At 30.9% G+C, this 1,153,433-nt stretch overlaps 62 protein-coding genes, 4 long non-coding RNA genes, 1 other non-coding gene and 1 pseudogene across 110 annotated transcripts; 33 read left to right on the forward strand and 35 right to left on the reverse strand.

Annotated features, from left to right (window-relative positions):
• Positions 1-22,385: 22,385 nt before the first annotated feature.
• LOC109595365 (bone morphogenetic protein 1-like) lies at positions 22,386-27,718 on the reverse strand. Its single transcript, XM_020010707.2, has 11 exons — positions 27,701-27,718; positions 26,720-27,073; positions 25,847-26,126; positions 25,572-25,790; positions 25,334-25,512; positions 25,052-25,282; positions 24,655-24,996; positions 24,131-24,598; positions 23,709-24,065; positions 22,790-23,514; positions 22,386-22,728 (listed from the first exon to the last, which is right to left on the reverse strand). Exons 2-11 carry the CDS (start codon positions 26,886-26,888, stop codon positions 22,579-22,581), a joined length of 3,120 nt encoding a protein of 1,039 aa, XP_019866266.1. The 5' UTR covers positions 26,889-27,073; positions 27,701-27,718; the 3' UTR covers positions 22,386-22,578.
• A 391-nt stretch (positions 27,719-28,109) lies between these two features.
• Positions 28,110-32,331, reverse strand: LOC109595373 (dorsal-ventral patterning protein tolloid). Its single transcript, XM_020010721.2, has 10 exons — positions 32,153-32,331; positions 31,525-31,591; positions 31,228-31,425; positions 30,991-31,169; positions 30,707-30,937; positions 30,311-30,652; positions 29,789-30,256; positions 29,368-29,724; positions 28,602-29,314; positions 28,110-28,549 (listed from the first exon to the last, which is right to left on the reverse strand). The coding sequence occupies exons 1-10, from the start codon at positions 32,325-32,327 to the stop codon at positions 28,424-28,426; spliced, it is 2,856 nt and encodes a 951-aa protein (XP_019866280.2). The 5' UTR covers positions 32,328-32,331; the 3' UTR covers positions 28,110-28,423.
• Positions 32,332-32,850: 519 nt separating this feature from the next.
• LOC109595358 (uncharacterized) lies at positions 32,851-35,098 on the reverse strand. 2 transcript variants are annotated; one of them, XM_049964756.1, is made up of 3 exons: positions 34,918-35,098; positions 33,546-33,904; positions 32,851-33,484 (listed from the first exon to the last, which is right to left on the reverse strand). In XM_049964756.1, exons 2-3 carry the CDS (start codon positions 33,896-33,898, stop codon positions 33,322-33,324), a joined length of 516 nt encoding a protein of 171 aa, XP_049820713.1. In that variant the 5' UTR covers positions 33,899-33,904; positions 34,918-35,098; the 3' UTR covers positions 32,851-33,321. The 2 variants fall into 2 exon arrangements, with proteins under 2 accessions (XP_049820713.1, XP_019866257.2); XM_020010698.2 differs by lacking the exon at positions 34,918-35,098 and adding an exon at positions 33,958-34,027 and having other exon boundaries at positions 32,852-33,484.
• A 796-nt stretch (positions 35,099-35,894) lies between these two features.
• On the reverse strand, positions 35,895-37,972 carry LOC109595397 (leucine-rich melanocyte differentiation-associated protein). 3 transcript variants are annotated; one of them, XM_049964442.1, is made up of 6 exons: positions 37,072-37,474; positions 36,925-37,012; positions 36,609-36,836; positions 36,416-36,555; positions 36,156-36,364; positions 35,895-36,098 (listed from the first exon to the last, which is right to left on the reverse strand). In XM_049964442.1, exons 2-6 carry the CDS (start codon positions 36,961-36,963, stop codon positions 36,019-36,021), a joined length of 696 nt encoding a protein of 231 aa, XP_049820399.1. In that variant the 5' UTR covers positions 36,964-37,012; positions 37,072-37,474; the 3' UTR covers positions 35,895-36,018. The 3 variants fall into 3 exon arrangements, with proteins under 3 accessions (XP_049820399.1, XP_019866304.1, XP_019866303.1); XM_020010745.2 differs by lacking the exons at positions 36,925-37,012; positions 37,072-37,474 and adding an exon at positions 37,797-37,972; XM_020010744.2 differs by having other exon boundaries at positions 36,925-37,474.
• Positions 37,973-39,779: 1,807 nt separating this feature from the next.
• On the reverse strand, positions 39,780-58,266 carry LOC109595419 (tolloid-like protein 1). Its single transcript, XM_020010769.2, has 11 exons — positions 58,146-58,266; positions 51,070-51,527; positions 43,593-44,025; positions 43,201-43,521; positions 42,967-43,145; positions 42,415-42,645; positions 41,984-42,325; positions 41,106-41,930; positions 40,605-41,051; positions 40,281-40,555; positions 39,780-40,221 (listed from the first exon to the last, which is right to left on the reverse strand). Exons 2-11 carry the CDS (start codon positions 51,266-51,268, stop codon positions 40,084-40,086), a joined length of 3,390 nt encoding a protein of 1,129 aa, XP_019866328.2. The 5' UTR covers positions 51,269-51,527; positions 58,146-58,266; the 3' UTR covers positions 39,780-40,083.
• Positions 58,267-59,722: 1,456 nt separating this feature from the next.
• Positions 59,723-61,921, reverse strand: LOC109595382 (myrosinase 1). Its single transcript, XM_020010730.2, has 7 exons — positions 61,547-61,921; positions 60,859-61,434; positions 60,713-60,807; positions 60,416-60,662; positions 60,127-60,305; positions 59,969-60,075; positions 59,723-59,914 (listed from the first exon to the last, which is right to left on the reverse strand). Exons 1-7 carry the CDS (start codon positions 61,707-61,709, stop codon positions 59,797-59,799), a joined length of 1,485 nt encoding a protein of 494 aa, XP_019866289.1. The 5' UTR covers positions 61,710-61,921; the 3' UTR covers positions 59,723-59,796.
• Positions 61,922-63,501: 1,580 nt separating this feature from the next.
• On the forward strand, positions 63,502-65,242 carry LOC109595378 (3-hydroxyisobutyryl-CoA hydrolase, mitochondrial). Its single transcript, XM_020010725.2, has 4 exons — positions 63,502-63,631; positions 63,729-63,852; positions 63,906-64,902; positions 64,999-65,242. The coding sequence occupies exons 2-4, from the start codon at positions 63,850-63,852 to the stop codon at positions 65,133-65,135; spliced, it is 1,137 nt and encodes a 378-aa protein (XP_019866284.1). The 5' UTR covers positions 63,502-63,631; positions 63,729-63,849; the 3' UTR covers positions 65,136-65,242.
• A 3,243-nt stretch (positions 65,243-68,485) lies between these two features.
• LOC109595390 (PHD finger-like domain-containing protein 5A) lies at positions 68,486-69,181 on the forward strand. The gene is made up of 2 exons (XM_020010739.2): positions 68,486-68,573; positions 68,633-69,181. The coding sequence occupies exon 2, from the start codon at positions 68,643-68,645 to the stop codon at positions 68,973-68,975; it is 333 nt and encodes a 110-aa protein (XP_019866298.1). The 5' UTR covers positions 68,486-68,573; positions 68,633-68,642; the 3' UTR covers positions 68,976-69,181.
• A 130-nt stretch (positions 69,182-69,311) lies between these two features.
• On the reverse strand, positions 69,312-72,621 carry LOC109595371 (GTP-binding protein SAR1b). 4 transcript variants are annotated; one of them, XM_020010718.2, is made up of 6 exons: positions 72,483-72,621; positions 72,156-72,202; positions 71,670-71,789; positions 70,303-70,368; positions 70,010-70,245; positions 69,312-69,947 (listed from the first exon to the last, which is right to left on the reverse strand). In XM_020010718.2, exons 2-6 carry the CDS (start codon positions 72,196-72,198, stop codon positions 69,831-69,833), a joined length of 582 nt encoding a protein of 193 aa, XP_019866277.1. In that variant the 5' UTR covers positions 72,199-72,202; positions 72,483-72,621; the 3' UTR covers positions 69,312-69,830. The 4 variants fall into 4 exon arrangements, with proteins under 4 accessions (XP_019866277.1, XP_049821282.1, XP_019866278.1 ...); XM_049965325.1 differs by lacking the exon at positions 71,670-71,789 and adding an exon at positions 71,832-71,969; XM_020010719.2 differs by lacking the exon at positions 72,483-72,621 and adding an exon at positions 72,267-72,365.
• A 107-nt stretch (positions 72,622-72,728) lies between these two features.
• Positions 72,729-74,058, forward strand: LOC109595400 (uncharacterized). Of its 2 annotated transcripts, XM_049965324.1 has the most exons (3): positions 72,729-73,230; positions 73,381-73,563; positions 73,620-73,758. In XM_049965324.1, the coding sequence occupies exons 1-3, from the start codon at positions 72,884-72,886 to the stop codon at positions 73,621-73,623; spliced, it is 534 nt and encodes a 177-aa protein (XP_049821281.1). In that variant the 5' UTR covers positions 72,729-72,883; the 3' UTR covers positions 73,624-73,758. The 2 variants fall into 2 exon arrangements, with proteins under 2 accessions (XP_049821281.1, XP_019866308.2); XM_020010749.2 differs by having other exon boundaries at positions 73,381-74,058.
• A 54-nt stretch (positions 74,059-74,112) lies between these two features.
• On the reverse strand, positions 74,113-128,647 carry LOC109595401 (calcium-activated potassium channel slowpoke-like). 6 transcript variants are annotated; one of them, XM_049965328.1, is made up of 25 exons: positions 128,147-128,647; positions 108,862-108,923; positions 106,637-106,733; positions 103,649-103,760; positions 101,371-101,522; positions 101,064-101,231; positions 99,761-99,852; positions 92,688-92,798; positions 91,801-91,906; positions 89,756-89,908; positions 88,698-88,853; positions 88,256-88,368; positions 85,526-85,681; positions 85,371-85,447; positions 83,871-83,942; positions 81,258-81,320; positions 80,649-80,678; positions 79,933-80,068; positions 79,134-79,199; positions 77,898-78,072; positions 77,613-77,837; positions 77,143-77,559; positions 76,980-77,092; positions 76,670-76,919; positions 74,113-76,617 (listed from the first exon to the last, which is right to left on the reverse strand). In XM_049965328.1, the coding sequence occupies exons 1-25, from the start codon at positions 128,471-128,473 to the stop codon at positions 76,492-76,494; spliced, it is 3,555 nt and encodes a 1,184-aa protein (XP_049821285.1). In that variant the 5' UTR covers positions 128,474-128,647; the 3' UTR covers positions 74,113-76,491. The 6 variants fall into 6 exon arrangements, with proteins under 6 accessions (XP_049821285.1, XP_049821287.1, XP_049821286.1 ...); XM_049965330.1 differs by lacking the exon at positions 83,871-83,942 and adding an exon at positions 84,869-84,904; XM_049965329.1 differs by lacking the exons at positions 83,871-83,942; positions 88,256-88,368 and adding exons at positions 84,869-84,904; positions 86,883-86,995 and having other exon boundaries at positions 128,147-128,646.
• Positions 78,589-79,757, forward strand: LOC109595402 (uncharacterized). Of its 2 annotated transcripts, XR_007547594.1 has the most exons (4): positions 78,589-78,861; positions 78,917-79,108; positions 79,265-79,529; positions 79,580-79,757. It is a non-coding gene; the product is annotated as an uncharacterized LOC109595402 (long non-coding RNA). The 2 variants fall into 2 exon arrangements; XR_002191294.2 differs by having other exon boundaries at positions 79,265-79,757.
• Positions 128,648-131,617: 2,970 nt separating the features above from the next.
• Positions 131,618-134,759, forward strand: LOC109603140 (set1/Ash2 histone methyltransferase complex subunit ASH2). The gene is made up of 9 exons (XM_020019599.2): positions 131,618-131,722; positions 131,785-131,931; positions 131,982-132,160; positions 132,217-132,561; positions 133,484-133,686; positions 133,737-133,914; positions 133,968-134,248; positions 134,316-134,573; positions 134,631-134,759. Exons 1-9 carry the CDS (start codon positions 131,694-131,696, stop codon positions 134,733-134,735), a joined length of 1,725 nt encoding a protein of 574 aa, XP_019875158.1. The 5' UTR covers positions 131,618-131,693; the 3' UTR covers positions 134,736-134,759.
• A 66-nt stretch (positions 134,760-134,825) lies between these two features.
• LOC109603141 (bolA-like protein DDB_G0274169) lies at positions 134,826-136,568 on the reverse strand. Of its 2 annotated transcripts, none has more exons than XM_020019601.2 (3): positions 136,117-136,568; positions 135,048-135,244; positions 134,826-134,993 (listed from the first exon to the last, which is right to left on the reverse strand). In XM_020019601.2, the coding sequence occupies exons 2-3, from the start codon at positions 135,225-135,227 to the stop codon at positions 134,844-134,846; spliced, it is 330 nt and encodes a 109-aa protein (XP_019875160.1). In that variant the 5' UTR covers positions 135,228-135,244; positions 136,117-136,568; the 3' UTR covers positions 134,826-134,843. The 2 variants fall into 2 exon arrangements, with proteins under 2 accessions (XP_019875160.1, XP_019875159.1); XM_020019600.2 differs by lacking the exon at positions 136,117-136,568 and adding an exon at positions 135,376-135,512.
• A 1,719-nt stretch (positions 136,569-138,287) lies between these two features.
• On the forward strand, positions 138,288-142,144 carry LOC109603144 (neutral alpha-glucosidase C-like). Its single transcript, XM_049965027.1, has 13 exons — positions 138,288-138,575; positions 138,795-138,884; positions 138,936-139,163; positions 139,389-139,545; positions 139,600-139,805; positions 139,859-140,040; positions 140,096-140,425; positions 140,485-140,741; positions 140,795-141,055; positions 141,114-141,518; positions 141,579-141,689; positions 141,753-141,871; positions 141,933-142,144. Exons 1-10 carry the CDS (start codon positions 138,556-138,558, stop codon positions 141,309-141,311), a joined length of 1,929 nt encoding a protein of 642 aa, XP_049820984.1. The 5' UTR covers positions 138,288-138,555; the 3' UTR covers positions 141,312-141,518; positions 141,579-141,689; positions 141,753-141,871; positions 141,933-142,144.
• Positions 142,145-146,143: 3,999 nt separating this feature from the next.
• On the forward strand, positions 146,144-148,755 carry LOC109603134 (neutral alpha-glucosidase AB-like; annotated as a pseudogene).
• A 1,335-nt stretch (positions 148,756-150,090) lies between these two features.
• On the forward strand, positions 150,091-153,639 carry LOC109603135 (neutral alpha-glucosidase C-like). Of its 2 annotated transcripts, XM_049964343.1 has the most exons (15): positions 150,091-150,227; positions 150,279-150,365; positions 150,420-150,647; positions 150,700-150,856; positions 150,915-151,126; positions 151,182-151,383; positions 151,441-151,768; positions 151,824-152,080; positions 152,136-152,390; positions 152,444-152,687; positions 152,744-152,895; positions 152,951-153,061; positions 153,115-153,233; positions 153,288-153,439; positions 153,514-153,639. In XM_049964343.1, exons 1-14 carry the CDS (start codon positions 150,208-150,210, stop codon positions 153,433-153,435), a joined length of 2,520 nt encoding a protein of 839 aa, XP_049820300.1. In that variant the 5' UTR covers positions 150,091-150,207; the 3' UTR covers positions 153,436-153,439; positions 153,514-153,639. The 2 variants fall into 2 exon arrangements, with proteins under 2 accessions (XP_049820300.1, XP_049820299.1); XM_049964342.1 differs by having other exon boundaries at positions 153,288-153,639.
• A 1,831-nt stretch (positions 153,640-155,470) lies between these two features.
• On the forward strand, positions 155,471-157,033 carry LOC109603139 (uncharacterized protein C6orf136 homolog). Of its 2 annotated transcripts, none has more exons than XM_020019596.2 (6): positions 155,471-155,686; positions 155,839-155,993; positions 156,039-156,269; positions 156,325-156,546; positions 156,616-156,685; positions 156,773-157,033. In XM_020019596.2, the coding sequence occupies exons 1-6, from the start codon at positions 155,564-155,566 to the stop codon at positions 156,872-156,874; spliced, it is 903 nt and encodes a 300-aa protein (XP_019875155.1). In that variant the 5' UTR covers positions 155,471-155,563; the 3' UTR covers positions 156,875-157,033. The 2 variants fall into 2 exon arrangements, with proteins under 2 accessions (XP_019875155.1, XP_019875156.1); XM_020019597.2 differs by having other exon boundaries at positions 155,473-155,686; positions 156,045-156,269.
• Positions 157,030-164,130, reverse strand: LOC109603136 (nose resistant to fluoxetine protein 6). Its single transcript, XM_049964706.1, has 13 exons — positions 163,708-164,130; positions 161,924-162,127; positions 160,068-160,270; positions 159,808-160,016; positions 158,760-159,072; positions 158,548-158,711; positions 158,327-158,495; positions 158,075-158,268; positions 157,895-158,020; positions 157,626-157,831; positions 157,424-157,566; positions 157,261-157,369; positions 157,030-157,208 (listed from the first exon to the last, which is right to left on the reverse strand). The coding sequence occupies exons 1-13, from the start codon at positions 163,862-163,864 to the stop codon at positions 157,147-157,149; spliced, it is 2,259 nt and encodes a 752-aa protein (XP_049820663.1). The 5' UTR covers positions 163,865-164,130; the 3' UTR covers positions 157,030-157,146.
• Positions 164,131-164,948: 818 nt separating this feature from the next.
• On the reverse strand, positions 164,949-166,660 carry LOC109603145 (tRNA:m(4)X modification enzyme TRM13 homolog). Its single transcript, XM_020019606.2, has 7 exons — positions 166,445-166,660; positions 166,192-166,388; positions 165,950-166,138; positions 165,668-165,901; positions 165,487-165,611; positions 165,198-165,334; positions 164,949-165,146 (listed from the first exon to the last, which is right to left on the reverse strand). The coding sequence occupies exons 1-7, from the start codon at positions 166,630-166,632 to the stop codon at positions 164,963-164,965; spliced, it is 1,254 nt and encodes a 417-aa protein (XP_019875165.2). The 5' UTR covers positions 166,633-166,660; the 3' UTR covers positions 164,949-164,962.
• Positions 166,661-166,684: 24 nt separating this feature from the next.
• On the forward strand, positions 166,685-167,647 carry LOC109603148 (uncharacterized). The gene is made up of 4 exons (XM_020019608.2): positions 166,685-166,891; positions 166,959-167,130; positions 167,183-167,314; positions 167,365-167,647. The coding sequence occupies exons 1-4, from the start codon at positions 166,773-166,775 to the stop codon at positions 167,590-167,592; spliced, it is 651 nt and encodes a 216-aa protein (XP_019875167.1). The 5' UTR covers positions 166,685-166,772; the 3' UTR covers positions 167,593-167,647.
• Positions 167,648-167,800: 153 nt separating this feature from the next.
• On the reverse strand, positions 167,801-172,398 carry LOC109603147 (AMME syndrome candidate gene 1 protein homolog). Its single transcript, XM_020019607.2, has 3 exons — positions 172,079-172,398; positions 171,301-171,617; positions 167,801-170,301 (listed from the first exon to the last, which is right to left on the reverse strand). Exons 1-3 carry the CDS (start codon positions 172,291-172,293, stop codon positions 170,126-170,128), a joined length of 708 nt encoding a protein of 235 aa, XP_019875166.1. The 5' UTR covers positions 172,294-172,398; the 3' UTR covers positions 167,801-170,125.
• A 2,033-nt stretch (positions 172,399-174,431) lies between these two features.
• LOC109604696 (serine/arginine repetitive matrix protein 2) lies at positions 174,432-310,175 on the forward strand. 3 transcript variants are annotated; one of them, XM_049965654.1, is made up of 21 exons: positions 174,432-174,678; positions 179,216-179,284; positions 214,203-214,462; positions 214,929-215,090; positions 221,727-221,929; positions 228,212-229,777; positions 229,832-230,479; positions 279,140-279,245; positions 289,439-289,545; positions 290,862-290,941; positions 300,375-300,612; positions 300,670-300,772; positions 302,904-303,071; positions 306,523-306,829; positions 306,911-307,192; positions 307,250-307,663; positions 307,977-308,332; positions 308,393-308,521; positions 308,575-308,659; positions 308,736-308,975; positions 309,034-310,175. In XM_049965654.1, exons 3-21 carry the CDS (start codon positions 214,274-214,276, stop codon positions 309,186-309,188), a joined length of 5,538 nt encoding a protein of 1,845 aa, XP_049821611.1. In that variant the 5' UTR covers positions 174,432-174,678; positions 179,216-179,284; positions 214,203-214,273; the 3' UTR covers positions 309,189-310,175. The 3 variants fall into 3 exon arrangements, with proteins under 3 accessions (XP_049821611.1, XP_049821610.1, XP_049821612.1); XM_049965653.1 differs by having other exon boundaries at positions 228,212-230,479; XM_049965655.1 differs by lacking the exons at positions 174,432-174,678; positions 179,216-179,284; positions 214,203-214,462; positions 214,929-215,090; positions 221,727-221,929 and adding an exon at positions 222,020-222,104 and having other exon boundaries at positions 228,212-230,479.
• On the forward strand, positions 177,895-177,976 carry Trnas-aga (transfer RNA serine (anticodon AGA)). Its single transcript has one exon. It is a non-coding gene; the product is annotated as a tRNA-Ser (tRNA).
• LOC109603138 (crustapain-like) lies at positions 217,352-218,569 on the reverse strand. Its single transcript, XM_049965656.1, has 3 exons — positions 218,455-218,569; positions 218,055-218,402; positions 217,352-217,996 (listed from the first exon to the last, which is right to left on the reverse strand). Exons 1-3 carry the CDS (start codon positions 218,533-218,535, stop codon positions 217,427-217,429), a joined length of 999 nt encoding a protein of 332 aa, XP_049821613.1. The 5' UTR covers positions 218,536-218,569; the 3' UTR covers positions 217,352-217,426.
• A 35,624-nt stretch (positions 310,176-345,799) lies between the features above and the next one.
• On the forward strand, positions 345,800-346,834 carry LOC126264843 (rhodanese domain-containing protein CG4456-like). 2 transcript variants are annotated; one of them, XM_049964376.1, is made up of 4 exons: positions 345,800-346,144; positions 346,214-346,396; positions 346,449-346,611; positions 346,671-346,834. In XM_049964376.1, the coding sequence occupies exons 1-4, from the start codon at positions 346,063-346,065 to the stop codon at positions 346,720-346,722; spliced, it is 480 nt and encodes a 159-aa protein (XP_049820333.1). In that variant the 5' UTR covers positions 345,800-346,062; the 3' UTR covers positions 346,723-346,834. The 2 variants fall into 2 exon arrangements, with proteins under 2 accessions (XP_049820333.1, XP_049820332.1); XM_049964375.1 differs by having other exon boundaries at positions 345,821-346,162.
• A 215-nt stretch (positions 346,835-347,049) lies between these two features.
• LOC109605497 (rhodanese domain-containing protein CG4456-like) lies at positions 347,050-347,829 on the forward strand. Of its 2 annotated transcripts, XM_049964378.1 has the most exons (4): positions 347,050-347,151; positions 347,282-347,432; positions 347,498-347,660; positions 347,706-347,829. In XM_049964378.1, the coding sequence occupies exons 2-4, from the start codon at positions 347,291-347,293 to the stop codon at positions 347,773-347,775; spliced, it is 375 nt and encodes a 124-aa protein (XP_049820335.1). In that variant the 5' UTR covers positions 347,050-347,151; positions 347,282-347,290; the 3' UTR covers positions 347,776-347,829. The 2 variants fall into 2 exon arrangements, with proteins under 2 accessions (XP_049820335.1, XP_049820334.1); XM_049964377.1 differs by lacking the exon at positions 347,050-347,151 and having other exon boundaries at positions 347,206-347,432.
• A 3,905-nt stretch (positions 347,830-351,734) lies between these two features.
• LOC109605499 (uncharacterized) lies at positions 351,735-352,573 on the reverse strand. Of its 2 annotated transcripts, none has more exons than XR_002191973.2 (5): positions 352,493-352,573; positions 352,338-352,443; positions 352,188-352,286; positions 351,959-352,114; positions 351,735-351,897 (listed from the first exon to the last, which is right to left on the reverse strand). It is a non-coding gene; the product is annotated as an uncharacterized LOC109605499 (long non-coding RNA). The 2 variants fall into 2 exon arrangements; XR_007547527.1 differs by having other exon boundaries at positions 351,959-352,125.
• A 2,459-nt stretch (positions 352,574-355,032) lies between these two features.
• LOC109605501 (protoporphyrinogen oxidase) lies at positions 355,033-356,624 on the forward strand. Its single transcript, XM_020022091.2, has one exon. It carries the CDS (start codon positions 355,119-355,121, stop codon positions 356,520-356,522), a length of 1,404 nt encoding a protein of 467 aa, XP_019877650.1. The 5' UTR covers positions 355,033-355,118; the 3' UTR covers positions 356,523-356,624.
• LOC109605503 (transcription initiation factor TFIID subunit 13) lies at positions 356,527-357,416 on the reverse strand. The gene is made up of 4 exons (XM_020022095.2): positions 357,171-357,416; positions 356,927-357,108; positions 356,715-356,872; positions 356,527-356,664 (listed from the first exon to the last, which is right to left on the reverse strand). The coding sequence occupies exons 1-4, from the start codon at positions 357,198-357,200 to the stop codon at positions 356,642-356,644; spliced, it is 393 nt and encodes a 130-aa protein (XP_019877654.1). The 5' UTR covers positions 357,201-357,416; the 3' UTR covers positions 356,527-356,641.
• Positions 357,417-357,549: 133 nt separating this feature from the next.
• Positions 357,550-358,350, forward strand: LOC109605502 (U1 small nuclear ribonucleoprotein C). The gene is made up of 3 exons (XM_020022093.2): positions 357,550-357,662; positions 357,719-358,032; positions 358,115-358,350. The coding sequence occupies exons 2-3, from the start codon at positions 357,732-357,734 to the stop codon at positions 358,282-358,284; spliced, it is 471 nt and encodes a 156-aa protein (XP_019877652.1). The 5' UTR covers positions 357,550-357,662; positions 357,719-357,731; the 3' UTR covers positions 358,285-358,350.
• A 658-nt stretch (positions 358,351-359,008) lies between these two features.
• LOC109605500 (uncharacterized) lies at positions 359,009-383,174 on the reverse strand. The gene is made up of 6 exons (XM_049964215.1): positions 382,626-383,174; positions 367,386-367,657; positions 367,127-367,329; positions 366,856-367,074; positions 363,290-365,724; positions 359,009-360,530 (listed from the first exon to the last, which is right to left on the reverse strand). The coding sequence occupies exons 1-6, from the start codon at positions 382,912-382,914 to the stop codon at positions 359,143-359,145; spliced, it is 4,806 nt and encodes a 1,601-aa protein (XP_049820172.1). The 5' UTR covers positions 382,915-383,174; the 3' UTR covers positions 359,009-359,142.
• A 2,841-nt stretch (positions 383,175-386,015) lies between these two features.
• Positions 386,016-389,299, forward strand: LOC109605496 (alpha-tocopherol transfer protein-like). The gene is made up of 6 exons (XM_049964222.1): positions 386,016-386,164; positions 386,215-386,368; positions 386,419-386,668; positions 387,100-387,210; positions 388,895-388,997; positions 389,049-389,299. Exons 1-6 carry the CDS (start codon positions 386,023-386,025, stop codon positions 389,195-389,197), a joined length of 909 nt encoding a protein of 302 aa, XP_049820179.1. The 5' UTR covers positions 386,016-386,022; the 3' UTR covers positions 389,198-389,299.
• Positions 389,300-400,749: 11,450 nt separating this feature from the next.
• On the forward strand, positions 400,750-406,436 carry LOC109603278 (uncharacterized). The gene is made up of 2 exons (XM_049964223.1): positions 400,750-400,773; positions 405,259-406,436. The coding sequence occupies exon 2, from the start codon at positions 405,260-405,262 to the stop codon at positions 406,118-406,120; it is 861 nt and encodes a 286-aa protein (XP_049820180.1). The 5' UTR covers positions 400,750-400,773; position 405,259; the 3' UTR covers positions 406,121-406,436.
• Positions 406,437-407,572: 1,136 nt separating this feature from the next.
• Positions 407,573-477,887, reverse strand: LOC109603279 (forkhead box protein O). Its single transcript, XM_020019766.2, has 6 exons — positions 476,911-477,887; positions 417,838-418,133; positions 416,151-416,381; positions 415,932-416,091; positions 414,885-415,310; positions 407,573-409,505 (listed from the first exon to the last, which is right to left on the reverse strand). Exons 1-5 carry the CDS (start codon positions 477,331-477,333, stop codon positions 414,897-414,899), a joined length of 1,524 nt encoding a protein of 507 aa, XP_019875325.2. The 5' UTR covers positions 477,334-477,887; the 3' UTR covers positions 407,573-409,505; positions 414,885-414,896.
• Positions 477,888-483,338: 5,451 nt separating this feature from the next.
• Positions 483,339-619,129, reverse strand: LOC109604107 (uncharacterized). 3 transcript variants are annotated; one of them, XM_049964218.1, is made up of 15 exons: positions 618,575-619,129; positions 499,128-499,382; positions 498,652-498,809; positions 498,213-498,259; positions 497,240-497,382; positions 488,653-488,814; positions 487,915-487,971; positions 487,579-487,648; positions 486,670-487,012; positions 485,534-485,813; positions 485,298-485,478; positions 485,091-485,242; positions 484,676-485,033; positions 483,988-484,504; positions 483,788-483,928 (listed from the first exon to the last, which is right to left on the reverse strand). In XM_049964218.1, the coding sequence occupies exons 1-15, from the start codon at positions 619,088-619,090 to the stop codon at positions 483,925-483,927; spliced, it is 3,243 nt and encodes a 1,080-aa protein (XP_049820175.1). In that variant the 5' UTR covers positions 619,091-619,129; the 3' UTR covers positions 483,788-483,924. The 3 variants fall into 3 exon arrangements, with proteins under 3 accessions (XP_049820173.1, XP_049820174.1, XP_049820175.1); XM_049964216.1 differs by having other exon boundaries at positions 483,339-484,504; XM_049964217.1 differs by lacking the exon at positions 487,915-487,971 and having other exon boundaries at positions 483,339-484,504.
• Positions 619,130-631,559: 12,430 nt separating this feature from the next.
• Positions 631,560-724,923, reverse strand: LOC109594870 (uncharacterized). 3 transcript variants are annotated; one of them, XM_020010120.2, is made up of 6 exons: positions 724,349-724,923; positions 673,203-673,262; positions 668,754-668,783; positions 642,543-642,636; positions 633,791-633,992; positions 631,560-632,605 (listed from the first exon to the last, which is right to left on the reverse strand). In XM_020010120.2, the coding sequence occupies exons 1-6, from the start codon at positions 724,443-724,445 to the stop codon at positions 632,438-632,440; spliced, it is 651 nt and encodes a 216-aa protein (XP_019865679.1). In that variant the 5' UTR covers positions 724,446-724,923; the 3' UTR covers positions 631,560-632,437. The 3 variants fall into 3 exon arrangements, with proteins under 3 accessions (XP_019865679.1, XP_019865681.1, XP_019865680.1); XM_020010122.2 differs by lacking the exon at positions 724,349-724,923 and adding an exon at positions 721,511-721,596; XM_020010121.2 differs by lacking the exon at positions 724,349-724,923 and adding an exon at positions 694,583-694,990.
• A 4,773-nt stretch (positions 724,924-729,696) lies between these two features.
• On the reverse strand, positions 729,697-732,391 carry LOC109594868 (uncharacterized). 4 transcript variants are annotated; one of them, XM_020010116.2, is made up of 6 exons: positions 732,308-732,391; positions 731,662-731,706; positions 731,384-731,604; positions 731,129-731,333; positions 730,447-730,866; positions 729,697-730,242 (listed from the first exon to the last, which is right to left on the reverse strand). In XM_020010116.2, exons 3-6 carry the CDS (start codon positions 731,582-731,584, stop codon positions 729,872-729,874), a joined length of 1,197 nt encoding a protein of 398 aa, XP_019865675.2. In that variant the 5' UTR covers positions 731,585-731,604; positions 731,662-731,706; positions 732,308-732,391; the 3' UTR covers positions 729,697-729,871. The 4 variants fall into 4 exon arrangements, with proteins under 4 accessions (XP_019865675.2, XP_019865678.2, XP_049820178.1 ...); XM_020010119.2 differs by having other exon boundaries at positions 729,697-730,383; XM_049964221.1 differs by having other exon boundaries at positions 729,697-730,860.
• Positions 732,392-732,707: 316 nt separating this feature from the next.
• Positions 732,708-837,375, reverse strand: LOC109594866 (disintegrin and metalloproteinase domain-containing protein 10-like). Of its 2 annotated transcripts, none has more exons than XM_049964219.1 (12): positions 837,045-837,375; positions 814,923-815,061; positions 792,819-792,937; positions 762,993-763,595; positions 760,292-760,420; positions 742,251-742,375; positions 737,914-738,042; positions 736,565-736,733; positions 736,015-736,184; positions 735,792-735,959; positions 735,356-735,733; positions 732,708-735,083 (listed from the first exon to the last, which is right to left on the reverse strand). In XM_049964219.1, exons 1-12 carry the CDS (start codon positions 837,148-837,150, stop codon positions 734,091-734,093), a joined length of 3,228 nt encoding a protein of 1,075 aa, XP_049820176.1. In that variant the 5' UTR covers positions 837,151-837,375; the 3' UTR covers positions 732,708-734,090. The 2 variants fall into 2 exon arrangements, with proteins under 2 accessions (XP_049820176.1, XP_019865672.2); XM_020010113.2 differs by having other exon boundaries at positions 760,292-760,432; positions 837,045-837,374.
• Positions 758,417-760,089, forward strand: LOC109594867 (uncharacterized). 2 transcript variants are annotated; one of them, XM_020010114.2, is made up of 5 exons: positions 758,417-758,512; positions 758,576-758,796; positions 759,009-759,226; positions 759,275-759,537; positions 759,591-760,089. In XM_020010114.2, coding segments are annotated over exons 1-5 (945 nt in total). In that variant the 5' UTR covers positions 758,417-758,510; the 3' UTR covers positions 759,832-760,089. The 2 variants fall into 2 exon arrangements, with proteins under 2 accessions (XP_019865673.1, XP_019865674.1); XM_020010115.2 differs by lacking the exon at positions 758,417-758,512 and having other exon boundaries at positions 758,524-758,796.
• A 777-nt stretch (positions 837,376-838,152) lies between the features above and the next one.
• On the forward strand, positions 838,153-841,503 carry LOC109594852 (abl interactor 2). The gene is made up of 6 exons (XM_049964869.1): positions 838,153-838,327; positions 838,379-838,851; positions 838,903-839,079; positions 839,133-839,426; positions 840,623-840,955; positions 841,015-841,503. Exons 1-6 carry the CDS (start codon positions 838,299-838,301, stop codon positions 841,176-841,178), a joined length of 1,470 nt encoding a protein of 489 aa, XP_049820826.1. The 5' UTR covers positions 838,153-838,298; the 3' UTR covers positions 841,179-841,503.
• Positions 839,513-840,551, forward strand: LOC109594853 (glycerol-3-phosphate phosphatase). Its single transcript, XM_020010097.2, has one exon. It carries the CDS (start codon positions 839,587-839,589, stop codon positions 840,517-840,519), a length of 933 nt encoding a protein of 310 aa, XP_019865656.1. The 5' UTR covers positions 839,513-839,586; the 3' UTR covers positions 840,520-840,551.
• A 545-nt stretch (positions 841,504-842,048) lies between the features above and the next one.
• On the reverse strand, positions 842,049-845,153 carry LOC109594843 (probable cytochrome P450 304a1). The gene is made up of 10 exons (XM_020010077.2): positions 845,063-845,153; positions 844,763-845,011; positions 844,540-844,709; positions 844,220-844,486; positions 844,044-844,161; positions 843,806-843,986; positions 843,634-843,751; positions 843,439-843,580; positions 842,492-843,386; positions 842,049-842,438 (listed from the first exon to the last, which is right to left on the reverse strand). Exons 1-9 carry the CDS (start codon positions 845,151-845,153, stop codon positions 843,205-843,207), a joined length of 1,518 nt encoding a protein of 505 aa, XP_019865636.1. The 3' UTR covers positions 842,049-842,438; positions 842,492-843,204.
• Positions 845,154-845,469: 316 nt separating this feature from the next.
• LOC109594855 (uncharacterized protein CG45076-like) lies at positions 845,470-853,332 on the reverse strand. Of its 3 annotated transcripts, none has more exons than XM_020010103.2 (3): positions 853,199-853,332; positions 846,212-847,574; positions 845,470-845,800 (listed from the first exon to the last, which is right to left on the reverse strand). In XM_020010103.2, the coding sequence occupies exons 1-3, from the start codon at positions 853,205-853,207 to the stop codon at positions 845,751-845,753; spliced, it is 1,422 nt and encodes a 473-aa protein (XP_019865662.1). In that variant the 5' UTR covers positions 853,208-853,332; the 3' UTR covers positions 845,470-845,750. The 3 variants fall into 3 exon arrangements, with proteins under 3 accessions (XP_019865662.1, XP_049820389.1, XP_019865661.1); XM_049964432.1 differs by having other exon boundaries at positions 845,470-845,811; XM_020010102.2 differs by having other exon boundaries at positions 845,470-847,574.
• Positions 853,333-858,160: 4,828 nt separating this feature from the next.
• Positions 858,161-866,512, forward strand: LOC109594842 (uncharacterized). Its single transcript, XM_049964745.1, has 7 exons — positions 858,161-858,730; positions 859,383-859,493; positions 859,992-860,181; positions 861,228-861,301; positions 865,489-865,796; positions 865,858-865,942; positions 866,167-866,512. The coding sequence occupies exons 1-7, from the start codon at positions 858,596-858,598 to the stop codon at positions 866,323-866,325; spliced, it is 1,062 nt and encodes a 353-aa protein (XP_049820702.1). The 5' UTR covers positions 858,161-858,595; the 3' UTR covers positions 866,326-866,512.
• A 132-nt stretch (positions 866,513-866,644) lies between these two features.
• LOC109594872 (all trans-polyprenyl-diphosphate synthase PDSS1) lies at positions 866,645-888,304 on the reverse strand. The gene is made up of 8 exons (XM_020010127.2): positions 888,127-888,304; positions 873,913-874,113; positions 873,067-873,206; positions 870,903-871,041; positions 868,596-868,685; positions 867,922-868,053; positions 867,667-867,861; positions 866,645-867,608 (listed from the first exon to the last, which is right to left on the reverse strand). Exons 1-8 carry the CDS (start codon positions 888,283-888,285, stop codon positions 867,387-867,389), a joined length of 1,278 nt encoding a protein of 425 aa, XP_019865686.1. The 5' UTR covers positions 888,286-888,304; the 3' UTR covers positions 866,645-867,386.
• Positions 888,305-888,403: 99 nt separating this feature from the next.
• Positions 888,404-889,589, forward strand: LOC109594874 (39S ribosomal protein L32, mitochondrial). The gene is made up of 3 exons (XM_020010130.2): positions 888,404-888,539; positions 888,608-888,850; positions 889,284-889,589. Exons 1-3 carry the CDS (start codon positions 888,455-888,457, stop codon positions 889,544-889,546), a joined length of 591 nt encoding a protein of 196 aa, XP_019865689.1. The 5' UTR covers positions 888,404-888,454; the 3' UTR covers positions 889,547-889,589.
• A 58-nt stretch (positions 889,590-889,647) lies between these two features.
• LOC109594873 (protein spindle-F) lies at positions 889,648-891,081 on the reverse strand. The gene is made up of 2 exons (XM_020010129.2): positions 890,277-891,081; positions 889,648-890,172 (listed from the first exon to the last, which is right to left on the reverse strand). Exons 1-2 carry the CDS (start codon positions 890,974-890,976, stop codon positions 889,946-889,948), a joined length of 927 nt encoding a protein of 308 aa, XP_019865688.1. The 5' UTR covers positions 890,977-891,081; the 3' UTR covers positions 889,648-889,945.
• Positions 891,082-891,535: 454 nt separating this feature from the next.
• LOC109594861 (ATP synthase subunit e, mitochondrial) lies at positions 891,536-892,026 on the forward strand. The gene is made up of 2 exons (XM_020010108.2): positions 891,536-891,693; positions 891,780-892,026. The coding sequence occupies exons 1-2, from the start codon at positions 891,649-891,651 to the stop codon at positions 891,969-891,971; spliced, it is 237 nt and encodes a 78-aa protein (XP_019865667.1). The 5' UTR covers positions 891,536-891,648; the 3' UTR covers positions 891,972-892,026.
• Positions 892,027-892,077: 51 nt separating this feature from the next.
• LOC109594859 (putative methyltransferase C9orf114) lies at positions 892,078-893,860 on the reverse strand. The gene is made up of 2 exons (XM_020010107.2): positions 893,145-893,860; positions 892,078-892,848 (listed from the first exon to the last, which is right to left on the reverse strand). The coding sequence occupies exons 1-2, from the start codon at positions 893,687-893,689 to the stop codon at positions 892,173-892,175; spliced, it is 1,221 nt and encodes a 406-aa protein (XP_019865666.2). The 5' UTR covers positions 893,690-893,860; the 3' UTR covers positions 892,078-892,172.
• A 158-nt stretch (positions 893,861-894,018) lies between these two features.
• LOC109594876 (glycerol-3-phosphate acyltransferase 3) lies at positions 894,019-901,046 on the forward strand. Of its 3 annotated transcripts, none has more exons than XM_049964144.1 (8): positions 894,019-894,326; positions 895,214-895,510; positions 896,890-897,132; positions 897,195-897,431; positions 899,021-899,136; positions 899,981-900,163; positions 900,224-900,391; positions 900,468-901,046. In XM_049964144.1, the coding sequence occupies exons 1-8, from the start codon at positions 894,174-894,176 to the stop codon at positions 900,553-900,555; spliced, it is 1,485 nt and encodes a 494-aa protein (XP_049820101.1). In that variant the 5' UTR covers positions 894,019-894,173; the 3' UTR covers positions 900,556-901,046. The 3 variants fall into 3 exon arrangements, with proteins under 3 accessions (XP_049820101.1, XP_019865691.1, XP_049820102.1); XM_020010132.2 differs by lacking the exon at positions 897,195-897,431 and adding an exon at positions 897,575-897,808 and having other exon boundaries at positions 894,021-894,326; XM_049964145.1 differs by lacking the exon at positions 897,195-897,431 and having other exon boundaries at positions 894,021-894,326.
• On the reverse strand, positions 901,044-901,832 carry LOC109594862 (39S ribosomal protein L43, mitochondrial). The gene is made up of 3 exons (XM_020010109.2): positions 901,643-901,832; positions 901,485-901,591; positions 901,044-901,430 (listed from the first exon to the last, which is right to left on the reverse strand). Exons 1-3 carry the CDS (start codon positions 901,774-901,776, stop codon positions 901,138-901,140), a joined length of 534 nt encoding a protein of 177 aa, XP_019865668.1. The 5' UTR covers positions 901,777-901,832; the 3' UTR covers positions 901,044-901,137.
• Positions 901,833-901,948: 116 nt separating this feature from the next.
• Positions 901,949-902,787, forward strand: LOC126264796 (uncharacterized). The gene is made up of 3 exons (XR_007547427.1): positions 901,949-902,364; positions 902,417-902,594; positions 902,684-902,787. It is a non-coding gene; the product is annotated as an uncharacterized LOC126264796 (long non-coding RNA).
• An 8,180-nt stretch (positions 902,788-910,967) lies between these two features.
• On the forward strand, positions 910,968-1,039,022 carry LOC109594871 (U1 small nuclear ribonucleoprotein A). Its single transcript, XM_049964344.1, has 8 exons — positions 910,968-911,100; positions 1,026,234-1,026,311; positions 1,028,877-1,028,930; positions 1,029,023-1,029,085; positions 1,031,597-1,031,738; positions 1,035,453-1,035,595; positions 1,036,904-1,037,115; positions 1,038,621-1,039,022. The coding sequence occupies exons 1-8, from the start codon at positions 911,029-911,031 to the stop codon at positions 1,038,988-1,038,990; spliced, it is 1,134 nt and encodes a 377-aa protein (XP_049820301.1). The 5' UTR covers positions 910,968-911,028; the 3' UTR covers positions 1,038,991-1,039,022.
• An 8,187-nt stretch (positions 1,039,023-1,047,209) lies between these two features.
• Positions 1,047,210-1,047,989, reverse strand: LOC109594864 (uncharacterized). The gene is made up of 3 exons (XM_020010111.2): positions 1,047,693-1,047,989; positions 1,047,436-1,047,616; positions 1,047,210-1,047,374 (listed from the first exon to the last, which is right to left on the reverse strand). The coding sequence occupies exons 1-3, from the start codon at positions 1,047,704-1,047,706 to the stop codon at positions 1,047,288-1,047,290; spliced, it is 282 nt and encodes a 93-aa protein (XP_019865670.1). The 5' UTR covers positions 1,047,707-1,047,989; the 3' UTR covers positions 1,047,210-1,047,287.
• Positions 1,047,990-1,049,040: 1,051 nt separating this feature from the next.
• LOC109594851 (apyrase) lies at positions 1,049,041-1,051,318 on the forward strand. Of its 2 annotated transcripts, none has more exons than XM_020010092.2 (8): positions 1,049,041-1,049,215; positions 1,049,330-1,049,546; positions 1,049,596-1,049,793; positions 1,049,851-1,050,061; positions 1,050,118-1,050,315; positions 1,050,371-1,050,528; positions 1,050,578-1,050,656; positions 1,050,710-1,051,318. In XM_020010092.2, the coding sequence occupies exons 1-8, from the start codon at positions 1,049,106-1,049,108 to the stop codon at positions 1,051,204-1,051,206; spliced, it is 1,668 nt and encodes a 555-aa protein (XP_019865651.2). In that variant the 5' UTR covers positions 1,049,041-1,049,105; the 3' UTR covers positions 1,051,207-1,051,318. The 2 variants fall into 2 exon arrangements, with proteins under 2 accessions (XP_019865651.2, XP_049820296.1); XM_049964339.1 differs by having other exon boundaries at positions 1,050,578-1,050,649; positions 1,050,710-1,050,874.
• A 12-nt stretch (positions 1,051,319-1,051,330) lies between these two features.
• Positions 1,051,331-1,053,552, forward strand: LOC109594841 (apyrase). Its single transcript, XM_020010075.2, has 7 exons — positions 1,051,331-1,051,547; positions 1,051,607-1,051,823; positions 1,051,873-1,052,070; positions 1,052,138-1,052,348; positions 1,052,406-1,052,782; positions 1,052,838-1,052,928; positions 1,052,989-1,053,552. The coding sequence occupies exons 1-7, from the start codon at positions 1,051,435-1,051,437 to the stop codon at positions 1,053,468-1,053,470; spliced, it is 1,689 nt and encodes a 562-aa protein (XP_019865634.1). The 5' UTR covers positions 1,051,331-1,051,434; the 3' UTR covers positions 1,053,471-1,053,552.
• LOC109594847 (uncharacterized) lies at positions 1,053,516-1,058,551 on the reverse strand. Its single transcript, XM_020010084.2, has 13 exons — positions 1,058,488-1,058,551; positions 1,058,280-1,058,438; positions 1,057,909-1,058,111; positions 1,057,597-1,057,855; positions 1,057,343-1,057,542; positions 1,057,110-1,057,270; positions 1,054,714-1,054,882; positions 1,054,464-1,054,657; positions 1,054,280-1,054,409; positions 1,054,042-1,054,231; positions 1,053,850-1,053,992; positions 1,053,695-1,053,797; positions 1,053,516-1,053,636 (listed from the first exon to the last, which is right to left on the reverse strand). Exons 2-13 carry the CDS (start codon positions 1,058,371-1,058,373, stop codon positions 1,053,575-1,053,577), a joined length of 1,908 nt encoding a protein of 635 aa, XP_019865643.2. The 5' UTR covers positions 1,058,374-1,058,438; positions 1,058,488-1,058,551; the 3' UTR covers positions 1,053,516-1,053,574.
• LOC109594846 (RNA polymerase II-associated factor 1 homolog) lies at positions 1,055,131-1,057,044 on the forward strand. Its single transcript, XM_020010083.2, has 4 exons — positions 1,055,131-1,055,281; positions 1,055,337-1,056,002; positions 1,056,056-1,056,546; positions 1,056,604-1,057,044. Exons 1-4 carry the CDS (start codon positions 1,055,214-1,055,216, stop codon positions 1,056,987-1,056,989), a joined length of 1,611 nt encoding a protein of 536 aa, XP_019865642.1. The 5' UTR covers positions 1,055,131-1,055,213; the 3' UTR covers positions 1,056,990-1,057,044.
• Positions 1,058,552-1,058,929: 378 nt separating the features above from the next.
• On the reverse strand, positions 1,058,930-1,063,104 carry LOC109594845 (serine protease inhibitor 42Dd). Of its 5 annotated transcripts, XM_020010081.2 has the most exons (6): positions 1,062,835-1,063,104; positions 1,062,166-1,062,281; positions 1,061,134-1,061,916; positions 1,060,931-1,061,078; positions 1,059,932-1,060,074; positions 1,058,930-1,059,156 (listed from the first exon to the last, which is right to left on the reverse strand). In XM_020010081.2, the coding sequence occupies exons 2-5, from the start codon at positions 1,062,271-1,062,273 to the stop codon at positions 1,059,947-1,059,949; spliced, it is 1,167 nt and encodes a 388-aa protein (XP_019865640.1). In that variant the 5' UTR covers positions 1,062,274-1,062,281; positions 1,062,835-1,063,104; the 3' UTR covers positions 1,058,930-1,059,156; positions 1,059,932-1,059,946. The 5 variants fall into 5 exon arrangements, with proteins under 5 accessions (XP_019865640.1, XP_019865639.1, XP_019865637.1 ...); XM_020010080.2 differs by lacking the exon at positions 1,059,932-1,060,074 and having other exon boundaries at positions 1,062,835-1,063,102; XM_020010078.2 differs by lacking the exons at positions 1,058,930-1,059,156; positions 1,059,932-1,060,074 and adding an exon at positions 1,060,147-1,060,370.
• A 230-nt stretch (positions 1,063,105-1,063,334) lies between these two features.
• On the reverse strand, positions 1,063,335-1,065,732 carry LOC109594858 (GPI mannosyltransferase 3). Its single transcript, XM_049964446.1, has 8 exons — positions 1,065,307-1,065,732; positions 1,065,043-1,065,253; positions 1,064,835-1,064,985; positions 1,064,450-1,064,731; positions 1,064,291-1,064,392; positions 1,064,054-1,064,239; positions 1,063,795-1,064,001; positions 1,063,335-1,063,735 (listed from the first exon to the last, which is right to left on the reverse strand). The coding sequence occupies exons 1-8, from the start codon at positions 1,065,550-1,065,552 to the stop codon at positions 1,063,645-1,063,647; spliced, it is 1,476 nt and encodes a 491-aa protein (XP_049820403.1). The 5' UTR covers positions 1,065,553-1,065,732; the 3' UTR covers positions 1,063,335-1,063,644.
• Positions 1,065,733-1,065,989: 257 nt separating this feature from the next.
• LOC109594848 (integrator complex subunit 10) lies at positions 1,065,990-1,068,903 on the reverse strand. Of its 2 annotated transcripts, XM_049964573.1 has the most exons (11): positions 1,068,882-1,068,903; positions 1,068,272-1,068,362; positions 1,068,154-1,068,221; positions 1,067,971-1,068,104; positions 1,067,802-1,067,917; positions 1,067,231-1,067,750; positions 1,067,001-1,067,177; positions 1,066,764-1,066,951; positions 1,066,389-1,066,709; positions 1,066,241-1,066,332; positions 1,065,990-1,066,185 (listed from the first exon to the last, which is right to left on the reverse strand). In XM_049964573.1, exons 2-11 carry the CDS (start codon positions 1,068,314-1,068,316, stop codon positions 1,066,023-1,066,025), a joined length of 1,824 nt encoding a protein of 607 aa, XP_049820530.1. In that variant the 5' UTR covers positions 1,068,317-1,068,362; positions 1,068,882-1,068,903; the 3' UTR covers positions 1,065,990-1,066,022. The 2 variants fall into 2 exon arrangements, with proteins under 2 accessions (XP_049820530.1, XP_019865648.2); XM_020010089.2 differs by lacking the exon at positions 1,068,882-1,068,903 and having other exon boundaries at positions 1,068,272-1,068,435.
• Positions 1,068,854-1,071,096, forward strand: LOC109594849 (multiple coagulation factor deficiency protein 2 homolog). Of its 2 annotated transcripts, XM_020010090.2 has the most exons (5): positions 1,068,867-1,069,073; positions 1,069,765-1,070,048; positions 1,070,104-1,070,252; positions 1,070,524-1,070,708; positions 1,070,842-1,071,064. In XM_020010090.2, the coding sequence occupies exons 1-4, from the start codon at positions 1,068,984-1,068,986 to the stop codon at positions 1,070,703-1,070,705; spliced, it is 705 nt and encodes a 234-aa protein (XP_019865649.1). In that variant the 5' UTR covers positions 1,068,867-1,068,983; the 3' UTR covers positions 1,070,706-1,070,708; positions 1,070,842-1,071,064. The 2 variants fall into 2 exon arrangements, with proteins under 2 accessions (XP_019865650.1, XP_019865649.1); XM_020010091.2 differs by lacking the exon at positions 1,070,524-1,070,708 and having other exon boundaries at positions 1,068,854-1,069,073; positions 1,070,842-1,071,096.
• Positions 1,071,097-1,071,626: 530 nt separating this feature from the next.
• LOC109594856 (protein farnesyltransferase/geranylgeranyltransferase type-1 subunit alpha) lies at positions 1,071,627-1,073,109 on the forward strand. Its single transcript, XM_020010104.2, has 5 exons — positions 1,071,627-1,071,949; positions 1,072,002-1,072,125; positions 1,072,175-1,072,405; positions 1,072,461-1,072,661; positions 1,072,721-1,073,109. The coding sequence occupies exons 1-5, from the start codon at positions 1,071,811-1,071,813 to the stop codon at positions 1,073,028-1,073,030; spliced, it is 1,005 nt and encodes a 334-aa protein (XP_019865663.2). The 5' UTR covers positions 1,071,627-1,071,810; the 3' UTR covers positions 1,073,031-1,073,109.
• Positions 1,073,110-1,073,282: 173 nt separating this feature from the next.
• LOC126264892 (uncharacterized) lies at positions 1,073,283-1,074,277 on the reverse strand. Its single transcript, XM_049964584.1, has 4 exons — positions 1,074,004-1,074,277; positions 1,073,804-1,073,953; positions 1,073,551-1,073,674; positions 1,073,283-1,073,495 (listed from the first exon to the last, which is right to left on the reverse strand). Exons 1-4 carry the CDS (start codon positions 1,074,076-1,074,078, stop codon positions 1,073,395-1,073,397), a joined length of 450 nt encoding a protein of 149 aa, XP_049820541.1. The 5' UTR covers positions 1,074,079-1,074,277; the 3' UTR covers positions 1,073,283-1,073,394.
• Positions 1,074,278-1,074,336: 59 nt separating this feature from the next.
• LOC109594875 (delta-1-pyrroline-5-carboxylate synthase) lies at positions 1,074,337-1,080,650 on the reverse strand. Its single transcript, XM_020010131.2, has 7 exons — positions 1,080,415-1,080,650; positions 1,077,165-1,077,332; positions 1,076,643-1,076,786; positions 1,075,933-1,076,587; positions 1,075,374-1,075,873; positions 1,074,814-1,075,318; positions 1,074,337-1,074,758 (listed from the first exon to the last, which is right to left on the reverse strand). Exons 1-7 carry the CDS (start codon positions 1,080,571-1,080,573, stop codon positions 1,074,496-1,074,498), a joined length of 2,394 nt encoding a protein of 797 aa, XP_019865690.1. The 5' UTR covers positions 1,080,574-1,080,650; the 3' UTR covers positions 1,074,337-1,074,495.
• Positions 1,080,651-1,084,330: 3,680 nt separating this feature from the next.
• LOC109594840 (Kv channel-interacting protein 1) lies at positions 1,084,331-1,144,680 on the reverse strand. 3 transcript variants are annotated; one of them, XM_049964579.1, is made up of 7 exons: positions 1,144,572-1,144,680; positions 1,142,566-1,142,680; positions 1,142,437-1,142,508; positions 1,106,769-1,106,960; positions 1,099,386-1,099,459; positions 1,086,779-1,086,991; positions 1,084,331-1,085,348 (listed from the first exon to the last, which is right to left on the reverse strand). In XM_049964579.1, the coding sequence occupies exons 1-7, from the start codon at positions 1,144,605-1,144,607 to the stop codon at positions 1,085,238-1,085,240; spliced, it is 813 nt and encodes a 270-aa protein (XP_049820536.1). In that variant the 5' UTR covers positions 1,144,608-1,144,680; the 3' UTR covers positions 1,084,331-1,085,237. The 3 variants fall into 3 exon arrangements, with proteins under 3 accessions (XP_049820536.1, XP_049820535.1, XP_049820537.1); XM_049964578.1 differs by having other exon boundaries at positions 1,144,557-1,144,680; XM_049964580.1 differs by lacking the exons at positions 1,142,437-1,142,508; positions 1,142,566-1,142,680; positions 1,144,572-1,144,680 and adding an exon at positions 1,114,941-1,115,284.
• Positions 1,143,625-1,144,286, forward strand: LOC126264896 (uncharacterized). The gene is made up of 2 exons (XR_007547494.1): positions 1,143,625-1,144,043; positions 1,144,109-1,144,286. It is a non-coding gene; the product is annotated as an uncharacterized LOC126264896 (long non-coding RNA).
• Positions 1,144,681-1,153,433: the final 8,753 nt, after the last annotated feature.

Below are 1,153,433 nucleotides of genomic sequence, written 5' to 3' on the forward strand. Positions count from 1 at the left end.
TCGACACGTTGCTTCAGATAATCTCGCCAACTTATTTGAATATCCGATAACCAATTTAACTTAGGCTAATTAATTAGCCAGATGATGGTTTATGATTACCAAATTGTCGGTATTGATTACGATTAACCTGAAACGGTTCACCGGCAAAAAGTTGGATGATTTGTCGGCGCTATCTTTCACGATTTATTGCTTTGACTTTACATTGAAATACATAAATTATTCGGGTTATCTTCGCTAGACAGTGGTTTTTCGCCATTAATTTTTAAGGCTTAAATCTTTAATATGGCCGAATTAAGATAAAAGCAGACTGTGCATTTTGGGACTTTCTAATATATTAGAAATGAAATTGTTCAATTTATTCATGGTCAGTATACAATGTAACAAATTTTTGAAAGAATTACATCAAATAATAAAAAAGTCAATTAATATTTAATAAATATTCATTAAGGACGTAAAAGATATTTTCAAATTTACATTGTCATAAGTATCTTTAAGTTTTTTTTTGTATAGATAATTGCCATTTTATTAAAACATTATTATTAATTACATTTCAACACAAGATGCAAAAAACAGCCAAACAAATAAACAATTTTCAATAAAACTATTTTCTCCATTGGCACGACTTTCGGCGATTAAACGACTAAGCTGGGCTTGCATAATTGCATCCGACCAACAAGATTTCTACGAATTACCATTGTTATCTACGGATCCTTCACGTCATTTTTCTCTATTTTTATTAATTTTCGATACGACACTTCTCGTAACACAGACAATATTCGCGACATCTCTTTATATAAAGTATTATTGTAACAAAGCAATTATTATTGATCTGTTAAATTAAGATATCGCATTTCTAGGCCGTTGAAACATCAGGAATAAAAGTCGAACAAGTAAAATAATACGTGAAAAAAATATATAAAATATAATAAGCGATACAAATTTAATGTATTATTTTCATTTAAGAAGGGTATAGAATAAATATCAGTTACAGTTTTTAAACGACCAAGAGTATTCCAAACCTTTAAATATGTGTGTATAATTATAGAGAGTGTTTCAAAAGTTAGTTAAACTAATTTAGGGGACGATTCTTGAGTTCGTTTCATACACATACAAATATAAATTAACGTTTTAAATTTAAAAAGTTTTCAAAAAATAGTGAAACAATTTTTATAAAATGTACCACTCTAAATATTTTAATGAAATTTGGAACATTGCTACTATGCATCGAGAGGCATTTTCTGATGACACGACTATATTTTTTATTTGTACTAATAAAAGTATTTGAACTAAATATTTTTAAAGAAAAATTTGGTACGCCACGGCTTTTACTTTTCAATAGTGTAACAATGAAAATCCGCAATTCAAACATATATCTAGAAACAAAATATTTAAAACAGAAAAAACATTTTTGTACACCGATTGGAAAGTCTTTGATAATACTGAATTTTAAGAGATACATAATGCATAACAGAGAAACTAAAATATTCCCAATACGGAGCAAATTTGTAGACTTTTACTGTCTCTGTCATGCATGATATCTCTCTCAAAATGTAGTCGAATCAAACGCTTTTCGACTGGTACAAACTTTGCTCAGAAGTGAATAAGAAAAAAATGATTGTTACGGGAAAAAATAGTGGCACATTTTCATTTAAAAATGTTTAATATAAATCATGTTCGATAACTACTGGAAGAAATCATTGTACATCAGAAAATGCCTCAAAATACATAATAGTTGTTTACCAAATTATATTAAAGTATATAGATATTATAAAATACGAATATTTTAAGGACTTTACTATCCTGTATCTTAAAAAAGACTTTTAAGAAATGCATTTATATGAACTTAAATGAGCCCAAAAATCAGTCCCTTAAATTGAAATCAATCAATCAAATGTTGAAGCAAAACAAAAAGAATAATAGGGGACCAAAAAATAATAAAAGAGTTCCTATATTCTAATGTCCGATCGTTTTATGTTTTCAACTTGCAAGATGTTGAAGTTTTTTATTTATAAATATTAAATATTTAATCAAATAACATTTTCAGAAGATGTTCAAATTGGCGACCTTGTTCTTGATACACATTTCCAATATTCGTGTTAATAACTGACGGCATCTTTGAAATATTTTTAATTTGTCTTTAAAATAATGTAATTTTCTTCAAATCTTATTATGAACAAAACGTTCTACATACAAATCCATATAACGAAATAAATTCTATGTTCTTGGAACTGAGAAAAAATCAATTTTAGTTTCGACTTCCTTTTCAGAATTAAACTATTTATTATGGGAAATTGGGCAATGGCACAAATTAATAATAATCATATGAAGATATATCTGAACTATATGGTGGATGAGATAGCTTTCCATTTAATAGTTTGAAGCTTTGAAACTCGAATAACCGTGTGGTCTTGGGTTGTCATGACAAAACACAATGCCTCTTCTGTTGAGTTAATAATATCATCCTTGAGTAAGTTATGAACATTAAATTGTTAGTTAGTTTGGCTTATGGCAATTGACAGACGTCTAATTTTGTTATCTTCATTTAATTTATATGGCATCCATGTGGACAATTTTTTAATGAAAATCTTTGCATGAAGTATCTTTCTAATCGTTGATTAATCGCAATTTATTAACTGACCTATTTATGTTGTTGGATGTGGATTTTACAGAATATATTGATTAATTTCTTCGTTGGTACAGGTTTCAGGAAGACTTAGATGTTGTCCTCTTTGAATATATTCATAAGGACACAACCATATTTAAGCGACATATTTTCCAACCACCGACACCGTTTCTACTTAAAAACATGTTAAATTCAGTATTGGAGACAAAATAAATAGTTAAATTTTATCTAAAAATATAATCAGGTTACATTCGGAAACACGAGACCGTACAAGACTAATATTAAAAATTCCAGAATTCAGACCGTGAAATATTTTAATAAGAATAAATTTGTCGGAAAATGTCTGCACGACATTTTCGCAGATACCTTACATTGTGAATAGTGTCTATTCGTATAAAGGCATCAGTATAGAACGACATTCGGTAAGTGCCGTCGCATAAACAGCTTTATGAATAAAAACATTTTTGTTTGGCATTATATGACGGTGTATACAACGTTCTACATAGTGTGGAGAACATTGTCTGCAGGGAAATACAGTAAAGATTATGATAATATATTTTTTGTAGCTACATGTTTTTCATACGATACTTTTCCTGTTCCTCTCGTTTTTCCTTACATTGAAAACACAATTTTTATGCTATTTCACTACATACTTATTTTTAATATGTATTGGAATAATCCTGACAAATAACCTAATTAAAAGGAGAAAGAGATAATGATATGGCGTGAACTAAATTCTGTTCTAAAATTTCACTGCGATATAAAAGAATAACCAGATAATGTCGAAAGAAAAGGGAAATGGAACACAATAGAATGCAAATGTCAAAATGCCTCTGAACCAAACAATAAAAGGCTTAATAGTCCAAGTAGTATTAACACTATAAAACACAAAGTCGAACTTCTTTTTCTAAAAATTCAATTTATTATAATGGTCGATTTTCACGCTGCAAAGAGTCAGTATTAAGGTTAAAGGGCTGATGGTTTGGATTGTCCGAGTTTCCTGCAAAAGCGCTTTATAAAATTGTTGAAGTTTTGATTCTATGTCATTCTGCCGAAGTTTGAATTTATGCAGATGGGATTTACAAACGAAATTTTTTATGTATTTCGTAAATTGTAAATTTAATTTTCAGTTTGTTTTCAAACTTGTCAGTTAATAATTAGAAGTAAATTAATATTCGAATATTGCTTGGTTTCATAAAAACTAGGCATTATCCATAAATATCCCCCCAGGAAACGTTTATACTTTAATGAGGGTTACGATATGAAAAAACCCATTCGCCGACATTCAGCAGTTTTATTCTCAATAAAGAATATTAATGAATTTGGTAATTTATCTGGTAAGCACCATAAACTTTTATTACGTGGCCCTTTGTCAGAATCGGATCGATTCCGGGATTATGAGAGAGTAAACTTTTCTGTTTATGAATAGCTCAAAGTCGAACGCAACAAAAAGGCAACCCACTCTATTTTCCTACATTAATAACTGAAATTAATTCTTGCACAGTAAGTAAAGAAGTAAACTTTCCAGACTGGAATAATAAACGTATTAGTTTTGGTAGTTCTGGTTTGGTTATAATCACTTTTTCATTTGACGACTCATTTTCAAATGTTTTAATATAGCTTTCACTTTGATTACCTACCGTTTTTGCGTCAGGAGACATTTCGTAAGTTTAATATTATTTGTTTTGTAAAAAATATTTATGGCGTCACAGGATGATATTAAATTGCTCAATCGACTTATAATGAATTAATCAACATGTTGATTAATTCCTCCTTCTTCATCACATCTTGAGTCGCACGGCAAGTACTTTAAACGACACAAAGTAATTAATCCCTGCAATTTTTTAAGATGTCTTAATTAAAATTAACTCCAGAGAATTTATGTTTTCTATAAAGATTGTACTCTAATAAAGCCGTGTGTCTATTTCTGTTGGACTATATAAATTATCTTCTCAGTTTTCCCAAGAGCCTTTAAGGTATTCCTGCCAGATCCTTTGGGCCGTTACTTCATACTTTTCACTTTTTATGAGGGTGAGTAATGAGTTTGTCGGGAAATTATTAATAGAACTTCAGAGTAAAAAAATCGATTCAATGCAACAACTCCACAATCATTCTACTATCTAATATTTTTTACCAAGATTTCTTTCAAGTTTAGAAAACTTGAATAAAAATATGTATGAATTAATTATTTTTTTTAAGCTTTATTAACATTTCACCTTATCTCCATAAAATACGTGGTTGTCCGAGATGATATGAGCTTTCATGGAAATTTATGATGCTGCCAGGCATTAACGTGTGCGTCGCGTATACCGTGTGTGCAACAATGGCCAAACACTGACCCGACGACCTTATCTAGGTCAATTTAATTGGTTAGAAATAACCGACCGGTGGTCCCATCCTTGGGGGCATTAGATTGATATTTTATAATTAAATTACCGCTTCAGATACCACTGGGGGCCACTTTAAACAACTGTTGCTCAACATCTTATTAGTTTCGGGGCCAAAAATAATTAATTGCTTGGGGGTTTGTCGAGTTTATGTTTGTACAATATTTATTAGAGGGCCCATCATTTGATCACACATCCTTGCGTGAGTCGCTTTTATCACCGTAAACTGATAGGGAAAAAAATTTATGCTATAAATAAACTTTAGGAAATTTATAGGACTTATTCATATATCAATATTTTCAAAATATAAATGACGTGTAAAAGTAATAAAACACTGTAAATTATTATTTTCTATATACATTGTAAATACTATTATTTGGAAACACAAACATGAATATATTAAAATAAAAATATATTGATTAAAAGTAAAATTAAAATTCAAAAACTTACAAATAACACATTGACCATTTTTACATTTCATAGAGTTTTTATAAAAGAGAAATTTTAACAGATTTTATAAAAATATAATAAAATAATAAAAAATATTAGCATATTAATAAAACTTTGGTGTAACTTTACTTTAAGCTGGACCCCACACTGATTTTCAGAGACTGAAGCAATTGAATCCAAAATTTTTACACAGAGGAATTATGGAATCTTTATGGGCTTTATGAATGGACAAAAGAAAAAAAATAGGTCAAAAAATAATGAGTTGTTTTTTAAATTTTAAAGTTTCTGTGTACTGGCAGTTTTCTAATTTCCAAAGCAAAAATTTTGTGTTTCAAAAATTAGCGACCTTTCATTTAATTTTTAAATTAGTATATGCAAGCTATTCATTTATTGAAATTACATGGTTGAATACAATAAATTGAAAATTTTTACAGTATGGGAATCTCGGTCTTCTTATATACTAAATGAAACTCCTAAGTAGAAAATATACTCCAAATATAATTCCTATTTTATAATAAAAATAATTAAAAAATAATCGACATCTCATTTAATTTTTGAGTAAGATTGTGTGTAAACTATTCTCTTACTGAAATTACACAGAATTACTTAATATTAAAAAAACGACTATTTGGAGCTTTGTTTAGTACATATGATAAAACGTCGATTATATTTGAAGCATAAAATTTTTACTTTTGGGCCAAAATTAGCCCATAAAAAGTCAAATTTTTGTAATCAGAACTCTTCAGAATCGATACAATTAACCGTCACACATAGTAATCTTAAAATATAAAAAAGTATCCAGTTTAGTTAGGTATGGTAAATTCCCAGAATCATGATTAATATTAAAAAACAAATAATTTTCAGAATCATAGGATTGTCAACAATTCTATCCAATAACAATTATATGGTACATCATAAAACAAAAATATTTAGATTTAACAGATAGCAGATAGATAGATATCAGCTGTACCTAAAACTTTTAAGAAACTAATTGAATATTTTAAAAGGGTCCAATCTAAATCCAACAACAAATCTTAATTTAGAAATTAAATTTCTTCTATAAACTACTTACGTAGCTTTTAAATTTGTTCATTTTTTCGTTAGAACAGATAAGTTGTCCCTCTTATAGTAGACATATGTTTCACAACTTATCCTCAAAATTTTAACCCCACCCTGTTACATAAGAAGCCCATTAAAAAAAAGTTATAAAGCAACAGGAAACGAGATAAAAAATAATTATATCCATCTATAAAAGTTGTTCGAAATTGTTCCCATTGATTTGAATGCAAGCTTTGGCCGTCGAATCCAATTTTAGCACATCGTTCTTTTTAATCTTCTATACAGTGTGTTTCGCAACTCATCCGACAAATTTTAACCATATACTCACATAAGTAGTCGATTTATCATATAAATCAACTTAGTATGTAATAGTAGTTAAAATTTTTCGGATAAGTTTAGAATCATCTTGTATATACATTTTAAAAAAATATGATAAATCGACTATTTATGCAACAGTGGTTAAAATTAGAGTACAGTAATATTAAATTGTAAAAAGAATTTTTTCATCTACATTTTCATTTCATTTCATCGAAAAAAATCTGAAACTTAATTAGGCAGTGATTAAATCTAGTCAATAAAATAAAAAAACATCAACGCAATCCAGATACATCGACATAAATTTTGCAATGGCGGATGGGGACATTCATAAAAGAATTTTGAGTCTATCGGTGCCGATAATGATCTCAACCTATTGATCGAGCTCTATAAATTGATAATTTTTACTGTGTTCTAAAATAAATTCATGAAATTTTTGTGTAATGTAATTAACATTTTATGCGAATTTTTAAAGCATACTTCGTCTAACTAACTAAATTAACGTGCCCGCCGGATTAATCGAAAGTTCCATTTTAGTTACGATAAATTAAACGCGAAACTATTTAATCGGCTATGTAAATTACACGAATCTGAACAAAAGCTATTTCGCTTAAAATAAATTGCTCAGCATATTTTCGTATTGTGATTCAAATCAATGGTACTCGATGATTTGCTGGCCCTATTTGGTTACATATTGGGGTTGCGAAATTAATTGCGAAATAAGTCAAGCACATGATCGGGTACATGCGTATGTAAACAAGTAACTTCTGCTGTTACTATTCCGACATTATTTATTTATTATTATATTAGCGAATTGAACAAGAATTGCTTTGTCCCATATGTAAACATTAAATACAACTATAATGTAGCAAACATTATTATTGCTAAATTACTGCCATAAGTTTAATCTGTCATGTTCAACCAATTTAAATTTTTCATATATCGTCATAATTGTTATAAAAATCAAATACATTTGTACGATTAATAATAGTGAAATATATTTTTTACTCTAATAATACTACCGAAATAATAAACAACAAATATTGCGTACTAAAATACACAATATGGAAATTATCAAAAGAGCATGTCAATGTTTATTCACCAGCACATTAACTCACCAACCAAGCAGTTAATTTATGCCTCAGTAAATCACATCTTACACACGTATGTTATTTCGTTTAACTTAATTAGTTTTCTAAAACATGATTATATATTTTCAATCGTACGAAACCAAAATTTAAACGTAATTCGCCGTTTTCATGATTCTGAACATAATTTCGTTGCCGTTGTTGTGTCAGTCCTGCCACGTTTCAAAGTCAAATTAATTCAACCAAGCCTACGTTTCAGTTTTTCAAGACGCGAAAGGAAGTTTATTACAAAATGTCAACTTTTTGATGTTGCATATATTATGTAAACAGATTTCATTGTTATAAAGGAAGACTCCCTCATAAATAATATTTAATAAAATAATTTTTATTAATAATTTTGTAATAATGTTTGATGTAGGTATTTAATTTTTCTTTTGGCATTTCTTCTTCTTAAAATTTAACAAGCTTCGAATCTAATAGTATTAATGGCTGGAGGTTTCCAATTCAAACGATTTCGTATTTAAATTACTTAAAAATACCGCTCAAGTAACTACCAATAATTCCTTTAGAATAAACTCCTTTCATATTGCTAATATTTAGATATTACTCATCAATATGGCTTATATACGTCAAAAGAAGTTGCTACATCTACGACCAATAATACCGATGTGAAACAGTATATGCGTACAATAGAACTTACTTTACCTATTTCCTTGTAGCAAAATTGAATGCCTTGTATGGGTTCCTAAATTTCCGAAATTAAAACATTCACAACATTTTTATTATTTAGTATTTTATTACTCTTACGATTATATTATTAAATTACTATTACCACAATTAAATATCTAATATAAAAGGAAGTTAAATTGAATATTGAAAAGAATATATAAACATAATATATAAATTTCTGTTTACTTGCCGATGAAAGCTTTTGACATATTTATTTATAATTATAATGGAATTTAACGGATTCCTTTATGAATTATATTTCACTTATACATACTACATTGTATATTATTTTACTACGATGTATATTGTTTTAGTGTGGATTAAATATTACACACTGTAATATGTCCTTCTACATGACTTTGAATTTATTATTTTCATTTTGATATATTTAATCACCATTTAATCAAATTGAAATATTATTTGAATTGTATCCTGTTAGTCTAAAATATTTGTAAGTGATGATCTTAATACGAACCAGAATACTAATAATAAATTAAAATTGATATTAACCAGAAAATTTTAATATTGACTTAAATTTTTTAAATAAACTAATTTGAGTATGTCAAGGTTTACGGTAATTTTAAAGTAACTTTGAGGTACAATGTAATAAAGTTATCAGTTAAATCACATTTTCGTCAAATTTTAGTTAGAACTAAACTACACACTTGCATACATGTGTACTGTCTGTCAGCATAATAATTATGTTCCTGAAACTTTTAACCACAATGAAATCTGCACAACTTCGTGCATGAACGTATATTTTGTGAAATACTAAGTTATCAGACATTTTTCCTTAATAATACGAATAATAATAAGATTAGAATTAACTGAAAAAGTTTATAACAAAAACTTCCAGCAGTATGTAACATATTTCTTTGATTTCTTGACTACGTTCATGTACTTCGAAAGTAATGGAATTGGGAAACACACAACATTTTTTGCCCGAAAAAAAGGCGAGATTGAAAACATTTCACATGAAAATGGAAGAATGCCTGTCCATGAGTTACGTTCACCTTCGAGATTGTATTTTTTAAGGCTAAGAAAACTTCCCGGTTTTAACATTTCACACGTTCTGTTTAGAGTTGTCTGGTGGACAATTATTAAAAAAGTTTGTCCTGAAACTTTAACATCCACTTTCTGGAAAGTTTTAAATCAACGGGTGCCCATTACGAAGTGACTGAAAAAAGATGTTGGTTAATTTTTGTTTAATCGCCACAATTTCCCAGTTGTTGCGTCGAAAACGGGTTTGAATGATTAATGAGAGGTTTGTGGTGAATTTGTCAAAAATGTTAACACTGAAACTGTTTGTTTTACTTGAACATTTTAAATTTAATCAATGTTGAAGTACAATGTAAACATTCAGAAATTTAATATTAATACAAAATTTTTTTCTCAATTCTTTTCTAAATGTAGCAATCAATCTATATTGATTTTTATTTAGCAGAAATAAAATATATTTGATGGTATTAAAAAAATATTCTCTCGACCATTTTTTATCAAGTTATGTTTTTTGAGGACCACTCAAATAAACAAAGAAAATTGTCATGAAAATAATCTACAGCTCAAAGATATACACTTCAAAGGTACTTCAAACTATTATCGTTAAAAGCTCATAAATTATCAGGAAGTTAAATAAAAAAGTTGTTGATTTATTACAAATATTTTTAATGCTTCTACTGAATTAAATGGATCATAAATCACACTTTTTTTAAATTCGTGAACCACCAAATCCATTGTTTTTATAAATTTAAATCAGAAATAAATTAATTTGTATAGTTATCATTTATTAAATATTCTATATAACACAGTTTTTAGATTATTAAAATTCATTTTGTTATTATTAATATTGGAAATTACTGAATCGTATAATATAATTATTACGCTTCTAATTAATTAATATTATTAAATATTTTCTATAATATAAATTTAATGAAGCATTATTTTACAGATCATTTATTAAAACATGAAATCAGTGAATGTCTTGAAATTTAGATATTTAATGTTATTTACTATTGAGTTGCAGTACATATAGTAATTATTAATATGCGTATAATTGTCATAAAACTTATTAATTTAATGCTTTCATGTTATAATCAAATTATTTTGAAAGGAGTATCATATAAAGTAACAAATTATACAGTTTCATTATTTTCAAAAACTTCAGGCAAAATTTAATTTATCCATAAAATTAAACAAATAATTTAATTAAAATTAATAATAAATGAAAAAAGATATTTTGATAAATATTTAACATTTTAGGGTATAATGTCATTTTTATATAATTGGTAATTGATTAAATATTTAGTTTCATACTGAGATATATTAGGCAAGATTTAAATTATCCATAAATTTAAACAAATAATTTAATTAAAAATTATTGAAATTAATAATAAATGAAAAAAACTTATTAACTTACTAACTAACTAACTAACTATATATATATATTTATGAAAATATTTAACATTTTATTCTTATTTACTAAAAGTAATCTAACTGGATAAATGTTTAGTTTAAAATTGATGTCATTTTTTAAGTATATGACTTATGTAAATAATAAAATATATGCCCTAAAATATATATTTTAAAAAATAATTAATATTTTAGGGCATATTATTCCCAAAAAATATTTATTCGTATTTACTAAAAATTTTTTGTTTTTTCCAAAATATTAATAATAATTATAATATATAAATATTTTCTAATGAATAAAATGTACTATAAATAACTTTATTATTTTATTACCTTTATGATATAAATTTAACAGATAAATTTAACGTATATTACATAAAATAATTTATAAAAACTACAAAATATCTAAATACATATTTTTTTAAATTAAATTTAATAATTTATTTTGCAACTACGCCTGTACTTTTTCCAATTCTATTACAATAGAATTAACAGTAAAAATATATCTTTAAATTTAAAAACGTATTATTTTTTAATAATGCCAAAAAAGTAATATTTATGTAACTACTTACGGAATCAAAACTGGATCTGAAGTGAGCACAAAATGTACAACAATCGTTCAGCAGCCAATTAAGTACCAAAAAAAATGGTACCACCTCAAAAAACAGTTCGAATCAGGCCAAAATCGCATGCGAAAAAGTTTTGAAGCGCGTGTTGGTCGCTTTGTCAGCCGTTGGCGTCGCGACGTCAGCGTTTCCCGAAGGAATCTTGCGACGAGCGGAGCGCGCAAACAACTGAGTCGACCCACGGCAAAAAGCATTCATGCTCTTAAACAAAACGTCACACGCACGCCTATCGGTTGTTCCAATCGCAACCGCCACACCATCCTATCGTTTCAACTTGTTAACATTGTTCAAAATATTTTTTTGATATATATTAAATGGGTCGTTTTTGTTGTGCCAACGCTGATATTATTTGCAAACTTGCACGTCGCATGCGTGGACATGTGCCTTTTATCAATCAACAAGTTACGTGCAATTATACGTGTCACATGACATTCTATAAGGGCTTTTGTAATTAAATTTAATGTAAAATGGTATGTAATTCCTAAATAGTCATCAGTGCTCCAGTTAGTTGCGCAGATTAAAACTAAAAGGCCACAACAAGAACGTTAGTCGATAAATTGTTAAAACAACCCCCAAATAAAAAACTAACGACGGTAAATCACTGCTCTACATCATGTTTTGTTTTAACATTTCGCTAAGTGGAAAATTGTGTTTGGAAAGTTTAATACTATAATACTATAATTGGTTAGTATTATTATAAAATTTTTGTCATTCGTACATATATCAATTATGTAATCAAAAGAAATTCATATCATTGCTACTAATGGTAAATCAAGCACGTCAATCGATTAATATTCAATTTTACTTATCATAAATATTAAGTTGAATTTTTAAAAATTGATTATACAATTTATTTTTTAAGGTAATAAAAATTATAACAGCAGGAATTAATTGAAAATTATTCGCTAATAGTATAATATTCAATAATTTTTAAAGCACAAAATGACAGAACATATTTTATACAAAACAATTAAAAATATTTTAATTGTATTAACTGATTTCAATTATTTGCACCAAATGTACACACGTAAAATCTTTCTTAAATATACAGCAATTTGTAAATCTGTCGTTTCCACTCATGGATTGTTATTAGAAATGAAAGCCCCCAGGCATATGAACTTCGAATTTTAAATTCACCGATACGAATCATAACCAATCAGATAACATCAGTTTTCAGCAACTTGTTTCTGTAACTTTCATCTGATATAATTTAACTTAATCGGACAGTAAGCGCCAACTCGTGCAATCCATTTAATTAGTCGTAAATCTGAATTTAACAGTTTAAACTATATGTTGAAATTAACGTAAAGTAAATTGACCATTTCAATCTTAATCTTAATATAGGAATAAACATAAAAATATACTTAAAACTTTGTATGGGAAGTTACTTTGGGATATATCTTATTTTAATATAAATTATTATTGTAGTAATAAAAGTTGAAATTAATATTTTAGTTATTGTAATATTAATGTGTGAATGTACATATTAATATTGTAAAATATATGAGCATATGAAATTTCTAATTAATAGAAGACTAAAAATTAATAAAATCCAACCCGACATTAAGATAAAATTTTGCTTTAGAATTTAAATGTTTAGTCAATTATTTGACGGTTGATTTTGTGTGTTCCAGTAAATTGTACGATATTTAAATAAAATAACTTTTCTGTATATTTTTTTTAATATATTGTTCTGTAATAGAATTCCTTGAAAAAAAAAAAATATCTAAAAGTTATTACCAACAAATAAAATATTACGAGTAAATTTTAATAATCTTGTATAAAATAAACAAAATTACATGAGTGACCGAACTTTTAAAACAGTAATAAAACTCATATATCCAAATTATTTGGAAAATTAATAAAATATAATTAATTAAAATAAAAAGAAAAAACAGATTATTAACCGCTATATTTTTCCAAACAGTACCTCAATTCTTAATTCACAGATCTCCATTTTTCTCTAAGGGAATTAGTAAGCTTCTCTAAATTTTGAAACTCAATTGAACAGTAGTCTGGTGATAGGGAGGGCCACTCCATCCAAGTAATATCATGATTGTGCAACTCCAAAAGTCATGATTCATAGTTCCCCAGTTTAATATGAGCAACTCCACACCATGTCTAAATACAGTTATCTGGATGATATAATGTGTACCTAGACTGATCTGTGAACAAAAAATAACGCCATTCAGCTGGAGACAACAGGCGGCTTCATCTAACAGAAGTAATAAGAAAACGGTTATGCCTCCTGATTATAGTTCCTTATCGATCACCAATTTGCCAATAGTGATCCAAGTGCGATTTATTACACTTCGTGATATATCCATTTTGAATACTTGTTGTTAACTCAGATTCCCATGTTTTAAAACTGCAATTATATCGGCAAAATCTGTAAGTAAACAGTAGAAAGTCTTCTTTTTAAGATAATTTATGGTGCTAAACAACAGATTAGTCTTCTTTGAGGTATTTTAGGGGCTAAACAAGAAATAACAATGAAATAGGTATTACATCAAAAAGTATTTGTAACTTTTTATTTAAAAATATATCAAAATGAAATCAGAATAATAAATATTACAGAATTTAATCGTAGTTAAGAAGGGGGTAACAAAAATGAAAATATGCATAAATATTCAAATTAACATAACATTATAAAATGTCAAAAATTTAAAGACATCCCTATATTTAATAGAGAGTATGTCCTCCTCTACTTCTTTGAAATTTAGCTCAAGGTTGCGGCATTGATTGTTTCAACCGGCGGATCAAGTCTTGGGGTACAAAATGCGTTTTTTCTTTGTATAAACGGAATGATTATTTTTATGTATTAAATATATAAAAAATAAAAAATATAAAATCAATACCGTCAAAATTTCAAATAAATGATCAAAAAACATTGAAAGTATGTTTAAATTTAAAATTCGAGTTATTTATTTCAAAACATTGCGCAGTCTACACTACACTTAAAAAGAGTAAATTACAAAAAAAACTCACTAAACATTGTAATTTCTTTATTAAGTTTAACTGAAATTTATTCAAGCTAATTTTCTACTTGTAAATGCAAAATAGTCATACTGCACATCCAAGGATATGAAATATTGTATAATTTCCCTTCTCAGTTCTTGTTGACTTGATATTTTCTGAGTTTAATAACTTTTCTAAAATACACAATTGAATTTCAAAGATTACACTGGGAAATAAGTATTTAACTTTCTAAATCTCAATAGTCAAGCGTTTTAATTCCCTTAAATTTAATGATCAACATGAACATAGGGCCTGCTTTTGTTTAGATAATCAATTTTAAACTTCAAAACTGGAATTTAGCACTTGAACTTTACTGTGTACCAATTCTCTTTATAGTTTTACACACTGGGAAAAACTTCGCCTTAAACTTTGAGTATGATAAAATGCAACTTATAGAAAATTTTCACACATTCACGGAATTCTTTATATATTTTTAAAGTATATTGCATCATGCAATATTTATTTAAACAAATGAAACTAATAATATTATAAGACCTTTTATATACGCGTGTTCTTTATTACTTTAATAACCTTCAATTTTCCCGTTCAAAAATACAGCTCCTGAGTTTTCGTGAAAATTCTGTAGTAGTAAAACGTGCGAACAATTTTCGCAAAAGGATATCTGATTTACGGCATAATTTAAAAAACCAACATAATGAAATTTGCGAGGCCTGATTTTCCTTATACCTGTTATCATGGAATTAATGTCAAAGAGAATTTGCTTCTAACATAAACAAGTTTTTAATTTTAAAAATTTACTTTCCTTTGTGGAAACCATTTATTATTCATTTTGTTGTCTGTTCATGAATTTTAGGTTGGATTAAAAGACTAATTTCTAAATATTTGTTTAATTTTAAAATAACTCTTATTCAACAAGATACTCGACATTTATAACAACAATTTTTAAGAATAAAACACAGTTTTGACCTCCTTTTCTCAAAAATAAAAAATGTATTTCATAAAGAATTAAACAATGATTAAAATAAAAAATAGTAACATGAAGAAATATCCAGACTGGTGCGATAAAACTTCTCATTTAACATTTTGTTAAAGTTTTCTCTGAGTCTCTAAGATGACATGTGGTCCTGCATTGTAATGAAGACGCGAAAGGTCTTTTCTATAAACTAAAGAAACGCCGCTTGAGTAAGTTTCCCATGAACTTGATTTTTGTTGGCAGTAAATAGTTGCTTTGATTGATGTATGACTTTATTGCACAGCATTCACAATCCTTTTTGGTTTCATATTTTTTTATAATTACTTTTTTTCCAGGTAAATAAATAATTAGTGTTACATGCAAAGAGAGAATTGACAAACTGCTAATTTCTATTTATCCATTCCTTTTAATGAAATTCATTACATAAAAAGGTTTCAAATAATATATAGTTTGATAAAAAAATTGTAATTTATAATTTACAAAATAAATCATAAACCTAAAATGTTGCTTACGTCTTCAAATTCTTTAAATTATCACAAAGAAACTAAGTAAAAAAGGATTTCATCCATATTAGTCCTTCAGGGGAAATGATAATAAATATTTACCTTTGACAAACTTCGTCTCCTCCTAAAAAAGCACTTTCGTTCTCACATCTGAGCGGAAGTTGGTCTTGAAAACTTCATTCGACCGCTTATTGTTAGAAATATGTAGGCATTTGAAGTTATTATAACAAAACGGCGTCTTATGTATGAACGGGTTCGCTGGTGTGTTTAACAAACGGCGAAACTTAGTTGCTGAAGCAGTAATTTATTTATTTAGCGTTTTCAGGCGTTTGTTTTACAAAACACTTCAGCTTGAAATATTATTTAATAACGGACGAACAAAAAGTCCGATCGTTTCGCTGGCTGTAAAGTTCTTAGTTATTATTACAGTTTTGATACTTTGATACTTCTAAATGTAAAGATGTTGATTTGGATTGTGTTAACAAGGTTCAATAAATTTTGAGTCGTTGGCATTTATAGTTAGTTTTATACAAGTTGAAGGTAGACCAAACCCAGAGGTGAAAAAGGAATCATTTGCATGTGTCACAATGAATTTACTACTGCTTAAGAGAATTCAATTTAGAGGACGATATTGATTAAATTCATTGGTCCTTTTGCAAATTCATTAGTCCAATTTAATATTTAAATACGTTTACTTTCTTCGAAATGGGCCCTTGTGCTATCAATATACCGCCAAGAAGTTATATAATCACAATCAACTTTTTCTGTCAGAAGTAATTTCGTCCCCTGAAAAAAAAAATAATATCGTTGATTTGCATATCAAAAGTGTCGTCGGTTAGCAAGAGAATAGATTTGCATCTCGTTATGATTTACATAAGCATTCGACCTGACGCGTTTATCGATAGAACAAGGTGGGGAATAATGAACGTCTCAGATTTCCTGTTCATGAACCTCATCGTTACGCAATCGACTGGATTTAGCCACAGATCCTTCAAACTTTTCATACCCCGTATAGCTATTTTGATGGGATTTAATAGAACTTTTCGGGCTAAGCTGGCAATCATCTGCTGCTAATATAAAAACAGATGGATCTCTTCAGACATTTTTTATTCCCACCTCGTGGTGGTAATCTTGTTTTCAATTTCACAGGTTTATGTTCAGGAACTTTGAATGTGTTCTTTATAATTTTATCAACATATAAAAATTGAAAATAATCATATTCCAATATTTGTTTTAAATTTGAATTTACGAAAGAGCCGCAGTTTTTTATTAATTTCAATCATATGTTTTTAAAATCTCATAAATATTTATATATACTACCAATGCGAAATTTACAGGGTGATTTATTTAACCTGAAGCTTTCAAAGTTTCAACGAAGTTGGTAGGAGCCTTGTTAATGCTGTCGATATGAACGCTTAGGGTTTTCCGGATAGAGTTCGTTCACATGTTTCAAATTACTGTTCTCTCAAACAATTTACAACTGAGAGAAATGTCCACCGAAAAAAAACATACTAGAAAATAATTAAATTGCTGTTTTAGGAGCAGGAACTGTTTGTTAATCTTCATGTTAATACACGTAAAATAGACCGTGTTTTCGGATTGTTCCAGAGTATTATTTGGAAAATATCATCTGTGACAAGTGTCTTTATACCAAAAATTTCAATGTTTTGACTTCCAAAATCGGACAATTTTTTGTTAATGGACACGCACACAAATGTAATAAAACTCATTTTTTTTTCTTTGCATAGTGTTCTCCAACGTAGCAATTAATGCAATTAATTGCAATTAATTAATGATAACTAATGATAGTGATAGTGATAGTGATAAAATATTTTATTTAATAACTCAGTCTTGATTACTAGGAATTTTTTGTGGCAAATCATTGAAATCAAAGGCTACTAGTTTAAACACTTACTTTATTAGAAACATAATGAGTCGAGGAATCTCATAGAATGGTAAAATAACATAAATATTAAATTCGTATTAAGACTAATTTTGATTTTTACGTATTACAGAGTCTTATGTATATGCTTTCAGTGGGTATATATAAAATATTTTTTCCAATTAGAATGTTATCTATCATGAATCTAAAGAAGAATCTATTTTAATTCATGAAATCTGAACCTGCATTAAAAAATAGGGGTTTCCATTTAAAATTTCTGTAACTCCCACCCCACCTACGCAACGGAGATACCGTAGAATGATTTAATTTTGAATATGGACATTTTTGTTTACAGTGATTTTTACTCCAAATATTTGAAAGTTTCTGGTTAACTCACCCTGTATTTGGTCGTTTAAATGCATCAATTCAGTAAATAAATCAATGTTTAATTTAAGCCTTATCAAATTAAAACTAATTGAGTAATAGATACATTATTCAATAGACGCAGATAATAATTATGATTTTTTTCATACACACTTATAAATAATTATATATAGTACCATTACAGTGCAATTTGAGTAGTATTTCACTCAGATAATGCAAGTAGTATATTCGTAGGGTAATATCCATCTTTATGGCATCGTTTAATAATACTCTCTGTTGATCCTTATTAATAAGTCTGGATGTCATTTGTAGGAAAATTATATTTAGAGTCAGAATCCAATTTAAGTTAATTAGAACGTAATACACTTGTATCCTCGTTAACCCTTGTCAACTGGGATCATCTTTTTCATAAGATATTCCGTCAAGACTCATTTTAAATTAAAATAGTAAATTCATGGTTTAAAGTTATGGTGGATATACACTTCTGCAACAAGTCATATAGATGTCCAAACTTCTAAGTTTAATAGTCCCATATTCATCATAAAATCGGACCGTGTTTAGTCCTCAATCAATTATCTCATTTTCGACGCATTGAGAACATCTCCTGCGACCTACAATTCACGTAACAGCTGCACCGTTGCGCATTCGATTACGAGCTTATCAGCGGTCGTTGCTGAAAAACTGATTATAACCCCCGTCAACTAATCGGTTTTTCCAACGTATCCGAACCAAAAGAGCTTTGTCAGATTTAAGTTGGCCTGCGATTAATGTCACACATGACCGTGTACTGTTTACATTTGCATTTGGGTCACGAGCCAAACTTCCAGACATGATGTGATGCGAGCTGGTTACACACAAGAAGAAGGAATAATAGACATCAAGCACAATTGAAATTGTTCAGTCCAAAAATATGATCTCATGAAATCCGATGAATTATTGTCCAAAGGTTCTTGTTTAGTTTAGATTATATATTCATATTCCTCAAAACTTTATAGTATAAAGTTTATACGTGCTTGAACATTTGGTCCGTTTCGAAAATTATGGTAGACTTTATCATACGACAGTTCATTAAAACAACTGACTCAGTAAAATTAAACTGTAGTAAACTGTAGTAGAAAGTAATTGTACCCTTTGCAATATCGCAAATTTCCTATTAAAACGAGTAATCACATTATGAACTACCCCAAACTAGTGAAAAGCTAAATGAGGTAACACTACAGTTGGCTATAATCATCTTTATTACATTTTTACGGTAGTTTATTTGATACAAAATTGAACAGGAAATTGAACTCTTCACACAACGTCGTTATAAAAGTAACAGCCATTATTTTTTTAATTTTAACATCACCAAATTGTTTTCTTTATTTTAACCATTTGAAGAGAAACTAGAACCTTTATTAATCTACATTTTACAATCTTACTTCATAAAATATTTCACAACAAATCTGATACAAAAAGCAAATATTTGCTTAAAATACATTTTCAAATGCTGTAGGCGTCTTTACTTCGTTGTCCCTCTTTTCATTTTCACTTTTTATTGCCGCCAATTTGTTTTGTAACACAAAAATTGGCTTTCATTTATGGTTTGCTTGTTTTGAAGAGTTAATAAAAAATACCATGTGACACCTTATTAATAAAATATAAATTACATTCATTAAATGATTAAATACATTACAAAATTGAGGGAAAATTCTACTAACCATCAGATACTACAGAAGAGGGAATAAAAATGAACTCGCAATTAATAGATCTCCGATATAAAAAGGCAGCCTTTCATATAGAACATTATTTTTAAGTAACTACTCGATATGAAGGGCGCGTAAAATTCAATTTATGTTTCATCTCTGCATTCTTCTTTTCCAGGGAGTAGTTTGTTCCTTAAAGTATGAAACGAACAAAGAAAATACATTAACTTTTATTAGGACATACATTCTTGTCGTTATTTTGTTTTCACAATACAAAAACAAACAAAAAATGAGAGACATTTTTACGAAATCAACGTCGAATATACCGTATCAAAAATGATGAGCGTGTCTACTCGCATATTGAGACGGAACATCAATACCCCTTTGTAAACAAAAAGGAAAGATATACATGCAATTATGTGGGCGGGCCGAACTGACTGGAGGGGATCATTTGGTTTTGCTGCGTTTAGCATGCGGTTCGTCTCCGCAGACGTTGTTTTTAGTATATTTTATTTAATTTTTGGGATACATTTTTATTTTCAAAAAAGTAGTTTATTTTTAGAATACTTATTTTTGTTTTTGATATACCCTCAAAAAATATTTCATTTTACAGATTGAAAATTATACAAAGTTACGGAATTTAAATGGAGCATCCGAAGAACTCGAACTACATCCCTACGCATACGGAGAGTTACTAAATGCATTCGCAAAGATTAATTTACATTGTGCGCCGGCGCGCACCAGCACAGCGCATTGTCTCTGAGAGTAGGGATTCTTACTACCGGGCAAAACTTTTCTCTCTTTGTCGTGCATCCATCTCTTACAACATCCAGACACGAAGAGCATTTTTCGTACGGTATATATATATATATATATATTAAAGAAATATTTTGTCATGTTAAGAAACATTGAACATTAATAAATCACAATACATGTGATGTTCCCCTTGATTAAAATATAAAAAGGTTGATAAAATAAAGTGCGCACCGAAATTTAAATAAAAACAGGCATCTGGTGACCGCGGAAAGAATACTCTGCCAGAGCCATAAAACAGATGTATCAATTCGTAAGTAAAATAAAGCAGGGATTGCAAAGGGTCACTGATGGCTCGTTATCAGTGAAATATTTCCAGTTTCGCATTTTATTCGAAACGGGGTGATTTTCCGTAGCCCGAGCACGTTTTCCTGAAGCAAAGGCATCACATTATTGAAGGTAATATTCATGAACCTGACCCGAACCATCGGAATTTCCACGACGGAAATGCTGTCTATTCAACTCACTATATTACATAATTTACCTTATCGCCTCAAAATCTTTTTTATTGCGCCATCAACAACTTGATATTTGCCTTTTTGCACGGACTTGATTCCGTGTGGGAAAATGTGCACCGAATTTACGATTTTTCAAGATCACAACAAAATAATTTATGAAAAACTTTATAACTGGAAATGTCTACAAGTGTATGATTATGTAATTTATAAATTTAATTATACTTATGTAATATACTTTTTATTATTAATTTATAAATTTTATAAAAAGTATAAATAATAATAATAATAATAATAATAATAAATTATATCATATTTTTTCATTTTAATATTTATATAAAATTAATTATACATAATTGTATTAATATGTAACTTTTATAATGATTTTTTATTAAACAATTTGTGTTATAAAAAATTACTTTAGCTTTTTTCAAACTTTAAAATTGAAAAATCTCAAAAACGACTGTAATAATTTAAATTAATCATAATTAAATAGTTAAACTAGTATGATATTACTAAAAAATAAAAAATATAGATATGTAGAAAATAGTACGATAAAAATTGGAGAGAACTCCCAAAAAATACGCCACTGTATCATTACAAAAAAAGTATATTATATTGAATTGTACGTAATTAATTTAATTAACACATACCAAATTTGAACACAATTGGAACAAAAATTTCGAAAATATGTAAAAAAACGGTTTTGAAATTGAAATATGAAAGGCTGTATTTACTTCAGAAAAAATTTTTAAAAAAATTAAAAAAGTTTTTGTTAATTATTGAGAGTGTTTTATTTGCTTCCAAACTTTTTTAGAAGTACCTTATATATCTGTAGAAATATTTGTAACGGATGTTACGTATGGCCATCTATTGAAAACAAGTCACAACTACATCTAAAATACAAAAGCAAACTGTAATGAATAATAAAAATAAACTGTAAAGGTTTATTTATTTACGCTATCTAAATTACAGTCTAGAATTAAACAATAAGTACTATTATTGCTTAATAATTATCACAATAAAATGAGAATAATTATACATGAAAATTAGGCCAAAATAGACAAAAACATACTATAACTTATTAGACATATACTAAAAACAAAATTTTGTCTTTTGAACTTATGCATATTAAATTGCATGAATCACAAATACTCACTAAATTATAAAATAAACAAGTAATCCTAAAATTTACTTAGTCTAGATTTATCGATAAATTTACTCTTCAAAACTGTCCTCATCGGGGCTTTCCAAAAAGATATCCTTCACAGCAACATAACTCAAACTGAAACCTTTACTGCCAAGAGTATCATCTGATCTAAACCTGACGAGAAGGCCTTCCTGACTCGATGTAATATTGAACGGCTTCTAAAAAAGAATTTTTAAAAATAAATCTCCAGAAAAAAATACATTCTTATAATTCTCTTACAGTTTTGCCACAGAATCTGCCATAACTAAGTCCACTGGAGTCCAAACCGTTAAATACCTCCAAGTAGTCATAACCGCAATCTTTTTCCTCTTCAATGTCGAACGAAATAAAAGACAAATACACGTTATAACCAGGAGTCGTCTCTATAGTCCAGTCACAATCAGCCCTGTTATCGTAACTTGCACTTCCATATTTCGCGTGAGAATAAATGTACTTTACGGTTGTTGGCACAGCCTGAAGAATACCACCGCACGCTGTAAAATAGTTGGCCTGAAAACCTTTCCTTTGCACAGAACTATCAGACCTAAAGGTCATATACAGTTGATTTCCTGACGTTATCACCAATGGAGGTATTTTCGAGCCGCAAAATCTTCCTAAAGTTGGAGTTTCCGGTGACCCACCGTCATAGAAGTCCACATGGTCATAGGAACACTCTTGGTGCGACTCCAGTTCGAAATGAGTAAAACTTAGTTTTATTCTATGACCCGGAATAGTACTGAAGTGCCATACGCAGTCCTTGCGGCTAGGGTAAAAGTCAGGGTAATTGGGGCTTGTAACGCTCCCTAGGGTGGTTGTAATTTCGTATTTGCAACCCCCTTCCTTGCAGTCTCTACCGTTTTCATGAAGAGTGTAACCGTTGTGGCAGGTACAAATGTACGATCCGAAGGTGTTGACGCAATCATGTTGGCATCCTCCATTGTCGTTTGTCGTACATTCATCCATATCTATAAGAAATTTTGAATCAAATTATTATAATTTCGTGAAATTAGCAGATAATTCGGTGTTAAATAGTTGGAAAGAGATAAGGATATACAAAGAAAAAATAAAGTAAATTTATAATAATGTTTTATTTAATTGCACGAAATTATAAAACAACATACATACTTATCTCTTCAGAATTAAATAATGCATTACGTGCCTGTGAAAAATATGGCAGCAAATCCGGTTTTTTGTACACTTGTATCAGATGTGAAAACCACTCTCATAATATTTCCCTCAGACGTAATTAAATTTGGGGGTCTAGAACCACAAAAAGCACCATGCTCCTTCATTTTTCCGTCACCCAGCCTACTGTACACCTCAATACGATCATAGTCACATTGTTGTGGCTGAGCGTTATTGCCTTCCAAGTCGAAATGAGTAAAATTTAGAGTAATTTTAAATTGAGGTAATGCTCTAATTTCCCATACACAATTCTTATTTAATGGGTACAGTTCTGGAAAACTTGGGGAGGTGATAGTACCGTTGGTTTGAGTAAGCATTCCACCACAAGCATCTGTAATAGAATATACCTCTAAATAATAAATCAAGTTATTAATAGATATTAGAATATGCCTATACCTTCACATTTTTTACCATCAGAGTGTAATTCATATCCAATTTTGCAGCCGCATTCAAAACTTCCAATGGTGTTTATACATTCCTGTTCACATCCGTGCTCTATAACAGCACACTCATCATATTCTTTCATTATCATAGCTGAAAATCCGCCTTTTTGTACCGACCCATCAGAGACAAATTTTACCAATAACTGATTAGACGTTGATGTTATATCTGCAGGTATTTTATAACCACAAAGTACTTTTAAAATTGGGCTCTCAAGTGTTAAACCATCGTGAATTTCAACGTAGTCATATACACACCCATCATGATTTTCTACCTCGAACGACTGAAATTTAAGAGCAACTTGGAAATCGTCAGGCACAGTAATTCGCCAGATGCACTCTTTATTTGGTTGATAGTCGTCTGGAAAGTTGGGGGACTCGAGATGTCCTTCTGTATCTATCATAAGATCTCCGCCACAAATTGCTGAAAGTCGATTTTAACCATTTTGAATAGTTTATTTTTAATAACGACATATTTACCTTCAAAACTGCCTTTAAAACCTTTATGACCTTTAGGATTCTTTGAAACATATGTTATCAACATCCTGCTACCCGTAGACATTATGTTATGAAACTGGCCTGTTCCGCAGAACAAACCGAGAATTTGAGATTTGTGCCAGTAACCATCTCTCACTTCTATGTAGTCAGTTTTGCAGTCCTGAGATTTTTCAATGTCTAATCCAGTAATGTTCAGCAGAATCTTTTCTCCATGTGTAGCTGTAATTCTCCATTCACATTTTATTCCATTTTCTGGTGGGGTTTCGTTTATGTACACTGGGGGTGTGAATGTAGCAGAATTTACTTGATATGTCCGACCACATTCTAAAAAGTAAAACATTTAAAAATTCTGAGTATTTAGATATTCGATGGGTATTACTGGGGCATTTGTACAGGAGGTTTGTTTGAGCAATATCTCCTTGACTCAATCTAACTCTCTGACCAATTTCTGGTCGTTTTCTTCCAGGCATATCAATAGGTTGGATTGTATCTAAATATGTTCCTTTAGAAAAGGTACTTCTAGCGTAATGCATAATAGAGTCGTAATCATATGTTAAACCCAAAGAATTTACTTCTTCATCAGTTAATTTATTAAAATTGTATTCTTGGCCTTAAATTAAAAAAATAGTATTTCAAATTACTAACATTAAATAATATCTACCATTCATAATGTTTTCTCTGATGATATTAACATGATTGTCTCTATCTGGTCTGGTATGTTCATGCCAAAATCCTACCACATGTCCAAGCTCATGCACTACAATTCCAAACTTATCGCAGTTCTTTCCTATACTAATTGCTTGTCCACCATTCCCTCTTTTCCCGACAAAAGAGCAACAACTAAGACAACAAATTTTGAATAAATCAATTCTTTTTTCAATTTTCGGTAAATAACTTACCCACATGGTCTTTCAGTGAATGTAATGTAATTTGGATGCTCATCCCTATTTCTTTCCACAAATTTTACACATGTGAAATTCTCCCAATGTCTCATAGCTTGTTTGAACAATGCCTTGTGCAACCCGCTGAAATTTCCGTCAATTTCATAGGGAATTACACCGTAATCCCAAACTCTTTCTTTTCTAGCAGTTGCGGCTCTCTTTTTAATGCTCTTTGAACTGTCATGAATAAAATATGTTAAAAGATGTGGCCATAATAATAATAATATACATACTGATCTCTCTTTTTTCTATCCAATTTTTGGTTTCTCTTTATGGACAGATTACTGGCGGATTCAGTTACTGACACATCTGAGGGATCGTTGGCACTAGTTGCCAATTTTTGGTCAGTTATATGTTTTGTTTTTCTGCGGAGATAATCTGTCATTCCTTCCTCTTCAACTTGTAGCCCTTCCAAAACATCACGCTTGTACTTTTCGAGTTCCTCTTGTAATAAAACTTGCTCCCTGGTTTGTTTATTTGGTACTGGTAATGCAATGTCGTCCAAAAATTCTCCTGCAAAAATTATTTATTATATTCATTCACCTAAGAAAATTTATTAATTATATATGTCCTATGTAAAAGCAAATATGATTAGGATTATTTTTCTCATGAGCGTGATCCATCTAAATTCTAATTAAATATTTTCTATACTTAATATACGCGTGGGTGATTGAAATTTTACGATCACGTCGCCTAGAAGTTCCTGTAAGCGTAAATCATATAAAATTAACAACAAATATTAAATTAAGTAGGACCCTTCCTCTGTGTAAACCGGCTATAAATTGATTAAGCGCACACATTTACCAGAGGATACGTCGGATACGACGGACTGTGAACTAATCTCAGCTTCCCACTAATATTAATGGTACCCTCAGCCACATCTCTAGGTGTAAATAGTCCGAGAACCTGATTTATACACGTCTCTGATTGTTGACCCGATCTGTTTATGTGAACGGCGTGTTTAGTGCCTTTGTATCTGGCAACAAAACAACACTTAAGTGTTTATTGAATTAAAGTATTTGTCCAATACAATAGGCTATAGATAGAAAGAAATATGCACAAAATTGCGTTAGGTTAGGACAGTAAATATTAATAGTGGATTTTACCTGCTTTGCATGGATCTAAATCTAAATCATCTGAAGTCTTTTTGGGAAACACAGTTGTTAAAAGTTCATCTATTGTGAACTTTTGTTTGTGCCTCGTCCTGTGATCATCACTGTTTAAAGCAACAGTCACCACCAACAAAGCAAATACCAGGAACACACACCGCAACATTTTTTCGATTTTAAATTACAACACCTCCCAGAACTTCAAACAATATCATGTTGTTTATAATTTTTTTATTTTCGAGAATGAGGCTTCTTCCTCGATAATCGTAAATTTACATCCATTATCAGTGTTGTTGGCTTCTTTGACCGAAGATCACCTAACAATGTCGTTCAATGGCATCCTCTGCAATCCTGCAAGTTAATGCAACAATTAAATCTACGGAATTATTCGTTTGTGTCTTCTATTTATAACTTCGTAATCTGGTAATTATTTATTTATGTCGCACTAAATGTATATAATCTTATAACCGAGATTAAGGAATAAATATCTTTTAGTGAAAGAGTTAAGGCTTCAGTCTAGAAATAATTTATAAACCATCATGCAAAATAAAATTAGACATGTATGGGTTCATTTTGCTATTTTCATATCCAATTGGATCTTTCCCATTGTGTATACTACACAATAAACCACTCATTGTGAGAAGCAGTAAAATGTTTACAGCACAACATTAATGCACTTGTTAATTTATATCTTTTAAGGCTCGTAAATAAAATGCATATTGTCTTCTGCATTCAACATTCTTTTCATACATATGTCTATTTATTTAATATTTTACTCAAATTGATATTGCCATATTAAAAATATAAATACAAAGAAGGAATAAACAAGTGATGAAAGTCTAACTCTAAATATTTTATTATGAATAAAATAATTTACACTACCTTCTTTTCTATGGAAACTTTAAAACAAACATAGTAACGTAGATGAGTGATGTGTGCCGCAAGTAATATAATAATGTGATAATGGTCAACACTTACACGTGGTATCACTTTTCATATTAACACCGCCGCATCTTTTAATGTGTGCAAGGCATGGAAGCACTTACCGCGTGCCGTAATTTGTGCGGAGTCGACCCGCATGGACCAAACTGCAGATTCAAACTGGGAGACGTGTCCGAGGTTCTTTGTGTGGGGTACGAAACGAACGGCATCGGAGACATGCTCCGAAGAGGGTGGGATTCGTTTATTTACTTAAGACCTATTTGGATTGTCACTCGAGAATCTCGAGTCGAGACCGAGCTTCTTCACATAAATAAACCACTGTGACAGAAGGTAAACCATGTACGGGGTCTCAAAGCGAAGTCATTATAATTAACACTCGTCAAATTTGACGAGACAATGTTTTATTTTCACTTCTCAAAGTACTAAATAATACGAATTATTTTTTATATTTATATTTATTTGCTTTAGTCATCTATTTCTACGAGATGTTAGTTTTTACAATTTATTTGTACATTCTACTACCTAACATTTTTAATTAATTAAATTTAATATTATCGATATTACGTTAAACACCCTTATTATTATTAATAACTAACTTTTACTTAATAGCGTCACATAGATAATTATGCAAAAACCGACAGTTATGTAGCGTCAGATAAATCCTAAACTGAATCATTAGATATTTCGCAAGTTCCCAAATAGAGTAGAGTACGGAAGTGATAAGCTGGAACATACATAGATTGAAGAATGCACAAACTTTTAATTTGTGTATTCTTCAACCTCCACCGATTTGTAAGTTACGTGGAACCCGGCCCCCCCAGAAATTAAATCACTTCTAAATCTCAGGAACAATTCGTCTTGAGAGGAAATGATTTTCCTTGGACCCTGCAATAAAGAAGTTTATATAAATAATGAACTATATTAATGTATAACGTACCTTTCGACCACAATATCGGCCCAAAGAAGGACTTCCTGAATCGGGGCCATCAAAAATCTCCACGTAATCAAATTCACAGCTGCTTTGTTCCTCCAATTCAAAAGTGACAAAATCCATTTCAATGGAGTGTCCCTTTGCCACGATATTCCAATCGCAAACCTCGTTAACATAATTGCTCTCTCCATATTTTACGTGGGAATAAATGTTTTTAATTTCAAAAGTTGCTTCTAAATATCCGCCACAAATTGAAGCGTGGGTTCCAGCAAATCCTTTCTTCTGAAATGTTTTGTCTGAGACAAATATCATTGACATCTCATTTTCAGAAGAAGTCTGTTCCGGAGGTGTTTTCGGACCACAATACGTCCCCATCGTCCAAGCTCCTACTTTTCCACTATCAAACAGTTCCACGTAATCATAATAGCAACGTGGATGTTGCTCCAAGTGAAAGTCCGAAAATAAAACTCTTATTCTATGTCCTGGCACTGTTTTAAAGTGCCAGACACATTCTTGATTCGGTGGATATGGTTCTGGATAATTAGGGCTTTGAATTTTACCGACAGGTTTTGTTATTTGGTAAGTGCAAATGTTTTCCTTGCAGTCTTTTCCATTTTCGTGTAGAATGTAGCCAATATTGCAGGTGCACTTGTAAGAACCAAACATATTAATACAATTGTGCTGGCATCCTCCGTTATTTATAGCACATTCATTCAAATCTAAAAAACAATTTTATCATCTAGTTCTTTTTACAAACGTGAAGTACACTTACCCATATAAAAAACAGCTGCAAAGCCGCTTTTTTGAATATTGCTGTCAGATTTAAATTTTACATTCAATGTGTTCTCCTCGGAAGTAATTATTTTTGGCAAATTTGTGCCACAAAAGATTCCATGTTTTTTTCTTTTATTATTTCGCAAACTACTATAGACTTCTACTCTGTCATACTCACAATCCTGCATATCGATATTGTTTCCTTCCAAATCGAAGTGAGTAAAATTCAAAAACACAACATAATTAGGTTCCGCCCGAATTTCCCACGTACATGTTTTGTTAATTGGGTATAATTCAGGGAATAATGGACTTGTTAAGGTGCCATTGTGTGATTGGATTAACCCTCCACACGATTCTGAAACGAACACAGATATGTGTTAAACAATACTTTAAACATCAAAATTATTATTTTAATTCACCTTGACACTTCTTGGTAACTGAATTAAATTCAAAGCCCAATCTGCATTTGCACTCGTAATATCCTATGTGGTTGATGCACTCGTGCTCGCAGCCATGATCATTAGAAGCACATTCGTCTCTTTCCTTGATGATCGTAGCTGCAAATCCCCCTCTCGTATTGCTTGCATCTGAGTGAAACTGGACCCAGAGATGATTTGAAGTAGAAACAATATCTGTTGGTATTCTGTATCCACACAATATTTTAATTAAGGGACTAGAGTTCATTGCTCCGTCCCTGATGGTGAGACGGTCGTAGGCACAAGCTTCGTGTTGTTCTAGATCGAATGACTTAAATCGGAGAGCAATTTGATAGTTTTCTGGAACTGATATACGCCATGTGCAAGTTTTATTAATTGGGTATTCTAGTGGGTAGTCCGGAGATTCTATGGTGCCCTCCTTGTCAATAAACAAGTCACCTCCACACAGTACTGAAATGAAAATGTCACATTTATCTTTAAAACATTTTTCTATGATCTATCTACCTTCAAATTTTCCTTTAAAGCCGTGAAATCCCTTCGGGTACTTAGAAATGTATTTGATCAACATCCTACTAGATGTGGAAACAATGTTGATGAACGCGCCTCTGCCGCAGAATTTACCTAACAAGGTAGACTTATGCCAATACCCATCTCGGACTTCTATGTAATCAGTTTGGCAATTCTGTGATTTGTTTATGTCCATGTCCGTTAGATTTAATACAATTCTGTCCCCATGAGTAGCAGTAATTCTCCACTCACAAAATATTCCTTCTGAGGGTGGTTCTCTATCTACAAAAATTTCTGGACGAAAGTCTCCTGTACCAGACTGAAAAGTTTTTCCACAACCTAAAAATAATTTGTTTTTAGATTAGCATAAACATTTGATGAAAGTATACTTACTGGGACATTTATATAAAATGTTGGCTTGAATTATATCGCCTTCGCTTAATTTTACGCGTTGTCCAATCATGGGTGGATTTTCACCCTTGTAATTTATTGGAACTATTGTGTCCAAAAAACTTCCTTTGGCAAATGCGTTGTTGGCGTAGTGCATAATCGAGTTGTAGTCATAAGGTAAGCCTAAGTAGTTTACTTCAGTCTCTGGCAATTTATTAAAGTTATTATCGTATCCTTAAAATGATATGTATAAGTAATATATTTTGAAATATTAAAATAGGATTTACCATCAAAAATGTTGTCATTTAGAATTTGGACATGTTCATTTCGATCTGGTCTTGTGTGTTCGTGCCAAAACCCAATGGCGTGTCCCAATTCGTGAATAATGGTGCCAACTTTTCTGCAGTGTGGTGCTAGACTAACTGATTGAGCCCCTTGTCCTTTTTTACCCACAAATGAGCAACATCTAAAAACATCAAGTATAAGCATTAATAATTATTTGAAATATATTTTAATAAACTCACCCACACTCCCTTTCAGTAAATAAAATATAGTCGTCGTGTTCCTTAGGATTTCGCTCAACAAATCGAATGCAGGTGTAACTTTCCCAATGCCTCATTGCTTGCTTCATCAAAGCTATGTAGGATCCGTCAAATATATTATCGATTTCGTATGGTATAACTCCATATTCCCAAATCCGGGAGTCCAAAGATGTAACAGCTCTAAAATAATAAAATATAGTGCTCATCTGTATGAATAGATGACGGTGTTATATGTTTTCCAGAAAATGTCTGGAGCTTACATCACTGGGTTTTGTTTACCTTTTAACATTGCGTTTCAACTGGTACTTTTCATGATTAATTATGGGGATATCACCAATGAAGTATTCTGTAAAAAAATGTTTACGTAGTTATAACAAATATGTGGTAAGTTGGGAATTTTGCTTGTTATCGGTGAAGTACATGCATTAAACAATTTGTATTTAGAAAACATACATACTTACTTAATATTCATTCAAATTTTTGTTGTTATAAAAATAATTTATCAGAGAGCATTTCATTCATCTTTATTGATTAATAAAAGTTACAGTTATTTCAGATTTAATTAATATTTAATAATTATTTTAAAGAAATAAATGTTTGTCAATTGGCTAATTAATTGAACATGTTACAAACTCACAGACATACTATTAAAAACAAAAAGACCTAACCAAAGTAATAAATATAATTTGATAGATATGGAAATAATTAATACATTATTAAATGTATAATTGTTAAATGCACCCCATTTTAGCCAGCATTAAAAACAAGATTGTTTTCTTCGAAAGAACTTATCAAATACAGACGCAGATTAAATTAATTAAAACAAATGACTCAGCATAACAATTATTAAACCGCTTCCGATATTTCGTATTTCAACTTACAAAAATATAATAGACCTTTTGCTTACCTGCCTTGTCCGGATTAACGTACAAATCTTTCGATATTTTCCTAGGATAAACTGTGTTTAATAACTGTTCAATAGTGACGCGTTGCACTGACTGTGGTGCATTTATCACAACTTTGTATGATTCCACTATCATAAATGAGGCAAATAACAGATATAACGAAAACGCGGACAGCATGGTGCTAAACTTGTGTTTATCTCACGACCAGTCGATGTTTAGAAGGGAATACACCAATAATTTTCGAAACTGAATGATTTATATTAAAGCAGGTACTGTTTGAAATTTTCGCTGTTATTTATGTCAGGCATAATTTTGGTGTAGTTACGAATTAACTCTGTATACGAGTCTTTCTTCGAGAAGGTATTAATCTCATTTACATATATTTTAAACTCAAATCAGTTTAGAACTGTACCTGCAGTTAAAGGGAAAGACAAATATTAAAAATAAAAATTAAATAATATCCTTATGCTTACCCATATACCTGTAACGTATTTTTAAATAACACATGTTTTTCTGATACGCTACTTCAGCTTAATTTGCGATGAAATTGGGGACATTACGGGATTTAAATAAAAACAATTTATTGAATGTGACAAAAAATCTATATATTTGATATTTAAATTTTAATAAATTATCAATTAAAATTCATTCGATTTTAGAGGCATAAACAAATATACGATACCTCTTAAGTTTTACAATATCTATTAGTCTATAAATTAAATTACAAATATTACCTACTACCAATAAATAAATTAAATAAATTATTAAATAAATACATTAATTAAAACACAAAGTTTAATTGTAACATTAATCAATGACTTAAGCGTTCGTTTTATCATAGATAGAGGGATTCTAAGAGAATCATTGTCAAGAGTTTAACGGAAAAAAATCTCTAAACAATAGTATATAGAATCGATATTAGAGGCATAACAAATATGCCATGCCTCTAATATATTACCTGCTACTATCAAATAAATTAAATAAATTATAATAAATAAATAAATTATTAAATAAATAAATAAATTAATTAAATAATTATAACATTAATCAATGACTTAAGCGTTCCTTTGATCACAGATTAGAGAGATTCTAAGAGAATGATTGTCAAGAGTTTAATGCAAAACCCCTTTTACTATTTTATAAGTAGAATCACAATTTATTGGGACTTACATTACTTCCTTTCAAACATGCAAACACAAGTGGTGGGTACCTCGTATTCCGCATATTCAAATTCGTTTTTCTGATTGAAAGCCAACAACCGCACCACTGTGTAGTGTTGAACACACTTTGTCTCGCTATCCGCTATGTCAATCACATTATCAGGTTTTTCAGATCTAAAAATTGATACAAAATGTAAGCCAACGATATTATTTTAAATTACATTTAAATACTTACGCACAAGACTCGTATTGTACGCCTTGTTTGAAACCTTTGACGTTGACAATCCATTTTTTCTCAAGATTGTGTCCTTTTATGTACTGGGGGAAGAACGTTCTCTTTCTGGTCCGGCACACGTTGTTTAAAGACGTGTCCAACGATCTCAACATCCCCTTGTCGGATTCCGGTAGGGCACCAGGTTGTATCACCGTTCCGGCCAATTTTTTGTATTGCAAGGCCTTTCCTTGTCGTATGCTTTTCTGGATTTGGGCTGTGGGGTATTTGTCTGCCCTGTCGCACATGTTAAACTCGCACCTGGCATTGGGAGATTTATTGGTAATTTTGATTGGTTTCGGGCTTGGTGCACACATCACACACTAAAATTCAAATTGTAATTATTAACGAAACACTTTAGTCAACTAGCACTTACATTTGCGGTTGCTAACAAGACTAGTAATTTGCTATACTTCATTCCCTTAAAAATAATAGTTTTGTCTTGTAGTTATGGTATTCGAGTGATACATCATTTTAAGATAAATCTGTTATATACGGCTTTTTGTTTATTATACTTCTGACGTTTCACGTTTTACATACACCGTTTCCTTGAAACTTGTGTTGTAATACGTCAGCCTTTTAGTATGTACTCCGTACACTACTAGAGTGAATGTAGTATTAATTAATAATTTTATACTTATACATTTTTAACACAAAAGGATAGTGGTTCCACTCGGTCACACGAATCTGGAGAAGAAGTATCAAGTACCCAAGGGACTCGGTAGTACCGAGTCGATAATTGACCTCGTCCACATAGGCAATTATTTTCTTTACACATACATAATGATCATAAATATTTTAAGGTTCAGACAATTATTTTGTATTTTTTTTGTAACCAAAATACAAAATTGAAAATGTAGAAAAAAATACTTTGCATCCGATACTCGGATATAAAGTATCAGTATCAACTCGATACTGGAAAAACTAATCATTAAGTAGTTTCTGATTTTCATAAATGTTTTGTATTGTGATTCCCACTAATGTGCAAATATGTATTACTTTTAAGTAAGAAAATGTAACACATATATTTATACACATACATAATTTATATATTTCAAAAACAACACACAGCATGGGTCACCAAAAGCTTTTATATCTATTTATTTTATAATCGATTGAATAATCATATAATATTAATAAATAAACAATAGAAAATATATTAAAGTATACAATAAATTAATAAAATTTTTCCTAGTTAAGGTAATTAATTACATTAGGGTACCTTATACATTGCGCAATATTTTTGACGCATTCAAGTAACTCATAATTAGAAATTAGTCTTCTAGTTCTAAGAATGTGTATGGCTTAAAATAGAATTAAATTAAAAATTACTTACTAAAATAAATATGCTACAAGTGTTTCCACTAGCGCGTCACATGGAATAAATTTTCTGTTTGATGACGTAATCATTATGGGTCAATCCTCCAATATTTTTTTTATGAAATCATATTTTAATCATACTAATTACATAATTCATTGACAATTAAAAATAACTGTAACTGCAATAAAGATTAGTAATGCCAAAGAGATTTTGTAAATAAAGAAGGCAAACAAATCCAAATACAAACAATTTCGCAGAACCATGGATGTATGTTGGCGGATGTACATTTTCTACTAATGAATTTTACGTCATTTACAAAGTGGGTCTGACCACAAAAATCCCAAAAGGAAGATTAAGAAATAAAATTAAAAAAATCAATTATCATTTATTTGCACACATACAATTGTTCTATCTGAATCACTACACCTTTCTACCTAAAACAAATTAAGTGAATCACCTCTTACGTTCAAGTTTTATTATTGACAATAAAGTTTGAGTAACGATTAAACATAAAATTGTTAACCTAATGTAACTCTGTATAACAAGGAACTTATGACTAATGAGTTTTGCATACAATATTTCATATCACCTTTGATATATATATATATGTCAAATATATACCAGATTATCAGTTACCCATTTACTACTTGTCTTAGGTACTGTGCAGTAATAACCACTTATATATTAGAATCTTAAAGATATTTTAAGAAGCAATAATCTAATTATGGAATTATGGGTCTTTCTGCCATAAATAGACACATACAATACGAAAAGAATTTCATCCATCTGAATCTTGAAAGAGACAGCATGAACAATAGAGACAGTAAGTCTCTGTCATGCATGATGTCTCCCTCTAAATTCAGACGGGTCAAACGCTCTTCCTACTGTATACATAAATATACGTTTGAAAGTTATGATCTACTTGCCTCCAATACAGCTTAATTCCTAGTATTTTATTTAAATAACAAAATAAGATTTTTGAACACATAAGACATATTTTAAATGTTTATTAATATGTATACAATAAATAACTAATCAAATTAAGATTACAATAATATCAAAAAATTAAAGCACAATTGCAAACATGAGAATAATAAAAAATAGAAGCAAACTTAATTACAAATCACTATTTGAAATAAATCTGTTGCCTTCTGAGTGCTTCCCACTGTAACGATATTTACATTTGCCATAAGATCCTGAAAATTAAATAATTAGATTTTCCAACATATCATGAGTTATTATTATCCATTTACCTTTGTAATCATCAGGACGTCTGATATTTTTGGGCAAAGGTGTGAACGTGTCGAAAACGTCGCTATTTGAATTTTCATTTTCGTTGTTGAACGTCGGCCTTATAATTTTCATAAATTGACCACTTCGTCTAGCTTCTCTTCTTTCAGAATCCGTCACTTTCGTCGAGTCCAGAAATTTCAAATTAGGCAACTGATACAGCACATAGTACCTTAAAAGATAACGATATTGTTTGTTTTAATTATTGCAAATCAAAGTTTACCTGTATCTTTGGTAATCTTCTTCATCTGTGTCTATATTTGAGAGTTTATTTGGACATGCTTTATTTCCTAAAAGGCTGAGATAGTTTAGCACCGGAAGATTATGTCGAATTTTAATTAAAAGAGATTCTAAATCATAAATCTACAACAGAACATATTAATAAAATCATATTTACACCACCTTGCGTTACTTACGTTATTTTTATTTAAAGATAACGTGTGGAGGTATGGCAAGTAGGGTAATACTAAAGAATCAGAAAGTTGATTGTTGTCTAAAACTAAATCACGAAGCAAGGGAAAACCTTCGAGCCCTTTCAAGGACACTAATTCATTGTAACTCAAATCCAAGCTGTGCACTTTGGTACCATATAGCTTCACTATTGCTTCTGGTATTTTCTGGCACTTTTGTCCGCTGTAACACAACTAATAAAACACGCGTTAGAAATAAAAACTTTTAAAATTAGTGAATGGTTTGGGAAGACAATAAAAAAATAAACTTTCGTGGGGGTACCTTTTCCTGTTTTTGACCATCCACTTTATTCAGGTACATGGTGAAGTTAACATGAGAACGGTCACTTTTACATTTAAATGGATGCTTACTGGAATGCATATATATTGTTCTTGTTTCTAAGAGAATATCGTGATTATAGATTATTACCATCGCTGCTTGTTTTTCACTCATTTAACAATATGTGTTATTGTACGATAATTTTATTATTATTAGGCTTTGTTTTCGTATTATTTCATTAACCCAAGGGTCACACGTAACTCGCACTGTTATTGTGATTGATTTGTTTTTCTCTCATTCAGAAATCTGCAACGTTTCTATATTAAGTTTATCAAGATTTTTTACACACTTTTCATACACACCACCGATATGATGATTGATAATTTCAATATTGGCAACTTCTATATGTTAGACACGTGTATTTAGTGATGCGAAAGGAAAATCGCTTAATATAATTAGTTAAAGAAAAATAACCTTCAGCAAAATTGATTTCTATTTACTTGTATTACAATTTTATAACAAACATTTTTGGCAACCACCTAGTAGTAATAAAAAATAACATAAAAGACGCTCATTATTTTCTACATTATTAATTTAAACTATAACATACTGGTTACCATAGCAACGCATTTGAAAATTATCTAAGATTTAACTGAAGCAACTTCTAACTATTCGATATCAATTATTGTAAATTCCAATTTATTTATAAATTAAATAAACAAGCATTGGCCTTGATTTTGTTTATTAAGTTAAAATATTGCCTTTGACATATAATGGAACTGCTATAATACTACTAGGGTATCTTTAAATAAATCAATAATACTATAATACGAGTATTAATTGTACAAAAATATTTACGTTATTTATATACTTACACGATTATCAAAATAAGTTAACGCACTGGGCAACATGTCGTAATTATCCATAATCAATGAACCGTCTTTCACTTTAAACTGTATAACGAGTGCAAAAACACTGATAGAACAAGACCGATATTCGATACACCATCGAACATTATCCCTTTACTTGAAACCATCACATATTTTGTTACGGTTTCTGTTATTTATGCAACAAGAGCATGGAAATACTCATTCCTTGATAAGTTATAAATATAATTAAGATAACGTATCTACTGTTTGCTTAGGTTTGGTATTTTATATTTTAGATTAGTTTAGGTACACCTCTAGTATCCGTAATATGTAGGTAGGTACCTGCTAGTATTTGTTGAGTGTTGTTATTGCTTGAATTTATTGAAAACTACTTTACAAAATAAAATGTTTTTAATTTTACCTTATATGAATATGGTAAAGTGGATTTGATGCATAATATTTTGAGCTAAATTTAAATTACTGATACAGCGTATCAATAAGGTCGTCCTTTTTTAAAAACTGTAGAAATATATTTTTAAAAAACTAAAATGATATTTATTACACACTGCGGGAGTACCAACGGCATTATATTACAACAAACATATTATCAAAATAAATTTTAATAAACAATGTAATCTCCCGAATGAATTCAACAAAATTGCATCAACAACAACTAAACAAGTAATAAAACAAATATTACCAAATTCCTTGAGAAATTAATAAGATAAAATTAATTAAAAAAAAAAATAAATAAAAATTGGCAGTTATAGAGACTGCCGATGGAAGTGAAAACTTTTAGTATTAAAATTTGAAATTTCATAATGTTTCAATTAAAATTATCAACATCAATCTGGTTTTCACATTTAACATATTGACACTCCGAGCAACAATTATATACATGTTTATATGTTTTTTTATTATTCAAAACGGGCTGTACAAGATCATGGCAAAATATAAATACGATTCAATTGAAATAACAATTAATATACAATCATATTATTTATGTATACTATTTGTATTTACTTAAATTTCACTTATAAGATATACACAGCACTATACGTCAGCTGTATAGCTACAGATATACTGCTATAAGCATGTCTGTGACGCGAACCCATAAGATTCTCCCCTACCAAAAAGTGTCCAACGTGGCTAAAGAAGTTTTCACTTAAAAAAAAAACAGAATATTAATCCCTACATTTTTCGTCTTCGAATATCTTCAACTAAGGTTTTTGTTGCTCACCTTTCTTTTCTAAGACCAATAGTAACCTTATCTAAAATTTGTGGCTGGTTGTTTCGAGTGTGAATTTTTTGATTTTGAATATGGCACCATAGGAGTTCAGTTATGTTATGAATTTGCAACTCTAAATTTATAAATCTTGTACAGTGATGTCGGACATTGTCGTCTACAAAAAAGAAGTATGGTATAAAATTCTTAAGCAAATGGAATACTAATTCATAGTTTAAAATGAGCAACTTCGTGCTTGCATCTAAAGATATTTTACAATACACTGCCACATAATCACCTCCAAAAGCAATAATTGGAGCAACAAGAGAAAATTAAAAATGAACGAATTAAAAATGAAACCGAAGTTTACATAAATGCAAATATAAAAAAATTACAAATAAAAATTATAGAATTAAAAATTAGAAAAAGAATACTGTTTATTTAAATATATAAAAAGGAAAATAAATTTAATATACTGACCGTCTAGAGATAAATAATATTATTGGTCAATAGGTTTAAATCTATTCAATCTAGAAAACACTCACCTCAAAGACGCACACTTTAGTTGTATACTGCCAATATGTATAATGATCTTATCTTTCATAAATGGGTCAGTTGCTGCAAGTTGGTGTAATTTATCAACAAAGTTTATAAGTAATAAACTAATTGTTTGTAAGAGCGATTTATTTCATATTGTTGCTAATAACTGTCAAAATAAAGTTATGAAAAAATAAATTTTAAGGACATCAAATAAAAGAACAAAGAAAATTTGGTTACGAATTTATTCGTTTGTTATTCAATGCAGTATAAGAATCGAGATTCCTTTAAATCTTATCTGTATAAACAAAAATGTTTACATAAACATTACCTTATTAAATACACAAATAAGTACAGTTATTTAAATAAATACTACATGTCTAAACATCGCGAACTACCCTATAGATGTTTTCACCAAAACATACAAACCTCATGGGACTTATTGCTAATTTTCAAAATGAAAAGATAATCTGTGACTTAAAAGTCAAACTTTCACATGTATCAGTTCCGTGTTATTTCGAGATGGATTACTCAGTACGTTTCCTCTTCTTCTTCCGTGAATGTCTCTACGGCTTCGTAAACTATGCTGAAACCTTTGCTCACCAACGTGTCGTCCGAACGGAAACGAACAAGCAATCCTTCTTGGCTCGATGTAATATCATGCGGTTTCTAAAATAAACCCCATTATTACTTAAAGGATATTAACTAAATTGACCGTTATGACTTACATTAGTGCCGCAGAATTTTCCATAAGACAGCACACTAGAGTCTAACCCGTTGAATATCTCGACGAAATCGTAATTGCATTCTTTCTCATCTTCTAAATCGAATGTCAAGAATGAAAGTTGAACACTAAAACCATTTATTGCCTCAATCGTCCAATCGCAATCCGCTTTGTTTTCGTAATTTGCACTTCCAAATTTCGAATGGGAGTATATGTGTTTCTTTTCCAAAGTGGCTTGCAATTTTCCTCCACATACTGTTGCATGAGTCGCCCAAAAACCTAACATCAATCGATATATTTATTGCTTCACTCAAAATTCTTTACTCACCTTTCCTTTGAACAGAATTATCAGACCTAAAAGTCATATACAGCTGGTTCCCAGACGAAACAATCATTGGCGGCACTTTAGCCCCACAAAACCGCCCCAGAGAATTATCCTCCGGGGAACCACCATCGTAGAAGTCCACGTGGTCATAAGAACACTCCTGGTGTGATTCCACTTCAAAATTCAGGAACGCAAGTCTGATCCTGTGACCAGGGGTCGTGGTGAAGTGCCACACGCAATCCTTTCGTCCGGGATAATCCTCAGGATAATTGGGACTTCCAATTGTACCAAACGGGGAGATTATTTCGTGTTTGCAACCTCCTTCTTTACAGCTGCGTCCGTTTTCGTGTAGAGTGTAGCCGTTGTGACACGCACATTGGTAGGAACCCAAAGTGTTACGACACTCATGTTGGCATCCTCCATTGTCGCCAGCCGCACATTCGTCCATATCTAAATTTTAAAACGTATGTAATCAAACATTTAACGTTATAAGGTGAAATTTACCTGTGAAATATACAGCAGCGAAACCAGTCTTTTGTACGCTGTTGTCGGAACTGAATATTATCCTCATAACGTTTCCCTCAGATGTAATAATTGTGGGGATGCGAGAACCGCAGTATGATCCATGCACCTTCATTTTACCATCGGCCAATTTACTTTGAACTTCCACTCTGTCGTAATCACATTGTTGAGGCTGGGCATTGTTGCCTTCCAAATCAAAGTGAGTGAAATTCAAGGTTATGCGGTATTGAGGCGCAGATCTAATCTCCCAAATGCAATTTTTATTTAACGGATACAATTCGGGGAAGCTGGGAGAAGTGATGGTTCCATTGGTGTGGTTGAAGACTCCTCCACAGGCATCTTCGCATTTCTTTCCGTCAGAGTGTAGTTCGTATCCTATTCGGCAAGTACATTCGTAACTGCCCAATGTGTTAACACATTCTTGTTCGCAGCCATGATCAATGGACGAGCATTCATCGAATTCTTTCATAATGAGGGCGGAAAATCCGCCCTTTTGGACGGACCCATCAGATACAAATTTGACTAACAATTGATTGGACGACGAAATTATGTCTGTGGGGACTTTATATCCACAATGGACTTTCAAAATGGGACTTTCCAAGGAAAGACCGTCACGAATTTCCACATAATCGTAAACGCAGCTATCGTGATTTTCAACTTCAAAAGCTTGAAACTTTAGAGCTACTTGATGATATTCCGGCACAGTTATTCTCCAAATGCATTCTACGTTAGGATGGTATTCTTCAGGATAATTTGGTGACTCCAAATGACCTTTGGAGTCTATAAACAGGTCACCTCCACATACAGCTAAAATAATGAAATAATTATATATAATCGTATATGTACATATAATTGTTTACCTTCATAACTGGCAGTGAAGCCTTTGTGTCCTTTGGGATTTTTTGAAACATATGTCACCAACATTCTGCTGCCGGTAGAAGTAATGTGATTAAACTGTCCCGTTCCACAGAATAATCCTAATATTGGAGATTTGTGCCAGTACCCATCTCGAATTTCAATGTAGTCTGTTTTACAATTTGGAGATTTTTTTATGTCCAAGCCGGTGATGTTAAGAACGATTTTTTCTCCATGTGTAGCTGTTATACGCCATTCACAATGGATTCCTTCCGGTGGCGGATCTTTGTCGGTGTCAATGGGCGGAGAAAACACAGCTGAGCTTGTTTGGAATGTTCTCCCGCACTCTGCAACATTTATTATTAGGTTTTGTAACATTTTTAACCAAATTATAGAAAGTAATTGTAAAAAACAAGTAGAACCACCTTATACTTACTGGGACATTTGTAAAGTAGATTTGTTTGTGCAATGTCGCCCTGACTGAGACGAATTCTTTGACCGATTTCCGGCCGTTTTCTATCAGGAACATCGACAGGTTGAATTGTGTCCAAATAAGTTCCTTTAGAAAAAGTATTTCGAGCATAATGCATTATGGAATCATAATCGTAGGTCAAACCCAAAGAATTTACTTCATCCTCGCTCAATTTATTGAAATTGTATTCCTGTCCTGAAATAAATAATGTTGTGTATAATGTTAAGGGTAATGTAGTGGATTGGCTGTGACCTGTATATGAATTGCGTTATTTCCTGATACGAATTGGTCTCAAAACAATATCAATTTACTGCAGTACACTTTGCGGTGCATAATAAGTGGAGCATACGTGACGGTGACTAAACTATTCAGATTATTTCTCAACATAGGAAATGTATAAACACAATAAATTACTATTTAGTTAATTTCTATATCGGAAACCTTATTAAATCATATGACTTGTACAGCAGAAACTTGTAAAAGAATGAAAATACTGGTATATAAAGAAGTTCTTACCATTCATAATATTATCTCTTAAAATATCCACGTGTTTGTCTCTGTCAGGCCTTGTGTGTTCATGCCAGAAGCCCACTACGTGACCCAATTCGTGTACAACTATACCGAATTTATCGCAGTTTTTTCCTATACTAATCGCTTGTCCACCATTGCCTCTCTTCCCAACAAAGGAACAACAACTGCAAAACATTAAACAGATCACAATATAAACTTTTAACCGTACAGTTGCCTTACCCACAGGGTCTTTCCGTGAATGTAATATAGTCGACATGCTCATCTCTGTTCCTCTCCACAAATTTGACACAAGTGTAATTTTCCCAGTGTCTCATCGCTTGCTTAAAGAGCGCCTTGTGAAGGCCACTAAAATTACCATCGATTTCGTAGGGTATAACTCCGTAGTTCCAAATACGTTCCTTTCTGGCGGTGGCCGCTCTGGTTACTCTTCTGTTGAGAGGCTGGTTCAAGACGGGTATTTGAGATTTTTTCCTTTTTTGATCAAAGTTTGGCTCGAAGTCATGGACTGGCACCTCCTGTTCTTCGGATGTGTGTTTTTCTCTTGAACAAATAAAAAAAATTAAAATTTATAGATTTAGAATAACAGTTTTTAAATGATGGAATGTATATACCTGCGTCGACGGTTCCTCCTCTGATGCCTTTTTCTTCTGTTATAACTTTTCTTTTCCAAATTCTGTTTATGTCTCACTTTAACTTCTTCAGTTGTTCCTTCCATTATCTCACTTTCTGGTACAGTTATTGCCACATTTGACTGAGGTGATTGTAAGACATTTTGATGCTTAAAATTATCAATCTTGTTCAATGGTACAATGGTGGACAGTCCATCGATTGGATCATTGGGACTTCTGGAAGTTACCATGTGTAATCCGGAATGAGATTGTTTTGTCTTTTTTCTAAAGTAATCCGTTAGGCCCTCTTCTTCCACCTGCAGACCCTCTAGAACCTCCTGCTTGTATTTTTCAACCTCCTCTTGTAGATCAGTGTTCTTGTCTTTTGGTTTGGAGTATTGGACATCAGGCAAAGCTATATCACCCATGAATCCTCCTAGAACATTTTGGAAAAATTATTATTTTATTTATTATGATTATATGTTTTTAAATTAAAGTCCTATGATACAATAAATTATTAGGATCGTAGTAATTTTTTTATTTGTTAATATTTAATCAGATTAATTATATAATTTACATGATATTAAATTAAAAATTTCTGTTATGGAAATATAATTGTCGGTTGTGAACTAATACTATTGATATAATTATATCCAACAGGGAAATGAACCCTATATAATCTGATTTAGTTCAAACAAAGTGTTGAGCCTTTATAATGGAACATTAATTGTTATTATTCGATTACATTTAAACAATACACATGGATTTAACAAAATACATTTTGTGTCAGAATTTTGTTACATTATTGATAGTTTATTATAATATATGAAGTAATAAATTTAATCAACTACGATGAAATATGTGTTATAAAATTATTAAGTATTTTGTTCATTTAAATTAAATTCAAATTTTCGTCAGTTGTTTAAATTGAATTATTTATTGTTAAACCAACATATTATAATATATCATTTTAAATGAAAATAACCTTGTGCCTTATTTAAATTTTGACACAAGATTTGAATTAATTCAAACTACAACAAGAAATCATTCTTAAGATTTTTTATAATCTTAAAAAAAATCATGCAATTAAACATGGAAAATAATAGAAGTTAAAGTGATTACTGAAAAATAATTATAATAAAGATTTCAGTGTGAATCACCTCTGGAGGGTTGAATATTCTGGATGAGTCAAGTGGATATCAGTGCAGTAAGTCGACAAGTGCGGGATGAGTATCTCCCCGATGGCATTTCTAAGGTTATTGATTACAAAAAGCCCGCAGTTAACGAAGCCACCAGTTATTATCTGACAAGATGACAGAAACTTGTCTAAAACACTTTAACAAGGGTTTGATGCCCGGTCAATATGTTAATTAAACGCTACGTAGAACTTTCTGACACATTTCGTTCCACTGAAATTAATTAGACGGTCCATATGAAAATAATGCTGTAAATTGGTGTAGACGCATATCGCGTCAGAACTTTTGCTCCAAAGCCCTTTATATTGGTTTATTAATTAGGACAGCTTTAAGGTGGGTAAAATAATTAAATTGTTCGTTACTATACTTTTAAATGAGGTAATTGTTGACATATTACAGTTGAATTCTGTTTTAAATACAATGGACAAGCCCTGCTCTAATTAAAGTAATTAGAGCCTAACCCCCACAAATTAATCGATGAAACACTTGGATTAAATATCGTTGTTACGTATCAGAGCGAAAGACTGATGCATCATTATAATTAGGTCCTTAGGCAAGGTTCTTGTTTTTCGTGCGTATGTGGAACACATGCGGATCTGCGTGTTTAGAATGTTGCGGTAACGTCATCTTTCCCGATTGCTATACCCTTTGTGCTCCGAGGTATTTGACGTTCATTACTCGATTTAAAATATTTGTTTGAGTAATAATGGATTTTGTGTGCCTCCAGACATCGAATGCCAAACAATATAACAAAATCTGACTCACAAAAACAACAAGAGATTAAAACAAATAATAAAAGAAATGTTTACGTAAATAAACAGTCGTTAATTATAAGAGGATCGTTTCGTATCCATTAAAATTTAATTGTCGTATAAATGACGGTGATAGTCTGTAAAAAAGCCTAATTGAAAGCGACAACAATTTGTAGAGCTTAAAGCTACGTCATTCTGCATCAGCACTAATTCTACAAGTTTAATGACATGGTCCCGGTTAATGCGCCACTATAAGTCAACAGCTGAAAGGATTACAACCCTCCTTGAAAATTAAAAGAAAAAACCGTCTTCTCCCTGAATTATCACGTGTCGCCTATTTACTCTACTTCGCTTAAAGGTAAAACACCCTCATTTCTTGAACACTTGAATCATTTTACTATAAGCCAGACACGATTTTATTTTACAAAATGTAAAATGATTTTCTCAGGAATATAGAACGATCCAGTGATCTAACTTTGTTATCCACACTTGTACAGATGAGGACAAGAAGTGATTAGATTTTGAAGTGGATAATTTGAATTTCCTAAAATAAATAAATTTAAATATATTTTCAATATGTTTTATTTTGACCAGTAACATTATTAATTTTTTTGAAGTCATAGACAGTCACTATTTAATTTACTTTTTATATATTTAATAGAAAAAATCAAATAACATTCATTTTCTGGCAAAAGGTTTATTTTCCAAAAACGCATTTTCTGAATTTGAATACATTTTATTCGTTCATTTTTAATTCACTTATTGTTTAGCACTGTAAAATGTCACAAAGAAGACTTTTTTCTGAATAGCAGCTAAAATTGCAATTTTCTAACAGGGCAACCTGAGTCAACAAGAAGAAACCCAATTAAATAATACCAACATACGACATGGTGTGGGTTGAGATCGAGCTGTGAACAGAGGACCATTTTCTGATTATGAAATCTCACATTCTCTAAATCCAGTCTTCGTACAAACTTTAGAATCGCTGTCTATCTATCATCACATAAAGGTTGTATAAAGCTGGTGTTACAACCAAAGAATTTTCGACTCTCTTCGGGTTTGCACTTCTCTTAGAGAAAAATAGCGAGACATGGATCAAGAATTTATTCACTAATTTTAAGTGTACCAAGTAGAGTGAAAGCTGTTCGTAGAACAAGGGAACCGACAAAATATTAATTGGAAAAATGTAGGGATTAATTTTCTGTTTTTCTTTTAATTTTAATTAATTTAAATTTATTAATTTACCAATGATTATCGCGATATTAGTTTTATTACTAGTTTGAAAATTTTGTTCTTAATGTAATTATATTTAATTTATACAGGAGACAATTATGACATTACTCAGTTGCCCCTATGTTCTCCAGGCTGCAACCCAATTGAACACGTATGGAACCACCTTTAAAAACAAATTTGCACTCAAAGCCACCAGTCTCAAAATTTCTAATTCTCTTAATTTCTTCTAGAATTTATTCACTAATTTTTGAGTTGAATTTTGAGATAATTTAAATGTATTAACTTACCAATGAATATGATGAAATTTGTTTATTTCTAGTTTAAAAATTTTGTTCTTAATGTAATTTTGTTTAATTTATACAGGAGATTACATAGTTTAATGAAGCTTCTTTTAATAATAACTTTGTACCAATATAATGTCATTGGTGATGATTTACATAAGAAGGAAGGCTTCTTTCCCATCATTCGGAGTCTTTACTGAAGAATCCGGTCTTATGGACTTTTTTCTTATCGTCATAAGATTAGCTGAGGATTGGACTGTTTCGTGTCAGTGACTTAGTTGTGAATGATGAATAAATATATTGACAAGTATGATTGTTCGATACGTGTCAGATTGCACTGTGAAGAAAAACAATTTTTTTTTTGTAAAGTGATCTGTAATTAGAGGTAATTTTATATCTGATACAGGGAACCGTATATGCTTATTTGCTTTGAAATCCACGAGTTAAAGCTCGTTATAAATTTATTGCCATATCCAACAAAGTTTCCAGACTTAATACCAATTGAACACCTGTGAGACATCATAGATGAATCTTCCAAAAATTTTTTTGATGCACCTTCAGCATCAATAAAAGGTGGCATAGAATGAGATTGACCATTTCATTATATCAATGCCAAGGTAAGTCCAACTAATTATTATTTTAAAAAATTATACTGATCAATTTACACTGTTCCAAAAAATTAACATCCTCGTACATTACTTTTAAAAAGTATATAAACGTTTTAACAAGATGTTTGTTATTTGAAATATACCGATCATAGTAAATTAATACAATAGATTTAACTATCACCGCAACGTACCGTTTCGTTAGAACTCATTTATCATCTCCATTTCCTTCTTTAAGTTTCACATATTGTCAATATGTAACGCCATTCTAGAAATTTAACTCGCGATGAGTGTGACTAAGCAGTTTTTTTAGTGGAAGAATAAACGAAAGGTTTGGTGTATCCCATACAACCGTTTCCTGTATGTCACAAAGGTACTATAACATATATCAAAATTTTGAAATGAAATCTTACCACTAGATATATTCTGTCAGTGAGTATATTTTCATTTCAAAAATAAAAACATCGCAAATGCCTAAATTAACATCGTCCAATTAAAACGAAATAAAACAGTCGCCCAATAAAAAATTTAACACAACAATCCGCCCTTTTTAAGTCCGTCACTCGATACATTTACGGTATCAGGGTAACAAATGTGGCGATTTTAGTTTGACAAGCGACGCTGTGAATGAGATTTCGCCAGATATAAACATGGCATCGGTCGGATTTATTTTCTATTGAAACAATTTCAGTTTATGGGGTAATTTATTACTTTGTTACACTCGCTCGAATGTCGTCCGTTTCATTGGTTTTGTTTGAGGACTTTCGAATTTATGTATCGCATAACTTTAGCAAAGCACCGAGTTTTCAACGGAACGCGATGTCGACTCCTTGTTTATCATCGATAATTTTGTCATAACTCGACTGGTGTTATTGAATTGAAATTTTCCGGCGCATCCGCCAAAATCTTAATTCGCAGACTCCGAATGGAACATAACTCGATTCCGGTCTGTTTATTTCTCGCAATGGGGTTTGTAGGTGAAGGTATTTTTAGCTTCCAGACACATGAAAGGATCGTCGGAAAAAGGTGGCGAAGCGTATCGCAACCGTTCAGATTTTAAAAGCGCTGAAACGCGACAAGCCAAAGTATGAGGCAAAACAGAACAGACAAGTTGTCTGATGCGAACAACAGCTGTTATCTCCTCAAGTGCCATTCTTCCATACGGTGTGACGTCGCCGGTATCAGTGGAAGGTCTCACGGGTCACCAATCACAGATAAACTCAGATCAAGGACGGCCATTCATTTTATTACACCTATACAAACCTAATGTCGTCAAAATAGCAAAAATCAACTTGATAAATTATTTTTTTTATTTCACATGCAGAAACTTTGTCATAATACAAATATTGCTTAAAAAATTATAATAATAAATATATTTTCTCGTTTTAGGTTTTTAATCTGACTAAACAATATTATAATGCAAAATATTGTGAACATAAAATCTGAAATTACTTAATTTTCTTATATAATTCTTTATTTTTTAGATATATTTTTAAATAGTTTCAAAATTTTTAATATCTAGTTAATTATTTAGTTTTTTAGTCTTTTTAGATTTTTATTTAGATTTTCAAAATTTACTTAGATATTTTAATTATAAATTTGCATTTTCTTTAATTTTATGCCTCTCTTTGTTGATCGACTTTAAATCCTGTTTGTGACTTTTTTTATATTTTTTAGTTGTTTCTGATTATATTAATGAAATGTAATTTTATTAAATTCAATTAATTATTGTTAATTTTATAATTACATCAATATATACAAATTTGTATTATTATTTATTTTCAACAACATATAAAATATTATATATTTTTATATACATAATTATATAATTGCTTCTTCTTTAGTTTGTTGTTGATATTTCAAACTATTATTTCTAATTATCTTAATTGTTTAGACAGTCTTATTAAACAAAAAGTTTAAATTTGTCTTTAAAAATAAAGTTAATATAAACTTTGGATTATATTTTATCTACGAAATTAAAAATGTTTTATTGTTTCTAAAATTCTTATTGATTTTATAATTATATAAATATGTATATACAATTTTTTAAATTTTAATCATATATTTGTTATGTCTATTTACTACTTGTTGTTAATATTTCAAATTATTATTTTTAATTATCTTAATTGTTTAGACAGACTCATTAAATAAAAAGTTTAAGTTTGTCTTTAAAAAGAAAGTTAATATAAACTTTGGATTATATTTTATCTATGAAATTAAAAATGAACATTAATTTTAATAATGACAAATTATAATTTGACAAAAAATCTAATCTAATAACTACACATTGATGGACTAAAAAACTAAAAACCTTTATCAAAATTAGATATTAACTTTAAATAACTCATAAAAAACTTTATATTAAGTTGTTATAATAGTTTTTTAAATTATGGTATAATTAATATAACATATTAATTATTTTGATTGATTATTACTTTATTTGAACTGTGTCAAGGAACAGATATGCTGTTGATATCTGTCGATTAAAAGTTTAAATCGTAATTCAATATTAACAATGTTATATCCAGTTTATACAAACTGATAAATATAACTATTTTTCCATTGCATATTTTTAGAATATTCTCTACCAATAGCGGTTTACATAAATCTTTGTTTGCATATTTGATATAATTCGCTACAAAATCAACCGAATGTAAACACAGATTAATTATAACATCAAAATTACTCGTTGCCGGCAAAATAATAACAGCAAATATAATAATTATCTCTCTCTCTTCTTATTAACAGACTTTTATCTTTACATCATATTTGTGTTTTTTGTATGTTTAGCTGTTTTTATTGTATTGTGTTTATTATTGTAATTTAAATTATGAATAAAATTTAATTTCAATATTTTCTGGTACATAATTTTTAATATATATGGACAATTTTTGTTCACAATTTCAATTTTAGTTGTTTTCAAGTGTCCTATCGATATATTCAAAATGATGAAGGTAACGACCATGGTAGACGCCCAAACTAAAATATATGTGAGTTTGTGTAGTTTGAAAAAGAATGCGCGCCACCCCTTGTCGTCTAGACACCCGACTGTTGCTAATTTATCATTTTCGTTCGAAAATGGAAACTAATTTTAATGAGCATTTCAGATCATTAAACGCCGTACTCCTGCTGACAGTTAACAAAATATGAGATTTATTTCATTTTTTTTGTTGAACATACACAAACATTAATTACGTTTTAATGAAAACTTTATCTGACAAATTTATGTTTGACTGGACACGCTTATCGGTTACAGTTTACATTTCATCCGCTTAATGAATTGTCAATTGTGTTTACGGGGTCGTGAATTTGGAATTCGTATTTAACCCGCCCGAAAACGGTTTTCATTAATTGTAACATGTACAAAAATGCGGAAGAGTAAAATAATCCTTTTTTAATAATCAATCATTTACCTGCTTTACAGGGATCCATATCGATGTCATTGGAGACATTGTAGGGAAAAACGGTGTTGAGCAGCTCATCAACGGTGTATTTGTTATAGCGTTTTGTCCTTGTGCCGTCACCATCACCAGACACAAAACCATTCACCACGATCACCACGACAAAAACGAACAGTAGGCCGAGATTCGGGAGCGTTTTTAGGTGCCGCATGCTGGACCTGTACCCGTCTCCGCTATCACTGGACTCGCCGCTCAAAACCGCACAAATTACTTTGATACTGGCCCCGTTATCGATATTTTACATAGTTTTTTTCTTAGTTCGAAAACAGAAGACACCGCACGCGTTTCTAAACTGTGCCCGATAGAGTGAATGACTATGTTTACAAAGGCACTATCAGTAATGTTTATTAGTTTGGGCAAAGATCAGTTCGAAGAAGCGTGGTTGAAGCATTTCCTCTGCAATCGGTTTCCTGAAAATTTACAATCGTAAACTTAGTCATTATTTTGTAATTACAATGGGATACAATTGTATCAATAATTGGTAAGATTTCATATTACTGAGATGTTCCTCTATACTCCTGGTATTTTTTGTGGTTTCTCTATCTACTGTATTTATGTTTCTATGTTTACTTTCTTATCTTCTAACTTCTGGAACTGTTATTAATATTATATTCTTTTATGTTGTAAGTAATATAAATTCCTATTATTATTCATTTTTCAAAGATTATAAATGCATTAGGACTACAGTCAATATTTTGCTGTGTTTTTAATTCATTAATTATAATAATTATTTAGGGATTACATTTAAAATTAGATATAATAAATAATATATGTAATCAAAAGTGAAAATTCAGAAATATTTCATATGAATATTCATATTACCTTAATTTATATTTTGGGACAGTTGTAATCAATTTATTTGAAAGAAGTTTAATTAACTAAAAATATCTATACCTACCAATATGTTTCATTTTGACTTCAGAAATGTATATATTCTTCGGTTAATATTGTGAAACCATTAAACAAATATTTATAAATAATACGATTATTTGAAGAATGATATAACTAAATTTCAATTTATATTTTATAATATTCATTAGTTAATTTAAGTTAATATTTAAATATTTAATTATCAGAATTAGAAATATTTGTTTAATATTTTTACAATACTAAACGAAAAAAATATATACATAGATTATTATATACTGTGTGGCCCATTTGATAGCAGGTCGCTCTCATAAAATTTGTATTTTTTGTTCCATTTTCACAAACTTTTTTCAGAAATGAATATGTTCTTTGGTTAATATTGTGAAATCATTAATCAAATATTTATAAATAATTCAATGATTATAAGAATAATAAAATTAAATCTCAATTTATATTTTATAATATTTTGTAATTAATTTAAGTTAATATTTAAATATTTAATTATCAAAATTATAAATTAATAATTAATATTTTCACAATACTAAACGAAAAAAATATATACATAGATTATTATATACAGTGTGGCCCATTTCAAACCAGGACACAAAATTTTTTTCAGAAATGTATATGTTCTTCAATTAATATTGTGAAACCATTATACAAATACCATTATTATAAGAATAATAAAATTAAATTTCAATTTATATTTTATAATATTCATTAATTAATTTAAGTTAATATTTAAATTTTTAATTATCTAAATTATAAATATTTGTTTAATATTGGCCCAATATTGGTGTGGCCCATTTGAAAGCAGGACATTCTCATAAAATTTATATTCTTTTTGTCCTATTTTCATAAACTTATTTTTCTATTGTAAAGCATTAAAAAATACCACGTTTTTTAGACCAAAACCAAAATCTATCGGGTAATTTTTAGGAATGGAAATTGAAAAAATCATATTAGCAAATTTTTATAGTAAATCTAACTACGCCATTGGATTAAGCCCTAAAATAAGTATGTACTAAATTTCACAAAAAATATCATAATTCTATGAAAAAATAAAATCGTATTTTTCTTAAGAATTTATTTTTTTTAATTAAGTAGTTCATGGGATAAACTCAAAAACAGCACAAATTATTTTTAAGAAATATTGAAATATTAACAAATTATACTAACTTAAACTAAAAATAAATTATGTGCAGAATTACCCCAAAAGAATTGAGAAACGAAAAAGATAATAATAAATAACAAATATATTGAATTGAACAATGGTTTGATGTAAAGTATAGTATTATTATAATAATAAAATTTGTGCAATTTTTGCAGTTTATCCCATAAACTCCTTGATTAGAACATAAATTCACAAGACACAAGAATTTTTTAATTTTTTCACAGGCATGCATAATTTTTTTTTTTTAAATTTGATATATAGCTATTTTTCCATGTAAGTGTTGATTTTGTAAAAAAAAACATAGTACATTTACATGCTTTACAATTGAAAAAATTTTGTCAAAATCGGACATACAAATTGTAAGGGGGAGTCACGCTTTGAAATGGACCACACTGTATGTATATACATAGAAAAAATATTAATTACTAAATCATAAATCGAGGTCAAATCAATTTTATTATTTGTTTATTGTTTTCACAATATTAACAGAAAAAAATACATACATAAAGAACATATAAAATATTATTAATTACTAAATCATAATTTAAAATGAAACCACAAATTCTAAATTATTATTTAAAATTAAAATATAATTAATATATAATTAAATATATAAAAATTGATTGAGCTGATAAAAGCTGATTGAGCTTAAGTTGGGAGTAAAACTGAGTCAATCGAATACTTCCAAAATGATTCAATTTTTTCATATTGTAATAAATACACTATTTGGTATAATTTTGAATATTAATAGAATAATGTTTAAGTCCATTTATATAATATTAAATGATATTAATATCATTTTTTATTTTATTTTTAAAGTGTACCATAAAAATTATAAAATCAAAGTAAACTATTTCAAATAAATAACAAAAATCATTAATTAATGATAATTATTATATTTTATCAAAATATTAATTAGTTACGATTACAAATTTACAATTAATTTCATTATTTTTACATATTTGTTTAATGTTTTATGGGCATTAATTGGTAAAATACGTACATGAATTATTATATCCTTAAAAAAATATATTGATATAAAAATTAACTAAAAATTCTCACCTACATTATTTTATTGTAGTATTCTATGCATTAATTAAAATATTAACGATACGAGGATTTAATTAAAGAATGATCGATCGGTATAAATCAAAATAATTCAGTGGATGTCTCGAACCTGGTTTATTATTGCTCATTAAAATTCCTTTAAGCCTTTGTCTTCCACAAGTTTCCAATACGCATTGTTTAGGCGCCGTTTAAAAAAAGCGAGGCCTTTTAAGTCGATCGAATCCAGTGTACACAACGCTCCTATAGATAATGTTTGAAAGCCAGACTGACATACCTTCCATGCTGAAAATTCATTACATGCAGATTCCTTTGCGTAATAATGAACGTAATGAAGCTAGCCTTTTTAACGGGGCAAAAGGCAAGAAGCCCGATGGATTTCTAAAATGTTTTCCTTTGCTATGCAACGATTCGAATTGGAATCTTTCGACCCAGATCGTCGTTGCATACATATGTTTTGCTAGTTTGGTCGCTATCGTCGTGGAACTGCGATGACAACAATTGCAGTAATCGAACGAAGTGATTTGCTGAAAAGATGCACTCGCGATAATTTAAAAGACCACTTAACCTTAACGGGGTATCAGTGGGGTTTATCAGCACACACATGTTGTTTGGAATGATTAATGCATACGTAATTGCAAATTAATTAGCCGAATATGCGTTTGATGTTTCGGTTGAATTCGAAATCAATGATCTGTTTTATCGAAATTTGTTTTATGCCCGAAACAGACTAAAGAGAAAACCGCCGATTATTTTCATCCATGAGTTAATTGCACATTGATTATGTATATGTCGAATCAGAATTTCGTTTATAATTGACGATTTGTTACCAAACAAGTTTAAAAATGATTATACAGTCAATGGAATTGTGAAGTTTTCTTATTGTTTTGCTTCTTTCTTTCTTTGTTTTGTCACGATCGATTCGTGATTGTCGGTGCACCTGCAGGCAGGGTTCTTTGGTGTGGTACTACAATTAGAACCCATGTAATGACGACGCTAAATTTCTCACGTGCTTTTAATAACTTAATTACAAACTAGTGGTGTTGATGAAATTTTAATGTTATTTCACACTTCGATACATAACCGGTCGAGATTCAATTACTTATGAACAAATCAACATCAAAATATTTCAGACATCTCCTACGTTATATATATATATATATATATATATATATATATATTTGTATATATATATGGTGGATTCAAATAAAATTTGGGCATATCTAATATTCTTAAAAAATAGGATAATTTGTGCTATTTTTTACAATTTGTCCCACTACTACTTGATTAAAACATAAATTCACAAAAATACAATTTTTAATTCTTTCACAGAATTAACAATAAGCATATTTTTTATGAAATTTGATATTTACCTATTTCAGGGGTGTTTAACCCATAATATATTTTCAATTTTATTATTATAAAAGTTTAATTTATGATTTATTGCTCAGTTTTAACATAATATCTAAGTAAGTAGTATCATTCAGTAGGAATATATAAATAAATTATTTAAATAACATATTATTTATTAATATATTAATACATGTTTCTGAAATTTATTAGAAAAAGAATGCTAGTATAGTTTAAACTCAGAAATACATAAATATAATCAAAAGTATTCCTCATTATTATAATTTATATGTTGAATATTAACTAATTATAAATAATTATTTTAATAAAAATATAATTTTTACGGTACATACATTTTTATAGTACATTATATCATTTAATATTATAGATATCGACTTAAAAATTATTATACTACTATTCAAAATTTTACCAAATAGGGTATTAAACAATTTGAAAAAATTAAATAATTTTGAAAGTATTCGACTGACTCAATTGGGAGTAATTAAGCTCAATCAGCTTTTACTAATATATAATTTTAATTAATTTTATTCCAAAATTTTAAAAATAATGTTTCTCTATATATTTGACGGTTTGGTAATAAAATAATTTTGAAATGAATTTCTTATATTATTGTATTATATACATTTATCTATTATATCATTTTTCTTTTAAGCTTTTTGCAAATGATTATTATTATGTCAAAAGACAAAGGAAACAAAAGAAATAAATCAAATAGACATTTTATATATTTAATTATTAAAACTAACTAATTAATATTTTAATTATAAACAATAATTTAGAATTTCTTGTTTCATTGTAAATTATGAATAATAAAATAATTAATAATAAATCTTTCTCAGTTAATATTGTGAAAACAGTAAACAAATAATAAAATTAGTTTAATTAATTAATTATTTAATATAATTAATTAATTCAAGTATACAATAATTGTTAGAACCAAAACTTAACTAATTATTATAATTTTGTATTATTTAAAGTAGTTCACCTTGATTAATGATTAAGTAATTAATAATATTTTTTATATATACATACAGTGTGGCCCATTTGAAAGCGTATACCAATTATGTATATACAATTTGTATATCCGATTTTGACCAACTTTTTTTTGCTCAAAATCAAAACGTACATAGAAAATTTGTATGTATAAAAATTGAAGAAATCATACTACCAACTTTTTTATAATAAATGTAACTTCATTACTGGATTAGACACCCTTGAAATAGGTTTACATAAAAATTTATGCATATTGTTAATTCTATGAAAGAATTAAAAATTGTATTCTTGTGAATTTATGTTTTAATCAAGTAGTTTAAGGTATAAATTGCAAAAAATGGTACAACTTATATTTTTTAAGAATATTGGAATATTATAATACTATACTTATACTAAGACTTTTAATACCACGAACATACCAAAATTTGTTTAAGTTTAAGAGTATTATTTTAAGTTTAGTTTAAGTTAGTATAATTTGTTAATATTTCAATATTGTTTAAAAATAATTTGTCCTATTTTTGAATTTATTCCGTAAACTATTTAATTAAAAAAATAAATTCTTAAGAAGAATACGATTTTATTTTTCCATAGAATTATGATAATCCTACATATTTTTTTTTTATAAAATTTAGTACATACTCATTTTAGGGCTTAATCCAATGGCGTAGTTAAATTTACTATAAAAATTTGCTAGTATGGTTTCTTTAATTTCCATGCCTAAAAATTACCCGGTGGGTTTTGGTTTTGGGCTAAAAAAACGTGGTATTTTTTCTCTAAGTACATATTTTGATGCTTTACAATTGAAAAATAAGTTTGGTAAAATAGGACAAAAAATATAAATTTTATGAGAGTGTCTTGCTTTCAAATGGGCCGAGCTGTATGTAATAATCTATGTATATATTTTTTCGATTAGTATTGTGAAAATAGTAAGTAAATATTTATAATTTTGATAATTAAATATATACAATATAAATTATTACCTATAAAAATAACAACAAATTATAAAAAAGAATAAAAAAATATTTTCTTTACTTATTTCATAAAAATACCAAATTATTATAAAATATTTTATTTAAATATTTTTACAACTGTTAAAATATTTATTAGTTTTGCTTTTTATTTAAATTTATATATTGTTATAATAACATAGTGTATACTAGACACTAAAAATAAAATATTGAAAATATACAAAAATTACAAAAAATTATAAGCATGAGCAAGAAGTTTTAATATATTAATCAAATATTTAATACAGTATTTATTAGTTATGCTTTCTAATTAACTTTTTATACTAAATTTATTCGTAAAATACTGTGGTATTCATACCAAATATGATAAATAAATAAAATATTAAAATATAACTATGTGCATTCACCTTTTTTTAGAAAAAAGAAACGCATGCATCAAATTTTAAAAAATATCAAATTTGAACAAAAAAGGAAGCACAAATTGATACGTGTAAAACAACGTGCATGATAAAAAAATAAACAAAGAAGACGTTGAGCGAACGTAACAGATAGTCGAAGTCACTCTTAAATAACATGAAGGGAGGACTTACACGTGTGTGCACTGTTCGCGTAAACGTTCCAGAGAGACCGCGTGTCCACAGTGAACTGTGCGGTGTCGCACCACGCTCTACGCTCGCCGATTTCGGACTGGCTGGTGCATGGTGGCTGATAGCGGGCAGGACCCTCTTCTCCTATTGGGGATGGGCGTCTATTTGTCAACAATTCCAGACTGGGGCTGGTGCGAATCCCGACAGGTATCTCTATGGGGGAGATGCCGAGATTACTACTTAATTAGGGATTAACTGCACTCGCGACTTGTCAGCCAGCAAGGGGAAACCGGGATTTTAATTAATCCTACCTGAACGATCCGATGTGAAGTCGACCGAAAGATTATACGTTACATCTAATGATTTATTTATTTTTTTATTACTGGAACCTTCAAATTCTTACGAGATTTGCTTATAATGTCGACTGAATTAAAATATTTAAAGCTTCTTGACTTATTAGGATGATTATTTCCAAATTGTATAAGCAAAGTAATGGTACAGTTTAACATATGAGGGTATATTTGTCAATAAATCCTAGCTCATTGAACAAAGCAGAGTGGATATGAGGGAATGACTAAGATTACTATGTAAGAAGAGATTAACTGCACTCGCAACTTGCGAGGGTTAGCACTTTCGATTTTAATTAATGTCACGGTGGTATTACCACCTGAATAATTTAGGCTGAAACTAATTGAAATTAGCATCATATTACACAGTGATAACTGGAAACTTCTTTTGCAATGTTTTGTTGAGTACGAAACATACAGTACAAGGGTTAGGGGTTATCTGAAAAGAGTTTAATAATTATAAAACAAAATTTAAATATTCGTAATAAGTACTAAATATCTAAAAGTAATTAATGTTTTAATTATTCAATAATATTTATTTAAATATATTAATGATTGAATTAGTATGATAAATATTAAAATATTTATCTCGTAATATTTTAATATTTATTATATGCAACCAAAACTACAAATATATATTAATATATAACTAAATAAAAATTTAAAATATTTCGCGGTATTTAAATAACATGTGGATTTATTTTTATGTCAACGGAACAATAAAATAATTGTGGGAATTTATAAAAATCACACGCATAGGTTTAATGAATATGGCGAAAACGTGTTTCAATATTTTACAACCTCATATGAATAGTTAAAATCCGTGCAACGCCAACATATAGAGAAATATTTGCATTAATAGATTGAATATTCTTTTGTATAAGCAATTAATTTTCATGTATAATTTTATAATTATGCTAAAAGCAATAGATCAATATTTAAATAGCATTTTCATGCTTCATAGAGTATAGGAACTTATACTGCAGTACCAATATATTCAGTGAATACAATCTCGGGATATTTCAACACAAATTCCATGACATGTACGGTATCGAATATGTGCACAACAAACTTTACAATTCTGCTTATTTACTAAAATATATTTATCAAATGCTCCATTTCAGTTAGCGACTGAAACAATTTTGTACAAACTAGGTAAATCAATATTACCTCAGAGACGGAGAGTATATACTTTTTAATTAATTTGTTTAACTCGTTTTTCGTAATAAAAAGTTGTTTCAAATAAATTTATTTATATTATATTGTCAAACAAAAATTATTGAAATTTATTAGTTTAAATATCAATATTAGTTATCTGGAATGCTCCTTCTTTTAATAATATCTGTATATGTTTTTGCCGATAGCTTCGCAGTCCTAGTCCTATTTGGACTATTAAAATCAACATGATATATTCCAAATTTAACTCTGAAATAAAATTTAAATAAACAATTTAAACTAAATATAATCAAAATAAATTACGTATAGCCTGCACGCCACTCCATATTGTCCATTATACTCCAAACAGTAAAACCTTTAACATTACAACCATCAATTGTTACAGCTTGAACAGCTGCCGCTGCGTAAGTCTAAAACGCAAAAATATAAAAATAATCAATTTATTAATGTTGAAAATGTACTTTAATATAAGTAGCCCTGTCAACATCATTCATGTTGCCACCATCTGGATAACCTGTTTCAGTGATGTAAACCAAAGGATTGTCATATTCCTTCTTAACCCAATTAAGTAACTTTCTCAAACCCCACGGAACAATGGTCGGAGAGGGTTTCCAGTTAGGATCCTTCTCCATTGCTGTGCCTAAAATATATCACACTTTTAAAGTTTTATATTATATTAAAGAAATGATGTGATTATGTCACTAATTTATTTTGTTTGTAAATTTTGTATTGAACAATAATTCTTGATACCTTTGTCTTTATTATAAGATGTTGGTGCATCAACTGGATATTCATGATTGCTGACTAACCAGGTGTGGTAGTGATTCAAACCCAAAAAATCGGCAGTTCCTCTAATAAACTTGATATCCTTTTTATACAAAGGTACTAGTCTTGATTCGGAAAAATTTTCAACCTTGCTTATACTACCAATTCTAGATTTCATCACTAATGGATAATCTCCATTTTTTGTAAATATGGGATTCATCCACCAGCCCAACTAAAACTTACTCAGTTAACTATTGACATATCCATTAAAAACATACTCACTCCCATTTGCATTTCTCTTTCGGCTGCAGCAATATCAACACTTGAGTTTGTTTTAGGTTCAGCCCAAATAGAATCTATAGTTATACCAACTTTGCCTAAAAACACAACATAACATTACCTACTCTAACATGTCGTCCGCAAAATACCTTTTTGTTCTGATCTGTATTTACTATTGTACAAATGATAGATACGGGCGTGGGCCAACAAAATACTTTTTCCACATAAATAATCCCCAATTCCAGGCGACTTTACATCTGGAGCACCGTCGGAATTTCCATAAACCCCTTCACAAATGCTCGCAGGCTCGTTTATGGTAATCCACTTCTTGACTCTGTCTCCGAAATTATCGAAAACCACTCTAGCGAAGTCTTCTAAGTAAACAGCCGTTTGCGCATTCGTCCATCCGCCCAGATCTTGAATGGGTTGAGGTAAATCCCAGTGATAAATCGTCACCATTGGTTCGATGTTGTTTTTGAGAAGTTCGTTAATAAGATCATTGTAGTAACGAAGGCCATCAGGGTTGATTTTGTTAGTAAAACCTGTTGGTAGGATTCTAGACCAAGATAAGGAGAAACGATAGAAGTCGACGCCTACTTTTTTCAGTATTTGAACGTCTTCTTTCCATTTGTTGTAGGAGTCGCAAGATATATCGCCGGTGGAATGATCTGTGATTAGTTCGGGGTGCGTGTGAGTTAGACGGTCCCAAATGTTTTCACCTTTACCTAAAAAGTTCCATACATACATATAAGGCGATATTAAGCATTTACTATAGTTTTTTATTTTATTGTTACCAATGACTCAACAAACGTCTAAAAAATGAAAAACATTTCTTACCACTTGCATTCCAACCGCCTTCGACCTGATAAGAGGCAGTCGCAGTTCCAAATTTAAAATCAACCGGCACTTTTATACCCTCGACAAGTACAACACCCCACATCAGTAATACTACATGCAAATATTTTTGCGACATCTCTATTAAATCTCCTTTGGCGACCATTAATTTTACCAGCTACTGGAGGAAGTTGTTCTCTGTTATCAGAAGAAGGATGAACACTAACAGGTTCGGCCTCGAGTATTTATTTAAATCGTTTAAGCGTTCTGGAAATTGTAGTTCATCTGTCACTTCTACCAATATATAAATAAATATGCTATTCAATTTTAGGGGATTCCCTAGTTTCAACAGTTAATAAAATTAGGATTTTTTAAGTTCTATACCATTAAATCGACTTTTAATCACGTGTATATTAAAATTATAATCTTGCCATGGATAACCCTTTACCCCGAACAAATCGAAAACAACGCAAACGATTAAAGATTAAATCTGTCAGTATTAAATGCAAAAAGGTCAGTATGGGGTTAGTTCAGTAACCTGGACGTAATATATTTATTGTCCAAACTTTATCTTTTTCATAAATCACCGAGCTCACACTCCATACACCGGCCATTTGAGCCGGTAAATTATTTTATACTGCATGCTCTATCGGCGATAGTGCAGCTGTATCTAATAACTAGAGACATGGCTACACATCAACATATTGTTTTTGTTCAAAACATTAAATAATACAATTAGTTAACAGCAATAAAAGATTTGATACTATTTAAAAACAATTTATTATTGGTAATCTTGCAGAATTCGCAACTTTAAGGAATATTTTCTGGCGCGTGTGTCGTGAGATTCTTGAACAGTGCAGTGTTGTCGCTTTGTAACGATTAAAATATTCGCATTGTTCTTTGTAAAAGTTTTGTGTTCTTTGTGACTTAATTATTGTTAAAATAGTATATTAATTTTTTTTAGTAAGTATATTCTTTCTTCTAATTTGATGATTACTGCTCATTAATTAAAATATTTTACAGTACACGTTATATTCTCGTGGTGTTTCTAAAAACAATGTATTATTTTATTCTTCTGGTAATTACATTCTTAATGATCATTTAATATATACTTTATACATTATTTTCATTTTTAAAACATTATATTTTCATGTCTTTGGTAAGATTAAGTTATTTTACTTTATAGATTATTTGGATGGTTTATTTCTAAAAAATTACATTTTTTTATTACCACTATTTTTTGATACAATCTTAATTTATTTTACTATATAGATAATCTAATAGTATTGTATTTATTTAAAAATGTATTTTTATTCTTTTTTAACTTACTATTTTAACATACCATATATTCGACTTATTTTTTAAAAAAATATTCCCCTTTATAAATGTACCAAATTATTAAATATTTTCTAAATTTATTTGAAAATGAAATTTTAATTAAATATTAACTAACAAAGAAATATAGAGTAATTAAAAAATCAATTAATAAAGTAGAATTAGCCACATTTTACTTTTTTTTAGAATACAACCACCCAAGTGACAAAATTCATACATGAAAAAACAAAATAAACTACACATAGATTTTTTTATAACATTTTTCTCTACATATTTCACTAAAACTGAAACCTGATAACTATGCGGTATAAAATCTCCTAAAGAGATGATTTCAAATCAAGTTGACGCATGCGCTAAAAATATTCCTTATAGTCGCGGATTCTGCAATATTACAAAAAACAATTTATTATTTGATTCTTTAAAATAAGGCCATTTATAAAAAATATATAAAATAAATTAAATATATGTAAGTAGTTTAACAAAATTTAATAAAATTGGCTTGTAAGGTTATTTTTTTAAAATAATTTTAACATTTTTATAATTATTTATTAAAATTAATTAATTAATAATTATTATTATGTAATGAATTTCTTTTGCTGTTACATCTGTGTAATTTATTTTTAGCAAAGAGTTGACATAGATTTTAACTTCATTAGTTATCCACCAACTTGATTATGTAATTTGACAAAAAATTTGACGGCAGATTTCTAAATTACACGAAATTAATATAAAACTGTAGCACAGAGCCATATGGTAAGGATTTAATTTTTTAAATATATTATTTAAAATTAACACCACATATCTACAAAACACAATGTTAGATTATTAATGTTATCTATGAATTTCAAAGGTCGCGGATCACGTCAACATGACACAAAATTCAAACAGAAAACTGTAAACCATCATGTAAATATTTCGTTGTCATTTCGTTGAACTTTGATATTCCATCCAATTTAAAAAACACACACACAATGGTAAGATATGAAATATTTGCATAAAATTGATTAGCACGTAATTGTTTTTCTAGCTGACCAGAACTTTGAACTTAACCTCACTACCGGAAAAAAGGGCTTTATTAAATAAATTTTCTCTTGCAATAAGAAGAATGAGCAGTTCAGAATCAGATGTGATAATTGAAGACATCGGCCATGTCGGTGTAATAACCCTGAACAGGCCCAAGGCACTTAACTCCCTCGATTTGTCCATGGTCAGAAAAATTCACCCAGCATTAATTAGATGGGAGAAAGAGAAGTCGCTGGTAATCGTAAAAGCTGCAGGTGACAAAGCATTTTGCGCCGGGGGCGATGTAAAAGCTGTTGTCCAATCTGCCATGAAAGGTGGTGATTTGGGTTTTAACTTTTTCCGTGAGGAATATTTACTTAATGGGCTAATTGGGTCCTATAAGATTCCATATATTGCACTTATTAATGGTATTTGCATGGGTGGTGGTGTTGGATTGTCTGTACATGGCAAATATAGGGTGGCAACTGAGACTACATTGTTTGCAATGCCTGAGACGCAAATTGGATTGTTTCCAGATGTGGGAGGCACATATTTCTTGCCTCGTTTGGGCGGACGATTGGGATATTATTTAGCCCTTACAGGCCACAGGTTGAAGGGTAAAGATGTTGTCAAAGCAGGTATTGCCACACATCTTATCAACAGTGATGAAATTAATACTGTGTATCAAGAGTTGCTCAAATGTAAAACAGATAAAGATATTGCTTTTGTGTTAAAAAAGAATAATGTTAATGACAATAGTGAATTTAGCTTAGCTAAAGATATGGATATGATTAATAATGTGTTTTCATGCAGTACTATAGAAGGAATGTTTACCAAGCTGAAAGATTTTGATACTTGCTGGTCAATAAAAGTTTTGGATACTCTTAAAAAAATGTCACCAACCAGCCTGAAAGTTACCCTAAAAGCCTTAGATTTGGGTAAGCAAATGTCATTGAATGATTGTCTGCAGATGGAATTTAGACTTGCAGTTAGTTCTCTGGTTGGCAAAGATTTTATTGAAGGTATAATTATATTATAATATAATTTAATTTACATTACCTTATAGTAAAATAACAAATTCTTTGTAATATATACAATATTTATTTATGTCTTTTTAGGGGTAAGAGCTCTTTTGATTGACAAAGATCAGAAACCCAAATGGTCTCCAGCAACTGTAGAGGATGTAACTGATGATATTGTTAATAGTTTCTTCATAAAACTACCAGATGACCAAGAACTTCGACACAAACTGTGATAGATCTATGCAAATAACTAAATACTCTGTTTGATATTTTTACTGAATACATTGTTTAATAAAATAATTTGTTATTTTTTATTATTAGATAAAATAAATGTTCAAGGAAAGGTTTAAAAATTAATTGTTCAAATACAAAATTCAATGTTAAGTTACCTATTAAAATGTTAAATATCAAAATATTTCCATTCTCTAAGACTCTATTGATTGCATTAAATATTATTAACGTACATTTGAAAAAATGTATCGCAGCAGTAAATACATGAACCACCCGCTAGAAAACAAGCGGCGCTGATGGCAATCAGCGTCAGTGTGGCCATTCAGCAAACCGTACCCCTCTGAACTTGATATTTTTGTGAGACACGTTCGGCACCTTTGGACTCGGCACGGTTCGGTTTCTGAATCGGAACGGAACTGCTTGGACCCACATGTTTATAATACATTAGCAGCGAAGTAAACAAGATTTTGTCTGTTTCTTATAGCGTTACACAAACTTGAATATATGGAACTCGATGCGAATCTTCAACATTGTTGTTGATATATAATTTAACGAATTGTTTGAATTGTTCTTAATAAAAACTATGTTTTAAGAAAGTAAAAACCATAAAACATTCGTTAATTTATACATAAATTATCTATTATACGTTACTAAAGATTAATTTACTTCAATCATAAAATGGTATATAAAGATTGAAATTATATTTTTATTCTTGAGTAAAATTTAAGTACATTATAATAATTATTGTTTATTACTAACAATATTAATTAAAAGTAAAGTAAAACACAATAATATTACTATGTACAGTCGGCTGCAGAATGACATTACCACTTTCCAAACAAAATCCTTTGCGACCCTCTCTCGTTAAGCCTCGCCCAGAACCCTAAAAAAATGTAGGCCGTAAAACCCAGATATACGTAACAAAGGGTTAATTGCGGATCAAAAAATTTACTCCTGTCGATTATATAATAAGTATTTCATATTTTTGGAAACACTTCTTGAGAAAATTAGAGATTGACTAAATTAAAGAAACTTAGTTTTTGTAAATTATTATCACAGTTAGTCATAAATTAAATATAATAGCCCTATTTATAAAAACTAATAAAAATGTATAAAATTAGAAAAAAAATTCTTTATTTTTCTCTCATCTGTTTGAACTAAAATTAATCCTATTGACATAAACTAAGATATTTATGATTTTATTAATATATAGCAGAGGTGGCCAACCTGAGGCTCTTTGAAGGAATATTTGTGGCTCTCGATAAATGTACCCCTTTTCCCTTTTCATTCCAGAATTATCAAGAGAAGTAAAATAAATGGTCAATTTTTAATATTTAAATTCAATACACATATTTTGTACTTTTCAATAAGTATATTTTTTGTGAACAAATTTTTTTAATACATTGGGGTGGAGCTGGCCACCCCTGATATACAACATTACTTTTCCGTTAAACTATTTGAAAATATCAGTGTAATATATTATGTAACTTGTATAAAATATGTTGTGTATTTCGCTTGTTTGAGAATTCATTAACTAAATGCTTTTTAGTATTTATTATAGATGTGTTAAAAAATAGTCATACTTTTTAGTTGTAAGCAATTGGGATAATAAATTATTATGTAATCATTGGTCACGATTTCACTCTAAGCATATATCGTGTATTAATTAAAAACCGCTTATTCAGTGAACGACTAAAGATCTACACAAATGTATCATAGTCTAGAATTTTCTTTAACACGAGCTTCATCACAAATCAGAGCAATTACTTAAATTAAAAAATATCTAAAACTTTAAGGTAATTAAGGTACCTTAATATTAGGATTAAAACTAAGTCTTACATGATATTTAATTTAATAATAAAACTATCTTAGACCTAAATAACACAACAAATGTAAAATTAAATATTTATTATAAGTTTGTACACAAATGTAGTATTCGGAATATTTATATTACAAATACATCAAACAAAGTGCAAATACTGTTAAATTATTGGACAAATATGATAGTTAAGACTGCCAGAAGTTAAATTTGGATGTTCGATCAGTTTCGAGATACACGTATATGAACAAAATTTAATTGTTTCTTGTTTTTCAAAATATTCTCCATGAAGACTGACACAATTTTTTTTATGTGAACCAATTTTCAAAGCACTTTGCCATCTTATCCCAACATAGTACTTTCAAAACAAGTGTTTAAAAACTTACTAAATTAAGGACTATACGGAGAATATTCCATCAGCAAAAAATAAAATATTATAAATATTATAATTGTATCGTTATGTATTCCATTTCCACTATAATAAAAGTAAATTATTTCAAGTTATAAAATGTCAGTTATTTCAAGTTATTAAAAAAGTCAAATAATTATATTTAATTATATTGTATGGTTCAAATTAATTTAAAGTTTTCGTTTAATATTTAAATTAAATACAACATTTATTTTTAATCAACATACTTTTTTAATATTAACATTTGTAATCAGTTCAATTAGACAAATTTAATAATTCAGTAAATAATTTGAAGTTCTTCAAATATAAAAGAAAATTTCTCTTTTGGTTTTCATTAATCTGAACTAAATTGTTATTATGATTATTATTGAACGAGTCGTGCTGTGTAATTAATAAAATCTATACCAAATTTATTCTAAAAAGTACCAATGTTTAAGATTTATCAGTAATTTTATAATTGAATATTATTTTCCACACTTTAGATATAAAATAAATGTTTGTCCTTTTTTATAGTCCTAAAACCGAATAATATGATATCTGCAATAATGTTCCTACTATATAATTATTTTTAATAGTTATATTAAATATACATTTGTATTAAATAATTTAGAATTTAATGAACAATTTGTACGGTGAACAATATTAATATTAACAAAACGAGTAGTTAATTAACACATTTGTGTTTGAAATCAAAATCATAGTATTTCTCTCAGAATTATTTTATTGTATAAGTTTATTTTAATAATTATATAATATATTTTTACAATTAAATTAACCATAAATAAATATTGATTGTTTATTACATTATTATCATTGTTTATTTTATAATTGTAGTTATATTATTAATTTCATAATTATATTGAAACAAAAATGTACTATATTCACACCGACTTCAAAATTTTATTCTAATAATGCAAGATCGTCAATTAATGCCGACCGCAAATCTTATTAAAAACGCTTTGCAGGTAAATATAAAATTGGAAAAAACTAATACTAAAAACGGCATGCGTATCCACGGCAGTCGCGTTTCGATTCGGAAACCGAACATGATGAACGAAAACGAGCACTCCAAAATCGTCTTAGACCCGAGAAACCCGGTTTGCTGAATGGCCACACTGATCAGCGTCTCGCAAACTAACCTTAGTTTATCAAATTGTGTTTGTTATTATTTGAAGAAACCAGATCACGTTTTAGTTCAACCTTTTTATATGTGTAAGTGCTCAAAACTTCTACTTATAGTATATGTGATAAATATAAATCCTATTTTGTAGAATATTAAAAATGGCAAAGCATCATCCTGATTTAATATTCTGTCGTAAACAACCTGGCGTAGCTATTGGAAGACTATGTGAAAAGGATGACGGAAAATGTGTCATTTGCGATTCATATGTGCGACCCTGCACGTTAGTCAGGATCTGTGATGAATGCAACTATGGGTCTTATCAGGGACGGTGTGTTATATGTGGAGGGCCTGGAGTTTCTGATGCTTACTATTGCAAAGAGTGCACCATACAAGAAAAAGACAGAGATGGTTGTCCCAAAATTGTCAATTTAGGTAGTTCAAAGACTGATTTGTTCTATGAAAGGAAGAAGTATGGATTTAAAAAAAGATAGACATGACTATTTATTTTTATTTTAAACATTTTATACTATAATTTTATGCAGAGATAGTGCATATCAATTTACTTCTTTCTAAGATGTGTGTGAATGTATGGAGTGATGGGTGAACTTCAAGAGGTTTTAGTTGATTGTTCCAAAAATCCTGATTGTACTTGATCTCGCCCATCTCTATGTGTTTGTAATATAAAACTTTTCTATGATATGTTGCTTTATTTACCTATAAATTATATTTTTCATATATATATATATATATATATATATATATATATATATATATATAAATTCAATTGAAATCTTAGTGAATACTAAAAAAAAGAAATAAAACACAAGTTGTATATAAAGCAATTTTATTAACAAAACGGATTTTTTACTTTATGACAATTTACACTAAACCGTTAGAGTAATAGGCGACATTGTGTATTCACTGAAATTTTATTGAAAACGAACCTTTTGTTTGCAACTACAAAGTAAAATGCAACAAAGACTATGGAAAGATAAAAAAAACTATAAAACCAACGTTCAGTCCCACATAAAAAGTTACACAACACCTGTTTTGAAAGCTTTATTATAAATTAAAAGTTTATGTTTACATTTATGAAACATTATAGATAATTCTTGAGTGGTGTATGAAAATAACTTAGAGCAGTATATTACAGATTTCACTTTTTAAATTATACAAATACTTAAAAAAATAACTTTTTAGACACTTGACACTAAAATAAATATAACAAAAACATTACCTATAAGGTTTCATTAACTATTTTGTTTATACACAAGTTTGTAACACAACAGTCCTGATAAACAAGTTGTATTGTTTTGGATATTTATTCATTGAGTTTTGGTGGCTCTTCAATCAATATACTGCGCCAACCAACGGAAACCCTCTCCATAACCTTGTCTTTTGAGAATGGAGCACATAAACAGTTCGAGGGGACGGCCGGCCAAATCTGATCTAGGTACTTTACCCTGAAAAATAGCAATAAGCACTGTTAATAAAAATTTCAATTTAAAACAAACGAAAAATTTACTTTTCCGGTGGTCTGTCCGAAGAGGGCATAAAAGTTTCTAAGTTCGTCTTCGGATGCAGCGCCGGGGAGATCAATTTTGTTACCAAGAATTAGAACTGGACAATTGGATAAAGTCTCATCAGTAAGCAGAGAGTCTAATTCCTGTTTGCTTTCGACGAAGCGTGATCTGTCATTGGCGTCTATCAGGAAAACGATGGCATCCACTGCTGGGAAATAGTCCTTCCACACTCTACGAGCTAATTTTTAATGTAGGGTGTTGAAATGCTCATTAATCATATTATTATGAATATTACCTTGCGAGTGACCACCTAAATCAAATGTGGTGAATCTCATGTTTCCTATGGACAACTCCTCAGAAGCTGTAATATAATGAATAAATTAATTTCAATGGCTTTAATACTAATTTTAATGTTACAAAATGTAGCATATTATTAAATACGTATGTACGTATTTTCTAAACATACTGTGTACGTATTATTCTATACTTTATTATGTTGGATGTAATAAACTCATTAAAACAACTGAAAATTTCTTTAAACTTAATTTAAAACAATTTTTTATAAGTACATATTGATATAAAGCGAATCAGAATATAATCGATAGTTCTTTTTATTAATTAAAAGCATTAGAGGAACAAAAGGTTTGATTCCAAAAACAAATAAAACCTTTGTTTCTTCAAAATATAAAAATTTTGTTATTTCTATCAATCTTTGGTCTTATCTAATTTGATAAAAGAAAAATCGAGAATTTTATATCCAATAGCTACACATTATAACAGGCAAACAATGTTATTTTCAAAAACATAATGCAAAATTTATTGTTATTTTTTATATTTTGACTTTAATTATCAAATATTACTATTTGTTGTATATAAATACTAGGTTTTAGCAAGATTCTGTAAGTTATACTTAATGAATAAGCAAAAGAAAAATATTTTGTATTAATATTATATGTAGTAGCAAATAATGTTTCTCCTTATAACAATAATATCAATAATTATAGTTATTATAAACTGTCCTTGAAGGTCAATCATTGACAATGATTACAAACTATAAACAAACTACAACTGTACTTTTAATATTTATCCATTACAAAATATTATAATGCATTTTTAGCCAAAATCGGTTTCATGGTATTAATCATGAATACAAATTTAGTTATGTAATTCGCCATATCTCATCACAAGTAAGATTTATTTGAGAACATTCATGACAGTTAAGTTTGAAGGTTGAACACACAAGGTTACTATAAGTACCATATATGAGATAAACTATGTGTTTACACAGAGACATCCATATTATTTTTATAAAAACCATTGATTATTGTTTAAACAACTAAGCACTTAATATTGTCCAATCATGATATACTGCTTGAAATATGAATCTGCAAGTATACACAATCAAAATTCACACAATCATTGTGTGGAGTCATGTATACATAAATTTGTAAATAATCACATTCACATATGCTAATCACCTTGTAAATAGTGTGCAATTTCTGTTTACCACAAACTTGAGGTCACCAAGTGTTCCTCCACATGTTTCTTTTTATGATTTAGAAATACAAATGAAGAACAATACATATAAAGCTAAGATATAGAATAAGTAGATACAAATATTTGAAACATCAGATAGTTTAGTATGAAATTATTAATGCTTACTGGGATGTAATGTGGGAAGATGCTGTGCGAGCCTGTCATCCTTGAGCATGTGCAACAGAGTCGTTTTGCCCGCATTGTCGAGCCCCAGGAAGAGCAGCTTGCCAGATTTCTTCCATAAGCCTGCACAAACATGCATTCATTAGTAACAGTACACTCACTCACCCTCTGACTGTGGGAGCAGTCTGTCTGCGTAGGGCAAATGATCTATTATCCCATCTTCATACAATAGCTTGATCAGGGATGCTTTGCCTGATCCAGGTGCCCCCAGGAACACATATCTGCCCTTGCGTTTTGATAAACCTATTTGTTTACATTTTTAAATTACAAAGATTGATGTTTTTATTAATGCTTTAATTATGAAAATGGGAATTAGATTTTAATGGGAGACACAATTAATTGTTGATCTTTCAGGGAAAGTTTCAAATAAGAACAATGGTAGTTTGTTCTAAAATGTGTGTAACTAGTAAACTATGGTTTAAAACTTACCTAGATATCCTAAAACACCAGTAAACCAGTCCCAAATAAACATTTTTCTGAAAAAATATCTATAATTAATAAAATTTTCCAATAACCTTGATTTTTGCACCTAAGTACTACCTAATGATATTCACGTGAAAATTTTCGGAAAACAAAGAGGAGATATTTATAAATATGCGCTCTGAGCAGTTGAAATACAAAATAACATAAAATCGCAGTTAGAACTTGAACACTGACGTATGAATGACAACATGACATTTTTACAAAACAGCCTGAATTTGTTATAATCTTAAAGTATATGTATAAAGTGATACACAGTAGTGTTAGAAAACTCACCTAGCAACTTATTTGACTCAGTTATGCACACACTTTACACACAAATAATGAATTTGGCTAATAAATTTTGCTAGAGACTGGTTTAGTGTTGGCACTTCGTAATTGAAGGGTGATGTGACACTTCCGGACTCGCAACATACCAACCTGCACAAATAAAAGTCACCATACATTCAAAATATCACCATTTGATTAACGATTTATGCTCAATTTTTACAACATTCTCTTTGTTTACTATTTCTTATCGTTTATCATAATAAAATTTTACTCGATACAATTATGATTTGTTATTCAAATCTTGTTTTATTAGTTTAAAAAATATTGATTAATTTGAAACCAAAACAAATCAATAGTGAAATAGGTAAAATGTAGTGTAAGAAAATGAAGTAACTGTAAGTGAAAACATGTCAAAATTTCGAAATCGCAGTATAAGAACACTGCCGAAACATGTGATTAAGGATTGCAAAACAGCCAGAGGAGAACATTCACATGAACACTATTTTGGCGAAAATGTGGACGACGACAGTTCAGAATACGTTTCCACTATTTCCAGCAGTAAAGATAACCAAGATTTTAAAGACCTGAGTTCCTCCAGCCAAATGAGTTTTAATGATTTTTACGAAGATCGAACCGCAAAAGTAAACGAAGAATTAAGAAGACTTGATAGGATTTTAAAGGGACTTGAACCTGTGCCTTCTTACTATAGCCAAGACGAATTTGACCAATGGATGACTACTTTCCCTGGTTTATGGTTTGTATTAAACATTTATTTTTATTTTTTTTCTAACTGAATCTTGACCATCTGGTAATTTATTCACTATCCGATGTAGACTGTGTTGCCTATCGTTAGATTGTTTTAAATTATTTTTATTTATTTAAAATATAAAAATTTCATTTACAGTATATTTGATGACACGGAAGAGTTTAATCAAACCGCCAAGAGTAAACAAGAAGATACTAAGAAAATTCAAAGCCCCAAAAGTGGGAAAAAGTTACCTATCTGTGATAGCACAAATACTTCTCCCATAAAACGATTGGGGGAAGATGCTGTGATAAAATCGAGGAATGATTTCCGAATTAAAGAGTATGGTTCCAAAAGAAACGATTTTCGACTAAGTATTACTAAAAATGTATTTACAGTTAGTCATACACCTGATAGACTCAGTGTCAATCAATTTTTAAAAGTATCACCGATAAAAGGCAGACAAGAGAGACGATCTAATAAATCTTTGCCATTTTTAAAAGATTATACTAATGATGACACCAACAAATTTCTCTCCTTGCCATTTCTGTTTGAAGAAAGTAGAAATATTTCATCTAGTCTTTCACGAATGAAACCTAAGCAAGAAGACAAAAAGAAAAAGCAGGACTTAATTTTACCTCCAATCAACAACAGTCAGTTTAGATCAATCTCTGCCACACCCAGCAAGCCTATATCTAATTATTCTGAAAGAGGTAGAGATACTGACCTAAAGAAAATGTCCAAATACTTAATAAACAATCCATTTGGTACAAAATCACATTTGTTGCTGTAAGTTGTATTTGTGTAAGGTTAAACATAAATAAATTGTAACCGTTATTACGTTTTGTTTTATTTCTTTATTTAATCTTTTATTAAATGAAACAAACAGAGTACTTCAAATAGAGCTTGTTTATTTTCGATTATCGCACATTTTATGTACAATTTGCATCTTTATTTAACAATTATATAACATCAACAACAGCTGCGTTTTTAAATTGCCGAGTGCGCAATATTTTTAAATATATCATCCACTCAAACATATATTAATTGTAAGTCATCAGCTAAAACATGTTTCACAAAAGTCAAAATGTGTATTTAAATAAAATACATTACTATAGTATAAATCTAAATAAACTTACACGGTTACGTCACAAAAACCTATTTACATGTATTAAATATTGGTTGGTTTCAGCAGATGACAACTTCAATTTTATCAATTTTAGGTAAAAAATTGTTTATTAATTTATCTAAAAAAAGCTATAGTATATAAGAGCAGTCATTTATGTATTGGTTGGTTATGAACTGCTCGTTTGATATTAAAAATGATTACGTGGAAAACATTTAATGTGAATGATGTTTACATGTCTTATTAAAATGTAAATTAGTGTTCTATGAAAAGTACAAATTGTTAATTAATAATTACACAATTTGCAGTTATTTCACCGCTTTATTAAGACGCATGAAAACTTATTTTAGCACTTCTTATAATTCAGTCTTATTTTGTTAATGTTTTGAATTTATTATTGAATGAATTATTAGAAAAATGGAATAACTAAAAATTTATTGAGACTTTTCATTTACATTTAAATGTGCATTTGCGTTTGCACATAAATAAATATGTGTGTAATACAAATACTATATTAAATGTTGAAATGATTCATTTAGAAAAGCTCAATCAACAAGTTGTACTTTTCCATGTGATTGTTCATAAAATGCATTTTATATTTAACAAGACACACATGTGAAAAATTATTTTATAAAAAAGTAAAACATTAAATTCGTCGAAACCAGAGATGGGTGACTACCTTACCAAAAGTAATATTGACAAATTCTAAATTAAGCATATTATAACTATTTCAAATTTTTTGGTGTAAATCGGTTGTTCAAATGTATTGCTAAATAAGATAAAATTGTACCTAATCTAAAACGATAAGGCAAATGAATATGAATAAGTACCAGTATCTAAAATATAATGCCCTTTTATAATTTGCAAGATTCTTTAAACAAATCTCATTATTTATGTGTTATGTAATATTATATACAACTTAAGAGATTAAGTGTAATATAAAAAGTGTGCAAATATGTATTGAAATTCAAGATAGGTTTTAATTTTATACATAAACTTTATTGATTAAAATCAGATAATTAAATGTGTGCACATATTCATTTGCCTAAATAACAAACTTTACACAAACAGATCGTGTAGAAATCAACTATAACTATGTATTTACAATATCACAATTTAAATATTTGTAATGTACATATACATATCTTACAATTCCTTATTAAATATATATTATTTAAATAACAATTAATTAACTATTTATAAAAAACAAATTCCATTTAACAATTAGGTCAATAATATACCCACCTCTGTCTAACATTTATCTACATCATTTATACAACCTATAAAAAGCTCTTTTTCACTCAGTCTATGTATATACATGGCACGATAGCTTTTTATATTATTTAAAAAAATTGCGGTTGATACTATGTACAAAATTTTATTAAAATGTCCTTATCGATGTATTAGCATTAATAGATTTCTTCACATCATAATTCTTATATAAAGCACTGGTAGTTTTTAAGTGAATTTTATAAGTTCGGGATTTGGTTAATATGTAGCGCCTCACGTTGGTTAATATGTAGCATTAAACACCCACTTAAAAAAAAAAAATACGCGAGATTATTGCATTTTATTACTTGATAATTAAAATGTTAGTGTCGGTCATTTTGAGTCGATCCTCCACAATTTCTATGTTAGAATTGTTTACAGGTCTCATGCTGATTAGCAATTATTCGATCGGAACTGAATTAAATTGATCCTGCAATCATGGAGGATTAAATTTTTGTTAATAATATACGAAGAAACAAATATAAAAAGTCGTCCGAAGTTAACATTTACTTATTTTATAACCTTATGTAAAAATAATTAAAATCTGGAACAAAGGGTAATGGAATGGTGGGTAGTTGGTATTTTGAACGAAGGGACTCACTAGAGAAAAAATAGGCACCATGTTGCGTATTCAGTCATGGAAATCATAATCGTCGTAACTATAGCTCAGGAAGAAGTAATATTATAAAATTACTAGTTTTGTGTATTGTTGTTTGTTGGATATTTTCTTCTATTTTCATGATCAAGTGATCATTCGACCAAATTTGACTCTAGTGATGCCCTTGTCTTGGCAGCGAGACCCTATTTAGGGTCGCAGCTAGGCCCCCTCAGATGTAGGAGTAGGGTCCGTCCGTGAGGGCGCTACATAGCAGCAGTCAGGAGTTTTCATCCTTGTTGGTTCCGCCGCCACCTGTACCGCTGCCCTGACCTTGACCGGTCCGTCCGCCACCTCTGCACTGCTTATATTCGAGTCCCGGATCAAACTGCATTAACACGAAAACCTAAAAGAGGGATTTTATTAACGCACTAACAAGAGAGAATTGAAAGACATACTTGGTCGGTGGGCAGCAATTGAAAATCATCCGGCGGATTCGTGATGACATATCGTTTACTGCTGGCATCGCAGGAGGAGCTTGTATCCCGAAATCTGTACAATCCTATGCACAGCATGCCAAATTGTTTGAGCGCGGCGACGAACAGGTCGCCATACTTGCCAGTCTCGCCGAATTGTGCCAAAGGTCCGTCATATAATGAGATCTGACCGACGCGACATCGATCTCTGTTCGATAAACTGTCAGGAGTGCTGCAACAAAATAATTAAGTTAGACATAAATACTCTTGAAACTCGAAGACTCTTTAATACCTGTAACCACCACGAAGACCAGCACCTTCAGCAAGTATTAATTCTAGTTCTGGCGTAGCACCTCCAGTAATTAATGATCGAATGAGTGTTAAGGCATTTTGATTGAAATACGTCTACAAAAAAATTACATAATAAACAAAATCTCAAATTATCAATTTCTTACCGTAGACATTAACGAGTCTAACACACTGACAGCAAAGGCGGTACCGCAGGCGAAAGGTTGCGTCAGATACAGTTCAGTGTCTGGATCATCGTCGTCGTCTTGATCTAAGAACTGCACGTTGCTGTCATTTACTAACTCCGTGATCATGGGCACATTAGCTCCATAAACGGATCCACGGCGTTGCAAGATAATGGGGCTTCCGACAGGAGTACCCGCTTCATCTGCACCGTTAGTTTGGCTTAAAACACCTATTGTATCATCGAATGTCATTGCTTTGATGTTAAGTGATGCTAGAATTGCCTCTTTGTCAGCTAATGTAGGATCATCGTTGCTCGGTACTTTTGCCGAAAGAATGCAACACATGTCGCATAAATTGACGTTCACTGCTCTTAGATCTGCCCGACTTAATGGCGATCCCTAATATAATATTATATTAAGTTATGTGATATTTGAATGTTAGTCTTACTTACGTTGAGAACAGATATTTTGGGTAGATTCTGCAGCATTTTCCACTCTCGCCTAATATAATCCACAGATCCCACTATAACTACATGTTTCAGTTCGTGATAGTGGAAATTGCTGGCTCTCAAAGGCATGACCAAATTCCGAAGTCCTATAAGAGGTGAATCCGGATCTGCGAACAGGCACACTACCACATGTCCATTTAGTACCGTCATTGCTGCCTGATTTCGATCCTACAGAAAAAATGTTTTAAAATGTAAAATTCAATTTTAGTATAGAATAATAGTAAGTACCAAAAGACATTCTTCAAGGTTTCTTGCAGGTCCCCAATGAAACATGCCAGTACTGTCGTACTTCATTTCAGTCTTTTCAAAATCGAAGTCTTTGGCCTGGTCATCGGCCAGACCAACGGGCAGTGCGACTCCGTTATTGTTTTGGTTGGTGCCGCCGCTGCTCCGGCTCGTCGGCCTGTAAAACATATGTAAACATGTTAATGTTTATAAATCTTTAGTGGTTAGACAATCGCACTACTGTCTAGCTCATTCCTAAATGCACACTTGGTTTAGTAAAATTAGACTCTGTTAGGAGCTAGTAGAGTTTAGCTAACACAATATTCACTCATGCACTTTTTTGGAAAAAAGTTCTAGGTTTTCAAAAGGGAACTAAACTACCTTGGAAATTTGTTGCTAGAAAAAAGTTTGGAAAGGTCATGCACGTTCTGTATAATACACAGTGAACAAAATATATATAATTACATATCAAAAATTTAAAAACGCAAGAGTTTTTACTGTTTTGAAAAAAATAGTTTTAATTTAATTTGATAAAAATAGTCATACAACTTAAATTGATTAATACAGTTTTTAAACGTAAAAACTCTTTGAAACATCTGAAAATTTCTATAACTATAACAACCATAAGGAAAGTGTCAAGTATGGCACACATTATCAAAATATCAAATTCCATTGGTAAGACTATCAGCAGAAATCGAAATAGAGTAAATTGTTAACAAGTTTTGCTAATAACTAAAATTGTAAAAATAAGCTGAAATAATAAAAAGTATGTTAAAGCATTCACAAATTTGAAAAAGAATTATGTTAATATGTAACATTGTTTAATTTACATCTACATAGATTTTCTAGATATATTAATTATTTTTAAAATTTATGTATAAAATGCAAAAGTACGGCTTTGACAGAGACTGGGTACCATACTAAAATAGTTAAAACCTATTAATATCTATAATTTCAATCAGCAAGCGTAAGTATACTTTAAGAACTAGTTAAAAGTTATCTAATTCTTAAATATTTAACAGGAAGAAGAGGAACAAACAATTCAAAAAGCAAAGAAAACAAAACATTAAAAACCACATAGGACTTTTATCTCGAATCACTATCAGTATTAAGGACACTAAGGACAGTAATAAACATTTAAATTTGTCCTTTGTGATTGTAAAGCTCAAAAACAAAGCACCGCAAGCAGCAACACATATAAGTAAGTGAAGAGTGTAAGTATCAATAGCTTAAGCGTACATGAGTTTTTTGACTTCATAGGCAAGATGATAGCCGGCATAAGTTGTTGAGTCCTGTTCCGGCGGTCTGAAAACATCACACTGCTGATAGCACACCACATTAACTGCATTAACTTTATTTTTTTGTTTTAGATTAACTCGGTGGTTTATTTGCTTTTTGCTATTCATTTTGTGACGATTCTAAACAAAGTTTCTGAAAGAATACTACAGATTTTTTCAATAGAAAATTAATAAGTTGAAAATTGGAAGGAAAATAGGTCAAAGTAGAGAAATATAATGGGGAAAAGAACTAAAGAGTCAAAAAACAGAAAAAATGTAAGTGCTCGACATCAAAAGAAGGTAATGACAAAATAACTTGAGCAGCTCTTATCTAATTGGAGATTAAAATTTAAAAGAAGTAAGCTTTGTTTAAAATCCTCTAGAAAATTCATCATCAAATTATTTCAGTTATTCTGGTTAGATATGTTATAGCATATTTAATTTATACGGTGCTATAGATCCGTTTTGTGGAAAGCACCATAGTGCCTGCAGGCATAAATGAAATCGGAAGCAAAGATTTTATTTTTTTTTCATCATGTAATTAAAATATTATAATAAATTGTGTCTAAAGTGTGTGAATACTCAAGTAGGTCTTTAGTGGAGTGAGGGAATGTGTCATGCAGTGCTTGAGTGACACATAAAAATCGCCATTTAATTATAACACGCGATTTAAATGTGCTAAAGTATTGTGTATGGTAGTATGTAATGTAGAGCTGTAGTGGTTAAGTATAAAAATAGACATAATTAAGTTCGTATCATACCTTGAATTGTATCCTGGTGAAACCATATTATCTGTAGCCGACCTGGTTATGTTGGGCTTAACTTTGTTGACTTGTTTGGTGGAATTCACCATGTTTGCAGTTGGTACAGTACTATTCCTGTGATTCCTGTGTGCCACTGTTGAAACAATAATGATTAGATTCAGTTTTTGTGTAATGTGTGCTAAATGTAATTGGAAAATTGCGTAATAATCTGGATTTCCATCGCTGTTGTGAAAATTCTAGTTACTAATTATAGACCCTAATGTACATAGTAAGTTGTGCTGACAGAGTGGCAACAACAAATTTTGTTGTAAAAAATACCCTTTTGTACATTATAAGATGTTTACTTAATACTACATAATTATTGTATTTTTACAGTGCTAACTATATTCTAACAAGATTTTTATAGGCGGGATTATTATTAAAATAATACACTCAAATAGTAAGTATTCAATTTGTTTACTAAAAGTACATTAATGTTGAACTACTCCAAAATACTCCTGCAACGGTGTTACTATGACCAGTTCTAGCTAATCTAATCGTTCAATAAAGTACTACTCTTCAAACGTAAAATTGAGTAAATAGTTAGAGTTCGACTTCGAAAAGTAGCAGTTTAAAACGGTGTACATGATCAAATCCTTATTCAGGATTCTTGTAAGTAAACATCTTATATTATAAATACTTTTTATCTCTATATATTTTTTGTGTGAACTTACGGTGCACATCATCATGTCGATTCATGTCACCTGCAAATAAAAAGCAGTCCATTAAATCATCCTGCGAATGCGCAAATTAGGTCAATGTCAATCATTATTTCATGTGTTAGCTCGGCTAGGCTAGTTTACAATATTTTCGCTAAAGATTTATTTACCCTAATCTAACTAATTCACTAAATCTAATATATAAAATTACGGGACAAGCCGGGACTGTAGACGTAGGACGTGGGAATTTAACAGATACGGCAGAGTTTTTCAAGAAGCTGAAATTTTTGAATATTCGGGGTAGGGACGTTTTAAAACAAGCTGCAGTGTAAAAAACATTAACATGTTAATGATAACTGGTAATTAAGTCAATTTTTAAATTATCTAAGTAACTATTTGTAGTTAATATCAGGGGAATTGGTAGAATATTCACACATTTATAAAACATTATACCAGGATTATAAACCAAGACATTGTCTTGCAGTTTTATATATGTGTAAAAATGGATCTTTTTAAACCAGTTCAAGTGGCTGCAAAATATAATTAAATTTGTGCAGTTGGGGTAACAAGGGGGAGGTAAAATAAACGGTGTGATTAAAGTAAAACATAACTGTAGTAAAGTACCTCGGACATGAACCTTCTTGGGCAACTCTGGTGGTGTAAAAGTGGGAGGAGGATGATGGTCATCTGTAAACCATAAACCACGTCTCGCACATTCGACTATATTTACTTTATCGACTACAAGTCTATATTTTTACGTCTATACTAATGACTAATTTGTTTTCTGAGATGTTTTTATCACTTTTTTTAATTTAAATTTGATTTGATTTATGCGTTTGTTTTCAACATAAACCAACTTGTCATCTCAGAATACACTACTGTAATATTTTGTTTTACAAGTATAAGTCAAAAAATTAATTAATACAAGGCATCATGCATGCGAACATGCATCACAAACAGTCATTCAGGTAAAGCTAAAAACATGCCCGTTACAGTAATAAGAAGTGAAACTAAGACAAAAAGTAAAGTGTGTAAGAGAAAAATAGAAAAAGAGTAACAAAGAATTAGAGAGACAGTGAAAAAGTGGTGTCAAAGCCAAATAGGAGCTCATCATGAGATAGAACTGTTGTGATTTTTACATCCCGGTGATACCGTCTTGGAGTTGTTGAGTTTATTTTTTTTTTGGATTTTTTTGTTGGCTGTAACTTACTTGGAAATGTGAAGTCCTCGTCTGCACGCCAAATTAAAATGGTAACAGTAGTGATATGTTAAAGTGTGTTCAGGTGAGGATGGAAAAATAGTTGCGAACATGGATTCACTGACATTATTATCCATTTTTATTAAGTTTTAACAATATATTAACTAAAAGAGGAAGGAGGAGTGGGACAAAGACCCTTGTAGATGTTTAAAATTGTGAGTCAATGTTCACATAATAATGAGGAAAATGAAAAATGAATGAAATAACACTTCCTATAAAACCTTACTAAAAACACACCACTATACCGTATGTCACATCAAAACTAACATTTATAATAAAAAAAACAGGATTACAATATACTCAAGCTAATCATTAAAAGTACAAAATGTCTTTCATTTGATCAAGTTTCGGTAAAAAAAATACAGACACATATATCTCATGACAGATTGCTTGACTTTAATAAATAAAGACACAAGTGCTTTAGACAAAGAATACCTAGATTTAAAAGTACAGTCACACAAATTTCTCAATATATATACATAGATTGTATAGTGTGTCACTGTTACAGATTCAATTATTATGTGATGTGTTGAGTGAAGGTACATTTTCTGAGACTTAGTGTGAAACACTGTTGCTCCATCTGAAAACCTTCAATTTAGGACACAATTACATAATTGAGATTCTGAGTTATTAGTATAATTGAAATTGAAGGTTGCAGTGAAGTTTTTGGACAAGTTCCAGAAAACGTGTAAACGTGAGAAATGATAGAGGGGTACGTACTTGCTCTGCCGACCAATTGTATTGCTCTGACGCCTTTCCTGAATGTCGCCACTGTATAACCAACCAGACAAAAACGTATCGTTAGTCGATGACTTGTTTGAATGCATTCAAACACAACCTGTCTACTTCCTAGCTTACGCATTTCTTTTTGGTCAAGAAATAATCGATATTCAAATATATTGAGCATAATCTCAGGCACCAGTAAGACATAAATTCGTTTACTGGTTTAATGAGATCCTGACTTTTACCATCGTTAGAGGAAATTGAGAAACATCTTTGATTTTATTAAAAGATAACCTTCCACGTTCCCTATTAAAGTCGAATCTTTTTATGATGCAATTTACATATTTTACGTATATTATACTTTTTTCTTGACAATTTGATTATATTGTATTTGAATAAAGTTATTCTTTGACCAATCCATCGTAGATGTGTTAACACATTTCAGAGATCAGTTAACCCTGGGCGATTCATTAGGTGGGGTCCTTTATCCTTTTTATTGACAATTAATTGGCAATTTTTGGGATGAAATGGGCGACAAAAATAAAACAAAAACAAATCAACGGTACTAAACTAACTGGAACGGTTTGTTTAAACGGTAACAGATGGTGACGGGCTGCATTTTTTAAGCGAATTTGCATTGTAACTAGCAATAAAATTTGCTGGAAATTTCATACTTAACCTGCAAGCAGACAAGTGCCAGGATATGGTTTTTACTATTTTTAATAAATTTTGATTGAACTGATTCCTTTTAAAGTGTTATTTTTTGAGATAGGTAAAGTACAAACAAATTAAACTTATTAGGGACGTTATTATACAAATATACAAGAATTTATCATAGATATCAACAATTAATTCATTAATAATTTTTAATTAAATTAATATTAAGTAATTTTATGACTTTATGTTATGTATATTTATGTTTTAAGATATTGATTGTATTTATTACCACATAATATAATTTAAACACCATGGCGTTTAATTAAATTAATTTATTATAATAAAAAATGCAAAAATTATTTATTTAATTAAAGTTCAGTCTATTTTTATTCTTTTAATCATTCCATGATTATTTTGGAAATTAAATTTGTGTGTGAAAAATCTTGTGTATAATGTATATTTTGAAATTAACCATACCGAGTGTTAGCTTAGCGATTATCTCAAAAAATAATTGGTGTAGGGCGCTAGCCAATTCGAATAAATAAAATACATCGATGTACAGTAAGCATCTAAGCTTAGTACCAATAAGGATGGCATACCATCCAGATATCTTTGATAGGAGCTAAGGCCCTGTTTGACCATGCCTGTCTGCATCATGATCATGCCGACATCTGGAAAAAAAGCCAAAAACAAAAACATCTCGTCAACCTTTGAATTTATCTTGGAGTTTGATGAGGCGCAGGAAAAATCGACGCTTTGTGAACTTATTATGCCACTTGAACCATCAACCTTTTTAAACATTGAGCAAAAAATCAAACTTCTTACCAGCCAAAGCAGATTCAGCGATTTTATTATATGCTTAAGTGTGATTCAAGTAACCAATTTCCTTCACCAATCTTGACAATATCTTAAAACGAAGTTAATAAAAAATGAAAAAAATAATAATAAAAAAAGTTAGGTAATTTTTGAAGCCCAGGGTAAAAAACATTGTTAGCACTGTTTTAAAAACTCGATACTTACTATAACAATTGTTCATATATTTAAATATATATATCATAGATTTATTTTTGAAATGATAATGAACCTAACCATGCAAAGAATGTGCAAAAGGGTACAGAATGTGTGTCAATTTACATTCCGTTACACAGGCAAAATTTTAGCAATTGGTATTTATATAAAAAGAATCTACTTATATCGTTAAAAATTTCACTTATCTACACATACCAATGGCAATCCTAAATCAATAAATAAGTGAAAGAAATATTAGTACGAAAGATTGACTCAAATGTGCCTATTTCCAAAAGGCCACCGATAAAGAAATTGAAATTTAAAAAAATAATATATATTTACACTATTATTTAAGTTTAAACATGTCCTAAAGTATTTCAAATCTCCTTTGGTTCAGCGACCAATTGGAAAGTTTTATCTAATATAGGCACATCTGAATCGAACCCTCGGACTATTGGGATGTGTAATCATTGAATGCATAGTAACAAAACCACGTTAGCAAACAGAACTATATAGAAGGAAAAAACGAGCTGATCCGCCAGGCAAGATCTAGACAGATCTAGAGTCTCAATTATAGATCATCAATTACCTAGATCATGGGACCAGTTACGTTGTTGTACTGCCACTAAAAGCCACCACAAACATTTTATTAAAGTGTTTTTAATACAGTTTCGATATTCAATTTGAATACTTGTGGTATACTATATGAGCCTTGCCGCACAAACATTTACACCTCCCTAAATTCTTTTTCTATTTTGATATTTTTATTGTTTGTGCTGTTAGCATTGCAACGCCTAAATGTAAACGTTTGTGTCGGCTATGTTTAATAAAATCTTGAAATATTCAAACAACAAATAAGACATGGTACAACGTGAAATAAAATGTAAAAATTAATCAATCAAACTTCACCGACAATCAATCAAACATATAGTTATTTACAATATGGAGTCCAGAGTGTATATGAAATCAAAACATAAAATCATGAGGATAATTAACGAGTCCTTTCGTAAAAAGAACTCGGAATAGTCCTGATTGCAATTGCACATTACATTAAGATATACGTAACAATAAATAATAAATAGGAAACTCACAGTTTTTGCATTTGCACTTCTTTATTAACGTCTCGTCTTTGATTTCATCGTGACACGCTTTACAGTAGAACCACGCCCTGAAAAAACACAAAGGGTGTGTTAGGTAAAAGTTAAAAATTCCCCGTGTTTCAATGATAATACTTATCACGAATTACCTTTTAACTTCATCTGCTGATTGTGCTATGAAAAATCCTTGTGTGCTTGCTACGATTTTAGCACCTCTAGGATTTATGGAGATTTTAGTGTCCGCACCTTCGGATCCTTTTACTTCAATAGCTAACAATAGCAACTTCAGTTTGGTGAAACACAACCTAAACGTATGGGAATAATCAATTTTAATGTTGAATACTTTTATAAAGTTACAATAAAAGCATTTGAATCACATGCCAAAAAGTTAATGTCAAGTTAAACACAATCTAATCAAACTCCAAATTATACACGATTTAGAGTTTGAATTAAATTGTGGTATGCAAGTCCTACGAAAAGCAACACCCATGCACAAGCTCTAATAGTTTAGAAAAGCGCCACTCAAGCGTATGGAAGATATCTTTATACCAGAATTTTTTTTAAGAGAAAATTTTGGGAAGCTCCATCCCCCTAAACACTTAGAAAAACAATCACAATTGGGATCGTTAATAAAAGTGAAGAAAAGGACAGCTTAAGCAAAAATTAAATATTAATTAGATGATCAAAGTTACAGTAAGGTTTTGTTTAAACTTTCCTTGTAGATTAGAAAACGTTGGCTGACGTCAGTAATAAAGTCGTGAACACTAATCTAAAATTAATTACTGGCCTACACATAAACAACCTAAGGTTTAGTTAATAATTTAGTAACACAAAATGCTGCATTGTGTCGTGTTAATTAACGGATTGGGAATGGATATTGCGCACTAAAAGGACAAAGGAGCGACTCTACGACATTTAAACAAACACGGGAAAAATGTATAATTTAGAATTTGAACAGTTAATCAATATTTGGAGTCGTATGGATGTGTAATATGTTTTACCAGATAATTTAATACTTTTTATATGTACAATTTTGAAATGAATGTTCTTGATAAAAATAGAATTTTAAAGGGGAACAACCCCTATTTCAGATGCGTGAGCTCAAATGCGGATAAACCAGACTTTGATCAAATTTATTGGGAATAAATATTTTTATGTAACTTAAATTTAATATAGTACATCCTAAAATCAAATGGTCTGGTTATCAATTTTATTCGTTCAGTTTTATTAACCACAGACATCAGTTTGTAAAATTAAATGGACTATCAAATCAATATTTTTATAATAGATATTAAAAACGTTTTTAGGAGTCAGATTGTGAGTAGGATATCTAAGTGTACTCACTATTTCTACAGTTTGCTGTTAGTAGTGATGTTAATATAAATAGATACACGGATACTAATTGTAAGTGTTATCAACTAATGGTTCAATTAACTCTTGAGTATTTGTATAAAAATGAGTCGTGTTGAGTGTGGTAAGAGAGAGATTGTGTGGAGGAGAGCTTACTCGCTGGCCTGGGGGAATGTCATGCCCGTGAACGAGGGGGATAGAGTCTCAGTGTACATCTCGCATCCTGTGCCTTGCAGGTAATCGTTCTGCCAAACTTGCGTGTCGGGCGACTGAAATCAGTACCACAACATCGTTTTCGACCTGCCCTGCTCTTCTACCGTTTGCTACTATACACTCGAGTACAACGGTACTAATTATTTGAATCACACCAAAATGTATTTTGCAAAAATTGTCACAATTTTTACAAACATTGTTACTTGATACAAACATCTTAAATTCCAACAAAAATTGTGACAACTTTTTATAAAATGACTTTTAGCATCATTCAAATAATCTGATATCAATTTTGTTAGCACAACTTTCAATTAATGGTTCTAAAGCATTACAAAAACATTTGGAAATGTTCCATAATTATAATATATTTAAAGAGTGTATTGTGTAGACCACAATAAACTATCTTTAAAATTTGGCATGTCACGTACCACAGCCAGCATTTAAATAAAAAGAAAAAGTATATCGCTAACAATGCAGGTCCTGCCAGGAAATCGTCCTTTACAATGGCATTTGTACCTCGTTTCCTAAACAAGAATGAATCATAAACTTATTTCTTGTCGTCGGCACGCATATTTCATATTAATTCGACAAAAACTACGTTTATGTTTCAGAGGTACCTCAAACTGAAACAAATCAGATAAAAGGAACTAAAAGTAGACGGAAACATCAACAGCAGATGTTACACAAAAGCTTGCAGAAAGTAACACAATAATAATTGGCATCATTGATAACGTTTCAGTAAACAGAGCATTGGTGTACAGCAGCATGGTGAAATGTGGATATCTTTTTCCTCGCATATTATTATAATTTGGAAAACGCTTCAATGTACGGATATTAGTCTACGGTATTAGACACATTTTTAAATTACGTATGTACAAAAGAATTACGTTCACAGGTAATGTTAGAAAGTTACGGGGTACCGTTTTTTGTGGGTTCATTTTAGCCTCCTTTATTTAAATTATTATCAAGGACGTGGAGAATTTAATCAAAATATTTTTGGACTTCTGACAGAATATGATTATTATTTAAACACCCTAAACATAAAATATTTATATGATAGAAGAAGAGGAAGACAAAGATTTAGTTAATAATGCAATGTTTCAACAGTCAGTCAACAGAAAATAACCATCATATAATGAAGGTGATAATGAAATACAATCTCTTAGCATTAAATGAACCCACTGTTTAAACGGCGATTGAACATCGATAGTGACCGGTGAAACTGATAAAGAGGATTCGGCATGAACACAGGATACATATGTGCAAAAGTTCTTTTCTCGCATCGGAACCGGCTCGTTCTCATCCGAGAGACTTACTCTGTGGCCTGAGCAAATGGCATGCCAATAAACGAGGGGCTGAGTGTCTCTGTGTACATTTCCATTCCGGTGCCACGTAAATAGTCATTGGTCCACACCTGCATGTCCGGAGACTGCAACCATTCAACACTTAATACATAACTGAAACGCTGGCTCGGGTCCGAAACTCCGCGACCAAATTTCGAAAACGGCCACCGTCAATATTTTACACGCATTTTACAAATTCTTGACAATCCTTCAATTGAGTGTTGTGTAATGTGGTACAATATTGACGGAACTGTTCCTTGAACAACATAATATTTTGTAGCGTTTGCCTGCTCTGAAATCTCAGAGCGAAACATCAGTTTTCTGCTGTTGATCACATTAAAAATAATCGACCTCGATAATGAAAACAAAATAAAATGTAAGAAAATACCTAAACATAGAGTTTTACGTTACTCACCGTCTTGAAGGATCGCATGGCGAACAAGTTGGCCATCATGGTGGAGAATCCTGGTGCCAGACACGATTGAGCGATGAAGCCGAGCTTCAGCTCGGCCAGGCAGATCACGTCGTCGCCCTGTTTCCAGTCCCAAGACGGAATGTTGAGTAGGTAAGCCTGCAACCGAAACGGAAGTAGATCAAGAGCGAATTTTATACCAGTTACTTTGTTCTGTTGAATGTTTTACGAAGTTAAATGTGGGGTGTCCGCTGTGAATGTCAATAAGAGGGAAACTGGATAAAACTTGTTATGCTTGTTTACATAATACTCGTACTGGAGACAATTATTCTTAAAAAGAACACAAAGAAAAAAAGAAAATTTGTTGTTTTGGATTGTAAGGAAAGAACAAATACATTAATCATATGTCACATATAAATCATTTCTCTTGATCAAGGACGTTAGTAACCTTGCCAAATCTTTTTGTAAAACTAGAAGGTTTTAGTGTCGACCTGGATGACATACATAAAATATGATCCTCTGTAAACAACAGGATTACAGTAAATCATTTATAACCCAGATACTATCAAAGTGGTGTTTCGAAAACAAGGAAATGTTGCCAAGAGGAAATCGACTTTAATGTACCTTTTACTCAGGAACATAAAACAACAACGAACAATTGAAAATCCAGTAATGTAGAAAATGTATAATCCTCAAAATAAATAATGAAAAATGAAATACTCGTGATTATGATCGAATTTTAGTCGCATAAAATACAGATCACGTCCGGTATGTGTTTCCAGGCAATTCGAAAAAGTGGATTAAATTCTACGTAGCGTGGCTATTTGGCTGAATCCAGATAAATGGCACGGCAAGTTTGCCGCATGCGGAATGAGCTGGGAGAATGAACCATTTAAAAATGCATATAGGAAAGCGAAATAATTCAATTAGGGAAGTAGGGCGGTATTATCTGGGGATTTCTACGTAATGTTCACACCTTTGTTCCGGCACACAAACCTCGATAGGATTTCTCTCTCTCTCTCGACGTTAATTTACGAAAACCATGAATTGAAGTTACTCACTTTATTATGGTACTGCATAAGTTGAATGATGACTCTAATGTCATCACTGTAGTTCTTGATTGAGATCACTCTCATGATGTTGGCTGCATCTTCGGCGTCCGGATCCTGGCAGTATTTGTTTGCAAGCACTAGACAAGCGTCTGCTTCATGTACCTATAAAACACACAGTGTTAATAAGTCTCCCTAAAATTACCACTATAACTAAGATTTACGCAAGAGTAAAATTTAAGCAAAACAACTACTGGATATTGTAGATTTTTCTATAAAATTCAGCGATAAAATGTGTCTTCAATATCCAATGTCAATTTCTATGAAGCTCAATACTAACTTTAATATGTAAATACATTTTAAGTTTCTGTGTAGAACTAAATTCGTAGACTGCCTTTTAAATTCATTTTTTACTTTACTTGAGTCACTAAAGGCAGTCTATATTTAAAATGATTATGTAATGTATTTTATATTATTGATTGGGTTATTCATTGTATCGGCAAGTTTTAATGAAATCCTTGTACAGTCTACGTATGTGTAATCGAAAAAGTTCGTGAATTTTTCATAATCTAACTAGTGTTTGATAACCACTATGTTACAGCTACATTTTTAGTGAAAAAAACATGCAATTGTCCAAAAATAAATAAAAAAAAACACTACCATTCCACAAACCGTTCGTTAAACATAAGGAAAAATACAAACTTCCCATACAAACTGTATCGGTCGTAAGTGCGCTTTTCCACTTTTTGTGACAACTGTTAAAATTTCTAACAACATGCACTTGGTTAGTTAGAGAGCGGTTAGTGAGGGTTGGCAATATTTTCGCTTCGGTACTGGTTAAAGCTGTAGACAAACGTTAACATTTGGGATTGGGCTGGAGGGTGATTATATGTAATGTCAGATTTAACCATTATATAAAATCGACGTTGAACTTGCCAACCCTGTATTTTGAAATGAATAACCAATATGAGCGTATTTTTTTAGGCTGTTACCAATTTTTTAGAGCCAACTTACCGAAATTTGGCCCTGGATTCAATGGGGATAAGAACTGATATTTTTTCCTATAAACTATCCGAGATGTTACTTACTAAAATAACTATATCCAGTTTCAATTTTATACTATTTTGCTTAATGTGAACATTGTGAATTTAGGTCAGTGCTACTCTCTAATTAATTTTACTACTGAATTATAGGATTATGTGAAAAATACAGAGTGAAAGTGAATGTTGGAAAGGAAGTGGCTCAAATTGTAATGTTGAGTGTTAAATTAAAAAAAAAAAAACAAGGAATATTCGTCTGTATGTTTCACTTCATGTCCCAAAACAAAATTAGTGAATAACATTAAATAATTCTAATATGTAACTTCAGTAAATAAATACTATACGTCAAAATGTTTATTGAACTATGTGATGATTTTCTATTTCTAAAAAATCAAATATTTTGGAGACTTTTCTATTAACCTTCTAACCTTTAAAACTGGACATAGTATATTCTAATTGCAGCAATTTACTAAAAATCACCAAATTATACATTAGTCTTGTTAATCAGTTTCTCAATCTTTAGCTAATCTTGAAAATAAGTTTAACACAAGATTGATAGAGTTAAAAGTTAATATTAATATTAATAAGTAATTTAGTAGTATTTGGTGATTTAAAATAGAATTACTAATTTTTAAGGCATATCTCGATCTAAAATTTATGTTAAACTTTCAATTTTATCGGCCAACAAAAACCACGAATGGAACGGAAAAGGGGGTAAAAAATTAATTAGATCCAGAGACAGTACAATGGAACCAAAAACAGTTAACAAAAATTCCCACAAATAAAATGTTCAGTCACAACGAGATTTATTAGAAACCTGCAGGGTTAAGATCGACTGATACCAAAAAGGATTAGTCAATTATAAATAGATCTTTACTTTGTTCGTTATCATGTGTCTCCATAAATCTGTTCGCTCTGACCTCGCAAGAAACAAAAACATATATTCACGTAAAAAACAACATAAACGGAAATTAACACCCACCACCGAGGCCGTACAAGTTTTTATTTTTAACTTACCTTGACCCTTTGCAGGTCAATAGGGTTCATAATGGTTCCCTGGAAGAACTCTACAGTTGTGAAGTGTCTCTTGAAGAGACCTTCCAGTTCAAGATCTGGCGGTTTCCTACACATCCCAATAGTTAACCACAAAAACAACACAGTAGTAGACAAAATTAAAAAAAGTAAAAAGTTAAAAGGCCCTAGAACTCCACCACACGAAACATAAAATGAGTCCTTCTCATATTAGGTGTATCATTTGGCAGTGTCGTATGGAAGAGCCCTCTAATTGTTTACAAAATTATTGATTTAATCTACATAGACTTTTATTGTTCGTCGGCATTCAGCACACATGCAGCAGTAAGGCTTCGTGACTAGTTTTCCACTACTCTGCAATTAGATCCTCCAACGTGAGAGGCGCCACAGCCCTTCGAATCCGGCGCCATTCATGTTGAAGGATCGTCAAAAAAAGAGAAAGATAAAGTGATGCGAGGATAATAAGCAATTTTTATTAACACACGGTCCAATATTATATCCAAAAATTGCTTTTTTTGATCGTAAAACCCTTCATGGTAGGTACCTTGACTCGTTCAAGGTCAACAGCGTTCATCATGGTTCCCTGAAAAAACTCCACAGTCGTGTAGTGCCGTTTCAGGAGGCCCTCCAATTCCAGATCTGGTTCTTTTCTAAAAATCAACGTCAGGAAGACATACATACATACAGGGCAGAAAAGAGTTTGTGTCAAGAGAATGGATTAAGCGGTGAAATTTGTTTGGAAGTATTGGTTATAGTAGATGAGAAATTGTCAAGGTGGTTATAATTTACATTGCTGGATTATTTAATAATTTTGAAGTTAAATAACAATTTCCCACATATTTAAACGACTAAAGTTATTGCTAGGTTCGTACCTGTGTAGAAATACAACTTCCACGTCGACGTCTTCTCTGTCTTCGTGTAGGAAATCCTTAAGAAAGTGCGACACAGACTCATAGGTAATATGTCCGCAAACCACAATATGCCTAGGACATAAAAATATTAAAATGTTTGTCATAATCATAAACCGCTCAATTTCTCAATTCAAATTTTCAGATCGTGAAACTGCACGGTTATTACCTACAAGTTTCTAAACCACTACTACTAAAATCTACATCTTGTCATAAAAATATTGGAAATATCACTCTTTTGTGTTAAATTGATTAATTGCAAAATTAGTTGAAAAACTTATGGTGTCAATTTTGCAGGACATGCAGAATTTCTACTTTCGAAAGAAAATAATAATGGAAAGTAAAATTATAAAAGAAAAACTAAATTTTAGAGATATGTGCATTTCTGTAAGGCAAAATATTAAAAATAGATCATTTTACTGTCCCATTATAATTTTTAATAATCTACCAAATCTACAATTTAATCATGAATTCTATAAATTTATATATTCTCGTAGTATCCAATATTAACAAATGCAGCAACAAATTTTTAAGAATATACGAGACCTATGAAGTTACTCCAATCAAATTAATATTTTCAGGTAATCGGAATTGTTTATATAGCTTATTATGAGTTAGATACAGATATTTCATATGAAAATATTGATGACAATCTCTAATCGATATTTGAATTATATCTACATGCTGTGAAGATGTTTATTATTGTTGACAAAATTCTAAAAGTATACTAGAAAAAGAAAATGAAATCAGGTCAGATTAACTTACCTTGATCATCATTATATGGACACGCTGCTAAGTTAAAAATAAACAGTATGTTGTTGCTGTTTAATAAATTAAATATTAATTGAGATTGGAGTAACCGATAGAATCTCTTTCAAGTTCAGTCAAATTAAGGGTAAATATCATTAAACTGTTTTCATGTACATGTACAGCTGCACGATGTCAAGTGTGAAATTGAAGAAGAGATGTACGATTTGCACGAATGAATACATCTCCTTAAAATTTGACCGAACCGATCTATTACTGATGTGTGAATGAATAAAAATTATTTTAATCGAAAAGAATTCGGTCTAAAATCTAGTTTCTAACATGTACAAAGGTGAACGCCCACAGCCTGGCCACGCACAATATTCGGGTGGCACGAAAACATGCCATCATGCATCCACTCGCTAACAACAACAGCATGGACGCGAAAAAGGAGCAACAGCTCCTCGGTACACGTCCATAATTTTATTTTAGAAAAAACATCTAGGTACACCGGCGGAATAAACCATGAACATTTTCAACTTCATTTGGTCGTCTAAAGAACGTTAACAGGCACAAGTTGTTGGTTGTTGGTGCAAAATGTGTTCGTCCTTTATAAAGTACGTATAAAGTAAAAAATGTTTGTTTGTTGTTTCCGCTGGTGCACGTGTTCCCGGGATAGGTCCGGAAGGGAGAGAAACATCGACACAACACTGACACTGGACTGATATCGGGGAATAGTGGGGGACAAGAAGCGTGCAGGAGAGTAGGTGAACAGCAAAAGTAGCACTGAAAACCTGTACTAAGTCCTCAACATCTAAACCAGTAAAAACGCGTACCACGTTACCGACCCAGTGCAAAAAACAGAGTACCTTTTTAATAGTTTAAATGGTTTTTTCTCACCTTCTGCCTCTTTCGTTCTTCAACGTGCCGCCGTACTTTGGCCTAGTGCCGATCAAGTCTATAATCTCGGGGATACAACTCGCAAATATCGCCTATATCGCCAGCAAAGACAGAGACAACAGTTCGCATCAATCTTAGCAGAACAGAGGCATAGATACATCTGTCGCATTACGCTTCCTGCTAACCCTTGATTTATTTATCTAAAGTGCTTCTTTACTCCATTCATCAAACCATCCGCTTCATAATTGAAAACAATGTTTTACGTAGCTTCAACCCTGAATCCCCTTACAGAATATGGGTTTAAAGCACTTTAGACCGTTTCAGAATGATCATCAGCTGATGTTATGAGATCGGGTCTTGAGTAACATACTTATATTAGTTTCTGACTGAAACGTTATGCGACAGTTGCTAAAATGGTATCTTGAAAATGCTCTAAGCACAAAAGGGACAAGGGTTCTTGTTGGGGGAATAGACAACCGGATAATCGGGATCTGGGATTCATCACAATCTCAATAAACATCAAATTCACAACATTTAGTCCAATTAGAGGAGCCTTACAGGTCGATAGTTGTTTATGTCTCTTAATTCAAGTGACTGTAAAAATGTTTGGTGGTTTATTTTTTTATTTATTCATATTTTTATTTTGATGTTGCTCGACGGTTTACGGTTAAGGATAGAGTCGATTAGTTTTTCTAGCAGATGTCCAAATTTCAAAGAAAATTTCATTGGTTGAAAATATTCTTGGATAATTGAACATTTGCACGTAACTCCCTTAAACTCTGCCCTTGTTTCGGAACATTATTGAATTTTCAATCATCCTGCACTCACTTTTGTCGCGCCGTGCGTGGCTCTAGCAGGCTGTGTAGGCTTTTTAGGTGCTACTATGACTACAGGGCCAGCTATTCCTTTATATTCTAACTAGGCTTTCAGATAGTAGTGTCCCAAATCATCTGTAAGTTGGCAATTCTCTCGACGAGCAGATTATGTGGAAAATTTTACTAAGCAATATGGGTCTTTGATAACCATTTAGTGCCGCTAAAACCGATTCATTAATTAGGTAGTTTAAGAGTTTTATAAACGCTTCTTAGAATTTACTGGAGAATGAAAGGGAAAAGGAACTGGAAAAGGATAACCATTATCAATAACCCCAATAAGTTTGAGGAAAACTATAACGAAACTAAGTAAAAATAGTATGAAATGCAAAATAAAGACAAATTATTGTTATTTTAGTACTAATTTAAAAAATAGCTATTTAAGGGACAATTCTTAGTAAAATAGTTTTTTACTTATGGAACTAAGTAAAATCCCTTAACATTTTATAAAATAATTTTAAAAATATATTAATAAAAAAGTAACTTACCATAGAATGAGTAAATATAGGTTCTATTAATTAATATTAATCGATCATTGTAATTTTATTTTATATTTGTTGTTCAGAAATTTTAAATTTTTTCGATTTGTTCCTAACTACAATGTTTTAATGTAAGTTTTTAAATAATTATTTTTTTATACTAAATAATATTAGATTAATAATATTACTTTCCATTTTTATACTGGAAATATAGCAAAAAACGAAGCTAAATAATTAGTGCCATAGTCTACTGAACTTATAAAAAACACACACTTGTGCAAAAATTTTAAATGTGTTTGAGTCATTAATTTAAGTAACGTGGCACATAATTCTACATTTGATAACTAGCTTTTATAAACTTACAGGGGAACGAAAACTAAAACACCATAAGCTTAGTATATTGTGATTTCTCGCATAATCTGCCGAGAGGAAAAACGTGAAAATCAACTTTGACTTGGACATCTACCATTATCCCATTCTGTATGCTCTGTCCAAAATTATTAGAAGTACAATACATCTAACAATCGACTATTGAAAATCTTTGAAGAGATACGTACAAAGAGTATCTGTCCAAGAGTATTTTCAATATAGTGTTCAACATAATTTAGTATAACGAACGTTTTAATTTGGAAGCTAGAGGGATTTGGTAAATTATACAGACCACAGATGCAAAATTGACATGCACCTTATAAAAATCCTGCTCTTCTAAAGCGCTGACGTTCCAGTCATTCAACATGCATATATACTTTGTATCTGTGATCAATACGGGGTACGATTAAATAGGTACTACTACTAAAACTTAGTAAGTTAGTGGATTAAGCATACAGAATGCCATTTGAATTCGGCAGCTAGCTCAGCATGCCAAAAGAGTCAACTCTAAAATTGTGATCTGCTCTATTGATTGCAGTGTTTCTCAACTGCTTTTATAGACATTCGCGAACCAGTAATTCGAATCGTTTCAGTATTCTTTATGTTTTAGATATTTTACGATCAGATAATTGGGGTGTTGATATTTTTTTATTTTTAAATTGATTCGATGCAAGCAAAATTACAGCTTATTGTCAAAGTGTATGTTTAACGTGGTGGTGAGTGTTTTGTGACGTATGTACCACTAGTGAGAACAATTCTATAAACATAAAGAAATACTAATAGCTTCTAAATAGGAACTGAGCGTTCTTACCAGTTCGCAGAAGTTGTTGAGAAACACTGTGTTTTCATAAATTTATGGCAAAAATATTACCCGTGGGCAAATACGGCAAATTGCATCAACGCACCAAGTATTTTCCCGGTTTGTTTCTCGCACAACTATGTCTATTCAATGCTTGTACTTGGGGTGAGGGTAATATTTCTGAGTTGCAAAAAGTTACCGAGTAGCGAAATCATAACCCAAGTGCTACAAAACTCAGTAAAATACAGCATCATTCCGAGTGGTTATAAGGGACACTTTACTCAAAATCTTTCACTTGACTCTTTAATTTCATTGAATCTAAATGTAAAACTAAGTTATGCAACTTCCTTGTCTATTTTTAGTATTGTTTTTATTAGTGAATCAATACAGTGTAAGTATAAAACAATTAAAAAGTCAAGCAACGGATTTCTTTTTATCCAATCACCTACAATGATGACCAGAATAAAAAACCTTGTTAATGGAACTCAAAAATTGTTACAAAATAATGTTTTAGCCCTATAAATTTTTTTAAACTTTTTTATTTGTTATTAATTTTGTGAAATCTGTTAAAAGTTAATTTCTGCCAATGCTGGTTTAGTCAATGTAGTATTATTGTTAAAATTTGGAAAACAATTACGAAAAATTTTGTGAATATTGGTCGATTCTGATCATTGGTGTAGGTGCAGGAGATTTAGCGGTAGCCTTGGTTCATCATCACCGTGGTTCATAATACCTGCGTCGCACGTCTTTGCTGTACTTTCCGCCGTACTTGGGACGATTGGCGGCCAGTTCCGTGATCTCAGGTATCCAGCTGGCAAACACCGCCTAACAAACCCACACACAGCCCATCAGGCTCCTCTCGGACACGCCACTTACTTACTTATTATTAATTACTAATATCATTAATAATTATGCTTTTTAGCTAATGCATATGTAATTTACGAATATTATCGTCGTTTTGTTAGGGTACGTATACGTCAATTTCTACTCTCTACTGCGTCTCAATACAATTTTGATTCCTTCTGAATGGAAAACATCACCTGTTTTTGTGATTTTGGAAAAGAACTAATTTAATTCGATGATGTTTCCATTCAGAACATTTCGTCCTACAACGTCAAGCATATGATGGGTAGGTTCTAAACACTAAACATTCGACATGAAATATCCCACATAAATAAATCCATTTCCAGATGAAAGAAAACATTCAAAGTAAGAGAAGAAAACTTTAAACAAAACATTTCATCGAGTCCTTTCATTAAACGTCAACTAAACTGCGGATCATGAAAGTTAATAAGATGAGCCGACTTCATTCAATATACACATCTAACAAATTTAAGATCTTGAGAACTAATAGGAAAGCGTAATAAGAAACGACACGTGAAACTTAAAACAAGTTAAAAAGTTGAAAACAAAGTTTATGTCAAGAATGAACCGACTAAATGGGTAACGCATGGGTCGAAACAATTTCAATTGTAAGTGAGTGCTGATGCTAAGAAACATCTTTTAAAAGTTCTTATTGAGTGTCATTGTTTTATTACATTTTCACAATCTCAAAATCCATTTGTTCGAAGTGCAACACGCAATTTAGTCACATTTGAGTCACATTTTGCGCCGGATCATTGTGTAAATGTGTGTTGAGAGTACAGTATGTATATTAGGGGGACGGGAAAAGAGGCTGAGTAGTTCGATTAAAAAAATGAATCCAAAAAACTGGTACGGTGCACTCAACAAGACTGTAGAAGATCGTTCAAAAAAGTCCAAACAATAAAGTACTATTGAGGTGCACTAATTTTAAAATCAGTATGCACTACATACTAGGGTTAGTGCTAGTAAAACTGGGTGCTAGATTAGGGTGTGGTGCGGGTTCAACGAGTTTCCGTGGCACATTCCAAAAATATGAGGGAAATTTTGATTAAATTTAATAAGAATATAACGACAGAATAAGTGTAATTTAAAGTTAAAGTTAGCATGACAAAATCTTTACTTATTTTGTTAATACATTCGTTATAAAACTCATTTAATTCAGCTGTTTAAAAAACACCTAAGTGAGAAAATCTCATATTGAAGGGATGTTTGAGTGCCATATATAAATCAATAATAAAAATTGTGTGCGGGGCTGGCTGTGTCTATAAAATATGTTGTTAGAGTTGGTAAACACCTGTTAGCATGCATTATAGTCACAGTCGGCTGTACAAGTGTATCAATTTTTTTATCATCGAAAGATGAGATATTATTTTGCCTTATTGTTGTTTATGAATATCATTGTACATTTATCTAATTTTATATTTAAAGAAATATGGTTACTTTAAAAATCAAATAAAAAGCAAACATCTGAAGGACACTTGTACAATATGAAAATAATGTAGGTATCTAATATTAATTTTTTACAGATTCGGCAGTCTATTTATTGAGATTATGTAGATCATCGATTGTCCTTTTATGATTTCATAAAACGTTAAAAAGTGAGGCAAACATCAAAATTTCAATGCAAATATCTACATAATCCAAAAAAGCTTAATTTGAGTTTCTTAGACGAATTTACGAATCAGTTTGAAGTGTAACAATTAATATAATTTATGCTTTGAGTAATCACAAAAATAAAAAAAGCTAAGCTAAAAGTTATCTTTCTCTCTAAGCAAAAAGATGCAATACTAAGTTTGTTATTATTATATTTTTATATCATATGCAATTGATTTATGATTTATCTAAAAAAATATTAAATATTGTGATACTCCAATGTATGAAAAACAACTTCAACAGGATTCGAAAAATTCAAAATCATAATGCTCAAAGCATAGTTGTGGACGTCTTTCCAACGTTTAAATAAGAATTATATTAACCATATTTCAGTATTTAGACAGCGGACAGTACCTCTTTCCATGTTCTCTCTTGTACTCGCCACAGTACTTGGACCTAGTGCCTACTAGATCTATGATTTCGGGAATGCTACTAGCAAATATTGCCTGGAAACAAACATTCTCAATGCCTATAAAAATCTGTGTTATTCGGGTTAAAAGGTAGCAACTACTACCAGGAAAATGTGACAACAAAACATTAAAGTTATATTCCACTTGGTTAATGTACAATACACAATTTTTTCAACCAAATTAAGAATTCCTTTAGTATTTTGTTGTGCAGGAGGAAGTGCATGTAAATGTGAAGTTACACATTTCAAAAGCGTATCTTGCGGAATGCGAACTAAAATGGAAAGCATAAAAGAAACCATTTACAGAAAAAAGCCACATAAGAGCTGTGCTAGTGTTCATGCAAAAGTGTGTTCGGTCAAATCAGCACGGAACAACGGGAACATTCGGGACCCCAAAAAACGTTCGCGGAACCGAATGTACAGTTGCCCGTCCTGTATCGACCTCATAAGATAGAAAACGAACCACTGAACATTTACACAAGACACAATTTTACAATAGATCAAAAAACAATCACAACATTAAAAAAATACCTATAGATATCCCAAAAAGGTAAGATGGAAAGTTAAGGTGTGATTTTATCGGGACAAGATTTTTGGGTTGGTATTTTTTTGTAAGGATGTTAAACATTATAAAGCTAGTTAAGTCTGAAGAGAAGTATAGCTAGAACATCAAATTTAATCATTAAGATTTATTAATCGGTTTCTCGAGTTTTACATTTAGTATATACATTTACCCAAAGCATTTCTCCAATGTGGTTTCATTAAAATCAAAATTTTCACGTTGTTTATTGTTCAATTTTATAGGAGAGATACTTTTTCAGTGCACAGTAAAATCTGTATTTTATGGACACATTAGAAAAAATTAAAAATAAAAAATTAATGTATCTTGATAAACTTAAGAGGATAAGGATTAACTGATGATTATTATTATCATATTAAACTTAATAGTATTATTTGAGAGCAGCAAATAGTAATAAAGTAGTTTGCCCAGTAAACAGATTATCTGTGCACTTGGTAATTAATAGCTCCGATACACGAACATCTTTTTATGTCGTAGAAGCGGCAAGCCTGACACCGCAACACAGCGTTACTCGATCGATGTATTTTACAGAGAGTCAGCAGAATGGGAAGTGTACCATTTAACATTGAAATAAATAGAGAGTCAACGAGAAAATGAGAGGACACATAGGTCGCATGTATGCGGGGGCGTTTTCTTTTAACAGGACAATCTGGCAATGAGTCACTCACCAAGCCGACAAGCAGGAAGAAGACGAGGAACGTTCTTCCAAGGACGGTGTGGCAATAAACGTCGCCGTAGCCTACTGTTGACATGGTCACGATCAGGAAGTAGACACACGTCCAGTAGGGCAACGGATGCGGGTTGTCGAAGTCCAAAGGATCACCCGAGTTCTCCAGCTGAAAACAAAGTTATCTCCTCAATTTTTTCCATGCCTTGAATGATTTCATTATAAAATAAACAGAAAGTGATAATCTTTTATCAGTATATAAGGAAGGTGATTGAAGGTGATTACAACCTTAAAATGTTTTTACTTACTAAATGAATGATACCAGCTGCAGTCAACCATACTGATATGAAAATAGACACCAGTTGAGCAAGTCGTATGGAACTGGAAGTCTTCAGTATGTTGAGGTATTGTAATATGTCCGGCACTGTCATTAAACGTAACGCACGTAGAAATCGAAGGCCTGTAACAAGTAAATAATTTTCACTTCAGTAATAATCTTTCCACAATCGCAATTTTGTAAATTGCGCTTATTCATAAATTTTTCTAATTAATTCTTATCGCATAACATGGTATTTATAAAGATAAGATAAAAATTTAACTGCCTGAATATCTTAGTTAGTACGTTTTCGCACGTGGTACAAAGATGTCGAGTAAGAAAATTGTTGTGGTGGGTGACGGAGCTTGTGGTAAAACCTGTCTTTTGGTAACGTTCACAAAAGGCAAATTTCCTGAAGAATACGTGCCGACCGTTATGGACAATTTTTACCGTGACATAAAGGTGAATAATGAGACTATATCTCTGATAATTTCTGACACAGCCGGTCAAGAGGAGTACGACAGATTAAGAGTGTTGTCCTATGTGGAGTCAGATTTGGTGGTGATATGTTTTTCAATAGAACGGCCAGACACATTGCAGAATGTCGTGTCAGTTTGGGCACCGGAAGTTAGGAAAAATTTGGGATCCGTTCCTATTGTTTTGGTTGGAAACAAACACGATCTGAGACATGACCCAGAGACAATTGCTTATTTAGCCAAACATAATCAAGAGCCCGTAAGTTATCAGACGGCACGCAAAATTGCTAAATCAATTAAGGCTGTTGAGTACATCGAATGTTCATCGAAAAAAAAGTACAATGTGGATGAAGTGTTTACAACGGCAGCAAGAATTTTGATGACAAAAAATATTAAAAAATGTATAATTCTTTAAGTTTTAAGCTTAGTTGAAAGTTGAGTATTTATTTATTTTATTAGAATACATTTTTTTATTTAATTTATTATTAATGTTAATTATGTTAAACAAATATAGATAAATAGTTACTTATTTTTTTGTTACACTACCTATAATAATAATACTTCTTAGTATGTTTTCGCATTTGGCACAAAGATGTCCAGTAAGAAATTTCTTTTGGTGGTTCTCCAGATACGATTACCACAAGAACATAAACCAACCCTTATGGACAGCTTTTTCAGTAGCGTAAAGGTGAATGATGAAATTGTACATATGACATTTTGGTGAAGAAGATTGGGACAATATAAGGATAAAAAATCAGATTTAATGGTCACATATTTTTCAATAGAAGAACCGTAAACGTTGGAGAAGGTTGTGTCATTTTGGGCACCGGAATTAGGAAATATTTAGAATCTATTCTATATTGTTTATTGTTTGTATTCTGTTTACATTGGCATTTCAATCAAGACCCACAATTTCTGAGGAAGGATGTAAGGTTGTTAAACCAATTAAAGGTGTGAAGATCATTAGGTGTTTGTCGAAGAAAAAGTGCACTGTGGACGAAGTTTTTACTAACGGTAGCAAGAATTTTAATAACTAAAAACTTTAAAAAGTTTGTAATTTCTTAATTTTGAAGCATTGAAGTATAAATTTTCCTAGAATTATATAGTTTTATCTAATAAAATTTCCTTTAATTATTAATTATGACTATTTCTTACGAATGTAATCGTTGATGGACTAGAATATTTTGATAACTACTCATAAATGACAACTTCAGTTGTATTTTATGGCGACATTAAATTGAAATTTAAGGTTGAAGGGCATTTAAGTCATAAACCAACCCATCAACTTGACCGGATAATATTAAAATTTAATGCAATCCATTATATTGGGATGAATTGAAACATATCCATGTCAATCACTGTGTAATATTCATTTCGTTGCACGAGTTTCCTAGAATGTATGGTTCCACATACTAGGACCCTTGACTTATACTAATCTATTATTTTTTTGTCTGTGTTATTTTATTTGTAAGATTAGATAGACATTTATTAATACCTCTTCCATTATTTACTTAAGTAAATAACCGAAGATTCCCAAATCTATAAGTTTAATGTCAATACCTAAAACTTATTTATTTATCTGATCGTATTGATTTCTATTATGTTCTCAAGAACATTCTTCCATCCACAATTTCTTACCCCAAACTTTTAATAAGGGGAATCGCTTATTAGTAGTTCAAGGCTTTCGAGTTCGAACGTTGAATATTTAATAGGGTTTTGCGGGTGGTGGCACGAACCGATCAATAGACAAATAGTCGAGTGCGCGGACTGTAATTGAAAAACAAAACTACTCACCTATCCACGTGCGGTCTAAATAGATGGACACGAAGGACGGGGGTATCGTGAAGTAATCAACGAACGAGTACATTTCTAGCATGAACCATAACTTATCGCTAGCAGCTATAAACTGAAAACAAATCAGACGCATTAATACATTTTTATCAATTTTAATTTAACTTGATGTGAGGGAAAGTGTGCTGAAACGAGCATTTACCGAATTGGAGTGCTCGAAACAATTGCGATCGTTTTCAAAATTTAATTACGCTCGACAGTCTGCCTTCAATAGAATCTGCTACATTCGTAATGAACGTTTAAGTAATTATCTGAAATCTCGACGATATCCATTGTATTGCTCAGCAATTCAATCTGCAACTACGTGCAAGCACATTCAATCTTTATAAAACTGACAAATGCAAGAAAATCAATAGTTCCATATCTTTGTAGAACACACATATCCAGTGGTCATATTTCGCTGATTCTTGGTCTGCAGGGTGTAATAAAAAGTAATAAATGAAACAGAAGACAAAAATATTAAATACTGTATCATTTCTTAAACTAATTAATATTTGGACCGTCACAATTATCCTCGTCTTGGCATTGATGTAATGTGGTGATTAGTTTCCTGAAGCACTTCATTTTTTATCACCTCTACTGAAGTCTGTGGAGAGAGGACTGAATTTTGAAATCCTCTCTCTGTAATGTATGACACTAGTTCAACCCGTAATAAATCCAAAGATATTGATGATATACTGATTGATGTGATGGTAATTCACATCGGAATTGGAACTCCTTCAATATGAGATTGGATATTTTCCTAACAGAAAACTGAATTTGAAGTCGTATTAAGATCGGGTAGCAAATGAGATTCCACAATTTCTTGGAGAGTGGTGGTCAAATTATCTTTAATAAAAATTAAAGGTGACCGTAATATTACATAATGGCACCTCAAACATAAGAAATAATGTGAATTTTAGCTTTCACTCGCCTTCTGACATGTGTTCGACCATTACAAGTGATCAAATAAAATCTGGACTCTTTGTGAATTGATGTAACGAGGTGATTAGTTTCCTGAAGCACCTCATTTTCTATCACCTCTACTTGACGCAGAAGGTCCGCCAAAGTCTGTGGAGAGAGGACTGAATTTTGAAATCTTCTCTCTGTTATGTCTGACACTAGTTCAATCGGAAATAAATCCAGAGATATTGAAGGCAATGGTAATTCACATCGGAATTGGAACTCCTTCAATATGAGGTCGGATATTTTCCTAATATAAAACTGAATTTGAAAGAGTATTAAGATCAGGTAGCAAATGAGATTCCACAATTTCTTGGAGAGTGATGGTCAAATTAACTATAATGAAAATTAAAGGTGGCCGTGACATTACATAATGGCACATCAAACATAAGAAATAATGTGGATTTCACCTTTCACTCGCCTTCTGACATGTGTTCGACCATTACAAGTAATTAAATAAATTCTGGACTCTTTGTGAAAAGGACTACAATCTGAGGAACGCCTGAATTTACGGCAAACAATTGTTAAGAAAATTTCCTTTTTTTAAAAAAACACTGGTTGGTAATTTCATGAGAGGTTAAAAAACAATTTCATAAAATTCAAGTTTTAAAGTCGTGGCATTCGTTTATACTTCAACGTCATCCAGAATCTCCTCCACGTTTTTTTAAGATAATAATTCATTATCTAAAAAATTACACATAGATAACTAAAATTTGCATGTCTTTGTATGAATTGAATTTGAAATGAATGAATAATTCTTTAGACAAAACAATATGTAAACGAATACTGAATTTTGTTCGTATTAATATATTGTAAATTTTGATAAAATTCGACCACTGGAACTATTTGAAGTACAGTAATGATATAAAACTTGGCGAATGCGCCGGTTTTACGACGAAATACGAGGCCTCCTGGAAACCGCATCATTGTAGAATTATGTAAGAGCAATAAACCAACCGTGAAATTTTTATCGTCTTGTGGCGTTTCCAGGAGCAAAGAAAGCAGTTTGTCCTGCAAACATTGACGTGCCATTTTGCGGCAGATATGCTGCACGCAACTCCTTCCACACCTATTACAAATTACAACCGCAGCGCCTTAACATATTTATAAGCTTTTTCCTGTTGTTACAAATACAGTGTGTTACTTAATAAAGCGACCATTACCAGGAAATTTTAATTGGCACCTGTTAAACTGGCAACCTTGACTTTAACAATGTGAAATAAATAGGTGACGTTTAGTGTTTAAATCGTCTCAATTTTGCCAACCGTTTATAAATGGATAAAATATATTTAATATGTTGGCTGAAATTATTTTTTAATATAGTACTAACAAAAGAGAAAAACAGGAATTGAGTTAGGAATTGAAATAAATCTAATCTAAGAAAACTTATATTTTTCCTTTGAATCCCCCCAACTGTACACGCAAGTTTGAAAACTTTCAAGTTGATACTTCACAATTCATATTGGGAAACGTTACCGAAATGAATGGCAGTTAAAGTATACGTGGGTTCTAAAATTTAATATCCGCCAGTTTGGAGCCGAAGTGCTTTCAGTTTTAGTGCGGTTTTCTTTTATTTACTTTTCTGCGAAGGTCTTTAAAATTATTGGTGATTACCTATTAACATTAATATTAATTTCCCCATAACAATATGTAAAATATTTTTTCTTCTCAGATCACTTATCTCTATAATATAATTTTTATTACCTGATTAGTATAGTAGTTCAGTTCCGAATCGATGTTCTGATAACAGATGAGGCTTATCGTTGCCTGATGCAATAAAAGTGTTTACCAACTGATAATTTAGTAGTTTAACTTTAAATATTGATATTATGTATTATTATTTTCCTTTTTACTCAAAGACTCACATCAAGTTATAATACTTGTATATTGGTTTTTAATATGTTCATATACAATAATGGAACCCTAAATTATATTAACATTTTGTCTTCGAATAGATGACAGATTCGGGATATGGTTGTGCATACTCACTCTTATAAAAAAATAGACCATAAAAAATATGTTAAAGGCAAGGTCGATTTGTTGAGTGATATTGTTGCTCCACTCCTGGCAGCGCTCCACGCCGTCACTGAAAACAATACAACACGTCATCAATTTTTATTTTCGTATGCACCAGTACAATTGTACGATACCCTTCAGCAACTACGTCTCTGAAGCTGTGTCATAACAATCAACATAAGTACTGAGCACTCCGAATGAACAGAATCATTTTTTGAACTCAATTAACGTAAGTCGAAACTGAATTTTATTTCCGTCATGTGAAGTGACTCGTAATAAAAAATAAAAACATCATAATAACTTAAACAACGTAAGCAAATGGACAGGAAAATGTATTCATTTGTGCTTTACGAACCCATAGTCATAAGTAATAATGTCACGGTCACGAGAATGTACCATTTCAAACATTATTACCATAAAACTACTTGTTAGTGGTGGATTACAAAAAATACTTATCTTAAAGATGAAATAGTATTTAAAAAATTGTATTTACCCAGCAGTGTAACTAAAACATAAAGATATGTAGAATTATCATTGAACCACAAAACTGTTATTCAGCACGGGAAATTGTCTTTGAAAATAATGGTAATCAAATTGACAACTTCGCGGACTTAAACAGTTTTATACCAAGTCAGTCGTATTACTTTCCTTTAATTCAAAACTAATGCCAATACCAGTTAGATTTTAATAAATGTTTAATGAAGTGTTATTCCAATTAGTTTTAATTTGATCTATTTGATACTTATCTTTGTAACTGATATTAATATGTATGTGTATTTACCCAGCTGTGTAACTAAAAAAATAATAATATATATCAAAAAAAAATATTAGTATAAAAAAATAATAAAGAAAAGTACTAAGTCTACTAAAGATCTATTTAAAGCCTTAATTGTCACAAAAATTAAAGCTTTCAATGTCTAATAACATTTTCAAATTACAAAACACCCAACAATCAAATCCAATCAATTAAATTAAACTATATAAACTCATGTTCAAAAGTTAGGGATATTAAATTTTTATAAATTAATTGTACTTGAAAGAATGGTAAATAAAGGAAACCTCTACCTCAAATGGTCAGTAAGAAAACTCTATATGAACTCGTACCGCTTCAGTTACGATACGGATACTCTTTGCAAATGCAGGTTTTCGTCCACGAAGACCATTCCGAAACTTACATTTGAACCACGAACATAGGCAACAATAATTGGAATAGTCAAGGTCTCATGTTCATTGGCGGAAGAATGGAAATCTGTACTTTTCACATATGAGTAAATTGTGTTTGCGGTCTAAGGCCATGGAAAATTGGTATTGTCACAGAAAAAGTTTATTATACCCTTTGGACAATACGCAGTTGCTCTACGTAACCAGTTGCTATGCAGTTATCTGATTATAATCAAAATTATGGCTAGATTAATTATTGTTTATTGAAAAGTACTTAATTTTTAAATTCGTTTTTATAAATATAGAAAATATATTAAATAATATAGATATCTTTAATTATGAACGTTTTTTCCATTTTAAATTTATTGTCCATGTTTAGCATAAACATCATGTTCATGGACAGAAGAATGGAAATCTGTACTTTTCACATATAGGTAAATTGGGCTGTACAATGATGATCATGATGGGATATGCTAAAACGGCCATCAACCCTGCCCTAATCCTATTCCTATTCCTAGAAAAATTGAATAACCTTATAGAAAGCATGTGGAAGAGGTGTCAAAGAGACATCGAAGTCTTTGGAAAACATACGATGTTCTAAAATTTACATACGTATAAATATGATCAAAAATAAAAATTGCTAATATATGTTAAATTTATTAAATCATGCATATTTTTACAAAATATGAACTGTTACTTTCAAAAAGTTTTTAAAGACAAAAATTTAATGACAACAATTACATACTTTAACATCTCTTCACTTTTGAATATGAGTTTATTTTGCGACTGTACTTAGAGTATACAATAAAACATGTGTGACATTTTGTAATCTCATCCAAAATTTATGGTCCCGCATCACAACTTTTATTGGTAAAGTTTGCTCATCCACAACTCAAATGTGTCCCACTTTAATATGGCACACTTCACCAACACACGAATGATTTATTTGTACGGGAAAACGTTTATTGCATTTCGGTGTTTGTACTTTGAAGCTGTTCTGTACTTTGTTCAAAACAATTCGTCGCTCTTGTACTTACTTTGAGGCATCTATGAAGTAAATTACAAGTGATGCTATACTTAATATGAACACCAGAACGACCTGAAACAATACAAAATACATTATAAACAACGTTTATGAACAAACTTTGGATAAAAATCCAAAGCTCGATTACAAGTCGGCTTTTTATATTGCTTTTACTTTTAATGGGCCCAATGTTGTCTTCGTAATTACGTGCTGAACGACTTTTATTGAGCCATTGAACGTTGGGTGTAAACACTTAAGGCTGAATAGGACAACATAGCTTAGAATAGCTTGTACTTTGCAGAATAAATATTGTTCAATCAATTATTGACCTACTATATTCATAATGACTAAATGAGACAACTTTTCATCAAAAACGAGATATTAATATATTTAATATAGTAGATAAAAATAATTACTGAGATACATTTTTATGGTGGTTAATCTTACGAAGGTCATGCAGTAAATAAATCTTATCGATTCATTTAATTGATTTTAATGATGAAATTAAAATTCGATATTTCAATGATACAAAGAAATCTTAAATATTATGGGCATTTAATGAAATAAATAGTTCTAGTCAATTAAATGAAAATAATACTTCCATTATATCAATATAATTAAAAAATAAAACATCTTTCACTTCACACTCAATTTTTTCTACTTAGAAGCAATATATAGTATGATGGATCTCAATTTAAATTTATTTATTCTTATTCCTTTCGTAGCATGGCGAATCCCCCCCTAAAGTAAAATTGAAATCGTAATAGTGCAGTAAAATTGGCGAAAAATAGCGTGACTCGAAGTGGAGGGTCACAGGCCGTGGTTATTATTCCCGACGATAAAACCGTTTATATTTACAGCTTAATGGCGCATAAATCTTTGTCCAAATCTACATCCGTTTTGTAAAGGAAATATTTTCGAAATTATTTCAGCACCGTACAAACCCCGCACAACAAACAGATGGTATCTTTATTCGAGTTTGTACTCGAATGTATTTTACAAATTATATTGGTACGAATGTGTTTGCTTTTGTATTTCTGTTGAAGAGATAGAATAGATCACCTTATTTTTATGTTAGCGTCGTACGAATATCTCGAAAGGAATACCAGACAAGTCGTCGTCTGCAAACAATGCAAAACAAACATTTCCGACAGACGGATTGCCACCCATAAAACCTGCAGACTACGAGGAGCCAATAAAAAGTACGTCTGGTTACAATGGCCAATATGCACTGCACTTTTACACCATCGCCCTTCATTTGATATCACTTACCCTAATTAGGTTTTTACTATTGCAGTTTCCAATGTAATATGATAGACATGGGACTGCTTAATCATGGTTAGTGGTGTAAGTGTAATTGTGCATTTTCATTTTAATTACTGTCATCAATTACATAGACTTATAATTAGTGTAAAAGTTATTACTATGTTGTAATGCATCAAAATTAATACACACTACTTTATTAATTATTGTTTATTAGATAATTTAATTGCGTTTGCGGACTAAGGCCATGGAAAATTGGTACTGTCACAGAAAAAGTTTATTATACCCTTTGGACAATACGCAGTTGCTCTACGTAACCAGTTGCTATGCAGTTATCTGATTATAATCAAAATTATGGCTAGATTAATTATTGTTTATTGAAAAATACTTAGTTTTTAAATGCGTGTTTATAAATATAGGAAGTATATTAAATAATATAGTTAGATGACTTCTAATATATTTAATTATGAACGTTTTTTCCATTTTAAATTTATTGTCCATGTTTAGTGAGTAATCTAGCATAAACATCATGATCATTTTCAACTGTGGTGTTAATTTTATATATTTAATCATAATCTTCTGTTCAATAAATAAAAAATATTTACTATTAAAAGAAAAAAAGTTTAAAGTCCTGTGAGTTTATTTTATACCCTAATTAAATGTTTTAAAATTAATTAACAAGATTAGAATTTGTGGACGTCTTAAATACCATTAATCAAATTGAACAAAAGGAATTTCAAAATCCAAATATTTGGAAGAAAATATTTGCATCTATTAAATTAAATAAAAATTAGGATTTTGCTTATGTAAGATCAGTCACCTAATTTCTGAGAATGTCTGTGTATTTCATTATTCACTTGAAAACATTTTTAGAATATTTAAAAAATGATTAATAAACATAAACCACAACAATTAAAATCTATAAGCATATATTTTTTCCCAATTAATTGTTTCAAAATTAATTAATAATAGAAAAACAATCTGTGGGTGTCATAAATGTCAATTCCCACGGAAATCAGTGTCCAATCTGTAGTTTAAACCCTAAGCATAATTAATTTTAGGTTTAAGCTAGGTTCATCATCTTCAAATTTAAATATAAATAATGTTAAACCCGAATCGATTACCTCTCAAATTAATCGACCACATAAAATAACACAAAATGCCGCAAAACCTTACGTTAATTTATACATGAAACCCGGACGTTAATTATTCTTGGTTACGGGCACAATGGGTGTGAAAATGGTGCGCGTTTAATTTGAAATGAAAATTACGAAACAGGTATCCGACGCCGTCGGTGGATGTGCAAACCGGGGGCGCCGCGACGTCCCAACCTGGGTGGAAGAAGGGCGAAAGGAAATTTCGCGACCGGCTTCCATCCCATTTGCATGACAATTACGCCTGGAGACAGGACATTAGTCGTTTGACATGGTGGCCCGTTGCAGACGCACGGGGACGCTTTGAAAAATATATGATTTCAATTAAGCCGCGCCGGCCATTGCCACCTTCCGGCTTTTGTGTAAGCTCACCGGAATCCGTCCCCGCTATTAAAAATTCTGCTGAAGTTATTTACAAGTATAATAAATTCATTTTGCCGGTATTTGGCGACAATTGAAATGAATTTTAATCGACTGTTCTTTTGTTAATGGTAGTCCAAATTTTAAAAATGGATTTTTATATGATTGTTGAATCAGGAATATATATTTTCTTGACATTTCATGAGTTAAATTACAAAAAGAAATCAATTTTTGAGCAAAAAATCGACTTTTAATTTTTTTCAATGTGACGAACCGTTTTAAAAAATTCTCGGAGCTCATAATTTCATCGAAAATTAAATGAGGAATTCAAAAAAAGAATAGTTTCATATTTTTATCATTATTGTAACGTGATTAAAAATCAAAATTAAGAAAATAACCTCGTTTTTTTAAGGTTCTTATGAACAAATATATCTCTTATTATTTTTCCTAGAAGTTACCATCATGCCTCAAAACATATCCGGTATTTAGATCAATCGATTCAGAAGTTGGTGAGAATAACAAATTTTACTAAAAGATCAGAAACTTGCAGCATCGAAGTATCTTATGAGTATCATAAGTACATATTGTATATATTTATTATATGTTAGGTAATGTAAGTACTTACGAACAGGATAAATACATATTTTCTTAATAATTCGGTTTTTGTGACAAATCATTAATCTCCAAATAAAATAATTATAATTCTAAAACTACATATAATTGTAAACACATGTTTATATAGTTTGTCATATTCATAATATTACTGTTTTAGCATGCAAATATATTGATAAACTGAAACTAATATGTGTTTAAGCACTACACAAACTTACAAACACAATTGAAATATGATACTTTGTTTACTGATTATGTTAAAATAATATTTGTTTAGGTATACACCAGGTGTACTTAAATCCTGCAATATGTATCTAATCTATCATAGGAAAAACACGGTAGTGATATTAAAATCTCGGTAAAATAATTATTTAAGTCAAACTATGTAAAAATACTTTTTATTACAATATTGAAAATATTTTATAATAGTCACCTATTACATTTTTGGCAAGTAAATGTTTACTATTATAATAATATATCGCAAGGAACATTTTAATAAAAATCAAGTTAATACGATATTCAAAATATTTTAGTTGCCTGATTTTTGGTAAAATATATATTTTTAATTGATATGTTACAAGTAAAAAGTATTTTAGTTATCTATAATATAATATTTTTGATAAACATGTTTATCATATATAAGGAAAACGTAAGTTGATATGAAATTAGTACCATATTGAAAATATTTTAGTTATTTAACATATTGTTGATATATTTTTTTTTTAATTTTGAAATATTACAAATAAATCGTAAGCAGAAATGAAATTAATATTACATCTAATATATTTTTACTAAAAATTAGTTTTTCATTGATACATTCTAAATAAAACCTAATTAAAAATGTACTTGTTTAGAAAATAGTTTAGTTATCTAGTATATTTGTTAATCAGTAATAATATATTATATATAACAAAAACTATTTGAATGTATCAACATATTTTAATTAATATATTTTTGGTAAATATTTTTTTATCATTGATATTGTCCATGTTTAGTGGACATCACGGTCATTTTCAACTATGGGGTTAATTTTATATACTTAACGATAATCTTGTGTTCAATAAATAAAAAATATTTACTCTGTGGTATTAAAAGAAAAAAAATTAGAAAAAGTTATACTGCAATTTTAATATTATAAAAATTTTTTATAACTGAATTTAAAATTACCTAAATTTAAAGAATTTTTTATTAAAAACATTTTTATAATATTTTAAACAGAAATAATATGTAATATCTGTAAATCTATTTTATTTTCCAATTAAATATTTTAAAATTAACTAATGAAGATACAAGCAAAGGTGAGCATCTTAAATGTGATTAATGAAAACAAAATTTAAAAATATTTGAAGGGAAATATTTAAAAACAATATTTACAATCTTAATCAGAAGAATATATCTCACATTTTTATTATATTTTATAATAATGAATCATCAATGAAGAAATATAATAATATTTAAAGTCCTGTGAGTCTATTTTAAGTAGTAATTAAATATTTTAAAATTAAGACTAGAAACAATTTGTGGATGTCATTAATTAAATTGAACAAAAGGAATTTCAAAATCCAAATATTTGGAAGAAAATAATTGAATATTTGTGAAACTATTTTAATATGAAGAATATATTCCACTGTTCATTTAATAATTAATAAACAAAGACATTAATATTAAAAATCTTAACGTCTATTTTGTTTTAATTAAATAAAAAAGAGCTCCAAATTCAAATATTTAGAAGAATATATTTAGCTTTTAATCTAAATACATTTTTACGATATTTTAAAATAATTCATTAACAAATATAAATAATATTTAAAGTCTATATAAATACAATATTTAACATATTGTAGATATAATTTTTTGAAACATTACAAGTAAATCGAAATGAGATTAATACTACACAGAAAATGTTTTAGTTACCTAATATATTATGTTTTTCATTGATACATTATAAATAAAACGTAAATAAAAATAGGAATAACACTATATTAAAAATATTGTATTTTTGGTAAATATTGCAAAACAGTGGTAATGAGATTAATACTATATTTAAATATTTTAATTATTTAGTACACCATTAATATTTAGTTTTTTTAATAACTTGAATTTATATGTCTATTTTGAATTTAAATTTAAAAACATCAATTCAGAACTAAGTTGCTGAGTGAAATGAGATTTCAAGTAAGACAGAAGAAAGTCGTTTTGTAGGATAAATCCATCTCTTCGTTTTTAATTCACAGTATCCACAATGGACGGATTTGCCCGTTCGACGACTAAACCTAAAAGAACGACATGACTGTCGGATCGCGAACGTCCCATAAATCTCGGATAAGCGGAATAATCAACCAATCCATGTAATCCATGTAAAATAAAGAGCGGTAGAATCGAGGAATAGGAAAGGATGTTACAATGGATGTTCATGTTGGTGGAAAATTTGGGTTAAGAGGAAACGTTCGCTTTATACAGAACGGTTTGAATGCGACATTTTTGAGCCCTTTGATGAGTCGAAAAGGTTAGTTTTTATTTTATTTAATCGGTTTTTCGAAAGTGCAAGATATGTTACAAGTTCGTTACCGTAGATAAAATGTAGCAACGGTGTTGGAATGAATGAATTAGCATAAATTGCCAGGTATTCAAATCAGATAACAGGCCGGGACAACTGGAAGCGTAAAATTGATATGATTTCCGCCAGCAGGAGGAAGCGATTAGCATTTTGTCAAATTGTTTACAATGTCCCGACCGTATGCAAATGTCTGCCAATATAGCGAACGCCTTGGGAATGAGGAGTTTTACTGCCAAGTATGCTCTAAGGTGCGCAACTAAAATTAAAATGGCTTTTGTCAATACGTATAAATCATTCATGGGTATTAGTCATTAATGATTTATGCGGTTGGCGTGATCAGCTGCAATACTTCAAATGGACAGTTGTGTAAGACAAGTTTGTTTTGGAATTGGGGCCGCTGCCCAACACAAATGACCCCTATTGATTTTTCTTCAAAAATTGATATGAATCAAATAACGGCCTTGGAGGTGAACTTTTAACGTGAACACATATTCTTTAACAGACAATTGGCAGTTATCCACGGAACAGCGGAATATTCATCTAATATCACTCGAATGTTTACAGCATGAAAAAAAAAAACTGTCCCAGACCACGTCGCCCGTTTCATCACTGGCACACAGTTTTGTCATACTTTCTTTATAACAAATGACATTAATTCGCGAGCCAGAAAGTGATTTTTTTGCCTAAATTTACATCATTGGCTCTGCGACTATGAAACCTACGTAGAACCGTGGAGTATTTTCGTTAGAGAAAAAACCGTGTGACGGGATAATTCGGCAGACAGAAAAGTTTTTCACCTTATCTTTTGGCATAAACATGCTTTATACGGGTTTGCATTTCTCTACGCGCTCTAGCTGAAAATGAGCCAACAATTTATTAGTGATGGTTCATTAACAAAAATGCGACAAATTTAAATTTTCTATTTGAGATCTAAGAACTAGGTATTAATCAAACGAAATTTGTTCGGCAGAAAAGGCGGACTAGTTGTACAAGAATTTTCTTTGAAATGTATCCAATGTGGAATAACCAGAGTTCACTTTAGTTGAATGGCGTAAGGAAGTTTATGGATAAACTCGAGTTTCACGAAATTCGAAGAGAGAGTTACAGATTTATCGGAATAATTAATTTCTTACCCTAGTTATGCTCAAACATTCGTCGGAAAGCTTAAAATACTTTGAACATGTTTCTCTTAATATTTTGTATGATTTTATCTGTTATATTTATTAAACGTTAATGTGTACATTGGAGATAAAATATTAATAAAAAACTAGGTCATCAAATTGCTGTAATTTATACATTATAAAAGACTCCATGTACTAAAATTCATTAAATAGTTGAACAAATGAATTGTACATAAATTATGTGAGGATAACAAAATTAGGCGTTTGACAAATAACAATTCCCTCATTGCACGCAACACCAATGAGCCTTTTATTGATCGTGTTGTTATAAGCGACTGAAAAATTAATTATGGCAATAAGAATTGCCTCTAGGTCTAGATAATGGCTTGAAACTAGTAAATTCGAAATAAATTTGTATGTATTTTATTAAAATGCATATCTACATTTCAGTTTTTTATATTGTTTGCACAAAAAAGATACTCTTGATTAATTTTGAATATCATAGAGATTTTTGAAATATTGAGAGATTTAATCGTGGAAAAAAATTAAAACGATTTAAGCTGTTGTAAGTCTGTAAGCAGAAAAATATTCTAGAAAAATTTTACCTACTTAGAAAGTTCCCTTCCACTGAGCGACAGTTACGTGAATCAGACATATTGAGAACTGAAACTACAGATAGAAAAAGAACAAGAACAGTTACAAATAAAGAAAATATTATGCATTTAATTGACGTAAATTCTACTATTAATACATGACGTTTCTCACAAGTGTGAATAAAATTTATATTGATTAATTTAATAAAGAAATATAGAAAATGTTTAATTTATTCTTTAATTATTAAAACGTTAAATATCTTATCATACCCACTTGATTTTGTATTGTATAAAGATTATTTTATCTTTCTTCAAACATTAAGACAAAAATATCTAAATAACAGATTTTATAATTGAAATTAATGAAGAATACATTTTTTCTAAATTGTGCAAAAATATTAAAAGCGTAATAATTTTAAAAAAATATTCAGTGGCGACAAGAGAAAAAGGAGAAACCCCTAGAAAATAGACTTCTGAGTCCGCAAACTTTTTTGCTTAGCTTGGGTTAACTGCGTTGAGTTTTAATAAAAATGGTAGTCTGATGAAAAGAACTAACCGTAGTAAAATATTAATTAAATCGCTGCGACTAAAACTTTCAGTAATTAAAAATGTTATGCTCTTACGAAAAATCTTAATTAAAAACCCGTTTTCAAAGTAAAGTGGACAGAACAGCATTATAAAACATTTTATTTTATTAACATATTTCGTTCTTCAGTCAATTTCCTGCGATGACCTATTTCGCATGCCCGATAAGAATCCCCCGCTTAGAAACGTCAACAGCAGCAAAATGCCGTGAAAACCGATCCGCCACCGTACCATTCACCATCGACAATACATTCAAGGGGGGGCATAGGTTCTCCGTACAGTCGACAGGAAATCGGCCGTGTCCTGCCGAACGCTCGAGTTGTAGTGGCAGGAATCGGCCGCCACGGGATCAATACGTTCCTCACCCCGACCCAGTGCAGGAGTTTGTGTATTGTCGACGGTGGGCGCCATTATGCGCTTCTTATTCACTGACGTTTGCTTACCTCATTTTCTCGCCACCGTTGTTATTTTAATAAGTTGTTAAATTAATAAGCCTTCTGAGATTCGAGCCTTACGTAGTTCGATACGGTATGCAACTGTAATTCTGAATATTTGCCATGCAATTCAAAGTTTGGAAGCTATATATAAATTTCATTGGTTTACTAATTTCAATTTTTGAAATTCTTTTATATTATTTAGTGCTCTGAACTCGAAAATAATATTTTTTATGACATTCATTGTCTATATACTTAAGCGACTTTCAGAATTGAAATAACTTCGTTAGGAAGAATTATGAACTATAGAAAGTTTAAATTTTAGACTTTATATTTTTAATTGATAACTATGGATTATGGGGAAAACGCTTAACTGGAAATTACTGTTATTTCAATTGTATTGGTAGTATATTCACATAATATGTACTTCCTGAAAAGCCAAAACTATGTAGAATGACATAAAACAAACTCTAGCACCGCATGATAGAGGATCAAAAAATAATAAAAAATATCCCATACACTAATATCCTATCGCTTTTTGTTTTCAACTTTTTTAAAGAGAATCACCAGTATAGGTTTTCTATTAATGTGTGGTATAATCGACAATTATCTTATTGGTCAATTTCGATTACCCAGTCGGTTGAAAGGCGAACTCTATCGAATTTTTTAGAAAACTAACTGCACACTTTATTAGAGGATGTCACATTGATTATTGTTAAAAAAAGAGACAAAAGAATTTTTTCATATATTCATACCAAAATATTCATTTCGATTTTCACGTTGAAATAAGTCAACTTAATATTCATTTTCTCTTCAGTCGTTTAATTTTCTCCTCAGAAAACCTAGACGGTGAAATCGATGAACAAAGTGAAATATCTCCACAAAAACGTATCTGATCTATCTTCATGGATAAGCAAATGGTGAGTAACTGTCGGTTGTGTCTGATACGAGAAGATTCGTCCTATAGAAAACGTAAAACTTCAAATCAAAATTCTTTACATAGTTACATATAACAGTTATTTTAAATTTTCTTTTCGTCATTAAATTTTCATCTCTTATCTGATACTGGTCAACCTGTTCTTAAGAAGATGCTTATATAAATAAAATAACGATTATGTTATGTAATTAATAATATATAATGTGAAACATGGGATAATGGAATTATTTGTTGTTGTAAACGTTATTTAAACTTTTTACAACAGTAACACAATTTTTTTTTGTTGAATTTGTAGTATAATTTTGAATTATTACAATATGATTGTCTAACGATCCAGACGAAAACAACATTAGTCCTTTCCCAGTAAAAAATACGAATTTCACATACGCTTGCACAAACACAAAAAACGGTAAAATGGACATTTGTCCTTCGTTGTGCTCCTATTGAATATTTTGCTGATATGGATTCACGTCATATGGTAATAATAAACATACTCACATAACATGAACAAGTGAGCTTTCCAGACACTGACATGATTAGAACCTATCAATTTTAAATAAGAAGTGGCGTCTTTTTGTTGTTCCGTGACTCTGGTTTAATGCGAAATGTGAGTCACCACGATTGACGAAGCTGATAATAACTGAACTAGATATTGGAAAGAAACGTGAGTTGTTTTATGTGAAATCAATAAGCCCGGTTGACATCACTGTACAGAAAATATTAAAATGTCTGCGGTTGTTGCAATATTTAAATTCATGGGATCGCCTTTGGAAAAATGTAATTTGACTAAAATATATTTACCGAAACCGAGGGAAAAACTCCAATATCGTTGGAAACCTATTGAATATTTTTATGGCGAACGCGTCGCTTAGAAGGAGAGGAATCGGAATAATAATGAGTTTACTCATACATCATGAATAAGCGAGCTTTCAACATTGACATAGCTGTAGCCCCTCAATTTCGGTATTCTCAGGCGATAAGCGATGCATTTTTATTGAACTTGACGGTGGTAATTTGTTTTAAAAAATCGAGAATCATTTTAGTGATTGTTTTCAAAAATGGCGAATGCTCTTAACATATATGAAAGCAATAATTCACTAATAAAGACATCGGTTAACTTAGTTATCAAGAAAAAATAAATTAAATTACCAGCACGAAAGTGGAACGTTCCATTTGTTAAGCTAATCCGTTATGGAAACTTGATCATTTGTTATTCCATTCGCGTGTAACTAACTAATGGAGCTTATTCGGCGACTTTAATGTTTGACTGCCGTTTATCCCGTTTCCTGAACGATTTCTTTTACGTCGACTCCATTTATGTTAATAGGCATGATTTGCTTTCATATCGATTTGAAAATTATAAAACGTTCTGCTGATAGCGTCTACAATAATCGCTTTGTATGCTGTTAAAGTTTATATGGAAAAATATATTATCAACTTGGAAAAAGTTTTTCCAGTCAGACAACATTTATATTTCATATTACGACATGCAGAAGAATAATTCAACTATGTTTATTGAGGACGTTTTTATTATAATTACTAAATCAATATTATGGTTCAAAAAAAAAAAAATATTTCTTTTATATATAAAAAATATATTGACATCATGGTGTCACAGAATATGTGAGAATTCGGGAAGTTCCTATTAATTTTTTTCCTACGGCCTTCTTCACGGAGGTACGAGCCCATAATGGACGTCCCCGGAAATCGTTTGTTTTTAAATAACTTTTAAAGTACTAGATCTAATACAATGCTATTTTTTGTCACATTCTGCATTATAAAGATACAAAAGTAATATTTTTGAAGTGTATAAACCTTAAACTAAAAAAGGTACTCTTGATCGACATCGATAAAATGAACCGTTTGCAAAAAGTCTTTGTTCAATATGATTTTTATTGAATTATTTTATATGTCGTTTCAATATGATTTCCTTTAACTTTTAATCTAAGAATTGAACATTGTTAGAAAGAAGATATTTTGTTGATGTTTAACATCAACTTGTTTCATATTTATGGATTCACCATTATCGAAAACAGCCAATATTTTCATGAAGTGCTGATTTAGATATGTAGCCGATACTTTCAATCAGAAATAAACAGTTGGAATTCCTTGCATATATAAATGGTAAACATTCAAGTATTAGATTCGCAGTAAAAATAGAAGAGAATGGACATTTTTTGATGTCCCATTGATCGATTGAGCTTTTGTTATCTGATGAGGAATGTCTAGAAACCGAATTAAAAGATGTAACACATAAATGGTGCTAGTTTTATTACATCCACCTCCTTTTCAGTTAGTACTCATCTTCAAAGGACAGCTGTTAAAATTTCATGATATTCTATTAATTAGTTTGTGAGTTATTGTGCTAAGAGTGATGCTACTTTTGTTATTTTCAAAACAATGGATCAAACACAACTTCGTGTTTAAATTTTACATTACTTTTTGATGGGAATAAATACCGATCAAGTGGAACAATGACTTGAAAAGTGTTATGATGACTCCGCTCCATCAGAAACAACAATAAAACGTTGTATTGCTGACTTCAAACATGGTCGTAGAGACACCGATGATGCAGAACGCAGTGGACGTACAAATGAAGCGGTAACACCAGAAAGCATCAACAAACATCCACAAAATCGCCGGTAAGAAATTTCGCATGAATGAAGAGGTTATCGCTGAGGCAAAAGATAAATCGTTCTACAAAAGTGGTATTGAGAAGTTAGAACGGCGCTGTAATGATTGCGTTGCTCTTGATGGAGATTACGTTGATGAATAAAGCTAATTTTGAACAAAAAATTCTTTGTTAGACTCAGGACTTTTCAGCCCATCACAAATAGTACGGTGGTGTTATTGCTTGACTTACAAGATAATATTCCTACCACAAAATAAAATACATAACATCACGACAAATGAACAAGTTGCAAGAGGTCAACCCAGGAATACACAGAATACCTTGTGGAGATTGTCACAAATCCTATTATGGTGAAACCCGACGTACGGTGAACACCCGATTAAAAGATCACAAGAGGGCAATACATTTAAAACAGGTTACACAATTGGCATTGGCAGAAAACTCAAAACGAGATTGAAAAATTTAACAGATCACAAAACTCAAATTTGTTAGATTTGTCGTTATCTCAGTGAATTCGTCAAACAAAAACAAATTATATGATTTTCGGTTTCAGAAATCCCGAATTATCCTATTATGTAAAGAATGTTTTTATTATATAATTTTGTTGTAAACTAGGATAATGTAAAATATAATATAAATATAAAAACTGTGTACAATGAATATTTATTTTATTATTAAATAAAAAAAAATTATTATTTTTATAAGATGAACGTAATCTTGAACTAAAAAGAAATGCGACCAATTCATTTTTAAGAAATTTATTCGTAGGTAACTTACTATTAATGAAACAAATGAGGCGTTACCAGATAAATAATAACAAAAATAAAAATAAAACAAATAAGTGTATTACAAAAAATTGCAGTTTTCATTGAAGCAACATCATAAACATAAAACATGTTATACTATAACAAAGTTCCATTAAACAAACGCGACAGGTGGTTGAAACTTCTGCACGGTATCATTCAACAGTTTATATCTAGGAAAAGCAACGACAATAAACAATTGAAAATTTAATTCGTATCTCGCCGCACTTGATCAAAGCGAATAATGAATGCGAACGAAACGATACACTTCTTCGGTGTATTTTCGTCCGCGGTTTACATATAAATATGCCTTGCGGCTAAAATTAAATGCCACTCTATTTATACAGTCACTAGGGATGTCAACGTAAGAAACACAAAATAAAATTTCGTCCGATTATTCTGACACAATATCGAAATACACTCCACTCACGTTTTACCAGTTTTTGATGCGACAGAAATCGCAAAATTATGATTTAATTTAGTTATTAGATGTAAATTGGTGGGTGAAATATTAAAAACCAATAATGGCAAACATCTGTAAAATATTACGATATTAGTTACCAATAAATAGTCGATAAATACAAACGTAATTAGTAATTAACCGAGAATATGAGCTTTAGGTATTTTACGACGGTAATAAAATTTTGTTTGCGTTAAACATGCCGTTAATGTTCTACAGGTTTACACTTTCGAAGATTTAATAAGTTCGTTTTACTTAATTAACATATTTAAACTGTATTAAAAAATTATAGTTTAAATTTCATTTAACTTACTGATTATTAAATAAAATTAAGGATAACTTAAATAATTTACATAAATTATTTTGTGTGTGAAGCATTCATATTAAATAACATTTGAATAAATACTGTTGATTCGATAGTATTTAGCAACATAATGTCCATTCATAAGGAAATTTTGAACATTTAAATATGTAAGAAGAAGCCCTGTAGCACAATTTTATTGAATGATTGTTAAAAAGACTAAAATATTCAGATAATGAGTAGTGTAAATAAATGAAAACAAATTTTATTTTAAATTTTATTTATAGAAATAAGTAAATTAAGTCATAAATAAAAGAAAATAATATACAAATAATGACACTGATTTCTATTCTTGTAAAGTCAATAATATATTGTCTCATTATTTTTATGTCTTAGGATAGTCACTAAACTGTCACTAAAATTGATTTAATATATTCAAACTTACAGATTTATTTCTAAATTTTAGTAACTGTTGCTTAATTATCTAATGACCTAATGAACATATTATGATAGTAAGTATTCATTACAAATAATTAATTACTGATAATTTACCAAACAAACATCATTAATAGTTATTTTTTCGAAATATGGAAATATTTTGAAATAAATCAGATATAAACTTAAATGTTACATTTAAAACTCCTTTGAATAAATAATAAAACATTAACCAACAAAAAAAAACTAAAAAAAGTCTGAATTAATGCATTTGCGTGTTGCACGTTAATTAAAACAGTGTGATATCGTTTCAGACCAGACGTAGTGGCATGTACGCGAAAAATAGATTCTAAAATTGGGTTTTTATCGTTTTTATTCGCTGCGAAAATGACAATATTAAACTAATATTTATACTATCTTGTATCATTTCATTGGTTTTAATGCTAAATCTATTTTAAATTTACTACAGTTCTCGGACGATTTTATGAATATTTTACACTGCAAGCATGATTTACGGTTTTTACAAATATACAATTGTTGAGGAACACATTTATGTACAATATGAAAAATATCGACGCCTCCAGTTCTAGATTTCTATAACTGTTGTTCCCTATTCAAAAATGGGTGGGTTGAAACTGCAATTATCGTTTTATTTTGTTTTTGGTCGGTACCAATTAAAACAATTAATCATTAAAATTTATCAGTTTCCTGTACATAACAAAAACCACAGAATTACCCCACACAAAAATTTATTACCGTCGATCAAATTTTGATAATTCGAATCAGTGAAAAATAAGCCAGAAGGAAACAGACGTAACGAGATGGAAACCAATATTTGTGATAAATCGGTCCGTTTCAATCCTAACTGGCGGAAATAAATATGTGTCGTGATAGACTGAACGATGTTGGCAATAAACTTCATCACGATTATTAATTCAACACCGTTGGAAACTTATTGATTTATTAAAATTCAAATTATGCTCAAATTAAATATCAATAGAATGCGCGGTATAAATATATAATTTACAGCGTGCTCTGGCAAGTAGCCAAACGGTGTCAAATTTTATCAATACGTTTTATAGATCGAACAAATAAAAGAGTTGGAAAAAGTTATGGCATTGTTGTGGACGTTCCCAATATCGGAATTTCATGAATAACTCGTAAATTTTTTTTAATCAATGGATTAATTAAAATTTTGGAACAAAGAATGTATCGAAGTGGCGTTCAGACGTAGTTTATAAGGCTGAAAAAACTTGAATAACGCTATTACTTATTATAGTTAGGTTATTTTCAAAAAAATATTTTTCTTATTGGCGTTTTTTTGTTCTAAAATAGAGTTTTAAAATATCATTCTGTTATAATTGAAACAAACGAAACTAATTAATTTAATTGTGCCTGAAATGATGCCAGTACAAACAACACGAACAAAATAACAATCTAATAGTTTACTCTTTCATCATAAAGTTTCAATTTTTTGTAATCAATAAAACAATTTACTAGTTAAATATTGAATATTGTTATTTTACCTTAAAATATAAGAATTTTTTTATCTTATAACATGGAAAAAACTCTTAATTTCAAAAGAATTTCAAATTATCTAATTAATTAATTAATTATTTAAATTAATATAAATAATAGCTTGACAAAAGCACCTTCAGTATTTTGTTGTTGAAAAGGAGCACCAATGCTTGAATGTGTCTGTTCAAATATACTATAAATCAAAAAGTACTTAACCCAATTCTCAACATAAACGTTTTGGAGTGTTTTATTATTTTTATACAATATTTTAGTATTTGCATTCAAGTTCTAAATTCGTGAAATTTTGTATATTAATTCAAAAATAAACTAAAACAACAAGACTAACACATCGCATTCGCAATACGATTGGAGAACATGCTAATTATGATTTCATTGGTTTCAACGTCGCCAAGAATGAACTGAAGAGAAAAACATGTACATTTTGTCCTGAACCCTGACAACTAACTCTGATGAATCAATCAATCATAAGGAAGAGGCTTCCTGCAATAAATATCTTCAAAAAGTTAAAAAAATAATTTCTAATTGTGCTTTTACATACAGTGTACCCATTCATATTTAAACCTAGTGGGACAGTATTTAAAAAAATTCTTAATCTAAGAGAGATTCAAATGAACCTATAGTGGAAGGTGTGTGTGGAGTTTTACATTTTGACTACCTACTAAGAAGCCAAATGATCAATGCATCTGTAAATTCTTAAACATTGAAGTTCAAGAAAGACTTACTCAGAGACGAATTAGACAAATCCAGTAGTCCAGTCATTATAGGTTGATTATAATCGAGATACCCAGCTCTAAATTCGTATAAAGTTATATTTTGAGAAAAGTTTTGGAATGTCAAAATATAAGTTTATATGAGTTTGTAGCTGGATGTGTCGATTTCCAAGATATTCACCTAATTTTGACTAAGATAGACCTAGATAAATTATTTTTTCTCATTGATGCACGGCTAATTAATATTTTTTAAGGGGTGATTTATGGTTGTTCAGAGATTAAATACTTCCAAAACTACGGCAAATATTAGCGAAAGAAACGCAGTGAAAGTCATATTGATTTCCTTTTAGCAGAACGTTCGTGTCGTTCAAAGGAAATCAACTCGCGAACTTCGCATTTCACCAAATTTATAGATCGCATAAACCGTCGCGATTTCATGAAGAAACGAGGCCAGTTTTCGTTAAATATTATAGCCATTAGGATTTATGATAATTCAATTTTTTGTGTTTAAAGAACACGTTAAGGCCAAAGGTGTTATTAAAGTGTCGAAGTGTAACACAAAAATTAATCGATAAATTGCTATTTTTTTTACTATTTTTTTAGTTTACAAACATAATTTAATCAATTTCCAATGATTAATTAGTTAATTGACAATTTTCCTTATAAATTACTAATTGCACGAAATGAAAAACCCATTACTTGATCATTTATTTTTTTTATTCCTTTTTCCATTATAAATATTGAATGGGTTGACGTGGGTGTGGTGGTAATCCATGCGACGCGACTAATATGGGAGAGACAAACTCATTTAGTTTAGACCTTCGTGTTTGATGTCAAATACAACGTATTCAATTTTAATTAAAAATAAAATAATATAATTTATTAGGAAAATTATTTAGTTGTCAAGCAATATTTTAAATTTTTATTTAATTAAATTACTTACTAATTTAATTTTACATGTAGTTAATTTGATTTTAATATGTTGTTATTACATGATTAATCATCCTTGGCTTTTTGTATTTTGTAATTGCCTTAAGTTCAACTTTAATCTTTAAAAAACAGATAATAATAATTCCGGATTAGGCCAATTGCAATCCATTTATCAGAGACACGAAACCGCCGCATCAGCTTCAATTTGAGCAAAAACGAAAAAGGTCAAAACTCGAAATATTCTTCTATAATTAGTTTTAGTGTCACGGTTTTGTGGGCATCCGTTGCTCTGTTAATTATAATTAATACGAACTAGTAAATAGTTGTTATTTTTATAAGTTGGCAAGAAGTTCGAACGAGATTTTTAATAAATTATTTTCCAAAGATATATATAGAGTGGGCCCGAAAGTCATGTGATCGATACATCACTATCGTACACACCTGTGTATTGTAAATTAAATCATTGAATATGTATCGAATCATTTCTTCTTTTACACAAATATTACAAATACATCAGGAATTTATTAAATTCCAGTTACCACTTACGAGTAAGTGACGTTATTCTTTCCATGAATCATTCAGTACATGTTAATTTTACACGATGATCTCCGTAGTCAAAATATGGAAACCAACAATAAAATAACAGTATAACCATTTTCTCAAAGTCCCTCGACCACTGTAAATCGTTCAATCAAAATAACAATAGAAAAAGCAAAATTGGGAAAAATCATGGAAAGCTACGCACGGTAAATCAATAGTAAAGTTGGTCGACCTTTGCTTTAAAAGATGCGGGGTATTTTTAAATGTTGACTCGGACAGTCCTTTTTTCTCAGATCGCTGATATTAATAAACTCGTGCGCTTGTCACTACTTAATGCGTTAAGTGGAGCACACTTGCCAGTGCATGTAATCATATGGCAATTAGCGTTTACCTTTATTTTTTATTTCGAACGTTTAAAAAGACATGTATTTGGGTGTAACTTTATATTTTGTAATATATTTAGTCCCATACAAATAGCAAAAGTAAAATAGATCATTTATTTATAATTTATATAATAATTACATTTACATATATATATATATATATATATATATATATATATATATATATATATATATATATATATATAATTTTTTGTTAGGACTGAAATATTTTGATAAATGTATTATTCAATCTTACAATTAATATTTTTTTTAAATTGCTTAATTACTTAATTACAGAGTAATTATTGTACCACAATTAATATTGGCAAAGAGATTGTCATAAGTATTTTTGTATTTAATTTCAAAGGAAATAGTAAATTACTAATTACCAAATATAATAAACCTGCAAGGATTGGTGATTTCTGAATAAAAAAAAAAAATAAAATAAAATTATATGTTTTGAAACTTTTGGTACAATTTTCCACAAATGACCGTTAATTCGTTAAGTAGAGAACATGTGCCAAATATCTAGGTAAGTAATAAACATTCTATGGAAAATCTATCCTAATCTACATTTAGGTTTGGGCAAACAAATGTAGGTCATGTTTGCTGGAATGAAAGATGTGAAGCTCGAATCTTAAAGCCATTGTTTGGAGGTTCTTTGTGTTGCCGATGGGGAGGATGTTTTTTGTAATTTGTCCTCGTATGGTAATTTCGTGTTTGAAAATAGGCATATTATTGATCATGCTTAACATAACGTCCATCGAACACGAAACACCGTCCATTAGAAAAGCAGACTTTGTTGTGTGGTTGTTTGCTTCATTGTTGGAGAGGTTTGATACGAGCGGTAAACGAATATTGATGCGATTTGGGGGGCGAGTTTAACCTATATTAGCATGTATGTAGGTCATGTCTGTGTGGGGGAGAAGAAGCAGCAGCGCTTAATTACCAGGATGCGACCGGTGGTGGTCTGTCCGGATATGAGTTCTCCCGCCCAGTCCTTGGCCTCTGTCATGAACGTGCCCTCGAACTCCTGCTTGCCCTGTCGGGCAGCCTTCTGCTCCTTCTGCTTGGGATCGTTCGGCCCATACTCGGCTTCCTTGCTGCAGCACAGGAACGCGAACAGGCGCCACACGAGCACTATCAGCAGGCCTGCGAGGAACGTGCATATGCTGGACAGCAAAAAGCACCAGTACTTCCGCACCTCGAGACACGGGTCCGAGGTGACGTTGAGGGCGGTAGACGGCGGCTCGCCAGCCGCCTCATCGCAGGTCATCGTGTGTTTGGAGTCATCCGCGCCGCCTCCGGGGTGGCCGATCGGGCACTGGCACTACGGACACTGCCACTGTGTGAGCGGGTGAATGAGTGGTGTGTTTGGGGCTCCGAGGAGACGGAGACGGGCAGCGATGGAGCGTTCGCAGCGCACTAACACCGGCGGCACACCGACCGCGCCACGCACGCACACGCCAGACTTGGGACGGACACGGGCAGAGGCAGCGGCGTCGCCCGCTGCGGCAATCAATACTGTGCGCACCGACGGCTCGACCGCCCAAGAGGCGCGCGTCGTCTCCACCACCACCGCCGCCGCCATTCCACTGGCCGGTCACGGTTTCGATCGTGCAGGCTCTCTTGCTCCTGTCATTGCTTCTGCTGGTGACGCCTGCACCTGTTGTCGTCGTTGACCTTTCCACGACGACGACTCGTTCAATGTACATTATTTTCTCGAAATACAAAAGAACTTCTTAATAATTATAGTTTCCTGCATATGATTTTGAAAAGGTTGCAGATCAAATTATTTTAATAAATCGTATAATATATTAAAAAACTGAATGTTAAAAAATCAAGGTAACATTGAACGAATCCACTTGCTGTGACTCCCATGAGAAAGTTCTCTTGTGATAAAAGTTCAAACTAGTAAACTACTGACTTCTGTGAATAAATTGTCTAACTCCCTAGTGAACGAACCATTCTATATCTCTGAAATATTTCTGATACATTCATTAAAAATTTGAAACGTTTCACCAAAGTACACAAGCTTGTGTTTGTAACTCTAGAAACATGTGATGTCCGCCCCCAAATAGGTCTCAAATATATATTATCTGTGTTGTAGATAAATGCCTAATTGAATTGTTAATATAATACGTACTAACGTATACGGTGATTCGCCTAATTTATACGTTAGTAGTATGAAAAACATAGAGAATATTGATTTGAAATTTTTATAGCAGTTATAACTTGACTTGACCTACATTCTAATTTATTTTATATAATATTTCATTTTCTGTTTCATCTAAATCCAACATTTTTTGATTTTTTTAAATTTAGACATACAAACTTACTAAAATGTCTGTAGAGCCACCAATTTTGAAGTTGGTAAGTTCAGGCCTGTGGCGGCTCATAAGGTTTGAATATAAAGAGTAACTTCAACAATTTTTGATTTTTTTTCCATAAATTTAGGGACATCATGAATGACAGATACAGTGGAAGTGTCCCACTACAGGGCAAACTTACACATTTTTACTGCCTCTGTCGTGACGTGATGACTCTCTAGAAATTCAGTCGAATCAAACGCTTTTCGACTAGTATATAGACCAAAAAGAAAAAAAAATATTTTATTTTTATTTTCGCATAATTAACAACATACAATTCGAATGATATGAATAAAAAACTCTTTTATAGCAAACATTTTGAAAATAAAAGAAATGACCAACAAAATAATTTGTTTATTATTGTACTTCTGATTACCTATCTCTATCAAGTCAACCGCTAATTTACGTTAATAAATCTTTCGTGTTACCACTCACGACAGTATATCGTAATGAAAAAAATAGAATCCACCGGACTCGAGCAAACAGTTTTTGAAACTGAAGAGTCGGAATGAATGAAAACCTTGTTTGTGTCAGAGTTGACTAAAGGCTCGCAATAGAAAACCTCAGCACTCCTACCGTTGAAACAATAGCTCGACCTTGAAGCGCATGAGCGAATGAAAGGAACCAAATAGAATCATTCAAGATTTACTTATAATACGAATTGGCGCGAAGCCTATTAAATTGAATATTATACAATTGGTGTATTCATTCCCTATACATGAAATATACAGTACAAAAAGAGTTTGTTCCATCTGAATCTTGAAAGAGACATCATGTGCAATAAAAACAGTAAGCCTCCCACTTTGGGACTCTCCTGTCTCTGTCATACATGATGACTCTCTAAATTCAGACGGGTCAAACGCTTTTCCTACTGTATATGGCACTAACAGATATTTTACCAAAAAAATAATGTAATGTCAGATACAAAATAAATATTACAGCTTTGATAAAATCTCTATTAATATTCAGTTTATTTATTGAAAATAACAAAATATACAAAATTAAACGTAAATAACGCTCTCTCTGTAAAAAAATGAGTATTCTAGTGATGTCAAAAATGAAGTTTCCAAAGTTAAAAGTGCTATCTTTACAGACACTTATTTATTAGATCATCAAACTGTCAAAAATCATGGAAAAAAATTAAATACTAATTACTAAAATTATTAAACAAATACTATAAGGTTTAAAATCCATTCTATTCCATTGAAAATAACATTGTTACATCCTAACCGGAAATGATATTTTGTTAAAAATAAATTAGAAAAATCAAGTCAAGTTATATTTACTATAAAAATTTTACATTAACACGTTTTCTGTTTTCCGTTCTAACGAATAAGTATGTGAATCACCCAGGACAATATAAACACATTTTCATATTTAAACAGTTTTCAAAGATGATCTCTTTCATTGTTGCAATTAGTATATTCGATATGACTCAGAAAGATTATCATCTTCAATCAATCATTATTAAAGAAACATATGATGAAGGAATGATTTATTTTCTGTATCATTACAAAAGTACTTTTGTTACTAAAGTTTTTTATAAAATCATAGAAAACCTATATATATATATATATATATATATATATGTGTGTGTATAAAAATCTATATACTACAAATATATGTATATATATATATATAAATTATTTACCTATTTATTAGTTTTGCATTTAAAAATATTACTTTTAATTGTGAAATCCATTGGGCTAGTCAAGTATGGCGGAGGTTTCTTTAAGGTGGAGCACGTTATCTTTCCGTTTATTTCGTTTAGAAGGGCTCTACAAACATTATTTATATTAATGTTGTTGAGCATAAGATATTAACAGTTACATCCTGACCTGTTGTTTTTTCTCGTAACTTCACCACCATAAAATGTTCATTTTTCATTTTTTTGCATAGATAAAAATGTCAATAGTAAAGCCAATGAAAACCACATATTCTATTCAAAGATTTAGATGTGCTTATCTATATGGAAATTAACTGAAAATGTTATGCAACCCAGATTGCACAAACGCATTATTTACCTGCCATCTCTAAATGAGCGTTTGTACAAAAGTCGCATCTATTGGTTCTCGACTTGGCTAAGAGCGCTAAATTAACCTTAAACTACATTTTTTTGATAATTCAATGTTTATGGCCGAAGACACCGATTCCAGGTGCGCAAATGAATTAAACTCATCGTTAAATCTAACGATTAATGTGTTTATTTTTCCGGCAGCAAAACTGGAAGTCCGCCTTCTGATAAAACACCACCTGACACATTAGAAGACAAACAAATGACTGTCTCAAATGAGGCGGACAAAACAAATGAAGCGGATAAAAATGACAAGAAAACAATTGAACAACAAAGCACCAACTGCTATTGGTAAGTTGTTTAAATGTGATAAAACATGTGATTAGTAATGAATTTTGCAGTGGTAAGGAACGAAACCTCAACATTGTGGAATTGTTGTGTGCTAATTGCAATAGGTGGTTCCATGAATCCTGCATTGGTTACCAACTCGGAAAACTGGTACAATTCTTGACAAATTACATATTCCTTTGCAAAAATTGTTCACCAACTGGTTTGGAGAGCTTCAAAAAAAGTCAAGCACGTATGTAAATAACAAGTACCAAACAAAATTGAAACTTACTGTTGTTAACTTTACAGAGATTTCACAAATGTGTGTAACAGCAATAGCAAACTTACAACAGGCCAGTTTAAAAGATGGCACAGTGAAAACCATGTTCAACAGGGAAAAAGAAATTGTGCCGTACATAGACTATCATTGGGAAGCACTCACAACAACTTCTAGAAGAGTGACGCAATCATGGCATGTGACGGTGACTAAGGCCTTAATAAAGGATATACACTTGTTGTTTGTGTTTGAGGATCATCCTACTGAAGGGCAACTTTATGGATTAATCAACACAGATTTGACTCAGATCAAGCCAAATTATGAGGCTATGATCAGAAGTGGAACATTGAAAATGACTGATATGGGCATTCAACATGGTAAGAAGTCTAGTAGTAACTTGATATTGTAGACAAAAGAACAGATAATTGTTGTTTACCTATTATGATTAATGTAAAATGCATGTGCAAATGTATTGTCAAGTCAGTTTTACACTGATTGTTGAAACTAGTAATTTTCTGATTATTACTAAGTGTACATTTATAGTGCATTCTTGTGAATTTAAAACATGGAAACAATTGAAATTGAGATGTTTGATGAAGATGATGGTAGGTAATATGTGAAATTTAATCAAAAGTTTCTTAAAAAATAATCTAATGAGAATTTAACAAATAGTGACATCTCTTAAATTTTTTGTTATCTTCAACATTAATGTTTTATATGAGATATATTGGTTATTTATATTAGCCATCTTGTATTTTTTAAGGATGTAATTTTTTGAATATTGTATATTCACTAGAATATGTTGTACTCAAAAATTACAAATTAGATACTAATATTTTATTGTGTTAACCTTTATAGAGCATTTTTATGTCATCAGAGGCAATCCTTTTATTTTTAATAAATGTATAAAAAATTTTTTGCCTACACGCCTACTTATGCATTAAGCACTATTGTTTAAAATGCAGAAAATGTCTTTTTAATAATACTATTTATATTTTCATATCATTAGCTTATAATTAGACATTAAACAATACAAAATGAAATTCACAGTTCTATATTTCAGAATGCAGTAATTTTTCAAAAATAGAATTCAAATCAATTCTAGTAAGTGATTAACTTTTATTGTTGTCATTAAACTGAAAACAATCACAATTACATGTCCAACAATCACGTTGCTCAGATTGAAAAGTCAAATGACATAAAAATGCCAGGTGCACCAATAATAAAACCTTTTCGGGGTACGCAGATAACCGACGCCGAGATAAGATAATTATATTAAAAATGTGTTTGTCATGTCAGTTCCAGTGGCTGGAGGAGTTAAGTCCAGGAATGCGAAAAGGAAATTTCCAGGCGATTTGGGTGGTCAGGGCAAGAAGGGCAGAGGTGTAGACCTTGGCGTTCCTAAACTACCCTCCCACGGCTACCCGCTCGACCATCCGTTTAACAAAGATGGGTACCGATATCTACTGGCGGAACCTGATCCTCATGCACCTTTCCGTCAGGTTCGTATGTTTGATTCACGTTTTCCCCAATATTTATGTTGGTTTTGCAGGAATTCGATGAAAGTTCCGACTGGGCGGGTAAACCGATACCGGGATGGTTGTATCGCACTTCCGTCCCCGGTACTTGTTTGTTAGCATTGCATGACAGGGCGCCTCAGTTGAAAGTGTCAGAGGATCGGTTAGCGGTGACTGGGGAAAAAGGATACTCGACAGTTAGAGCCACACATGGTAAAACATTTTAGATAGATAGTTTGTACTTGGTGTAATTGGAAACGTTTTAGCGGTGGCTAAGGGATGTTGGTATTGGGAGGCCACGATCGAAGAGATGCCTGAAGGCTCCGCCACACGTTTGGGTTGGGGACAGGATTACGCAAATCTGCAGGCGCCACTGGGCTATGACAAGTTTGGATATTCGTGGCGGTCCCGCAAGGGCACCAGGTTCCACGAGTCAGCTGGTAAACATTATGGTTCTGGTTATGGCGAGGGCGACACGCTTGGATTTATGATTATGCTACCGCAAGACACCAACACGCGTCTTGTGCCAAACACTTACAAAGACCGGGTAAGGATTTATTAATCTTTTGCTTATTTAATGCTTTTATTAAAACAAAATGTTTATTTGGTTTTAGCCTCTTGTCAAATTTAAGAGTCATTTGTATTATGAAGACAAGGACAATGTTCAAGAACGTCTAAAGTCGTTGAAGTCTTTACCAGAAAGTAAAATACTATTTTTCAAAAATGGAGAATGTCAGGGTGTTGCTTTTGAGGGCGTGTACCAGGGTGTTTATTATCCGGCCTTATCCATACATAAAAGTGCAACAGTCTCAGTTAATTTTGGACCCAATTTCAAATTTCCACCTTCTTTAACTGAATACAATTATAAGCCAGTTAGTATTAATATTGTAATAATAACTGTATTATAAATTAATTTTGGTATTTTTCAGATGTCAGAGAAAGCAGAAGAGGCAATCTGTGAACAAACGATGGCAGACTTAATTTATTTGACAGAGAATGAAGGGAAACTTCGATTAGATAGTTTTGTATCATGACAGTAATAAATGCTTTTTCTTTTATTGTGTGTTATACTATTACTTCAATAATATTGTGTCAATTTGAAGTTATTAAATGAGAAGTGACTATTAAAATAAAGCTTGTATTTATTTTCCAAATCCACCTCTACAGTTAGGGCTTGGTTCCACATTTTTATCACATTCATTCCATTGGTCAGGAGTTTTTGCCAATATAGACAAGGCATGTACTCCATTCTGCAATTCTTCTTTAAGCACATCATTCACTAAACGGTGTCTCTATAATAACATGAAATTGTATTAATTATGTAAAAGTTATGTGATTATTTTTACCTTAATCAGGGGAAGGTTGTTAAATTTTTCTGACACAACTACGACTTTGAAATGTGTCTCGGATCCTTTAGGCACATTATGCATGTATGATTCATTTATGACGTCTACATAGGATGTGTTAAGTTCCTTTATAAGTTTCGTCTTAATTGCGTTTTCCACAGGATTTTCAACAGTTGACATATTCAAGCCCAAGAATTCTGAAAGTGTAAATTTTTAAGTAATAAATATAAATTACATAACCTATAAAATAATTCCGATAATAATTATTATAATGTTGAACATGATAATATCTATTATCATGTTCAACTCAACTTAATAATTTTACTACCTTTTCTAATTAGGTAATTTGAAAATGCCTTCCTAAATATTTTATCCATCAAATTTGTTTATAATGTGTTGTACTTATAAACTACTTTATTGAAACGTATATTTGAACTATTATCTATTGAGAAGACAAAATGAATAAAGTTGTTTAATTTATAGTAGTATGCAATAAACTAATATTTTTTAAGTTTAAATACCTGATTTACATATATAAAGGAAATCTTTTTAATTTTTACTTTATTTTTAGTACAAAAATAATTATACTTTCTTGTAGTATAAAGAATAGCACCAGAACGTATGAGAAACCCAAGTTTGTAATTAAACATGCATAGATAAGGTATGATTGTTTGAATGAGTAATTTAACTTTTGCAATTAGTGCCTAGCACAGGAAAACGTAAAAGAAAATAAATCTATTGAGATGTCACGTATTCATATATACAACATTGACCATAATGCTTGGAATTTTTGAAAAATATTGAATATTGAAATTTTTAATAATTTTAGTATTACACCTATGTATGTGCAAAACCCGATGGTTTACCACATATACATGTATAGGTGTATAATATAAATATATATAGCTATTCTTGGAATATTTTAATAATATTATTTAACAAATAAAAGATTTATTTTATTGTTATATCATGTTAATATTTTGTGTGGTACCCTTTGGCTTTTACAACTGCCTCACAACTCTCGGATCAATCAATTTATCAATTTACCACAGTTCTATTAAATACCAACCCTCATACAATTTTTCAAACAAATCGGCCTTGTTTCGTATATTAGTACCGCTGATTTTTCGTTCAAGTATTTACTACAGATCCACAATCCTTCATTACTTCGGCCTTTTCTCTTAAAAACCAATCTTTAACCAATTTTGAGGTGTATTTTGGATCGTTTTTGTGTTGAAATATATGTATATAGCCCCAAAATATTACTAAGGACACTCTATAAACGAACCAATCCATTATGTCTTTTATATGGCGATTTGGACCAACGCAGTACGAAGAAAAACACCCCCATACAATACAGAACTTCTTCCATGTTTAACAGTTGGCTTTATGTATTTTTTATTTATTCGTTCACATTTCGGAAGTCGAACATAAACAGTACCACCACTGTTAAACAGGTTAAACTTGGATTCGTCACTCCACACAATTTATTTCCGTCGTTCACTGTCCAGCCAATGTGCTCTTGGGCAAATTTTACTCTGGCTGCGATGTTCCTCTTTCGTACAAGTGGTTTCTTTGCTGGCCTACAACTTTATAACCCAGAATTATCAAGTCTTCAACGTATAGGACATATACATCGAAAATATGGGCCGATAATAAAAATGGAAAGACCTCAGCAATACGCACAATTTTTTATCCTGTAGTTGGGTGGTTTTTCGTAGTCTGCCTGAAGATTTATCAGTTTCTAATATGCCACTTACTCTATATTTCTGAATTATTCATGAAATAGTGACGTTTTTAACACATTCAGGCGTAAAAATGAGTGTTTAAATCACTTATTTCGGTTTAAATACTAGTTTTTAAAAACAAATCAAAGGTTTTTGTGCAACCAAAAAATTTAAATTTCATACAATTTTTGGTTTGCTATACGGAGTGGGTAAAATCATTATAGAATATAATCTGTTTATTAAATTTTAGATTATTAATAATTTTGATATTTTTTGAAATTTTCAAAAAATAGATATTATAGCCAATATTATATAAGTATACATTTATGTGATTACCTAATTACGTATAATTCGTATTTCGTACTATTTTATCTGTACGTCAGTTTTGCAAGTGAAATTATTTATTTCAGCCGAAGATGTAAACATAAAAACATTTATTGTATATATTATATTGCATATAAAAATGTCATATTTTAAGTTATAAAATTGTAATATTAAATGAACTTATTAAGCTTGATTTTATAAAAGTAATATTTTAAGAAATTAAAAATATTAGAACAGTGTTAAATCTCCTACTCATATCTATATTTTAATTTATTTTATGAACTTGAAATCATTTTTGTCAAATTCAATTTATTAAATAATCTAAGATTATTTGTCATTATTAAATCAATTAAAATAAACAAAACAGATAAATATTTGTTTCCAATATTATTGTACATATATAATTTCATAACCGTATTTTAAAAATTATTCCAAATAAGCTACTACAAATGTACAAAAATAATTTAGTAATTCGATATCTTTTCAATAACTTCGTAAATTTTAACAAGATTATTTAAATATCCTTTTAATTTAAGAATAATATTTATTATTTTCAAATTACTTAAAACAAACAAAACGGATATCTATATGTTTGCTTCAAATGTTATTGTACCTATAAGTATTATTTCATAATATGAATTGTTTATTTAAGGGTATTGAAAATAAGCTTCTATAAATTTACGGAAATGATACCTTTAATTTAACTAATTAGATAAATCTATACCTTGACATCAATTAGTAAATTTTAACAAGAATAACATTTTAATTTAATTTTCTAATAAATTAAAAAAAAATCTAGTATATATTTTTTTAATACTAAGAGGTACGTGCGGAATTCGCATTTAATAGTGGTTCATTTAACACCCTGAATTGCTCCCCTTGAAGCGCAAAAAATCAAGATTTACTGATTGTAAGTCATTTTTAACATTATTACCTCATTGGTTGGGCACAAATTTATAAAAAGCAATTATTTATTCAACAGTTTTTAATGAAAAAATAATTTCGAAATTAGGTCTTCATTTTTGTGCAGAATTTCAAATTTTAATAAAAAAAGTCTCAATATCGGATGATCAACATAAATTTTAGGGGATTTTCCCACTTTCAAGTGGCCACACTGTATAAATGCATATTTAAATTATTTACTTATCATGTTTTTATATAGTGGAACATTCTCAACCGTAATCTGATACAGTTGTTAAAATCGAATCAAAGCAAATTTTAACAATCATATTTAATAATGAATTATCACTAATAATGATATTTGCAGTGTAAATAAAACTGAGTGGAATAGTGGGTCGGAATGGCGTAAATTTCCTACAGTCATCGAAATCATGATTTCATTCGTCAACAATCTGCGTACTTAAATCTCTCAAAGATACATGTATATCATATTACTTAATATTAATTTAGATAAATATAAACTATAAATATTAGACACTTGATAATTCACATACAGTATGTTCAAGATGTTGGGGAGGTAAGTCTCTATAGAAACTAGAATAAAACGTAATAATAAATATGATTTAAAATCAGTTATTTTAATTTATTAAAAAAAGTTTAACTTTAAATCTCATTATCTATTTTTATTATATATTGTTTACCTTTCAATTCGTTTTATTATAAAAGAAATCTATGTATTTTTAATTTAGTACATAAACATTAAATAAATTTGTTGTGCTTTTCTATGATTTTTTAGGGCATTCATCTTGGTTGCCTTCTTGGCAATAAACGTTCAATCTGCTGACCATAACACCTTTAAAAATTGCTCAAGGGTAGAGTTTTGCAAGTAAGTAAACATAAAACTACTATATGATTATATTTAACGATTATGTTTTAGTGATTTACGGTACCGAACCCTTACTGAAAAACAAGTGTATTCAGCCATTTTGGATAATGTAACAATAGAGGACGGAGTTGCTAATATTCCTCTAAAAAACGAAAATGAAGAACTTACTTTAACTGTGACAGCTCTTGAGGGTGAGAAGTACAGAATAATAATTAAAGAAAGCGGTTCTCAAAGATATCAATTATCGGATGTTTTAAAAGAGGAGCCTAAGGCACTAAAGTGAGTTGTTAAATTAAAAATTATATTAAGGTGGTCCTTAGCTTAAATATTATTTTATAAATTTTATATTTGGTAATATTGATAATTATAAAAAAAAATAAACTTTGAGCTTGAATTACTTTTGAACCATTCAACTTCAAAATCATAAGAGACTCTTGTTAAGCGTAGAGCGTTAAATTCTTTATAAAAAATTCTATATATATACATGTATATAAATTTTTTTAGGTTGGAATCAAGTCAGGACGATAGTCCCGCATTAATTTTAAGTGTAGCAGATGCCAAAAGTAAAGTTGTAGTCAGCAACTCTCCATTATCCATAAAATTTTATCTCGATGATGTTGAAAGTCTAAGCATAAGTGGGTCTAAACTTATCATGTATAATGTAAGTAAGTTGAACATAAATCCAAGTCATCTAAATGACATTAATTTTTCGTAGAATGAATCTACAGAATCATTCGCATTTTCAACGGAGTTTCCCCAAGCAAAACAATTATACGGTATACACGAACATGCGGATATCTTGGCGCTTAGGAATACTAAAAACGGAGATCCGTACCGTTTAAGAAATTTGGATGTATCCGGTTACGAAATCAATTCTACGATGTCTCTCTACGGCGCTATTCCAGTTTTGTATGGACATGGGTAAATTCAGTTTATTGAATCCTTGCGAACAACTTCACAAAATTTAATTTTAGTGTTACTCATACTTCGGGAATATTTTTGCACAACGCCGCCGAACAATGGTATGAAATAGAAGACAATCAAGCGTATATAATGGTCGAGAGTGCATTGATGGATATTTTCGTTCTTTTGGGTCCAAAACCCAAAGACGTTGTTCGACAATACACCAGTCTGACGGGAGTTCATCATTTACCTCAGATAAATTTACAACTGATTTATCGTGTACTTCAATCTAACACGGTGTTCGTTTTAGTTATGGACTTTGGGATACCATCAGTGTCGATGGAATTATGATAATCAGTCTGATGTGATGGATGTTATAGCTAATATGGACAAAAATGATTTTCCCATGGACGCAATGTGGCTTGATATTGAATATAGTAATGGCAAAAGATACTTCACATGGAATCCAGAAAACTTTACTAACCCTGCAGCAATGTTAAAAAATATATCGTCTACTAATAGGAAATTGGTGACAATTATTGACCCTCATATTTTCGCTGACAATTCTTATGAGGTCTACGAGGGAGCAAAGAATAAAAGACTTTTTGTCAGAAATGATGATGATTCTGATTTTATAGGTATGTATTTTTCTTTTCTAAGGTAATTATAAAAATAAACAAACCAAATTATATCTTAGGGGAATGTTGGCCCGGTAATAGTAGTTACATGGACTTTTTAAATCCTGAGGCAAGGGCTTACTACGCAAAAAGTTATTCAAATGATAGTTTTTGGTTTAATGACGACACTTTAGCTGGAATTTGGAATGACATGAATGAACCGTCAGTTTTTGATAATAGTCTAGAAAAAACCATGCCTGGAAACGCAATACATTACGATAAAAACGGAACATTGGTTAAGCATAGAGATATACATAATATTTATGGTTTATTGCACGTAAGTCATCATTTAATAAATTGTCGAAAATAATAATAATATTTATATTACAGACAATGTCAACTCACGATGGCTTAATGAAGAGAGATAATAATACGAAACGTCCGTTCATTTTAACAAGATCACATTTTGCTGGAACTCAGAGATACGCGGCTATATGGACAGGCGATAACCAGATCGGATGGGATTACCTTAGGGTCAGTTACTCAGAATGTTTGAATGCTAATATTTTGGGTATTGCCTTCTGTGGTGCTGATATAGGTGGATTTGAAGGGAATAACCTTACTAAGGAGCTGTTAAGAAGATGGTATCAAGTACGTTTGTTTTTTGTAAAGTAACCTTCTCACAGTAAAATTAATTTGTTTCAATTAGGCTGCTGCTTGGACTCCATTTTTCAGAGAACACTCTACATTGGGTTCAGCTCGTCGTGAACCTTACCTGTGGGATGAAACTACACAGAGCATAATCAGAGATGCAATGAAATTAAGATATAAACATCTGCCTGTTTGGTATACACTATTTTATGAACATACTCGCAATGGAGATCCAGTCCTACGGCCCCTTTTCTAACATTACCCAGAGGACGACAAAGTGTTTTCAATTGATGATCAACTACTTGTGGGTAACGATATATTGGTAAGAGCAATTTATGAACCAGGGGTTAAAGAAGTAAACGTTTACTTCCCTGGAGGGGAAGATCAAGTATGGTATTCAATAAATAGTAATGCGTTTTACAAAGGCACTGGAAGTCAGACCATTAAAGTGGATGACTACTCTGTAAGTTTCATATTATTAATTTATATTAATAAATTTATTGTTAATGTTGATTTATTTAAGATACCCATCTATTATAGAGGAGGCAGTATAATAGCTAGAAAAGATATGGAAAGAAGATCATCAGCCGAAATGGTTGACGACTGCTACACCATATACATCAATTTGGACAAAGTATGACCATTAGTTAGTTATTTCATTGAATTATAATATAATATTTTTACTGTTCTATTTTAGAATGGCCAAGCAAGTGGAAACATTTATGTTGATGATTATACAAGTTTCGAATACGAGAATAAAAACTACACATACAAAGAAATTTCATATAATAAGGCAGATGATTTTATTTCCGTCAAGTAAGTAAATTTATAACATAAACAATATCAATTATTAATTGTTCCATTATTATAATTCCAGAGCTATCGATGATGATGCCACCCAAGCATTTGACATATTCATATGTAGAGTTGTTGTTAATGATGCTTATTCTAATTCGGCAGGAAAATATACTACTAAAGTACGGGGGCTTACGGTTGGAGAAACGAAAAGTTCATAGTCAAGTTAAAATAGATTTAAAATTTAAAATAAAATATATTTATAATTCAATGTTTTAATTAAATAATAATAAAATATTAATAATAATAAACATTTTTTACATTGAATAATTAATTATTAATTTTTTCAAAAATTTATTAAAAAGTAAATTTTCCTTTAATTACGAAATACATTTACAAATATTCTTAATATGAAATAATAGTCTATTTTAAGTGAACTTCGTAATTATGGGAAAATTTCATACACAATTTGTGTTCAAAATGATCGTCAATAATAATTGTAAAAGGAAATAAAATGGCTCCAACATGCGAATGTAAAATATCATTTTTTGCTCACGTGATAGTATAATTAAAAATAAAATAAATTACATGATCATCATAATCGTAATAATTCTCCATCCCTGTGATAATTATCAATTGTTGTGGTTATTAATTTTTAAACAAAGGTAAAAGGGTAAAATGTTTTATAACCAACAATTAAACAAGCAGTTATAGTTTTATTGTCAATTTCAATAAATAATTTGTGCGCAAGTTCTCTAGAGGCACCTTTAGATGTGCCTCTTCGCGCCAATTAAATATTTCTGTTTGGTACACAATCACGCATGCGCTTTAAGTTCGGGCTATTGTTTCAATGGTAGGGGAGGTGAGGTGTATCTTTAACCAATGAGGTAACACCAAAAACCGTGTTGCCGAACACTGACAATTCCTCAGTTTGAAAAACTACTTGGTAGTAGTGTACAATATGGCATCAACTAGTAATAATATATATAACATATATATATATATATATATATATATATATATGTCGCAGCGCGGTCAGGATTATCGGCCATTTCGAATATTAAATAACACGCAAATAGTCCTTACAATGTAATTGAACTAACAGGCACAGGATTATAACTAATAGTCAAACAATTAGGAGTCGTATGAAACGTGGTAATCCCGACGGTTATGCCAAGCCAAGCCAAAACTTCTACACAGCTTCCCTGACGGAGCTTAACTGTCCGCCCTCGCAGGTCTCCTCTACCGTCACCCTCGGTTCTTGCGGCTACTTGCGTTTCACATGAACCCTCCGACATATATATATATATATATATATATATATATATATATATATATATATATATATATATATGATAGATTAGCGACTGTTAATCTGTCTTTTTAGTTTGATTAAAACACTAAATTCACAATAATACGCTTTATTACAACAAACGTAGTTTAACCCTCGACATCTAAAGCTTGACTGCCTGGTTCTTTCTTAAGAACTGCCCCGATTATTAAATGTCGGTGACGTGAACACCAGAAATTTCACCCATCCAAAAAGTGTCTAAGGCGCACAGCACACTGCGCGTGCGCCTCTCATGAGCATATTGGTGATGCGAACCCATAAGATTTTCCCCTTCCAAAAAGTGCCCAAAAATAACAATAATTAAGAAAACTAAAATAAAATGTGAAAATTTTCAAAAATACATAGTAATAAATAAATTATTTTGCTGACCGTGCTTTTTATTTTCAAAGGGTAGTAAAGATGTTCGGTATAAAAGGGGTTTTGAAAAACTTCTCTTGAAAATTATGATCATTCGAATTGTAACATATATGTTGTTAAATATTTGTAAATATTTTTTTTTATTCTACCTGTAATAGGTCTTATCAATCTCACAAGTCACCACTGGACATATTTTAATATATGTATTATGAACATTATTTTTTCAGTTTTGGGTTTCGTCTAAAGTTGTGAGACCATTTAAACATATACCTGTATGGGTTTTCTTTCCAAAAACTGTTTTAAAAGCTACCATCTAATTTTTTAGTTACCAAAACTTATAGTATATACTTAGATAGTTTATCACACCACCATCCAAAACTATCAGTAATAGAGAGGTATTAAGCTCTAACATTTACAATATTAAATATTTCCAAAGAACGATAAGATGAGAAGGTAAAAAAGAGAAAGTAGTGCAATGGAATTTTTAATTTACATACAAAATTGTACAAATTATTATCAAAACAACGACAAGTCAATATTCCAACCACAAAATAAAATATAGCAGTACAAACTCGATAAAGTCGACATTAGGAGATCGTGTATTTAAAACTAAATATAAGAATAACTTTCCAAACGTAAGATTACGTAAAGTTTATAAAAATCAACCATAACTGAAAAAACACAAATAACAATCCTAAGCCTAAGTTTAATAGTACAAATAAAAATGGTCGCGAAAACTTTTTAATAAATATTTTTTTTTTTATTTTATGTATGTTTCCGAAGAGTTTTTCGAAAAAGGATCAGCTGGAAAATTTGATACGGGGCTACTAGGTCACAGATAGTATAATTTTAAAAATTATAAGTATATAAGATATTGAGTAATTATTTGCTTTAAATGCCGCACTTGAAATAAACACTTGAAATAAACAGATAAAATATTAACTTATGACTATGAATCATCATTTAATATGCATAATAATGCATAAGAGGCAAAATAAAGACACACCTTCTAAAAGGACCTTTATTAGTTATATTAATTATTTCACTAGTATTAATAAATATTATTTAAATACACTCATCATAAAAAGTATCGCATATTGCTTTAAAACCGTTAAGAATGTATTAAGTGAATTTGGAGTCAGACCTGAATGCTTGTTACTGCACCGTTGTTAACTAGGGAACCGTTGTAGGCGATAATTTTGTTCTTATACACGACAACACTCGCTCACACGTAGCCAGAATAACTTGCGAGAGGCTGGAATTCTAGTTTTAGGTTGGCCAGGAAATAGTCCAGATCTAAATCCAATCGAACATGTCTAGAGCCACCCATAGAGATGCATAAAAACCCGTAATATCGCTCTAGACAGTCTTAATAAGCTGGGAGATGTTTTAAATGCAGAATGGGAAATTTTGGATATGGAGCCTCCACATAGAATGAGGGATGTCATTAGAGCCAGATGATTCAACTGGCGTTAGAAATGTTTTTTTCTGTCATCCTGATTTTTCTCATTTTAGGTGATTTTTTGTTATTTTTATTATTTTGCTGGTTTTTCTTTAATTTTTGAATTTTATGCGATAAACCTTTATTAACCATTCCTAAGTTGTATTACTTGTCGCTTCCGAACTGTTTTAGAAATTAAAATTAATAATATAATCAATTATACGATACTTTTTATGACGAGTATATATCGACAAAATATTTCTGAATATACGTATTTCTGCTGAAAATTATTGTGTTAATTTTAATACCACTAACATTAATATTAAATAATTTGAAGAATAAGGAAATTTTATAAGAAAATGTAATTAAATTTCTGTATAATTGATTTATGACTGTAATGAGCCCTCAAGCGATTTATTTAATGATTAAATGACGTTAATACATATTTGTTCCTTTCTTTCTATAATAAAATTGTAAGTGAAATCAAAATAAAAATCTCTAGGAAATATAATAATTTATATAATATAATTTTGACATAATTGTCAAATTGGCCTAAAAACTAGACCAAAATAATATTTTTTCAGTTTTATTTTGTCATAAAATTTATTTATTTAGATTACTTATTATTACTTATTTATTATAGTATTAATATTTTTTATCAATCATCGATATTAGATAATCAACTTGGTAGCGGATTATTTATCCACGTGAGTTAGTACACGAACAAACACTTAAAGTAAGTAAATACAGATTAAATCAATGATATAGTAATGGAAATATCTTTTAACTTAACTATAAAATCTCAATCGATTTATTTGTATTTTAATATGTGTAACAATGTTGAGAAAGTGAGTATCGATTTAAAAGGGGTCAATATCAATAAATAACAATAACATTACATTTACATTATTTTAATTAGTTATTTATATATGTGATAATAACTATTACTTTTTCTTAACATTATTATTAAATTTAAGCATGTTCGATATTTTCAGCTTGTCGATATTTATTGCGACTTTGGCATTAAGTATACAAAACATAGAGGCAGCGTTTAAAGATTGCTCTGAAGTCGATTTCTGCAAGTAAATGATTCGTTACTACAAAAAAACAAATATTAATAACTTTTACATTCAGTGACCTGCGTCATAGAATTCCCGAAAATGGACAAGCTTACACCGCAGATTTAAAAAACTACAGGTTTCAGGAGAGCAATGTAATAATTCCACTAATCAATAGAGATGGTTCTCAACTAAGTTTAACGATAAGTGCCCTTGAAGGAGAAAAATATAGATTTAAAATTGAAGAACCGGGTTCCCACAGGTACCAATTGTTGGAAGTCTTAAAAGAAGAACCTAAAAAATTGGATTTAGTAATTTTAGAGTAAAAAGTTCAATCATTTTTATATTTCTTTATTTAATTATTATGTTTAGATCTGGATTAACATATGATAACAACTCTATAACTTTGGAGCCGGAGAGTGGTTCTGTTAGTCAGGTGGAAGTTACCGGTTCTCCATTCTCTATTAACATTTACTACAACTACATATTGAGTGTTTCTTTTGACGGAAAAAGACTCATTATGGAAGAGAAGGAAAACTCCTCTCCCTTTGCTTTTGCTGTGGAATTTCCCCAAGCTAAACAATTATATGGAATTCACGAACATGCCGACATCTTGGCACTGAGAAACACTATTGGTGTATCTGACCCGTATCGATTAAAAAATTTGGATGCTGCCGGATATAAAGTAAACTCTCCAATGTCCAATTACGGTGCTATACCGGTACTCTATGGACACGGGTAAGTTCATTGTGTCGTTAAAACATATAAAATAATTGTAAATTTGATTCACAGAACCTCACATACGTCCGGAATATTCCTACAAAATGCTGCTGAACAGTGGTACGACATTGACGATAATAAGGCTTATGTTATGGTTCAAAGTGCTTTGATGGATATTTTCGTGCTTTTGGGCCCGACTCCTACGGAAGTTGTTCGACAATATACAAGTTTGACAGGAGTCCATCATTTACCTCAAGTATATTTAACGACTGATACATAAAACATGTTATATTTTAATGGATTTTAGTTGTGGACGTTGGGATATCATCAATGCCGCTGGAATTATGAAAACCAAGAGGATGTTGAAAATGTCATAGCAAACATGGACAGTCACAACTTCCCAATGGACGCAATATGGCTTGATATTGATTATACAAATGGTAGAAGATATTTCACTTGGGATCCAGTCAATTTTAATGATCCACCAGACATGCTACAAAAAATTGCAGCAACCAACCGAAAATTAGTTACAATTATTGATCCGCATATTAAAATAGAAGACAACTATTCAGTATATAAAGGGGCTAAGGAAGCTGATCTGTTCATTAAGCTTAATGATGGTGTGACTGATTTTGTTGGTTAGTGAGACATGTCCCTGTTATTTTGCTAAACTACTTAAAATTTATTCGTAGGAGAATGTTGGCCAGGAAATAGCAGTTACATAGATTTCATGAATCCAAAGGCGAGAGAATATTATGGTAACTGCTATTCACTTCCAGACTTTTGGTATAATGATGATACACTTGCTGGAATCTGGAATGATATGAATGAGCCTTCCGTTTTTGGAGATATTGAGGAGAATACAATGCTAGGAGACGCTATTCACACAGACAAAAATGGAGTTAAAGTTGCTCATAGAGATGTACATAATATATATGGCTTCACTCATGTAAATTACTAGTTCTATTAATTAGCAACATTGTAGTAAAACTAATAATAATTTTAGACTATGGCCACACATCAGGGTTTGATGGCAAGAGACAACAACAGCAAACGTCCATTTATTTTGACCAGATCCCATTTCGCTGGTTCACAAAGATATGCTGCCATTTGGACTGGTGACAATCAAGTTGGTTGGGAATACCTTAAAATTTCTTACCCCCAATGTCTGAATGCCAATATTTTGGGCATTGCATTTTGTGGAGCTGATGTTGGAGGATTTGACGGTGGTACACCTTCCAAAGAACTTTTAATGAGATGGTACCAAGTATGCATTTTCTTTTACAATACTACTTACAATTTAAAGCTATATGTGGTACATATATTTCAATTAGGCCGCTGCTTGGACTCCGTTTTATCGAGAACATTCTATTCTGGGTTCAGATCGTCGTGAACCATATGTATGGGATAATGATACACAGCAAATAATTAGAGGCGCAATGAAATTAAGATATAAACATTTGCCAGTTTGGTATACACTATTTTATGAACACACTCGTAACGGAGATCCTGTTTTGAAACCTTTATTCTACCAGTATCCATTTGATGAAGCAGTATTTTCTATTGATGATCAACTTCTTGTGGGTACGTTGAAAAAAGCATAAGTGACTTCTTGTTTTATTATAGGTAATTTTTAGGAAGTGATATTTTAATAAAATCTATTTACGAACCAAATATCGAAAAAGTGGGCATGTATTTCCCTGGTGGTGAAGATCAAGCATGGTATTCCTTAACGAGTGATTCAGTTATCTTAGGGACAGGACTGCACAGTATTGGCGTTGATATTAGTTTTGTATGATTTATTTGATTAATCATATACAAGTATTAATTAAATAATACTTATGTTTAGATTCCCATGTATTACAGAGGAGGTAGCGTAATTGCTAGAAAAGACATTGAAAGATCATCTTCAACTGGTATGATTAATGATCCTTATACCATTTACATAAACCTGGACAAAGTATATTTATTCAAGTAATATTTATATTTGAAATTAATCACATTGTATATTTTAGGATGGTAATGCTTATATATCTTGATGATTATACAAGTTTTAATTACGAAAATAACGATTATACTTATGTAAACCTGACATACCACAAAGATGAAAAGAATTTTATTGTTGGGTAATAAATTATAACATAAAATATTTCGCTAACTATAATCTCAATTTTTAGAACTATTGATTCAAATTCGACACAAGCATTCGAAATTGTTATTACGGAAATTATTTTGAATGATGCTTATTCTGAAGGGTTAAATGGAAAATACATTACTAAAAAATTAAACCAGACTTCTGAAGGAACCAAATTGGATAAAATACGAATTATTAGCAACACAGAATTGAAATTCTAAATTTTATTTTAATATAATATATTAAACTTTAAATTTATTTATAATACAAAAAATATTGAAAAATATGTACTTCAATGCACTTACTGATAACATAAATAGTTAATCGATTTATCAACTTATATAAAGTATTTATTAATTAAAATTAACAACCGTATATTCGTAAAAATGTTGTTGTATAAATATATTTAATATCATTCATTTGTTATAGTTGCTTTAGGTATAATAATTATTGTATTGCATGTTTAATATATGAATTGTTAAATATCTAAAATATTTAGATGGTTATTTTCGAAAACAATGTTTTAAGATGTAGTTTCAAATTTAATTTCAACAACTCATTTTAATTCTTATATATCTAATTGTGATAGATGTATTAACTATACATATGTATATGTAGTATTAAATATTATTGTATTTATATACAAATTATTTTCGTTGATACTACACAGGAAACAAGTTCCTCCATAAAAATAGTAATAATCAAATTACAAATGTAATCAATAGTACTCGTGTATTAAATTGATATACAGCATTGTGAAATGTAATAAGAACATTTAAATAAATAACAGTAATAAGCTAATTATCTTTTTGTAAGATGAATTTTTATTGAAATAAAAGAGTCTTAAAATTATTTTTAAGAACATTTATTAAAATGAATTACCAGATAAGTTTATTTTATACTTATACTCTTCTCGTAATTCATTATTAGATAAATTATACAATACTAAGATAGTAACAAATTATTTGCTCTTCTAATTGATCCTGAAAAAAATCTTTTTAATTCCATCAACTTATATTTTTAGAACTGAATTTGTGTGGGAGATTACAAACTAGTTGTCATTCGACAAGGTCAATAAGCAATAATATTTTTATGTGTACATATGAAAAAAAAATGTGATTTTTTTACCATAATTATATCAAAGTTATAATCAACATCATAAAAGGTTTATATAACGTATGTTAAGTGGTCAAATATAGATTGATGTATATCTATCTAATCTATTTCATCACAAGTAGTTCAGATGGATATATTTTGCTACTTACAGTAAAAATATATTAGTCAACGAAACTTAATATGTTGGAAGATAACTTCTGGTAACTTATAATAGTTTTTGTATAATTTAAAATAATCTATTTGTATTTAAGGATATTTATATTCTCGTTGTGTTTGGTGAACGCATTTTGTGCGGACACTGTCCATTTTCGATCTTGTGACAAAGTCGATTTTTGCAAGTAAGTTTGTGAATTTAACACTCGATAACACGTAATAATTTTTTAATCCATCAGACGTTTGAGATCACGTACTACAAAAAATGTCATTACTGCAAAGTTGGATTCTTTCAAAATTAACTCACAATCAAATCAAGGTGTCATTGATTTGGAAAGCGACGATTTCACTGCAAAGCTTTCAGTTCAATCCATAGAAGGAGGATTATTTAGAATAAGAATAGAAGAAGAAAACTCTGAACGCTATCGAATCACAGACGTTTTAGATCCTGAACCAACTGTGACAAGGTAAAACTTATTTTCTTTGTGTTCAAACAGTCTAAATCGTAGCCTTATTTAGCCTCAAACAAATCAGCAAAGATGAAAATAACATTAAACTGGGAGAAACGGAGACCAGTTCATCAACTCTTGTGATTAATTCAAATCCCTTTTCCCTCGAACTACGGAACAATGACGAAATATTGTTATCCATTGGGGACAGGCTATTTCTGGAAAACGTAAGTAAAAATTGTCAATATTATTAGCATATGTTCACTTGAATCACAATTTTTTAAGAACGTCACAAGTAAAGCTTTTACTATTGACGTATCGTTCCCCAACTCGTCTCATATCTATGGTGCTCATCAACACGCTTCGAACATTGCACTAAAAACTACACAAGTGAACGGAGCAGATCCTTACAGGTTCAGAAACTCAGATAACGGCGGTTATGATGTCGATTCGCCCATGGCTTTGTATGGAGCTATTCCAGCTTTATACGGAACAGGGTGAACACTTCAGTAATATTAAGTTTATGTTCATTTTCTAAATTTGATGTTACAGACCTGCTACAACCTCTGGAGTGTTTTTGTTAAATGCTGGTGAAATTTGGGTAGAAATTTCTCGGTCTTCGGATACCAACGTTCCAAATGGTTATTTTATAGCAGAAAGTGGCTCTTTGGACTTGTTTCTCTTGCCTGGTACTGATTTACAAAAAATTGTTAGACAATATACACAACTTACTGGTACCGCTCATTTGCCACAGGTAAAATATCGCAAATCACTAATAAAAAACTACAAAACTGATTTGATTAAATTTAAGCTTTGGACATTGGGATTCCACCAAAGTCGATACTCTTACAATGACCAAGAAGATGTAAAAACGGTCATTAAATTAATGGATGATAATGATTTTCCTGTTGATGCCATTTGGCTCGATATAGATTATACTGATGATAAAAAATATTTCACATGGAATCCTGATACCTTCTCTGATCCCGTTGAAATGCAAGCTAATCTTTCATCTACTAACAGAAAATTGGTCGTTATTATAGACCCACATTACAAAGTCGACGACGAGTATTCAGTTTACGCCAATGCAAAGAATAAAAAATATTTTATTAATAAGCCAGATGGAACACAATTCGAAGGTAAATTAATTATACTATAATTATAGTAAATAATTATTAATATTTTTGTTGCTAGCATCCTGTTGGCCTGGCAACAGTGTTTGGTTGGACTATTTGAACCCAGAAGTAAGACAATACTATGCTGATTTGTATTCCTATGAAAACTTCGTTAAAACTACCCCAACATTAGCAGGAATTTGGAATGATATGAATGAACCAGCAGTTTTTACTGCAGATAATGATTATGTAAACGAAAAAACAGTTCCTTTTGATAGCGTGCATTTTGGTAATGTACAACATAAGGACATTCATAATATGTATGGATTTTTGCAAGTAAAAATTTAACATTAAACATTAAAATTATAACTAAGGTATATTTTTGCCCTAGACAATGGCAACTCATAAAGGATTAATGCAGAGAGATCCGGACAAAAGGCCTTTCATCCTTACTAGATCCCATTTCGCTGGTTCTCAACGATTTGCTGCCATTTGGACTGGCGACAACGTAGCCGATTGGCAATGGCTAAAAATCTCATTTCCCATGTGTCTTAATTCAAATCTTTTCGGAATCGTCTTCTGTGGTGCCGATGTCGGTGGGTTCAACAACAATCCTACTGATGAACTTTTACAAAGGTGGTTCCAGGTAGACTGAAAAACGTATTTTACATAAACAATGTTATTAATTTATATTCATAGGCTGGAGCTTGGTTGCCTTTCTTTAGGTCCCACACTTCATCGAACAGACGAGAACCATACTTATACAGTACGGATATTCAAAATGTATTAAGAGAGGCACTTAATATTAGATACAAGCATCTTCCTGTTTGGTATACTTTATTCTTTGAACACACTCGAAATGGTGATCCTATAATCCGACCTTTAAGTTATCATTATCCCGCAGAGTCTATTGTTTATGAAATCGATGATCAACTATTGGTTGGTACGTTTACGTTCATTAATTTTGTTTTTGGTTCAACCGAGAAATTTAATTTTCAGGAAAAGATATATTAGTTAAGGGTATTTTTGAGGCTGGTGTTGATAAAGTCCAAGTGTACCTACCTGGAGAGAATGAAATTTGGTACTATTTAAACGATTATACAGTTTTGAATGGTGGGCAGAGTGAGACATTTGATATAGATATCACAACGGTAAGATTCTATGTAAATGATTTAATTCATATATTGAAATATTTATATTTCGTAGATTCCAGTATTCTACAGAGGAGGAAGTATAATTACCAGACAAGATTTAGTAAAAGGTTCCGCAAGTGATATGGTTAACGGTTGTTATAGTATATACATTAATTTAAATAAAGTATAGTCGTTAAAAATTTAAAATATGAGTTGTTACGATATATCAAATTTTAGGATGATTATGCGGAAGGTACAGTTTATAAGGACGATTTCTCAAGCTTTGAATACAAAAATGGCAACTACAGTTATGTAAAAATTTCATATTCGGCTAAAGATGACAATATTATAGTAGAGTAAGTCAATTTTCAATATTAGTACTTTATATTGTGTAATTTTATTATTTTCAGGCCAATTGATAGTGAAGCAAATGGTCATTTTGATATATTTATATGTAAAGTAATTGTTAATTCACCAATATCTAAAAATGTACTTAATCATAACAAAACATTAAATGTGAATGCAAAGTCGAAATTTAAAGTGACAAATATTAGTTGAATAGGTATGTATGTCTATCAGTATTAGTATTAATTAGTTTGTCCAATGTTTGCATTTAAACTTTGTATCTTTTTTTAGCACTAATATTCTTGTGAACTAAATTAAAATTGTACTCCTTACCTATACACAAGTTGTTTACAGAATGAACATGTTTATTTTGTGAAAATTACATGTTAGTACATTTGTTTGATGATTATATATATATAATTTTAACTTTATAAAACTGTATTCAAATAAAAAGTCGTTGAATTTTCATGTAAATAAATATTTTATATATCTATATATAATATATTTAATTTCATATAAGGATGTAATTAAAAATATATAATTGTAGTGTAAATATTTCAACATTCTATACGTTTCTTTGTTGTTTTTTTGTTACACTCCTTATAAAACACCGTCCACCAGTCAAAATGAAATGAAAAATCAAGGTATAAATATTGTTGACGACGCTAGAACTTAAGATGGCGTACAGTGTTATTATTAAATATATTTTCTCAACACACACAAATGAAAATTTAATTAATTGAATCATAGAATATCAGTAGGGCTAGTAGAACAATCATACGTCGTCCGAATGAGTAAAACTAACAAGAATGTCTTTCACTTAAGTTTAAACAAAAATATATTATTTATCCTCCAGAATTTTAGCGAAGAACACTCTGGAGTGGTAAATCCAAGTTCAATAGAATAGATGCAGGTGGTAAACAACACGTTCGTCGTCCACTAAATAAATGTTTGGACTTTAGATATACTACCAAAAATTTGAAACGCGGAGGAAACCTTATGGTTTGGCATTACTTTTCCTGGCATGAGAAATATCATGAGAAATGTAACAGAACCATTTGCCAACAATGATTTACTAGTTACATAGATTCAAAAATGTGTCTGAATTGTTTAAAATTGGTTAAAAGATAATCATGTTGAAGATGTCGATTGGCCAGGGTAAAGTTGGGATCTAAATCCAATTTAGAATTTAGGGAGTGACATCAAGTCTCCATTAAATCACCAAAAACCACCAAATTTAGTCAACGACTTTAATTAATTTTAAATGACCGTTTCCGATATCTCGTTGAATCTATGACTCGCCGTTTACAATATATAACAAAAAATAAACAATTTTTATGTATGAATTGTTTAATAAATACATTAATATATGTACATTGTATATTTGTTGTATTTAAGATTTTATTTAATATAAATATTCAATATTTTGATTTAGGTGCAAAATGAATATATATGTATTATATGAAGAATATTGTGTAACTATTTTAAATAAAATATAAAATATTCTGATTGTATTTCAAAATTAACATATACCAATCGAAAACAGTGACAGCAAAAGTCTTCAAATTCGTTTCGTAGTGAGAATATTTTACTGTCTCTGTCATGCATGTTGACTCTCAAAATTCAGTAGGATAAAAGGCTTTCCAATCGGTATATAATAATATGTGTTATTTCTGGACCACCACTCTATATAACAAATATTTTTATAAATTTTTAAGTTACTTTTTGAGGTAACATAAAAGAATAATTCCACATTAAATATATATTATTATATAACAATTCCAATTAAATAACTAAAATTAAATCAATTTATTTTTGAAGTACTTATTTCACGGAACGTAATCATCAGATGATTATCACTTGTTTAAATTATTTACAGCGTTGCCAGAACTAAACTGCAAAATTGTGTCAAATTTGATTTGAGGCTCATTTTTTTTGTTAAAAATTTGTTTTTTAAAGACCAAAAATATGTTTTGACTTTGATAGTCCACATATCTATACCAATAAGATTTATTACAACTTCATTACACTCACATAAGTGGTATTTTAAATCAAAATTAATTGATTAATATTAGGGATTAAATATACATTTTTTCCTCTAGTTTTATTTAAAGTAATTATCCTTCACTGAAAATAAATAAATTATTACTCAAAAGCCAGTTATAATTCATTCATTCATTCATTATAAAATTACGTAAAATCAGTAGGCAACGCCGCGTTATTCTATTTTCTTCGTCCTCTATTATATTTTCCGTCCTCTTCTAGCACGAAAAGTCAGCCGGAATGTTTGTGGTTAATAAAAATCGTTAATTTTCATCATAAAATTGGCAAAACAATTAAAATGGCCCACGGTTTTCGGCACATTACAAACAAATTAGCCAATATAAATAATATACTTACACCTCGAAACCATGTCATCGGGACTGAGACAAGTTCCAAGACGTTTCTAACCATATTTGTCCAGGTAAATAAACAAATTTAGTTTATTGATATCATATAATGCTTTTGTTTAAAATATTGTTCATATATGTATTTTTTACGCATAAAAGTGAATAAGTAAAGTTTATCCCGGAAACCTAACCTCAAATTTTGTCAACAAAGTTGTATAATTTTCAGTATTCCACTCGTGTTAATCCAGTATGGTATTATAGTAACGAAAAGAACGACATAGAGCAACAACACATACAGTTTGACAACCGAGAGAACATTAATGATATTGTTATCAAAGAAAATATCAGTAGAGTAGATCCAATTGAATACAGACATCTGAAGTAAGTCATTGGTATTAATAACAATAGACTGTTAGTTAACAATAGTATCAGTTTTAGAACTAATGGGATTATAAATTTCAAAAAGTCAGACAGTGTGTGCAATATGCCTGTAGAAAATCAGGATCCATACAAAACAAAACCCAGTCCTGAACAACTAGAGCATGTGTATAATACTTTGGCAGAAACATTACCTAAATTATTCATACAACCCATGGATTACAGCATCTACCATCCAGAAGTTGTGTTTGAGGATCATATCAGGGGGATTTCCACTACGTATGATAGTTTTTTGACTAAATGTGAATTGAGTTTTGATTGAATATTTCCGTAGGGGTCTATATAACTATGTTAAACAAGTTGCCCTTTTGAGGACAGTGGGTCATCTTAAGTTTGCATATGTCAAGTTTGAAATTATCAAGATCACCATGCATCCTGAAGATTCCACTGTTAAAATTAGATGGAGGATAAGGGGGATTTCTGCTTTAAAGGTGATGTTCCAATTTTGGAGGTTCAAACTATGGAAATACAGGGAAATGTTTGAACAATGTGACTCGTAAGTCTTTTGAGATAATAAATTCAAACAATATTTGTCCAATTATATCTATGATCATTTATTTTTCAGATGGTATGATGGATTTTCAACATTTTATGTAAATGCAGATGGACAAGTTGTCAAACATGTTGCTGATAAGGTTAGTGTTTTCTTGAATATTAAAATTATATCATATAATAAATTTTATTAATTTTGAAATCAATCTATCACATATATTTTGTTGCAGATGATGCCTGATTCTGATACAACACCTGCCCAAAATAATGTGGCAATAGAGGGTTCTAAATTAGCACTAATTGTAGGAGTAATTCCTAAATTTTCGTTATAAGTCCCAAATCAAATGAGCATTTTACATTAAATGAAGTACTATTTATATCTGCTGTAAATAAGTTAAAACTCGTAGTGCAACACAGATTTTACATGTTTTATTCAAGTTTTCCATTATTTATTTACATATTTGTTAAAATATAATAATACACAATGTTAATAGTTTCTTTTTATTCATAATTATCTATTAGATAATATATTACCTAGTTAATCAATAATTTATCTAAAAACTATTTTACATTTTCTATATACAAAATAAAAATCAGTTCATTGTTATCTCTCTTCCATGTGCCTTACATTCGTGCTACGAGTCTGATGCTGTGCCTCAAATTTATCTGAAACCAGTGTTTAATTACAATGACGTAAAGACATTATTTTGATACATACTTTTACTTAATAGAATTTTCTCAAGTCCATGAATAGGTGACTCAAATAAGATACAAATGATAAAAGCTAGGAAGAATGTTATTATTAAGTGTGCTAAAACTGTACAAGCCTGCAAAAACATATTATATTAAAAATGTTAAAAAAATATATTCGTTTAACTTACAAGTTGATATACGTTCATGTATGTGTTTTGTCTGATAGTACCAACATGGTAGATCTCAACAAAACCATTAATGAGATATGCGCAATAAGTCAGTCTGCTCAATGGAATAAAGCATTTCCACGACAAAAATTTATTTATAGTCCCTGTATAACGATTATGTTTTATACGTTAATTGTTTTACTGTGAATGGAATTCTACCAACCTGCATTTTCTGTAATACAAACAACAAGTATCCATCCTATTGCGACACACCATGCGACTCTATGTAGAGGAGCGTAAATGGAATTTTCAATAACATCTTTCTCATGAGCAGGCATAAAAAATATTGTAACTGAGTACATGGACAACACAGCCGCAATTCCAGCAATAGTTGAACCTATCCAAATTACATAAGAAGGAATTTTGGTGCTAAAATATACAAACAGTTAGTTTTGTCACGATAGTTTATAATAACCAGATAGTTTATAATACCCAGAACTTTGAAGTCTGTGGATGATGTAACCAAACAAAATACCTATGAAATAAGAACTAGTCCTCATGTGAGTTTTTATGTAATAGTTTGCAAAGTACGTATTTGTTGACAAGTCACTTACTTCACTAAAATGTTTCTGTTAATTTATATATTAACGAATTATCCATAATGCTACTTACGGAGGAAACGCAAGAAGTGTGGGATCTAATTTGTTTTGATACGTTAACCAAAATGGTAATATTAAAGATGGTATTATACAAAATGCTAAAATAGTTTCACCAATTTTTGACCATTTCCATAGAGGATAGATTATGAATGGTGCAACAATAAATAAATGGTAATCTACTGCTAAATACCACGACTGGAACATACACTAAAAATTGGAATCATTAAATTAAGCTAATATAAAGGTATTAATTGTAAACTCGTACTAAATATTCAGTATTGATATAATTATTGATGTACAATAAATTCGTCCACCAGGAGTTCAAACAACGTTCTTTTTCTAATCCAATCCTTGAATCCCAAAACGGTCCCGAGCCAATATATATTAAATATGTACAATAAAATCCAATAACTACAAGGTAAGAAGGTGTCAATCTAAAAAATAATATGTACATACATTTTATTGCTTTTAAATATCTCAAATTACCTAATGTATCTGGCAACATAAAGGATAACAAAATTAATCTTTCCCCGTCTTTTATCCAATTCAATTAACAGCAACCGGCACATTAAAAATCCACTAATAATCAAAAACGTGTCTACCAATAAGGCACTATTGAAGAATATGGCGTTTTGGGCTTTTGGTGCTTCCTAAAAATCTAGTTATTTTATCTGAATCCGGTGTATCAAAGCTCCTACCTCTTTGATGAAATTCACGTTATCCATAGGTCCGCCAACTACAAAAATCAACGTGTGCCCGGCAATGATGAAAACCATAGAGATAAATTTTATGCCATAGATGCATTCGAGATTCAAATCAGATGGAGTATTGTGTAAAAGTTTTTGAACAGTTTTGATCAAGGAAAAGCTTAGCACTACTTCTTTCAGGGTACTTGTGTTTTCTCGTACAGAATCCACACTATATGCTACATAATTTTGTCGACGTCTCAGTGACCAACAGTGAAATATTGTTGCAAAGATTATGAACATCACAAATACGCCAATGGCACACCTGAAAAATTTGCGTTCTAATTTCTTGAACAAAACATGAAACCTATTTCATTTAATTTAAATAAAATATGTATTTATTTATATATCTATTCTCTATTTAGAACAACCGAATGTTAATTATAAAATATCACATTTTAATATAACAAAAAGACGGTAAAACTGTATTTATTATTCGATTAATTAAATTAATTTTGAATATTTACTATATGCAAATGACTAATCTGCAACATTAAAGTATTTTGTTAATTTGTGGTCTGGTAATTAAAAAATCCATGAAAATATTACCTAAGCCTACTTCTAGGAATTATAATTATATATTATGCTGGGTGTGGAATTTACTTTACTCAAAACAAATAAAATACGTAAATTATAATAATTATATAATTACTTTTTTTTTAATTACTCAAGAGATGGATTTTTATTTGAATTATGTATATTAAAGTCGTACACGTGTGATTAGATGTATTAAAGATTTTTTAGAAAATTTTGACAATATAAACCTTCCCAACATTATATTTATATAATATAATATATAGACCAATTTATACAGTAATTTAACAATTAATATAATATATTTTTTACTATTAAAACATATAATTATAATTTATTCAATTGCACATCGCAAGATGTTTTGACGTAACATTCAACAAATAAAACATTTAACATAAAAAGTATAATTAGAAAAATAATAATAATATTTTAGCGAACAACTTTAATTAACATCAAAGGTTCTTACCCATAAACAATTTCCAATTTGTTCAGTGAAATTGCTCTGCTTACTGTGCATTTATTTTCCCCAATGCTTACTTCAACAATTTCAACATTTTGCATTACCGATTTAAAAATTTCTTCGACGAATATAATCGAATCGTTTTTGGTGCAGGATTGCGGCACGCAGATGCCCCAATGTACAATGGAATTGTTGAAGCTGTATCTGGAATTTGTCTAAAACAATTTTTTTAAAAAATTCACAATCAATTAATTTGTTATAATCACCTTTTCCATCGCGTGGATCATGTTATAAGTGTGAGTTCTTCCATTATTAAAATAAATGTCTGTCAGGCAATACTGACCACGAATTCTTCTGGAGTCATCGTCCGTAGCTGGTTGATGTACTTTAATACATTCATCGAAGTTCCCTAATTGATAGTGATTACCAGATAGAATTCCGACTGGAAATTTTGGAAACGAATCGAACACTAAAATAATAATACGTTTTTTAATTTAATTTAATTCTCTAAATCTCAAAAATGAGCAATGGTGTGACCCAGAATTAGGATCGATAACAAGACCATTTCAGTAATAAATTATTGGTGAAAAAATAAAACTCGATTTCATCTTCAGATCAAATAGATAATTTAATGTGCTATTTCTGTTATGTAATGCCAATCTTCTATTTCATCTTCCCAATTTTATCGCTATTAATCATTATTAAATATTATTTTAAATCCGGAACTAGTTATATCAACTATCTATCTTTCTCCTGTAAACTGTTAGTGTCTGGACGTGTTTCAGAAAATATAAAAAACTTGCAGATGTTAATAATTTTGACTGAATAAAATAATTCAAAGCTAGTTTACTCTTTCAATATATAAATAATTCAGTTACTTCAGGTTACCTTTACCTTTACCTTGCACTTGTTTCGATCAAAATGGAAACGTCATTGTAAAGAAACGCACCATTTTTTAACCTAATTGATTCAATGGAACACATTTTATATTTTTGTTTATGATATTTTGCTTGTTATTTCTAATTTATATCGGATTAATTAAAGTTTCAAGTATTAAAATTAACTTTTTTATATTAAGGTCAATGTTATCTTAATTAGTAGCACTATTTCATTGCGAGAGAAATTAACCGTGGTTTAGATTTAGATAGTCTCATAATTTTCATAATAAAATTAGGTATATTTAATTAAATGTAAAGGTCTGTTGCAGGTCATGTTTTTAAATTAATATGTCTTATTGCAAAAAATGTTTATTCTAATTATTCTAAAAACTCGTCGTTATTAATAAAAATAAATTGCAAATTGTTGATATAAGTAATAATAAATTTGTAAATATTGGTGTCGGTAATAGTAATAAAGAATTTTAATATTCACCAGCCGTTAAAACTACTACTAAGTTTCAAGAACAAATTCAATTGAGTCCAATTTGCATAAAAAACGTATTACAGATTTAAAAACAATCATAAATTTTAAACACTGAAACATCTTCCGCAAACCAAGAAGCTTTTAAATACATTTATTTAAATATATTATGTTAGTTGTTTTTTATTTCTTTATGTGTATATATGTAAATAGTTGTAAACGGAAACGACGTTTTCCTTTTGTTTCTAGAAAATTTAATTTTTGACAATAACTATTTGGATAAATTTATTTAAGCTTTAGGGTTAATGCTACCTCATACGATAAACTTCTTATCAGTTCAGTTATTGATTAACATTTAGATTTATTTTAGTTAATTAGTATTGAACTTAGTCAATGATTATCTCAAGGATTTAAAAAGGCTAAATATAAATACGGATATAGTTATATCATGCATATTAAACGGACCACAGTTTAATACCATCAAAGTATGATGTTTGTAAACATTTCAAGAATGTGTAATTTAGTTTATTCAGTACTCATGTCACAGTTTCTAAATATTGATGGTTTTAAAAATAGTTACATATATTGTAATTTTTAACAATTAACAACCATTAAAAATAATAATTGTTGAAAATGTTGTCATAAATTTCCAATTTTTAATTATTATTCATTTATTCCCCAATAATAATTTGCAACTAATATTTTTTTTTTAATGTTAAATACATATAAATAGTCAAGTAAAAATATTGGAAAAAATTATTACTTTCCAAGGTCCATCTTTCACGTCGAGTCATTGCCTCAAGTGCAATCGTGGTATCTCTAACGCAATCTTCATTTTGTATTTTCAACAAAATATCCGGAATGACCTCCAATGATCTTGGGAAGGTGATTTCCCTGTTGTAAGATTCAGCTTCTGAAACGTTATACATTTCTTTGTCGTCCACTTGCATTTGTTTCTTCCCTTTTTCTAAAAATGAAAATAAAACAAATTAAATATGCAATTGTGCGTCAAACGAGCAAAATATGTATCAGCACCAGTTAATTGTTTTAATTTTATATCGTCAATTTGCCTTAAAAAGACGCTCAGATTACTATTCTACAACCCGTCGACCCTGAACTGTTCTGTAAAAATCTATTATGCGACTTTTCAAAAATTTCATCCGGGAATTCTTTCCGTGTTTTAACAAGTCTATGACATTTTTATGATTTTAAGAAAATATTTTTAAGCTGAGCAAGTTTAATGATTTCTATTCAGTATCTTTTATCTAAACTCAGATCAGTTAAGTAATTAGATAAATATATGTATTTAAAAGAGTAAAGGTTAAATTGGTAACTTAGGTACAAGGATTCTGTTATATATAAAACATTTGTACTGTTCTAAAAACGATCAAATAAATTTTAGTAATACATGCAGTACACAAAAGAAATTTTATAAACAAAAATTTAGTTTTGTAATTTTAATAATTGGAACTTTAAAATATAATTTAATCAATGTTAGAATATATTTAACAAATTTTACAAAGTAAAACATGGATATATTGTATTGATGACCTTGCATAATCTAAATCGGAAAAAAAATTTCTATTCCAAAAAATATGTCTGAGAATTTGTATTAAGACAAACAATAAACAAACTAAGCAAAACGAAGGCACCAATGAATAGTCTATGGGCCGGATAATCGAATCCTCTTAAAAAAGTGTGTAAGTGAAGAAATAATCGCTCCCGGAACCACCTCGACAGGTACAAGAGACCTTCGCTCTTGGCTGTCTAAGTGGTTCCTGAATTTTCCTCCCGGGTTATGGTTATCTTGAGCCGATCTCGCAGGAGAGGGGTTTTAAGTCGGGACACATTTTCGTTTTGTCGATATCATTATTGTTAATTAGTAAGACAGAATTAAATAGTGTATCATCTCGAGTAAAATGTAAATAAACGTTATAAATAAACAATATGGAATCTCAAAATCCTGACCCTTTCCCGACAAGCACATATATTATTTACACTTTTTTATGGATAAAGCTGAACGCAAAATTTTACCATACTATAAAACATTTAAAAGTAACTATTTACTAAAATTTAGTTAGTACTAAATAATTTAATTGGAAATATTTATATAGTTACAATTGTATATTAATTAAAAAGAAAAAAATAGATGTAAACCAAAATAAAAAAAAATCTTGTCTATATTTCTCCTAGACAAACACTTATTAAAAAAAATATGTATTAATACATATAATATGTAATTAATTTAAAAGTAAAAACTGTTGGACAAAGTTCATGTATATCTAAACATCGGAAAAATAAGAAGAAGACTTGTTTATTTCAGCACAAACAATTTATATGTATTTCTAAATTTTATTTTGTAACATTTAATTGTTATTATTATTTAATTATTTATTGTTATAAATAACTAAATTAATAATGATAATAATAAAAGAACAAAATTAAATACAATAAAATAAACAACAGAATAAAAATATTATTGAATAAAAATATCTATATATACAAATGTGATATTTGAAAAAATAATATTTAATAAAATTTCTTTACCTTTTCTGTCCTGATTGTAATTACTAAGCAAAATCCTGGGATCCACCCTGACTCCGTCCTCCGGCCTGACAATTTTCATCACCACAGTGCCATTTGTGGTATTACTCGCGCACCAACACGAACACACAAGAACAAAAATCAGAAGACCGCGGTACATCTTCTGATAACAATCGTTGTCCTAGAGGTCTATTTTCGAAATTCTAACGCGGCGAGTATAACAATATAAACGAAAGACGCGCAGTGTTCGACACCTTACAAACGAATTGTCCGAGTCGGCTGACTTGCCACCTACTGATACGTTTCTGCTGCTTTGGCAAAATAGTGGAAGTCAACCGAATGCGATTTGTTTATTTGTTAGCAGTACTTTTTAACTATAAGTTTACAATTACTTTATATATATTTATTTATATTTTATATATGTATGAACGCACATTTAAATTAGTTATAGGCAATATTATAAAATAAAATTATAGTATTTAAAAATATAAGTATTTTTTGTATTCATGTTAACATGATATTTGTATTTTAAAATATTATTTTATATAAATACAATAATTGTTATTTTAGCTGGATAACAGACATTATTTTTAATTATTAATTTTACAGACTTTCCGTCGTAATTTTTTAATAAATAAAATAATTGACCTTGTGAAAATTTCTTCCTTCCGAGTTATTTATTTAAACTTTTTTGTGACTTGCATTAATTGAGATTTTTGTGAATTAAATATTCATACAATTCAATAATAACCTTGATTATTTTAAAATAATATTCTAATTAGATTTACACACAATTATGTAAAAAGTTGTTTTTGGAATTCCTAGTCAAAATATCAACGTTAATAATAATACAGTTCTGCAAGATTTTTATGTGTAAATTATTTAAACAGGGAAACATCTTCCACGAGCCAAGAAGCTTTTAAATACATTTATTTAATTGTATTTATTATGTTAAGTGTTTTTTATTTCTTTATGTGTACGTATGTAAATAATTGTAAACGGAAACGACGTTTTCCTTTCTTAGTCAATATCAGACATCAATGTTAATAATGATACAGTATTGTATGAGATGTAGTATTTTTTCCACACAATTTAGTAATTCTAGTTAAAACAACTTTATTATAATAGTACAATTAATAACTAGATTATTCCGACATATTTTATTTTTTCATTTTGCTAAGTAATATATTTAAGAATTTCAAAAATGTTCACACCATTTTACAACACAGAAAAAATACTTATGATAAAAGATTTAAAATCATTTATTTGTATACGCAACTATACAAACATTTTCCAAAGACACATTTTTATCTGTGTAATAATGTAAATAGCATTGAAATCCCATTTTTTGCAAATAAAGTAGTCTTCCCCAATTTATCAAGTTTTTACTTCTCCTGCCTATTTCTTCTTTTTGTTCTCTACTAAGTCCCAATTCATCATCCCTAAAAATAAAACATTAACATTTAATCTTTGAAAGGAATTATATTTATTACTTTGCAACTGTAGATTGTTTTAAATCTGTTTCTTTTTCTATATTGTTTCTTCTCTCCCTGCTAAAACCTGTCCCGCAAGTTGCCCAACTAACAATACCGCATAAAATTTCAAAATCTTTTTTTGTAAAATCATTTTCCTGTTATAAAAAAACGTTTGATTAGTTCAATGGATTAAATTATATATTATTTAATACTTTTATGGGACAATACAATTTTATATCCAAGAGCATCTTCATATTTATTTCATTTAAGGGATTAATTGCAATTTATAATAATAGTAACTAAACACCTGGAAAAATTCTTTTCCAACAAATGGAGTCCATGTACATCTATGATGACAACAAAAAGTCATAATAGCACCCAATACTTTGTGTTTGTTCTCTTTGACATTGGTTAGACATCTGATAGCCAAGTCTAAAAAGACAATTAATTAAATATAAATTGATAAAATTTTTCAATTTATAATTAACCTGTAGCCCCACCACATAAATGTTTGGTAACCCCAACAATGTGTTGTGTTTTTGATATTACATCAAGCTTGTCTAAAACCAGATCTGATATATCTGCTCTTATCCTTTGGACTTTATCTGTTGTTTTTGCTAATTTATTATCTTTTTTATGCTTAGGAGACGCCTTTTCAACTAAAAGAAGTGAAATTCCATCTTGTTGTTCTGTTGACTTACAAATCCAATAAGTCAATTGACCTAAAAATACAGTTTTACATTCAAAATTAACAAATTAGGATTACTCACCCCTGCCTGCACCAAATTCAATGTAACAAGTATCTGGTTTGACCAAATTATACTCATACAATAAACCAAGTATGGATGAAGCCTGCTTAAGGTGTTTCTTAGTTTTATCTCCATACTCAGGTTTAGACATTTCTTCTTCAAGTAAAACATGAGTAAGTATTTTTTCAGAAATGTTTCCTTTGATTTGTTCTACAAATTTTAAGTTTTAGGTAAAATGAGTAATGAAAAGTTCCTACCGCAACCTTCATAAACTTTGTTGACTTTTTTAATTGTCTCCAAAATATCAGAATTAGAAAATGTTGACAACAATTTATAAGAGTCATCACAGATTTTCCCATTGCTACCAGAATTAATACCTCTAACAATATATATTTCATCTTTTGTGTTCCTAGCATTGCATATTTTCAGATGTTTTTGTAGCTTATGAGCATAACATGTACTGTAATCAAACAGAGAAGTTTTTAAAAGATAAAACAATACGTAAAAATTACAAACTGTGTTCTATCTAAAGGACAAACTATCCTGCTTTTTGTGTCTTCTTCTTTAACATCCTCAACATCTTTTGGCTTTAAATGTTCCGCACAAAATTCATCTCCTTCTTTCACATGCATACGACAATTTCGTTTTTTTCGCACAACATAAAATTTGCATTGCTTTTTTGGCTCTTCTAAAGACATATTCATGTAAATAAATATTATCAGTAACGTGTCAAAAAAGGTTATTTCATGAAACATTCAGGTTATGTCATAAAATTAATGAGGTTAACTTGCTTCAGAAAATAGAGAATAACAAATATTAATTAATGTTCCGTTAATACAAAATTATGGCATTAATACAAGGGAAATTGGGTGACATACCACAAGATGCGGTTATTCTATCCGAAAAAGAAGCATTAGATTACCAAACGAAAATTTTGAGTAAATGGAAGAATTCATCTGATACGTAAGACTACATAAATTCAGAATTTAATTTATTTCATTTACGTTTAATAGGCCGGAAATATTTTCAGTTTTGGCTTCAAGTACGGATCTTCTGTTCTAGTTGGTAGTACAGTTTTGACTGGATTGTACCTAAATAATTTTCTTCGAGGAAAGCTGAAGTTATTGCACTATGGTAGAGCATCATCATATTTACCTATTTGTGTGATTCCCAGTGCTGTGGGTTTTCTGCTTCACACAGAAGTAATAAATTTTAGTCCATAATAACATGTTAATACATATTGGGCTTTTTTAGATGGTTTTAAAGGATGTGATCCTTCAAAAAACAGGTACCTGTCCTATTTGTTTGGAGTTAAGATCAGCAGCAATTCAAGCTGGGTGTGGTTTCATTTTTCCCTTCATTTCTGCGTCATTATCTAATTTATTGGTAAGATTTACTGGAAAATTATTAATATGCAATTAATGGCATTTTTTTAGTTGGCAAATAAATATGTAACAGCAAGACTACCATCTTTAATCAATGAACCAGGAGCAGTCTTCAAGTTTATGGTTACAAAAATGAAGCCTATACAGAATATCTTATTTGCAATGTTTGTTGGTCAGGCACTTTTGGGGTCTGCAGTAACATACTTTGAGGCTAAATCTGTTTACACAGTAAATGAAAAATTGGCAAAACTAGAGTATGATTTGGAACATAAACATTAACAGTTTTAAGTAGAATGACAAATGATTTAGTCATAATAGAAATTTTCGTTATAAATAGTAGTTTTACTTAGTAACATGGGCGGCAAGAGCCATTTAGTGGCTAAGTGAAGTAAAGGTGGGCCATACTTGTTCATAATTTTGATAATTAATCCCTGTGTCCTTTATAATACTTATCCTTATTGAGAATTTGGTTAAGTTAAATGAGAAATTCATGTTAAAAAAGTAATTTTTATTAAACATTTTTCAATGAAACCCCACTACAATACATCCAAATATTAAATACTAATTTTAACAGCTAAATTTATTAGAGAATATCAGAACTTGTGTCTCCTAGATGGCGTTACTGGATACGTACCAGTTTATTCACGTTTAGGCACATTTTTCCGATGTTAATGATAAATTTGTTCAAACAATTCGAATCTATCGATCGTGTTGCCAGTTATTTTATATATGCAGTGGAATTACTATATTAATCTTAATAGCCTGAGACACTTGAAAGCAATTTGGAATACTGGAATTGTCCTGTTTTATACTCGTAAGTTTGTATTGAGCAATTTTTAACACGAACATTTTTCGTAACGTCAAAAGAAATCAATAAAATTCGCGTATTCCAAATTGTATTTTTTTATACTAGTATTGGCGTGGTTGCTAGTTACATCTAAATCACAGATGATTATAGACAACAAGGTTTGAAAAAATGGTATCCTACAGAACATATTAAAAAAATTAAACTATCCCTACCATAACTTTCAGTTCAGATGTAATAGCAACGAGATCACAATACAATGATGTCCATAGCAGTTATTATTAAATAAAGTTTAATGATTTTGTTTCTATTTCTAAACTATTTTTGTAATTAAATTAGTTAATGCTTTTGTTTAACAATATCATAACTTTATTTTATAATAAGTAAGATTTTCTTTGGCTGATAGAACATCACTATGAAATGATTGTAATAATTAATTCAAGATGACTAAATGGCAGTGATGTTTAAGTTTATAATCCCTGTGGATCCTTGTTTAGTCTTTAGTGAACGTCAACAACTTTCACATAAGATATTGGTAGTCACTAAATCCACAAATGTATTCTTCGATATTCCCAGATGTTCTTTAATTGTAATCTAAATTATCCTCAAGTATAGAATAATATGCTATAATTAATATATTAGTTATAAAGGTTCTTTCACACAAGGTTATCTTACATTTATTGTTAGTTTTGTGTAGCTTTTAAAAGCTTTGGTTCAAAATAATGTTATTGGACAAAAATGTTTACACTTAGTCACATATACCAATAGTGCCTATAATAATACAGATATAATAAATGAAGCTAAAATGAGATATTCATTTACAATTTAACTCCAGGAATATCTTGACTCCTTATATATTACGTAAAAAAATAAAAACTTATTGAAACTCTTGCTTTCTAAATGTTACTTTTTTACGCAAAATTAAATTGTAGAATTAACATAAAGCTTCTATAGTATTGAACGTGTTTAAATTATTTGCACTCAGTTATGCAATGCTATAGAAGCGATATAAGAGGGAACGAAAAACTTAAAAACTATATAGAAATAATTACATATATTTTTATATAAAATTAATAGATCTGTTTATAAATCTTATATAATATAAAATCAATATTTAAAACCTTGCACTCAGTTTTCTAAGCAGTTTTTAACATCAGGGTGGTGTGTATTTAATGGATCAAGAAAAAATAAGTATTTAAAACCTAAAACAATAAAAAATACCCTACCAATTGCATTTCCTTTTGTTAAAAAGGTACATAACAAAATTGCAAAAAATTCAATGCGACAATAAAATATTTGTTTAGGAAAGGTCCTCAATTAACTGGTATAAACTTAAAACCTACAGGTACATTCAAATGCTGGTTTGTACTAAAATATCCGAACAAAACTATTTTTGTGGTAAGACATTATACCAAGGTCGTATGTAAAATAAGCTCAAGCATTTTCCGTGCAGGTTCAGGCACAATTAAACCGATAAATTTTTATATATCACTGACAAAAATTGGACAGAACATCCCCAAGAAATCCAAATATTGAAGTGATGTCAAATTTTTGTCAATTCGTACTACTAAAATTTTATATGAATACGTTTGGTGATCTCATAGTTCCCCGAGATGCTCGGCTATGCCCCCGCAAGACACCGACATAACAATCATGTCGACGGACTGGTAAAACAATATCGGTGTCACAAAGCGTCAGGGGAGGTGCCGAAGCAGCACCTTATTACTTTCGCTTTCGAAAAAAAGACGGATGGTAACCGTTGAAATGATGGGCGTGATGATGTCCGGGCGGAGGAGCTGCGAATACCGGTCCGCAATCCGGCGGTTGTTGGTATGACGGTCCCGGATACCAGAGTGGCTGCAGGACGCAGGGCGGCGGCGCATATCGGGGTACTGGCGCCATCATAGCGGCCACGACGAAGGGATGTGGTGGTGGAACTGCATCGCGGTACTGTTGGTGATGGGGAAGTGGTGGAGACACCGGTGTCGGGTGCCTCCACATCGTCTGCTAGCACCTTTGGTTGTTGGCGTTGTTCCAGTGGTTCATGTACTCTTGGTAACTGATGGTTATCTTCTCACTTTGGTAGCGCGTCAGTTTAATGTTACGCCGCACCTCGCTCGAGATTGCCGATTTGTAACCACCCTTGCGTAGCAGACTATCAATCGTCTGTAGCTGGTCCCATCCTGAAACACGCAGCCGTGCAATGTGGGCTCACCACAGAATTCACGAAATTTATTTGTGTACGGTTTTAAGTGATATATAAGTTGACGAACTTTACTTGAGTAGTTTCAATTATCTAGCTTCTATAGCAGTAAGAAATACACCATAAGATAACTAAAAATAAAATGGTTAAAATAATTGAAAAGTAATAATAATAGAGGAGTCAGATAAATGAATTTTGTTTATTACCATTTTTGAAAATTATAAAAGGATAATGAAATTGTTATTAAAACACCTTACAGATTATAATAATGTGTAATTTGTAAAAAATTAATATTATACTATGACTGACTTAATCTTTTTAAATTAATATTTTTAATAGAAATGAATATTTATAATTCGACATTTCTCCTATTTATTAGAAAACAATGGTTATAGTAATGTCATCACATTTTGTATAGAAAAACAAAATATGGAAGCTAATCATTGCATTCCAGTTTTTTTCTTTAGCTTTTTTTTTCTAGGAACTTTTTTGAATTTGCTTTAAGCACGTTTTTATGTTCTATGGCCATTTTTTACTGTTATGGAAGTTGGATTATTAGAAACTTTTTAATGTTGAGAATATTTATTTGTTGGTACAAATAACAGTTTTGGAGAATTAAGTAAAACAGCATAAACATAAATTTACGATTTTTAACATGTGTCAATAGTAGATATTTAAAATACCTCTAAATGTTTATTCTAAAAATATTTTTAATTACTATTTGTAGTGAATATTATTTTGACCTCTATATCTTCATTTAATCATTTAAAATTAAAACAGTTTACATGTGTAATTTATATTGCATATAATAAAAGTAAAATACATTCCTGTTGTCATTATTATTTAAACATATAATTACCACTTTATCATAAATAAATCCTTTGTTTGTTTCAAATAATACAGTGAAAACAAATGTGTCATGTACAGTGCTAATAATAGATATTCAATCATCCTCAATCCAAAAAGCAAATAAAATTACCTTGCTCAGAAGCCACCTCTGGCAAGTAAGTAGCAGTCCTTTTATTGCCTTTTTCATTGATAAACTCAATTCTGATACCATGCACACCTACTTCCCAGTCCAAGTAATCATCACCATCCTCAAAATGTCTTAAAATGGACACAGATACACTTAACTTTGGGAATTCATCTCGGGTTATGGGACTGAATCTGGAGTCCTTGAATGCACTAGTTATTGCATACTCCCTGAGACCAGATTGCAGATTCATGGCATTAAATGTTCCAATGCAACCACGAAGTCTCTTGTCTTTTCCAATCTTCCATGTTACAAACAATGGACTAAAAATAAATAAATTATTTTAATATTATTGTGACAGTTGGTAAAAATGTAGCGTTTTTAATGGCCTTTGGAACATGATTTTTATGTCGTGACAATTGAATGTGCAGAAAGTTGAACGTTCATCTAGTGACATATTTTGTATTTTCCGTCCGAAATATAAACGTTTTTATGTAGAAACGTGTTTGAATGCAGTTTTTTTTAAACGTCATGCATCCAATTAGACGAAAATTTCTAGGTTATATAAATAGCATTGGACCATATTTAATATTGCAGGCTCCATGTATATTTTGGTATCAACGTAAAATCAAGCATTCTATAGTGACCAAACAAAGGAAAGTGAAGAACCAGTTGAATGACCTTTGTCAGTCGACTTGTATTTCGAATTTCACGAATGACAGCCATAAAAACATGAAAATGCTCAAACGAAAGCAAACTAGCACGTGGAAATGAACAAACTTACTATGCATCATTGCTGAACGAGGGTGTTTTCGGTGGCGCGAGGTTATACAAATGGCAATAGAGCACGTCAAAACAAAAGAAGCACATCTCGGGTAAAGCGACCATGGCCATTCCGTTGCTGATCCCGTTCGCCACTGACGAAACGCCGTTCGATGACGGGACTCCGGAGGAATTGTTCAATTTTTGTTTTTTGGTACCACAGCAGCCAGAAGCCATCGTCCGTTTTCGCACCACCGTCGAACAGCTGACTGAGCCAGCCAGATGGCCGCGAGACGCAAACAAGGACGGTCGTCGTCTCTATCTCACTTCTTGTACCGCAACACCTACGTCATCGGGTTCCCTGAATGGAGATCTGGTTAATAGATGTCACGAAAGATTGAACCGGAGACGGTGCTATGTTGGTTGCCTAACTTATTTAAATTAAATATGTAACCGGAATATTGCGTATTGGTAGTTGCCTACCTCGACCCAAAACGTGGTCGGAGATCCATCCCGGAAATGTACGGAAAAGAGTTCAGCGTTGAATGTGTGGTCAACCTTATTCAGGTATACACGTGCTATATTTTCTCAAATAAACGCCAGTTATTGAACAATTGTATTCCTCTACAATGCCCTGCCCTTACAACATATTGTAGGAGTCCACCAAACTCTGATAATAATAATAAAAAATGATAATTATATATTTAGCAATAATTTATAAGTTTTATACTACGTAATTTCGATCGGGACTACCAGTTGACCTCAAATGATACTGTAGCCGCTCTCTGCCTCTCTTTGCCCTCTATCTCCACAACGGTTCGACTTATGAAAGAATGTTTAAAACAAAAGTTGTAGAGAATTTAATTCTATTCTAGTAGCGTAAAACCTATAGGAAACGAGATATTTACAAAAAATGTGCTCTTGTGTCTTTTGACATCTGATTCGTTAAGATGCAGCCATCCAATCATGTGTAAACTTTGAGACAAGTTTTGGGATGTCAAAATATAAGTTTATACGAGTTTATAGCTGGGTATCTGGATTTCCAAGATATTCACCTAATTTAGACTAAGATACTGGTTTTAGATGAGTTATCTTGTATATTCAAAAGTAAGGTATAAATTTTAAAAATTTTATGCTTACAATGAATATGTCATTTTATTTTTCATTTATTTAACGGTATAATAAAATTACATAAAAGTGTAAGATTTGTATACTATTTTTTGACTGTAAATCTATCGTTCTATTTTAACAAATAAAAGTCTGCTTTAGAATTTTTCAAATATGAGAATTCATATTTATATCATATTATTTTTTAATGTAAAATCACCTGATTGAAAATAGCACAGTTAAAATAAACATAACTTTATTTAATGAGAAAAAAATAGGCATTCAAGTAATAAAATAAAACAAATCAGCATTTATTACTTCATAATATATTTATATGTAATTATAAGTTTATTATTATCAAATTAATATCAACACAAGATTATTAATCATGTGACAAAAATAATTTGTATAAAAAATTAAATACGCATTTATACTTTATTAATTAATATTTCGTGCTTCAATAATATGTTTTAATTAATTCATATTTTCCAATATATTTCCAAGTTTTGCATATTTTAAAATTTTTAATTGCATTTGTTTTATTATAAATACTTTATGTCTTGATATTACTTTTTAACAATTTGTATTTATAAAGATTTTCTTATTTTTTTTGACTGTATAACTATTTTTAACTTAATTATGGATTTTATTTAAAATAAAATTAATATATTTAGTCCATATGCTGCATTTTTAAACTCTTTATTTTATAACTTCATATTAAAAAATTTTGACTACAAAATTATTTTCAACTGAAATATGTTTTTTTTTTTAAATAAAAAATTAATTAATACTTTCTGATTTAAAAATATATATTTTTTTTAATTCGTATTCTCTAATATTTTTCCATTTTTTTGGAAGTTTAGTGTATATTTTTTTAAAATTGAAGGACACGGTGAAGATTAAAAAGTGAACGGTGAACGATGCATTTTAAGAATCACTAATGGAGACTAAGTTTTATATGGCTTGAAACTCTTTTTTTAATTACATTATTTACTTAAATATCATAAATTCATATACATTCATATATATTTTTAATTCCATTTTGTTATAAAAATTTATAACATTTTAATAAAGTCTGTACTGACTGTATCAAATATTTAAAAAGCCAAAGCGAAATAAATCCGAAAATCCACCCTTGAGCAAATCGCACGTTAGAAAGCACGACCGGGCCTCAACCTTCGGATTATTCAAATCGCAAACTTGCGGCAACGGACGCCGACACAGGAACCGCAACGCGATGGAGGCGAGCTTCGTTCCCGATTGTGCAAGCGAATAACACCGTGGAAAATAAATAACACTTTGCGTACGGTGTGTTTAATTGGCCGTCGCACGGATGACCGACTGCAATTTCTGTCTTCCACCGGTGCAGGTGTAAAATCCGCGGTCCCTCGCTCAGCTGTCCACGGCCGTGTCAGTTTGGAATTGACCGCGAATTGTGTTCGAGCGTCGCGACGCCACCACCAAGTGGCCGTACGTGTTACTCTACAGAAGGAATTTTCGTTCGACTTCCAGAAAGTAAGTCTGTTCAAATTTTATATAAATTTTATGTATGTACTGAAAATTAATGAATCACATGCACCTGACTAATAGTTCAACGTGAGGTTATGTTTACGCGTGACAACTAGTCATTTAACTAATTCCGACTTTTAAAGTCTTTTAATTGACCACCTGTGATGAATAAATAACATATTTTAACATCCGGATATATAAAACTGAAGAATTTTACTGGCATACTGCGGAATAGATGTTTCTCTAGTCTATTCTATTTTTATTCCCAACAGTTTATGTTATGGATAATAATTAGTAGAAAAAAATATAGCGAAAGTTAATGAACAGTCAATGACGTTCGACATGTCGATAATTATCACAATAATAATAAGGACGGTAACACCCTAGAATAGAAACATGTATTTACACAGTTATGTAAATACCAGATTACATCATTTTATTAACGTGCAAGTATTTTAATTTGCATAATTATTGCAGTTCTGGTAAATAACAAACAATTAACTAGTGTGGTTCATTTGATGATGAACTTCATCGTGCTTGTTGTGAATCAGTCTGGATTAATGTGCTTGTTCACAAACAAGTTTCATCAATCACAATTACTTTGATTTAAAAACGCAATCTATCTAACATAGTTGAAAAATATGAAATTTATTGATTCTCAGATTTTAATTGCATTGTGTAGTGTCAAGTTAACGCGAACAACTCTGGCTTACTTGTTTTTATACGAAATTACACTGATTACTGTAATAAATCTGTGTAATTCATTAATTTATTTGGAGTAAATCTTGGACTTACTAACGGTAGGCCAATTGATAGGTGAAATCATTGACTATAATTATACCGCTACTTTACCTACATATGTTTGCACTTAAACAAATTTAGGGCAATTGTAATTCAACATTTACATGTTTACAGAAGTTTCAAACTTGGTCTCAATTTTAAAGGGCTTTCTATCAAAAAACTCTCGAATTAACTGACACAAATTGTTCGACACAGACCTCAAAACTTTCAAATACTGGTTCAATTCATGCATAAATTCCAAATTGTTTTGTGTGGTACAATTAAACCAAGAGTGTTACGTAAAGTATAATAATTTAAAAATTAAAGTTGTCTTCGAGAGTTAAGAGACGTCAGCAATTTGTTTGATGCAATTATGAAAGTTACAATTGTAACGTTTATGTCTAGAGCAAAACGGCAGCGGTAAGTAATTTCCACTAAGGAGTAAATTGGTTCATAATTGAATTAAGAGCTCTGAAACTACATTTTAAACTTTGAACTTTTACTTAGCAACTTTATTTTCAGATTGTGACCATAGAGCTGCTCTTGTACTAAATTAAATACTTCACGTTAATTTAAATTTTAATTATATTAAATACAAGTTCATATTTTTTATAGATGCTCCTAAACATTTTAAGTGGTCTGGCTTAAATCTTGATAGTGATTCCATATTTAGCTTCTGTAGTATACTTTAATTTAAAGGTTACGTTTTTATGTTTAACTTTAAAATAACATGACTTTCTTTGAAATAATATTTATCCAAAATAATTATCTTTTTATTCAGCAATGTTTTACCAACCTTTACCTTTAATCTGAATAATAACCTCATGGATAAATATGTATATTTTCCTGGATGAAATAAAACATCTCAATTAAAATTTTAAATCGTCCTTTGAGCCTCCAACGGGGCATTTGGTCTTTCTTTATCACGAAGAAGCACTTCAAGGCAAAAGTGTTAAAATATAAATATAAAAAATTATTCAGAAAATATAAATTTAATAAAAATAATAAATAGGAATTTTGATTCTGTATTATATAAGTATTGTTGACAGATTATTTTATTGTTTAAATATATCAGAAATAGAGTCTTTTGATTTTTGATCAAATTTAACTTTTATTCCTTTCGTTATTTTGCAATCAATGTCATTGTACCATAAGTGTACAACTTTTATCCTGATGTTAGGGGCTTTTCATGGTATGCCCTAAGATCTGCCACGTGCTAATATGCCATTGACATTGAATTTTTCGCAAAAGAGTGTTGGGCCTTAACTCCCAACGCTTCAAAGTTTTCACTTGCTCAACACCTCTTGTATAGAAATCTAATATTTTGTTACGCAACTTCAAACCAACAAATTTGCCATTTCCAATTTTGATGAGGTTATTAACACATTCAGACGAATAAATGAAGGTTATTATACTTATTTGCCATACAAAGTGAGTAATATACAATATGTCTATTATATTTTAGAACATTTAGTAATCACTGCACAAATTTTGAAAATATAAAAAATTAAGAAATTCCACGTATTAAGGTCAATATTAAATATATTAATAATAAATTCCTTGATTACTTTAAACCAACAGAGTTGTTATACAAGGATGTGAAAAACTGCGTTATCGGAGAAGTTGAAAAATGTTGGTCAGACAGAGACATGCTTTTTTAATTTTTGTTGAATCGCTAAAGATGTAGGTGTTCTGGCGTTTTTTTGTATTGGAGTACGATGCCTTTCTTTTACAAATCTTGCTTTAATCTGATCTGTTGTTAATAACAGAGAGTAAAACATCCCCTTGCATTCCCACGAAACTCGCAGTGACACCTTTCTTGGTGCAATTCTGGCTTTACCACCATTGGGGGGACCTTCATTTTAACACCCCATTGTCTTATGTAGTTTATTTTTCATTGCCCGTCTTCAAACCTACTGAGAAAAGTGTTGAGTTCATTCCGTTTCAGTAGGGAAATTTGGTCTATAGAAATTTTTCTTCTTCGTTAATTTAGAGCTGCTTTTTATATCCGGTCTTATGCAGATGATTCATTACTGTTTTTGATCAATTTTTTAGTTCAGGTGTGACATCATAAATGTAATGGCCTTGCTCAACCATTTTTATAATTTCTTCCACTTTTTTTGTAGTAAAATTTCAAGCAAGTTTTTTCAGTCACCTTTATACTAATGTCACTTTTGATATGATGTGACGAAATACGAAACTGTCTTGTGGACTGAAATGTCACCTTTCAAAGGTGCCAAACTGATTAGATGGCTGTTGCCCGATATATGATAGTAAATTCCATCTAGTGACAAACATCGCTCACAACTTTTTCTTTGATTCATTGTGTATGTATATTTAGTAAGAAGATAACTTAAAATATATAAAATTTAAATTATAAAATGAATAAAATTTTAAAATTGAGGATTTTTTAAACATAATTTAAAATAGCTTTTTTATGTAGCAGTCGTGGCCGAGCGGTTAAGGCGTCTGACTAGAAATCAGATTCCCTCTGGGAGCGTAGGTTCGAATCCTACCGACTGCGTCACCTTTTTTTATTTTATTTTTATTATTTTATTTATTTATTCATTTCATAAAATAGTTCAGCAAAGTATACATGTAAAATTATGTAATACTGCAAATGAATCCAGTTAGTTGGTTAGTTCAATTGACCTCCTTATTTTAATTAGTAGAAGCTGCAGATACTAATAATTAGCATTAAAAAAATGTAATCATAATTATTTAATATAAGATGAAGATCGACATACTGAGCAAATAAAACAAAAAAGTTCGTAAATTTATAAAAATATTGAAGATTCAAATAAACAGGATTATCTCTTTAGAAATTCCTTTTGAGGCGTCTCTTTTTGTGATATTAATTAGTGCAATTTCCTACTCACTGCTATTTATACATTCGCATAAGGAGCGTTCTAGTAGGTATACGTTTTCAATGTTGTTTCGAATGGTTTGGGGCGTTTAACATTAAACGTCAAATGCACTAATGTAAAGTCTTCAAACAAACTGAGGCGAAATTCTCAGTAGATCGCGCCAATTCAGACTATGCAAACATGACACTGTACCAGGTAAGCTGCTGCGAATGTAATTTATGAAAACCATCGTAAATTGCATTAACGAAAACTTGTAGCATAAATCTGTCATTAGGAATTCGCGAGCCCCAATCGTTTCGATATTTCATTAGCGAATGTAAATCTTCCAATGCAAATTGGATTTGTCGCAACGGATAAGTAAAAATATGTGTGATTAGGGCGACAAACTGTTTTTTCCTCACGAAACTGTAAATTATTGATTTGCATGAAATTCGCTTTACGGATAAAATAGAACCAAATTTTTCGGGGTCTATTAGGTCGTGTTTTGTTCTTGCGTCTAAATTTCCATAATTTGTTATATTCGAAAACACGGAAAGTGCATTACACGATCTTTTTCCGGCACATCATCTTATTGTACGGAGACATCGGAAATCTTTTATCTCCACTTCGGAATAACAAAACGAGGAATCGACTTCGTTTCATTTATTAGAAGATTTCATTATCGATGTGCCAAATAAAATTGTACGGGCGTATCGTACGGGAAATGTACCAGTGCGGGTAATTTCTATTTTAAAATACTGAAGTAAATACATATTAATAGTTAGCTTAGAACAGGGTTACTTAATCTGGGGTATGCGACATTTACATACACATTTTTCTTCTGGATTTTAACATTTTTCATAAATTGAAATTGAAAGTCTCAATTTTTTAACTGTTAATTTATTATTGTTTTTAAGGTTCTATTGGTAAAATGGGACTTATTGCTGTTCAGGTTCATCGAAAGTGGTTTAAATGCAGATGCTCAGGTAAGTATTTTTGTTACACTTATATAAACTCAAATATATAATATTTCAGAAGATATTGTTACTTTTGTGGGACAAGTAAAAGCGGTATTATAGTAATCGCATAATCATTGAATAGGATTTAAAGCTGTGATACGCCTGGTAGATTAAAATTACCTTTAGCTCCACCTTCTGAAAATACTACTTTACATCCTCTGCTTCCTATGTGATTTAGGCTATAAAGCTAGAAAGGGAATGAACCTTTTGAGGTTATACCTATGCAAATGGCCCACATTATGTAACTGCTTTCATTTTGGTCGCAAAATATTCGTAAGCCTTTTAGCCGAAAATAAATTATTCAATGACTTTAATATTTCATACGGAATAAATATGGTGTCACTGGCAATATGAACAATAGAGGATTCATTATTAAAAGTTATTTTAGAGTTAAATGTTAAATGAATCATAACTATGCTGTAAATATGAATGTGACACATATAATTGTTATTTTAAAATAAGTTTTAGTGATTCACACGTATCTCTGTATTAATAATTAATTGTTAATAAATTAATTGTTAATAAACTTTTAATAACTGAATTTTAAAAATGATAACTTTTCCAATAAAGCTTATACGCGTATTAATTTGATTATTAATAAGTTTTTTAATTATTCGTTGTACGAAGCAAAATCATTTCCATGTCCATTATTTTCCACATCTCTCTGAACAACGTAAATTTATGACATAAATCAAACTCACCAATTTATTTTGACCTCAATAGATGTCCATTTCAGTCACAAACTTTAAACCCTACTTGTTAAATATGTTACCATTACACTGGGAGGATTGACCCGCGTCAAAGTTGATTTAGTAATTTTGCTGAATATGATGTATGTGTAATGCATGGTGTTTGATGGGAAAATTTACATATTTTAAGATTTAACTTTTATGCACAGTTGGGAAAATTCCATTTATGTTGTTGATATACGAGTAATAAAAACTTTTACACACAAAAGTGGAAGGAACAATCGAAATAAAATATGATAGCGAGGTTAATGTTTTGTGGAACTCCGTCCATTCGCAGACTATTTTCAGGATGTGGACAATCCGTATGGTCCACTTCGTTTATATATATTCTAATACCTTTACCACACCGAGCTTTAAAACTTTCTTTATAATTATTCGACGAATTAGTTAAATCATGCTCAGTTCTTTTTTTAGTTTTTGTTTTGTTTTATCAAAATAATATTTTAAACTAATAACAAAACTATAACCAAATTCCTTGGAAAATTAATCACACTATTAAAATATTAACTGCTACATTTTTCCAATCAGTACTTGTTAGGTCTCCTCCTTGCTCTGGGAACACCAACGGATAAATTCTTGATTCATACATAACTCATCATTCTTGTCTAAGTATATTAGCAAGCTCTTCCAAATGTTGAGGGTGGAAGTTTCGAATATAAATTTGTCTTCTTCTATAAGAGTAGTGGCCCAAACTTATGCTCCACACGGTGGGACATCTACAAAAACGAAATTTGGTACAAATTCTTGAGTAAATGGAATAATAATTGATTGAATAATCAAGTTGTGGTATTGTCCAGCATTTATAGTTTCTGGCATTAAGATCAAGTAATAAAGAATGTACCGAATTAAATATTTTTAAATCCGCAAAAAGCGTTTTTTGGAAATAAAAATTTTTCAAGAAATCTAATGGTTTTTATTTTCATATCTATTATTTAAAAATTTTTACATGCAGGAATTTTTGGCTTTTTATGGGCTGTTTTTCAAATTTTAAGTTTTAAACGTTTAAATCTGTCGATTCCGTAGTGTTCTTAGAACTAAAATTTCGGGTTATTTATAGGCTAATTTCGGACCAAAAGCAAAAACCTAACTTAATGTTTCAATGTCTGTTTTGATCTCGTCTACAGCTTTAAACTATTAAACTAACGCAGAAAATTAGATAATGACATATTGCATGCATATTGCGGGTGAGGTAGAAATCACAAAGTTTAAGTTTACCTTAACTCAACATAAATTTGTTTAAAACAATTTTTAGTTCTACAAGAAAATTGATGTTACGAGGACTGAAAAAAAGATCAACCGCAGTTCTAAACTTCTCTTCAGAAGTAAGTCTAATACATAAAAATAAATAATAGTCATATGGAAACATATCTATACTATATCGTGTATGAGGTAAAACTTCCCATTTAACATTTTGAAGATTCCTTTGAAACTCTAGTGCGTCATTTGATCCTGCGTTGTCATGAAGAAACTGTTGATTTAATAAGGTAATCTTATTATGTTGTGTCTTATGTTTTTTATTATCGTGATCAATTTGCCATCTGTAGATAGTTGCAATAATCTGTTTGACCTCTTGAAATAGAGACAATATGTCAAATTCTACGCTTAATTCACCTTACAATCATAAACATTTTTCTTGGATTACGATTATTATTAAGTACGGTATTTCTTCATCAGGTTTACCAATTTGTCTAGACAGGCGTGAATTGTCGTTAACAACCCATTTTTGGTACTCTCACTTAATTTATGTGAAATCCATTTGTTCAACTTTTTGAAGGAATTTGTTGCATCAATTCTCTAATAGTTGATTCATCACAGTTTAATGACTGGCCTGTTTAATATTTCATGTTCCACGAGGATTTAGTACGACATATTGTTTCGATGGTACCGATTTTATGAAAACTTTGACGTTGCCACTTGTAATCTAACGAAACCATTGCGGATGCAACATGCCATTTTTGTTGATTTAATTTACACGAATTATAGCATATGAATAAACCAAAAAATTGTTTTAAATGCAATTTAATGTAATTAGCAGTTAGAAAAGCATTCTTTTACAATACGTTCTTTGGAAGCATTTCAAATTGTGTATGCAAGTGTTGCGAAGTAAGTTTTAAATTAAATCCTTTCGGGTACATTTTTGTTGTTGATCGGGCATAGTGCGCCGCCGCCCCCGACGTCTAGCCGACACTTGGGAGGAACGAAAGAAGCGCGGAAGAGGAAAACGGACTCGTCGGGTCAATAAAATATGAATGGCACAAAGGATGCTGCGATCGGACCATAGAGTACTAAACTGGACCGATCTCTTCTTGAGTATCGGGATGTTGCGGAAGGCATTTAGACATGATTTACGTCCACCGCACAACTAACCGTAGGGGTATTGGATAAGGAATGTAATTCGCTTGGGGATTATCTCTAAATAAAACGGCAATCCGATCTAATTTGGCTGCAAATGCTTGTTTGTTTTACAGATTCATGATAATAAAGAGGATGTACGTTTTGTTTGAGATACATCGTTAGTTATGTGAGTGAAAAGACATTGAATTTCAAAAACAAATTACAGATTTGCGTCGTAGCTTCGACTGAAGGGTTGTTGTGGGAGTTTGTCTTGAGAAAGGGAGTGAAATGTGTGACACGCATTTCTGAATTTGCGTCAACAACAACGACTAATTCCATAAAATAAAATTCGCCACGTAATACTACAGTTTCAACTTCCTATCGATTCTGTTCTGTTATTGAAGTATTTTTTAAATAGTCTATATTTGTATATTAAGCATTATGGTTATATTAAAATCAGTTTGGGGGAATTTTAAAGTTAAAAGAAACACAATAGTGGCATTCTAAAGCGGTAGCAATTTTCTTTGAAATGCTTTTTCACTAGTTCACGAGTAAATGGAGAAAGTGGAGAATAAAATGGTATTTTTGCTTTTTTAGATACCTCTCATTTAATGGTATATTTCTAAGTTATTAACGATATTAATACATCTATTATATTTTATTATTATCATCATTAGTATTTAAATAAACAAAGAATTTTAAATCTTCTGTTAATTACTCTTTTTATTTAGAATGATTTGATAAAAACCAATAAAATTTAAAATATTTTACTTTAATTAGTTTAAGTTTTTTAAAAACTATATTTTACAAGCAAATAATTCTGGCTCACTCATAGTAGTCACCAAATTTTTTAGGCACTGAAACACATCTAATAGTTGACTCCCCACCAATGAAATAGATAAGTTGAGCACTGTTAGTCTTGCATGTATATCACAAAGAGAATTCCTTTGACAAGGACATGGACCGGGATGGAGACGGGGCAGTTCCTCTGCGCGGTAGGCTAGAAACGGTACCGGAGAACGGAAGGACGGCGGCACGTCGGAGGGACGGCAGTGGGTTGGCGGCAGCAGACTGTGTGACGTCCTCGCCCGCACGCTGCCGCCTCACGTGTCTCTTTCACTGTTGTTCAATTCGATTAATTAAATTAAAAAAAAATAATAAATTAATAAATATATTTTGGAACTTTTCAATCATATTAGTTATATTGTGAATTACGCGTGTGGAACGAAGGTGAGCGGTTGTGGTTTTGTGTAAGACAAATTCAGACGTGTGTTATTTTAGTGGGGGAGATGCAGAATTAATCTTTCGTTGCTTTGAGGTAAGATGCAGGATTTGCTTGAAAATGATTGCAATCAGAATATTGGATTGGGGACCGGTTGTTTCATATTTTATTTCTTAATGACGTCCGTATTAATTATGATTGCTTCATGCTGTACCAATTTTTATAAAATATCCTGGATATTACAAAATGTCTTGGAAAAAATTTTAATTTACATTTTAATGATATGTTTAACCATGTATTACTTAGTAAATTTAAATTCATAAAATTGTATACTTTGTATTTCAATAAAAATATTATTGTTTATTATTAACTATCTCTCTTTTTTAACATGCATTTAATGCATATTTAGATTATTATTTATTTTACTATATTTATTATTTATATAACGAAAATTAATATTTTATTCATTAAAATTTAATAGTAATCAACTTTAAAACTATTGAGATTTTTAAATAAACTTCCAAAATTTTATTTTATAAGTAGTAATAAAAAAATGTAAAATTAACAGAATATTAATAATATAATACCCCAATATGTTATTTAAACATTTTACTTAAGGTGTTGCAAATTTATTGAAATAATTATTTACCCACAACATTTTTAATTGTGTCCTATTCTTTGTTCTCATTTAAATTAAATCGTAGTACGTGTTCATTAAACTGTTTTAAAAACTTTAACAATGTTATTGGGGTTTGCTTTTGCTGTTCACTGAAAATAATATAACTTTAATGTAATATGAAAACAATTTCATATTTAAATTAATTGTTCTGTAAATTTAGATTCATTTAATATAATAAATTTTTTAATATTTAATGCAATTTGTGTTTACTTAATATGATTAAATTAAAACAATAATCCATGTTATTTTTAGGAATAGATGTAATGTAATTTAATATCCATATTTTATCTTCGTTTGAATTAAATGATTTTTGTTGCGTCACCTTGTCAATATTTGTCCACCTACTTAGAAATCACAAATTGATTTCAAAGGAAAGTTTTGATATAAATACTGGAACCTTTGTTAATATAATACAATGGACTTCTAATACAATAAATGTTATTTATTTGAAATTGAATAATGTGGGATAAACTAATTTTATTTTACATCCAAACAAAAACTATCGAATTGCATTTTAAACCATTCACTTGTGAGTATTCATCTTAAAGAGAATTCACTTAATAATCAGTAAGGAGGCACAGAAATATTTTTTTACAAAAAAAAAAACCATTTTTGTATCGGCTCCGCCGATTAATTCGACCCAGTTCTGTATTAAAGCCACTCGAAGTTTTGGGGTATTACGGTAAATGAAACGAGATTTATTTTTCCTCCAGTGGCCCAACGCTGGTCCAACACAAATCCCATTATTTCTGTACGAAAGAACGCATTTCCTGCGACGTAAATCAGTGACGATATTGAATGGGAACGTTATCAGGTTAATATAAATTTCTTTTGGACGGTTCGAAACGTCTTACGCTAATGTCGTAATTTGTCCTCTACAACATCGTACTTTGACTGGCTCTAATTCGAATTTATTCCAGCTTTTTTCATGCGGGAGTTAAACAAGCGTGTAATAAATAAATGGAGCCAGTGACTTTTAGTAAATCCGGATGATTCGCAAAGGGGTTTTAATATTTCAACCCTTTTCCTTTTTGATCCAAAAGTTTAACCTAAATACCAGGGACTTGATCTATTTTCACTTAGTTTGTTGGCTCATTCACTAAGCACAAGCCTAAGGAGATCTCTACCTCGTTGTCCCTAGTGGTAATTGATTTATCTGTTTAGAACTTGAAATTTATTATGACGGTTCAAGAATTTATTTTATAGAATAATGTGAATTTTGGTAATTAAAAAAAATACTAAAAACTGAACACCATCATAAAAGACAATTATACAATGACATTATATAGCAATAATTATATTAACATAAAGGGTTGTATTCAGTGTTTAAGATACTAAAATGGACATTAATCGATGTGACTTAATTATGTTAATTGGTACTGTTTTATATACTAGCAATCCATAAAATTGGTGTCGTACTAGACTGGCACATGTCCTTTGTCTGGCGTGATTCTGCAAGTCTCCCTTAGGATTGAGCGTCTTAATTTTCTGCATAAATTAAACCAAATTGCATCATCAGCAGGAGTGTTAAATTAGTACTAAATCTAATGTCACCGAAAACCTTGGGAAATAGGAAACAAAATTAAAAATAAAAGTAGGCAGTTGTGGAGACTGCAATTTCAATTGAAATAATAATTAATATACAATCATATTATTTATGGAAAGTATTTGTATTTACTTAAATTTCACTTATAAAATATACACAGCACTATAGTACAGCTGTATAGCTATAGATACACTGCTATAAGCATGTCGGTGACGCGAACGCTCGAGATTACACTCATCCAAAAATTGTCTAAGGCATACTGCGCATGCGCCAGTCATGAGCATGTCTGTGACGGAAACCCATAAGATCTCCTACTAAAAACTGCTCAACGCGGCTAAAGAAGTTTTCACTTCAATAAAGTAAAATAAAATGTAAATATTAACAACTACATTTTTCCAATCGTTCCAATTGGTCCCCTCTTGCTTACGGTTCCTGCCATTTTGATTGTTGATAGTAGACAAACAATGATGACAACGTTTGCACGAAATGTGAATATAGGTCCTCTCTTCTGGTTGTAGCTCATTTTTAACCACCACCATTTCGTTTATTAGCATTACGATTTGAAACGCTTTATACTTTATGAAACATTAAAAATTTGGGCTACTTGTTGTTAACTGAGATTGCCTTGTTCCAAAATTGCAATTATAGCAACAATATCTTTATAAGTAGGTCTTCGAGGCATTTTACGATGCAATAGATAAATTAAAAATGAAAATCGATAATTTAACCCCCTTTTTTAATGACGTTACACCATAATATTCTGAACATAATCCACTTTTATTCTGTTCTCTGATATCGTTTTCGCTCATTTACTAAGCTTAAGATTATGAGAATTCAGTCTAATGCATAATTTAATGCTCTTAATAATAATTGGTATTTGTCCTGAGTATCCTGAGCGTACCATATTACATTGTCGGTCATGTTATATTTCGTGTGTCTAAAGTTTACTCCGAAAAGTTGTGTACGTGGAATGTTACTCGGATGGCATATTATTAGTGGAAAATTCTTCAATATGTTTTACGTGATACGTACTCGAATTGAATTTGTAAAAATGGCGAATGCGCTACATTTCCTTGGAATCTTTCAAGGTTTATTCCTCATAATTGAGTTCAATATCACACTTATTTGCGGACGTGAAATCGGATTAAAACAAGAAAAGCTTATTAGGTCCTTCCACACACATCAATCAATCGTCCTCGCCATTTCTACAAACGTAACTTTATCGGCCGTGCCACGTAAAGGCATTAACTCGATGGAAACTTTAAACAAGCTCTTGTTTCCATTCGTTCCACAACAAATCCCAACTGCAATATGTAGTTTCATTATCATATTTCCCGGCGTTCACTGTTCTCGTGCGTTGGCTCCGGATTATTAAGATGTTTCCAGCAATAATCTCGGATTTTTATGTGTCTGCAATAGAGTTGTTGAACTTGCAATAAATAAATTCACCACTATAAAAATGCAGATTAAATGCTGTGCAATATCGTTGAGTAAATGTTTACGCTACAATCTCACACGAGCCACCAACGAAATTGCCCCGGAAATAATTCGTTTCGTAAAAAATCATAGTCAAAGTGGATTCTCTAGAATTACTGTTTGATCAACGACTCTAACAAATCGGTACGGTAAGTACCCAAACAATTCTCAGTAATCGCATCCAATATCCCTTTTGTAATCTACAAAAAAACTAGATAAGAACGCGGACTGCAGAAACTCGTGTGCGGCGGTGAAGTTTTCACCACGTGAACGGCGTACGGATTTAACGATTTTCCTCCCGTGAAAATTCGACGTGTCCACTGCCGCGATCCGGAGCACCATTTCGGCTCCCCGTTCCCGTGTAAATTTCGTCCTAAACGTGACCGAAGCGAGGGTTTTGTTCCGGTTAAACATCAGAAAATGCCCGTAAGTTGGCCTTTTATTATGTTCCCACCATCGGCGACTTACTCAGGTCGTTTTGCGACCTCGCTAAACTTTCGTGTCTAATACGTAAACGGGTTAATGGATTTGTGCTGTTTACTGCTTATTTATTTATTGTGATAATACATACAACTGTAATTGTCTAAACATTATAAATGTGTTGAAAATTCTCTTTTCGCTACACTTAATTTAAAATTAGTTGGCATTGGTTTGAGGTAATATTAATTTTGTTCATTTAAACAACGTACTTTAATTGAATAAATATTTAATGGTGTAAATAACTAGAAGAGCTGAAATTTGAAGTAACATTTCAGTTAAAGTAACAACTTTTAGCAGTAGAATTGGATCCATTAAATTAGTTTTATAGTTTTGTCTTTTAACTAGCGTCCGAGGTAGAAACGTTTTATGACAAATTGTGATCGTTTTATTTAGAAAGTTTGTAGGAACTCTTCTGGTGTAATAAAAATTTCAAAATATCCCGCTAAATTAAACTAAAAATAGTTCCAAATACATACTTCAAGTTAAAATAAATGATAAATTAAAATTACATGATGTGTTTTCACCATCAACAAATAAAAATAATTGTATATTTTTCTATATTTTATTTTTTATTTTCTTTTTTTGACAATTTTTATAATAAGATGAAAAAAAATCCAAATATGTTACTTTCACATAAAAGATGAATGAATTTTCATTAGATCAATGTCAAAACGAGTTTCTACTCACTATTACATCAAACTGTACAGCAAAAATTAATGATCAGACAACTGCTTCTGTGACAACTGTAGTATTTTCTATGTTATTGTAAACAAATAAATAAATTAAAAGTACATGAAATTAGTATTTATATTATATTAAGAAACTTGACACAAACAACAACAAATAAAAGTAACTTCTTTATAAAATATTAACATATATTAATATTTTTTATATATTTTGTTGGTTAATTTCTTATAAACAAACTGTAAAAAGAAAATAACATTTGCATTACGTTTAAATGTATAGTTGTTTTTTCATTCTGTCTAAAATAAAATGAAAAAATAATTAAAAAACAATGAACGTTCAACTCAAAAGTTTGTTTTTGATCAGTTCAATATTTTTGCTTGAATATTTGAATATTTACAAAAATCGGTGACATTGAAGTAACATTTCAATCAAAGTAACAACTTTTAGCCGTAGAATTGGATCTATTAAAGTAGTTTTATAGTTTTGTCTTTTAACTAGCGTCCGAGGTAGAAATTTTTTATGTCAAATTGTAACAGTTTTATTTAGAAAGTTTGTAGGAACTCTTCTGGTGTAATAAAATATCTAAAACATCCCACTAAATTAAATAAAAATAGCCCTAAATATATATTTAAATTAAAAAAAGATGATAAATTAAAACTATATGACGTGTTTATTTATTTTATAACAAGGAACTGGACCCACGAACAACAAATAAAAGTAATTTTTGTATATTTTATTTTTTTCACTTTTTTTTTAATTGTAAGATGAAAAAAAAATCCTAAAAATTTAGTTTCACATAAAAAATATGAATGAATTTTCATTAGATCAATGTCAAGATGAGTTAATGAGTATCTATATCATCATGAGGATACAAATCATATTTAAAGAAAATTTTAAACTTTCTTCTCACTATTATCTGAAGCAAAAGTTAATGATCTGACAACTTATTCTCTCCCATAACAAATAAAAGTAACTTCCTTATAAAACATATATTAATATTTTTTATATATATTATTGTTTAATTTCCTATAAACAAACTGAGAAAAAGAAAAAAAAACATTGGCATTACTTTAGAACGTATAATAAAGTATAAAATGAAATAAATTAATTAATTATTAAAATTAATGGCATGACCACTGATTCTTTGTGTTGTATTTTCTTTGTCACTAAAAATAAATTAATAAATTAGTGTACATGAAGTGTTTGGTTTAAAGATACTCTCGGTTACAATTTGATTAACTTGTCCATTATTCAAACATATTTCAGGCGCTAAAGCAGTTTAAAATATCAAATAATTAATGAATATCAATTAAGAAATGAGCCTAGCTTTTTACTAAATTATTCATTTATAATTAGTTTCAAAATGTAAGTGTGTTAAACAATTATAAATTAATCAAACTTAGTCCTGTTTGACGTTTTGCTTCCGATCTTAAATCAGTGACAACTTTTGATGAGATAAACTTTAATTGGATTAAACTAATCAAAAATCACTTTAAACTTTATTAATCCAATAGCTGTTGTCCTTTTTAAATAAAATACAAAGTATAACTATAAATAAATTTTCTCAGTTTTGGAAACGAAAAAAGAGAAATACGTGGCATAATTTTTATTGTGTAACAGTTTTTAAAATAGGATAAAGACACTTACAAGAACAAATTACGCCCATTTGTTTCGAATTTATCTGCCGCACTAAAATACGAACTTTTACAAACAAGAATTTGTTACCGTAAAATACTATCACATTAAAATCGAACGGAAATATTTCATGCCCACAATAAAGAGCAGCAAATTGAATTTACAAAGATTTATTATAATGAAATTAACAATACGATATAAATTTGCACAATTGTATTTTAACTACAATGCAATTCTCCGAGTGTCAAATAATTGGAGGTACTCGATTATTCAACGCCACTCGACTGAAAATTGAATTTCAAACAGCTTACAGAGTTTTTCAATTATGTTTTCTTATCGAGGACCCTGCGTTAGGAACTTTGGTGGTTTAAGGGTTTTCCACTCATCGTAATTGAACTCCTCTATCGGTTGGAGATTCATTAGTTACATACTAGAAACATGGTGGAAGTGGCTGAAAAATAGCAAGATACGAAAACACTCTACATATATTCAGACTTACTAAATGCTTCTCCAATATCATGATAATTAAATTTCTGATTTCATTTGGTTTAACATCTTCCACCGACTTAAATAAATATCAGTATTATTGGAGTGAACTTTGTTGGGAGATCTTTGAAGTTGGTGCTGTAGTTCGTGCAAGTCTCTTTCTTAATGCGCATTATTTATTTTAAGTGCTGAAACGTTTTCTATTATTTAGCACTGTGTGTAGTTCATCAAGAGAATTGCAGAGTTAGTTAGAAGTTTGTCTTTCTGTAGAAAATAAATTGTGCCCTCGGGTAGTGCATAATCCATCGACTTTAGTTGTATTTATACACGTTTGAGTTTCAAGTTTTCAGTTAGTGAATTTAATGTGATTTGTTTGTATCTAAGTGTATACCTAATAAGGTAAGATTTATTGAATAAAACTACAAATTATTTTATTAATGAAATTCTATTTAAATTTGGATATGTATATTAGGTTAATTCATATTGTGATTTTGAATACATAATAATTAAAAATTAAATTAACGCTTTGTTTATATTAATTAGTATTATCAAATACCAAATTTATTTGTAAATATATCCGACATAAATTATCTCTGGCTTTGGAATGGAACACGATCAACAAAGTCCGGCAAATTGTCAGCAGAAAGTGCAACATCCTTTAAAGCCGTACTGAAACGGAACAATTTGAACCGAACGACATCGTGAAAACATATAAAAGGCCAAAACACGCGAAGCAAAACAGCGTGACAAAGACCGTCTGAGTTTAATAAGTCTCTTGAACTTCGCAAAATGCGCCTGCATTTCGGTAATTTCAACATACGCGGTCTGCGATTCCCTGGCCGCCGTTCCCGGTCGATAAGTGTCGCTGAAACCAGAGCTGCCCGAAGGGTGAAAGCGGCCGCGAAACAAAGAACAAACTTCCAAAATGGAGAGCGAATTTTTTGTTACGTTCACCCGCCAACTCGATTTATGATCGCGCTTATTGTAGTTTTCTATGGTTCCCGGTTCCGGCCGATCGTTTATAACAGACGTATGAAATATTCAACGACCCACCGGTGGATTATGATAATTTCTTTTTTGTTTGACAACAGATCAACAAAAGTGTGTGTTGCAGAAGAGATTTGGGGTCAAAATTTAAATTTTTTCTATTTACGGGTTGTTATATACATTAAGTACTAAACGGAAAATATGTATATTTCTAGTAACAGTCCTTAACAAATATAACACTTTAACTCTACTTTAAGGGTATTAAGAAATGTTGTAAAAAATATATAATAATAAAAATTCAAAAAAGTCTGAAACTCACAATATTTTAAATTGAATTATTTCATTGTCTTGGTTAACATAATGAATACTCAGTATACGTATTTACAGACGAGTATCGATAATTGTTTTGATAACTAACGGAATTGGTTGACAATAATGTCAAAGGTGAGAATTACTATAATTTTTTCTTGTTAATCGAGCTTCGATAATTTGAAAAGAATACTTGCCATTATTACTACTTTTATTACTATCTAATTCCGTTGTTAACCATTGGATAGAATTTTTTCAGACACTAAATTAATTGGTAATTTAGGTTAATTTATGAGTGTAGTTGACAAAAATAATAATAATAAACAATTTTCATAACAAAATTTGTTAAGTCAGTTGCGAGAGCCTCCCATATTAACAATCTTATTGACTCTTATTTTTGTCTATTCTTAGATACATAAATTCTAAGTTTGTTGATTTCTGTTCAGTTTTATTAATGTTATATTATTTCTGTATAACCTGTTACCACCTTTTTTTTAATACGATAATACTTTATCGATTGTCTGATCTTTTTATTATTAATATCTTAATTTTATTAACCAAATAAAATTTATCGAATTTTCTATTTTTCAATGTTTAACCTGTTACCACCATTCTATTCTTTAAAATACATCACAAAGATAATAATAAAAAATATTTAAATTATCTCCAAGAAAAAATAGAAAAAAAACTTGATTTTTCTGTTAAGTCAGTGGTCAAGTTAATTTTTTAATTTTTTTAATAAAGTGAAAAAATTCCACAAATGTTAGTTACCACATAAACAATAATTGTGAAACTTGTATTACAGTTTTCATTTTATATATTAGTATCTTGAATAAATTCTCGCTGTTTTTTTACAGAATAAAAGCTTTATTTAAATTTAATATAGGGAACAAAAATATTTCACTCAAAATATTGGCCATCATTGGTCATTACTTTCTTCCATCTTTCTGGCAACATATAAATTCTTTGTCTGGAAAACCATATGGCTTTTGGAGCTCTCCATTCTTTTTTCGTGAAAGAGTTGTTAGGACAATTCTATTATTAAAAATATATCAGAAAGTTGATTTTTCTGTCAGTGGTGTGGGGCCTCTGAGTGACAATCATAAAAACTTAAAAATATGTTCCACACTTATATTTTTTTTTTATATACGTTACCCTTTAACTGATGTAAGGAAGGTATAAAAAAGACACACGAAAGTTTCTTTTGATTAGAAAGAAAACTTGACTTCTCTGTGGTCTTAAATATATAATTTATCATTTGTTTATATCAAAGAAAATAATGTATTAATATTTTTCAAAAATGTACAGAATGTTTCCGAAAGGTCTGTTCAGAATTCTACCATCAATTCTCGAGGAGAAAGTAGAAAGTTGATAGTTACAAAGATACAGAGCGTCAAGCTAATAATTCATTTTCAATTTTTTTAATTTTTTATTGAAAAGAACATGTTAATGTCATAAAGGTTGGTGGTATTCAGGGGTTTTTAGAGCAAAAAATTTAAATTTGTTAATATATTTGATATATGATGAATATGGAACTACATATAGTGTATGGAGCATTTGCAAACTCTTTTGCCATTCACAGCAAGTGAATATTTCTGGGATGGCAATATTTATTCGTCTACTTGTTACGTTTAAAACAGGTATATTTTATTAATGTCGCCAGGAGCAATCGTTTGACAGACACGCAATAAAATAAAACTGAAAAAATGTGATTTTTATTATCCAGTGTTTTTGAATAAGTTCTCGCTGTTTTTTTCTACAAACTAAAATTTTTATTTATAATATAAGTCATTAAATTCTCCCATCTTTCTGGCAGCATATAAATTATTCGTCCGGAAAATCATGTTTTTTGGGGCTATCCATTCTTTCTTCGTAAGAATGAAAGAGTTGCTTAGCCAGGCCATATTTCACCGAACGGAATAGGTGAAAATCAGAAGAGGTGTCAGGTGGAGTAATATTTGAAGCGAGTAGGTTGATGCATATCTGGCTTATCCTACGATTTTCTACGCATTGGACTGTCGTAGTGTATCCATTTTTCATCGCTAGACGCCATACCGTGCAAAAACCTTTTCTTTTCGGCAGTTGAAGCAGTAGTTCAAACGTGATAAAACGTCGTTCGACGTCTCTCATCTTCAAATCATAGGGCATCCAATGTTCTTGCTTCACTCCTAGCACTTTTAAAGGTTTTGAAATAGTTGGCTCACCCACTTGTAATGTTTTCCAAATTTTGCTAGCGTATGACGTCGGTCTTTAATCAAGTAATCCCTCCAATTAATTGTCTTATATTTTTTTCAGTGCTCTAGAACGTTCTTTATCCTCAAGTTTAAAATCATTATAGTGTCGAAACCAGTATTTGCATGTGGTATCCGACAGTACATTGTCACAAAATTTCTAATCAAGATTAGGAAAATTAAGAAAAATATTTCTTATGTAAAAATTATTATACAAAAATGAGTTAAAAAAGTTAAATATCAGGTTATTACATTTGATGAACTACACTTTTCAAGAATAATCAACTGGTTGTTCCACCTTTTTTTATTTTCACTAGCCAAGAGATAGAGCATTATTGCGCAAATACAAATCCGTACTGTAACCGGATATAATTTCAATCCCTATTTAATCCTGATTTTTAACACGTACAATTGTTAATCAACTCTAGAATTTTAAAAACAACCCAGCGGGAGATGTCGAAACACATTTCCTAGAATGGAATTTTAAAGCAAAACAATCTAAATTTTTATGACATTTCCTTTTGCAGTGTCGTGAACAAGACAAATAATTTCCAGGAGGCAATTTAACCAGGCCATTTGTTAGTGCGGGAAATGTGCACACAAATGAATTTAAGGACGCCTCTCACTTCGTATTCAAAACGACATTGCGGGCCAATTATTCAGCGGCGGCGGTAATTAGTGCTGCACATGGCAGACGGATGCCGGATAGGATTTGGCGACGATGTCGAACGTGTAAACACGTAAAAACAATCCGGCGAACTTATATTAAATCTCGACATTGAGCAGAATGTGATGGATGGCATTCCCGGTGTTATTAACTGGCGTCGGGATTACGTTTCGCTTCGAAGTTAGCTGAATCGCTTCGGGGCTCGCCACGCGACTAATAAACCGCCAAGTCAATTTTACATCATTAAGTGGATATACGTGGTTGTCTTGATCTCTATTTATACTAATGAGCTGCAATTAACACACATGTATTACACTCGGATGCCGTTGATGTCCTATTTATTTGCAACGTATGAGCAAACAAATTTGCCAAATGTAGGGGGTACAATTATCGATTACATTTCGTGCTATGAATCGTAAATTTTGCTGAAATCCGATTAAATTTGTTACACATTTTGCAGATTGAACTGTTTTTGTCACAATTTATAAAAAACACCAAATAAAGCCTAAATATAATTCAATTACATTTTTTTAACGTTCACAAAATATTTTTTGATTGTGCAGGGTAATTAATTTTGATAATCAATATATAATCAAAAAGTTTTAAAAACAATTCATGAAAAATTTATTTCATAAAAGAAAAAAAATTAGAAAACATCAAGTATAAAAAATTGATTTGGTATTTCAACAAAAAAAGAAAAACATGTGTTAATGATGATAAAATATCAATATGTCGTTTTTTCAGGGAAAAATCTTCAGTAACAGTGACTGTTATGGTGGCTATTAGACGATGAAATTCATTCAACTTTGAATGATTTTTAAATTATTTTGCTATATTTGTATGATTCATGATCTCAGGTACCAAATGCTTAATTAATTGATTGATTATTTTGTTATGTTAAAACTGACTACTCTATGATCCTACTATAAAAAGATCTACTTTTTTTTAATATTTAATTATGTTCTTAGTTACGGTAACACCTGCCATCTTATTTCCAATCGAAAAGCTTTTGGTCAGACTGCATTTTGAGAGACGCCATGTACGATAGAGAGTAAAATTCTGCAAATTTCAAAAGCTTTCCTATCTATATATTACATTAAATATGTGTAAAAAATTCATTTATAAAATATAATATATTAAATATTTTTAAGAATATAATACAATATAAAAAATTTGAATTTTTATTTATAATTTACATTCATATATACAATTTTTACTATAAACTTAGATAAATTTTAAAAGTTTTATACATATTCATGTGACTGTTTCTTCTCGTAACAAATGTGGGTAAATTAAATTATTTTACAAATCACAACACCAATGGCATTATCAAAATAAGTTTTAATAAACAATGTAATGTCCTGCAAATTGTATCAACAACAGGAAATTAATAAACAGAATATTAATGACAACCTTTTTCCAATCAGTACTTGGTCGATACTCCCTTGCTCTACGAATAGGTACCATCTTTCTTAGTATAGTCAACATTGGTGGATCAATAAATTCTTGATCCACATCTTGCCATTCTTCTCTAAGAGCATTAGCAGGCTTAATGTAAAGGTTAAGGTTTTCGTGACCATTGTTTGAGTGTCCATATTTGTTCGGGTTTATAGATTGATGTTTGTTGGAATTATTTCCTGACGTTCCGCTATCACGAGTGGGTACCATCTTCAGAGGTCTGATCTGGTTCGTGTCTCTTTGACATCTGATTGATTACTGAATGACGACTTAGTTCTTATCAGCTTAGCGATTTTTGTGTTTCTGAGCCCTGGTGTCCATATTTTATTGTTTCTTCTTTTCTATTGAAATTTTTTCGGCATCACAGAAAATCACAGATAATTTTTAGAAAATTTCACAACCCTATATCTTAAAATTTAAGACGAATAGAGTATATGTTCATACTGTTATATGTTCATATTTTTTTATAATGATCCCAATATCCGCTGCCTTAAATTTTTACCTTTTAAAACATTATTAATAACATTAATTAACATATTAGTTTTATTTGGCGTATGAAGTATATTTATAATTTATAGTATAGAAGTAATTATAAACGTTAAATAACGTTTTCTATTTACTTTTTAATGCAATTAATATTACTTTTCCTTCATGATTCCTGCCATAAATCCTTACCGTATAAAAACAGTCGCTTATTAAAAAGTTTCCATTTATAAATTAAATACAAAATTCCTCTTGTCATTGCGGATTTGTGTTTAATATCTATTGCTTTTATAAAAGAATTAATATCTCATAAAACATGTCCATGTTTTATTGTACTTCGAATATTTTATCCACAATTTAAATCTTAATTAAAAAATAAAAAACTTCTGCCATTAACATTATTAAATCCCATAAAATTAAAACGGTCATAGAAACAAAACAGTAAAAAAATGAAAGGATCCATAAGAACACTTCTTTCCCCTTCGACTGACAAAAGAAATGATAATGGTCATGCCGTAAAATAATAATCTTAACGTGTTGTGTTACCACGTCACATTGGCATTCTCAATTTATTTGTGAGAAATATTTATATCAGTGGGAATTCTTCAAACCACGAAACGAAGGAAAAAGTGTTAGAAACAAAAGGGGCAAGTCGTCGATGTGTTTTCCGTATTATTTTACTGACGGATACGATTTATTTTCGGCTGCCGGTAAAATACTCGTAAAGTGCTGACATAAAAATTGGAATTTGCTTGCCTGAAAACACTTAAATATTTACCTTGGACTGAAAGTTCCAGGTGTCTACCCCACCTGTGTTTTGTCGCGACATTATTTATGCACATGGCTGTATTGGTTTTATCTGATATGGACAAAATAAATAAATAAATATTTATTTGCTTGTAAAGTGAAGTTTGATTTAAGCATTTATTCGCAGTTTGTGATTATGAAATTTATAGACAAATGATTTTCCTACATACACCGTCAGAGCAAATTGGTAGTCGTTCATCTTACTTATACCAACGACTTTTGTTTCTGCAGAAACATCCATTTATCTTTATTAAACGAATTGCGAGTTTCCATAAAATATATACTCATAAAAATTAGAGTGCCTTATTTTGTGTCTAAGAAAAGTTTTAGTACTGACTTAATAAATTATTAAATGCTTCTGAAATGTCAGTTACACCTTTGTCATTCGATTGAAGTCTAAAAGCTTTCAATTGGTGCTTTCACCGATTCCTTTTAATTCCACTTGCGGTGATTTGTCCCGAATTTATCGCCGGCGATTGAGCTATACAAAGTTTAATATCCATCGTTAAATCTAATTGACAACGCGTCCTGTCGCAAACGAGAAAATGTGAAAAACCACGGGATCCTGTCACATGGTGAATTTAAGATCCTAGCCAAGAATAATTGCTTTCATTAGAGGGATTTATCCTGTTCCCCCGTTTCACACTCGAAACATGCGAGGTTTTAATGCTCAGGAAAAATATCTGAAATTTTCAATTACACATTTATATGAATCTCAATGAAGTTGATTTATTATTGTGACGACCATTATTTTGAAGGGAAACTGGATAAAATTAAACCATCATTTTTACCGAATAATTATTTCAGTTCCCAATGTGTGTTTGTTTTTCAATTTACTATTACTTCAGAACAGAAAAAATTCATTACCATTGGAGTTTATCGAATATTCGAACATATAACCGAAATTGCGATTCAAAAAATAAACCTAGGGATAAAAATAACACGATACCCAACAAAAAAAGGTTAAATTTATTAACAGTAGAGTTTCATGGCGAAAAAAATATAGTATTGTAAAAGTATTTGAGGCTGCATAAAACAATTTGCTCCAAGACGCAGCATCTTGTCCCCAATTTGATAAACCCATAATATAATTCAAGCCAAACAAGATTTTCCGCCACAATCGAATTATGAAGAATTGTGTTAGTGACTCCGGCCTAAATTTTGCTTGTAAGCACTTCTCGAGGACACTCCACTATTACTTTGTTCCGCATAGCCGTCTTTGTAATAGATACCAGCTGACAAACCACATTTATATACTTAAACAAGGGTGCGGACCCTTTGTTAAGTTGAGACTTCATAATTAGCGAAGTGGATAGTTTAATTATTAAAAATTGCATGTCTTAGAGAAGGAAATAAGCCGGAAGTAACGCCATATGTTTGTAGACCTTTCACATATTCGGCATCCGATTCAGTAACGTTAAAGTGCATTTCCGTAATAATCCCCTTCATATTAAATCCTACGCTTTAACATAACCTTATATTCTTCTTTCATATCCCCACAATGCACAAGAAACGATTTCAATAAAGAAGGTTAATTCTGGTTGAGGTTTTCTGAACAATGAAAATTCCTCCACTGCGATATTATATGGGTTCAAGAGACCATTGTAAACATGATTTATGAGCAAAGATCGGTGCTGATAACCAAATATTTGTATTACGGATGAGAATTTTGCTCATAACAGCAAAACGGTGCAAGGTAAATTATGAATTTTGTGTATGTGTTGAAATAGCTTATAAACTACCACTCTAAAACCGTGATAAGCTTTTATGTCTAGTCATTCTTATGTATTCAGATTTAATTGAATAAATGCGCAGGAAATTAAATTTAGGCATTTTGGGTTTCAAGTTAATCAATTTAGTCACAGAATAATGTATAATATGTATTATATATTATACTCTGGGCTTTCATTTAGATACATTTTTAATTTTAACTGACGCCGAATAAATTTATAAGCACTTAAGGTGTCGATTGTTATACATATTAAATAAAACATTCTTCCCAGAGCTTAAATTTGATCTAATTTGTTCGTAACAGAATACAATAACCAACAAAACTTTCGTAATTATTTTCACTGGTTATGTGAGAAACTCTGATGATGATTTATTACCCTTTCGTTTCCGGTGTTAATTAAAAAAGACAAAATTGCTGGTATCAATAGTTTCGTCTCAATCAATCTTTGTGCTTCCCCGGGTTGGCAGCTGCACATTCACTCAAGATAATCCGGTCTAACTTGTGATTGATAGACTGAACGGTTTCAATGTGATGAGGGGAAAATGTTATTCAGAAGTTAAGGACGATGAAAATAAAACATCCGGTACATTATCGTCTTAGTGCGAGTACCTAAAATCTAGCGGCTCTGTTTGCATTTCGTTAATGTTCAGGTCGACCAGATTATCTCTTCCATTTAAATCCTTCCTTTCGGTCATGTCATAATTGGGGAGAATACTGAAAATTGTAAATACTGTAAATTGTCAATTTTCGAATGGTTGTAGTCTACTTATTTCCGAAAATTACAAAATGTACTCTCTTACGTTAAATTGAGGGTTAGTGCTTTTGGAACTTTCATAATAACACCAAATAAAAGTTTTGAGTTTTTATTGAAAAATAAAAAGTATTTAGAAAGTGTAACTTTCAATTAATTTTATGTTAACATGTAATAATTAAATATTATTCATCCCAATAGTCAAATATTAATTTAATGATTATTGTTTTAGTATATGTGTATGCCAATAGAAGCTTAAAATACTGAGTACAACAATATAATCACAGTACTAATTAAAGATAAAATGATTGTTCATTAATACATTATCGTTTTTACTGACCATGAATTACCATATATCAATATTACGTATTTGATAATAACAATTAAAAAATAGTATAATTTATTTATATTTTAGCATTTTCAACTTTCATATGTAATATTAATTATATTTTGACATGTGATAATTAAATATTAGTTTAATTTTATCCATTCTAAAAATATTACAGTTATATAAATAGTTTATTATATTAACATTTATTTTATATGTTAATTATATTTTTGTTTGTAATACAATTGAAAAAAAGTAAATTTAAATTGATTTTCAAAATCTTAGTAAACTTTGTTTTAATGAAATTGTAAAGAAGAAACTTTTGGGTTCAATTTTAAGAAGCTTTTTTGAATAAGTAATTATTTAATTTTTAACTAGGCACGAACTTTTGTAATTATATTATGAATAAATCAGTATGTGACCACTGAAGGGAACTCATTGCTGAATTGATAATAATTTCCAAATATTTAAAAGGTTTTCTGACTTTAAAAGTACATGGTTTAACAATAACTAAAGTCATTTTAATTCATTGTATTAAATTGTAAAGCACAAACTTTTAGATTTATCTTTAATTTTAAATGACGCCCATTATACAAGTTTTGTAGCACGGATCTTTTTAAATATTTCACGAAGCGTTTTACGAAGTTTTGCAATTATTTCTTTAATAAATCAGTTGTTGTTCTTGACTATTTAATAAAGTTAATTGCTAAAATGCTTTTTTCTTAAATATCTCATTATGAAAATTCTCTACCAGATTTATGTGATGACATTTTTTTACATGCAAGAAGATATTGTTTCCCTAATAAGTTATCTACTATAAAGCATAATTATTAAATAGCAGGCAAGCCATTATAAGGATATATTAATTTACCCCATGTGCCCAGATATCACGATTCATCATCTAAAATCTGTTTGTCTAGTTTGCTCTTTATTAATTAAAGTAATACATTATGATATGCAAAAGATGCATATGATTTACCACATAATTTTTTACATAAGGTAAGCAATTAGTACAATTAAAATTACTAATCAAATTTGTAAGTTTTCCGTAAATTATATTAAATACATATTAGTAAGTAATGTAAGATTATAATAAAGAGTAGTTATATTATCTTTTATTTAAAGGCGTGCCTTAATGTTCTTTTATAGTGTTTCATAAAACGGCCACTTTATGTAGTCCTAGAGTTAAAAAGCACACGCCGACACATATAGCCACTGCCAGAATTTAATAATGATTAAAAAACAGAAAGCACACATTGTAAAACATTGTCAACATGTTTATTGATTGAACATAAAATTTAAATTATAATGTAGAGGACTACTTCAACAATTATTCGGGTGATGAAATTTTAACAAGCTGAAAATAGGCAAGCGTTATAAACTCTGGGTAACTGTTAAATTTCACGCACCATGTACGAAATTCCATTATGCTTATTATGCTTTCTTTATATTTCCAGTTATTATAAAATTTAAATAAGTTTGCAAAAACATTTATAATTATATAAAAAATATTATGTTGTATGCGGAAACACTATTAAAGTATTTTTGTTAATGAACAAGAAGATAATTTTATCGTGATTTTGTGTCGAAAATATTCCAACATTTTATGGTATATTTAAAACAATGGCCTTTTGTTCTTTGGTAATAAAAAATGTTCAATTTTATAGTTTGTAGTTTGCAACTATATATATTAATAAATTTTATTATTTTTTTCTATTATATTGTAACATATTATTTGTAATAAAATTGAAAGACAATAAATTAAATAAATGTCTAAACACACTTATATTCTGATAAACATATATTAATTGAAAATTAATTTCTATCTAAGTCTTCAAACATCACAATATTATTGTATATTATATAAAATAATGTTCATCCGAGGCGGCCTTTAAACCTCAACCGGCGGTTCATATCTAATTTTGTTTCGTCGTTATCGGAAGATTTTCAACCCTTAATCCACACTTTCCATTCCGTAAATTGACGTGTAAAATAAATAACGCAAATTAACTTTATAAAAATTTACTGAATATTAGATGGGTTGTGTAAAAATCACGTTGTTTTATACATCGCCCTTTATTAAAAGTAATATGATTTTAATTTTAATATGAATAATAAATTACGTTTGTTTTCCATTGAATATCTAATTTTTGGTATTTTATACATACACTGTCAAAACTCTTGGAAATAAATAGAATAATGTATTAAAATTAATTGTAGATAATTTGTTGTTTTATTACAAAGTTTTTTTAGCATATTTTTTTTTTTTTTTGGTTTGGTGTAACACTGGTAGAAAGAAAAATAAAATTAAATTTATAATTAATATCTAATTTTTGGTATTTTATACATACACCGTCAAAACTCTTGGGAATAAAAAAATAACGTGTTAAAATTAATTGTAGATAATTTATTGCTTTATTACAAAGTTTTTTGGCATATTTGTATGTTTGGTTTGAAGTAAAACTGGTAGAAATAAAAATAAAAAAAAAACACTAGAACCAAAAAAGTGATTTACTGAAATTTATAAATTTACAATATAATGTATTTTAAAGAAACACATAGTATTGAAGCAGACTTATCTCATGGGTTGAATAATTGGTGTGATAACATTTTGAAGGTAGACATTTCCTGTTAATGTATGTAGTATATAAATTAGTGGAGTCCGACGACCATGTATAATAGTACCACAAAACATTTCAGTGTCTCCCTGAAATGGGACTACTTATCTGGGAAAAGCCAGTCATACGGTACGTCCTGGTTCAAACCAAACTTAGATTCGTCATTTCTCCACTGCAGAAAAATCCAATGTATTAGACGGGTGACAATATACTGTCTGGTAAGCTAAACACTCATAATAATCGTTTGGATTTTAAATTAGCATCAGCAAGTCATCGTTGGATTGTAGGTGCAGAAATCAGTCTACCGTAGGTCCTTCTAATCTGTGTTCTTACAGCTGGGGCGGTAACGTTACTGTTGCGTCGTACAAAATTGACTATGTAACGATTCTCTCTTACATTTGTTACTCTTGGTCGTCCACCACCTGGTCTTCTATGTACATTTTCACTCTCTTCATCACACTTTTCTGATCACTAAATATGGCATGTGACATTGTAATTCGGTGATTTGACTAACTCTGTTGATGTAAGGTATTTCCATTTTCGACAAATAAATACATATTATTTGAGTCGTTATTTACGCCAGATTGAGAAACTGTAATGTCAAAAAACTTCAGTTTGCATGTGCCCATTTCTATAAAATCGTTATATTGATATTAGTTTTTGTTCCTATTTTACGAGGGGGGTCCAAGAGTTTTGACACTGAGTGTATTTATTAACTTTCTTAGGACACTAATAGTATATAATCAATGAATAATTCTGAAATTCCTAGTGCCATATTGTATCAGGATGAGGGTAATATAAACCTGTACAATATAATTCAGCAAGTTTAGCCATAAACTTTGTCGTATTTTATGTTGCCTAACGTATTACGTTGCGCTTTTATATTCAATTTTATAGATTCAGGAATAATTTCATTTAAATTAAAAATATAAACTTTACTGCTGCATTTGCCGGTAAGTGGTTTTGAACATGCATAATTTAATTAAACAATCGAATTGCAGGAATAAATAAATCGGTATCGTATTCGAATTTCGACGATAAACTGAATTATTGCCAATTAATGTCTAGCTGACAATGAAACAAAGAGATTTACATGTTTTACTATTTATAATTCTTCATCAAAATAAAATTAACAATTAAAATTTATTGCGTGGTTAAAGTTTATTTTAATATAAAACTACATTATTAATGTCTATTTAATTGAAATTAAAATTGAAATTTAACAATTAACCCGTTTATATTAATTATGGTGAATGCGCGAGTTTAATGTTTATTAAAATGGTGGATTATAGTAGTAAAATCCAGCTATTAACTCCTTTCATAAACCAAATCACAATTGATGAAATATATATTTTAATGCCGCAATAAAATTTCCGACGCAGTTTTAAATTTACCGTACGTCGCAACCGTAAAATATTAAATTCATCAACAAACCGCAAAACTCGAGCAATTCGAAAACTTATTTAAATAAACACGTTACCGATACAGAATGCAACACTAACTCATCAACGATTTATATTGTTCAAATGCCAATTCGGGATTATATTTGAACGTGAACTGAAATAAAGTGTTTCGGGAACTAACCTTTTAGTTGATTTCAAAGTGAATGTGTTTTATTATTCTATTCCTTGACCCTATGTTTCGCTGCAAATGTCTCAATTTATATTTGCTTTTCTTTGAGTCCGCACACACGGCAATTTCGACGGGAATTACATTAGGCTTTTTTATAACGTTTGGTAGGAGTATGGTAGTGACTTCCAACTTTGTAATTTATTATCTAATTTCGACATCAACCAGAAACTACAGTGATTAATTCAATTACAAATTCTGTTTTAAAATGGACAAATACGTTTATTTTAATCAAGGCATTCGATTAATATGGCTTATTATGAATTAAATTTCCGGTCTTTGATATCCACATATTAAATAAATATTGATTTATCAGATAAACTAAACAATGCAATCTTTTTTATTTTATTACACTAAAACAGAGAATAACCTAAATTATTCACTGGTATATTTTTATGAATGTCAGTGAGCAAATAAATCTGGGTAATAAATAAAAGTTTATTCCGGTTATCAGGTTAGTATTATTGGCAAATGAGATGAAAACAATACTAAAATATCTCGTAAATGTGATAATTTATGATTTAATATAACTAATGACTAGTTTGTTAGTCAAAAATTTAGTTTCATTAAAAAAATTAATTTAGAGTTATGTGTCTAAGTATCTTTTCCCAAAACGTTAATTGCTCCTAACCATAAACAGTGATTAAGCAAATTTGGAAAAAGGTCAACAAATCTAACTTATTTAAGGTATTAATTCTAAATATTCCATCAAATTTAATTCTCATAAAAGACATAAGCATAGGAATAGAAATCTCTTTTAAGATTAAAATAGAAATTTACCCAAAATTTAAAAGTCAATTAGCCCAGATATGTCTGGAATTGTCCATGACTAACAGCCTTCTTGTTTATTCTTCCTCTTTATGTCCATATTAGCTTTTATCCAATTCAGTCTTACCTGATTTGTAAATGAGTGCATTTTTGTATTTTCGTGATTATTTTGTATAGACCTTTGAGGTTAATTATTGTAAAATCACTGAACTAATACCATAACATACACAAACTGACGGACCTGAGTAAATCATCCAAACGTTTTTGTATGTGTATGTGGCGAATGTACTTTGAAAGAAAGCTTTGGGTGGTATATTTTGGTATTCATTTGGGAGGAATGCCACTGTGGACCATGAAAAAGACAAAAAAGATTACCAATGATTTTGAGGACACCATTGTGACTATTATTTTTGTGTGATAAATCTCAAATGTATTAATAGGAGTGATGTACAAAATTGATTTATCCTAATCTAGATTCAGCAATAAGATCTGTACCGCATTTTGAAGAAACAGCCATTCCATCCTTCAGCAGTTTTTCTGAATCGGAGAAAGAAAATTCAGACACATCAAGAGACCAGATTCTGTAAACTTACTATGTAATATATAAATTATATACTGTTTAAATATGTAATACTAGTTATTAAAATATTTAATATATTTATACATCAAAAAATATAAATTACTATTATTATTACTTGTTAAATTAATATTAATATTAATTTCTTTATAATAGAATGTACCCTATTAATAAAACAATGCCTTTTTGTCTTGTATTTTGTCAAACATTAAATGATAATGCGTTCAGTTTTCTATTTCGGCCAATAGTGACTTTCAATTATTATTAATTGAACGTAATGGTGCTATAAACAGGATTTGTTGAATATCAAACATATACTGGCCGATAAATATAATTAAATAATACAATTTGCATTTAATTAAAACCAATTAATTTATGTGTCTATAATTATGTTCTGTGTATGGAAGATTTTGCAACAACACAATCACCCTTATGGTAATTAGATTGGAATAAATTCCATTCGATACATAACTTTATTTAATTAACAATACTGCTGTTCAGTTTTAATCAATATTATAATTGTTTAAATATTAATATATTTAAAGGACTGTTTCCATAGATAGAAAAGGTCAGTTCTATACCATGAGACGTGGTAGAACCTTCTGAAATCTTTCACAAGAAGTCGTCTTCTAGAAAGGTGTATAACAGCAGGTGATGATTGTCGAAGAGGTTAGAGACGTAGTAGTTATGAGGAGATGAACTAAACATCGTAAATGCTGTTTTTTTACTAGTTATTTATTCACCTTAAAACAAAAGACACACAAAAGATATATCCTAAAAGACTTAATATTAAGACCTGTGTCGTATTCTGAAGAAATATCCAGAGAGAATTACAGACTTTATGTGTTGCAGACGATGCTGTTAAGAAAATGTCAACGATTCTGAAGCAGATTCTTCAATATTTTAATCAGTAAGAACTAAACTTCTCAAACAAGACTTGCATCCTGATTAAACGAAAATAATCTACTAGTAAAAGTGAAAAATAATGAATGTATTTAATAAGTTTTATTAAAGTCATAACTCTGTATAGTTTATTTGAATTTTGTATGTATTTTCTTTCTTTCTTTTTATTAGCACAAAGGTAGAATAAGATCGAAAAAGTCCAAGTAAAACATGTAAAATTTGTATATTATTTAGTGGTACATCAAATTAAGTAGTTACAATTATCAAACAATATAATTTGTAAATTGCCAACTGCGACTTTGTTATTAACCGTTCATCAACACCACACACACTGCGTATAATTTCGCACACCGTCATTGTTGTAAACGTTCGCCTAAATAAATATGTGGCCGAATATTATAAATTCAAATTTATTCGGTACAGTGGTGAAATTATTCATAAAGTCAGTTTCCATTGTCATTCGGTTATCTAGCGAGAAAATGCTGCTGGCGGTTTCACGAAATAAATCGATAACAAAGTTCACTTACCTTTCGGTTTATGCACATTTGATAACGATTGCAACTGGAGCAAACGTGCCATATGAACTAACACGTCCCTCCATTCAACAAAAATTACATGTATTCATCGGAATTGTCGCATAAAAATGAAGCTTACATATTGTTTATGTACTTTTTGTATTGGTGAATCGAACTGTGCTTTTTTTGGTTGGAAAAATAGTTTACAACCGTTCTGTCCATTGTCTGTCTAATCCCGCATGTAGTTTATTTCGTTTTAATAGTGTTAAAATAGAACGTTACGTGGATTGATGCAAAATCAATGTTCATAGGGTCAATTAACGTCGAAATGCATTGTTTGTCATGTACATGTATACTATTGAATTTCAATACCAGTATACTATACCATATTGACTGATACATCGTCAAAAGTTTTATGCATGTATAAGTTTAAAGTTGTTACAGTAAATAACAATTCTACGGTGGAATAATTATCCGACTAGTGTCCTCAAACCGTTGAACGTTCTAGACAAATCAAAAGCAAGTCAACGGGTCCGGTCCTGAGAGAGTCGCGTCTAGTTACACTAACGATTTCTTTTCCCAGTTTCGGCAAATTCCATTTTCCTCACAGCACTACTAACAGGCCGCCGTGGGACTAAGCCTGGTGCAGATTTTAACCCCAGTCTACTGCAAACTATTACTAACTAACTCGCGTTTTGTTTTTCTTGTGTTTTGATCCTCGAGGTTTTTAATGATTTATTATTGAAATAGAATATATCCAACATTTACTTATCACATAATTAAATCTTCAATTAAACAAAATGCATTTTTTGTTATTTGTTTGATTGGTTAGAGTTGATGAGATTTTAATTCGATTTATAGAGATTCGTCATCACATGTAGCGAAAACTCTGTCGATCAATATGTTGATTGTTAATTGTTTCTGTTTTGAATGTTGGTGCGACATGCCAATTACATCTGTGTAGGTTTTCTTTCCATATATAGGGTGCTCTAAGCCATTATTTGGTTTACTAGTTTCCAACACATCAACAAACATTATCTTGTATTTCAACTTTAAATAAGAAACGGTTAGTAATCAATCAAGTCATCAATGTGATGAAGAATCCCCAGAAGACCAAGCCAATAAACTTTAACAATTATGTTAGAGATATCAAAGAGACATGAGACGCAAACGCAGCGGGAACATAAGAAAATTGTACAGATAAAGTATCGAAATTATCAGAACATCAAGACAATATTCAAACTACAAAATAAAATATGTAATTAACAAATACGTCAAAAGCTGAAACGCCAACCTGGGATTGTATAGAATATCTTGTGGAGATTGTCGTAAATCCTATTATGGTGAAACCCAACGTACGGTGAATACCCGATTAAAGGAGCAGGAGATAGCAATACGTTTAAAGCAAATTACACAATCGGCATGGCAGAACATACATAAGATTGACTTCCTAAAGATAAGAACCTTAGATAGTTTGCTATAATATCATAAAGGTAAGAATACGGAAAGTTTAAAAATCTACAGAGACAAAAATAACTTGAACACACAAGAAGGACAATCAATCTACACTACTTACCTATCTGTCTTTTAAACAGAACAAAAAAGTGATTAATAATATGTTGGCATGCATTAAATAAGTTATTAATTAATATCAAAAAACAAACCTAAACCGTGTATAATGATCTTGAAAGGAAGATTAAAATGTCTACATTAATTAGCCTAAACTCTTTAGTAAAATACATTTTGGTCAAAAATTTGATAGATTGTTTATTGACAATAATAATTTGATAATAAACTTGAATTAAAAATTTGCAGTTATAGAGACTGTCGATAGAAGTGAAAACTTTTAGTATTAAAATTTGAAATTTCTTAATGTTTAAATTAAAATTATCAAAATCAATCTGGTTTTCGTATCTATTGACACTCCGAGCAACAATTATATGCATTTTTATGTGGTCTTTTATTATTCAAATATATTATGGGCTGTAATATGTACAAGATCATGATAAAATATAAAGACAATACTTAAATTTTACTTATACACAGCACTATACGTCAGCTGTATAGCTACAGATATACTGCTACAAGTATGTCGGTGATGCGAACGCGCGAGATTTCACCCATCCAAAAAGTGTCTAAGGCGCACAGCACACTGCGCGTGCGCCAGTCATGAGTACCTAAAGAAGTTTTCACTTCAAAAATAATAATTATTTTCAATGTAAATATTAGAAAAATTGCTATTGATAGATATTTTTATTGAAAAGAAAAAGTGTCACAAAATATATTTTAATGAAAGGGTACGAATATATATTAAATGCTACTTTGTCTGACTTATTATCAGTGAAGTTCTTCCCACCACCGACGATCTTGGGGAATTGCTCCGAGGATTACGTCCCCCAGGATAATCCGTCGAAATTAATAACTGCTTCAGTTTACCAACGCGTCTCACATAATATTATATTCATTAGAATGCTACGCAATTTCCATTTAGTGTTTCGCATATCCCAATTTATGATTTCTGCACGGATTAGGTATTGTTAGTACAAATCGGATTGCCTATTTTGCAGAGGGGATTCGGTGAGTTTGGTTGAATTGAACAATTTCCATAATATTATTTAATCGTGAACAAATAGCTATTGTAGTAATGTTAATAAAATAAATAAAAAATAATTTGTTTGTGTTTTGGTCATCAAAATAATAAAATCCTTTAAAAATTTAAATAATTATTGTATTGAATAACATAAAACTGAACAGTACCTAAAGTATAGTAGTTAATTTAATAAAATTATGCGTCGATTGGAATTTACTCTATTTACCATAAGAGTGATTGTTTCGTTGCAAAATCTTGCATACACAAAATAACTATAATTATAGATGCAAACATAATCCATCATTTTTTAATCAATTAAATATATATAAATGTAAGTTGCGTTTATTACTTTTATTAATATCTTTGATATTGAAACCCCACGCACCACCCCGTAAATGCTGAATTTTTTTGTTTAAATTTAATTCAAGTTTTATCTGTATGTACCTGTCACAAAGGCAAATTGCTCAATGAGTGAAGTGTGAATTTATGACAGTATGGTTACGAGAACCATTCAACGGCGCAATAAAACGGGTTCCGTTGAAATTAGGTCTCAAAGCGTATGTCCAAGGATGCCAGACAAGCCAGGTACGCAGTCCAAATAGTTATGTGAAATAGATGAATAACTATTAGCAGCCCCTGGAATCATCATTAGGCTACATATCACCAACACATGTCAAATACAAACATCCAAACCTAATTTAGACACAACAAAATTTGACTTTTGAGTCAAATGTACTTTGTTCGGACTAAAAGAAGCTAGGGTTACTGTGTGATAATCACTGAATTCAAATTCGAGTATGGAGGGTAAGATATGCACAACATTGAATCGTTTTTACCAGTGAAGTGGTTCCATATTTAGGCGGAATTGTTATGTTTTGGAGTGGAATTCAGTATGGAAGAACTGTTCTAGTAAATGTTTTTGTTACAATGACTAGACAAATTTACATACATCTTATAGTTCGACCTAGTATACAACCAATATGAGAAGAGATGATAAAAGTATTTTACTGCCTTTTTTAATTTAATTATTTTCTGTTTGCTAAATGTTAAAATGCTTTATAGATAGTATATTAGATATAGTATAATAATATTTTTTTTTTTGCTAATTTTAAATAAAAACATAGCTTTGTACTTAGTGTAGTAGTCATTGTAATGATTCCGTCGACCTAAATCATTATTGGTATGCCAATCTTTAGGTACTGTCTCTTTCCCATGGTTCATTGTCGTAATTGTTTAACATATGTTTTACATACAAAACGTGGAGACCAAGATTTATCTTTGTCTTTAAAATGAATGCTAAAGTATAGTAAGTCTGTTTCACAAAGACAATACAGGTTTTCTACTTTCTTCCAAAGTGTATTCGCCATATATACATCAAAAAGCATATGGATGATTTATAAAGCTACGTCTGCTTGGGGGTGTCATAGCTTTAATTCAGTGTTTTAATACTAATACTACTTAGCTGCTCCAAATATGTTTGGCTAACAGGATTTCAATTTTAAATATTAAATTTCCACTTTGACTACAGTAGATGTTTTTAATTTATTTATTTAAATAAATTGAGAGGCATTAAATTATAATCAGAAAATAAATTTGACATTATTTACTTTTTAAATTAAATACATATTATAGTAATTTATAAAAAAAAACATTATTTACCCCTAAATATTATGTAAAAAATAAAATATTTCTATACAAAAAAATATGTCGTATGTCCATCGTTGGGATCAATTATTGCTCGTCATCTTGACCTATTTCTTCTCATAATTGTGGTAACAATACCCGTAGTTGCTGAAGAGTCTTTTCTTGTAGCATGTCCTAAGCATGCTGGATGGGATTGATGTCTGGAAAGCATGGTAACTCCGAATGAAATATACCATGGAAATTTTAACTCTCTTCGACAATTCTATTGATTTATGTGGTCGATCATTATTGTCGATACAAAAAAACTGGTTCCCAATGCTGGCATATAAATTAACAATTATTTGCTCAATAATGTTCACCTATAGATATCATACTGCCCCGACAAATGTAGATTTCTGTTCCTTCCTCAAAACAGATTCTAGCCAAAACCATAACACCTCCACCTCCAAATGGGTGAAACCCGGGTCATGTTCATATACGTATAGACTATCTGAAATTCGACAAAATATCGACTCCTCTGACAACAGTACTAAACGGCATTCGTCCCACCAATTAAGCATGTTCTCTAGCTCATGCTAATCTTTCACCAAAAGTTTCAGTGGTAACTCTATGCTGACTTGTCCTTTCTCGTTTAGCAACATTTTCCGTGTTCTGAAACCTAGACGCAAGTCTTTGTGAAACATCAAAAATGTTAACAACTTAGGTCTGTAGAAAATATGGTACAATATTATTGTATTATTATTTATTTAATTTTAAACCATATCCCTAACTTATGCCGTGCAGTTTATATTCCAAGCAAGTTCTTTGTTTTGTGACATAAAAAAAAATATGTTTTGTTGATCTGTGTTTTTATTGTTAAATATTATAGTTATTAATTAAATAGATTTTATTTTATCTTTGATATTTTTGCACCCTTTCTTGTCTCATTCACAATTTTATAAAACTCCTCTGAGGAACTTTCAGAATTTGTTCACTTTTGTCCTCGTCATTGTTATTTTAATAAAATAAAGCCTTTATTTAACATTTAAAATTGCATAACAAAATAAATATCAAAGCAACCTTGAGTCTATTCCTTACTTCGTACAAACATTGACCTTTTTCCATAAACAGATTCACCATCCAGGAAAATGTCCAACTTTATGTTTATTGATGCCCGTCCATTTGTCTATGAATAGTGATATCTATGACGTCATATATTCAAAGCGTTGACGTCCTATGCAAAGTTAAACGGCGCCTTTTGTGGGTCTAATCAACAGGGCAGTATATCTCGCTGACAAAATCATCCGTCAGCAGCAAATCTACGACAGACCGTACAATTTATTGTCGAGAGCAATACAATCGCTCCGACCACCGCCTAATATATCATTGCTAATAATATACGGCCGCCCTTTTTCCTGCACGCCGAGCAATAAATTTAAGACGGTTTTTGCATTGTTTCAGTGTAATTTGTGGCTTGTTTAAACGGGAACTGTAAATTTTTCACCGCACGTGCAATTAATTTGTAATTATCCGCCGTTTGTTATCGCACTGGCTGCGCATACACAAAAATTAGACGTCTCGGCCACCAGTAATGGTCCAGTAATTGAAGTAGGAAGCACTTTTCTACTTGGTACTTAGCGTTTTTGCGGTCTTAAATAAATACAGTGGTAGAGAAGTGTTAAATGGTTCGTGTATGCATTTTATTACAACACGTTTTCGAAATGCTACGCCATGTGTATGTGTATTTGGCCAGTTTCAGAAATAGAAAACTGAAAACGACATCTAGATTAAATTACTTCAATTTTTTATTTTACATGATAAAATTTAAAACTCTGTTTGAATATGTATGACACACTGGTTGAGCGAGTCACATACTAATTTCTTAGATTTTATCTTGTTTATTTAGAAATATTGTTCGAAAGTTTATTTATGGTAATGAGCTTTGAAACGTGAACACTTTACAAGGTAACTACTTTGAGGACATTATTTCACAAAACCCTACTTAAAAACTTTTGGACATAAAATAGCCAGGGCTTGGAAACTCAATTGTGTAATTTTATGATAAAGTAAAGTTGTAAACTGGAGATATACGAAGGGTTATCACAAATAATTCGAATGCCTTTTCACGTCGTTCTTTGTTCATACTCCAATTGTTTTCGCATAACTCAGCACGTTTCACGGTTTCCGCCCAACCATTATATAATAATATATTTCACTGTCGTGCCTTAATTAACCGTGGAACTGAACCATCATCCATTTGTCCCGGATAATTGAGAGCACGTTCCAGGTATTCCTTTGGACGTTTATGTTAAAGGTGACGGTGCAAAATCCAGCGATCGTGGCATGAATACGCCGGCAAAACTGTTGAGCATCGGCATAATAACGTGCGTTTAGGGTGCGTTCACCCCACGTCGAATGACGCCATTCTGCATCATCTTCGAATAGAACCTCTAACTGATTTTAAAATTTAACGGACACCAAACGTTGAAGACGTAAAATTAAACGGAAACGGTTTATCCACCCTCCCGATTTTACGTCTGAATATATTAAATCTGTTGCCGTAATAAGGAATTAAATAACTTACTTTTTTAACTCTTAACTTATTCTGCTTTCAGATGAGTGAAGAAGCAGAACCGGATAAATAGTGGAAGAGGAGTGAGTCTGGTGTGGGTGCAGGAGTGATAGGATGAGCCGGGACGAGGTCCATCTGCGAGACAGACTCCTGATGTTGGCGGAATGTTCGAACCCGCACCGGCCGTTCAACATCAAGCGCAAGTCGCTTCTGGCCAAGCACTCCTCCAAAACTGCACCGAAGCTAAGCGTCCAGGATTTCGTACGCATGGATCCTGGGTACACTCCAGACATCGAACATCTTGTGAGTCGATATTTTTCGTTATGAAACATGTACGACCGAAAAGTGGGACATGCAAATCTTTTTGCGAATTTACAATCAGTGCACGCGTCCACTTGTAACATTGACACAATTCTGGAGAACGCTTTAAAAATGAAGTTTATGAATAAAACACAAACTTGAGACATGATGTGCAATCTCAAATCAAATAGATAATAAGATGTAGCGGATGTGAACTACTTGATTTTACTCGTAAATTTGGGCTTTCTTTTATTTTCATCTTGTTAGTCTAGTATATGAAATCATTTTGCCATAGAAATTTTAAAATTTATTTGGAAGAAACAGTCATTCTAAAGGTTAAAACTAACTTCATGTTATTAAAATTTTACTGTTAATCTTAAACACCCTTTCAAATTAAATTTAAATTTTAATACATATAAAACCAACCCCCTCTAAACAAGTTGCATCTCATATTTTATATTAATTACAGGTATTTCCGACAAGGAAAAGAAATCCACAGCAGGTGGCTCCGATAAATCCACCAACTCCTGCCAAAACCAGATCCAGATTGGTCGAAATGTTTGCCTTGAGTCGACACCTACAACAACGATCGGCCGATAGGGAGACGAAGACCCGAAATCCAGCAATCAACGTGAGTTCATGAAATTAATTTTAATATTGCATGATGTGTTTTAGCGTGAATAGCAAATTAATCTGCGCCTCAGTTTAAAAGTTTCTCTCTGAACATTGTTAAATAAAATGTTAGATTGCATAGATAGATTGTCTACTTTAAAATTACTTTTTGAGTTTTCATAAACAGGTTTTGTGGCAAATTTCATATTCTATCTTCTGGGAACTCATTAAAGTTCTTTTAGTCTGCGCACCCTGTTCCTTGATTATATTTTTATGAATACGAGTTGATTTGTATCAATATACAAAAATCTTCGGTTGAGATGGAACAAGTTTTAAATTAAAAAGATTCTGTGCGATTCGACAAACTAGCTGAGATGAACGTATTCATTTAATTAATAATTATCTTTTCTGTAATCTCATGTATGACACATCGTATTATCTGCGTTCGCATAAGACGTAGCGTTACATAAGATTTCTGTTGAGTACTCAACCATCCCGTTTTCCTTTTTTTGTAGATTGCACCTCTGCAAACGGAACGTGTAGCTTACGCCACCGAGATAAACAATTCTATTATGGAAATTCAAGCGAGTGATGAAGCAGACGTAACTTTACTATGTAAATAAAAATGTGATAAATGCGGGACTGAAACGAGTGTACGTTCTTCGAAAATGTTCTGTATGCAAATTAACAGTGGCCTGTGGCGTTCGACATACACGGTACATTACAAATTCGAATTAAATTTCGGCGACTGGAGGTCGTTACATGGATTATTCAATCTCTAAATATTGGATGCAGCGACACAAGTAAAAATTTAATAATTGAGGATGTGCGAAAAAAATCTGCCAGATTGATCCGTTCTCCCTTCATGCGTCTGTTGTTTCAGCGTTTGTTTGAATATTCGTTTTATGTCGCCCTTTTATATCCATGATATATTTATTATTCGACGAATGTTGACCGAACTTCATACCACTTTTGTTATACCGATGGTACGTGACAGATTTTAGATGAAAGTTCCCTTTGAGTTGAACATCACTTCAAATACTCCTCTCGTAAGTTATTTTCAATTCGAAGCTTTTTAGATACACAGAATACAGTACCTTGGTCAGTAAATATTTGTATCTGTATACCGAGTAAAATTAGAAAAACAAATATTTAAAATATTTTTAATTGACAAATAAAAAGTATTTTTAAATTCAATGAGACATGATGTGCAATCTCAAATCAAAGAGATAATAAGATGTAGCGGATGTGATCTACTTGGTTTTACTCGTAAATTTGGGTTTTCTTTTATTTTCATCTTGTCACTCGAGTATATGAAATCATTTTGCCATAGAATCTTATCAGAACTTTTAAAATTTATTTGGAAGAATTGGTTATTCTAAAGGTCAAAACTATATACTATAATTAGTATAATATACTTTTGTTATATCGATGGTACGTGACAGATTTTAGATGAAAGTTCTCCTCTCGTAAGTTATTTTCAATTTGAAGCTTTTTAGAAATACAGAATACAGTACATTAATCATTAAATATTTGTATCTGTATACCGAATATTTTTAATTTACAAATAAAAAGTATTTTTAAATTCAATAAGCAAGAATAGCACCAAAAAAATGTATCAAATATCTATTTGTAATTACCTGATTATATTTTGCTTTAATTCACATAGATTTGAGTTAATTTGAGTCCTCGTGAATTGTACAGTTAAAGAAGTTCATAAGATCAATGTATAAAGTTGGAGTTAATCAGGCGATTAGAATTAATTATATTCATTATTCCCTAAATATATAGTAGGAGTAGCTAATATGTCTAGAGATAGATGATCTAGAAGAACGACCAGGAATATCAACAAAAAATGGATAATATTAGTATATGGACATCTTCAGTAATATAATGTTACCGCATGCAGAAGAAATCATAGCAATTATATGGCGTACTCACTATGATAATAATCCCAAACATACGACAAATGTTGTAAAGCAATGGTTCTAGAGAACCTGTGGAAGATGGCTTATTTAAAATTATTGTATCATGGAATTCAGTTCCAAAACTATTCATAAACTGTTTTTAATTTTGTACGCCATTTTTATATGAAGTTTCTTTAAAATTTATATTAGTATAAATGAAATAATAATAATGTTTAATTTTGATTTTTATGATAAAAGAAAATTATTTATTTTAATTGTAACAAATAATTATAAAATAAAATTATTTCCCAAATTTTGTTCGGTACATTACAAAATAAAGGTAAAATTCTAAGAAATTATAAAATTCATTCACAATTTTATTTTTATTTTTTAATTATATAAAATGCAATATAAAAACTCAATTACACATATCAGTCATGTTAAGCGTTTATCCCTCAAGTTGTGGAGAGAAGCAAGTCATAGCAATACCGCATTGCCCGTCCTTCTTCCTGGCCATTTTGATGTAGCCACCTTCGCCCCATCCGGGGCCCCAGGAATTTTTGACCGCCCAGAAGTCCTGGTCATTCTCCCTTCCGTAGCCGACGACGGTCACGCAGTGATTCCTGTCGTACTTGTTGCAAGTGGGATCGTCAAAAAGTCCACCGCCGTAATGCATAAAATTATCGGTAGCATGAATACCGACGTTCATGGCACCTTGTATATAAGTGGCGTACCTCAAACTCTCTTCATCGTCTTCGGGAATGGTGACAATTCCGGTAAGGTGAACGTTGACGTTCTTTCCGCCATCAGCTCTGCAGTTTTGGTCGACACCTGCGTATGGATAATCTTCCAACCTGTTGATGTCATTTTGTGCAATGTAGTTGTACGCGTTAGGAGGGTAGCCACCGTTGCAACCGTTGTTGTTGTAATTCCTTGAGCAATCAATCAATTGTTGCTCGCTTAGAGAAATCTTGGTTTGACTGTGGACGATGAAGTAACGATTCTCCAACGAACAAATCTGGTTTTCACAACAAAAATCGTTAGACATTGTAATCAAGCAAATCAATATAACTTACAGCACAGAAGGCCCAACAACTTCCACAGCCACCTTGGTCCCTCACTTCAGTGATACCACCGCGGTCCCTCCAATCGAAAATTCCGGGAATCTCGTCTTTGATATTGTCGGCCCTTAAGGTAGTTATGTTTAGTCCCTCAAACGTTGGCGTTTTGTAATTCTTCCAACCGTTGTACTCGGCTATTTCCTCCGACGTCATGTCAGCGAACTTGGTTACTTTCATGAACCATGTCACTTCTCCGGCTTCGTACCTTTTGTTATGTTCCTCGAATTTTTTCAAGTTAGCTTGGAAGGTTTTGAAGTGTTGTTCTTCATCGGCTACGCTTCTGTAGAGCTTGTTGTGGTCTTTCTGTTTGGAAATAATTGGTTAAAATCGTTTTATTTTTGAAAATTCAATTTACCTTGAATTGCATCCATTGTTCGTCAATTGCTAAGGAATTGACAGCCAAAATGGCCATTAATAATACTAAGACGGTTTTCATGGTTAGTTGCTTAAAGTAGCTACTATTAATCTTTCATAAAATTTACTCAATTTATAGCAAGCCTGAAGGGCGTTCCATCAAGATAAACAATTGTTGATAATATTTATCTTTGAAGTAAAATAATAATATACGATGATTTTGAGGTGCCAAAATAAACAACAAAAACATATTTAATCTTGATTTAGCACTCCAGGGAGGACATGATGTTATCTTGCCCAGTAACATTTACACTTAATCCGTCTTTATATTAATATTTAATGACGCAAGTTGTTTTGATTAATTGTTAGATTAATTCGTTTATTTTTATTAAATTAATTAATTTTTCATTTGAATGTATAAACATTCCGACATTTTAAATTTTCAATTTTGATATGCGCAAATGATATCTAATAAAATTTTCGGAGAGGAAATTTCGATATCCATAAATTTGCATATGCCATAAGGTAAATGGAGAAGAGGATTACATTAAAACATATAATCAAACTCACATAACTATTTGAAATCTGGAATCCCATAGTAAAACGTTAGTTTACGATTTGATTATGAATCAAAATCCCTTCGGCCTGCTCAATAATGGAAAACTTTTCATATTCCATTTGAACTGCTATCGAACTTATAAACGAAGTCATTGAGATCCGTGTTACATTACGACCACCTGCATATTTGCCTCGAGTGTTGACAAAAAGAAGTCATAAAAGTTTCGCGAAAATGTCGATGTTAAAATGGTATCGTGACATGCTGAAATTGAATTCAGGATATCGATATATAGAAGATATGTATGCATATATGAAGTGGAATGAATTGATCAATTTTTCGGGTGTATTTCCTTCACCTTTTAAATTATATGACTGGATATAAAATTTGTCGGATAAGTTGTGAAACACCCTGTATAGAAGGTTAAAAAGAACGGTGTGCTAAAATTAGATTGGAACAGCTTTTATTTATTTTTTTTTTATCTCGTTTCTCGTTTCTCGTTGCTCTATTACATTTTTTTTAATGAACTTATGTAACAGGATAAGTTGTGAAACACCTTGTAATAATTGTAAAACTTGTGAAATAAATTTATATATTAGGATCTTCAATAAGTTTTCGTTGTTTTTTACAAAATAAAAGCTTTATTAAAATTTATAAGGAACAAAAATATATAACTAGAAACTGATATATATATGATGAGACATTTTTTAGTGCGTAGTGTTGTGCATGTCACCCTGTATAGATATATGGCTATAATAACGGTATTTTTTTGAAAACGAATAGAACAAAATGAAAATTCATGAAGTTGTACACAATAAAGTACTTGATTTTTTAACTATTAATTATTATTAATCATAACAAAATTAAACATTCAATGTCACCCTGTAAACATATATGGCTATAATAACAGTATTTTTTGAAAACAAATAAAACAAAATAAAAATAATATAAAGTTGTATACAATAAAGTACTTGATTTTTTAACTTGTAGTTATTATTAGTCATAACAAAATTAAACACTAATAAATATAATTAATTCATCATTATCAATGTATTTTTAAACATTTGTTACTAAGAGATATTGATACATAATATTATTGATTGTGATAAGAATGTAAATAAAATAAATAATATTGTACCCACCAGGTAACTAGACTACAGTTTTAGATAAGGTTTTATTTACTTATTATTATATAATTTAAAATTAGGTATTAATAAATTAATAAAATTTCCTGATAGACTTGAGTATGTTAAAAATTTACTTTCAAATTCCTTGAAATTACGGTAGGTGTTTCCGTCAAGGTTACAGAAATATAAGTTCACTGTCAATTAATAATTCCAATTTGAATATTGAAGGTTCATTTGAAATTTAGCATTATCTAATACATATAATATGTACAAATATGTATGAGTATTAGTTAAAATTGAAACTACATCAAATAAATTAATTCATATAATAATCTAAAATAAATAAACAGTTTGACTGTAATAATATAAATAAATTTAATGCTTTAATTTTTACGTGTTCTGGAACACCCGTTTAAATTCAAATCGATTTTGTCGGGCAGTTTTTTTAAATAAAACTTCAAACACCTAAAGCTTTATTACTGTTCACTGAAGTCTCTAGAACTTTATTACATAGTTTGGGAATTACAAGTGGAATTAGCAACTTTGGCACAGAGAACGTAATTTGCCTTCCTCTTATGATTTTAATTAATTTGACTACGTACATTGTTAAATAAGTTTTTTAAATAATTTTAAAGGATTTTTATAGCAATTTATTTGATGAACATTAAAACAGGTTCATTTGAATAGTTATGAAAATTAAGTTACTGTTAATTATGTGTATGTTATTATTTGGGAAGTTGAGATGTAGATGTAACTTGAATGTTTATCCAAAGTTTTCGATAAACATAAATCTTCTCATAAATTTCCGTTGAAGTTTAACACATCATTATTTCCAGGAAAATTGTTTTTAGTTTTGCTTCCCCTAAATGTCGTAAACTTAATTATGGCTTACACAACTCCTAGTAATTTCATTAAACAGTAAGGAGTCAGAAACTCTTGCACTCGTGACACAGATGCTCCGCAATATTCTAGCAATACTAATTTGATACCAGAGCAGTTACATATTTATCCGTATATATAAATCCTAATTTTTTGCTAACAAAAGCTAATAACAATAAATAAATGATCACAATATTAAACACACTTCAAAAATAAGCCGATTTTGGTGATTATATAAAGATCAAAGCTTATTTTATCTGCTTACATTGGGGTAAAGTCAAATCAAAATTCACTTAGAAGTTGCTTTGAGGATTTTATATGTTGTGTATTTCAATAGAAAACAAATAGAATTTTACTGATTCAATTTGGATTTATATCGGCGCCCCATTTCATTTATTTATTACATTAATAAACGCTTCAGAAACAACATTTTAGGTTGCGAAACTCGTGCCCAAGAAAGTTATAATTACAAGCCGCAAAATAATGGCGGTTTGCAATCTACGGTTCACGGTGTCATTATTAAACCCCTACTCCGTGTAATTAATTATATTTACCTTCCTTCCGTCCGTGTTCAAGGTTGTCAGGGCAATTTTCCAGATTCCCAACAATCCACCAAGCATAATTCATCTTGGGTTTTTGCTAATTTGACTATATTTTCGCCTAATAATGTTTATACAGTAAACACCGTTTCAATTTCCGTTTATTTTCCAGAGGAGCGTGGACAGCGTGCTGGAAGGCTCCCCGGTGGTATCGCAACGCGGAGCCTCTCTCGAATCCAGTGGCCGCCGATGGGTGTCCGCCGCCGAAGAACCGCTGATCCGCCAGAACAGCACGACCGTCTCCTCCACCTCGGCGGCCACGAGGCTTAGCCCCAACAAGCAGGAGGCTGAAGCCGGACCGCAACAGTCGTCCAGGTGAGTTCTTTCGCGACCGCGGTCAATAGAACACGTATGCGGCGACGAAGGTGACCGGTTTATGAGTTTATGCGTGCGTTCTTTGTTGTTGTTGTTGTTGTTGATGGTGTTCTGATTGTTGAGTGAAAGTGATTTTGTCTGTGTCTTCGGTTGGGATACCTGTGCAGATGTACAAGTAATTGACTTTATTTACACGTAAAATATTGTTTTAATATAATTAACAGCACATTTGATTAATTACATACAAAATATTAATAAACCATTGGAAACTGTTAATTTTAACGGAGGAAATATATAACCAAAGAATTTATTGATTAAAAATACCTGTAGAATACGTTTAATTAAAACTTTTAAAATAAAAATATTTTACAAAATAGTTTAAAACATATTTACGATAATAAAAATAACGTTGTGTTGTTAAAGAGTTTTAAAATGTTAACTCTAATAATAAAATTTTAAAATTTTTATTATGAATTTTATCTATCCAAAAATTCCCCAAATAAAAGTTAAAAAAATGTTAAAACCCAATCAAATATTCAAACATGCTCAACAAAATATTGTTAAAAATAGTCAGTTAAAAAATCATTTATTAAAGTTAAGAAAATTCTAAATAGTAATTGTGAAAAATGTCAATAACCATTGTGAGGGTGTGAATATATTAAAAGTTGAAGACGTATTAGATCAAAGACGTATTGTACAGAGATTTTAATGTTGCTTCATAATCGTATAAGTGTTTCCTAATGCATTTAACGGCGTACGAGCTTTTGACGACAAATTGGTTTGTAAATTAAAACACCCCTTTGATCCCAACAAACACGACGACTATATACGTCGTCTATATTAATTAGTAAACATTTAATACACATGATCTAGCTAAATGACTCCCCTATTTTATCCGTAGATTAATAACATTTAAAAAGAAAGTTAAGTACATTGTGTTGATTTTATTAAATGGAAATATGATCTACAATTCACACAATAATGCCGAGTTAATGAAAGATGAAATCGAGAAAAACTTTCCACCTACAAATAAGGCCAATAATCATCATACTATATCCAATGTGGCATTAAAAGTAAGCACAATACGATTGAATTCTTCACCTTGCACTCTCAACATTGAAACGACTTTCACTCAAGTGCATCTCATTATTATCGATGATAATCCTCGGATGGTACTGTTATTTTACAATTAAACATTAATATTTAAATATGTATTTAATAAATAGAATAATCTGACATTTTACGTCAAAATTAACAGGATTCCTATGTAAATTCGTTACCTTGGAAAGTTTTCACATAAGAGTATTTGCAGCCCCTTTAGTTAATAGTTACATATGTATTTAATAAATGGAACATTCTGACATTTTACATCAAAATTAACAGGATTCCTATGTAAATTCGAAACCTTGGAAAGTTTTCACTTAAGAGTATTTGCAGGCCCTTTAGCCTTCCTATAATATTTTGCAATTTAATATAACATATTATTACGTTATCAGATTTTTAATAATTAAATATACAATTATGAGTGCATTTAATTAAGGTTGGTATTTGTCTTGTGTAAGATTGTTTTATCTTTGCAATTCCTAAATTTAGAAATCTTGAAGGTTGTTGTTTATGAAGTTGGTAAAGTAATAAATCATTTAACTTAGTTTATTGCAGTGTTCCGTTTCACATCGCTCCAAATTTGTCAAATTTAATGTTCTCTGATAATATTATAGTAAACATTATATATTAAATTGGATCCTGTTCAAAGGTCAAAATTAACGAGATTGACATCTAGAGAAAATCAGAATACTAAATTACTAAATAGCATAAATTAATTTTAAAATTAAATATGTATCATATGAGATGTTATACTAGAAACTATTTTTAATTTGAAATTGTGAAGAAGTTATGATGATGAAACTTTCCTTCACGTTTTATGTGGCAATACATATTTATTTAGAAATGACAAACTTAGAAAAGTCGAGTTAAAGTATGCTGACACCCACTAATAAATAATTTAACAGCATCACATTTGATTAAAATGTAAAAATTTGCATATCTACTTTAATTTAAACTAGTTGCAACTTACTGCTTAATTTTCTACATATTTTCGCCGCTTAATCGGTAAAATAATTCGACTGCACCTTGAACGCATCATATAAATTTCGTCAGTAATGTATCCGACGAGGGGGTCGGCTACGTGGCCAATCTGCAAGACGCCGAGTGGCTGGAAATGGTAACCGAGACGTCGAGAACTGGTATATAAAATGAAAAACGGTTACTTAGTCCCCCACTGGCGCTATTAAGGAAGATGTTAATGGCTCGCTTCCCAAGTGTCGAGATGAATAATAGTTTGAATTTTGAATGCTGCTTGTGCATCCCCGGCATTCGTATCGTCGCGTTAACTTGTGTGTAAAATTATTGATTATGATTTTAATTTTTACCATGAGATTGTACCTGTAGTGTACTAGGAATTGCTAATTTCAGTGGTTTTCTTTTTGATGTTGAGCCGTTTGGAGAAATCATTATACAACTAACGCACATGGAAATAAATACTGCGGGAAAATGTCGAAGGAATTGGTAAATAAAATGAAAGTTGAGAAAATTAAATGGGCACTTTCCCATTCATGTAACTTGGTATTCCTCTGAAAAATTTCAATAAAACCGAAAGGTTGTGCTAAGAATTCCGCGATTCTGCTTTATACGGAATGCAAGATATGCCATGAATTAAAAATGTCAAAACATTGAGAAAATACGCACCATATTGATATTAGCTCACGTTTCGCTGGAAATTTTAATATGAAATAAAGTTGATACGTTTTTGTGCCTCGCAAAATTTAAATTAGCTGTACGACATACCAGCTCAACGTGGGCGTTTTTGTTAAAGAAACATTCCATTATTATAATTATACTCGTAATTTATTTATGTCAATTAATTCGTGTACAAATTTCATTAGAACTGTGTACTTGTCTCAGATTGTCTCAAAAGATATAAAGAATTATATTCATCAGCAGCTTTAATTGGTCATAGCCATAAAATATAAAAATACAGTTATTTTATTAATGTTTATAAGTTGTTAAATACTGTTATTTTCTGAAAATTTAATTGTCTTAACTCCCAAAAAAGGGAACGCTTAAAAATTACATTTTGTATAATTGATTCGCCGGATTATTTTACCCACTTTTTAATAATAATAATTATTTTGTCTTCAAAATATTTGTCTTCGTTTTTTGTACACCCATATATAAACTGAAAAAGACAGTTGTCATTCACTAATTAATTTAGTAACAACAAAATATAATTGGAAGAACCCACTAACGCCACCAATTATGTATTAATTTTAATGCGGACATGCTAACCCATCAATAAATAATGCGCAAATTAACATGCTGTGGTCACAATCACCATATGATAATTAACGGACACTTTAATATTTGCACTTCTAATAACGCCCACCCCACTGGGCGACGCCGTGCAATGAACCCGCCCGAAATGTGGGTAGTTGATACCATTTTGGTTTGCCAACCTTGGAATTTCATGGGCCCACACTAAAATTCTTAATCCGAATCATTAGAAACACGAACTGTTTAAACAATATTATTCATTAAATTTTTTGAGTACTTGGAACAAAACAAAATTGTGATTAGAGGTGAACCATTAGAAAAAATCAATAGATTCATTTTATGAAATTTGTCTACAATAGGTGTAATTTCTATCCAAATGATAATAGATAAGTGGTAAACAATTTTAATATTTTTCCTGTTTCTAATTGATTTAATCGGAAGCACTTGTATTTTTAATGTGTATTCGAAAACGATGAATAATAATTTGATATTTTCATAATTTGTTCATATGAATATTGAGTATAGTATTAGAAAAATAGATTTACTTTAGAAACGTTTAATTTTCTAATGGGGGATTATCCCAGATCAATAGTTTCATACATGTTAAATGAGATTATCTTTTTGGTTTTTGAACTCATATACAAGCTTGTACAAATTCAAATGCTAACTTAAATATATGTACCATTTTTAATTGAAAAAGAAAGGTTTTAAATATAATGTAAGAAAAAATAATTAGAAAGAACATCAAAATATACCTAGTGGTTGTTAACAATATCTTGTTCCTTTGTTATCGTTCGATTTCTGGAGAATTCTGTTATTTAGAGATGGTTCACATATAACGCCAAGTTTATTCTGTATTGACTGAGTGTTGTAAATCAACACCACTAATCATTAATCAGTTATTTAACAGTACAATTCGTAAATATAATTAACATTTTGTCATTATTATTAATTTTAAAATATGAAATTCTGTATACCAATCGAAAACCGTTTGATCCGACTGAATTTTGAGAGAGACATCATGCACAACAGGGACAATAAAAGACTTCAAATTTGTTAAGTAGTGGAATCTTTTACTGTCTCTGTCATGCAGGATGCCTCTCTCAAAATTTAGTAGTATAAAACGCTCTCCAATCGATATATTTCGAAAATATAAACACAACCTGAATTGTTAAAAGTAACATTAACTATGGTGTAGAGGTATTTTCTGATATGAAGTTGCATATAATAGTATAGAATATATAAAGCTAACGAAACATCTTTATTATGATCAATCTTTAAACAATTCAATATATTCAATTTAGAATTTTATCTATATTTAATATTGTATTTTAAATTAAAAATGAGTATAAAGGTAACACAACAGAAGCTTGGGGATAAAAGTAAACAAACAGAGGAAAATTGGATTTGTTAAACTTATATTTAAATATAGATTGTGAATAAACTATTTAGTGTTTTTGGGGTTTTTATGATTGTATATCTGATATGAAGTTGGATATAGTAATATGGAATATATAAAGCATGGGAAACATCTTTATCATCATCAATCTTTAATCTCTCCGTATTCAATTTAGTATAAAAATATTAAAATATAATAAAAAATTTATTCAAATAAATTATAAATCCAAAATGTAAATTTTCCGGTACCTAAAACTTAAAGGATTATCTATGTGTTTTGTCTATGGGAATAATAACATTATTCTGTTAGTTTAAGTTGTGTTTTATTTAATCTTTCTACGAGAATGTTTGATATAAATATATGTAGGACTTATTCCCACAAAAGATTTATGAATATTGTAGTTTAAATTAAAAATAAGTATGAAGATAATACAACAGAAGCTTGGGGATAAAAGTAAACAAAAAGAGGAAAATTGGATTTGTTAAACATGCATTTAAATATAAATTGTGAATAAATTATTTAGTGTTTTTGGGGTTTGTTTGTATATTAGTAGATTTTATTCTTTGTGTATGGTTGGTATCTACACGTTCGGCTATATCAAGGGCAGAATGTAATACAAATGCAAACACGAATATATTATTTAGAGTTTTTGGACTATTGAAACATGTTTACTCAGTGTTGTGAATTGAAGTCTTTACATCAATATCCCAATTGTTCGGTTGAAAGTGTTTTCATTATACTGACATAATTTTTTTAAATTCTGCGACATAATACCATGGAAATTATATTGATAGTTTTAATTTTACAGAACATCAAAATTTTTCATTTTTGTATATGAATATAAGCCCTATAATAAATAACTTTAGCAGGTGGAGTTTTCATATTTATTTAACGTGAAGTCAGGAGTGGAAATACGCGGAGACTCTCGAGACGATGTCAGTATATCTAAGAATTATTCCATTCCTTTATTTGCACTTTGAATTATTCTGGGTATTGCTCTCTGACATTCTCGCCTTTTCTTATTTTCAAACCACTTCCTTCGAGCACTTCCCAGTTCTCCTGGTATCTTGTTCGGTGCAACTTTTTTCACCCAGTACCACAGTAAACAGTTTCTTTTCTTGTCGGAATCTTTTTATGAATTCACTTTGTGCTTTTTTCTCTTTCGCCTTAGTTTTTTAACAGCTGTCAGTAACACGTCAACCCATATAAAATATATCCATAGAGAAACAGCAAATAAATTTATTCGTTTCCTGTTATGTCTACGAATACAATTATTGTTACTCCTTTTAAAACGTAACTGCAGTATTAAAGTAGGTATCGTTGATCTAAAATATTACAAAACTAAAACATAAAGTCGTTGCTGTTATTTGTTAACTTTTGTATAGACGGATTTAGACCCTTGAATACAACAATAGGGTTGTGAACCTTCCAATACAAATAAGATATGAATTAACAGGATAGAAATGAGTCTCCTCATTACGAGGCAATTTGTTTAAATTATAATTATAAAGGAAAAAATAATTATATTAAAAGTATCTCATTTTTATTTTTAGGGGCCCAAATGTGTCGGTGCTGCACCTGCGCAGCACATCCGAACCATGGGAAACAAGTCCGACATCCGCTTTCACTTCCTCCACCGGAAGCTCTTCCCGATCGTACTTCGCCAATCGCAGCACAGGCTCCAGTAATCCACCCCCTTTAACCAAACACCAAAGCCTCGGCGGGCCCGTCAACACGATTTACAACAACAGCAAATGGCAAAACTCGCCCAGTTTCCATTCTGGCGGCGAGGTCAACTCTCCCGACATCTTCACATCCGGAAACCAATGCAACAGAGAATTGTCTCCGGTGAGATGGTGCGACCGTGAAGTGGACGGAGTATATCTGGGAAGATCTGGGTGGGTTCAGGTGCAACAGAGATCGTTGGACGAAAGTCGCAGGTACTCGGGGAAAGCCGCCGCCAATTCCCTGCAATCTAGTCGCAGAACCGGAATGAAGCTGGCCGATTATCATTGCAACAGCGAACCGGGAAATTGTCCGGAAGTTACCAGACCCAACGATTCACAACGGCCGGTTTACCTTTCACTACAAACCAAAGATTTCGAACGGAAAACTGTCACTCCGTCACCTCGCAACATTCCGGAAACGTATTCGCCGCCTTCATTAACTCCTATTATATCTCCTCCGCCGGCATTTCAAGACAAAAATAAGTCATCTCCAAAATCAAGAACCTTTTTTGGAAAAACTCCGTTTCTGCCCCGTTCCAATGCTATTGAAGACAGTGATGCTAGTCCTCCTACATCTCCCACACCTATGCAATGGAAATCTTTGGCTCCTAATCTTCCACAAAGCATAGGTAGGAAAACCAAGACTGTAGTTTCACCAGTTAAGGAGCAGCCTCCTTTAAGACGAATTCCTCAAACAAAATCCTTGGAGGATACGACAGCAGTACGCCGTTCAAAATTTGTCCAACGTTATGGAGAGTCTTCCTCATCTTCATCTTCCTCCATGGGATTTAGAAGTTTAGATAGTACCGTTAATAGAAACATAATGCCAAGATTATCAGAAAACACAGATTCATCAGTTGATGTATATGAAGACGCTGACGATGAAGACAACAATAGTTCTTCTATAAATATTAGCATGACAGTAAATGTTCAGAATGACTTTACAAGGCCAAGAGAAAAAATATCTCCATCGAGTCGACCTTCAAGTCGAATACCTCATCATCGTCAACAAACTAGAAGATCACCGGCTGGATCAGATTCTAATAAACAGCCAACATCTCCAAGTTCTACTTCGTCTTCGGACAGTATGGAGTTTTTGTCTAGATCTCCTCCTCAACCTATTAGAAGAAGTGCTCCTACAAGACCGTATCAACATCCCGTTCAACCACAAGAAGATATATCCAGAGTTCGGAGATCTAGAAGTTTACAACTGCCGGAGAAGAAGCCACCTGCTGTTCAATCTAGAATATCACCGCAGCATCCAGATTCACATCGAGTGGTGGTAAAGATTGGTAATGCACCAGAAAGGCAAAAACGAATAAACAAACCGCAAAGTCTTGAAGTAGATGCTCTAAATGAGGAATTGTTAAGAGAAGCTGAAGTAGTCACTGGGTATTTATACGGAAATAGATCTAGAGCTGCCGCTCAGGCTTTACTGATGCACAGATACAACAACAACAATGTGAGCAAAGAGGACAAGAACAAAGAACCCCCGAAACTACAGAACAACGGTTTGACCGTTTACTACGTGGGCAATTCGAAGAAGGACAAGCAAAAGGTGTTGGTGAGAGGTTCGACGACACCGAACCTGCAGCCGTCCAAAACCGTGGAGGCAAAGAACCCCTGCAACTCGGACACGTGCGATTTCTGGCCTCACTGTGCCAGTCGGGATTCCCTAAACCGCGAGGCCCAGTACATAATGCGCTCCTCACAGAGTTATCCCACCCACCAAAGATCCCTGGACTCGAGCACCGCAGAGAACGGACGCAAACCGAAACGCCGTCTCACCCCGGAGACGCACCGCATCGAACGTCAGCACCGTGTCAGCCCCAGTCGCGCGTCCTTGGACGAGAAGAAGCCGCAGAAATCCGCCAGCGGTTCGTCGTCCGGCAGCGAACGTTTCGTGGTCAGCGGGGCCAAAACGGGAAGAAAGGTGAAGAGCGCTTCACCTCCGGAGGACAAACCGCGTGAAATGATCCTCACGCGACCGGGAAGTGCACCTGCTGAACAGAGGAGGGCTGATGGTGCCGTGGAGAATCAGCAGAGGTCCATGTCTTTGCCCAAATCATTTCTCTCCGCCAGTTATCAACAAGGGTGAGTACTTTCATTGTTGACTTAAGTTGAGCAATGTTAGAGCTATTTAATATGAATATGAACTCTGATTATGTGATGTATTATTTATAAAACAGGAACGCTTAAGATTTAAGTGACACCGGAATAAATTGCATGAAATATTAAAACTGAAGGATCGTTTTTACTAGTTTACATTCTCATATTATCAATTATTATATATTTACGAGTACGGCACCAAGTTTTGACGTGCAAAAACAGAAATTATTATTAATCGAAGTGAACGTTAGGCGCGATGGAAACTCGTTAGTCTTGGCCTACAAGGGTTAAGTGGCTGGTGCCTGTTCTATATTTCCGAACCGTATATGGAAATGCGACCTTCCTGTTGCTCGAGAGTCGCACAAACAACGCCATAAACAAAACCCTCCAAAGTCAGGTATATTCGTTCATTGCCTGTGTTGGTGAAGAATTAATTTTGTAATCAATTAACAAAGTAAAAATTTCAGTATAGACACACGGAAACATTTATGCGACCTGGTTCAAATAATTTGATGTGTAATTAAAAGTTTAATTAAAAATGTGCTCGCATTCACAACATAAATCAGTGTTTTGCAAAACGTTTATTACAAAACTTGACAATCAGCGATATAAAGGTGAGCCTCTCCACTAAAGTCTATAATGCTTCTTTTTAATGTAAGTGATAATTTCCCAAGAGATTTTCATCGTTAGGGTTAAAATCCGGAATGGTTAATAATTCCGGGATGATGAACAGAAGAACTAACAACAAGAGAAAAATATGTGTTAATTGGCTTTAATAAATGGTTGTTTATACAAAGCTTGTTCATAATTACTAAAATAAAATGTTAAACAGATTATCCCTTAACATAGTTAACAGTGTTAAAATTGATTATAATTGTGTTACAAAAGAAATCGTGAATAAGGGTGTATTTATTTTTCCTTCCGAGATGAAATAATATAATTTGACACAAAATATGTATTGCTTTTTTGAAATTAAATATTAAAATTAGCCAAATATATTATAAAATTAAAAATTAAATTACACTTTAAAAATTATAAAAATAATTTAAAAAATTTAATTTCTTAGTGATCATTTTGAATTATGGCTTTTGGATTTCGACAATTATTTTTTACACTAAAACAAATAAGATTTTAATTTATTATTGATGATTGCTCCCTACAAATTTTAAAATGTAAGTCAAAATCAATAATTAAAAATATTTCCCCTAAATCTGACCTAAGTTTAATATTTTGATCAAGGTAAAAAGCTTCAAATTTTATTATCAACATCGAATCTTGAAAAAATTTTAAATAATTTTTATCCAGAATTGTTCTGGAAAAGCAGGATCAGTAATTTTTATGAGCAAAATGATAAAATTGTATGAGCTCTATTGAAATATATATATATATATATATATATATATATATATTTCATAACTACATTTTTACCTACTTGCACATAAAAGAAAGTGTGTATAAGAGCTCTTCAAAACCTAATGCCTGAGTATTTCAAAAAATATATTTTTTTTCATTTCTATATTTGTTGTTGTTATTCCATTGTATGTTTGTTCTCCAATTTTTGGCACCATTTTTATTAAGTCGTTATGTTGAAGTGTTTAGGAGTATTGTCATACACGTTTACATTTGTGTATACTTCATAAATTTGTCCATGTCCCACACTTGAACTTACATAAAGACCCACGTGATTAAAGCATAGTAAAAAGAATGTCCACACCCACGCCCTGAGCTGGTATTGACATTCACGGTAATATTCCGATTACAGTTACGTGTATTATGTCTTATACAATAATCGTACGTATGTTTATTTATTCTTCATACTCGGAAAACTGAGTACATGCCCAATAATTTATACTGTTTAACGTCTTACGCTGCGTCGTTTTGCCAACATTCCTTTATAATGCCTAACCATGTAGATTACATCATAGACTCGACACATTCCTTTTCTAACATTTACGACCAGAAACTTTCATTCGAGAGATTTACTGGAAATCTAAAGGAAGTCGGTGTATCGATACAAACGGTTCAATTTATTCGGATATCCATATTACATTTTACTTTGCCGAAAGCCGTTGATAATGTTGCACTAAAGGCAAAATACATTTATCAATTATTCGTTTGATCCCTCAACTTTCGTAATTTAACTAATGATTTGTTTTGTGTAGATCGCAGTTTAAATTTTCCTCCAGGGCTTATATTTAAATCTGGTTCAGTGGAATGTGAAATAGTATATCCAGTGATTTTAATCGTTTGTTGTTCGTTCAGTGACTACGTATTTGCCAATTGACTGTCAACTTTGACGCTTAGCTCCATTTATTAATTCATTTTTTATACGATTTTCGAATGTTTTGACGTCAATTCGGTTGACGGTAGATAATGAATAAACGCATTTTCTCTCTTTTTATTTAATTATTTTTGCCAGTTGAGTTGTGTTTTGTTTTTTTTGTTACGAATTATTTCAATTAAATTTTACTGGAAATTATATATCTATTTTCTATCTATGGAATACATTTTAATTAAGTTTAAGTGCTTATTATATATTTAGTAATTTAACGAATAACGAAAAATATATAAATTATGTTTTTCACAGTTCAGACACAACGTTGTAAAATATTTATTGCTTTTTAAGTTCCCTGAACTTGCAGAAAATGGGAGAAACATAAAATATAACGAAGCATTATAAGTTATTTCTTATGAAAGAGGTTTTAAATTACTTTTATAACAGCTCTTTTTTTCTATAGAAATAAATGAGAATATTAAGATTATAAAAAACTATGAGTGGCGTTAGACACGATGTAAGAAAAAGTCACCAAATAACAAGCTTATTCTTTATTTAATTTTAATTAAATACATAATATATAATTAAAATTATGTATTAAGAATTGGTATTAAACAATATAATATAACATAATTATTTTATAAAAGTAATGATACTTTGTTCAACAATTTCTACATTTTCAAATGTTTAAATTTTTCCTTATATTTTTAAGGGAATTTGGCTCAATTATAGAAATCTGGTTTTGTAAAAATAGGTTACGCGTACCATTTGGGGTATGCCAACTAATTGTAGATAAACCGCTATTAAAGGACACTAACCCAAAATTTAGATTTGAACTTAAAGGCTGACATCAATGTGAGTATGTCACACTATTTTTGTTATCTTAATGAGACGAATGCTTCTATGCAAGGTTATGTACACTGTACAGGTGAAAATATTAAACTGAGTTTCGGAAAACTGGCATGAGATCAAACGTTGTTGACCATTTTCCCCTTTTACATGAATTTTTAATTTTATTTTAATACCGAAATTAATTTTAACATTGTGCAGCTTCCATGATAAATTGAAAAGGTACTTTTCCGATATTCGAAATATTGGATTGGTTTGAGCATTAAGAAACATGAACAATGGCTGGAAATGTACTCAGATTAAACTCTTAAACTGATTATACAAAGATAACTTTGATTGATTTGGAGATAAGACAAGAAAAAGTGGTTAAATTCTTTTTTCCTTTCTTATGTGAGAGGAGATATTCACAATATCACATTACTATCATGTGTATTATTACTCTTTCTTGTTTCTTTTTTAATAAAATGTCTTATTTGTTCTATTCGCATTTTGAGACATTTTCTCTTTTGCAGCAATTTTTTTCATTGATTAACAAGAATTACATTTCAAACATTTCAAGCCCTACTAGACCAAAATCTGTTAAAAAATAAAATGTGATAAAAAGAACAGGAATATACATGATACCCAGAGAAATTGTACATTACTATTTAATGTTATTTAGGAAATGCACACCTCTAATTAAATAATATTAATTTTATCATTAGTAGTTTTATTCATTCAATCGACGTCTGAATGCTCTACTAAATGCACTGATATTTTATGTAGAATTTCATTTATTGAATTTCCAATTTGTCTATTTATAAAAGGTTTTTTGTTAGGATATTTTCTTAGTTTATTTACAAATGTTTCAACTTTGTTGATTACATTCTACATCATTTTTTGGGAGCATTTTGATATATTGACTCTGATTTTTCATGTTAATTATTTTTTCTCATTTTTTTGGAATGTATTGTTCCTTTCTAAGCAAAAAAGTGAGTGAAAATAAAATAATATAAATCCTAATAAGAATAAATAAATAAATTATTACTATTGTTAAATAGTGACTTGAAACGTAAATATATTTGAATTTATGGTGTTATTTATTCACCCAGCCAAACCATACGAATATTTGTTTAATTTTTAAAATATGTGATAAAAAAACAAAAAAAGAAAAAAAACGTACACTAAATAAAAATACATTTTATATATTTATGACCCAAATATTTTTGTGAAATATCTTAGAAAATGTTTAATTTTATATTTTGTGCTATTTTGAAAACTGATAATTTCTAATTGAAATTTGCTGAATTTATTAAATTGCAAATATTTTTGAACAGAGTTCAATTAGATGCATTACTGATAGTCGTTATCAAATTTTCAGAACATTTTCAGAACCGAATGTCCCAATTATGTACGAGTCGCAGTTATATACAAGTCATAATGATTCATAAAACCTACTTGATTAAAGTAATGAACAAGATGAATGATGACTAAAACAGAAAACTTCAAGAACCATTAAATGATGTTCCACTATCATTAGTTTCTTATATGAAAAGATTCGGCTGATATATATATATATATATACAGGCGTTTCATAACTTATCCGACAAATTTTAACCACATCCTCACCGTTGCATAAGTAGTCGATGTATTGTATTTTTATATAAGTCGATTTCTATAAAAAAATTCTAGTAAAAGTGCAACAGAAAACGAGATAAAAATATTAACATTTGTAACAACCAAAAACGAGATAATAATTGTTTGGGTTACAATAATTGAAAATATTAAAAATTAAACACTGCATAAAAAAGTTGTGGAGTAAAGTTTGTTACAAACTTTAGCATTTTTTATCTTGTTTTCTGTTGGACTTTTATTAGAATTTTATTTAAGAAATCGCCTTATTATTCAGAAGTGCATATTTGGTTAAAAAATTTCGTTATGAACAGCCTGTATATATAATACTTTTGTTATATATTAAGATATTTTATAAATTTATAGTAATGCTATTAAACACAAAATTGAAAGGAATATAGCCTGTTAATGTTGAAATTCCGTGTCCTAAGCAATTTCCACAAAGTAATTTATAAAATGAAACAACTTAAGAATACTATTGGATCCTAACAGTCATTATACAAATAAATAATTATGTCATTTATTATCTACACAGTCATTGACGTCTTTTTCATATTTTTTATTAAACTATTTTTGTTATGAGATAATATTATGTCGTTAATAAATATCCAAAACTCGTTGAAACTCCTTCAACATGAAACATTTAAAATGCCATTTTAATATACCATCACTGTTTAGCATTGTAATCTACATATTATATTTGACCAACTGCACATCCGATTTCTACCTTCAGCCATTCCGTGCCAGACCTTATTGGAAAATCGAACATCTATAGAAGACCCGATAACTTAGTAAATGCAACGGAAGCTGTAACGCGGATTGGAAGAGCGTTATTTAAATGAAATAACCCCCCTTCATTTCCTCGTACGTCCATGATCTCGCGCAAAACATACCGCCCATCCACAAAGGATGACTGGTTACCGGAGCCGCATTGTTTCGGAGTTCATGTCAGATCTCCACACGCGCGTCGCTTTTTATTTATTCGACATTGCGGTATCAGTTATTTCGTAGCCGGGCATTATAACTTATTCGACAACGGCGTATCGGCGCACATGCAAAATGTCATGTGGAATTTATATTGGCTTTATGCGGGGATTTGTTCGCGAAAAAAATATAAACGTGTGCCGTCCGAAAATGACGTTAATTTCCGTGTGCACATGTCAAGCTGAAACACAAGGGAATGCCTACATTAATTTCTTCGGTTTTTATTTTTCTGTTTCGGGGGCAGCAACAAGTCGATTATGCACACGTTTCCAATGCCGGAAACTCCTAAAAACTTCCAACAGAGGTAAACGGGTGTAGAACGAAAGTTTTACAAGGACCCTCCGGCTTTCGATCAAGTGTGAAACGGTCTGAACGAGTTATGCAAATATTCTTTGTGCAGCCCAAGCGTTTCCGATAAATTCCAGTTGTCAGGAGATACGTGTTGTATCTACTAACATTATTTCCTCGAAAGGATCGAATTCGTAAATTTTTTGGCCCTCTTCAACGGCTGAATTAAATTGAAAAACAAATTTTACTTAACAGTTTCAACGATTTAACTGTTTATTTAGGTAATCCTTAATTGCGATGTTTATATTCAAATTTTATTTCATTTAATTAGTTATCCATATTTATTATTAATGCGAGACGACTGGCATAAGTTGTAAATAAATAGAAAGTCAGTCAGGTCTCAAAACATCAGCTTTTTATTCGACGTGCTTGAATTTTAATTTATTAATTGGACATGTACTGCAAAAAAAAATAAATTAGATTATGAAATCATTTTTTATGATCAGCTGAGGAAGGTAATATTTAATTTAATTAAAATCTATCTTCGGATATTAATTGAATTGCTTTTAGAGTCTGCCGAATGCAATTTGTAAAAGTTTCCAAATCACGTTTTTAATCATTGAAGTAATAAAACGGTGCATTCAGACAATTTCATTTGGAATGGATAACATTTTAAAATTTCAGCTCGTAAAAGTAAGCAATAAAGGTAGAAATTAAGTTCAGGAGCAACGTCATTAAAATAGTCATAACCTGATTTTTATCACACACTTTAAATTTTTACCAAAATCCATTTTTACCAGAACTAGAGATTATGGCATAAATTTACAGAATAATGTAGCATTGAAAATGCATTTAAATTCGATAATATTCCGTTGTTAATGGTTTATTGACTTAAAATGGAAAAATAAGAAGTTGAATTATGAAAAATTTCAATTACATTTTTATAATTCCTTTAAACTGCTTTTATTGAACGACTGTAATTTCTTTTTATTTAATTTGATAAATGAACTAAATAAAAAATTCAAATAAATTCAAAAAGATGTATTAAAGTCATAATGTAAGAAGATGAATGGTAATTAGAAAAATCTTAGAAAGTCAAAAGAATATTTTGTAGTAATTTGTATTATTTGTAAGATTTTTTATCTTGTCCATGTTTAATTGCTTTTTGGTCCTTACTAGACATTACAACAAGTAGATGACGTGAAAGCAAACGTTATAAAGAACCCATTTGCCCACTGTACGTCATTCGTCCTCACTTGCTTCCTTATTTGGAATCCAGAGAGAGTTTATTATTGACCGGCATCCCGACCATATGCCACGAGTTTTGTTGCGAAGTGGCCCAAGGTGATGTTTTTGGGATAAAGAAAAAATGAATTTCGCCAAACAGTCCAGACAACGTTTAATTGGAAATGCTTTAAGTTTTTGTGGCATTGGACTAGTTTGGAAGATTAATCTAACATATTGAAACTGTGTAGACCCTCGTTTTGGACGCCGTCTTACTTCTATGGGCAAGTGAAGGTCTTCGTGCACCCAGAGTTGTAACGATGATAGTGGGTATGCTAATGTGTAGTGCAATCAACTACCGCATATTGGAAACTGGTTCCTTGAATTATTCACTGTTGACTTTTTATGATCTGATATGAAACACTGTTGTAAAGATAATTTACATTGAATCACGTTTATAATGCCAATAAAATCGATACGTTCACATCACATTTTTGTAAGACTGATTATATTAACTGCACATTGCATCGATTTGTGCAATCTCACACTACTGTGCCAAAGTTATTATTAAAAGTATTTGAATAAGTTATTTAATGCATAAATCATGTAAATGAGGTCTGTAAAATGTTCTGGCTTGGAATATGACAGTATTGAATTTATGGAACGCTCTAAAGCGAGGAAATACATATTCGTATTCTGCTTATCATCGTATGCCTTTTTGTTTTCCGTCTGTATTTTGTAACCAATACGTATCCAAAAACAACTCTTGTTCATTGAAGTAAATTATAAAAATAAAATCGAGACATATTATTTTGTTGAAAATATTTTTGCATAATTATAAAGGCTAAAAAACATCTGTTGAAAGCCGAATTTACATAAAAATTTACTTGTATAACAACATATAAAAATTATAATATTAACATTTTACTATATGACAAGCATTAACTTTAATGTTGATAATAAAAGAAATAAACATTTATGAAACAAACCATTTTTGACAGACAACTTTATTGACAATCAGGAAGCACAGTGAAACAAAAATAAATAAAGGGAACTTTCATGCACCACATTATTTTTGATGTTGAGTTTCATAAAAAACTTCATATCCAAACTGGAGCCAAGATTTGTTTGCATTAAAGTGCATAGACCGGTCATCAATCTCTGTCACTCAGTAAATACTCGACATACGTTTCTAATGCAATTTCTGTTTTATTTACGGGGAACCTGATGTATGTGAAACAAATTGAAATTTTCTAAAGAAGATTGGATACATTAGGACGATCTAGTCTTGATGATATTTTATTTGTATCCTCATTGTAAACAACGTGGTAGAAATGTTATAATGAAATGTATCTTTTTAAAATTTCTTATTTTCCTCAAACGATTATTGTAACAAACGATCGGCCGAGTAGAACAAAGTACAAAAGAAAATCCAATTAAGCGGCCGTTATTAGAAGTTGTGTGACCAGTTAAACGATTTACATAGGAATTGTCTGCTTTGGCATGAAACAAAGACCGATAAACCGAGATTGAAAATGGCATGTGGTATGGAAACGACTTTATAATAACCTTCGCCATAAAACCAGAACAATAATAGGTTATTTTTATGGTAGCCAGATTGCGCGAGTGGCATTCTTTCAACTGGGGTGGTGCCATTAAGAGGCCGTTTACGCAAAAACGGACGGCGACTCAGGAATTCTGCCTGCAATTTTCTCGGGGATTACTCGTTTTTATGCAATAACTTGTAAACCTGTCTTCGGCGGGTTTGATCATATCGGTTACGTTTCGGACCTCCTCCACCACTACAATTAACGTTGTAGAATGAACAATGTTTTTAAATTGATTACGGGAGTTACCTATCATAAAAACAAATTAATATTTAATTCCACATGTTCTCTCAACGCCTTAATAGACATTTATATTTTATTATAATAAATTTTATAAAATGATGTTATTTGTAATTATCAATGTACCATATGTACACACATATGGAATATTAAACTATTTCTAGCCATTTTTAGACGACTAGAATGAAATTCAAATAACAACCAATATATCATTATCATTTCAATTCCAAGTCCAAGTGTTAGTGTACGTATGGATACCTTATGTAAGTTTTTTCTTATCCTTTAAAAAACTATATACATTCCTTTGAACATTACATTAAACAAAACTATAGCAACTTTTCGTTTAGAAGTATCTTTTCTCTTTGTGCGTAAAAAGGTGATCACTTAATATTGTTATTGTTTTCTAAAATTAATAAAATTGAAGAAATTCGCTTCATTATAGCGAAGAAAAAATATTATTATGGGATAATCACTAAAATAACACAACTATTACTCAAAACAGAGATAAAAAAGAAAATATTGAAAAGATAATAGGTTAATAAAATTAATTTTAATGATTCTCAATTATTATGACTTTTTATTGTATAGAGTAGTACCGAAGTAATATTTTGTTGCACATTTTTTATATGGTGTAGAAAACTATTTTTATGGCTAGTGTTTGTTTATTTTCACTTCCATTTGGACCAAACAAATGAAAATCAGAAATTCCATGTCCTAAGTAAAATGAATAACCTGGGCTAACGCCCTTTTTAGTATCAATTATTTTTCATCTTTTTGAGGGTAATTTTTAGATGTAGAATGGATAATAGCTACTAGATTTCGTCTATCAAATTTAATTTTTGAAATAGCTTAATTTTTAACTTATTTTCTATCCTAAGTTTTACACGTCCACCAAATTAACACCAAAATATTCTAAATAAGCCTTTTCACAACGTCAGAAGTAGGTTTTCTACTGTTATTCAGTGTATTCGCCTCATACATAGAAAAAAAAATGTGTGGATGGTTTATACCGCTACGTCCACTTTTGGATCTTTTGTTGTAGTTCATTTTTTAATACTAAATAACGGCAAAAATGTAGATCCAGGAGGAGGATTAACTGGGTATAAAAAAGTCACAGGCAATTTAATGCACTAGCTAATTGGAATTTTACGTATTAAATTTCTATTCTGACCCCAAAAGATAACTTTATTTTTTTATTTGTGCCTCTTATTGGAACTATTTTTAACTAGTTTGTATCTCAAAATGTGTGGTATGTATGTACGAAAAACTTTAAAGTTTTACTAGGTGGATAAAACATATGTATTTATCCATATATATCCATTCATATACATGAGTAGTAAGTATAATAATTATTAAATAATATATATTGAAATCCTTTATCTCTAAATTATTTTGAATTGCTTACCTTTATGGTTAATATTAATTAAATTTAAATTTCGTAAAAATAACATTTATTGGAATATGAAATTTTAAATCTAAATTATTTGCATCATTTAAATTTGGCCATCAGCAGATCGCCAAATTAAAATTTTCGCCCGCAGCATTCATAAAACTCGATAAAATTTCGTTATATCAGTTTGAACTATACAAAGAGTATCATAACTAACGAGAAAAATAGACTAAAAATCCTTGTTTTAGGAAATATAAAATATAAAGCCACTTGCAAACCCAAATTATACCCTTTTGCATTTCCGCAACGAATTTTCCCCCGATTTAATGAACCGAAGTTTATGTTAATTAAATTTTTACTTTGTTGAGAGCTTTATCAACGCAATACGTTACTGGTACTGTGGACGCGTAATTAAATTCCAAATTGACTTTATTTGCATTCGAGAGCGGGTTATCAACGGTTATTTGATTTTGGCTATACACCGAAAATAATATATCCTTTTTTTATTTCGTATCGCGTTATTGTTTCCTATTTACCCGGACGAAATCCAACCGATGCGGAATCCATGCAGTAAGATATCTCGTTGGAAATTCGCATGGTTGCGCTTACCACTCGATTTGCCACTAAATATTCGTATTCGTGTGACACATAAAACCAATACATAAGTTAAAACTGCGAACTTTATACTCAGTGAACTAGACAGAAACCACGAAAAAATGTGGTGATATGTTTGTGCAACTGCCAATCAACTTTTTAGGTCTATAATCTAATGTTGGCGCATCCGCCAACTTTGTAAAAAGTGATGCTCGTAACATTTTTTATAGTTTGAGTTGCAAAAAATGAAGCTGTGACAATGGAAGCACCTTCATACCACTAGCTATTTATGTATGTAATAAATGTATAGTTGAATAAGTTTGTGTTATGCTAGATTAATCTTGCGAACTATATTTATAAATAAACAGTTTACTCAAATTCTCTCTTACAACATAATGCTTTAGCTAGTGATTTTAAAAGAACATTTTCTCCATCTTTAAAAATTGATTGATATAGGAACTTTAATGGCTTTTTATTTGAAAAAGTATTGAGGCGAAATTTTTTAGCAATCAATTTAATGCTACTTTGCACAATAAACCTTTTAAATCCCAATTTGATACACCTTTCCAAATGTATTTCCTTAATTAATTATAAATCAATCAAAATTAAGTACACGTGCACCATTAATATAAATGAAAATAATACGGTTTAAACTCATGTTTTACATGTCCACATTTTCCGGTAAATATTTTTAAGCTTAAGCCTCAACTGGAATCAACATTTTTTCTGTTTTTAATGAATAAATTCCGTTTCGGAATTTTCATGTATGAGAAAAAATCAATTTGGTTCAAATTCTCACAAACAGCAATAACTAAATGCGGATTACAATTGTATTTTTTATTTCTAAAATTATCTTTAAAATTGTATATTAAATTCTCTCAATTTCAAATACTTTTTTCAATCTATTCATTTTAAAATATCCTCTTAGTATCATATCTGTCACATCTATAACTTTTTATAAAAATTTCCCTTCTTGTATTTTTGTTGTGCTATCTAATACAAGTTTGTAACTTAATATAAGCTAGCTTTTAACGAAATAAGTTTTCAAACACAGAAGTTGTTAGTATTTTTTCTTAGAAGTAATATTAAAAGTTGATTGATGTTGGAATTGTAACAAAATCGAATTTTTCATCCATCAGCGTACTTTGTGCCTTCACAGTTTCCATCATGATACATTGTGAAATCGATTAAGAAACTCTCTTACTGATGTGTCAAATTAATAATAATACTTCAGACTAAATTGATTAATAGTTAGTTAATTATGCATCAAGGGAATATGTGATATTATCCCTTAATTGAGATGCATCCGTTATTTCTAATTGGAAACTCAATTTAATATCATAACTGTGTCAAGTCGCATGCAATCAGTTAAGTTGACTGATTATTCCGCAAACTTTTATTGGACTGCCATGCCATTCATTATGTACCCCATTCAGGAGTTTAAAACATTTTTGGAAATGGGATACATCTGTTTGCTGAAAATATCGAGTTACACCGTCGACATTAACAATTCCGACATTAATCCTTAATCCCAGTGCCCTATTGATTACTTCGTCCCAACGGCACATATACTGCCGAGGACGAGGTCTAAAAATTTTTCAATTAAATCGTTTTAATCCGTTTATTTGAAGGCGGCCGAGTGACTCTCATTTTCGAATGGAGAATGTAAACACTGAACATTTTATGGACGGCAGCCAATTAAAATCTTCCATTTTATTTGTTTTTCTAAAGAAGAATGCCGTTATGAAATTTTGTTGATACTGACAATTAGCATTATTACTGGATGTGCAGATATTAATTGTAAAACATATATTTAAACAATCCAGAGACTACGACCAAAAAACCCGAACAAATATACATTTTTTTCAAACAATAGTGATAAAAACCTTTAAACAAATATGATTTTTATTGAAATCTAATAAACTTTTACATTTGTTTGAGAAAAATTTAAACACTTTTGAAAATATATTATTTGTTTAACTTTTACAAGAATACATGGTATTTGATAGATAAAAGTTTTGTTTATTTTTTCATAGATTTATGACTGACCGTAAAACTAACATAAATTTTTATTGGAAAATGAAATGTTCGTGTACTGTACAAATGCTATATTTATACTATCATTTAACTGCAGCATTAAAAATTTTCTTTGTTTATTTATTTTTGTTTTCTTTTTCAAATAAACCGCAGAAATTCACTTCGATATTTTATTACTTTATGTGATACTAAAATATTTGATAAAAAAGATAATGAGAATTTAATACTTTTTTATAAATATCGTATAATAACTGTAATTACTTACATAAATTTTGCATTAAATATTTTAAATATTTATTAAATATAATATTTAAAATAAGTAAAATATTAGTTGCAAATCAATAATATTAAATTGTTATAATCATATAATTATTAATTTGATAGTTTTTATTTAAGAGGTTTATTAATGTATAATTTTGTGAAAAATTTCGTATAAATACTGTCAAATAAAAATATTTTTAGTATGTAATTTGATTTAAAATTATTCGAAATTGATTCCGTAAGGTATCACATAAAGTATCCTCTCCTGATATCTTTTGAATGGAACAGCATTTCGACCTCGAATAAAACTCATGTAAAAATTTAATTAAATCTATAATAATAACTTGCTATATAAACTTTATTAAAAGTTATAAAGCCTGAAGTCACTTTTTTAACCTGTTAAAACAATTTTTTGTGTCAAAACAATAAAATCCAGAGTCGTGCATCATCGAAAAACCTTTACACGTTATCGTACAATTAATGAACCAGTCAACATCGACAATGCTGCACATCTTATTGTTCGCTTTTTAATAAAACGGCATTGTGATGGTTCGACTGCTCTTTCCAACTGATTACAAAGACACACGAATGTTGTTTTTTTCCTCCTCGACAAAAGTGTTGAGAACACTCCAGACACTGGGGGTGGCAAATCCATTGTGTTCTCCACCATCCAGACATTCGTTCATTTCATTTTCAATTTGCTTAGTGTTTTAAGCAAATACATTATCCCGCTTCTTAAGTTTTTTCTTTATTGAATAACACTCGTCGGAAATGCAAATGTTCGATAGACGTTTGTTGAGCAGGTTTAGAATAAATGTAAAGTTTAAGGGGTATTTAAGGTTTTCTGTTTTAAAGGAGCGGATATAATCGAGGTGATTTATACTCACCCAGAATTTGTAAACAAAATCCAGACTACTTACTTTTGCTCATAAATCTCTATAAACGTAAAGGGGCGTAATAGGAAAAGTAAAACGTAATGTCTGTAAGGCGTTGGAGCTTTCTAAATTTATGAGTCCTCACTATTACACCAATCAGTTTTGAAATTATGTTTCCAATCATATTTCAACAAATGGTTCCGTGTTCAGAATTGATTCGACCCTAATTTTGTACGTGGATATTTTCGACACCCAACCCATATAGTGGAAGGTATTCGGTCTTCTACCAATTTCAAATGAAATTTCAATTAAAACAAAGTGGCTTTTGTGTGTTAATAAATGGTATATAAATATAAATTTAGATACGTATCTACAATTCCAATATAAATCAACCCTTAACGTGTCCCTAAAAAGAAATATTAACAGGTTCTGTTCCTTCAAAGTCTGCTGAGTGAGAGTGAATTTCGAAGTCTTCTGTCTAAAGAGTCGAACACGTCTTCAATTAGTGACAATTTCTTAGTAATCAATTTACATCAGAATGCTAAAAACATACTAAAGTAGCCTTCGTATTTATTAGACAGGACATTATCCTATTAGAAAATTGGATTTTGAAGGATCCTAAACTCATCCCAGAGCTCAGGTTTACACCTCTTCAATTTTTCAAACGGAGAACTATATGCAAAAAACCATATTAATCATGGTAAACATGGTAACAAGTCTTCCGTCTTCTGTAAACTACTAGTTAGCACAAGTGGTCACAAAGCGATTTCGTAAAAAAGTTCTAAGGCAGTGACTTCAATTCATCGAATTAACAATATCCACGAACGAAACTTTGTTGCTGTTGACTCTTGTAAAACAATAATTTGCCGTCTATGAAACTCTCTTGGAAAGTAACAAAAATTGTACCGAAAAAAGTGTAGCATAAAAACTTCCATTTTTTGTCCCCAAATGGATGAGTATGCACGCCTAATTTTGTTAATATTTGATGACTAGATCTCTATAAACTGTTGTCACTGAGTATATGTTATGTTTCCTATTATATTTTAACAAACGATTCCGTATTCGAAAGTGAAACTAATTTTGTACATTGAGATTTTCGATAGTCGAGAATATACTGGGAGAAAATAGGTCGACTTACAATTGGTATATCAATCAAAACAAAAGGTTTTCATGTCTTAAATATTATGTCAATACAAATGTAATAATGCTCAAACTATATCTGGTTGTTTATTTGCGGTTTCCTACAATAGGTGATTGTTTCCAGATAGTTACAAAGCGGTTTTAGATAGATAATTAAACAAAGTGAAAGTTTATTTATTCTGCAATATAATGCTTGGGAGTCAACATTTCCTCGCGATTGTTGCTCTTGAATTAAATCTCCCTGTATTTTCGAATTTAAATTAATAATAATAATAACAACAACAATAATGAGTAAGTAAGTCATATGTGAAATTCTTGGTGTAAAACAACAACTTTCTGCTAATTAAATCACGGCAAATACCAGCTACTAGCGATAAATAATGACCGAGGTCACACCGCAAAAAAAGTGACCTCACCGTACGATATTAACGAATACTGGCGCAGCACACCTAAACTGTCATTATAAAGAGTGAAACTGACTTATTATTTCCTTTATACGGCTTTAATAAGTTCAAGGGTTCGACGTGATGTCGGAGAATCGTGCGAAATGTGCCGTTTTACTTTCGGTTTGTCTGTAAATTATTGCGCCGCCGATTGAAATATTACACCTGCGAGGGAGTTATGTTCTTCGGATTGAGTAAAATTGAAAATTGCTTAATGTATTCGGAATTCAATTTCGCCCCACTTGGGCTTATCCTCCTACATTCCCAAGTCTCAATTTTAAATAAACGACAAACATTTGAACGATATTTCAAATATATAATAGTATTCATGTATTTTACATTAATCACTTGGATTAAAGTCATTAGGCATATATTTATTTAATATTCGTACAGAAAGTCGCGTCGAATAATTTTTGAATAATTTATTTTAATACAAATGAGTACATAAAGTGCTTAAGAGCACAATGAAGAATGTATAATGAGTGATTTGCATGATGAATGTAGTATATATAATAGAATGAAGCGTGTAAAAGGCCGTTCATAACAAGAAATGTAAATGCAAATTGAATATTCGGCGAATGAATAAATTGAATTAGGATGGCCACTTTGAAATGGTGTTGGACATACAAAAAATTTTCCGGCAGTGATTGACAATTAAATCAAACAAACACATCACTGGAACTGGTGTTAAAGTCCAAATTGTATTCCAGTATTTTGAAATTTAATTTGAGAATGCTGAAAGAACAGGTTTAAATGAATAAATAAAAGTAAAGAGAAGATAATTTCTTACTTAATATATTTATAATACTATTACGTTGGTATGATGAGTCGTTATTAAAATTAATCTTTTCATTTATTAATTTTAATATAACACCAAAATATTGGAAATACTTTAAATAATATAACTACAACAATATAATTTTTTAGTGAATATTTTTGCAATAGTAACATCTAGTTTGGAGATTTTTTTATTAATTCTTTCAGAATTTAGAATTTTAAAATAACATTCCTGTATTGAAATTTTTATATATTAAATATTATAATTAACAAGATATTCTTATCTTATCTATTATTATCTATATCTTATTTAATATTTTTATAATACTGATATGATGGTATGATGCATTATTACTCAATATGAGTTGTTTCCTTATTCTTGTAGAATTTTGAATGTTGAAATAAATCCAAAATTTCAAAAATACTTCAAATATTATAACTAGCAACAAGAATATTTCGTACATAATATTTTTATGAAACTAATTTCTTAGTTTAATTATCTCGCATATTTTTTTTATATTTTAGAGATTTGAATTTTAAAATGATACAAAATATTAGAAATATTTTTAATAATATAATTTTATATGATCCTCTATAACTGTCACTAACTTATGAGTATTATTATAATTTTTTTGTAGCTTATTTTATTATTAAATAGAAATTTTGAATAAATTTTGAGTGTGTGATTCCTTTTATACATTTCATTTGGTGGTATATGAATATTCCAACATATTTTATATATATACTTATATATATATATATATATATATATATATATATATATATATATATATTTAAAAACTATAGTTTTATGACAAATTAATTGTACCACAAATTTACACACTTCCTTAAATAATAAATTGACTTAGTCCTTTCACTAACTTCTAAATAAATTCTCAAACCCAGCTACAAAAGGAAAGTTGATACGGAGGTAGTTTCAAAGAGAATCCACGTATACTATCGCAATTAAACATCGTGCAAACCGACTCGAGAAAATTTTAGATCCGCTCTATGGCCCTCGAAAATGCGGATCTATACGTGTGTGGGCGCAGAGGCATTATCACCAGATCCTTTTGCAGTAACCGCTCCTAAATACACATCACCGGCACGAATAAACACGAAAGGCCTACCAATATTCTGTCGGTGAATTAGTCGCAAAACTAACAGCTAATTTGATGTTTAACTCACTTATACATTTCAGATGACACTGCGCAATTTGTTATGTACGTTGTAATTAGAATATTGATGATTATTGGCAGTTTAATTTGTTGCTCACGAATTGTTGTATTGTTCCCTGTATTCAAGGGTTGTCGCTGTTGACTTGGGGGGTGGAATAAGTGTTGTGGCACCGTTGAGTTTGTGAGTTTATCGTATGTTTACCCAGATAAATTGGAATAGGGATCGAGAATAAGGAATTTGATCCCAAAGTATGATACAATAAAGTTTCATCGAAATTATTCTTAGGTGTTTGTGAAATTTTCCTGGTATACTTTGTCTCGATACAAAATTTAAGACATTTATTTTACTTTTTGGCGTTACTCTTTTAATTAAAGAATTTAAGAGGCAGACTTTTGAGGCTTGAAAGTTTGTAGAACATTGCAAAAAAGTGTAATATGTTTTTAATGAACGTGGTAATTATTCTTGCCTCCTTACATTATTTAATCTTTCTTAACTAAAAATTTAAAACTCTTAATTGTTCGTATTAAATTATTACTTTCAAATTTGTTTTGGATTATTTTACTTATAATTATTGCTACTACAACTATTTTTAAAAATGATATTAGGTAAATACAGAAATGCAGAATTTGCCTTCAAATTGTTTCTTGCGATTTACGAACACATTGACAGCAATTATTTATAAAATAAATATTCTAAAAATAAGGTTTACACGCGGTATTCATGAAATTCACGTGTGTCACGCCATCATTGAAAGTTACTATGGTCTATAATAGTATATTTTTAGAAAACTGGAAAGTACTGTAAAAATTAATGAATGGCAGCTCGTATTATTTACAAATTTTACAATTCAAATATTATTTATAATATGGATTTGATAAATTTCTTTTAGATATCAGTTTTTTGATATGTATAGAACCTTTACTCCAATTTTTATATTACATTCGTTCTTCATTTTGTACGTTTTCAATATATACGATGAAATATCCGCGTATGTGGCACTTCACACATCATATAGATTGTGCTATTTCAATTTTTATTGGATCACATTTATGTTGAATGAGAAAATATAACATAAATGCCGATATATTATTATTTATTCTGCTCAAAATGATATTTTATAAATTCTATGTGTGAAATATTTTTGATGTTTAAAAGCTGTAAGTGTGGTGTATGAATGACTTAAAATTTGAAAACTAAAAACATTTTTTAAATTAAAATTTCAATTTTTAGGTGATTATGAACTTCTTTTTTAAATAGGAAATTTGTGTAATAAAATATTGTACACATTATTATTTATTACAGTTTTCTTAGAGTTCTTTAAAAATAGAAAATTTTATGGTTTGCATAATCAAAAAAGATAAAAGAATATATTAAATAAACTCGTTTATAATATTATGTTGTTTCATTTTCATTAAACAGTGAGGTTAGAAAAAGTTTCCCATTCTTGAAAACAATTGGACAAACAATGGAATAAGACATCGAACTTTAACAAAACCAACTGAATGTTGTCAATCTATTTTAATTTTTATTGGATCACATTTGTCGAATAAGAAAATGTAACAAATTCTATGTTTTTCTGTATTGTTTAAAACATCTAAATTTTGTTTTTGAATGAGAAATTTTAAATTTTCAGTATCTTTTGGTTTAATTTATATTTTCTTTCATATTAGAGTAGTTTAATTTGAGTTACATAAAAAAAGAAAATTTTGTGTTTGTATATCTGAAAACCATAAAAGACGTAAAATATTTTTATCAAAATAATATAAATAGACCCGTTTATGAGATTATATTACTTCGTTATAAATTTTTGTTTCCGTTTTCAATATACTGTTAATCTCTCCAATTACTCTTTTAATGTTATCCCATAAGATTTGAATGGGATTAAGATACGACGAGCAAGAAGGCCACTCAAATTCGGCCACATCTTCTATTTCTAAATAATTTTTGAAACTCTACTGGTATGTGGAGGAGAAGTACCCTGCATAAATAGGAAAGAATTCTCGAAAACACTTCTACAAAGGTTTACTACAGATTGTTGCAATAAATCCACATACCTTTGACCAGTTAGTGATTGTATAGTAAGAATCAAAGGAGTCTTTTCACCAATCATAGTGCCACCTCAAAACATTATACTTCCTCCTTAATATTGGATCCCTGGGCCGTTCAGTTCTCACGACTTCCTGAAGTTGTTGCCTCTAATAAAGACTAAAGGTGACTTCCATGATAAACATTACCCCATACCATAAGGCCCATTGTTCGGTGTACATGTCGCTCAACAACAAATTGAGGTTGACGTGTTTCTTCCCGACGTCGTCTGACTCTTTTTCGCCAGTCATGTCCACCCAAACAGAATCGGGATTCATCAGAGACTGGACACCACTGTAGTCGTTGTCTTCGACATTCAGCGGTCAGAGGTAGCAAAAGATGGGGCCGTTAATGTTAGAGTCCAAATCAGCTCATACAGCGATAAACCATTCGAGCACTTACAACACGCCCTTGTTCTCCTAATCACTAATCAGCCAAAGATCTCGAAAATTTGAACCACATACGTGTCCTTGATGTTCCTTTGATGTCCGGTATCTACTTTTCTCCGGTTTTGGGTAGTATGAAACCACACTTGAGAACATTTCAGTAATTGAATTACTGAAATACCGATTTGTTAAAATGAAAAATCCGCCTCCAGTAGACCAATAATTCGGCCTCTCAAAGTAACTTAACTGCCAATAAATTTTACGTACTCTTGCTCCTGGCATTTTATCATTATTAAACATTGATATTGGATCCATCCAAACAGTTTATTTTTTTAAATAACAAAAAAAAAAAAAAAAACGAATAACAATTATTTGAGTTGTGATAAAAAATAAGTTTACCAATTTTTAATCGTTACTCGTTTGTGGTTTACTAAATATCCATGAAACTGTAACTATATAATTTAAAGAATACATTCGATGGTTCTCATAACATGGTAATTCCTTTGTCTTACCCACGGTGCGTTCAGAACAACAGGTGCGCCACACGAGACCCGACCCAGTGTCCAGGTCGCTTACGGTCGTCTCCGGAGCGGCTGCGGCCGCGTGTGGGGGTAAAACGTGGCCGTCGAGCGCGTCGTCCGGCTGCACTTCTTTTGTTGTTACCGCGTGCTCATTGCGAATGCAACGGCGACGCGGGTGCATGTGTATTTGTGCGAACGTGTTTCCGTTTCCGAGTTGTGCTGCATTTGGCGTCGCGACGACGCAGGTGATGACAGTGGTGCGGGATGTGTTCGCTTAAGGACCGACGCACATGGCACTTCTATTCGGTCGACTGTCTGCCGTCGAGGATATGCAAGTCTAAGTCCTGGGACTCGACGTCCGCCACCACGAAAAGGAATTCGCGCAGAGCCACACTGTAAGGATTCTTCTTTGATTGTGTTGTTGTTTTATCGTTTAATCGGATTGTAAATTGTCTCCAGAGTAATACAAATAGTGTACAGGGAGTTACAAAATTTTTGTATGAGGTTTTTCTACGTCAATATTATAAAATATTGTTTCAATAAATGAAATGACCCATTCACTATGCTTGTACAAAATATTTAACCCTTTAAAAAGAATGAAAATGTTTCTATAAACAAAAAGTAATAATAGTAGTAGTAGTAATAATTACTAGTTATAATAATACTCTTGAATATTTCCAATGTTTGAAAACAATATACGTGAGTCTCTGACATTTAAATTTTTAAATTATGTTGTGTTTATATTATATGAAATACAAAAAATAAGGAAGTTATGAAAATAAACTAACCTAACATTTAATTAAGATGAACTGTTTTCATAATTAATAGAAAATTGTTGGTTATTGTATTTTCCTACATCTGATATTTTAAAATATAATTTAAATAAATGAAATGAATAATACATTTTTTATTACACTATTATTCTTTTATCATTTTACTTTACCCAATTAGAATGAATTGATACTTATAAATGAAGTACTTGTGTATTATTAAAAAAAAAAACATTTGAAAGTTAATACTAGTCTCCAAAAAATGCACGGAATCATGTTATTAAATAAAAATTCTTATTTATTCTTCCATATGTAACTCATCGTGTTTCGATGCACTATAACTTATTCTAATGTTTTTCCCAATCTTCGAAGCACTCCAAATAGTCATTTTCCAAAATGGTCTTCAACAACTTCGATTATGTTTTTCTTTCCTAATCGACTCAAAACCATTTCCTCGGGACGGTATTTTGAGTTTATCGAATAGACAGAAATCACACGGAGCTAAATCAGGCGAATATGGTGTTTGTGGAACGATATTTATCGCAATTTTGATGAAAAACCTACGTAAAATCAATGCAATCTGAAAGTGTGTGGTCCAACAACCAAGAGTTGTCTTTCCACAATTCTGGCCACATTTGGCGAATAGGTTCACACAAATGACACATATGCTCCAGTATATTCCTTGTAGACAGTTTGACCCGGCTGAAATAATTTATAATAAACCACACAATGGTAATCAAAGAAAACAAATTCCAGATATTTTTTTGACACAGTAGTATTTAAAATAAATTGAATTTGTGTCAAATGGAATATAAAAATTAAAGGATAGAAAATTAAAAAAATAACCTTAATGTTTAATTAAGTTATTGTTTTCATAATTAATAGGAAAATGAGATTGTAAAAGTCACCACTGAAAATACGCAAATAATGTATAGAATCCCAAAATTCATATACAAATTACTTTTCTGCCTTTGATGTTTTAAAGTATTAAATAAACATATTTACTTATTTTAAGAAATCTTTTATTATACAATAAAATACGTTTTTCCATTTTAAATTTACCTAATTTTAGATTAGTATTTGTGAATTCTCAAGATTTTAAACTTGAGGAGGGCTTCTTTCTAAACAAAATTGTTTTTTTATTTAATTTACTGAATTATATCCTCTAAATATTATTTAAACTTGTTTTAAGTACTTTACATCACAAAGAGACTGAAAGTGTTGTTTCTGTAAACAAAAAGCCAAAAGTGGTTGGTTACTCATAAATGAACGTAGGAATATTTCCTACCATTTTTGTGAGTCTTTAAATTTGTGTTCTAATTGTATTAATTTTACATTAAAATGTACACAATTAATGTACGAGTTATTTTTTACATATTATGTTTTATAATATTGATTAAACAAACAAATGAACGGTTGTACTGTGTAGCATCCCAAAATTCATGTACAAATTATTTTTCTGCATCTGATGTTTTAAATTTATTTAAATAAATGAGATAATTCTCTGGCTGCATAATTGTATAAAAATATTTACTTATTTTAATAAATCTTTTATTATTCAATAAAATATATTTTTCCATTTTAAATTTACCTAATTTTATGCAGGACTCTAATTATAGTTGAGTTTTTGTGAATTCTTTCTAAACAAATTTGTGTTTACTATTTTATTTATTTAATTATTCCTTAGTATTATTTATACTTTAAATAACAAAGAAAATGAAAGAGTTGCTTCTATAAAGAAAAAATAAAAATGGTTTGTTACTTACATATATATCAAATTAAAAAATAAGTAAACAAAACTTAAAAAATAAACTAAAGTTCAGTGGAATAGTAAAAATGTTCAGTGAAAAAAAAAGTACAAGTTTTTTTTTACATATTATGTTTTATAATATTATTTAAACAAATAAAATGAACGGTTGACTGCATAATTAGGTAACAAATATTTATTTACTTACTATTCAAGTAGAAATAATCTTTCCATTTTAAGTTAACTAAATCTTTTAGTGGTATTTTCACATAAAAAAGATACACAAAATAATGTTCCTGTATAAAATTTTTGTTCATCTAATGTTTTAAAATATCGTTTAAACAAATAAAATGACTCATTGACTTCATAATTGAATAACAAATATATACTTGTTACGGAAAAGTAATTCTTTTATTATTCAACTAGAAGTATTTTTTTCCTTTTAAAAACAATGGACTAACTAATTTCGTAGGTGGACTATAATTGGAACATATTCTTAGTTGTTCCATTTCTTTTGCTCTACACCTCAAGGAGAATGGACCTGTTATTTCAAAAAACAAAAATGATTATTTAGAAATAAACGACTTGAATGTTTACGAATATTCCAATTAAAATCAATTTACCTGAGTCTTTGAAAGTTGAAATGAAATTTAATTATTCAATTATCTTAACGTAAATTAATTTATTTAAAATTATATAGTTTTTACATCAGTCGAAATACTAAAAAATCCGAAAGTTTAAATTAAAAAATGAGTGAGGATTTCGTGTGAATCACATATTTAGGTGATATGTATTTAAGGTTTTTCTATCTGTAAATTAGTAAATTTCGTTTATAGAAGACTGATATTTATCAATTAACAATGTACTGTAACATTTTACATTCTCTAGACTTCGAACAAATTATAATTCAATTATGTGAAATACGTATGTTAACTGAAATTATTACTCTCAAACAACTTCTACGAATCCGAACATACACGCATTTGTAAAATTAGTTATACATTTTAATAGCAGCAATGCAGAGTGGACTCTTGATGTTCTGATGTAAAAAGAACCAGCTAATGTTTCATGGATTTGTTGTTCGAATAACTTAGATGTGCCTAAAAATTGTTTGATTTTTATTTAGGTAAGAATCGCGATTCCGCGAAATATTTTAATGATATAATTAGTCTATAATTATAATTTAATTAAAGAATTAATTCAAATATATAAAACGGAGAAACCTGTTGTTTCATTATGTTACCTCGGTTGCAATCATTCAACCTTAAAGTACACATAAAAAAAAAATTAAATTAGCATATTTTTCTTTTGAGTCCATAAACATTCTGTGTTGCAAATATTAACATTTCAAAACAAATGGTGAACGTACTTCAACATGTGATTTATTTAGTAATTTCATTAACGGTGGAACACATGCTGCAAAGAATAATAAATTCAGCTACAAAATCAAACATTTGCACATCAAAAAAATTATCGTCCGTCACCACCAATTTTGATGGTTTGTCATGAAAGCATGTTTTTTTCACATTAGACCAGATCCTCCGCTAGGAATAATCTGCCATAAATATCTCAATTTGTTTTTGATCATCTGGTTCAGAGGATTATTTTATACATTGATAATGATTATAGAGATATCTCTAACTCATGGTTGTTTGTTAATGAATTGCTTCATTCAGCCTGCGGCTTGTTCATTTTCACTGTTTACATTATCGATTGTTTTGCGTCGAATTACTAATTGATTAAATTTATAGCACATATATAGGCTAAGGTATTTGGGTATACAAAATTAAAATTTATAAACAAATCCTCAATAATATACTAATTGCTTATGGCCATCAAATTATGTATGGCGAAAAAGGCTATTATGTCCTCGAATTTATTCAAAATTAAATTATTAATATCTGCATTATACATTTCCTGCAATTATTCACCAATTTAAGCCGTGCCATTACGTAAATCAAGTAAATTTTACATCGCGCCGTTGATAACCGACTGTCGGAAGATAATTGTAGGAGACCGGCCACAAGATGCAAGCAACATTAACTGTGACGTTCGGACACGATACGTTTGATTGATTAACAATTCACGACAAGCCGTGTCATTATGAGTTATTATCAGCTACGCATACGATATGAAACCTAGGGATTTTTTAGTGGCAGTTCCGTGTGAGCTTCCAAAGGTTATTAACAGCATTCTTGCTGCGGTAACGTATAATTAGTTTCTCGGTGAATGCGCCGAAGTGGCTCAGATCTTCGGTCCCTTTTTAACTGGTGTTTATTGTAATTAGACTTTTAATCGAAACAATAGAACGTTCTAAATGTGTGTGTCACGTTTGTAAGGTCTAATATGGTGTTGCGAAAAGGCCGCATTTAAATTGGTTTACAAAATATGAGAAGTCATAAAAAATGATGGTATGATTTGGAAACGGAGTTGTTAAATAAATAACACAACTTGCACAATGAATTTACGTTTCTGCACATTTCGTCTCATTCGGATTCAATGCCAAATTTTTTACGGTACGTGTTGCATGACCACGTCGGTCGTGAATACTAAACTAAACACGTAAGCGTGGTTCCTTTTCGTCAATCCATAAATTTAATTATGGAACTAAACTACGACATTGTAGTGTTTTAGTTGTCTCATTGTTGGCGTTAATAATCCGGCCAATATTCCTGTACGTTGAATTAGACTCTGGTGTTTGGTTGAGCTTATCTTCAAATTATTTCATAAAGTTTGAATTAATAATCGCAGATACCAATGTCTGTTTGATCGAATTGTTCCATTTACAGCGAGAGGTGAGACAGCCCAATTTCCTTGTAAAAGCTGACCCATTTTCGAATCAATGCCGTCGAGAAAATGGGTCACGTCATAGGTGTGATAATAAACCTGACAAATTGTTTAATAAATCTATAAAATAAAAATGGATCGATATAAGAGGAGGTGGATTTATCAACTTCCCAATTACTTAGAAAAATACATCTCCATCAATACCTATTTTAACAATTTAAATCCTGTGGTTACAGATTTGAAGATTTTGTATTTAAAACCGCCATAATATAATGTGTCTCGAAATTTAATGTGACCCACTCCTATTAAAATTTATATTTAAAAGCGTCTCTTTGGTCTTCCAAAGTAATCCAAGTTTGTGAAAGCACATCGCAACCATCAATATTCCCCGGTGACACAAAATGCGATACCCGAACCATACTAATTAGTTTTTGATGTATTCCTGTTTAAAACACTTGAAATTAGCTTGATTTAAAACGCCTTCTCTAAAGTTTTGTAAGGGTTATAATACATATTGAAGCATCACATTACTTTAAATTTATTTATTTATAAATATTTACTTTTGCATTTATCATTTTGTGAAAGATATTTTTCCACATCAACATTATATTTAGAGTTCAACCATTCATCTAAATCAGAATCACATACACCGGTCCGTTCCACGATGCATGAAGGTAGGTCACCATTGAAAAACATCTCGTCACACACCACAACGACTTTTCGTTGCTTCAGTACATTTAACAGAATGTCAAGACATTTGCAACCCCACGGATTTCCACCCACGCTCGTCAGTCGTAAATTCGGTGCTTTATCGAAAAAATCCGATGACAAGAATGTTAATCGGTTGAAATTGATGTAAAGCTCGCCGAGTCGTTTTAAACCATCGCCCGGAAATTCGTTAGTGTGTGAGTCGCCGTAGTTTGTTGTATGACAGAAATAGTCCGACAACATTCGGTATTTTTTGAAACGTCCTCGCTTCGATGGTGCTTATCGAATTGTAGACCACATCCAGAAGTCTCAATGATGTCATCCCTCCGAACATGTTCTTTGATAACAACGATAATGAATTGTTTTGCAACCACAATGTTTCTAAATTATTCGGCTGACTAAGAATATGGCTTGTGAACGTTATGAGCTTGTTATGTCCCAGATGAAGAAATTTGAGGCGTGGCAGTGTCCCAAAATTGTCATTTTCAATGTTTTCTAACAAATTGTAAGATAAATCCAACTTTTCTAGATTCAAATTGTCGAACGTTTTTAATTCCAAAATCTGGATTTTGTTCCTGCTTAAGTCTAATTCTTTTAACAACGTGTCATTGATGAAGGCTCCAGATTGAATCCTTTTAATACCATTATCCTTCAAGTTTAGTATACTTATTTTCAAATTATCAAATCTTCCTCTAAATACAATTTCAATTTCGTTTTTGTTCATCAAAATATATTGTAAATTACTCATAGAACTAAAAGCATGTTCTTGTACTTCATTAACGGACTTCACAACATCTAGCCTTTTAAGGTTATTTCCATTTTCAATCACTGGAAGCTTTTGCAGATTCGACGTGGTAATTTTGACGGTGTAAACATGTTCCAATTTGACGTCACTAAATGTATCGCATTCAAACAGTCCGGTAATTCGTGACGTGCAACTTTGTCGGCTTATATTAACAAGGGTAAGAATCACTGCAAAATACAAACATACGCACTGTTCCATTTTAATTGGCGTACTGAACTCAAATGTAAACTCAATTAAGATAAACTCTTTGACCTTTCCTGACTACATATCACGATGGTAATAACCAGAAACATTGTATATGTATGTATTTACGTGAACCACAGTGCATTAGTAATATACAGGGAATAAATTTTGTAACCGTTTAACAATTGAAATGGAAAGTTTATTATAACTTAGGGGATACTCGTACCGCTTATCAAATTCAGTTTCAAAAGATAAATGGCTGTCAGCTTTATTGTGTATTGATTATTGTGCGTTAACGTCGCTTTAGTCTCATTTAGTGATGACAATGTGGAAAGGTACAATACACCCTCTTATCAGTGACATGTGCCTCTGACAAGCGTATACTTATAATACGAAACAAAGTTCTATTTGTATTTATTACATTATGTGGAATAATATAAAATTTGGAAAAGTAGCTTTATCCAAAAGTCACCCGTTATTACCCTTTATCCAAAATCACCAAAAAGCGTTCTTAAATATATTTTAAAAATTTTTTGTATGTTTTGTAGAGCATGGGAGTTTTGTTGCTTCGTTATAATGCTTAAATGGCACATCCCAAAACAAGTATTTTGTGGTCAAATATTTTCAATATTCCGTCACATAATATACTTATCTTATAAATTTAATTAAAGTGAAGTACTAAAAAAAAGCAAAAACATGTCCGTAGACATACAGAATTGGGAATAGTATCATTTATAAATCCATTATTTAAATTAATTTCCCATCAAACAAGAGACCAACATAGCCAGACTACAACTAAATCCAATCCTCCCCCCATTACCGAATTATGCATCGAACACCCCGACGTCTGCACATCCAATTTCCCCTGATGGCGCCTAACACTGGATCCTTATCCTGCGGAAGCGCTGCCTTGTAATTGACACATTTCGTCGTCTGGAGCGCATCCGAGGGAGTAGTAGTCTGCAGACCGACGTCTTCCTATCAGCGGATTGCACGGCTTCAGCTTTCCTCCATTGTGCCGCAACGGGGTTAACGTTCATCCCGTCGATATTGATGTCGGGTAGCTGTTACGTCCTTGGGACGATAAGGACGATGGCCTCTTGTCTGTGTAATCGATATTATAATAGATAAAATTTCACACAAATTCTGAACTTTTGGTTGAAAGTTGTTTGAAGCTTTTGATGTCCAATAATTAGGAAGAAAATTAACGAACATTGTGTGTTATACAATTCAGGCTCAGCCACTGAAATACTACTACCAAATAAATTGATTATGACTCGTGATGATCAAGAAAATTCGATAAAATATCAAAACGTTAAAGATATACGATAAAATAAATGGCCCGTTCACAGATTTGTACAATGTGAACGATCGGTCATCGGCCAATTGCAGTCTGAAATTCAGACTCTGAATAGTGGCGGCCATCGATTATTTAATGGAATAATCCGGCGCACAAAAGTTACTTTTGCAGATCGCCGTACTAATCGCACACACTCAAAAACATGTTCACCACTAGTGACCGAGCATTTAGGCACAACTAATTTTGGCAACGGTTAGTTTGCCATAAATACCAACACATGTTTAGCCATAAATTGATAAGATGTATAATCGCAACTAACAAATAAAATTGTTACGATATTAATATTGTTGATAATACACCTAAGTAACTCTAAATATATTATTACCAAGTTGTTAGAAAATCCTTAAATGATGTGACAATTTCAATTTTAATGCATATTGTTAAAAATTGTTGAAATTTCTCTGGCCTCTGAAATAGACATATAGAGAGATTTATGAAAACTCATTTACAATTTTCTGAATAACAAATCTTTTAGATTCAAGATCAAAGGTTCTGTGGTAATGTGTCTACACAGTAAAACAATCAAGGTAACCCATCTAAAATGTACAGTAATGTGCTATAGGCTGTGAAAGAACTTTTCGACAATATCCAAATGCCTTTAATTCCCTATAAACTGCTGCTTCTATCGATCTCCTCGATTAGAAAATTACAGGACTTCGAAATACCAACAATACTTTTGACAAAAAAATTAAAAAATCTTTTGCTTTTCATGTGCTTTTTGGACGAGTGTACTTTTTTCATAAATAGTTTAATGGATAGCTATAATTGTTATCACAATCCAAGGATTTTCCATGAGACATACAGACAATATTCTTGAAGGATCAATAAATGGGCTGGTATTTATGGAAATTCTATTGTATGTACTTTCTTCCAGGAAATACTACGAACACAAACGAATTTTCCAACAAGATGGGGCTTCTCCATATTGCTCACAAAATGTATGTGACTATTTAAATGACACGTATGCAGGACTTAAGTCCTTTAGTTTTTAGGTGGTGGTAAGTACTACATTTGAAGATCGTTGATCGTTGACGAACTATTGACGCATCTTGCGAAGTGACACTCCCAACTGCTCCAGAATGTGTTTGAAGATGACCTATTTGTATTAATGTATGTACGTTAGCAGACAACATTCTTTACTTGACAGTAAGGTTTTAAGTAAAATTAAACGGTTTCTTTCCCAAACTGTAATGCAACCCACTTTGTGGCAAATACGCCTACACTTCAAATTGCCAACTATACGTATGATGCAAGTTTCCTTACCAGATATTGAAATTTGAAAAATTCCAGAAGAACGGAATTTTTCTAAAAAGGAAATAACTGTTCCAAATATCGGTGACTATCCAAGACTTGTTTGGCATCAAAAATGGGTTAAGATCAGAATAAAAGCCGAAATTATTCTCTTTACTTTGCAGAAATAAGTCTCATCGAGGTCATTTAAAGGAGTTGCAAAACGCAACTATTTAAGCATGAAAGTTTCAATTTTGCTGAACTATATTATGATTACTTAATGGGAAACTTAGGAATCCAGTCAATTACAAGAGAGAGGAGAAATAGTAGGAATAAGCCTAGGGACCTGTTCTATGACTGGGAAAGTTAAAAAAGAATTGCAGGAATTATGTACACACACACTTTACACTCTATAGAGTCTAACACAGTACTCATTCTTATTTCGCTTTCCTTTATACGTCCTCATTTCCACTTCTGATTTTTCCCTGACTCTTTATGCACCTAAATATTGAGTATCATCTCCCTTCGGCACCAGCATATGGCTATATCAGTAAAAATTTCTGCTCAAATTCGTTTTAATCTATGATTTTAGAAGAGTAAAGCCGATAATTTTATCTAGGGTTCGCCTAATTAATACGACTAATCTTAGAATATTCCTAAATTCTTAAAAAATAGGGTACTCTTATAAATATAAACAAATAAACGCAATACGCCATAACATTTAAATTCGTTGGAAATGCTATACGAATATGTAATCTGTTGTGGAGTAAGTAAATCAGAAACAAACAACAATTTTTAATTCCAATTTTATTACGCACACAAATACCCCGTTTCGCCATTTATGTAAAATACATATTTTAACCGCTTTTCCGTTCATGTCCACGATTTAATTCGTGAATGCATATTCAATTTTGTTTGTTTAGTAAATGAATAAACCTTGTACTTGCACAAAATAATTTGCATTTTGATATATAATATTAATTTCACTAATTGAGCTGGTCACTTATTCAATGTATTTTTTTGTTTCAGGTAAGTCTTGTTTCAAAGCATAATAATTGCCGGGGGTGAGTAAAAACATTTATGAAAACATCCTCAACGAATTGTTTGATATTGAAATTCCCAGTTACGTTCGATCGGACTAATTCCAACGTCGTAATCAAACTACCGACAGATTGACAACTGGAAGCGACGTAAGCTGCTTCAGATTGGATCCGAGGTAGTTTTTAAATTGAAACAAAGTAATCCCTAAAACGACGCTTATTGGGTTCCATCGGATTGCATTTTAATTGTCGGATGGTGTTTTAATTCGGATTTAAATTATGTCTGGTCTGATTATCTTCACCCTTGCAAAAATAACATTTAATATATTAATGAGAAGTCTGAAGATGTTAAGCACACATTTTAAGACTTGTCCTTACTGGAGCTTAATTTATCAATAATAATACTATTCTTATCGATATAGCAACGTTTCACTTTTGTACCTTTGATTAGACATGTAAGAAATATCTTTTTATTGTGGGACCAGGCCGGTGCAAGTGTTGTAATGCATGATTGATCAGTGGGCCTGTTTTGTAAGAAGTTTCCGTGAGAAATTTACACGTAAGGCTTCTCGAATCAGTAAATTATCGTGTAATTTACATTCTCATGTCGGTCGTGCCGATCGGGGTTTACATAATGAAAATATCGAGCGAGAAACTAGTCTGTTAAAAATAGACAAAGGCCAGAACGTGAATAACATTTATTGATATATTCTTATAATTTCATGTTATTATCATCACAAACAATTATTAGGGACTTTGAAAAAGAAATATATATATTTAACATAATATATAACAATAATAATGAAATAAAAAATAATAAAAATAACTTGAAGCTGGACGATAAATTAAAGTTATTGTATAACATAATATTTCAGGGGTTTTCCGAGCAAACTTATATTCTAATGGCGGCGGTTTCTGCATTTATTATATGAAAAATATGTTAAAAGATTTATCATCATATGTCATATTTATTGCGAGGCGAAAAAGGTCAAAATGTTAATATATGTTTCATGAATATGTATGTATTCAGGAAGTTGTTATTTGAATTTCCTGAATACTCGAGGTAATTAATTAAGGTATTTTTTATCTTATTTAACGTACAGTTCTTGAAAATTCAAACACTGTATTCAAATATTCTATTTGTAAAATATAAACGTAATTAAACTTGCTGCGGCATTTCAAGCCGCTTTAGTGACTAAATTCTTTTTGTTTTCTAGCTTATCCGATCTTAATTAAAGGACAATATTTTCGTCTTTAATTGATTTTCTGGCGAAGCTTAATTTTAAGTGCTTAGAGCTTTGAAAATAAACAAAATTTAGTCACGTAGATTGATTAATATTGAGCAATTTACTCATTCTGTTTAACCTATAATAAGTAATTAAAATTTAGTTAATTTTGTTGGTTATATAACAAAAGAAAATATTGTAAATATAAATAAATAAATAAATAAATAAATATAGATTGCTTCAGAACAATTTTGCGTGTTTCCAACTTTTGCTGCAGCAAAGAAAGGAATTGTGTCAATTAGGTTAGCACCCGAAAATAGAGCCAACAAAACATATATCCTAGACTTAACTTGACACGTAAACACAATTAAAACGGCCTCGCACAATACCCGGCTGAAAGTTTGCTGGTGCATTTGTCGCACAACCGTATCGACGGAATTTGAATACTTTTCCTGGCTGTCCGTATATAAAACGAAACCCATCCCCGTTGGCGTAACAGTGGAACAAGTCCCCAGAGGCTCTTCAAAACCTTTCAAAGGGTTTTTCTTCCCCCTTTCGCCTTCTTACGCCACCTAGAATTCAGCGTTCGTTCGTCCGCCGCTCACCCGGATTATTTATTAGACGAGCTTCGAACCCGGACGCGAATTATCGACTTGCGTTAACAGCCCGGAAGGATTCGAGAAACAAGGGACCCGGTTATTTTGAAATTTGTCATCGCCTCATAAAAAATAACTGCAGTTTTTACGTACAATTTCAACAATAAAAGTATGATCAAGCATATTTTTTTATGGAACTAAATGCGTGACAATTGTTACAATGAAATGTATATAAATTTAAATAACTCAAGCTTCGATTGTTGTTGTCTTTAAACTTAATTATTTAAAAATGGGAATACCAATGCCATTATATTGCAACACATATATTATCAAAATAAGTTTTAATAAATAATTAATCTCCTGCAGAAATTAAACAATATTGCATCTACTACAAAACTTTTAAACCAGTAACTAGTGTCACTAACTTTCTTGGGAAATAAATAAAATGAATCTAATTAAAATTAGAAAAAAAAATTATCATAAATTGCCACATTTTTGCTTCCTCAAATTTTAAGAATGGTGGCTTTGATATGGTCTAGACTTTTGAGCATAAGGAATCATAATTGGTTGAATAACCAAGTATTGATATCCTCGAGCATTCATGGTTTCTATAGTCCAGTCATCTTAGTCAAAATTAGGTGAATATCTTCAAAGACAAGATATCTAGCTGTAAACTCGTATAAACTTATATTTTGACATCCCAAAACTTACAAAATTTTAATGTCCGATCGCTTTTTGTTTTCAAATATTTATCAAATATTTAATTAAACAACATTTCTACAGAAAATGTTCAAATTGATGATTCTTTCTTGAATGCACATTTCCAATCCTCCTTCATAGATCTCTAAATATGTCCCATAATTGCCCTTCATTATAGAAGTTAATCCCAATTTTAATATCAGTGTAAAAGTTAATCCTAATTTTAATATACATGTCTCGCAAGAACTGTAAACATCTGGTTCATATAAATCAGACATAATTTCACAAATCCTAATTTGGAATTTGACAAGGGTTTATACGGGACATTATATGTGGCACTAAAGTTACAACCATCAGACACAGATATTGTTCTAGCCAATAATAATTTTTTTCTTAAAGAAAATTGACTATCCAGGGAACAGATCCATCTGTTCAGTAAAAAAGCACATCTCAGATCTATATAATGTATAGAGATATATGAAAGTAATCTAATTTTTTCAATTCTAGTTTTATTTAAAAAAGAGTTTGTCAGAATAGCATGACCTTTACCTTAAATGTCTCATGCTGCAGAAACATTGTTATAGTACCATCAGAATCCTTGAATATCTGAGATAGTAAATTACCATAATTGTAGATTAAACGCGAAATATGTTTAACTGGCCTTGACCTATGATAAAATAACGCCAACAGCGTCGTCATATTACGTGCAGCAAAGTTAAATAAAAACATTGAACGGCTGTCGTGATTTTAGTGACCTGAACAAAAAACCTAGGAAACCCCTTCTATTAATTAAACATGGCCCTTTCCAACAAATGGAATCGTAATTGCCCCAGAGGCGGCAACGAATACGTTCAGAAGTAAAATTCCGCGTGTCCTGGCATTTGGACGTTGAGCCGTAAATAGGCGGACGCTAGTTCCCATTTTGAAACGGGTTGAGCGGACAGAAGCCTGGCAGGTGCAAAACTCGGCTGGCACATTTCCATCCAGTCGTAACGAAACTCTTTTTATTTTGTTATATGAACGGGACTCAGGCAATAACCTTGGTAAATGTCTGTAGGTGATAATTCAGTTTCGAATGTGCTGACGGCGAAGCTAAGCGCCGCTTGACGCCTCTGTATGATTGGCCGTCGTCCCAGGGAATTCGATCCTGCTATTTGAATTCACTCGATATGAGCCCAATAACTGTGCATTTTAAGGTCAATAATCTTGATTGGCGTTTTCATGGTTGTGTGTCGCTGAAAATTTATATCTGATAATAAATTTCATGCAAATGAATCTAATTTTTCAGTAACAAAGACACATTATAAAACTTACATATATATTTTATGACTGAATTTTATTTTTATGTACAACAACACAAAGAGAATATTTTACAATATTGATATTCTATTCAGATTATTGCTTTTTGCGGTCATAGTTGAGTGAAAGGCACTTCGAATTCATAACGACAGTTGAAATTACTTGAATTTCCTGAATTAATCTTTTAAAATGCATTAAAAATCCATTATTTTGAAAGACAGCGTAGTTCAATTTAATAAATTAGACCCAGACTAACTAAAAACTCTTAGTTTTATGTGGGTAATAATACTTAGCTCGAACTGAATTGTAGTAATGTATTACATTTCTGTATGGAAGTGCCTGAGGCATTCAACAATGATATTAAAACCAGACAGTTTGTGCTGGAAGGGAGGATTAACTACAATACATACTTTCAAAAAGTTTCGTTCAACTGGTACGAATTTCATAAATTGTTGTTTTGGCTAATTGTAACTCATCAACTACACTTAATGATTTACCGAGGAAGATTTAATTACCATTTTTAGCTTAACGATAAACAATGGCAAAATATAATTCCTCCACTGACGAAATAAACACTTTCTTGCCTTAATTGATTTTAAATTTAATTTATCAATATTGACAGTCCTATTAATTTAGTTATGCATTGAGGTTTTCTGTTATATGGGCTACAAATTATGACTTGTGTATAAATTCAGTGATGTAATAATTTTATTACCCTTTGTTGCGTTCGTGAATTAATAGACAGAAATCTGGCTTGATCGCGATTTATGTCAATTTTAAGGAAGTTGAATTGTCGGAAATAACAAAGCCTGTGATTTTCATTCCGTTTGGAACATTGCTATAATCTTTGTCGTGAATAAATTATAAATGAGTAAACACATTAATTTAAAGCAATTTATCCCAAGAGTAATTAACGAAATTCAACGGAAGGCTTCAGAATACATATTTAGTAAGTATTATTTATTTAATTATCAAAATCGTGTCTCTGCAAAATTATTTCTCCATTTCAGAGTTAAATATGAAAATTAATACTAGTAATCACTTTGATTTTCATCTTTAATAAGACAAATAAAAATATAAAAATATTGTGGAATTCTCAGTTATGTTGATTAAATTCAGTAACATGAGTTGGAACGGGGAAAATGTAATTTAGCGCCGTAGAATGCAATTTGTTCAAATTCACGTCGGCGAAATATTCGCATATTGTCTATGTTAGGACATGACATTTCATTTAGTAAAATATCTAAAACTTCTCTCCTCCCGATCACAATCTGGCAGCCGTTAAACTTAACCCCTTATCAGTATTGTTTCATGGAAAGTCTCTGTCAGTGCAATGTTGCTTTTCGCAAGAAGTACGTTCTATTTTAACATTGTTCATACAACCACTAAAAATCCGCTTAAATATAATAGCACCTCCTCATCAAATTCGAAATTGTGTTTTCAAACTACTTTTTAACTATCCTTTTTCTCCAATTATCCTCTGCCACTCAAAATCTACTTGGCTCACATAATTATGTTAGTGGGCAATTTAGGTGGATGTCCATGTACATCGTACATTTGTAACAGAGACAAAATTCATCCCAAGGGAGAAATCTGCGTTTTCCAATGTCGTGTGGTTTTGAACACAAAATGTACAACGGCCAGGGATTCATTTGTCTCCCATACTTTTCCATCACTACGAATTTACATCTGTGAAATGTTGTTTGTTTAAAATATTAACTAGCAAATTCGTTTGATTTATATCCGCAGTAAACGTGAACATAAAAGTTTGTTTGATACATTTGTTGTACAATTTATATGTAATATAGGACTTGAAAATGTTTCTGAGGTGAACAATTCGAATATTTTAATGACAATTAGAGCAATAGCTCTAATAATGTTCGCAATAATGTATCGTAATGACAATTACACAGAGATATGTTACATTGTATAATATTGATTATTATCATCCGCTTATTAAATTGAGATACATAAATGATACATTTACATGTAATATTGCTTTCACTAAATTACTTTAAAGTTGTAAAAACTTCTGGTATTAAATTCAATTTAATCTGAACAACGCAATCCTGTTTTCTAGTAGATTCAATGTGAATCTAAAAATAATTAATAATTTTACAATGCATAATTTAATGCAATTTATCAATTGTATTTCCTGTAGTTTATTTATATTTTATTACATTTATGACAGCTGTATGTGTGTATTATAATTTCCATTTGTTTTATTTTATTTTGTATTACTGTTATTGTACTCTTGTTCCATTATTCAATATTTTTTATTATCTTTACTTATATACTTAAGTTTTCACAAAATTAATTGAAATGAAGAAAGCAACATCATTATAGCGAAGAGAAAATATTATTATCGAATAATCATTAAAATAACATAACCATTACTCAAAACAGAGAAAAAATGAACTATTGGTAAAAGAGAAAAGGCAAATAAAATTTAATTTTATGGACTTTTGAAATGTAACTATTAGAGACAAGATTATATGCAACATAAAACTCCTGAAATATGCAAATATTCGTGGAAGTGCTTAAAATATACACGAAATAAGCAACAAAAAATGTCATGTTAAGTAATAAAAAATAGCAATTTTTAATATTATTATTTTAATTAACAATACTTGTCTTAAATAATCAACAATTATTTAATATTTTTTAATCTTGTAAACTTAAACAGTGTTACAAATGTCACTATAAGATAGTAATTTCAATCACTAAAAATATTTTTATAAGCAGAAAATATGTTAAGTCTTTTTTGAACTGACAAACCGTCATAGGCTCTTCGATTTGGTACATATTTATTTTGTTTGTTTTTTTCTTTGATCAAAATTTCGAAATACTATAATTTCTGGCAAATAAAATATCTATAGCCAATTACTATAAATTTCCAAATTTCCTCCTTGAATATGAACAACGTTATTTAAACAAATATAAAAACTTATTATATAACTAAAACTCTTTTTTTAAATTGAATTAATATAATACACTTTTTCTGATAAAGAAGTAAAAACTACTTAGTAATAATTATTTGGATAGACATATTTAAAAATAAACATTCTAGTAACTTGTAGTTTTTGAGTTTACCACGATGTAACTAACATTCTAGGACTGTTTGTAGATGCCATGATTTTAGTTTACTATTTTAAAATTAAGGCAGAGGTATCTTGCACAATTCCAAATATATCAGACTAATTAGATTTTAAACTTAAGTTTTTATTTTCATCACATAGAACATTTTTATTTCTCTATTCAGAACTAAATTTAATTAGCTTGTATCTCAACAACTAGAGCTAATCGACACATAAAAATTATCTGAAATCAGTTAGTTCTTCGTCTTGTGGTAATAGGAAATTAATTTGTTGTCTTGTATAGGTAATTAAAATTAAGGGAAATAAGTCCTTGTTTATGTAACGCACTGTAATTGATAACAAGTAAACTAGTGTGCAGAAAGAAAAGAAAGATCGTTATATAAATAACCTCGGGTATTCCGCCAAGACACAATATCTTTAATTGGTTCTCAAAAAAACTAATTAAAACAATTGAGTGTATACATTTGCGTTTATTTTTATACGAGAACGAACAACACGATGAATTAATTAGTTGTTCGTGAACAACATTCTATGTAATTACACAACAATTAGTACATGTTAATTTGAGCAAGGAAATCACGGACGTTTCAGAATGAGATTTGCATGGCAGGAAAATGGTAGGAAGGTAAAGATCTAACATATGAACCTTACCAGTTTTATTGTTACACACATAAACCACTGTTACAAATGAGCAGTAAATCCCCGGGATCCTCCACCAACTAATACTCACATTCGTGCTTATTGTTTAACTAACAATAAGAAAATTAGCGTTGCTAGCCGAAACCAGATGTTCAACGCTATACCTTCTACCTTCATGCTGCAGCTAGTTAGCGGTTTTGGTGTTTTCTTTGGAGAGCTTTAAGTTTGCTAGCGACTCGACCCGGAAATTAAAGTGTTATTTATCGCGGTTGGTGCACAATTTTCCATTACTTTTTTTGGTAGATTTACAAGACTATTAGACAGACAATTTTAGCAGTTATTTACAAACTACTTTTATGTGTTCTTCGTTTTATACTGATGTCGTGACATTTCTTACATCTAGATTATTTATTTCCAGGACAAAGGTGCAATTTATATCTAATGAATGGGTGTCCTACGTTGTGGTTTCATTGTTCCTATCAGATTGCAAACTATGCACTTCTGACTCGTAACGTTTAAAAACACATGAAACGTAGATGTGCGGATTCAAAGAGATTTCTAGAACGAGTCGGTTAGATTAGACGATTATTTAATTAGCGCCGAACATCTAACGTAATTATGCAACAATTAGTGTCATATGTAAGTTGTGTAAAGAAAACCAGACGTTTAAGATCCAATTTCAACACAGTTTCCTGGGTAAAACGTCATTTTGTGTTAATTGTTTAACTAACTCAATTAGTGCATTCTAATGTTACACGCAAGTGATAAATCTTGAAGATGTTAGACTGATCACTATTTACATTTGTGTTCTGTTCATTGTTTAACAACTAAGTAAATTAGGGTTCTTGGTGGAACTCAGATGTTCAATGATTTAGTTTAAACCAGTAGTCAGACAAGTTATATATATGTGGCCTTTTAGGGGGCTTAAAGTTTACCACTATGTTCTCAACCGTACCTGAAAATTAATTATTTATGGTCAATCTTTTATATTCATCTCCATTAAATCTTTTTGGTAGAAAATAAGTGAATATATAAATATTCTACAGTTATTTTCAACTTCTAAGCAGTTACCAAGCGGTTTTTGTCCTTTCTTGAGAGAACTTTGTAATTTTACCACTAGCATTTAGCTCAACTTCGAAATTAAAAGCTTATTTATTGCGCTTCTTAGTCTACAGTTTTTCATTAGCTTTCCTCGAGTATATTTACTAGACTGTTAGATGAACAATTTCAGTATGATTCAGTCTCTCTTAAGATATTTCATTTAAACACGACATTTAGTGACATTTTCTACTTATAATCTTTGTCCCAGGTATACCATTCTTAAATTGTATAAGGTGGTCAAAATGTGGATAGAACACGTCCAATAATGAAATTTAATAATAATAATTCATAGATTATTTTTTCGCATATTTCCATGTTCAAATTTAGTATGTATTATACTAAATACATATCTACAGTTCAATGTAATACACTTTTTCCAAAATATCACAGTAGCTTAGATTCTTCTTCTTTTCTCGCCCTATACCACTACACTATTAAGCTTTTCATATTTTTAGTTAATTTTGATTGTGCCTAATTCTTAATTTCGAAAAATAATAAAAATTTTACAATCAAAAACTACTGAAAAATTAAAAAATCTTAAAGACTGTAAATAAAAAAAAAAATTAACAATGAATAAAACTTTTAAATTATAAACAAAAAAATGTAGAAAATCGCAAAAATAATTTATAGACATAAAAATAATTTTTTTTTTGTTCAAATTGTAAAATATTAGAAAAATATTTTTAAAAATTTTACCTTAATTAATAATTAAAAAAATTCATAAACATTGAGAAATTGTATAAATTATTAAAATTTTTACTTTTTTAATTATATAAATTTTATTTTGATTTTATTCCAATTAAATTAGGATATTTTGCATTAAAAGCATATTTATCTCAATTTTAAAATTCTTAAATATCTTATATTTAGTAATATTTACAATTTTTCAATTTTCAGTATTTTTTCAATTGATTATTTTATGGAATTTATTTAATCAAATTAATTAATATTAAAAAATTATAAAAACTGTCAATTATTTTTAATTTATATTTTATACATATATTCTATAATTAATTAATTTTAAGACATTTTAATTTCAAAAAATATATTTAAAAATATCTAAATGTTTGAGTTTTGGAATTTTTTATCAAATTATAAATTTAATTTTATTTACTCATATATAATATTACTATATAATATTTTTAGGTAACTGCCATTTTTTTAATTTTAACTTCGTAGTATTATAGTAATTTTGTGGAATTTAATTAATTTAATTAATTAATATTAAGTAAATGCTGAAAAAAATTTAAGTTTTATATATTTTTTATATAACTGTAAAAATATGTAACAATTATGGCTGCCGTTCTTGAAATATTTCAGTTTTAATGTTTGACGAGTTAGTTAATTACAAATAACAAATGGACATACCAACAAAAATGCACTCTGAGACTAGCATACGTGCTTAATTTTGTAAATCATTTCAACTTCAAACATTAAAACTGAAATATCTATAAAACGGCTGTGATGATCAAAATTAATCAAGAGTACCTTTTTGCTTCTAATCTATACAAAAATATGAAAAACTTAATAGTTTTAAAAATATTCAGTGGCGTAGAAAATAAGACGAGAAAAAGAAGAAAAAACACCAGAATCTACGCTACTTTATCAATACTGAGTTAACTAAGTTGTTACGTTAAAATGTAGAATTTCATTTTAGGATACATTAAAAATTTAAACACGATTGTGCCAAAGTTGGGAACTAATTGCTTCAGGAAAAAATTGTCTACTCTAACTACAAGATTTTGTTAATGGAGCTTCACAAAGTCTATCTACTTTTGTTACAAAACATTGAATTTACTTAAAATAAGAGAACAACATCCTACGTAATAATTATAGAACAATTAGTCTCTTGATGTTAATTGATGCAAAAAGGTCACGTTACTATTACCGCTAACGAAATACCCCAACTGAAACCGAGAGTGGTTTACTCTTTACATGCGTGTTCTACTTTTTAGTTTAATTGAGAAAATTAGAAATGTTGGTCAGTCGATGTTTTAATCTGCCACGTTTGCGGGTTTCCTTTAGGAAGCTTCGAGTTCGTGGCTTAGCTCACGAATGGGGCCTAAATTAAGATATTGTTTATTACGTTCGCCTCGTGATTTTTCATTACTTTCCTTCCTAGAGATTTACAACAACGTTATTCGGATTTACTTCCGCGATAGAACTGTCTTTCACACGGGGGTTTTTATTGTGACGGTTTCTTTTAAGAAAATCTTACGTTTATATAAACGGTCCATTTATGAAAATTAATGTAATTTCTGAACGAGTGACTGGCAGACTTACGGATCTTGCTTTCTTGAATGTAAAGATAACTGACGACACTCCTTATGTTGTAAGTTAAGAGGCACCGATTCAAAGAGATTTCGTAGGGGAGTCGGCGAGATAAAACGATGGTTTAATTAATAGTGAGCGAACAGCATCTGCCGTAATTATGCACCAATTAACGTCGTGTATACGTTTAAGTTAGACTAAAAATCGAGCGTTAATCTGTAAAATTAATTTACCGACCTTTTGCGATTTAAAAATTTTAAATTGTTAAAATGGCAAGTGACCCCATTGTGTCAAAAGGACCGTAATATTGAACGCTTTGTTTAAAACCCACAACAAGTAGTCAGTTCAAGGTTTTTCTCTTCGCTTTATGGAGTTTTAAATTAACCGCTTCGTTCTCGACACGACCTGGAAATTAAAGGGTTATTTATTGCGCCGTTCTGCGGTTTTTCATCGGTTTTTCTTAGGAAGATTTACAATGCTGCTAGAGAAACGATGCCACTTGATTGAACGCCTTTGAAAGACCCCGTCTCTTACGCGAGACGGTTTATTTAGCAATACCTTTGTCGCTTGTTCAGTGGATTTTGATCCTTCAATTTTTGCTTAACTAAATACATTGGAAAAATCATAAAACAATTTTGAATAATGGGTCCAAACTTGTACGAAACAGAGGAAGTAAAGGTAAATAATTGCAGCACGTGCGAAGTTCGTATGACATGGCGCAATCTGGCAAGACGATGTGTCATTCGAATTAAGCGAACACGATTTCATAATACGAACACTACTGCGACAAATTTATTTCCATAAATCATCGAAAACGATCATTCCAATGCATATTCCATCGGGCTAATATCAGTCCCACGTGCCGGCATGATTCGTTATCCACCGTGGAACGGCTAAGGTGGAGGTCGCCACTCTCCGAGTTCGATTCCTTGCACAAATAAGAAACTTTTCCCCGAGGCCCGGGATTATACCAATCTGCTGCTTTACATTCTGCACAAATCCTCAACCATTCCACTTCCTGTTCTTCACAAATAACATAATAAATTCCAATTTAAGAGTTTGTTTTTACGGGGCGTCGTGTGCTCGCAGAGTATAATGATTTCTGTGGGGCACGCGGGATACGCAAGTGTATCATGGTTAAGGGTCGTTGTGTTTTAGTGTCGTTTTTTGTGTAACTTTAAAGAGAATAGAGGAGTTTTACAATTGTGTGGCAGCCAGAGTACATAACCAGAGTTTGTGTAACAGTTAGTTAACCTAGTTAGCTTCATATCATTTTGGATAATTGTATCTTTAACTTTGGCAAAGAATTTCAATAATTCACTAGTGTATTAAACATTTAACTGCTTAGTTACCACCATTAGTTACAATAACAATTTGGCCCGGGACCTAATGGATCGATGTTAAATAATTAATCCTGTACGTATTCTGTTATTACTATTATAGCCGGACAGTAATGAGCAATGCAGAAAGCCGTACGGCTTGCTGCTATCAAACGTGTAGTACTAATGCATCAGCGTTAATTAATTTAATTGATCAGCGCTCAAATTTTGACAACTTAAGCCTTGAAATATTGAGTTATTTTGTATTTTATCACAAAAATTTAAATGAGGACATTTTTCTTCTTTCAGTGCCCCCGGGATCCCGTTTCGATAAATAAATCTCGACTTGATTAATGTTCTCTGCTATTAAAATCGAACAGGAAACTTACTTTATTCATGTTTCAGCGGTCTTCGAAATGAATTACACAAGTTATATACAAACTCGAGTATGTTTAGCATAATGCATATAATATTAATTGTCTGCAAAACAGGGAAAATGATTAATTATAGTTTTAAACATACAAAATTTGTATAAATTGATGTTTGTACTTTATATAAAAGAAGTAGACAGCTTCGCATGGGTAGCTTGAAAAATAAGAATCGAAATATTTATAAATTATGTATAGGAACCTTTCTCCCGAGTTGCTGAAAACAGGCAAAAATGGGTCTGAGAAGATTAATTTTTAATATGCAAGGATAATTTAAGATTCATCAAAAACCGACAATTAAATGAGGATTTCCATAATTTCAAATATGGTAAATTATAACGTTGAACGACTTTTGTTTTTATACGTCTATGAAATCTTAAATGTCGTCTAATTGGCCTTGACTGTAGATTTGATTTTCCAAATTGAATTAAACCCTTTAAATAGATTTAAGCAATTCCAGCGATTGCGAAGAACGACTAGGCAAGATAAATGGACAACTGTAAAATATTAAAAATTTTATAGCAGTAATTTCTAATAATGTTAAGTTCATTTTAAGAAAAGGATTTTCTAAATTACATTTGACGACAGACAATGTAAAAAAGTAATGAATGTCATCTCACAACTTAGATACTGAATTAATATGATAATTAATTATAAACTTTCAACATTGTCTTCTGTATCATCATGGAACAAGTTGGCAGCTGTCTAACAAGAAGTGTTAAGTTTTATCTCGTTTATTTCATAAAATACAGCTCAAAGACATCTGCTTCCTTTCCAAATAAATATTATCAATAAAAGTGTATGTATGTATATCTTGATCTCAATGATTAATTACACTATGTTTTTGTTATATCTATGTAAAAAGTTGTGACAGATTTCTGATTAATATATAGAAGTAAGAGGTGTTTATATAAAGTGATTAATGGCTTTTAATTCAAAATTACAAACAAACTTACTCCAAAAGTGGTGCAAATTGTCGGCGAACTGGTAAATATCGCGTTTGATAGTTGCTAACATAAATGTGATCTCACTGGAATGGATCAATTTAAACTTTGCCAGTCTTTAATGGAGAATTAACATAAATAATTTATATTTCAGTAAACTATGTACCAATTTTAATTTCCCTGTTACTTTGTCTAACGTATTAATAAACACATGCCCTAATGGTTTAATTAATCCTCAGAATCATCCAACCACCAAATTATTCAGGTTTATAACTGTGCATTGATGTAATATTCACTGATGTACCTGGAGGATCGTGTGTCAGGAAAACCGACGTATTTCATAGAAATGTTTGAGATGGTGGCAATAGGAATTAGATTACGAGCTATCATGAATAATTACGCTATTAACTCCGGCAGTCAAATACCTCTTGCTGTCGAACTAAATGCCCCCGAAACTTGCGCATAATTTCTTGTCCATTTGTAACTGAGTTTGGAAATCAAATTATTTTCTACCTTCCAACGTTCTAATACAACCACAATAACTAAAAACAACTAACATAAAGTTGTCTTGTAATAGTTTCTAATTATTCGATTCATACTCACAATACAAATTATCTCAAATCAGGACTTTTCCAATAATTTTCAATAAGGAAAAAATGTTTTGTGTATTTTTCATTTCAATTCATTGCACCAAAAATATTATCTCCGTCAATTAATTCCCGCTTAATGAGTCAATTAAATCGTTGAAAATGTGAAAAATGAGAATAATTAACTTTTTTTCCCATGGCAACCTTAAATATTGCTAATTGCTAAAATAAAAAAGGACTCCAGTGGGAAGTAACAAAAACTTCAGAATTTCCTTCAATTTTATTTCAACTAAATTGAAAACCTTTATAATTGCTTATAAGAAATTAAAATCCACATTTAATTATTCAGTTACAGATAATTTTAAAGACGACGTTCATTAAGTTTGAAGTAGTTTGAATAATTGAAAACTAAAGCGTGGGATACTCAAATAAACTATTTAATTAAAAACTTAAATACCATATATTTTTAATATATACGCGTACACTGCTCATTCTTTGAAGTAGATAATTTGAATTTCCTTGATTAAACAGATTTAAAAATATTTTCAATATATTTTTTTTGACAAGTAATATTATTTGAATATTTGCATGTCTAGGACAACATATTCAGTGTATTTTACTTTTTTATTATTTATTTAATAGATATAAAATCATTCCTTTTCTTGTAAAATTTTGAACTCCAAAAATCGCATTTTGTTGATACAAACACATTTTATTCTGTTATTTTGTGTGTTATTATTGTAATTTTGGAACATGGCAATCAGAATCAATAACTATATAATAATATAGAAATCTCGCAAAATATAGCACAAGTAATGGTTATCGGCAAACTCGCAGACATTAGAATCACTGAAAATCAGAACGTGGTCTTAGTGTCAGAGAGCATCTGGTTGCTCGCAGAGGACCAAAAACGTTCACCGCCTATGGACCTAAGCCAAATAATAATGTAATTGTTTGTTAGGTACACATTATATCACCTGGAGAACCGTATTTGAACATTACGTGAACATGTTGAGAGATAGCAAGAACCGAGAAATAATGAATGCTGGACAATACATAATTTGGTTATTCAACCAATTATTATTCTTTTTTCTCAATTATTTGGTATATGGTCTTCAAATACAAATTTACACTCAAAACCACCGACCTCAACGTTTAAAAGAGGTTACTAGTGCGTTTAGAGAACAATGTCGAGCCATGAATAAAGAATTTATTAGTTCATTAATTTTGAGTATGGTGGAAACTGTTCGCAGAGGAAGAAGAGACCCACTAACTACTTATTGCAAAAATGTAGTGGTGAATATTCTTTTTTTTTAATTTTAATTAATTTTGTTTTTTAATTTTCAAAAGAATTTGATGGTTTAGTTTTATTATTGGTTTAAAAGTTCTATTATTGATGCAAAAGAGGTGCTGTGTATACTATACTATATGTACATTTAATTTAAAATTGAACTGAATTTCCTTCGACTACACGAAAACTCAATTGAATCGCTCTAAAATATAAAGAATCAAGAGTTATTGTTATACAAAAGAAAAGCAAACTGTGCGAGATAAATTAAAAGGGGCGCCGTTTATCTTAAGTCGAACAAGGTTTGGACATTTTTTAAATCATACCCTTGAATGCATCGTTTATTTAGTTACGGGAAAATTGAATTTAATTCCGCTTTGAATCTCGAGAGGAAAGCGTAGTGTTAGGCTCCCTGGAAGTCTTCGAATTGTTCCACTCGATGGGGAACAAAGTTGTTAGGGAGAAAAACTTTGTATACACGTCAATTTTTACATATTTAACAAACTTATCAGTTTAGTATCTACTATTGTGTACTAATGGTGTTTGTTCAATAAATAGTGCTTGTATTTATGGGCGACTTTAATTATTAGCTTTAAATTCGAATCTAAAATTAACCGCTGAAATTAATTTGAGACTAACTAAATATACCTACATACAACATTTATATCGCGGCGCCAAACAAACATGATAAAATACGTGATGGTAACAAGATCCAGTCAATTCCGTTTTGAAAACGGTTAGAACGTGTCACTCATTTTCCCTGCCACTTGATACAATCAATTTTCTTAGAGTGGTGAGCTTTTGGGTGTCGATATATTGTGTTGCTTCTTGTCTTTTATCTAACCTTAATTTAACTTGAGAAACATTGCTTTTAGGAAAATTGCTTTTTAATATTTTATTTCGCTACGTTAAAAATATTACTGAGATCCAAAATGTAGAATATTCAGTCGTGGTGTAAATTCAATTTTTGATTGAATAAATATAAAATAATGGAATTAAAGTACATCAATTTCTCATCGAGATACTCTGATTGAATTATAAAATTTTAATCAAGCTGGTGGTTTAAAGAAACATTTCATTTAAATTTTATACGACCAACTTTGTCAAATACCAAATTCAAATTTTTCGTTTTAACCTAAATTGAAATTTGATTTTGCATAATACATTTCTCGTCATTAATTTCTCGTTTGCCATTTTTCTTTTGGAATAAATAACTTTACCGAACTAAATTGCATGTTTGCATTTGAACGAACGCTTTTATGAGTGGGCTCATACATTTTCACGTCATTTGTGTAAATTCAATTTGTAATTTTCGACCATATGCAATAAACTTAACTTTTCAATGAAATTTCTATAAGTTGACTAATAAAGTTCATGTTTTCATCAATCCTTTACATTTACCACATTATATGTTTCGTTAATGGATACAAAATTTATAATTGTGTTGTAACATTATTAATAAGTGATTATTAGTGAGCCACACAATGATTTATTGTACTAAACCAGACAATGAAAATCAATATGTTTGTTTGTTTTTAATTAGTTTTAATAAATGATGAAGTTATGCTTTTTAATGCGCCACAGTGATCGCTTCAACATGGATATAATCTGTATTGATTTTTCCCACGTTGTAATGTTTAAATTATTTTAATTTTATGTAACTTTTTATTATTTCAAAGTATCGTTTACGGAAATCGGTTATTTCATACTCAATTTCGAACGGACATGATTTCAAAATGAATTTCTTTTCGCAGATCCCAGACTCCACTAAGAAGACGAGGAACCGAAAGTCTTGGATCGTCGCCAGGATGTCAACGTAAAGTACCCACTCCGGAAGTTTCACATACTGCACCAGTCACAGTGAGTAGCCATATTTATTTTTATACGTGTTCTTATGACTTCTATGTGGTTATCAATAATTCATACATTTCTCAACAGTTCTAGGAGTTTGTTGGATGAGTTAAATTGCATTAATAATGTTAATATAAAGTTTTTAAATGAACGATTACTTATAAATTTAAAATAATAATAAATGTAAAATAATCATGAATTATTTTAAGACAAAATATTAATACTTAAATATAAGATTCTGTCTAATTATAATTGTTTTACAAATTTTAACTTTTGGGATAATTCACGCAAGTTGAACTCGGCCAATGTATTTATATTCTTCGTTTATTAATTTACATAAAGCAACGTCCAATTGGTTAATACCTTACTGATTTCGATCGAAGAAAAATAATTGAGTTACATCTGTAGAAAGTTCAAATTTGATCAATATTTTATCACTTTAACAATTTAAATTCGTAATTTGATGTTGACATTCAATTTTCCACTACTTAAGTCAAGAAATTTCTTTATTTGATGAAATGAAAATAAATTAAAAATGTAATTCCCTTCAAAAGGTTGAAGTTTATAAGTCATATTTGAATGAAAAAAAAATTATTATTATGTTGATAACACGTGATTTGAAACTTCTACTTAGAGAGGTTTGTTTCTTCTTCGCGTGAACTTTAACTTCAAATGTCAAAAGACAATAAAAAAAAAGAAAATATTATGATTGAACTCAGTTTAGTATTAATCTCAATATTTTTCATTCATATAAACCGATGAAAAACTGTAATTCTCTGTAACTTCAATGGTAGACGTGGTATATTTAAATAGGCTTCTTGAAAATATGATATTTACAAGCAGTCCAGAGAATTGTTAAGATTACTTCAAAAGTACAACTCAATTGGTATACAAATTATACTGTCCAGATTCAGAAACCATTAAAAACTATTGTGTTTTAACAATTTTTACAAAGTTCTCAATTACACATAAGTTCAACAATGATACACAAAATACGATACCCAGTGGATAGCTGAGCTTAATTTTCTATTCAAATATTTGTTTTTTTCCACATAAAAGAGGTTAAAGAGGTAAAAGGTTTCACCTAACAACAAGAAGCATATTCAAATTCACTGCTATATATCTATATTTATAGAACTTCGACTTTTATCAGTCCCTGAAGCTGTGATATCTCTTTCTGTTCTTATATCTTATCACATCTGATCACAATTTGAATTCAGCACCTTCTTAAATTGTGACAATTTCAAATTCGATAGATTTAACGTATAATTGCAACGAGTAACTTACCACAAACTTACTTAAAATTGAAATAAAATATCTATTAATTTTGGAGTATAAAATGTTAGCTTTTGGGTCAAAATTGTCCCATAAAAAGCTCAAAATATACACTTTTGAATTTTCTGCAATTGTAACTCAGCTTTCTAACGAAACATTACTCAATTCGGACGTCGAACTTACATTTACTCTGGATGACGCATTGAATAAACCTAAAAACACAAATTTTTCATTACCTTAGTGAAGGTCCCAAATGAAACAAAAAAAGATATGATTTTCCTATCCGGCTTCCCTAAATTATCATAAAAATAAGTGAAAATATATGTATATATTAAACTTTTTTATATTAAATTACCAATTCATATGATTAAATTTAATCAATCAATACAAAATATAGATTTGATTTAATTAGCCATTTTGAATTTATCCCTAACTTTATTTACTTTTGTGCAAAATTGTATCAAACAAAATCTGCTTTAAATCAATGTAACGAGTTCAGCGATTTAGCAATATGATATCGAACTAACCTAATTAGCTAGCTGGAACATTTCTATCACAAAAATACTCCCATTGGCCATTTACATAATTCCCTTAATGGTTTGCCCATGTAAAAGGTCATTAAACACTTTAACAAATTAGCCGCAAAACGAATTTATATTAATAACCGTGCACGCGAATAGTAATTAGCATGGCAGGACCTGAAACACTGAAACATGTCCGACGTAGCATACGAGCGCATATATTTGATCGTCGTGTCAGGAAAATGTGACCGGCTGTGTCAGACGCAGGACACAATTCACTCGAACCGACTCTAGAAATGGCCGGCTGCAATCCGTGTTTCGGTTGTTCCATCGGACGGCAATTGATCCGTTTCATTATTCAACTGCCGTCGTGACTTGCAGACGTTACGAAATATGTAATAAACAAAGGCCGGAACGTTTTGCAGCTTCGATTTTCAATAAAGGCGCATTGTCCTTTAATAGTCAAGACTAGAGTTAAATTTTATATTGGTGGGTAAACAGAATTTTAGCAATTTCTACTTTTAAATAGATATTCATAAATGTTTAATTATGAATCTAATTAATTACCTTCTGTAATAATAAAACACTTACTAAATGACACAATAAAACTTGTTAAAGGCAAGTTAAATGTCGTTAATTAATAAGTTTATAAACTGCTTTTGAGCAATTATCGCATAAGTACACGTAAATTAATTTAGCGTCTCGTTACCTGATTAAATTCGTTGCACCAATTTGTGTTAAAACAAATAAAAGGCTCTTCAAACGCGAGCCTCTTTAATTGGCCTCTTAGACAGTCTCTACACCATTAAATTTACCATTGCAGACACGTAATTCACTACTTACCCAAATACATAAGGAGTTGAGCATGCATGGTGTAAGACCGTGTCGACGTAGTTCGTCACTGTCAGTTGTTCTGTACCGGACGTACTATGTTACTTTGTCTCAATGAAGTCTTTGGTTTATCTTAGTTCGTGTGAAAATGTGACTGTTCTGTTACCTAAGGGATTTTAATACGATGGTCTTATATTTTCATTGTGTAAGTTAATATGTTAATGTTTTTATTTTCTCATTAATTAATTATTTTCATTTCAATTAAGTCTTCATAATTGACTGAACTACAAACTTTATTAGAATTTTAAAAATAATTATTATATACTATTAAAATATATATTTTCATGCCTAAAAAATTACCCTGTAGGTTTTGGTTTTGAGCCAAAAAACTAGACATTTTGTCTATAAGTACATATTTTCATTCTTTACAATTTAAATGTGCCAACACTTACAAGTAATTTTTTAGGCAAGATCAATTCAGTGGTGAATTAAGTATCCAATGAAAGAAAAAAATAATATCTAAAATTATGCGTATTCATATTATATTATATATTTATTTTTATGATTAAGTAGTCTAAGAAATATACTGTCAAAAATATTACAAATTATCTTATTTTTCAATACAGGAATTTTATATTAATAATACTATACTTATATTATTATTATACTAATACTCTTAACAATTAACAATACTCTAATTAACAAAGATAACCACAAACTATCAAGATTATTATAAACAAGATTTTATGAGTAAGTTACTAAAAATATTTTTATATTAAGTGAAATAAAATTATTATAAATTTTATTTAAAAATAAATGAGGAACATGAACATATTTTTCAATTTGAGATTTTTTCTAATTCTAACTTTAAAACTTGAATATTTAGAGTTATAATTTTTTGAGAACTTAATTAAATTGAAGTAAATATGGGATGAAGATTAATTCAACATATATTGAAACAGGGAAAGAAACATAAAAATATTAAAAAAAAAAGAACAAATATATTTGTTTTCCAAATTATTTCATAAGTTTAATTATTAAATAATTTCATATTAATAAATTTTAATTTATTCATTAATTATATTAATTGGATACATATCAATTATTATATCATTGTAATAATATTAGCTGAATGACAATCCTTTTAAATAAACAAAATTAGTTCTTAATTTAATAAATATTTTATAATAATTATATTATTTTAATATTACTGAGATATTAAAATATAATTATTTAGATTTAACACGTCAAACTATACGTTAATAGAGGGAAATGAGTTTTAAACTATAATACATTGGTTGCAATTAAGCGCTCATATTTGTACACCAATTAACAATAATGTGTATAACTTAATCTGCAGCCGAGAGTCCCGAAATTGTATAATATGATGGTCGTTAAAAACTTAGTATATTAAGTTCATTTCGGTTGAACTTTAATTACAAAGTATGTACGAACACACGATTTAGGTGTGTTCCTCAGTTATCTAGGTCAGGACGTGGCGAAACGTACAAAATGTGTTAGCTCCATCTCAGTTTCTTATCTAAGGTTCACGTAATGCATTTACATTTAATATGGCACAGTAAAAACTTTATCCGAACAAATTACATTTTAACGATGCTTTACCTTTTACCGCCCACTTTCCGAATAGATTTGTCTTTCCATTTATTTTTTACCACTAGATATGGTCTTCCCAAATGACAATATCTCGGACCAAATTTCTCTTTTCATTGTCTGTAATTAGTTTGGTATGTAAATAATGTTTGTCTAAAATAAATTGTAAATCGCGACGTACACAATAAAAGGACTACGCGGTGTCCATTATAATGAACCCGGGATCGTATTTAAGAACGAAAGCCACTTGTCAATCATCGACCTCCATTCAACTGCTGGAATCTCCTGAATAATTCACGTACGTTTCAAGGCATTTTCTTCTAGATATAACAAACTTCGTTACATTTACCGTGTAGAACTTTTTATCAAGTTCCAAGCCATTTATAACAAATAATACAGTTTGTATGCCCACCCAAAAGAATTTAGGTTAAAACAATAGTACAAAAGTGTTGGAAACAATAACTGCTATATATTTTTAGAAAGTGTGTCTTAATATATTATTAACCAGAGTTCATTTTACATAATTAATACAGATAAATAAAGTTATTTGGTCTCATAATATAACTAAATATTTTAAAGTTGTTTGACTGTTTACTTATTGTCAAGTATGTTATTACAAATTAAAAAAAATAATCTTTTAATACAAAAATTAGTTCTTTTACAATATCATTACTTTCATAAACATAATATGGTAATATATAAGTTTAAATTTATAGAGGATGTTCCGATACACCGATAATCAACAGTAGATTCGTGTAACTAATTAGGACGATTAATCAAAAAAAAGTTTATCAACTTTGAAATTTTGTATGTGGTAAATGGGTATTTCCCAAGTCCAATATTTACTAAATTTTTTACTACCTTACTGTAATGACATCGGTCACTTGTAATGATTTTGCACCCAAAGTTTGCTCAAGTTACTCTTTAGTCAGTTATGAAGTTGTGAACACATTTGCGTTGCCGGCAAGTGTTAAATTTTGCGGTCTGATGACAGCGAAAACATCGTTAACCAGTGCATTAGGGCGTGCGAGTAATTAATTAATTTAAATTTGATTCTGTTGGCATGTTGAGTAGCCATTGTTGCCCATTATGTACATTGTTATCAATAAACAACAAACACACATTGATTTATTGGAACAATTGAACTAATATTGCTCTAATTATGAAAATTGTAACTATTCTATAAATTATTGCCCTATCAAATTAAATAAATAATTACACTTGAAATAGGTGATAAAATATTTTATAATATTCGACCAATTTATCGTGCACGTCTAGTAAAATTAGTTCTGTCAAATTCCACGAAATATCGAGGCAATCTATCTTTTTAAATTAAATTCGAAAAGTGGAAAAATCGCAGACAGATATGTTCCATCTTCTGCATCCATTATTTACATAAATTAATATTCTCTGTGCATAGATTTGTTGATCATCTAATTAATAACTAAAACATGCACGTCGGTTGCATGTATGTAAGTATCACACACGCAATTAACACTACATGTTGGAAATTATATCGAGAGTTTGAAGATAGTTCGCTCCGATGTACACGTACTACGTAGCATAATGTTTAATGTGGCCTGGTTCATTCAATATTGAACGACGTGTCAGACAATGTCTATATTCTGCAAACCGGGTGTATTATTCAAAAGCTTTAAGTAACTCGGTTAGTTTTGTATGCTAGCCCGGCAATAATTAATGGGGCAGTTTCGGCCCCCGCCATGGTCTAAACCAGACACCTAAAACGCAATATTAACATAGATAGATGCATTCTTCTAGTTTATAATGGAAGCATTCACGATTATAAATAATTTATTATAAAGTAAACAAATTATCCTCATTTAAGCATTTTAATTTGATTATACTGACCATTTCAAATTATGGTGAATGCGGTGCATTCGCCATTTTTTTAAATATTCATGCAAGTTATTACGGTGCGATCTAAAAAATTGTAAATATACAAATCTATCAATAAAAATAAATCAAACAACAATATTTAAATATGAATGGATATTTATATACTATATTTAATAATTCTGGACCATCTTCATGGAACCTTCTTCTGATAGTAGACAGATTTACCGTGATTCCAGTTGCAATTATAGTAGTAAATAATTGAGAAGAAAATCTTCTTTTGGTCATTTTATAGTGCGAAACAACAGAATGTATTTAAATTCACAAAATAGAGTTTATACATTTAGTTTCCACTTGTTTGAAACCTAATGAAACTCACAAAAAATTATTCTTATTAATACTTGAATTGGACATCTCACAAATTCCAATAAATTTTACAAAATTAATAAAAACTTTTACCTACATAAAACTTTTAATTAATTTCCTTATAAATCTTGATTAATGTATTAAATTTTAAATATTCAAATTCTTTCATGGCCTCTCTCGTTTGGACAAACCCGAGACTCGACGAGTCATCATCACAGGAAAATGATTATAAGCGTGTTATTTTTTCAAGCTGTGGGACTTCATAGAAAAAATGTCATTATAAACTAGTGGTTCATACCTCCCACGCATTTTATAAAAAAGTCAATCAACCAATCTTAAAATTTTAACTAAATCTTTTTTTGTATCTCATAATAAATTAAATAATAATTTAATTATAATATAACCAATAACACTAAATCGAATGCGGATTTGTATTTAGTTCATTATAATTTTCACTTTAATATCATTAGAATTGTCATTTACTTACTCTTCAATTTATCTGAAGTATTGAAGAACTGTGTGAGCGGATCATACAGTCATGTGATTTGGATTCGAGCTTGCATTCAAACCAACGGCAACAATTTCAGACATGTTAACGATTTTTTACAGAAATTGAATTGAACATTATTTTCACATAGATGAATGATGTCAAATAAACCATATTGAATTAAAATTAAAAATAAATTAATTTGACATAAACGTTTCACATGGCATTATGCATGTTGTAAAGCACTTGAAACATTAATATATAATGTAATAGTTTCACGATTTTATGATATCCCCAGAATTTTGTTATCGATTCGATCGAGCATCAAACAGTCTCTTCTTCGGGAATTGTTACAATATAGTCATATTTAGAAATATTTGGTAAAAATTCAGTTTATTTAATAAATTATATTATTGACTTGATTTTGTGGATTGTGACATTAAAACAGATTAGATGAGGTTATTATATGAGTAATAAACATTTTATTTATGTCGGCTGATATAATAAAATTGCTCATAAAAATATATTTTATGAGTGTAGTTATTTTAATTTATGTAAAATTTTATTTAAAAAATTAATTATCAATTATTTTGTTAAGTTTGCATTAAAATTTTTACATATAACAATTAAATTTTAAATTATTATTTACATCATTTTTATTTTATACATTTTTAAGTCCATGAATTTAATTACAACACTTTATTTATTAGTTACTAAATCATATTTTCAATAAAAACAAATTTAGTTTTATAAACCCAATATTAAATTTAATATTTACGCATACGTAAAATAAATATTGTCGATTTTTAATGAAGGTTTATTTTTCCATGTACATAGTGTTTCTAACAGATTATTTTGCCTATTACCATTTCCAAATCAGATTAACAAAAACTTACTGAAATGTTCAGAATTCACATCATACTCTTAATTTAACTTTAACTAAGATATAGTGTAATTTCATAAAAATTTCGGTATATTTAATATTGATCAATTGTTTAGGAAATTAGTATGTGATTATTATCTTCGCAAGTGTGGTTTTAATTTAAAAATTAATAAATTCGAATTTTTAAATATAAATCAAGAAGAAAGTTTTTACTGTTTGTCAAAACAGAGATTAAACAAATAACATTTTATTTTTAATTAATAATAATACAAGTCTATTTTAGAAGATGTCTCCGAAGTGGTGGGAGATATCAAAATGTTGTTTGAGTATTGAACATTTTTAAAAACTAAACTCTAAACACTTAAGTCAGTTCTTCTTTACCTGATCTGAAAATAATGGTAACTATATATGTGGAAAGTATAATTATTATATAACAAAGTTATTTTATTGAACTTAATGTCAACAAAAAAATGTAGTAAAATGTGTATGATCCATAGTTGTTATTCTTTATCTTAAGTTTGTGGTGAAAAACGCATTTTTTATAATAATTCAATTATTCAAACCGCCCCAAATTTCTTCCTCGACCTTTTTTTAATTGAAACCGACCCAACACACAGACTTCGATGAGATCGAATTCGTGTTCAAATAACGATCGGAACATCGAACCCGGCAAATAAATTGAATTCGCGTTAGGCGATCGTCCGTAATTGAATTAAACATAAACGAAGAATTAAGTTGACGTCATATGGACCCCGGGGGAGTTTCGTTTTTATCTGGTCGGGTGGTGCCCGTTAAAAAAATGTCAATTTCACGGACGGAATTCTAATGAAAATATTAAATTATCCGTTACAGACCGGCGTAATGGACTTTTCAGTTTATAGAAAGAATAACAAATGGACACGGTTTTTGTTTTAAATTGGCAGTGCAGTTAATATTTTAAACAAACGATTCTCGTGTAAATTTGTAATTGCTTTTAAATTGAAATTGTAATTTACTACAATGTTTAGCTTTTTTGGTATGACACAGTACGAAGGAAATGTAACTTGACAGCATTAAAAAATAGATGGTGCCACATACTTGTCACTGTAAATAAGCAACACTGTTCACTCTAGTTGTTTTAAATTTCGAAATTTTTCAAATTTATATTTTATTTTTAAATAATGAAGTTAATAGAATCGTATATCGGATTATAATTAAAAAGAGGATGCAAAATAACAGTGAACATTTCAAAGCTACAGTATAAATAGTAAAAAGTTGCAGATTACACACCTAATCCTACCATTTCAATTTCACTCTGGCATTTTAATCATGAAATTTTAAATAGGCTTTTATACCTGATGTATTACGATTATCCACAATTTCATATATCTGTGTTAATATAATGGAAATAATACCACTATTTTATTTTAAATTTAATTTTAACTGTTTTATTATTTTAATTGAGTTAATCAACATCACATGCACTACTATAAAATACAGTCAAACTTCGATAACTCGAATCATAAAGAAAATTAGAAAAATTAAATAAAATACATACAAAGTATTATCGTATAAATATGATTTAAGCTAGATATTACAAAAGATGCTGCCAAAGTATACTACTTATCAAAAATAGCATTTCGTAACATATAAAATATGTAATACATAATACAGTAAATATTATTGATTATATTATTAATATTTGACGAAAGGATTTTTATTTTCATTTTCAAAAAAGCTACGTTTAAACCATTCCAGAATATCCTTATGAATATTTTCATATACCAATCGAAAAGGGTTTGATTCGACTGCATTTTGAGAGAGACATTATGCACGACAAAGACAGTAAAAGTGTGCAATTTTGCTCAGTAGTAGGAATCTTTTACTGTCTCTGTCATGCATGATGTCTCTCACAAAATTCAATAGGATCAAAGGCTTTCCAGTCGGTATAGGATTTCTCACACGAAGTCTAGTAGGAAAATATAAGCATTATCGTTGTAGGAGTTGTGTTTAAGATATTTAATCGGAAACCACTTAGTATGTACTTTTTTTTAGAATTTAAAATGTTGTAACCATGTAAACACCATAAAGTAAAGGGTTTTCTGGCTTTATTCTAATTAATCGATAATTGGTCTTGGAATTGTTCCCAATAGGGAATGCCATTAGGACATAAGACAGAGAACATCAGAAAATAGTTTATATTTTGTATATTTATACTTATCGCAAGTTGTGCCATATATTTAGTTCAAGTTATCAAGATATTCGAGTAATCGACGTTGGAATTACCAAATAAAAATTACATATAATTATTACCCTGGTTCAATTTATAGAAATAATAATAATAATAAACATAAATATTTACATTAAATTATAATTGTCCTCATTATTGTTACAGCCTTTACACGAAAATAACCGCCGCCGATCGCCCATATCGGGCGCCGCCCGCAAAGCCAAAGCGTCCTCAACGCCACAGCTCCTGGAAGAACCCATCTCTGATTCTAGGTGCGTATCCTTGACATCTCCATTAATTGCTAATTGCTGGACTTCACACATCACCAGTCAGTCTAATTGTAGTTTGACTGAATCGCTTTGTACACGACAATTAAAGATACTGTGAGGGAGTGTCCGTGTAATATTTGCTCATCCATCTCGTGAAAAATCAGCTGTAAATGTTTTAATTAACTGATGGAAAAATTTTTTTATATATTATTTTTATAACTTAAATTTGTTGCATACCTAATTATTCAATATTAATTTATCCTTGACGTATGACCAGTTACACATAATTGCATTCCTGTAGAGCACCCGAGGAGTAATTAAACCCTCTCCTGACTTATTCTCCTAGCAACACAACAGAACAATGACGCAAGTTCTGCAAGCTGCAAAAGCAATTCAACTTCAGGTCCCATAGATTGTCTGAACAAAAGCTGTGCACACACAATTACTATAATAAATAAAGATGTTCGGGGCCGGATTGAAACGTTCTTTCCATTGTTTGCGGCCATAATTAGCCGCAAATTGAGGACTCCTATGTAAACATTTTGAGACCGACGAATGCCCTTACGGAAATGGACCACGGGGCGGGGTGACGCTATGATTTTTTAATTGTTTAGTCGGTGCTTAAACGACGACAAAAATAAAAATGCACACAGAGTAACGAGTAACGAATCACACGACACCGTTAACGATACATTATACATAACGCATAATATTTCCGGAAGTTTGTCGGTATATTTTGGTAAAGACGCTAACCTTCTGACTAAACTACCTTCCTACTATTTAGATAATTTTGACAAAATTATAACTTATTTTCATATAATGTACGTGAGTGAAAATTCTGAAAACATCACTATTAGAAACTGGCACGAAGCCCAATCGATGGTGGTTCTTTAACGTTTTGCAACAATTTAGTGAATTCTCATTCACTGGACGCGGCTAAGTGCAGCACAATTTATGGAGGCCACTCGGGCTTTAATTAACTTAATGAACTTTTGGCCAATCGACGAATACTCGGCTTACAGTTAAGATCTGCCGCAAAGTTAATTCGCAAGTTTTCGTTTTGCTTTGTAACCTTGTTGCGGTTTATGAATAGCCGCAAAGTACATTGTCATAAATAAATAGCTTAAAATTATGTAAAATAAAAAACTATATTTTTGTAAATGGAAGACCAAAAATCACGTCAAGGAGAACAACTGTGAAAGACGTTTTTCCACTGGAACTGGTAAACCCGAAAGAGTGAAACTGGTTTTGTACTTGTAATATTAAGTAATAATTAAATGCACGTAACAATAATTATTGTGTGTTTAATTGTTTTTCAGAAAATGGGCGGAGAAAATAGAGAACCCCAACATAAGCCCAGTGGCCGGAAAAGACTTCGGCTCCCGCAGGAATTTAAACGGTGAGTACGAAAATTCGAATTCAGTTCATTCACCGCAACAAATAAACTCGAAATGTCTCGAGTTCACTAAACAAGATGTACTCTTTTTATTGTGTTGTTAAGAAGTTCCTCTCACACCGCCCGAATCGCCGTATAAAATGCTGGAGCATCCCGGTAGATTTTTTATTTACCAATCGCTGCCGTTTCTTGTCAATTTATTCTCCCACACCTTTCAAACGTTCAACACGATCGTGCAATTGCTTAATTAGCTATTTTTAATTAATTAGTGACTAGTCGCTTAAACAAGTGACGACATTTACAACAGAAAAGAAATCCAAGACAGAAACATTGGTGAAAATATTACTAGTTTATCCTTTGTTGAACTTTTCGTGTATTACAGTTACACTGTTTGTAATCGCCTTTTCTGCTTATCCACTATTTTTCAATTTCAAGAGCGTCTGCTTTGTACTTTGTACAACTCTTTAGCTTTGTATAGTTTGAACAACGTTGTACAACAGATAATTAATTGTGTTTGTTTCACTTCTACATTCTTATTTTGTAATTACATACAATAATTATTTAAAACGACAAAAAATATTACTTGTTCAACAGCAAACCATTAATATATTGTGTGAAATGTGTTAAAATAATGAACAGTTTTTAAATATTACAAAGAACAAGTGTTGGCAATACAATCATGTTTATAAATATTCATATGATTATTTACCTTACATAATTCGGGAGAAAATGACTGTTACAAATTTGATTTAATATATTTCTATGTGTAAGATTTGTGCTCAAATTGAACTAATAATTTACAAAAATGAACACTTGCAGATTCACTACCTTTTTCAATATAATTATGAAATCTTAAAATCATGCACCTGAACTTAACTAACGAGACATCCCAGCTTTATTGCCTGTTTTTAAGGAAACAGCTGCCTTCATGAAGCAGATGTTGCTACACCAGATGAGATCCTTAAATTTTGTTTCCTAGTTTTCGAAGTAATTACTGGTTTTGCGTGATAAAATCGATTCAGTTTACTCGGACGGCGCTGCACAGTAATTTTGGTATTAGAAATCAATTTCCTGAATAGTAACTAATTAAGATGCCAATAGTGTGGTGTTGATAATGGGATGTAATAAACGGTCGATTATGATTAATCTGTTATTTAATAAACTAGTTTGCTGCAAATTACTCGTTAAACATTCTTTTATTTCTTTTTTCTTGAAACGAACTTGGTAACTTTTTACACAGTGACAATAGCATAATTTATAACTTCTAAGAAGTCCGGAACAAAGAATGGGGTTGTAAAATCTGTGAAAGTTTTATCGCCTTTAATGATTCCGAGAACATAGTTGAAAATCATCTGAATACTCTGCATATTTCAAAGGACCTTAATTTGATATCGAATCAGCTACTCTTTAAATTAACGGACTGACAATTATAATGATGTGATTCTTTTACACGGATTTGAAACAATTTAGACGTACTTAATTAAGAGAACTTTTTGCTTGCGGTTCCGTCACACATGTGCGCCCCCGAAACGGATGTCTCACTCGAAAAGATTAGTTTTATCTCGGATGCACCTTAAAAGCGTGGGGGCTTAAAGGAAATCTGGTCGCGCCACATGTTCACCGGCACGTGGCCCGTCAGCCCTTTTCTACCTACACGTCGGTGTTCCTATGCTTCATGTATTCAAAATCCTCCATCCGCCGCGTGTTTTATTTAGTTTGTTTTTGTCTATGGATACGGCAAACGAGATGACAAATAGGGATTTCAAAAAGGGTCTCTAACCGGTTTTCTCTGGGCTGCTCCACGATATCTTATGAATATAGGATCTAGTGGGGCAAAAGGTTCGTACAGCTGAAAATTCGATTTCTGAAAAACAATTTTGCCCTTTCGCCTTACAATTGTACCTGCCGACAATAATTGCCTTTAAATTTACTAAAAATATTTGGAAAAACCTTAAGTAAGTTCGCCGTTTAGTAGCCATTTAGAACTGAATAATATATTCTTAATACATATAACTTTTCCTAAACGTCAGAATTATGATAGTAAGATTAAGGATAATTTGAACGACTTATTCAATTTAGTTCGAGATTAACCCTTGTAATAGCTAAGTCTTAAATTTAATATTAAACTGTACTGATCAATAGTTGAAAGTTGTATTAAACGTTCAGCAGTTTATATTTGAGCTTAAAGTTTTGAGAGATGTCGAACTTGTTAATCTGTTTACATGTACTCGATGTTTATAAAAATTTAAATGTTATACTACCCCTCTGAGCCATGAAAGTTCTCCTAACATGTAACTAATTCTACAGAAAACATTACTTAAAATTTATTCCATAAAATTACTGACACTTTTTCATAACACATGTGGTGCCGACTCCTGATTTATGAATACCTTTTTTAAATCGACCACAATTAGATTTTTTTTCGGTCTGTCTGAGAAAATTTATTAGAAGTGAGATAACATTTTCACAGGTCTGAAATAAGGACATAAATTTATTAAAGGAGCCTCATGATTTTACTCGTTGCTACGATAAAAAAGCCTATTTCTGTTTCAAGTTATTTTTCTGCCTGATTTTCGGAACAAAATACCAATTTAAAAATCTCTAAGTTAGTAAATATGGGGAATTAAATAAGCAATAAAATTAATTATTATAATTAAAGTGGTTAATGCGAAGTTGTTTATATACATTTTAACAATGTGACTAACTTTCCACTTGTTCAAAATAATATTTCTACATATTATTACATATGTTTCCAAATTACTTGTTTGTGGGTAGTACATGTATTACCACAGGATTTCCCTGTACTTAACATAATATAAATGCATATCTATTAAAACCATAATAAAAACGATCGTACCGCAAAACGATAATTACTTTAAGCCAGCGTCTGCCGTAATAATTTTCTATCCGAACGACGTCGACCACACAATGGGACCGGGCCGCTTTCACGGCAGGTAACTGCGCTGGGATTATAATTGTTCGCCGGTACCATAGGTCATTCAAATGATGCACGTGCTTCGAAAAAATATCGGGTTCGTGAAAAGCGTTTTTATACTCTCAAGAATTACGGGGTGCCCGGGCACATTTCGAGGGTAGGTAGTCCAGATGACAGCAAAAGGCAGTCTTCAGTCAAATCGTTACCGAAAATGCGGTGCAGTCACGTAAACACATTATAAAATTGTCTAAATGGCCTTGTTATAGTGCCCAGTTGGTCATTTTCGTCATAACTAGGGTCAATTTACTTCTCGAGAAAATCACTGTCACTGTTTTTTGACGTTAATTGGATTTTGAGCACACCTCAAACGATTTGAATTCTAAAATTCATAAAATAATATTAGGTACTGGGAAGTGTGATTTGATTTAGTATTTATTCAAACACATTTTATTTTAAATTTTAACATTTTAAAATAAAATGTTTATTAAAGTGCATTCATTATATGAAAGCTTTATTATCAACTATAGCCCATTTACACGAGGTAAAGAGTAATATAAACAAATTTAGATGCGTGATAAGCACATGAACTCAGAGTAACAGATGCACCCCCATTGTGAAATAGAAACAAAATAAAACAGCAAATTATATTATTTAAGTTCTAATGAATGCACTGAAGATGAACAACGTCAAGATCGTCCCGAAACCTGTACCAAAGATGGAATTAATGTAATGTAATGCAAAATCCTTGTGCAACATGTTTGGAAAACAGTCATTAAACTGAGTTGGACTCATAATTGAAAAGAAGTTTCATGTAATTTCATCAAATCGTTGAACAAATGGACACCATATAAATTAAAAGAGGACAAAAAAATTCAACGTATAACAATTGAAAAAATCCTTACATGCACTCAACGCAAATTATTTGATTACGACAATTGTCACTTGCCAGTTTAGTCGATGGATTGAAGAATAATTAAAAGTTTTTACCCAATAGAGATTTAACGTTTGTATGATGAAATATTACATACAGACAACCTACCAAGGGACAATTAATCAATATAATTGACTCCTACTCTCAAATTCTCCCAAGTTCATCAGTAACTTACTCAAAGATGAATTTAGTGTGTGTTCAAAACTATTGTTAATTGTTGAACATTGACTGAAAATTATTAATTATAACGGTGATTATTTTGTACTACAAAAGATACTCCTTTAAAGAAAATATGTTATTTCAAAATTGAATATTAAAATTACCCAACATGAGAATTTCTTAATTAAGAAACACAAATAATATTTCTGGTTCGATTTTTAGTTTTCAAAAGATGCATCTAATGTAAAAATGACCGAAGGGAGTTCTCCCTTAAAATTTATTTCAATTTAATGTGGCATGATCTTCGGACATGATAAAGATCTACGGTTGTATTTCTAAGCCCTTCTGTCACTCTTATATTAATTTACCTTTTGTAAATACACTGTTTTATTTAGCAGGTAGTTTTTGGGCGTGTCGAAATGGACTTTTTACCATAAATTATAAATTGGAAGGATAAATTGACAAACGCCTACAATAATGTTTAATTAAAACTACTGCTGCACAAAATACTTCCACATACGTAACACGGATTCCTAATTTTACCAGCACTATAAATAGAAAACATAAATCACATAAATTGTGATTGATGAGATGTTCATTTCTTCATCTGTGATTAACAAATTCCCATAATAGAAAGTTTTCTTTATATTAATTTCGATTATAGTATAGTTTCAGGAAATAAAGAGATGTGTCCGGTAATAATTAAACCCGTACGTTATTAAGATGTGTTTCATTAATTATACCATTATAATTCCGTAACGTTACGCAATTTTTTATGCGGCAAATTCGACTGCAGACATTTTTATATTATAATATTTGCACAAACTGAGACGAATAATAATTCAGTTTATATTAATTCATGTTTAATATTAAAAAATATATTGTTATGTTTTCGGGGGTACCGATGCGTTTGTTTATATATGGTATCAACGCTACAGTAATTACAGTTGTTTAAGCACTAAACAATTGGATAAATTTTGTATGCACACATAATATTATGGCAGCGCGGTTTATCAAATAAATTTGTTGTTTAATATAATAACAATGCTTTAGAATATAATATTTTAGGAACGAAGCCGCCCTTTATTTCAATAAACTTTAAAAATTATTTATAATATGATACTAATTATGTTTTATCTAAAAACATATTTGATAACAGAATAATGGGTACCACCAAGTGAGATCTAGTACACTGAACCTGTGAAGCACTTGCTTAATTCAATTTGGAAACCATTAAGGAATTTTTAATAGTTCATGGTGAGGAAAGAAAGCGGATAATAACCACGATTAACGGTAAAACACCCTAATATTTTATACTGAACTTTTTGAATATGTAAACACATAAAACTGAACGAGTTTTTCATAAGCCTCTATATTGTGACTTTTCAGTTAAGTTAATTTTTTATAATTAAATTCTAATTACATATAAAATAAACAAGTCGTCTTGTAAACGTTCCCATTTCATTATACTGCATTGTGCAAATATTAATTAAGACAATATAAGCAAAATGTAATTAGATATTGCAATGTCTTGCACAGTGGGTCAGTTTGAACTTTTCAACAGACATTGTGTGAAATATCTAGGCTAGAGACATAAAACTGCATGAAAATTTATTATTCTCATAAGTATATAATTAAATTTTGAATTTTCAAACATACATCCAATAAATCACATAAATGTTAGAAAACCTATTAAATTTATTTATACTGCTGAGAATTGTAATTAAATGTCTATCGTAAAACAAATCAACATTGACTTTGTCAAATGTTAGTGTATAATAATGAAAAAGAAATTAAATTTAATAAAGTGAAAGATTAAATATTTTATTTTTAGACTAATTATGAAATAAGATTAATTTTCTTGACTAATCATAATTATTATTGTTGTTAATTAACCAACCAACCTAAAAACAAATATTTAATTTTCACAATTGTCATCGTAAAGGAACAATAGAAACAAATCTCGTTGCAAACTATCAATAAAACACCCACGTAGGTCCAGATCGTAACGATCAAATAATCATAAACAATCTATTGTTATGCCCAACACAACCCAATCAATTAATATGTACAGTACGACGTTCCTCCACTGTGCGGAGGATCCGTTCAACCCGCATGGCATCGAAAACCACCTAAACCGGCTGTTATCTTGCAGTCAGACGTTGGAATTGGAAGGTACCGCGTCCAGTTTCACACAGTACCATGGCCGACGCGATCGTGTAGTGATTGTTTCCCAAGCCCAAGCCGGTCGTACCGTCGCATTTTTTTTTCTTTTGTACTTTCGACTGTTTGAACAGAACTGGTATTTCAGTGGTTACATATATGATGTGCAATATTATGGTGGAATGTGAGGATAAAGTTTGTGTGCCCCGTTGTGGATGCGCGTGTTTCAGAAGAAAACGTAGGTACCCCGACAAAACTTGACGTTAACCTTCGTCTTATTGGCTCAAGACATTTTTTGAATTCCTTCCATTTTTATGCGGTGGTTTATACAAAAATAAATATTCGTACTGTCGACATTTTGTTGTTAGTCTTTTTTCTGGGTGGTCTTCTCGGAACTCATCAATTTACACGTCTGAAAACCAATTTTTTTGTCTAGACGTAAACTAAAATGTTTCTAAATTCTGATTATTAAGAATATTACTATGCAAATATCATATTTCTACTTAACGTCTTTTTACCGGTCACTTAATCAAGAAGATAAAACGAAATAGTTTATCTAGGCAATGCTTGACTAAATTCTAAAGTTACTTATCAGGTCAGGTGTTTGTAATTTCTAGGATCCCATAAACGCATAAATTAATTAACATTGACTGACCTACACTGTTTTCAATCATTTAAAACTTGATTAAACACGATGTGTTTGACTTTGTATAATACTTGGTAATCGACTGGAAACTGTGTCGCAGTCCAATTTTATGGATTTACCTGCGTCCATTTTCAATTAACATAAAACAATGTGATTTCGTGCACCGCTGCGTAAATAAATGTGTCTGAAAGCCGACATCAAAAATGAACAAGGCTCCATACTGTGAGAATCTGTGCCATTCCAGGAACAGCTGTAACGTTCTCCGACCGTTCGACAGCTGTTCCTTGAAATGGGAGCCCTTTGTGATAACGATTCAGTTTTACCTACAAAGATTTTTTTTTCACTGTGCTATAAAATGTGGATAAAATAAACATAGCGCGAAAAGCTATAAGATGCCGACAGGTAAACATTTTAAACTGTAAGATTACATCTTTTAAGTGCTGAAAGAGTATATGGTACTCTCGAAAGATTAGCCCCATTTTTAAAACTTTAAACAATGGTAAACGACACCTTACCATTCTACCGTCCGACTTCTGGCTACAATTATTTATTAATTTGTTATTATATAAGATAACCTGTTTCTAATCTGAACCGCAGACATAACTGAACGAACACAAATAGTCTTGTATTTGAATTTTTGATATAAATCACAACTAACGATCGAACTTTCAAGGCTGAGAAAACAACGTGCAGCTATATTTGTTGTAACGGAAATAGATTTTAATTTATCTTGCTTCAAAATTGTACATATTGTAATTTATTGTAATCTTAAACTATATATTTACAACGAGGATTCCTGAATTCTTAAGAAAATACGATATTCAAAACAAACTTCGATAACGTTCTAACGAGAATTCCCAATAATAAAAAAAACAAAATATTTCAAAATGTGCTAGTAGTTTATTCAGTACATTGTAACATAATATATTAAATAAAATCACATCTGTGAATCATAAATAGAGTTTAAAATATAACCGTCAAAAAAGTTGAAGCAAAATAATTTAAAATAACGTTTATATAAGTACGTTGTTGTGAGTTGATGAAAACAAATAAAAAATCGAATCCCGAGAGGGATGTGGTCCATTTCCGTTTTACACCCCAATAAAGTATTGCGGAACTTAATATTTTTCTTGAGGAAAACAATTTCCTGTGCGTTTTCCTTATTAAATTACTAATGATGTTGTCTATTATGATTTCCGTCGTTATATTTGTTTTGGGACAAGAACAAACGGAAATTAACACCCCTTTATAATGACCACATTGACATTATTAACAGACAAAACCTGAAAATTCTTATCTGTTGCAAGAGTTATCTTTAACCACAATAAAAATTGTTGGAAAATATTACTTATTCTTATGGTGACGTTAGTTAAGGGAATATTTCTTAACGGCAGGAATTACTGTCACACCCCTTTAAATAAAATAATGACTATATTGACATTATTAACAGACAAAAACTGGTAATTCTTATCTGTTGCAAGAGTTATCTTTAAAAGTTATTCATTAACCACAATAAAAATTGTTGGAAAATATTACTTATTCTTATGGTGACGTTAGTTAAGGGAATATTTCTTAATGGCAAGAATTACTGTTTACATTATTTTATAAATAAATTGTTGCGAGAAAATTGCATTACTTTGTTATCAATATTTTAAATGTCGAATGAAGATAAAATCTGCCATTTGGTTGATTAAATTTGTAAAATTTACGCCACATATTTGTTCATACATTGTTTTAGAGAAGGGGAAGAAAGAATTTAACATCATATTTAAACTCGAGTTGTGAAATTCCAACTGATATAAAACTTTTATTAACCACACACTACAAGGTGAAATTCCTATTTGTAAAACATAAAATATTTCTCACTCAAAAACGCTTACAAACTGAAAGATTTCTTTACATCATATAAATATTTTGGAACAAACCAGATACTCCTGTTTATTATTATTTTGGTTACTACAATAAACATGAAATTAACTGCAAATTGAACGTATAGAGCGGAGTTTCTTAAATAACAAATGGACTAGCACATTGTGTATTTATAAATAAATTTATTACATACTCATAACTTAAAATAACGAGCGGAGTAATGTTCTTTAAATTACACTCATATTCTAAATATCTGTGAACTTCGATATTTAGCGATGTAAGGATCATTTCCTGAGTTGCCCTAATAATCTATTAAAGTAATTTTGCTGGAAAACGACATTTAAATTGCCCCGAGGTATATTCCTCACCCTCACAAATGGCGGAAATTAAAAAAAAAGAGAGACCGGTTTGAAAAATCTCTACAATATGTACGCATTTGTTCCGTTCCGAGATTCGAAATGCCTATAGACATGTAGACTAAATAAGCAGATGTTATTCTAGTCCCTTTTGTGCCTCGAATTCTAAAAAGAACCAGGAATTTCAACTGAACCATTCAGAAAATAATCGGAATGTACAATTCAATGCAAGGCTATCTGTTTTATGTTTTACAACAATATGTACAAAGTGTGTTTGGTTAATGTTTTTGATCGAACACATGTTCGAAAACTTACTCTTGTCTCGTTAAACATAGATTTTTACATTAATTCTGAACCACGTTTCGGTTTGGTTTCAGCGAGCACCACCGAGAGTGTGCTCCAGAAATTCCGCAAGACGTTCTCGTTGAAATTCCAACAAAAGAAACAGGGAGGAAGCAAGGAGAGCTGTGGCTCGGACGTGGGCGACAATCTCTCCGAGATCCTCGCCGAACCGTCCGAAGAAGAATCGCCGCAACACGTACCCTCCCTTCCCTTATCGCCCTCATCGAATTGCCCTAACGACTCGAAAGACGAGAATACCGAACAGAAATACAGGTAGGTTTTGAAAAAAAAACGTACATTCGGAATTTTAATTTTCGGTGTGTTCGTTAGGTTTGGTCCGCTCATTTGGCGTACAAGTAAAGAACGAAAGAAGCTGAACAAGGCCGCCCGCAGTGCGAAATGCAACAGTGGAGACAGCGGCATTCAGATCGAGGTGAGATGTTTGCACACTATGGCATCCTAATATGCACCCGTCTTCGGTATGAGGCACTAAAATTAAACAAGCAGTGAAACACATAAAATATTTATTTTTAAATGTATTCACAATTCCCTGATAGTTTTTGGGTAATTTTGTGTGTTTCATTTTGTAAAACTAACAATTAATTAATTAATGGTAGGTAGACACAAAATATATTAATTTTTGTTTAACAGCACACTAATATTTCTCAAATTTTTTCTAGTCTGCAGCTAGATTAGCTTGGTAAGATATTATCTGTCTATAACACCTAATTTGTAAGGTATTTTTTGAATAGTGGCAAACCTCAAGGATCTTATATAATCCTTGTGGTGGACAGTATTCAATTTGAGAATTGGTATAAGATAATAATCAGTCGTTGAGCTAATTTTAGGATCGCCTTTTAAAAACGGGCTTTCCATTGTATTTTCAAATTTTACGTTCAAAATTTATTAATTATTTTATATAACACCCTAAAAATATTTTTTTAGTATTCGTACAAATTTAATGTAACCATTAACGAAATTAATTTTTGTTCTTGTGGGATTACAAACTATTTGCTAAACAAATAATTCATTTTATGCAGTCATATAAAGAATTAATATTTCCACATCAATTTTAGTAATTGCTAGTCTTTTGATGCTTACGTAAATATCAGTGACCCATTTTATTATTTTGTTTGTTATTTATGATTTCATTTTATTAAATTGCAAAATACAATGTTTGCACATGGTGACACATTTTAGTAAAAAGTTATAAATACAAATTATGTCCCTAATACGGTAAATCTCAAGTTTTCGACAACTTTCTAATTGGAAAGTTCTAAATATGTAATAATTCACTTTAATTTTGCATAGATACAGAGTCACATGAATTTATAATAACCAACTCAATTTTTGTCTGACCAAATTTAAATCTATAGGGTTAATAGTTATTAAAGGGAACATTAAAAATTAAACGATTATCTGAAGTGAAACGGTTAGACCATTATTAATATGTTAATAATGTCTGGAAATGACGGCGTTTTATAAAGGCAATCCCGTTTTAATTTAGTTTAGTCCACGCTTTGGCCAGAATCATTTTAATTGCTTGCCGACCGAACTCAGTCCGACACAATAAATCACACTAATTACCGACACCCCAAAAAACGCCAAAAAGTTTAAAATAATTCGATAATAATTACACGCAATTACTGAGGATCTTTTTTTCGGACAACGAGTAATCTTTCTGGTCGAGAAAATGACTTAAAGATAACCCTCCTTAATCGGTTTTTGTGGTGCCAGTCTGCTTAATTATCACCGGCTTTGTTTTCGGCCACCTAAGTAAATAAAATGATACTACACCGGCCGATGTACTCGTATTTGTTTGTAGTCTTGTTTATGTTATAATCTGTACCACCTGTATTGTTCTTGTTAAACGTTGGAGACGACGTTAAGGGGATTTCTTTACAGTCAAGATATTAAAAATAAATTAACAACTATTATATTATAGTTGCAATTTAATATCTCTGATTGTTAATGTAATTCCACCACAAAAGATTTAAGGGATGTTGGGTAATTATATTGTATTTGTCTAAAAATGTGATTGTTGTTAAAAATAGGTCAATGACTGAGGAAACGGTTCGTAATTTTTTGAAATTTAACACAATTAAACTCATAAAACCTGCCTTAAAATTGCATAGCCAAATGTGCTTGTGTCTAATTCAGGTATAATTTATGTGCTAAGAAAAATCTTGTATTAAGGTTTATTTGTTGTTATTTTAACCATAATTTTAAAATTTTTCTAATTGGTATACATTGACTTCATAATGTATCGAGACAGCTCAATATTAGTAACTTATTATTAGAGATATTTCACAGCTAAAATAATAATTATTTCAAATTATGAAATTAATTAATTTTTGTTCAATAAAAACGAATAAACCTGTCTACCTTATTTAAGATATGTAAATATGATAAGGAGAAAGATTGATATGTAACTAACTAACTGTAACATACTTTAATTTATGGTCACACAAGATATACATTTGGGCTACGCCTGCCTCTTGCACAATTTTACTTTTTTCCTACAAATTGAAAGCACAACAGAGTCTACAAGAGTTGTTTTGCAGATGGTGCCCAGTTGTGGGGGCGCTGGTGACAGTTCTGAGTCCCACGACACCGATCCACCAGGCGACGAACTGGACAGTCCCCCGACTGTTCGACGACGACCCCCACACGGCAAACTATCCCGACCCCATTCCGATCTGCTCAACCAAATTCTCATTGACAAATTTAAAGTAAGTCAACGATTAATATTTGTGAAAGTCGGTTTTTGTTTTAATTACAAGTGAACATATATAATCTTCCAATGGGTTAACGACTTCCCAGTAAATCAACACGGTAATTGTTGACAATATCTGATGACAAACATTCTAAATTGCTGATTAATTAACAACAATTCATGAAATGCATAATCAAAAAAAGTATAATGTGAGAACAATATGGTTCCCAAAATTTTGATGTTAGGAAAAGTGTTCTCTTATTTTCGTATTGATCAGTTAATATCGTAAATTTATCACTGTATTTTTGCTTGACCCAGAAATTGTAAATGAAGTTTTAGTTAGCCACTGATACAACACGCTTATCTGGCTAAAAGTTAGTTCCGGTTTTTATCGCCAAACAGTTGTTAATTAATTATAGATGCGCATTTCATAATGTCCCCACAAAATTCCCATTATAATCCCTCACACATTACACATTTTATTAAAACGAAATACCTCATGTTGGTGATATTTTAAGTGTGTGATTCATATTCAAATTACTGATAAAAATTAACAACTTTTATTTTATTTAGCGCATAATTTGAAATAAACAAAATGTCACGTAATTGCAACATAGCCTATAATTTCCCACCTCAAACCGTAAATTGGAAGTGAGTCACTTGGGCAAATGCTACAGTAAAGAGTAAATGCAACAATGGTCATTGAATTCACACCGCATACTCCTTGCGCACAGTGGCCAAATGATATCACTAAAAGGAATTCTCGACTTGACGTCGGTAAATACTAAATTTTTTCGCCACTCTTTAAAAACAAATATTTTTATTGGTATAGCAGTGTGTTTAATCTCGTTATGTATTTACCAAAAAATTTATTAATTTATTATAAATATAATTTATTTATTTATTATGAAGTCTTAATTACTCTCAATTCAATTTAGGCATTGTTTCATTCTTCCAATTGTTATTATTTTACCAGTTTCATATTCTGAAAATTAATTAAATTGTTCATTATAATAATTTTCTTTCATTTAAATTAAAAATAGATATAATCCAAATTTTCTACTATGATCTCTGAAATTTTTATTAATACAATATCAAAAACATTATTAATGTATTAACATTCTTGGATATTTGTAATATTTATTTAATTTTAATAATTAATCTTTTTCATTTAAGTTTAAGAAAATTTTGTTCTAAATATCAATATTTATCAATAAATTATCAGAAAAAAAGTCAAATTAATGCAGTGGTAAAACTGCTGGATATTTGATTTTCGAAATTAATTAAATTGTTCATTTTGATAATTAAATTTTTATCTAAATTTAATAAATATAAATATAAATATCAATATTGATTTTTCAGTAATACTTATTATTAAATATAAAAAACATATAAAATTATAATTAAATAATAAGATAAAAACATTTCTAAATATATGTCCACATATGTTCTCGAAATTAATTAAATTGCCATTTTGATAATTAAATTTTTACCTAAATTTAATAAGTATAAATATCGATATTTAATTTTTTAGTGATATTTATTAATAAATACAAATATCAGTAATAAATAACAATATAAAAACATTTCTAAATATTTATATTATTTCTCCAGTTTGTTCTTACCTATAGACCTATAGTATTTGACCCCACTAAATTTTGAGAGACAGTAAAGGTCTCTCACTACGTGGCAAGCTTGCAGACTTGCAGACTGTCTTTGTCGTGCTTGATGTCTCTCTTAAATTGCAGTCAGATCAAACGCTTTTCGTTCGGTATGGTATATATTATACGTCCCATTCTATTTCCACGATCCCCTCGATCCGGCTCAGCATGCCCATAGTGTCTCTTTCCCTCTCGTCTCGTGATAACGGCGACTTCCTACAGTCCCGCGGTCTCGCATGCACTCGCACTCACGTTGCGAGCGACCAGACGGAAGTTTAGAGGAGAGCGGCGCGCCAAAGGCGCCAGACGTCCACCAGAACGCTCGAAGGCACCAACGGCAGGTGCGACCCGCTCCGATCGAATCCACCTCAGTCGGAACATCTGCGCGACCCCGCTACCTGTATCCGCCGGTATATCGGTATATTGTGTGTACACTGTACACTGTACAGTTGTGTTCCCTTGCGGTTGCTGCCTTCGGAAAAAATATGCAGCCCGAAGTGCATGTGGCGTATCGATCGTCGCGACGCCGGGGCCCCGTTGTTATTGTTGCCGTCGGTTTTCCGGGAATGTGTCGCGGCGTTTGAGGACGTGAGGTGATCGAGCGTCGCCGGTGGCTATGCAAATTTCGCGCAATTACATTTGATTCGAATGGAAACGTGCTTAGGCGTGTGGGTTTGCATTATCTGGCTGCGAGGTCCGTTACTCTTACTATTATCACGCACTGATTCGACGGTTGCATGTTTATTTTGTGTATTAATGTTGTTGTTGAAGTGTTGAAAATCATAAGAATTATATTGAATTCATATTGAATAGACACTTTCATTGGCCAATACTTTGACCAATTAAACGTGAGTATTTTTTGGAGGTTACGTCAAATTTACCCCAATTAGACAACCCTTATGTCACCCTTAAAATTCCAGCCAAATATGTCATTCATCATACGTTAATTCAGTCAATAATTACTTACGACGTCATTATACCGTGATTCATTCGATAAGGTTAATTGTACTCACTACACACAATAAAAATGTTTGTTTAAGTTAGTGCCTTATGTGTTCAAAGGTAAAATATTTACTGTTGCCTTCGCACAATATTGATCTTGCAGTTTTCCCCTATGAATAATTGAATACAAGAAGAGGCTAAGATAGAGTCGATTCGTATATTTTCTGAATTCTCTTTTAACCGCAACATTACATAATCACGGTTACAAAATAAATTTATATACAATAAAATAATATTTGACATTAATTATACAATATATTAAAAATTGTGTTTTCTAATACACTATTCCACACATTTTCCATATTACATTTTTAAATTAATATTTTAAAATCATTTAATAAATAATAACATTTTAAATATTATGAAATTTATAACTGGTCCTTAGTTATAATATTAACAATTAATAATCTATCAAATTTAATTTGAAAATTGGTTCGCATTTTAAAATCACATTTCACACATTATTTGTTTTGGTGTTTATCAGAATCACTTCAGTTACACTGTAGTGAAATTTAAAGCGATGAGATTAGTTTACCCAATGATGTAACTTATAAATAGAATGTATATTTATACTTGCACTCAGGTATTCCAGACTTTAAAAATAAGCGCGTTTATAATTTAAATCAAATGTACACCAAATAAGTGTAGGACATAAATTGTTTCAAAGTATTTTTAGCTCATCTTTGTTCCAACATTCAAATTCCATTAAATCTAATATTTCTACCTGGCCTTTTAGAAACTAAAAAAATACTCTGTTCCTTGTTACTATTTTCTCCAAAATACTAAGTATTATTATTTTTTTAGGCTGATTTGAAGCAACGTGCTCACAGAAACCAACAAGTTCGTCGCACCAGGTCTGACCTGGGCGGGCAACGTCTTCTGAATTGGGATCCACGCTCCTCCTACCGCCGACTGATGTCGTCGCCAGCCCATCATCTGAGACCGGGAAGTGGCGGCTCGGCCCGTCTCCAGAGCCCCAACAAAAAGCCGCCCGACGCCCCCGGTGGTGTTCAACTGCGAAGTGGACGCCGCAGAGGCCAGCTCCGACGTTCACTCAGCCAACCACTTGATATCGACAAGCTGTCGCCACTCATGAGAACTAAAACAGCAGGTAATTAACGACGCTAGTGTATTAGTTTAGTTACATATTCAAAAATAAAGAGCTTCTCTAAAATAATATATATTATTTAAGGATTGAGGGTTGGTGGCTCCAATATACTAAGTGAGGATGAACAAGATGCAAGACTGGGTACATCAGACGACGAAGCCATGTCGGATTCGGAATCATCGATTGCGTCGCTGAACGAGAGAAAGAAGTCCCTAGAACTAGCTATGGATGAAGAAATGGTGATATTGGCCGAAGCAGTATTCGACCACGTGGCCATCGAAGCTGAAGAGCTAGCATTTCGAGCAGGTGACGTTATCGAAGTATTGGAAACGGCCAATCGAGATTGGTGGTGGGGCTCCACCAAAGGTAAGTTTATTCCAAATTATGCTTTCAGTCGTGCTCTAATTTCTCCAATTGATATAGGAAAGTCAGGATGGTTCCCCGCCCAATTCGTTCGCCTCCGAGTCAGTCAGGAGGATACCGTAGAAGACTGTTTAGCCGCAATGGCGTCAGGCCGTCCGGTAACTGCATCAATTCGTCGTCGTACCAGCATATCCTTGCTGAGCAACGACCAGGTGCGAACTAGTGTGGTGCGTGAACTAGTGCACACTGAAAGAGACTTTGTGAAGGTGTTGCGCGACGTTGCTGAAGGTTATGTGAGCGAGTGCCGCAAACGCAAGGACATGTTTAACCAGGAACAGATTGCAACAATTTTTATCAATCTGGAACAAATTCTACAGTTTCAGTCGGCTTTCCTAAAGGATCTGGAAGCCTGCATCGACTGGGACTCGCCCTACAAAAGCTGTGTTGGCGGCTGTTTCTTAAAACACAAAGATGGTATGTTTATTATTAATATTTTACTTAATATTTTTATTCTTAACGAATGATCGAAATTATTAAATATATTTAACATAAATAAATAAGAATTTTACTATTGAACTACAGAAAACTTCAAACTTGTGATATAAATAAAGCAAGTAGAATATAGGCCAACTGTCTTTTATTTCAGCAGACAAAGGGATTTCCTTTGGTACTTTAAATGAAGTTGTTCTTTGTTCTTTAGAATTTTACAGCATTGTAATTGTAACTTTACCAATGAATGAAAAAAATATTTTATTTAATATGTTATAATTTATTTCATTGTTTCTAGGTTTTAAAATGTACTCTGATTACTGCAACAGTCATCCACTTGCTACAGCTGCCCTCCAAGAGCTCTACCAGTACAACAATTACAGCAAATTCTTCGAAGCTTGTAGACTCATGCGCGGTCTCATCGAAATACCCTTAGATGGATACCTTCTAACACCTGTTCAAAGGATATGCAAATATCCGCTGCAGCTGGCTGAACTTCTCAAATATACCAAGACTGACCATCAGGATTACAAGAGCATCAAAGACGCACTCGAGGTGATGCGTGACGTAGCTACACTCATCAACGAAAGGAAACGACGGATGGAGAGTCTTGAGAAATTATGTGCGTGGCAGCAAAGGGTTGAAGGTTGGGAGGTAACATATTAAGAAACCCTATCTAAAAGTATATTGTATTATGTCACAAATTTGTTATAGGGTGAAGATCTCATAGAACACAGCTCGCAGTTAATTCACCAAGGTGAAGTTGTGAAAGTTACGTCGGGTATGTGGACGAACAACATAACGCTATTTCTTTTTGATCACCAAATTGTCTACTGCAAAAAGGTTAGATAAATTTAATTGTTTCTTTCTGCATATATTAATCTTTGACGTTGCAGGATATTTTGAAAAGGAATACTTTTGTCTATAAAGGAAGAATATGCCTTGATACCTGCGAAGTCATAGACGTTCCCGATGGAAAAGGTAAAAAATTCACTATTTACTTACAATACTAATTAAAAAAATTGTAGCTCTATTCTTAATATTTTATTATTTTTAGATTTGCACTCCGGTGTAAATGTACGACATGGAATCAAACTGTACAGCTGCGTGAGAGACAAGTGGCTGATGTTCTGTTGCCGTTCGGCGAATGATAAGCAACGGTGGTTGCGACTGTTCTCCGAAGAACGGCGGATAGTCGGACAAGACAAAGACAGTGGTCTCGATTTACCTGCTGCTGCAAGGCAACTTGCCAGACTTGCTGCCAGGTCACAGAGGCGACCGCCCCGAAAACCGAGAAGTGAGTTGAACATAAGAAATTTTTTTAAACAATTTATTTATTTTTGAATTTCTTATAGGTGGTAAAAACTTCAAACACGATTCTGGCTATATGGGATCGACGTTGCAACTAAACACTTCTAACTCGAATTCATTGGGAAGGAAGATGGGCACGTGGTTTACATTTGGCACGAATAAAAAGTCGAGGCATCAACAGCAGCAGGACATCTCCTGAGACAAGACCACTTTACTGTAACAAGATTCTTCCATGACCAGTCAAAACCCCCAGTGTATTTATTCATTATGAAGATCGACCGAAAATACTCGAATAAAAATTGCATTTTATAATTAGAATTATTGAAGAAATGACAATTTTGTGGTACAAGATGTTCCATTTGTCATGAAAATTCTATACTCTCTGAGAATTAACATAGTCTGTTAATCTTTCTTCTCTCTTGTAGAGTGAACAATTAGAAATTGTTTACCGTTCAAATATTTCCTAAAATCCCAGCATCTAATAAGTGTAAATATGAACTGTACATATCTTAAACATGTATAAACATATTCAGTATTATGAAATATTTGAACGTATTATATATAATTCAACATTTTTCCGAAATATAGAGCATTTTTTGTCGATTTTCACCTTTGCAAGTCATAGTCATAGTGCCAAATAGACTAGGTCGCGGATTTGTCTGTTGCGGTAAATATATATTGTTGATGTATTATTGTTGTTAACCAATTTTGCAATACTGTTGAACTATCAGTGATATAAGGCTACTGCCGAATGTGCTGTGCTAAACGAATGGAAAACAAGGCCTAACTGTACATACAATAAATACAGGTCTTTGTTTCTATCTGATTCTTTGTATTTTATAAATATTATCTATAACTGACTGATACTTACTCTTTGTAACTCTAATGCTGTCTGATCTTACATATTCAAAGAATTCAAAAAATGACGCACAATCTGTGTTGAATCGCAACAAGAAAACTAAATGCATTGCACAGGGTAATAGATTTTTTGAGGTGGCAAATTTTAAAGAATGCCATTTTTTACTTTATTATATGGATATTTGTTATTAATATATCTGTTATGGACCAAACTTGTATTATTGAATATAAAACGGAAACAAGTCACATGTTGTTATATATATATTTTTTGTTTTTAACTTTATTCTAGCATGTGTAGTATTTTTTATTAAATAATTTAATTTTATCATTTGGTTTGTTTTATTTTGTTTGTCCTTTTTAACCATCAAACAAAATGATCTCATTTTATTTTATAAATTTTGTTGTGTATAATTTTATCATAGTTAAAAGTTAATTTAAAAAAATCAAATTTTAAGTACTCAATTTATCAATTAAGTTAAAAATGTTAAAACTTAATTTTAACAATTTTGAAGTCTAATCCATATTGAGGTCAATTTGTTCGATGGAGTAATGGGGTTTTACTGTAATAGTACCTCAATTACTTCAAATGAATTGATCGCGAGCGTTTTAAAAACTGTTGACAAAGCCTATTCCCTACAATGTGTATTAAAGTTGTAATGGTATGTATTAATTTCTTATAGGGAATTACTATTATTATGGAAGTGAAACGGTATTCATATTGCACCGTATATGTAAAACCCCATTTAATCACCATGGACCATTACCATCTTTGTATATAAAAATAAAATATATACTGTAGACAATTAGTTTTATATGTATTTTCCACGATTGGATATTGGAGAAAAAAATTAGATCAGACATTAACCACCATTTTAGAGTCGCATCTACAACATTATCTTCCTTCTTCTTATCGAACTTTTTGTATTTTTCTAGCGGTCATTAATCAACCTGGTTTTCTGTTGCGTGTTGTAGACATCTTTTGGTATTGTTCAATACAATGGAGAGAAGCATGTTAATAATTCAAATATATCAAATTCTACCATGTTGTTCGAAAATATAATAAAGTTTTCAGTTATTAAACTATTGCATTATAAAATTTAATTCAAAATAATGTTTATTTATATGCGTTTTCCAGTGTGTATTGAAGCAATACCACAAGATTAGCTAGAGTTAGACTGATAGAATTGTAGTGATATTTGTTATTTTTTATAGATACCCAGCACATTGTGCATTGTTAAATACGTTAGAAATTTGTAAGGTTATTGTTACACGACTTTTTAATTCTACATGTTTAAATCGATGTAATAAAATATTTTATACCAGATGTTTTTTTATTTATAATTTTATGTTGTTGTATCCGTATAAACAAATTTTTTACCTGTTTGAATTATTTATGTATTTTGTTCTATGGTGGGCGATTCAAACACTTAAATGGGTACAATTATAGATTTAATATCTCTTTAAAAATCAACCAAAATGCAGGACGCAATGCAATGTAAGTAATAAATGTTTTTTTGTCAAATGCAAAAAAATCCTGAAACATAATTTTAATAATATAATTAATTAATTGATTAATTATATAAAACATAGATTTAAAACATTGAAATTACTAAATCTCACGCAAAAGCACTGCCACTAGCACTTTAACTTTAAGTAGTGGGGCCATTCAGCAAATCACGTTCGACACCTTTGGAACATTGTTGTTGATATATAATTTGAAATTAATATATAAATCGGGATATTCACAGTCGTTAATATTTTTATAATTTTATAATGTAACCTTTTTATTAGTCAGACCTATTTTCAAACTCTGAATGACTTATTTGAATTGTTCTTAATAAAAATTTTGTTTAAGAAACTAATATCCATAAAACGTTTGTTAATTTACATATATAAAAAAGGTTTAAAGTTATTTAAGAAAAAGAAGAAATTATACTAAGTAGTTTATTACTAATAATATTAAACAAAAGTAAAATAAAACACAATAGTACCACTAGATGCCTGAATACTAGGATTAAAACTAACTCTGTATATATGTGTCGGAGGGTTCATGTGAAACGCAAGTAGTACTATGGGTTGCATACTTATAGTACTTGGGTGGAATCAGCGGAAGTGCTAAGCAGGGGATGGTACTCGAACCGAGGGTGACGGTAGAGGAGACCTGCGAGGGCGGACAGTTAAGCTCCGTCAGGGAAGCTGCATAGAAGTCTTGGCTTGGCATAACCGTCGGGATCACCGCGTTTCATACGACTCCTACCTAATTGTTTGACTATTAGTTATAATCCTGTGCCTGTTAGTTCAATTACATTGTAAGGACTACTTGCGTGTTATTTAATATTCGAAATGGCCGATAATCCTGACCGCGCTGCGACATATGTAATAATCAGAATATTCTTATTGTAAAAACATCATTTAAAATGATATCAAACAATTGTACAAATATGATAACAAGACTGGCAGGATGGCCCGAAATAATCGACTATTTTTGTTTAACTTCCGACACTGAAAATTTGGTTCCTACGCACCTTTAAAAATGCTCTTCAAAGATGAGCTCTTAATTTTATATGTAAAAATCCATATCTGGACATTGCTTGATCGTACAGAAAATTTCTGTTTACATTTCTTGTAGGAAATTGAGTGCTCTACAAAAAGGGTATCTTACAATTTTTTTGTAACTCTTACCCTTTAAAAGATATTGAATGTTAAAGTTTGAAGGAATTAACATCAACAAATGAATTTCTTTTAAAATATAAATTTTGATAATGTAAATAAATTAAACAATAATTCATACCTTGATGTATCTGTAATTATATTGGTCGACGGTGAATGAAGGTATTTTTGATTTTGGTTAGAATAAGACGCGTCCCCTGCCCCGTGTCTTCACTTAGATTTTCGACATTTTTCCAATTTGCATTTGTCCCCGCAAAAGTGAAAGAAAAATAAATACATAATCACGAGTGTAGGCGAAAGATAAAAGTAGCGATCGGCGGATACGCCGTCAAGTAAGCCGTGCAAATTTGTGTTGCTGGCACTTTCAATTGTTTATTTCTAAGAATCCCACTTTTAGAGAGGAGAAGGGGAAAAATTGGATTTTTGTTGTTTGAGAATGATTTCAATTACATTTGAACTGACGATTATTTTGTTCCGTTTTTAAATTTCTTTAACATATTCAAGTATATATTACTATTGTTTTTATTAATTTTAAGTACTTAAGTGCAATTTCGTATTTTAAAATTTCAACCCAGGATTTTATCATTTATACAAAAATTTTAAATTAATGTTGCCCTAAGTTTATATGTTAAATTATAATTTTTACTAATATAATTCTAATTAAATATAAACAAATACATAATACTACAACACTACTTAGCTATTATTTAAAAGATTCTGCAAATGTATTCAATAAAATGCTAATTACCATTTTTCAAATTTCATTTTATAATAAAATATTCAACGAAAAATTTTAAATTAATTTGACCTAATGAAAACACACCTAAATTTTCACTGAGAAGCATTTAAATAAGATTCTAGTGACAATTAATATTTTTTTAACTTGAACGAGGTGTTTGATAAGTTAAGGAGGAAGGTAAGCAAACTTGTAACTAGTCATTAATAACTCTAATAAATAAAAATATACATATTAATAATTGTTTTAAATATATAATATTGTAAAATACCCAAAAATTATATTCCCGCTTGTTTCTGCATTTCGTGCGTCATCAGATAGGACACAATTCAAAATTGTATCACTGCAGTAAAAGTACAATTTTGAAAATCCTATGACAAGCTTACAATTTAAAAACACAATTTTGGGTTAGTAGTTTGTAGGTGAGCTTGTCGCTGCATTTACGGCAAAAATACTATTCCTCGCTGAGTAAATGCAGCCTTATACTAAGTTACAATTTACTAAAATCTAAATAGTCTATTTCTGTAAATAACTTAAAATTATTAATTATTATAAATTCCTGCAAAAAAAAATAATTAAAAAATGAACAAAAAGGATTTTTGTTAACCAATAACTTGACGAACAAGAAGGGAATTTGTTGGTCAATAATCTAACCTACAAAAAGGGGGAAACTAAATTTTCTTTTATTTATTTAAGCTGAAAGAGAGAGCCTTATTACTATTATTATTTAAAAGGCATATACATGAATACAATACTCCTGAAAATCATACCAAACAAACATTTAACACAACTGTATCATTAATTTATTTGAGCTGAAAAGAATAACTGATTAGATTAGACAAAAAATAAAAATAAACCATTCCTGAAAATCATAAAAGATATCTTTTTTACATTTTTCAAAAACTTCAATCAAAAGATCATGATGCAAGACGATTTGGAATTAAAATCAATATATTCAAAAACTTACTTTGCGTTGCCAGTTGCCAGGTTAACTAGTCTCGTTCTGGACCTACCTGAAATTAATCAAAAACCTTCAAGTAATATAGTTTCATGAATAATACAAATTATGAATAATTACCTTTAATGCCCTTTCCTCGTTGCCTTATCATCTTTCCAATAGTTGGTTGGGTCATCATGGTCCAAGTGTGAGCAGGTTTTGACGATCAACGAAGAAAAGAACAAAAAATCTTCTTTCAATGTTTTAACCAGAGAAAGAACTATTTCAAAACCCAAATATGACAATGCAAATACGATACCATGCATTTATTCTTATTAACTAATCGATGCTACACTTATCCATTCAAAGTTTTATACATGCATTTATTTTTAATTGATCAATACTTTACTTAATCCAAGTAGAGTCGATTTATTCCGAAATTTTCTCATTTAATGCATGCACTTACTTTTAATTGATTGATTAAACAAGTAAAATTTAATTATTGTCATGATTTTATCATTTAAAGCATGCATTTAGTCTTATGAACTAATCCATGCAAAATTTTATGCATGCATTTATTCTCAACTCAAGGATATTCCCTCTACTTAATCCAAGTAAAGTTGATTTATTGATGATTTTATCATTTAAAGCATGCATTTATTCTCACCTGATGTATATTCACTCTACTTAATCTAAGTAAAGTTGAATTATTGTTATGATTATATCATTTAAACCATGCATTTATTCTCAACTGATGTATATTCACTCTACTTAATCCAAGTAAAGTTGAAAAATTGTCATGATTTTATCATTTAAAGCATGCATTTATTCTTATGAACTAATCCATGCAAAGTTTTATGCATGCATTTATTCTCAACTGATGTATATTCACTTCACTTAATCCAAGTAAAGTTGAATTATTGCGATGATTTTATCATTTAAAGCATGCATTTATTCACAACTGATGTATTTTCACTATACTTAATCCAAGTAAAGTTGAATTATTGTCATGATTTTATCATTTAAAGCATGCATTTATTCTTATGAACTAATCCATGCAAAGTTTTATACATGCATTTATTCTCAACTCATGTATCTTCACTTCACTTAATCCAAGTAAAGTTGAATTATTGTGATGATTTTATCATTTAAAGCATGCATTTATTCACAACTGATGTATTTTCACTATACTTAATCCAAGTAAAGTTGAATTATTGTCATGATTTTATCATTTAAAGGAGGCATTTATTCTTATGAACTAATCCATGCAAAGTTTTATACATGCACTTATTCTGAACTGATATATATATATATATATATATATATATATATATATATATTCACTTCACTTAATCCAAGTAAAGTTTAATTATTGTCATGATTTTATCATTTAAAGCATGCATTTATTCTTATAAACTAATTCATGCAAATATTTATGAATGTATTTATTATTTTAACTGTTATTAATCATACAATTGTTTTTTCAATAGTTAAAACATTGAGTACTGATTATTTATTTATATTATTAGCGACTTATGTAATTATAAAAACATACCATTAAGTAGTTACTCTGTATCTTATTCTTAATTATGGTGTGGATCTGTTTGAATTATTTTCTTAATTGTTAAGCGTCTATTTCACAATAATTTTAATTAAAATTAATATAAATTATTTTCATATTTTTATTATTACTTATATAACCCACATTATAAAGAAAATTTATATTGATTATTGTATTTAAGTTTCAGTAGAATTAACTAAATTTATCTTTCTAGGTAAGAATTGGTATAAAATAATTTCAAAATATAATTGAAATAAAAAAGAACAACATTAATGCGCCGTTCAAATAAAATAATTGAATAACTCCCTAAACAATTGATTAGTAACAAAAAGGCACCTACCTTGCAATCCATGGTCGTATCCAGTATATCCAATAGGGCACTAATCACAACACTAATTGAACACACGAGTCACAACACTAAACCGAACTGCACTACCGAATTAACTTGGAGGGTATGGTAGCGCGGACCACCACCACCACCCACCCAACCGTTCGATACGGAAGTCGATAACAGACTGACTTGTCTGACTCACGCGGCGTCTATCATTAGATTCTAATGGCGGCTACTGGCGGCGACTCATCCCTTGCGTCTGATTGGTCGACGTCGAGGTTATGTTAAATCATGCGTATCGAGAACTTTCACAACCGAAATGAAAATTTTCCTGTACAATATTTGAATATTTCTTTGATAGTTTAATATCTAATTAAAATTTCATATTTAATTAAATTTAGAAAATATTCATTAATTGGGTAAATATAAAAAAGGGAATAATTTTTATAAAAAATAAAAGTCGAATAAGTATATAAAAATAATACATTAAAATAACATTGACAAAAAAATATATTTATATATTTTATAATAAAAAACAAAAACAAATATATTCCAGTTAATTAAGTTAAAAAAGACTAAAAATACAATTTTAATTAAATACATTACGATTATATATACGGTAAAATAAATTAAGATTGAAATTATCAAATATTAATGGTAATAATAAAAATGTTTTAGAAATAAAGCTTTATAAAGTAAAATGACTAGCAATAAATAAAAAATGGTCTTACCTTAGGAATAAAAATATAATGTTTTAAAAATGAAAATTATTTGTAAAGGAAAATACCAATAAATTAAAAATGTAATTACCAGAAGAATAATTTATTGTTTATAAATAATCAATTATAAAATTAACTTAACTTTAACAATATGTTATATTAATTATATTGATTATCATACCTTATTATAACAATTAATTATTATATAAAAATAGGTGATATTTGTTTAAAATTCAAATATTGTGTAGGAAAATTTTCAATTCGGTTGAAAACGTTCTCGATACGCATGACTTAACAAACACTCGACGTCGACCAATCAGACACAAGGGATGAGTAACCGCCATTGGCCGCCATATATAAGACGCCGGGTGAGTCAGACCAGTCAGTCTGTTATCGACCTTCGTATTGACCGGCTGGGTGGGCTGGGGTTTACGGAGCTATTCAATTATTTTATTTGAACGGTACATTAATGTTGTTCTTTTTTATTTCTATTATATTTTGAAATTATTTTATATCAATTCCTACCTACCTTTTATATGCAATTCCTTTGCATAGATTAGTTCATAAGAATAAATGCATGCTTTAAATTTTAAATTCATGACAATAATTCAACTTTACTTGGATTAAGTGGAGTGAATATATCAGTTGAGAATAAGTGCATGTATAAAACTTTGCATGGTTTAGTTCATAAGATTAAATGCATGCTTTAAATGATAAAAACATGACAATAATTCAACTTTACTTGGATTAAGTGGAGTGAATATATATCAGTTTAGAATAAGTGCATGGATTAGTATATAAGAATAAATGCATGCTTTAAATGATTGAATCATGACAATAATTCAACTTTACTTGGATTAAGTGGAGTGAATATATATCAGTTGAGAATAAGTGCATGTATAAAACTTTGCATGGATTAGTTCATAAGAATAAATGCATGCTTTAAATGATAAAATCATGACAATAATTCAACTTTACTTGGATTAAGTGGAGTGAATATATATCAGTTTAGAATAAGTGCATGGATTAGTTCATAAGAATAAATGCATGCTTTAAATGATTGAATCATGACAATAATTCAACTTTACTTGGATTAGGTGGAGTGAATATATATCAGTTGAGAATAAGTGCATGTATAAAACTTTGCATGGATTAGTTCATAAGAATAAATGCATGCTTTAAATGATAAAATCATGACAATAATTCAATTTTACTTGGATTAAGTGGAGTGAATATATATCAGTTGAGAATAAGTGCATGTATAAAACTTTGCATGGATTAGTTCATAAGAATAAATGCATGCTTTAAATGAGAAAATCATGACAATAATTCAACTTTACTTGGATTAAGTGGAGTGAATATATATCAGTTTAGAATAAGTGCATGGATTAGTTTATAAGAATAAATGCATGCTTTAAATGATTGAATCATGACAATAATACAACTTTACTTGGATTAAGTGGAGTGAATTTATATCAGTTGAGAATAAGTGCATGTATAAAACTTTGCATGTATTAGTTTATAAGAATAAATGCATGCTTTAAATGATTGAATCATGACAATAATACAACTTTACTTGGATTAAGTGGAGTGAATTTATATCAGTTGAGAATAAGTGCATGTATAAAACTTTGCATGGATTAGTTCATAAGAATAAATGCATGCGTTAAATGAGAAAATCATGACAATAATTCAACTTTACTTGGATTAAGTGGAGTGAATATATATCAGTTTAGAATAAGTGCATGTATAAAACTTTGCATGGATTAGTTCATAAGAATAAATGCATGCTTTAAATGATTGAATCATGACAATAATTCAACTTTACTTGGATTAAGTGGAGTGAATATATATCAGTTGAGAATAAGTGCATGTATAAAACTTTGCATGGATTAGTTCATAAGAATAAATGCATGCGTTAAATGAGAAAATCATGACAATAATTCAACTTTACTTGGATTAAGTGGAGTGAATTTATATCAGTTGAGAATAAGTGCATGTATAAAACTTTGCATGGATTAGTTCATAAGAATAAATGCATGCGTTAAATGAGAAAATCATGACAATAATTCAACTTTACTTGGATTAAGTGGAGTGAATATATATCAGTTTAGAATAAGTGCATGGATTAGTTCATAAGAATAAATGCATGCTTTAAATGATTGAATCATGACAATAATTCAACTTTACTTGGATTAAGTGGAGTGAATATATATCAGTTCAGAATAAGTGCATGTATAAAACTTTGCATGGATTAGTTCATAAGAATAAATGCATGCTTTAAATGATTAAATCATGACAATAATTCAACTTTACTTGGATTAAGTGGAGTGAATATATCAGTTGAGAATAAGTGCATGTATAAAACTTTGCATGGATTAGTTCATAAGAATAAATGCATGCTTTAAATGATAAAAACATGACAATAATTCAACTTTACTTGGATTAAGTGGAGTGAATATATATCAGTTTAGAATAAGTGCATGGATTAGTTTATAAGAATAAATGCATGCTTTAAATGATTGAATCATGACAATAATTCAACTTTACTTGGATTAAGTGGAGTGAATATATTTCAGTTGAGAATAAGTGCATGTATAAAACTTTGCATGGATTAGTTCATAAGAATAAATGCATGCTTTAAATGATAAAATCATGACAATAATTCAACTTTACTTGGATTAAGTGGAGTGAATATATATCAGTTTAGAATAAGTGCATGGATTAGTTCATAAGAATAAATGCATGCTTTAAATGATTGAATCATGACAATAATTCAACTTTACTTGGATTAAGTGGAGTGAATATATATCAGTTGAGAATAAGTGCATGTATAAAACTTTGCATGGATTAGTTCATAAGAATAAATGCATGCTTTAAATGATTGAATCATGACAATAATACAACTTTACTTGGATTAAGTGGAGTGAATTTATATCAGTTGAGAATAAGTGCATGTATAAAACTTTGCATGGATTAGTTCATAAGAATAAATGCATGCTTTAAATGAGAAAATCATGACAATAATTCAACTTTACTTGGATTAAGTGGAGTGAATATATATATATCAGTTTAGAATAAGTGCATGGATTAGTTCATAAGAATAAATGCATGCTTTAAATGATTGAATCATGACAATAATTCAACTTTACTTGGATTAAGTGGAGTGAATATATATCAGTTCAGAATAAGTGCATGTATAAAACTTTGCATGGATTAGTTCATAAGAATAAATGCATGCTTTAAATGATTAAATCATGACAATAATTCAACTTTACTTGGATTAAGTGGAGTGAATATATCAGTTGAGAATAAGTGCATGTATAAAACTTTGCATGGTTTAGTTCATAAGATTAAATGCATGCTTTAAATGATAAAAACATGACAATAATTCAACTTTACTTGGATTAAGTGGAGTGAATATATATCAGTTTAGAATAAGTGCATGGATTAGTTTATAAGAATAAATGCATGCTTTAAATGATTGAATTATGACAATAATTCAACTTTACTTGGATTAAGTGGAGTGAATATATATCAGTTGCGAATAAGTGCATGTATAAAACTTTGCATGGATTAGTTCAAAAGAATAAATGCATGCTTTAAATGATAAAATCATGACAATAATTCAACTTTACTTGGATTAAGTGGAGTGAATATATATCAGTTTAGAATAAGTGCATGGATTAGTTTATAAGAATAAATGCATGCTTTAAATGATTGAATCATGACAATAATTCAACTTTACTTGGATTAAGTGGAGTGAATATATATCAGTTGAGAATAAGTGCATGTATAAAACTTTGCATGGATTAGTTCATAAGAATAAATGCATGCTTTAAATGATAAAATCATGACAATAATTCAACTTTACTTGGATTAAGTGGAGTGAATATATATCAGTTTAGAATAAGTGCATGGATTAGTTCATAAGAATAAATGCATGCTTTAAATGATTGAATAATGACAATAATTCAACTTTACTTGGATTAAGTGGAGTGAATATATATCAGTTCAGAATAAGTGCATGTATAAAACTTTGCATGGATTAGTTCATAAGAATAAATGCATGCTTTAAATGATAAATTCATGACAATAATTCAACTTTACTTGGATTAAGTGGAGTGAATATATATCAGTTGAGAATAAGTGCATGTATAAAACTTTGCATGGTTTAGTTCATAAGATTAAATGCATGCTTTAAATGATAAAAACATGACAATAATTCAACTTTACTTGGATTAAGTGGAGTGAATATATATCAGTTTAGAATAAGTGCATGGATTAGTATATAAGAATAAATGCATGCTTTAAATGATTGAATCATGACAATAATTCAACTTTACTTGGATTAAGTGGAGTGAATATATATCAGTTGAGAATAAGTGCATGTATAAAACTTTGCATGGATTAGTTCATAAGAATAAATGCATGCTTTAAATGATAAAATCATGACAATAATTCAACTCTACTTGGATTAAGTGGAGTGAATATATATCAGTTTAGAATAAGTGCATGGATTAGTTCATAAGAATAAATGCATGCTTTAAATGATTGAATCATGACAATAATTCAACTTTACTTGGATTAGGTGGAGTGAATATATATCAGTTGAGAATAAGTGCATGTATAAAACTTTGCATGGATTAGTTCATAAGAATAAATGCATGCTTTAAATGATAAAATCATGACAATAATTCAATTTTACTTGGATTAAGTGGAGTGAATATATATCAGTTGAGAATAAGTGCATGTATAAAACTTTGCATGGATTAGTTCATAAGAATAAATGCATGCTTTAAATGAGAAAATCATGACAATAATTCAACTTTACTTGGATTAAGTGGAGTGAATATATATCAGTTTAGAATAAGTGCATGGATTAGTTTATAAGAATAAATGCATGCTTTAAATGATTGAATCATGACAATAATACAACTTTACTTGGATTAAGTGGAGTGAATTTATATCAGTTGAGAATAAGTGCATGTATAAAACTTTGCATGTATTAGTTCATAAGAATAAATGCATGCTTTAAATGATTGAATCATGACAATAATACAACTTTACTTGGATTAAGTGGAGTGAATTTATATCAGTTGAGAATAAGTGCATGTATAAAACTTTGCATGGATTAGTTCATAAGAATAAATGCATGCGTTAAATGAGAAAATCATGACAATAATTCAACTTTACTTGGATTAAGTGGAGTGAATATATATCAGTTTGGATTAAGTGCATGGATTAGTTCATAAGAATAAATGCATGCTTTAAATGATTGAATCATGACAATAATTCAACTTTACTTGGATTAAGTGGAGTGAATATATCAGTTGAGAATAAGTGCATGTATAAAACTTTGCATGGATTAGTTCATAAGAATAAATGCATGCTTTAAATGATAAAAACATGACAATAATTCAACTTTACTTGGATTAAGTGGAGTGAATATATATCAGTTTAGAATAAGTGCATGGATTAGTTTATAAGAATAAATGCATGCTTTAAATGATTGAATCATGACAATAATTCAACTTTACTTGGATTAAGTGGAGTGAATATATTTCAGTTGAGAATAAGTGCATGTATAAAACTTTGCATGGATTAGTTCATAAGAATAAATGCATGCTTTAAATGATAAAATCATGACAATAATTCAACTTTACTTGGATTAAGTGGAGTGAATATATATATATCAGTTTAGAATAAGTGCATGGATTAGTTCATAAGAATAAATGCATGCTTTAAATGATTGAATAATGACAATAATTCAACTTTACTTGGATTAAGTGGAGTGAATATATATCAGTTCAGAATAAGTGCATGTATAAAACTTTGCATGGATTAGTTCATAAGAATAAATGCATGCTTTAAATGATAAATTCATGACAATAATTCAACTTTACTTGGATTAAGTGGAGTGAATATATATCAGTTGAGAATAAGTGCATGTATAAAACTTTGCATGGATTAGTTCATAAGAATAAATGCATGCTTTAAATGAGAAAATCATGACAATAATTCAACTTTACTTGGATTAAGTGGAGTGAATATATATCAGTTTAGAATAAGTGCATGGATTAGTTTATAAGAATAAATGCATGCTTTAAATGATTGAATCATGACAATAATACAACTTTACTTGGATTAAGTGGAGTGAATTTATATCAGTTGAGAATAAGTGCATGTATAAAACTTTGCATGTATTAGTTCATAAGAATAAATGCATGCTTTAAATGATTGAATCATGACAATAATACAACTTTACTTGGATTAAGTGGAGTGAATTTATATCAGTTGAGAATAAGTGCATGTATAAAACTTTGCATGGATTAGTTCATAAGAATAAATGCATGCGTTAAATGAGAAAATCATGACAATAATTCAACTTTACTTGGATTAAGTGGAGTGAATATATATCAGTTTAGAATAAGTGCATGGATTAGTTCATAAGAATAAATGCATGCTTTAAATGATTGAATCATGACAATAATTCAACTTTACTTGGATTAAGTGGAGTGAATATATATCAGTTGAGAATAAGTGCATGTATAAAACTTTGCATGGATTAGTTCATAAGAATAAATGCATGCTTTAAATGATTGAATCATGACAATAATACAACTTTACTTGGATTAAGTGGAGTGAATTTATATCAGTTGAGAATAAGTGCATGTATAAAACTTTGCATGGATTAGTTCATAAGAATAAATGCATGCTTTAAATGAGAAAATCATGACAATAATTCAACTTTACTTGGATTAAGTGGAGTGAATATATATATATCAGTTTAGAATAAGTGCATGGATTAGTTCATAAGAATAAATGCATGCTTTAAATGATTGAATCATGACAATAATTCAACTTTACTTGGATTAAGTGGAGTGAATATATATCAGTTCAGAATAAGTGCATGTATAAAACTTTGCATGGATTAGTTCATAAGAATAAATGCATGCTTTAAATGATTAAATCATGACAATAATTCAACTTTACTTGGATTAAGTGGAGTGAATATATCAGTTGAGAATAAGTGCATGTATAAAACTTTGCATGGATTAGTTCATAAGAATAAATGCATGCTTTAAATGATAAAAACATGACAATAATTCAACTTTACTTGGATTAAGTGGAGTGAATATATATCAGTTTAGAATAAGTGCATGGATTAGTTTATAAGAATAAATGCATGCTTTAAATGATTGAATTATGACAATAATTCAACTTTACTTGGATTAAGTGGAGTGAATATATATCAGTTGCGAATAAGTGCATGTATAAAACTTTGCATGGATTAGTTCAAAAGAATAAATGCATGCTTTAAATGATAAAATCATGACAATAATTCAACTTTACTTGGATTAAGTGGAGTGAATATATATCAGTTTAGAATAAGTGCATGGATTAGTTTATAAGAATAAATGCATGCTTTAAATGATTGAATCATGACAATAATTCAACTTTACTTGGATTAAGTGGAGTGAATATATATCAGTTGAGAATAAGTGCATGTATAAAACTTTGCATGGATTAGTTCATAAGAATAAATGCATGCTTTAAATGATAAAATCATGACAATAATTCAACTTTACTTGGATTAAGTGGAGTGAATATATATCAGTTTAGAATAAGTGCATGGATTAGTTCATAAGAATAAATGCATGCTTTAAATGATTGAATAATGACAATAATTCAACTTTACTTGGATTAAGTGGAGTGAATATATATCAGTTCAGAATAAGTGCATGTATAAAACTTTGCATGGATTAGTTCATAAGATTAAATGCATGCTTTAAATGATAAATTCATGACAATAATTCAACTTTACTTGGATTAAGTGGAGTGAATATATATCAGTTGAGAATAAGTGCATGTATAAAACTTTGCATGGTTTAGTTCATAAGATTAAATGCATGCTTTAAATGATAAAAACATGACAATAATTCAACTTTACTTGGATTAAGTGGAGTGAATATATATCAGTTTAGAATAAGTGCATGGATTAGTATATAAGAATAAATGCATGCTTTAAATGATTGAATCATGACAATAATTCAACTTTACTTGGATTAAGTGGAGTGAATATATATCAGTTGAGAATAAGTGCATGTATAAAACTTTGCATGGATTAGTTCATAAGAATAAATGCATGCTTTAAATGATAAAATCATGACAATAATTCAACTTTACTTGGATTAAGTGGAGTGAATATATATCAGTTTAGAATAAGTGCATGGATTAGTTCATAAGAATAAATGCATGCTTTAAATGATTGAATCATGACAATAATTCAACTTTACTTGGATTAGGTGGAGTGAATATATATCAGTTGAGAATAAGTGCATGTATAAAACTTTGCATGGATTAGTTCATAAGAATAAATGCATGCTTTAAATGATAAAATCATGACAATAATTCAATTTTACTTGGATTAAGTGGTGTGAATATATATCAGTTTAGATCATGACAATAATTCAACTTTACTTGGATTAAGTGGAGTGAATATATATCAGTTGAGAATAAGTGCATGTATAAAACTTTGCATGGATTAGTTCATAAGAATAAATGCATGCTTTAAATGATAAAATCATGACAATAATTCAACTTTACTTGGATTAAGTGGAGTGAATATATATCAGTTTAGAATAAGTGCATGGATTAGTTCATAAGAATAAATGCATGCTTTAAATGATTGAATCATGACAATAATTCAACTTTACTTGGATTAGGTGGAGTGAATATATATCAGTTGAGAATAAGTGCATGTATAAAACTTTGCGTGGATTAGTTCATAAGAATAAATGCATGCTTTAAATGATAAAATCATGACAATAATTCAATTTTACTTGGATTAAGTGGAGTGAATATATATCAGTTGAGAATAAGTGCATGTATAAAACTTTGCATGGATTAGTTCATAAGAATAAATGCATGCTTTAAATGAGAAAATCATGACAATAATTCAACTTTACTTGGATTAAGTGGAGTGAATATATATCAGTTTAGAATAAGTGCATGGATTAGTTTATAAGAATAAATGCATGCTTTAAATGATTGAATCATGACAATAATACAACTTTACTTGGATTAAGTGGAGTGAATTTATATCAGTTGAGAATAAGTGCATGTATAAAACTTTGCATGTATTAGTTCATAAGAATAAATGCATGCTTTAAATGATTGAATCATGACAATAATACAACTTTACTTGGATTAAGTGGAGTGAATTTATATCAGTTGAGAATAAGTGCATGTATAAAACTTTGCATGGATTAGTTCATAAGAATAAATGCATGCGTTAAATGAGAAAATCATGACAATAATTCAACTTTACTTGGATTAAGTGGAGTGAATATATATCAGTTTAGAATAAGTGCATGTATAAAACTTTGCATGGATTAGTTCATAAGAATAAATGCATGCTTTAAATGATTGAATCATGACAATAATTCAACTTTACTTGGATTAAGTGGAGTGAATATATATCAGTTGAGAATAAGTGCATGTATAAAACTTTGCATGGATTAGTTCATAAGAATAAATGCATGCTTTAAATGATAAAATCATGACAATAATTCAACTTTACTTGGATTAAGTGGAGTGAATATATATCAGTTTAGAATAAGTGCATGGATTAGTTCATAAGAATAAATGCATGCTTTAAATGATTGAATCATGACAATAATTCAACTTTACTTGGATTAAGTGGAGTGAATATATATCAGTTGAGAATAAGTGCATGTATAAAACTTTGCATGGATTAGTTCATAAGAATAAATGCATGCTTTAAATGATTGAATCATGACAATAATACAACTTTACTTGGATTAAGTGGAGTGAATTTATATCAGTTGAGAATAAGTGCATGTATAAAACTTTGCATGGATTAGTTCATAAGAATAAATGCATGCTTTAAATGATAAAAACATGACAATAATTCAACTTTACTTGGATTAAGTGGAGTGAATATATATATATCAGTTTAGAATAAGTGCATGGATTAGTTCATAAGAATAAATGCATGCTTTAAATGATTGAATCATGACAATAATTCAACTTTACTTGGATTAAGTGGAGTGAATATATATCAGTTCAGAATAAGTGCATGTATAAAACTTTGCATGGATTAGTTCATAAGAATAAATGCATGCTTTAAATGATTAAATCATGACAATAATTCAACTTTACTTGGATTAAGTGGAGTGAATATATCAGTTGAGAATAAGTGCATGTATAAAACTTTGCATGGATTAGTTCATAAGAATAAATGCATGCTTTAAATGATAAAAACATGACAATAATTCAACTTTACTTGGATTAAGTGGAGTGAATATATATCAGTTTAGAATAAGTGCATGGATTAGTTTATAAGAATAAATGCATGCTTTAAATGATTGAATTATGACAATAATTCAACTTTACTTGGATTAAGTGGAGTGAATATATATCAGTTGCGAATAAGTGCATGTATAAAACTTTGCATGGATTAGTTCAAAAGAATAAATGCATGCTTTAAATGATAAAATCATGACAATAATTCAACTTTACTTGGATTAAGTGGAGTGAATATATATCAGTTTAGAATAAGTGCATGGATTAGTTTATAAGAATAAATGCATGCTTTAAATGATTGAATCATGACAATAATTCAACTTTACTTGGATTAAGTGGAGTGAATATATATCAGTTGAGAATAAGTGCATGTATAAAACTTTGCATGGATTAGTTCATAAGAATAAATGCATGCTTTAAATGATAAAATCATGACAATAATTCAACTTTACTTGGATTAAGTGGAGTGAATATATATCAGTTTAGAATAAGTGCATGGATTAGTTCATAAGAATAAATGCATGCTTTAAATGATTGAATAATGACAATAATTCAACTTTACTTGGATTAAGTGGAGTGAATATATATCAGTTCAGAATAAGTGCATGTATAAAACTTTGCATGGATTAGTTCATAAGAATAAATGCATGCTTTAAATGATAAATTCATGACAATAATTCAACTTTACTTGGATTAAGTGGAGTGAATATATATCAGTTGAGAATAAGTGCATGTATAAAACTTTGCATGGTTTAGTTCATAAGATTAAATGCATGCTTTAAATGATAAAAACATGACAATAATTCAACTTCACTTGGATTAAGTGGAGTGAATATATATCAGTTTAGAATAAGTGCATGGATTAGTATATAAGAATAAATGCATGCTTTAAATGATTGAATCATGACAATAATTCAACTTTACTTGGATTAAGTGGAGTGAATATATATCAGTTGAGAATAAGTGCATGTATAAAACTTTGCATGGATTAGTTCATAAGAATAAATGCATGCTTTAAATGATAAAATCATGACAATAATTCAACTTTACTTGGATTAAGTGGAGTGAATATATATCAGTTTAGAATAAGTGCATGGATTAGTTCATAAGAATAAATGCATGCTTTAAATGATTGAATCATGACAATAATTCAACTTTACTTGGATTAGGTGGAGTGAATATATATCAGTTGAGAATAAGTGCATGTATAAAACTTTGCATGGATTAGTTCATAAGAATAAATGCATGCTTTAAATGATAAAATCATGACAATAATTCAATTTTACTTGGATTAAGTGGAGTGAATATATATCAGTTGAGAATAAGTGCATGTATAAAACTTTGCATGGATTAGTTCATAAGAATAAATGCATGCTTTAAATGAGAAAATCATGACAATAATTCAACTTTACTTGGATTAAGTGGAGTGAATATATATCAGTTTAGAATAAGTGCATGGATTAGTTTATAAGAATAAATGCATGCTTTAAATGATTGAATCATGACAATAATACAACTTTACTTGGATTAAGTGGAGTGAATTTATATCAGTTGAGAATAAGTGCATGTATAAAACTTTGCATGTATTAGTTCATAAGAATAAATGCATGCTTTAAATGATTGAATCATGACAATAATACAACTTTACTTGGATTAAGTGGAGTGAATTTATATCAGTTGAGAATAAGTGCATGTATAAAACTTTGCATGGATTAGTTCATAAGAATAAATGCATGCGTTAAATGAGAAAATCATGACAATAATTCAACTTTACTTGGATTAAGTGGAGTGAATATATATCAGTTTAGATTAAGTGCATGGATTAGTTCATAAGAATAAATGCATGCTTTAAATGATTGAATCATGACAATAATTCAACTTTACTTGGATTAAGTGGAGTGAATATATCAGTTGAGAATAAGTGCATGTATAAAACTTTGCATGGATTAGTTCATAAGAATAAATGCATGCTTTAAATGATAAAAACATGACAATAATTCAACTTTACTTGGATTAAGTGGAGTGAATATATATCAGTTTAGAATAAGTGCATGGATTAGTTTATAAGAATAAATGCATGCTTTAAATGATTGAATCATGACAATAATTCAACTTTACTTGGATTAAGTGGAGTGAATATATTTCAGTTGAGAATAAGTGCATGTATAAAACTTTGCATGGATTAGTTCATAAGAATAAATGCATGCTTTAAATGATAAAATCATGACAATAATTCAACTTTACTTGGATTAAGTGGAGTGAATATATATATATCAGTTTAGAATAAGTGCATGGATTAGTTCATAAGAATAAATGCATGCTTTAAATGATTGAATAATGACAATAATTCAACTTTACTTGGATTAAGTGGAGTGAATATATATCAGTTCAGAATAAGTGCATGTATAAAACTTTGCATGGATTAGTTCATAAGAATAAATGCATGCTTTAAATGATAAATTCATGACAATAATTCAACTTTACTTGGATTAAGTGGAGTGAATATATATCAGTTGAGAATAAGTGCATGTATAAAACTTTGCATGGATTAGTATATAAGAATAAATGCATGCTTTAAATGATTTAATCATGACAATAATTCAACTTTACTTGGATTAAGTGGAGTGTATATATATCAGTTGAGAATAAGTGCATGTTTAAAACTTTGCATGGATTAGTTCATAAGAATAAATGCATGCTTTAAATGATAAAATCATGACAATAATTCAACTTTACTTGGATTAAGTGGAGTGAATATATATCAGTTTAGAATAAGTGCATGGATTAGTTCATAAGAATAAATGCATGCTTTAAATGATTGAATCATGACAATAATTCAACTTTACTTGGATTAGGTGGAGTGAATATATATCAGTTGAGAATAAGTGCATGTATAAAACTTTGCATGGATTAGTTCATAAGAATAAATGCATGCTTTAAATGATAAAATCATGACAATAATTCAATTTTACTTGGATTAAGTGGAGTGAATATATATCAGTTGAGAATAAGTGCATGTATAAAACTTTGCATGGATTAGTTCATAAGAATAAATGCATGCTTTAAATGAGAAAATCATGACAATAATTCAACTTTACTTGGATTAAGTGGAGTGAATATATATCAGTTTAGAATAAGTGCATGGATTAGTTTATAAGAATAAATGCATGCTTTAAATGATTGAATCATGACAATAATACAACTTTACTTGGATTAAGTGGAGTGAATTTATATCAGTTGAGAATAAGTGCATGTATAAAACTTTGCATGTATTAGTTCATAAGAATAAATGCATGCTTTAAATGATTGAATCATGACAATAATACAACTTTACTTGGATTAAGTGGAGTGAATTTATATCAGTTGAGAATAAGTGCATGTATAAAACTTTGCATGGATTAGTTCATAAGAATAAATGCATGCGTTAAATGAGAAAATCATGACAATAATTCAACTTTACTTGGATTAAGTGGAGTGAATATATATCAGTTGAGAATAAGTGCATGTATAAAACTTTGCATGGATTAGTTCATAAGAATAAATGCATGCTTTAAATGATTGAATCATGACAATAATACAACTTTACTTGGATTAAGTGGAGTGAATTTATATCAGTTGAGAATAAGTGCATGTATAAAACTTTGCATGGATTAGTTCATAAGAATAAATGCATGCTTTAAATGAGAAAATCATGACAATAATTCAACTTTACTTGGATTAAGTGGAGTGAATATATATATATCAGTTTAGAATAAGTGCATGGATTAGTTCATAAGAATAAATGCATGCTTTAAATGATTGAATCATGACAATAATTCAACTTTACTTGGATTAAGTGGAGTGAATATATATCAGTTCAGAATAAGTGCATGTATAAAACTTTGCATGGATTAGTTCATAAGAATAAATGCATGCTTTAAATGATTAAATCATGACAATAATTCAACTTTACTTGGATTAAGTGGAGTGAATATATCAGTTGAGAATAAGTGCATGTATAAAACTTTGCATGGATTAGTTCATAAGAATAAATGCATGCTTTAAATGATAAAAACATGACAATAATTCAACTTTACTTGGATTAAGTGGAGTGAATATATATCAGTTTAGAATAAGTGCATGGATTAGTTTATAAGAATAAATGCATGCTTTAAATGATTGAATTATGACAATAATTCAACTTTACTTGGATTAAGTGGAGTGAATATATATCAGTTGCGAATAAGTGCATGTATAAAACTTTGCATGGATTAGTTCAAAAGAATAAATGCATGCTTTAAATGATAAAATCATGACAATAATTCAACTTTACTTGGATTAAGTGGAGTGAATATATATCAGTTTAGAATAAGTGCATGGATTAGTTTATAAGAATAAATGCATGCTTTAAATGATTGAATCATGACAATAATTCAACTTTACTTGGATTAAGTGGAGTGAATATATATCAGTTGAGAATAAGTGCATGTATAAAACTTTGCATGGATTAGTTCATAAGAATAAATGCATGCTTTAAATGATAAAATCATGACAATAATTCAACTTTACTTGGATTAAGTGGAGTGAATATATATCAGTTTAGAATAAGTGCATGGATTAGTTCATAAGAATAAATGCATGCTTTAAATGATTGAATAATGACAATAATTCAACTTTACTTGGATTAAGTGGAGTGAATATATATCAGTTCAGAATAAGTGCATGTATAAAACTTTGCATGGATTAGTTCATAAGAATAAATGCATGCTTTAAATGATAAATTCATGACAATAATTCAACTTTACTTGGATTAAGTGGAGTGAATATATATCAGTTGAGAATAAGTGCATGTATAAAACTTTGCATGGTTTAGTTCATAAGATTAAATGCATGCTTTAAATGATAAAAACATGACAATAATTCAACTTTACTTGGATTAAGTGGAGTGAATATATATCAGTTTAGAATAAGTGCATGGATTAGTATATAAGAATAAATGCATGCTTTAAATGATTGAATCATGACAATAATTCAACTTTACTTGGATTAAGTGGAGTGAATATATATCAGTTGAGAATAAGTGCATGTATAAAACTTTGCATGGATTAGTTCATAAGAATAAATGCATGCTTTAAATGATAAAATCATGACAATAATTCAACTTTACTTGGATTAAGTGGAGTGAATATATATCAGTTTAGAATAAGTGCATGGATTAGTTCATAAGAATAAATGCATGCTTTAAATGATTGAATCATGACAATAATTCAACTTTACTTGGATTAGGTGGAGTGAATATATATCAGTTGAGAATAAGTGCATGTATAAAACTTTGCATGGATTAGTTCATAAGAATAAATGCATGCTTTAAATGAGAAAATCATGACAATAATTCAACTTTACTTGGATTAAGTGGAGTGAATATATATCAGTTTAGAATAAGTGCATGGATTAGTTTATAAGAATAAATGCATGCTTTAAATGATTGAATCATGACAATAATACAACTTTACTTGGATTAAGTGGAGTGAATTTATATCAGTTGAGAATAAGTGCATGTATAAAACTTTGCATGTATTAGTTCATAAGAATAAATGCATGCTTTAAATGATTGAATCATGACAATAATACAACTTTACTTGGATTAAGTGGAGTGAATTTATATCAGTTGAGAATAAGTGCATGTATAAAACTTTGCATGGATTAGTTCATAAGAATAAATGCATGCTTTAAATGATAAAATCATGACAATAATTCAACTTTACTTGGATTAAGTGGAGTGAATATATATATATCAGTTTAGAATAAGTGCATGGATTAGTTCATAAGAATAAATGCATGCTTTAAATGATTGAATAATGACAATAATTCAACTTTACTTGGATTAAGTGGAGTGAATATATATCAGTTCAGAATAAGTGCATGTATAAAACTTTGCATGGATTAGTTCATAAGAATAAATGCATGCTTTAAATGATAAATTCATGACAATAATTCAACTTTACTTGGATTAAGTGGAGTGAATATATATCAGTTGAGAATAAGTGCATGTATAAAACTTTGCATGGATTAGTATATAAGAATAAATGCATGCTTTAAATGATTTAATCATGACAATAATTCAACTTTACTTGGATTAAGTGGAGTGAATATATATCAGTTGAGAATAAGTGCATGTTTAAAACTTTGCATGGATTAGTTCATAAGAATAAATGCATGCTTTAAATGATAAAATCATGACAATAATTCAACTTTACTTGGATTAAGTGGAGTGAATATATATCAGTTTAGAATAAGTGCATGGATTAGTTCATAAGAATAAATGCATGCTTTAAATGATTGAATCATGACAATAATTCAACTTTACTTGGATTAGGTGGAGTGAATATATATCAGTTGAGAATAAGTGCATGTATAAAACTTTGCATGGATTAGTTCATAAGAATAAATGCATGCTTTAAATGATAAAATCATGACAATAATTCAATTTTACTTGGATTAAGTGGAGTGAATATATATCAGTTGAGAATAAGTGCATGTATAAAACTTTGCATGGATTAGTTCATAAGAATAAATGCATGCTTTAAATGAGAAAATCATGACAATAATTCAACTTTACTTGGATTAAGTGGAGTGAATATATATCAGTTTAGAATAAGTGCATGGATTAGTTTATAAGAATAAATGCATGCTTTAAATGATTGAATCATGACAATAATACAACTTTACTTGGATTAAGTGGAGTGAATTTATATCAGTTGAGAATAAGTGCATGTATAAAACTTTGCATGGATTAGTTCATAAGAATAAATGCATGCGTTAAATGAGAAAATCATGACAATAATTCAACTTTACTTGGATTAAGTGGAGTGAATATATATCAGTTTAGAATAAGTGCATGGATTAGTTCATAAGAATAAATGCATGCTTTAAATGATTGAATCATGACAATAATTCAACTTTACTTGGATTAAGTGGAGTGAATATATCAGTTGAGAATAAGTGCATGTATAAAACTTTGCATGGATTAGTTCATAAGAATAAATGCATGCTTTAAATGATAAAAACATGACAATAATTCAACTTTACTTGGATTAAGTGGAGTGAATATATATCAGTTTAGAATAAGTGCATGGATTAGTTTATAAGAATAAATGCATGCTTTAAATGATTGAATCATGACAATAATTCAACTTTACTTGGATTAAGTGGAGTGAATATATTTCAGTTGAGAATAAGTGCATGTATAAAACTTTACATGGATTAGTTCATAAGAATAAATGCATGCTTTAAATGATAAAATCATGACAATAATTCAACTTTACTTGGATTAAGTGGAGTGAATATATATCAGTTTAGAATAAGTGCATGTATAAAACTTTGCATGGATTAGTTCATAAGAATAAATGCATGCTTTATATGATTGAATCATGACAATAATACAACTTTACTTGGATTAAGTGGAGTGAATTTATATCAGTTGAGAATAAGTGCATGTATAAAACTTTGCATGGATTAGTTCATAAGAATAAATGCATGCTTTAAATGAGAAAATCATGACAATAATTCAACTTTACTTGGATTAAGTGGAGTGAATATATATCAGTTTAGAATAAGTGCATGGATTAGTTCATAAGAATAAATGCATGCTTTAAATGATTGAATCATGACAATAATTCAACTTTACTTGGATTAAGTGGAGTGAATATATATCAGTTCAGAATAAGTGCATGTATAAAACTTTGCATGGATTAGTTCATAAGAATAAATGCATGCTTTATATGATTGAATCATGACAATAATACAACTTTACTTGGATTAAGTGGAGTGAATTTATATCAGTTGAGAATAAGTGCATGTATAAAACTTTGCATGGATTAGTTCATAAGAATAAATGCATGCTTTAAATGAGAAAATCATGACAATAATTCAACTTTACTTGGATTAAGTGGAGTGAATATATATCAGTTTAGAATAAGTGCATGGATTAGTTCATAAGAATAAATGCATGCTTTAAATGATTGAATCATGACAATAATTCAACTTTACTTGGATTAAGTGGAGTGAATATATATCAGTTCAGAATAAGTGCATGTATAAAACTTTGCATGGATTAGTTCATAAGAATAAATGCATGCTTTAAATGATAAAAACATGACAATAATTCAACTTTACTTGGATTAAGTGGAGTGAATATATATCAGTTTAGAATAAGTGCATGGATTAGTTTATAAGAATAAATGCATGCTTTAAATGATTGAATTATGACAATAATTCAACTTTACTTGGATTAAGTGGAGTGAATATATATCAGTTGCGAATAAGTGCATGTATAAAACTTTGTATGGATTAGTTCAAAAGAATAAATGCATGCTTTAAATGATAAAATCATGACAATAATTCAACTTTACTTGGATTAAGTGGAGTGAATATATATCAGTTTAGAATAAGTGCATGGATTAGTTTATAAGAATAAATGCATGCTTTAAATGATTGAATCATGACAATAATTCAACTTTACTTGGATTAAGTGGAGTGAATATATATCAGTTGAGAATAAGTGCATGTATAAAACTTTGCATGGATTAGTTCATAAGAATAAATGCATGCTTTAAATGATTGAATCATGGCAATAATTCAACTTTACTTGGATTAAGTGGAGTGAATATATATCAGTTGAGAATAAGTGCATGTATAAAACTTTGCATGGATTAGTTCATAAGAATAAATGCATGCTTTAAATGATAAAATCATGACAATAATTCAACTTTACTTGGATTAAGTGGAGTGAATATATATCAGTTTAGAATAAGTGCATGGATTAGTTTATAAGAATAAATGCATGCTTTAAATGATTGATTCATGACAATAATTCAACTTTACTTGGATTAAGTGGAGTGAATATATATCAGTTGAGAATAAGTGCATGTATAAAACTTTGCATGGATTAGTTCATAAGAATAAATGCATGCTTTAAATGATAAAATCATGACAATAATTCAACTTTACTTGGATTAAGTGGAGTGAATATATATCAGTTTAGAATAAGTGCATGGATTAGTTCATAAGAATAAATGCATGCTTTAAATGATTGAATAATGACAATAATTCAACTTTACTTGGATTAAGTGGAGTGAATATATATCAGTTCAGAATAAGTGCATGTATAAAACTTTGCATGGATTAGTTCATAAGAATAAATGCATGCTTTAAATGATAAATTCATGACAATAATTCAACTTTACTTGGATTAAGTGGAGTGAATATATATCAGTTTAGAATAAGTGCATGGATTAGTTTATAAGAATAAATGCATGCTTTAAATGATTGATTCATGACAATAATTCAACTTTACTTGGATTAAGTGGAGTGAATATATATCAGTTGAGAATAAGTGCATGTATAAAACTTTGCATGGATTAGTTCATAAGAATAAATGCATGCTTTAAATGATAAAATCATGACAATAATTCAACTTTACTTGGATTAAGTGGAGTGAATATATATCAGTTTAGAATAAGTGCATGGATTAGTTCATAAGAATAAATGCATGCTTTAAATGATTGAATAATGACAATAATTCAACTTTACTTGGATTAAGTGGAGTGAATATATATCAGTTCAGAATAAGTGCATGTATAAAACTTTGCATGGATTAGTTCATAAGAATAAATGCATGCTTTAAATGATAAATTCATGACAATAATTCAACTTTACTTGGATTAAGTGGAGTGAATATATATCAGTTGAGAATAAGTGCATGTATAAAACTTTGCATGGATTAGTTCATAAGAATAAATGCATGCTTTAAATGATTGAATCATGACAATAATTCAACTTTACTTGGGTTAAGTGGAGTGAATATATATCAGTTTAGAATAAGTGCATGGATTAGTTCATTAGAATAAATGCATGCTTTAAATGATAATAATTCAACTTTACTTGGATTAAGTGGAGTAAATATATATCAGTTCAGAATAAGTGCATGTATAAAACTTTGCATGGATTAGTTCATAAGAATAAATGCATGCTTTAAATGATAAATTCATGACAATAATTCAACTTTACTTGGATTAAGTGGAGTGAATATATATCAGTTTAGAATAAGTGCATGGATTAGTTCATAAGAATAAATGCATGCTTTAAATGATTGAATCATGACAATAATTCAACTTTACTTGGATTAAGTGGAGTAAATATATATCAGTTGAGAATAAGTGCATGTATAAAACTTTGCATGGATTAGTTCATAAGAATAAATGCATGCTTTAAATGATTGAATCATGACAATAATACAACTTTACTTGGATTAAGTGGAGTGAATTTATATCAGTTGAGAATAAGTGCATGTATAAAACTTTGCATGGATTAGTTCATAAGAATAAATGCATGCGTTAAATGAGAAAATCATGACAATAATTCAACTTTACTTGGATTAAGTGGAGTGAATATATATCAGTTTAGAATAAGTGCATGGATTAGTTCATAAGAATAAATGCATGCTTTAAATGATTGAATCATGACAATAATTCAACTTTACTTGGATTAAGTGGAGTGAATATATATCAGTTCAGAATAAGTGCATGTATAAAACTTTGCATGTATTAGTTCATAAGAATAAATGCATGCTTTAAATGATTAAATCATGACAATAATTCAACTTTACTTGGATTAAGTGGAGTGAATATATCAGTTGAGAATAAGTGCATGTATAAAACTTTGCATGGATTAGTTCATAAGAATAAATGCATGCTTTAAATGATAAAAACATGACAATAATTCAACTTTACTTGGATTAAGTGGAGTGAATATATATCAGTTTAGAATAAGTGCATGGATTATTTTATAAGAATAAATGCATGCTTTAAATGATTGAATCATGACAATAATTCAACTTTACTTGGATTAAGTGGAGTGAATATATTTCAGTTGAGAATAAGTGCATGTATAAAACTTTGCATGGATTAGTTCATAAGAATAAATGCATGCTTTAAATGATAAAATCATGACAATAATTCAACTTTACTTGGATTAAGTGGAGTGAATATATATCAGTTCAGAATAAGTGCATGTATAAAACTTTGCATGAATTAGTTCATAAGAATAAATGCATGCTTTAAATGATAAATTCATGACAATAATTCAACTTTACTTGGATTAAGTGGAGTGAATATATATCAGTTGAGAATAAGTGCATGTATAAAACTTTGCATGGATTAGTTCATAAGAATAAATGCATGCTTTAAATGATTGAATCATGACAATAATTCAACTTTACTTGGATTAAGTGGAGTGAATATATATCAGTTTAGAATAAGTGCATGGATTAGTTCATTAGAATAAATGCATGCTTTAAATGATAATAATTCAACTTTACTTGGATTAAGTGGAGGAAATATATATCAGTTCAGAATAAGTGCATGTATAAAACTTTGCATGGATTAGTTCATAAGAATAAATGCATGCTTTAAATGATTGAATCATGACAATAATACAACTTTACTTGGATTAAGTGGAGTGAATTTATATCAGTTGAGAATAAGTGCATGTATAAAACTTTGCATGGATTAGTTCATAAGAATAAATGCATGCGTTAAATGAGAAAATCATGACAATAATTCAACTTTACTTGGATTAAGTGGAGTGAATATATATCAGTTTAGAATAAGTGCATGGATTAGTTCATAAGAATAAATGCATGCTTTAAATGATTGAATCATGACAATAATTCAACTTTACTTGGATTAAGTGGAGTGAATATATATCAGTTGAGAATAAGTGCATGTATAAAACTTTGCATGGATTAGTTCATAAGAATAAATGCATGCTTTAAATGATTGAATCATGACAATAATACAACTTTACTTGGATTAAGTGGAGTGAATTTATATCAGTTGAGAATAAGTGCATGTATAAAACTTTGCATGGATTAGTTCATAAGAATAAATGCATGCTTTAAATGAGAAAATCATGACAATAATTCAACTTTACTTGGATTAAGTGGAGTGAATATATATCAGTTTAGAATAAATGCATGGATTAGTTCATAAGAATAAATGCATGCTTTAAATGATTGAATCATGACAATAATTCAACTTTACTTGGATTAAGTGGAGTGAATATATATCAGTTCAGAATAAGTGCATGTATAAAACTTTGCATGGATTAGTTCATAAGAATAAATGCATGCTTTAAATGATTAAATCATGACAATAATTCAACTTTACTTGGATTAAGTGGAGTGAATATATATCAGTTGTGAATAAGGGCATATATAAAACTTTGCATGTATTAGTTCATAAGAATAAATGCATGCTTTAAATGATTGAATCATGACAATAATACAACTTTACTTGGATTAAGTGGAGTGAAAATATATCAGTTGAGAATAAGTGCATGTATAAAACTTTGCATGGATTAGTTAATAAGAATAAAAACGTGGTATCATATTTGTATTGTCATATTTGGGTTTTGAAATTGTTCTTTCTCTGGTTAAAACATTGAAAGAAGAGTTTTTGTTCTTTTCTTCGTTGATCGTCAAAACCTGCTCACACTTGGACCATGATGACCCAACCAACTATTGGAAAGATGATAAGGCAACGAGGAAAGGACATTAAAGGTAATAATTTGTATTATTCATGAAACTATATTACTTGAAGGTTTTTGATTAATTTCAGGTAGGTCCAGAACGAGACTAGTTAACCTGGCAACTGGCAACGCAAAGTAAGTTTTTGAATATATTGATTTTAATTCCAAATCGTCTTGCATCATGATCTTTTGATTGAAGTTTTTGAAAAATGTAAAAAAGATATCTTTTATGATTTTCAGGAATGGTTTATTTTTATTTTTTGTCTAATCTAATCAGTTATTCTTTTCAGCTCAAATAAATTAATGATACAGTTGTGTTAAATGTTTGTTTGGTATGATTTTCAGGAGTATTGTATTCATGTATATGCCTTTTAAATAATAATAGTAATAAGGCTCTCTCTTTCAGCTTAAATAAATAAAAGAAAATTTAGTTTCCCCCTTTTTGTTGTTCAGATTATTGATTATTTTTTTTTTGCAGGAATTTATAATAATTAATAATTTTAATTTATTTATAGAAATAGAGTATTTTGATTTTAGTAAATTGTAACTTAGTATAAGGCTGCATTTACTCAGCGAGGGATAGTATTTTCGCCGTAAATGCAGCGACAAGCTCACCTACAAACTACTAACCCAAAATTGTGTTTTTAAATTGTAAAGCTTGTCATAGGATTTTCAAAATTGTACTTTTACTGCAGTGATACAATTTTGAATTATGTCCTATCTGATGACGCACGAAATGCAGAAACAAGCGGGAATATAATTTTGGGTATTTTACAATATTATATATTTAAAACAATTATTAATATGTATATTTTTAATTATTAGAATTATTAATGACTAGTTACAAGTTTGCTTACCTTCCACCTTAACTTATCAAACACCTCGTATCAAAATATTAATTGTCACTGCGAATCTTATTTAAATGGTCAGGCATAAAAAATCGCAAAATCCCAAAATTGCAAATTTTTCCCTTCTCCTATCCGAAGTTGCAATTATAAGAGAAGCAATTGAATGGCGGCGACCACAGAAAATTACACGACTTACTTGACCGGCGAGATTTGGCCCCGTCTTCTTTCCTCCTTCTCTAACTCGCCTTAATATCTGCCTCTTGCACCTTTACAAATTAATTAATTAAAAAACAATTTTGCTTAAATATTTTATTATTAAATTAAATAATTTCTGTTGGGCCGTAACAAATTGACAACCACCTATAAAATTAAGTTGTCCATTTTATTCAGATCATATTTAGGCAATCGGTTTAAAAAATAAATACTCTTTAGTGTTTTAAGAAAATTGTCTTAATATCGAATAAAAATAGAGGTTTGTCTTACTCTTTCCAAAATTAAAGATTTAAGTAATTTTTTATATGCGATTGAAAAAAGAAGGATGTTTGTTTTAAAAGTTGAAACAATGATTTTTCATAAAAAAAATATTAGAATTGAGTTAATACGAATATTAAATATTTGTTTTGTTGTAGATTATAAAAATTTACTTTATAAATTACTTTATTTCGTATTATACTAAAATTTATACTATATTGTTTTAAAAAATATATGATAGATTAGCGACTGTTAATCTGTCTTTTTAGTTTGATTAAAACACTAAATTCACAATAATACGCTTTATTACAACAAACGTAGTTTAACCCTCGACATCTAAAGCTTGACTGCCTGGTTCTTTCTTAAGAACTGCCCCGATTATTAAATGTAAACAAATACTTCAGATTTGCTTATGAAACAAAACTAGTCTAAATAGATGTGAGCACGTCGCATCGGTCCATCGGTGAAGGTGATGACGTAAGCTAACACGGCCTTCCTGACATGTGGGGCGTCCTCGACCCTTCCACAGTTTTGCAAAGATTCACCTGACACCGGTAATCTGTAAACATTATAACAGCAGCAGTACAAGCTCAAAATATATTCGAAGAACTAAGTCTAAACCTTATTTCATTTAACAAAATAGACTGTTATGTGGCACAGTTAACAACCACTAGAAGCTCAGAGGCGACTCAACCATCAACAGGTCTGTTACACCCATGACTCTCAAGTGCTATCAAAAGATACCATATTCTAGCCAGGAGCTCAGAGGCGGTTCAACCACTACCAGGTCTATTACCCGCTTGTCTCACAGACCCAGAACACAACAATCTAAGCCTGCAGAGCAGGGACCTTAAAAATAGCCTGCCGAGCAGGGACCTTTAAACATAGCCTGCAAAGTAGGGACCTTAAACATAGCCTGCAAAGTAGGGACCTCAAACATAGCCTGCGACGCAGGGACCTTAAAAATAGCCTGATACACAGGGACCTTAAACAGCCTACTAAGCAGGGACCTTTACACACATTCACACATCAATCTTATTAAATAAAACTATATCCATCATACCTTATAGAATTTCTGTATCTGGCCAGGTTCGTAACTGTTCATGCGCTGCTATTGTAGTTCTACCTCGGCTGCCAATCCTTCGGAGTGCGTACCTCTCATTAGGTAAACAATGCGTTACCTCAAAGGGTCCGTGATACTTTGGTTTCAACTTTCCTCTATTCGACAGCTAATAGCGACATCTAATCCTAACGAACTTGCTTCTGTATGTAGTTCGGTTGACAATTCCAGATCAAAAATGTTGAAAATCGGATAAGATGTCAATCGTACATTTTCACATTTACATGTCCATTCAAAAGATTTTCCCTCACGTAACAGTGCAGATATCGGTGCTGTTAAAGTTGCAAAGTTTTTCACAAGATGTATAAAATATCCAGCCAGTCCTTTTTCGATCACACCTAAATATTTCACAGATGTTTGGAAAAAGTTACATTTTTGTATATTTAAGGGCGTCAGTGTCCTTTCTTAAGTTCTTAAGACATTCTTGAATGGGTCGAGCAGGGCACATCACATCATCAAGAGATCAAACGGCATTCGGTTGTTCTTTTATTTCTTTCGTAACCCACTCGTCCATTCCTGACAAATTCAAGTCATATTCCTCAAATGCAATTTCTAAATCTTACAAGTCGAAACTGCGCTGCAGCCACACTTAAACCTTCTGCGCAGCCATCTTCAATATTGCTTAAGTAGTTTGGGCGTTGTCCATTGTCGATAAAATTTTCATGTTTTGTTTTTGGAATCTGTTGTTACTTTCTTGCTGCATTTTGAATAATAACGCCATATTATTGTCTTTCTCAGATGCCTTTCTGTTCACAACGTTCGGACTCACTACGCGTTTGCATTTTTCACTATTGTTTTTCGTTCACAAAGAAACACAAAAAAAAATTATTTTTTTAGATCCTTTCTTCCGGAAATAATTCACGAGAAGATATCCCACTTCTGATGATAGATTAGCGACTGTTAATCTGTCTTTTTAGTTTGATTAAAACACTAAATTCACAATAATACGCTTTATTACAACAAACGTAGTTTAACCCTCGACATCTAAAGCTTGACTGCCTGGTTCTTTCTTAAGAACTGCCCCGATTATTAAATGTAAACAAATACTTCAGATTTGCTTATGAAACAAAACTAGTCTAAATAGATGTGAGCACGTCGCATCGGTCCATCGGTGAAGGTGATGACGTAAGCTAACATATATAATATATACGTATATGTTTTAATTACTTTATTGATAACAAAATTTTTAAATTTTTTAGTATTTTTGGTGGGTTTGAAACATTTTTTCTAATTACACCGCATTCGCTAAGGAAGAGGTAATAACAAATTCAAGTTATTCAAAAATATATATTTATAACTATAAACACAATAAGTTATATATAGTAAAAATTGTCTAAAATATATATAAAATATATGATTACAAATTTCCATTTTTATTTTATTCATTGTAATCGTATTTAGATATATTTAAATGATTAAAAAATATATATAGAACAAATGTAATTATATCGATGTATCCCAAAATGTAATTAATTTCTATTCTAATCTAAAAATTTGCAATAAAACACACAAAAATATAATCAAAATATCCTTCATTAAAAACACAAAAACCAGTTTTAAGGAACATGGAATACCACGACATACATTTACAAAGTTACCTTGACGAACAATTTGTGAAAAATATTGAAAACTTGCGTCTGATTCTTATCAAAATCTAAAATCATTTAAATAGCAAACATTTTTTTGTGCGCCGACGACCAACAGAAATGCACATAAAAACACTTGTTGCGATTTTTGAAAAATATACGTGCACCTATTATTTTGAACTATATTAGTAAAAAATACAATTTAAAATATAAAAGAAAATTTAAGTATGTTTTCATTAGGTCAAATTAATTTAAAATTTTTATTTGAATATTTTATTATAAAATGAAATTTGTCTACAATAAAAAGTTCCTAGTCAAATTGTAGAATATTTAATTAAAGATGGTAATTAGCATTTTATTGAATACATTTGCAAAATCTTTTAAATAATAGCTAAGTAGAATTGTAGTAGTATGTATTTGTTTATATTCAATTAAAATTATATTAGTAAAAATTATAATTTAACATATAAATTTAGGGCAATAATAATTTAAAATCTTTGTATAATTCATAAAATCCTTGGTTGAAATTTTAAAATACCAAATTACACTTAAGTACATTAATTAGTATAATTAACTATTTTATGTTAAAATTTAATATTAATAAAAACAATACTAATATATACTTGAATATGTTAAAGAAGTTCAAATGTTATTGAAATCATTCTCAAGCAACAAAAATACAATTTTTCCCCTTCTCCTCTCTAAAAGTGGCATTCTTAGAAATAAACAATTGAAAGTGCCGGCAACACAAATTTGCACGGCTTACTTGACGGCGTATCCGCCGATCGCTACTTTTATCTTTCGCCTATACTCGAGATTATGTATTTATTTTTCTTTCACTTTTGCGGGGACAAATGCAAATTGGAAAAATGTCGAAAATCTAAGTGAAGACACGGGACAAGGGACGCGTCTTATTCTAACCAAAATTAGAAATTCCTTTGTCCACCGTCGACCAATATAATTGCAAATACATCAAGGTATGAATTATTATTCAACTTATTTACATTGTAAAAAATTATATTTTAAAACAAATTCATTCGTTGATGTTAATTCCTTCAAACTTTGACATCCAATATCTTTTAAAGGGTAAAAGGTACAAAAAAATTGTAAGATACCCTTTTTGTAGAGCACTCAATTTCCTTCAAGAAATGTAAACAGAAATTTTCTGTACGATCAAGCAATGTCCAGATATGGATTTTTCCATATAAAATTAAGAGCATTTTTAAAGGTGGGTAGGACTAAATTTTCAGTGTCGGAAGTTAAACAAATATAGTCGTCGATTATTTTGGTCCACCCTAATATATATAGAAACTATTAAAATTATTTATTTTTATATAGCTTATTTATCTTCTGCGGCTCTTGTCCAATTCTTTGACATCATTTTTGCACTGTTTATATTAATTGATTTTTTTGCAATAAGAATATTCTGAATATTACATATACGCAGAGTTAGTTTTAATCCTAGTATTCAAGCATCTAGTGGTACTATTGTATTTTATTTTACTTTTGTTTAATATTATTAGTAATAAACTACTTAGTATAATTTCTCCTTTTTCTTAAATAACTTTAAACCTTTGTGATATATGTAAATTAACAAACGTTTTATGGATATTAGTTTTTTTAAAAAAAATTTATTATTAAGAACATTCCAAATAATTCATTCAGAGTTTGAAAATTGACTAATAGGAAGATAACATTATAAAATCATTTTTAATGACAAATATATCAGCGACTGTGAATTTCGCCATTTATATGTTTATATATTAATTTCAAATTATATATCAACAGCTACGTTGGGGATTTGCACCAAGTTTCATATTCCCAAGTTTTTGTGGTGCTATAACATTTGATTACTTCGCGGATGATATAAACATGTCTACGGTCCACTACAGTTGCGTTCCGAATGAGAAACCGAACCGTGTCGAGCCCAAACGTGTCGAAAGTGTCTAACTAAAATAACTAGTTCACAGAAAAGTCGGTTTGCCGAATGACCACACTGTTTTCTCAGAAAACTTTTCTGTCAGTCCGCATGTAGTCCACTATCGCACATTGTGGTGCCATCCAACCTCAAAATATTGAAATATCGCTAGTTTGTAAATTTCTCGCCAAGGGCGATGTCGTCGTGCTAAGCATTCTCTGATTCCAGAATGATGACAAGGATATCGTTAAAATTTTATATTATATTTATAATAACATAATTTTGTGACATATTTGTTTACATATAAACAACCAGTCGTTATAATGCCAATATTGAATATCCACATTGTATTGTATGTTTTCTGTGGTTGGTGGTGGTGTTCTTTTGACATCTGTCAATTTACAAGAAAAATTTGAAAAATGTTTAATGGAAAATTATTATTTTCCGTGTTCAATACAGCTTTAAAAAGTTACTCGTCCAAGATTGTCAGTGTGGGAAATAGTAAATATTATTTAAACTGTTTGTCACGTGTAATACTATTAGACAATAAACTAACCCCAATTATTCTAGGTATTAATCTGCCAAACATATCGAATCCTTCGTTAATCTCATGTTATTCGACATCTTCTGACGTCGTCACATACGAGGACATAAAACAAATAAAAAGAGATGATAACGTAACATTGATTGATGTTAGAGAACCCCTGGAATTGATAGAAACAGGGACAATACCAGGCAGCATAAATATTCCATGTAATATAAACATACATTTGAAACTTTTTCTAATTAAAATGTCTCATTACAGTAGGTGAAATTGAAGCTGCATTTACACAAACACCCAATGAATTGTTTTTAAAGAAATATGGAAGACCAAAACCTAATTCGAAAGACCCCATCATATTTTCATGTAAAAGTGGAAAGAGAAGTGCAATAGCCCAAAATATAGTACAGAACATTGGATATTCAAAGTTTGTTACATAATATACATATATCTTATTTGTTGACTATCATTTAATTTATTTTTTAGTGTAAGGAATTATTTAGGAGGTTGGACCGATTGGGAAACCAAGCAAAAGTGAATTTTAATAGAGGATCTTAGAATTGAGTCTGTTGAATTTTTATGAATTTTATGCTGTTGCAAATAAAAAGATTTTGGCTGTTCATTTGTTGGAATAAAAAGTACATCATCTACCTCATTATTGCTTATTTTCCCTGCACATTGAAACCTACTTATTTATTATTATGTTCACATTTTATAATAAATTTTTATGCGTGAATAAATTATTTGTAAAATTAGTATCTGCTAAAGAAAATTTTTGATAAAACATAATTGTTTTGAGACCACTTAGAAACAAGTTGTTATCTCAAAACAAACATGATATTAATTAATATTATAAACATCTATTATTCCAAAAATATGTGTCTACTTGTCTACCACTCTGTATTTAATTTATCTGCATTTAAATAATTGAAATTTTTACTTAAGTGGAATCAATACAATATTCAAGGTTATTCTCTAAATATACCGTTACTTATTACAATCGCATTTCATATTTTATCTCATATCCATTTTGATTATACCGACGAACAGTAACAAAAATGTTTCTAAAGGTGTGTTTGTTCTTGATGTATTTACAGTTATCCACAATGGCATTTACGTTGCCTCCAGTTGTTACATTTGATGATGTATTCAAATTAAAGGATGACCCAAACGTATTGATAATCGACGTGCGTGAGCCAAGTGAATTACAGGAGACTGGATCAATACCAAGATCTATTAATATACCGCGTAAGTGATTTTTTATAATAAAAATTAATTCAATAATAAGTAGAATTCACAAAAACATATTTTAGTCAACGATGTTGAGTCAGTATTAAAAGATTTACCAAACAATGAATTCGAGGAGAAATACGGAAGAACAAAACCTGACTTCAATTTCCCGATAATCTTCTCCTGTAGAAGTGGAAAAAGGGCTGGACAGGCGCTTGAAATTGCTAAAAACTTGGGATATAAAAAGTAATTAATTTTAATGTTTCTATGAAATAATTTAATAATTTTTAGTTTAAGCAACTACAAAGGCAGTTGGTTGGATTGGGCACAACATATCAAGGAAATGGAGAGGAAGGAATAAACAACTGTTTATTAATAGAATTATTACTATTATTAATAAATGATAATAAATTCATATTATTTGAATTGCAAATTAAAATAATGTTAAATTTGTAAAATTTGTTAAAAGAGTGTTTTTAAATTCAAATATGTGTTTTTGGGTTTTTTTTGTCAATCAAACAACCGTAGCAAGGTTTTAATTTCAAGCATTGAGTAATTTAAATTAGTTTACATCCAAACAAAGCAATGATTTAAAATTGTCATTTGTATAATAATATAAAAATATACCAATACTAAACCCATTAATTAATAATTAATCAACGATGATTCATCATTGATCAAACTTTTTTACAAACTTATAATTGACTATAACGAATTTATAGTCGGGTATGGAAAGTTATCAAATCCATCCGCGGCCGTCGCTCAAACCCGCCCCCCCAATCTTAGACAACGGTTCCCAAAAAATCTTAGATTCATAAAAAACCGAAGCCTCTCCCATTTTATCGCCGAACATCGCAATATATCTATCATCCAGTTACCGTCCAAACAAAGTTAGTAAGTACGTTTCTGTACATGAGGCTGGTGCGGTTTGCCTTAAATATACCTTATTATATTCGAAACAGACAAATCCGTTTCATATATGATATCCCGACCTTTCTCGAAACCCCACAGAAATTCGCACAAAATCTCCGGAATTCTCTCCTCAGTCACCCCAATCCGGAAGTCTCCCGCCTTCACAACATCCTTCTCCGGGCAACCGACTGATATAAAAGGCCATGCCTTTTAACTGTCGACCTTAATCCATGACCGTCCAGCGTAACACCTCTCTAAATAGTACTTAGAAAAATAATTAAAATACTCTTCGTATTCGTATGCCTTTGAATTCCATCAGGAGAGCCTCTTTTAAAGAGTTTCCCCCTCTAGTCCAAAAAAAAAACATGTAAAATAAATTCTATACACAGAATATCGAATAGATTTGCATACTTAAATATCTTAAAACACCACATGCTTCCATTTGTTGAAGATGATATGCCCGTAAAGTGGATATTTCAGCACGACCATTATCCTAAGCATACAGCAAAAATGGTTTGAGACGGAAAAAGTAAATGTTATGAAATGGCCGACCCAGAGTTCCGATCTTAATCCGATTGAAAGGAAACCTTTGGGATCATGAAGACCGCAAAATCGCGATGAACACCCCGAAAATCACGATAAAAAGGAGGATTTGATAACAGCAGTTCATGTCAAGACAATTAAAAATAACGATTACGCAATTCGCTATTAATTTTTTGTTTGTTTAATATAGAAAATTTGTTTTGTAGCAAACTAAATGTTTTTATCATAGACAAAATGGAAATATTATTATTGTTCTTTACTTTTGGCCGATAGTATATATTCATTTTATTTTATCTATTATTGAGTTTTAATTTAAAAATGTTTACCTACCTTTTATGTTAGTTTTTATCGTCTGATTTATCCTTATTACAAACGAAATTCGTAAACTACATCTAATATATATAGAATTTGCTCTAATAAAACTTTAACTTAAGATAGAGTTTAATCAGATTTTAATTAATATTTAAGTAAAAGACTATTTATACTAATTTATTAAGGCACGCAATTTGCTTCAACTGAATAAAAGTCTATAAATTCGTTATAGTCAATTATAAGTTTGTAAAAAAGTTTGATCAATGATGAATCATCGTTGACGATTAATTATTAATTAATGGGTTTAGTATTGGTATATTTTTATATTATTGTACAAGTGATAATTTTAAACCATTGCCTTGTTTGGATGTAAACTAATTTGACTTACTTAATTTAGTTATATTAAAAAAAAAACATATTTTTTAATTATAAATTGATCATTTTAAGTAACATCAATGTTTTGTTTATATTTTCATTAATTAATGTTGAATAATGTGTTAGATTCGTTTCTATTAATAATTTATTAGCGTTATAAGTTAAATACATACATGATAGGTACAGAAGTGTGTAATTATCTTCGTTAAAATGATAATTATTTTATTATATTTTAATATAATATTAAATATAATAATATATATGTTAGCTTACGTCATCACCTTCACCGATGGACCGATGCGACGTGCTCACATCTATTTAGACTAGTTTTGTTTCATAAGCAAATCTGAAGTATTTGTTTACATTTAATAATCGGGGCAGTTCTTAAGAAAGAACCGAGCAGTCAAGCTTTAGATGTCGAGGGTTAAACTACGTTTGTTGTAATAAAGCGTATTATTGTGAATTTAGTGTTTTAATCAAACTAAAAAGACAGATTAACAGTCGCTAATCTATCATCAGAAGTGGGATATCTTCTCGTGAATTATTTCCGGAAGAAAGGACCTAAAAAAATATTTTTTTTTTTTTTTTGTGTTTCTTTGTGAACGAACAATGGCAGACAATAGTGAAAAACGCGACCGCGCAGTAAGTCCGAACGTTGTGAACATTACCGAAAGTGCATCGGAGAGAGACTAGCAGCAAGAAAGTAACAACAGATTCCAAAAACAAAACATGGAAATTTTATCGACAATGGCCAACGCCCAAACTACTCAAGCAACATTGAAGATGACTGCGCAGAAGGTTTAAGTGTGGCTGCAGCGCAGTTTCGACTTGTAAGATTTAGAAATTGCATTTGAGGAATATAACTTGAATTTGTCAGGAATGGACGAGTGGGTTACGAAAGAAATAAAAGAACAACCGAATGGATATTTTAGACATCTTGTGAAAAACTTTGCAACTTTAACAGCACCGATATCTGCACTGTTACGTGAGGGAAAATCTTTTGAATGGACATTTAAATGTGAAAATGTACGATTGATTTCTTATCCGATTTTCAACATTTTTGATCTGGAATTGTCAACCGAACTACATACAGAAGCAAGTTCGTTAGGATTAGATGTCGTTGTTAGCTGTCGAATAGAGAAAAGTTGAAACCAAAGTATCACGGACCCTTTGAGGTAACGCATTGTTTACCTAATGAGAGGTACGCACTCCGAAGGATTGGCAGCCGAGGTAGAACTACAATAGCAGCGCATGAACAGTTACGAACCTGGCCAGATACAGAAATTCTATAAGGTATGATGGATATAGATTTATTTAATAAGATTGATGTGTGAATGTGTGTAAAGATCCCTGCTTAGTAGGCTGTTTAAGGTCCCTGTGTATCAGGCTATATGTGAAGGTCCCTGCTTAGTAGGCTATGATTAAGGTCCCTGCTCGGCAGGCTATTTTTAAGGTCCCTGCGTCGCAGGCTATGTTTGAGGTCCCTACTTTGCAGGCTATGTTTAAGGTCCCTACTTTGCAGGCTATGTTTAAAGGTCCCTGCTCGGCAGGCTATGTTTAAGGTCCCTGCTCTGCAGGCTTAGATTGTTGTGTTCTGGGTCTGTGAGACAAGCGGGTAGTAGACCTGGTAGTGGTTGAACCGCCTCTGAGCTCCTGGCTAGAATATGGTATCTTTTGATAGCACTTGGGAGACATGGGTGTAACAGACCTGTTGATGGTTGAGCCGCCTCTGTGCTTCTAGTGGTTGTTAACTGTGCCACATAACAGTCTATTTTGTTAAATGAAATAAGGTTTAGACTTAGTTCTTCGAATATATTTTGAGCTTGTACTGCTGTTATAATGTTTACAGATTACCGGTGTCAGGTGAATCTTTGCAAAACTGCGGAAGGTGCGAGGACGCCCCACATGTCAGGAAGGCCGTGTTAGCTTACGTCATCACCTTCACCGATGGACCGATGCGACGTGCTCACATCTATTTAGACTAGTTTTGTTTCATAAGCAAATCTGAAGTATTTGTTTACATTTAATAATCGGGGCAGTTCTTAAGAAAGAACCGAGCAGTCAAGCTTTAGATGTCGAGGGTTAAACTACGTTTGTTGTAATAAAGCGTATTATTGTGAATTTAGTGTTTTAATCAAACTAAAAAGACAGATTAACAGTCGCTAATCTATCATATATATTAAATAGTGCATGTGTTAAATATCAACCTTTAGTGTTGTTACAACATCCTTTAAAAGTAATAATTTAAATTATTCTCAACGTCGTAAAACTAAATATAATATAACTAATTCCTTCTTATATTCACCATTAAGGCGATTACGGAGTATATAGATTGTCCAATCTAAAAAATTTGAGAACATATTTTAACATAACTCTAATTTTCCATTTCTAGTACATCTCACCTTCATTAATAATATGTGATTGACTGGCAATTTTTTTGTAAAATAAAAAGTAATGGGTTTGGAAGTATTTGTTATCAACATCAATAATAATTTTCTATTACTTATATTAAAGTAATACCACGGCGTATGTGATACGTAGTTAAATATTTTTTCAGTCTAAATAAAGCCTTGGTTAATTTAATTTAATTAGCTTAAATATTATTATTATATATTAAATTTGTCAACTTACCACATCTTCTATAATTTGTCCACCAACCAAATAAAACATCACAGTATGTGAAAGCATCAAAATGAGTATAAATTTATCGTATAAGCTAACTCTATCAACCTAAACTCGAAAATTGTTATTTCAAATTAATTTATGTATAAAGTTACTTACATTTGGATATAAAAAAGATACACATAATGATGTACCGGTAAGAGCTGCAGATATGGCATAAGGAATGACTGCAAAATTTAATACTTGTTGAATTCTCCCTGTCAATCTATAATAAATGTTGTCAGTTTATAAGTTTAAAAAATTATCTAACTTACATTTTTATCTCAGTATGAAATTTTATTAATTTAATTAATTTGTTCTTTATCGTTCTCTGACAAATTGATTCTTCATTTACTACAAAACTATTGCACATGCGTTTAATATAATATACATCGCGAGTCAAATATGTTGAAAGTGTGAAAAAACATAATGCATCACAAATACATACGGAGGGAATCAATAGAAAGCTAATTTTATGTAAATAGTACAATACAACTAAAATATAATTATTTGAATTACATAATAGTGCAATTGGATAATATAAGTTCTCCATATCCATATTAACAGCCGCAATTGTAGTAAAAAATGCTAATGTGTAAAAATATAACGTCAAATACAATCTTTCTTTTATTAACATTAATAGCTTAGGGGAGAGTGTTATGTAATCTTTGCGAGATAAAATTGACATAAACTCAAACAGTATTGGTCTTATTAAGTTAAAACTGTAATAACTAAATAAGGCACAACCGGATACCTATAATTATAATATGATTGTTATTTGTATTATTAACTATTATTAATTATTAAAATGTATTACCTGCACATGAAAACTAAATAATATGGCATTTTCAATGATGAATTCTAAATTCCAATTAAAAACCATACAAACAATATGGACAAAAATTGTCGGCACCAGACATATTGCAATGAATTGTGCAAAATGTTTATATATTTTGTATGGTCTAATATATAAGCCTATTACCCAGTATATTCGGTAGTCGGTAACATAATATTTAATTAAACGTTTAAAGTCATTCCAGTATTCAAGTTTAAGAACCATATTTTCTTATAAATAATTAGAATCTTGATATCTAAAAATAAATAAATTATTGTCAAATTAAGCTCTATAAGTTTCACTTGTATCCCATATATTTATCGGGAGAAATAAATAAGGGTAGAAGTACTTATAAGGAAATAACTTAGGCTTTCAAAATGCCAAATTTCAATTAATAATAACCATTATAAACTATTTTAAACTTATATAATTATACATTCTATATAAGAAGCTTTCTACAAAAATTAACAAAAAATATTGAATAACTTTGAGAACTATAAATCACATTTTTTCTAATGAACCATTTTTTGTTTAACTATATTTAGTTAACATAGTTATCAAGGAATAAAACCTGGAAAATTACACTTGTTGAATTAGCGCATTAGTTTTCACATTTAAAATAATTCTCACTAAATGTGAATTTTTCTCATTCCCAGCAGGTCCATGGCCTTGGAATATTGTTGTGTTGAGCAGTGTACGTTACAAATAAAAATAATATCAGATTCCTTGGCCTTTTATGTGTTTTAACGAGTATTGAGGTATTTAAGTGACGACGAGTATTTTAATCCTAAAATGTCGGATTATTTAAGAGCATGTAAAACACTTTAGTGGCATTTGGAAAGTTGTAATAATTTTGAATTATTATAAAAAGTTTAAATTAGTTTTGAAATAATTCTTTTCCATATGGTTGTATTAATTTTCAGAGAATTGGGCTAATATCAGTAAAATATTAGAAACAATGTATATACAGAGTATTTCATAACTCATCCGAATTTTTTTATCTCGTTTTTTGTTGAATTTTTATTAGATTATTTTTTTTTAATAAATCGGCTTATTATTTGGGCTCAATGTGATCCTGAAGAAAACACGTCGTGGCAATGTTATCGGCGATTAAGTTCTTCTATCAATAATATGGCAGAGATTCCCCTCCTTCAAAGCATGTCCATGATGTCGCTGCCTTCATTGAGTATTTAATCTATGGTGGTATTCGTTGAAAAACAACCTCTCTCACTCAAACAAACTTCATTCTGAGTCTCCTATGTTGTTTTATGAATAGAGATTTTAATAAATATTTTATCCATTAAAATAGAATTATAAGGAACTTTTTATTTTATTTTCCAAAATATCCTTTAAATTTTTACTATTTAGATACTATGACACTTACCTTTTTTGTTTTATATATAGTATATATTTGTTTTATATATAGTATATATTAAGAAAAACGACACTGATTTTAAATATTTCTCAATACTAATCAATGTGACACTGAATAAGTAACGTCGTTTCTAATAATTATTCCTGATGCAAATAATTCTTATACGAATTATAAATATTTAATTAAGATTAATTTTATTTAACTACAATAATTATTATTATTATATCTATAATATATATAATATATAATTATATATAATCTATAATGTATTGATTATATCTTATATATAATAATATTTACGTGTTTTATTTTTATATGTATATATTTTGAGTGAAAAAAAATCAAATTTAGAAAAACATTTATAAACAATAATTATTTTAATAATTAAAATATATAATATTTTACTAAGAACATTTTTTTTGACAAATAACCCTTTCAGCATAAAAATGAAGTAGATAAATTTTACTCTGACTACTCTTGATTGAATTTATTTTTGAGGAATAAATATTGATAAGGCAAAGTGTTTCTTTCACATGCTTATATATAAGGTATACAAGTAATCAATGCAATTAAATTAACAATTGGTTGCCTAAATTGTTGCAAACAATATTGACACTTTCCACATAACCTAATTTCTAAGATAACCCTATTTTCAGACAGAAGTATATACAATTTTCTTCGAAAACTAAAAATGACACGTGTAATACTTGGTGGAGGTTTGTCTGGTTTATCGGCAGCCTTCTATCTCCTTAAACGACTTCCAAAACAACCAATTTTTTTAATTGAAGGCTCCAACCGTCTTGGAGGTTGGATTAAATCTGATCCTGTTCAGGACAACATTATACTTGAACAAGCGGCTAGAACGTTACGGCCTCGAGGGGAATTAGGAGAAAACACATTGGCTTTAATTGAAGAACTTGGTTTAAGCAATGCAGTTATTCCTATACCTATGAATAGTCCACCAGCTAAAAATCGCATGATTTATGTTAAAGGGAACTTGATTTCATTACCTTCAAGTATTAGTGATTTGTTTGTAGTTAAACCACCACTTACTAAGCCTTTAATTAACCATTTATTGAATGATATTAAAATACCTGCGAAATTTGTTAAAGATGAGTCCATATATGATTTTGTGCAAAGGAGGTTTGGAACAGAAATTGCAGATTACTTCATCAGTCCTATGATTTGTGGAATTTGTGCGGGAAATGCCAAGGAAATCAGTGTTAACTTTTTGTTCAAAACACTTTTTGATTATGAACAAAATCATGGTGGTGTTATAAAAGGCTTTATTAAATCCATATTTGCAAAGAAAGAGAAGACTACGATCACCAGTGATTTGGCAACAAAAGCTAAACAGGAGATGTGGTCAATTTATTCTTTAAGTGGAGGCTTAGAAACTCTTACAAAATCTTTGTCTGACCATATAAGTGCCAAAAATGTGAATACTATGTTAAATTCAACTTGCCAAGAACTGAAACTATACAGTAAAGGTGTTGATGTAATATTGAATGATGGCAATCATATTAACACACCCCATGTAATTAGTGCACTTCCATCATACAACTTGGCCAAATTAGTTAAAAATCAACATCCAGAATTAGCTTCATTATTAAATGAAATCAAATTTGTGACTGTCTGTGTGGTGAACTTGGTGTATAACAAAAAATGGATTAAAAAAGATGGTTTTGGGTTCTTAGTACCACCTATAGAAAATCTGCCCATTTTGGGAGTGATATATGATAGTTGCTGTTTCCCCTATGGTAATGACAAAACTGTGTTAACAGTAATGATGGGAGGGCACTGGTTCAACAAATATTTTGGAAAAAGTGCAACAGAAGAAGAGTTGCTTGCTGTGGCTACAGAACAATTAAAAAACATTATGGGTATTGATGAAGAACCAACATTAAGTAAAGTAAATATTCTTAAAAATTGTATTCCCCAATATGTAGTTGGTCACAATGAGACAGTTGCAAAAATTAATGATTATATTAGTTCAAAATTTTTACCAATATCACTTTGTGGTTCCTCATATGAAGGTGTTGGAGTCAATGATGTAATTTTATCAGCTAAAAAAGCTGTTGATCATGTTAAATAATTTGTTATTAAGTTTGTAATTACATATCTGTGATATATGTATTTGTTATGTTAATGTCAATCTTTATAACAAGGAAATAAAAGCAATTTCTTATATTTAAAATTGTCTTTATTTTACACCTAATTGAGCACTGCATCTTTACCTGAAACAAAATTATTAAAAAATGTATATTAGTTATATATGATATATTACCAGCAAATTTGATTTCATCAAAAGCTTTACGAGCTCTTTTTAATTCTTCGTTCATAGTTAACAGATCTTTAACTCTGGCATACTTTCTTGGGTCTTTTCTCACAAGAAAAACAATGTCTTCTACTTGGACTCTACCTGTTCTGCCTATTTCCATTGCCCTAAAAGATATTTTTATTATTATTATTAATAAGCACAATGTATAGTAAACATACTTATGAGTCATTTCAGTAATAAATTCAATCACTAAATCTTCAATTATATCGACACTTTCAGTATAAGGATTTTGATCATCACCAAATCCATACATCATACATCTTAATTCTTTGCTAAAAAGCCTTTTTCTGCCAGCGCTACAAAGCGCTAAAGTTGCATCACCTCCTTCTTCTTCATCAAACTGTAACCATTCATAATATACTTAGTGAAACAAAAAAAGATTAAAACAAATGATATTTTTACCTGTTCAAATGTTTCTTCGGTAGCAGCCATCTTTCTTATTATATAATTTTTTAATAAGTGCAATAGTTTGTTTTTTTTTTTGGTATTTTACTATTTTGTTGTTTTGTTTAATCTAACCTTACATAGCAATACTCGAAACTCGGATATAACTTCTAGAAACCTGTAATCGTTCTTTCTATAGTGCCCCTCTTATAACACCCTACTATTTTTAAAATCAATTTGGATAAAAAAGAATTTGTGAAATTTATTCAAGTCTTACATTAATAAAATGAATAAATTATATTTGTATAATTAATTAGTTTCATATTAAAATTACTCTTTGAAAGTTCTAGATTTCTCAAGAGTGTTCAATTTCAGAAGAAGAAGATTGATTGTGACAGTTGACATTAGCATTATAAACACAAACTAAAGAGAGCTGTATTTGTTTGACCCCAAATTAATATTAATATAAGACTTTGTGTAAAAATAATTTTCTTAATTTAATTCACTTAGGTATATAAAAAGAAATCCACAGTTTTAACAATAAACTTAACTTAACGAATTTTTAGGATACCAATCAAGATGCCAAAATATTATTGCGACTATTGTGATACATACTTGACCCACGATTCGCCCAGCGTACGGAAAACACATTGTACAGGACGTAAGCATAAAGATAACGTAAAATTTTTTTACCAAAAATGGATGGAGGAGCAGGCACAACATTTGATCGATGCTACTACTGCAGCCTTCAAAGCAGGCAAAATTGCCAATAATCCATTTGCACAGCCAGGAAAAGGTGTTGCTATACCACCACCAGCCCAATTGACAATGGGTCAAAGGCCTGGTGGGCCTGGAGCACCACCTGGTATGATGCCACCAAGTAAGTATAATTCAGGAAAAAAATAAATATTTTATGCTATTAAAATTAGATCTCTTTGTAAATGTAAATATGTAATTTTCAGCTATGGGACCTGGAGGCCCAATGCCACCAATGATGATGGGCCCACATGGACCAATGCCTCCAATGATGGGAATGAGACCTCCAATGATGGGTATGGTACCTATGGGTCCCATGGGACCCATGGGCCCTGTCAGACCTCCCATGGTAAATCCTCAACAAATGAAAAATTAGATGTGTTTAGTTTAATTAATAATTATCATTTCTTACTGAAAAGTAAAATAACTTTTATATTTTAAAGATTGTTTTACTTGTATCCCAGAATTTAGTTTTAATAGTGACTCAATTTATAGGAGGTGTTTCTAAAATAAGTTGTCACAATTTGGAAGCAGGTAGGACATGTCCAATAATGAAGAAAATCTAAATATTTTTTTCTTATTCTTATTATAAATCATTTTAACTGTCTTCATTCATTAAAACCGAAATGGGCTGTTATGCGGTAAAATTAATCAAGAGTACCAGGGCCAGAAAAAGTGGATAATTCCCCAGTATATACACCTCTGTATCATTCTAGAAAAAGTTTATTTATTACATTGAATTGTAGATATATTTTTTAGAATACACAAAAAATTAAACACAGTTGGATCAAAAGTTCCGAAAATATGAAAAAAAAAAAATAAATTTAAGAGGCGTATTTTCCTCTAGAAAAAACTTGAGGCAAAATATTTATATTTTTGTCACGTATTTTACATGCTCCCAAATTTTGACCACCTATTTTAGAAAACTGTATGTTTAAACTGTTATTACATATTTGCTAAGTGTATAATTATGTATTTTAAATTATGAATGAAAATAAATTTTTGATCATTTTCTATTGTTGAGTGCAATTACTACATACATTTTATTTATTAGAGACTTGCTTAAGCTGTACTATATTTTAGGGTAAAATCAAACAACATTTATTTGCAAATCCAATATATTAATAGAATAACTTAAGACATTTTAAAAATTCTCAACAAAAAGCTCAATTTATATACAATAGTTTAAATAAAAAACTAATGGCTCACAGACTAGATATAATACAAACCCTAATTAAAAAGACGTTTCTAATGTGGGAGGAATTGTACTTTTGTCTTCATTTACACTATAATTACTTGGATCATTGACAGTTTTACTATTACTCTTGTTGTCAACATCGAAGAATTTCGCTCTTTGAGCTCTTAACCTATCAGTGACGGACGCGTACCGTTTTTTATCTACTTGACTGTTTTCTTTATCGGCTTCACTTTTTTGAACAATTGGATATGTTTTAGTTTCTTCATTTTTAAGCGACTCACTAGAATTATTTGAGTTCTCATCTTCCCTACAATCTTCCAGTATTGTAGAAGAGAGCACATCACTTCTAGGATTTGCGAACCGCCATTGAGACCTAGGTGACATTACTTTTAACTGTGGTTTTGGTTTTTCTGGCATGTGTCTTGGTGATTTAGGCGAGTTAAACTTCCGATTAACATAAGTCCTAGGCGATCCACTTAAATCTAAAATATTCATTTCGGGGTTGTTTGATTTGGGAGGAGTTTTAATTAATTCTTTTGAAATTTTTAATTGTTCCACTGCCGATATCTTCTTAGAATTACCCAACAAAACATTGCTCTTTTGTAGTAATAACCGTTTAAAATCTAAACGAGATGTTTGCTGGTTACCCTTTCTGTCTTCGCAGGTGTTACTTGTTTTTATTGAATCTTTTTGAGATTGCTTATTTAATACAATAGGTTCGAGTTTATCAGACTCGGGGTTTTTAATTTTTAGATCTTCTGATTGATCGTCATCAATGTTTAATTTCTTTTTACTTTTATGAATAATGGCATACAATTCATCGTTTGACATAGTACTTTTCTTAGGCGAGAACATCTGATTCTCTAAATTTACTGCCGCCTTTAACCCTTGACTGCTTTTACCGCTTGGTGTGGACGTTTTAAATTCGCCAGAATTTCTAGGATCTATAGGTGAAATTTTCAATTGATCACTTCTAAATTCTAGCACCCTGTGTGGATTAATTTCAGGTACACCAGGTTGTTCACAATAATAATTATGGTGTTTTTGATAATTAACTTGAGGAATTTCCACTGGAATTCCCATCCTTCTATTCATTTGCACAGGATCGTGACTAGTAAACGTGGAATATGGCAAAGGCTGCTGAACATTCTTTGAAAGGAACATATTCCTTCCATCAGGCCTATCTAATCCTCTCGTTATGTCAGGAGTTATCGATCTCTCCGGACTGAGATCCGCTCGTCTGTATTGTACTTCTTGCGGGAGTATCGTGTGGTATAACGGCGAATAGTAACTGGAATTTATCATATGCCTTCTGTTCAGGTCCTCCTCTCTTATTCTTTCGGCGTACATTTCATTTATATCCTGTGACTCCGTTCCTGGACTGAATTGCTTCCGTTGAACGGAAGGTGGTGAGGATACACGGCCTGAAAAAAATTAAATTGGTTGATCTTCAAAGAAAATTTTGTTTTCAAAAATGCTTGTTTTGTTTCTGTATCATTAAAAATGTAAAGAACTGTAGGACAACTTAAAAAGTGGATATGTACTTCACGTCCCTGAATGAGAAAGTGTCAGGATAATTGGAGATTTTTATAACGACGTGTGAAGTGTCCTCGAAAAATTACTAAAGACGGATTTGTGCAAGTGCAAGGACAAAAATTTATTGTGTATCAACAACCATGCAAAAAACAATTCAGTCTAATTCTCACTCCAACTTAAATTATGCAGAAAAGTGTTTTATTACAATACTTACCATTATGTATTCGTTTATATGTAATAGAATAATACACATTATTGGTTTAGTGACACAAAATGGAACATTATCATTTGAATAGTAAAGCGTTTTACTCTTGTTATTCCTACATATTGAAGAGCTATTTATGTTCTGGTATTTGCTGCCGTGGTTACAAAGTATTTTAAGAGCGGTTGGAAACTCTATATTACATATCTACATACAAACATCATATATATTCAATATTCAGTAATTAAATATTGTATGATTTAGTTCAACCATCATAAATAAAATGTTTGTTTTTGCTTTAAATTGTGCTGTACTTACCTTAGTTATTATATCTTGGATATTTGTGTTTGTAAGCGTATTATTATTAGTGAATTGTCCAAGATCGATTGTGCCTTCGAAAAGCAGACATGTGAAAAAGATGTGGGAAGTATTTTAATGAACTTAGTGATGTTAATGTGTGTGTGGTATTAGCAAAAATTAGCACAAAGAGGGAGAAACGTTAAAAATATTTATTACATATACAGTGTACAATAAAATCACAAATAAAACAGTGCATTATTTACAAAAATTCGCATGCGTTATTTACTATACAGTCAAAATGTACATGAAATTATTTACATACATGAACACACAGAAGCATACCAAATTTCATGCAAAGTTTTATCACACATGTTTTAGAATTTCACACACCCATGAAATTTATTATGCTGCATTAAAAAACACCATATTGCAAAAGTGAGATCTAATACAAATAAAAAATATAAATAATTATAGATGTTTATTAATGCCTCGTTAAGAAAATAGATTATTATAATATAGCGGAACTTTTTTGGGTAAAGTCGTATCGATATCATGCACTGAGTTAAACATGTTTTATCTTATTTTAGAACTTAGTAATTCTTACCCTGAAAACAAAATGTTGCAGCAAGAATTTAAGTTTTTGTTTGAAAGCAACATCGGTACTTTTGTTTACTTCTGCTATCTATACATAGTATAGACTAGGAAGTTAGCTCACTGCGAATACTTATATATACAATATTATCAGTATAAAAATAAATTTGGTATTACTTTATCTTGAGATTAAAGGTGAAGTGAGTTACAAGTTATATGCAATTAAAAATAATATATTTCACACACACAGTTAAAAAACGATTAATAAATTATCACAATCTATGAAGTCACAGAAATTTCCCCATAAAAATAATTTTTTAATGTCATTCAAAAACAATTAAATAAATTGATTGATGAAATATATTGAAATGTTATTGTTATAATTGAGTAATCCAAATATTTTATTCCTGACAATATCGTAAACGCATGATTTTAATGATAAATCTCAGTGTTGTAAGTGCTGACTTACCCAATGATCGTGTGCCGCTATATTATTTCTTGAGCATGGCCAACCACCAAAGCGTTTGGCGCGCGAATGCTTCGACCACTGCCGAAAATCATCTTACGATGCCCCTCTTAGGGTGAACGTTCCATCGATTTTCCGACTAGCGGGTGGAAATGCGGACACGTGGCGCACCGCCGAAAATTTTCCGCGTCGGTCGCGGATGCAAGCTGATACTGATGCTGTGTCGCGGACTCTGGGGGGAAAATGGGAAATGTTTACGCGTGACGTAGATGCCGTAGTGCGCCTGTAAGTTCACTCGTAAATCGCACGGTATCGTAGCATTGACTGAATTCGGTCGGTTATGCGGGGGTTGCATCCGCGGGGGAGGCAATGACAACAATGACTGATGATGACTTGGATTGGTGCTCCAGTTAAAAGGTTTTCTAAGAATTTCAGAGCTGTTCTGACTCTACTCGATATTAATGAACTGAGGAAACTAAGGAATGTGTCACATAAAATTTCATACTTAATCATGAAAATTATATATTAATTAGGTAATCTTCGTTTTATGGGTTTCGAAAAATTCCATATTAAATTCAACTTCAACTACTTGTCTTAAAACTATCGACGATCATGCTGTTTAAATTTGAGTGTGATATATTTTGAAAACTATAGAGTCGCGAATGCTACATTTTACTTGTATAAATACGAACAATCACAAGCAACAAACATCTAAGTCTACCAAATCTCAGTGTCAGCAACCGACGCAGAAAGAACTCTAGCCTTATGTTCTAAGGGACTTTTAATGCGAGCAGGTGATGCCAATAGCATTTTCTGAGCATGCTCCTGACTGTAAATATAACACTGACGCTTGCACATCTTGGGGGAAACACTAGGAGGATAATCTATGGTCTCTATTAACAAATCATTCGGAAAATCTTTTTCAAGCGAATTATTTAAAATAGTCTTGTTTAACTTAATACTAGTTTGGACGGGCTCTGGTTTTTCGTTCTCGCATTCGGTGTTTGCGATTCTGTAACTCTGCGTGCGCTTCAGACACCGTGTGCTCTTACTATCGTCTACCTTGTGCGGGGGTTCTTGGGTCTTACCTTTGTCTTGAGCAGGCGTCCGCGTCTGACCGGAATCCTGGATATAAACATAAGCACCTCTAGAATTGGATTTTGGGGACATGGGACGCGTGGTGGGTGCCACTATTGTCGCAGGGGGCATTCTGACAATCTCTGATGTTGGAGATGTGGCTCCATGTACCGCTTTGATTACAAATTTGCCAGGCTGGGGAGAAAGTGGACGGTTAAATTCAGTTACGGGCACGTTGGAAGTGATGCGTTGCTTCTGTGTCTGTTGTATCGGACGAACTGAAGTTTGATTTCTGCGGGCGGGACCGGGGCTTTGTGGTGAAGTTACAGTTTTAACGAACGGTCCTGGTTCGAAGGTCGAGTGAGCAGTCTTCCTTCGACTTAAACTGTCCGAACTATAAACCACTTTACCCTCTGCATCTAACGTTACTCTGGCACCTTGTCTTTTTTTGCGTTCTAGGGAATCCATTGCGGCAAGTTTGGACTCATTTGCAGGTAACTCGTTCAAAGAGACATACTGAACTTCCTTCTTGTCTTCTGGAAGAGGGGTTGGAATAGCCTTCACAGGTTTGGAATATATATCATTGGACTTATTAAGTCCATTGTTGTTGTTCTTAATATCTGTTATGGTGACATATTCACCAAAATCATCATGACATTCATAGGTCTTGTTAGGACTTTTACTATCCCTTCTAGCATAATTCATTACATTCGACTTGATTTTACCCAACATTGAATTTAATGGCAAAAGAGAAGATTTGATAATAGGTTGGCTTAAACTTGTTTTTACAGGCTCAGTTTCCTTGACTATTAGTGTACCACCACTCGGAGATGAAGACCTTATAGACTTGTTGCTTGTGGAAATTATTTTGTCATCAACGTTTTTGTGGTTATTATTTGGCTCGGGACTTGCCTGGTCCATATTCTCCACAGTGGCGTATCCCGTTTGAAGGTTAACGTTAACCAATGACAATTGGTTGTTGTTACTAATTATTCTGGTGCTAGTTAAGCAGTCTTCCACCCTTTGTTTTAAATCTAAGTCTAACTTATCACGGTCAGCATTTTTTGAACCTAAGGCGATCTGATTTACATTATTTAATTCTATTATTCTTTTATCTGATGTTTGTGAGGCACATTCGTCATCACTGTGGGGTGGTGTTATAACACACATGGACGGAATTCTACTAGAATTAATCGTTGTTTTAACTCTGATTCGTTCCGAACCTTCTTGGTCTGACGATTCAGAATATTCACACTCTGAGCTACTTCTTATTCCAGTAGGACTGTTAATAGATTCAATTGGTGAACTAGATGTATTGTGCCCACTGTCAGGTGAAATGTCTCCTTCAGTCTTTTTGTGTATTAAAGCGACAACAATGGGTTTAGTGCTAGTTGCTGGACTTCGTTTAATTGTACCAGTTTTACTGCTAAAATCTTTTTCTATAGTGTTATCTGGCGAAGAATTTTTGTTAGATAGAGAACTCTTTCTCTCAGGAACTGTAGGACCGATTATTAAAGATTTGCTGCTGTCAGCGGCAAGTAATGTTGTGCACACTGTACCTGCGGAGCTGGTAGTAGTCGACGTTGAACCTTTTCCGAACAGTTCGTATTCGTTTTCGGCTGATAATACTGTGTTGTTCGAACCGGAATTGCAAAAAGCTGATGTAAAATGAAGAGGAGTACATGGTAATTCTTCTTCTTTAAGCGTTTTAAGACCACTATCCATGTGGAAGGATGTGTAATACCCTTCAGTGTCACAAGAGTAGACTGAGCTGGTTTCTCCATCTTCATGAAGATCGTGTATTATATCAGGTGTTAGTGTACCCTCACTAGTTACACTTTCGGAGGTTGAGCTATGAACTACATTGAATTTTCTCCTGCTGCTTACAGAACTTGGCAAGTTTAAGGAATTGTCGGAAGTAGTAACCGAAGTAGACTTCGGTTGGGGTGTGGTAGTGATTTCAGATCCAATCGAAGCTCTACCGCTCTCAGAACTAGCACTCCAGTTACCACTTGAAGAATGTGGTTCATCTTTGTTGTCGCCGTTTCTTCGCCTTCGTCTTTGAGATGCCGATTCCCTTAACTTCACAGTGGCAATGTTTGAAGTAGTCATGGCAAGAGGAATGGTAAAGCTAGATTTCTCAGAGGAAGATATCGAAGGGTTTCTATCATGCGTCCGTTTTTTATCCACGTCTCTTGTTCGTTTAGACGAGACCATTTCGTACATGTTTGTATCTGTCGGGGAATCATCTTTAGAATCCCTTTTCGATTCACCGGATTTGTTCATGAATCGATCGTAACGGCTTTTGCCCCATTGCTTCAACGTGTTGAAGTGGGATTTCTTTTCTGGTGAGTCCTTCTTGGAAGAACGCAAAATATCACTGCTTCTACTTCTGCAGACACTTGGTGTTTCTTCAGTCTTTTCATTTTGTTCGGCCGGTTCATCCCTAATAAAGTATTAAAATCGGATTATAGATACTGTATATCATATTCTGACAGTACACTTTGACACTGGAAAAAATTATTACCGAGTAGTGAGCGTTTATACACTTCATTTATGGGACGGTAATTTCAAACAACAATTAATGAATCCGACATGATGACAAAGTTAAGTTTTGTATTTAAAGAAAGAAGTTACATACATATGTAAAGATATGTAATAATGTATGTTGTATATGTAATGGAAGCGTAGAATAAAAATAAAATAAACGTTTAAATTATTTTAAAGTAAAACAAATTTAATATTATAAGCCTATCTAACTATATTTATATTACAGAGTTTATATATATACATTTAAGATGTTAGTACATTCAAATTTATAAAATGACTTAAAATTATGTAGGCAATTTAATTTTTTGAATAACCAGTATTTGTTTTTTTCATTTAAATAGATACTTACTTTTTGAATTTTGCAGACGTAAATTTTGGAACTGTACTTAGTTTGTTATATAAGCCAATCAAAAAAAAAAATGTCCAAACCAATTCTGCCATTAATTTGTAAAGTTGATTATTTCAATTTTTTATATAAAGCCAAAACAATTGTATAATTTTTAAAAGTAATATTTTTGTTGAACATATACGCCGCATGCAAAAAATTAGTAGACTTAAAGTTATCACACTTCAACATGCTCTGAAGGACGGAATTTACATATGTTTGAATATTTGTACAAGTCGTATCTGACTAATTAATTTTACGTGTAATTATGTGACAAGAGCCAAACGAACTGTAGAAAAACCTCATTGAATTTTTTAGAGTTTTGAAGTGCATAATGTGCTGTGTTTTAGTTCATGAACACTCTGGTAATATTTAATCCAGTACATAAGTGAGTTGTTAGTAAACATAAGTTAAATTTATAGATTTAATATAAATTTGACTTAACAAAAATATTGATAGAAACCTTACAGCTTCCTGTGCAATTAATTGATTTCTAATATTAGCAAAAGTAATCTTCTGCCACCAACAAATATTTCGAGGAAAGCTATAAAATTTACCATCATAAACTTAAATAGGTTAATTGCTTTCGATTTTAATGCACTCTTCAAATCACACTTATGTGTCTGTGTACGGTATACATACCCAGCAGTTAAAGCATTCTCAATTTCCTTGTGATCTGTACCAGCTAAGGTATTTCGTCGTCTGTTTCGTGGTCTCCTGCTCTTCGTTCGTCTTTTGATAGTACTATGATCTACATCATTACTGGAAATAATATCACCGTGTAGAAAGGATCTCCTGGATACCGACATCCTATCGAAACTCTTTCCTGAGATGTCCACAGCGACTACCTCTGCAGGGAACCTACAAAAATATTTATTTTTAAAAATAATTTAATCACAAGGAAATTTCATACTTCAAAGCCACAACTTTAAGTTGTTCTTCAGGTGATGGAAGCTTATGGTCGATGCCTTCTGAATCTGATAAATTGGCATCAACTTCTTCACCTTCGATTGCGGTACAATTGGAAGTGATTCTACTAATACCGTCTGGTGTTACTGTTATGTCACCAAGAGCTTCATTGGATGTCCAACGTCTTAATTCTTCCACAGCGGATGGCTAAATAATACAAACAATGATTGTCATCATAGTTTTATCATTTTTATATATCTTACCATATGAGTTTCTATGTCAATATCCACGTTTTTAATCTTCCTTCTTTTAGCACCCAAAACGGGTGTACAAAGGAAAAACCTAGATGAACGGTGACCGTCGCGACGCCATCTGTCTAACTGTCGCATGACGTGCACCGGCGTCTTTGTAGCTGATTCATAGAGAGTTTTCAGTGCCGTTGGTCGAGTTTCCACTGAGAATAGGTTGGAATCTATCGTGTGAGTGGCTTTGTAGTGGTCCTTCAGCAAGGCGAACGTGCTAATATCACTTTCAGCTGTAAAAATAATATAAGACTCAAGTATTACTTCATCCTTCACCACTAAGATGTGCAATTATAAAGTTAATATTGTGTTAAATGAAGTGTGGTTGTTTTATTATAATAATATTAATCTTTAATCATTCTAAATCATTTTTTAACAAATTTTAAATTATTTTGATAATATTAACGTACACAAATATTTTAACCTGTTAAAACATTATTATAAAAATCATCATCCAGTTAATTCATATATTTACATTAACAATCAAAAAACTCTTATATAATTGATTTGTTCTCAGAAACTCAAATGCATATAAATACATTAATCCCACCCCAGAGTACTTTCCCGCTTAACATACGGGCAATGAACACATGTATTTACCTGAACCACCCTGTGACAGTATCAATGCACTCGTTTTATAAATATAAAACAGGATCTGTTTTCTATCAGGCTCGCCAGATTTTCAACGAGCCATCCGAAACAACAATTGGACACATGAGGGTTACTTTTTTAAATGCTTGAAAAGCACATCTGCTTAATTTGAAAAGGGCAGGAGATAGGAATGATTTGGGGTTTCGGTTTCAGATGATGAACTTGACATTGCACAACGAAGATTAATTTAATTCGAGTGTTCTTGAGTCAATTAAAATAATAAAAAAGCGATTGGTAGTCTATTCATGTGGGGGCACACTACCGACATAATAAGTTACAATGTGAGATATTGTCGCGGTACTTAGTTTTTAAAAATTCTTCGTACACACAGTGCCTTTAGTGTTGAATTATTAACCAGTTTAAAAAGCCTTGACTTACATTCGTAATAAATAGAAAACACATGTTTCTTACTAACGAAAAAAGAATATAACGTCTTGACGTAAATGCGATGGGGTGTTGATATAATCAATGACTGCGTGGCTTCCTGTTGGATGGCTGGGGTGATTAAGATCGAAAGGAAATGATGAATCACCTGCGTTCGGTATGGAACTGTAGAAATAATCCATGCAGGGATTAAAGACATAGGAAACACATGCTGTCATCGTTTACCAGTTGACAGAGTTTCTATGAATGCATTTAGTTCAGCAATTTAAATGTTACTTGCAACCGGATGAGTAAATTACCGCTTATGACTCATAACTGTTTTACCTAAAAAGTCACTTAATGCTCAGACGATCAATTTTATAATGACAAACAAATAAAATTTCAATTCAAAGTTCGATTCTAAAAAAGATTCAGTAACCATCTAAGAGAACCACATCAATCCCGTTCAAACTCTCTCAAACATCCTTATGTATATATTAAATTGGATTACAATCCGGATAAAAATAAGCAGCGACGTATTTGTATAAATTACGAATCCAAAAATAATTTCCACTGGAACAAAGTGTGTGTTCTTTTCAAACAGGTGACGTCCTTGAACCCATGCGTCCAGCGGAATGGGCCGTTGCATGCCTGCATCCAAGAAGTATATGGTTTCAAGTGGGCATTTCTTTCTAGGTATTTCAAAACATCGATATTTATCTCAGTTTACACAGTTAATGGTCATATTTTGTTTTGAACGCAAATAGTTGCACTTTTGCAGCCATTATCATCGCAGAACATGTTTGTACTTTACGGGTAACGCTTTTATATCGGCTACGACGAATTTTTTAGTTTTTTTGACGTTGTTGATATGGAATGAGTATCTCAAATTACGTGCAATTTGTTTATCGGAGGAAATGTTTATGGCGTGGCTTTAATTATAGTGGTGCACTAAACGCTTCAAATGAAAAATATTTTATATTTTATTTTTCATATTTCATATTATTTCATATATTCCATATATTTCATATATTCTATATATTCCATATATTCCATATATTTCATATGTTTCATAAATTCCATATATTCCATATACTTCTTATTTCGTATTTCTATTTTAAATTTATTTCATAATTCATATTTCATATTTAATATTTCATATTTCATATTTCATATTTCATATTTCATATTTCGTATTTCATATTTCATATTTCATATTTCGTATTTCATATTTCATATTTATTTTCTATTTTTTGCATGAGTTTTCCACAAAAGTTGAGGTTGTTTCGTTATGGTTTATTTTTTGTAAGAATGACTCAGTTAAAAACACTGGTTGCCAAAATCTTTTTTATAAAATTCAGTTTAGTGATAAAAATTGGATAAACAAAAAGAAACACTGAATGGAAAGTAACAACGAAGAAATAAATTTCCATAGTTTTTCAATATGTCAACAGTATTTACATTGAGCTTGTGGTATAAAGAGAAATCTGTTGGTTTAACTGCTTTCATCTCTAATTAGTATAAATTACATGGAAATGACTAGGCAAAAGCACCAAACTGAAAGCTGACTCCCCTGACTTTTTCAATAACGAAAATCCGTTACTACATATTCATAATTGCATTAAACTATCATAGCCATGACATTCGATAGACTTCATGTGTGTTTTATTATACCAGAAACCTGAAACCGATTACATAGTTTATCACACGATATGTGCAAGATAGTTCCGAGAGGCTTCCTCTTTACGCCTTTAATGGTTTCTTAAGTTGCTGCTGGATCATTCTTATATTCCCATGAAGCCCCAATTTTAATTAAAACGGATGTCTGTCACACTAGTTCTTCGGTTACGCACGTTCTCACAGAACAATATGTAGCCCAATAAAAGCAGACTAATTGTCATGTTTTGGCACGTTATTATTACTCATATGTTTGCTCCGGTTCAAACATTACATTAGATTTGTTCAGTGAATTCATACTCTACCATAGTATAGGTAGGTAGATATACAATTCCAACCTTGGGCCACCCCTTATTGTACGAGACTAAAACTGTGGTAGAGTTTGTGTAACGCACTACAAGGATAATTATCGGATACTTCGTATAATCCTGTTTTGAATGCAAGGGCGGCAAAAACAAGGATTTTTCCACGAACAAATCAGTTGATGAACCGCACGAGGGGTGAGCGCAGTATTCGCCATGCTTTATTTAGAATTATCGTGAACAGCTGCCGGGTTTTAAAAATTATTTGGGTGTGCGCCGCGGCACAACGGCTTTCTTCCTACGGCCCCAACATGAATGAGGACTAATGAATGGAACGAAACGTTTATTTCACTAAAGCGCCAATTGATTTCCACGTACGTTAATATGTGTGTATGTCACGGTGGATTTCTGTGTATTAAAAATCTATTGTGGGCAGATGATTGATAAATGATTTGTGAATTACGGCGCCATGACTCACACAACATGTGATTATTATTAACTTAAAAGACACCACTGCATGGTCAGTTTTAATTCACTGATAAGGGTGTCATATGGCAATGATTAATATATTTTTATTGGTCACCTTTTATCAATTATGTCATTTTTACTTTTGGAACGGTTGCTGTTTTATTAATAAATACTCGTTGGTGAACCTTTAAAAAACTGGTATGAGAATACGGAGACGCCGCTCAGAAACATCATAGGTAAAAATGCAAGAAACAACAGGCCAATGATGATCATGATGATACAGTTATCGTTGATCCATCGTGGTCATTATGCGGAACCACTTTTTTCGAGCAGTTCGCAAGCCGTAAAGGAATGCATAAAAGTGCATTCAAAATTTACTACTGTTCGTAATAAGCTGGTAGCAATTTTCCGATATGCAGATATGAATAATTCAGAGAGCCCATTGTGGGGTCTTCGACCTCTATCATAGATGTCAGCATCTCAGGTTGTGTTAGTGTGGTTACAAGAAACTATACGTGAACCTCCTAATATGGCAGCAACCACTAAAACATACCATTAAAAACTGACAATGCACTTCTTTGTGGAACTCGTTCTGTCTTTGAGTACGTTCCACAAGACGAATTAACAATCATTGCCTGGATGCTGTAAGTGATTTTTACTTTTCCCAGGAACATATTATTTTTTTCGCCCCGTCGTAAAATGATACCGATGCATGGAGGTATTTTATAACAGCCTGTAGTTTCCTTCAATTCGTGATCTCGTATTTTATAAATAATTGGTCATTGTGCTTGTTAGTTGTTATTCATATCGTGCGGATTGTGCGAGTTGCACATCTCTTTGAAATGCAATCGATTCTTGGAAATATGCAAGTCAGTTTACCAGTAAGTGATATTCAAAATAAGCAAGTACTCAGGCGGGGTGGCAGAAAGATTTTGTTACATTGTTCTTCATGAGCACGTACCAACATTCCTTTCGATTAAAAATGATGGAACAACTTATGCACATAAATTATTGCAGTTAAATAAATGAAATTCTTCTTACTACGACAGTGAGTAAGTAATCTTGTAAATTAAACCGTTGATCAATGAATATTGCTAAAGGTTGATGATCTCCCAGATTTTTTCTCAACACGTTTATTTGTTTATTTATTTATGTAGATGAGTACACTATTCCTTCTGTTGTTTATCTTTATGATGCCAATAAATTTGGGTCACGATCTGACATAACTCTGATTTACAAATGGAGGAGTATTTCCTAATGTTTTCAGAACAGGTCAATTGATATCTGCTTATTTAGGATATGTTTCGAAAGAACTATTTATTCTATTAAGTTATCGAAATCGTTATAACACATTAATTAATAAAATTAAATATTAATGGAGAATTTTTAAAATGATAATAAAATTTAGAACATAAACAGTCAAATATAATTTTCCAGCAATTACACTCTCGTTTTACAAGATAATTGTTTTAAAATGCCTCCATTGGTATTAACTCTTAGAAAGTTTATATGAAATACTAGGTGGGGTGAAAAATAAGCCACCATGACCACCAAAATGCGCTTCTATCGCCAAAAAGGTTATGATGCTTTATAGTCCATTCATATTTAGGCCCCAGACCTTAATTTTGTTTTGATAGCCGATTTTTGGTTACGTGTTTGTCATCATGATTTTCGTTCTTTCATAAAACATTATTTTTTGGCAGAAAGCAAAACGGCGAAGGAAGCAAAAGAAAAGTTGAATAAACATTATGGAGTTAACGCTCCTTGAGATTACACTGTGAAATATTGGTTTCGAGAGTTTCATGATGGCCGAAACTCCACTGCCGATAAAGTCCGTAGCGGCGGCTCCTCCGATGAGATAATCATGGATACTCTTCGTGGACTAGCTCGAAAAAGGAAAAACCATCAACAGGGAGTATTACTGCGCATTATTGGAACGATTGAAGGCCGAAATCGCTGCGAAACGGCCTCACATGAAGCGAAAAAACAATTTGTTTTTGCAAGAGAATGCGCCGCCAAACAAGAGCATCAATTAAAGGCTCCAATTGCTTCCTCATCCATTTTATTTGCCAGACTTAGCTCCATCGGACTATTTTCTCTTCGCAAACCTCAAAAGACGGCTCATCAATAAAAAATTCAGCTCGCGGAAGAGTATTTTGTAGACTTCCCGGAAAATTACTTTTCAGACGGGATCAGACAGTTGGAAAATCACTGGAATAAGTGTATCGATCTGAAAGGGGATTACATTGAATAAAATGAAAAAAAAAAAAATAAATAAATAAATAAATAAAAAACACTTGTTTCATTCCCAAGGTGATTACTTTTCACCCTATCTAGTATTTACTCACAAATATCTTTATAAATTTATAAAATGTTAAAATGTTAGTTCTGTAGTTTAATCTAGTATATTGGTCGATGGGGTATACAACATAATGTCAATGTTTGCATAAAGAAAATTTTCTCCGTAATAAAGGAAAATTTCCAAGGAATCCCAATTCATGTAATATTCAAATAAAATATTTCCAATAATTCTAAATATAACGGAACATCGATTTATTTCGTCACTTTCTCTGGCAATCTCCGACTAGGCACGTACTTTCTGGTCTCCTGTACCATTTACGACACTTTTCTAAAATTCAGGAAATGTTCAGTAGTTTCTGTAACAATGTCCTTGAACTTCTAATTTCAGTGTTCGTTGAACTTGATTTTGAAAGAATACGCATGTTGGCAGTGGTAGTGTAGGTTTGTCCAATATTTCAAGACATCGTGGGCGTAGGTGTGTGTGAGCATTTCAATTTCTAATCTGGTTTTACCGTATTCATAATTTACTGGTTGCACACACTGGAAATTTACGGGGTGCTTCGAAATATTACGGCTCGTAAAAATTGTCAATAATGTGGAATAAAATGGGAACAGAAATAATTTAATGCTTTCATAAACGGAGGCGGCATCATTGAAAGCATGAGACTGTTCATTAGGAATTTACATCGGGTTTCATTTAAGAAACGAAGAACCATAAATGTTGCCGGTTTACTGCTTTAAGCTCGATGTTTCTTTATGCAAAGCCGTATTACTCGTAATAAGTAAAGATGCATGTTTTGTGGGATTTCAATTACTAGCAATATCTCGTAAATTACAAAAATATGAACACTAAAGCGATTTTAATTAAGGTTATGATGCAACTATAATATTGTTTTTATTGGTTAATGAATGTCTGGAAATGAGGCTGCATCTGTATTTTTTCATTACTTGTTATGCATTTATGTATTTGAAAGGATTTCTGTTTTTCGAGAAGATCCACCCAAGAAAATATCATATAGTGCACCTTTTAAAAGCTACTATTTTCAAGGGAGACTCATAATTTACATAGCTGGTATACCTACGTCTTCTGGTTTGAACTGTGAGTTATATTCTTAGCTTACTGTACCGAAGAGTGTTATAAATAGACACGTTAACTGCAAATATACTTCATTTATTTGAACGTCTTAAATTAGAGAATAATTATTGTGGTCGTAAAAGAGGGCCTCAACTTGGTTGAAATTCCTTCTAGGCGAGACACAAAACACTACAGATATTTATGGTGTTTATCTAGATGATGTATTTTATATTTTGTCATTCTAAAAATTTTGAAAAATATATGTAAGTATAATAGACAATTATTTTAGTGTAATGCCATCTGGGAAATCTGACATCCAATTGCTTGACAATGTTTTCCTTACGTGAACAATAAATTCTATAAACTCAAAATACCAAATATGTTATAGTAGTTGCTGATGATTACTCCCCATGTAAATTGTTGACCATTAGCATAATTGACATTAGATAATCTAACGTGTTCCGATGACAATAACAAGAACCTGCCCAGAAAATCAGATATTCCAACATCACCCGGCCTTCAGACGTGAACTTGAAGATAGACAGAACCATGGCAACGTAGCAGACACGTAGTATGGTAGTATCTGGTGGGCAGAATGCCTGAGGTGGGTACGACCGGCTCCAACAACCCATAAATCCAGGACCGCATTCACCAAAACCACATGTGTGAATCATGCCATGTTATATAATGTGCGCTTCCTTTTTACCACCGAACGAATTTTTTCCCGTCCGCGGATTCTCGAATGGGGTTCAGCGACATTGCCTTTCATTATGTCGGTTCATTGTTTGTTTAATGGACGCAGTCGTAAAACATTTCATTGAATTTCATGGTGTGGTGTTTTATGGGATTTTGAGGTTTGCGAAAAACCGTGACCTCAGAGTTAATAACCCCCCCAGTTAATTGGCGATGGCATTTTAATTAAAACTGGACGATCGAAGTGACGGACCAAATAGGATTTGACTTGATAAAAACCGAACTTCAGAAGAGCAAATGAACATAAATGTGTTATTAAGATAAGAGAGGTGTCGATGATAAGAACTGACGGTGGAATCAAAATTGCCGCCGACAGTTTTTAATGGGTGGTCCTCAAGACCTAATCGCTGAATCATTCGTTATCTTTAATGAAAGCCGAGACTTTTTACGTGGATGTTTAAAAGAAAACAACTGCAGTCGTGCATTAGTTGGATTAATCACATTACAGATCTCTCAGTGAAGAAATTACGTACCTGCATCTTCCTTTTATTTTATCCTTTACTTTAACTGGTGATGCACGTAATTGAAAACGTGAAGCGATGGTAATATCAATAACGATTAATTCAATGGTAATGAAAGGAAAATGTATAATCTTCCTTTTCAGTTTCCTTTCATCGAGAATGCAACTCATGCGAAATAACAAGATTATTAATTAGATTAATTCATGTAGGTGCACCAAATTTAAGTCCGTTTGTTTTATTTTAGTCAATGATTTCATCTCGGTTTTTTATATTTGAGAAAGTACAGTTTAAATTGCAAAATCTGCCGGAAAGGTCCAAGTTTAAAACGATAGTTAGCGACGACAAAGCGGCGACGTTGTCCAATTAAATTTCCGCGAATCCAGATCATTTGCGTTGGAAGTCCTATTAAAATTTTTTCATCTTTCTAACTGCCTGTGAATGGTGTTTGCGTAACTTGTTTCGTTGCTGTTACAAAATGCATCCATTGCAACATACCGCTAAAAGTACCGCTCCTCGACTTACCATATTTGGTACGGGTTTAAGACCAAATACGAGGATGAGGCTGACCATATGGTACCCCGGAATATTATCATTCCTTCATTGTTTTTTAATCGCGGCTGAGTTTGGCGACCCTTCAGCTTCTGACAAATACACTTTTTGTACGCGTCTCGTTGATTGGGCGTCAATGTACGAATACTGGCTGATAACTGGCCAGGCCTTTCATAAAATATGTACGTTTTGTTTGTGTTTATGTGTGTTTTATAGGATATACACGTTTTATTTATGTTCGGCCGGAATAACTACAGATTGTAGTTCGAACATGTTTGTTTTTGATTAAATTTCTAACAAATAAGGCGTGGGCCTTCCTGAATATCATGTTATAGAGATCTGGTAGATAAACCACCAACACCTACCTTAGATTGTTTGTTTTACAATATTTCAGATACGAGTAAAATAATATTTTAGTTCCCCATGCCAATACAAGGTTAAATCGATGTTGCATTAAAACTTTAATTGTGGGAAAACGACTAGTGTAATTTTACTTTGTTTTGGCACATTAACACGTAAAATCCATTATGTAGTGTACTAATAAAATTTTGTAAAACCATCAACCCTTTAATTTATGACCGCAATTAAATTCGTGGAATGTGATCAAAATCAGAAATTTGGAACTCAGCTGGTCAATTTACAGTTGACAGGTGTACCAAATTATACTAGTGAAGGGCTGTTCACCTGATACAATTAATAAAGGAATTAGGTAATTGGGGTCCAGACGAAATGAATGTACACAAAAATGTAAATAAGCATCAAGCCAGACATTATGGAATTTTGATTAAAAAAAGAGTAAAAAAGTGTGTCAACAATTTTATCGACAAAAATTGAGTTAGTAAGTGCGTCTCTTCATAAATATGTTAAACTGCAAAAAAATGAACGAAGCAATGAATAAATTGTTGCAGAACATGACATAAATATGCAGTCAAATTTGCCGAAGGAATGCTGGACTGGTTTTTAAATAAGGTAGCGGTTTAATTTTGGGATTTTACAGCTTTCACACAGTATTTTCCGGATCATTCATGACAAAGTGACATTTTTATAAGAGTTCTATTTTTATACGTATTAATTTTGTAACATATGACCCAACACGTATTTTCACATTTCCGTCGTAACTTACCGAAATAGTAAACTGTAACGTGACATTTACAAGTAACTTTCCATATTTGATTATCCGCACATGAACATGTTTTGTACAATTTCCCAATTGGAGATGTGAATTTTATGTGGGTCTTATGTAACATGTTCTTGATTATATTTTGAAAAGGCGAAAGCGTGTAATCCAAAACTACACGCATGACCATTTGCGTTCTATTTGTTATTTGTTTAAAAACCTGTTCAAATACAAGGATATACGCTAATAGTTCTTGTGAAAATATTTGGCTAAAGAGAAACATAGTTTCAGAACCATCAAACCATTCCAAATTAAAAATTTCACCGTTACTGTTATATTATTCTTATTCCACAATTAATTATTATAATTTGGTTTTTACAGTTTAGTGTTAATTGCTTTGAAGCAGAGGAAGTAACACTTTATTCTTAGTGTTATCTTTAACTACTTAAGATTCCACAAGTTGCTTCTGGTAATGTTATCAGCTAATATATTCCATGAACTGGTTATTGTATCCACACGTTTTGATTGCAAGTTAATTAAAACAATCTGTAAAAACTATTTTGCATTACCCACGTAGGTTACACACCTTTAAAATGGTATAGAATTAGGAAGTAACAGAAAAGAAAAAGTTCATTGTCCTTATATCTATTTTGAGGTAGTACCCCAATCCCATTACTTCCGTACCGACTCAAAAGAGAAACTCATGGGTTCAAAGAATTGGCAATCGTGTGATAAAACCATCGACAACAGACCAATTGTATTCGGCCGATGGAAGTGTGAATCGGATGAAAAAGGTTCGTGGATACCTGAAAGGCTGCAGGTCCAACTGTGCCTGTGTGAAACCAGACTGGGCGTGAATTTCAGAGTCCTCGACCAAGTTGCCGGGAAAGAATGCGCCTCGAAACGGGCGTAAAAGCTTATTAGGGGACTTTAATGGTTGTTTCAAGGAACGAGCTCTTCAGGTATTTTAAGCGGCGTGAAGGAACTGGAACTCACTTGTAGTATCTTACTATTTGTGTATGCACGTACAGAAGATTTTCGGATTACTTAACAGGTAGAAATGAGACAAGTTGTAAAGTTGATTGAAATAGGTATAAAAATGTATTACCTCAATTCTAGAATAATAAACTTTTAGAACTTTTAATTAAAGAATAAAATTGTATTTTCTACTTCTGACGAATTTAAATTTCTACATCTGTATTTCCATGCCAAAATGAATGACTAAAATGTAAAAAATAAATATCTTTCAATTAAGTCTCCGTTACCATTAAATATTTAAATAATTCGTCATCAGAATTTCCGTATTTAATATGTTAAAGCATATAATCGTATCCGTGGCAAGGGACAAGTGTTTCACCGTCGACTATTACAATATGTGTCCCCTAATGTGCGTTAATCCAAAACGTAAATGGCATGCACATGTCCGTCCATCTGACCATTCGGCTCTTTGTTGGTAGAATGGAGGGTTTCTACGACCGTTGCTGGCTTACCTTATGCCCTTTTTTCCTGTGTAACGGTCGTGTGCACTTGCGTAATTTTTTGTATACAGAACAAACGGAAAACATAATGAATATGACTATTAAATATGTAAATTTTTCATTTGTTTTTATTAATATTTTTTGTTGTTGGAAATTAATAACACAAGAAAATAGATATTAAAAAAATATTGAATGTAATAATTTTAAAAGATTTAAAAGTGTAAAATGGAATTTCATAAAATAGCTAGCTTAATTGGGTACACGGTAAATATTTATTTATGTATAAATATTTAAAATACTTATATTTGTATATTTATGGCAAGATAATATATTGATATTACTATCTCCTTTCCGTGTATTCAACTTTTTTAATACGGTTTTTTAAAATAAAACATGCTAGTATGTTATTTGTATTAAAATAAATATTTAAACTGAATTGAAGTAAATATATTATTTACTTTTAATTACAGTTTACATTATACAAAAAAATATGCCAATAATTTTATCAAATATAAGCAGGCACAATTTGACATAAATTAAAATTTGTTAATCTTTTTAATTTTTGGGAAATAATTTTATATTTATTTGCCAAATATTTACGTGCATTTATTTTTTACGGTTTTGATTTTTAAATAAATATTTGCATTTATCGAATAGAAATATTTTTTTTATGGAAATATTTGTATTTTTTGAGAATTCCATAGAAAATAGATAATTCTATTATTCCTTTAAATTACATAAACATAATAAACTCACCAATATTTTTGTTAATTTTAATTTGTATTTACTAGTATATTAATCATTCTAATGCGTATAGATAAAAATAAAAGATTCTGGTTTATATTTATACATTATATCTTGTCAATAAGAAAACAACTTTCAATCGAGAAAGGGATAGTAAAATCCAAATTAACTATTAAACTATGCCAATAAAGATACAGAAATATATCAGTGACATTTATTAGAAATAAACCTAACTAAGCTTCAGTAGTTGGATAATATTTTACCATGTAACTTTCTACGCAATCAAAACAAAGTTGGTATCGTTCTCTAGGTATCTCTTCATAGTTTATTGTTATCGTATAAGCCCTTCGAGCGATGCAACGACTCGTTGATAAACTATCGAGAAACAATAAATATCTCACTCAACCGCCACCATTCCGGATCGCAGTCTTTTCCTCCACCATTCTTCTTTTGTATCGGCAACATCTAAAACCCTGAAGTGTCGACCGTAACAATAACTATTAAGTGCGGAAGGACAAACTCGTCTGACAAAAGAAAAACAAAAAGAAACGTTCATAATCAATATAATGCAGTAACACACTTAAATTTCAATTCAAGCAACGTATCGATTGTTGTGGTGGATTCGTTATGGACTCAGCCCACCCACGATTCATATTCACCGAAACGGTTTCCAATAAAAGTCGTAAAAGTTTGATGCATTCGGTTTCTCCACGGGCGTTTTCCTCTGGGAAATGCGTTTGGTGTAGAAATTACCCGATGTTTTATAAAATCGAAGCCGGAGGCGAATGCAAAATCTGACATATTGTAAAACCATCAAAATGTAACCGAATGGAATTTATACGACTTACTTTTGGAAGAAAGTACTATAAAGTAAAATAAAGAACAAGTGACATTGCTCCAAAGTGGTTCTTTGTAGAAGTAAATGGTTAACGAGGGTAAAACAAATGGTTTTAATAGTGATTGACACTTGTGATAAACAGATGTAAGAATCCATTTGCCCTAATCCTATTCAGTTCCCATTGTACTGCTCTTTTATAAAAAGCCAACTGTAAATATTTACCATCCGATTTATCGATTTGTTCCATGATCCATTACAAATAACGCACTTCTTATTCTATTTTAATGTCACAATTACAAAAAATCAACTCGTACCCGTTATTTTTGACCGTCAATTAATTTAAATGCATTTAAATAGACCGGAAACCGTCTGTACATCCGACATCGGTAATCTGGGATGCGTAAAGCTATTTTAAGTTGTGCCATCGTACGACAATACAAAATTGATCGTTTGAATTTGAATTGACTTTGCATAGTAAATTGCATTGTGTTTGTGCCGCTGTCCACAAATGGAACCTCAACAGCCATACAATGTACAATAAAAATATCGCACGTATTTGCAACAGTTCATTCATTTGTAATACTGGCGTCTTGCTTGCTTTTATGGGTGTTATGCCAGGTAAATATCTAAAATTTACTGTTCAGTCGGTGTCGGAAAACCTTTTTTGGACACGCAACTGTACCTGTAATAATTAAATTTGTGTAGTGGTTTTTGATTGAGGAAACATTTGTGTTTACCTTGTCCCACTTCGAATAATTATCTGAATGGTATCTATTTCAATAGGTTACAATTTTATAAATCGTTTTAATTTCTTACAATAATGTAATATCAAATTATTGAATCGTACAATACAATAATAGCAATCAAAACACTTCCAACCGATACAGAGAAACGGCAATTAATTAATTGCAGAACGATTACACACAAATAAATATTTGCGCAAAATAGATAATCATCATTTCTATTTACCAAGACTGTTCAGCATGGAAATCAATTACGAGGAAGATATACAGATAAGGTGCAAGTAATACACCACATTCATCATTCATCCATATTCTCAATTTAAGTTAAGTTCTCTCGTTAAGATTAATTGAGGTCACGGGATGTAGAGGCAGTTATGAGTAATGTTAATTAAAATTACGAAACTAGGAAAAACGTCTGTCAGGCTTTTAACAAGGTGAATAAATATTAATAACACAGAGCTCCATCAACTTCATTCCCAGGCATCTCCAATATTTTTAAGAGGCACACATACGAACTATTTATTACTGTTGTGTTTGTCGATTTACTTAGTACCCTATTGGGTCTAATGGAACTTCTGGTAAAGCCTCCTATTCATACTGATCGGAACCAATCCACGAAACAAAAAACATTAATCTCGTCGAATAGAATCCGTTGTTTATCTTTGGTCGGCTGTTACCGACCCCAAGGTACCAGTTTACCTGTACAGCCTCGCAGCCTTGGTTCTCAATCCTCAATTGTTGTCTTACAGTTAACACCGCGTTCTTTATTCTCTACACTTTTAACTTTAGGCGACCTTCAAAGTATCACTTCCTTTTTTACGTGCGTCGAATTAGCTTGAAAACCGTAATAATACGACATCCGAGTGTTTGGTAAATTTAGACCGCCTGCAGTTTCCAGTCTGCTCTTTGTTGGGTATTATTATACTAATATTTGCTGAGAAAAAATGAAAGAACTTCTTGTAGTACCAGGTTTTCAAACAGGAAACGGTATAGGTATTTTATTGTTAAGCAATCACAACTATCAGGTCTGAAAGTTTCTATAATTATAAAAAATTAATTTTGTATTATTTATGAAAGACGTTTTATTATCTGGTTGGTGTACAATTTGGCCTTGTACTTCAATAAACACGCAAGTTATCTGGAAAGTTAAAAATAGTTGTAGTAAAAGTCTTAAATTAACAAATATTTTACATATACAAATATTTTTATATATCATTATAAAAATGTCTATAAATCAGTGAGATGTATTTAAATTTGTTTACCAAGATTTTAGTCGTTATTTGGCTTAAATTATATAAATTAAACAATTAATTAATCCTGAAATCTAGAATAAATTTAATGTGGTAGATATTCATTCCATCTGAAATTTGTTTAGGTATTATGATTCCGTAACATTTATAAAATATTATATGATCATTTATAGTCGGTCTGGTATACATTTGGAATAGTTGGATAAAGAGGAATATTTTTAAGAAATTGAAACGTTATTTGATAGGATAACATAATAAATTGATGTCGTTCCATTTTTTGAACACTTTGATCTTGATGTCTGCGGCTTGAAAGAGTTGTTTGATGAAGGTACAAAAGAAACGATTCAAGGTCGGCGTACAATAAAAGAAAGTCGGACAATTGGATTTACATGAGGGCTGTGGGAATGCGCTTGAGGTAAATCGACACTTACGAACTGCAACTTTCTTCGGATCGTATCGTGCGACCTTCTCTTCCAGGACAGTAATTTTCTTCTTGATCTCCTCCGATCGTTTGTTGATGTCTTTGAATTGGTCACCCAATTCCGTGAAGATGTCATTGGCGACCAAGACCAGGGAGGCGAGTTGTCGTAGTGCATTGCTAAGGGTGTTGTTAGTAACGGCGATCAATTCATTATCGTTGACCAGCGGTGTACCATCCTCGTCGAATAAACTGGTTCTGCTCAGGTATTTGGGCTCGATTATGCGCTGCACAAACGGCATTTTTCACGTCACACCATTTCACTAAAAATTTTTTCGGAAATTTTTCGCGCCACTCCACTTCGAAAAACGACGCGGTCCGATATTGTTATTGTTCAGCACATTTTCGTTTGTGCGCGCCACTACGGTGCGCGGGGCCTCTTTGCTCGATCAGTTACCGGTAACAAATACTGGCGGAGCATTTGATGGTACACCGGGCGGCTATCCTTCGTGGGAACGGACTTCCCGCTGGTGGTTTTAAATTCACGAGTCTGCGCACTTCACTGGCTGAAAGGTTTATTCATGTTTTACCTGGAGCACAGAGTCTGAACGGATTTCATTCCAGTGACATCTGTCAGACGGAGACAAAAGTTTTCATTGGTCGCCTAAAGTTCTATGTTTCAAAGCCACCATATGTTTCTGTGTATGGATGAAGATGGCAACACTGATTTTACACAAATCACTAAACTGAATTTAAAATTTATTTTTTATTTAAATATTTATTTAATATAATTAACTAATAAGTCAAATTAATATCTGACTATTTGTAAAAATATAAGATATTATTTAAGTGAATTTTTTTAAAAATATGTATACCAACTGCACAATAATCCAAAAAATACGAGGGTGGCCTGAAAAGTTTTTTTTTTATTTATTTTTCTTCATAGTCTCTTTGTAACTCCAAACACTTCTCACAGCGATGCTCCCACCTCTCCAACCCATCCAAAAAGTACTCGGCGTTTTTTTCTGAAAAATAATTGATTACAAACGTGAGGCCTCCACATTTGACAAAAATCTTCGTTCTCCGAGCGCAATTTTTAGATGAGGGAACAAAAAGAAGTTGTTTTGGTCTAGATTTGGCGAATGGTCAAGCAGTTCAAACCGTAATTCGTGGATTTTTGCCATGGCAATCACCGAGGTGTGAGACGGTACTTTCAACTTGTCAAGTAATGATGCGTAGTATATTCCTGTAATGGTTTTTCCTTTTTGAAGATAATCAAGTTTTTGCTTTTTGGAGCCGGTTCCTTCTTTGCAGTCCACTATTTTTGTTTATGGCGTATAATGGTGTATCCAAATTTCATCTACAGTAATTAATCGGCACCAAAACTCGGACTTATTGCGCCTAAACTGCGTCAACAGAGCATTGGAAATTTTCATTCGAACACGTGAGCAAATTCGGCACCCAACACACGGACAGCTTTCTTATGTCTAAATCTTGATTTGATATGCGACAGACACGTTCTTTGGGCATTTTCATTACCTCTGCTATCTCTCTCACTTTAATTCGGCGGTCATTTAACTCTATTTGGTGAACTTTATCAATGTTATTGTCAGTAGTTGCAGTTTTTGGACGTTCCGATCGTTTATTGTCGCCCAAGCTCTCACGGTCACATTTAAATTCAGCTGCCCAAAATTTCACTGTGATAAGTGATGGTGCAGAATCCCCATACACAGAGTCGAACTCATTTTTGATTTGCGTAGGCGTATTGCCTTTCAAAAACTAAAATTTAATAACAGCTCGAAACTCTATAACCAAAACTTTGGTGAGTAACTGTCAAAAGATGCACAACTACGTTCACTAGTCTTTATTGACGATTGCCGTCTTCTGTGGGTTGAGGTCGGAAACTTTTCAGGCCACCCTCGTATGATATCAAAGTTTTAATAAACAATACAATACAATTAATAAAACAAAATGAATTAAAATTAAAAATAAACAAAATATTAACCACTACATTCTTCCAATCAGTACTTGGTCGGTCCATTCCTTGATCTATGAACCCTCCTTGAAATACTCAAAATAAATCAACCAATTAATTCTTAATTCTTAGCTCGCATTCTTCTCTTAGGTAAATTGGTCTCTGAAGACAAATGTGTTCAATTGGATTGCAGTCTGGTGAGCGCGAGGGCCACCGCATCAGAGTAATATCATGTTTTTACAATGCCAAATGTATAGTATATTGCACTGTTACAAAAATGAAATCTGGTCTAAATTCTTGAGCAAATGGAATAATAATTGGTTGAGTAACCAATTCGTAATGTTGTCGAGCGTTCATACTTTCTGAGTTTAATATGAGCAACTGCTTGTAATTCCATCTAAACTGTTACAGTTCAAGTACGGTTATCCGAATGATATAATGTGTACCTAGACTCATCTCTTAACAAACAATTATGCCATTGAGGTGCAATCCATAGTCGGTTATCGTTGACCTATTCTCTACCATTTTACCAGAAATAATCAGAAAACGATCATAGACTTATAGATAAAGATTGTAAGCGCGAGTTAGTAAGAATAAACCGAATAATATGTGTTCAAATCCATAAAATGCCGTATTTATAATTATAAAAAAATAAAATAAATTTAAAAATATTAACCGCCTTGAATAGCAAATATTCAAATAACATTTCTGATCAAAATAAAATGTATTGAAACTATTTTTAGATCTATTCTAGGAACATCAAATTATCCACTTCAAAAGACATGTCTATGTATTTTATTCAAGAAATGGTTTTACTCTATTGTGGAATATAGTATACTTATAGTTTTGTTTTATTATTGATAATATTCAGATTATCACATATCACAATTTACATTTCACATAATACTTGAAAAACTATTTTTGATTAATTTGAATAAAATAAACATTTTCTAACATAATTAAAACAAAGCAAAAAATATATAAAAATTAAATGTATCAAGTTATTTTATTCTAATTAATTGATATTGAAATCTATTGTGGCAGATTTTTATATTAGTTTTAGGAAGACATCAATTTTCAATTTGTTCATAGTTTAATAAGATTCCCTAACAATAAGTGACATTTTAAATTATATTACTAAGGCGTTGTTCAGGGATCGATTTGCACGACTTAAATCTATTGTTCCCTCTTTTATTAAAATCGGTAAAATTATTCACAGCAACTTCATATAAAGTCAAGGACTTTAAACATTTTAATATAGAAATAAAAAGTATGAATTTCAATTTCCAAGTGCTTTCGAATATAAATTTATTACATATCATAAATAATTCATAATTTTAATTGAGACATGTGACCTATTAACAGTACAATAAAATTAAATCCATATTGTAGTTTACAATCTATTGAACTGTGTACGACTTTGCAAATTTGAAATATGTCGTCTGTGTTTGTGGTCAGTGAAGAGTCCAAACGATATATCAAAAATTTTCTTGGCACAAACGACAAAAACGTCAAACGAGATATTGAGATAATCAAAATTTGGATTCGGCAGCAAAGCCACTTGCCAGAAATCGAAGGTAAGATTCATTTTTAAATATACATATACGATAAAATTCGTTTTTTATAGTTTTTCCAGATGAATTTTTGGAAAGAGTTCTACTGCAATGTAAATTTAGAATCGAGGAATCAAAATCGAAAATTGAAAATTATTGCACGTTAAGGGCAGCTTTTCCTGAATTGTATCAGAACTATGAAAATGTAGTTTCTTCGAACATGTCTATGTATGTTGTTTCTCTCTGACAACGTACATTTATAATAAATATGTTTTTAGAAGTTGGATCCATATGCCAAATATGTTACCAAATTACGAAAGGTTGCTTATAATGAGAATGGAGAATCCGAATCCAGAACAGTTCGTTTATTTGGATTCGAATAAGTGTGCACTTGTAACGCAAGAACTTTTTCTCCGATACGATTATAATATTGGAATCAGAGCTATTTTAGATTTAGGTGGATTCACTATGAATCACGTTAAAAGAATCAATATCAATGACTTTATTAAAGCCGTCAAATTGTATATGGTATGTTGTTTATTTTAATAACATGATTTGCATAAATAAAAAACAGATAAAATAATCTGTTATTGTATGGATTTCCAAATATACGTAGTTAATAATATTAATAAGCATTGAATAATTTGCAATACGGTAATTATTTATAGGAACTGCTTAGTTTCGATGAATACTTATTGACACTGTCGACGTATATTTCTGAAACATTGTTTTATGTCCATTCAAAATTTCCAGATTTGGTTTTTACTTGAATTGATTTGGAAACAGACACGGGCAAAAACAATTAAATATTTAATGGCTTGCCATTACGTTTTCTACTTAGAATTCAGGTGTTTTATATGAATGTACTTTCACTAGTGTGTAAATAAACACCACAATAAAAATGTATTTTTTATTGTTTTACGTATTTACATATATTATATCTGCTGTCGTGATTTTAGGGAGCATATTCAGGAAGAGTTCGAGGAATTCATGTGGTTAACTATCCAGTATATTTTGGGATTTTACTAAAAACATTCAAGGCGTTGATAAAACCAGATGAGAGAGAAAAGGTACGTACACCATCGCTCATATGTAGAGCAACTTTGGACATTTTCATTTGTCTTGATAAAAGTGTATGTTTAAATATTCATATTATTGTCAGTTATGCAGTATGTTTGATAAAAACAGTACAGCAATATAATTGTTTATTAGTTGGTTTAATATGTATTTATTAATATATGAAAAATATTCGAGAGTTAAAAGTAGAACAACCATAAAATAAAACAACCTACATACATTTAGCCTTCTTTTATTTAGTATCTAGTAGTATGTATATCTATTATTTTTAATAACTTCTAAACACCTTTTCTTCAATGATTTAGTAGCTTTTCAATATAATCATTCAAAATTTCTTTTGAGTGTAACGTGAAAGTAAAGTTCATTCAAATTTGAGAGCATTTTTGCATTGCGATCAATTTCTTCTCAAAGGTTTTCCATTGGATTAAAGTCTGGATTTTGTGCTGGCCAAGGCATTACACTCTTTGAGAAACGAACAATTCTTAAAGTAACTTAGACGTATGTTTTGGATTGTTGTCGCGATGAAGGTTCACCTTAAACTCATGTTATCTTCGGCAAATGGTGCTTCCATTATGATTCTATAGAGCGTCACGATAAATAAAACGATCCATTATCCCGTCTAACTTAACCACTGGAACCATGCCGAACCCAAAAAGACATGCCCAAACCATAACGCCTCCTCCACCTTCTCAGTGGGTTTAGTGTACTTGAGATTATACCTACGAATACAGAAATAAATTATAAAATCAATTGTATTGAATATAGAGTTTGGTTGCTTTACTTGTAAACCCTGTCTGAAATAAAATGTTGTATAAAAACTATGTAAATAAAGATATCCGTACATAAATTGAGGTACGAAAGGTTTAGACAATTAATAATTATAAAATTAATATAAATTTAAAATAATTGTTGTTTTAAAAAAATGATAATGTTTTTTAATTTGTAGCTCCTTATCCTTAACATCATATTTAATAATGATACAATACTTTCAACCTACGTTTCGCTAAAATCTTGATATGCATACTGTTAGTCAGTGTACTGCCTCATCACATCCGTTGAACCTAATTTTTTACTTCTTAATTTAAATCATCAACCGAATGATTCAATACATTTTTTCGGCTCTTTTGATGTCTTCATGTGGATCAAAAATAGGATGATTCAATTCGTTTATCCCAGATTTTCCTAACAAATCGTCTGCGGTTAGCTTCAAGTTATCCTTGTATAAGGATTTAAGATTTTCTAGATTCATTTAAGATAAGGTGACCATCGCGGTAAAGGTGCCTAAATTCGTTAACCTAGTTACAATACAACACAATGTGATTTCTCATAGTTTCTTACGTGTCGCCCAAGCCGAACCCATCAAGGATGTCCATTCAATTACACCTGTTAAAAAACAATGCGTATTATAAAATTGTAGAGGAAAAATAAATAATCCTTTTGCATAGCTTCATCATTATATGTTAATGGACCTTTCAAAGTTTACAGTCTATTAATAAATTTTGTTTGTAATAGTGGTCAATTATCTGCAATGATTAACGTGTGGTATCTTTGGTTTAAATTTTTGCATGACTCTCGAACAATAACCAGCCAAAAGACAACAACAGACGGATGTGAGGAGTCTAAACACACACACTCATGTCACTCGATTACAATTACTAATAATATTATCTGTTATAGATATCCTTCCACGATACTATTGAGGACATCTTCAAATTAGTGCCTCAAAAGTATTGGCCAAAGGAATATGGTGGTGAAGTTGGAACTATTGCAGAATTGAGGAGTAATAATAATAAATTACATTTTTTTTAATCATTAATAAAATAAATTTCAGAAAACATGGATAATGACATAAGAAACAACATTGATTATTTACAAATGTGTGGTAAGAGAATTTGTAAAGAGCAAAAGCGCATTGTGGAGGTGCGGAAAAGTGAAATGTTCGGCGAATACGGTACATTCAAAAACTTGAACCTAGACTAAATAATAGATATAATATATAGATAATGAATTGTAAGTAACAAATACAGTAATTGTTTTAAACTTGTAATCTGGTGTATAAATTAGAAATAAATTTGAATATGAACTTGGTGAACCTTTAAGTCATCCTTAACACTTATTTATAACGCGTGGTCTTAAGAAAAGACTTTGACATTCGAATTAGTGGCCTTTTTGTGTTTTAACAATGTTATTAGAAAGTCACAGCATCTTTAGTCCTTTGTTAAATATAATTAACTCTACCATGAAGATACAAAACAATTATTTTTTATTGTTATAAACGTAAATTGTAGTGGATCTACAAGTAAGTATGAGACATCTTTACGTGCAGATATGTTTTCTTAAAAAGATTAATTAATTAGTAATTTGTGTTTTATGTTGTGTAATTCCTAATTTGGCAGGGACAAGCTGTTTATATGATTTCCAAAGGAAGCAAATAATTGTAGATGATCGTTATGCGAATAATAGTTGTATTGTGCATTAATTTCTTACCATATTATGCGTTAAATTTAGAAATTTATATCAATGATAGTTTAACCAAGATCCGTGAAATGTTTAATTACCGAGTTACGTCGGTATTTTTAATATTTTGGATTTAAACGTTTTGCGTCATGGAGAAAACTATTTCCTTTTTGTTCGATAAATAATCTAGATAACTTAAACGTATACCAAAGTATACGACAGAATATGTGGTCAGGCGATAATTGTGGGTAAATTATGTACAACATTAGTTAGTCATAAAAGTATAAAAAGTCAATTAGTATAATATTTTTTAATCTCGAAATTGTGACAATAAATCTAATTTATTATTGGTAATTATTCCGGTTTTTCTATTAAATTGATTAAGTCATGTTTAATTTACCATCACATATTTTTCCAATTTCATAACTGATCAATTTTAATTGTCAATATTGGAATTACATGTCATTATTTTTATATAAACTTTGTAAACACGTCAAAATTTGCAATGTCACTTAACCAAATACTTGGAGAGGAATTACCAAAACTAATTCATTTAATGTGTCTTCAATGTTATACTTACGTCGACGAAAATTAAATACGGTTCATGACCTTTTTAAACAATTTACGGAAGCACTTTTTTTTCAGTCGAATTTATTGTATCAGTTTACAAAGAAATTTCCTTTTCCGATTCATTTTTTTCAGAATATCTGACCGCACCATTCATTTTTTACTCTCCATCACGTAGCAATCATCCTTAAGATGTCATTATTTAATTTACAACTTCAAACCAAAGTTTCTTGAAATAAAACGTCATAGAATAAAAGTCACTGAAAATGAGATTAATAATAAGAAAAACCCACCTAATTTGACCTCAGGTCTTCTCTTCCTGATCCTCAGGTTAAAATGAAAGTATTTCAACTCAACCTTTTGAAATAAAATCTTCTTAATAAATCACATTTTTATATTTAACACTGACCAAAAAATTCACAAAATTGTCACCACAATAATCGGATGCAAATCATAAAAAACACCTTGAAGCCAGTATTAATATTTATGCTCTGTGACAGAAACATTTACAAGATGAATGTAGAATTTCAATTAGTACTAATGTATTTGCTATTTGGCACTCGATAAAAAATCAATTAAGTTACAAAATAAACCACATGGCTAATCCATCTTCCATAAGGGTCTTAAGTGGACGGGTATTTTTTTCAATCTCTTTAAAAAACTGTTCGTGATTTGTAGTTTAAAGTCAAGGCAAAGGGGTCTCAAATCGATGACATTTGTACTTTATTACAATCAAATGTACAATAATTTTAATTACTCTTTGTAAACTACAAATCCTGCTAAATGATCTATTGTGTAACTTTGTTGAATATTTTAATAATTATGAGATGTTTCTTTTATATTGGACATATTGCAATAACAACAAACAGTTCTCGAAGGCCGCAATCTCTAGAAACTATGATGGATGAAGACCTAAAAGCTCATCGTTCTGGACAATTTTATATAGTTTCAGGAGGAACAAAATTTTACTGAAAGATGAAGGTGAATAAAATAAATATAATATCATCTCTTTAAGAAGTGTTCTAATTAAGTTTTTTGTTGGGACTGTAGGTGTCTGTCTGCTTTTAAATTTTCAAAACCTGTTTTATAAAGTAACAAATCTTTTGATTTAATTTTAATTAACTCGACTTGACTGAAATAGATCGATTATCGATTTTGGTGATATACCAGAACAGACCAGTGTGACATCCACCATATCCCAGTATGTCGAAGTCAAGGTAAAAAAGATTCCCCACCATGCTTTGTTTACAAACCATGCTGTCCATGTACACCAGTTCCATAGTAAACCACGAATGAACGTAGTTGTAGTGTCTTATTGCGCTGCGGCATCGAAAACAGTGCAAGTCTAATGACTGTAATTTATTTTTAATTGTTATTAGTGCAATTGGTCTAACATGTAAGTAGCAACATATGTCTATGTCTAGTGCGTTAAGTTCAATAATTCGCGCCAAGGCTCGTTGATAATTAATGTGTTTACTGTTGACACAAATTGTTATGTCGTGATAGATAAGTAGTTTTTGGGAAACTTCAAATTTAGTTTTAAACACTGTTTGTATTTATTTAAACAAAATACGACACTTTTTATCTATACATAATTATGCTAATTCTAATTGTTGTTTAACTATCTATCCACATAATCTTACAAGTAATTCATCCACGTATGATTTGTGTATGAAATTTGAAAAAATTCTCTAATCAGAAAGACACTTTAATAACTAACAAGTTGTCAATCCACATTTTTTAAAACCAGTTTGATAGTGATATTGATATGATGATAAGACACCACAAAAAATTTAAATTTCTATTTATTAATTTAAATTAAAACATGTAATATGTAATTTATAAAAAATTCCAAAAATGGGAGTTTCTAAGAATTTACTTTACGGCATATTTTGTTTATTTTTAATATATTTATTTATTATTATTATTATTTAATATTATTTTTTATTTTAAATATAACATTTACAAATAAATGAATTTATAAATAAATATTTAATAAATATAATTCAATTTTCAAATTAACAAATTACAAATTAATGTAACATGTTTTCAGGAAAAAATCTTATAGTAAAATGTACAATTTGTAACACATGTTAAAATACAATAGACGCATTTAAATCCGTCATTTATTTATTAATTTAAATTCAAATGAGTTTCTAAGCATTTAAATTACAGCATATTTTGTTTATTTATTATTATTAGTTAATATTATTTTTAAAATAAATATTTACAAATAAATGAATTTTTAATAAATATAATTTTATTTATTTAGAATAAAATTACTAAATTACAAATTAATATAACATATTTTCAGAAAAAATCTTTCAGGGAAAAATGTACAATTTGTAACACATGTTGAAATACAATTATTTAATAATTTAAGTTCAAATATGTAATTAAATTATTAAAAAGTTCAAAAATGAGAGTTTCTAAGAATTTAATTTACGGCATATTTTGTTTATCTTTCATTTATTATTATTACTTAATTTTATTTTTTATATTAAATATAATATTATAATAAATGAATTTATAAATAAATATATACGTTTATTTTAATTAATATAATTTTATTTTTTACAATCAAATTAAAAAATTACAAATTAATGTAACGTTTTCAGGAAAGAAATCTTTTAGGGAAAAATGTACAATTTGTAATACATGTTAAAATATATATAAATGTACCACACTTATGTAACAATATATTAATAAATTATGTTAATATTTTTTGAAAAATTATTATATTATTATAATACATACATATTTTTAGAATATTAACGAAATACCGTTTGGGTTAAGAACCTGAAGGACCAATAAAAATTTAAGGAAAATGTAAATATATAATAACTGAATGAAAATATAAATGACTTTATGAATATTTAAAAATCTTATAGTTTCGACCTGGCAATAACGAATTGTTTGATGTTTAAATTAACATAAATAAAATGTCATCAAGAACGTCACCAAAGAAATAGTAAAAAAAATATCCACATAAACTCGTGGTGAGAAAGTTGTTTAAGTTTTTCTCATGCGACGTAATGTTTGTGATTAGTGATCCACATTTTAGCTGTTGCTCTTAAAGAAGATGTTTTAAACGTGAGATCTTAAAAAAACAGCGAGAAATAAAAAAATTACAAATGTTTGCAACACCGTTTCTGTGGGTACTTTGCAACACCATTTAATCTGTTAATTCTATGCGATCAAACCAAAAAACTGCACGACGAAACAATTAACTATTGATGTATGGTATTTGTGATCCTCAAAGATGGTAATTGGGAGCTAGATTAATAGCTGTCCTGAAGGTATAAATTATAATTTATTATAGTGGTGATTATGTTATTGTCTCGATCCGTGAAAATACACGCATTCTATCAAATTTGACACATGTATCAAACGGTCGACCTTCTCAAAAAGTGTACAACAATAGCACGATTTTTGAATACGTTTATTACAATTCAGACGTTAACAATTATCGCGAGCTAAATTTAAAATTAATGTGTCGCTATCACATTGAGAAATTACTGTTTTTACGCCGAAGATTAGTTCTCGCATAACAAGGGAGGAAGGAAGTTGTTATGCTCACTGACGATGCAGCACTATTTAGGAAAAATATTGTGAAGATGTGTCATGTACTGTCAAATGATATTCCTATTATTGTCGATGAATACTCATCAATGTACATCATCTCGTTAACGAGGTTAAATGTGCCATCTCGACTGTTTTGGCATTTAATGAAACATATAAGTATACATTAATCAACACGAATGAAAATGTAAGTCTACTAATTGTCTTGATGAAATAGCAATTAAAGCATTAAACAACTAAATTATGATGATTTTTAAGACATATGTATAGGATTATTCTTGACATTATATAAACTGACATATTTTAACAATATAACAACTTTTAAATATTGTCGGAGTAATAGGAAAAATTGCAAATTTTAAATAAATTTAAAAATTATCACTGGTATTATTCAATTTTTATAGGAATTTAGACTTAAATGAAAGGTCATTTTGACTATACAAAATTAAAATGTTAATTCTAGTTGTAAAAAATACTTAGATCATTTACACATGTTAAAATAATTGAAAAACTATTAAAAATGTTATTGGCCTATTGGCGATTGTAAATAATTAAATTATGCAAACATTGTGAGTACGGTTGTCCTTTGGAAGTAAAATTAGACAGCCTTAACATTTAACGGAATTAATTAGTTTTTGAATTAATAGATTAAAATTTTCCTCATACCTTAAACAAATTTTTCTGTAATATGTAAGTTGCTGGTTCATAAATGTAAGTATAAAAATTATCAATTAAAAAAATATAGAATTAATCATTTTACGTTTTTTACTTAGTGAATGAATTTATATAGGACTGACTATTAATGGAACATTAAAATTTCAATGATAATGTTCTAATATGATTTAAATTCAAGTTTTGCTGGTTTATAGTTAATATTTTCCCAATAAATTCTATTAATTTACAATTTGTTTTCACTAAAAGTATGATCAAAAGTCGTCCATGAAAAAAACTATGTAAAAATCGCCTTATCGTTGACTCATCTTTCACAATTTTTTAATTAAAAATTAAAAATTGCTGATTTATTTCAAATTTATTAAGTCGTTTATATAGTTAATAAGTATATTTTTTATTTTTTCACAAAAATATACTTATTAACTATATAAACGACTTAATAAATTTGAAATAAATCAGCAATTTTTATTTTTGAATAAATTTATACAATATAAAATATAGTTTATTGTATACCCTTCGTGGGTATCTATGACTATTTAACAGTTACTCTGCATCCCTTCTATAGCTCGAAGCTCTGAGAAAGTATTCGGGAGAGTTGGTGCTTCGAAAGCCAGTGTTTTATGTTTTTATCTTATGCATGCCCGACAGGATTTAGGTCAGGTGACCTGGGGGGATGTAAAGTCTCAATACTCGACGTTTAGAGCAGTTCGAGCACAATGCCTTCAAAAATTCAAATCAAAAAAGTTTTCAGCTATAACAGCTTGAAAAAAACGTAGTATGTTATTAACAATGTTTCTTACGTAAATCGGACAAGTCATAAATACATGTAGACAGATTTTCAGTTATTTCACACTCATTAATTGAATATTGTTAGCTAAAAACGTTTCGTGATGCAAAGAAGAATCGTCCGCACGATTGTATTTTGTATTGCATCGGAAAGTTCATGTATTTCTTAACAACATTAGCATTTATGTTGCTCCTCATTGTAGTCACCCAGAAAAAGGTTTATAAAATTTTAACAGAATCCAGATCAACTTTATAAATTGTATTAAATCAAAATTACTGAACGCTACCTTTTGATAAAATCTACAAAGTTAAAACGTAATTTTCGCAATTCCGGCACGATTACGTGATAAATCAATTTCAAGTATGGCGAGTCCTTCGTGAAAAAACGGCAAGAACAGAGGAAGAGATTCACCCATTGTCTCACATTTACACTTGGGAAAAATTATAGACTATTACGGTCATTCAGTGATTATTCAAATGTTGACGTAACAAAGGGGCATTGAGTGTCTGCATCTAATTTTGTTCATTTACCATTATGTTTAACACCACATAATTACACTCCAGAGTAATCATAAGGATTATCTGATTTTTTTATAGCTTCTGTTGTTATTCCAGTGTTAATATTGTTGTTGGTTTTTCCTTTCTTAATTTAGAATACGTTAAATATATTTATCCGGAAATATATTGAGTAGCGGGGACTGTATGTGTCGGGTAACCTGTTGCTTTTGCAATTTAATCGTCCAGTGTTAGAAAATTAATATTTTACTAAGAATTGATAATTCATAATTGCATATTGCATTATCATATTTCTTAATGTAATATTTTCAACAAGAATGTGAAAGTGCTTAAAAAATAATATTTTTTGTTGCTTAAGTGGCGTGAAATTATTATAAAATGTTTCAGAATTCGCACACATATCATTCAAAATTTCATTGTAAAATTGTGTTTTTGTTTTAACATTTATTCATGAAAATTTTATGTTCTAATTAACGTTTGCTTTCGGTGATTTGGTAATTTAATTTAAATAACTGTAGAATTAAAATGTACAGATTATTCAAAATTTTGCTTAACTCACAATTTAATACCTTGAACTGTGGCATTTTATAATTTGTTATTGAAACCTGTTGATTAAAGAAAAATAGTACATTTTTATTTTTGTCTGATTTTGATAATAAATCTGAATTCATTTTTTTATTATTAAAATCGACTTACGTAATTGTATATAGTACATATTTAAATGTTTCATGCTGCAATTAAAAGTACCAAATTAATTATCATCTAGATAACTATGTATGTTTTTGCTGATTTTATATAACGCCACCAAAAAAATATATTCGCGTGTCAATCAACAAAGAAAACAGAGGCAAAAAATATACGTTCTATTGAAATTTTAACAAAAGGTATTGTAAATACCTTACAATACATTGTTAAATAATGAATAAGTTCTTTCAAACGCCGTTTTTTATTTTATTGAAATTTATTTTTTATAGAAAAAACAATTTCCTGATTTGTGCAGTGTTTAATATTTGGAAATGACGTTTTACTCTTTATGTCCTGAATTATTCGTACAACTACCAGTTATTTGTAACATTGAAAGTCAAATTTTAAGAGAACAGCTATGAGAGTTAATGATACTACCTAATTGTGAAACTTGCCTCCGCAAAAATAAGTCAGTGACTTCATGTCACAAACATTTATTAAGATCCGACATTGAAAAACGTTTTATATATTCCATAAATTATAACAGAACAGAACCCTAAATGCTTCGGTTATGAGTTTCCGCTAATAAAATCATTTTCCCAAAATTTATAGTCTGTTATAAAGTATAATTGGAAAATAAAAAAATTATAATTAACCACAAACTTTACAAAAAAAACTTGTAAATTAACCACCTACACACTAAAATAAGTCAATGACTTTGTAACGAAAATATCCGTTGTATGTTAGAAAGTAAACAGCACTAAAATTTTCTATTCAGGGTCTCCACATAATCCGCAAATTGCAATTTGCAGTTTTCAATGATTAATTGCTTGATTCATTAATTTAAAGATCAATTCTGATCACACGTTTTTGTGGATTAACGAATTCAATTGATGTTTCTGATGGGAGTTCAAACATTTAAATAATTTCGTTTGCACAAATTTATTAACAACCAAGGTTGGCCACATTATATTTAAATATTTTATTTGATTATAATTATTGGAAATTTGTTGCGTTTCAACATTTCCGTTAACAAACTCACAAAAACAAATATTTACTTGAATTGAATAAATTTTAAATGAGTGCACGAATTAATTAGACTATGTTTATGTTTTTGTGTTATTCGTAACAGATACTCATTAATTAACAAAATATATGGATGACTCTTAATTAAAACTACTCGATTTATAATCCGGTATCGATGTAAATAATTTTATTCTTGTTACCTGATTAAAACTTTAACGATCCGTATATTTATAATTATCGCAAATAAACTAAATAATATAAGGTAAGGTAAATTGATATCCTTCAAAAGATGTGCTCTTAAAAATTTACATTTAAGTTATTAAACGTTAAAAGTTTAGAAAGTGATAAATTGATATTTCATAACCTTGAAAGGGATTTTTTATTTAATATAAATTAAATTATTAATGTTCCTTGAACATTACATATTTTATTGAGAAGAGGATTCACTTTTACATATTTTTTTGCGATTGATTTACAGGATGTTATTTACGTTTATGAATAAGCCCATAAAACACGTAACGAAACGTGATTTTTGATAACAAGGTTACTAAGTAATTAACATACAACATGAATTTTATTTAATTACTGGTTGTATTGTCAAAAATTTACTGTCAAAATATGTAATTTCCTTTTCCGATTAAGAATTGCATAGTCCAGAAATGTAACATTATATAATTTTGTTGGTCATAATTATCTTTTTGCATATAAACTCACTGGTAATGACCTTTGAATATTTATAATTACGGTTTATTAACATAGAGTTAAGGATCTTCTACAATTTCAGTAATGACAATGACCTTATTAACCAAACTTAGGTTTACTGGGAAACTACTAAAAAATTTCATGTATTTTTAGCACCCACGTTACAAGAACAGTATAAGGAAAGAAATTTATAATGTGTCACTAATTATTATTGTTTTTAATTTTGAAATTTTATGTTGTTGTAGGACGCGTAAAACTGCAGCAAGCTTACTGACATTACGGCTTTCTAAAACATTTACTAATTTATGAAAAATCTGCTTCAAGGCAGTAAATTGGTATTTAGAAGTCTGAGAATTAAGCTTGAGCATCAACTTTAAAATCGTCATGTTATATCAATATTTTTTATGGAAGATACTTAATTTAATTAAGAAGCTACGTGTACTTAAATTGATTGCTAATAATTTAATTTATACAATAATGAGATTATAAAATGTAAATTCTTATTTAATACCATCATATATTACATGCGGATGCTGCAAACGCGTTAGTTTAACTAATAAATTAACAATTCAGAAAGCGGTTTCCACTATTAAATTATCTTTAAAGGCATGAATATCCAATAAACCGTCTTAGATGTAATAGCATAAGTAACGACTGCAATAATTATTAAAATTTATCAAATATACTACTAATTACGGAGTACATCAAAAACGTTTAATAAAGACAATTTTAATAATCTGTTCGTACGATGGTTAGTTATGATTCACGACGCATATCTGGAATTCTTCCATGCAACCCGACGAGGTTATGCCTTTGTACACGTGTGAAATTAATTCGAAAAATCTCCTTGCATTTTGCAGACGGAAATTAATGTGATAAAAATTCTTATGCTTGTTTATAGTTCGGTTACATGCAAACACTTCTGGGTGGAGTTAGTTTGTGTCGTATTTTCACTATGACATCCGGGTTCGGTTTCCAAGGCGAAGGGGAACTTTTTGGCTGCAAAAGACATGTCATTTTTTCCATTATAATCTCCCCCATAGTTTAGAACTTCACAATTTGAAGTTAACAAATAAATCGATAAATTAATAGTTAAATTAATTTTGTGTTTTTTAAATTTAACAACGCCAATAAGTAAGACGTAGTACCGCTAATTTTAGTAATCCATTGTTATCCTGGAGTTAAATTAAATTATAAGTGTGAGTACCAATAACCAGAACAAATTGCTGTGGCAATTCTTTGTTTCAATCACGAAATCTCAATAATGACTATTGGACGTTAATTTACAATACTTTTACTAAGAAAATAGGTTAGCACTAATTAGATAAACGTGTTGTACAGACATTTTTAATTATGAGCAATTTAAAAATTATATAATTGGATACTTCTTTTGTATTATTTGTTCATTTATTGACAAACTAATAGTTGTTGTCCTCCACCCCCATAATCATTAAGTTGTAAATATTGTTTTCAAAAATTTTCCTCGATTCGACAAAAATGTATTGATTTGATTGTCACGTTCTTAATTAATATGCAAATAACTTGCGTATCTGGGACCGATAATTTAGATTTAGATTTTTATCAATAAAATTAACGTTGGCTAAGCTCACTCACCCAGACTACAACATTAAAAGTTTGTTTCCAACCTTGTAAAATTCATAAACCATTGTCAAAGCAAATATATTTTGTGGTGTACTAAAAAAACAACTAATATTTGTATATCCTGCCAATCAGACAACATGTGATTTTATGCACTGTACCGTGTATTTTGCGAATTCAAATTTAATTTCAATTACGATGTGCGGATGTGTTCTGATCGGATAATTACTAAGTCAACTGAGTATATTAGTTTGAAGTTAACATTACCAAATATAATACTTTGGGAAATATTATATCAATGATTATTATTAGCGACTGTTAATCTGTCTTTTTAGTTTGATTAAAACACTAAATTCACAATAATATGTTTTATTACAATAAACGTACATTTACCCTCTACATCTAAAACTAAAATTGCCCCGTTTATACTTTCGATGAGTACGTCGCATCGGTCCATCGGTGAAGATGGTCGTAAACTAATATAAACATAATTTGAAACTATATATTAGTGTCAGAAAACGTTAAATTTGTATAATTTGTATTTTATCTGATCTGATATCTTTAATTTTACGGTTACACTTTTTTATTAAACCAATTTTACAATATTATTATAGCCAAGCTAGATAATATTTGTTTTCTGAATTAATTCAGTTAATTTAAGTATTTTTGATAGTTTTGATCTCTAATTACCAATTAATTTATGGTTAATAAATCCAATTGATAAAAAAATGAAAAATAAAATCACTTATTTTAAACGGTTATAAATTATAGCTTATAATGTGTAAAATCCAAACACATTAAACCCGAAAGATTAATAATATTTACATCATTTTGTAAGAAACATTTCCATCTGTATATTAAAAATAGTTTAAGGCGTGAATGTTGATAATTTACAGATTTTTTTACTCAGTTGTGTAGTCTCGTTCAAACTGTCTGCAGTCTGTTTATATTGCATTAAGTATTAGGTATTTAGTATAATAATGTATTCCTAATAATATTTTAGAATTTGTGGTTTTCTCGTATTGTTGTTTTAATTCATGTTAAGTTAATTAATATTTGTAAAAACATGTTCTATTTCTAATCATTGATGTATCCTGAATTAATTATATACATAGAACTTTGTAACATTACCGCATAATGTACTGACGTGTTCCAAATTTAAAATTTATATTTTTTTTACTCACTTGTGTAGTCCATTCAAATTGCCTGTAGTCTGTTAACATTGAATTAACTATTAACTATTTAGTATAATAATATATTCCTAATGATATTTTAGAATTTCAGATTTTGTCTTATTGTTGTTTTAATTCAATCACAGTAAGTTAATTAATATTTATATGAAACATTTTCTATTTTTAATTCATTAATGTATTCTGGATTAACTATAACGTAATATTTATTACTAATACATTACATTTTGGTGTCGTCGATTGAAAAATAGGCTGGAACTGATAAAATTTTAAATTTTCAAATGAAACCACATAGAGTGGATATATAAACTATAAAATATTGATACAGACATTTTTTTTAGAATTTTAAGATTAATATAATATGTGGGATTAAATAGTATATACAATTATGTTCTAATTTAACTTTCATATTTAGACCGTAAACTAAACTAGACCTTAGGCTGGTAATGCTGTTCTGCAGCCGACTGTACATAGTTTCATTATAAAAATATACTACTATTAAATAATATATAATATATTTCATTACATTTTTATAAAAAAGACACGCGTAACAAGATATTTTGTCTGTTTTATGAATTCAGACGAATCTGTTTAAACTTGCTTGTAATATGGACAACAAATAAACATCATTATTACAGATTTATTAAAAAGTAACGATATATATATATATATATATATATATATATAAAATAATTAACTGCAACTAATTACAATATGTAATGTATGTATACTTTGCACAATACTATTACAGTTTATGATAATTTGATCGCAATCAAGATGTTTAACTTTCGTCAAATGCATACGTAATATTTCAAAATATACGGATATTTTACGTTGCTGCAAAAACGTCTTTAGTTATGTGAAATTTAAATTTATGATAATAAAATTTTAATTGCATAAATATGAGTAATACCATTTTCGCCATTTGATTCAGCTATATTTTAATACTATTATAAGAAGAATATGCACAAAACAAAATTATTTTAAATTTACTAATCTACTTATTAATTACCTGTCTAATATTTTGGTCCCAAACAAAATTGGATTAGATAAATTTAGTTTCAAATAATACTTCGATGGTTTCCAATAAAATTAATCTCCATAGGTAAACTACTTGACTCATGTTCAAAGGAAAATCATTTTATGATCTTAATGCTTGTTTGATATTAAAATTTAAGCCCATTTAGTTAATTGTTACCAGTGATAATCTTACCTTTAAACAAACAAATGATAGTAAAGTAAAAATATGCATAATTATCACTTGTTTTTAGTTTGTTTCGTTATTACAAAACTATCTGATTGTGAGTCATGAAAAAGCACTTAAATGATTATAATTTTCACGCGACAAATTTAAAATGCTGATTGGAAATAATTTATTTTAATTGTTTCTACAACTGCTATTGTGAAATATCATTTTTTTATGTTTCTGACAATTCCCATTTAGACTATAATGGAATATTATTGAATGAAAATCAATAAAAATTGTTATGATTGTTTTCAATATTTTTAGTGCACCACAATTATGCGAATGTGACACGATTTTATTGATTTGCTCATAGTATAATTAAAGTCAAATATATATACAGTCAAAATAAAAAAAGTAAGACCAATGCAACTTAAATTTTTATCTTATGACTATAATAACTATATAATATAAATATAATAATCATTTGGCGTGATTTTTCATTCTAAGTCATAATGTTTGTTTTGGAACGATTTAATCTGACTAATGATATCCAATATTTATATAAAATCGGCAGACGATGTGACGCGTGTAAATTTAAACAAACTACCTGTACCTGATCTGGAAATTCCGCGAGAAATTAGGAAAAACCCGAAATTTGTCAGCACCCTTAAAACTAAATTATTTACGTTTAATAGTCAGTTTAATTTTGATAACCGATGATGAAGCAAGTGCAGCGCATATTTCGTTGCCAAAATAAACTAAATAAAATGTATCCGATACATTTTAACGTAGGTGAGTTTAAAATAATTAATAAATTAAACGGTTTGGAGGGTATGTAATTTCTATTTTGTATCATTTGTTTTAAAATGAGTTGTTTTAACATGACTAATACGGTATGGACGTTTAAGTATTGCAATAATGAAACATCATAACCATAAAGTTATCTTTAAATAAATATTTAAATTGTTTTGTTTTACTAACAAAAATATTGTTAGTTATATGTTTAAAAAAAGTTCTAGCTCTAATAAATATTTTACTATTCTCTTTATTCATTGTCAGGTCCTATTAGAATTTGAAATTTCCAAATTAAAAGATGTATAAAATCTCATTCTTCGATTCTGGCTTTAAAAGTGAAAATTTTCAGTAATAATTTACAACTGAATGCGTAAAGTGCTGTTGTATATTTTATACATAAATGATTGTTATGAATAGAATACATTTATTCAATAAACATTTGTTTATGGAGTGGTTTATTAAAACAGAATACTTTAAAATAATTCTCTAATTATTTCAACCACAAACTTGGCCCATATTTATTCAATTGATTGAACTTAATGAAAATAGACGAAATTAATTTACTATTATATTTCATTGACTGTGGTTTCGATGTTCAGACGGTCCATCCTTAAAAGGATCGTCTGTGGTTTACTCATATCTCTTAATCGCTATTCCTCGTTCGTCACAATCGGTTTAATATCCTTGTAATTGATCATCATCAATAATAACTCGCGTGTAATTGATTTGAACCCTGCATCAATGGATTTTCCCACTTTAACATAACCTATTGTCACAATTCATTGGAACCCTTCGTAAAATTTTGATTTTTCGATTAAAGTTCATGTGACTCATTGGTTTGTGGAACTTCATATTGGCAGTACCGCGAATAGTTATAGATTTTATACGGTTTGTTTACAGATGCTATAAAAATAGAATTTACTACGTTTCCCTGTGAGATAATACGAATAAACATGCGCACGTATTTACACCTATTAGTCATGAAACGCCATATAATAAATCAAAGAAATATTATGAAAGATTTTACATTGTCAATTATTGTTGTAAGCTAAAGAAAAGTAACTTTAAATCGAAACGTATTGCGGCATTTTAATTGAAAGAAATTTACTTCGCAGCCTTGTAACCAAAAAATATTTATTAATTAGTTGTGAATTTAAAATGACAATTGCAAGTTTATTTTATTTGTAATTGTAAATAAATAGTTCTGAAATCGAATGTGTGGTTGGAACCAATCTCTCTGAAAAAAGTGATTTTTAAAATAAACAATTTAAATTAATTATTTTAAGACTTAAAAAAAAAAATTTATTATTTATTAAATTTATAAATTTGGTTAAATTATACATACATATACAAAACCATTAAACATCCTGTCTATGTAATTTAAAATAAACAATTTAAAAAGATATTTCCTGTTTGGCGTGTCTCTTATATTTTGTAATTTTTAGAAATACATCATGTCGACCAAAACGTAATTATAAACTTTCCGATTTATCACAATCCAAAAAATATGATTTTTCTTCCTATCTCTAGAATCAATAAACACGTGCAAATCAAATAAACCTTTAATTGATCTTTGGCGTCTGATCCGTCTTATTTTTGGGAAAATCGTCGTGTTGATTTGAACGTAAAAATGTAATCATATCTGCAACTGTTATAAATACCCGACTATATGAATGAATTGCTCAGTTTGTTCTCGAAGCGCAGCACAACAGTCCCTAGTGAAGTCGACCGAGATAACATATAATATACCAATTTTATTTGTTACTCTAAAACATCACACACATTGCAATCAGGTATTTTGTAACTTTTTATTAATCGATTCGACAGTCACAGGCAACTTCCAATATTCGTTTATTTTGTTTTTGTTGGAGTTTGCTGATTGAAACTGAATTTTTAATTTAAATAACACACTTTTGGGAATTTATTTATTTATTTTAGTTTAGTTGTTATTGATTTACTCCGATTTTCAGAAAACAGTTTTTATAAAATTTTTATTTTTATCATTGTATAAATTTAGAATAATTAATAATAAATGCATATGCATATATATCAAAGAATGCACTTTTAATGTTGTTGGTCCAATTTAGGTATAAAATAACCCAAATATTATATTATATTTGACAGGTAACTTCTTTGTTATTATTAATATAAATATAAACTGAAAATGAAATTTATTATATTGCAGTTTTTGCATCAGTTGCACCATTCTGTTAATACTTCATATTAAAACCAAATAATATTTCGCATATATATTAATTGTGTGCTTGTTTTATTTCCAGAATGGCAAATCAAATTAAATGGCTAACCATCTTCGTCTTAGTACAAATTTACAGTTCCGCAATGGCGAACCCTGTAAAAACAGAGCTCAGCCAAAAGGATAAATCACTAGTCAAACAACAACTACAAAACGATGATAGCGATCGAAGAAAAAGAAGTTATTATCCATGGTCAGGACAAATCGCACCTCTTCAATACGAAAGTTTCACACACTGGAAGCCTCCAACATACCAACTAAGTCGACCGTATTACATCCCGATTTTCGGAGCGCCAGGAAGGATACCGGTTTATTATCCACCACAACCTCTTCTGTTAAACCCCGGTACTCCACAGGACAATCCAACGTTCCCAAGGCAAAACATGTACTTGCCTCCATTTACAACTTCACGTCCAGGGGCAGACAGTAACTTCGATGGGCAGTCGTATTTGCCGCCCAAAACTGACAAGCCGGCTATTGAGGATAAATTCGGTATGGACGATGACGCACCAGTATGGGGAGGAAATAATGGTCAAACTGACAAAACAACAACTCAAAGACCCTCAACAATGCGACCCACTCGCCTTCCAAAACCACAATCCGAAACTCTTCCTCCTTTGCTGCACGTCGATACTGACAAGGGAACCAATCAACTTTCTGTGGATCAACCCGAACTTCCTCCTCCTGAAGCACCTCCAAGGCAAGGACCCAGTAATTGTGTTTGGGCTATTGTTAATTGTTGTTCGGTCAGTAATCCGAGAGTTGTGGAAGCTTGTTTCGAACAGAGGGGGTGTCCTGGACCATTCTGGGGTAAAAGTCCTTGTGAAGGTGACTTCGCCCGTGCTGCCTTGGAAAATACTTTGAATTATTACAATCCTGATGCTTGAGAGTTTCTTTTTAATATCATGTGTGTGATATCTTTACTTAAAATATATATTGGTGCCTTTTCCGACCAAATTTTATATATGTAATGCAGATCTGACATATTTATTTTGTTTTCAAAAAAATTTTGTCCGTACTCATGTGACAGTAAAACATTGTTTAAGTTTTGTGATTGAATCAATTATAGCTTTGTTTTCTGTCGCTTTACAATAGCATAGGTAATTATTTATTTATTTAAGAAATTTAGTTTAAATAGTTATTAAAAAGTTGTGATGTACAAGTTACTGGCTTGTAAATCTGCCAAATAAAATATATTAGGAACCACTTTGTTTTATTGAATTGACTATCATAATTGAAAAGTACAGGTATTGAAAGGCAGATTTTAGGAATGGAATACCTAGAAGAATAAAATGTAGTTCTTTTAAAATTCAAATGAGTGACTGAAAATCGTGCCACGCCCAAGTAATGACCATGACTTTCTAGTAGTACACTTGTTCAACAAGTTAAATAATATTTAAAAGATATAAATTCTACAGTTTTCTCATAACAAATCATTATGTTATTTAAAAAGATGTGAATTATATTTAGACACAAAATAAAAATAAAATTTGTATGCGTATGCAAATAAGTTATGTTTAATGTAAAACATTATGGATTCTATATAGTTGGTAATAAATAGAACACTTTTAATTACGCATTTGTTAAGGAAAATGAAACAATTATATTGGCATGTTAGATGGCCGTGTTTACCACACACACGATGGTCAATTTGCAGGGAAACGAAAATTAACGGGCGTAATTTATGTCCAACCCTCTTTAACAAGAAAATTACGATAAATTTTAGAAAACTACTTCTACTAATGGATAACCGCTAAAATACAATTAGCACAAGTTAAAGAAAATTAATTGGATAGGCCGGCTGGAAGCACCGGTTTAAATGGAGATTGACCAGCTGAAACTTCACTTCATTGGTTAAAATTTTAATTTGCATGAAATTGTTGCGAAAATAAGTATGAGAAAAGTTTCACTTGGTTATACTCTTAAAATTATTGTCGCAGAAAACCAATTATCTTGTTCTTGCATGGAAGAATTCTTTAAAGTTCTACATTAATATAATTAATCAGTAAGCTGTATACATTCATTAATTATTTTACATAATTAATGTTCGATGTAAAATTAATGCCACGTGTTTATGATATTATTTATGTATAATTCAAATAAAATGCTGGAATTAAAGAAATAATATGTTGAAAGTTATTCCTGTGATATTTTTAAAATATGGTGAAGGAGCCATCTTTTACAAAAAAGTTTCGAATACATTTATTATTTTATTATATCAGAATTTTAGAATTACTATTTACTGTTCATAAACAGCTTAAATAATTTATACATTAATATTAATTAAGACATTTGGACAGGTAAGTAAACGGGGAATAGGCATAAATAAAATTAGCACATGAATTTTTTGATTTATTTTTGTGAAACAGCAATATGTAAATGTATATTATATATTTTCTTAAAATTAATATTTATAATAATATATTATCAAATTTAAAGAAAAGTGAGGCACCTGACATAGCTTGTATCACTGTAAAAACACACAAGAGTGTGTATGTGAGTGCATATTTAACTGTCGTGTTTTTTGTGAAAAAATAAAACAACAGATATGCACATTGTTGTTTTTGGTTCAAACAAACTTCAAACTGCCGTACTTCAACCATCAAACTGCAACATTTAGAATATGGTAAAGTTAGACGGAAAACAGAAGGAGAATCTGTAAAAACTGTTAATTCAGTTATGACTTGACTATTTAATGATTTTTTATCCAATAAATATCGTTAAGTTTGATAATTGCAGTACGATATAAAATTACATTTTACGTAGGTACGAATTTGCTTTGTAAAATTGACATGTAGCTTCAACATATTGACTATATTATATTGTTTAATAAAATAAAATTTCTTAAATAATAATGATTTAACTAAAATTAAAATGTACATAAATACGCATGTCCACATTATATGACAAGATAACAACAAAAAACAATTCTACATTCTGTATGTTCTTTAAATTATATACATCAATACACTTACAGGCATTCAAAAATAACAAAATACTATTTTCAATATCAAAATAACGAAATTTGTTGAAAATATGTATTTTGGCAATAACTTCCTAAGACAAGCCTAAATATTAATGACTATGAAAGTCACAAGGTAGTTTTAATGTTGGCCAATAGATGACAAACCAATTCATAATTTCTTCACGTGTATATAAATATTAATTAAAATTTATTCGTTGTTTGATTTTAAAAATTTTTGTTTTCAGTTAAGGTAGTAGAAAAATTAAAGGAACCGAATCGTTCTACGTTTGATAGAACTACGATAATATCTTAATAAAGTGGTTTGCCTCTTATTGAAATATAATTCAACGTTCATGTCATTAAAGCATACATAAATGTTATAATAAAAAACATAAATGATAATGATATATTAATGCTAGGCAATAAAATATATATATTTTTATGACCAGTACCAGTATGACGAGAATAAAATGATTCTTTAAGGATAAAAAAATAACAACAAAGGTACACAAGCACCTATAAACTAACACTATATACAACGAAGATTTTTTTCGTAATGCTGCTTTCACATTTACGTCATTTTATCACAATATTCAGTCCGTGGAATCAGTTAAATCGTCTGAGACCAGTTTTTGGAAGTTATTTTTTAAAAATGTGCGCTTAAAGTGAAATTAAGTGTCAATTGTAATTGGACTAATTTTATATAAACATTGACAGTTAATCACACTAAATCAGTTCTTGAATGAATTTTTTCACCGTAAAAGTTCACCGAATGTAACTAATTTGAATTGAGGAAACTAAACTCAACCAATTCCACTGAACCACAGGTCCTGTTATTGTGCATTATGTCTATCTAAAAGTTATATTACACTATGTATATCATTTGACTTACGATTAATTTACAAAATAAAAAAAATTATACACTCGAAAATTACATCTCTTTGAAAAATATTGAGCTGCCAATCCACGTGTCAACTAATAACTTCGTCCTCAACAAATGAAATCCTTAACCCTAATAATTGGCATCTGTATAAACTTAACCGTATTTTAAAAAATGGCACCTGTAACGAGGTTTGCAACACGTCTATTGCGTCGGCTTTACTCGTGTTTTTCCTCCTTTACAAATTTTGCTATAGTAAAATTACATAAAAAGCATTAATTCTGTACAATTAGAAATGAGCTTAACGAGATCATTTTTAACAAGAATAGTCACTGGCTCAACGCTCGCTTCTCTGGCTTTCGGCTGGAGAGTGAGTGTATTTGTTTGTCCTAAATTCACAGAAGTATTCTCCGGATCTTCTCCGAACCTGAAAAATAAAATTTTACAATTAGTTTCCAAATAATCAGAATGGGGGGATTGTTGGTGACCTACGTCATTCTAATGTAATTTAATATGTAAATAAAATCTGCCGTGTAAAATTAATTTTTCTCATCGGAAAATACATCTGGGTGTGCCACAGGGCATAATTTCCATAATGTACATTACTGCACTGTTTGACAAGTTTATAATGCGTGAAGGATACTTCTCCAAGCACTTAGAGAGATTAATGTTACGGTATAAGATAGAAAAGATAAATTGATATGTAGGACTCAATATATAAAATGGATATATATAATATTGACCGTGAAAGGTCGCCGATGGATATTTCTGAAACTAGGATTTATGTTTGTTGTACTGATCGGAGCCGAAATGAGTTATCCGTCCACCGGATTATCAGAAACACATGAAATAATATAAATAGTTATATCGGTTTGAAGGGGTTTGAAAAATATATATTTATATCACTTTTTTAACGTTATAAACAAAATTAATATGTACGAATCTTGTTTGTTCAAACCGAATAAAGAAAAAAAAAAAAAAAAAAAAAATCGATACTACCAGAAATATGTTTGTTAAATTTTGAAATACTAATTAATAGTTTGTATAAAACAACTTCATATTTTTAAATTGAAATATTTGCCGCTTGTTTTTAGGGAATAGAATCCTTGTCCATATTTCAAAATAACTACGTGTGTGATGATTTTTTAATTAAAAATAAAATTTTTATATATATTTAATGTTTGTAAAAACATTTTGCTCTTTATGACTTTATTCATTAGCTAATATTGCATTAATTAATTTTCCCATATTTAATTTCTGAAAGGCCTAGAGCGTTTTAAAGATACCTAATATGTAACATATCAAACTAACTAACTAACTAAAAACATGCATGTTTATTATTTAGCAGACGTGCAACTCATTGTAATAACAAACGAGGGCTTAAACTTGTATAATATTTCGAATTAAAAACACATTCATGCCTTGTGACTTTTATTAAAATCATGATAAACCAAAATTTGCGGATTTTGTTAAAATTAATCAGAACGAATCAATTCTTGGGATTCAAGATAGTGCAGACATGACAAATTGCAGAAAGTTGGAAACTAAAGCATGTGAAACTGTAACAGTACGGTAAGAAATGATAAAAAAGTAAAATCGATAGGAAATGACGAATAAATTTCTTTGATAGTCGTCGGTTGTTCTTATTTGCAAGGTTTGGCAAATCTAAAAGTTCGTTTTAGAAGTGCGTTAGAGAAAACTTTTAAGCATTATATTGGAAAAGTAATAAAACGTCCCGATAGCTGTTTCTATATTGAATTTATTATTTATATAGAGATAAAGTATAGTGTATTGTAAATAAAAGCAATAAAATGATTGCGACAGTTAACATTTCTATCAGTTATTGGTATATAAGATTTTATCATCACTAACTAATTCGGGCTGCACCAATAAATTGATGCGAGCCAATTGTTATTAATGGCCGTCTTACTTTTTAAACGGCAGTTTTATTGTGACTTCTTAAGATAACCGTAGGCAATAATGGGTAGTTTTTCTTTCTTTTGTCGAAGTAAACTGTAGTAAAAAGTGAGGACGGTGGGTCGTCGGTGGTGGTGTGCTATCAGTTGGCGCCAGCGGTGTGGCGCCGCGAGCGTCGATCTACCGGCGGCCAGCGTCGGGACGATTCGCGGGCGAAATGCGGGGCAAGAGTGAAAGCGGCCCTTCTTCTCTCGCCAACCGATCATCCGTCCACAGCGTCCCGACGCACTATAACTCCGTATCACAATTCAAATTACTTGGTTTAGTTAAATAGCAACAAAGCGGAGCATCCTCTCTTCCAAAAGAAACAATAATAATTTTTCTAGTAAATATATAACGGGATTGTAAAAAGTCATACTCTGATAATTTTTGAATGGAACAAAACATTGACAATATAACTAAATTTTTAATCTCTGTTCAATACTACTTTCCTGGCTAAAATCAGAAAAGTGAATTAAGTGATTCACTTAGTGTTCGAGATAAACTTTCGGAAAGATTATTCAATGTTTATTAATAAGAAATTTCATATTCCTATAAAAAATATGTATTATTTATACAGGACAGTTTTATTTTAATATCTCATTTACTTTTACAGTAGTACAATCTTAATGTATATTTATTCATAGCATATTTAAACCGCCACACACCTATATTTAAAAGCATATGGGGGTCGTTAACAACAAAATCGTCATTCACTTATATAATCAACTAATTGGTTACAATAAACCTTCGAACACTTTTAATTTTCGAATTAAGTAATATTTTATATTTGTCAATTTCAGTCATCAGGCAGATTTCCACAGCGATGCACTTTTTGAGAGCAGCGTGCGCCGTTGACGCCGAGAGCAGAGTGAGGGAAAAAAAGACGCCGTCCGCGAACCTAATGGGACGCAGACCGGTCTCTCGCCCGCCCCCGTGCGGTTTAAATGGATTAAAAATTGTACGGCGGTCGACAAAAATCCGACTCGTACATGACCCGCGATTGAGACATCGATATTTTCTCTTCGCAACATTTTGCTTTTGTTTCATCGAAGGTTTTTGCAATGCATGTAAAGTAACCATTTAAATTTATATATTTTTATATTTTAGTGATTTTGTCAGTTTTCAATTTCAAATTGAAGTGTAATAAATAGCGAAATTGTATTTAAAATATTCAGTTTTATTTCAATGATGATGTTTGTAAAACATATTGGACAGATAAATAAAATAATATTTCAATAAAATGTAAATAAAATAGGCATTTTTGTATATAAAAATTTATTCATCGAATATGCTTTATAATGCATATTCTTATAACATATTTATGAAATCCCTATCAAAGCTTCCAGATTAAATTTGTAATTGACTTTCGATAAGAACCAGCTGAAATTAATTCACCCCGTATATGCAAGTCGCCGTGCACTTTGACTTTGACGAATTTCTTTTGGCGCTAACTCGCCGAGAACTGTACTCGCCGTCGTCAAAATTTAAATAATTTATCTTCACCCTCGCCGTTATTTTAATTCGACCGCAAAATTTACTATTCAATTATGCACGATTTCCCAAGGTACTTGTCAGACTGTTCCGAAATTGTCAGCTCTTTAAATTTTATATTCAATTTTCCCTAGATTGAATTTGATTACCATCAGTCTAAGCGGCGACGCAACCTTAAAGACCGATTTAAAAATTGAAACGCTTTATTACTGACTAACTTGCTAGTTATGTGGAATTATAATGAGCACCCTGAATTAAACTCACAGTGTCGTACAAAAAAGCCTCCAACTGAAACACAAAATTAATATCAACAGTAAAAAACCGTTTGACATATATTTTACCTTATTAAATAGCAAGTTAAAAATATTTACGTTCTTTAAAATCGCAATTATTTATTTGTACATTTGCAATCCTTTGAACTGCCAGCATATGAATGATATTTTCCAGCGGGAAATAAAATTTTAATTAGATTAACTGAAAAATATCCGCCGCAGTAATAATATTGAATTAATTAAATAAACACCGCATATAGAATATTGGATTCAAATTAGCGAATAATCATAATATACATATTTCGCGCAAATAAATATGTTTATCTGAACGGCAGGGCACTAACAAGCGAATTCGAACTGAATTCTTCACAAAGCAGGACCAATAAACTTTAACGAAAGGCGATACGAGATCCGACACGGTGATCTATTATATTCCTCTCCACGTCCCTGAAGTATTCGTTAATGTATAACATGATTTTCTTATTATTATTATTATTATTATTATTATTATTATTATTACAAAAGGATACAGAGAATTGACGTGGAAGTAGCTGTAATTTATCCTCATTAATACTTTTTAGTAAATTACGAAATTACTCGCAACATATATTTTAATGTGCAAAAAAGTTTTTTATATGTGAAAAGATCACAAATTTGTTTCAATATAAATGGAAATTTCGCCTATAAACTACACTAATATGCACGAAAGTTGCAGTTTGTACTAGGGCTTAGATCTACTTAAGATTAGAACTTTTCCAATGGATATAATATAAATCTATCAGAAGGATCTTTCTTTAGTGCACTATACAACTATTTGCCGAGGGGAAAGAACCATTACGCATTTTATCGATTACGTTGGTCGGAATGTAACAGAGATGTAATATCTTTAACAATCGGGGATAGTTACATTTTTATATTGATCCGCCTGCGATTTGAATTCAGATTAAATAAAATGGAGATTTTTTTATAAACATGATTTAGCATTATGGCACTGAAGGAAATTTTTGAAACCCACCACTTGTTTTAAAATACACTTAAACTTTGATATTTTGAATGGAATTTGTTGACAATAGCATCAAGAGTGGAGATACTTGAAATGTTCAATTAATAAACTCTTTATAATTCGAACAAAATACTGGAGAATTTTTGGAGGAAATCTCCCCTTATGCAATATATGTCCATTTAAATGATAATTTCGAGGTACTAATATTTTTTCGAACAAAAAATTAACTTTACAAATATTATCAATTTTATTTAGTGATTATATTTGTATCTCCAGTAGATGATGTACAAAAAGGAATAAATAAATTAATTTTTGAGCAAAAAATCAATTCTTAATTTTTTTCAATGTCACGTACCGTTTTAAAAAATTCCCGAAGCTCGTAATTTCATCGAAAATTGAATGAGGAATTCAAAAAAAAATAGTTTCATATTTTTATCGTAACATGGTTAAAAATAAAAATTAAAAAAATAAGGTTCGTATGAACAGATGGGGCTCTTTTCGTAGAAGCTAACATCATGCACCAAAACATATTCGGTATTTAGATTAATCGATTCACAAGGTGCTGAGACTCAATTTTTTTTATTGGTTTTCTGTATTTTTTGAAATACACTGAAACTTGCAGCATCGAACCATCTTATTATGAGTACCAACATTATGAGCCCGATACCTTTCTGGAGGCGATTCGGTATTCTTATCGTCCCATGGCCTTAGTAAGAAAAATTTTTTTATGATGTCAGTGATGCTAGGTCACTAGTGGTTACCTAGAAATTTATAAATAAGTTTCAGGTTTCTTTCAGAAATACATTTATTTTAACATATTTTTTTTTTTCACCACCCGGAATATATATAATTATTTGATCACTTGACAGATTGAATTTTTATCTGGCAAGTCATGGTTCAAATTATTGAAGTTTTGACCGCATTTAAACTATACAAATTTTGAAACGTTGTAGAAATATGTCGTAAATTTATAATTGTGACCCTCACATTTAATTACCACATTAATGGTTGAATTATTCACGACGAACCACTGTTAAAATAAAATACTCATTGATTGTCATTTTTGACTAACAATACTTACAAAAATCTGCCGTTAGTGCACCCACGAAGGACTGGTGACCGCTGCAGGATAGGCAGGCGGCGCCCCCGGCTGACCCGTCGCCTGGTTGTCGGCGGCGGGCGCTCCCACCGTTTGCTGCTGATTGGCGAAGTTGAAGTCCAGACTGCCGTCCATGTTCAGCTCGTGCTTGATCAGTTCCTCGACGTTGCAATCGAAGCCGCCCTGGAACGATTCGACGTTGATGTTGAGATCGTCGAGTATGGAGCTGCTGCTGTTCAAAGCACCCATCAGCTGGCCCATCACCGTGGACGGTTGCTGTTGGTTGATGGGCGGGCTGCCTGACGTCCGCTGCTGGATGGCGGTTGCGTTCAGCATGTACTGGGTGTTGGTGTCCGGCAGCTGCTCCGAACTCGAGTACGAAGGCGACATTCCCGACGGTGACATTCGCTGCAAAATTAAATGAAGCTACAATAAAATGCAAGGAAATATCGGGCGCAAATTGTGTTAATCCAATCTTACTGTTTAGAATCGATGCCATTACCTTAAACGGATTTGATGGAAGGGATAATCCCCAAGGGACTCTTGAGCCTCACACTCAACTGTTACTGAACGTTAACGTTTGATCAAGAATTATCGATAAACATTTAATATTCCTTTCTTTTTATTTCCATTATTATTGGCTTTCATACCTTGGTATACTTATAAATGCTTTTGCTTCTTGCATATTTAATTTGACATTTACAAATAAACGGATCTAATTATTATATGGTTCATTTACTGAAAATAATATTGGATAACATATAGTTGGAACAGAACAAGGTGAGTAAAATACAAATTAAGTAATTTATTCAGTTGCATAAATAATAAATATTTCAGTAACAGGTAAACTGAAAAATCCAACATAATTTCAAGGCGTTCAGTGTCAAGGAATAGAATGCTTGTGTCATTGAACAAGTTTAACGATAAGTCGGAATCAGAAATTAAAACGAATTAATGATTTTATTTAAATTATGAATTATATAAGTGAAATTCAAATGAATTTAGTTATCCAATTGTTTCGTTAATTACCTCGGCTTTAATGTGTGGCAAACAATTCTCGACTTTTATTTGTTGCATGCACCCACAGGTCTGGATCTGATGTCTTGGACAGATGTCGAACGTTGAGTTCTGGAACTCCCCGTAATTCGGATACGGAGGTGGTGGTTGCGTGGTTTGCCCATTCATATAACTGTAAAAATACAAACTATTAATTATAAATATTCCCGAAAGGAACTTATTGTTGCTGACCTCCCCAAATAGGAGTCGGGTTCGAGTTTCATGCGCTGCTGCAGGTTGCCGGCCAGCTGGTCAGGGGAGTAGTTGCCGGCCTGCATTTCGGGGCTGTAGTTGTTCGTCGACGGGAACCAGTCAGGTTCGGGACCGACGACGGCAGGAATGGGGGACAAACGGCCACCGCACGATGACGTGTTCGACGAGGCGCGTGGCCTGAAGTCCGGGCTCAGTTGGAAGCCGCCACCACTAAAATGGACAATAAAATGCAACATGAGTGCTAAATTTTCGTGTTTCGTTGCTTGGTTGGGAACTTTTGGGGTTTGACACTGACATAAAAATTAAAACGAAAGAAAATTTTAGGTTATTTAAGGATTTTTAGTAAGAGGCAACATCTTATAATATTTTAAATAATTTGGAATACAAATTAAGGCCGCACAATATAAATGTAAATATAAAGAAACATTAATAAACGAGTACTTAACAATTTTAACATGAGCAAAAACTGTAAGTGAAAAAGTACATTACATTAATTCTAATTCCTATGTTATAAATAATTGAAAAGGCATTATTTTTCAGGACACTATCTTAGACTGTGAAAAAAAAACATTCCGCCAAGAAAACTTTATATTTTCACTACAGCTATCGTAGCGCAGTATTACTAATTCATCTAAAAATAAACACGTAGAAATAAATAATTAACAATCTATAAGTACTTTTATCGCAAAAAACTGCGACAGAAAAAGTACATTATATTAATTCTCACATTATAAACATGTAATTACAAAGACATTATTTTACAAAATGTCTTATCTAAGAACGCAAAAAAAAATCATCAAGAACAAATTTAAATTTTTAATTTCTGACATTGCAATACGAATTCCTCAACTAGGCATCAAAAAAAATATTGGAATTAGTTCACTAGTTTATTTATAGGTTTGTGGAAACTTTGTATGGGAAGCTTATCTTTTTCTATGCCCGGTACACATTTGTATTTAAATGACGTAATTTATCTGGGCAGTTGCTAATTCATTTATATTGTTTAGGGGAAACCCCATTAATAATTATCTTAATTATAAGCAGTTTCAGTTTCCCATTCACAAACATTATTATTAAGATTTATACATGAATGTATTGACAACTGTGGCTACAATGCAGTTGATATCCCTAATTTTGTTTATTTAAATAGTTAATTAACAAAATCTAAGGTCAAAGTCTACAACTGAATTTCTTAATCGACCTTCGACAACTGGTTACAACATTTCGAAATTATTGTCTAAAATATTCTCCCATAAGTTATTCTACATATGTATTAGAGGAATAATTTTATATACTTTTTAGTATGTTTTCCGGTAACATAATAATACAGCTTCGAGACACAGACTGGAGTCCTATATTTAGAATTTTACAGATTAGCAAACACGCTAATATAGATATTTGTTTAATTATCGGGGGAATAAACCCAGTCTTAACTCCGTACCGCATACATTATTAATGTTTACATTTCTGATATTGATACACTGCGAGACAAAAATAAATGAATTGAAAACTGTACGAGGTTCATGCAACTTATTTTTGTTGCTGCGCAAAAACTCACACGATAAACGTCTCCATTTCACGCGAGTAACCATAAGAAAGAGCCCCCAAAATATATATTAAAGACCGCGTAAAAGTTGAAACAAGATGGTAAAAATGGGTGCCTTACCCGTGCATATTCGGTGGTGAGTCGGGGAAGAGGTCCAGGCTTTCGGACACCGAGGAACTGGGACTAGGCGTGGTGTCCGGAAGGCCGTTCATACCGTTCCTGATGATGTCGACCTTTTTCTTCACACGACCCCGCCGCTTCTCGTACTGTTTCGTTTCCATGGACGCGGCCCTTCGCCTCACCGACTTGCCCGGCTTGGCGTCGGGGTTGATCATCCACCACGACGATTTGCCGGTGCCTTCGTTCTGGACCCTCATGAAACGGTTGTGCAACGAGAGATTGTGTCGTATCGAGTTCTGTAACGAACAAAGGGACATCAGATTTGTCATTGACATTCAGGGGATTAATCGTAATTAATATCTATTTTACATTTTACGCTGTTTGTCAAATTAACAGCGTTGATTTTGCATAATGCGAGATCTATATTCATCAAAATATTGTACGTACTTAATTTGCTCAGATAAAATGTTATTATTAAATGTTTTGTATTCTAATATGACTACTACATTTGTCACAAAATAAATAATTATATGATTTAATCTTAAATATTTTAAATGATGACTCTGATGACTTTTTACTTAAAATTAGAAAATTGCCTTTTCAACTTTTTAAATTCTTTACTGCTTGAATATACAGTAGGAAAAACGTTTGACCCGTCTGAATTTAGAGGGGGACATCATGCATGAGAGAGACAATAGAAGTCTATCCCATAGTGGGACACTTACTGTCTCTATTGTATATTATGTCTCTTTCAGGATTCAGATGGATCAAACTCTTTTCGTACTGTATAAACAGTATATAATTCTGCATGTCCTTTATTATTTAAATAACAATAATTGATTTCGAATAAGAAGTTGTTTGTCGCGTTAAACAAAATTTATGTGAAAAGTTTGTAACAACTAAAGTTTTTAAAATATACGTTTTACATTTCAATTAACATCATAAAATTCATAAAAGGAGTCTTATAAACAAATCAACAAAGTCTTCTTATATTTTATCTGATTTATGAACTTTTTACACAATTTTAAATATTCCTTGTAATAAAAATAACATCTTATACGTACATTTTTAAAAATACCCATTTTACAATCAATTAACTTATCAAAAATTGTGTAATATAAAATTTGATTTAATTTATTTATTGAAATAAAATTTATCTAAATTGCCAATAGCCATAATAAATTCGGTATTTTTTATGGTGAATACACGTTGAAGTATTAAATTACTAATGATAATAAAAAATAATGCACTACTAATGATGATAATAAGCCTTTTATATTAATAGCTCCATACCACTACCTATCAATTTAAATAAATTTGTAATAGTGTAGAAATCGATTCTCACATAAAAAGTTTTTATTTATTATTCGTCAACTAGCACATATTGTATGCAAGAATTCTAATTTACCAACATAAAATTAACGAGTTATGTAAATGGCAACCATTTAAAAAATCGTAAATTAAAAAAAAAAAAAAAAAAAACAATTTGAAACGTTTAACATTTATACATGCTCTCGAGTTTTTATTTCATATTTTCTGTAGACCACATAAATATTAATTGACTAAGGCATGTAATAATCTACTCTTTTAATAACTCGTAATTTTTTAATCATTATGTTTTACATGAATAAATTTTTCATTCAATAACTAAATATAAACGAGTTACGTGTTTAATCAATGATAAACAAAAAAATCTACATAGTATTTATCGATTAGATCATTTAAATTAAATATGTGAATAGTACGCATACGAGTGTGGAGAATTAGAGTTTAAATGTTCACCCAGATAATTAAAAACTGTATGTAAAATCTGTTAATTTGATACATTCATCACTTATACGCGAATTATTTCTGCTATTTGAATTATTAGTCATTTTCTTATGATTTCCTTTGAGGTCGCTATTCAAGGCCTTACGTGATGATTTAAAGTATAATGGGCGACAATATTTAAATAGAAAAAAGATAAAACGAAAGGTGGTAAAATCTGAATTATGAATAAAACGTCATCTGTTATGGTCCATCACAGATTTATGCTTATCCCTCTCACGATTCTAGTTGATTTCTCATACATTCAAATCACCGGGGGATTTTTAAAACGGCCTATCAAGTGAATATTATGAGATGGTTTATGATTTTTTAAGCACAACCATCATGTGGCGCCGTTATAAACAATTTTACATTTAACAGTGCTCTGGAGAATAATTGAAATTATTAATTATAAAAATTAAATTGGTTTAAATAAAGCCAGAAAAAATAAATTTAGTCTTGTTTGTCACTGTTTTCTTTGTAATTATCCGTCGTTACAAAAGTGCAACAAAAATGATTTTTAACAAAGGTCGCTATCTAATAATGTCAATAAATAAGTGTGTTTGTCTGAAGTATAAAAATAGTATTTTTTATCTTAATCCATATTATCTTAAAATAATTCCGTAATACTTATATTGTTTACCACCTCAAAAATGTATTTTTTACTCAATTAAATAATCATCTACTTTTAAATGGAATAAATTTAAGTTAAAAATTAACTTATAAATGCACGATATAATTAATATACATTGTACATATTTATTTAGATATATTTTTAGTGGTATTTTAATTCCATAATGGTTCAATAATAGAATGAAACAAATTTAATTTCATTCCTAGCATGGTGTATTAAAGATCCATATTCCGCATAAATATTAAATAACCTTATTAATAATATACTCGCCACTAATAATCTTTTTAACGCATTAATAATTAAATTAGACGGCAACTATTCAACATTTCTTGATAACTGACCGAAGTACCCAACAAAACCTGTTTTCTAAACATACACATATCTAAATGGGATGAAAAAATAAAATTATGTAATTAAATAAGACAGCATTAATTGTTTCCTGAATAAGGAATGTAGTAATGCATGTGGTTATGGTAATCGATTATACTTTGAACGGTAGTAATAGTTTTCTTTGAGCAGACTGAATATTGAACTACATTACGAAAAACTGAATAAAAGTGGAAAATTTTATATAATGTATGTGGGTTTCCATCGATGCAAGATTTTTTCATAATTTATGTAACCACCTCCGAAAAAAACCGGTCAAGACAGTTGCCCAATAAATGTGCCACAAATTTGTGGCCCACAAAAGCAGCCGTATCGATTAATTTTATATAAATCAGTGAAATTCGTTGAAGAAACGATTTTAATAATTGGTCCGATTTGATACTTCAAAGCGGTTGCGTTCTTTGAATTATTCAAGTTGGTCTTTTGATGTTGGGACGATCACTGATTACTTGTAATGACTACGGGGTTACCGATCATTCGACCAATATGTTACATTAATAATCTTGGGTTTTGTGTCACGTTTTGTATCAACTGCAGAAGACTACAAAAGGTTAAAACATTTTTATAATTATAGAAGAAATTTGTGTCCATCCTTGAATAAATTAGACAATTCGTTAAAGGTATTATGGTAATTTTTATTATTAGGATTGTAATTAATAGTATTATACAAGTACAATGACGTAATTGATCGACAGGAAAAAAATGCAAATTCAATTTGAGTATAAATGTCCTTAGGCGTCTCTAGTTATGAAATATTTGAATATTCATGTCTGTGAAATCGCTGATTGATTGTATTTTTTATGGAATTACTATTAATAAACGAGTAGTTCTATATAGAGTAAATAAATTGTTATATATCTATTTATTTTATATTCCTTTTTTCGGGGCGTTTATTATAATCAAATTAGGTCGTTTCTTGCGCACCACAACTGCGGACAAGATCATCATCTTTCTCGACACCAAGACGGATTTATTTAATTTATACTCCCCATAAAACTTTTTCGCGGAGCCCGCCATACTCCAGCGCCGATCTGTGTGAAGTGGCACACGTTTTTTGCGGGCGATCGCGACGTCGAAACAATTCCGACGCGTCCCCAAAAGCCCCGGCTGACAGTTGCATTCAGCTCGCGCTAATTAATGCTAAAAGTATCGGCGCGCATTGTGTGCACGGGGGAGCCGGCAAGAAATCCAACATATCAGTGAATAATTCATTAAGACTTCAGTCTTATGACGTAGCGTCGACGCAAGCACGAACGACGGAACGTATGAAAGGGTGATTAATTTCGAACGCGTATGTCGGGATTAAAAGATCAGGCAGAGCAGCCAGGGGTAGGCGCCTCGAGTTTCGAGGCGACGCTCAGGCGTCTGTGTTCGCCCACCCTTTCGCCTTATTGCACCTCCTGCCACTGGCTGGCAGCGCTCCTGCCGCCGATCCTTTCGCTCCTTGCGCCCGCCACATTCCGGACGGCTGGCCGGCTTGACTGCTCTCTTACACCTTGACGCCGATACCCCCACAACCCTCCCGACGCCCGATCACTCTTGCGGCTTCCATCCATACACAATATGCACTGCACGCACAGTGCAGACCAGATGTAAATCGAAATAAGTCTCAATTTGTGATTTACGAGTATGGTGAATGCGACGTTTATAGATTTGATGAAATTACGTGTTTTGTAATAAACACATGTGGTATTTATTAATAATTATCTATCAAAAATATATGCAACATTCATCTTTATCTTTAATAAAATTAAATATAACACAATTTCTTAAACTAATTTCAAAGTTTTAACAATAAAATTACAAAATATACAAATATATATAAAATTTCATTATATTTGGATTATATTTAAATATTGTGTTATTATACTTAAACCAAACAATTGATTTCTTTTCGAATTCAACTTATAATTGGATTGCCATTAATAAATTATAATTTATAGTGTGAAAAGTAATATGAATATAATATAATAATATTTATTATAAATAATATTTTTTTGTATATATTTGAACTGCATTTAAATATTGTACTTAAACCAAACCATTGATTTTTTCGTTAGATAAATTATAATTCAATGTAATATTTAATTAAAAAAGAATAATTACAACAAAATAATCGAAGAACTGAATAATATTTATTCCATTAATGAAAACCTCCGTCAATTGTATTCCTTTGTATATTTTACTTAAATAAAACAGATAAAAAATAACCTTGAAACATCACCAATATGAGTCTAACGTGAATCACCAGACTAGACTAAATATAAAAACGACTTTCAATCAATCACAGTTGTTGTAAATAGGTAAGAGTGCTTTATGCACTGTTTCTCGATATTTACCGCGAATTAATTCTATATTTAACATTTCTGAACTGAGTATTTTATAAAATAGAATTTTCTAAATGAATTTTTCAATTAATTGTATAGTAATAAACATATTTTTGTCTGAAAAATCGAAATTTCATATGATGTATTATTTATTTTAATATTTTAAATTGATTCGTTAAACACTTTATATGTGGTTAAAAGTTGCCACTCCATATTATTTTAATCATCCGTAAACGTAAATTAGATAGTCGATAAACAAAAAGATAATAAAACTATTCAGATAAACACTAAATAATTTAATACATTTTAAAATCATATTAACAGATTTTTATGCATATATTAAGTATTATAGTACTTCACAACATGTTGTTAAAAGCTTCTATGGTCGTTTTCTTATTTATCCTTTTACATAAAACAAATTAGGTAATTATGTTATAAAGCGAGCACAAATTACTGGGTTGTTATAAATTAGGAATTGCCAATATAAATAAAAAAAATTATTCATTTTGATTTTCTATACATTCAGTTTTTGTTTTTCCCCACTGTAAATTCAGGCCCTTTTATCCGCCGTTCTATCCGTTTGGCCTTTCAACAGAAACGGTTCCGTGATTTGTGACCCACACGGCTTATTCATTATTCTATTAATCGGGTGCTTTTAGAGGACATAGAGAGGATTTTTTAAACATTTTTTTGTAAACACATCGTCAATTTTCAGTCGGCACAAACAAGGTATCAATTTAATTGATACATTATACATGTCTACTGCAAATATTTTCAATAGATGGTACGTATTCCTTTATGGTACAGATAATTTTGTCCTATTGCAGACGCATATATTTATTCAGTAAGTTAGTTTTCCCTTATTTAAACAAATTGCCGGATAGAGATAAAAATTTTATTCGACGACACCGATAAAATCGATGACAATACAGTAATGCAACGGTCCATTTATAATCGATTTAATCACGTGATGATAAAATAAATATTGAACAAAAACTTTCCTATGCACTGATAAAATTAATCTTTTCATGGAAATACGTATCGGGTGTAAACCTTAAAAAATAGTGGGCTATTGATCGACGAGATCATTTATAACATTGTTAAATATAGTTTTTTTAGATAACTCGCAATCAGTTGTATATTATTTCAACATGTGAAATATGATTTTATATATGTTGTTTTTAGCATGGTAATTTAGTGATAGACTGTACGTCTACAGGAACATTTAATTTTTGTCAACATGTTTGTAGATAACGTTTATAATTATGTAGTATGTAAATCATAAATTTATGATATTCGTCAAAAAATGGATTTGTCGAAAATTTATAAAAAATTAATATTTTTTGATAAATTACGGCCAAATTTTAGGAAATAAAAAAGTAGACAAGTTGAATCATGATTTATTTATATTATTTAAAAATACGATCAAGTGTATTGGCTGTGGAAAATTTCAAAACACCTACCATAATATTAAATTGAAGGTAATGAGTAAAAATAACTAATTAAGATATTTGGGTTATTCAAAGCTTTGAATAACCGCACTAACACTCCCTATTAATTTAACTATTAAAGATTTTCTTATGTATTCTTTTGTTAATCTTTAACGAGCACTTTACATCGAGAAATAGCAAAATTTATAAACAAACAAATAAAAAAATTGTAAGAAATCAATAGTAAAAATGATACAAAATTGTAATATATTCAATTAATTAATATTCATGTGCTGACATCAAACTGAACAAAAAATGTTGTTGAGTTCCTAAAACGGAACAAAAAATTTATATGAATTTAACATTTAAATATAACTACGCAAAAACAAACAATATTAAACAACACAAAACGGGTATTAGCAACAAATTGTACGTCTTCCCGTGAATGGAGTTGAATTTCTTAAACAGGAGCAGCGTTATAAATTTTGTGACGCGGAATAATCGAATCATCTCAGACCCTCTGAGTTTCCGCGTTGGCTTTTAATTTCAAGTTTTGTACGTGAACAATGAGCGGGGATGAAAAATACACACACACAATTGAACCGTGATGAAGTTCATATTTCCTCACAAACCGCAAAATAGCTGTTAACAAATAAATGATTCTGTTACGAAACTCGTTCTCAAGTTCATTCGGTCGATGATTTTCTAAGTTGTTCGGCTCCATAACCACCGTTCCATGTAAAATTTTATTGCATATTTTTAGTAGTATGGAAAAACACTTGAATTTATTTAATATGAATGGAAATTAATTCATGGTTCAATCACTTGGAAACTTAAGACAGTGATCATAATTCTTCGTTAACATTAAACAAATTAAATGCACAATTCATTTAGAGGGGAGGGTGCGTTGATAGTTGACAGTTTTTTTTGGAAATATTATAATAACTCTGGTACAATAAAAAGGGTGATCTCCCCCCGGACAGAACATTTTCTCCTTTTCATCTCTTACGGCTCCCACTATTTCTGCTCGACATGGGTCCACTCGGTCGATTCAACGTCGTAAGTAATTGAGAAAGGGGGGAGTGAGTCCTCAATTATTTTTAATAAACTTAATGTAACACTCGGTTCCGACGAAACTCGTTCGGTCTCGCAGAAGCGCACTTTTTTCAACGAAAATCCAATAACCAATTTGTTCTATGGTTATGTGAATTGAACATGGTCTATAATATGTCAATTAGGTATTCGGTTTGTTCGATGCCAGTTAACCTTATTAATTGATCTCAATTAAATATCCCATGCTGGATATGCACTCAAATGAATAATTTATTTATTATGCGATATGCGGGATTTGTACTAAGGGATATTTAAAATGGGTTAGGCGAAATCGTGTTCACGGTGTCATTCACTTTTCGCTTCGTTCTCGCCCAATTAAACTCCACCAACTTTTTTATTGCTCGCACACAATTGTGAGCGTCATTTGCATTTTTTCACATGCCACTACACTGTTTATATTTTATACGTATCTGTGGTTTCCACTACTTCTGTATTCACCTACTAAATGGGAAATATTATTTATTGGAAGACAAAATAAAATAATCAACTCAATCATATATATTGGTAAAAACACATTATATCGTAATTTAATATTTATAGACATACGTATATATAAATTGACAAAAGGATAAAAACTCATTATGGTAATTTAATATAATTAAAAATATATAATTTTTGATGCTATGAAACAGGTGTAATAAATAAGAAATGTGAAACTTACAGTTTTATATTTTTTCATACAACTTTTTATAATAAACAATTACTAGAATAATGTTTTAAAATTAACATTAAAAACAAATATTCTTTAAATAGTGTCTAGAACAAACGTTACATTAAAACATTTTTTATCATTTCCTGAATATGAGCAAGTTTAACATCATTTAATTTTTCACATACATGTTCTATTATAAAACTTGAAAAATATAATACTGATATTTATTAATACAACAATAATTTAGGAAATATAAATTAACAAAAGTGATACTTTCTAATCACAAATAAAATTCAATTTTAGCACTCGTCGTCTCTAATGAGACGACCGAAAATATGTCAAGGCAATACTATTAGTTATAAAAAACTGAATTTTCTAATAGTAGTAATGTAACTAAATTATGATCAATATTTTTTTATCTTAGTTGTAAGTGATTTCTTATAACTTCGAAAATTTTTCGTCACTAAATTAATAAATAATAATTAATAATTTTAATAATAAAATATATATACATATGCTGATAAAAAAATCATATTTTTTTAACATTCAATTAAAAATATTAGTTTTTGACGTAAATAGATTGGATTAAATTAATTTTTGTACTACTTTGATCTTATTTATATTAAATTTTTTTAGAGAAGCTATAAGTGATTTTTTATAATTTTGAAAGTTAATAAATAACAATTAATTGGTTTTTTAATATTCTATTGAAAGTAATAGTTTTTGGCGTAATTAGATTGGATTAAATTAATTTTTGTTCCTTTGATCTTATATTAAATTATTTTTATATTTATACCTTTTAGACATTCTTACGGAAAGTACTTACACAACAGAGGCAAATATGATAAAATCTTATTATTAATAAATAGTTTTATTAATAACCTTAAAAATCATATTGTTCTTAAAAAGACATTTAGTGAAAAGAAATTTTGTTACTATTTTTTTACATTAAAAGTAATTAATTACTAATATATTTTAAACAAAACACAATAAAATTATATACTTATCAGTTTATTTAAAACATGTAACTAAATTGTAAGTGATTTTTTATAAATCCGAAAATTTTTCGTTAATAAATTAATAAATAATAATTAATATTTTTTTATAATAAAATATATATAAATATATTGATAAAAAATCATATTTTTTTAATATTCAATTAAAAATAATAGTTTCTGACTTAGTTTGGATTAAACTAATTTTTGAACTACTTTGATCTTATATTAAATTATTTTTATTTAAACATTAGAGGCAAAAATAATAAAATCATAATAAATAGTTGATAACCTTAAAAAATAATTAATTAATAATACATTTTAAACAAAACACAATTAAATTATATGCTTACCAGTTTAAAACATTTATTAAATAAAATTCATTTTTGTGATATTTTATAAAAAGGGTCCTATTTTATGCCTGTACACGTAAAACCAACTACTATTAATACTTTTTTAGACAAATATTTACGACATAAATTTAAAAACTAAGAAAAAAATAACATTTCAGATAAATTTTATTGAATACATCAAAATTGTTTTTATTCATTTAGAAATTTAAATAAAATTTTACGTATTCAGTAAAATACTATAAACGATCAGGAAAACAAATAATAAATATTTAATTTTCAGTTTTATTTCTGCAAATAAACGTGGAATTCCCAATAATTTTCATTTGCAAGAGTTTCATTTTTTCCAAAATTAGGTTTCTCTTAATTTTAATAATAAAAATACGGAAATGTATATAAGCACATATATGGTTTTAATAACACATAAAAATATTATTTAACGATGTTTCACTCATAACAATAGGAATGTCAAGTTCACGACATGATAATTACAAAAATCAATACATTTCATTGCTTATTTTCTTAAAATTTTTGCAACAAATGATATAATTCCAGTATCATCACAATTGCAGTCAAAACAACAATTTCCGATTAAAGATGAAACAATTCCGGGTATCTTTTTAAGATAGAATTTATAAGACCCCAGCGTTTATGTCCACACGATTGTAGTGTGTATAATCGATGTGTCGAAATCGTCGAATATATGTCAAGGAACGCTGTCACAATCTCATTCAGAATTTCAGATATGGACGCCTTTGAAGATTCAGATCGATTATCCATGCAAAGATTAATTCACTTTTTCATTTTAGGCGTGAAATTTTCAACATATTTCACCTTGTAAAACCAATGGAGGAACGCGTGTTTCTTGTTGGGAAAAAATTGAAATTCGACCTATTTTAAAATTATTACGTATATTTATTTATGCTCCATATTCAATGGAACGATTTTATACGGACTTCCGTTTGTTTCGTACAAACGATTCCGCTCGAAAAATATAAATTTAACGTATTCACGATGCATGGCAAAACGCAATTTATTTATAGTCATTGTGATACGTCAAACTTGACTATTTATAACAACTTAATTGGCATTGAAATTTTTATAGTATATTAATGTGCGTATAATAATCTAAAAATAATAGTATTCAACGGATAACGCGTTACAGGTGAAAAGGTGGAAATTGTTGAGGTCACCTAGATCAGGTACTTCGTAACTCACATTTCTAAATTTAGGGTAGGTATTTGTCTGGAATGCAGATAAATCAAAATAACAATTGCGTTAACACGGGGAATCTGATTTATTTGAATCGTTTGTCAAAATTTTTGGGTAAACCGTACAGTGAAAATTGATTCTTCGTTACTATCCAAGTTATTTCGGCATTCTGGAATAATGAAATGGTTCCCGTTACACATCTAACAAATATTATTAATATTTAATCAGAAAGGAGAACTAGTAAAACCAGGAACGAATGTAAATATCAGTGGCGCTTGATAACATCTTCTATATTAAACAAGTAACTACTACAAGTTGGAAACAGTGTAAATAAATCGTTGAACAATCGTACATAAATACGCACACACACACACACTCCTGTTGATTATGAAAAGCGCGGCCATGAATATTTATAGATACGCTACGAAAATATTCTTCTCGGTGATAATAGTTTCCTCATAAATGTGTAAATACGATAGGTAGCGACCGCAATTGTTTCGATGTATCGCCAAGGCTACGGTTAATTTATCTTCTGCTGCATCGTACAGCTCGTGGCGCGATGGCCACATCCTTTCCGAAACCCCCAATCGTCTCGTCTGCCCCGTGACCGATGCTATCAACACGGAAATAATACACCACTGATAGGGCAGTTTTTACGCGTCGGGGTGAGAAATTGTAAATATCGAAATTCACATGTGCGGTTTCAACAACGTTATCTGTTTATTCTTAACAGACGATTTGACCCGCGTATACACCTACAAAATAAAAAGTATTTATTAATTTCAATTTTTGTGATATCAGTATCAAGTTCAAATGCATTTACACACGACATGAAAGAAATCTTGTTGATTAAACGACTGAAATAATGCGTAGTTAATTAATTTTAACTTTTGGGACGGACATGTGCAAAGCACATTTGTCAACGTTTTGTTATAAAAAATGGCACGTCTGGTATTGGAACTTTGAAACAATTTTAATTGTGCCTCATGTGTTTATATACAAATAAGAAACATCTTTATGTTTGTATCATTCTTAATGTTAATTTAAGTTAATAAGTAAAATTAGTAAAAGAAAGCTTTTATTAAATTGATAATAGAATATAGGCAATACAAATATTTATAAACAATATAAATTTAACAATATTAATTATTAAAAGTGACCAAATATATGTTAAAAATGTTGATTTGAAATACCAATTATAATTGTAATATATATTGGGATTTACCAGAATTTATCATTAATTTACCATAAAATGTTTTGGATAAATTGTAACAAAATAAAAGCAATACAAATATTAAAAAAATAAATAACTTATTTTAACAGTATTAATATTATTGTGACTTCAGATTTGCCAGAATTTAATATTTCTAAATAAGCAAAACTAGTTAAAGAATACTTTTATTAAATACGTTATAAAACATGTTAAAAAAGTTGGATAAAGAAAAATAATAGATTATTATTGTATATTGAGATTGTTAGAATTTATTATTTCTAAATACGCAAAATCACTAGAAGGTAGCGTTTACTAAATTTGTAATAAAATAAAGACAATTCTATTACTTACGAAAAATGGAATCTTTCAGTTATAACGTTGTTTATTTATAAAAAAATAATAGTAGTAATGTAACTAAATTGTGATCAATAATTTTTTATCGTTTTAGTTTTAATAAATAACAATTAATATTTTTTAATATTCATTTAAAAATAATAGTTTTTGACGTAATTAAATTGGAGTTCAAGGTTGTCAGTTTTTTATTGTCAATATAAATATAAATAAAAATGTTAAATAGTATCATAAATTTTAAGATATAGAAAATAATGTTATTTTTTTCTTTTATTAAATATTTATGATTTATCATATTTTAAAATTTATAATTATTCTGTTTTGTAATAGAGATTTTCGAATTTAATCTTGTGGTTTACATGAGATGTTTTCACAACCCAGATAAAAGTAAAAAAACTGAAATTTGTAAAAATTATCCATCAGAGTGTGGGTTGTCTTATCTTGTTAGGCCACAGTTTCCTACAAATACCCTATATTGTAGGGAAACTGATAACCACCTTGTCACAATAAAGGAAAATAGAAGATTAAAACAGGTTTATCGACCACATTATGAAATCAAGACAAACAAGATCCCCACTTGTCTATACTTGCCATTTATTTATCAAAGTTTTTGAGGTTTAGATCGCAAGAAACGTGTACTTGTTATCAAAAATTTGACCAAGATTGACCAGTTCCAAACCGTAATCTTGTGTGCATTTTATTTTAAGCTTCAACTGATAAATCGATTATTAAAAGTCGATTTATTACCGTTTAATTGAACAGAACAATAGAAATAGTACCTATTGTAATCGTAATTGTAAATGCAAACCATAACAATTGAAACGACCCGAAACACGGCACGAGGGGAAACCCATAAGTTGCATCGCAGCACTAAATCAAACGTAATTGAGTTGCTGGATTTTGGGGGGTTTTTTAGAGCGGGACATCCCCGCCGCAAAATTCGGCGTTTAGCGAGTGTATCTGGCACCGAACGACACCCATCACACACACACACACACACACACACACCGAATATATATATATATGTTTAAGTGTTACACAATAGTTTCTGATATGTTAATGAGGATGTGTCCGTGTCGAAGACGGCAGGCGGGCAGAAGGCAGCGGAGCAGGCAGGCAAGCAGGCAGGCAGGCAGATATGGTGTTATCCTTGAGAAGCGGTGATTAATATAGGTAAAGGGAGAGCCGGGGAGCGAGCTATTAACCGCGGAATATGAGCGGTGTCAAGTCAAGGTGTCGCTTGCATACATAATTTATCATACAAGAGATTGCCGCCGCTGTTCCGACTAATTATTTATAGTGAATGTTCATGTTCAGGACTGTGTTAACAGCTCCTTTGAAAATATACTACGTATCACTAATTACCTATTTTACGCCTACCGGGGGCACTCGACTGAACCGCTCGCATCCGTATCAACGACACCAAATCTACTTCCACCACCTCCAATGCTAATTAATTATTGTTCGTATTAACAATTATTTATCTCATAATCGTACTGTTTTTTCATACATTTTGTTATATTTTTCATGCATGTACCTTCCATAAAAATTTAATTACAGTAATTACTAACTAAAAACTAAATTAAAGTGTCATTATTTCATTAATGGTAAGTTACTTTTCGTTTTAACACGCTTTCAAAATTTATGACGTGTTAAATTTTGTTATCGCATGTTAAAAAATCGGAGTTTTGACATTTGCTAAGATTAGCACTTAGGTAAACATGCACCTATGTAGATATATTATTTAAAAATACAATATGCATTTACAAATGAAATTTTACAAGAGCTATATCTTTAAATTTGGGTAATATATTTTGATACACTAAATATAGGTAACTAAGATATTGTGTGACCTATCGAAGATGGAAAAACTCTACATATTCGATTTGAACGAAAATATAACTCAAAAGAACTGTCAAAAACTAAACATCCCATAGAATTTTATCTTTTAATTCTTAATTTTTTGGGATGTAAATATGAGAAAAAAATCTGTATAATAGTTAATAAGTATACATTTTATATGCAGTTGTAATAATCTAACAATTTGTGTAGTATATTATAGAAGTTAAATATAAATTTAACATTTCAGGATAATGTTAAATATCTACTACGAATATGCGAATAAATATATAAAAACAGGAAATTTCATCAATCTTTACAGTGCATTGACCAATTTACTCAGAACTAATTAAAACAAACATATTTTACATCTGTTTCAAATTAATATTATTGTTCATAATTTGTATTTTTACAGCCACACTTTTCGTCAGTATGAAACGCTTTCAACAATCGTAAACCAGTTAAAAAGAAATTTTCAGATTGTGAAAATAATAATTTCACCTTTAATTCCATTAATCCCACAAACGGTCAGCACGTAAACAAATCAAACAATTAGTACTTGTTCCCCGAAACAACGAGATGCGAATGCGTTTAAGCAAAAAATTAGTATTCCTCGAAATGCAAAGACGATAATTCACTTTATGGTGTGTAAATAAAGTTGTCGATCTGGCCCGAAGGCAGTGTGACGTGAAGAATAATTGTCGTCGGACGAACCTTGCGGAGTTTTTGTGTGCGGACCGACACCGAAGTTCGGTAACACCTATAAAACAGTTAAGGAGCGCGACCTTAACCTGGAAACACCTCCGCGAGGGCGTCCCTTCACCGGCACCGGCACCGGCACCGGCACCGGCACACCGTCCCAAGTTGCTTGGCGCCACCGCCGCACCATTTGTTCAACCCGTCCCCTTCCCGAAACACTTTCAGGCGCCGTAAAGACTTTAAATCTCGAATTAATGCGATGTGCTCCGCGTACGGGATATCGCCCGTCTAACTGTCCACCTTCGCGGGGGCTCAGGAACTTCCGCGACGCGGTTTTCGCTTTATATGACCGTTTTTAGCCGGAGGCTGTTTTGACGTGTTTATTAGGCTTTGTGCCTTTAAAATAGACTGAGCATTTTTAAGTTTCAACTATATTTTTTTAAGATTTTTAACTGAAATCTGCACCTCCCGTGTTAGGGACAAGAGTGAATAAATGAGAATATTAAAATTTAAATTTTTTACAAGTATAAACAAATTGTAAACACATTATCTTGTGGTAAATAAATTGAATTAATATACATTATTATCTTTTTATATGCCATAAAGTGGTTACGTTTTTGTATATCGGATTTTAAACAAGGAAATTGTGGCAAAATTAATGCAAAAAAATGTTATCTCCTGAGAACATGATTGATTGAAATATGTGATGGCTATTTGACTATATTATTGACTTTTGGTATAGAATTTATTATTATTATTCTACATACTCATCATTGAGTTAAATTTTTTACCCTAGCAACTTTTTTATGTTTGAAAAACATTCTTTTAGAGTTTATTATACATGTGTGTCTTTATTGTCAATTCGGAGCTGTCATGGGACTTGTGTGTGGATATTCCCAACCACGTCTGAAAGTGATATCTCCATTTGGTCAAAGTACAAATTTTTTAGATAATAATATAAAGTAACAGTTTTAAATATTAAAATTGAAAACATTAATGCATACAAAGCGAAAATAATTTTTTTCTACTCACTTAGTATTCTTCAACAGACCAAAATACAATTATAATTCCCTTCGATCATTATTTCATTTTGCCGTAAATGTTAATCGAATAAATTTACAAGCTTGATTGTCTGCCTCAGATTCGTAAAAAAAAGCTTCGTTCTCCTCATAAAACTTGCAATAATAAATTTCAATAAGAGCTTCTATTTTAACAGTTTTTATTGATTATTACGTATTAATCAATGATGATGGGTTATTTTTGAACGTGGGTGTTAAGATTTGCAGCTGATTTCTATGTTCGTTGTTTAATATATATTTTAATCTCATTAATAAATATTAATAAAAATACAATTACAAAGAAATATAATTTTAAAATACTAAATATTAAAAATTTTAACAAATAACCTACGAAGAATTCAAATAAAGTTATTTTAAGTTTTCAATCAACAAACACGACGTAATTAAAATAAAACTAAATTTTAGTAAAGATTAAAATAATGAGTAGATTTAGGTAGATTATTGTTGTAAACTAGTTCCTTTCAATGATGTAAAAAATGGTAAAAAAAATTAAATGAATAAATGGTAGAAAATTATGAACCAATATTTTATTTATACTGCTTTTAAAGAAGAGATTAAACCAAATATGTATAAATAATAATATTATCATTTGAAAACAAGTAGAAGAAAATCTTTAAACAATGAATTATTATTTATTTTTAACATTTGATGAATGTTTTGGCAATCTTAACGTTGAAAAATTCATATACCCAAGGTTAACACAAACTGTCTTGAAGGAAAAAATTTAAATATTTTTAAGAAAAATAATACTCTCATTCTAACAACAAATATGTTGTTTTGAATGTAGTTGTTTCTCAAATAATGTTTTCAATTTTATAATAATAAAGTGCATGTCATTTCAAATCTAGGAACATAGAATTTAGCCAATTTGGCAAGTTCTTTGTTATTTTAAAATTGCTTCATAATATGACCTTATGTCAGTTTTCAAATCATTGCAATGAAGTCATTTATATTTTGAAATATTTGCGACAATACCTTGAAGTCTTAGTTTAACACATACAAGACATGAAGCATCCACCATTTTTTTAAAAAAACATGTTAACGAATAATTTGGAGATAAATTTAATAAATTTGCAGTTTGGACAATAAAAGATCGAGAATGGTGAAATATAAAAATTACCCTCACCCCGAATCATCAGTTAGATATTAATATCCGTCGGTTAAGTAACAAATAAAAAGGAGGAGCCCGAATTCAAAGTATAGGTGCAAGTACACCATTAATCATTAGCGATTGTACCGACATCGATTAGACTGCTTCTTTGCCCTGTGATGTTATTAATTATTTTTAGTGAGAGAGGGAAGTGTAAAATCTTTTCATCCCGTTCCGTACATTTCATGAGTAAACATAAAATTACAATGCGCAAATAATCTATTTTCTCCGAGATTTTCTAAAACGAAATTTCTTTTAATAATTCATAATCCTGACTAACAAACGCCAGAGATGGAATGGGGCTGGGAGAGGAGTCGGTGAATGAGAGCTTTGCACCTAAGTGAAGGTACAGTTTAATCAAAGAATCCGTATTAATTTTAAATTGCATTATGTTTCCGTAAGCCCATTAATCAGGGGGCCACGAAAAAACCGATTTACGAGGGCGAACAGAAAATCTCTTCAAAAACGAGATACGAATTTATATCGAACTTGCGGAGTCATTAAATCTTGACGTCTACATTGAAATTATGACAAGGCAAAAATTTAAAGTATTCATAAAACATGACAAAGGTGATTAGTGATAGAAATATTGAAAGTAAAATTATATTCAGTTGCATTTACTAATTGAAAAACTTCATTCAATCGTAGACGCTTGACGACGACAATAAGTAGCCTAAAATAAAAAAACGCCATTAGGAAATACAAGTTAATAACTTTTTCCATAAGTACGTCACGACATTTTTCATCGAACGAAACGTGTAATCACACAATTTAGTGATACCAAGTTAATTTAAAGGAATCCTTGGGACAAAAATTGAATATCCTTGAAATATGCACTTTACTATAATGAAATGTCACCAAACTATTGTAATTTGACTCGTTAGCGTATAAATTAAGCCGTTCAAGGTACTCGGTAACATTTCAATACTATTCATTCGACTGCCTCAACCGCGATGGAACGAGGCGAGAAACAAACATTATCGGGCGGGTTCGAAGAAAATTGGTGCGACCGAGAACGGATCTAAAATAGTTTAAGAAACTGGTCGCTGAGCCAGCTAATAAACAGTATTAGTGTGATGTCACGAAACTATCTGGGTTGGGAGCACTGCTTGGAAACCACGCAATTACAATAAACCAAACTCCAACGACCAATCCAGAATATCAAAACGTACCGTAGGCCGAATAAAAAGTGGCGGGTGTTTTGTAGAAAATTAATCACGACGAATAAATACGTTTTCGAAAAGGTTCAAGCGTCGTACTAGTGGCATTTCTTGGCACCGAACTGAACCAACGCTCCAAATTTAATTTTGAATGAATCATCTGACTCATCACTAACTGCGTGTGTTTTTGACTGATAAAATGTTCGGGTGAAAAACAGCCTAAGAACAACAACAAACGTTTTCTAGCGAACGCTTATCATAACATTAAAATCAGGAATAATTGTGACGTAGTTTTCGAATTGCATAAATCTTATCTAATTAACCTTAAACACAAACTCGTATGTAAATATTGATGGCTGCTTGAAAAATTAACGACGCGAACATATCAACATTTGCTCGTGTGTGGTTTAAATGAAAGAGTAAATAATATATACATATTATGTATTAAGTACTTTTTTTTTAAATGCGCAAAACTGTTGGAGGTCCGGAGAAGTTTTACACAAACAGTTATTATCGAGGAAATTGCTTCCCGAAGTCACACTAAAATTCTTAAACGTATTCGCAGAACAGGAGTGGTACAAATGACAAGTTTTGAATTCCAGATATAATATCTGCTATTGTGTGTCCAATTAAAGTAATTGTTATATTCGTAAGTAGTAACAATATTTTTCAACTTCAACAATTTGCACCTTTGTTTATTTTTAATAGAACAAACAAACGAGACATAATTCAAAGTTTATTATTAGTGCATTACTTACAATTTTTTTGTTGTGTAATGATTATAATTGATATACAAGCGAACTCGAGGGTTACGAGTAATTTTTAAATAGAATCTTTGATATCATGAATATATTAACACACTATGAGCGGGTCGGGTAAAAATACCCGTCTGGAGAACTGTTGATTGTTAGTGGACCGGGTAATTTTTACCTTTTTGAATGTACTTACTTTAAAAGTGGGGTGAGATAATTTTACTCTATTGGTTTACATACGGAACTGAAAGAATTATCTCTTATTTTTTGTTATAATTCAACAACTTAGTTTGGATTATTTTGCTGCCCGCCTATAGTGTGTTAAGATAGTAATTTTTCTGTACATCTCGAAATTTGATCATTGTGTATTTTATTTATTCGCTCAAGTTTGGAAGGCCTTTGATCCTACTGAATTTTGAGATAAACATTATGAATCACAGAGAAAAAAAAGAAATATTAAAAAAATGTATAGACCAGAGATTGAAATATGTTAAATTTTATAGTTAAAATATAATAAATATTTTACATTTAATATATATTATATAACATAAGTTAAATTTTATATTTAATTAATTTTATAAATAAATAATGTTTATATAAAATTTATAAAAATGATACATATTAAGAAAAATGGGATTTCAATAGAAAAATTATAATCAACGCAAATTCAAGATTATATAATTATATTTTATAGGAAAATGATATTCAATTACATTTTCTGGTAAAAGAAACATATTTAAAAAAAAAACTCTTTAATTTTAGTAATAGTCTAATTACTATTAAAGCTGAATGAGGTCAAAGTTTTAATATAAAATGTTATTTATTGAGTGAATGAAATTAATACAAAACATATTAAAAAATTGTACACAACAATAAACAAAGTGACTTGTTTTAAACTTAATGTTATCTAAAATGTTACATATTCAGAATATTCATGGACAGTGGTAAGGAAAGGCCTTTTTCTGTAGTTTTGTATGAATACATATACAAAAGTGTAAATGGATAATAAGAAACGTCACAAGTTTTTAATGTACAAACGGAATAAACTAATAAGATTGAAACAACACAAACACATCGACGTTCTCCCCGACACATGTTTCATCCGAATGAATTTTTCAAGACACAAAATGGTCTAGACTGATTGCCAATCGAAATTTAAATACACAAAAAGAAGATAATGGCAGTTTGAAAATAGGCATGACGCTGGCAGATAACTCTTCCCTCTTATCTAAACAATAACGTTTCGGCATTGGCGGACGGACGCGGATGGACGGCCGGTCTACAGCCCAACCCTGACCAGAATCAACGCTCCGGCTTTCAATGGTACGGAACAAAAAGTAATATTAATAATATTAATAAAAAAAAACAAAGGTGAATCGCGACCATGACCTTGTCGTCGAGTGGCACGGCGTAGGCCCCCGTCAACTATTATTTCTCGTCGACACGACCGACCACGTGACGATCACATTGCTTTTAAAATTCGCCAATTAAGTTTTGCGGATCGCGAATTTCGTTGTCGTAGGTCAGAGCGGTCTAGTCGTGGTTTTGGCAAAGGGTAAAAATAAAGCAACAACTGCCGGCGACCTTGAACGAAAGTGACCGCTCTCCGCGTGGGGCCCCGAATAGGGAGACCCGATTTTAGTCTGCACCGTCGCTTTTTTTTTCGCCGCCGACGAACAGGTACACGAGACGAAATTTCAGACGACCCCGTCAAGGTGCAACCGCGCTACGACCAGAACGTGGTGCGGGAACGGTGACGGCGGCGGTGATGCGGTGCCGGACCAGGTGCACCGGGCCCGGACCACAATTCGACACCCGAACTGCCGGATTCACTCGTAAATTGGTGCCAGCCGACCGTGCTCATTTCTTCTCCCCATGGTTACCAGAATGCAGATGACAATGTGATTACCTCTTATTGGATAATGAAGATATCGCCGCTTTAAAGCATCTTAATACTTTAATGCATTTAAATTACACCTCGTATAATTTTATTTAAAAGTGGTAATACGAAAGTTCAATCAATTATTTCAATCAGAATTTGAAATAAATATTTTAAGAATTTTTTTAATGATATTTCAAAATAATTGTTTAGTTTAATATTGTACTTTAAATTCATAAAAATAGTTGATATTTTATTAAGTAAAAATGAAAACAATTATTTACTACATTAATAAAAATTAATAAAAATATACTGACGTGATTTTATATAAATTAAGAAAAGGGGAAACGATATATTTGACGAAATATGAAGAATTGATTTTCAAAGCAGGTTATTTGGTCAAAAATGTATAATTTATATTAATATTATTTTTAAAACAAAGAAATATAATTTTTTTAAATATTCAAATTTTAATAAATAAACTACGAAGAATTCAAATAGAGCAACAAACATATAATTAAAATAAAATTAAATTTTAGTAAAGTTTAAAATAATGAGTAAATTGAGGTAGGTTATTGATGTAAACTAGTTTCTTTCAATAATGTAAAAAAGTTAAAAAAATTAAATATGGTAGAAAATTTAAAATAAATGAAGAAACTGTGACCAGAATGTTTTTTTACTAAAAAATTACTAAAAATAAATTATTTTTAACTAATTTAACTAATTATGAACCAATATTTTATTTATCAAATCAAATATGTATAAATAATAATATTAATTTTTCAAAACAAATACAACAAAATTTTTAAACAGCGAATTATAAAAAGTAAAGATCTAAAATTTTATCAAATAAACTATTAAGAATGGGGATAAACTAATTTTAAATTTCCTATCAATATATGAGCAATTAAAAAAAAAAAACAAAATATTTAAATTAAATTTATGTAGGTCAATTCTTCTGTAAACTACTTACTTTAAATAATATAAATAATACTGAAATTATTAAATGAAAAAGTGGGATCAAATCAAATAAAAATTTTGCTTTGAAATTATAATAAAATAAAATTATAAAATATAAGAAATAAGTAAATAAAGGATTTATATTTATTATATACCGATTGGAAAACCTTTGGCTCTATTGAATTTTGAGAGAGACGTCATACATGACAGAGACAGTAAAAGATTTTCTGTTCGCAGCAAATTTGCAGTTTTACTGTCTCTGTTGTCTCTCAAAGTTCAGTCAGATCAAATGGTTTTCGATTGGTTAATATAGTCATAATTGAAAAAATGAGATGAATGTTTAAATAATATCAGGAAAAAAATTTCCACAAATATTTATTTTAAAAATATTAAACATTTCTTCATCTCTTATATATTATAATAGACATAATAACAATATAAAAACAAATATTATAAATATATAGTATTTGTTTAATATTAAAATTCTTAAATAAAAAAGTATTATAAAAAATAAATATTCAAAATATTAATCAACGAATTTTATTTAAATTTAGGTAGATTATTACTCACATAATCTTAAATAACCTGAAATATATAACAAAAACAAATAATTTCAAAATATAAAATAAATAAGAAAAATGAAAAAAATTAAAATAAATGGGGAAAATTTATATAAAAATTAATCAGGAAACTTTTTATCAATTGAAGGCTAAATAATAATATGTAACACAAATATTTTATCTAATTATTTTGTTTCAAATCAAAACAAATACCAACATACATTTATCACGTAAAACTTAAATAAGTTACTTTTAAAAATTTTATCAACTTTTAAAGCTCCAAATAAAACACCTACAAAACATTAAATTTAAAAAATAGGAAAAAATTGTATAATCAAACTGAATTCAACATTAAGAAAGTTATTATAATAACTTTATATTACTTTTGAATGGAGTATTTTCAATTTCCATTAATTTATAATTAGATTCAAACACTTTTATCCGAATATAACGCAAAATAAAATTCAAGCATATAAAGACTATTAATTAAATAATTAATAAAAATTTATAAGAATTCACATATTATGAAAGAACAGAAGCATAAATAATGCAACTGACATAAATCCATAATAAAACCATTTACAACTAACCAGATTGGTGTGTGTTTGATTTCCTCGCGTATTCATTATAAATAAATAGTGAAATTATTTCCTATTTATATGTTTAATGTTTTGTTTACAGTTCGTTGTGTTCCAAAACACTTTATTTTTACATGATGAACAATACGAGTGGCGGCCAAAAAGAAACCGATGTGTTTTTTTCTTTCGACTAAATGGATATTTTTGTTTTGAGCGATATTTTAAAATTACTAGCGGACCACGCCCCCTCTAAATTTAAATGCGGATTTATTTATTTGGAGTGTGCTCGCGAAACTTTCAACGTGGACGTTTTCGTGGCATATCTGTTGAAATTTTTTAAAAAGACGGTGCAGTACGTTTAGCCTGCCTGCCTTATCCTGTTCGAAAAGGTTATACGATTTTCGTTTCACCTTACAGTCCTCCGTATGGTATTGGCAGTACTGCATGTTTCGTACGCCCGTTGTATGTAAATGCTCGAATTACCAACAAGAAAAAATGTGTGACGGACATATTAATAACGAAATAATTTGCATTGGGCACCGCGGATTTTTTAAAAAGCCCGTCTCGTGCCAGCTCCCCGGCATTCCGATGGCAAATCGAAACCATCGCATCGCGGTACAATTCCATAAAATTGTAAAAATAGCCCCAAAGAAACTGTTGAGTAAATACACATAAATAAAATGTAATGCAGTCACGACGAACGGCCCGACATGTTTGCTGACTCGTGATAAAATTCTGATAACACAAGATAGCACCGGGATCAAAGTTATAAATAAAGAATTTATATAATTGAACAAAGTAAAATGGAATGATAGGACTTATTTGTTCATTAATGGTCGGAAAGCGAAAAACGTATGCATTAACAATATTTTGTGCGTTAAAATATACTGTTTACCGCTTGAAAAAGAAAATTTTAATGACTTTGATAATACGTTTTTCAAATAAAAAATTGTTTAATGCGTCACACAGTTGCACAAATTTTTTATTTCACCTTATACATATGCATGGTACATTTACTTTTTTGTTGTAAATATACGATGTTAGTTATCTTTACTTCAGTTTTCAATGATTTCTTTCTTTTATTTGTCTTACACAATACGTAATAGCATAAAAATTGTTAATTAGTATTAGTTTTCTCGTCAGACCATGCAAATGATTGAACGATATCGAATATTTTAGGTGATTATGAAACTGTGGCTCTAAGCGCTGTAAACTTCCACGTGGTTCCACTAATCACGGCCCATTCTCACATTATTTATTTAAAAATGTTGTTGAACATTTCCCGCTCTCTGTTAGCTTTAATTAGATACAATTTGACAGTAAAAACAATGATTGATGAGACGGAATAGCGGAAATCTTAAACCATCGCGTCGTTTTTTTCGTTATGAATTAGTAAGAGAAAAATACTAAAATCTGATATTTGAAAACAATTATTTATCGGTTGACAGTTTAACTGCACACAACATCGCAATTACCATTAAAAATTTAAAATATTTCAAACGTGTTACAGGAAACAGTTTGTTCGTTACTAGAAATTATAATTTAAAAAATTGGTTACCTTAACTCATCATATATCATTTATTAATGAGTGAACTTCGATTTACGCTGAACACGGAATATTTTTTTTTAATTAATTGATTAATGACAACAATCGTATAAATAATTAACTGAAATGACTTTATCTGAATATTTGCAATTACAATTCTGTAATTAAAATATCAAACAACGCATTAAACCATTTGCGGATACGTGAGGGTATAAATTAAATTGTACTGTGTGTTTTAAAGAAAACAGAGCAGTAAAACACCTGAAGCAACAACATGTACGAACGATCGATTTCCTAAAGCATTCTTTGATCTTCCATTATAATGTTCTATTTTTTATATAAATTTCAAAAGCATATTAATAACCTACTTCTCCCCGGGGTAATCGCAAGATTAATTAATTGGTAAATTCGAGTGCATTTTGGGTAAGTTTTTTTTTAATGATTTACAACATATTGGCACTGATAATGTGGTATTTATGTTTTTGTTTGTTTATTCAGCATATGATATCAGACTCACAACAAACGATAGATTAAATTGCATATATTTACTAATTGCAGTTTATTTTGTTTATTTTTTTATGCGATTTTTAATTTTATAAGTAAATGGACAAAAGAAAATGTATTAATGAGTTCAGGTTACACAATCTTAGAGGGAATTGAGGAAACAGCCACATTTAATTAAAGATTCGTCGCAAGGATCAATATTATATATAAATTTGTTATGAATATCTTAATTTACAATTCCTGGAACGAATTTTCTTACTAAATCAACATGTTATCATATTACCTAATTTATCTCAAGCAAAGTTCGTATTTATTCGTTGTAATGATAAAACACAAAGGTTCCATTGCAAATTTGCTTTTCATCTAGATTGAGTAAATAGCTGGCAGCTCATACAGGGTCTTAAATTATAAATATTTTATTATTATTTAAATGATCAACATTTAGATGGGGTAATTCGTAAAAAAGTTATAAGGGGAAATTATTTGTACAAAGGTATCTTGAGATGTTAATGCAAATAGCAGTATTTTCTGGCAACTGATAAAAGGAAAATTTAACAACTCAGATAAGCATTGTTAATAGTTTAACTGTGCACAATTAATGTTAGAATTTAAACATTTGATTTATTAACATGAATAATTAATGGTTTAATGCTACCTCTTCGTTAACGATTTTACTGGAAACTCTCATTTAAAAGCTAACATAAAAATGTGAAATTATTACAAGTAATATTTTTTTCAATTTAATGCCAATATATTTAACAACAAATAATTTTTACGACTTCATACACAATCGAATAAACTATGCGGAACTTTTTTTATTTTAATTCCATTTAAATTTCTCAGCACAACTGTTGCCAAGTGAAATTAACTTTGGTGTAAAATATTGTATATATATAAAAGAAAATTTCATCGCATATGAGTTGTAGTTTCAAATTTTCGAGACAAAAAAAATTTCATATTTTTCATGGATTTCAAGCAAAAGTGTACGAGCCGGTTCCGTGGGAAAACCCAAACAGTTCAACAATAGACCCGATGCCAATGTGCAATGTGGGTGGATCAAAGGATTGCGGGACAATCTGCATTATTCGTCACAGCTCGGACCTCTACCTCTTTCGTATTGTCGAACGATTTCTGAAATGCCATGTACATTTTAATTCTTCGGACAGCTGGACGGCTCGATGTATGCAGATTTGCGTGTCGAGTATTGTATAAATCAATTTCTATGATCGATGGAAATGGGCCGATTTCAATGAGTTGAGGCATAAGGCAATCGGCCAAAATACAACAATGAGTCAAAACTAATAGGCTGATTTGCGCAACGTTCACATCTGCCATCGGAATTAAAGGGTAACTTATATGAAGTTGTTGAAGTTCTTTGATGAAGGCAATTATTATTAGATGATATTTCGTGATGCTAATTTACGTAGACGTAGACGAAAGATAAACGAATGAAATCGCCTTACCAATTCGAGGAATGTCTGGTGTCGCAATGTCTTACCTAAAATTGAAAAGTGATTTAGTGATGCCAGTTCTAGGAAACGCGATGGAAGAAAGTGACAGCGAACAAAACGATGCGGGTATAATTAAATATTTCGTAGTAGTCTAGACGAATGTTATACATGAAATAATATTTAATCTTGTAATTTGTTTTATTTGACTTGAATAAAAAATGTAAAAAGCAAATCCAGGAGCTGCGAAGAGAAAGGCAAGTCATGTAACGTCTGAAACTGGAACCTTAAGTTCCAGCTCAACAAAACGTAATGATGAATTGGACCACTAAAAATTTAGGAGCGTTTATGCGATTCAGTGACCTTGCCAGTCGCTATCCGCCAACCGAGCAATTATTTGTTAAATTGTATGTTTTTGGCTGCATGGCTGCATTGTTGACTTCCACTGGATGTGCGGCGCAATATTTGTGACCGTAGCGTAGGTAAGTACCGTACTACATTTATCGGGTGATAAAAAAATTCAAATAAATTGATAAACAACAACGTTTGCACGTAATATTTCAACAAATAAACATAAACCAGACGTGTTTTCGCGAAACGTGATAAAGACGATAGATTGGCGGAACAGGCGAACTTTTTATGTCGTTGCTGGCCTAATGTTTATTCAATTTATCGGGTTCGCCCTACGTAAAGTCTGTCGCAAAAATTTCCTATCAACCTTCTGAATTACGCACTATTTCTAGATGTGGATATTCAGATAAATGAGTTCATGGAATGTCGATATAAACGATCATTTTAAATACAATAGACTGAAATTTCAAGAGCATAAATAATCTAATTGAACGATTGTTCATATACATTACTTCCTAATTAAAAAGAATGAACAAACAAATTTGATTCAATAATCGAAATTTTGAATTTCTAACTAAACTTTGAGATTTTAAGAACACATATCATCGATGTCGATCACTTTAAATACAAGAGACTGAAATTTCAAGTGGTTAAGAGCACAAATACTCTAATTGAACCGATTGTTCATATTCATTACATCCTAATTAAGAAGGATAAACACAAAAGATAATCGAAATTTTAAATTTCGAAGTAAACTTTGGGATTTTAAAAACCTTTACGTATTGACTGGTAATCTATCACTTTTATTTACATATATGTTAAAATGTTAAATTAGATCACTGTATAAAAATAGATTTTATTCGCAGATAATATATTTTGTTTGAACACAACCTACTTATTTTCTTGGTAAATATCAATATTTGTTATGGTATATCTTAAAGAAACTAATTCATTTCAAATTGTTTTTTATTGAAAATTGTGCAACAATTTTAAACATAAATATTTCATATAAACTAAATACTTTAAGTTTATTAGTTAAAAATATTAAATATTTGTTCTTCACACTGTATTTAAATTTAAGACAAAAAAGTAAATCTATAATATTAAAGCTTTAAGATTAAAATTAATGTTTAACTTACTAAGAAGAAAATTGATTAAATGTATATTAATATTGATGATAAAATATATAACTATATTTAATATTGTATTTATTAAAGAATATGACAAATATGTTTATCAGGCATATAATATTATAATGAGATTTTTCTCTGTTCAGTCAACTACACGTTAACGTTACAAAATTACTGATGCAATATTTGAAACCGTTAATTTTATTTGTAAGCTGATATTAAAATTGTAGAATGTATTTAGAAATAGGAAACAATTGTTTGGTGCTAAATCTATATCAGACGAATATGGTGGAAGCCAAAGAATTTAAGCATTCTTTTGAAGTTGACATAGGCGTTTTTTGGTCAATTGTGAGCAAAATAGACAGTCATCTTGAGTCATACCCAAATGAATTGTTAAAATGCTGTTCTGTACCATTTCAACTGAGATGTCTACAGTCTCAATAATTTCATGAACTCTTACTCTCCCATCGTTTATCACGATATCGTGGATTGTTTTAAATATTTTTAAAGTGGTAATCTCAATGGGACGACCTGCACGAATCCTCATCTCTAATGCTTGTACGATTACGTTTGTTTTCGGTTGTCCAGTATTTTATGGTTAATAATGAAAATGAGACACAGTTATGTAGATACTTAAAGACACCTTCCAACTAAATTATATTAAGAGAGTTTGTCACACATAGTGAGTCTCCATTAACTTCTCTTAATTCCATTTTAATCTGAATATTTGTTTTCTTTTTCAAAAACAATCATTTTATCACTGGTCAATATTCAATATTAGTCTAAGGACTTATCATACAGCCCTCGTAAGTAGTACTTATATTAAATTATGAAGTAGCGAATAAAATTTAAATGTTGTATACAAGTTAAACAGTTTGAAATTATGAAGTTTGAAAAATTATGAAATATCATAATTTTTTTTACAGTTAAGAGTTAAATTTTAAATAATTTTGTGTATAGTTTACACAGTTACAAAATCAACAAACACAGTTATGTAGATACTTAGACAGCTTTCAACTAAATTGTATTAATTGAGAGAGTTTGTCAAACCTCACACAATTAAAAAAATAAATTTTTTAAACTTCTCAGTTTTTACTGAATAATAACTAATTTAATCGTAGAACAAAAAATGATTTTAATAAAAATATTGAAAGTAAAATAAAACTGAGCTCAGGGTGGTAGTAGAGCTCCGGCCCCGTTCCGTGCGAGGAATCCGTTAAATCACATCCCGCAAAGTTCGGCTTACCATTTCTGTCAAGGAGTATCTTTTGAACACTTGTTGCTCCTCCGCCAGTCGTCTACTTTGTGTTCCGAGGCCGTCCTATTTACTGTTTACATTAACCGGAGGCACGCGACTAATTACCGCTTTACATGAAAGAGTTGAGGGGCGCTCTTCCGACACGCTCGGAAAGTAGTTCAACTTTTTTTTTTATTAATCAGCGGACCCGATTCGAATTGGACGTAGGGGCGCACGGACTATCGGTACTTGCCCTTTCACTCACGGCAGACGCGCCCCTTCCGCTTTGGGGTTCGCAGTTTTGGTGTAGATATTGAATGAACAATGCATTTTTATACATTGGATATAGTGACGTTTAATTTGCCATGTATATGAAGATAAAATTCAAATACAAAAGAATAATTTCAGTGTTTAATAATTAATAAAATGTAACGGCAACAACAATTTTCTTTTACATATTTGTAAAGTAATTTTCCTTAGTTAAGTTGTAGCGCAGTAATTTCTCTTTAAATCAAAACATTGTAATACGCGACATTTAATTGCCTTTATATCGATATTTAATTTTTAATTTATGTTTATTGTATCAGTTTTTCACACCAATCGCTAATTTAAACAAAATCACAAATCGAAAAACAAATACATCGTTATCCAAATGAATAGCTCAAGGGAGAAAATGTTTTTGATATTCAGCACATTCTAATTGCTCTAAAGAAATGTAAAAGTACAGTTATTTCTATATTTCTATATTTTTAAAATTGAAATTTGTATATGTAATAAATAAATTGTTTAGTAATAATTACAAATTTTTTCTATAATTTGAAGCTTTTGATTCAGGTTTTAATAAAAATGATCTAATCCCGCCCTTTAGATTTAGCAATACATGATTAACAAATAAAAGAGTTAAATGATTTGTCACCTATTTTTAAACTAATGACAACGTCAACTTGTATTAATTATACATACAATTACCAACAGACATACAGATCAAGTACACACAATCATAGATAATACTAATAATTAATTAATTAAACAAATAATTAACGTTACTTAACAAAGTTTATGTATTAATTGCAATAGCAATAAAAACTTAAAAAAGTTTCATTTCGTTCAATTATGGGTTGCTATAACGTGAAATGTTGTTGTAGAAAATAAGAATATTACTTAGCACAACTCTGCAGCTGAACCAAAACAAGAAAAGATACGTTACCAATATATTACGTCCGTAACTAATAAAACTCTACATTCAAGTTACAACAATCTAGAGAAAGGTAATTTAAACGCACAAAGCAATACGATTTAAGTACCCGATTTTTATATGAAAATATGAAAAATACGGTATTTTTCATTTTCTAAGAAAAACGCTCCGACACAAACACCTTGAAATTGCATTGTAGCAAACGTTTATTAAAAATTTCAAACTGCAATATTGTTCTCAGAACTCTCGCATTTAATTCACGTGGAATTTATTAACATTTAAATAATTACCAGCCGCGTCAAAAGTGTGTGTGTAAAAGTGTAAAAGTACAATGGTTCCGTATAAATTTTATGCCGGAATTGCGTTTCAAGGAGATTCACTAAAATACCAAGGATAATTACAAGCAATTAGTCATTTGAGGGATACATTTTTTTATATTCAGGAGTTCCTAAATTTCAAGCCCGACTGAGCCGCCGAACCTCTCTCATTTTGGTAGGCGTGCATTCAACAACTTTGACCTTAACAATCGTTTATTTCGTATCACTTGTCAATTGTTAACACAAACGAAATGATATCTTAATATTTTGCGGACATGGAACCTTGAAATTAATCACGCACATCATCCGAGTTCATCTCGATTTACATCCACGAAGCACGACAACGTCGGACCGAACTGAAAACTTTGTTTATTTCCAATTCGCCGTTGTGACTCTTTATCAAAAGCCATTTGAGAGCTAATAAAACACAACTGATGAACCTCAAGAGCACATCCAGGGCAGTAATAGACCCTAATTTGTTACGTTGGGGGAACACGGGGACGTTTCCACCTGTTGGTCGTTTTCACCTTTAATGCTCGAAAGTTGAGCCGGCACGGAGTTTTGAGAGGGAGCCGTTTATTAATATCATTAAGTCATCATACAGAAAACAGAGAGTATCGATTTTATTCATATCAACATTTGTGAAGCTGCATCCTTCTTAATAGTGATGATGGAATTAATTAATAACCTATTAGTTAGGTTTTTGAAATAACCTGATGAATCGACTGACGATTCGATTAGATAGAAATCAGTCGTATGAAAATTAATTTAAATAAACAATAGTTTTATTGAGAAATGGTGAGTATCTAACTGATTTAAGTCGTTGGTTATTGAAATAAGTCCGTTACTCCTTCTAAACTACATTTATACTCGGTGAGACTACTTGACTAACAATCTATTAGTTGGTTTTTGAAATAAGTTTAATAATTATGTGACTAACGACTAATCACCTTGAGACTGACGATGAAAACCAACTATTCAATTGATGATTTTATTCAATTAGTAATTAGTCGTATGAAAAATACCTTAAATAAACAAGGGTCGTATTAGCTAAGGGCTGTGTAAGGAAGACATTATCCTCAACTCTATTTCGCAATAACCGTTGGACAATGATATAAAAAATCATCTATTAAATAAAAAAATTAAAGTGAAAAAATTAGTTTAATATATTTCGTTGTAAAAAATTATAATATAACAAATCTCAAAGAGATTTAAAGAAATTTTCTATATTTATACGACATTCAATTAACAAGTCGAAACCCAAGTAAATTGTTGAAGATGGGGACCTCCGTAAGCACAAAAATCTGGCGGCACGGAAAATAGGTCACGCGTCTTCGATCACGATCATTAATTAGTTGTCGTGGAAAAATTATCGCAAGCGCCTTTGGAATGCGGGTGGGTGACCGTTTTTGCGGGGGCGGCAGCGCGAATGTGTCGTCGGGTGTACGGGGGTCCGCGTATGATTTACCTTTTCTCAGGTAGGGCCGCTCGTTGCGTTATGAATGGCACCGACGCCGGTTGCCAGGCGACGCTGCCGGCGGTCGACGTCTCCAAGGATACCTGGCGCCACTACCCGGAGCGCCGTCGGAAGCAATTTGCTGCTCTCTCCGGCAGCGGAGTGAGCGGCGGCTGCCAGCTCGCCACCGCCGCGCGGCACACACTCGTCGTCGACGCTGCCGCCGCCGCCGCCGCCGCCGCCACTCATTTCACGCTCATGCTACATTTTTTCGTCTTAATAGATATTTTCGAGTACCATTCATTCATTATCGTAACATGTAGTCCACGTTGATCAATTTCTTGAACCTTTGACTTTTTCGTATTGGCACTCTTAGTAAATAACCATATTGTCATATTGTATTAGATAACATCTCGTAAATATTTTTAATCAAATATTCAATGAAAAAATGTAATAAACATTAGTAAAAGACAATTAATATATCAAAATTAATTTTTTCTATACGAGAAAATCACATTTTAAAATAATGTTTTCAATAAACAAGATATTTTAAATTATATTTAATTAATTAATTTAAAAAAAATGTATTTTCACACTTTTCAAAATTAAGCTCAAATTTTCTTTTTAGTCTTTGCCCATAATAAAACAGTAATTTACATTCAAAACCAAACATACACACTATTTTCTTGATTGTGTGGGTTCTTGTTCGTCTACCTATCCTTGACAATAGTTTACTCTAAATTTAAATGTATTTTATCTGTGTTACACAATGTATATTTGTAAATAAGTTTTTAACCTTGAACGATACAATCTGGTATGTAATTTTTGATAATAGTATTATTTTAAATTTTTCTAGCATAAATTATCAGTTATCAATTCACAATTAATGATTGACAAATATTATCAAAAACAAATTCACTTCCAGATTACAACAAACACCACAGTTAACAATGTCCACAAGTGGAAGGAAAAAAAATCTATTTTTACACACAATTTACTGTGACATTGACAAGAGGAATTATTAAGCAGGTTTACAAGGTGGGTTCATCTCGAATAGTATTGTATGAAATGAAATAATATCTAAGGTCAGTTGCCTTCTAATAAGAAATCTTTCCCCTTCCAAGATTGTTACCACATTCATATATTATAGGCAATATATCGTCGGATTTCCTATTAAAATACTTTTGATATAATCACTTAACATCAGGTTGACATCATATTTATTCTTGATAATGTTACGTTTGCAATGATAAATTAAAAATATGATAGCAATAAAATGAAAGAACACCACCACGATCTAAAATAAATTGTTTATTTAAAATTTTACTTACTGTATCAAACAAAACACATTCGCTCCATTGAATAGTTTAGAACTATCAACGCAAACCCATCCATTATACTCTAAACCAAATAGAAAATTAATCATCAACCGTTCATACTTCAATTCAGAGACTCATCCCACACGCTCATCAAATATGGTTTATTTACATCTAAAAATAAATCAGACAATCGTAATAAAAGTTTTGGAAATGAGCAGCGGATTAAATAGGCATTTAGACGAAATTTCTCGTAACCAAGTTAGACGTTTGATCTTTAATTTAATTTACTACATGTCTCTGGTATGTTGACATTCGTCATTAATTGTTGGCCTATTGCGTTTCTATGACATTGTGCTCGTTTCCTGCTGCTCGAGTCATGGACAAATTTTAACCAACGGACGGAACGCGCGGTTTTCATCGAGCCCATGACATTTCGTTGGTAACATGTGCTTTTAGTTTGCTTTACCATCGCCATGCAAAAAGTCGTTTTCACTTGACTAGGTTAGTTCCCAGACATTAAATAAACATGTTTGGAATTTTTCTCGTCAAATACGGTTCGTACTGAATGGAATTTAATAATTTACGATCAGATACAACGTATATATATATATATATATATATATATATATATATATATATATATATATAAGTTGGCAGGTTGCTTAATGGAAGATTTTGAATTAAATTTATTGTCGTAGTTATATTTAAAAACCGTGTCCATCGAAAAATTATTCTGTAGATTTGTTAATGAGTAGGTAACTAATTAAATCAGTATACTGGCCACCACATTAAACTAATTCAAAACAAAAATTCATAATTATTTGATAAGTAACTGGGATATTAGCATTCCACGAGTCAAGTGTGCAGGTTCACGATATATATCTAAATCAAAATAAATATGAAAGTTCATTAACTATATGAAATTTAAAGTAGTTTACCGTTTTACATCAAATGAAAGGAAATCACATGAGAATATCAGTGGCAAATTTGCTTGCTATAGAAACCGAAAATGAAATGTCCTTGGCAAGTATAACGAGAATAAGGTAGAACGATAAGAAATAATTAATATTTGTAGTACCTCAAGAAATTATTTTTATATTATTAAACTATTTATCTTTCATTTTATTTTTTAACAGATATAAAAAGTTTTTACATTGGTACTTTAGTCTATTTGTTCAGATACATACTAGATGGAGTGAAAAGTAACCTCCTTTTCCAACTGTTTGATCCTGTCTGAAAAGTAATTTTCCGGGAAATCTGTAAAATACTCCTCCGCGAGCTGAATTTTTTATTGATGAGCCATCTTTTGAGGTTTAGGTAGAGATAATAGTCCGATGGAGCTATATCTGGCAAGTAAGATGAATGGGGAAGCAATTGGAGTCTTAAATCGATGCTCTTAACTATTTCACGGTGTAATCGGAAGGAGTATTTTCAACAACTTCTCTTTTGTTTCTTTCATCGAAATCAAAAAAAAAATGTTTTATGAGAGAACGAATATCATGATGCCAAACACGTAACCAAAAATCAGCTGTCAAAATGTCGGCCTAAATATGAATGGGCATCACTTTTACTTACTAGACTAATATATTTTTCAAAAACGAAGAAATTTGATGACATTTACGATATATTAATTAATAAATTTTAAGTCGTTTATTTAAAACATTAGTAAACTAAAAATCATAGTATCAAATATATATTTTATATTATTAATAATTGAGTTTAAATTTTTTTTTCTTGTATTTATTTATAATTATAAAAAATTAACTTGTTTAATATGAATTGCATAGTTGTCCTTCATTTTATATTAATTTATGTGTAATAAAAATGCTAATTCTAGTTAAAATTTAATGTAATAATTAAAATCAATATGAAGTGAAACTGACAGAGGCTTGCAAAAATAGATTCAGTAACTAAAAAAATGCGCTGTGATTTTATAGATATAAACAAATAACAGGAAAAAAAATGGGTGCGATTTTGACACCCAAAAAAGAAACAAAAAGGTTGTGGTGTTCAATCTAACTCATATTCACAAATTGATTCAACGACTAACATAACAGGAAGATTAATAAAACATTTATAATATGATTCATTTTAAATAATCAGCGATGAACAAAGTATCGCGGCTGAACCAAATTAAAAATTGCCCATCCGAAGACTCAAATTACGCGGCCGGCAATTAGCATACAACATTGTTGCCAATTTCCGCTTAATGTGCGCTTACGCAGCGCAAACGGTCCATTACGAGGACGAGGTGCGCATATTCTTCACGCCGACGACCGGCCCCGCAGCAACAATGTGTGCTGGCCTGTTGGAAAAATCGCAATGTAACGGGTGTCGTTCGTTCTTCTTCTTTTTTTATACTTATCCATCTTCGCGGCGACCTTCAGCGCTTACCAGACCGAGAAATTCGACCTCAACGACACACTATCTCCTCTTATCTGGTGCTCCGGTCGCTGGTGCCCCGGCCGCCAAGTAAGTACCGCAGCACCCGAAGCGAGAGCCGAGCCATTTCACTTGTGTGCCGCCGTTCTTCGGCGCAATACGGCACGGTTGTTGGTTGCACGCAGGAGAAACTCGACGTAATTTGCATTGGACATTGCGGCCGATCGTAGATTACGGAATCGGCCATCTTTTCCATCCTCGTTATTATTTTGACGTGATGATCACATTATTGAAGGAACGCTTTATCTTCGTACTGAATATAACGTGATGTTTTTATTTAGGTTATTGGTACTCATTAAAGATAAGGCGGTACGAAGAATTGTGATTCAAGTCACATACTTCCTAAATGAATCTAGAGTCCATATTTTTCCATCAATAACACACTATTACAATTTTTCAATTTACATTATTTTAAGGTAATTTGAGTTGAGAGCATGAGTGAACGAGTCATATCCAAATAAATATTTCTTTAATTGGATGAAAAACTAAGTAATTTAAGTAATAAAAATAATGATTAATACTTAAATTAACTACTAAATCTTTATGTTCCTACCATTTGAACTGTGTGCCTTGATAAATATCAAGATGTCCAAAAAGTCAAATCGATGTTTGATGACACAATAGAGAGAGTTCCATATGTAACGTATTCTTTAAAAAAATCTATAGAAAAATCAATCTATTATATATAGAGAAATATTTGCAAAACATCTATCCTACGATTTATATTTTCAGAATAAAATTTATTCTCTTTTAATATGTTTTATTAATTAGATAATTAATTATTTGAAACAAAAAAAATGTATTTAAAATTCGTAATCTTAAGCTTTCTTTAACTATGCAAGGTCTCTTTAAAATAAGGAAGTAACAATTTTGGAATATACAAAAATTTTATATCTATATTTTGGGTGACTATAGAACGTAATAATGTGTTACTAAATTTGTATCCATAAAAGAATGTATTCTTTTTATTATCAAACTTTGAATTTACTATGACTTTTATCGGTATTATTTTCTTAATTATTTAAACTCATATTTTTTTTTCATTTTTTAAACTATATATTTTTTTATTTATTTTATTTAACAATAAATTAACTGAGGTAATAGTTTTATAATATGACAAAAATTAATAAATATCACTCAAAATTTGATATTTCCATAATTTGGATGGATAGATTTCTTATTAATGATGTGTTATTAAATTTGTTTATTAGCCTTTAAAAAGGCTCGAGGAAGACGATACTTTCATAATTAAACTTTGACTTGTTTCTCATTATTGTTATATACGTTATATTTATTCATTTTTTATTTAAAATACCATATACCAAAAAAGTATATAAATACCAATAAAAATTTGATATATTGCTGTATATAAGTCTGATTTTTAGAAGCATAAAAAAATGTAAATACGGCTGACCTACAACCGTTAATGCAAAAGCCAGTGGTAGTTGCAACGATTTATGCGTCGGGACGCGAGACTCCGGGAGACGGTGGAAGACGCGAATTAGCCAGCCCGTAATGCCATCGCGGAGCTGCGGAACGCAGTATTGGCCATTAGGGGAGACATATTCGAGTCGAGACGATTCGTAAATCGGATTAAGAGGCCGTGATCCGGGGATCGCTCCATTACGTAGAAGCGGTGTGCTGGCGCCAACGTCCGGGAAGGAAATCACCGACGATGAGATAAGCACCGCTACCTGCCTAGCAACTTCCTAAATTCCGATATATATATTTCCCCATCTTTCGTTCTGTTCTTTCGTTCCACGTTTCGGTGTGCAGCCGCGATCGGATGACGCTCGCACGGGGGTCGAAGTGATCGTGATCTGTTTCTTAGCAACTTGCGATATTGGTCAAGGAAATTTTGTTCACCAGTCAAGTGTATAAACTCCCATTTTTGCCATATTATGCTTTGAAATGTTTCGCGACTAACATATACATTGTTTAAAGAGAATCATAAAAATCAAATATATATATATATATATATATATATATATATATATATATATATATCGTACCTAATAAAAGTAGATTTTTATTAACTGAAACAAGCAACATAAACATGCCTACTTTTCGGTCAGTGTTGTGCAAATCTACTACTAATTAACTGGATGCGTTTGCCAATCGTAATTAAAATGTTTTAAAAAAATGCAACATTCTTTTTAATACTAATTGGATCGTAGCTATTGACCTACACGTAAATATAATGTCCCGTCCGGCATCATTTATTTCACTTAGCCACGCTAAACCTGGATAGGATAGAATTCATCATGCGGTTCCATTTGATTAACGGAAATTAATGGATTACCAATATATTTAATAAGCATTTCGTCGAAATTATATGCGCACTGGGCTAGATTTGCTTTATTTCATGTCATTAATTATTTACTCACAGAAACTCATCAATCCGTAATCGAACTAAACTATTTACGTCCCATTAGCAGATCATACGGTTCGTGTTTAGGCGAGCATCAAAGTCATTAATTCATTGTAATTTCAATGGAATTTCAAACGAAAAATTGGTCTGGTTTCGTCCATTGAATAGATACGACTTATCTAGAATTATCTTGGCGCGTAGAAAAACTACAACTGATGCAACAATAAAACAGAATGCCGCACATCTCTTGTGCTTATTAGTTTTAAGGATTCTTCCGGTGTTAAGTAATTGATCAAAAACTTCCTGCTCTACTCCAAGTATACTTCGAATTCTTTATCACACATATTTAAAAAACAACTGCGCAATTTAAAAATATATCATTTTTTATCTAGCTAAGGTTGTTAATCACATTTAATTATTGTAACTTATTTTAATAATATAGGTATTACCCATGATTGGTCAATTTAATTTACATAAAAAATGGCATATTATCATACATAAAAAAAAATAAATTTTAATTTATAAAAAATACATATGTGACCGATTTTAATCTATAAAATATAAGAGAGTATTCCATTGTCTGTATTTAAATCGCCGATTACAATTATCATCTTCAATTATGTATTAAATAAAAAAGTAAATATTGCTTTTCTCCATAGAGTTCCAATGTTTACATTAAATATCGTTATCACTTTAATTTATCGTAGATAATGTAAATCGATCATCTTACTATTGAAACAGACATGTTGAAATTAAATTTTCAGATAACGTTCTTAGTAATATTCCCAGAATCACAAATAAACACGTCTCATACATACATACCATTACGAACAAAGAATATCTTTTGGAATTTCGTTACTAATATTCATTGGATTTGAGCCAGGGGAGATTTAAATGTTCATTACCTGAAACAAAAATAACAATTTTTTATGGAAATCAAAGATTGGCACAATAAACTAATATTTTAAAAAACACATTTGAATGAACAGTCGGTGCTCATTAATAAGGATGGTCAAAGCAAGTTGGAAAAACATCTCTTTGGATCGTCGATGAGTAAAAATCGTCATTACGCAAAAACCCTTTAGGATTCAATTCTTTAGAAGCAATGACATTAAATCGGATGTAAATGCACCGTGCCATTTACATTCAATCGTCAATTTTTTAGTCCACATCAGGGGCTCGATGAAAATGCAAAAACAAGCGTTTGTTCCGGGCGTTCTCGTTATTTACAGATGTTCAGCATTAAAACTATTTGTCCACCATTTAATGAAAGACGAAAAACGTTGCGGTCACATGTGATCTAATCAAACTGTCAATTAAATGAGATTGTGTTTAATTAGATTTCGGATTATTTCCCTACGTGGCTTTCATCTATTACTTGTTAATTACAATGGTGAATGTAAAAGCGAATTTTTCGGTGGCGTTTCGGGACAAGCCGGCCGATTTTAAAGTCGGTGTCGCAACAGGGGGACTATAATTGGATATTAGCTGTCAACATTCAGAGGAAACTATTACTAATGATATACTTTCGATACTAACTAGAAATTTATTGGCATGTCACTTTCATGTATTATAATTGTCAAAACCAAACGATACTAAATTAATTTCAATCAAATGAGCTTATAAAATAGTCAACATAAATCGTTTTAGATAATTGATATTAAATTTTATCGATCAGTTATTTTTAAAAATCATTTAAAACAAAGCATTGTTTACACTACATCAAATAATTGTTATAATCAAACATGCCTAAGTTATTTTTATTATTAGATTTTATCAATGTAATATAGATAATCGAGTTACTCGATAACTAATCGATTATAGACATGTTTCATATTAACGTATCAATATTAGATATTCCATTAATTTATATTATTAAAGAAATGTATGGCCAAAACTAACCATAAAAATGGATGTTAATACTTTGATAAGAAACCGCCAATTAAAACCTTTATCAGTTGGTGAGTGGTTGATAAGATGCAAACTGAAATGCAACGACCAGTTTAAAACGCAAATCTCTGACCTCTCTTTAAACATACTCTTGTTAAAATCATAATTTAAGATTTGGCAAGGGATACGTAGTATGCTTATGCTTAGTCTTATTAATAGATACGAAAATAAACTTAACCACCTTTTTGCCAGATTTCTGATAAATTCGAATGCACGTTCTTTCGTGGTTTACTTTAAACGCATCCAATAACGATATTTATCACATAAAATTAATCACGGCTACGCCGAAAATAGCGTGCTTTAAAAACTGCTGTGGTCAGCATAAAGGCAAGTTAATTTCGACGGAAATTTGTTTAATAAATCAATAAATTTGACAAATTACTCTATTAATAATGATCGGTATATCCCTTTTAATATTTGCTTTGGTGCTACTTGACCTGCTTCAACGAACCGAATTGTCGATATTACGCCTAGCCGTCTTGTATTTCAAATTGTTGAATCATCACGTAAAATAAAAAGCACTCGTCAGGATTGTCCCACTTAAGTGCGACATGAAAATTCAACGTGGGCAAGAAGAAACGCAAAATCAAAAAACGTATCGCGTTTCTAAAACGAAAACCTTACGAACATGCGTCGGAAAATCTAATACAATAATCACTCCTTGACCCAAAAAGTCTCATGGCCATAACTAATCGCACAATATTTCCGATTTAACAGGTTTCCCGCCCATTTTCGCTCATTTTTTATTTGCATGGAATAATAATGTTGGTGAATTAGTTTAAATACTTTTGTAATTATTAAACAATATACATTGAGAGAAAATAACACGTCCTTCGTCCCCATTAATCTGTACTTATCGCAGTTGTTAAAATTGTACACAAACATTAAATTTATCTGGCCGTGTTATACACATATTTTCTTCGAATATTTTGTAAATAATTCGGCGCTCGTTTCGATTTGGTATTATTGAGACCAATGCATACGGAAAACTTGATAGCCTTTTTATATTTCTAATATTATCGCATTCGAGCTCTTTTTAGTTTATCTTATCGGTGTTGAAACCGTCGGGTTATCATTCGATCACATGTTGGCACATAGTTGCCAACTCGCACGATAAATTAAACATCGTACGTATGCTAGAACATAAATTCGTTTTATTTATTTGTAACATGACCGAATCGAATTTATTGACGCTGCTATTTCATTTTTGGCGTTTATAATAACTTAATTGTTACGTTTATTCGGGATTGGGAACAACGTAATATTAACAATAATCAACAGTTTGATGAAATTATGTATATATTAGTCTATTTTATTTAATATTTATGTATAATATATATGGGATGGGTATCGAAACTGAATGAGACCGAATTAAGTCCTAATTGAAACGTTCTGGACAGTAAAACACAAATTCATCGCGGGTCACATTGTTTTCCGATACTTGAATTAATAATGTTCTTTCTACCTTTAACGACCACAATTAATAATACATCTAACAGTAATACATTATGAATATAAATAATTTTCTTTAATTAATGTTGGAAAATATGTACAACACAAAACCTTGGGGAATTTTTCACAGCATCCAAGTAATAAGTACATACATAGTTGTAGTGGTGAGGCAACGAAAGAACAATTCTCCAAGTTGCACGGTGAGTGTTTTTAAATTAACGTCGCTATTTTTAGTATCACTCTTTTATAACTTCTGATTGTCGGGGATTTCAATTATTTAACGTAATAAATGTGTGTCGAGTGAAGCTTTACATGAGCGGTTGCTTGGAAACCTGATTGCTGTCATGCCTGCCATTTACCTTCTAGGGAACTTTTTCTCTTGAATTGCGTATAAATATATCTATATATATATATAAAAACACAGAGAATGTTCGTAGGCAACACAAGGCATAATTTATTGAACGACACGAAGAAAAAAAGGACGGAAGCGAGAAATTCTCTACGATCATTTTCGGACAAAATAAAATATTGTAATTACAACTGACAACTTTTTTTATGTCCTAATTACCATTAGTCGTGAACAATTAGACGAGATCAATAAGTAATTATTTTTTGGTCGTGTTTTTAATAGTGCCACATTATTAATTCAGCGGCCCCTTAAATATTAATAACTATTGATTAAATATAAAAACTAGAAAATCTTAATTAAATAGTTTCTAATATTGTTAATAATTTTATTCTAGTTTTATTGTATAGTATGTAATAATAATATTCAAATTTGTTTGTATATTATAATTTATGTAAACCGTTACACACACATAAGTATCCATGTCCTAAAGACAAATAACCCTTTTGGTTAATGAATTCTGAACTTTCATTTAAATCCTGGCAGAATTCGAAAAGTCTGGGTTGAATGCTTCCAATCTGGTGTTTAAGACCAATAATAAAATTAAAGCAGACCATAACGGTACAAATACATTTAGTGTTTGCACACATGCGGTTTTTGGTCAAAAATCCATAAACATGTAGTTGCAGATCTGAACGTAATTTCGACGAAGATAAAAATATTTTCATTAATTTCCACGGTGCAACGGTGGACAAAGTAATCCGGAATCCATTAAAAAATTAAACAGTATTAATCAGTCGGATCAAAAGACTAAAAATGAATGTTCCCTTTGGAAACTTAAATTAATTAATTAAATGTACAAAATAAATTTATTTTTTTGTATTTGTTACACTTAGAACAAACAAAAAATATTTACCTCAATTTAAAATGTATCCAGGTATCCAATTAATAATTAATGTGTAAGTTTGGTTCGACGAGCTAAATGTACTCACCGTCGTTAGTTGCCATTTAACAATAAGAGAGTAAAGTACCCAAGATAACAATCTAAAGATATTTCAATTCAAACAATGTAAATTTGTATGCTTATTATATTAATAAATGGGTCAAGGAATACCGTACGTAATAACAAATCCGAGCCTATGTGCCTACCCTTCAATATACCGTTTAATTCGCCACATATTTCTTCCACCGCTGGATAATATTCCACATACGTTGCACAGAGCACAAGACGAATATGGATGACATATTGGATTGATTCCGTTTTTTGAGGAATTGTCCATCACGATGTTTGTAAGATGTGTCCTCAGGCCTCGGGAAAAACAAACTTTTTTCTGTTTAAATCAATTTCATGCAAATACGGCAAGAAACTGGGACGGTGTTATTGGTACCGTGCATTGTCACGGACCCTTGTATGTGGCCACTGGTATTTATTATGATTAAATGAATTAGACATACTGGATTCAAGGTGTGCACTTACAAACTGGTTAATATTTCCTCAAATGAAGCACGACGTAAGGCGACACCGCCGTGACGTGACAGACTTTCTTCTGATTAGGTTGATTAGGAATTGAAAATTTCGGTTTTAAATGCTAATATAAGCGTTGCCTAATTTTATAGGTATACATAAATCATTTTATAAATTTCTATGTTTGTGTGAACTGTAATTGGCTTAAGGGAGTTGAGAAAAAGTTACTATTATTGGACTAGAAAAGGAAAGTAAATATTATTTTAATATAGTTAATACAAAATGTACAACAAAACAAGTCTAGTCCAAACGTTTAAAATAACGCACCTAACAAAAATGATATAAAATAAAAGTTACAGATAGAAAATACACATAAATCATTTTATATATTTATGTTCTCTATTAAACTTTTAACACTACTGTCCTAAGAAATAAGGAAACTAAAGATTAATTTAATTTATTACAAATCGTACTACTAATTTTAAAGGTGCTAAACTAATATTATTATATACACTTGATCTTTGATCATACAGCTTTAGTAAATTAGCATTCTTTAGTTAACTCTCCAATAAATAATAATAACTTACACAAAACAATGTTTGTATTGATCATATAGATGTAATTATTTGGCACACTTGAATTAAATAATAGGACTTTGTATTAAAATTAAATTGGGCAACTATGAAAAATTTAGCACTACTGGGCTAATACTTTTTGATGAAAATGTAGTTATAGCATAAGAAATTAATTAGTGCAACTGAAATCATTAATAGCGATGTGTCATTTTATATACTAAATAACAATTAAATATGTTATAATTAAACATATTCGTCTTCAAAACGTAAATACGTGTTTGTAGCCAAACTTCAGAGGTAATTCATAGAAGTAAATACTCTATATTAAAATTTTAATAAACTACGAGCTCCTGAGAATATTTACAATAAAATAAATGAAATATTTTGATGTAATAATAACTTTTAGGAGTTTGCTTTTAAAAACAGTTCACTAATTAGTTGTCAGCAAATCTGTTAATTTTATTTGTGTTCACAAAACTTTTAATTATTATTAATAAATAACAACCGGTAGATCTTCAGATGCAATTTTCGTCGAACAATATTTATTTACTTTGTCGAAATGCAAAATAATTTTGTTTGTCGCTCTTTTACAACTACTTATTTAATGTTTTCGTCATAATAAAAGACCGTTTCAACTTAGTTCCTTCAACTGTAAATAAACAATTCAGTTAATTAAAAGTTGTTCAAATAGATAAAATTAAGATTAATCCGGTGCGCTCGTCATATTTTTAATAAGATGGATTTGTTGATAATATTTGTTTACCTGGTGGCAATTTCGATACGTGGAAGTTAAACTGTAAATAAATAACATTTTCACGAGATGTCAATTAAAACTACAAATTGGCAAGTTGTTTATTCGAATAAAAAAAAACTTTCATTGGAACCACTTACACTTCTAATAATTTCGATGGTTCATAATTATTTTAGCACATCGAAAATAGTAGCGGGCAATAAAATGTCCAGTGGCGGTTTCTGCTATGATTTGTGGATGGCAAAAATGTACGCCACCCAATCGGACACATAAATAAACACGAGCAGAGTTACAGATCGCAAATATAATTATAGACACGCTAATGTATGTGGCATAAAAATCCCGCGGCTCATATTAAAGATCCAAAGAGTACTCAATTTATGGAACGTCCATAAGAGTTGCACTTAAAGCCCGGCTGTAAGGATAATGGAGGGTGCATATTGATTTAGGTAATTTTGTACAACTAAAAGCATCTACGAGGAAAGTATTGGTTATGTTGTAGTTTTGTGTGCCGACCCGAGTTGTCGGATGTCTTCATCTCTCCACATAAATAATTACCAGCAAAGTTACAGATCACGACCATCTAATTACACGCTTACTAATGTATGCGAAATAAAAATCGTATGCTATAGGAAATAGCATTACTAATATTATATAACCGGTTTGTATTAAATACACTGTCTATTATTAAAAGTAAATTTCAATGTCGTTCTCCTTCATACTAGGCGGATCAAGGCATGTTTCAATTCCTGGCTTCTTATCTGCTTCGATCCTTTTGGACATTGCGTCCAACGAACCAATTATTTTTAGCGACAATAGCGGAAACTGAAACATTAAATTTGATAATTTTAAGTTAACCTTCTATTTCGGTGCCACTCGGACAATTTCAGGACCACAAGTTATTAATACACCTTAAACATTAATTATGCAGGGGAACCCGCCAACCGTTACTTAATTTTATTACATAAATTTCATGAAAAAAATAATCCGAGAGGCGTTTTTCAGATGTAAACGAAAGGAACTGAAGCGTTTTGTTGATACAATAACCTTGTGTCACGTTTTGTTTATTATGACTGCTTCAGTGTCAATGTAAATAACCCGAGCTTTACATATTTGAGCTATGAATTGTTTATTTATTATTAATATTGTTGGGCTGTAGGCTTTATCGTTTTTTATGCCACTTATATAATTACACAGGCGTGTACCGACACTTTTCCAATCGTGCCACCAGAACCCAAATAAATAAGCGGCGTTCGATCGATAAAATATTTTTAACTGAATCAAATCATTTTTCTTTCGGTACCATGGACGGAAGGTAGGAATAAAAACGCCGGATCCGTCCCTGGTTCGTCTACACATGCAAATAATTGTACACAAACCGTACGCACTCGGAACGACCGTCCCTGTTGCTCAAGTCATTATGGCGACCTTCTAATGTTACGTTACGTCATTTCTCTACGATAGATACTACGCGTTACTTCAGAAATTATTAACCAGTTTGAAAATCGTATACCTTGAATTCAAGCCGATTTTTACACACGCCGAATAAATACCAAGAGTGCATTCGTTACGGGGGCACGTCGCTTCGACAGAGACCCGTTGGTCGGTCGCAAGTTTTCTTAATTGACGAACGTAAATTGGATGATAAGTTTAATTTAATGCACGTAGAATGGAACCCTTTAATTTGCTTAGATTAATATGGATGATTTTAAGGTCGAATGGGACATGAACAGTACTGTACTTGTAGAATTACGGAAAAAGGTGATCTCTTTCAGGATGTCAAAGCAACTGAAAGTTGATAGTTAATTAGAAACACTTTATCATAAGTTCATTAAAAAAATTATAATAGAGCAACAGGAAACGAGATAAAAAAAAATTCAATCAAGCTATAAAAGCTGTTCAATGTTCAATCAATTTTTGTATTTTTCTTATATAACAGAAAGTATGTGGTTAAAATTTTTCGGATCAGTTGTGAAATACCCTGTATATAAATACTATTACACATTACAAAAATGTCAACTAAAATTAATATTATTATTATTTTATTAATATTTGATATTTCATAAAAAAACACAGCCTAAAGAGTGGCAACACCATGTCGAACTTTCTTTTAATTAGGTTGATTAGTTATTGAAAATTTCGACTACAAATGTTAAAAAAGCGTCACCTAATTTTATACTTAAATCATTCTATAATATTAGGTATCTGTAGTAGATTTAATTGGTTTCAGAAAACTATGAGACATTTAACAACACAGAGTTTAAAAAAATAAAGGAACTGAATATTTTTAATTTTCAAGCTATTACAAATTGTATAACTAATTTTAAAGGTGCGAATAAATTTTATTGGTGATAAAACTTGATCTTTAATCTCATAAATTTATTTAATTAGCATTCAGAGTCTCCAATAAATAATAGAACATATACATTAAAATATTTACACATAATTATAATTATTTTTAGAATTTATATAGAATTATTTAATATTTTTATTAAAACAATAAATGTTTGTATTTTATATGTTAACAATTTCAGCAGTACCTATTTAGCTAAAGAAATTGTTTATACATTTCAAATTTGCATCTAAATGAACTGAAATTTTTATTTTTAATATTACTTATCTCTTTTAAAATATAATTGCGACAGAGAGAAAATAGAGAAAATGTTCTCTACAATATTATTATTAATTGTTTCAGAATTTATATAGAATTCTTCAATATTTGTGATACAATATTGAAAAAAAAATAATTAAATTCAATGTTTGCATTTTATATTTTAAAGTTTCAACAGTATTTTGGTAAAGGAACTGGTTAAGTTCATACTTATAGTATGAAACTAACACTACTAAATATTGTTAAATTTTTTTTTATTGATCAATCTTCGCTGCAATATAAATTATTATTTTTAATATAATTTACTTCATTATTATTATTAGTAGTTTCAGCAGTTTTAAATAATGGAACTGTTTATGAGTTAATGTTTGTAGTGGTTAATCTTAAATTAGTACTTCTTCACTACACTTCTTTTTGAATATTATTAAATGATCTCTAAAATTAATATTTTTCAATAAATATTTTACAGTTTTATTTCCACGAAAAAAATATAAAATTGATAAAATCAAAAAATATTTTTTCGAATAAAAGTTTTGTGATAATTTTTTGTTATTTTTGAAGATCATAAAACTAATTTAAGTGCAAAGTATTAACATAGATAAATTTATATATAACTTACTGAGTTCCAATGGTCGACTTAGTATGGCAAAGTCGATAATAAACTGAACAAAAAGTGAGAATATACGACGTATTCACTTCATTCAATGCTTTGCATTTGTGTAAGTGAATAAGATGCCGATGTCTCTTCTCCTTGTTCATTTTACGACTTCACTATACAAAATCGACTCAACTATACCTGTTTTTTAAAATAATCTAGCAACTTCAAAACCTATTCCTAGAACAATTCACTTGCGTTTATTTTTGCAAGTTAGTATTCCGCATCCAGGAACAATAAACCCGACAATAAAACCGAATACCGAATTTACAAGATAATTAATTGATTGTAAATTCGGTAAATTGATGTAAAAATCATATTGGACGTGGAACGAAAAAGATCCGGCTGTATCGGCCGGTTGGAATGTACTCACCGCGGTAGCTGAAGTTTAAAATTAGGCATGCCGCGGTATTGAGGCCAGCTTGACACGTTTCATTATAACGTTATAATACAGGTTTCTCCGAGAAGTGTTTCTTATTAAAAATATACGCGCCGCGGAATTTTTTATTCAGTGCTGAATATTGCACGTGGAAAAATCTTAAAACGTTGCAATTAATGACTAGTCGTTAGTCATGCAACGATTCTAAGGGAAACGATGCTTTTCTTTGAACTCGCGAGGTCTCTGTTTACCTTGATCTTATGTAATGATAAGTGACGGTTTTATCAGTGATATCGTTATTATTTACATTTAGATCAACTGTTACGGATCAACAGATCAAATTTATGTTGGATAATGATTGGATGACACACGAATTTAGGCAGTTTGTGGTTTATAACAGAATTAAATGGTGATTCTCGTGATGCACAATCTATTTAACAATGCTAAAATTGAATCACTGTCTGATAAAATGTAAATCATACATCTTTAATGAATATGGTTTAATTATCACAAACACTGAAAAATAGCTAAAATTATAGTTAATTACTTCAAAGCCAATTAAAGTATTAAAACATTATTTAGTTATAAATAGAAATACCTAACTCCTAACCGTCCATAAAATAAGTAGACGCCACACTTATAAATTCACGATTGATTTAAAAGTACCTTAGTAATAATTTTTATTTAAATTCCACACCAATTCATAGCATTTTATTGTCCCCATTGTAAATGATCGTACCGTCATTGCAACACGAAAACCACTTACACGCCGTGATTCAATTGACAACACACAATTTTAATAGCTAAAGTTTTCTATTGTATTAAACTTAACATGATGAATCCTTGTCATTCACCGGTTGTACCTACAAATGTACAATAATGAATTAGACACGGTTAAGACATAAATTATTAAAGGCTGTGGCTGTAAAAAGCCGAAAACGTCGAGTCTTTTCTCAGTGACGCATAGTAACGATGTAACCATTATAGTATTGTAACTTTTTATAGGAACCGTTGGTCACATGATGTAAGTGATAATTGCCGCTGAGCGAAGTGCAGTGGGTTCTAATAATTGAATAAAAAAAATAACCACACTTGTGGTTAATTTGCAATTTGATATCGTTTGCATCACACTGTCCTGTGGTTTGAATACACCATGGAAACCCACTGTTTAAAATGTCGAAAAATCGTTTATTCTTCGAAGTTAATAAACTGACCATAAGCTGTAAGATTCAGCAATTCCGGATGATACAATTGTTAAAATTGCCTTTTATCATATCTGTCGTTATTTCAATAAGTCAATATTTTTCAAAGATAATCAACTTCAAGGCTCCGTGTTTTGATTATCGTAATTTGGAGGTCTCAGTCATGTCTAACTAGATCTCATTGTCTTAATATTCATTATACCGACGAGAAATACCACTATTCAAATATTTGTGTAACTCATAGTCAGGCAGTTGAATATTCAATTAAAATTAATAGTAGATTTAATTTACTGAGCAATTACCACTTGTACAGTATGCGACAAAACCGATGCATCAAGGTCTCAAAAATGTTATAAAACCATTACGGAACGTACAACTTCAAAACAAAATTACACGCAATTATATCAGTTTCATGTATAACGATATAGTTAAGTACGGCTGCTTAAAAAAAACTAATAACTGTTATACGTTAAAGGTTACTAATGAAATGGGAAATGAGGATTTGATTACAAACTTGGATCAATCGAGTTTTGATAATAATTATTACAAATAATATTAAACCGTTTAATATTGAGGACATGACAAGTAATTGCTCTACACCGTCCATAAACTCCATACTTGAATTGAATTTGATGTTTACATTTCTAGTGGGAGTTGTTGTCCATGCTTGTAAATTATGTAGGTAATCTATAATTTATGAAATACAGTAGATTAGTATGAAATAAAATAGATTACATATTTCATTAGATACAACGGAGAATTATTTACTTATTTTTTGAAAAATCCCCACAGTAAAAAAATTAAAAAAAGTAACGGCCAATTCAAGCAGCAGTAAAGTTGGCCATCCTATTGTTAAACTGGTATTAAATGTTATCTAAAATGACAAAACGACAAGTGATACAATTATCTTTTTATTAGTTATTAAACTAAAACGAAATTAATTATTGTATATGTCCGACAATTTATTTATAATCGGAATAACCACTAAATAACCAGTAAATAATCGATAAATTAACACTATTTATGTGAATACGATTCAAATTTTATCCATGGCCTGTTGATTAAAATTTATGAAACTGTCCTGCACAACTTCAATGCCACCAAAATACCAACCGACACAAGTGATGAAACTTTTACGCATGTACACGTCGATTTATTAGTTTCGTGAAGGAAAAGAATTTCTGGCAGTGATCATTTATCGAATGTCACGGAAACACATACGCTTTAGGGGCGTGGGTGCGTTAATGAAACCACAGAAGAAACTTATTCCACATGGAAATGATGATATTGATTTTCATATGAAACACGAATGCAGGAAGGAAATCGTACGCATTTAAACATCAACGAACACAAGAGACAACCTGTTGTATGTTTTCGAAATACTAGACTCTAAACACTGCTTAACGAGGAAAACATGTTACGGATTTTAATTCGGATTTCACAAACAAGGATAATTTTCCCGTTCTCGGGGATTTTATTTCAGCTAAGTGAAACATCGGTGCTTATTAGATGAGCTATTCTGGTATGCCATTACTGTATTAATAAATCTTTATTATTTTAAATAAATGATTGGGACTTTTCCTACAAGTCCATTTTATTAGTGAATCAGCTAATCTTACCATTGTTCATAAGATTTAAATAACTTTTTGTTTGGTTTCTTCAAAGTCATAAAAAATAGTTTTTTATTATGTTTTAGTTCTTTATTAAAAAATCATAGAATGGAATTATGAGATAAAAACTCTGAGTGTATTTTAATTAAACTAAATAAAAATGCACTGATTCTAATGATTTAAATTTTAAATGATGATAGAATTAGAAATAGGCCTTTTTGCACGTACCTTTGATTTATTCAACAATTGACATACACATTCTATTTTAATCAACCGAAACGTTTCCATTATCCACATTCCGAAGGACAATAAATCTTAAAATAAAGGAATTTTAAGTTGATGAATCGTGATAATAATCGTTTTTTATGTGGCCTTCTGCCATTCGAATGGAACACCACTTCCCGTAGCGACAGATTCGATGAATTTATTATTCCTCTCTAATTTTTATATGGAATCGGTCAGTTCCTGGTCAATAAAACTCGCTTTATCTAACCTTTAAGATTATCATCCAACCGAAAACATAAAAAAGGAGAATTTTACAGGTTCACATTAATATGATAATACAATCATAAATGATAAATATATATTATTATGTAAATTAGACTTTAAGAATGCACTGTATTAACGCTATTTTTGAGGAGTTTATTATGTTACTATATTATCAGAAAAAGGTATAAAATAAACCTAAAACATCGGTAAGCCGCAAATTTTAGAAAGCGGCAATTTTTATTTATTTATTTATTTCAATTACTTTTATTCAGCCGACAAGGAATTACAATGACACAATCAAGATTGTAATATTTCATCCATTGAATATATCTTGACAAACGGGATCAACATTGATTCTGCATTGATAAAATAGAAATAACTGAAAAGAACTATATCATCTACATCGTGAAATATAAAATAATCATGTGTAACAGAAGGTAAAGTAAAAGTGCACTTTGATTCAGTCTCAATTGACCCACTTGCAACAAGACCCTAAATGCTCTCCATTGAAAATGTTCAATTGAAATCTCGTTTTTGTTACGTCTATGCCGTTCTGGATTTGCTATCCGAATTATTATAATTAATCCAGATGCGAAACGAGTGAGGCAGGTTATTTCGATGTTAAAAAAACTTATTAACAAGTTGAAAACTTGTTGCTGCATCTTGTGACTATATTGCTTTAGATATATATTTTCCAATTATCCAATTATATTCTCCAATAAACTGTATGCCAATAATCGAGGCGATTTGGAGTTATTCGCAGTTTGGATAATAAAGCTTCTACGTTCTGTTAATCCTACATTAATTAGTAACAGGTTCACTTCTCTCAGTTTAAATATTTAATTAATATAATTTGGTAGGTAAATGGGTTAAACATTACGTGTTTAATTAAGAAAAATTTAACAATGTGCCTTCCACACAAACATATTTAAAACAATAATAGATCATAAAAATACAGGTGTTTTAAAAAATCAATATATTTATACTGTTTAAGAAGGAGGGTATATAGGACGTTAAGATTATGACCGTCATAAATAATGGTGAATTTAGTAAAATTTATTGTGAAGGCAATAAAACCAATTTATTGTAAGTATTTTTTTCCGCACGGTACTTGATAAGCTGTAAATCATCACAATATTTTATTGTACTTCAAGAAGGAACGGTTCAAAATAACCACTGTAAAATATCTGTAAACTTTAACAATGAAAATATAACTAAAAAGTAAGAAAGAGGGTTCCTAAATAAATATCGTGATATTTAGGAAAGAAGGGACATAAAAACAAATATCAAAATTTATGAAATATATGAAACAATAATAAATAGAGGCTCAAATTTAATTTTGTTTGGCAACGACGTGAGGATAACTGTGGTAAACTTTTAAGAAATTTGCAAACTGTGTAACTGAAATTGGCCTTCCAGATGAATACGATGATGACTTACTTGCCTCTGGCACGGACTACAAAAACAAAGTAAAGAAAAGAAAAATATATTATTTTTGCTTGTGTTTTATTAACACATTAATTATTAATTATTTAATTTAGAAACAAATTTTATTTTCTATTTTTTTTTTTTTTTTTGATTTTTAAAAAATAAATAAAAGAATTTTAATGTTGGTGTTTGTGTCATTTACTTAGGTAAGTATACAATTATATCAGTTTTATTTATAAGTTAATTCTTTCTCGAATACGGTTAGGTTAATGTAACGAAAATAAAATTTGAAAATCGTTCGTTTTCCTATATAATCAAATTTTATTCTTGTTATCCGATTTTGACGTCTTGACATTAATTGATGATATGGTACCATTTTTGTAGGATATTTTTTTGCAAAATATCCCAGACATTGGGAGTTGAATTTATAAAATGTAAAAATTTCATTTTAAAGAGACTAACTTGAATCAGCTGACTTAAGGGCATCTAAACAGCTAATTAAATAATAATAATTATTTTTGATGTAATTAGTCATTGATATTTATTTCTTCTTTAGACAACAATTTCAATGTTAGTTCCCCTTATCAGAAAAAACCCTTAAAAATGGCACCTTCAAATTCCTTATAGTGTAAGTCATAAAAATGTTTTGATATCTTGAACAGAATATTTGGCACTAAATTTGAAGACGGATTTTGTTGATAATCGTTGATATTTTTCCTGGTTATTATGTTAAAAAAAAATAGAGTTTAATTTTACTGATGATTATTTGTTTTGGACTGTCCAAAAATAGAGCAATTTAAGCTTAAGTTTTACACAAATACACTACTATACTACAAATAATTTTTAATTAGAATTTTAATTAATTAATTCCACACTAATATATTGTAAAATTCTCATTATTATGAATAACTTCTACAAACCTTTTTTTCATGGAAAGCAACAGATGGTCAATAATAGTTGGATCCATATTTTGTCAGGACTTTTGCATAACCATGAATAAATCTTGCTGATTACTATACTCTTTGTGTCTTATTTGGTTATTTACTATCTCCCATAAGTTTTCAATGGAGTTTAGATTAGGAAATTGACATGGCCAGTTCATAACATTATTTTTTTCCCTTAAAAGCCAGTACTTTAAATATTTTGAAGGGTACTTCGGGTCATTATCTTGTTGAAAATAAAGTTTTAGTGGAATATTTTTATCTAAATACGGTACCATGTTGTTCAACATTTCTTATACACAAAATGATCCATGATAACCTCTATTCAAAGGAGGGGACCCATTCTAAATCCTGAAAAGGAGCCCCATACCATTACCGACCTCTCGCCGTGTTTAACAGTGAGTATGGTGTGATTTTATCACTCTAGATCGCTCGTTTCCAATCATTTTAAGATCCAGTGTAAAAGGAAACTGGCAAAATAAACTCTGGCTCGTCTGTTCTTCTCTGATAGTAGTGGTTTTTTAGTCTGGCCTTCTCGCATGAAGACTCCATAGTATTAATCTATCTCTTACGGTTCTTGAAGAAACATTAATTCCAAGTAGTGTCTCAAGTAGACCTTTTATTTTGCTGGAACTCAGGAAAAATCTTTTTTGAAGTAGGTTAAAATTTGTATATCCTGAAACCTATTGGTTTTCCTTGCTCGTCCAGTTTTATTTTTTCCTTTCACATTATCAAATCTTGAAAATTTTTTAAAACAATCGAGCGAATCGGCAAATTCACATAAAAAATTCTGTTTTTACATACTAATATAGCAGTTTACCTCTAAATACTCAAATTTCAAACATGAAGGTTAATTCTTTAAATAGTTTATTTTCAAAGAATTAAATGATTTAAATGTACCATTAATTGGTAAATTAGAAAGAAAATTTGATCTCTCCGTTAAGACCCCCGGTCATTTCAAAAACATTAATTTCTGATAAAGTCCTCCAAATTTCATTTTCATTCCACGGAGGGTTTTCAAAGTATTCCCTATAAAGAAGTCCATGGACAGACGATACGGTATATTATCCGACATTTTGATATTTCCAATGATCATCACGCTATATCGCTGTAAGGTGAGCTTTGAATGGGAAAACGCGTCGACTGTCCCGCCGTCATGGAATTGGGTTCCCGCATATGCAGTCGCCGTTCGCTTGAAATCATTCCGTCAAGAACACCTTGCCGACCTTGACTACTAAGCGCACCCAAAGTTTCATAACACCGCAGGCCTTGTCTTCCACGTGTAATGCGATTTTTTCCCATCGTCGTCCAATCGATTCCGCGGCCGAACGCAATTATTTTGCCCGATTAATACACACATGCGACACAAGCTGAACGTAATGCGGGACGCGCGCAGCTGCGAATCAAGCCAATTGTTTGCGGACCGGCGACGTATCATACGCCGAGTACGTTTACCAAAACGTTGGATTTCACGAACGCGCCATTTCTAGGAACGGGTACCGCGTACGACGTTATGAATAGGACTTGTTTGTTTTGATCGGTGCGGCACGTGCTTATTTACTTTTCTGATATTCGATTGGTGGCAGGAGATTTATTTTATATTGTGATTCACCACACTCATCGTCATAACATCCCAATATTTGGTACAGCGTAAACTGGGTAAAAGGTAAAATGCACGAAAAACTTCATCTTTGTAATATGTTTCGTTCGTCAAGGAGCCTCCTTAGTAATGATGTCACATTTTCATTTTCTATAATTCTCAATGTCACAAAGTTTGAGTATATGGAAGAGAAGGCGAATAAATAATTTAATGTTTACATCCAGTTAGTCATTGCGGTCGCTTAAATTACCTTAATATATTAAAAAAACTTTTTTAGAGATTTTATAAACTAGTAGAGGTATATTATATAAAAAACAATTTAAATAACTTTCTTTATTAATTATTAGAAATCATAATCATAAGTCAAATTTTTAAGGTGAATCCCTAATTGAATTTTTTGAAGTTACAGACTGTTAATTATATTTAAGTTATAAATTTTAATTTTAAAATATAGGGCAAGAAGGCTGTAATAAAAATATTGTGAATTTTCACAAGATAAGTAATCAAATGTCTTAAATTAGAAAGAAAAACTGACTTATAAGATGTGAGTGGTTTTAGGTTTCATACTAGCCATTTTACTCAAAAAAATGATTTTAAACTTAATTACACGTAGTGTTTATTTAAATATTGTCTCAATAAAAAACACTCATAAAAATGCCATTCTTATATACATTGCCTTCATATAGAACTATTTGACTTTTGGTAGTTCAAAAACGAAGGCTAATTAAAAAAACATTATTACATTTTCGAATTCTACTGAAAGATTCACTTTAAAGAAAAATTACTACTATAATAAATTATGTCAAGGGATGATATAAAAAATAAGTTATACAAATTTAAATAAATTTTGTTTATTATAAAAAAATATGTTAATATTAGAAAAAATCATAATATTTGGCACAAAATTCTATAATTCAAATTTTTACAGGGAATCCCTAATTTCATTGCTAATCATTTAACGGGTTTATAAGAGTGTCTGCTTATATTTTTTTATAAAGAATGATAAGATAAAATACAATTTAAACAACTCCCAAAATTTAAATTAATTAAAAATTAAAATTATTAAAAATAAGCTATTATTCAAAAAAATTAACTAAAATATTGTAATTAAAATAATTAAAGCAACATATAGCACAATTAGTTCTAGAGCTTCTTTTAATAAATAAGTTAACACATTCTCAATAGGTTAACATTATCACATAAACTACCAATAAGAAATGTAGAAACCTCTTATAGAAAATAACAATAGATAGGTTCTCCTAGAATTCGTTTAAAATCTTTAAACAACTGAAATAAGAAATTATTTATAATTATTATTAAAAAAATACATAAAATAAATATTTTCAAGAATTGTATAACCCTTGAAGAATATGTTTATTTATGTATTTATGATAAATTATTTTACTTTTTTTGGTTTTTAGAAGAATTCTAGAGAAATACGAAATACAAAAATTCTTAACCAAACGTGGTATAAATATCAAGGCATTAATGTCTTGATAATTACTAGTAATTATAATGATTATAATCAACGAAGTCTCGTAAATTCTACAATTTTATTTTTCATTTCCATTACAAAATCAGTAATTTTATTCTAAAAAATAACAATATTTTTTATATTATATTTTGAAAGTTAGATTAGTTGTTTAATATGTAATATTTTAATACCTTATTACGTTTTATATTAGATTTACGTTACAAGTGCTTTTAAAACTTATCTTTATCAAAAAATTACAAAGTTATTCCAAATCAGACTAGACCAACGTATAATAATAATAATAACAACAACAAACTCTAATGTAATGTTTATAAGGTAACTCACATGTGGCAACAAAGCTTGGTTTAATTAACGTCGAGACAATCTAACAACTTGTTCTCAAATAAACGTTTAATTATAAAATTAATATGATAAAAATCCATAATAAACAACCCGTTACTTTTTAAAAATCATACACGTGCCCGCAGTACCAATATGTTTTGACGATCACGTGTCACCAAAAATAAAAAAGAGAAACAAAACAGTGAAGCCCAGTTATTACGACTTATTCATAGATTACGTATTGAACGGTAAAAATTGCAGGCAAAAATACGTTTTGTTTGTAAACATCATTGTATTGGCTGGTGGTTTGTTTACAATTTGAATGTCTGGGAAACGACAAGTAAACAGGTACTGTCGCAAACACAATAAGAAACTGGGAATACTTGGTCACTTGAATTTTCGTGCTCCACATTCACTTCTCATCAACGCTCAATGATTTTAACCTATAATTGATTGAAAAATGGGAAACATTTTCTCGTTATAAAATTGTTTCAAAACGAAATACTGAGTTGAGATCTAATTTAGAAATAAATTATTTGAAACCAGTAAATTTCGATTTTCCCTCTCAAACACACTTGTTATGGTCTGTTCATAAGATTGAAAAGGAGCTTTGAATAAATGAGGTGCACTTCGTCTTAAATCTTTGTAAACATCTGTGTGATTAAGTGTTGTAAAAGATTTTATAGAAATTAACACGGAAATATAAAAGAATATAGAAGATATTTTAAAATGTTAAATGAATATTAATTAGGGGCAACTTAAGATATATATTATGTTGGATTTGAATATTTAACTCTTGAAAAATTATCCGACAGATAAAATTTTAAGCTTTTATAACAAAATATAATAATTAATAAAAATACAAATTCACATTTCAGTGGATATTTATTTGTGTATATTAAATAAATATTAAAATATACATTTTTGCAATATATTTAATAGTAATAAATATCCATAATATAAATTTAATATTTTAGAAATAAATTTACATTTTTAGATGACAAATAAAAATGGTTTCTAGATAAAGTTTGATGAATATTACTTGAAGGGAGATAGAAAGTACAATTTTAATGTAAATGTGAAATATAATTTAGGCGCCAATTATGCGCCTTTTTACTATTTGATTCTTGTAAGACAATTGCTTCTTACTTCCCTTACTATTCGTTTAATATTATAAATAAATAAATGAATAAATATAAATATATTTTCTAATACACAGTATACATTTATAACATTTCAAATGCTAAGAGGTTTTTACTAGACTAAAAAGGTATTTTCTGTAAAGAGATTGAAAATATTTTGTAATTATTGAAATGATCAAATGGGCGTCCTGAAAATCATGAAAAGAACATCCATCGTACCTTCCATCCTGCTGAGCTGTTGCTGTCGCCTTTATCCTTGAAGTAGGGCACATTCTGCACCATCCACTCGTAGATCTGGCTGAGGGTGAGCCGTTTATCAGGCGACGTGGTGATCGCCTGGGTGATCAAATCGGCGTAGCTCAGATTGCCCCACGCATTCCTCCTGCTCGAATTCTTCTTGGCGGGCACGGCGCTAGAGGGGACCGGCGCGGCCGACGGCAACCCGGAACACTTGTTGCCCGCCGCGGCGGCCGCGTTCTCGTCCGGCTCCACGAAGTTCTCGGGCCGTGGCAGCGGCCACGTGTTGGACCTGGCGCGAGTCTGCGGCTCGAAACCGTCCACCTCGGCCAGCGGCTCCATCACGCCCAGGTTCATCGTCTGCCGTTGCCACTGGTCGGCGCCCGAATACTCATCGGGATTCATCACGGCGATGTCGCTAAATTGCACCCGACCGTCCACACACACAACAACGCACACAACTAACTGCTGCTGCTGCTGCTGTTGCTGCTGCTGCTGCTGCCGCTGCTGCCGCCGCTTCTTACGATTTAACGGTGTCGACGGCGAATCTGTCTGCGTTGATTTGGCCGATCAGAAGTTTTCGGTTCACGCGTCCATAATGCCAAAGTCAGGTTAAGTTATACAACAACGACTGCCGTCAGCTAAATATATTCTGCGGCGCAATATATATCTCGTCACAGAATCACTACTACTGAACACAGTTCAACAAGTCATCGCGGCGAAAATCCTCGAAAAAAATAAACAACTCCAGTGACCACACTCGACGGCACCGCAAACTGAACGAGTCTCGTCCCAAACACCACCAACTATCCCCCCACGATCCTATTCATGTTGTTTATTTACATACGAAACGGAGCGCAAAAAAAAACTATCGACACACCGTTCACCAGTACGTGGAACGACGCAGTAACGTGGTCCGTGTGGCTCGCACTGTGGCGGACAGACAGAGAGTGGTGCGATCGCACGGACGCCAGTGCACAACGTTCTGTTTCTGTGTACGGAGCGTTGGAGGACATGCCCACCGGCGCATGCGCACTCGCTGGCGCCACGCACGCACACTTTGTTGTGTAATTGTGGCACACGCACCATGCTCTACACGTGACTTACCTCGTTAATTAGGTTAATTCGACGGCCTATGCGAATTTCGGCGGATCATTAACGGAAAAAACGGACGAGCCCCCACCCCCCGCGACGAGGCGAAATGCTTCTTGCTTGCCCCTTGGCCAGCGACGCCGACACACTCTGGAGATTTCTCTTCGCCGTGCCGAAATCGCACTTTAACAACACTGACCTATATTCCCAATTAAAAAATCGTTAACTTCGTCGATTCTTGTAATTTGACGCCGACCCGACACGCCGCGATAAATAAATTGCGCACCTCCCCCTTTGATTTGCAAATTTCAATTACGCAGACACTAAATTGAAGGACATAAGTCAAAATTTTTGTACATGATATTCGGATATGCGTCCACCTGAAGGAGCGCATTCTTGATACAAAAGTGGAAATATAATGTGTTATAAAAAGTTGTAACTTCAATGGCAAAAGAGGTAGAAACCACCAAAGTTTGATCAAGTGGAATACGATTTTGGCCAATATCCAGTGAGCAATGATACATCATCATCTCTAACTTAATAGTAATATTGTACTTAGATCAAATTAGATACGGTATAATTAGTATTAATATAAATTATAAAATATTGCTGCAAAGTTTCCGACCTAACAATGATACATTTTTTTTCTTGATTTTTTTTATTTATCTTCTTGTAATTCTATACACTTCTGCCAGCGATGCTTCCATCTCTCTAATCCGTCCAAATAGTACTCAAGGTTTTTCTCTGCAAAATAATTGTTCACAAAAATGATTGTCTCCTCATTTGACGAAAATCTCTGTTCTCCAAGCACAGTTTTTAAGTGAGAGAACAAAAAGAAGTTGCTTTGAGCTAGATTTGGTGAGTAAGGTGCTGAGATGTGAGACGGCGTTTTGTCTTGGTGAAACAGGACATTCTTTTTCTGATGATGCGTAATATGCTCCTGTAATGGTTTTTCCTTTTTGAAGATAATCAATTAACTCCATGACTATCCCAAAAAACAGTCGCCATCACTTTTCCAGCTGAAAAAACAGTTTTTGCTTTTTTTGGAGCCGGTTCCCCCTTTGCAGTTCACTATTCAGGCGTATAATGGTGTATCCAATATTAATATATATAAATAATCGGCGCCAATACTCGGATTTATTGCACCTAAACTGTTCCAACAGAGTGTTGAAAATGTTCATTCAAACACGTTTTTAGTCTTACGTGAGCAAACGCGGCACCCAACGCGCGTACAGCTTTTTCATGTCTAAATTTTAATTTAATATGTGATAGACACGTTCTTTGGACATTTTCATTACCTCTGCTATCTCCTGATTAATTCGGCAGTCTTTTAACACTATTTGGTGAAGTTTAGCAATGTTACCGTCAGTAGTTGCAGTTTATGGACGTCCTGAACATTCAGTTGCCCAAAATTTCACTGTTGTAAATGATGGTGCGGAGTCCCCATACACAGAGTCCAACTCATCTTTGATTTGGGTATTGGCATTCAAAAACAAAAATTTAATAACATCTCAATACTCAATTTTTTCTATTTTCACAAAAACACTCACATCGACTCACTCAAACGACTGTCAACTAAAAACTGCGCGTTCAAAATGGCCGAAACTTTAGAGAGTAAATGTCAAAAGATGCACAACTACGTTCAGTAGCTTTTATTGACGACCCTCGTATTTGAATGATTTCAATGAATTTTATCAATTATTTTAAAAATCATACTCTTCAATATATTATGATCAAAATAGAGAAAAATTGATTATAAAATTAGAAGTACTATTTGTAAAAAAATAATACGCTTTCACATTTTCTTATCGAATTTGAGATTTTTTTAATGATCACGAACCTTTCTACAACGCACGTGTTTACTTTTTTCCAGGAAACAGTAATTAATTGACATCGAACGTGTGCAGAACAGTATTACGATAACTCTGACTGGATTATATTATATTTTGCTAATTGTACGTTTGTAAAAGTTATCTGCATGTATGTGAGTATTGTTCATGTAGACAATCTCAAACATTAATAGATGTTTCCGAGAATCGTAATAGAAAACAGGAAAAATAAAAAAATTATTTTCGTATACAACTATTGATATTTCTAACACAAACAATGGATAATTTTAATAAGTAGATAAATTCACTAATATTGATTTAGTGTTATTAATAGTATCTTTGATAAGCAATCTGTTGAAAATTTAAAAATCGCCAAATTACATTTACAAAATTTAATTTATTTAACAGTCTAACAGCTAAGACAATATCGTCTTTCAAGTCAAGTCAACAAAGTTTTCACCTTTTATAACAAATTCTTAATTATATTACTAGGAAATTAACAATCTAGGTTTTTTATGATAGACAGCAGAACAGTTAAATAATTATTAATATTATTGTTAGTTAATAAATGACTAGACACGATGTCAATATTCCAAGTTATTGTACTTCTCATTTTTGTTGTCACACTACCTCTGTTTTATGCTTATCAAAATATATTAATTTAAAACTTCTTTCATGTTTTTTATTCTTAAATATACCGATCGAAAAACGTCTGATCCTACTGCATTTTGAGAGAGATATCAAGCACGACAGAAACAGTAAAAGTCTGCATATTTGCCACGTAGTTGGAGACTTACTGTCTCTGTCATACAAAATGTTTTTGATTGGTATAATGTTAACTTAAAAATTGTAAGTGAAGAACGAAACTGTTCATTCAATTTATTCATTATAGAGAAAATTACCACAATCAGAGGGTGGGATTCTGTGAGAAAATGAAAAGTATGTTCATTGCTATATACTACTTACTAATCTAATATTCTAATTCTAATTAATAATTTTGTTCTTAAAATAAAATTCAAAATAAAAATATAAACAGACAAAATTTTCTCACATTAATTATGTTAATGCAGTTCATCATGAACCACCCGATTCTCATCACTGAAGATAAATTTAAAAAATGTATTAAAATGTTAATTCTGCACCTGTTTCGTAATAGTGATTGTGGATTTTCAAATGACATTTTGTTTTACAATTGTAAATTGTCATTGAAATTAAACTAGTTGGTGTCTAATTTAAATATTTCATTTCTTTTGATTGATTAGTTAATAGCAATTTTACTAGCAATGAGCAAAAATATACATTTCCAATTAATTCTTAACAAATGATCTAATAAAACACACTTATTATATTAGTATTACTTATTATAGATTATAATCAATATAATGTTCGTTTCAATATTGTATTAGGAAAGTAATGCTATAATTTACTAGTAATTCATATCAATAAAGTATCAACCAACTATGGTTAAACACCAACATTGCTTCTCAAAAATTAATTTAATTATTTAAAATTAATTTGTATCGTAAAATATTTTCATATAAAATTAAATGTGAATTGCGATAAGATTGAATGCAAAAACTTTTATATAAATATTTTAATGAAATGACAGAAATACAATGGCCTACAATATACAAGTAATCATTTTAAAATTAACCTGGATTGATGCCACGTATAATATTAGTTACTATTTTAACATATTTGTGCAACCACCTAACAATATGATCGCTATTTTTGAACCACTTTACAATTAAATAATAACTCTAACAAATTCAAACATTGCAAGTTTAAGTAGTTGAACATTTAGATAATAATTATCTAGATTTTTACCCAGAAATTTAAATGTTTTACAAATTTTTATTAACCTTATCATCAAGCGTGACTACGCCATTTATGATTAAAGTACCTCATCATTTCTAGTTGGACAATAATATGATACAATTTATATTCTTATAATTGGTAAAAATTTTAAAGAGAGTCCGAATTATTCTGTGATATAAAATTATAACTGACGACATAAATGACTAATCCATGTTGTAAACTTACTTGACGGTACAAATGTTGCCATCGAATACAGTTACCATTTTAGTTTGATAATTAAATAAGATAACAACATCAAAAATATTTATATGCACTTAAGGAACTGTAAAATTTTTTTTAAAAAAATGAGCCGTAACATAAAATTTATTTAATTAAGCAATATAATGTTATGGGTAGTTGTCGAATAGCAAGCACTAATAACAATTTTTTATGTAGTATAAAAAATGAATATATTAAAAATGATCTCAACGCATATGTTTTATTTTATTTAATTTATCCATACAAAGATTTTTTTCAATGTTGCTACAGTAAATATAATTTGCTGAAACTTTTCCGGACCATATTTAGAATCGTATTTCACATATAAAAGCACAAATGTGGGGGTGTTGTGGCGTACGAAATCAATTGTGTGTATGTTTACATGTTTTTGCATCAAAGCGTCTCGAGACCGCAAAAACCGCACTAGAACCTAATTTTTCAGTGCATGCTTTCAGCGATTGTGCAGAATGAGGAAAATCGTCTCTTTCTCGCTTTCCCCAATCGCGATGCGACTCGTTCATCACGCCCACTTGGTGAATCACGGACGTCCAACAGGTGAAACAGCTGGCGGTCGTTCATTATCGCCATCTGTGGGTGTCAGAATTAAATATTGCGTATTGCCTTAAATAGATATCTTTCTCTTTTATTGAAATTCGCTTTGTAACTACAAAAACTTTAAATCTAAAAGGCTAGTGATAATTAGGCTAAATCTTTTTATTTTTAAAAATATCATCATCACTGGTAATTGAACTTTATTTAATTTATTACCATCACGTATGCAACCCGGCTTACACAAAGAAATTTCACTTTTCTACGCCTTTAGGTTCTGCAACATACATTATACCACAATTGGGTAATGTTGTGTTTGCGGTTGATAAGTATGGGTATATCCCCAACGTACGTCACCGACAACCGGCGTGAGCTTCATACGCTGTGTTGCCATTCACATTTCATTTCATTATTTTCTTATTAGTTTTTGTTCTTTTATCTGACTAATCTAAGGTTCTACAAATTGGTTTTTTTTTATCGAAAAACGTTTGATCCTACTGAATTTTAAGAGAGATCACATGCACGACAGAGACGGTAAATGTCAGCAAATTTGCTTTGCAGTGGGAATCTTATATCAAGAATAGATTCCCTTAACTGCCTCTGTCATACCTTCTCTATGTCTCTTTCAAAATTCAGTAGGTTCAAAGACTTTCCAATCGGTATATGTGTGTGATAGATTTTAGAAATTTTAATTATATACCATTAAGATGTGTTACCATTCTTTATTTAAAAAACTTTCCAGTTTTCTAACTTTCGTATCAGTTACCCTTTTGCTGTTTTCTTTAAATAAAATTTCTTAGCATTTCAAAAATAAAGAATATTTGTTGAGTAAATATGGGATATATAAATTAAACACCATTTTGAGATTTATTTGATTTATTTAATAAATTAACTAATTTATTGACTTACATGTAACACTTTCTATGAATTATAACATGTACAATAAGTGATATGTGTATGAGGAGATACACATAATGCCAGTCAATAGGTAATTAAAGAAAATATTGCAACTACTACTTAAAGCATATTATATACAAAACAAAACAGGAGACTAGTTGCATCTTCAATAAATATTATGTACATTATATACATTTATTTATTTAAATATTTATACAGTCTAAATACAACAAAGATATATTAAATTTTAAAATTGTTGTTATCACGTTTATAATATAAATATAAAAATGCTTTGTATAAAACAGTCGATATTCATTAACAAATAAAGTATAAATAATAAGAACACAAGTCATAAATTAAATAAAGAATTAATTACTGGAATAGTTTTTCTTTATTGGCAGTTGTGGACGAGCGGTTGGCACTGTTAGAAAAGTTGTTGGGATTGTCTATCATATGTTGCGATAGGACGGTTTGACGAGAGTCTTTGACATTGCCAGAAGACAGAGAACTACTGCTCACTCCAGAATCACTAGATTTTTCACTAAGACAATTTCTACCTAAAATATTTAAAGAATTTGACTCCAAGCCTAACTCAGACCTTTCTCCAACCACATACTTGACTGTGGACAATTTCTGATCAGCTTCACATATATCTTCTGTTTTACGAATAACAGATCGATTTGTGAAGTTTTTTCGGCATGGATCAACCAAGGTGGTTTGGCCGTGAACGCTTACATATGAATCCTTCGTCTTCTTTTGCAAATCGGGACCTCCCGTTGTTATTGCTTTGTTGGGTATATTAGGATGATAAGACAGTTCCTCTTTTAAGTTTTGGGAATTCTTTTGAGCTTGTCGTACCCTAGCTAAGATTTCGTTATTGCATTGTTCGACAATCGAGTCTAAATTATTCTTATTATCACAAAATCCAGTGTTGTTATCACTGTTCGATTCACCTTCTGGCGAGGTCTGATGGGCAACACACGATGACTTTAAGGCTGCATCGTAACAACCGGAATCTCTCGGAAATTGACCTCTTCCAAATGGTGAGCAAGTTCCACCGGTTTGTAAACTGAAGTTTTTCTGGTGGTCGTCGCATTCGCTGCTCGAACCTGCCACATCACCTTCACTTCCAGCTGAAATATAATAAAATCAGCTTTTGAAATACGCCAAAAGATAAAATGAAACATAACTTATAATATAGAAGAAGAAATAAATAATAGAACTTACTTATATCAAGAATAGATTCCCTTAACTGCTTGTGGGAGATCTAATATTTACATTTTTAAACTCGGTTATGTACTCACAATCTAAGTCATGAAGCAGCTGTACAGCGGTGAGAATCTTTGCTCTATGCTCGGAATTAACTACGCCTAAATAATCCAAGTCTGAAGGTTCGATTTCCTTGAACAGTTCCAAATCTTCATAGCCATTAAGAATAAATACACTGATGTATTCTGGCAAATTAATTTTTTGAAGCAAATCTTCAACTGAAGATGGTTTTCCTTTTATATTTCGGTGCCACTTTGGTGCCTTTTTTTGTTTTACTGTTCTTTCTGATAATAGTTCTACGTTTATAAATTTGAAAGTGCCTTTTTTGCCATGGCAGATGCCTCTCCACTGTCCACTTGCATTCATTGATGTAATATCTATTATATCACCAGCCTGTAATCATAATACAATTTTAACTTAAATTGAAATTTGAAAACCACTTTTATTTACCTTAAACTTTAATGCCTCTTTGTCATAGGGACTTGGGTTGCAATCTACTAAAGCTCTAGCTCTTCCAATTATGTGTTCTGTGGGACTTGGTTCTGCGTCTTCAGTTGATATGGAGCTGTGATTACTACCTGCTCTAACCAATGCTTGGGTACCTTAAAATAAAATCATTAAACGAACCTATAGTATTTTAAATATTAATTAAATTACTAGATCCGGATCCACTTGGTAAACTTTCTACAGAACTAGCAGAACAAGGAAAGGCTTGTTCAGATGTTCTCTGATGTTCCGGTTCTCCCTTCAAACGTGATATCTTTCTCTGTACATCATCCCTAAGGTTCCTTACTTTTCCGACAATTCCAGATACTCCGGCACAACGACCATCGCTGGACTATAAAAGAAAACAAATAAAGAACTTACATCGAGCATGTTTAATATGATCTTACCACATGAACCGTTGCAACTTGCTGACTACTATTAAAATCATCTTGATCTTCATAGTCGGAACTTTGATTCGGGGAGAGTCCGTCTTCGCTTCGAGAATAGTTGTTGGGCTTGCGAAATGTCCTGGGCTTGCTTTCTAAATGATAATATTGCGGTGAGATGAGCGGCCCCAAATCTTGTTGTTCCGACCGACTAGTATCTACTGATAAGTTGGACAATCTAGAGCTGACACTTTGGACGTCCGATCCGGCATAGTCACCACTTTCTCTGTCTCTGGACGATCTATACGATAAAAACAAACAAAGTTTTAGACATTGTGCGATTTCCATTAGTCCCATGTATCATCACGGAGGAAAGCTCCTCAGCATAATTGAGGGGAATAAGAGAGAGTGCGAGAGTTTCGCACTCCCCACTTTTCGGGGTGAAAAGTTTTTAATGCCTTAGCATGACCCCATATGAAGTATGTTTAGCTAAGCGGAATAATGGTCGACGGGATGGCCGGCCTGCGGCTGCCTACAAGACGGACCCCGGCCCGGGTCCTCCCCGGGGTGTCGTGATCGTCGCACTGAATCAAATCACGAAATTACGGCCCTCAAACTTGCAAGACAATGCCCGTAAGATACCACCGGACTTTCCGGCTAACTATAAGTGGAAGATACACGTGAGGCCAAATTAGAATTACAATCACTTTACGCAATTAAGAGTAAAGCGTTATTTTAAAATTGGCTGCATTCTATTGGTTTGGAACGATTGATTGCTTAAAAATTCGCAAATGGTTGTGAACGAATATGATTTTTGTTGCGTGTCATATAAGATACATCACAGCAGAGTAACTAAATACAATATAAAATTAGAATAGTCACATAACTTATACATTAAAGTATGTGGATGTAGTGTGCATTAGTAGTGTTTGAAGGCATAAAGGGAATATTTGTTAACAGAGCTATCATAAAACAGAGTACGCCTAATAAACAACCGCTATTAAAGATGCAGTCACATTAATTAAAACAGCCACAGAATAAATCACTCGGGAAATAAAATGGGACTGGTAAAACAAGCGAGAACCAAGCTCGATGATGAACAAACGTGACTATCAGAAGTACGTTAATGGGAAAATTTGCTGAACATATATTATTACCTCAAAGGAATGATAGTTGGTGGATATCCAGCTTGAGGCGGCAAAATGAGCCCTCTTCTGGGTGTCGTAGCCGTTGGCGTATCTCTCGGCAAAGATATGTCGCCTGCACTTCGTAGTGAAATGACTCCCTCGCCTCTGGGTTCTTGCCTGAGGTTGAGGGTGAAGCAAACGCGCCCGTTTTGAATGGTAGCTGTAGGCCCGCCCGGACTGCTGCCCATGAGGAAGTCCTCCGGATCGCTTTCGTACGGTGGCTCGTCGTACCAATGAGGCCGTTCGTGACCATGAGCTCCATGAGCTCCGGGTGCCAGCATGCGTGCGTCTTCGTCGTACATATAGGTGTCGTCTGAATAATACTCTTTGTTAAATTTGGTATTTAATTTTTCAGTGCAGATTGTAACAAGATATATACTTTTTTAATCTGCATCTCACTTATAATTAGTTAATATAATTTAACGCTCTTTCCCTCGTACAAAATATTTTTAGTTCTACGCTTCAATCTTTTTACAAACCCAGAAAGAGAATACTTTAATTAAAGACATTTATAATATACAGCTATGAAAAGTAGATGAGAAATAATATTTATCCATTATTCATTTAAAATATAGGAGAGATATTTTATGGTAGACTAAAGAAAGAATAATATAGGATTTGTTTATTATTACACAATAAATATCTGCTTCCTACATTCACATTCAATTGACAAAGTAACCGCTACTGAATTTAATCTAATAAAATCACATAAAAGATTAAATATAACCAAAGAAAGCAGTTTTTTAAAATTAATTGACATTAATGACTATAGCAAGAATATCTTAGCTTATATGTTAGGAAATTTACTAGTATTTGGTTCTAGGAGAAGCACTTTGAGGGTACGAATGGTTGGAGAATATATCTAGTGCGGTTGATTACCTTGCGATAACGGCGCTCCCATTCCGTCCCTTCCTAAGTGCAGCAGTCCCTGCTTTATGTCCCTCAAAATCTGTAACAGAAATAACCGGGTTATAGCCATATTTCAAATCCTGGATTACTGAAACCCGACAGATATTTACGGGAAAAAAGAAACTGTTACTAAGACTTACTGACATTGCCGAATTTAACAAGACAAAGTCCTTAGTAATATGTGGAAATATATCTTCCAATACAATTTGTTAAACATTGAACGTCTTACACACAGTTACACGAGCATGCTACAGCGACATATTGACACTATACACAAATAAAACAGTACAAAAATAAAAGACTTACCTCCTCGTGATCCTTCGTGAATTTTTCACGTTTTCTTAAAGCTTCCTGAAGTTTTAACTACAAAAGATAAATGCATTTAAATTTCAAATAAATAAAAAAACGTAGAGAGAACGTCTTGTTAAATTGGCACAACAGCCAGTAAGCTAAATGCAAATCTGCGTCACATACAAAAGTTTTACAGCGCAAACCGATTTAAAACTGTTTTACTTGCAGTTTGTCCAAGTGTAAATTGGTACAACGACCAATAAATTTGCATTACACAGGAGTTTTTTACTACGAACCAATATAAAAGGTTTTAGTTGCAGTTGTCAAAGTACAAACTTAATTAAAAAACGCCAATAGCAGTCGATACCTGTTATAAATAAACCACGGACTCACGGGCAACAGTGTTGGAAAAGCCCTAGTAAAAAGGGTAATAAAAGACGAAAAATCTTATCACCCCGTGACCACCGTAAAGTTTGCGTCCATAAAAAGTGCGGTTCGAAGTGCAGTGACATTTTGATATAAGAGGCCATAGTTTTATTCGGCGGTTTACACATGGGAAATAGCAAACTGGATAACTAAAGATCGTCTGAGTCCAAGACATAGAACCTGATAAACTTTATGGCCGCCACTGATAGAATACGATCGCATTGGGAATTTTAAGCGGCTAAATAACACATCGCCAAATATATACTGTTTTCATCTCACTATCAGGGGGTGAATTAATATTTTTTTCTGAATATTCTATTATTGTACCTTGTAGATTGTTTCCTCGAAAGTGTTAGGTGTTCCTCCGTTCAGTTGCAGGTTGCGCAATCGATCGTAGTCCCTCGGATCCACCATGGATCGTAGAACCGCATTTTGACCCAGATCGTTCAGACCAAGTCCGCTTTGCAGTACGCTGTCCGGTGTGTCCACCTAAAAAAATAAATTATGATAAATTCATATTTATAATACTATACAATTACATTAGTTTCATGAATATTTATTCCATTTTTAATATAATAATGTCAGTAGAAAGTCAAATTTACGAGTTTAAAAAACCTCCATTTTTATACAATAATCCAGAAACATCAGCCACAGTATTTAAAGAATGACACATTAACCTCACGTCCGCACAAAAAGTCGTTTATCCCATGTGACACGCATCAAAAATACCCTTGTGAAAATTGGGTCGCACGCTTAACCAGCCAAATCATAATTGTCAATGGTAAAGGGTGATTTTTCTATGTCACGACGGATTGATAGGTACATGTGACTGAATTACAACTCGCCAGACTATTGGAAATTGATGACATGAGAAATGAACGGGACGTTGATATACTCCTTTTCTAACTGTGCTCGTCACCAGACAAAAACGAATTTATTTTCATTTTTAACTGATCGTTAACTGTGGACGATTTAGGCATGTATCACGGAAATCCCGATCCTAAAACGAAATGGATATAAATCTCTAAAGAACTATAGAAAATTGGAAGACAAACCCGTAAATCTCCGGCATTCATTTCGTGTCGCAGGTGTGCGACAAAATGTTACCGAAAATCAAACTTTATTTCAATTACTTGACTTAAAAAAAGCAAACTTAAAGATTAACATAACAACGTAAACAGATAAACTTTCCAGATGGATTACTTATTAAATAAGACTTGTTTCAGATTTTAATTTCAATCGTCTTTTACTTAATATTAACAGGAAGTATTTGTTTCCTTCGTCTTTAATTATCTAAGACAATCAAAAATAAAAAGATTAAATCCTTTTCTCTGTGATGTTGATAAATATTTGCCTTTTAAATCGTCTGTACTGCAATTCTTTTATTATTAAAAACTGGAAAATAACAACAGGCAGGTCACACCGACTGCAAACAGAATATTATAGTTGTCTCAGAAGTTTTCGTGCAGCGGGAGCTTTAATTAATAATGTTTTATTTAAACAAGACATCAAATATACACAACAAAACTTGAAGACATGAGGGTACGGAGGTGAATTAATTTATTTGCATAAGCAGATAATCAAGATGGAAAAAAGCACAATGACTCAAATTAAGAGAATAACTGTTTATTGCATTGCTTTGATGAAAAGCACACTTACCAGCATAATTAGTACAGTCTTGTTGATTTTTTAATGATATAATTTGCTTATTGTGTAAACAAGAGGTAAATTAAAGTTTGTTAGGGTAAGTTTTGGGGTCATGAAAGTTCGTATTTACATTTTCACAATACGCTTCAAGAAAATTGGTGTTAAATTAATATTTAATACGCACACACTTCACCTATGTAAGTTTAGTTATTATGCATAAATAATATTAAGTTTAGTATAGGTATTTATGTGGATTAAGGGGGAATTTATGTTTTTAATATTGATTATAAAGCTGACAGTAACTGGACTGTAATGAAAATATTAATGTATTTATATCTGTATTTAAATGTTAATTATATGGAATTGAAAAGTAATTAGATTTAACGATTTTGTGTTCAATTCATATGTATTTTAACAACTGTCATTGCCATTATATATATATTGCCCGAGAATACATATTATATTTCTAATGCCTATAAACAAATAAATAGTTGAAATAAGTTCTTTTATCGAACAATAATTTATGTCACAAATATTACATTCATCGTTATACTAAAAACTCGAGGTCTCAAATTGTATCCTTGTATCCTGTACTCCCTATGAAGCTACAAGTATTTGAACAAAAGTCATTATAACAGACAAATTGTGTCCTATTTTTGCGTTCTTCTACAATGTCACCATTTACAAATGTACCGACACTTTTTGCAAAATGAACTGTCAGTATTACTTGAAGACTTGAGTAATAATAATGTGTAATACCTGTGATGGTTGTTGAATGGGTAGAGCTGATGCTAGATCACTTACTTCACCGGGATTCTTTACCTAAATTCAAGCAAATCTCAATTGTTTACAGTTTTTTGGGAATGCGAATTAATAAGTGAATTGATGTCGAGAGCTACCATTTCATACATGAAAATATTAAATGAAGGGGACTTGTATTGTAGAATCGTAAAATAAGACAAAAGTTAATTGTAAAAGCCAGTAATTAAAAGTTTGTTTTAGGATTAATTTCGATTCTTTGTGATGAAAATTTATTTTTTTTTTATTATGTGCTGCTAAATCTTGTATATAGGCCTCCGAAAGTACTTATTACTCGAGACATTTGAATGTTTCAGGTTAAATGAATCTCTCTGTATGGATATGTGCATATTATAGTAGATGAATCCTAATTTTCTTTATTATTTTTAACGCTAGAATATGTGAATATAAATTTGAAAATCTACATTTTATTCATGCACCTTCATTTAAGCACTCCACTCTGTGTTCTTTGTTTTTCGTTTTACGTTGCATGCTCTAGATAATTCGCCGAGCTGGTCGTCCGGATAAGGATACTGAAAAAAAAACTACTTCGTCTAAGCGTTGGTGTCCTTGAAGGCAGAAGAAGAAAAAAAAAGGAAGAGCGAAATCGCGGAAGTCGTCCCAAGGACCATTGCCATTATCTGTCGCATTCTGAAAGACCGTCTAGTCCCCGACAATTGAACTAGTCTAGGCAGACTCGTCTCCACATACTCGACGCGTTTACCTTTCAGTACGGTCTAATTGAAGTTGCAGACTAATGCACATAAAGCCTACAGAAACACTTGTTCCACATTGTATTTGAAGATTAAAGCCAGGCACATACTTTTGTTCATTTTTTTATACTATATTTTTTCGCCAAGTCCGTGAATTTTAATAAGTGCACACAAGTGGTGAGCTCGTTTGACTCGTGATATTTCCGAGGCGCGATTTATTCAAACGAGAACTTTCGGATTTTAGATTTATGCCTTATTCTGGTGTTCAGACTTTTCGGTTCACGAAAAAAGGTTTTTAATTTTTTTAATGGACACTTAAAAACGTTCTGGCTTTGTAAAACCGAATTTCCCTACTTAATTTCAGCGATAAGCATGTCGCTTCATTTCACATGTTCAGTCGTAAACTTACTTAAAAGCCTTAACGGAACACGTATTAATCATTTAAAAAGTCAAAAGAAACGTTTCTCTCTAAACAATATTCCGAAGGCGTTTGACTTTGAAACATTGTTGCCAAATTAGATGTACTTTAGAAAATTAATAGGCATTGGTTGATTTAAATAAATTTAGTAACAAAAAAGTCGACCGATGATAGATTGATTTATGACTGGCATAGAGTGTAACCCTCCTGTTAACATATTATATACGTGCGCACTTCAAAGGGAAAAAGAAGAGCATAAAGAGGAAGAGGCTAATAAGTGGTGGGCTCTCGAGACATGCGGAAACAATAAGAGGCCGTGACATTGACAACCCTCTCCATTGTCTAGTCATCCCCATGGCCCGAACTTCAAAACCGATTCCGAACGTTTTTGAAATAAAATCGAGATGTTCCACCTTGTTAGCGGGAGGGGGTGCATATACCATAAATTTAGCTACATTTATATATAGAATTTAAGACTGACACAAGAATCTGAATAAACATCGCATTAAATAATTTTCAGAAAACACTAAATAATTATACAGTCGGTTAACAAAGAGTGGTTGAATGCTTTGATCTTTTGATAGGGGTGAGACTGACCGTGGGTTTAAATAGGGGTTATTTTAAGGCGAAAAGTTCCAACTTTTATGGAGAAGTGAATGACTACAAAAGTTCGAATCTGAACCATTCTTTACAAAAGGATCAAAGGGTAAATAACAAGTTCATAATAAAAAATTACTTCCTGAAGAACACAATCTGTTTTTGGTCTAGTTTATCCATGTACAGATACAACCACCAGGGCTTCCCATTCAGAGATGTATAATAGAAAGCGGTAAACAACATAATGCAAGTGTCAAATACAGAAAATGCTGAAATAATGTGTTCTGTTTATTCAGTATTTCAACACAGTGAATTTTATGAAATATACTATAAAAGTTTCTATAAAAAGGGTCTTATTCTGGTTACTATATAAATTATTTCCTTCGTATTAACTGACTATTACATTGGTTATCCTTGCATTTTATTACCAAACCGATAAACATTATGTTAATGTTATCTTGATCTATATTAATATCTAATTGCACAATTATTCGGATAATTGCAGATGCCAAGTAATATAATGCGAAATCAATTAATTACAATGTGAATTACTAACAATTAATTTATTTATTATTACAAATACAATCTTCATACTCATAGTTTAAGATTACTGAAACACAAACTTTATAGTTTTATTTCTAAAGAACAGTTAGTTATTCGTATCAGAGAAAAACTGAATTTATTGAAACATAAATCGATAAAGCTTTTGAATATTAAACATAAAGCACTGAATATAATAAAATTATGAATACTAAAACATTAAATTTATATTTATTTAATTGTCATTATATGTTTATGCAGATATTATTTCCTTCAAATTTTAATAAAGTTTATTTCAAATAAATTATTCATCAATCAATTGTTCAAATTTTAATTGCTCTAATCACAATTTACTAGTTTAAAGATTCTTATTATCAGAATATACAGATTTTTTCAGTATAAAATAACTAATTAATTAGAATAATAAATGAGGGCATTAAAATTTAAAATATTTTAGTCATTAATTCAAATATAAAATTTAATTAACTGCATATGATACGTGTTGAAATATTCAATTTATATTCATGTTGGAATATGCAAATATGTTTTCTTTTAAATGATACATTAAATTTGATTATTATGAGATAATTTAAATTATTTTGTTGATTTTGTTGTGTTCACACATTTTTTGTTAAATATATCTTAATGTATTAATGGTAATTGACACAATAAACTGTCATCTATATACTTGTATATTCAAAATTTGAAATATAAAAGATATTTATATAATTGGAAAAACGGTACAAGTAGACAATTCAACAAAATGTCCTTTTATCTGTCTTTCAGTAATATCACCGTACCGTCTTATCTTAAACACGATTCCGGACGTTTCAAACGGACTTCGGGATGATAACTCGTGCAAATCCACTCCGGTTACTTTGCCATCCTGTTAAGGGAATTTTTAAAGTCGGGGTCTACAATAAAACGATTTGGGGCGGCGGATGAAAGCAACAGATGTAACATTAAAGCAAAATTTTATATGCACGGTCAATTACAATCGGATTCCTGGAGAGTCGGTCCCCGGGGAGAGGACGCACTGCGATTTCCACAAAATCTTGTCATTCCATTATGCGACGCCACCATGGTCAAAGCCGTTTTTTATTTACAATTCGTGTTTGACTTTTTTTGTTTTGGGATTTACTCTTTTCGCTCTGGCAATTATATTTAATGTTATTAAGGATACAAAGAAAAAATGGTATGGATTAATGTGAGCAGAATGAATATTTTATTATAGTAACTAATCAATTAATTAGATTCATGTCGTTGCAATTATTTACGCAAAAGCGAATTTTCTTAAGATAAAATACAGCAAGCCTCTGAGCGCGTCTAAAAATAGTTTCTTTGGGAAGTTCACACAAAACATGTTTTAATGAAGAACAGACAACGGTTTCAGGCGGCATACATAATTAAATAATAAAGTAATATACACATTTATATTCAAGATTTAACTTTGTAAATGTTGGCGTTTTAATTTAAAAAAGTAACATAAAGTAAAATGAACTAGAATTGAGAATAACTTCTGAATTACATTTAAAAATGAATTAGACGGAGAGCCGACTGTAATTAAGATTATTTCATGTAAATTGCATGCAATTAATCTACGTATTTCAGGGCTGAGCAAATTTTTCAGGAGTTTTTAATCTTTTCACGATAAAATGAAATAATGCCCGGAGGGCCCGAAAGCGGTGACAGAAGAGCGCAAAGGGAAGGAATCACGGGAATAACAATAACTTTAAGAAATTGTCTATGGGGGGACAGAGAAAGACCGCTTCGTCTGCGACGATTCGGCTAGTTATCCGGGGAAAACAGAAAAGACCAAATAGGACATTTGCATATTTTATTACAACGTACCCGTACATGTACGATTGTACGATTGTACGAGTGTACGGTGGTCGCGTCGTTTCTTGACACCCTCGCTGAGTTATTATTCCGGCATCGTCGTCGCAAGTAATGCAATTTTATTTACAGTAGTGCACATGCCCTCATTACACGAGCCGGTTACATTCCCAACCGCGGAATTACGTCACATTCGCTGAATCGCAATTGAAACATATTCCGGGGATTCTTTGTTCTGAAATTTAATAATGCCGCGCCGCGGCGGCTTACTTTCTGATGTTTATGGTCTAATTAGGCAGCGGCGACGGGCTGAATAATAAATTATTGGTTTTATCTTTTCTCCTTCTACTCTTTTAATATTTTGTCACCTTAAGATAAGAAGAAGATAACCACTAAAATATTGTGATGGATTAGGTCTGTTAGGTGTTGGGTTAAGAGTTTTAATAGAGATTTAGTTTAGTTTTGAAAAATTATTTTTTTTGTCTAATATTAATGGTCGCAAAATTTCGTAGGTTAGGTCTATAATAATAATGAAAAAATCTAAATAATCTTATTACGGTAAATATACCACCACAAATTAAAATTTTGAAAATTATTTCTTCCTCATTTTCAATTCTTCATTCATTCCAAGCATTCATTTTAAATAATTGTTGGTATTGGGTGATTTTCTTGCATTAGGGTTTTCATTAGCCCAAACATTTTCGTTGTGCATATTAAAAATATAATTTCTGATAGAAGTTGCCTGTTCAGACCATGTCCATGACCAAAATATTATATTTTGAAAAATACTGCATCAAAATTTAAAACATTTCGGACATACGTTCATATGAACTTTTGTTATTTTATACAGGGTGTTTAACAACTTATCCGAATTTTAATCACATACTCACTGTTACATAAGAAGTCCATTTTAAAAAAATATGATAAATCCACAACTTGTGCAACAGTATGTGGTTAAAATTTGTCGGATAAGTTACAAAACACGCTGTATACTAATTATAGCAAAAAATTTGTCGTGTTTTTATTCTTTTAAATTAAGTCATTGTGAAAAATTCGACTACAAATCTTAATTACCTGCGTTACCCAATTTCTATACATAAATCATTCTATACTATTACGTATCTGTATTAGATTTAATTGGTTTCAGAAAACTATGAGACATTTAACAACGCTGAATTTAAAAAAAAGGAACTAAATATTATTATAATTTTCAAATTATTATAAATTGTGTGCGAAGAAATTTTATTGATGATAAAACTTGACCTTTAATCTCATAAATTTATTTAATTAGTATTCAGAGTCTCCAATAAATAATTATTTTTAGAATTTATATAGAATTATTTAATATTTTTATTAATACAACAATTTCATCAGTATTTAGCTAAATAAACCGTTTATATATTTCAAACTTGTAATTGAATGTTATTTCAAATTATAAATCTATTATTTTAAATTACATATTGTTAAAAGTTATCTAAAGTTAATATATATTTTTTTATTAGTCAATCTTCTTTGCAGTTAAATAAATTTTTATTTTTAATATAATTCACCTCATTATTATTAGTAGTTTCAGCAATTTTAGATAATGGAACTGTTTGATGTTATTGTTTGTCGGATAAGTTGTGAAACACCCTGTATAGAAGGTTAAAAAAAACGGTGTGTTAAAATTGGATTCGGCCAGCCAAAGCTTGCATTCAAATCAATGGGAACGATTTCGAACAGCTTTTATAGATGGATTTAATTTGTTTTTCATCTCATTTTCTTTTAATGAACTTATGTAACAGTGAATATGAAACACCTTGTATATTAAAAATGTACAAAGTTTTATTTTGATTTACTATAAATATATTAAATCAATTATGAAATACTTAGTGTATGAATTGAAAGAAGAGTAAACTATATAATTAAAAAATGACTGCGCATCCACCATTTTTTAAAATCTAACGTACGTTAGTTCCTAACTATAACTGAAATTACTTTATATTTAGATTTTTATCTAAAAATATTTATTGAAAGTTTCTGTAAGTTATAGACTTATAGCACACTATTACACTATTTTTAACAAAAAATGTGGGAAAAAATAAAAAGCTTAGTAATAAAAAGCATAAAAAAGCTTTCAAATAGTATGTACAATTTAATACTAAAATGTTATAATACAACAACTGATTGAAATAAATCATGAATCAAAAGCGTAAAGTACTTTTTCCTGTAACTACTTTATTTATTGTTTATTTTTTAGATTTTAAAAATATTACTAAATATATTTTATTTAAAATAATTTTCGCGGTCATATTAAAAAGGGAAACATTTATTACTCAGAAAATTTTATCTGAAATCAAAATAAAATATAAGAAAATAAACTTACCCTTTGAGGCACTCCCCTGGCGGCCGCCCTGCCGTGCCTTGGCGAACTCGTGCCGTGTTTCTCTTTCCTGTGGGACGTCTTCAATCCGCGAAGAAACCTCGAGAACGTAGTCCTTTTTTTGCTCGTGTTCGTGTAATTTTGATCTGCAAAACGAACCGGATAAACTCAAATCAAATAGGTTTTTATTTCAATCGCATCGAATTTATCGCACATAACACAGAATCGATTTAAATCCGTGTTTAATGCATAAAACGCGCGTGCAGAAATTATACTAAACGTAGACAGTTTATACATAATTAATTAGATGAATATGAAATTTGGTTATAATAAATATTGTGCACGTTTTCAATAACCGACCAACGCGATGTTTATTTATATATTCAAAGTGCGTCAACGTGGTTTTTTGAGCGGTCAAATTCGATATACATGCATGACTTTTTGTTGGGATAAATTATTAACTTTATGACACCAATTGAACGACAAACTCTATAAAATTATAACCACCATCATTAAAACATCATCTGTCTGATCGGATTAAAGTTTTGACGTTTCTAATGAATTATAAAAATTACTAAAGCCCATTTTTATATTAAAACCCTTTATTTAATCGTTTCACATAAATCACCGTCTAAGTTAGATCATATACAGGGTATTGATGAACAAATATATTGAAAAGAGCGTGACAAATGAGTTTATTCGAGTGCGGGGGATTTATTTTACATCCCCCGGCATCGCATGTAATATGTCCTCGGTGAATGTCAATTCATTTCAAACTTATCAATAGAAAACCGTTAAGCAGGATTAAGTCCGGTGTCCGTAAATCACTGCCGTTATCCAACGGTCACAATCCGATTTGTCACGATGCAATCGACGGCCATGTCTGCACACGCTATATTACCGTGTTTGATCGACCGAAATCAAATTTCGAAATATTACGTTGGTACACATATAAATTTGTTTAGGGTACACTTACCGTTAGGGGGGAATTCGTAAAAGTATGCTGATCGCGGCGAAAGACATCTGAAACAACAATAACAATGCGTTCTAAAAGTATTTCAGTTACATAAAGGCATTTTTCGGATTTAATCTATCGTCATTATTAAATTTTAGTGGATGTTTCCACATAAATAACTACGAAAAGGAAAGGCATGTCTTTTTACGCTGAGTCAAGGGGATCTAGAGCTTTCACTGCGCGTCTGCAACGGTTAATTTCTTAATAAATTTCCTAATTAACTCCCCCTTGACGAGGGAGTGTTCTATATAAAAAATATATGTGTCGAAAAAAATCAGTAATGGCTATTAAAGACATTAAAGCCTGCGTTAGGGGCAATTCAACGTCAGGCACCATAAACTGCGATTTTTCATTGACGATGATGATTTTCATGGATCTTCATGCATGTGAAAGAACTTACGTCTGGTAATTGTGCTGCACCAAAAGTGGTTGATGGCTTGTCGGCTGTATTGATCCCATTAACCTTTGTTGTTGCTGTCGTCCGATTTGTGTCGCGAAAACCCCATATCCGAACCCGTATATTTCGTCTTCTTCCTTATCGCTCATGCAACTCGACGGCTGAAAAATAAATAAAAAAATCTCATACACACATAAAAAGCACACTTTCCCATTAAATGTGTGCATCAGTACAGAATATGTTCCTAGTAATGGAGGTTCACCGAAGCTAAAATAATGTTCGGATGTCTGTTTTCAGCAATTTTTTGTGTACCTATATTGCGGGCATCAAAAGAATTGGGCTGTTTTTAATTTCAGAGCTTGTATCATGTTTGTGTTAATATTTGAGAACGATTTCTTTTTTATATAGTTTTTAAGCAGCTTTGGTATAATAATACCGAGTATATGAAGTAGTGTATTTTCATCATTAGTTTGTATTACCGAATATTTTCCTGGCACATAAATGGGTTGGGACTGCGACGACGTGAGTCCTGAAGACGGTGCGGTGCCATTTCCGGGCACCGTGTAGGTTCCAGGCGGAGTTCCCGGCGTAACAACCGCACGTTCCTTGGGCGACATCTCAGCCCATTCAATCCGCCGTAGATCTTCCAAGTGGCCCAGCACGTCGCCGTAGTGGGTGCTGAACAAGTCCGCGTATCTGGACGCGAGACCTTCCAGGTATCCTCTGTCGCCCTCCTGGAACATAGATACGGGTTAGTTCTATCATTTTTGTAAAATTGCCTTTTCCCGCAGGAAGCAGACGTGCACTTTACAGATAGCACACATTACGTTGAATTATTACGGACGTACGTATATGCAACAAGAAACTCTGTTTTGTACATAAAATGGTTTACGAAGATTTATGGCTGCACGTAATTATGAACAGTAAACTTTAAATGAGAAAATAGTGCGAAAACTTGGCCGTATGCAAATTCCATTTCGAAACAGAAATTAGTTTTCCCATCGCCATTTTGTTATGATTAAAGTTAAAGAGTGAGTTTTGGTAAATAGGCGCGTAAAAACGTTGCAACCTCGGTTTATAACCTGAAATAAATTACATAAAAATTTTGCATAATTTAACTATGTTGATTAAAAATTTAGGATTACAACCGGCAGGTTAACCAAGACTAAAGATTAACTTTTTTATTAGTCTGGATTTAAAATGATAAATTAAAAGGTACAAATATGTACATAGTTGTACTGTACAAATAAAATATTATATAAAATATAATATAGTTTTCAGACAACAGTCTAAATTAATTTCACCATATAATTTTTTAAATGAAAGTGTCAGAATCTTTATTTATTTAACATTATAAGAAAATATTCAAATTAATAACACCAAAATGTTTAAATGCATATACGAATGCTTAAACATTTGAATATTCAATTATTCGGTTTATAGCATTAAAATTATCATGTAATGAGAAGATTTTAATTTATTATTCCATTTTAATTATTCGAGTATTTTATTATTTAAATTGCATTCAATATAAAATAATTAAAAAAATCTCAGAGTAGCTGAATAATAATAATTACTAATAATAAAATATAAATTGATTAAAATGTCATAAATACAGTACAATTACAAATATATTAATAAATAATAAGTTTATAAATATAAAATACTATATATTCATATTCAAAGGTATTAGAATATTCATGTTCAGATTAGAGTAATACAATTTTCCTTTTATTTAAAATATATGATGTAAAACACTCATGAAAAGAATTCGTTTATTATTTTAAATAATCTAGTATTTTTTTTTATTGGAACTGTGTTCTGAGCCATATAAAATAATCAAAAGAATCTGAAGATAGTTGAATATTTACAAATAAAACTAATTTACAATATCAGAAACACAGTATAAATAGAAATATATATTAATAAAATAATATACAAAAAAATATTTGAACGTTTATATTTATTTCGTTATTTGTTAAAAATAAATTGCACTTCAAAATTATGGAATATTAACTAAAGTTTGAATATATGTTTTTATCATAAAATTTTAAATTTTAACACTTTAGTCATACGGTATTCTAAAATTTTCACCAAAATAAAATATTTTTTGAACGTAAAACACAAAAAAACTAAACAACGATATTTCTTGTAATTTTACACAATTAGTTTTTCACTTGTAGTAGTATTTTACGGTTTACGATTACTTTTTAAAAACTTTAAAATAAATGACAGTAACATTTCAAAAGAAAATTGTGCGGTGGTCGTTGCTCTTTATGAAAAAGGAAAAAGTCAAAATGAGACATCAAATCTACTAAATGTGACATAATCGTTTTCAAAAGTGATTAAACGATTTTACTAAACGGATACCAATAAAAGAAAACCGGACAGGGGCGAAAAGGATTAAATTCACCATAAGAAGACCGATATTCCAGCGCTTAGACAAAGGTTTGTAACCAGTATTTTACTGCAGCATAGTTTTCATTAACTTATAATGTTAATTGTTACTGTTACTGTTAATTTCATTAACTTATAAGCTAGGACACCATAAGGAGAAGACTAAAGGAAGACACTATAACCTCGTACCGTGTTGTAACAGGTCCTTTATTGACTGCAGCACATCGTAGGGATCGACTGAATTTCACTCGACAGTATCTTCGTTGGGGAGCAGCTGAGTGGAGTCATGTATTGTTTAGTGATGAGTCTAGGCTTTCTTTAAATAACGATGATTGTCGCAGAAGACGACCAGGAGAACGTTACGCTAAATGAAATATAGCTAAAACTCTTACTTTTTTGTGGAGGATCGATAATGGTGATCATTACTTAAGTTTAACGGCTGATAGGTATTATAAGGGAAATCCTCGAATCTCATGTTGTACCCTTTTCTCTATTTATCTACCATGACGCGGTAAATATTCCGCTAATGAACTGACCAGCTAAATTTAATTGAAATTATATAGGATCCTATGGAAAACAAATAAGAGCACTTCAAACATCACCAAATACTTTAAACCAACTAAAGGAATAGATTAGAAATTTGGGATGTCATAAGAACATTAATTCTAAGTATGAGGCGACGTTGTCAGAAGCTCGTTAACGCACGTGGTGGAAACTTAACTTTATATATTTTATATTTATTTATTTCTCTAACAGTATTACTTCTTTTAATTAATTTTATTTAAAAAAAAAAAATAATATAAGAAAAATAACATACTTATATCATTTTTGTTAATATTCCATAATTTTGTGCTACATTACTGCAATACTCCACTTTCCTTTGAAATTCGGCCACAATTAAGTTGATTTAACCATGGTACATATTGTTGTTAAATGAGTGAAGTAAAGTTCCAAAACATATTTGAGATCGTAAAATGTATTTCTATGTAATCAAAACTGATAAATTTACAAACCATCATCATTAAATCAAATTTGGTCCCCAAAATCGTTTATTGAATGAATATTCGATTGTCACACATATTCAAATCACATTCAAATTGCATCCAGGGAAAACTGCAAATACAAAGTAATTTTTTGTAATAGTTTTAACAACGAATAGCCAAAAATAATGAATTGACGAAATTGCAGTGATCGCGCCACTTTGCGTTTGTGTACATATTATCCGTATTGTTTGGGATTGCTTTCGCGTTAGATGAAACTTGTAAATCATGTAAATACGATACACAATAGATTTTGTAGCTCGTGTGTGTGTATGTGCCCGTTTTCAGGGTGTGTTTGGAATCGCATTGAATTCGTAATTTGTAAATCAGACACATCGACGTAAGTAAATATGTAGCAAGCAGCAAATAATAGTAATTTTATTAGTGTTATCAAATCAAACTTTGGGTTTGAGCTGATTCCATGAATACTGATTGCCGGCGTTGTTTACGGCTCGACATAACCATCGACAAGATTGCTTATTATCATTAGGGATGTAAACTGTGTAACATAAACGTCCATTCAGCATCAATATCTGTTTTGTTTCATTTTATAACGTAATTATAATTTAATTCAAATTCAAATTATAATTTACATTCGGTTGAAACAGTGTTGGATTTAACGTCCAACGAAATATGTTGTGTGTTCCGTCCAACAGGTTTTATGAATAAATAATTAATTTTGTAAATCACATCCAGCGTAAATTATCTCCGCGACATGGAAAGGGTTGGAGCAACTCATGCTGGAAGTTTTACGCCACTACAACATAATAACAGAGTTGTTTGCACCAAGCGAATTAGAAAGAAAAGCAGCAAAGTGCCAAATGAAATTAAGACGTATAACATTGTTACACGGAACGCTGCATGAAAATTTGCATATAAAGGAGGATGCTTTCAATAACCTGATACAATGGAACATCTAGTTCAATTAAAGCCAGCTGAATAAGAAAACTCCATACGGGAACAACGAGCCGTCTAATATGAACTCCCGACGCGGATTTTATGATTCCGTGATACAACGGCGGGTATTTAATTAAAGTAATAAGGATAAAGTGATATGCATTCGTATGGTGCACGTAGTTTTATGTTGAAATTCTACTTATTAATAAACGTGTCGCACTCGAATAATAAAAGTTGTTTTTGTACTCCACGTTTTGTGAATGAGATGTAAAATTATTTTTCGGTGATTATTATATTGCACGGATTATTACCACACACAACGTTAGAGGTATGTGACTGTTTGAAGCCATAACAGACAATTAAACCATGGACAATAGCTAAGTAATTCAATGGAGCACAATTTGGGGTGAATCTGTTACATTAAGCTTGAGTTGCTTTGATATAACAATAGTAACTACATAATACATAATATATTCGAGTTTATTAAAATAATTATAACACGTACACAGCAATTTTATGTTCAATAAAAAAATTGAAAGTAGTAGAAAATAAACAGGAGCTTATTTCATGAAAGAATGAATACATCTTATGTGAACAAAACGAAAACAAGGTAAAATATAAAAGCAGACTTATAAAAAAATAAAGAATCTAGCGGGATAGAGGCTGAGCATGTCTGAAGTACCCTATCCACGCCACATTTGACCGTTGTAGTGGCTTTCTAATTTTGTGAATTTTTCATTACACATAGACATCTCCAGATACATTTTTCATTTTGCATTAAAATTCCTTTGAAATTAGTCCCTTAGACCTGGAGAGATCATTACGTTGTGAAGAATTTCTAGCGATTTTTATTTTTAAGGCAACACGAGGACTATGAATGAATAACTTATGTAGGGGATAGTAGAATATGTAGAACTTGAAATTGATGTGCATCCCAATAAATTAGTCAACATTCAGCCTTGTAGTTGTATTTTGTTTCTGTTTAATGCAATTTAAAGTAAACAAGATTAACTTACTATTGGAAGATAATGGTAAATACATTAAGACACCATATTAACATTAAATGCGTTTGTCGATAATCGTTAGCCGCAGCACGAATAATTTTATTAAACAAAGGGCATCCGCCATTCGAAGTTAATTAAAAATATAATTAAGCACCGAACAATGAATAATTCCTTATAAAAATTCTGATAAAAACACTAAAAGCTCATAAACCGGAAAAGTAATTATAATAATGTAAGAAAAACGAAAAGATAATGACAAGGAAAATTATACCAGAAATTACGGAATAAAAAGCAGCGCCGTAAATGAAAAACAAACTTGCGGTTTTCCTTCCTTTGAAATTTGCACAACTAGCTCAAGATTCAATTAAACATAAAAACAGAAGATCTAATAAATTAAACCGCCTTTGAACGTAACAATAATTTTTATTTGAGCGTTTGTTAAAAATGGTTTTCATCTAGACCGAAGTTTATATTTCGAGGCAGAAACTAGTTAATGTAATGCTTTTGTGAAACACATTTTAAATCCAACGGTATTTGTAAATGTATTTAAAGTTACCGTCACAATTTACTGGAGGATGAACATTATCTAAACCAAAAGTGTGAAACCAAGAGGTGATAAAATTAATCTGTTAATTATGAGGTGTTGATTATTATTTGCACCTTTCGAGGGTTGGACGTTTTTAATTAAAATATAAAAATGTTTTATGTTTGTTTTATTGCATAGAAAAAAATTATGTAAATTTAGTCATGTTTTATTTATAATTAAGAACCTCTTTTAAGTTTTAATTAAGTAAACCGTAATTCACTTAAACGGCTTTACAATTCCACATTTTAAGACGCTTTAATGCGAACGGTTTTAAATCGAGCAAAAAAAAAGAAGAAGGAAAAAATCGGCTGGCAATCCTATCTAAATATAAATTTAAATAAGCCGAACTCTTTCAGGATGGCTCGCGGAGCAAATAAGCGACACAAAGAGTCGTCGTGAAGGGAACAGATTAAAAATATGTAAAAGTTCAAAGACACCACTTAAAATTCAAAAAATCTCTTAGGTAAACCTCTAATTTCCACTTCTAAAGGAGCGTATTTCGGACGTATCTGCATTTACGAAATCCGCATCTTTCTCATTTCGTCTAAGTTTCCCTGCGTCAATGCCGGAATAGTTGTTAGCGCTGCGGTTGCACGCTTACAAGATGTCCGGTCGCCGGAACCGCTCTACAGCTTTAATCAGTTTTATTACGAGCAGCGAAAGGTTTGTCTTCCGTCATTCGGTTCAAGTCACAAATTGAATGTTTTAAACAATTAACACTAAGCAATATCACATTAAATATAACCATTTAATTAATAATTATTCAATAACTCATTAAAAAAATCGTGTTACAAAACGGCTGGCATTTTTGTTTTGCACTTGTATGTAAATATTCAAAATTCAGTTGTAAAATATTAGCATATCACATTTTTAGCGAATGACAGTTAAAAAAAATCTTTGATATGCAAATTCCGCATTAAGTGGGGACCGTCCGGTGTCCGTATGTTCACTTTGATGTGTCCATTTGCAATCATGTATATGATAATTAGTAGATGTTGATTTTGCACATGTATAAATAGAATCCTAATTGAAATTATCGATGAAAAATATGTACGCTAAATGGATATTCCGCCAACAGTCAGTCGCTCTGGGAAATTAACAATACGGTCACGCTCTCCCAACTGCCAATATTTATTTGAAAAAATCTGCGCCTACGATTTATTCCAGTAATTCTCTGCTAGTCAGATTCCCCAATTATATTCGAAGCTTATATACTCCTGCAATTGCAATTTTAAAAATTAATTTTGTTTATAGTAATCGCAACATCACGGTCTAAGCAACATAATACACATGTTAACCGTCAGATAAAATCCTCTTTACCGACTATTCCATCCAATTGGTATACGAAATTGCCGCGAGCACAATGGCCGACAAATTGTCCCAAGTACGAAAAAGCATAAAAAAAATAATACAACACGGAGTGAATGGGAAATGGACAAAAGGAAACAGCCGGTTGCCGCGAGTGTGCCATTAAACACACATGTATTGGTTAATAAGAATGTGGTAATGGGGCATGTGAGACAGAACACGAGGGTAAGAACTGGAGGGAAATTAGAGGGGCTAATCAACAACTGCTCTTGATATGAAGTTACCCACTTATGTGCTAATTATTGCCGGATTAATGCGCAGCATCCAGCAGTTGCATTGCTTCCTGCTGCTTAAAGCATAAATTAGTCCGAAATTGAGCACTTCTTAAGTTTTGCCGGAGTTAAATATTATGAAAATACAAAACAAAGCTTTCCTATTCTCAAGAATATTGTGATGACTCCAATCGCTTCAAACCTCAAAACCTCTCCTTCCCCTGTGTTCGTTTGGACTCTTTTAGAGGTCTCTTGACCTCTTCTATATATAATAAACATTCGCTTGGAGCTTGTGGGTGTGGATGTGTGGGTTATATGTATTCCATATCTATAATTATTCGGATTTATCGGTCGACGTTTGTTGGAATTATTTCCTGACGTTTCACTAGCACCTTCAGAGGTCTGATTTGGTTCGTGTCACTTTGATATCTGATTGACAACTAATGACAACTTAGATAACTGATGTTCTAGAAAATTCGTTCTGTTCGTTAGTCGTTATTATCTGCTTAGCAATTTAGGTGTTTTTGATCAGCTTCAATGCTTCTTCTTTTCTATTGAAGTTGTTTTTATAGATTTCAATTGCTTCCCTAATCATTCTGTTGTGATATCCAGTTGTCGAGGCAAGCAATTGTGTATCTTGGAATTTTATCTTATGATTTCCATCTAACAGTTCATGTTCAGCTACAGCAGACTTGTCTGATTGTCCTAGTTTGCAGTTGTTGAATCTTCGTTGTTGGTATAAAAATAGTAGGAGGTATCATTGTATGTCTTATTTCTAAGCGTCTGTATCTATTGGCCTGTAGTGTTTTTTTCAAGTGTTGTTCTTCAACGAGGTAGTGTGTGGCACATATTCGGTTAGTGTTTTGATGACCACCTGTTTTTGACTAGGATGATGGTTATATAGTTTATGAAGATACGGATCGGTGTGTGTAGGTTTTCGGTATACTGTATGGTCTAAATGTTCACTCACTCTTTTTACTAGGATATCCAAAAAAGGTATTTGGTTCTCCTTCTCCAATCCCATTGTGAATTTGATATTATTATGTTGTGAGTTTAGGTGTTTTAGAAACTGATCTAGTTTTTCTAGTCCATGTTTCCAAATCACGAAAGTGAGTCAGTCTGTTCTTAGAATTTGTTGTTCCAAACGAAATAGGTTTTAGTAAGGCACATACGGAAAAGATCCACTATATCTGGAGGGAATATTTCTGATATCATGTTTAAGGATTCATTGACAGGAATTTTTGTGAAAAGGAACACTACCTCGAAACTGACCAGTCAGTCTATCTTCTACATCAAGATGTAATAATCCCTTCAATATCTCAACAAAATGAGTGAAATCTTTGATAAAGGTTGGGATGTTTCCAACATGAGGTTGTAGCAATCTGATAAGATACTTAGATAAGTTATATGTTGATGACTCAGAAAAACTAACGATGGGTTGGAGTGGTACATTATTCTTATATTTTTTTGGACAGACCATATAAGCGAAGTGGAAGTGCTTCTGATTTGACTAATTGTTTTTGGATATCCGCTGGTACGGATTTATTAGGAGGTTGGTGTTTCTTAGCTTTCTCTGTGTTGGATCTTTAGTCAGTTCTAAAAAATGATTTACATTTTTTTTTACCACGATACCTACCATGTATCATGAATATATCTTAGCCAGATTGTTTTCGTTCCGAATAAATTATTTTTTCGAACCATTCCATAGATACTTGCAACAAATCGGTACGTTGATATACAAACCTCCGATGTCGAAACTTTCGAATAATTAATGTAAGACAATGGAATTGTGTAAATTGTTTAGATGCCGATATTTATAAAATATTTGCTGGAATGGTGGTACTAAAAGCTTAATTTGCTGGACCTTAAATTAACATCTTGCTCCGTAAATCGCCGTTCATGTGGCATTGAGCGTCTTAACATGTGTACAGTCGGTTGTAAATAGTGTGTGCACAGCGTTTAATTTCTGCATTGTCCCCAGAGTAAAATTTATGCATTAAGGCTTCACCTGCATTTATGTCGGCATCGGCCAGAAGGGCATTTCAAAGAAGCCGTCCCTCTGTGTTTTCCGAACAGTCGATGTACTCGAACCTGCACACACTTGGAACAATTTTACTCGGGCGCTCTCGTACACTTGCCCCGGTATCCATTATGGTCGCATACAATGCAAGTATTCCTAATTGCCGTGAGTAATGCAGATGGCATTGCTTGAGAGTTTAACAGTAATACATATAATGGAATTTGAAGGAGCCCCATTATTGTTCCGTCCGTGACCCAATTGTCATTTTCCAGATATTCAGCAATTACGCCGATTCTCACTGCTTGCTTGCTTGCTTTAAGCTGAGAAATAAGCGTCCACTTCTGTTTTTATTGGTTGCGCCTTGTAAAACTGTTTTCTATGCTTATATATTCGTGAGTAAATGATCCAAAACTACTGGGCCATACGAGACGGCAACGTTTCAAAGGATAAATAAAACGATAAATTATACAGCTTATGCTTCAAGACAATCTTAGCGTATTCCGTCACTTGGTGAATCAACATATTACCACATTCTGTGGATAACAAAGGACAATGACGATCTGCAAATTTCCTAAATCCACTCGGATTCTGAATCCATCAGTTCGGTATCATGGCGCATTATTTATGTTACAAATTGGCCGAGTAGCGATGTTCGGAGTCGACCGCTGATAAAGTTTGCAGGAGTTGAACATCGGTTGCACGGTCTGGGCAAATGAGAAGATCGAAATAAATAGGTAAAAAAGTACGTTGATCTCCTTAAAACTGGCAATTGAGTTGTTGGGGAAGTTCGAGGTCGAGAGTTTCTGTCCTTAGGCTATGATTGAATTGACTTTGTTTCCGGTTTCAAGTCACGCAACTCCATTTAATGACGCTGTTGGGATTTGGATGATGTCGTGCAATATTTCCGGGAAACCTTAGAAAATAATTTTATTGCTTATATTTTTTTATTTATGTCCCGACATTTGTTACGTGTTATAATACGGTTCGGGCGAGGAATTGTTACTCGCCACAACAATGAAACAACAGCGGTTGCATCCGAGGAGGATATGGCGTTTTAACGTCATTTTTATTTTTCGTCAAAAAATATATGGACGACATCTTCCTGCACTCACGAGACGGTTAAAAATAACTACTCGACAATAAAGTAGATGAACATACGGACCAATAATAAATTTCGCTCTTATTAAAATCTTTTGGGGCTCATACCTAAAGAATATATTACTCTATTATTGTTTGTAATCATCATTACTTTATCTCTGGAGAAATTAGTTAGTTGTACTCTTTTACGTAGTATCATTTTTTGCTAGTTAAAACGATTTCGCTCCGTTCCTTTTGAATAATCTGTTCAGTCTTCCATATAGGCAAAATGTCTAAGAATATCCAGTTCAATAGTCGTGATCACAACTTTGTATAAAATTGTAAAGAAAATATATATTGAGGAATGCTTCTATAAATTTTTACACCGAAATAACTCGGATGACAAAACCAAGTCATATTCAATTTGTCCATTATCCCCGGAGCATCCTATTGCAAAATGGGATTTGGCGAATTCATGTCTAAGTGACGAATAGCAGCCGAGTGGTTTTATTAAAGTGTTCCGTCCTTTATATTCTGAATTTTCATTATCTGTTCGAGCCAGCAAATCTTACAATAAATAGTCGTTCGATATATTTGTTCTGGTGAAAATTATTATATCGCCTCTCGCCAGGAAACCGACGGTAATCCTATCTTTTCTTCGAATCTGAATTGAATCGGGAGTTATGTGAAAGTGTATCGTCGCATCAATTTATTACGTTCGCTGGCACTTTTCCGGTCTCTGAATTCGATTTTTCACGCGTTCACCGTTCTTAATCTGCTATTAATATCCCACAAAAAGTGCCAATGAAAAGCCTTATTTATTGATTTCGATTTCGACACCTCCCTCCATTTTGATTGAAGGTGTAAATAAAAAGAAGTTTCGTCTTGTGTCAGAAATATAGTTTTGGACAACTCAACAACAGTTTCAAGTTGAATTGGTTATTTCAAAGTTTTAAGCGATATTGAGCATAGTTCAAGTCCAAATTAAACATAATTAAAAAGAATTTTGTGCAGTGTAATTTAAAAACCTTACTAAAAACAGTATAAAGGCTGATTACTGCTTTATTAGTTCAGGTTCAAAGCCATAGTAGTGCTGATTAAAACCAGTTTCAAACTACTATTGAAGCCAGCAAATTAAAAACAAGCGCTCAGCTGCAATTAGTCATTTGAGCTAGTAATTTGCCTTTGCATGGACGTTGGACGTTGCATTTATTTAGATCTCTACATTTTGTTGTAAACCTCTTAAATGTGTTTGTTATAAAAAGGCGATTAACCTGTTTCATCATACCATGAAAAAACGCTATTGAATTTCATCTCATAAATGGTGCAGTTACGGCCATCGCGAATCATTAACATTGGCATTCAAACTGTTCTGCAGGTATTCAAATTTAGCATTGTAATAATCGAATTTCACTTGTGTAGTGAATGTAATTCAATTCGCACCATTTTTCCCTCTAACTCGAGTTATCTACTTTTCGTATAGGAACGGCTAGAATGGAATGTACACGGCTCTCGTCCCTTATTACAGAAAACGCTGGGCTGTCAGTTAGGTGCGAAATGGGGAAATTACGGAGTCAGTTCGTGTTTCTAAGCTGATACGTGCCCCAGTGTTTAAGTATTTCTCCCGTTAATACTTAGATTTAAATATTGACTTTTTTGACACAACTAAACGAACCTGAGAAAATACCCTTGCTGAGTTTCTGGCAGGAACGGCTAAAGGAATTACGTTTCATCGATTGCTCAGGGTAGTTTTAGTTTTACTGGCGGATGCAGGAATGCGTTGTGAGAATGAGAAAATTAAGAGTGCGTGTTTCATGTATCTCCTGGGTATCGAACCAGTTGGTGTGAGGTGAATCTCTGAATACAGGTAATTACACTTTTATCGCGACTAATTGAAATTAGTCGTTTTTTGTTCGCTACAAATTAATTTACCCTATGATTTATTGATGTTTAATTATAATGCATACAACTATGTTTTTCTATAAATTTTTAAAAATATTTTACTTTTTTAAATGTAGTTTACTTCACATTTTGGTATTACTTCTTTAAATAAGCGGTCTATAACATTGAATATCAACACTAATATTTTGTTACCTATGACAGTGATCATAGATAAGATTTTTATCTTTTCATTTGAATATTAATAAGAATCGCACACTGATAAAATTTATAATTTTCGACGATTGTTTTAAATAAAGAAACAAGAAGTTAATAATAAAAATATCAATCCATATCTAGCAACGCGTCACAGAGAAAACTAATTTGGAATAATTATTAGTTTGACAAAAATGTTGTTGGAGAGTTCAATTTAACATGTTAATTTTGCATTATAAAAATATTTTGAACATTTTTATCAACATTAATAATTTTTCACTATTTGCAATTTTAAAGGGTAAGATTATTAAATTATTTTTTTATACGTTTAATATGCATAAATTAATATACATAAAAAATTTTATTCTCAAAACCTCATTTAGTGGATTTAAATGCAATTTATTTGGTTAATTCTTAATTTATCTGTTTTAGTTTAAATTGTATCATTTACTTTTTATTTCAGCACATAAATGTTTTCTAGAGAATTTCAAATTTTCCTTGTAATATTTTTAATAACTCAGTATCAATAAATCGATTAAAATAATGCAATTAATTATATTATAATAGACTAGGGCAACTTTGGGGTTAATCAAGATCAGTGATTGAAATTTGTTGATTTGTATATTGTTATTGTAACGACTCTCTTTTTCTTTAACAGTTTAATTAATCTATAAGATATATTTTGGAAAGTTTATTTAGTTTTTGTGTCTGATAATTAGTTTGTCTTGTTAATTCAACTGTTAATATCATTCAACATGTCTCAAAGGAGAGTTTTTTGTTAAGATTTTACCGATATAATTGTAATTTTGGAACATGGTAATCTGAGTTGACACGGAATCCAAATGTACGTCTCACAAAATGTAATAGGTTGCGATTGGAATCGTTATCAGTAAATTGGTAGTGCCAATATACAATACAAATATATACACATACATTATATCAGTTGAAGGTTGGCTGATTCTCTCTCTAGCTGAGAAAAGCAAATCAAAATTTAACCGCCAAGACGATGCGAAGAAGACTGTAAGAAATGTGAGAAACCCCTTATATCAAAGAAAAATAGAAAGAACAGGCTTAGATTTGTAAGAGACGAAAAGTGTGGAATGGTGTTATTTAGCGATGAAAGTAAGTTTAGTTTATTTGGAAATGGTGCTAAGGAGTTTGTAAGGCGACCAGTAGGCAAACGATTCCATAAAAAATACCAATTACCGACACTTAAACACGGAGGGGAATGTTGTGGTGGACTGGGGCTGTTTCAATCGATATGGCGTTGGACCGTTGGCAAAATATATCTCCAGAATTCTTTGAATCCATGAACAAAAGGTGTGCAGTAGTCATACAAGCTGATGGTTATGAAACAGAATATTAAATTATTTAATAAGATTCCAAAACTTATGTCCAGATAAAAAAAGTTTAATTTTTTATAAAATTCTATTTTACTGTGTAATATCTGAATAAAAGTACGTACAATTTCTAGAATTATTTCTATTAATCCCTTATACAGGAGATAGAACCATAAATTTATTTAAATCATTCATTGTTTATCAACTATTCGAATAATGAACATAATTGAATATTTAATAAAAACTTTTGAACAGGAGTCTATAGTAATAAAATTACCTCTAATAACCCGTTACGCAGGCTGAAACTAAATATTAAGGATTTGCTTATCAATTTTGTATTAATGTGAGTCCATTAATTAAATAATTAATGTTTTTTTAAAGCAATAAAATAATATAGAATTAAATTAATTAGTTTGATTATCGTATATGAAAATTAGTTAAATGATTTGAATATTTTTCTAATGGAATTATAAATAATTGGTGATGAGAGATAATCTTGAATTTAAATTAATCCGTTTATATTAATCTGTGAAATCCATAAAGAAGTTGTGGATATAAAATTTATTAAAATATAGTTTTGGGAAAGTACATGAAGTCCTTGCAGCGGTTTGTTTTTATTAAGATATACAGAAAATTTAATTAAAAACACGAACCAGAATGTTTTATATATAAATCTTTCCTAGCAACGCCATTGAATGGTCTTTGTTCCAGTATGTCAAATCCGCAATATACAGTCTTGCATGCCACTTATTCTTTCCACAATTTTCTCATTACGTTGCACGTCGTCTCTGCGCAAATCCCGCATTAGAGCCCGTCGCCACGAGAAAAAACTCCTATTCCAATTATAATTTTTCTGGAAGTCAAACACCTGAATGAGGATCACACTTTGTCATGCACCCTTGACTGAAATCCTTATTTATATGCGCTCATCCTACGTGTACAAATCGCAAACGAGCATTCTGGGTTTAGTCAGCGCCGGAGCCCCGTGTATTTGTTAAACAGAAAGCCAAATTCGCTACTAACAAATTGGGATTCTAGACAATAAGACGTCCTGCATCTCTCTCTGTCGTTCGCGGCGCAGCCTTCCGACACGTCCTTCATGCGCTCGAATTATTCAGATCGAGCTCGCTGCACATGCACGACAAAATTAGATACATTCCTGATGAGGGCCTTATTAAAATCTAAAGCCAAATGAATTTTAAAGAGTTATGAAGCACCAAATTTGACCCACACTCGGGTTTTACATTTCCAAACCGAGTTTATTAAACGAAAACAATTGATTTGTTAAAGAAATAGCCATTTATAAATAGTTTCGGCCGTAAATGTTTGCATTTACTGCGTTTCTCTTTTTCCATTCCTTTTCTATTCCAGCTTGTTTGGAACTTTTCAAAAGTTATTTACAAATTTGTCATTTTATAACAAAATCGGCTCTCCAGAGGGCAAGCGTCCAATCCGTTATCAAAAAGTTCACACCACTGGGGTATACATCGGCTGCAATTATCTTGAAGGTTCGCGTTTCATATCGAACTTGTAATTTCTATTACTTTTTTAAATTGGAAAAGTTATAAAATATTGATTGCTCTAAAAAGCGTACGAGATTAACTATCGGTTCCGTGTACATGTTTATAGGAACACTAGAAAATTGTATTTTAAATCAGCATTCACTTGACTTACGTTCATGCTTCCGTTCAGGAATTTATTTAATTTAAACCGCGGTTTGTAGTCTACCTTAAAAATAAATTATTTCAGCAAAAGCAGAGAGGAAAAATAGTTTAGAACAGTGTTCTTAAATTACTTACTCCGAATAACTTTAATATTCTTTAGCGTATTATAAATTCTTTTTCTGTTTAAGTTAACAAAGAAAAAGGAAATCAGAAAGCACTTTCGGAAGTGCTCAAGCGTTAATTTGTTTCGTTCCTAAACTCTTCACATTCCTTCAAACTTGAATGAATTTTGATTGTTAATTTACGAAGAATGTGTTCTAAATTAAAGCCAAGAGAGGATCAATTAATGCCTTTAACTTGCCTGTAAACAAACCCTAGAAATATTGAATTAAGTTTATCGAAACTTTTCTTTTTATTTCACCAAAGTCTTAAGAAAAGTTGGTGCCCGAATGACTAATGGTGGATAAACTTGTTAAATGTACCAACTTAATTCGACGGTTTTATTAATTGCACCAGCACAAGGAGTTTCTACGTTAACAACAAATGCTCTTTAATCAAACAATGATTTATATCATTTAGTTTGGTAAAACGCAGTGGCTGCATTTAAATCGTTTTTTTTTTTTTCATTCTTCATAAATCCTGCAGTTTAAACGGTGTCGTTATCCAGACTGAAGAGGTTCACATACAAAAGCGAGAGACCGTTGACTTTTAGAGTCGTGGATTCAGTGAAGGAGAAAACCAACACGAAATAAATATATAATTTTAAGACCCAAGAAATCTGCTTTGTTTTTCTTTTATTAAACGCGAGAAACCAAAAAAAAAACTCCAGATACGGAGGTAAGCATAATAATATGCAGGGAAAAGTATGGAAGAGAGACGGCCAGACTATCTATTATGCGCGTTTTAAAGAGCACCAGTGCGAGTTGTTCAACTCTTTCATTTTCCACGCTCTGTGTGCCATTAGTATTGTTGACATTGCAGATAGATGAATTTGTATGAGTAGTCAACAGACTTTTGGAATACGTTTCGGCCTAATGTTCCCGTGTTTTCCATACGTCGCAACGTGGCTGACGGTTTTCCTATTTTAGTCGATTTTCCCTAAAACTTGATGACTGCAAGCGCTTTCCTTTTTTCCGCTTTCGTCCTTTGGCATTTCAACTTCACAAATATCATTCGTCATGCTGCGTCCGCCATGGAAACGGTCAATCAAAATTTTATTTCCAACAGTCGTTTTTTCACGGATGCAATTACTTATGTTACTTACACGTATATGGGAATTCGCAAGAAAAAATCTAAGTTGCGTAATTACAGAGGATATTTACCCTTTGGATTAAATTTGAAGGGGTTAATCGTCGAATTCAAAAGTTACGATCTCAATAAAAACCCGTGTATGAGAAAGATATTAGAAAATAGCACAGAAGAAGGTGATGTTAAGTGCAAGTAAAACGTTTTTAATTGTGCGGAACCGTACGACAAAAGGATCCAGCAATAAAATAACAAGCTATACACAGCGCTTTATTAGCTTTATAAAGATTTTATGCACGACAATAAACTCCATTTAATTATACGTTAAAAGTCGCAATATATATTCAATTAATACGTAATGTCACTAAACGATTAAGTTTAAGGTGACACAGGAAATTTATATTGTAAATTGGCTAATGGTATTACAACAGGTGGCATTTAAGCTTTTGTTTTCTTCTAATTTAAATTATCAGGACATTAAAATAAAATAATTAATTATTTTACCGGTAATTGTAAAAAATGTCTTTATTCAAAAGCCTCTATTGAACATGAAATAAAGTCAAACAGAAAGTGTGGCCCTCCAGTAGTTTGTTAAACAATTTACCTCCTAAATATAAATTAATTAAGACGATAATTTAGAATTTCGAGTTGCACGTAAGAATAATTAAATGCCGCCTCGCGCGTTTGTATACCTTTTCCGCATAATAATTTTAATTAACCTGATAATAAAATACAAACTCCAAAATTAAAAATTCTGCCATGTTTATACACATCGGCAAAGTTCGTAATTGCAGCAAGTAGTGCGGTGGCCTCTTTAACTTGTCTAACAGGTAGGCTACAAATTAGAGGTCTTAAGGAGCCACGTTTTCCTGCCAATTAGCGACTCGGATGTCTCTTATATAATTAATTTGATGAGCAAACTGCTGCCGAAAGTTTTCTTCCGACCGAGTCGCGTCGGCGGTTTGCATTTTATATAATCCCAGAACACGACCAGAATCAACCGGGAACTGAACACTCACACACGAGGAAAAGGAAATGAATATGGACGTGACTGAGCTGTCGATGTAACTTTGTCGAATTGAGGCGTGACTGCCGCGTTATCCTCGCTGAATGTGAGACGCTACGGTCCGGATTTATACTAAACATCTGTCGAACAGAAGAATTGTCATACTTCTCGATGAGTTCCGGATACCATGCACTGGAAATTGCTTGTTGTAATCTTATGGGATTATTGGAATATTCCAAGGCTGATGCATCTAATTACTTTGCAAATCCTCGATAGGAGAAAGGATGTAACATAGCAGAGATTGTCGCAGATGTTTCTATCAATTTAAATATTTCAATCATCATCCAATGCGACACATGTTTCTAAGTCTGTGGTCACTTTTTGAATTTGTTAAGTTTCGTCCCCCGTACGCGTTCCCTCAATCTGCTGATGTCCATTGCTAACACAGTGACTGATGTGTGTGAGTGTGTGTCCGTGTGCTGGAGAGGAGATGCACTTTATGGAAGTGACATGTGGACATGACGTGAATGTAATTACGCACCCTTCAGCTAGGTGCATTACAAAACCCTAATGTGGATGGTACGAACAGAAAAAATCTAATTTCATACAGTGTCCGAACAAACAATTAACAAATGGATGCAACCTGATGGCCAGTAGAAGCCGGTTTTCGTTCAACAATATTATTCACACACATCGCTAAATAAAACTTTTCTGTTTTGGAAGAATCGTTAAAGTGTATTTGAGGCAACCAGTATTTTCTTTTATTATGTATAGTAATATAAATTAAGACTAAAATATGAGAGGCATCAATAAATCGAATACCTTTAATTAAATCGTGTAAATCAATAATACCGTTTTTTCCGTTTGATGCCGCAAATGGTAAAAGTCATTACGATCTTTAATTACCTCATAAACATTTTAGGTGATGCATTAAACATTTTGTTTGAGCAGTGTGTATTAAGTAACCGTCCTTTGTCAGAGTCTGCAATGAATTGTAATTACGTTGGAGCAGAGAAAAAAATGATTGTGAAGAAGCAATCGGCAAATCACGATTATTTTCTGGCAGCACAATAAGTGTCTTAATTTGTATTCAGTGGAACATTTACAGTGAATTTATATGCTCAGACTGCGGAGTAATTAAAAAGATAAGAAATGAACGGGAACAGGCTAGTAGCTCTTTAGAGTTTACATCTAAATATCTACGTTAATTTTCGTTTATATTTTTTATTACTGCGACATTTTCATTATAAAAATGAACCAAAAAGTGACGAATAATATAATAAAAGGCTGTTGAGAATTTTGCTCCGCTTTTCTTCAGTTATTTCGGATTTTATGGCGTCACAAATTTTATGACCATTTTAAAATACATAAATAAATGAGCGTTCTCCTTATTTTGATATAAAATAATAATAAAATAATAATAAAATGAGAAAGAAAAATAAATATCGTCAGTAAAAAAAGGAAAACGTTATATCCAGCAACTTTGCAAGGATTAACATGGGTTCCACATGTTTTATTTCAATAATATTTCAGTCAACATCACATAGCCAATGAATTTCGTTGCCGTCTCCTCGATCTGCATCAAAGAAGGCGCCCTCGCGTCCAGAATAGAAAATTTTCCGTTGTTTGCAGCTGTATATTTGCCACCGAAATTTATTTACACAGCCCCATTCCCCATTTGAAATATTTACAGCAGTTTTAAGCCATAAGGGGATGGCAAGGCAACTATGATAACGAGGGATATCGCATCGCGCGTCTTTAGAATTGCTGACGACCTACTCGTTTCCGTATTTCCCACGGGCCGTCGTTCCATCCGCCAAAAAGAACGAAAACAGAATTTTGCAGGCGAAACAAAAGTGTGACTGTTTGTATTTTTATAGTCTGATTTTTGTTCGAACTAGCTGAACCTCTTATAACAAACACACAAACGGAGAACACGTGTAACTGGAACATTTGTATCAATCCATCTTAACGGGTATGTTTCCGACAGACAATTTATTATGATATTGTTATTGTGTGCCATCTTGATTGAACTGTCCAAATGGATTGGTCAATTAACACCCAGTTTCCAGTTATTATGAAAAAATATCGTCATTCAAAAATTGCGTATGTCATATTTGAACTGTTCTCACAAAAACGTGTCAGTGGCGAGCGAAGTCTTTAAGCTAAAATTGTTTCGAAACGACAAGAATTGATGAACCCACGCATAATTTGGGGTGACCCTGCGACTGGTCGGTCAATGTAAGGTATCTCTAGTGGGCATCGCCCGAAACTTTCTATTTCCGAAACTCCTGCAACGAATCCATTTACAACAGTGTCTGTGCGGATGTCTTGAAGTGCGCCCGCCAAACGTGATGGGAATTCTTTGGGCTCGCACGAGAATAAACGGAATAAGGTCGCCTTTAATACCGCGGCAGATTCTGTAAATTGCGGAGAGGGGAGAGGACGATTAATATAGGACGAGACAGGAGTGCGTTGCGAAGGGGTGCAACTGAAATCGTTTGCACGGTACGGAAAAATTGAGTGACGAAAGATGATGATTAAAATAGCACTTCATTGAAATGTTCGCGTTTTTTACTCTCCACTTAAGCAAATCGATAAGCTGCGTTTTTTAAAATGGATTTCTTTAATTTATAAATGAAACCTGCTGTGGTGGGTGACGGATTTATTTTAATCAAGTACCAACTTGTTGTTACATACGTTTATTTTGGATGATGAGTCGTTGGTTTAGTTGCTTTTTTGGCTTTGTTCAACATCTTGTTGCTGAAATACTCCGTAAATTTTAAGAGTCTCTCCTGTTGTTTTTCTGATAGACTTTCCATTAATTGTAATACATGCATCCTCTGCATTTCAAGAGCTTGTTGCATTTGGTCATACAATTCGTTCATTCGTTTCTGATTTTTTTCTGTAGTTTCTTTATCAGCCTTTGATTTCGTGGTGTCGGAACTCAAAGCAGTGGAACTTGTGCAAGCCAAATCGTGGCCATTGTAAAAGAGTTGGCCTACTGATCTCTTAATTGAAGATGTTGATTTGCTGAGTTGGTACATTAGTATGGTTAATATGAATAGGTGGATGAACTATAAATGAATTTTTATGACAAATGTCAAAAAATGATCAATGAACTATAGATAAAAATATATAATATTTAGAAAATAAATGAATATATATGTTAAGAAAAATTTGGAAATTTGATTTTTTTAATTATATTTTTTAAGTGTGAGGCGAAATTAACTAGTTTCTTTTGCTGTTCTTCGTTTAAGTAATCCAACATTGCGATACTCATTTCCCTTCTTTGTTCTACAATCTTTTGAAATTCATCATATATTGCGGTTAATTCTTCTTTGTGTTTCTTGGTTATTTCAGCTAAATTAGTGCTTTTGGCGAAATCCTCTTTCGTCTTTTGAAAACCCCTGGTGAGTTTAAAGTCGGCTCCGGTTTTAATAAACTGAACTATATATTTTGACATCTTACTAAATATAATGACAATTTTGCTATTTAAAACTTAAGATATTAATCATTATTGTTGCAAATTATGAAAATGGCACCCGTAAAATATGTGGGAGGTTCGTGGAAAATCAATTACGTAATGTTCCGAATCTTTTTAAACCATAGAGGGGTAATAAAAATAAATGGGATTCGAAATAACGAAAAGAAAACTAATAAAAGCTGACAGACTATGTAAATTTATTGAAATCTTTCAGTCTTCGAGTTTTTTTCTCGGCACTCCGCACTCTACCGGTAGCGGATTTACAGATAACTAATGTAAATACAAATTTCGGATTTCAGACCACTTTAGTGGCTCTTGCCCGTCGAATATTCGCGAAATGTATGAATATTAAAGTGTATTATGAAAATGACTTACCGAAATGTTATTGTTCCGCTTTCTTTCCCTAGCAATGCCGGAACTCACTTATTGAAACTTTGTTTTGTGTTCAGACGCATCCATTAATTCTCAATTTGGACCGAACTCATAACTGATTACTTTCAACGAACTGTGAGGGAGTGAAATAGCAGTGCGCCTTCAAATAAATATGGCGTCGGGGTAGCTCGTCAGGTCTTAAGTGTAAGTCTTTGATTAGTCCGGGTAACAGAGGGTGAATCAGGTGGAAATGTCAATACTTGAAGAAAACATTTCGCATCATAGAACTTGAATATGTTCATGTACAAAAGGAGTGAGTATTCCGTCCAAATTTTATAATTAACACGTCAAAATACAAGTTTCTACTTATTCTCACGTCAGTTTTTAAAATATGATTTTATTTATTAATATGAAAATATGTTGTTAGTTAAAGAAACTAATATTTTATTAAAAAGCACATTCGATAGCTTTTAGTTTTATTAACTTATAATTAATGATTTTCTAGTAAATTGTTATTGAATAATTTATAGGTTGGTAATAAACTGAAACTGGAGCAATATAATTACTTAAAACGATATTTTAACTTTTGGATACAAACAAATTGGAATACGTGCACATTTATCGGTTCAGACACGTACATATTTGCCGTGTTAAATACGATAAAATAAACGAAAAAATCCAAATGGTATTACCTGAGTGCGTATTTCACCAGTTAAATTGTTTCGTCCGACTAATAATGCTATTTTATGCTCATAAATATACATTTTTTGACCGTTGTATAAATGTTTAGTATAAATACTTGTGCACTAGAACATGGGTTGTTTATGGAACGCAGAATAGACAATGCTGTGTTTTATGGATATTTTTTTATTCGACTGCTAATTGAAATATATGAAAACATGCAATAACAATAGCGCCATAATCTGAATAAAAAATTACTTAAGCGCTTGAGCCCTTGGAGTTTGTCAATATCGAAGCTTTTATTTATAAAACTGATCGGAAGCATAAAAACCACAAAACAAATCATCGATCGACCAAAAAAAAAACGCTGACAGAAGATTAAAGGGTGTTAAGGCCAAGTAAAAATTAGTAATTGAAATCGGAGTGGCTTAGATTGTCATATTTAAGATGACGAAAGCGGGGGTGGGCTCCTTTTACACCTGACCCCACATCTATTACAATTCATGACTCGTATTCCGCTTGCCTGAACCTTATCTCGCAGAGAAAACCCAATTTAGCATCTTACTGTTGAACTTCCGTTGAGTCACGATTGTGTGCCGAGCTTTCTTGCGGTCCCCTACAATCATTTCATGCTCCTTGCTCCGCCGAAAACCATTCAAATTATATCTGCTCCGGCTACGGGGAAAAGCAGATCAACTCCATTGGCCTGTAATGTAATAATGTCTGTTTGATTACTTATTACGGTGGCCTTTCGCGACGCCGGACACGACCCACTACTTTATTTAAACTTACGGAAAAATCACCACACAAGCACAAACGATAAAACGGATTTTTCAAAGGACCAAAGCCCATCACGAACTTTCCGATGCAACGGATGTTGCGAGATTTCGTTTCGGACTGTCCAATCAAAATTGAAACTAAACGATCGACCACATATTCTTTTATTTATTTTACTGTGGAATGTTATAATAGTGACCTCAAAAGTCAAGCAAATTCGGCGTTTTCCGGCAATCGAAAAAAAGAAAAAAAAATTAAATGGAATGCAAAGTTATACCCAGTAAAATGGAATTTAATGAAGTGTAAATTGATGACTGCATTCAATAAGTGGTGAATTCGTTTAACCGTATTTTTCCATTATACCGCAAATTCTCCGAATCATTAGCAAATATATTTGAAATGCATTTTTCATTTATATCCGATTAATTGGAATACCGACTCTTTCATCGTACAACCGCCACTGTATCTGATAATTTTCATATTTACTTAATAACTGTCGAATGTCCATTCATTCATTATATTTTATTCAGTTTTAAAACTTTCAAGAAAAACATATTACTAACGGAATTATTAATTAATATTTCAATAGCAACAGTCGTTGTTGCTTTAAATTAGAATCTGCCCGTTTATAGATTTTCATTCCCCTTCTTGAACCTGCGCCAGTAATGCCCAAGTTTGTAGGCGATAAAGAACAATTTCCGGCCTTTTTTTTACTGTTTTTGGCAAATGCGTTAAATAGATGTACAATATGTGCGAGCCGGAACATATCCTTCTGGTCATTTTCTTTTAGTGCATCGTTTTGCAGAATGAATGGTTTTATCGGATAACCTTAATGCCGGTATTTTACTGGTTATGCTCGTTGTCCACTTTCACTCCACTGCTCCAAATACCGCTCTTATCGGGCACACCATGTGCCCGCTTGTCTCTTATATCGCATTGTTTTATCGTTTATATGGATTAATATTGTCATATGCGTTTAATTAATATTATACTCGTTTTATTTTAGTAATCTAATCGTGTCGGCTATCTAAGAGCTACCATTAACATAACACTAAAGATTTCCTCATGGAGTTTTCCCAATTTTATTGATACTAAAATATTATGTTACAATTTTTAATAATTGTATTTTACCAAATTACCTCTATCTTCATAAAAGATGTTTTAGACGTAACAAATGAATTGATCTAATTACGTTGGTTTCCAAAGAACTACTCTTACACTAAGTACGGTCAAATTTTGATAATTCAAATTACATCCAAGGTTAAAATTATATGTAATTTTTATTTGATAATTGGAATTTCGATTACTCGAATATCTTGGTAACTCGAACTCAATAAATATCCTTCGATAAGTCGGTTCTCCTGCCTCAGGTTTCTGAATTCTGTTTTGACATATTTTTTCTATGATAAATAAAAGATGCTTATAGTCGCCTTACATGTGGTTGTTTAAAAACTACCCTTATCATTACTCTAAGTACTTCGTTATGGATTATTCCTATCATCACGACGCGACGAAATAAGGATCACGAGTCAATCGCGTTTGTTAGAGAAGTGTTTTCGCTGCGATTTTTTATCGGGACCATTGTCGAACCTAATCTTTTCATTAAACTTTCATTCAGCCGACTCGGCCTTTTGTCGCATTACTCAACACTTAAATTTCGACATAAGGGATTGCCATCTCTATTTACGTAGTCCATTGTTCGAGATGTGTGACAAAAAATAATTCGTGATTTCTTACCGTAACTGTCTAGGCTTAACTCATTTACTCATTTACTCATTATTTATTACGTACCTGAAACAAAAAAGAAATATTAGAGAATGAAAACAACGTAATGGCCGTTATGATGATAAATTCGTCGGGGAACCAACCAAGCCCGATTTTAAAAATCTATGAAACATTTTATGGGTTGTTGCTCGATTAACTCTTCAAAGCTGCGTTGAAAGCATAACTGAGTCGTACATTGAACGTCCATCTGTTTGGAATTGATAACAATGAATAAATAACTCTAAATATAACCTTTATAAATTTTCTATAAATAAACAAATGTGACAAATCAATTTAGTGTATATATGTTATGATTTGTAAGGAAATTAAAAGACATTGGGGGATTTGCATGCCAATGCGTCTGATAAAAACTGCAGTATATAATGCGATTCGCCTTGGGTCAAAATAAATGTGTTTTCGCACAAAGCAATTTTAAACAGCTATGGGGCTTTCGCATGACAAATTTTATGATATATACAAACGCGGTTTGGTAGGTGAGCAGATAACCTCACGTCAAAACCCTAACTCGACATTGCAATTATAATTACAATGTATGGACCGTCAATCATTTTACTTTACCAAACTGGTGACCGTATTAGCATTAAATATAATTTCCGTTGCAATAATGTCAGCCTGAACAGCAACACTGCACTGCATCGGTTATAATTTTCAATCAAAGGTCGTTGCACAAGATCTGTTCAGAAAATCGTTTAAAACCCAAATGGACTTGTTGATAAGAGACTTATTTAAAAGTTGTAAATTGGTAGGTAGCATCACTTCAAATAACGCCTGATACATTAAAAATTATCAATGATATCATTTTTTATGTGAAGAAATTAGTTATCTGTTTTAAATGTTACTATTTTCAAATTACATAAATTGATACCTACATGTATAATATATCGTTTACTGTGCGGCGAAATGGATACATTGTGTTGTCGCATATTAAACAACGATCGATTAAACGTATCTTGAGGGACGCAATTTGCCAAGACCATGCATATTCCGAACATAACTCGCAACCCCATAGACACCTTTTTGCATGGAAATAAATTTAGGGGGCCGCTGCCGCCCCCGAAATTAGAACGCGGCCCCGGGCCGCCCGCAGATATAATTTATAGACAAATTAATGGTATCAAAGGCGACCTTGTTAAATCGTAGATCTGGTCGATGCGAATGGTGTGTATATTAGTTAAATTAAGCCGGAGGCGGCTGCGGCGACCGCAGGCCAGTGACGACGTGGATTCGATGCCCATTAATTCCGGATAAACCTTAACCCCCCACCCTGCAACCCTTCGTCCGAACGTTTTTATGGCGGCGTGAGTTATTGTCGGTATTGTGTTTACGGGGCGTGTGATGTATGCTGAGATTTGACGGCTTCAGCCCGATCCACATGCCAATCAATCGTCAATTGTGCAACGATGTTTTTAAAAAATAAAAAAAATATTAATGAGTTTTATAGTCAAAAAATAAATTTTAATTTATCCATAATTATAAATTACACAAAAATTTTGTTGTGGCAATTTCGACTTGATAAATTAATGAAATTAGAACAATTAAACAAACTGACAATTCTGTTAAATAAAAAGATACCAAAAATGTTCGACGTAAAATGTAATTTTTGACAATTAGTTAATAAAACAAAATTTAACGATGTACAAATCCAACAGTATTGATAATTAAATTTTGCTTTAAAATACGTAGAGCTTTGAGTTTTTACTGAATATAATAAATATTTGACGAAACTTATTTTAATTTTTTGTATAACAAAACTCTGGTAGATATTACAAATTAAAAAGGAAACAGGAAATACAAGAAATTAACGTATCTCCTACATATTTTTAAATTAAAAATCCTAATGTTGTAAACTGTTTCACTCCACACTTTTAAAAAATGTATAACAGTTTTTCAAGAGGTTTGCATTTTTTGTTAAAAATGTTTTATGTCAAAAATATCAATTCTAGTAAATTAGTAAAACCGTAAACTATCGTCGTTTCATTGGTATTGAATTATCAGTCTCAATTTAATTTTAATTTTCGTATATTGTTCGTATGCAACGTTTAATGTAGAAACTTAACTTGTGATGAGTGTGCTCAAGATGTTTTGTTAGTGGAATATATGTGGAGTTGCCGCAGGATAGTCGGAAAGTTACTTAAATTTTCTGAGCATTACAATGATACTTGGAGACTGGTGACCGCACCAAAAAATTAGAAACGGGCATGCGTCGTGCTACAATTCCTGCTCATGATAATTTTTTGAGTCTTTGTTTCATCTTTGAGACAAGGGTTTGTAACTACAGGCATCTTAGTTAGACACAGTTAGAAAACGTAGATGTTCGAATAAATATTGAATCAATTCGATAACCTCTTAGGAAAGATAACTGTGTTCCTGTTCGTCTGACTTTAGCCGTGGTTCAATTGGGTAGAAGCGAATTGGAAATAAGTTCTCTTTAGAAATGAGAGATATGTCTAGAGTAATTTACTAAATATCACTTTATTTGGCGGAGTTGCAACTAAAATATGGAGATGCATCTTGTTAACAGCAGAAGCCTGTAACACAAGCCCTACACAGTGAACATGTACATATCTGTCTCTAATTTGTGGTCAAGTGATTTCGAAAGTTACTATAAAGATCTGGCTGGAAAGGCTAGAAAATATAACATTTTGATGGTATGGTTTGACACCTTCGCAAAAGATATTAATTACTCTGCAGTGATCGGGGAATGATGGTCAGTATCATCATGCCACTTTTAGTGCTGTTAATGTTATAAAATTCGACGAAATAGTGTCATGGCCTCATAATATGTTGGATGTTGTAAAAAGATTTCATGCAATAGACAGTTTTCCTGAAGTATGTATAGTATATAGTAGTAGGTATATATTAATTATATATTCTTAATAATTAATTATTTCAAGAGTAAATTGACTTGCAAACAAATAAAACTTAATTGCAAAATTATTAAGTATTAAACTTAACATTAAATGTCATCATTGCAGTTGAATGTTCCGTTCGGTTAATGCAAAATAACTGTATGTACGTATTTTTCAATGAGCAATGAATTTGCCTAATTGAACTTTATAATGCTGCCGCAATGGTGGCATAAAATCTTAGACGTAGGCATCAAGAAAATTACCGTGATGAGAATTTACGACCCTTGAAGTCGCAAACAAAGCGAATTCCACGGCAGCAATAACTTTCTACTTTGTTATATCATAACCTGGTTCTTATCATGCTAATTGATTGGTCCCAGTTTAAAAATATGCATATTACGGAATGTGATGGGAGTTAAAATAGCAGGCATACGTTTGCATATTTGAATAATACTATGAGTATGTTATGTAAAGGGTCCATATTGGCTAATTTTTGCATGAAACATCTGCAAACCAAATGTTACCGCCGTCCTCACTGAAAGTGCATGTTTAATAAACCGACTAAATATACACCTGATTAAACTATGTTCTTTTTTTAGTATATGACTAGAACATTATTTAAAATTAAAATAATTAAATACTGCTTTCCAGTTAGTTGGTTGTACGAAGTAGATTCTCACCCCTTTGATTTTATTACGTCTCCACATAAATCTTTTGCAGATTAATTTTTGGAAGTTGTAAATTTCCTGTTTCCTTTAGTCGTCCCCCTTCTCAATTTATTTATGAGATCAGTTTTCGTTTCCTTAATTTCTAGCTCATAGTTTAACTGCGTTCATCGCTTCATTCCGACTTGCTCTGGTATAATAAACGTTTTTATCTTTGTAAAATTTCCAAGTAAAATAAAAGATACCCTTGTAACTCCACTGCTAAGGGGCAACTAGGAATTTTAATCAAAACCAAATTTTCCTCATTATTATACAGTCACGGCGAATGTCAAATGTAGTGTCATTTATAAGGAATGATAATCATCTCTGAGACAGTTTTAAATCTAACAGCACTAGTTTCGCATGCATGGAAACCTTTCTTTGGAATTAGACTCATTTATTACGTGTAACTTGCTTCATTCATTAAAAAGATATACACGCAAATGGAAGATATTTTATTGAACAATTTTATTAAAATATTTATTTCTGTGCATTTGCTTATTACAATTGCTGTTATTAATAAATAAATTATTAAACTAAGAAATTATAGGATACTAAGAATAAAATGTAAGGAAAGCAAACAATGAACTTTGCACAACCCTTTGCCGGAGAGCAATTTAATTAAGGCTTCACGTTTTGTAAAGTATCTAAGCCCTTGGTTTGCATCTAATACAAATTGTTGTTGCTCCAGTGGCGCTTCGTCATGAGAAAACTATTCGAACGGCAAACCAGATAACAAAAGCACCGATGTGCATTTAAAATCTGACCACGTTCATTTCGAAGAGGTCGTCTGCATCAATCCCTGAAAAGCGGCGATTCACTATGGTACATAAATAGTCCACAAAAGATGGATTATCGGGCTTTGTGAGTTCAAATTTGCAAGTGAAATTGTTTTCTAACATCCCATTTTAACTAAGATGCTTTTGCTGCAAGACCCTCTTTGATTCGTTTAAATACTTACTTTGCGCTGAAATAAAATTAGCTATTTAAATACGAAGTCTATTTATGCACACAATAAAGTAATTTACCGCTTCTTATTTTTTATTTCCACTTTCCTATTAAAGCGATATTAAGGAACTTGACTGGGAAAATGTGAATTGCATGTCTGGCCACATACCCAGGAGATGTTATATTCGCGTTTTAAAAGAATGCTTCATTTACTATTAAATTCAATTATAAAGCCACTTTTGCATATATTATGGGCAGAATTATACAAACCGTAACGAAGAGAGGCGGGTAACAGGCAAATATGTGTCGACATTAAGTATTCTATTTCCTGGCGATTGCATTATGTATACACGGAAAAATGTTTATAGTAAATTTTGTTCGAATTTAATTGCAAAAAATTTAATGGAATTCTTTTAAACTACCGCTCCGTTTTCAGAATAAACATTTTGTTTGCAAAGTTCCAGTCCAATTCGTTATAAAAACATTTCCCCAGAGTTACTTGGGAATACCAGAAAAGTTATTACTCGTTGTCTGTATAGTTTTGGGATATAAAATCAGATCCAACTAGCCATGTGTGTAATAAGAATGGTCATCCCACAATTCTTAATATCATCTTCATACGACCGGTTTAACAGGAATACTTTTTCTAGCTTTTAAACGAACGAACCAATGTTTTACAATTTTCCAGTCTGCCACACTAACGGACTCGCAAATGACTCACGTACATTGAAACTGCATTGTGTCTCAACGACGTAAAAACCAATAATTTATGGAATTAAGTGGCGGAAAATGAAAATCATTTTTAAAATGACTCACTTTTTAAATTAACGAGACTTCTGACACTTTTTCCGTTTAATATAATAACAAACATTCTTTAATTAAATTTAATTATTAGAATATTTAAATGAATGAATTGTATATTTTTAACATTTAATGTCAAATAACCAAACCCTACATTCAACATACTTGATTTTATAATTTATTTCTATGTCCAACATCATTCCTTAAAGCTAAAAATGCCTAGAGTGACCATTTATCAATACAAATTAAACAACTAATTGTAAAAAAGTGAAAGGAATGGTGAAAAGCAGAGTAAAACTGCAGTAGATTTAAATTTAAACAAATCGATCATTTCGAAGGAGGAATTCCGAAAATTACTAGAAAACGTAAGACTAACAGAGCTTTGGACAGGAAAACAAAAACGCTTGTTGTTCGCGACACTTTTATCAGTGCAACCTGTATAAATCAAAAAATAAACGAACTCATTGTGTTGGTGAGTACCATAAAACGATGACTAAAAAGAGTTGGTCTCTATGGTAGAAAACCAGCAAAGAAGCCCTTCATTTCTGCAAACTATAGAGCAGCGAAACTATTTTTTGCAAGAGAACATGTGAACTGGACAGGGGTACAATGGAAAACAATTTTGTTTTCCGATGAAAGACAGCTCCAATCATTCAAATCTGATGCCATTTCATAGGTGAGATGAGCAATTAATGAAAGGTATAATTCCAAGTACACTAGACCCACTGTGAAGCATCGTGGAGGAGGCGTTATGGTTTGGAAATGCTTTTCTGGGTTTGGCATGGGCCCACTGGTTAAGATAAGTAGGATAATGGATCATTTTGTTTATCATGACAATCTGTAGAATCATATGCTTCCATTTTCTGAAGGTAACATGAGTTTAAGGTGAACCTATCAGCACGACAACGATCCAAAACACACGTTTAAAATCATTCAAAAGAAATTTCGATAGATGATAATATTGAAAAGCTACTAAAATCAATAAAGAAAAGGTGTTTTGAAGTTATTAAAAATAATGGGTATGCTACTAGATAGTATTTTGAATTTTTCAATAATATATGTGTATAGTTCCGATATACATCTGTATGTGACTCTCCGTATTTCATAATTGATTTGTTGAACAATCTCAAAACTACACTAATTACGTTGGAGTTACGCATTCAATTCGTATTGAACTATTAATACTGTTGCGTGTCTCTCGATATTCTCGTCAAAACTAAAATTTATCTATCCCGTGCATGAATTGTGAAAATTTTATGCCATAATTATGTGCAGTTTGCCAGTCGCTACACGTCAAATTAATGGAATTAATTTGTGACGACATGCACTGAGGGTGTTAAATGAAATTAACCCCATTGAGACTTAAAAGCCGTTGCCATGAATGTGCTCGGAAAACATACATACATATCTGATGCAAACGAGAACCAGACGTAAATAAATACAAACTGCACCATTATAATTTTTTAATTGATTTAGAAATCCGTTTTATTTTTCGTTCACAATGAAAGAACGTAACAAGATTCGCATAACTCTCTTTTTGTGTACTTTACATAGTTGTACGTGCAAACCTATTTTCATAACAAAATTACCTTGGGTAAATAGACAAGCAAGCCCAGCTTTGCATTCTTTCATATTCGTGCTAAGCAGCCGTTTAGCGTAGGCCTTATATTTTTATAATGGCCCTCGTTACTATATTACATGCCATAGAAGCTTCCAGTAAAGCGGTAATTCAATATAATTGTTTAATTTAAACAGGATTTTCTGTTAATTGCCCTAATTTATTTCACACTCAGGCGGTTTATGGGGTCATATGTTTCTTAATTAGAGTAATGATGCATATCGGTTGTGTGCACGAGTATTGCCGGTTTTTGGGTAAATAAGGTAAGCGGTGCAAAGGAAAATATATTGCCCTTGTTAAATATGCAACGTTTCACATGCAAATATATCAAAACAAGGACAGTGGGAACAGATTTATATTTTATTTATCGATTCCAACGACACCGGTTCCCGAATTCTTTCAATTATTTATTTAGACATTTTGTCTTGGGGAATATTCATGAACGATGTGAAAAGGCAACTCATAAATTGTACGGTTTTGATTTGTGAATATTCGTCGAAATTTCAATGCATAGATAGAATTGAAGAAGTAAGAAATTGTGTTAATCCAGCGAAAAAGTACATACAACTCGTTATAAATTCAAAAAGATTTCAATAATATTTTTTGTTGGGTTCAATAATAAGTATGGAATATATGAAAAAGCACAAAACTTCTGAAAATGTGGATATATTCACATTAAAATAATCAAATAAATTATTGATGATGTAACAGAAAGATACAAAGACATACTGTATACAAGACATGATATCAAAAGTGACAAATGCAACATAGGATAGAAGTTACGGATATTTAAAAAGGCAATTTTGATAGAGACATATTAAATAAAAGCAGCCGACAATAGAAGAAGCCGTTTGTGGAACGTATAAAACATTAAAGTGTATGTATAAATAGAGACAGCGTGTACCGATAAGGCGAACGATCCGGCGAATACAGCCTGATAAAGGAACTGGGGTCTCCATTCTATAAAATAGGATAATAATAAATTATGTCTTTCAATCGATGTAGATATGAACCTATGGTTGATATTTTATATTTGAAACGGGAATATGTTTCACGTATTTCGATATCTATGTACGTTTTATCTGGAGAGCTTGTTATACGCCGGCAAGGTTCGAGAATATTATCGACTTCAATTTATTTTTGAAGCCTGTTTGAGAGATTATCAAAGGAATATTGTCGACCCAGATTTCAAAAGACATTGTTTAATACTATCCAATATTGTCGTGCATATTTCTGCAATTATTTTCTCAACAGTGACGCTGAAATTATGTTTTCATAATCAATTTCACTCATATTGTTTGTATTAATTAAATAATTTATTAAAAACACAATAATTTTGTGTTCTCTGCGGTTTAATTCAAACAAATAGTTCGACGTGAGATGGGACATTTCCGTAGTTTTGGCGCATCGCAACATAATTTAATAAGTTTTATGAAGTTGGGAATGAGTCAGTAACAATTTAGCAGTGTAGGTTAACCCAGACAATATAAGCAAGTAGATACGTGAGCGGCGGAGACAAAGTTTGTTGGGAAAGTACCCGCGGTCGGTCGGCCAGACTTGCCGGCAAATGGGGGTGTGTGACAGTTTTCAGGGGCGAAGATGACTTGTCTTCGATGTATGTGGTGCACGTACTAGCCCTACGAATGGGTCCAACGCGTCCGGAATGGCCAAAGGGAAACGGATACTCGCCTCCCGGGTTCACGGTGAGATTTCCCAGTTCTGCGATTTTTTCTCGTACAAATTGTATTTGTGCCTTATTTAATTATGTCAAATGCTCAAGAACACACAATTCACTTCGACAGTTTTTTATGGATGCGTCGAGCGGTTCAATCTTGAACGTTTTTACACGTAATCCTCTTGTAAACAAATCGGGAACTTTCCTGATCTTTTAATATCTCTGACTGTGCCTATTGTCATGAAATGAAAAATCTTTTTAAAAGATTACCAGATGAAATATCCTATAAAACTTTGTGCAAGTTTTAATTGTGGCACATTTTACTTCATTAAAGTTTTAATTAGAAGGCGATTTGTTATTTGAATTTAAAGTTATTCGCAAGATTTGCTGCAGCTTCTTCATCATTTTTTATTCCCGATTAGACATACAAAGGTTTAATTAAAATGAAAAAATAAAAAAGAGAAATATCGTACACCCTAAGCACGTTTTAATCCCGGAACACTTTCTTGCGGAATCCGTCGGACATAAAATCGACATCGGAGCGATGGTTGGCTGGAAAGGGAAAAGTTTAAATCGGTCCCAGTGAAAATTTATTTAAAATTAATCCGATACCGCGTAAAAATAAGGCGGCGTAAGTTTACGATGGTGCGCCATTCGGGAAATGGAAAAAGCCTGTCAAGTGCGTAAAAGGCTCATGTGCCCAAAAAATATTGCCTGCTTTCCGACGCACGCTGAAAGAAAGAATACAAGCTCGCAGGAAATGATGCGGCCCAAGTGATGAATGAATTTTCACTTTATACTTTATACGTTCCTTGACGCGGCTTTGTGACGTTTCGTTTCAAGACAATAGTTTCTTGATTTATACAAGAAATTAACATATGTTCCCAAATAAAACTGCGGTGCAGTTGCCACAGGAGAAGACCAACTACGCCATGGGAAATACTGTTATGTAAATATGACTAACGAGAATCGGCTCCCGCACGACATCACCCCCCAAAGGAATGCAGTAGGGGCTCTTTTTCAAGGATACTGGATCCAAATTGGATGTATTTGTGTTGCATACAGTCAACACCAAAAAGTCAAGTTCCTAAATTATTACCGTTTTTCATATGGATACAGAACATCTTCTGTTGCATCTAGTTTGAATTACACAAACTAGATCGGGCATTTTAGTATTTCGATTATTTTTTCTTATTCTTTAAAAATTTAATATCCTGAGTGAGGCAATTGTTTCTAAAATAATCAAACTATATGAAAAGAATATATAAAAAATATAATTTATTTTAAACAGGACAATGAATTAAAGTTTATAGAATTTAGAATATATTGTATAAATTAATAAATTAATAATGTTGATTAACAGAACATAATATTACAAATGAAATGTTTAAATTAATTATTTAAATAAATCTTTGTATGAAAAACGTTTTTACTTCCATTGTAAATAATTTTATGCAAATATTAAATTAAACATACCACGAAATTAATATTAATTTTATTGAACAAATACTACTTTACAAATATGTTTTAAGTAAATAAATTAATGGAATAAATTCTTTTTTTATATATAATTTTTTTGATTCTTCATTTATCATAAAAAGTAAAGACTAAATTTTCTTATTATCTAATTTATATGAAATAGTTTTAATATTTTCTTTTAGTATTACATTAATTTGTTAAAAAGTATTAAGTGTTTTAATTCAACAGTAAATAGTAAATATAGAGAAAAATATAAAGAAGATATTTCATTAAAATTTATTGTATTATAGTCTAGTGCCCATTTGTTTTTATATGCGAAACCAAATTAGCCGGAAGACATTTAATCTTGGTCCACACAAATGAAAATATGTTATAAAACGACAACATTTTGTCTAGCTCGAATAAAACAAGATACGAACATAAATTTCAGTACGGTGCGTAATAGAAATTTCAGTTTTACATTTTCTTTATTGGCTCTGGCGTTTTCCCTACTAACTTATTCACATCTCTATTGACAGAGGCTGACGGCTTGTAAAATGGGAAACACTCTTCTTTCGTCCTCCTCCGATATTATAATCGATTCGTCGTTCGCCCTCACTTGAATTGTTTTCGAGGCGAATCGCATTTTACTTGATTAAAATTCTTTAATTTCGAACGTCACTCACAATCCGGACGACACACTTGTACTCCCCGCACATTAAAAAATTCACCAAACATCTCCAACATTTTCTGCGAACCGTGCCAAATTACGATCAACAGACAATTTCCGCATTTATCCGAAACTGAAGTGTATGTGTAATTGGAATACTCACAGAAGATTATCCCAGATTACTTAAGACTAATAAGATTATCAATGTAAGTATAATTGATTTTATTAATATTCAGTTTATGTCGAGTCGGAAATGGAATGAGTTGTTCGGAGAGCAAACGTGCTGGTAATGGGATTAAGCGAAACACAGTTTGGTGATTTCCATGTAGCTGCACAATAATTCCTACATTGTTTAAATCTGTTTGAATCGTTCGACAGTGTTTGTCTTAGGAACTGTCGACGGGGGTGAAATCGGCTCAAAACGCAGCCTGGCGCGAGCATCACTTCCTTTAATTCTATCATGGAGTGAAATTCGTAAAAAGGTTTTTTATCACTGTTGGAATATCTGGAAGTAGATATTCTGATAACAATAATTAGGGTTTTTAATGGTCGATGTCGTTTACCCGGATTACTAAAATGGAATTTATGGTAGTAAATACACATAAAACCATCCATCACCCGTGTGAAACAGCCGTAATTCATTAAATTTTTACACGAACAATTTTTTAGTAAAACAAACTCGTAAAATGGGCGTTTTTATAATTCAAAATAAACTTGTACGAAAATTTTATGGGTTGTACAGACGCCCCGCCAGAATTCAAAGCTTTCAAAACAATCGTAAAGACAAACCAGTGCTGTGTTAGGACCATAAAACAAATATTATTTTTTATAGATCAATCATACGTGATCAAGTAAAATTTTATAATGGAACGCAATTTTATGGCCTAATAGTCTCTTAAAATGCGTTTTGTTTTATACTTTTTGTACACGTATTTTATTTTACGTTATCCTTTTTACCTGACGGTTATTGGAACTATGGAAAAATTGTCTACTCAAACTGTCATTAAAATACCGTTTAAAACCTTAATAAATTGATTTCGTGTTATCTTCAGGATACGTCATATGATTTAAAATTTATTATAAAACACTGGATTAACTATAATTTTGTCTCCAAAGCTTCCTCAAAATTGGGAAAATAAATTGATATAATTATTTTTTATAAATAAAATATGTATTTTAAAATCTTCTTATAGTATATATTCCTGAAGTATGAAATGTAGCCGTAAATGAACAATTTAAATTGTTTATTTTTATATTTTAGTTTAAGTTTTCACTATTTTTTTTTCTTAATGATATTATTTTAGTGTTGATTTTTTTTCTGTTTTAATAAACAATATAACAACATACAGAGTTTAGTAAAAAATGTTTTTTTTTTTTTTAATAAATCGCATTAAATGTATGTCGATGTTCGAAGTTATTATTAATTATTGATCATTTTTTTGCAGATACACCAAGCATCTTTCATCACTTATTCACGGAATGGATTTTGAATACAGTAACATATCATATTTATGATTTATATTTGATACATATTTGATTAATTCATTCAAAAACATTTTAATTTAAATTTATAAAACTGAATAGAAATTTGATTCAATACTTTTCTGTGTGATTTATATATTTTTTACTTTTTATTATTAAATTTTAATAACCATTAAATTAATTAAATTTTAAATCGAATGTCGAATACAAAAATTAGTTACAATAAAATCTAAAGTCACCATAAAGCCTAGGTAGTATAATATTACTAAAATTAAAACAATTTTACCTTACCTACATTTCGACAGCTCTTTTATAATGTTGCATTATTAATGCACAATTCTAAAGTTGTACCTTACAAATTTAGTATTTTATAACCACCTTGGTTTCGAATACACCAAACTGGTAAACTTTTTTACGACCCTGTGTAAAATATTACAGTCAAGATATGACTGTTTTACAAATAGCATTTTCATCTATAAAACGTCGCTCGTAACGTAGTGTATACACACACAAGTAGCAAATTTTATTCTAAATTACATAAAATCTGAAATTAGGTACCTGGAAGAAGGAAAATTACACGGAATAAGTTAAAAGTTTATTAATTATTTGTTTTCTGTATTAGACAATAAAAAGACTGTACTAACAGAATAAATAAATTATATTTGAATGTTTAATTATCCCTTAAAAACTTTTTTTTAATTTCTTGATGCTTAATGTTCAAGTGACACGACAAGTTATTTATGTTTTAATTAATTTAGCAGAAAATTTAATAATTTGTTGTGTCCTAATTGAAAAATGAGTATCACATAATTTTGAAAATAACCCAGAGAAAAGTGTCAGAGTGTCCATAAATTCGTGGTAATTGTCATCATTAGACTTTCGTCCGGCGCATATTTTTATAATCTCCGGGGGGCACGGCCCCGACAAAAACTTTCGCTCAGGTCAGAAGCACATAAGCCTGTGCCGTAATATAAATCCTTCCAAGGGTAGCCTGGTAAAAATCCAAAGTGGCACCGGCCCTCCGTTTATCCCCCGGCCGGGGTTTCGAAATTCCTGCCGTATATTTTTGGTCGGCCGAATGTGTCTTGTGTCGCGAACTCGGCCACAAATCAACTTGACGTGGAGCGAGAGACACTTGCGCCTGCGGTTGCGGCCACGGAAGCGACGACCATCGCCTATTGTTTATGATCCCGGGAACTGAGCTTTATATGGAAACTTAATAACGTGAGCGCCACAACATACGGTATCGCCCGGGAATTAAATTATACCGTCCGTAAAATATACATTGTCCTTGCGGTCGTCCTGCCCTATTTACTTCCGCTACGGATGTGCACACGTTGGATCCGGGTCAATCGACGACTTTGCATTAAATCAATTTTCAGTATACCGTCTTGTAACAAAGTTAATAAAGAAATTTCATTTCACAACTAAAAAGGAACAGTCAAACTCCTTGCTGCTATTGGTTATATCCCCAAGAAATGTGTATAAGATTCAGTCAGATTATAATTATTTATGTTAATCATGTGGCCAAAACGGTTGTGGGTCAAGCGCTAATTCGGTCTGTTTCCGAAGGCATTAATGATAATATCAGTGGTAACAAACACATCAATAGCAATTTAACCGGAGTCCATTGGCCGTGATGTAGCTTCATCCTGCGTCATTCACCTGCTAAACATGAGATATTTATTAGAGTAATATTTTAAAAATAAGCGCAAGTGGAAATTCATCATTCTGCCTTAGAACCATAGCTTTTAATGCTACGGAAATCTAAAAGAATGGTCTAGATTAAATGAAAATAAGTTGACTCGTTCTGTGCAGACCATGGCTCCTGATAATATCTATATATCACATTTATGATGTTCTTTAAAATAAACTTTAAGATTAATAACCTGCTCTGTGCTTTATTATCGGGAAGTTTTATATGGTCCACAATTCAATTAGGAACGTAATTTTATTAAAATTGAGGCTATACTTCATTCGACTAACTATATAACTAACAACTAGTTAGTTTTATTAAATATACTTCTCAACTCTTGACAATTAATTACTATTCCTAAATTAACAAACAAAAAATTTCTAAAAAACAACCTTGTATTTAGACACGCAATGATATTGATTTATACATTGTGTCGCATTACGGATTATGCTATATTTTCTATTATTGTTCTGTATTTTAGTGTGCCATTCTATATTTCTATTGCAATTTTAGTCAGAATAACATTAGGCAAAGCATTTAAAATCCTCCAAGAGTGACATATTAATCGAACTTTATTAAACTTGAATTTAAATTTGTGGAATATTTACTATTCAGACCTTTTCGCATTTAATTAACGTATGACGTAACATAACAAATGAAATAAAAGCTACCCACATAAAATTATGCTTTGATAATTATTGATACTATACGAGAACAAATAAAAATATAACCAAATTTGTTGAGAAACTACATAATAAAATAATAAAAAAAAATATTAAAAGCTTCATTTCTCCAATCAGTATTTGATCGGTCCACCCTTCTTCTACGAACAATTTCCATTAGTGAACGAATAAATTCTTGATATACAGCAAGTATAGCAAGACAAATTTTAAGACTAGTGGTTTCCAGTATAAATTTGTATTTAAATAGACCCCATATCTATTGTTACAGAAACACCTATAAAAGCAAAAATTATATTCTGTGTATCATGTATATTCAGTGTATCATAAGTTGGAGCCATGTTTTGCTCATGACATCTCTGACCTGTCAGTAAACACATCGTGTCTAAATACGGCTATCCACGTGACATAATGTGTCCTGATCTAATCTGTGAACAAGCAACTACGCCATTCGGTTGTAGTCCTTAAACTTTATCGATGACCTTCCTTCCTGCTTAACAGAAGAAGTCGAAGACGTCTTCTAACTCTAGAATAAGAGAAATGCAATTTTCTTCTGATGGTAGACACACACATTTTCAGAAATTTCAACGTCTATATGCAGTCTGATTTTAAAGAACGTGTGATTTCGTCCGAAGGAAGTACCTAATTAGAAAACGGTCCAGACTTCTGGTCGTAGCTCGTTGTTGACCACCACTTTGTAATATATTGGTATTACCAATATACCGATTATGATTACAAGTATAATTTATTATACTTTGTCACTCACATTGCCATGTTCCAAAATTAACATAATAGTTCAAAATCTTCAGAAGAAAGTCTTCTATGAGGCATTTTACACTTCTAAATGTTCATTTAATGGTCTATTGAATATATAAAAAAAAATAAATTTAAAATACTGTCTCTACAGCTGCAAGTAATTTTAAATCTATCTAATCTAGGAGATTAAATATAATTAATAATGGTTATTTTTTCAGCCAAATAAATTATATTCTCATTGTATTACAATATTTAATTTAATAGAAATTATAACTAATAAACAATTTGTTGAAAATCTATTCTTTTATTTTGGAAATTATAATAATCTTGATTTAGAAGAATTTTATTTATATTATATATAAAAGTTTTATGGTATAGACTATAATACTATACCTTTTATTTTCGTATAATCTTTTGATTTAATATAATATATTCTAAACGTAATTTAATAGTTACATGATTCAAAATATTCAAACAAAACATTCAATACCTAAAAATATATGATAAATATATACTTTTAATTTTTATTAATATGCTACATTTTACAATTTGCAATGTTAACTTATATTATGATATATGTGATGTGAAAATTAAATAAAATTACAGTTCGTTTTTTCTAATAAAAAATCTTTTATTTCAAATTAATTTAGTCTTGTTGAAATGACTGAACCAAATTCAAAAAATCTTTTACATACTATGAGAAACTTTAATGGATTATTGTTTTAATGACTTGTATACAACTACACACTTTCAATTCAAGAATACATTTGAAAGTACGAATGAAGGGGTGTGAAAATGTTTCGTGAAATTATTTGTGTTTTGTATTAACCGTACATTTTTCCCTGAAATAGTCGACAAACGTTGGTTGCGCAGTAATAATACGGACGCTCTTGTCAAATATCCATTAAGTTGAACACGCCACACGTGAATGGGAAACGAGACGGCTATTAATGCCCTCCAATAAAACAAACACCCTATGTATGCGGTATAAATTATTTAATTTCATATAATGTCAAAACAATGATATAATGCAGCATTATAATCCCATCTACTGATTTATATTTCAGGCCGCTGTACTGAACAACAAAATTTAATTTTCCGTAACTAACTGAAATAATACAACGGCGATATTCGTCCAAGTAAATAACGGCTATGTAAATTTCTCGCGAAGGAACGAACATATTTAATATTTACTGACGCTACTGGTAATAACCTGGTCGTTCCAACAGAAAAAAACTTCCACAGGATCTTGACGGATTTAATATGTTTGTTGTGCTACACTTCTGTTCCATGCAAGCCTACAAATAAATTTTACAAACTTATATCCATCATCTTTTTTGTCAGATATGAAACTTCAAGCATTTTTATTAATACAATAACGTAACCTAATCAGTTTTGAAAGGTTATACGTATAATATATTTATTAAAAGCACTGCCAAATATAACATTTACATATAGTTACCCGTACAAATTAGTTTTGTATTAATCAATTACAAATTTAAACAATCCTGTGAATAATTTGATATTTGTTTGATGATTGAACATTTTAATATATTTATTTGCATTGATTAGTTCAATATTACTATATTGGTCGTACTCGTAGGCAATTGAAATAATTATAATATTGGAAACTAATTAATAGGGCCTCATTTAAACAGTATAATTTTGCAACTGATGAAAATCGTATTTTAATTTTATGCACACAAACAGTTTTAATTAAATTAATAAACTTTATCCAGAAACTAACACCAAAAAAGGTTATTTCACTTTCGTTAATTCAAATTTTAGAGTCTACATATATGAATTTATCCGTAAGTATTTTGGGTAAAGTGGGCGGCAGAAAGTTTATAAGTTTATAAGTTGTGTTACTTTAAAAGTCCCAAAATATTTCTGTTTTTGCGTCCTGTAACGAAATTTACACAAGTAAAAAACTAAGACAATTTTATATGATGAACAAGTTCTACTTTTAAATTAATTCTGTACTAAATGGTTTCTTTTAAACTACATAACAGTATTTTCTGCTAATTGCTTATAACATTAAGTGGTGCCTTATTATTAACACGACTGTGTTTATTATACATAAATTATAACTTTTAATACGCTATTGTTTGTATAAGTGCCCTTAAACATGCTAACGAACAACGTAAATGTGTAAAAAACTTGTTAATAAATAAATGGTAATTTCCCCACTTATTAAATACAGTTTAGTGTGTTAACTATTCATTACAATATTTGTTTTAAATGCCCATGTTATTAGTGTCAATTTTAGTACATTTATTTAAGACTTGATGCTTAATACACTCACTTCTTAGTTAATCTTGAAATGTATTCAATATGTAAATGTAGTTTTGGAATGGGTATTCCAAAAAATGTCCGGTCATGCATTTTAACTAGTAAGAGAAGGTTTCCCACCAATACCATAAAACGGTATAGTTTTGGGTAAACGAAATTAGCATGTATGAAACCTGAAGGCCGCTCATTTAGCATAATCCCCAGCGGTAGTTCGCCGTCGGCTCAAAAACAAATCCACTTGCGATCAGATAAGGGAAGTTGAAAACGGAATTCGCGATTGATTTTTCAAGGGATGTAATTTAACTGCAATTTGCGTGGGCACCCAGCTTGATTATATTTCATCTGTCTAATGTTACAGGTTCAATTTTAGACGCGCACCTGCTCTGTTCCTACTTCCACAATTCGAACTTGACATTCGAAATGAAATGCATCCGTTACATTATTTTCGTGGTAATTTATCGGTTTAAAAATGTAATTGGACGAAGTATTCGGTCTAATTTCGATCTGTTTGCGCAACGACCTTAGGTAGTGGATTAATGGGTGGATTCGTCAAGTGATGCTCTAAAATTAGATGTTTAGTAATATAAAGCCACTTCATATACATATGTTATTCTAGTCCCATTAATTTGATCAAAATTTAGGTTAACTGTGAAAATAATATACTAATTTCTCCATTGCAATATTTTAGACGTCGTCCCATGCAATTCCTGAATAACCCCGTGTGTATAATGAAGGAGTTCGTCGAAAGTGCATTGCGGTGGAGTTGAACAAAAGGAACGAGGGAAAGGAGAGGAAGCTGTTTCAACTTAGATTATTCCGATGATAAGAAGCAGGCATTATGCATGTATTATTCTCGTTATTACATCTTGTGACATCGTTCCAAACTCCGGACGGGGTTCGCCACATTAAAATCGCCGTTCTAAATTGCGTCGTTTTGCCAGTCACTTAGTGTCTCGTGTTTGGTGCGCCATTGACCCTTTGTAATTTCGAAATGATATTAAATTTTACTTCATTATATAGAGCCAAGACATCGAGAAATAAGACGGTACTTCATTTAATGTTTTGAACAGGTTATCAGGCTTTTAAGGTGGGGTCCTCAAGAAGTGCGAGGCGAAACTAATTTTGCACTTAAAAATTTTACTCTGTATATTTATTCTTCATTAATGAAAACAAAAATATGTTAAATTTAATTATTTATTAAATACTTGAAAATGTCTGTTTGAAATTACGTATTTAAACCAAGCCTAGAGAAAATAATTTCTTGGAATCTATAATTGATGTTTATTTAAAATGTGAATTATTGACATTTATCAATATACGATTGAAAACCAAATGTATAATCTGCCATTGTAAAAATGAGAGTTAATAGAAATAATTTGTTTATATACTGACTTTTATTTATTAATAATTAATGAAAATTAAATAGATTAAGAGACGTGTATTGATTATTTTTAAATAAACATTTATGCAACGACACAAAAGTTTTATTTGTAGCCTTAAACATTTATTTCTTGTCTATTGAAATTCGTTGCAATTAAAACCAAACACAATTGATTTGATTCGATTTAACATTAATCGAACGTTCTGCCACTGGGTTGATTTTCCCATTTGAGATACTCGGTATTTTGTTTTTATACCTAACAACAATCATTCCATTTTACAACCAACTAAATACAAACGTAAAACAAAAACATTCTGACTTTATTCTCGAAAGCTAAACCTTCTAGTCTTTAACAGCAAACTATTAGAAATCAGTTTTAGTGCGGTAAATATGAATTATGCGACAAAAATTACAGAATTGCCATCAGAAGTCCGACCGGCATTCGAATATACGTTTTGCAGAACATTAGCCGATTAGGACTGCGATTAGGAGTGCAACTTCACGTTCGTCGCCCGCCTGGGTTTTTTCGATTTCATTGTACTTTAAAATTCCGAGTATTCGGGTTCCGGACTCGGGAGGGATGGAGAGAAATGGATGCAGTGTAGGTGCACGACACTAATGCGCCTAATAAAAATTTATAGCTTACCTACGCGACCGCCATTTGTACCATCCCCTTTTCGGGAAGTTTAACAAATAATGAGAAGGATTTGCCAAAACACAAGTTTTATGGACGGACAACGAATGAAATTCAATCAGAAGATTTTGTAATTGATATTTTGAACAAATTTATTTATTCTTGAAAACTTGTGTGCCTGAGCACTCGTGTCCATATTTTATCATGTTTTAATATTTCTTCTTTTTTGTTGAAACTGTTTGTCTCCTTATGGATCTCAATTGCTTCCCTAATCACTCTAGTGATTATATACCGATTGGAAAGCCTTCGATCCTACTGAATTATGAGAGAGACATAATATATGACAGACTTTTACTGTCGTGTTGTTGTGCATGATGTCTCTTTCAAAATTCAGTCGGATCAAAAGGTTTTCGGCTGGTATACTTGTATAAATATTTATTTAAAATTTATCAATACAGATCTCTTAGTCTGTTTAATTTTCATTAATTATTGATTTGTTAGGGTTTAACAAACATAAATACTCAAAAAATGAACATTCCAATTTAATATTTTTTGTCAAGAATCTAGTTTAAATTGGATAAAAAGAATTCATCAATTTAATCGAATACTGAAAACATATTTAAACAAAGTTTGCCCGGTATCAAAGTAAATATAACCCCGTCAAGTCGAGCCAAACTTTATGAAACTTTTATAAATACACATGAGGCTTACACTGTAAAAAGTTTTCTAACCTCATAGATTTCGTATTTTAACATCCCAAAATTACAAACAAAAAGTTATATTTCCAAATGAAGTACATACTACGTACATATATTACACAAGTTTCAAAATCAAAAACGAATTATTAAATTATATTTCTTAAATTAATTTCCAAATAAATTTTTAAGATCACTGAATTTAAGAAATTATATTATAGTGTTAAGTAGATCTTTCCCATTTTATATTAAGCAATCAATCGATAAAACTAAATCATAACTCTGCAATATTCAATATACAACTGTAAAGGAAGAGTCTAAAACAATAACAAAGGACAGTATCAAACTAAACTTTTCTTCGTTTTTGCGATACAAAATTCAACGTTGGTAATCTGAGTTTGAATAACCTGAACGTTCTGCTATGTAATCAAACTTAAACGATTGAATTTTAAAGTACTTTATTCAGTAAACCGTGGTTAATTTTTAATAAACGGCTCGAATTTCAGTCGGTGACTGTTGCGAATGACCCTGTTAAACTCCTCACTCAGGTTCACGTCGTTATCTGGTAGTGCTTAAAATCGGCTTTTATGGCTGGATTGGCGGAGATGAGAGCATCCAAAAAAGTAACCAGTATCATATTTTTGTTCCCAGTCCTTTGTGATATTATTTTAATATCCCATTTATACCTTCCGAATGCCAGGCTCTCTTAAGGGTCCCATTTAGAAATCGTAATGAGACACTCTCAAGGATTACCCATATATTTGACTTGAAACGTGAAACACCTAATTCCTCCGTATTAGAAGCAAATAATGTCCGTTATTATTTATTAAAACATGCAAATTACATCCGATTCTAACGTATGCATATTTCAGGCGCATATTAATAACTCCACAGGGAATATACTAATGTGTCTTTATCTTGGAGGTCCCGGCAAGGCTGATCGGGAACGCAAACGTAAGCCGTAAACCGAATCCGGTCTTGCTTATGCTTGCGGGACCTGTCTAAATACCGCAACATGTACGTTCCGCTTCGGGATAAGACACACTCACGGGGAGGATGCGGGATCCCTCCACAAAGGATAACGGAAATGCTTGATTAACTTACGGATGTCTCGGGAGGCAATTTTTTCCGGTTCCGCCAGGAATTTAATAACGTCATTAAACGTGGCGGAGAGTGATGCGATGATATTGTAGTTGGAACGTTATTATTGTAGCTGGTCACTGCATTAATTTAATTACTTTAGTTCTAATTAAATTTGAGGACGTTTCAATGAAACTACTAACATTCAAGGCTCCGTTAAAAATCAAAGAATAAATTGGATTCGTTAATAACTCTTGAAAGGGGGATGTTGACGACTTAAAGGGAGATTTTTTCCATAGTGGTTATTTAATGACGGCGTTGATGTTGTTCTACTTCTTGTAGTTGCTCTTCGTTGTAAATAATTCAATTTGACCCCGAAAAATAAGCTTCGTTCGAGTATTTTGATCTGCTCCAGTGAAGACTTTTGTTTTAGAATAACAGAAATTGTAAAGTAATTCTTCTAGATGTATTTTCTACTCAGAATGGTTTTCCTGAACGGAAGATTGAAATGATACTAGGTTAATAAGACCCTTACGAAATATACAACTTTACTTTTATTTTTATCTTCTAAATATTTCATATGATAAAATTATTAAATTAATTCGAATATAAAAATAGTACATGAATAATGAATTAATATTAATTTATATTTTCTTCTTAATCTCATTATCTAACTTATATCAAGAATAGATTAAAACTGCAAAGTTTATTTGATTAATTACAGTAAAAAGCTCATTTACTTGGTTACTAGTTTATTATTCGAAATAAACAAGCAATTATTGACAGCAGAGCTCATATTAATTATCCAAACACAAATAAAAGATATAGTTTTCGAATTACTTATCTAGTGCCACAGAAACTAGCAATAATGAACTAATGTTTATCAACTAAATACGAATCGAATGCATACATAGAAGTTCGAAACTAGTTACTTTAACGCCGTATTTTAGGAAATTTTCATCCTCTAATTGTTGCAGGAAAGTTGGTAAATTCGAAACTTATGGAAATGTATTTGGGCATGCGAGAGTATTAGATAAAATAGTAATTATTTGGTCTGACGAGCACAGGGATATTAATAATCCGCAGAAAGTAAATTTAAGTTCTCGATCCTGGTTTAATCACATTATCTTGCTGCTCCTTTATCCTTCGACAATTGTACCTCAGTGGAAGTTCACAAAAAAGAGGTAGAAATAAAGTTATATCCTAATTGGAACACTTAGTTAAACATGGTTCAGAGAAACTTATCGCGGCAATTAGATTGCGAACACTAAACCAATAATAAAAATAAGGAATGCGGTAAAATAACTTGGCTGAAGTCATACACAAGAGTTATTTTTCACACTTTTTTAACAAGAGATGTTCGAAAAATGCCCGCAAACGTTCATGAGCCAAAATATATATATTACTTTTTTAACTAACCGTCATAAACTTTAAATTAAATTTGAATAGTGAATAAGAAACAGCAAATATTCGGGTTAACTGCAAATATTCATTACTTCCTCCCGTTGAAAATAATTCTTTGTTGGTATCTAACCAAAATAGAAATTAATAAAGGTTTAACTTATAAATATTCAAAATGCAAATTAATGTTGTGAGTTTAATTCTCAAGTTCCCCGGTTTAGCTTTTCACCTAGTATTTAATTAAATTTCTATGCATGCGTTTTTGGCTAATGGGTAATTCTAAAATTTAAATAAACCAACATGTAAATATTTGCGTTACCCCTATTATGTAATAGCTAGTTTATTGCTTTATATGTTAACTACCACATATGTGGAGCAGTCGAAAATGGGGCTCCTCTTTTTAGTTGACCGAGTTAAGCAGCGACTTACTCGTGATATTTACACTAGAAAATTTGTTCACTGAAGGTTTTGCCAACGAAACTGTATGTAGAGAGAGTGTTGAACGACAACTTACTTAGTCTGGCGAAGTTATTGATCTTGTAGTTATTCGTCGCTTTTTTTATGAAACATTTAAGCTTCGTTACGACATGCAAGTTGTCTGGAAGTCATTTTTACATTAGTCGTTTTAGAATACACATTTGAATGAATCTAAAGTCAATGTGTATTTCAGTATTGATTCGATAAATTGTCTCTAAAACTGATTTTAACGGGTTGGAAGTGTGTCCGTAGTTATTCAACACGCTCTATTCTCTACATAAAAGCGGAGTACCGGAATCGAAAACGCAAATGGTGCGGGGCCAGGTTGTAAAGACGGGAGAGGCGGAATCTTGAAGAAATTGTCACTATAAACGGAGTCATTAGATTAAGGGTAACAGTAAGTTAGGAGAGATTTGTAATAATATTAAATTAGAGGGCGCATTCAGCAGTTAAAATCGCAAGAACCCTCTAACATGCCCCCTCGAAACTGAAACAACACATCGAGACGCCAGTATATTTGGCGGCGACATCATTTCGCACGCACAAATATGTCACAAACGGCGCCACTTTACACTGGAATGCTCTTATAAAGGGCATTACCGAGTTATATTACAGATGCTGTTTCACACTAGCGACTCGCTCCCTATTAACTGCACTTTTACAGCGGTTATCTAGACAAATAGGCCTTTTTTATCTTCGCCCTAATATCTGTCAAATATATCAATTTGAATCCCTTTGCGGCGCATTATAAACTCCAAATCAAAATATTTGCGAGCGAAAGACAACAAAAGGGAAATGAAATTTAAATATTTAAATAACGAGAGCCTTTAATATGAATTTAAGTTTAATTTACATAATTTCTCCATGATTTCATATTATAAAATTTATATTATATATTAAATAAACATTTATAATTGTCCTGGTTATTACTTATGTTCAAAAAATGTATATTGAAAATTAACTTCTCTTTATAAATTTAACAATTACATACAATACAATAAAAAAAATAATTTAGTTTAATTTTACTGAAGATTATTTGTTTTGGGCTGGCTGGCTAAAAATAATTTGTAAATAGTATTTTAATTAATTCTACACTAATATATTGTAAAATTTCCATTATTATGAAAAATTTCCAAACACTTTTTTTAAATGGGAAGCAACAGATGGTCAATAATATTTGGATCCTTATATTGCCAGGACTCTTGCAGAACTGTGAATTAATCTTGATGACTACTATACACTCTGTGTCTTTTTTGTTGTTCACTATCTATAAGTTTTCAATGGTGTTTAGATCAGGAAATTAAGATGGCCAGTTCATAACATTAATTTTTTCCACTGTTTCAAATATTTTGAAGTGTGCTTCGGGTCATTATCATGTTGAAGATAAAATTTAGTGGCATATTTTTATCTGAATACGGTACCATGTTGTTCCTCAATATTTCTTTATACATAAAACGATCTATGGTACCCTTTATTCAAAGGAGAGGGCCCATTCTAAATCCCGAAAAGCAACCCCATATTACCAACCTGTAGCCGTATTTAACAGTGAGTATGGTAAACTTTGGGTTAAGCTGTATATGAATAAGTCGTTTTTCATATAAAATCCAATCACTGCTAATTAAATTAAAGGTGGTTTCATTACTCCAGATCGCTTATTTCCAATCATTTAAAGTCCAGAGTAAAACGGACCTGGTAAACTAAACTCTGACTCGTCTGTTCTTCTCTGATAGTAGTGTTTTTCAGCCTGGTCTTCTCGCATGAAGACTCCCTTGTAGTAATCTATCTCTTACGGTTCTTGAAGAAACATTAATTCCAAGTTGTGTTTCAAGTAGACCCTTTATTTTGCTGGAATTCAGGAAGGGATCCTTTTTGGAGTAGGATAACTTTGATTATCCTCAAACTTATTGGATTTTCCTGCTCGTCCAGTTTTATTTTTTCCTTCCACGTTACCAAATCTTGAAAATTGTTGTAAAACACACGTTACATCGAGTGATATTGATTTTTCTCTAATCGAATTGAAAGGACGATACAATCCGCGATTTTAATTTGGAAAATAATTGTTTACTATATTATATATCAGGTCACATTTAGTAAAAAGTTGTTCTACTTTTTGCCAGCCGAATATTTAGTTTTTTGATTTGCAGCTAACAGAATTATTTTTAATACAAGAAATATTCACCGATATGTTTGTACACAGTGTGTTCATTATTGGTATAAATTATATTAGATTTCCATATAGGCGATAGCTTAGTTATAATTAAATATATATGAAATACTAATTAAAACTTTCATAATTTTATCTAACTGAAAAATTATAAATCTAACAACATATATGAAAACAATTTCATTTTTTATCCTCTCAGAAAATATTGACGAACTATTTGACAAGTGGTGACATATTGAAAAAGTGTGATTGAATGCTCTCGACATTCTCGTATTTATTTTTTCAACACTGCTTTTACAAGATGATTCTTTTAAAATTTGTGGATTATTTGGGCATTAATCTGAGTAAATATATTTTTTATTTTTGAGGCAATATACGCCATTCACATTCCTTTTACTCGCGTAATTTGTTGCCAATCAAAATATTGGCGGAGTAAAGACTTCAAAAGCTCTCCCTGATATGATGTGATTGAAGGCGTAGCTTCAAAAAAAACCGACGTTTGTCGCGTTATATGACGTGCCACATGTATCAGCTACAATATTGTGATTTATTTACCTATGCGGAAGCTTTTTATATTTACATGCTTCATTTTATAGATACTCGAGTGGAAAACCGTTTATTTATACGTTATATATTTATACGTAAGTATATACAGAATAACATTCGTTTAATATAAATGAAGAATTGTTTTCCCACCGCAAATTGCTATTTATGTCAAATAAATTTTTATTTGACAAATATATGGCGAATTAAATTACATAAAGCATTGCATAAATGCATAAATGCGAATCAGTTGTGAAAACATGCTGGAATGTTGTAAAATCACAGTGAATGTGACAATAAAATAAATAAATTATTGTGGTTTTTGTCAATTGTCTAAGTGATTTACAAATTATATTTTTTATCCCCTGTGTGACAACCGCATACTTCGATTCCGCGAATAGACACTGTATATTCATGGTGTCGTAATTAAAAAGGCTCATATACATAACAACCTCAATATATTGCCCAATAAAACACACCTATGAGGCAATAAATTCGATTCGGGGCATGTTGAGGACGTCGTCAAAAATCCGTTTCCTGTCATAACATAAATGCGTTAACGTTGATTCTAATTAAATTTCGATACTTAAAATTTCAACAAACCAAAAACACGTAATCTCCAACATGAGGAGGGCGTGCAGAAGTCGTAAATTAACGTTTCTTAGTCATGCAAATAATCCTGTCCTTATAAACATTAATTTACTTCCTTAGCTTAATTACGATCCGGATAAGGTCCCCTTATTTACGGAATGAATGAAGAAATTTAAATATCGTCCTGCTGCGATGCAAGCCGTAATTCACGCCACTGACAGGACGACGACTTATTTTCAAAAACGGAAGATGGATGGACTAATTGGGGAGAGCGGAATGTTTTCACGCTAAAAATGTGCACGATATCGAGCAATATATATTAATGTCAAAATAATTAAAACGCAACCAAAATTGTAGCAACAAGAAAAATGTTACTGGATATTTCTAAGCACGTCACACAATCCATTCACCTTCGTGAATGATAAAGTGTTAAGAATGACATTTGTAGCAGCACAAAATAGCAATTCAATGGTCCAGTGTGGAACCGTTGCACATTCATACATTGGATGGTTTCAGTTAAGTCTGAGGTATTTTTTAAATCGCGGCCACATAATGCTATCGAACATAATCCCATGAAATATTCAGTATTATATGCTCAGGTGGTATTTCAAAAATGACCATTTTCCGCAACGTGCCATTTAAGTTTTCCGGGTCATAACAGCCCCACATTTATACTATAAGTCTCTTTATCCGACGTTCTTTGACCAAGAGATATTGTTTTATTTATTTTATGCGATGTTTTAAATTCAGTGCGCCGATTACGTTTCGAAATTAAACGACACATTTTATAGCCCGCATTTCCATAAAGTAATTGCCCCCACGTCAAAACTGCATTCTCTAATCATAATAGCTTTATGCACATTTCTTTGTATAATAACGGACATATAATTTTATGTCTTCATTCCCTTTTGTGCGCATCCGCCATTATTTTACAGTTGGTTACGTTTGACTTAAATCAATATTAAGTTGTGAAAATATAACCGGTGCATGTGTGTACTTACTGTAAACCGGACGGTAAAGGCTTTTTAATCTTACCTGAAACAGAAAATCAGTATAGTGCATGAAAGAGGAAACAATTTAGCAAAGCGGGAAGATTAAACATACAAAGAGGAGCGGACCATGATTCATGGAACAAATGAATTTAATCCTTACGTGATTTTATTTATTTCACGTATTAAAGGAGAGAGCGCAGCAAAGTTTAAATTTTAATCCGCACATATTTTATTCTCCGAGAAGAAGATCCGCCCGATGGCCAGATCCAATTATACGGGGATCGGTCTTAGAGTTCTGTTGCCAATGTCAAATTTTCTATGGGATTGTAGAAATCTAATTTAATTTAACTTTGTGCGTTTGACGCGACGTGAAAGACAATAAATAATTTGATTTTAGTGGGAATTGTACCCGAAATATTAGCATTCAGAACTATTATCAAGTTTAGTTTATATTTGTTCTGTTGATTACTCCACACAAGAAATTTCATATTAGTCCCACGAGAGTTTCGTTCTGGAATTAAAATTGCAACACTCCCAACTCCATTTTAATATACCGGGATTAAATTATGAAATTTAACGCTACTAAATTAAATTGATTTTCTGATATAATATACATTTAATAAATTGTAATATGACAATAATATGATACTCATCGGCGAAGAAAATAAACGGAATTTAAATTTAAATTTTACCTTCAATACATTAATTTTTAAAGGTTTCTGCTTAGTGTGTGTTTTAATCACTTATTCGATGCATAAAAATATTTTAGATGAAGTTTTTTGTACGTATTCGAAACATTTGTACAATATAAATAAATTAATTAATTTTAAATTTATATTGTAACTACAAAAATATACTAATTAAAATTTAAATTTCATCAGTAAATATTGGACATATTACAAAAACTTTACTTTTAGGTCTAATACGAATACGAAATTAGTTTTGAGACTGCATTTAGTCTACTTTGAATAATGGTGAATGAGACTACTTTTACATAATAAGTTGTTCTTGAATATTCTTTAATGAAAAGGGTGAATACGTAATACCTATAAAAGTTTGCGATGTTATGAGACTTCGGTGAGGTTTTCAACCATGAATTGCGCTCCGACCAAATTCTTAATCGTTCCCTTTTTAGTAGCAATGAAAAGAAGGTTAACCAAAAAACTGTTTATAAGATAATCGAAATATACTGTCTCGGATTAACTTTGATGTCTAACGAGATTGTTTCTCTGTAAGAACACAAAAAATAATTAAATTTATTTTTACTTTGAATATCAAAGTTATCCGGTAAAAAATAGGTTAGTTTAGAGATACAAAATCTACTTGTGTGGGAATGTTAAATTTTATATGAGTTTAAGCTTCCAACTTAATTTAACTTTGTATGTTGAAAGTTTGACACAAGGATAATATAGAATTCGTTTTAAGTACGAAATACTCAAAATATTACTATTCAAAACTATTTCTCTGTATAATCCACATTGTTCTGTTAATTACTTTCCAAAGGAATTTAACCCAATCCTATTTCTAAAAAAAGTAATAAAAACCTCTTAATTTTTTGCGAGATTCCTTCATTAGTATTTTACAACAAACCAAATAAAATTCAGAATTTTTTTGGGTATCAGATATGTAATAAAAACTTGGGCTTTACGCCTAATTCGAATACCAAATTACATTTATTATACTTTGAACAACTCCAACATAATAAATTGTTCTCGAATATTCTTTAATGAAAAGGGTGAATACGTAATACCCATAAAAACTTGAGATCTTGAAACTTCGATGTCATTTCCGCCTTCAATTGGATTTCAAACATGACCTTAACCGCTTTCTTGCCAATGAAAATTTTAAAATGACGCAAATCTTTTAAAATTAACCGTGTAATACATAGAAGTGAATTTTAATACGTGGCTATAAGCCATTAAATCACATTAGTAATTTAATCTAGGAAGAGTTAGTGTGCGAACAATCACTTAACATTGTATGTAAATGGAAATTTACATAGGACTTTGAATCAGAAAACCTCTGCACGATAAAGTGCTAGTACAAAGTCGCAGTATCTGTAAATTATCTAAAGAGGGAACAGCTTAAGTGTTAAGCAAACTTTCTACATAGAAAATAGCTTTCACTACTAGAACAAATGATGGAGAGGGTAATCTGTTCACTGTTGACAGACAAATCTGGAACAAAGTTCTTTCATTAGAGCAACGTTGATTGGAAAATGCTATTCCAATTCACTTTCCTGAACTAATCAGATTAATTATATCAAGAGGCGCAGTTTTTTTATTAACGCAATGGGAATTGTTCGCGTCCTAGAATATTGTAGTTTGCATATTTAGCGAAAAATTTGCATCGATTATTGCTTTCCACACTATCCAGACGTAAATTTGAATATTAATCTATCCACACAGTCATACCGTAAACGTAACACACAAAGATCTTCCGCTGGAATTTTAATTTTCCGCGAAGATGATTTTAACATGATTATGCCTCCAGGGATTCGCGATGCGGTTAAGTAAGTTTCGAAGGGGGCGCAGGGTGACGTACGCGACTCTATGCGGCGACACGTGAGGAAAAGATCCATCAGACTATGCCAAGATACCGCTAATATATTCTCGACTCCGTGAATAATGCATGTAGGCATTTAATAAACAATCATTATGCTCGCGACATGTCCCAGGGCTCAGTTCGATAATTTCAACTTGATCACTTCGATCTTATCAAAGCCTGTGTGGGGTTGATGCCGGAGGATGCTCTAGGGCTGTGGGCCAGTGTATTAGTTTGTACGTAGACGTCGATTTTGAGGGCGGATACGCGTTTATAATACTGGAAACTCGATTGAAAACACGGTTTTGTGTTTGTGCTATTGCACGTGTCCCTTTGTATGTTTCACCTGGAGTTATTATCAATATCTATATTGCTCCTCTTGTTTCATATAAACAAATATTGATTCATACTAATTAAAAACAAATTAATAACAATCAACTGATTTATTTTTAAGAACAAAAATTGGTAATTTTATCTCTATTACCAGTTTTATATTCATAACATCGCTTCGGAAGTTCCTGAAAGATAGACTGCAGCTCTTGGTGGGCTCTTGATTTTTTTGCCTGTCCGCATATATAACGCTCGATCCGAGAGACTTAGATAAAAACAGTTTAGTCTGGCACAAAAGAAAACTTGTTCAAGTTTTAACTAAATTCTTGTTGTGTCGACGGCGTAACAGAGACTCTTATGTCAGGACTAGGGGCTGTTCTGGGGGCGGAGCACAGAGATGCGGCGGCTACAAACTCCAGGTGACTCTATACGTACCCCCTTATATGACATACTTAGACATAACTTGAGAGAAACTCTTGGAAATTTAAAGGAGCCCAGACAAAGGAGATGATTATGATAATTTATATAAATTATTCAGTTTATCTTGTTTACAGTTTCTTCATTATTACAAATTAACATTCGTGCTGTAATGAGAGTTTCGGGACCTCGGATGCTACTAAAGCAAAAACCGTTTGATTTCTGGATCTGAAGCTTTCCGCATTGAGTGTACGCTTACCGGTTTCATTTGCCGCAATATTAAGAAACGGTGAGGAATCCACTTAAATTATCAATTCTATTCACGAAACTGTGTATTTTGTAACAAATTAGGAATCAGACATAATTGCAAATGTGTTCTGCATTATACATATGCATTTTATACTATTAGCTATAAAATTATTAAAAATACGATTGTGGGATACTAGATAATATAAGATAATATACTTCGTGGCTAAAAAATATTCTAAAAATAGAACTTAACTAAATAAGCACTTCATTAAAAGTTTGTATAATATATATCAAGTTTTGTCACATGTACATATGTTACACTGGTGGTCAGAGGATTGATTTAATTTGAGTTTTGTCCAGTCAGTATAAAAGTATATTCTTTCATCTCTAATAGTAATAATCTCATTTAATTTAGTTACCCAAAGAAATAGCATCAAGGTATAAATATTGTTGTGCAATGCTATTAGCAAACATACTCGTCTGAAAATACAAGAAGAAGAAAACGTGCTAACAGAAAAAACAACTCCTTTTATAGACAAATTGGAAGTATCAGTAAACGAAATCCTTCCTTGCCTTCTAGATAAATAATAAATATTTTGAATGATGATTGAAATGATTGAAAGCTTATTTGATAATAATACAATAAGATTTACTTTTTCGTAGTACTAGAAAAAATAAGTTTGTTTGTTGTTACTAGCTGTTCATTCAGAATACTGTAATAAATTATTTGAAGTATTTGTATATTGTTTTATTCGTCAGTGCAAAATAAGATTAGGCCTAAGCCGTCTTTTATCAGAATTATTGGTTTTGAAAATGGAATAAATGAAATAAAAAGAAGAAAGATTTTACAGTCTACATTTTGTCCGAAGTAAATAATGCCTGTAAGTTTATTAGGTACGCTGGGGGGTTGCACCGAAGGTAAGTTAGGTCAGTAACTCCCTTGCACATAACTCTCGGGAGCAGAACCCGGCGCCAGTAAATTTTCGGAAATCCATCGGCCCGTGCCAGTTCTCCACCTAATGAGTTTTCGATATCTTACGTCAGGCAAACTGCCAATTGTGTCTTAATATATGGGCAGACTGTTATTGTGTTCATGCGATAATTTTCTTTTATGGCTATTTAATGATACCGTACACACCTTCGCGGCACCGTGTACCGAATTGGCCCACGTTTAACGTGTTCACCGATGCGCACATACGCGGCCAGACACGTCCTGAATGTTACTAAGATTGTTTTTAATGGTCCGATTAGCCACCTCGACAATGAGGTTGTCATTCGGCCGGTTCGTGTGGAAACATGATTTTAGATAGCGGCACGCGATTTAGAGGATTTAAATCTTTCTTATAAATGCACATTCGTGAGCCGTATCAAACCAATAAACTAACCCATGTCATTAGGTCTTAAAAATCTTGTGTTTACCACGATTAAGTATTTTATGGCGATATGATTTATTATTTCCTTAATATAGACGTTTAATTAGAAGCTTTATCTGTTTCTAAAGAATTGAGATGTCAACTGACACAGACACACGTGTGGGAATTAAACCATTGCAATTGCGTAGGAAATAACAATAAATTCAATATGACTGACAAACAATCAGAGTGAATTCATATTCCTCCGCAGAGCAACCCGGTAATTATCAATAATTGACCTAATAAATTAAAGTATGAAACTAATTACAGCAGTAGTGTTGGGAGTTTTGTTGCGATTTAGCCCGAAAACATATCGTGTTCAGTACATTGAACAGTAATCCCAATTATCAGCATCAAACGGAAATTGCTCGGAATGATTTTATGACTTTTAATAACAGAATATACAAACCAATATGTTCGGCAATCAGTTTGAAGTCGTAATGCGCCCCAATCCAAATTTCTCTGCAGCTAAACGCCTCGCACGATCTGATACATGTGTTGAATTTTCGAGGAATACTAGTTAATTGTTCTAGAACTGTATCTATCTATCTAAACTTCAACACTTACTTAATAAACCTGTATTCTCGGGAATTAGCAAGTTTTCGGGTGCCCGACTATCTAACGAAAATTATTTGACACGTTAGACGAAACGATGGAAACTAAGGTAAACGAAACTATGATATTAAGGGATGAATTGTACTTTGCTGAATTTATAATTTGTCCATCATTTTTTCTTCTTAAGCAAATTACTCTTAGTTGAAATTGAACAATTTTTTGGTTGCTAACAAACTTTTACTTTCCAACAACATGATATAATCTAATCTGGTGACTGAAGCAACTTTTAAATCCCGCTTCATAGATTACGCAGAGTTGTAATTGGTCCCCGGTAGTCGAAATACTTACCGAACGATTCACCTGCCGTTTCCGAACTGTGTCATAGAAAGAGCAAACTGTGCAAAATAGGCAAAATATGCTCGACGTGACGCTTGTTAACGCCTTTTATTTTTCGACTCTTATTGCAGATAACCGTGACACAGCACGGCCGTGCAGACGTACAAAACTCGATATTGGAGTTAGCTTTTCCACTGTTGCGACGTCAAAAAATTACAAATACAATGGGAGTATTAGGTGGAAAAATAAGATTTGATGCCGTCGGTACAAAGCCCGGGTTTAGCATTTTTGTTCTAGTGTGTGTTTGGAAACACGGCAACAAAAGGGAAACGTGCACTCTAAAGAAATTGTATAGTGAGTCGCGTTCTTACTTTGTTAGGGAAGACAGGATTTCTTAAATTTATATGGAAAAGAAATTGACTCTGTAGAAGAAGGTCTGATATCAAAAGGACAGATTCTAGACTTGACCTTGTTTTTTATATAGGCTTAAAATGTTGCAGGTATTTTAAACGAAATAATAAAGTTTATTAAAGATGACGTAAGTCGTTGGGCAAGGATGTTGCAAATTGCTGTTAGAGAAAATAGTGGAAAAAATTAATTTAGTAAGAAAGTACAGCTGACGCTTTTTGTTTGTTTTTTATGAACAGGTGATGATTTATTCGAATTTGTCACGAATAATTTGGTTGAAGGTTTAAAGCCGACTCTAAGTTTATGATAATATTCATGGGCCAAGTATTTTATGAAATATTTTATTGCCGGCTGTAAAATCTTACAAGGCATTATAGTACTGCAAAAATATCGATAAAATAATATGTAAGATATTATCGCTGTTTACTGTCATTTAAGACGTCTGCACGTGATTAAAAAAATATTCTATATCAAATATTCAAAACTGTTCATCAAATATGATTAATTTTAAAAAATGAGTAATTTGCTTAAACGTTTGACGTTAAGAAATGAATGGTCAGGAAATGGGTTAAATGTCAGATAATATATCATTTCCATAGTCTCCGAAACGGAAAATTGAAATTTACTATTAATTTATAAAAACGTCATGAGAAAGTATTGATTTATTTGTTCGTCGCCCGTTTTAGGAAAGAAATCTGTTAAAACTAAACGCTCAATACCCAAATGTAAATCTCAATGTTATAATCTAGAAATTTCTAAAATAGTTTCCTAGAATAATTTATGCTTGAGCTAGTTTTAAGAAGTATCTATTACAGTTGAAAAATAATTCTTTCTATTACACTTACAAGGCCGTAACATAAATTTAGATTTACCTGCCAAATAAATATTCTATTCCAACTTCGTTCAACAATATATTATCGTTAGGATCTTTAATCTAAATTTTAAAAGTTGGCGAACATTCTCCGGGGAATATATAAAAAAATGATTTCCCCAATGTCTCATGCAGTAAATTCTATAACGAAATTAAGAAGTTTGAAAAATATTAACTTGGGTAATTGTAAAAAAGTAAACAGTTAAACCGAATTTCATCGACATAATGACCTAATAAATTGCTGTTTCTCCTCACCCATCTGCGAAATTTGCTACTCAATTTCGAAATACTGATTTCATTTGTCAGATTTCCCTTTTGTCCTCCACATCAACTTATAATATAAAGCTTCGCCGCTGTAAACAAACAGTACAAACCGATTTACCCTACTTTATAAACGCGCCTGTACATTGCCAACGCATTATGGAAATGATATAATCCTTATACATTGCGTCCATTCATTCAGAGCCGATCCATTCATTTTACCATACACCATCCCCCATAATCCTTCTGGTTCTCGAACTAAATCAAGAGATTTGTCCTCATTTTAGTTGGTGGGTCATTTATACAAGATATTTCAACATATATAACTTGTTTGCCGTCACTGCGATTATTGGATTTTGGCTCAAGAAATATGACGATGAAAAATCCTATTGGATATCTATTTACTAAGATTCGTTGACGTCGAAATTTTTGAAGAACAAAAGTGTTATATGATGAGAGAATATTCTTGCATTATATTTTAAAAGAAAAACACACATTCATCTTAGGTGGAATAGAAATATTCCCATAAAATAATGTTGTCTGGCCTTTTTTGTCGAAGGATCATTTCCCAGCCCACTTAAAAGTTGATATAACTTTCAGTTTTTTAGTCATGTTACTTTCATGACAGCTTTCGTTCATAAATAAATATATATTGTATTGTTTTATTCTTTTATGCGTTAGGGTCTAAATCGTTCCAGGGAAACCGGATAGATTCACCTAAAGTGGACAAAGGTAATGTTCAAAAATAGATCTTCGTAGACCTAGATGTAACTAGGGCTTTAAACTGATGATTTGCGGTGTCGCGGTCGTTTAAACGGTTGGGCGGCATTAGGCACGGCCAGTTGGAGAGTCCACAGGAAAGGAACGGGAGTCCGAATGCGGGGAGAGACACACAAAACCGATACGACCGACAGAGAGAGGATACTAGTCATTCAGATAACATTAGCCCGCTAACCTCGTGTGTACTCGTATTTATTTCACATGACACTTTCCCAAGGCACACGACGTCTATATTGATCGGGGGGACGTCGCGGCGTCTACAGCTGAGAGAGGAACGGACTCTACGCTCGGGAAACGAGAAAACGTCTGTTCCGGAGGCGAGAGCCGTGGTGCCACTTGCTTTTGTGAGGCCAGTCTGTTCGTTACCGGAATCCTCTGGATTTGTACGAGATCGTTGGAAAGTCAATTGATTAATTGTATACTATTACAATATTATAGATATTTAAATTAAATTTTTTACTTGACATACCGAAAAGCAATTGTAAATTTACAAAAAATAAAAAACATAAATAAAATCATAAATCTGGAATTAACGAGCGAAAAACGAAGGTATTAACTGCAGTGCACGTTTGGCACTCGGAAAAAGTTTTCAGCACCATAAACATTTACATTCACATCTCAATAACAATAGTTTATGTACCAACATAAATATAAATTGCGTGATGTGTTGATGTGTTTATCGCGGTACGCATTTTCCCGACAGGCCATTTTCCGCAACTTGAATACATTTTCATATTTATCCATGTTAGCTCATTTGAAGGCCCCTCATTCGCAATAGGGGATACTGATAACTTCTCTCGAGAATTTATTTGGATGATTTATAAGGTTTATCATTTTGTTAATACGAGTGTTTGTGGTTGAACTTTATTGACTGATATTGATTTTAAGAATTACTCATTTTTATTATTATTTTTTTATACTTACGCGTTATGTGTGTTATTTAAACACTCACCTGAAACAAAAAAAATCATTAGTATCACATTTGTGAGACTTTCTAGCGTTGAATTTAGTTTAAAAATGTTTTTTGGTAAATTATGTCATATTCAAACACTTGTTATTATTATTATTCTGTAATTTTTATTTATCAATAAATATATTCTATAACATTTTCAATTCGTTATAATCGTAATTTGACGTTTGTTGGAATTATTTCTTGACGTTTCACTACTACGAGTGGCTAGCATCTTTAGAGGTCACTTTGACATCTGATTGACAACTAAGTTCCAGATCTGCCAAAGATAGAAGAGACCATCAAACAGCTTCTGGGATATACCGCATACCATACTCTTGCGAGAAAGTATACATCGTACCACAAAACATTCAATAGGTATTAAAGAATACAAATGAAACTGCAAACTAGGACAATCAGCACTGTTAGATGGAAATTACAAGATAAAATTCCAAGACACACAATTGCTTGCCTCGACAACAACAACAAAACTAAATTTCTAGAACATCAGTTGTCTAAGTTGTCATTTAGTTGTCAATCAGATGTCAAAGTGACACACACCAAATCAGAACTCTGAAGATGCCAACCACTCGTGCTAGGGAAACGTCAGGAAATAAATCCAACAAACATCGATCAATAAACCCGAACAACTATAGATAATAAAAGTATAAATATAATTCTAGTGAATATACTCACACATTTAATAATTATGTAAATAGTCATTAAAACAATGTTTAAACTTTAAAAAGTATTCTGAAAAAATAAACGAACGAAATTTTTTAAATTCCATAAAACATGGTAAAAATTTAAGTTCATGCATGATAACTTTTATGCTTGGCCGTTTCGGCCCAAAACGATAAAATTAATTCAACATTATTTTCCATTTCAACAGTTAAAATTTCAGGATAAAACTGCCGGAACAAACTTCGTTAAAACAGACATCACAAAACGTAAAATTTTTTCGTAGTAGAAAGCGAACGAACGAATTCAGTCGGCCACCTGGTTTATGCATTTGATGACTAGTAAACTAAACCTACACTATTTAATGCACTTGTATTACGATGCACGTCTAAATTGGACGCGCCATAAATCTCCCGGCAGCCAGGGTAGTTTTATTGCAGGGGCTGATTCTGGCTTTGGCTCTGCACACAGCCGGGCACACAAGGAGAGCAAATGAGCTCGGTCGTCCGTTACACCGGAACGCATTCAACAATATTTGCAGATACGAATCCGAGAATAAAGATATTAAAACAATACATCATTTTTCGGTTGCTCCCCTAGAAATACATTTCGTGTTTATTAAACGCAAAGTCGTGTGCGCTAAAGTGGCGTGATGAAAAAATTATTTATTGCCCTGTGGCGAATGAATATATTATTTCGGTTACGGATGCATGTTTGACGTAATGAAAGGGTGATGTGTGCAAAAGTTCGACCTTTTTTCTTATTATGTAGCTTATTATGTGGTTAATTTGATGCTCTTTGTTGTTGTTCAACACGATATTCAACTAAAGCATATTTATTTTACCGGAATTAATGAACCCATGGAATTATGATGCAACGGACGTGTAAAATACTAACTGGCATTGTTGATGAAAATTGATAATAAAAAGTAACAACATTTTAAAAATGGACTAATTAAGGTTGTCTATGAAAAGCGGACGCCATTAAAAACTGAAAATATACCAAATTGGAAACATGAAATTTTCTGGGGCACATAAATTAAAATTAATTAAAATTTTAATCAGTTTCGTTTCTACTTTAAAATGTTCATAAAATAACTAATGTTAAAATACAACAGAATAAATATGAAACTTTGACAGTCAATTCAAAGGCAAAACAAATGTAAATTTCTCAATAAAATATCAATTATTTTAGAATATTTTAGGCTTAAATATTACAAAATGTTAATGATATAATATTCTATTCATATTTACTATTCAAGCGATATCCTAATTAATATTAATATTTTTTTCTTTTTGTATGTTCTCTTCTAACCATTAATTTTATATACTTGCTCTATTAATTCAAATTATTAAATTAAATATATTTATGAGTTGTCAAAACAAAATACGACCAGAATGTGGACTAAAGGGTGGAAAAATTGGATGATAAAGAGTACAAAAATAGAATATATGGATTTGCTCTTATCCTACATTTTCCCCAACATTCACAAATTTTCTGAACCGCATTGAAAATGGTTTGGTGAAAATTTGGCTGTTTACCCACGGCACTTCGGTTTTTAAAGTTACAGGGGCAACGGTTAAGGGCGATACAACTCAGAGTTAATCTATTTCCGCGGAAAGAGAAAAGTAAACTTTTTACATTAGGCAAGTTAAATCTCTTCAATAAAAAGGCGTAAGAGCAAAGGCGGCTAGAGAAAACTACACTTATCACTATGCAGTGGCTTTATCGAAGCGGCTATAAATGGAGGTCTGGTGGAACGAGGCATCAATTGCCATGAAACATGACTGCAATTCGTTTTACACTGTCGACCCGTTCCCTCCTCTACGTTCCTAACAAGATCAAATTCACAAAGAAATACGACAACTTCATTCCGCTTTGATTTGTTTGCCATCTACTTCTAATAGGATGACAAAGAGATATTAAACGGGCTACCGATCCAGAAATGAAATCCAAAAGATCCACCATCATCAATTATTATAAAATTGGCCAATTTTTCTAAAAAACCGCTAAACTAAAAGCGAAGACGCTTTGAAGTCGGCATATGTTTTTACTTATCATTTGATATCGTACGTAGCGAAGAATGGAAATATTGCCGACCTCTTTTAGATATTGCCTCCATTCTGGTTGTAAGGGTTCGCTGGGGAAATCGCAACCGAACGCCTACCCTTCCGCAGCTCCGTGAGAGCGTGTGTGTTCGTCATCTTGTTACCTTCAGTTGGAGTAGTTTGTGTTTCTTTCCGACGATGTTTATTGCATCCGAGTGGCGGTCCATTTTTATGCGACAGTATCAGTATTGAATTAAATTTTCTCCGGGCTGATGCGAACAAATATGAGAAATCTCTATTGTATGGAAAAACAGGAAGAAATAAAATTTTATAATTATATCCACAACGTTCAAAACGTATGTTTAATCAAATTAATTAATAGAAACATAGTAAAATATAATTCAATGGATAAAAAGAGTGAATTACGCAAATTACGTTTTAGGGCCAAAGGAGTATTTACACAATAGTAAACATTAAGGAAAAGAAATGTCGTATTCAGCAGTGAAATGTTTGGAAAAATCAGGCACTTAAGATGGTAACGGCGAAGTCTGCGACTGTTTCGCATGGAAATAAATTTCCGTGTGTCGAAGAATAAAAGCTAGTCGTAGGCGATAAACAGACAAATATGATTCGAAAGTGGCAAAAGTGTAATAAATAATAGGGAAAATCTCTGCATAAAATAAAGCGGCCAAAACTTTACCAATGTAGTTATATTGAATGGTTTTTGCTATTTTACAATAGCAATATCCGAGACTCTAGAAACAAACTAATACGAACTTCTGACAATGTAAGAAGTTTGACAATGATAAAAACATCGAATTAAATGCAATCTTTTGTGTTTGAGCTGCGCGGTGTAGCATTAAATAACATTGTATATTCAAGTAATCTTGTTTCGACTTAAATTCAGACTTGATTGTTTCGCACAACGAGCTGCCTAGATTCTTCTAGGAACAAAACCGGAAATTGTACAATTATGGTCTTAACCGAAGCTATAATTGTTGGGCAAAATATATTCGTGTTTAAGTGCTTTTTTTTAATTTACTCGCCCTTTCGTAACTCCTATTTGAATTACATTTTTATACTTTGTAACAAAACAAAACTGTTATTTCCAAGTACCCTTTTATATAAAATTATTTAATTAAAAAGTTAATTCTATTGATACTTTATGTTAAACTTTAAGAGAATAAAATCTCTCCTAATTAACATTGTTCGGTATTGCTTCGAAAACTTCTAAATCGAAATATCTACAAGATATTTCTGTGAACAAACTATGAACTATGTAAGATTATAATTTAAAATATTTAAAATCAATAATTAAGGGTAAAGCCCAACTTCCAAACTAATATGTACTTTATGAATTAATACATAAATTAAACTTGCACCACATAACTCCTAAGCTACTCCAGCACATGACTAATTCTATAAAATTGTTGGTCATAATATTAAAAGTTTGTCTAACTCAGAAATTTAAATGTATATTATTCTTAGTGTTTAACAGTAACCTAGTTTAAGTTTTATGGAGGTATTTTTTCCAAATGTTTCATGGAAGCTTAAGTGGTGCAACATTAATAATCAGGCAGTATTTTTATTTCATTTAAGTTGAACAAAGAGATGTCCTAGTGCACTTGGCGTATACTTACTTTGAAGCGTTAAATACAAGGCAGACACTTCGCAAACAAGACCCTTTAAAATTTACGGAAGAGATGAAAGAACGGTTTCGGTTTGGTAAATAACCGGCGAAAAATCCGATCTACCTGTATAGCGGGGCTGATAGAAGAAGGACAATATTCAAAAGAAAATGTAAACCTCTGTCTGGATTGAAATGTTGCAATCTCCGGTAAGATAGATAACTCTGATAAGCGGGAGTAAAGATTTTAGAAGACGCTGCCTCAGGGACTCTGGTAAACATTCTCATCAGAAACTATTCAAAACCTCTTTCCCATTTTCATTTAAAGCCAAAGGCCACGAAACAAAGATTCCCCTGCCGTGTACACACTCCCCGCCGATTTCCGACATAAACTTGATTCTGGGGGATAATGGCTATTTTCGGAGTTTTTCGCAACTTAACGAACCGGTAATAGACACAAGGAATTCGTTTATTGTGCCGAAAAGAAAAAAAAAACAATTTTATGACGCCATTAAGCTGTACCAGGTGCGCTATAAATTGTTTAATACCAACATACAGAAGTTCCGAACATTTATATGTTTCTCAGCCACATTTTCATCACTGTCCTTAAAATGTTCCAACTGTAGTGTGAACACTTGAAGGAAAAAACTAATTCGTTTTAAAAGCTTAGTCATAAGAAAGGATTTAATAATTGGCTTTTCAAGAGTTTCGTTCATTTTGCCACGTCAACCTAAATTACTGACTAAAATATCCATGTGATGATATGAAATAAACATGGGAAACAAAATCAATCAGCGTTTCAATTCAGTTCCGTCGAAATAATAAATGTGAACCGAATAGAAATTAGTGTGTAATGTTTGTGCACACTATATGAAGTCATTATTTATGTTTTTCACTTAATTCAATATTCCGAAGTTGATATATGTTCTATTTATGATTGGGATTAATGAATTTTATCTACTTTCACACCCAATGGGAATGTTGATTCAACGGTAATTTGCACTGACGGCCGCTTTACAAATTAAAGCTGTCTCGAATCAAATTGAAAACTATTTTACAGCGCTACGTGTTTATATTAAATAGTCCACATATTACCGTAATTGCAGCAATTTTTGTAGGGAAAGGCATAAAACGGACGAATAAAGTTCCCGTAGAGCTTCCTTGGCGGAAAACTCGTTTAGTACACAGAGAAGCAGTCGGGATTCGGCTGAAATTGAAGCCAAATCGATGAGGATTTCCCACGGATTTAAACACTGGCAAAAACACTGCGACCGTTTATTACTGAAGTTTGCTTTGCTTGCAAAAAACACTACGAAATTACTTCGCATTCGATTCAATAACGTTATTTTGGAACGAATACTTATCCAGATTTGCTATGGCAATGGAAAAATCCAATTACTATAATAACATCAAACAAGAGTAATGAGAAACGATGGTTCGTGCGATGGCGGCTCATAATCATTAATATCTGTTAATGAAATTGGCCAAATCGTTCATAAATCTTGTTTAACATGTCAACCGCCACGTCTGTTTTTCGATTTTAACTTAAAATCACATTGTTTTGTTCTTCATTTTAATTCAAAATAAAAACCAACAAAATATTGAGAATTTTAATGTTTATGTTTTAAAAAAGTGGCGTCACAATAATTTTGTGTGGGTACTTTTTCCATTTCACATCCCAAAAATATATATCCAAGTAAATAGCCTGTAATAAGCTGGGTATTTTTCAATAAAATTTGAAAATGCGATCGAGAGATAAATATCAAACACATCAATGTCAGGAACGAATATTGTGCGAAAACCAATATTTACCAGCCCTTACACCAATTTCCACTTGTGCTCAAACTGAAAATACCTATATTATGTTTGTAATCAGTTTACTTTGGGATTTTATTCCAACAACATCGAGTTATTCAGCCTTTAAACGTATAATTTTACAATGCCAATACAGGCGTCTATTACGTTCGTGTTTTCACGCGTTTTCCGAGCTTCCATTAATGTTTTTTTCTCTCTTTCTAATTTCTAGCATTGATTAAATTTGTTTAACGTTCAAGTGTTTTTTAATTACCACATTAACAAATAAATTGTTGCTAGAATTTACATTGTAAAACGATCGTAATAAATTTAAAACTTACTATTAATCTAGTGTGTGTCAGAATGTGTTAACGTTGTAATAAATTAACCCTTGCTTTGCTGTTTTCTTCCCTCACGTCATTATTCATTTTAAAATCTGAACTAATAACTTAAGTTGTTAATTACCATAAATGCAAAAATTATTCAAACAGTAAAACTATTAAAGAGAAATTTTTATGTAATTAACGTTTACACATTGGAACACGTAAAATTAACATTATAATAATAAATGAGAAAGAACAATTTGTCATTATCGTATAAAATATAAATGGTTTTACAGTTTTCAATAACATTCCTACTTTATTTAATTCAAAGATTTAACCGCGATCGAATATTCGATCCAATTTGGTAAAATTTGCATACAAAACATTCACATTTACTTTAAATCGAGGTTGATATTTTCACCGCCGTTGAAAACAGCGCAACACCATAAAACAGTGCAGTTTCAGTTTGATTCGATATTTTCTTTCATACTCGCCATTATTCAAACAACCTCCGAAACGGGTACGTCGATTGTTCAACACTTCGGAGCAAATATAACGGCGATGAAACGACGTGGATTCAAATCTACATACATTTCGCTGGAAAAGTTGCAGTTTGCATGTGTTTTACATGCTAAATGCCAGCCGTAACCCGCGAAAACCGATATGGCGGCAAGGTTGAAAAACCGGGGGATGAACTTCTAAATTATTTAAAAATCAAATGTTAAATAAAAAAATAGGGTGGATTGCAAAAACCGTGCGACTCCATAAATATTTATAACAAACAATTTAATCTCGATCAATCACGCGTAAATGAGAAATAATTTGCATGCATGCAATGTAAATGATGTAGATATTATCCCATTATAATGTGTAGTGGCTGTTTGCGGTGTTAAGTGCGTTACTGAATTTAAAATTTATTGAAGCCGACGCAAGATGTGAATACGTGGCAACGCATATGCAACACAATGCCCAACAGCATTAAATTACTCAATATTTCGTGTCGCAATATACTTTTTTATTGAATCATTTCCTTTACTTTATGTACTGTTGCATTTCAACACCACATGAATTTTAATCATTCTCTATATGGCATTTTGCAGTTCTTATATAGCATACAATTTACAATATATTGCTGTTGTAGTTTCAGAGCGTGTCCTTTTATTATATTATTAATAATTAAATTAAATAATAAACCGGATAAAAAAATATCTAGCGTCCAACAATACAAAACAATTAAACATTATGAACAAGATTAAGGATAAACTGCAGACATTTGGCACTTTTGTCGAAAAACGTATCGATTCAATCTGTCGGATTACATAAATCCGAACGTTCTTCTTGTGCAAGAAATCCTGTATCGACCAGATTCGCACCACCATAAAAGTGGCGTAGGATCGCTCGGCGGTTGAAACAAAGGAGTCTGAAATCGTTTCGCCGATATTCGAACATTCCTGTAATTTAGTCGAATAATCCGAAATATATAATAAAAATCGACTTCTATTCATAAAATAAATTGCGAAACTATAAAAGAGCTCGGCTTTGTTTTATCGCGATATGGCTAAAATCGACTGAAGTGAGATAAATGAGATCAGTTTATTGTATTCTTCCAATTTTAAATTTCTTTCGTTTCCGTGTTTCTCTGTATTTTATAGGTGACGGCCGTAAGCATAATATATTTTAGAGTTTTAAATTACTCAGGAATTTGTGGAAAGAATGGGGGGCATTAATTACTTTCTGCCTGCGATGCGAAGACTATATATCTACGATTCAATTTATGATTATATCCACCGTTCCGTGCTATTTACGAATTTAATTGATATTCTTCGTTTAACATGATATATTTATTATTTTATCTCCTTTTTATAGCCACAAGATGTTATACAACTATCAGGTATCACGATAGATCGTGATAATGAAGGGTACATCCAGTCTGTCTGAATTGCTGCAGCATGCCACGCAGTGAAAATTCAATATCCCCTATTTTTGCCGACAGTGTATAGGTATTAACAACTAAATAATAGAAAAACAAAATAATTAATTTAAATATCAAGTAAAATGGTTATTTATTACGAAAATTTAAACTACAGTCAATAAATAAGTAAGTAGAAAAACTAACGGAACTCTACAAGTAGATAGATAAATTCAAACCAGCGTTTTTATAAATATGATTTCTACGTAGAGATGAGGTAGATAGTTACTTCAGTCCTTATAGGACAGAACGTCTCTGACAACGCTATTACATCCCATTGAAACTATTGAATTAAACTAATGAAAAACATAATCATCACCATCACCATAACATATTCATAACTTTTGCAAACAATTATACTTATACTATAATTTTAAATGTTTAGTCAAATCACGATGGATGTATGATAAAATTAAAAAAATAGTCCAACACAATAAAGAGATGAAAAATGTTAATTTTTGTAACTGATTAAAAAATTTCGGGTAAGTTATGAAACACCCTGTATACGTACGTATGATTTACTGTATGTATATACATACAGTACAGTACTTAAATCAAATTTAAAAAATTGACGGATGATTTTAAGATGTTTAATACATAATAATTAAACTGGGTAGACATAGTGAATAGCTTGATTTCTTTATACCAGATAATATATATGTTGTACATGTTTTGTGGAAACAATGTTCTGTTTAGAAATCTATTTTGGACAAATATGAACCTGAACGACATTCGTAAACATAAACGGGGAACGTGGAATCCTATATATATCAGGTTGTCACTATATCATGTGGTCTCGTCACGAAAAGTCCATTTCATGAACTTTGCCATTGTATATTCTACTACAAAAATACACACACGAGTACTTATAGAAATACATTTACTCTTCAGCCAAAATAATTTTTCAAGTAACCCATACATATAGTAAATGGAGAGTGAAACTATTTGCTAAATTATTTAATCTACTACTTAGTCTATTTAAAATAAAAATACTGACTTTAAAAAATATAAATCGTTTATAAAAATACAAAGTTCCAAAAGCCCTAAATGTCCTAAATTTTGTGCTATATGATGATAAACTTTTTAATTAATTATATTTTTATTTAATATCTATGTTATTTTTAATTGTTCGTAGGGTATATAAATTAAATATTTTTAAAAGAAAATATTCTACACCTCTGTTTTTTATTATAACAAAACCTTTTTATATATATTTGCTATGATGAAAACACTCTCGCAAAAAGTGTTTTAAAAGTAAAAAAATTTGAAGAAACGATTCCTTCTGCGATTTAAAAAAAAAAAATGTTCTCAAATATGTGTCCAAAATTGTGGGAATAAATTATTGAGATTGAGTCAGTTTTCATCACTGCCGTATGCTGAAATAATGCAAATCAGAAAAAGTTTAACATTAACAACTACTATGTGAACGTTTGATAATCTCACTCACTTTCAAGAGTCAAATCTGCATTTAGTATATATTATTATTAAAATTATTATATTTCACTATAAATTATAAAAATTAATTTTGATAAGAGAAAAAATAAAAAAAATACATACACAAAATTCATAATATTACACATATTATTTTATATTATATATTTATGAATTTTATGAAAATTTTTATGTTTTTATCTTCAAATGAACAAAAAATCCCCCCTTAAATATTTTACCTTTTAAAAAACATTATATTATAAGATACAATTATAAGTTATAATCAGCAAAAATACACAAATGCTGTAAATTCACGTGCAAAGCCTGCGGCAATGGTCAAATAAAACGTCGTTTCATTACAATGCCCACCAGATATGAATTAAATCTGCAATTCTCGACCGATCCGCGGAAAAAAGTCAGCTTTGATGATTCACAAAGGGCGGACGAATCACGAAGTGAACCGGCTAATTTTCCGAGCCGTCTTCAAAGAAAACCAGTTAGCAGTCGAATATTTTATGGTCAAACATTAATCTTTTCGAGCAAATGATCAAATAATAAATGATGAATAAATGATCTCGCGCGAAGATCAGCATTTGGATTTGATCGAGTGGAAATGCCGCTAAGGGCATCCGTATTCTAGATTTTACAAATGAAATAAGCCGTTTTTAATAGGAAATTGGAATTAAATAACACGAAATAATTTGAAAAGTTCCCCAGATTAATTGGATTCAGGCGTTCCCCTTAATTGTACCACTTTTATGCCGTATATAATTTTATAAATTTAATTACATATTTGATTAATATAGTTGGTTTGTATAAAATTAAAATTAGTCTATTTTCAGGATTAAGTCCATGTTTACATTTTAAAATTTTTATATAAGAATAAAATATTTTAAAGTAAATCAAAAAATAAAAAATATTTACATGCATTTGTATATTTTAAAACAAATTTTGTTTAGTTGTTTAGTCATGTAAAACAATTTAAATTTAAATAACTTTTAAATTCATCGTTTTACGCTATGAATAAAGGTACTTACATAAATAGTAATCACAAAAATGAAAATATTTGAATATATTTTTTATTTGTTTCATTTATAATTTCACATCAAATAAAATTTAAAATACTACTTTTATTACGACTTTCGAGTACTAAAATATTTTTCATATAAAATTTCAAACATAAGTATTCTCGACGTATATAAAATTTTTTGTTTACTCATAAGAAAGCGCCTCTAAAATTAATAAAACTCAGCAAGTTGAATATTTTCCCCATGTTATTATAGAAATTGTATTTCTCGTATAAATTCCTACTCCCAAAGTATGTGTATGTTGTTAAAGTAAGCTGCATAAACTGCTTATTACAGAATTAATCAACAAAATTGCCAATAATAACTAGCAATTTTAAGTGGGCAAGCATCGAAATACGACAAAAAAGCAACATACAGTGTACATTGTGAGCATAAAAAGAAGAAAGTGTCATACGATATTTTATAAGTTGGTTACACAATTTGGCGGATGAAATGTGATGCGTATAGTATAGCGGCATGCACATCTCATTTGCGAAACAGCTGCACTGTTGACGGGCTGTTGCTTGCAGCAGGTTCTTATCTGCATATGTCTTTCTCGAATGGTGATCGGGTATACGTTTTGCTGTACGAGCGCAACACTCTTTGATATTCGCCAAAGTTCACCGAATGGCAATTGACACAGAAAATGGTGCACATTAACAATAAATATAAACGGGATTTTGGGAACAATTTACGCTCCAAATCCTTGTTACAAATCGTTGTTGTTGGATTAAGCTCAGGTTCCTGGTTTACTTCCTGGGGCAACGGAAATTGGCCGAAGAAAGCCTCTCGACGGGATGTGCACCTTCTTTGCGAAATCCCGGTTAATTTGGCTGTAAACAGTGAGAAAATACGTTCTGCAGGTCATTACAAAAAGAGAGGATCGACGCCGTTATCTAGTTCGCTGTCTTGTCAACAAGTCAGCCGTCTCTATTCGTGTCCTTCAACCGGATGTCGAAGAAACAAACAGAACGAACCACTTAGTGCAATTAGTAAGTTCTGTCTCTTGTCTTGATTGTGAATTCTAATTACGCGGGCAGGCCGAACAATGCTCCGCCGAGCAGGTGCACGTTCCTTTCGACAAAAAGAAGAGGAAGTCAAGTTTTTTATTACCTTTTTGTGGTTTATTTGCTTGCGGACTCCGCGCCGTAGGTTATTTAATAATTATCGGTATGGGACCAGTCTAATTTGGTAATGTGGGGTGGTCTCTTTTCAACGGCACATTGCAAAATGCGGCCGCATACGAACCAACTACCGTGCACAGACGTATGCAATTAGACCTAATAAAATAATTGGGGGTTTTATTAATTAAATTGCCATACGTGCAAAAACACCGGGCGAACACGAGCGGAACGGAAATACGTATTAAAAACTCATGAGCTTATCAGGGGAAAAAAAAAAAACTATCCAAACTAAATTCAAAATAAACTAATTGATCTGAATAAGTCATAAATAGCTTTTGAAATAATTAATTAGTTTAAAGTTTATAAATATTAATATCAACATATTGTTAGCAAGTATTCAAATTAAGTTACATGAATATATGTCTGCAAAGAATTCTGCAAACTGTCATTCTCTATAACTGTAAACAAGGTGTTTATTACCATACTAATACAAATTTAATATACAGTTAAATAATTGATGTTAACAATTTTCAAAATAACAAAATACGACATTTTTTACGGCGTGAAAATGACTGAAAGGCCAATAAATTTCGACTAATAGCCAATAAACAAAAATTAATAAGATTCAATTTGTTTTTGTAATAATTGTCGATCATCATCATAAAATATTATGAATATGAATGTCATAAAAATGTAGTATAACTGTAATGTCTATAATAACCGTATAGGACATGTTTAAATTTAATTAAACGATTGACCATCACTCGTTCTTTATTATTAAATTAATAAATCAAGCATCAAGTAACATACGAACACGAAAATTGATTAAAACCAAGACATATTTCATGCAATTGTTTGGGGGTCCTCAAGAAGACGCCGGTGTTTACGACTTCCTGGCAGATCCAAATGATAAAGCCATGTGCCTCGCAAAACCCAATTTGTTTATACGGCCTCCCCTGACATTTTTTTATTGGGGACAAGACACCTGAATAAAAAGCGGGATCCAAGATGCCGGAGATGCCGGTTACCGTGTACACGGCGACGTCGAGCATGAACTGTAAAATTTATCGCATGAATTCGTAATGCGTGTGTTGCATTTCGCGTCGTGACGGGACGCAAAAACAAAACTATTTCGCCGTATAGTTTATTACGTGAAAGGCGGGGAGCAGACGTCCAGGACCGTGAGGCACCCCCCCGGACCGCACAAAGGACCGATTTTCTTTTATTTGTGAGCCTAATGGGAGCCCTGAATAAATTCCCGAACGCCATTGGTGCCGGGATTGCAATTGTTCCAGCTCCACCTCTCCAACGTCTGACACATTAAACAATATTCGAGTGGCTGCCAACCGTTCAATTTGAATCATACTAAATACTTTAAAACTTCAAAGGCTTTTTCATTAATTTCTTTGAGATTTCCGTCTTTGTTCCATATCTTATGGCGCTTTAAGTGCAGCGCGCTATAATAACGTTGCACGGGAATTTATTAAGTTACTGCTTAAGGACTTTGAAGTAATCGATTTCCACGTTATTTCAATCTAATTTAACCACTCGGAAAGCGTTGCGAATCTTTAATTATTGATCCACTTCTAATTACATTCATACTCCCTTAAATTAATTAATACGAAATTTAGATAATTGCAAAGCTAATTGAGTTTTCAGTTAGCTACAAGCTCAATATGTATAACCGCTCGATATTTCATTCAATTCTCAAATCGCAGACAAAACCACTCATAAAATAATAACTATATAGATTTTATGAAAACCTTCGTTAACACACAACACACTTCCAAATAAAATTCGGGGCTGTTCTGTATGTTACAAGTGGCCAATTCGATATTTTTTACTAAAATATGTTTCGTACAGATACGATTTTATCATAAACCACTGTTGTATTAATAAAAAATGATAATAAATAAGTGATAATGTATATATATTTTATTTTACTTTTTTATATAAACTGATCGCAAAAAGTTATGATTATTTATTTAAATTGCATTAAAAGAAATAAGAAATTTTGCTCTCACATATAAAATGAAAAATACACAATTTTTTTAATATCGAGTCGAGTGTCCGCTTCCTATTACAGCTTGTACTCTACGTGGCATACTTCTTATCAGGTCATCCAGATGATTTTGATCCAAAGCGTCCCATAATTCTGTAAAAAGTTGTCTTAATTCTTTGGGACTATGAGCACGGGGCTGGTGAGCAATTAATGATCTTCCAAGAATATCTCTGTCATGTTTTATGCAATTCAAATCAGGCGACAAGGCTGGTAAGGACAGACGTTTAATTTGGGCATTTTCTAAGTGGTAGAGGACTACCCTAACTCTGTGCGGTTTGTAGTGTTGTCTACAAATCGAAAGTTTAGTTCGAAATTCCGTCACAACTTTATCTATAAACTCTGTTGCTTAAATTTCACCGGTCGTGCTTCAGTTGTAGACGTAGAACTCCGTTTTGCCACCCCATACCATTGTGGGTCCACCTTTGTATGCGTAAACTTTCTGTACATAACGTGGATTTATTCTTTGACTTGGAGGTCCTTGGACTTGTATGACGTCCAGTAGCCAAAATCATGTCCTGTCTCTAAGCCGATCTCGCACATGTCCAGTCTCTAGAAACCGTCGAGTCTGAACACTACCGATTAGTTAATATCAAATAAAGAGGCCACATCAACTTGTCTTGAGCCAGCTTGAAGCATTCCTGCAGCACGATGTCGCTCAGCTTCTGACGAATGACATATCTGCATGACTTTAAGAAAAAGTAGTAGAAATTGGTTTTTAATTCTTGAACAGAATTAAAATCAAACGGATAAATATCGATTGAAATCCATGTGTTTTTTCGACCTCGTTGTTTTTTGTTTAAGGTTTTATTCTTTTCATTTTTATATTTTTATTTACAATTAATCAACATATACATACTTAACTTTTTTCGATCAGTTTATTTTTATATAGTACTAACACTATTCTATTATGATAGCAAATTATAACTTATTTCCTCATTTAGGTGCACTATCTGACCAAAACATGGTTCCTTGATATCATCCTATTTGCATATGTTTTTATTAAAAATATGTTTTTTGCTTTACTTTTGACTGTTACTGTACATAAATTACACTAAAGGAGTCTACGCCAGAAAAAAAAATTATGTAATACTGTCCGTGTAGGATATTAAACATAAACAAAACCATCACTATTTTATAAATTAAAATTAAATTTGTCACTAACAAACTATTTGTCCAGTGAAGCAAATCAAAATTGGACCTTTTTGGACACAGTTTTAGTAAAAACCATGTTTTTTTCCATAGATTAAACGTACGCCCATCAACTAACCACCTCCTCATAGTTCTTGAACCAATTTCAGCAAGTCCCAATCCCTCCAGGTTAGCTTTAATTTTAGTTGACGATAAGAATGAATTGTTTTTGACATTTTGATTATCCAGTTAGGGATTTTCTCTCAAGCTTTTCGAACTCAGACAAATTTCATTGGAGGTACTAAATTGCCAGTTTCTTCTAATTTTTTAATAATGCGGGATCACATTACATTTAGAATGTAAATAAGAAAATAACACCATTATAAAAATATTAATTAAATAATATTTGAAATTCCTAAACTCAATATGGTATCAATCATAAGTAAATGTTTATTTCCATACATTTTACTAAAAAATTAGTTATGATATGATTTCATTATGACACCAATAATTGATTCTACATTTACAATATAAGTAAGAAACAGGATAATAGAACAACAATGGAATCAATAAAACATAAATAAGTATTTATTTCAATACCTTTTACTAAAAATGTTTACTTATGATATTCCTTCAATTTGACACCAAAATTTGAATGGATTGTATTATTTAGAATGAAAAGAAATAATATATAATTATATAAACTCAAACAGAAATATCGTACCAATAAATAAAGTATAAATCAAAATAAATAAGTGATCATTTCTACATATTTTATAAAAAAAAGTTTAATTATGATATGATTTCAATATGACACTAATAATATGAATAGAATGAAGACAAAAGACTAATGTAAAAGCATAATTAAATTATCATAACTACAAATATAGCTCCAATAAAATATAAATGATCCTTTTTTACAAGTAAATTGTGAAAAAAAAGGAAGAAACAGAACGAAAATTGTAATTAAATAAACATAAATACAAATTATCACATAAATAAAACAGAAATAATTAATGCAAGCAAATAAATTGGTATTAACACATAAATGTCGGGACATAAAATTCCATCTGCTTTAAAAAAATGCACCTGTTGGTTGTGTTACACAAATGACCAGTATCAAAATTATTATGTATTTTAATTAAATGATTTATGTGCGAGACCGTAATTTATTTTTCGACGGAATAAATCCCGTAAATGTATTTCCTATCAGTGATAGTACATTTGAAAATTATAAATCTGTACGTTTTATGGCAATGTAATTTGATGATCTCTCTGTGTCGCCATAAATGTGTAATATAATCCGTTTGTTATTTATTTTGATGGAACTGGTTTAGGTGGACAAATTATAGCATTATTTATTATTAAGTTACAAATTGACATTCGGCTAATTATCTTATGTGCTTTAATTCAAATAAACCACTTTTGCATCGGTGTTTCGCTTCGTTAAACGTTCCGGATTTACATCAAAACTACTAAAAATCTATATTCACTAAATTTCAAGTTGAAATTAATGCCAGATCATACATCAAAGGGATTATTAATTTTGGAAAATCAAATTAAATTTGCAAAATACATCCATGGCCATTTACTTGTCAACGTACCCACCAAATGCGAATTCACATGTGTAGCTAGAATTACGTGATGGCGTTTAATTCCTAACAGACCGCTCTCGTCAATATGCGTGGAAAAAGCGAATCAACTGCAGTCATGGTTAAAGGGGGTGAAATTGTGTACCCCTAATTCGCGTGGCCACTACTTAACAGTTCATTTTTACACTAAAAGCTTCGTTCAACTGCCTGTTTGGCCGTAGATAATAATGCAAATTAATTCCGAATGCGCGTTGTATAAATCGTGTGTGATTGACTCATTAAGTCCGTGACAAACAAATTATAAATCTCAATATCTGAGTGTGGAGATCCTAGATTAACTCACCAGATACGAATTTATTAATTTTTTGCATATTTACTGGAATAGCGCTTTAAAATAATTTCCAAAACATTATTTAGAATAATGCGTACGTAAGTAGAATAAAAAAGTAAAGGAATTTTTCCGAGTAGAATTCTCACCGTTGCTATCTTAAAACTTACTCCGTCACATAGGTAGTTTAAGATGAAATGGTTCAGGCACAAAAAACTAGGAAGTTCGCTGGAAACTAGGGCACTTGTAATGGTAATTTGAACTTAACTTGCAAAACAGAGTGACTGCTGCTCCCGGCGACAATGAAAATAAATACGCATAACTAATTTAGGAAGTTAATTTCAATATAACATGGAGAATAAAAGCTCTTAGTATTATAATTTTAATTGAGCAGTCGCTGGATTAATGATTAGAATATGCATGCGACATCCGAATACATAATTTCATAAACATGATACGTGAGAAACAATACGACTATAGCTTTAATTAAGCTTGCCACAGTCGAATAAAGAGAGTTTCGTGTGTTTTAATTAAAAATGATGATGCACCTCAAATAAATATAAGAATGGAGATATAATTGAATGCAACCCAAATGAATAAAGCCACGAAGAAACATCCTGTTTAAAAGAATAATACCCTACCGGAATATTAATGTTTTAACTTACTTAACGTAGTCGAATTTTACCATGCTTTTATTCTACAACTTTTTATATTTATTCGTCGATTTTTCAATCAATTTCATACAATTGGTTTTAAAATAGCATATTTACGTAGTTTAGTGTACCGTGCAAACAATGTGTGCATGTTTGTTCATTTTTCGTGGATTTTTCGATCAATTTCGATTAATTTTACACTAGTAAATTTACTCCCCCAGGCCTTTTTTTTCAACAAATTGTTGATATTACTGGGATAAAATCTTCCCACCGTCATTAATTACTTTATCTAACCTAACCTAAAATAGTGTGGCATGGTGTGTTTTTTCCAAATATTCATTATTACCATTTTGTGCAGAGGGAAAGCCCAAGAGGCAGTTGCGGCATTACATTTAACAACTGTATCGTGTGTCACCGGCGAGATTTTCTCGTTCGATACGGCCAAATCAATTCATTATTATGCCGTTTAATTGGCCAAAGTAGCTTTGCTTGTTCCGCGTTAATAAGGGCGTTTCGCGATCCCGATGAATATTTATTCATAAGTGCGCCGAAGAATTCTGTTTCGAAATTCTTTTGTGGCGGCGGACCGAACACCGGGTAATTTGTGAAGTGGATTTGCATATCACGTGAATGTCTCCATTAGACAAATTATTTTTGTTTGGCAGAACCGCTGCGAGATTAGAATCGCCCGCTGCGAAACGTTTTCGTCGATATTTAATTCTCTTTTATTAGGAAAGCTGTGTGTTAAGTTTATTATTTCATTGTTGGTGGAATAGTTTTTTGTAAAAGTTCCGAAGACGTACACAAAGGGAGCAGTATATTTAAATTACTAATGAATTTGCAACTGACAGCGCAGGTTCAAGCGAATTTTCCCGTTTCTGGTTTACATTGGCGACCGCACTGGTGGTAAAATTTAAATTACGGCAGCTTCTAAAACATAAGTTGTTAATTGTAAACTCTTCTTGTTGAATTTACATCGCTGTGTAGATAATCGCCGGACACTATTTGCTGAATGCAGTTTGCAACTGACAATTTGTGGCAACATAAACAATAGAAGCGAAATTCCCCCACCTCGGCACGTTGAAATGAGGAAAAAGTACCATATACACACAATCGAGAAAAAACGATTGCTAAAACATTTCTGTCCAATAAATGTCGCCCTAACATGAACAAGAACCTAATTACCTACTGCAAACGAAGGAACAGCCATGACTTACAAAAATGTCAATCCTATTTTAACCGGCGCAGTAACAAACTCACTTTAATGGAATCGAATTATCCTTTTCCGCTAAACTTTCAGTCAGAAAATGTATTATGATCGTCAATATCGTCGGTTATCGCTACGGCCGATTATTACGTATTTTATTTATTATACACACCGATTAAATTGAACGCCAACTAGGAAACATGTTATCAGAAAGGCAAAAACGAGATTTAATGCAAGAGATAATTAATAATTCAAAAGCTAAATGGTATGTTATTAAGCGATTAAACGCTATATTAATTTAAACTGTATTACATAAACGTTCCGATTTGTGTCCTTTTATTTTATTAAGTAGTCTATGTTTTATTATAGTTTTACGTATATTTATTTATGGTATTTTAATTACATCATTAGTTTAAGTTAATTAAGAATTTACGTAACTATGACATGTATGCAGAAATAAATGATAGTAAATGTGCAGATCGATTTTAACAATAAAAACCTCTAGGTAAGCTTATCATAAATTAGTTTTGTGATGCGGCTTCTTATAAAAGTGTCAATTCAGTTTTGAGCGACGGAGAAACAAGCTCCCTTCAACGGAATTAAATTATCCTTGTCCGCCGAACTTTCAACGATATAGATAAAACGTATTATTGCCGACATGATGTCTGTTATTGTTTTAACGAATTATTTTCTTGTTTTATTTATTGATATTAACTTTAAAATATGTTATAAAGTAAATTGATTGATATCTGACAAGTTAAAACACAACAGTTGTCTACAAAGAAAGTAATACAGCATATAAATTTCAGGAAATGTTGGTACTCATAAGATACTTCGATGCTGCAAGTTTCAGATCATTATCTGTTACCGTTTCAGAATAAATAAAAAAATACTGAAAATCAATAAAGATTGTTATTCTCAGCACATTGTGAATCGAGTGAACTAAATACAATATAATAATTAGATATTTAATTTTAATAATTTCAAAATTATTTTACTTAAATCTTGAATTATATCTTATATTATTATACTAGATTATACAGATTCAAAAATATTTTCGTATCTGTTTTATTTTGACCATTAATAATATTCGAATCTTTTTATTTTACTTTTTATATATTTAATTGACACTTCTTCTAAAGATTTTGCCACTATAAGTGCAATTTTGGAATATGACGACTTGAACCACAATTAGTCTAAATATATGTTATGCAAAATGCCAATATACGATATGAAAATGAGGACGACTAGAAGACAGGAAGAAATCCCACATTCTCTTCATACCAATCGAAAACCGTTTGATCCGACTGAATTTTGAGAGAGACAGAAACAGTAAAAATCTGCAAATTTATTTCGTAGTGGAAATCTTTTACTGTCTCTGTTATGCAAGATGTCCCTCTCAAAATTTAGTTGACTTCATGTTGAAATCATTGGAAGTATGACAGCTATCACAAGAAGAGGGCTTGAAGCTGGTTTTAGAACCAGAAACGTTTTCGACATCCCCTGTTAAATATTGAGCATCGAGTTGTTCGCGGAGCAAGGATGATTGTTTATTCACAGATGAGTTTAGATACATATATCACTCGGACATCCGTATTTGGACATGGCGTGAATATAGTAACAGATATCATGTGCGAAACATAATTACTACTGTTTGTTTTGAAGGTGGTGCTGTAACAGTATAGAAACTATAGATGCTCGATGACATTACGACTTAACATAGTTATTTCAATTGCTCAAAAATTTGCATATGACTTCGTTTTTGTAGACCACAATGACCGATCTTACCGTGTAAGGTTTTATAAATTTGGCGTTTCTCCAAACTGTAATCCAACTGAACAAGTATGGGTCTGTAATTTGAGGTGTTAGTTAATACTCTTACAGAATGTGGACAAAAAATTTATTCGTTCACAAATTTTGAGTATGTGGTCGAAGCTGTTCGTAGATATATGAGCATATTATTCATTTCAAAGATAGATTAGTGTTTGTTGTTTGTTTTCAGAATCTTAAAACAAACCTATTTGATTAAAAGTTAGACTTTTCAATTACTGATTAAATTTCACTTTACTAATGAACCTTGGTTAAACAGATTAAATCGGTAAGAAATGGACATTCATTGCCATATAGCGAGTGCACCGTAATTACTAATTGAAAAGTTAAACTACACGTTGTACATGTAAACTCGTTCACATCTGAGATTTTTCTTGAAAATCAGGTTGAACAAAATCATAAATTTTCTAGTTTTATCGTTATTCAGGACTTTAAAAATGAACAACAAAGAAACCCCGCCTGAATGCGAAAAGCGTATAGCTTATTTAAATGAATGGCGAATGTGCAACTTTCAGAGCACGTTAAAACACATTTTCCTGTTTTTAGTTTAACATTGCGGCGGCGGTGGTAAAATTTAAATTACAGTGGTTTCTAAAACATAAGTTGTTAATTGTAAACCCTTCCCGTTGAAATTTACATCCTATGTAGGGTAATCGCTGGTCACTATTTACCATCCGCAGTTTTCAGCTGACAATGTGTGGCCAGGTAAACTATTGAACAAAATGCACGTGTCCCGAGGATGAACAAACAACCCAGTAACAGCAATTTATAATTTAAACTTTCTTTAAAACATCATAAACTTTTAGTGACAATTTCCTGTAATAATTCCTGATACAAACACGACGTATAAAAATAGAAACGTATAGAAAAACTCATCATAGGTGAGACTGATGACGCGCCTTCTATGAAAGCGTCAATTCAATTTTGAGTGGCGGAGTAACAAACCCATTCAACGAAATTGAATTATCTTTTTCCGCACAACTTTCAATAAAACATAAATCGTCCACTGCTTCCAATTATTACAAATGTATTTAATAACTTCTTCCAAAAATAATCTAATCTAATCGTGATTAAAACACGTGATAATTAATAATGCTACCCTTCTTGACACGTTAAAATGCGATTAAGTTTGTTATTAATTTATATTAACTACTTAAACGGCATTTCGTGTTGCGTACAGAAAGACTTAATTATTGAAAAATGTGACTAGACTTTCTGAAAAATTACGTTCTGCAATCCTGCGTAAGAATCGGGGTAGATAAGTGTAAAAGCTTGTAAAGCATTAACGAAATATATGTTCTAAGACATACAAAATACGCATGAGTGCGTGTTTTTCCTAATGGTTAGCGGTGAATTTATGTGCGCACGTTTAATGTAAGTGACATTTGGTGTAAATTTTAAGACCTATTTTATAACACAAACAATGCAGAAAATAAATAATTTGTATAGTAATAAAACATAGTTATAAAGACATGAAAATTACTAATGTACTTTAAGGTTAAATCTCAGTAACACAAAACAAGGGATGCAAGTTTTTTAAATGATACCGCGTTGTGTAATTTACAAGATGCAAATTTGTCGTGATGCATCTCTAGAGAAGCAATAATCTGGGGAAACTTAGAGGTAATATTTGAGTCTGAGATGTCGTTTACTTCACTTCTTTATCCAGTTTTATCGGTCGTTTCTTTCTCTCCTCATGTGTTAAAGTTTAATATGTATGCTTGGTGTTGTATTTTATAGATTTATCTCATATAACGCATGTTCAGGGACTTCGTAGCAGATTTATGTGTATGCTTATGCAAAACACAGCACAAAACGGCTTCATCAAGTTACCTACGCAACGGAAGTATTGTTTCCTTTTTATGCCAATTGCATGATGAATAATGACTAATTTATTATTATAATTAATGCGGCGAGTCCTCTTATTAATTAAAGAAGACCGCTTTATGAACACTACTTACTGTCGCGATAAGATCGATCTAATTTTACGAAACAATGGACGATATAAAATCTCAATAAAACCCGACACAGGACCATGTTTTAATTACCTAGCCCTTATAAGACTGTTTTTGCCGCCGTATCTTCAATCTCGTCCACCCTTGATTTGCATAGGGTATGTAATGACAGCATCATAATGGACCCAGGGTAAGGGAACGTGCCCTCCGGTCAGATTAAATAATATTTTTGCAAGTTTTTCGGGTTAGCACTACGCTTTGTTCTAAAGTTCAAGGGCCATGTTTATGGTGGGGTTAGTTGGTTTATCTAAACCGACAAATAAATTGAAAATAAATTTTAGGATGAATCGGGTGATGACGATAAATCCACTTTTAATTTATTTCCTTTTCAAAAATGAACGACAATGTTAAACAGATCCTGCAATTTCCGTATCCGTTCGTAATATATCCGCTTCAAAGTTGCCGCTCACGCTCAAGTTCAACAATAAAACAACTTCAATTAAAGTATTTAAACTAGTAAATTATTTCGGAATTTCGTTTTGTTAAGAAACGGGTTTATCATTCTGAAGGGGAAGATAAGGAAAGCTACGTTTGCCTAACGTTTAATTCTTCCGCCTTCTGCCGTTCACTACTTTTATAAAATTTCAACCGGCTGATAAATTACGAATGACTCAGCGAATTTCTGAGCTCGCGTTTTCAATTCCTGGCGATATTCCGAAGCGGCCCGCCACTTCGGGGGGATTATTACTATTACGGGGTAGATATGCACAAACAGCGACTGTAATTCGGTAACAAACGCCGCCTTTAGTGGAGAAGGTAGCTTCTCGTTTTATTGATGTGAACTTTATACATATTTATATTTGCTTTCAGTCTAGTCATACAAAATATCTAACTGTATTTGTGGGATGCGAAAGGGGAATTATATGCTGACAATATTCGATATTACACATGAATACTTGTGAAAGCCGTATAAAAAATGTTAAACAGAATTCTTAAATTATTGACCAGAAAGTAATTCCATTAACTACACTAAATTAAACATCAATTTAATATTTTTATAATATACATGATATATCATATACATAAGTATATAAATATTTCTACTTTCTTATATTATAATGTTTATATTTTTTATTTGTTGGTCTATTATGAAAAAATTATCGATCAAAAATGTGATGTTTAGAATTATATTATTCACCTAATCGGAAACGAATTGAGTAAGGTTGGTCCAGCAGTTTAATGACATTTTTAACAAAGCATCACCTTGAATACCAGTTTATGTATGTTAAAATCAAAAATCGGTAATGATTTTGTAATATGCATAGATGGTGATTAACCTGACACTTTGGCAAAAAGAAAAAAGAAATGTATTTGTTCACGTGGCCACTGACAAAAACTTACTAGATTTTGAAAGATATTTATGTCAATTTAAAAGTGTCTAAACACTTCTCAGCAGCAATCCGGAAATGAATATTACATATTTTTAACTACAAATAATAGTTAACATTTCAAAACAATGCTGATGAAGGCAAGCGTTTATTACGCAAGATATTTGAAAGACAAAATGAATCACTCTGAAAAACAACGGACATATATAAATATACAAATATGGAATAATTAATTATCTGCGCGTAAATTATATTAATCATTTACCATCACTTACATAACACAGCGCAAACATGACAATAAAATTTTATTTCCGTGAAAGAATTAAATTGCCAACATTATTCAGTGCGCTTCAGTTTCTAGAATATTGAGTAATTCCCCTTAAGGCGGCTAAAGCGACTACCCATATGACAGTCTTGCATTCATTAACTTTAGTAAAAACAAAATCCGTACTTCCCGTCTCAAAAGAAACAAAGACTGGTCAGTGAAAAAATACGTTTAATATAATATAAAAGCACACTCATTAAAATTATGCCGATCTGCTTCACAAACTCGACGCGGAACTCGATCATAATAAGTATTAATTATGAACGAATAAAAAATGGTAAGCCTATCTTAACGGTTGTTGTCACATACTATTTGTATTGTGAGTTGGACTGGATAATTATATAAAACTTTTGTGCCGAGGCAGTTTGATTAAGCTTCACATGCATCGTCAATTAATCTTATCTATTTGTAATATTAAACGTATAATAGGAGTGACAGCTGGTTATCAGCAACTAAGTTATGCAAACAGAACCGACCGTCTTAAGACCACTTTATTAATGTTGTTGGATTTTATTGACTCCACGCTGGATATTATGCAAGAACAAAAAGGAAATCAATCATTAAAGGTATGACGAAAATTGCATTTTAATTTGTCTTACGTTTCATTAGTTGGGGTTCGAATAAGCAACATGTTGGAAATTTTATGGACGGAAACATCAACCTTTTACTGTCGTGGAATTCAATTTATTGACTATAAAAGACAGAAACCGAAAGAATTTAATCAGTGGAATTAATTTTTCAGGGTGGGAGAATTAGTTAAACAACAATTTTCAAATATTCTTTATATGAAAAATACGTAAACTATCTCTTCTAATTGAGTGTTACTTTCCCACAGTCAAAATTAATTGTATTATTAAATAATTTTTATAGGATATTAATTTTACCTAGTGTGAGAATGCTTACCTGAAAACAAAACAATTCATTAGTCATATTCTGTTAAAAAAATCTTGAAAAATTCGAATTATATAAGTACATCTATACCCTGTTTTTTATACAATAAGAATAAAATTGATATATCAAAATCAAGTGACTCTCAAAACTAACTAACTAATCTAACTTGTTTAAAACTGAACATTTTTCATTGTACTAAAAGTTTTGAAAACTAAGATATGCTATTTCAAGATTGTAGGTTTATACAAACAACCTTTCGAAAGTATTATCTATGTTTTCACGTTATTTTACCCATTTATATTTCAAGATTAAAAATAAGTTTCTTACAGAGATTACACATATCTATGAGGTTGATTATAGTGCAGATTCTGTAGAAAAAGATAAATGTAAAGAATTCATTATTAATGTTTGTCCGCATCAATCACAAGTTGTCCCATCATGTAAAATTTAAAAAGTTGTCTCGCTCTGCGTATTTACATTTCCATGCATCAATCCGTTCGCAGGCTATGCGAAAACCGCCGTCTCCCTCGCACGGAAAACAAAAATGCGACATCGGTACCACAAAATACCGCAGGGCAGAAAAATGCAATTTAGTGTCATAAAGCCTCGACATGCCGAAATGCCGAACCTGTAGTGGGACGGTAAAAGAAACTTGAAAGCAGCTGATGCCATTTTTTCAATTAGCGAAATTCCTCGAACGTACACACACAGACCGGGACGCCAATCACATACGATTGAACAAATCGAATAACAAGGAGGGGTGCATGCCGAACTGTCTTGACGCCCGGAGAAACCATATGACTTATTGTCGGGGATTTGACAAACCGAAAGTCTGCTTTATTGCCACGGAGACCGGAAATATTAGTTAATAAAAATATTACGTGTCGTCTATTATGACTATTGCGGACCGATGAGGATTGATTAATAGAGCTGACGTATCAAGTTAATAATATTTTTGACCCAGCTATCAATAAAATACATTAGATTTGCCACCCTAACTTTGATGAACTTTGTGAGTTGCATAACTCATAATTGGAAATTGCTTATTTTTTCACACGTAATAAAGGAGTTAAAACTTCAGGAAACTTGTGCATTGAGATTTATAAAAGTTATAATGAGATCTATAAACTTTGAGTAGGTATGTATAATTGTAATAGAACACAGAGTCCTTTTTAATGCAGCGCTAAACTTTGCAGAAAGCTTCAATAGTGCTAGAGGGACTGGATTACTCGCATTTCTCGCAATCGTTTCTGATATCGCATTCAAATCTTGCTCACATAGAATAAATCTGGATTTATTAGTTTCATGCTCTTAAGCTACAGAAAATGCCAATTAGGTAAAATAATTGTTTGATTTCTCTATAAACCCCAAAAACAATTATTAATATGAATAATTAAATTTAGTTATTAATACATTGAATCTTGATTTTTGTTTGACAAGTCATGTATAGACTAATAATTAAACACCAAAATAATAAAATGTCAGAAGAATAATATTCTTCATGTCCCCAGATAATTCCCTTAAGAAATAAATTTATGAATCTCATTTTTATAATATTTTTATTTTCCTCATATACATCAAAAATGAAAATTCTTTTATTAGTAATAATTCAATATAATAGCACAAATTGTAATCGCGTGACTTACATTTACTTTTGATATGAAGTAATAAAAAAAAACGATAAACTATTAAACGACGCTAAAAACATTATAATATTGTACATGAATAACGAACGAATGACCTTTTCTGACGATTTCTCTTATATCAAATGTCTTTATAGAGTATATATGTATATTATTTATCGTATATTGTCATAACAATAGAAAATTATAACTGTAAATTAACTTGTTGATTTTTAATGAAATATTAATAAACATAATCAAATTAATAGTTATATTTTAACAATCAGAATTCGCCACTTAATTTAAAAATGATTTTTGTAATTTTAGTTTTTCTTTCAAATTTATACTTATAATTATACTGATAATGTTTAATTAAATATGACTAACAATAATAAATTCAATTAGTAACTTAATATAAAAAGTTTTTTGCAATGTTTTCTTAAACAATTAACATTTTATAGGCAGTACTGAAACTTAACAGAATATATAAAGAATAAAAAATATGAATGTTAATGTTTAATAAAAATAGCTAACCATATTTGTTGTTTTTGTACTCTTCAGCTTAGCCACTACCCTGTTTTTCCAGTATTTTCAGTATATACAAGAAATAAAACATTTAATTTAATTTTATTTTATAATTTGATTTATTCTGTATAAAATATTCTTTTAAATTAATTTAAATGAAAAAATTGAGAATATGACTATTCCATCAAACATTATCTGAACTATAAGTTAATTTAAAAAACGCAAAAAAAAAATTAATTTTAGATAATTTTTTTTTATATATATTTATAAAATAATGTTTAAAAATATATTAAAAAATATAGTATTTTCATGTTTCATAATTTTTTCTGTATTACATATAAATAATACGTATGTGCAGTATTGGCAGAAAGGAGAGCAACTTTAAAAATTGCTATATATATATATATATATATATATAAAATTTATACCAATTATGAACACACTGTATACATACATATCGGTGAATATTTTTTATATTAAAATAATTAATAATAATTCTTTTAGCTACAAATCAAAAAGCTATATATTCGACTGGGAAAAAGTAGAGCAACTTTTTACTAAATGTCACTAATCTCTACAAAATCCACAATAATTTTTAGTTTCATGGTATTTTTTAAAAAATATATACTTGAAATAAACTATTATTAAGTTGAATTATTAATTTAATTTCGTAATTCCATATTCCATCAAATATTATCTGAAGTATAAGTTAATTTAAAAAATGGATAAAATAATTTAAAATTAGATAAAATTACACAAAAAATATATTATTTTAATGTTTTATAATTTGAGTTTTTCTGTATTAACAGTTTAGATTTGTCTCGTAAAATGACAGTTACAGAAATGTTTATATATATTTACGTTTGTATAAGTAAATATTTTCGTTCACGATAATATTATGCACATTTGGCCTACCTATAATTCGTGACCTCGTCCTATTATCAACAAAAATTTTCCAGCTTTCTGCTGTTTATTACATCAAATTCTTTATTATGCAAAATAAAATACATATAAAAAGGATATCGCTATCTGTCAAATAAAATCGTAAAATTTATAAACACCAGCCGTGTCGTAATTTCAATAAAATCCGTCATTTCAGCAAATAAACTCCATAAATTGAAAATCCGTCCCACGGTCGTGTGATTTTTGCATGGCGCATCGTCATCGTCATTTTTAGCGTCACATAAACACACAGAGATAGATAGAACAAAACAAAACGACCGCAATCCGACACGTTCATCCGAATACGGCGCCGCGGCATTATTGTCCGGATTCATATAACAATATCATTAACTGCATTCGAAATGATCGATTGGCACGTTTGAGTAAATCTATACGTGTAATTTTATCAGTGGGGTGGCGACAATCAATGACGGCCAACAGAGAGGGCGACGAATTCGTCTTTGTGCGGAGGAAAGCGGAGTGCATTCGGGACCGGTGCACGCGATGACTCAGATTCAGGAACTCTCCCCCGTAACTTTATTATCCTTTAATTTGAATGGTTTTCTTATCGGGCGATTCGTTGATAAACGATTTTTTCGTCAGGTCACCCTTCGCAGTGCGACCGAGATATGGCTCAAATAACGAATGGAGTGCAGCGTCTTGTGTGACTAGAGGGGCTGCAATGTCTAATTAATCTCATAGTTTTTCATCATCCTGTGTAGGATAAACACGGAATTGTTCAGTGATTTAATCGGAGCAATATTTCAGTGAACAATTCTGTGTTATTATGATTATATCCAAATAAGTAAATCAAAACCAAGGGCGTAGTAATGATATAGGTGCCTCCCAGTAATGTGAAACTTGACATGTGAATGGAAAAAATTATTTTTTTTTGTCCTCATTTACTCATTTATCGAAACAAATAAATAAATGTTCATACTATACTTTCATATTAATAAAATACAAACCTCAATAAACACAGTGGCCGGTCAGTAATGGTATGGAGCTACATTTCGGGATTTGGAAGGGATTCCTTTGAATAGAGAGAGTATCATGGATCATTTTATGTATAAAGAAATATTGAGAAGCAACATGGTACTGTATTCAGATAAAAATATGTCACTAAAATTTTATTTTCAACAAGATAATGACCCGAAGCACACTGCAAAATATTTGAAGCAGTAACTTTTAAGGGAAAAAATTAATATTATGTACTGGCCATCTCAATTTCCCGATTTAAACTTCATTGAAAACTTAAGAGAGATAGTAAACAACAAAATAAAGAGTATAGTAATCAAAAAGATTTATTCACGGTTCTGTAAGAGTCCTGGCAAAATATGGATCCAAATAATATTTACCATCTGTTGCTTACCATTTAAAAAAGGTGTTTGGAAGTTATTCATAATAATGAGAATTTTACAATATATTAGTGTAGAATTAATTAAAATTCTAATTACAAATTATTTGTAGTAATAAAACTTTAAATAGCATAACTTTATGCCAGCCCAAAACAAATAATCATCAGTAAAATGAAACTCTTTTTAAATGTTAATTAACTATGTAAATGTTAAATTTATAAAGAGAGGTTAATTTTCAATATACATTTTTTTCAACATAATAACGAGGAAAAAATTATTTGAATTTTAAAAAAGTTGCTCTACTTTCTGCCAATACTGTCTTTATATTTACATTCCATATTAACTATTTTATGTAATAAGAGTTCAATATTTTATCAAAGATTAAATATAATATATACGTTTACAATAAGGAGAAACATCTCTATATTTCACTATAAAAGTAATTAGAATAAAAGTAATTTTAAATAATTAAAAATCAACATTTATATCACACGTGACATCTGAATAATGTTTGTTAAATTAATTCAAAATATACAATGACGTTTGTAAGTATAGTATGAATGAACACGAACGTACTTCACATAACCATTTTACTTATTGTATGTTTACGTTAATATAAACAATCAACAATATTATCTACAACGAAGCTGGCAATTACTTATGGTGGTCCATATAAAAGATAGCATGAGGTATTACAAGGTAGAAAATAACTTTTCGATAAAATCTAAAGGCACGTCAATTTCGTTTGTGAGAACCAGAACTTTTGATTCAAAGATTATGGTAGAACCTTTTTCCTTTTCCGAAAAATTTAACAGGTGATATGTATGTACCTGGAATACCTGGAAAACAAAATACAATCGACTTTCCAACAAGACACTTTACCAGGATGTTGGATAGAGCAATAAGTTGCAGATTTAAGTCGTAGGTTTTTTGTGGAGGTATATATATATATATATAAACGGCACTCCACCTGACACAATAGAAGATCTGCAGTGACGAATCATTGACGCAAGTCACGAAATGACACCGCAAGTGTTCCAGGATGTGCGGCAACAGTTTGAAGATATCTCTCTATCCTCTATCTCTGTATGCACGTGGGCGGACACTAGTTAGTACAGATACGGTACATTCCTAAGTTAAATTAAATAAATTTGTGAATTTTTCATCAAAGGTATTATTGGCATTTAAAATCATTATAATTTTCTACATTAATTGATCGATTTTCCAAAACTAAACACCAATATATAGTAAAATAAAATATAAATAATTAATAATATAAAAAATAATTTGGGGGAAGATTTTGCAATAATTTTTATGTTAAATGTTGACAAACGTTTTTACGTGTTATTAGATTTTCTCGAAAAATTTTTTCTCAACCCGTAATGTTCACGATACATGTTAGATGGATATGACTGTGTAACTTTATACCACAAACAATGGTAAGAATATTGTAGTATTAACAATTGAATGAATTGAAAATATCAAAGATTTACCCTCCTAAATTCCTCTAGCTGAAGATATAAATAATTCAAAAGTGATAATTTTATAAAATTCTTGAAATATGTATTTAATGTTAATGTCCGAAGGAAATTTAAATAAATTACTAATAATGTCATATGACAATGGAAACATTTATATTTTTGATTTATCGTGACATTTTAATAAATCAATAACAAAGTTAATCAAACCATTAACTAAATACTAGTTTATCTTGTAAAAAATATTTACACGAGGTATATAAAATATTGTTATACATGTTTCTTTATGAGAATTGGACACGCAAACTTTGTGGTAATTGCCTACTTGAACACATATTAAAATTACCTATTTTTTATAGTATTATAGATTATTATAAATTTTAAATTAATTAATGAACTCGTTTCGAATCGTAATTTGAACATTTTGTATAATCCACATACAAATATGCATAAGCTTCCACCTAATTCACACTGTTCAAATTACGTTTATATTATTGGTCCTATCATGTTCTACATATGTACTATATGCACCTATACACACATATATGAATTTTATGAATAATTTCAATATTCAAATAATTTTCATTCGTCATTATGGATTCATATCGTTTGTGTTACGTTAATGGAAGACAAGTTAAATATTGTAAAATATGGAATGCGAAACGGGGAATAATTTACATATTTACATAAATGATATACGATAATATAATTTATTTAGTTCATGGTGTTTTTAATTATGCGTATTGTTAACGCTAAAATAATTCCATGTGTATTAAACCTAAATAATAAAATGTAAAGTTTCTGAAATTCATGTGAAATATTTAAATATTGTTTATTGTATATTTCCAAGCTTTAAAATTATAAAGTACACGTATGACTTTGAATGAATTAAAAGTTAAGCGAGACTAATACCGTCATCCCCCAACTTGGTTCCATCGAGACTTAAAATGAAGACGTTAAAATGTAAAACAAGTCTCTTTAACAATGAGCCAAACACTGACGCGCACTGACGGGGTACAATTTAGTGTTAATTTGAGTTGTTACTTTGTTTTAAGTGCGAGTCTGTACGAATAAAACAGAGTGTAATATAAATTTTAATGCGGAAATGCAGCTTGTGTAGTTGAGAGTAATACGTCTTAGGGTTGCATCGTCAATATCAATTACCTACATAGGTTTTTACGAGCGCATTAAAAGTAGGTGGCAGCGAATGCATTTATGGAAATTTCATATCGACGTCGGAAAATATAAAAGTGCGTCGCTTCGCAATAAAACCAATTTCCAAAATATATTACCGACAATATTCATAAAGCGGGCAATGCGAGCAGAAACGGGAGGCGTAAGTGCAGAATTTACATTTAATCGCGTCTCGAACGCGAAATTGTGCAAGGCAAACGTAGTTCCCGGTCCGGAGTTGTTTCTGGGTCCCGGCGAGCCGCCATTGCGACACGATCGGGAATTCGCTGCGAAACGAACATTAAACACGGACGCTGCCACTGTTTCTGCAACAGTCAACTCCGATGGAGCCCCGTTTTAATATTTACAACGGGGAATTGTACCTCATTTATCTGTAACCGTTAACTTAAACCTCGAAACTTTGGTCATTAACTTAAATAAATTATTTTTGCAATTTTTAATATTTGAGGGAACACGGTGGACGGGGAAAAGTTTCCTTATATATTTTTTTGTACTTGTTTTCCCGTACCGAAATGACTAATTTCAAGTTTTCGAAAGCCATAAAACACGAAGAGGCACTCCAAGAAAATATTTCCGTGTAAGTATACTTTAGAGGGAACTTGAGAAGCGTCAAAGTGCCAATTTGATGGGCATTTATTATACCTGGTATCGGCAAGTATGTATTCAAAATACATAGGAAACTACATTTGAGATTTTATTTAATATTAAATATAAATACGACTTAAAGGTTATCTAGATTTGTTGTTGGGACAGATACTTACACACAGTATTTATGGACAGAAATTTTTGAGGGCGACAGAAATTTCCTAAAACTTTTATCGAACTTTTTGTATGACAGAAAGAATATTTCAGTGAGATATACTTAAATATACAGTTGAACTTCTTATAGCTCGAATTTTTGACAACTCGAAGCAAATTGGTTGCCATTGACGTCTAAAGTAAAAATTATATGCAATTTTTACTTGATTACTCGAATATCTTGATAACTCAAATTTCTTCTGCCTTAGGTGAATTCGTCATGTTTGTTTCTTTCCGATAACACATGTCTTAACGAAACGAAATTCCTATCAACAACAATTCCTGGAAACTCCTCCAATTTGCTACTACTATGGTGTTGTATGATTACACATCCTAAATTTTAAATGGATGTATATTTTACAAAGGGTTTTTCCAATTGAATGTCTTAAAGACAATCCCTATAATAATAATCCTTATATTTGGCTACCAGGCTTCGTATGAGGAAACCTATGTATGAAAATATCGAGAAAGGTTTTCTGGAATGATTAAATCGTAGTTTTTTTGAAGTAAAAATACTCAAACATAAATTACTAACTTTAAAGTAAAATAATAATAATAAATATATAATGATAATAATAATAATAATATTGATGATTATGTATTACATATTTGATAGGTTTTAAAATGTTATTTTTGATAAGTAGTGTACTTTAGCCGTTTCTTTTGTAATATCTAGCTCATAGATCATTCTGACAAATGATAAATACAAACATTAAACTTTCTTTGTATGTATTTTATTTAATTGCTGGAAGTCTTGTTAACTCGTTTTTTTTTTGCAAATCATGGTTTATATACAGGGTGTTTCGTAATTTGTCAGAAAAATTTTAACCACAATAAATAATAATTAAATGAACATATTTGACCGCATTTGAAGATGTAAGGTACAGAATTCTGTACGATCAAGCTTAAGTTTTTTAACATTTTGACGTAGCTCGTGGTGATGACTCAACATTGAGACTTGATTTGGGTATTTATATTAAATGTGTAAATTTGAAATAATCTGCGACTTTATAAAAAGGATGCAGAATATACACTTAATCACAAAAGATCTATAAAATGTATATGACGAACTCCCTCAATTTTTAAAAGTGCCATAAAGAGAGGGAAACAAAGAGTTCTTGTCTCTGTTGTCGAGCAGGTTTGTTGCATGTACCGCCCATTTGGTTTACGTTTACACTTTAATAGATTAGAGGGATGGCGAGGGGGTGCAAAGAAGAAGAAGAAGAAGCGAGTGATAAAATCTGTAGTAAAAACATGATTTTTATGAATCAATAAATTTGGCGCAGTATTCAGTTGAAGGAGCGACTGGTAATATTCGTTTGACGGCACTGCGCGAATTACTTGTTCTGGCGTCGGGACATCGTAAATTTACCTCCACTAAAATTTCTTTCTTATTATGAAATATGTACACCGAACCAAAGTTTCACCAACAATTTACCTGTATAAAAACGCCATTCGCTCGACGAACATTTTACGATGCGAATTCATTTGAATTTTTATTATTACTTGAGGAATGGCTTGTTTGTTCGTGAACGCCACCAATATATATATATATGAAATTAAAGCATGTCATACTCCTTACATTTTCTTACGCCACATCAACAACTAAAGTTTGCAGTTACACAGCAGATGGAAAAAATATTATAAGCGGAATTATAAAATTAACAAATTTATCTCAGTGCAAAGCATAGAAAATTAAATTGGCTGCAAAGATGTTATAAAGTTTATCAATGTACCGGCATTATAAACGTAAACGGGAATCTTGGCAACTATCTATAAAATCTACGAATGGTGTTTTGAAACTAAAACGATAAAGCCGGGATATGATGGTATCGAAGCCATCAGCTATTTTCACCGTACCATTGGATTAATGCGGAGATCTCGTCGTGTAATTACTCCCTGAAGAACTCGATACAGACCTGTTAAATTTAACGGTTTAATCAAATCTACATTAGCAAAGTTCAGTATCATTTAAAAAGTTTGGTCATTTTGTATGTCACGTGTATCTAGAATCTAATAACTCGTTAGTGATCAACATATTTGAATGTTGAAAAACGTTGATTTTAACGATGGGATACAAAAAGTTAAAGGCACTTACAGCTTTTGTGGAAATGAATATTTACAAGAATATCCGTGACACACACAATTCGCGAAATCAACACATTCCACGATTAATATGAATTATCGTCTCTGGTAATAAGCCATTGTCTTCTGAACAAACAACTGTGACTAAAGCATACATTGTTAAATTTCACGTTTAAAATTATTGCTGCATCGTTTAAAAATATATACATACGTTGCGGGACGTTGAATTACATTACAAGTTACTTTTATTTTCACACGAAGATACATGAAATATATTCCGATTGTCCTTATCATCATTGTCTCTAATATTATTAGAATTGTGGTTATATATTTACAGTTTCAATAACATATTATGTATTGGTTTCGTTTCATCGGTATTTCATCGGGTCTCAAAATAAAATAAGAATGTCAGTTTATATTAGAGGTATCAACTTCAAATTTCAACAGAAGAACTAAATCAAATAACATGTGGCATTTCTGAATTTATTGCTCTTCGCTACAATGGATGGGTTTGTAAGATTTTTTATTTCTCGTGCATTTTTTAAATTGTTTCAATATATTGAAATAGATCTCCGGGTTTATCTTTATTGCAAATATTAATTTAGTAGTAGCTTTAAATTTTTGACCTTTCAATTTTATGTTTTGCACTAGACTGATATTTTACAACTTTTCGGTATATATTTTATGTTTACTACGTTGAAATTGTAATTTGATAAGATCAACTTCGATAGGATCACATATACAAAGTGTTTCCTGTTCGTCCGTAACATAATACTAAAATTAATTAAACACAATTTGTTTTATTTAACAACTTTATTCTACGATCGAACCCATGGCATAAATAAGTATGAAAACACGTTGTTGTATAGTTATCACAGCATCTTCCAACTAATAAATTCCCGGGACTCCCATTTCCCAATCAATTGAGTCATTTAATTCATTTGTAACAAAGTGCGTTGTAAGGGAATAATGATATCGGCCATGTTACGACAGCTATTATAACCGACAACATTCATCGAAGGAGGAATTGAATTCAGAGATCAAGATTTGATAACAATTTAACGATATCATGAAAGCTTTATGATCCAGTAAAGAATCTTCACAACACAGATTTCTGTGTTTAAATTAAATACATGACTGGATGGTTTACTGCTCTATAAAATCGACTGCCAACACATAATAAAACTGTTCTTATAGGAAGGAAACGTCTTAAGAAAATAAATTGTGTCTAGTAAATAATACATTTAATTAACACGTTGAAAAAGTACGACATAATTTTGTAATTTTGTCTATAATTTTCCGGCGTCATAAATCAAAATGAGCGGACACAAAAATAATAAAAAAATCCCGTCAAACAAACATAATAAACACCGAAGCACGCCACTAGTTGACTTAATTCGTATAATCACTACTCTACATTTTGCAAAAAATTTAACGTTGTACGTGTCACTGCATATTAAACTATTATCAATCACTGAATGATATTAAAATGCTTCGCTGTGTGCGTAGTTTTTTTACAATACGTATTCATTGACAGGCACAATATTGCTGTTCTACATAATTAATAATGCTTGTGGCCTTTTTTAACTTTTATGTTCGTTTATAAAGCTTTTTTTATTTATCAACACACGCGGACTGATATAAAAGCTAAATAATAATTTTATTTGTCAATGAAAAGATTTTTAGTCATATTGATACCGGAAATGAATAAGCGAGTTTTTACAGCAATTCCACGGCTAAAAATTACAAATTTTTCATATTTTGTAAATAAATCATATAATTTAACAGTATACTATAGTGAGTTTTTCACAACTTATCCAACAAATTTTAACCACCTACTCACGGTTACACACGAAGTCGATTCACCTAAAAAATATCCAAAAGATAACGAGATAAAAAATAATAAAATTTTTTTATAGTTCACTTTAATCCATATTCAAAAACTGTTCGAAATTGTTCTCACTAGTTTGAATGCGAGCTTGGGACCGTCAAATCCAATTCCTCCAAAGATCCAAATTATCTCATGCCGTTCTGATCCCACGTCACAGTTGTTCAGTATTTTGAACTTCAATAATATACCTCATTTTTTAAATGTATTTGTAAGACCGTGAGGACCAAGCTATGGTCGACCTAACTTATCCATAGGTAAACCGTTACAAACAAATAAAAAGCAGCCTATATTGTTGACCATTAGTCAAATTTGGCAATATGAATGGCCTAATTAAACGCACAAACATTTAAATAATAACAATGTTGCTAGTGATCTAAAGTTACTAACATAGGAGTTTCAAATGACCGCAACTGCGTATTATTAAGATTGCTTCACCATTACGAGTGAATAATACAGCTCCCTCGGTGAACAACACACCGACGGTGAAACGATCACTTCCACCATGTTTTTGCCACACTCATTCACAAAATATTACTTTTAAGGGATGGTCTTCAGATAACAATGCTAGTACTTTCTGAATATGGTGCAGGTACAGTTGTGCCTCATATAGCCCGCTGTTGAACGTGATACTTTAGGAACCTGACTGACCAACGCGTACTTATTCATAAATTTTCAACTACGGTATCTAATTTTCGATTTCCGCTATTCAAAACCAGAGGGCGAACACTACCCCCGTCTAATCCCTATCCTGGGTGCTAATTTCCAGTGACATACAGTTGAACACACGAGTTTTGCCTTGCTTCTCTGTTTGTTAGTGTAGTGTAGAGTACTAAAGATAGAACTTTATTGTCGCTCTCTTATCAGTATAAATAACAATAACATATGTTCGTTTTTTCCTCACTTTTTTAGTGAATTATTTACCAAACTATTACTTTTTATCTCGTTTCCTATTGGACTTTTTCTTTTTTAGTAAATCGACTTTTAACTTATTTTTAAAATATTTTTTCCAAGACAGTCTTCAAAATGGCAAAAAAAATCAGTTGGCTGAAATATATCAAGAAAACTGAATGAGATTATACTAGGTGGAGTGAAAAATAACCTCCTTGACCATCATAACGAGCTGCTATTGCAAAAAAGATTATGATGCCTTATAGTCCATTCATATTTAGGCCGACATGACAAACTTTAGCACGATACAGCCCTTAGTTTTGTTTTGACAGCTGATTTTTGGTTACGTTTTTAGCATCATGATTTTCGTTTTCTCATAAAATATTATTTTTTGTTGGATAAATATTATGGGGCCAATGCTCCTTCAGATTACATCTTGAAATATTGGTTTCAAGTTTCATGGTGGCCGAAACTCCACTGCCGATTAAGTACGTTGTGGCAGGCCCTCTGATGGGATTGTCATGGCATACTCTTCGTGGACTACCTCGAAAAAGGAAAAACCAGAGTATTATTGCGCATTATTGGAGCGATTAAAGGCCGAAGTCGCTGCGGAACGGCCCCACAAGACAATGCTCCGGCACACAAGAGCATCGATTTAAGGCTCCAATTGCTTCCCCAAACACCTTATTCGCCAGATTTGGCTCCATCGGACTATTATCTCTTCCCAAACCTCAAGCCTCATCAATAAAAAATGAACGCACAAACAAAAAACAACATAGACTATGTTTATTACGTAAATGAATAAATGAAAATTTAGATTGTATCATAAATTTATAAGAAATTTCCCCCATAAATATTTTACCATACTTTTGGAATACCCTGTATATAACATATATTATATTCAAGATGTACCCTTTTTTATTGTTGATATATTAGCTCATATTTCTTTGTCATTTGCAGCAGAGTGCTTGACTGGATGACCCAATTTTTAAAACCTAACTCACCCTCCTAATTTGAAGCCGTCAAAAGGTTGTCAATATAATACTTCTAATTATTAAAAAAAATCTAGGGTCTAAAAAGCAATTTCTAATCCTGTTAATTGAATTCGCACTTGATTTCGTTAAAACAAAAAAATAAAAAATACGATACACGACTTTATTTCACCCCGGAATAAGTTTGCAACAGTCGAAAGTTAAAATTTAGTTAAATTTACCAGCAATATATCTTACGGGAACGACATGAGAAAGTAGCAATAGCACGAACGTATCCTTTGTGAATCTCCTAATCAATTGAAATTTATGGAAAAACTTTCGAGATGCCCTCGCATGTGTAACTGCAACTTAAAAGTTCACTCGGCGAAATTAGACTGATTACGTCCGTACATAACGCTCATTTTAATGCGCTACTTTTCGGGTTCTTCGACGATCTCATTAATTTCGATGTCAGTATTCCTCACCAATCTGTTTTTGGGGCGTTTCATATAAATTAAGGTAACTGAAATTCCAGGAAATTACTTTATTTATCATCGGAGTGTTTTGTGTGTAATTTAAGGGTCTGTCGCTTTCTAGTTGGATATCAACATATATATTATTTATTGAACTAACTACTGATTTCGGTTATTTAATAGTTCTGTAAAAGTTTGAGTTTGATGTACCTGAACACAAGACTGTTTGTTACGCCACAAATTTGATGTAGAGCAATTATGCGAGTTTCGATATTGTGGGGTGATACGAAATAGAAACACCGATTCCAATCATCGCCCGCGGTTGAAGACTGTAAATCCGGAATTGTCAAATCGTCCAACGTGTTGCATCTCGGTGAAATGCATCTGGTGGCTGAACGCTAAACGATCCATCTTTCAGATAGTTGGGCACAATCAAAATTAACTTAAGTGTATTGTATTCTATCGCAATATCCGATGGGTATAATTTGGTCGTCAATATAGACAGGCCCGGCCCATAACCATACAATGAGCAGGTATTTCCATAAATTGTAATAATGACTAGTGCGAGTATTAATGGATTACAAAGGCACAGGTCAGTGGTGTGAGTATCAATTGATAGCTCGTGTACGGGCATGATGGACATGATGCGTTGTACCTGATTAACATGCTAGACGTATCGCCGGTGTCCCATGATTGTCTGTGCCCTTTGGACACGCGGTGCTCCACTCCATACAGCCACCGCCCCGAAGATATTTCAATTACAAATGGACGTACTGTTGCGTCCGACGATACTCCCAACAAACCATGTAAATTTCCGCCGTCTGATCATGGGAAAATTCTAATTAAATCATGTGTTTGATTTTCGTTTGCATCGCAAACTTTATGGTAAACATGTGCGACTGCAACAACCAAAAATCATCAACGCCCTGTCTCGAAGACCCCCTCTATTAGGGATAACTTTTTACGCAAATAGTCGAGGGACATAATTTTGTTACTGTATGGATCTTTCAATGACAAATAATGAATTACACAGTTAAACAATTCAATCTAAACTTGTTATTTATAATTTAATTAAAAAAAATATTTTACTTCATAAGTTTATGAGATATTATATGGTTTTTAAGATATTACTCCTAAATTTATCATCTGCCTGAACACCATCCACATCCACCATTTAAAATCTAATATACCGAAGAAACAGCCCTTTTGTCCATACTTTTTAATATAGTTTCTGTAATGCACATTTAATATCCATTCACCATCTGGCAAAGTTTCCTTCATTCTGGAAAAATCAATCATCGCTCATCCATAGTTTTATAAACTGTCTAAAGTGATTTATGCGTCGAATATAGACGTAATTTAAATTTAAACGTTTGAAAAGAAAATTATGTAAAAAGATTCATAAGTTCTGAAATACTTCGTCGGACATTCAAGTCTAATATTTTTTACTTACGTCACTGAATATTGGAGCAACAGAAATCTTACCTGTAAAATAAAATAAATTGATTATGACTTCCAAATATTCTACGAGCATTATCCGTTGTGGTAGTTTGGAATTATGTAATATTAAATAGTTTCACTACGAATCGATTCGGGGTATTTCACACCAAGCCAGACTAATTAAACAAAGCCGCACGGGCAAACAGGTGTATTTGATTAAATGTAATTTAAAGTTATCCCGCGCGAGTGTTTAGTGCAGCGGTATCAGCGGCAAGATGTTTTTATTGGAGTGTAATGATAAAAGCAGTTAGAACTGATTAGCACGTCCTATCCCGTCCCCTTAATCACCGCCTTTCGATTATATCAGCGTTAGTATTAATGCGTAAATTATATGTCGAACCAGATGTGTTCTCCAGCCGCTGGTCCCGTGCCGAACACCACCACCACACGCAGCAATTTTATGAGGATGTGTTCAACTACTTCAAACAAATCCTCTCGTATGTCTAGCGCAAAGAAAAATTGAAATTATAAATATAGAAGGAGACGTTAATTTGAATTATATTTTTATAAATAAGATACTCGCTTCTCAATGGAACTTTAGAGATATTGAAGGTCTGGCATTTAATGGTAATGTGTTACCATAAGCTTCAAACCACATTACCACAAAATATTTATTGACATTTTCCTGTAATCAGCATCTTTAAATTCAATTCGAAAGTTAGTAACTGTATATAAATACATCCCAATCGTATCCTAATGGTTGTCCTCGTTAATAAAACCACATACACATAACCCAAAACAGTAAAAAACGAGGAAACGGCACAGGTAAACATTTTACCAGAATATATCGATGATAACAAACCGATTGCATTGCGGATATTCGCAAGAAAAATGTTTGTAACTGTTTCCTCAATCCCAATCACAAATGTAATCGATTCGCTTCCTACTGTCTTTCGTAATGATACGTTTTTTATTTTCCCAGAGACTTAGACCTCAGTACGAATGTTGCTTAGTCGACGAAATTTTATTGTAGGTTGCACATTTTGATGATCTCGAGTTTATCTTACGCATATCTCCCTAATGTGCTATTTTGTGTCCCGCAGCAGGATTTTATCTGTCCGAAGTATACTTTTTCTAATTCGACGAATACACATGGTTGTAAATGTATTTTGGTGCCGGTTTTATTATACCGAATTCGTTTATTCATACCAATACGTATAATAATATAAGAAAGACAATAAGACAAAAACGCATATACGCGGGACAATAAGAACTATTCTAAATAGTTGGCGTCGGTTCAAAAATCTGAAAATGATTACCATATTAATGTCTCATCTATTCATTTTCCAATTGAGCTGGTTGCTGTGAATGGGGCAGCGTGCCAGACACAAAAATCGTTAATAGACGTGATTATAAACTTCATCGATACTAACAACATGCATATTTCTCGGTCGTTTAACAAGTTTAGTTTATTGCTTCTGAAGCTGCGGTTGTGCAAGATCGTACCCGCCTATGAATTTAGTCAGCTGGCTGTGAAGACCGCGACCAAGATGGAGAAATATAATCTGGGTGGTCTCGAGATTTGAGCCAGGGCCCTGATTGTTCCTCGCCCCCACATAATTATGTCTATTAAGCACAGTTCTGATCTCAGAGATTTATTCTCTATTTCCTTGTGTTCTTCCAATAAAACAAGGCTGGCATGAATATAAATAAGTTTAGAATGTTATTTAACTGGAACGTCACAGTTTCCCGGTTTCTGTTTTATTGGACGCCCAGAGAACACAAAAGAGTCAGTCTTTTATTATTTTACTTTATTGGTTATTATAAACGTTTCCCACACTGTACATGGATCGAGTAGGTTTTACAATACTTGTAGATCTTACCATGTAACAAATACCGTTGTCTTATATCGATCGACTTTAATTTATAATGTAGTCATAAAAACACAGTAGTTTATTTATTGTACGTCATTACATTTTATCATTATTCTACTACTAAATTGAAAGTGAGTAGTAAGCTAAGCGGTTTGATTACTTCTATATTTATAAGAAATTACAGGTTACAATAAATTTTAAATAATGGCATTTTTAATTATTATTATTAACAACTTTAATTTGTAAACATTGGCCATTGTTGTTAAAGAATCTAAAGATAAATTCATTTATTTGACATTACTGCTGCTTATTTATTTTGTCACGCATTAAACTAATTGCTTTCAACGTTAATACAATACAAACAAGAGTCTTCTATGTATATATATATAATAAAAATACAGAGAAATTAAATAAAAAAAAAATAGTTGTCCCAACAATCATGAACAATACAAAAACTACATCATCGAGATAGAAATGTTTTAGCAATTCATGAAACCATGAAAGCAAATCCCACAACATATTCAAAACGGTTTAAATTATTTAATTAAAATACAAAGTTCTAAACGCCCGCATTGATATGGTGAGTAATTTATATGAATCAGTAATACGTATGTGAACAACTGGCAGTTTACATGAATGCAAACGTGAACGTTCCGATTCGAACATAACAGTTCCGTTTTATTATTAATCCTACTTAAATTTCTGACTGTTTTCGATAACTGGATTCGAATTTCTTATTAATAATATAAATAGTTTTGACCCCCGTTTACCTAAGTTCCCATAAGTGAATATGAACATGGTCCAAATAAGCGATGTTTAAAACTTTTGGGGTGTGTGCTCATTAAACATTTTGCAAACTAAATGTACTCTAATGGCAATCTAATAATAGGTTAAAAGATTACGGCGACCAACGTTTTGCCCGGGACCCGTGTACTTACTGAATTTAATGACTTTTGCTATATAAATTAACGAATTAACTTTCAAATTTATGATTCGCTTAATCTTGAGGACGCGTCTGGACGCACTTTGCTCGCTGAAATTAATCACACAGTAGAAACGGTTCGATACGGGGATCACTAATTTGTATGAGGAAAATAATATCACATGATTACCATCGCTGAAACTATAATTATCGACACAAACTCTTCAGTTTGGAAATTATGTGTAATTGGCCTTACAATTTGTATAATGGCGTAATATGATGTTTAATGTTCCAATTTATGTTAACGATTTTTGGCATCAACTTGTTGATTTATTTATAGAACACAAGAAACAATTTTTGGCCAATTAAAAACTTGGGAAGTAAAAAACATAAATGTTTTTCCTGGCACTTCAAATAAAGTTCTGAGAAAGACATATTCACGTTAATATATAATGTGTATTTTTAGACAGATTTTACACATTGTTTTATTGCTGTTAAACAAGGAGCATCAACTGGGTGGTCTGAAGGTTACCAAATCAACAAACTTGCTAATCTGGCTAATAATTTGCAGCTTTGATTAATGTTTAAAGTTCTCCCAGATTTTGGGGAACAACAATGTTAAATTATTAAACTTGTTTACAATAATTAATTTGGGTAAGACTTAAACAAAATTAAGTATTCTATCTATATTTTCATTCAAATCAATCTTTTCCAATTGTGTTAAATTCTCTTTCAGCTGAATGCGCTGAATAAACTCACTGTAGTTGTATGTAATAATGTTTGTTGTGTTTGTAAACAATAGAGTAGCAAACAGTAAATATTTTCATTTGGTGTCGAAATCAATTATGAATCCTTGAACGAACCGAAATGATTTCAAATAACTGGAACTAATGAAATTCGAGGAAAAGACGAGATCTCTTGGTTACTTATGGTGTTGCGTTTGTTAAAAGCAAACAATTATTACTGAAAATACACAGTAAACAGGAATGTCTAGTTATTTTATTTATAATTATTACTATTTTAAAATTCCTTATGTACATTTGATTTCCAAACTGGTTTTTAGAAACGACATTTAACAAAACTAGTATACAAAAGTTAGTTACAATATTCCGATCATTTATTTCTTCCGTCTACCTTGTAATTTGCAATTTCACTCAAGAGTTGCACAATTTCTCCAAACATATTTAAAGTTCTTTCAGTGTCTAATAAAAAACATAACGTTCAACTGCACACGTCGAAATCTAAATAAACATTCATTGTTTCGGTAATATTTACGTGCGTTCCTAAACGACGACGAGGGGAAACAGTAAACAGATACGCCGGATAAATATTTTCATTTAACGGCGGAAACAATTATGAATTCTCGGAAGATATCCCGAACGTTGAAACAGCTGAAAACGATTTCATGTCTTTGAAATTAGAAGGATTTCACACTATATTTCAGGTGTGTATTGAAAGTTGCTTGTATTTTAAATAAAGAATGAATGTGTAAGTAGTAATCGAAGGAGTTATTTAATACATGTTTCACTGAAAACAATATTCAATGCTTTTTCAATAGAAACTTATTTATACGTTTTCTGTCAGATTCAGTTAATTGAACTGTCCAAAGATTAAATTGTTTTAAGTATTTTGTAGGTATTTATTTTGTGTAGAATAAAAATAGATACAAATGTCGAACAAATATTTTTATTGTGCAATGAAATTATTACCCCTCAGTTTAAATTGTATATCTAGAAAATAAAAAATAAAATAAATAATTCAAGTATCTATTATTTTAAATATTTCATATTCGATAATAATTTTTCTGTCATATACATTTCTTTTTATTGCGTTTACTGTCCTCCATCCCGATTGCAAAGACCACTAGACTCTTTATTACGCTAATTCTCAAACTATTCGATTTATGTCTGCGACTTGTGTCAATACTAAACGAGTTTAGAAAATGAACAGCTAAGAATATGAAATTGAATTTGTGCCAGCCTCATAAAAAAGATAAGTCAATATTTACAGTCGGCTTTTGTCTAAGAATAAGCTATTGAACAACGTCGTCGTCTTTTAAAATTTATTTGCTGATAAACGTAACATAAATAGTTAAATTAAAATAATTCCATCACTTTATTTAATGTTGAATTTTATAGCGAAGTTGCGTATAGTAAATGATTTATCCGCTACAAAAGGAACATCGCCTATTTTGCCGCAATGCAACTCTTGAAAAAGATAAAATTAGTTTCCCCAGTGAAAACGATTAACACGGTCCAACGTAATTTATAACAACAATAAATTACGTATATCGGGACCAATTATCTGAATAAATAGTAAAGGAAATTTATTAGATTTTAGAAAGTTAATCAGCCTCAAACAAGTGTTCGCTCGAATAACAATCCAATTAAAGTGCATTTTAAAGACATGCATGCAAACAAGAAAATAAATAATCGTATTTTTTCACGGGGCTCGGCATGTATAACACTAATTTACACGGTTGCCATATAACATTAGCATTGTATAATACGGGAAATATTGGCTTTGAAAATTAATTAAATCATTTTTTAATGTAAAAAATTGTCTAAAAGTGTAAATACATTTTATCTCACAGATTAACAGCCCATGTTTCATTCATTTCTTTGAAAAAAAATTGCAAATTTATTCGTGATATTTCTATTTACGGGATAGTTATCGATAAAGAACGGTGAATCATAAAAGATACATTGCATTTGTTTAAATAACGTTATACTTTCATTTAGATATGATATTACTTAGAAATAATCAGATATTATGTAGTAGTATACAGCATAGTTTCAAAAATTATTCATGTAAAAAATTTTTTGCAAAACAAAATTGAATACGCATTTAGTATTTCTGTATTCAAATTGGTGTTAATAAGGCAACAATTTTATCCAGTTAAATTTTAACAAAACCTAAGCAAAAATGAGGCGTCCTTTAATTTCTGACCTAAACAGAGCTATAATCATTGCTTTAGTTGAAGAAAGACATTCACAACGATTCGTAGTGGTCAGACTACGTTCCATAATTTAATAATAAAGATGATGTATAATTAATACACAATACTTAATAATTAAAACAGAGTTTTTAACGAAATATATATTCAAATTTTAAAAATAATATAATACAACTCAGCATATTAATAAAATAAAATTATTTAGATATAATTAATTGAATAGATAAAACTCGAATAGTCATCTGATAGAATTTAATATTTAGTAAATTAAATTAACTTAATTTTTATATTACATTATTTCTTCAACTGCAGACGTTATGACAAATTGTGAAAATTGTATTTTTCTTTTGCAATTTCAATAAGACATATTTTGTAATTATAACAAGATATTGTGGATTATTTTTAAACACTCATATCATATTATATTCTTTGTTGTATTTAACATTTTATTTTAATACAAAGAGTACGGTTCAAAGAATTGAAAAAATATAACTAATAGATTTTAATGTTGTTTAATATTGCTTTCAAAAAAGTAAACTGAATCTAAGAATTTAAAAAATTTTCTGATTGAAAATGATTATTTAGGAATGTAACACGTAATAAACTATTTACTCATAATCAGCTGTAGATATTCAAACTCGAGACGAAACAACGATAACAACATTAAAATATCCAAGACCAAATGGATATTGTAAAAATAAAAATGAAACTTCTCCACTTTAAAATTATAAGCTTGATTATTTTAAAATGACAATTGACAAATTAGATTTAAATAAAATGAATGAATAAACCGGTTCGTTAATAAAACTATAATGTGAATACAAAAAGGATAGAAAAAATTAATGTTGTTAAATTAACCTTATGGGAGGTTTTAGTAAATGAGTAAAATATAATGTATAGTATAATGTAATGAAAGTAAAATAAAAAATAACTCGCTCATGATATGTAAACATTGCATAGATCTTTGTTGTAAAAATTTGTAAAATTACGAAGACAATTTCAAAATAAACAATTATATGTCTTTTATCAACGAATGAACCTTTTAAAGCCAATAAAAATTCCTAACAATACTGCAAAAATTTGTACTTTTAATAATACAATGATTACAAAAACTTTTTCTAATATCAAACATTAAGATCACAAAAAATTCTTTGAATCGATTAAAAATATTAATCAAAGATGAGCATCAAATTTGGCCAAAGATGCAAATCACTTTTTAATTATTCTTAAAATTGTTAATTACCGTTTCATTCTTAAGGTACCATGGAGTACGTTACGTGTGACATTTGGCAACGGTGCACCTGTTCTGAGATAGGTGAACGCAATGGGAACGGCGCTCGACGTAAACGAAGCCAATAGCTACTCTCGGTCTCGGATAAACCGGATAGTCGAGAAATGCTAATGTGATATCTCTGAACCTGATTGATCCGCACTGCCAGCGCAACCACAGTTTTATATGGGACGGGAATTTGTCCAGGCAGATTTCGAAATGACTAATAATTATGAAATGTCACAGAAAGACCGTGCCAACAGCGAATGCCATCCGCATTATCCCCGCCGCTGCAACGGAGCAATGCGGTTTTGTGTTTAAATGAAGATCGGAATTATTCTCCTCCGTGGGTTTTAAAGATCTTTATTGTGGTCTATGGTTTTACTAGTAATTGTTCCTGGACAATTTGATCTTGACCAATTATTTTTTAATGGAACTAAACCGAAGCAGAAACACAAATCCACCAAATACGTGCAATGAAGGATTGTAAATTGTCCCCATTAAACTGTAAAGTTTTGGGTATCAAATCGACATTTTCTTTTGGAGACTTATTTTTCCCAAAGGTCCAAGATAAATAATTCATAAAAGACACAAAGTTAACCTTGATAACTTTATTTACAACTTTGAATTTAAAATACTTATGAAATTTTGTAGACAGCTTATTAATAATTAAAGTTAGGCTGTATCATAAAACTTTTATGACCAACCCAATCGATCTTTCTGATATATTAGCTTACTTATCCGAGATTTATAAATAATATCCTAGGATCCATTTCCAAATAGCTATAAAAAGTTGATGGTTCTAAATTCTCTAGAGAATTGTAAAACAGACTTTCCTTTACGAAAATACGACCCAAGTATATAAATTGTTCTGTAAATCATAGCAACATTTTCGTAATAAAACTTTAGTTGCAAATATATCTAGAGATTTTAAAATATAGTGGTTAACTTTCAGAAACAAGTGCAACTATAATTTACTATTTGAACATACTGTTCATAAAATTCTCCTCCTTGAAATTTGGTGCGCAGCAAATTAGACGATAAACCTGCACTTGCAATTAGAGCTAAGACAAAGCCAGTTAATTCACATGATTTACTTGAGACCGCGGCTGCAAATCAATTTATTCCAGCGTCCACGAATTGAAACTCCAGCTGCGGATAACGTATCACTGATAAGTCACGAACCATCATGTGCGACAAATTCCACGTGTAATTTCAGCGATAATTTAGCCGGACTAGCCGGAACACGGTAAGGTTAAGGGCACCTTTGCTGCACCGCCGTTCCCCGCCGTCCGAATATAATTCCACGCCGAAGCCCCGAACAGGTTGGATTCGCCGGAGCATGACGCACGGAAAATAGGATTTGCCGGGGCAGTCGTATTAAGTCGAAATCAATCACGAAGACTATCTGAAACGCTATAGGCCGAACGTACTGACTGCACTTACCGGACCCGTACTCCAAAATTTTGGAAGAGATGCGCCTAAAACTTCTTAAAATTCCGCAATTCATCGCATGATTCATGAAAATTAAATTGAAGGACATATCGTTTTAATTTAAACCTAAGTTCATTATAGGAAATTAATTGGTAGGATTGAAGGATAGAAAAAACATTTAAAAACTTCTGGGTTAAAATTCCAGCCAATTTGTTTTCATAGAAAACAAGGACTTTCCAACTAGATCACTACCAGCAACGTGTTTCAAATAAACACAGTTACCCTAACGAAAAAGAATCGCCGAGAAGCCAAAGCTTTAATTATCTAAATCAACACGGACAAAAATACAACGTTAAACTCAGCATCCCACATCATTAAAGATAAATAAAGGCGCACGAGGTTAATTTGAATAGATTATAATAGGCGTCCGGTTTATTAAAGTTTTCAGTTTAAACAAAAGTCTAATTCGACATTAAATTAAAGTTACTCCAGTCCGGCCACATTTAAATTTATTTTCCATTTCGAAATATGCATGTGCTTTGTTTTCGGAACGTAGTGTTACACAAATTAGTTAATATTTTATGCTATTTATTCAAATCGTTATTATTGACATTAATTGATATTATTTAAAATTAAAATCAATTTCTTGTGTATGAGAAAATTTCACGTCATTAAAAATTGCAAGCAAAAATGTTTTGTGAGAAAAGCTAAATTAACACTGACAGTAATCTGAAAGCTGACAATAGCCCGTTATTATATTATTCGAGGTTTCTTTATTGTCGATTTCTGTATGACGCACAGTGAAAGAAAATTCCATTTTACCAAAGTTCTTAACAAAAGTCTTAAAACGTCCATTTATTATTAAATAATTGCTATTTCCGTGCTTTTAAATAAGACTGAATAGATTTTTAATTTAAAAGTGAAACAAAATCACAACCCTATTGTATATGTTAGCACTTATACCACGTTCCCAAGTTACGTGAAAGCTTGACTAATTTATAGCGATTAGAAAGCCTTTGATCCTACTGAATTTTAAGATATACTTTTACTGCCTCTGTCGTATATGATATATCTCTCAAAATTTAGTCGGATCAAACGCTTTTCGATTAGTATATTATAATTCAGTTACATTAGTAGGATCCTTTTCTACCTTATAAACTAATTGTTAAATTGTTAACTACACTGATAGCCAGTTAATAGAAAAACAAAACAATATGACAAACTGATAGTGTATACATGGGCCGAGCATTTGCACTAATAGAAAATAATTTAAAACGTCATAAAACAGTCAAAATTTTATTCAACTTTAACTCATCTTTAATATAATTAGTTAACTAATTGAAGTATTAGTTCTGATATGAGACTATACTCTAACACTAGCAACAGTTTTAGATAATTTATAAAATATTTAGATACTTTATTGATTTCTTAATAATTTGAGCTATATTAGTAAGATCTTATCTAGTTTATAATCTGATTATTAAAATGGGGAACTATGTTTTCATCATCGTTTTTGTTAATTTATCAAAATACTGCACCTGAAATTTTAAATCATTTTAATTAGATGGATATCTAAAAAATATATATATATTTCCAAATTTTTAATTAAAAAATATGATTTATTCTTTTTTAAGAGAACATGTATAAATGTGATTATTCCAACGGTGCGGCGTCGAGACAGTCTGTGAATAAAGTTAAATTGCGAAGAAATCGCTGCTTAAGAATTGTGCAAGATCGGTGTTTCTTATAATCCATCTATAAACGTAACGTCTTCGTTACAATAGATTACGATTTCAATTTATACTCATGACAAATCCCTAATATAACTTGACGTTTTATTTATTTTTTTAATCCAATCAATGTTCATTGTTTTTTTTTTTATAATAAAATGCTTCTATACACACCGTTTATAATAAAATCCACGTAATTATAGAGAATAAAATAAAAAAAAAAACAAAGAATTTTAACATTATGATGGTAAAAGCAATCAGTCTTTTGTATAATAATAAAAACGGGCAGCAAAATTTTACACTCATCTAAAATTCAACAATGAATTTATTCAACACATTGTTTTGTATGCAAAATAAATCAAAATTTCCACAACAAAAAAATTCGTTTATGAACATGTTATGAAATTTAATTTTTCACGCATCATATAGGCGCAAAAAATTCAATATGTTTTTCTATGTATATCGGATGCAAATTGAATCAAATATCAATGTATAACAAACTTCAATCCCGCATTTAATATCGGCTAGAACTGAATTCATAAATATAAAATATAACACCGGTTATTTTTATAATAATAACGGAGCATTGATGAACTGGAAAAAAACAATTAATAGTTACTTGGTTCATTTAATTGGTCTTTTGATCACTTGTGCAGCGGAAAAATGGCCAACATCACCGTTACTTCCCGCTTTAAATGATGCCGATTAATTTGCAACTATTTTAATTTAATTTCTTTTAATTTAAGGAGTTCTAACGTTTCAGTCGGATTTCGATTTTAATTAAATGGTCGCCCGACTGACTATAAACACTGGCACAATAAAAAAAAATACACATAGTCAGCTCCAACGCTGAAACCGTTCTCGAATTAAAAGGTTGTTGAGCATTTAATGCAGTGTGCTAACTCTTATTGATTATGTGTGAGTAAATGGGCAGATATATTTTCTACATAATTGAAGCCATATTCGACTAAGACGTATTTATTACCCCGTAATAGGATATTGTCCGCCTGGATAAACGAATAAACCACATTAAAGTCTAAGACGGGCATTAAAAAATCACAAGTAGAAAAACATTTTAATACTCCATAACAATCCATCCATCACATAAGTGAGTGTATCGAAGTAACGTTTCGTTAATGGATAAATGATAAACCGTCGACTTCCATCCTTCAACAGTGATATTAAATTTATTGGCAGCAGAAATGACTTAATTGTACACAGCATGATCCAGTTTGCGACATCAAAATATCCATCCTATTCACATGTACTCATCACGTCGGCAGCATCACAAGCAAGTGACATCCTTGTGATAATTTCCCGTCATTGAACACAACGTATGGCAAACCGATTGCTGAAAGTTATGGAATAATTAACTTACTACCACTTGTTAAGGTAGTGGAAGTGCGGTCCGTCCTCCCACATTGTGACCTGATTCTGTCCGGACAGCACTACATATAATATCAAATACACCTCAAATAGAGGTCCTCAATTGAACCGCACTCGGTAATGACATATCTGTTTCAATCAAATTAAAATCGACCCGGAGTGAGATGATTCATTTAATTGCTAGCGTAAATTAAGTTTCCCTCATATTAGAACTCGGTGAAGTCCCGGGGGTACATGCATGTACATTACTGCGAATGCAAAGGGAACACACACCTTATTACATTAACTTAACCTTTTGTGATTCGGGAATACGAAAGATACAGTCCTGCTTGCCCCGTGGGATCGCCTCTATCCATATCGGTGACTTTATTATTTCAAAGAAAACGGACAGATTGGAAATAGCCGCCCTCTTTCAATATATCGAACACTCATGATTTATTTCGTTTTTTCGTCGTTCTGAAGTTTTATTCGTCTAGACTAGTTACCAAGCACGTATCTGAAAGTAATACTTGGATCCTAAATCGCGTTTTGCAACAAAGTGAAATGGTTCTGCACGGCCTTACCTTTGTCTGCATTAGATTAGATAACCTCGGTAAACGATGGGCTGCGATCAATGCAAAGTGACTTACTTGTATTTGTGAACGTGCAATCAAATAATTTAATAGATAATGGCGTTAAACTAATTCTAAAGTTGATTCAATCTTATGACACGAATGCTTTTATAAAGTGAGTAAAGCTCATTTTGTTTAAGGTAAATACAACCATTTAAACCCACTGAGATTAAGTGCTTTTACAAAGATATTTAAAAAGTGAATTAATTTTTAGTTTGGGCTTTTATTCATCATATATAAAAGAATCCCGTAATACTACAGTGAAAATTTTATATCTTCTTATACTCTGAAAATTTTCAATTCATTAGATTCAACAATATAATTTTAATGAGCTTACAATAAACTTAAAATTGTATGTGTACTCCAAATACTTCCGTTTCTATAAGCACAATGAGAAAACCACCTGAATAAAGAAATGTTAATAATAAAAAAATACACATTTTGACATTATTCAACCCAATGACTGTCTGAATTTCATGTAATGTAAAATTCTGAATTCGATAGATCGAGTCCTTAAAACATAATGGAAAATCTAGGTTTCATGGAAAAGCTATACTCCCCTATTAAAAAAATATAGATAAGACGTAGTGGGTGGCGCCCAACTTCCTTTGTAATAACTTCTAACCTTTAACTAGTTTAACTTAATAACATTTCAGAGTTCACAGATATATATATATTTTTTTTTTTTGTTTCTAATTATCAAAAATTTGTGTTACCTCTTTAGCAGCAAAATCTACATGTTAAATCGAAATTTGAATAAAATTTAATTCCTATATACGAAAATCTAAAAATTTCAATTTGTGTATGCTTACTCACTGCTTCGTAGTGAGAATCTTTTATTATCTCTGTCATCCATTAAGCTACATTAGCTACAACCAAATTAATATTTTTACAAAATTTTTATTAAAAATGTTATGAAAAATTGTTCAAACTAAAATAATACTGCAAAAAGGAAATAGATTGGAAGATATTGAATACGAATGATTGAAATTTGCTTTCAATAAGAATCGAATACAATAGTTAGTTGCCTAGAAGCAGCAATACAAAACGACACCAAAGATTTACATGGAATGTTTATTTACTTTGTCTTTTAATGTGCCTGAAAACTTTGACTTGAATTTGCAATTGCGTCGTAGATAAGATTCAGATGCTGATGCTTTGAGCTAAATTGGAGAAACAATTTTAACGTCACGAGAATTTTTTCAAAGTTATCAAAGGAATCACAGCTCGGAAGTAACAGCAGCATGAATAAAACGATCACTAACAATTTAACATCTACAAGCCACAAAACCATAATAAAAAGCCAGAGTCAGTTCTTTAAGTGCTCGAAGTTCCAACGAACAATACAAATTACTGGTTTAACTACTTCAATGGTCATACTTTCGTTCATTTTATATATTCAGGTACCGTTACATCTATTCATTGGGATCTTGTTATAGATCTGCTACAGTTTTATAATTTCTCATTGCTTTACAGGAGTTTGTTTAATCACACCCATATGCGACTAAATCGTAAACCAACATTAAATATAATTGTTGGATTAAACAGATTGCGTCTTCCCCAATTAAACCAAGTACATATTTAATTGTTCATTAAACTAATGAGAGACGCATCTAGATAGTGAATGTGTACATAAGCATTTTTACTGCTCAACCATGTTTATCTGTACATTTGATCGGAATTGAAATCAGAGACAAGTTTAAAATGTTAACAGGAAATCATAAATAATAAATAAGGGTGAATATCTAGGCTCGAATTGGATGTTCGCCTTTAGCAAGTTTTTCTCCAGGGACTATCCTATAATTCAGGTTTCTAATCTAATCGATTGCAGAATCCCGCCGACTAATTTAGCATTCTCTGATAGATCGCCATCATTAACCATAAATTACGCAACATCTCGAAAGGAAGCCATTAGGAAAGAATGCAGCCAAGTGACTAAATCAAATAAATTTTCTAACGCCAAAAGTAATTGTTTTGTACCGAGCAATCTTTGTAGAAGAAATTAGTAGTCGCGGTAATAACATTGTCCGTGGCCTGGTACGCACAACCACACTGGATCATGTGGAAGTAAAACCACAGAGTGACTGACAGGTGGAATGTTGTAGGTGAATCCGGACGCTCAACCATTACTCACGTTACGTCAAATAGTAAATTTCTTGTTTACATTGTTATATTGATACACCCCCAGTGTCAACTGTCGTCTTAATTAATTCTGTCGTTAGTCATGTGCAGAGATTTTTCTATTTTTAGCATGTTCAATTATATGGAAAAATATTCAACCCGAATCACCTTAGTTATTTTACACATTATCTCTATCCCGCGTACCGGATATTTGAGAAGAAATGATAAATGATAAAATTAAATGTATATTTTTAAATAATAATAAATTATGATAAAATTTACCCAACAGTTAATTATAAAAAATTTTTAATCAAACACATGAATTATATATAAATTGAACAACTGACTGATTTCAATGCGAGTTGAATTTATGGTTTTAAACGACTCACAAGTGATTAAATTTTAATTTAATTATTTATTTGGTATAACTATATGAACTTCCCCTAAAACGTATTGTATTTGAATTTCCCAATAAAGTACAATGTTATTTATATCGATAATGAAACGCTACAACTAATATTTCATTATTTCATCAAATAGTTTATTAATATAGGAAATAATTGTAATCTGGAATAAATTTATAATTCGTTCAATTTCACATTATATAAATACTAAATCAATAATTATAATTTTGTGAAATTCTTTCGAAAATATTAGAACATTTGTTAACGATTAACTGTCATAAACTTGGATAATTAATTAAGAAAAGCAATTAGTTTATATATTGGAATGTTATTTCAAAAGAAACAATCAAGATTTTCCTACATTTGCTCTTTCAACCGTTAACTGCTGGTGGAACACCTGGTTCAACCATCAGCAAAAAACATTTTTTACTTTGTAATACAATTTAATACAACAGCTTCGTTTCGGATGAAACATGATGAAATTATTTCCACTATAATCATTAACCGTCTTAACAACGAACTATAATTACCCCAACTTTCATAATTACTTCTCTTTTGAAATATATATTTAAATATTTTTCTGTCCAACGACAATTTGCTTAGAGACGAAACAAATAAATCTTCCCGATTTAATCAATATTTTCACACGAAATTACATTAAATTACAGATCCCATCACTCAATTAGGCTTAATAACCGTATATAATTACATAAATACCCGTTTCTTCTCACAAATTCTTAATGTCGTATTTGAATGGGATGTTCAGGTTCATTGTGGCTTTATAAATTACTTTATTGCAATCCTATTTTAATACTAGTATATAGATATAGCGTTGATTTAAGTAAATTTCTTTTCTGTCATCTGTACATGTTTATTAAAATTGCTTGTGCGGATGTTAAGCGATTGTAAATAAATTTCCCATGCAAAGTTGGAATTTCTCGCTTTTGCCATTCCAAGTGGAACACTATATCAGTGCACCTGGTTTACAAGGTTATGGGACAATCTTGTAGGTGCTATTTATATTCTGAAAAGAAGATAATTCTCCGATACATTTAAAAGTTAAATCAGTCGAAGTAGTCCTACTTGATCGATTTGGCTTCTGAATCAACAAATTCGCTTAATTGGTGGGCTTTTTTATTTAGCTTTCGGTTATGGTATGTTGATTTATTCAAACGAAGATTGACAATGGTTTGAATATTCATTCGAAATAAAATATAGTTGAGATTAAATCACTGGTTAAATAACGATTTGTTTCTAATATTGGTGACCTTGTCGGGAAAAATCAGTTTCTACAGATTAAGAGCAAATAAGGTAGATTAATTGAATCAGATACATAATTGTTCATGTTCATTCATACCGTGGATATTACGCACAACATAATTCAATTTTAAATTTTATCCGATTTAAACCAATTTTTAGACCAAACATTTTTTAAAACCTTTATTTGTCAATGAATTTATTTTTATTTACATTTATAAATGCTACCTACGAATTTAACCAATTTATTATAGTTCAACACTTTATATGATAAAATGGAAAATTTATGTTGATATCATAACATGAATATTTTTAATTAAGTTTACGTTTTCTAAAACTCATGATATATGACTTTTCATGACGATTAGAAATTTTTATTAATTAACTCTTTTGGAATAATACTACATATGCATACTTTATTATAATTTACAAGTATACATACATAAATACATCTAACCCATTTACCAAACTATAATAATTTTTTATTTAAAGTATAATAATTCAATTTATATTATAGTTAGATGTAAAATTTTTATAATGTATTAAGTGATTCGTTAGCAAAATTACATTCGAAATTGCCTTACATTTATTTATAGAATTTGCTTTTTAAAATATTTAAACCGTTAAATTTTACCTCAAATTAAACTTTTATCCTGCTGATGTTACCGGAAAATGCGCTAAAATATTCATACGAATTAAATTACAAATAACGAACAATTTTGCAATCCCTATTATTAAAACGAAATTAAATATTTAGTATTACCTTTATGTAGTTTTGTGGAATATTGCACAAATACAATTTTTCGGAATAAATAATATATTATCTTTATATGTGACTTACAAATCGTTGACCAAATATATGACCAATTTATATTTTGTATGATGTATATCCCGTTCATCACATCAATTAAACAATTTTTTATGTATGTTATGGTGGCAGATAATCATACATGCATGTAGACATTTTGACAAGACAAATACATGTATTTTATAGTCAATTTGGAATGCCCCATAAAATAATTAAAAGCGGAATATTTTATAAATAAAAGGAAGGTGTAAAAACAGTATTTATTATACAAGGGGGGCGTGTGTGTGGTGGGAAAGCACGTGGTCGCAACTCACCGGAGTTGAATAAGGTTGACAACTGAGTCGGACGCCGTCCTGAGTCAGCTTCTCACGCAGCAGGATCTTGAGCTGGATCCTGGGTATCTTGACCAGTTCGGCTTTGCCTTCCTCATATTCGTCCATATATTTGGCCACCTCCTGGTTGCCCTCGATGGACGAGGAAGCACCAGGTGAAGCGTTCAAACGCGCTATGGTAGCAGTATCTTTGTCAGAGCGTCCTGAAGAGGTGCGCGACGATCTGGCACTCACATTGTCACACAAACACTCCTCGTGCACGGCCACGCTCTCCTCTAGGGTGAAGTAGACGGAAGCGGCACCCTCTTCGCGCAATGTCCTCACCGATTGCAGCAGTCTGGCCCTGTGGACCGGGTTCAGGACGCCGATGGCATCTAGGTCGGGATCGCCGACCTGCTTACAGATCTCGAGGTCGTCGTAGCCGTTGTCGATAAAACTCTCGGCGTATTGGCCGAGATGCAGGGAGCGCAACCATTCGGCCACGATGTTGCTCGCCATGGCGTTCGGCGCTCTCCGAATCGGGACACTCGCACACACACCCCGCACCCTGGTCCGTCGACGGCGATCTGACACCGGATTGTTTGTTGTGTGTGTGCTCCCGTCACGGCCGTGCCGACATGATGCGCGAGTCGCGCGACGCGCACGGTCCGGACCGCTACGACGAGCCACGAGGATGCTATCCATACCGCACATTGGGGTCGTGTCTATCTATCCATCCTCACCTTTTTTCTCCTTTTATCTTCGATAAGATATAAGAGCCCAAAGTAAATTATTAGACGCTTTATTTACTACTTGTTCTTGGTCGTAAATTCTAGAATGGCTAACTTCTCTCCAATCCTTAAATAACCCATTCATTGTCGAAACGAAGTGACTATAATGCAATTCTCTATATTCTGATATATTATTTTCTCTACTTTTATTTTAATTGAGTTCTTCTTTCTTTCTCCACTAATTGAGTCAAAAATGGAAAAAAAAGCTCTTTTAATATGCTTCTCTGGTTCATTATTCTTCAGGTTATGGAATGTATGATTTGATGACAAAACAGTGCCTTAATGATATTTTTAAAAAATTCAGAAAAAAAAATTTTTTTATATACTAATTTCAGCTCAAAAGTAAAAAATTTTGAACTCGAAAACTAACAAGTTTTTTATTTTTGTTTCACTGTCGAACTGTAGGAATTTTAGGCTCTATATGGGATAAAGAAAGCACAAAAGAGAAAAAAGAAGCCGGAAATTCTTATATTGTGAAAATTTCCAGTTCGATTGATTCAAACGTATGATTTAATTTAGCACTTAAATAATAAATCACATAAAAAATAGATTATTTTCAAAGTACATAATTTTTGCAATTGCAATTTTGACATTAACTAATAAAGTGTCCGAAATTCCTATACTATTAACACTTCTATAGAATAGATAGAATTAAGGATTAAAACTCAATGAAAATCTGCCTGTACATTAAAATGTTAGAAATTTTTCTTTCGACCTTATTTCAACTTAGAGCCCAAATTTCCTATAAAAATTACACCCTTTTTACCAAAAAAACAAACTGATAAAGAATATGTCGTTTAGACGTAGTAGACGGTGCAGATATACTACTTAAATATAAAAATCTATTATCTATATAAATTATTTTTTCCCAACAATCGATTAACTATCAATAATAATGAGAAGTTTTTTATTTTTTATACACTGAGTCTGTCGAATTTAAAATTTATACACTGCAAGAATTTCAGGCTCTATATGGGATGAAGAAAGCACAAAAAAAGGAAACCGGAAATTCTTATATTGTGAAATTTTCTAATTCGATTGATTCAAACGTATGATTTAAGTTAGTACTTATTTAAATATCATAAAAAATAGATTATTTTCAATGTACAAAATTTTTGCTTTTAGGATAAAATTAACTCATAAAGAGTACGAAATTCCTGTACTATTAACACTTCCATAGAATAGATAGAATTAAGGGTTGAAACTGAATGAAAATCTGCCTGTACATTACAATTTTAACCTTTTTCCAAAATAAAAACGTTCCCTTTTTAAGCCCAAATACTACTTTTGGAATGAAATTAAAGATAAAGAATATGTCATTTTGACGTAGTGGACGGTGCGGAATTACTTATTTTTTTTCCCAAAAATCGATTAACTATCAATAAGAATGAGAAAATTGACCAGTGCATTGATTTGGAATAAAATATATACCGAAAACATATTACGAGGACATTTTGTTCACACAATTATTGGGATTTAACCACCTGCATCCCCTATTATTGTCACTCTCGTCTGTTTTATTTCCTCGGTTCCAAAAATGACACTGACGACCCTATAGATAACAAACACATTGCACATTTGGTTTTAATTAAATTTTATGTACCCCTTTCATATATTCCTTATTTGATATTATTATATTAACAATAAATGCACGTATTTGGAAAATATTTGCTTTCAGTATTATCTGATAAAGGGTGTATTTATGAAAAAATCGAACGTAATAGATAAGATTAAAAAGGGGGAAACTCCATTTAATATTACGATGCATGAATACAGACAGTCAAAATGAAATAACCTCATCAACCATACACATTTTATTATTAGTAATTGAAATGAATGTTTATAATTTTATTTGTATACGTGTATTGGATTAGGATGTTTGAGATTTCTGTTTGAATAAATAAAATATATAAAATGGAATGATTTCAGTACAATACGTGTTATGCTTATTTAAATTATTTAATTTAAAAATCCGAATATTTATTATGTTTTATTTTTTATACATAATATTTTAAGTCTTAAAATATCGATTATTTTAATAAAATTACAATATAATAATAATAATAATAATAATAATTTATGGGTTTAAATTAGTGAAAGATTTAAATATATATATATATATATATATATATATATATATATATATATATATATATATACAAATTTGAAATAAAGACAAGAGACAATAAAATCACATAAATTTACTAAAATTTTATATAAGAGAATAGTTTAAGGTATTATTATTTTGAATGTACCATCGAAAAATTTAATATGTTTTCATAAATCATAGAATTTCTCTTTAACCTTAATATTTTAAAATAAAATAAAATAAAATAAAATAAAACAATGGGATTTTTAACGCCAACCATTGATGCAATTTGTTCTCCCAGTTTTGCTGATCCCACGGTGCGCCGGTCGCATCTTTGTGCCCGTTCTCTTCAGGGCCGCCTCCGCCGTCGTAACCAGCGTCTTCTCTTCACCACTCACTTTGGGCGAATTCCTTCGCTATCGTTCGGCGTAAAAACACAATTAATTAGGAATCGCGAATCGCGATTCCCGATGCGTCCACTAACTTGTGTCCCTATACCAGTCACAGATAGGATCGACGTTAGACGCTCATACGCATCATCGGTATCGCGGCCGATGATCGTGTTCTATTAGGCAATTGCACGGATAACAAAGACAGTTATTGAACAAAGGAATGGACTAAGAAGTACACCTTACAATGTTGCGGTGCGAGTTTGTCGCATTCTCGGTGTCATTGTCCACTTCATCAATGAACTTGCGGGTCTACTAAGTAGGCAAGCATAATATTCAATTTAAACTAGCACCTCTTTCGTTACAGCGACAGAAATATCACAAAATTTACTAATCGAATACGGATGGAAATAAATTATTATTAGTAAAAGAAACTCTGAAAATAATATATATCTAAAAAGGATGGATATAAAGCAATTGACAAGACACTCAAAAAATCACTATTTCTTTCAAATTTATAAGATAAGATGTTTGATTATTTATCTTTAGAATATATCATCTATATCATTTTAGTGTGTCATCACGAAACTTGAAAAATATTGTTTTATTAGAATGTAATTACAATTAATTTATAAATATTTTATAGGTTTTTATATAAGCAGCTAGAGATTAATTTGACCACTAAAAAATAAATAATTAACAACAATTTCAAGTGAAATGACTATCATTCATATTTATTTTAAAAATTATTTTACAGATCTTATTGTTCTTTTTATATATGCAATATTGTCAGAAAGTAGAGCAACTTTAGTGAAAATAGAGCAAATCTAATATAATGTATACCAATTATGAACATACTGTATACAAACATATCGGTGAATATTTCTTGTATTAAAAATAATTCTGTTAGCTACAAATAAAAAACTAAATATTCGGATGGCAAAAAGTAGAACAACTTTTTACTAAATGTCACTAATCTCTACAAAATTCTTCCCGATTTAAAATCACGGATTGTAATTGTATTTTAATCCGATGAGAGAAAAATCAATATAGCTCGATTGTAACGCATGTTTTACAATAATTTTCAAGATTTGGTAATGTGGAAGGAAAAAATAAAAATGGACGAGCAAAAAAACCAATAGGTTTCATGATAAACAAATTTTATCCCACTCCAAAAAAGATCCTTTCCTGAGTTTCAGCAAAATAAAAGGTCAACTTGAGACACAACTTGGAATTAATGTTTCTTCAAGAACCGTAAGAGATAGATTACTGCAAGGGGATCTTCATTCGAGAAGGCCAGACTAAAAAATCACTCCCATCAGAGAAGAACAGACGAACCAGAGTTGAGTTTACCAGGTCCCTTTTGCACTGGACTTTAAGTGATTGGAAACGAGCGATCTGGAGTGATGAAATCGAGTTTAATCTGGTTGGCAGTGATAGGATTTTATAATTAAGGCGTTCTATTCATGAAAAGTTTACCCCAAAGTTTACAATACTCCGTGTTAAACACGGTGACAGATCGGTAATGGGACCTCTTCTTTGAATAGAGGGTATCATGGATCGTTTTATGTATTAAGAATTATTGAGAAACAACATGGTACTGTATTCAGATAAAAATATGCCACTAAAACTTTATTTTTAACAAGATAATGAGGCAGTGGCTCTTAAGGGAAGAAATTAAAACTTATGGGAGATAGTGAACAACAAAATAAGACACAAAAAGTATAGTAATCAGCAAGATTTATTCACGGTTCTGCAAAATATGGATCCAAATATTATTGACCAAATGTTATTATCCAAATATACTGCCTTTAATGAAAAATAGTTATTCATAATAATGGGAATTTTACAACATATTAGTGTAGAATTAATTAAAATACTAATTATAAATTATTTGTAGTAACAAAACTTTAAATAGCATAAGTTGATCTACTTTTTGCCAGCCAAAAATAAATAATCATCAGTAAAATTAAACTTGTTAAATTTATAAAAATAAGTTAGTTTTAATACACATTTTTTTGAACATAATATCCAGGACAAAAATTATTTGAATTTGACTGCCAATACCGTAAGTCATTAGAGATTCTAATTTGACCACTATAAAATGAAAGTTAATACACTTAATATGAATAGGAAGTGTTCTTATTATACAAATAACAGACATTTCTAGATGTACTAATTTGTCCCCTATAAAATGTGTAAATTTTTTCAACGATTTCAAATTGAATTACGGATTATTCTATGGATATATTTTAGTAGCAAAGATATAAAGAAAACCATAAAAAAAACATATTGGAGACTCCCATCTATAAATAACATATAACAAATTATTACGCACCTATGTACACTATATACTATATATAATTTTTATGTATGTGTAACTTTCAGTAATATCCTTAGATCTGATGCTTTTTTTACTTACATACCTTATGAAAATGTATGGCTATACCACTTGAAATTGTTGAATACATTTAAAAATTAGTCAAATTAGTATATTCTATCATTCTTTTGTTATATATACAAAATGCACCTTTAATTGGCTAATTAGAAAAAAAAATTGATGTTTATGATCCGTTAGTCATTTTAAAAATGTCTTCCACATTTGTTTCAGGACACTTTTATCTAACATACCCTTTATTACTATTAATAGTTGTAGTACACCTCCATTATCTGACCACCCAGTACAAGTATTAAAAATTCTAAAGCTTATTGCCTAAAACACTATTATTTTTACATGTCTTATCGTAAAGTTGAAACTAAAAAATCAATTTTGCTATGAAATATTTATGTGTATTTTGCAATATAAATATAATAAAGGGTTTATATTTACCGATATGAATTTTATATTGTGCAAATCCAGTTCGATTATAAAAAATACATAAATTTTGATATTCATGCTTTTCCGTTTTGTGGTCCAATTATTTTTTATGCTCCATTTATATTCAGCGATATCAAATTAGGTGCACATCGGATATTATTTAAAAATAAAAAGCTCGTGAATAAAAAAAGTAAGTTGAAATGCAAAAGCATAAAGTCGGTGCCATTGCAAAATTTCGCGTGTTTTAATTTAAAAATCTTTTAAATGATGTTTGGGGCATAAATTACGCCGCGCCAGACATCTTGTAAATTAAGTCACCGTGTGTGAATTATATTCTGACTGAACAACATGCTCGGCTATATTAATTTGAAAAATCGGAATTGAAAAGAACAGCTTTTTTGTGCCCTATAAAAATAATTTGGCACTAGAATTTTCGGCTGACATCATGAATTTCAAATTTAATTAGAATGGTTTTAATTAAAACAACAATATCGCACAGGAATAAATTATTTGTGAATAAAACATTGACTTGTTTTCATTCCGAGCTAATGAAAAATTTATTTATTATCGGACATATTCTATTGGTGCACAATTCAAATGAAGTAATTAAATTATCGAATGGAAAATAATATTATATCTGTATATGACACTGAAAGTTTGATTCGCATTATTAAAATTGAAATACTTGGAGGCAATATGGTTTATGCAAAATTTTATTAAAAATTATTTGTTTTATCAGCGAAATTCGCTGACAATGATCTGTTTGTAACGAGTGACTTTTGTTGCTTAATTAAAAATGGCATTGTTTAATTAATTAGTGTATAGCCCATTTAAGATGGAGCACTCCTCATTACTTTTGTATATGTAATTAGAATTTAATTAACATATCATAACATTTTTAATCTAATTAAAGTGTTTTAAATCACAATAAGGCATTACAAGCTCATAGCCTAGCGAAAAATAAATTTGTTATAAAATGGATTTATCATAAAATGAGAATAATTCCTAAATAATCTCAATAACAATTATCCGAAACTTCCCCAAACATTCATAAATTATTGCACTAAGATGATACAAATTATAGAACAGCACATTTCCAAAGTTAACACAATAAAAACCAAACAGATTTATACCAGAAACAAGTAATAGTAGCGGATACCTTATAGTAATATTACCAATGTGTATAAGTCAGTACAATAAAACATTAATGAAAATCGACCATAATCCCATTAAAAATGACGAAGGGATCTATAATCGAAAACCAAAAAATACGTAAATAAAAATATATTTTAAATAATAAAACTATATTTATTTTCAATAACAAATCCATACACTACCATACTTTAAAAATACGTTGTCAACGTAGTGTTGTTTAGTACAATATTAATAATGTCTATGTATCTCGAAACGAAATGAAATCACAAACTAACCTAATAAAGAATCCAAATAAAACATACCTTGAATATGTATACATTTTTGTACACCCAAATTAAAAATACACAAATCAGTTAGAGGAAACATAAAACAGCACAGGATGCATTTACATGATAAACACAGCAGAAAATTGAGTGAAAACTAGGGAAAAATTGCAGACGTTTCGAAACACGTTAAAATGCACTTTCAGAATGCAACCCCTTGCAGTAATTTTTGAAGTAAAACACAGTTCACCTGTTTAATTTAAATTCATATAGCATATAAAAATGTGTTTTCAAATTGCTGATACTGTAGCACAATAGTAATAATGTATCAAATTAAATTGTTACCTAATTTAAGCTGACAAACAGTTCAATTTAATTCTTGCATAAAATCTCTTTAATTTTTCTCTCAAATTCTGGGAGAGGAAAGATCACAGAACTCATTGTAAGTATTGTATATTAATTAGTACAAATTAATTAATTTTACTCGTATATATAAAGAAAAAAGTGATGGAATCGTAAATAAACTAAATATGTTAATATGTCTCTATTGTATAATTTGTAAATAAAATTTTCTATTTAAGTAAATAGTACATTGTTTGTATTAACTATAAAACATCTACGTATATGACTTTTACAAAGTATGTAATAAATTTTACAAGATGTTTAAATTTTTTGTTATTTGAAATATACCAATTCTGATAAATTCGTTACAACTCATTTATCACCTCCATTTTTAATTTTAATTTCTGCTAATTGTCAATATTGTAATGGTTCAAACCGGGGTATCATTAGAAATTACAAAAGTTACGAAGAAATGGCCACGTGATTGACTAAAATGAGTAGGAACCCTTGTTGTGTATGAAAAAAAAATAATTACAAAACAAAACGTTGCACCCCTATTCTGAATGCGTAGAACTGTATAATAAAGGAGGTCCACAAAAAATAAACACAAATAAATTTACAAATGGGATTTATTGACAATTTTTGGCAATTATCAATATCCATGTTTATTCAAATATATATCATATACTTGACTTTACAATGAAAATAAATATATCAAAATAATGTGTCTTGTAATAATTATTTGCATAACTAATCAAATTAAATGAATTTAGTTATTGTTCTCGACACATATAATAAGCATAAATAGAATAACAATCCCCTCGGAGTTATCGATACAACGTTTCATGAACAATATCAAAACATACACACCGTATACATACTATACCGATCGCACATAATAACTTTAAAAACAGTGAAATCAAATTATGCAACGATATCATAAAAAATATTAACAAGATATTAGATGTCCGAAAACGCTGCTCTCACTTAGGTCTTCAGAAATCCGTACATGAGAAAAATTATTTTACGAGATCATATTGTTTCTAAATAAACAAGAATAACAATAAAATGATTGCAAATTTAGAAAATATTGGAAACAGCATTTAACAGTGAAGTTTTACTGATTACATCGACAATAATTCGAAGATTCAAAATGAGAAAATATTAACAAGAAATATGTAAAATACCTACCTAAATATTTTAAACAAGTGGCCACACGTCCTACCGCTTCGAACACTTCAACGGAAGAGAGCGAATCATACTACTAGTCTAAATCTTTTTTACAAACTCATTACAGTCTTGCACAAAGATGATTTGGAACACTGACAATCAAAAATAATAGTACATTAATTAATTCGAATCCCTAAACAATATCAATCATCTACCTAAAATATTTAAATATGCATATTTAAATATATCTAACAATAACAATCTTCATTGTTTTTTTTTTATACAATATTTTTTTGAATGGTCACTCCGGCGACTCTCGAATATTTGCCGAATAAAAAAATGACCTCCAAACACGAACCACTACAATATGCAACGGCAATCTAAAAATTTAACTCGCGAAGAGTGTGTCCAAGTGGTTGTTTTAGAGGAAAAAGTTTGGAGTTACCGCAGAATAGCCGAAAGGTTTAGTATATCTCAAACACCCATTTCCCGTATGATATAGTTCAACGATACATAGAGATTGGTAACCATACTAGGAGACTAGGTCAAGGTAGAAATAGTACTACAACTCCTGCTCAAGATCATTTTTTGAGACTTTCAACCTTGAGGCAATGATTTGTGACTACAAGAAGTTTACAATTAAGATATTCTCAATGTAACTCCGTAAATGTCACCTTATTTAGTGGGTGTTCAATTTTGTGGGGAAACATTGCTTTTATAGGAGGTATCGACTTGTTGGTGATAAATAATGGAAACTTTTATGGGTGAGCGTTACATTTTGGACATTCTGGAAGAACATGTCGTGCAATATGCCCCTTTTATGGGTCCAAATTTTTTACTAATGCAGGATAATGCTCAACCACATACAGCCGAAATTATTTTGCTGAGAATTAATGCTATGGACTGGCCAGCACGCAGTCCGGACCTTAACCCAAAAGAACATATCTGTGACATTCTTGGGAGACGTTTAAGGAACAAGAAAAAAACTATATTTACTTATTTATAGAATTTCTTCATTATTATTCTATATGCTCCCTAATATTTTAGACATATTTTCGAAATACTATATAAACAAAGTGTATGAAGTAGCAACTCATCTATAAATAAAAATAATATATCTGACGATATATACGAGAAAATATTTAATGGTAAATTTTTCACCTAGTTTCGGTTTTATTTGTGGAAGATATTTTCCAACTTAATATTCATCATTTTTTTCATTTCTCATAGTTGTCAATAACAATATTTCATAATTATAGTACCTTCTATTGTTAAAGCAAATCATATGGAATAGTCAATTGTTGTAAAAACATGAATTTTCGTTTTCCATCAGTGAAAACATACCATCGTTGATGCGTTTAAAAAGGATCGGATATCGAAATGGAGATATGGACAACATTTTGTGCGAGGGTGAATAGCATTAAATCATCGAATCCATCCAAAATATAATAAATTTGTTGAATTTAGCATTGGACTTAATTGGTTTCAAAAGCAATATCGCAGTTTTCGTTTACTCCCCTTTTGATGTCTTTGAATTTAAAGGTTTCGAAATAATTGCCGACTAGAGTAGTTACATTTTTAATTTTTCTTAACCTAAATAAAAGGTGATTAGTAAAAAAATTATAAAGGTTCTTTTGAGTTTATTTGCGAAAGTAAAATAGCCATAAACATAATTCACGTTACGAAATATCGTAGAAAAATACATCATTTATAAGCTTTGCGGCTACGCCCGAAAAGATTAAAACAGTGCGAGTGCACAAGTCAAGAAACCTTTAGAATTTTGCGCTCAACTTCTCTTTTATCTGTCATATTTTATTTTTCACCTGAACTTCCCTTTACTATCGGCACGTGATCGGAAACTTCATGCGCCCCATGATATCGAAGCTGCGAACGAAAATTTTTATTTTGTTTGAAATTAAGTGCCGCTGTTTGATTTCTGACCAGAACATGCCGCCCAACTTTATTACTTACTTCGGTAAACAAAATTAAGCTTCTCGCGTTGCCAACTTTGTCGTTTTATGCCTGGCTGTTCTTTTTTCCTTTATAAACTGTGTGGTAAAGATTACATCTTTCTCCATTACTATAAACAACATTTATAAATTAAATGTGTTAATGATTAATCGGTGAAACTTTTATTTGAAGTAGCTAAATAAAATAATAACCAGATCAATATAAGGCAAACTACTTATTGATTACCTAAAATAAAACATTACTGACGTTTTGAACAACTGAAGACAAATCATTAGAAATAAATAAATAGTTTATGAACTTTTTTCTATCATTTTCTAAACCACATCAGTTTTTATCATTAATTAGGCTATTACAGAAGCTTGTAATGCTACCAAATTGCTGAAACTGGAAATAAGCATTAAATAAGCACGTCGTCGTCGTCCCCTTTTTTTCCAAAAGTATCCCCATCATTAGTTAAGAACAACCCGTCACGTCCGTCTGCAATTTTTTTCCTTGCTCTCCCAGTGTAAATCAGATTTCTTCTCGATCGTCCTCTCTATTATATCAATAGGATTACGTTACTTTTCTATGTGTCGTTTTTTAAAACTAGTTCCGGGAGAATTCTCAATGATTAAGACTGTCGAGCCAGCTGGAGGGTGCGTCAGGGTGCCACGAAACAGTTGCAGCGCGGTTGATGGAGCATCTTCCAAATTTCCAGAACAAGATTTATGTTTACTTTACGATGATGTTGACAGCACCTCGCTCTTTCAATTTCTATAATTCCGATGAAACTCGAAAGGGACTGTGATAAATGTCAGAATTATTTCGGGAGAAAGCGGAATGCTTTGCATCCGCGTTCTTTTTTACGTGATTTTTTATGAGAATACAATTCAATTGTTCCAGTTTTGTTTTTTCCTCATTTTCAATTAAAGACGATTGCCTTTAATGGCATTGATATATTATTGTATTGATACAGAAAACATTCAAATTACAATTGAGAAGGCGTCTACATTAAAAATAATAGATTGGATATACTTACCAACAAACTGGAATATGAAAGAAAATCGTAAAGTTATTTTTAGAGCAGAAAAGCGTAAACATGTTAATGTTTACTTAGACAAAAAGATTTATTTATGTCAGTGGTCAATCTTACTACCTACAAATACTGAACATCTAGAAATACTAAACCGTAAGCAATTAACTTGAGTATATTTGCTTATTTACTTTGTAAATGCAGAGTTGGAGTATGTATTTGTTTTAGATTTTAGTACTCATTATCTGTAAATATTTCAGAGTGTTCAAATTTCTGTAGGTTTTATTTGAAAAATTATCATTAGTTTCTAGATACTAAAACAAGATGTCAATAACAACAACATACTGTTACAAAATAATATTTATCTTACTTTGTAAGAATATTTTTAGAGAAATATAATAACAATATCTTAATTCACAAAGTATAAGTTTCTAAAATCTAAAAATTATTTTATAAAATAATACATGCAGTGAAATGTTTTGAATTTGTTTTCTATAATTTTTTCCTATATGACATACCGATGTTTCGATCAGTATCAATGGCTTTAAAACGAACTCTGTACAGGGAATTCCAATGCGCCATCTAGTGATTTTTTTCTAAAGTAAACATTTTATAATTTTAAACAAAATAGAAAACTATATGGCTTAATCGTCGCTCAAGCGAATATCAGATGTCTATGTATGTAACTTTTTATATCTTTTACGCGATTCAAAGATGTCGCAGTAAATTATTTAAAAAATTATATGCATTATAATTCAATTGTTGATATTATATTATTGTATATTTTCGTCATATTTATTTTGTAATTAATAACAAGTTTTATTATATTGGATTATATCAAAAAAATATTGATAATTTGAGTGCGTACTTTTTAAATAATTGTAATAACTCACACATAAGTTATTTTATATTTATATTTTTATGTTAATTAAAAACATTGTTCATTTTTATAATTTTGAAGGTCTAGTTGAAAACTAAAACAAATATATTCAAAAAGTAACAATTTTTTATTATACAGATATTTACATTATTGCTTAAAAATTATAAATATGAATGATAATGGCCTGATATGTGGGTAACTAATTTATTTTGCTATCTTGTTGAATTTTGAATGTTTTATCAAATCTATAGTAATCATAATAAATTATAATACTGCATTAATATAATAATTTATTTAATCATTAAACTATTTTTGAATTATTAGCGATATTTGACTAGTAATGAGAAGCGCATCTGGTGCGTCTCATAAGCTACATAATAATAAAAACAGAATTAATTACTGATAGCAAAACCGGGAGATTCGTGAATGTTTGCTTCAAAATTTCATAGTTTAACATCACAACATTCAGAATACAAGGCTCAATATGAGTCAAATAGTTCTAACCAACTATAAATGTAAATTTTTCTACAAAAGCGCTTTGACAATTAAACTAAATAAAATATCAGCACAATAAAGTTCCGTACGAACCGGAAATTATGTGCAGTTATAGCTCTAAAATCACATTTTCCTTGTTTTTAGGGTGCACATCAAAAAGTAAACTGGGAGAAAGAGAGGGTTTACAGTGAGATTGCAACCTAACATGTACTATTTACAATCGTAATCAATCTAAAATCATCTTCATTGTCAAAGATCAATAAGAGTAAATTAAAGTTGTATCAATTAATCAGTCTCATTAAGGAAGGCCGACAAAAGATTCTAAAGGCCACGCCAATGTTGGCGCCGTCCGCGGAAGAAAACCAGACGTCCCATTGTTTCCCAGCTTCGTTGACGGTCTTCATTATGGTCGTCACAATTAAAAAAAAAATGCGAAGCCGCCTGTTGACGAGGCCGCAGCAGTCTTTTGGGGGCACATTTACGCTCCGCTCTTAATATACATAGATCTGCTTTAGTTGCGGCTTCAGCTCTGCGGGAATGGTATACACGTCTGTCTGTGGTTTCTTTTTCACGAGACGCCTCCAACGTCCTCCAAGGTTCTTTCTGAATCCCCTCACGAATCCTGGACGCTCGGCGTTCAGGTTTTGTACAAGATTATCCTGTAAAAAAAATGATAAAATTGTAGACGTTTGTCCATAGAACGAAATTGATTCGACATGAATGACTCAAGTGTTAGGTAAGCGTTTGGGAACGTTTCAATGACCGAATAACTTGTAAGGCGTTATAATGATAATGGAAAATGCAAATGGGTTTTTTACGGACTTCCTCATGACCATAAACCGATTCAGAGGCGCCGCGATCGTTCAGGGACGTGGGGAAGATAAAGCAGACACAGACGAGCGGAGATGTTGAAATTATTTTTGTATAACCGTACACACGGTTCGGTCGAACGTGTCGGTTAGGGTCTTTTCAGATCAATATACCCGGTGTCATTGAACTTGTGCCTTAAATTTGCGATGTAGCTTTTTATGATGAATATTTTCTTTGAAGTCTTTGTAATATAGCCTTTGCTACGGTTTACTTTCTCCGTGGACTTTCGAAGGATGTAATATACATTGAATGTTAATTATTAGATTTAGCATTGCACGAAATGTTGGATAGAAAACCTGTGAAATTCAGAATCGGTCTGGTGAAAGACTGGTTTCCATGATGGCCTGGTCGGACAGACCGCTATGACCTACTGTACTGCTCGCATAGAGGTGAAATTAGCATAAACTTTCGGCCTCGTTACTTTTTATGCCATTTCGTAACGGTTTGTTTATTTTAAGGTTACTTTATAATATGGGACATATGTTTCGTGGTGCGGGCTCTACTTTCGAACCCAGAAAAACGGATTTGTGGCTCCGGAGACCTCGTACATTTTGTTGTTGGGTTGAATGCGAGGCCGTGTTAGAAAACACAAATTACTTGTGATTACCACGAAATTTCATTGTTTGCTGGAGATATAAGTTTCGAAAGCATAGTTCTATGTACCAGACTGTCGGACTTTCATATAGTTAGGTGTCGTCAAGGCGCCTCGAATGGAAAAAATGTGTTTCGCTGTACAAGGCTTTTTATGTCTTCAAACTCGTACCACGCTTGCTTATATGACTTGTATGATCGTTTTAACAAGATTCCGCAACTCGAAAATGTCATGAAACTGCATGGCGTTTCGAGTTGCATGCTCAGTTAAAGCATGATTTATGAATGAAAAGTGTCTGGGACTTGTATTATAGCATCGAACATTTATTATTTGTGGCCATTTGGACCGTTCCCAGGCATACTCGACTGCTGAATCAACGTACCTGGTCGTTATTGTACAGGTACTGTTGGGATGGAGGTGGCGAGTAGTGCCAGAGGATTTGGCCGCGGTAAGCCAACGGATCCGGCTGGAGGGCCTGGGGCGCCGACGGCTGCGTGACCACAGGGTTGGCCGCGGGCGCGGTCTGCAGGACCACGTCGGCGGGATGGACACTGTTGCTGTGCTCCTCGCGCTTACGGAGTTTGCTGCGGACAAGACGGATGGCGATCATTGTGCCGTTGCTGCCCACCATTTTATTTTTGGGGCTCCGTGGTGGTGAGTTGTTGAAGATGGCAATTTTGAGGCCGTGAAATTACCGACCGACCGGACGCACACAAGCACAGCTGCACACGCGGTTTCCTTTTTTTGTGTGGTTGCGTTTGTTCTTTTTAGTTTTCAATGGTTGACGTATTCGATATGCACAGATCACAGTTGTTTCCAAGTTAATCCCGAAGGGTGTTGATAATCCTTTGGTTGTGAATGCACTTCACTTGCTTGATTTTGTTTGACTAGATTCTTTTTTAAGTTGATCGAGGGCCTAGCGTGAATGATATCAGCTAAACGACCTCAGTAGCACAAACTGCGAGAACGGTTTGAGAACGCTTTGTGGCGGGGTACGCGTTTTATATAGGCGAGGTGACGCAGCGTGCGCTGTACGCCGACAGGAGGCGTTCCTTGTGGTGTGGGAACCGCACCGCCGCCTTTCCCCGCGTTTGTTTCACAGCTGACGGACTCTCGAGACTCGAGTCTCGAGTCTCGACGGCTGGGGGCTTCGGCGTAATCGCCTTGCTGCCACACCGCTCCTTGGAAATGTGGAAATACCTTCTGTATTTCCCGTGAAAACATTGTTTTTATCAATTTCGATTACAATTCTGGGACTCCCTGGGTATGACTTCCTGTTTTTAACATAATAAAACCTTTTTTGTTGTTGCTTTCCTGTAACTCTGTAACTATTGGCTGACACTTGTAAGATTATTTAAAATTTATTCTAAACAGAATCAAGAGGGAACTGAACAACATAAAATGAAAAACTTGAATAAAATTATTAATGTGATAGAATTGTTATCGGACTTTTGATAACATAAATAAATATATTTCACACATTAATATATACAGTAAGAATGTATTATCAAATTATTTTTTTGAAAGTAACTATAAAAGAACTTTTATGTAATTTAGAAATTAAAATATGAGATATAAATTGTTGTTATTATTAATTGCGTTTTTACCAGGAAATCCCAACCTAATCTGCTTGTTTTATTCAATTCCGGTAAAACCATCAAAACACAGGATATCTGCATAATCAACGTTGTGATTACCCAAGAACAGATAAACAAATACAAACAGTTTAACAGGAAAAATCGTGTTTGTTTTAAACGTAATACATTATTGTAATTAAATAAACATTATAAAGAACTTTATTATGTCTTTTGAATGTAGGCAGAATTGTCAACTTGCAGTAAATATTAGTTCTGATTATTTTTAATAATGAAAATAATAAAATAAGAAAATTAAATTGCAAATTAATTTTGCCTATATAAACTTTACAATTATATAGTTAAACAATAAAAAATATATATAGATAAATTTGACTGATGATTATTCGTTTTAAGCTGGCAAAAAGTAGAGTAAAATATGCCATTTAAAGTTTTGATACTACAAATAATTTGTGATTAGTAGTTGAATAAATTCTACACAAATATTATGAATAACTTCCAAGCATCTTTTCTTCATGGTCAGGAACAGATAGTTAATAATATTCGAATCCATATTTTGTCAGGAGTCTTGCAGAACCGTGAATAAATCTTGCTGATTACTATACTCTTTGTATTGTTGTTATTCACTATCTCCCATAAGTTTTTTATGGAATTTAGATCGGGAAATTGACATATTAATTTTTTCCCTTAAAAGCCACTGCTTCAAATATTTTGAAGTGTCCTTCGGGTCATTAACTTGTTTAAAATAAAGTTTTAGTGGCATATTTTTATCTGAATACGATACCATGTTGTTCCTCAATATTTCTTTATACATAAAACGATCCATAATACCCTCAATTCAAAGGAGAGGACCCATTTCAAATCCCGAAAAGCAACCCTATACCATTATCGACCTGTAGCCGTGTTAACAGAGACAATGGTAGACTTTGGGTTAAACTTTTCATGAATAAGTTGTTGTTGTTGTAAATTATATTAGATTTGCATGTACAGGGCGGTAGCAATTTATACATTTTTAAAGTTGCTCTACTTTCTGCTAATACTATATCTGCCTACCTAAGAGTATTACTTAAAATTTTCTCAGAAATAATAATAATTTTACAGTTTATATGTTTTGTAATATTAAGATATTTTTATTCTTTATAGTCACACAAAATCTAGACAATTTTTCATAGCATTAAACTTCTGTTAGCAATTAGTTTTTCTTAAAAATTCTTGATCTTGAATTTTAACTAAGAAGAAATAAACAAATACAAACAGTTCAACAGAAAATAACCCTGTTTGTTTTAAACGTAATGCGTTATTGTAATTAAATAAATATTAGGAACCCTATTACGTCTTTAGAATGTAAGCAGATTCGTCATCATGCGGAAAATATTGGTTCCCATTATTTCTACTAAGGAAAACAGTCAAATCAATCACAGTCTTCCCATAGTCACTTTATAATCATGTTGTATTATAATTCCTTCGTTACAAATTCCAGAATAAATTTACACCAACTTAAAAAAATTACTGTCAATTATCCATATCAAATTTTACACAGAAAAGAAAAGTATAAACAGTTTAACAAAAAATGAACGTGTTTATTTTAAATGTATTGCGATATTGTAATGAACAAAATATAAATAAACCTGATTACATCTTTTCTCTCTCTTTTTCTCAATCTTCTGTCAACATCACTTTATAATTATGTTATATTATATTCCTTTTGTTACGTCTTCGAGGCCAAACCTACAACTACTTAAGAGGATTGCTGTCAGTTTTCTCAGAAATAATAATAATTTTACCGTTAATGTGTTTTGTAGTAGTAAGACAATGTTATTGGTTATAATCATAGAAAATCAACAAAATAACTTATAGCACTAAATTTCGGTTAGTAATCACTTTTCTAAAAAATTCTCGGTCCCAAAAATATTATCGAATTATGGAGAAATACGAGTACTATTAATATTAAAACTGATAAACAATATAAACAATTCCGCTAATGTCGTGATTGCCGTAATTTGTGTTGTTTTAACGTAATCAAATAAACATTAAAGAAGAAACCAATTAAAACTGTTAATGGAAGAATAATATCGTCATCATAAATGTTGTAGTTTTTCAAATAATTTATTTTCCGTTCTTTTTTAAAATAGTCTCATTTTTTTATATGCATCATGTATCATATGAATGATAATACATTTCCAGATATCTGCACTTGACTACAGACCTAGAAACAAATGGATGACATTCCCATCAAATTTAATTTATAACTCATTATTTAATTCGATGCAATTTATTAGGCACTCCAGAGCCATGATCACATATCCATATCGTGTATTTATATAACAAGGCTAGACGATCACGGTTTATCATTCCACCATTTTTAAACGGTGAAACTACAAGATTATACGAATTATTATACGAACTGTGACTGAAAGCATTTAGAAATTCATACTTGAAAGTCTGAGGTTACATAAAACTTTCCAAGCTAAAGCCTAACCCTCTTCTGTTCCAAACCATCTAGTTATCAACTTTATCTAAAACGCCTAAATGGGTAGTGATTTCTATTTTATCATATCATAATATTATGTTATCATAATATTTCGCCAATTTATTTTTAACTTCTTTATGAATAATATACGTAGTAGTTTTTTGTATTGTCAATGTTTTGAGTAATTAGCCTCTGTACAATATGGTGGTTTAATTATAAAATAACTGTAACGTAGATAAATCTTAAAATATAACTTGTATCTGCATAAGTAATAGTTAATAATTGTAAGTATTCGTTTTAGTTTTAGTTGTAATTAATACTAAAAAACCTGACAATTCGAATAGAATTTCTCTTCTCAAATTTATGGTCGATAAACTTAATTATTAATTAATTGAATATTTGTTAAATTGTTCATACAAAATATTTTAATTAAAATTTTAAGATGTATTAAAAATTAATTTTAGTACTATTTTAAATATTTTTACATTACATATCTAAGTTACACGACCGATATCCCTAATTAGAATAAATAAATATTCAATCATTTTGGTATATATAAAAATTTGTAATGGGAAAAACGTTCAATGCTATATTTGAAAAGAAAAAGATACAATACAATTTATGTCATTAAACAGTTAAAAAAAACTGATACCTACATTAAACAATATTAAATCTAATTTGCGTTTTTATTATTTGCCTGGCACAATTTAAACATTCTTTGGTCTACGTACATTATTTTGAGATAAAAGTCCAGAGTCCAGATAATTATATTAAGTTTCACAACTTTAGTTAGCAAATATAGTTAATTCTTAAAGCAAAAAGCAATAAAATTTGGTGGCAAATTTGCACAATTTAATAAAATATATAGCCACGTACATTAATATTATGAAGTAGTAATTTAAGACTTATTGCTGTAAAACAAAGATTGTTTTGTACTTCAAGTAGCCAACATTAGAACTGCTGAAACCACGTTTATACAGTGCATGGATGTTTTGTTTTTAGTAATAAAATATTACAGATTTCTGACCTCCATACATCTAAACAGACATCAACACGGGACCTTCTGGTCTTGTAATTTTGGCAAAACTATACTATTATTTTTCTGTTTTAACGATTGTAAACATTAATTACGATTGTAAATCGAAAAGTTTAGTTTGTTAGATATTTTATGGTCGTGCGTTGTTAGATTTTTCTGAAAATTTGACGCACATTTTCATACCGACAACTGGAACTAATCCGCACCAGTTGCAACCAGATTCGCGTTAATTGGCAAAATGCGCCGACAGTGGTGTCAAAAATATACCGAACGAATGTTTTTCCAGAGTCGGTGGAAAACATTGCCAAGGTAAAAAGTGACGACGACTCGATCTAATCGCTGATTATCGCGTACACCAAAGCACCACCTAATTTGATGTGCACTCAAATTAATTGACGAGGAAAATTTGCATGGTTGGTTCTGTTGTTAAAAAAATAAATTTGCTCGCGCATCGCTGGAACTGGCGAAAACATATCGTTAACATAAAAAATATGAGTAATTTTGTTTGCATGCAATATTTTTAAATGGCTGTCGACATATTTTTCCCACTGGTAATGAACCTAGTGTTATTGTTTAAGAAACGAGACTACAACCTTGATTCCATCATGAACTAACTATTCGCGGTACGACGTCTTGATTGCGATTTTTTCACGTCACTATTTGTATTAGGAAGAATTTATGACGCTCAAGGAAGCTGACGATTAAGGAAGAAATGACTGGAAATATTTTTTTGCTGGCGAAAACGGTTATCAATGATATCTATGTATGGTGAACGCTTAAATGTCAGAAACAACGCAAAGATTCAAAATTTATGCTATATTATATTATTCGTTTATGCTTACACTTGAATATGAAGTTAAGGATTTCCTATACACTTTCATCATGAATTGACCTTTCGGTAAAACAAGTTGAAAACAATTATATGCATTATGTGAAAACAATGGAAATGAACAATTGACGAAAAACCAAACAAGTTATATTTTTAATCCGGGACACAGTGAACTGTGGACTTGGTAATTCGAAAACAATGGAAGTGAACCAGGAATGTATAAATTTGTGCCAAGCAGATCAGATAAGGGTAAATCGTTTCTAATTTTAACGTATCCAACAATCTGGATCTTCATGTTCGTTCCAATTTCTGATAAAAAAGTGTTTGTTGCAATTCCGCAACTAACGTGCCAAAACGCATCTCATCTCTAGTTTACCGAGACAGTCCAAATAAAATCTTATGATTTTTGGCGTCGCATTTCCAGACACACTAGACAAACATCAACAAAAGACATCCACGGGCTTCTCCATCCATGTCACCTCGGATCGAGGTTAAGATCAAAGCGTATTTATAGACGGCAATATTATTTAAGTAAATACCAAAGTCTGGCAGTTGCCGTATGGAAAATGACCGTATTAATAATTTTTTGGCGGCTAGTTGAGACGAGACGCGCCACCCAAACACAGTGACATTGCAGAACCAGTTGCAGAAAATAAATTTGGCACAGAATTAGCAACAAGCCTAGACTCCCGTGCCTTACATAACGCCTGTAGTATGCGCAAAAACACAAAACAAAAAAAAAATAAACTCGCGGTGGGGATTTTTAATGTCTGCCACCGATGCCAAATTTAAACATTCTTTGGTTTTTACGCTTTACGAACCGCCGTTTGTGTTCGTCTTTTTTATTGGTTTCTGCGTGTGACACGACCATGATTCGTAGACGTCTAGACGGAAATAGAATTTCAGCGCACACATAGGTCGAATTGTTTTGGTATTTTTTTGTTTGTTTTCTGTTTTTGATGGGGTGTTCCAATTTAAAATGTCAAGACTCATCCTAATCTTAGGTCGAGATCAACAAGAAAGGATCGGAGGGGTTCAGTATCCAAACTTAAGATCCTAAAATCCGATGTTGTTTATAAAGGTGGGAATAACCGACTTCTCAACTAACGACTGATTTGAATAACGGACTAACTATTCAACTAAAATCAACACTGGTCAATGTGACTAATGTTTACTTTTCGTTCGACTGATTTCAATCTTCAATCGAATAGCCAGATTATTTAAACATTTCTATTAATTGTACTACATAATTTTAAAACTGATTAGGTTATATTTTAATCTACTAATCTCATCACTAGATGTTTTCAATTAATTTAAAATGTTACAAAGCAGACAGATGAAACTGGAGATTTTTATAATATTGTAATTTATCAATGTTTGTTTCTAAATAAAACTTTAAATATTTATGTCGAGTATATAGATTAATTCTAACACCTCCTATTGTGTTGACATTAAATAAAAGTACGTAGTCCACTTTTAATCCGTAATGATTTATAACAAATTAATTGTTAAAACTTATTAAATATAAACGTTACATTTTTTAAATTCTAAATATATTGAGGCTTAATATTAACAATCGCTTTTAATCACATTAATCGTATTTTGAAGTAATAATATCTAAACAAAATATTATTTAAAAATATTATTTGAAGCTACACAGTAATTCTGAGAAAAATCTGAGATAATTAGTCCGGTAGATCGATTAACCGATGACTGATTGACTAGTCCTGTTCTATTTTAACTTTTGCCTTTGATCACTTTTAACTATACAAAAAATATTTGTCGAGTTATAGACAGTTTAAAACCTAACAAACATTATCCTAATTATCGTGCAATAAACATCATTGTTGATATACGTAAACCCACTAAAATTTTTAGCAATCGAACTATCAAAATTTCAAAATAAGCTTTTGCACATTACAATGTCGTCTTTACTGTCCAATTACGTCAAACATGTAATCAAAAAATATGCATTGTTTACAAAAACCATGCAGTGATCCGTCGCCAAATAAAATGTAGGTGATAAGTTTTTTAGCGAATATTTGCCGGATTAGTAAATTAGTTTTTATGATGTTTAAGCCGGAATTTCAACACAGGTTCTGCGTGATTATCACCTTTGAAAACATGATTACATTTGTTTTTACTTACAGGTTTGTCAAATATAAAGCAGTGGTAAATGTGGAAAATTTCATCACTGGAAATTTAGCCCACATCGTAAAATTAAGATTTTCTTTCAAACGTACCTGATTTGAGAACCACCTTGAAGGACCTTATTCACGATGCAATGGTAGATAAAAAATATAGGTTCGGTGCTAGAAGAATTAGAAGTTATAAAGTTGACTAATGAGGATTCCCAAGTGAGCACTGATAAAGCACTTGTTTTGTTTTCAAATGAGTGAGTTTTTGAAATAATGCTTTTCATTATTGACACTTAATTCATTTTACACCCGGAAGAATTAATTAATAAATTGGACATTGTATAAAGAGATACTCCAAATGCCTTTTACATCAGCATATATTCCTGCAAGGTAATGCCAGCCTAGCTAAACACCCTATATATTACGTATATGTGTTTCAGGGGGCGTACAAAATATATAATCACCACTATTATTTAGAAGAAATACAACTATTAACATATTTAAAATATTTATAGTTGGAGAAGATTTTCTATCTAAGTTTTCATTTGAATGAGTATTTAGTTATATCCAAGTGTCACCATTAAAGCCAATCTATTTTAGTATCAAATCAATCGGTCGACAATTCATATTTAATACTTGAGTTTACGTCGACATCAGACATAAATACTTACCAATCGCGTAGGCGTGTTAATAACTGGCATGAAATAGTTTTCTAGATGACCTAAAGATCCATAAATGGTTATATAAGTGCTACAAATAGGTTACAGTGTATGAAAGAAACATTAAACAACAGTTATGCAAAACTGTCGTTTAGTGCAAATTATCTCCGTTAATTTTCTAGCAACAATAACCATTCCTCGAATAGCTTTTCATCAGATAACTTTCATTTTCGGCCGCGTTCGAATACGTCAACCAATGCATTAAAACATTTTCGGACTGTGCTTGTGTAACGTTTGTTGTGCAGAAGTGTTTCACGGTCGGTTTTGCAATAATTTCAACAGCATCAAAGCACTATTGAAATTCACCAACGCTGCAATAAAATGGGAAACCAATTTAGCTTTGTTACCTGATTGTGACTGCCAGAAGGATAATGATCACTCCGACCAGGAACATGGCGACGCACACGCCTCCAATCATATACAAACTCTGGTTTGGGGCATCTGGAATTAAAAGAATTTATTATTTCAGACGGAGGCAACGCTACTTAATATTTTTAAATGTCGCACCTACTTATTAATGTAAATATAATGTATTGTTTCCTAAGGAACAATAAACAATTCTTGTTCATTCAGTTTTAGAACATGTCGGAGAGGATTTCGTTTACTTTATGTACAACTGTAAGACTAGAAAGTGTTCTACAAGTCTTCTTAATGTACGTTGCATAAAATAAACAAAAATTTACAGCACAAACAGAAGTGTGTTACTATGACTTGTAACATTTTAAGAGTAAATGACCAACTCAAATTCAGAATAGTGGGACATCGACAAATCACTGGACATTATTAATAACTAAATCACCAATCAGATTCAAAATAAACATAGCTTTATAATGTGTTTTGGGGATATATTTAGGTGACAGTAAATGAATTTAGCAGAAGGAAAACGTATTTCAGGACACGATGTTGCAATGTTTCTAATTCTGACTCATGTATTAATAAACATAGCCGTCTTTATTGTGCGGATGTGTGTTACGCCATCGATCATGTTCCCAATTGGGTTATACGATTCTATGTAAATGGAACACTGCGAAATAATTTTCACCAAGAAAATTTCAAACAAATGAATTAATTCATTCTATTGAACTCATTTATTCCTCCAGCTTTAATCAAATTTAACCATAAATAAACTTTTTAGTTAATCTAAAATATTGTTTGGATTAATATCTGTTGTTAATAGCAAATATTGAATTTACAATTATAGTATGAAGAACATAATCTGTATACTTCATATTGAATGTATCTTTTTACAAACTTACAAAAGTTATATGTTGCCTATATATTATAACATTTCAACCGATATTATTTTAATTTTGGACCAAAATTTATGTGGCAACAGTACCACTGTGATTATTGTCAAAACAATTTACCTGTTAGCATTTTCCCTCTTGAATATTAATAACACCCAAACAGTCATCTGTTGTCTAATTTTTAATCTAAATTTCTTTTGGTTTTGAACCAAAACCTTTAGTGGCAATCAAAACCACTTTACCTACCATCAAAACAATTTTATTTGTTTACGTATTTGTATTTTATATTAAAATAAAAAACGATTCAAATACATTTATGTAATAAAGATCTAACATGGCACTGATTAGTACAGGAAGAAAATATTAAAAAATATCGTCCTTCTGACCATGGACCAGAATCAATTCAGTTAAAATCTTTGAATAAATAAAAAGAAATTTTTATTAATAAAAATTAAACTGTGTACATATTTTCGAAAACAAGGACGCCATAATTTCTAGTACGTATCATAATATTACAAATTCATTCAGTTTCTAATATTACTTAAACTAACCAGGATTTTAAGTCGATAATTAAGTGTTACAATTTAGAAATCGAAATTTCAATTCATTAACATAGACACATATTTACAGACATATTTGTGTCAGTGTTGAATTCCAAAATTTGAATAATCCATTCATAATGTAAAATCCTGGTAATCAATTTTCGTAAAAAGGTAATAATTGAGTAAAAGTAAATTTCCCGTGGAAAGTTGTGTACGGTTCAAGTTCTGAGATGTGATTTGTTAAATTTATCTCGACAATGTCAGGGGTATTTCCTTTTTTATAATTATCAGACAATAAGAACATTATTTTTCACTTTGCATTAATTAACAAGTATTTACAAAATTTCAACATGACTAATAATAATTCATTCATAAGTTGACGGGATTTCATGAGCAGGTATTAATATAAAAAGTAAACCTCTCGACACAACAGCGTGATTGCAATTCCGAGATTTGTTTTGAAAATCTCCAGACAATTAAATACGCAGAAGATCAATTAGACGGTGGGTTTTTTATTCGTTATATTTCTGTCGAAATGAACGGTGTTAACCACAAATGTAAAATAAATATTTGAAATTAATTAGATCATTCATGGTCTTATTTTAGGATTGTGATTCATTTACATGTTTTAATGGTTATTATCAACCTACAGTTTAAATCACATGCTGTTTATTTATACAAATACACACAAATAATCGATTTACTCAATTGATAAATCAATACTACAAACCGAAAAAACAAACTGGATAAATCTATCAATTTATCCTTCTCACGTGTACGAATTCTTATTCTTTTTCATATTTCAAGAAACAGTTTAACAAAATGTTTAGTTGAAGATAACATTAAGTTGTCAGTACAACGTGCCTGGTTTAATATCGTGTGTTTGAAATAATGGCCATTAACGTTAATTTACCAATGTTACTTTGTAAAAAGAATTCGATATGAAATTGTGACTAAACAAAGTAATCCTGTCTAGACCTTAAACTGAGCAAAATAATAAGAGGAAGTTTATAAAATGCGTCAGGACACATTGATTGTGATGAAATAATTTACAGGTTGATTAAAGTAAAGCATCATCGGGTTTTTAATGGTCGTTACTCATCTTGAAAACACCGATTGATGTACAGAACATATAAACTAACTATGTTAAACTAATTTTCAATTAGCGAATCCACTAATAATACTGTGGTCTGAAACAGGATGATCTCATTACCGATTCCAGAATTATCCTAACTTAGTCGGATATAATTATACTAATTTGTTGCAATTTGAGAAACGGAAATATTTCGTCGAATGAAATTAGTCGTTTTTATTTATTTCTGGAAAAATAAAAACAATAATATCGTCGAATTAATGAATGTATGAGTTCATTTATTTAACGGCACAGTTGTAAAAGATAATTATTGTTTTTTATATATAAATGGGAATTTGAAATTATTAATATACACTCATTACAAAAAGTATGGCATAATTTTAAAATAGGAAAAAATATTAAAATTTATTAGACATTATATGAATATAAACCACCATTTTAAATTCTGACGTATAAAGAAAATAAAAAAAAATAAGACAGACAAGATAGAAATACTGGGAACAATTTTATTTTCATTTTAAAATTGTTTGTGTACAGTACATTTGAGTTATTTGCAAATTTCAGTTTATAACGGCCCTAATTGAAGATGGCAGATCGCAGCTAAATGTAGCAGAAACAGCCAATCCAGTGTTTCGAGGGTTGTAAAACGATTTAAAGAAACAGGAGAGAACATTAGAAGATCTGTTCCCGGTCATACAAGGTGTACTATGGCTACAGATCTCTATCTTTATTTACGTCTGCCTTCAAGAGGTTGGGATTCTAGTATTAGATTGGCCAGCTAATAATCCAGATCTAAATCCAATCGAGCATGTTTGAGACCATCTACAGAGATGCATAAGAACCCGTAATATCGCTCCAGACACTCTCGATAAGTTGGGATATGTTTCAAATGAAGAATGGGAAATTTGGATATGGACTACGTTAGATATCTTATAAGGAGCGTCCACATAGAATGGGAGATGTCATTAGAGCCAGAGATGGTAATACTACATTTTAAAATAATTCAACTGAAGTTATAAGTGTTTTTTTTGTCATACTGATAGGCGATACTTTTTGTGACGAGTGTATATTAGTACAAAAAAGAATCGTCCGTGATTCACCCTCACAAGTTTAATCTGAACAAATTTCCTATAATTTGAATAATAATTACTAAATTAAACAAATTAATCACAGTGTCTCATACGAATTCTCCTGAATTTTTCATATATTATCAGAGCATAGAATTCGACTAAAATTACGAGCAGTGAACCAACAGGAAACGTGGACATGTGGAAAACAGATAACGTAGCCTCGTGTAGCATGATGCATAGAACTTTTGTACCTAAGTCATACTGACTAACTATCATAATAAAAAACAATTATATTTAATTAAAATTCGGTTGCAGGTGACTAATGTGAGAAAATCATTGAGTTTGCAAACAATTACACGTAATTTATTGTCAATTGTCGTCCACATGTTAACAATAACCCGTGCCCAGAAAGAATTTTTATTTTAAATCGGTTCTGTGGAGTTGCAAAACAAAAAATTAAACCATTGATTAAATAAAAAGACCAATAAATTCATTGTCACACATCAAGTGCACGTCTAGGAACGTCGATTGTTTATCGCTGAAAATATACTATTTTAGTGTTCTGTGAATTGTATAAATGTACTACAAATGAAATGTTTGCTGTAGTTGCAAATATTGTGTAAAGAATATAAATAGAAACAAAAATGTTGCAGTTTAAAAGAATTAGTTAAAATTAGTTGCATAACGAATGATTTACAAGTTGTTTGGATTGACGAAAGTCCAACCAGACAAACCGACGCAATTTTCTGGTTAATGTTAATGCAAAATTGTAAATTTTACACACCTTCTGTTTATAGAACTATGATGAGGTGCGTCTAATCAAAAAATAATTTGTGTGAGACGCGTATATTTAAAATATTGGTATTAAACATCAAATTTGCTTTTGGTGTATAAACACGTCAAATCAACCGATAAGTGAGATTTCCAGGAACAATTTTCAGGAGAGTATATTATCTATAAATAGATTTGTTGGCAGAGTACCACACAAATTTGATTTATGTTATGTAATTTATTCTTATCTATATAGTAATTTATACTATGTATATCATAAGATAAATATTTCATCAATAAGCTTTCGGAATTGACTCTAGATAAAGAAGACCTCCATATGTCAATTTTGCTAAATATAGGTAAAATTACAATTTGTAATATACGTAGCATGTTATATTATATTATATAACAAATTTTTATTAGGTTTATCATTTTTATAATCAATGTGTAGATTGAATTACTTATAATCTGTGTTGCTTTTACTGGCGGAAGTTCGTCGTGAAAAAACAATCCGAGGTCTTGTAATATTGAGTTAAATAGTTTCATATTGATAAAAATAAATGTTTAATTATATTAAGTTCAATTATAATTAAATTTAGGTTTCTCATTATGTATAAATAGAATTACTGATTAAAAGTCACTTGAACTTGGCAATTCCAAATAATCATGCTAGTTTAAAAATACATTTTTATTAAATTAAAATATCTGATATGTGTGATAAAATTCCAAATAATTTAATAGACAATTATCTCACAATCGGTATTATCCTAAGTTAATTACTTATTGACACCTGTTAAATTAGATTAATTAGTCTAGGTAATTGGACGAAGTCTTAGGTAAACTTGGGTCTGTCCAGTATGACTAATATTTGACATGTTGTCTCGTGATGATCGGTGGTAAATTTGTCAAATGGCGGCGATATCTGCATTTCTTATATCTAACGCATTATAAAAATGAAAATGTGTTTATGGCGCATATATTTTTAGATCAATGTTGACTCATTTAGTAACGAATATAGTAAACATAATGTATTAATAAATTATTGTATTCAGTTTGGGACTTGGGGTTTTTATAAAAAGCTATAAATAGTGTTAAAATAGATTATTATTATTACTGATAAGAAAATAATTTATAATAAACAATAGAAATATCTGGAAATATTCAGTTGGAAATCATTAAAATGAATAGTAGTCTATTATTAAATAAATATTAATTGATTATTCATATAATTTTAACGTTAATTACAATAAAAAGTATTTTTTAATGCGTGAGTGTGCATTAATATTCATTTTTATAATATATTACCAAGTTATTCAAAAAATTAACAAAATTTCAATAAGTAATCATTAAAAAATAATAGTCATTAAATAAGTTGTTAAATTAAAATAATTTACTACAAAAAAAAAATTTGATTCCAGAAATAAATATTTATTTTGGTCAAGGTTTGTTTTAAACTTTATATACAACCGATAGGTAATAATTAAATTGTTAACAGCAATTAGTTTAAAATGTTAATACAATTCAGACTTCTGTTTAACATTTCTGGTAATCAGATAAATAATAATGAATATTAACTAGAAATTTTTCTCTTTACTCGTGTTTGCAGTTGGTGAAAAATGTTTTACTGATTTAAACACTTCATTAACAATAGGGTCGTTCGTAATTGCGTAAATTTAAAGATCTGTTAACTGGGTTGACGGTAATAAATTTAAGTACAAATTTACTGGAACCATACAAGTATTGTGAAACCTTTGACATAGAATACAAGACCAAAATATTTGATAAGAAGTATTATTGTGTAAATAAATTTTAAATTTAATTTATTCATTTTTCAATAATCTTTAGACTTAGAAACAATTTAATATCAATAATATTCATATAAAAAATATGTAGATATTCAATTTGAACAAAAAGTATTAATAATAATATTAAAAACTAGCAGAATTATCAACTTTGGTGAGATAACAGCATGATGTAAGTGTGTATGTACTTAGAACATCCGCATCCAGCAACGGCGGTTATCCGCCGTCCGATGTCGAAAGACTCTGTTCCGTTAACTCTGGAATTTTTTAAACGTTTTTTAAGGCAGCATTAACTTAATTGTGTACTATTTCGGGATACGGCCGCACCTCTCATCCCCAGCGTATATGTTTGCTTATCTATTTAATCAAACTGACGGGAATAATTACTACTCCATATGCTAATTACCCCAGAGAAAACTAAAAATATTATTTTCGTCGGTGAAATCTATAAAAATCTATGCAAAATAAGCATGAACAATTTTAATTAAGATGAAACAAGTTACATGTAAACATACAAGCTTTGTAACAGCAAGTGGGTAAGAAACCAGACCGACTCATTACGGAGCAGTATTATTAGACACAAGAACGTTGTCTGCGAGGTAAACTAAACGGAAAATGATGATTTAAACATACGTTCGATTGGCTTGAGTTCATTTAAAATGCTAGACGAAACAAATAAGTTTTGCTGACGATTGTTCAAACATCGCGAAAACGACCAATGAGGCAACGCTGTCGAAATATTAACAGGAGACATTCAACTTTCCGAACAAGAATGGCGACTTTTCGGAATTATTTGTTAATAGTTAGTAAGGTCAGGATTTGTGTAAAGGTCAAGGTGAATTTAAGGTAGTCCGGGGACTTTTCTCTTTCGAGTTTCACTTAAAACTTGTGAAAAGTGGGAAATACCTTCAAACCGTGTCTGGTTTTAGCTCGTTCTTTTGCATTTGACGTAATAGAAATCTAGTTTTCAATAGGTACAATGTTAAGAATTGTTGAATTAATTAACTGGCTAGACTAGTACGGAACATTACGTCATGCTACAACAATCTTACTTCTGAACATTTTAAGTAATATACCAGAACCAAAATCTGACAATTTACATATCTATTTGACTTGGCTTACTTTAATACAACATTTATGTACTTATGTTTAAATAGTATTTTTAAGTAGGTTATGGAAACCGACAGAACAAACACGTTCAACACGTTGGAGTAACTTTTTTGCTGCGAAATATTATCTTGTGAATTTCCATATTTTAACACAAATTGTTAGTTTCAGATAAAACTGCCTTCTTGAATGGGCAACTATTGTATAGTACATACAGTTTGGAATATTGATGGCTTACCTGCAACAGATAAAATCAACAAATTAATTTACCACAATCATTCCTTGTAGACGACGTCTAATGAACGTAAAAAAATTATAATAATTTCAGTTATTGTAGCTGAGAATTTCCTGTTGTTCCATAAAACAATGGGGGCAAGAAAAAATCTTAAATCTTGTTTTGTATTTGCTGTATTAGAATTCTTCCATGCAATTGCAGTCGAAGCTGAGGCTGTAAAATTATATGGTGCAATTTTAAAAACACTGTTATTACAGCTTATCCGGTTCTATTACAGACTATAATAACCGAAGACTTGGTTTACACCAGACTGGAAACGTAGATTGTTATTAAATGTTACTACATTTTTCAAAATGAAATTAACTCTTGTAGTGTGGTGATAAACACGTTTCCAGCACATTGCACTTATTTGATTACACTTATGTAATCTTTTGTAAAAAAATATTAACGATCACGTTCTTGCAATATTCGATAAATTTAAACGAGTAGGAAATATCATGAGATTTGTAATATGAAGTTACATTTATATTTAGTACATATAACAGAATCATCAAGAACAGTAAAGTCATACAGATAAAATTAGAAATCGTTAAGTGTAAACTCATGTGACACTGGAACATTATTTTACAATAACTCCATATAAACATTTTGGATTGAAGGTTGTCGAATCCATAAACAAAATATTTAAACGGCCTACAAAAGACAGTAAAAGCCCAGATCAAAGCGTTTATTGTCTGCAAAGTCAATGAAATGCATTATCCAATGTTGCCATTAAAATCGGGTGCTTTAGAGGTAGGTTGCAGTTCAGACGTCTGGATTATATTTAACGTATACACATTGGACACAATCCAATAATCTTATAAATTAATACTTGGAAAAGACTGGTAAGTGTATTTTTGTTCTAGACCAAGTGTCGACGGTTTTTAATAATATAGACAGTTTTCTTGGAAAAATGTCAAGTTGTTTTCCGGAAGGTTTAGATTATATTATCACATTAATTATGTAAAAAATATTTTGGTTTTGATTCACTGATTTATTATTTAAATGGAGACTTTCTATATTAATCTCGCCACATAAACGTGGTAATACTTTATTTACGGAAACTACGTCTATCTTTAAAAATTTTCCTTTTCGACAAACGTGGGAAACAAATGTTATAGTATAATCTACAGGATTATGGAGATTTTTCCTTATCTTTATAACGAAAGATTAAAAACAATGGCTTTTGTTTGATGCATCAAAACTGGCGATATTTGTGCAATATATTGAAATTTATAATGAAAAGAATATAAGGGATAATGTAACATTTGTTACAAATCATTCTTTGATGAAAGAATTAGATGTTTGTCCTTAAAATGATCGGGTAATGTCTAAAATTTGTCATAGTGGACAATTTTGATTGAAAATAACATTAAAAATAAAGTTTATAAATACACTTAAAACACAGAACTACAGAAATACACGTTAAAGGAGGAAGAATCTAAGGTCAAAGTTCGAGGCAAGAATAGAATATAATGGCTTGTGACAAGAAAAGAGTGTTTAAAATGACTTGTGACAATGTATTAAAATTTATTTATTATAGTACATTACAAAATTTGTCCTTACATTTCGACATTTTATCGTTGTTATTTGTTAAAAGATCTTAATTTATTTTTAAATTTATAATTATATTTGAAACACTGAATTACAGAAATTCGGAACAGAATAAAGAGGCTTGTGATAAGGAGAGCGGCTAGAATAGCCTGTAACAATGGAAGGAAGTCTGCTGAATCATCCCAAGAAGACAGTCTAGCAGGGTGATGAGAATAATTTTAATAAATAACAATAGTCATAAAAGTAGTTCGTTGTTATAGATATATACTAAAATGTATATCAAAGATGAGGTTAGGAAAGTTAAAGGAAGAAAGCATGTTTATTAAGTGAAGTAAGTGGAAAAGTGAAGAATTATTATTAATGATATTCGTTGTTGAAAGTTGTTTTGTCAAATACAATAAAAATGATTAATACCCATATGCAGCTTCCGTGCACATTACTCATTAGATAAGTAAATAAGTACATATATAACATATCATCTAACCATAACGAGAATCGCAATAAATAGATCATAGAATTTTACCGTAATGAATACAATGAGTCACTATCTCGACTAGACATTTCCCCCAAAGTATTACAAAAAAAAAACACGATAACACCTTCTAATTTGAATATGCCGTGGACACAATGCTGGTGTCTGGCCGCAAAATCCTGTTGGAATCGGTTCAGTGCAGAAATCTGGTGTGATTCAGTGGAAAAATCGTTTTCCCACATTTCCAGGCGATCGCCCACGTGGCAACCGCTTCTAACCCGTAAACACTTGCAATTTGAACCAATCTCAAAATAAAGAGTGTAATTGTAAGCGTACGGGTGAGAAACGTAAGTGCAACTGCAGTTCCGTCACCTTGAAGCCGTCCGGTCTACAAAATAATAGACAAAGACATTATTTTAATCAGCGTGTTGGCACATTCGTTAACGCCTTCCCCGTTTAACGAGGACGCTTAACTAACTTTGAACCTAAATTGAGATCAAATACAGTAAAACTCAACAAAGAAATCGCAAGTATAAATGGAAGCGGTCGGACTGGTGTGTTCGTGACCAGACGGAGACGGAACACGATCGGGAACGTGGTCAAAACGGAGACGGAGAATGTAGAATGAACTGATCACGTGTAAGCGGAGATCGACCTTTAACAACGGACGTTGGAGATATCATATGTTTTACTTGTACACCTTTTGAAACCGCCATTTTTCACAGATAAAAGGTGCATTCGTGGGGACTTTATTTCGTGACATAGCCACCGTTAAACGTGATAACAAAGATCGTTTTTTGGTTGTAAATGTGCTACTTTTAAAGGTTCGGTCAGTTAGGTTTGAGCCTTACCATTCTAATCATTTGAATTCCTACTGGTTGGCTATGTGAGGTTAGAGAGGTGAAGAAGAACGTAGAACTTGAGAAATGTCAGGTAGCACTTCTTCATGTATTATTCACATTGACATTCCTAATAGTAAAAGTTGTAATTCCACCAATTACTGATAGAAAATCTACATTTGAAGATGACCAACTTAATTAAATCGACTAGGCATATATAAAACTAGTAGATAAATTATTTTAATTTAGAGGTTACATTAAATGCAATTTTGTAAACAAGTTACGAAAATGTGAAACTAAACAACTAATTAAAATGTTTTATTTATTATTCATCTAATTTCTCCGTTAGTGAAAAGAGTTCTCACATTACATATTTTAATTCAGTTTCAAAAGAATTAAGTAAAGTTTGACGTAAATGGCAATTTAAATTAATTGTACTGAATGATTTTTGATAAAACCACTATGTGTTAACAGTTTTCTTTATCAAATTAGCTAAAATATGTTCAATTATTTTGTCCAGACACAAAATTATCTAAATAAATGAAACAAAACGGACGTCAGACCAGTTAATGTCTTCTAAGATATGTAGTGTAATGAGCATTTAAAAATTGCGACAGCTAATTAATTAGCAGTAAAATAGCTAGACACTGAGCCATGTCTTAAAATGTTCACTCGAAATGAACGTTAGAGACTAACTTCTGCGTCAGTGCCGCTACAGTGGATGACCTTTTTGAAGATGTTATTTGAGTTTATTGAAGGCAGACCAGATTATTGTAATTTTAACACGCTAAAAATAGCTTCCCCATACTATCCATTTATTGTACTCCATCATCAACAGAACATCATCATTTCATCCCTTAAAATAAACTACTAGCTGCATCACGTGCAGGTAATCCGTGCTCCAACTGATCACCTTCAATAACTCTATCGTTAAATTTAGAGCCGTTTTGCTGAAACCACACTATTAAATCGAGTGGTGTCATGCGGCAATAAAACGTTGTATAATATGCATGATCTCCGACCTCATAGACGATAATAATTTAGTTTAGTGTTTTGTGCGGCAGCAGTCTGATTTGCGAAACCTCTTAAAACTAATTGTCCGACCACGTGTCAGTTTACGGTTTGCAAATGTTAATTAAATAGTTTAGCTTCCTCAATGCGACCCACCCAGAGTGCACACCTGATAATGCAAGCCCTTTACGCCTCTAACTGAAATATCTGGGTCGCAACTCCATTCATTAGTTCCACTAACGTGCAAGCCACTTAAAAACAGTTACTCAACAAATCATTTAAGCAATGAACTGGAGAAATGCATTGCAATAAAGATTTTTTGGATGGGTCTCTTATAAAATCTGAAATGGATTTCTCCTTGTGAATGTCTATCACGCAGCGGTTTAATGTCGGCGACATAACAATGCCACTTGAAGTAATTTAAAAATTGGAAATCACTGAATCACCCATACTAATAAACTTTTAATACGATATTAATTATAATTATCACAATCAATGCCAGTTTCAAAAAAACTACCATGTTAAAATTAGATTTGGTTTTAATCGTAATAAACGCTCGAATAACTATTAGCTAGGCGAATTTACAAGAATTTTATTATTATTAGTTGGGGATTTTGTTGACAAAATATATATGGTGTGACATTGGATCAGTTATAAGGCCTGTATTATATCACAGTACAATGATACGTTAGGTAATTTTAGTTTATGTTAAGATTATAACAATATAATACAAACCTTGAACATTTAATATTCGATGGAGGATAAATTTTAAACACGTCATTGTATGGCGTAGGCGTTATGATTTTTCATATCCAATTAACACATTATTAAGAATTTAATTAATTTTTTATTATAATATTAGATAATATTTTATAATAATTATAAAAATGACTAAAATGGTGTTAGTAAGTAATATTGTGATTGTAATTATTCATTTATTACAACCACAAGATAAATTAGTTATTAAAAGGAAATTTTAAAACATTATTACATATTACAATTAAAACTATTACATGGGTCTGTAAATTTGTCATAAATTACAAATTTAAATAAATAATACATAAAAATAGAGTGATTTCTGTATGTTTAATTAATTTGTAGTAATAATTTTTGATTATAAATCTGCCTTATTAACACAAAATAATATTTTGCCAATATTTGAGATCGAATACATGAGGCCAACGTTCCAAAACGGCTCCTTATTATTCATTATTCGTCCGTGGCCACCCGGCAGACCCGTCCATATTAAAATTCACACAACCGAACATCGGCACAAGGATTTTCCTCGTATTGTACCTGACCGCCTCAGCCATCCACTTCCGACCTAACCGCATTCACCAACTGGTGAAAAAGACTCGAAACCCCGAAAGCAAACACTAAAAATAAAGACAAATAATAAAATAAAAAAAGAAACAGTGCTTGGCATAAAAGCGACCGAGAGCAGTGAACTAGGTGTTCCGACAGCCTCGGAGTGGTAACTGGAGAAGAATTATTTAACGAGGTCGTATACCTTTGCGAGGCTTCGGGGTATACGTGTCTGCGGGGTCCCCCCCGAAAATATGCCGGACCCGCCAACAAAGACCTGCTGTCCAGGTCCACGATCGGGTAGACAGGTGGAAGACCCCCGGGTTCACTAATTGCGATTTATGATGTTATTTTCGTCGACCTGGGGACCGTTCGCCCGACTGATTTCGAATTTTACGGAAATTTTGAATGGGAGATTCGCGGCTTAGACAATGGAAAGAGATATATTTCCCAGGTCAGTATTTTAATTAACATTGAAAGATTTTGTAAACAATTTTAATGCTCAATATACAATAACAATTTACCATAATTTTAATGAGGCAACAAGGAACCAATAAATTATTTATTCAAACAGTACAGTTCGCGTAACTTAAATAGGAATTTAAAGAATTTATTTGACATCCTTGAGTTGTACATAATTAATTACCATCAAAACACAGCAAAACTATCCTATTTCCATGTATGTTCGATTTAACAGTCCAAAAACATGTTTGTACCATACTACTAACTTTATTAAATAGCCTAAGGTAAACATGTTATTCTTGAACACAAAAGGCACGACCAAACAATGTTTATTAATGTTAAAACAATTCACTTCAAAGATTAAAATCCATCGGCTAGACTGTAATATGTTAATAGTAGATGATCGCAAATACGCGGATTTCCTGGTAAAAATTACGCAGTATTTTAATTGAACAATTAACGGAGAAAATATGTAAGCAAATTTCGAATCAAACTGATTAGTTTGAAGTCCATAAATCTAAAATCGTTAGATAATATCCACTTGACCACAATACAACAAAAATCGAATAAACAACGATTTGAATTTTTCACGCACGTTGATAAGAATTGTATAAAGAAAAGTTATTTTTATAAATTAATTGTTAATAAAAATTTATTGTTCTGGAAGGTTTTCCCGCATTTATAACTTTTGTTAATGTCGATGATTATTTACAAAATTTTTGTTTGGATTGAACAACAGAACTAAATAATATAAATCAAAAATTATTATTTACTATTGAAAATGACTTTTTTAATGAGGCTTTGATAATTTATTAATGAAATTCTTATCCAAATAATTATTTATTTTACAACCTTGTTTACAATATTGTTAAGAAAATTGATTAATACCATTTCTATTTTAATATTATAAGATTAAGAAAAATTTACTACATTAAAAACTAGTAAACAGTAATTTAGTTGACGACATCAAAAATAAATTAATAATATAGAGTAAATTAAAATGTAACTTAACTTAAAATATTTTTTAAATTCTGTTAGTTTATAATGAGTTATTAGTCAAGTATTAATTATAGACACTAGCAATTAATTAAAAATTACGCAGTGTTTTGATGTATTGATTAATTGAAACATAATATAATCAAATTTTTGATCAGGCTTATTAGTTAGAAGTCGATAAATCTTGAATCTTTGGATAATAACCACTTGGCTACAATAATAACAATAATCGAATAAACAACAATTGGAAACGTATGTTGATAAGGTTTGTATACCGAAAAATTATTTTAAATTAATTATTGATAAATAATTATTGTTTTAGTTTTCCCAATTTTAGATAATTTATATATAAAATTCATATCAAATAATTATTTACGTTACAACTTTGTTTTGAGTACAGATTCTAAATGAAATTAATTGCAGCTAGTTGGAAGCGTATTCTATATTTTCTATTGTAATATTTTAAAATTCAGAAAAACTTAGATAAATAGAAACATAGTCGAAGACATAAAACAGAAATTAAAGAGTAGATAAAGGTAAATTACTATAGTGTTAATAATTATTTTCTGAACAAACGGTGTTATAAAAATAAACAAAAGATAAAGACTTTATTTTTCAGATGAATACCAATTATAAATTTCAGCAAATAATTGTTTTTCCTGACCTAAGTGACCCACTATTTCATTATTGTATTATCAGAGACTGTTGATGCAATACCAATATCAGTTGCTAGCTTCGGGGAGGGTCTGATTCGTGCTGTTTGTTGAAGATGCAGTTACGAAAAGGTCACATCGTTTAACCTATTGGTTATTTGTCTGGTATTTCGTAAAAGATTGTAGCAAATGGCCCGATAAACCACCCAGAAATCTGCAGTGTCACTTTCGCGACCAATTTGCTTACGCACAATGTGTAAAAATAATTAAATATCACTCTTGACACACTTAATTCAATTCCTTTACTGTTTATTACTAGTAGATGCATCCAACTTTTAATAAAAATTGCCACTCCTACTAATGTACCATGTAAAAATTGTTCCTTGTCGACACTCAAGGATAATTATCAATTACCTTCGACGCATTTTGACGTACAAAATGAATACAAAACGCAATAAAATGGCTATAGCATTTGCTGTTAAATATTGTATGGTCCACGCCATTGACAGCTATTTATAACTTTTCATTGCTATTTATAAGTATTCAAATATCTATATTAATTTTGTAATCCTTAAGGTCGGAGTTTCCAAATAAAAATCAAACGTTACGAAATCACTACCATTGAAATTGGTTCCAAGTACTTCTTGGTTGCTTGTTTACGTACGTAATTGTTCTAGAATTCACCTCCAACAATTAAAAATGTTTATTAAAAGTTCGCAGAACGTCACCATTACACCTAACTTATTGCGTTCATGTTTGGAGAGTTACCAGAACAGACGTCATGTGAAAGCATATTTAAAACATTTTTATTCGCATTGACAAATGTCTTTTATATTCGAACTGTAACGGTTTTCGCTAAACAATCCGCATATTTAGGCGCCAGGATAAAACATTTGGCACACACATTGTTACAATTTTAGACCCATTTGATGTGGTGGTCCTCGCACTATTAACCATTTTATTTTAATGCGTAGTATCCGTTTAAATTTGCTTAATTCATATAAATATCCCATCCATAATTTTGATTAGAAATTCGGAGGAGTGAGTCTGATTTTGCTTGGCACATATTAAAATGAATCCTCATGTTTTGTTTTGCTATATTTGATTAGTGACAAAACACATTTTAACAAAAATCGTACTTTAAACACCTTTACAATGACACGTTGCGTTTAATATATTTATTAAGGATTAATAATATAAGTGCTATGTACACAGTAAACGTATCCTTGCTATCCATGTCCATGTAAGTAGGTGCAATAAGCTAGGTGTTCAGGCGTGGTAAGTGACAATTCCAACAGCTAGTCTATATCACAAATCGCAATTAATATTTCTCCAGCAACCGGAAAATAAATATTTATCCAACCAACTAACAACGTACAAACCGTGTCTAGACAATGTGCAGCAAAATCCTTTTATCAAAAACACAATGGTAGTTTGGACGACAACGTCAATTATATATTTTTTTATATCAAATAGAGTCAGTGCATTCGGATCGTGATTAATATAACATTGCTCATTGCTCTTAATGGATATAACTTTTTAATTCGTGAAATTGGACTTAATTGGACTTATTTACCAACAAACGGGAGCACAACGCTACAATTAGTTCAATGTGGCATATTACGGTATTATTTTAAATTGTGCACGTTATAATTGCGGTACTTAGTTTGCTATCAATAAGTTATTAACTTAAGACCTGAATATGATTGATTTACAAATAGATTACATGCATAAATGTATATTTATAATTCATTATTTATCTTAAAACACCGACTTTATTGATCACTATCAATGATGAATGCCTTGGATTATTTCAAGCAACCTTTTCACCTTTCCAAGCTCACGTCATTGGAGTGACGCCAGAAGCAAATGTAAAATGGGGGTTGGAGTAATTGCGTCACTAAACAATCGATCCCCCAAGGTTTTTTTTTTTTTGTAAATAATCAATACCGTCCGTTTTCAAGGTATTTCTTGACGGGCATTATGTTTTCACTTTGCATTGTTGAAAATAACTGTTTTGACTATCGAATTACTTAATTTATCCATCCGAATTTATTCGAATAATACTCTTACAAAACATTTTAATATGTTGAAAACACGATGTATTTACGTGTTTCTAGAATTATTGTTCGGGTACGTCAAGAACATTACTATTTTTCCTATTAACGTAGTGCGACTGAAAATAACAAATCTGTCAGACAGTTTTTTTTTGGCTGGACTGTTGAACATTTAGATTTGTCCTTAAACCATCTATTTTTCTGGAATGTTGTTTGTTGTAAACAATACAAAAAACTTACACTGGAGGAAATGTTCATTAAACACTGGAACGCAGTGCGATAATAATTGATACTGGTAATAATTATGTGCTTGGTTGTGTCAAGTTGAAAGCATTCAAAAACAAGGAAGGAATTCTCGCTGGTGATTGATTCTTAATAACACGTTAATAAAATAAAACCAGAAACAGTTACTTTGATCAGAAAAAAATAATATTATTTAAAATTCAATTAATTATGTATGGTTGTTGTTGTTGTTGTTGTTGTTGTTGTTTACGTAAAATATATTATTTCGATGATTAAAAGCATATAATGTAAGTAAAGTAAAAAAAAGGAAAAAACACATTTCTTGTATGATATCTAAAATTTTTAAAATTATAATATATAATTGCCTCAAACACAAAAATAAAATATTAGTTAAAGAACGTAAACAGATAAATAACATTTCGACAACGAAAAATTCAAGGAATGCCTGAGTAACCTAAAAGTTTATACTTGAGCTAGTAAGCTCTAATAATTTACGTCCATCACCTACTAGTAAACCTACTTGTCATTAGCACTTTTGTTCACATGGCACATAGTTTGTTATTCAACTTTAAAATAGCATATGCACTCCGACGTACACTAAAAAATCCCTACAAGTCTTCTAATTTGGGAAGTGTGAACGATTGAAAATATTTACATTCGGGCTGCTTTTGTTGACGAAACTGCTGCGATATTTGTAACGTAACAGTAATTTTCCAGATCAAAACGTAACGAACAAAATGATAAAAATTGTGGTGAATCACCGACACAACGGCAAAGGTATATTTTTATCAAGCCAGACTATATTTAGCAAGCCCTATTCCAGACAAACAATCGAAGGAATTTTATTTAAACAAATAAACGGCGGGCCAACGACGAAATCAAATAGGAAAACGTTTTGGCAACAGCCGACAAGACAAACAAATTTACTTGTCGCAAATGAAAAATATTAAAACGCGAAAAACTCGTGACACCTCTCATGCCCGAATTTTATGGGGCGGCTCTTTTGGCAAAGCTTCTTGGCCGGGGAATATTTACGAATATTTCGAGTACGATATTTTCGGATTTATCATGCAATCCTCCGCCATATGACGTCAATGCGATCGTCATGTCTTTTTGGGCGCTGCACAAACACATTTGTGACCTAATTTATTGACGTCTTCCCCAAACCTGCAAATAGAACCATCCCGATTGTGTAATGGATGAGAAAGTGGACAATAATATTTACTTTGTTGCTTGTTTAATTGAGTGAGTCAAGAAACACGCAAACTGATAAATAGGGTATTTGTTTTCTAGCCTGTAAAACTGTAAAAATATTTGTGTCCATTAGAATTTTTTCTAAGAATAGTTGGCTTATTTTGTTGACAAACGCAGGCAGATATTTTTCACATAAACTGGAAACAAAATAAAAATGGGGGAATACAATAACAATTCATACAATGCATACATAAATGCGTAAATATTTACGTACAATGAAAATTTAGCGGTGTTTTAGAAGTGATATGACATTAATAACTTTATTATACTATTTTGACACATTTGAATAATAACATTAATATAAAACAATAAGTAATAAAAAAGAAACGAGAACGAGAAATTTAAATCAACATTTTAAAGTTTATCATTGATTACTTTAATGACCCACTAAAATGTTGTTTGAAAGATTAGCAGTTAAAATCTGTAATATTTAGCATTCAATTAATATTATAAACCAATATTTTAATTATTTTAATATGTTTTATGTGCAATGAAAATTGAATGCAGTTTCTCAAATGAAATATTTAGTTTATTTATTTTATTCACATGGTTTTAATTAAAACTTTGATACACCACTTTATTGTTAATTTTAGTTTAAAATTAACCATAAATCAAATTGAATAATAATATTTCTTGGTAATTAAACTTTCTTAAAAATAAAATTTTCGTAGTTATTAATTTTAATATACATAATTCCAATGATCATTATTTTTCAAATTAATAATTTCTTTAATATTTATATTTTTGAACTTTTATAATATATTATGTATAGTATAATCAGAATTATATCACTGAATTTTTTGTTTATTTAATTAATATTATAAAAATGAAAAATATTTTTATTTGATCTTATTTACAAATAAATTAAGATATTTATTTTATTTGTAAGCCAAAATAAAAATATATTAATACATTTTATGTGCAATGAAACACTGTTCCACAATAAAATATATATTTTATTTATTTTAATCATGTACTTAAATTACTGTAAAATTTAATAATTCAGAATTCGTTCAAATTAATTGTTTGATAAGACTCTTCTCGCTATTATTTATAATTACCAGTCAATTAATATTATAAATATGAAAATATATTTTCATTTAATCTTACAAATAAATAGTCATTGATTTTATTTTTTGAACGGAATAAAATAAATTTATTTACTTTAATCGTCGTAATAAACGAGATGTTCAACATTTTAATACCAATGATCAAAATCTAAAATTAACTATTTTCAGTAATTAGATTTTATTAAAAATATAAATTTTCATAATTATTAATTCAATATCCATAAATCAATATTCATAATTTTCTAAATTTTAAGTAACTTAACACAACTTTATTAATATTTTCCTATTATTTCTAGCATAATTATTAAATTACTGCAACACTTAACAGTTCAGAAATCGTTCAAATTAATTGTATAATCACAATCCTCTCGCTGAATTTATTTCCTTTCTCCTTGTTGCCCCGAGTGGCTGACTAATCAACGTCAAAAGCTCGGTGCCTGGCAAAAAGCAGTGAAAGCCAAGCCAACACGACAAACTGATTAAAACCTTCGCGAAAAAGACTGCGGTCATACATCACCGGCGGTTGAGCGTGTTTTTCAATTACGGTTGAAATATGATGTGTATTTTTAGAAACTAATCGGAAGGAAACTGGAAAGTCGCATTGAAATCGGATCGGCTTCCTCATTTTAATATGAATATTGTTGCGGTCTCGCAAGTTGACGGTTACCTTTTGTCCGTGAGTATTGTTTGAATAGATTTCTATTTGCGTGGTTGGACTCCACTCACACATGTGAGAGATTTCCACTTAGTGGGTATGAAGATTTATTCGAGGCAACTAGGAAGTATAAATAGATTTTTGGACACTGTTACTTGTACAAACGATACAAATTTAAGGCAAAAAAATTAGATAACCTGAATATGGTGAAGTGTTAATAACACTTATTTAACATGACTATTTAATGGCACTTTAATGCTTAATAATAAAAAATTTATCATTATGTATTATTTTATCAGAATAATAATAATAAATGAAAGTTTGATTAAACTGATAAGTAATATTAGATTTGATACATTTTTCAATATTTAGAACAATATATTCAATTTGTTACTTTAAGTTTAAAGATTTATTTTATGATAGTACTTATTTTAAATATTATCATAAATTTCATTAATTTATATTTTTATTTTACCACCTCAATAAAATCTGATAAAATAATACATATTTATATGAAATAGATTAACTATATAATAACAATAATTATTTAAAACTTTCCATTTTTATTTATACTATTGTTATTAATACAAAACGTCATACTAATATGTCTGATCAGAAACTATAAATTTATAATTATTAGAAACAGATTAACTGTATAATAACAATTATTTAAATTTTTATTTTAGTTTTATTTATATTAATTGTATCATTAATACATAGTATCACACTTAAGTCAATAATGAATATGTTTATAAAAGAGGGGAAATTATCTATCCAATTTAATTTTAGATCAATACCTTAATAATGAAAAACTTGTGAAAAGAATATTATCTTGTTTAAGAACATTAATTATTACACAAACACTAATTAAATCCCAACAACTTGCGAATTGACAAAACCAGTAAGTACTAAAATAAATAAATTTTTTTCTTTTGCTATTTGTTATTTACTACAACAATCCCATAATAGATAGTCACATGGTTACTCCAGAAGTATTTTTACTTCAAAAGTATGTTTACAAGGATTTTAACGCTTCATTTATAAGTACGAATTATCTAAAGTGGACGTAAAAACAAAATAATTATTTAAAAATATATGTGGCGTTTTCTAGAGGTAAAAATAAAATTCAGTCTATTTAGCAGAAAAGCGACACGTGTAAGAACTTCACATTCTGGTCATACGTAATGTTAAGGTACCTTACATGTAACATTAAAAATGCCTATGTAATTATTATAAATACAGTCTGTTTATGTTTATGAGTGTAAAGTGTACAGTTACTCCATTTAAACATTTTTGTTGAATTTAATGGCGATGCAGGGATTAATTTAAATACTAGTTTTACGAACAGGATTTGTTGGAAACAGAAAAGTACAAGGCGGCTTATTTATTTCCTATAAATTGGCGTAGTTATTTCTATTTGAAAACCCAATTACAATAATTACAATTACAAAAATAGACAAAATTAATCTAAAAAAATAAATGTTGATACGTCATGTATCAGTTTGTAATTATTACAAGTACAAGCACTACGACGGTTTCATTTGCAGATATCAAATAATCATTTTATTTAAAATAATAGGAACGGAAAAAGACTACCTTTAGCATGTTCGTCAGCTCAAGGTTCTGGTTAATGATGAAATTACATATCTCTCAGAGAGTCTCTGGAAGTAATTCCAACCGTGTCGGTTGCAAAATAATTTGTAGACAGTAAAATGCAGGTCTAAGGTGTACATAATTTTAATTCAATTATTGCGTTCGCACACCAATCTGTGTTTATATATGTTTAGATAATTAGGACAAGGCTTATTGGGATCAGGTAAGATGTCGCCTCACGACATTCCAGTTGTACAATGTCCAATTGTATTTAATCCCCATGATTATAACAATTTAACGGCATATGTTATCTATTTAAATTAGCAGTTTTGAGTAAATGACAGTTATATAATCCATTTCAGTTAATACACTTCAATTCAAGCTTGACAGAAATAATTAGGTATAATTGAAAACAGGATCAATACGAATTTAAATTGTTTAGTCTGCAACGTATTTTTCTAGTCAATTAACTAAGTCGTTCTTCGCAGTATTTAAATGAGGAGTAGTCAATAATATATTGTACAACTACTATTACTATATTATTTCAAACTTTCTTGAGGTCTTCTTATCTATGCTTTTAATTTGTCCTATATTATATTTAGGAGAAGATACTGTACTGATATGAAGACACACATGTTCAGTTTCCTATGGTTAAAAATGGCAATGAATGAATTGAAGATGAAGATGATGACGCACCAACCAATAAATAAGTAATATTTCATCGAAAATCCTAGTGGATGTTTATGAAATTGGCCATGTGATGGAACAACAATAAGAAAGAGGCTTCGTTCACTGAATTTCATCAAAATGCTTGAATAATGGATTTCATATAAATTAAGTGAGGATAAAATTAGGCGTTTGACTATTACAATTTCATACTTGCAGGTAATGCAAATGAGCCCTTAGTGGTATTCTTACATGCGACAAAAAATTGCTTTTAAGTGGTGGACAATGTGCTGAAGCTGGTAAACTTGGTGATGCAGTACTGCGTCTGATATTTTACTATTGAATATCTACCAAGAAGCCAAACAATCTATATAAGTATCTACGTCTCACAAATTGACTAAGTGTTAAAGAAATATTAAAAATGAGCTTGTCTAGTCAATAGAAAAGGCAATACCATAATCCAGGTATTTTTTCATGCGTCTTTTATTTATTTTTGTCATTGTCCTACTTTTTTCCTAGCAAATTCTAAAGAGAAGTTCAAAACTGAGGTGTCTATTTGTTAGTTCCAAGAAACCAAAGAATTTTTCTCCTTACAAAATATTGTCAGTATGTTGACTATACTGGTGACTATTGTGTACCTAAAGTTATTATGATCTATATGCTGTTGATCGATACATCTAACAACGAACAACCAATTCTATCTATACCGAAAAACCGTTTATATTGATGTAACTTTTATCATTTATCAAACAAATGCTTATTGACACCGACCAAACTTAAAGTGTCCGCAAATATTTCAAGATGATGTGTCGCAGGCCTGAAGAATTTTGGCGCCGCGAGTGAAAGGCAATTTAGGAACATAAACCGGCAATCAGAAATTGCAAAAGTTGACACAGGCTCGCCTTGCCCAAAATTTCGTTTCGGCCGCATGTAGGTTAAGGAAATTTCACGGGTATCGATTTTTTGGCCTTTCTATAAACAATCGGAATGATGGTGTGTGGATGGTTTATTTCGGTTGCGAACATCGATTGCATGCACCGTGCACGTGTGGTACTCGTACTTTAGAAAATTTCAAGATTTAATAAGTTTGTTTGTAAATTTTCTGTGGATAACCTTCAATAAAAATGTGTTTAAAATTATCCTTTAAATTAATTACATACTATATGTAAATTAAATTTCGTCTACATCTTTGAAAGGTCAAATGTATGTTTGTATTAGTGCAGACTACTTGTTAATGGCGCCTAAGAAGATTGTCAATGACAATAAATGTCATATTTTAATATTTTTTTGTTGTGATTAAGAATTGGGTATTATGTCACTTATTTCCAGTTCTTCCATTTTAATTAATCTTAATATTAACATTTTTTCTCTTTGAAAGGAATACGGATAATAATTTTAAAACGTAAATTATCGACATCATGGGATACCTATAACGAAATGCATGCAATGACTGTATAGTTTTATCTGTTTTTCCATAAAAATGAGATATGGAAATTTGAATTAATTTAACTCAAATTAACATTTAAATGGTTTTCTAATAACATTACATTAAAAGTATTGACAAATCGTTATTAGTCGGTTATAAAAATTTTAGAATTTATGACTTTTTGTTTTAGAATAATTGCAACAATAATTTTGCAGTGACGTCAATTGGTTATGCGATAAAACTATTGGCTTAACCGCCATTCGAGCGGATCAATTGGCATTTTTAATTGGAAAAATATTTATGACGGTAACTTAATTAATTGAGAAAATAAGCAAAATACAATTCTAAAATAAAAACAGAATATCAATTAAAAATATAAATAAACTAGAATTTATTTATAAATTTTATGAGATGACATTATTTTTTTATTTTAAAGATTTTTAATATCGATTTCCACAAACAAATATTTTTTGGTGAAAACACATATAAATGATAATATTTTAAAGTTGAAACATTAAAATGTCAGAGTCTTGTTTATTTAAAACAGTTTTGTTGGTTTCAAAGTACACGTAGAGAAAGTTCTTTTAACCATACTCTTTTTAAATTTAAAAAATATACTCATTTAATATCAGATTCTAAAATTCCATAGGTTAACTTAACCATTAATAAACATTATCTGTTTTTATACACTTTCTTACGTATAAGAGTCCTTGCATAATTAAAATAAATCCGTTATTTTTATAAAAAAATAATTACCATGAATTATTAACGACATAATTGCGAAAACCTTTACCTCATTATCAAATAAAATAAATAAATAATGTGAAGTATATTAATCCTATATTAAAACCATCGTTTTATTAATTTACTTAGAAGTTAATCGATATTGATTTTAGCACAGGCTTATCTACGTGTCTTTGTTCCAGAAGTTTCCCCCAACCACGCTTCTATTAATATAAAGGTAAACCACGTGACCAGAATAAATTACAACTAAAAAACTTAATAGGATAGACTTAACCTTCTTCTATGTCATTTAAACGCCATTGAAAAGTGTGCCGAATTACGAAAGTAAGTACGTAATGAAGACCGCCTTTTGGTAATTCCCGGTACTGCAATTTAAATAATTGAAAGTAATACTGTGAATACGCTTTAAAATTCCAAGAAGTTGGAAAAAAAACATTCTCATGGCACAGTGATTATAATTAAGGGGGATTTACTGGAGCTCAGACATCAGAAAACGTTATGTAACCGACAGATCAATTTTTTACAATGGATATTGAATCGGCAAGGTGGGGTTAACATTCATAATAGAAACTCTGTGGACTGATTTAGAGCTGGCTGCTACCTGGTCCCTACAAGGTTACGTCGTTCGTATTGTGTTCGACGGAACGAAGATCGTTCCAATCAAAAATATGGGAACGGTAATATTTTCAAAACCAGATCCCACATTTCTAGTTTAAATTGTACACTGCAGATGAAAGTAGACTTAAAGGATCTTATTAAATTAAACGAAATATAAAAAATTGGAATAGATATATGTAATTTGAACAGACAAAATTATTGATTTTATTAGTATTCTGATAAGATAAACAGGATTATAAAAATACAATTTAAAAGTTTTTATCTAATTGCATAGTATATAATATTTTTGATATTATGAATTATAAATTAATTGAATTTCAACACTACAAAAAAATACATACTCATTGTGGATTTTCGCTTAAAATATTTCAATAATTTAGATCTCCCACATGCAATTTTTTCAAAATTGTAAAGAACGCAGTTTAGAAAGCCCAAGTAGGTTATAATTACGAATATAAGTATAAACTGTTTAAAAATATTACATAATTTCATTGTGCAAACTAACAACACCTAGAAAACTGCCACGGTATCTTTATTGTTACTAAGTGAATTGGAGATTTCGATTGCCGGTCCACTTGCATATATTACAAATATTTAATTATTGTTTATTGATGAAGTTTCGTCTGTAACATTGCACAAATAATTAATAAATTAAAATAACAAGGGATTTATGACAGGATGGTATTAAAATTTCAATTTTTTTATTAATATTTATGACACCTTCACCAAATGATCCATGGCAGTATTGACAATGACATTAATAAAACACCAAACAAACTATAAATAAATAATTAGATTGTATAGTACGGTAATATCGATTTAATGCGGAAACATTGGTTTGCCCCTGAACGATTTCACGTGTCCACGTATCGAGTGTTGATGCAGGTTTTATTTTTATTGCTACCAAACTTTGTACGCAAGTAATAAAATAATATTTAATATATTTGTTAGTTCACGTGTAAAAACGACGTTTTGTTACGAAAATTAAAAAAAAAAAAACTTCCATCGATGAGACGATAACTTTAATCACTTACCTAGAGGTGATAGACTCGAAAGCTCCGAATCTGCAACAAATCATTGTTATTAGTTACATTAATAATTTTAAAAGAGAAATAAATAAATAAATGAAATAGGGATTTTGTGATACTGATTGGACAAATCGCTTATTATTTAATCGGCATATATTTCCTTCCTTAAGAGAAACTGTATAGCGGTGTAACTTTCTCAATGATTTTAAATTGGACATCTGACACATTTATAAGTAATCATTTGACAAGACTCTTCCTCCATCCAAGTTTAGTAAAATTTAGACGCCTTTAATTGAGAAAGTCTCCACATTCTAGAAATATGTAAATTGTTACACAAATTATTCAGTTTATATTTAACAATAAAAATAATTCTAAATGTTTAATTTAGCTCTACAATATACTCGAAGGTGTTTGGACTAAACTGTGTAAATTTACATTTCGCTTTTTAAGTGTAAATAATTCCTTCTAATATATCAAATAATTATGTATAAAATATTTTAAAATAGCAATTTGTAATACTGCATAAATATTTCTTATAAATAGCAAGTAATTCATGTGGCCTTGATTTATTTTTACTGATTGCTTAGTTTGTGGCGGTAGAAGGTGCAAATATTTAAGATCGTGGTAAATAATAACGGTGTTAAAAAATAATATTTGGGATAGTTGAATCAGCAGGTGAACTACTTAACTAATTTGTTCTGGAAAAATTTTTTTTTAAAAATATTAGTCATATTGTTTAATGCCGATATTTTTTAAAATAATGGATTAGGGGCGTCTTTATTTTAAATTGTTGATGCTACTTAATATGTGTTGGATTAACATAAATGGTCAGAAGAATCATTAACTCAAATACAAAATCATAGTAAAGTATAGTTTTAGTTTTGTTATTCAACAAATCCCTTCTGGTCACCCAGCACGTAAAAGTAGTAATTTATATAATTTATAATGAATTAATTAACTTCCTGATTGATTAAATCATATATTCGAAACTTGCATGCACGCAATTTTCAATGTATCTATTTTCTATTTCATGCAAATAAATATTCGCCTGAAGAAGTTTTTTACTCCTATATAAATATTTCCGTTAAGTATTTTTTTAATTAAATGTATATTTACTTACATATTTACTAATTGAGAAACGAGGTCTTTTCAAGAAAGAGTACAACAAACGACTAAATCATATAAAAGTCTTTTTTAATATTTTTGTTATCTTAAGTGATCAAAACATATACATTTACATAATTATTTCCTTTTGCGTGTATATTCTAATAAAATTCTTGGTATTTTATAAAATTCTATTTCATAAAATGAAAGATTTAGATTTTATTTAAAATACAATTATTCTGATCAAAAAGCGTTTGATCCTACTGCATTTTGAGAGAGATATTGAGCCCGACAGAGACAGTAAAAGTCTGCATATTTGCACGTAGTTGAACACTTTTACTATCTCTGTCACACAAAATGTTTCTTTCAAAATTCAGTGGGATCAAACGTTTTTCGATGGGTATATAATAAATATATTTGCATATTAAAATAATATTTTTTCATGTTAATTAGAACTATTTATAGTAACTTTTAAATAAGAAAATATTTTATAATAATTCAATTTAAATTAAAGTAAAAAATGAAAATTGCTGGGTTCCCACCTATACCATATAATTCGACCAAAATGATCAATATGTAAATTAATATTGGATAACAGTAGCATGAGAAACACAATCATCTCACTAATAAATTAATTTTAACTCTTATTGTTTTGTGCATTAACAATAGTGACAGACATCGAATCAATTAAATTATCAATGGAGTAGCGATGTAGATGCCAAACGTCGCAGTTTCGAATTGATCATATGAAAATATATCGTTCATGTGATCAATTGAACCTGACTCAATGTTCTTGACCCCGTGCCTAACGATTTGTACAATATATGAGCCCCTATGTTTTAATTGGACACACTGTTTATTTGGCATCGGTGTTTTAATTAATTATATATATATATATATATATATATATATATATATATATATATATATATATATAAACAAAGGATAAAAGCAGGTAAAAAAATTATTTCAGTTATTCATATAATTTAAAATTAAAGCAGTCTTACCATTAGAAATATGCTTAACAAATAACAGTTTGTATTCAAAAAATAATTCGTTTAACAATTTGTAGCTCCATCTATTTAAGTAATTTTTAATTTATTAATGGAAACTGTAGACGAACGCGACGCCCTCTTTACGGCGTTTAACAAACTTATGAGACTTTCACAGATGTCGTAGCTTGAGTTAGTTCATATCTCCACCACATTACTAAATTCAATTATTTATTGTAGATGGCATACATGTCCTATTATTGCAAAAAGTCGTGCTCTAATCGTGATGTTTTAATTAGTCTATTAAACACTAGATGGAGCCACCAGGATTAAATTTAGAAAAATCGAATAACCTGTTCATTTATTATGGGTATTGCTATTTAGCAAATTATATAAACAAACAATAGGAATTGCGGTTTCCATTAAATGTAAATATGAGAAATGTTTTGATATAAGTTAGCAAATAAAATAGTTTCCAACGAATAATACACTAAAAAAATGACATACACACTGGGACATTTTAGGGAGAACATATATAGTGTAATTTTTATCCGTAAGAAATTTATTTTCAAATGCACAAAAATTGATATAATTATGAATTATTTGTTGCTTTCGAATTTACTCACTATTTTTAAACCGTAGATTCGTCGACATTTTTGACACTTAGTTTAAATTTTACACATTCACTAATGCACTTTTTGATGAACTAAAAGCCCCCCCAACACAAAACACTTAACCTAACATATCTGGTTTTGTTATATTTTATTTGCGTTAATACCAAAATTAATAACATCCAGTCTAGCCCAAGGAAAAGTTTGTTGAGATAAGAAGCGATCAAATTCGATTTCCTTTTGTCCGTCATTAATTGTTTAACGTATCGATAGAATGTAACTTGTTTTTAACACGTACCGAAATTGAGTTGGTTAATAAAGAATAAAGAGTCGTCACATTCAATCGACATTTAAAAACCATACACCTTTTCTTTTTTCTTTTATCAATATACAATGATTCATGTCAATCATGTGATAAAATACTAATTTAGGGTTTAAATTTGATTGGTCAGGATAATCTTCGAATTTATTTGGTGGTATAAAACTATAATTTCTTCAGATATTAGTGGGTCCATAGCTGATATTCTCAAATATTGATACTTTTGATTGATAGTTTTTAAGTCATAAAAAGCGGTATTAATTTGTAATTAATTTGAAAAAAAATCTGTCTAACGACTTACTGATTATTAAATAACAAATTTACTAGTCAAAATATCAAAAAGATCATTTAAATATTTATTTTGTTATTGTTATTATACTACAAGAAGCAAATGATACAAACAGGAGACTTCATTCGATGATTAAGGTATAGAGAGTTATAATGGTTTTGATGCTATCTTCAATAAGAAAATTGCTTCAATTAAAGTGCAGATTAACTAAGTGGTTGTTCTTCTTACACAAATCTGAAGGTCAATTTAATAATGTATAACATTAATAAGATATTCTTTTTTTAATTAACTAGGAAGCATCGATGAGAAAAATTATCACCCTGTGTTTTTCCCATGAAACCGTTGGGTTGTAAAGGATTTCTAAGGTTAAAAAGACAATAGTTTCAATAATATTGACATCAAAGATTAAATTACAAGTGTTCAAGTGTTGCATAAAAGAAGGAAGTAATATAAGAAAGTTTATTTTAATGAATAAATGTGAGATTCAATAATTCCACTTTAATTGTTGTTTTATTAATACATAAACCACAAATCGATTTTACAATTCACTTCAACTACAAAAACGTGTAACTAATATGAAACATCTCATGTAAACAAAAATTATTGTGTTATTAAAAATAACATCATTGTAGTAGAATATCATATAATTGTACGAGAATTATATATGTTAATAATTTGTGATAATTAAATAACGATAATAAATAATAAATAAATATAGTAACTAAGAAGATTCTGTAATTTTTAAGGAAGTTCAAAATTAAAACTATAAATAAAAAAATATCTGTGTTTATATTATTTTAAAAAATAACTACCTAATGGAATTTAACAAGTGTAATTAATTAATCACCAAATAAGATATAAAATTATTGTACGTAATCCTATCTGAGTGTTATAGAAACATAAAGCACGTGACGCTCATAAAATTGGGATTAAAAATGTAGATTGCCTACATTTAATCACGAATTCAATTTCTGAAAAAATAGTAGTCATCTTAAATTTTCCAGTAAAAACATATACATCAATCAAATCCCTTAATGGCAAGTTGCTATTAGCAATTACGTGAAATTTATAAAAATGTGTCATTTTTATATGATCTTGTTATCTTGGCAAGCAATTCATTAGTGCTGTGAAAATATTTACCTGTATCGTTAAGAAGCGCCTGTATCGAATCATCCTTAATGTCCGTTTCTGTAGACATAGCTGTAACAATAATAACCAGTTAGAATTGAACATGGGAAGTAAATATTTTAATGGGATTGCTTATCTCTTTAAACAACAGTCTATTAATATCTGCACAACGAGAAAGGTACAAATTATCGGCAATACACATTTATCTGGACTAGTCCGGAATAGTAATCGTAAAAAGGGGCGGGTATATACCCTTGAATAAAAATTTGACATTAACCTTGACCTCAACTTTTAAACATTTAGAGAGATATATTTTAATTATATTGTGTCCCTTGAAGTTTACGATTACGTTAACGAAGTTGCACTTGATTCTATTTTAAAATAAATAATTTATTCAAAATCAATATAAAATATTATAGTCAAGTACATAAAAAAGTAGCACCATAAGACAAAACTTAAATTCTAGGTGAAAAAATCATGTTGATTGGACAGAACTAGTTTTAAATATTACTAGACTGATTACATAACTAGATCAATTTGATCTTGCAGTTGAGACATAGTCGCATAATTTTTTACATATGTCGTATTACAAGGTTGTTAGAATTGTAAAAATTCCGCAACCATTTTAAAATGTAATTGCCACTGCAATTTTATGATAAAATTTATATTTATAAAAAAATGTGCAGTCCCGATTTAGATTCGATTGTTGCATAAGGCATAGTCATTATTTTCTATTTATAAGTACGTAATTGTATCATGTGGAAAAATAATTTATAAACGTGCACATAAAAAACATAGACATCTTATAGTCATTTGTGAAGTTCAAGCTTCAAAGTGCAAAAATATGTATATTTTTATATCAGTGTGTCACAACGCAACAGGTGATTCAACATTTGGAGAATGGTAAAAAGTACAAATTGCAATTGTAATGTTGGAATAAATCTGTACGCATTTAATGTATATATGTAATATCAAAGATGCGGTTTCTTAAATGCGATGGGAGTTAATTAGAACCGTGAGAGGCGTAACAGGATACAAAAGAAATGGAGAGGTGCTGCAAACCTTGACCTTATACCAAGAAATCATTTTTCTTAGATTAATTGAAAAATTGTCGCTCATTATATGCCTGTTACAAATCGATAGTTCAGATAACTAAATACTATCTCGTTTAGAATAAATATACGTTTTTATGTAATGGTTGTGGAAATCAGTTTCCGGAACACTTCTAGTTTTCGGTTCGAAGCTAGATAATGTTGTTATCTGGCCTTCACACTCGCTCGATTTGAAACCAAGGGAACGGATTTGAGGCCATAATGCAGCTTACATTTACGATTGGTGATTGGCGAGTTTTTGTTTCCGTGTGTCTATTTTTTGTATAATAACACCTGTTTTATAGAGATGATATTTTAAATACCTATTACATGGACTTTAATATAATTCAATGTCAAACGACTTTATTAAATTTTAATATTTAATGTAATATAATGTAATTGAAAAACATACAATTCTATATTTATTATTTACTTTTCAACGGACTTTTTTAATAAAAAATATATTAGAGGCCTCAATTAAATAAAATATTGAGTTAAATCATTTATTTAATCGAAAAAGCATGAACGAACGAAAAATAAATTCCTCGTACCAGCCTTCAGAATTAAAATTTAATTTTAATTAAAATGTCGTCTTAATATTACTAACATATGAAAAAATAATTACATCTTAAAAACGGAAATAACATATTTGAAAATAACATTTTAAAAATTAAAATATTATTTTTACTGGTGGTAATTAGGTTTGTTGTTTTTACTATAAATAGAAGGAAAATTGTAATAGGTAACCATAAAACACAAATGCAATTAAAAGTCTAATCATTAAATTGTAATGTATTATTTTTATAACGTAGTAATTGTCTACAAGTTTTATGTAAATAAACAACATTATGACTGCATTGTACCACTCAATCAAACTAAACTAGAATGATTTTTAAGAATTAATCTTGGAGAACCTAATGCTTCTGACAAACCTGTTGTTTCTGTAACATCCATGAATACGTCAAAATACAATATAATTGCACTATTAGAAACTTGCACAAAAACTAAATAATAAATGTATCAATAAAGTCCTATTTAAAGGTGTTAAATTTAGAATCTCTTGACGTATTTTATCGTTACTCATTTGGCAGTTGAACCACATATTTACAAACATTTCGGGTAAACGTATCACCACGAAAATTGAAATGATAAAATTTACCATTAAAAATCACTCCAAAAATCACACTAAACATCGCAGTCGATTTATTTCACGTGCGCCTATTTGGAAATTCGAATTTGAACTGAGAAACACGGACATGTGATCAATGGTGTCAATGAAATGATATGATATCAAAGATTAGATGGCTCGAATCTTGCAAAAAAAAGTGTGTACATGCCGAGATTAAATCTGGGGCTATTGTCAGTTATCACCGATAATCAAAGGCATGCAAAAGTATGTGACATTCGAATATCTATTATACAAAAAAGTAATAATAATTTGTAACACTTGAAACGCACCTGATGGGGGTTAATATGAAAATTTTGCTTTGAATATGTCGTCATAAAACGTCGTATAATTAATTTAATTAAGCAGTGCAGTTTTATTACCGGAGACACGATAATATTTTTAACAGTACACAAAACTAATTTTAGTCCAATTTTCTGGGAGGGATTGATTATATATCGATGTTGTCGTCCTTCATCCGATAAGTTCAAATATTGATTTCATATTCTTAAAGGTGTGACATCAATGTAATTAATTTGGTCTGTGCCATATATAGCGTGCAATAAACCTAATGTATATGGGACGTGGAGAAGCCGAAACGAAAACGAACACGCGAAAACTGAAAAGGCATTGTTTGCCAAATTCTGTTTCGACCAACGAACAATAAACAAACAACAATTTAATCATAATTGAACGCGATTGCGTTAATAAATTTCATTTTCATGGGTCAAAGTCGGCAACATCAATCAATACTTATTATTTTGCTTGATTGAGTGCTCAGCGTCCCATTTATAATTAATTTTAATATTTAACATTGTTTGCACAATAAAACAATTATTTTAAATATGTAAAAACAATGGTTTTAAATTTTATTATACATTGTGATTTACTAATTGTTAGTTACAAAATGAACATTAATCATTCATTTTAGGTGTATTTGATTGCCCATTAATTTAAAAAACAAAAATTAATGCGGTTTCAAGCCGAAATTGATGTTAATGGGCTAATAATGTTAGGACGTGATCGAAGTGTTAGGGACGTGATGGATATGCACAATTAACGAATTTTGTTTTATTAAACTTTTAGATAATGATATTGTTAATTTGATAATGAAATAAAAACACTACATTATTTTCAATTATTTGTGACGTCAAGAAAATGATCTCACACTTAACAATTAATATTTAAATAATATGTTTCAATCAAATTATTTGGGAACCAAGAAGACCAGTTTCGTTTCCAATTAGTTGTAACTTTACAGAGGATTAAGATTTACATTCAGAATGTAAAATTACATATCCCATTAATAAATTAAATGTATATAGAATGATAAATAGTAACACAGGGACTTAATAATAAACCGAATCCTTGGCCTTGTTATTGTCGAGAAGTCATCGGACACTTAACAAATGTTCTCATTGAATCGACTCAAAAAGTCCTGCGATGAATTTTTATTGTGCATTTCCAGGCGATCGGAAATTCGTGCGCCGTAGATGAAATATAAATGATTCCTGTGTATGACAGTGTTGAAATACTACACCTGTTGCGAGTATGCTACCGTTTATTGGTAATTTTATGTTTATTTTATTTCTTATCTATTGACAATTACTTGTTGTGGAACATTGAAAATGCAATTTCAACACAATCAAAATATTTCACTTTTAATAAAATATTATTATAATATTCCTTTGTTAAAGTGACTTAGTGATTTATATAAAACAAATTTTTGAGTATTTTACTCAGTTGCATATGGGAAAATTGATTTGAAGTATTGTTTTTAAGTAATTTAATTTTTATCTCTGTGTTGTTTATTATAATATTTAGGTTGTATGAAAAATTAGGTTTCAATCAACAATGTGTTTAAATATTGATAAGATTTAATATCAACTTTTAGAAATCTAAAATTTTTTACGTGCTAGTAAATTATTTTACTGTATGTTATTGTAAAACACTGAACATTTTAAACACTTTTTAAAAAATACTGTGAAATGTAGTTCAATCATATAGTTGATATTCACAAAATAGAAAAAAAAATATTTAAATCTAGCTAGTTTTTAAACTATTAGATTATTACTGTTAAATCACAGTAGAATGAACAACTTCCAGAGAATGTGGATCTGTCCTAATTAAAAAATGACTTTATTGTAGCCCATTTTTAGACAATTTAACTATTATTGTTAAATCATATTAAATTGATCTTATTGCCAATAAAAACTTACTTAAGACACGAATAGAAAAATAACGTTTAACTCTAGTTAGATTTCATGTGGCATGATGTGATGGACATAAAATGTGCGATTTCTAAAAGAGAACATTAATTTTCACCGCGTATGATCACACAGAGCGATTGGATCGGCATTACACGCACTCACCGTCGAATGGCACCTGTCCGCACCGCCACCAACTGATATCCAAGAAACAATATCTTTAATCTTATAAACGTGCATAATTAAAATGAAAAACGCATTTCACAACAATGCCTTAGACACCGGTTTAATGATCGCAATTTATTAGCGGTCGGTAATTTTAATTTGAAATTATTCCATCTAATTATAACATAGTTCATCTGAAAAACACCAAGGTTATCGGTTGCACTATAAGCGATTTTTTCCAATTTATTCTCTTTACACACAACTGCAAGGCAAACCACCGATATGTAAATAATGGCGAGCGCAACGTTAATCGGGCGCCGCTGAATGGAAATGCTGCATTTATTTATTTATTTATTTTATTTGTGCAAATGAAGATGTTGGGAGATTGGCGACGTTATTTCTCACAGACGCAACGTCGTCAATTTAAGTTGCGACGTTTATGTGCGTTTACTTTGGTTGTCCGCTGAAATCCCCAGGATTTCACATTTATTCAAAAGATGTTGCCGAAGTGTTTTGAAACAAGTGTATGTGCAAGTCGTTCCTGCTAAACAAGTTTTGAATGATGGTTTCCAAGAAAAAATACAAATGTAATAGTTATAATGATTTAATAAATGTTATCAGGGAGGTGATCTATATCTGATAAAGATAAAATAAATTCATTAAGGTATAAATATTATAAATTAATTGAAGTTTTTAATTGTAATTGAGGATCGACCAATCACACATTTTTTCTCATTTTTTTCGATAACTTATAATTTTGAACACTGTTTAGTTTGTATAAACTAAATATACTTATATATAATAAAACTTTAAATAGCATAAGTTGCTCTACTTTTTGCCAGCCCAAAACAAATAATCATCATTAATATTAAACTCATTTTTTTATTGTTAAATTTATAAACAGAAGTTAATTTTCAATATTCATTTTTTTTTTAAATTAATAACGAGGATAAAAATTATTGGAATTTTAAAAAAATCGCTCTACTTTCTGCCAATACTGTATCTATTAGACAAGGTATAATTTCTAGGACACTCGGTATATTAAAATCAGATCTAGGTAAATGGTATGGACAGAGGACTTTTCGCATATACTTCGTCATTTTTATCTCTCTTCTTAGAGATCCAAAAATGTAAAAATATCCAGAAAATTCCATTTAAAAATTCAAAAATGGAACCTTTTCCGAAGAAACCAGAAGAGACCGAAAAGTGAAAAATATGCGCACACACTTTTCTCTCTCCGTACCGTACCGTACCTAACCTATACCAAATCTTATTTTGGTATACCGAGTGTCTCAGAAGTTATGCCTTGTCTAATGGATAAGGAAACAATTTGTTCAGAGTTTGCTGAAACATTGAATAATCGAATTTTTGAAAGAATTTGGCTTTTAAATTTGTATTTCAGTGTACAGAAGAACAATATCGAAATATGGGCATAAATTTTGCCAGACACAAATGACGACGACATATATCGATCGAATTTTAGTATCTACATTATATATTTTAGGTATAACTTTTTTCACCACCCTAATAAATGTATCCGAATAAAGAAATAAATAAAGGTTGTTTTTAAAGAGAAATTCTACATTAATTTAATGGCTTTTCAACAAATAATGTGCGAGATTATATAAGTAACTGCATTTTTTAGATTGTAATTTCAAAACAATAGCATTGGAAATGATTAGATTATCTAGTGTTGTCATTTTGAATTTAATGGTAATTACAAAATTTAATTTTGTAGTGAAGTATTATAATATTATAACAATAATCTTTCTGCCAAAGTACTAATTAAATTATATGTAATAAAATAAAAAAATGTTGCGCATCACCCACATTGTTTTTTAGTCACAGTACAAAAATATGTTGATTTCAATGAGACCGCCATTGAATTTCATGAATGAACATACAAAATGTTTCCGTGCGAAAAATTATACTTGCAAGCGGCCTTTATCAGACCCGATAATATGGTAAAATTGTTTTTCAAGTATTTTTTATACGCCTGCAATAATTTAAACGTTATCGCCAAGAAAAGTAGAAAACTAATCCATTCCAGACATGGGTCTAATTGACCGCCCGCCACGATTGATTAACGAGGGATGCTGCAAGGACAAATTTCAGGACTAAGGACAATGCCAGTATCTGTTTGTCGACACGTTAAACGTGACAGATCGGACTGTCACTTTGCTGTTTTCGCGGCAACAACAATGCAATCTACTGCGTATTATAATGGCGACAAGTGTTTTCGATATTTACCTAACGCAAGGGAAACCATGGGTACATTGAATAGAATATTGAGATGTTATCTTATCCAATGTGAATTTATTTATTAGTCTGTCGCATTTACTTACCGTTAGTCAGTGCAAATTCTTTGGTGCTTTCATTATAATAATGCGAGGCGTATATTTATTATGGGTTATTTGCGAAAGCCTTCGATTAATCCATTTTACGTTACCCCTGCTCATTGTTTGCTAATAGTCTTGATTAGCTAATATAATTCAAATTGCGCTAATTAACTTTATTAGATTAACTAAGACGTTAATTTGTAATTCTTCAGGAAAATTATTTCCAAGGCAAAATAGATAAAATTATTATTTTCTCCACTGTATTTATGACCTTTTTGTCGTCCAAATCGTCACGCCCAATTAGAAAACTGCATTAAGGATGCAATAAACATGGAAAAAATAAAAGTAGATACGGATTGAGTTGTTTACCGTCTCTTCGGGAACAGGTATCGAGAAAACCAGAATCGAAACGACCAGAAAATTCTGCCTCTTAAACGGCGCTTCGGACTTATTGACGTCATTTTCCTGAATCAACCAGTGGAATTTTGTAACATTTATATTTGTATTTTTGAACTCCTCTTGTTGTTCAACGATTTTTATATTTTTAATATTCGGTTCTAATTTATTAATGATTATTTCATAAACGATAATGTTTTTCGACAAAGATTTCAACTCACGATGAATCACAACATTTAAAAACATATTAATCGGAATAATTTTGTAACTCAGGCATAAAATTTGTAGTAAACCCGTAACTCATAATTAGTGGTAAAGTTCAAGGCTCGCACACGTCTTCGTTACACCATCTAAGAACATACATTTTTCCATACCGATTAAAATTACAACTGAAAAATAAATTAACATGTCGACAATATGATGTGCGTCTCCAATGAATACATCAACCATCTTATTATTAACTAATTACAGGAAAAACAATTGTATTTAAAATAAGTCGGATCACATTAAGTCACAATACATCATTACACACCGTAATTTCTTCGATGGGACCTTGGAATTCAAACTTCCGCAGGCGAATATGCATAAACAAATTAAATCGTTCTTTATAAGAGTATCTATCTCTATTGCGGGCGGTCGCTTGCCTATAAATTACCTCTTATTACGGTAATATAATTAATTGCGAACACTCTGCCGGCATATCAGGTCGAAGCCATTGGATTAGTAGGAATGATCCGAAGAGTGCGTCAAGGATTCACCTGTTTATTCTGGTTGCGTAATGTTAAGTTCAATTTAAATACAAATGGATCTTAACATTGGAGAGTTTAAGACATGAATTTCATCACAACAATTTTCATTGCGAACAAACCGAGAGCGTGAAGTCGTAAAAATGCTGATTGATTAGTGATCAAAATGAAGTGGCATTTAAGTAAATTGCAAAAGTTTAAAGTGTCATTAAAATAACTAATTTTTTCATAATATATTATAAATTAATGAGTGATGCAGAACGACTAGAATCTGATAAAACTCTATAAAAACAATATTGAAAATGATGATCCGACAATATAAGTAAACACTTGCCTCCTAATCATCCTGTTTAAAAAATATTTTAGGATAAAAATTTGATATAATCACCGTAATCCAATAATAATGAGTCATGATGAAAATGTTTCCCACAGTACAAAAATCGCATGACAAATATGTCGAAAAATATACAATAGAAATTTTGTCACAAATTGTTTTCCTATTCCTGAACATGACAAAATCCGATTTCTGACGTACATGTAAACTTCATAACCATCAAAGAAACAGCTAATATATTAATTGACCTTACTTAAATAAAACAAAACAAACTTTGTCTATCTGAAGCATCAACAATTTCAACTAAAATTCATAATATGGAAATTGAAATCTAATTAGTCATAATTATGACTAACCACAATATGGAGCAAAAAACTACAAGGACTCGGTTTTAAACTTAATGAACCAGCAAAGAATTTTCATAATTAGTTTACTGCCAATAAAAACTTCGAAATCGTGTGTTGTTAAAATCTTTTTATTTGTATAAATGGTTTATAATTTTCAATTAAAATTCCATTTTTAAACGGAAAACTTTCTCAGGACAAGCCACAAATAATCTTTAAACCAATAAGTGATTAAGTTTAAATATTGGTTATTTCAGTCAATACTGAACAAGACGTGGCACATAATGATTTCCTTTATTTACTTTCACGAAGAATTGCTATTAAATCGTTGACATGTGGACTATAAATTAATGATATTACTGCTAAATAAATAAAAGCAAAAATCAATCAAGATGCGGAAGTTTCAAGTTTTTAGACCTCCTCTATATTGTTAAACTATTAATTAAGCATCACAATTTCCTTTTTTCTAACATATGTTACGTAGTATATAATATTAATTTTTGTTAATTTACGTTTCCTACTCTGTATCTCAAAAGGTATCACCTAGAACGTTACTTCTAGATTAATTTGTCATATTTTAGTGACGTTGTTAAACTTGGTATGATAGTAAAAAGCATTGTAAATGTAAACAATACGTCATTAAATGGTACTAAAAATAATCGTAATATACATATATAATACATTATTTCGAGCAATTAATACAGGACGTGTCGACAATGTTACTAAGAATGTAACACAATGCAATGCAAGCCATACGATCTGGAAATATCTGGTGATGGTTCTAACAAAGATCTGTTCTAATTAAAAATGTCATTTTAATTTGTCATTAGTCCTTACTGATTCCACGTTTTAAACTGTTGTTATCTTTATAAATTGTTATCTAATTTGAAAATTCCCCCAATTATTAAATAAACATCTTACATCAAATATTTATCTCAGGGTGATAATTTGCAAATTAATTTCGTTCAACACGAACGTTTTTACATAAACAGTTACAACAATGAGGTAACAGTAATGCACAAATTTGTGCCGAAAATAGTTTGATGGGCATTTAAACCAAACACGAAAATGATCCGAGTGTAAATTAGATGAGATGGTGCGAGGCTTTACGTGTCTGCGTTAAAACAGGATTTTTGTTTATTTATCGGCGATTTATGGATACGTGTTTTGAATGTAAAATTTTCAAATTTCAAGTTGTGTTTAATTGAATAATTTAGCGGTTTCAACTGGCTTACAAAACTGGTTTGGGAATTAATGATGAACGAATTATCACACAAAGCAAACATAAAAAATTATGTTCTGACCAAAAATAATAATAAATTAAAAATTGTCATATGTAGAGGAAGTTTGAAGTGAAACTTTCTAATTTTCAACATGGTGAACTTTTCAGATTTTAAGGGCACATTCGCCAAAGGTCTGTTCTCTCCCCAAAAACTTTTGAATGGAACAAGGTGTCGTTTTCGAATTAACAACATGTTAAATGTTCACATTATATTCATCATGAACTAACTGACTTGTACTAAATTGCCCATTAGAACTATTTTTTAATGAAAAGGGAGAACTTGCGATATCTCATTTGAAAGGTATTTTTATTCTCTATTCAAAGGTATTTTGTTGGTTATAATCAAGTGAGTAGGTAACATAGACAACCCTAGGTTTATTTAAGGTGTAAAAAATTCAATATTCTTGTAAAAAATATGTTATGCAAGTCATTATTTACAGAATAGGAAGCAGCTTTAGTATTTAGATTATTTCAAGTTCTTCTAGTTAATTTACTCTCTAATTTGTTATAAGTTATACACTTACTACAAAAAAAGTTCATGCTTTAAAACAAAACGTATTTTTCAATTGTTTTTTTTTTTTATTGCACTTTTTTTATTAAAAATTTATATAATTATTTTTGCATAACGAATGTGCACCTCCATATATGGCATATCCGAGAACTGAACTGTATAAACAACTTAAAATATTTTAATTACAATACATAATGTTAACTGGATTATTAAACCTTTTATCAATTCGAATGAGCCTTCTATACTTAAAAGTTGATAGAATATGTTATCACATAAAACAATCAGCAAGTCTTAATCTTTATAAATTGCATTTTCATGACATCTGTGAAAAACGGATTAAGAATTTAATGGTTTCAAATCAAATCAAAACCATAAAAGATGATATAAAAATGTTTGTTTGAAATTGTTACAGGTTTGTCATTAATTTTCTTTTCTGATTAGTTAAGCACAATTAAATTTCGAAAGGTTAACCAGCCACAAAATTAATTAAAGAACATTCAAAAATCCCATTAAATAAGTTAATTTTTTATTCAAATGCATAATGGGAAGATTTTTAACAGGTGTTTGGAGATTATCGCCAATTTTATCAGTAAAATTAATAGATATAGACTGTGGTGAAACCGTCACGAATATTTTCAACTAATACACCACGCAATAAGGATGTTCAGTGTCATTTCATGTAATTATTTGCCAGTGACCCTGACTTTTATTTAGCCGCACTTTTTGTTGTCAAGTTTAAACAATAACTTCCTTAATTTCGCTGTGCTTGAAATCACCTAATACACAATCGAAGGAATTCGACGTGTAAAATACAAAATTGTTGGTTGTATTTGGAATTTTTTAAGTTATTCGCATTTATTATGGGGATCGTTGCCGTTTTTGCTTGTCAATTTTCCCCCATTTATCATATTCTTGGCATAATACGCTTAATAGATAAGGATTGTTCGAAATATCATTAAAATTGACCTTGGACAGGAAAATATAAACATACCGTGCGACATTTATTGTAACAGAGTACACGCTTTACTTGAAAAATCACGTGCACTTAATTCGGTGCTTAGTTTACAACAATGCGCTAATTATGAAATTATTTTAAACGGCTAATAAAATAATTTCACCATTAGATCAATTTTAAACAAGAGGTACAGTTAATTTTTTCAATTAAATAGTGTTGTTGTTTTAATTAAATTAGAGTTGTCATCTTGAGTATTCATAATAAAAATATGAAACAAAGCAAAAATAAGCATTATAATTTATAATATGCATTTCCTGAAAGGAGTTATTTGCAAAGACCTGCGAGTTATTTTAAAAATGTTTCAAGGCGTCCGTGAACCAAGAGTTCTCGAGATCAACAGGTACTTTTCCGATATCAAAATAATTGATCCATGTGATTTATATCATAAAAACAGATGCAAATATGTGCACTTTCTTTCCGGTTTTATATAAAATATTCAAAGGTTTTTCCATAATTATGGCATTATTTCTTTACTTCGTTATAATGCAAATTGACTATTTATTAGACCCATACATTATTCTTGGTGCAATTATATGTGGTTCTGCGGTTTACATTTACAGTCAAAACACATCCGATAAACGATTTAGTTTGAGTATATTTTTAGTACTTTAATCCTTAACTAAGTAATAAAAATAGTAAAAATCGTTAAGCAAAGCTTAACATAATCCACAAATCAGCCACAAATCAGTTGATAAATGGATGTCGAAATTATTTATTACAAAATCATGTAAGATTTAATGACCAGATCGAAAATATAATTATTTTGCTTTGACACTGTAAACAAAGTGTTAAATGGTTGCTAGAGTCGACAGTCCAACAAAGGAAGTAAATTGTTCCACCAATTTGACGACCTTGTGCGAATACACTAGGTATATGACATTGTTTTTAGATACATTTTACGTACATATGTTTATGTACGAGTCGACGAAAAAAATTACGTTAGTTTTCATAACTATTCAGTTATGACCATTCTCCATTTGCCCAAATTTAATGTTATAACTCGACATTTGAAGTGAGATTTTTATTTATACCTATCAGTCAATTATACATAATGATGGCCAAAAAAACATATAGAACTTTCTAAAAGCGTTACGATGGTGCGTTCTATGACACCAGTTTGTCTAGGCTTAAGGCGGTACAAGCCGGCAAAAAATCGCCAAGTTATGTAACTAATTGTGTGATCTGTTTTCAAGACAAATATGTATTTACATTCTTCGCAGACTCATTGCCAAGGTCTTGGTTACCTATCCGTGGCCACAATACTACGTAGTTCAACACCAAACGGGACTTTTGTCATTTGAGAGTTGTTAATTATAGACAGTTTTGACTTGATTACAGTGTTTGTTAGTACATTATTTATATATTATATTATTAATTACACTGTTTGTTACTAAAAGCAATTTACTTTAAACTCCGGAATATATTTTTTTAAAATATGTCTTTAATTTACTTCAGTATTACCAAAATGACAAGTTATATTTTTAGTCCCATCCAATATTGTATTCATAATGCGATTAAAATAGACAATTGACAAAGATTATATAACGGTTAAGTTTAAGAACCATTGTAGACTCATCAAAGTTTTGTTACATAAGTTAATAAATTGAATAATTCATTGTTTTAAGTGTTTTTGTTTATTGTTTATTTAAGATGGAAAAAATTCTGTTTAAGTACTTTTGAAACAATAATAAAAAAAATGATTGAGTTCGACGGATTCATCTAATCTAGAGATGATGACTTCCTGCTTATCTACAGTAAGAATTTATTTGTACTTTGAACTTTTGTTTCGATTTAAAAATGTACAAGTTCCATGGATTGTGGAACATGTTTAATAAGGTATGTAAATGTAGTTTTTAAATTGGAATAATTATGTGCCATAATAAGCATTAATTGCAGGTGTTAGGAAATAACATTTTTGTTAATTGTTTGCATTTTAAATAATTTATATCTTAATAGTTTCGCAAATAAATCAAATAATTCAAGGTAAAGAGCATTATATGCAATCTTATGTTAATGGGCTTTGTGGTTTCATGTAACATAGACCTATATATCTGGAACGAAAGAACGATGAAAGATGTTAACCACAAATATGTTATTTTTCCAATACTAAAAATATATTATTTTTTTTAACCTTAGTATTATTATTTTTCTAAGTATATCTAAGAGTTTCCGGTTTTTGACGACCAAAACATTTTGAAACAGAACGTTATGTGCGTGTGGAGCTTGATTACGAATTTAAACATATAAAAATTTATTTTTAACGCAGCAAAACTTAAAACGTATTTTAGTCATCATCATTAGCTTCATTCATATTCATACCCTCATTTGCAATGATTAAATAATACGCATAAATAAAGTTAACCCACACACGGTTGTTTGAACAAAAAAAATTCAAACGAGCGTCATTGTTCTCAGAGAGGTCAACAAATTGGTGATAATTAAGTTTTATTAAGATTTCTTGAAACTGCACTGTTATCTGAAATAATTACGTTAATTATTATTTCAATTATCCATAATAGATAAGTATTTTCGCATAACTTTTAATTTATCAAAAGTAGATCATTTTTTAAATATTCACACAAAATAGATAAAAACATAAAAATAATGGAAATTATGTGATTAAAATATATTCATATAAAGTTTTCATTTTTATAACTTAAGTCCCATTGAATGTTTTATATTAATAAATAATTTTTATTATAGTGTAAATTTTGAATATAAATAATTCAAGTTTTTACTTTCCTTTTTAAGTTTTAAGTTTTTATTATTTAATTATTTTATGATTTTTGAAGTGAAATCTGATGGGTTCGCGTCACCGAAATGCTCAAGACTGGCGCACGCGCAGTGTGCTGTGGACACTTTTTGGATGGGTGAAATGTCGTGAGTTTCCGTCACCGACATGCTTATAGCTGTGTATCTGTGGCTATACAACTGACGTATAGTGCTGTATATTTCTTATAAGCCTATTTATCTTTTTTAGAACAAAATGAAATAATTGAAAGTACAAAAAGTCTAAGTATCGTTGAAATTAATGATGACAATGATGCAAACAATTAAAATAATATTAAAAATCAAATACATTGAAATTTAAGCAAATATAAATACTATCCATAAATAATATGATTGTAATTAATTGTTATTTCAATTGAATTGTATTTATATTTTATCATGATCTTGTACAGCCTGTAATATGTATGAATAATAAAAAACCATATAAACATGCATATAATTGTTGCTCAGAGTGTCAATAGATGTGAAAACCAGTTTGATGTTGATAATTTTAATTCAAATTTTAATACTAAATGTTCTAAGCTTTCACTTTTATCGGCAGTCTCTATAACTGCCAATTTTAATTTATTTTTACTTTTAAAATATGTATGTACATCTTGCAGGTTAAGATTCAAATTTGGTTAAAATTATTTCTGGTACTTTTAAAGTAAATTTAATTTAATTTTGCAATTCAAAAAACAATAATATTGAAATTAAAATTTAATGACCCCCAAATACCATCGATAAACTATAGATTATTTTGCAACTATATACTGAATACTTTACATTAAATTTTTGATACCTACTTAATTCCCCCAGTCCTTGATAGTCAGAGAACAGGAAAAAAAACTGAACACATTCGACAAATTTCCTTTTGCCGTTGAAACGCAGTTAAATGTGTCTCCTAGTTAAGTATATGACCTCCGTCATACTAGAATAAAGTTGTTATTGAACTGCAAAGATTAATTGAATGGCTCCGAGTAATTACTGTAGCTCTTTCACCATGTAAAATTGATTCAGTAATGTTGAATTTTAATTGGGTCTAGGTTATGTTTACTTTTTTGTTCACAAATATTGCAAAACGTTGATCTTTTCAGTTTTTTATTTCACCTGAGAAGAGTTTTGAAATTTACGTATAATATAGTGTCAATAGTTATTAAAATACTCTGCAGTCATTAAGCTCCGACCGCAGCAGAAGTGTCTGGAAACAGAAGAGATTTAACATAAGTGAATTTATTGACCTCCACTGGTTATTAATGATTATATTGCATTTTTTACTTTGGATAACGCATTTTGTATGCATTTCATAACCAAACCTTAAAGCATTGAGTTTCCAGCCTTGAAATATTTCTATTATAAACCAAATTTAAAATTACAATATACTTGTAGGTATATAAAGCTATAAGTTAAACGAACAAGCAACATTTTGTCGAGATTATTCAGTTCATTAAGTTAGTAATTGCAAAATTTCTATCAATTTTTCCTAAATAGTTACAAATGTATGAGTCATTAATGATAAAATCAATTAATGAAACTTGTCTAACACTGAAATCCTAATATAAATTAATTTATAAAAAGTTAAACACCGAATTTAAAACAATGCAAAGCAGTGATATATTTATAGCTCAATCCAATCAAAACATACGTGCCGTGAATCGCAGTTTAAAAAAATAAAACTTTAAACAAATTTACCCAATATGTTAAACCAAATTATAGTTTATTAATAAGAATTATTGTGACCGCAAATAATTATTTGTCTAATGCGAATTACAAACAATTTTTTGCATGTACTATATAATTAACAGAAAATTACATGGTGTGTCGACCGTCATTGAAACGTCTTATCAGAATATATCTGCACAAAATCGGTGTGACCATAAAAGTGGCAGCCTCTAATTAACATGCGATATGTAAAGTCGTTTATTCTCAGTCGTTTGTTAATGAGGGTAAAACCCCCGTGTAAAATATTGGTTCGAATAAATTAATCTTAAACTGGTGATTGATGAGCATATTTTGCATAGAATACGATGTTCCCTCCCGATTAATTGATGGCATTGCAAAATATCCACTCAATTTGAATACTACCAATAAATAAATTACAGTAAAATATGCAAATCTGTGAATCCATTGCGAAACAAGTGAATTTATTAAACAATCTCGTATCAAATATGCGAATAATCCTCCACAATATGCGGATGTTTGCGACCTTGGAAGGAAAATTTTTCTCACGATTTTGTGGAACTATTAAACAAAGTAAACATCGTTTGTCATATGCATTGGATCTAATTCAGGAAACAATGGCTACAGGAAATACGTAAGTATACTAAATGTGCTTCTTGATTATATCATCTAAACACATAATTGAGGGATCAAGATCTCTATAATTATGGTTACACAAAATTACAGTGAAAAGTATCCTTTGGATGAATAATAAATTTATCAGTTGTTAAAGGAATTGGAAATTGAACCGAATGTTGTTAATCAAATAATTATTACGTCTTAATGTCGGTTGTTTTCAAGCCATATTATAACGCCAATTGAAAATGGATTAAAGCAGACAACGTAACCTATCAGGTGGTTTTACATGTTTATTTATAGTTGTTAGATAAAATAAATTTTTGTTATGAACGGTCGCAATAAAACAAGAATGCTAAATCACAATTTTATTGAGCTGAGGTAAAAATTAAACAAGCAACTCATTAAATGTAATGCCGGTTACCACAAAGAAGAATCTAGCTCGATTTACATGAAGGCAAACTTTTATTATCGATGGTATGACAAATGGTGGAGATAATCGAGGACTTAAGGGCGCAATCGCTGTTGAAATCTCAATTTAGTTAATGGAGTCTCTGAATCGTAGGCCAAAAACTTCCTAGTCTTAGACATTACAATTGCTTCCTTACGATGGAATAATTTCCCACAATGTTTACATTCGTACTCGCTATCAGTATCCTCTTTATCTTTTTCAGTGCTGCTTGATACTTTGGGAGACAGCTTACTTATAAATCTTCTGCTGAAAAACTTTTTAAGCCTTTGACAAAAGGAACTCATGGTGACATTTAACGATATGTCAATGCACAATAATTTTAAATTATTATAAATAAAGACAAGACGCATGTGATAAAACAAAACTTTTATTAGATTTCAAAAACCCATGACAACTCAATACCTAACATTCTCCGTTAATGGAGGACAAAATTTTTAAACATATTCTCTAACAACAATCTTTCGAAATAGGATTTGAATTTATATTGAATATGAATATGAATATGAATATCTAAAAGATTTTCTTCCAAATTTTTATTTGTTGTTACTGTAGTTACATAAAAAACATTTACTACAAACTATAATGAAACGAAGAATTAAGTTCGGTATGCAGGAAGACAGTCTTTTAATTATCGATATTTACGAAGAATCGTTTTCGGGGATCACGCCACCATCGGAGACCGTCACTTCCACTTCTTTCTTCTCCGGTGAATCAAACAAGTTTTCGTCCGACGAGTCGCTAACAAAAAAAGTGGGCGAATGAATGGCCGCATACCGCCGCTTTAATATTTGCAACATATCATTAACTTCTAGCACGCGGGGACTGTCCCTTCTATCAACCGATCTCCGGAGTTTAACTTGACTGATGTCCGAAAGGAAGATAGGAGTGGAGCAGGGTTTGATGGCAAAGTCGTCGTAGTCGTAATCTGGAAACGGTGGAGGTTTCGGAATTGGAGTTGACTGCAAAGAAGCCTCCCGATCGGAATCCAAAGATTTCTCAGACTTCGACTTTTCAAGCTCCTCGTCGTAACGGTATAATCCGTCACAGCATTTGCAGCATTTGTATTCGCTAACAGTTGCGACATCTTTGTCTTTTCCAGGATTATTGATTACTTGGACGTTGAATATTACGCGGTAAGTTGGGAAAAAGCTGCTGGGCAACTTCAGCAAAAGCTTACCGATGCATCTTCTACTGAACATCTCTTTTACTCTTTCATAAAAGGTGGACATGTTGACGTCTCATGAAACGTCAATGTATATTAATGTCAAATTATTATTGGAAACAAAAACGCCTCAAATCATGATACCCAGGTAAAAACTCATCGCTATCAAATTCATAACTAATTCAATTAATAAATACATGATTTATAGAATTCCAAAAAGGTATTTAAATATTCTATCAATGATCATTAGGAGGATCAATATTTTTATAATTGTGATAACACGAATTTACAAAGAAATATTTAGATGAATAATTGATTTAACTGAAGTTAAGGAAATGGAACGTGAATTCAAGCAAATTTTGTAAACCAAATGATGATCCCAGTGTCAAACTTCAATTGAAAATATGCGTGGCTCGTTCCAAATAAATGTTACCAAGTTTGAATATAACTAATTCCATATATTAACTAAAATTTGTTTTTCTTATCAATATATAAAATAAATAAAAAATATTATTTCAAAATTTTATTTAGTTCTGTTTAAAAAGAAACAATTTACAAGATAGACTATAGAATTTCACTCTTCTCCAGTGAATCAAATGAGTACCCTCCCGACGGCTCGCTGAAAAAACTGAACGAATTAATGACCGTATAGCGTCTTTTTAATATTTGCAACATATCATTAATTTCTGGTACTAGGGGACTATTCCTTCTAAGCTGGAATTTGTTCGAAAGGGAGATAGGTGTGGAGGAGGGCTTAATGGCAAAGTCGTCGTAATTGTAATCTGGGAGGGGTGGAGAATTTGATATTGAGGATGACAAGAAGGAAGTCTTCCGATCACTGTCCGAAAACTTCCCTTTACCCTCTTCGTAATAGTACAAGCTGTCACAGAACTTACAGCATTTGTACTCACTGGTTGTATCTTCTTTGTCTTTTTTATGATTATTGATTACTTGAACATTAAATATTATGCGGTAGTTTGGAAAAAAACTGCTTGGTAGTTTGAGCAACATTTTACTTATACATTTTCTACTGAACAATTCTTTTAACCACAGGTAAAATGAATACATGTTGACGGTTTACAGAATGTCAATGTCTATTTGTTTCAAATTATTATTGCAAAAGAAGTACACGAAAAAATAAAACTTCAATTAAGCCTCAAATTGTATTCGGTGGTAAAAACCCATCACAACTCAATACCTAACATATTCCATTAATGGGTCGTAAACAAAGATATTAGCCGAGAAATATGCAAATGCATTCCCGACCGTTGGAATGCCAAAAAAGTCATGGTATTTAAACATTCTAACAACGATCTTTAATGAGTGGCGGCCGATGAAATCGTGTGTACAGTGAGTGAGTGCACTTTGCACTTGGTGGGTGGCAATGACGAGTTGTTGTGCTTTTCATGGCATTATTGTCGGATGCGATGAATTAATTTCAATTGTGAAAATACGGATTCGTTGAAGTCGACGTCAAAAGACGAAAAATCGTGATTATCTTCAATTGCATGAGTTAGCAAAGAAAAGTATGACATTAACATTTAGTCCCTAAATGATTTTTCCTCCACCTTTTTTGTGGTAATGATTAAATCTGAATAAACACCTCCAACAAGGTCTACTTTTTACGTAGTAAAAAAACTGTAACATGTTGAAGTAGTTTTCTGGTTTTCCCCTTTAAAAAAACCTACACAACTTGTTCAAAAGGATAGAGTATAAACCAGCAATGAGCATAGCAACCTTTAATTGGATCACCTCTATTGTATAAAACACAATTATACACATGTGATGTTCTGTGACGAATCTTCTCGTTCAACCGGTCATTTCAAGTTCATCGCCGCATTTTATTCCCGCCCGCAATTCACACCAACAATTAACTTCAACTTCCTACTTCATTAGCCTTAGAAAATTAATTGGAATAATTATTTGGTTGGATTATTGCTAATGCGCATAAATTTTGAGACATGTTTTTGTCCTGTGACCACAGAAAATTTGCCACTTATAGAGGAGGTAAATAACGAGGAAATACACAAGAACTACATATTAAACATAGGCACCGAGATCAGTAAACATGATGGTGGAAAAAACAAAAATATCTCGCGTGTGGGTGCAAAATAAAAATACATTCAAAAATAATTTTTAGAATAAAAATTTTTATTTATACTTTTTACGAATCACCACAATTTTGTAACCTGTTTGGCATGAACCACATGCATGTCGACAGGCGATTAAAATTGGTACGCTACAATATTTTCAGTTTGTTATTGTAAAAATTAATTTGCATAGAAACTTGTTGAGTCTGACTGTTAAATTTGATACCGGCTCTTTGAAGATGTTTGTAGATTCGGTTGAAATATTCAGAATTCGTTATTTAACAATTTAATTGTTTTTCTACTATAAAATAATTATTGAACTGTATAACTGAAAAAAGTTTATATTTATTACAAGATCATTCGTCACGGTCATAATTATTTTATTAACAACCATCAATAAATTTCTTAAAAAATATTTGTTTATCGCATGAACATTTTCCAAGTTAAATATTTAATTAAATTTACATATCATAAGAATATAAAACGTGTAAAAACGAATTTGTTTAGTTAAATGATAAATCAGTTATCTATATTCTTTGTATAAAGATGTGCCTTTGATAAGTCTACTGCGGGTGGTGTATGTATGCAAGTTACGACTAATAATAGAATTGAATTGAAAGCAGAAGTAAAATAGATCGGAAACTTAGCTATTAGTAACTATAGCTAAATACAGACAGATATATTTATAAATAGAATACATTAAAATAAGTAATATTAATTTAATACTTGCTACAATGTGACAGTCAATTTTATTTTGTTTTTTATGATAATGATAATAAGAACACCTACAATGAGAATTGGAGTATATGTTTCAAACTAACTTAATTTTACAAACTAGTGTGACATTCAAACCGTGTGTAAACAATGCAAGGTACGATAAGGTATGCCTCAGTATCAACAACTATTTAATTTAAATTTTCCTTATATAAAATGTTTTACACCAATAACCACTTAAAATTTACATTTTACTTGAAAAGCCCTTAGTATTAATAATTGAATTTCGACTCACCAGGGCTATATTCGTAATATCCCTTCGCACAGTTTGGCGAACACATGTCTACTCACTCCACAAACTACAAAACACTTATGCAATAACCAAAAGTGAATCAAACTTAAAGGAGCCAAAACGAAGAACCTCAAATACAGCCATGTGCACCAAACATACTAAATTCACCCAACAGGCAAAAGGCGCTCGAAAAATCGTCGTCGGTCCTCAATTTAAACTGCCGGAAGATTAATTAATCCCAATTAATCCTGCCGTAGTCACTGGGTACCGGCCAATGGACTAGCTTTTGGTTCGGTGGAGTTGCGTACACTAAAAGCTCGTCGGTGCGGCTTGGCGGCTTTATCCGTTGGTGGTGAGTCGTCCCGCGGTTCGTTTGCGGCGAGATGAAGTTACAAAATAGGTGGTCAGCACCTTCGCGGTGTATAGTCGAATGAGTAGTCGGCGTGCAGGTGACCGGCGCAGCCGCAGGTACCACGTTGTGGTGCCCCGGTGTGTGTCTTCCTCGGGCGTGAGGTCACTATTTACATTATCGTTTGCGTCTTTGACATTGCCGATATTGAATTAGGCGATGCGACGCTGCTACGGTCGCGCCAAATGTATCCGCGACGCCTTCGCTACGTGAAAGCTTCGCGGGATGATGACGAACTAATCGCGTTTAGTTCGTCATCATGATTTGATCACATTTGAGGCAAATTGCTTTGTATCACTGGTGTAAATGATACCATAGTTAAATAACATTCATTCTTGATTTGTATAACTTTTTATGCTTGACTTTGATATTTTTGAACTTTTTAACTGATACAGTTTATACACATCTGTTTTAAAGACAATAAAGAGACAGATATTTTTAAGGAATAATCACTAAAGTAATACAGTCCAAAACCACCAGTACCTGTGTTTCTGGTACTAAATAATATAGTATTTAAATTTTAAGTCAAGTTCAGATTCAAATTCAGATACCAGATTCAAATTTAAATGCAACTTCAAATTCAAATTCAAATTCAAATTCAATTTCAAAATTCAATTTCAAAATTCAAATTCAAATTCAAATTCAAATTCAAATTCAAATTCAAAATCTTTTAAATTTAAGTATAAAACATGGTCCTATTATTACACCAGAAAAAGTACGGAACAATATACCCCTACCGGTAAATATTGAATACGCGTCATAATAAAAACGACATTGTGACCAGCTATTACTAATTACATCGGTTGATAAACGTTAATGAACACAGCTCAAACAACACAATGGATTCAGTGTCATTAAAAAGTCGACCTCTCCACGTTTTGTTTGTCGGCTCAGCCTTAAAAGGGTGTTAATTCACTTAACGTGTCTTAATTTCCGTGTTTTCTTACTGCCGGACTGTTAATCATGATTTTTATACCTGCGATAATGAGACTCGAAGGGTCTTTAGTTAATATACTTTAAGAATACATTTGATTTACATTTAATTGAAACACTCAAATTGTACTTTGAGAATTGTTGTGTTGTGTTCCCCACAATTATGTTAAATTATATTTATTATTGGGCAACAGATATAAGTGTCCAATTATAGGACAAATTTAATCACATACATACTAACTGCAAATATAATTTATATAGAGAAAAGAAGTTTAAATTAAAAAATCTCAAATAAGATTCCTTCACAAAATTATACATATTTTACGTACCATAGTCTTAAATATTTATTTACGACAAAAATAAATGTAAAATGTGTTATTTTTGGATGCACATAATAGACAAAATTTTCTTATTAAAAAAGTAAATATTTGTTACTGCACATCTTAATGCTTTTAGCGCTTGTCTATAATTAATTTGACACACAATTTTTTAAATTAGACTTTAAAAAAATTACTAGCTTGAAACAACAAATTTACATAAGTTTTTTAACAGTTAACAAACAGTCATAAAAATAGTATGTTATCATCTACCAAAGCCATGATCAAAATAATAAATTAGAATGTTATCTTGTTAAATAATCTTGTCGGTGTAAAGTCACAATAAATTAAAAATGTTGTACGATCGTGATAACAATACATTTTTGGTCACAAATGCAGTACCCTTCGCCAAAGATAAATACAACAAACCATGAACTAAATACATCGCTCAGTTTTAGCTTAATTACTCAGCTAAATAATACATCCACCAACGATGACTGTTATGTTTTGTAATATTTATTATATATTATTCATTATATTAATAAATCTAACAGAGTTAACTCCCTTCTAAACAAACACGGACTTTAGACCAATCAAAGATTATGGGTTTTCTGTGGACACTAGAACTAGTTTAGAAGGTGTTCTAACGAAAATATTTATTGACGCACGAGGGAAAGCAATCGTAATTATTAAGATAATAACTCTCGGATTAACGTACGTAAAATGTTTTCTTGTAAACAATTAAATATTTAAATAATATACTTTTAAATACACAATTAGAGTCATACATTTCTACTCATTAAATCATACATATATTTAATCGTTGCTATATTAGACGATGCTCTAGCAAATTTGTATCTAAAAGTCAAATTGCTTTCTTACTAATGAGCACAACCAATATTGAGTTGCTTAATTAAAACCTTCCTAATGAACTTTTATGTTTAATTAAATAAAATTATTTAATTTCTAATTGGAACATTAATAAATAATGATGTTTTCGTATTGGAATGACGAAGCAAGAAAAAATGTATAAAGCGTGACTAAGCTGACAGATTTGTATAATTAAAAAATTATATATATTTATAAGACTTATAAAAATTGTACCAGGCATTTCCAAAAAATCATTTGCTTTGAATAAAGAAAATTAAAAAGATGCTTGTAAATAATTAACTGACAATGATATGTCGTTTCAGATTAGATATATCAAGGAAGTCTACACACCCAAAAGATTGGCAAACGTGAAATTAGCATTTTGCAAAAGCATCGTTAAAAATATCTATTTGCATAGAATAAGCTAGCATAACTCGAACAATTGCTGACATTATAATTTAAGTAATAGGCACACATGCTTGCTGCTAATACTTACTAAACACCTCATGTTAGTTCTTACCTGTAACAAATAAACAATTTTTTACAAAACTTGTACATGCTTATCTCGGAAATACAATCGGACTTTGCACCATGCTTTTAATTCTTATTCAGTGCATATTTATTACCAAATAAACACATCGCCATGTAATTCAGTTCACGTCCACTCATACGTACAATTTCAAAAATGTATGTCAATAAAAATAGGTATTTACAGTAAAGATTCTGAAAATTGAATTATTCCGAATTAACCCCCACGGAAACAAGCACTAAGATATTCAAAGCACATTCAAAGGTAAATTCATCGACCGATTGTTCACATTTGATTTGTATATTATGGTGGGTATGATAGCCATAAATGAACGAAATAAATGGTTTGAAGAATATTAATTCGGATGTATGAACTAGCGTTCTTGGATTTAGAAGGTGTTACGAAGAAAAAATTTCAAGTTAGCACAATGACTTGTTGACGGAAGTGTGTTTTGAGATTAGTCAGAAACGACAGTTGGAATTAGGTAAATTTGTTATAATTGTACATTAATTTTTTGACCAAAGTCCAGAGAATATTTAATAAAAATAATGGAATTAACATTTTTCTGTCCTTATGTACAACTTAAATTGTTCAAGAAGCGATAAATTTTCCTTATTTGTTTAATAATTAACATATGTGTGTCGCCACTTATTATAACCAACTATTTTGTTGGATAAATTATACTATATTTACCATTGTACTCCAGAATCTCAAATAGTCAAGGCATACATAAACATATACATCAATAAATTGTGACACTGAAAAACAAGGAAACAAACCGATAATATTTAAATAAGTAAATCAATGCACAAGTGGAATTTCATAAATTATTATTCAAGGCCCAGAAATTAGTGCTTCGAACCTATATTTACACAAAGGAAACACATATTAGCCAAGGTATTTAAAATCTTCACAATAAAATTACAAGATAAATCTGTGAGACCATTAATCGATTTGCAAAACAAATAAACATACTAGCTTTAACATACTTCAACTTAAATTCTTCAAGTAAATGCATAACGTAGGCAATAAATTACAATAAATCTTTAAGGTTAAATGAATATATGATTCCAAAGGATTTCGACATATGAATGCAACTGTTTTTGGAATAATTGTCTGTAGTGTAAATTAATGAAATCCATGATGATGTTCTGGTAAAATTTATATTAGTTAAAATTAAAAAATCAAAAAAAAAAAATAGCAGTAATAAATAAAAGTGAGTCATCATATTGAATTTAAAATTTCCCAGTTTTTGGAACAAGTGCTAACATGTGTTGAGTTATGTGAAATTAATGTTTAATTAATTAATTCCAAGTATAGAGAATATCGATGTTTTTCTTTAACAAAAAACTTCCATAGGATATCCTGGGTGGAAACCAACTGCGTATTACAGTTATGATCACGATTTAATATCATCAATTATTAACATAAATATTTCATTAAAAATATAATTACACATATAAACATCGTTTAATATTACCCGGTGTTAAGTATTTATTTACACGTTTAAATTAAAACTTCATGCGCACTTAAGCGGGCGCCTTTCAAAACACACTTTTATTTCATTAAAACGTACACGACGAATATAAAATCACGTAAAAGCTAATTACAGTTCAAATAAACCCACAACAGTTTCATTACCCCATTAAATGTATGACAATTATTTACCTGACCGATTATACCGATCCGAAAAATATTTATTTATACGTCACAGTTTTAACACAAATTTAATAATTAAAATGCATATAATAACCATGTGCTTGTAATTAACAAACTGCTGAAACATGTCGGTATGTATGTATTTTTTCGTTAAGACGAGTTTATTAAATGTATATGTAAATTAGCGTATATAAGTAATACAGCACGATTTATTATCGTATTTTTATATTGTTGTTTTATGGTAAGATTGAAAGCCGCATTTTCGTTAGCCCTGCTAAAATTATCAGTGATGTATTATGTGAAAGTAAATATTACAAAAACAAGTCAGGAAGATTTGCCGATACGATCGGTTCGTGAAAGTTAGATTATTTTTATTTTGTTTGCCGCTTATGGCTCGCCAAATTTTGCGAAATATCAGGGCTGTCGAATGCAAATCGCCGCACGGGGGTCAATTTCAAGAACGGCGATCTCGGATTATTTTATCGGATTCATAAATTCAATTGTGACGGCAGCGAAAAATTTAAAAATCATCAGTATTTTTAACAAATCGCCGAACGAGACCTCGACAAATCAGCGAGACCTCTCAAAGTCGTATCTTTACTGGAATAAACAATGAACCGGGTAATTATGGCTGTTGAAAATTTGTGAATTTTCTTTCAGACTGCATACAATGAAACTTAACACCTAGTTAGATCATTTGCAATTTTAATTTATACGCGGAGCACTTAAGCAATTAAGATGCAATTAAGTAAAAGCTGCCATTATGTAAAAAATTTAAATTGAGACTCTTTCCCGGTAACGATACGAATTGCCGATGATTTTGCTAGCGATTTATTCTTATCCGGGTTTATTTCCACACTAAGTTTTCTTATATATTTTTTTATTGTTAATCACATCAACCACTTAAGGGTTATTAGCGAATATGTGTATGTATAAATAGTTTTATATTATATCTTATTATACATTTGAATATTTTTTAGGCAGTGTTTTAGGCTAGTAACTGATAAAATTTCCTGAATAGTGTTGAGAATGTTGTTTTCTGTTCTTTTTCTCGGAATTGTTCACATTCGGTCAGTATATATTTTACAGTTAGTCGACTATGGCAGATCTGGAAAAATGGTGGTTCTTCGGCGCTTAGTGTGTGTTTTGTATGGCCAATTCTAAGACGGGTTATTATAATCCGTTCTTTTCTTGTCATCGGTTCTCTAGAAGTGCTAAGGACGTGACGTTTAATTTCATTCAATTTCGTTGAAGGGTTTCCCAATTTTTTTGCCATAGACGTACAGCTGCATTTTTAATTTTGTTTTTTGTATCTGCCAGTGTTACCTTATTTTCTTGTTGGACTTCTTCTGAGGTAATGGCCTTTTGGCGGCATTATCCACGATTTCGTTACCTACGGTGCCTATGTGCGAAGTTATATGACGTATAACTCTGTGGTGTATATAGAGGTGTCAGGTGAGAGCTTAAAAATATATTGAAAATCTCTACAAATAAATGCGGCGTCTACGTCTTTGATGCATTGGTGTATACATGCATGTAATTACTGTATTTGGCTGTGATAGACTTAGACTCATTTATGACTCCTTTATGTTTGTTTTCATTTTTGTCCCATTTTGTAAGACTTGTTTCGTTTGGAGCGAGGCCGGTTATCCAAGGTGGTTACATATTTGTTAGTGTTTAAAATTTTGTGGTAGTTCTTTCAAGTCTAACTCATCTTTGTTTTTTCCTGTATTCTCTTTCCAAAGGTGGGGCTAAGCCTTGGTTTGTTGGTAAAAGTTTTGTGAAATCTTGTGGTAGTTGCTGTTGTAGAATTTGGGTGGCGTTTCGCTGATGTAATCGTAGTAGCATATTTAAGTAATTGTATTTGTCTTCTTAATTTGAGTGGTGGTTCGTTGGCTTCACTAAGAATACTTTCGATAGGACTTGTATAAGAAGCTCTTGTCACTATACTCAAAGCCTCAGTCTGTATATTTTGTATTATTCGATGTAATTCCTGGCCCTGCCTTGTTCTTATGAGACTCTGATATATGTGTAGTAGACTTTATTTATCAGTACTCCAGTTATTTTTGCTTAACCATCTCAAAACGTTAATTCCTTGTTGAGTCACTTTTCTTAACGATTTACAGTATGTTTCCCATTTGATTTTGTTTTTAAAAACAACTCCAAGGAATTTGATGTTTTTGACTAATTCTATGTTAGATCCATTAGTTACTAGATTTAATTTGTGTTGGGTATTTTTTCTACTGAAAAGAATAGCCTTTGTTTTTTCTGGACGAATAGTAAGTCCTGTTTGTCTTGATCAGTGTTCGAGATGGTGGATGGAAGTTTGTATATGAGTACCTATTGTATGGATGTTGACAGCTCTTGCATATATAACCAGGTCATTTGCGAATAGTCTGACTTGAGTTGGAAATTCTATATTTTTAACTATATCATTTATCAATATTAAGAATAAGGTTACATTTCATGACAGATCCTTTTCTTTGAGATTTGTGTGTCTGTGTCAAAAAATACAGCTACACACATTTGATTGTTTGCGAAGGATTCTTAGATTGTTTACATTAGTACATTAATTATCTCTTATATTATTTATTTATAATTTATTAATCGTTACATTATTTGAAAATATTTTCATACTCTTTCCTTGCACACAACATAAGTGAGTTTTTTACTGATAGTATTGTTACATTAAAGAAAGATATGTTAATTACACACATTTTCGCCTGTTTGAACAATAAGTTGAAGTTTCTTCTGGCAAACAATATTTATAAAAGTCAAGACTGATTTTGAAGGTCATATAAAGAATTGTGCAAGAAATTTTCCATAATAATTACCTATCAAGATAATAAACAACAGCTCACAAATTAATCAAATTCGTGAAAAGTTTACCCAATGACGAGCTTCTTTAGTCAATAGAAAAGGCATTTTGCTTCTTCAAGACAACGAAAGTCCACATATGGTAATAGAGACTCATAGGAACCTTTAAAATGTGATACAGATAGTGTCTTTTATTTAAATTTTGACACCATTCAGTTATTTATGTAATAACGGACTTATTACAGAAGAGAAACTTAAAACTTAAGGAATCTAATTTTATTTTTGATACACGGCAAAAGTTTAAATTACTTTTCCGATATTTAATGGATTCAAAACTACATTTTGTAAATATTAAACTTTTTCAGTAGTTTTCATTATTAATTGAATTAAGTTAATTTAAAATTGGGTTATTTTCTGTACAACAACAATATTACAATTCATTTCTGATGATTTTTTTTCCAATAAATCCAGGTAAAATAACATACCATGACTTGCCCATTCTCCGCATCATTATCCGGTAATCAAATTTTATGCAAGCGGCCATAGCCGCTGGTAAAACACCAACTAGGGGCCAATTACCAATTTTCGTTGCATATTCGTATTCTGTAACAACATTAGCCGTGCATGAGCCAACTTTGTTTTCAATACTGATTGTTTATTATGCAGCTGAAGATAAAAAAGTGAAATTATTGTGCAACACAAATGTAATTAGTTACAAGTGTTGAATTTGAAATTATAAGAAATGGTTTATTTTTAATATGCGTTGTGTCATCGTGTAATAGGTTTGCAAATTAGATGTAATTTGTATAAACATTCGCCTTGGACAAGTCACACTGTTCTGGAACAAGTCGAATGTTTTTTAGCAGCGCAGTCGGGAAATTCTTGGTCATCTGCATAACCTGTTATGTATCGGTTGAAACGATAAAAATTTAATCAGTAACATTTGTTTATTGCTCTGTGGAAATATTAATTAGTGCCCTCGATTATAAATGTGGGGAGTCCCGATATTAACCTTCTGGTTGCGATTTAATTCGGTGACACGAAATGTATTACGAATTAAATGTTAATGAACCTTTTATTTAATTATTGTTTATATCATACTAAGCGAAGAAAAGAGCAGTAATATGTAATAAAAAATAATGCAGTGATGGAATTGTACAACAATAAATAGTCAATGTCAATGTTCAATCAGTTATTACTTTACTGAACTTTGAATACGGAATTTTTTCCTTTAGTAATGGTCTTACAATCATATTTTAGTTGGAATATTTCAATTAATCTATTAAGTAGTGGCAATGAAATTACAAAATTATGTTAATTAAAAACTTGAAAAGTTTCTGAATCACTCAATAATTTTGGTATTAAATGCCAAAGTTTAAAGGTTACAGACCAACAGCCATTTTGATGCTAACTATTTTTTAACTGTTCCTAGGTAATTTTTAGATGTAGAGTCCAAAATAGCCATTAAATTTCATCTATCCGATTTAGTTTTTGATGTTATATTTATTGTTTAATTTTTTTGTATTTGTCACCTTATTACTCTATTTGTTTCAACTACCAGTTATTAAAAATTTCCTTTTAAATGACGTTCTAGCAAAGAATTTTCTTGGGCTGTCCAAGAATAGTTGATCATCATCTCCAGATTATTTTCTTGACAGGAAAATTCAGTAATTTTATCTCTTTTATAATAAAATGTAATATTTGTGTATGGATAAAGTAGTTACTTTTCGTTTATTCTGAATGAAAATAATTTAAGTAAGACTCTTTTGTACGATTCAGGTTTCTTCTAAGATCATTCAATTCATCATCTTGAGGAATCGGATGCTGATGTTTATGAAGCATTTTCTGGTAGCACAGGTATACCGCTGAAGGATAGAGTGAGTATTTCTTACTACTAACTTTACGTGGCAAATATAGTGATGATCCAAGATTTATCCTAACCTTCCAAATGAACGTCGAGTTCTAGAAAAATTATACCAAAAATTTATTTACATATCTATGTCTTATAGATGTCACATATAAATTCAATTGTTTCTTTTCAGACAGAAAAAAAATTAATTAATTAATTAATTTTATTGTATCAATGAAAAATTCAGTTCAGAATGTAGCAATCATACAAAATCATCCTGTCATTTAACACTGTTGTAGTTCCCTTCACAATAAATTCAAACTTATTATTAGACACATTTCAGTTGATTTATGTCGTATGTGACCCTCAGAAGGAAAATAAAAATTCGCATGTCAGGAACTGGATCGTTATAATAAAATCATTCCAGGAAATGTAGTATTAGACGACATTACTTTATTGTCGTGGACACAACATCCGGACAATAGGCGGAAACAATGCGCGAAGAGTGAAACCAGTAGACGCATTTCATGGCGTTAATGAATGACCAAACACTTTCACTCATAACTGTATCGGGTCAATTCTAAGATGCGCCAGATAGACGAATCGTGTTTTCCTAGTTCGCATTTTCCTTTTTTCGTTGCGCAACCGACCGATTGAGGACTGTTACAAAAGTCCAACGCTGAATTGAAGTAAATAAAGCCGCAAATCGGTCTGTTTGTTTTTTCAATGCTTCAGCACTCGTGATATAATCGCAGCATAATTCGGCCTTAGATCTAGGTAACACAAATGGTTACACATTGTCCGGAACAACATTCATTATCATTCTATATTTATAATTTGTTGGTATCATTGAAGTTTATTGTACCTACACGCTGTGCATAGAAATTGGTAGTTATTGGTCCCATTAAACACTGGTTCGTTAATCAATATAAAAGTTTAATGACAGTCTACGCCTACGAGTTTTCTTTCGAATATGCCCTTCCAAAATAAAATAAAAAAAAGAAAACAAATTTATAATGATTATGATTAAAAACAACTTTCTTTCAAATGTTCACTTTCTATTTTCGTTGACGTTTGTTAAAATTTGTGTTAAAGATATACAATTCCGACTTGTATTCGATTTTAATGGGAGATTTTATGGGACTGCAATTTCTTTATTGATGATTAAAACGTTCTACTTTTTATTTTATATAAATTAATCATTTTTAGTACTAAATAAAGTAAAGTAGATCACTGTAGCTTATCAAGAAAGCCATTCAATATTGGAGAATGAAATGAGAGATTCCATTAAGAAAACCATTTCCCATTTTTTTTTCTTAACTATAACTTACCAGAATGCCAGTATGTTTAATAAAAGGAAATTTGTTGTAATAAAATGCGGCATATATTCTTTAAAAACAAAATTAAAAAATTACTTCTATTAATATTTAATATTTAAATAAGCTTTTGGAAAAAATTATAATGTATATGTTTGATGGTTGAATAAAAATAAATCCATAGTACTGTATTTTATTTTTATTTAACAATTTTTATCAGGTACATATATATTAATTTTTATGTATTAATTTATTGGAATTTGTTATAAATAAATATAATCCGGAAGAAATGATAAAAATAATGTTAAATTATAAAGGATTATTGCATAAAAATTAAAAAACACCAATAACCAGCAAAATAATAAAAATAACCATAAATCACCAAAAATGAAAAAAAATCAGGATAACAAAAAATCTGGTATTACTGCCTCCGGCTCTAATGACATCTCTCATTCTATGTGGGAAGCTCCTTCTAAGATTTCTAACGTAGTTCATATGCAAATTTTCACATTCATCATTTGAAAACTCTCTCAGTTCATCAAGACTGTCTGGATCGAATTTACGGGTTCTCATACATCTCTGGTTTAGATCTGGACTATTTCCTGGTTAATCTAAAACTTGAATTCCAAACTCTCGCAGATAGTCTACAATTATTCTGGCAACATGAGGGCGTGCATAAGGACAAAATTGTCGCCTATAACAGGGAACATTTTCTTCAAGAACAATGTTATCACGGTATGCGCAAACATGTACCACCCCATATCATAATAGAGTGACCTCCACGATTTCGGGTTCCTCTAATGTTGCACTGAGCAAATCTTCGGATCTGTACACTGGAATGTGTTTACCAGATCCGAAAAGTGAAAATCTGAACTTATCCGTAAGAATGATATTAACCCAGTTCTGAATATTCCAATTAATGTGTCATCTTCCAAACATTATTCGTGCTACAGGATAACCTATTCCTAACGGAATTAACGGATATTTGAACATTACGGACCCTGGACAAATCGTTTTGCAGTTGCTGAGCTGTAACATAGGCATAGTAAACCTTGGACGACCAGGAACTGGCATTCTAGTGTACTCTCCTGTTTCTCTAAATCGTTTTACAACCCTTGAAACACTGGATTAGTAGATTTCCATCAAATCTGCCACATATTGCTGCCATCAGATGTTAAACTGCTTATTATTTCTTTAAAATGGCGTTGTGAACTTAAATTAACAAATATCAATCAATGTAAATTTACTGTACATTTATTTCAAAATTAAAATAAAATTTTTCACAGTATTTTTATTTTGTTTTTTGTTCGATTTTTTATTTTCTTTATACTCCAGAATTTAAAAGAGTCTTTATCTTAAGAAAATCATACACAAATATAAAAAAGATTTAAGTAAGAATTATAATTAAATTTTAATCTTTTATTTCTATAATATAATGTAGTGTATAATGTAGGAATAATAACAATAATAATAATAAATTATAGGGAAGGAAATTTCCTAATGCCATTAAATGCAAACTTATGCGACTTAAAATAAAATCATCTCTGTATCAATTAAATAAGGGTAAAATGCTGCACATATCATATTATCCTGTAACACATTTATCAACTTTAAACTGTTAATTTAATGAACAAATTGCAATCGAGAAAACATCGTATTGTGACTTACTTTTGTTTAAACAATTTTATCAAATTTACAAATTTTAATTTTTATATACTAGTTTATTGGAATATGTTTTAGATAAACAAATATACTTAAGAATAATGATTAAAAAAATAGCGTTAACATAATAAATTTCCTAATGTCCTAAATGCAAATTAAAATGAAAAATACATATTATTAACATTAACAACAAATTTTTAATGTAATGAAAAAATTACTAGAAGAAAACATCTATTCAATAAATTAATAATTGCGTTTATTTTTTTTTAATGTTTACTATTTTACAAATGTTACACCGTTTCTTTGCCAATAAATAATTTTATGGCAGCTTAAAATTGTTTGCCAAAGACAAACATCAAACATTCGTTCATGTTGAAATAAAAGAAATAACAAATAAAAATAATATTACTCAGATATAACATTCCTCCTCAGACGCGCGTAAAAACTGTTGATTATTTACATAAATTCTGAACAACCACTGGATATTACATAACACTGTAATCACATTAAAGCATAATGTCAGTAAAAGCGAAAGTCCTCTAAACAATTAAAAACTTTCTTTGGTGTAAGTTCCATCCGCACAAATATATGTGTGCCAAAATTAAATTGAAGAAATTAAAACACACTTTTTACGGGTAATTAGACGTCTCCTCACGAAACGATGATTTCTATTTATTTTTATTACAAATTCTTTAATATACACAATTAATTAAAGTACTACGTGTTCTTATTACGGACAATTAACTGGTTTCTACTAAATTACCCGGTTTAGTAAACAAGAGAACGAATAAATATTTTTTTAATTTGGGTATGTCGCATTTTTTGTGCAAAACGTGATGCAATATTATTATTGACGTGACGAAATTGGGGTTTTATTAGGGTAATGTACTTCTTTTTGTTTGTTTGTTTGTTTGTTTGTTTGTTAATTTCTTGATGTTAAATTCGATTTTATTTTTTTTAAGGTAATCACTTAAACAACAAAAGTCTGTCTCCACAGTTCAGTCATAATGAAACAACAGCTTTAATTAAACAGTAAATTCAGTACAATTTCACCCAGTTTATTACGGTCTCAAATAATTTTAAATTAAATCATTGACTGATGATTGTGTTGCGCAAAGTCGGTCGATTTTAATGACATTCAGATCTAGGAATTCCAAAGGATTACAGTTGTAACTGTCGCCATTTTGAGCCCGTCATCAATATTTATCAATTCGAAATGTAATTGGGGCGAGCGTGTTTTTATCCGTGCGTCGCCGTTTCACCTTTAAAATTTTTAAATCGGCACACGTGCAGTCGTTTTATAATCGTAAACGATTGAATCGCTTAATTCACGTGGCTGGAAAATATCTGCATACGATTATGTTATCTCGGGACGACCGAACGGCTCAGTTTATTATATAAAATGACATCATGCGAATGTTTTACGGAAGATATGTGAATAGGAGTGCGTAAAGAAACTGGTTAAAATGAGTAAACCGGCGTTGCAGGCATGTGTTGTTTCCCTGCAATTATCCGTAAATAATTGGTTTCCTGACCTGTAATGATTAATTGGCAGGCAAATCGATAAATGCATAATTACCGTCGAGGAAATAATATTGCTCAATACTTACTATAGAGAGTGCCGAATCGACAAAGCAGGACCTGCCATAACTTTATTTAAATGTCCGTACAATCTATGTTTATGTGTGTTTATTTAGGCTACCATTTTTGTTCGTGCGGTTTCGACTGCATTGTTGTGCATTCACCGAAAGTCCAATTAAAAGTAAACGATGGGAATTTATTACTCATAGCGGTTTGAGCTTATTACACGGTATGTGATTTATTTATGTGAAGAGGATCATGAACTTGTTCGATGTGAACACATGCAAACACCATTTAATTTCTATGGATATTTATTTAATTTACTTTAATTCATTTTTTATTACCCTATTACAATAATCATACAAATAAATAAATCATATTTTAATCATATATAATTTTAAGCAACATATAATTTTCAGTTAATTAAGTCTCTGCAAATTGAATAATTTTCACAGTTAATATAAAAATTACAAATCATTACAATTAAAAAAAGTTTGTTAAAATTGGACAAAAAAATACAAATTTTATAAGGGTATCCCGCTTTCATTTGAGTCACACTGTATATTTTATTTATCACACGTATTTGCATGTATTTTTTGATATTATTATTATATTATATTATTTATTATTATTTAAGTAAGATAAATAAATTATATTTGTGTAAATAAATATTTTGATCAGTCATCCTAATAAATACGAGAGATAAAGTAAAATGAAATAAATATTTATAATCAACGTCAGTTATAAATGAAGTGTAAAAAAAAATCTGTTAAATCTGATTATTAACTGATTATTAAACAGTAGAAAATCTTTTATTTTTCTTCTTTTTAATCTTTTATTTTTCTTCTTTTAATCTTCAAAATTAAATATTTATAGTTTGCAAGAGACATTAAATAATAATTTAAAAAATTTATACATTTATTACACTCATACTGTCTACATTTATTACACTCATAATTAATTTTATAGAAAATAAAAATGTAAAGGAATATTAAGAAAGACAATTTCTAAGTTTTAAAAAACAATATTTGTCTTCAATTGTTATATGTTGTTTATAATAATTTATAATTAAAAGTAAAAGTTAAGTACTACTGTCAATTTCACTTTATACTTTTAATATATATATCGTTTACTTATTCATAATTTATAATAATTAACAGTAAAACATAAATAAAAGTCAGTAACATCGTTTTGTCAACTGATTATTAAATGATATAAAATAATTCTCCTAAGAAAAGAATATTTTCCCTCATATTATATATATATATATATTTTGACATCATTTGTTATCAATGTTATAATCAATAATAATTAAAAGTAAAATGTGAATTAAATGGTATAAGATAGATAAAATTAGTTTTTTCAATTTTTAAAATAAAATAAGAAGTTTGCAAATTGTTTTATGAATTATTTTCACAATAATTGCCTAAATAACTTAACCTGTACTTAAAACATCAAATTTATGTAATTACTTAAAATAAATATTAAGAAACAAATTTTAAACAATGTATTTTGTGGTAAATTTTTCAATTACCTACCAATTAAATGTCGATCTCAAGTATAAGAAGAAGATATACGACTGTTTATTAAGTAAGTATATAGTAACCATAGTATATAGTATATAGTAAAACATAAAAAATATATTCATTATTAAATAAATGTAAAATTGTCTCATAAATTACATAATTTAGTTCTATCTAAACAAGGACTACAGTTTACAGTTGATATTATCCCACTGACCAGGAAAACAGTATACTTAAAAATAAATAACTCATTATAAATTATGCATTTTATGCTTTTTGTTTCCATTATAAACAATTATATTCAAGTTTATCCGGAACAAGGTATTTTGTTTGCACTTTGCATTGGTATGTCCGGAAACAACGTTAATTCGACCGCATTTGTATGCGCCTGTATATTTGCCGAGTTTATTGTTTACGTGTCTACTAGGAAATAATTATTTTAATAAAAATTGAATATATTATGCGCATATCATAAACCAGCAACTGAAAACTGTTCGATTAACACCTACGTGTTTATCTCGATACCGAACAATGCCCAAGATGTAAATATTTTTTTTCCATTAATTTAGATTCACCCTTGAGTTTTCAGGACAAGCAAGACAAGCCTGGAATTGTATATTGTAGAAAAATCCTTGAGTGCCACACATAAATATAATTGTGAGCAACGAGTGAATCATACTGAGTATGGTAATCGTCAAATTAATAATAATTTTCATCCGTGAAGTCAGCGAATCGGCCCGCGAAAAGCGTAGCGTAAATTGACATGTTCCAGCCTACTACACTAAATTATGATTTTTTTCCGAGAGAAAGTAATACGGTTGAGTCGTGGTCACGCCTTAACTGCAAACCTTGACTCCTTTAATATGATGATTTAATATAGGCGACTGCTGCATTTGATAATTGCTTATAAAACTGCTACTCATACATTTCATTAAATTAATTTTCAAGTCAACATTACTGAGAAAACAATTTATTAATTATTTATAACGTGTATAATTGATCGTACAACTTAATCAGTATCTTAAACATGTCCAATAAGATCCACTAAGTTCCTAAAATTAACAAATAACAGTTTCATTAACTAGGCACCTGATAGACGATTATATAATTCGAGACATTGCATAAATTTCTGTTGGTATTTACGGGTGGAAGATGATCAGTCAGTCAATCATCATTATAAAAACACTGTCGACATTTTTAATTAATATTTGTCTTCCAAATTAAGTTTTGCATGGGTTGGCAATTACATAAGTAACCAAAAATTGTATACCTACAAGTTTTATTATCCACACACACGCGAATACTTTCTACAAAATTAAAATGATTTTTTTTGGTCAACTGCAAGGTTAAAAAGGTGAAGTGTCTTCGGTTTATCAAAACGAGTTTTTTATGAACAAGTCTGCTAAGTGTATTTAACTATAAAAACTGCTGATAAATAGCGGGCGAATAAATAAATAAAAAATGATTGTACAAATTCTTCGCATTTCTTTCTTTTATTGCTTAACAATTTAAAGGAATGAACGTAGTCGGTTTTATTTAACACACGGAAATCTCAATGAAATATTTAATCCACTTAACAATTTTTATATTCAATAGAAAATATTTAAAGTTAAGGTCATCCGGTTAAATCGGAAGTAAATTTAATTTGAATTGGAAGTAACGATAACACTTTATGGATATACGGATTACCTAAGGTAAATTGGGAGGGTCTTAATTTAAGGTGACCCAGTATAACATATACATAATAAACTTATATATACAATTTGTAAAGTAAATGTAAAAACAAATTTTTATATTCTTTTTAAGTACGATTCAATTAAACTTTCTTAATTTGTTTAATATTAAATCTTAAATTAAAATTTCTTATTTTTTTGAGAATATACAAAAGAAGCGCATCCACCATTTTTGAAACAAGAAAATTATATACACTTTTATTATCTCCAAAATTTTGGTATCATAGTTTAAGTAAATTATGCCTCTTTATTACTACGTTTAATAAGATCTAAATTTTTGATTTTGTAAAATTATTCAATAAGGTTTTGATAATTTCTATCACAAAAATTACAAAGACAATAGTAAAATAAATCACAAAATGTTCTAGTTAATTAGCTGGAAATATAAATGAAGTGGTGCTTTTTGAATTTTTGTGCTAATGGTTATAAATGATTTACAAAATAAAAACAGCAAGCAAAGTAAAAGTATTACTAATTGCAAATAAAATTTGTCGGCTATAATTTATTTTATTAATATTATGTAAGAAACTAAAAAAGCATTCTCACTTATTTTGTATTGATCTTTTTAGAAAAAAATATTACAGCTTTTATTTATGTTTAGCATTTTCATCGACAAAAAAATATTGTTTTATATTTTATATTTTTTTAAAAATATATTTATCGCACAGTAGTAAATAAAATTGAATAAAATACACATTGACCATTTTCCTTTCTACAATGCAACAAAAATTATTGCGTTCACTTCTATAATATCAATAAAAATATTATGAGCAATAAATTTTTCTGCGTAAATGTGTGCCAAGAAAATTGACCACAACTTATTGACAACAAAAACCTTTATATCATAATATGAAGGCAACATTTAAACCCACAAAACATTGACATAAATATAACATGACCGAAATCCTTGCAAAACGTTCCCGACTGTCGCAGTACATCACACTCACTCCCATTAGACGCTGTTTAATTGTTTTATTTCCATTTAAATTATCCGAACGGTCTAACGTCCATAAATTAAATAATCACAAAAGGCAATTTCTATACGAAATTATATAAACAGTCGCAGGGAATAATCGTCTGAAGGTTAATGATTTAGACAATAAATTGAGTGACAATGAGGATATATTAAATTACGGACAATTGTCGCAACAATCATTCAATGATAACGTGTTGGCAATAAAGAGCGGTGGCAAAATTTCCTGCATACGAAAGAGTGCAAAGCGAATGACGGACGGGACGGAATATGCGAATGTCATATGTGATTGTGCCGATCTGATTCATTGGTTAATGATCTTGTCAAACGTCGCTTAAGGTTGAGACGAATAAACTCTACAATTATTTCGGCAATCTTTATTTAAGCTTTTGCTAAAAGCATGAGGTATCCAATAAATGTCAATTTTGCGATATTTATATATTTTGAGGTCAAGTAAGACTAAAAATGTTGGCTCAAATGGAGTAAAACCTAGCAATTGGTTAAGTCTGGAACTTAATTTGAGTATCCTTGAACAATTGGTTGGTGATAGTTGATATGTGACATGGGGCATTATCTTATTGTAATTTTACTTTCTCCAAGCTTGTGTTACCATACATTTTGATTAAGAGTTATTCACAAATGTTTAACTGACTTAAAATTCCATATTATATTATCTTCTCCATATTTCACACTGGCCACAACTTATTTTAAAAGATACTTCTCACCAATTTGGCGGTGCCTCGTATGATAAGTAAGGTGTTCTAAACACCTAAAGATTTACAAAGTAAATTTATTTTATATTATATAAAAAGTATACATAAGTATACTGTTATTTAAACGAGTAAAATTTTCTTCATGATTTCTTAACGAATTGGCCAATTTAATTATGCAATTTATATATTAGAAACAATAAATAACACGTCGGTGCTTCATACTTTTGGGCATGTGATTATTTGTGATTTCTAAAAGATCAGCAGTTCAATGACCGAATACATGTTTTTAATTTATCATTTGTCATATCTGCACAAAAAAAAAATGAATCCGATCAAACAACCGACAATCACATAATCCACACAACTTGAAATTGTTTATAAGCTTAGAACATGTTTATATTCAACTGGATGATTTTTATTCAATAATGTCAAATTAGAAAATGAAATGCTAATAATCGTGGGATATTGAACTTAAAAAGAGTTTCTAAACGTATGTCGGGTTATCCACGCAAAACGTTTGAGGTTCACTATCATCGTAGTCGCTCACATTTCCGAAACCCATCATCAGTTGAGGTGTGGGTCAATTATCGGGTTCAATTGTTATCAATTTCACTTTTACTTCGACGTCACGGTCATCACTATTAATTACGACGACCAAGTTCACGTTTTGAGTCGTTTCAAATCACCTGATGACATTAGAATGTGCTCAATTATACACGCATACACATGACGTTTTCTTATCGTTATTTTATAGGGTTTTTATGCAAATAGATAAATTAAATCTGAAAAACTGATTGGAATCGGTGCATTATCTGTGTGTCTAATTATTGAGTTTTTTAATAACAGGTATCAATATCGGCACGTTCTGATTTATGAACAATTGATAAACCAGACGAGAAACGATTATGTAGGTATAGTTTGTAAGTGTACCAGTCTGATTTGATAACGGAGGTCAAGCTAGTAAACTGATATAATTAGTACTTTAAAATTTTTGATAAACGACATATTGTGACGCTCGATCGTCGCCGCGAGTTCACGTAAATAACTTTGTTACGAAAAAGTCAAGGCCACATTTAACTGAACACATTAATTTTAAATCAATGTACGAATTATTGAAATTAAATCCTTCAACTCGCATTCATTAAACACGCCGGCTATTTAAATCGATAAAAATGTATTTAATTGTTGATTTTGTAGACCTATAATTTGTTTTCAATTATGAATTTGAAATTTTAATTGAATTAATAATTATTATTTTCATCCATTCCATTGTATTAATGATTAATTAAACACTGAAATTGCTTATGACTCATTTAGATTTAATTTGAAGAGTATTTTATTAAAAATCTGCATAAAAGTGTGTCAACTAAAATGTATGTAAAAAGTAATTATTATAAACTCTCTACCCATGAAAGTTAAGAAGATATCAAGAAATTCAACATCTAATAAATTTAATAGCACAGATACATTTGCATATTTTCACATCAAATAAAAATATCTAAAAATTAATAATTCTCTCCAGTTTTCTACTATCAAAAACATATTTTAGAGAAGCTGTGTAAGCTGTGACTCATTTAAATTGGAGATACCCCGTAACTTTCGTATTTATAACTCGATTTTAATGAATGATACTGATAGACAATAAAAATATTTCAGCATGCCAAGAAAACTGTTTGCTCATCGACAGAACTTTATTATACTACTTTTCAATGTCAAAATTTAAAAAAAAAATTGTTTGTATTATGGCATATTTTATGAAATAAAAAAATAGATCTCTACTGAATTTAGTATCCACAATGGTTAAATACTACATTGCATAAACAAATGGAGCCCATTAATATACATGTTACAGATTTAAAATTAAAATTTGTCTTCTGAGTATAAATAGAGCAGAATAAATATGAAGAATATCTGAAAATAACAAATACTAACTTATGATGATAAACAGTTTTCCAAGTCATCACTAAAGAGTAAAACTGAATGGTGTTAGAAAACATAGTGTAACAGACAAAATTAATCCTTGTGTGTATTTGTTAAATTAGTTATAAGAATTAATGTGTTGTAACATTTAATTTAATATAATAATTGAAAACATTTTTTTTATATTTTATTCCATATATATTAATGTGATACATTTTTATATATATATATCAAATTTTAAAGAAAATTTAATAACTTATTTACTATATATTGTAAATAAGAAAATTATGGAATGGTTCCTTCTCAATTGGGTGGGTATATATATATATATATATATATATATATATATATATATATATATTTATTTATGATTTGTACAATGGGTTTTCCTTATGCAAACAATATCAGAATTGTAATTGTCTTGAAATAATGTATTGTATTTTATTTTGAATTGCAATAAGGTTTTTTAGACCAAGTACATTATTATTTAGATTAGGATCTCTTATAGAAAAACTTAAATTAGTTTGGCAACAATGTTGAGAAAAAGAACATTTGTTTAGTTCATCTGATTGGATGAAGTAGGATCGTTGTTAGAGACATTCTGTTTTTCAAGGGACTTAAGTCACCACCTACTTCACCCTCTTCCTAGGATGCGAGTTTATAAAAACTCTGGGATTCATTTATTTCAGTAGATTTTACCAGAAATTTTCTAGTGTCAAGGTCGAAGTTCTTTTAGTTCTTTCTTGCTTACTGTCTTGTAGATTCTGGAAGATATCTTCTGTTTTTCGTCCTATTTTCTACGCCACTGAATATTTTTTTAAATTTTTGAGATATAAACCGATTTTCATACAATACAAAATCAAGTATGCATGACAAGGTAGTATTAATTTGATTTAATAATTAAAGAATAAAAACATTTGCTGTATGTTTTTATATATCATAGACACTCCCTTTCATTTGATCTCATACATTAATCTATCTAATCCATATATCTCCGAAACGACTGGGATTAATCAAGAGGATTTTTGTTTTAATTGTATAAAGAATATGAAAAACTTAATAGTTAGAAAATAGAATAAGGACAGGAGTATCATTACGGATAAAATTTTAATTTAAATACAATTAATCCATAGGTTGTGAAAATATAAGAATTTTTTATTACATATATTGCACACTAATTACAGCTAATTAATCGCAAAATGATAATTATGTTTTGTTTTTATATATGAATAAAAATGTGGACAAACCACAGTCCTAAAAAATATTCCCTGATTGGTGGTAAAGAGCGGAAGTGCACCACGCCTAATTGCCGATAATTCCACGAGATCATGGAGGTCGGACGCACCAAAATGGGACGTGAAAACGGAAAATTTATATATATATATATATTTATTTGTCGGTTCAAAACGAACAAATCGTGGACCGTGCACTACGTGCCCGGCAATGATTTAAACTCCGGACCTTGAATTTCGGTTTTATGATATTGCTGCTCTCGGATTCAGACCGGAATAAAATTTCTATGGCAGAAGGACGGCGAGTGGACACAACAACGCTACGGCGATTTAATGCGATTTCGATCACATACTCCGGCATATTAGTGTTGCATTACCACCACATATTATACACTGGTCGCAAAAAATTAATAAATTAATAACCGTATTTAAGTTTCGCAACGGCTAGTGGCCATTTCTATTATTCTTAGACAGCCGTGAACGCTCTTGCTTTAAATGTTAACCGACATTTTTACTGTGGAAGGCTCCGGTCAGTTTCATTTGAATTTGTTGGTACGGGAGAATATATTAATATTCACTTTTGTGGCGTGATTAATGAATTATTTATTTAACAATGCAAACCTCTTTGTGTTTTACTTTCAAGAAATCGCACTTCGTCATTGCACTGCAATCTAATTATTTTTATCTAATGCAAATCGGCTTCTGGAATTAATAAATTTCCAACGTGATTCGTTAATTTATTTTTTATTGCTCATTCCATATTACTTAAAAATCAATTTAATGGATAAACGCTTATTCATGTTTCGTTTAATTTTCTCTTTAAGTAGCTATAGAAATTTCACGCCAAGATTTAAAGACAATTTTTCTTTTTTTATTTTATTTTTCATTTCTCATTATAATAGACAATTTTTTTAAAATATTCTTGTATGTAATTTAAAATATAAATTCACATGTTTCTAAATTTTTGCATTTTTAATTGTTCTATAAAATCTTTCTTTAATTTATTTGTTTCTTACATTGTCACATATTAGAGGGTTTTCCTTGAAATAAATTTAATTAAATTTCTATTACATTTCTTATTTATAATCTAGTAAATTTCCTGCTGTTTTCATATTATTTAAATTTATATTTCAATTTTATATAAATTAGTTATTTGTTTAATCATTTAGATTTTTTAACTTGAAATATATATTATTATAATTGAAATTTTCTTACACAAAGTAGTGAATTTTCATTTGAATTACTAAAAGTTATTATTCATAAAATCTCCTAAAATATGTTATTTCTTCAATCGAATCCAATTTTTTTGCATCTATTATTTTGATTAATTTATGAGGAATATTTTTGTCTAAACTAATTTGTAAAGATTAATATCATTTTCCTGAATGTTTTAGTTAAATTTAATAATTTGTTCTTTTTTTATAATATTTGCAGTTCAATATGCATTAATTTTACATAACATACTCAATCTTCCTCAGGACAATTTTTGTCGATATAATTTTCTTTCTCTGTTTTATAAAATCTTATAAACAAATGTATTTAGTATATTTTAAACTACGCAGTAATTATTTGATATCAGTGACATCATTTATGAGGTTAATTAATTTTTAATAGGTTGATAATAAAATCAACAATTAAAATTAAAAAACCATTCGAAAACCTGTGTTATTAATAATGGATATGAGATAACACAAGAAAACATGACCCAAATCGAAATTTTGTTCCTTACACGATCTGCGAAATAAAATATATAATATCTTAATTTTCGATAGAAAATAAACAATTTCTCCATTTACAATTGATGCAGATATGAACTCAACGGCCACAGTATTATCTGGAACAAACAAGAATGTAACGTTCTTACTAATATGGAATATCCAGTCATTATCTCATTTAATAAGATTTTTTGTAGTCATTCAATGTCCTTATGCAAAAGCAGCGCTGAATATTTCTTTGATTCTATATACGGTGGCGGATCGATTAATAATGACGATTTTCTAACGTAAGAAAAAATTGAGAACACAATACTTGTCATTTATTTTATGTAACTATTATATTTTAAGTAATAAAGTTTATGGTGAATTTAATTAATCTTATAAAAAGTATTCAGGCTTAAAAAAGAAGTTACAGATAATAAAAATTTTTAATGAAAATCTGAATATATAACAATATAACAATATTAAATTGTTAATAAAAATTTGATTTATATTACCCTGGACATTTTACTCGATATGCCATGCAGTCAATTAATCCTTAACCCAATTACAAACTTGAAATTAAATTAGAACTTTTTAAAAATAAAAAATATATTGTATCTTGTTGAGGACGAAAAGTCCATTATAGCAAACTATTAAATTTATAAAATTACGTTAGATTTAGTTAAATTATGTAAATAAATATCGAAATGATGATTGAATAATAAAAATTTTACTCATACAAAAATCTATTATTAAATAACCATGATCAAATCATAATAATATCTGAGCCTAAATAGATTGATCCACCATCTAATTACAATAATAAATCGCACAATAACAATTTTTAAACCCCGTTAAAAAATCGAAACACTTTCAATAGTCGAAGGATTTTTCACCAACCAACAATGGTACTAAATTTACATCCGAGTGAACATCGCTAAAATAAGCCTTTCATTTTAATAAATAATTCATTCATTCACGCCGTTCAACCATAAAATTTATTCCCTATCGTGTTATCATCTTCGTTGGTTCACACGTAATTAATAAAAATATAATCGCGTATAATTAATCGCACAGTTTCTGAATGTGCAAATACAATCTTATTTATTAGGATAAATAGCGTGGGGCATGGTTAATGAATGGCCTGCGTGAGAAAGTTACAGTTGTACGATCTTGTTGACCGCAAATTGAATTTGTTATGAATCGACTCCAAAAAAAAAAAAAAAGACAATGAAGTTAATAAAAATGTAATTGATTGATTGATACCTTGTCTATTATGGTGAAAATTATTGATGTAAAAAATAGAAAACAGTCAAATTAAGAGGAACCAATTGATTTCACATGTTCATATGTTCATACCATATGAACAGTGAATATGTTCCCTGATTAAATCCTAATTGACTTTTATTTTGACTTACGCAATAACAAATCGTAATGTAATTTATTGGTCTAAACTATCTACATACGATGAAAGAAATTTTACAAATACCAGTTATTAATCTGCCTGGACTTTCAAAAATAATTGAGCCACGTTCATTCTCCAATTTCACGTAAATGTTATTGCCCCCGGTTACACGTATTTACATGTTCGGTTATTTATTGTCTATCTAGGTGCATTCTTTTGAAATATATTCTTATCAGAATCCAAACATGTTGTACCGTTGTTGAGATATGGGTCCTTAATGTGAACGTGTTTTTAAATCCCCTTGAAATAAATCTAAAACTATCAGATTATTATTTCCGTTGTAGCACAAAAATATTAATAATATATTTTTGATACTTATGTGAAAATGAAAAACAATAAGAATCTTCCACTAAGAAACTTCTACAAAATAATGGTAATTAATCTGTTATCAAAGAATAAATATTGCTAAAAATACGTATTATAATCTTTGTAAATATTACTACAAAATTATGAATTTTTACAATATACATTAAATTTTCTTAGGATTATTAAGTTTTACGATTGATCATTGTTAAAATGTTTTTTGAAACGAAAATTTAATAAATGTTTATGTACACATTACATTAATAAAAAACAATATAATAATTGTGTTTCTGGTTTACTTAATAAGTAAATATTATTTCATATAAATAAATGTATAATCTGTTCAATTTAGAGTTAACTAAAAATATTACATAGTCAGATTTCTCAGAAATTTTGTTAAATCATAGTGATATATTAATATTCATAAAATACAACTATTGCAATATTGCAAAGAATACTGATAAAAGTTCAAAATCTTCCCGTATAAAATTTATGATTTAAATAACGGATAAATATGTAAATATCTTTTCCGTCACACTCTGGAAAATTATTATGTAAATTTGTTTTTGGATTGGATTTAATTTACTGCTTTCTTTAAAAATGCAAACATAACCGTTACTAAAACAAACTAGTTTCAAACTATTACCAATATTTAAAACGTGGTATTATCACGTAGCATTTGAAAACTGCGTGCAAATTATAATAATTTGCAAATAATCACCTTGTAAAAATCATAAATACTATTTAAATCTTGTAAATAATCAAGTTATAAAACAGAAAACACCATTGGCACGATTTTGATGACGTAATCCAGTCAAATATGGGGAAATGACCATGTAACGAAAACACTTTATGCAAATTAAAGGAATCTTCATAATAATGGATTTTGTTTAAAAATCCAGACTTGTTGTAAACCTTATGTTACATAAACACTAGGTACACTGACCGAAATTTGACCCAATGTGACGAAACAACCCCGATTCTTCAGTCCAATTTACAAGGGAGTTTCGAAATATAAATTTATGGAGAAAGTATCCAATATGATTTGACAGGAATTTCCTTAATAATCTCAAATACCTTTCGAATTACCTACTTATGATTATTCAAGGGAATTCATTATGATTATGTGCACTATTCAATTACACAGTTCGGTCAAACGTTGATTTTAATCTAGGAAATAATCTATTCAGCAGGATTCTCATTAGAAACGGATTAACACCTTTTATTGCGTTTCAATTTTCCTCATTAAGAATGGTATATAGGAAACTCTTGATTATATCAGTAAATAATCAAACATTGTAATGTACTGGAAAAATTACTACGTCAATGTTACTTTTATATATATTGTTTACAAAAAAAAATCCCATTATTAATGCTCAACTCCAGAAAAATTATTTCAACATTTGAACATACTTTGAAATTTTACCTACCTCAATCAATTTACTATACACATGTCCCTTTTTTAAAAATAACACAAACGATACAAATTGTAACTTCACTAAAAGTACACAAACACAACATCCTAACCTTTTCAACAAGGAACTGAAATACAAACAAATACACGACGCTTTTTAAGATTACAAAAAACTTATATTTGTTTCTTATTTATTAAATTTGATTTTTCAACTAAACCATTTATTGCACAGCAAAATAAGTATTATATTTGTGTTATACAAATTAGGTAAAGTCAGCCCTCATACCATAACTTTAAACTTAACTGAACCCACCGCTTAACTTTTACAAACTTTAAATAATGATAATAATAATTTGTATTTTCCAAATGTATGCTAGGGGAACACATAATCAGTAATACAGAAAATACAATAAACTAAATAAAATTGATACATCTAGATTAAAAATAGTTGTATAGTAAAGGTCCCTTATAAACCAATTTATAATCCAGAATCCACTTTTCAACCTTATTCTGCACATTAATCTGTGCAGTTGCAGCAAACAGTTGCGTAAATGACGTATTAAAATCCTGGGGAAACACTAAGATGAAAGTGTTGAGAAATTTGTGCATACGACTGACTCTAATTGTAATCAAGTTTTCGGGTTATATTAAATTATGCACGTTATCCTTTCATTTTTTATTTAATTAACAGTAACTTTTACGTGTAACAATTTCGCGAATCAGAGCCGAGTTTCCTTTCAAAACCGTTTTTACGGCCTATTCATTTCGGAACATTCTCACTTTTGTTGATCCGATTTATGATCGACTTATGACGTGGTAGTAAGCCGGAAATATTGGTTTATAATTATGTTATTTCAATATTTAATTAACATTGCTTCCATCCCATTAATCGGTTTTATTGTCTAATGATACCTACAGTTAATTACTTACTTACTATTCAATAGTATCGTTTTGCTTGAAAAATGTTATAGCACAAGGGCAGATTATTCCATTCAAGGGGAAGATCCGTTTTTTTACCTAATTACAAGTAACAAGATAATATTTTGTTTTGTACAATCAGGGTCAAAATGTGTTTACGATTTATGCATATGAGAGTTTTATCCAGAATTATTTTATTACGCTACATAATACTCCAATTTAAATGTGTCGTGTTGTTCAATATCAACACTTAAGGTCAATAGTGTTGTTTTTATTTAATTAAGTGAAAATGTATTCGGAATTACTTTCGAAGCTTATCATTAAATGTAAGTAATTTCATAGAAAAATGTTTATAAACAAATAAACAGTATTAAATTGTCACAGATAAATGTTTGTACATATTCAATATTAGCTGACCAGAATAAATTTTATAGATAGCTCGTTAATATTTAATCTGATACTCGACCTTTTCAAAAACTTGTCTTTCATATTTGAATGGAGACCAGTAATACAGATAAGATTCTTCTTATTACATTTGCAAGATCGTTAGTGTTACTTTTTTGTTATAACAAACAGGTAACATTGCTTAATTAAGAAATGAACAAGTTTTTGATTAAACAAAATATATTAGTATAAGTTATTATTATTCAAATAAACACACAAATTATTTAACTTATACAATCGAAATATATGCTTTGTACTGAATTATTGATTTGAGTTTTTTTATTTAGCTATTTTGGGGAATTATTTACACATTCCACATCCATCAAAATTTAATTTCAGACATTAAATTCTTTCTTATCGTAAATTAATAAATAATAATAATTATTTTTACAACACATTTCGTTATCCTTTCAGGTAGTTGTTGAGCAATAAAACTGGGCAGACGGTACAGTTCACTAACCATTATTTGAAAGTTACCAATGTCTAAAACCCTGTTAATAAATATAATTGCTATTTAATTATTTCTTTTGTTTATTGATCTGTGTTGCTGATACCAATTACTATGTTTATCATCATTAATTAGCAAATTCCCCGAATTGCTTTCTTACCAGGAGAAAGTTTTGATCAATTGTTTATTTATAAAATGTGTATCATTGCAAAAACGATCCTTAACTTAATAAAATTAATTAATGCGGATAACACATAATTCCACTTAATTTTGGAAAACACCTTAATGATTATATAAAATTAATTTCCTATTTATTTATAAAATAATTTCTTAACAAGTGTATACAAAATGGATAATATTTGATAGAAATCCCTTATAGAATTGAGTTATGCAAATATATTCAGTGCCGGTCGTGACTAAATGAAGTCCTTCTAGAAAACTAGCCTGTTCGAGATGAATTACAATGTTTATAACTGAATAACACAGACAACACAAGTGATTTATTGAAAATAAGTAAATAAAATCACATGAAATGTCCTGTTATCGTCCTGAGCTTTCAGAAAAATGATATTAGCATATAAATTTTTAGAGAATCATATTCTCACTTTTCTCATATTTGCTTAAAAAATTCGCAGGTAGTGCCGAAGACTTTCTCCGGTATTTGTATAAAATTATCCTTGTTGATTTTCACCAAATGGACTATGATGTATCGATCGATATTCCTTGGACTTTCTACGACGTGTAAAATGTCAGACTAGATTTTCGTTCTTGGCATTTTTTAATTTTGTCTGATTTGCAAGAGTGTCGATTGGCCGCGCAAATTAATGATAACACGATCCGCAATTTAGAAAGTGGCAAACAGGAAAGTATGTAACTCGAATATTTCGATAAATCAGCATTGTGTTAGCCTAGACATTATGTCTGGTCCGATCCCGCGTTGAGAGTAACTCATTTACCTTCTGTTCAAGGTAAAAAAGTACTGTTAAGTTGCACTTACGCCTATTACCAAGGATCCGAGCTTAATCAGTAATCAGTACGACCTACCTTCTTCTTCGACATGGGTGCCGTGTTTGAGATGATGCAGATGGGCATAGTAGTGATGGTGGTGCAAGATGCACTCGAGATCGGTACAGTTGAGCATCTCGGTACGATCACTTGCAACAGCACACGACAATTATCATCACACACTGGGTGTCACACACTGGGTGTCAACGACGCACTGCGTGTTTCTCACAAAAACCGTCGTCGTCAAGTCGGATTAAACAATAATATTTACTCGGTGCCGAAAGCGGGAGATCGTGTCGGCAGCTCAGACTTGGGCTTCTTGTCAGCTGGTGGCTCGGTGGTACATGCACTGACAGACAGTCCAGGCACTGGCTCGAGAGGAGATTCGGAGAAGGCCAAGGTTCGGCGATAAACAAACGAACGAACGAAAGTACCAGCGACCGTCGCAGTAGTCGTCCGACGTCGTCGTTCACTTGTCCAGTCTTCGGCAAAGCACCGGACACTGCGGCCGACTGTCTAGTGCCTTCATGTCTCCATCAGAGTGGGTCACCGATGGGCTAGGTTAGGTCCGATGAAACGAGTCACTTATCGGCCGTACACGAATCTAATTACCCGTGGGTACAATGCGCGTCCCGGTGAGGATGCAGAAGGTTACAAGACGCGATGGTGGCTGTCGGTGCGACCGTACAGAGCGAACGGTGCTGCTGGCCCGGTACCGGAGGGGGCAACTTTCTATCGCAAGAGTGTCGAGTCCCCTCCTCGAAGCCCGCAGGCTATGCACTTGATAAGATGAACAACCTTTACCGGTTACATGCGATCGGGGTTACAGGACCTAACCTAAAGGGAAGAATTATTTTAAACACTACACAATAAGGAACAAAATAACAAAGGTGTCGGTCGAATAGAGGAGTCACCACATTAACAACTCAAAGGTGTTACAAATTATAAATTAAACTCGCAATGTATTGTTGAAAAGTGCACTTGATTAGACACTCAGAATTCCTACAGTTGCAATCACGTTATGACTAATACTATTATCAAATACCTTATACAAATTTTATATAAGTTTAGGTTGAATATCATAATAATAATAATAATAATCTAACAATTAAACAAAATATTGTTTGATATGTATTAATAGCAAGTACTTATAATACAATAAATAAACATAAAGGAAATTTAAATTTTAAAATAAATATACTCGAGTACAAGAAACTGGGAAAACCCAATAAACTAGTCCGTTGTAATTATGAAAAACCAGAAATATTAAAACAACTTATGTGTAAAATATAAATAATAATAAGACATTTGCTTCATTTTATGTATTTAACTCGCTTCTGGGCAATTAAAATGTTAGAATAAAAAGTATATGTTTGTATCGCTTCTACTAATTTTGAGATAACGCAGGAGATAGTAAAAATAATATAATCGAAATAACATAAAAATTAAATTTTATATTTTTTGTTGTGTTATTGCCATAAATGGTGGAGGTGAAAGAAAGAGCAATGGTATTTTCCAGTGGTTTAAACTTGACATTTACCACACATTTAAATAATAGAAATAAACTTGTCTGTTTTAAAATTAATATCGGACATTCATTTCAGATAATAAAAAATAATAAAAGATATTATTTTATAATACATATTTAAATAAATTTCTTAGAAGTAGACACGTTTGAAAACAACTCTTAGAACAAGTTCATAAATGATTTTTTACCTTAATTTAAATAATATTTCATTTAATAATTTATACTAATTGACACTAACTAGTACTATTTAAAAAAGTAACATGCACTTTTGCTTTTAATTGTACGTCCGATTAATTTTTATTATAAACGTCCTAATGCCATGTGACCGTAAAATACTTGCCATGAAATGCATTAATGGCAATATGAATAACATAAATAAATTTCTTGCGAAATAAACGGTTATTCCCATCGTACATATATAACATACATAAATATAACAATTATTAGAAACATTTACTCAGAACATTTTTCATAATGTATAAATTCTATAAACAATTTTACACTTTCCTATGACATTCGAAGAATTCGTAGTTTTGCTTTGCAAACACGTTTGTTCTAAATTGTTCGCATCGGCTTGTGTAACATTTACACCTAATAATAAATTAACTTTGGTACTTTTATGGCGTACCATCTTTTTTCCAAACAAGACCGGTTAAATGATTTGAACTGAATTAGCTTTTGAATGAGAGACCAAAATGGCAAAGATCAAAATTTAAACATTAAATGTTCTTTGCTTGACATTTGTGTTGAAAATTTTATAATTAATTATTCAGTAGTGACATTAATTATAGCAATTTATAAAATGTATTAAAAATATGAGGTAGTTGAAATTGATGTTTGATTGATTGACGTTATTTCTTTTTCGCTAGATAAAATTATTACAACTTTTTACTTTATAGTATTTCAATATTTCGTGTCGATTCAATAGTAACACATGGACTGAAAAGTCCTGGGCAACGCAATCATTCCAGCACCGCTCTAACATTTCAATACCACTTTTGTAGAACTATTTATTTTTTGGCTCAGCTTTAGCGATAACCTCTTCATTCGTGCAAAATTTATTACCGGCAAGCATTTTTTTAAGGTCTGCAAACAACAAGTCTCCCAATGGCTACTTATTATTTGCAGACCAAATCTGGCGAATACGGTGGATGTGGGAGCAATTCGAAGTTCAATTTATGTAATTTTGCCTTTATTTTGATTGACTTGTGACACGGTGCGTTATCTTAATGAAACAAAATTTTTTTCTTTGCCGTACGCGGTAGTTTCTTTGCAATTTCGGCCCTTGATGGTATTTCCCTTCTCAAGATACACGCACATCCCAAAATACCGAGGCCATAACCTTTCCAGCCGATTGTTGTGCTTTCGGGCGCTGGACGATGTTCACCAGTTGTTGTCTACTTAGATGACGATAGTTTTTATTTCAGAGTGAAGTGATTGATCCATGTTTCATCCATTGTCACATATCGACGCAAAAATTCCAGTTTGTTACGTTGAAACGTGGCCAAACACTGCTCAGAATCATCAAAACGTTGATCCTGTTTTTGATCAACATTAAGCAAACGCCGCACCCGATTTGAACAGAACTGTCTCATAGTCAAATGCTCATGCAATATAAAACCAGCACGTTCTTTTGATATCTTTACGATGTCAGCTAACTAATGCAACTTCACTTTTCCATCATTCAAAACGATTTTGTGGATTTTTGTTGATGTTTTCTGGTGTTACTGCCTCTTTTGGACGTTCACTACGTTCTGCATCATCGGTGTCTCTACGACCACGTTTGAAGTCAGCAAACCAACCTTTTATTGTTGGTTCTGATAGTGCGGAGTCCTTATAACACTATTCAAGCCATTGCTTCGCTTAAACGGTATTTTTTCCCATCAAGAAGCAGTGTAAAATTAAAACACGAAGTAGAATCACTCTTAGCACAATAACTCACAAACTAATTAATAGAATATCATAAAATTTTAACAGATGTCTTTTGAGGGTTAGTACTAACGGAACACGAGGTGAAAATAATAAAACTAGCACCATTTATGTGTTAAATATTAATATTAAATTAAGGGTTACTCATTTAGTTATTAAAAATTTCTTTCACAATTAAAGTTGCTGTATTTATGTCCAGTTTAATTAGGAAAAAAGAAAATAATAGAGTATAAAACATTAGTAAACAGTAAATCAATAATATTTTAACAGTATGCAATAAACAATGTGTTATGGCTATAATATTTAACAATTTAAAAAATTAATCGCTAAGCTTTAATAATGACCACTACCGTATATTATTTATAGTAATATTGATTTATGAAAATTTCAAGGAGGTATTATTAACCTTACCTAAAATATATCTGTAGTGAGAATCTTCAGAAATGCATAATAGCACTGAACACTTTAGAAATTCCTAATTCTAAGTATTATTATAAATACACTTTGTGTTGGACCAGGTAGAAAGGTCTTTGAGGACAAATTTGTCGGAGAGAAACTGCACGCAACATGGGTTAATGCGAAAACACGTCGTGTTGAAAAATTTCTAAAATGATGATAATCGATCGAAAAACACAGCAAATTGCCACGTCTTTCGGACTTGTTTTTTTACTTGTACTTATAGGGGAATCAATCAACAGGAACAACCATATACTTATCGCTCAAAGGTGTACCATACGCATGCATTAATAATGATCTGACACGGATTAATGCCGCGTTTTATAATCGCCTCGCACAACTATAAACATTTAGATAATGTTGTGAATAATGGATGCAATTATCCGTCGCACAAATCTCCCCGAGATTATTGACGGAATCTGGGCCACGGATAAAATAATACACATTATCACCGATCAATTAAAACCGAAGGAAATTTTCGGTCGGCACCTTATGTAGCAGTGATCGTTGCGTAATTACACACATTATGTGCCCGTTCAAAAATTCGTGTCGGATCGGATCCGGCTGGACTGATTTTACACGGACAAGACTTTCGTAAGAAGGCGATCCGTGACACTGTCCAATTTATCGCACTCCGCGGAACAATTTACGAGTTGGCTAATTGCCAAATTTTCGTTTGATTGCGCTTTTTGTGTACCTATATGCATACATGTTCGATGGTATGGTAATTACATGGGGCGTACATGTACATGGAATAAACCACTTTCAACTTATTGAAACACGAACTTGAATATATCAAAACGCATTAATTAATTAAGAAAAAACATATTTGAAAATAACTACTAATTATAAAGTAACTTTTAATAGAATCCATCTATTGAATCACAATGTTGAAAATTGCATTATTAGCAAATATTAGACATGTAATATATTTAATATTTGTTATTAGGTCATTTATTTTAACAACCAAATTAAGAAATTTTGTAACATTGCTATTTCATAAAAAATGTGTAATTGTAGTTTCATTATAATTTTAGATTATCATTAATGTTTGAAAACGAGTGTTTAGTTTTAAAACGTTTAAAACATTAATCGAATCTATTTGAAACTAATACCGCGAAAGCAATTTAATTACAATCACCAGGAGCACGTAGAAATATTTATTTTATGTCACTCATGACCAGCAATTTAAAATTCGTAGCCGGTGCAGTTGAAACCGCATTTGGTTCGAGCCTCAGGCATTTCTTTCCATATCATAACTGTAAAGACAAGCCAGTATGTGCGCGGAGTTTTTAAAACACGCATTGTTAATGAACTGGATACCTATAAAGTTCATTAATTTATATTATGGTCGTGCAAATATTTTTTTAACTTGTACCCAACTCGCTAAATATTATTCAATCGCATCTGATTTGCTTTCAAGCAGATATTGATGGGTGCGAATATGAAATTATCAATTAATGAAAGGCAATAGTTCCATGCAATTACAGAATTTATTAATATATACTTTAATATTTTAAAATATAAATTTAACTTAAAATTAACTTAAATGTACAATTCTAAAACGACCTCAATATCCATGTAACAAAACTTTAACGAATAAAAGCACCTTTAAATGAATTACTCCACATAATTTTATAATCTTAGTACTAACTATTATCAGAAAAAAACATATCGGGAGAAAATGGAACATCATCACTTGAACTGCTGATAAATGTATAATTACTACTATTTTGACTTTCACTGCTTTGGGTATATGTTAAAGTAGGCATATACATATCACTACCTGTTAATTCATAACCTGACTTATCATCACTACCAGTGTTCACCTCAAATTCAGTAGAATTGTGAAGAATAAACTGCGTATTTGGAAAACCAGTACTTGCAAACGTGACATTCCCATCATTGACGTTATCTTCCGTCAAGACCTCAGAATCATCCATAGAATCACTAGTTACAATCTGAAGCGTAGGTGAATCAGGGGTTGCGTCATAATCCAGGTTCAAATCGTGTGAATTTTCTATAAAATTAGAAACTGCAGGACTAGTTTGGCAATTATTTAAAATTTGAACTCGTTGCATATCATCGATTTGATTAGAATTCTCGTCAACAATCTGATAGCTCAAACAGTTTTTAGGAAAATTTTGCAAATTTTTTTTATCTAAAGCCAAAATACTACCATCATTTCTATATAGAAGCTCCAGACTTGAGCGAATATCCTCACCTAGATTTTGTGTGTTTGGCAGTTGCATGATGTTTGTTGGCTTTTTGCCACCAATGTAAGGATCATGGACATACATTGAATTAAAATTACTGTAGTCCATAATCTGTAATTCATTAGGAATGAAATTTTCTACTGTAGTTTCGGTGCAAGTTTCTTCTATTATAAACGAATTGACTAGTGGTGCTGCTTCAATTTCTTTCTGTAGGTGTGCTAACGCCATTCGACTAGCATGAGCTTCTTTGACGCAAGCTTTTTCAGCCTCGTTGTTAATATTTTTCCGTCTTGTTTTATAATCGATTTCATCGGGCTGTGATTTCACCATTAAAAGAGGGGAGGGTAATATTTCACCAATATTGCTTTGTGAGAAGTACTTGACGCGTTTCGTTAAGAACTGCGGTTTCGGAATGTTCACCTCTACCTCTGAAAACGTTTTGAATATATAAATATTTGTAAAGGTATTTGAAAATAATCCTGTTTTTTCGTTGTTGAAGACATAAAGAGGCATGTACTACTATTTAATAAACAAATGTAGGTAACCTGAACATATAATAAAATAATAGAGGTTTTAATGAAAAGCATTACAATTAAAAACTGAAATAGTTTTACACTTAGATACAAATGTGGTGTAGAAATAATTTACCTAAAATACATAGTAAAATAATAAACTAAACATAATGCAAACCTGTTGATCCCCGGTTCCAAATATTGAAAATGCTAGTAAGTTTGTCCATTCTTAAAGTTTTTGCCAGTCCTGCCAAATACCTTAAGTTCTCTGGTGTAACAGTTGTCTCCCCACTGTAGATTATATCAATGATAGCTTGTACCACTGAAAAATCACACCCTTTCACAACCACTTGTTCAATAGATGCATTTCTTTCGAACTCCTCCTACAAAAAGATTATAAAAAAACAGTTGTGGGTGGAGTTTAAACATTTACTCGAAATAATGGACTTGAGGAAGCAAGAATGCTTTTGTGAGCATGCATGGTACTGCTTCCGCAGGTGACAGCAATGTCCACAAGTAATCTCTGTTGTAGTAATGTTCGTAACCCTTTGAACGGATGTCTGTTTCGATATGACGTCTGAATGAAGTAGCATGACTTTGGTTCTAGTTTCACTATTGTATTATTTTTGTCCATTAAAAATCCAGTCGCCTAACCTAAAAAAAATGCCGGTTTTTGAATGTGCCGCCATAGATAACTTGTAATTTACTTACTTCTAATAAATTCCAGAAATTGTTTTTTGCTTTTTGCTTGGATATCTGCAACGTAAAAAGTTTAATCTGTATAAAATTTGAATGATTAAATCACCGTAGATACCATATTATTCCGTGAATATCAAATCTCCATGGATACCAATGTTGTCAACACTGAATGTAATTTTTTTGCGAAATTTATGAAAATACATATTTTCTCATATTATTAATGTGCTTGAAAATTAAAATAATTGATATTATATCTCTCCTTTTAATCATTATAAAAACCGTATCTAAAAAGTTTTCAATTGATTTTGACATTTATTTTGATAACCTTCGTTCTTTACACTATTTACTATTCAAGTACCCACAATAGTAAATAGTGTAAAGAATTCTCATTTTCGGATAAAGAAATATTTTGTAATATATCATTAAGAGAAAACATGTATTTGAATATAACAGTCGTTTTAGATGGGATAGCTTCACTTTAATAATTGCAGAATTTATGGTCTGCTCCGTTACGACTGCAAAATATTTGAATATTTGGGTAGGAAAACAGACAATGTCAGTTTCGGTAGTGTTATTTATCAAAATATAAGTTGGCGCTTTTGAAATAATATGATTATTATATTAATTCATCTAAACTTATGTTGGATAATCAGCTTACCTTGATATAAGTGTCCCGATTTGTTTCACGGATAACTAATAATTCGTTGAAATTCAATGGGATCTGGATGTGACATCAAATTTGAAAGATGATTATTATTCTCAAATGTTGTTACTAATTTGGTAATTTTTTTTGAATATTTTTGAGGGTGGTATGACACATTTTCACACATAGATTTTCTATGCAGTTTCAACATTTATTCAATATTTTCAATGGAAATAAAATTCAGTGACCAAGTATATAACACTTTTTTATGAATACATGTATTTATTAAAATAAAATCACTTGAATAATTGAACTTATTTTACATCGTCGATTTTTAATGGTTTGATAGCACCATCTATCTCTTCAGTATTTAAATAGAAAATATTTCTGGCTTAAATAAGTAAACATCAAAAGGTAAAACATTATAAAAATTTATTAAAGTAAAATTAAGTACAAGTCCTGAATCACTAAAATTAAGAATGAATACATTAATTGCAGTACAAATTGTTTAAAATCGATACAATTTTTGGAAGATCAACAATTAATATCGAAAATATAAAATTGGTAAAATACGGAACTACAAAAGATCTTCTTTGTAAAAGCAATTTGGCACGCAAATTCTTTTGTTGACACAGGTTCTTTTTATAAAAGGTTTGAACAGTTTAAAGTACAACTTACAGTTTATTTAAAAATAATGCTTTATTCTTATTTATCTAATTTTAGACTACCAGATTCACAGTACAAAATGGCACTGCAAAAATACCATCAAAGCAGAAATTATTTACAGTCAAGTAAATAAATATATATTTCTCATTTTGTACAGGACAAAATATAAAATAACATAAGTTTAATTGATCTTGAGTTTTTGTTCATATGGAAAATATCACATAAGTTATACATAATTTTGTCGTCCACTTCAATTGATCTGTCAGCATACAGTGTAAAAATATTTTAATGGCAACACATTAAAGTTATGTTATTTTGTATATCACGCACACTTATTGAATTTATCCTAATAAAATCACTGTTTATTCACTAGTCTCCAGAGAAAATATAAGAAAAACAAGTACTGTTTTTATATTTTTGATTTTTTTATTAAATTTTAATTGTGGTGACTGTTATTCTCTGAGACCAATGCCTATAGTTGACAAACTTTGGTTAAAATTAATCTAGCGTTAATACCCGATCGCTCCCATAGATAAGATGATATTAGCTGCCAGTTAATTTTAATATCTTCCTTCTTTCAAAGGACTGGTCTTAGTTAACGTTCTAATTACTGATAACAATTAAAAAAGTTTCACCCGTATATAAGTCTCCACTCAGACAGACAAACGAACACACACATATAGAAATCATACACATCACTCTAGATTTTTTACTTATTATTGGAGGGGGAACAATTACATACATATTCATCTGTGCTGATAAGAGCCGTCGCAATATTTAACTTTTTTTCTTATACAGACAGGGTGGAAACTCAACAATAATAACTCGATTTATGATAGAATAGATATAATACAATTTGTTAGCAAGTTAAAGGAATAAATTAGCACCCTGTGTATATTTTACTTAACTTGATATACTCAAAGTAGACTTTACAATTAGAGTGAAACACACTTGATTTAGGCCTTCATTAGTTGATTCGTTTTGATGTATAATATAGGCCAAAACACTTTTTGCATATCAAGTTGGAATGTAATGGCAATGGGTTATAAACTTAGATAGTAGGTAAAGCATCTCAAAGAAGTGCGGAATATTTCCACAGCCTTAAATTGCTAATTCGCGAAATTACATCGTGTCAGTCGTCTGGGAATAGAAACTCGCTTTCCGACAACAGAACCTCAAGATCGGACTGGACGGTATGCAGGTTCGAGTCGTCGATGGCGTCGGTCACGTCGACGCTCTGTTGCGGCCGGTCACTTGTCTGCGGTGCCGGCTTCGAGACGGTCTTCCCGTCGGCCAGCTTCAGGGGTTTCGGCTCTTTCGCCTCGCGGACGGTTCGCACCAGAACGCCCGTTCTCGGCACCTTCACCGGTTCGATCACCACGCTAGTCTTTTCCGGTTTGCGCAACTTGACGCTAAACTTGAACGGAGGTTTGTAAACCACTTGTAGGCGTACCTTCTCTTTTTCACTTGGTATGTTGCCTATGCTGTGCGACTTGCTCTTGTCCGTTCGAGGCCTTATGGTTGGTCTTTTATGCGGACTACGCCTTGATTTGTCTGTTAACCCAACCGGAGTGGATTTCGATTTGGGCAAGGCGTATTGCGATTTCATGAGCCAATTTTGTACTTTGCCTACTGGATCGGCTTCTGGAGTTAAAGGATTGTGGACGACTTCGGCGTTGATCAAGCCCTTCTTGCCGTCAGCGTCTGTTTGTGCCCCACTGTAATCGATTATTTCCTTCTTCTTCTTTTTCTTCTTGTTAGCCAGATTGTTGCCTTTCTTAACTTTGCTGTGAGGCACTTCTATTATCGTAGCCTCCGTGGGCTTCTTTCTCGATTCTTCCGCCCCCACCGCTGCAGAAACGCGTTTCTTCTTCTTAGGTGATACCTTACTTTTGTTAGGGCTGTTCAAGTTGTTGTTAATTGATTCCTTAACCTTTTTCTTTCTTCTCACTTTACCGTCTCTGACTTTCCGTTTGAGCGGCAGTTTTGATCTGATGCCAGGATGGACTGTTACTCCATTTTCATCCACTGGCAGTCGAACTGCTTCCGTTGTGGAACTGTGAACTATTGTGACGGACTTCAGTTTGATATTCGGCTTCTTACCAAGATACTTGGTGCTCAATATCTAAAAGAAAAACATAGAAGATAAATATTATAAAATTAATAACGTGGTTTAAAAATAGCATAGTTTACTATGAACAACAAATTGTACGAATCATATGTAATACTGTGAAAGTATATTTATATAATAGTAACCAAGTTAATCTAGCATACACTTCTCTAGCAGTACCTTTACTCACTCTCTTTTCGATAGTGACACTTAATAATGAGAATTTTTATCTGAGAAGTAAATGTTAATAAATTAAACAATCCATAATTAAACTGGTGTGTACTTACCAGTAAAACGATGACAACGGCAATAACTGCGGCCACCACATACCAATAGTCGAGCACCCATCTTTTAAAACTGGCAATACTTTCCTCGCTTAACAACAGTTTTCTCAACGTGGCCAGAGGCCCGGAGGGGTCGACTTCCCTGCACATTTGAAATACGTCGCAGTACCCGTTGTAGTCGTTGCACGGCGTTCCTGGCTTGGAATACATGTCCGGGATGTCGTAAGGCATGTCATTCCAGTTGAATGACGAGATGCAGGGCTGATTGTCGCCGGGCAGTTTACAGCACAGTTCGCAGGCTTTAGTCTTCGGGTCGCTTTTTCCGGGGATGCATTGACAAGATTCCAGGCCGTAGGCCAAACAAATTGATCCTGTGCATTCCTAATATAGGTCGAGTTTCAATTAGACTGTTACACCAACTAGTACACAGTATACTCACTCCCATAAAGCAAACAAACTCCTTATTGCATATAGTCTTATTTGGTTTGTTAACAGATGGAGGGCACTGGGGATTCCGGCCATTGCAAAAACTTTCATCCCGGCAGCCGTTGTCGTCTCTACATTTATCTCCAAATTTAACTCTACACTCCGACGTACAGCATGGACCCTTCAAAGAAAGAAACGTAAATTTTGAAATGATATCGATATACAAAGTGGTGTACCTGAGAGGGGCTGCACTGACTGCGAGGAGTTAATCTACATGGGGGTTCGTCAATTGGTGGGTAACGTCTTTGCGGGAAGCAACACTGGTCTCGACAGTCTTCTTCCCACCCACAATCGCACTCTTCCCCTTCTTCTACCACTCCGTTTCCACACAAAGACGCCTGCGGTTCTGGAAAATAAATTATTATTATCATTGTATTCAAACACCGAAAGTAATAAGTATTCGTCTGTTGCTTTTCGCAATTAATTTCACAGTGGAAGAATTTAGTTAAAGAAAATACATTTACAAGAGCATTATGGTGGGAAATTAGATTAAGATAATTTGTACTCGTAGTGTAAACTTTCTAGACAAATAAAACTTGCCTTAAATACAGTCGGCCGAATTGCGTCTTAGTGGAAAACAAATTCCAACTCGCAATAAATTTAGCATTTAGTACAAAAGTGGCTGACAGTGGCACAGTTTTAAAACGAAAGTTGCCAAATTCCAAAACGTCGCTGAATGTTTCTGGCACGCAGAAAATTCGATTACAAGTCTAAGCTCCAACTTACCGGTAAAACAGCCTTTCGGTGATCTGGCCTTAAAGTTTAGGACGGGATTGATACTTTTTAAACTACAAGGCGAAAATTTATTATTATTCTTCTTATCTCCGGATGTAGCCCTGGCGAACATAATGTAATTCCCATCCTCGCCACCTGGAGTACATTGTTCGGGATCGTGCTGTAAAAGTCACAAAATAAATTTGTTGCTGGCATTAAAAATGTGTGTCTCGTTTCGGGTCAAGATTTATAAAGACAGACGCTTGCTTTTATCTATATTAATTTTACAGTCTTATTTTTAGTTTTACTATTGAAAATACATTGTAGAAAAATAATTTATAAATTGCTAAACATGAAATTCTAATTGCAGAGTAAGAGCATATTATGTTAGAACCACATCATCATATACATTTTTATTAAAACATTTTTTGAATTGATTTGTTTAATGTAATACAATAGAAAGAATTTATAATTTAATATCAGGCTTATATTAAAATTTATCTTGAATTTTTTGAGACGGATCCTTAAATATGATAAGTCCATATTGCGTTCCGCCGATGAATTAAATTTTTGCTTTCCACTAAAAAAAATAATAAATTACAACGTTAAATTGGGTCTGTTTTCGTGGCGGACATAAAAAGATCTCTGAAATTTAAATATACTTGTACGACATTACAAAGGAACAAAATTTAAACTCGTTATTTGTAATTTTTAGGCACATTCTTCCAGGCTGTTTACTTGAGCATACATATAAAGTAGAAATATACTTTAGAACGCCGTTTCAAGGTTAATTTTTCTTTGGTTTCTGTGTAGGTTCTCTGTATAATAATAACGGCAAAGAAACTGTGTGAAAGGGACGCTTTTATGAAGCCGTTATTGGGGTGTTAACGCTTCAGTACGAAGGAAGTCTCAAGTTACACTTAAGTATCATTCGTTTCTTTTATATAAATGTATTCAGTTTGAAAGTAAGGCTTTAAATAACGTTCAGCAGATATTTTAAATAGAAAAAGTGCGCTTATAATTATTTCTTAAAAATGGCGAATGCGTCTAAACAAATTGATGTGAAAATAAAACTGAAATACAAACTTATTTTAATTGAATAAGTAATGCGAGTACAGAACCCTCAAAACATAATTTCCAAAAATAATTTAATTTATATAAGTATCCCCAGAACCAGTATAAAAACACCCCAAACTCATCGCGGAGTTAGCGGAGCTACCGCCCCGTGCACCAATTTGGGCCCATTCATTTTTTCCCCGTGATGTAACGAGAGAAAATTGGGAGGCAGGAAAACGGCGAGGGGATGGATGGTGAACGTGCGGAGGCCGGGAATTTGTTAAAACACTCGAGAACTCACTCACCGGCGATCCAAAATTATGACCAATCTCGTGTGCCAGGGTAACATGAGAGACCGCAGGCGGGACGTGTTTGCCGTAGTTGAGCAGAGTCACTATCCCGGTGTTCAGGGACTTCATGCTGCCGCGGTAGTGCTGGAACAAAAATTATAATACTACACACCGTTGTACACTCGACACCTTAATTATGCACGACTACGTCGAGGGAACGTGTCTATATCTGCACGTGAAATTTAATATACGCCCGGTCGCTTTTCAGCTTTACGTTTATTGTTATTGTGTTAATCGAAAAAATCGTCGAGACACCTGCCCTTCCGATTAAAAGGCAAATTTTCGAATGGATTACCCAAACGAATGGATTAATGGACGGATTATATAAAAGCTTGTGCCTACTGAATGAAGGACAAAACACGCTAAGTTGCCTTTTATACAAGATTTGTAGAACAAGCCATTAGTCGAGTTATAAAATTCAACGAGCGCAAAAAGGGGACTTTTATTCATTATTCGTTTTAACGTCTGCTCACATATTTAAAAATTTTATGAGAGTCCTGCACCACCGTGTCTTTTATTAAAAATTTATTGGAGAACTGAAAATATAAATAAATATAAATTTTTATGGCAACTGCATAAATGAAATTTGGGCACACCTTTCAGTTTTATATCCATTGTTATCGTTTTAATTAAAAAAAAGTTAATATATTAAACAATATCTATGTGTCAGTGGCAGATGTGTGCAGATTTAAATTATAACGCGAAACGGCGAAAGTTGTAATAAATTTTAGCCAAAAATAATGCTTTGTATTACTCATTATTATAAATACTGAATATATAAAGCCATATGTTTCCAACCGTAGCTTTTTCACTAATTAGACATATCAGGTTAATTAAATCCTTTGTTTTTGTGTATTTAACAGACAAATTATTTACTTTATCACAAATTTAACTTTTTGTATGTTATGTTTTAAATAAGAATTTAATTTACTCTTTTAGTTCGTCGTTGTGATGGTAATTCCAACAAATATATTCTGTATTTTAGATTAATGCAACTAAATATTTTGAACATCTGCGTTTTATAAATTTTTTAAAGCCGACTAAACAATTAAAATATTTAGAAGCGATTTGTGTCTTATTTGTTTCTCTTGTGGCTTATTGTGCTGTACATTTTTTTATTCACTGTGAATTTGTGTGTTGCAGAATACTTAATCTTCGGAGATGTGTTAAATTATTGGACAAACTCTTACCTCAATGAATACACAACAATGGTATTAAGCTCAGAAACATCAACTTTTTTTGTTTTGATGATATTTATTTAATAATTTACGAATTCGAGATATTTCAGACATATCGATTGTAATAAAAATTTAATATATTTTCTTAGGGCCTTTGATGTTGATATTTGCAATTTATACTGCATATTGAATCTTTATTATTTATTTAATATATTCCAGAAAATTATACTTGAAAGATATTGGATACATAAATATTGGTTATAAAATAAATTTTAATCTGTGATAATTTATTTTAAGTTGTTATTTAGTTAGTGTATTAAAGCAAATGACATAAAACCTAAAGAAATATTGGCATACTATAAAATTGTAATTCGATTTAAATATGCATTAGACAAGAAATGAAATATTTAAGATATGCTAAATCCCTTTCCATTAAAACAAAATTACTTGGTAAATATGCAAGTCAGTCTTATTATTTATTTTTGTTGTTTAAAGTGTGCCGTTTATAAAAATACAATCGACCTTCGATAACTCGAAGCATGATTTACCACATAAAAAATTCGATTTATGAATCAAGATATTGCTAAAGTTCAATACTCAGCAAAAATAAAATTTTGGAACCTATAAATATGTAATGCATAATACAATCAATATTATTATAATGTATTATATTATGTAAAGTTTAAAAGCTAGATTAAACCATTCTAGAATAGCTTCATCGATATTTTCATATGCAGCGTGGCTTTTCATGCATGGCTATTTTTATTTAAATGAAATCACTCTTAGTAAATTGTACTTTCATTTAGAATGTAGGTTGTAATCATGTAAAGTAAATTGTATGAGTTTCCAGCATTATTCTAATCAATTGATAGTTGGCATTCGGGCCATTCGGGTATAAGGCAGATGTGACTGAACGAAAAACCTCGAAGAGTTTACCTGAAACAATAGATATTCGACTTGGAGGTTGTGTCAAATATTTTTTTCGAGTTATAAAAATATTACACATAATTTTCACCCTGGACGCCATTGCCAGCCAACCAATTTGATTCGAGTTATCGAAGTTCGAGTGTATATATTAAATTTATAATAATATATGTCGAGAAAATGTGATTTGTATTAATTAATTAGAAATGGATGCTGATTACAAACTTTGGCTCTTTAAAATAAATTTTAACATAAAAAATCACAAAGATTTGAAAGATCTGTCTGTTATAAACGGTACAAAGTACAAATAGATACTTTCACCGACTGTTTAATCGGAAACCCAGATATTTTCCGGTTTCTCAAGCCATTATTAGACACCGCGAGGAATATATCGGCATTTCACATAATTTAGATGCAATACGGCACCGTTATTAGAGCCGAGTTTGAACCTTAAAAATTGATTTCAGATCTAGTTCCGCCACTCTTTTTAGTACCTATCTAAACACGTTCAAAAACTAAAATTATTATTAAAGTACTATATTAATAAAAAAGTGTAGTTATTATCTAATTTTTTATGTTTAACAACAAATACTAGATTTATTTTATTTATTAAAATCATCCATTAATGTTTGTATTTTAGGCTTTAGTGGAGTGTTGAGAATATTAGCCAAATCCAAAACACTCTATAACACAAAAAAACAAATTATAAATTTATAAACAATATATAAAAATTTCGTCGTTGTATGTAGGTACATACAATGTTTGTTCAACAAAAACACGAACGCAAAATATCAAACAATAGTATGTGCCAATCTATTGATACCTCCATTATTTATGCAGCACAGATTCGAAAACAAACCTACAATATATGCAACACGTAACAATATTCCGTATAGGGATTTGATCTCGCCTCCGGACGATGCAAAACACAAATAGATGTGTTGAACGCCACTTTAAAAAGAATCCTGGATATTTCCTACAGTCCTACAGATACCATTTACAAGCAGAAGAAACACAACCGCTTCCCTTAATTTAGTTGCATAATGATGCAGTAGGTCGGAAGCACAGATCAAGAACGTAAAAATTGCGGTTGAAGCGGTTTCCATCTTAACGCTTAATTTAAAATATGATTTCGCTGTATTCGTTCGGTTCGTTATAGTTGGGCCCGTTTTGCGGGAAGACGAACGATAATATGATTGCACGTGCATATATATAATAAAACTTTTACGATTGCACTTTACGTGTTATATATATCTCTGCATTAATTATATAAGCGTCTATGTAATAAATATATTTTATGCTAATATTTATTAATGGTAAAATATAGCAATGCATGTTAATATTGACTGTATATTACGTGTAATGACTTTTTAAACTCAATATTTGGTTAGTGGATGTGTTCAATAAATTTATGTATATAAATATTTGATCAGGCGACAGAATTAATACGTAATAAAATTCATGCAGTAAACTCACTATACCTATACTATAGTTATGTTCAGTTAGGGCAGCTCAGAACTGGTGCTATTAAGTGAAATCTGCAAAGTGGCGAACAGGAGGGTAGACATAAAACTCATCTTGGGAAGCATTGGAATACTATTAAATTTTAATTGGATTCAAATATGCGTCAGGTAATAAATGGGAAGTTTACGCCATCCCCAGCCACTTTGCATAAAACCCGACAGGATGTAATAAGATAAACGGAACTGCGCCACTCACGACATATTTTTCTCACTACAAAACGGCACATTGTAAAATTCCCCCTGGTGCATTGTGTATGGAACGAAAGTTTGCGTAAATTAGGTTGGAAAGGCGATAACAATTAACTACCCATCAGATAAAACTTAATAAAAGACCGGTGGAAAATTAGAAATTGTTGCGTGACTTTATTTTATGCAACAAATAGTTCGGCAAATAAATATTACACTCGGAATTTATAACTTGATTACATCTTCGTAAACACGCTGATGATACTCCATCTGATATGTTATGAACCAACTAATCCCATTATGACAAAATTATCTTTGAATAACAGGCTCGTCATATTTTCCATACTATTCAATATCGATTTTACAAAATGTATCACGGACTAAGGCATAATTGAATTATACCCACATTAACCGACATATCGGACACGAGTATATACTATACACATCCAATTTACATCGAACAGGTTGATGGATTATTTACCCCGTTTTTTTCACAAACTCCTCCGGCGTTTTTCAAGTCACCAGTCCACGCTAATCCCAAAGTTCCCATTTCGAAGTCTCTGTACGTGAACATGTATGCCAAACAAAAGGCATCGTAGTCTTCCTCTGCAACAAAAAAAAAAAAAAACAGCATGTTAAATCTAATTTATTTGAATTTGTGTTTATTTGTTTTGTGTGCGAGTTGATCAGCGACGCAATAATTGTGTATGACAGAAACAATTTGCCATTAACGCAATTTCGGAATGAAACGAATATCGACCACGTCCATGATTAAATTACGTTATTCAAAATGAAATATCAATTCCTATTTCACTAAATATGACACTCATTAATACATATTAATTTACATTCAATTATTCATAATATTGACACGTGAAATTCTACCCGTCAACTATTAGGATGGCTCAAAAAACACAACACGTTTCAAGCTTTAAAATTGACTACTTTGAGTGCCCTGTCCCTTAACCCTGTCATTACGTATCATCTTACCAGAGTGTCGAGATTTTGGCAAACTGAACATACACTTGAAACAAAGTAAAACGAATACAGACACAAATTGTCTTTTATGTAACTCCGATGTGTGAAAAGAAAATGGACCTGTGAGTAGGTTGGGACATTTTACAACTTTTTACAACAGAAATTAGCCGCAACTTTCCTACCCCACATCTGAAACGGTTTACACTTAAGTACTACAAAGTTTGAGGTCATTATTACGTATAGTCAGGCAAACAAGGAGTTTTTAGACAAATTAATACAAAGTATCAAATTATTGTTATAGAAGATATATCATGAATCTGAAAATATAAAATATTTTCGAATTATTTATGAAATAGTCAATTTTTTGATGACTTTGGGCTGAAAAGTCTCGGGCCTAACACGTTGATGGCGCTAGTTTAATTGTACTCACCTCTTTTTTTCAGTACTAACTCTCAAAAGACAGCTGTTAAAATTTTATGATATTCTATTAATTAGTTTGTGAGTTATTTTGCTAAGAGTGATGCTACTTTTGTTATTTTCAAACCAATGGATCAAAAAAAAATTTCGTGTTTTAATTTTACACTGCTTCTTGGTGAGAAAAAATACCATTCAAGCGAAACAATGGCTTGAAAAGTGTTATAGGGACTCCGCTCCATCAGAAACAACAATAAAACGTTGGTTTGCTGACTTCAAACGTGATCATAGAGACACCGATGATACAGAACGCTGTAGACGTCCATATGAGGCGGTAACACCGGAAATCATAAAAAAAATCCATAAAATCGATTTGAATGATCGAAAAATGAAGTGGATGCTGCCTTTGCTCACTGTAGACCAAAAACAAGAACGTGTTAATAATTCTGAACAGTGTTTGGTTATGTTTCCGGAATTTTTGCATCGATATGTGACAATGAATGAAACATGGATCCATCTCTTTACTCCGGAATCAAAACGATCGTCATCTGAGTGAACAGCAACTGGTGAACCTCGTGCAAAACGCCCAAAGATTACAAACGGGTTGAAAGCTATTCATTGATTAACTTGAGAAGTGAAATACCATCAACAGTTATTGAAGCATTTGAAGACAAAAAGAAAAAAACGAGTTTTCTTTGTTAGGCCCGGGATTTTTCAGCCCATGTGTTAACATAGTGCTGCATTAAATTAAATATTTCCATTAAAAAACATTTGAATTGATAATTTACGGGTGTGGCCCATTTATATACAAATATTACATAAAAAAACGCATTCTAAATGACAAAAATTGACCACGTTGTGCCTTTGTTATAAATAATTCATTGTTGAGATTATAAAATATAATACTTGAATTGAATACACACTTGAAACAAAGTACACAACGATAATGTGTAAAAAGAGAATGGGACCGTGAGTATGTTGGGACATTTTACAACTTTTCACACTGAAAATTAGCCGCAACATCGCTAGCCCAAATCCTAAATGGTTCGCACTTAAGTACGAGAAAGTTCGAGGTTACAAAATACATATGGTCAGTAGTCGAAATGGAAATAACAGAAATGTGACTAGTATAATGTTACTCGAATAGAAAATTAGACATGAATTGAACAGTATAAAATATTCAATATTATTTTATGTTAATTAAACACTTTTTTAATTTAAATTTTAATAATAAAATCAATGTTAATTCTAAATATATATGATAGATTAGCGACTGTTAATCTGTCTTTTTAGTTTAATTAAACCACTAAATTCACAATAATACGCTTCATTACAACAAACGTACTTTAACCCTCGACATCTAAAGCTTAACTGCCTGGTTCTTTCTTAAGAACTGCCTCGATTATCAAATATAAAGAAATCCTTCAGATTTGTTTACAAAACAAAATAGTCTAAATAGATGTGAGCCCGTCGTATCGGTCCATCGGTGAAAATGATGACGTAAGTTAACATATATTTTTCGCCTATTCACTTTGGGCGGTTGCAGTAACATTGACACTCAAATTCTGAAAAAATTTTATTAAGAAAACAAAACAAGTTATCAATTCCATAGAATGTTTAAATTAATTTAAATTTTTAACTTTTGCGATATTTAACGTGTTCCTAATTGGACCTTAATTAGTAAATTAAAAAAAAAAAAAACAATAATTTTCTTGAAAAGTTAGTAGTATTATACCCACTAGCGGTTATCATAGAAACTTAAACACATTTTTAAAATTTTTTGTGCTCACTTATTTATATCAATAATTTATCCTGGCAAGTCATGATTCGAGTTGTCCAAGTTTAAGTGTATATAAGCATATAGGTGCAATGACATTTACAATGAATATGTTGGAGTAAATTAAATAAACATTTCTCTTTAGAAAATATTCCAATTGATAATTTATATATGATTTCAAACTCAAACAATTCATATCCATAACCAACACCATATCAATGATGAAAATTTATGATAAAATCGATGCGGAATTAATTTCCTGATGAAAGCCGATATGCGTGTATCTGTATCTTTGTAAACTTTATTTATTTAATTTAAAAATTCATTGACGCAAACATGCGGAGAACCTCATAAATTAAAAAAAAAACCGTGTCTCATATTCCAGTGACGAACGACGTACTATAATATAGAAGTGGGAGGCAATCTCCTAATGAATTTCGTTCCGGTTCCAATTTCGCCCCGTTACCGATAAAATATTTCTTATTCGGCTCTTTCGTTTTATATTAAGCAGCTTTCGAGCGATCGTTCGGTTTGTGACTTATTACTCGTCGGCGATAGCTGAAAACTTACAAATTATTTAAATGAATCCTTTTTATATTCACTTCGGGGAACTTTACTCTATTAAGACGTCTTTAAATTACTTTTTATGGATCCTTTCGAAACTTGCAAGTAATTAGAGTAATGAAGGGGTCCGTTTTATAACCGGCCAAACCGAAAATACAATTTTTATGTGAACTAACATCGTAAATCCAATGTACATAATTGGAACGTAAAAAACTTTTTTTTGGGACGTTTAACACGCATCTCTGAAATAGTACGACGTAATATATAGATTCTGTCAGGTATCGAATTGGAGGATTTGTAGGGTCAGAATATAAACAAGTATAAATTTCGTCTTGCATGATCTCTCCGCCCTGTCCCGGCAATGAAATAAAGTTCTCCGGAAAGCGGCATCACCCCGAAGATATTTCGCCCACTTTTACTTTTCTGACGGCGGATGGACGCTGACTGGAATAATAAGTGGCAATATAAATCCGGGAATTACTACGCGGTGGAGTTTCCCTACATATATTGCCGCTTGTAACTCACAGGAACCCACCCGGTCCCGCACGATCCCGTTATTATTTTATGAGAATGTTCCGCGCGTTTTGAGCTTCCTAAAACTTGCCGCAACGAAAACATTTAGTGAACACAATTACACAGGATAAACAGCGCGTTTCATCATCGCTAATTACAACACAAAATAAATACAAAAATACGACTTAGAAGGACTAATTCAAGTACTCATGTATAAAAGCGGGTTACAATAATGTTTTTCCTCTTACCGGAATTATTTTCACGTAAAGGTATATATTTTCGGGGGAGTTTGTCAATTTATTCTAATGACTTTAAATCCGTATCCGGGCAACCGTCCCATCTTCAACTCCTTTATTTCTATACATTCAATATAATAAACTTTCCGCCAAAAAAAAAAAACAGTATTAGATTTTCGCATGACAGAGATGGTTGCAATCGTGAAACTTTATTTCAGTTTTATACGCCTCTTCCATTAAATATCTCCATTGAAATAAACTGAATTGAGTTTTCCTTAAAAACTGCAGATTGATGTGTAAGACTGCCTCCACTCTATCCCATCGTATCTTATTTATGTTCTGATCGAAAGGATGTCAGAAAAATTATTTAAGCAATATATTGTGTGAATCTAAACCGGAACTTAAAAAAAGTCTTTAAAATGCTGGTACTTTATTCTTGTATCGGGCACATATCGAGAATAAATTGAACCGTGAAATTGAAAAAAGACAATGCTTTAATATAATACATTTTTTGTTTTTTAGGTGAATTATCGAGGATATGAATTACACATCTAGTTATCTTATTTTATTGCTGTTTTACAAAAGTTTTTTTTTTCATCAGAACATAAATAAGATACGATGGGATAGAGTGGAGGCAGTCTTACACATCAATCTGCAGTTTTTAAGGAAAACGTAATTCAGTTTATTTCACTGGAGACATAATAATATAATAATTTTAGTATTACAGTATTTCAAGTACTTGCTCAAGTGGTTGTTCAAGAATAATCAGCTTGAAAGTAAAGTTGAACGTAGATCTACTTCTTACAAGTTAGATTAGATGTTTAAGGACGACGTATGCACAAGAAAAAAGTAAGTTGTGATACGTATTATATTCAAGAGATAATCATGTTGGCGTACTTCAAAGTTCCATCATAGGCCTATGTATAATAAACTAGTAACTACATTAATTAATAAAATATTTTTAATTTATGTTTTAATGTGGTTTATTTTTATTGAAAACAAGCTGCTTATTACACTTACACTATAACAAAAAAAAAATTAATTATAAGAATTTCATGTGAAAATTATTGTGAAATAAATGTCTTGTGAAAGCAAAACTGGAAGAAATTTCGGTTCTCTCGAACAATTTAGTTTCGAAGAAAATTTCTCGCATGAGTAGTAACTACTTTCGAAATTTCTAGGGTGCATTATTTGCTACAATTACGAGTGATAGCCTTAAAGAAATATATATACATACAGTATATACAAATATAAACAATGTTACGAAAAACTACTAGAATCTCAAAAATTCATTAAAAACGTGAGAAATTACTAAAAATGTAAAGTGACCTAATTCCATACATTCAAATTCTTACGATCATTTTCCATACGCTTAAAATGCGTACGACCATTTTTCATACGATAAAAATCTGTACGATCAAAATCCATATGATCATTTTCTATACGATCAAAATCCACACGACCATTTTCGATATGATCATTTTCCATACTATAAAATCCATACGATCAATTTCCATACAATTAAAATCTATAGGATTAAAATCCATACGATTAAATTCGTATTGATTGATTACATAGTTTCACTTTAATAACTTTATGGATTTTTATTTTTTTACTAATACTAATTTCTTGAAAAATCATTAAAAAAGTAAAAATAAATAATTCTAATTCTTCCTGGATTCCCAAAAAATTACTAAAAACGTAAGAAATAACTAAAAGACAGCCTAAGTTACTCCTTATTACATCAGCTACCTACCAATAAAAGTCCCGTCAAAATCGGTCCAGCCATTTCATAGATTAGCCGGAACAAACAGACAGACAAAAATTGTAAAAAATGTTATTTTGGTGTATGTACCGTATTCATATGCATGTAGTAGAAAACGGTTATTTCAATATTACAAACAGACACTACAATTTTATTTATATGTACAGATTAAAACTACGTATTGCCTTAATTATTATGGCAATTATCTTATGTAATGTTGTACAATGTAAATTTAATTTTATTAACTATATAAACACGAAATACGTTATATTAATTAACTTTTAATTAATTTTATTCAAAATATACAGTAAATTCTTTAAAATATTTTTCAATATTAAATTAAAAAGAAACATTAATTATTAATTTATTAAAATATATTACGAGGTTTGAGTAATTGGAAGTAAAGATACATTTAGTTTCGTATTTTGTATATTCTTCAATAAGTGATTCATGTTGGATTCACGGGGTAACTAGGCAATGCTGGTATAATTTAGTCCACAGCTCATAACATACGCCCATAACCGGTCTATAACTACACGGTAACTACACAATAAAGATTATTCAGAGCTGTAAGCCGTCACTATTATGCGTGAAACGTTGCCAGGAGGAAGGATCGTGTCGCCAACTTTTGCTCATTTGATATTCAATCATAAAGTGTCGCGAAATCCTTGCAATATTAACGCGGCAGTGGCTTAGGACCATTCAGTGTATCATGGCTTAGGACCATAATTCAGGACGATAGGCGTTTAACGTAGGTTAATCCGATGATAGACGCGGGCGGACATATTACCACGCCACACAGGCCATACCGAAATTTATGTGTCAGAAACTGCAAGATAAATTTTCAATGTTTGCATAGTAAATGTGTTATCTATGTATCGCTGTTTTGTTAGTTTTTGTATTGCTACATCCCGTGTACAAAAACAAATTCTACAATTTTCCTGCAATGAGTGACTTCTTGTTTCCTGTGTCGTTTGTTTGAACAAATCATTGTATTGGTTCCTTAATCTCAGACATCAAATTGAGTAACTCATTGGAACCAACAGTGAACGCCAATTCGATTAAATAAGTGTGGGTTGTGCGCTTCAAACAATTAATGAACGGGGGCTGTAAACAAACATTATTATCCGAGCAGGTACAATTAGAGAGTGAATCAGGAGGGGCAAAACAAACGTTCTAGGTACAAAGAACAAGGAAATAAGTCCGAATGAATTCAACAGGGTCCCATAGGAATTCGCCAATTACACACGAACATACATTGCGAAGAATTAAATGAGTTTGCATGAATGGCTGTAGCTGCGGGAGTGTTTATTTCGGATAATTATGCACGGGTAATAATTAAGGAGCGATCGCTAATGGAATCGGAATTGGGAGGGGCAAAAAAAAAAAACAGAAAATGGCCCCGATAATATTTGAAAAAAACAAATAGAATTAATTGTGCATTACAGTTGATGTATCGATTATCTAAATATTGACAAACGTTTATCCCGTCTTCAGCCGTGACCCCTTTATGACGATGCCGTGTACCAAACGATCACCGTCGAGTTTTGACGACCGGCGTGCAACTGAGATAAATTGCATTGTTTCCCTGAAAATATTAATAATCCGCGCTGAAATGCTCAACTGTGCCATTGAAGCAATATCCTTTGAAATAATGACGGTCATAAATTGGTGCAGCTATCTGTCGGTAGCAGGAAGGCCCACACCTGTCACCTACCGCGTTATAATGTGTCCGTCGCCGTCCGACCCAACCTTGAGTTATGCCCCCAGCAAACCGCCACAGTCACCGGACCAATATACAAGGACTCCCGGACACTTCGCGATTGAATGCTTAATGAGGAAAACTGGACCCAGAGCATTAAATTGATGTCACCGTGCTCATTGAGCATTGGAGTTTTCTGTCATAGGAAAAACCATTAAATTTCATAATTTTGTTTCAAATGTTCATTTTAATAAAAAATGAATATTCAAAGTGCAAATTTTATTATCCACACTTTTGTAGAGTCTTCAGATGTTCTAGAAATTTCGTTTCATTCGTTGCCCGTTCTAATCTGCTTAGTGATTTTGGTGTTTTTAAACACTGGTGTCCATATTTTATCAAGCTTCAATGCTTCTTCTTTTCAATTGAAGTTGTTTCCGTGTTTATGGATTTCAGTTGCTTCCCTAACCATTCCTTCGTGATATCCAGTTGTCTAGGCAAGCAATTGTGTCTCTTGGAATTTTAGCATTTTTTTCATTTAATAGTGTATGTTCAGCTACAGCAGACTTGTCTGATTGTCCTAGGGTGCAGTTTCGTTTGTGTTCCTTAATCATCCTAGTTCCTATTGAACGTTTCCGCAAGAGCATCGGTACCATACAACATTCATAATATATAAATATAAAAAATTAAATTTCATTAAGTGTAGATGAATTTTCTACATTTAAAAGGCAATTTAATTTTTTTTCTTGTAAAATAACTTAATTTCTTTTAAATTAATATATTATAGAATATTTTTTAGGCAAATTAATTTGAAAGTAGGTTAAAAATGAATAAAATGAATCTACTTTGATGAGAAGTGATAAAAAATAATTTAATTTATATTTCGACATATACAGTGGCTCCATAAAAAGCCTCTCCCCAGGTAACTTCAGAAATGGAACAAGATGTAGGCCTTTGTTAAAAATAAATTTGTCAATCTAATTGCCAAATTAGTATATGGCCATTATCAACTATTGCAAGTGGCTTGTGATATCTCATTTTTATTTTATTATTTTATTGTTACATTATTTTTAATTTTGTACGCTTTAAATTATTATAATAATTAGTTTTCTTAATTAGAACTTTAAAATCATTTTTCCATAAAGTTAACATGTGCCAAACTACCTATTACCATACAGACACTGTCAATATTGAAAACCCAGATAAAAGGCTACTTTCTGTATTGTCCTTGTGACGGTGTACTGTACTGTATGTTAGAATATACAATTAAATGTTAAAGTCAAATATGTACTCGTACAATGATTTTAAATAATATTTATTTTATTCAAGTTTATAAAAGGTAAATTTAATTCGTAATTAATTACATTCAAATGTATATATGCCATCGAATTTATATTATTTACTCAATGAATTAAAAATAATTAATAAAATTAATGCATGCGTTTACACAAAGCTTTGTATATACAGCGTGATATTCAATAATATTGAGATTTCATGATCTACAAAAGTTATTACATTTATTAATATTATAATATAATTTTTATTATTAACAACTCTCAAAAACGAAACAAAATGTATGGTAAAATTTAATAAATTAATTACATGTTCGTATATACTTTTTATACGACCCTATATTTTAAAATAACACCGCCCATATTTCACAAAAAAGCTACACACCAAATAGAGCATGGAAGAGCACTAAAAATTTATGGGACACAAAAAACTACATATTCTGAAAATCTTTTATCCGCATATTCAGATTTAACAACTTCGGGTACATTTTTATACACTTCTTTTTATATCCATCATATTTTTTATTCTATGAAATATATATAAATTTGAATAAATGATATTTACTCTTGTCAGTAACAAGGGGTAATTTAAACCATTTAGTTTGGCAGTGAAAAGGAAACACATCTGTAACATTCACACACAAAATAAAAGCCATCAATCACAATTATTGATATTCGGAACATCTATGTTTCGATCCGTAAATACAAACATTTATCACATTAAATACTCTTTTGGGAACTAATGACAAGCTTCGGAACCGTTTCAAGACGTTGCTGTCTTTCCCCTGTCAAATAATAAATACCACATTTCTGAAAATCAAGTCCAAAAGTTATAATGAGCTCCTAAATTCGAGTACGTCATCTATTGTAGACTGTTATTCGAAAAGGCGTGAAATAATTTAGATCAGATGTAAAGTTACTGTTAAGCGGGCATGTTTGGAGCAGTCGTTAGTTGTGTTTTATTGTTGCTAAAGGTAAATATCCTTTAAATGTGTTAAAAATAATGAATCACTGTTTCAAAGTAATTAGCGTAAATGTGGAAGGCTTATTGTGAACCGACATAATCGGCATATTGTATGTCTACCGCATTGATCGGTACAGTTATGGTACGCAATTAGCAGTGATATGAAAATTGCGCTATAATTATAGGAAAACAGTTCTCTTAATAACCTGCGAGATTCTGCATTTTTAATTTATAACATAAAATATATGTTATGTTATATCTCAATCATGACTTTTTAGAATTTTTAAGTACTTGTACAATTAAAATTAAACATTTTACTTTTGTATTTCGACGTTTTTAATTATATTGTAAAAGATAATCCGCAATTAAATTACACTATGATGAGTCCATTTTTTATAAAAAGTGTGCATTATTGAACAAAATAATGGATGGAATTTTGGATTTATGAGCATTTGTTGATAATTAGTAGTCAATGTTTAATATTAGTGATTGCTTTGTTGTGTAAAGTTGAACAACAACAATGCAAATGTATAATAGACAATATAGGTTTAAATTTGCAATGAATATGCAAAAGCTTATCAATTATTACATAATGTATATTGCAAAATTTATTTGTATAATAAAATTGTAGATTACCAACATATGTATATTTAAATAACACAATTTATTATTTATTTCAATTTATTATTTTATTAACTACCTTTTTAGATATATGTACTGAGTGACAGAAAATAGAACACATACCGATTGGAAAGTCTTTGATCCTATTGAATTTTGTGAGAGACATCATGCATGACAAAGACAGTAAAAGATTCCCACTACGAAGCAAATTTGCAGACTATTGCTGTCTCTGTCGTGCATGATGTCTCTCAAAATTCAGTCGGATCAAACGCTTTTCGATTGGTATAAGTCAGACGTCATTGAAATTTAGTAATCTAGTAAACAGTTGAGGTAATATAAAGCAGTAATGGATACAGTAATGGAAAATATTGGTCTGTATAATTTTAAACTAATAATAAGTTACTTAACGGTTAAGGATTGTCTGTAGAGGGAGACTGATTTTGAAGATTTTTTCCTATAATGTCCCACACTTGTTCAATCGATGATAACTCCACTTTCTGGTCACGGCAACTATTAGAAACATTAAGTAACTCTCGTAATATAAAGTCGAATATTGTCCTATTGTAAAACTAGATTTTAAATAATATTTATTTTATTGAAGTTTATAAAAGGCAAATTTATTTCGTAATTATATTCAAATGTATTACCATCGAATTTATTTTATTTACACAATGAATTAAAAATAATTAATATAATTAATGAATTTACACAAAGGTTTATTTTTTAAATGTTATTTATACAGTGTAATATTCAATCAATACCGACTGGCAATTGTGTAAGTGTTCACAAAAAATTTAACCAATATTTTGCTTGGAATTTTATAACAATTTATTTCTGGTTACAGATCATTGATTCAGAGGGAAAATTTAAGGGTTTCTTTAATTTTGGTAAAAGTATTAAGAACATTCAAGAAAATGAGAGTTATTAAACATGAAAGTTAATTATTTAAATTATAATAAAATTAATTGATACTTATTAGTTAAACTGAGTACGACTGTGGCTTTATATTTAACACAAATTTTAAATGTAACTGATTTAGCCTGTGTTAGCTGCCAGACGTCAGACTTTTTAAACAACCCCAACAAATAATGAATTCCATTGATTACTGAGGTAATCAGGCCCCGCTACCCTCAAGCCATATCCTCTGCTCAGTATTAATTAAACTCCAAATACACGATGTCCCTCACAAACAGGAACCGATTTATAATAGGCAATCAGTAGCCACAAAGTTCGAGGAGACAAACAAGCGAAATTTATGTGTCGCAGCTTGTGCGGCCGAGAGCGCCGCTAACAAGTTCGACGGACCAACTTATTTGCTACCATTCACGCTCAATCCCTTTTGATATGTCACCGTTATCCCATTTTTCAGGTGCTAGGGCATTCCGACGCCGCCGCCGGCGGACGAAACAGACATTCGTGGAGCGTCGCGCACCGGAACGTCTTCATCTATCGGAATGACAGTCGGGATTTCACGAACCCATTGAACGTCACCCTCTCACGTTATGGGGGATGGGATTTCAAGGGCTTTGAGGACGACGTCGTCAGAGTCATTGCGGATAACGTGAGATATTTGCGTGGGGTGTTACTTGACAATTTACAAAATGATCTTCTTATCAAACAAATTTACAACTCATTAAATATTTTTACTATTGCTTGTACGAGATGTTTCTATAAAACATATTTGTTTTCGTATTCATATAGTGAACTTCTAGTTGGTAAACAATTAATGAAACTTTTGGGATTCGTTAATTACATTAATAATGCCAACTCTAGTAAATTGCAATTACAAACAGCGGCTTTAACTCTGTGACAGTTACAGTAGTTACATTTCAGTTTGGACTATTTTCGCAGTTTCGCAGGTTTTTCAGTTGAGTTATACTCGTTAGAAAGTTATTCCCGCCGTTTAATTGTGCATCTCATTTTAAATGAAAGCACGAATAATTAAAGAAGATAATATTTCTGAAATTAAGGTTAAAAAAACTGTTTAAAAAAGTCAAACAATTTAACAACAATAAGTAAATCCAATTAATCAGAAAATTAAAGATAAAAACATTAACTTTCTTAAATGTAATTAAGTCTATTCAATGTTGCAGCTGGCTGTTAAGCACTTTGTTATTTACTCTGTTCAATTAGAAACTTGCAGTAGCATCAAATTCTATAGTATTGTTTGAATATAAAACAAAACGTGAACTTTAGTTTAAAGTAAGTTTGAATTTCTTTTTCGGCTTTCTTTATTTCTTATTTTAATGACTCATCCTTTTCTACATTGTATAAAAGATATTTTATAAATCAATAATATATAAATTACAGATTATTGGAATTTGTATTTCAAATATATCAAGAAAATACATAATTACTCATATTAATTTTTACTTTGTTAACGAATAAAAAGCCTCAGAGACCTTCAACATTTATATTTTTCATCAAATTCCATAAGAAATTATACAAACAAATAATTTTTCTACCACATTGATTGGATATTTTTGAAATATAGTTAAATGTCACAAAAATAGTTAATTAAACAAATATATCTTCACCTTGAATAAAACCTTTTAAATCAAATCATTTCCAATAAAAAAGCCATAAAATTCTTTATCATTTATACTTTTTCATAATGAAATAGAAGCTATTATAGACACTTTCAAACAAAGTCATTTTTGGATCCCCTTAAGAAACACCCCGCAATAGGACTTGTCAGCCACTTAGCCAGACCTTTATTTTACAGATGCCGCCCTACATCACGTCCAGTAACCTCTCGGAAGCCCTCGGCGGCTATTTGGGAGACATCTGGAGCATCGTGGAGGACGCCTTTAAGTTCAAGTAAACAATTGTTTCGGTAGATAAGCAAGGGCCCGGGCGCCGTTCCCTTTTACGAGTTATGTCTTAATGACGAACATATGGGGGTGATCTACCCCCGTAACGGTTCCTTACGGCCACTAACCACCTCGTGAATCATGCCGAAAGTTTCAATTTATACGCGAACTGCCTACCTCCGCCATTTACGAAACAACTAATGAGATTTTGTCGGGCACGTTAAAATTGAACGTGTACATGATTAAAGGGGATGCAAGCTATTAATCAATTTTTAGTTTAGATGGAGTTGGGGATTAGTCGGCGACCGTACTAAAATTAAGTTTTGGTTTGTTCGCAGGAAAAAAGTGTCATCCATATATTATGATACTGGTCTGAACATCATCGAGGCCGGGCAAGCGGACGTGATGCTCGCCGCCGCCGTGGCGAATGATAAATTAGTAAACGTTGATTATTCGCAGCCGTACTTCTACAACTGGTAGGTATATATATACACTCGACGCCGTCGCCGCAACGGAGATCGGTCCTCTTTATTTCGCCCATCGTCATGAATAACTTATTCGCACGACGTTTTCTGGGTCACATGTCACCGACGACGTTTCGCGCTTGGTTTCTCTCTGTTCCGTGCAAGATATTGTGCACGTTGGACAATCTTCGCTATCGGATTATATTCCTACAGATCCTGACAGAGATGAACTACCCAGATAATTGTCGACTCAATGTAATAGGTGCAATGACATTTTCCAGTACACGTTTAATTAAGCTGATTAATTTACTATTGTTCCATCTTGGATTCATTTTTATATTCAATATAAAAATATACTAGATGAAAATTAACATTAACTGAGTGTTATAAAAAAATATTATATAAAATAACCTAGAATAAAAACTACGTAAAATATTAATAATTTAACTAAATTTTTGCCTCGCCTCATTTGAAACGTATTTTTATTTTGCTGACTACATTGTGGTGGATAATTATGCAATTAAAAAAGATTTATTTAATATTTTATATAATTTTCCAAAAAACCGATTTACTGCTATTTTAAGCAATATTCCATGCTATTTTACCAGTTAACATCGAGTTCTGAATCAATTATTGTATCTAATGTATTTGATAAACTTCCATAAAATGTTCAATGTTTATTACTAAATAATACGATACTCCTTTAAAAATAAACAATAGAAAACAGTTTCAGTATCTCTTCTTTATTTCTGAGTTTCCAGAGAGGATCCCTTTTCAAGTGAGTTTTCCTGTGTATTGTTTTTATTAAGGTTATAAGGTTAAATAAAACTGTGGTATTTTGTATAAAAATGTGAATAACATTATTCGAAACATATTTTGTGACAAGAAAATATTTTTCTTTCAAAACTTAAAACTTTATTTTTGAGAATTCTCTTAAGTATATTTTTTATTTTGTTTTGTTGTGGGAAAGATTTGTTATTTAATTACTAGATAAAACACAGAAATAAGAAATATATTCTATATTATTTTATATTATTTTACATTATATTATATTATTTAATATTATTTTATAATATTTTATAATATTTTAAATTGTATTATATTATTTTATATTTTATAGAAGTTTTCATTAAACAAGAAGCTCTTGATCATATTCTTTATAAGAAGCATAAAGCTTGTCGCAAGAAAAATAATAATTTACAACGATTAAAATACTACCTACTTTAAGACAATTCATTAAAGTAATTATCTAGAAACGAATACTCAATTAAACAATATCTATCTTTCTTGATTAATGTTACTAGACAAATTTACGTTTTTTAATAATTTCACAAATTATCATAAATGAACTTTTGAATTATTGCTATATAATATTATAATCACCAGGGGTGTGGGGTAATTTTAACCACCACACTGAGTATTATTACCAAGGATTGTTCTTTCAAAGTTTTATTTTTGTCAATAACAGGGGGTTATTCAAGTAAGAATTAATGCTTTGTTTAAAGGATAAACAATTTTATATGAAAACAAATTTTCTGACTGAAAAAGAATATCAAGAAAATATTTTTCTTTCACTGCTTAAAAACATAATTTTATTTGTGCATGACATAATTTTATTATTTTTTTGCTTCTCAAGCAAAATTTTGTTTGGTACAGTATAGTAAAATCAAAAATAAAAAATATAAATATTTTACTACATTAGAATTCCTCAATATATTCTTTGTTAAGTAGCATGATGTTTGTAATATCATAAATAATTTTAATTTTAATAATAATTATATCTATTAATCAGTATATAAGTAAAAAATAATATTAATAAATATGCCAATAACACTTTAGCGTTAACTAATAATTTCCTCATTTACAATAATCATGAATTTTAAACACTGTTTTTATTTAATACTCAGATATTGTACGATATATATCTGTTGAAATTGCACAGTTTATCAACAATTACTCTGGGATATTTTCACTTGAAATTATATCATTAACAAACACTCATACACTAATAGTAGTTTTATTACGCTCCAGATATAAATTTAAAAATGTAAATAACTGGGAAGTGGAACAAGGTCGGTTGTGAAGAAAATCGTATTTTTCTTACGAGTGCATAAAATTATGAACTGACAGAGAATAAAAATATAAAAACTGCCCGGATATACAGTTAAAACGAAGTGCCATAAAAGTCAGGAGCTTTGTGGTTCATATTAAATTTAAAGCTTTATGATTTCGTAAATTGATATGCATATATTTCGACATATTTTAAACATCTAACAATATCATAATATAAAAATTAAAATTATATTGCTTGGTATATTGTATTAAACAACTCTTTTAAATTGTGTAGACACAAAATTTGTTGTGGTTTTGGAACGATTTTAAGACAGGTCTCAGTTTCAGACAATTTTGCGTTACATTTCAGTAGTAATTAATAATTCCCACAAACATGCTGCAACTGACATAAATCCAGATTACTGTCAGATGCTACATTTATTATTATGTAACTAACGAAAAGTTAAACAAATTTTAATAATCTTCAAAATTAATAAATATGGAAGTGAACTAGAAAAAATAAATTGTTGGAAAACATCAAAGATTTGGGTTAACTGAACGAACAAACACAAGCATACCGAATATTTAAATGTGCCGAATCAGTTTCCTATCGGACTTCGTGTAACAAAAAGTTTTACTTTACATATTTTTCAGGTACCATTTGTATATAAAGCAGCCGGAAGCCAGGCCTTCGTCCTCGTCATATCTGAAAACTTTCAATGCGAAACTTTGGTTTCTGACACTGGGAATATTTGTTATTCTAACGATGGCACTTTGGCTAACGATCAACTTTTTAAACAGGATTTGTCACTCAGAACCTTGCATTTCCATACCGTCGTGTTTCCTCGGGATCGTTTCGGGCTTTATAAATCAAGGTAAGTAAAAAATAATGCGACAAATCAAGCCGTAAATTTTGCCGCGCCGACAATGCCTTAATGAACGGGCGAAAATAAATTATTGCGCCGAAAAAATCGCGCACTTCGTTATTTTTTAATTCTGTTTAGATAATTTATTGAGCCTATCTGAAATATACCACCGTTCCAAGATTTAATGTGGATATACCACACTGTTGTTTTTTTTTTTTGAGGTTACGATTTGAAATTGCACAGTTATTCCGGAAGGGTGCTATTAATATTCGCCTTGATGCTGGGTGTTGTTCTGTACTCCGCCATGAACGCCGTTCTGGTAGCACAGTTGGCCATATTCGACATACCTTTTCCCTTCGAATCCCTGGACGACATACCGGTCAAAAGAACGCATTCTTTGTGTCTTCGCACCAATAGCTTCGTTTACAACAACTTTACGGTACTAAAACTTTGTTTACAATGTACTGAGTACAGTAAATAATTTTAGGATGCCTATAAAAATGTACTTCCTCACTGGACAGGTGTATTGAATGGACGAGGCTGTTTGGACATCAACAATCAAACAAATCTAGCAAAAATTCTTTGTAATGATAGCATAATTTTTCTCGAAAACAGAGTGGTTTTGCCCAATGTTATGAAAAACCATAATATAGAATGTAACGTCATAAACTTCAAACAAAGATATTTCAAAAAAGACAATGTTTTCCTAATGGCTAAATCTTTTAGAGGAAAAGTAAAGATAGACAATTTGTGAGTAACTTTTTATTCAAAATACAAACTTACTATTATTAATAATGTTTTAGTGTCAAAAAGATGAGAACTGTGGGAGTACTTCAAAGATTAGAATACAAATGGATAAAAAATGAACAACTGACGGAGATTAAAACTATATCATCACCACAAGTCACGATGAAGCATATAGAAAGTGTTTTGCACATGTACATTATCATGATTGCTTTGAGCCTTGTTTTTCTGGCTTGTGAAATTACACATAACAAATTGTTTAATGTGAAAAGATATCAAAACAATACATTCTATAATTAATTGCAACGTTCTAACTGTAGTACCATATTAATTGTTAGCTGAAGACAAATGTATAGTATTATAGTTGGTTTGAAAAATAAATAAAATAAAGGTGAGTGAAGTTAAATAAAAAATGACGCGACAAATCAAGTCGTAAATTTTGCTGCTCCGACAAAGCCTTAATGAACGAGTGAAACTAAAATATTGCTGAAAATAAATCTTCAGTTCGTAATGTTTAATTCTTTAAAGCTAATTTATTAACTCGTAATTATACAGTGTAAATACCACTGTTTTCACCCTTTTTTACACTGCGGTTATAATTTCTAATTTGTAAAATTGTGCACTATATAAATATAACGAAATAATAACAGTACCTTTTAATTAAATATAATTATAGTATATTTCTTCTATTTAATCATGTTAAACAAAAAATGCATGCTATAATAATGGTTTTAATCGTGGTTATTTAACGTGTACTTACCGGAAAAGAGCTCTAAGAACTTTTCTACACCGTAGTTATTAGGAAATCTGTATAGAGGATCTCTTAATGCTTCGGTTGTATGGACTTTTATTCGCTTCACCATAAAAGTTATGTTATCAGGTTTTCCATCTTGATTAAAATCTGCAAATATAAAAGACAGATCATCAAAATTTTAAAGTGTGTTAATAACTAAAAACAATAAAATTTTATATAGGGTAACTATGAACAGTTGATTTGATGGTAATAAACACGTGAAAACCTGTGAATAATAAAGAAGTTTTTACTGAGCGAAGTTAATTTGGAAAATTACCATATACACTATCGCCCATATGTAGAGCAACAAAATAAAAAACATAATCATTTTATTAAAAAAAAAAAAACAATTCTTTTTAAATTAAATTAATTTTATAATTAATAAGTGCCTAAACATTTCATACCTCAATTTATATACCAATTTTTAGATTTTTGATAGGTTTTCTTAAAACTAATCTTGCATATGTTAATCGTAAAATAGTTGTAAAATCGTACAAAATTTATTTTATTTATTTTATTTTTCGAACACTTTTCCCATTTCAGGGTATGGTTGCAGAGTGGGTTCAGTTTAAATGGTTGAATTTCTACATGTCTTTATGTAGAATTATTTAATAAAATATTCTTAAATTAAACTAAAATTAATTAATTAAAAGATTTAATAAATTACCTCTACGTGAAATCTTAGAGAATTGTAAGTTTGTTCTTTTTATTTATGATTTTCAATATTACTAAATTTAGTTAATGATTTTTACGTTAAAAATATTTGTAAGTACAATGTATTGCAGACAATATCAGAATTGTAATTATATTGAAATAATAAATTTCATTTTGAATTGCATTAAGGTTTTTAGACCAAGTACATTATTATTTACATACAGGGTTTCTTATAGAAAATCTCAAATTAGTTTGGTTGAAAAAAAGAACATTTGTTTAGTTCATCTGATTGGTTGAAGTAGGATCGTTGTTGGAGACATTCAGTTTCTTGAGGGACTTAAGTCACTACCCATACTTTCTAGAACCCGAGTTTATAAAAACTCTGGGATTCACACTATTTCGGTAGATTTTACTAGAATTTTTTCTAGCGTCAACATTGAAGTTCTTTTAGTTCTTTACTTACTGATTGTCCAATCAAGACTTACTGACAAGTCTGTCAAATATTAATGAACTCTACGAAGAAGTTTAAAATCACTCAAAAGAAATTTCGAACGATTATATTGGAGAGCTACCAAAATCAATGAAGAAAAGGTGATTAGAAATTATTAAAAATAATTGGTATGCTACTAGATACTAAATAATAGAAGGCTAAATGTACTTAAGGTTGTTTTATTTTAAAGTTGCTCTACTTTTGACCCTTGAATATTTTTCAAATATTAATAAATATCCAACTAAATCCACTAATAAACCATTATATATTGCTGTATTGTAACATACTGCATAAGTGACAATAATACGGATATTTAAACGTACACTTTTATCAAGGCAAGTGAAAATTTCTAAAGTTGCTCTAACATACATATGAGTGATAGTGTTTCGCATTAAATATGTTTAAAACCAGAGTGTGCACAAATGACAATTTGTGTCTATCGACATTTTTATCAAAACAGCGTACGACAAGTTTCGATAAATAGGAGAATAGGTCTAGGAATAATTCCCAGAAAATCTGACTACGACTTTTGTCCGGGAATTCCGGAAAGCATCTTAAAGATTTTCAAGTGGCGTAGTTTTTCAACTTACTTTTCTTAAGTGTGACCTCATTTATAAAAGGATTTAACAAAGAATCGATTGAGTGCTCTAAAATATTTACACGACGAAAAAACAAATCGGTCTGATTGAGTAAACCACCACATCGACTTTGTCCGTCGGAAAGTCTTTCTAGACAACGAAATTTTTATCGGTGGCATTAAACTAATAATTTTTCCTCCGTCTCTCCCCGTAATCCCGTCGCGGAATTACGTAAATTCCTGGCGTGAAATCTCGGACGAGCAATTGACGCATTAAACCCGTGCACGAGCAAAAGCCTCCCTCCAATAACTTGTAAACTGCGTTTGTGGCGCCGAAATTTCGTGACAGGGAGAATTACAATTATGATTTATAATAATTTGTGGCAGTGACAAGTACGGGGCTTTTTAGCCTAATATAAAATTACGTTGCAGAAAATATATTTTCCGCCGCGCCTTTATCAACGCAAATTTAGATTTACGACCGGCGCGTACATACTGGTTTTACTTACCGTGGACAAATAAATAAACATGTGAACATTTTACATCGCTTGTCTACCATGTGAATTTACAGGACCGCACCATGAATCCCTTAATTGTAATGTATTGTTATAGTTGCATTGATGGAGTGGCGAAAGAATTAATTGCACCTTCATGTCTGTGAGTTTTTAAAGTTCTATTTTAGTGGCAGCTCTTGTTAATGATGATAGAAACATTATTAAGTACAAATGCAAATTTACCTTGCAAACGGACAAACAAATTGAACCGATCAGATCCATATCAGATCCATATCTGATATATTGAACTGTCTGCATTCAAGTTTATTTATCGAGTCTAGTTTTGAAATGAATCGTTATCGCACACCGCAATTAATTTCGTTCGTTACAACTTGAATAGCAGGTTATTTGCTTTTGTTTGCCGAAAAGGAAGCGGTCATTTATTACACTCACCAGTGATTTTGTAGATGGAATTGACGCGTTGCACGTGCCTCGTCATAACTTCGATGCAAGCTTCCTCGGTGCCGTATTTCGAAAAGAAATGATGATCCGCCTGCAAATACAGCATGCACGTGGTCTTCTTCGGATCGACGGTCGCCCTTTTGTTGACGTTTCGGAATATCAAACCGGAAATGTCGACGTTCGTTCTGTTAGTAAGCATGTCCATCTCCTCATCTATGGGTTGGTTCAGGTCGAATGGCGAGGTGAAGTGTATTCTGCTCCTGTTTGGATGCAGATAATTCGAGTCGTCGTAAGGCAGTTTGGCTTCGCCTTCCAGCAACCATCGTTTCCGTCTGTATTTCGAGTAGCTCTTCTGCGAATGGTGGAGGCCGTTCTGGTGGAGTTGGTGCGAGGCACATGGCTGTCCTTTTCTAGGATCCTGGACGTCTGATGTCTTATATACAATTGAGTGGTAGGTGGCAGGCGACTTGGAATCTTTCGAGTTCAAGTAACGACTCAGTGGTTCTATGTGGTATTCGTCCGATGGTGTGGTTATGGTGCCCTCGAACAAACCTTCGCTGGTTATGAGGCCGTGAACCGTTGAAGATTCGTCATCTGTAAAAAATATTAATCTCATTATTAATTATAATAACAATTAATTAATTTCAATGTGGGAAATGTGAAATGGAGAAAGCATAAAAAGTGGGAGCTTTCCTGAAGAAAATATATAATGCTGTATCTGGGCACTTTATTCATATTTCAGGGATAATGTTTCCCTTTTTGCCGGAGTCTTTCTCTCATGTAAAGCCGGCAATGCGTTTTCTGTTTTGCTCATTTGACAAATGGTTGGCATTTTTCTAATATGTCATGCCCAAGAAGGCAGACAGTTTCATAAAATATACGCCTGGTCATGTTTCTTAATACTCGTGTTCCACACATTTCGTTAGCAATATCAATATCAGTTTTAACACCGAACGATATTTTTCAGTGTCAGTTCTCTTTAAGTTTTATGCATTAGTTAGTTGTTTAAAATACGAAATGTGCTTTGTCAATCTACATAAATAATTTATTTTGTGAATGATATTGATAATAATAACACAATATCGTAATTAATCAGAAACAATCGACTTATATTTTAGTTGTTACTATTAATTTATTATTAAATAGTCAAGAAATAGTGAAGAAACTAGCAGATATTTACAAGGGAAACTCTGATGACGACAACTATACTGCAGAGTTTCTCAACATTGAATCTGCCGAAGAAGAAAAATAAACCATAATTACAGTGACTCCATAACAAAATATTCTCGCTAACAGAATTTTAAGATGCCAAAATTACCGGAAAAAACTGATCAATAAAATACTAATGTGGCGAAAGGTACGCTTATAGAAAATATATTAGAGTTATATTAGAAAGTTTTGTTAACGAATTCTTCGCAAGTAATCAAACGTTTGTAGATGTATTCTTTGACATACAAAATGCCTATGACACAGTGTGGAAACATCTATTCATTAAAAAACTACAAAAATGGAACTACAACCTTTTCTCAACCAAAGAACCTTCCGAGTCAAAGTCAACGGACACATCTCAGAGAAAAGAAATCAACAAAACGGGACACCACAAGGATCTATCATAAGTATAACTTTATTCTTAATATTGAAGCCAGACTATTCGCAGTTATATGTGCAAGAGGTGCAACAACCATCCACACCGATGCATCAAAGACTCCAGAAGACGTTGAAGCCGCATTTATTTGTAGAGATTTTCTTTTTAAGATCTCATCTGATGCCTCTATATATAATACATATTAAAAGCAATACAATGTATAAATAATAATGAAACTATGAGCAAAGCATTAATAGTGACAGATTCACTAAGTTCAATTTTGGGTATAAAACAATTGTAAGCAAAGATTCACCTCTACAAGCAATTAAAAACTGTTTGTATGAAATTCAACAAAAAAATAAAATAGTTTGTTTCACCTGGGCCCTTGCTGCCTTTTCTTACTGATATTTGAAAGAAAACGAAAAATAGATGAGTGACCCAAATCCTGTGAAATATTTTATTTAAGCAAGATTATCGAGATTGTTAATAATTCATCATTCAGGCCTGCATGACACTGACAATATTCAAGAGATAAATCCCTTTGGGATTCTCTGGTGATATCTAATTTATTTTAAAAACTAAAAATTTCCCTTCCATAACTAGATAAATATTAGATGATTGTCAAAAGATATTTCCATTTCTAGAAACATATATGCAGATAAATATTTCAATTTTGTATACGTGTAAATAAATATTTGTAAAATATAGTATACTTTTGAAACAAATCTGCATGGGAAAAGACAACAAAAACATTGACCGAATTCCACCCCGTGCATTTTATCTCCACCAGGTATAATCGAATCCGGTAATAATTTAACAGGGACCATCGCAGTTTCATGGGTAGCACACGTCTGCCGTCCACCGGACCCCGATGTTTTATTCAGGCTGTTCGGGCTTTTAAGTTTCGATTAAACAAAATCAATCAACATGTATTTGCGTCACGTCCCGCTACGAAATTGATCCCCGACACGACGAAAAGCCGGACGGCTCCGTGTAATTCGCAATTCGGGTCCGATTTCGCAATCAGATCGACGACTGAGTGTATCGCGAAACAAAAGCGGTCACTTAGACTGATCAACGGGGAATCCCGGCAAAAACGGGGCTTAATGGCGGCATTACGGCAATCCCTTTATGTATTATCGTTTTTAAACAAAAGGCGTTCCTGATGGTGCTGGTGCAGCACAAAAATAATTGGTTTTGAACGGTTCATGTGCACCTTTGTTCTTGATCAGTTTTGATGGTGAATTGTTTCGGTGCCAATCAAATCGTGGAGACACACTAAACTAATATTAAATAATTAATTAATTAATAATCTCTTATGATTAATATAAACTATCTGCAGGAATATAATGTGTATACTCCATCTAAACTATTGCATAGATTAAACATAAATAGTATTAACAATTGCTAATATACATTATATCGAATCCACTCCCAAGTTATCAAGCTAATAACCTTTTTATATGATCCACTTCAAATTCAAAATTATGCATTATTTCCGGGGCGGTAAACGCCATTTAAATAATGAGTTTTACACCCGGAAAAAATATAAAGATCTATATGATGTATTGTTGTGACGTGGGAATGCTAATCTACTTATGGATATTTTCATAACATTTGTATTTGTATGAAAATGAAATAATAATAAATAAATTAAATATATTTATTTAATTATCTTTATGCAATAACTAAATAAAGTTTTTTATATGAAAGTAGATTATTAAATATTAGTAAATGTACTCTATTTTATATTGTATAAAATCAAAAAATATGAAAGCTAAGATTCAAAATATAAAATTGTTATTTTCAATTACTGGAAAATTTTCTATAGAAAACATATACATATTTAATTCACAGTTTCAGCAAGAGTTAATAGTTCTGCATAGTTTTTGTGTTTTGTAAGTTTGATCGATCTGCAAAATTATTAAGCGTATTTTAATTATGGTAAATATGGATTTATCAAATACTATCCTAAACAAATACTACGAATTGATTGAAATTATTGGCAGGATTGTGACTTATCCAATATAAAAGATAATAAAAATAATATTTTATATGAAAACATCAATAAACTCTGAAGTATATGTAAAATTCTGAGAGTTAAAATTTTCAGTCGAACGAATATTCTATATTCTGTATTTACATAAAACATGGAAAAATATAATTTGACTAGATCATTTTTATTGTTGTTTATTTCAGAAGTATTCTTTCATTTTCATATATAAAAATGCATTTTTATGAATTATTATGAAATTCCGTATCCTACAATCCATCTAAAGATAAAGTTGATTTCTACTTTGATTTTTATTTAATAACTTTACTAATATTAAAATATTTTAATAAGACTAAAATTTTATTACAAAGAATAAATAAAATAATTATTTTTTTTGTACAATATATATTAACTCAGAATAATGGCTGGGTCTCTGAAAATTTACCTGACACATAACTATCTGCTTACCCAATTTTAGTTATCAAAATAGCATTGAATAGAAAATAAAAATGCCTTTTAAATGGGGTGACACAATTTTAAAAAATAGTTTCAATATCGCATCGAGCAATTTGACACAAATTAATTCAAACATTGATTCTGTTTCCGATATCTAGTTTTATTCAACTATAAATATTATATTTAAAAGCTAGTCTAGCTTATTTGATTTTTTTTTGTCCGTAGTGACATAATTATAATGGAATAGTGTTTTTCTTTAAAATAAAATATTAAATCATTTAATTTAACTATGTCTGTATTTTTTTTAAAAATGTTGAAGGTTTTATTATTTAAATTAAAAATAATAGCAATTTAAAATTTACATCAAAAGTAATCAGCTTCAACAATATCAATCACTCCAAAAATTAACAAAAGAACACTAACCAAACTTAATATGCCTCCAAGAAACTTATTATCAGGAATCTAACGAATATATGCTAAAAAATCTTAAGATATACAGTAAAAGCAGTACGGGAGCTTTTCATACAAGTCCTATCGAAAGCATTCTTAGTGAAGCCAAGGAACCACCACTCAAATTAAGAAGACAAATACCAGCCTTTAAATATGCTGCTGCTACAGTTACATCAGAGAAAGACCACTCAAATTCTACAACAGCAACTACCACAAGATTCCACAAAACCTTTACAACTTTTCACAGCCAAATATAGTAATTATATCCATATATACACCGAAACATCAAAGACTCTAGAAAACGTAAGCGCCGCATTTGTTTGTAGATATTCTCAACATCTTTTTAAGTTCTCACCTGACGCCTCTATATATACCGCAGGGCTATACGCCATATTAAAGGCAATACTACTTAATAGTGACAGATTCACTAAGTTCAATTTTAGGTATAAAACAACTATATAGTAAAGATCCACTTCTACAAGCAATAAAAATAGTTTCTTTCCTCTGCGCTCCTCAACACATAGGTATCGTCGGTGACGAAATCGCTGACAATGCAGTCAAAAAGACCATTACCTTGGAAGAAGCACAACAAGAAAAAAAGTAACTCTAGCAGATTCAAAAAACATTAATTAAACATGTAGCTCTATTAATATGGCAAACAAATTGGGAAACGTCTTTAGCACTCCTAAAGAACCGATGATAAGAACAGAACAGATTATAATAACTCGTCTTAGAATCGGTCATACAAAACACAGATATGGATATAATCTAAGCGTCGAAGAACCACCATCTTCCATAGTCGACTAACCGTAAAACATATACTGACCGAATGTGGGCAATTCTGAGAAGAGAGAACAGAAAACAACATACTCAACACTATCCAGGAAATCTTTGAGGACAAATTATCAGTTACTAACCTAATACAATACCTAAAAAATATTCATGATGCGTTTAATAATAATAAAAAAAAATAATATCAATATCATTGAACCTCTGAATTTTCATTAAGTTTTTATAATTGTTTTTGATTAAGAATTATAAGAGTAGACGTAGACATTTAATATCATTGTAATATTATCTCTGGGATATTTATAATGAAAAAATAACTGGAGCAGCCTCATGTTGCAGATTTAATTTAAAGAAATAACTCATTTTTCCATTTAATGGCAATTTGAGAAATGAGAAATGAGTTCTAAAATCCCCAATATTTTTACTAAGGAAATCAAAATAAAATACAATTTTTTACTTAGACATCTATAATTTAACATTGCAACAAGCAAATTGATTTGACGAAAAGCTGCTTGTTAAATAGAATAAATGTGTTAAATAATTTAAGTAGTTAAACCGAAATCAGCAAGAACTATAGTAATGGCAAACCGTTTGGGAAACGAACGTCGCATGCAGTTGAACTTTCCCGGTACCGGTTTACCAAAGGAAATAATGTGTTTATTTGCGTGTAACGCAAACCAACGACGTCGGCGAGCCGGCCCCGTTGTATTTGAGTTGGCGGAACAAATACATCCGGGCGGAGAGTTCGACGTAAGTTCGGGTGTCCCGGCGGGACCGTCGCCAAGTGGCCCCCCCGCGGGCCCTTGCAATTGTCGAATCGGGGCGCCGTTAATGCTGAAACATGATCGCGGATCGGGCTCGCTTGGGGGTCCCGCGCCGGGGACTTCGGGGAACCCGAGATGTTCTGTTGTTGCGGCCGTCGGGTACTCTTTCGGGCTGCATTTACATACGACCGGATCTCGAAATTTGGATTTATGTGCGGCGCTTTTCGATTGTCAAGTGCCCACCGAGGAGTGCGATACTGGAATGGGCGCCGGGGGCAACGGTGTTTATCACATGTGGATGGCATGCAAAGTATGCTGCTGCCTCTCATGAATAATTTTTCCTGCGGTTGCAACGGCGGGCTTTTCTGTTTTGTCTCGTGCGGCACTGTTATAGATTACAGTCAAGAAAGCCGTGCTATTTATTATCTGTTACTCGTTTACTTTGTAATTTGCTCTCGAGTGACAAAGCTAACCAAGAAAATACTAAAAACAATGTATATATTTGCTTATTTATTGTATAATAAATAAATGAATTAAAAAAATATTAAAAAGTATTTTTATTTATATCTATAGTTTGTTTGAATTATTTCCTAATGTTTCGCTAGCACGAGTGGTTAGGTCATCTTCAGAGGTCTGATTTGATTCGTGCCTCTTTGACAACTTATTGACAACTAAATGACAACTTAGACAACTGATGTTCTAGAAATTTCATTCTGTTCGTTGGCCGTTCTTATCTGCTGAGCGATTTTGTCGTTTCTGAGCACTGGTGTCCATATATATCTTGGAATTTTATCTTATGACTTCCATCTAACAGTGCATGTTAAGCTACATCAGACTTGTCTGATTGTCTACGATGCAGTTTCGATTGTGTTCCTTATGGTTATCCTAGATTTAAAAGCTTTTCCCTTATATATCTAACTCTAAAAACCTTAAATCTGAATTATTGAAAAAAATCTGCTGAATCCACATATTAAAAAAATATGATAATCTGTTACAGTATTATGTATTCTAAAATTTTCTATAATTAAAGAACTGAATAACGCTGACTCAGACTACAAAATATCTACTGAATCCAAATATTTTAAACAAGTTGAATACATCTACTGGATATTTTTAGAAAAAGTATTTCGTTTTGTCATTTTATTTTTATATAATTCAATATTGTAGTATAATATATATTACTAAGTAATATGTACTATAATCAACAAATATGTCCTCTGAATATTAACATTCATATCAACAGTTAGTTGTCTTTTTATTTAATTTCTTAAAAATCATACAATTTCCTAGAATTACAAGACTGTTCGTCAAGTTCAAGATGTATGTATGTATAAGATCTATTTTTTACTTCTTAAAAGATAGGATTCCTAAAAACTAAATGCTGCATATACTTATTTAAAAAATGCTGTACTTTCTAAATGAAGATTAATATCTATAACTATTGAGATTTTCTGTATTATTTAAGTTTGTGTGTTAAATTGGACGTATGAAATTAAATCTCTTCATTAAATTAATTAATAATTAATATGACTTTAGGTATTTGCTTACATACACATAAATGAAGCGTCAGAAGGAATATTAAAAAAACAAAGTATAAAAAATGAAATTAAACCGAAACATATTGTGACTCCCCGTTGCTCATTGTCCCGTTTGCAAACATTACCGTACATATACTATAAACAGTGGCATTTCCAACGGCGATCCCTTCTTTCATCATTCGAAAATGAGGGAAGGTTTTGTGTGTCGATATGGAGATTTTACTGAAATCTCTAAACATTTTACAGCACTCAGAGCTCTTTATTTTCACGGCAGAGCGGAAAGCTTTGCAACAAAGTTTCCACAATCGTATCAAACACGACAATAGCCTTCCAATATGGCGCTCGACGAGCTGAACTTCCGTGACATGTTGGCTTGATTCGATCGTGTTTCTTTCCGCTATTGTTTTATTATTTATCGACAACCCTGTATAACTTTGTCATTTACATTCATCTGACTGCGTTGCGTACGGAAATATGTGCGCCTGTAAAGTACACAACACATAAAAGGTCTTATCTCAGTGGCGATACTGTCACACAAACATTAAAATATCTACGGAAACCGGTGGAAATGAATACCTTTTAATCAGCGTCTCTCTAAAACGTTATTCAGTTTAAAACTGGCCACGTTGTCACAACGTCGACCGTATGTTTGAATGCGTTCAAAAACTGAAAGAGGAACGACACACTCGATGAATTCTGAATAATGGCCTGTTCTATGTTGTCAATGCATTGGAATGCGAGACCGGCGTTCAATTAAAGGGATACGCTCCGCCAGTTTATTTACTGGAGCAACGTATTTCAGTGGAAAACCGTACATACTAACATCTATTTTTTTTTGTAGTTTATTCCAAAATTAAAAAATATTTTATATATATATATTTTAAACTATAACTGAACAATAAAAATTTGTTCACAGAGTAGATGCAATATACGAGACGTAGAAACCTGGTGTTTCATTAATCAAGCACACGAATAGAGGAAGTCAAATTACAACACGATAAGGGGTCAATTATACTGAAGGAACCACTGAAAAAACCACCTGGTACATCCTTTGATTTCGAACGTTTGAAGCCGAGATGTGCACGGCCCAAGTATGTGTGCAATTTCGTGTGGAATGCCGCTGGTGAACTGTGTAATATATTGATTCCACATGATTGCGAACCGGAGGCGTCTTTCAGGGGCCAAATGAAAATTGCTGCCTCAAAAGTAAATACTTTCAGACGGCGGGGGAGGAAGATTCAAAAATCGAAAAGGGCAGATGCTCTAGCTGTGTCAATGCGAACTATTGTTTTAACTCGATTTCTGTTCATCTCGCATGTTTTTTAATTAATTGCAAAACGGTACACAGACAGATGAATTATAAATGATTTTTATGCACTCCGAGAGATTTTAATTGTAAATGGAATAGAACTTTTTCATTAATGTTAACGCAACACTAAAGTTAAGTTGGAAGTTTCTTCGTAGTCTTTCGAGTTTATTAACAGGAAGACTTTTTAGCATTCTAATGAAATGCAAAAAGTTTAAAGTTTTAATCTAAGTTTTACGTTAGACAGTTTATTGTATGATGCAATTTACTTGTTGATAATGAACTTCCTGTTTTAATAATAGAAAATAATAACACTATAGTGTTTATTATATCGTTTTTATACAAAAAATTAGAAAAACTTTGCACATTATAAGTATAATCAGAAAATCTATTCTTCCGATGAGTTTAGTTATTAAATTATATATCGTAAAGTTAAGTTATCATCTGTAATTTTTTACATTTCATTCCAATGTTGACCTTTATTATTATTATTATTATCATTATTATTTTTATTATCATCATTATTATCTTTATTATCATTATTATCATTATTATCATTATTGTCATTATTATCATTATTATTATTATTAATATTACTATTATTATTATTATTATACATATTATATTATATGTATAGGTCTAGCTAAAATTATAATTATTATAAAGTGAGAGGTTCACTCTACGAAATAAGTGATTTACAGATTAAGAAAGACTCCAGTTCATGCTTTTTCTTTCATCGTTGTTAAAAACCGGATTGGTAGAGAGAACAATACTTTTGAGTTGTGGAATATAGACTTCAGTGACGAACGAATCTCGAGTTTGGTTGGCCATGTATGACGGTGTAGTACATGACAGCTGAAGTGATAGTTTAGAGTATCATTGTGTATGTATGTAGTCCGACACATTTTCATTAGAGGTGATTTGACAGCTATTAATCCAAATAATTCTGGAATCCTATTTGCTACCTTATCTTAAGACTCTTCAAAATAGAGTTTTCCAACAGGATAATTCCAGAGTTCATGTTGTGAAGTGATTGAAGTGTTTTCAACATTCCGATATAAATTTGTTGCCATGAGTAACAAGACATTTGAATGTATAGCTGATTGAACACATATGTGGGTCAACAAAGGGACTTCAGCTCTCCTTCCACAGATTTTGCAGTTCCTTCAGTGGAGGTGACATGGTGAAACGGACTACATCATTATAACAGTGTCAAGTTAATGAGTGTTTGGGTCATCATGTAGATCCAGTCTCTTATTATCTTAAAATAATCTCTATTAGCTGAAAACCGCACGCTAAAATTAAAAATCTAACTGGTATCTAATTGGTAATATGTAATATATGTTGCCTTGAAATTGGCCAAGTACACCTTATATTATGATTATTATTATTATTATATATTATTTGTTGTTTATTCTTTTAGACATAATCTAATAATCTAAGATCATGTTAAAGTATGCCACAGTGTATATGTATGTATTTACAATATAGTTGATCTAACAACAATACGACTGAGGTAAATAATAATTTAGAATCGGAAGCGAAAGACAAACGGTACATAAATCTAGTTTTAAAAAATTGGAGTATTAAAAATGTATTCCTCCAGTCGTGATGCGTGTCATCCGCCGTAGCCATATTCAAAATTAAACGTCAAAAACGCGGGAGAGATAATTCAGGGGTGACTTTTTCATTTCGTTTTATCGAACGTTATAAAACGAGTGTCAAGAAATGAGTGTTCCGAATGGGAGGTGAAAGTTCGGGGTCGAGCGTGTTACCTCCCGTCTTTTTTTTATTCCAGGCTCCGAACAAAGGTAATAACTCATGAGAGGCGAACTGTGCTCTATGCGATTCCTTAGTGGGTCAGATGTTTTTACCGGACCCTTATGTTCCCGTTCGATGATATATTTCTTATTTCGGATATCGTAAAATATCTTGATCAATTCAATATACATACGTATGTTATAGGCCCATGCGAGAGAGGTTTTTCCCATTGTGTTCGGCGTCAATCAATAAATTTTATTACGAAATAAAGTACAGTAAAATATTGTTTCTATGCTCTAAGTAATACCGACTCGATATTACTAGGGAATTCGGTCTGGGACTGGTTTTATTAAATTGACTCAAGGTTGCTATGGAGGAGTCATGTGAACAAATGAAGTTGATAACAATAACATATTGCTGGAGAATGACTCTTGAAAGTATGAGGAACGAAAATAATTTAAATAAGTGTTTCAGGTAATATATTATATAAAAATGGTATACCACATTGTTAAAGAACCAAACAAGCACTATACAATTATTATTTATTTAATAAAATATTAGTTTTATTTTATGAATTAGTATTCTTTAAAAAATATAAAAATGTACCTACACTATCGCTCATATAGAGTAAGTATATTTAATTGATCAACATCAATCATATTATTTATGGATAGTATTTGTATCATTGTTATTATTAATTTCAACAATACTGAGACTTTTTGTACTTTCAGTTATTTCAACAATGCACAGCAATCCATTTTACTTATAAGATATACACAGCACTATACGTCAGCTGTATAGCTACAAATATACTGCTATAAGAATGTCGGTGACGCGAACGCACGTGATTTCAACCATTCAAAAGTGGGAAAAGTAAAAAATAAAGGTTGATTTGAATTTAAAATAACTGAATATTATTAATTCATTTTTTTATCAAAGACCAAACTGGAAAGAAGCTTCCCCTCTATGTTAGATGTTGAAATCAAATATCCATGAATAAATTAAAAATAATTACTATTCATACTTGAATATTAGTATCTAAAAACTGAAGTAAAATCTAATGATTATTTCAAATAAAAAACCGTATAAAATTTAATACTTTCATAATCTTAATGGAAAAAGAAAAATAAACGAAAATATTGATTTGTCTTTAGAATTTTTGATTTCATCTTCCATCGATATGTTAGATGTTGAAAGCCAGTAGATACGAAAAAAATTAAAAAAAATTTACTAAACAAATTTGAATATTAATAACTACAAACTTACTGTCTGGTATTTTAAGTCATTTTTTAAATTATAAAATTTATATACAAAAATTATTGTATAAACCAAAATGAAAAAAGAAAAGGATAAATAAAAAATTTTTAATTTTAGCTGTAACCGATTGACAAACAAATACAAAACTGGATGTTAGATGTTGTAGCCTACCAGCTATAAAGTCTAAAAATATATCGAACTTGAATATCACTAACTACAAACTTACGGTGTAATAAAATCAATTGCGTTGAATAAATTACTGTTAGAACACATTAAGAGCAGTAGAGTGAAGCACTATATTAGAACAATTACTGAAATAGGTTTATGTGTAATACGTGTTTTATCTGGTATTTATTTTTATTGTGTATAATGCTGAAACACAACATTTATTACTTTAAGTCATAACAGATCGACGTGAATGTTATATTTCAGTGCGAATCCAGACTAAATTTTCGTGTATTTTACCTCAACATTTGAAATTATGGTAAACGTTGTGAATTCATAAAATGTGACTTGTAGAACTTTACACTTTGTTACAGGTTTCTCACGTTAGTGGTGCAGGTGTATTAAAAATAAACTACGTTGAAGCATTCCGGTAATGCTAACCTAAAGTTTTACAACTAATATCAAAAGTTGTTAAAGAAGCGTTTCGTTGTTTTATATTATATAGCCCCTACCTACATCACCGGAAATATAACTCCACCGGCGACAAGTAGCTCCCAGTAAAATTTTTAATTAAATCCCCACAACCACTTTTTTATTATCCCCAATAAACCTCGTGGTTATGACAGTGTGTCGAGTGTCACGTGACCACTTCTAGATGCGGTTCACGTGTACAAACACATATGCTTAGCAAATCTGGCAAACAATGAACTTGGTGAGTTTCCCCCTTCGCAACTTCAAACTGCAAACGACGTTAGGCGATGCCGCCGATTTCGGGGCGTAGTTGGAATTGGCGGGTGTGTGTGCGGTTGATCGGCGTTGTCTCGGGACCTCTACGATTTATTGCACGCTACCAGAGGATCTTGATTCGCCGTTAGAAACACTGCTAATTTCAGTTTGGGCCGGCCATTCAGCCACGTGGAACTGAAATTTGTTTTATCGTCAGATTATGCTGGGCACGTTTAAACTTAAGTAATGCACCCTATCTTTGCTCTTCTAAGAGTTTCCACTAAAGAATGGTCCCTTATTTCTTTTACGAAATACAGCTTTGATAACATTTGAATGGATGTCATGAGTATTGGTCTTCAGCTTTGAAAAATCCGTCCGGCATAATTGGGTCATTGATGTTCAAAGGGTTCTCCAGATTTTCCTCTACGGATATTAAATGTAAATGTTCTGGAATTTTCAAATAATTCAAATATCTTGAGGGATTATGAATTTTATTACCAGCTAAAGCATTTTAAAATTTTATTCTAAGCTTTTTTAATAAACCACTATTAATATTAAATTTATTTTCATACAATTATAGGCTTTTAAAAGCAATGGTGACCATTGTAATATGCAATATTAATATTAGTACAATAATGTATTTTGATTGCAATAGCCATAAATTAATACAAAATAATATTTTAATAATACAAGTAATTATCAATTTAGTGAGGCATTTGCTTCGTGCAAATAACTAAACGCAAATGGGAACTAATGCATATTCATATATTATATAGTCGTATAATATAGACATAATTTCCGACATCCATTAAACGTATTTTCATTAAAATTAACCCATAAGCGCATAATATTACCAAACTGACAAATTGTGACGATGTACAATTTGTTAGAAACTTTCAATAGGAAATATTTAGGAAATGTTCATAAGTTGAAACTATGAACATTGTATTAATTTCACCTGACATTAGCTTTTTTGGATTTTTTAACAGAAACTATTTAGGATCTGTAACAAATTTATAAAATTTTTGCATGCAAATGCATGTAATTCGCAAACTCCTTTGAGAGGTGCAGGTTTCCTTTTATACATCTGATGTTGATGTAATTGTACCTGTATTTTCTGATGGTGTCGGAATACTGCTAAAGAATTGAATCTCTTCAAAATGCTCTATGAATACATCCATTCGTATTTCTGAGACAAGAACAGTACTCACTGTGATAGTTTTGTGATTATCTCCAAATCATTGGGTTGTCTTCCAAATGAAGATCATAATATACACATATACACAGCACCAAACATTTAGTCAAAATAATAACATGTTAAGTCGGGTAGAGGTAGAAGATAATAAGGGTTAATTAAGAGTCGCTCGAATTTGAAACAAGTTCACTATATCTGGGTTTTAATTTTGGGTACAAAATTTCAATTTTAACCTTAAAACTTAATTTTATTTCTTTATCTTCCACTAAAATAAATTCAATTAGACTATATCTCAAAATATGGAGCTGCTAGAAAATATCTGACACCATTTTGTGATTCAGCTAGTTATAATTTTTTCGTATTAGTTTAATTTCGACAGTTTTAACACATAATTCAACCCGGAATCTGATGCCGTAAACATATTAATAACGTTTTAAACAGTTTTACCTCTGGAAAATATTTTCGGAATATGCAGGTGAAAAGCGCTACCGGCTCAAAAACTAAAGTGGTTTAAATACATTTTACCGGCGGCAGTTAAATATTTACACGGTACTGTTAACTACATTTAACCGTGCTCGGTTTTCTATTTTCATTTCGGTATAATTTAAGCTGGCGCCGTAAAATAAAAAAGCAATATGAAACACATAAAAGTTAAAGTCCCACTAAAATGACTACGTGGCCGCTAGACTATCTAATTCCTCGTGATATTCTACCCCGGTTTACGTTCAATATTATTGCTGTTGTGCCTTTATCAGTGCACATAAACTATTATGTTTCATTTTGCAGAAAAAGCACGTACCGGACACCATTAAAAGGCGCCTTTTGTTTTTTGGATCCGATATTTTTCTATTTAACTATCATCTAATTGAACTCATTCTCAACGCTCATATTCCCGACACACAAATTAATGCACTACGTATTTCCTCTATTTTCTTTCGGTCTAATTTTATATTGATTTTAATGAATATTCGGCGTATTAACAACATTTAGTCATTTGTGAGTTTGTAAACAGGATACAGCTGCAATAAATTACAGTTCGTTAAGTCTTATAGGCAGTATCATAGATTAAAAAGTTGTCCATGATAAGAAGTACTTTTTATAATATTTTATGCCATAAATTTCGGATGTTATCTTTTATTAAGAACAAATGTATTTTCCATAGCATTTTGTAATCTATATATTTTGGAGTTAAACTCTCTTCTGAAACGTTCCCAAGGCTTTATGAAAATATAAAATTTATTCTTTACTTACTTTATGTAATGCCAGGATAAAACATTATTCATCCTTTGATAGATTAAAATGATGTATGGATTATGAGTTATATTTAGTGATATACCCAAAAATTAAATGGAGGCAAAAGAAAATCACCACTTTCAATTATGGTGGATGCGCCCGTTATGAATTTTATTAAATTAACAACAAAGAAAAAATTGAAACCATACGTTTTAGTTATCAACGTATATGAAATGAATATAGGCGTGTGATGTGCTTTAATAGAACGTAAAAATTGAATATCCAGTATACAGGATATTATACCACTCATAAAATTTTTCATAACATCCCTGGTAGAGAATCAAAGCGAGTTATTTTGTGCCCGTTCAAACCCCACATGCAACACCCATAAAAATATTAACTGCGTTGTTTTACTGTGCGAGAGTGCGAAGTCACATATTGTAAAATTTGGCGAATGCGTTTAAATTCTTTATTGAAATTGCACGTAACGGAGATAGTAATTTAAGGAAGAGACACTTGAAGGTTTTAGATTTCCATTGCGAGTTTCACTTTTCGTCAGATACATTGATACTTGTTGAAACAATATAGCCAGAAAGTTTTGGCGCAAACAACTTTAGGTAACCGAAGTTCATTAAAGTTAACTAAGGGACATATTTTCCTATCTTATAAGTTAAATATCGTGCGCTCTCGAGATTTTCGGAACTTGGCGTACTTTAATGGATAACTTTCGGCTAACAAACGGTAATGTTTTACTTACTGTCGCTTAATTGAGAACGAAATGAGACGCTTTGAAAACCATGAAATTCTCATTATCTTTAGATTCTCCGCGTTTTGTGCCGCGACTATTTATCCATATCTTATCTGTAATTATATTTACTCTTTTGTATTTCGGCTTATTCAATCTCTTAATCTGTTTCTCCCTTTCGAATGAATTGCTTCCACTGATTTATGTGTTCTGATAAATCGGATGTAAATTAAGGTCCCGTAAATAATATGATGCGAATGTTGTAACGGTGTTAGAAAACCTTTATTTAATGGCTTCGTGGGAGAATTTTTAGACCACCACTTTGTTTAGGTTCTCACGAATTTTTTCAGATTTTGATTGGTTTTCTTCAAACTAATCTTAGTATGTTAATCGTAAAATAGTCGTAAAATCGTATAAAATTCATTTTAAAATATACTTAATTTAAATCTCTTTTTCAAGTGTTAGGGTATGGTGGATTCGAACTTTAAATAGTTGGATTTCTTTATGTAGAACTGTTTAATAAAATATTCTTAAATTAAATTAAATTAATTAATAAATTACTCCTACTTGAAATCTTAGAGAATCGTTAAGTCTCTTCTTTTTCTCTGGGACTCATTATTTCGGTAGATTTTACCAGAATTATTTCTAGTGTCAAAATCGAGGTTCTTTAAGTTCTTCCTTGCTTACTTTTTGTCTGTTAGTAAATCATTTGTTTAAATATTCATTAAATCATTCAGTTTTATATTTTTACTTGTTTTATTTTTGTTTTTTCTTATATTTATTTGTCAATATAGTTTTACCAATATCCTATTCTAAATTCACTAATAAAACATACATTATCCTGGTAGAAAAAAAAGATTCCATTCCTGTACCACATTCTGAAGATACGAGTATAACCATTCCATCATTAAACAGTCTTTATGGACTGTTAGACGGTGGTACCGAAACATCAATGTTCGATAAAGGAAAACATTGTTTAACAACTCGTCAATGTTTTAATCATCAAGAACGATTCATAAGAAATCTAAATTTTTCAGAGTCGAATTACTTGCATCCAGATTAAATAAAAAGAATCTACTTTATATAAGAAGCAATATTATGTTAAATGTAAGTAATTAATTACGTTACTTTTTGATATTAATACACTGTAAATTATTATCCGCAAAATTATCCAGGAAAAGTTGAGAAAATTTTGGCACCAGAATGGCTGTTGTCTTTTGTAATCGATGTAGGTGTGACCCCATCTGACCAATCTAATAAGAAAGAAAAAACAATAAAGCCGCCATAAAAACACCACGTTAGTCGAATGAAAGTTTTAATAAAGCAAAACGGCCTTGGGGTCCGACCATGTGCGAAAATTAGCTTTTAGCGGGCCGATTGTGTGTGGCGTTGACGATTATTTGGACGTAAGAAATGGAGAGATATGGAGACAGTTCACTCTTCGACGTCGGCCGTCCGGAAATGAGACCGCCCATAATTTACGGACGCGGGCATCGCCTTCGGCCCGTCACTTCTGCTCCACGGTTGACTTCCGTTTGATTCCGGAACATAAGACAATTATGGCAATCACGTGGTAAATTGTCTTTGGCGCCGACACCGAGATTGCCGCAATGTAAACTGAAAGTTTGTTACGTTGGTCCAGTGTCCGTTGGAATGACTGATTGGATGCGGATTGGCTATAAACTATTTGCTGTGTGGAACTTGAGATTTATTGACGAGTGTATTACGAATCTATGTTAGAAATTACAGAAAAATTTTTGTAATGTAAAATTAGGAAAATGGAGCGTAAAATGCAATTATAGAAATAAGAAGATTCAAAGGACAAAATAATTTTTTCTAAGCTACTTGTTGACCTTATTTCGATGACAAATAATATTATATAATAAAGTAATTCTAATAAAAATAAAGAAATAGAATAAATAAAAATAAAAATAGTAAGTAAGTAAGTCTCCAGTAAAGTGAAAATTTCCAATAAACTTATATAAACAATAATAATAAAATATCTGTTGTATTGGCGTATATATTAACTGAGTAGCCTACAACCCACACGAGTACTAATCCATTTATTTATTTAGTTTTTAATTACTTAATTTTATTGATTTTGTAAAATCAAATAAAAAGGAAATGAAAGATTAATAAAAAAAACATTGTAATGTGAAAGTTCCTAGAAGATAATGAATACAGTGCAGGAGAACAAGAAGTTATCATTAAAAAAAAGATAGAATCAATGTTCAGTAACTTACACCAGGAAAGTTTGGAGATGTTTCCCGTTTTGCTAGACTCAGACTGTGGATGCTTCAAATTGTTATCAAAAGTTTATCTCCTTAGATAAAATATTTTTGATATGAATATGATAATTGAACTGAAGACAAAAAATATAACCTCAACACTAATTATCACATTGTGATAGAGAAATATATAAATATATATATATATATATATATATATATATATATATATATATATAAAGTTGAGATGTTGAGTGTTCAATATTAACATGAAAATGACAATTTATATTAGTGAAACTTTACCTCAGCGTAATAATATAACTTTTTCCATTATCCCTCAAAATAACGGACACATTATCGGGACCGCAACAGCCATTCGGGCGATCCACGTCGTATCCCCGACAAAAATTTTAATTAATTCCCTTAATTAAATTATCTGGGGGCCAACTAACTGTTGTTTTTCCAGGGCAAATCTGCTTTTATTTAATTGCCGATAGTGGTTCGGAGCGGTCGGTCCGGGCCACAGCCGCATTTACTGCCACCGGGAAACTCTTTTCGTTTCGCGTTCCAGTCGGTCTCTTGACGTTAGCAGTTTAGATCTAAATGGGACTATTAGCCGCATAAATCAGCACCCGCACAAAAGAACGCCCTTCGGGTTTGCGAAATTGAACCACTCACTTTCCGGGAATTGAATGAATACTTGTTCTAAATAGACTGTGTGCGATGTTGGGTAGAAGGTTGCCGGAGAGACGGAACATTACTTACTGGGTCACTCTAAAACTGGAGAAGGTACCTAATTAAAATTAATGTCACGCGATAATTTACGACCGTACGGGGAATTTATGATACATGTGTTACATGAGAAATTCATTATATTAACATTCTCACTTCGGATGTCGGCTTTCAATAAAATTGGATTAAACGTTTTAAAAAACATTCATAGTGACTAATTTTATGTTCAACATGATAATCTCGCAAATGTAGATTATTATATTCCTAACATTAACTAAATATCACCTTATTTGAAAACAAGACATCCCTTATAATTTATTTTAAAAATAAAACATTAAATACACGAACATTCAATGTAATATTTTTAAAATATCAAGAAATGAAATTATAATAGTCTAGTAACATTTGACGATTTATATGTTTAGTTTTGGTGTAGAAAATAGACCCTGAATTTAACACCACCCTTAAGATATCATCAAGTGTATTTCTCTAAATTAGCATTTAATTTCGAGTTAAATCTTTCGGTTTGAAATTACGTTGGCAATTTAACAAAGTTTCATAGCTTGATTGGGGGACGAAACGCTAGTTATTTACATTCACAGAAGGAACAACACAATTAGATCCCCCAAATAAATCGCGACACTTATCTGATGGTTTAGTTCTAAAACAAAACGTCATAAACAACTGCCGCGTCACCTCAACCTCTATTTGCAGTAAACGTTTTTGTGTTTTATGCAGCAAGAAAAGACGCTTTATTACCGAGACACTCGCGACATCAAGCCGAGTTTTATATTAAATAAGAAAACTGCCAACATCCGTATGTTTTAAATTTATTTATTATTTAATCCGACCGTAAAATTTAAAACGTCCAATGAATTATTAAAAAACCGGCAAATCAACCATAAGTGTAAAACTTTATTGGACCGTTTCCTACGAAACTTCCAATGTAATTTCCTCATTCCAGAAAGTTTTGTAAAACGTCTGGCAAAATGAAAATAAATTATGCAGGTACAAGTGCCTAAGATGGTAATTTATGCGAGGTTTACATGTGAAAATATAGATCATGTGAACAAGAACGTGTTCCTGTTGATACATCTGGAATAATTTTAGTGCAGTAGGAAACGGAAATTGCGAAATCAAGTTTTTAATTTTTCTGTTGATCTGAACGAACAACTAATAAATGTTGCAAATGTAAGAAAATGTGTTTGAACTGTTGTTGCCTCTTCGTTGTTTACAAGTAAATAAATGTTAAAATTACTATTTTTTATTAGAATAATTAATACCTTTTGCTTTGAGAAAATTAAAAACAAAAGTAACACTTGTTCAAATAAAAATCATTTATGTTATTATAAGGATAAAATTTCAGTTGTAATTTAATCTTATATTTAGTTAAGAGTATGAATATTTAAACTTTTATTTAAACACAAAAATCTTAATTTTGTAATTTCTTAATATAGTTATGGAAACTTTATAGATCTCTAAATGGAACATCAGAACTAGTTAATTGTAGAAATAAAAAGATATTTAATTTTATTTCCGCTTAAATTAAAATTTTAATTATAACATTGATTTACATTTGCAATCTCTGGTTATTTATGCAAATGAATTGTTCAGTTGAAGAATGTTTTAATTCTCAGGAAATTCCAGACACGTATCAAATCTATATTACATTAAGTAAATTCAGACCAATTATTAGTGAGTTTTTTCTGAGTACAAAATGTATGTGAATTGATTTTCTAAGAAATATAAAGTGACTATTGATAATTTATTGCTTGTTTTAAAGGGACTTCAAGCACACATTATCAAAAATTATTTTTTGTGGAATAAACGTGAAAAAATATATACTCACTGACAAAGAAATTGGAACACCAAGGAGTGTTCAAATTAAATATTGTTTTAGTAAAACATAGATGTTTAAGCAATGAGTAAATAATAATGATTCGTATAGTTTTTTTAAGGTAACATGGAAGGCAATGAATACAGTGGTGTAGAGTCGAGAAATAATAGACGCATATGTAGTTGTTCTTTAATCGGTCCAAGGATCCAATATTTCTGCAATATTATACTCTGTCCTATGCTGCCAGGGTTAGTTTAAACTTTTTTGAAGAGACCCATGTGAATCTAACGCCATCGCTAAGTCAGATCCCCCGACCTTCCATCCATAAAACATGTTTGCCTTATGATGAGTAGAATGTTAGAAAATTTGCCCTAACCCCATGGACTTTGGAGATTCTAAGACTAGAAGTACATATAGCTTGTAGTACTATACCTCAAGAGAAAATAGAACACCTCATTGAATCAATGCTAAAATGTGTTGGGAACACTTAGTTAACCTCGATGGACAAATACATTATTAACAAAATTATTTAAAAAAATCTAAAATGATTGATATTTTATTTCCGAATTTAATTTGTTTACTATAACATCTATATTTTATCGAAACAATTTTAAATTTGAACACCCCATTTTGCTGTTACAATTACTTTGTCACTGAGAGTATAAAATTTCCAATTTTTTATTTTATTAATTTGGTAAAGGAAACGTGTAGACCTATAGATCCACTCAATTCTATAGTATAGTCATGAATTTAAATCTCGATAAGAAGATCAAAGAAAATTTTAATATTAAATTTCGCTTAATTTAATAAAATTTTATTATAAAGGTGATTTAATTTTGCAGCTTAATGTTTATACAAACGAACTATTCAGCTGGATGATATTTTAAATAACAGAAAAGAACAGGCGTTTTATAACTCTTCACAATTAGTAAATCGGATGAAGGTATTAGTTTATTATATAAAGTCGATAGTTGTTGAAATACCCGACCCTCATTTAAACGCACTATAAGAAACTATTCTAATTTGTATAATTAACATTGATAAGACTTCTTGTATTAATGTCAATAATTGACCTAGTTTGAATCCCTCTATGTTTTGTACTCTTTACGTTATGTTTGAGCTTTTCAACTGAACATTATTGGGTTTGATTTTATGTGAAAGTCAAGAATGATTATCATTTATTGTTAACTTTATAAATTTGCATTTGCCTTTATAAAAGAATACGTTTAAATATCCATATTATTGTCAGTTATACAGTATGTTTGATAACAACAATACAGCAATATAAATGTTTACTAGTGGATTTAGCCAGATATTTATTAATATTTGAAAAAATCGAATAGTCAAAAGTGGCGCAACTATAAAATAAAACAACCTACTTACATTTAGCTTTCCTTTATTTAGTATTTAGTATTTTTAATAGCTTCTAAACACCTTTTTTCATTGATTTCAGTAACTTTTGAATATAATCGTTCAATATTTCTTTCCACTGATTTTGAACTTCTCTGTAGAGTTCATTCAAATTTGAGTCTTTTTGCATGGAAGGTCTATCTTAAACTCATGTTATCATGATGCACTATTATGTTTATAGTAACTTAACCAGCGGGCCCATGCCAAACCCAGAAAATCTTTCCCAAACCATAACGCCTTCTCCACTATAGTACACAGTAGGGATTATAATTATCGTACAGTGTATAAGAATATGAATCTCGACAAGAATATTAAAGAATGTACATCTGCAGTCGATAGTGGTTGAAATTCCCTCATTTAAACACACTGCAACAATAATTCATTACATAGTAGAAAGTTCATTTTATTTGTGCGATTCACAATGATAGGACTTCTTGTACCAATGTCAATAATAGACTTAGTTCGAATCCCTCTATGTTTTGAACTTTTCACTATGAATTATTCTATTTACCAGCAGTGTTCCGGTCGAAGTTGAACTTGTGGGCGTGCTTGACATCAACAACGGCCCATGATTATCTATCCGAAACATATCCGGTTCGTGTGAAACGTCACCATCCATAATCCAGGGCTTTTACTCATAGTCAGAATCGACACGGAATCTAATTTTAATAGTTCAAAGACAACGAAAAAAGGAACGCTACACTGTGGCGAGATAAAACGCCGTACTATTTGCAATTCCGTTCAGAATTGATAACGCCCGGTAATTCGGATATAAATTGAGATTTGTATTGTAGTCGGTCGTCGGGGCGGGCACTCCCGCTCATACCGTATGCCGGGTTTAATTATGCCCATGCATCTCTCGTATACCCCTTTACCATTAACCGGAGTGTTTGAATTATGCAGAATCGGTAATTAAGCAGATGGAATGTGTAAGTAAATTTATAGAGCGGGCCGACCTCGATATTAGAACGCTAATTGGAGCTTGAGCAAATATTTAAGGAGTCGAGACGGTACTTCTGTGTAAGGATTTACTCGTTCGCATGTCGTATGAAATTTCGTTGAAAATTGCCAATTCCTTTTGACAAAAAACGGTCGCATTGTAAAACATGGTGTGAAAGAAGTTGCGCTCTTGGAGATTACAAAGTCTCCGGGTTGTTTTTAACAAAGGAATTTACGGCGTTGCTTTGCGTTAATAACAATTATCCGCATGTGTCTTTCGGCAATTGTTCCAGGACCGGAAATTAGAATTCGACTCCCACTCGATGTAATGACGTGCCCTCCGCGAAGCCCGCTCTAAATAAAATGATGCCCGCACGGAAACTTTTAATTGCTGGCATTTCGGGTCCTCCAAAGTATTTTACGTCCCGGATAACGGTGAGTCTTGTGGGTCTCACATTATTTGCGATTCCATTTCGCGTGCATAACATTTCTAGGATTCCCATTGAGGTCCTCTTTTCTTTGTTGCCGGTTCCGACCTCGTTTTGTGATGAAGATTTCAGTCGCTTTTGTCGCGGATAACCATAATTAACACGAGTAATTATTTTTATGAACCCGGTCGTAAATTCGACGGTTCATTGAGGTGTTTTAACAATTTTTAACGTCAACAATGAAATTTGCCGAATTAACTTTAATTCAAAGAGCAGCCGGGGGAAAAATAACAAGTTAAAAACACCGAGCGAATACTTATGTGTCTCATTTATTTAAAACGTCAGCGTAACAAATGAATAATGAATTAATTTTCATCAACTTGCTAATGAAACGCTTGTCCCGATGAATAAGACAGTGGCTGCGGAATACGAATTGATGGATGGGATGTAATTCTTATCTGGGCTCTAAAAGGAGATTAAATGACTACCATGCAAATTTCTACACAATCATTTCTGTCTTTGCTTACTTTTTCCTTCGCAGCACTTTTTAACAACCTAAATTTGTGTAAAAATCTCCGAATCAGACGATTTTTTTACATTTCATCCTTGCGGAAAGTGTCTCGAATCTTTAAAGTTTCGAACTTTTCCCCGTACGATCGGCGTATTTTCGACGGTGATATTCAATTTGGGCGGGTTCACAAGATAAGCAATTAAAACGAAGTTAATCACCTCTAAATTGTCTCCGGGTAAGACGATTTGGAGAGTGTTTGCTGGCAATCTCTTAAGTTTGTTAAGTTATCTTTCCCAACGGTTCGATTTTCCCGATATTTATAATGTCACCGTCTAATCGAAAAACTTTCGGTTGGCTCTTTGTTGTATATGTTATAATATTTCGATTATTAAGTTGGGTTTCGTCACAATAATTGTAGCCAGATTAAGATAAATTTTTATTTCAATCAGCATGTTTAATGAGCGACATAATGGAAAAAGTTCCTCGGTTCGAATAAATTCCGTCCCCGGAATTTCCCATCGGCTTTTCACACGTGAAGCTGCATCTCGAATACGACCGCGTATGGAAATCTGATTTTTTTACAATGCGGAATAAATTTAAATGTGGATAACATCCGTGTGGTATAATTTAATTTCATATATCAGAACACAGTACCGAATCGTTTCTTCTCATTTTGTACCGAAGGAAAAAGAGAACACGTCGGAGTTTGTAAGGCATCATTGTTTCACAATTTTTTGTACGATTTCATTGTATTTTTTTGTTGGCTCTTCAGATTTCAACGTTATTTCACCGTGTAATTTGTGTTTGAATAAAACATCAAATTAGTCTCTTCATTATATTTTGTTCTACAATATGCTTAAGGCGTTCTGAGAATTTTAAATTAAAAAAGTGTTTAATTAAAAGGGAATTTGAACTACAACTCCTCTGAAACACAATATTATTCATTATTTTTGTTGCGTAACACAATCTCTCGACTGGTGTTATTAGGTGTGCATTTTCATTACATCTAAGTAATTTTTAAATTCTAGGAGTGAAAGAGGCAAAAAGCTAAGGAATTATTAGATAAAATTCTAGCACAACTTTAACGCAACAAAGTACAAAGGCAGATTCCTATGATAAATTGCATCTGCTACATTAATTAAATCCTTTCAGACCATTTTAATTTAAGAAGTCCCATTTAAATTGTCCTTCTTAAAATATAAAACGCTTCCTACCATCTGTTATAGTTATCAGGATGACGAGTCTCCAGAGATAAATGGTTTTTTCAATGTAAAAAATTAAAAAGACGTCAATGTTTCATAAAGTTAGAAACAGTGATAACACAATGATATGTCAGGTTAATAAAAAAAATTCTCATGGTGCTAGAGAACAAAAAATTATTTGTACTGATACAAAAGATGACATCAGATATACTCTTAAAAGGTCTAGTTTTTAAAATACCAACTAACTTAATCTAGTTGACCTCTTCATACTCCGTTCCTTCACTAGCCCCAACATTAAAAAAAAGTAAAAAACAGGTGGATTTAACTGCATTCAGCACTACGCCAAATTGACACACCAACTATATTGAAATTTTGGACTGTTAATGGGTAAATTTCATCACCAAAGTAAACATTTTGGGCTGTGTAGCTTTACCGTAACCGAAACCACCCACAGAGACTGGATTTATCGAAGCCAAACTTTTTACATTACAAGAATTTTATGCTCTTTATGGGGTAATTAAAGGCCAAAAAAAAATTTAGTTTAAAGAGGCAGAAACTCTTATAATGTGAAAATTTCTATTCACATCCATAATTATATAAAAAAAAAACTATTATTTTTGAACCTTATTTTTTCTTCTCTTCATTTGGATCCGAAATTCCCATATTATTATTATGGTATTTCTTACTTTGAGAAAAGAGTTTATCTAACATATTTTTACCGTTCATTTGAGAGACCAAGATAACACTTGGGCTCTACATTTCAGATGTGATACAAGTCTTGAGTTTAGAAAAGATACAATGACAGTTACCAAAATGACAGTTATTTTTGTAGATACTAATAGGAACAATAGATATAACTGCACAAAACATAATCTATTTTCGCCGTTAAGACCTGTACCACATTCTGATGAAATAATTTGAAACATCATCCGATGAAGAAACTATAGAGACTCTGAAGCAGATTTATCAATTCCAACAGTTCAGTAAATACTTAACTATCTCATAAGAAACATGAACTTTTCAAAGGAGTTTGCGTATCATCTTCATACAAATTAAATGAAGAATCAAATTTTTTAAATGATAAATACATAAATAAAAAATAAAACGATAGTATGGAAATGAGGGAGTTGAAAAATCCACTAGCTGGGCAGTTTCTATTTACTAAATAAATATTTGTAGTATCTTATTAAATTGAAAACCCCACGATTTTCTTTCACCTGAAAAGAACGAAGAACGGCAATAAATGAATTAAATCGGGTGATCTGTTCCAATCACTGAGATGAATTTATAGCGACAATAAAGCCCAAAGAAAATAGATTTTTATATTAAACCGAACAATCCACGGGCAAGTTAAATAAACGATCCTGTGATAAAGGAAAATAGATTTTCTATATTTTCCATGTCGTGCGTTTCGTGGAACTTCTGTCAGGGCCATAAAACAGGGTTTATGGCGAATAAAGAAGGTACTTTTGTAATTTAACTTGCCTGTCGGTAATTGATGTAAGTTGTGGTCCTCTTGAGATTAAAATACATTTACATTTCTCATTCCATTCGTCGATCGATCCTACTGCGGTGTATTTCACTACTTAGTTTCGGGTTATCGGATCAATACTCTATGTAATGATGTGCATATTAAAAAGTACACCCCACACTTTATTAATATATTTTTATACAGCCAGTAAATTAAGAAAAATCTTACGAATATCTCATGCAACTCTTCCGGTTAGGGGAATGAATTCGCTTATCGGATCTGTAAACGCTTAAAGCTCTTTCAATGACACATTATGTAAAGCTGACGCCGCATTTAGATACGATAAAGTCTAAATGAATTCAATTGAATATTACATAACTGAATTGTGCATTTCTGTAGTTCATTACATTGCTCTGACATCATAAATCGTTTGAGAGCGTACGTTCATATTTCTTCCATTAAATGGAAAACAGCATTAACTCATTTGTGTTTTGCCTTTGTGCATTACGCGAACGACATTGCAGATAAAACAATTTCCAATGAACTAGATCGTGAGTTACATGAAACGTCGTATAATAAATAAACAGTTAATAAAAACTTAAAGCACTTAAGTAAAGAAATTATCAACAACATTGTAAAGTACCGAAGAGAATAAAAAAATATTAACTGCCAAGAAAGAAACTATTATGTATGAAAGGAAAAAATAAATTTTAATATATACCGGGGCCATAAATAGAATTTAACACGGTTAAAGCGAAGAACGTGGAAAAGTTTAAAAACTAATTTTTAGTCCCCGGGAAATGCGCCGTACGTTGTAGTTGTTTTGTAATTCAAATTTGAAGTTTCAACATTGTTTGTGTCACGTAAGAGATCTTCTTGTTACGAATTTCGAGAAATCTGCTATTCTAGGCACAGGATTAAATCCCCAAACTCTAAATTACAATTACATTCATACAACTGCGTACTGTTTACGTCTTAATGTATTATTTTCGCTAACAAGATTCGGAACATTCTACCACTTTGTCTATGCGAGAGATGGATTTCATACGCCACACTCTGAGTTCGTTAGAGTTTACGTGATTAACTCGGTTGTCACGTGGGGTGGTTTTAATTTTGGCGTGCCACTTCAACACACGTATTGCAGTTAGGTCGTTATCTAAGTAATATAAACACATATTTACATTAACTGCTAAATATTAACAATCCACTTTATACAAATCGGGTTGGTTGTTTACATTTATTTGTGCAAGTCAATATTTTAATTATGAATCCGTTTTCATATTCACATTTATTGAAACAACTCACACTTGATGATATTTTAATTTTTATGTGATTTTATCATTTTCATGAATTTTATAAATGTTTGGAGATTTTCTGAATTAAAAAATACCGCAGATTGAACAACAAAAATTATTTAATAAATTTTATACAACAATCAACAAAATAAATTTCTCTATAAAGATTTTTCCCACTAAATTTGATCCATCGGTACCGACGGTATATTTATAAAGAAATAATTTGCTCTGGATAATTTATTAGCAATTAATTTCTGTATGTGAGAAATTGTTTGTTCTTCGTTTACAAAATCATCATACTTTTATGTTCAGCTGTACAAATAAATATATAAAATGGTGGTGTGTTTACTTTACCGAGTTCAATCTAAAATACTACTCTTTAAACTAGGAATACACCGTTACGTATTTCATTTTATTTCTTCTTTTAGTAATTACAACTCTGCCATTTTATGTACTCCTACTTCCACGATTGTTGTAAATTTTATATACATTATTTATAACTGAGGTATTATTATTATATGTAGATTAAAACTTTAAATTAAATTCTTAAAGTAAATCCTGTTATACAAATGAAGTTTTAACATATGCACTTTGCAATAAAAAATTATAAACTTATGGACTTCACTGTGAATTTTACTTCTCCGTAATAAAATTGTAAAGTATATTTCGTAAAGCATATTCCCTGCTGGTTTTATTTTAGCTGTAACCGCTGAGATAAAACCAGAAATAGAGAATGAAATAAAAACCCTTACAGGGTTTTCGACTTCTTTCATTTTCTAGTAAAAAGTTTTAAGCTGAAAAATTATACGTCAGATTCATCTCCAGGCTACATATCGTAGTAAAAAGAGTAAAACATTACTTTAAAACACATATGGAGCACAATATTACATATATTATAATTACATTAATTGCCGTCAAATACATTTTAGAATTTATTAACAAACATATTGTGTAAAGCGTATTAAATCTTGTACTTCCGGCAAACATCACAAATACACAAAGTATTGTCAATTGTGCCGGTGGATTTAATTTAATTTAATTCGAATTAATGCTTAAATTCCTCCATTCGCTTCAGTCAATTCCCCAATCGTAGAATGGCATTAGTATTGTCGGTCCCCCATAGAGTTTACGGTAACGGGCAATAGAACAACAGCTAAACAATTATGTAGTTGTGGCCTAAGAGCTTTTAAAACTTTGTAATCACCGTGTTGACCAAACCGAAAACTTTCATTACTAACTTTAGACCGCACTTCGTCCAATGAAATATTAGACCTTTTTCTCTCAGAGTTCGATGAAAGCAAACTAAGAACTCTTTTATTGCATTATTTTTAGTGAATCCTGAAACCGTACATCAGTCTGACAAGAAATTGAACGCGAAATGTGAAAACATTTTTTTCGGCAGGATTCCCTTTACCACTTCCTGACAAAATAATTCAATTAGCAACGAGTACGATCCATGCACGGGGAAAACATACGAAATTAATACCCTTGTGTATGTGTGCGTGTTTCTGTGTGATCTGTCCGAGGTTTACAGATTATCGATTAATCTCTCTAGTTTGCATATAAATCATGATTGGAGTATTATAGTTTGGCCTTAATCGCATTTTGATACTGTTTGCTTGTTAACTTAGTTCTGTAAGATATGTACCAATGTCGACTTTAATTAAAATTAAATATAAACATCATTTCCTAAATGACTTAACATTTTTATTTCGTCCCAGCAGTTTTAAACTGCATCTTAATTTCAACTGATTTGAGGGAAAATGATCCAAGCAAATAAAAAGCGGCATGATGCAATTACCTTCTAAAGTTCCAGTGTACACAACTCCGGGATCGAAATTAATCAGTCCTCTAGTCGATTCGAATAATACGTCGCCGGCAAACACCTCTTTGTCCGGTACCAGTCTCAACTTAAACACCCTGGAAAATAAAGTAAATTATCAGTCTTCCACATAAGCTCCGCGCCGATGGTGTACAAAGTTTGCTTTTAATATCGGACTAGGTGGGTTAAAATATTAATAGACAACGTCTGAAAAATATATAGCTCGGGAAAATGTAAATAGGATATTGGAGAGTGAAACTTAATCCACGGTGTGTGGTAAGTGAAGGAGAGCACATCGTCTAAATTGATCAAATATGGTTTAAGGCAATTATTACACCGGTTTTTTCACGCAAATGCCCCATTAAAAGTTTTATTACTTCGAAACTTCTGAGTAATAAATACAAAAACTTTTTCCATTGTTCTATCATTTATTGTTACAAAGTTATAAAAAGTGACGTATTGATTCCAATTAGTGTTACGGGGCAACGTATTAACCACATATAAATATTTAATGTTCGGTGTAATCCCAATACGAGCAGAGCATCGCAATTTACACAATTCAGTTCTAAATCCACGGACGAAACGGCTTATTAACACACGTGAAGCCAGTAATTCAACAATTAATACCCTCAACCGAATTATTGTTAAATATTAAAGGACCACACCATAAACATATAGTGGGGTTCATCAAGGATATTAACTGCGACCAAGTTTAATTTACTGTACATTTTACTTTCACATCAAATGTAATCTTGTTTAATTTGGAAGGCACACAAACTGAGTATGTACAATGTATAAACAAGTTTTGCACAAATTACAGAGGACTAAGGAATGAATGTTATCCATACACTAAATTTATTGAGGTATATGTATGACTAAATTAAACACATAATTATATAAAAATTTTAAGAAATATAACTTGCTTTAATTGTTAAATAATTTTCACACTACGCGCCTCTTGATGGCTAATTTGAAATATCTGTAAATCAATGGCATTATATGTATTATTTATTAACTGCAACATTTAACAAGTACTTGGTCAGTCCTTCTTTGCTCTATAAACCGCTTTCACCCTAAAAATAAGTATATAAATAAATTCTTCATCCATAGCTTCTTCTCTAAGAGCATTAGCAAGTTCCATATTTTGAGATTACTGGTTTCGAGTGTAATTTTGTCTTTGAGAATGACCCATACATTTTCAATAATAACCTTCAGAATAATATTTTGCAATACCAAATGTATAATAATTGGTTTAATATGAGTAATATAAAGTATACCTAAACATATCTGAGAAACAATGATGAGAGTCTGCTGGAGCTGCTCGGGCAGCTCAATAATTTCTGTTTGATAAAGGGTATCGAAAACGTATTCCGGCTCTAAGACCATGATTCTTCTGATAATATACAGACTTATGATGATTCCACCGTCTGTATGAATTTTGTATGTAGAGAATGTGAGATTTCGTGTAACAATAATAATCAGAAAACCAAGTTGTAGCTCGTTGTCATCCACCGCTACGTCGTATATTGGTATTATCAGTTTGCCAATAACGATACTAAGCACGACTTATTACACTTTGTGGGACATTATACATTTGGATTATTTGTTGTTGATTCAGATTGCTATGATCCAATTCCAGTTATAGCGACAAAATTTTAAAAAGAAAAGCTTATCTGAGATAAGTTACGCCCCTAAACAACTGATAAATTAACAATGAACCGAATAAAAACATTTTCGTCTATCAAATATATAAAAATTAAAATAAATTTAAAATACTGTTTCAAATATTTAAATAATATTAGTCAATATGAAATGATATTCTTAAATCTGTTTAACCAAAGTAATCAAATCATTCAATTTAAAAGATAAAAATGAAGAAATGTTTGAACCTTTATAATTTTTGAAAAATAAATAATATCTTAATATTTGAATCGAAAGCTTCTAAATAATTTAGAAATTAATAATAAAATTAAATTTAAAATTAATTTGATGTGTGTTAAATACTTCTTAAAATTTACTTGATATTCATTTCCAATATTAAAAATCTTGGGAATATTAAAAAATGAAATAAAACTAAAATAGTAAATGAAAGGGGGAAAGAGTAGTGAGTGATGTCACTAGTCACAATATATATTATTGTATATGTATTATTGACACATCAACAATTTAGAGTAAAGTATTTTGTTACAATTTGATTTGAACATATTATTTCATAACGCACAGTGAATACACATCCACTTCCTCACAGTAATGAAATCACACATTTCAATAAATAAACCATTGTGCAAAGTTATAAAACAATTTGGGTCAGGAAACAGCAGTTTGCAAACAAATATTAAATATTACAGTTTGATCTGGTTCCAATAGAAATGAAGCGATGCAATTTAAACTAATTAGCACAAACTCCATTTCAAAACAGCGTATTAACTGACTAGAGCCACTATTTCACCAATTAATCCGCTTACCGAGTTATGGTAAAATATTCAGGAACCAAACACCAATGAATAACATCGTATTAACAGACTCGATGCCACTATTTCGCCAATTAGTTCGATTACAGAGCTGTAGTGAAACAATCAGGCACCAAACACCAATGAATGGCACCGTTGCATTGTCAAAAAATGAACTGCAATTGTGCGTACTCCCGAAGCATTTTACTTTGACATCAAATACAATCAAGAATAATATTGAACGCACACACAAAATACACAATGTGCAGAAGAATTTTAATTAATTTGTATCTGTTTCAATATGCACACAAGGTAAAAGCGACAATAGAACAAAATGTCAGGAGATATTATTTAATCGCATTTCGATTGCACATTTCCAGTACAATGAAAATGTGGAAAAGTTTATAAAAAGCTTTTTCTGAACCAATTTTACCAATCAAAATGTGCAGCGGTTGCACTTTCCAGGCGGCAGGCAAAGGAGCTTGCGAAATATAAAGTTTAGATAAAATTTCGATCAGGAAATGCAACGTTTCCACGAATATTATGTACGATGGATGGTACAAATGCAGACTAAGTGGGTGCTATTTAAAGCAATTAGTTCGAAATTCTCGTCTGAAACAGCTTATTAACACACGTGCTTCTACTATTTCGCCAATTAATCCGCTCAATCGAATTATTGTTAAATATTCAGGAACTGACCCAGCAACAAGCATCGTCGCTCGGGTTTCACCAAGAATATTAACTGTAATTGCGTTCGGTTTACGACCGCCGAGTACATTTTACTTTGACATTAACCTAATACGACTAGGAGTTCATATGTAAATGTTCTCACAAATGGAAGATTTTAATTTATTTAAACCGATTCCTTTCAAAGTGTAAAATTTAATTTCAAACTGAACTAAATAATTTAATGGTGTTTAATCACGTGTACCCGTTTCAAAAAATAATAAATAAATTTCCCTTAATGATGGAATGAACAAATGAAATTTAAAATATTCTCTATTTCAATTGGAACAAACTATAGATGTATCGAAAACCCAAATAGATATACTAAAACAAAAATCAAGAAAATCTGAAAACGATTGAAGTTTATCATGATTTTAAGGTGAGAAAAGCTGCACCTCGCACTTCGATAAAAAGGAAATTGCATGTCTCTGGGCTAATTTCGGCAAAAAAGTAAAACTAACCACCGCTTTTTTTATTTTTAAAGTACGGGGTGTAGCTTGACCGTAAGGCCTGGGGCTATCGAATCAAAAATTTTTACATGCAGGAATTTCTGTCTCTTTATGGGCTCAAAGGAAAAAAATGAAGCTCAATAAACTTTTCTCATTGACATTAAACGGTTAATTCTATCGATTCCGAAGTGTTCTTAGTACTAAATATTCGGTCATTTTATGGATTAATTCGGTCATAAAAATAATAGGTTTTTCTTTATATTTTTAAAATGACGGGGTGTAGTTTTACCATGAAACAAAACCCTTCACTGAATTTCAGGGACTGGGGCTGTAGAATCCAAATTTTGTACATGCCGGAATTTCGGGTTCTTTATGCTTTCATGAACGGCCAAAAGAAAAAAAAATAACGCAAAATATAAAAGATATTTTTTTTAAATTTTATATGTAGAGGTACTTTTCTCATTAACATTAAATGGTTAATTCTATAAATTTCGAAGTGTATTTAGTATTAAGATTTATGGCCCTTTATGGTCTAATTTTGGCCCAAAAGTAAAAATTTTGGGATTGAAAAATTATAATAGAAAACTTAAAATTTAAAAAAACACCAATTATTTTTTGAGCAACAATTTTGTTTTTTTTCACCATTCATGAGCCCATAAAGAGCCCGAAATTCCTGCATGTAAAAATTTTTGATCCAGTAGCCCCAGCCCTTGAAACTCAGTGCGAGATGTAGCTGACAAAGCATTTCATAATATTTACGATAAACATTTAATTTAACAATAATGTTTAGTTCAATACGAACAAGGCATCGCTATTTAAACTAATTACTTATGTATCTAAAACCGAAGCAGCTTATTACCAAACGCCGCGCGACTGGTTCAACAAATAACTAGCTCAAAGGAATTATTGTTGAATGTTCAGAAGCCGCAGGGGTAATTATTATATACTGGGGTTAATTTAGTGACTATGTTCAACTATGACATAGCATGCAACAAAATAAAGTGTGCAACAACCATAAGATGCAATATAGAACTGCCGCTCTGATAATGGGAGAATCTACGAGTAATTCATTGCTCATTTATTTTCTCGCAAATCGATTTAAAAATGAGCAAAACATCTTATTGCTTATTGGCTCGCTGTACCCGTTTCGGTTGCAAGAAAATGATAATATACAAGGCCATAGATAAGTTTCATATTTTTACCCCGCAAGCATCATATATGAGGTAATTTAATTGCAAAAAAATTTCCGATATTTAACAAAATATGTTCCGGTGTATCAATTAAATGCCTTTTCGCATTAGTGCACCATTAAAATAATTAAACATTACATCTGGCCTTGCACAACCATCATAAAAACTCTCCCGCCTTTATAATTAATGACCCATTTTCTACCCGCTAATTATAGACGTCCGCGTTTTTTTTTTTGTTTTTTTTTTTTCATTCGAACACATCCAAACGACTGAAAATTAATTAAAAAATTAATGGCGTGATTGCGGCGAGAGATCGGTAATAAAATCAGAATTAAGTCCGTCAATTGTCCCTGAATAGCGATTTGATTTAAAACAAATCGTCCTCAAATTGAATACGTCCGATTGAAAGTTCGCAGGTTTAATTTAAAGTAATCCGTTTGTTTCGGAAAAAAAATTGTGAGTTGGATCTACAATTAACCGCTTCCAAACTTAAATAAGTTACGCGAATTGCACCGGACCGGAGTGCCAAGACTTTAATTTCGGACTTTTTTATCAGAAGTTCCGAGTTAATTAATTAATTTGTTCTTCCCCATTTTTTTCGTATTGGACGGAATAATTTTTGAAACTTTATACGTTTCCAGAAGAAAACGTATTTTTTATGCTTGAATTTTTATGCTAATTTAATTGATAGATCTAAAAATTATACTCTTTTTATATTAGTTACAAAAAGTTACAATTTTATTAATTTTAATATTAATATTGTCTTTGCATCAACCTTTATATGCTATTAATAACGTATACATCATATGTGACATTGGTATATCTGTTTATGAAGGTACTTTATGAGTTTCAGACTTGTTTGAGAGTTAGTCTCCTTTCTCATAATTTTTACTTCCTGAGATGATACCCATATGAAAATTAACCAATTATTTTAGGATAATAACAAAAGGTTTTTTATTAAAACTATTTATGCTCACTTTAAATACAATTTGTTCGCCAATGTTCTTTGATAACAGGTTTTCAGGCGTCAAAATATTTTCTGTTCCTAGTCATAAGTGTAATCTTTTATCTCTATTGTTTGTCTGATTTAATGAGAGTTTATTTACTCACATTTATTAGTTTTACTAATGATGGAGACATTAGAAAGTCTAATATTGCTTTTTAGAGTCATATATGGGATATCCGATGGGTAGGAGATAGAAAGATTGTTGGTGATATGGATGAGATTCATTACCCGAAATTTCTGGGATGATACCAACTCACAGAATTATTTCACAGTAAAGATTTTGTACTATGTACTTTTTTATTATTATGATAATTGGATGAAATTTATACATCTGTCTTGAGCTATAAATTACTTTGATAGTAGTTAATACTGATTCGGTTCGGGCTTTTGCAAGATTACATTGATACCCAGTGTATTATCTGCTTATAGGTTTTAAGCAATAAGAGGGTCCTTCATTTTAATTGATGAACACAGCTTTATCTCCTTTTTTGGGCAATAAAGCAAAGTAAGTAGTATTTTCTGAAAATGTGGGGTGGTGAGTATGATAGTTTGTGGTTGGTTGCCTCACAATTTGGTAGATGAATAATCCAAGAAGGATGACTTTGTTATTCTTATGGCATGACTAGTTTGAATAGTTGGTTGAGAAATATTTCATGAATTCGACTACAGATTAAACTTTTAATTTTTTTTATTGTTCTTTTGGTTTGAATGCCTGTTACTATATTATGTTTGTATTATTGATAACATCCTATTTTCAATGGTTTATACTTGAGAGAGATTTGAACATTCAGTTAGTTGAAGTTAGATTTGATACTATTTTATTAGAGATATTCAGATAAATTTATAATTATTTTTTTTTAAAACATTTATAATTTAAAATAATGAAATAATAAATGTGATGCTTAAAACAGTAATTTTATAATTTCAGAAGCTGTATGGTCGACAAGAATAATGAAAATGGTCACAGAGCCCTTGTAATGTTTACCTCTACACACAACCACACGAAAACTAATTATAAGATCAAAAATTGGTGGGTTAATGGAATGTTTTCATTAAAATGACTGTGACAAAACCACCACTATTGTACTTGAAAGTGTCCATTCATCACCCGTTGTGTTGCAACCGCATGCAAAAACCCGCATAATCAATATTTAACATGTAACAATATTTTGCGCAACCACTTAATATATATATTGATTGATCGACGTTGTTCCTATTTGTAGGTTTTCCCGTTGCCCTTGCAGCGCAGCGTCAAAAGATAAATGCAGAACCTATAAGAGTATATCACTTTACAAATCATTAACCGCGTGACATTAAATAGATGATGTACTTAGGTAATGAATTGGCTAAAATATTTTCTTGCCGGATTAGAGTCAAGTGTAATGGATTAATCAGTAACCGGATTTGTTGTACGGCTCCAAAAGTAAGGGAGAGGGAAAATAAAAGATGATTCTTCAATAATTTGTATGGAACGGTGTAAAACCAACTGAAAGCGGATAATCTATGTAAAACACAATAGTACGTGACTGATTGTTGTCTGGTAGTTAATGACTAGTTGTTGAGTATTTTTGCCTTTACACTTAAACGTCGTCGCAAATAAATAATTGTGGAGCGCCGGAAAATAGATTAAATTCCTGCCGCATATTCCATGATGTAGGCAAACACATGACAGATTACTGTGCGTTTCAGAAACTCCAAGTTGTTTAACCAACATTACATTATTAAATTTTAATATTACCCAAAATACGTTTACATTGAAATTACATACAACATAAAATTCTATTAATACGAAATCCTGTGCGCTAATTGGATTTGTAACAGGACAACCATGATTGTGTATATATAATTATGTAACCAATTCAATTAAGGAGAGAATATATTGACACAGATTATTGAATTCGAACAGAAAGATTTGTCAAGCTGCCAAGTTTTATTAAAGTTGAATTGTTTCGTATATTCAGCAAAATCTTTTAAAAAGTACTCCAAATTGACTTTTTTTTAGATGGTTATTAATGAATTCGTTAAAGTAAACAAGTTCGATTTTTTAGTTTGTAACAAGTTAATTTGCGAGGGATAATTCGGAAAGTCTGAAAGTGGCAGACCCTCCGATTTTCGAGTACGTAGTCATTGATTTGCCGTATGATGTTGGAAAGGTTGAATTTAAATGTACTCTTCATGGGTCTAGACTTCCAATATTGTTTAATTAATCTCATATTTTACTTAACGTAAAATTAATTCTATCTATAATATCATCATGGCAAATTTAACACGTTGAAGACCGTATCCCCACCGGTGGATCACTATGCAACAACATTACCGGCCCGCGTGCTCACGAGTGGGCACACGACATGTTTTACGTGACCACTTGTACACCGGTAGGTATGATTTAAATACAATTTATGTGCAGTAGAGATATTGTAAATCTAAGGGTTAAATAATGTCTACCTCAAATTATTGTACACTAAAAAATATATTTAAAAAATAATATATGTAAAAATGCCAATAACAACGTTTATACAATTCATACCGTTTCATTTTGTACATATATCAATTCTGTTAATTAACTATTAAAGACAATTACAACAGTGTGCCACTTGAACTTAGATTTTAAGTTAAATATATTGTGTAAATGTATGTTGGCCCTGCCATGAAATAATCAACTGCCACTCCAATTACACTGTTTATAGACTTTAACAAAACGCAAAACTCGGAAATCAATGCCAACAAAACCGGACAGTGGAAACATAATGAAATTAAATCCGTTCGACGAACTTCAGTGTCTGCCGCCGGTAGGTCATCTGTCAATTCTAAATAACGCCAAAATTATAAACTAATTGTTTCGGATCGTCATGGTGAAACAATCTTTTGAGTCTAATTAAATAAACAAATTTTACTCACGCAATTAAAGCATAACATTTACATATAGTCATCCACCAATTTTGATATATGGTGTGTGTATATATATATGTACACTATCGCTTATATGTAGAGCAATAAATTAATTCATTAAAAAAACATTTCTTTTTAATTTTAATTAATTTTATAGATACAGATATATTTATTTACATAGTTTTTATACAACATTTTATTTCGGGCAAGGTTCATAAGTAAAGCAACCAAACTCTATATTCAATATAATTTATTTTATAATTTATTTCAATGTCCGACATCGTTCCTTAAAGTTAAAAATGCCTAGAAGTGACCATTTATCAATACAAATTAAACAACAAATTTTAGCAAAATTTCCGGAATGGTGAAAAGCAGAATAAAATTACAGTATATTTAAATTTAAACAATTCAATCGTTTCGAAAACAATTTCCAATTTTAACAGAAGGAATAAACTGGAAGGAGTAGAGTAGAAAACGCAACATTAACAGAGCTTTGGACAGGAAAACAAAAACACATTCACGACACTTTTATCGCGCATCCAGCATAAATCAAAAAATAAACGAACTCAGTGTGTTGAGAGTACCAAAAAAATTAAAACTAAAAGGAGCTGGTCTCTAGGGTAGAAAACCAGCAAATAAGCCCTTCATATTTTCAAACTATAGAGCAGTGAGAGTACTTTTTGCAAGAGAACATGTGAAACAGATGAGCAATGGAAAATAATTTTGTTTTCCGATGAAAGTCGGCTCCGATTATTCAAATCTGATGACATTTCATAGGTGAGAGGACCAATTAATGAAAGGTACAATACCAAGTGCACGAGATCCACTGTGAAAACATGGTGGAGGAGGCGTTATGGTATGGAGATGTTTCTCTGGTTTTGGCATGGGCCCACTGGTTAAGTTAGACGGGATAATCGACCGTTTTGTTTATCGAGACATTCTCTAGAATCGTATTCTTCCATTTGCCGAAGGTAACATGAGTTTAAGGTGAACCTTCCAGCACAACGATTCGAAACACAGGTCTAAGTTAAAGAATGGTTCGCTTCTCAAGTACGTGTCATGTCTTGACCAGCACAAAACCCAGACCTCAATCCAATGGAAAACCTTTGAGAAGAAATTGATCCGAAAATCAATGCAAAAAGACTGTCAATATGAATGAACTCTTCGAAGAATGTACGTAAAGTGGTTTTATTATAAAATTGCTCTACTTTTAATCCTTAAATTTTTCAAATATTAATAAATAACTAACTAAACCCACTAGTAAACACAAATAATGCTGTATTGTTCTTATCAAACATACTGCATAACTGACAATAATATGGATATTTAAACGTACACTTTTATGAAGACAAATGAACATCTCTAAAGTTGATATACATATGAGCGATATTATATATATATATACAAAGTGCAAAAATGTTCATTTTTATCTTATCGTTTTGGTTATGCAAAATTATTATAATGAAAATGTTCCATAACTAAAACGGACAATTTATGTGTTTCAGTGTAATTTAATATTAAATTCGCTTTTAACATTTTAATTAATATTAAATTTAATATTGTAAATTGTGTGTGCATATTTTATGAGAGTCACCGCGTATTAAAATTTCAGAATTTATTCATAACGTGATTATAATTTATTAACGTGACTTTATAATATTGAATATTTGCTTTGTCAAATATTACACGGGTTCAACAGGCTGAATATCACGTCGAATTGCTTATTTGAATTGTAAACGTCTAGAGTAAACTTAACTTGTTTACAAAATCTAGGAAATCTGGATTGTTGAGAAATATGGAATTCGAGACTAATAATGTTATTAAATAAAATTTTCATATGCCCTTAAAGAATATAAATACGGGCTACAACTTTATGATGTTGATATATACATAAAAGTAAATATGCAAGATTATTAACCAAAAATATGTTTTTATAATTTTGTTTTATTATTCGGTACACGAAGATTTTTTAAAATATTGGTGGATGCGCTTAAATATCAGAATATTTTTCATGGCAAATACTAAATTTAATATTATATATATATGTATAATAATATATAATAATAATAATAATAATAACAACTTTTTTCACCGTTTTATTACAAAACTTATTATTAAGTATAAAATAAAAATTATGATAAAAATTATAATTAATAAATATTCAAACACATAATTTGCCTAGACAGATCAAAATTAAATATAAAACGAAAATTTTATTTTATTTGTATATTTGGAACCTCAATGTTGTGCAATAACAATTCGATTAATAGTGTCTGTGATAACGCAAAAAATTTCCACAGTTGGGTTACAGGGTAAATGCAAATTTATTTCATACTATTTTGTAATCTTAATAAGATTTCTTTAGTTATTCAAATTATCGAAGTTCGACTATATTATTTATTATATAAGTAATAAATTTATTAGTTTTTTAACCGCTTCTTTTTCAGTTTATAACATAAAAAATTCATATCATAAAAGAATTACGGCATAAAAATAATGAAATATAACAACATGAAAAATTTAAAAACAAATTATTAATTAAGAGGTTTCTTTGGGGTATTCTTTGTATTGTATTTTTTAATTAACGAGTTGTAAAAAGAAGTACATCCGATCCCTAATTGTGTGGGATGCAATTTGTATTATGAAACAATATCAGAATGTATGAAATAATATTAACTCACTAAAGTAGTAAAATACCGTAACAATTAAAAAGTAAAACTTCTATTCAATGTTCATAAATGTTCTTTGAGATTTGAAATAACACACTTTTAATGTTTAAATTATAAGCCGTATATGTCTCGTTTACAATGCAAATTGATTGAATAAATTTAATGCATTTTTGATTCATACGCATTCGGTATGCCAGGCCAGTAATTAAATTGCAACGTAGTCGTTCAACGAAATTCAAAGGTAAATTAAGCCGATTCGTATAATAATAGAGTAGTCATTGTGGTCACTGTCATTCGGGAAGGTTACAATCAAAAGTGCCGATAAAATTTGTTTTAAAATCCACAAAATCTGAACACACTTCATCATAACAATCCCATAGATAATAGTGTTGAGGAATATCCTTCATGCAACATTAAATATGTTGCAAAATGTGCAAACTAACTTGTTTCCACGGACGTGACCGTACATTCTGACATTGTGTCGCAATATTCGTTCGTGTTATATTTTGTGTATATTGGACTTCCTGTAAACTAAAATTGAGCCACGCCATTTTATCATATTTGAAAACCAGCAGGACTGTTGCGTGTTTGTTATGTTGAAATTGAATTATATGGACCGTTCCACTCGACGTCAATAGTCAAGTACAAATGCCGGTATATAGCTTTTATATAAATTTTACACTATCACGATTAAATAAACTTGAAAATTTACTTTGAAATACTACACTATCAGGATTAAATTAACGATTTAAAGTAAATTTTCAAATAAATGTGATGATAAAATAATAACATAATATTCATATTTTATTCATATTTTTAAAATTCTAATTCCATAAATGTTTTTGAATTACAGACTAACTTAATTCTGGTAAAAAGTGTAAATAAAGAAGAAATATATTTTAAGGTCAAAAAATTAGGAATTCAACTACTACACCTGGAATTTCCATATTTAGAGACAAGGATAAATTTTTGGGTCCTGACGGTTGGGAATGGTTAACATGTATTTGGATGAACATTTGGAGCAGAGAACGATGGGTAAAAGAAAGTGCTTAATGTTTGGCTACTAAAGATTTGTAAATCACAGATCCACCACTGCTATTTTTGTATTAAAAATCAAAGACAAATTTAACAATTTCCTGCCGTTTTAATCAACAAGAACAGAATAATCTAATAAGAGACCTGAACCTCTCAAGGAAATCTGTCGATTTACTTGCCACCACCTTAAATGAATATACTTCCAAGTAGCAATATATAAAAGAAAGATTATATAAACCAATTATTATAAATGGATTATATAAAATCAATTTGGAATTAATGTTTCTTCAAGAACCATAAGAGATAGATTATTACAAGAGGGTCATCATGCGAGTAGGCCAGACTAAAAAACCACTACTATCAGAGAAGAACAGACGAGCCAGAGTTGAGTTTACCAGGTCCCTTTTACATTGTACTTTAAATGATTGGAAACGAGCGATCTGGAGTGATTAAATGGTATGGGGCTGCTTTTCGGAATTTGGAATGGGTCCTTTCCTTTGAATAGAGGGTATCATGGATCGTTTTATATATAAAGAAATATTGAGGAACAATATGGTACCGTATTCAGATAAAAATATGCCTCTAAAACTTTATTTTCAACAAGATAATGACTTGACGTACACTTCAAAATATTTGAAGCAGTGGCTCTTAAGGGAAAAAAATAATGTTATGAACTGGCCATGTCAATTTCCCGTTCTAAACTCCATTGAAAACTTATAGGATATAGTGATCAACAAAATAAAACACAAAGAGTATAGTAATCAGCAAGATTTATTCACAGTTCTGCAAAAGTCCTGGCAAAATAGGGATCCAAATATTATTAGCCATCTGTTACTTTCTATGAAAAAAAGGTATTTGGCAATTATCCATAATAGTGGATACAATATATTAGTGTAGAATTAATTAAAATACTAATTACAAATTATATGTAGTAATAAAATTTTAAATAGCATAAGTTGATCTATCATAAGTAAAATTAAACTCTATTACTATGTAATTGTTAAATTTATAAAGGGAAGTTAATATGACTTGAGACTTAAAACATCCTTAAAACAAATAGTATTGACTGATCATTTTGATATGCCAACATTATCAGCACGGTCTCTTATTGTTAACTGACGGTTTACAAACACCAAATCTTGTTGTTTTTTATTGTGCTTGGTCCCCAAAAGCCTTCTACAATATTCTCAACGTTTCCGCAACAGTTATTCTATTTAGAAAACAAAACTTAATCATAATCCTTTGTAAAAATCGGAAACCAATCGTGACTCAAACACTAGTGACATTTATGACGTAAAACATGAATGCATATGTGTTACGAATCTAAGAAAAATATATTTCAACGAAACATATACAGATACTACAGATTCCGGGTATTTTTTTCAGGCAGTAATAAATTATCTAAATCTATATTTTCACCGCTTAATTTTAATTTGCAATCAGTGTCAATAGATAAACTAATAACGTGAATATATAATATAGGCCCAGAAAGTAGACATGATAGACGAAATTTAATAAGGGTTATTTTGAATTCCGCATCCAAAAATTATCCGTGAACGGTCGAAAAATCGTTGCCACCAAAATAACCCTTGATTTATGTAATAGGCAGAAAGATTTGTTGAATGAGAATGCCAATTTAATTTAAGCTTCCTCGGAAACTTCTACGAATGAACAAGTCAAAAATTAAGAGAACACTGAAGATAAAGAGCAATAACCCAAATAACATAATTAAGTCAAAAGTATGAATAGTGAAGTGATATGCATCTCATATTTCTGTTCATCCTAAAATAATTCCGTCTGATTTCATCCCTGATAATTTCCTTATTATACAAGACCCGCGTCTGCATTCGCGAAGCGGACCACTTTAAAATTTACAAAGAATTAGTAGTGGAAAAGCCTATACAGATCTACTTATCTTGCCCTGCTTTTGAGTGCTGATTATCTCGGCGGAGACAAAGATGCTTTAAAATTTGAATGTTCAATTTGCATTGTAAATTTTTAAATTGCATAAAGACAACAAAGAAGTACGCCATGAGAAATATGTTTCGGACGAAGCCGTGTAATGAGCCGTATTGAACTTTGCAGCAATTGCATTAATAGAACTCCTTTCCAGGACCGTGTACAATTACAATGTCAAATATATATATATATATATATATATATATAAGAACCTTAACGGAGAAAGACAATGGCCAAATAATAAAATCTTTGACTAAATTACAGAAGATGAACAACAAATGAATCCGATGTTGAAGTTCTTCTTTATACCATATTTGCAATCACACAAGAAATTGAAATACAGGTATAAGCTTTAACAGGTTACTAATTTTATAAAACGTATTAATTTAAAACCATAATAAGCCGAAGACGTAATATCCACTTAACAGACAAGTTATCTATTTGTGTAAAAGTTGATTCTGACAAAAAGTAGAAAATATGCATTGCACCTGTAATATTATTTTAATATTCAAGGTTGTCAATATTTTAAATTTATTTTACTATTGATATATTTAATAGACTTAAAAATAAACACATTCCATTTCTTGTAAAATTATTACTTCCAACGATCCATTTTGTGGATCTGACCATATTTTATTCAGTTCAGATTTGATTATTAAGAAAATTTTAAATTAAAATGTTAACATGACAGAATTTTAATATAAAAATGTGTATACATTAAGGACATTAAGGAAATTTTGTAACACAATATTAAATTTTCATTTTCTTCGTTTCCTTAGTGTTCCTCAGACCATAAATCATTCGATCATGTCCTAGACGTGGTCATATATTGCATTATTGATAAATTGCAAATGTGTATTAAATTTTGGCCAACAAAAACCCAAATATAATTTTAAAATCCCATACATTTAAAGCTGTAACTTTATATTAAATTCCAGACTGATCCAAACCAATAACAATTAATTAAACTAATAACAGCCAACACTAACTTTTTTCAATAGGTTTTTAAATTAATTCCGTCCGAATCCTGGAGTTTGTATCATCCCGTTTTTATGTACCGTCCCTTTTTAATTGGGATATTGATTATTCGGTTTATTTGTGTGAACTTAATCACACGGGACTCACACATGAATTGACGCGTGCACATAAAACTCCCGTTTGCGAAAAACTGAATATCGCGATAATTCAGCGACTGCGAATCGCAGAAAATTGATTCGGCATCGAAAAACAAAACGACGGAACGGCCACCGGTATCTACAGTTCCATGAATAAAATTAACGAATGAAAACACATAAACATCGAGTTTGGTGTGGCGGTGAAAAAAAAGTTTCTTGGCGTTACGGTTAACGCTGTTTCGGACTCGTGTTAGTCAACAAAACAATTTAATTCATTGCCCAATGACCGGCTACATTGTCCCATTAAATTTACATGATTTGTCCGGGATGGGACGGGAAGTAAATTTCGGTTTAATCCTTCGCCCCGGCCATTTATTTTTGTTTGATATTTAAATTTGCCCCCGGCAATATTGATGCCAACAAATACTATCAATAAATTGGCGGTTTTTTACTGTCAGTCGGAAACGAAACAATAAATAAAAACGTTTAATTGGTTTCTAATTTAATTAACGGTTTAATTGAGTACTGACATGGATGTAAATACGAATACAGAATTAAAATCATCAAATTTATTGTTATTTCTGCATTTTTCACTGTATCAACATTTCATTTGATAAACACGATTAATTTTAAACTATTTATTAACACTTTTTTAAATACATTATAAATGTTCATATAAATTGTACAATATGAGAAACATACAGAGTGTTCCAAATTTGTTATTCCTTATTAGTATTTTTAGTCCAAATAGAGGAAAAATAACTAAGAAACCAGAGCTCAATCTCATACTTATCACACACGGCCCTGCCCCTTCAAACCTTTTATTTTACTTTTAAAACAATTTTTACAAGAGGGTCTTCAAAACAAGGAAAAACATATTTGTATCTGTTTCCATCTTATACCCATAAATTATGAAAATATGCTTGGTTAATTAATACTAAGTAAAGTTAGATAAAAGTTGCTTCTAACACTAGAGGAACTGTATCAGCAATTTCTAAACCTGCACGACCAAGAAAAGCCAACAATATTGACGATCAGAGGATTGTAAGAGCATCCAAAAGTGACTCGAATAAAAATGCCGAAGATTTTAAGACTAAATATTCTCATTTGGAGTACCATAAGACGTAGGTTAAGACACTTTGCACGGGAGCACATAGACTGGTCTGAAAATAAAAATAGAAAACCGTATTGTTTTCTGATGAAAGAATATTTAATTAATTTTTATCAGATGGAATTTGATGGATGATGGAAGTCCAGTTAACAAAATGTTTGACCGTAAGAACACCAAGAAAACAATTAAGCATGGGGTGGAGGAATAATGGTGTTGAACTCATTTTCTGGATTTAGAATGGGACTCTTAGTAAAAATTAACAGGAATAACGGACTGAATGCTGCCGTAAGCTGAGTAAAATATGCTTTTGTAGTGAATTTACCAGCACAAGATCGAATCGAAGCATACAGCCAAAATCTATGTTAAATGATACATCTTAAAATGAGAAAAGCGCAATTGATTTTATGATTTATTTCTGAGTGCGATATCGTTCCTTAAAGGTAAGTATAAAAATTATTTTTAATTTCACGTACAAATTTAAATAACATAATCATCTATCATCTGAGAGTATGTATAAACTTTTGGCCCTTTGTCTAAGTAAAAAAAGTTAGACTTTTTGAAATATGCGGTTTGAGATAATTAACTTTCTAAAAATTGAGTTGTGGACACTTCAAATTTTATTTCTGCTCTGAAAAACTTGTAACCACCAAACAAATATTAAATAAAATATATTGAAATTGAACAACAGTATTAGTTGCTACCCAGAATGAACTTAAACAATTCAATAATCAACAACAATAAAAACATTCGTAGACGAAATTATACTATTCCCTCTAACCCAGACACATTTTATCTAAATTCCTTAAATAATTCCATCTAATTCATATTAATCAGGACATTAGAAGCAAAGAGCGACTCATTTGTAGAGACCCATTCGGCTGGCACGTTTCACCTCCATTATTCATGACGAAATAAAATTGAAGTCGGGGCGAATTAAAGTCGTGCGAAAGCAACTACACATTCGCATCTTAGACGTGTACGTATCCATCACGGCCGGAGCCTGCGGCTGTCTTGAATTATTTCATAAATGCAAAAGTATATTCGAGACGTCGAAAAAACTGTATTTATGGCGTCTAACCGAAAAGTATTTTATTACGACTCCTGTACGTCTTTCAATTCCCACAAGCTTTTTGCCTCTATTCCCGCCACGCAGTTATTTCTCGGCAATTTCCATATAAAGTTTGCCTTTACACCGGTCCACGTTTCACTTTCATCACGTGTCAAAATATTTTTTTTAAACACATTTAACCCTGTTTTTATTATGATAATGGATTAAACGAGACGAGACGGATTTGTATTTGGATAACAACACTGGCGTTCAGCTTCAAATGGTGGAACTTCGGTTGAATACAAGAGTATGAATGAAATAATAAAGTTTATTCATATTTAACTTTAATAATAAGTTTCAGACGCTTTAATTATAGCAAATAAGAAATATTTTAGTTAAATTGAAACTTTTAAAAAATCTTCCGTAATTAGTTTAGTAACAACTTAAAATGACAAGGAGTGTATGAAAAGTGTAAAGTAGAAATAAATTAATTTAGATCTAACAAATTAAATAAACATTTATTTAACACTAATTGCAGTTAATTATTGTTGTTGGAATACTAATTTAACATGACTGATTCAATAGTTTCATTGACCAAAATAGTATGCTACAAAAGTTAATTTTTTTCTTAATAATATGTAATGTAAGAAACAATTAATTAAAAATTACAAAATATATCTAATTTAATTAGAAATTTTCTTATCAAAATATAACGTAAATTTAAAAATACAATTTTTAAAAAAATAGTAGTTGAAATTTAATTTGCAAATTTTACTTATCAAACAAGATTATTTGAGTTATTTGAAGTTTTTCAGATTTTCAGAAATCGCTGTTTTTAGATGGCTGCTGTAACTTTTTTCTCAGACCTTCGATTTTATTCAAATTTTTAGAGAATTTAGTCTATTATGTAGCCAATAGGGCCTAACAATTTCAAATATGGTATCGAGCTTGGATCCGAGTTATAAAATTTCAAACATCTCTGAGAGATTTATAAGCACAGTTTTATCTCCCCAGCTATCGATATTTCAACTTCGATTAAACAAAAACAACTAGAGGTGTGATAAAACTTTTGCAACGTTCTACAACTATAATTTGCGCCTATTAAACGCCGGCCTGGAACTTCCCCCCGTCACAACGTGCACCCCACCGCCTGAATATAATCCCAGTGTTTCACGGTAAAACGTCCGTATTACCTAAATCACAATTTAATCCGTTACCAGTAATTGGAAATATTGGGGCAACTTCTGGAGGCAACGGTCGGACGCAGTTTACACTTTTCCCGAGCGTCGTACGGGCATAACGATAACCCGGAACGTTCACGTTCGCAGAAAAGGGTTTAAAGTTTAAGAGGGAACTGCCACACGTGCCCGGCGGCATGTGCAGAGAGGTTGAGTGGTAAGTCCGAGGGATTGTGTTCCTTGATGGCTTCTTAAAGTTCAGGAAAAAAGGCAGTTTGGCTTGACGATTATCGCCGTTCGATGGCTTTGAAATCTATTAGACGTTCTGCCCTATAAAATTTAATGTGACCCGATAATTTTCTTCGGATTACGGCTTCGTGTGGATTCATTTGCCGCGGCATTGAATTTTTAAAGCTAGCGTTACACAAGGAGGGTTTTAATTAGAGAAAACTGGATGACCATTAATTTTTGTGTGATGAGGGTGAAAATATTTAGCCGGTGTATATAATGTTTTAATATATGAGATAAACAGTTTTTAGTGGGTTAAAGTATTATTATCACACAATAGGATGTTGGGGGCTCTCCCTTTCAATTAAATGAAAACAGAACATTAATCAGACGATATGAATGGACGAGTATCCTAGCTTAATTTCTAGAGATCACAATATCATGCAGTCAAAATGAATTTAATTAATCACTTTTATTTATAAAATTACACAGCACAAGCTGTAGGAATTTTTTCTCGCCATTTTAATGCCCCTTCTGAATGATAATGTCAAAATTAAATCAACCAGATTTATAATTAAACTTATAAAATATTTAATCCAGTTTTCTTGAGGATAGTCTAATGAAAAATATTTTCCAGGACTTCAATATTTCAACATTAAATTATAAAAAAAATAATTAAAGCTGAAGTAAATTACTTTCGTCGTTCTTTAATTTTTTTAGTTATTAGACTTAAAAATACAATTAAGAAAATATTTTTTAACCATATATTCAACTTCAAAAATTGGAGAAAAATCACACACTTAATTTCTAACATTATCTATCATATTTATTATTTATTTATTTGTTTTATTTATTTATTTATTTATTTATTAACCTTTTCTTGAACAAGAAAATATTTAAATAAACGAAACGTTTCTAAAATAAATGAAAAAAGTATTATTAACATTGTAATTGAAAGTAATTTGCAAGTTTAAAAATATCATAAAAATTCGAATTGTGGCATATTTTCATAAACAAACTTTATCTTATTACAAATTAAAAAAAAAAATATTTGAGTCCATATTTATTGAGATATTAATAAATTTTTAAAATATTACAGCTGGCTTAAATTTTTTAAGTTAAGTAGTTTTAAAACTCTTCCTGTGAGCGACATACAAATTAAAAGTTTCATGAATTTAAGTTTTACAAGGAAAATTTTAAATCAAACTCCACGCAGTTTGTATCTAATAAAATATTGAACTCTAAATAATAAAAGTCCTTACCGGACAATGTGTCTGTTTCCATAACTATCAAAGAGTAGACATTGTGTATTTTAATAATTAAATAGAATGTTAATACATATTATAACATATCAAATTAAAGATATATGAACATTTTATTATAACTGACTATAAACCATTAAAGAAAACATTATTAAAATTAGAAATAAGGAAAATGTAAAGACTGATTGCAACCAATTTATTTCCTATATAATTCAGTATAAAGTTCTCCTTCTCGCAGAGAGAGCTTGAAAATTTTAAGAAGACCTGAAAACTAATTGAAAACCTCTAAAAACTTAAAGACGGTGTCTTTTTCGAGATTCAATCGAAAGTGTGTTGGAAGCACCGACAATGTCTATAATACTGTTTTGTTTAAATTAAAAACCAACTTTGGGAATCCGTGTTTACCAATTTTCTCATTTGAGATTTTTAGTAATTGAAAAATACTTTTTTGTCATTTTAATCTACTTTCAAGAACTTAAATTTAATCAGTTTGACAACAATATAAAAATATGTGTCTCCTTAATTTTGATTTAGTAAATATTTGTTTTATCTATAAAAACATAATTTTTATAATGTCTGATATGAAGGTTTTAACAAAATAAATAAATAATTTATAGAATTTATATTATTTTTCAACCAGACTTAATCCAACTTTTATTTATCTTTTGTTGTTTTTTGCTTCAATTCTTTAAAAGTCATTTTTTTATATTTGGAAATAAAAAATGTTCGCTAGGTGCTAAAACAGATGAATATGGTGGATGCGCAACAACTCAAACATTCTTTTGAGATTGACACACGTCTATGTTTATTGTTAATTGTAAAAAAATATGGCACCCATCTTGCGAAAAGCTCTTTTATATCCAAATGGGTTATTAAAATGTTTTCACAATATTCCAAAATTTTTCCATAATTTTTTAATTGAGAGCCTCACTGGGTCCACTTTCTGGAATATACCGCATACCATGCTCGTTCAATAGAAACTAGGATTAAGGAACGAAACTGTATCCTAGGATAATCAGAGAAGTCTGCTGTAGATGAACATGCACTGTTAGATGGAAATCATAAGATAATCTTCCAAGATTACCTCAACAACCGGATATCACTAGAGAATAATTAGGAAAGCACAACAACTTCAACAGAAAAGAAGAAGCATTGAAGCTAGATATAATATGGACACCAGTGCTCAAAAACACCAATATCGCTATGTAGATAAGAACGGCCAATGAGCAGGACGAAATATCTAGAACATCAGTTGTCTAAATCGTCATTTAGTTGGCAATCAGAAGTCAAAGTGACACGAACCAAATCAGACATCTGAAGATACTAACCACTCGTGTCAGCGAAACATCAGTAAATAATTTCAACAATCTATTACACAGAAATTTGAAAGTTTGACGGACCACATCTGGCTTAGACTAGACTATTTATCATACAGCCTGCGTTTTGATTCGTAAGTGCTATTTCTATAAACCGTATATTTACTTCTCTGCTATTAGCTACAGCAATAGCTACGGGTAACTGAACGTCACCTCTTCGAAATGAACAACAAAAAAATAAAATTTACGGATTACAGACCAATAGATCTTAATACGTAGACGTAACATTGAATTTCGATCAAGCAATTTCCACGGAACAAACGTGGGAATTCGTGGAGTTCACGGCACCCGAACGTGGCGAACGTGGCGAACGTGGTGAACGAGCGAACGCGACGTGTCAACATGTGCCGTTTATAGGGGCGCCACGGACGCATCGAATTCGAAAATCTTACCGATTGTAGCCCTTGATGTCCAATCTGATGTTCGGTCGATCGGTGAGCTCCCGCCTGACGCGGCTCCGTCGGATGTTCAGCTCCGTCGGATCGTAGTCGGCCGGCTCGAAATGGCGCAGCCAGGATTTCAGGTTTATGTCTGGAACGAAGAGAGAACACAATGTGAGAATATTGCCTTACGTAGCAGCGAGAGGATGGCGAGAGGATGGCGGTGGTCGCATTCGTCCGTCACAAAAGTGTGACGTTAAAGTCGGTGCGATGACGGTATTATCTGCCCGACTTGTGGAACGGTTGCCGGTTTATGAGGGACACTGGCATGGAGCAAATTGGGGTACGAAATTGGACGTGATGCAAGGTTTACGAATGGTGGAAGCGTTCGGGTCCGCAACTGTTCTAGTCAATTTGGCGAATACGAACTGCCAAATCTAAATCGCCCTAATGGTTGTATTAAACAGAACATTAAATTACTAACTTACCCAGAATCAGGTAGTTCTAAAAATCTATTTTGTTAACAAAATATTATATCGAGAAAATATGCCAAGTCTATATTCCTTCAAGCTTCTTGATTTGCTGTGATGTTCATTTAACATTTGTAAAATTTATATATTGAAATTAGTTATAAACGTGATTTATTGTAATAATAGATAGAAAACCGTTTTTAATGGCTTCGTGGGAGAATTTTTAGACCACCACTTTGTTTAGGTTGTCACAAATTTTTTCAGATTTTGATGGGTTTTCTTCAAACTATTCTTCCATATATTAATCGTAATATAGTCGAAAAATCGTACAATACTTATCTTAAACTACACGTTACTTGATTTTTAACATATGTGATATGTTTTCGAACCCTTTTCAAATGTCAGGATGTAGTCGCACAGTGGGTTCGAAGTTGATTGGATTTCTACATGTCTTTATGTAGTACTGAATTCAATACAAATTCAATCTTTTTGCCAAATATTTAAGTTAACCTTAAAACATTCAGTTTCATATTTTTACTTGTTTTCATTTTTTTTTCTTATATTTATTTGTTAATATAGTTAAGATTATATTGAATATAGCGTTTGGTTGCTTTACTTATGAACCCTTCCCAATATAAAATGTTGTATAAAAACTATGTAAATAAAGATATTTGTATATAATTTGAGGTACGAAATGTTTATTAATTATGAAATTAATTTAAATTAAAAATAATTGTTCTTTTAATATGTCTGTGTTTAGTATGTCATTTATAAAATAATTTAAATAAAATTTAGTTCGGAGTTTATTATTAGGTTTATAGTAAAAATCATTTTTTAAATTCATAAACGTCATTTTCAAAATAAAGTAATTTTTTTATATTTTAGAAATAGGTGTTTATAATTATAATTCTTACAAATTAAATATACAGTTTAACCTTGAAATTTATTCTTTATATAGTTAGACAGTTGAATAATTAATTACTAAATGATTATTATTATATTATTTACTATATTGTCCTTTTTATGAATAGTATAATTCATGCAACATTTTGTTTATTCACAATGACAATCTTGACAAATCGTTTTTTGAATATTAATTAATATTTAAATTATCTTTCAACGCACATACATTTACCTGTTGTTATCCAACTTTTCTACTAGCTAAATTTAACTTAACACGCATTTATTGATATATTAACTTATTACAATAAAATCTAAATCAATTCAGCCGGTAATAGTATTTGTTCTTTCCGATCCATTTGCTCCAACTATTAATATCAAGCAATAAATATAACTACAACATTCACTTGATCTGAATATCCCCGAAGATTTTCACTGTTCAATATTAATAACAACCTAATTTAATAAAGTGCTTTTCCACATAAATGGGTACGTCGATGTATTCAGAAAAGGGTGTCACTATTTACAATACAAACCCCAACCCCCGTTATTTGTATTCGGTGCGGGTTCGTGTGGCAAATTATCAAGTGCAGGGGTAGCTTTTTCTATTTGAAGTTCGGCTGTGTATGCAGCCCGACTTGAAGAAGAGGAGCAAGGGGGGCGAAACCCACGAGCATGCTTAAGGTAATTTGGTTTTTATATTTTTTCGCGTGGCACGACAAAATCATCGCTTCCTTCCGGCATCGGGGTCGAACGGTCGGAGGGCAGGGGCCGACCATAGAAAGCGAAAGAGCAAGTCAACATCGGACAATCAATAACTGTTGACAGAGGACGGGGCCGTCTTCTTTAAGCGTCGCGACGACCTCTTTAAGGGCATTATAAAATCGCACGTATAAATCAAGTGGGGCCCCACACTAGTTTATCATGAATAATACACGGGATCACACCATTTCCTTTACACAAAGGGAGAAAAACTGCGGCCCCGGATAAATTTTATTTCGCCTGATTTTATTCACGACTCTGAATATTTCATACTTTAGACGATGTATGAACTAGGATCGCGTCGAACTATCGCGGGATAAATTGCGAGCAGTCGCACGAATGAAACTGGGATAATGTACATACAGTCTACGACCGAAATTTATCTCTAAATAAAATGTTCCTTTCCTACAAAGATATTGTTACACATTTTCTAGGACAACGTTCCACGCGTTTCTGCAGAGATTTAAAAACCCCACAATTCATCTTCTTTCTTTTAGAAACAAAGGAAGCATAACTGATAATTTATTTTATTTATCTGTATAGGTCAACTCTTATTCTGGTGTCAACGATATCTCAGCTGTTCTTGAGTAATATTTTGGTGAGAAATGTAAAAGTAGCTATTAAATTTTGTCTATGAAGTCTACATCTTGAGACAGGTTATATTTAACATGTTCTTAAAGATTAAAACGTTAAGAAATCATTAAATTTTGATATGTTCATTTTTCTATTATTCCTATTAACACATTTGATATTTACAAGATAAAAAAGCAGTCGTTTTGATGGTTTCGTCAGTACAATTAATGGTACATTCGGTACAGACGAAGTACACTATGATTCAGAGTAGGGTTTCATAATTAGGTAGTCTCTTAGATTAGTTTGCAATGTTGTTGAGGGTTATGGTTAAACAGAGTTTTTATTATATTTTATTAAATTCCAAATTAAGAACAGCTAAACAGTAAGTAATTAATATTCGAGTTAAATTCTAAGTAATATAAGTGTTAGAAAGGCTGATCATAGGTAAAGGTTTGTGATACTGAAATTAGTATATGTTAAGTAGAAATCGTTGATTGAAGTAAAAAACTCCAGTTTTCTTATTCTAAAATATCAATTTTAGTAATTAAAATTACATTCCATACCCGTTATAATAAAATAAAAAAAGTTTGGATGATTTACCCAGTTTCGTAGGATTACAGATGATATAGTTTTAGTTCAGTATTTTAATACTAATATGTTAAAAGTGTAAACGAAATTGTAATATTGACCTAAAGTAAATGAAGTCTATCTTGCTAACTGATTTTCTATTTTGAACACAAAAGATATCTTTATTTCTTTATTTAAGCCTTTTATCATAACTTTCGTTTAGTAGCTTTAATATGAAAAATACTATTTTGCATATTAAATATCTCAAAATGTATCAGAATTATTTTTTCGACCTTATAATGTTGTCTATATTTTGAAGAGGTATATTCTGTCCCTAAATATACTACAAAAAGTTCGAAATCTCCCAAATGTTAAATATTTCAGAAATAGTCAACGATATCAAATTAAAAAATATGGTAATGAATATTTGAATGAATATGAATGCATTTATACGAGTATAATCTTATATATTTAAATTATTCAACCAAATACAATATCTCTCAAATTAGACTATTTATTATATATAACCTTAGCTGAATAATTTAATTTTGAAAAATTTAGGACTTCAGCCATGTGTCGTCATTTTTAATTGCGAAATAATTTTTTGTGCCACCCAGTAGATGTCAACTTTCAAAATGAAATACATACATCACATATATCATACTTTAATAAGATAATTAGATTTTGAAATGAAGCTGTATGAGCGACATTATCACTCATAATTTGTGGCTTTAGTCTGGTTAATTTATGATAATAAAACATGTAAAATTGGTTACACTCATTACCCTAAAAACCACAATATTTTGTAATATAATCAGATAATATTTAATTAATATACACACAATAAAAACTTTAAAAGCTCCTGAAAAGATTCAATTTTGCAGCAAAATAACGGAAACTTTTAAAGTGCCTATTGGGACTCGCATTTAACCTAAATTGAAATATATTTTTTTATTCTGCCGTTGAAATATTATAAAATCCCTTCAGGAATTATAAATTTTATGGTAGACGGACTTTACACTTATAATGAAGTAAATTTGTCTTGACGTTTCTGAGAAAATCGAACGATTTATTTAGGAATTGAATTATTTTCCGCCTCAAAAGATGCATCTCCCGTTTTTTCCCTTAACACAGGACAGTAGAAACGAGTAACTTTTTGTTCTTTTAATTTTTTACAGCCCTAATATAATTTCTCCTGTTTTAAAAAGGGGGGAATATTTATGAAACAGTTGAAATCATTATTAAAGCAACTGTAAAAATTCTTTGGGATAATAAACATTTTAAGCATTTCGAGTAATTTCAAAACAACGTTTATGTACATTTAATTTTCTGCAAATTAGCATACTTGTGTTTACTGAATGTTTGTATATTTTTACCATAATAATAAAATGTAATATTCATTCCTTTAGTCAAATGTATCCTTTTTTAATTATAAAATACTACACAATGAGAAATGAATTTTTAAAAATATTACCTGAATTATTGAAACGTAATCTAACAAATGGGAATACTTAGTTTGAAATAAACTCATCACATCCACGTTAAAATCAATACGGGGTGCATTATTTGAAAATTATTTTGTTGTGTTTTTGAATGTCCACCGTTCTCGTTCGGTGGATTGTTTTTAACCAACAATTGTGACAATGGTTTTCAATTATAATTTACTCGTCGATGTGTTTGTAATTGCTATAAGCACAATAGTATTTTCAAACTTTTACAAAGCAAAATTGTTACCACAAAATTTTCTTCGATTAGTTTTAATTTTTTACACTTTATTGTATTACTGTAAATAAATAAACGAGAAAACTATTAAACCATAAGATTGAAAGCAAAAAGATTTAGTGCTAAACTTTCTATTCGACAAGGTACAATTTAGTTGGTGACAAATGTTTGAAGTTTACTATTTTATTTCCCTCTTGACACTAACATTTTATTCTTTAATAAAAACGCATCGTGTTACCTAAACTAAATTGAACTTTAATGACATAAGTCTGTGTTTGTACATGTTTCTTGTTCCCACTATTTAATATTTTAGGTAATAGTTTTTTGACACGAATACGTGGATAAATTATTTTCCAATTAAATTTATTATACTGATACTAGATGTTACAATATTGTACACAGTAATTTTAGATTTTCCACTGACGCTAAATGAGTTACACTATCAATATAATTTATTTAGTCCATCTGATTAATAAATATTAATATGTAAAATTGGAAACGCATTAGCCAATAAATCACAACATTATATTCAATTTATTAATTAATCAAATATTAAAATTTTATTGTAAAATGTTCCCGAAAAACAAAACAACTACCTCCGAGACCTTCAAAGCTCTAGAGCCTGAAAAGTTTCATTCAAATTAAGTTTGATTTGTTTGAAAATGATAAATTGATATTTTATTAAGGCCCATTCGATGGTAATAAAATATCTTGAAATTTTTCAGCAAATCGAACGATTTAATAAGTATTGAATAATTTTCTGCTTCGCAGGATACATTTTAGTCGAATTTCTTAAACTAACTTGTCGACGCTGACAGCAAAAAACGGGAAACTTTTTCTTCGTTCAATTTTAGTTCCCCGTGCCATAATTACAATCTACCTTTCCAAAAAGAAGGGAAAAATTAAGTCGCCATAAAAATGTTTCGGACGCCGTTATACATATTTCAGACATTTCAGGTTGTAAATGGCTGGGTAAATTTAATTTACTGTAAATTAAATTAATTGTTTATATTAGATGTTTGTTTTTGTGAGGGACGTGCATTATAAAATTTTAATTTAAACAGTGAAATTAGAACTGTATGAATAATTAAGTACAGTAAATCGCTTAAGTGTCTGAAAATCCAATATTTACAAAAGTTATTTTGAATTTCATAGAAACTGACTTCAACCGAACGGAGTATATTTTATTTCGAGAAGTAAACTCAGTGAAGTATAATAATATCCAATACGAGTTCAAATTTAGGTAAAATTGAAAAAAAATTCAAATCAAATTGGGATGATATTAATGGCAAACACAACCATGGAATATGTGAGATAATTATCCTTGTCAAAATTCAGTATGCAGCATTGGGAATTATTTCATCATATTTTTGCAATTTTATTCAATCGGGGTGTGAATTGTTTTTAACCGAAAAGTCAATGTTTTTTCAATTTACATAACTGCACCTCCACAACGGATTGCAATGATGAAATTTAAAGCCACTTATTATACAAATATAAATTTGCATCTTTCCATTAATATTATTGTTTGCTGTATGATATGTTTTCCTTCACTTCCGGATCCAGTGAAGTATTAATCGCACCACACACAATGCGAGTTCTTTGTGTTCGTTCTGAGAACTTGTAATAAATGACTGCTTAATTGCAAACTTTTCCCACATCGACATCCTTATATTTCCTCGTCCGACAGAAATATCACACGCACACACCACACGAAATTAATGAGAGAAAAGAAAAATGATCGCATCGGGTGAGGTAACGAGATAAATCCGGCGAGATATCTCCGTTTAAATCGCAGCAAAGTTTAATATCCTCCAGGCCTGTCATTATCAATCCGTAAACAGAAATCGGTTTTTGCAGTTGCAAGACCCCATAAGCTAATTACTCGCGAGGCAGACACGTGCCGTTGACACTTTGATGTGGAACGGGAGGGCGGACGCCTCCTCTATAGTCGCCGACGCCACAACGCAACGAGGAGGACGAACTCTACACGATCTAGTTTGTGTTTCGGAATTTAAGCGACGTTAAACTGTGGATGTACAAAGATGTTGGTTCGGGGGACTGTTTTATTGTTTACCCTGTCTCTATTAGACAAAAAGTGATAATTGATATCGATATTTGACGGTTACATTATTACTTTGACAAATTGTTAGAACATTTGGTTTTTATCGTACATTTTATTAATTTAAAGTAAATATTCAAAGGAGACATAGTGTAGTACAAGGTGTCTCTAAAATTCATGTAAAAATATTGCAGAGGCATCATGTGTAGTTACTGTTATATAAAATATTAGGGATAGTTAATCTCCCCTTCACTTTGACCAACTAATTATTAATTAAAATTTTCACAGATGCGAAAACCTGAAGCTTACTTAAAATTTTAAATACTCATAATTTATTATTCTTTTGTACCTTTACTTAATAAATAAATAAATATAATATATCGGAGAGGACCGGATGGATCAAGATACCTCGAATAAAAACGGACTAAACTAAATGTTACCATAAAGATGGAAAAAAATAGTGGTCTTGGCTTCACTGTAACTATTTACGAAATTTATATAAAAAAGAAGAATAAGAATAATTTGTTTAGAAAGATTTGGAATGTGAGTTACCATTAGCATGAAGGCTCAAATTGTTTTGTTATAATATTTCCCCTGCATTTTTATATTAATTTTTATTAAAAAATAATATAAAATAAAATATGAACAGCACAATTTAAAACTGAAAACATATTTTTTCTTCTATACAGTGTGGCACGTTTAAGATAAAAACATCTCTGTAACTTTTTTAATTCTATTTTAAATAGCTTGATCTTAATCATGATTAAATATTTTTCATTAAGAAATAAAAAACAAAATTATAACAGCACAATTTAAAAATAGAATTTTGTTTTTTTGTTCTATACAGTGTGGCACATTTAAGATGAAAACATCTCTACAACTTCTATCATAAAACTCTTTAGAGATGGCCATCAGCGTAAGTTAGAATAAGTATTATAATTTAAAGGTTGAGACTTTCGTGACCATTGTTTCCATGTCTATAGTTGTTCGGGTTTATTGGTCGATGTTTGTCAAAGTGACAAGACTGAAGATGCTAGCCACTCGTGTTAGCGAAACGTCAGCAAATAATTCCAACAAACGTCGACTAATAAACCCGAACAACTATAGATATGGAAGTATTATAATTGTTTGTTTCATATTAACAATTATTTGTTAATGAAGTATTTTGTATATATTTGGATTCTGTGTTTCTCTCGACTACTCCCCAACTCCCAATAAATCACAGGAGTGACAATAACAAAATTACTTTAGAGGTTTTTCTATTATATAAAATGATAAGTTGACAATTTTCTTGACAAGTGTTGGAGAACAGCTTAAAAATTGTAGGCGACCTTCGCCATACCAATAACAGTATCGATCTGCATCTCCGCGAACGAAACCGCAACCTTACAAGAAAAAACCAATTCATTTGTCGTGAAGCCGGGACGGTTACACCACTGATTGGGCGACTGTAAACGCATATAAATAAATCAGATTACGTAGCGGATTTCGAAGTGTGCAAAACTGATTGCAACTTGTCCCTATAAAATATGCAACGGGGGAAACGAACTGTGGGTCTGAAGGGAGGACGGTGACGGCAGTGGCGTCGTCGGTGTACGAAGGTCGTTTCAGATAATGGACGGCGGCTGATGTTTACTAAGATCCTTTGAGAAAGGTGCACGTCTTAAGGCACATCCATTACGTTCTAGCTGTTGGAAAATTTATCAATCAATCCGCATAAATGTGTTCATACCTGCAGGTTAGATATGTAAGTGGAGAAATTTTTTGGGTTGCATAAATATGTAATGTGAACATTATACCCTTCGTGAATAATTTACATGAAGGGATTACAGGATTTCCCTGAAATGGGCAGGTGTCATTTTGAATTATAAGAGAAAGGTAATTAATTCAAGAAAGTGTTAATTCTGTCATGTTGCAGACCAAGTCTTCTGACATTCACATATAATATGTTCATCGTCATGAATGCTAGCTCAGACATCTTTCAATCTCGGTATCATCAACATACAATAAACTCCCCTTCGCAAATCCTGATGGTAAGAACATCATTGTCATAAGTAACTTTAGATGGTCTATTGATATTCCAATTATTCTAGACTTGTAACCACAAACAAATAGTACATCTGGATAAACATATGCCTATTTCTTTGAACAAAAAATTTCCTCGAATGTACTAAATGAATATCTTCCAGTCATATAATATAGTAGAATAACACACCTAGCTCAGTTCCTTTGGGAGATAACTTCCCTGTTTTTAAATAAATTTTGTTTTACATTTTTATATCCTAAAATTCATTTTTACCAGATTAGTAATAATAAACAATATAATTACTAGTAGTACCTAAATATGTTCTCCTGGAAAATTTATCTTCCATTATACTAAATGATCCTCTCCCAAATTGTTAACTTTATTTCTGTCAGTCTCTATCACATGACACAATTCACACACCTGGTTCAATATCATGAATGTCAGCTCAAAACTCTTTCAATCTCACACAAGCAGTTTCCCTTTTCAAGACTCCTTAGGGAACACTTCCATTGTGTCAATTCAAATATAGTCTATTGATACCCTAATCTTTATATCTTCCAAATTTGTAACAATAAAATAAATAATAAATATACTAAATTTAAATATAATTTTGCGAAGATGGATGTGTGTACCAGTTTGGTGGGTCAATTCTAATTAACGAAATAATTACAAGTATGCTTCATTAATCCCCCCATAAAGACTTTGCAATAGAAGAACAGATAAAAGAGCAAACCCATTATATGAATTTTGTAGGGAGGAGACTGTCCGTAATGCGACTAAACCAAGTCTTTTGTTTTTGCCATGTCGACTCGGCGTACGGCCTTTAAGTTATTTCACAACACCAACTGCGAAACTTCACTAAAAACAGTCGATTGTCTTAATGATTAAATTACCTTTGTATGACGGAAAGCATTAATAATGAAATTGTCAACAGACAATTGAATTTAAGACACGTGTTACAAGGAGCCCACTACGTAAGTTCGCTTTGGGGAATTCTCATTACTAAGCTACAATACGAACATAAAAGCTCAATCAATTTTACATATTGAACATCGGTCGACAATGTTACGATAAATATTAATAGAATAAGTTTAATTATTAATTTCATTGAAACCTGTTGGTCATCACCAAAGATTTTTAAATAATTTAATATCTATGATCAGTTTCTATCAAAGTCACGGGATTAATTCGAGTCAAGGATAATGTTTTAGTTGCCTTGTAATATGCCAAAAGTAAGGAAAGAATTAATATATATACTTTGATCAGTCATTATCCGCTTTTCCGGATGCGTTGTTTCAAAGACAACACGGTCGAATGCAATTTATATTAATAATTATTTACCTAATAAACCATATACCGAGTCGACCTTCGTGCGAAGGTTGTGTAAAAAATTGAATTGATTGAATTGATCAAAACACCTACTTTATAAATCTTCATTACTTGGGTCAAGGTGGAGTTCTGTGTGCAGAAATGATAAAGTCCGCATCCATTGCGAAGATTAAATATTAATTGATAAATATTTATAAACATTTAGTGACGTCACATGTATGGAAACGTGTTATGGCAAATGTGTTCAATTTCTACGTTCTATTACGGGGCTTTTACATATTACATTAGGATAATCTCGAACCTAACTTACAAATCCATTCATCGGAGCATGCTACGCCTTGATCACAACGTTCCAGGACATATAAGGGATGAGATTTAGATTAGGCGATACATAATTAATTTCATTGAAATTATGGGAAACGAATTTAATATTATTTATTTATTTATTTATTTAAAACGTTATAATGAAACATACGTATAATTGATTCTATAACGGTTGCGTAATATTGTATGCGGTTTCAGGAGAATAATGTTATATTAATTTACCTCCTACAGTTGACAAAATAAAACCGTTAGAACTTTCATTTTTTACTATTCTCGCAACCGATGTGTTTGTGTATATATTTTAACATACATAAACATTCAGCATGAGAACTAGAAGATTTATTTGGTGTGCTACACGTATGTATAAGTATATACATAGTTAAACTTAGTCAATATATTGAGTAATTATTACAGGGCAATCAATTAAATGCATTGATGCTATTACAAGTTTAAACTAAAATAACTAATACAAGCTAACTTGTTCAACTATGTTGTACAACTTTCAATTAAACTACATAGATTAATAGAAGTTCGATTCGCTTATAGAGGCGGATAATTATAAGTAATTATTTCCTCCATAAACCAACCTAACCTAACCAGGCAAATTTCAAATATTATTCAACAAGAGTCCCTTTTACGCTGATGAAAATCGAAACTTCGCTAATAAATGATTGAAATTTAGTACGTAATCAAGTAGTTTTAAGGCACTTTTTTCGTCTTATTTATGACAGTTGCATGTGCTTTCAGCTTTAAACTGAACTCACTAATTACTACGGATTATTGCAACAGCTTTAAATGCAGATACTCCATTCCACTTCATTTTTATTATCGAATATAAACGTCACTGTTTTCGCGTTTCTTCAGTAAATTGCACTGAATTAAAACAATCACATACATGTAATTTATTCAAATTGTTTTCCATTTATAAACTATTTTAATTACCAGATTCATATGCATATTGTGGAATATAATTACAAGGGGTGTCTAAAAAGGACTTTGGATGCTTCGTCAGATATTGCAAGTCAACATTTGTTTAACAGGCTTAGAATATCAACATCAAAAAATTTAGTGTGTACATACTCGTTAACACAAAAATTGATTAGAATTAGGAGTTGTTAATCGAGGCATGTTGCGCTGCAGCTTTTTTGAAATTTTTTGTGTAAAAATTCGTTCTGTGTTCATTTCTCTTTTCATATATATAAAGGATTCTTTAATTCAATACAAATGCAAATAATACGAATAATACGAATAATAATTTTCGTCTTCTAAGTACTGTTGTTACTTTTGGGCCGAAATTAGTCAGAAATTCCCATGTAATTTTTATGCCATTTTGGCGAAGTGCGAGGTGCGCCTTTTCTCACCTGGTAATTTGAATGCCCAGGAAATTGTAGAACCCCATTTGGTGCCTTACATTAGGACCCTTTAAAATCTTGTTTTATAACAGGATAATACCCTACGGCACCAACTCAGGTGACAAGTTCTCAGTACTTCTGATCGTTGTATCGTACATCATAGGTAGAAAACTTCATCATTCCTTCCTTCACAAACTCTGACGGAATTTCTATGTCAAATACAGATTACATTGAATGCCTCAGGACCTCATTAAATTAATGCCAAGGCGTAGAGATCCATATTTATATAATTGTAAAATAAATCAATTATATGTTGTATTTTCTAGGGCACTGAATCTAATCCCACCACGAATCTGTTCTTAAAATATATGGGCTGTATCCCATCCATGTGTAAATATTTTCCCATTCCAATAGAAAATATTCTGTCTTGACACTGCGTTTCGCTGCAATGTTTGCATTATTAAAAAACATATCGGCTAAAATGGAAAAGCACATTGTGTGCGGAGCGACTCCGTAAATGTTTGCAAATCTGGGATTGATTCAAAAAGGAAAAAAGTCGGGTGCCACTCAGACGGCAACGAATCTCGCATCGAGTGGGTTTTGTTTGGTAACGAACGAACCCAAATATCGAACTGTTGATTTCTGACGCACCGTTGTCTGTCTCGGTGCGAAAGACCCCGCTCAAGACTGGAGCGGCAGAAGTGCGATTATCGTAGCCATGGAAACTGGTGGCAGTCAAGAGGGGTAGCAATATTTCGGGAATTTTACGAACACACACATACACACAGTCGCGTTGCCTTCCAATCGGTAAAGGCAGCCAATTCATTACACATTACTCACTTACTAGACTAATTGGTTTTGATTTTAATACGACACACTTTGAACGAATTAATTTTCACGCGTGTCCCATAAAGTTCGTGAAACTTTCGAATTTATCGTGGCATGCGTACGCGCGTAATCAAGTTCCGCCCGACTTTTATACAATACGTTTCCTGGTTTTAGGAAACGGGGTGCATGAATTTATTTACGGGCTGTTATAAGTCTTAGTATTAATTTACATCAACGGGAAAACGTACCGGCAACTAAAAGTTGTTGTGTGTTGAATTTTATATGAATTCTTTATGATTCTATTGTAGGTTTCTGACAGTCGTTGTAATTTATACGTTGATAGCTAGCTGCAAGAAAATATAATGTATACAGAATTATAAATATACTATACGGCAATTTAAAAATATATGCTTTAATCAGAGAACACAAGCAAAATTATACTACAGTTTACATAAATATTGTACAATTTCATGTAATTGACTATAATAGAAATAAGTACAGCTATAGTTTTATGGAACCATAAATTCAAGAGCAGTTATTCCGAAAACAATTGTAAATACACATACAGTAACAGTTCTGTTTCATAACTATAATTTACTCGTAAATCAACAGAAAAATAATTTAATAAAAATTCTATGCATTTAAATTAAATTCATTAATATATTCTACATATGTATCTCAAATTCTAAAGAGGTTATTTTTTATATAAATTCAAAATTAAATATCATGATCATGCGAAATGAACTTAATGCAGTATTGCACAAAATAACAAGAAGAAAAACACTTCATTAGAAAATGATTAAATAAAATTTTTAACTACATTATTCTCACGGTTTATCCAAAATTTGTAAGAGTGCTCCTATTCTTTCTATTTTGCCAATTTAAGCTTATTTAATATATTTGATTATTTACGATAAAATTAAATATTTTCTTTATCTTTATCAAATTTAGAACTTTTTATTGAAATATCTATAGTTAATTTTTATTTATAAATATAGCAGAAATCCCGATTAGTTTTTTCTTACAGTAGATAGAGTAGACAAAAATATGAAACATAAACAGACTATAAAGTTGAACCAACAACAACAAAACAAATATAAATTTAATAATTTTTAATATTATTTATACTATACTACTAGAAATTTTTGATATATCACTAATAACCTGGTCTATTTGGCCAGTCAGTAGTTGAATTAAAATAAAAACTTCCAAAAAAAGATTAAACCTTCTAAAAGTTAGAAATTTAACTACATCTCGGATTCACATATCACTTACCAATAATCTTATCTATTTGACTACTCAGTAGTTAAATTAAACTATAAACTTAAAAAGTGGTGTACAATATTTTCTTCTTTTTTTTGGGCCACTTTTGACATATATTTTTTTTAAAACATTATTCGATTATTTATTTCTGAGATATAGCTAACAACCTGATCTATTTGACTACACAGTAATTAAATTAAAATATACCCTTCAAAATTGTTGTTAAACTTCTTAACAGTCACCTTAGAAATTTACTATATTTTTTATTTCTCTTTTAGATACTCTTTTATTCGTAATATGTTTTATAAACATATTCGATTAGTAATTATTGAGATATGGCCAACGAATTTATGTGAAATGATCAATAATCTATTCGGTTACTCTTCAAAAGACATGTTGAAATTTCTAGCAGTCACCACAGAAATTGAACAATATTTTTTTTTTTTTTCTTTTTTTATACCACAATTATTCACAATATTTTGTATATCGTTCCAATTTGTAATACCTGAGATATGTACAATACCTTCATTTATTTGGCTACCCTGTAATTTCGAAAGTAAAGTCAAACCTGATAACAATCACTTTAAAAATTGAATAATAATTTCTTTTCTTTTTTGAGGTCACTTTGATGTATTTGGCTGGAAGTGGAAACAAGACAAAATAGTTCAGTATTCGATGTTTAGAATATTCGAATACTGAAATATTCCATATAGGTTATTTTAATTTTCGAATATTCAGATGCTCTGCTTCAATAAAATTCAAATATTCGTCTTACCACCATATTTTATTTTTTTTCCCAGTCATCAACCGATTGTTGGGAATGCACTTGTTGAACACTTTACACCGTAAAATATAGTTTAATGGAGGATTTCCTGTCTTCATTTCTGCTTTGTGGATGGTGCATTCGATAAATAAAGATGATCTAATTTCACACAAGGAAAAACCGGTTTCGCCGGCACGCAATAGTAAACAAATTGATTAACACTTTTCGAACGAACAACCATAAAAATGGTCGACCTTGATAGCCATTCATTCGATCACGTCCATTTTTTTAATTATCATAACAGTTTCGATTTCGTCGGTGTGTAGAATCGCAATGGGGAGTGAAGAGTGGAACGTCTGCGGTGTTAATTCGGGTTTTAATTAACGAGCGCGGCGATTTAAATGTGTTTATTGCAGGAACAGTCCGGAACAATGCCGGTCGTAAACAATGCGACTTCCCGAGGTACTTTTAATACGGATGGGTCACAAAGGGTCCACGTTCTTTCGCCAGTTGCATTTGTGGTCGACGTGCATTCCCCGAATGGCTGACACCGATTCATTTTGCCATTTCACCGTATGATACAGTTGTTCCTACCCTAGATTGTTTTAATGAAATATATCAACTGTTTTAAATAAAGACGATTCTAAACTAAAGAGCTTAGTCCCCCGTTCTCATTCATTTTATTAAACAAAGGTAGTCAAACAATGTAAAGTTATATCTGCCACGTTTCTCGGTAAACATCGAAGGTTGAGTCATTCGTGTGTCGAGACAAATAATAACGTAGGCAGGACGACCCGTTACCTCCGGGGAAACGGCTACACTCAGAATGAGATTCTATCTCTTTTTTATTTTAATCGGTATATTGTTTTTCAGTTCAAAAGAATGTCGCTTCTTCGTTACACTAGATTAAAAAAACAGACTTTCCAGTTGTCGAAGAAAATGGATAGGATCTATCGTGTGTAAACAAGTGTGGGTAGCAAAATGAACGATATGTATAAATGTATTTGTACGTTAGAAAAAATTCTCTGGATTTTAAATTTATTTTCCTCACGAGCGTTTTATTGTTGGTGGAGATAATACAGATGTTCTTACTGCAGTAATTGCAGTTTATATCAATGGTGAAATAATTATTTCATTTAATTATTTGCTTTATCTTCTCAATTTTATATTGTATTGCAATATTTCAGCTAAAATTACTAATTTTATCACATAAAATTTATAACTTTTTATTGAAATATAGTTAATTTTTATTTATAAATAAAGCAGCGATCCCGATTTATTTTTTCTTACATTAGATATAAACAAAAATATGAAACATAAACAAACTGTAAAGTTGAAAGAAAAATAGATATTTATGACCAGACAAATATAAATTTAATAATTATTTATTCGACTAGAAATTTTTGAGATAGTACTAATAACCAGGTGTATTTAGCTACTCAATAGTTGAATTAAAATAAAAACTTCCAAAATAAGGTTAAACCTCCTAAAAGTTAGAAATTTAACTATATTTTCTTTTTACTTTATTGGTGCCATTTTTATACGTAACATTTTGCATGGACATATTCGATTAGTAATTTCTGAGAAATATATCAATAATATTGATGGGCGATTGCTAGAAGTTAAATGAATTGCAATCCAATCAACCATCGACTCGTAACCTGGCTGAAGAATCGATTAATCGAATCGAATGCTCACACATTCAAATCTGACTCTTGATTCGTTCGATTGACTCAATTACGAGAGAAAACCATTTTTTATAAATACGTTCGATTATTAATTTCTGAGATATAGCCAATAATCTGATTTATTTGACTACAGAGTCATTGAATTAAAATGGTGAAATAAAGGATCAGTCATAAAAATAACTATTTTTATAAATCAAAATCACTTTATTTTTACAATTCAATATGGCTAAGAGTAAAAATTTTGGGTTTCAAAAATAATCAACTTTTCATTTATTTTTTAAGTTAGGTTGTGTAGCTGTTGACTTATTGAAAGTATACAATTGCATATAAAGAATTGGAAATTTTTACAGTACGGGAATTTCGGACTTCTTTTATTATAAATGAAGAAAATGTGTGCTTAAAATATAATGCCTAATTTATAATAAAAATAATCGACTTTTCATTTAATTTTTAAGTAAGATTGTGTGTAAACTATTCACTTACTGAAATTACACGGAACTACCTAATATTTTAAAAAACTCCCATTATTTTTTGAGTTATTTTTTTTCTTTCAACTATTTGGATGTCCTTAAAGAGACCGAAATTCCTGCATATAAAAATTTTAGATTCGATAGCCTCAGTCCTTGAAACTCAGAGTGAGGTCTAGCCTTATGGTAAAGCTACAGCTCCCATTTTAAAAATAAAAAAGAACGGTTATTTTTCGAGCTCAAAATTGTTACTTCTTAAATCGAATTTTTTTTATCACCCACTTATTCCAACGATACCTGTAATAATGCTACAAACGTAAGAAAAAAATTATTTCATCGAAAATAAATAACAGCATAGGTTAAATAGACAGATTCCGGGTATTTTTTTGGACACAATAGTATTGTGTCAAATACACATATACATATGCAGATATTGAAAAGTGTATTTCTATTTTACATATTTATTTTGTTTTCCTATATACAATTTTATTGAGTTAAGCTTAAAAAAATCAATTACTTTTTAGTCCAAAAATTTTTTTAGCCTTTCTTTAACCAATAATAAGCTAAAAATTCCTGATATGTGAAAACTTTGTTATAATAGAATCATTTAAACTAAGAGGTAACTACTTTAAGAGAGAATTACTTAAAAATTAAAAAATCAGACTTTATTTTTTTATCTGAAGTTTCTTTCAGAGAATAAGAAGTTTCAAAAATTGTATTGTGCGAAATTTCCAATGAGAAAACAACTTACACACAAACTTACTTAAAATAAAAAAATCGATTATTTTTGGTGTATAAAATTTTTACTAAGGGTCTAAAATTATCCCATAAAGAGAAGGACATTCCTGTACCATAAATACTCCTAATTCCATAGAATTAATCGTTTAAACTCAATGAGAAAACTACTTGTACATATAAATCTTAAAAATTAAAAAGCATTAATTATTTTTTAACCGTATATTTTTCTTTCGGTTTTTCTTCATTCCAAATTCCTGTAATGTAAATATTTTGAGTCCCATGGACCTAGATTTTGAACCTCAGTGGAGGCCACTGATTAACCAACAAATAGAAGACTCTAAAAAAGCAATTATATGGATACAATATGGTTCAAACTACAGTAGACAAACTTTACCACAAAAATGTATAATATTAAACTACATTACATATTTGAGATATTGAATAGTGTGTTTCTATTTTACATATTAATTTTGTTTTTATGACCAGTAAACTAGACTACCAGTAAACTATACTATCACGTTACATCGAAGATAAATCATATTTTTATAAGTTATACAGCACTTTAAATCTTCACCTACATGTACTTAATAAAATTTCTTAATGTTGCAACATTAGAAATTCCATAGTTTTCAAACATAACATTAACGTAAATGAAGTTTGTGTTGTAAAAAATAAGTAAAGTATTTTTTCACATTTTCTTATATTAATTAATGAATTATGATGTAAAGAATGTAACAATTCGGTTGCTTAAGACTCCAGTATTTCTAAAATTAATCAACTTATCGAATTCATTATTATTATTTAACAATCATGTTCATGCATTTTAAATGAATAATTGTACATGCAATGCGGTGTCTAAATTAAATGTATAATTTAAAATTATAAATAAACCAATGCAAGAACCGATAAATGTAAATTTTAAATTAGAAATTTCAATGTACAGCATTGCGACAGTTCCCTTTTAACGAATTTATTAGGAAATAACGCGCTGAATTTTATGTAACTATCCGCGAAAGTGAAAACGTTCAGATTTGTGGTATTCGTGAATCCTTCCTAGAACAACGTCATTTGAATGATACAAATCTTATCGTCGATAAACCAGGTTTATCGTCAATAATTTAGGCTCTTATCTTACTTCAATTTACCTACAATAAAAACGCACCGATTTCGGATTCACCCCTGCCGAATCAAGCATAATTTGCATAGAGAAGGCGCATTATTTTTCCCATTTATCGATCATCGGTACGCAGTTCCACAAAACATAACCGATAAAAATTAAACGTCTCGAAGGGCGAAAGCTTCCGGCAGCACGATACGTTCGCGGACTCATCCATTTTCATTCGAAGTTAAATGAAATTGGTCAGTTTAGTTTCAACAGTTCCCGAGATAAATTGTTCGTGGGGGCGCGAGACGAGAAAATAGGGGGGAAAAAATACGCATCGAACTAATAAATCCGAATTGGGCCCGTGGCTGTCCGAACGTACGTTTGTAATTTAGTTGGCAGAATGTCTTTACTTTTGTAATATAGCAGTATTGGAAAATATGAGTCTGCGTCAATAACGACGCATGTAAACTGATAACGTAGAGAAAAACCAGACGTCTACTACAAACTTTGTTCGCCTTCGGCGACGTTGAATATGTGCCCCAGTTTAGTTGAACACATTTTGAGACTTTTATACTCGTAACGTTAATTACACTTATGGCAAAACACTTGTAAAATTCAAGCGACCAACAGTTCTCTTTAGATTTATAGAAATTTGATTGGCTCTGTAAATCGCATTCGCTAGAGACTTCTGTTATCGGAAACAACAAGCTGAGTAGGGTCAATCCAAGTATTTTTACCACTTGAGCGAATTATTATTGATTTCACCAAAAGGTTATGCTGTTAAAAAGAATTTTTAAGAAAACAAGGCTTTTCCTTCTAAAAATGAGATATTTACATTTCCCTTAAAACTCTTCAAGGGAAATGTAAACAACGGATTACTTCATGTTTCACTATAAAGTGGATAAAGTCGGACTACTTCTGAATAAGTTAAGTACATTATCCTGTTCAAAAATGAATTCATGCTGAAATCTCTGATAAACATTTTTGTTTAACTTTTGTAAATCCTTCGATCTATGAATTAATATATATATATATATATATATATATATATATGAATTTTGATATTATATATATATATATATATATATATATATATATATATATAATATCAAAATTCATAACATTTATATATGTCGAAGTGAATTAATTTCAATTTCAATAATGCTTAATAATAACAAATTTTATCCAAAAGGAAATGACAAAAAACATATGTTTATTCGTCGTTATTGTTCGAGTAAACATGTTTAATAAGACTTTAACAGAGTATATGAACAGACGACGCTGCACTGTTCAATATGTCGGAAACAACAGGCTAATCACCTTTAACATCGAACTGATCCAACGGTAAAACCAAGGGATATACAATATTATGGTAACTATAGAGAAGAGACATTATTAATCAATATTTCTCATCGTTCGTTGTCAAACTATACTCGAAACTGTTCGGAAATATGATGAAAGTGAACTTAAGAAAGTTTCCAGACAATTCTAGTCACTGATATGCAATTTATTTACCTTCACAAACCCCTTATCCTCGACAAACACTTTAAGAAATTAATGTCAGGCAGTTTATTGTACTGAAAAGTTGCACCATGTTGGAAGGACTTAAAAATACACATGCAACTTTCTGCAGCTAAGAATTAATTTGTGTTTTATATAAACTTTGTGTACCTTATGTTGATGGACATTTATTATAAATTTAAATTATAAATCTCACTTCTTAATAATTCTACATATTTTCAATGTTAAATAATAAATAGACATTAAAATTGCACTTAAATAGTCATCAGTTTCATTGTCAGGGCAAAAAAGATTTTTAAACTTTGATTAAAGTATTAAGACCATCAAAATTTCAAAGAACTTAATTACAGATCAAAAATGATTTTACTTTTCATGTGTTTGGTGATTTGTGATCTCTAATCTTTATTAATAATCAATGTTGATTATTAAACAGGAGATTTACAAGAATATCAAATTATATTGCAAACACATACACAAATTCTTTAATAAATTTTATTTTCGTTGTCATTGACGATGGTTATGGGTTATCAATTTCTGTAATTATTTGTTTTTAAAATTTCTTCTAATAATTTTTTTAAGGATTTTAATGTTTAATATTTTTAATCATACTAACAATTTGAATTAATCCATTATTTAAATTCAACTTTTAACAACTAATCATCTTCAATTTTCACTTGTATCTCGAAATGATAAGAGCATAAATTATTTTTAATCTTTAGCCCAAAACCTAATCAAGATTCCATAGAAAGGAAAGAGCACCATTTATTCTAATATAAATATATTAGATTTTTGCAAGTGATGATATATTTTACACGTAATCAACCTTGACTTCCGTACTTGATTCAATTTTCAACGATAATGTTTCACCTAAAACACCTTTGTTTTTAATATTTAAAACTGAAATGACCATTAAGAGAATTAAATATAAAAATCCTACAATTAAACATAATCCACCGGTGTAAAGACCATTGCCCTTTACCGAATATGGAACTTTTACTAGATGGCGACGTTAGACGTTGTATCACGTCGCATTTAAGACTGGAAAATGCCAAACCATAATCCATGTCTGCATATTTAGCTATGTACACTTTCCATTGTACATGGTACATGTAAAATAATTGGAGAATAATTTATAGATCTCAAATAGTGACTAAGCCACAATATTACCTTATGATAAACAAAATGGTAAATTAAACCAATTTATCAAGCCTGCGGCTACAGGAAAGGTTACAAGCAAGCAAACGTACCATTGATTTGAAATAATAAGGATAATGTCATAGTCGCTAACTATACGTAACATAAAGAAGTAAGTTTAGAAGTACATTTCCGAAGAGGAAGATGTTTAATAAGTATAAAATAAATTTTTGTTTTGTTAAAGCACGTGATACGAACACCAAGAACCAAGAACAACAAAGACGGTGAGTTAATTACATTTTAAACTGGACTAGTTTAAAATTTACGACAGTCTGTTACTAGACCATTATACAAGACTTAATAACACAACCTACGTATTACAAAATAACAGTCTTAATACTCCTTGTGCAACATAAATATTCGGACAATTGTTCGAAGATGTAATGTTGCGAAAATAAAGTTTTATTTGAGCAAAATTAAGACAACGTGCCACACGGATAAGACCGTTCAAAACATTGGAACAGCCAGTCAGGCAATTACCTTTAATGTGTCGAACAGGATCTAACGGTGAAGCATCGGCCAGGTAAACCTTGTTGGAGGCGAACACGAGCACAGCACTGCACAACAATAACTCTCTTAAAAACATTGTAAATAACGTCCGCACACAGGGCAATCACAGTGGACCTCTGGGTCGATGGACAGTGTCATTTTCCGCGTACAGTTGCAACAGTTCATCCGCAGGACGAAACGGAGTCGACATGGAGATATGTCGACTCGACCGTGGCGAACATTTCCCGTGAAAACAGGTTGGTGTCTACACAACGCGGTTCTCCTACGCACGCTCTGACGCCACCAGTGGTTTCGCGTCGACTGACGGCCGACGGCCGTTCTTTGCTTTCACGACACGCGGACACGGTTGCGTTTCCGCGGAGGTCCGCGCAGCACGGACAACCCAGTGAACACACTGGACGTGAGATGTAATGTGGTCAATTCAGATGAGTACTTGCAACTCGGTGAATTTAAAAGAATAAATCATTTTTCTAGTGACGATCACTTCAATGTTCACTTTGTTGTACTGTGGATCAACTGACTCAGACTCAAAATATAGATATATCAAAAAATCTACTTCTTTCATAATATATTAAAGAATTTGTCATTGTCAAAACAATATACGTCGATAAGTTTAAAACTCCACGCGTACTGAAAATATTATTTGTATGTCTATTCGTTTATAGTCTTCAGATTAAATTATCCCAATTTTGTTTTACACGTAAAATAAATAAATAAGAATGTATAAAATTTTTAATTTGTATATAAAAAAAATTTAAAATTTCTAAATACATAAACAATGAAGTATTAAATTTTAATTTATTTAAATATTCATACACAATGAAACAATTTTTTTTTCATTTTGACACTCATAAAAAATTAAGACAAAGTCAACAAAAAAATTCAACCATAATGAAACACAACATGACACAATACATAAAAACTATTTGACAATAAACAAATTTCTAAGAAGTACCAGAGAATACCAAAATTAAACTTTCGTGTAGCGACATCTATTATTAAAAAGTAAAACCGAATATACATATTTTCTATCTTATCCAAACAAAGACAGTTGGCAGCCTTGCCTCACAACTCCCTAAATGTCACTTATCTTCGATTAATGTTGACAACGGCTTGATACACAATTTGGGTGGGTTTTCTGCTCTCTTAGTGTCTTTTACGCTTAATTTCCGCAAAACTTTGTAATATTTAGCATGCTTAGCTGCTTCTTAGCATTAATTTAACATGAATATTGAATATCTGGCGCACGGCAAGTAACTCATTCGTTATACAAAGGCAGCTCTAACTGTTTTGATTACAGGAAGTCCAAGTCGGGAATCTGGTGTTGTAAGTGATTGTGACACAATGGCTGAATTAGCTGCTTTATTACGTTCAGAAATCCCGGAGGGACGAAGCAATCTCACTGAGAACCACACAAATCTACAAAGAGTGGCTGAGTACTGTGAGGCAAATTACTTTCAAAATGATAATAAAAGAGGAGCTTTAGAAGAAACCAAAAACTATACAACACAGTCTTTAGCTAGTGTTGCATACCAAATTAATACTTTAGCATATAATTTCTTACAATTATTGGATTTGCAAACTGCTCAACTTGCGGAGATGGAGAGTCAGATGAACCACATTTCCCAAACTGTAATGATTCACAAGGAAAAGGTGGCAAGAAGAGAGATTGGTGTATTGACTGCAAACAAATCTACTAGTAGACAGTATAAGATTATTGCTCCAGCTAATCCAGAGAAACCTATAAAATACCTAAGAAAACCTATAGATTACTCAAGTTTGTAATAAATTATCTAAATGTGTGTTGTTAGTAAAATATTTGTTTTAGTTTTTGATGATATTGGTCATGGGGTGAGGGGTAATATGACACCCAGGCAAAAACAAAGAGGGTCAAGTTCAGGAAGCATTCATTCTGTCAATGCAATACCTGGAAATTCCATGGTGGGTCCTGCACCTACCACTAAACCGCCAACTCCACCTCAGGTTTCTAGAACATCAAGTAAAGGTATCATTTTTATGACCATAATTTTTATACAAAAAATAACTGAGTTTTTGTAGTATCTGTCAGTGGAGGTACTCTAAGTAAGGGTAGTCGAGAGTACAGAACTCCTCCTGCCGTAGCGCCTCCTCAAGTTCCTAGCCACTATGCTCCAAATTACCCAATTGGCCACCCCAGGCGGTCTGGCGAACGTGGGCCTGGATACAGCACCCTGCCCATGGGGTCTCACAATCAAGCCACCCCCCAAGTTGGGATGGTCCATCCAATGGCCCAACAGCAGCCTCAGACGCCTCCGCCGCCGCCGCCTCCGGGCAACGTTAGCTACGTCCCAGACCACCCGATTAGTATGCCACGTAAGTTGCAACCTAACTGGATAATTGATACATTTAGGTATTTCTATAGTGAGTGTGTGTTTACATACCATAATGGATGATAATCTGAAAAGGCATAATTATAATCATCTGACCACATGACCTGACAAAGATGACAAATTAAAACAGTGACAATTTAAAAATGTCAAACGCCAACTACAAAAATTTGCTGGATTTTACATTGAGGGAAATTCATAGTATATTGGAAGACATAGAAACTATTTTAATTGATTGTGATGGCACCCTTTGGCATCATAATAAACCAATTCCAGGGACAGTGGATGTTTTCAACACTTTTAAAAAATCCGGAAAACAGTTGTTTATGTTGAGCAATAATTCGACAAAAACTCATGTTCGCATTGCTGAAGATGCCAGAACAATGAAGTATCAAGTTGATAATGATCATGTTTTAAACACTGCTTATCTGACAGCTAGTTTTCTGAACTCAGAACATTTTTCCAAAAAAGTATACATTGTAGGTGCGATGGGTATAAGCGAAGAAATGGAAAGCGCCGACATTGAAAATTTCGGTGCAGGTCCAGAAAATACTGAAGTTGATTTTAATAGTGATCTAAATCACATTGAGATACAACCTAACGTTGGTGCGGTCGTTGTGGGACATGACATCCATATTTCATATGTAAAACTAATAAAAGCTACGACTTATTTAAAGGATAGTAAATGTTTGTTTATTGGAACAAGTTGCGATGAAAGGCTACCCAGCACTCATGAGTCATCATTAATATTGCCAGGTCCTGGATCCTTATTAGAAGCTATTGAAACTGCTTCAAACAGAGAGGCATTTATTATTGGAAAACCACATACGTATATTCACGAGTATTTGGTGAAAAATCACAATATCAATCCAAGGAGAACACTTATTGTTGGTGATTCTGTTACTGGTGATATAGAATTTGGCTACAAGTGTGGATACACAACGCTCTTGGTTTTAACTGGCGACACTACATTAGATATGCTTAAAAGTACAAAGAAGAAATTAGTAGTGTATCCGGATTTTTATGTTGACTCATTGGGATCCCTGGTAAAATTTTTCAACAGACCAAGATTGTCCTAATCAGTTCTAATAAACACCCTGCAGTAATTTAATATATTTTATTTATTATATGCCATTACATAACATTTAAGATCATAAATAATTTTAATTATATTCATTTCAGCTCCGCCATCCCCATTAATTAACAGTCAGGAGATGGTGCTGTCCTCAAACCAACATCATCCAATGATGATGGGCGGACAGCACGGTCCCGTACCCCACGGTAGCCTGGGCATGCACACATTGTCGCATGCTCAAGGACACCGCATTTCTCAACAGTTGGCATCGTCATTGGGACGCGGCAGTGGGTCGCAGTCCCCTCCGTTGCCCCCGCCGCCGCCACCTGAGCACGATGAACATGAAGCTTTCGGACGACCTAGAACGTCTGGAGTTATGCCCATTGTTCCTGATGAGGAGGATTTACCGGGATGGGTTCCCAAAAACTATATTGAAAAAGGTTTGTTCTTAAGTTCCCGTTATGGGGCTGCGTAGTAATTTTTAACTATTCTTTTTCAGTTGTTGCCATATATGATTACTATGCTGACAAAGATGACGAGTTAAGCTTCCAAGAAAGTGCAGTAATTTATGTATTGAAAAAGAACGATGACGGATGGTGGGAAGGAGTAATGGATGGAATTACTGGTTTATTCCCTGGAAATTATGTCGAGCCTTGTGTCTGAATATGACACGTTTAATTATTAGAAAATAGAGCACTGAAGTTGAAAGTAAAGATTGTGTTTAATTATGCTTCTTATCAAATTATTCAACATAATAATACACATAAATATTTTATACGTTTATTTAATGTCAATATTTAATATATACCTTAAGAATTATTTAAATCTGCAAATCAAATATTATTTTGTAGTTGATTTACTTATATATAAAAAATAGAACATAAAACTACTAACTCCTGTTATAATTGTGTATATTGTAAATTATGATATACATTGATAGCATGGTACAAAATATATTTATACATTAATTTATAATTGTTTATATTTGATAGGTTTAAATATAGAAATAAAAAAAAAAAAATATTTTATTTCATAACATAATTTATTCTTTCAATCTTATTAATTCCCTTATATTATTCAATATAGTATGTATTCGATAATTTGATATCGTGGTACAAACCTGATATAAATATTATCAATTGATAAATTTACTCCTGCAGGAGACCCACAATTATTAAAAAACAGTTTTTTGAAAATATAATTTCGATGTGATTTACCTGCTCTGAAGCCTAAAGTGAGGTCTTTTTTAAGTAAATTGCCATCTTGATCTAAAAATCGTACTGGTAAATACTGATCTGGTTGTTTCCAAACTTTAGGATCCCAACGAATCATGTACTCTAGGTATCACCACTGTATCCTAAGATAAAAAATCATTTAATGTTCATGGCGTGAGGGATAATATGACACCTAGGCAAAAACAAAGTGGGGCAAGTTCAGGAAGCATCCATTTTGTCAATGCAATTCCTGGAAATTCTGTGGTGGGTACTGCACCTACCACTAAGTAAAGTAAATAAAGGTATTATTTTTGTGATATAATTTATTCATATTTTTATATTTTATGACATACCAAAATTTTTATACAAAAAATAACTTTAAATGAATTCTTGTGGTATCTGTCAATGGTAGTACTCTAAGTAAGGGTAGTCGGGACTGTAGGACTCCTCCTGCCGTAGCGGCGCCGCCTCAAGTTCCTAGCCACTATGGCCCAAATCACCCAATCAAGTACCCCAGGCGGTCTGGCGAACGTGGGCCTGGATACAGCATCTTGCCCATGGGGTCTCACAATCAAGCCATCCCCCAAGGTGGGATGGTCCACCCAATGGTCCATCAGCAGCCTCAGACGCCTCTGCCGCCGCCGCCTCCGGGCAACGTTAGCTACGTCTCGGACCTCACGATTAAAATGCCACGTAAGTTGAAACGTACCTAAATAATTGATTAGATTTATGTATTTCTATAGTTAGTGTGTGTTTACATACCATTTATAATCACCCCCTCAGGGGTGATAATCTGAAAAGGCATAATTATAATCATCCGACGTGGCATGACGACAACAGATGACAAATTAAAAAAGTGACAAGATAAAAATGTCAAACGCCAACTACAAAAATTTACCGGATTTTACATTGAGGGAAATTCATGGTATATTGGATGACGTAGAAACTATTTTAATTGATAAACCAATACCAGGGATAGTGGATGTTTTCAACACAATTAAAAAATCGGGCAAACAGTTATGTTGAGCAAAAATTCGACGAAAACTCATGTTCGCTTTGCTGAAGATGCCAGAATAATGAAGTATCAAGTTGATAATGATCATGTTTTAAGCACTGCTTATCTGCCAGCTAGTTTTCTGAACTCAGAACATTTTTCCAAAAAAGTATACATTGTAGGTGCGATGGGTAGAAGCGAAGAAATGGAAAGCGCCGACACTGAAAATTTCGGTGCATGTCCAGAAAATCACATTGAGATACAACCTAACGTTGGTCCGGCCGTTGTAGGACGTGACATCCATATTTCATATGTAAATCTAATATATTGTAAAATATATTTATACATTAATTTATAATTGTTTATATTTGATATACTTAAATATATAAATAAAAAAAACAAAATTTATTTCAAAAAATAATTTATTGTTTCATTCTTATTAATTCCGTTATATTATTCAATATAGTATGTATTCTATAATTTAATATCGTGGTATAAACCTGATATAAACATTATCAATTGATAAATTTACCCCTGTAATAATATTGTTCAAATCTATGGGTTTTCCGTTTGCTGACTGAACAGAAAAATTCTGGAGGAGACCCGCAATTATTAAAAACATGTTTTGCCTGGAAAAAGTTTCACCAACACACAACCTTTTACCTAAAAAATATGGGCATTAGTTTTTTGAAAATATAATTTCGATGTGACTTACCTGCTCCAAAGCCTAAAGTGAGGTCTTTTTTAAGTAAATTGCCATCTTGATCTAAAAATCGTTCTGGTAAATATTGATCTGGTTGCGACCAAACTTTAGGATCCCAATGGGCCAAATGTACTCCAGGCATAACCACTGTATCCTAAGATAAAAAATCATTTAATATATTGTTTACAACACTTGCAGATAAATTACTTTTGGGATAAAGTACCCCTCGAATATTGTGTCTTTAGTACACCTCCTTGGGATACCCAAGGGATTTAATGATACATATCTCATACTCTCCCTGATTGTGGCTTCTATATACGGCATCCTAAAATAATATAAAATCAAGAATATGTCAAATGCATATAAGGTATGTTATTACTTTGGTCGGTCGTCCAAAGTAGGAAGGCGCGATCTGCCTACAACTCTGTCAATTTCTTCTTGCATTTTAACTTGAACTCCAGGGTTATTAATAAGATTCACAAAATGAAAATTTAATGTGTGACCTATGGCAATACCTGCTGGGAACATACAGTCTAAAATGACTATTAAAAATTGTTCATCTGAAATTGAAATTTTTTGTCATACTATAGTCAATTGGTCTCAATCGCTTTACGTACCTGTGAAACTACCAACTTCACCCTGTTCTTCTCTATCCTTTTGTTCTTGAATATAGACATCTATTAAATCTCTGTGATCATGGGGAATAAAAGTTTTCCTGTGTTCATCAATGACGCCCTGAAATAATGTTATGTAAGATAAAAGATGACTAATAAATATACCTGTATATTTTTACCTGCAAAAAGTTTAATATGTATCTATTTTCCCTTATTGCTGTATTATATCCAAAAAATTCTGGTGCTATAAACCGTAACCAAGGTGTACAACTTATAGCAGAACCTGTAGGATCACCACTTCGTTGAAAACGTAGTGCAGCTTTTGCAATGTTTATAAGTTTCATAGTTTCATATTTTGTAGATGCGAGAACTTGCATAACAGAGTTCAGTAAAGGTGCGTAAAATAGTTCTGGAGATAATGCCACACCTTTTTCCGGTAAAAAGCTCTACAATAAACACAATTGTTCACAATAAAATTAAAATTAATTAAATTATGCACCTTAAATTCTTCTGGAGGATTTGAAGTCACCAAATCCATAATGCCTTTAATTTCGTCTGTCACAAAATTTTCTATATTAACTGATCTGCGCCCAAATCCAAACTCTCTCAAATTTCTTAGAGTAAATCTTCTTTGTTCCCTCCAGTCCGGACCATCCAGGAAAAATATTCCTAATAAACAATTTATTTATCAATTTCAAGTTACATTTGCCTAACTAGTTTACCTCTTGGTGCTCCCAAACCTCTTTCACGTATAATTATAGTATCATTTCTTCCATTGAATTCTTCTTTTAACAATAATCGTTTACAGGTACGATAGTTCATAGTAGTAATTGCAGGAAAATCACCCAAATAAAAGCCCAATATATCTGTATCATATTGTTTTCCTAGAGATTCCAGAGCTTTGTGAGGAAAATAGTAGTCCTTTTTTAACAAATACCAGTAACTTCCCCAAATAGGCAAACGAGGTGGACCTTCAAAAAAATATATTTAATTATAGAAAATTTATTTAATATTTGAATTACCTGGAGGAAAATATTCGGGTTTCCATGTTGAAGAAAGTAACCAATAAATAATAAGTAAAATTGTAACAATATAAAGCAATAACGTAATCATTGCAATGATCGTAAGCCTTGAATACTCTAAATCAATTAACAGTGTATTTTAAAATCAGGTTCTTTTATATTTATGACCTCTTGATACCGATATAATTTATTTATCTTCACTTAAATAAGCCATAATTGATTCCCGTATTTATTTGAACTAAATTGATAATTTAATATTATTAATTAGCTTGACTACGCGATCACTTTTATCAATTTGTCCCATTAGAATTATATGACATTTATGAAATATAATACTAAAATTTTTTTGCAACATTATGAAATTATTTTTAAAAATAGACAATATTAAATAAATAGTTATATTTTACTTTTGAAAAATTTTATTTATACAAATCTTATAATGTTAACAAGTTATATCTAAATTCTAAATAAATAAATATTACACTCTAGATTGTTAAGTTTAAAAATAAAGGTACCATTAAAACATCTTCTTTTCAAGAATTATTCTATTACTAGGTACATATAGTAGACATGACAAGCATTCTGGCTTCAAGAGGTTTTTTGTCCATTTGTCACTTTAACACTTTCAGTTCAAACACTAAAATAATGACTATCATGTTTTCCAGAAATAAAATATCTGGACTAATCATCAAGCTTTCCTTGGCGGTGGTTGTATTGTTTGGGGAATTGGGTTTGATCCTGCAAAGAAACTATCATGATTTAAAGATAAAACCTTAGAGACAACTCCGAGATTTTCTTGTTGTTCATTATTTCTAACGAGACCAGAATTGTAGATGAGGTTATTTAAACGACCATGGACGGTTTGTGAGTTATGAGGTTGATAATTGTTGGAAATTATTTGATGATTGTCATAGTTTGACCTGAAAAACCTGTTGTGATGAATGGGTTGCTGATTGAAAGCGTTGAAGTTATATGAAGATGATTGTTCTACTGACGGGACGATGCTGAAAGTACTTGGTACGCTGAATGTAGTCTGAAGATTAGACTTAAGGAATCTGTTGTCTTGCTGAAATGGTGGAGGCTGAACTGATTTTTGAATGGAAAATGACGAGCCACCTAAATTGTTTACATTCCTATTAAAGAAGTTACCTGTGTCACTTTCTTGTCTGAACACTCTGTTACTTCTTGGGGTGGTAAAAGCACTTACGTCCGGTTCAACAAGGATTGGCTGGAAATTTCTGAGTGTAACAATATTGGGTATTCCTGGAGCTAAAGAATGGTATTGTTCGAAAGTAGACGTTTGAATAATTGGCTGATGGAAGTTGACAGCATTTCTAACTGGCAACACTTGTCCGTTAATTGGCAATTTGCCGGCTTCTACCACCGGATCGAAAGAAATGCTGGGTTGAAGAGTAATCGAATCTGTTTTAGTTTTAACGGCTTCCTTAGTTTCGCTCGTGACAACTTCTTTTTTCGCTGAAGTTAACTGAGCAGGTTTTTGTTGAGTAGTTTGAATAATTTGATTGGAAATATGCGTTTTTCCAACAGGGATAAAGGGAAGACCACTATTACGTAACCTAATTTCTTCCTCCAATAATTTTTCTCTTTGTAATTGCTGTCTTAAGAAAATTTCTTGTTGTTGCTGGATTTGTTTTAAACGTTGAATTTCTTGTTCCAGAACCTTTTGCTTTTGTTGAAGTTCATATTGTTGTCTAATACGTTGTTGCTCAGCCACTTGTTGCTTAATAATTGCCTCTTGCCTCAATTTTGCTTGTTCAATGATTTTCAGTTCAGTAGCCGTTACTTTTCTAGAGTTCGGAGTAGGTTTATAAATTGGTTCGACACGTTTTGGAAGACCTCTTTCGTCTTGATGAACCGTAAACGCAGCTACAAGAGGTGCATTGATAAATTGAATTTCTTCAGCTTTGGCCTCACTTTCTTCGGTTGACGTTGTAGTCGTGGTTGCTGTGGTGGTTTCCACGGTAGGCCTTTTGGTTGCTGTTGTAGTTGTTATGTCCACTTGTTCAATAGTATTTATGCGATTGTTAACATCAGCAGTTTTGATGTCTTCGGTCTTTTCGTGCAAGACTTTGTTATTCTGTGGGCTGAAACTATTACTGGCACTGGTTAAGAAGTTTTCAGCTTCACCAATAGGATCCAAATCTTGATTTTCGATTGTTGTTATTAGTTTTGACTGGACGCCATTACTTTTTTGAACAATAACCTCGTTTTTCTCTACTTCAGTTGTGGACTCTTGTGTTTCTTCATTTTTAGTTTCTTCAGAACTAGTGAGAATTGTAACCGCTGACGCTTTCGCTTTGGTTACGATTTTGTCGTTGGGTTCTTGCGATGATAATTTATCGTTTTCTTCATTTTCTAATTCGGTGAGTGCTCTTAGAAGAGCACGTCGTAGGCTACTATCCAATTTGGCCGGTGGGTCTGCAATCGAGGGTTCGTCTGAGATGTCTTCTTCGGCTAAACAGCCAATCATCAGAAATGCCAAGAAATATACCTGAAATAATCAAGAGTAAGAAAACAATAATGAAATGCCAATGTATATGTAAAATAGGAGATGGATAAGGTTAAATTTCCGATTACGCTTTAAGGCAAAGAAAGTGCGTTACGCGTTTGGCAATTTATTTTTACGCGGAATTCCGACCAATGCATTGATGTCACCACGAATGAAGATGAGAGTTTTCCGTTGGGTGAAAGCGATAAATTCGCAAAAATACAGGTGACCTTCGGGGCTTTCGAACGAGATGATTTTATTTGCACAAAATTTTTACGCATTCGTTAAACAGTAGCAACAGGTTATGAGGAAAATGTTCTAATGAATTTCAATTAGTATCCATATTGTTCTAGTGTTTGTTTTATTTCGTGTCGTGAATCAATTAATGCCAAAACTATTTACTTTATTTGTGTAAATGATTGACCTCTTAATCTTTATATCAATATTAATTCGTAACTATATATGTGATATAAATATTATTATTTGCTTTAGAGCATAGACATATCAGTATTTTTCATACAATTAAATAATCTATGTTATTAACTACATAAGACATTAGCGAACAACATATCAATGACGAGTGACTTGAAAAGACCGAATTGTCGGTAGTTCTCAGACAAAGTTCAAGAGATCTGCTAGAGGTCAGTCGTGATCTGAACAAGAGTGAAATTAAAGGAATGGCCAAGCTGAATTGAATGCATGACATAGATTGTGGCAACGTAAACACAATTCCTAGCGAATATGCATATTGAGACTATGGCAAGGCATGACCGTCTAATTTGCCGGACCGTAACACCTATACATTATGCCCATAATCAAGATGCGTGTAATTATATAGATCTAAAGAAGTGCTTGTCCCATCTAATCACATTTTTATAATTCTAATAACTGATTAACAATATAAGCACATATTTTAATTAAAAAACGACTATATTTAGTTGTCACCTAAAAAATATTTCTGCAACCAAAATGGAAATATCAATCTAGTTGGTACTTCTTTTAGTTAATTAGTTAAAAAAAAACTTTTTTAGTATTCAAACTTATATGCTATTCAATTATTTTTATTTCTTAATACTTATTATTTATTCATATTCATATCATATTTTTATTACATCAAAACATGACTTACACGGGCTAATTGAAATAAAAAACTCAACAAACATGACTGAGGAACATCAACGTTTGTAATACCCAAATATTAATATTGCTGTTTGCATAACAAAAGTCGAGATAATTATAGATAAAAATTTCATAACGACCAGTGTAACGAATCATAATTGTAGCCAATATCATGCGTATGCGTTTGTTCATGCAGCAATTAATAGAAACTTAACGTTTTTTACCTCGAATATCACTTTCCATTAAAAAATATCTTGGTGCTAATGCGTGGGTGAGCCCGAATTTACTTACGATTCAATTTATTTTTTTGCGTGCCTACCTACGACGTAGAAAGTCAGCACTACAATATAAACATTGGCATTGTTGCGTTTTAAGATAAAGAAAAGTTTCACACATAAGACATTGCGGTATGTGGATAATAATTGCTTTTTCATGTCCGCATTTGAGACCGCATAGACGGCTGAATCATCAGTGACACTGTGTTAAACACTTTTGTAATGATACCCTTGATAAAATTGGAAAATTTTCCTTCTAGTTATTATTTATTTAATATATGAGACAGGCACAAATTAGATCTAGATTTAGATCCTGGATCTAAAATGACTTATATAGCCTGATGGTTAAAACAATAAAGAAAATTAAACAAGGTTAACAATGTCAAGAGGAGGAGAGAAAGCTATATGAGACTATATAACTTATGAGATTCATTGAACAAATCAATTTTTCAATTTGTGACTTTCTCAGTCAGACAAATTACAGGTGAAATAATTATCAGATGTGCGTCTTGTTTCGTAACCAATTAATTAATGTCCAACTTCCTAATTTTATTATTCAAATCCAGACAGGAATGTCCAGTCCGATACATATTTATGAAGAAAGCTTATGAATTTTTTTTTATTAAAGGAAGATACAGATCTGATGAATTATGCTTATTAAATGTAAAACACGTGAAATTTATACGTATTTGGAAATATTCACTTGCTAATGGATTTTGTTGGAAGCTTTCCTGTTTTACATAATGAAAATTTATCCACAGACAAACGATTGCGTAGCGCACATCGATACATTTTTGTTTGTATTAATAATAAAATCGTCAGCTTCTTAATTTGTTACCTGAATTACTGAAGGAGAAAGTGATGAGGATATCTCTTCTCGCGAGTGATTCTTTTCTTAAGTTTCACCGCAGCATATTTCATTTAAGGTCATTAGCCAAGGTGTGAGACTTGCAATGAAGTGCATGTTATCATTATTTTTATTGTTTCTTATAAACACAGTTAAATGGGATGTTTCTAATGAAATGGCGAATTGACAAATAATTATATGTTGTCACTCTTCCATGGAGATCAAGATCATTTAAAATATGGTTAATTATGTAACTTGCATATTTCAATATGTATTATAAATACATTAAGGAAGAATAATTAAGTAAAAGTGTTGTTTTCAATCTATTTTATTTCAGTTTTAAATGTTTCCGGTTTTTTATCGTTGTTAGTTCTTCTTTCGTAAATGTCATATTCGAGTACTTTCATTCACTCCATTTACCATTAATTCTACGGTGACATTTGATTTTTTACACGAACATTTATAGAATACGCATTCTCATCTTACATTAATTCATGTTTTCTTTTGGCCACAATTTGTTGTATCGTATGTTGAGAGACTTCATAAACAACATACATATGACGGACAAAATTGTTTTAAATTTAAAAAGAATTGTGCAATTTGACTGACATACAATGATTTGTTTTTTACAGTTTTATATATGACTTTCTAACGATGTATTATTATCAAATTATCGATTGTTTTGTAGCAGTTTAGCAAAAGGTTTTTGGCGACAATACATTGTAAATGAAATCAGAGAAAATGTTTGCATAAATGAAAATTTTACCGGATAAACATCATTATGAAATTTCTTCTGCTTTATCACATCTTCACATAATTAATGTGAATTACGAAATCTTTTTTAATTGCATCCTACGTGATTGTTCCTTTAATTGCTTAGGAACTAAAGACGACGAGATTTGTAAATTGGAAGCGTGCGTGCATATTTAAATAAATAATCACTGGAATGATTGTTACTACGCATATAACATACAGAATTTAAGGAGAAAATTTAAATTAGTTTTGGAGATTTGAATGATGCATTCGACAAGGAACCTGGGTTAAATGTAAATTTTATTCTAAATATTTAAAAAAAATATATATTAAACTATAAATCATAGATGTATATTAATGAAATTTAGTTAAAGATAAATTATTGTATCAGCTGTAATAATCAATTTCAATATTCAATTTTCAATGTATAGTTATTTTATGAAACCAAATTGTATAATATATAATAAAACATACATCAATAAAAACTGAAAAACTCTAGTGTCTCAGCTACAAACATGCCGAAGATAATAAGAGTATAATTTATTATATTTAAAATGCACGTTCCTTACGCTTCCTGCTAATCAAGTATAACAGACTTTCATTGTATGCAAAAGCGTCTAATTAATTTAAATGTCTTAATTGGTACTCATTGTAAAAGCAACATGTTTCAGCGTAAAAAGCAAAATGAAATGCCCCATGGAATTGGCACCATCTAGTATGCGAATAATTGGAAGCCAAAAGACTTTTAATTTAATAAAAAGAAAAGCGAATTCGGAACAATAATAAACATGTAGTTTGTTGACTTTTTATTATGGCTCCATTGAAATCTAATCTCTTTCAGAGCAATAAAATTTTACGTTTTCTTGGAGTGTTACCACATGAGGAGATTTTTATTTCTTGTCATAGTAATAAATTATATTGAACTACCAAAGCTTAAAACGGTAAAGTCTCGGTCACGTACACCAACCAAATAATTTTGTATTATTTTAATAAAGGCAGGAGAGTTAAAATGTTTAAATCTTTCCGCTCCATAATCCTCTTCACGTTTATAAACAACTTATCATTTTCCGAAGAGATTGATTCAATTGAAATTAGTAAAATGGACTTGTAGTTGTAATGGAAAAGAAACGTTAACAGTTGTCGGTCTCGTTAATAAATGAGCTTTCGACCAATACATTTGCATTTCTAAGGATGTAATGCCCGCAAATTTCACCAAGTAATTGTTCCATTCAGTTTATGTGTACGCCAAATATTTGCCTCCTTTCAAATGAATTGAGGAAACCGCTTCAATTTCTGTGGTCGACTGCATTCACCATGTACTTTAAATGTCAGAATTTGCAAAAAAAAGCAATCTAATCTATTTTTAACTAATTACAAGGTCTAATATTATCATCTGCCGGATGTAAAGATGCATATATTTTTTTATTTTAAAATATGCCGACCCTGATATTATAGATTTTGTAGGTAAGTGAGCGCATCGTTAATAATTTTAACTGATTAACATTTGAAAATTGTCTTAAATTAAGTTTACCCGGTCCTAAACCTTGTCTAAATTTGCAATTCATTAACATATTATTAAATAATTAAACCTACACATTTCGTTTCAGAATAGAATTAAATCAGTATGTTAATATTTTATTCAATTATAACAAATAATTTGAAAAGCTGATGTTGTTTAAGTTATGCTAATAAATAAATAGCTTGTTTTAATACTTTGTCTATTCATTTTATGCCTGATAAAAGGCGTATAAAAGTGCAAATTACGTGGGACAGTGATACTGATACTGCATTAAGATAAGTTAATTGGACCATTGTATTCATAAAAATAAGCAAAATAGTTTTGACGACCCGAATTTCACTTTTAAATTATTATTCTAAAATAAATAACACGGAACTCACTTTAAAAATATTTTTCTGTTTATTTTTTTTTTTATAGGGAGAAATTTCTAAATATTTGTGCCTATCTACATTTTTTAATTTTATATATGAAGATGATTTCATTCTAAAATTACTGGCACAAAAAAATAAGATGTTCCGATAATTAAACACATAAATTGCAAAACTAATTAAATTGTGACAGAATATTAATAAATGTTTTTTAGAAGAATTTTAAATATTTTAAAAATTTCGCTTTTATATGTTTTTACATATACCTATTATTAAACTAAACATCATATCTACATCCCTTTTACAATACAAAAATATTTGCATTAATTAATTAATGTGAAACAAAAGTAATATTCACAAAATTATGCTCGGAATGTTATTTAAATATAACTTAATTATAATATTTTATATAAATATATTATTAAAATTAACATACAAAGAGTTACTAATTTAAATTAAATAAAATAATTTAAATAAGACAAATCTAACGTATATTTTAAGATTGCAATTTTTTAATTTTTTCAATAATTGCCTCCACCAAAATTTTAACAAGCTAAACAATTAATTTGACTTAAATTTACCCAGAACTTAAATCCAATAAAAAAATAGTACGATATTAATTAATATTAAAATCAATTCGATCACTCTAAATAAATCACAAAAGCATCATCACTTTCTTGCACATCAAGATCATCGCACGCACCGGCTGTACTGAATAAGAATCGATAATAATTATTGAACATTACCCAGCGCATCTTGGAGACGTTAATTGGTTAGATCCGTAAGACGGCACTTTTGTTATGACACAACCACTGTCTGAAGAAGACTGAATCGGACGGCGGAACTGTTGGATTTCTCCGGTACACGGGACCCAATGCTGTACCGGCGGGGTATATGCAAACGCATCCTCATCTTCACCTGTGACCCGCTTACCGAAACGTTCATTTTTTCGATAGCGAGACGTACGGTCTAAATGGGTGTGCCCACTTGTCGTGTTCAATATGAAATCGTTGTTTTATTATTCGATCTCTTTTCTTACGTAGTGTTTGTTTTTCTAATTATCCAATTAATTTTGATTGTCAATTATTTGAGACGTCAATTTTTTTAAAGAACAATTATGATTAAAAAAGTCAATAGGTAATTTGAAAAATTATTGCCATTATCACTTTTGGGATGTTTCAATTATAAACTCCTCAATTATTTCCAATCTAATCATAATTTAATAAATAAAAATAAATAACACCATTTTAAATATTTTTACTAGACATAATAATAAAACTATCAAAATTGTTTGAAGTGTTAAAAATTTAAACAACATATTTTTAATATTTCATTTATTTATTATCAGAATATTGAATAAAATTAAATTACGTGGGCCGCAATTTAAAAATGGTAATAGTTTAAATTGCATGTAATTTTTAAGTTCCAATTATATATTGCACTTATAATAAAATATAGTTAATTGTCTCGTTATGGAATTCGAAGAATTTTAAAAATTGGTCTATGCAACAATTTCTTTTGTTTCCAATACTGATGTAATCAACTTAAAGTCAGAGAGAAAATAACCATATACTGAAATATAAGAAAATCAATAATAAGCAAATTGTTTCAGAAATTGTTCTATTAAACAAATATTTTATTTGTGTGGGATGAAATTTACGCTTATTGTAATAAAATGGTACAAATTCACGTACTATTATTATTGCACTTTTATTGTGTTATTTTAAATAGATAATCTTTAATTTGCATACACAAACAGTAGGTTGCATAAACTGCTAATAAAAGCTTTGTTTTGTTATAACTAGATTATATTAGCTTACTTAATAAAACATTTTTCAACTTTGTTGTGATTTCATGACAAATTTAATTTCAGACAGCGACAAGAAAATACTGTATTTTGAATAGTTTTGGAGTAAAGTCGATTGTTGCAATATATTTTTGGTGTTTTCTAGGAACTACAAAGTTGTTTTAAATGTTAAAACATACAATGCCATTAAAATTTAATGTCAATTCATTATTTTATTAATAAATTCTATTGTCAAAATGTCAATAAAATAAACGGGTTTAATTTTGAATAACCTGACTTAATAAATTATAGTTATAAATATCAATAGGTTTCACATTTATTAAAATAATATGAACGTCCTATGGCTAACTATAATGTATGCAATAAAGGCACCACAAAATAAATAGAAAAATTAAAAGGTTTATACATGAATTTTACAACGAATTTTATCTTTAGTACACACCTACAATTCTCTAATGTTGCATATTATACTATTAGCACGCAAAATAATTTACAACTCTGCTTTATTGAATAAATTAGATTCCTATTGACTGACACGTTATATACTTTCTTAAATCACACACTAAAACACAGTTTTATATTTTTCAAATATTCCGGAGGCGAATTCCTTGTTCGTTTGACTTTCCAGCAGATAATTGAACATGATTATATCTGAGGCTATATAAAGCGAAACTGATGTAGACAATTGTTTTAATCAAACTGCACTTTACCCTTAAAATAATTGGAATTATAAACTAATCGATTTATATCAACGTTTTGCCTATTAAAACTGATTTCACCATGCAAAAGAAAAAAAAAAACATTGAATATATCTTATAGTGTGCATCGTCGTTGCCAAACAGTCACGAACACTCCTACATTTAAAAATATATGATAAAGAGTACAGTATGGAGATTTACTTATCGAGAGCACTTGAATCTCGATATGTATTTTATAGTAGACACAACATACAATAAACAATATGTCATCAATTTCTCTTCGCTGTTACAACATTTCGCTATTGAAACGATTATCTGTTAATTTTGTCTGAGTTATAATAATAGACATGGCTTTTTATTTGCATACTACAATATTTTTGAACACGGAAATTAATTAACCGTAATTATTAATCTGTTTTAGAATATGTAAATTGTAAAATTTAAATCTTCACTCATGCTTTCTGTTTAACAGTTAAAATTACTCATGTATTAAGAAGTTTATTGTGCGAAATATGGAGAGTGTGGTTGCTATTCGATTAGATTTATTAAATATTTAAAAAAGAAAATTCATGTAATTATATTTTAGGCATCTAGCAATGAAAAATATGTTACACCATAAAATGTGTAAATCATAGAAGAGAAACTATCTAATTGAATTGCATCTCTTACAAAGAAAACAAATATTAAACAAATTATTTTCTAATAAAATGCAAATTTTTCCATTTTAGATATAGAATAAACTGAAGATTAGTGGCTTAGTTAATTGCATAATATCATTTTTCTACTAAAATAACTGTTCCTAACACACAAATTTTGTTTCAGTTAATTACTCTCGTGTTATGACTTCGTATTTTGACCCATACGTTTTGAAATCTCCGACATTCTTCAAACGATACCGTAGTTAATATAAAAATTCTATATAAGACACTTGAGTGTGATGAATATTAATGAGCCGACGCATCCACAACCACATAAATCACAAATAGTCGCAGAATTTGTGTGTCAATCGAAGAGAAATTTGAAACTTTCCTCTGCGTATTGAAAATGAAAACTTTTCACCGCCAGCACTTAACTAATCTATCAAGATTTAAGTTGTCCTATGGGGACATTCCAAACGCATTGTTTTTCTCATTGTTGTGAATTAATGAGTCTGGTTCAAGTTTAAGCATTTAAAATGTTCAATATTTTATTTCACAAACGTAAATCGTGGAAGTTTTATAGAAGAATACATTTTTATTAAACATATTTTTCATTGCTGTAAAATCTTGTTGTGGAATAACTCAATTGTCTTGAATAATGCGTTTTTGCAACAATAAGCTGTCGATCAATCGCTTTGAGATTTTAATCGTAAGTGAAAAACTGACAATAAATCAACGCCTATCTACCAAAATTGGGATGCACAAAGATAATGGTGTATAATGAAGTGTGTAAAAACAAACAAAAGATTAGGTAATTAGTGAAGATAGGATATAGTGAGTCTAATTGTTGTTATTACAAAACCGACGTGATTATAGATATCCTGACCTCATAATTTGAAATTTACAAGTTAATGACAATATTCAATAGGTGATCAAACCAGTTTGTTATGTACGTCTTAATTTGATTAGTGTCCATAAAAAAGCTGTACAATCAAATTGAATTATTTTTCTTTTATACAATTATAATAATACTATTGGAATAAATTAGACTGAATTAAAGTGATGGTAATATTTCCATTGTTAGTTCATTTAAGTAACTTTCATTTTATTTTATGACAAAGAAAGAGGTTTCAGTTTTATGATTTACTATAAAAATTTTATTTTTAAACTTAAAATTTTAATTTATTGTAGAATTTTAAATATATTTATTTTTATTATTTTTTAGAGAAAAATACACTTTCAATTTATAAACGAGATGGTTAACAATGATTTTTTTTTAATTAGAATTATATAATTTTTTCTTCGAACAAATGAATAAATGTGATTCTTTGCACTACAAACCTTTACCCACATACAAGATAATTTTATAAACCAAAATCAAGGAAATTATATTTTGCTTATATTTTAGCATTACATCTGTCTTTTTTAATTTTAAACAAAATGACAAAATTGTGTATCTAAATAGAAAGTCAAAAATGCGTACAAATTAAAATTTCAAAATATTATATACAAAGTTTGAAACATGATTGAAAATTTGATTGAAAATCTTATTTTCAAACTAATTTCAAATATCTAAAATGCAAACGCATTGCATAATTGTGGGGATAAATGTTCATCAAGATAAATCGAAAATAATTAAATTTCATCGAATACATGTAGAATTCGAATCTGCAATAATGAAGAATTCAGGTTAAAAACACTGAAGAATATTGTTAATATTTTGTAAGCAAACTCAAAAAAAATGTTCTTGATATTTAATATAAATAAACTAAAATGTGTCAAAGGTCATAGGAGAATAAAAATCTGCCCCAGAAAGGTATCAGGCTCATAATTTCAGGAAATGTAGATCTGTAGAAATAAAGATCTGAAACTTGCAGCATCGAAGTATCTTATAAGTAACAAAATTTTCTGAAATTATGAACCCGATACCTTTTTGGGACCGACTCGGTATTCTTATCGTCCCATGGCCTTTACGTTGACAACAGAATATTGATGATCACATTATTCTTCATTCATCACTCTCACATAATCAAAGACCTATAAACGAAGATGAAATCGAGAAGATTTAAATGATGTCAAATAATTGATTATAAATAAACTCATGACATTAGTTCCAAATTGTGACCTTAAACCAGGTTACTGAAGATGGTGTCACTTAAAAGAAAACGGCACTTCCAAAATTCCAATCCATTTAATGTAAACAGAAACCGAAGAATTTCCTTTACATGAATTCGTGGCGTAAAGGTCGCCGACTGAGTGTTGTGAAAGTTGCGAGACGAAGAAGGTTAATGTCAGAAGCTCCATTGATGCATAATTATAAATTGATATATTGTTTACAAATTTTATTTTAGTTGGTTTACCAGTGACACAAGCTACAACACACGATTTATCGTTTACTGAGGAGACATCCATTTGGAAACTGTATCGGTGCGACATCTAATTATCTAATAACCTACTGGATTACGGTGAGAAGCAATTATCAAAAAGCTTATGTCACCAACAATTTCCAATGTAATTGTACACGTAATCAAATGAAAAAACAAGCAACGATGTTGTGATTTTTTTTCACTTTTTCCTGTTGACTGATATCATGGTTAGTTGTAAAATTAGGTACCTCGTTGTACTAACACAAATTGGATCGTGCCATTTGCATCGATCCTACTCGGAAGCCATGAATCAAAATTTATTCAAACAAAATATATATTTATATCCGCATTTCTTATTTAAATTCCTTGATATTGGCTGGGGTCACGAATCGCCCATTTCGTTCGCCCGAATGACAAACCCGCAACACGGGGGTTCGATAGCCTCCAAGGGGGCGGTTGCCGTACCCGACACGATGGGACCAGTCTCTGCCTCCCGGGGGGTCGAATCTATGCGATTTGTAGCGGTAGGCGCCAGTTCGCAAACTGCACCCCGTTCGGCGATTATACGCTGGTTAGGTTCCGATCAATTCCCCGAAACAATAGTGGTTTAGTTGGTTGTGTCGTTGCTTCGAGGATGGGTTCGGAGGACGGTAAGGCGGTTGAATCCTCGCAGAGGGAGCTGAACAGCAGAGTGACCAGGGAAGGGATAGAATTGTGGAGGAAGCAAAAGGAGTTTGAGCATAGGAAAAAGTTGAAGGAACAACAGGAGGTAGGATACGTGTGTATTTTAAAAGAAATAATTGGAAGCAAGTATTTAACTATTTAACACGTATACCATGTAAAATTATTACAATTAATAATTAAATTATCAATTTCATTTATGTAGTTTCGTAAAATTTGTATTTTAATTTATAATTTTATGATTTCAGAATCTTTTTATGTTTTCTTTTAATTGTTAATGTAAATTATTGAATTATTAATTAACAATGTAATACTTATATAATAATATATTGAAATAAATTCAATTTCATACTTTTCTTAATGACTTATTTGTATTATAGTGGTAATCATTATAAATTTATGATTATCACAATACACAATTACCATAAATTAATTAATATATAATATATATTAATATTTTACAACTTACACAAACTTAAACAATAAAAAAAATTGCAATGATGAAATGATTAATTCTACTACATACTACATACATTATTTTCCTAAAACTTTTGTCACATTCAAATTAATCAATATTATTTATTTACTTAAGAACAAACCTACAACACTAACACAATATCCACATAATAATAAACGATCATTTCCATTTCATTATGAAAATTCGATCGCCGTCAGTTATGCGTAAAATAAATCAATATAATTAAACACTGATGGAAGTTTCATAATCGTTTAATTTTTAGATGCGTGATATGTTAGAACGATATTGGCCTTGGAGCAATGGCACGACAAAACCTAGGGGATACAAAAATTTACGATTAGAAGAACTATTTCCTAACAAAGACTACGAAAAAGTAAGTTTTAATTATATAAATTCATAGTCCCAAACTATATAGCAATAGTCACATTTTGTCACTTTAACCTATTAGAAATATTGTTAAGTTTTGTACTGGTTTTTATATTTCTATATCCTCATTAACAAAACAGAAAACATAATAGAAACAAAGGAATTGGAAAAATAACAAATTAAATAGTCAATTAACCCCATTTTGTTTAACTGACTGTATTGAAAAGTTCAGATAATGATTGACAGACATTTGAAAATAGGGAAATCCAACGTATCGAAAGACTTATAATTAAATTATGGGCGTGTGGTAGATTACATTTATTTAAAATTTCAATCATTAGAATTACGCGCAAGTTGATTTTGAGTTAGTTTTTCTTCTTCTAATAGAAAGTGAACACTCAATTATTGACTGAATTACATGTTTGCCTACTTACGTATTTGTAAAGTGCATTCCAATCTGATGGAAAATATTTACGATTTGGATAATGCGTTTTGACTGTTGCAGTCGAAGAGATTTGTCGGAGTAATTGACTGGGGTAAACCTGGAGGCGGTGCTCCAATGAGAAATGCGATCAGAACCAGAGAAGATCCCATGTTGAGGTTTCAATACAGCAAAGATTTAAGGAGAGCTGTAGACAATAATTTAAGGTACAAGACCAACAAAATGGATCAACAAATTTATAAGAAACAGCTGGGTGAGTTCGCATAAGATATTTTTTTATTATTTTTATTACTTTCTTCGTCATCAAATTATGCAATAATAATGTAAAACGGAAGTAGGAGATTTGCATTAAACTGGTATCATAGGAGGATGTTGATTAAAAATCGAAAATCTTTCCTATTCTACATTGCAAATTAGTTTATTGTACGTAATCTTAAACTTAATGTCACATGAGACCGTTTTCTAATGATTTAAATTTTTATTTGTTGATTAACACAGAAAGTTCCTGAATGTTTAAGATTACCTGTAAAAATAGTATATAAATATTTTGCCACCTAATTGTTTTTAATTGTAGTTCGAACGCAGACTGTTTAAAGCTAGACTCTTTGTACATATAATTATCGAATTAGTACGTTAAATTTGACACAAGCTGATGGTTCCATCATGCCCCACTATATTGCATGAATTAATCAAACTATTCTCACACTCACCAATAAACACTAACTAACCATATTTAGGTGTTTAATATATAGTGCCAAAGAAGGTGATTAATAAATTTAATTAACCGCATTAACCAACGCCCATATCTCTATATGCTCCTTACAAGCAGTTACACAAAATATCATCATTTTTATTAAGTATACTTTTGCACTTCCGTCATATAAATCGATGTAACGTAAGACAGAGTGAAAGCGAGTTCAATCTTATTTGGGCAAAAATTCATATATAACGCTTTCTTTTTAAACATATTGCTTATGGACTGGATCGAACAAAACGTTCGGCAGATTCTTATCGGCAATTTTGTCCATATTGTTGAGACTCAACAATCGGAATAATTATATAAACGCGTTGATCCGTGGTTATAAATTCCCAAATTAATTCAAATGAGAGACTGCAATCATTAACCGAGTAATTGCTTAAATGGCTTGTCTATCAGATGATTTTCTAAACTTGAATCATCCACTCAAAAATCTCAAGCTTTTATGGACTCTCTCATTACTATCTATTATATGATGAACAAACTATTCACATTATTCAAATATGTTATATTATCATACAAACAATTTTTTTGAATTTTAGATGAGTTAGTTGAGGAAAAGAAACAACGAACTAAAGATGAGAAACTTGTTTCCGACGAGGCGATAAGAAAACAGGTGAGTTTAGCTGTGTTCTTAAGTAGTATGTGTGTGCTTTGTTTTTCAAGTTTTTGAAAACACCTCCATGGGGCAAAAAAGGTCCAGGTGGCAGAAACTGGAGGCATCCTAACGCAGTTGGACTGAATTTTTTAAAGTCCCTGGTAAGCTACACATAGGTGTAGCTTGCTAATTTTTTTATTTTTAGTTCACCTTACATTTTCACCTGTTTGACCACCACTGAAACAAAATATTCATGCACAAATATAATTGCCTTCTTTTGTTAATTAAAATATGCTAATTTTCCTAAATATGTAGTTGATCCTTGATAATACGCAATAATCACAAGAAAGAATAGTAATATTATAATATATCAATAAAATTAATAATACTACTGATGTTTGTACCAGTAGTTAGTGTCTGTATTTATATATTATATATTTTATAATTTTATTCATGTAAAATTACAGAAATTCATAAATAAATTAACACAAATCTAAAGGTACTTTTTTGTTAACAATACAAGGTGTCTCACCGAAACTTACCTAGAGGCATTATAGTAGGGGAGCCCAAGCGGGGATTTCGGATGTGACTCGAGCGTGGCAGTTTAATAGTAGGGGAGAATCCTTGTACCTTATTAGGTACTTTCACCTAGTATGAGCTCTCAATATAGAGGAGTATGTTCAGAGCTATCGATCAGCTTAGTAAAAAAAAGTCGATCCACTAAACTATTCGAGCACGTCAGATTTAACCAATATAAGTTCATTACATACAGGAAATAATATTTTCTTACTACCTCGGTCGAAAGTACGTATTTTGCTCCCCGGTTCCACGACAGAAAATAGTATTTTTCCGTCGTGGAACCGGGGAGCAAAATACGTACTTTCGACCGAGGTAGTAAGAAAAATAGTATACACTACACGGGAAAAAAGTTTGAGATTCCTGCCCTGCGCACCATATTGCCCGAGGCGTAGCCGAGGTAGTAAGAAAAATAGTATACACTACACGGGAAGAAAGTTTGAGAGCCCTGCCCTGCGCGCAGGGCAGGAATCTCAAACTTTCTTCCCTTGTAGTGTAAAATACTATTCTTCAATAATCTGACGATTTGAACGTGACAGAAAAAATTAAGCAATTTCCTAAGTTGCAAAAAAAAAATCGTTACCTTGAAATGTTCAAGCGTCGTTGTTTTTTTTGTTTTTTCAAAGGAAATTACTTAAAAATTATAAATTTAATATAATCTGCCGATTTCGATAAGCCGACACATTTAAAATTATTAATATAGTGTAAATAACCGTTAAACTATCCATGTAGTATATACAACTACCTAGCATTATGTATTAGTCTTTTTATTTTAAATAAATAAAAAAAATAACTATAAAATTCTTTTTATTTGTAATTTTCTAATAAATGCCATTCGGCCACATTCGAAATATAATGAAAATTTCACTATTTCTAAGAAGTTTTTATTTTATTGACTAAATTTAAAAAGATTTTGATTGATTATAAAGATAATTATCTGATCTAATTCCAAAGTTCCTATTCTATTTAATTCATTTTCAGTTAAAATTTTAATTTTTTTTTTTTTGAATTTTTCAAAACCATAAATAGTAGAAGAGTCCAAGCGGGGCTAGTATTATGAGTCAAATTAATGGTGATGTCATCACATCATTATGCAGTCAAAAGTTATTTACCGTACAAAAACTGAAATTTTGGAAAAAAAAAACAAAAAATTTTTTTATAATTGTCAGATTAAAAAAGTCCCTTAACAAAATTGTCTGATTAAGGGTGGGTACTACTAGTTCATCGAGTTAAACGGTCTGTATAAAAATCTGACGCGCTCGTGTATTTCAATGTCACTATTTTTTATGCATTATAAAAAATTCATTAGGAACTTTTGGTCACGCTCAAATCGTCAGATTATTATAAAAAGACACTTGTTTCAGTTTAATTAACCCCTCCCTTTAAATACTGACATGCCCGAGAAAAAAAATTTTTTCCCAAACTTCTACTACATTATACAGCTATCCGGCACGAGCTACTTGACAGATTAATATCTCCTTGTAGACAAAAGTTTATAGGTTATATGCACTATCAAATTCTGACGCCCTTGAAGATTTATTTTCCATTACTTTTTTTTACATTTTAGAAAACTTATACACGCTCTCTCCACTACTAAAAGGGTAAATATCATAGGCACCTTTTTCTATCTAGCATCTAATCTTTGCAATCCAATAGGTCTTGAAAACGCTCGAGTAATAACACATTTAGCATTCAGAGCTCCCCTACTATTATATGCTAGGAAGTTTGTTCGTCAGAGGGATGACTTTTCCTTCAATGCCCTAAGTAGGGATGTTACTTTTTAAAAATGGAAGTGGGGTCAAATGATACCAAATTAAAAAGGGCTTTTAATCCCCTAGAAAATTACACGTTTAATGAAAAATTCAAAAATCGATTGTTGTACTTTTCTCCTTAATGGTTCAATGATTCGTCATAATGTTATTGTAAGACTTTTTTTCCTTCCAAGAAATTTAACAGGCGATGTGTGCCTGAATTACTATAAAATGCCATCGATCCAGCTCTAACACATATCACAGACACTAACCTTGCATACAATAAACAGATATTTCAACATGATGACACATTGAAAGATTTCACTGAAAGTGAACCAGATTGTATGACAATGATTTGATGGTGGACAGTTGATTTTAAGTAAAATTTTGAATTTTTCATCAAATGTATTGTTGGCATTTGAGCTCAAGCCCTATAATTTTCTAAACGAGTGGAAGGGCTATCAAAAACTAAACAGCAATGTATGAAAAATTAAAAACTTTTTTAATTGAGAATCATTTAACCTACATTCCCATTGAAAAAAAATTGGTGAGCCTTGTATATACTACCATTAATCCATTATAAAGATAATTCAAAACAACTATTACATCTGATATTCTTGGATATTAATTTCCTCCAGGGTCTTATGTTACAAATTATACACATTCAAGCACATAGTTGAAGACAAGTCATCAATCAGATTTTTCCACATATTAATCACATTCTCCAACATTAATTCAATCTTCAAGCCATTGTTATTGTGTTCACCTATTTAGACCGACAAGTGTATAATTTACACGCCTGACTTAGTTGTCGTGATGAACATACCTAGCAATCAAATGATTAAATAAGTTCAGCGGTTTGGCATAACGAATTGCCCAAGTTGCCGTGGCAAGGAACTGAAAAATTTTGTTCCCACATAGGTTATAGCATTAAAAGCAGTCGATGAATAAAATTCGAATATTTTTAGTGAAATTACTTCGATTTTGATAATGGACTATCGTATTCTGTTCAAGCTGCATGCATGTAACTATTCGAATATTCAATAGTCGATAAACACTGTGACCTATACGAAAAAAAAAAAAAAAAACAAACTTGTTCAGACTTTTAATGAAGCAAGATGTATCCAATATTATTTATTCAAGAGACCCATGCTTAGTATCATGTCAATTGCAACCAAACAATAGAGGAATTAAAGAGCAAATGTGCTGATTGTGAAAATAAAACTAATAGAATGGCAACGTCTGTTAAAACTTCTAGAGAAAATATATTGACTGTTCAAACGTGTTTTAGTAGGGTTGACTGCATGAATAGAACGCATTAGTAAATTGGTATTTTGCCTCAAAGAAATTGATTATCTAAGATAGTTTTACATATTTAATAAATATTATTTATAGGGTCTAGGAATTCTTTAAATAAACGGATCCGAATTGAATTATGGCCTTCAGTATGTATATCAATTTAAGTTATTTTTAAAATATCCATTAAACATCATATAATAAATTTTTATTCGCGGATGGTTCGCGTGTCATCCAAAGAAACGCGCGTGCCAGCGTTTGATATACAATGTATAACAATGTAATAAAGCATTATCCGCTACGGTTTAATTTACCAGCATGTCAGCATGTTAGTTTTCCGAATTTTATACGGCAAATGACCTGAACTATATTAATACATTATAGATTTTTTGCGAAAACGACTAAATTGCATGCAAAGCGATTTGCACCTTTAACAAGACGTAGTTGCTTGATGGTTATGCCTCTTTACTAGAAAACTTTGTTTTCATAAAAACGTCATTTCTAATAGTATACACATGTCGTAATAATGCTTTTGTACAAATAAAAATAGTATTAAACGCCGTGTAAAGCGAATGTTTTTAGGGATGGTCCACGCAGCATACTTTAGCAGCACTTGAGGAAAAATCAACAAGGTACAAAGACGAAGTACAGAAAAATTACGAAAATTTCAAGAAAATCGATTTGTTACCGCCTAATAAAGTCATAAGGATGGACAACTGTGTGTCATTTAAAAAAGATGTATATCCAATGAGAAGGAACCGTAAACTCTCCCCCTTATCAGATAAAAGAGATAACGGAGTTGAGTTAGTGACTTTATTAGCTAAAGAAAGGAGGTGCCCACATAAAATTCCACTGGCCACGACCGACATTACTTCCGAGAAAAAACTTGGGTGAGATATGTATATATCTTTTAATGCTATTTTGATTACATGGTTTTTCTTTTTATTTCAGAAGAGATACTATTTGGAACAGGGAAAGATCAGCGTATCTTAAACAGCTCACAAATCAAATGTTGATCAAAGAGCAAACATTAAAGGTGTTCACAAAATTTATTAAATATTTTTAGTAGAACAACAGAAGTAAAACAATAAAAATCTATTAAATAATTTTAAATGAGAATTTATAATCGAAAATTTAATTGGTTAAAATTTCAACTTTCCATTATAATTAATTTTTTATCTCTTCTGGCTATTGTTCAAAATGATTAACAACTGATTTATACTAAATAAAATATATACATATTTACATAATATTTTGTAGGAAATTCGAGCCGAAGAAAGAGACAATGTCCAGAGGCATTTTTCCACTTGGGACAGTTTTTGGGGACGACCTGGACATGGCGCACCTCTTCCAGAAATTAAAAAGCAATGTCTTGATCAGTTGCTGTATCCAAAATTTTTTCCAGTCAGTGTCCATTAAATGATACTAAAAGAAAATAATGATAACGAGTAAAAGCATATATTTCATAGATTTCACTCATCATGGTGCAGCTTTATATAAATCACATATATAAGTATGTTATTAGGCAAATGTTAAATTTTTACTGTAAACTGTTTCTTGAAAGATTTAAATATTTCCAAATAGAACTATTGTTTATTGTTTTCCTTTTTTAAAAAATCATGTTAATAAAATATGAACAAAAAACAAGGACTTTTAATAAAATATTAAATCAAATATTCCAATTAAGGAAATGGTGGATGCGCCAAATTTATTTTATTTAATAAATAAAACTATAATATAACCCACCAATTTACTTTATTGATTATCGTACAGTTGAGAGCCCAATGATACATAGATAGAAAATAATAATCATACAAAATATAGAATACTTATAAATATTTACAACTCTTATAAATTACAAGTTTCAACAATATTAATTAATTTGTGTTTATATATTATATACATTACTCGATTTGTAATTAATTAACCATTTCAACAAAGATTACATTCAATATCCATTATACATATTTACACAAGTTTAAATATTTTTATTATAAAGCAATAATAAATTGTTATGTAGAATATATACATGTGGTTTACATTTATTCATACAATAAAATTATGGAATACTTAATTAAATAAGTAGTATTAAATATGACTGGATTTCCACTTCATTCATATTGAGCAATCACTCATATTTCTCTAACGAAAATACTAACTCAAAAGTCGTAAACAGATGGTTCCTAAGTGATTTAAAATGTCTTTAATCACTTGCGCTTATAAATATAAGCAACACTAGTAAAACTAACTGGATAACAAACTTCAAATAGCTCATTCTATACCAAAATAATTAAAATAGATAAGAGCTAAATAGCCTACTACTAATTAAAAATAATTGTTAAAAATTTTTGTGTATTTATACTTTAATATATATTTTGATCATTTCGGCACAGAACATCACTATCCAGCGCATCATTTCATAAATATCTACGAACTGATCTAAAGTAAAAATTCCCAAGCAGGTACCAGTTTGTTTCGGGCTATTTCATGCGGTTTAATACGTAATCGGTGGCGACAATCAGACCTTTTTGATAAGGACTCTCCTGTAGAAGACTGGCCAATCTGGCCGCTTCTTGACAGTGTTGCTTGGCCAGGAACTGAGTCTGTTCTAGGCCTCTTGATTTGTGGACAAGCTCAAAAGCTTTTTCTACATCACCCGGCTCTTGAAACCTCCTCATTATCATTGGGTTTAATTCGGGGTACTAAAAATAACACAAAAAAATGGTTAAGGAATGGTTATGGCTTCATGGTGTTGTTTACCTTTTCACAAGCAAACAATACTGGCGCAGTGGCCAAACCCAACTTAAGGTCTGCCGCAGTGGGCTTTCCCATTTGAGATGAGGACGAAACGAAATCCAAGAGATCGTCGACCAATTGAAATGCTAATCCCAAATTTCTGCCGTACTGATATGAAATATCCGAAATCTGTTCGTCTGCGCCGGCCAAAACAGCAACCTAAAAGACAGCGTTGAGTTTTTGTATTGTAAGTTATGGGACTTAAACTAAAAAACTTACAGCTTTTACGGCATTTGCAATGAGGGAGGCAGTTTTCCTATAAGTTTTAGTAAGGTAGTGTGCGAACCTTTCGTTTTCCGTTTCCTTAGATCCCAGCTGCATAAATTCTCCTTGAACTAGGTCAGTTACTACCTGTTGAATCACACAATTAATATTCATATTTATGATATTGTAGAAGTTTTTATACATGGAAATAATTACCATTTATACATTCGTTTCCGGTATTCAATATATTATAATTATATTATTTCGAGATTGCATATTTAAAGAAATTAGATAACCCCAAATTTGAATCCAACTGAGCCAAAAAATCATATGTTAAGTAATAATCAAATATTTATAAACTTCGTTGTTAAATTAATAGACGCTTTTACTTTGTTAAGTTCATTGCAACAGACTTGAGAGCGTGTCACATTTTGTTTCTATCGCTTAATAATTGTGTAAAAGACATGACTTCATTAGCGTTACATTCAACGGCCGGATATCAAAAAAGCATATTAACAATGACTTCAACATTCTTTAACTTGCAACAGTGTACTTCTTTCCTTTAATCATGTTAAAATTATTCATGTTTTTTGGATGACAAGGTAAACTTTAATGTCACTACCATTGGCTAACAACGTTGCATTGAATTGCTATTATGAAAATTTATAGATTCACAGTGAATTTTATACCTGGCTAAGAATGATGGTGACATCATTGTTCTTTAACCTGGCTATCATCATGGAGGCAACAGCCAAGATGAAGTCGCCAGCCATCGTAACCTGCAAAGTAAAAAAAGAGTTAATTTAGTAAAACAAGAAATAATAAAAATTGTTTAGGCCAGCGTTAGGCAACAGGTTGCATAATGACTGCATTTCGTTGTCGTAATCAATAATCTTGCATTTAACCGGTTTCAGATGCAATGTGCAATATAAAAGTCATTCATACGAGCCTCACAATAACGATAACTTTCACTCGGTTATCACTTTTTTCGGTTGAACTTTTTAAATAAATCACCAAGATTGATTTGTTTGAGAAAACAAGGATTTCAGCACATTTTTTATATAGAAAAATTTGTACTTTACGAATTCTTTGTGTAAATTTAGAACCTCATTATAGTTAATTAATATTCGTAATTCAGAAATTCTAAGTGAACATATTCCTAATTTACGACAGTTTAATATATGGACATATTTTATTAAAAAATGATGTAGTTCTAAAAGTTAATTTAAGCTTTCATTAAATTTAAACACATAAATTAATGTTACACAACTATAAATATTTCAATATCTGATTATTAATATTTTTATTAATCATATTCTTAACATGACTCACAGTATAATAATTATAAGATTAAAAATGTACAAAATGCCATTGATTAGGCAAAAACTCAATTAAACAAAGTGGCCTAATTATTACTTAATTCCTAGTCCTTGGTGTGATTTTCGCACGAGCTGTTCTTCTAAATTGGTCGACCTTACATTAATCTTTAAGTAAATTATTGTTGTACAATTTTGCAATAGCATATTATAGAAACTGTTGTACTATAATATAAGTAATTGTGTAGAAACGATGCGATCTTCAATAATTACGATAGAAGATTGTGATTAATGATTTCACAGCTATTGTTTTTTCCATTACAAATTATCTTAATTATGTTAACATCCAAGTGTGAATATACGCATATATGTGAATATGCTGAAAACAGAATAAATTATAAAACACCATCATTTAATTCTTAGGCACATAAATAAAACATAAATAACAATTGTTCCCGTATGTTTAGATGCAATTATGCTAACCATTTAATGAGTAGACATAAGCAATTCGTATGCACCACCTGTTATATCTTGTAAGTGCAATATCTAGGTTAGTGGCACTCTTACTAGCAAAGGGGAAAGTTAATAATTCCTTTCAACGATTCGACAATTACTTAATTACTTATTTGCAATATGTGTTTGATGCTTCGGCTCTCTATCTTTTGTGATGAATCGGTCAGATCAATCCACATTTAGAATAGATGAGAACAGAAATATAAGAACTCAACAAAGCAAAATATATTACAATAACAATACCAGTAAATATTTAAAATTACAAGAAATTATTTTACAAATTCAATAATATTAAAACGTTTATTACTTTAGTTGCTAACTAACCTCAATAAAATACATTTTGCAATTTCTGCTGAACCAGTTTGATCTGTTTAACCATGAAATAATTTAAGAATGCGCACAAGAAGTAGTAAATTTTTTAGATATTTCTTGTGTGCGCATTTGATAATAAAATTCCAGCTCAGCATTTTTCATATATTATTAATATAATAATTATTACAGACTGCAAATAAATATGTGCGCCTACGGTGATCGACACAAGTTAAGTAATGCCTGATTAGTAGAATTTAGTGCTTCAGGGATAGAAATAAATAGCGAATTATTGGGCGAAATTGTTGTTGGCTTGTTAAAAGCACGATTAAAATTGCAACATCACGGTAAATATAAATAAGGATAACCTTAACACCTTGACATTTAAGAAAGGACTTGCAATGTATGAGATATCCTCAAGCAAAAATCATTGACCATTTGCTTTTACCCAAATGCCCAATGAAAACTATTATTCATTCGCGTGCGAAAACATTATATAAAGTTTTAAATTCACTTAACGTTTTAATCAGTCATTTATGCATTAAACATACTGCGGCCAGATCACTATATATAATATAAATTATCTGAAAGTCTTAGTGACGGGACAAACTATTTAATTGGGAATTCCAGTGGTGTTACAAAAATACATTGGTGATTTATAAATTATGTAACATGCTGTTAGGTAATAAATTGAATTTTAAATTGGATCTCGAAAGAAAATAATAGAAAAGGAATACGGTTAAAAACAGTTTGGGTTCATTGTTATTCTGAAATCATCGAAATTATGCTCAGACAAAAGTCAGACTATCTGATTTCATCTCATCATAGCGTTTACACACGTTTCCGACGAATATTTACCTTCTTATGATTCCACATTACGTTTACACTGGGCTTTCCTCGTCTAAAATCCGACTGATCAATTACATCGTCATGTACCAATGATGCTGTGTGAATCATTTCCGATATCATTGCGACTTCTCTTTGTGACGGTAACAAGCTGCAAAAACAAACATACTTTTATACGGATTCCAGACAAATAAAATGTATTGTACATTATTCATTATTTTATTTACAGATGCCCACATTTTTAAAAAGACACAATTAAATTTCTAAGCCTACATTGTCACGTACTTAATAAAAGAAATAATGAAAAAAAAAATTGAGTAATTGTGATTGACTCTTATGAATGTGTGCTACATTGACCTATTTACCCTTAACGGCTTTCTGATTAGTTTTATAAATATTCAGACAACTCTCGATTTTTGTCACAATGCATATTCATGTGTACACTTGTCGGTCTGGCATGTACCACCATGTATTGAGTAAATCCGTGTCGTAATTTTGGCATGTACCTTGATTTGCATTCAGTTTCAAAAGAATTAATAAAAATTGATGAATATTAAAAGATGGTTTCTAAGACTTGTAAACGTCTCGCTGGGATAACCGAGAATTAGGCCGTTGAAAGTAAAACCGTTGCGACACGCTCTTGTCATTGACCACAAATTAAAATCAATAATAACGCATGAGTTTAAAACGTGTGCGTGTTGGGCAACGGCGACAACTTAGATTGTTCGTTCGGAAAATCGAATAATTGAGCGGCAAATGGAGCAATGCCCTTCTGATCTATGGCCGACTCCGTTTCCGCGGCCTTGCGATTTCCCCACCACCTCTCCCCCAAGGCTGCGGCTCATTCACAGACGAGGATCATCGTACACCTACAATCGCAATACTTCCTCGGTTTATTATCATACAATAGAGGTTTTTCAGTGCAAATCACTTCTGTATTTATAGAATTGTTGCCGTGTTTCTTATCCAATAATCGGAATTCCTTGTGTGTACAACAACATCAATCAATATAAAACATCGACAAAAAATTGTCGTAAATGCAAATTTATCATTTAAATAATAAAATGCATCAATCAATTAACACTTAAGTAGTGAGCAAGGATAAGTGAGCAATTTCAAGGGACTGCTCATCATAATCAGCTTTATGGTACTTTTATCATGTCGTTAATTATTTTCTGTAGCCAAGGCCTAATCGTTATTAATATTTTTATAAATCGGCTTGGAAACGTGACTTTTCACGACTATGGACATTTTAGTTGCCTCATTGACATGGAATCAACGCCATTAGGACCAATTATCTTCACCAGCACGCACTTTGCGCAACAGATTTTCAATACTCAGAAATACAAAGGCGCTGAAGATGTGTTGAAACATCAAGACAATTTTCGTGTACTTGATAGTTTAATTGCTCATATTGCATTTATGGTTTAATAGTAGATGAAGATATTTTTAGAGGTCGAATTTCTTTAATATATTCGTGTACAAATGTAAATTATGTGACACACATCTTATTTTTATGGCTTCTGAATTAACTATATAGGCACTTATAGTTTTCGTGACTCTTTACCACACGAACATCACGTCAATCAAACTGGTCATTCCAAGGAAAAACCTCAATATCTATTTGTCGTTACAACCAAGTTACCATATTAAACTTTTCTAGATGTGTTGACATTTCAAGACTTAATTACCGTCGTAGATATTTTTAGAGGTCAAATTTGTTTGATTGATACATCCGTGTACTGCTATTGTTTCTAAATTAACTGTATACGCAAATATAGTTTTCGTGACTCTTTACCAAATGAGCACTGCCCGTCCATTAAATTGAAAATTTCCAGGAAAAACCTCCCCCTCAAATATTATCCATTTATTGTCACAATAAAATCCTTTCACTTTAAAGACATTTTCGTGTTCTTAATAGTATAATTATTCATTGCATTTAAGGTTAATAGTTGTATTTTCGGAGGTCGAATTTATCTATTATAAATAATACATCCGTGCAAAATATGACACACATCTGACTCTAATTGATTCTGAATTAACATAATTGTAATTTTGTTTTCAGAATTGTTTTACAAATTAACAGTTCACATCAATTAAATAGAGCTTCCCCAGAGAAAAGCTGCGCCTCTATCAATACCACAGACAAAACCTTTCACTTTGATGTGAACCTTACCTTTTTTCCTTGTAAATGTGATAGTTTATTGCTCTGGCCATCAGAATCGCCACCATTGGTCGAATGGCTTTCCCGTGTCCGTCAAAATAGTATGTGGATATGTCATACAGGTCTTGTTGGTATGTGTTCCTCCGAAGGGACTGTAACAGAAAGGTTTGTGAACTTTGATAAAATACATGAAACGTTTTAGGTGTTGAGTTACTGGCTTTCTATCGGTGCTTATCTGATACGATGTATAATTATCGTTGGGAACGCATAAGAATTTTAATGCAGGTATGCGGAGGCAATCGTCTTAAGGTCATCTTTAAATAAGGTTTAAGAGTTCATTTGGTATTCGTGTCGGGGCGGCCGAAAGGAATTAAATTACATAGAAAGAAAAATTAACCATGACAACTACAGTGAATCACGACGCAATAAAACTTATTGGTTGTTGTTAAGATGTCTTTAAGATAGTGAGGAATAAATGTGAACGAATAGATGTGATCATTGTCTTGAGATTTTTTCCCAATTTCCTGGTTTCTTTTCAATCAATTTACATAAACGTTGATCAAAGTATTTTGTAAGCTTTAATTAATCTGGCATTTCCGGCTCTTATTTGTTAGTTAGTTGTTAGTTTATTAAATAATGTTTATTCTAACTTTTCTTTTTGTACTTTCCATTATTGTCATCACAATTAATTTACATTAATATGCATTTCCTTATGCCACTTATCATTTTTATAATAATGTTACAGTTTGAACAAAATTAGAAATCTCCACATCGATTCATCCACTTTCTTGTACAATTAACTTATCATTGTGCCATTTGTGGTATAACGCCCAGTACAAGAAATCGAATCATAGTTACCTCTCTAATATACACATAAACATCCTTGAGGTCATCTTCTAACAAGGCGTACGGATCGACCTGGTACTCGGGCAGCGAACCAGGCTGTTGCGTCCTCATTGTGCTGTAGGAAAATGCCGTGCCAGCCACTTCCGGTCGAATGCAAGGATGCCAGCATCCTGATGCCGTACCAGTTGCGGCTAATTTATTTAATACTGGATTCTGTAAAAGAAAAACGGAATGAGCAACCCCGGAAAACGGAAGATGTTAAATAGTACTCAAGGTGGTTCAAACTTTGTTAAATTAGTGCTTCGTGTAATTAATTTAGGTAATTAATTAATAATGATTTTTTATATGGTGATGTCATTTTTAGACAATGAGCAATGAAGTTGAAGCTAATTTATATACGTGAAAAGCAGACACTTTCACCTTTTATGCAAATAAATGGAAAGAGAAAAAATTTTTCGAACTCACAATTAGTATGTATCGAAACTGTTTAACACAATAATTTTAATAAATGCCGAATTTCTAAAATACATTAGCAAAATAAATATTTAAGTTTGAGCATTACAAAACAATTTGGAAACAAAGAAGCAAGGAACTCATTAAGACGGTAATCGGACAGACCACCCATTACAATTTCCCAAAATCGTTGTTTATTGCAATGCAGATTTGAATCTTGCGTTGCGAAACAAAGCAGATTTTACTTGGAAGAATCTATGTTGCTTTAAATTTTGAAAGAGCAAATCGTGCAATTTTGAAACTGATTTAATTAGCCATTTAGTTATGGAAGTAGCATTGCGCACACAATGCGGCTATTGCTAAATTTGTATTAGACGGATCGGCTGCGCTCGCAATAAGATTCAGCCGAATAACAACGCAGAAAATCTTACAACAAAACAATTTTGCAATTGGTTCATTGTTCATGATTCGTAATATCGAGAGATAATCAGGGCATTAAATCGTCAAGTCCGTAACTCAGGGAAATTGTGTGGAGCTTCGGAAATCAATTCGGAAAATAGTTTCGTAATATATGTTTTTGTTTAAATTTTGAAATATCATAATCGTGACATTAAAATAAAGACCGTGACACAAAAAATTGTCCGAAGCTCGTTTGTAATACATCCAAAAATTAAATTGATTATATAATCCAATATCGTGCTGGACCGAATATTAGTTGAGGCTAATAGGAACTTAATTTCAAACTGTGGCAGACACAAAATTGTAATGATTGATTAAATATACAGGTATTGTTACAATTTATATACTTCAAAAGTTGGTGATTAAAAATTATTATCGATGCAAAACAATACTTGAAGTGACTGATGAACTTAATATTCCTAAATCAATGGTTTGGAAAGTAATAACCCTGTACTCAAAAAAACGAAAAAAGTCCTGGCCATTCAAATTTAGTTGGTGTAACAATAAGGCAACATTTAGTACATAAATGAATGAAAAAAAAAAATTAAGTATTTTAAGACAGGTCGTAACTGAAAGTAAAAGTATCAGAGAATTAAATTTGGATTTTAAAATCTACATTTGTGTTTTTATAGGCAAAGGAAAAGCCAGTGATATTGACAAAAGAAAAGAAAATCGGGCTTAATTGATCAATGTTCAAAGTGTCTTGGACTGTAAAGAACTGATCAAATTATTTTTAACGGCGAATCAAAATTTGCCTTTTGTATTATTATCGTAAATAAAGAGGCTTTATGATTTGGGTTTATATGGCACCTTCAGCTTTGAGGTATTTCGAATTTGACGATACTGTGAACTTTATTTTCAAATTTAGAGAAGCTTAATGTCTGTGAAAATTATATTTTTCAACACACCGTCACACAATGGCTCGCGGATTACAAAATATGTGTTCTTTTGTGGTCTTCAAGCAGTCCTATACTAAATATCATTGAGACTGATTAATATAAAATAAAATAAGCGTTAAATAACGATCTGCAACGAACATTACCACACGAGTCCAAAAGTGAACAAATTTAGAAGGAATTTATGTCTAATCAGTGCAGATTTTTAATTGAGTCTATGCTCAAATAAATTCAAAGCAGTAGGTACACTAATTAGAGCAAAAAGTAACAAAATGTGATATTATGAATAAAAATCCTTGTCTGAATATTAAGTTGCCACACAAAATGGGCTATTTTTTTTAAATGTTGGGGTTCCTTTTGTTATTACTGGATATCCACCATTTGAAAGTTTTCCCTAGGTGTTCCTCATTTTTTGTTATCGAAAAATATATGTTCTTGTGAAGAATTAAAAGATATGGAGACATATAAGGCTACTACATGATATAAAGGTGTTAGTTTAGAAAGTCCCCTTTGGTCACAGTCCAAAACAATTGTTTTGGTTCGATTGGGAAAACGCTAATCAAAAATCAATGGAGGACGCACCATCGAAACCGAAAACCGCCGTTTCGATTTCGGCGTTGGCGCGCGTCACCTGCTGAATCTTGATTCCTCTAACCTACATATTTGAGACGCTATGGAATGTGAAAGTGAACGCGAGCCGAGCTGAACTCGCTCCCGCTCTGCCCGATGGCCGCAGCTCTCTATCTTTGCCTCGTCGATTGGCTTCGGTCTGCTATCTTTTATTTTTGTTATCGGTTCGATTTTTAACATCCGATTAGTAGTTTTCCGTGAACAATCATATTGTTTCCGTATAATGGATGTCATCGTTTAAAACGTTTCTTGGGGTTCCTCTAAAGCAACTGATCATTTTTATGAAGTGGCACAATTTTTATAGAAACTACTTCTCCTTGTGCAAACCTCCTCATCATTTGTCTGTTCATATTTGCTAAATACGTTGCATTAAAAGTAGTAAAATGGAATTTGTACATTGATGATTAAGCTAATCAATTAATTAAAAGCACATTTAGCAAATGAACTGCTCAGGCATTCAGTAAACTTTTCTAACATTTTAATCATTCTTAATATTTTACAAATAAATAAAAATAATAATTAATGATATACCGAAAACTTTAAATAATGACAAAAACAAACTTCAATATTTATTTATTAAATGAAAGTAAGAAAACAGTGTTAGGAATAAGCTAGTGATCTATATATAAAACTCATAGAAAATTAATTACATTATAATTACAAACATAATCCGTTAAAGTAATGGGACGAATGAATGGGTGAGAATTTTGATAGTACCGGTGATTGCTAGTAACCTTATTTTGTGATTGAATAGGTACATTGTCTTTCGTTCAATGTTTTATGTAACATTATCGCTTTTTATGTAATTGTTATGCCGCTCATCGATTATGACACAAGATTATACAAATGTGTAGGCAGACACGATAATTTTATTCAGTTTCGTTCACCAAAAATGGACCAGAAACGGTCAATGAGTAGTCAGTATTATCTCCTTGAAGTTCCCTGCAATTACTCAAGTTGTTTAATTATCGAATAGGAAGTGCACACTATAATAATGAGCAGAACCTAATTAAAGCTTATGAATGTAATATTTATCGATGATGCTTATTAGTCAACAACGATTGCCGTTACTCAAACATGAAAACATACATTTAATTTCAATTCTTGAAGATTTACAATTGTCTAACGATGTAATATCATAATAAAAAATTAGTAATAAATGTATAATTTTATTGTAAAATACATACACATCTGAATTTAATTAATTTTATTGGTGTTACATTGATGGATTTCTTTATATGTGCCACTGCTGTAAATTAAATTGTTGGGCAAACAATGTGTCGAAATAATTTTCCGATAATGCAATTAACGTTACCACACTCTGCAGAACATCTAAACATAAATAAAAATTTATGCAATAAACTCCAATAGACCATTGGAAAACATGAGCCTCGATCAGTGAAATTAGCTATTCTGTTATACTATACCCGTGTAAATTTTTATTTATTAATTAACACCGTACCAAAGTTAAACACGTTAATTTCGCCTTGGTGTACTTATATTGTTTAACCATAAAACAAGTGGTTCTGACACGTTGCAAACGAAAGTTTATCGACCTGACCGAATATTTACCCAAATATCAGTCACATCGTCTTAAATCCGCAAACAATTCAAAATAATGCGTTATTTGAATTTAAATTGTAAGATCCCGACCTCAATTACACTACAGCAGACAAATTGGCTTTCAGCACGAAGCTTTCCAATTAAACATATGGCGGCAAAACGTAACAACGAGCATATTGTTCACATTCGTATGGACAGTGTTAGTAATGCAATTATTTGTTGCAAAAGTGTACTTTAACGATTTCCTATTTTTTTGACGTACAGATTCGAATCTGATTTGTGCTAAACAAATTAGTGGCAAAAGTATGTCACTGTCGACGAATTAAGTTGCAGATCGTTAGTAAACAACAACTAAATTTTTATTTTGTCGAGGTGTTTTATGCAATTATGGCAACACATTCTTTGAAACAAACTATTATTGTATTATAATCATTAAGTCATGATTTGGAAGAATAAGTGTTTCCTTTAAAACGTGTCACTGATGTTCATGTCAAGTTGAAAGCCGAATTTATTTTCGTTTTGAGTATTAAAATTAATGTGACGATATTTTATATAAAAAATGTAAATTTAAATTTTGGACTGATCAATTTTGTGGAAACTATTTAAATTATTTATCACTTTTTTAGATGGATGGGTTGAATATAATCCGTGTATTAAAACTAGAAGTAATCGAAATCAATAATGGATACTGAGCAGTCTATTATGCATTTTTAAATGAAAATAAATAAATAAATAATTAAAACTCTACAAACTGGCTGTAAAAACAGGATTAAATGAAACAAAAATATATGTTTAGTAAAATAACAAAAATTTATTAAATAAAAATAAAATGAAAATTTAATTTAGATTGTTGTTTGCAGAACTCGTTAGTGGTAAGATTTTTATGGCTATTTTCTAAAAATATAATAAAGAACCTTTTTTAAAAAAGTAAATTAAAAGGTCAGAATTGCATGTGTTGTTTCAATTATACATCCTTAAAAAAGTAACATAAAATAATTTAAAAACTGTATGATAAAAACAGTTCAGAGATTTTAAAATATTCACACAAGAAATAGTTAAAAACTACTTACACAAAACGTAATAAGTATATATAACATCTAATTAACATAAAGTTGTCATTAACATGATTTACTTACGTTTACTAAGTACACACAGTTACTGAAACCAACTCGCTAATTATTATCATATTGCTTTATAGTAAAATATTACAAGAGCAATTATGCAGTAATTAAAAACTACTGGTAAAAACTAAATAATTGTACATACAGAAATAATTTGTTTCGTTAATTTCATAAAAGAGAAAATTAATAGATATACAGCAGTTAATGTGGAATGCTCCAATTACTAAATTAAGAATAAAATTTAATGATAATAATTTTTTATTAAGAGACGTGTAAATTTAGTGTCTAATTGACATTGTTATTATACTAATAAGTAATTTTTATCGTTTATCAAGTTTTAATAAAAATCAAATCAATCAACCCAATTTTTAATCCATATTTTTGTCAATATTACATCAAAAAGATTTTGTGGTGACGCAGGATATTAGAATATCTTCAAATTTAGATAATTAAATATAAAATTATAACAAATAAAATTTACAAATTGAAAATGAATAATACAATAACTAAAATTAAAGATTCAGTAAAAGAATAAAGATATGAAAAATAAAAATAAATAAATAAATATTAATGATAATATTTTTTTATTAATAGAAGTGTCTGTATTAAATTTAGTGGTTGACATTGACGTTGTTATTATATTAATAATTAATTTTTATCGTTTATCAAGCTTTAATCAATCAACCCAATTAACGCAGGATATTAGAGAATCTTCAAATTCAGAAAATTAAAAATATCATAACAATCAACAGCAATCATAACAAATAAATTTTACAAATTGAAAATGATATACATGATACAATAGCTAAAATTAAAGATTTAGTAAAAGAATTAAGACATGAAAAGTAAAAATAAATAAATATTAGAATTTTAAAAACGAATGATATTTTGTATCTTTTTTAGAGACCATCGAGTGTGGTCTGAGCTTTCATTAAATCATACCAACGATTAAAACTTTCAATTTCCTTGTCAAACTCATGAATAACTATAATTAATATTTTAAACTAGACGCAAGACAAAATAATGCCAAAAAATTCAAAAAGATGACAGTTTTGGTTAGCGTTACAGTTAATACACACTGATTAAGCACGGCGTGCCACTTACATTTTAAATGTAAAACATTTTTTCAGGTCTGATTGTTAAGAAACAATGTGTGTACTAAACTCTCGTTGATTTCTATTCAAGCTCGCCACGTATTAATTTCATAGTTTCTATTTCTGTCAAACTGGTCATGTGCAGTCGATTAAGTAATTACGGATGTAACAGCCGAAATTGTTGCGATGAGACGTCTTAACAATATAATAATAAATATAACGAGAAAATCGTCGACAATTTTTCAATGCGTTGGCCCAAATAATGATCAGTTTTGCAGAAAATAGTCCAGCACTGGGTACTTTCAGTAGTTGATTGGAGAAAAACCTTATGCTGTTAAAAAAAGCAACTGACCTGCAAGACATCGAGATCAATCTCGAGGCTCGTTTAAAACCGGAAATAATTGTAAAGAAAAACCACTTTCGTTGGGTCAACACGTGATCCGTTTGGCGAAAACATCACTTTCATCTTTTACTCGATGACACCTCCTTTAAATTTAGATTATTAATTTCGTAAACAACCAAACAAATATATTACCATATTGTACCATTGTTTCATGTCACATCATTAGTAAAAATTTCTTTTGATATCGTAAGAACTTTGCAAACAAAGTTAGCAATCGACTGGTCATATTTGAACTTTCAAAAATGACGAAACGCCCCACACACATATACCTTCCGTTCAATTGATCCGGCAATAACGAGACGGCGATTGGTTTGTCCAAAGATTTACGGATTGTTTTTCGGCAATTTTGAATCGCAGCGGTGAAAGCGAGACGCGCCCAAACAGGTGTTGCAGTCGAATTACGAATCTCACGTAAAAAATGGAGTCGCATCTGTACGCAATGTGCGTAATTAATCCGTGCCCCCTAGTTTGGCGGTCAATGGCACGGCTAAATTAAATTAATTAAGCCATTAACGGATTTTAAAAAGAAAGCTGAAAGAAACCGCAGATGGTTTGTTTCCAGTGTTTCAATTATGGTTTGCGTTAATTTTTTCATAAATAAATTACGGAAGAATTAGGTAAAACCTCTTAAATTAGTGTTTTAATTAATTGCAAAAAAATGTTAGGCACTCAGTTTTAATGAAATAGTGTTCGTTAATTATTAAAACAGGACCTAATAGACGAATTCTAAATTCTGTCGAAATTTTATTTGTTCATTTAGTATTGTTTGTTTTGCGTTATATAAGCATCTTAAAAGTCAAGGTCTTTGCGGCGGTGCGTTTTATTTTTGACAATTTCAAAATTCAACTTTTTATTGGTTTCACGCAATCCAATCTAATTTTAAAACCGTGTGATAAAACGATTTGAATTTTGATAAGTGAACAGTGTAATAAATCTCGACCATACCCGGCGCATCCACCACATTTGACAATGGACTTCACACTTCGATCAAACAATAATAATAAATTAATCACCTATAAAATCAAGCCAATGCTATTTAAATGTTTCACTATAATGCGAGTTGTCGATTACAGTTACAAAACCTGCATGCTATTTCAGAAAGTTCAGGCATTTCACAAGTTTTACTGTTTTGATTGTGCAACTCACATAAAATGCAAACATCGACAATATTGAACGATCATGATATATCAAATTACTTACAGGTGTTCGAGATTATTATTAGATTCAAATTTTTTAATCAACAATTTTTTAGCAAATTTTTAAGCGGTCATAAGTGGTGATGTTGCAATACCCTAATCGTGCCATGATCATAATAAAGTGACTACCAACATTTAATTAATTGTTGTAATGATAAATGTAAAGATTTAAATGAAAAATTAAGAAATATGATAGATATTGATACGATTAAAAAGTATATTTTAAGACCTTGATATTATTTCTAAATTTAAACGGTCAGTGGTAAAAATGTTGCAATTATATCCAGACTGATATATTAGAAATGTAAATTATAAGGTTAACAAGTACCTACTCCAATTTGACATGCATTCAAATTATATTATACTCTACTTTAATACGTTACAATAACACTCACATTCTAATTATTGCAAATCTTGGTATATTATGCTTATATTTTTATTAAAACAATATTGTGTAATATATTTTTTATTTCTAAAATTAAATATTAAATTTTGTATTTTATTTGTACAATATTTCTGATTGAAGAAAAGATTTGTTTTGTAAAAAGTTATTTTTTGAGACAATTTTAAATGAAATCAGTTATAATTTTATTAACTTCAAATTATCACGTCCAACTCAAAAATATAATCAGCTTAACTAAAAAATATTTTCAACTTTTTGTAACTTTCAAAAAAACATTATGAAAATTTGCAAAATTCATCATCCTTAAATAATTAAATCAGTGATTAAAAACAATTTTTTTTGTCACGGCATTTTTTAAACGATTTCAAAATTTGTTCACTTACCTATAAATACACAATGTAAAATAGTTTATAGAAGTACAATATTCAATTCAAGCTTGAAAACTAATTTTTTGTATCGTTCTTAATTTCAAAAAAGCATGTTTTCAAATATATTTCTCATCTCTTGAAATTTATATTTTGAATTATTTCAAAAATCGAAATACTATTGAGATTAAATTGTATCAAATATATCATCAAAATAAGTTGTAATAAACGACCTAATCCCCTAAATAATTCAATAAATACTTTAACCTTAAATTTTTAAACTAGTAATAAAACTAATACCATAAAACTTCTTGTCAAATTAAAAAATAAAACTAATTAAGATTAAACAAAACTGAATATTTATCGCTACGTTTTTAGGATTATTACTTGGTCAGTTTGTAAGTTTCGCGATGAATCGACCAACAAAAATAGGCATTGCTTCTTACCATATCCCATTGTAGCGCCTTCTCTATGTGTAATATATTGGTGAAACTTTTCACCGTGATCATCTGATACTGCTCCAAGATTTGGAGAGAAGTGTGAGTGTAAAAAATAAATTTTAAGGGACGTATTGCATTTCAAAACTATGTAAGAAGAAAGAAGTTGAATGATCCTGGTAGTTTTTACTTTTTTTGTTTCCAAAAAAATTATGACACACTTCAACGAACGCGATCCATAATTTTTTTTTCAGCTTCATTCAAGATGCTTATAAAATTTGGGTCCTCCATGAGGTCTCGTATTAGGGAACCCTCTTTCAATTTCTGGTTACTGATGGGAGGAAATTTAGTTTTAAAATATTGAAAACCTTCGCCACATAATTTTTCAGACCTAACTTTATATGGAGTCCGGTTAACATAACTACAACTTTTAGATCCGCACAGATATTTCTCGTAAACCGACGAAAAATACATAATTTAAGCGATTTAAAAGACGTATGAAAAACAAATACATGATAACGATAAATGAGAAGTAAAGATAAATTTAGCATGTTTAAATCTTTATATTTATCATATTTTTAATTAAATGAGGATTTTGTTGCAGACCAGTGTAATTGGTTGAATAATCAATTCGTAATATTGTCGAGCATTCATTGTTTCTCAGTTCAATATGGTATGGAACACGGTTACAGAACAACCTCAAACAGCAACAGCTGGGGCCATGTTTCTTTCATGATATCTATCACCACGTTCATGTTCAAATACGAGTGATATGTGTACCTAGGCTCATCTGTGAACAAATAAATAATTCCGCCATTCGGTTGACCAGCTTCATGCAACTTTCTTCTGATAGTAGGCAGATTTATGGTGACTCCTGTATAAAGCTTAGATGTACAAAATGTGGGATTTCGTCTAGTAGAAATAATCAGAAAACTGCCTTTTGGTCGTTGTTGCCCTCCACCATATGGTATATCAGTATTACTTGTTTTCCGATTATTACACTCTATAAACATGAATTTGGACTAGTTGCTGTTGACTCAGATACCCAAGTTCTAAAATTGCAATTATAACGGCAAAATCTTCAGAAGAAATACTATTACTTATTTTACGGTGTTATAAATTGAGAATGAACCGAATAAAATGTGTTCAAATTCACAATCTGAGTTTTTTGGAAAAAAATTTACAAGAAACAGCATGTTGTTTACAATATATTAGACATATTAAATATACAAATATTTAAAAAAAAAAATTAAAATATTACTAATCAAAATAAAACATACTGAAAATATTTTTAAATCTGTTTATTCTATGAAATTCAAATTATCTATTCCAAAGACGCAGTTATTATGAATAATTGTATAAAACATTTTAACTTATATATTTAAACATACAATTCAACGTACAAAAAACAATTTCTGGACATTTTTTGAATTACTAATATTTATAACAAAACAATTTCATTTCAAAGTCTTACCTTTAAATATTCAGAACTAACATAAAATAAAAGCAATATAAACAGAATTTAAACGTTTAATAAAGCAATGAAGTGATTATCCTATAGTTTCTACTCAGAAAAGAGTAATGTTATGTAATACGACCATAGTTATGTAAAGGATTAAGCAACTGATAGTCCGCTCTTCTTAAAATTTACATAAATTCTTCATAAGCCATTGAGAACGTTTGTGGCTGCAGAGTGACCGATCATACATCACAGTTTCGAATTATACTAATTATCTCTATTTTCAAGATCTAATTTATGAAAGCTGCGTGAGCCGAAACACCAATAAATAAATGTGGAATTATGTATTATAATGCATCCCAAATAGTCGATGTTTATCACGTCGGTTTTGAACATGGTGGGAATGCAGAGGGAACAGTTATTTTTCAAAAGGTACCAGTTTTGGTTGTGCAACGAAAAATGTTTTTCCAAGTTGATTATAATTAGTTGCAAGAAATGTTTAATCATCTAATCTTTTATATATTAAAAAATAACTGTTTGATCTCAAGGTAGTGACCGGTAAAAAGTTCAGGCACGTGGTTTCTATTAACGAAACGCCCATCTTCTCTTATTGATGTTATTCCTGCTGTTATACAAGTATGCAAATAATAAAACATAATAATAAACTAGTAATAAATCTAAATATCTATAACCACATTAAGATTCTCCAATATTTTACCAAACTAACTGATAATTTAACTATAAAATCCTAGATCAACTGGTAACATCTGGACCGCATCTTTTAAATTTGAAAGCCAATTAGTCAGTCTCCTTTCCTAGGCTGACTTAATAAGCGTTGACCAACAGACTACTGCTACTACAACGACTCGATCCTCCATCAAATCTGTCAGCATCCATAAGGTATCGAAATATCGAACTTGCCACGTTATGATAAGCAATTAATTAAACGAGGAAACAAGAAGAACGGGGCCCGCGCCGTCCGTTTTCCGAGAGTTAAGTGTCTTTAGGCCAATGCCTCCGCCGTGCGGTGCACAACATAGGTGAGAGTGTCCTTGATCCTGTCCAAGTGGGTCAGATGTTTACTTTCTTCAGCGAAGAGCCTCGCCGAACTGATATCGGCTGCAGCAAACGCCGTTTACCATTGTCTTCACCATCGGAAATGGACAACCCGAATTCCAATCGGTCGCCACCATTAATTGATTGATAAATATAAAATAATAAAATTTGTAAAAAAGGGACGCAAAAATTACAAATGGAAATTTAAATTAACATGATAAAAACTAAATATAAACCGGGCCCATGTAAAAAACAATTTCTAATATTACAATAAGTTTCTATTTATTTTAGACAGTTCATAATTAATATTAATAGTTCTAAAAGAGGTGAGGACAAATACGAACGGTCTAGCAGTTACACTAAATGAAAACATCACTAAAAAAACTTCAATAATTTTAAGCTGTTAAAAGTGATAATTCTATTTTATGTTATGTAAGTTTTATCTAGGACCTAAGATTTATTAACTCTTGATTTGGATAAACTGTGTAAAAATTTATTCAAGACATTACAGATCAAATTAATTATGATAATAAATAAATGTGGATATAATCTAACAAACAAGTTAAAATTGAATAGAAACTGTGTTCAACGATTAGATAAGAAATTACATACACTACCAGCTCTTATCAACACAACTAGGTAAACAATTGCAAATGACTCAAACCAATTATCTGTGGTGTTAGACACGACGGTTTAGAATCTAACCAAAAATAATCCAATTAAACCCGATCATTCTTTGAAATTAAATGAGACGGTGATTTATAAATTAGACGGGTGATAGGCAAATTATTACCAAAATAGAACAAACAGTATTTAAATAAGCCTGTTACTAATAATAGTTTACCTTATCAATGTCAACTAATTAAAGAAAAAATATAAACAAAACTACAAAATCCTGAAATTCTTCTCAGAAAAGACCTTGAGTTATTGTCTAAAATATGGTGAAGTATATTAATAAAATTATACACTAAATTAATAGTGATCAGTCGTGATAACTAATACCGCTCAATGGAAAAAAAATTGCCAATAAAAAACCTTGGTATCTAGTTTCGAAGGACGATCAATGGAATTTATGCAAATTCTGATTTAGAAAATTAATATGTGTATTTTCCAAATTAGATCCTATAAGAAAGGGGTAATGAACTTTGTCTTGTTGGAACAAAATTAAGTTGTGAAAAATAAAGCGAACTGAAGTTTTACATCTAACTACAAACAGCAATTTACAAGGTTAAACTACTCGTTGAAAGCAATAAATTTCTCAAATACATTTTTTTCGAAAAATCCATATTTTTGTTTTTTTTTTCATTTTTTTCCTATTCCTATTACTGGAGTATAAGTCGAAAACTTTACAATCAATCTTTTAAAATGCAATAACTTTTTTCATTTACCATAAATAAGATGAGAGATAAATCACCCTGTATATCTACTTTATTTAAACTTTAAATTCTTGTTACACAATAATTAATTTTAATAAATATTATAAAAAAAATACAAATATGCACTTAATTTTTAAATATGAATTCTTTATATGTAATATTTTTTAATCACATAAAGTTTGTATTAAAATAAAAATAATTAAGATGTTAATTTACTTGCGGGATTTTTTACAATATTTATGGACAAATTATGTATACACAACTGTTTCGATATTTAAATATTTACAGTGATTTATGCTGTAAAAAAATACATAAAATATTCGAATCTTGAGTATTAATTAAATAGAAAAACAATAAAAACCAAAATTAAATACAACATTAACGGTTCTCCCAGATTAACCTACATTACAAACTGAACGAATTAATTACTTTCAAATAATAACCTCATAGTAAATAAATAAAATTTATCATGGATCTGAAATTATCGTTAATAAATTGTTATTGTATGATTTGATATTAAGAGTGAACAAAATTTGATGTTTTCAATAACGGGACTTGTTTATTTTAAAACGAATTGAGAATTTTCTTATGTTTGTCTAAACTTTGATTTCTTTAGCTATATATATACAATAAGTTGTTATTTTCTTTTAAGAATAGATATAAAGAAGTCAAAAAATGTGTAAAAATATTACACATTTAATTACAATAAAGGCTTTTTAGTATTAACAGTCACACACAAACATATTACCATGCAAGTGCGTAAAAGAAAGTCAAAGCGACAAAGATAGTAATTGAGAAAGTTGTATATAAAATGTGTTCGCGCAGAATTTTTCACGAGCAATAGATACAGATCCGCGTTACATCCTACTTTTTCACAATCGGCCGATTAATTGATTAACAGCAACTGTAAAGTGTACACAGCGATTTCGATACTTTTATACGCCGGTCACCAACTGGGTGCATTATGGACCAGACGAAAGCATGGGGAAAATTCTTAAATCGAATGTGGGACAATAAATGAAGTGAAATGAATTATTAATGTAAACAAAATTGAAACTTTCGAATGGATTTGTTTAATAGTGTTGTAAATCTTTCCACGGTTTTGTGGATACTATAAAGAATTTTATAACTCGATAGAAATGTTTACAAAATATCGGATAATGTATCATGGACATGTTGGCCCCAAAAACCGTGCATAATAATAATAATAAGTTAGATAATCAATGACGAAATAAATCCATAGCCGCACGTTAAAATATTTATAGATTAAATTTGAGTAATATAAAATGAATGAAAAATACAAATACGTGCCTACCTTAATTTCGGGAATAGTAACGATTGTCCTGTTGACAGTGTGAAATCCGAATTTGGAGCGCACATTGATCGAGTGTCTTTTGAAAATTGGCGAATGTCCCCACTGACACAATTTTTCTTGCACCCTCGCACAAATCCTACTAGAACCTATAGAAGCCATAGTCGGGAGTGTTGTGGGTCCGTGTTCTGGCGGCGTACTCGTGTTGCTTCGACGGCCACTCTTCCAACCTCTCTGTGGTGATTCACGTCGGGCACGCTACTGTCCCTACCACTCGCCACAGCTGATTCCGCTCAATTTCGGAGATCTGTCAGTTTCTGTGGCAGGAACGATGGCCGGTTCGATAATAAACCGTTTGCGGACCGTTATTCAAAATTTCGAAAGCATTTTGGGCATTGGCAGAAGAGGATATCCAGGTAATTACTATTACGTAAGAGCACGTTGCAGGGCATTGTAGAACTGACATAACCTCATTTGTTGACAGATGCGTTTTGTCTTGCCGGCGTCGAAGTTAATCGCGCCCCAATTGACGCCCCTAAATTCTCCCTGAAAGATATCATAGGGGATGGTTTACTTTGGGCAGTACCCAAGCACAGGCGGTCGCTGGAAAAACGGTTAAAAAGGAAGTTTGGCCATCCAGATTATCATCTTAAAATCCTGCTTCCGAGGACTAATATTAGAACGTGCAATAAATGTGGAGACGACCACGAAATCGGTGTATTATGTCGTAAGTTTATTTTCTGTTAAAATGCTGTTCAATATGTCTGTTTGTATAAAATGTTAAAAATTACTAGTATTATCAGTGTTAGTCAAATTAAGTTTAAATCATGAATACCCTAATAACATGCATGACAATAATTTCATTATTAATTAATTAATTTATTTACAAAATACTATAAAAATGGTTATAATATTTAGAGGTTATTTCATACAACTCGTGTGGTTACTTTGTTAAAAACTATATTTTTATTAACCCAGAGGTCTATAATAATTACTGGTCAAAATATATTGTATGTATTGATTAACAATTATTTTTTTATTAATATAAACTAATGAAAAACAAAAATAAACAAAATTTGATTGTGTGAACGTGTGCTGCCATCTGTTGGATGTCTCATAATTAAGGATGTTGACTGAAATTGAATATACCTCTTTTACAGCAACGTGTTACAAAAAAATAATCGACGAAACTCGTGAAATGCAGGATGCTATACAAAATGAGCTGAAATTAGAACCAGTAGAAAAAGAAGTGGTTGTCTTATACAGTGGTGAAAAAGAAGAAAAACCTGATGAATTTTGGGAAGGAAAGAGAATAGTGGAAATACCAAAGGAACGTCCATCATGGTTCAGTAAAAACCTCCTTCAACAGACAACTCAAAAACCTGCATCCACCAAAGAAGTGAAACCTTCAGATTTGGGTTAAAGTTATTAATTGTAGTTACAAATAAATACAAATTTGAGATAAATATGTATTTTCTGTTATACTACAAACATTAAATGTATAATCTTTTGATTTGACAGATGTGAAATCTTTCACATTTCTAAATAAATATAGAGCATAAGAATTAAATGCTCCATTTCTTCATAAATCACAAAATAATACATTATTAATATTATCTAGTTATCAGTCTATTAACTAAAAATTGTGACACAAGATGAAACAGAGGCTCAAGAAAACAACCCTAGTGACACTATAACATGATAAAAAATACTCTACTATTAACTATAAAACGTGTCACTGTGTTTCCTTCTTGCAAATTGCCAAATGTTTTGTTCAAATTGGTATATATCACAATTTTAAACATATTACAAGAAACAGGTGCTATAACATTTCAAAACCCTCCTGAAAGTGGTCCTGCACATGTTGTTGAAAGTCCTCAAAGCTTGTATTTTTGTAGTAGACTTTGCAACACATTGGACAAACTCTATCACTTGGAGGATCAGAATTTTGTTGTAGTGGTTCGACTTCTTGTGTTGAACTGAGCAGTGACTCATCAGTTAGTGTCTCCTTATCTACACTTTGGATTTTCTGATGATTTTGCTCATATTCTAAAAAAAAAAATTTAATGTATAAAAAATACATCATATATATATATATATATATATATATATATATTACAAAGATAAAATATTGATAAATTATAATATTGTACCTTTCATTTTTTTTAAACAAGCTTTTAAAACATTTTGTTGTAACATTGTTTCTTCTTTTAACAACCTAAGCTCTTCTAAGACTCCATATAAATCATTAAATGTATCACTATCTAAGTCATCTTCATAACAAAAGGCAAAGTTTTCGGCTGCAATATTATCTGTAGCATGTAAATCCTTAATTTCAGTACACAAGGCCTCAAACTCTTGTTTTTCTTTAGAGAAACTGTCAATAAGTTTAAGAGATATATTCTCCAACTCCGAACTGATTTGATCATTTTCCTCAAGTTTTTTTTGTAAAACTTTGACATGTGGCTCTGTTTGCGTAAAAGTCTTGGACCTTTGCAGAGTTGAATTATGATTAGTTAATGTATCACTGATCTGATGCAACTGAGATCCTAAATTTCGATTAGTTTTCATAAGCTTCAATAATTTTCGCCACAGTTCCTTGTTCTCATTTGTTACCATTTCGACTGTATTTTGTAACTGACTTTTTTGCTCACTTACTTCAGCCACATGTTGCCTGAGTCTATCAATTTCCGTCAGTGATAAACTATCCTGTTCTCTCTGTACACAAGACATTCTTAAATTTACATTTTCTTCTTCCAACTCAGCCACTCTTTGCTGTAAAGTCCTGCATCTGTCTTTTAATGTTTGAACGGCTATTTGGACGGCGTACTGAGCAGCTACTGACTCTTCCATGGTTAACAATGTGATTTAAAGTATTCTTGTTGCTGTATTAAATATTATTTTCTTAAAAACATTTCATATGTAAATAACCAAAATACAAAATGATGACTGGTCATGAGAACTACTTTCCAGTTATTCTGATTTGTGTGGAGGGGGTAAATAAGTAAACGTATTTCTTATTACAATATTCTTCCTATTATCATTTTATTTTTATCTTTTGACATTTTATTTCAATTCAGTTAATTTTGTTGTAACTAGGTTGAGAATTATAAAAATGTATTTTATTCAACGTAGAATATGTGGATATTTAGATTATCATGTCTGAATCGAAAATATATTTATTTTTTGATGATGCCTCAATTTTCCTAAATTTGTTATCGATTAATTATTTATAAACATTAATTTATAAGTATAGTTTACATTACTCTTATGGCCTTGAAGATTTCAACATAAATTTCTTATAAAAAATTAGTTTAATCAATTTTGAATGTTATAGTTTTAACATCTATGTATTTTCAATGTTTAAAAGAATCGATGAAAATTAGAGAAAAAAAATAAGAAATAAATTTATATAGCAGATTCCTGAAATTTAGATATTCATTTTGTGTTGGCGATACTGACGTTGCGATCTTCGACAGTCTCTCCATTTTCACAGAAATTTAATAAATTCCAGTATATAACACAATGGCAGATCTACCGGCTCCAGTTCGCGTTTCTCCTTTAATCAAGGTAATTACTTAATTGAATTAATATTCATTTTATTATAAAAAATAAAATTTAACAATTATGTAATAATCTAACCTTAAAATTATCAGTTTGGCAGATGGAGTTTCCTGACTGTCGGAGTTTTGTATGGAGCTTTCCATCAAAACAGGTTGTCTAAGAAGGAGGCTGCCTTCAGAGAAGTAGAAAGCAAGCGTAAAGCAGAACGTGATGCCAAATTGGCGGCTGAAAAGAAAGCTGCTGCTGATAAAGAGATCAAAGAACTTGAAGCTCTTGCTAAGTAGATCCATTATGTAATTCTGTATAGGTATATCCAAATATAAGTTTACTTTACGTTTATGTAGTTTTTTTGTTAATAGCTAAGGTTTAAATAAAATTTCATAAAAATATTTGTTTTATTATTATTATTATATTATTCCATAATATTTTTTACAAAACAGACATTAGTTGCAAGCAATTAATAAAAAAATATTTTAATTGTAAAGTTAATCAAATCTGCTCAAGTCATTTTCAGATTCAGCTTCTTTCTTGTTGTCAATATTTTCACTTTGTCCAGTAACAGACGTATCCATTGATGTGTAATAACCACAGTTTTTTTCTGAAAATTCTTTTGGTTTTGTCTCTGGATTTAATTTAGGTCGTAATGCAGCTAATGATACCAATATTGCTTCCTCTGTTCTTATTGTCTTTGACCCCTGTTGTGGTAAGGTGTTCAAGTAGCAATCGAAAAGTAATTTTGGATCATCTACATTAATAAGTGTGTCATTTTCAACTGCTGCTTCTAAACCCTGTAAACCACCAAACATCACCAAAGAATGTTTAAATGTTGGACACTCAAATTCATCCACGGAAGTTCCTTTGTCTGATGTTCCCAAAGTTAAATCATAACCATCTTTATAAGGACATTGTGAAAACACTTGTGATAAAGAATTAGCTATTCTTACAGTATAACCCCAATAAACACCTGTTTCTCTTCTTGGAATACTTGGGGAAACTATCACTCCTTTAAATTTTTTAGAACCTGCTTCTTGAGGTAACATTCTTACAGTACACCTAATTCCTGGTTCAAGTAATTTGTCTACTTGTACATCTTTTAACAATCCCACATTTACCAAGGATCCTCTTCCTGGTTTCACTGGCTTATTTGTTACAACTCCTTCTCTATAATAATAAAATAAATTAAGGCTTAATTGATGAAGCGTTTTTCTGCTGAGTCAAAGCCCATTACTTTAATGTATACTGTGTTAATAAAAAAAATGTTTCCAATTGTTTTGATCATTGGAAAATAATTTAATACTAGACTTAAAAATTGTTTAATTGTAATTTTTGTGCAAATCACCCACACTTTTATTATTTACTACATTTATAAATGTTAATCAAGATGTCTATGCTGAGTGAAAACTTTTCACATCAATGCACTCAAATATAAAGGTCAAACCCTGTATTATACTACCTACCTAAATATGAATTCATCTTTGGCCATTAAATGATGTGGTGCATTTAAGGGATTCAAAAGACCAGAAAATTTAAGATCTGGATGCATTGGGAAGAAGCTTTTTCTGAGGTACTGAGGACACTCAAGATACTGTAAAATCCTTCCCAATTGTGCGCAACACTGCCTCGCAACTTTAACGCCGTCGTTGTCTTCCAATGTTGATTTTTTAGCATTTGCTTCGTCGCAAAAATCGTCAAACACTACAATTTCATCCACTTGAAATATGCATGCGGCTCTGGCAATTTGTCCTGCAAGGTAAGTTCGTAGTTCAGCTGATTGTGCATTTTCTAAAATTGAGCCTGGCACCGCAATGGAAAGCGTGGATACAGGTTTAGCTGTAACTTGAGAATTTTCTACGTTCTTTTGTTTTTCTACCACCTCTTTCAGTTTTTCCTTTTCCATTTTTTTCATTAAATTCATTTCCTTCCATTTTTTCTTTTCTTCTTTTCTCGTTTTATTCACTTCGCTCCAACTTTTTCTTTTAGTTTCTAATTTCGGGGGACTCATGTTTACGATTGAATTTTTTTTAAAAGTAAGGTTAATATTTAGTTTGAATCACATAATACGGACTTGAAGGTTAGTCTTCTTCTTACAATATTAAGGTCATATTACAAACATTTCTCACCTTTAAGCTTATATGTCATAATTACTCAATTGGAAAAAGATTAAAGCAAAAAAAAGATGTTTAGCAAATATTGTGAATATAAATATGTTTTAATTTTTGTACGAGAAATCAAAGAGAAATCGGTTAATGTAATTGTACATGTAACTATAGATGCCATCTAAAACGACCTTTAGATTGAACTTTAACCATGTTGTAAGTTGAGTCACTGACAGTTGCTTCGTAGTTTTTCGTCAGTCACTGATTCTCGGTCCTAAATTGTGCGTGTCTTGAAGTATCACTCCATATGGACTGAATCAAATGTGTTTCGGCAGATATTGAAAACGCGTCTGATTAATTCACAAAGTACGTGATAAAGAAGTGCGTAAAATGGCGATTGTACTTGCAGTAGTGTCATTTTTAAGTTCGATTTTATTAACACCGATTTTGATGCTTTTGTTGTGTATTATATTTTTGGCATCAATTGGAAAATCATTGGGCGTACGGAGGCTTTATGTTAAGCTACTGCTGAAGATATTCGAAGTATGTTCTTTGTTGTGTTAACGATATATTTTTAGTTGAAACGAATCAGACTTAATATAAAAATTTATAAATTACTTCCTGACTTTCATCCATTAGTTAACTGTTTTGTTTTCACTTATGTCAAAGTTCTATGCCATACAGATTTCAAGTACCATATAAATGTATTAGTTACTTTCTATTTTGTTGAAAAGTTAATATATTTATAAATAATTTATTTCATTTTTTTTTGTGATCTATCAATTCTATTTTCTACAATATAAATACTAAATTTATATTATTTAATTTTTTTTAACTAGTTGTTTGTTGAAGTTTTATGTTAGTTTAAATTTTATCTTTAATAATAATTTCTTATGTGAAAATTGATAACCAGGTTTAATAATCCTCATAAAGCTCAGTTATCAAATGAACAATGAGTTTATACATTTTATCAAAGTGCACTTACTTATTTAGATACTTAGTTTAATATCAACATAAAAACATGTATTTAAAAGATAAATTCTCAATAAAAATGTTAACTACAATACATTTAAATAAAAATTGAATAGAAAATACAACATAATAACACTTCTAGTTGGTTTCTTGAACTTATGCAAATATTAGAAGCATATTCTCCAATAGTAATTGGTACTAAACTGTTTATGCAAATGTCTGATTAACTTTCAACAAAAAATAACATGAATTTTTGTAATATTTGTTATTAGATATTATTATTCAAATTACATATATAAATATTGCCTTCTATGATCAAATTATGTTTTCATTAAATTGAATTCACTACTATTCTGACTAGATTAAATAATATAAATTTTCTTATTAATTTAATCAGATTTGTGTTTGATATTTCACCTTACTCACCTTAAGTGTACCAATTTATTTACTTATTACAGTATGGTCGTCAAAATATCGAGACAGCTCGCAAATCGGACAAGCCCCAAAATGAAGAGGATGATGAGGATGACGAGGGCTACAGCGAGGAGATTTCAGCGGTACCCGAGTCCAGTGCGGTGACGAAAACACCAGCGAAAATGCTGACCAACGGCTACGTATCTAACGGCACGAGTCCGCTTATCAGTAGAGACGATAAATTGATTATGGTACCGGAACCTGCAACGAACAATACGAGAGGCGACGACGTTCTCAACTTGACCGTAGATGAGAACAAATCCGGAGAGGATAATGGACAGGTAAATGTTTCACCATAATGTTACAACTGCTACAACAATTGATAAAATTGATTTGCTTCGATTCTGATCATTAATTAAATTTAATTTTTAATAATAGAAATAGAAACAAACAACCTTGGTCGTCTGTTAATTAATTTATTAATCATGTTAGATTTAAAATTGTGTTGATTTTAATGTACTCAGTATTGAATTTAAAATTATAAATGAAACCTTTTTTTCTCACTAATACCTTGACGAAATAACTTGAACGAGCTTTTCGAGGACAATGTTATCTATTATTTTACCTATTAAATTTATGGAAATTTCCTTTCATCTGGGGATTATTGAACTTTAAACTTCGGACGAACCCAGACATAAACATTAATACCTGAATTTAGTTGATTTATATTTTTAAACTCTAATAAATATTCAGTTCGTGTATAAAAAACAATCATTTTCCCTCTACATATTGTTTCATTGTCAGAATATAAACGTATTTATACATGTGTACGTTGCGATTTACAAAAATTTGAATAGATTATTAAATTATCATAATTGTCCAATTGTCATTAATATCTTGACCTTTACGTTGGTTTGTTTCCTACAATAGAAAATTTCGCTGTCGTGTGGTTTCTATATAATGTAACCTCTTGCTTTCATAACTCTCATTTGTTAACAACGGTTTCCAATTATCCTTGACGAATTATAATAAATAATTTTGCAGTTAAACTAATGTGAAATGTGTGCCTAAAACACAAGTTAATTTGATTAAGTATATTATATAGTTTAATTTATTAAAAGGAAATAAATTAATTAGCTATAATTAAGTGATAATCGTATAGAATTTTATCGTGTTATAATTTAATTATTGTAGCAGAAGAGGTGTGTTAAAAATAAGAAAAGCAACAATAATATATCTATGTGTTACAAAATAAAATTGGAAGCCCAATTCAGAACGTAGAACTGTTTACTATCTGAAAAACATCCAAAATAAAGTAAATTGAGATGCTGTATATAAAAAGTAATATAATATAGTATATAAAAAGTAATATATAAAAATCCATTAATTAATAATATTCAACAATATATAAACTGAAAAAATTTAACACAGCAATGTTTTAAACAATATAATAGTTGTTTTTTATATGTTGTTCATGATAATTTTTAATATTTAATCAGTGTAAGCTTTTTAATGACTTCTATCGTAATACACACGAATTTGTATTTATTATTTATGAGAATACTAAGATACTTTTATTAACTTCAAGAATATGTCATAAATTTATATTCAAGAAACACATTATAATAAAATAAAAACACGAACTTGATTGATTATTTGTTATTAATTAACATTAATTCGAATTTATATTAAAAATAAACTCTGAAATCTATCGTTTCAGAACAAATACGACTTTAGCTTAAGCGAGGCCCTGGATTACATCAAGGTGGGTGTGGAGGCCATTATCGAAGACCAGGTCACGTCGCGGTTCGAGGCGGAGGAGTTAAAGAACTGGAATTTGTTGATTCGCACGCACAGGGGCTACGAATTCATCTCATGGAAGTTGACCGTCATCTGGTTGTGTGGCTTCTTCATCCGGTACTTCTTCTTGTTCCCTTTGCGCGTCATGATCTGTTTCTTTGGAGTAAGTTTTCAATCGTTGCGTTGCTACAGTAGATCTAGGTTTAATATTATTATTCGACATAGATTTTTTGGCTGGTGGTAAGCACTAGTATACTAGGGTGTATAATCGATTGTAAAGTGAAGAGATGGTTGATAAAACAGAGCTACATAACGTCGTTTAGGATGATGGTTCGTTCGGTCACTGGCATAGTGAACATCCACAATAAACAGTGGAGGCCGGCTACGGGTTCGATTGTGGTGGCGAATCACACCACTCCCGTGGACGTTGCCTTCCTATCTGTCGATAATGTTTACTCTCTGGTGAGTTGCTGCTAATTTCAACGGGAACGCCTGGGAGTACCGTCTGCAGCCAAATATTTATTTTATATGTCAGCTTTTATCATACAACAAAAAACAAACTGTGTACGTTATGTTAATGTCCTTGTCCGGTGGATGTTTTCCAGGTGCTCTGGCTGACGCTTTGCACTGCCCTTGTTGGTTACGTGCCAGAGGGTGATTTTAAGCAGCGGTTGAATAAGTACGTATCGCTTATGTGCTTCGGGATATTGTCTGCAGCTCTGTCGTCGGTCATTACCTATCACAACGAGGAGAACCGCCCCAAGAGCGGCATCTGTGTCGCCAATCACACTTCGCCCATCGATGTGCTCATGTTGATGTGCGACAAGTGTTATTCTTTGGTAGGTTTTATGTTATGCTTTTTTAATGTTGATGGGTGGTTCTGGGTTACAAAAATGTTTCTTTTGTAACCGTTACGGTGTATTTGTAATAATAATGTGCAATTAATTGTGTTTACTTTTTAGTTAGTGGACGGAAATTTGTATTTAATTACTATATGAAACAGACGTGCTATTTTTGAAACCAAGAACGTATCGTAATCATTACAAAACGTCTTTTAATTTGAGAGAACATTTTATAACTGTTTTTTAATAAAGACTACTGCCCTAATAATAAGATACACATAATTTCTGCCCATTAAATATTGACTTCATATAGTAATTCATAGTTCAAAGATCAAATTTTATATCTCATATGTCATAAGATGCACGTGAACAGACCCGTGCCATATTGATATAAAATAAATGAACATTAACATTTTACATGAGGATTAATGATAATTTTGTTTCCGAACAAAAATTGCGTATGGCTAAATTACCACAAATAACGACGTCGTATAATTTGTTTATAACATATTTAAAAGACATGCGAATTTTATTTTTAAATATTAAATTTAATATCAAAGTAAATTGGTCGCAGTTGGAAAGGGTTTTGTTGATGCTTAATCATCTAATAAATACTACAAATTATTTATAAAAATAGTATACAATTCAATAAGACTACTTTTTAATTTATAAAAAAATTAAATTTATTAATAAAGGAAAATTATTTTATATAATAAATTGACTTTGAATTAAGAGTACAAGGTTATTAATGTAAATAAAACGGAATGCTATATTTGTATCAATAATATTTAAAGGTGAAATCAATAACAGTAAATTTTGATATTTTCATGATTTTGTATCAATTATGCACTTAACCTCTGTGTTAAAGGATTCTTTATTAGATTATTAAACAGAAGTGGCCTTCAATAAAAATGCTTGTGTGTTTGATCAAGTGTCATCTACTATACTTAAAAATTTCAGATAAAAAAACGAACCCGATAATCTTTCAACAATTTTACTTTTCAATTTTGCAAGAATTATTTTGAACACAAGTCAATATAGTGAAAATCAGTTGTCTAGTTGATGACTGACTGTCCTCAATTTAATTTAAACGGAATTTAATCACAAATTTACGATTATCTTGAGTCCATTAATGGGTATAAGAATAAAATGTTTATTGATGGAAAATTACTAAAAGATAATAATTTTACTTTTGTGTTATGTGCACAGATTGGACAAAGACATGGTGGTTTTCTGGGAGTCCTGCAAAGGGCACTGGCCCGAGCCTCACCCCACATTTGGTTCGAAAGGAGCGAAGTACGTGACAGATCCGCTGTCGCCAGTAGGTGAGAAAAAAAAAACAAATGTTACATAAATTATAAAAAATGCGTTCGGAATTTAATTAGTTGGAATACAGAACAATAATTGAACGGATTTCAAAGTACAAAAGTGAAAAACTCTGCTGTCATTTATTTGAATCGTTATCAAATGGGAATGCCGTGACTAAAGTCATTATATTTTTTTATTATTTAGTTATGACAAACGTTTGTGTGAATTTATCTGTGTACTTTAAACTTTAATTATTTGTCATATAAAAGAGGAGATAATTACTTTTTCGATTATGTCCAAAGTTTTAATTATCTCCAATATAACATTATGAACATTTTCTTAAAAATACTGTATGCTATTTTAATTTAATGCTCGGTGAACATTGTTATAGAAAAACATAAAATCTTAACCTAAATTTAATAATTAATTAATCTTGATGTGAAATCTTTATTCACAATAATTTTCTCATACTTTCATCAAGCCAAAATACATCATTTAGGTCATGGGTTGGCAACCCTTTGGCAGGAAAGGGCCACTTCATGGCAAAGTAAAGTCGGACCACTTTGGTTCTTAATTTTGATAATCAATCACTATATTATACAGTATCATACGTTTTTAGATTCAAGGAAATGGGTTATTCATAAATTTATGAAAATCTATGACCAGAAAAATTTAAATTAAACCAGCAATTTTGTGAGCAACATTGTGACTGTTGTTCGTCAACTGCTGATAAGTTAAATTTAAAATGATCATTTTGCAAAATAATTAACGTATTGTGAATAAACATAATTCATTGCGGAAATTCAAAATAGAACCGTTATTATGTAACATGTATTTACGAACCCCATGCAACCTTTTTAGATTAAAGGAGCACGTGTCAGATCCAAGAAATCCACCAATTCTAATTTTCCCCGAGGGTACATGTATCAATAACACTTCAGTCATGCAGTTCAAAAAAGGTAGCTTTGAAGTTGGAAGCATAATCTATCCAGTCGCCATTAAATACGACGCCCGATTTGGAGACGCTTTCTGGAACAGCAGCAAGTATATATAAATGTTTTTCCCGATACTGACATAAAATACTAATTTATTTATTCCTAATAGATATTCGTACGTCCAATATTTAGCTATGATGATGACCAGTTGGGCCATAGTGTGTGACGTGTGGTATTTGCCTCCAATGCATCAAAAAGAAGGAGAGACTGCGATCGATTTCGCCAATAGGGTTAAAAGTGTTATTGCCAAGCAGGGCGGTCTCGTTGATTTAGTTTGGTAAGTTTAATTTTTCTCATATTACAATATACTTTAAGCCAAACATATAAACTGATTAAAATGTAATCTTTCATAGGGATGGCCAGCTAAAGAGGACAATGCCTAAGAAAGAGTGGAGGGAGAGGCAACAAGAAGAATTCAGCAAACGTCTAAAAACGGAGTAGAATAGTGTTTAGTGTTTTTTTTTTATTTTGGTGACATTCTACACCTATACTTTATTATTTACAATTATTACCTAATTTATAATAAGCATTTACAAACACTGATGTAAGACCATCTAGTCGTATTAGTGAACTCTAATATACTTGCTTGGACCTGTATTGTAATTATTGTCATTTTCATTAAGTCATAGGTATCCATTGTATTTATTCATTTCTAAGCAAGTTTATTATGGAAGTGATATTTTTAAATTATTTAAGTACCAAAACCCTTTTTTGTAGGTCATACCTAATGAATTGATAGTAGTATTGTGATATAATTTACAAATAGACAATACTTTTTATAATCAGTTAGTTACTTTACACAGAATAATTTATTATCATGCATCATTTTTTTAGTAGCTCCAAATAATTCCACATATATTTTTATAAAATCAAATTTAGATTGTATGAGTTTCTTGTAGAAATATATTTGTTATTAAAGCAAGAGTGCATAACATCAAAATGTTTTATTTACTTTTCTTTCAAAATTAATAACAATTTTAAATAAAAGAGCTTCAACTACTAAAACCTATATTTAAACAACAGTTAATCAACATTTAACTTATTTTTAAACATCTCTTCTAATTTTTCTGTTGTGGTCTTTTCCAAGCCTAATGGTTCTGATAGTTCTTTATTAGGGAACTTAGCTAAATTTAATTGTGTATCTCTAAATGTGTAGGGTGTCCAAGGCCCTTGAATTGATGGAACATCAGTATGCCAAAGCTTTCTGTACCTTATTCCAGTTGTGTTGCTTTGTTGGGTCTTTAACAATGTTATCCACTTTAATATTTCTTCATTTGAGAAATTTCTACAATTGACCCATTGTGTGTCTCCATTCACTGAAAATTTCCCATTAAAAAATTCACATTTAGTACAAATGTGTGTTTACTTACAGTATTCAGCTTTAAGAATAGGTGTTCTATGTCGACGTGGTTTTAAATATACAACAACGCCGGGATTTTCTTTAGCAAAGTGAACCAATTCTGATTCGATAAAGTCTCTGTGAATATCAAATTAATTAGTGGCACTACACATTTATATAAATACAAACCTCATTCCTCGACTTGATCCATGACTTTTACAAAACTTCAGTACAACTCTTTGCAGTTGACACACATACCTACCAACACCGTTTTGCGAAACTGTTCGTATAAAATCAGGTTTTATGAAAAATTTATTAGCCATTTTAAGTTTTTGAAAGATTAGTTGAGGTTAGGATAACCTCACTTTTTCACAATGAGAAACTAACGGATTTAAATTTCTGTAATGAATGGGTCAATTATTTGTTGATAGATGGCGCACAAAGCAAATTATAATAGTTTTCGATAAATATTTCGATCGTTAATGGGTAATTTGATTATTTTAATTTTAAAGTTAATCGATTTGAAACATAATTCCAAAAAAGGCTACAATTTAACAATACAATATCCATATTGTTTTAATCCTTTGATACTCTTGACAGTGATAAAAATAAAAGACTTGTTGATGAAAGTGTGGTAAAAGTAATTTACTTGAATACAGTGATGAATAAATGAACGAAAGAACAGTAATAAGTGGAAAAACATAAGGAACCGAATACAAGTTAGTACACGAACATACAAGACTTATTATTAAATTTCCCGTACAAACTAGTTGATAGCAGCGGTGTAATAAAATATTGAGCAAAAATGGATTATTTGTCTTGTTGCACGCCATGTCTATATGAAAATGCTCCCAAACGATTTTAGTTCGTGTTTCCAGCTCGCTAAAACATCGATACATTTAAATGTTTCAGTAAGGCAGATATTACGAATTAATGGTATAAGAAATGGTTCTCCTTTTATAGATACACCTTAATTTAAATTATTATACACGCAATATGTTTTCCCTATGTATAAAACGTCGAATTTATGCTGTACACACACAACTATTCATTTTACGCTGCCTTGCACGATTTGCTTATTGGATGAGCGGAATATATTGATATTTCGTGTTATGAAAATTTATTCAGTCAATTTTGCCAGGTAAATAACCCAATGAAGACAATTTTCTCTAGATATGAAAATATGATTTATAATCTTTATTTTTGTAAAATGTCAACGTTTATTTCCAGAGATCACGAACAATTTCGAAATCCTTGCCAGGTCAAAGAAAATTGTTGTCAAACACGTATAAAAATACTGAAGTAATAAAAATTATTATATAATGGAACAACTAAAGGAAAACTGTTTCTTTTGGCAATTTATTGGTATGTATTATAAAACAAAAAAGTTACATTGCCGTGGCAATAGATTTTTAATATAAACGAAAACTTCAATTTATTGATTACATTATAAATAAATATTAGAGTACCAAATAATTTACCAGCAATAAATTTACTGTAATTTTATTTTCATTTTCACAGTTATGTTTTTAGTCCAGTCATCTTTGGAAAAATTAGGTGAATATCTTGGAAATCGATATACCCAGATATAAACTCGTATAAACTTATATTTTGACATCCTAAAACATGTCTCAAAATTCACACACGATAGAATGGCCGCAACTTAAAAAGTCTGAGGTCAAAAGTCACAAAAGTCGATTTTTTGTATATTTTTTGTAAATATATCTTTTTTTATGGGTTTTACGCTACTTGTATTTGATATCAATATTGTAGAGAATTAAATTATAACTTTTATACATTTTTTCAGTCGAGATAGAGGGCAGAGGGGGCGCGGCTAGAGTATCATTTGTGGTCAACTGGTAGCCCCGATCAAAAATATGTTGTATAAAGTTTGTAAATTATTGCTAAATATATAATTATCATTATTTATTATTATCATCAGTCTGATTGTATAAGTATGTTAGAGACAATGCCAATGTAAATGTTCACACTCTTGATTTTAACAATACAAACTCCAAAAAATGTTGTTCTCTATGATGAACGAATATAAAAAAACACAACCAAATCAATTGCGAAAGAGTTGGCAGCCGTATCACATGTATCTCTTCTAGTTTATGAAAAACCAGTCGCACCTGGATACAGTACAGTTCAAGTCGAAAATTTACATGATGATGAAGCATTCACAGAAAAAACGTTAACGGAGTTGATTTTTTGTGACTATATGGAAAGTGGAGAGATACTGCATCGTTGCCGGGGTGGAATGGTGATTTTGAACAGCTCGCTAAAACTAACAAGTACTTTTCAACATCTCAGGTTATGTTTCTTCCTTTTATTGAGAATCTTGCCGGTCACTTAGATACTATTTACACAACTTTACATTGCTCTCTCGATATTCAACCCCTGTATCAGATACTAACTCACCATTATGTACAATAGATGTAAAATTAGGAGGATTAGAACTCAAGGAAGCTCTTGATGAATTATAGCAAAGAATTCTGTTGACAAATTACTCACTGGTCACGCTTACTCGAGAAGCATCAGAAGCCATACATTATTATGATATTTTTTGAAAATATGAAGATTGAAGATGGTACTTTGAATCTGAGAATACACAAATAAGTTCTCGACATGTTTCCTACAAAAACATTGAAGGGTATATAGGTAGCTCAACTCTTTTTCCTGCGACATTTCTAAACAAACTGAATGAATTAAAAGCTCGAAGTCCAATTATCTTCAATTATAGGTGCGGTATTTCGATATGGTTTCAATACCACTTGATTTTATTCGCGCAGAAAGAACATCTTAATTCAATGCTCAAAATGCTACCGTATTTTCACGCCAGTGGTCACTTCTTATACGCAAAATCAGCACACTTATATCTACAAGATGAACAAAATTTGAGAACTTTAAAAATGTATTTTTCGACGTGAAAGGAAGAGGAAAATTCAATTCTGGTACATGGACAGGTATGGTAATTGAACAAAGTCAATGAACACAGAAGAAAGTGATTCATGTGTCTGTGTCTATGCTATTGCATGCTACAAATACCATGTGAGGAAATGGAAATTAAAAATAGATGTAAGCAAAAAAAAGATTGAATATAATGTAATAGTTAAAAAAAATGGTAATTATATACTTAGCACCAATTCATAAACTTTATACTACGTATTTTCGATCGAGGCAAGATATTTACAAAAAACGTACAAAAAATTGATTTCGTCACTTTTAACCTCTGACTTTTTAAGTTGCGCCCATCCTATAATGTGTGAATTTTAAGACAAGGTTTGGGATGTCAAAATATAAGTTTATACGAGTTTATAGCTGGGTATCTCGATTTCTAATTTTTACTAAGATGTCTGGACTATTTGGTATTTTATTGGTATGTATTATAAAACAGAAAAGTTACATTGCGGTGGCAACAGATTGTTAATATAAACAAAAACCTCAATTTATTGATTACATTATAAATATTATAGTACCAAATCGATTATTTTTTAAATAATTTACCAGTAATAAATTTACTGTAATTTTTTTATTCTCACAATTATGTTTTTGCAATAAAATTATATTAATCTTAAATAATATATTATCTAATTAATATTAAATGCAAAAAAGTAGTCATAGGTTGTTTGAACATACATCGACGGGTAAGTCATCATTTGGGGCTACTTTGTAGAGCAAACACAACGTAATGCACTAAGTTATTTTTTCCTGAACAGTTTTACGAAGGAACCTGAGTGCAGAAAACAATTGCGGAATGTGTGTGTGCGATAGATTGGTTTGTAGATCTCCTGGGAAATCGCGAGCAACTTTAAAATTTATCCGAGACACTGTTCTTTTTAAAGCGGTGCCACGTCCATGAAACATGCAGCCGGAGAGGACAGGACCAGTCGTACTACAAATCACATATAAATAATTTGCGTCTAACTGCCATAGATAGGTGTTTGAGGGTGGGACGGTTTTCCTTACGATGAATTAATTATGATTGTATTATTTATGTAGTTTCGGGAAATAATCCTGCATTCGCGAAGTCGGGAATTTCAATTATGCATGAGCGGTTCAAAAGGCCAAAGGATATTTTCTTTTATTGGATGACCCTAAAAGTGAGTTTCTGTGTTTTCAAGGAACTTTTGTAAGGGAAATATTATTAAAAAGGATCATGCACTGTTCATATTGTGACATTTTTTAAAACATGTAAAGGTTTAGCGTTGCCCTTTAAAAAAATGTCTTCCTCCGTTTTTGTTATATTTCTATAACTTTTGATATATTCACAATGGCCAATTGAACAATATGTATTTTAAGTGATTAATTAAACATAAGATGCAAATTTTTTGTTAATTATTTTATTCGTTTGTGCACCCGAGAACTAAATAATTTAAACGTAAAATACTATAATTAGTAAATTGTGATTTACCATAAAATTTGCTGGAGGTTAGTGGTTTATGGTAAATAAACAAATAGTTGAAGTTCAGATCAAGTTATGAATTTTTAAATACATAACTTGATGTTAAAGTAGAACACGTATCTAGTCTTTTCATATTTTTTAATACCATTAAAAATACTTTTTCTACTTGAAAGAAAATTTTATAATTATAATCCATTGTTAGTAATTCTTTTACACCACAATTCCATAGTCTGAATATATTTACTATAATGACAAGCGTCTTTATAGTATTTATGTTTTTCAGTTTAAATCCGAAATTCCGAACTTTATAGGAAATCAATTTAATTTTTGTCAAAAGCTTCAGAAGTGAACATCTAACTTATATCACTCATTTATACGACTAGCCGAAAGGAAATAAAATTTTCAAGTTTATCACATAATTTACGTGTATAAAATCCCTGATCTAATATAATATCTCTCAGTGTGTTGTTTTTCTCTTGGCAAGTTTGAAAAATCCACAGCTGTTCATACAATATTCACGTCATATTGATTGAGTCACTTTGTCCGTCCTTTAATTATTGTACAAATACCCTTCAATTAAATTATGATGGTATGGTTTACTACAACGTTGACTGTCGTTCATTAGAGAATTTTTATTTGTTCGATATGAATTTCAAGTGAAATCAATAACCATGGCAACCAATACTCAATACAACTTCAACAAATCGATGGAATCCTTGTTTTATGTAAAATTCATGGGACTGCCAGCCAGTTGGATTTATTCTTTAATAACACACTGTCCATTATAATAATATGATACAGTTTTTATTGAGGATTAATAAATAAATGAGGTTGATAGAGTTCACCATGACTTATTGAATTATTATTTAGGAAGGATTTAAATGCATACATATTCAAATTAGACAGATTTATATTAACATTTTAATTAAATTGCTGTCAATATTTTCATAAAACGATCGTTGAGTTAATTATGTAATATATTGATCCGTTAATTTTTAACTTACCTTGTTGCTTAAAAAAACTACTGCATGCATTTTTTACGTTTTGATCTATTCTTAAAATTCTACGCAACCTTGGGTTAAGTTCGAAAAGAACAAAACCAATCAAGGAAGATCGGAGATCTTCCCGGGAAAGGATAGGAATTGCAGTTGGATCCGTTAGCTTCCCATTGCCACTGGATTGTGGAGTGGTACTGAGCCCCACAACCACGACGAGGTGGACCTATCTTGGGGTAAATTTAATACCTTAGACACCCAGATCTTCAAACCTTTCCCCAATTAAACATCTGTGGCATATGATGAGGCGAGGCGTCCTCTAGAGATTCCTAATGAACTAAGATGTCAGATTCAGTTTGTGTGGGATGAAATACCACAAGAAAATGTCGATAATCTTATTAGATCGATGCCACGACGCATTAATAAGTGTTTTAATCAAAGAGGGGGTTCGACTCATTGTTGGCTTCTGACAATTTATGCTTTAATTTTTTAATCAATTATTATTCTGTAATAGGTTAATATTTTTCTAAAAAAATTGAAACAAATCAATTATATTTATTATAGTATCACGTAAATGTTTTTCACGATAATTACATTTGTTGTGGAAAGCTTCAAGATTCCACCCTCATAAACAAAATTTTCCCTTTCCCATATGAAGAACGCAAACGGTTACAGACTGGTAATTACATGTACCCTTATTTTAGTCAGGGGTCATATTCCACCAAAATTGCGTTTACGTTGTTAATACAAACAAAATTCGAATATCCAATTCCAAACGTGTTGTTTATAAGTAATTTATATATACTTTATATTTACTTAAATTAAAACTTAATTCTTTAAAAGATCAGACACATTATGAAACTGAAATAAAAATTTAATTTAATAAATTATATGAATGTGGATATAACATTATTAGTATAACACATAGTTTATCCACAAATATCTTTAATTAAATTTTGCTAGTAAACCGACTTTTATTAAAACTTTTCCTCCTCATTTACGTATTGATCGTCAGGCAATCCCCGAAGAATAACTAACAGTTTTGCATCAAATTAAAAATTACTAGGCCAACATCTCCCCACCGTATTTATAAGCTTAAACGACATAAAAAATAAAAAAAAGAACCGACATCACAACTGACCTAGATTATATGCTGGTCGACGTTTATCAAGAAAACTGTAGAAAAATTCGGAGTGGCAGGCGGCGGCTATTGAAAAAAATATGAATCATGCGATCGACGTCGGAACGACGGTGCAGGTGGATACGAGGAACGGTGGCGGTAAGGTAAAACGTAGAAACGGTGTAGGAGGCGTGAGGGCTGCGAAGGGACGGGGTTGAAGTGGCGGATGCGCATGAACCGACGCCGACGCCTGCGTCGCGCTTGAAGCGGCGACGCACATTGGAGCGATCGATTGACATCGTGAATTTTATTTTGGATTTGAGGATTTATGAAACCAATGAAGTAGAGCGAACGTTTCTGATGGTCTTAGTTAGTTATCTGATAAAATTATTCATATAAACTTTATAAATTTTTGTTAAAAATAAAAATATTCTACATAATTGTAACAATATTTAATAAAACAGATATTGGCGTTATATTTACACCAGTCTTAGTAGCAAAAATGTATCAAGGACACTAAATATTCCGGTACTGAATTTCTCAGTCGCCAGTGATTGTAATATTTTTTGACCTTAGACAAATGCAAATACGTAATAATGTAACTATATTATATATCTCTAATAAATAAGAATTCGTTAAAATTAACAATTAATTTTACGCTTAATATATAAACTTTCTATATATGTATATGTATGCCAGACGATGTATTTGTAATAAAACATCAATTATTTATGACTTGTGAATAAATTTTCTGTGAATAAGTAAATGTTAACAGATAATAAAATATAAATAATGCCTTTGTTTAATTCAGATTACCGCACTAAACAAAGAGTATAGTAAAAGTAAATTGCGGCATTATTTCACCATAACATATGTACACAATGTTATGAATGAACAGTATTTTTATTGTTTACTATGCATACATTTTTAAATAGAATATTTAAAAATATATCGTTTTTAAATGTGACACTATTTTAAGTACATTTTTTATTTTCAATCTTTGTATAAAAAGTTATTATGGGCAAGAGCTTTCCAAGTTATATTTATTTATAAAAAAAGTAACAAATAATTTTAGAATTTATCATATTACAACATAAAACATTTTTTCAAAAAAATCTTAATTAATGTTAAATTTTAATCATTTAATATGTAAAAATTTTGTAAACATAGTTAATATTGAAAACTTATATAGATTACTATTGTCATTTAAGTTTAAATACTTTCATTATGTGGAACAAAGTTTAATTTGATGATGTAATGTAAGTTTAAAATATATTTTAGTATTTTATGATTGGCTAAAAATAAATTATTAAATTAAATTGTGTGAATTTTGTATCATTTACACTTTTTTCAGTTTATAATAAATAATAATATAATCATTCATTCATAATATTGTGACAAGAGTTATTTTTGGCTCACGTTTTATTTTTGAAATGTAAAATTGAATTTTAAATGTTTCTCGTAAACGTGTGAATTTAAAATATTTGTAACTGATATTGATATTTATTTGACATTTTTACATTCCAAGAAATTTTATACGTTTTTTATTTGTATTGAAATTACATAAATATTTTTTTTATTAATATTATTCAATTACTATTAATGTAACTATTTCAACATTATTAATGTAACTTTTTGAAAATATAACTTACTTCTGATTTTTAGATTTAAAATTTTAATAATACATCTATGTTAATTTTTTAATATAAAGGTATTGGGACGCTAAGAATACCGAATTGGCTTCAGAAATATATCGGGCTCATACTTTCAGGAAATGTTGGTACTCATAAGATACTTCGATACTGCAAGTTTCAGATCTTTATCTGTTACCGTTTCTGAATAAATCAAAAAATACTGAACATCAGTAAAAATTGTTATTCTCAGCACCTTGTGAATTGAGTAATCTAAATACCGGATTTGTTTTGGGGCATGATGGTAGCTACTAGGAAAAAATAAGAACTATATCTGTTCATAAAAACCTTAAAAAAGAGGTTATTTTCTTAATTTTCATTTTCAACCATGTTACGATAACGATAAAAATATGAAACTATTTTTTTTTTTTGAATTCCTTATTCAACTTTCGATGAAATTATGAGCTTCGGGAATTTTTTAAAACGGGACGTCACATTGAAAAAAATTAAAAATCGATTTTTTTATGATTGCACTCTTGAAATGATAAAATACAATTCAAATATATTGTTTAATTAAGAAGAAATAGTAATATATTTAATAAATTTATTTACCATTCTTGATTCCTTTATTTTAAAAAGCACGCCTTCACCAAAATTGGAAGGAATACGTATCTTATAGTCTGAGAAATGTTTTTTAATTTAGTTTATACAAATAATATTTATGTTGATTAAATATCATAAAATACTTATCTATTTTAGTAAAAAAGTTAGTTGAAAAAAGTCCAAAATATTGTTTTTCTCTGCTCTTAAGAAGTATAATTTTGTGTAAAGAATAATTTTGATTTGATTTGAGGGGTGTGTTGCCAATGTGCGATGGCGGCGGCCTACCTGAGCGTCGGCGGGTGCGGGGCGGCAGTCCTCGGCAAGCACTGGATGCGACACTACAACCCCTGGCGCCGCCACATCGCTGCAACGACACCTACTCACCTGAGTGCCCCACCCCCACTTGACCCTCTCCGGTCGGCACACGCCGTCGTCGACAGTGCCGACAGTGCCGCCGCGCCACAGTCGAGAATTCTACAGGCACCGGGTCGGAACTGCGGACAGATCGCTCCTCGACACGCTGCCCACAGTCACTCACTTGGACTACTACTACTACTACCACCGCACCAACCACGACCAGTCAGTGTCAAGTCTTTGTTGCGCGTCACTCTGCTGCCGGTTAAACTAGTGCATGTGCCAGACGGACTGTTGACCATCCGGGGTTCATCGTGGAGACCGCTTTCATCACGACGAAGAGAGGCCGGCATCCTCTGGGAGACGCGTCGTCCCCTCCGATTGCCGCCACTCCACCATCCTTCAAGAGACCCCGACACGACTCTGGCTCGTCCGCGAGTCCGCTAGCCGTGACCCACGACCAGGACATGGAAGCTCCCCTTGGAGTCACGCTCAGCCAAAGCATGGACTCAGTCAACACCAACAACGGAGAAGAAGAGGTAAACAATTTTAATAGCAATCTTAATCAGCAATAATGCGGTTTAAGCCGCACTTCTTCCAAACATTTGATCATTTGAAGTGTCGTGCCCGCTTTGTTGTTATTTCACTGGCACCAGGCCAATTTCTTCCCGGTAGACAGCTCGTCTCGCGTCTCTCTTACGTTCACGTGCGGTGGTTTGCGGCTCATCCGTCCGTCAGTTACGTAACACCGTCCGCACCACTTGTCGCAGATCGTTTCGTCAACCCTCGACGCCAGGTTGCTCTTTGTCATCGCGAAGATGGTGCTTGATGTGGCGGATTTTCCCGCCGCCGCCGCGATGCGAAGAAGAGACCGAGTGGGCGTGTATGTATTGTCGTGGTTTTCATTGTTTTCGTACTTGAATGCGACGCTAATAAACGTAATTACCGGTCACGTCGTTGCCAACTGCAATGGAAAAAAGCGTGTTACAGGCCGGAGCTGACACACGGAACATAATATGATTATTCGCTGCCCACAATTGTGTTTCTTTTCGGTTTGTTCTGTGGATTATTCTCACTACAATTCTATTTTTTCTTTCAACGCGTCAATTCTCAGTGTACATAATTTTAACTTAGTAATATAAAAAAATTGTTGACAGTTCTTGTACTTTGTTTTGAACCAATTATTCTTTATTAAGTTACTATAATATTTTTGAAAGTGTTTAAGTCACTACGTACCTTGTACAGAATTGTTCCTACTCATCATTTTATAATTAATTTTTTAACTTGAAAATTAAATTAAAATGATAAAAATTAGAATAAAATTTTAAGAATCAAAATATATACAATACAATATAAAAATATATAAATAACAAAAAATAATAAAATTCCTAAATTTTTAAATATAAAGTCAAATTAATATGAAAATATATATATATATATATATATATATATATATATATATGCATTTATAAATAAATTAATATTTTCATTAATTAAAATTTATTTTACATAATTATAATAAAGTTATGTTGGTTTTAATATAAAAGATTATTGAAAATTAAATTTAATAAATTATTAATTTATTCCAAATGCCAGAAACTTCAATGGTCATTTATAAAATTTATTTACATAAATATAAATTTGCACTAGTTTTAATAGAAATTTTGAAAAATTATTGTAAATAAGTTTATGAAATAATATTTTGAATAAAATTTAAGCTACATTTTTTTTTAACATATTTTGTTACATGTTACATAATTTATCAATAATTTATCACATAATTGATTGGAAATTTATAATTTAAGTATATCTAAAAAGATAAATTTTTGATGTAGACAAATAATTTAAATAATTCTTTTAGGAAAATGCGACTTTGTTAAATAAAATTCTCGTAAAATCCATATTTCATTAAATTTTATGAAGATAAAAATTTATTTCGTATAATTAATTATTATATAATTTATTTTATAGTATTGCTGAATAATAATGGAATGTCATGAATGAAAAAACTTTAGTATTTAGCAAATAAATTAAATTTATTAATATTCTCTACCTTGTAATTATATAAATTATTGGCATTGTTGGATTTATAATCCAATAATTATTTATGTAGAATATACTAATTTTATTTTACAATTATTGTACAACATGATAATATCCAAATTATTGATAGAATAATGGAGAGTAATTAAACAAAAACAGGTAGAATTAATGTTTATTTTACACAAAAATTTATATAAATAATAAATATTTATGTTCTTAATTAATACAATTGTCTACATCAATTAAAAGCCTTATTATAATTTATCGTCATTTATCTAAAAGAATAGAAAATTTACAAGTAAAATTCAAAAAATGGCGAAAGTTCTTAAATAAATCTAAAGGATTTTCGTTATTGTTGTGGTTAAAAAATTATAAACAATTAAACGTTTGCGATTTCTATATTAAAGAATTAAAAGGTACACAGGCATATTTAATGTTGATTGTCAAATTTGCAATCATGGATAGTCGGCGCCACTTTTCTGATTGATGAGTCAATCAGTGGGACTAGCGCCATGCTTCACATGTGGTGACCTGAACCCCACCTCTTCGCCGCGTAACACTGGGTTCACCATTGTGAGTCATCCGCTCGTGGTTCGCCGCTCTCGATTGCTATGGTAAACACAGGAAAGATGCGACACAGGAAAGGTGCGGACGGTGATTTCATTGTTTTCGCGCTCGAATGCGCGAATGCGTCGCCCCGATAAATCCAATTAGGAAAAATTCCAGTTAATCGCGGCGTGGCGGATTAAAAAGTCGACGCCGGAACCCCGTTCATTATTGGTCCGGTTAATTATTCCCCCTTTTGGTTCACCAATCGTTTTTCGTAATCAATATCGGGTCTGAGGTAATGATAATGATTTTTTTGTGAGTGTTTTTTTATATTAATTGGTGGAGCTAGGCTGAAACGTCGGCGTCGGACTTAAATTTGATGTTGACAAATCATGATATTACTGGGTTGTGTGTTGTGGCACCCCCGTTCATTAGATTGTAATACAATAGAACATAAGTACATGGGATAGTCTTCAAAGACAAATTTATATTGGAATTAATCAACCTCAAAATTTAGTGGAGCTTGCTCAAGAATTTCTTCGTTCAGTAATTTTGATCATAATTTCCCAAGGAATTTAGTGAAATCAGTTTCAGAACTTTTTGTTTTGTTAAATGTTGAACAAAGAAACCTAGAGGCTTTAAAATAACATAATGCTCGTTTAAAGTTTGGTGTGTGTGTGTGTGTGTATATTTTACAAAAACCTTTTGAAACGCAAATAATAAGGAATATTATTTGTCATTTTTTGTTTTTTTTTCTGTTAATTTATACATTTACCTTAGTGCATTTCACTTTTAACATAATTTAATATGTTCGTTCGTGTTATTATTATTTGAAATGTATATAAAAAATAAAAATTTTTGGTACTGAAGTTTTATGCAGGGGTTTTCACATTCCGTTCAGGACGCAATATGTTACATTTTGTGCACATTATCAAAATTTCACAGTCAATAATTTACAATGTGAGTGGTACATATAGAAAACTGATTTAAATGATACAATTTATTGTCAGAACACCGGAATTTAAGCTAAAGCTCCTGAATTAAATATGCTACCCAAATCCCACGCTTTGCTTGTTTTAACCAGGGGTGAATGGCAAATACGTCATCTTTCTTTCATTTCGCCGACCTAATATAATTTTAATACGTTTGCCAGATTAAAATTCAATTTCACTCTCCATATAAATCATCGACGATTTTATTGAGCGACGCATTCAGCAAAACGCGGCAAAGAAAAAAGAGAAGCGACGACAAGATTAAAATGTTAATACACCGATCACAATTTACTCCTCGAATAAGAAGATTGTATCATCCTCATTAATCTTTCCCGTGCCGAATTGCAGATCGGAATCGATCTCGACCTTGTAGCAGGAATGAGAAAAGCGTTCCCGATTATCTGTGCCTAATACAGTTGTGTTCGACGTGGCAAAAAACGGGGACAATTGAATAAATTCCACGTCGAGTCGTTTGGTTTTAAAATAAAGTTCGCAAACGGCTTAATACATTTAAATTATTCGTGTTCGAGAGTCCCGGTGTCGGAATAAAGCGAAGGTTTCAATTAAAATTCCGTTTATTAGACGAGTATTGTATGGAAGTTTGTTTTTGGGCAATTCTGTAACTAAATTAAAGGGTGCTACTGGGACTTGTTTACTGTTATTGTTTCCAGAATGTGTCGATTTGTTTTTGTTATACGTTAATATGCGTTTGGCTGTTTTTCTTTGTAGGAACGTCACTGAAATTAATATTATTGGTAACCTTTATTGTTCATATTATAAACAATTGGTTTTCTAATCGTTTTTATCAACTGTTAATTCTTTAGTAGCTAAAAATGTATTAAAAAATGCCAATCCAAAGAGTTTAATAGAGAATTTCAAAGTTATGATCGGTTTATATATTTTGAAATAACTAAAAGAACTTTTGGAAAGCATAATTTTACTGCTGAGCCATATATTTTAATTTTTATATTTTATATTTCAAAGAATTCCCATTTTTGTCTGCTGTATGAATGTAATTTTTGAAATGAAAAATTGGATGAAGTCCATCAAAATATAAAATATCAAAGCTAAAATAATAAACGGTATATAATGAAATTGGTCATTTACTTACTATATGTAATTTTTGAAATTAAATAACTTTTCAATGCTTGTTTATTTTAGTAAATTTTAAATTAATAAAAATTCTTTTATGCAACAATAATGTGTGCATCCAATAAAAATTTATATTTACAAAATTTTTATTTGAAATGTTAATTAAATTTGTGTTGTTAATATATATATGTATGTATATATATATATATAATATAAGAATTATTTTAGTTTCTTTTTAAGAATTAAAAAACTATTAGCTTTATGTTTCTTTGAAGTTAATTGCTTATATAAACATTACTAATTTTGAAACAACAATTATATATGATGAAAATGAAGATTTATTTAACTTCGTCATATTCATGTGATTAATATTATATCTTGATTAAAAACAAATGGAAAATTACATTGAAAATACGCCATGCAAGTAAACTAAACAAACTAAAAATAAATGTTCGTGTTTATATTTAAAAATGTATAACCACTTATCAAGTACAGAACAAAACAATTAACATCATTTGAAAATTATTATTTTAATATAACACCTCTCTTTTACCAACTAAAATAATTTCCTGTAAACAAAAATTACTATTTCGTTGCATTTCATATTTTTATGGGAAACATTGTCTATCTGCTTTGTTTTTTATGTTCCGGAACATCGGTAACTCGTATATCTTTCGAAATAGTACTCGTATTATTTCATTTAATAATGAAAATTTACTGGTAGCAACAGATGCCTCCGTCAAAAAATTACTGGTATTTATATCTCGGACATGAATATAAAATAAAACCTAGTAAAAGCCAGCTAGTCTCCCACGAGATGATTTACTGCTCGTGTTTAGAGGTCTTGACTGTCAAAGAAACACGATTTTAATTTGGACTGATGTTTTAGACGAGATTATCTAATTATTCTTTATATATGCACATACATTGGTAGTGCACGAATTCCCGACTTTTATATAATGGCGGATTAACGAGATGCTCATTAAGCTCGCCTCTTTCAGCCGCACTTCTGCCAGGCCAAAACAACGCTAGAAAGATATTTTAAAGTTCGACGACGACGTTTTCTTGTTTGGCTCTTTGCGATGCTCAGGTGTTAACGGGTATAACAATCCGTCTTCCCGGTTAATAATAACGACGTGGGAGTGAAACGCCAAACGACTTATGGTCGTAACAAAGCCGACCGTTCAGGATCCGATTCTTGCTCCAATCTAATACCTATTACACGTACTGATATTATCATTTTGGGGTTCGACATTAATGGCTTTTTAGAAACACGATATACATACATAAAAAATACAAGTTAGTTCCATTGAAATGCGTTTCCTGTTTGCTGAAATATGTTCAATTTTGTTACTGACGAATTGGTTTTTAATGTTTTTAAAGCTCAGTGTAGCAACGATTGTATTTTTCTGATTTTTATTTTACAATTGCTAGTTTTAAAAATTTATTTGGTATATTTAATTTTTTATATTATTGAGCAGTGGTTTCTCGATTTAGCTTTAACAACTCCTTCCGAAAGGTACAATGAATTACCCCTTTTTAATTAATAAATCAAAATTTGCTGAGTACAATCAATTTTAAAGGTTCGTTCTGAATTTTCTGTATAGTCTGAAACTGTGATATTTGGATTAGGATTTAGAAATATTTTTTTGTTTCTGTTAAGATTTAAGATTATTATATAGATATGTGTAATTTTAACACTGCTAAATTTGTTCTTAATGTTTCCAAGAAGCACCTCAATTAAATTTTAACGAGTTGATTTAACAAATTTATCCAGTTGGTTTTGTTCAAGCTTTGAAATATTAAAATACCTATATATATATACATATATAATATATATAAATTTAAAGTTATCTACATTTACAATTATAGTGTTGTTCCTCCATTTTTAATACATTAATCAAAATTGTTGAGATATTAGAGATCGGTTCTTCAGAATGAAAAATTTTTAGATGGATATTTTGACATTGCCTAATTTATTTTTAATGTTTTCAAAAAGTCCTAGAACCTAGATTAGAATTTAATGAGCTGATTTACTACTTTTATCCAATTGACTTTGCTTAGGGTTTAAAATATTAAAGGTTTAATTTAAACTTTTCTGAAATCAGAATTTAAAAAATTTCATTCATATTTAAATTATAAATATTATTCCCGGTGAATAAGTTTTATTTTAGTTGAGATAATTAAGCAATATTATTTTTGTATTTTTATACATTGAATGTTAGCGGTACTACTAGTACTACTACTAGCGGTTCCTTCTACGACCTTACGACCTTTGAAACTGTGATTAGTCTAACTAAATTTTTTACCAGATTAATTAGTTCGTGGAACATTAAAGGATATTTTTGTTTATACTCCGTATTCGAAAGAGGGTGACTTTTTAATGGAGCAATCAAGATTTGAATATAGATTGTGGGGGGTCCCATTTAAACAAAATTATCTACGCTGTTTGCTAATATATTAAAATGCGATCTCGTAGCAGAGTCGAAACTTTTAATATAAATTAAAAGTTTATAGTTAATTCCGAATGCAAACTCAATATTTTCCGCGGAACGAGTTGTTTTCTGTTGCCAACGGGGAATCATGAATTCACTGGAATAAATAACGTAATGATACACGGTAGAAAATTACTTAATTTACGAACCGATAAGCGTATGCAATTTTATGAAATTTCGCAGAACCATACAATAATTGTTAAAAAAAAGACTATTGGTATTATTTTGATGTTAAATTTGTGACTGATTTAACTGTTTGCTAGCACAATCTGTTTGGTGTTCAAGTAACAAACTCTTTAAATTTTATTGTTCTGCATTAATGGTCCATAAATGTTACGACTCGCAATTTCAAAATTTATTTATGAAATTAAATTTACATCGTCAATTATAATATTACTGCCGAATCGTTCTTGTCGTTTATCGCTTGCCATTTTTCTTCTTGTCTTAGAATTGCATCAAACAATATCGTTCTAATTTTAATTTTACTGTTTGTACAAATGAAACGGTACTGAAACAATATCTATAATTTGATCTAAGGCATTTGTTTCCAGAAATATTGCAAACAATAACACTGCCACAAACTTTCTTTTGCATATTTCTAGGGTATTTCTAATATTTTTTAAATCAGAAATCTATATAATAGTAAATTTTTATTTTTCAATTTGTTGTTGGGTCTAGAATTAATGATAAACCGGATTGAGATGACTTTCGAAAGGTGTTATTAGTTCTTCCCTTTTTAATTAACTAATCAAGATTTGCTGGATACATTCTATTTTAGAGATAAATGATTTTACAGCAGAATAATTACTTTGTTGAATACTAAAGAATGTTTTTGGACCCTTTTTTGTCACTCTGGTGTTCAGTATACTCGAATTGCCCTTATAAAAGTAGGTAACAGAATTACTACATTTCAAAAGTCTTTAGAAATAAAATCAGTCTATTCAATCAATAAACAAATAATTGTTTTTTTTCTTAACGATTCATTTCGAAATTAAGAGGCGACCTTCTGTATTATGTTCGGGCGCATGCAAATTACTTCCTACAATTTCTATAAATATTATATTACTTGGCACCACGCAAATTATATTTGTCTCGAATCGGACACACACACAACTTGGAAATGAGATATTGCCACTCTCGTTCGGTATCATTTTAATTTTAACACGGGGACAGAACGTTGACGTGTTTCGATGAGATACGAACACCTGTTAAAGTTGCAATTCCCTGGCAAACAACGTGGAAATAGACCGGGCGTTTCTTTCCATTCGGTGCCGTCAACGTCGAAATATAAACGTTACATGAACGTCAGAATTTTAGCAGCACCTCCTCCTCGTGTTTTTATTAAGCCTAGCCTAACCCAAGTTTGAAACATATTCCGAATTGTGCATAAAAAATTGTTTCCAACATTGCCAAACTGTCTGATTTGCTACAAATAATTTCTGACAACATTAACATTGTGTTTATAATGCGGAATTTACGTTCGCAGTTTCGAATATTCGCCAAAATTCACTTACATCTGTTATACAAGTGTTATTACGTATAAATAATAGAGATTTAACGCACCAGTTTGAAAATAAACAAATTCCATAATCATTTATGATTACTGTTTACTGCAGATAATCGTTTTCCTTTCAGCTTTCGTTACACATTCGCTGTGGAAAGTTTCCTTCTCTAAGTAAAGAACGAAGTCAGGTGAAATTAAAACCATTACTTTCTACAGATATGTTTTACACTGTGCCACGTAATTATTGCCGCATTTCAATTTATTTGGTAATAAATAATTGCACCTCCGCAATCTCATGTATCGCGTCGAGACGTACCACACAGAAGAAAATCGCATAAACATAAAACACAAACGATCACTTTCAACGCGACAGCTCACAAACATGGAAAACCGGCAATGCTGTCGCAGTTTTGTTTTTTAATTAAACGAATGTGTAGTTTCACTTATCAATTTCATTTACCCGTGCCGTTGGTGAGCGTCGATAAAGGTACAATTGTAAAATTGCGTTGATAAGTGCTTATCGTTCTTTTTGTTCGATTTTATTGGTGCATGTGGAAAACGCCGGCTAACGATTCGGCGTGTTAAAGAATTGATCAAATTGAATCGCCTCCATTTGTCCACATTCGCAACAAAGTAAAAATCGATAAACGATATAATTATGAACGACGATCTTCCAATTTCTCCAAACCACGATATTTACGTTCGAAAGTGCGACATAAACTCATTCAATGTACCTATAAAAAGATGTAATGGTTCAGATATGCCACGAAAGAGCATCCACATTTTACCCAACCATTGAAACGGGAATATCGGACAGTTGCATATTTTACATCATTTTTATCGCAAATCCACCACATGCACTCCCATAAATTCGTTATTAATTAATGCAATATTCCAATTGCAATTGTTGTATAATTGCATAATTTAATTGGCAAGAATTATGGCAATGCGGTTAATTAAATTTTTAACGTGAAATAAAAACAATTAATTCCCCGCCAATTCAGCGGACGACGCAACATTTACGTCGTAAACGATGGAGATTCGATTGACCGGGCCTCACTCCGGAATATGCAAATGCGAATGGTAAATGGACTGCCCCCCAAACAAGGACAATCACCTGATTAATGTCCCGAATCATTAGTTAATATCCTGGGAGAAACGGGCATTAATAACGATTGTGTTACCCGGAATGCGGGTGTCGGGATAACGAACCACTTGGAAAAGAAGACACTGCGCCAATTTGTGTCTCGAACAAGATTGACGTGCCCTTTATTTTATGTTATTAACGTGCGTTCGCAATTGAATCGTTTACGCGCACTGGATTCATGAATATGTAATGGGACGTATGAATTTTATCTGCAATTGACTTTATTCCGTTTGTGAATCCCTTTGAAAGTGATTAATATGGAGACCGTAAAGCGGTCTTAAAAATTACATATCCGTTTTGTAAATGGTTTTACCATACAAAGAACAGTTAGTTGGAAGTACCTACCGTTTCATAGTAAATGAATAGATAGATCTATTGCAAAACATTAAACGCGTTAATTGACAACAATATATGCGTTTTTAATTCTATTTTAAGCCATTTAACGTTGCTGAACAACGCACCTTTTGTATAATTGAGAGACTACAATAGTAAACACCATATGAAAACATGACTTATTGCTAAATGCACTAATATGTTCCTTGTTTTGTTGATTATGCTAACAAATCTATCCGTTTCAGGTGGGTATTAATTTATGACATACATTATTTGGTAAGTTTAGTAATATTTAAAAATCAGAATTCGATAGGTATGGTATGGTAAGGATGTCAGTAATATGTATTAATAAAATTTTAAATTAATATTTAATTAAAAACATTGATGCTTTAATATCGGGAGGGGGTAATTTTGAATTGGACAAAAACAAGAACTTCTTAAAACACAAGAAATTAAACAAATTCCATGTTTTTTATTTTTTAAAATCTAATTACTTCCCTAATTAACATATATCTTAAATTGATTAATTAACACTTGTAAATTTTTTAGTATAAATATATTAATTCCCCGCCAATTATAAATATTAAAAGCATAGAGAGTTTAGTTTGTTATTAAAATTGTAAAATGCAGAGAAGTTAATAAAATTTAAATTAATGTTTAATAAAAAAACATTGTTGGTTTTGTATGATAATAATTATAGTTCGAATAAAAAAGAATTTTCTTTATTTTAAAACATATTAAGTACTGTCTAAAAAATTTTTAATTGTGAAAAAATTTAAGGGCTTCTTAAAAGGTTCTTAATCAATTCGAAATTAGAAGAATTCATGATGCACAGTAAACACTACTACATTTATATATAAATATTATAATTTGTATTTTTTCGTATTTAGTTAATAATTAAGTCAACATTCTTATATACACTGTAAAAAGATGTAGACTCATGATAAGTATTATTTCTTTTAAATTTAAATGCTTTCACTGATTAATTAAAGTGGGACGTAGGATTTTAAGTATTTATATGTATTTTGTTGAGCTAAATAATAAACATCATTATTCAAAATTTGATATAAACATAACGATGTTCAAAATTTTTAAGAATTCCGCTAACTGTTTATGTAAATAATATTGTCGATATTAAGATTAACATTTATCCAAATTATACATTAAGAACTGACAATTTCGAACAATTTTACGTGCACGCGATTACAATCTGCGATTGTATCAACCAAGAACGTATCCCGAATTGTAATTGACATGTATTCGTAATACGAATTGTACCACGTAGTAACGGTACATTTTTATATCAAAACGTCGGTGCGTCTGTCTGCCGTTTCCGTCTAAAACGAAGACAACATTTTCGAATCGCAACAATATCAAAAGACTGTCTCCTACAATTTGCACGACACTGAATCTCCCGGGACCATCTTTTCTGTTTCGCTTATTTAATACAACGGGACAATTCAGCGGATGCCATGTCAAGCAGAAGTCGTTTGATTTTAAAATAAAGTTCGCCAGCGACTTAATACATTTAAATTACTGCCGCTCGTGGGTTTTAGAGACGGAATACGGAGGGCAAAGCCGATTTCAATTAGAATGACTGGTATTATATATTAATACGGGAACAGCGTAATTTTGTGCCTTTTCAAACAGACATATTTGTACTTTGTTTCACTGGTCGTGTTCGTCGACACTACGTACGTACGTACGGTTACCAGATGTAAATACACCGCGGTCGTTTTAGTTGGCATTTAAAAATCTGATCCAAAGTTTTACGACTGAAATATTTAGACTGGAATTAAAACGGACACGACGGAAACATAAACGAATGGGGCCAGCATATCGCGTACACAATAACCGTCTAAAACTTTCACCGAAATTAAAGCCGTCGGAATCACAATTAAAAATAAATTTCGGGTTCTTTTTAATTGTAACAGCTGTAACTGTATATCTTGGCATATTTTTTGACAAATCTCGTACGTTTAAACGGGTCTAGTTGTGTTTTATGAGATGGGGTCGGCTGATAGTGTGGTGTGGTACTTTTTCTTTCGGATCGCGGCTCGCCGTCGATACGCGGTGTCGGTTATTCGGTAATTTTTGCTAATTTTAAACTGTTATCTGTTTTATTTATCGCATTGCGTCCGTCCTTGTGTTTTAAATTGCTTATTAGTACCGGTAACAATGAGGAGTTTACATTATTTTTTAATGTATGTGCATACGATCCTCGTCCGTAACGGACCAGTTGCGAAAAAGCACCAGATACACCAGATACTGTTCTACCGTGAACCGCGGACGCAATTTGGATCGCGGGAATGTTTTATTTATGGTGCACGGTTGAATTTATTTGTTTCCTCGATCGAATCCCTCGGATAATAGGTATATCGATGGGTGAAATCGGTTTTATCTCGGATGAGACACATCAATGCCGATATAACGGGTTGAACCCGTTAACTGGGTATTGATTTTCACACATTGTTGTGATATTTTGATAAGAGATATAATTTATTTCATGTTTTCCATCAACAATAAAAAGCAATCGAACACTGTTCAGCTGTCAACGAACACTCGATTGATTACAATCCGGCCAAACTCATATCACGAAAAAAACTCAATTTATTTATTGCATTTTTAAATGGGTTTCTTCAAAAATCGTGGTCGTAGCGAAGCGACAAAGCAACCGATTCGCTATCGTCAACGAGTTTTGAAATGTTCCAACTGCATACTACAAAACCAACAGACCATATCTAGACCAGTTTCTAGTTTTTCGTTGCACACTTTAATAATCCCTGTAGTTTTGTTTGTGACGAAATCAATACCATAACCACGTTAAAATTCTTTTATGAATTACATGGAATTTTAAGGTAACTTACGTTAAATAGACTTATACTTTGTGCTTTTATTATATTGTACGAATTGTAAAACGTATCTTACATGAAAACTTATTACATTATCTTTATTAGAAATGACTTTTAACTACCATAATAAAATATGTTGAATATTGCAATCAGATTTTATATTTATATTTTTTATTTTATAATTAATTTTATAAAAAAAAATTATGACACTAGATAATTTTTATACTTTAGTTAATTGATGAAAATATTGATGATCAGACAAAAGCATGAACCTCTTAAAACACAAGAAATTAAACAAATGTCATGTGCATTTTTTTAATTCTAATCCTCCTTAATTAACATACGCGTTAAATTGATTAATTAAACACCTGTAAATTGTCGGAGATTTCTTATGATACCGATAAACTGGGACATATAAATTTCCTTTAGATAAAGTACAGTTCGATCGGACTTGTTGAATATTTAAATTATCTAGTTTACTATGCAAAACACGGCCGAACGCTACGGAAGTTTCAGTGTTCATATCCCCACAATTATTTGACACATAAGAATGAGGAAGAGCTCACAACGTGTTCGTATTAACAAACGTGCGTGTGTATCGATTAATATTTTACTAGCGTCTGTAAGATCTAGTAGTATTTCGGAAATGCGTCAATAATTGTTCTTGTAATTACATACCATCGACTAATTTAAACAGTACGACTTGTGTAGGTAGTATCTACTTCAAGATAACTACGTATTTTCTTGTCCATCTTTTGACTCCGTCAACTAATTAGTCATTAATTAGTTGCCAAGCGGCTTCTGCAATTGACATATATTTAGAAATGCCATCAAATCATGCCGTTTTGCTGTCGTAAAATCGTTATCGTTAAAACTTCCTTCTGTTCGGTCGATTTTATTGGCCTATAAATTTGGTTTATAAATCGGTGGCCTGTTATTGGAAATTTTTAGAATTAATTATAAAATATATCATTCATTTCATTTAATTTTTTTCATTCTATAAATTTCAAATCTAAAATTTCAAATAATTTTTGCTTTCTCTCAAAAGGTTAAGAATTCCGAAATAATTTATATTATTAATATTATTACTATTTTAAATTCATTTAAGTACAATCAACATTGAAATTATCAAAACTGACATATTTGGTAAATATTAAAGTGTATTAATTAGAGTACAAAAATAATAACGGAAAATTTGTTTTTAAAAGGAGTTTATGAAGATAATGTCAAGGAAAGTTTCCATGAATTGTAAAACCGAAATCAAGATCGTTTAAAGAAGAGTTCCAGTCCGCAATTCCAACTCGCACATTGTCGTGGTTGTTGATAGGAACGACTCTTTTGTAATCCGGAATTGCAAGTTCCGTATTGTCCATTGATTCCGGGCCGACGTTGGACCGTGCGCCACAGCCGCCTTTGTCGACAGATCATGCACACGTAATAGCCGCTGCGAAGTTGCGCTGAATCAGCGGGATCCACTGTTTTAATTCCGCGCCGTGAAATCCCCCTTTTCGAGGACGCCCCGAGAACGGGGTCTTTTGTTTGTTGAAGCGTCCGGGTTCATCAGCAACTTCTGCCGTTAAAAATTTCGCGCGATTACATCGCGCAACTTCGCGTAAAACGTTCCGACGTGTGAAGTAGCACATGCCGGCCGATCTTTACATTGTCATACGGTTCTGCCAATCTGAACAATGGGGCCCACTAGCAATTAGAAATATAATAACTTGTCCCTGTGTGTGTCAATCAAAGTTGGCTGGGTTAATTACAAGGTACGTTCCGAAATAACTTGAATTTTTGGTCATGCAACTAATCATGTGTGACTGTTGTTGATCAGCACTCCAAGTATTATGATATTTGGTCAACTGGAAGAATAGTGTTTGCGTCTGAAGTGAACTGTCCTGCTGAGGAGGGGACAAACTTTCTATTAGAATATTGTGGCTGAAGAATATAATCTAACTATCAACTAATCGCTGTTCTGAATGGAACAAGGCGGACCAAAACTCAAAAAATCTCATTTTAATATTTAAATGTGAAGGAAATACTGACGTAGAAAAAATAGGTTCCATCTTTGGATTCCGATTTAATAACACATGGGCTGAAAAGTTAACAAAAAAGTGCCAACAAAGAAAACACGGTTCTTTTCTGCTCAAAATTAGCTTTATTCATCAACGTAATCTCCATCAAGAGTAAGGCAATCATTTCAGCGCCGCTCTAACATTTCAATACCACTTTTGTAGAACGATTTACCTTTTATCTCAAAATAGACTTCAGTTTCAGCGATAACCTCTTCATTCTTGCGAAATTTCTTACTGGCAAACTTTTTCGAGGTCTGCGAACCGTCGCTGGAAGCCAAATCTAACGAATACAATAGATGAAGTTCAACTCATGCTATATAATATTCACTGTTGATGGTATTTCCTTTCTCAAGATAGTCGATGAATATTACACCATGCACATCGGATTGCTGTGCTTTCGGCCGCTTTGGACGAGGTTCACCAGTTGCTGTCCACTCAGATCGACGATCAAACTAATTAATAAAATATCAGGAAATTTTAACTAATTGAGAGGTGTGACGCCTCTGTGTTAGTTTTGTTAGTGTCATAAAATTTTGACTGGAAACTTGTAAAAGTAGTACCACCAGAAAATGCTCTATTTAAAAAGTTCTTATTTCTTTCGAAACGTCACGTGTACGTTTTTGACTAGTTTTATGAACATTTCAGTCCTAAGTGCCCTTAAATTTAGATTACTAACCTCGTAATACGTCAACAAGCTTTTGAATTATCATGGATTATCATTTCTGGCAGATTAATAGGCCCGTTAATTTTGTTAAAAGCTACCTGCGAAAAGATAAGATCGATCTGCCTCTGATTTCTGTCTTTATAACTTTTTATTATTAAAAATGTTAGTCTCCAAAAAAATCTTGCGCAATTTTGATTTGTTTCATGAGCCTCTCAGACTTAAGTGCTCTTAAATTTAGATTACCAACTTCGTAATGCATCAACAAGCTTTTGAAGTATAATGGAACATCATCTGCGGCAGATTAATAGGCCTGTTGATTTTGGGTAAGACTGGCGGCGAAAAAACAAGATCCGTCTCTGGATTCCATCATAATAGCTCTTTACAATTACAAAAGTCTGTCGGATCAACTGCATGTTAAAAATAGCTGGCACACAGACAATTTCCTGCGATTGCACGAAACCGCCTGGCTATTACTTAATAGCAGAAATTGCATTAAATCATGTAACAACAGTACGGAATGGGTTTATTTGTATGTCTTTTTTCGTCGATTGTAGAACAACGACAGGACATATGGTGGGGTAATTCGTTTTGAACAATGGAAATGCGGAATAATATGTGCCACTTCACACGATAAGTAATTTTTTTACGGTTGAAGAACCCAGGTTGAACTGACTGACGTTTTGCGAACAAACAAAGGATTTTTCTTTGGCGAATTTCACATGATAGCGTACGGATCAAAGCCGTTTTTTTTTTTTTAATTTTTCCTTCTGGAAACGATCCACTACGGCAGATCCACACCACTCGACACCTCTCACACACGGCCGACCATCGATCGTAGTCTATACTCCGCATTACAACATTCAATGACGTATTTATGTAATTATTGTCCGGCACACACATCCGAACTAATTTTAATGTTCCACTGTTGCAAATTTCAAGCTTACGTTCTGGCTGCAATGAAACTTCCATAATTAAAATCATTCGGGATTATCGGTGATAATTTAGTGATACGTGGATACACTATTATAATCATTTGATTATAATTATACTTGGTTGTCAAAACGGCAAAATCCTATTGGCCACTTGTTTCTACAACTGCAAATTTCATTGATTTTTCCCATTATCTGGAATGATAAAATACAAGTAATCTGATATTAGTGGAGTTAAGCAAATCTCTGTTACAGAAATTTAATAAAAAATTATTACTCTAAAATATATTTTGTTATTAAACAAACGGAAATATGCGTAAACCGTGCATTTGAACTGACCTCCATCCATCATTAACGCGGTATATTATTACGTGGACCATGTTATTTCGAACATAGAATTAGACGTCAATTTTTCAATGCCCTCAACCTACTATTTACGTTTTGCCTCGTTGTGCCGATTGAAAACAATTGTAAAAAAGGGACGCGGTGTTACTAATTTACCTTTTAAACCAATTAAAATTTAATTAGAATCGGTGTCGGATGTGCGGCGTCCGACGTGTTTTTTTTTATTTTGTGTCATTAGCGTCGACCGGTTGCTAAACTGTTTCGATAGACATCCGAATCACTTTTATGTCGCATAATTACAGTGATTAATTATAGATGCGAGTCTCGTGGATTCTTACGTTTTTACATTTTTCAACTGATGACTGCTTAGTAATCATAATTAAATATTTCTTATTGTCTTATTGAGTTTAAAATATGTATTATTTATCGGGTTCCCATATTTGTTATTTCAATACTCGAGAGAAATATATGTGTACGTATGATTCTTTAATATAAATTCAATCGTACGATTCGACGTTTCATGGCTTTTGAGGAAGAACTACGGGTATCCTCTGAAACGTCGATCGCCATTATGGATACTAGAGGAAATTGAAATAATCTGAAAAGCAATATTTTGAGTTTTTGAATATATATTGGATGGTTTTATCGGACGTCTGTATCTTAAGAACTTTAATAAAGGGAACGTCATGCAATAGATTAGTTTTAAATTTAATTATATCACATTTTCTAAGTTTATTTAAAATAAATATACAGAAATATATGGAATAATGATTACTTCTTGTAACATTAAAAAGTTGTTAAAATTAACCTCATTCAAATTTATCATTAATCTTTTTTCAATAGGCATTTTAATCTTTTACTAGATTTGAATTAAATGCATTTTGCAGTACTAGGTGGAACAAGAATATATCAGAAATTAAGAATATTTTCAGTGCGTTTAGCAGACGTTATTCAATCGAAAAAAAGGCTAATAATCTTTATAATTGACTATTACAACTTATTAAAAATATTTTCATTTCATTGTATCAATAATCTTTTTTTCAATTGGCGTTGGGGACATAATTGAAATAAATAAGTACTTAACATAAACATAATATTTACAAAGAAAAATGAGTCACTACTAACATTTTCTGTTTAAACGTAGTACAAACAACTGTTGAACATTTTTGTGTAAATATTTACATAAACATTTTCACACAACCTGCAAATATATCTCCGTCTATATTGAAATTTAAAAAGTAGATTCACTATTATCGCCATTAAAATATTTTCAAACATAATATTAATTCCTTCAGTTTTAATACTATAATATATGATACTACTGCGGAAAATTGACTAATAATCCATACAATATAATGTTCATTTCTTGTAATTGTTACTGATAAAAGTTACTAATAATATCTTCATTCAACTTTATCAACAATTGTAATTGGCATTTTAAATTTCTTATCAGATTTGAATTTAAAGTATTTTACAGTATATATCGTTCCGTTCAGCGCAGATAATTATTGCAAATCATGAAACAAAGATTCATCTGAAATTAACAAATTATTAATATTAATAATTATATAATATAATAATTCTTATAGTTATTTCTTTGTAACTTTAATGAAGAGACAGTTGTACAAGATATTAGTTTTAAATTTAATTAATTCACATTTTATGACTTTACTTGAAATAAATCGATATTTAGACGTATGTACATGCACGACAGAGACAGTAAAAGTCAGCAAATTTGCTTCATAGTGGGAATATTTTACTGTCTCTATCATTTATGATGTCTCTCTCAAAATTCAGTAGGACCAAAGGCTTTCCAATCAGTATAGTTATTGTAAATGATGAGAAAAAGGTTTATTTAAACTTACAAGAATATTTTCAATGTGTTTAACAAAGGTTGTTAAATGGCAAAAAATTCACTTATAAATATTCCCTATAATGTTTATTCAATTGTAACTTTAATAAAGGGAACTTAGTATTAGTCTTAAATTTAATTATATCATATTTTATGAGTTTACTTGAAATAAATAAGTACATAAATAGCCTATTATCAAAAAATGATTAGTGTTACTAGTATTTTCTGTATAAACCTAGTACAAACTGACGAAAATATTTAATTATCTGAAATGTAAATATTTATACGAACATTTTAACATAACCTGTAGAAGTACAAAAAATAATTTTAATCTCATGTTTTACTCTATTCATATTGCAATTTAAAAAATACGTTCACCATTATGGCTATTAAAACACCTACAAACATAAATATTAATTTCCTCGGTGTTAATGCCGTATTTTATGATATTATTGCGGAAAATTCACTAATAAACTTTATATGTTTACTTGTCTGTAACTGTTAAAAGTTGTTAAAAGAATCTCCATTCAATTTTGTCATTAATTTTTTTCCAAGTGCCGTTTTAAATGTCTTACCATATTTGAATTGAAAATATATTATAAAACTATGTTACTTTTCATTTCAGAACATACAGTACGAAAAGAGTTTGATCCATCTGAATCCTGAAAGAGATATAGATATCATGCACAATAGAGACAGTAAGTCTCCCACTATAGGGCAGACGTCTACTGTCTCTGTCATGTACTAAACAGCATCGAAAGCACTAGATCCAACCACTCGCGTATTGAAAGGGAACATCAATGCCGTTTAGTAAATAACAAAGAAAGATATATGTGGGTTGGCCGGATTGATTGGAGGGGATCATTTGGTATTGTTGCGTTTAGCACGCGGTTCGTCTTTGCAAATGAGCCGGTGAATTTATTTCACAAGTTGGGGTATTGCACCACTGCTTATGAAGAACACCTTATTTAATTATTTGTGTTTTTTTTATTTACATAAATGCATAAATCTAATTATTGGGATATATTTTTATTTCGAAAAGAAAAGTTAATATTTATTTACTTATACTTTTTATTTACATACTACTTTTTTATTTTTGATACGACCCCAAAAAATATTTCGTATTACAAATTGCAAATTTAAACAAACTTTAATTAATCATATTGAATTTAAACAAACTTACACAATTTAAATAAAACATCCTAAGAACTCAACCTAACATACATCCCAACGCATATGGAGGGTTACAAAGTGCATTCGCAAAGATTATTTAATGTCTTTGTCATGCATGATGTTTCTCTCAAATTACAGACGCGGAGGACACTTTCTATCTTGTAAATCACGAAAGAAGCGAAACAAACGTTCATCTCATATTAAAAGTATTTTCAATAACATATGTTTAATAGTTATTATTCAATAGCAAAAAATGCACTAATATTTATTATAATGTTTATTTCTTTGTAGGATTTCTAAAGGAACGTCATGTAATATGTCTTAATTTAATTATGTTGTGTTTTTCAAAAACTACATTTATCATTTACGCCATAAAACATTTAAGAAAATAAATATTAATTTGCTCATTTTTAACCGTATTTTATTTAGCATTACTGCGGGAAATTCGCAGTAGTTCATTATAACGACTACTTATTTATAATTGGTGCTTTTAAAAGTATTTTAATTCAGTTTATCATTAATCTTTTTCCAACTGACGTTTTTAAATCTTTTAGTAGATTTCAATTAAATTTAATTTAAATTCAGTAATAATTTATGAGTAATTTTAACAAAAAGTACGTCACTAGTATTTTCGACATCCTAAAAATGTAAGTAGTTACACATATACTGCCGAAATCCTAAAATTAATTTTAACCTAACATATTTTTCTCTGTTCATATTGCAACTTCAAAAATACATTCGCTCGTACCACCAAAACACTTACAAACATAAATATTAATTTGCTCAGTTTTAATGCCATATTTTATGATATTACTGCGGAAAATTCCTATAAATTATAGTCGACTTCAATGTTCCTTCGTAACAAATATTGGGCAGTTCTGGAAATTATTGTTGTCGTAAATATCCACAGCAATGATTTGATTGACTGCATTACGTCTGATTTATGCCCAATCCTGTGTTATTATATCCACCGAATGTATTTTCGTGCCTAACATAGTACTAAAATTATTACTGCATTTATTTTGTTCCGACATGCAAACGTTTCTTAAATAAATTTATTAGATGGACTACACAATAAATTCGGTTTGTTTAAAGAATTTCAGTATTGGCATTGGAGTCAAACCTAAATGCCAGCAAAATTTCACATGATCGATATCAAATTAATTTGCTTATTATATGTGGAATAGATTAATTAATTAGGAACAATCGGTTTGGGTTTCGCTTTCTATACGCATTACGAATTAATAATTATGTTTGATTATAATTAATGATTTTGATTTGAGTAGTTGGATAAAAGTAAACATTTATATTATCCACAAAGCAAATAGGAATTCTAATTTCGAAAAGATCTTGTTTCATTTTGAATATTATTTTGTATATAACGTGTACTAAGTCCTTTGAGACGTTAGAAAAAGAAATCTTAACGGGAACACGTTTTCAAAAGATTGTAGCTCCATTACAAAGCATTTTTCAATTCCCATTCGTAAGAATTTTTTCTCGGAAATTGTATGTATGTTCTTTCATCTGTTTCAATGTGTAGCAATAAATGTCAGTATTAGATTTTTTGTACCAATTCGATGTTATCGTTGCTTGTTGAGAATTTTTAAACGTAACAATTATCTTCTTACGGACCATAAATATTTTTTTGTTCGAAGAATTTGTGTGCTTAATTTAATTAATAAGCAATTAATCAAAACAACACAATTATAAAGAGAGATGAGATGTACGTTAGCATGTTTGCTTCTTGTCATACCCTGTACCCTGATTTGGTGTAGTGGCAACCTGCCGGATTATCAACCCCCGTTCAACAATCCACTTATCGATCAACGGTGTTAAAACGTCTTTCGGAGACCGCCGCCTCGAGTCCAAGTCCCCCGGCGGCTAATCGATAGCGTAGCGTCCGTGCCGGCGGTGCGGGTCACATTTCCACAGGAAAAACGCCCGTTTTAGCAACACTATTCAAATACACGGTATATCCCCGGCAACGTGGGTGATACGTTATCAGTGGCGTAGCGGCGAGGTAATTGCACCCCAAAAGGTAAAGGTCAACAGAATTGGACGGTCTTGCCGCACGCACCGGTCGCTGTGGCGTGACGGCGGTGCACAAAGGCGGGCATGTGCCGAGGGGGGCAGATGCGTCCGTTCGACGACGATCGGGCCAGGTGAACGACAGGTTGCCACCGGTGGCAGATGCTTTCCGATTAAAATTACCTCCGCATTTATCCGGGAAGGGCAAAAAACTGATTGCACGTTTTGTTGACTCACATCGAATAATTGGGTCAAACCCAACTGTTCTGCTCGCAATTAATCAATTCGTATTTATTAACGACGTCACGAGGATTTTGTAGATTAACCAAAATCAAAAGCAGTAATATCAAACTGATATCTGTGTGTATGTGTGTAGTGAAATAGTTTCAGCACACAATCGATGAAATGATAAAACAGCGATTTATCTGAAATTAAGAGGATTTTTTATGAATCTAACTGTTGTTCGATGGTAAAAAATGAACTAATAATTCTTATGATGTGTTACGTCTAATTTTAACATTAATCTTTTTTCAGTTGGTGTTTTTAATTTCTAAACTAGATTAGAAATATATACCTTTTAATAGAATCTCATATTTGTTGCAAATTATGGATGAGATGATGAAAGTGTTTAAGATAGCAAATAAATAATAATTAAGTTACCGTAATTCTAGTGTTTGTCTTTGTCATTGTTAGTGTTGATGAAAGTATCTTCAATAAATTTTAGCGTTAATCTTTTTCCATTTGACGTTTTAAAGAGTAAAAAAATCAATATAATTCTTATAAATTCTTATAATGATTACAACTTTGTGTTTCCGTTAACAGTTGTTGAGAGTATTTCAATTCAATTTTATCATAAATCTTTTTCTAATTGGTGCTTTAAATCTCTTACTGGATTTGAATTATATGTATTTTATAGAATTATTCTCATTTCAGATTTTCTGAATTTAAAAGTATTTTCAATGTATCTGTAATAGTATATATTACATAATAATACATAATATTATTATTTCAACATTTTTATAATTAAATTATAAATTTGTTTTTTTAAGTGTTAAAAAATAATCACAATCACGAACTGTGATTTGTTTAAATTGTTCAATTTCTCATTGTTTATGTCACCAATAGATTTATTTATTTTATGTTTTGAATTGAAATTGTAGCTTTTTTCAATATTACCAATAAGTTTTTAGGTTCTATAAAATAATCTATGATAGTAAAATTTGTAAAATTATATATAATTCTCAAATTCCCTGGGCAGTTTAGAGTATATGTTAAAATATTTACTATGATTTGTTTAAAATTTTCCGATACAGAGAATAAATTATTCAATTTTTCAATGTTTATATCACTAATGGATTTATTTTATGATTTCTATTGAAATTGTAGCTTTTTAATTATCATTAAGTTTCTAGGTTTTATCAAATAATTTATATTAGGAAATTTTATAAAATTATAAATATTAAGTGTATAGAATAGTGTTAAGAATTATTAATTCATTATATTATTATTTTAATAATTGTTTTTCTAATTCAAATGTAAGACTTTGTATGAAATTTTCTTGTCAATTTAGAGTGTATGTTAAAATCCTTAAAATTGATCAAATACAGAGATTCAAGTATTCAATTGTCCATTGTCCTACTGAAATTGTACCTTTTTATTTTTTTAAATATTATTAAATTTATAGTTTTTATAAAATAATATATAATAATAAATTTTGTAACATTATACATATTAAATTTAAAGTACGTTAAAAATTAATATTATTTATTACTCTTTTATTTGTTATTTGTATTAGTAGTTGTGCAATATTGAAAATTTGAATAATAACGCTTAAAACTTAACGTATAATGTTATAACTCCTTCTAATTTTTTTTATAAAAATTGTTAAAGGTATATTCAGCTTCATCTAACCTTTTTCCAATTGACGGTTTCAAATCTGAATATTAGGTTGCAGCACATAATTGTTGTAAACGATGAAATCACAATTATCTGAAATTAATATTTTTAAAATTTTTGAATTATACACATCTTATTATAGTTTATTTTATTGTTACACGTTTCGGACAATTAATTCAGCAGGTGGATTAAAGAGTAAACAGTACGTTGAACAAAAAGTTAAAGAACCGTCTAAATATTGACATAATATTCACACATACTAATGAACATTGTTGTTAGTGATATATTTGCTTTCGACACACACAGCATTCGCTAAATATTGTTAATCATGTTTGGAAATACATACACGATTCCCAATTAAGTTTTTCCATAATGAAAAAGGAGAGAAAATTAAAACTGCACTCGATAGTAAGCTTCAGCAGTTAAATTTATTCCAGTTTCCAAACCATTACTTTCAAGTGCATGGGTCACTAAGGATCCAATTACTATGCAAACAATTGTGTTTTGTTTTCTTTCACCCATAAAATGTGGTTCAGTAATAAGAAATGATTCGCCAGGATTTGCTTTTTGACCTCAAATCGGCCGAAAGGAAAGGAACGCTTGTGGCTATCGGTCAGTGTTGCAACAGAAAATAATTCGATTTGCACTTACTTTTAAAAAACCATTAGATTTTCATAATCATGTGTTCTGCAAATTTGATTTTGTTTTGTTCCTTTTTGATTAATGCAATCGATTAATGTGCGGCCAAAATTGAGTATAATATATCTATTTAAAAATACGATCACCTAAATATAAATTATAGTTTACGTTAGGCTATATATATCAATTAATTTTCCCGAATATAAACAAATATAGTCAGTTAGAGAAAATATATGATCTGTAACAGTTTCCCTTCTCTGTTTTTGATATTTGGCGTGTGGCCAAATAATTAAAATGATAAGTTTTAGTGAGTAAGAATTAACAGTTAAATATAAATTCTGAAATGGAGCATTAATTATAAATTAGCAGAGTTATGTTTAGCCATTAAGGAAAAATTTACCTTTATTTCGCGCCTGTTAAATATACTTAGGCTCTAGTAAAACGGCGGAATCCCTTAATTAATATTTTGTAGCTTTGAAACCATAAAATTAACGAATATAAATATCTCGTCGCCTTATAAATTGCCCCAAATACTAAATAAATATTTCAGTTAATTAAATTTTTCCATACTGATATATTTCATCTCATTATATTAGAGGGACGTAACGATTAATTAACACAAATATTAGATTATAATAATTATTTATCAGTGATACCAAAAGTAATTACTATTTACTTATTTTGTGAAGGTAATTGGTTTAATCACAGACTAAGGTATGATTTAATTAATAGTTTAAAAGTGACCGTTGTAATTTTTGTGGAGCACTTTTAATTATCGAACAATTAAATGGAGATATAAGTATAAATTTGAATTCTGTCTAAAAATTAGACCAATAAAGACAGCTATTTTAATTGTATTACTGGAATTTAAATTAAACTTTTATAATGGCTTAACGTTAGAAGCACAGTGCAATATAATTCTAACAATCTATTCTGTCAGTTTAATGAACATGTATTAGAGCTTAAAAACAACAACAACAAATGATGATATTTTAACTTTAGTTTGTACCCAATTATTACAATGAATTATTCCTAATTTGAGTGGTTGCAATAGCTTGAACGATCATTAAAGAGGAAACAAAAATGTCATCAAATAATAAATCGCGTGATTGTATCGTTCAATTAAAAATTTAATCATCTCGGCGTTTTTCTTAATTGCTTCAAAAACAAACGTCAATGCTGGCAAATCCGAAATTAAACTCCTATTGTCTATATTTGTAGTTGTTGCCTCTAAATATCGTTCAAACTGAGATTTCGCTGAGCCTCCGTAATCCCATTGTAATTACAAAAGACTTGCGAACCGAAATAACGAGGATATTCAATAAAAGGACAAAGTGTCGTGCAAAAACCATTGCATTTGGAATTTGCGCTCGGCGACGATGGCTTACGGGAATCAAGTGATATTATACGAGTTTAACTTGTTGATGTTCCCGGTAATAGGCTTACGAACGATGCCTCTGCAAACTGTTTACTCTGTACAATGTGCCAAACTTTGACGATTCAACCAGATGTTTTAGTTCGTCTCGCGTGCTCTCCTCATCATTTACGTACGACATTTTCCAAGTTCCACTCGTAAAACTGCCACAGTTCGCAACGTACGTTGTACGAGGTAGACCTCCTAATTAGTATAGAGTATTTGCTGCCGAATTTCGTGGATTGCCGCAATTATCGGTAGCCCACAACTTAAGTACCCCAAATGATTTTATTTTTGCTTGTTTTATGTGGGAATACAAAACTGTGGCCGTTTCCAAAAACATAATAAATTCATACAGGTGCATTCGAACCATTTACTTGGTCCACGCAATATTTTATGTGCTCAGTAATGTGACTTAATTGTGGACACCCACATGATAAATGTAAGGTTATTTTATAAATACACGCGATGTTGTTCGTATCATAAGTTATGTAAAGTATATTAATGTTGTGGCGTTCGTCTTAATCAAAAGCCGAATCTGAAAATACTGCGAATGATGTTATTATTATGATGTAATTAGCTTTCTGATGGACGTGTGTTTAGAGTCGAATAACAGCGAATTACGTGTGAATCAGATAAGGGTTCGTTTTCCTAATCAAATTTGTGTCACGTTTTGACATTGTATTGTTACATTTCCCAGGTTTGACTAATTAGTAATAGCACTTAACTATTCTTGGAATACTACTTTTAAATAATTTACTCAAGGCCAATTGTGCGCGTAATTACATTATTAGAAATATAGAAACAATACTGCGTTAATTTAAATAAATTATCGACAATCTTAATACCCACTTGAATGATTACGGAGCGCAATTAAGCATATTAAATTGATTATTTATATTAACAGAACAGAATCATGTATGTTATAAGAAAGTGTATAAGAATGAAATGTAATTAATTTGCAAAACCAGTAGAGCAAGGTGTAATTCAGGCCGAATGTGCGGCACACGTACACCTTACGTTTTTACATTTTTAACTCAAATGAACATGTTGCCTTCAGACTTGATATCTTGATTGTATTGTACCATAAAATAATATTAAAATTCTCGTTTTTCATAAAGCGTTCGTGACGCAAGTTATTTAATTAAAAGTGCTGCACGCCAACCGACTTTGTTTTAGGTCGCCTTCAGACAATGGTGCTTTCTACGTTTTTCCTAGCGAACTAACGAAATAATATTATCGTATATGGCAGTGCATTTTGAGTGGGACACCACGATAAATCAAGGACCGTCAACATTTCGTGTTGTGATGTTGTGAAAAGCACTCTCGTAGTAAACATTGATCTACACGTATTTCAAGTGTGGAGTCGAGCGATCCAACAAATGGTAGTTTTACACCCGTACGAGTAGTGTAGGTCAAACCTCTTCCTAGTTACCAGCAAAACGTTACATTTATTAATGATACTGGTCACTCGATCTAGTTTAGTTCAAAAGTGAACCACTAAATTATGGTCGTTATAGAACCTACTTAAACTTTTCTCATATAACGCCGTCGACGAGTGGGCAAAAACGACGCACCATTATGTCTTAATTAACGACATATGGTTTGTAGACGATAAATTGCAACAAGTTTAATTATTCCGTACGTGAAGGTCAACTATCAAATTGCGTCGGGAAAACTATTGTGTACATTTGAATTATCGGTAGCAAATTAAATATTTTATAGATTAATGTTTTTCTCTCTCCATCCAATCTGATCTTACATTTATACATTCAAATTTAATTTGGTGTCCTTCATCTATTTTTCGAAATACTAATTCTATTGTACACTGAAGCCTTTAATTGCTTTGTTGCTAAATGCAGAAACAGTATCAAAAAAGCTAATTAACCAACCAATATTATATATATATTTACTTGTTGAATTACCAATCCAATTTTAAAGTTAATTTTCCATTACTATTATTAAATGTAGAAGAATTTGTGATTTATGTGGTGTCCAAAGTTTGGAAGTAGCACATTGTTGAAATTAAAAGTGATAACAAATCTATGGTCAATTATAATATATGGATTAGATCAAATTAGACTTCACGATATTGAAGTTTACATAATTGTTTACCTCCATCTATTTATTCAAAATACGAATTCTAACATATTGTATGTCGAAGTCTTTAATTTTTTTCATGGCAGATTCAGAAGTAATATAAAAAAACTAAGTAACCAACTAGTAATATTTTACAGATTAATATTTTTTGTTTAAATTTACTTGAATTATATTTAACTCATTTAAATAAAAATATTAGATATCTGAAAACATGCCTCTACCTGAGTCTCCAGAAATCTATACGAGATCGTTGTTTCTAAATAAACAAGAATAATAATAAAATGATTGAAAAGATTATGATATGAAAATTCAACAAGGCGAATACGTGCAAATTTGACACATTAAATTAACAAAGATATGAAAGATTCAAAATTAAAGAGAATACTCGAAATTTAAACAAATTGAACAAATACAGATATTATTACAATGGGATAATTTTTTTAACGGTTGGAAGCAAAGAGATCGAATCGTACTAGTCAAGGGTCGTACTATCCCTTCCTATTACCCACTTGAACAAAAGAGTGAAACAATGACAACAAAGAAGAGTAACATTACATTGATTCTGCAAGAAATATAGTATTTTGGAAAATAAACCATCCGTGCAACATTCCGATGTGGCCTCTCGATATCTCGTTGCGACATGAAGCGCCGGTGTAACATTAAGTAATTGGCTGTAACAATTTGCATAGCATTATGCATTCCCCTAAACAGTGTCGAACACCAGGGAAGCGAGTCCGGGCCATAACCATGCAAGACACGTGCAACGTCAAGAACTCCACTTACACGAACGCTTTAGCGTTCCGGCCTTAAAAGATACCTTTCCATCTTGGAAATTGTGGCCGGAATAATATCTTATATTGCACTCTCAATGAAATTAAATGCAGTCGGGCCGAATGCACAGGTATTTCCGGGTGATACGAGCATCCCGATGCGACTCCCAAGAAATTTAATTAAGCTTGTTTTATATACTTTTCTCCACCGTCGCGGCGCCGTACTATAAATGTCAAACGTTGAATAAACTGGTCTGGTAGAACACGAAATGGGCTTAACATGATACGTTTTGCGGAAAGAACAATACCGTTTGTTAAGAAGGAAAATAAGAATGGTGAAATTAAGATTTAATTTTGAAATATTGGGTTTGAATTTCCATGTGTTAAAAATTATATGCTCCTTTATTGGCAGCAATAATTTGTATGGAGAGTTTACACGTTACACGTTACACATTACCCGAAAAGGATACAAACAGAACGAAGCAAACCCAATTCCCGTTAACACTGTTGATATTAACAATGTGTTTACGCACGCCACGAGGTTTTTTGTTTCTATTTTAAAAGTTTAAGTTGTAATTGTTCGCCCGCATATGAAAAAATAAACGGGGCAGCGTTTGTGCTATCGTGCATTAAATGTGTGTTTATGTAAATTTCATCGATCAACTTCGCAGTGTGTGAGCCCATTTGAATCAATAGCCCTGAACGGATGCCGAGATATTTGTTTAAACAAACGCAATCGTGTTATGGCGTGCGGGAACGATTTTGAGTAATGAGAGCGATAACGTCTGGTCTAGTTCACCTCTAAACGTAAGGGGTGTTCCATTTTCTAGCGCCGTTGGCTAGTGTCCATGGAAACCGACGAAAGTTTCATAGCTCCACAGTCGAAAAATCGATAGAAAATTGTGATGAACCTGTACGGGAACTACAAAGAAAAATTAAGTGTTTTTTTAATGTTTTAAGTGGGTTCTAATGAAACACACTACTGGATTTGTGGCGGTTGCTTGGTAAATTATGGCGGTACTAATTAAGCACTCACGAAAACTGTTCACTGTATTTACGGACCATTCGCTTCTACAATGCACAATAAACTTGAACGCAAACAGTAAACGAGAACGAAACGAAATTAGCAGGAACTTTTTTCATAAAGTTTGTCATTCATACCTAATTAACATCGACAAACGACACAAAAAAATGATTCACGTAATAATATACTAAGAAAATCATGGATCAGTAAATTTAGAGATAAAACTGGAATAAAAAATAAATTTATGATCAATAATACAAGTAATATATGGAACTAATTAGATTTCACCATATATAACGGGTTACCGATGGTAATTTGATTATATAGATATTAAAATCGATATAACCAAAGTCTTTTTGAAAGACTCGTTACATTAGGTTAAAGAGAGTGATTTATTTTATCCAAGATATCGCTGATGTTAGACTGTACAATTTTCATTCAATAATTAATTTCAGTATCACCAACCTTTGTTTTCGTTGAACAGATCTTCAACTCATGTGACGTATCACACACATCAGTACAAAAAAATTATTCACTTACGTTTAGATTAGGAAAATCATAAAACAGTGAAATTATAAATTAAAATGGAACAATGGACCTGGATACGGGAGTTAAGGGACGGCCCTGTGAAGATTTTATCACGAAATTGCGGTATTAGAGAGCGGCCACAGTCTCTATGTTTGCCTTAAACTGGAACAAGCACGGTTTGTAAAACGTATGTGTGTAATGGTGAATTTATTATATCCTTTTCGTATTAATTACAACTTACATCAATATATATTTTACTCTGGACATGTCATTAAAATGGTATATCAAATGAAAGTAAATATTGATAATTAACCACATGTATATGTTATGTGGTACGTTGCTATACAATGGAGACAGGAGTGGAAAATAGGTCGGTGGTTCACATTTAATATTTTTTTATTATCTTGGACGGTATAATTATGAAAATTAGGTGCCGCGTAAAATAATGTTGTGCATTTCACTACCAAAATGGGCGTAGTAAGCCAAAATAGTCTGTTGAGTTTGATTTAGTATTGACATGATAAAAGTGACACTTTTCCTTGTTCAAAAGTGAAAGTCTTGCACTGCTTACTGATGAGGTTATGGTAAGTGAAATAAAATTAGCTCACTTAAACTGCCTATTTTTATCCCCACTCAAAATTAAAATAATTAACTGTTAATAAAGGAAATGTCATGTTCACCAGTCTAGTTAACATTACAATTAGTTGTGTGTCCTCTAATGGCAAATTTACATTTTCCTGGAAACATTGCATCAAACGTACGGCCCATAAAATTTATATTTACAGAATATGGAGTGACTTTAGTTTAGTCTGGTTTCAAACACTCCCGCTTTTAAAGGTTATAATATCCATAACTAATGAATTAATTAGCAATCCATCGTAACCCATAATTATTCATGTGCGTAAACATCATCTGGCTACTCGTACTGGCAACGTACACTCTTTTTGTTAACATTAACATCAATAAAACTGGTCAGCCCCATTGTTATTTTTAATAGTAACTGCCGCATTGTTTACGATGTTGCAAGAAATCGATCTATTTCGAGTCCCCGTCCTTGATCGATTTGTGGGAAAATTATTTCAGTGTCGGGCGATATTTTGGACGCCGCGTATCATAATTCATCGGCAGTGTCAGATTGCCAATTGTTGCCTTCGAACCTTGTAACCTGCGATCTGTATTATTCGTGTTGATGGTTTTTTGAAATGATTGTTCCGACCGATTTGAGTTGTGTGTCAATATCTAATTGATTGTTTTTGTTTGTAGGTAAGACAAAGAAGCGGGGCCGAAGAATGTAAGACTGTAACAGTAGTTGGTAACCTTGCGCGGAACTAAACAGAAAGAAGCCTCGGGCGGTATGCTCCAATTTGGTTATGAAATACACTATTTATATCGCGATGATGTAGACCTGCTTCTCCAAGTTGAACCAAATCGTAACGGTAACTGCAGTCTTAAGTACCGTGCACCATTTAGTTTAACGATGGTTAGTTTCTGGTTTTCGAGCTAGTTTAAGACCGACTATCAAAATATTTAAATGCTGAAACGCGACCGAAGTACGATCAAATTTTCAAAGAGTACGGTTGAAAACATTTGACAAATTGTAAAAATTAGTAACAGTTCATGGATATATGATCTAGAAAGTGTTCATTTACTGTACTTTTGCAACGCATTTCAGACTTATTTTCCAACGATTTTTAATAGAGCATTAATCCATTTTGTTTAGATATAAAAATAACAAACTGCTATTGAATTAAACCGTCAATACTTTTTATCGACTTTATTTAATACGGATTGAATACATTTTCTATGCACTTCAAAGTTCAATGCCTCCTGTGTTATTCTCGATTTTGCTATTACGAAATAAAGTTGGGAGAAAAATCGTAATGGTTAATTTTCATGTTCCAATCAGTTTTATATTCTTTCTTGAAATACTTTTTTTTTCTATTGTTTCTTTCTAGTGTTAGTTTCTAGAAAAAAAAAACCGAACACATGACATTTGACTGGTATTTTAGTCTGCTTTTTTAACTTTAATGAAAAGGTAGACAAAGATTTCAAACCATTATAGGATCACATAACTATGTATCTCAGTAATTGTAAACTGATATGAAAAAGTAATATTTTTGTCTACCTTTCCCTATTTTCTAACTTTGAAACATTAATAATAACAGAAAACAAATAAAAAACCATTACTTTCTTTATATGATTATGTAGAGGACTCTTTTTAAGAGATATTTTAAGCACAGATATATGTCTGTAAGATGTAGAAACTCGCATTGGTTTTATGCATCTTTTTACTGAAACTATGCCTTATACTCCTTTTCGAATATGCTAAAACTGAAACTGAATCAAATAAAAACTGATTTTCTTTCTTACTCTAAAAATTGTCATGTAATAATTTCTGGTTTTTAATAGTAGATTTCTTGTTCTCTAACTTAGATGATTTTGGATCAGGATTATTGGAAAGGCGAATATTGGGAATATTTAAACAAGTTAAGAAAATAGAAATCAGTATACAAACTTTTCTCATAATTGTGGTAGTTTAAAATGTTCGTTTACGTTATCTCCATATATATATATATATATATATATATATATATATATATATATATATATATATATATATATATATATATATATATATATATATATATATATATATATATATATATATATATAAGAATAGAAATAAAGTATCATAGAAAATACATACCAACATGTAAGTTTATGTACTTAATGTGCGTAATTACTGCCAGTACTCATATATATGAGTACTACTTATATTTATGCTTTCGTTTGATAGTATATTATTAAGTCACTCCTCTATATTATGTTTCGATGGACCAAAACCAAAATCATGTATTAAGAAATACGTTGTGCATGCGATAACTGCCACAGCTAAGAAAAATTTTATCCATTGTTTATATCTTTGTTAACTCCGGCATAACTAATCATCGCAGTCTCAACACAGCGTCTTCTATGACGGAAAAGTTTGTCGCACGGTCAACCAAAACCAATTGTCCCGAACGTCGAGTGCGAAGGCGTGCGCTTTAATCAAGACGGATGCATTAATAATTGAAACAAAAGTCCCCGTGTAACGCGATGAATTATGTGGAAATTGACAAAACGAAGGGAATTATTCACGGGTAATCAAAAAAATATTAATATAGATTAAAAACGATGGCAGTGAAAGCCACAGAGTGACAACGTAATAACCGCGAGTTAATTACGGTCCCGCTTCGGCGAGGGTCGAACGCGGCGAGAAAGAGTTCGAGGGTGGTTTGGCGTAAACAGCAGCCCCGAAAAAGGAGCCGGATAATAAAAAGGTATTCCGATTATTGGAAGCGCTTTTACGAGCTACGTGGCTCTGGATAAGAGTTTACTTTTTTAAAGGGGATACACACATTATTCTAGTATTTATGAGTGGATGTTGTCGTGTACCACTTTGAATAAAAAATGATCTGTATTACATACTTTCGGCTGTTGTTCTGCTACTTGTTTCGTTTACTGAACTTGAACGGTTTAATTGGAGGATGAGAGCAAATTGTATATAAATATAAGATATTTGCTTTTCAAAAAGATATATTGCGTACAAAAAAAACGTAACAATAATATAAATATAAAAATATGCCCAAGCAAAAGTGTGATTCATCACTAAGCAAAATGAGATTCCATTCCTCATCCTACTGTTAACATTCCGTACACCAGTCACTACGTTAGCGCCTATAGTTTGCTGGTAGAAGTAAATCTAAAAAAGGACGATAAATTCGTAGACAAAAAGGCCTTATAGGGGGGTAAAAAGATCGAATACCAATTGGCATATGTTCATTGGCAAAAAATTCATCAGCAATCATCCGCGTTGAACTCATCCTGTATCTTAGGCCCAATAATCTAAGACGACGTCTTGTGGCTCTGTGGCAGCTCTAGGTCTTCCGGAATCTTTTGCTCTACCTCTTCTGTCTCCTTTACTTCATGACTGCCAACATCGTTTTACAATACAGATCTGCATCATCTGCATCATTCAGGCCCACTATTCTATCATTATCGAACTCGCTTAACTGTGACAAAAAATCAGTACAGGCTTGTTTGAAAAATTAAAGATATGAAGAAAAAAGAACAAAAAACCGACTGGGTATTGCTTTTTTACAGTTACAGTTTTAATATGACAATATCAGAATGTAAAAATTAAAAATAAGTGTCCTATCGATCAGTCTGAATGTAGTGTGAAGAAACTATCTAGAAGCATTGGTAAAATTTAATTCAGTTACACATTGTTATTAAAAAAGTATAAGTCAAGGTAAACCTGTTCGTGGCAACTAAAATATGTAATAATGTACAAAATGTAGTTTAATAGACTACTTTATGGTTTTTGTTGGGACTAACCTTCAACTAAATCATTTTGCACATTTTTGTCATCGTTAAATATTGTCTATATACAAAAATTAACGTTTGTTTACTAGTTGAAAACTACTAGTTCGAAACGGAAATAGATATTTTTATACAGTAAATAATTTAATTATTACTCTGTCCACCAGACTCAGCCCAATGAGACTTTAATCTACCAATGTACCCGATGAAATCATTCAAATTTCAGTTTGATTTGACATGGACGTACCCTTCACAATTCACTCACATAATACCCATTTAACATTTCGGATGGAATAATTATTCATGTTTTTAAACGAAATGATTTTATTTACTAGTATTTGCTAAAATAACAAACAATATATTAGAAAGTTTTTTGTTAACAGATTATATTGTTTCAAAATCGAATTCCTTTTAAACTACTTAAATAGATTAGTTTTATCAAAAAATGAGATAATCTGGTTTATAAAAAATATTTAAATATTCATGTGATACATATTTTTTAACCAGCAATAAATGTGTGTTTTCAGGATAATTATAACTTGAATATCAGCATTTTTGTCAAATATACATTTTTATATACGAAAATAATTTTTATACAAAAAAATAAATAAATAAGAGTAATAATGACAGAGTTCGTATTAAATAATAACATGCTTTTTAAAAAAATAAATTGATAATCTTAATTTCAGTGAAGCAAATCAAACGAATAATTGAATTATTTTAGTTTCCATCCTACAAAACGTGATGAAATGAATTTTACATATACAGATTTACAAAGAGGAAAAAGCATAATATATTTTTTAAAAAGTATTTGTTCCTTGTTTTTACTTCAAGACGTCACACACATTACTCTTTTAGTATAATTTTATGGTTCGAATTTAGACTTGTTATTTTATAACAGATATTTCCTTGTTGGAGCAAATTTCTAATGTAAAAGTAAGTGCATAAAATGGCAATAAAAATGTGACCTTAATAGGAAAAAAGCAAGAGGCTATTACAATCGTCCAACAGTTTCTCATTTTAGATTTTTAAAGGATTGTTTTGACAATATCTATAATTTAACCATAATGTGTATAGTAAAGTTATTAGAAAATAAATGTGTTCAAACAAAATCAAGGAACTTTAGGACACCACCATCATACCTAAGAAGTACTCACTTCTGAAACATTTATCGCTTCTGAAATAGGGCTCTCCGAATATTAAGAACTTCTAAAACATCAAGCACCTTGAAATTGCCGTCCACTAAAAAAGGTGTGATTGTGTAATCTAATAAATATTGGCTTAAATTAAGTTAATTAAAAGACGATCATCAATCAACATATGTGCAACAAACCAATGATCTTTATCTATACTATCATAAATATTCAATATTGATATGAACAATGAGCAAAAGCAGATAGTACTTAGTAAAGTTTACAAAAACTTTATGAAGTTCATGTTCTTTCGGCGCATGGAAATCGAATTCCTGCTGACCGACCCAGACCATTAAGTATCCAATATATTCCGCACACCGTGTCTGCATGAAAAGTGGCATGTGTATTAGCACACATACATGGGAGAAAAAGTGAGCATTCCAGTCCTGCGCAAGATGCAGTGGACAGGAACAGGGGCAATAAAAAAATTCCATCCGGCCTTTGCAAACAATGGCAGCACACATGGCCACCCAAGCGCTCCGTTCGGTAGAGATCAACTTCCGTTAATATAATTCGACGTTCGTTCCCGTGCTCCGTTACCTTGACAACCCATCGACCTACCTAATCCTATATGTAACGAGTCAAACATATTAAATCAGTTCTGATATTGTCTACAGACGATTGATCTAGTGCCGTTCGTATGTCTGTGCGTTCCAGGCGAAAAAATCCACCTTTGCCGCACCCGCCGTCCGTTTTCAATTATTGCATCACATCCGATTCACCCATTCAATCGGCTATTTTAATTAGGCGCACGGTTGACGGGCTCCGACAACAACACCAACGATTTATTTTATTTTCAATGCGAGGCGCGTCACCGCTAAATTTCGGGACGATCATTCCAGAAAGGTCAACCTAAATGACATTTAAAAAATTGCCAGCTTCTCTAAAAATACTAGATCATTGAGATTACAAAGATTGGAGCTTAGGGTTGACTTTCCTCTGTTCGACGTTCATGATAAAGATAGTTTTACGAATATAATTGCCCCGTGTCTAGAAGAAAAATAACGATAGCATAAAGAACGAAGAGGATAATGCTAATGAACTCATCTACATATTAAATGTGTAGTTAAGAACTATTGTAATGAAGCCAAGTAGATGGCGAAGAATCCGAAGGCCGGGAAAAAGAGGACAAGGGACGTCAACATTGGATTTGAATTTTTAAAATGATCTCATTGTTGATTATCTTTTTAACTATAAAGCGAAGCGACAACCACAACAATTATTCTTTTGATCAGATATGCAAATTGCACCGTACATCGTTTATGATTCCTGAGAGGAAGTTATCGAAATGCTTTTTCGGTTCCGTTCGATTCAAATGTTTACCAGCTTGGTCTAATAAAATTCGCAAATGCATCGGCTTTATTTTCACCAATGTAGAACCGATAATAATTCGCAAGGAAGTGTTCCATTTTCGTCACTATCGACAATGAAACCAAATCGTCGATTTGGAAACCTTTTATCTCCATTCACAGATACATCGCTAAATATGTTTGTATTTTGTTAAGGCAAGTGTAAAGAAAATCCACGATACATAACTGTGGTTTAATGGTACAGCTCAAAGAAAAAAAAAACAAACACTTATTTTAAATAAATTACTAATTTGAAAGATTAGATTTATCAAATTCGATTTGAAAATTTTGGATATTTTTTTGTTTTTTTTTAGTTAAAAAAATAGTAATTCTGTGGTATCTGGTTTATAAAATTAAACAATGAAGGGCAAAGAATTCAAAATTCAATGTTTGTAAAGAATACATAAAATTAGAATATGCATGCGTTACATTAAATTATGATATACATAGGGTGTTCCCGAAATTTTTTAACCAGATATTAAAATAAGTAAAAATAAATAGATTTAAATAGATAAAATATTTTGCAATTAAAGAAATATACATATTAAAAATTGATTAATATTTATTGAAACAAACATAATAAAATAAAATAAATACAATTATTTTAATCTGTAAAAAATTGGTTTTGATTAAAATTTATAATAAATTTTATAAAAATTTTGAGTGAAATGGAGAGTATCAAAAATTGTTACATTAAATTATAAACAAATAATGAAAAAAATTAAATAAATAATTTCAGTATCTAAATACATTTATTTGATTTAGTATTGTTTTATTTGTATCAGTTAAAAATCGTCTCATATAAAATTTACATTTCTATTAAATAAATAACAGATTTTGGTCATTAACAAAATATGCATGTTAAAAGTTAGTTAGCATTTATCGAAATAAACATGATAAAATAAAATAAATATAAAATAATTTGATCTAGGCACAATGTTAAATTTTCCAATAAAAATAATTAGAGGCGTCAGTTGGTCTGTTAGTGCCGGATTTACGCGAGGCCGCCAAAGCTTTTTAATAATAGCATTAGATTTAATTTGTAGAGCAGTAGTAAGTACGTGTTAATGGATTACCGACCGAGTGTTACCCGCGTGTGGTTCATTAAAAATGTCCCGACCGTTGTTGGTGCAATTCCCGATTAATAATTTAAATCACTTTGGCCGTATTGTAACTGCGCAAAGAAGTCGAGTGCACCAGTTTTTCGCTTGTGAATATTAAAAATTAAAAATTAACCGACGGAGTGTGTTTGCTTTCGGTGGGCGTACTAAAATAAAGGGGTTAAGAGCACTTAACTCGGATTATGGACGGTTCTTTCGTGCGTCGGAACGGCACATTGTACTGTAAATATTTGGCCTTATAAATTGAATACGCCTGCCTTTATGCACGGCTCACGGTTAAAATTATTTGAGTTAATAACGTAACGCACAGAACAGGAAAAAAATCCGGGTGCCGTGAACGTTTATTTTCCGTTTCGATGCTGGAGTACTTTCTATACACGCGGAAAATAAAATGGTGCACGGGGAGAGTTGGCCGCATCTAACTGAAACGTTTTCACTATTTGCTATGGGATGAATCACCGAACGGGATCTGTCGAATGTGGCATTCCGGTGGCGTTGTGGTTCAAGTAATCCGGTGATGTAAATAAGATATAAAATAAAATGGAGGGGAATATTAAGAGGATCTGCTTCTTGTGATTTTATTCCGATCGATTCGATGTTTTATAGGCATCGGGGAGCAATGTTAGTACCATTGACTGTGGTCGTGGTGTATTTTTATCAAAATACTAATTTTTATTCACTTATGCGGTTAAAAATTAATATCATTATTAGCCTGTCTCCCTTGTTGTTATGTTTCTGTTCATTTTGTTTCTTCCATACCGTGAGTTGAACATAATTCAAGTCGAAACCGTCACAAAGAAATTTAATTAAGTTAAACGTATGGCTTTGTGTAGTTTTAATACAGCTCCCTCACGAACAATGGAAACTAAAGTCTAAACTAATATATTAAAATGTCTCAATAATTAATTAAACTTTTCATTCGCCGATTTAAATTGAACTGAAAACAATTCTAAAATTGATTTATTACGTGCGGCATATCCGAAACATTCCACGGTTTTAGATCACAAACTTTAATCTCGTTCATAAATTAAATGGTATTGCTTAAATGTAAAGTTTAGAGCTCGTGTACACCAACAAAGTTCAGTCCACGTTTGTAGAATTCTATGTAGTGCGCCGCCAGCTCCGAATTAAAGGGACAAACCGGAGGATTTCCAGTAAATCGGCCTTCGCGCCGATAAAGTTCGTCCGATAAAAACGGGTTAATTCCGAAAAAGTAAACATCTCCGAATGCTATACGAAATATGAAAGTTCATCTATTTGGCGAAGTTAGTTTTATATCCTCTCCGTGTTTGGACCCGGTTTTACGCTATAGACGTGAATGGCATGCCACATTTCAGATTATGTTATGATGAATTACGGTTTATTTGATGGTTCATCGTAACGAAATTGAGGTCTATTGAAATATATGAATTTTAACGTTTCTGATTTGTTGGAAACACCTTATATAAAATTTGGAAGTACTAATAATGGGGTCTTTCAGGATGGTCCTTGGTTAACATATATGCTAAAAATGGACTTTTCACGATTAAAATTGATGATTTTACAGACATTTTAGTTGGATCACCAATATGTCAAAATTTTTGGAAAAAAATTAATAATTCGGATATGTTATGAATCACCCTGTATATAATATTAATACTTTTTAGGATATAATTAATACCCGGAAAAGCAAAGAAAAAATATTACAATATTACAGGCAATTTTTTTATATGAAAAATAATATCTTAAAATATGTAAAAAATATAAATTAAAACTGTTCAAAAAAATCTGTATCAAATCAAACATAAACATAAGGACTATTTTTTCTTAAAAGAATATTTAAATGTGTCAATTTATAATTAAAATATTTTCTGATTTGGTATTTTAAAGTGATTTCGTTAATTATATTAAAAAAAATGAATTACTATATTTTTTATGTAATCCCGTAGAAAATTTATCTTTACTTCAATTTAATAATTGTAAAGGAAATATTTACTTGAATTAAACACATATAGTAATATTTTTTCCTTCCTTTTACGAGTATTAATTATGACTCAAATAGTATTACTATTATATGTAGGGTATTTCATGACTTATCGAAAATTTTTTAATAAGTCCATTTCTTAAAAAAAATTTAACATATTTTATCTCGTTCTGTGATGAACTTATTTAAAATTTCATATAATAAAATATTTTAATTATAAATTGATACATTTAAATATTTTTTTAAGAAAAAATAGAGTTTTCGTTTATGTAAAAAGAATGATTTGATACAGATTTTTTTAAACTATTTTAATTTATATTTTTTATATATTTTAAGATAGTATTATTATTTCTTTATTTAAAGTTTTATTTGTAACATAGATTATTTTTATGTATATAAATTTTAAGTTGTAAAATAATTATCTTGATTGAAACTTTTTTATCATTAAGTCAGAAAAACATTACTTATAAGAAATAATTTGTTCAAAAATTGTTAAATTAGTGCGCATCCACCAAATTTGTAAGGTATGTGCAATTTGGAAAATTTATTTTGTTATTAAACCGATCGCATTTTCTAGTGTAATAAACCCATCGAAATGAAATCCAATTAATTCGAAAAATATCGCAAATTGTAAGTTGTCCCATTTTCGGCGCACAAAAACCGATTAAACCCTTTCCGGACCGTTCCTCCCGGCGGTATCGCGCTGCGCGAACACGCCGAGCGACAATATCGAGTATTAAAACAAAATGAATGTTTATGACACATGTGATGATTGCTTTACATGAATAGAATAGTATATCACATCGACGATGTGCGATGGAGCAGCAACGGTGTCGGGACCGTCCAATGATTATCAGTGTGTTAGCGACGGTGATTGAGATCGTGAGAATGGGCAATTTCGTTTATTGATTTGGGTCAGTGACATCCGAACGGGAACACTCAAAATTCAATTTATATGTCGCATTGATTTCAAGTTGGGGTGGACGTGTGTATAAAAAAATCTCGCAATCAACGTCCACCTCGTTTTCAATAAACGTCCAGTTAAAACAAAAAAGTTAATTGTATGAGTTTTTGTTTGGAAATGATTACGTATTGTAAAATTATACAATCGCCATGGGAATGAAGAAACGGATGGAAAACTAGGCTAGTGAATTATCGCACGTTTCGTTTGCAGGAAGGTGTTATCGATAAAAATGTACGAACTGGAGGTTTCTACTTATTAAATCACATTTGATATGCAATGCTCTATGGTATTTAACATAGAGTGTACACTATGAAAGTGAAACTGATCTTATTCATGTGTTGGTTTTGCATAAAATAAAATGCGAAATGTCGACCACACAGATACACAATACAACTGACCTCTAATCAAGTGAGTGAGTGAGTAAAAAAGGTAGTATAAAACGGCCAAACACAAAAACACTATTAAAACAATGCGCATTATATACACATTGAACTTTTCACTAAATCCATTCACTATAAATCTAGACATAATAAAAAGTTGAAGAATTATTAGTATTATTAGTAGTCCTATATTTCAAAATCTTAATACCATATTTCTGAAACCGTCTTTCAAAAATGGTTCTTGCTCTTAAGCTGATGTATAAGTATGCACATTTTTTCGAAAACAAAATATTTTTTACTTTCATTTAGAATATTATTTATTATTTATACTTTACGATCTAAAATTGAAGAAAGATAGACATTTTAATCAAAATTTAATTCTGTTTCTATTATAGCACAAAATTTTCGAAAAACAGCATAGTACTCTTTTCTATACTTACCAAATGTCTGCCAAGAATTAGCAAAATATGTGAACTGACTTCTTTTATCAAATTTAGCATGCGTATATTTGACCTTTGTCATTGACAAAAAAGGAAAAATTTGGAAAACCTTCTTTACATACCAAATTACATGAACTTGAAAAAAAAATCTTCGAATATTCGAAATAAATATTTGGCACAATTTTCCTTTCCAATTATCTATTATTTAAAATAATCCCGGAAACTCTATTTACTTCATGGAGTTTACATGATTATAACTTAAATTCTAAATGGAAGTACATTTTACTAAGGGTTTTTCCAATTAAATGTTTATAGGTTTCTTTTGTAATACATATTTATAACTTTCTTTATATATAACTCTATTTTTTGTGGCAAATCGTGGTTCGAATTACTTTTGAAGTGGTACAATTTTTTAAAATATGTTCGTGTGAAATTTCTCAAATTCTGTGAACATTGTTGTTGCAATTCCCATTAAAATGACCAATTCATAACATCCAACTGGCTCCGCACACAATGTTTTTGATGCTCACAAAACGTACTTTGTACGAAGTGTCCAGTATCTGTCAGATTCGCGTCAAACATGAACGCGGAAGCCGCGAGGCTCCGGCAACTTCGTTTTCGCAACGGAACAATGGTTTTGTTAACGGATTTTCGCTTCCCCGCCGGTCGCACATGTGAACCCCGTTAATCCCGTGCGAATTTTAATGTCATAAGCGGCCGCAGGTTCCCTTAATTACTCAATAACTCAAACGCTGCGCCCGTCAGGGCAATTTTCATTTCTGACATGATATACAATGTTTTTTTTTTCGTTTCAGGTACGTATCATAGAATAAAAAAAATGATAATGACAGTGTGCACGACCCCGCCCACAGTCACGAACCCACGTGGGACGGTCCGGGCTAATGGCGGCCCGTAAGTAGCGATGAATAATACATTTAAGTGTAATTGTCGTTGTTTAGTTCTGACCCACATTTCGACCTGACGATAACGAAAGTAATTATGCATCTGGTTTTTCATATTCCGGATCAATACCGTAATAACACTGAGTGGTTAGGACACGACTGACTTGTTTGGTGTTTGTGCGGGGGTGGAGACTACTATCAGGTGTTTTCGATAATTCGATCAAACGATTCGATCCAATACGCTATGAGATATAACTTTTACATTAGCTAATGAATGTTGCTTTTGTTTGGAAAACGTCTAAATGGACATACAAAATCAATATTACGTGATCGAAAACATAAATAAGTAAATATAACAGAAAACGGATATGTGTACACAGAAACATTACCAATAATTGAAATAAAAATACATTTACGTTTCAATAATTAAAAAAATATTCAAATAAAGTATTCGTTAAAATTGAGTTCAAAATTATTATTGTTTTCCTTTCATCATACTTTGAAACGTTTCGACATAAATATAATAATAATAATTTTTGATTTCTATAACTTAATATATAATGTATTAGTATATTTTTTAATTCTTTTTTTTTTATGAAGTAATTGAATCTGGAAAAAGTCAATTTTTTACTCATTTTTAAACATTTGTATCTCTCTATCTTATATAACTTAGAAATTCAGTTGAAACGACATTCTTCTCTGTGAACCCTTTACTTTCAAGGCAAGTTTCCAACTAAACTACTGCATTAGTAAAATTTTAAGTGTATAGGTTTAAATTATTGCTGATATTTTTTGTGGGGGTGTATTTTGTTGATATCTGCTCATTTTTTCCTTAATTGTCTCGTTTTCGTTATTACATATCTAATACAAAAAATATCAGCACTTATTTAACCCTATACTTTGAAAGCTATAGATTTGAGAGCATTTTGAAAACAGGTAACATTTTGCTAATACGGTGGTTTAGTTGGAAAGAGTGTAAAAAATATATTGAATTCTCATGAGATCAAAAATAATTTAAATTTAATTTTATAATTGTACAAAAATAATAATTTTTTTTACCATTTCCAACTGAGAGACTTTGAAAAAAAAATAATAAGAAAATATAAATTACATTACATTAAAAATTACTGATAAATATATCTTTATAATTGGAGAAAAATTTTTAAAAATGTGAATTTAAAATTTTTAAAATATTAAAAAAATAAAACAAAAATTGTTCAAAAAATAAAATAAAATATGAAAAAAAAAAAAAAACAAATATAATAATATCAAATATTAATAATATATTATATGTTAACCTTCAAAATATGAATATGTAAATAGAAAGTTAATAATTCAAAATAAAGTTCTTAATTTTTAGCAGTAAGAAAATGTTAAATGTAAAATAAAATTAAAAATTAAGAACTATATTTTGAATTATTATTTTTTCTATTTATATATTATATAAATGTTTATCTAAAATATTCGTTATTTTATGTATGTTTACGTCGTGGAAATGAATATTTATTTTAGAAAAAACATATATTCTTTCACAATATTTGATTATCAAAATAGTTTTATTTATAAAAACTTTTGATATTTTATATCAAAATTTAATATGTTTTTAAATTTTATGTAAATGTATGTCATTGTTATGCTTTTTAATTTAAACATTCAATTACTAGACGATTTCTATGAAGAAGCAAAAAGCGAATATAAATTAGCTACCAACCGACCCAGTTTTTCAACGATAACGAGAGTAATTGCGTTTTTCTGAATTATTTGTAGTTACAAGAATCAATATTATTACTTTCACATAGAAAGTTTACCAACTACTTAATCTTTTTGCCGTTTATATAATTTTTATATATTTATTTCCAAGATTATAGTTTTATTGATTATAAACTAGTTATAACATTTTATATTTATTCACATTCTTTTCAAAAAATTGTCTGCATTGTTTATGGTGCTTACGTCTCATGGTAATAAATTTGTTATCGATTTGCTGCAAATTTACTAAACACAAATACATAAAATGATTGATACATTACATAAATGCGAGGGTGCAATATAATCAGTCGGCGGTAACAAAAACCGACACCGTTCCATTATAATTCAAAGGTGCAGTTTTTTGCGACATTATGAAAATTCACGATAAATTAATAAACGCGACGCGTTCAGACAACATATCGGTTAAATTCCGTCGCTTTTGAAAGCGGAACCGAAGGCACGGATGGCATGCATTGTCGTTATTAATTTTTTATTAAATTGCTCCGGTGACAGGACGTATATGTGTCGTACCGAAAACATCCATATAAATAATACGATCGGAACGTGTCTCAAACTGGCACCGGCAAACAATGCGTGTGTCGGATATTGTACCATCGAACTTAATACACTCATTTTTTTTCTTTTATTCTCCCTGCGATCGGAAAAATAAATGTCTACACAATATATGCATGCATGATAAAATATGGTAAAATTTATTAAATTGTTTGCTTGGGTGTCTGCCTTTCGATATCCATAGGTTGGGCTTTCGCTTCGAGGTATCGCAACTTGTTTCAGGTGCATTACAGCGAATGGAATTTAGGATTATCGAATCTGAACTGAATATGTGCGGGAAAATGTTGAATAAAGTGCAGTAATTGCTATTTTTAATGTGATTTTTGCTGCTTCCTTTCAATAATAATTTCCATTAAAAAATCAAAATAATATTTATCAGATGTAAATAGAAATGCTTCAGGTATAGATAGAAATAGATAGCACCTAGTGTAAGCCATATTGTGCAGCTATTATTAGAAAAGTGATATTTTTCTTATCACGATAATACTATCAATTTTCTTTAAATTGGTCTAAAGGCCAATCACAGAAATATAAACCTAATACATTGAAAAAGCATATTTTATGAAGATCGCTGGTCTCATGTAAATAAGGCGTCACTACAGAAATGATTGAAAACATTGATAAACTATCAACTATAGGTATCTTAATAGAATGGATAGTGATAACGATTTACGCAAGGTGGGTACAGGTACTACTCGCAAGGTATTTAATTAAAATAATAAATAAAGTCATTAAATTAATTTTATAGACAAATAAATAAACAATAAAAATTAAAAAATAAATTAAACAAATTAAAATTGTTGAAAATACTAATATCTATGGCTCCACAAATCATTGTTTTAAATAAACTTTTTAAATAAATTCAAATAAAATATTCTCTTTTTAAAATTAAAATATTTAAGGAGTCAGTGTAAAAATAATAGTAAATACTCTCGAGTAGACCCTTATAAAAAGAGTAGTAGTTCTTGAATTTAATTTACCATATTGTATAAAAGAGTAGTAATAAAAATAAAGAGTAAACAGCTCTAAAAAAATGATATTAAAGAAAGAAAACTAACAAATTTATTAATTAACATAATTTCTCCCAATAAATTTAAAGAAGAAGGAGCAGATATATTTGAAGAACTGAATAAAAATTACCATAAAGATAATCTAGGTATAATATTTAATAATCTCTTTATTTAAATATAAATTACGACTATGTAATCGCTCATAAGAAATATTAGCTAAACAAAATAAACCTGAAGAACAAAGCCCATAGGTTAATATTATACTAAAATTTAATATTATTACAAAAATTTATAGTTATAATTCCTTGTAAAACCATTCCTATATGAGCTACTGAAGAATAAGCAATTAAAGGTTTTATATCTCTTTGACGTATACAATTAAATAAAACAATTAATCCACCAACAAAAGAAATTACTATAAAAATAATATTATATTTTATGCCAACTCTTACAAATATAATTATTAAACGAGAAAGACTCCTAACTTTAATATAATTCTTGGTAAAATTATAGATGCAGCTTCAGGAGCTTCTACATGAGTCTTAGGTAATCAAAGATGAATAAAAATATAGGTATTTTAACTATAAAAATTATATTTATAAATATATACAAATACGTAATATCTAAATTTTTAAATAAAAAAAACTATTCGTTCTGGTTGATAGCCCCACCCAATAATTAAGTAGGAATTAAACTAATTTCAAAAAATTGTTTACTAAAAAAATTGGCTTCAATGATGAGGTAATTGCTGAGACGAATATTTTTACAAAAAATAATTGTCCCTGTCTAGGCCAGATATTATCAACCCTCGTACTTTACAGTTTTATCGGCTTATTTTTTTCCAAATCATGGATATAAAATTGTGAATTACCTTTTTTTACTGCATGTTGTCCATTTAACACAAACAAGATTTATTCGCTACATAATGGTGGAAAAACATTTTTTTGTTGCATTAAATATTCAAATTGTTATCGTAGTTCGACAGGATTTAATCAAAAAATTCCCAGAAACATAAATGAGTAACGATCGTTTATATTTTTCATGTTCGTAATAAAACGAATTGACACAGACGAATATATCGCATCGGCGAATAGCAAAAATTTAACAGTTTATTTCAATTTAGTCGTAGTGTGTTAAAATTAACGCCGAAATCTATGGCCAAACAAATTGAATGTTTAAAACCTTTTGATGAGTTGCAGCGCCGATCGAAACGCATTTGTTCGAATGATATGCATATTTCTATCAATCGAGGTTTTATTTTTTTTAACCGGATATATAGTTACTTACGTAACTGATTCTGTTAAATGATTGTGCAGTTAATGGATTAACAATAAGATACATCCTGTTGATACGCCTTGCAATAGACTATTGGAAATTAATTATAGTAACGTGCATAATAAAGTGAATGAAAAACCTCATTTATAACAATAGCAATAAACACTGTGGCGATGAAAAACGCAAAATGCAATTCCAGTAATTAAAAACCGTCAGTGTTTGTAGATGCTAAATACAAAATGGGTTTAGTTTGTACGTTAAAAGGACTCTCGCTTCGGAAAATTGCTATTGAAAATATTCCGCAATGTTATCCCTAGTCGCTGGAAACTTTGGCTGGGTTTTTAATTGATCACTTAAATAGTGTATAAATTGCTTTTAATTCTCTCTCTTCCGTTGCGTTTTGTATCAAACAAAGCGGCGAACAGTTAAAAGTTCAATAGAAGAAAAATTTAACGTTTTCACGCTACAACAGACTGGCTTTTTCACTCGCGGAAACAAATTTGTCTGTCCATTCCGTTGCCCCACTTGACCGTTTTTCCATTCGCAACAATATTTTTGTTTATCATGTTTCATTAAATCGGATCGGATGGAACGTGAAATAAATCTGCTCTGTTCGTAAATAGTTTTCGATCGATGTAGAAATAAAAGTCCAGTTTTTGCGGACTAGAAGCGGCGACGCTCTCGTTTTTAAACTAATAAAATTCTGAATGGTGCTGATACAAAACGTTAAATGGATCGCTAATCTAATTTTATTTGAATCAGGAAGAGCAAAATAATCCACTTTGAGACTCCAGGAAACCGGGATAATAATGTATTTCGCGAGGAAGCTTTTATTCCGAATCAAATGCCGGAAATTTTCTTAGAAAATAGTGAGTTCATCATTCGATTTCTTGGATATCTCATTTTTTTTCGACGGGACGTGACACTTTTTTTGATCGTAAAAATTTTCTAGAAAAATATACGAGGAAAATATTTTTTAATTTAAATTGTATTTAAAAATGGCAAATTATGATTGTTAAGATACTTATCCAAATATTAATTATATGTAAGTTATAGTATAGTGTATATTGTTTTATAATAACAATACCATAACAATAACAATGATAATATTGATTTGTACAACTGCCAACATGTCATCATTGACAGAAGATTCAATTTTGTAATACTTTTATTTGTAAGTTAGGACTAAATAATTCTCATTGATTTGAATACGCTGAAATTTTATTTATTGAATTCTTTTGGCGAAATTTTGTGCAACAAAAAAATTATCAGCAGTTTAAATTGTAGTAAATGAAATTATTTACATTTTACAAATTTATTAAAAATATTTTCCTATTAATTTGTTTGGGATCTATTTTTAAATACTTAAAATTTGAATAAAGAAAACAGTATAAACTTTTCTGAGTAGAATTTAATTTTTTATTATTATCACACCTGTGATTTAATGAGGGTTGGGATATAATTTAGATAAACACAAATTCCAAATATATACAAGTTATTTTATTAACAAATAATTTCAAATAGAAAACAAACAATAACACTTAATCTAACTTACCATCTTTAAGAACATACATATCCTACAGGATTGTATCTACTGATTGACTAATGACGACGTCTTCTGTCTTCTCTACCATTTTAATATTATCTTCTTTTATTATCACCAACTTTATTTAATTAAATTATACACGATTGTTTATTAAAAATGTGATTCCGACGATTCACTCATTCAGCATGTAGTACAATTCGAGTTACTATAAGAAATAATAAACATTCGGAAATGCCTTAATGTCCACATGTGTCAATTGTCATGTAAACTATTTAAAACTATTTTTACCTTATTTATAAAATTTCAGTATGCGATTAAATTGATGAGGTTCTTGACAAGAAATATTAAATTGATATGTATTTATGTTTATTCGGGTTTATTTTTCAATAATTAATAAAAATTAAATAGACTAAGAGATGTGTATAATTTTTAAATAAACACTTATATAATGTAAGTATACCAGCCGAAAACCGTTTGATCCGACTGAATTTTGAAAAAGTTATCATGCATAACAGAGACAGTAAAAGTCTGCAAATTTGCTTCATATTGGGAATCTTTTACTGTTTCAGTCTGTTGTGCATGATGTCTCTCTCAAAATTCAGTAGAATCAAAGGCTTTCCAATTGGTATATTGAATCTTGTTACCCTCCATATCCATGGGTATTCGGATTTGCAGAAACCATTTTATTTAAAAATTGATATTATAAAATTTAAAAATATATACATTTACAATTTAAAAATCTGAAATATACAGGGTGTTCTATTAGAAATAACAAAGTTCAAAACAAGTATAAAACTTGTTTAAGTCAAGTTATAATTGCTACAAACATTTAAAATCTATATCACTTCTCGTTTTCTAACTTCTAATGAAAAGGTGAATTAGTGATGGAATTAGTCGACTAAAAATAACTTATTTGTCGGTTTTTGAATATTATGTGATGTGACTAACCATAGAAATGATAGAAATCATCAAAACATCTTAGTTGTTGTTTTTAAATAATCTGACTTGCGACTTACAAGTTGCGACTACTCGATTGACGACAGATCAGTCAGTTATTAAGGTGAAGGGATTAGTCGACGCACAAATAACTCATAATTGGGTTTTTAATACGTAATAATTAGGTTACGTAATACGACTAACGACTAATCACTGAATTGAAACAAATGTCTCATATGAAAACCTATTAGTCGAACGTTCGTAACCTGGTTTGCGACGTATAAGTACGATTTATCGAGTTCATTAGTTAAATCAGTTGTTATTCCTTGTAGTCGATAATTGAAATAAGGCAGTTATTCCCTTTATATTGTATAAACAAAATATTTTTTAAATGTTCCGGATTTAAACGTGTAAAGTCACCGTGTGAGAGAAGAAATTTAATGATGTGGTCGTATGGTTCGAGTGAAATATCCACGTGTAAAACGCACAACACACAAATCCCGCATTAACAAACACCGATGTAAAGCAACATACGTGATTAAAGACGTACTTATTATGACGGCGTGTTTTCTGCGGAGGAAGTCGTTCGTTGTTTATTTAAACCTGCCTTTTACGTCGACACAAAGGCCACTGTCGACTACATACTAATTGATATGAGGCTCTTCAAATGTGTCCCAACTGCTAAACTGCACAGAAAAAAACCTTCATTTACATACAACAGTCAAAATATTTAGTTTAATTAAAGCCGTAATGCAAGTGCGAATATAATACACACTGTCTTTTTTGGTTTTTATATCGCTGAGACCCACGGCTCGATCGTGCGGCCCTTTGTGTGGGACGAAGCGTTGTATTATTTCGGGGGTATGTTTATGAACTGTACCGCGCACCCCCGCGTCTTCTGTTCATTTACGAGTCACGACGTTTCCTTTTATGTGTGTCTCGTGCTTTACTTCTTATTTTTGCGTGGGCCTCAAATATTCATAATAAGCAACGCGTATGGGAATTATGGCTTTTAATGGTGAGCACTTAATGTTATACGGGTTGTAAAAACTTGCGCTTGTTGTTGTAAAGAATGTTCTTGCTGTTATTAATTCTTAATACTTTGTTTTCGGAATCGTTGAGGTGGTTATAATTAGAATGTTTGAATTTCTTCGAAAGTAAAATTATTTAGAAACTATTAGGGGCGCTTTATAATTTCCGATCGATTGTCGCAATGACATTGTTGACTTAGCGAATGACTGTCGGTTGTGGTTTTGTTGACAAACAAACGATTGTTGTGTTATGATATTAGTTGCAGTTATCGATTTGTGTAATAATTTTTTGTCGTTGTCAATATACCTTTTATTAACAATAGAAAGCAAATTTATTTATTAAAATTTTAATTAATATTAAAACTGCAAATAACAATTGAATAATTATTTAATATATTAGCAGGTTTATCATTGTAAATTTTGTATTTAACTTTAGTAAACTGCGATTCAGTTTGAATATTATAAAATTATATTATTTTGATAAATACATATCGGTATAAATTAACATTGTGTAAAATAAGTGATTAAAACTTTTTTTAAAATATTATTATTGGGTCATATTTTAGTATAATTTCATCGTTGTTAAATAAATTTTCAACTGTTTTGTATTTTATATCAGTCTACATGCATATTATACATTTAGGAAATAAAACAATAAATGACCTCTTTGAAAGCATTAATAATTATTATAGGAAAATCAATTTCTGTTATAATCAGTAATTATTAACTTATTTACTATTTGAAGAAGTTTCTATGTGGTTTAAGCCACACAGTTAACTGAATATTATGTTACTAAGTAATTAGTTAACTTTTTGTAATAGTTTTATTTAAATATAATGTGTATTGGCTATCTACAAATCTGCTAATTGAATATGTATAGAGAAAAATATTATGAATTTGACTAAGACTATTTTTAAGTTTCTAAGGAGCCTTTTCAGAAAAAATAATTTTTCTTTATCATTTGCCTAACTATGAGATAGACTGAGGTTCACTGAGTTAAATCAAGTATATCTCCTACACTGAATATTTTGTCTTAAAAACAATAACTCATTGAGTCTGTTAACAATATTTAAACATACAATATGAAAAGCACTTGATCCATCTACTTTCGAATTGAAACGGAACATCAATACTCTTTAGTAAACAACGACCGGACTGATTGTAAGGGATCATTTGGTTTTGTTATAGGTTTTTAGATAGTCAAACCTGGCACTGTGTGACTTTTTTCTGTGATGTTACCTCAAGTCCAAATTATACACTATCCAGGAAAATGAGTTAAGAGATCGCATAATTAATTTATGATATAATAAACCTTAGTGAACGGTTAAGAAAATTTTTTGCACTGGTTGGGTTTTTGTATCAATGCGTATGGAGAGAAACTAAATGCGTTCTCAAAGATTAATTTATATTGTGTAAGCAAAATAGTAGAGCGAATTATTTTTGAGAGCCTCTCTCAAGATCCAGATGGGAGAAGACACTTTTCACTGTACACTGTATATATATATATATATATATATATATATATATATATATATATATATATCATATGCATCCTTTATATTATATATTTACGGGTGAGTCAACATTTTTTTTTTTTGAATAAAAGATTATTTTTATATTCATTTAATTGGTTATGTTCAGAGATATAGCAGATTTAATAAAAAATATGAAAAGCTCTAACTTTAACTCTCCAGTTAGAAAGAGAGAGAGAGTCAGAGTTTTAATTGCCAAATTATAATGAAAAATTTACTTTTTGGGTTATTATTAATTTTAGACATCTAGCTGTTTGAAAAACTTAAAAACTAATAAATATTTTTTACATTTTTTCAGGGTCTTTCTCTTTACCTATTCAATTAGTATTGTAGTTCCAAAGACCTCTCTTATTTGACTATTCGGTGCATACATAAACAAAAACAATAATAGCTATTTAACATTACTTAATTGTTTGTCATATCTCCGAAAATAAAAGGTACGTGTAAAACACGCCTCGGACTATTATTTTTAAGTTCTTAAAAGCCCACAGTGCATTAAACGCCATAATGACTACATAAAGCTCGACTCAGGGAAGCGGGGTGAATAAATTTTAATATAATGGAGATGGATATAAAATACGAAAATCGACCGGCCATCCCCTTCCTCCCGATTTTTTTTTTCCAACTCACACGCTGAATTTAAATTGATTACTGTACAGGCAAATATAAACTTTTTGCTAACCGCATTAAAAATGCAAATGTTCATTGAATCTGCATGTAATTAATTAAAATGTCGTCAATTATGCAGAAGCTAACAGCGCTGATGTTAAAATCTACAATTTTTCATTCTTTTACACGCTCTCGAGCCGAACGTTTGCGAAATTAATGTCCAGGATGAAATCGGAAAAAGGAAGAAAAGCACTAATGTTTTTCTTTCCGTGCCTTGCAGATGAAAGCAATGGAATTCATATATTTTATCGAGGCTGGTTGGAATTATTTACACACACGCCCATACCATTTTTATTCGTGTAAACAAAGTACGGTTCATTAAAACTAAAATTGAAAGTTTAAAATAATGATTCAGTTTTAAATTAATGCGAAGCAAACTCCGCCTGAAATAAAATTATGCCGTGCTTTAGAATGTTAAAGTTTACTTTCCGTTTGCTGATGAATTTTTAAAACATACTTCTTGTTTACTTTATTTTATATTTTGTCAAAAATTAAATACTAAAAAAACGTTTCATTAATCTAGAAGTCGTATCGTATCAACAACCCGGTCCCTAAACACGTTGTGCCTATGCAAGATACACTTGAAAGCGGCGAAACGCCGGAAAGCAAACATGGATGTGGACGAGAGTAACGTGCAGGAACTTTTCTACGCCCTACAGGTGAAATCGATCGGCGGAATGGCAATTTGTTGGAAATTGTCGGTTGTTCTGTACCACGCCGAACAATCCGCTACGAAACCAATTTCTTGCGGACGTCGATTAAATAATAAATGCAAACACATTTATGCATCGCATTTCCGTCCGACCGGTCGCAATTGCATCGGGGTCGAAACGCATGAAAAATTTAACGTCGTTAGTTATTATTAATGAGGGGCGCATTAGAGTTGATTAAACGCGATGCAGTGTAATATCAGAAATAGTTTTTTTATTGGGATATGGACTCCAAAATCATCTATTCAATCCAAAGCTCCGAATTTTTTATTATATTAAACTCTACTAACCTAATTAATTAATTACCATATTAAACGATTAGTCGTGAAAGTTATCAGTTAGTCATTTAGTTTAGTTAAGTGTCATTTTAATAATATTCGACAGTTACGAATAATCTATTTGAGAACTACCATTTTACAATTAATTATTGGTTTCGGTTTCCTTGAACATGTTTTATCTCTTACAATTTAATAAAAAAAAGTTAAAAATTGGCAGCTATAAAGACTGCCGATAAAAGTGAAAACTTTGAACAATGCACAGTGTATACACATTAAAACTTTTCACTAAATCCATTCAATTTTACTTATAAGATATACACAACACTATACGTCAACTGTATAGCTACAGATAGACTGCTATAAGCATGTATGACGCAAACGCACGAGATTTCACCCATCCAAAAAGTGTCTAAGACGCACAGAACGTGCGCCAGTCATGAGCATGTCGGTGATGTGAACCCATAAGATTTTCCCCTACCAAAAAGTGCCCAACACAACTAAAGAAATTTTCACTTCAAAAATAGGAGGGAAGAATATAACTGTATAATGTGTATTAGCACACTATAGGCGGGCAGCCAAATAGTCCAAACTAAGTTGTTGAATTATAACAAAAATTAAGAGATAATTTGTATTTTATATCAGTCTACATGCATATTATACATTTAGGAAATAAAACAATAAATGACCTCTTTGAAAGCATTAATAATTATTATAGGTTGTTGAATTATAACAAAAATTAAGAGATAATTCTTTCAGTTCCGTATGTAAACCAACAGAGTAAAATTATCTCACCTCGCTTTTAAAGTAAGTACATTCAAAAAGGTAAAAATTATCCGGTTCACTAACAATCAACAGTTCTCGAGACGGATATTTTTACCCGACCCGCTTATAGTGTGTTAGCAAGATATGGATAAGATCTGTAACATATTTAGTATTAGCAAATTATTTCTTTAACTTTTTGCGATGAAAAGATCTGCAGTGCCTACATAACATTAATAAAGTACATTATAAATGCCATTATAAAATTCGAAGCAAATGTAACATTTTTGGCTATTGTTTTTGAAGATATTCTTATAAAATGTCACATTCTAAAACATTCTGCATCTCTCTGTGAGGCCCCAAGCCGCACAAAAGTGTTGGAACAAGAAAAAGAATCCCGAGATCCCTTTGAAGGACGCGAAAGTTTAGGGGACGCGTGGACCGCGGCGGCTTAACGCAGACGCGTCGGATGTTTAGAAGGGGTCCGGAATCCGGATAGTTGCCGGTTTTCGCAGATACAAAACGAGATGTGACGAGTTTATTATGTGCGAGGAATGAGCGTTCGCCGCTCGCAGAGGGCCCAATCACTGCAAAATTCCGCACGAAACCCTAGGAATCCAGAAGTATTTCAGCCGACTAACTACCCGTATACACAATTACCCGGCACTTGGAATATTTATTGCCAAATGAGACCGGTGCTAGTAGAAAATTAGGACTTTAATTAATTGCATTGTTGGCGAACACACATAATTTAGTGGATACAATGAAAATATAGTTTTAGACGCGCGGTTTAATTAGCCATGGAAATTCTGCGCGGTCACTCCCACAAGTTCGTGTGGCTCTATTTCTGGGTAAAACTTTATCGGCGTAATTTATTTGGGTCATACATGACTTTAAATTAATCATGATGATAAGGATGAATGTGGCTGATTCTTGTAATATTATTTTCTTGTAATTTCTGCGAAAACCTTTCTCATTTCATTGCGATGAATATTTTATTATTGGATTATTAAATTAATAAACAAACGATCGGTTTTATCTAAGAGTTTCTGCTGGATTTATATAACTTTCAAAACTCATTGAAAAGTTGTGCAACCTTTCAAAATTCATAACTAATAAACTTCATCCAACTCTAACATTTAATATCAATCTTTGGACGTTGATTAAGATTAAAAACTTCTTTGGAAGCAATCTACTTTTACAACAATCGACAAAAGCATAATTATTTTGTTACTAAACTTAACAAAGCTCTTTGTTATGATATGGGTGGTTAAGGTGCTATTAATATTAACATTTAACATCTTAATTTAAGAAATCTTAATAAAAATAATTATATTTATATGTCTGCGTTGAAAATCATTAAATATTCTTGGATTTTTTGACTTTTAAAAATCTCAAATTACTTAAACATAATAGTAATAATAATAATAATAATAATAATATTTAAAATATTTTGAAAATTAATAAAACTCTAAAATTTTAAATAAATACAAATATTTCTTACAAATAATAAAATAAAAAAATTAGATTAACAAAATTTTTTAGTGTTTATTGTGCATGATGTCTCTTTCAATTTCTATACTCTATATAGGGTCATTTTAGGAACATTTTAAGGCCTCTAATATTTAGTTGTGACGCTTTGTACTCTAATTTGCATAAACATTACTTAAAAATTAATTACTATTTCCAAATTTCACATAAAATTCATTTTACATGTTGCATAATTTTTCAAAATATTTAGACTTCTAAATTAATCCATCTTCAGAAGTTAAAAAGTTGTGATTATTTAGTTATCAGATACAAATATTAAACGGGCTTACAAATACTCATTTATAAAAGGATTTAATAAGTGAAGCACATATATGATTCATTTTCAATTTAGTAATACGTTTGGATAAACTTTTACGGTTCCGCTCTTGTGAAATTTTGCAATATTCAAATTGATGACAATGAAAATTTAAATATGAATATCATGGATGAGAATAATGCACACAACAACACAAACATAATACGAAAATGGTATTGAATAAAGACAATAAATCCGACTGGTTTTTTATAAATTATATCGGTCTATTATATAAAATATTTTAAAGCTTTGTTTTTATTATATATCTGCTAATAATTATCACAATACATACGTAACTTGCTATTTGATAAATTTTCTCGCGGTTTAAAATAAAAATTTCAGCCGATAAAATCAATATTTCTCGATTACAATTTTGTCAGCATTTGCCCGCTTTTTATGCAAAAAAGTCAAACAAAATAATTGGAATTTTCAATAAAGTGTATACATTATTCATGTAATATCAGTAATAAGATTATTAAAATTTGTACAGCCTTTTGTACACAAAAACCAAATAGAATAAATAAATCTACTATTTTAACGAATTTGTTTTTTATTTCATAATATTACTGCAAACTTACCCAGACTCAACTTCGTTCACAATAAAATACAAATCGGACAGAGGATTCTATAAAACGCATATTTTTCTTAAATTAGACCAACCCACTGTCGACTGTACCATACACCATTACATTTGCAACATTGTTTCTGGTCGGCCAACGCTACAAAAATAAATTCTTTCTATTTGAAAACCGAGTGATGTGTTACAGACCTTCCGCAGGAATCCGAAGATTTATACGTGTTTGTTAACTTTAATGTCCACCGTTGAACCGTACATAAGATAACGCCTGTTGATGTATAGACGTACGGTGACCCGCAATAAATTCTGGCCAACGGACGACAATGTAAAATTTCCCGATGGGGTCGGTCCGTAGATTGTGACGGTGTTTTTCGGCGGCGCGTTCAGCATATGCTACCGGCTCGAAACGGCAAGATTAATTGATTTATGCCCCGTTTTTCCGCCTTTTACATTGTACATTGATTACGAACGCGCGATTGAAAATTATAATGTTTTCCCGAACGACCGTCGGTCATTTTCACCACTTAATCCTAAATATTAACTTTAGTTAGTAATTAATAGTAATCTGTGTTTTTCCGGAATATTTACTTAGTTTCTATTTGAAGGGAATTATTTGACCGTAGCTGTTCAAATTTAAATAAATTTAAAAGTATTTTCAACATGTTTTATTTTGACCAGTAATATTATTTGAATATTTGCAACTCACCATTATTTTAAATTTATTTCATTTTATGCAATATAACTTACATGCAGTTAAATTCAATTTATTCGTTTGAGTTTTTATGATGATAAGCATTTCAAGACCTGTTAAACTAAGTTAGAATAAGAAATCGAAATGTTACGTTGGGAAGAAGAAGAATATTTACATTTACTACTATGTTACATTTAAATATGTTTCATCCATATGAACTGTATAAAGAACTTCGAATTTTATATATTCTAAGATTTTCTCGTATAAAAAAATGTCAACCATAATTTGCTAGTTCCTGCTGTTTTTGATTTTGATATCCTGTTTTAAACATCTCTTGGATGAACTTTTAACCTGTAACCCATCGTTTTGGCCACCTGTATTTTCTGTGAAGGAATTGAAATAACTGAAAAGAAAATGTATTTTAATAGTTTTATTTGGACCTGAAAATTGAAATATTTTGGTATGAATATGTCTTAGAATTTATGATTATTAATTGAAATATGGATCTCGTGCATAACAAGAATAATTCGATTCGTTCGTTCTTTTCGAAATAATTGCGGCATTTCTATTGCCTCAAGAACAAGTTAAGAACTCCCTGGAATAAATAAATTCTCCTAATACAACGCAACAATTTGAAGATTATTCTGAAATATTTACTCTTAAAGAATAATTGTTATATTAATATGAATATTCCTAAAATGTACCAGAATTAATAGAAACACCTCTTTTTGATCTAATTGGGACATTTGTATTACCTCAAAAATTAATATTAATCTTAGCACTTAGCAAAAAAGGAAAACTAATGCATAGTTTTATGCCTCGTCGCGCATTTTACCCAGCAACTGTAATAACCGGATACATCCAACCCTGATGATGGGATATATAGGTCGCCACATACGGCTTATTTAAGTTAGAGTGCAACTAGGTCAATATCACTAAAATAACAATGCAGATGCGCCTAAAGCTGGACGTGTTCCTCATATCCCGTAGTTAATTATCTAAAATAGTTAGTTAAAAAAAAAAGTTTAATGTTCCATCTCGCGAGCACAATTGGCATTATTTAATTATGTACTGTGTGGAAAAGCGGGAATTAAATTCTTAGGAGAGTAATTAGCGGCTTGTTCCATTTTTAAAATGTCCCAGTTATAAATAGTTCATGTAGTGAAAAACACAAGGTTATTACGGTTACATCGACAATTTTCATTTAATAACGTAAAAAAGTTCAAACATCCATTATGTACGAGTAATATCGATTTGTACATTAGAGCTCGCCCCTCGTTTGTTTGTAGCTAAAGCCTTGGATACCATTAATAAATAAAAACAACTTTATAATTCATAAGCACGAAACTATTTAAGGATTTAATGTGCGTGATGAATAAGAAATTTCAGCTTCTTATAAGGCGCTCGATTTATGGTTAGCGTTTTATGTTTTTATTATTGTTAATTGAATTTTATAGTGTGGCACAAGTGATAGATAATGGTGTAGATAATAAGGCCGGCCCGTGGCTATAGGTCTCCGCTTGTAATCGAAATTATTAGAAGGCAAATTGGATAACAACGATACACTTATAGTAAGAGATATACACGAACCGCAGTGAAAGTCTCAGGACGCATTTTTTATTTACGATAACGGTCGGAATTGTTTCTCGGTTAAATAGAGAGCAATAAGGGCTGTAAAAATGTCGCAAATTTATATATGCGGCCCTCACCAACTGCAAATTCAAATTTATTGTGCTCGCGAAATGTTATTTTAATAAAGCAAAGTGTTTGTGAATTATTTGAAACAAATTTCTCACTTTTTCATGTCAGACAATATAAAATATAATTATTACGTCACATTATGTTTTATATTAATCCTAATTAATTATATAAGTTAAAAGTTTTATTGTAAATTTTAGAATTTTTTTAATCTGATTACTGATTAAAAACAGGTTAATTTATGTTAATTTTTCTTTCACCTTTTGATTTTTTACTGGGCTAGATATAATATTTCAATATTTTAATCATAATTTATATAAATGTATTATATTTTTCAAAATATTAATAATTATTATTATTGTTTTAGATGTCTTATTGAATTTTAATTATACTTACTAAACAGTTCTTTTCAATAATCTTTTTATGTCTAATAAAATTTATTGTAAGTTTATTTAGTTTTTCTTTTATTAAATATTAAATAAATTATAATTAACAAACCCGAAACAATATAGATACAGATATAGAATATATTATATATTATTTAGTTTCTACAGTTTATTTTCTGAAATTTAAGGAAAGGAAAATTTTATTTAATCTTTAAAATAATATTTACCTACAAATTAAATATTCCGAAGACTTACTTTTTTAAAAAAATGTTTTATCAAGTCAGAAGATGTGATTATGTTCTAAATAAATTCACTTTTTGTATTCTTGAGATTTATTTTGTGTATACGATTTTTAACCTTTTTTTCTTGACTCCTAACCTAACAGACATAAAAACTCCTATATATAACTTCATTGTGCCACAATACAATTTCAATATGTCCCAAGTTTCCCAGACCGCACATTTACGTTTCCCTTTTTCTTCTAGTCGTACTGGCAGTCGAAAAAAGCCAATACCTGTCCCCCAGTTTTATATATAAATTTGAAAACAGTAGAGGCAACCGAGTCCGGACGGAGTGAATATAATAAAATCCTAGAACAGTGATATTCCCTAGAGACACCTGGTTTGTGTATATTTAATAAATTACATGCAGGAGCAAAGGCCAGATGTTACAGTGAAACGTACAATAAGGGAAAACTATAAAGTTCAATTCGTTGCACGGCCAATACTTCGCCGGAACAAACATAAATCTTATATTGGTACTAACTCAGGATGCTCTTAAAATTTAAAGCCTGACCAAGCACACACAAAAAATTAAGAGCACTCAGTTTTATGACACATCGCAACAGCACTTTTTTGGTTTTAAACTAAATATTCATTTTTTAATTATATCCAAACGAAAAATTAGAAAAAAATATTATCCAGATAATGAGCCTTTCTCTACTTTTTATTACTCTTATAATCACTTTTTAATAATGCTTGATTAGTTATTTAGGTTACTACTGATGAATTATTTTCTGTTGTTTACAGAAACGCTATTAAATATAAGTAGTTCCATTTGACCCTTTTTTATCAATTAATTTCCAATCAACCAAATTATATTTGAAATTATTAATTAATAATTATTATTGCTGAACATTTGTTAGTTTAAATTGCCTTTTATTATCACTCAACTAAAATTGTAAAACTAGAATAGAAAATTTATAAGGCATGAAATTATTCAATTTATATTATCAATTAAATTATTTCCTCGGATTGATATGCACATTAATTTTTAATAGTTAAACATAAGTGCGTGTATATTGCGCACTCGATAATCGATTAAACAACATTTTAAATTTTAGATAGACAACAAAAATTGTTTATATCGACGTGGGCACTTTAAAATATAATCTACTGTTCAAATATTTGACGTGGGTGTTCCAATAAATATTTTTCCAGATCAAAAGGGTCGATCCCTAGGCTTTACTTCTCCTCGACATATTTTTATTTTTACATGCGGATTACCGCTTTGGTGTGCAAATTAAATTTTTACATTATGTTTTGTTTTGGTTAGTATTATAATAACGGCATCCGATACTGGTAAGCATTCAGATTAAGGAATAAAGTTCGTTGGTGTTGAAACTTTACAAGTACCATAATCTGTTTCGAAACAAACAGGTTTTGATTAAAATATGCATTTAATTTAAATTTTAACTGTTCCTGAAATATTTCTTACGGGGTTGTTTGTCCCCGGGGAGGGTTACCTTATCGGTGCCTCTGAACTGGCTTTAATATGCATTACGGAGTTTGTTTAGTATAATTATGGATTAGCTTTGTCATCGTAAAATTCATATTACCAAATTAAACGTAACCACTCTTCCCCCGGCCGTGCGCGATTCAATTTACCCAAATTATTACGCTAATGGACTTTTATTCAGATTTTTACTGTAGCTTTGGCAAAACACGTCTAAGCTTTACCGCAGCCATTAACTTTTACGGCATTTTTTTCCCACCATTATATCGTCGCATCTTGATAACAACGGAACGCACACGTTTTGTTACATTTCAGCCGTCGTTATCATAAATCAATACGAGTAAAATATAAAAATTCGTGGCGTATTATAAAAACCTACTAAATCCATGCGGACACGCAAGATTGCATGGGAGCGCGGCCATTCGGTGCCGTGACATTCGCAATGCGTCATATTCGTGTGGCATTTCGAATCGGCGACGGTACGCCTGAAAAATCGTGGCCCTATCGACTTCCATGTCACCAGAGTCGATTTTTTTCTATTTGTATTATATATTTGCCTGACCCCACGCTCCAAACGCACACACACACACACACACACACTCACTCGGAACGCAATTGTTCTTTTGGTCGCTTATTTTTGGGTCATCGATTAAACAAACTTCAAACGGACGTTTAGTGTAAGCGAATCGACCGCATACACTTGAAACGCGGGGGTTGAGGGAAAACTTTTTTGCTGCTTAGGAAACCTATTGTTTTTACGCACCAAATTTTCATCGATTTTTGCTGATGATGGGATTGATAGATACACAAATCGGCTTTTAATCTGACCTGTTATCAACTAATTATATTTTAGATACATTAAGTGTTAGATTTAATTGGTGTTGAGTATTTTTTCTACTGAAAAGGATGGCCTTTGTTTTTTCTGAACAAAAATTAAGTCCTGTTTGTCTTGACCAGTGTTCGAGATGGCGGATGGATGTTTGAATATGAGTACCTAACCAGGTCATCTGCAAATAGTCTGGCTTGAGTTGGAAATGCTATATCATTAACTATATCATTTATCAATATTAAGAATAGTTACACTTATGACAGATCCTTGTGGTGTTTCATTGTGTTGTTTTCTTTTTTCTGATATGTGTTGGCTTTGACACGGAAGGTTTTTTGGTTGAGAAAATCTTTGATGAAAGTTAACAGGTTTCCATTGTATTTTAATTTTTGTGGTTTTTTAATGATTCCACATTCCATTTCCACACTGTATCATAGGCTTTTTTTGTGTCAAATAATACAGCTACACACATTTGATTGTTTGCGAAGGATTCGCTAACAAAGCTATCTAACCATGCAATTGATATTCAATCGTATGAAAATCTATTAGTCGTTTTTAAATAACCGACTCTTCGATTGAGGGCTGAAGTATGAAAATTTCTTAAATACGCATTAATCATTTGCTAGTGTCAAATTGATCAATCGGTTATTAAAATAAGTAGTCCCAACTCCCAAGCCAGCATTTTTAGAGGAATAATAATAGCTGCCATAAATTAAATTAACACTTACATTTGCGTCGTACAGTAAAAGCTAACAATAAAACAGTGACTGGTTCATAGAGGAACAATGTAGATATTTCAGTTTTAAGATTTACTCTACTGCAATTCCATTTTATTTAGTTACAAGAATGAATCTCGAGTCGAGTTATTTCGTAAAACGATTTCATGTAGTTGACTGTCTCAATTTATAAACACTAAACGGTTCACAAATTACGACTGAACAAGCTTACCTTAAAATTAGATAAAGTATTCATTTGAAGTGCAAGCAACGTGCAAATGAAGTGTCTTGGGAAATTAGTTTAAGCTATACAAATTATGTGGGAAAATTGTTTTAAAAATGTGTGCATTGCGAAATGCGTTCTTATATTATATTACCGCAGTGAATTTAATCAATTAATGAAATTAATGCAGTAGTAAAATGGTTAATTATAAACTAGTGTGTGGATGATGTCCAAGATTTAATTGCTCCACTAAATAATATATAGATACCTAATGAACACATTAAATTATTTTAATTTACGATTAATACATTATAATAGTAATTATTTTATTACGCACTTTTAGTATTATGTTGGAATAATAAATTTATAATTACCATATTTAGAGATAAGAGAAATATGCGTTTTAGTAGCAAATCAATACCTTTTACCTAGAAACATGATTTTGGATGTTACGAGTACCACTCCGGAGTATCCGGAACACATTTTTTTCAATTTCTATTTGATTTGAAGTCAATTGAAGGCAGTAGTATACACAATAAAACTGTAAAATCAAATGCATGAATATCGATTTCAATTTGATATTTTCAAATGAACAATTTGCTAAAAAACAACGTCAACTGACATCCAACAAAGAGAACGTGTGTGTTGTGATTTCAATTAAGAACAGAAACGTTTTTACATTGCACTTTTATGACTATGTAAAAAGATCAAGCAATTAAAATTCCAATTTTTATAAAAGAAATATTGTTAATAGCGTATTAATTGGTGAATATGGTCTTTTAAATTAAGGAATTGCTAATCATAAATCTTTCAAAAATGGTCTTATATAATTAATGTTCTTATTAAATTAGTAGATGAAATTCCTATTACGTTTAGCATTAAAATATATACCTTTTTTGTAAAAATGGAACAACTTTTTACTTTATAAAAATATGAATATCTACTACTGATTTTTATCTAATTAAATTTATTTTTATTTTAATTATTATTTGAAACTAAAATCTAAACTTTTATAATTTAACCTACTTGTTTTTATAATTAAAAAAAAAATCAATAAAATCTTGTAACTAATATAAAAAAACATTGAATCAATAAACAGAACTGGCTACAATTAGAGAGAGAAGGAATTTAATTGTTGATAAATTATGCATAAATACATGTTTTACTCAAAAGTTAAATATTTACTCTGATTGGCATTAATTTTTATTTTAATGACCGAAAAAGGAGTGGTAAACTGAAACGACAACAAAAATTGGATTTGCACAATTAACCGTACCACAAAACGGCACAATTGGATGATTCCATTCAAATTTTCCATCTCACCCATTGTTGCACGATTCCATAGAACAACACGTTCGTTTTGTGTCCTCTGATGTTGCGAGGAAGTAACCAATTACCGACAGATACATTCGCGGAAGTTAGGTGCACGCTCCGCTTAATTTTTCACGTGCCTCTTCCGGTCCGCGGACATCTAAACTTCCGCCAGGCGCACTTTTTAATTTTACTCGGTAATTATTATATTTTTTTTACTGTTGCACAACGATAGCGATCTCGGTTTGTTGGTTTTTCATCGAGAGACACGAAGATGTTGAATAAGTTCCGTTCAAGTCCGATAGATCCGGTGTTGTAACTCATGCACTTGTACATTTCCTTAAATATACTATTATTATTCTTGTTGACTTTCATCATATGTTAAATGGATTGTTATCGAAGATTAGGCGATCGTTAATTCTGAACAGTAAAAAATATTTATATATTAATCACAAACAGCAGTTAAAATCTTGTTTCTTAACTACGTTAGAAATCTTTAGTTGAAGCAATCTTTAAACCCACATAGTTTTTTCCACACAGGGTAATTATATTCGAAATTAATTATTTATAGTTTTATATAAATTATATATCTGTATACCTACATACATATATTTACAAGACAAAAACGAGACAACAATCTCCCATAAAGAATCACAAAATATTTACTCAAGCCAGACACCAGAAAGTTGTGGGATGATACTGTTTTCACAATATGCTTCCTCCACTTCCTATATAGGAAGTGGTTCCAATTTGAATGAATTGAAAATTAAATTGAAATTGTTCTCGAGGCAAAAGTGTTCGTTCACATTCTTAAAATGTGGAAAGCAGGAAATGTTATGATTGACTTCAATACGCAGTGAAATAATAAGAAACGGCGATAATTATGTATTATAACCAATATGTACGAATAAAATTATTTAGATTGCCTAAAACTGAAATTATGAATAATTAATTAAATTTAGTACAAATTAAAAAGTACTAAAGAATATTTGCTCTTTTATTCCAAATTCTTAACTGATTAAGTAGAATATACAATTGATCACACTTGAGGAGAAAATAGTAGATTTACCTTATCTCATTTTACTGCAATTACAGTGGTAAAGTTATTTTCAACTTTCTTCATTTTTATTTTGATAGAAACGAATTAAAAATTGATATACAGGGATTTTTTAGGACAATTTTGAAAAATTCAAGTATGTTAAAAATTTGATAGAGCTTTTGCAAATCATCCTAAATTTTTTAGCATTCACTGTACATGTTTTTAGAACGGCGTTATTAATTCTTCTTCATGTTGTCGCTAAAAGCGAAGATAGAAAAGTGAAAAAATGTTATTTTCATTAATTATTCAAAAAGATTTTTAGCAAGTGTTAAAAATAACCACCGTTTACGTACATGCAAAGATTAGTTAGATAGTTAATAGTTGGAAAAAAATTAAACTGTCATATTGATATTAAAATACTCCATAAAAAAAATTATTAACGTTGAAACCCTGTTCCTGTTCCTCCACAATTACCAACTTTGTACTATTGTTAGAAAAAATAAATTTTCACTTCGAAAATTTGTAGTAGAATTCTGTACGGACCTTTCGAGGTCACTGTATATACGCTTTATTTACGAAATGTAATTTTAACATTGTATCAAAATACTTTTTTTAAACCCTGCGTTGCTTTAAGATTATTTTTGTTACTTTTTTACTCAGAAACTATACTATTATCTGTTAAATTTACATTTTAGTCTGATAATTAAAATTTTTAAACATGATTACGTGAATATTTATAATAAATAGTCTTACATATTAATAAAACATAAAGCAAATTTGCAGTAATATTTCATACTTAATACTGTTTTTGCAATCGGTGGCATATTTGTTTTAGAAACAACTTCTTATGATTAAAGTAAGAACTTTTATTTGTTTTTTAATAAATAAATAGTCTCAAATTTTTTAGGAAGTATAAAAACCTAAGTTGCATTGAAAAAATAAACATTTACATTGATTTATTAAATTTATATTGTTAAAAATAGTTTTTTAATTTAATAAGGAAATAGTCAAAATACCATATTATTTTATTTTTATATCATATTTAAAAAATATGTGAATTCGTTATTGAACGAAATGGAAAATTTATTGTTGCTCTCATAGTAATTTTAACCAACTGGAGTAAAGTTAAGGATATACTGTTATCGCAGAAGTTTCGTTACGACCGCAGATTTCTTCTTCACTGCTTTGTAAAAGCAGAAAGAATGAACGCTGACACAACCTACGCTGATTTTTCTCGTGATCGAATTACAGCTATCATAACTTTATTGTTGCTTCTAAAAAAGTTTCGTTCTCAACGATTAACCGCACAATAACTAGCTTTTTTACTATTTTGTCAGCAATTGTGTTTGTTTTATTATTTTGCAGCAGTATAAATATTTATTAGACTTAAAATGAAATCAGAGGCGTTTGAATCGTTGGAAACGTCTCACAAAAACGTCTGCACTAACCTCAATTAAAAAGTTTAAATTATGCATTTATTAGTCTGCTAACGAATTCGACTGCTAAAAATTACAATTTACCATAAAAAATCGTACTCGAAATATAAAATTAAAAAAAATCTAAGGCCAAGTAACAAACCGCAATCACAATTTGATTCGAATACTTGTTAATTCATGTGATTACAAAGTGCATAAACAAGTATTCGATTACCGGAGATGATGTAAGTTAGTATCGCCTTGAGATCGCTCCAATATTTATACAGTTGATACCCAAACGTATACCGCAACGGAATCCCAACGCTGTTCCGGGCTTGTACCGTAATTTCCCCAGCACAATATATTCATATGTCATCTGACCGATTAAGATCCCGCCCGCCATCGAACATGCCCCCGAACCCTATATATTATTCAATATACCTTTACTGAACCCCCTCCCTGACTTGGCGGATACCAGATAATCTATAACGGGTCCGGGCTCTAAGACGCGTTACACCAAATTGCATGTTCCGGTGCCCACCTATTCCTCGAAACGGCCATTTCGCTAGTTTATGGTACAAATTGAACATCTATATGTTATGACGGACGCTCCGTTTACGTATTAAATTAAATTAAGGATGTGTGGTGGAATAATTCAGGGGGTATTACAAACTGACCTGTTTGTTTATGGCTACGTCGAAATTTAGTCTTTACGATCTTAATTATTGTGGGGGAGCCACATAATTAATTTCACAAATATTATTTTTTTAACTTGGCATTCAGGTCTTTTTGATTAGCTTATGGTATAATGTTAAATCTGTTCTTTTTGTTGTAATTAATATTGTGTAAATACCTCAACTTCGATTAAAAATATTAACAAATTGTTAATTAATTTAACAATAAATTTTGAGTTACGGCAAACATTTTTTTCATTTTATTATTACAAAAAAATATTTGTTTACCTTAGGTTGGGAGAAACCTGTGTTACCTACTTTTTTTTCGATTTATTGTTTAGAATGATATTTTTCAGAAAATTAGTCAAACACTGTGTGTGGATTCAGTGAAACTTTATTTTTTGAATAACAATATCATTATTTATAATTACATTTCTCATAAAAAGTTTAATGTAAGATTCAAGTAGGCACTTTTTATAATCTCCTGGGGTAAGACTGGGATATATTCCAAAATATGTTTTGCCTACTGTAAGTAATATTATGATTTGGAGCTGCATGACTGGTGATGTGTATCAAATAAATATACATTGGTGAAATATGGGTGGAGAAACAAAAGTATAAATCGGTATGGAAAATCAATTTATATCCCCTAAAAAAATTTTATGACAAATCTCAATCCAAATGGTGTCTGTGGTGTCATTTAAGAAGAAAGATAGAACCACCAAATATACATAAAAAAACAATTAGTATGTTTTCGAATTAAATTTTCATTTGTCTTTTATTAAAGTGCAAACAATAAATTTTTTTCATTTTCCTTACAATAAAAATCACATTTTCTCTAAGATAATTGCAAACGACTATTTAGCAATACATATAATTTACTCTAGTTTTATTTAGAAATGACTAGAAATTACTTCATTATGTATGATTCTATGTATGATATCTGATTAGTTCCACGATAGACTCTAATTCACCCTATCTATTCATGTACTCACATTAAATTGTGAGTAACGTATTTTTATGCAGTTATAATCTTGGCGCAATCACAACCCGAATTTTGAACGTACTTTTTATACATATAACAGCAGGAAAAAAGCTGATTTATTAAATCGGTGAAGTTTATCTTGACGGCAATTTTTAAAACAGGCAACCAATTTAATTAGATCTACCGAACAATCAACTTGATTCTTAATTAGACACAAAATACTTAGTAAGTTATATTAAAATTTCTAAGTGAAATTAAAATACTTTTTCGTACGGACAGGTGTTTATTCTGGTGAACTTTTATTTATATTCCCCAACCACTTTTAATCAAACGAGCAAAAGTAAAAAACTCCACCAAAATGGGAAAGCAGTTCTGCACTAATTTCAAATTATTTAAAACATCACGGTCGTTATTTTGTACATGCTCGCGGCCGCATTATTCATGTTATCCAGGCGCATTTTTAATTAGGTTATGTCATGTTAGCCGACCATATTGTTTGTTAATTAACATTAGCTTTATTATTATTCAAGATATTTTTTTCGTCCCCGTTCATAAATATATGGCTGTTTAATGCGGCGGGCATTGCCCAAAACGGAATCAAAACATTGCTGCAGTGGATTGTGTCTTTATTATACGTTTATAAATCATATTGTTCTGGTGCAACTGGTCAAAAATGTAATTTTCAGAATTGGGTCACTTTTAGAGACAGTTCGTTGTTCGAATGCCTACCTGTCACCTTTCTAAAATTATTCTGTTTAAATTGAGCTTACACAAAACGACTGAAATGACGTGTTTTCAGTTGCAGGAGTTAAGTAAGTGTATTGTCTCCAGATACAATTATAGTTCTTTATAATATTGTATTGTTGAATTTTGAATTGAATAAATTAGCATACGTGTTGTTTAAATCTTGTAATGGTCAAGCATAATTGATAACAAAACGCCCAGAAATAAATTTAACCATGCCCTTAATCATTAAGTTATATATCATTATGGTGGTGGAGAGTTTAGATGGTTGTACAATTTTAGCGCGGCGCTAACAATCCGAACACCAACTGACCGTAATCAGGCATCCCATGATACATAATTCGATGTGTTCACCGAGTATCGCCCCTTTGGAGGGCATCGCCGGCAGCGTCATCGACAACGCGCCGCACACTAACAAAATTTCAACTAAAACGCCATAACTTTCCACCACAAGGGCAACAATAACTTTAATGTTTACTCAAAAGTTTCGGCATTTGGTTTTGCTATTTGTTATATCAATATTTGATATTAATTTCTGAACTGTTACACATTGTAAAATGTTTTCCAACGTAAATCAATGATTATATCTCTGGAAAATATTGTTAATAACAATGATACAAAAATACTTTTATTTCGGAAGGATGGATAATATAATAGATTGATAGACTTTTTAGTTTCATTATAAACAAACAATAAATTATAAAAAAACAATTTTGGTTGGACGATTTGCCGTGTGCGTGGACTGACGTCAGGCCGCCGCACCCTGCCGCACCCTGGTCATATCTGACGCTCCCTCTTTGGGGGGTGGCGGCGTCGGCGGCGACGAAACGGTGCGCTGGCACGCACAATGCCTAATGTGTGTGCAACCTGGTTTAGCCCCTTTTCGCCCTCGTCGACGACGCCTGTGCCCCTCACCTCACGACACCGCTAATGCATTTTGATAACGCGGCTGACCCCATGTTGCGGATTTTACATGGGAACTTCCGAGGTAGGAGTTGCCGATCGTTGTTTGCACATTGCATTGTCGATCAGTTGATTTAATTTATTAATGCGCTTTTATAATAAATAATTCCAGTCAAGACAAAAAATTATTATATTCTTGTCTTATGTCAAGAAAATCATTGTCCAAAAATTAATCAATAAATTTTTATTCTCTTACAAAAACTGAGTCAATCTTAAACTATTTCCACAATTTCCCAGATAGGTAAAAGTTTATATTACATCATATTCGCGAATCCAAATCTCTGAAGAGTAAAAAACATAATTCTCGTCAAATAAATCTGTCCTCTTCTAAAAGTGATAACTGTTTTAATCGTGTGGAATATCTGTGCCATTTGTCTGCGAACGAAGTGCACAGGAACAATACCAGCCAAGTCATTGTTCATGACACAATAAATATGGGAAACAGGATGAAGTAGCGGCAGTATGCTAATTGTGTGAATAATTTCTATACACGGGGAAACGGCGAACCCACAAGATCACAATGCCCGTCTATAACAACTGCAGAAATATCCAAGAACAATTAAAAAGGTAATGAATAAAAAATTGACTGCACATTATTGTGGGCCGGCTAATTATATATCCATTGTACAACTTTTGCTGCAATTTTTTTCTTGTTGCATTTCTGAAAGTTTTATTATTGGTGTGTTTTCATTTTGTGTATTTTTTTACAGTGAATAAACACGCAGTAAATGTTCATTGACTACATATAATACAGAAATTAAAAATGTTTCCTTTATAAGTATAAACAGGCGTTTATTGCAAAATATAAAATACTTTTTATTTATTTATTTAAAAAAAAATTAGTTATTTTCTGTTGTTTCTTTGATGAGTAAATTCTGTTTTTGATAACTTCTCTGATTTTTCTCAGATGAAGCCCGTCCACGTCATCAGCTTCAGGTTGTTCATCGAAATATCCAATGAGTAAATTCACTGCATCATTGTCTTCTTGATGACTTCTTTTAATCGAGACGCATTCACAGAATCGTCACTTAGCTCAGACTATATTTCTGTTACGACATAGCGTTGATCACATTCGATCCATTCTTGAACTTAATAACTTAATAAACACCGAAGTTATTTCTCCCAGTAAAGCAATCCTTGAAACTAGAGACGCTATATTTTCATTTGACAATTCCTCATTGAAGAGATCATCTTCAATATCTGTCTCTTCTAGAGTCATTATTTTATAAAATGCATACTTAATGTTAGACTACTGAACATCGTCACAAGCACGAGCCACTGCTTCTCTTAAATTAAGGGACTTCCAGAATACCGTAGAATCTTCTCCTAACATTTGGAAAAAAATATGTGACAAAAATGTTGCCATCTTCAGATTTAAGTTGGTCAGGGTGGACAGATGCATTGTCCAGTAACAATACCGCTTCACTAAGAAACTTTTTCACCTGTGTAATAAATTTTTTAAAAAACACTTTCTGAAAATTTTTCTGTCCATCCTTACTGCTTTCTGGTTATAGTAGTTGACAGGAAAATTTTTGGAATTCAAATGTTTGAAAGCTCGAGATTTTTTGGATTTCACGACAACCGCCAATTTTAGATTATGTGTTCACGAAACATTGGCACAGCACAAAGCCGTTATAAGGTCTTTCTTTACCTTGTTCGGGTTTTAAATCGCGTTGCTTCATAATGTTTTTAAAATCGTAGCAGAACTCCACCATACCAATATCATTCCCACTTAACTTCTCTCCCTGGATAGATAACTCTCGTATTCCGTGACGCTTTTTGAACCTGTACAGCCAACGTGGTTTGCCTAACACACGTAGGTCCTGATACGGGTACCCCCTGAGCTCTTTTCTCTAGAAACCATTTGGTCATCGCCTCATCAACTTCTTGAAAGGTATTTTTTTAAAGTTCTTATTGCTGCTATCGGAAATAGCATTGGCACTATCAGATTTGGTTACGAAACGTTGTAAATCATCCTTTTTTTTTCAAATTCATGCGCAATTTCTATTTTATGTTCTATAGTTAGAGAGATTGCTACCTTGAACAAGGCATTGGCTTCCTCCATAAAGAAAAATAAGAACAATTTACTTCACACTGCAGCAGTAGTAAAATCAAAATTTCAACACCTTAAAAAACTTAAGGGTAAAAATTAGTCGTTTTAAAAGCTTCGTCTTTATAAGAATTTGAGTTTTCGTTCACATTTTATTTTTTTGAATGGTATTGTATCCTCGTTTTTATCTTTTAGAAGATATTTTTTATTTGGGACCTTGTTTTCTTCTAGTTAGAAAAGATAGAAAATAATCTTGAAAACAAAATTTGAACTATTAATTGATACTTACATGTTTTTATGTTCTCTCAGGTCAGGCGAATTATTTTTTTATCTTGTTGGACGTGATTTATATAAATATATATAAATTGTAGGATAGAGTTTTTTACTTATCATCTATTGATCAATGATGGCGTTTGTTTTACTCCTACAAATTGAGATTCAAGTAGAACATAAATATCTTTAAAGGACACTTATACCTTATTAAATACAAAAAAGAATAAAATATTGATTTATTTTAAAAAATAAATATTTCTAGTTATAGTATGAGAATTGGTGAAATAAAATAAAATAATATAAGACATTTAAAATTGCTTCTATTTAGAATGTAGGATGACATTGAGATGACGTGGACAAGAACCACTAAAACCCCATTAAAGGCACATAAACAAGTGAACGATCCTCAGTTACGACGTTCGTAGCTTGTCGAATTGATTTCCCTGAATTATCATCGCGGCCCCGTTTTTAACCTTTTCGTAAGGCCGCGAAGCGTTCTTGAGACCGCACTCACCCTCGTCTCTCGACGGTTTTATAAAATATACGCGAAGGTCTACAGACTTTGTAACGCGGGGTAGTTTTCTTCGTCTCGCTGCCGGAAACACGCGGTGCTCGGGGGTGCGCCGTCAGACGTTGTTTATTGAGTCTTTGCGGCTTTGGAAACCTTCATTTACCTAAATTGGATTTGCGATGTGTGAATATTACTCAGGGGGTCGAGAGTTCTTTTTTTTTAAATTTGATTTTGCGTTTGTACTATATTCTTGTTACAACATTATTGGACTATAAAAATGGCTGGGTAATAATAATCTACTGTTTGCTTATGGTTTTATTAATTATTTTTTTTTTTTTTAATTTCAGGTGAGTTAAATAAATATGAGTAGAAAATTCTAATGTGGTGAGTAGCGGTAAATTTATTTAATCATATAAGCTTATTCACAGCAGATCTGCAATGGGAAAGGAACAGAAAACCTGTAATATATTGTTTATCTCTTTTATAAATTATATAGCTGTCAGTTTCTATCGAAATAAAAGTCCGCTAATAGTTTTTATAGCGGTATAATACTGTAAACTACCGTTGCAACTAATATCAATTTTAACTTGATACAAGTTGTTTTATTTGTGTATAGAGTTGGAAAGTTTGACACGAGAACATTTCTAAAGTTTATCCCGTGTTATTGGAAAAATTTCGTAGCGAGCGTGGCGCGTTTGACGTAAATAATAGGTAACTGGAGAATACGCGGCCTGTTCAAAAATTGATATAAATGGTATTCTTGTGTGTACAATAAAATAAAAGTGACCGGCCATTTATTTCGATAAGCCCCACCCTGATATATTATGCTTATAATCTGAATATCGACTGATTATTTCACTGAATTTAATTATCAGAAACGATAGATGCAACTAAATCCTTTAAAGTCTATCTCACATCATGAACATGGTGTTCAAAATTGATTGATTTTAACTGCTATTAGAATTTAAATCTGATAGAGAATTTTTTGAATGTTAAATATTATAAACAAATTTACACACTTTTTTAATTAACTTTTTTTGAAAAAAAAAAAACATTCATATGAGGTACTTAATAAATTCGGGTATATCTTTATACCTTAAATAAACAAAATTTAATTAATACATTTAAATGAAATATTTTGGGAATGCTTGAAGACAAACTCGGGAAGATTTTGCCTATTGACATCTGTGCAATGCGGTGGATGACTAGAATCCCATTATACATTTTTAAGCTTTCTTCTTTGACTTTTGGTAGGTCGAGATCTTCCTTGGATTAAAATTATAGCTATTATGGTATTGTTCCACCAGGTTTAGCAGCTTTAACCTATCAACTCAATTTTCGTCACTTATAATAATACAATCAATAAAAAGCTCATTTATGTTTATTTTATTTAATTTATGTAGATTTCATTTCACCAACTAACTTATTGGAGCTCATTTCATGAAGCGTCTTTCTGATTATTAATTCATCGAAATACAATGGCAGACCTATCACCAAATATGTTGCATATTATTTTGCACGAGATATTACTTAATTTCTTCGTTGATACAACTTTCAGGACGTTCTGAATGCTATTCTTCTTCAATGTATTTGTTACCACTTTTGAAACGTTGAAACCAAAATTGTTATCACACACAGCATCTTCTTTATTTCTTTTAATTGTTAGTTAATTGCAGTGTAATTACTTTATTATTATCTGGTCTAGAAATATTGGCACCAGTCAAAATCTACAATTTAATAAAATCCCGTATTGTTATTGAAACCAATGGGTTTTAATCAAATTTTATAATTAATATGATAGTTAAGTAAACCCTAAAAATAAACGAAGCACATTGAAGATCGACACCAGATAATATTTTACAATGCAAAACGTGAACCCACCATCGCCAAAGCATGAAATTAAAATAAGTAATTACAGTATTTCCCCACATTTTTTATAAAATATAATATCCAATTAAAATATATAATTTATTTCTTAAGTAACGTCACGCCTACATTAATATAGGCTACATAAAAATGTTCCGTCAATGTTGAATCAATAATAGGAATGTTGCAACGTATTGTTTTTCTTATAAGGTCGTGTTGAAATAAAGCTGAGTAAATATTGTTTTAAAATTAAATTTCAGTCGTATCGTCATATTCATATTCATTAATTCACTTTGAAATAAACACCTCTTAAACCAGCAATATTATTCTTTGTTAATTAAATTATGCAATCTCTAACGTTGGAATATTAAATTCAATTAATTATTTAAACAACTGAATAATATACAGGAATCAAATATGAGCTTGACCAACGTGGACACAAATGTCGAGTGGATCCGATACAGGAGAAACTCATTAGTTACTTCATAATTATATTAAAACAGACACGAAGTACCCTTCCATATTTAAATATTTCCACACACCTCTCTTAAGTTCAGCAGGCAGCATTATCCTCAATTAGAATTTTCCGCTGATATCATTTGGACTTACGAGCTTACAAAATGTGTTTTTCATGCTTAATTAGAGGTTTATGGCTAAGTGCACGTAAATGAATACTTTCCGCTAGTTTCTTAGTTTCACGGTGCGCTTGTGTGAGGGTTAACATTCAATGGCCTCGGGCTTCTCTTTATCTGATGCTTGGGTTTCTGTCTTTATAAATTCCAAATGGCGAATAATAAAACTAATTTTCAGGATACAATGTAACTAATGTTTCTTGTTAGCTGGAAAATTACTTAACGTGAATAATGTGTCTACCCGTAACAACTTTTTTAATTCCATTTGTTTTGTACTTATAATTAAGTTACCTTGTATCAGTAAAGAATATCGATTTATTTTTTTAATAAGATTTAGACAGACTAAGTTTTAGAGCAAATTTTATGTTGTAAACAGAAATATGTCTCTGAGATCTAAACGAGTCTTGTCATAAATATTTTGCTTTAATAAAACTTTTATTAAGACAGCTAAAATGTCAGGTGGAACAAGAAATGTATATCAAAGACATTTGTTTAGGTATCTGAAAATTATAAAATCAAATTTCATCTCTACTACGGTTCGAATTAACTTAAAATATACAATTTGTAATTAAAATTTGATTATAAGGTACATAAAAATGAAGTATTTGAATTATTTATCGAAAAGTAAGTTATTAAATGCATAATTTTACAGAAAATTTGATTTGGAAATAATAATTTTCTAAAAAATGTACGTTAAAAAATTTCATACACCTTAGGTATCGTAATTTGAAAAAAAAACATGGGCTTAGAAGCTCAAGATAAAATTGAGTTAATAAAGAACTGTATTAATCAATTTTATTATTTTTTCAATAAATTTTATATAATAGTCAATGGTATAATTTTAAATTATATATTAAAAATATAACTTACATAATAACATTATAAACTAGATAATAATATTTACAGCTAATAAAAATTTAATACCGTATTTATTTTGTGTATTAATACATCATAAATATATCAAACTAGCTGCACTAAAAAACTTTCATGCCTTTATTTGGCCGTATTGCAATAAAAATCAATCCACGTACCTCATTACGTTTTACTACTAATACGATACCCAACAAACCATTGTGCAATGTGTTGAGAAAAATTTAATATTCTATGTGTACTTAGAATTACAACCCTGCAGAACATAAAACATGTTACACATAGGTATATAAATTTATAATAAATGTATAAATCCGGCAGCGTTTTTATATCATTTCATTTGTTTTTTCTGAAGGCTATACAATAAAGGGATGCTTATTAAGAAATATCCGTTACACTTTCATCTCCGTCACGCCCATATAAAAATTTACAACAAATTTCAATCCAAGTATGTTCTCACCCACTTTTTACGATTCATATGTTGCTTTTATTACGAATACAACATCGAAAACCCTTATTAAGAAATCATAAATATCCAACTTGCCACAATAAAAACCGTCCTTCCCCGATGAAGCTGTAAAAACCGACATCCTCGGTGCAAAGCCCGCGGTCGTGCTTTATTATTGCGATCTTACGGCATACCCCCGACCCCATCCAGCCATAGTAAACATAACTAATATTCAGTTTGTCTCTGGGGCCCTGAGACTAGGCGCGGGCACACACGCGAGTTACTCGAACTCCTGCCGTGGCTGCCGTAGCTGCCGTAGCTGCCGTAGCTGCCGTAGCTGCCGTCTCGACGGAGACATACATAACATCCGAATTATGTCTGGTCGGGTGTAATATTTATGATGCCCTAAAATACCGTGTAAACCGAACCAAATGAAGATGTTCGCAGACGGAACGACAGATTCATGGCATCGACGCCCTTAAAATATGTTATTAGCTCCATTATATCGCGGCGGACGAGAATTTCTGAAGGACCAGTCGTAAACAGTGCGTTATTTCGCGGGGGTGCTGTAAAAGTGGCGGTAAAGTATTTTAATTCAATTTCAATTGTTTATTTTCTTACATACTGCAAAATCTGAAAAATCTGACATCCCAAAACTTATCTTGAAGAGATATGTGTAATATAGCTACCAACTCGCACCTGGTGTGGTTGTGAATTTTTGTATCCGTTCATCGTATAGAACAGCATTTTTTGGAATTACTGTGGTGGTGGTTTATTTGAATCTGAAAATCGAATTTTGAGTATTTTGGTTTGAAGAATATTTTTTAATAAAATAAAATTAAATGAATCAATGTGACTGAGCATTCAAATAGCGTTGTTCCATTGTAAAAATTCTAAAAATTTAATATGGACACAATGAAATACTTCTAAGTAAACTACAACGTAATGATTAGCAGAACATTCTGTAATATCTATTTCAATTGAATTTTTTGGTAATATTGGAAATTTGTTTTCAAGAAACAGAAATTATATGAATATACATACATATACATGAATTTTGACAATTCAAATTACGACAAATTTTAGCTACCTTTAAACGTAAAACACGTGAATGAAAAATTTGTTTGTTGTTTGATCTTGGTCTGTCAGAGCTTGAAATATTTGTATTGAGTAAACTATAATTACAGTTATTACGCATATTGGTGGCTGAAAAAAATTATTCAGTTAGTGGACATGTCTGAAAATTGTCAAAAATTAATTTGCTCATAAAGTTTGAAGTTTCATTAACTGCAACTTATTTACTTTCCTTCCGATAGAAATGATGTATCATTGGAAGAATAAGCAATCTCCTTTTTAATGAAACTCTCAATCGAGTTTAGAATTAATACTGGACTCCGTTTAATGTAAAAGGATGAAATGAAAAAATTTGTCTTTTACACTAATAAAAATTAATAATTTAACAGTACCATATATAAAATTATACTAAAAGGTTTAAGAAATTCCGGTAATATAAAAATGCGGATCCTGATATTACATCTTATTATCCTCGCCCTGAAACGGAAAAGATATAAAATTAAATTCCTATCTAAAGAAATTACAATGGCGATGAGTCGCAATTTGCGAGCACTCTCGATTGATCCAGATTAGATGGAGCAACTTAGCCCCAAAATCCTCTTGTTCGAGATAATCTTCGATTTAAAATGGTCTCAACTTAATTTATGGCACAGTTGAGTAAACAGACAAAACGAATCCAATTACAATTAGGACATTTCAGTTATGTTTTGCTGTTGCATCTAATAACCAATCATACTTCTAGGTTTTTTAATTTATTGTATCGATCCACTTTTCAGCCAACACGTAAATAAAATCGTGATCCGATTGGAATTTTAGACGAAACGGTAGGATACTATTGTATTTTTGCGTCACAGGTGAAATAACAATCACGAATTAGGGAGACAAAGCGTGCAAGTAATTATCTTAATTATATTTTGTCTGTAATTCAATCTGCACAGTCGGCTCAATTACACGATTTTAATTAAACTTTGACACGAGAATCTGCACAATTTGCTCCGACGACAAACATCGGAATCCAAATTCGGATTGTTTTGCCAATTTAGGCTGAAAGGTTTTTTTTAGTTTCACCGCAGATTCGATCCAGACAAAGATACGTTATCCCATCGAGGCGAAAGAAAGAAATAATGCAATGTTGATTTGATAACAGTTTTCGGAAGTATCGAAGGCGGGGGCGCATTTAAAACACGTTTTCGATGTTTTTCTCCGATCCGTTCGGTGGTATGTAAATGCGACCGTCAAACCCCTTCTCAGACCGACGGTTGGAAAGATATCCTCAATTTTTGCGGTGACGACGGTTGTTCGCTCCATGTATTTCCCAACATTATCAGTGCGTAATTTAGTTCGTGTGAAAATCATTCAATTCGTCAATTATATGTGTTCTATGTTTTGTATGTTAAATTTACTTCGAGTTGAGCTGAACACTGTGTAACAAAACGTTGCCGTTTAGTATTTATCACTTGTATTGATTGGTCGACGAAGACTCATAATAAACATGTTGCGGAATTTATGTTTATTTGATAGATTGGTGCAGCGAAATGGTTGCATTATTGTAAGGAAGCTAAATCATACTGAAACTTCATTAACTACTATGTACAATATAAATTTGTATTTCCCAAATTAATTATTGCTATCAGTATTGCTATGGTAGATATTTAGAAAATCTTAATCACCTACTCTTGAATAATTATAGTCTACTTGAATTTTGTTAATTGACAATAACAATAGAAATAAGTTCCATGATTTTGTATCAACCGTCTTGTACTTGCACCCTATGGGCCTTTTATTAATCACATAGTTAAATAACAAACCTGGTGGTGAATTGAAATACTCATGAATGATTGTGATGACTGGTGGACTCGCGAAGAATTTTACTTATTGACTACCTATCAACATGCCAAAGAATTCATAAAAAATTTACTGATCTCTTCTTCTGTTCTAAGAACTAAGTATTTTTTTCTCGTAACAAATTACAGACAATCATTTCTTCCGGCACCTAATAAATAACAAAATTTTTTGAAATTATTAATCATTTTTTGATGAAATGTATTTAAAATATTATTACAATAACACATCAAATATATAATAATATATCAATTTCATTAAATTTTGTAAAAACTAATTAATTTAAAACAACATCATAAAGATAATATTTTATAGTTTCCATTATTAATAAACATGGAAGGATATATAGTCACTATATGAAGATATTAATTAATTTAATTTACCTTTCAAGCCAATATAATAATTAGGAAAAATATCACTAAATAATCAATACTTCTCATTAATAAATGCATGAACAGGTTCCATTTCTCAGTTAAATAAAAAATTTAAATGTCAAGTTGTCACGGAAAGGTAATCATGAAAATGAGTTATTCCGCCGATTGTACAAAATAAAGAAGAAATTTTTTATCAATAACACTCGCAACCATTATTAATAAATCTGCATCGAAGGGAGACAAAGGGCTGGTGTCCGGACTGCGTTCCTCCGCTAGGACGTCACAAATCGGTTTCTAATAAAGTGTCAGAAACACAAGGCTCATTGTTTTATCTCTTTCCATATCTCTTTCTCCGTGTCCGCCACCAGTTTCCATCACTAGCACATTGTTTCCCGTTCCCATTGTCGTCCGGAAGTTTATAAATTTTATTTTTGCGTACGGCACACACAATTGGATTACGAGTACAATGGCCCGGGCAAATTAAATTTAAATAAATTAATAAAATGTTGCATTTACAACTCAAAACTGCTGTCTGCGAAACGTGATAGTGTTGCCACTGCATTAATTATTATGCAATCTTGAAATCCGCTCTCGTATTTGCATTCATATCATTTAAATGAGTTTTGTGTCGAAGCTGCACATGAAATATTGTTTCAACTTTCCCACCGTAACGTAACTAAATGCGGTTGTGGACTTGGGACTGACGATTTTTTTTTAACATAGCGCATTCGCCATTCTAAATAATATTTACATTAAAAGGCTTTTAGACGTCTACCATTTATTTTAAAGTTTTCGACTTCTGAAGGTATATAAAAGAGGGTTGACGCCCCAGGAATGATTAATGCTTATATAACAACATGTCATCTTCCAACATTGAAGCATGAACTAAAAAAATTGCCCGTACCGACATTAGATTTACGTTAATAACCGTTTGTTCAGGACCGTTTTTAATAAACATCATTAAACAAAACTGATTGGATGGAACAGGTACTCGCGTATTTAGACCGGGGCGAGAATATCAATTGTGTATCATCCGGATGTAATCTAGCACTTAAGTCGGCGTTACAGCATCCTAAATCAATAAGAAATACTCTCCCTAAGCACACATATGGCCCGAGTCTGTGTTTGTCTAATAATCCACTGTTATTTCCAACTGTACATACACAATGGCAGGGCATCTCGGCAATACCGTTCAACCCCTTGTTTCCTCAATGATATTATTACGGCGTGCGAATGTTCCGCTCGATTTATGCGCCTTTGCCGATGCCTCGTAAAAACCGCTGACAAGAAACAATTGGCTTCCTTGGTTTTCTTTATTAGCATAGGGAAGCAATTCGACGTGTGAGAATTTCAGCCAACAGTAAATTTACATATTCACAAATTTGTAACTTTATTTTTTACTTATTCGTTCTAAGATATATTCATACCAAAATATTCAATTTCAATTTTCTGGTTCATTTAAGACAATGATGACGTGATTTATCAGTGAGTCGGTTCGTTTTATTACCGTTAAATCTAGATGGTCAATATCGTGGACAAGGTGACAGGTCTTATCAACAAATGAGATACATAGGAGAGAGATATTAAAGCTTCAGGGACTAGCAAATATTAGTGAACTATCATAGATTTCCAATAAGTGAAAGCAGTAAAAATAAATATTTGTTTATGTATTTTATATTAGCCCACAAGTACATGAAATTTTGTAATTGAATTTTAAATTTGTTTTCGCAAAAATACTTACATGCCGAAAGAGAAAAATTGTATGAAAATCAGATGAACCAAAATCTAAATATGTTGTCCAAATGAATAATAAAAAAATTAAAATTATTAGTGTTTTTATAATACACTGTTTTAACCACTTCAACATTTGAATTATTTTATTTTTGAATGTTCAACATTGGAATATTTTTACCATTTAAATTAAAATTTCAGTTTTAGCCTAAAGTCATAATTTATTATTTTAAATAAATGTTAGATAAATAAAATATTTTAAGAATATTCTCGAGCAAGTTTAGCAGTTGATAAATAAGGGCAATATAGTGTAAATATCTTGCAACAACGTGATCAAATTTGCAATTCTTATTGTCCATAAATTTGCCCTACTTCGGTGAAGTGGTACACATTTTTCGTTACGTCTCATCCAATGTCCCGATGAAGTTGTCCTACAAAGATGATAATTTCCATTTTTCATTCCTATTATACGAAATATTAACATTATTCCCATTTGAATACAATCCTGAAGAAGTATTCCGAGTGCGGAATCAAAGATCGAAGAAATTAATGCACGTATACATTATACATATGGCTATGCATAGAGTGGAAATTCTCGGCGACACTCTATACACGCGAGAGGCGGCGGTCGCTCCTGTTTTCCGGGCGTCGTTGCTGCTCCCGCGGGACGAAACAAATGACAAACGTAAACGAGACGTTGAGCCTCGAAACTCGAAGTCAATCACACCGGAGTGCCGGCGGGGGATTTCCTCGCAGTTTCTGCCCGCCGCGTCCGCTTCTCCATCCCTTTTATTCGCATTCAGACCGGCATATCGGGCGTCGAGAGCCTTCCTAAACTAAAGACGGAACTCGGAGGGGATGTTGCAGGAAGCGCTTAGCAGTTGGTTTTTATGTTCATTTAAATTTCATAAGGGCACGGCGGTCGATCCATGTAAAAACAAAACGTATCGATGTTACGAGTGATAAATATTGCTCTAATCCCCCTCAATTCATTTGATGAAATTGCGTGGTGGAAATGGAAACGCCGAAATATTTCACCGAATTAAAGAACGTAGTTTTCGGTTCAGGAAAGGTGTAAAACTTTACGATCCACCTTCTAATCTAGCGCTGTTTTCTTGTAATTATTTTGTGGTTTTTATGGATACAATTCCCTTGATATTTATATTCAGTGTATCATGGATATTTAATACTGAATCGTAGTCATCAATCAAACTTTTTTGTAATATTATTTATAGTTTCTTATATACTTATAATATAAGGGGGAAACACTTTATACATCTCATAAAAACAGATCTAATTAATTAATCGAATTGTCAAAATAAAATAAAAACAATCTGGAACCAATTGAGTCATGGGAGTAAATAAATTCAAAAACACATCTATACATACATTATTTATTATTGTTTTATGTTTTATTTATTTAATTATTATTTTTGGAATCTCTTAGTTTCAGACATATTTCATTACTTCCTTTCAATAAATTATTTACGTTTCAACTGATTTATAAGATGTGTAGGATTTTTATCTTGTTTAAGCAAGTAATATGTAAATAATTATTGATATATTCAATAGTATCTAAGATATACCTAATTGAAAATTTCGATTTGAATCAATGCAATATATATATACTTAATTGTACATTATAAATTTGATACATTTAGTGATAAAAATATATAGATTTTATCAGTTACATAAATAGAAAAGAATTTTATTTAAAATTTTCATTCACATTTAATTTTTGTAAAATTGTGGGACAAAGACCTTTTATTCCAACACACTTGGAAGGTGTTCGAATATTCGTCAGATTATAACTAAATTTAGATTTACGTGGGTTAAAATCTTTACTTAATATTTTTCTAAACCTAAATAAACAAAGTACAAATGTTTCATAGAGAGTCCTTTTGTTTGATTTTAATTTACAACAGTTTTAATATTTCTTAATTTCAATATTTTTTTAAAATTTTCTCTATTTTAAAACTTTTTTAACAAAATTTAAAAAAAATTATATTATTATATTTTAAAACTTTGATATTACTTTCTAATATTTTATAACTTTTATAATACATTTTTTATAAATATTTATATTTTGTTTCGGAAAACTAATAATTATTGAACTTTTCTTTAAAAATTTTATTTTTCCTCTATTTATTTTCGCTTTATTTTTGTATTTTCAATATATTTTCTATAATTTTCTACATTTTATAACTTTTTTAAATATTATTATTTAAATTAATATTTTTAAACCTATTTTGTAAGTTAATTTTTATTTAAATTGCTATCATCAATTAAACTCTATATTTTAACTATGTAATTGTTAAATTTATAAAGGGAAGTTCATTTTTAATATACATTTTTGAACATAATAAGCAGGACAAAATTTATTTGAATTTTGAAAAAGTTGCTTTACTTTCTGCCAATAGTGTACACTGAAGATGGTGGCAAAAAATATTTATAGAAATCGAAATATGCAAATATTCTTGGTGTATAAAAAAGCAATAATATTATTCTTTTTTCATTCTTAAGAATTAAATTTATATTATGTACAAAGCATTTTTGTACATCAATCGAAAAACGGACAGACTACCACTGCCTCTGTCATGTCTGGCGTCCCTTAAAGATCTTTGTTAACAATTTTTCAAATCAAATTGTAAATAAATAAGTTTCTGTGGCGTATTCTTAAATAGGTCGGTCATATAATAAAAAAATTATTGTGCTTAAAAAAATGAAAGTGGATCATTGCAAAAATTTGTCTGTGTAATTTAATACAAATATAGTTGTAATAATAGATTCCAAACAAGCCAATTATTAAAGTTCTAATACTATTAAACACCCCCTGAGTTATTTGTGGTGTCAGTTTATCTCGGGAATTGATTTAATACTTGGACAGGAACAATAATATATGGTTTAAAACTAACATCAATATTCCTCAGCACTGTAATTAGTGGAACGTCATTTCTTAAACGATTGATTTGTTCCCATAAATATTAGTTAAACCTAGGTAAGCAGAAATGTAAATGTAAATAAATCACTAAATTATTATATTAACTAAAACCAATTTATCCTAAGCATGTTAAACATACAAACGATTTTGATCCGTGCGCATTAAATAATTATTTAAATTTGCCGGAAAACGTATGCAGAAGTTTTGACGAGGTTTATTCGCAAAGTGCTATTTTAATTATTTATTGTTCGAGATTTCGCTTGGAGTTCGTTTCCCATACAAAATCGGTAGACAATTGATTGACAGACAACCAGGCACAACCATTAACTTCTGTTATATTATACATATCCGAAAATCATTGAGATGTAAATGTCAACGGCAATGAAGCTGCGCCCGGCTGCAGACAGGTTAATTAAATTATTTATGCAGACCTATGACGATAGATTTCGATTTATTTATTATGCACCCGACTGAATTTTATTTTGCGGACCAAATGCTAAATTTGGATTTCATTTGATTTTGATAACAGCTACTCGATAATTTCGTCGGTGTTTATTAGTTTTATATAATGTCAATGTTTTGTTCTCTATTTGTTCTGTATTTGGCTAGTTTTCGTTTGTTTAAAACAGTTTCAAAACTACATGTACTAAATGTAATATGTTGTAACATGTTTCATTGTACAAATTTTGAATAAATAAATGATGTTTTGTACAATATGTACCTCATGAATATTACAAAAAAAGTATAAACAGATAGGTCAGAATTGCGGCATATCGTTGCATTGTTATACAAATAAAAAGCCTCCTTTTGTAATAAACACATTTTTTTCCATTTAATTAGTTTAATTTTTGCGCACAGAATACCTTTTATGCGATTTCCATCTCGTAAAATCAGGAGAAATCTCCGTCCGTTTATTAAAGGCCGCCGTTTAAATGAAACTAATTATTCAATTAGCGCTAATCATCGCCGGGCAAAACAAATCGGCCCTTCTCTCAAGACAATGCCTAATGAAGTTCCACGGTTCAGACTCGGCTTCCACCGAGAACACTCCGAAGAGCCATCTGTTTCCGCACGGCGGCCCTCATTATTCAAGATGTTTAAACTGTTTACTACGGACGACACGGCCGGAATAAAAATTAGCCAGGCAGTCAATCCAAAACATTCTAATAAATCTTCCGGATCGGTCCAGAATGTAACGGCGTTAGATGAGGCGTCGTACATTCGAATGCAGATCGTACCGCCGGTGCGTTTTTATAATTCAGGAAACTGGTCCGGGAACGATGGTAATGTATGCCCGATCGTGAACGTCTTTTTCTACCAGTATCGCTAGGAATCCTGAAATCTGAATTAAATTATGCCCTGAGATGAAATGTTGCGACAAAGTTTATGGGTTCAGTCCGCCAGAAGAACAATCTGATTTATATTTAGATGTAAATCCTCCAGTTCGATTCGTAAATCTACATATTTTAAAGGGGATTTTACTGACAATTTAACAAAATTGTGGACCCGGTAAAAATACATGAGTTGTTTTATTAAAATTTATATCACTATCGATGCAGCACACAATGCGTAATTACATATACTTTTTGCTTAATAACTCGAGTGCCTTGATATTTCGCTCAAAATATTTCAAATTAAATTAAATTAAAATTTATAAAATTTATCTTTTTTCATAAAATATGACGTTTGTTATACACAATGTAAAATGACAAAAAAATAAAATCTTTCAAAACAATGTGAAATATCGACATCTACATCTATAATCATCTATAATTTCCAATTATGAACTGATGCTAATTTTTCTTTTGTGCTTTTGTAAGTGAACGTTTCCATTTTTTAAGCCGGTTTTAATTATTATTCTGAAAGGAAAGGAGGATGAAATTCCTTTAATTTCTATAAGAAAAAGTGAAACATGAAAAATTGTCAATAATATAACATGTCTTCTTCTATGCTACTCAACAGCTTAATGATGATATGGCTACTTCGGAATTTCATACAGATAAACAAACATATTGCAGAGCTCTTGCAATTTTGATCAATATTTTAAAAATTAAGATGATAATGAAATTCTTTTGATTTCGAGAAATAAAATGAGACCAATCAGAGTCTAAAAAATTAAAAAATTAGATTTTTGAAAATTATTGACATTTGTATTACGTATACTAGATATATTTCTATAAATAAATGTACATTGTGTAACTTATTTAATAAATAGTCCAAATAAGTCAAATTATTTCAAGTTTGTTAAAGTTCGACTTGTATTTAAATTTAAATTCGTGAATTTTTTATTACAATCTTTTTGGTTTTATCATAAAATGTTTTAATAATTCTTTTAACCTTTTTATTTTTTATGTTTTATGTGTTAATATCGAATTTAATTTTCCAATGGAATGTCACAACGTATAATAGTTTTTTTTTTCATTTTTTTTTAAAATTACACCCCACAATGTACTAAAATAGAAATACATAGAAATTACGTTAGAATTAATTACTACTAGTCACGCAATAACATAATTATTCGGCAAAATAATACAATTTAGCTATCAATTATGCAAAAATAACAGAGTATTTTGGAAAAAAAAATTAATAGTCCCATTTCAACTAAATAAACACTTTGTATTCCACAAGGGACATAAAATTGTTATTACTCGTTGTTATATAGTCAATACGTTGTAAAAAATAACTATTTAATCGTGTGTAATTCGTTGAATCGACTGTTGTAATATATTTCTATAACTGTCGACAAATATTAAATTTAAAATGCCAAACCACTTTATTTCATTAAGTTTAATTGGTCAGCCACCAGACGTAATTGTTTGTTTCAACTCATTTACTCTAAAATTCATGTATTTTTAATTAATAGAAAATATATTAAAATATTTGAAATTCGTTAAATTGCATTGCAATTTACTAAAATCAATATTATTTAAATTTTTATCAATTGCCGAATCACAAATTATGCAAAAATGTTTCAATTACTTGAGCAATTTATACAACTGATAACTCGTTGTTACAAAATTCAATTAGCCTTATTTCGACAACGGTTTAATTTTATCGTTTTTACGCCTTCAGATTAAAAGTTACCTAACAAATTACAAGTGAGTTATCCTTCCTCAAAATTATTATCGCCTTACCCGGTATTGGCTAAGCGGTAGTTGTCTGCAACGTAAAACTGCCGTGCGAAAATAAAGCTCTTGCCGTTTCACAATGGATATAAAAAAATCTCGGCTGAATTTTTAAACTTTGTACATACAGGAATGAAAGTACATGCAAGCACGGGAAATGCTCGTAAAGCTGAGCCTATTGAAATTGGATGTACTTACATTGGATTACAGTGTTACTGAGGTGACTGATCAGAATTTATATTTTTCAGTGTGTCGTATCCCCCAGGACTTAAATGTTATTTACGGCTAAACACTTTTGAGTTTGAAAGATTTCAAATCTATTTCACTTAAATTAAAATCAGAAAATGTCCGGTAATCCCATCAAAGTTATACGAATCCAAAGGCGATTTCGATTTAAGATGTCATTTATTATTTCCGATGGAACTGAGCGAAAACGCTTGCGGATACAAAGTGTACGTTGTAATTGTGGCCATACAAAAATTATAATTAAGACAAGTCTGTTACAGTGCACGGTACAAAGGTCGTTCGGTGGTCCTTTGTAATTTAAGGGTCTTGAAGGAAGTGGGTTCAATACGTGACGAGGCTCCGGGATTGAGAATACGCATCTCGAGTGCCAGGGGGAGAATTTAAATGTCGACGTTATTATTTTGTTTGCTTTCTGGTTTCGAATTGATTCGCGACGGTGAAAAATATACTTTTCCTCCGACCAAGATTGTCGATCGATAATTTCATATTGATATAATTGTGGCCTGCCAGTTGTGTAATGCAGCCTTGAAATTGTCCATTTGTCATTTGAGTATCACTTTCCTAAATGGATATGCATTGCATAACATGTATAATTAGCCTCTCATGTTTTAACGCAAGATATTTCTTCCTTAAATTAGTTAAAACTAGTCTTTATCAACTTGTTTTTACATTGATTATTTAAAGCTAATTATCGGTTATATAAAAAAGTTGAGTGAGACATAAACGATTGCACCAATTACGTAATGGAAGACATATTGTATAATTTGGTCTCCAACATGAACGGTGGTCCAAATCTTTTAATCGCTTACATTTAATAGCCATGAAAGTAATTACAAAGTTAAATAATTAGTGTTCGTATATTGGCTTCCTGCGTAGTACGTCCCACTTGTTAAAAAACAATGCAGAAATCCTTGTCTGTTCGAAGGTCGCTTTTATTGTTCCGATGAATTATTGCGATTTTACGTACTACGTAATAGCCGTAGTTTTTATTTTCAGTTCTCCCTTCGCGTTTTAAATTTTCACCTTGTGACATTTCAGTCGGGCTCCGGAGAAAAGCGTCATTAAAGTTTTATACGCATAATTTGGAAAGGTGTCGCTGCAACATAAAGCTTTTTGACACTTGTTTTGGGGGAACAAAGCATATATAATCATTTTGCCTTAACTTCAATTGGGGCGTGGCAATTATTTGATGATTAAAAATTTAAAAGCTTTAAAATGTAATTGTGTGTATGTGAAAATTATAAATGAGTGCGCCTAATTCACGTTCAGTTAATTAAATTTCACTTTGAAATCAGTTTTCCTAATTCACTTAATATTAGTTTTCACGTGAATTAGTCACTCATAAATAACTAGTTTGCATTTATTTGCATTAGAACTATAAATGCATGTAAAAATGTAAATAAATTTCCAACAAAAGCAGGCAAAGTGCTTTTCCATTAAACTCGCTATAGCTGTCGTACAGTTTGGATGTCTTCATTAGAGCATATTTCAATTTAAAGCCGAGACTTATATTGATTCGTTGGCAAACGACAGTGCGAACCAACAATAACTAGAATTCACCCTGTCACAATAGATTATCTATGTTGATGTGCGGAACCTACAAGCTGTCGTCACAAAATTACATTCAAATTTTGCCGGCACTTGATTCGGCAAATGGATTTCTAGTTATGAGCCACTTTCGAATTCAATTCGTCCCGCTGACAACGAAACCGCGTCAACGGGAATCTGACAGAGGATATAATTGTGTCTGTACTCACTAAGCCGCAGTGTTCTCACAAAAATAACTAAACACTGATCAGGATCGATATTATGTAAACTGTGTTATTGAAGTTACCAAGTTTGATATTTCCAGCTTAGTTTGAGACCAGAACTGATCTCCCGTTGTGAATGTTGTCGAGTTAGAGCTTTTACTAAAATTATCAGCGTAATAAATAGTTATTGTTTCATATGATGAAGGCACTCAATTTAGTGGAAATTTAGGAAACAATGGCTTTTACGTTAACTCCGATTGCTTGCTGCTTATTTATTACACAATAAACTCGATAAATATGGAAAATCTCATTCACAATTTTAGTTCAGCTAGCCGTAATACCTTGGACTATCAAAATAATAAAAAAAAAAACTAGAAACAGCCTTATTAAAACATAAATATAAAGTGAGCGTCAAAATCCGCAAATTGCCTTGTAAAAACGAAGCCATGTGATCCACATTCATCCTGGTTTAATGTACACTTTGCATGCCAAACGGCGTGAGGAACATTTGATGCGAAACAATGGCCTGTCTACAATCTCCATCGTCCTCGGGGATGGGACGCCGTCAACCCGGAGACAATCGGAATACGAAATCCTACTCGTTCCGTTTTCCCCCGGAATAAGTCCTGCTTTATTTATCCGTCCCTGTGTCAATTTGCCTTGTCGTTGCTGGAGTTCCCGGTTCTTCGCAAAGGCAAGTGCAATCGAGTCAAGGAGGATAGACGACACGGCCTCCGCTCAGGAAGGCGGAATAAATAATTGTCTTTTTTTGCTTTAAATTAATTAACGCAAGCGTGTGCCACTCGTCCATCTCTTTTTTATACGCTGTTGACTTTGCATGCGTCGGAGGTTTCTCTATTGTGGCTGCAACTGGGCCAATTCTGTTTCAATACGTTCGATTACTTATTTCAAAATAATACATTGTCTTTATTAATTAAACTTGTTAATTTATATATTTTTTTTCTTCCAGGTAAGATTAACAAAAGCTTGTATCATGTTACAAACTGCGTTTGTAGGTAAGATTGATATAGTTAATTACGTTAATTACATTTTACGTTTTAATTATTTAGTTATACGATCCGCGTCCGGTCGGTTTTAATTTTACATTTTAATGAACAATTTACAATCATCACGAGAGGATTTTGAGATTTTCACGCATTACAAATACACTCTCTCTAGCCTTTAATTAAATGTAGAATTAAAGAAATTTATGTTTATTTTGTAACGTAATTATAGTTTGAATTAAATTGTAATTGAGTTTCTAACAAAATTAACAAAATATTTAATGTGTACTGTGTAAGTTGATATACATAGTGTATATATATATATATAGGAACAAAATAAATGTGACAGTGAAGATTTTTTGAGCATTGCATATTTCTACCTGGATTCACTTAGGTCGTATAAAATATATTCAAAAAACTACAGAGAGCATAAAATATTGTCACCATCTAAATAAATTTTCTTGAGTACGGAATCATCAACAACATTCTCTCAGTGAATTTTTATTATTTAATGCAGGTGAATAAAAAATAATATTTTACCTGAAATATTTTATCCAATAGATAAACAAATAATACGTTGATGTAATTTAATTATCTTTCAAGAGGAATCCTTTCCAACCTACAACTGGTTGCATACTTGACATGGTTTCTTTGATAATGTTTCCTGCAAAAGTTTTTCTCTAAAGCGAAAAACGTCATTAAGCATAAGAATCCTTAATTTATTTTCCCTTCAACACACTTACATTCCGCCTTCAAATTCCTTTATGTGATACCTCTGCACGTTAATCACAATAATCAATGCATTATTTAATACTAATTACGTTTTAAATCTATCGGCTCAAAAAGATTGCACAAAGTCCCGTTCAATAACTAAATCTATTTGCACTAGTGGTTTTCAGGTATAAATATCAGATAATTCCATTACATCCTGTTAATTATCGAAAATTGTTAATTGGCTGTCACTCAATATGACCCAACACTCCAGCGTCGGCTCCAAACCGTTTTTCTCCGCGTTTGCGATGCATTAATTGAAAACACCTTGTGGAAGACACACCTGCAGCTGCACATTCAGGTGAGGTGCGCCCCAAATCGATCCGGCTGAACGCGGTGCCAAAATGGCGACTCCTCAAGTACCTCAAGCCGGCGTTTGCGGTCGAAGCGAACTCGATAAAACACCTGCCTGTTTGTGTGTATTAACGAGATTAGGGCGGTTAGTTGTGGATGCCACAATGGGGGATATACGAATATTTTACGGAACGTAAATGACGCAGCATTTAGTTTGATGTATATAATCTTGATATTGATGTTCAATTGTATTTTTAAATCTTTTCATAGACCAATTCTGAGTTAGAAGTTACCATCAATGAGATTTGAACAAAATTATTAAAGCAATAATGCCAAGATGAATAACTAGATTTACTCGTATAACGAGGTAATAATAAAACTTTTATCGAAATCAAACTTAAGAAACAAATTCATCAATATTTTGATATGCATGTTGAGTAAACAAGGACTCCATTGAATAATTCATGTATCATACGAAAGGAAATTTGGAAATCTAAACGTAGCAAACAATGTCTAGTGAAATAGCAAATTAGCTTTTATGGGGTGTGTTTAGATGAAAGGTGGTGTATAATAATAGAACGTCTTAAATACATAGGGTTACTTTAAGATTAAGGTGAAATCTTGGACCTCCTTGTTCTCCATTCACTGTATTATTAAATTTAACAAACTTGTAAAACAATATGCTACTTCTGTACAATATAACTTCGTAATGGCGCTTGATTTTCTAAATTAAATTGTATACTAATATTCTTCGCTGAGAATTTTCCCACTTTTCCATTTAAATCTATGAAAAACCTGGTTATTAGGATCGTGTTTTAAATTTTAATATTGTGTCAATAATTATACTAGTGTGACTAGGATATCGTAAGTGTAACCTTATACTTAATATTGATAAATAATGTAGTCAAAGATATAGAATTTCCAACTCAAGACAGACTATTCGCAGATGACCTGATTATATATGCAAGAGGTGTCAATATCCATTCCAAAGGTATTCATATTCAAACATCCATTCGCCATCTCGAACACTGGTCAAGACAAACAGGACTTAATTTTTGTCCAGAAAAAATAAATGGTAACAAATTGGGAAAACCTTTCAACGAAATTGAATAAAATTAAACGCCACGACCTTAACACTCCTAAAGAACCTATGACAAGAAAAGAACAGATTATAATAACCCGTCTTAGAATCGGTCATACAAAACACACACATGGATACCTTCTAAGCACCGAAGAACCTCTATTTTGCGAGATCTGCCGTAGTCGACTAACTGTAAAACATATACAGGCCGAATGTGAACAATTCCGAGAAGAAAGAACAGAAAACAACATAACCAACACTATCCAGGAAATCTTCGAAGACAAATTATCAGTTACTAACCTAATATAATACCTAAAAAATATTCAAATGTAAAACTATATATACACATACATATTTGCTATAATCCTTAAGTGGTTGATGCGATTAATAATAAAAGAAATCAGTATTAAAGAGGTATTAAACTTCTTTAATCCTTTAATATACTTTAAGTACAATAATCTTTGAATGGAGTTAATTGATGTTTTTTTTAACTTGAATCATACAAACTTTCTTACTCATCATAGTTTTTTAGCGAAGCATAAAAAACTCACCTAACTAACGACTGCTTAAATAATCTCACATAAGACAATGGGTTTATTTTTTAATAACTTATAACCATAAGTCATCTTCGAAACAGAAACCGACTTGAGCAAAGTCCGTGGTTGAGTCGCGAGGCTTTTTAACTTACGAATTGTATCATAAGGTTGGAAACTTCCCAAAACCGACAAGTTTGCTTTGGCCTAATTAAACTGTATTTAATCACAGATTTAATTGTCCGTTTCGCCGTGACGAATTATTTCGAGTAGTGAGTGACGTTTGTATAAAGCACCTATGTCGTCGTAACATCCGGACAGTGGGATTTACTGGATTACACAGTTGTTTATTGTTTACCGGATAATGCGGGACGAAAGTACGACTTGTGTAACAGACAAAAACCACCACGAATTAGTCTAATATCACAGAAATCCAATTCTGACGGTTTACAAACGTCCTGGCAGAAAATTAAAACGCCGCGGCACACTTCGCTTCTCTACGTAATTAAAATCGCTTTAGTTCGTCCCTTTTAATTCATCCTTGTCATTGTGACGGACTAATAATGTAATCTTTAATACGTCCGGAGTTTGTTGTGTAATTTAAAAGCCACAAAAGGCCTAATAGTTTGAATTTACGGGGGTAATATCTATTTTGAGTACTGTCGCGGCTTGGTACGGAAGATATTGATCGAGGTTATTCGTAGATTCGGTGATTCCAACTCGTGAATTTAAATAACATAAAAAATGCATTTCTAGGAATTATAACTTTTTGCTAATGGGATAATTTAATGGGTGGCAATATCAAACCATTAGATTTAATCGAAAACATATTTGATATTCGTTTCGGTCGATTAAAATGCTAAGAGTAATTATTTATGACATTCAAGGTTAGTGAATACCCATAAAGTTGTCATTTTTGGCTTAATGGAGTCCATTACGCCTATCCACGGCATCCGATCTTAACATCATTGCATTTGTGTTTTAATAATGTTTATGTTGATGGCAGATTAGGCTAATATTGATAATTATATCCTGGCATATAATGTAGGTGTTCCAAATCCAAATTCAAAACGTGAAACTTAATCAATCCTTGCATTCACATCTTATTCCTTAGTTTACAGTATCTATAGTGGTTGTTTACTTCCCATTCCGCATCCGACAAATACAAACAAATTGACCCCACGCGCTAGAATAATATCGGGGTTAATAAGCACGAACAGCAAGATTTATGATTACGGTACACTTGTAGGAAAACAGTACTTATACGGTCCTCTGGGGCCATCCTGGTCGGCAACACACGCGGGGGCGCCCACATTGATATTGATCGACGTCGGGACGCCCGCACCAATTTCACCGGTAAAAGTGAACTGAAGTAAAATTAATATCGCCGAACGAGATGGGGAACATGTCAACCACTCACTTGGGATTCTAAATAAACACTAATACCACGAGTTACGGCGACGTAACTGGTGTTATGCTAATGTTAGATTTCGTCTTAGAAATTGACACAATGTGATGTCTGAAATTGATAGTATTATTATCACGTGTGATGATGTGTTAACACGCTTGAAATAAAACACATCTAATTACTGTAATTCGAGAGTAATTCCTGATAGGAGTACATTCAATGTAGCACATTGTAGGAACATGGTAATCAATACCAACGCTACTTTGGCTCATCGTATTGTGTATAGGTGGTCAACCTTCATGTTGTCTGCCCTACATTATCTTTCATTCGACACTTTATCACAAGCTACTTAATATCTAACCGACTAATCTCTCTAATTAATTTGATCTAGACGTCATATTAATAAAACGTCTTATCTTTGAATTTAGGTCTATAATTTGAACATTAATAAGCTGTCTAGTGCGTATGATGGTTTGACGTCGATAATATCTTTCCTTCCAATTATAGTTGTAAACTTGATACATGACTATAAAAAATATAAATGCAGCGATCTTAAAGGATTCTTTGAATTTAAGTTGCTCCAATTTAGTCGAAGATTTAATTAACTGGTTAATTATTCATAATGATTCAATAGATGTTTGCACAACAGTTCCTGAATATACATTTGCTCTATTGACCTAGCACGGCAATATGAGACGTAATGAAATAACGTAGTTCAATGATTTATTCACTTTTAGAGACTGTTTTTTACCTCATTCAAATTCCAACAATTTTAACTAGTAAATGTGATGTAGTGTTTATATATTTGACTACACCTACGTATAATACGTATAATTTCAACTTTATCATATAAACTTATATAATAGTAATGTTTAGTGATTAATTTGATAAATATATATATATATATATATATATATATATATATATATATATAAAATAACATAACCACCTCTTCAAAACAAAACAATTTTGTTTAATACACAATAATTTCAAATTTATTATTAAAAATTTGATTATATAATTAAATATATAAAACTTTCCGTTCAATCTTATTATTATTATATCATTCAATTTTATTTGGGTAATTCTTTCAATAATCTTGTTTTATAAAAATCGATTTCATGAGTCTATGTATTGTATCTAAAAACCTTGCGAGATGCATTTAGAACAAACGTCTTTTTGTGTTTCATATTAAAAAATAAATATTTTGTAAACAAAGTCCAAATTTTATATTTAAATTTTTAAATAAAAAATTGATTCCTCTATTACCAATACCATTAATGGCATTAATTGAAATCTTATCAATTTTGTTAACCAATTAAAATTCAAGCAAAAACCTTTTCTAAATTCAACCCTTTAACCCCATCTACCGATCAATGCAGTTGACTGTTAGTTCAAAGTTGCGTGAACTCCCCACTACGTGTGTGTCACTTATTAAACACAGAGCTTGTTCATTAAAAGACCGCAGTTTTGCTGGTTACCATTTGTAATAATTACTGGATGACATTAATCTATGTTCGAAGCGTGGCGAGTTTCAGCACAGGTGGGTGGAGCGACGGTGCCTTCGCAAAACACATTCATCATGTTTAGGTATTGCGAACTTAATTGATGTGTATTTTACACGGGATGTGGCCCCGTGCAATTTTAATCAATCCTGTTAATGAGGCTCAATTTGTAAGTGAATTAGGACATTATTTAATTAAACCGGGGGATAAAATGTGCTGCCACTAAATCGTTATACTATGATTATGCCCTTTTTAAATTCAAAACAAATACACACTGGGTTACTGTTTAGAAATACGTATAAATAAGTCTCAGTTGCGTTACCGGGCATTGATTCGATTGTGGCGACAGATTTGACACTTCCGAACCGTATCGACCGGAGTTGACACACATACACTGTGTTAACCAAGTTCCAAAGCTGACCGCAAAGACGACTGACCCGACGCCGAGTATTTTTAACTTCTCTAATTGGCTCATTATTCGCTCCAAACTTCAAATTAAGTTCAACGAGGATTGCGTACTCAATTAATTAATTGGATTTAATCGAAATTTGCTATAAATATTAAGCGGAAACACATTTAATTTATCGTTTTAGTAGATAAATAATTTTGGTTGGAACAATGCAAATAGCAAGTGGCAAATAATGACTAATGTTTGTACGAAAACCAGCTTTGCCAGTTTAATCTTTGACAAGCATAAGCTTTCCTTCTCCGGTCCTTAGAGGTCTGCCCAACGTTGCTGCACTAATTCGAAACTAGAAGTGAACCAAAGTAAAATTAATAACGCTGGGAGAGAACACACACACACATCGGTCGACAACGCGCCGTAGAGACTTTAAATAAACATGGTCGGGGCGTTCGCGGAACATACTTCGAAAATGAAGTTAGTTCATTCACTTAAAAGTTTCCTGGTGGCACGGAATTCTTTCGGAGATGCAGGACAAGAAAATTTTACCTACTTTATTGTGATAATTATTTTATTCGTGTTGACTTTCGCTTTCCTTTGTGCTACATATTATATTTAGACTAAAACGTTCGAAGTTACTTTATGTTTGAAGTATATTAATTTTTATTTTTCGGATAAACAATAGGTCATTGAAGTTTGAAACGTCTCCGGGGGACTCCGACAAATTAAATATACACTGGCGCATCCACCAATATTCAATATTTAGCATAATGGACTTGAATTGCTTACATATGGTTAAACATCCTATTTCTCATTATCCTATTTACTAAAACTCTTATCATTACCAAGAACAATGGAGCAGTCAGCTTGTATCAAGTTAATATAGAAATCGGATACAGTTCTAATCAATGATCCCCGACGATCCTCTTACAATCCTAATCCTTCTGAGCACAGCTTAGTTAACTATTTCGTTATCTGCACGATAACATCCTTTTGCATACTGAATGAGAGAGCCACGAAGTCGAAGCCGTTTTGTTACATTAGTTTTAATTAGTGCACCGCACCGGCCGTTCTTATTTCCCTGCCCAAGAAAACAAGGCAAATTGCTAATTGATTCTATTCTGGTCACGTTCGCCGATCAATACGGAAATTTTTAACAATTAATACGTTTTCAGTTGGTTCTTGGCGCTTTTATGTCGGTGACAACGATGTAGTGAACGTGCAACGGTATAATAAGATAAAATTACATGTCACCGACGAAAGCGCACCTGGACAAATTGTAATGAACGTGCAAAAGAATAATAGGAGCAAACGACTACGAGCATACGTGGTAATGGTGGTGCTCACAAGGAAATACAACCACACGAAATTTTATTAAAATTAAATTTTAACGCCTACACATGATACGCCTCGTAACCGACTTTTACAAAGTGTAAAATTAATTAATTTAACTATTTTCGTTCGCAATTCATTAGTAAAATTAAGTTCTTATTGGTTGTTTATGGCAGCGTTTTTGTGCAATAAACGCCTTTTATGCTGAATTTTCTTCAAATTACAAAAAGAAGGGAGGGATGGTTAATTAGCAACTAAGTGAAGTATTATATCTTGGATATTGTACCTGAAAGAATGCCCTCGAATTCTTTTTCGTCTTAAATTTCATTAATTAAAGAGGCCACGATTTATATTTACTGCGAATTCATTGCGACGTGAAAACCCCGCAATGCTTTTTTTCTAAAAGGTAATAAACAAGCACGTTTGCCAAGGTATCTTACTAGAAATAAAATATCGGTGGAAATATGTCACTAATTAGATTTATTAAGTGTGTAAGTCGTAAATGTTACACGTGTTATTTATATTCAATTGGTCTAAAGTATTTTAGTTTGTAAAGCTGTATTTACGACATATTAGATTCCTTGTTTTTCTTATTGTCGAAATTTATAACTTTTGTGCAAAAAATTTTGCAATATAAAATTGATGGAAACATTTTATTTATTACGCAGGTCAACAATATTAAAATCCATCATGATTTTATGCAATGAGATCTCCTCTACAAGTTAAAACGATAAAGATATTCTTGAGGTTAATATAAAAATTTTGTATACAACATTAAAATCTAAAAAATATAATATTTGTGAAACTATATTAACTTACTATAACATACTTCGGTATTTTTTGAAAGATCAAGAAAAAATTTTTTGAATTTTTGAAAACATTTCTTGAATTTTTGCTACAGCAGACCTTAGAAAAAGGACAGTACCTAATGTTTGGAGTATCAGTAACTTGGAGGAAACCTCGAAACATCACCTACCTATCTGTCCCTTTAAATATAAAAAGTATTCAGACAAATCGTTGGCATCAAAAAATGGATATTAATGTGTATTATCTGATTATCCATTTTGTGTTATTTGTTTAGTGCACTAACACATTTTATATTTCTATAGCTTTTTGTTGAATTTGTTTGCGATGCATTTGTTACGACGATTTTTTAAAACATTATATTTTAGTTTAAGAAAATTACAACCAATTTTACACACAACGAACCGTATAAAAGTTAGGGAAATTATCTGTTGCATCCCTCACTTGGCCGAACCACAGAATTCAAGCAGCGTACGAACAATACATAAAGCAAACCGAAACGGTGCCCACCGGAAAAACAATAAAATTATCTAAATCATTTGCGACAAATGCCCTATCACTTAGTCCTAATTGTGCCCCTTGGAAAATATCGGGAGAGCGAAATAGTTGGAACCATTATGCGAAATTCGCTCACAGATCATTTACTTTATCTCCGGACTCAATTGAATAAACTTCCACCTAATCTTTCTTACTTACGCACGATTAATTTTACTGGCGATTTTTTCGTCTTGCACAGCTTCATCAGACCGAGCCACGGAACTGTTGCATCCGGTTGATTTGTGAAGGTGTACTCCAACTATTTCTGTCACGTTTTGTGCACGATCATTCACCTAATTTATTGGCGTCGAAGATGAAGTGTTTCACTATTGCTTAATTTAACTCCAACCGACGCTTGACAATTTCTCTTAATTAAAACTTGTTTAGAGACGATACAAATTTAGATCTACGGTCTGTTAATAGGATTACTGCAACAACTGATTAAATGAAAATGAGACCTTTATTGTGCATGCGCCTGTCCAGCAGTTTCAAAAGGGCGACGTCAGGTGTAACTTGTTTTGGGTAAGGCAATCAGAGTCGATCAGAAAAATAAATTTCTTTCCTTTCTTTCTAAAACAGCTACTTCATTTGCGGTAATTTAATTAACAAAGTTTGTCTAAACGAAACTTCTCCGGCGTATCGATTGATAGATAATCCTGGCGAAAACTCAGCTTTGGCGTAGGGTCGGTAGATAAATAGCAGAAGTGTGCTTGAATTCCTCAAAGCGCAGACATGTAGTACCATCTTATAGCCGTGGCTCGCGTTCGCACGGGGCAAACAGAGTGGGCCCCAATAATTAGAGCCGTCTCCGTGGCGCCATTGTATTCGATGCACGGCGAAGCCGATCTCGCGGTCCCCCTGGGGGCAAGGGGATTCTCCGTCACTCGCACAGCCAGTCATTAGTTGTTTGTAATGAACTGGCTTCCTGCACTCCTTGACTCGAGTTCAAGTGGCACGGAGCGATTTTTGCACATATTCGGTAACCCTAACCCCTTCGTGAATCCCTGGATTGTTTCCTGCCGCCTGAAATGAATATTGCTTTCCCCGTTTGCGAATACGTGGGGCGTCAGATGTTCCAGGGGTTCTTCTAGTTACAATTTTTAGTTTACCTATAACTCCACGTACTCGAATTGCAGTTTGAAGGATGTCCAATCATCATCATCTAAGTCAAGTTCTTGCGGAAAAAGCAATAAACCTAAAATACCATTTGTCCGCTTCCTGGGGAAAAAAGACTTGGAGTGTCCCATTTATATTTGTAGATCGGCATGAATGAATGCTCATCATCAATTTCAGGGCGTGAAAGTTGGAAGTACGTTAGCCAACTCATAAATCAATTACTAATGTCTCCTCCGCATTGATCTCGAACATTTCTCAAAGGTACAGGCGATGGCATTCAGGTTGTGGCGGCTTGAAAAACGTCACCCTTCATAGTTCTAATGCGTTGAGTTTGCCGAATAATAAAAGACGCGTTGTCAAGTCAAGTGGCGCTCGCTTCTCCGATTCTTTTAAATATTTGCTCGGATTGTGAGAAACTAATGTTATGTTTCTTTGTCGCTCCGCCTTCTGTAACATCCTTTTTATTGTTCCGCAAACAAAATTGTGGAAAATTGCCGAGCTCGTATTTACCCACATGGAAAATTTCATTAGCCGATAATTCGGGTTAATACTTTCCAGTTTGTAAAACGTTTTGCTAGAACTAAAAGAACATGTCTGAGCACTGTTATTTTATGACTGTGAGCATAAACAACTCCATTAAAGCATCCCTGTTAGAATAATGAAAAAATCACTCTAATTCCTGACATTTTGTAAGTGACATTGGGAGATTATAAGAGGTAATTTATTTCTAAAGAGATGTTAATAATGACTTCGTTTATATTGATAATAACTCTATCAATACCCACACAAACAATCTGACAGAAACAGTTTAATTACATGTTCAGATAATTTCCCCACTAACATTAATCCTTATCCAATCTTTTTTAAAAAATATTTGCGACACTGATTATAAGCATGAGAATAATGGCTATGTGCGGAATCGTAACGGGATTCAGTTTTGGTAAGTCGATGAATTACAAATTCTCAATTAGTGGCAGTTCCAGAAGCGTAATGGGATTCAATTCGGGATTGGTATCCTCTTCCCTTCGCTACACGGAAATAAACGTTCATGATGTATAACAGGAATAAAAATCATTTTGAAAGAATATCGGTTCAAAGCTTCACTATAAGATTTTATTTATAGCATTTAATACCACAAACTATATGTAAATCATCTGAAAGACCAGAAATAACCACAACAAAGGACGGCACCATGATTGGTACTCTGTATTGGTTTGTTTGAATGTGTGAGGCAACCCTGAAAAATGACAATAGGGAGAAAGCTTATTTGAGCTAAAATTCCTCAACGTATTGGCCGGACAACCACTACAGAGTGAATCAATGCATTCTTTCGTCGAGGAATTTTGTGTTTAGCTTTTTTGAGAGGGAGTTAACGCGCCAAACTAAATTGTTCTTATATGTGGGAAAATTAAATTTTAAAACTACCTTCCTATATAAATTATAGAAATACGCTGTTATCTGAATAAATATGTTATTATGACATAAAACGTATTTTTAAAAATAAACTTATTTTTATTATTATTATTATTATTATTATTATTATTATTATTATTATTAATCGCATCAACCACTTAAGGATTATTAGCGAATATGTATATATTATATCCTATTATACATTTGAATATTTTTAGGTATTGATAATTTGTCTTCTAAGATTTCCTGGATGGTATTGTTGGGTATGTTTTCTGTTCTTTATTCTCGAAATTGTTCACACTCGGTCGGTAAATGTTTTACAGTTAGTCGACTGTTGCAGATCTGTATTGCCTTTAATATGACGTATAGCTCTGCGGTGTATATAGAGGCGTTAGGTGAGAGTTTAAAAAGATGTTAAAAAGATGTTTATGCTTACAAATAAATGTGGCGCCACGCCTTCTGGAGTCTTTGATGCATCGTTTATAAATGGATGTAATTATTATATTTGACTGTGATGATAGATTTAAACTCATTTATGGTTTCTTAATGCTTATTTTCATTTTTCTCCCATTTTGTAGGACTTGTATCGTTTGGAGGGAGCCCGATTATCAAAAGTGGTTGCATATTTGTTGGTTGTTTAAATTTTTGTGGTAGTTCTTTCAGGTCTAATTCATCTTTGTACTTAGATATTCTCTTTCCAAAGGTGGGGCTAAGTCTTGGTTTGTTGGTAAAAGTTTTGTGAAATTTTGTGGTATTTAATGTTGTAGAATTTGGGTGGTGTTTCGCTGACGTAACTGTAGCAGCATATTGTCAAAAACAACTCCAAGGAATTTGATATTATCAACTAATACTATGTTAGATTCATTAAGTGTTAGATTTAATTGATGTTGGGTATTTTTTCTACTGAAAATGATAGCCTTTGTTTTTTCTGGACAAAAATTAAGTCATGTTCATCTTGGCCAGTGTTCGAGATGGCTGATGGATGTTTGAATATGAATACCTGTGGAATGGGTGTTGACGCCTCTTGCATGTATAACCAGGTTATCTGCCAAGAGACTTATATTATTTATCAATATTAAGAATAAGGTTACACTTATGACAGATCTTTGTGGTGTCCCATTTTGTTGATTTCTTTTCTGAGAAAATTTTTGATGAAAACTAGCAGGTTTCCATTGTAGTTCCATTTTTGTAGTTTTTTAATAATTAGATGTTTCCACACTGGGTCATAAGCTTTTTTATTCAGCTACACACATTTTATAGATTTAATACATAAAAAAGCTTTTTCATTTAAGTATAAATGAATTTGTTGTTTATTCTTTGCTGCCATAAAAGCTCCTTCGCGAACTGTAATGTTAAAATTTTATAGAGATATATGAATATTATATTCATATAATATATGTTTAATAATTATCTTAATCCTATAACGATTTGAATTTCCTTTTGAAAACGCGCAGATATTCGTATATTCTTTTGACACTAAATAAACAAAAATTTTCACAACTAATTATCTCAGTTTGTTCAGAGGACAAAAGAAACTTCTTAAATATTTTCCAGTCTCTGGAGCCTTGTTAGTATTAAATTACTGAATGGATGGGCTGAATTGAAGCGATAATTTGCCGGGACTTTGATATAGACTAGTTAAAAAATGTAAATTTATAATCTTACGGCTTATTAACTTAACTAACAAATTTTCTGTCATTTATCAATTAATAAAACACGGACGTTTATTTTGGGAATCAGAACTTTTGGATATTGGTTTTAGATAATAATTTCTGGCACAACTGTTTCGTGTTTCTCTTTGCTACGTAAAAATTAATGAAAAGAAAATACAAAATGTGCCCCTCCATACAGAAATATTTAAAATCAACGTTTTTATATCTCGTTTGAAAATTAAATATTTTCTTTATTTAGTTGCAATATTCCACATCTCCCGTATTTTTCCATAAAAATGCGGCCGCTCCCTGTGACAGATGTTCCGGACTCCGCCGGAAACAATATCCCGAGAGTTTCGGTGGTGTCGCTTACAGAAATACCGGATTGATTCGCGCAGGTACCGAATTTTACTTCATGAATCATTAAATTCCGGTGGATACACATCTTGCGCCCTTCGTATCTTTCTCTACCTTTTATAAAATTATTTTCAAGTAAAATAATGATGGATTTGCACATTTATTTAATATTCATTACTTACATTAATTTTCTTTTTCAGGTAAATCTATTAATAATTAGGACCGAATCGTTAGTAAGTAGCTCTGTCCGATTTTCAAATCCTCAGAAAAGACATTAAACGTGCCAATTCTCCGAAAGCATCGTTTTAAAACGATTACTCGGCTTAACGGCTCGAAATTTAAGGATCGAAACTCAATTATCAAAATTCAGCAGCACCCGGGTAAATTCATCGAAATCTGCATTTTGCTCGGATAACGAAAGTGTTTTAGATGCGATTTATAAGAGGCAAAGTCATGCCAAGTGGCATGTGTCCAATACACACTCACACAAGAATCGTGCACGGTCAATTTCAACAATGTACCGTCAAAAGATTTATCGGTGTTTAAAATACATATCTCAGGTACGATATAATGATGACAATAATCATCTAACTAGTGGATTTATGGTCATTAAATTTGCTTAGAAATATCGGCCAAAGTAATTCTATTCACTTAAGTTTTTTACTTCTGTCATTTATCTAAACTAATGGAGCAATTGCAATTAGCATTATACATAACCGTCTCCTAGAAAATTAAATTCGCATTCAATGTAAATCTCGATTACCACTTTCTTTCATGTTCTTATTATCTGTGTTTTGTTTGAATTTTATTTCCTTAGTTTCATCACTAAACTTAATGATTAAAAAATCAAACAAAATCTTTAGTATGAAATGCAATTTAATTTTGCAGAAGACGTTTTCCCATTCCGAATGCTTTCTAATAAATATTAAGACTCAGTTTACATGCCTTGTCTTCTTCAATCTGATGGCAGTTAAATTGTAACATAGAAAGTGGAATAAACAAGAAATTCAATTAATGGAACATGAATATTTACTACAAGAATTCTCTTTTATGTATCCTTTTGTGAAACGAATTTGTCAATTTAGCGTAAATCTGTAGCAAAACTTCTCCGTATTTATCTCAATATTGCATATTCTCTTTACCGCCAATATTTCGTTACATTCTTGAAAACCAATTTACGATGCAAAAGGTTTAAGATGCCAACTGAAATGGTACAGTTGAATGGTTTCAACTGCTTCAGAACACTACGAATGTGCATATAGAACATAGAAACAAAGTGGAAGAGCAGTAAACGCTGCAGTTTCAGCTAACTCGTTTAAGCAAAATTAAAGTAATTACCCAACATTCATGTGCACTACAAACGCAATGATTCTAAAGGAAATTACGACGATCGCCAGAAAAATGTTATGAAATTACTCCTCTTTGACCACCTCTGAGTAATTAGTGTATGCAATGACAACAGTAAACAATATAGGAGAAAATGTCAGCGGAGCCCTTGGCCACTGAAATATTTATTCTTCGACTTGGGGACCGAATGACCATTAAATATGAATGAACGTAGTAGCGGTGGCGGCAACTTCAACTTACCTTCGTCACGACCCTTCCTCCGACATTCTTCTACACATACGTCGAGGAAACAACATCGCGTTCAACACGACATGCGTGCCTCCCTGGTGTTCCAACGTCTTAGTCGCTTTATTTTCATTTTCGCCATTTGTACCTATTCCATTATCCGTCTCGAATTGAAGAGGCTTTTCCCTCGCACCTCTCGGACATTGAACCGGACATTCTGACAGTTTATGATACGCTCCTCATCACGATCCAGTCGTTTCGCGTTATCAAAGGAAACATTATTAGTTCTGACCCCTTGCATTTTTTAACTGTCTGTCGCACATTCTTAGGACGATCATTAATCAAAAATAAAACGGCAGCAACTTTTATTAACACAATAGTATTTATACCGTTGTGGAAATTGAGCAACACTAAATGACGAGGGCTTAATTGTTACTATGTCTGGTATTCGGTAAGTCTCCGTTTACGACCATGGAGAATGTTGTTCAAATTACCCTGACTAATCTGACTCCCCAAGTTTATTCAAGATAATAATAGGACTGTGAGTGATTCATATAACAGAGCGATTCGTCCATTTTTCAGTTAATGCAGTGTGGGCGCCAGTTCCAAATATCCAGTCATCCGACTTTAACTTGTTTTCGTTTTCCACTCGATTCGAACAATTTTAAATGTTAAATTTATCTTATCCCAACTTAAAAATTATGATCAAATGTCGCAGCATCTATTTTAATTAATCAAGTAATGTGGCGCCAAACTGACTAATCGATAATTATTTCGGACATGAAGTCGGAATTTTGTTGGGAAATTGGTCCAATTGGATTTATTAATAAAATGGAATACGCCCACTGCACACTTGTGGTTATAAATTCAATTTTGTAACGCGGCAGGTAATTTGGCACTCTTCATCAAGTCCTGATTATTATAAAATGTATCGATCTACATCATTGTTTTATTACATTAAAACTGTTTTATTAGAAACCATAACTTATGAAGTTATATTTAATCGTGATGCCATTTAGTAGTCAGCTAAAGATAGTAGTTATGTAATTAGAAACATTATATGATAATTGAAAAAAGGTTTCTTGGTTATTTGAAGGTAGTTTGTAACTTAATAAATACACAAGATCCTGTTTCTTGAAAAGTGCATAGGTCGGAGTAACAACGTCATTTTAAATTTCCTACCATTTTTCATAGATCCCTTTACAGAACATACTCCAGAATCTATTGTTACACAAACTTATTTCCTCATTAATACTGAATGTCTCCGTCCCAGAATTCTCCTTACAAATGCCTTCGTATACGTAAAACTTCAGTTTTTAGTCATCCAAAGTCATCTTATCCAGGGTAAAACTTTATATATTTCCCCGAACATTAAACATGACCGAAATTGATAGGATGTTCAGCCGTAAAAATTAATGGAGTGCCTTCAGGAGTTTATACCAGTATCCGTTAAATACCCCACGTGAAAAATAACTTTCATATCGATTTGTGACGCGGGTCCTTCGTAAAACTTTCATGTGTGACAGCCGCAACGGCTAAACAATATCGACCTCACAGGAAATAATTTCAAAGTTTGGACTAAGAAATTTATGACCCTAACAGGGTTTCTTCGCTGTCATTAATAAGTGATTCCAAAGTGTGCGTAAGGTGTGGGAAGTTTTGAAGACATTACCTAGTAAAGTGTAAACATTTTTTAGTTTTAATAACTGATCATAATTTTCTTATAATAATTTTTGAACAAAAATCAGAGAGTACAATGTAGTTGCGGTATACATCATATCAAATTATTTGAAAAATATTTAACATATCTTTATTTCTTTATTTATTGCAGTTCTAAAATGGTAACCAGCAAAATAATACAGCTTTCGAATTTGTGTCGATGATCATGAATAGAATAAGGGTGAGGAAATGAGGATAATTGAGGTAGCGGCATACAAAATAAACTCTATTTATACTTAAACTATCTGTTATGAATGGAGCCATTGTAACTATAAATTGTACTACAAACAATGCTGAATAATTTTGGTGTCATTACATTTTCCAAAGTTATTTTATATATTTCTTAGACGGATGAGGAGAATATGTAACGACAATCAATGACGTTTTTACGCGATACTTAGATAAATTTGAATTTATTATATTGTATCTTTTTTAAGATAAAATGAAATAATTGAAAGTACAAAAAATCTAAGTATTATTGAAATTAATGATGACAATGATGGAAACAATTAAAATAATGTTAAAAATCAAGTAAACACTGAAATTTAAGTAAATACAAATACTATCCATAAATAATATGATTGTATATTAATTGTTATTTCAATTAAATTGTATTTATATTTTGTCATGATCTTGTACAGCTCGTAATATATTTTAATAATAGAAAACCATATAAACATAGATGTGAATACTAAAAATTCTAAGTTTTCACTTCCATCGGCAGTCTCTATAACTGCTAATTTTAAATTTTTTATGTCAATACATTTACTAAACTTTTTTAAGATTACATCCTTTATTTTATAGGGTTAATCTACTTCTTAGCAAGATTACTGAAAGTAATAGCAGTAAAATAGTAATACTTTCTATTGGCTCTATTTCCATAATCAAAGAGGTAAAACAAATCTAGATTATGCAATAATCAATTATTTAATCCAGACATTTTAACTCCTAATTCTATAGATCCATTAAATTATGAATAAAACCTTTCTAACTATAAATTTCACCATTTACCCAAATTCAGTTTCATTTTTTGACAGTTCTGAGGCAACAAACTTTTAGACTCCTTTTATTTTATTAAAATAATCTACTTTCTAAAAGCATTAACGAAAGTCTAATACTTTCTAATGGTGCTATTTCTGTCATGAAAGGGTTGAATCAACTCCATATTATGCGCCGTCCTATTGTTTACTACCACTGCTACTACTACCACATTCCTGCATTTGAATTCCTACAGCTTTTCTTATGTTATTTGTCTCCGATCGAGTATTGCTGCAAATAGTAATCCTAAATCAAAAATCGAGAAGAGGTCCACGCCGCAACTCCGATTGCGAAACACTCACTACACGCAAACAGACGGCAAATGTGGGATGTGGGGATGGAAGAGGAGCAGGAACGAAGTTCGCGTTCGTAACCGGCACAAACCCGTTTACAGATTAGAGATAACACACGACGTTTGGTGCGGTTACGGGCAACTATTGTTTTACCATCTGCTTTAATTGCGTTCGAGAATAGAACTGTTGACTAATCATTTCCTCATACTGTAGCCGTACAATGTGTGAACGAACATTCGCTTGTTTAGCCATGTAATGCGCGCATTATCTGCACGAGTTTCGTGCGATATTGTCCCGCCAATTATAAATTCATTAATGTTGTTTGCTTGATACAATTGTAACGACCCTTTATACGATATTTTCTGGTCCGCGGGCGACTCCCTCTCTCTTGGCACCCGACATTGCGTCCCGGATGCTTTGTGCTGTTGTTGATGCAGGATCCCCATCAATTTTTAAACGTATTTTATTTATATCGTATGTGACGAGACGTGACGCCACACCCATTTGGATGATCCTCACCCCCAGGAATGTTTTAGAAAGTATCCAAAGTCGGCAGGTGTGACATAATTAAAAATCAATGTGGACAACGCACCCAAATCCCATTTTAAAGTTGAATGTTTCTGGTAGCATTTTAGGATAAGTATAAATAATTCGTAGGGGACGGTGGCGCCCGCGTATGCAAAGCTGCCTGGCAGCTTATTAGCGTTTGAATGCCTTCATTAATATAAAGGACGTGAATATACTGGCAATACATGGCCGTCAGTCCCCCGAGCTCGGCTTCCCCATTATGAGCCGTTTTAAATATGCATTAGCGCTTTAGTTTGTCAAAACTATGAAAGGTGACATATGCGCTCCTCGGACAGCGATAATGTCACCGAAGCGAATTCGGATGCACACATGTAAATCAAACACTTCAAGAAAACATTGCGCAACGAATACTAATTATTTTCTTGCGCCCAAATCGGTCTCGCAAAGTTATTTTCATGATTCATTGTTTGATACTTTTCCAGATTATCGAACCTATTCAATGTGTACTTACACGTACGTGTATAGCGGTATAGCGAGTTTCATCCATTGAGGGGCGGCTAATTTTATTTGCTAAAAAGAAAATTATATTGTCGCAGCAGGGAAGTTTTCAAAGAAACAGTAGAAACAGAATATCGTTGGCGTTTCATTTCATTCATCAACCGGAAACATGGCCAATAAAGCCGAGAAGTTGTTGTACAAAGAACACATTTCAAAGACAGGATATTTGTTTACCGATCTATATCCTACACTAGGCGACCCCGAGGAAACTTCCAAACAACCCATGTTCCACCCTTTCTACACACCCCCGGCAGACGTTCAATTTCATCATATCGACAAACAAAAGGTCCCTTTCCGACGCTTTTGTCCGGATACGCGGCTTCTGCAATTCTGATAAATGGAGACGACGTCCTGTTCTAAAACCACTACAAGCATATTAGCAATTAATAATGCAAAGTTTTTGGCATATTGTAATCATTATACTTGATTAAATGTCTCTAAATATTATTTTGGTAATTATCTTTTCAATAATAATTATTTTATTAATTTAAACGTTATAATAAATATTTAAAAGTAGGTCTAATTTAAGAATAACAAATTTATTTTTCATGAAGCAAAATGTTCTATTTTATTTTACTTTGTATCAATCTTAGAGACTAATTAAACTAGAGTTGGGACAACTGGCTTATTTCAGTAATCGACTTTTTGATTAATGATTTATTTGAATAAACTACTGACCAATTCAGCTTATTTTAAAAATCAAGTAATAGGTCATTTGTTAGTCGACTAATCTGATCACTGCTAATTCAAATAACTCACTGATAAGTCAACTGAATTCAATTGGATACTCAACTTTGACCAATTCCACTAATGTTTATTTAAGTTGTAACCATCAGTTATATCGTCATTCGTAATTTATACACTCAAGTCAGGTTTTAAAAATTCCGAGTATGAATAAATGAATAAAAAAGTGTGTTCTAAGTGTTTTCTATCCTAATTATTCAAGTTATTTTAAAAACCGACTAATCCCATCACTAAATTAATACTGAACCTGAAAGCAATATATATTTTGTTTGCTTTTATTGAGTTAATAAAGTTCTATGCTGATTAGTAGCTCCAGAAAATTTATTTCACATCGAACTAAAAGCCGGAATATAAAATGGATTTTCTAAAATTTGGAAACAGATGCGTGGACTCGGTGGATTCAGGTAGAACCGAATTATCCCCCCATGTGTCGTCAGGTGGTGAATATATAAGTTGTAATTATTTAAATTCCGCTGGAACTCAATATACTATTAAATATTCCGACATTTCCAATTTGTAACCAGTTAATTTTATTCCCGAAAACTCCCCATTTGTTTGTGACATAAATCAATAATTAATTAAATTACTTGCACATAAAGTACATTTACTCGTATGTTTGTATTTTGTAGATGGATTTATATTGTCTAGAATAATTTCAATTCAATTATTCATTAATGTTAGTGAAACTGCGTTTACACTTAAATGGCAAGCAATAAATAAGAAATAAAAATAAAATCCAAGTAACAATATACATACAATACATTTTTAGCTACCTGATTCATTTTATCGGTTAAATTGTTTAAACTGGATTTACTAACGCAATTTATTATTATTTATTTGTTTTGGGCTTTACCGCATTGTGCGGATCATTAACGTCTCCTGAAAGTCACGTTTCGCCAACTTAAACAATAAACTTAATTCAGTAAAAGGCCCGTTACTCTTTCATAACTGCACTAGGCCAAAAGTAAATGTAGGATGTCAATTGTGTGTGAATAGAGGGAGCAGGTCTAAAAATATAATGGAATTAGAGGACGTACGAGGCGGCGTAATTTAATTACGACCATTTGGCCAGATATCATCAATTTATTTTATTGTGCAGACAATATTGGGTAAAACACACCCCAGAATAATGCAATCTACTTATACTGTTTGTTGTAAAGTAACGATAAAATAACTAAAATTAAAGTCAATAAAGACCAGTTTACGCATAGCTGTAACTAAAACAGATAAGAATCGAAATTAACAATTCTCCGTACCGCAAACCGAAGCCAATAAGCCCATACCTTTAGATTTATGTACCCTATAAAAACGCGTCAAATCATTGGCTCGTCGTGGAAATGGAACGGATTGAAATTAGCGTGCGTTTGGGGCGCAGGTGATCGATATGACCGTATCATAAAAACCGTATTTTTACCTTTTCCTTCAATTCGAGAACATATGCACCAACGGAACCGGCCGGAAACGCTCGACAACTGTTTAAATGCACCAGTGAGTCCGCGTCATTACCCCCTAGACCCATGAAACAATGGCCCGCACAATTGTACCGAAATAGGGAAAACGGGCCGTCGAAGGACCTGTCATAATACGGATTATTGGACCAACCTGACAGTGATTTAAACAATATCAGAAATGTTGATTCGTTTTCGTTTGCAAATCGAAGACTTTACAATACTACTTTACTACTCTGTAGGTATGATGAGACTTTTCTTACCTGTTTCATGGATAATTTTTTTCTAAAAATTGTTGAGTTAACAACTCAGAACTAATGTACATTTGTACAGTAAGGTCATAAAATCTTTTAAATGGATGCCGACCTCGAATAAAAACTATGAAAATGTCGTCAATCTAATTAAATTTTGTCTTAAAGTGTGTCAAATTATCCATTACCAGATGGGCACTACCAACTATTTACTTCTTAATGTAAAGGCGGTTTTGGGATACATTTGAAGTATAGTTTTATTCTTTAATACTATTCTGGTTAAAATAGAGCGAGTAGTTACTGTCTGATGATATATTTAATGTGTTAGACAAACTATCCAATGTTTAGTACAAAAAAACTTAAAAAATAGACATTACGGATCAATACATACACATCAGAAGACAGTTTTAGTATATGAATTACTCTTGAAATTGAAGATGTAAAAAAAAGTTTGGATATTATGATACACATTAATCTTATGACAATATTCATTAAAAAAAATTATAGATATCCTTCACATTTGGTTGGCATTTTCTACATTCTCATTAAATGGTTATCTTTTTATAATCATTTTATGTTAAGTGACTCACAAATTTGGCTAAAATAATTGTTGAAACCCATCCATTCGATATCTGAAAAGTGTTTAACCATAAAATACGGTTGTCTCCGTTCATTTCCCATAAACCCACCCACTGTCCATCTGCGCCCATCGTCGAATTCCACCCTGCGCCTCCATCGCGTGTAGGGCTTCGAATCCTTCCGCGGCAGCTGTTCGATGTCCGGTGTCCCGGTTCTTCGCGCCCGAATCGCACCGTGCGACGTTCGCGCGAGAGAGAAACCAAACCAACCAACCACCACCACCGCCGCCACACTACCCTCTATCTGTGCGGCTCCGTTCCGCCACGTTCAGTCGGTGGCTGTCCGTCTTCTTGTCGAACACGTCGTCATCGTTGTTTAGACCAGTTCACACACGCACGACGTTCTCTCCCCTCAAGTGAACCGGACTCGAATATGGAGTGTTTGGAGGTGCGTTGCTGATTGTGCCATTTTGCGGTTCCGGTGGTTCCGCGCACTCGCGTGATTTGTGTTGTTTTGATTTGTTGTTGGGTGGTTTGTGTTGGGGTTGGGATTATAATACAGTCATATGAGTCGTTGATGTGTTTTCTGGGTACAATTAACGGACATGGGGTGCTATATAATACCTGTTATTTTAACATAATGGAACAATAAATTTAATATAGGATTATGTTTTTTCAAACATCAATTTTAAGTAACACAAAATTTTAAAAATTATTATAATTTAATTAAAAAGAAAAATACACAATTATGTAATAGAACATTCTAAAAAAATTACTAGATTTCTTTATCTTATTAAATTAAAAAATATATTTAAATTACTGAAATAAAAATTGAAATTTTGTTATTTGACATTATAAAATAATTTTAGATAACAAAGCACTAAACAAAAAAATTAAAAATATTTAATATGAAACTCGTTATGAAGTATAATTTAATATTTTTAATTTATTCTTTAAATAATATTAGCATGTAGTGTTGTAGTTTTTAACATAAATGTCAAATTTTAACCAAATTGAAAAGTATTTTAATTTTTAAAATTATTTTATTTTAATTGGCTAATAGTAAATATGGATACATAATACATAATATTAAAAAGACATAAATGAAAACTAAACTGCACCATATATATTTGTAATACATATTTTTCTCTAATAATTTACGTATACATATCGAAAAGTGTTTGATCCCACTGAATTTTTCTAGAGACATTTTATATGACAGAGACAGTAAAGGTCTCACTACGTGGCAAACTTGCAAACTTCCTGTTTCTGTCGTGCTTGATGTGTCTCTCACATTGTAATCGGATCAAACACTTTTCGATCGGTATATAAAATTATTTTCGATCTATTCCATATATCATTTAAATTTTTACAATTAGTTTGAAAACACATATCTTATACTTAAAATAATAATGTAAATAATAATTTTGCGTAAAGAGCAGGTAATACTTAAAGTAATCATTTAAATAAATATTTTATTGTATAGTTAGAATTGCAATAATATTAAAATGCTAAACAAATTTGTAATATTATCAATTTTAATGCAAATTATGTATTATTCATGTTTCCCAACTTTGCTTATGGAAGAAACTTTCACATAAGCTGATGTTTTAACATTAAATAAAAGATTTTTATAGAAAATAAAAAATTAATAATTTGAAATGTTATTTCTTTAATAGTATATTATCTATTATAATATATTTATCTATAGATAAAATACTGAATTTAGACCGTACATACATATGTGTGAATAATTTGTCTTCTTTTTTATTACCACATCTTTCCTGTCAAAATTAGGTTGTACACCAGCTGTACCTGTAATCCTAATAGACATTCAAATCCGATTTTTTCTAACGAATAATTAAGGAAATGAGTAATTTCCTAACAATAGAAAAGACTGGACAGGCCTTTTCCAAACGTACAATGAACGTAAAAAAAGTTTTATTAAAATAATTTGAAAAGTAACTGACCGTAAATTTTTGTTCCAGGTGCGGACGTTATTCGTAAGCGGTCTACCTATGGACGCCAAGCCTCGAGAACTATATTTATTATTTAGAGCTTATGAGGTAAGTTGCTTTGTATTTTTCCATTTTTTCGCTTTTTTCATACGTGCAGTGGAAATTTACTTCGAGTCAGTAACTTAAATATTTCACACCGTGCTTAATTATTGACAGGACCGTTTTTATTTCACCTAATGGTCTTGCAGGAACGAGAACAATGATGCTCAGCTTCTTTCTATTTCAATCGCACAATGTACCACGCAATTAATTAATTAATTAACCAGCAAATTTGCATCTAAATCGTTGCATTTGTATCGATTCATTGCAATTCAACTGTCAACACAATTAGAGTTAAGTCTAAGAAATTAGTTTACTTCGGACGAATTTAATTTTATAATTGATCTTTTTATTACCCCCGCCGCACCTTTACCTAATATGCATATAACACGAAGTTAAATCATTTCGACTCTCTTGTTGAAGATAATTTTGGAGAGCGAAGTTTCTCGGGTGCCTCCAGCTGGAGTTTGCAATGAATGACAGCATTTTAGGGGTTTTAATAAGTAATCACGTTAAAACAACGTGTAGGAGAACGTGAATGTTTAAAGTGATAAAACGAGGGTCCCTTGTTAATAAATAGAGACTCAATATCGTTTCACCGGTGTTTTTAAATTCACCCCGAAAATTTATGAAACCACTCCATTATGAAATTGAATATGTTCAGAATACGTTCTGATCAAATTTATCCCATTTTGGAGGAATGGATAAACAATGCTCTAAAAATGTTTGGATTGTGAAGACATTTCGCATTTAAGCAATAATATTTGTTTTCGATTTATAAAATTGTTTTGGACAGTTTAACTGATTTTTGTATTTAATTAAACTACGTAAAAAGTCTTTAAAAGTTTGATGTTTATGTTTTTTCTAAAATTTACTTTAAAATTTTAAATGGTATTAGTATTCAATTACAAAAACATTTTACATATTTGTTTAACCCAGTTGTTGAATGTTGTTGAAAGCATGTTACACGTGGATTACCTGAATTGCTTTTTTGCTGCGTTACTCAATGATGTTGGAAGTGCTTCCGGTCTGCTCTTTATTTTATTGTTATTGAACGTTTTCGAAAAGTGTCGATAAAAAAACTTTTATTGCTTGATCGAGTGAGTGCCATAATAACACGCATAAACAAAATAATCGCATAAATTTTACGCCGGCGAGTAAGCATAAAAGGCATTTACATTTCCGCCGGGAACGTGCTTCCATTAAAAAATTGAGTTTTTATATTCAATGCAACGGGAAACTGCCGTTGGAAATCACTTGAATATGCTCATTTATGATGGCGGGCTAATGTGACACTTTTATGATCGATTTTTTCGTTTAATGTGATGGTTCTTCGTGCATTAAGACCCAATAAATGATTGAGCCAGTATGGAAATATGGGCGTTAAAGAAGAAAAATGTAATCTAAATATGGAAGTATTTCCGTTCGTGTGTCAACACTACACAGAGAAATAATAAATGGCTTTCAAATAGCTAACACCAAGTTTGTTGTCGTGTTCCCGTCAATTTTCTTTAAGCAGAAAAACTTACTGTATTGGAAAAGTTTATAAAACCAAACAAACACAGGGATGAGGGAACGTAGAACAGCAAGAATTTGATGAAATATCAGGTGTTGGTCGTAAATGCATCTGCCTGAAAAAACTTTATGGAGAACGAAATTTGATAGGACTTACTTAAATTTTCGATCACCTATGATATATACACATATATCGTGGAGTATTCCGTGTTTTGTTTAAATAACTTTACTTTTACGAAGCTCAAACATATATGTGTCAACTTGCACTTCACTGCTGCATATTTTTTTCAGCAGCGAACACAAAGTTAAACTTTGGTAATAGTGTTTGGACTTTGAAAAACTACCACGTCCTGAAAAAAAATAGCTTATGGGAAAATCATGTGGTTGGGCACCACTAATCCTGAAAAATGCATATTGCATGTGTACATGTCGATGCCCAGAAAACAAATAAATGCGTACGAGAATTTAATTGCATTGTTCTGTTCAATGATCAGGTAATTCATGATGCCATTACGCTTAAAATAATGCTGGCGCTTATATCGAATCGCTGTAAAATTTGCACTCTCGATAACGCTGCTTCCAAAATTTTAAACTATTTAATTTTATCTATATATGTGTTAATTAATTGTCAGTATTTAGTTATGTGGAAGTGGTGATATTTAAACGACATTCATGAGAAATTCAAATCATTTAATCATCGTCAATGAATATGGAAAAACAACTTCAAAACTTTAGTTAGAATTGTTTTATGTTCGATATTCGATATACGTTCGATATTCGATATTCTATGTCCTATGTTTGATATTCGATGTTCGATATCAATTATTTTAGTGACTAAACCTGATAAAATAAATGGTATGTGTAAATTTAAAAAAGTTATTTTAATTAGGTGAATGTTGAATTTGAAATAAAAAATAAATTAAAATAGTATTTTTAAATCATCATATTCTAGATAAATTTAAACATTTCCGAAGTAAATTCCCAACAAGATTTCTTTTAAATTCGCAATTCGTTAGATCCAAAAACCGTAATTTATATACACTTTGTTTTTTTTTCCAGGGTTACGAGGGATCACTACTAAAAGTAACGAGTAAAAACGGCAAAACGGCATCGGTAAGTATTATCTCAGGCCCGCGATCCCATCTACAATTTGAGGAATTTATCACCCCCCGATAATTGTTCTCCTTTTTCTCTATGTTTTCCAGCCCGTGGGGTTCGTAACTTTCAACACGAGAGCGGGAGCGGAAGCGGCCAAACAGGACCTCCAGGTGGGTTGAAATCCTATATTATTTTCTCATTTATCCCCTTATTTTTTAATTCGTATTTTGTTTATCTCGTTAGCCCGGAAAAGTTTCCGCCCGGTAAACTTTCCGCCGATCACAAGCAGAAAATAAAAATGCATAGGAGAGAGTTCATTATCAACCTTTCAGAAATGTCATCCTAATAAAGTCGGTGTATTGTGACATGCAAACTTGTTATTAAGCGGGTTCGCCGGTTAATCCTGTCTATTGTCAAATTAGGGGGAAAATTGCCGTCTTGACGGAGGTTTTCGCGACTTTCCCGCTATTGCCTCGGTTTTGATGGGAAACACACGATGTCGCAATTAATATTAACTTAAATCGACTAATTGGTGTGTTGCAGGCATACATTAACAGCAATTACCATTTTAATTAAACCATGCAATCTTTCTGCTCAAACTGAACTGAAGGAATATGTCAAAGAATGGTATAGTGTATCTAACATATTTTTACGACCTTTTAAATTATTTAAAGCTTAAATTAGAATTTTAACATGTTACAAGAAATTGCTCTATAGATTCAATAATATTGAGACAACATTTATTTTTATACTTCGAAATTTTTTATCAAATAATTGTATTGAAAATAATAATCGTTCAGTTTAAATTTAATATACTGCAGTAATTGTGCATTAAAATTTATATATATATATATATATATATATATATATATATATATATATATATATATATATATATATATATATATATAATAGAATTTTCACACTGATTGTATCAGTAATTTAATAAACTGTGGTCATTATTTCTGTTAATCAAATTATAATTCCTATAAAGTACTAACTTTATTTGATGCACTTTATTCGCTTGTAGAATCGAATTTTTCGATTGAACATAAAATTTGTATGTACTATTAGCTAAAGTAATTGGGATGACTCTTCTCTTCTCTCTCTTACTGTCTGTTGTCGATATGTATGCATTTTTAATTTTCATACTTAACCCGATCATCGTAGTTCTAACTGTAAACATTTGGATTATTGTCATTTAGTTGATTAGCGTAACTGTCATTGTCCATCGCACCCTGTATAGAATAACTGCCCCTGTAAAAAATAACGTGTCCTTCGTAAGCATATGCACCAGCACAACGTTTCACCTAATACCTGCTCGTATGTTTAATGATACCCTTCCCCTCATCCACGCCCCCGCCTTTTGAACCGGCGCACAATGGGCAAAAGGAACAGGTGCTCAATCCAGCAAATCATTAACATGTTTACTACACTTTTATTTTGGACCAGTGTGCGCCTGTCCCGAAACACATAATCATGTGCCCCTGATATAAACCCCCCATCCCCACATGCGCTTTCCGCCAAATGCCGAACTAAATTATTAAAATCGTTTCTGAAAAGATCGACGTTTCCTTCCGTCGTAGCATTTTCTTTTTACTAGGGCCGCCGGCCACACGGCATTTCTTCGAATTAATTAATCCGGTCAGCCCGGGAAAAATTGTGATCTTATTAAAAATTATCGCGACTGGCCGAGGTTATTTTTAATTAAAATTTTACCGCCTGATTCGTTTATGAAACGTTTTGCTCAAATAGTAGTTTTTTTAATTGCGTTTTAAAAATTATTATCGGGCGAAATCCGGGTAATATGATATTTTCATATCAGTCTGGGAAAATGGAGGTAGGTAGTTAATTACACATATAGTGAAGTTTTCGGGGTCCCGTTACATAAGAAGTCTAATTTATGCCGCACATTTCATTACCATAACTTTGTTCCGATGGCAATTTATCGCTATAATGTTCTCGTTCTTTGCCAGACGCGTCGATATTTGAAAACTGGTTGACTTATAGGTATGTGGATTTTATAATCGCATAAATTGAAGCTTTATTCGAAAGACGTTCACTGACATCGTAAATTATCATGACCAGTGTTATTGATGTCCCATTAGATTTTGGAGAAAAACTATTAAATACACTTCGAACACACAATTACACAGATTAATAATGGTGTTTGATTGAAACTTCGACGTTCAATTTTAAAAAGTTATTGATCCATCACATCTGGAGTGATGTGATGGATGCTGGAGACTCGTCAGATTCCTAAATAATATCTCAAATTGTCACTATTTATCCCTTATAGGTCGCGTAAGATAAACTGGGCCAAAACGAACTTCAATATCAATAAAGATCGAGCCGATTCGACGGCCAGATCGGGATTAAAGAAGGATAATCTGTAACACACGCTACCAAAGCATGACAAGCAAGGACCGATTGGATTTTATTGAGGCAGTTAATTTTTGATGATGTTTAGAGGAAACTTTTCTAAGAATGTGCCAGTAATGTTACTACTGGATAAGATAATTCGGTTGATTATAGAAAGGGTGAAGGAAAGGTCGATGAGACCATAAAAATTGGCATTTGGCGCAAGTTGTACCGTTCACATTTTGTATTTTGTGTTTGTATAGTAGGCGATAAACTGCATTTTGACATCACAATCACTCTTTTTGTGGGCAATTTTGCAGCAGGGTGTAAGGTTTGACCCCGACATGCCACAGACGATCCGACTGGAATTTGCTAAAAGTAACACGAAGGTTAGCAAGCCCAAACAGCAAGCTGCTAACGCCGCCAACACGCACCCAACTTTGATGCACCCCCTCACAGGACGTAAGTACACTGTAAAGGCGTCCCCCTGATATCTACACCAATAACTCGGGGGGTCGACCAGACGCAGCTACCCAACCGCACACCCCTCCTACACTTGCCCCCAAGTGCCCCCAATTTATGAATTTTATCGTATCGGCTCCCACCACGTAGCTTGTTTACTCCTTTTACTTAACCTACTTACAAACGGGATCAATCCCAGAAATCATGTCTATACTATATACGTTGGTCCCGTCTCAATCAACGCCAGATTCATTGGAAGAAAGTATATATATATATACTTGAGAGTTATTAATTAATAAAAAAATATTTAAAGGTAAGTGTGAATATAGACGAAGAGTTAAATAGCATATTTTCTTCCTCTGAACGATGTGACTAATGCTGTTGCTTGCCCTGGCGTTTTGTAAATAATTATGTTATGTGCCTAATATATGAATATTACATCTTTTTTCATCAGTTATTGTTTTGAATGTTTTATCTTTTATAACTTCTGAGACGTTCGAAAACATTAAAAATTTCAACTTTTATCAAATTATACTTACAATTTTATTATTTTTAAACCATTAATTTTACAAATTAGAGATACTGTTGTTATTTAATTAATATACACTGTTTAAAAAATTTCATTTTCATTGATTTATTTTTATTTTATCTTTACATTCCAATTTTCAACAATTTATGTATGTTATTTGCGGTTTCAAGCAGGGTTGTTTCAATTTTAACTAAAGTTTTTTTTATATATCTATTTTTCATTTCAACTTCTCTGCTTTTTACGAATAGGAAACAATTAAACATTTTAATTATTGTCAGTTAAATTTGATAAAACATACAAAAACATTTATCCTGATTTGTTTTGTACTGCATTTGAATAGAAATATTTTACTAAATAATTATTTTTGTTCCATCAATTTTCATTGTTTTTCTTTAATCTACATTTTTTTTTATTTATTTAGTTTAAACAATTTTTGGTTGAGTTCTGTATTGATTTTAAATTGTAGATTTAACAGTTTAATATTACGTGTTATTTCAATATAAATGAATAATGAATATAATTTATATTCGGTTATATTTTAGTATTTATAAACTAGATTAAAGTGTAACAATTTTATTGAACGTCATAAAAAATTAATAAAGTATAAATTATTACAGAATCAAGGAAACTAGTTAAAATATTCAAAATATTTATTAAATATAACAAAAAATTTAAGCAACGAATTATGAAAATTATGTTCATAGAAATAATTTTTTATTATTTATAAAACAACATATTTCTGAGAAAATTATAGTGAATAAATATTCACTTATAAAATCTGTACGAAGTAGTTCTTGTCGTATTGTCGACAATATTGAACACAAAGCATTTGCTAAGCTCTTCGCATACAGAAAGATCTCCATTAACGTATTGCGAGTCTCGTCATTCAAATAGATCCTGCAACATCTAACAATTAATTTAAACTCTCTTTGATTCTAACTGATGTTGATGTAATTATATTCATGTGTTATGCATTACAACAGGCCCATTAATGAGCGTAGAATACCCCTTTGGAGTTGTATATAATACTTGCTAGATTGCTTATCAATGTTCGTGTTCTAAAAAATGGTATTATACTTTCATACACTTTAGATCTGCAAAGAAGAACTAATGTATTATTTGTGATAACACATTGTTGACGTTAAATTCGATATTCTTGTCCAAAAGCACATTAAACTAAATTAGATTAGTTCGGTTCGGATACCGGGACAATATAACATTATTAATTCGGGGAAGTTGCTTCGGCGTAGAGGCAACGACCACAATTCTGGATCTATGTAATTAAATATCAGGAAATTCAGCCTTCCGAAAACGACTGCGTAATTTTCATAACAATTAATAATCATCAAAGATAAAGTAAGATTAAACGTATTTCACTTATCGCTCTCAGCATCAGACGTTGCGCGAGCAATTAGTTAAATGGCTTTGCATAGGGAATACCTCCATTGTTGCAGGAAACACAAGAAAAATCAATGAGTCATACAACTACTGTGTATATTACAGGAGTGTTAAATACACAGTTCGTGTATTTACCCTTAGCCAAGATCTTGAATGAGATCATGCAAATTTATTAATTAAAATCCGCCAGCTCAAAACTCCTCTGTTGTTTCAAAAGTGTTACCGAAAAATGGAGCGGGATTGATCTTCCTCTTACAATAACTTAGATAATGAATCGCTGTATTCGAGCTTGGAAATGATTAATCGAAATTCCAATCGTTTCTTTGACATTGAAAGCTTCTGAAAATTCTTCTTCAACTTGTCGATGAAATTTTAACTGATACAAATTAAATATTTATATTACCAATTTCTTATCTAAATATATTTTAAATTTCGTCATGAAACTAGGACGGTGCGCCACTGACTTTAATAATCGCTTATGTTTATATTCTAATTCGCATTCACTATATGCAATTCCATTTCGCAGTTTACAAATGCAATGAATATTAGCCATGCAATTGCCAACTAACCAGCAAATTGTGAACAAGAGAAATTATGAAATATGTTGTTATTTTATAGGAATGTTATCAACTTTAAATTAATATAAAGTGACTTTAGAAATAGCATTGCATTAATTGTTAAGAAATTTAAATAATAAGTCTTATAAATATGCAGTAATAATTTTGCCAGGTAATTTTTAAACTTTAGATCCATCCAGGTTTTCCTCTGCTTTTGAGCTGGGCAATATTATTTATCCTGCGGATAACTCTTAGTGTAGGACAATTTAATACATGTTGACATGAATGAAGTCTTTCGCAAACCGCCCCGGGACACACTCCATGCTGAGCAGTCAGGAGATGTTTTCCATTTTCGATGTACTCCACACAGATTGCATATTGATTTTGTGCGTAGGGAGGAAAATTGATATTTCGTGTGTGGGTATAAACGCCTTAGGATAATTAACTATCAAAACAAGTGGCCCATTAAACATAATATTCCATATTCAATAAAGGGCAGGCTCGAACTAACTGATAACACTAAATCTAGATCTAGAATCTAAATCTAAAATAGGCAAAAACCTAAATATCCCTAGACGTATTAAGGGTGATCCGATGGGGATGAATGTATAAAGTTTAGAAATTTATCGATCGGAACTTGACAACGAGGTCGTGATAATTAATGAAAATTATAATTTAATTAACAAGTATAGATGGAGCCCGCTTTTAAGCAATTATTTATTTATAGCACTTTTTGACTGAAGTTACATGGAAATGAAATTAAGCTGTAGGGAGCAAAATTGAAAAATGGACTTTTCATATAGATTTTAATGCAATCTACACTCTAAAAATATATTCCATTAATGGTAATGAACGGAATGGAAGTTGCATTCATTAAATTGTAACGTCATTTATGGAAACATAATTATTTATTTAATATATAGCTTTATTAAATTCAATAATTTTGATTTAATATAATTATAAATATTCGGAAATTGTGGTTGTTTGCCATTTCTTAATGAAAATTATAATATAATTGTTTAACCCAAAATATGTTTCAACATATTTTATAAAATTGTATATTATTCCAACTCTTAATCGTACTTAATTTAGTACTAGTAATTTTGTTAATAGTACATAGCCAATTACAGACATGTATTTAAGTTAAATTATTAAATTTGTGCTTGTCTGAAATTGTTGCTAGATTTATCAACTTAATAAATTAGTTATACTGATGATGTGTTTTTTCAGACTTGGGAACGCCGTTCTTCCCCGGCGGTCCGGAGCTGTGGCATCACCCGCTGGCGTATTCGGCGGCAGCGGCCGCTGAGTTGCCCGCCGCCGCCCTGCAGCACGCCACCCTCGTGCATCCGGCACTGCATCCCCAGGTCCCCGTACGTTCCTATCTTTGACTATCTACCGACAAAACGCCTCTGGACTCGCATCTCCAGCAAGCGGCCGCCCCACTTCCCCATCACGTTAGTTGATCGACTCTATCTCTAACCGTCTGTTTTTTTACTATTTTTGTTTTCTCTTAATAATTGATTTAGTTACCTTTTATTGATTGCGGTAGTTTGATTACAACATTATTATCACACCTAAATGCACCCTTGGTATGATATTAGCACCAATCAAACGAGCTTGATTAATGGTACTCATTCCTCATTACGGTTAAATTAAGTGGTTACTCTCCAAATTTTATCTCTTGTACATACATATAATTAATTAATCGGTGATTTAAAATTTAACAAAATAGTTATTGAAACGAAATTAATAACCAAAATTTTAATTCAACTAGTTTAGCAATAATTAAAAAATGTTTCTGTAAGATTAAAATGCCTAAATAAAATTATTTTTGTTGGTACAACACTTTTGCGGTTTACAAACATTTCCCGTATTACCACACTTTATTACCAAACATAATAGCCATTTTTCGTTTAAAATTTACTGCGCTCTACATTTCAGTAAATACAAAGACCGAGGCATAACAGAAATTCTTTCATAATTATGTCGCCATTTAAAAGTATTCCAAAAAGAATATAAATTTATGCCTCTCACTGGGAACTACTCCGTTTAAATTACTTATTACAGAAGTGTTTCATAAACGAAACAGTTTTATTCATTTAAATTTTCACACAATATTTTCTGACTGTGTTTTAATGATTTAAGAAAATAACGCTTTATGCTTTGCTAATATAATAGAACGCACTCAGGAGAAACAATTTAAGCTTTAATAAGATTTCAACAATATTTGTAACAGGGCTGTTACGGTAAGTAGAATGATGTTGTTCTCTTTTATTTGCTTTACGCACTGGTCTTAGTTAATTAACTTTTTTAACATTTCGCATGGTTGCGTGATTGTGAGCGTCTAGAATTCGTGTTTTGATGCTACTAATTTTGATCAGAACGAGTCGAAAATACGGAAATTTAATTTTACGTCATGCTTACTACTTGACTAAGTTAAAAATTAGGTTATAAACACAATTTTCGTACGAAATATTCACTACTGTTTTTATTATTTGACTAATCATAATTTAAGCAAGGACTAATCTTTCATACGAGTGCTTGTTATTAAGGAGTCATGAGAAGAGTCACATTTTACATACTTTTTAGCAATATTTGTCTTATTTTAACACTTTCGACTCTTCTTAATTTCGTCCTCCACCGAATAAATAATAGTAATAATTTATTTTCTTTGACAGCCACCGATGTCCATGCCGCACCCCACCGCCTTGACGTCGGTGCACGCGGCCTCACTACCCCATTTCCTGCCCAGTCCGGCACTGGCCAGTCCGGTTGGTTCGTCGTCGTCGCAACCGGGCTTGGGGGTGAGCAATCCGCCCTGCAGCACGCTCTTCGTCGCCAATCTTGGCCAGTTCGTGTCCGAGCACGAGCTTAAGGAGATCTTCGCCAGGTAGGTTAATTCAACAAACAACGAGTCCGCAGTGTTATCTCCCATTTTTGAGCCCCCTCGAATTTACATCACTCACCCGCTGTCGTGACACACCAGAACCGAAGGCTTGACGAAATGATCTTGATTATATGTGATCTTTTATTTAGTAACCATTAACCACCTAACAGTTAGTGCCAATAACAAAAAATATTCTATTAGAAAACAATGTTCATTAATAAATCATTAAAAAAAAAATAGGAAAAAATGAATTGATGAAATCACATACAATACTATAGCAATGAACCATTTGAACCATTGTTCATCACAATCAAATCGTTTATTCAAGTCCTCGTTCTTTAATTTAAAATCAGTATTATTAGCAAAGCAAGCCTTTTAATTAGTTTTCAAAACTGGATAAAAATTTTTAATATACGGTGCAAGTTATAATGATGCTGGTGACTCCTTCTAATTGTCTGTTTTTTGTTTGTTAAGTGGGATCTTGTGTAGAAACACCCAGAGTTTATGATTGTAAGTATCAGTTTGACATAACACAAACACTGGAAGTTCACGGAGAATAGGGGAAGCCACAAGCGAAGATTGCAACAATAACCGAGACAAGTTTCTGTGATTTATGACGGGATTGCATTCGCTCCTTGAATTACTTTTATCAATGCATTATGTATTCAGAATGTTTGAGAAGAGTTTTACAGAAGCAGCTTAAAAACGTCGTGTGACGGGAATAAACGACCGCTCGCGCATTCAAAATGAAAATTGTGGAATCTTAAAGAGTCAAGTTACTTTTCATTCATTTGCCAAATCCGCTCAACCCCAATACATTTCTGTTATGTGTTTAGTGTATATTGACTTTGTGGCTACCTCTGAACTCGAAGGACTTACCATATAGAATGTGACTTAATTCATAAAAGGTTGTAGAGAGTGGGTGTTTGTCATTATACCTTGCACTGTAGTAATTGTCTTGTCAATGTAACATTGGGTCTTTTCGAGCCGGTAGTTGGTTCTGTAAATCTTGCAATTACTTCTTTGGTTTGAAATTTGATAAATGAAGACGCGAGCACCTCGTTCACCACCACTTTTGTATTACCCAATACTGTTGGTGCCGCATGTTGTATTCTGTTGTTAATTTGTTTATTTACTTGACGATGAGGGTCTGCCACTAATAATCGCACACTATGATTGCGTACCCTCGCACCATCCTTTTAGTTAGCAGTACACTGTTGTCAATTTAAAAAAGTACATTTCACAATTGTTCATTTATAATAAAAATCAGTATCACTGTTTTCCACGAGGATGTAACTTAAGTAATTTCTTATACTAACCCATCAACAGTTCGCGTAAATGTAAATAAATTGACAACAGTGCGACTGGGTAGTGGGCAAAAAACTTTCGAAAGCCACCACCAAATTAACCACCCACAACTAACCAACAAAAGACCACCACCACCACCACCACCACCACCTTGAGCAACTCGCAGTGCAGTGCACACGTGTCGTGTTCTTGTTGCACAGCTTCCCCGGCTTCTGTCGGCTGCGCATGCACACCAGCAGCAGGGGCGCACCGGCGGCGGGCGCAGCGGCGGGCGCAACGGGCGGCGGATCGCCGGTGGTCTTCGTGGAGTACCGGGACGTGGGGAGTGCCGCGCGCGTCATGGCCGCCCTGCAGGCTTCCTTCCTGCTGTCGTCCGACCGCGGCCCCATCCGTATCGAGTACGCCAAAAGCAAGATGGCGCACGAGGTCGGTCCATCCAAGAAACAGAACCGAATCCAAGAACCTCCCATGTGTCCCTGTGCCTCCGCTTTTATTTGCCTGCCTGACAGATTATTTCCAGACCACACGCATTTCCCGCGCCCGATCAAATGGGTCGGCTTCGGAAACTGATCATGTTCTAATCTAAATTCTTATTTATAATATTTATAAATATATAAAGTACCAAATGATATTTGAATTACCTAGTTCTAGCAAATTAATTATAAACTATGCACTATTAAAAAAAAATGTTTACCAATATTAAATAATTGCTTAGTTTATCTCTTTTTATGGTTTAATCAATTTCCGGAGCCTCTAATGCCTATCGCCTTCGTAGAATATTAATCCCACACCACCTTTGTACACATTACTTTTCTTCTCTAGTTACTTGTTCCTCTGTTAGTCTAATATTAGCACCTCATAGATCATCCATTACGAAAACGACCATCAATTAGAGGTAATTTATTAAAAAATATAGATTAATTACTGATCTAGTCTTATTGATGGTAGTGTTCATATGTTAAATAATTATATAATAAATTTGTCGAGCACGCGTCATTGGAATTTGTTTACAGGGATCAAAAGGAGAAGAAAATGGACAATCTTAATTCGTACATGCCGCTCAGCACTTGACAAAGAACAATGGTTGCGGCTGGACATAGCTAGAGGTCCGCTCAGAGGTTTTTTCAATGCACTTCGCAAATAAATACTAAAAAAATTAAAACAACTTAACATAACTTAAATATCTACTGTTATTGATGTACTGGACAGTTCTTACGTGATAGGAATAGAGGGACTGGTGTAAATTTTTTTGCCAACCCTTAAAATTTCTTAATAAATAAAGATAAGCTAAACCAAAGGTGCCCTAAAAGTTAAGTTTTAGATTATATTGAAGCAGAAGAATATATGAATAACCTTCTCCAGGAGACCGTTATTCCTATAATCTTTATTTTATTGTTTTTCTATCTTATTTAAATTACACACTAGGTAAATAAATAACGATCTTATGGTACAGTTATTTAATATATTTTATTTAAATTATAGCAATAAACCAATGAGGCTTACTTACCAAAAATATATATAAACATATCATTAAATATAGCTTCGTAACAGTCAAAAAGAATATATTTATGTCCTTATGAAAAACCTAAAAGAAACTGTAGTTAAACCATCTACCCAATTCACAGATTAATCCTCGGCAAGTCTGTTTCACATAGTTCACATACAGACTCTGCAGTCGTGTAATACAATTTATGCATGTCCAAAAATTTAATCTCTCATTTATCCAAAAGCAACAATAAATCTAGATAAGAATTTATATAAATTCGTCAATTATAACCGAGTAATGTCGAAACGTAGTACAATTTACAAGTGAGAATATACTACAGGTGTCTGTTTATGAACTGGTAAAATGGCTAAAATTAATCTGCGAAAAGTTTGACGTAACTGTATTTGAACCATTTATTTTGATCAATTTAATTAAGGAAGAGCTTTTGCTTACCTTATAGATATAATAGAAGAAGCATTTGTTATCTTGCAATTAAAATGCATGAAGTTGAAGATAGATAATTTTATAGTTTTATAGTTAAAAAACCTGTATTAATTGTTTAACTATTTTAGTTTTGGTTAAGATAATTTGTACCTTCAAGACAAGGACTTATGTACCTATATTATAGATTTTTTTAATTTAGCACAAAATACGAAAATCCATACGAGAAATAAGTGATAGAGTAGCACAATCATTTTTGATACAAGCCTGTCAATTAAGTAATTCTAATGCATATATAGATAAGTAAGGTAAATTAATAGAAATACAACTTACCTTTGGCATTCATTCATTTGTATTACAATTTGAATTGTATCTTCATACTTAATCTGTCAACTAATTAAATACCAGTGGAAACAATAATTGAATTATTTGGTTGGTGGACTTAGTTTGGAGACAGTTAAAGCATTTAATATGGGTACATAATAATTGGTTAACCAAAGTTTAATTTTAATATATTAACATATTTATTTAAGTAGATGTATAGTGATGATTTATAGAGTTAACATATAATTTTATATAATTTTATAGTTTTTGTACAATCATACTATTTGCCGCTATGGCAACTGTATAATGTTAAAAAATTCTCTATTCAGTAGATTATATTTAATAGTGTTGTAGTGCTTTTTGTGTGACGTTTATGTGATATAATTATTATTATTATCATTATAGGTGTATTTAGATTGGGATATATCCCTTTACAAATAATATGCGTTGTTCCATTGGTCAACTCCAAAACAATTCGTAACCGTAGCAACAGTAAACCTTTTACTGTTTTGTCAGGACCAATAATAATAGTCTCGCCTCCGAAGTCTGACATAAATATAAAATAGAGACACAATGCAGATGAAACGAGAGAATGCAGGAGAGATATTTTTATTGATCCAGTTAAGACGCGGACCCTCTGAATCTTATCAATCAACTTATGAATGGAGTTGGCCAACTTCAGTGTAAAAATTGGGACAACGGAAAAACTTTCCGTGTGTCAGGACTGAACTATCATGCTGAAATGCTACTTAAAGAAATCATCAGTCAATTAGACTGTTCAGTTCTCGATCTCGGAATAATAAAAAAAAAAAACATTGCAGATCTATTGGATTGGCTAAGTCGTTTACATGGAAGTTTTCAAAAAACGTACATCTGATATTTTTATACAAGCATTTTTTCTTCTAAAGACAAAAAACTTGAAAAAAACAGAGCAAATTTTAGGGTATACAATAATGGGGCATTTGTAATGTTCGAATATTTCTGGCTATTGTATATCTTTAAGTGTTCTCTATAAAACTAGAAGCTTTCACGTGAACTTAAAGAGATTGCGTGTAAACGACAAGAGTCAATTCTCTGCGTATATTTCCGTCCAAAGCATGTTGAATGACATGTAGAGCTCATTGAGCTTGGGTAGGGTGGGTGAGTTTAGGGTGATTGGCTGAAATAAACACAGCCATTTTGGGGACTATATGAAACATATCAGCTTATAATTAATTAATTATATATAAATATCTGTTATATGCAATCCGACCTTTAAATGTTGTCTTGTAACTGTGTTTTATAACTTCAGAGTTATATATTTAAATTATATGTTCTTAAAAATTGTGGAGAAAATTTAGTCCCACGCAATACATTCATTGCACGATCCCTATTAGATCGCGACGATGGATGACACCCAAATAGCACCGTACATACTAATTAAGTCTGAGAAATACAATTTTATGGTAACATATTTATATAATTAATTAATATGTATTGTATAAACTTATATAAAGTTACAATTCTTGTTGAAAAATAAAAACTTTCATTTGTAAATGATACATCAAAATGTATTTGAATTAATTACTCGCCCAAGTTTTCAATGTAAAAATTTGTTCAGAATTGATAATTTTTACGACTATAACATGGATATCCAAAATGAGGTTTGTACCGGACCCCAAGGAAATCCTGTAGAATGTTGAGTGCTATGCGGGTGGTGGGATACTAAATTATGTGATAAAAACTTATCAACGGTATTTTAAACTAGCCACATTCGCCTTCTCTGCTTTAGATCATAGGTTAATAAACACCACTTTCTAAACATATCATGATCTGTGCCCCTGTCATGTGACATATTAAAAATTAGTAAGTAATAATATAATATAAAGATTTGATAATATTTAAGACATATGAATTTACAAATATATTATATGAAAAGTATTTCTTTTAAAGCTGGGAGAATACACTGTGTACAGAGAGTGTAATCGAAATTTGTAAGCTATGCTGTGTATAGTGCAGCCCTTCAGAATAACCCGCTAACATAACTCACAAAACCATAACCGTGAGCAAATAAGACATAATTTATTAATTATATTAACCACAACTGAATTTCAAAAACGCTCTTTAGTATGTTTAGTGGGTAGAACGTCTCTGAAGGGTTTTACTTTAGCATTATTTTGCGCAGCGAGCAATCATTCTGGGGACAAGTGTGCCCCATATCTAGCCTTAGTAGACCTGTCAAATCGACCAGGGAATGCATATCTTTATTGTAATAATGAATCAGTAGCCGTTGTAAACTTAGTTTAATGTAAACATGTGTTGAATTCGTTGGTCTAGAGATATTCATGCAACAGAGCAACATAATGGGTCCTGGCTTTCCGAGTCAGTCGTTGTTGATACTAGTCAGATAATTGTATACCCACCCCACCATCTTGCCCCTTTAAAAATAAATAAATAAATAAAGAAGCATTCCATACAAAGATTGTATTACCTGACAACGTACTTAGCGATAAATTGTATAGGGTCCAAAAGATGGGAAATAAATATGTATTATAAAATTATGGCTTTCATTTAAATTCACCTACAACCAGTTTTCCGTTCTCACATAACATGAATTTTAGACTATTTAGCTTTCTTAAGCCCAAATTCGAAATTGCTATTATGTAATAATTTAATGATAGATACAATCATTTAAACTCGGTGAGATAACACTTCAACTTAGAATTACTTATACAGTACGAAAATTGTTTGATCCGTTTAAATTTCGGAAGAGACATTATGCGCAACAGAGACAGTAAAGGTCCCCAGTTTGTAGAGAGAGACTTATACTTTTTCTGTCGTGTATGATGTCTCTCTCAAAAATCAGACATCAGATACTGTACTCGCTACTGTCGTCGCGATTCCTAAGTGGAACGCACCCTTGGTAGAAAAATTGGTTGATTGGCGATTATGAGTGATATCGAAATATATCGATTATTGCCGAACCCTCGGTCATTCGATTATTCCAAACGATTATGAATGATATGTCGAAAACTTGATTCTGCGCATCTGAGTTTGAACCGAGTGATGAAATATTTCCAATGAACAAACGATTTGTATCACGCTTCTGCGCATTTTTGTTGAACACGGATGCAACACTGCCAAGTTGACATTGTTATTCAGTTTTTAAAAGAAATTTGCTGTGCCCTGTACACTAAAAAATTTAAATTTTGATCTTAGTTGCACCTTATAAATATGTGTGGTAAAACTTAGTTAAAGATTCTATGATTTATAACATAGTAGAGATTAAACGGATATTCGGTAACTATCCAGTTCAAATTTTAAATCCGAATACCGGATATCAAATAAATACGTACAACATAAAGATTGAAGACGCTTTATTTAGTATAGAGAATCATGAGTTTTTAATAACAGACAAAAAAATGAATAGTCAAACTGCACTATGATGAATAAAGGCAACAGACGGTTTTCTTTGTCTGCCTTTGTGTACAAGGCCAGCTTCGGAAAAAAGTCTCGCTATATACACTGCTGCAGGGCGGTGAAAGGTAAGTTTACCTTTCTTCGTATAGTTTGGGTATTGTACAGCATTAGCTGACCACCAAATATAAGGATCACGATTGCGACCAATACGCACTGATTTCAGATAAGAATCAATTTTTTTCCTTGATGATGACATTGACAAATGTTGTTTTCTGTCGCTACCTCATTAAAGTAATCCCAAAAGGTATCATGAGCTTCGCTAGATACAGCCGACTTTTCTCTTCTACTTTTTTTGACTGGCGATGAACACGAACTGCTACTGGAGGCTTCTTCGCAAAACATTTCCATAAATTATAGAACAGAATATTCTGGCGAGCTCCCTCCGCTTCAATAACACCCAAAAGGTTTGTTTTAAATCTGGGGTCCAGGTAAGTTGCAACCAAGTAGTTGGAATCTTGATTTAAGAAGTTGAAACGACTTTCTAAATCTGCTCTCAATGAGACCCTCGTGTTTGGTACATCAGGTATCCTTTGCTTAATTTCATATTCGTCTAAATACTTTTTTAGGGCTGCAACGTATGGTATCACTTCTGATAAGCATGACAAGTTAGAAGTTCTTAATTTGGTTATTTTTTCAAAGGGTTTCAGTAATTTGACACATTTCTCCATCCTCACTGTTGGTGAGTCAGATTGGTGAGTTGGAGTTTATCATGATCAGTAACATATAACGATAAGCCCGTTTTTATTCTAATAGACGTTCCGTCATATAAAAAGTGGAATTCTAACTTGTATTAATTACTTACACCATTTCATACTGATAAATTTAGCTCAGAGTAGTTAAAGTGCGTAACAAGCCGTCTACCATCAGCAATCGTTGTTACTTGAGGTTTGAAGCATCTAGCCGGATGTTCGGCCGGATATTCGGCTATCCGGTTTCAAGGTTGGCCGAATATTCGGTATTTGTATCCGGTACAACTATTCGTTTCATCTCTAATTTATAGTCTAAATATTTCGATTACCATTTAATATCTAAATTTTCGGATAACAACTTTTTTTTTTTTTGGAACAGAGAGGGGAAAATGTAAAAACCCCTCTCCGGGCACCGATCCGGAGATCATAACCAAAATGCTTCTCATATGCGATTACAGACATATGGGGAAAACAGGGCGTATATTTGCATATACGGGTTTACTGAACCAGAAGACGCGGGACTGACAATGATGCCAGCCCCCTGTCAACTGGGTTCGGAAGAACAAGTCCAATCTGAGGAAGATCCAAGATCTTCCTGGGTATGGATTGGACTTGCAGTTAGATCCGTTGGCTTCCCACCACCACTGGCCACGACAAGGCCATGCAACACAATAATATATAAAAAATATTTTATTCAAGGGAAATATCGAAATACAAGATCATTCATTCATTGCAACTAATTTGTCAGTCATTATTTTGAAATGTGCGCAGAAGCAAGTTGTCGGTATGAGATATGAAGTATTTCGTCATTCACAATCGATCATTCGATTATTTATGTCGATTATTTCTAATCATTCTATTATGAACTAACCTTATTTTGTTTTCACGCTAGATGACCTTACAAAGTTCAGCGTTATTTCATTCTTCTAAAATTAGATGGCACCACAATTCAAATGTCATGGCAGTGAAGGACTTGTTACTAACTTAGCATCACTGACAGCACTCATAGTGAGCGATTTAAGTACCAAGTTACTTCATTTCCTAAAACTGCAACTGTGGCGGATTCGGAAACAACACCGGAAGGTGACGCAGCCAGCGAACTCCTAAGCTCAGAGAACATCTATACGTCGGGAGATGGCGCTGCGATAGAAGCATCAGAATCGGTAAGTTTCCCGCGTACTGAACGATGCAAACAGGTCCTCGTCTGTCAGGGTGATTGGCAAAATTATTGTGACAATCGTAAATAATATATAATAATTTCTTTTCTATGTTGCATATTTTTTTAATTTTCCCTGAATTTGTTGCTGATACATATACTGTGATAGTCTAAACTATGGGTCGCGACCTCAAATGGGGTCGCGAGAGATTTTAATGTCAAATATTTAAATACACATTGTACAAAACTATATATTTTCATATGTATCTGTATACTGTTACTTAATAAATAAATCATCAAAAAATATGTATTTATCTTTCTTTTATATTTATATGGGGTCGCCAAGAAACTCGCAATTATTGATTCTCAACTTTTTTTTTGTCGTGATAAACTTTTAAGGATTTAAAAATTTGGCGGCAGACAAAGAAAACAAGAAGTTTAAAAAGTTGTTACCTAAAATACAATGTATAAAATAGTTTATGATAATAATATAAAATAAAATAAAATATACTTCAAAAACAACCTTAGGTTTATTAAGTAATAATACATTTATAAAATTTGGCCGCAGAACAGTGATTGAGAATCACTAGTCTAAATGCTATATCACTGAGAGTATCTCCATAGGTAACCAAACGTTTTAGGTTTTTAGAGTTTAATAACCTGAAAAACTAGTAGTACAAATGTGGACGGACAATAGTAGTTTTAGTAGATAGACGTCTCAATTAAGTCAATGACTCGTAGTGTATATTTTTACCGCCTTTTATGAAACCATTCAAGAATAGTTTTTCAAAACTTAAATAAAATATCCACATGTCGTGTAAAATAACTTACTAATACTAAAGAAATTAAAAAAAAGCAAGAAAAAAATTATATATATTACAGATATATTCAAAGTAAATCAAAACTGTCTATAGTCGTGACAATAAAAAGTGTCCACCGGTGGAGAACTATTTACTATTAATAATATCCTTGTTTTTCTGTGGATCTAATATAAAATTTATATATGTGAAATACCTGGAACAATTTATTCTGATATCAGAGTTAATCAAACACACATTAATGTTTCATAAGTTCTTAAAATTAGCTCAGAGGAGAATTATCGAATATGTTGTATTTTTTATGATAAATTTTCAGAAAATAAAATCTACATTTGAATTCCATAAAATCTAATATTGTTAATTTCATTTTTTGTTTATTGTACTGTTTATGTACTTGTTTAAAATATAAAAAATAATATTTCTACTTATTAATATTTATTAAATATTCCAGCCAGTAAACTATAAATTAATTAAATACATAAATGTTTACACAATTATCGCCGTCCGTTAAACATAGGAATAGACGCCACCTCTATGTCATCTCTGGGAGTGTCACAAGTAATCATCTGTCTTATTTGATTCTAAAACAGAACAGTAAAAACATCATGAAATAAAGCAATAATACAATACACAACAACTTACGATCAATAAATGACAGATCGCATTTGATGACTTGATGACCGAGTGCAGATCAGAAACTGGCTCAGCGTTCCTCTTTCCAGGATTCCAATCTCTGGAAAAAGTTACTTGCCCCTGGGCACTTCTGATGAACATCCATGAGACCAACAAAAGTGCTGCAGTTAACGTAAATAGTCGTAGTGATCTGTAAGAAGAAAATCACAACAGGAAATGTTGCAGACTACAGAAAGAGGAGTAAACGGCAAAAAAATAAACTTCACCTGTTGAAAGCCATGTTGATGGTGGGAGATGTTGTGTAGTCGGTGGTCGAAATAATTTTGCGGTTTATAGGGATGTGAGACTGGGCTTTTATATTAATCTCCGTCAAAAAGAAAATTCTCACGGGAATTTAATAAAGTCGGCAGAAACAGTATTTGCATTTTATGCATTGAAATGTTACAATATTAAAAGTTTCTTTGATATTAGATCGGACGGGATCGTTCGGATGGAAGATTCTTTTTTCAGTATTTTATCCCTCTGTAGGATTTTGTGTACTCCTACGTGAAGACGCAAAATGGGAAATATGTTCCGTTAAGTTAAGTAAACAGTGTGAATCTAATGAATAAATTTCCATTGCCTACAGAAGAACTAATGATTTTATGTAATCTTTAAAACTTTGTTGTCAATATTTGTTTTAAAGTTCAACGCATTTGGTATTTATAATTCTAATAATCAAAATGAATTAATTTTATTTACTTAATTAACGTAAATATTATAAACACTTTTTGATAAGATGCTTTAGAATATGATTATTATAATTGATAATTTAATTTACTTTTAAGTTAATCGAACCGTACATTAGAAAAGTGATTTCACAATACATTTAAATTTACATATGTATTTTGAAATCGTTAAATCGAGTAGACTGTTTAAACATGTCTTCCAGTAATCTCTTTGTGTCAAAAAAGAAAGAAAAATGCGATTATCTCCATAAAGGAAAACAGTTAATCCACCTTTGTGTCCTATATCACATGATTTTTTTTGTAAATATAAACTTATATAAAATTAAATACATTGCCATACATATTTTCCCCAGTATATCAATCATATAACGTTATAGAAATATTAATTGCAATGTCGTGTACGTTTTCCGAAATAATATAATACATGACACGTTGTGCACTCTTATTTTTGGGTTTTAGCCTGTTCCTAAACACTTAAGATTAAATTTAGGTTTAAACAAATTAAGATAAAGTTTCTAAATCAAATTGTTTTAATTATTATTATCATCAGCCCATATTTAATAATAATTTAAAACCACAATTGATAATAGAACACTCTTTATTAATTTGTCCTCGCTTAATATTACAATAACAGTTAAAGTTATAATAGATTATTTATTAATCTACATATAATTTGCCTGCATATTATTATTGTAGAATATACGGTGCAAAATTAAATGCACAATATATAATTTATCCGTGTTTGGTTTGACATTTTAACACATCGTTTAATGTAATTCCCCTTCCATTTATTATTATTCTTATTAAATTCAATGCTAAACTTTTTTTACTTCAGACGCTTGTTAAACATGTTATCGTAGTATTCGTGAATACAGTTGTACGAGTTTTGTGTAATCATTGATTAATTTCGAAAGCAATTTTGAGTACCAGTTGATTATATATATATATATAATGCTGCGATTATTGTTATTGTGCTCATGTATTGTGTTCATAGGTACCTCGCCTCTTCACAAAGAACATTTTACTTTGCATGTTGGTCATGTTAATGATTTTCATGCAAGGTAAGCTATACTATTGAAAGAGGCAGACAATCCGCAATCAAACGGTTTATTTACTGCCTTGACTCATTTATTTTATCATTGTTTTGTAATTATTTATAACAAATTTTATTGTAGATTCGATGAAACAAATAATTATGGTGGATCCTGTAAAAGTAAAAAATGTATTGGAGGTTTCTCACGACTCTACTCTGAACTAATTAAATTAAAAAAAAATGATCCTAATGTAATTTTACTGAATGCGGGTGATAATTTTCAAGGAACATTTTATTATTCCTTTTACAAATGGAATATTACTCAACATTTTATGAATAAAATTCCCTTCGACGCTTATGTAAGTAAGTAAACAATATTTAGTGATATTTTCATATTTGTTTTTCCAGACTCTGGGAAATCATGAATTTGACGATGAAATCAAAGGAGTTGTTCCTTTTATACAGTCTCTGAAAGCTCCAACCGTAGTTTCAAATATTGACGATTCGCTGGAACCCACATTTCAGCACATATACACGAAAAGCGTTGTTATAGAAAGAAACGGCAAGAAAATCGGAATCATTGGCGTCACAACTGACACACTTCCGGTAACTATTAATGCTAAATTTCTATGTACTATAATAAAAATTATTTAACTTGTTAAGAGCATTGCAAAGTCGGGGAAACTGAAACTTCAAGATGAATCTGAAAGCGTGAATAAGGAGGCAAAACGGCTTGTGGAGGTTGAAAAAGTTTTTACAATTATAGTTTTGTCTCACTGTGGCTTCGACCACGATCAACGTATCGCCAAAAATGCTCCTGAAAAAGTTAGTTTAATTGTTGGCGGCCACACGCATACATTTTTGTATTCGGGAGGTATATAGTATAATGTTTATATTATATTTGTTAATTTCACGGTTATACTATTGCAGCAACAAAACTTGGTCCTGACGAGGTTCAAGGACCTTATCCTACTGTTGTAAAAAGAAAAGATGGTAAAAGTGTGTTAATAACTCAAGCATCTGCTTTTTGCAAATATTATGGAAATATAACTGTGTCTTACGATAAATTTGGAGAAATGGTTAAATGGGATGGGGCACCTGTTTTCTTAGATACAACTGTTCCACAAAGTAACAAATTATTTAATTCCAAAAACAAAATGAAACATATTTATGTAATTGTTAGGTCAGGAAATAAATAAAGAGTTGGATGCTTGGAGAGCTGGACTCGTAGCAATTGGTCAAAAAGTTTTAGGATCCACCACAAAATTGATGAATAACGAAGAATGTTATTACAAAGAATGTACCCTAGGAAATATTATAACCGATGCATATATCCACTATGTAGGTATAACAAAATATAGTAACAAACATTTAAACTGTATTTCTTCAGTATTCAAATAAAAATACATCGTACCCATTAATCGCTGCAGTGAATGCAGGTGGAATAAGGAGCACAATACCTGCAGGAAGTAAGTGAAAACTAATAACAATAAATTCAATTAACATTGACAAATTGTTTCAGACATCACTTATGAGGATATTATCACAATAAGACCCTTTGGTGATGATATTTATATAAGCGAGATTCAAGGAAATTTTATCAAAGAAATGTTGGAAGCTACAACTATTATTTACGATTTTTCGGTAGGAAAGTCTAGTATTCGTTTATTGCAAGTTTCTGGTTTGAAATATGTAATAAATATGCTTAATTCTGAGGGATCCCGAGTTATTTCAGTAAAAGTTTTATGCAATAATTGTTCAATACCTAAATACGAAGATCTAGACTACAATAAAACCTATCGTATAATATTAAGTAGTTTTTTAGTGTTTGGTGGAGACAATTACATTAAAATGAGAACGCACTTGAAGAATTCTATTGTAGGGGATAATGAAATCGACGTTTTGACAAAATACTTGATGGATAAGTCACCCTTGTCGCCGAAAGAAGAAGGTCGCGTAAATGTTATAGGACTGGAAGAAGCGATCAAAACGAGAAAAGAAAAACATAAGATTATTTAAAATTATAATTACAATAAATTTAATTGTTATAATATCCTAAAGTACCCTTGTTATCAATTCCAAATAAAAGAAAGAAATAAATAAATTATTGACATGATAAGAAACTTTGTAGATAATATTTGTAGATAATAATCCACTTTTAATTAATATAATTGGAAATGTTATCTTTAATCAATACAATCAATATATAAACAAACCTCTTTTTAATTTTTAACAGTAGTAATAAACATGTTCACATTGTGTACGTTGGTTTTATTTTTCATTGTGGCAAACGCCTCACCATCAAGAGATAATGAACAATTCCAACTTAATGTGGTACATATAAATGATTTTCACGCCAGGTAAATACAATATGCTTTTATCTTAACTAGTAATTATATTAAGATATATGAATTTTAAGATTCGAGGAAACAAATGAATCTGGCGGTGCATGCAAGAGTGACACTTGTATCGGAGGTATATCAAGATTTTACGAACAAGTTAAAAATCTAAGGCAGAAAAATCCAAATTTGGTTTTGCTAAATGCAGGAGATAATTTCCAAGGCACACTTTGGTATTCAATTCATAAGTGGAATGTCACACAATACTTCTTGAACAAATTTAAATTCGATGCCATTGTAAGGAATAAATGTGCAGTAGTTACAGTTATTTTAACTGTTTTTGTAGACCTTGGGGAACCACGAATTTGATGATGGAATAAGCGGAGTGGTACCATTTATAAAGAACATGAATGCACCAACGGTTGTTTCAAATATTGATGACTTGTTGGAGCCAGATTTTCAAAATATCTACTCAAAAAGTACGATTATTGAAAGGAATGGCAAGAAAATCGGTATAATTGGAGTTTCCACTAAAACCACTGAAGTAAGTTAACTTCAGTTATTTATATTATTACAATATGAAATTACTTATCATAATTTTAAAATTAAAGCAAATATCAAGTCCTGGAAAACTTAAATTCCTTGACGAATCGGAAAGCGTTAACGCCGAAGCTAAGCGACTTGTTGCTGAAGAAAACGTATTCACAATTATTGTTCTTTCCCACTCTGGATACGAAGTTGATATAGAGATTGCAGCAAACGCTCCTGAAAAAGTCAGTTTAATCGTTGGTGGTCATTCCCATACATTTTTATACACGGGCGGTGAATATTATTAAATATTCCTCATTTCAATCTCAATAATTTATTTAAAAAACACAGAACCTACTCCTGGTCCAGATACTCCGGAAGGTCCATATCCTACAATTGTGGAAAGAAGCGACGGAACGGTTGTAAGAAGAAAAGATGGAAAAAGTGTTTTAATAACACAAGCTTCAGCTTATTGCAAATACTTCGGCAACATTAATGTTAAATATGATGAAGACGGCGAATTCGTTGACTGGAGTGGAGTACCTGTATTTATGGACAGCAACATTTCCCAAGATGATGAAATCAATGGGGATTTGGTTCCTTGGAAAGAAGCAGTCGATGCGATGGGATCTAAAGTACTGGGAAATACGTTGGTGGATTTGAACGCCGACTGCTATACCCACGAGTGTCTTCTTGGTGATTTTGTCACCGACGGATATGTCCATTATGTGAGTTATATTAGTTATATATGAGGACAAAATTTAAATGAAATATTTTTTTAAGTGGAAGAAAAAAGCCGAACCAGGATCTTGGGCATACGCTTCTATTGCTATTATGAACGCTGGAGGTTTGAGGACTACCATAGAAGCTGGAAGTATATAATTACAATTGTATAAATTATACATTTACAGTTCTTAATATATATAATTTTTAGATATTACCTATAATGACTTGCTGACAGCCCAGCCCTTTGGTAACACAGCGGACGTTAGTGAAATTAAAGGAGAGCATATTAAAGAATTGTTAGAAACAGCTGTATCATCTGAGTATTTCTACGGAAGGGTTTACGCTAGTATTAAATTAATCCAAGTCTCGGGTTTGAAGTACTCCATCGATTTAAGTCAACCAGAAGGTGCAAGGATTCAGTCAGTGGAAGTATTATGTGCAGAATGTTCGGAACCAAAATATGAGAAATTGGATTTAGAAAAAACTTATCGTATTATAACACCATCATTTTTAACTACTGGTGGTGATGGGTTCGAAATGTTGCCTAAAGTTTTGAAAAACACCGTTATTGGTCCTCTTGATAGTGACCTTTTAACTGAATTTATTAATGCCACATCTCCTATAGATACGAAAATTGAAGGAAGAATTAATATTATTGGTTCTAAGAAAATTGTTTTAAAAAATGTGTAATTGTGTAATATAATATTTAGAACCTTGCTTATTTTTATTTTACTGGAAATGACTTATGAAGAATAAATAAAATACTATTTTATTTACTAGTTTTATTTACATAATTAAGCTTTTATACTACTTCTCCTTATAGAAACTTCAGTCTTTGGTTTCGTAGAAACCACATCTGAAAGAAAATATGAAATAAAGTATTAACAATAAAAAAAGTGAAATAACTGTTGTACCTTGATTAAATAATACTTTCTTCAGATTTTGGAAGGGCATCTCTACGAATAAAGTAAGAGTTATCGACCATAAAACTACCTCGGTTACTTCATACAGCTCAAACTAAAAAAAAGTCTTATAATTCAATTAACAGTTTTGAAAATAATTTACTTACAAGTATGGATGGACTATATTGCTCAACATATTTTCTTTTTCCCACATTATAAAAGAATATGGGAAACTGTACCAAGTAAAATGAGTATGCAATTTTAGTAAAATACTTCCAACGGTTCCAACTAAAAATAGCTCCAAACCAACCTGTAAACATAATACAATGATTCACATATATTAAAATTAATTAACATACCTCCATGTCCATTGATAGCAAGATATAAGAAATATATACCAACAACTGACCAAGCTAAGGGACAAAAAGCTGCATAAGTTGCCTGTTCCAAATGGTCGTATTTAAATGTTTCTAGTCCCATATAATAAGGTCCAAACCAACATGAAAATATGCATGGGAAAAAGATGCTCCAAAATAACAAAAGATGAACCTAAATTATAAAATGTTGTTCAACGAATTTAACATTTATTGAACTTACATTTGAATATTGTGTATTTGGATCCCTCTTTTTTAATGAATACGCTAGTATAATGCCTGCTAAATAAACTGTTGCTCTATGAGTTGGTAAAATATATGAATAATTGGCTACGTTAAATAAACTCGACACCCTAAAATTAACACCCTAATACACATGTGGATTAATTTTTAATATATATACTTACGAAATTCCAAAATATACAATATAACTTAAACTATAAGTATAAGTTGCCCAAAAACGCAAAAATGTAGACAACAATCCTGCTGCGATTGCAACTATTAAACCAAGTTTAGGTTTGCGCCACAACAATAAAACGAAAATTGGCGTAACCAAGTACAATTGCATGTCTGTGCCAATTTGGTGAGTGTGGTTCATGCACTAAAAAATATAGTTATAAATAAAAATAAATTTATTTTTATTTTTCTGGCACATACCATATTTTCGAAGCCGAAGTAATTATGAATAAAGAGCATATTCCTCCACATATATTGCTTGCATAATTCGGAGTGATGTTTTACTACTAAAGGCCATTGTGGTCCTGAATTCCATTGTGGCATTATGTATGTGTAAAATAAAATAATGGTTAGAAAATTTGGCACTATCCTAAAAAAAATCATCAAATAAACATTTGATTAATTAATAAAATAATATATTATAATTAATATAATAATATAAATTATGCTATTGCGAAGTCCTCTTATATTTGGGACTGTCCCAATGCATAAATCATTTAATAAATTTAGGTACTTGCTAACAGTGAAATAAAATTATTATCGGAACATAATTATGTGCATAAAATTAAGTTTCTTTCCTTGAACCCGAGTTAAATTGAATTGAATGAAAACTGGCAACGTCGGCAAACTGACAACAAGCACATTGTGTAGGTTATGTTAAAAAGTGAATGTTGATATTTTATGTTTAATTTAGCTGTACGATGCCTCCTACGATTCAAAATGGAACAAATCCAACAGAGAAAAGACCAGTTAAAGCCCCAGAAAAAAGGTATTTACGTTTTTCATTTTTAAAGCATAATTTTAATGTAATGTTACATTTGCAGGTCTGACTTAATATGCAAAGTTAAGTATTGTAATACTTTGCCAGATATACCGTTTGATTTAAAGTTTATTTCATATCCATTTGAACAGTCCAGATTTATACAGTACAATCCAACTTCATTAGAAAGACAATATAAGTATGAAGTTCTTACAGAACATGATTTAGGCGTAGGGATTGACTTGATCAATAAAGACATATATGCAGTTGAACCTGGAGCTCATTTGGATCCAGCTGATGAAAAATTACTTGAGGAAGACATTTTGACTCCTCAGGATTCCAAAAGATCCAGACATCATGGGAGAGCAGTGTCATGGTTGCGCAGAACTGAATACATATCTACTGAACAGACTAGGTTCCAGCCTCAAACGATGGACAAAGTTGAAGCTAAAGTTGGTTATAGTATTAAGAAAAATCTCAAAAATGAAACTCTGTATATGGACAGAGACTCACAAATTAAAGCTATTGAAAAAACCTTTGAGGATTCTAAGTCAACTATTGAAAAACATTACAGCAAACCAAATGTTACAGCTGTGGAAATTTTGCCAGTGTATCCTGATTTCAATTTATGGAAATATCCTTGCGCACAAGTTATATTTGACTCTGATCCAGCGCCAGTAGGAAAACAAGTTCCTGCTCAGATAGAAGAAATGTCACAAGCAATGATCAGGTATGTTTCTTTTTTCGCGTCATACAAATTTCTTTAAAAATTTTTATTTACAGAGGTGTGATGGATGAAAGTGGAGAACAATTTGTTGCTTACTTCTTACCAACAGAAGAAACTTTGGAGAAAAGAAGAGAAGATTTTGCCAACAACATTGCTTATCAAGATGATGAAGAATATGAGTATAAAATGGCTCGCGAATACAATTGGAATGTCAAGAGTAAAGCCAGTAAAGGTTACGAAGAAAATTATTTCTTTGTTGTTCGGAAGGACGGTATTTACTACAATGAACTTGAAACTCGAGTACGTTTAAGCAAAAGAAGACAAAAGGTTGGTCAGCCTGCAAGTAATACAAGACTGGTTGTTAAACACAGACCTATGGACGCTAACGAATTTAGAATGCAAAGATATAGAGAAAAACAGTTGGAACCACCAGGTGAGGAAGATGAAGAACTGGAAATGGAACAAGAAGATAACAATCAACAGGATGAAAGTCAGGCAGAATCTGACCAAGAAAAGGAAGATAAAGGCAAAGACAGTGATAATGACAGTATGTTATGCACAAATTATGTCTCAAACTCATATTTAACCACAATTCCATTTTTAGGGAGCAGCGATGGCGAAAGATCCAAAGCATCGTCGAGAGCATCATCAAGATCTTCCAGATCTAGATCGCGGTCTCGTTCTAAGTCAAAGTCACGATCGAGATCTAAGTCAGCATCCCGGTCACGATCTCGGTCCAGATCCAAATCTAGTTCGAGATCCAGATCACGTTCAAAATCTGGATCAAGGTCTAGATCCAGGTCGAAATCTGGTTCCAGATCGCCGTCAAAGTCTCCGTCGAGGTCTAGGTCTAGGTCTAAAAGTAAATCGCAAAGTAGGTCACCCTCCAGGTCTAGGTCCAGATCAAAATCACATTCAAGATCCCGATCGGGCTCACCGTCAGGTTCGGGATCTGGGTCAGGCTCTGGTTCAGGGTCTGAGAGTGAGTGAAATTTTGGTATTATGTTTTAACTATTTTTTTTTTTTTAATAAAATATTAGATTATTCTTTCTTCTATATGTTTTACCATTTATTCTTAATTAAGGTTAATACATAAATCCACAAACTTACCTAAAAAGTCTGTTAATCATTTTATCCTTTAACTTTAGTTCGTTGTGCTTTTGTAAATCATTAAACATAGCATTCGCGTTCAGTAATCCAGCGATCCCGATGAAGTTTTCTGTGTACACAACAGCGTTTCTCGCAAAAACACTCCACCACGCTGCGGTCATCTAGTTTATAAAACATAGAACATAATTTTATTACAATAATAATATTATAATGCTATATAAACAAAATTTTACCTCAACAAATTTAGTTCTATTCATGTATGGATTAAACTGTAGTGCCATACTTTTATGCGAAACCAATAATCCAATTGCACTTAAGGCACGAAGACCATGAACTACTGCGAAATCATTTTTGTCGTTTTCGTCTTTTACTGTCTTCATATTATTCCAATTTCTTTGTATAGAAAAACAGTATATAAATCTCGTGAAATAATCTACAATATTTAAAGTATAAAATTTAAATTAATACAATATTTAAAGAAACTTACTTGAATTGCTTTGAAATAAGTTATTGAAAACTGTAGCCAATATAACTAAAGAAATAATTGTAATAAAGTACCATCTTGTAAATTTATAACCAAAGGATGTGTCTTCTTGAATTTCGTTAGACTGGCACATGTGTTCTCTAATTAATACTTTTACACCTATAGTATTCTCCAAACTCGTTTTTAAGTCGTCACTTGAACACTCTTTCGGTATGCAAAATCCCCAACGAATATTTGCAAAACCTGGTGTCCTGTGTGTTTTCTATAATATATTGGCGTTAATTCATGATCATTTATAACAGAATAAATAATTACATCAGTAAAATCTTCGACTATAGCAAAATGAGAATGGATACGATTTTTGTAACGCTCTAAAGGTCCTGTCATCAAGTGTTTTACGTCGACATCTGCTAAGCAGTATTGAGCGTTTGATAATTCCATACATTCGTCAAAATCGCCGAATTGATTTACGTTTCCGTTTAAAAGGCCCGACGATAATTTCCCAGTTGCATCTAACACTAAAATAAAATTTATTTGACCTTTTATAATTTTTTTTATTTCAATTTCTTGTATTTAATTTTTATATTTTTGGCGTTAAAATTTGTCAAGTTTATAAAAACTTTTGTACTTTAATATAGTAATATGTATAATATTAGTATCAAAATAATAAATTTTTTTACACTTACTTTTTACGTCGTCATAATTATGTTTTTTAACTCCTTCCAAAAATCGGGCGTACGCGTGTTGACACTGTGGGGAAACTGCCGTAGAGTTTTCCATTATCGTTAATGGAAACCTCTTAAATAATTGGATTAAGTCAACATTTGTATCATTTACACAATCATCTAAAACGGGAGTGATTATTTTAAAGAACTTCCTTATCCAATAACACACTTTTAAAACATTGATCTTTTTCCTTTTCCTTTTGGACTAGGTCACCAACAACAACACTAGGCGTACAATTTATCATTAAAACAAGTATTAATTTGATAGTTTGATTCATGATTGCCGTGTGGAACTCGTGAATAACTAACGCAAGAGTATGACGGGACTTGCTTTATATCAAATGGTGTGGGGGCATTAGAAAAATTCATCAGTAAACTTGACATAATATCATAGGTTTTGGCGGGTTATTAGGTTAATTTATTAGCAATGAATATGTATTATTCATTTTGCATTCTCAATGTCAATGTTGAAAATATTAATTAAACCTGCTGCATTCAATTTCAGAATCTGTTTTTTTGAAAGATTAATGATTATGCTTTTGCACTTTTTTATTTTAACAAGCTTCAACAACTTCATATTTATGTATTGTGTTGTGGGAAATTAAAACAAGTTATGTTAAATTTACTTTATTTTCCCTCAGGTGTCTTAATATCACCTCGTCGAATTACATATAAAGCATAATATCTAAATAAATATGATAAATTTATCCTGTATATTTCCCAGCGAATAGAATCGAATCTGTATCAGAGTGTTTCAAATAGAAGATGAAAGGGTTGTTTGCAATAAAGTCTGCAGTCAACCTAGGTTGAAATGGAGCACTTAATAATGCCACTAAACCTGAAAAACAAAACATAACAAAATTAACACACATCGGTTATAATCAATTATGTTGTAAGCAATAGATTATTTCGTAAATTTGGCATTTATGTTTTTTATCCCTTGAACAATTGTTCATTTGCAATTGTAATATTCGAATAAATTTTAAGGAGATTCGGACTTGGGTCAATGATAAAGGGTGACAATGGAGGCGATGAAGCAATTATATGAATTTTTTTTGCACAAGAAAAAATTTTTAAATAATGGCTAGTTTTTATACACTGCGACGTCTATTACAATGATTTGAAACCTTTCAATAAGTTTGTATTTATTTAATATTATAAATTAAAATTAGAAAATTTCGTTGACTCACACAACTACCATCTTACAGTGATGACAAATAAATATAAATATATCGTGGTGTGAGTCATCACATAGAACAATCCCAAGCGAAGCATTTTCCACACAACCAGGTTAACCTACAAGTTAAATGAAATGCGTTTAGGCGGTAGTATTAATTGAAAGCACATTGCAACGTTTACGATTTAGTAGGCGCTATATTCTCTATATAAAAATAGAAAACAATGGGTAATTTTTTTGGAATGATGTTTCGGGTATATTTTTTTCTCTAAATCGTAAAATATATTAATTGTTGCTCTGTGCCTGGAAAATCAACGTGTTTCATTTACTTTGTACTTAACAATACATATTTCGATAACACATAACAATATGTCCATTTGACAATTTTAACTGTTATTGCACACATAAAAAAGAGCATTTTCTTTTATGTTCTTACCTATTTTAGAATAATTTAAATGTCTCCAAGTTTTCCAATAAACAGGATAACTTTTTTCAGACTTATGAAAAATATGAAGGGACGATCAGCAATAAAGTCAAACGCTGAACTATTGTCCGACCCCACACGTATATCAATCAATGCTATAAAAAATCAAAAACACAAAATAATCACCCAAAAAAATTAGCCATGTGTTAGTGAACATAAAGACAAGAGGAAGTAAACTCATTTTATTAAGGAAACAATTATCACAAAATATATAAACTAAAATCTAGAGATGTGCATTCAACAGAAGCCCATATTCACTGCAGGAGTGGATTTGTGACTTTGCCAACGTAAATTATAACGTTCCGGTATTTAACGAAGAATAAGAACGGCCGTACTGCTCTGAATTTATTGACTAATTTTCTGACCCAGTACACTTTTGGTTCCCTTTTTGCTATAACAGAATAGCACACATTTAGACATCGACAAATGTTTAGTCTGTCGCATCCACTTTAACAAACCATCCACTCACTAAAAAGCCACTATAGGATTTCATTTTCATTTGGTTATTTTTATTCTAGATTAAAACGTATATAAAGCTACTTTGTGGTTTGGAATTGTATTAAGTGGATGTGACTCATCGATGATGTTACAGTGAACTTGGGTTAGTGAATGAATGATGTTAAGAATAAATTTCCGTGGCATTTTCTACTCATTTTATGTTAATGTAATCAGATTTAAGTGGTAATTGTCAGGTCATAAATAATCGATTTGAATATGCAAAGGTACGCCAGTTATTTATCGATAAACAGGAAGTTTGAATTTCCAATAATTTAATAATATATCTTCACCTTCTTCTAAGTACACCAACGTTTAACACGAATACAATTAGCGGTTGCCTTGTTACCTTGTTTACTTTCTTTCAAGGCAAAACATTATGAAGGAATGTTAGTAATTAAGTAATTTTCATGCTATGTTTATAGACAGATAATTAACTTACAGTAATTTACTTACCGGCAGTTGATGACGCAGCTTCGGTGCCAGTTTCAGTTACATTAATGAAAGTTTTTTGTAAAATGTCACTAATAAACAAGTCCCCCTTTTTACCACCAATTCCGCTTAAATCGGCTTCGCCTCCGATAAAGGCTTTTTTTACGCCCAGCTGGAAAAATTAAATAAAATATTTATCTCATAAGAACAAAAACATTTTTACTTACACTTTGCAAAATTGGGACAAATTTTACACTGGATTCAATGGAGAATTTGGGCAAAGCAACGTATACGCGCTCTGAAGTGTACGGTTGAGGTTTCAAAGCCTCAACCAATTTGTCTTCAATCTGTTCAAGCTGCACCTTCTGATAGGGTAACACAATCGTCAACACAACTTCATTTCCAGAATAAGGAATCTCCAAGAACTTAGCCTTCAATTCTTTGTTCTCGTAATAGTTCAAAGTTTCAGTCGTGTGCATGGTGGGTACTTCCTTGGAACCACTAGGAGAATAAAATATTTCATCCCTAGTGTCAATGCGCTCGAACAAATGCCATTTTCCCAAAAAGTATAAAGTATTGACTAGTACTGCCTTAATATTATCGGAAAGAGCTGATGGTGGCACTATTCCACGTATTTTCCCAGCAGTTTGATCCTCCACCCATGAATTGATGGCATTTGCTGCCTTTAAGGGTTCTCCAAATGCAATATTCTCCGCATCAGCTAAATAGTTTTGTTTTGCAATGATTTTAAAGTCATCATTCACTGAAAAATTTTGATTAACGTAAACTTTATTGGCTGAGAGTAACTTAATTTCATCGTTGCTAGTTTGGAACTGTGGAAGAAGTGACTTAAGACTCGAGGCGGTTCTTTCTTTAGTTGATGGAAATTTTAAGCCTTTAATAAGTTCATCAGCGGTTGCGCCTTTGGATCCCTCAAGGGCCAAAGCCAATATAGTTTCTGCTGAGATTGGACTTACGAGAAAGTTGCCGCTGTTTGATTTTACTATTTCCTGTTGAATTGAAATACAGGTGAGTACATAATTCCATAACATCTTATATTTTATTTTACAATTACTTCATGCTGGTGACCTTTATATAGTTTTAATAAATTCAATAAGTACATAACAACCAGTTTTAAAAGGTATAACTTCAAGTAGTAGTAAAAATGAAACTAGGTCATTAAAATAATTTTATATAATACGTTAGAAAACTTTACAGTGAACATTCCAATGAAACATGATTATCACATTGGAATTTACCTTGTAAATATCTGCAGTAAATTGCCTGTTGCCATTAATGAATTCTTCAACGGGTTCGTCGGTCAAAACTCCTATTACGGCGGCCAAAAATATAAAAAGCCTCTTCATTTTGACACCTACAATAAAAAATCCTACAATACTACATTCATAAAATTATTGGTATGCAACATTACTTCTTAAATTAATGATCCGGTTTTGAATATATGCTTCCCAAAAACTGGACAAACCAGATAGGTCAATAGCTTAAATCTTTTGTTTGTTTTTGTAAGGCTCTCGACGTGAGTTACTTCATTAATTTCACGGAACTGATTAAGCACAAATCAACCTTCGTTTGATGTCTTTGAATTTCACAATCGGGTTTATTTTGAATTAGAATTAATATTAAAAATAAAGATGATATTAGTTAGAAGTAGTTACTGGAATTCCCAATATAAAAACGAAATCACTAAATATCAATCTGGGCTAGTTTGCATAAGAAATATTAAATACCGTTGTTTATTCATGGGAAATAGAATTTTTGTAGAGACTAATTATTATCATTTACACTAACATTTTACTGCAAACACATACACTGATCAAAATAATATTAATAAATATATAATAATATACACGAGATAATGTTACAATACATGATATTTGGATAAACAAAATTAAATATTACGTACTAACCTTGATACTTTTACACTGCACAATTTTTATACACAATTAATTTCAAAAATATTCTTTTTAATGGTGTCAGGTATTCAACTCGTGAATTGGTCGTCAAATTGCAAAACTAAACTGCACGTAATGTTTCGACTATTCGAGGAACAAGATTAGTGAATATAAAACTGGCTTTACCACTTCTTCGTGACGACTACGGTGTAGTATCGCTTGCGATTGTCGTAAAAAAGAACATCGAAATAGTAAGAAGTGGCTCGTTTGACCGCTTTTTACCAATCATTGTTAAAGCACGACGAAGAGCGAATTCTATATATACAGTCTAACAAGTAAAAAAAACATTATAAAGTCACGATTTGCTCGGAATATAATTTACATCATAATTACTAATAGATAAACAATTTTATTAATTCACAGAACAAAAATGTTGAATCAACGAACAATTTTAAATTAATTTTACAGTGTTTGGAGAGTAACTTCCAAAAATGTTTCAGAAATAAGGCCAATGATTAACTTATTATATATTTATTGAAATACAAACAACTCAAAAACAATGCCTTGTAGGCTATAAAACATTACTTATTGATAACAAACAAATTACAGAATTATAAAACACTTAGAGTAACATTTTACAGAACATCTACATGGCAGTTTAAACATTTATTCAATAATAATTTCAAACAAATATATTTTTAAAATTAACATATCTTGAAATGAAAGTTGAAACAACAATAATAATATTACAAATAAAATGTAACTAAGGAAAAATATTAGTAAGAGGTATTTTGTGATTTTAATTTAATTCGATTTCCAATTAAATTAAGTAGGTATTCTTTCATGTATTAATACATATCGTCCAATTCTTGACGTTGGGAAACTCGTATGGAAAATTTGATGTTTTAATTTATATCTGAAATCATAATATTATATATTATAAATAATAAAAAATATGGTCAAATTAATTATTACCTGCTAAGGATGTCTGATATTCCTGCAGCTAAAATATCAAAACTGATAATATGGGAGGGTAGTGTTCCATTTGGTGGATAATTTTGACGTAACCAGACATTAGGATTATTGTAGAATATCTCAGACTCATCTAAATAATTAGTAATTGACGCATTGAAATTCGGTTCGCAGGTCAAAAATCGGCTTGATACATTTACATGTAAATAACTAAATATTCCATTAGAAAATTGTTGAATGCTAAACTGTTTAATTTTCATACCTATAATATGGAGTAGAATGACAAGGCATCAAAAATAAAAAGTTCTTTTCAGAAGTGTCACTAGAGGCGATTTCTCTAAGAGGTTCCATTACATCTACAACTCCCCTTTGATGTACAAAACCCAAATACCAAGAAGGTCCCAAATTTCCAGCAAAAATTAATATAGCCACCAACCATATTGCAAATCTGAAATTACAAATGATCAACTCATAATTCCATTCAATATAGGGTACTTACATATTCGCTTTTCTACTCCAAGCACTGAGATATCTGGAGGAGATATAGAACGCGATAGGCAATAACGGTAGCAGAAATCTGAATTCTTTATGTGGCAGGAAACTAAAAATTCAATAAAGACATATTATATATAAATTATATTAATATTATATAACAGACCTGTAAACTGCGGTTGTAAATACGACGCTGCCGAGTAATATGAGTTCGTTAGGATGGACTCTGCGGTTCTTCAATACAACTAATGTGGCTATTAAGAAAGGGATCAACTGAATTCCCAAGATTGTAGGCAAGCCAGTCGATAAATACCAGTGCCATGGATGTGAACCATAAAATACTCCTATATTGTGGTATAGATTATATTTTAGGAATTCAAAACTAGACACTAGCAAATTGCCATGCATCCAACTGTCTAGCAACACCGATGTCACTAATATAGTAACCCTAAAATTGTATAATTAATATCAATACATATTACTTTTGGTATTTTTATTTGAAACTAATATAATCATCTAATTGGAAATATTAGACGTGACATTATACATACCCAATAGGTATGTATCTAAGAAATATTGTCTTGAGCACACTGCCCTTGACAACTGTCAAATGGTACAAGCAAATAGGAACCCATAAAATCACAGATGTGGGTCTCACAACAAATAGAATAGCAATTATCCAAATAAATATGTTATTATCCTCTACAAATCAGAACATGTTCATTTACTTAAATGTTTATAAATGTTCAAATACTGCACCTTTGCCTTTTCCTGGCCAAGGAAAGTGATAGAGAGCTATTGTGGATAGGGCACATTCAAAACTATTTATTAATGTACGAGATCCAGCATAAAACCAAAACCATGAACTGGCTATTGTAAAAACAGCCCATTTCTTGGTGCCAGACCATTTGTAAAAACATAGATCTGAGTAAGCGCTTAGTAAAGCTTGTAGTACTTTGGGACCATAAATCTAAAAAATTAATTGTTGCAAAACATTTCAAGAAAAAATATAAATGTTCATACCAGTGCTAATGGGTTATCAAGGCCTACGATTTCCAAAAGTTTGTAGAATCCAGCTATTATCAGTGGGTAAATATAACTTCGAATACCAAGGGCCCATTCCCATGTTAAAAATCCATAATCAAAGACAATCTTATGAGCGACTTCGACCGATTGCCAGTATTCATCAGGTACAAAATACGTTTGTACGAAAAATGCTCCTATAATTCGTACTGAAAGGAATATCAAAAGGACGTCAAAGTTTTTCATTTTATCAATTAAAAGAGTCACTTTTTCACAAACTATGAATTAAACTTCGGTTATTAGGCCATAATATTTGGTCAATATTGTAATATTACTAAATACATATCAAAAATAGTTCAATTTTTATAAATAGAATTTTGTGACCTCCCAAATAGTAGTAGGTTATGTTTTCATTCTCGCGGTTTTGAGTAAACACGTTCATTAGGCATACGCAACCACCATTGCATATAAAACAAAAGTGAAACAAACATGACAACAAATATTTAAGGAAAACTTTTATTTGCAAAATTGTATTAAAATACACAACCAATATTACATATAAGACAAAGATGAAACAAACATGACTACAAATATTTAAGAAAAACTTTTAATTTACAAAATTGTATTAAAGTACACAACCTCGATTACATATAAAAGAAAGGTGAAACAAACATGACTACAAATATTTAAGAAAAATTTTTATTTGCAAAATTGTATTAAAGTAAACAAGGTTTAATATGATTGCGCTCCAAGGTAATGAAATTCTCTAATAATATATCTAAATTTTCATTACTCCGTGCGATTTGTCGTTTGATGCATTGTTTTATTTCTTCTTTGACCCCTTTATCTGCCCCCCTTGTTCCAATTCGTCTTTGGCTCCTAAAATTATATATCATTATAAAAATGCTGCAATTTACTACTACTGGTTACTTGCCCTAAATGTGGTAAAATATCTAATTGTATTTGGCCTCCTTGTGTCCAAAGATACGTCAATTCTTCCAGTACATCTACATTTATCAAATAATTCTAAAAAATATAGTAATGCTGAATAATTTTATTTTAAAAGGTATAAAATATAATACCTGGAATAGTGGATAATGAAAAGAACCATGTTGTTTAATATGTTCAATTAAGGGAGGAACAACATCCTCTTCTTGGGGCCAATCTAATTGAACCAAAGTGAAAATGTTTCCTATTGCTAATTCACTATAATTATTTTTCTCCAAATTATTCAAAATACATCTCAAAAGAATCTTCACTAAATATTGAAGAACTGAAAATCTAGTAATGGGCAAATAGTGAAGATGTCTTTGATTTCCTCCCACAATCAACAAGTTGCTAAAAGAACCAGAATTGTTTGATGGCAACAGAGGCATTGATGAATTAATGGCTTCAAAGCAGGCCTAAAATTATAAAATTCATTAAAATTAATCCAGCTATAGATATTAAGAATTTACTGGGTAATTTTTATTATTGAAAAATATGCTTGCTATCCTGATAAATTTACTAAGCTGAATTGATGGTTCTACCACTTTATGTAGAAAAATAAGTGCTTCTTCATATCTTTCCTTGTAAATGCTGTAGTCAATCATAAAATTAGCCATCCACTTATCCAATTTTAGAAAGCTTGTTAATTTGGCAAATTCTGAAACCAAAATATTTTAAACTATAGTAAATTAAATGTTAAGAATTACCTCTTTGTAACATCTCAGATGAATTTATCAGGTCCCAACAATTAACACAAATCATAAAATTACTTGGCATATTTTTAAAATCAGATTTTTCAACAGATATATGGGGAAATAAATAGTCATTGTCACTTTTACGTTTTTTCGCTTTTGTTTCAGTTACAGGCAAAGGCAAGTTCTTATCTAAAATAAATAATTCCATAAGAATAAATTGTCATATATTAAAAATTGGGTACCTGTAAAAGCTTCAACTAATACAAAGGAAGTAGGTATTTGGCCAGGACTGGATTCTGGTGTTAAACAGTTTTTATATTCATATAAACAATGCATAAAAAATACACACAGGCAAAAGATAAGTTGCCGATCATCTGAATTTGATTGTTTGCTTTGATAATAATTCATCAATATTTGCCAGTAGCCTTCTTTGGACCAATTATTTTTAAAATTTGTCAAGAATGGATCCCAATTCAGTTGTTTCCCAATAAACTCAAGAATGTGGAAAAGCTTCTTCCATGGATCATCCATTTTGAGTTCAGCTTCTTGTCCACTTGCAGACAATCCCAAGTAACATATATAGAACTCTATAGATTTATTTAACAATTTATAAAGGAGTTTTGGAGACAGCTCAACTTTATTGTTATCATGTGCAAGTAAAGGCAACAATTCTGCAACTAACAATTTTCTATATGAATTTATAGGAATATGTCCATCTTCACTGTGTTTTTCAGCACTTATTAATGTTTCGACTAGTCTAGGCTGAAAGGTTATATATTAATCAATTATAAATAAAATTTTTAATATACATACCCCATTGCTGGCTATTGCAGTAGGAAATCTTTGTAAGAGCAGTAATAGCAGTCTGCAATGTTCCATGGTATCTTCACAGTTGTCAGCAGTACATAACAAAAGTTTATGTTGCACATCTATAATACATTTTAAATAATTTATAGTGATACCTAAATTTTTAATGTCATACCAGAAGATATGTGTCTGAACATCTCACACAAAAATTGTTTTTCTTGATCATTTGAATCACTTTCTGCTCTCAATGCCACTGTAACCTTTTCAATTTCTTTAAGTAATTCTGCCTGTTGTTGAAATTTTGAAATCCTATGAATGATAAATTAATTTTGAGTTTACTGGCAATTATAGTACTTACAGTTCACTGAAACATCTAGCTGCTTCCTTAACATGCCCAGCACTCTTCTCAATAAAATATGCTTCAAACTAATTGATATTTTGTTAAAAAGTCTACAAACACTAAATGTCTTAATTACCTGTACACCGAAATTATCAGGATATAAAGTTTTTGCTGTTATCATCCATGCTTTAGCCTGAAGTGGGCTTGTTAAAAACGCTTCCTTGGCTCTTTGTACAACATATTCTTCGTCAGTCAAATCAACCTCCATTATTAATATTTATAAATATTTTTTGTTTTGGTGTTTAGGTTATGTTTATTAGAAGTTTTGCCGAAACATGCAACAAAGCGGTGGTGCCAGATTTTATTTATAAAAACAAGGTCAATATCCAATATGATATTTTAAATTGATTTCATTCAAATTTAAATCATAAATTGTGTTTATTTTATTATTTAGCTTAGTGATTTTATATTTTACTTATGTTTTTAAAAATATAAACGAATGTAAGAAAGAAATTAGGCAATGTTGCATGAATTCTGCGATTACAAGTCGACTTAAAACGGTTGATATTAAAATAAACTTAATAAAGAATGCAAAATATAAATTATATAGACGAGGATATAAATAAAAATACATTTTAAACTTATAAAACGAATGAGTTTTAACAATGTCTTCACTGGTTTATTTCATTTGTCAAGGTCAACCAGAAAAATAGAATACACTGTAATCGCCGTTATTGTGTACTTACGTGTAAGTTTACGAGTTTCGTGTTAGTTTCATTCGGGATTTTTATGTTTCACTTTTAAGTATAACTTTAAATACAGATCGGATTTATAAGTGCTGAATTAAAATGAAGATATTAATTTGTTTATGTTTGATTTTGTCAGTTAATCATGTAATATCACAACGAGTAGCACCCGGAGTTCCTCCACAGCAATACGTAAGTATTAAACATATGGAAAATATTTGTTTTTTTAAATTTTTAAAATAAAATTGTGTAATTATGTATATTTTATAAAACATTTTTGAACATGCTAAATGTTCATATACATTTTCTAATATTGATGGTAGTGGAGGGGATTTTTTATTGCATATTATTAACTTTTTTGTAACTATGTCAAACAAAATATTTTGTAATTAAAAAAAATAATAGTATTAAACAAATTATCTATACTACTAAGAAATATCTAATTGAAGTGTTATATATATGTTGAAAATTGTACCTAAAATTAGATATTTTTACCTTAATCTATTCTGTATAAAACTAAAAAATCTAAATAGATAATGTGGATTGGGAGTTAGTATTTTTTAAGCTTCTGGAAACTGTAACATATGTTACGTGTATTACATGTATTATAATATACTTGAAATTACTCTTTTGATAGTTGTCAAAGAAAAGTTTACAAACTACCTGTATACCATAATATTTGTATTAATCTTCACTAGATTTGGTGATAATTTATGAAAAATATATTATATTTTTAGTTATGAATAGTTTTCAACATAGATAATTTTTAAAGTGGCCTAATATAACTCAACTCAATAACTAACTTGGTTGAACTGTTATACCTTCATTTCTAGTTATGATTTATGTTCGAAAATAAAAATTACTACATTAAATAAATCTTTAGAGACAACCACAACAACAACAAGTATATCAGCAACCACAACAGCAGTACCAACAAGTTCATCAACAACAGTACCAACAAGTACCCCAACAACAATATCAACAGGTGCCTGTGCAACAGGTTCCTGTTCAGCAGCATGTGCCTGTACAACAGCAGGTACCAGTTCAACAAGTACCAGTGCAACAAGTACCTGTACAGCAAGTTCCTGTCCAACAAGTACCGCACGGCCACGGGCATCATGGACAGCAACAGATCTTGAATACTGCCAATCTCGCACACGAAAAAGAGTAAAAAATTTATTTTGTTTTTACTGATTAATTTTTAATGTCTTGACTCTTTTAGGCACATAGCTGAGCATTTTGACGTGCCAATCGACACAAGCAAGATGACTGAACAAGAATTGCAATTCCACTATTTCAAAATGCACGATGCAGATAATAACAATAAATTGGACGGATGTGAACTGATAAAATCTCTCATTCACTGGCATGGTAAGCACATAAATTATTTAATTGGTGATGTTTTTGCTTGAGAAGAATGTATGTATATGTTCTTGTCCACTTAATGTAAAAAGATGGATCTAATCACACAATCACTAAACTAAATAATTTTAAACATTTGAATTGATATAGATAAACATGTTGATAATTAAAATAATGTGATAAATGGTTATGTCTAAACTAGTGACTCAGTATAAATTGTCTGCATAAGTTATGGTAGAGGGTATATTTATATGTGCTTGTTGTGTGTCTTTCTCTATAGAACAAGGCAAGGATAAAGCTTCTGGCGTTGAAGAAAAAGTCTTCCGGGACGAAGAACTGACCAACTTGATTGATCCAATCTTGAACGTGGACGACGCAAATCAAGATGGTTTCATCGATTATCCCGAATTTATTAGAGCGCAACAAAAGGCGGCTGCTGGTCAACAGAAGCCCACATCGTAAACAGTAGGTTTCATGTCATTGTAAACAGTAATTGTAATAAGCTTATTCTGTAAAATTGTAAATACTTTGTACTTGGGTGGTTGGGATATTTTAGTGGGTAGCTTGGAAAAAATTTAAACAAATAAACATGTTTTAGGTCCAAGCGGTACAACCAAAGAAATCCTATCCGACGAAAATCTCCAGAATATGGTCGACGATATATTAAAATTGATGGATAAAAATTCCGATGGATTTATTGATTATACGGAATATAAAATAAGCACCCAGTCAACCACGGGGAGCTAAAGTAGTAGAATAAAATTTGTAAATAATTTTTTACTTTTGGGTTGTGTAATTGTTGTTTAATTTGTATATATTGAACTGTTTCTAGTAAACAATATTTTTACATTTATACATTGTCTTTTATTAATATTTAAATTACTTCACCAATTCACTAATCCAGTTACATAAATTAAAAAAGATTTGTATTAAAACATAATCTAGAAAAAAAAACTACAATAAAGCGTAAATATATTAAAATAAAATTGGATAATATTTAAAAATATATGTGTATGAATACACAATTTTTCTCTTTTTTTTATTTATTAAAAGTCTTTTAAAATTAATAATAAATAAATATTTGAGTTAACACACACATTTTTTAGATTTTTCAATTCAATTATAGAAAATTAAATTTATAAAAATAATGTTATCATTATAATTTTAGTTGAAGCATGTTATTAAATGAATGAATTAATAATTTACTATTATTAAAAAATTAAAATTGAAATATTAATTAAACCTACCGGTTGATAAAATATGCAATATAAATAAAGTAAAGAATATTTTGTTTCACGCGGCAGCAATCATCAAAAATAACATGATATTAATGTTAATGTTGCTAATTTGAATTAAGGCGCATGCGCATGAAGCATTCCTTGTATCCACCTAAATATCAACAATTGAGTGCACTATTATCTTATACCTTTTAGTTATCAAATATTAACGATGATTCATTATTAGAGTAAATTTTGCAGAAATATTTAAATATACGGGATTATTTACTGCACATGCGTCGTTTTATCGACTAATCAAACAAGTTAGGTTAGGCTGGTCGAAAGCAAAAATGAGTGATCTAAGTAGTAGTGAAGAAGAAAATGATTCCGGCTATGTTTTGTTCAAGGATCGAACAGAATGGAAAGATGTTGTGCCCATCAAACAAGATGATGAAGATCAGATTGTCGCAATTCATTATACAGAAAAATGTAAGTGAAGTTTAGCTACAGACACCCAGTTAATATCAGTATAATTTTTTAGTTGAAGACGCACATAACTATTTACGTGCCTTGTTGAAAACCGGAGAGAAATCCGAAAGGGCACTAGAATTAACCACAGTAGTTGCCAATGAAAATCCAGCAAATTATACTGTGTGGCAGTATAGGTACTGTATAATATTCTGTTTTGGTTCATAGTTTAAATTTTGTTTTTAGGAGGGATATTTTACAAGAATTAAAAAAAGATCTTCATGAAGAATTGAACTATATTGACAAATTTATATTAAAAAAGTCCAAGAATTATCAAATATGGCATCACAGAAGACTTCTTGTTGAATGGCTTAATGATCCATCAAAAGAAAACTATTTCACTGCCAAAGTATTAAGTAAAGATGCAAAGAACTATCATGCTTGGCAACATAGACAGTGGTACATGAGACATTTCAAGTGAGTACTGTAAAATTATTGTATTACTAAATATTTCATACATTTAAATTTTTAGTCTCTTTGATAATGAATTGGAATACGTGGACAGTCTTTTAAATGAAGATGTACGTAACAATTCTGCTTGGAATCAAAGATATTTTGTTATAAACAACACTACAGGTTTCACACAGGAAGTTTTGGATTCTGAAATAAAATACACTCTTGAAAGAATAAAGGAAGTAGTAGAAAATGAAAGTGCTTGGAATTATTTAAGAGGGTAAATTTATATTTAAGTTTTATTTTCTTGTTTATAAATAATAAATAACTTTATTGTAGTTTATTACTTCATGATAAGGAGGGACTTAGTAAAAACAAGACTGTTACCACATTTTGTGAAGAACTTTATGCTGCCAACAACCATTCACCCTTCCTTTTGTCATTAATTGTTGATATGTGTTATGAACAAGTCCAGCAAGGTGGTGGTGATTCTGTTTACACTCTTGAAAGGGCATTGAAATTGTGCAGTGATCTTGAACAAAAGTATGATAAAATTAGAGCTAAATATTGGCAACACATGGCAGAAACCATGCAGAAAATACACAAGGAAGAATCAAATGCTGGAGAGGCTGCTTCTTCAACTTCATAATTGTAATTTGTATGCAAAATGTTTTGTGTTGTAAATGAATATTTCATAAGCTTTAGGTTTGAAATAAACCTTTTATGTATGTAGGCTTTTTATTTTTATTTCATAACTTGTTAAAAACTAATAACAAGCATAATACAAATAATCAATTTTAAAATTTTGTCTTTGCTTATTTTTAAATTCTTTTATGAAATAACATCATAACACTTGAAATGTAATAATAAACTATTTTTTGAACTTAATAATCTCTTTGAATAAATAAATAATATAAAAAATAAAGTTGAGATGTACATAAACAAGTTTTATTGATGAATCTTATAAATACATGACGATCACATTCTATGAGTATATATTTAAAATGTGTTAACTAAACTGCTATTCCATTATTACATTCATCTTCATGCTCTTTTTCCTTTCGAATGATTTGATAAGCTCCGTGTACACAAAACCATCCGAAACAAAGTAAAGCTGTATAAAAACAATTATTATTGTTATAGCGTTTCAATTAACTAAAATAACCTACCAAACACTGTAAACAGAATTAGGAACGTTGTATTTCTATTAGTATTGCTCTCAATGTGGAATGTAGCTGCAAAAAGGCTTAGGAAACATAGAACAGCATACAAAAAAGCATATCTTTGGCTATTCTAAAAAGGAAAATGAACTCATTATTATTTTGTTGTTACAACATTTAATGATTTAATGTTAATTTTGTTAGGTAGTAAGGGCAATACAAGTACAATATCATAAACTTAAAAATTAATACCCCGACTCACCTTCAATATCGAAACCAGTAAAAGTACACTTAACAATAGATTCGAAACAGCAAAAAACATGGACAATTTAAAGAAGTTAATCTTGACATCTTCATCCTTTATCGTATTTAATTTATAACTACATATAAACACACCAGAAACTCCGAAGACCTAAAATTAATTTATTTTGTATTGTAATAATTAACTATTTTTATACTTACAAAATTAACAAACATCACAATAAACCAACCAACTTTGACAGTACAGAGTCTATCGGTTATTCTAGCCACAGTCATCTTGGACGACTTGCGATGAGATGCATCCAAACTAGAATGCCAGACGGGAAATTTCGTATGGGGAGCGCGGCATTCAGACGCCCGACATCCAGACGCCACTACGCCAAGGATCAGGAGCGCCCGCAGGAAAGTGTATCGATGTAATGAAAAATGCGCGAAAAACTTTTGTAAAAGGTTCACGCAGTATATTATTCACTGATTATCAAAGTTTGGAAAATTAATGGAATATTTCCATTAAAATAATTTAAGCTCTGAGAAACGTTTATATTTTATTTAAATATATAAAACTTAAATGCAAAACTTAATTAATAACATTATATTATATACAAATGTACATTAATCGTATCAGAGAGAAAGAGAAAAAACTCACAATTAAATTGTTATAATACAACATATAAATATATAATTTAGCTAAAATTAATTGAGGGGCAAGGATTCATGCAACCAAGTACGACCTCCTCCTTCAGCAAAATCGGCAGCAGCATGATCGGTACCATTGAGTACCCATTTAGTGGTCAAAAGGCCCTCTACACCAACGGGTCCACGGGCGTGTATCCTAGCAGTACTGATGCCAACTTCGGCACCAAGACCGAAACGGAAACCATCAGCAAATCTGGAACTGGCGTTGTGGAAGACGCATGCACTGTCAACCTTACGTTGGAAGTTCCTAGCTTCCTCACCTAAAGAATAATGGTTAATAATTTAATATTTCAGTACAAATATTTGTAAACATACGATTTTCTGTTACAATAACGTCGGTGTGACCACTTCCAAATGCATGAATGTGATCGATGGCTTCATCGGTGTCCTTGACTACTTCAATACAGCACTCTAAAGCACCATACTCATGTTTCATCGTCTTAGCTAATGGTGGTCCGAAAGTCAACATTTCGTTTAATTTAGGTCCAGCATTGATTCTAACACCTTCTTTCTTCAGCATGTTGCAAACATCTGAGAAGAAATCACCTTCCATCAAACTTTGATGTATCAATAATGTTTCCATGGCATTGCAGGCAGCTGGATAATCGCATTTGCCGTCACGGATAATCTTTAGTGCCTTCTGAAGGTCTGCATCTTTGTCGATGTATGTATGACAAATACCTTCAGCATGGCCCATTACTGGAATGTGCTGACTTTGGGATTGGATGCTGCGTACCAGATCACTTGAACCACGTGGGATGATGAGATCGATGTGTTGTTCCATTGAGAGCAAGTCACCAATTTCTTCACGAGTGGAAACCTAAAAAAATATTTTTTATAATACGTAAAATATGTAGAATTACTCTATTACTTACTAGTGAGATAGCATTTTGAGCACCGACAGTAGCCAAAGCTTCCTTTACCAATTCCATAAGAGCTCTGTTACTATGGGCTGCTTCTTTACCTCCCTTAAGAAGAAGACCGTTTCCTGAGGCAATAGCCAGAGCTGCTACCTGTGGGAGTGAGTCAGGTCTAGATTCAAATATAACCAAAAGTACACCAATTGGCACAGTTATTTGAGTCAGTTCCAATCCTTCAGCTAGCTTTGTTCTTCTCAAAACCCTGCCTACGTTGTTGTGACTGTCATCAGCAATTTGCTTGAGACCTACAGCAAGGTTTTTTAGCTTAGCGGGTGTGAGAGACAACCTGGAAAGTAGAGGTTTAGCTAGGCCTGATTTGGTAGCTTCAGCAAGATCCTTGGCATTGGCATCTAGGATATCTGATTGTTTAGAAACCAAGAGATCTGCCAAGGTGTGAACGCATGATGCACGTTGTTCGGGTGTAAGAGTTTGAAGAATACGACCACCGGAACGAGCTGATAAATATATTAGTTAGAAGTTAGAAAATGTTGGTGAATTATCAATTTTAACGTACCGTTTTCTGCAACGACTTCAGTTGGTGGAGCTCCAGTGTTGGAGTCAGTGAAGAACGTACCAACCTTACGGCCAGACATTATAGTTTTGATTGCTTTCTCTTGCATACCGTTGCAAATAACTACAGACACTCCACGATCCAAAGCCCACGTTGCTGCATTCACCTTTGAATCCATTCCCCCTGTGCCGACCTTAGATTTCTTACCATACTCGATGGTGTGTCTTAAATCTGACGTGAATGTATGGATGAATCTGGCACCTTGTTCCCATGGAGGCTTGTTATAAATACCGTCGACATCAGACATAAGGATCAGAAGATCGGATTGAACTTCAGCAGCTAACATAGCGGCTAAACTATCATTGTCTTTAAGGCTGATTCCTTTCTTGCCTCCTTTTCCTCCAATTGGTTCATCAACTTGGAATGGTGGTGACACGGCATCGTTGGTGTTAATAATCGGTACAATGTTCAGGCTTATCAACTCGGATAAGGTGCTGATCAAATTTCTACGGGTTTCTTCGTTGTAAAAATCGGGTTTAGTCACCAATACTTGAGCAATTTTGACACCATATTGGGCAAACATGGCGTCATACAAAGACATAAGACCGGATTGTCCTACAGCGGCAGCTGCCCTGGGTTCTAAAAGTGTAGGTATATCCTAAAAGTGATTATTTTTGTAACTGCTATTATAATTAATCAATATTAATGAGTACTTCTCTCGTGTGATCTGTGGGGGAGAGAGTTTCTCTCATAGAGAGTGACATGAGCAGTTCCTGGGTTAACTTTTGTTTTCCAAATGCTACGGCACCACTTGTCACCATGATGCATTCTCTACCTTCATTTTGACATTCAGCAACCTAAGGGAGAAATAATTTAATATTTGTTTATATAGATTATAAAATAATAAATATTGTTTATATGCACGTTCATGTAGCCTGTTTAATAATATATTGCGTTTTATATTTTTATGACTATCGACGGGTTTTCCAATAATGAATAATTAATTTACTTTTAATTTGTATTGAAATTAGCGAATTGAACATTATTAATTATGTATATTACAAATATATGAATAATTTTGTTTTCAATTGAAGTGAGAGATATAATTAAATGAACATGACAATTAATTAGGAAGGAAAACGGATAAAATATAAATTTGAATTTGTAATTTGAGAATATTCTTTATAATTAATTATGATTATGACGCAAATCATTATAAAATAGGGATAACTTACTTGTTCGACGATTGATGCCAGTCTTCCAAGAGCCAAACCATGTTCATCCTCCCTAGTGATGACAGCACTTCCAAGTTTGACAACAAGTCTTCTTGCATATTTCAATTGGCTTCTGTCCGTAAACGTAGTAGTCTTTCTATCTTGCAAAGATTTCTTCTCGAAATTCGCCTGCAATAATTTGGGCAGTGAACTAACGCGTATTAAATTATCTTCAAGCATGGACGTCGACATGATTGTGGTTTTTGAAGTACTGCTGTCTCGTCTGGTAGTACCAGAACAATAATAGAAAATTATTGTAACAGGTGATACGCACGAGGCAACCTTGGAGAGCTTTGTGCAATTGAATCGTAAACTTATTCGAGGAGTGTTGCTAATGGTAAAAGTCATCCCGTGTAAAGCGCCTACTGGCATCATAATTTTATATTTAAACTAAATTAAACTAATTTATACTTTACAAAAATAAAATTGTTTGTTATCCACTGATTAGAGGTAATTTATTTGGTTATAAGAAAGAAATAAAATAAATAAATATCATTATATTAATATAACTTAATGTTATCAGGACAAAACTATTGGCGGCAACTCAAATGAGGCAGTTCTGTATTTTATGCGATTTTCGTAACTTGGTAAACGTGACACTACTATAAGCTAACAGAACTTTGATTTGATTAATCAATAGGATAATAAAAATTAATTTTTAAAAAGTTATTAAAAGTACATTTGCTGAATGTTTTTTGATATTTTATAGGAAACCACAGAAGAGCTCCCGAAACAGCTTATTTACTAATGAAGTTCAAATCCACAAGCACATAAAACATTTAAAAAATTATCTGAACAATTACGGGCCAAATTTAAACTTTTTGTGTTCTTTCTTTCTTTTCATGTTCTGAGAGAACTATGAAGAGATATACTCCAAAATCAGATAAATAATAACTTATATAAGTATTTTACTATTGCGTTTGGATTCATTTTGTTGCTTTCAATATCAAGTAATATTTTATTTTTATATGTAATTTGCAATTTATTGCAATTTTAGTAGGAATTATATAATTTTTCAATTAGTAGATACGAAATTAATTTTATTTATGAACTTGAAAGTGCGTTTAATGCGTTATTTGTCCAGACTTCCACGTGGCAAACATGTATATATATATATATATATAAATATTCAATACAATTGTAAACAAACAATAAATCGCTCGTGAACTACATTTTGACCTTCAATGATAAAGTATTTCCGTATATTTATTCTAAATTTTAGGACTAACTTTTTAAGTATTTTGTGCAATACAGTACCAGGTATAGCACACAGAATATTTGCATTTTTTCTATAATAAATAGAGTGCAAATTGAGAACAATGTTTAATTAAACAAGTGCTAGTAAAAAAACCTCAAATATGTACTGGACTCTGTCACTTATTGTTATATTATTTTTGAACAAATCAGTTGATATAATTATTTTTGAAACTATGCGGTTTGAATATACAATTTATGAAATATTTATATATGTATACTTACAAATAATAAAATCTGCTTTATGAGATTAGGAAGCTTGTATTCAACTCATATTTTTAATATTATTGGATATTGATTGGGCAATGTATATTAGGGATCTATCAAACTATTGAATCAGTAATTACAGAGGCGAAAATTAGTTTTGGGGATTGAAAATCTTACACTGTCCATAAATTAATGTATTAATGTAACATATTTAAGTGGACATGAATGAAGTGAATGAAATTACACATTTAGCATATACAGTGTAAGATATGTAAGATATATTTGAATTCTGAAACACAAACATGTCAAAAACTAAAACGTTTCACTAAATAATAATTAACTCAAATATAATATAATATTGTTAATATTTGTTTGCAATAAAACGACTAAATATGGTAAATAAAACTTGGAAAATTATGCATGCCAAACTAGTTTTTATTAGTATTTCATATTTATTTTAGGCATAATTCTTTCACAAATCTTTCCAAGTAATCATTGAATATCACGATTTCTAAGTATTGGTGATTTCTAATATTAGTTCAAAACATGATATCTTATGTATTAATTTGTCGTTTTACTAATAAAATCTTATATCCCAAAATCTATCAATTCCTATTGGGACATACGTCTATTTTTTATTTTTCATTCCTTCATAGAGTGATTTAGATAAAACCATGTACGAATTGATCTGAACCTAAAATAATCAGATAAATAAAATTGCCATTATCACAGCTGATAGTTATGTAAACAGTTCTCTAACGCACCTCAGGGAATAAAAATATCTGCCAAAGTACATATCGAGCTGTTTACATTCAGTATAAAGGAATAACACTGAGATTAGTATGACATTTGGCCTTGAACCATTGCAATACCGAACTATTTTAATTATTTACTCAATAATGTTGTTACCTATTTTTGTATTGGCAATACACATGCTGCTGATAACTTCACGGGCTTTCCTCAATCACTTTGTTATTGACTGATAATATAGTAAAGTTCAAAATAAATATTTCCTTGGGTGGTTCTTTGGAAATTATAATAAGCAATGATTTGTAAATAAGTCATAAATTTAATTATCGAACTGTTTGATTTAATTATTTCTACATATATATTTTTTTGGACGTAACTGGTAGATGTACTTCACGAGTCACAATATGATAAAGTAGACCTCAGGTCAGGTCCAAAGATTATGGAATATTAAATAAATCGCATTTTAAATGTTTTAGTTAATAAAATAAAAATCATGGGGAATAAGGTATTTATAAATTTAATGTTGATTTTGTGTTAATTGTATTAAACTTTAGACTTATTGAAGTTGAGTTGATAAAAGAGTTCCGGGGGTCGTGACCTGCGATTACAACAAAAAAACTTAATAAAGTTTGACGTCAGTATACGAAGGAATTTGTTGTACTCTTTTACGAAATTTGTTTTGTCTTTAGGCCTTTGAATTATTCGAAATTGCTATAAATATTTGTACTTGGATTTTATCGAATAGAAAATATGAAAATACTTTTTTAAAAACTGATTAAATTGATATTATAGAATTATTTTAAACATACAGTTTTGATGTATATTTTAAATAATACTTTGTATTATTTAAAATATACAGAAAACAGTAAAATAGAATCGTTCTTGATAAAAGAGTATGGAGACAATTGTTTTTTAAGCACAACGAATGTAAAAATCACTTTGCTCCGTACAGCAAATTGACATTTTTTGTAAAAACCGCTTCTAAAATTTCTCCACTTACTTGTGTCATTTTTGGAAGCCATAATCCAGGTGTAGTTGAAGCAAGCCGGACGGGCATAACGGCTGGCCTAAGGGCGGCGACTTGACTCGGAATTCTAAAGTAACCGACTCCATTGTAGGACAGCAGACGTCCATGCCTGACCAACTTAGGACCTAACATTTTATTCTTTTATTATCTATGTACTGTTTTGTGGTCACGGAGGAACGCGCCGTACTGAATTTTGGAAGGCGATCACTCTGAGCTCCAGCTCCTTCGTTCCGCAGCTGATTAGCAGGCTGCAGACGATTGGAGAAAATTTTCGGACTATGCCCATTTTGACTGGTGAAGGCACACGTGATTACGAACCGATGGATTGATGTTTACTTAATAGTATTGCTTTCGGTAAACATTATGTCTCTTATCTCCTAACACGGATGAATCAATACAATAATAAATTCTGTTGAGTGGATTTTTAATATGTTATAATTATTTAGAGCATGTTCTAATAAACACTTACATTGTTTAGTTTGTTAGACTGAGACATTCTTAAAAGGTAAAAATGTGGGACACTTAATTTTCACAAATGCATTAAAATGTTTACCCCTCATATATTATCATTATTTGCTGATGGTATATTTGTTGGGTGTTAATCCTGATAGACTAACATATTTTTATTACAATCTTATTGCAATAATTATATATATGAACGTTATTATTGTATACATATTATTACATCTTTAGTTAAAATCAGATTTTATGTAAAAATACATCTAATTTATGATATGTCTGTTATTAATAATAAATTAATGATTAAAGTTCAAAGATATGTAAGATTCGCGCTCGTGTTTGTTATTTTTAGTTGATAAATATTGAATAAACAAAATAAGATTATGAAATTGTGAGAATTTCTTACCTTGATAAACTAAACTGTATGTCGACAATTCATATTAAAACTACATAAAATTAAAACTTTATTACATATCAATTATATACAATTTTCAACATATAACATATATGCTATTCTTACAGTAGTTACATATTTAACAATGAATTTATAAAAATTATATTAGGGTACTAAACTAACAACAAGATTATACAATTTCAAATTTTCTAAACAATGCTAATTAAAATTTGGAAATGGCATTATATAAGAAACTTCTCAGGATATACCTTAAACAATTTTTTATGTTGTGAATATCAACAAAAACAAGAGAATTTTTAAATATATAAAATAGTACAAAAAAAAAAATAAATAAATAAATAAATTAGGATAAAACAGACTCGTCTAATAAATCAAGTAAGTAATATTGGTCCAATTGGCGAAAATAAAATTGAAATGATCCATTTAGTCAACAGTTAGATCTATTTTGTTGATTTCCACAAAAAAGACATGTTTTAAAGAGACACAGTGATATGACTTTGATGGAGCACCGCGTTTTTCCAACTTTTATTACATCCATTTTGAAATATTCCGCCGTTATGGAAATCAGCGTTCGTATGGTATTTCCCGCTAAAGTGTCACCGTAATATTTCAACCGCTAACACATACACGGATACAATAAAAGACGAATTTATCAAAAATATATATAAAACTCTAGGTTGTTACTATTTAGGTAGACGACACAGTTTCTGTAGAGCGATATATTTGATAACGCATCATGTTCCATTATATAAGTAAATTTCTTTTGTGCCTTGTTATCAACTATTGACCCCAACAACCGAACTTAATCAGGAAATTAAACGCCATTGATTTTATATTTGATAAATACAAAACAGTGTTCTAATTTACAATTAACATTCATAATTTATTACAACAGTCTTACTTATAACATTTAACATTTAAACTGATTCTGCTACACAACATATTTACGCAGAGTTAAAGATTAATGAGCAATGTAATAGGTGTTAGAAAATATTTTCTGTTTTATTTTGTAGTCATAAGCTGTGAATTGAATTGCCCACATCCCAATCATTAATCTACTTATTTCTTTATAGAATTAATTCTCTGCTTATAATCACAAAATTTTCTTAGATTACAAATTACGTAAACATGAAGTTTTATAACAAGTGCAATAACACTTTATTCTGATTATTTTAAAAGACTAACGTGACTCCTTTTAAGCAGAATATAGATTGTAATTATTATATGCGAATTATCTTGATATTACAATATTAAATATTGAAAGTTCTTTTGGTCCGAACTATACAAATATGTTTTTCAGAGATCCACCTTTTCCACTATTTCGAAAAATACATCACATAATATGTAAATTCATACATTAATGACTAACTAATGACAGAACATTTCACACAAGCACCATTCTATCAAGTATTTTTTAACGACACACATTTTATTTGGTCATATTTTTAATCAATTGGCGTTACTTATATTGTTTTACAACTATTTTGTAAATTTTATTTACAGCACATGAATGTTTTTATATGAACTGTATTTTTTATTGTTTATAAATATTTATTATCTAGTATTAAAAAAGTATTATTTAATTATCACATTTTATTTACACTTTGCCTTCTCTATATAATGAACCAGTTCTTTCAGAGCTGCAGTATGGAAGAATTTTAAATTCAAAACAAAAATGTTAATATTATATTTATATAATAACTGCTAAACATTTTGATCGTCTGAATTTAAACTGCTTCTATGTATTGATCCAGACTAACTTAATATAAAAGTATCCAATTCTGCTTTAAACTGTACTGGAAATGAACTGTTACGGTTAATTAGAACATGCATGCTGTGATTAAGTTAGGATGCGTCGAGTTTCTCTATAATTTCAATTATTTCAGCTCATACCTCAAGATGAACTTAGTGTTAGTGTTACATATTAAAATAGCTCTAATGTCGAGTACAATTTAATTATAGCACAGTAATGAGTATCACAATGTGAAATTTCCTAGAATTAAATTAAATTTTGGAATTACCGTTTGAAGCTCAAGATACCCATTATCTATTTGTTCAATTGGATCATTTTCTGTAGAGTGTAATAAAACCTCTTTTTTTGCAGATATGCGTGGATTCCATTTAGATACGAGATAAACGCGTACTTGATGGACATTTAAACAATTTTCCTATGTAATTTGTTCATTCGTTCTAAGGAAAATAGGGAGCTTCCTGGTGCAGTGGTTAATTAAGCTGCGCATTTGCCTGGAAATTAGCCACCACTAATTATGTCAATGGTAATTCCCGGAAATGTGAAATGCGTAACACAACTTTGCACCTTGGAACATTTTGTACAAATTGTTCGAATAATAGCTTTTGTTGTTTTAAATCGAGTATTTGTGTTAACCATATTATAATTTATGGCCATCATATTAATAAATCTTGTAAGCTCTTTGTTGTTCTATCAATAATTTCCAAATGGATGATTAAACCGTACATTTTCTTGGATATAGCCTGGCATAAATTTCAAAGCAGTAATCTTTCTCGAATAGACAATATTTTTGTTTTATTACTGAGTGATACATAAAACATTTAAAATTTATTATTTCTGATAACAAACTAAATAAAAAAAGTTTACATGATTAAAACTATTGTTACTTTATTTAGTAACAACTCCCACAATTGTACGTAAAGTTTTAACAGTTTTTAAATAAGTTTCTTTTAGAATTGCATCTTATTCAAGTTAATTTAATATGAATAAAATTAGGTAATTGCACATTCCAAATCTGCTAAGAATTATTAAATGGCATATTAAATTGTAAATTTTCTTGTTGCTCATTTTTTATTAACCAAATTATTATTACCAAGTTAGAATGCTGAAAAACAGATCACAAACAGAAATTGAATTGGTGTTATCGGAGATTTTGCCAGAATTAAAACTTTCTCGTACAAGTTTTAGAAAAGATGGAATTAAATTGATTTATAACTAATCAGATTATAAGTTTTTGTTATTTTTTTAATTTATTTGCGTTTTAAATTTAATGAAATGAAATGATTAACGTCGGACCATAGTTATTTTTTTTTGTTAATATTAATTAAAATTCTTCCATACATTACGAAAGTAATTAAATCAAATAAAAGAAGTAATTTAACTCGAACATTGTTCCTTGAAAATTGAATTACTGTATCTGTTAAACGTTCCTATGAAATTAAACCTTCGTAAACTTCGGCCACAATATTCCTCATGAGAAGTTGGGCCAATGCTGGGTAATTTAATTTCAACAACATTCGGCAAACACACTTCGTAGAACTGTCGAGAATTTCCAAATGACTGATTAAACTATGCATTTTCCAGCTAATTAGTTCGATACTAATTTTATGAGCATTACTAAAATTGAGCCAAGCAAAAGCGACGCAAGCGTTGTAAAAATTTATTTTATAAAACTTCCATCTTTCAACGTTCTCCGGAATTATGACAGTACTAAAACTCTCTCGCGTAATTAAAACATACATCCGCTTTAATACTAAATATACGCCGTAAAATTGCTTCATAACTAATAAGATTACACACATGATGCTTTCGCAGTCTTAAATCAAATATGATACAGAAATGTGTCTGTAAATTGTCGCGCCAGTCGAAGAAATCTCATCATTTTACTACAACATTCACCACTAACATCAATCACACCAATCAGATCTCAATTGCGATCGAAACGATTTCTTAAACAGTCGTGAAATGTACGAAACGTGTCGGCGTCCAACGTATTAACGAACCTTTCCGTGATTTTATCGCCGTTTGATTTGACCTTATGTGGTTTGATTGTAGATTTGTTCTTTATGCGGGGGAGTCGTCGCGGTTTCGGTCCCCGTCGTCGGCATCCTCTAACTCCTCGTCTCATGTCCATTTGGGCGGCGACGGGGGGCGGACGCCGACGGGCGACCGTCACATGGACGAATCAAAGACCGTCATCGATGAAGAAATGTCCCTGTCTTGTTTGCAACATTCCAAAAACTCGTCCAGCGTCACCACGCCATCCCTGTTTCTGTCCATCTTCTATAAAAATCATTTAGTACTGTTAAACGAGTTTTTCAAATAAATAAAATAAATAAAAGCGGCAACAAATTGCTTTTAAAACAGTTTTGGATGTGGAATTTGTTGTCCAGTGGTGATTTTAGAGCTTCAATTACCTGCAACCAATTCGACATCCTTTTGTGCCTCGTTAGGTAATCATCAAATGTTAAAATTCTGGGAGATAGTGCAGTTTTATTATTCCGTTGTCCGTTCCGTTGCCACCATCAAACGTGAGCCCACAGGAAATTCGAGGGTATGTGTGTATATGTGTATATGTTGGCACACAAAGGCAAGATTAACCCGATTGTTGATGGAAATTTCGCTTGAAAGGCAAATACGGAATTGAGTTTGAAAAGCCGTCTTTAAAATTATACATTTTGTAGGCCAGTTTGCTCTATGCATTACGGACCGAATTTACGTCCCGTTTTTGTGTGAGAATCGTTTCAAAAACTTTTTGTGAATGTCACACGGTTTATTCCAAACCTTTTATTCACAGATTTATAACACAATATTATTGAGCCTTTAATAAAAACGATAGAGAACAGACGAACGAATATAGTATTCGTGAAATGTCTATTTTCAGTCAAATGTCTTTGTCATGCTTAACGTTATCAGAAAAGACACGTTAAATGTTCACATTAAACTAGAGGAATTCGTTGAATAATCGCTTTTCCAGATCTTTTAAAGTTTTGAAATATTTATGGTGACTAAAAATATAAAATGAAGAGATAAAATGACACGTTTGTCGGAGTATCAAATACTGAAATAAAACCGTGAAATTTAACCTATTATTGAACCAAACAGAGCGTAAGAAAGATAAAACTAGTGGTAATTGTTTCATTAGTTCCTATTCGTAAATGTTTATCGTTTCGCAAAACTTTCAATGAAAAAGAAAAACGCAAAAAACTATAAATGTTTTGATGGTACGAAACTCACGTGGATAAACTAACAATAAATTGTCTGGGAATCGCAACCTAAAATGGTTCAAAATTAATGATACAAAGTAATGATTAATTTTTTTCAGGCATTAAAAACTTCAGATGACGAAATCGTTTAAAATGGACGAACATTTGTATTTGTGTTCCGGAATTTCTAGCGTCACAATTAATCAAAGCAGACAATTGATGAAATCTTTCGTAGGAAAAGCTTTGCTGAATGTAGGCCAAATGAAATGCAGCTTTTTTAATTCCATCATCTCTAATTGGATTAGATGTACTGTTGCGCCAACATTTTGTTTCATAAAACTTCTATGTATTCTTAAATTAAATCTTCATGACATGAATATTTTTTAAAGATTTCATTATGACATATTTTTCTATGTAAACTTACAAATACTTTCGCGAACTACATCCTATGTGAAAACACATTTTACTTGTACTGCCAATAAATACTACATGAAAAGTTAGACATACCTCGAATATCCTGTCGACCTTTTCCTTGACTGTGTCCTCTTCGATGGTGGGTTCGGCTAGTTTCCCCATCAAATCGTAGATGGCCGTTACGATGTCTGTCATTTCTTCCCGGGTGATGCAGCCGTCGCCGTTGATGTCGTAAAGGGTGAAGGCCCAACGGAGTTTCTCCTCCAACGAGCCCCTCGACAACAACGACAAATTCTGCACGAAATCCTGAAATATTGATTGACTGAGTTTCAGGAATTGGGTTTATCGAATTAAAAATGTTTACATTAAAGCTCAAAAAATAATGGGAGTTTTTTATGTACATAAAGTTCTCTCATTGAGTTATACAGTTACATAGTTAATTTATTTAGGTCTAAAAGCAAACATTTTGAGGTCCAAAAATAAACGATTTTTATTTAAATTTTATGTAAGTTTGTGTGTAATAAAGGCTTTAAAAATAATCTATACTTTTTAAATTTAAATAATTAAGTAATTCTTTGTAAAAGTAGCTATATCAGTCAGATCAGAAATGTGTTCCGGTTTCATCATTTTCATTAATGCTTGAAATATCATTTTTGACAAACACGTTAACAAAAGATCTTACTATGCCCTAAACGCAGAGTAATTTAATATGTATATATATATATATATATATATATATATATATATATATATATAATTTCATCAAAGTTTTCATATGTCAACATATTTAAAATAAACTGTTACTATTTATTAAAATATTTTAATAATCTCGAAAACTTTTTACATTTATTTACTCTCTCATTTGGAAGTTTGGAACAAATAATGGCTATTTATGTGCTCTACTGATAATTTTTCATTTTTGACAGAGTATCAGTATTTAATCCTGTATCACTTTAAGTATATATTTTAAAGCGGTTTAATAAAACAATATAAATGACATGAACAGTATAAAAATATAACAAAATTTGTTGGAATTATGTTTATCAATACTAATTTAATATTTATTTACTTTCAATTTTCCAAACAAACAGATTGCGACAAAATATGAACTCATAAACTCTTTTATAACATTTTACTTATACTGTGACGGACCTTAAGTCGAGTTCAGATTTACAAGTTTTATGAAACCGTTGTCACTATCAGAGTAGCCCTGCGAGCAATAAAACACACCGACCGAAACCCAGACGCTTTTTAAAATACGACGCTATATTGCGCTTTTATGGATTGTCAGCTCCTCTTTTAGACAATGGACAGACGGTGTTATTGATTGATGAATTCCCGGAAGAATTCACTTATCCGTGCTCGTTTATAAAGAGATTATTGCAACTCGTTAAAAACCTTTTATTATCCATTTTTACCGCGAAAAATAGGATGAATTCAACACTTTGAGATCTATTGTGTAAATTTGGAGGAAATCTTGTTAATTCTATTTCAAAAATGGTACATCGGATACATAACCAGTTTTCAAGGGGATTGGTTAGTTTAAAAAGTAAAACAATATCATAATTGTGGTGAGTCGGACCTCACTCACTCAAACCATCGACTAATGAATTAATTAATAACTGTAGGACACGGTGAGGGGGTAAAACGATTAGACCGAACCGCTAATTTGCATATGAATATTTAATTGTTATTCGCAATAATCCATTAAATTCACAATTGAAAACAATTCTGCGGTTTGTTTTGTTACTGCGTCCCTTTTGTAAATTAGTTCCACAACCAATTCGGGTGGTCCGCTGCGACCAGTTTTAACAGTAATTATTATTATTGTGAATTATTAATTTTTATACTCTGATATTAATAATCCGATGTAGTTGTTACGGATTTCACAGGTCTCTATCTCGCACCCTCAGCTGATTTAATTAATTTTATCCTAAAGTGGTAATAAATTTTTGGGTGGTAAATAAATTATTAATGTAATTATACTTCGTTGTACGCAAATTTCGTAGTCGAGATTATCATACAATTTTAAAAATTAGATTTTGCTTACATTTATTGACAAAAGGAAAAAATTAGTAACAAATAGTAAAACAAAAATTGAAATTCAAATTTAAGTCAGTGAAGCGTTAGAAATTAAATTAAAATCTATAATAAAAGCAATACAGGATTTTTTAGTTATTTCATATTATAAAAATATTCACTTTGGATATTCTGATGCTGATTTATCGCTTCTTTATTGACGCGTATATTTTAAATGCATGTGATTTCTACTTCTCTCGTGGAAGCGATTAACTCAATTGGAAGATCCTGAAATTTTCCCCAGTGATTATTACGACTTTTATTATGCTGATCAGGCAAATTTACATCGAAAGTGTGACGAGCCATCTATAGGCGCCCATAAATCTTTTTTTCCGATCATTTTTCAGCCATTGGAACGTGCCCACGTATATGTGTGCTCGTCCGACAGTGGAACACAGATTACAATCGAAAAGTAACAAGGAAAAAAATGCAAATAAAAAAGTCGTAGGTGTAAGGGATCCAAATGAAATTATTCGACTTTTTGTCAGTCGTATTTTATCTGTAACGCAATACACCTGTCGGTTTCTTCCACCATGGGGATGATACGCGTTTAACTCAGGAATATATTAGGCAAATATTCTAATGCTTTGTCCATCTGTCACATTTCGCGTTCTTGTTTACATTCTGTTATATTATGCCATCTGAGGTGCTCTTAAAATTTTACTGAGGAGTCTTTATACCAATTAGAGGGCAGATAAAATATATTAAAACTTTTTTGAGTGCCCGACTAAAAACATATTTTTCTTTATGCTTTAAGTAATAAATAAAATTATGTTTTAATTAAACTTTCAAATAAAATATATAGTTAATTATTATAATTATTATAATTGAATGAGTGGATGTTAAAAGATCAATAATTCAATTTAATAATATTTCAAGAGAGTTTTACATAATGTTTAATTTTAACTGAATTCTATGATAATTTTTATTTATTTCTAAGTATTTATAATAAATGAGCAATTTTTTATTGTTGTTCCGTAAACCATATACTAAAAATAATTTATGGTTAACTTAATTATGGTTCATAATTTATTAATACACTTTTATTTTATATTTAAATATGTTTGTATTAAATTGTATATGAGATTTTAAAATTTAAAAAAAATGTAAAGTATTTTATTTAGGTTAAAAGGGGTATAATTTGGGTTAGGTGAGTTACAAAGTCAGTATCAGTATTAAAGCAACAAACGGTAGTCCTAAAAATTTAGCAACGAAAAATTATCTCTAAAAATGAATTGATTAAGATAAGATTCCACTTCCACTAGTGACATAAATTTGCTTGTAAGATTTTTAAAAAAAATGTTGATTGTATTGTTAAATAAAAGTTATTTTAAAAGAAGTATTACTAATTTAGAGGTAAACAAGGTAGTAGTCGTAGTAGTAGTAGTAGTAGTAGTAGTAGTAGTAGTAGTAGCGGTAATGGTGGTAGTAGAAATAGTAATAGTCGTGGTATTAAGGAAGTAAATAATAAAAGAAGAAATTAATAAAATTAAAAGAAATATACAAGCAGAAAATATATGTATTTCATTCAACTTATTTGGAGATTCCATTAAAAACACATTTATAAATACTTTTTATATACTGACGCATTCGCCAATTTTGAAACAAACTCTCCAGAATATATTTTCATGTAAAAATTCGAAACTTTTCGAAAGAAATGTATACTAAGAATTTTTAGTTTCTGCTTTCATTATTAATTATGTTTGAAGTTTATATAGGGAAAGTTTGATTGATTTCCAATCCATTTTTTTTTGTTTCCAACAAACATTTTTTAACTTTATTATTTGTTGCCACCAGACTGAACCGCTATGTAAAATTCGATATTGATTGGAACACTGCTTTTTGCCATTTTTATATTTTGGTAGCCAAATGATCTAATAAATACAATTATGATTAATATTTAATAAATCTTTAACAAACAAATTCGAACTTGTGAAATGTGGAATTTTGTTTAGCCCGATACTTTCTTCGATAATTAAATATATCTTTTAAACGTATTAAAACACAAACGGAGTTAAAATAATTAGAAACTTTAATAGACATCTCTAATAACCGAGTTGCGTTTGTTCAAAAACATAATATAATAAAGGGATTTTCGAAGGCAACATCCATTAATAACGCATCTGATATTTAATGTGTGTAATTAAAAGGCATGTGATAATATTTCCTTATGTTACATATTAGTCTATACGACTTAATACTAACCATTAATTTTAATGATGTCTGTCCTGTCTTGTGTACTTTTATTCTCATTTTAACCCCTGGATGAGGAATAAACATTAATTATAAGTTAGCCGATGTCCGGTATGTGGCACAAGTAGCATTAAATATTACATATTTCAGCGCCTCTTAAAATCTTATTACAGACCTGACCTGAATCGCCGACACCTCGGCTTTACGAAATTAGTTCTCAATTAGTTGAGCTCGCCACGAGTCTGATTACGGGGCGGCGATCCGTGCCTCCCGCCAATTTTCCAAAGACGTTTGTCCGAGGAGAAAAAAACGCATTGCTTTTGCGACCAAGATATATTAGGTGTATGGGGGATTCAGGAACGACTCAATTTCATGCCCATCAAAGTCTCTTAAAAACGACGGTGACGTTCGTTGATTTGCCGAAAGCGCCCGTTTCAAATCGATTTTGGTTTATTAATGAAAGGCAAGTGTTTGGTTGGTATATTTTAAATGCGCGATGAGACTATTTACTGAGGTAAAAACGGTTTGTTTAGAAAAAAAATAGAGAAATAAAACTTTTATTTGTGAGTTGAGAAGTGCCCTCAATTAATATTAACAACAAATTTTCTCTATTTTAATTAGTGTCAGTACAGTGTCCCAAATTGGTTAATTTTGACCATTAGGAGTATGTCCAGATTAGATAGAGGGTAACTAACTTATGTATCTACAACTTATTTTTTTTAAACGTTATATATAGCGACCTGGCCTCCAGGTCTTCCCGATATGCTAGATTAAAAATAATTTCATATATGTCGACGTTGTCACCTCCAACAGTGTTGTCATATTATTGGAGGTGACTACGCTATCGGCAAGTCTTTTTTATATCTTGGATGAAGTACCTATTTGAGCTGTGGCCACAGACAAAATAATTTTTGGAAAAATATTTTCACCCTAAACCAAAAATATGGATGAAAGATTGATGGAAACCAGCGTTGTCAGAACAAAAATATTAACTAAATATTGGATTCATTATATTTTATTTGCAAAGTATTCTTTATACAATAAGTAAAAATCTATATCCTACAATTTATAGTAGGTACAAGTAGTAGTGCAAGATAAAAAAATAATTCGGTAAGTATTAGTTAATAGATCAAATTTTGTTTTCAATATTATTTTGTATCTTTTCCAAGAAGAAGGAAACAAGCTCCCAAATAAAAAATATCTTCCAAAAGATAAAAATGTAGGTCAAAAAAATAAAATGTGAACGAAAAATCAAATTCTTATAAAGCCGATTTTTCTTTCTTTCTTAAAAAGCGAATACCTTGTTCAAGGTAGCAATCACTCTAACTATAGAGCATAAAATAGAAATTGTGCATAAGTTTGAAAAAAGGATGATTTACAGCGTTTCGTAGCCAAATCTGATAGTGTTGGCGCTATTTTCGAAATAAAAACTTAAAAAAAATGTATGACGTGTAACGAGTACGCCTAACGTATGTCGTATATCGTTTAATGTATAACGTATAACGTATAAAAAGAGGTTAATATATAACTGGATATGTCTATATATAGTATCGGATAAAAATAGAGCGACTTTCTTTTTGTTTAAATAGCAAACAATATATAATTATGAGATTAATGTTTGTCCCATTAAATAATAAAACACACATATATAAATTATGTTATTTATTGACGAAACATGTCACGTTAACAATGACAAAAAATAAAACCAGAAAATTAATATTTACATCCAACGTAAATTGACTAATATTTAATATTTCGTCCAGTACCCCTTATTGGTTATAACGTCTTTACATCTTTTTGGTACAGACAATATTAGATTGGAAATTATTTGCGCGTCTATATCGTTCCAAACTTTTTTGATTTGTTCAAAGAAATTTGCTTTATTTGTGACGCAATTTGCTCTAATCTTATCCACAATCTACCGCAAGTTTTCTATTGGGTTAAAATCGGGAGATTAAGCTGATAACTTTAAAACATTGATTTTTTGTTGAATAAACCATTCTTTAACTTTCTGTGCTTTTGTGAATCGGGCCCATACTGTAAGAGGAAAGACGATACCAAATCATAACACTGCCACCTCCATGTTTAACAGTTATTGTAACATATTATAGGTCACAATAAATCTATCTATTAAATCCGCTGACCTGGAGGCATTGTTCTTAATGTAAACACAATATTCATGTATATAAAGATATAAATACTTCGATACTTCGATAGTTTCAGTTTCTCTGGTGTTAGAATCTCGAATTGTCATTGACACAATACTTCGATTTAAATTTAATTGCGACGCAATTATAGTTGGAAATAATAAGATTTTTCAATCATTCAAAACTCGTCCTACAGGCATTTTTATCTAACTTTATTTACTATCAAACACCGTATGCATAAACTACTAAAAACAAACTAGGATTAAATATTTTATAATGGTGTTGCTTTACTTTGAACTGCTCAGTAAATAAAAAAATTCATAAGAACATTATAAAAAGGAATTATATTAAAATTGTGACATCAATCATGTTATAAGATACAAAAATATGGTTTTTATTAAAAATATGTTTGTTGCTTTACTTTTGACTGGTACTGCATATACTGATATATTATTAAAATTTTGTGCTATCAGAATATGGCTGACAAGAATCACATTTTTATTAGAACAGCATGAAAATTCCAGCGACATTTTGATGCAGTTATGATGCAGCAGAATAAGATATGTGTTTTTGCATTAAAATTCCAGCTGGTGTCTGCAAAATTAAATAAATAAAAATATTCCCGTATAAAAGTAAATCATGAAAATTCCGTGTGTGCAAAGGATGGACGGCATATGATTCCCCTCTCCCTCCTTTAATCCCGTGATAAAACAGATTGTTTGTGTGGACGGAAATTCCCAGGGACCGGACACGTTACGTCACAGTCAATATTGTCAAAGGGAGAATATCAAATTTGAATAAAAAATAAATTTGTCAGCGGACCTGTCGCCCGGTAATTTGTCTGCGCATAAAGCCGACCTTTTTGTGATTTGTCCCGTTTTATTTTTTATTCTCCTTTGCGGAAAGTTAACCAACCAATGGTTCAATTAATAAACGACCGGTTGCACTATAACTTTTTTTCCGTTTTGAATTGCAAATTCTCGTTGTCTATTTGATTAAATCTACCAGGATTTAAATTGCGCCTATTTTCTATACAGACATAGACCACAAATTGATTTTGCGTTAATGAAAAGGAAACGTATATAAAAACTATCAATTTAATTTAAAAATTCTTCAAATTCTTAACAAATTTATTTATTCATAAACTATTAAAAATAAACTGAAGAAATATCGTGATTTTTAGTCACATAAATTTTATATTTTTGTTCTAATTTCTGGGAATGTATCGATTATAAACCATACCCTGAATTTTGCATTTTCATTTCTTGGTGACATGTCTTTGATTTTAGAATCTCACAGAAGTTTTAAAATGCAATTTAAATGTTAAACTTACTCTCGCGAGAACACGTTAGACCTGAACTGACGCGTCCATTAAGAAAATACTCCATCAAGTGCCCTAATCCCCTTTTTCTTGTTTGTATATTTTTTGTTGTTTTTTTGTCAATTTTTATGCATTTTTTGTTTGTCCATTTTAAGAGCCAAATCTCCGACACATCATTTTTATTGGTTCGCGGGATAAAGGAATTATAAATTGTAAAACTGGATTTGAAGAGAGATGAGAGAATGTTTTAATTAGTGGGCTCAAAGGGTCACCGTGGCATAAATGGATAAGTAGAGCTTTGCATATGTGACAACAAATTTATGCAATAATACATGGAGAAATATATTTAGGGTTTTAACTATATAAAACTTCGTTTTTTAACGTACGTTTTTAATCCCCCTTCAATTTGTTTATTGTAGAATAAAATTCTGAAATTTAAAAGCCGACAATTTTCTTACACAAAAGCCGGTGTGATTAAAAACAACGTGTTATTAAAATTGATGCGACACATCCATAAATTCGTGCGAGGTGTTTCTTTTATTCAGGATTTCCTGACGCTAAATGCGAATGTTCGCAACGTTCGATACAAAGTTATACAAATGTGGGCTTTGCATATTCGAGATCCAATACAACTTGAAAGCTTTCGTTGAAGCTGCAGCTTGGAAAAATACTGAATTTTCTGAATAAGAGACGCTCATTCTTTATTTACCGCTTCCTAATTGTTTTATTTCATTGTCTTGCGTGTGGAAGTAGTAATTTTCAAGTATTTAATTAAATAATGGTACAAATTTATGAGAAATGTTTACGTTAAGGTCGTTTTCCTTCAAATAAAAATTTAATAAAAGTAGTATATATATATATATATATATATATATATATATATATATATATATATATATATATATATATATATATATATATGTTAGCTTACGTCATCACCTTCACCGATGGACCGATGCGACGTGCTCACATCTATTTAGACTAGTTTTGTTTTATAAGCAAATCTGAAGTATTTGTTTACATTTAATATTCGGGGCAGTTCTTAAGAAAGAACCAGACAGTCAAGCTTTAGATGTCCAGGGTTAAACTACGTTTGTTGTAATAAAGCGTATTATTGTGAATTTAGTGTTTTAATCAAACTAAAAAGACAGATTAACAGTCGCTAATCTATCATATATATATAATATAATATCATTTTATTAAAAGAACAATTCTTTGTAGTTTAAATTAATTTTATACTTAATAAGTGCCTAAACATTTAGTACCTCAATTTATACCAATCGAAAATCATTTGATGCGACTGAATTTTGAGAGAGACAGATTTGCTTCATAGTGGGAATCTTTTACTATCTCTGTCAAGCATAATGTCTCTCTCAAAATTCAATACGATCAAAGGCTTTCCAATCGGTATACGGATATCTTTATTTACATATTTCAGTAATTATATATTTGGGTAATAGTTATTACATATTAATAATTCATTATAAAAGGAAGTAAATTATGCATCCATACCTAAGTTGCAGATATAGAAAATTCAAACTTAATTAAATAATAACAATTATTATAATAATAACCATTTACTTGTCTAACTTAATAAAGATTCCAATAACTGGATGAAATACAAAATGTAAATAGTACCTGTATATTGTATAAAAATAAGAGCTAAAAAATATATATGAATTATAAACATAATTCAAATAAATTAAAAAGCATTAATCACTAACCAACGAATCAAGAAAACAATTATTTATATCAAGAATAGATTGTATTAAAATTTTTACACATTGTTGAAAGAGCTTAGTTTGATACATAATTTGTCCTAGCTGACTTGGCATACAATGTAAGGTTGTGTCTACTATTCTGACAAGAAACTAAACAATTAAGCTATTCTAATAAACTGGGACAGTCCATCATGTTGTGTAAAAGTTTATCGAATTTAAAATCAAGGTAATACAAAAATTTAAAGTTTCGAAACTGATAAAAAAATCCAGTTTATAGAAATTTTTTCTAGATGAATCCAAGATATTTATATGTAGAGAATAATATATCTTCATAATATGTCCTTGTTAGATTATCTCAAACAGAACTCCTAAATATTTGGTAGATTGTAATCAATACGTTTTGATTCTAATATAGTTAGTTTAACCTTATTTGCTCGTACCTGAACCTTTCTTTCAATTTCAGTTGACGTAAGATTTTCTAGAAAGAAAACCAAATGACTGAATATAAATTAATTGTAATTTTTTTTTAATAGTGAAAATCGAAATTGAATGAATAAATATTAATTGGAAAAGTGATGTTTTGATCTAAAATTGAATTTTATGTAACTGCAACTTAATTATTTTTCTCAACAAATTATCCTTAAATGAGCGAAAGAGAAAATTTCTATATTTCAAGTGGTAAAATTTGTAAACCTGTATATCTATGAATTATTATTTTTATACCACTTTTTGAGTACATTATATGTGTGTTGGTTGAATTTATTTATATAGTCACATAACCATAATCTGTCGACACACTAATATTAACTTAGTTAACATATCAGAGGAACTTTCATACTGATTCGAACTCCGTCAGAACGATGTGTACCCGAAAGAGAGTATATAAAACTAATTTATTTTAATGTCCGAAACCAGAAATTTTTGACGTGTCAGTGGACAACAAAAATTATTCCGATGGAAGGAATTTCCTTTGTGAATTGACCTTTTTGATGTCGCTGCGTCTCGTTCCGGCATTAATGTTTACATATGGAATTTTTAACTTTTGAAATAGCCGTAAACATTACAGAATATACATACATAATATCCTTCTATAAATTGTCAAAGCATTGCATTGCGAACGGCGACCGTTTTACGAACTTTCTTTATATCTGATATATTTGTGGATGAATTTTATTATTTTTCATTGCTTTATTGTCCTATAAATATTTTTGATGTAGGTAATAACTTTTCATACTCTTACATTGTACAAAGAATATAATTTTAGTTTTAGGACAAATTTCTACATGTCTGTATGTTTTAAGAAGGCAACACACTTACATACACACTTATACACATTACATTTAATAAATCTTTCCTTAAGTATCGGAAACAAGTTGCTAACCCAAAATTAACCATTAATATTGTTACTTTAGAAAGAAATGATTAATCTTTGAGAGATGTACATTTTAAATTGTGAAATTTAATGGACGGCGAAATAAGCATATATATCCCCAAACTGTATATTATTATGCAATGTATACAACAGACTTTGGAAAGTAACTGGTGGGAATATAGTTTCTTTTTGCAAATAGTTGTCAAGGCAACCTAAAACTGCCTGTACAATTCATGAAGACGTGATGTATATATATATATATATATATATATATATATATATATATATATATATATATAAAATTCATTAATTGATTTTTACTTTTATTTAATTTTTATATGTTTTAAACGTGATCCATAAAGATCACATTACATAGTGAAAAAGTATAAAATATCCTTGTGAACTTTGACCATATTTCATAAAAGATATAAATTACATGAAAGTACGTCAGATGTAACAAAATACGACCTTAACAATTTATATAATAAACAACACCACGAAGCAAGGGAAAATCAAAATATAATAATGTATTAGCAAAAACTACTATATATTTCCTGAATGGAAAGCACTTTCAAAAAGTCAGCGAATACTTTGAGAATAAAGGGAATCCGGGAATTATAAAACGGGCAGATCTATCTCTCGAGTGGAACGTACACATTGAAAACTAAATCCAATATTTTGCCACTCAGCCACGTTTCCTTATCAAATAAATACTCATGTATTGCAAAAGTGCCTGCGGAGAGAAGCAAGAGGTCATGTTGAGATGTTATTCAAATCTTTCAAATATTTGCCCTTTTCGGTATACCAGTAGAATAGGAACAGGAATGTAATTTATTGATGCAATCATTTTTTGACTGCGGACGTGGCCTTTACTTTTAATCGCCTATCCATTAGGTCGCACGAAATACTAACATTTGTAAATAAATGTCTGGAATAGCCGTAAGGAAAGCCGTAATATTAACTTTAACTGAAGCGTTAACACACAATAGCCCTTCTACACATCTCGTAGAAGTGTCCAACGGACAAGGGAATAACGTTGGTAGTTCTACAGGACTTTAGAAACTTTTATTTACTGTTAGAAATAAGTATGATAGACAATTAAGTGTTCAGTTAGGTGAATTTAACTGCAATTTTATTAGAGATCCTTCTTGATGAACAATATTTGTTTAAACACTTTAGAACATGCGGTAATAATGTAAATGTTAGAATTATTAGTTCAAATATGAACCAACCTCTTTACCATATTACTTTTTAGTTTGGAACACAATGCAACTGTAATATTTAAATATAGCGTTATATGCCGACATTGTCTATGAGATTTCTTTGCAACAGGGATGCTTTACCCTGGCGATCGGTGGCTGAGGAATTTGCATAACTCATTAGACCAAATGGCTAAACTACATTTATCAGGGAAGTTTCAATGGTACTTTTTAGTGAATAAACCTTATTAACTGTACAAGAAGCTTCCATTTGTAGGAAAGTGTTAATACTTGTACTGAACATTCGGAAACTACTAAATTAATGTGGTTTTGTAAGAAGTTTAATAGGACCTCAGTTCAAGGTAGATTACTGTAAGATTTTAAAAGCTGGTTATTTTGTTTAAATATTGAATAAGCTGTGATTAAACTTTTGTTTACTTTATGATGCAGTCAAAATCTACATTTTAATATGTGTTTTATAAGAAGTCTACATTAAATCTGCTACATCAAATCGTTGAAGTTTTAAAAATTAAATTTCATACTTAAAACTCTCTCAAATAAATTATACAAAGAAAATATTTGCACTGCTAGGTGAATTAAACAAAGAAAATATCCTGCAAAATGGATATTTATTCATATGTCGATAACAAAGTTGTAGGCCGACTTACCTCAAAACTAATTAAGCCGCTGTGGTCCTGATCCAGGGTATTGAATACGTAGTGAGCGTACTGACTCGAGTTGACTGCAAACAGAAAATTACCACAGTTAATTACCGACCTCCATTTGTTTGGGTCTAAAATTAAATTGTGCTATAAATTTTTGCCACCCCTTGTTCACACCGTTTTATTTATATTTCGACGGAACATTTCCCCGAGTCGTATAAACGTTGAAGGTCTTTCGCATACACGCTCAACTAAATCATAAAAATCTAGTTCGATCTTGTACAGTTTATCTCTAGACAAAAACGGTAATAATTTCCGAAAGCCGTTTCCATTCACGTACGTAACACACATTGATCCGAAAGGTTGGAAGAATAAGTGGATACTTTTGCGGCCGGAATATGTAATAGAGCGGAAGATTCCGGTTTCTTTGGCCGGTGGATTTTGTATTGTGATTCGGACAATGGTGTAAATCATTTAGGCTTTTCTGTTGCCCGAAGACGGATTGACATCTGGAATAGCACTTTCGATGCTTATTCGACCCTGTTTTCCAATATTCGGAACGTGTTTCTAAATAGTAATTTTATACTTGTCGAAAGGTTCAGTAAGTTAGATTTATATGAACGGTGGTTTTTGACTTTTACATGCGAAATCTACCTTAATAAACAAAAAATTAAACTTAAAAATTAATTAGGGTATACGAGAGATACATAAAAGATTTACCTGACTTAATTCAAATCTTTTTGTAAATATAACCTAGATTAATTTGTAGTCATTTAAATAAAACAATTTTCATAATTTTGATGTAATTGAATATGGACCAGTGACAAAGTAGTTCTTTTTAAAAAATATAACAAATCGGATCAAATAAATGACGACGACAACTTTACTGGAGACTTTCTCAACATTAAATCTGCCGAAGAAGAAAAAGAAACCATAATTACTGACAACAGTGACTCCATAAACAAAATAACAGAACTTCAAGATGCCCTAAAAAACTCTAAAAAAAAACTGATCAATAAAAGACTAATATGGTCCCTAGAAATAAACAATTAGCTAACAAATGCACAATGTGGTTTTTGTCAATGAAGGTCAACCATAGACAATATATTAGAGTTGTAATGGATTCTTCGCAACAATCAAATGTGTGTAGCTGTATTCTTTGACATAAATAAAGCCTATGACACAGTGTGGAAACACCTAATCATTAAAAAACTACAAGAATGGAACTACAATGGAATAGCTTTCATCAAAAATTTCTTCAACCAAAGAACCTTCCAACGGACATATCTCAGAGAAAAAAAATCGACAAAATGGGACACCAAAGGGTTTTTCATAAGTGTAACACTTCATGGATTTAACATAGAAATAGTTCCAAATTCCTTGGAGTTCTTTTTGGTAACAAAATAAAATGGGAAAACACTGTAAATCGTTAAGAGAATTGACTCAACAAGGAATTAACTTCTTGAGGTACTTAAGCAAAAGTAACTGGAGTACTGACAAACAAAGCCTACTACACATAATCAGAGTCTCATAAGATCAAGGATTGTTTATGCAGCAATTGCATATGCATCAGCCAGGGATTACATCCTTCGAACAATACAAAATATACAGAATACTTTTACTGTTTCTACCATGAGTGATGTCTATTTCAATATTCAGACGGATCAAATATATATATATATATATATATATATATATATATATATATATATATATATATATATATACGTCTTGAATGAATTAATTAAATTTTCTTATAAGCCAAGTTTTTTGAATTTAGTTGAACCATTGATTTTGTAAAACACTACATAAAACATTGTTAGTTTATATGTTGTGTTCACGATAGATCTAAACACAGGGATGTCACGAAGTGTTGAAATTACTCGCATTCACCATATTTGACAGATTTAGCTTTCAGTATTGTATTATTTAATTAATTATAGAAATTATAAAAAAATGTTTTGTGGTTAAAATGAGGTCCTGTTTATCATGCATTCTTCGTATTTAAATGGGTGAAATGAAAATTTTAAAACAAATGAAAATGTTTATGGTTAAAAAATAAATTCATTATTTTAGAGTTCCTTTTTTATTTTGAATTTCACACGGACTATCACTCTTTTTTATTACAATAATGTTGCCAAGTAACTTATGTTTAATTCAAATTGTTTATTATAATGTTTATAAAATTTATTCTATAATAAAATAACAAAAATAACAAATATGGTATATAATAAGTACGTATAAATATTAAGAAATTATTTTAGAGTTGAAATTTAAATTAAAACTATAAACTATTTGCTTTTTATTCATATATTTAAGGAAGATAAAAAGGATAAATGACTGTGAGTGAAATTTATGGATCTCATAAAGACGCACACAATTTTACTTAAAGTGGTGCGAACTGTTGTAAACAGTCCGTAATAAACAATACGTAAACATTAAGGACGTGGCTAAAATAATAAAGTATATAACAGATAATAAGATATACTCTTAATTGTACAGTATTATATATTCTATTATATTTATATTACTTTAAATTTTATTAACAATAAAACTAAAACATATTCAATAGTTTGAATGAATGAAACTCGACATTTTATTGACAAAAGTAAATTGAATTTTCGTCTACTGAGATCCAATATGCTTATACTAAACTTTGTTCAATCAAATTAATTAAAAACATACCGACTCCAGTTTGGTTTATGTATCGAATACTCTGGTTGATTTCGTAAAATGGATGTTTAAATAATGGACAGATGAGTTTAAAATGCATAGAACTTCAAAGCGTGCAAATTTCACTCCGGTACGGATATTGTAGATGTGTATTTTTCGAATTTATTGGAAATGTAGCAAATCATAAAACAACACTTTTATGTCGATTTTATAAAAACACGATATACATTTTCAGTTTTTACGTTCCTCCTTCCAATAATGAATGTAAAAAAGTTTTAAACAAAAGGGATATGGAAACAATATAATCTAATTCTGCATGATTCGGGTCAATTATTCTTGAATGAATAGTGTATATTTTCAGTAAACAAGAAACGATTACGATATTTCATGAAATGTTTAATGAAAAGCTAACACAGAAATAAATACATTTAGAAAAATATACGAAATATTTTTGTGCTTACTAATAGTTTGAAGAATTCGAGGGTAGTTTTAATGAAATTTTAAAACCAATACAAGTTTAACATAAGTACAACTCAGTCTTGAATCAAGACCTTTAATATTAAATTTGAACAAACTTCACGAAAATGTTTTGTAACTAAAAGTGGAAATGGGAATATTTCATGTTATTAAAAAAACTCATTTCTAGAATTTTCTGGTCTCGCATTTGTTGAACATATCCGGAAATAAATGAGGTCCAACTAATGCAAAAAATGCGTTAGAGTCGCACATTTAAGACTCACAATAAAAACCAAAATCGTTTAAGGGAAATGGAAGTTTCTCTTCTGCTTTTATCAGGGCATGAGTCTGCAGTGCACTTTTAATTGGTCCTCGTTTGAAAATGCACCTGATCTGCTCACAAATTCATTAATTTTCTTCCTTGTACATTAGTCTAAGTATGACAATACGAATTAAAATGGGGATGGAAGGAAACATAAAAGCAGCACACAGTTGTAAATAAGGGTTTTTCTGTACAATTACGGCTTTTTATATTAAAAATAAATTGAACACTAAAATGTGGCATCCCGTCATATTTTACAGTCCCTAATCTCGTTAAATGTGAGCTAGTTTTTTCAACATTTTGTTTGGTTGGTTTATTTTGTAAATATAGGCTTGGAATAATAATGAAAATGCTACAAACATGGTTTTTAAATTGTAATTAAACACATGATGTGAATTTTCGCTTGTCAGGTGGACAATTTGATTACCCATATATGTCCACTTAAAACATCACAATATTACATTACTAAAAGCAATAATTTGATAAAGCTATCACTTTTATCAATGTTAATTTATAATATAATTTTTCATCATTGTAATAATTGACGTAATATAGTAAATAAATTATAATATTGTCATTTAAATAACACATTAATTTACTTCAATTAAAAAATGGAATATCAGTAATATGTTTTAAGGTTTAATTTTAAAGTAACGGGAAGTTATATTATTCTTTTAAAAAATATGAGACATTAAAGTAATTGAAAATGTTAAAGATAATAATTTAATAATTGTTTTCAATTTATAAATTACGAATTTAATTTATAAATTGAATTTATAGGAAAATAAATATACAAATTTACTGGGGCTGTATGATAAATGCCTAGTCAAATGAGGTTATCATGTCAGAAAAGTTGAATCGTGAAAAATGATCTGATAGTAAAAATGTGTGAAACTGCTGAGGCTGTGGACAACTTAATTACATAGGTGCAGAACATTTTATTAACTCATTTGCATATGAAAGAGCTTTCCACATGTTTAAGTTATTTCCTATTTTCAAAAATAAAAAATTTGTCTCTAATTATGAGGTCATTGCTGAAGTAAATTAAATAAATAAATAAAAAAAGTCTAAACACTGGAAAGATGTAAATTTCGTGAGTGATTAAATATTTATTTACTTGTTTAGTTCAATTTTCAAAAACTGGGTGGTGCTCACCTAAGGAAATTTATAGCACCAGTCACCTAGTTTTGAGACAGACAGTGTAAATACATTATAAAACGGAAAATAATGGAGCATAATTGGATTATTGACAAGTTAGATACAAAAAAATCATGAAAATAGAAATTAAGATAAAATTTAATAAGATAATTTTTCCTTTAAATATTATACTTGATGTAAATAAATTAAAAATAAAACATTATTTTTAGTAAAATAAAAATGGTGGGACTAATCTTACGGATACAATATTGCAGAACATTTCTCAAATTGTTTAAATTAGTATTAGTAATATATTAGAATAATTAAAAAAGATATTTATTCGTTGGTGAAAATGAATAAAATCGAGTGTTTTTCCACGACTGTGTAATAAACACAGCTATGATGGATTGTTGAGAAAGTGGGGGATGATAAATCGTGTCTGCGTCTGGGTATAAACGGCCCTTGTTTAACAATTGACTTTTGTTTTAAATAACACGGGTAGAGACAATGTAGTCGTCGACGGGGTTTGAGTTATTTGGCACATCCTGTCGCATAACGTGAATGGTGTGGAGGTACGGGCCTTATCTGCAAAGTAGCCGGCTCAACATAAATAGCGACGATGCCCGCAATAGTTTCCAGTCACTATTTGCATCAGATAAAACGTCTTGTTTATGTGGAATTTTATGTGTGTACCTGAGAGCATAAATCGCGGTCAGTTAGCCGTGTAAACAAATTATGACCGTGGATCTATTTGGGTCCGCTTGTATATTTGCTCTTGGAACGCCACTGCTCACCTTTTTAAATTTAATTATGCCAATGTTGGCCATTTCGAAAGTAACCACGATTAAGTAATTTAACCTCAATTGTTTCTTCGATTAATTTGATTATATAAATTTGCGGGCTCTATGTTTCTAAATTATTTTTGGGGCACTACATATTTATAGAAAGAATAAAATTATTTGCTAATCAGATTCTTATTCATACTTTTTGTAAGTATGAATAAGAATCTACGACTATAATAACTATTTCCATTAAAAAATAATGTTATATGCAATTTTTAAACCACATTCGATAAAAATAATAATGATTGTCGGTTAATAAAGCATAACTAAGGAAAATGGAAACGCAAGATAAAATAACAATGACATTTGGCACAATTAATAAAAATCGATCTTAATCAATCGTTTAGTATATTTTGTATTATTATATGTAGTTAAATAAATTTGAAGTTTATAAGTTGAATTTGAATTAAACAGAACCATTATAGAACTCATTAACTTTTGTCCATCCCGGTAAAAACAATACATATAAAAACATTAAAAAATAGAAGAAAATCTATTAAATACAGAAGAAACACAAATTATGAAAGATACTTATAGACTTATAAAATTAATAATGAAAAAAAGAGAATAAGATCAACCATAAAGAAAAGATATCGGGTTCACCTCCATATCGGGTTAAATATGACAAATGTTATCATTAAGCATATTCGCGTTTGTTAGAGGGAGATCTATCGACTTTGAGTGTAATCATGACTACTAGACTATTTATGTTAAATATGTTAAAATGGGAGAATAATAACCTTACTACAATATAAGTCAAATTTCTACTTCATTCTTGGGCTCCTTTTTTCTTTGTATTCATTAATAATTACAATTTTCTGATCTGACAATTTGTCTCTGATTGTGAGGATTTACAATTCCAAATTGTGTTGTCCAATTGTCTGACTGGTGTGCAAGAAATAGTAGAGAATTAAATAATATGTAATATAATAAAATTTATATTCTTCAGCAAAACTATATTACCAATGGTTTAAAAGTTCTGTTTGATGATAAACTAACTTTTAATAGACATATTATGTATATGTCTAGTTCTGCATATAAGTATGAGAAATTGTCGAGATTTCAACAAACTCTGATACCCCGAAGTTTCTTACAGGTTTTGTGCGACCGAAACTGGATAAATGTGGAAACCATATTACAAAACTAACAACAAAATTTTGAATTTTTTTAAGTTTAGATTCGATGGTATATACATATCTCATAAGAGGTACCATGGTGGATTGTACTAGTTTATTCCAACAGTTTGATTTTTTAATTCCACGGCAGAACAGTTAATATAACCCTTTTTATGCCAATCCAGCTATGTCAAACTACACATGAAACTCACCTCTTTCAACAACCAGTATAAACTTTATTAAAATCTGTTGTTAACTTGTTTATATTTATTTTACAATTTCATTTTATTTTTTAGTTTTGTATAATTCAATTTTACATATTTTATTTTATTCTGTTATCTGTCTGTTCTCCTGCGATTATCATTATTCATTTCGTATCAAATCAACCCATCGGCACTTTACTCGAATTCTAACAGTTAAATTTGTTGCTTACAACAACACACACCTTTGATAAGTTATGAATTCCGAGTGTTTCAGTTTGCGCCCGTTCAACCACAATGAATGAAATTTGCGTCGGTTAAGTGGGCTTTATTTGCACTTATCATCTAACAGACACACATATGGCCAGCCTGCAGTCGTGTTTGTCCGTTTATTTTGTAATTAGATGACTATTTCGTGACCCCAACCACCAATTCTTGTAACCTACGCAAACCAAGAATTTTCAGTATGTCCCTATATCATTATATCATATGTCGGGGCGTTAGTTTTCATAATGAAATCAATATTATAAATGTAAATCAATGCACGTATATCCGAATATTATCGTGTTAAACTCTGCCCTTTAAAGAGTAATTGAAAATTTAGCTGTTGGAAAGTCGAATCTGAATGTAAAAAATTGACTTACCTCCCTGCGGAAAAAACTGTGCATAGATAGTCTTAAAGGTGTCCTCCTTGACGACTCCCGTGGGACATTCCGCCTTGAAGCCCCTATAGATACGTTTGATTTCAGCTTGGGTGAACCTGGTGGCTTTACATAGCGCCTCTAGGCTGTCGGGTCGGTAGCGAGGCGGTGTTTCCAAGTCCTCGAGTTCGGAATCTAGCCGAAGGAAAAAAAGCGAATTTTTATATAGAATATATATGCGGTTGTGCAGTCGGTGATTTAATAAGGAGACGCCCACGGGGAATTCAGACAATATTGCCAGAGGGATCGATGAGATGTTTTATGATTGAATTGTTTCAGGCCGCGCGCTGGACTATCGGGGCTTGGGGCGAAAATTATGTGACAATTTAATTAGACGTCGACGGTCGAAGTTCGCAGGAATAATCAGATTGTAATAATAATAATAATAATAATAATAATAATTCACGACACATATCACATTACATATTATATATCCCTTGATTAGGACTAATTATCAATAAATAACTTATTTTTATTTATAATATTTACACATTTTTAGTTTAACAGTTTTTTAAGTTTATTTTATAAATTGTCTTCTGAAAATTTGTAATACATTTTTATTTAATTAAAAATATGATATTCGGCTTAAACTTTTAAAATCTAAAGAATAGAAAGTTATCTCGTTACGAATCTGTGTTGGTGTTGGTTGGTTGTTCTCATTTTTAGTATTCTCTAAAACAAAATAATAAAAAGGTAATTTCATGATTCCCTGGTTAGGGGACGATAAGAACACTGAATCGGCCTCAGAAAGGTATCGCGCACATAATTTTAGGAAATGTTGGCTCTCATAAGATACTTCGATTATGTTTCAGATCTTTATCTTTATTACCGTTTCTGAATAAATCAAAAAATACTGAAAATCAATAAAAATTGTTATTCTCAGCACCTTGTGAATCAATTGATCTAAATACCGGATATGTTTTGGTGCAACATTTCCTGAAATTAACATATGAGTCTTTATTTTAAAATTTTTTAATATAAAATCGTATCAGTAAAAAAACTGATTTGTCTCGATTTAGTGATGCCATTCTTCTTTTTCATTATTAATATTCTCAAAGTTGTTACTCATATGAAGAGTTTAATTTTCAATGACAAATTGAGGTAGTAAGTTCTACGATAGCTTATCAGTCAGTCAGAGCTCTTAATTGCTACCTTTGCTGATTCTTCCGTTTAGTGATTTATTTTATTAATATTCTTATATCTAACTGCACTAAATGTCATTAATTTCGAGTATGACATTTTAAAAAACATCTTATTCAGATAATTGAAATCACACGAATAAAATGATTCAGATGGTGGATTTGAAGTAAACATGGAAAGATACTCTTCCTCAATATTTGGGAGAGTAGATGATTATATTTACAAATGTAAATCAGCAATTTATAATTGTAACGCCATATTATTAATAAATGTATGTTGGATTAGCTCTGGTCGATAAACAATATTTCGAATTAATAAAATACTGATTTAATTTTCCGCTATATAAACATTTTATGGAAATAACATGTAAAATTCAAATTTAGAATAAACATAAAACGGTGCGAAACGGTGTTTCTGATTATGTGAGAGCGACAACTGGCGAATGTGACGCAACATTTCGTTTTGGCTGCAGCCGGCATTAATTCCTGTTTCAGTTCGGGCTTTTGATTATTCGTTGACATAATTATAAAGTGAAAATATACGAATTCCGGGAGATAATAATTTGCCCGAGTAGAGTTTCTCATTTTAAACTCGATTTAACTTTTTAATGGATCCTTACCAAAATTAATGAAAACGAATAATTCGCAACCGGAAAAATTAAATAAACACTTCGCTTACGCAAAGTTGCCGTTTTTTTTTGTCAACTTTTTCCCTTTGAAAGAATAGATAGATGGTTTTTTCATATTCCCTTTTGTCCATTCTTTGTGTGAAGTCGAATCCGTATACGTAATTAATTCTGGGGGCAAGGCAATTCTGAAACTAGAAAAGGGTTGACATGAGACCCTAGGCCAACATTAGCAAGCCATTAAGATTTAAGGCAATTTGGGTGTGATTAGTTTGTTAGAAAATAACCATATGCAGTTGATAACTAATATGCCTTCAAAATTAATCTAAATTTGTAACACTGAGTGAATTTTTTCATTCTTATTGCAGATGCAATATTATAACTATGTATAAATATTTCCTCACAATAAAAGCCAAGATTAATTTGTGAATATTAACATGCCACTATGATTGAATGAACATTGATTAATGTTGAATTTGTGTGGTCGTAAAGTTTAATAAGTGCAGCCATGTATAAATTTGACTGATCAAAATATAAAATTCAGATCCGCACACTAAATATTTTTGAAAGTTAACGACTGACGAACGTACACACAGTTTGTTATTATTAAACCAAGTCTCGGCAATAAACTAATTATGCAGGTGCCGTTGTTTGTTTTCTTGGCAAGTTTAAGTAAAGCCACAAACCCTCACTTTCACCAGATTCCAAACAAAATAATTTATAATTATTCGATTTAACTACTTCTTTTGTATATTTTAACTCTGTTTATGGACTACATAAACAACGTTCATATTTAATTTTTAATAACTTCTTTATTTACTTATTGAAATAGTCAAAAACTCAAAATTTAAAATTTATATAGTTCAATTGAAATTAAAGGTGTTAGAATATTTTATTATTTACCGATTCGTGAATTTTTAATGACGGACTCCATCGAGGGTAAACCGTAGGTACGAAGCAATTTAAAAATCTTTTTTCTTCAATTTACGTTTTATAAATTGAAGCCGTATTACCGGGACTCGGTTTTCCAGCCCTCAGATAACAACATTCAGCAGTTTAGAGCAAATTGTGCCTGACAAGTAACTAAAAGGCCACTTGAAAAACCTACAGAATGAATAATGATATCGGCTTTTTCGTACAATGACGATCCAAGTCGGAATAGACGAGTGCCAAATTGAAATGTGCCCCGTCAGCCAGATTTTTATATTTAAATTTGGTAGCCAATAAATATGAAAAAGGAGTTAATTTAAAGAATACTTTACTTATTTGGGATATTAGTAATTAGACCATTCATGTGTGTTATTCGATAGGCAATAATCTGAACATTTTATATATTTTTTCCATTTAAAATCAATCTTCATTAATTTTATGAGACTGTACAAATGATAAAAAAGTACGCAACATGCAGTTTTAAAGCAAGCAATTGTACTCTAGTGTCCAACTTATTCATTTTAAGGTCTTCATGGCCCGAACCCTTCAGGGTGTGCAACGTGACCATATCTTTTGAATTATAATCAACAAAAACGTGACTCCTCTTACACGACCAAATAATGAATGTTTGCACAGACTCGATGATGGCTACTTATGAACTTCCATATCTCAGGGAATGGAAATACTTTGTAACAAGTTTGTGTTAAAATGTATAAATTAAATAACTAAGCTATGAATATAGAAAAGATTAGTAAAGTAAAATTAGTAACACACAAAAAAAAGAATCCATTAATAACATTTACTTGGTAAGTTAATAAACTTCACTTTCATTTTTGTCCGGGCACTTTAGTAAACTCACAGAGTCGCACCAAAGCGGTGCTCATAAACGCAAGAAGTATCGTTAAGGAAGTGCAGCAACTTCATGGCACTAAAGTGGTATCACGTCGTTCACCGGATGAATAAAGTATGAGCAGCGGCTGAGATTCGACCGACGCTGGTTTCGTATGAATTATGAACGAATCGGCGGCAGATACATTGATTGTGCGGTACTTAAGCCGGATTTTAACTCTTACGAATATATACCTTCAATCATACGTCAGGGATCAAGGTTTCTCGGGACTCTGCGCAAAGTTAAATATAACTATGTGGGTATATTGATTGAACGTTGTTATCAATTAATTTGTGTTCAATATTTGTAAATTCTAAAGTTTCAGCACAAAACACGAACTGTAAATTAATTCATTAAAACTTACGTATAAAATGGATATAATAAAAAATTGGCTGAATATCGAGATACTCAGCTATAAACTCGTATAAACATATATTTTGACATCTCAAAACTTGTCTCAAAATTCACACATGCTGAGTATGACCGCAACTTAAAATGTCAGAGGTCAAAAGCCACAAATCGATTTTTTGCACATTTTTGTAAATATCTAGTTTCCTATTAGTTTTACGCTACTTGTATTTCTTATAAATATTGTAAGGAATTAAATTCTGTACAACTTTTGTTTTAAACATTTTTTCATACGACGAAACGTTGTCGAGGTAGAGAGCAGAGAGCGCACGGCTACAGTATCATTTGAAGTCAAATGAAATCAATGAAATCAAAGTCTTATGAAATCAATGAAAACAGGAGGAGAATCTCGTGGTCGAAATACAAAAGAAAGTGTTTTGTATAAATGAGTCTATGGCATGCTACAAATACTATATGTGAGGAAATGGAAATTAAAAATAGATAAGTACACAAAAAATGATTGAATTTAATGTAATAGTTAATATAAAATGGTAATTATATTTTCGATCGGGACTACCAGTTGACCTCAAATGATACTGTACTTATTAGAAAAAACAATTTTTCTTTCCAAGTTATCTACTAATGATACATTTAACACATTTGAATAATTGAAAATTTGCAATACTTCTTACTCCGCCTTCGTCCAGTTTAAAATTAAAGTGGTTGTAATAGGTTAAATAATGAAAATAAATAAATAAATAAATTCGATAATATATTTTTGCTTCAAAGGTTAAAATAATTTTTTTTTTATTTCCTTTCATATTCATATTCAAATTAAATATTTTTTATTTCCTTTCATATTCGACATTTGTATATCTATTATATTTTACAAATAAAAATTTTTATTACACAGTATAAAGTTTCGTAGAATATCTTCATCCAGTTGCTTCCATTAAAAGTATCAAGCTCAATTTATCTTTTATAACAAGCAACTCTTATAAAACCTCTTTAAAACTACAAGCACTTCGTAAATATTAGATAACCCACTTGTATTTCCAACATTAACATGATTATTCTATGCCAGCGAATAATGCAATGACCATTGAGACCAGTTTGGGTCTGCGACGAAAAGTGAAGAAGCGCATCCGATCCACCGATATTGGACATTTTCAATTCAAATTATGTTTGGATGTGGCCAAGTCCCTCGTGTATGTTAGAATTAAATGTAAACGCTGGTAATTGTCCAAACAATCATTCTATGTAATAATTCGATTTTCATCGATATTCTTTTTCCTCGAACTAGCAAAAAGTAAACATTTCAAGGCGTACGGGCTGTAAAAGTGAACATTCCATCGGGAATAAAAACAGTTCTCGTTGAATTTAGACGTCGCCGCAGTCTGCATCCTTCCGCTTATTATCTGGGTTGGAGCACAAAAGACGTTTCTATAAACTTTCGTCATATTGAACGAAATTTATGATGTTTTAGAATACAAAAGGTCATCCACCGATCTATTCACACAATAAGAAAATGCTGCTATTTTAAAATGGTTCGTGATTTATTTAGAGGCGCCCAAACATTTACATTGTGATATGTAACAGATTGACAAACAATTTATTCAATGATTAATTACGATAGTGTTAAATCTAAATGGATTTCCTTTGCATAACCTGTTAGTTAATGCGGGCTCTATTACAGTTATGCAGTAATCAATTTCAACTATCATGTAGATATTGATAATTAATTCTCCCCGAACCGAACATCTCCAATACAACGCCGTAGGGAGAGACCGATTACCAGAGAAGATTATTTTAATGTTTATGTGGATTAATCTGTAATAAAACTATTAATTTTAAGTTTCAGGTTTAGGGTCTTTATTATCGGTTTTGGTTAGATTTTACCAAAATGATTTTACGCTGTTGGAGATTATGTCAATATAAATGGATTACTTTGTAAAACACGACGTGGAGTAAATAATTGAAATTGGAAAGTTGAACAGAGTTGACGAAATTGGAACACATAAAAAGAAACCAAAACCAGATACTGTTCATAAAATTTATCTCTTCGAGCCTTAATAAAACTAAAATAAAATTTTTCAATCCATTATGAAGCAGTTCGTAAATCCTTTATAATTTCGCGATATGAAAAGTTAAACAAACAGTTATTTATAAAGTACGATAAAAATTAATTTTCCTCAAGCTATTGAGGCCAACTTTTGGCAATATTTGATATATTTGAAACTCTAATGAAAATTATCTGCGCTTCCTCGTTCGAAGATTTGGTTAGAGTACTCATTAAGTAATATTACCTAGCGATTTTCAACAAAATTTAAAACCTTTTCTTTGTCCCGGATTTCCCACTCCTTCTAATATTATAAATTCCTCAAGTGGTTATTAAATTACAAGAGCATGTTCACGCTTCCAAGACTTTCTACAAAGCGGATTAAATCAATTTAAAATAAGTTCGTAATAAAAGTAAACCAGCTAACCATTTAATCTAATTGCTTCGTTTGGAGTTTCTGAATCATAACTATTCAGTAAATAGTTCGTTACTGGCGTTTATTACTCGAATCTGGTCAATTATGTCACCCGCTTATTTATTGGACTGACACTCATAACTAAGATTAATTATTAGGCTTCTAAAACAAGGACAACGGGTGGAATATAATGCGTGAAGTCCAAACACGTTACAATGTTTGTTTGTTTCCCAAATAATCGGTACCAAATAGCGTATTTAGGTTGACGTCGTGTCCCCTTAAATTCGTGTTTTTGGGGCCCACGTATAACCAAAATTGGGAATAAAAACGTGCTGTGTTTGCCCGCCGGCTCAGATTTTATTTGATTTACTTGTTTCCAAACTAAACGTTTTATGGGCCATGTTGTTTATTCGATCGAAGGACTCGGCCAGATTTTGCGACAAATCTTGTTATGCTAAAGTCAATGCTGCGTGTTGTACATGTAATTCAATGTAGTCTTGTGGAAAATTACGCAGGTTTTTTTGAAGAATTGTCATTCACGTAAATTTGATGATTTATTATCCTTCAAGAAAATAATATTGCTTTGCAAAGATTAATATTTTAATGGACACAGTTCGAATGTATTCGAGGTGCTATATCAAATAGTAGTCGCAGAAATCTACCGTGAGGTCTATTTTAATTTGACAGGATGAACTTAAAGTTATATTACTTCACTCTATTAAACTTTGAAACTATAAACTTGTAAGTCGCTGAAACTATGTCTGTATTTTATGTTGTCTTGGTGCACTGCTTTCATTACCAGAATGTATAATATTATTGTTCACATTAGTTTCTCCACTGTTTTTAGCAGTTGTTAAACTTTATTTATTTTCGACCTTTCATGTGAAAGAAATGTAAATATTATACATTCATCTGTCGGTTAGTAATTTCAAGATGTTTAGGTTGTATTAAATTGTTTTGCACGAGCTGAAAATTAACTTCATCAGTTACTAATCTTTATGTGTTTACCCATTTATTAATACATTGGGTGAAAATTTCATTTCGTTATACTTACGGTTTTATTGATTAATTATAACATAAGCTAAAGCACGTTTAATAATCAATTTTTCTTAACAAGGCTTAGTGAGTGTACTCATGGCAAAACTTTTCCATTAGCTTTGAATATATGTTAAGCATTTCATTCAAAATTTCGTTTCAAATTTAAAATATTCACGAAGCAATATTTGTTGATCATTGCCCTTGCCCCAGTCTAGCAGACAAAAGCGAAATTAATAATGCAAAACCCTCGTCCATAAGCCCAACATTTCATATTGACGCTTGCGTTTTTCTGAAGTTTTGACCACAGAGAATGTGAGGGAAAAATATCGGCACAGCCGAGAACACTAATTTAATTTGCCCGACACGAAACTACCGCATTTGTGGCTTGCAGACGTAAGTTTGGCCCTACATTGTCGGACACATTATTCATCAACGTGTAATTAGATACAAGATCATCCAAGCAACAAGAAGAAAAATACGAAAAGAAATAGAAAGACTGTTGAATTAACTTGAATAACAGCCAACATGCGTGTAATTGGTCAAGACACAATAAAAAAAAAAACATAATAATACCTTATGTTTTTACTATTCAAAAATTTAGTAATGTATTTTATTGAAGGCACAAGTTTGTTGGAAAGAGATAAAAAACATATTCCAATTGGATATTTTACCTAGTGCCGATTTGACGCCGGTCCAGGCATTCCGGACGTAGTTAAAGAACCTCTTGTGGAGTGGCCGTCGAGGTCTCTTGATGGAGACAGTGTCTTCGGATGGGGGCGCCTCGTCGGCGCTGATAGTGAACAACTGTGTGGTCTGGACGTTTGGCTGTTGCTGTTGATGTCGGTTTCTCTGCTGCGGATGGTGGACCATGGGGTACATTATGCGCCCGGCATCGTAGCGCCGGACGCGCCTTCACAGCGCCTTCGGATTCCTCACCACCGCGACACACGAGATTCGGATAACAAGGACTGTCGGCTCGATTAGATTTGAGGGACGAGTTAGTGGGTTAGTTTTCGCAAACCATGTGGCTGCAAGCAAAATTTTTAGCAGTTAATATTCAACCTTTTATAATAGTGGCATTTTAAATTCTAAAATTTACTTTACTACAATAAGAGGCAAATAGATACAGCAGACTACCATTTATAATTTAATTTTGACGTTTTATCTTTGATGTTAAATAATTGGATTTAATATTAATTGCTTATTCAAAGACATCGTTTTATTTTCAATAAAAACACTTGAGTAAAACGTGCCTAACAAAATTATGTTCTTGACATGTTGTCACGGTAGCCGTAATTTAACTATTTCGACAGAAAACTCACAAGATAAATTTTCTCTTCTAAATTCCCAGATTCCCAGAATGTTTATACAATTTAATAAAACGTGCTCCGTTACATGCTCAATGAAGTTTTGTATTTTACAATTTTATATGATAAAACTAATATTTCCGACATTTTTCTAGAAAAATCACAACATATATATTTATACTGGCTAGAACTATGTTGCTTGTAATAATTAGGTGAAAATATTAAAGTATAAAATTATGTTAGTTCATGACTAGCAACATATTTTGCGCCGTTATCCCGGTAGCTTCAGAGCTTGGAAAGTAATTGCCAATTATTATTTAATATTTGAACGAGACATAAGCAATGTTAGTTTACATTTGAACCATCTGCGAATTAACATCTTAAGCGACTACTGAATAAAGATTAATTTAAATGTCATGTAAATTGGCTCGACGTGTTATTCCCATTTCGTAGTGGATTTGTACGGCACTTAATGTAAATGTAAACTGACAAATCACAATTAAAATTCAAATATCAATTTGTCATTCAACGACATTTATTTATCGGTTCTTTGTTTGTGCCTCTCTAGAAAATCTAAATTATGTTCTCTTTTATGCCCCCAACTAATTAATTAAACTCATTTTTTTTAGTGGGACGCCGATTTTTCACTATTGAGAGTTTTGTGCTCTGGACGCGTCCAGCCCATTATTTGAATTAAATAGAAATTAAATATATTTAACGGGACAGTGCGTCAATCAATCAAAATTTTAATTGTGCATTGTGAAAATGGAGTAGATAATTAATGTTGAAATTCAGTTTCAGTGAAAAATGCGTATTTATTTTATTTTTTGACAGCTACGAATGGCACGACAATGCTCAATGATTAAACTAATGGATCTATTTTAAGAAAAGACGGTAATGAACAGGCGTTGCCTTCTTTTAGATAATAATATTAAAATTTAAACTGTAAGCAATTTATAAGATTAAATTTACCTGATGGTCATGTTAAGTCTATTTGTACAACTTTACATATAATTTATGACATATGTTCCACATGTGTTTAATTAGAAACCAATTTGTGTCCAACTTCATAAATTTTATTCTTATACAACGTGTTAAATTTGTTGACACTTACTTAATTTGTACGGATCTAATTCTTGTCATTCTAAATGCAAACTATTATCGATTGATTGCGATTATGTCCAAACTATGGTTTATCGTGGGTGAGTGGCGACCAGTCCGTACTAACCATTTGACATTTGGAACATACATTACGGTCTGTAGGTAGTTTAAGTGGCTGTATCGTTACGTCCTAATCGAAACAGACCGCAGCTTTCAGCGTCGATGTTACTTCCTGGTTGCTGTTTGTCACGTTCAACGACTCATGTGACGTAAACACACAACGTTAACGTAGATTTATCGAAGGAACACGAACACGGATGAAAATCGAAAATATCAATATAATAGATAAAAATTTGCTTTTGTGAAAGGCAAATTTATATGGTATTGCAACTCCGAATGTTAATTTTATCAAAGTGATGCCTCCGAGTTGAAACGGGAATCGATCAGTGTGCTACTAGATAAACATTTCTACCTATTACTATAGAATTTATGGAGATTCTGAAGCATTGTGTTAAAACTGAATTTAGTACGTACAGATTAACCTGGTGCATTTAATAGAATAATATATCTTTATACAGATTTGGGATAATTGTTTAGATATCTGCAAGATCTTAATGTATCTCTCTAAACTCACATGAAAACTATTTTCTCTCATTTATTATAAGAGGCATTGTGTATACTAAGAATAAACTTTTCAACATTAAAATTGTTAATAATACATACATTGCTCTAAATGTGCGAAATTTTTGAATAAATTATGTACTTCAAAAATAGATAAACCGTTTGAATCGATGCGTTAGAAATATATTAAAATGTAGCTGTAACCATAAGAGGACAATCAAAAATAACATTTAAGGTCGAAAGTGATCGAAAAGCGTTTAATTCGACTGCATTTTAAGAGAGATCTCAAGCACGACAGAGACATAAATGGTCTACAAGTTTGTCTCGTAGTGGAAATCTTTTACTGTTTCTATCATACATGATATCTATCTCTCTCAAAATTCAGTCGGATCAAACACTTTTCGATAGGTAGAGTATAAGAAGTGCTGGGCTAACGTATTGAAACTGAACATCAATACCCTTTGAACATTTTATTTTTTGTTTTTAGTTTCTTTTATAGTTTTATTTACAAAAGTTACACTACGGGAAAAATTTTACTGTCTGTGACGAGCATGATCTCTCTTTCAAAATTCAGATGAGGAAGACACTTTCTATACTATATCGATTAAAAAGTTTTTCATCCGACTACATTTTGGGAGAGACACCAGGTACGACAGAAACAGTAGAAGTATGCAAGTATGCCCCGAAGTGGACTGTCTACTACTGTCTCTGTCATAAATTGTCATCGAAAAAACGTTTTTCGATAGTTATAAATCTCCAATGAATAAGTAAGGTGAATAGTAATTTGAGCACACCTAATTCTCATAATTTATAATTTATAATAATAAAAAATGTATTTCTTTCATAAAATCTAGTTTATATTAAGATAATTATTATTTGCATAAATTTCAAATTAATAAAATTAAATAAATTTACATATCTTTACAAGTATTTTTAAAACCTCTTGTAAACCTCTTGTAACCCAATAATTTGTAGAACACTTGTAATATTTCTATTATTCAGTATTCATATCTTATTTAAAATATATATATATATATATATATATTTATATTACGAAAAAATCCCTTTTAAAAATATTAATCTAACATGTCTTCTTTACCCCAGGACGGATCCACCTTGTCGTTGTCTTGGGGCTCAATACCACTCCACTAACCAATGAAAGTGGGAAGCTAACGGATCCAACCACAATGATAATCCTTTACCATGAAGATCTCGGATCTTCCTCTTTCGAACTCAGTTGACTAGTCCAGTCATCTTAGTCATAATTAGGTGAATATCTTGGAAATCGAGATACCCAGCTATCGACTCGTATAAACTTATATTTTGTCGTCCCAAAACTTGTCTCAAAATTAACACATGATAGGATGGCCGCAACTTAAAAAGTCAAAGGTCAAAAGTCTCGATTTCCGAAGGGAACTCCCTATAATGACTGGACTATGACAAGGGGCTGTCATCTTTGCCTACCTTTCATCTTCTGATTCAGTTAACTCATATGTGATCTACATATATATCCTGTGTCACCCTAATATGAGTGCGGATCGGTGCCCGGAGAGGGGTTTTTAGTCGGTGTGAATCCAACATTGCCTTCAAATTCCACCAGGAATGCTTTTTTTTTTAAGATTTTCCCCTCTTTGTTTAAAAAAAAAAAATCTATATTGTGTCAACAAATTATTTTTTCTCGAAGATGAATAGGATTAATAAGCTTTTAGAATACGATTTATTTTTTAAGATAAATACTTAAATGTATCAAGTACTCAGTAAAAATATTTTTTTCTACTTAAAAATAATTAAAATAACAAATTAATATTATAAAGCTAAACACCAAGAGGACTGGCAAAAATAATATTTAAAGGCGCAGGCTCTACAAACAGAATCACAAGGTCTGCGGACCGTAATTATCGCAGGGAACATAGGAAATTTCGTTAGGAAATGGATACAACCTTACTGCGAAGCGCACCCAGTCTTGATGTATATTTAATACACGGTTTATTAATTCAACTTCAAAGACTGTTAAACGCTTGACACAACGTAATGAGCTACTCCAGTCTAACGTTCCTAATGTCTCTTGGAAATAGTTGCCGGGTAATGTAAACCAAAACAAATTTGTCATTAGCCGATATTCCGAACATATTCGCAAGTTCGCACCGAAACTATTTGCAAATTTGTACCTGCATTGAAACTATTAGGGGAAAACATTATCATTAACGGGCAAAAAGTTGAGCTGAATCAGAAAACGACGAGACTAACGACGCTGCAATTTTTTACCAACTTCTTCGTTTAGTTAATGGTGGAGATTTGCCCAACCACGACAGTTTGTTATCGTGCACAAAAAAACATAATATAATTGTTCCATGATTTTTTTTTGTCCAGAATGTAATATTCTTTATGGATGTTTTATTAAGGCTATAAATATAAGCACATACTCTAGCGGAACACATTTATTAAATTTACGAATGTATAACGAAATTGGTTTTTATTAGATTGAAAGACTTTTATATTGAACAGTAAATTTTACCTTTAATAAGCAATAAAATGTTTCAAAATATTGGTTCTGAAGTATATTTTGTTTCATTTATGTCTACCACAATTACAAATAAAATTTCTACAGAGTATATATCATTAGTAATGCACCACCTTACATGGGCACATTTGTGATGCAAAAGTAGATATTTAATGTGTTTCAAAAATAAAACTTTTGTCTTAAATGTACATTTAGTCAAGGTACTTTTCATCACTGGCAGTTGAGCGTTTTGAGAATACTGTGAGTACAAGCATGTATGCTTGTGTAATTCAATGTCACTTGTCGCACATCTTTTCTCCTCCACAAATATAATTCGACAATTAATTAATGAAATTATGACAATTTTGTATTAGAATTAAGTAAAAATTTATGTTGTTGAAGAGAAAGAGAAATAAACAACAAAGATTGGAATGGACAAGGTCTCATGTTCATTATTTTCATCTGATACAGAATTCCATTATGGTTTTGGGAGAAATTTGTTTTGACAACTTCGTTATTGTTGACGATAATAGTTGTCCACATCGCCCATAAATTATGTTTGAACTGTTCAAAACGCTGGGTATTGAGAACTTACAACTGCAACTCAGGAGAACACCTGACCTGAATCCTATCGACAGTGCAGAGATATGCCATATCAATGGATTTCGAAACATCAAGCTCGCTCTAATACTCCTCCAGAATTTCAACCTAAAATTTCTCCGACATAGGCCAATATACCCCCAGAGGAATTTGTTTCTCAAGCTTCCCAAGTATGAAGACGAAGTGTCAAACATTGTCATTGATGCCATGAAGTACATACATACAATATATTAAATTTTATGTATTTATACATATGAATAAAAATAAAATTAATTACTTTTATATGATGTAAAAAGAGGCGTTATTATAAAAAAAGTATTAAATAAGCATCAATTGAGTGGCAGTTTTACATGTAAAGTAGTAGCCATAATTATAGCCACTTATTAAAATGTATTAAAATTATAAATGAAATAATGTTTATCCTTTATCGTTGTATCTAGCCTTTCGAAAACTGAGAGAAACGAGTAGACATTGTTAAGAGTTTACAGTTAAATAAGTCAGTCATTTCCTGTGGGTATTAGTAATATATTTAGTGTTGTGAAAATTTTGAAACAAAATCGATAAATAGATATGAGTCCACTGGACACCAAAAGAGAGGTACCCTAATAACTATATGGTATGAGAATGCTTCTCCACTTCTGGCATGTACAGGGATATTAATAATATTGCTTCCACATGGTAAAAAACGTTTACGATGACCGATGTAATTTTGAGATGGTAAGTACGGAGGATATAGGCATGTCATACATTTGGAAATTGGTTTATAAAGAAAAAGAAAATTTATATAAAGTGTTAATGTTAAATTAAAATGAAATAAAAAATCTTTCCAAAATTAAAGTTGCTATATTGCTATATAGAATAAAGCAATATTAGTTTTTTAGAATACATTTTAAAGAATCCTAGTAAATTAATAATATTTTAACAGTTCACAAAAACAAGTTCAAAACGAATTAACCATCAATAATAATAATAACTTTGACAATTGTACAAAGTTAATCAATAAGAATATAAAAAATCATATTTAAAAATAAAACTTTCTCTACCCCTGGTCTTTGAATATCGTCCAAAGACTCATTCTTAGTGTTAAATTTGAACGACCTCTAACTCTTCTGTTAATCAATATTACATAGATGAATGTGTGTCTTCGTGGTGGTGAATGCCACTACGATCAAGAAATCGTCCCCTTTCTTGTCTGCATTTGGATAAAGGCAGTAACGGTTTTCACACGGTGTTTCACTTAAGCAGAGCAATTTATGGAAATAGAGTTGTGAGTGGTTTTCGGTGTTTAAATTGCGCATCAATTCTATTAGCTAATTCGTCAAACATTTAATTACGGGAATTGCAAACTTGCGTGCTGCAAAAGCAATTAGATAATTGTATTAGCACAACTTAGATACGTGAAATGTGGAATGTTGAAAGGAGATCTCGATACTTTCTACTGGCATTTCAATCGAATCGCATTTTTATTTTAAACCGGTCATTAATGGACAGTTTAAAGTGAAAAACGTAGTTTTAAATGTTGCCGAGTTCGTATTTATTTTACCGCCCATACAATTTAACTTTTCATTGGTTCTTACCCTTGCAGTTCACAGTGTGCCGATAATAAAGTGATTTTGTAGCGCCATCCGGAATTTGTTGTCGACTCATACCGAATTTATGGGCGGACATACATCATTTACTACCTGTTGTAAATCTAATTATCCCGTGCAACAATAAATTTGTATTATGTGCACGCGCCCGCCGTGTGGAGGCTAGATTCACTCCAATTAAGCCCCAAATATACACAAAAAACTGGCAAAACAAAATGCAAATTTATGCATTTTTCAAATTTAATTTTGAAATTTTATCGTATGCAAATCCTGTTAATCCGATGGAACGGTTGGGTATGAATAATTTTAGATTAAATTTCCGTTACGCCCTTCCTAGCTTAATTAAAGAGTATTTTTAACGGATCAAGATTTCTTGTGCCCGCTACGAAAAACCATTTTGAGGTATAAACGATTTTCTGTATGCGACTGTGTATTAAATTCATTTTCAGCGTCGCGGCAAATATCGCAACATATTAAAAGGGTTTTTGGAACACCATGCATTCTATCGTTTCCATCATATTCGTGTTACTACGTCAGTGAATCGCGGGTAGTCTATAAGGATGATCGAATAACTCCAGGGCAAGGCTCCAAGGAATATATTAAAATTTTTAGCGTGTGAGGTTGCCGGCCACTTTGCCATATTTGATTACATCCTCATCGACGTAACTTGAACGAGACCCAATTAATTGCCAAGTTGTTAAGGCTGGCTTTAACATCTATCCATTAACAATAACCAGTCTTTGTTAATTCTCGTCTTTCTCATACTAATAATAAAGATCCTCTTAGTGAGCACTTACGATTGGTAAAGCTTTTTTCCCATATATATGTAAAGTTACCGATATAATGGGAAAAATCCATACTGTTTTTATACCAACAAGGAAGATTCAACGCAGTCACCAGATCTACCAAAGATAGGAGAGACCATCAAAACAGCTTCTGGGATATACCGCATACCATGCTCTTGCGGGAAATTATACAACGTTCAGTAGAGACTAGGATAAGGAACACAAATGAAACTGCATCCTAGGAAAATGAGACAACTCTGCAGTAGCTGAACATGGATGAGAAGCAATTGAAATCCATAAAAACGGAAATATTTAAGCTTGATAAAATATGGACACCAGACAGAAAACCGCATTTTGTGGATTTGAACATATTTTATCACGTTCATTCTTATTTTTCCGTTGTTTGGGAACGTAAAAAGCCTTAAGAGACTTTCTTCTGAAGACTAATAAATCGCATTTGGAATCGATATCGGCAAACTGCTAATGTCAATATATGACATGGTGTTGGTCGACAACGAACCTACAACATGAATGTTTTGAGTCACTGTATGCTTTTCTATCAACAACTTTCTAACTTTATGTATAATTCTATATTTATATACTTTATAATAAATATATGGTCCGTTTAATGTCGTAAATAAATTGATGTATAGGAAACGGTAATTAATAAAATCTGTAATTTAAACCTGCGCATTCGCAAATATTGTAATATTGACAAATTTCACGTGCACTAATCCATACTTATTGTATTTCTAAATTTATGGCCACCAGCATTAATTCACTTTATTCCTGGGGTCGTTGGATTTATCGGCGGTGCTAAATAAATCACTCAGCCTCACGTTTTAAAACACGACCATGGGTTTTTATGCGAGATTCCCTTCGTATATAGTAATCTTTTATTTTCGTCCGATACAATATTTGATGGCGCACTGACATCGGAAACAATATAAAAACAACTTTGTATTTATACATTGGAATTGCGGATAACAATTTGAGCCGACACTAACTGTTTTGAAAGTTGTGTGATGTTGGATTATGTTTGTGGCCAGGTTACAGGGATCCAGGGATTTATGACTGGTTGTGGCCACGCGGGAATCGATATAACTGCCCGAATCGGAACTTTTATCATTATTCAGTTTATCTGATTGTTAACTAAAGAAACAAAGTTAATATTTTCTTTTGCTTTTATCTCTTTTACGAGTTACACCGAAGGCGTTTATCACTTCCGTCGATGCGAGAAGCGGTTAAGTGAGTAAATAAAAAATCTTCCCTGAAGAACGAATGGCAATAAAACAGTTCAAATAGACCTGCGATTAAATGGATTTCAATGTTACGACATTTAAAACATCCCGCACTCCATTTTTCATTAACTTTTGAAAATAAAATCGACTGAACTACATATATTGTGTCTATTTACATTATATATAATTACATCCATATATACTGGAAAAGTGATTATACAAAAAAAGTGTCTTACAATTTTTCTCATTTAGAAGCCATTGTATGTTAAAGTTTGAACAATTTAACAAAAATTTCTTTTTTACTTCTAAATTTTGTAACTGTAACTAATAAGTAAATATTATAAAATGGCCAATATACATTTTTGAGAAATTAAACGCTCTACAAAAAAGGCTACTTGTGGTTAATCGAATTCATGCTGATTTTAAAAGTTTTTTAATAAATATTTTAAATTTATTCATTTAAATGAATTAATTTTAAGATATTTCATTATGAATTTCATAAAAATAAAGTTTCTTTAAGAGATTTCATTAAAATATTAAATATATAAAAAAGTAAATATATTAAAAGTCAGCTAGCTGTTAATTATTTGTTTATAATTATATACAGAAAGACACAACTTAGGCTTCAAAAACTATGTTTGCAATGTAGAAATATAAGAGGAAACGCAGATGGCGCTAGTAAGACAAGTTATGAACAACAAAACTACCAACATTTCAAACTAAATTTTCAAATTTCCAAAACGAAAAATATTCAATTATAAATTTTGTGGAAAAAAAATTGAGTTACATTTTAAATAAACCCGTTGAAAAATATTAAATTACGATACTAAATTGATGTGTGAGAGCAAAATTATGAAATGAAAATATTGTTAAAAAAATGAAATATATCTAAATTATTAAAATCAGCACACAGTGGGATTCGAATGAGAATAAATGGTTAAAGTAATCGACTAATCACAGGAGATATTTTATGTAGAGCGTCTTATAAAATTTAGAAGTAAAAAAAAAATTTTTGTTAAATTCTTTAAAATTTGACCTCCGATATCTTCTAAACGGTAAGAGTTATGAAAAAATTGTAAGATACCTTTTTTGTAAAGCGTTTCAATTTGCATCAAAAAATGTAAATAGAAATTTTCTATACGAACATTTTTGCCATATGGAAAACTGAGTTGAGCCATATATATATATATATATATATATATATATATATATATATATATATATATATATAATTACAATCCATATAAAGGTAATGAAAATTGAAAATTGTATGAAAAATGTGGTGTTGGAGTGCATTTATCTATTCATTACATTTACATACGAGCTTTTCAAAATTTGTTCTGTTAAAGGTTTGTATTGACCATTAATGTAATGTAGAAATAAATTGTACGCCTTTTACGAGGGCTATATTAAAACTATCCGCATACAGCGAAAATTATACACTTTTTATAACTGTGTTAAATTTTTTTAAAATTTAGTTACTGTCTTTATTGACAGTACAAGACATCTCACGTGAAAAATATAAGTATTATATTATTATGTTGATTGTATACAACATTAGGCATGCATTCTTGCCATATATTGATCATTTTTTAAAATTAGAGGTTGACCGCTTGCCGATATTTTCTGTTTGACTTGCTTGATGAAATTATCCTTACTACAAATTTTTATTTTATAACTTAGGCATTATACATTTTATACTTAAAATATGTTTCGTAATAATATTTTTAATAATAATAAAAATATACATTATAAAATTTAAATGTTATTTATTTTTTAATAATTCGATATTTTAAGCACCAATCAAAAATTTAAAAATAGTGAACGCAAAAAACTATTTAACTTAGACGAAAGGGAAATTATTTGGCTGATGGAAGTAATTAAACCAGTTAGGAAGGCAAAACCTATCCTGGGGAAGGGGAAGTATTTCTACGTATGAGAGCAGATAAGATTTCTTTAAAAACCCAAAAAGATTTTATTTTTGAATTTGGTGCGCGATTCTTAAAAACTCATCACACATATGTAGCTATCCAAAATTCTTCTGGAAATGGAATAACGGAAATACCCATTACCACATTTATCTCAGCATTGAAGCCATTTTTTTTTGACATTTTTTATGGAAGCCACGAAACGTATCGCTAATTATGATGCTAAGCAAGATGTTTATTTGTCACCAACTTTTGCAATAAATGCAATCCAATGAACTTCTTTGAAACAATGTTGCAATATTGCAATTACTTTTGTTTAAATCAAAAATATATTTCTTTGTCTAATGCAACAACTGAGGCAGACTTTGAATTTGAATCTAATTAGTTATAAGTTTTGAGATATCTTTCCATTCCGCTAACATCCTCAATGTTAACAAGTGACTTCGTTTATTAAGACAACATCTCACCAATTTAGTTAAGAAATCTTTAATGTTCATATCAAACAAATTGAACATTTCTTAATCTAATAGAGAAAATCTAATATTTGCATGTTGTATTAATACCCCGCCTAAAGTGCAAAAATATGAGGAATTTGACAGTGTTGTTTCTCTACCTGTGGTCCGGTTTTATTCCATTCTGACGTACAAGAACCTATTGACGTGATATTAAAGATTAGAAATTATTTTATCTTCAAAAATGTTTGTTTATTGCGAAAGCTAATTCTAATGAACATTTGATAGGATATAAAGTTTTAAGTAAATACTAAATTAGGCTGCACAGAACTTTTCTTCAACCACCACAACGGTTTGTGAAAACATCTTGTAACTTTGTCGCAATTATTTAAATTATTAGATAGAGAAATAGCTACATATATGGGATACACATCTCGTGCTCATAGAAATTCTTATTGCCTATGCGATAATGTTTACGAAATAGTTAAAATATCAAAACTCTTAATGGTAATGGTGGCGAAGCAGATCATTAACCAGTAAGTGCAAATCACTGAGCACAATAAACAATGCTACTGAAGAATTTCCCTCAAAGTCCAAAAAGAAACTTATCCGCAAATTAGTGCCAATGTCCAAGTACTGTCCAGTACTACGCGCAGCTCACGTGCAGCTCGGGCGCTTGCCACCACAGGGCCGTCACGTCGGGCGCCTCCCGGACGAAGTCGCGGGTACAGCTGGTTAATCGTAAAATTAATTTAAATTAAAAAGAATTGTTCTTTTAATAAAATGATTATTTCTTTTAGTTATTTCTTACGTTTTTAGTAATTTTTGGGAATCCAGGAAGAATTACAATTATTTATTTTTACTTTTTTAATGTTTTTTCAGGAAATTAGTATTAATAAAAAAATAAAAATCCATAAAGTTATTAAAGTGAAACTATGTAATTTAATCAGTATGAATTCAATCGTATGGATTTTACCCATAGATTTTGATCGTATGAAAAATGATCGTATGGAATTTGATCCTATGGAAAATGATCATATGGATTTTGATCGTACGGATTTTCATCGTAGGGAAAGTGATCATACCGATTTTAATCGTATGGAAAATGATCGTATGGAATTTGATCGTATGAAATTAGGTCACTACGTTTTTGGTAATTGCCCACGTTTTTAATGAATTTTTGAGATTTTAGTAGTTTTTTATGTTTTTAGTAAATTTTTACGTTTTTCGTAACATTGTTATATTTATATATATACTGTATGTATATATATTTCTTTACGGCTACCACTCGTAATTGTAGCAATTAATGCACCCAAGAAATTTTGATTATGGCTCATTTCACATGAAATTTTTATAATTAAAAATTTTTTGGTTATAGAAGTGTAATAAACATCTTGTATAAAATAAAAATTGACTAATTGTGAAGACAGAAGGTGGAGAAATAATGAAAGTCAGAAGACGAGTATCAGTAAGTGCAGTCATGTAGAACTTTGTATGCATTAGTATTTGTTTTCTATTTGTTAATAAAGTATTTTGTATATATTTATTTAAGCTACTCCCCAACCCCAAATAAGTCACAGGTGTGACACTACTATAAAACAATTTTTGATTAATAAGCTCTATTATGAAGTTTATCAATTCCATCAAATCTCACAAAATTCTCATCCATATATTCAAGTATAATACAAAGTAATTCATGACTACACAAATATTAATATATAATAATATTCTAAAAGATTAAGTTCATAATATTTTTATTATTTAATTCATTAATATGATATTTTGTTTTGTTTAGAAACAGACAAACTACTGGGACTATTAAAATTTTAGTAAATCTTTCAAACTTTGTACCACCCACAAGCATATTCGGAGGGTTTAACTTAAGTGAACATTTAAGATAACTTTAAGGATGATGAAAAAGGAAAGTTCGATTTCAGAAATACCGTGTAAATATGACTTAAAATGTGTAGTGCAAACGGACATAAATAAGGTCGTTTGTTATTTTTACATTATTACTCTTCTGTAAAAACATAATAATATATTGCTTATTTGATAGTATCAAATTCACATTGAATTATTTATGTGATGTACTTATATTTTCATTACTTTTTTAATAAAATCAAAAAATGGGAATCCATTCCGGGATGTTAATTAAATTGCACAATAGCAGAAAACGAGTTGCTATATTTCAGTAACTCTTTGTTATGTCAGCCGAAGGGATATTATCTTTAACAATCCAGCAAAAATGCTCTTTTTCAACGTTATGGTCGCTTTTATCAGAGAACCACACACACACACACACACACACACACACACACACATTGGATAATTTTGTCATTTTCAAGCATTTTGAGGAGAATGTTTCATAGTGTTTTCCACCTTGGAATGTTGAATATATAACCGATTTTTTGATGATGGTTTGCTTATATCATAAAATATTATTAACATTAGAAAAGCAAAAATATTTTCATGATGTCAAAGCGGCACAAGATAAAAGTGTTTTAATTTTAATTCATTATACATGTTTGTAGATTTTACAAAATATACTTGTTTTATTTAGTTTTGACAATTTTTTAATCCATTTGCAAATTCGACATTGTCTTACAAATTGAAATAGTTTAAAACAGTTTAAAGACGATTATTTCATCTTGTTCCGGGAAACGGAATAAACATGAATTCAAATAAGTTTCGTCATCTCGAGTTGAAATCTACGTAACTAAATAAATTTATTTGCAAAAACGAGGCACAGTCGCGCAACGAAATCAGCAAGACAACCGATGCAATAATATTAATTGACCCCGAACAAAGTCTGACAAACGAGAGACGGTCTTAAAGTTGAACATGACTGCGATACCGAAGCTGTAGTTCACCTTTATTTCTCCGAGAGTCTCAGGGGAATTTTATCTGAAATTAATCGACGATTTAGTAAAATTCGTTGGGTGCGTCTTTACTAAAATTGAACTACTCATACAAATATTCACGAATGATCAACCATTTTAGATATACAATAGTCGCAATGGAAAATAAAAGAAATACCTTCAAACTCGTTCTATTTTATTTCATCAGAATAGATTTAATTTATTATCGATTTATTCTCATTCAGTTTCTGGTTTAAAAATAAGGTCAAGAAAGTATAAAAAAATCTTTGACAATCTTGTGTTTCTCTGAATTTTAATATATTAATATAAAAAATTAGTTATATTATAGCGACTTGTAATATCATTTTAATTGGAAAATTCCCAGATCTCAATTCACTTAATCCGGGCAGTATTTCTCTTGGGCATAAGGTAGACCCACAATTTGTCACCTTACGAGTGACATAAATAATATAACAACATTTATAATTATACTTCAGTAAATTTTATTCGCTGTTTGGTTATTATGTAATAATAAACATAAATGAAACCTAGTGAATTATTAGAAAATTAAATTTAATTAAATTTATTTTATCTCTGGAAAGTTATTAAACACACATAATGAAAAGAAAATTCAATGTACTTTATTATAAGTTCATCCGTCATAAATGAGATTTCTGATAAAATAAATTTAAATTTTAATGAAGAGTTTTTAATAATTGTATAAATCATTAAAAATTAACCATTTGTAAAATTGTACAAATCCACAAGATTAATTTAAAATTAAATAAACAAACAAATTGTTCAAACTCATTTAATAACAATTCATTAAACATCGCCACTCATTACTAGCGTTAATATAAACAAAAAATAATCAATTATTGAAATTGAATTAAATGCATCTAATTTTTATTGAGCACCAAAGAAAGTGGCAGAGTTTAATTAAAATTCTTATAATACTGCATAAAAATATGGTTGATTAAACTTTTTAATTTCATATTCAAAGAGTCGGGACAATGGAAATTTTAATAATTAATTCCCCTCAGCGTTTAGTTTCGTTATAAGTAAATTGATTGAGGGATTAGAAAAAATCCCTCATCTGTTTTAATAATTTTATCATGAACTGTGATTTTTTATGCCAATATGCCCACCTTGATTAATAAAAAGTTATATTTTATTTCAATCAGACGTATCAGTCAATTTTATAAAACAGGTAAATTAATAAATAGTTAAATTTAAAATTTATAAAAAATAATACACGCGTATTTTACATATAAATTTATATTCATTTTAGATAGACCTAAACATTGCTCTGCATCCGCCAAGTAGGAGTATTTTATATACAAAATCAAGTCAACTGACTTGAAAATTGTGCGCATCCGCCATTTTTTTAAAAATAGATACTCTAAATTAATTAAAAAAACCATATAGGAACATTTTATACATAAATTTATTTATTTATAGATTAAAATTGAACCGTATCGACTATTTTTAAAACACATAAATTAGTTTAAACATAATTACATTTTATATAAGTAATGGAGGCACATTAAAGCACTATTAAAATATACTTTCCCAAAAATCATCTTATAAATTTGAGGTGAATCTGATCTACTATACTATTACTAGAATACTATTTATCCATCCACCACTTTTGTAAGTGTGTAATTATTATTATGATGTATAATATACGGTAATTAATAAGCAAATTAATAATTAAATTTGCATTATTAAAAAGTATAAAGGGTATTACTAAAAAAGTTTTAGACATGTGTTTTAAATGATCCTTTAACAGAATTACGAAATATAATATTGGGATGATAAAATATACTGACTACATATTTCATAAAGTGTTAAGATAATCCTTTCGAAGCGAAAATAAAGTGAACCGTGACATTTAATTCAACAAGTATGCCAGAGACTGTCTGTGGCTTCAGTTTATTAGACTCCGTGAGCATAATTCAGGTGGAAACTTCATAAAGTTGTAAAAGAACTGCGACAAGACAGGTAGTCGGCAGTCGGCTGTCGGTTTCAAGGGAGTCCAGCGACTAGAAGAGTCCGCACTCGCCATGGACCACCTGTTACCCGCGTCAACAAAACAGCGTTCGGCTGCGATGCCTCAACATTCAAAAAACATCCAACTTACATACTGAAAATGATATTTTTACGTATGTCGCAGACAGATCCGTTATATGTTACCGTCAGTTTCACGTCCGGACACAGAACCACGCACGCAGATACCCTCGTTACCCACGCAGATGCTTCCAGGAGTGAAGCCGTCGTGAAACTGGCGCGACTCTCCACGCTACCCCTCAATGTTGGCTGCTTAGCAACAGAACCACGCCCACCAGAAGATATCTGGAATATCCGCGGCGGCACAGGTACTGTGTGACGATGATGCTGCTGATGCCGCTGCTGCCGATGCTGCCGATGCTGCCGATGCTGCCGATGCTGCCGATGCTGCCGATGCTGCCGCTGCCACCGTCACTACTCTTGGCCTGCAACCCGATTCTTATTATCTCTTCAGTTCACGTGCCCCGACCCCAACCCCGACCGAATGCCAACAGCTCTTCAAATACAATTGCCTCAGGCACTGCACTTTTTAATTTGAAATGAACCCGCGCCTTATTGCTCCGCTTGCACTTCGTGTTTATTTCTGCTTTTAGGCTTTTTTAAATTAGGTGTACGTGAATGGCACCCTACACATTAAAGATACAATATCCATACTGTGGCTATTTTTCAAACAAAAATTTTTACATATTGTCAAATCTATATGTAACCGTCTATAATTTTCAGTGTTAAATCTGGTGAAGCCGTTCAATTTAATATAAATTACTCACTAAATTATATATTTATTTGTCAAAATAAATAAAATACTTCACGTGTATACATTAACGTTACTTTTTATTATTTATAAGGTATTTATTTAATTTACGCACTTTTACAGCCAGTCTTTCATTTCAATTAAACTTGGACTAAATAAAAATTTAATAGAAATTAATTTAATGTAAAATATGAATCAAAACAAAAAATTTAGTGAAAAATATTTTCATATATTAATTATTTAATAATAATAATCACATCATAATTATAATGTTTTTAAAATTGATAATTATAAATAATATACATATTAAATAAATAAATTAATAATATGTCCAAATAAATTGATTATTTAATTGATTGCTATTCAATATTCTGATACAATAATGCATAATTAACGAAATATAAGATTAAAATATTTTACAAGAAAAATATTAATTTATTTTAAGAACAGACGAGACGTTTCAAGTCAGTTTTATTTAAATTTATTTATTTCAATTTTAGCAGTATCTTTTTGTAGACAATTGAATATACATTAATTTGTTTTACGGCACCTTAAATTTAATCACTTTGTTTCATGTAAATTTTATTGTAATAATAATGGTTTTAATTTGAGTTGGCGAAATTTCGAATTCTTTTTCACACTCACTGAATATTTCTATCTATTTGACTTTCTTGAGTTTGATAATTGAATTATAATTTTTATAATCATATAAGCAAAAGACGGCTAGTAAATAATCGACTGAATTACACACGGAGTATTAATATAATATTAAGTAAAAACAAGCAATTTTTTAAAATTAAAATCCCATATACGTCCAAAAGACAAAAAATTTATTAATTTAAAACAAATTGATAATCAATAATTATGCTATTTACTTCTGTTACTTATATAATTATTATTTTAAATGTAATCAGCAATAACAATACAAGTAAATTGTATTTGACTCAAAAATAAAAATATATAAAAAATACCATTGCTAAAATTCAAATAGAATTTATAATCTATTGTGACTATAATATTAATATTATCTATCAAAAAGTGGCTGCAAATCCTTATAATAACTGTTCAATAGGTGCCACATCAAAGTAATATTACGTGTATGAAGTGTAATTTTGTCTCTTGATTTACCGTCATATATTACATTAAATCCTATTAATGTATATGTTCGCATTTTGAAAGAGACAATAAAAATAAATTCAAAGTACAGTTTAAAAAGTTAATCAAAGTAAATATTTTATTGAAACCATTCGAGTGTGAATTTCTAATTTAATGAATGTGTGTTATCCCTTGAAGCATTATAACACAATAACCATCATAAAAGACAAAAACCCTTGTGAAATATCTAAATGGCCATTATTAAATTTAACACTCAACTCTTGTGCCGAATTCCGAAGAAACTTCCCAACAGCTAATTAACCAAAAAGTTATTAAGTTCGAATCTGATATTAAGTGAAACTGGCTAAAGTATTTTGATAGCGTGACAGATATTACGGTTGGAAGTTAGTACTTGAAAATTTTACTGCAAGAACACACGGAATTTTAACAATTCAATAATATCTCTTTGTATCTGTAATACAAAAGATTAAGTAGATAAATATTCCAAATACTAAATTTGGTATATTATAAAATTATAACGAAAAAACCGCCATCTCCATAATTGTTCTTTTTATATCAATGCCGTATGTAATAAAAACGTTTAAACTGTTTGAAAACCACATCACTAATCACTAAACCAAAAAGCACACTCTCAGCAATGAAATTAATGCATTCAGCTCAACTGAGTTTTTTCATTAGATAATGCTGTGAAAATATTAAAACAAACCAGTGGATAATCTAATTTCAGTTTATCTACGCACTTCCAGTCGACTACTCAATTACTTAAACAGTAATAAACAATTGTGTTCCAACGTTGCGGAAAATACCTGCTTAATGGAGATTCGAAATCCAATTGTTGTACGATACCTTGCTTCCTGTTTACATATTCTCCTTACACAAAGGACGGGCAAACAAACTGGCAATCCAAGGAGCAGTTTAGGCAAATGATACTACTTACTTATTTAATATTTATTTTACTTGTGCAAACCTAAACAAAACAAATATACAAATATTTGCGCTCAACAACTTTGATAAATCAAAATTTACGGCATTGATTGTCTAAAACAACCGTTTTAGATTTTACTTACACAATCCTTTGATTGTTGTTTTAGGACTTCTCGTATTATTCGTTTACAGGAAATGTGACAAATACACGGAATTAGTCCAACAGCGAGGCAAATGGACCGTTATACATTTTATACGAGTTCCTTCCTATCGAACTTGTTATTTATGATGATATTTCGTTTCCGGTTAATTTTGGTACATATTTATATCCTTTACTTAAGGCTTAAGGATGTGTTTTTTAACCAAATATTTCGGAAATATAAATATGAATCATGTCAAGTCATTGAACATTTTTATCACAGTTACAAATTTATAGATAGATCTATAGATTATAGATCAAGGGTGGACAAGCTCCTTGATAGTCCGAGCCATTTTGCAAAGTTTGAAATGATTTTCGAGTCACGATTAAAAACGTATTTAAAGGTATACAAAAAAAGTATTAAAACATTTTTTACAATAAAATAGTATATATAATATTTATTATATTATTATTATTAAAAATTAAATACATTTTTTTCACTTTTCTTGATAATTCTTTAAAATTTGGAGAATAATTGGTGACAGCACTTCTCAGTAATTCTTTGAGATGTTTAGATTTCACGAATTTTAAAGTGGAATAAAATGATTCACATAAGTACGTTGTTCCGTAAATTGAAATAATTCGACAAGAAGCCTTTTCTGATTTAGAATACTTAGATTCTGGTACAAATTTCCAAAATTCAGTAATCAACGTCGACTTATATTTTAATTGTAGAGTTTGATCTTCTTCCATCTCTATTAATTCTAATTCTCCAGATGCTTCACAATGAATTATGTTAATTTCAAATGAATTCCGGAAAGATATTATTTTATCTTTCCCTTGTAATTGTAAATTCAGTGTTTGCAAATGTTCCTTGACAACAATCGAAAACAAAATCTTGTAACCACACGTACGACCATACGGAACGATAATAATTTTTTTAAAATATGAATGCACAGAAATGAAAAGGGAAGTCGGGTACATTTATCGGAAGCCATCAATGATCCTGGTGGTGGTGGTGGTTTAAAAACTACAACTTCACACACACACACATATATATATATATATATATATATATATATATATATATATAGTCTTAAACTGCAATATACTGCACAAGAATAGATATATGGTAATGTTATTTCTATATTTCAAAAATTATATGACTCTTAAATTAAATACATATTTTCTGTAAGTAGCAGAAATTTACACATACAAATAATATATAATTTTGTTTCAGAGCTTTTTGTAAATAATACACATTTGTTCGTTCAAACTAAATTAAAATAAAAATTATATAATTTAAGTAATTTGAGTAGTATATACATTTATTAATAAAAATTAATAAATATTGATTAGGTGCTCTAATAATATACGACTATTTATAGATTTCATCAAAATTAATAAGGGTCCTAAACTTAATTCAGAATGGAGAATTAATGCTTTGTCATTCCTTCATGCTTTTAATAAAGTTATTCAGCTATTCCTTACTTGAGATTTCTTTAACGGTAAAATTCTAAACATCTAATCGATCTCTTTGGGACACACCATACAATGAGAAAATATATTCCGGATACTTAAATGGAAAAGTTCTATTGTTATATTATACTCTTTTGTGAACAGCAAAATTAACTAGGGGGTTCAGTGGATAATTGCATTTAATATTTGATAAAAAAATTATTATACTTACGCAGACAGGATATTATTTACTAGCAGAAATGTATTCCTCAATATTGGTCGAGTAAAATTTGTTTTATAACCGAATATTCCATTTATGTTCTAGGGTTACGGCAAATGTAATATTTTGAGTAATGTAAATAAAATATGTCACATAAATTTAATAACTTTTATTACATCTTGACGCATTTTGAGGAAGCCATAATTTCATTTTATGGTAGGACCATAAAGTCTAAAGAAAAATAATTCCTAATTTGTTTTACGGCTCTTTCATATTTTACCTTATAAATCCAAGAATCAATTTTTTTTACTATATACAGTAGAAATCGCAAAACTACGACGGTCATAAATAGGAAGTATTCGTTCACGATTAGTCTTTAAATATTTAACTGTTATATACATAAAGTATAGCCGCTAACAGCTCCGAATCGTTTTGTTCCCAATTTAATTATTCATCGATGTTTATAGCACAGTTAAGGTTATTTCCTAAGAAAAAAGTATTTTATTCGTGCACACTTTCAAATACAGACGCACTAATCCCACGAGATAAGTCTATTACAAACTGGATGTATTATATATATTATTTACACGTACTGGCTCTAAGGTAACTTCGTTGTATAATTTGTGATTTCGGTGTTTTACCTCACAAAAATACACTTCCGAGAGTCTTACTAATAAAAATAAACAACACCAAATATCTTATTTTATTAATACTTCCAAAGTGTATAAATATTGGTAAAGCAACAGTAAAAAAGTCTTCCTTTGTTCTGTTCCCATATAAAATTTGTATTCAAACCGTTTTGAAGTACAGTCTATGTTAACGACTTCGAAATTATAAACTAAGATATTCATTTGGGGCTAAATCGTCTAAAAACATATTAATGTGGAATGTGCCCTATAAAATAATCACCATTTAATATTTCTAATTTTGGACACTAAGAAATTTAATCAACAAAAAACGTGGAATTAGACGGCTTATATAAAGAGCTTTGGATGAACCAAAAAAGAACACTTGTTCATTATTTCTCAGTAAAAATTACAAAGTGTAATTTTAAATAAAACACGCCGACGTAAAATGTTAAAGGAACAAATTACTCTCAAATAATTTAATCTCAGCCAAATGGGTTAATCGAAAATTTAAAGCAATTAAACCACATTTATAAAACGGGCAAATTTTTTCACAGTTCCTCCAATTCTGCGCTTCGAAACGGAGAACTATGACAAGAAAGCATTTCAACTGCAATCTTCCTGTTTAAATCGAGTCTCGAGAGCTTTGCCGTTCCACTGAATCAGCTGAATCGTCATTCCTGCAGTCAATCACAAGCACGCACTTGCAGAGTGTCGTACTACTTAACAGAATGTGATCAATATTGTTGAACTTTGTTTAAGAGCTTTTCTAGGCGTCATCGCAGAAAGTGCTCTATTTTTCTCCTTTAAGTCTTGGCTTATAGAATCAAAAGATGTGGTATTTTAGTGGGTAATCGAAAATTTACGTGTCTATGTTGAGGATGAGTATCATTTTAAAAACATGCCGGGTTCTTATGATAACAAGGTAATTGATAATAGATGCTTGAACGACAGGTATTTCGCTGAGAGGACACGTTTTTCAGTCATACTTACATCAGATAATTCACCTATAAAAGTATAGATCAAAGGAAAGAGTCGACTCTCAAGGAGCCGGAATTACCAATTTTAATCCAACCGTTTATCCTCCTAGTGCCTGAGTTTGAATACAAATGGATGTTCCCGTCGGGAAAGGTGTAACGATAAAAAGTAACGAAAACTCTTCCGAAATCCGAAATATCTGCTTCTTGTGGGTAACGGATGAACGACAGATCCACTTCATTCAATCGAGATTGTTTGCATTGAATATTGGATCTTTTCAGTACCATGTTTACTGTCTGGATTTGATTGAAAATTGATGTGTCTCCACAAATACTGATGGTATTTATAAAATTTAAATTTTCCATTTAACAGCAACTTTTCCTTAAAAAATTCTTGATACGTCAAAGAATTTTACAACTCCAATAATATTTATTAATCATCACTATTTATATGTAATTATTATAATTATTTAATGTATCCATTTATTTACTTCTAATGTAAATTTTCAGTCTCTTTAAAATTCACAAAACTATTGAAATTATTTCTCTTTCTTCTAAGTTCAAATTTAGATATTGTTTCTCACTTTCAGTACCCTTTTAAAAACATTTCTTTCAAATTGCGCGAGTTCTTTCAAACTTTCTTTACAAATATAAATAGCTACCCAGAAAGTCTTCTTCTTTTTATGCTTCATGATAATAAACTTCAAATGTTATCCCAATTTTTACGGTATTAGTTCACCAACTGTAAAAAAGTCCATCCAATAGTTTACGTTAATGTTAAAGAAATTCTAAATTTGGATAAATATTTAATACTGACAAGTTCATGATTCCTTGGTCTGTTTCAAACTTCAAAAGCCCAGATTCTCGACCGTCATCCCACTTAACATAAATTTAATCAATGCAGCTGATCGTTGTTTAAGAGGTTTTGTGTGCGCCATCCTGGATATTGCTGAGATAATGGCAATATATTATCTGCATATGACGGATAATCCTCCTTCAACGCTTTTCCTGCTTCGATTTATTGAACAATTTAAAAACGATTGTGCTAACTTTGCGAGTAGTGACAATAATTTAGGACTTTTTTCCTGGATACCCAGGAATTTAAATTTTTAAATGAAATCTTCACCAAAGCGGAAAGTAATCTATGTGGAAATAATTTTCCATTAAATAACTAATTTTTCAAATTTGTAAACGAAAATGATACTGGACAAATAAACTCTCAATAAAAAGTCAATTCACACGTATCGATAATAAAATGTCGAAATTACAGGACTACAACGCCCAGTATTAAAAATGCATCAACATGTTTTGAAATCATTTAATGTCAGTTAATCGAGTGAAAAACTAATTTGCATAACGTTTGTAAAATAAATGAGGTGCCTCCTCTATTATTTACACCATTTAGTCAGTATGTGTTACACATGTTGATAACAACTGTCTGCATATATAAATTCAAGTGGCTGCCAAGAAAGTAAATTGACCGTGATAAAATCAGCGGATAATATTAATAACAAATGAAGCTTATTAATTCAGTTTTTGTAAGGCATTATTGATAAAATTTAAATTAAGGTCTTTAAAAAGTATGGACATTGTCTGGAATACTTTGCCATTAAAGTTATTACGCTTTATTCCATTATTTAATTGAACCATTGTTATTGGAGATAATAATTTCATTAAATAATGGATTGTGAATATTTAAAACTAACGAAGGGTTTATGAAAGGACTTAGACGCCAAGATAGACGCTCAATTTAATCATGATTGTATTAAAAGTGTTGTTAATCTTTTCTCTGTTATTTAATGTCACACAGTGCTATAAAACAGAATACCAACAATGTTTTAATTCTGTAGCTGCCAATTATTTTACAAATGCAGTGAAAACCTTAACTTTTATTCTACCTAATAGTTATATGGAAAACGTTTTTCTACATTTTTGTAAGAATAATTCGCATCCCGTGTTGGTGTTTGGCAATTTCAATATGAATTTGGAATTATATGCAATAGAAATAAATGTTATTACTTTGGTACAACGGAAAGTGGAACTTAGGCTTCTGTTAAACTTTATTAAGAGAAATAACTTTTCAAAGAAAAAATTTCAGCTTTTACTTCTCCTTGCCAATAAAACAATCATTTCACACGCAATAGATCTGGTAAAGCGAGAAGATTTTGGTACAATAATACTTACATTGGATAACAATGATTTGTATATTTTTAAAGCAACTGATTGTAACATCTCAAGTTGTTATTGGGATTCAATTAATATTACAGATTTAAATCTACATTGTAAAAATATAAATATATATCACAGTAATTAACAACAATATTTCAAGTGAGTGAGACAATACGTCATCAAACACGTCTGAAGGGCACGGTGTTGAATTCAATCTCTTAAATTTAATTTCAAGTTTATTAAATATATCTATTACATATTTAATATTGGGAGAAGAATTCGTTGCAGGAGATGTCCTCGAAAATGGAACGGTTACTGGTCAGATGCAATTTTTAGATGAAAAGGTGGTAGATATTGCGATGGGATCGCATACTTTAAATGTGGGCAGATCTTCGGCATTTTTTTTCGCTTTTCCCTATGTGTGGTGTGTTCCCCATAAATTGCTACAAACAAACTTAAGTTTGGATACAATATTTGAAATTCGTTCAATAATTTTATTGTTATTGCTTTTATTTGTTTTTATTTTGATTATAATAATTACCCAAAACCATTTTAGAAAAGAAATTGGTCAAAGAAAATTAGAGCAAACAGTTTTTAATGTGTATGCTATTTTTATTGGAGTTCCGTCAAAACTTTCAAGAGAAAACGTTCTCAGGATAATAGTTGCTTTGATAATCCTTTTAAATTTATTTTCGAATATGTTTTACTCCACTGCATTGGTCAGTTCATTAACACATATTCAGTTCACAGAAAAATACGGCACCATGGAAATGCTGTTGGCAAGTGACTTGGTTCCTTATGCATATCCGACAAATAAAAAATTTTATCAAGGTACAATAATATTTAATCGATTGAAAAGCTGTACGAGGACGGATAAATGTCTAAACGATGTTGCAACTAAACAAAAATCTGCTTATGCACTAGGAGCATTAAATCATAGACTTGTGGTTAATAAATACAAATCAAAAAATAACGTTACACAGATTTATTGCATGAAGAGTGGAATTATGAGTTTCCCTTTATCGTTTTTTATGAGGCGTGGATTTCCTTACCACAAACAATTTTCATATCTTACTATGAGGATTATTGAAGCAGGATTTATTTTAAAATTCTTTAAAGATCTGGAAGAACGCACCGAAGACGAGGAGAAAACACCTTCTTTTCTAAAATATGAACACCTTTACCCTGTATTTCTTCTCTTGTTTTGGTGTCATGTTACTGCAAGTACTGTTTTTGTTACTGAATTAATTACATTTAAATTTCGTTATTCTAATAAATTATAAAAATTAAGTTTTCTGCTATAATTAGTACTTTCGTCTATATATTATTGATGCATAGAAAAGCATTTAATCCATCTGAATCTTTAAAAGGACGACACGACTACAGTCGGTACATTTTTGGTAAAATCTCTTTTAATATTCATTTTATGTATAGGTAATGCTTGTACCAATATCATATTTATATATAAAGGATTTTAAATATTTAATTTAATTTTGCTAAAATATACATGGTTTTGAAAATGTGTCTGTCACTCTATAAAATGTATTGGTTTTCTATTAGGACGTTTTTTTATTGCATGTTTACAAGTATATTGCTTCATATTTGTTAATAACGTTGTGAGCCTTTTTTAGGGAACCATTTTAAGCAATGTCCTGTGCCTTCCACTGAGAGTGAGTTAATCAATAAAATAATATAAATCATACTAAAAATAAATTCTTACAATTAAGAGTATCATTAAACAGAGTCTAAAATGTAAATATATTTGTATATGCTATTTCTTTTGCCAACCAAATCAGACTGCGTGAATTTATAGTAATTTCTTGCAAAATTTCTAATTTTAAATTTTGTGCTATTTCTCAGGCCACCACTCTATAACTAATATAATATAATTCATAATAGGCGGTTCCTATATAATCAATATTTTCTAAAAGAATTACTTATATTGCCAGTGGGAAATATTATTTTCGTTCATTTTAATTAAAATTGTATGTAACATTTTTTTACATGGTTAAATCAATATAGAATTCAGTGACGGTTACTCAAATGTGGCAGGTGAAGGAATGCTAAACGTAGGAAAATGATATAATTGATATAACGTTAATATTAAGAAATACTTTTTTATGTTTTTTTTTTTTGTTTCTGTAAAATAGAATGCAACTTAATATTTAAATTAAGGTAGGTTAGGTAGGTGGGCCGAGATCATTTATTTTAATTTATGTTGTTAATGATGCATGAATAAAATTAAAATATTTATTGTTTTTTTTTGTATATATATTATGCCTCACGAGCCCTCACTGATTATATTATATGCTCTGTAAATTTTATTAAAATATAATAGAGACATCTATTAATGAAATACGAAATTTCATCATTAAAGTTAATCGGCATCTATTTCACCAATTGATTTCTGTAAAGAGAGTGACTTAGTACAAGAACAGCATTATAGATGTCTCAACTGGTCCCATATATTTATTGATTGAATTATTTTTTATATTACAAAACAATATGTAACGACTTGGTAGTTGCTTAAAAATAAATTATTATTATTTCATCTATTTAAAATTTCGACAGGATGATAGCATTATAAAATCTATATAATTCATTAAAATTAAAAAAAAGTTATTTAAAATTCTGAGTGGTAGCATTTACATTTATAAGAGCAAAGTTCATATTATTATATTTGTGTATAATTACACCTCCTTAATTAAATTTATAATGTAAAATTTAATACTCACTAAGATAATACATATCCAGACTATCCAAATCAGTTGGCTTTCTTTCTTTCACCTCAGTAAACTTCCTCCAAGCTAAAATGTATTAAAATCTGTAAATTGTAAATAGTTAATTCGATATTAATAACGTACTTTTTCTGAGAAATTCCAGGCAGAAATTTTCTTTTTTCTTCGTCTCATTGTCTTCTTCATTTTCAAAAACTTTTAATTCAATTTGAGTCTCTTGCGTTGAATGTCTAGGAATATGCTAAAAAAATTATAATACATATTAAAATTCGTTGTTAATATAAATTAAAATATATATATATATATATATATATATATATATATATATATATATATATATATATATATATATATATACGTATAACATAATTAAAAGAGTCATGAAAGTTTTTTTAATTTCACATTTTGTATAAATTATTAAGTGAAATATGTCGGCCACATTAAGTTTTATTTTGTTATTTCTCATAAATATTTTTGATTTTTTGCCAACAATGAGATATTCTTGATGTATGTCATAAAATCTAAAATTATTATACTTAGTAAATATGTTCATTAGAATAAAAATTTGCTACAGAAATGCTTCATTCATTCACAGGTCAAAATTTCTCTCTATAGGAATGTGTAGAAAACATTATTAATAAATTGGGGATGAACATGTAATGTAACAATTTTAAATTACTACACATGGTGTTAATAAATTTGAAATTACTGAATAATATTCAAAATAAGTTATAAAATTATATTAAGAAACTTTGATTTTTTGATTATGTTTACATTTTCTACATGGCCCAAAAATGTAAAATACATTGAGTATACATAACTATATGGTTGTAGTTCTCGGTTAAATAATATACCCACTAGATGACGTCATACTATTGTATTCTGGGGGCAAATTCATTGCAAAAAATAATTAAAAATCGAATTAAAATCTTTAATACGCAATTAATTAATTAATTAATTTTATTGCGTTTTTCATTGCAGAATTTTTACTCACAAACAAAGTAAAAAGATCACAACAAATCGAAAATCATTGACGAATAAAGTACCAAATATTCATAAAGATATCAATGATTTAATCATCTAGTTGAACTTCCTGTATGAAAATATAGATGTCGCTACCAGTAATCAAATAATTATGTTAACTTATCAACAGAGTACATTTTGTCAAAAGCAGTGAAGAAAAACGTAGTACAAAAATGGCATCAAAAAAATTAAAAACATCTGATGAAGAAAGTACAACAGCTATAATTCATGCGAACATTAATGATATGCCTGAGGAACTTTTGTTGATGCTTTTTTCGTATTTAACCCCTCAAGAACTATATTGTATTATAAGACCGGTGTGTAAAAGATGGTGGCGTATGTCAAAAATACCATCTCTATGGAGAAATATAAAAGTGAAGGACGATGTACCACTAACGGAATTAAGAAAATGGTTTCAAATTGCAGAAGATCTTAATCATTTAGAATTAATAAATAGAGAAGACGTTAGTGTTATACTAAGGGATGTTTCTGCCTATTCGTCAAATCTGGAAACGTTGACTTTGACAAATTGTAAGGGTTCCGCAACTTCTCCGGTAATACCAAGCCAAGATCTATGCAAGGTACTTAATAAGTGTAAAAAATTGACTACTTTTAATTTCGACGGCGTTTCGATACTGTCTAATAGATTCTTCCAGATGATCTGTAAGAGGACAACAGAACAAATATGCTCTTACTCAGGTCCTGTTTCTCCTCTACAATTATATTTGATGAGTGAAAATGATGAAGAATTATTCGATAGTGATAATTAATATTATGTTAATTATAAGTTATTTTTTTATTATGAATAAATCTACGATAATGAAGAGATGTTTTATTTTATATTTATTTCAACAAAGTCACTTTTTATGCACACGTTTAGAAATCATTGAAGGTAAGTAAAAGCATTTTATAAAATTTAATTATTAAAAATAATTTATAAAAATGAAAAATTGATTTGTATTTTAGACATTTGAGATCAAAATTATAAAGAATTTATCAATATGATTGGAAAGGAATTAGTTTTTTTCATCTACCCTATCCGGAAAACTTTCAAAATATATTCAGAAAGTGAAATGTGACAATTGTGAACTAACCACTTGAATTCGTACCTCGTTGGTATTGGACTGTGGCTGTGGTCCGCTCATTGCACATGTGCTTCATTTACTTTTTGGGGGTCGCCGTTCATTAACTCAACCGATGTACACAAAAAACCGTCACGACGAACCACGCGGCGGAATCACTTGCACTGAGTGTTCTTTCTATTAGATCCCTGAAGGTGATGTTGGCAACCGACCAAGTTATTTTAGTATTTCGAATTAGGCCCATCACTGAAACGGCATTCCATAAAGCGCGTAAAACGGGAGTAAATCATTAGTTATCATTAGAATGATGCAAATAATGTGAGATATAACACCAGTTATGATGTTAAATGGATTCAATTAGTGAACTGTTCAAAGGATTGATTGCAAAATCTGCTATTTTTGTGGTGCGGCCAAACTATTTTTAAAGTGTTCTACTGTAATGGTCTTTTTGCAAATTTTGCACGGAGTTAAAAGTTGAAATAGCATTCTCCCTTTTGTGTGACAAATTATGAGTAGCAGCTCATATCTAAATATAGACTATTTTTAAAATAATCTATACTAAATTTATGAGACTTAAGTGTGTTATATGTCAACAGGCGATGAATTCATAACATTTACCATATATGCCTCTTTAATTATTCTTTAATAAAATATTTTGTTTCAATTTTTAACACTTATGTTAAACATTTGAAAGTATTGATAAGTTTTTTAAGTTAATTAATATACAAATCGTTATTAATTTATTTGGGACCATTTTAATTAATTAAAGTTTATTATTATTCCGGCTCTGTTGATTTTTTGTTTTTATTTTAATTGAGACATTTATTATTAGTGTTACCATAATTAAGTTAATTTTAGGGCATAAAACCAAGTTTTATTTTATAACATTTTAACAAATTAGTAAGTTATATTGGATATATCTTGTATAAGTATATATATATAAAGTTTTTTAATATGCATACTTAAATACTTATCTTTATAAAGCTTCACATACACATTTTGTTAAAAAATTCAAAATAAATTTGTAACCTACCTGTGTAAAAAATATTAAAAATGTATGTTCAAGTAATCAATTTTTGACAATATATAGTAAAAAATAAATAAAATAAATTTTTCATTTACAAATTGGTATTAAAAATAAATTTTACTAAAAACTTTTACTTTTATGAGTGGATGAGAGACTTTAGATCTCTAAACAAATTAAATATTTAATGCCTCATTAAAAACTGCTCCCAGATAATCTTTTAGATTAACATCATTTTATGTATTTTAAGCTCGTTAATCAATTGATACGCCAGTCCTATTGTTTGTAACTTGTCGGGGACCAGGAAGTAAAAATTAAAACAATTTAATAACGGCCAGCTGCATAAAATCAACAAAATTTAGTATTAAAACACTTCTGCTAATTTAACCACGTTTCAAATAAATTAGATGTGAAATATTAATTGACTGTAAATCACGTCTTTTAGAGATCAAAAAGGTAAAAATAAATTGGTGGGCAACCGTGGGGCCACCGAAAAGTAGACTTTGTATTTAAATGAGCTATAAACAACCACTTAGTATCTGTTTTAAACAGTCGTTCAATTAGTTTTAATTAAGTCACTTTTTTGTCGGTCACCCACTGGACAGTTTATTGTAAACAACAAAAGTAATTCTATTTACGTTATTTGTTGACTGCGACCCAAACGAAAAATTTTAAATAAACCAACGTGCACAAGAGGATGATGATGCTTTGGGACGCCTTGGGGGAGTCCCACGCCCGATCGGCGGCAATCGAACGCCGCGAGACGGAGATACGGACGTCCTCGTCGGCGTTTCCACCCAAATTAAAGTCTGTATTTGCACACCGGCAAAAAAATCCATTGAAAAGGGTCCGGTAATGGCCGCGGGCTAGGACCGATATATATGTATATATATATATATATATATATATATATATATTGTGTATAATTACATATGTGTTAATAGTGGTAACGAGGGTACGGGAGTAGAGTAGCAGCAGGGATCAAAGAACCCGAATCCGAGTCCCGGACAGCGGACATTCCATCAAGCGGTCGGTGTGGTCTACACAAACGCAAAAATTTATCAAATAGTGATGCATGTAAAAAATTACACGGGTTCACAAATTTACACTTTTGAAATTTAGAATTTTCTTCGACATTTCTTAAGGTAATAGGGTATATTTATCTATTTTTTTATTTGGGTCGTTCATCTACATAATCAAAATTCTTATTTGTGTTTTTTGGTTAATCCTATGCATCAACTGTGAACAAAACGGTGAAGATCTCTTCACTGATCTAAATTCTTGAGCAAATGGAATAATAATAGTCCTGGTATCGCTGAGAATTTATAGGTTCGGGATGTGAAATGAGCAAACTCTGTGTTTGTCTCTCTTATTATTCGACAACGTCTTTCTATTGTAGTACAAGGGCAATGATCAATACTATACGGACAGCCCAATCCTCCCTGTTTAACAGAGGGTATTGAAAACATCTTCTGACTGTAAGACCAGATGCTTCTGGTTACAAATATTCAAATAATGTTACTAGTCAAAATAAAACACATTGAAAAATCTTTAAATTCATTTAAAATAGAAAATTCAAATTATCCACTTCAAAAGTCAGGCAGTGTAGTCTTAAGTAAGTTAAGCTTCCTTTTCTAATCTATGTGATCAATGTGATGACCTACGCATGACTGAAATAGAAAGAAGGCGTCAAAGTTTCAGAGTTATGAATTAATCCCACCGATAGAAAATGTAAAGTCTATATTGTAGGTGAGGTGAAAAGAAACCTCCTAGACCACCAAAATGCGCTGCTATCGAGAAAAAGGGTATGATGCCTTATAGTCCATTCATATTTAGACCGACGTGTCAAATTTCAGCGCGATACAACCATTAGTTTTGTTTTGACAACTGATTTTTGTTACGTGTTTGGCATCGTTATTTTGGTTCTCTCATAAAACATTATTTTTTGAGAGGCAAAGTAGCGAAGGAAACAAAAGAAAAATTGGATAAACATTTTGGGGCTAATGCTAGCGACAGGTCCTCCGACGGGATTGTCTGGCATACTCTTCGTGGATTACCTCGAAAAAGGAAAAACCATCAACAGGGAGTATTACTGCGCATTATTGGAGCGATTGAAGGCCGAAATCGCTGCGAAACGGCCTCACATGAAGCGGAAAAAAAATTTGTATTTGCAACACAATGCGCCGGCACACAAGAGCATCGATTTAAGGCTCCAATTACTTCTCCATCCACCTTATTTGCCCGATTTAGCTCCATCGGACTGTCATCTCTTCATTGCCAAGGAAGGTTTTCACCCCATCTATAAACATACAGAATTATAGCAGTAAAAAGAAAGAAATATATGTTTATTTCAACGCAAATATACGTTGAGATCTTCTTCTACCTGATCCCAATTCGACTTTAAAACTATAAGTTGGATGAACTGATCTATATAAATGTGTTAATTTTGGAACTTTTGATTGTCAAATCTTTTGTGCGCCATCCAGCCGAATTGATAGAAGCCCAATCAACGATTCCTGTTGGCCCGGCGCTGCAGACTATAAAAAAGATCGTATCAGCAATTATTAATGAACGGGAATTCGTTTTGTATCTCCGTGTCCGTTAAGAAGTATCATTAAGTATTTTGTATTGTAAATAAGAAGTCTGTTGGCATTATATTGCGGCAAGTTTGCCGCGGCAGGTCGGCCACCAAATTATAGGGCGGATGATCGGCGTTGACAGAGGGCCGACGGTGATTCATAACTTCAGATTAAGTAGGCGCTTCGAACCCAAACAATTTCAAACCAACTGAACGGGGTTGCGGTCATGATAACCGCCACTTATCGCTTAATATGTGGTTTTAAATGATCGAATCAACTACACTGCTTCAATTCACAGTTAACAATACAACGAACACGAAATCATTTTGATTCAAATCTTCATAGGTCTGTCACAAATTAGTTGAGAAATATACAACATATTGTTGAGAAATTTTGTGTAAATTCTTGTATCTAAATAATAATGAACAAACTAAATATTTTGCATTGCTTGAAATTATTTAATATCTTAAAGGGTAATTAAATTTTCTTCTGCTTTAAAGAAATAAATTGATAATAATACACAATTATTGTAAATTACTCAAGAGAAGAAAAAACAATAATTTATTAATTATACTCGTTAACCAAAGTTTTAATAAGATCATTACAACAAAATATCGTTGTAAAGAAAGCAATTCAAACAAAGATGTAATTAAGTATTAATGTAAGTAACCTTTGTGTAAAAGTTTAACTTCATGTCCTATTACAAGACAAATAAATAAACGTAACATTGAATTGTTTAATATTCACTATTACTTGTATAATTTTTACAATGGTTAAAAGGTTGGAAACCACCCAAGAAAATAATTCTTGTTAATTTATCAGTAAAAACCACAACGCATACTTCATTAATAACGTGAGCAATAACCGATTTAATAACGTCATTACGCAAAAATATGAACGAAATTAATACGAAATAATTATTAAGAGCGGCGGCAATTAGAACGTTTGGGGTTATTATTGGGAACCGGGGAGTCGTGTGTGACATGGGGGGAATGCGAGCAATGTCCTGGGCGGCCCGCGGAGGCATGGGACCCGCCGATGGGGCACCGCACACGAAGAGTGCAGCGCCTCACGTCCTTTCTGCCTGCATATCTGGCCGCCCTGGTCGAAGTACCCCATATGAAAAAAACGCGGCGCTTAGACCGATTCTTCTCTTGATTTCGGGCCAGATTCCGTCTATACAGGGTGAATCCAAATACATAATGTCTCTCTCTTTCTCTTTCTTTGGGAAATCATTCAATTAACACATAATATTATATTATTATTATATATAAATAATAAATTAATGGCGCAAGAAAGGAAAGTACATTATTTATAAAATTTAGAAAGTCTCTGTACCTTTTTTATTGGCAAGTGACACTAGAAAAAGCGAGACAATTCCAAAAGAAAAAATTAAATTTGATTTTTTAATACATTCCAAAAAATATATATTATTCATATTTTATTTTCTAAGCAGAAATCAATTGAAAATTTTCATTCGAAGTTAAATTAGACAATAATGTATGCATAATTTTGAAATTAACACTTACTCTATTGTGCAAATATTTTTATGATTTTAACTGGAATACTTATATATTTTCCAAGAAAATTATTATATCTAATTATTCTAACCAATAAAATTGACTTCACAATAATTGCACATTCACATTTTAATTAAATTATTGATTTTCTTGTTTGTAGTATTTATTTGAACATTCTATATCTTGTTAGAAATTTATTTTGTTTAAATGGTTTTATATTTTTCAATATGCAAAATGAATATTTAGTTAAATTTAGGAAATTATCAACGCTAATTTATATTTTATATACATTAAAAATAGTGGAGTAATTCAAAAATCAAATTATGTATAGTAAAATTCCGCATTGTTAAGTTAAGTTAAGTTCTATGTACAAGGCTAAATAATTTTTTCAATTGGAAACCACTGGTGAGCATGCCATTACAATGTGATTAGAGACCGATATAAAAAATATATGGAAAAACTTGTGCAACCGAGACATAATAATTATGTAAAATTAAGCAGAAATCTCATGTAATTTCTAAGAAACCCCCAAAGCGACATCAAAGTTCTCATGGTAATTCCCAAGGCACGTGTCTCCTTGATTTTGTAACACTTTCACTATTTACTTTCCCCTGTTCATTAATTAATACAAACTAATCATATTTATTTATCCCGAATCTAACATGATTTAATGAAAAATCCACCCTCACGTCCTTGAATATGAAAATTTGATTTCGAAGACAAAGAATTTTAAGAACAAATTAATAATGAACGATGGTTCCCCTTTCTCCACCTGTGGCGTATGTGTGTGTGGCCGATTGAGTTTCGGTCTGCAGTCCAAAAGGAAACTGGCACTTACGAAGGTATTTGTTTCGGAAACAGTAAAAATGCCGATATCTATTTAACAACTTATTCGACGGCCAACAAACGATGTTCCTCTATCTCTTAGAGTCTTTGCCGACAATAAAATTAATCATTTCTTAAACTGCGGCATCTCTAATAAGATGCCTCTCCAGTTTATTTCGAACCCCTTTGATTCTACACTTCATAACTAGAGTTTCTATTGGATAGGTGGTTTTAAAGTAATATCTGAGGAGGTATTTATACTATTGGGATCAGATAAATTAGTTAGTGGTTTGGGTATAATTAATGGGTTTTCATTAAAAACCTAGAAATATCATTAAGAATACCAAGTATTCTAGAATATAACACGCGTATATACTTTTTCTAAACGTACAGTTAAATTTATCTAAATGCATTTAATTATTGGTAAAATTCTTATAAAAATATGTTATTAATATGGTAAATTTTTTTGGGCATAATTCTTCGATCTATGTTTGTGAAGTTTTAAATTTATTTAGCTATAAAATATGCAAAAACCATTGTCGATAAAATATTTCAAATATCTGACAGAACCATAAAACCCAACATAATATATTAATGTGTAAATGTCTAGTGTCGTTCAAAAGCATTTTTAACTGCTTAAAACGTAGTAAAATGCATACCACATAAAAGTCAGAACAGATACAGATTGAGAACCCGAAACAACTAACTCAAATCAATTAAAATTCTAGAATATTATTTTTTAATCCGCCCAACAAATAGTTATTAAACCAGCAGTGCATCGGTTTCATTTTCCTTTTGTCACATCGTGCATAGCTGTTAACGGGAAAAAATGAAAAAATGATGGTCGTTGAACTAAACGACCAGATACCATTATAAAAAATATCCAACATAAAAAATGTATAGGTGAAGTAGTTATCAGCTTTAATTTAACTATTATTGTCGGTAACGCGACGGTGTAGTTATCACGTCAACAGTATTTGCTGGTCAGATTTCGAGGAATCAACTGGCCAGATGATGGTGCACTACAGAATTTGTTTCAATGGGAAGTTTTAAATGAACACTTCAATATTATTTTTGAGTGTGTATACGAATTCTAAAAAAAAAATTAATAATTCGCCAAATATTATTTCTATAACCTAAGGAATTGTCTAAAACTTTGGTAAATTAATCATTATTTAAAAAGGATTGGAAGGTAAGTTTGTTCCTTGCGCACACTAGTTCTAAAAATGTGAATTGACGGATTTATTCCACATATATTTCAACAATTTTTGTACACAATAATAGTTTATTAAGAGACTGATATCAGTCTAGTACATTCTAGAAACATAAATCCAATTCCAGAATTAAATAATATGTTTTTTTTTAAATATTTGTAAAATGTATATTTTGATTTATTTTAATTTATTTTTATCATTTATTAACAGTGATGAAAAATATATTGAATTGTTTTGTAGTTAAATCAGTTATTTCCTATAAAATTGATTGTAATCAGTTTGTTATAAAATTAAAGCATGAATAATTTGCTTAAAAATTAATTGTGTTATTAAATGTGACTAATTTACCTGGTTTTTATATATCGAACAACTGTGGGATATAGAGAAATATTTTTTAAATGTACATTGAGCCTAGTAAATGGATTCTTGGTTATCGTCGGACTCTTCCTGGAAATAAATCGGTGAACTCTATTGAGAAGTAAGTCCGTCGGATTATTTCATTACAGTTTTCTTTATACTACATTCTTAATAGATTTTTTTATTTAAACAGATTTATTATTTATATTACGTTTAATTTTTTGTTAATATTTCATTAAAATTGTAATTTGCTGGTCAATTTTTTGAATCGGTGATTTTAATTTATGAAGTTTAAACGGTTTAAATTGATTAAAACGTAATTTTTAAAAAATATATAAGAAAATGTTTGTAATATAAATAAACCACATAACGTACATGAATTTGTTGCTAGTTTTCAAGCTTTTATGGTCCCGATGACCCACTTAATTTTATTAAATTTAACAAGCAAACTGATTTATAGAATTACACGTTAAATGTTTCAGAAAACACTGATCGACCATGAATGTTGACATGGAAATTATATTATAAGTGTATTTTACATATGATCCATATTATTATACATAATTTTTCACGTTTCATCAGAAGGTTTTACAAACATTTGCATGTTTACACCAACACATGTACAGTGTGTTTCAAAAGTAAAAACGTAAAATATAAAAATAACACTTACAAAATACCTAAAAGATTGAGAAACAAGATGGAAAATTTTTCAATTTTTAAACTTGCAGACTTCTACTGATACTTTACCTTTACTTACTTCTGAAACACCCTGTGCATATTTGAAGTCGAACACAACTGAAGCCACAGACTAATTTTACTGTGAGTATGGCAAATCAATGCAATAATGTCAATGTCCGGTGGGTCGAATATTACTGGTGACAACTCAACATCATAAAACCATGCGAAAAACGGTATCGAATCGAATGTATCGAAAAATTAAGGAATCGTCATACCGCCATTGCACGCAAATTATCTGCGGTTTCGGCATCGATCCGTTAAAAGCATTACGGCGAATATGTATGAAAAAAGACGGATGGGTGGGACTCGGTTGGTTCTTGGCCGAAGGCGGCTATCACGCTAAGGTTTGCCATAAACGTTAGTTTTGGCCTCTCTCATTGGCGATTTTGAACGGGCCGATTCGACGCGGTCATGTTCTCATAATTGAATGTTACCATTTTTACGCAATAAAATCCGTGCATTTTTACATTCAAGCCACAGCTGTAACATATTGACATATACATATTGACGTATTATTACCTTAATGAGTAAGTACATCTTTGGCATTAGACTTTACTTCTAATGACCAAAAGATTATTTGGAGGTGATTATATATTTCATTTTCAATTAGAAGTATTTTAAATAAAAAAAAG

This window comes from Aethina tumida, chromosome 3 (genome assembly GCF_024364675.1).
Source record: "Aethina tumida isolate Nest 87 chromosome 3, icAetTumi1.1, whole genome shotgun sequence".
In the NCBI taxonomy this organism is placed as follows: domain Eukaryota; kingdom Metazoa; phylum Arthropoda; class Insecta; order Coleoptera; family Nitidulidae; genus Aethina; species Aethina tumida.

Coding starts and splice junctions, on each gene's coding strand:
- LOC109603140 (XM_020019599.2), top strand. CDS start 131,694: ATGTTTATGGCCGAAGACACCGATTCCAG. Junction 133,687..133,736: donor CTCATGCACCTTTCCGTCAG/GTTCGTATGTTT, acceptor TTGGTTTTGCAG/GAATTCGATGAAAGTTCCGA. Junction 134,249..134,315: donor CAAACACTTACAAAGACCGG/GTAAGGATTTAT, acceptor ATTTGGTTTTAG/CCTCTTGTCAAATTTAAGAG.
- LOC109595365 (XM_020010707.2), bottom strand. CDS start 26,888: ATGTTGCGGTGTGTGTTCCTGGTATTTGCTTTGTTGGTGGTGACTGTT. Junction 24,066..24,130: donor TGATGGTAAAAAATGTGAAG/GTATAGGCATAT, acceptor ATTCTATTACAG/ATGCTTGTGGTGGAATGCTT. Junction 22,729..22,789: donor GCAGATTCTGTGGCAAAACT/GTAAGAGAATTA, acceptor ATTCTTTTTTAG/AAGCCGTTCAATATTACATC.
- LOC109604107 (XM_049964216.1), bottom strand. CDS start 619,090: ATGGCGAGCAACATCGTGGCCGAATGGTTGCGCTCCCTGCATCTCGGC. Junction 497,383..498,212: donor TTACGAATTCCCCCCTAACG/GTAAGTGTACCC, acceptor TTCGTTTTGCAG/ATCAAAATTACACGAACACG. Junction 485,814..486,669: donor CCAACTATCATTCCTTTGAG/GTAATAATATAT, acceptor TTTATCGTATAG/ATCGTCCAGAGACAGAGAAA.
- LOC109595419 (XM_020010769.2), bottom strand. CDS start 51,268: ATGCGGCACCTAAAAACGCTCCCGAATCTCGGCCTACTGTTCGTTTTT. Junction 43,146..43,200: donor TTCACGGAAAGACCCTGTGG/GTAAGGCAACTG, acceptor AATGTTTTGCAG/TTGTTGTTCCTTTGTTGGGA. Junction 40,222..40,280: donor GAAAATTCTGCGGCACTAAT/GTAAGTCATAAC, acceptor GGTTTATTTTAG/AAACCGCATGATATTACATC.
- LOC109594861 (XM_020010108.2), top strand. CDS start 891,649: ATGGCAGATCTACCGGCTCCAGTTCGCGTTTCTCCTTTAATCAAG. Junction 891,694..891,779: donor GCGTTTCTCCTTTAATCAAG/GTAATTACTTAA, acceptor TAAAATTATCAG/TTTGGCAGATGGAGTTTCCT.
- LOC109605500 (XM_049964215.1), bottom strand. CDS start 382,914: ATGCCGTTTGTGCAGCGCATAATCGAGCCCAAATACCTGAGCAGAACC. Junction 367,330..367,385: donor TTGACATAGAAACTCATATG/GTAAGATATATA, acceptor TGTATTATTTAG/CCATCCGCTGTGGAAGAATT. Junction 367,075..367,126: donor CTTAAAGTTGTGGCTTTGAA/GTATGAAATTTC, acceptor ATATTTTTGTAG/GTTCCCTGCAGAGGTAGTCG.
- LOC109594859 (XM_020010107.2), bottom strand. CDS start 893,689: ATGAGTCCCCCGAAATTAGAAACTAAAAGAAAAAGTTGGAGCGAAGTG. Junction 892,849..893,144: donor AAAGATGAATTCATATTTAG/GTAGGTAGTATA, acceptor TTATTATTATAG/AGAAGGAGTTGTAACAAATA.
- LOC109603138 (XM_049965656.1), bottom strand. CDS start 218,535: ATGAAAACCGTCTTAGTATTATTAATGGCCATTTTGGCTGTCAATTCC. Junction 218,403..218,454: donor AACAATGGATGCAATTCAAG/GTAAATTGAATT, acceptor ATTTCCAAACAG/AAAGACCACAACAAGCTCTA. Junction 217,997..218,054: donor GTTGTTGGGCCTTCTGTGCT/GTAAGTTATATT, acceptor TGTGAAAACCAG/ATTTGTTCGTTGGAGAATCG.
- LOC109603135 (XM_049964342.1), top strand. CDS start 150,208: ATGTTGGAAGATAACTTCTG. Junction 150,228..150,278: donor ATGTTGGAAGATAACTTCTG/GTAACTTATAAT, acceptor TTTGTATTTAAG/GATATTTATATTCTCGTTGT. Junction 151,127..151,181: donor CCAGCTTTATACGGAACAGG/GTGAACACTTCA, acceptor TTGATGTTACAG/ACCTGCTACAACCTCTGGAG.
- LOC109594853 (XM_020010097.2), top strand. CDS start 839,587: ATGTCAAACGCCAACTACAAAAATTTGCTGGATTTTACATTGAGGGAA.
- LOC109605497 (XM_049964377.1), top strand. CDS start 347,243: ATGTTTCTAAAGGTGTGTTTGTTCTTGATGTATTTACAGTTATCCACA. Junction 347,433..347,497: donor AAGATCTATTAATATACCGC/GTAAGTGATTTT, acceptor AACATATTTTAG/TCAACGATGTTGAGTCAGTA. Junction 347,661..347,705: donor AAAAACTTGGGATATAAAAA/GTAATTAATTTT, acceptor AATAATTTTTAG/TTTAAGCAACTACAAAGGCA.
- LOC109594875 (XM_020010131.2), bottom strand. CDS start 1,080,573: ATGTTAGGTCCTAAGTTGGTCAGGCATGGACGTCTGCTGTCCTACAAT. Junction 1,077,333..1,080,414: donor GGCTTCCAAAAATGACACAA/GTAAGTGGAGAA, acceptor AAATTATTGCAG/GCGAATTTCGAGAAGAAATC. Junction 1,076,787..1,077,164: donor TGGCATCAATCGTCGAACAA/GTAAGTTATCCC, acceptor TTTCTCCCTTAG/GTTGCTGAATGTCAAAATGA.
- LOC109603144 (XM_049965027.1), top strand. CDS start 138,556: ATGTTCAAGATGTTGGGGAG. Junction 139,164..139,388: donor GAGGAGCCTAAGGCACTAAA/GTGAGTTGTTAA, acceptor AAATTTTTTTAG/GTTGGAATCAAGTCAGGACG. Junction 140,426..140,484: donor TGATGATTCTGATTTTATAG/GTATGTATTTTT, acceptor ATTATATCTTAG/GGGAATGTTGGCCCGGTAAT.
- LOC109603278 (XM_049964223.1), top strand. CDS start 405,260: ATGGCAAATCAAATTAAATGGCTAACCATCTTCGTCTTAGTACAAATT.
- LOC109594868 (XM_049964220.1), bottom strand. CDS start 731,584: ATGGACAAAAATAATACAATAGTGAAACTAGAACCAAAGTCATGCTAC. Junction 731,334..731,383: donor CCTCAAGTCCATTATTTCGA/GTAAATGTTTAA, acceptor ATCTTTTTGTAG/GAGGAGTTCGAAAGAAATGC. Junction 730,867..731,128: donor TTGGAACCGGGGATCAACAG/GTTTGCATTATG, acceptor AAACGTTTTCAG/AGGTAGAGGTGAACATTCCG.
- LOC109594874 (XM_020010130.2), top strand. CDS start 888,455: ATGGCCGGTTCGATAATAAACCGTTTGCGGACCGTTATTCAAAATTTC. Junction 888,540..888,607: donor TGGCAGAAGAGGATATCCAG/GTAATTACTATT, acceptor ATTTGTTGACAG/ATGCGTTTTGTCTTGCCGGC. Junction 888,851..889,283: donor CGAAATCGGTGTATTATGTC/GTAAGTTTATTT, acceptor CCTCTTTTACAG/CAACGTGTTACAAAAAAATA.
- LOC109605496 (XM_049964222.1), top strand. CDS start 386,023: ATGTCGTCTGTGTTTGTGGTCAGTGAAGAGTCCAAACGATATATCAAA. Junction 386,165..386,214: donor CCACTTGCCAGAAATCGAAG/GTAAGATTCATT, acceptor CGTTTTTTATAG/TTTTTCCAGATGAATTTTTG. Junction 387,211..388,894: donor AACCAGATGAGAGAGAAAAG/GTACGTACACCA, acceptor TATCTGTTATAG/ATATCCTTCCACGATACTAT.
- LOC109595390 (XM_020010739.2), top strand. CDS start 68,643: ATGGCAAAGCATCATCCTGATTTAATATTCTGTCGTAAACAACCTGGC.
- LOC109594842 (XM_049964745.1), top strand. CDS start 858,596: ATGGGTTCGGAGGACGGTAAGGCGGTTGAATCCTCGCAGAGGGAGCTG. Junction 860,182..861,227: donor AATTTATAAGAAACAGCTGG/GTGAGTTCGCAT, acceptor TTTGAATTTTAG/ATGAGTTAGTTGAGGAAAAG. Junction 865,943..866,166: donor TCAAAGAGCAAACATTAAAG/GTGTTCACAAAA, acceptor AATATTTTGTAG/GAAATTCGAGCCGAAGAAAG.
- LOC109603136 (XM_049964706.1), bottom strand. CDS start 163,864: ATGTACCGCGGTCTTCTGATTTTTGTTCTTGTGTGTTCGTGTTGGTGC. Junction 160,017..160,067: donor TGATCCACGCGATGGAAAAG/GTGATTATAACA, acceptor AAATTGTTTTAG/ACAAATTCCAGATACAGCTT. Junction 158,712..158,759: donor ACGTGAATTTCATCAAAGAG/GTAGGAGCTTTG, acceptor CTAGATTTTTAG/GAAGCACCAAAAGCCCAAAA.
- LOC109603148 (XM_020019608.2), top strand. CDS start 166,773: ATGGCATTAATACAAGGGAAATTGGGTGACATACCACAAGATGCGGTT. Junction 166,892..166,958: donor TGGAAGAATTCATCTGATAC/GTAAGACTACAT, acceptor AAATATTTTCAG/TTTTGGCTTCAAGTACGGAT. Junction 167,131..167,182: donor GTTTTCTGCTTCACACAGAA/GTAATAAATTTT, acceptor GGGCTTTTTTAG/ATGGTTTTAAAGGATGTGAT.
- LOC109594871 (XM_049964344.1), top strand. CDS start 911,029: ATGGAAGCTCCCCTTGGAGTCACGCTCAGCCAAAGCATGGACTCAGTC. Junction 1,026,312..1,028,876: donor TATTATTTAGAGCTTATGAG/GTAAGTTGCTTT, acceptor TTTTTTTTCCAG/GGTTACGAGGGATCACTACT. Junction 1,031,739..1,035,452: donor GATGCACCCCCTCACAGGAC/GTAAGTACACTG, acceptor GTGTTTTTTCAG/ACTTGGGAACGCCGTTCTTC.
- LOC109605501 (XM_020022091.2), top strand. CDS start 355,119: ATGACACGTGTAATACTTGGTGGAGGTTTGTCTGGTTTATCGGCAGCC.
- LOC109605503 (XM_020022095.2), bottom strand. CDS start 357,200: ATGGCTGCTACCGAAGAAACATTTGAACAG. Junction 357,109..357,170: donor CCGAAGAAACATTTGAACAG/GTAAAAATATCA, acceptor GAATGGTTACAG/TTTGATGAAGAAGAAGGAGG. Junction 356,873..356,926: donor ATTACTGAAATGACTCATAA/GTATGTTTACTA, acceptor AATATCTTTTAG/GGCAATGGAAATAGGCAGAA.
- LOC109594862 (XM_020010109.2), bottom strand. CDS start 901,776: ATGGCTAATAAATTTTTCATAAAACCTGATTTTATACGAACAGTTTCG. Junction 901,592..901,642: donor GGATCAAGTCGAGGAATGAG/GTTTGTATTTAT, acceptor TGATATTCACAG/AGACTTTATCGAATCAGAAT. Junction 901,431..901,484: donor TATTCTTAAAGCTGAATACT/GTAAGTAAACAC, acceptor GGAAATTTTCAG/TGAATGGAGACACACAATGG.
- LOC109594849 (XM_020010090.2), top strand. CDS start 1,068,984: ATGAAGATATTAATTTGTTTATGTTTGATTTTGTCAGTTAATCATGTA. Junction 1,069,074..1,069,764: donor GAGTTCCTCCACAGCAATAC/GTAAGTATTAAA, acceptor ATAAATCTTTAG/AGACAACCACAACAACAACA. Junction 1,070,253..1,070,523: donor ATCTCTCATTCACTGGCATG/GTAAGCACATAA, acceptor CTTTCTCTATAG/AACAAGGCAAGGATAAAGCT.
- LOC109594852 (XM_049964869.1), top strand. CDS start 838,299: ATGAATATTGAATATCTGGCGCACGGCAA. Junction 838,328..838,378: donor GAATATCTGGCGCACGGCAA/GTAACTCATTCG, acceptor GATTACAGGAAG/TCCAAGTCGGGAATCTGGTG. Junction 840,956..841,014: donor CAAAAACTATATTGAAAAAG/GTTTGTTCTTAA, acceptor ATTCTTTTTCAG/TTGTTGCCATATATGATTAC.
- LOC109603147 (XM_020019607.2), bottom strand. CDS start 172,293: ATGGCTTCTGGCTGCTGTGGTACCAAAAAACAAAAATTGAACAATTCC. Junction 171,618..172,078: donor TCGTTCAGCAATGATGCATA/GTAAGTTTGTTC, acceptor ATTTATTTTTAG/TCCATTGTTTGTAACATGGA. Junction 170,302..171,300: donor AGAGGTGGCTTCTGAGCAAG/GTAATTTTATTT, acceptor TGCGTGTTTCAG/GATGGGACCAGCTACAGACG.
- LOC126264843 (XM_049964375.1), top strand. CDS start 346,063: ATGTTTAATGGAAAATTATTATTTTCCGTGTTCAATACAGCTTTAAAA. Junction 346,163..346,213: donor TAGTAAATATTATTTAAACT/GTTTGTCACGTG, acceptor CAATTATTCTAG/GTATTAATCTGCCAAACATA. Junction 346,612..346,670: donor CAGAACATTGGATATTCAAA/GTTTGTTACATA, acceptor TTTATTTTTTAG/TGTAAGGAATTATTTAGGAG.
- LOC109595397 (XM_020010744.2), bottom strand. CDS start 37,095: ATGAGTGAAAAACAAGCAGCGATGGTAATAATCTATAATCACGATATT. Junction 36,556..36,608: donor TATCTTTAAATAAAAATAAC/GTAAGTAACGCA, acceptor GTTCTGTTGTAG/ATTTATGATTTAGAATCTCT. Junction 36,365..36,415: donor GAAGATTACCAAAGATACAG/GTAAACTTTGAT, acceptor TTATCTTTTAAG/GTACTATGTGCTGTATCAGT.
- LOC109595382 (XM_020010730.2), bottom strand. CDS start 61,709: ATGGTCGCCAAAGGAGATTTAATAGAGATGTCGCAAAAATATTTGCAT. Junction 60,663..60,712: donor AAAGAGAAATGCAAATGGGA/GTGAGTATGTTT, acceptor AGTAAGTTTTAG/TTGGGCTGGTGGATGAATCC. Junction 60,306..60,415: donor ATCTTATAATAAAGACAAAG/GTATCAAGAATT, acceptor GATATATTTTAG/GCACAGCAATGGAGAAGGAT.
- LOC109594867 (XM_020010114.2), top strand. Junction 758,797..759,008: donor TTCGGGCTTTATAAATCAAG/GTAAGTAAAAAA, acceptor TTTTTTTTTGAG/GTTACGATTTGAAATTGCAC. Junction 759,227..759,274: donor TCGTTTACAACAACTTTACG/GTACTAAAACTT, acceptor AAATAATTTTAG/GATGCCTATAAAAATGTACT.
- LOC109594848 (XM_020010089.2), bottom strand. CDS start 1,068,403: ATGGAGGTTGATTTGACTGACGAAGAATATGTTGTACAAAGAGCCAAG. Junction 1,067,751..1,067,801: donor CTGCAATAGCCAGCAATGGG/GTATGTATATTA, acceptor ATAACCTTTCAG/CCTAGACTAGTCGAAACATT. Junction 1,067,178..1,067,230: donor ATTAGTTGAAGCTTTTACAG/GTACCCAATTTT, acceptor TATTTATTTTAG/ATAAGAACTTGCCTTTGCCT.
- LOC109595358 (XM_020010698.2), bottom strand. CDS start 33,999: ATGAAGTATAGCAAATTACTAGTCTTGTTAGCAACCGCAAAT. Junction 33,905..33,957: donor TCTTGTTAGCAACCGCAAAT/GTAAGTGCTAGT, acceptor TTTGAATTTTAG/TGTGTGATGTGTGCACCAAG. Junction 33,485..33,545: donor GTACAATACGAGTCTTGTGC/GTAAGTATTTAA, acceptor ATCAATTTTTAG/ATCTGAAAAACCTGATAATG.
- LOC109594851 (XM_020010092.2), top strand. CDS start 1,049,106: ATGCTGCGATTATTGTTATTGTGCTCATGTATTGTGTTCATAGGTACC. Junction 1,049,216..1,049,329: donor GTTAATGATTTTCATGCAAG/GTAAGCTATACT, acceptor ATTTTATTGTAG/ATTCGATGAAACAAATAATT. Junction 1,050,657..1,050,709: donor GAGCACAATACCTGCAGGAA/GTAAGTGAAAAC, acceptor AAATTGTTTCAG/ACATCACTTATGAGGATATT.
- LOC109594845 (XM_020010078.2), bottom strand. CDS start 1,062,273: ATGAAGAGGCTTTTTATATTTTTGGCCGCCGTAATAGGAGTTTTGACC. Junction 1,061,079..1,061,133: donor TTGTCCCAATTTTGCAAAGT/GTAAGTAAAAAT, acceptor TAATTTTTCCAG/CTGGGCGTAAAAAAAGCCTT. Junction 1,060,371..1,060,930: donor AGCTGCGTCATCAACTGCCG/GTAAGTAAATTA, acceptor ATTCTGTTATAG/CAAAAAGGGAACCAAAAGTG.
- LOC109594873 (XM_020010129.2), bottom strand. CDS start 890,976: ATGGAAGAGTCAGTAGCTGCTCAGTACGCCGTCCAAATAGCCGTTCAA. Junction 890,173..890,276: donor TTGTTTAAAAAAAATGAAAG/GTACAATATTAT, acceptor TTTTTTTTTTAG/AATATGAGCAAAATCATCAG.
- LOC109594876 (XM_049964144.1), top strand. CDS start 894,174: ATGGCGATTGTACTTGCAGTAGTGTCATTTTTAAGTTCGATTTTATTA. Junction 895,511..896,889: donor CCGGAGAGGATAATGGACAG/GTAAATGTTTCA, acceptor CTATCGTTTCAG/AACAAATACGACTTTAGCTT. Junction 897,133..897,194: donor TCATGATCTGTTTCTTTGGA/GTAAGTTTTCAA, acceptor TATTCGACATAG/ATTTTTTGGCTGGTGGTAAG.
- LOC109595378 (XM_020010725.2), top strand. Junction 64,903..64,998: donor TGGCAAAGATTTTATTGAAG/GTATAATTATAT, acceptor ATGTCTTTTTAG/GGGTAAGAGCTCTTTTGATT.
- LOC109594847 (XM_020010084.2), bottom strand. CDS start 1,058,373: ATGGAAAACTCTACGGCAGTTTCCCCACAGTGTCAACACGCGTACGCC. Junction 1,058,112..1,058,279: donor TAATTATGACGACGTAAAAA/GTAAGTGTAAAA, acceptor ATTTTATTTTAG/TGTTAGATGCAACTGGGAAA. Junction 1,053,637..1,053,694: donor GAAAGTATTATTTAATCAAG/GTACAACAGTTA, acceptor ATTTTCTTTCAG/ATGTGGTTTCTACGAAACCA.
- LOC109603145 (XM_020019606.2), bottom strand. CDS start 166,632: ATGAATATGTCTTTAGAAGAGCCAAAAAAGCAATGCAAATTTTATGTT. Junction 165,335..165,486: donor TTGGAAAAGAATTTTTCCAG/GTGTTTAGTTAC, acceptor TTTTTATAACAG/GAAAATGATTTTACAAAAAA. Junction 165,147..165,197: donor AAACAATCTACAGTTGCAAA/GTAATAAATATA, acceptor TTTTATTTTTAG/GGATGATGAATTGGGACTTA.
- LOC109594872 (XM_020010127.2), bottom strand. CDS start 888,285: ATGGCTTCTATAGGTTCTAGTAGGATTTGTGCGAGGGTGCAAGAAAAA. Junction 871,042..873,066: donor CACATTTACAAGGAAAAAAG/GTAAGGTTCACA, acceptor TTGTTTTTGCAG/CTTGTTACCGTCACAAAGAG. Junction 868,054..868,595: donor TCACCATCATTCTTAGCCAG/GTATAAAATTCA, acceptor GTGATTCAACAG/GTAGTAACTGACCTAGTTCA.
- LOC109594856 (XM_020010104.2), top strand. CDS start 1,071,811: ATGAGTGATCTAAGTAGTAGTGAAGAAGAAAATGATTCCGGCTATGTT. Junction 1,071,950..1,072,001: donor AATTCATTATACAGAAAAAT/GTAAGTGAAGTT, acceptor ATAATTTTTTAG/TTGAAGACGCACATAACTAT. Junction 1,072,662..1,072,720: donor GCTTGGAATTATTTAAGAGG/GTAAATTTATAT, acceptor ACTTTATTGTAG/TTTATTACTTCATGATAAGG.
- LOC109594870 (XM_020010120.2), bottom strand. CDS start 724,445: ATGCTCAACTGTACCGATCTCGAGTGCATCTTGCACCACCATCACTAC. Junction 633,993..642,542: donor CTTCTGGCAGTCACAATCAG/GTAACAAAGCTA, acceptor TCTTGTCCGCAG/CAAACTCCGTAAGCGCGAGG. Junction 632,606..633,790: donor ACCTGTACAATAACGACCAG/GTACGTTGATTC, acceptor TTTTTTTTACAG/GATAATCTTGTACAAAACCT.
- LOC126264892 (XM_049964584.1), bottom strand. CDS start 1,074,078: ATGACTGTGGCTAGAATAACCGATAGACTCTGTACTGTCAAAGTTGGT. Junction 1,073,954..1,074,003: donor TTGTGATGTTTGTTAATTTT/GTAAGTATAAAA, acceptor AATTAATTTTAG/GTCTTCGGAGTTTCTGGTGT. Junction 1,073,675..1,073,803: donor TACTGGTTTCGATATTGAAG/GTGAGTCGGGGT, acceptor TTTCCTTTTTAG/AATAGCCAAAGATATGCTTT.
- LOC109605502 (XM_020022093.2), top strand. CDS start 357,732: ATGCCAAAATATTATTGCGACTATTGTGATACATACTTGACCCACGAT. Junction 358,033..358,114: donor ACCTGGTATGATGCCACCAA/GTAAGTATAATT, acceptor TGTAATTTTCAG/CTATGGGACCTGGAGGCCCA.
- LOC109603139 (XM_020019596.2), top strand. CDS start 155,564: ATGGCCCACGGTTTTCGGCACATTACAAACAAATTAGCCAATATAAAT. Junction 155,994..156,038: donor ATTGAATACAGACATCTGAA/GTAAGTCATTGG, acceptor AGTTAACAATAG/TATCAGTTTTAGAACTAATG. Junction 156,547..156,615: donor ATGTTTGAACAATGTGACTC/GTAAGTCTTTTG, acceptor TTTATTTTTCAG/ATGGTATGATGGATTTTCAA.
- LOC109594866 (XM_020010113.2), bottom strand. CDS start 837,150: ATGTTTTTAAGAGAGTTATTGTTGTGCAGTGCTGTGCTCGTGTTCGCC. Junction 792,938..814,922: donor GACATCAAGGGCTACAATCG/GTAAGATTTTCG, acceptor TTTATTTTCCAG/GGTGTTTAAGTTGAGACTGG. Junction 742,376..760,291: donor GTTCTTAGAGCTCTTTTCCG/GTAAGTACACGT, acceptor TTTTTGTTGCAG/AGGAAGACTACGATGCCTTT.
- LOC109594858 (XM_049964446.1), bottom strand. CDS start 1,065,552: ATGAAAAACTTTGACGTCCTTTTGATATTCCTTTCAGTACGAATTATA. Junction 1,064,986..1,065,042: donor TTGGCCAGGAAAAGGCAAAG/GTGCAGTATTTG, acceptor TCTGATTTGTAG/AGGATAATAACATATTTATT. Junction 1,063,736..1,063,794: donor ATATCAGACATCCTTAGCAG/GTAATAATTAAT, acceptor TTATGATTTCAG/ATATAAATTAAAACATCAAA.
- LOC109603141 (XM_020019600.2), bottom strand. CDS start 135,424: ATGGATAAAATATTTAGGAAGGCATTTTCAAATTACCTAATTAGAAAA. Junction 135,245..135,375: donor AAATTACCTAATTAGAAAAG/GTAGTAAAATTA, acceptor TTACACTTTCAG/AATTCTTGGGCTTGAATATG. Junction 134,994..135,047: donor ACAACCTTCCCCTGATTAAG/GTAAAAATAATC, acceptor ATGTTATTATAG/AGACACCGTTTAGTGAATGA.
- LOC109603279 (XM_020019766.2), bottom strand. CDS start 477,333: ATGAATCCCGATGAGTATTCGGGCGCCGACCAGTGGCAACGGCAGACG. Junction 416,382..417,837: donor TCACCACCGAATATGCACGG/GTAAGGCACCCA, acceptor TGTCCATTTTAG/TGGTGGCGGCTTCCAACTGA. Junction 415,311..415,931: donor TGCCACACATTAAAGCCGAG/GTAATTAACGAA, acceptor TTAATTTTGCAG/CGAATGTCACCGTCGGGAAT.
- LOC109594864 (XM_020010111.2), bottom strand. Junction 1,047,375..1,047,435: donor CGATCTGTCATTTATTGATC/GTAAGTTGTTGT, acceptor GTTCTGTTTTAG/AATCAAATAAGACAGATGAT.
- LOC109595371 (XM_049965325.1), bottom strand. CDS start 72,198: ATGTTTATTTGGGACTGGTTTACTGGTGTTTTAGGATATCTAG. Junction 71,970..72,155: donor TGGTGTTTTAGGATATCTAG/GTAAGTTTTAAA, acceptor GTAAACAAATAG/GTTTATCAAAACGCAAGGGC. Junction 70,246..70,302: donor TTTAGGTGGTCACTCGCAAG/GTAATATTCATA, acceptor ATTAAAAATTAG/CTCGTAGAGTGTGGAAGGAC.
- LOC109595400 (XM_020010749.2), top strand. CDS start 72,884: ATGTCAAAATTTCGAAATCGCAGTATAAGAACACTGCCGAAACATGTG. Junction 73,231..73,380: donor ACTACTTTCCCTGGTTTATG/GTTTGTATTAAA, acceptor TTTCATTTACAG/TATATTTGATGACACGGAAG.
- LOC109595373 (XM_020010721.2), bottom strand. CDS start 32,327: ATGCTGTCCGCGTTTTCGTTATATCTGTTATTTGCCTCATTTATGATA. Junction 29,725..29,788: donor AGTTACCAAGAAGTGTCAAG/GTGAATTAAAAT, acceptor TGTTCGTTTCAG/AATCGTGTGGAGGGTTAATC. Junction 28,550..28,601: donor GCCGATATTGTGGTCGAAAG/GTACGTTATACA, acceptor TCTTTATTGCAG/GGTCCAAGGAAAATCATTTC.
- LOC109595401 (XM_049965328.1), bottom strand. CDS start 128,473: ATGACCTGCGATGAGGCGGCTGGCGAGCCGCCGTCTACCGCCCTCAAC. Junction 92,799..99,760: donor AAGAGAGAACATGGAAAGAG/GTACTGTCCGCT, acceptor TTTATGTCCTAG/GCATATTGTGGTTTGCGGAC. Junction 76,920..76,979: donor GGTCTTCGTGGTGGTTACAG/GTATTAAAGAGT, acceptor ATTTTGTTGCAG/CACTCCTGACAGTTTATCGA.
- LOC109604696 (XM_049965653.1), top strand. CDS start 214,274: ATGAGCCGGGACGAGGTCCATCTGCGAGACAGACTCCTGATGTTGGCG. Junction 230,480..279,139: donor TCCGCCAGTTATCAACAAGG/GTGAGTACTTTC, acceptor TTCTTTTCGCAG/ATCCCAGACTCCACTAAGAA. Junction 306,830..306,910: donor CATGAGAACTAAAACAGCAG/GTAATTAACGAC, acceptor ATATTATTTAAG/GATTGAGGGTTGGTGGCTCC.
- LOC109594840 (XM_049964578.1), bottom strand. CDS start 1,144,607: ATGAGCGGACCACAGCCACAGTCCAATACCAACGAGGTACGAATTCAA. Junction 1,142,681..1,144,556: donor ACGAGGTACGAATTCAAGTG/GTTAGTTCACAA, acceptor TAATTTTTTTAG/CATATTCCTAGACATTCAAC. Junction 1,142,509..1,142,565: donor CCTGGAATTTCTCAGAAAAA/GTACGTTATTAA, acceptor AATACATTTTAG/CTTGGAGGAAGTTTACTGAG.
- LOC109594843 (XM_020010077.2), bottom strand. CDS start 845,153: ATGATTACGTTATTGCTTTATATTGTTACAATTTTACTTATTATTTAT. Junction 845,012..845,062: donor ACCCGAATATTTTCCTCCAG/GTAATTCAAATA, acceptor ATTTTTTTGAAG/GTCCACCTCGTTTGCCTATT. Junction 843,581..843,633: donor AGGGGTACTTTATCCCAAAA/GTAATTTATCTG, acceptor TTTTTATCTTAG/GATACAGTGGTTATGCCTGG.
- LOC109594841 (XM_020010075.2), top strand. CDS start 1,051,435: ATGTTCACATTGTGTACGTTGGTTTTATTTTTCATTGTGGCAAACGCC. Junction 1,052,349..1,052,405: donor TACATTTTTATACACGGGCG/GTGAATATTATT, acceptor TAAAAAACACAG/AACCTACTCCTGGTCCAGAT. Junction 1,052,929..1,052,988: donor GACTACCATAGAAGCTGGAA/GTATATAATTAC, acceptor TATAATTTTTAG/ATATTACCTATAATGACTTG.
- LOC109594846 (XM_020010083.2), top strand. CDS start 1,055,214: ATGCCTCCTACGATTCAAAATGGAACAAATCCAACAGAGAAAAGACCA. Junction 1,056,003..1,056,055: donor ATGTCACAAGCAATGATCAG/GTATGTTTCTTT, acceptor TTTTATTTACAG/AGGTGTGATGGATGAAAGTG. Junction 1,056,547..1,056,603: donor CAAAGACAGTGATAATGACA/GTATGTTATGCA, acceptor TTCCATTTTTAG/GGAGCAGCGATGGCGAAAGA.